This window comes from Puma concolor, chromosome B3 (assembly GCF_028749965.1).
Source record: "Puma concolor isolate L17-30 chromosome B3, mPumCon1.1.hap2, whole genome shotgun sequence".
NCBI classification, from domain to species: Eukaryota; Metazoa; Chordata; class Mammalia; order Carnivora; family Felidae; genus Puma; species Puma concolor.
Window position 1 is genome coordinate 121,193,051 of NC_141672.1, and position 1,153,433 is coordinate 122,346,483.

General features: G+C 38.9%; 2 protein-coding genes, 1 non-coding gene and 3 pseudogenes across 9 annotated transcripts; 3 read left to right on the forward strand and 3 right to left on the reverse strand.

Moving 5' to 3' along the window:
- The first annotated feature begins 27,281 nt into the window (after positions 1–27,281).
- On the forward strand, positions 27,282–295,682 carry HERC2 (HECT and RLD domain containing E3 ubiquitin protein ligase 2). 7 transcript variants are annotated; one of them, XM_086711320.1, is made up of 94 exons: positions 27,287–27,415; positions 27,609–27,648; positions 28,053–28,155; positions 39,739–39,853; positions 62,947–63,084; positions 86,265–86,484; positions 90,320–90,420; positions 90,936–91,092; positions 92,927–93,037; positions 93,814–93,985; positions 95,920–96,093; positions 97,687–97,875; positions 98,728–98,879; positions 100,895–101,052; positions 101,142–101,255; positions 108,312–108,563; positions 113,546–113,739; positions 119,758–119,958; positions 125,312–125,540; positions 125,637–125,761; positions 129,759–129,937; positions 135,724–135,908; positions 137,126–137,281; positions 137,952–138,137; positions 144,360–144,530; positions 144,919–145,022; positions 146,305–146,482; positions 148,626–148,840; positions 149,314–149,446; positions 149,546–149,673; positions 149,762–149,957; positions 152,350–152,483; positions 153,033–153,206; positions 153,285–153,421; positions 153,782–153,933; positions 155,129–155,320; positions 173,134–173,321; positions 174,415–174,607; positions 176,021–176,203; positions 178,380–178,561; positions 179,129–179,276; positions 179,355–179,551; positions 179,799–180,029; positions 180,898–181,036; positions 181,720–181,863; positions 184,905–185,047; positions 194,702–194,969; positions 195,116–195,252; positions 195,739–195,837; positions 197,468–197,636; positions 197,737–197,862; positions 201,607–201,715; positions 201,831–201,970; positions 210,313–210,503; positions 211,426–211,531; positions 211,621–211,712; positions 215,083–215,258; positions 223,564–223,675; positions 225,109–225,190; positions 225,297–225,440; positions 226,933–227,023; positions 227,322–227,499; positions 227,686–227,767; positions 227,851–228,022; positions 228,783–228,927; positions 229,628–229,853; positions 236,623–236,794; positions 237,660–237,849; positions 238,392–238,532; positions 243,084–243,275; positions 245,990–246,143; positions 258,775–258,882; positions 259,681–259,812; positions 260,251–260,409; positions 260,495–260,613; positions 261,433–261,558; positions 263,577–263,732; positions 264,131–264,246; positions 264,346–264,544; positions 268,668–268,882; positions 274,195–274,372; positions 274,993–275,154; positions 277,738–277,829; positions 278,034–278,173; positions 282,104–282,291; positions 282,808–283,005; positions 285,788–285,871; positions 290,012–290,153; positions 290,318–290,512; positions 291,401–291,513; positions 292,126–292,316; positions 293,226–293,331; positions 293,724–293,936; positions 295,039–295,682. In XM_086711320.1, the coding sequence occupies exons 3-94, from the start codon at positions 28,084–28,086 to the stop codon at positions 295,309–295,311; spliced, it is 14,541 nt and encodes a 4,846-aa protein (XP_086567446.1). In that variant the 5' UTR covers positions 27,287–27,415; positions 27,609–27,648; positions 28,053–28,083; the 3' UTR covers positions 295,312–295,682. The 7 variants fall into 7 exon arrangements, with proteins under 7 accessions (XP_086567447.1, XP_086567446.1, XP_086567445.1 ...); XM_086711321.1 differs by lacking the exon at positions 27,609–27,648 and having other exon boundaries at positions 27,282–27,415; XM_086711319.1 differs by having other exon boundaries at positions 27,302–27,648.
- Positions 295,683–305,344: 9,662 nt separating this feature from the next.
- Positions 305,345–865,190, forward strand: OCA2 (OCA2 melanosomal transmembrane protein). The gene is made up of 24 exons (XM_086711326.1): positions 305,345–305,496; positions 341,003–341,294; positions 413,484–413,579; positions 416,565–416,753; positions 423,691–423,748; positions 425,781–425,853; positions 434,244–434,404; positions 436,570–436,652; positions 437,923–438,076; positions 490,822–490,893; positions 492,783–492,848; positions 495,246–495,302; positions 496,626–496,750; positions 499,957–500,095; positions 508,998–509,130; positions 535,808–535,955; positions 537,900–537,957; positions 540,488–540,596; positions 597,277–597,404; positions 650,989–651,048; positions 651,663–651,767; positions 690,082–690,175; positions 703,190–703,283; positions 864,455–865,190. Exons 2-24 carry the CDS (start codon positions 341,047–341,049, stop codon positions 864,537–864,539), a joined length of 2,535 nt encoding a protein of 844 aa, XP_086567452.1. The 5' UTR covers positions 305,345–305,496; positions 341,003–341,046; the 3' UTR covers positions 864,540–865,190.
- Positions 421,392–422,200, reverse strand: LOC112856157 (high mobility group protein B1 pseudogene; annotated as a pseudogene).
- Positions 467,080–470,064, reverse strand: LOC112855017 (aryl hydrocarbon receptor nuclear translocator pseudogene; annotated as a pseudogene).
- Positions 722,758–722,864, reverse strand: LOC112856552 (U6 spliceosomal RNA). Its single transcript, XR_003223124.1, has one exon. It is a non-coding gene; the product is annotated as a U6 spliceosomal RNA (small nuclear RNA).
- LOC112855014 (SIN3-HDAC complex-associated factor pseudogene) lies at positions 776,751–835,621 on the forward strand (annotated as a pseudogene).
- Positions 865,191–1,153,433: the final 288,243 nt, after the last annotated feature.

The following is a 1,153,433-nucleotide window of genomic DNA, read 5'->3' on the forward strand; positions in this document are numbered from 1 at the left end:
TGAGCCACCCAGGTGCCCTGAAACCATTCTTAATAAAAGTATTTATGGTTTTTTTTTTTTAACTCTGAAGACTGCCTGATTTTTAAAAAAATATATATTTTTATTTCTACACTTGAGAAGAGTTTAAATACAAACAAGTAATCAGGAAAGATTGAAAAATCTTTTTTTTTACTTTATTATAAAATATTTCAAATATATATGGAAGTGCAGAGAACATTTTTAAAAATCCATGTACCCATCCCTCCAAATCTGTCTAATCATAATAGACAGATTATGCAAAGTCCTCTTTTATTATAATACAATAGCAAAGTCCTCTTTTATTCCATCTCTCTTACTTCTGCCCAGAATCTGCAGAATTATTCTCCTTGAAGCTCAATAACTCAATCAGGATATAACAGTACTGATCAATCTATACCATTTCTCCTAGTACATAGCATATTCTTTCTTTTGTAAATTGTTTTTCCTTCTTTCAGCAAATTTCTATCACTGTGTTTTTATTTTGTATCTTTTTTTAAAAGTTTATTTTGAGAGAGAGAAAGAGAGAGAGAGTGAACAGGGAAGGGAGAGAGAGGGAGGGAGAGAGAGAGAGAGAGAGAGAGAGAGAGAGAATCCCAAGCAGACTCTGTGCTGTCATCGCAGAGCCCAACATGGGGCTGGATCTCACGAACCAAACCGATCATGACCTGAGCAGAGATCAAGAGTCAGACACTTAACCAACTGAGCTACCCAGGTTCCCGCCGCTGTGTTTTTAAACATCCCCAAGCTACCCCTCCCCATCTTACGTTCTATCAGGTGAGTTCTCTATTTTAAGGACACCAATTATTCTTATGTTGGATATTCTTTTATTATGTTATTTTTTTTTCTTCTGAATTATCTTGATATTTATCCTCCATGTCTATAACCACAATAGGATAATGGTGATATTCTATTTACTTCATTAGCTCTGAAATTTTGTTTTCTTCAAATCTGTTGTTTGTTATATAGTCCTTGAGTTCTTCTTTTACTTTTTTTATGTTCTTATTAAGTATCTGTGTCAGGACTTCCCGGGACCACACAGAAGGTAGATGATTCACTTAGGTAGACTCACAGGACTTAGCTTATAGTCATATGAATGACTATGATTACAATGAAAGGATGCAAAGAAAAATCAGCAAAGGGAAAAAGTCCATGCGATGAGGTCTGGAAGAAACAAGGAGCTTCCAAGAGTTCTCTTCAAAAGAAGTAACACATATGTGCTTAATTCCCCCAACAGGTTATGATGATATGTCTGAAACACTATCTACCAGGTAAACTTGCCTAGGAGTGCAGGGATTTTATCAATCCAAGAGTCTCTAAAGGAAAGCAGTTGTTCAGCATAAACCATATTGCTTGTACAAACAATGTAGGCACAGTGAGCCACTCTAATCAGTTAGGGAAATGGATAATAATTTAGTGGTAAGAGGACTCTCCAAATTCAGATTCCCAGATACCAGCCCAAGGCAAACTTTGAAAGCAGGCCTAAAGGCAGTAGTCTCACATATGCTATGCTCTCTTCAGAACAGCATCCTGGAGTAAAATTCTTATCATGGAGTTTACTCTTATTCCTTGGGTAATGTTGTCTTCCAGACTGTTTTCTTCATCTATTTATGTATATCTATGTATCTATCTGCATGTCTTTCTTTTTCTTTTCTTGTCTTTTTTTTCTTTTTTTTTCATTTTTAAAAATTTTTTATTTTTTTCCATATATGAAATTTATTGTCAAATTGGTTTCCATACAACACCCAGTGCTCATCCCAAAAGGTGCCCTCCTCAATACCCATCACCCACCCTCCCCTCCCTCTCACCCCCCATCAACCCTCAGTTTGTTCTCAGTTTTTAAGAGTCTCTTATGCTTTGGCTCTCTTCCACTCTAACCTCTTTTTTTTTTTTTCCTTCCCCTCCCCCATGGGTTTCTGTTAAGTTTCTCAGGATCCACATAAGAGTGAACATATGGTATCTGTCTTTCTCTGTTTGGCTTATTTCACTTAGCATCACACTCTCCAGTTCCATCCACGTTGCTACAAAGGGCCATATTTCATTCTTTCTCATTGCCACGTAGTACTCCATTGTGTATATAAACCACAGTTTCTTTATCTGTTCATCAGTTGATGGACATTTAGGCTCTTTCCACAATTTGGCTATTGTTGAGAGTGCTGCTATAAACATTGGGGTACAAGTGCCCCGAGGCATCAGTACTCCTGTATGCCTTGGGTAAATTCCTAGCAGTGCTATTGCTGGGTCATAGGGTAGGTCTATTTTTAATTTTCTGAGGAACGTCCACACTGTTTTCCAGAGTGGCTGCACCACTTTGCATTCCCACCAACAGTGCAAGAGGGTTCCCATTTCTCCACATCCTCTCCAGCATCTATAGTCTCCTGATTTGTTCATTTTGGCCACTCTGTCTTGTCTTTCTTTCTTCCTTTCTATCTTTCTGTAATTCTTTCTTTCTTTTTGCTATTTTATGTTTGTATTAATAGCCTCTCCAATACAGAAGTCAATTAAAGCCAAGAAAGTATGCCTGAAAAAGTTATTTGAGTAGATAAACCAAATACCATAAAGCCAACAGATTGATTCTATTAATTTTAAAAGCAGGTAAAACTCTGAAGTCTCACTCAGAAAAGCTATCTACTCTTATGTTACACACAAAACTAGTAAGATTTAAATTTTATTAGGACTTCCTAAACTATTATCTGGTGAAAAATGTTGATAGGCTGTGGACAACTGGGTAACCATATAAAAAAATTAAATTGGATCTATTCATTATAACTTAAAGAAAGATAAATTCCAAGTAGGTGACTTTTTTCAATGTTAAAAAGAGCCTCATTTGTTTTCTTTTGTTTTTTTAGATTCTGCACATAAGCAAAATCATGTTGTATTTGTCTTTCTCTGCCTTATTTCACTGAGCATAATACTCTCTAGGTCCATAGGTCCATCCATGTTGTCACAAATGTCAAGATCTCATCCCTTTTTATAGCTGAGTAATATTCCATTATATGTATATGTATATGTGTGTGTGTGTGTGTGTGTGTGTGTATTCTTTATTCACTTATCTACTGATGGACACTTGGATTGCTTCCATATGTTGGCTGTTGTAAATAATGTTACAATGAACATAGAGGTGCATATAACCTGTCGAATTAGTGTTTTCTTTCCTTAAGGTAAATACCCAGTAGTGAAATTATTGGATCATATGGTATGTATGTATGAATGTATGTATGTATGTATTTTGGTATTTCTTTTTTTAGGTTTTTGGGGAACCTCCATACTGTTTTCCACAGTAGCTGCACCAATTTACATTCTTACCAAAAATGGATGAGGATGTAGACACATCCTCATCAACACTTGTTATTTCTTATCTTTTTTTCTAGCCATTCTGACAGGTGTTAGGTGATATCTCATTACGGTTTTAATTTGCCTTTCCCTGATGATTAGTGATGTTGAGCAACTTTTCATCTATTCTATTGGCCAAAACAAAGAAAAATCAGGGGCACCTGGGTGGCTCAGTGGGTTAAGTAATTGACTCTTGATTTTGGCTAGGGTCTTGATCTCATTGTTCATGAGTTTGAGCCCCACACTGGGCTCCTGCTGCCAGTGCAGAGCCTGCTTGGGATTCTCTCTCTCTCTCTCTCTCTCTCTCTCTCTCTCTCTCTCTCTGCTCCTCCCCACCTCTCTCTCTCAAAAAAATAAACTTAAAAAATTAAAAAAAAACACAAAGAAAAAGCAGAAACAGACCCATAAATACAGAGAACAAACTGATTGCCAGGGGGGAGGCAATGGGGAATAGGGCAAAATAGGCAAAGGGGAGTGAGAGATACAGGCTTTCATTTAAGGAATGAAATAAGTCATGGAGATAAAAGGTACAATATAGAGAAGATAGTCAATGGCTTGTAATAGCATTATATGGTTGATGGATGGTAGCTACACTTGTGAGCATAACTGCATATAAACTTCTCAAATCACTATGTTGTACACCTGAAACTAATGTAACATTGTGTGTCAATTATAATAAAAGTAAAAAAGTATACTTAAATTTAAGTATAATTTAAATTTAAATATACTTAAATTTTAAAAAATAACAAATTAATTTAAAAGAGTGCCAGTCAACATCATGATTGCAGCCTTTTAAGACTCCAAGCGAAGGATCGAGCTAAGCCTTACTCTCTACCCCCAGAAACTGTGAGAAAACAAATATTCTTTAAAACTTAAAGTTTGTGGTAATTTGCTATGTAGCCATAGGTAACTAATGCAGTTGCTAGTTTTTTTGTAGCATAATTTAATGTGTACCTCTATCATCCGTATTTTCTATAAACTAGATGTCACTTCTAGATGTTTGATTAGATTGCAGTTGTACCTTTTAATTTTAAAAATATGACATAGATGGTGCTAGTGATTTCTACTGCATCAAATCTGGAGGTACCTAATGCCTGATAAGGTCAGTGGGTTCAGGTAGTGAGAACCTGTTCTTTCTTCTGTAAACTTCCCTATCATCCTTTCAGCTAAAAGTTTCATCCATGAAACTTTGCCTGATGATCTTTGCCTGATTAAATAAATTAGATTAAATGCCAAAATAATGATGTTTAAAATTCAATCATTTTTTTACTTACTAACTGGAATCTTTCTTAAGTGTGCAGCTTGGTCTATCTATATCTATATCTATCTATATATCTGTATCTATATCTATATACCTATCATCCCCCCTACCCAGATCAAAATATAGAGGATTTCTAGGACTCTAGAGGTTCCTTCTGGACCTATACCTTCCCTCAAGAAAATCACTATTCTGACTTCAATCATTATCATTTAGTTTTGTCTTCTTGAAGTTCATATAAATGAAATACAGCACATTCTCTCTTGTAGCTGGTTTCTTTCTTTCTTTTTTATTTTTTAATGTCCCTTCCCAAAGTTTCCAGTGTTATTTTCCATTGATTCTAGCCATGCCTCTCTTGCTGTTCCTCATGTATACTCATGATTTCTCATGTTGGTCTCATTATCTACAAGTTCCTTGCCTAGCTCTTATTCCACCATGCAATCAATGTATAATAATTTGAGGAACCTGGGTGGCTCAGTCTGTTAAGTGGCTGACTTCGGCTCAGGTCATGAACTCATGGCTCATGGGTTTCAGCCCCACATCAGTCTCTGTGCTGACAGCTCAGGGCCTGGAGCCTGCTTCAGATTCTGTGTCTCCCTCTGTCTCTCTGCCCCTCCCCTGCTCACACTCTGTCTCTCTCAAAAATAAGTAAACATTAAAAATTATAATAATTTATTTTGTTACCTGTGTATTATCTTGGAAGAGACAAGAAAACATCATTAATTTTTTTATCTATTCTTCTCTCTCTCTCTTTTCTTTTACTCTTTAAAGGAACTAGTCTGAGGCCAACTCCATAATCAGATAATCGTTTCTCTAAATTTGTTTTTTTTTTCAATATATGAAGTTTATTGTCAAATTGGTTTCCATACAACACCCAGTGCTCATCCCAAAAGGTGCCCTCCTCAATACCCATCACCCACCCTCCCCTCCCTCTCACCCCCCATCAACCCTCAGTTTGTTCTCAGTTTTTAAGAGTCTCTTATGCTTTGGCTCTCTTCCACTCTAACCTCTTTTTTTTTTCCTTCCCCTCCCCCATGGGTTTCTGTTAAGTTTCTCAGGATCCACATAAGAGTGAACATATGGTATCTGTCTTTCTCTGTTTGGCTTATTTCACTTAGCATCACACTCTCCAGTTCCATCCATGTTACTACAAAGGGCCATATTTCATTCTTTCTCATTGCCACGTAGTACTCCATTGTGTATATAAACCACAATTTCTTTATCCGTTCATCAGTTGATGGACATTTAGGCTCTTTCCACAATTTGGCTATTGTTGAGAGTGCTGCTATAAACATTGGGGTACAAGTGCCCCGAGGCATCAGTACTCCTGTATGCCTTGGGTAAATTCCTAGCAGTGCTATTGCTGGGTCATAGGGTAGGTCTATTTTTAATTTTCTGAGGAACGTCCACACTGTTTTCCAGAGTGGCTGCACCACTTTGCATTCCCACCAACAGTGCAAGAGGGTTCCCATTTCTCCACATCCTCTCCAGCATCTATAGTCTCCTGATTTGTTCATTTTGGCCACTCTGACTGGCGTGAGGTGATATCTGAGTGTGGTTTTGATTTGTATTTCCCTGATAAGGAGCGACATTGAGCATCTTTTCATGTGCCTGTTGGCCATCCGGATGTCTTCTTTAGAGAAGTGTCTATTCATGTTTTCTGCCCATTTCTTCACTGGGTTATTTGTTTTTCGGGTGTGGAGTTTGGTGAGCTCTTTATAGATTTTGGATACTAGCCCTTTGTCTGATATGTCATTTGCAAATATCTTTTCCCATTCCGTTGGATGCCTTTTAGTTTTGTTGGTTGTTTCCTTTGCTGTGCAGAAGCTTTTTATCTTCATAAGGTCCCAGTAGTTCATTTTTGTTTTAATTCCCTTGCCTTTGGGGATGTGTCAAGTAAGAAATTGCTGTGGCTGAGGTCAGAGAGGTCTTTTCCTGCTTTCTTCTCTAGGGTTTTGATGGTTTCCTGTCTCACATTCAGGTCCTTTATCCATTTTGAGTTTATTTTTGTGAATGGTGTGAGAAAGTGGTCTAGTTTCAATCTTCTGCATGTTGCTGTCCAGTTCTCCCAGCACCATTTGTTAAAGAGACTGTCTTTTTCCATTGGATATTCTTTCCTGCTTTGTCAAAGATTAGTTCGCCATACGTTTGTGGGTCTAGTTCTGGGATTTCTATTCTATTCCATTGGTCTATGTGTCTGTTTTTGTTTGTAGCTGGTTTCTTTCACTCAACAATATGTGAGATTCACCCATGTTGTTGAATGTTCCAGTACTTCATTCTTTGTGTGTGTGTGTGTGTGGGCGGGGGGGTGGTGGTTAGTAGTATTCCGTTAGGTAAATATAACACAATTTATCCTTTCTGTTTTTGATAGACATTTAGGTTGTATCCAGTTGGAGACTATCATGAATAAAAATGGCTCTGAACATTCTTATACAGGTCTCTCTGTGGACATATGCACTCATTTCTTTTGTGTACATACCTAGGAGTGGAATTTCAGAAGGTAGGCATAAGTTAAGCCTTAACAGAAAACACGAAACAGTTTTCCAATGTGATTATACAATTCTATACTCCCATCAGAATTGTTTGACAGTTCAGGTACCACCACACCTTTCTGATACTCACATTTAATCTGTTAACTTTTAGCAGAGATAAAATAATGGAAAGACCCAAAGTAAATAGGCATGTTCCTAAGAACACTCAGTAAAGCACTGTTCACCCAATTCTGGTACTTAAAACTATGATGAGGCCAGACCTAAGAAAGAAGACTGGCAGAACCCTCTGGGTGAAGTGCATGTCCCTTCAGTGAGCTATGTATCCCGTATACTCAAGTCCCAGGAGGAAGAGAAGAGATAAAGAAGGTTCCTTCTGGGCATGCTAATCTCTTCTGGACTTTTTCACCCTTGGGTCTCTACAACAGAATGAGAGAGAGACAGAGAGCACAAGTGAGAGAGAGAGAGAGAGAGAGAGAGAGCGAGCTCTGACAGTGTCAGAGAGTAGTGTCTCCTGCCTCACTCTCCATGAGAGGCCAGCCTCTTGGCTCCTCTTTCAGGAATGCTGAAATCCATAGTTCCTTGGTATGCTCATTTATTAAACATGGTTTATTGTTTTTCATTATGAAAAATTTAAATCCAAGTGAGTTAACATATAGTGTAATAATCATTTCAGGATTAGAATCTAGTGATTCATCACTTCCATGTAACACCCAGTGCTCATCCCAACAAGGGCCCTCCCTAATGCCCATCACCCATTTAGCCCATTCCCCTACCCAACACCCCACCAGCAACCCTCAGTTTGTTCTCTGTATTTAAGAGTCTCTTATGGGTTATCTTCCTCTCTGTTTTTATCTTATTTTTGTTTCCCTTCCCTTATGTTCATCTGTTTTTTTCTTAAATTCCACAAATGACTGAAATTATATGATATTTGTCTTTCCCTGACTGACTTATTTCACTTAGCATAATACCCTCTAGTTCCATCCATGTTGTTGCAAATGGTAAGATTTCATTCTTTTTGATTGCCAGGTAATCCATTGTATATATATGGATGCCAAGTCCATTGTATATATATACCACCTCTTCTTTATCCATTCATCAGTTGATGGACATTTGGGCTCTTTCCATACTTTGCCTATTGTTGATAGTGCTGCTCTAAACAGTGGGGTGCATGTATCCCTTAGAATCAGCATTTTTTTATCCTTTGGATAAATACCTAGTAGTGCAATGCTGGGTCATAGGGTAGTTCTATCCTTAATTTTTAAAACCTTATTTATTTATTTATTTATTTATTTATTTATTTATTTAGAGAACCAGTGGGGGAGGGACATAGAGAAGGGGAGGAAGAGAGGAGCCGGAGTAGGCTCTGTGCTTACAGCAGAGAGCCCAATGTGGGGCTTGAACCCATGAACCACAAGATCACAACCTGAACTGAAGCTGGATGCTTAACTGACTGAGGTGCCCCTATTTTTAACTTTTTGAGGAACTATTAAACATGGTTTTTTAAAAATTTTTTTAATGTCTATTTATTTTTGAGAGAGAGAGAGAGAGAGAGAGCCAGCCAGGGAGGGGCAGAGAGAGAGGGAGACACAGAATCTGAAGCAGGCTCCAGGCTCTGAGTTGTCAGCGCAGAGACTGATATGGGACTTGAACCCACGGATGTGAGATCACGACCTGACTGGAAGTCGGACAGTTAACCGACTGAGCCACCCAGATGCCCCTATTAAACATGTTTTAAAGCAAAGTCTCCCAGCTCTGTTGGATGGGTCCCCATGAGGGGAGCGAGGGCCAACCAGGGGTCCTTTCCTAAAGGTCCTTTTCTTTTTTTTTTAATTTTAAATGTTTATTTATTTTTGAGAGACAGAGAAAGAGAGAGAAAGAGTGGGGGGAGGAGCAAAGAGAGATGGAGACACAGAATCTGAAGCAGGCTCCAGGCTGTCAGCACAGAGCCTGACGCGGGGCTTGAACTCAGGAACTGTAAGATCATGACTTGAGCCGAAGTCAGACATTCAAACAACTGAGCCACCCAAGTGCCCTGAAGGTCCTTTTTTGAAGGCAGCACTCTGGTTAGAGTCTTCAGACCTCCAGGTCTTGTAATTACGGTGAGACTCCCCAGAAAAAGCCTTCCAGGCATGTGGTAGAGCCAAATGGCTTTGAGAAGGCAGTATTTGTCCCCATCCTAAAGAACACTCATGCCCATTTGATAGGAGGGCTTGGGGGTGTGCAACTCTGGGCTGAGTCAACTATCTATGAGCAGGACTCAATGGAGCAGAGGGAGACCCAGCAGGTCTGACCTTGAAAGAAATAAAGCCTTTCCAGGTGCAGGTCTAGTCAGTCTTGGGCACCTACTCTATAATTTCCAACCACACTCAGAAATACTGGCGCAGAAACCAACTAGTGAATAGATTTCTAGAGCTAAAAAGGGCCTTAGGAATATCTATTCTAAATCAACCCATGTATTATGCATTTTATACAAACTGGAGGCTCCATAAATGCTAGCAACTGCCTGTTTGGAGGTCAGGGCAAGCAGATTAGATTTTAAGTGCAATGTGAGTGATGGGGGATGGGCTTTAAGGTTTTAGGAACAGAAAGAAATATATTTTGAGTGAAATGGGTAAATTGAAAATGAGGTTTTAAATTAGAACCATTTAAATTTTTTTTTAGAAAAATCTCTCACCTCCAAAATTATCAGCATTTCTACAGAGGTAACTAAGTGAGAAGAAGAAAGAATTCTTAGTGGGGAATGAAATTTAAATGTCTTTGTGCATAGCTATCAGGGTTTTTTGTTTTGTTTTTATATTTTGTTTATTGTGAAATACAACACATTTGGAAAAGTACATAAAACAAATGCACAGTGGAACAACATGTTATAAAGTCAATTCCCAGGTAAACACAAACCAGTTCAAGACCTACCTCCATGGTTGGCAAAAGCCCACAAGAACCTGCCTGCTCCTGTCTCACAGCCACCTCCTCCCACACTAGTGGAACTACTCTTTTGCTTTCTTGCTTTTCTTTAGAGTTTTATATCCCAGGGGTAGTGAAAGCATTGGAAAACTACAGCCTACAAGCCAAATCTGGCACCCACTCTGTTTTCAAATAAAGTTTTGATGGAATATAATCACACCCATTACTTTATGTACTATACTGTTTACAACTACTTTCAGGCTACAAGAGCAGAGTTGAGTAGTTGTTGCAGAGACCCAGATGGCCAGCTAAGTCTAAAATATTTCTTGACTCTTCAGAAAAAATTTGGTGCTTCCAGGTTTATTGTATGATTTACCAAACTTGTAGTTTGCTGCCCCCTGGTGTAGTGAAGGCGCTACCAATTTCCCACAGCTGTTGGGAGGATTGGCTGCACAACTGCCTACTTCTGGCAGTTCTGGGGAGGAAACCAGGCCAGAGTGTGTCTTGGTGCAACCCTCAGTCAACTGATGATATTATAAATGTAATTGTCTTTTAATTTCACTTTTGAATTCTTTACAACTAATTTATAGAAATGCAAATGGTTACCAGTATTGGTCTTGTGTCCTGCAACCTCAGTGAACTTGTTTCTTACCTCTAATAAATTTTTAGTAGACTCCTTAAGGTTTTCTACATAAAGCTCATGTCATCTACAAAAAAGTTTTACTTCTTCCTTTTTCATCAAGTTGCCTTTCATTCCTTTTTCATGCCTAATTGCCCTACCTAGAACCTCATGTTGAATTTTTTGAACAGTTATAGCAAGAGCAGACATTCTTATCTTATTCTTGATCCTAGGTGGAAAGCTTTCAGTCTTCCAATTAACTATGTGGTGAATTTTTTTGTAGATGCCATATGTCAGATTGAGGAAGTTCCCTTATATTTCTAACTTGTTGGGAGATTTTAAAAAATCATGAATGGGTGTTAGGTTTTATCAAATTCTTTTTCTGACTACTGAGATGATATGCATTTCCTTCTTTTCCTATTAATATGATTTTTACGTGGATTGAATATCATTGAAACAACCTTGAATAGCTGGGATAAATTCCACTTGGTCACAATGTATAGTCCTTTTTGTATAGCTGCATTTGGTTTGCTGGTATTTTGCTGAGAATTTTTGCGTCTATATTGATAACAGATACTGGTTTATAGTTTTCTTATGATGTCTTTGTCTGGTTTTGGTATTAGAGTAATACTGAACTCATAGAATGAATTTGGAAATGTTCTCTTCTATTTTGTGAAAGAATTTGTGAAGAGTTGGTGTTAATTTTTCAAATATTTGGTAGCATTCACCAATGAAGCCATCTGGTTTGGATCTTATCTCTGTGGGAAGGTTTTTGAATATTGATCAATCTTCTTTACTTTTTATAGACTTATTCAGATTTTCTATTTCCTCTTGAGTCAGTTTTGATATTTTTGTCTTTCTCGGAATTTCTCCATTCCATCTAGTTTATCTAATTTGTTGATAAGTAATTATTCATAGTATTCCCATATAATCCCTTTTATTTCTGTAAGGTTGGCAAATTAACATCTCCAGATATATTCCTGATTTTAGTAGGTTGAGTCCTATCTCTTCTTTTGTTGGTCTAACAAAAGGCTTGCCAATTTTGTTAATCCTTTCAAAGACCAAACTTTTAGTTTTGTGATTTTTTCTATTGATTTTTTATCCTCTATTTAACTTATTTCCACAATAATCTTTATTATTCATTCCTTCTGCTTGCTTTGGGTTTAGTTTAGTCTCCTTTAGTTTGTTCTTTTTCTAGTTTTTAAGTTGAAAGTTTACATTATTTGAGGTCTTTCTTCTTATTTATTTATTTATTTATTTATTTATTTTTTAATGTTTATTTTTGAGAGAGAGACAAAATTCAAGTGGGGAGGGGCAGAGAAAGAGGGAGAGCCACAGAATTTGAAGCAGGCTCCAGGCTCTGAGCTGTCAGCACAGAGCCCAATGTGTGGCTCGAACTCATGAACAGTGAGATCATGCCCTAAGCCAAAGTTAGGCGCTTAACTGACTGAGCCACCCAGGTGTCCCTCTTCTTTTTTAAATGTAGGTGTTCACAGCAGTAAATTTCCCTATAATCATTGCCTTTTCTGAGTGCCATAAATTTTGGTATTTTGTGTTTTCATTTTCATCTAAAATATTTTATAATTTTCCTTCTAATTTCTTCTTTGACTCGTTTATTTAGAGTGTGTTTTAAATTTCCACCTATTTTTGACTTACCAAATTTCCTTCTATTATTTTATAATTTCATTAGAATTGAAATTACTTTGTTTAATTTCAATCCTTCTCACTTTATTGGTGCTTGTTTAATGACCTAACATATGGTGTATCCAGAGGAATGTGTCATGTACACCACGGAAGAATATTTGTGTTGCTGTTGTTGTTGGATGGAATGTTCAATAGATGACTGTTAAGTCTATTTTTTTTTTAAGTCTATTTGTTTATAGTGCTGTCAAGTCTCCTATTTCCTTGTTGATCTTCTGCCTAGTTGTTTTAACCATTATTTAAAGGGTGTATTGAAGTCTCCAACAATTATTTTGAATTGTCTATTTTTCCCTTCAATTCTGTTCATTTTTGCTTCATATATTTTGATGATCTGTTATTAGGTACATAATGTTTATAACTATGTTATATCTTTTTACCATATTGAACATTTTATTAGTATGTAAGGTTCTTTATCTCTTAGAAACTTTTTTAAAAAATATTTTTAATGTTTATTTATTTTGAGAGAGAGAGAGAGGGAGAGCACATGAGCAAAGGGGGGAGGGGCAGAAAGAGGGAGAGAGAATTTCAAGAAGACTCTGTGCTGTTAGCGCAGAGTCCAACGTGGGGCTTGAACCCATGAAACTGCGAGATTGTGACCTGAGCCAAGATGAAGAGTCAGATGCTTAACCAACTGAGCCACCCACACGCCCTGAGAAACTTTTTGATTTAAAGTTTATTTTGTCTGATATTGTACAGTCACTTCAGCTCTTTTTGGTTCCTATTTGCATGGTATATCTTTTTACTTCTTTTTACTTTCAACCTATTTTTGTTTTTGAATCTAAAGTGGGTCTCTTACAGATAGTATATTGCTGGATCATGTAGGCTTTTTTCCCCCTTTTAAATCCATTCAGCCAGTGTTTAACTTTAAATTGAAGAGTTTAATTGGTTTATAGTTAGTGTAATTATTGATAAGGTAGGAGTTATGTCTTTGATTTTTCTATTTTTGACATGTCTTATGTCCTTTTTGTTATTATATTCCTCAATTATTGGCATTTTGTGTTAAATAAATATTTTCTAGTGTGCCATTATAATTTCCTTGTCCTTTTTTTCACCATATAATTTTCAGTTAATTTTTAGTTGATTCTTGAGGGTCACAGTTAAGCTTGTGCTATTTCAACCCTCTAGATTTCAGTAAGGGCAGTTACTCCCATGACATAAAGGCCTTGTTTCCTCTGTTGAATTTCAAGTTATAGGTTCTGAGTATAAACAAGTATTCCTAGGGTACCAAGTGTTGTCTCCTTTGCTTGTTATTTCTCTGGTGTCTGGGATCTGACTATTGGCAACTCTTCACTGGAAAATAAGGCCTTGTCAACTTTTTTGTTAGATTCAATGTTTCCAAGGTTCTAAGGAAAAGCAATCTGTCATAGCAGCATGGCCTTGTTGCCTTTGCTTCTTGGATCAAAAATCTGTAGGTTCTGAATATGAGCAACAACAGTGTCTTAGTTTGTTTGGGTTGTTGTAACAAAAATTCTCTGCTTGTATAAACTGTATGGCTTATAGACAACGGAAATTTATTTCTCATAGTCTAGAAGCTAGAAGTTGAAGACCAAGGTACTGTCAGATTCAATGTCTGGTGAGGGCCCATTTCCTCATGGTTGGCTGCCTTTTCACTGTGTCCTCACATGGTGGAAGGGGCTAGGGAGCTCTTTGGGGTCTCTTTTATTAGAGTACTAATCCCATTCATGAGGGCTCCAACCTTACAGTCTAAGCAACTCCCAAAGGTCCCATGTCCCAATACCATCACATTTGGTAGTGGGAATACTTGGCTCATACTCAGAACCTGTAACTTGACTCAGCACACAGAGAAAACAGGGCCTTTATATTCTGGGAGTAATTGCTCTTACCAAAAACCTAGAGATTGAATTAATTTCAACATATGGATTTTGAGGGGACATCAACATTTAGTCTATACTTAACATGGATGGCTTCTTTTACTCTTTCACTCTTCTTGCAAATCTCTGCATCTAGGATCTAATTCTGGACATGTATTCTTTAGGCAAGAAAGCGTTATCTCCTCTTTGTGTTAGATTCAGAATTTCTAGGTTCTGAGGTTGGGCAACTATACCCAGGACATCCAGTCATTAAATCCTCTGTTTGGTAGAAAACAAATACAGTATTTATATTGTGATAATGGACAACTACTTCTTCTGGCCTTTTCCTCACTGCTTCCTCACTCAAAGATCCCCAGAACACGAATAAGTGGAACTACTCTTGGGGGCAATAGGCCTTACCCTCTTTACTTTTTATATCTCAGATCCCTAGGTTCCAAGCATGAGCAACAACTCCCACTACAATTAGGCGTTGTTCTCCCTTTGTTGGCTCGTACATCTCTAGGTTCTGAATATGTGCACCTGGGGGCACCTGGGTGGCTCAGTCGGTTGAGCATCTGACTTTGGCTCAGGTCATGATCTCATGGTTCTTGGTTTGAGCCCTGCATCAGGCTCTGTGCTGACAGCTCAGAGCCTGGAGCCTGCTTCGGATTCTGTGTCTCCCTCTCTCTCTGCCCCTCCCCTGTTCACACTCTGTCTCTCTCTCAAAAATAAATAAACATTAAACAAAATTTAAAAAAATGAATATGTGCACCTGTTTCAAGAGTTCCAAAGCCGTCTTCAGTTTGTTAGATCCCAAATTGGTAGGATTTGATTTATGGGTACTAATACTTCAGGGCACTAAGACCTCATTTCCTATAACTGTTAGATACAAGGGAGGCTAACTACTTTCAGGGCAACAAGGCTTTGTCCCTTCTGCTTGTTATACAACATTCTTTGTATTACAAGTATGTCCAACTTATTGTCTCCTCTGCTTGTTGGATCCCAGGTCTTGGTTCCAAATATGGGAAATGACTTCCAGGTCAGCAAGGCCACTGCTTGTCGGATCAAACACCTCTAGGTTTCCAAGCCTCTATTTCCTGGGCTTTAAAACTTGTTCCCACTGCTTGTTAGGTCCAAGATGTGTAGTGTAAGTGCCTGACAAATAACTTTCTTTTTTTAACTGTAAGTGCCTGACATTAAGATTTTGACTGCTGAGGCATCCATTTCAAAACATATTGCTAGCTGTGTGATATAGTACGAGCTACACAACTAGATCAAGAGCTAGGCTGCTCTATTCATGAAGTTCCCCCTTTTAAAAAGCTCATGGTGACCTAGATAACTGACTAAGTGACCCTGCTTTTCCTTTCCCATGCTTTAATTCCTGCTCTTTGTTTTAAATTCACCAGCAAAGAATGAACTTGTGAAACGCTAAGCACCCTACCCTTGATCCCTATAAAGTCAGAACCCCAGGTCTATGCATACTCACACTCACTCTCTCTCTCTCTCTACCTGTGAACTCACTATAAAGCCCTGGGCATGTAGTGTACCCTCTAGGACCTATGAATAATAACATAACTTTTTTTTTTTTAACAAAGTTACCTGATTGTTGTTGCTGAAGTATGTTTTGCAATCACAATAAACACCACAAGGGTCTATCCAGCTACAACATTGGCTGCAGTTGGAGAAATGTCTGTGGGGGCTACCACAAGTAATATGGGCATGGGTGAGAGCCCCAAGTATTCCTAGCTGACAGTATTACTATACATAGGCTGAGACCAACACAAAACAAAATGTCTAGGATTCAAGTGTGAGTGCATACTTTCTAGGCACCTAGACCTTGTACTATATACTTGTTGGATCCAAAGTCTCTAGGTTCAAAGTATAGAGAACTATTCACAGGTTATCCAGGGCTGGGCTGACCTCCTCTCTTGTTGGTACCAAAACCTAGGTTCACAGTAGAGGTACAAACCCCAGTGTGCAAAGACCTGGTCTCTTCTGCTTGTTGGATCTTAGGCTTCTGGGTTACAAATATTGGCCATAATTTGACTCTAAGGCCTTGTGTGTTTTTGTTTAGCAAGACTTTAGGTTCCTAATGTGGGCTACTACTCTCAGCTTAACAAGGCCTATTCTGTTTTGCTTGTTGGATATCTAATGTCTAGGAACCAATTTGAGCAACAAGGACTTGTGTCCTTTGCGTTGTATCCCAGGTCTCTATTCAAGTTTGAGAAAATACTCCCAGAAAACCAAGACCTGGTCAAATTTCTTTAGTAAAAATGAGCCTCTAGTTTCTGAGTATGAGCCACTAATCTCCAAACATTAAAACTTAAAAAAAATCTGCTTATTGGATGCAAAGTCTCCAGAGTTTGAGTAAGAGAAACCATGTCCAAGGCATGAAAGTGTGTTTTATTCTCCTTGTTGGATCTCAGGTCTCTAGATTCTGGGTATAGGCAGTGACTTTGAGGACATCATGCCTATTCTCTTCAGTTTATTGGATCCCAGGTAACTACATCTTGAATCTGGACAACTACACTCAGGACATTAGGATCTCATCTCCTTTCTTGATGGATTCTGGATATTTATGTTCGGAGTATGGGCTTATATTCTCAGGTTACCACATCTCCTCTGCTTGTTGGAATCCTGGTCTCTAAGTTCAGATTTTGAAGAACTATTCCCAGAGCACCAGAAAGGTGTTTCCTTTGCTATTTGTTTTCCAGGTCTCTAAGTCTTGAGTACATATACCTTCTAAGGCAGAGAACCTTGTCTCCTTGCTTGATGGTTCCTAGTTTTCCAGGAAGCGGCCAAGGAACTACTCCCAAGGCACAAAAGTCTTGTGTCCCCCACTTATTGGATTCTAGGTATCTATGTTTGGGCAACTTCTTCCCAGGAAAAAGGTATCACATATTTTCCTTTTGGGACTCCAGGTCTCTAGATTCCAAAAATTGTTACATGCTTTCAGGGCACTAGATCGATTTTCCTCTGCTTGTTGGGTATCATATCTTTAAATTCTGATTATGGGCAAATAATCTCCAGGCACAGAGGCATAGGTTACTTTGCTTGTTGGGGTCTAAGTCTCCAGGATCTTAGAATGAGCAATAACACCAAGGGCACCCATGACTTTGTCTTTTTTCCTTAATAGACTTTCAATCTCAGAGATCTGAGCATAAGCAACTGTTTCCAGGGCACAAAGCCCCTGGCTACTCTGCTTGAAGGAATTCAGGCCTCCAGGTTCAGATTATGAGCAATGATTCCCAGGGCACCAAAGACTGTATCCTCTATGTGTTCTCTAATTTCTTCTAAGAATGAGAACCTACTCCTAGGGTATCAAAGCCTTGTCTCGTCTCCTTGATGGATCTCACTTTTATGATTCAGAAAACTCTTGCAAGGGCATCAAGTGGTCTCCTTTTTTTGTCACATTGTGGATCTCTGAGCTGAGCATGGACAACAATTACCAGGGTACCAAGGTCTTGTGTCCGCCCCTTGTTGTGTTCCAGGTTTGTACATTTTCAATATTTCTTCCCCAAGCAAGAAAGTCTCATATATTCTGTTTCGTGGATTCAAGGTCTCTAGAATCTGAGAGTTGCTAAGTACACTTAGGGCACAAAGTTCTCTGCTTGTTAGATCTTAGGTTCTGATCATGGGAAAATATCCTGGCAGAGGTATAGACCCCTCTGACTTTTGGATTCCCAGTATATATTCTGGGGCTTGACCACTACTCTTAGGGCTCTGAATCATTGTCTCCACTGTTTGATTTTATGAGCTGAGTTTCCAAATATAGGCACCTATTTTCAGGGCACTGAGACCTTGTCTCCTCTGGTTGTTGGAAATCAGTCTGCAGGTTCTGAGTATGGTCTACTATCTCTAGGCACAAAGGCCATGTCTCCTATCTTGGTTGGATCTCAGGTTCCTGTTCCAAGTAGGGATAACAATTACCAGGTCATTAAAGCTGTCTAAACTACTTGTCTGAATCTAGTTATTCAGCTTCAGATGATGAGAATCCCATGTGTTCCACATAGGGTTAACTACCCCCAGGGTGTCAAGGTCCTGTCTCTTCTGTTTGTTGCATCTTGGCCTCTATGTTCTGGCAATGAGTCTCTACTCCATGGGCAACAAGGCCACGTTTCTTGGTAGATCTCAGACATCTAGGTGCTGAGTATGGCTGACTTCTTTAGGATTCACAGCCTTGTCTGCTTGTTGGGCTAGACTTAGGCTCCCAGCATAAGCAATTATTCTCTGTTGCAGGGAGTATGGCCGGAGTCGCAAAGATGAGTCTACAAACAAAGTGCAGTTAAGTGAAGGTCCTCATACTCAAGTCAGAATGAGGCCCCAAAACCAGAATGAAGCTTCTTTTAATTAGGATAATTGCTAAAGACTATGTGCATAAAGTCAGCTAAGCAAGCGTCTTAATCTAATGGTTTAGCTTTTCAAGGTTGAATTTTGAATTAATTGGTTTCTATAACACTAGGAAGGGTCAGGTGTGAAGGAGGATCCAGCCCTGGACAATGTTAATGGCTCTAGGCGTTCCTGCTAGCTGCAGCCACGTTCAGCTTGTAAACATGTCCTGAGGCCTTGCACCTTCTCCAGCCCTTCCCTTTTGAAGTCTTTTCCTTTGATGCTTCTCTCCTGCATCTTCCACAATTCTCTGTGCTCCAAGTCTTGTCTCTCAGCTTTGGATTCCCAGGTGTCTAAATTTCAAATATGGGCAACTACTTTCATGTCATAAACACTTTGTTACTCTATCATTGCTTTAGCTCTCATTTCTAAATATTCTTGAGATTTCTCAACTTGGCTATATTAAAAATTTTTTTTTAACGTTTATTTATTTTTGAGACAGAGAGAGACAGCATGAACGGGGGAGGGTCAGAGAGAGAGAGAGGGAGACACAGAATCTGAAACAGGCTCCAGGCTCTGAGCTGTCAGCACAGAGCCTGACGCGGGGCTTGAACTCACGAACCGCGAGATCATGACCTGAGCTGAAGTTGGGTGCTTAACCAACTGAGCCACCCAGGTGCCCCTCAACTTGGCTATATTTAAAATGTAATATCATTTCCATTATGTCTAGGTGTTTTTAATGGTAGGGTTTTTTTTCCCTCAGAAAATCTATTCCATCATATTTTCAGTAATCAATTTTGCTAGTTAACTAAAATAAATGTTTACACTCCAATTTTTGTTCTGAAGTTTTATTAATTTTTAAGAATATAATTTTATGTTTGTATGTTTAGAAAATTAGAAAATACAGACAAGCATAACTAAGGGAATAATAACATCATTTTCCACTGTGCAAAGTTTATCATTATTAATCCCTGAGAATTACATTTCCAGATCTTTTCCTATGCATGCACACACATATACAGATACTCTTTTGCTAAAATGTTTCCATCCTATACATTATTTTGCAACTTGTTTTTTCTGCATCAGTGATATCCACCTATTCAATGTCAGTATTTATTCACTTTATTTATTTATTTATTTATTATATTTAAAAAAAATTTTTTTTTAATTTTGAGAGAGAGAGAGAGAGAGAGAGAGAGCACGAGATGGGGAGGGGCAGAGAGACAGGGAGACAGAGAATCCCAGCTCAGAGGCTGAGCTCCCAGTGCATAGCCTGATGGGAGGCTCAAACTCAAGAACAGTGAGATATGACCTGAGCCCAAATCAAGAGTCAGAGGCCTAACCAACTGAGCCACCCAGGTGCCCCTCATATAATTTAAAATCCAGATTTTATTCAGATTTCTCCCATTGTCCTTCAAACAGCCTTGTCATACAAATTGTCAAAAATATCCCAAGCCAAGACTCTGCTTTTATATTTGGTCTCTTAAATTGCTTAACTAGCTCTTAATTCTCTTTTCATCTAACTGAGACCATTTCTTCACACCATTGACTTGTAGATGAGACTAATTCAAATTATTTTCTTTTGATGTCTTTAGCAAGTTTCTCTATTTCCTGTGTTTCTGATAGCTCAAAGGTTATAAGATCCCAAAGATGTGGTTTAATGAAAACTTAACAAAAAACTATAATGTATCATAGTGATATTGTGCATTTAATATTGTGTCAGAAGACTCAAAATATCTAGTTGACCCTTCATAAGTGGTGCTAAGAGTGGCCACTGAATTAGGATGATGTCAGTAGGAATGCCCTGTTCCTCATTAACCATTCACAAAATGGTTTAGCAGGAGTTGCCTGAGTCAATGTAATTAGGATTTATAAAACACTGATTCCTTAAGTATGCCATTACTTCTACATTTATTACCTGGCTTATTCTGGGAAGTATATAATAAGAATAGATGGGGATATGCTGCAGGAGCAAACAACTCTTGAATCCTGATGACTAAAAAAAAATGTTTTCTTCTTGGTCAAGCTATATGTCAAATATTGTTTAGTAGTGAGACCTCTGCTTTCACAATCACTGAGGGACTCAGGTTGATGGAGGCTCAAATTCAACACCTGCTCCCATTATTGTCATGAAAAAGAGAATGCTAGAATGTCTCACATTAGCAACTTACTGCTCCAGGCTGGAAGTGACACACGTTACTTCTATCCATGATCCACTGGCACTACCTCACTTCAAGGAGAAATACAATCTTCTGATGTTCTTGGAAAAAGGGGGACTACTGCTGGCACTAACACTGGTTATTGAACACTTACTCTTCGCCTGCCACCTAGTATACATTGTCTCCAACTGGCTGTACATTCCAGGAGATAAGTAGTTATATCCCTACTCCATAGACAAAGAAAGTGAGGTTAAAGATTTCTACAAGGTCTAGAAAGTATCAAAGTCATAATTCAAATCTAGGTCTTTGTGACTCTACAGCTCATGGAGGGATCTTTTGGTGGGGTAGTGGGATGAAAGTATCTTCATTTCTTTTGTCTTGGAGTTTGGGGTCTTCTTAGGCTCTGGTTGACCCTAAGGATAACTGGAGTTAGGGTGAGGCCAAGGAAAATGATGATGAAGATGATGACAATGATGGTGATGATGATGATGGTGATGATGATTATGACATATATTGAGATGTTACCAGGCATTTATTAAGTGTGTTGCATCCAGAACTTCAATCTTCGAAGTAGCTCTGAGGTAAATACTTTTATTATCTTCATTTTAGAATGAGGCTAAATAACTTGCCAAAACTCACATAGCTAGTAAGTAGCAGAAGTGAGACTTGACACAGTCAATCTGACTGTGAAGTTTTTCCTCTTGATGACTACAAACCTAATCAGTCAGGCCTGGTCTTGCCTTAGACTTTATTAAGAGAGATAAAGAAATTTTGACAGCTGTGTTATAAGTGCTTACCCAGTTCATACATTTTATTTGAAAATGTATCAATCCTATAGCTTCTGCAAAAGGACTGGGTCCAAGTAGGTATTTTTCACTACATGACTCACCTCCTAGCTCTGGTGACTGACACGAAGGATGGAGACTTTCCTCAAGAAAGAGGGACCCTCCATAGCCTGGCAATAGCCAAGGAGATTTTTTTCTCTTGGGAATCAGGAGTTGGGGCATGGAGTCAGGTAGATAGTGGTGGGACTTTGAGCCATGTACAAACAAATGAAAGCCAGACAGATTTCTGAGGAAATATCATTTTAAGTAGAGAGAATGGCAAGTGCAAAGGTTCTGAGACAGAAACATGTTAGGCATGTTGGAGAAGTAGCAAGAAGACCAATGTATTTGGAATGAAGTGGGTGAAGAGGGAAGCGGAAGTAACTAAGAACAGAGAAGGAGCCAGGAATAGATCAGGCAAAACCTGTAGTAATGGCCTTGGATATTATTTAACATATGATGAGAAGACATTAGAGAATTTTGGTCATGGAGAGAGATAATCTGAAACATATTTGAAAAGTATCATATTGGTTACTGGGTGAAGAATGGATGATAGAGCACAATAATGGAATCAGGGGGTGCAGTTAGAAGGCTCTTACATAGATGCAGGTGAGAGATGAAGGTGTTTTGGTTCACATTATTGTAGAGGTGATGGGAAGTGGTCTAATACAAGATAGAGCCATAGAGTTTGTTCTTGGATTGGATGCTGGATGTAAGAGAAAGAAAGGAGTCAAGGATGATTGCGAAGGTTTTGGCCTGAGTAATTGGGTGCATGGTGATCTATTTATGGAGAGGAATAGGGTATGTGGAAGGGAGATCCTACATTCAGCTTTGGACATGTCAAATTTGAGGTACATATTATTCTTCCAAGTTGGATGTGAGACTATGGAATTTAGAACTGGAGATCTATATATTTTATGTCCTCAACTCTGAGATACACATTTTCTGTATATTATTATCTCTGAAACCAGGATACATCCCATTATCATTGGCTGTCAGACAAGTGGCATTTGTGATTTAGCTATGACATCTTCTTTTGACACCTGTTAGTAAGATCAAGAAAATAACGGCATCAATACATCTTTGATTTAATGAAAGATGTCAAACCTGGGGGTATTGGTGTATTGAAAGCCATGAGATTAGCTGACACTATTCAGGAAGTGTTGATAAAAAAGAGAGCTGAGGAATAAGCTTGGGTCATTCCATTATAGCAAAGTCAGGAAAATAAGGAGCCCGATGAGGGATTTCCAGTCACATAGAGGAAACTGGGAAAATGTGAAGAAAAGATATCAATTATGAAGTCATGAGCAAATGTGAACAAACTACTAGGAGCTTACATATGGTGAGGATTGATTACATGAGATTTAGCCAAGTGAATATCATTGGTAACCTCTGTAAGAATATTCTGGTGGAGTGGTAGGAACAAAGCCTGACTGTTGTGGTTTAAGTAAGAGTGAGGTGAAGTAGAAGTATAAAGTAGGGACCATTTGAAAAGGAATTTTGCTATTAAAAAAAAAAACAACAGAGGGGCGCCTGGGTGGCGCAGTCGGTTAAGCGTCCGACTTCAGCCAGGTCACGATCTCACGGTCCGTGAGTTCGAGCCCCGCGTCGGGCTCTGGGCTGATGGCTCAGAGCCTGGAGCCTGTTTCCGATTCTGTGTCTCCCTCTCTCTCTGACCCTCCCCCGTTCATGCTCTGTTTCTCTCTGTCCCAAAAATAAATAAACGTTGAAAAAAAAAAAACAAATTTAAAAAAAAAAAACAACAGAAAAAGGAGATATATTCTGGAAGGATATGTGGAATTGAAAGGAAGGTCTTTATTTTTTGAGATGAGAGGAGGGCAACAGGGAGAGGGAGAGAATCTTAAGCAGGCTCCATACCCAATGTGAAGTCCAACATGGGGCTCTACCTCACGACTCTGAGATCATGACCTGAGCTGAAATCAAGAGTTGGATGCTTAACTGAGCCACCCAGGCACCCACAAAGGAAGGTCTTTAAAGCTAGGATCCTATGCATATTTATCAGTTGATAGGACAGATGCAGCAGTGAAGGAGACATTCAGGGAAGAGTGAAGGTGAGGTGAGGCAGCAACTAATACCTGAGTGGAGTCATTGATATGTGAGGGGGTGGACCAAGAGTACTAGTAGGGGGATTGTGTACCCACAAGATATGGAAGCTTTATCCACAGTAATAGAATGAAAAGGAAAAACTACATAGTTATGGTGAAAATTTTCATGATAAGAACAGTTTTCTCAGGGTGCTTCTGGCTTTAATAATATCTGCTTGTTAATTATTTCTAATTTTAATAAGTCTGGAGGTGGATGGACACAGGACTGGGTCAATCAATGGTGCATATATGATTTCCAGGACCTCCTTTTTTTTTTTTATTTTTATTTTTTTTTTAATTTTTTTTTCAACGTTTTTATTTATTTTTGGGACAGAGAGAGACAGAGCATGAACGGGGGAGGGGCAGAGAGAGAGGGAGACACAGAATCAGAAACAGGCTCCAGGCTCCGAGCCATCAGCCCAGAGCCTGATGCGGGGCTCGAACTCACGGACCGCGAGATTGTGACCTGGCTGAAGTCGGACGCTTAACCGACTGCGCCACCCAAGCGCCCCGTCCAGGACCTCCTTTTATCCTTTCACTCTGTTGTCCCCAGCTGGCTGGCTTTTCTTCCTCAGGCCTGTTGTATCCTTGGTACCAGATGGTTGTGTGGCACTAGGGAAGGGGAAAGGTCTGTGGAGTAGATATTCAATTGTGTGCCTCAGGAGTTCAGGCACATAGTAACTACATGAAGCAGATTCACCTAGCATTCAGGTTTGCCAGGCAAGTACAATGGAGAGAAAGAGGAATAGAAATTATGGACAAGCAATATCATGGACTGCAAAACTGAACTTGGCAAAAAAGAAAAGTGAGGATGTGAGTCAAGACTTCTAGAGGGGTTGAAGATTGTTTGCATAATTACTAGAGGAAGTGAACTGGAAAGATAAGATGCAGTGATCAAAGAGTCAGAGGCTCACAACTGTGATCTTCTAAATGATTTCATGAATGGAACAGATCATGGTGGTGAGTAGCTCAGGAGCAGCAGGAAACAGGATGGTTAAAAGTAAGGCCATGAGGAAGTAGAGGCAGGAACACTGAGTGGGTGACTCCTGTGCTAGGAATAGCCCTGACAATGGAGCCAGTGATAGCAGTGGTAAAAAGGTCATGAGTGGAGTGGTTTAAATCTTCAATGAACATGAAAAGTGATGGATAGTACCATGGATTGTTGCAATCAGGAGGGTGGTATAATCCGGTATCAAGTGTTTCAAAGAAGTTCAGTTTTGTCTTGTTTTTAAGTGAAGCAGGAGGAATAATGGTCTAAAAGTGTCAGGGATCTACTTCTTGCCCTAAGATGTATGAATGTGGAAGAATAAAAAGCCACTGTTTTCCACAAGGACTATAGGTTTTTCATTAGAACAGGACTATGATGAGAATATGTCTGTAAGTTCCACAGGGTTCAGGGGTAGGGGTGTGGGAATAGATGAGAAATAGGTACCTAAAGATAAGACTATGGAAAGAAATGAGATTAGGAATATACAAAGCTTTAAATTTACTCATCTTTTTTTTGGGTTGTCATCTGTGCTTTTGGTGCCATAATTAAGAAATCATTGCTAAATTCAATGTCGTAAAAATTTCCCTCTATGTATTCTTCTAAGAGTTTTATACTTGTAGGTCTTACTTTTAAGTTTGATTCATTTTGAGTCAATTTTTATATATGGTGTAAGGTAAGGGTCCAACTTCATTCTTTTGCATGTGGAAATCCAGTTTCCCCAGCACCGTTTATTGAAAAGACCAACCTTTCACCATCGAATCATTTTAGCACCCTTGTTAGAAATCAATTAACCAGATATGTGAGTGTTTATTTCTGGGTTCTGTGTTTTATTCCATTGATTTTACGTGTCTATCCTTGTGGAAGTACCACGCTATTTTGTTTACTGTAGTTTTGTAGTAAGTTTTGTTATCAGGAAATATGAGTCCTCCAACTTTGTTCTTTTCAAGATTGTTTTGGTTTGTATATAGGTTTTCATAGGTGTTCATTAGCAGGTTGAGGAGTTCCCTTCTCTTCCTAGTTTGCTCAGAGTTTTTATGAGATGTTAATTTTTGTCAAAAGCATTTTCTGCATCTATTGGGATGATCTCATGATGAATTGCACTTAGCTCTGAATGTTAAACCAACCTTGAATTCATGGGATAAATCCCAGTTATGCTGTATTATCCTTTCTAATGTTGCTGGAATCCATTTACAAAAACCTTGGCTAAGAATTATTATACCTAATGTTCATGAAGGATTTTGGTTTTAAGTTTTCTTCCAATGTCTTTTTCTGGTTTTGTTATCAGGGTAATACTGTGGGTATCGAATGAAAATTTTTCCTCTTCAATTTTTTGGGAGAGTTTATGTAGAACTGTTTCTACTTCTTTATTAAATATCTAGTAGAAGCAGGATCTATCAATGAAACAATTGGGGCCTGGAGATTTCTATTTTGGAAGGTTTTAAAACTGTGAATTCAATGTTGAAAATAGGTATAGTCCTGTTCAGGTTATCTATTTTGTTTTGGCAGCGTATAACTTTCGTGGAATTAGTCCATTTCATATAAATTGTCAAATTTGTATGTATAGAATTTTCCTAGTATTTTCTTACTTTCATTTTTGAAGATTTTATTTTTAAGTAATCTCTACACTCAGCATGGGGCTCGAACTTACAACTCCAAGATCAAGAGTCACATGTTCTACTGACTGAGCCAACTAGGTACCCCTACCTTACTATCCTGTTGAAGTCTGTGGGGTCTTTACTGGTATCTTCTCTTGTATTCCTGATATTGGTAACCTGTATGTTTTCTCTCTCTTTCTCTCTCTCTCTCTCTTTATTGGCAGTCTTATAGATATTTATCTTTTATATTTTCAAAGGAACAACTTTTAGTTTCAATTACTTTCTCTGTTGTTTTTCTATTTTCAATTTAATTTATTTCTACTCCTGTATTATTTCCTCCTTCCTCCTGTTTTGGATGTATATTGCTTTTCTTTTCCTAGTTTCTTGAAGTGTAAGTTTAGATCCTTGAGTTTAGACCTTTCTTCTTTTCTAAGAAAAGCAGCTAATGTTATAAATTTCACATTCATCACTGTTTTAGCTACATCCCACAAATTGTGACGTTATATTTTAATTTTTATTCAATTCAAACAGTTCTATTTCCCTTGAGATTTCTTCTTTGACCTGTGGATTACTTAGAAGTATATTGTTTAATTCCCAAGTGTTTGGAGATCTTCATGTTATCTTTCACCGACTTGTAGTTTAATTCTATTATGGTTAGAGAACATACTTTGTAGGAATTCAATTATTTAAAAAAAGTTTAAAGATATGTTTTTTGGCCACTGGTTCAGTGGTACTGATTGCCTTCTCCGATTCCCCTGCTCCTTGAATTCTGCCTAGGATTTTAGTTGCTTTCAGTGGGACAGCAGGAGGCTCTTACAGACTCAAGACAGCCTCCCGCGCTGTGTTCTCACCTGTACAGGTGCCCACTGCACACACCCTTGTAGCTCGGTGCAACCCAATCTCCGTAAGTCCTGCCCCGCCCACAGGTGGTTCGGAACGCAGGGCTGAGCCGGGGACAGGAGTGTGTGCGTGCAGCGGAAATCCCGCCCCCCGGCGCTTGCGGTTGGCCCTGACCGCAAGGGGTGAACCCCTAGGAGGAAGATGAACAGGGTTGAAGGAAGCAGGAGAGATGGGAGGAAGGGCGAGTGGGCTCCTGTTTTCCATTGGCTGGGCCTGCCTCGTAGGCTCTCTGTGATTGGCTGGGCGCGGGGGCGGTAGTCCCGTGTCGGCCCGCCCCTCCGGTCGAAAGAGGCATAGGGATCACCAGCGCCGGCGGAGACAGCGGCTTCTTGGAGGCTGTGTCCGCACGCCGCCGAAGTGTGGCGGCAGGGCCTTAGCGCGTCAGGTCCTCGTCCCCGGGGGCGGCGAGGGCGGCGAGCCGCTGGGGCGGCGCGGGTCGGGACCCAGGGCACGGTCGAGCTAGGGCGCGGCGGGCGTTGGCGCGGCTGCCGGACCTGGGCCTGCGCGGACCGCCCGCGGCGCGCGTCTTGGGCTGTCTTTCCATTTCAAAGTGATTATTCTTTTGGATTTTTCTGCAGACGTGACTTTTCATTAATTTGTTTCACGCACCACTTACTGGTACGGAATAAAGAGGCAGATGCATGCTACTGTCATTTGTCGTTGAAATGTGGGCTTCCTGTCTTTCCTGTGTTTACCTTTTGGATTTAAGGGAAGGGGATGACATTGTGATTTGGTCTCCTGTGACCGTCCATTCTCAATGTCTTGACGACGTAGTACAGAAACCAGGCGAATTCCGTGTGTGGCTTTTACCTATATTGGAAGTAGGCTTTTTCGTTCCTCCTCCTCCTTCCTGTCTCTCCATCTTTCTCTTCCTTTCCTTTCCTTCCCCTCCCCCAACTGTTCTCTTCTCCCATCTTTCTGTGTTTTTGTTTTTTTTTTTCCCCCGCATTAAACCTTGTGGGAGGGTCTTTGTACAATTCTGAAAAGCTTTGGGTGTTCCAACATTTTTATTTTACTTGCAGGACTAACAACTGGGAGGAAGCTGGAGGAAAGATGCCCTCTGATTCTTTCTGTTTGGCTGCCCAGACTCGACTTGACTCCAAATGGTTGAAAACAGATATACAGGTGGGGTTTCCACATGCCTTTTTCTTAGTGTGTTTCTGCCTCCATATTTAATTTTCTGTTTAAAGCTTTATATGGGACAAGTAAGAGGATGCAGATCAGATCTCGCCATGGTAGAGAAGCAGGTTTATTTCCTATAATTTAAAATGTACCTTTATTGTATCAGTTTTTATAGACTGTGGCTACATTTTAATTGAAGTTATGTGTAAGTGCAAGAAACTCGAGATCTGATTATGCAAACATTTTTCCTATTACTATTTTTAAGAGGTCTGTGTTATTAAGTATACCTTGGTGATATTTAGTGATAGTTTTTGAGATGTTCAGATAGGAGGCATGTAGTAATTTATTATGTCCTGCAGAGACTCACAGGACCCTGTGTTTGTGTTCCTGGAGAGACAAGAGTTCATTTGAGCTGTTTGTTTAGTATTTGTGACTGGTCGTATTAATAGGAAGTGCTCAGGTTTTCACATAAAGAATGTGTGGAAACAAAATGTTGGCCTTAGACTTTCTAATGTTTTGATTTAATAATGTAATTGCAAGCTTGTCCAGACATTGTCAAATAAATAATAGCAGTAATGTTTCTGTAGACTTTTTTTTTTTTTTTTGCCACAAGCTAGTTTTCTTTGTAAATGGTTTGTAAAAACTACTTTTGTTAACTCCATATTAACAGGAAAAAGAAGTGTCTGAAATATTTTGTAGTATATATGGGTTTTCTTTCTCTTTCCTGAGGTTAACTGTTTTAACTATTTATCAAGTAATCTACCTTTTTCAGTATGATCTTGCACAGTTTATCAAGAGTCATATATTCTGTAAGCACTTGATCATAGATACTTGAAGTATTATTGCCCTTCCTTTTTTTTTTTTTTTAAATTTTTATTTAAATTCTAGTTAGTTAACATACAGTGCAGCATAGGTTTCAGGAGTAGAATTCAGTGATTCATCACTTACATACAACATCCAGTGCTCATCATAACAAATGTCTTCCTTAGTACCCATCACCCATCTAACCCATCCCCCACCGACTTCCTCCCCTCAGTTCTCTATCTGTAACAGTCTTTAATGGTTTGTTTCTCTTTTTCTCTCTTTATTCCCCCTTCCCATATGTTCATCTGTTTTGTTTTTTAAACTCCACATGAGTGAAATCATATGGTATTTGTTTTTCTCTGACTTACTTTGCTTAACATAATAACACTCTACCTCGATCCACGTCACTGTGCAAGATTTCTTTCTTTATGATGGCTTAGTAATATTCCATTGTGTATTATGTATTTGTGTGTGTGTATATATACACACACACACATATAACATAGATGTATACATACATATATATACACTACCACATTTTCTTTATCTATTCTGTATTCATCAGTCAGGGACATTAGGGTTGTCTCCATAATGTGACTATTGTTGATAATGCTGCTATAAACAGTGGGGTGCATGTACCCCTTTGAATCTGTTTTTGTATACTTTGGGTAAATACCTATTAGTGCAAATGCTGGATTGTAGGATAGTTCTATTTTTAACATTTTGAGAAATCTCCATGCTATTTTCCAGAGTGGCTGCACCAGTTTGCATTCCCACCAACAGTTATTGCCCTTTCTTAATTTTTTTTTTTCTTAAGTGTTGAGTCTCAAGTCATGATCTCATGGTTTGTGGGATTGAGCCTTGTGTTGGGCTCTGTGCTGGCAGCACAGAGGCTGCTTGGGGTTCTTTCCCTCTCTCTCTGCCCTTTCCCCGCTCACGTATGCACGTGCTGTCTTCTCTCTCAAAAATAAATAAATAAACATTAAAAAAAAAGTGTTGAGGCCTAGTAGGTATGAGAGCCAGGTGCTTAGAACTATGTTGTGGATTTTGGGATTGTTATTAATGGTATAATGTTAGATTAAAGCACAAAGAATTGGGTTATGAATTGGCATAGTAGTGACTCTTTTGGTTTGTCATTGTTTAAACGTTGCCTTTTATTTGGCAATTACTGTTCATTTTCTTTTGTTATTTTTTTAAAAAGTGGGGTTGTGGGAGGTAAGATGAGTAATTTCTTATTTCTGAAATCTTGAGATTCAGGGAAACTGATTTTAAGGCTTGTTTTTTAAATTAGTGTTTTTGTATTTTGCAAAACTTGTTGAAGTAAAGAACTTTATCTCATGAAGTTTTTCTTTTCTTTTTAATCACTATTGAATACTGCTTAATGTGAGTTTTAACATCTTGATCTAAAACCAGTTTAATGCTGAGTTTAGTGCCTATGATGATTCAGGCAGATATGGTTAAAAAGAAACACTGCTTATGCTTTAGAGTGCTTACTATTTTCCTTTTGATTTAATGTAACATACGGTGCTTGGCCCTTCATAGATATTTCAAATGTTAGTCAAAGTCATCCAAACTTATCCCAGGAGTAAGTGAAGAGATCTATGTTTTGGAGAGTGCACCAGAGGGAAAATGTGTTTTAGGTATTGAAGCCACTTAATATCATGAAAAAGGTGATCATGGACCTTGGTTATATATAGTTTCTCAAGCATTGCTTATTATATGTGAGGAATAAATGTCATTTTACCCTAAGAAATGACTTAGACATAGTTTCACTCTTTGGAATCCTTCCCGCAGACACACATTGCAGATGCAAGCCTTGTACTGATAGGTTTTACCCTCTCTACCAACTGGAGTGGGAAGTGCCCCATTTCTTAGGTGGAGCTTTTGTATTGGGAACAAAATTGATAACTGGTTAATTAATATTATGTGGGGTAGAAACATGTTTCTTAACCACAGGATTTAGCAAATCTATTTTCTACAGCTATTTTTGTTTGAAATGTCCTTGAGGTTTTTAGCAACTTTAGAAAAGAAAAATTTTTAAAGGCTATGAAAACTTTTAATATGTGTATATTATGAAAAGCATGGACACTGATCCTAGACTTTCTTGTTAAATGTGTCAGGCCTAGGATGTTGCAACGAGCTGCCCCTAATGGAGTGACAATTGTATGGCAGGCGTATATCTGGCTTTTACATATATAATGCTTTTTGCGTTTTCTTTAAAATTTTTTTTTAATGTTTATTTATTTTTGAGAGGGAGACACACACAGAGTGTGAGCAGGGGAGGGGCAGAGAGAGGGAGACATAGAATGTGAAGCAGGCTCCAGGCTCTGAGCTGTCAGCACAGAGCCGGACATAGGCCCGAACTCACTAACCACGAGATCATGACCTGAGCCGAAGTCGGACACTTAACTGACTGAGCCACCAGGCACTCCTGCTTTTTATGTTTTTGATACTCTTCTTTTTTTTCTTTTAGAATTAAAAAAAAAATTTTTTTTTAACATTTTATTTATTTTTGAGAGACAGAGCCCAAGTAGGGGAGGGGCAGAGAGAGAGACACACACACAAAATCTGAAGCAGGCTGCAGGCTCTAAGCTGTCAGTACAGAGCCTGATGCAGAGCTTGAACCCACAAACCACGAGATCATGACCTGAGCTGAAGTTGGATGCTTAACCAACTGAGCTAGCCAGGTGCCCCTTCAATACTCTTTTCTCATTGTTGTGTGGAGTACTTTGAATTGGCAGTTCTTCACAACTCTCTTGAAGAGTCAATAAAATACAGAGCTAAGAGATGTTATCTACATAATCACTACCGTTACCATTTTTTATATTTAAAGTAAAAGTCCTGTTTGATGTGATTGGTAGTTTCTGAGTGAACTGAAAAGTCAATTAAGCAAAGGAACTATAAAAAATAGTTTTTTTTAAAGGTATATGATACCTTAAAACCTTTTTATTCTTTTTTTTTTTTCTTAAATTTGATTCAAGAGATAGCAAAAGGGGGAGGGGTAGAGAAAGCAAGAGGGAGAGAGAGAATCTCAAGCAGGCTCTACACTGTCAGTGCAGAGCCCTATGCAGGGCTCCATCCTATGAACCCGGAGATGATGACCTGAGCTGATATCAAGAGTTGGATGCCTAACTGACTGAGACACCCAGGTGCTCCAAGAGCTTTTTATTCTTAAATCATATATGCACATTTATTTGCTAGTCTTGATGTAAGGCTAAGGGTATGTCTTTGAGCATGGTCCAAGAATGGTATTATCCTTTTCTTGCATAATCTGTACTCAGATTAATCTCCTTACAGTTTCTATTTTTGGGTTCTTTGAAGTAGAGCATGAAATTAGATATGTATGATGCAATTTTTTTTTAACTTTTTATTTTGAAGTAATTATAGACTCATAGGAAGTTGCAAAGAAAGTGGAGACGTCACTGTATACTCTTCACCCAGACTCCCCCAGTGGTTACATCTTATATAACTATAGTACAGTATCAAAACCAGGAAATTGACATTGGTACAATGTGTATATAGTTCTCTGCCAATCATGTAATTATACCACAAAGATCTGCCTCTTGCTCCTGTATAGTCACACCCTCCTTACCCCACCATCTCTGACCCCTGGCAATCACTAGTCCATCTTCCATCTTTTTAATTTTGTCATTTTGAGAATGTCATATGGTAATGTGACCTTTTGAGATTGGTTTTGTTCATGGTGTAATGCCCTTGAGGTCCATCAAAGTTGTTGAGTATATTAATAACTAAACTCGAATCATTTGTCTCTTCTAATCATCAATTTAAAATGAGTAAAGATAAGTTAAATATTAAATAAACATAAAATTATTACATGTATATACTGTCACTTTATGCTTGGAAATATCAGTACCTTAAAGAACATAAAAGTGATCATCTTGGTAAATTCTATTCTCAGGTTTTCCAGTTGACAGATGAGATGTAGAAATAAAAGAATTTTGTAAATACAGGTAACTTAATATTCATAATGGTATCTTTTGATTAATTTCTTGTCTGTAGGATAGGTAGCGTACCTCACTTTTTTTTATTGATGAATTTGGTTGTCTTTTTCTCTGTATTTTGGATTAATTTTATCAGAGCTTTATACATATTGTTAGTCTTTTTTTAAAAAAAAATAACTGTTCTTAGAAAAGACTAATAATGTTTATAAGGAGAATATAATAAGGTTACCATCACACATTGACCACAAGACTTTTTTGCAGAAGAAGATTGAGTAGCACATTTATGGCACCCTCTAAGAAAAGAAAATGTGAGCCAAGGATGTTATGTTCTAGTAAAACTGACTTTTCAGCTAAAAAAGGCACAACTTTATCAATGAACGAATATTGTTCCCATGAGCTCTTCCTGAGGAAGCTAGTAGAGAAGGATCTTTAGATGACTTAATGACTATAGACAGGCATGAAGACTCTTGGTTATGTGTGGAGCCTGGAATAAATGAGTTTTAAAAGGGAGAGAGCATATTATGTAATTGCTGTAAGCTTAGACATGGTACGTTATAGTATAACTGTTCTGCCAGTATCTAATCTATTAATGATACGCATCGAAAATTTCACTTTAGGTGTTGTATTTCATCTGGGGTTCCATTCAGGTCCTTTTTATATCTTCCATTTCACTTGTCATCAGGTTCATATTTTCATATTTGTGAGCCTATGGACATATCTATATAATAATGCTTTTAACGTTCTTGTCTGCTAATTCTATTATCTCTATCACATCTAGCTTTATTTCTATTGATTGCTTCTGTTGTTTCCATTGATTGATTACTTTGATTATGGAGCATTTTGTATGCCAGGACATTATAAGTATTATGTTATTCTGTGCTGGCTTTTGTTTTATTTATTTTTTTTATTGAATGCTGGACATTATAAATATTGTATTATTCTGTGCTGAATTTTTTTTTTTTTTTTTTTAAGAGCATTAGTTTGTCTGGCATGCATGTAGGTTAGTTGGGATCAACTTAACTTTTTTAAAGCTTGATTCTCAGGTTTGTTCAGGCTGATGTAGCACAGCCTCTAGTCATGTGCTAATTTATCTGCCTTACTAAGGCAATACCCTCCTTAGGACTCTTCCTAATGCTCGGTGTGTTGGGTGTTTTTTTCATTCTGTTTGGTAGAAACATAGGCTTTTCTCAGACTGGAAATCATGGGAATTCTGCCCACTTCTTTCTAGAGCTTCTTTCCCTAGCCTTGATAATTTTTTCAACTATTGGTATTCAGCCCAAGACTCAAAGTGTCCCCTCTGCCCATCTCTAGGGATCATTCTCTGCAGCTCCCCCTTCACCTGTATTCTTGTCATTTTAACCTACTTATAGCTGAACTGTCGCCTCAATTCAGCAAGACCTCTGGGCTCTATTTGGATTCCCCTTTCCTGTGCTGCATCCTGGAAGCTGCTTCTAGGCAGTAAGCTTGGGCACTTGTAGGGCTTCATTTGTTGCCCTTCTCAGGGGTCATAGCCCTGGGCTGTTGTTGTCCAGTGTTTGAAAACAGCTGTTTGATGTATTTTGTCTGGTTTTGTAGTTGATTACAGCAGAGAGGTAATTCCTAAACAAGTTAATCCTTCAGCGGCAGAAGCAGCATAGGCCTTCCTAATCTGCTTTTAATCTCATTCAGAGTTCTTAATTATCGATAATGTATTTTTTTGATTCTAGAATTTCCATGTTTTTGTTTAAATGGATTTTATTGAGTGCAGTTATATTTAGTAAGATACATCTATTTTAAATGTTTAGTTTCAAGTGTTTTGGCATTTTTTTTCCTTCCTTTATAGTTTCTTTGCGTCTTCCCTTCCCTCTGGGCTGGCACCCCAGCATACCCATGGGCTGCCCTTCTCCTGCAGTCTTGGATATAATGTCACCAATAGCATGTGGGTTATGGCTTCCCAACTGCCTACCATGGAGCCAGTGACACAGCCTACAAGGTGGTGGGAGAGCAGGATCTAGCTCCCCATGGACTGAACATTCATCTCTTGACAAGGAGAGATAAAGGAACTAGTATTTTAATTTATTTCTTTTTTCTTCCCTCCTTGGATTGTTGATGGTTTCTTTTTGCAAACCTAGTAGAAGAGCCCCACATGCCTAGTGAATGTGCCTAGTCAACAACCTGCTGTATCTGCTATTCACTGTGGAGTAGGGCCTTTTTCTGTAAAGGGCTAGATGGTAAATATTTCTGTGAGCCGTGTGTTCTTTGTAACAACTACTTACCTCTGCCATTGTCATGCCACACATAATATATAACAAGTATGTCTGGGTTCCATTAAAGCTTTATTGATACTGAAGTTTGTCATAATTTTCATGTGTCACAAAATATTTTCCTTGACTATTTTTCAGCCATTGAAAAATGTAAGAACCATTTTTGGTTTGTGGGCCATATGAAATCAGGTAGTGGGCCAGATTTGGCCTGTGGGTTAGGCCTTAGTTTGCTTACCCCTGTGGTAAGGTGCTGTGTCTTATGCTTCATGTATTCCCTTGTCCCCCTTTCCCCTGCCTCTCACTGCCCTGGGCTGACATTTGCCAAGTAAAGTGTCAGGACTTAATCTATTGCTCAGGCTCTCCTTTTTAGGACAGTCTGTGTCTATATTTCTATCTTTTGCATCTGCTCTTGGTCTGTTTCTATTGTCTTCTATACATTTTTTTTTTCCATTTTTCTGTCACATTATCTTGCCTTATCCATTATTATTTTTGTTTGAGTTCCAGATAATTGTGTATGAAAAACTATTGTGATGATTTGAGGCTCTGGCTCTGGGTGACAGTTTCCTCCTCTGGGGGGGAATCTATCAGTCCAGTTGCACTAGCAGTCCCAGGTCACTGCAGAGAAGTTGAGAACTGAGATGAATCAAAACTGGGCTTCTTCCCTAGGAATGCCATCTGCTCCCACTTCACCCCTGCTTCTCGTGTGTGTGGGCCTTCGAGGTTTTGCTCAGAGCAAGGTTTATTTACTAGGCCTTTACCCCATGAGGACCCTGGCTGCAGCCTGTCCCCCAGCAGCTCTGCTCAGCTCTTGGCTTAGTCCTCACAGAATTGGCAAGTGCCTTTTGGGGAAGCAGACTTAGGTTCTTTGGGCTGTACTTCTCTCTTGGGTCTCAGGCCTCCTATTCCTGGCTGCCTGATGTCTTAAAACAGATGTACTTTATGTTTCTATCTGACCTTCCTTGGCTTACTTTTTAAGTGCATTCTCTCTCTGTCTCTCTCTCTGTCTGTCTGTCTCTCTTTTTTTTTTCTTGGTATCTCTAAGCTCTAAACACCAATGTTATTCAACTGGGACTGCATCCAAAGACATTGATGCAGTCACCTTGTGGGTAATCCCAGTGTGCAGTTGGGGTTGAGGATGTTGGTTACTCTCTCTCCTTGGGCGTTGGCATTTCCTCCAGGTCCTGATTCTATATCCCACTTGCTGATGACTCTCAAATTTGGATCTCTAGTCCTGAACACTCTGTTAACATCTGGATTTGTATTTGCAGTGTGTGTGTGTGTGTGTGTGTGTGTGTGTGTGTGTGTGTGTCTGTGAGTGTGCATATAAGTATATGCATGTGTGCATGGAGAGAGGATCTCGGTGTTCATGTTCATAGTGCAAATCTCCGTGGTTAACACTGAGTTAGTTCTCTCTTGTTCTGATTCTATCCCTACCTTTTTTTCCATTTGTCTCATCTGTCTCATTTGATCTGAAATGTCTTAAGTACTTTACTTTCCTTGTCTTGGCTTAGGCTGTCATCCTTTTTTGGGGTGACTCTTGGCAAAAGGCTCCAAAGTTATTTTCTTTGTTTCTAGTTTCTTCTTCTGTCTCTATCCATTGCACTGATAGTGAGTTACGCCTTAAATGATGATCATTTATTCCCTGGACCACCTAAAGATGCCGTGTAACTGCTGGAGGCACACATGAGGCTGGTTAATCTGGCTCCTGTTTGCGTCCCAGGCTTATGTGGCTGTGTGGAAGCTGGACTGAACCCCGGCAGTGTTAGCTGCCCTCCTCTTACCTAAACGAGTAGATGGGCCAGGCTTTTCCCTTCCCTTATTAAAACAACAGGGGCGCTGAATATTTGTGGCTCACTCTTTAGGAAGGAGTTTCCTTTTCTCCTTGCCAGTTGATACTTTTATCTTTTTTTCTTCTTTTAATTTTTGTAAATGTGTATTTATTTTTTTTGAGAGAGAGATACAGTGTGAGCAGGGGAGGAGCAGAGAGAGAGGGAGACACAGAATGTGAAGCAGCTCCAGGCTCTGGACTGTCAGCACAGAGCCTGATTCAGGGCTCGAACTCACCGCGAGATCATGACCTGAGTTGAAGTTGGAAGCTTCACCGACTAAGCCATCCAGGCGTCCCAAGAGTCATATATTTTCATTCTAAGTGTGTTTATGGCAGTTATCTTGTTAGTGAGGTGAACAAATAAAATATGAGGGCTGAAAGAAAGCTGTTGCTTCTATGAAAACTAAGTTGGATGCTGAATTGGTTTTCTCTTGCTGTATAACAAGTCACTGGCCACAAATTTAGCACCTTAAAACAACTCATGTTTATTCTCTCTCTGAGTTTCTGTGGGTTAGGAGTCTGGCCACAGCTTAGTTGGGCCCTCTGCTTTGGGTCTAATAGGCTGCATGAAATCAGGGTGTGGGCCATGGTGTGCTCTCATTGGTGTCCTCTTTGTCAGAATTTAGTTCGTTGCAGTTGGGGGACTGAGTCATGGGCTCCTAGATGCTGCCCGTCTGCATGGCAGCTCATGGCAGTTTGCCTCTTCATGGCTGTAGAGAATGTCTCTTCTGGATGGCCCCACACTCTTCAGGGCTTACACCTGATCAAGTAGGGCCTCTAGGGTAATCTTCTTTTTTATTAACTAGAAATCAACAGTTGTGGGACTTTAATTATATGTGAGAAGTTCCTTCATGTTTGCCATAGATGGAAACAAAACCTGGTCACAGGTGTGATGTCCCATCTTATTCATGGGTACCCACCCAAACTCAGAGGGGATTACACAGGGTATGTATGTACTAGGGGAAGAGGATCTTGAGGGCTTAGACTTTTGCTTACCACACATGCTTTGGGTAAAAGTGAGATGCTGAAAATATTATTTATACAGGTTAGGTAAAAGAGAACTCTAAAGGATTGGGGAAAAGGTCTTGAAAATCTGGAAGAATTCTAATCTGAGATTGCTCACAAAGTGCCCTTTAATTCTTGCTCCATTTAAAGAATTGGAGACTGGAAATAGTGGATGCTTCATGAGGGTGGTGCATGCTGGAATGATGACAAGGAATGAGTTAGTGGACTTGTAAAAAAAAAAAAAAAAAAAGGCCCTGGCTTTTCTTTAAAAGATGGCCAAACAGGGACGCCTGGGTGGCTCAGTCAGTTAAGCATCTGACTTCAGCTCAGGTCCTGATCTCACAGCTTGTGAATTGGAGCCCTGCATCAGTCTCTGTGCTGACAGCTTGGAGCTTGGGGCCTGCTTCAGAGTCTGTGTCTCCCTCTCTCTCTCCCTGCCCCTACCCTGCTCACACTGTCTCTCTCTCTCAAAAAATAAATAAACATTAAAAATAATAATAATAAAAAAAGATGGCCAAACAGATGTGTCTGTTTTAGTGTAAAGTGTCTTGTGTGTATGATATGAGGGCTTCTGTTTTCAATGGGTGCCTTCTCTGGGTGTCCACCCCTGTCCCTCATTGGCTGCTTGCTCTGGGAAGCCTTTTCTGACTCCTAAGTACTGACAAGTGAGAGTTATTTTTGTTTTTTTTCTTTGAATATTACCATGGACTCGTGTTTTTATTTACTTTTGCAGTCCACTGCAGTTATGTATTTTGATGCTCAAAATTGTTTTAAATTTGGTCAGTGGATTCCCCATAAGTCCTTAACCAGCTTTTTTGGTGCAAACACAAAATATTCCAGGCTCATCTTGTTGCCCTGACCCTTGAATTTTTCCTAAGAGCCCAGATTTTGTTCAGTGGGAAGTGAGATTTAAAAACTGATACGTGGGTGCTGGGAGTACTTATTGCTCTCAGAGTATCATTGATTCTAGGTCCTTTCCAAAACGAAGCACATATATTCAAATATAAATTCATATTGAGATTTCCAGTTCAGTTTGTTCTTAAAAATGTCCTTGATTTTATTTCTTTTATACTTAAAACATTCATATCTAGTAACACTAACATAACTGCTGTAAACATGTTTTATTATGTTAACACTGCTGTATCATACAATATATATGAGGTAGTTTTAAGATTTTAATTAAAGTCAATATTATGATTATTGATAAGACCAATGAGTAAAGTTTAAGATATTTTTTCCCTTAGAGTGTATTTGACTAATGATGTATAATTGAAAAGGCCCCTGAGATGCTTTTCTTTGTGATAAACGTAGGTTAATTTGCTTGTTACCAGTTGTAGATTTTGCCTTTTTATGTTGAATTTTAATTTTTGAAGATCAAAATCATTGCTCTGTTTTAGAAGTAAAAATATATAAAGTTTATTCAAAATCTTTCATTCATCTCTACTGCCCATGTTCCTCTCCTTGTCTCCCTGTAGATAATTATTATTATTTGTTTCTGGTTTATCTTTCCAGAGTGCGTATGTATGTGTCTTTTTTCTTGTGTCTTATGCAAAAGTTAGCATGGTATGTATACTGTTATGCACTGTGCCTTTTTCACTTAACTATATTTTTTGGGATGATTTTTATTAAATGTTGATGATTGAATAAAAAAGAGGAAATGAAAATTTTTAAAAAATCATCTAATTCTTTAAGAATTGCATTGTGAGTATGATCATTCTGTAAGTTTATTATTTATCGTTACCAGCTTGCTTTCACACGAGATGGGCTCTGTGGCCTGTGGAATGAAATGGTTAAAGATGGAGAAATTGTATATACTGGGACAGAATTAAACCAGAATGGAGAGCTTCCTTCTAGAAAAGGTAAGGACCTTTCACTAGTAGTTTTCATTTTGTAAAGACCTTTATAAATTGTAGTTTATAGAAATTTTGGAATGTGCAATGGGAATATGAGTACCTGAACATAACTCTGAAATTTTGTTTTCTCTTTGGTGATTGTTGTCTAAATTACAGTTAATTATGAGCTACCTGGATTTCATTGTTCTTTGTAAATGAAGGTCTTTTCATTGCAAAGCTACCTTGCTCTGCTGTCCTTCCCCGGTTAATATTTCTTCTTTTAAGTTTTACAATATATCTTGCCTTGTCAAACTATAAATAGTAATTATTATAAGAGTGAGGAGATACAATTACTCCTGAAATTTTTCCTATCTGACTCTTCTATGGGAATATATAAAATACTTTTTGTAAGCCTTTGGCCTGTGGACTGGACTTGGCCCCTTATTTCATTGTATCTTGTATTTTTTGCAGAGAAATACCAGCAAACACTTGTTTAGGCCTGTTGTTATGAAAAGTCAACAAGACTCCGTAATTTAGTTGTTCTCGACCTTGGCTATGGCTCAGAAACTTTTGAGTCTTTAAAAAGAAATAGATGCCTGTACCCACCCCAGACCTGTAGAATCTCAAAAACCCACTTGAGATCTACTGCTAAAGTTGCTGAAGTTTTTTAGTCCCATTATTTGAAAGCCATCAAGATGGATAAAAATATTACTTTGGAAAGTAGTTCTTACCCTCTTTGTAGAATGAATTGAGATAGTGTCCATTTGAAAATACACTGGAAAACATTGGTATATTTTTTTGGTTACAACAGCTAGAATTTTCTTTTTTTCCTGGCATTTCATTGTGAAAATTTCCATACACCCAGAACAACTGACATATCTACATAGTGAGCAGTTGCAAACCCCACAGATCCTACCACAAGTGTTTCTCTTTACTTGTTTATCTCAGGGGTCTGTGGATCTCCATTCTTCTGTTCATTGGTGCATCTTACCTGACTCCCTTACTTCATGCATATCATTTACTTGATTGAGTTCAGTTTAGCTTTTTCTTTCAGTAAAATATATGCATAATGAAATGCATATGTTTTATTATTCCACAAGTTTTGACACATGTAACTTGTGTAATCTAAACCTCTCTCAACATTACTTCCCACTTAGAAAATTCCCTTGTGCCCCTTCCTGGCCCCTCCCAGACCCCACTTTCTAGATGCAGACATGGGTCTGATCTTTCTTTCTGTTGATTAGTTTTGCCTGTTCTAGAACTTCATGTAAATGGAATGATGTAGTAGTTTGTTCTTTTGTGTCTGTCCTCTTTCACTCTGTAATTTATTAATAGTTTCAGTGGTTCATTACGTTTAAAAAAAAGTTTCCCATCTCTTCTTCCCACCCCTCCAGTATTTGTTAATGAATTAAACAATATTTCCCCCAATTTTTTTTTATGAAACACTCATTCTAAAAGATGCTCTGGAAAAACTATTTACTTGGAAAAATTCAAAGTATATTTCTGATTATATTTGATGAATATGTTTTCTTCTTTTGAAAGTCATATGGTTAGAAAGCAAAGCATATTTTTTTTTTAATGTAGGTCCCAATTGAATAGTTTTTTGGGGGATCATTTTTTTGGTATTCAGTAAAAGTTTCTATTTTAGGTGTGGCCTGATGTGTGCTTTTTATTGTTAGAAAATACTTTTTTCACGGATAGGTTTATATCTATACCAAATTCCATTTAGAAGACTATGTATGGGGCACCTGGGTGGCTCAGTCGGTTGAGCGTCTGACTTCGGCTCAGGTCATGATCTCGCGGTCTGTGGGTTTGAGCCCTGCATCGGGCTCTGTGCTGGCAGCTCAGAGCCTGGAGCCTGCTTTCGATTCTGTGTCTCCCTCTCTCTCTACCCCTCCCCTGCTCATGCTCTGTCTCTTTCTCTGTCAAAAATAAATAAACATTAAAAAAATTGAAAAAAAAAAAAGACTATGTATGTTGATGGTATTGTAGCTGATTATGAGGAAAATACAGATTAGAGTAGAAGTTCTTTAGATACACAGTATTCCTTGTTGTATTTTCAAAGATTACTTTCTTTGGGAAAGGATCAGTTTCTTTGTTCCACAAACAGCCATGCTAGGATAGGTTTTTATTGTTGTCAGGTTTGATTCTTTCATGGCTTATTTCTGGGAAATAGTGGCTTCTAATAATTTCTATTTTCCCTGGAATAAACTTTATTACTTTCTTTTGCAATCAGATGTAGAACTTGCTAGTCCTACTGTTGAGGAAAGAAAGCTGCCTCCCATATAGTACAATTTTTTTGTTAATTTTTGGGGATATTCCCCCACAAAAGACAGGCTGGATTATGGTCTCATACTTTTTCAAGTGAATGTTTCTAATTAACACCCTATGTGGGGTTGTTTGTATTTATTATTTTGAGGGAAAGTAGAGGAGGGAATAGGATATTAAAACAAGAAAGTTAAGAGGCTACTAAAAGATATGCTAAGCTTATTTTTTATATTTGCTTAGGGCTGGCCTTGTATGAAGAATTTAAGCATGAGCTCTTTAATTTATTGTAAACCTTTTTCGTCTATGCAGGTAGTAGAAATATTAACCAGTACTTTGCTTAGCTGCTATATTTTTTCTTGAAAGTATTTTCTCATTATTTCCTTTTATCTTCAACTTTACCAACAAACGGAAGCCACAGTTTGCACAAATAACAGGGGAAGAGCTGGAAATTGAAGCGAGGCCTCTTGAGAAAGTTTCGCTATTTCTTTTATACTACAGATATTATTTATTGACACCAGGATCAACTGCTTGTAGTTCCATGGAGCTGATGAGTTCATGTTGTGTATAAGTGTGATAATTGTTTTGAGTGTGTGTATGTGGGTGTCTAGTCAGTACTCTTTATGTGTTTTTAAGAGCTCAGAGATTATTTACTTGAACATGAATGTTTCCATTATATCCTATGCTGATTGGCAGCTTTCCTGCTGTTTTATAACTTTTCTTTGGAGTTGTAAAACATTAAATGTGGGCCTTCTCCCACAATAATTCATGATTATTTGGGCAAAAAAAGGGTGTGAGCAGTTCAGGGGTAGTGTTGGCTGAAGTTTGAGCAACAGTTATGGAGACCTGGTCTGGGTTTGAGGGATGGTGGTATGTGAGGTTATGTAGGAGAAGTGGGCACTGGTCTCCAGGTGGAGGACTGTGGAAGGCAGGACTGGCAGTGGATGTGCAGGGGCGACAGGGAGCAGTGAGCAGGAAGCAGCAGAAGTGTGTTGTGCCAGACTGTAGTGAAATGTACTCTTTTAGGTGCCCTGCTGCATCTAAGTACTGGGAAGTATGCTTGTTGATGCAGTGGACACATTCCCTGGGTGACATGTTTATACTTTGAAGTTTGAAAGCCACTGCACAGAGGGCCATGAATATTAGGAAAATTAAAGAAGACTCTGTCCTCCTGCGGTGGGAACTCAAAGAATTAAATCCTGATTCCCTAGCCCAAGGAGTCTCAACCTCTGTTGCTCATTAGAATAACCTGGAGGGCTTGGTTAGACACCCATGGCTGGCCCTTCCTCCAGAGTCTCGAATTTCTTAGAGTTGGGATGGGGCCTGGGAATTTGCATTGCTAACATGTTTCCAAAGTCCCAAGGATGATGCTTGCTTTTCAAAGAGTATGTCATGTTTGCTTTTAAGGCACAGTCTATTGCTTTGGGAGTTAGAGACGCAGAGGTAAGGAAAAGAACCTCCTCACGTGCTGCTTAGGAAATAAGAATATTAAAGAAAACCAACCATATTCCAAAGCAAATGACCACAATTAGATTTCCCTCATAAACTTATTCTGTTCTCCATAATTAGTTCTTGTTGCTTTGGATCTCGAGTCCTTTATGGAAAGCGTAACCCACCTCTGGGAGTCTGCCTGGTGTCTACTGGCAGGGGTGATGTCAGCTTCTGCTGGAGTCTGTTCCCTACAGGATTAGTAGTTCCACTGAGGCTCTGTGTTCTTGTTTATTGAAGAACCATTTCTGGCCTTCACCTTTGGAAGGAAGCAGATAAGACATAAAGCTCTGGTTAATTGATTATACTTAGCAACAGTATCAGAATGGACAGGAGTAAAATTCTTGGTGTGATGGGCTTCGTGGCTGTGTGTGAGGATTTGTTTGTTGTCCACCCTGGGGGTTAGAACATAGCAAGGGCAGCGAGGCATGGATGCCTCTAGGGTCTCTCACTGTCCTGGGAACTACAGAGTGTTTGTTCATATAACATGCTACTTGTATGAAATTAGGCACCTTAATTTTCTCTTTTTGATTTGCTAGCTCTTCCCATATTGTGGGCCTAGAGCACAGGGAAACTCTAATGATAGTAGTGAGCTAATAAAGAAATAAGGAACATCCCAACTCTACTTAATTTTATGTTCGGCCTTCCTTTTGCTTGTGAGCATTTCATCATGAATTCTGTGATGTGGGAGCCCATGTTTGTTATTCTGGTCATCTGGAAAGTGCCAAAGACCATTGGGATGTAAAAACACCTTGACAATTTTTAGTTCAGAATTTTGAGTCTGATCCTGCGAAGATGGTATCAAACAGTTTCCACAGGAATCTGACCTGGGCTCTAGAGGGGAATGTCTATGCTCTGACTTTTCCCAGCTGGCATGGAGAAGTGGTTACAGAGAGGAGACCCAGTCTAGTAGTAAAGGGCTCACACCTTTGTTTCTTGATCAACTTGGTAAATTCTGACACATTTTTATAGATTTTGTAAACCAAGGCAGATAATATGTGAATTTGAATTCTATGTGGAAAAGTGCTACTTATTTAGTAGTAGAGATTTTTTTCTTTGGGACAACCAATACAAAACAAAGGGGTAGCAGAAAGCAAACATATGAAGAAAATGTAATAGGGTGGTTCAAGAAGCTTCCAGGGAGGGTCCCTGAGATCAGGTGCCAAGGCCTTATGCCTTGTTCACATCCCCTCACCCTGCTATGCCTTCACATTTACATTCCTCACCCTGCCTGTAACAACTCTATAATGGCTATGACCCGTGGGGACAAGCTCTGTTTTTTCACCATGGTATGTACCCCCACCACCAAGCAGAGTGCTGGCACACAGGAGGGATCCCATAAATAAGTAATCTGTGTTGTGAATTAGTGAGTACTTTCAGCTTCAGGCCGAAGAGGGGTGTACAAATTCCCCTAAGAAGGATGGGACACAGAAGATAAGTGACCTTTTATGTATCATTCAAGTGAATGCTTTGAGCTTTTTTACTCTGCTATCCATCCTTCTGAGTATTCTTCCTTAATTTTATTTCTCCATCTTTTAAAATCCAGTTATTGGTTTGATCATTTTTTTTACTGGAGAATGAAATTTTCCTGTTAAATGGACATAGGTATCTTTTTATTTATTCTGAACTCTTTAAATTGTAAGGGTGCCATGTTACATGTATTACATTACTAATAATGAGCTAGACATAAGAGATAGTTGCACTGTATCTTTATAATGCAAAAGAATATTGGGGCACCTGGGTGGCTCAGTCAGTTGAGTGTCCGGCTTCGGCTTGGGTCATGATCTCATGGTTTGTGCGTTCGAGCCCCTTGTCGGGCTCTGTGCTGACAGCTCAGAGCCTGGAGCCTGTTTCAGATTCTGTGTCTCCCTCTCTCTCTGCTCCTCCCCCGCTCGTGCTCTTGTCTCTCTCTCTCTCTCAAAAATAAATAAACATTAAAAAATTTTTTTAATAATGCAAAAGAATATCAAGGGAAATTTGAATGACCACTTCTGTGTTTGTGTTTTATTTATTTATTTATTTATTTATTTATTTATTTATTTATTTATTTTTAATTTACATCCAAATTAGCATACAGTGCTGTAATGATTTCAGGAGTAGATTCCAGTGATTCATCCCCTGTGTATAACATCCAATGCTCATCCCAGCAAGTGTCTTCCTTAATGCCCCTTACCCATTTAGCCCATTCCCCCCACCCAGAGCCCCTCCATGTGTTTATGTTCTATTAGAAAGTTGTCACGTCTAATCTCTCTTAAAACTGTACTTCTTTGTAAGAAGAAAAAAATTTCAGTGTCATACAAATACATAATACAGTATCTTTTTTTAACTAGTATTTGATTAGTTGGGACCCTTAGTGTCATGGTTAAATTATGTATCAACCTTGCTGGGCCATGTTGCCCAGATGTTTGGTCAAATACTATTCTGGATATTTCTGTGAAGGTGTTTTTTGGATGAGATTCACATGTAAATTGATGGACTTTGAGTAAAGCAGATTACCCTATAATGTGGGTGGGCTTTATCCCAAGCAGTTGAAGAGCATGAATAGAAAAAAGACTGACCTTCAGCAAGAATGAATTCTGCCTCCACATTTCCTTTGGATACAAACTAACATAACTGGTTCCTGTGTCTCCAGTCTGCCAGCCTGCCCTGCAGATTTGGGGCTTGCACTTCTATAATTGTATGAGCCAGTTCCTTAAAATAAATAGCTTCTGCCTCCCTCTTTCCCTTTCTCTCCCTCTCCTATACATTCTTTTGGTTCTCTTTCTGTGGAGAACCCTCACTAATGTGCTTAGTTACCCATCGTTTTCTCCTACAGTCAATCAGTCTGTCTATCTATCTATCTATCTATCTATCTATCTATCTATCTATAGTTTATTTTTTGAGAGAGAGAGAACGGGAGAGGGGCAGAGACAGACGGAGACAGAATCCCAAGCAGGCACCAGTCTGTCAGCGCAGAGACTGTTGTGGGGCTTGATCTCATGAACCATGAGATCTCATTACCTGTGTGGAAATCAAGAGTCGGATGCTTAACTGACTGAGCCACCCAGGCGCCCCTCCTGCAATCTATTTTTCAGAAGCAATCGATAGTGAACAAGATTTCTTAAAGTTAGTGATTAAGGTAAAAACAAAACCCAAGTGAACCTTCTCAGATGGTGAAATGCTGATTTTCCTGATGGTGGCCCAAGACTGTTACAGGTATACCCCTCCTGCTGTGTCCCCCACAGAAGTGCTTTCTGACTCTAGGCTGCTGCTGCCCCTGGGTGCCAAGCCTTCACACCTTGGCACTCATCCTTCTGTAGGTCCTGGATATAGCAACTTGAATGGAAATCACTTTGGATGGTTTGTAAAAACTTCCTCACTGTAACTGGACAGGAATGTCTTAAAGTCCTGAGGTCATCCAGTCCTAGTTCCACTTTCTTTTTTTTTTTTTACTCTTTTAAAAAAATCCTTTTTTTTTTTTTTTTTTTTTTTTTTTGAGAGAGAGAGCACACACGTGAGCAGGGGAGGGGCAGAGAGAGAGGGAGACACAGAATCCACAGAAGTCTCCAGGCTCTGAGTGGTCAGCACATAGCTGACCCCACTAACCATGAGATCATGACCTGAGCCGAAGTCAGACGCTTAACCGACTGAGCCACCCAGGCACTCCCCTAATTCCATTTTCAGGGACCAGGTGGCAGAGGTCTCCCCCGTCAGTGGCCTCTCAGGTATATGGTCTTGGAAAGTCAGCTTCTCCAATTTCTCCTTCTTCCCAGCTTTCCATGATTTGTGATGTGTTTGGGCAGTTTGTGTTCTGTTTATTTTCTCTCTGTAAACTTTTAACCCTGCATCCATAAAAAGGAGAGCAGACAAATACTGAAGGGAATGTGATGTTGTCTCTGAACTGGTCATGCTAATTTTTATTGTTTCAATTATTCTTCTCTGTTGTTTTCTTAACCTCTAGTGACTTCATTCTGCCTTTGCTGTTGTAAATGTTCTCATTTATGCCCCTGAGAATAAAACTTGAGGTATGCTTAGTGATACTTCTTGTCTGCTTCCTGGTGACTGTCAAAGCTTTTCATCCTGGACAAGAGATTATATGACCAGTATACCCAGTTTAAAATGATCATTTTGTATTCTTATTTGTAAAATTTGTAGAATGGTATAGGTCACACGTTGGCAAATTTTCTGTAAAGGGTCAGATAGTAAATATTTTAAGCCTTGTGGACCATAACTATGAGGTAAGTATGAGACCCTGCAGCTGTTGTACCAAAGCAGCCAAAGGCAAAACTAAGCAAATGGATGTGGCTATGTGCCAATAAAACTTTATTAACAGACCAAAATGTGAAGTTCATATAATGTTAATATCACAAAATATTATTATTCTTTTGATTATTTTTCAGTCATTTAAAAACATAAAATCATGGGGTGCCTAGGTGGCTTAGTCAGTTGAGTGTCTGACTCTTGGTTTTGGCTCAGATCATGATTCCAGGGTCATGGGATCGAGCCCTGTGTTACCCTGAGCATGGAGCCTGCTTGAGATTCTCTCTCTCTCTCTCTCTCTCTCTCTCTCTCTCTCTCTCTCTGACCTCTGGCCCTCTCCCCTACCCTCTTTCTTTCTCTAAAAACAAAAAGTAAAATCTTTTCTTAGCCTTTGGGTCAAACACAAATTGGACTTGGGCTAGAGTTGGCCCCTGGCTCTGTCAGTGGACCCCACAGTGGAAACCCAGGGCCTAGCAGTTAGAGCCAACACTGTGTTCTAGCCCCAGCTCTGTTTCCCTGGCTAGGACCTACTCTGGGAAGCACAGTTTCTACATATGTGAATGAGAGACAACAAGGCCTGTCTCCATGAAAGGTCGTTTGTAAAGCTTAAAAAGGATAATATTGTTTGGCTAGATGCCAAACTATGTAGTATACATTGGTTTATTTTCATTTTTCGTTAGCTGTCCCCCCCCCCCTTTAATATCCTGCTTTTTGGGGTATCATTTCTAAAATTAGATGTATCTTGTTTCTTAAGATACTACTTTGTTCTCATACTTCCCGTGTTATTAGGTTAAAATAAGGAGCTAAATAAATCACTTATTTAAATTAGTGTTTAGTTTCTCAGGTCAAGATAGAGGGTTATCTACTGCAGATGCAAACTGTTTTCCCCCTATCCTTAATACATTTCCTCATGTCTTAACTGGCCCAAGGCCATGTCCTGCTCCAGCTTTCAGGACCTAGCTCATTGCCTGAAAATGCTTCTTCCAGACTCTCTTCCAGCTGTCTTCCCTGGTCCTTGATAAGTCACTCAGGACCTTGCCAAAGCCTGATTTGTATTGATTAGTTATGTATGTGATATATATTTTCTAGAAGTTTTTTAGGGCTATAGAAGGTATCTTTTACTTTTGTATAAAAGTGTTTACCATGGTACTTTGATGTGCTGGGTGGTAAATACATGTTTGTTGAACTTAATTGAAATTTTACTGTAATTTTAGGGAAAACCATTTAAACAATTTTTATTTTTAAAAGTACTGTGGTGCAATTTATTCCTTTTAGATGTTCAGTTCAATAAGTTTTAAAGACATATATAGATTCATGTAACCATCATTGTGATTACGATTCAGAACAGTTTCATTGTCCTTAGAAAAACTCCCTTGTGTTGTTCCCTTGTGTCACACATTTCCCCAACCCCTAATCCCTGGCAACCACTCATCTGTTGTCCATCACTGTAGTTTTGCCTTTTTGAGAATTGTCATATAAATGGAATTATATGTAATATAACATTTTGAAATTGGCTTTATTTACTCACTAGTTATATCTTTAAGATTCATCCAAAGTGTGTGCCAATAGTTCTTTGTATTAGAGTAATATTCCATGGTTTGTACCACAGTGTTTATTCATTTTGGTTGTTTTTATTATTTTTTTTTTGGTAATTATAATCTGCTATGAACATTTCTGTACAAATTTTGCATGAATATAGTTTCCATTTCTCTAGGATAGAGATGTATCCTAGAGATGTATGACTGTTGGGCTATATACTAAGTGTATGTTTCACTTCATGCAAAACTGCCAAGTTTTTTTTCACAGTGGCTTTATTATTTTGCCTTCCCTCCAGCACTGTGTGTTAGTGCCTGTTGTTCTGTATCCTTGTCAGCACTTGGTATTACCAGAACTTTTAATTTTAACTATTCTTATAATTATGTAGTAGGAGCTCATCTTGGTTTTGTTTTGCATTTCCTTAATGGCACGTAATGTTAAATACCCTTTCATGTCATCCTTACATCCTGTTTGATGAAGTTTCTGTTTATAATTTTTGTTAATTGGTTAATTAGGTTGTTTTCTTTTTGTTTAGTTTTGAGAATTTTTTTATGGTTTGTATTCTCATTACGGGTCCTTTCTCAGATACATGATTTGTAAATATTTTCTCTCAGTCTGTACCTTGGTTTTTTACTCTCTTAATAGTGTATTTTATAATTTTTTCTTTTATGGATTGTGCTTTTGATCTCATGTCTAAGAATTTTTTTGCCTGTTGTCTGGTAATGAAGATTTTCTCCTATGTTTTCTTCTAATAGTTTTATAGTTTTTCATTGTATTATTAGACCATTAGTCCATTTTGAGTAAATTTTTGTATAAAGTACAAGGTTTGGGTTGAAGTTATTTTTTATTTTTGCACATGGATATCCAGTTTTTCTAATACTATTTTTTCCTATTGAATTGCTTTTGTACTTTGTAAAAAATGAATTGACTTAATTTGTATGTGATTATTCCTGGACTTTCCAGTTGTTGCATTGATATGTGTCTATCCCTTTGCTAATGCCGCACTGTTTGCTTACTGTGGCTTTATAGTATTAGAATTGGTTTTAAGACAGTGGCTAAGTACTGAGTATTAAAATTGACTCTTCCAACTTTATTGTTCCTTTTCATAATTGTTTTATTTATCCTAGTTTTTTTGCTTTATATGTAAATTTTAGAATCAGCTTCTCTAATATCTACAAAAAACTTGCTGGGCTTTTGATTGGTATTCTGTTAAATCTATAGATCAGTTTGGGGAGAATTAATGTCATTACTATATTTTGTCTTTCAATTCATGAACGTATAATATCTCCATTTATTTAGGTAGTGTTTTATTTCTTTCATCAGGATTGTGTACTTTTCTGCATACATTTCCTATACATATTTTGTTAGTTTGTACCTAAGTATTTACTTCTTCTGGAGCTATTGTAAATGTTTTAAATTTTTTTTGCTTTCCAACTGTATGTTGATATTATATAGTATGTCTTCTACATTATGTCTGTTATGTAGAAAATATGTAGATGATACTATATATTACATTTTTGCGTGTTGGCTTTGTCTCCTGTGACCTTGCTAAATTCACTAGGCAGTGCTTGTAGAATGTTTCTTGGGATTTTCTTGAAGGCAGTCATGTTGTTTTTGAATAGGAACAGTTTTTTTTTTTTTCCAATATTTCTTGCCTTATTGCATTAACTAGGACTTATAGTACAGTATCAAATACGGGTGAAGAGAGTGGATATCATTGCCTATACATCAATTGATAGTATCAAGTGATTCTTATTTCTATTGGGGGGTTACATTGATTGATTTACAAATATTGAACCAGCATTGTATTCCTGGGATAAACTCCTCTTGGTTTTGGTGTATTATTCTTTATATGTATTGCTGGATTCAGTTTACTAATATTCTATTGAGAATTTTACATCTATGTTCATGAGGGATATTCATTTATATCTGTTATTTTTTGTATGATTGACCCTTGAACAACATGGGTTTGAACTGTGTGAGTCTGCTCCTATGCAGATAGTTTACAGCATTGTACTGTAAATGCATTTTCTCTTCCTTATCATTTTCCTAATATTTTTTTTTTCTGTAGCTTACTTTATTGTAAGGATGTAGTATATGATACATATAACATACAAAACATGTGTTAATTGACTATATTATCAGTAAAGCTTCTGGTCAACAGTAGGCTATCTACTAATAGAAGTTATTAATAGATAATTTTTTTGAGGAGTCAAAAAGTTATATGCAAATTTTCAACTGGCAGGGAGTTGGCACCCCTGCCCCCCGTGTTGTTCAAGGGTCAACTGTACTTTTGTTTGTCCGGTTTTGGTAAATGAGCTGGGAAATGTTCCTCCTCCCATTTTCTGGAAGAGATTGTAGAATTGGTATAAATTTCTTCTGTAAATATTTAGTTGAATTCTCCGTCGAAACCTTCTAGGTCTTGACATTTCTAGTTTGGAAGGCTTTAAACTCTGAACTAAATTTCTTGAATAGTTATCACACTATTTAGCTTACCCAGTTCTTCTTGGGTGAATTTTGGTAGTTTGTGGTCTTTGAGGAACTGGTGTATATCCTCTAAGTTGTTGAATTTGTGTATTTAGAGTTGATGTAGTATTCCCTTATCCTTTTAATATCTGTACTGGCTCTAGAGATACCCTTCTTTCATTCCTGATACTTGTAATTACTGTCTTTTCTCTGTTTTTCTTTTCCCAACAGTCTTGTGCATAGTTTATCAATTTTATTTATCTTTTCAACAAATCAACTCTTAGTTTCATTGATTTATTTTTCTGTTTTTCTCTTTTCAGTTTTATTGATTTCTGCTCTTCATTTTTCACCTCTTTCTGCTTGCCTTGGGTTTATTTTGCTTTTCTCTTTCTAGTTTCTTACGGTGGAAGTTTAGATTGTTGACTTCAGACCTTGTTTTTTTGTTTTTTTTTTTTTTGTAAACATAAGCATTTAATATTATAAATTTCCCTGTAAGGACTGTTTTAACTGCACCCCACAAATTTCGATGTGTTTTCATTTGATTCAAAATATTTTTAAATTTCCCTGGAGACTATTTTAACCTGTGCATTACTTTGAAATGTGTTAATTTCCCAGTCTTTTGACATTGTCTTGTTATCTTTCTGTTAATTGATTTCTGATTTTATGCCATATAGACAGGCCATATATACTTAGTATCATTGATTTCAGCTCATTTAAATTTGTTAAGGTTTGTTTTATGACCCAAGATGTGGTCTATCTTGGTGACTATTCAGTGTATACTTTAAAAAGAATGACTTCTGCTGTAGTTTGGTGATCAATGTGTAAAATGTTGATTTCGTACTTTTGGTTGAGGTCATGATCTTCAGTACTTTATTATTGCTGGTTTTCTTTCTACTAGTTCTATTACTGAGAGGGTAGTTTAGATATCTCTAATATAATTGTAAGTTGGTCCATTTTACCTTGCAGTTCTCATTTTGTGTTTTGATGGCTTATTGTTAACTTCATATGCATGTAAGATTGTTATGTTTTCTTGAAAATTTACCCCTTTATTATTATTGCTCTTCATCTCTGGTAATTTTCTTTGCTGTGGAATCTGTTTTGTCTCATATTAATAAAGTCATTTCACCTTTCTTTTGATTAGTGTTTCTTGGTATATATTTTTTCCACCCATTTACTTTTTTTTTTAAGTTTATTTATTTATTTTGAGAGAGAGAGAGAGAGAGAGCGCGTGCGCAAACATGCAAGCATGCAAGCAGAGGAGGGGCAGAGAGAGAAGGAGAGAGAGAATCCCAAGCAGGCTCCATGCTGTCAGAACAGAGCCTGATGCAGGACTCGAACTCATGAATCACGAGATCATGATCCAAGTGGAAATCAAGAGATGGACGCTTAAGTGACTGAGCCATGCAGGCACCCCTCCACTCATTTACTTTTAGATGCCTTGTATCATTACATATTAAATGAATTTTTAGAGATGGCATATAACTGAGTCATTTAAAAAAATCCATTCTGACACTTTGTCTTTTAATTTGTGTTTAGACTATTTATATGTAGTATCATTAATGATATGTTTTGGTTTAAGAATATCATTTTATTGTTTGTTTTTTTTTACTTGTTTTCTGCTTTTTTTTCCTGTTTACCTTACCTGCCTCTTTTAGGGTATTTGAACATTTTTTTAGTATTCCATTTCAGTTTATTTATTGTGATTTTTGAGTGTATTTGTTTATAGTTTTTTTAATGGTTGCTATAAGGGATTACAAAATGTGTACTTAAACATTTCAGTTTATTTAAATCAGTATTTTACCACTTTAATTGAATGTAGAAACTTTACCACCTATAGGTATCTTTACTCTTCTCCCTTTATGTTATAATTGTATTATTTATATATTACTTCCACATGCTTTGAAAATCTTATTAGACAATGTTGAAATTTTTGCTTTCAGTCTTCAAGTGAATGTAAAGAAACCTAAGAGAAGAATAATTTATTTACTGTTATATATATCACTGTTATTGCTCATTTTTTATTCCAGATGTTCCAAATTCCCCTCTACTATTGTTTCCTTTGTTCTTAAGATCTTTTTAGCAATTCTATTAAAATAGGTGCTGATGACAAATTCTCTTAGTTTTTCTTCATTTGAGAATGATAGATCTATTTGCTACATGTAGAATTCTAGTTAATAGTTGTTTTGTTTCAGCACTTTAACATGTAGAACCCTAATTTTAGTCCTTATACCATAATTGGCCTTTTGATGCCATGACATCAGTTTAAACCTTGGTGATGACTGAGACTTTTAGGGGGAAAGTGCTTCCTAGGAAGTGAGTTGGTACTTGACCGGGAAGGAGAGGACCATATGGTGAGGTGGACATCAAAAACGTGAACTTTACAAGTATCCTTTGTTATGGAAATATAGTTCATCAAGTGACCCTTGTGGTATTGGTGTGGGGAGTATATGCCCCCAGGGGGCGTTCATTTAAGGTTAATCATTACCTGTGGCAATGGTGACAAAAATTCCATTTGCCAATTGTGAGTAATTTAAATAGAAGTTCTCTGAGGAGTCTATTGTGCTTCTCAAGTAAACTCGATGACTCCTCTTCTAGGGGAGGTGGAAGTGTCATTGAATGCTTTCCTAAAGAGCCCAGCATAGTGTATTCTGAGAAGTGGAATGAATTCTTTGGTCAACTCCAGAGGGGTGTAAGGAGTAATGGTCCTTGTCCTTACAAGGATAAGACAAGTGAGGCCTCATATTGGGGCCTTAGTATACATAGGGATGTATCACCTTGATTTATATTTTCAAGTTTTCTTTCTTTTTTAATCTTTATTTTTGAGAGACAGAGAGAGAGAGACGGAGTGCAAGCGGAGGAGGAAGAGAGAGGGAGACACAGAATCCGAAGCAGGCTCCAGGCTCTGAGCTGTCAGTACAGAGCCCAATGCAGGGCTCGAACTCACTAACCTCGAGTTCATGACCTGAGCCAAAGTTGGACACTTAACTGACTGAGCCACCCAGGTGCCCCACCTTGATTTATAGTTTCGATGTCTGTGAGGCAAGAGATTCTTGGAGTTCTTTACCCCCAAAAGATCAACACTAAGGCTATGGCTCAAAGGTTTGTAAAAATGTGCATATGGGGCCATTTGTTGGTTAGAAAGTCCAGAGCTAAAACAGCTGTCAGAGGTTTTGCTAATTGTACTGGCCTTTGGGTCCCATCCTTTCTTAGGGACACCCTCACAAGGGGATGAAAGCAGCAGCATTCCATTGAGCTCCATCACATATGATGGTAGAGATGCTGTCCATAAAGTGTGTGAACTCCAAGTTCTGTTCATTCAGTTGATCTAAGGGGCTCCAGTAGCCATGGAGAGGGGTGACTTTCAGCATTGTGGCATTAGAAAAGGGACTGAGAACAGGGGAGTCCACCCCCTTGTACAAGTGGGCAAGGGGCCCAGGTTTGGTTCCATGTTATAGCTGTGTCAAGCTTGTAGGGAGGTTGCTTCCATGACCCAAAGCATAGTGGGGAGCTGAGTGTGGACGGTCATAGGCTCAGGTTCTTTGGGAGCCTCTGTTTCCAGGAAAACTCAGTATATGGCCAGCAGTTTCCACTCCGATGATGCATAGTGTAGGGCTGGTAAGAGCCCTTACATCTGAAGCCCCCGGGCAATATGTTGTCATTACAGGTGGTTTGGAGACTCCAGGGGGCTTGCAAGTAAGGAAGTAAGTTTAGGAAGTAAGTTCCTAAAGCCTCTTTAGTGAAAAAGTCTCTGAGGGTGTGAAAAGGAGTATTTGTTATTAATTTCCTAGGCCTGCTGTAACAGAATACTACAAATTAGGAAGCTTAAACAACAGAAACGTATTGTCTCACAGTTCTTCAGTCTACAAGTCTGAAATCAAGGTGTCAACTGGGTTGTATCCTTTTGAGGGCTAAGAGAGAAGGGTCTTCCAAGCCTCTCTCCTTGGCTTCTAGATGACATTGTCTCCCTGTGTTTTCACATTGTCTTTCTTCTGTGTATATCTGTGTTCAAATTTCCTCTTTTTGTGAGGATACTAGTTATACTGGATTAGGGCCCACCCTAATGATTTCATCATTAAAACATTTTTTTTTAAATGTTCATTTGTTTATTTTGAGAGAGAGAGAGAGAGAGAGAGAGTGAGCAAGGAAGGGGCAGAGAGAGGGGGAGAGAGAGAATCCTAAAAGACTCTGCACTGCCAGTGCAGAGCCTGCTGTGGGGCTTGAACCCACAAACAGTGAGATCATGACCTCAGCCTAAATCAAGAGGCATACACACAGACAACTGAGCCACCCAGGTGCCCTCCTGATGGCTTCATCTTAACTTGGTCATCTGCAAAGACCGTTTTTGCAAATAAGGTCACATTCATAGGTACTGGAGATTAGAACTAAAACATCTTTTTGGAGGACAAAGTTCATTGTATAACAGGTCCCATATTTGTTAAGCCAATTTATAATGGCTAAATACTTAATTTTAATTAATTATTCATTGTGTCAGAACATCTAGGCCTACGATGGGATATTTTAGGGCAGTAGTTGCTATGACCAGGGGAAATTTAGGCAAGACAATAGTTCTGATGGTTAAAATAAGGCATACCTGTTGTCCTATAGATTATATGTAGTAATTTTCCTAAGATTATAGGGGGTACTTTGTTTACATTTAGTGGGATCTCCAGGCATAAATGTAATCTGAGCCCCACTATTGATTAAAATCCTTGGAGGTTTGCCAATTGGTGCATTTTAGCAGATACTAAAGTTAATTCAGAACCTGTAACATATATAAAAATTCTCAACAAGATACTAGCAAATAGAATTCAACAGTACATGAAAAGAATTATTTATTATGATCAAGTGGGATTTATTCCTGGGATGCAAGGCTGGTTATTTCTACACCACATTCCTAAAATAAAGGATAAGAACCATATGATCCTCTCAGTAGATGCAGAAAAAGCATTTGATGAAATACATTCTGGATAAAAACTCTCAACAAAGTAGGGATAGATAAAACAACCTCAACATCATAAAGGCCATATGTGAAAGACCCACAGCTAATATCATCCTCAGTAGGGAGAAAGTGAGAGCCTTTCCCCTACGGTCAGGAACAAGACAAGGATGCCCACTCTCACCTTTACTATTTAACATAGTATTGGAAGACCAAGCAATCAGACAACAAAAGGAAATAAATGGCATACAGATCAGCAAGTAAGAAGTCAAACTTTCACTATTTGCGGACAACATGATACTCTATGTAGAAAACCTGAAAGACTCCACCAAACAATTGCTAGAGCTAATCCTTGAATTCAGCAAAGTTGTAGGATATAAAATCAACGTGCAGAAATCTGTTGCATTTCTGTACACCGATAATGAAGCAGTAGAAAAAGAAATTAAGGAATCAGTCCCATTTATAATTGCACCAAAACCAATAAGATACCTAGGAATAAACCTAACTAAAGAGGTAAAAGATCTGTGCTCTGAAAACTATAGAAGACTTATGAAAGAATTGAAGAAGATGCAAAGAAATGGAAAAGCATTCCATGCTCATGGATTGGAAGAACAAACATTCTTAAAATATCCATACTACCCAAAACAGTCTGCGCATTTAATGCAGTCCCCATGAAAATACCACCAGCATTCTTCACAGAGCTAAAACAAACAACCCAAAAAAATTTGTGTGGAACCACAGAAGACTGGAATAGCCAAAGCAGTTCTGAAAAAGAAAAAACTTGTGGCATCATGATTCTGGATTTCAAGCTATATTATAAAGCTGTAGTCATCAAGACAGTATGGTACCAGCACAAACACAGACACATAGATCAGTGGAACAGAATAGAAAACCCAGAAATGGACCCACAACTATATTGGTCAGCTCATCTTCGACAAAACAGGAAAGAATAGCCGATGGAAAAAAGACCGTCTCTTCAACAATGGGTGTTGGGAAAACTGGATGGCGAAATGCAGAAGAATGAACCTGGACCACTTTCTTACACCTTACACAAAAATAAACTCAAAAGGGATGAAAGACCTAAATGTGAGACAGGAAATCATCAAAATCCTAGAGGAGAACACAGTCAGCAACCTCTTTGAGCTTGACCAGAGCAACTTCTTACTAGATATGTCACCAGAGTCAAGGGAAACAGAAGCAAACGTGAACTACTGGGACTTCATCAAGATAAAAAGCTTCTGCACAGTGAAGGAAGTAATCAACAAAATTAAAAGGCAGCCTAACAGAATGTGAGAAGATATTTGCAAATGACATATCTGATAATGGGTTAGTACCCAAAATCTATAAAGAATTTTTCAAACTCAGCACCCAGAAAACAAACAACTTAGTTAAGAAATGGGCAGAAGAATGAATAGACACTTTTCCAAAGAAGACATCCTGATGGCTAACAGATGCGTGAAAAGATGCTCAACATCACTCATGTTCAGGGAAATACAAATCAAAACCATGATGAGATATAACCTCACATCTGTCAGAATGGCTAAAATTACCAACACAAGAAACAACAGGTGTTGGCAAGGATACAGAGAAAGGGGAGCCCTCTTGCACTGTTGGTGGGAATGCAAACTGGTGCAGCTACTTTGGAGAACAGTATGGAGGTTCTTCATGAAACTAAAAAATAGAACTGCCCTACAATCTAGCAATTGAATATTTGGTATTTACCCAAAGGATACAAAAATAAAGATTCGAAAGGGTACATGCATCCCAGTGTTTATAGCAGCATTATCAACAATAGCCAAACTGTGGAAAGAGCCCAAATGTACGTTGACTGATGAATGGATAGGGAAGATGGAGTGTGTTTCATCAAGAGAATGAAATCTTGCTATTTGAAATGATGTGGATGGAGCTAGAATGTATTATGCTAAGCGAAATAAGTTAATTAGAGAAAGACAAATACCATATGATTTCATTCATGTGGAACTTAAGAAACGAAACATGAACACATGGGAAGTGGTGGGAAAAAGAGAAGAGAGGGAAACAAACCACAGAGAATCTTAGCGATAGAAACAAACTTAGGGTTGTTGGAGGGAAGTGGGTGGGAGATGTGCTTGATGGGTGATGGGTGTTAAAAGAGAGCCCTTGTTGTGATGAGCACTGGGTGTTGTATGTGAGTGATAAATCACTGAATTCTCCTGAAACCAATATTGCATTGTATGTTAACTAAAATTTAAATTAAAAACATGAAAAGTAGGTTTACATATTTTTAATAATTTTTTAAAAAGTTTTATTAGAGAGAGTGTGTGCACACAAGCAGGGGAGGGGCAGAGAGAGAGGAGAGAGAGAATTCCAAGCAGACTTCATGCTGTCCGTGCAGAGGCAGACATGGGGCTCGACCTCATGAATTGTGAGATCATTGCCTGAGCTGAGATCAAGAGTCAGATGCTTAACTGACTGAGCCACACAGGCGCCCCTAAACATTTTTAAATTAATGGAATGACAATGTTCATTGTAAACAAGTTTAATCAACACAGCCGAGTATGAATAAAAAGAACCCTGTATTATAGAGTCATGAAAGCTCATTTATCTTTTTGTTGTATAAATTCTTTCAGTAAACTTTGGGGTTCAAGTTGGGTCAAATTGTGGACCTTTGTTTCAATTTAATTTTTTTTTCCTCCTAAGAGCTTCAAGTCAGTATTGTCAGGGCTAGGAGCCTCCCTCATGGCACTGGTTGCTTTATAGGATTTAAGGACCCTGGTGTACACTGGCCTTGAATTAACCCCTTTGCTGTGCCCACTGTTGCCGTGGATGTTTTCTCTACAGACTTGGGGATCAGGATCTTTGTTGTGACAGAGGCATGGACAATGGAGTGATGGGTGCAGTGGACCAGTACAGGGCCCACAACCCAGAGGGTAATGCTTTGAAACCATTCTCTGCTTTAACCTTGCCTTTTCTTTCTGTGCTAGCCTTTGATTCTCTGTCTTTGTCTCTCTTTCCTCCCCTTCTCCCTTCCCTCTCTCCCTCTCCAAATTTTCTCAGTATTCTGGCATTTTCTGTTTTGTGCAGTAACTCATAGTGATCATCTTCTGAGTTGTTACAGGAAAGATTTGGGGTTCTGGTGACCTGCCTCTTCCTCTACAGAATGCCAGTCAGTCTCCAGGAGGTTGGGGTCTAGATATCTAGTAAGGTTATTTGTGTCTAGTGAGGAGCAAATGGGATGACACATGCGAGCTGGGGCCAAGTCCTCCATGTAGATGCTGGTGTTCCTCTGTCATATAGCAGGTTGGAGGTGGGCTTCTGAGCTTTCACTGATGGCAGAACTGAAGGTTAGAGATGTTGACTGATCTTATGCCTAACTGCTTGTAAAAGATTGAATTTGGAGAATCAGGTTTTCATTCCAGGACACTTCTCTCACACTTGTGCAAAAACCCCCAAATTTTGCAAACCCCTGTTCTTAATTAAAAAACTCAGTAACAATTCTTTCATTATTTAGTTTTTAGCAAAAAGACAGTAACTTGTTAAAAACACAAGTGCCATAGTTATTTGGCCTCTCCTCTCACTTGTCTTACTTTAAAAAAAAAAGTTTTATTCTGTGTGGCCTTAGTTTGTTACATTAAGAGAGGTTGTGGTATCTAAAACACTACCATTGTTACTTGAAAAACAAATAATCCAGTGAAGAAATGGGCAGAAGACATGAATAGACACTTTTCCAAAGAAGACATCCAGATGGCCAGAGACACATGAAAAGATGCTCAGTGTCACTCATCATCAGGGAAATACAAATCAAAACCACACCGAGATACCACCTCACACTGGTCAGAGTCGCTAAAATGAACAACTCAAGAAACAACAGATACTGGTGAGGATGTGGAGAAATGGGAACCTTCTTGCACTGTTTGTGGGAATGCAAACTGGTGCAGCCGCTCTGGAAAACAGTATGGAGGTTCCTCAAAAAATTAAAAATAGAACTACCCTACAACCCAGCAATAGCACTACTAGGAATTTATCAAAGGATACAGGAGTACTGATTCATAGGGGCACATGTACCCCAATGTTTATAGCAGTGCTTTCAACAATAGCCAAATTATGGAAAAAGCCTAAATGCCTATCAACTGATGAATGGATAAAGAAGATGTGGTTAGTATATACAATGGAATACTACTTGGCAATGAGAAAGAATGAAATCATGCCATTTGCAGCAGTGTGGATGGAACTGGAAGGTATTATGCTGAGTGAAATAAGTCAGTCAGAGAAAGACAGATATCATGTTTCACTCATGTGAATCTTAAGAAACTGAACAGAAGACCATGGGGGAAGGGAAGAGGAAAAAACAGTTACAGAGAGGGAGGGAGGCAAACCATAAGAGACTCTTAAATACAGAGAACAAACTGAGGTTTGATGACGGGGTGGAGGAGAGGGAAAGATGGCTGATGGGCATTGAGGAGGGCCCTTGTTGGGATGAGCACTGGGTGTTGTATGTAAGCGATGAGCCATGGGAATCTACCCCCCAAACCAAGAACACACTGTACATACTGTATGTTAGCCAATTTGACAATAAATTGTATTAAAAAAAAACCAAAAAAATCTACCATGTTGTTTGGTCAGTTGCATTTACACTGAGTTAGTAAAATTATATCTTCTGTGCTAGTGATCCTTAATACTGGCTGAATATTAGAAATACTTAGCAACTTAAAAAAGGTAGTGCCCAGGTCCTGTCCCAGAGCAACTCAACCAGAATCTCAGGTGACAGAACTCAGGCGTGGTATCAAAGATATGTGTGCGCATGTGTATAGAAGTGTGTATATGCATACCCCTCACCCAGTGCTTCTGAGGGCTGAGAACCTCATTCCAGGTCTTTTTCTATGACTTAAGCAAACATTAGTGCTTAATTTAGAGATGCTATGTGATTTTATATTTGCAATGTATAAAAATGTACATATTTCAAAAAACATCTGTCTACCCTTTGGCCACCTGTGCCTCTAGCCCCACATTTCCACTGACACTTCACGTTACTTAATTATCCAACAGATCATTGAAGGCTTACTTCTTGGCATGCATTGTTCTAGGTACTTGGGATAACCAAGTACCAGATGAAGAGGGGGAAAAAATCCTGTCTTGGAGCTTATATTTTAGTTTACGAATGATTGCCAATTTGGTGAATGTAATGTAGTATTTTATTGTTTTACTTTATATTTTTATAAACATGAGTTTGAGTAACTCTTCATAGCATTAGTCGTTTGGGATTTCTCCTGTTTGATATCTGATAATTTTCTTACAGAATATGGGAGTTTCTTGAGTACTTGTCACTTGTTGGTTTTAGTTATTTTTAGATACTCCTGTTTGTAATATGATATCTCTTTCACAGATTTATATGTGTATTTCTAATTATGTAGAAAATAATTCATTTAGTATTGGCCTTCTAGGATAGGACATGTTTATACTTCAAGGTTTAGGTGAGCTGTGTCTTTATTTGCTCTGTAAGGAGTTTCATGACATTTGTTCTTGACTGAAACCTAAATTGTCAGTGGTCTAAAGTCATGGTTTTCAACTTTTGGGTCCCAAAACTCCTGAATTATACTCTGTCAATGGTGGTGGTCCTGTGTAGCAGTGGTTCTCGGTGGAGTAGGGCAATATATAGAGTTAAAAATGATTTTTGAATCATGCTCCCATTACACATCCTCCCTTCTTTTGGACGCACTTGGGGGTCACTGGATAAAAGCAGTTCACATGAAATTCAATTAGGTGATATCAAAGCTAAGTTTCTGGGGGGCACCTGGCTGGCTCAGTGGGTAGAACACATGACTGTTGATCTTGGGGTCATGAGTTTGAGCCCCAAGTTGGGTGTTGAGATTATTTAAGGAAATTAAAAAAAAAAAGACTAAGTTTCTTAGTTGTGAAATGTAGTAAGGAATTGATGGAATATTTTAGAAGACATGCTTCAAAGAAGAGTTTGAATGATATATTGATTTCTTTATTAAAAGGTTACTGGGCCATTCATTACTTCATAAATCACACTGTACCTTTTATGGTGATGATTCATATAATTTTCTTTTAATCCTCAAATTTTCAGCTAATGTTGAGTATTGTAATGAACTTTCCATTTTTGGGAGGGACATTTGCAAAGAGACTGACAAGTGGATGCTACATTTTGAAAAGGAATTTATAGATATTTTTTTGATTTTTAATTTTTTAGATGATGGAGTTGATACTCAAAGTGGAACAAAGAAAGAAGATCTGAATGACAAAGAGAAAAGAGATGAAGAAGAAACTCCTGCACCTGCATGTAGGGCCAGATCAATCCTAGAGAGCTGGGTATGGGGCAAACAACCAGGTATGTATTCTGAACTTCTGAGATTCTGGTACTTTGGAAAGTATCAGATGGACCAGATGGACATTTGTTTTTTGGTAGTGGAATTCTTTTTTTAAAATTTATTTTAGAGAGAGAGTGTGAGGGAGAGGAGCAGAGGGGAAGCGAGAGAGAATCTTAAGCTGGTTTCATGCTCAGCACACAGCCCAGCGTGGGGCTTGAACCCATGACCCTGGGATCATGGCCTGAGTCGGAATCAAGAGTTGGATGCTAAGCCGACTGAGCCATCCAGATGTCACAGTTATGGAATTCTTTAAAAAATTTTTTTTAATGTTTCTTTATTTTTGAGAGAGAGAGAGACAGGGCGCAAGTGGGAAAGGGGAAGAAAGAGAGGGAGACACAGAATCTGAAGCAGGCTCCGGGCTCTGAGCTGTTAGCACAGAGCCCGATATGGGGCTTGAACTCATGGACTGCAAGATCATGACCTGAACCAAAGTCAGACACTTAACTGACTGAGCCACTCAGACACCCCCAGTTATGGAACTCTTAAAAATTTAACTTAAAAATTTTTTTATATTCTGGTAAATTCTACATAACATACAATTGACTGGTTCAACCACTTTTAAGTATACAATTCAGTGACATTAAACATATTCACAATGTTTTGTAATCATCACCACCATCCATTTACAGAACCTTTTCATATTCCCAAACTGAAGGAAACTTTATACTTATTAAATGGTAACTCATGTTTCTTCCCTACCCTCAGCCCCTGGAAACACAATTCTACTTTCTGTCTTTAGGATTTTGACTAGTTGGTTACCTTGTGTAAGTGGAATCATAAAGTATTTGTCCTTTTATGTCTGGCTTATTTCATTATTTAGCATAATGTCTTCAAGGTTCATCTATGTTGTAGTATGTGTGAGAATTTCCTTCCTTTTAAAGGTTGAATAATAGTCCATTATGTGTATAGATCACATTTTGTTTATCCTTTCATCCATGGATGGGCATGTATGTTGCTGCTATCTTTTAGCTGTTGTGAATAATGCTGCTATGAGTGTAAGTATACATAAGTTCTGCTTTCAGTTATTTGTGTATATACCCAGGAATGGAATTGCTGCATCATGTAGTAATTCTGTGTTTAATTTTTTGAGGACCTGGCAAACTTTTCCACAGTGGCTACACCATTTCATTTCCAGCAGCGTATGAGTGATCCTGTTTCTCTGTGTCCTCACCATCATTTGGTGTTGTCACTTTTTTTTTTATTATTAGGTGTGTGGTGTGGTATCTCATTATGGTTTTAACTTGCAGAATCCTGTGGCTGTTTACCATCTGTGTATCTTCTTCAGTAGAATACCTATTCATGTTAGATTTTTCTTTTTCTTTCTATCATGGTGTTTTTACACTTCTGTATATATTCCAGATACTAGTCCTTTGTCTTATATATGGTTTGCAAATAATTTCTCTCAGTTCATAGCTTATCTTTTCACCCTCTCAACAGTGTCTTTAGCGCAGCAAAAGTTTCAAAATTTTGATAAAGTTCAGTATAGATTTTGCTTTCTTTTTCTTCCTCCTCCTCCTCTTCCTTCTCTTCTTTGCCTAGACCTTGAGCCTGAAGATTTTCCTCTGTTTTTTCTCTAAAAGTTTTGTAGTTTTATGTTTTTCATGTATGCTCCTGTTTCATTTGAGTTAAATTTTGTGTGCAATGTGAGGTTTAAGTCAAGTGGTTTTTTTTTTATTTTTTATTTTATTATTATTATTTTGCTTATAAATAATTGCTCCACCATTTTTTGAAAAGGCTACCTTTTTTCCATTGAATTGGTTTTGCACGTTTGTCAAGAATTATTTGGGTATCCTTGTGTGGTCTATTTCTGGTTTCTCTATTCTGTTCTAATCCACATGTGTATCTCTCTGCCCACAGCATGCTCTTCATTACTATAACTAAGAGTAAGTTTTGAAATCAGATAGACTGGTTCTTCCCACTTTATTATTATTTTTTCATATTGTTCTAGCTGTTCTGGTTCCTTTGCCTTTCCTTACAAATTGTTAGATAACTTTTGGATAATTTAATATCCATGTGTTCATTGCTAGTGGATAATTTAATATCCATGTATTCATTGCTAGTGTATAGAAATACAATTTATTTCTATATGTTTATCTTGTATCCTGCAACCTTATTACTCTAGGAGGCTTTCTTGAATTTTCTATGTAGACAATCAGTTTTATTTCTCCCTTTCCAATCTATGTGTTTTCTATTACATTTTTTTGCCTTATTGTTCTGGCTAGAACTTCTTTACTATGTTTTATAAAAGTGGTGAGAGCAGCCTTACTTTATTCCTGATCTTAAGGGGAAAACATTTAGTCTTTTCATTGTTAACTATAATGTTAGCATAAGTTTTATAGATGCTTTTTATAAAGGTGAAGAAGTTCCTGTCTATTCCAGTTTCCTGAGAGTTTTTATTGTGAATGAGTGTCGAATTTTATCCAATGCTTTTTCTACATTGCTTGATTTGTCATGTGATTTTTCCCCCGTTTAGTTTGTTAATATGAAGGATCTGATTTTTGACTATTGAACCAGCTTTGCATTCTTGGAATAAACACCACTTGGTGATGATGTTCTTTTTATTAATTCTAGAATTAAGTTAATTTTACTTACTAATATTTTGTTAAAGATTTTTGTGCCCAAATTCACGAGAACAATATTCTGTAATTTTTTTTTTTGGTACTGTTTTGGGTTTTGATATCATGCTAATACTAGCTTCTTAAAATGTATTGGGAGTATTCCCTTTTCTGTATTACAGAAGAGCTTGTTTAGAATCTGTCAATTATGTTTTAATATTTGGTAACATTCTTTAGTGAAGCAATTTGAATCTTGTGATTTCCTTTTTGAGATTCTTAAATTATGAATTCAGTTTTCTTAATAGTTGTATGGCAGTTTCTTTTTCTTTTTAAAAAATTTTTTAATTTTTAATTTTAATTTAATTTAATTTTTTATTATTTTTTTAATGTTTATTTATTTTTGAGAGGCAGAGAGAGACAGAGTGTGTGTGGGGGAGGGGCAGAAAGAGAGGGAGACACAGAATCTGAAGCAGGCTCCAGGCTCTGAGCTGTCAGCACAGAACCCAATGTGGGGCCCGAACTCATGAACCATGAGATCATGACCTGAGCCGAAGTCGGATGCTCAACTGACAGCCACCCAGGCGCCCCTAAAAAGTTTTTTTTTTAATGTTTATTCATTTTTGAGAGAGAGAGAGAGAGAGTGAGCATGAGTTGGGGAGCAGCAGAAGGAGAGGGAGACACAGAATCCAAAGCAGGCTCCAGGCTCTGAGCTGTCAGCACAGAGCCCAACGTGGGGCTTGAACCCATGAACTGTGAGATCATGACCTGAGCCAAAGTCAAAGCAACTGACCCGCCCAGGTGCCCCAGTTGTATGGCAATTTAAATGATCTGTTTTGTATTTGCTGAGTTGGGGTAGTTTGTATTTTTTGAGGAATCTGCCCATTTTGTCTAAGTTGTCTAATTTATATGTGTAGAATTGTTCCCTAATAGCTCCTAATTATCTGTAGAGCCCATTTCTTTCTTTCTTTTTTTTAAGTTTATTTTGGGAGAGTAGGAGTGTGAATGGGGGAGGATCAGAGAAAGAGGGAGCACGAGAGAGAATCTCAAGCAGGCTCCGTGCTGTCATTGTAGAGCCCGACATGGGGCTTGATCTCATGAACCCTGAGATAATGACCTGAGCCGAAATCAAGAGTTGGACGCTTAACCGACTGAGCCACCCAGGAGCCCTGAGCCAGTTTCTTTCTTGATAATTGTAATTCATGTCTGTTCTCTTTTTGTTTTTTGTCAGTCCTGTTTATGGGTGTGTCAGTTTTTGTGATCTTTTGAAAGAACCAGTTCTCTGTTTTATTGATTTTTCTCTACTGTTTTTTCCATTTTCAATCTTACTGTTTTTGCTCTTAGTTATTTCCATTTTTTTTTTGCTTACTTTTTGATTTATCTTGCTATTTTTTTCCTAAGTTGCTGAGATGGGAGCTTATATTTATTGATTTGAAAGTTTCCCACTTTTCAGATGATGTATTTAGTACTGTACATTTCTTTTTTTGTTTGTTTTTTAAAGTTTATTTATTTATTTTGAGAGAGAGTGAGCAAGCAAACACAAGCAAGGAAGTGGTATAGAGAGAAGGGATAGAGAGAATCCCAAGTAGGCTCTGCAGTGTCAGTGCATAGCCTGATGCGGGGCTTGATTTCATGACCCATCAGATCATGACCTGAGCTGAAATCAAGAGTGGGACACTCAAGCAACTGAACCACCAGGCGCGCCAGTACTGTACATTTCTCTCATGACTGCTTTAACTCCCCCCATGCCCCCCATTTTGCTGTGTTCTATTTACAACTTAATTCAAGTCAGTATATTTTTGATATCCCTTCCTCTTTGACCCATGGATTATTTAAGAGTGTGTTGTTTTGTTCCCAGGAGTATGGCGATTTTCCCATTATTTTTCTGTAACTGAATTTTTCTGTTTCTAGTTTGTTTCCATTGTTTTGGAGAACATACTCTGTGATTTCACTTCTTTTAAATTTGTTGAGGTTTGTTTTGTGGCTCAGGATATGACTGTTTTGATATTTGTTGTGAATGATTGTGTATTCTACTATTTGCTGGAGTGTTTGAAACATGTTGATTAGATTGTGTTGGTTGTTCCAATCCAAGATCCTGTGGGTAGATCCAGTGGTGTTGTTGCATTCTTTTGTGTCTTGTTGTGTCAGTTGTTGAGAGAAATGTTGAGGTCTTCAACTGTAAGGGTATGTAAATGTCCTTTTCTCTTTTCAGTTTTTTTTGTTGTTGTTGTTCACATATTTTGTGGTTTGGTGCATACACATTTAGAATTATTATGTTTTAATGGTGGATTGACAATTATCTCATTAAAAAAATTTTTTTTTAAGATCTACCCTATGACTCAGCAATAGCACTGCTAGGAATTTACCCAAGGGATACAGGAGTACTGATGCATAGGGGCACTTGTACCCCAATGTTTATAGCAGCACTCTCAACAATACCCAAATTATGGAAAGAGCCTAAATGTCCACCAACTGATGAATGGATAAAGAAATTGTGGCAGTCAACAGCAATGGGAAAGAATGAAATATGGCCCTTTGTAGCAACGTGGATGGAACTGGAGAGTGTTATGCTAAGTGAAATAAGCCATACAGAGAAAGACAGATACCATATGTTTTCACTCTTATGTGGATCCTGAGAAACTTAACAGAAACCCATGGGGGAGGGGAAGGAAAAAAAGAAAAAAAGAGGTTAGGGTGGGAGAGAGAGCCAAAGCATAAGAGACTCTTAAAAACTGAGAACAAACTGAGGGTTGATGGGGGGTGGGAGGGAGAGGAGGGTGGGTGATGGGTATTGACGAGGGCACCTTTTGGGATGAGCACTGGGTGTTGTATGGAAACCAATTTGACAATAAATTTCATATATTGAAAAAAAAATTTTGTTTTTTAATCTTATTTTTGAGGGAGAGGGAGACAGAGTACAAGTGGGGAGGAACAGAGAGAGAGGGAGACGCAGAATCCAAAGCAGGCTCCAGGCTCTGAGCTGTCAACACAGAGTCTGATTGGGGGCTTGAAGTCATGAACTGTGAGTTCATGACCTGAGCCTAAGTCAAACACTTTACTGACTGAGCCACCCAGGCACCTCTTCTCATTTTTTAATGTTGCTCTGTGTTTCTAGTAATTATCTTTGCTCTGACGTTTATTTGACACTAATATACCCGTTCTTGCTTTCTGTTTGCATGCTTTTTGTTTTTTCTGTCCATTTACTTTTGCCCATTTGAAGTTACTTTCTTGTATATGGCTTATAGTTGGGTTCTGTTATTTAGTCTACTCTGCCAATATCTGTCTTTTATTTTTTTATTTTTTATTTTTATTTTTTTTCTTCAACGTTTTTATTTATTTTTGGGACAGAGAGAGACAGAGCATGAACGGGGGAGGGGCAGAGAGAGAGGGAGACACAGAATCGGAAACAGGCTCCAGGCTCTGAGCCATCAGCCCAGAGCCCGACGCGGGGCTCGAACTCACGGACCGCGAGATCGTGACCTGGCTGAAGTCGGACGCTTAACCGACTGCGCCACCCAGGCGCCCCAATATCTGTCTTTTAATTGGTGTCTTCATTTAGACTGCATTGAATTTCATGTAATTATTGATAAATTGTTGCTTAAATTAAGACTTCTGTTTTACATTTTCTCTTTGCTCTGTTTTATTCATTTTTGTTTTGTTCATACTGCCTCTCTTGACCATTTTTAGAATTCCATTTTGATTTATCTATAGTGTTTTTGAGTTTATTTTTTTGTGTATCCTTTTTAGTAGTTTGTGTGGTTAATACATTATATATGTATAACTAAGGACAGTTTCCTGGTTGTGTCATTTAACCAGTTTGATTGATGCACAGAAACCTTCCCTTTATCCTTTTCTGTTTATATGATTGCCTTAAATATTTTGTTGCTTGTATTTATAACCACATTTGGTAATACTATAATTTTTGGGTGAAGGTTCAGACATGTTAGAAAAGTCAAGAGATGAAGAAAATACTATTGTATTTACCCATGTATTACTTACTGTATGTTCTTCCTTCCTGAGTGCCAAGGTTTTCCTTTTATTGTTTCCATTCTGTTTAGAGAACTTCCGTTAGCCATTCTTTTAGTGTGGGTCTGCTGATGACATATGTTCTTAGTTTGCCTTCATCTGAGAATGTTTTATTTTCCTTTCATTCCTGAAGGAGGTTTTTGTTGTATTTAGGATTCTGTGTTAATGATTCCTTTTTTTCCCCCCATCACTTTAAAAATATTTTGTTGCTTTCAGCTGGCCTCTGTGGTTTCTGATGAAAAATTTGCTGTTACACGAATTGTTATTCCACCATAGTTAAGGTGTTTTTCTTTGGCTGCTTTTACAATATTTTCTTTGCCTTTAGTTTAATTATGATGTGTCTTAGTGTGGATTTCTTTGGGTACATCCTGTTTGGAATTTGCTCACCTTCTTAGGTTTGTAGATATACATCTTGCTGATGTGGGAAGTTTTCAGCTTTACTTCTTAGAATACTTTTTCAATCCCACCCCCTTCTTTAACCACCCGAAGTTCAATGAGAAAAGTGTTAGATCTTTTATTATATTCCCATAGGTCCTGTGGCTGCTCATTTTTTTTTCTTTTTTTAAGATGAGGTATAATATGTATGAGATATATAATAAGTATGAGATATAATGATATATGTAATATGTTAGTTTCAGGTGTACAGTATCTTGATTTGGTATTTACATATATAAGAATGATCACCATAGTAGTCCAGTTACCATAGTCACCATATATAATTAAAAAAATTTCTGTCATGAGAACCTTTAAGATCCACTCTCCTAGCAACTTTCAAACATGCAGTACGGTATTAGCTATAGTCACTGTTGAACACTACACCCACATGACTTACTCATGTTATAACTGAAAATGTGTATCTTTAGATCCCCTTATCTGTTTTGCCTGCTCCCTCAACCACCCTACCCCAGTGACTCAAACAACCACTAATCTGTTCTCTGTATCCTTGAGCTTGGTTTTATTTGTTTGATTTTGTTTTGTTTTGTTTTTACATTCCACATACAAGTGAGATCATCTAGTATTTACCTTTTTATATCTGATTTATTTCACTTAGCATAATGCCTTCAAAATCCATCTTTTTACGTCTGACTTATTTCACTTAGCATAATACTTTCATAGTCCATCTATGTTGTTACAAATGGCAGTATTTCCTTTATGTCTGAATAATATTACAATGTGTATATACACCATATTTTCTTTACTCATCTATCCATCAGTGGACATTTAGTTTGTTCCTATTTCTTGGCTATTGTAAATAATGCTGAAAATGGGGGTACATATATCTTTTCAAATTAGTGTTTTTGTTTTCTTCACATGAATGCCAAGAAGTGGAATTACTGAAACATATGGTAATTCTGTTTTTGATTTTTTTGAGAAACCTCCTTACTGTTTTCCATAGTAGCTGCACCAATTTACATTCCCAAAAATAGTGTAAGAGTGTTGCCTTTTTTCTACATCTTAACCAGGACTCATTATTTCTTGTTTTTTTTTTTTTTTTTTTTTTTTTTATTCTAACCATTCTAATAGAGGTGAGGTTATATTGATTTATAGTTGTTATTTACATTTACTTGATAAATGTTGTTGAGTACCTTTTCATATAGCTGTTGTCCATCTGTATGTCTTCTTTGGAAAACTTATATTCAAATCCTCTTCTCATTTTTAATTACATTTTTTTTTCAATTGAGTTGTATGAGTTTTTTTAAAATATATTTTGGATATTAACACCTTATCCCTTATCAGATACATCATTTGCAAATATTTTCACCCAGTTGGTAGGTTGCCTTTTCATTTTGTTGATAGTTTCCTTTGCTATGCAGAAGCTTTTTAGTTTGCTATAGTCCCATTTGATTATTTTTGCTTTTGGTGTCAGATTGAAAAAATCATTGCCAAGGTCTGTGTCAGGGAGCTTATCACAAATGTTGAATTCTAGGATTTTTATGGTTTCAGGTCTTACATTCAAGTTTTTTATCCATTTTGAGTTAATTTTTGTGTGTGGTGTAACATAGTGGTCCAGTTTCATTCTTTTGTGTGTGCCTGTCCAGTTTACCCAACACCATTTATTGAAGAAACTGTCCTTTCTCCATTGAATATTCTTGGCTCCTTTGTTGTAAATTAATTGACCATATATGCATAGGTTTATTTCTGGGCTCCAATCTGTTCCATTGATCTGTGTGTCTGTTTTTATGTCGATACCATATTGTTTTGATTAGTATAACATAGTAATATAGTTTGAAATTAGGGAGTGTGGTGCCTCTGGCTTTGTTCTTTGTCTCAAGATTGCTTTGGCTATCTGGTCTTTTGTGGTTCCATACAACTATTAGGATCATTCTGTTTCTATGAAAAATGCCATTGAAATTTTGACAGGGATTTTAAATCTGTAGATTGCTTTAAGTACTATGGACATTTTAACGATATTAATTCTTCCAGTTCAGGAATATGTATTATCTTTCCATTTATTTGTGTCATCTTCAGTTTCTTTCATCTATATCTTCTATTTTTCAGTGTACAGGTCTTGGCCTCCTTTGTTAAAGTTATTCTTAGGTATTCTTCTTGATGCAGTTATAAGTGGGATTGTTTTCTTGATTTCTCTGATAGTTCATTATTTATAGAAATGCGTCAGATTTTTGTGTATTGAGTTTTGTATTTTACTGTACTAAATTTGCTTATTAGCTCTGACAGTTTTTTTTTTTTTTTTTTTTTTTTTTTTTTTTTTTTTTGGTGGTCTTCAGAGTTTTCTCTGTAGAATACCATGTCATCTACAAATAGTGACAGTTTTATTTTTTCCTCTCCAATTTGGATGCCTGTATTTCTTTTTCTTGCCTGAATGCTCTAGCTAGGATTTCTTATACTATATGTTGAATGAAGTGGCATCCTTGTCTTGTTCCTGATTTTTGAAGAAAAGCTTCCAGGTTTTCACTGTTAAGTCATTGTTAGCTGTAGGCTTGTCATACATGGCTTTTATTATCTTGAGTTACATTCTGTCTATACCTGCTTTGTTGAGAGCTTTTATCTTAACTGGATGGTGAATTTTTTCAAATGCTTTTTCTGTATCTATTGAGATTATCATATGATTTTTATTTTTCATTTTGTTAATGTATACACCACATTGATTGATTTGTGGATGTTTATCATCCTTGCATCTCTGGGAATAAATCCCATATGTTCATGGTGTATGTATTGTCCTTTTAATGTATTTATGAATTCAGTGTGGTAATATTTTGTTACAGACTTGGTGTGTATGTTCATTAGGGAAATTGGCCTGTAATTTTTTTTTTTTCTTGTGATGTCCATATCTGGCCTTGGTATTAATAATTCTGGCCTTATAAAATGAGTTAGGAAGTGTTCTCTCCTCTTCAATTTTTTTGGAAGAGTTAAGAGAAGGGTTGGTGTTAATTCTTTTTTGAATGTTTGACAGAATTTACCAGTGAAGCCATCAGGTTCTGGACATTTTTTTGTTAGGAGGTGTTTGATTATTGATTAAATTTTCTTACATAGTAGTAAGTACATAGTAGTTTCTTATGAACTTTTGTATTTCTGTATTGTCAGTCTAACATCTCTTTCATTTCTGATTTTGAGTCCTCTCTTTTTTTCTTGGTGACTTTAGCTAAATGTTTGTCAATTTTGTTTAAATTATCAAAGAACCAGCTCTTGGTTTCATTGATGTTTTCTTTTGCTTTTTATTACTTATTTCATTATTTCATCTCTGATCTTTGTTTTTTCCTTCCTTCTATCAACTTTATCCTTCATTTGTTCTTCTTTTGGTAGTTCCTTGAGGTGTAAAATTAGATTGTTTATTTGAGATGTATCTTGTTTCTTGATGTAGGCGTTTATTGCCTATCTCTTTTAGAACTGCTTTTGCTGCATCCCATGAGTTTTGGTATGCTCTATTTTTATTTTCATTTGTCTCCAGGTATTTTTTGATTTCTCTTGATTTCTTGGTTGAAGCATTGGTTGCCAAGTAGTGTGCTGCTTAATCTCCACATATTTGTGAATTTTCCAATTTTCTTTTTGTAATTAATTGATTTCTAGTTTCATACCATTGTGGTTGGAAAAGATGCTTGATGTGATTTCAGTCTTCTTAAATTTATTAAGACTTTTCTTGTGGTTTAATATCCTGGAGAATTTCCATGTTGACTTGAGAAGACTATATATTCTGTTGTTTTGCCGTATATATTTGCTATGTCCATCTGGTCTAATGTGTACATTAAGGTGATATTTCCTTACTGATTTTATGACTGGATAATCTATCCATTGATGAAAGGAGAATATCAAAGTCCCATGCTGGTTTATTGAGATTTGTTTTAAATATTTATATGGTCTTATGTTGGGTGCATAAATATTTGTAAATGTTATATCCTCCTGTTGGATTGACTTTTTAAAAAAATGTTTATTTATTTATTTTGGTGGGGGAGGTCAGAGAGGGGGGAAAGAGAATCTGTGCTGAAGGTGTGGAGCCCAGCATGGGGCTCAGTCCCACCAACTGTGAGATCATGACCTGAGCTGAAATCAAGAGTCAGGTGCTCAACTGACTGAGCCACCCAGGTGCCCCTGCATTGGCTTTTTTAAATCATTATGTAATGCTTTTCTTTGGTTCTTATACAGTCTTTATTTTAAAGTCTGTTTTGTCTGATGTAAGTGTATCTATGCCCACTCTGCTTTGGTTGTCATTTGCACAGAATATCTTTTTTAATCTCTTCACTTTCTCTTTGTGTCCTTATGTCTGAAGGTGAACCTCTTGTAGGAAGCATATAGATAGATCTTGTTCTTTTATCCATTCAGCCACTCCATATCTTTTGATTGGAGAACTTTCTGTACTTACATGTAAACTGATTATTGGTAAGTATGTGCTTACTGCCATTTTGTTAATGTTTTCTGGCTGATTTGTAGTTCCTCTGTTCTTTTGTTTTCTTTGTGGTTTGATGGCTTTCTTTATTGTTATGCTTAGATTTCTTTCTCATTATCTTTTGTGTACCTGCTGTAGGTTTTTGTATTATGGTTAGCATGAGGTTTGCATATTTATAAGTCTATTTTAAGTTGGTAACAGCATAAGTTTGAAAACATTCTAAAGCTCAAACTTTTTACTCTCACCCCCATGCTTTATATTTTTATGTCATAATTTATATCTTTTTGTACTGTGTATCTCTTAATTATTGTAGTATATAATGTATTTTTACTAATTTTGTCTTTTAACCTTTATACCGTGTTTATAAGTGATTAATCTTCTACCATTACTATATATTTCTCTTTCCTGTGAGAGTTGTACTTTCATATATTTTCTTGTTACTAATTGGTTACCTTTCTTTTCAGCTTAAGGAAGTCCCTTTAACGTTTTTTGTAAGGGGTTAGTAGTGCTGAATTCCTTTAGCTTTTGCTTGTCTAGAAAATTATCTCTTTTTCAGTTCTGTATAACTTTGTTGGGTACAGTATTCTTGGTTGGAAGTTATTTTCTTTCAGCACTTTGAATATATCATGCCAGTCTTTTCTGGCCGGCAAAATTTCTGCTGGAATATCTTCTGAGGGTTCCTTCTATGCAACAAGTTGTTTTTTTCTTGCTGCTTTTAAGATTCTTTTTGTTTTTAATTTAGGCATTTTAATTTAGTTACAATGTGATTTTAGTGTGGGTTTCTTTGAGTTGTCTTATTTGGAACTCTCTGGGCTTCCTGGATCTTGATGTCTTTTCCTTTGTTAGGTTAGGGAAATATTCGGATGTTATTTTTTCAAAGAAGTTTTCTGTCCCCTTCTCTTTCTCTTTCTTCTGGGACTCCTATATTGTCAATGTTAGTTTACTGGATGTTGTCCCAGAGGCCAACAGAGAAATTTAGTAGGAATGTGGCTGTTGGCTCCCAGGATCTGAAGCTGTCAGGCTGATGAAGGTAGTGGCCTCATGGCTAATAATCATCAGAGACAACATACACAGGATACTCCTGCTCTTGCCAACACTGGAAGCTTTACTGGTGTAGGGAATTTGCAGAAGGGAACTTAATTTACTGCTCAGCTTAAGGCAGTGTTATGTTTAGTTGGGAGATCAGAATCCTTTGAATTATTTTCATTCATGCAGTTGTCTTCTAGGTACTTAAAAAAAAGCTCTTTAATTGTGGAAAATTCAGACATACATAATATAATAGAGCAGTATAATGGAAATACCACTTACCTATCACACATTTTACTACAGTTAGTCTTTGAACAATGTGAGGATTGGAGCACTAATCCCCATCCAGTCAGAAATCTTCATATAGCTTTTGATTTCCCCAGAACTTCACTATTAATAGCCTATTGTGGACTGGAACTGGAAACATAAGCAGTCAATTAACGTGTATGTTTTTTATATGTATCATATACTGTATTTTTATGGTAAAGTAAGGTAGCGAAAAGAGAATGTTAGGAAAATCATAAGAAAAAGAAAAAAAACATTCATAGGACTGTAGTGTATTGATGCAGTAAGTTTACATGGTCTGTTTTCAAGATGAATTGTCAATAATATTTCGATATTGTCTTATATGATATGCACTGGATATACAAATTATAAATGCTGGATAGTAAAAATGAAAAGATACTGTGAAAAAGAAATTCCTATTTATTTACAGGTATAATGATTCATGAATCCATAACAAAGAAGCAGCAATGTGATTGCTTTATGGTAGCCTAGTGTAATTGATACAATTGCTTCATGGTAGCCTCACCTATACGCTAATGAATGGATTGTTATAAGATTTTTATAGCATACTGTATTACAGTCATATTTGTAATGCAGTATTGGAAACATTGTTAAAAGTTTTTAGAAAACCACTTACCTGTGATGATAGGCTGATATACATTTTGTCCAGTTATGAGAGTGAGAGACAGAGGGGTGCATACTGTACAGTAATGTAATTCTTTGAAAGGAAAGTTATAAAACAGCAAGGAAACTAACACATTATTAATTTTATATTAAATATCACTTTATGCCTCTATAAGGGTAGGCTATCTACTTCCATATAAGTCTTGCACACGACGTTCTAAATGTTGAATACTAATGATGTTGATGATGATGATGACAACATAAAAATGTCTTTTACAGTTCTTGCTGTACAGTTATTAGATTTTCACACAACGGCACTCACATATACATCAGATAACTTTATTAACTTTATGGCATGATTATTCATTAATTGGAGGTGAATTATCATAAAGGTATTCATTATTGTCCTAATGTTGTGTAGGCTGAGGAGGAGGAAGAAGAGGAGGGGTTGGTCTGTCTGCCTCAGGGGTAGTGGAGGCAGAAGAATTGGAGGAGGTAGAAGGGGAGGCAGGAGAGGCAGGCACATTCAATGTAACTTTATGGGAATACATTGTAATTTCAGACTTTTTTGCCTTTTCATTTCTCTGAAAATGTTTCTATATGTGCCAACCCTTCTTCTACTGTTTGCTTTAGTTTCATTGCCCATATCATAAAAGGGTCCACATGGTAAAAGAAGTCAAAACTGTTTTTGAATAATTGGAACCCTTCTGCGAAGTTGTGTAATGTCACTTTTTTTTCTGGCATTGCTTCTACATCTTCTTCATTGTCTTGCTTGCACTGATTGGGAATCACTTATCTTCATTACATTATCTTCTATTAATTCCTCTGGTGTGGTGTCTGTTACCTCTTGAATTTCTCCAGGATCCATATCTTGAAACCCTTTACTCCTCACCCTTTTGCCTTATCCATAGCCTCTTTCTTGATTTCTTTGATTGTCTCTGTCATAAATCCCATGAAGTCATGCACAAAATCTGGACACAGTTTTCTCCAACAGGAGATTTGTTTCAGGCTTGATGGTGTTTATAGCTTTTTCTGTAACAGCAATGGCATCTTCAGTGGTGTAATCCTTCCGGACTTTCATGATGTCCTATCAGGATTCTCTTCCACAGTGTTAGTGATCCCTTCCACAGAGTACTGTGTGTAATGAGCCTTAAAGGTCCTTATGACTCCCTGATCTAGAGGCTGAATTAGAGACATTGTGTTTGGAGGCAAGAACACCACTTTGATGACACCTTCAGTGTTAAACTCAAGGGGTTCTACATGGCCAGGGGCATTGTTCAATATCAAAAGAACTTTAGAGGGGAACAGGAAGATGGTGGCGTAGGAGGATGTTGGGCTCACCTCGTCCTGCTGATCACTTAGAATCCACCCACATCTGCCTAAATAACCAAGAAAACCACCGGAAGACTAGCAGAATGGACTCTACAGAGCCAAGCATAGACAAGAGGCCCACAGAAGAGGGTAGGAAGGACAGAGAGGTGGTGGGAGCTGGGCAGTGGAGGGGCAGCCCGCAGGCAAGGCAGAGCCCCCGAAGTCTGGCTTGCAAAAGCGGAGGGGCCAGACTCTCTGAGTTCTGGCATCCAGCGGGACTTAACATCTGGAATGTTAAAAGTCAACAGCTCTGCTCTCTGAGAGCTGGGAGGGTGAGAGGACGCCGGGAGGGAGGGTTGTTGAGCCCTGGAAGGACAGAGCTCCGTGGGGGAAAAAAGGCGCTGGCACACGCCATTTCTCTCTCCCATCCCCCAGCCAAAATTCCAATGGGAACCCATTCCCGTCGCTGAACTTGCTGGCACTGCGCAAATGCCCAAAGCTGTGCTTCTGTGGATCCATCCCTCCAGTGGGCCTGCCTCCCTACCAGTGCTGCAGGGCTCTTCCCTCAGGGGACCACCAAGGACAAAGCTAGCTAAGCCTGCCCCTCCCGCCTCTGTGCACCTTGCGGATCCACCCTGGCTAATATGCCCTTGGCCAGATCCCATCCAAGCAGCACCACAAGCCTGGCAGTGTGCAAGCAGCCCAGACAGGGGCCACACCACTCCACAGTGAGTCCTGCCCCTGGGAGAAGGGAAGATAAGGTACATACCAGTCTGACTGTGGCCCCAGTGGTGGGCTGGGGGCAGACATCAGGTCTGACTGCGACCCTGCCCACCAACACACGTTTCTCCAGACAGCACAGGGGAAGTGCCCTGCAGTTTGGAGCTACCACTGGGACTACCCAAAATGATGAAATGGAATTCTCCTCAAAGGAAACTCCAGGAAGTAGTGACAGCTAACGAATTGATCAAACTGATTTAAGCAATATAACTGAACAAGAATTTAGAATAATGGTCATAAAATTACTCGCTGGGCTTGGAAAAAGCATAGAGGACAGCAGAGAATCTATTGCTATAGAGATCAAGGGACTAAGAAATAGTCATGAGGAACTAAAAAATGTTATAAATGAGGTGCAAAATAAAATGGAGGTGACCACAGCTCAGATTGAAGAGGCAGAGGAGAGAATAGGTGAATTAGAAGATAAAATTATGGAAAAAGAGGAAGCTGAGAAAAAGAGAGATAAAAAAAATCCAGGAGTATGAGGGCAGAATTAGAGGATCAAGTGATGCAGTCAAATAGAACAATATCTGTATCATAGGAATTCTAGAAGAAGAAGAGAGAGAGAAGGGGGCTGAAGGTGTACTTGAGCAAATCGTAGCTGAGAACTTCCCTGATCTGGGGAAGGAAAAAGGCATTGAAATCCAAGAGGCACAGAGAACTCCCTTCAGACGTGATTTGAATCCATCTTCTGCACCACATATCATAGTGAAACTGGCAAAATACAAGGATAAAGAGAGAATTCTGAAAGCAGGTAGGGATAAACAGGCCCTAAGACAAAGGTAGACAGATAAGGGTAGTAGCAGACCTATCCACTGAAACTTGGCAGGCCAGAAAGGAATGGCAGGAAGTCTTCAATGTGAAGAACAGAAAAAAATATGCAGCCAGGAATCCTTTATCCAGCAAGTCTGTCATTCAGAATAGAAGGACAGATAAAGGTTTTCCCAAACAAACAAAAACTGAAGGAATTCATCACCACTAAACCAGCCCTACAAGAGATCCTAAGGGGGATTCTGTGAGTGAAATGTTGCAAAGACCACAAAGTACCAGAGACATCACTGCAAGCATGAAACCCACACACATCACAATGACTCTAAACCCGTATCTTTCAATAACAACACTGAATGTAAATGGACTAAATGCTCCAACCAAAAGACATAGGGTATCAGAATGGATAATGAAACAAGACCCATCTATTCTCTGTCTACAGGAGACTCATTTTAGACCTGAGGACACCTTCAGATTGAAAGTGAGGGGATGGGGAATTATCTGTCATGCTACTGGAAGTCAAAAGAAAGCTGGAGTAGCCATACTTATATCAGACAAACTAGACTTTAAATTAAAGGCTGTAACAAGAGATGAAGAAGGGCATTATGTAATAATTACGGGGTCTATCCATCAGGAAGAACTAACGATTATAAATGTCTATGCGCCGAATACGGGAGCCCCCAAATATATAAAACAGTTAATCACAAACATAAGCAACCTTATTGATAAGAATGTGGTAATTGCAGGGGACTTTAATACCCCACTTACAGGAATGGAGAGATCATGTAGACACAGGATCAATAAAGAAACAAGGGCCCTGAATGAGACATTGGATCAGATGGACTTGACAGATATATTTAGAACTCTGCATCCCAAAGCAACAGAATATACTTTCTTCTCGAGTGCGCATGGAACATTCTCCAAGATAGATCACATACTGACTGGGTCACAAAACAGCCCTTCATAAGTATAAAGGAAGTGAGATCATACCATGCACACTTTCAGACCACAGTGCTATGAAAGTTGAAATCAACCACAGGAAAAAGCCTGGAAAACCTCCAAAAGCATGGAGGTTAAAGAACACCCGACTAAAGAATGGGTCAACCAGGCACTTAGAGAAGAAATTTAAAAATATATGGAAACAAATCAAAATGAAAATACAACAGTCCAAACGCTTTGGGATGCAGCAAAGGCAGTCCTGAGAGGAAGATACATTGCAATCCAGGCCTATCTCAAGAAACAAGAAAAATCCCAAATACAAAATCTAACAGCACACCTAAAGGAAATAGAAGCAGAACAGCAAAGACACCCCAAACCCAGCAGAAGAAGAGAAATAATAATGATCAGAGCAGAAATAAACAATATAGAATCTAAAAAAAAAACTGTAGAGCAGATCAATGAAACCAAGAGTTGTTTTTTTGAAAAATAAACAAAATTGATAAACCTGTAGCCAGGCTTCTCACAAAGAAAAGGGACAGGACCCAAATAGATAAAGTCATGAATGCAAATGGAATTAGTACAACCAATCCCTCAGAAATACAAGCAATTATCGGGGAATACTATGAAAAATTATATGCCAACAAACTGGACAACCTGGAAGAAATGGACACATTCCTAAGCACCCACACACTTCCAAAACTCAAACAGGAAGAAATAGAAAACTTGAACAGACCCATAACCAGCGAAAAAATTGAATCAGTTATCAAAAACCTCCCAACAAATAAGAGCCCAGGACCAGATGGCTTCCCAGGGGAATTCTACCAAACATTTACAGCAGAGGTAATACCTATCCTTCTCAAGCTGTTCCAAAAAATAGAAAGGGAAGGAAAACTTCCAGACTCATTCTGTGAAGCCAGCATTACTTTGATTCCCAAACCAGACAGAGACCCAGCAAAAAAAGAGAACTACAGGCCAATATCCCTGATGAATATGGACACAAAAATTCTCAATCAGATACTAGCAAATCGAATTCAACAGCATATAAAAAGAATTATACACCATGATCAAGTGGGATTCATTCCTGGGCTGCAGGGCTGGTTCAACACTCACAAATCAATCAACGTGATACATCACATTAATAAAAGAAAAGATAAGAACCATATGATCCTGTCAATCGATGCAGAAAAAGCATTTGACCGAGTTCAGCATCCTCATCCTTTCTTAATAAAAACCCTCGAGAAAGTCGGGATAGAAGGAACATACTTAAACATCATAAAAGCCATTTATGAAAAGCCCACAGCTAATATCATCCTCAATGGGGGAAAACTGACAGCTTTCCCCCTGAGACCAGGAACACGACAGGGATGTCCACTCTCACCGCTGCTGTTTCACATAGTGTTGGAAGTGCTAGCATCAGCAATCAGACTGCAAAAGGAAACCAAAGGCATCAAAATTGGCAAAGATGAAGTCAAGCTTTCGCTTTTTGCAGATGACATGATATTATACATGGAAAACCCGACAGACTCCACCAAAAGTCTCCTAGAACTGATACATGAATTCAGCAAAGTCACAGGATGCAAAATTAATGTACAGAAATCAGCTGCATTCTTATACACTAATAATGAAGCAACAGAAAGCCAAAGAAACTGACCCCATTCACAATTGCGCCAAGAATCATAAAATACCTAGGAATAAACCTAACCAAAGATGTAAAAGATCTGTGTGCTGAAAACTATAGAAAGCCTTATGAAGGAAATCGAAGAAGATACAAGGAAATGGAAAAACATTCCGTGCTCATGGATTGGAAGAATAAATATTGCTAAAATGTCAATCCTACCCAAAGCTATCTACACATTCAATGCAATCCCAATCAAAATTGCACCAGCATTCTTCTTGAAGCTAGAACAAGCAATCCTAAAATTTGTATGGAACCACAAAAGACCCCGAATAGCCAAAGTAATATTGAAGAAGACGACGACCAAAGCGGGAGGCATCACAATCCCAAACTTTAGCCTCTACTACAAAGCTGCAGTCATCAAGACAGCATGGTATTGGCACAAAAACAGACACACAGACCAATGGAATAGAATAGAGACTCCAGAATTGGATCCACAAAAGTGTGGCCAACTAATCTTTGACAAAGCAGGGAAGAACATCCAATCAAAAAAAGACAGTCTCTTTAACAAATGGTGCTGGGAGAACTGGACAGCAACATGCCGAAGAATGAAACCAGACCACTTTCTTACACCATTCTCAAAAATAAACTCAAAATAGATGAAGGACCGGAATGTGAGACAGGAAACCATCAAAACCCTAGAGGAGAAAGCAGGAAAAGACCTCTCTGACCTCAGCCACGGCAATTTCTTACTTGACACATCTCCAAAGGCAAGGGAATTAAAAGCAAATATGAACTATTGGGACCTCATGAAGATAAAAAGCTTCTGCACTGCAAAGGAAACAATCAACAAAACTAAAAGGCAACTGACGGAATGGGAAAAGATATTTGCAAAGGACACATTGGACAAAGGGCTAGTATCCAAAATCTGTAAAGAACTCACTAAACTCCACACCCAAAAAACAAATAATCCAGTGAAGAAATGGGCAGAAAACATGAAGAGACACTTTTCTGAAGAAGACATCCAGATGGCCAACAGGCACATGAAAAGATGCTCAATGTCACTCCTCATCAGGGAAATGCAAATCAAAACCACACTCAGATACCGCCTCACGCCAGTCAGAGTAGCTAAAAGGAACAAACCAGGAGACTATAGATGCTGGCGAGGATGTGGAGAAACGGGAACCCTCTTGCACTGTTGGTGGGAATGCAAACTGGTGCAGCCGCTCTGGAAAACAGTGTGGAGGTTCCTCAAAAAATTAAAAATAGATCTACCCTATGACCCAGAAACAGCACTGCTAGGAATTTACCCACGGGATACAGGAGTGCTGATGCGTAGGGGCACTTGTATCCCAATGTTTATAGCAGCACTTTCAATAATAGCCAAATTATGGAAAGAGCCTAAATGTCCATCAACTGATGAATGGATAAAGAATTTGTGGTTTATATACACAATGGAATACCACTTGGCAATGAGAAAGAATGAAATCTGGCCTTTTGTAGCAACATGGATGGAACTGGAGAGTGTTATGCTAAGTGAAAAAAGTCATACAGAAAGACAGATACCGTATGTTTTCACTCTTTTGTGGATCCTGAGAAACTTAACAGAAGACTATGGGGGAAGGGAAGGAAAAAAAACAGAGAGGGAAGGAGGCAAACCATAAGACTCTTAAAAACTGAGAATAAACTGAGGGTTGATGGGGGGTGGGAGGGAGGGGAAAGTGGTATGGGCATTGAGGAGGGCACCTGTTGGGATGAGCACTGGGTGTTGTATGGAAAGCAGGTTGACAATAAATTTCATATATAAAAAAAAAAAAAGAACTTTAAAGGGTAGTCCCTGTTTGATAAGGTACTTCCTGACATCAGGGACAAAGCATTGATGGAACCCATCCAGAAAAATGGTTCTTGTCCAGCCCTTCTTGTTGGACAACCAGAAGACTGGCAGCTGGTGTTTATATTTGCGTTTCAAGACTTGGGTATTAGCAGTTTTATGGATAAGGGCAGTCCTGATCATAAGCCTGACTGTATTTGTCTATCCCTGCCTGCCCTAAATCCTGGTGCTCAGTTCTCTTCCTTAGTAATAAATGCTGTTTGTGGTATTTTCTTTTTTTCCAGAATAGAGCACTTGCATCTGCATTAAAAACGTGTTCAGGCAGATTTTCTTTCTCTAGTGACACTCTGAATGGCATCTGGAAACTTGTATGCTTCCTCTTGGTTAGCGGAAGCTGCTTCTCCTGTTATCTTGACGTTTTTTAAGCTAAACTTCTTTCTAAAATTCCCAAACTGTTATTTACTGGCATTAAATTCTCCAGATGTTGATCTTTACCTTCTTTTTGCTTTAAGTTGTCATATAATGACTTTGCTTTTTCTCAAATCACTTTAATGTCTCTATAGGTATGCCTTTCTATAGCAATCCTGCACCCATATAAAAGCTGCCTTTTTAGTACTAGATAAAAGGTATTTCGCATAAAGTGCAATGTTTTTGTGTTTGCTAGTAGTGTAGCTGCTGTGTCAGCTTTATGAATTTCCTTTCCTTTTTTTCACATTGGTTTTTATACTTGATTCATTTATCTTGAAATGGCAGGCAACCACAGCTGCAGACCTCAACCTATGGTCCATATCAAACAGTTCAACCTTTTCTAGTAATGTCTTGACTTTTCTCTGCTTCTTGGGAGCACTTCCAGCATCATAAGTGGCACTATTTATGGGTCCCATGGTGTTATTCAAGGTTTACGGTATTGCACTAAACACAATGAAAGTATGCAAGAGAACTACTAGAGATCACTTTTTACTGCAGTATGCAATTTAGTAGAGAGATGAACTGCTCATGTGGAGATGATTAGCATCTTTTTTGGCATTTTAAGTGGATATTCGGAACACTTGAGCTCACTGCAGTAGCAACAGGAGGTGGTTATGAAATTATTACAGTAGACATTACAGTAAGTCTGTACTGTTGTTAATTTTATGCTGTTATGATTTAATACTGAATCTTTAGATTTGTTTACATTTCTTTTGACTGTGAATGGCACCATGTAGGGACTGTATTTTTGTGTGTAAGTGTTGATAAATTTTAACTTTATAATAGATTTGTGTATATTTTATAGTAATAAATGATAAAATAAACTAGTAGCTACATACATTTTATGCATTCATGACAAACCTATATTTATTTTTTCATATTTGAAATTGGAATATTAATTGAGATTTTTCCTATTTGTGATTTGTCTGTAAGTTTTAAAAAAAATTGTTGCAAATCTCCATAAAATTTTCCAATATATTTATTGAAAAAAATGTGGGTATAAGTGGACCCGTGTAGTTTAAAACTGTGTTCTGTAAGGGTCAACTGTAATTACTTTATTTTTCCCTGAAATATTCCAATAAATATATTACCTTTCATGAGTCATATATGCTATGCAGTTTTCTTCCTTCTTTTCCTTTCCTTTCCTTTCCTTTCCTTTCCTTTCCTTTCCTTTCCTTTCCTTTCCTTTCCTTTCCTTTTTCTTTTCTTTTCTTTTCTTTTCTTTTCTTTTCTTTTTTTCTTTTCTTTGAGAGAGTGAGAGCATGAGTGGAGGAGGGAAGAAGAAGAGGGAGAGAGAGAATCTTAAGCAGGCTTCATGCCCAGTGCAGAGCCTCCTGCAGGGCTCAAGCTCATGATGGTGATATCATGACCTGAGCCGAAATGATGAGTTAGACACTGGGGCACCTGAGTGGGTCAGTCGGTTAAGCATCCTAGGTCATGATTTCACAGTTCGTGGGTTCAAGCCCCATGTGGGGCTCTGTGCTGACAGCTCAGAGCCTAGTGCCTGCTTCGGATTCTGTGTCTCCCTCTCTCTCTGCTCCTCCCCCATTCATGCTCTCTCTCTGTCTCTCAAAAATAAATAAAAGTTAAAAAAAAATAAGAGTCAGATGGTTAACTGGCTGAGCCACCCAGGTGCCCCTATGCTGGGCAATTTTATTGAAACATGTATATTTTGAATTTGGTTATACAGCATGAATATAATGGATAGATTTTTTCTCTGTAGGAAATATGCTGCTAAGTACTGACTTTATAATTTTATGTTAAAAACTTTTATATAGTGTTTCAGAGAGGCAGCATACCATGGTGGCTAGGAATGGTCTGTCTCATATGCTGTAATCCTTTGGGTCACCTTGCACAAATTCTCTGTGCCTCAGTTTCCTCCTCCTTAAAATACATGTACAATACTACCTCTTGATGGTGACTGAGAGGTACTTAATAGGTGTAAGGTGCTTAAAACCATTTTGGCACATACTAAGTATTCAAGTGTTATATATTATTGTTACCATTCACTTTATCATCTTTATAACAAACTATGAGCAAGATATTGAGAGGCTGGGTATTTTCTTCTTGTTTTCTAGATGTGAATGAATTGAAGGAATGTCTTTCTGTGTTGGTTAAAGAGCAGCAAGCTCTGGCCATCCAGTCAGCCACTACCACCCTTTCAGCCCTGAGACTCAAGCAGAGGCTGGTCATCTTGGAACGATATTTCATTGCCTTGAATAGAACTGTTTTCCAAGAGAATGTCAAAGTTAAGTGGAAAAGCAGCAGTATTTCTTTGCCTCCTGTGGACAAAAAAAGGTAATAATATAATGAAGAAGGAATCCTGATACCAGCTAAATATAAAATGCGGGCTGTTTGGTTGAGGAAGTTTAAGTACAAGTTTCAATATAGTCCCTTCCATTCTTGCTTTCCCTTTTTGTATGTTTCATATAATCTGGAGAATGGCTTTGCTAATTTGCTGAGAGTAACAGACTCTGCTTCTTAATCTGTGCCATTATTTAATTTATTTATTTAAAAAATTTTTTTTAATGTTTATTTGTTTTGAGAGAGAGAGAGACAGAGCATGAGCGGGGGAGGAGCAGAGAGAGAGGGAGACGCAGAATTTGAAGCAGGCTCCAGGCTCTGGGCTGTCAGCACAGAGGCCAATGAGTGGCTTGAACTTGTGAACTGTGAGATCATGACCTGAACCAAAGTTGGGCATTTAACCAGCTGAGCCACCCAGGAGCCCCTGTGCCATTATTTTAAAATGCTTTTCTGTCAGTAACTGTGGAAGCCAGTGAAGGTGTAGATAAGCATATCTAGATTTTTGAAAATGGGGCCTGAACATTATATTGTTTTTGTTTTGTTTTATTTTGCTTTTGGATAGGGAATACTCAGATCATAATATTTAGTGCCTAGCTAGTTTAGATGCTTCAGTTTTTTCTTCCTAATGTGATTTTCTTATTCTTTAACTCTTCAAATTTTTTTTTAATGTTTATTTATTTTTGAGAGAGGGAGAGAGAGAGAGTGAGCACAAGCAGGGAGGGGCAGAGAGAGGGGGAGACCTAGAATCCGAAGCAGGCTCCAGGCTCTGAGCTGTCACCACAGAACCCGACGCAGGGCTCCAGCTTGTGAAACACGAGATCATGACCTGAGCCAAAGTCGGTTGCTTAACTGACTGAACCACCCAGGTGCCCCATCTTATTTTTTTATTATAAGAGATGTTTCAGATATATGATTTTTAATATACTGGTGTACATCAGCAGATTGTTCTCAGATGTAACTAGAATGCTTAAGGCTTGTGTAGAGTTTTCTTTTCCCAAAATGTAGCTTTCTACCACACTTTTGTTCTCAGAAGCATCGACTAAAAGATTTCCAGATTTAACTCATATTTTATGTAGTAAAAAGAATTGGTTTTATTTGATTGTAATACTGATTTTTATTCCCTAGAGAGCACATGGAATGTACAGGGGCAGAAAGAAGCAGGGGGGAAACCTTATTTTGCTACCGGGAGACGAGAATTGCTAAATGTATCATGTTTCATGTATTTTTCCTTTTAAATCTAGTTCAAACCACATTACATGTCCTATATTTGATAGTAGTTTTAAGATAAATTAAACCAAGTGACAGAGGAGGATTCCTGCCCATGTGATGATAACCAGCAGCACAGTTCTTTCTTTCTTGGCTGGAGAGTGAGTGGTCTTTGTAGTGATCATTGATCAGGGAGGGGTTCTGCATATGGGGATGATAGATTCTAAGCCTTTTAAGTGTTCCTGTGTGTTTGTTGAATGAAAATGAATTCTCTAAGATGCAGAAGTGTCTTAGACCCCAACTGATTTTTCTTTGTGCTTTTTCCTTTGTGGTGACATAAGAGTTGGTGGGTTAATTGAAATCTGTCTTTCACTGAAGCAAGCAAATTCCTAAAATTAAAAAAAATACATATTTTGAGATAATTATGGGTTCACATGGAGTTGTAAGAAATAGTACAGATTCCTTATACCCTTCATCTACTTCCCCCCAGTGGTAGCCACTTGGAAAACTGCGGTATACTATCACAATGAGGATATTGACTTTGATACAGTTTACTTCTCTTACTCATATTTCCTCAGTTTTACATGTTTTCAACTCAGTTTTTTACATGTTCTCAGTGCATGCATGTGTCCATTGTGTTTCCATACAATTTTATCACAGGTTTGGATTTCTCTCACTATTGCCACAGTTAGAGTACAGGACAAGGAGCCTTTTTATAGCCACATTCACCTCCTTTTCCCTCCCCTTTGCCTTATCCTCTTCAGCCACTAATGTGTTCTTCATGTCTATTATGTAACCTTGGCTTTTTTCAATCAGGGTTACCTCCTTGAGATTCTTTCAAGTAATTGTATGTATCATCATTGCATAGTAAAATTCTGTGACATGGATGTGCCTCATTTGGTTTAACCATCCAGTGAAGGACATAAGTTATTTACAGTTTTTGAGTTTTATGAATTAAAGCTGCTGTGAATATTTGTGGACAGGTTTTTGTGTGAACCTCAGTTTCATTTTTTTGGAATAAATGCCCTGGAGTTCAATTGTTGGGTCTTATGTTTAGGTTTGTAGGTCATTGCTGCGCTCTTTCCAAAATAGCTGTGTAATTGTATAGTCTCATCAACTATGTATGAATGATTTAGTTTCTCCATAGCCTTGTCAGCGTTTGAATTTGTTGCTGCTTTGTTTTAGCCAGTCTGTTAGATGTGTCATGATATCTTCTAAATTTTTGTAGATTTCCTCATTTCTCAATTTACTGAATAGTGGTGGATTTCACCTTTTTTTGTGGAATTAGCAATGGGTTGGATTGTTGACTGGTGTGGATGGGAGTGGGTCTAAGCTATTTGCTTTTTTTTTCCTTGAGTATCTGTAAAATAGAGAGTGACTTATTGAAGATTTAGCAGTTTTTAAACTGTGCAGATTGAGGACTGTTGGGCACTTTCTCAGGGGCCATTATGATTACCTGAGGGGAGCCCCAGTTTCATGCTTTTCCTGGAGAAATTTTCTCCCAGAGGGAGAATAGACTTAGCATGTGTACTTCCCGTTTTAAAGACCACGTGTATTATTATACATATGTATCTTGTAATATTTATATTTCTCATTCAGAAATAAAGTTTAAATCTCCTTAATCCTGTCTCCTAGGCACCCAGTCCCCTCATTAGAGGCAGCCACTAATTACAGTTTCTTGTGTCTCCTCATGAGCTTCCCTCATAGAATTCAGGATTCACAGAATGTGCATACTAGCTGCCTCTCTGGGATCCACACGTTCTTCACTGCTAATTTTACTTGACATTGTATCTTGGGAAGGTCATTCCATATCATTACCTATTTTTCATAGCATTTCCCCCTGATTGTGAAAGAATATTATAGTAAGTTTGAAAAATATAATACATAGTAGAAATATTCAGCCGTATAAAGTTGCATGATTGAGTTTATATTGTACACTTTTTTTGTATTCTAGTTTTTTTTTTTTAGAATATCATGGTATACTATTTGTATAACTTTAAAAAATATGCATATCTTGTTAAATTTACATACAGAAGTAGTAAAAAGCTTAAAAAAGACATGTGAGAATGATAAGCACTAAATTCAGGAGAGGATAAACTCAGCAAGATGAGGGTGAAAGAGAATAGGACAGGTACATGGAGTCTCTACTCCTGGTCAGCACATAGACCTAAAAGGGGCCAAAGCAAATACAGATTCCATAGCCCTAGGTGCAGTCCCGGGAATTTGTCGTATTGTTCTCTCAACGCCCTCACCTGCCTTTTCTTTGCTACATGAGCTTTAATCTCTCCATTTATGTATTTATATGTTGATTTTCTGTTTACCATGTGTGTCTCCCTGACTAATAATATCAGCTCTCTGAGATTATTTTGTGAGAATTTCTGCAAGTCATTTAAAATTCTCTGTAAATGCCTTTTTTTTTCCTTCCTTAAAGAGGGAACTTCCTTTACAAAGAACATTTGGTAAAAGTTTTTAAATATGAAACTAAAAGTCACTTGTGATCCTGCTGTCTAAAGAAATTCAGTGATCACATTTTGGTACAAATCCTTCCATATTATTTATTTTATTTTAGTATTTGCACAGTCCTCTGACCAGTTATCACAACTCCCATGTGTGTTGTCCGCAGTTCCCGACCCACAGGCAAAGGAGTGGAAGGACTTGCGAGAGTCGGATCCCGAGCAGCTCTCTCCTTTGCCTTTGCCTTTTTACGCAGGGCATGGCGATCAGGTATGTGGGCCCAGAGTGTCCGTTCGGTTTCCTCACCACATCAGGAGACTTGGGTTCTCTTCTCAGTTCTGCCACCACATGCCCTTGGGCTGATCCCATATAGTCTGTGTGCCTCATTTTTCTTGTTTGTAGAATGAGAGGCTTCAGTCTATTTGACTTTTCAGGTCTGTTCTTTAAAAAAAAAAAAATAAATAAGAAAAAGCATGTATGTGTTTATATCGCAGGTAAACCACTGTTAGTACATCAGTGCTGATTTATTTTCTAGGAGGACAAGAAGTTAGAATTGCTCATGAGAGAGTCATAACATAAAGAACTGACTTTGGGGCACCTGTATTAAGTTTTAATCTCTTGAGTTCTTGTAGTATCTCATTGAGAGGAAAGTGAGGGATTGAAAATGTGACAGTGGTATCTTCTCACACAGAGGGGTTGGAGGACCATCTGGGAGAGTGGGGAGGGCTTTACTTGTCAGTGCTGCCTGAGGAGTGGATGGCCTCCTCTGATGCATGTGTGCCCAGGTGAAGATGCGGATCTATGCAGCGAGCTATTGCAGGAGTCCCTGGATGCCCTGAGAGCCCTGCCTGAGGCCTCGCTCTTTGATGAGAGCACAGTGTCCTCTGTGTGGCTGGAGGTGGTAGAGAGAGCAGCCAAGTTCCTTAGATCCGTCGTGACAGGGTGAGTTCTTTCTTTTCACATCTTAACTCTGAATGGTTCTAACATGTTTCAGTCTTGTCTCACCTTCTCTTTAGAGCAGGTTTGTGTGTATGTCTCCAGCCTGCCCTCAGCTCTGTTATTCTGGATCTTGGTTTTCAGCTTTTCAAATGTTTGCTTTTGATATTCTGATTAGACCCTGGAAGCTATCATATTGAATCAGATGGAAAAATGAAAAATATTTTTGTAATGTATTTTTTTTCAGGTATTTATGATTTGGGTATCAGTCATTCATTAAGTGAGCACCTATTGGGTGCCTTTCACTGAGAATATGGATGCTACCATTCTGAGTGATGGGTGTTGTCTTAATAGGCAACATGGTACTAAACAGCTACTCAAGATCAAAATGTTTAAACCTCAATCTATTCTTTTTAGTGTAAAAAATTTTTGAATGTGAATCATTTTCTATAAGGAAAACCCTGAACTCTGGTCTTGGGTGTTATATATTTTTGTTAACTTTAAATTTTTAGGTTTTTAAAAAGAAAAAGTATATATACTTAATACGTAATTCAACGCCAAAGACATAATTAGAGGAGAAGTGAGTCTTTTCTCATTTGCTTTGTCAAAAGAGGTCACTGCTCTGCCCCTTCCAATGTGCAAGGACACCTGTGGTCTCTGTGCTAACAGACTGTGAGTTTGGCTCCCTAGAGAGCTGATATAGGCATTGTGACAAGGTTTTGGGCTGGGGGCCCTGAAAATAGGCTTTGAATTACAGTTGATCCTTGAACAATGTAGGGGGTAGAGGTGCCAGCCATTCACGCAGTTAAAAATCCACATGTAACATTTTACTTCCCCAAACTAAACTAATAGCATGTTGACTAGAAGCCTGACCGATAACATGAACAGTGGATCAATGCGTATTTTATGTTGTATGTATTATTTACTGTATTTTTATAATAATACCTTTTTCTTAAATTTTTTGGTATTTCTAAGCTACATGGTTCATCTGTGAGTTTTTTCAAATTGTTGCAAATCTCCAAAAAATTTTCCAATATCTGTATTGAAAAAAAATCTGCATATAAGTGAATTTGTGCAGTTCAAACTCGTGTTGTTCAGGGTTCAACTGTAATTTCAAATATTCAGCTATAATGTTGATGTCAGAAAGCCCTCAGTTCTCCATCTTGGGTTCAGAAGAATTGTCATTTGTTATTGGGGAAAAGTTAAAATATTTATTTGATAAAAGATAAAAATAAGCATAGACATTTTGTCTAGAGTCTCAGGTGCTTTTAGAAGTTGATTTTTCTCCATTTTCATAGAGGGATGTTGATACTCTAATAGCCTTAGATTTCACTGAAAGTGGAAACATATCTAAACATGTTTCTACTCATGATTTGAATAATGATATAAATAATTTTATGCTGTGGAAACTGGAATATGTGTTTTCTAATGTAGTCATCTTTTGTATCAGAAGTCTTTTAATAAAAACATATCTTTTTAAGTTAATTGTATACTTTATTTTTTATTAAAAATTTTTTAATGTCTGTTTATATTTAAGAGAGAGAGAGACTGCATGAGTGGGGGAGGGCAGAGGGAGACAGAGACAGAAGCTGAAGCAGGCCCCAGGCTCTGAGCTGTCAGCACAGAGCCTGATGCGGGGTTTGAACTCACAAGCCAGGAGATCATGATCTGAGCTGAAGTCAGATGCTTAACTCAGGCACCTCGTTAATTGTATACTTTAAAATCTCTGATTAAATTTGAGTAGTAAGTCTCAGAAACTTGATTCTAAATATTAAAAATATACATGCTGTCTTTAAGTTCTCATGTTACTTTGGTCTTGCATCCACTGCTGTCATTTCAGAGATGTTCATGGAACGCCTGGTACCAAAGGGCCAGGAAGCATCCCCCTGCAGGACCAGCACCTGGCTCTGGCCATTCTGTTAGAGCTGGCTGTGCAGAGAGGCACACTGAGGTAAGGGGTGCTGCCGGCTGGGAGCATTTCATGGAACACCTCTGTATCTGAACATCTGTTTCACTTTATGGCATTTCATTGAATCATTTGTGTTTATAAAAATGTGTGGTGTTCTATAATCAAAGAACCGTATCCCAGGACTTTCTCTTCTTTCAAGCCTGGGTACACTTAGGTTTTCTTCACTTCCCTTTTTTTTTTTTTTTTTTTTTAAAGTTTGTTTATTTATTTTTTTAGAGAGCAAGCAGGGGAAGAGTAGAGAGAGAGGGGGAGAGAGAATTTCAAGCAAGCTCTGCACCGTTAGTCCAGAGCCCAATGTAGTGCTCAAACCCATAAATTGTGAGATCGTGACCTGAGCCAAAAATCAAGAGTTGGCACCTTAACTGACTGAGCCACCCAGGCGCTCCTCTTCACTTCATGTTTTATGTTCAACTTTTGTAGTCTAAGACCTGTTCCTTTTTTTTTCTTTTTAATTTTCTTCAAATGATTTTTATTCCATTAGTTTAAGGTCCTAGAAATTCTCTTTAGAAAGTGCTGTTGGAACTTCTTAACTGGTTTTATATTTCTTATCCTCAGAAGGTGGATATGTTGTGCTAAAATCTTGGCATTGATTAAGTGATTTTACTGCCAAGAATTGTTTTCATGGCGTTATTTTAGTTTCCTTTTCAATCTAAAGTATTTTTTCTATTTTATTTAGCTGTCTGCTTTTATTTTTGACAGTCCATGGCAATAAAAGCTAATATGTTTTTACTAGATAATAAAGATATTTTCTCTTTCAGCCAAATGTTATCTGCCATCCTGTTGTTGCTTCAATTGTGGGACAGTGGGACGCAGGAAACTGACAATGAGCGGTCTGCCCAGGGTACCAGTGCTCCTCTTCTCCCTTTACTGCAAAGATTCCAGAGTATCATCTGCAGTAAAGATGCCCCTCATACAGAAGGTGACACTCACGTAAGTACCATAAAAAACCGCTGCCTTTAAGTAGCTTTCTTAATTCAGTTATCCTAAAAGAGTTAGACTTTTATAAACAAAACCAGAGTGCATGTCTGTGGCAGTAGTTGTCTCTAGGGGAAAATGTGTATTTGGTGATGACAATAGTGAGTCAGATGTAGGACAGGTGTGGGATATCATGGGGTGAGTTTCATTTGATGCGGTGGAATATCACTTGAGCATATGGCATCTGTGTGTGTGTGTGTTCTGGATTGTGTATACTTAGTAGGGAGAATGTATTTCTTGACATGTATCAACTTGTACTTTTAGAGAGATTCCTCTACTGCTTTTTGACCATGTAGTTTTCTTTCTGCTGGATTAGAGCCATTTAGCCCTTTGTGTTTGTGGGTTTATTATTACCTGTGTGTTCCCAGTAACCAGTCATGTTGTGCTTTGGCTGTGATGGAGAGTGAGTTTAAGATGCTGTGGAAAATATAAAGAAGGCATGCTCACTTCCATGAAAGAATTAGTAGAGGCATGAAAATGGGTAAAAATTCTGACAATATTTCAAGAACAAAGTGAGAGAGTCAAGCAGGTCCTTATGGGCACTTGCAGTAATAACATGGGGAGGCGGCACAAGTTGCTGAAGCTGAGCTGGTGTGGGATGGAGTGTGTGTTCGGTTCTGAGGATGTGCTCCACCGTGAGGTCGTGTAGTTGCCTAGTGGTTAATGTTTATTTGTTTTGACCTGCCTTGAGAAGTCTGGTAGTCCTTCTCTTCCATGTTACTCCATATACTGTTTATGGAGAAGACAGTTCAACGAGCACCAGCTGTACTGCAGCACAGAGCTAAGTCTGACATACCCACTTTTAAATACATATTATAAAAAGAGCATTGAAAATAGTGGCTTACTTTTTGGCCCTTTCTTTGTGCAGGGCAATGCATGGAGTGTGTCACCTAAGTCATCACTGTGTTTGTCCTAGGAAAACAAGGCTGGTAGCAGAGGAGGGCCTGTCTGGGTCCTGGGTCTGAACCCCTGGGACTGCTTCTTTTTAGAAGTACAAGTTTGATCTTGTAGGTCTTTTTTTGTGGGGGAAGACAGCCATTCCATTATAAAGTTAATTTTCTATCACTTGGCAGTCTTTAATTGTAATAAGGCTTTCTGCCTTTAGAAGAATTAGATTTGGGGTGCTTGAGTGACTCAGTTGGTTAAGTGTCCTGACTCTTGATTTTCGCTCAGGTCATGATCTCACAGTTCATGGGATTGAGCCCTGGTTTGGGCTCTGCGCTGACAGCTGAGGCCTGCTTGGGATTCTCTCTCTCTCTCTCTCTCTCTCTCTCTCTCTCTCTCTCTGTCTCTCTCTCTCCCCCTCCCTCCCCCCCCACTTTCTCCCCCTCACCCTCTCCCTCTGCCCTTCTTCCCCTCTCATTCTCTCTTTTTCTCAAAATAAATAAATAAACAATTTTTAAAAAAGAAGAATTAGATTTACTTAATGTTAATGTCCGAGTAACATTAGGTTTCCTTCAGAGTGGGTGGCATTAGGCTTTGGTTTTCAGTTTGTAAAGCCAGGTTGAGGTGTAGTGCTGTGTTCCTAGGAAGCTTCCTCTGCATTCTGAGGGCTATTGGCCGGGCCAGGGGGGTGGGGGGTGGGGGAGTGGGGGAGTGGGGTGGGGAGCCTGCAGGATGTCTGGACCATGTCATTGACCTGTGTAGAGTATGCACATGCGTGATGGATGTGCAAATGTGCAGGCACTGCTGTGTGCAGTTTTACAGCAGGTGTGTATATATGTAGATGTGTAGGGTCAGTGCATCAGCGGTACTTCTCATCTGATGGCTAAGAGGAGTAGATGATGCACAACTGTGAATACCAAAATATAAAGAGTTGTTAATGGCTAATTGTGTTACTTGAATTTTTTCCAGCGTTTTGAAGATGCTTGTTTACTTTTCTTCTCTAGCTTTTGTCTGGTCCTCTGAGCCCTAACGAGAGTTTTCTGAGATACCTTACTCTTCCACAAGATAATGAGCTCGCCATTGACTTACAACAAACTGCAGTTGTTGTCATGGCCCATTTAGACCGCCTGGCTACTCCCTGTATGCCACCTCTGTGTAGCTCGCCAACATCTCATAAGGTACCTGCGCTAGCAGTGTTTATTCTTTGTATCTTTGTGTGTACTACAGTCATTAGCACCTGTAGGTTCTCATTCTGTGCCACTTTCTCTGGTGTTGGGGGTGGAGCTGGCTTACAGCCTTTTTTTTTTTTTTTTTTTTTTTTTTTTGGAAGTAGGGTCCATGTCCAGTGTGGATCTTTAACTCACAACCCTGGGATCAAGAGTTGGATGCTCCACTAACTGAGCCAGCCAGACACTCTGCTGGTGTACAAGTGTAAACATGTATACATTTTAAGGTATTGTCAGTGGTCAGAGTGAGTGGTGAGCAAGCTGAGGTGTACATGGGTTGAGGACCCAATTCAGTGTTGCAGGTTCCAGATTCAGGAGGTATAGCTCCAGAGAACTCTCCTTTATCCAAACAACCACATGCTGTCCTGCCTTCCTCAGGGAGATTCCAGCGTATTTTTTTGTACACTAGGAGCTCAGAACATGGGCTGTCTGTAATGCTGCTCAGAGCACTGATGACACTAATCTACCTGTGTGTAGAGCCTGCCAGTGCGGGCCACCTGAGGACTTCACATTCACAGTTGCATCTGACCATCACAACACTACCCCACTGTATTGATGAGAAAACTGCCATTTGGAGTGGCAGTGAATTTTGGCAGGGTCACACAGAATAATCCTGGATTTGAATCCAGTTTTTTCTAACTTTTATTTTTAGCAGGATGTGTATTTATCTCATTTTATAGTCATTTGTTTTTTCCAAATAATTATATACACATGGTTCAAAAATCAAAATTAAATGCAGAGACAATGTTATTTTCCTGTCCCCCCACCCACCTGGTTTTGCACCTGCTACTTTTCATTTTTCTAGTCTCTTATATATCCTTCAGTATTCTCTGAAATGAATATATTAGTGGTAGCATGTTGTAGCTTATTTTTGTCACTACACAGTTTGTACCAAGGAGTTTATCAATAAACAAAGCCTCTCTCTTTATTTTAATGCAACTCAGTATTCCATGTATGGTTGTATCATGATATTTTTGTTGGAATCTGTGTGGTCAGAAGTGTACTATTCCAGTAGTGCTGCAATGACCAACCTCGTACATTTGTTCTTGTTCGTGCAAATGCATGCACCAGTGGTGATGTACCTGATGTGGGTGGACACTAGCCGATTATCACAAAATTGTTCACACACAGCTTGATCCTTCTCATCCCCACCAACAGTTGGATACTTGTCTGCCAGCCTTGTGCTTAGGCTTTTAGGTTTCTGCCTGTTATGGTAAAAATGGTAACCTGATATGGTTTGAGCATTTGTTTAAGGTTTACTTGTATTACTTTTTTTTTTTTTTTTTTTTTTTACTTGTATTACTTTTTAATGGGCTCTGTTAAGATGAAGTGCTGTGGAAAAATATGCTTGATCTTACCTGTTAACTGAGGTAATATGGGATGTTTTGAGTTATTTTGATGTTTTGGATCATCTCCTTTCTTTACTTGCTTTGTTTTTATCCCACAGTATCTCAGTGTTACTTTTAGCATAAATTATTGTTTTTTTGACTAAGAAAGAAATTTTCTTGCCACTCTAAACAAAATGTTTACTTTGTTATCTTACAGGGATCATTGCAAGAGGTCATAGGATGGGGGTTAATAGGATGGAAATACTATGCCAATGTGATTGGTCCAATTCAGTGTGAAGGACTTGCCAATCTGGGAGTCACGCAAATTGCCTGTGCTGAGAAGCGCTTCCTGATCTTGTCAAGGAATGGCCGTGTGTACACGCAGGCCTACAACAGTGACACACTGGTGGGTGTTCTGGGCCCAGATTGCTTTCCTTGGTGGGTGGTTTTCTACTACAGGAGCTACAGAGGTGTCTAGTCTTTAAGTCATTTGATTTCTGAAGATTTGGAAACCTCTGTTCAGTGTATTTTATTAGTTTTATTTAATAATCTCAATCATAATTGTTGCCAAAATCTTGGGGCAGAATTTCTTAATTGTTAAGATCAGGAGCTCCTTATAGTAACACTTATTGCCCATTATGAATCCCATTTTTAAACTAACTTTCCATGTGTAAACTCAATTGACTTTGGGGGTGAGGCAGTATCAGATAATCTGAGGAAATTGGGCCTTGTCAGATAGTACATGTTCCTATTAAAGAAAGGTGCTTACATTGTTGAGTTTTCATTGTGTGGAGGTGGCCTAGTAATGTCACAGAGCTCTTGGAGGCTGCCCACTCTTCTGTTGGTAGTGGGCAGGGCATCTAGACAGTTGGGTGGCAGTCTCCATAGGCTCATGTTCTTTCAGTTCCAGGAGCGTTTGTTAAAATAAGATGCATGTTGGGGCGCCTGGGTGGCGCAGTCGGTTAAGCGTCCGACTTCAGCCAGGTCATGATCTTGCGGTCCGTGAGTTTGAGCCCCGCGTGGGGCTCTGGGCTGATGGCTCAGAGCCTGGAGCCTGCTTCCGATTCTGTGTCTCCCTCTCTCTCTGACCCTCCCCTGTTCATGCTCTGTCTCTCTCTGTCCCAAAAATAAATAAACGTTGAAAAAAAAAAATTAAAAAAAAAAATAAATAAATAAAATAAGATGCATGAGAAGAGTCATGCTGTTTTCATTGTCCTTGGACTGCTTACTAATTTTCTTCCTATTTTTACCCTTTTAGGCCCCACAGCTGGTCCAGGGTCTTGCCTCCAGAAACATTGTAAAGATTGCTGCCCATTCTGATGGTCACCACTACCTGGCTCTGGCAGCCACCGGAGAGGTGTACTCCTGGGGCTGTGGGGATGGAGGACGGTTGGGCCATGGGGACACTGTGTATGTATGGCCCATTCTTGTAATTGACTTGCTCTTCTTTTGAGTTACTGTATCCAAAATAGGGTGGAAAAGGAGTGTGAATGGGTGTTCCAGTTGCTCTGACATTTAGGGCTAGGGTGGAGAAAGCAATCAAGATGTGTCAGCCCCTGGGTGATGCTATGGGAGTTCTGCCCACAGCACAGAAGATGACATCAGTTGGCCTTCGTGTTCTTCTCTCTCAGATGGAATGCTTCCAGCTTTTGTCACTCCTGTTTTAACTATACATGGCACACCTCACACTGTGGAATTTTCTAAAGCAAATCCCACGCTACTTGTTTCTTCATTCACAAACACTTCAACATGTCTCTATCAGATAAGATCCTCCTTTCCTTGAGCCATTTCATTTTCATAGGTACAAAAATATTTCTTAATGTCCTATTTTGTAGAAGCTTTTGATTATTGTGAGAGACCAGGAATAAAACAAAATGATTGTTCTAAATGCATTGTTGTGAAAATGGAGAGTACCCATAGCTGCCACAGAGTGGTGGGAACACTTTTATATATTGCTGGTTTGAGTGGAGCCTAGTGGAGCAAAACTTGGGCATTTGATTAAAACTGAAGATGCACTTGAAGGGGGTCAGAGGCATGAACAGCACTGTTGAGAGGAGTCTGGCCTGTTCTCACTGCAATGGGATGGAGTTGGACATCCCTGGGTAGAATCCCAAGCCATGAAAAAAGCTGAGCAATGTGTATTGAGTGTTAGCATTCAGCAGAAATATTCCAAACTTGGCAGTATTGTCAGGATTCAGACAAGTGTGGTAAAACGATGGTGAGAAACAAAGGAATGATAACTACAGAATTTAGAATTGTTATTCTCGGACTGAAAGGGATGAGATGGGCAGGGCTCATAGGATTTGAAAGGATGGAGATACAGGGTGGAGGCATTAGTTTTTACTTCCAGTATGCTAGTTGTAATTTGTACTAAATTACAAAAAAAAAAACTACCTTGTAATAAAATAATACTCAGTTGAGGTTAAGTGCTAGATGCTAGGAGTTGCAGAGAAACTTTGGGAGATTGAAACTTGAGCTGAACAGGAGGGAGAAATGGTATCAGAATAGGGTTGTTCATCTCTCCCTGTGCCTGTATGTGCCCCTGCCTCTGTGTGTATTTATTTATTTTGCAGAATAGTGGGTCACAAAGTTAGTATACCATGTTTTTGGAGAGGCTAGAGTAGGTGTTAACAATCACAGTGAACATGTTATGGATTGAAAGCATAAGGTATTTTTCTAGTTTTGAAAGTGAAGAGCCAACTAGTAAGGCCTCTATCTGCTGAATTCTTACTGCCTCCTACTTTTCAGTTGTAAAATATAATTTGGAGTGTGATTAGTAAACCTTGCTCCTTCATTCCCTCCTCATTTATTTAACAAATGTGTAAATTTTAGCCATCTGTATGAGGTTTACAAATCCATCAATTTTAAGAGAACAGTTTAATGAATTTCAGCAAATGCACCATAACTGAGACACAAATTATTTCCATTGCCCCTGCTATTTTCTTTGGATCCTTTGCAGTCAACTCCTGCTCTCTACCTCCAGTTCCTGTCAACCACTGGTCTGCCCTCTGTCACTATATGGTATTTTGTTTCTGGCCCCTTCACTTAGCAGAGTTCCTAAGCTTCAGCCAAGTTGTTGGGCGTGTCAGTACTTGCTTTGTCCCTGTTGCTGAGTGATCTGTTTATGGATGGGCCACTGTTTTGGACCATTGTGAACAAAGCTGCTCTGGACTTGATTGTATGAGTCTTTAACACTGTTTTGATATTACTGCTGGATGTCATGCTTGGCATTGGGCACCCAATTAACACACAATCATGGAAATGTTACGTGTTTGAATTCTGTGTTCCTTAATTATTTCATAAGACAGCTGAAAGGCCAAACTGTCTTGGCACTCTGATAGTTTATTCTGATAGTTATTTTCTTTGCTAACACTAATAGGACATGCTTAGAAGGACATTCATATTTGTTCCCATTCTCTCCACAGGCCTTTGGAAGAGCCTAAGGTGATCTCTGCTTTCTCTGGAAAGCAGGCTGGGAAGCATGTGGTGCACATCGCATGTGGAAGCACATATAGTGCAGCCATCACTGCCGAGGGGGAGCTGTACACCTGGGGCCGAGGGAACTACGGCCGACTAGGCCATGGTACATTTGCTGTGAGCTGGCTCGAGCATGTGGTGGGAGGTTTTCTCTTTGGAGGGACTTACATTAATGATAGTCCTATCTGTTTGAAGGCTCCAGTGAAGACGAGGCCATCCCAGTGCTGGTAGCTGGGCTTAAAGGATTGAAGGTCATTGATGTGGCATGCGGGAGCGGGGACGCTCAAACCCTGGCCGTGACAGAGAATGGTATGCAGTACTCATGCTGCCCTGGGCAGGTTCTCAGGATGAGGAGTGCCGCTTTCCTAGAGGGAGTAAGCTTTGGAGTAGAGTGCACCTCATATGGTTGCCCCTTTGTCCATTTTTAAGTGGTATGCACCTCTGGGTCCTTGGCAGAGGTCCAGAAGTTATAAGACTTTTAATTTCTGTTGCCCAGAACTGCTAATTAGCAGCTACATCCTAACTATTTGGGCATTTTATTTTTTTTTTTATTAAAAAAAATTTTTTTTAAATATGAAATTTATTGTCAAATTGGTTTCCAAACAACACCCAGTGCTCATCCCAACAGGTGCCCTCCTCAATGCCCATACCACTTTCCCCTCCCTCCCACCCCCCATCAACCCTCAGTTTATTCTCAGTTTTTAAGAGTCTTATGGTTTGCCTCCTTCCCTCTCTGTTTTTTTTCCTTCCCTTCCCCCATAGTCTTCTGTTAAGTTTCTCAGGATCCACAAAAGAGTGAAAACATACGGTATCTGTCTTTCTGTATGACTTTTTTCACTTAGCATAACACTCTCCAGTTCCATCCATGTTGCTACAAAAGGCCAGATTTCATTCTTTCTCATTGCCAAGTGGTATTCCATTGTGTATATAAACCACAAATTCTTTATCCATTCATCAGTTGATGGACATTTAGGCTCTTTCCATAATTTGGCTATTATTGAAAGTGCTGCTATAAACATTGGGATACAAGTGCCCCTACGCATCAGCACTCCTGTATCCCGTGGGTAAATTCCTAGCAGTGCTGTTTCTGGGTCATAGGGTAGATCTATTTTTAATTTTTTGAGGAACCTCCACACTGTTTTCCAGAGCGGCTGCACCAGTTTGCATTCCCACCAACAGTGCAAGAGGGTTCCCGTTTCTCCACATCCTCGCCAGCATCTATAGTCTCCTGGTTTGTTCCTTTTAGCTACTCTGACTGGCGTGAGGCGGTATCTGAGTGTGGTTTTGATTTGCATTTCCCTGATGAGGAGTGACATTGAGCATCTTTTCATGTGCCTGTTGGCCATCTGGATGTCTTCTTCAGAAAAGTGTCTCTTCATGTTTTCTGCCCATTTCTTCACTGGATTATTTGTTTTTTGGGTGTGGAGTTTAGTGAGTTCTTTACAGATTTTGGATACTAGCCCTTTGTCCAATGTGTCCTTTGCAAATATCTTTTCCCATTCCGTCAGTTGCCTTTTAGTTTTGTTGATTGTTTCCTTTGCAGTGCAGAAGCTTTTTATCTTCATGAGGTCCCAATAGTTCATATTTGCTTTTAATTCCCTTGCCTTTGGAGATGTGTCAAGTAAGAAATTGCCGTGGCTGAGGTCAGAGAGGTCTTTTCCTGCTTTCTCCTCTAGGGTTTTGATGGTTTCCTGTCTCACATTCCGGTCCTTCATCTATTTTGAGTTTATTTTTGAGAATGGTGTAAGAAAGTGGTCTGGTTTCATTCTTCGGCATGTTGCTGTCCAGTTCTCCCAGCACCATTTGTTAAAGAGACTGTCTTTTTTTGATTGGATGTTCTTCCCTGCTTTGTCAAAGATTAGTTGGCCACACTTTTGTGGATCCAATTCTGGAGTCTCTATTCTATTCCATTGGTCTGTGTGTCTGTTTTTGTGCCAATACCATGCTGTCTTGATGACTGCAGCTTTGTAGTAGAGGCTAAAGTTTGGGATTGTGATGCCTCCCGCTTTGGTCGTCGTCTTCTTCAATATTACTTTGGCTATTCGGGGTCTTTTGTGGTTCCATACAAATTTTAGGATTGCTTGTTCTAGCTTCAAGAAGAATGCTGGTGCAATTTTGATTGGGATTGCATTGAATGTGTAGATAGCTTTGGGTAGGATTGACATTTTAGCAATATTTATTCTTCCAATCCATGAGCACGGAATGTTTTTCCATTTCCTTGTATCTTCTTCGATTTCCTTCATAAGGCTTTCTATAGTTTTCAGCACACAGATCTTTTACATCTTTGGTTAGGTTTATTCCTAGGTATTTTATGATTCTTGGCGCAATTGTGAATGGGGTCAGTTTCTTTGGCTTTCTGTTGCTTCATTATTAGTGTATAAGAATGCAGCTGATTTCTGTACATTAATTTTGCATCCTGTGACTTTGCTGAATTCATGTATCAGTTCTAGGAGACTTTTGGTGGAGTCTGTCGGGTTTTCCATGTATAATATCATGTCATCTGCAAAAAGCGAAAGCTTGACTTCATCTTTGCCAATTTTGATGCCTTTGGTTTCCTTTTGCAGTCTGATTGCTGATGCTAGCACTTCCAACACTATGTGAAACAGCAGCGGTGAGAGTGGACATCCCTGTCGTGTTCCTGGTCTCAGGGGGAAAGCTGTCAGTTTTCCCCCATTGAGGATGATATTAGCTGTGGGCTTTTCATAAATGGCTTTTATGATGTTTAAGTATGTTCCTTCTATCCCGACTTTCTCGAGGGTTTTTATTAAGAAAGGATGAGGATGCTGAACTCGGTCAAATGCTTTTTCTGCATCGATTGACAGGATCATATGGTTCTTATCTTTTCTTTTATTAATGTGATGTATCACGTTGATTGATTTGTGAGTGTTGAACCAGCCCTGCAGCCCAGGAATGAATCCCACTTGATCATGGTGTATAATTCTTTTTATATGCTGTTGAATTCGATTTGCTAGTATCTGATTGAGAATTTTTGTGTCCATATTCATCAGGGATATTGGCCTGTAGTTCTCTTTTTTTGCTGGGTCTCTGTCTGGTTTGGGAATCAAAGTAATGCTGGCTTCACAGAATGAGTCTGGAAGTTTTCCTTCCCTTTCTATTTTTTGGAACAGCTTGAGAAGGATAGGTATTACCTCTGCTGTAAATGTTTGGTAGAATTCCCCTGGGAAGCCATCTGGTCCTGGGCTCTTATTTGTTGGGAGGTTTTTGATAACTGATTCAATTTTTTCGCTGGTTATGGGTCTGTTCAAGTTTTCTATTTCTTCCTGTTTGAGTTTTGGAAGTGTGTGGGTGCTTAGGAATGTGTCCATTTCTTCCAGGTTGTCCAGTTTGTTGGCATATAATTTTTCATAGTATTCCCCGATAATTGCTTGTATTTCTGAGGGATTGGTTGTACTAATTCCATTTGCATTCATGACTTTATCTATTTGGGTCCTGTCCCTTTTCTTTGTGAGAAGCCTGGCTACAGGTTTATCAATTTTGTTTATTTTTCAAAAAAACAACTCTTGGTTTCATTGATCTGCTCTACAGTTTTTTTTTTAGATTCTATATTGTTTATTTCTGCTCTGATCATTATTATTTCTCTTCTTCTGCTGGGTTTGGGGTGTCTTTGCTGTTCTGCTTCTATTTCCTTTAGGTGTGCTGTTAGATTTTGTATTTGGGATTTTTCTTGTTTCTTGAGATAGGCCTGGATTGCAATGTATCTTCCTCTCAGGACTGCCTTTGCTGCATCCCAAAGCGTTTGGACTGTTGTATTTTCATTTTGATTTGTTTCCATATATTTTTAAATTTCTTCTCTAAGTGCCTGGTTGACCCATTCTTTAGTCGGGTGTTCTTTAACCTCCATGCTTTTGGAGGTTTTCCAGGCTTTTTCCTGTGGTTGATTTCAACTTTCATAGCACTGTGGTCTGAAAGTGTGCATGGTATGATCTCACTTCCTTTATACTTATGAAGGGCTGTTTTGTGACCCAGTCAGTATGTGATCTATCTTGGAGAATGTTCCATGCGCACTCGAGAAGAAAGTATATTCTGTTGCTTTGGGATGCAGAGTTCTAAATATATCTGTCAAGTCCATCTGATCCAATGTCTCATTCAGGGCCCTTGTTTCTTTATTGATCCTGTGTCTACATGATCTCTCCATTCCTGTAAGTGGGGTATTAAAGTCCCCTGCAATTACCACATTCTTATCAATAAGGTTGCTTATGTTTGTGATTAACTGTTTTATATATTTGGGGGCTCCCGTATTCGGCGCATAGACATTTATAATCGTTAGTTCTTCCTGATGGATAGACCCCGTAATTATTACATAATGCCCTTCTTCATCTCTTGTTACAGCCTTTAATTTAAAGTCTAGTTTGTCTGATATAAGTATGGCTACTCCAGCTTTCTTTTGACTTCCAGTAGCATGACAGATAATTCCCCATCCCCTCACTTTCAATCTGAAGGTGTCCTCAGGTCTAAAATGAGTCTCTTGTAGACAGAGAATAGATGGGTCTTGTTTCATTATCCATTCTGATACCCTATGTCTTTTGGTTGGAGCATTTAGTCCATTTACATTCAGTGTTATTGAAAGATACGGGTTTAGAGTCATTGTGATGTGTGTGGGTTTCATGCTTGCAGTGATGTCTCTGGTACTTTGTGGTCTTTGCAACATTTCACTCACAGAATCCCCCTTAGGATCTCTTGTAGGGCTGGTTTAGTGGTGATGAATTCCTTCAGTTTTTGTTTGTTTGGGAAAACCTTATTTATTTCTGAGAGACAGAGAAAGGCAGACCATGAGTAGAGGTGGGGGAGAGAGAGAGAAAGAGAGAGAGATACAGATTCCCAAGCAGGCTCCAGGCTCTGAGCTGTTAGCCCAGAGCCTGATGCGGGGCTCGAACTCACGAACTGGGAGACTGTGACCTAAGGTGAAGTCGTATGCTCAACTGGCTAAGGTACCCAGGCACCCCTGGGGATTTTATTTTTTTAATATAAAATGAGAGTTACAGTAGGATAATTGACATTATGAATTGTTTCTGGTTATTATGTTTCTTAATGTCTAGCTATCTTTGATTCCCTGTGGTGAATCCTGCTTTTGTCTGTGTAGATTCAGAGTACGAAGCTACATTGTTGGCTTGTTTTTGATTTTACTTTTGTATTTGTCTTCATTAGTGAGACTGTACTCATTTTGCTTTTTTTGAGCGTATATTTATTATGTTTAACGGTTAGAATTAGATTGATATTTTAAACTGGTATTTGTTAATGTTGTGAGGGTCTGTCTTCAGAATTGTGGTGATCTGTCAAAATCAGCTGGGGAGCCTGTCTGCCCTCTCCTGCAGAAGTTGAATGGCAGATTGGGAATTGACTTACTTCTGGGAATTTCTTTAGTAAGAGGACAAAAATAATTTCAGTCATCTTCATGTCCACATAGGGCCCCTCCCCGCCCCACACCTATTCCCACTAAAGGATAGGCATAGAGTCATCTTTCTTCTGCTTCTGTGAGTCTTAGAGAAGAATGGTCTCATCAGTCATCTGAAAGTTCTCTTCTAGCATGAAGCTTTCAGTTTGACGTCTTGTTTTTAAGTGTCCATTGTTGAGTGATTGATAATATGTTATAAAACTCTTAACAAGGAAGTTTTTTCTTAAGTAAGCCTTATTAGGGCTTGTTCTTGAATTCTTAGTGTGAAACTGCTACATAAGTAAAACTGTGTAAAGTGTTGACTAAATTGCCTTGATTGGAAACTGTGCATACTGTTTACCTCCCACTGGTGTTTCTTTGGTGTGGGTGTTATAAAGGGAAATGTCCCTGGTATGTTACTATTCTTTGAGAAGACTGGTATAGTAGAAGCCTGCTTGTCTGATCAGTCTGGTCCTGGATGACAGGCTCACTGAAAAAAATTGGAGAAAGTGGGAATTGTGGGCTGGGCTATGTGAACAACAGGCATTTTGCAAGGCATGTAGTATATGCACATTCTTTGATAATTGTGTATGGGTCTGCTGAGTTGAACATTGCTATGTTTCTTTCACTGACCACCTGCTAGTGTATCATATACAGTTTTAGATCAGGGATTGACTGTTTTTGCAAATAGACTGATATTGGAATGCCACCTTGCTTATGTATTATCTGTGGCTGCTTTCCTATGACAGGGGAACAATTAGATAATTGTAACAGAGACCACATTGCCCACAAAGCCTAAAAATACTTACCTTCTGAGCTCTAACAAAAAGTTTGCTGGGGCGCCTAGGTTGTTCAGCTAGTTAAGCATTCGACTCTTGATTTTGGCTTACGTCATGATTTCACGGTTTGTGGGATTGAGCCCTGCATCGAGCTCTGTGCTGGCAGTGTGGAGTCTGCTTGGGATTCTCTCTCTCCCTCTCTCTGCCCCTCCCTTGCTCTCTCTCTCAAAATAAATAAATAAACATTAAAAAATATTTTTAAAAATTTGCTGATCTTTAGATTATTTAAAACAGAATGGAGGAGTGTCTGGGTGGCTCAGTCGGTTGATTGTCCGACTCTTGATTTTGGTTCAGGTCACAATCTCATGGTTGTGAAATTGAGCTCTGCACTGAGTGTGGAGCGTGCTTAAGATTCTGTGTCTCTCTCTCTCTCTGTGTCTCTCTTCCCCTCATCCTCTCCTACCTCTCTTCCCTGCTCGTGTGCTCTCTCTTTAAAAAAAAAAAAAGAAAAAAAAAACTTAGTCACTTACGGAGCGATGTAATTTCTTCTTTTATATTTCTTCTCATTTCTTTTCTACAGTTTTCACCTGCACCTCATTTAGCAGGTTTCTTTTTTAATAATTCATATTTATTGACTTTTTGCAAATTATCAGAGTAAATATAAAACAAACACATTTTTGTAATTTATTGCTTTATATAATATTTAATTAGATTATACTCACAAACATTATTAGAAAGAAATGCCGTCCTGCAGTTGACTTGTGGTCAGCATGACAGGAACAGTGTGCAGGCAGACTTGAGAGAGAGTGGTCAGGGAACTACAGCTATGTTCAATGGGTCCAGTTATAGTATTTTATAGAGGCAGTGGGTCTTTTGTTCTGTTTTCACTACTTGGTTGAACTGAACCCAGTCATTGAGCACAAACTAGGAAGAGTCAGGACTTTATTATTCTTTTAGCTAAAAACAAAAACAAAAACCACACCCAGCTTTCCTTTTCCTATTGCTTCTATATCAACCTGAAGTATAAACTAGATTTCATTTGGTAAGCGGTCACCTGGTTATTGTTATTATAGTTAATATACTATATATATAAGTCTAGATTTATGTTATTGGTTATATTGAGTATTTTCAGCCACTTAGAAGTTGCATTAAGATGTACAGTTATTTTTACTTAAATATATTTGTATTTTTTAGGTCAGGTGTGGTCTTGGGGAGATGGTGACTATGGAAAATTGGGCAGAGGTGGTAGTGACGGCTGCAAAACACCAAAGCTTATTGAAAAGCTTCAAGACTTGGATGTTGTGAAAGTCCGATGTGGAAGTCAGTTTTCTATCGCTTTGACGAAAGATGGCCAGGTTTATTCATGGGGAAAAGGTGACAATCAGAGACTAGGGCATGGAACAGAGGAACATGTTCGTTATCCCAAACTCTTGGAAGGCTTGCAAGGTAAGTGCAAAATGAAAACTTTTAAAACCTTTTGAAGCTTTTTCTTTAGTAATCTTTTAAAGTTTGTAGGTCTTTCCTTTATTTACCTACTATTTCACGAATTAACTCATCATTAGAAGGCTTTTACCCACATTTTTATAGGTATAGATTGTAAATGGAAAATGGTTTTGTTTCTATTTAAAAATGGTGTAGAATTATTCTCACCAGATTTATTTTGAAATTCGTTCAGTTTTACAAATATTGGTGCCAGGCATCTATTCATCACTATGTAAGCTGGCCTTAGTGAGATTAACTTCGTTGGTGAGGTCACCTGTAGTTATACTGTAGACATTGCTAAGATGACGGGTGTATATAGTGCTGTGGGGGCACAGTGGGAGGAGATAGGATTGGTGTGCCTAGAGTGGTCTCATTTGAAATTATCCTTGATAGGTGAATCCTGCTTATTTGGTTTCAAGGGCATCTAGCATGCATTCTAGATAGAATGGGAGCCCAGGCATGTAGGTGTGCTTTGCAGGTGCCTTCTGAAGTGTGGGAGAGGTTGGTGATAGGTTTATCAGGTGGGGCTTGTAGTGCTTTATCTAAGGGGTGAGCAGACTGTTTTCCTAAAGGAACTAGACCATAAGTATTTTAGCTTTGAGTACCATACACTGTATGTCTCAACTACTCTTTTTCTGCTTTTGTACCCCAAAAGTAGCCATGGACAATATGTAAACAAATGGTCCTGGCTATGTTAACGGCTTTATTCATAGAAACAACCCTTGGCCTGTGTTTGGCATGAAGGATGAAGTTTGTTGGATCTCTGTGCTGGATCCTACTTTATGTTTTTGCTTTTTTGTCAAGGGAGTTTAAAGGGAGACTTTTACATAGGACTTGCTAGTTTCTTTCCTGATGACAAGGTTTTATGGTGTCTATTATTTTCTAAGTTTCTGAGATAAGTTGTAGGGTAATACAGTTGGTTTATATTATGGAGCTATGTTTAAATTTTGTTAGCCTTTCTTGTTTATATTTTTTTCATTTAGCTAAGGAAATATGCTTCCTCAGCAACATTTATTAGATACAGAGAGAGCTTATCATGAAAATATTTAAATAATTTTTGGTACATTTTGGTTGTTGTCAATTTATCATAGGCTCTTAGAATTGTTCTCCTTACTCTAGTAGAATTTTGCAGCTGAATTATTTTTTATGTTGACATTTCTGAAGACATTACTTGTGCTGGTCATGTTAGACTTACTATTAAGCAAAAATATAATACTTGGATAACACTGTTTAAATAGGAAAAATGTATTATTTGACTTTAGAAAAAAGAGATTTTTGTCTTAGAAAACTTCCTTAATGAAGAGGGTACTTTGATATTCATCAGGATAGCCCACAATGTGGGCTATAAAACACCCCTTAACATATTTAAAAGAAGGGAGATCAAACAATGTCTGCTGTCAGACTACAATATAATTAAACTAAAAATCAATAAAAGATAGCTGAAATATCCCCAAGTACATGGAGATAAACTTCCAGGGTGCCGGGGTTGCTAAGTCAGTTAAGCATCTGACTGGCTCAGGTCATGATCTCACGGTTTGTGGGCTCCAGCCCCACATTGGGCTGTCTGCTGTCAGCTCATAGCCCATTTGGGATTCTCTGTCTTCCTCTCTCTCTCCTGCTTGTGCATACTCACACACTGTTTCTCTCAAAAATAGATAAACATTAAACAAATATTAAAAAATAAACACTAAACTTCCAAATAACACATGGTCAAACAAAAAACTCTCAAGAGAAATTTTAAAATATTTTGAACTAAATGAAAATGAAAACAACTTACCAAAATTTGTGGGATGCTGTGAAAGCAGTGCTTAGAAAGATATTTATAGCACTGAATTCATGTATTATAAAAGAAGAAAGATCTAAAGTTAGTAATCTTTGTGTTCAGGAAAGGAAACCATCAACAAAATGAAAAGGCAACCTACAGAATGGGGGAAATATTTGTAAATCATATATGGGATAAAGGATTAATATCCAAAATATATAAAGGACTCATACAATTCAATAGCAACAAAACAAAACAAAACCTGCTCCAAAACCAATTTGTTGAAAAATTGGGCAGAGGATCTGAGTAGACATTTTTCCAAAGGTGGCTTATAGATAGCCATCAGGTATATGAAAGAGTACTCAATGTCAGTAATCTTCAGGGTAAATGCAGATCAAAACCACAGTGAGATATCACCTCATACCTGTTTGAATGGCTATTATCAAAAAGATAAGAAATAACTAGTGTTGGTGAGGATGTGAAGGAAAAGAAACTTGTGCACTGTTGATGGGAATGTAAATTGGTACAGCCACTGTGGAAAACAGTAAGGAGGCTTTTCAAAAATTAAACAAACAAAAAAACCAACTACCATGTGATCCACCTGTTCCACTTCTGAGTATTTATCTGAAGGAAATAAATATGCTAACTCAAAAAGCTTTCTGCATCCTCCTGTTCATTGCAGCATTATTCATAGTAACTAAGATATGGAAACAACCTAAGTGTCCATTGATAGATGAGTGGATAAAGAAAATGCAGTATAATGGAATATTATTCAGCCACAGAAAAGAAGGTAATTCTTCCATTTGTGTTAACATGGATGGACCTTGAGGGCATTATGCTAAGTAAATAGGTCAGACAGAGAAAGGCAAACACTGTATGATGAGAAATGAGAGAGAAGACATACTACAGATCCTTTGAACTTTATAAAGATGATAAAGGAATACTAAGAACAACTCTATGCCCCCATATTTTGTAATGTAGATGAAATGAACCAATTCTTTAAAAGACACAATTTGCCAAAACTCATACAAGAAGAAATAGACAAACTGAATCGGCCTATATCTATTAAATTGAGTCAATAATTGATAACTTTCAGAAAGCGTGAGGCCCAGATGGGTTTACTGGTGAATTCTACCAAGCATTTAAGGAAGAAGGGAGAAATTATACCAATTCTCTATAATCTCTGTTTCAGAGGAGAGAAGCAAAGGGAATACTTATTAACTCATTCTGTGAGGCCAGCACCACCCTAATATCAAAGCCAGACAAAGACATTATAAAAAAATTACAGACCAACATCTCTCATGAATATAGATGCAAAAATCTTCAATGAAATATTAACAAATCAAATTCAACAATGTATAGAAAGAATTATATATCACCACTAAGTTGAGTTTATTCTGCATATGCAAGATTGGCTAATTCAGCATCCAAAAGTCAATGTAATCCATCAAATCAAGAGAGGGATAAGAAAAATCACATGATCATATCAATAGATGCAGAAAAAAACATTTGATAAAATTCAATGCCTATTCCTACTAAAAACTCTCAATAAACCAGGAATGGAGAGAACTTCCTTAACTTAATAAAGAATATCTATAAAAATCCTACAGCTAACATTATACTTAATGGTAAGAAACTTGAATCCTTCCCACTAAGATCAGGTACAAGGAAAAGATGTCTCATCTCACCATCATCTCTTTTCAGAACCATGCTGGAAGTTCTAGCTAATGCAGTAAGACAATGAAAGGATAGTAAAGGAATGCAGATTGAGAAGGAAGAAATAAAACTGTTCACAGATGACATAAAAGTTTATGTAGAATATCTGAAAGAATTAACAAAAAAGCTGGAAGTAATAAATGGTTATAGCAGAGTTGTAGGATACAAAGTTAATATACCAAAGTCTTGTTTTTTTATATGTCAACAATTAAGAAGTAGAATTTGAAATAAATACATAATATCATTCACATTAGTAGTAAGGAAATGAAATAAATAGGTATAACTCTGACAAAGTAAGCACAAGAGCCATATGAGGAAAACTATGTAACTGATGAATGAAATCAAAGGAGAACTAATAAATTGAGAGATATTCTTTGTTCATGGATAGGAAGACTGAATATTGTCAGTTCTTTCCAGCTTGATCTATAGATTTAATGCAATCTCCATCAAAATCTGAGCAAGTTATTGTATTGGTATTGACAGACTGATTCTAAGTTTTATGTGGAGAGGCAACAGATCTAGAATAGCTAACACAGTATTGAAGGACAAGAACAGGTTGGAGGACTGACACTATGCAGCTTCAAAACTTAATATAAAGCTACAGTAATCAGGACAGTATGACATTGATTACAGTATAGACAAATTGATCATTGAAACAAAGTAGAGAGCTCAGAAATAGACCCACATAAATATAGTTAATTGATCTTTGAGAAGGGAGCCAGGGCAATACAATGAAGCAAAGGTGAGTTTTTCAACAAATGGTGTTGGAACAATTAAACATTCACATGCAAATAAAAGTGAATACTTGATAATAGGGGAGGCTATACATGGGGTGGAGAGTATATGGGAAATCTCTGCATTTTTCCTCAATTTTGCTGTGATCCTAAAATGTTCTAAAAATAGAAAGGAAAAAAGATATACTTTGCATGATTATATCTTGGGACAGGAGAATACGATTTAATGATTAATTAAAAATACACTTATCTCTTTCTGAATGAAAAACTGAATATGGAGAAAAAAATAACAGCTCTGGGGTGCCTGGGTGGCTCAGTCAGTTGAGTGTCCAACTGTGGCTCAGGTCAGGATCTCGCAGTTTGTGTGTTTGAGCCCTGTGTTGGGCTCTGTGCTGATAGCTCAGAGCCTAGAGCCTGCTTTGGATTCTGTGTCTCCCTCTCTCTGCCCCTCTGCCACTCAGGCCCTTTCTCTCTCAAAAATAAATAAACATTAAAAAAAAAAAGTAACAGATCCTTTTCATACCTTAACATTGTTTAATTTTCAGGCTGTAGGTCTTAATAAATTGTAGCTAGTAAACCATAACAAGGGTTTTAATAACATACATGAAGCAGATGAATTATGCATAGTATTAAAGCAATGAATTATCCTTTAGAAGTTGACATTAAATACCTTCTGACCTGAATGATCTACAACAGAAGTCAGGTGTGAAGCTGTGTTGTATCTTTCCTCTTAGGGAAGAAGGTAATTGATGTGGCTGCAGGCTCCACCCACTGCCTGGCTCTGACTGAGGACAGTGAGGTCCATAGCTGGGGCAGCAACGACCAGTGTCAGCACTTTGACACCTTGCGTGTGACCAAACCAGAACCTGCTGCACTGCCAGGACTGGATACCAAACACATAGTTGGAATTGCCTGTGGACCTGCTCAGGTACTGAGTAGATAGTTTGGTTAGATATTTTGTAGAATTTTGGTTGCCCATCCCTCATTGCTAGGATGTTGAAATACCATTGACTTGTGTGTGTTGTTCTTATATCCTGTAGTTGTACTAAACTCACTTATTAGTTCTAGGAGTTTTGTGTCAATTCCCTGGAGTTTTCTTCAGAAACATAGACACAGTTTTATTTCATCTTTTTTCTGTATTTCTTTCCCTTGCCTTATTGCCCTGGCCAAGACTTCCAATATGATGTTGAAGAGTGGTAAGAGGGCACATCCTTGTTCCTGTTTGTAGCGGGAAAGCATTTAGTCTTTCACTATTAGCTAGGATGTTAACTGTAGGATTTTTTTTTTTTTAGTAGATGCCTTGTGTCAGATTAAGGAAGTTTCCTTTAACTCCTACTTTTTTGAGAGTTTTTTTTTGTTCTTTAATACTGAATAGATGCTGAATTTTGTCAGATACATTTTTCTTCTCAAATGATATGATCATGTAGTTTTCCTTCTTTAGTCTGTTTATATGGTAGACTATGTTAATTGATTTTCAAATATTTTTTTTTTTTAATTTTTTTTTTTCAACGTTTATTTATTTTTGGGACAGAGAGAGACAGAGCATGAACGGGGGAGGGGCAGAGAGAGAGGGAGACACAGAATCGGAAACAGGCTCCAGGCTCTGAGCCATCAGCCCAGAGCCTGACGCGGGGCTCGAACCCACGGACCGCGAGATCGTGACCTGGCTGAAGTCGGACGCTTAACCGACTGCGCCACCCAGGCGCCCCGATTTTCAAATATTAAGCAAACCTTGCATTTCTGAGATAAACCCCACTTGGTTATGGTGTATTATTCTTTCTTATATGTTGCTTTATTTGATTTGCTAATGTATTGTTGAGGATTTTTCTGCTGATGGTCATCAGAGATAATTGGTTTGTGGTTTTATACTGTGTGTCTTTTTATCAGGGTAAAACTGGTCTCATAAAAAGTGTTGGAAAGTGTTCCTTTCTCTTCTGTTTTCTAGAAGGGATTGTGTAGAGTTAGTGTTATTTCTTTTTTAAATTTTTTTTCTTTGGTGAATCCATCTGAGCCAGGAAATTTCTTTCTCAAAAGATTTTTATGTAAAAATTGTTTCTTTAATAGATACAGAACTATTCAGAGTGTTTCTTCTTGAGTAGGTTTAACTGATTTGTGGCACTCAAGGAGTTGTTCCATTTCATCTAAGATGTCTGAGTTTTGTGTGCAAAGATTTCCTTAGTATTCTTTTACTAACCTTTTAAAGCCTTTGGGGTCTGTAGTAATATATTCTCTTTCATTACAGATATTAGTAATTTGTGTGTGTGTGTGTGTGTGTGTGTGTGTGTGTTTCTTTGTCAGTTTTGCCTAGATATTTATCCATTTTATTGATCTTTTTAAAGAACTTTTAGTTTCAAAAAACTTCCCTTTGTTTTTTGCTTTCAATTTCATTGGCTTCTTCTCTTTGTTATTTTTTTTCCCCTTCAGCTTGCTTTGGGTTCACACTTTTCTATTTTTAGTTTCTTCAAGAAAAAGCTAGGTTAATTTTAGACCTTTCTTCTTTTGTAATATTTAAGCAGTTGATGCTGTAATTTCCCTCTAAGTAGTGCGAATTTGCACTCATACATTTTGATGTATTTTGTTTTTGTTCAGTTCAAAATACTCTCTAATTTCTTTTGAGAATTGCTCTGTGACCTATGTATTATTGTGTCATTTAATTTTAAAGTGTTTGGAGATTGTACTATTATCATTCTCTTACTGTTCCTAGTTTAATTTTATTGTGGTTAGGGAACAAACTATATGATTTCAATTCTTCTAGGTTTGTTAAGATTTGTGTCTCAGGATATGTTCTCTTAAGTGAATGTTGTGTGTGTGTGCTTAAAAAGGGTTATGTATTTTGTTTTACATGTATTTTGCTGTTGGGTGAAGTGTTCTATAAATGTCCATTAAATCCAGTTCATTGATGGTATTCAATTGTTGTATATCCTTGCTGATTTTCTGTCTGCTTCTATCTCTTTCTAGGAGGATAGTGTTGGTATTTCCAAGTATAATTATGGATTTCTCCATTTCTTTTGGCTCTATCAGTTTTATTTTTTTTTTAATATCAGTGCTTTTGGTCATTAAAAAAATTGTGGTTGACTATACAGTGGCATTAAGTATATTCATGAGACTGTGTAACCATCATTGTTATCCATCTCCAGAACTTTGTCATCCTAAACAAAAATTCTGTACCCATTAAACATTAGTCTCCTTTTCTCTTCCCTTTGGCCCCTAGTAACCTCAAATTTACTTTCTGTTTCTGTGACTTTGCCTATTCAAGATACCTCATATAAGTATAATCATATAATATTTGACCTTTTGTGTCTGGCTTATTCCACTTAGCATAAGTTTTTTAATTTTTAATTAAAATTTTTTTAAGCATAAGGTTTTTAAGCTTGTTCCATGTTGGAGGATGTTTCAAGATTTTGTTCCTTTTAAAGGCTTAATAATATTCCATTATATGTATATCCCACATTTTGTTCATTTATTTCTCCTTTTTTGTACCTTTGGCTATTGTGGTTGTGTTGCTCTGAGTGTCTGGGTCCACGCTTTCATTTTTTTGTTTTTGTTTTTGTTTGTTTGAGTATATATCTAGGAGTGGAATTGCTGGATCATATGGTAATTATGAGGAATTTGAGGAACTGTCAAACTGTTTTCCACAGCAGCTGCATGATTTTTACATTCCCACCAGATATGCACAAGGGTTTCAGTTTCTCCACTTTTTTTTTGGCCAACTCTGGTTATTTTCTGGTTTTCTTTCTTTGATTGTTTGAAGCCATCCTTGTGTGTATGAAGTGGTATCACACTGTGGTTTTGATTTGCACTTCCCTAATAGAAAAGATGTTGACATTTTTTTATGTGTGTATTGACCATTTGTATATCTTCTTTGAGGAAATGTTGATTAAGTCCTTTGCCCCTTTTTGAATTTTTTCTTGAATTGTAGGAGTTCTTGATGTATTGTGGATATTAATCCCTTATCAGGTATATGATTTACAGCTATTTTTTTCCCCATTCTGTGCTTGTCTTTTCATTTTGTTGATAGTGTCCTTTGATGCACACAAGTTTTTAATTTTGAGTAAGTCTACTTTATCTATTTTTTCTTATGTTGCCTGTGCTTTTGGTGTTACATATATCCAAGAAATCTGTTGTTATGTAGATTTCACCCAGTGTTTTCTTCTGAAAGTTTTATAGTTTTAGCTTTTATGTTTTGGTCTTTGATCCACTCTAAGTTAATTTTTGTATATGGTATAAGGTAATGATCCAATTTGATTGCTTTGCAGTTTTCCCAGCACCATTTGTAGAAAAGATTGTTCTTTCCCCATTGAATGGTGTTGGCACTTATCAAAAATCATTTTACTGTATAGGTAATGGCTTATTTTTTGGCTCTCCATTCTGTTTCATTGGTCTGTATGCCAGTATTTCATTGGTACTTTATGCTAGGACCATGCTGTTGTGATTACTGTAGCTTTGTAGTGTAGTAGGCTTTGAATTAGGAATTGTGAGTTTTCCAGTTTTGTTCTCTGTTTCAAGATTATTTTGTTTATTTGGGGTCACTTGAGATTCCATATACATTTTAGGATGGGTTTGTCAGTTCTTGTTTTATAGATTTTGAAGCTCTTTTTTTTTCTTTTTTTTTAAGATATGTGCACATTTAGGTTTGCTTTGTCATCTTGATGAATTGGCCAAGGGCATTATACAGTATGCCCCCTTTATCCTTCTTTTTCTTTGCTCTGAAGTCTTTTTGTCTGATTTTAATGTAGGTGCTTCATTTTTCATTTATTTTGTAAAAATTTTATTAAGTTTATTTTGGGAGAGCACACATGTGAATGGGGGGAAGGACAGAGAGAGAGGGAGAGAGAGTATCTTATGCAGACTCCGCGCCTAGCACAAAGCCCAATGCGGGGCTTGATTCCATGAACTTTGAGTTCAGACTCAAGAGCCAAAATCAAGAGTCAGACTAAGTGTTAAGTACTGACTGAGCCACCCAGGGGCTCCTTGCTTTTTATTTAATAGTGTTTGCATACTGTAACTTTTCCATTCTTTTAATTGAAAAAAAATTAAAAATTGAAATAATTATTGTAGGAATTTGCCAATGTCATGGGTTTTGTTTATTGAGGTTATATAAGAAGTCAATATTCTAGTTCCTTTCCCTTGCCATATAAAATTTAGAATAGTCTTGTCTATGTCAGCAAAAACATCTTGCTTGGACTTTAATAGGAATTGTATTCAATCTGTCATCAATTTTTGGAGAATTGGCAGTTTTGCTATATTTAGTCTTCCAATCAATGAAAATGGTATGTCTAGATATTTATTTACATTTTCTTTGATTTCATTTATTAGCATTTTCAGTATATAAGTCTTTGACATGTTTTGTTAGATTTATATCTTTTACTTTTAACCCACATGTCTCATTATGTGTATAGTGAGTTTCTTGGGTACCGTGTATAGGTGCATTTAAAAAAAAATGCTTGGGTCAATCTGTCTTTTAATTGATATATTTAGATCATTTATGTTTACTCCAATTTTTGACGTACATAGATTTGAGTCTTCCATTTTCTTGTTGGCTTTTGTTTGTTCTATTATTCCTCTATTGTGCTTTTCCTGCCTTTTTTGGGAGTATATGAACATTTTTTAATATTCCACTTAACTTTATTTTGAATTTGACTTTATTTCTTTATATAATTTCTTTTTAGTGGCTGCTGTAGGCTTAATTCTTTGCAGGCTACTTTAGAATCAAAATGTAACCATTTTTAATTGGAATGTAGAAACCTGTTGTTTAGTTTTCAAATGCTTAAGAGATTTTTCTAGTTATTTACATCTAGGTTATTCTTATTGGCTTCTAGTTTCTGTTGGTTTCTAAGAAGCTTAATTTGATTATGTTCAGAGAACATATTCTATGATTTCAATTCTTTTATATAGGTAAGCAATATTTTGTGATTAAATATTTTAAATATGACTGTATTCTGTTGTGGTTTTCTAGTAAGTGTCAGTTTGATCTAGTTCATTGATGGTTTTATTAGTTTCTTTTAAAGTTTTACTTTTTTTAATATCTCTTTGTTCTATGTTATTAGGAGGATAATTTTGCTGTCTTCAACTATATTTTTGGATTTATCTATTTCTTTCATTTCTGCCAGTTTTTACTGCCGTGTGTTTTCTGGTTCTGTTGTTAGGTACATATCATTCAACATTGTTCTGTCTTCTTGTGAATTGACCCTTTTATCATTGTATAATGTCTCTGTTTAGCCCTGGTAATTTCCTGCCTCTGAAGTTTGCTTTGTTTGATATTAATATAGCCATTTTCTATTCCTTTACTTAAACTTTTTTAATCTTTATATTTAAGGTAGATTTCTTGTTGATACCATATAGTTAGATTTCGGTTTTCATACCTCCTGACAATTTCTACTTTTTGTTAGTATGTTTAGACCATTTACATTTAATTTAATTATTTATAAGTTAGATTTATTTCTACCATTGTGAGGTTTTGTTTGCTCTCTTTTTTTATTCCTTTATCTTTTCCTGACTTCTTTTGGGTTGTTTGAATAATTTTTAGTACTCCATTTTAACTTACTGAGTTCTCTCTTTGTGTAGTTTTTTAGTGGTTGCTTTAGAGATTAAATATACCTAATCTTTCATTATTTACTTACAGTTATTTGTAACTGTTAAGTAGATTATGATCCTCACTGTTATCTATTAGTGTGCATTAATATTTTGAGAGTGAAAAGATTATAAACGTTGTATCTTTTTATTTGTGGCACAATGAGATTGGGTCCTAAAATGAGAGAGAAGATTGGAAGCTGATAGTGTATAAGCTAGACAACCATGAAAGTACATTTGTATTGGGGACAATTAGAGGTATGAATAAGTAATAATTTAAGGCATCTTCATAATTCATAATGGTGAATCTTTTCTGTGAAACAGTCCAAGAACTGAATGTGTGAATTCATTTTGGGTTCCTTTGTTTCTTCAATAGAGTTTTGCTTGGTCGTCTTGTTCTGAGTGGTCCATTGGCCTCCGTGTCCCTTTTGTGGTAGATATCTGCTCAATGACTTTTGAGCAGCTGGACCTCCTACTACGGCAAGTGAGTGAGGGGATGGACGGCACTGCTGACTGGCCTCCACCTCAAGAGAAAGAATGTATGGCTGTGGCAACACTGAATCTTCTACGACTTCAGGTATTAATGATTTCCTTTCCTCTCCCTCCCTTTGTAAGTATCTTAGGTATTTGTAATAATGTTTATGTATATTGAAGGGTATGCATTTTAGCCTGTTAATTGAACTGCTAATGAAAAATGTAAAGTATTTAAAGTGTTTAGATTATTTAGATTAGATTATTTAGGCTTAAAAAAATCAGTCTAGGGGCGCCTGGGTGGCTCAGTCGGTTAAGCGTCAGACTTCAGCTCAGGTCACGATCTCGCGGTCAGCGAGTTCAAGCCCCGTGTCGGGCTCTGGGCTGATGGCTCAGAGCCTGGAGCCTGCTTCCGATTCTGTGTCTCCCTCTCGCTCTGCCCCTTCCCCGTTCATGCTGTGTCTCTCTCTGTTTCAAAAATAAATAAACGTTAGAAAAAAAAAATCAGTCTAGTTATATTTGTTCTGGAAGTCAGTCTTGGCATGCAGGGTGAGAGTATATATGGATTGTTTTATTTCTGCAATAATCAGCTTGTTTGCATTCATCATGGAATCAATCTTGAATTTACTGTTGTATGTGGAGAAACAACTGAGTGAGACAGTGGATAACTGAGAGACCAGTGGATGTGTTAGCCAGTCTCTCCTCTGGAGTATGAAAGCTCAACTCTGTAAGCTTGTCTCCCTCCACTTTGTCACAGGGAAGGTTAAGGTGAAAGGTCAAAATATGAAAACCTACAAACATATTTTTCTTCCTTTTTTTTTTTTTTCTTTTTTTGTTTGCTTCTTTGTTTCTTTTTTAAAGAAAAACTATAGCTGAAATCTTTGGTCATCATATTTCTCTTGGCAATAAAATCCTATGACTGAATGTCAAGAAAGTAGTTTTTCTCAACAAAATAATTTTTCCCTTTATAATACAAGGATTTCTATGTAACCCATATGTCCCCCTCTTCTTCTGTCCCCTTTTTGCCTTGGTTCTAAAAGGCACACAGCTTATGGTAAGTGATGAATCACGGGAATCTAGTCCCGAAGCCAAGAGTACACTGTATACACTGTATGTTAGCTAACTTGACAATAAATTATTAAAAATAAAAAATAAAAAATAAAAAGCACACAGCTGAATTTAGTGTTTAGTTGCATTAATCAAATTAGCAGAAGTTTGGAGAGTACTTCTCTTTCCCAAAAATCTTCTAGAGGAGCTCATTTATTAGGGCCTCTGTGGTTCCCTTCCATGATTCCACCCAGTTGTTGCTTCCCATTGTTTGTAGCAATGTTGCTCTTCTGGTCATTGCTATGGAGAAAGACCTCATGTTGTTTTAGGTTCAATTCCTTTTGGCCTACATTTACCTGGTGACATATGTTTTTCTGTTGCTTTATTCTGTTTTTTTAGGTCCTTATGTTTTAATTGCATCATTTTAAAAATTCACTTACAAAGCTTGATTCTTATTTTTTTTATTTTAAAAAATTTTTATTTTATTTTATTTTTTTTAACATTTATTTATTTTTGAGACAGAGAGAGACAAGGCATGAACGGGGGAGGGTCAGAGAGAGGGAGACACAGAATCTGAAACAGGCTCCAGGTTCTGAGCTGTCAGCACAGAGCCCGATGCATGGCTCGAACTCACGGACCACAAGATCATGACCTGAGCCGAAGTCGGCCGCTTAACCGGCTGAGCCACCCAGGCGCCCCAAAGCTTGATTCTTAAAAAGAATCCAATTTGAGGATCTTTATTCATTAGGTGAATTTAATTTTTTTTATAGTTTTTGTGATTGCTAATGTATTTGAATTTAGGTCTTCTGATAAGTTTTATGTAAGTTTATTCTTCATTTTATTATTTCTCTCTTCTTTTAAATGTTTGTGTATTTTTGAGAGAGACAGAATGTGAGCAGGGGAGGGGACAGAGAGAGAGGGAGACATAGAATCCAAAGTAGGCTCTAGGCTCTGAGTTGCCAGCACAGAGCCCGATGTGGGGTTTGAACTCACAAGCCGCATGGTCATGACCTGAGCCAAAGTCAGACACTTAACTGAGCCACCCGGGCGCCCCTATTATTTATCTCTTGATCAAGTTTCGAAAACAATTTTTTTAAGTTTATTTATTTATTTTGAGAGCAAGACCAAGAGGGGAAGAGGCAGAGAGAGAGGGAGAGAGAGAATCCCAAGCAGGCTCTTTGCTGTCAGTGTGGAGCCCCATACAGGGATTGAACCCACGAACTATGAGATCATGACCTGAGCTGAAACCAAGAGTTGGATGTTCAACTGACTGAGCCATCCAGGCACCCCTCCAAAACAGTTTTTTCTTTCATGATACCTTTAATTGTTCCTAAATTTTTAAATCTGATTTCTGGACATTAATCATGTCACAAAAAAATTAAATATTTGTTAATTCCACAAAATGTTAAGTAACTAGTCCTTCTCTTCCTGAAAAATATAGGGGCTATAGGATGAATTACCCTAAGCTCCCCGTTCCACCTTTTGTGTTTTAATTGTCAGGTAGTCTATTATTACATTGGATCCAATGCACACTTTTTTGTGTATGTGCCCCTAAAAGAAATGTGCCCCTAAAAGAAAAATGCTCCCAATTGTGATGTATAAGATACATTTCTGATTTAAGACATGAAAAGAAATGCCTGTTAGGATTGGTGAAGTAATTATTTTTATATTGTTACAAAAATAATAATCATTTTTCGCTTTTCTTTGAATTATAGTCATAACTGTCATTTTAATTTTTTTATTAAAATTCTTTTTAAGTTTATTTATTTTGAGAGAGACAGAAACAGCACAAAATGGGGGAGACTGCCAGCAGAGGGAGAGGGAGAGAGAGAATCCCAAGTAGCCTCCATGCTGTCAACACAGAGCATGATGTGGGGCTTGAACCCATGAAACTGTGAGATCATGACCTGAACTGAAATCAAGAATCAGGCACTTAACGGACTGCGCCACCCAGGCGCCCCATTATAATCGTCATTTTTAAAGAGACCATGCTTACTTTGATGTAGCCTTTTTTTCTTTTTTTTTTAACCAATTTGTTTTGTCATTGTTGCTTATATCTTCTCCCTCCTGGGTACCTCCTTCAGTAAGTTTCTTCATCAAGGTCTGTGAGTTGTAAAGTCTGAAAACTGTTTGCTTGAATGTTTCTTAAGGTAGTTTAACAGGGCTTAGCTTTCTAGGTTACATGTTATTTTATCAACAGTTTGAAGATGTTTTGTCTTCCAATCTTTATTTTTGCTGATGAAAATTGTTTTATTGATGTAATTGTTTCTTTGTAGTTAAGGTGTCTTTCTTTTTGGTAGCCTTTCAGATGTTCTTTTGTTTTGTAATTTTAATACATTATGTCTAGGTGAGGATTTATTTTTGTATATATAACTTGAGGTTATGATTCTCATTCTCATGTTTTGTTAAGTTTTGAAAAATAGTCACCATTTACCATTGAAATTAACTCTTTTTTTAATCTACTTTTTTTTTATCTACTTCTCAGTGTATGTTGAACTTCTCTTGTCTTCCTAAGTATCACAACTTCTTTGATATTTTAAAAATCTTTTTATCTTTTATGATGTTCATTTTCTGTCTTTTCCATTCTGCCTTCTGGTTTTTCATTCAGTGCTCTCTTTCAGTTCCCAAATCCTTTCTTTACGAATGTTCCATATTTTTGAATTGTCCATTATAAAATAAATACTTGTATGATCATTGCATTCCATGCATTAACTCATTAAATCAGTGTGCCACCCATCTGAGAGTTAGGACCTGTGATGTATATTGCATAAATGAGGACACAGAGAGAGGTTCAGGAATGTGGCCCAGATCAGGTACCCATGGCCTCAAGGTTTAGGGCTGGAACCTGGGCCCAGGCTTTTCACACTTCTGCCTTGAGGTTTTTATTCTTGTAGCTGTTTTTTTCATTTTTAGAATTTATATTTGGGTCTTTTTCAAAGCTTTCATTTTGTTCATTATATTCTTCTGGGTTCTGTTGTTGATCACTCTAAGAACATTTTCTTTTTTTATGGATTCATTCCGTTGTTTTATTGCTGCCTTGGGGGTGTGAGCTTATAAGAGCTCTGTTTTTTGATTCTACCTTGTGGTGACCTAGTATGGCTTGTCCTTTCTGACTGTAACACCACTTTCAGGGGAGGGTTTGCTAGGGGTATCCCCTTGCCTTTGGCTATGATGATGTCCCCAGACGACAGTTTTGTATTTGTGTCTCTTAAGTGTCATGAGTTTCTCAGGCTCCAGATGAGTTTTGGTTTTCAGTTCTTGACTTGTGATATGTGTACCTAGATGGTTGGTGTAAACTTGATTTTACATCTGTTCACAGGACAGATTTTACATCTGTCAGGTCTCTGATTTATTGTGGGGTCTCTTTCTACCAAAAGCTTTTATGGACAGTGTTGTTTTCAGGCCCTGGCTGGCAATAGATGGGTGATCTTCAGTGGCTCCCAAACTTCTGCAGGAAGCTCAGGTTCAGTGGGCTGTCATGGGCAGCTGGGATCTCATGCCCCAAGGCCTTGATCTATTCTTAGAGTCCAGAACCTCTTGGCTCCTGCTGTGTGTATCTCTCTGAGTTCTGGTTTGGCCCTTGAGGAACTTCCTTGTATACTCTCAGCTTGGCTATATAATCTTTTTTTTTAAAACATTTTTTAAATGTTTATTTATTTTTGAGAGAGAGCATGAGAAGGGCAGAGAGAGAAGGGAACAGAGGATATAAAGCAGGCTCTGCATTGACAGCAGTGAGCCCAATGTGGGGCTTGAGCTCACAAGTTGCAATACCATGACCTGAGCTGAAGTCAGATGCTCAACTGACCGAGCCACCCAGGCACCCCTATATTTTTTTAACAGCTTTCGGGTTGTATTATATTCGCTATTTCTCTGTGTTTGGTGCAGATGACTGGTGGTGGGGTGGAGGTTGCTGTTTCCACTTGATTTTATTTCTTTTAATGTTTGTTTATTTTTGAAAGAGAGAGAGAGATAGAACATAAGTGGGAGAGGGGCAGAGAGAGAGGGATACACAGAATCCGAAGCAGGCTCCAGACGGAGCTGTCAGCACAGAGCCCGATGTGGAGCTCGAACTCACAAATCGTGAGATCATGACCTGAGCCAGTCGAGTGTGTAACCGACTGAGCCACCCAGGTGCCCCTGTTTCCACATGATTTAACCTCTCCATTGGTCTTGAGCTCTTCCATATATGTATTTATAGTGGGTTTAAAAAATTCCTCTTAAAAATACCTTACTGTGGACTCTCACCTAGTATGAGTAAAAGTTTTTAGTCTAGTTAAAAAAATTCATATAGCAGAGCTTTTTTCTTTATTATTTGAATAAAACTCAGTTTGAGGTATTATTTAATCTTTAACAAGATTTGAAATACACTTGTTTTTAGGACTTCTAAATTAAAATTCTTTTTCTCCTTTCAGTTGCATGCTGCCATTAGTCACCAGGTTGACCCAGAATTCCTTGGTTTAGGTCTGGGCAGCGTCCTCCTCAACAGCCTGAAACAGACTGTGGTGTCTCTGGCCAGCAGTGCAGGTGTGCTGAGCACCGTGCAGGCAGCTGCCCAGGCTGTGCTGCAGAGTGGGTGGTCCGTGCTTCTGCCCACTGCTGAGGAAAGGGCCCGGGCGCTCTCTGCTCTCCTGCCCTGTGCAGGTGGGTTTGGGGATGGGGTGGAGTGGTGTGTGCACAAGAGGGTGCCAAGGGGCATTGGCACTTAACTCACATTGTCAAAAACACTTTCCTTTCCAGTTTCAGGCAATGAAGTAAACATAAGTCCAGGTCGTCGATTCATGATTGATCTTCTGGTGGGCAGCTTGATGGCCGATGGAGGCTTAGAGTCGGCCTTAAATGCAGCCATTACTGCAGAAATCCAGGTATGGTTCTAGGAGTATGTATGTGAGCTGACAGAGGCAAGTTTTACCTGTCAGTGATCTGAGATTGAAACACTGTACTCAGGTGAAGAAATAACAACATTTTGCAAGAATTATTGAAAAACTGAAACATAAAATGGTTAGTAACATCCAAATATTTTCTGTAATTAAAGCTTTTTTATCTAACTAGTTAAAAAAACTTGAGATATTAAGTATGATAAAATATACCCACTTTTATCTACTTAAATGAATATGACAGATACCCTGATCATATTATGAATCATTTCCATCACCCTAGAAAGTGTCATTGTGCCTCTTTGCACTCCAGGACTCCCATCCTCCCTCAGATTAAATTAGTGTTGCCAGTTCTGATTGCCACATAAATGGAATCATATAGTATGTACTATTTTATGTCTGCTTTATTTTACATTGATAATTTTCAGACTCATCTGTTGTTTTTACCATTGAATATTTCATTGTATGATTATGGCACTGTTTATTCATTGTCCTGTTGATAGACATTTGATTAAAATGTTTGATTCTGTAAAGCTGCTTTGATCATGCTGTATACAAGTCCTTTAGTGAACATGTGTTTTTCTCTTGCGTAAATACTTGGAAGTAGAATTTGCTAGGTCTTTTGGTGACTGTGTTTTTACAGTTTCCCAAAGTGGCTGTGGCATTTAATTTGAACCAGCCAATATGAGAGTTCTAGTTCTAGCTCTTCTTGACCTCACCGACATGAGGCATGTCATTCTTCATAAATTTAGCTATTCTGGGTGAGGGAAGTGTGGTTTTAATTTGCATTTGTATGTACTTATTGGTCATTCATAGTTTCTTTTGTTGCTTTTATTGTTGCAATAGTTTTTTATCTAAAAACTAACACTGATAAAATTAGATGAAGTAAATACATTGAAAATATCTTTGAAAGCATACTTAAGAAGTACTTTGATTAAATTGAAAAAAAAAATAGGGGCGCCTGGGTGGCTCAGTCCGTTACGTGTCCGACTTCAGCTCAGGTCACGATCTCATGGTTCGTGAGTTCAAGTCCCGTGCCAGGCTCTGTGCTGACAGCTCAGAGCCTGGAGCCTGCTTCTAATTCTACTTCTCCCTCTCTCGCTGTCCCTCCACTGTTCATGCTTCGTCTCTCAAAAATAAATAAAAACATTAAAAAAAATTTAAATTGAAAAAAAATAGAAGAAATCGTATAAATAACATTAGGAACAACTACAGTTCTTTGTATAGCTATTATTTTCCAGGTACTATGCTGTGTACTTTATTTTGATTTTCTCTTTTAACTTTGTCAACAGTGTTGAGTGGAAAAGTGGTTTAAAATTCCATTTTATAGATGTGGACATATGTACCACAAAAGTGTAGTGATTTGCTAAGGTGTTAGGACTAGTGAGTGGTAGGTTTGCTGATTCCAAGCCTCTTCCTTTTCTTCCTCTTCCCCACACAGCTCTGTGTGACAGCTTACCTGATGGGAGCCGTGACAGAGAACAGACAGAGGAAGTCCACGAGTGGGCCAGATATGACCCAAGCAGTATTTTTAGAACCTATTAATTTAGTTAGCAAATGTTTATTCCTCACTTCCTGCTGGACAGAGGGAGGGACCTTTAAGGAGGTATTGGAGGCAGGGTATTGCAGAGGTAGAGAGGCTACAGAGATACATAGATTGTGATCTATATAATCATTAAGCCTAAAAGATAACTAAAAGGCCATTCATTTTAAAACAAAATTGTTATAAAGCTACAGAAAGACGTAAACAAAAACCTCATATTTAAGAATTATTAGTATGCCAATATTGTTAATATTTTTGCTTTATTGTCTGACTTTTGAGGATGCAAATGTTTACTAATGATGTGATTATGAGGCTAGGATTAATTTCAGTGGTGTGTTAATTTGCATCTTTTTTACTCATCAGGTTGCCATGTTTTCTGTTGTATATTTTACTGTCCATTTGTTCTGTTGTTTTGGAGAAGTCTGTCATATGAAAAGGGAATTCCTTCATATTCCTTTTTATTTTTTATAAATAATCTATTTACCATTTAGGTTTTAGATATTTTTACTACAATTATTAATTATATTGTTTTTAAAAATGCAAATTATTTTGATAGTGTGCATGAGTGGGGGAAAGGGCAGAGAGAGAGGAGAGAGAAAATCCCGAGCAGGCTCCAAGCTGTTAGTGCAGAACCCAGTGCTGGGCTTGATTCCATGAACTGTGAGATCATGACCTGAGCCAAAATCAGAAGTTGGATGGTTAACTGACTAAGCCACCCGGGCGCCTCTAAGTATATTCTTATGGATTATAAGTCATTGAATAGAGTATAAGAATGATTATTAGGAATGAGTTTTAGAAATGAAATTGTTCTGGGTTAAAAGGATGCACATTATTCATTTTTCTGATTTATGTTGCTCTCTTATCCTTAACAGTGGGTAGCCACTGAGGCTGAGTCTTCATCCCTATACCCCTCAAGGATTGGGATGGATTGTTGTTGGTGTTTAGACTGTTCTGGTTTTTGCCATTAGAAAATGCTCAGAAGGAAAGAAATTTTTTGCTTTTTCACCATAAAATTGGTTACTAGAACAATGCTTGGTATATAGTAAGTCCTCAGGAATATTGGTTGTGTTTGGCAAAGATACCTTCTATTTTTGTTTTTTGCCTTTTTGTTTCTTTTTTTTTTAAATAATAGCTTTATTGAGATCTAATTCACATACTATAAAATTCACTCTTTTACAGTGTATAATTCAGTGCAACCATCATCACCAGTGATTTCAGAACCTTTTCATTACTTCAAAAAGAAACTCTGTGTCCCTTAACAGTCACACCCCCTATTCCCTACTTGTCTCAACCATTGACAACTGCTAATCTACTTTCTGTCTCCTGAAGAATTTCTAGCCCTACTTGTCTCAACCATTGACAACTGCTAATCTACTTTCTGTCTCCTGAAGAATTTCTAGCTCTGGACATTTCATATAAATGGATTTATGCAATACGTGACCTTTTGTGTCTGGCTTTTCACTTAGCCTAGTGTTTTCAGAGTTTATTCATGTCATACTTAATTTTTTAAAATTGCTAAATAATATTCCATTGTATGGCATAGCACATTTTGTTTATACATTCATCAGCCAATGGACATTTAGTTGTTTCTATTTTTAAGTTATGAATAATGCTGTTATGAACATTTGTGTATAGGTTTTTGTTTGGACAGGCTTTTTTTTTTTTCTTATGGGTGTATGCCTAGGAGTGGATTTGTTTTGTTTTATAGTATCTCTGTGTTTATGTTTTGAAGAATGGCCAGATTTTTTTCTTAAGTGGCTGTGCCACTTTATATTCCCAGTAGCAATGTATGAGGGTTCTGATTTCTCTACATCCTTGTCAATGCTTGCTACTGCCCAACTTTTCTTTTATAGCTATCCTAACAGATGTGAATTTCCCTGATGACTAATGATGTCTAACATCTTTTCATATGCTTATGAGCCACTTATATATCATCTTTGAAGATACTTCTATTCAAATCCTTTGCTTATTTTTAAGTTGGTTACTTATTTTTTAATTGTTGAGTTGTAAGAATTCTTTCTGTATTCTGAACACATGTTTCTTATCAGATACATGACTTGGGAATATATCCTCTTATTCTTGAGTTCTTGCTTCATATTTGCAAAATAGATAGACTGTGTGTGTATGGGGCAGATCACATTAAGTATTTCTTAGATCCAGTAGCAGGAGAAAAGATTTTAGGGACTTTACAGAAGGAACCTGGAGAACGTCAGCAATGGCAGCCTGGGTAATGGATTTATAGGACAAATAGTCTGTTTAGAAACTGAGCACCTGAGCAGTGGGGTTTCCGACAGTGGATGTGGGCCAGTGTCACCAGGTGGTTTTGTGAGTTAGTGCACAGAAGCTGGGACATCTAGGCTGTGAGATCAGGGCTCAGCTCAGGGTGCATTCACACTTGGTACTAAGATAACTGGTAACCAGTTTCTGTTTTATGAATTACAGGATATGGAAGCCAAAAAAGAAGCACAGAAGGAAAAAGAAATTGATGAACAGGAAGCCAGTGCCTCGACATTTCATAGAAGTAGGACTCCATTGGATAAAGATCTTATTAATACTGGGATCTATGAATCTTCTGGAAAACAGTGTTTGCCTCTGGTTCAGCTCATACAACAGCTTCTTAGGTAAATAGTATTAGATATATTTTAACAGGAGGATTATTGGTTTTCATAGTAAGATAGTGAGATCTAGCTAGCACTAGGGTCTGAAAATGTTTTGGCTGTTGAGGTATACTCTGAAAATTATGTAGAATAGGTTTTGGGGTAAAGAGCAGACTCTTAAGTTTTTATTTTAATTCTAGTTAGTAAACACACAGTGTTATATTAGCTTTAGGTATACAATATAGTAATTGAACAGTTTCATGTATCACCCTGTGCTCATTTTAAGTGCACTCCTTAATTTCTGTCGCCTAGTTAAGCCATCCTCCCACCCCCCTCCCATCTGGTAACCATCAGTTTGTTCTCTGTAATTAAGAGTCTGTTTCTTTGGTTTGTCTGTCTTTTTCCCCCCTTTACTCATTTGTTTTATTTCTTAAATTCCACATATGAGTGACATCATATGGTATTTGTCTTTCTCTGCTGACTTATCTTAAGTACTTAGTATTATACTTTCTAGCTCTATCCATGTCATTGCAAATGACAGGGTTTCATTTTTTATGGATGAATCATATTTCATTGTGTATACACACCACATCTTCTTTATCCATTCATCTATTGAGGGACACTCGGGCAGCTTCCCTTTGAATGAGTGTTTTTGTATTTGGGTAATACCCAGTAGGATGATTCCCGGATCATAAGGTAGTTCTGTTTTTAACTTTGAGGAACCTCCACACTGTTTTAAGAGCAGACATTAAATATAGATGAGGGGACAGTTTGGAGTGTGTGAGGTAGAACTGGAGATTCTAAAGATTTTCAAACAAGAGAAAATTGGAGTGTACGATAAACAGGAAAAGATTCTTAGCCTCATTAGTAAGCAGTAGATGCAAATGAAAATCATTTTGGTAGAACTTTTTTTTTTAAATTGGTTGTATCATTGCCTCATTGCATATGTCATAGAATTATATGTATTACTAAGACAACTTTTATTTTTTTATCTTTTTAATTAATTATTTAATATAATTTATTGTCAAGTTAGCTAACATACAGTATGTACACTGTGCTCTTGGCTTCAGGAGTAGATTCCCATGATTCATAGCTTACATACAACACCCAATGCTTATCCCAACAAGTGCCTTCCTTAGTGCCCATCACCCATTTTCCCCTCTCCCCCCACCCCCCATCAACCCTCAGTTCTCTGTATTTAAGAGTCTCTTATGGTTTGCCTTCCTTTCTGTTTGAAACAATTTTTTTCCCCTTCCTTCTCCCATGGTCTTCTGTTAAGTTTCTCAAATTCCATGTGAGTGAAAACATATGATATCTGTCTTTCTCTGACTGATTTATTTCACTTAGCATAATACCCTTGCAGTTCCATCCACGTTGTTACAAATGGCAAGATTTCATTGTTTCTCATTGCCAAGTAGTATTCCATTATATATATAAACCACATCTTCCTTATCCATTCATCTGTTGATGGACATTTGGGCTCTATCCATAATTTGGCTATTGTTGATAGTGCTGCTATAAACGTTGGGGTACCTGTGCCCCTATGAATCAGCCCTCCTGTATCCTTTGGATAAATTCCTAGTAGTGCTATTTCTGGGTAGTAGGGTAATTCTGTTTTTAATTTTTTGAGGAACCTCCACACTGTTTTCCAGAGTGGCTGCACTAGTTTGCATTCTTACCAACAATTGCAAGAGGGTTCCCTTTTCTCTGCATCTGTTGTTTCCTGAGTTAATTTTAATCATTCTGACTGGTGTGAAGTGGTATCTTGATGTGGTTTTGATTTGTATTTCCCTGATGATGAGCGATGTTGAGCATCTTTTCATGTCTCTGTTGGTCATCTGGATGCCTAAGACAACTTTTAATTAAAATATTTTTTTTTTAAATCTTTTTATTTATTTTTGAGACAGAGAGAGACAGAGCATGAGTGGGGGAGGGACAGAGAGAGAGGGAGACACAGAATCCAAAGCAGGCTCCAGGCTCTGAGCTGTCAGTACAGAGCCTGACATGGGGCTTGAACTCGTCAACCACGAGATCATGACCTGAGCCGAAGTTGGATTCTCAACCGACTAAGCCGCCTAGGCGCCCTGACAACTGTTAATTTAAATGCTGAAGTAAATAAAAGAATGGTGAGCATTATTTCTGAAGGCCCTATCTGGAGGAGGTAAGAATCAGTCAGAGTCAGAATATAAAGAGGAACCTTGGGCTGAAGTGATCAGACACTGTTCCTGAAAAATGTCAGCCAACATTTCATTGTCATTCAAAAAGACCAAAAAAGCAAGGTGATTTTTGAAAGGTATTTGTTAGACAATGGAAAACTCTTGGCTCTTCTATTTAACAAAATTCTTTCCTGTGTAAACTTGGCTCCTGTTTTGTTTCATTTTCTATACATAGAGAAAGTATTCTAGAGTGTTGGCTCAGGTAGTAGCCAAGTTCAGAGAACAGGGGGCTCTGCATGTATGTCCAGAAGAGTGGTGGGTGGTGTGCTGCTGGTGTGGGGGCAGCCTGCTGTCCATACCTGAAGCACCAGAATTTACTGGACACATTGGGAACTTTTAAGAAGAAGTTTTAGAGCTAGTTCTTTAAATAGATTATAGTAAATGCTAATTAAAAAAATTTTCCTATTTTTTTTTTTAATCTGATGATTGTTTCTTTTGATCAGTATCTCATACATTCTGATCTTTAGTACAACAGATTGAAAGTGAATTAACTCAGTGTAGTTGGTGGTAGTGGAAAGACGCTGGGATTTATTGCTAGAAGATTTCGCTTGTGACTGCTTGTATAAAATTGGCAAGTGAAACTCTCCCCAGTGTGGTAACTGGAAGAGTAATAACAGGAGCAGTGTTTATAGAGTTAAGGATCAAATGAGAAAATGGATGCTGAGTGCTTTGTAATTAAAAAATGAAGTTCTATGCAGAAGTTTTAAAGCATAAAGCATGTATTTTCTGAAACAGTATTGAGTTCTTGAATGCCCTACCCTTTGCTGAGGAAGCTGTGTCAGGACTCCTGGTGTTTGTCAGAGAGTGAGTGTGTGTTCCCTGATCTCGGCCTATGGTAGGTTGCCCGGCCTGTTTATTCCCTTGGTGTGGAGAGACTTGTCTGTTTTACCCATCAATGCCTATTACTGTACAGTCTGGAAGTCTCTTGCCACGTTTGACTGATTAGCACTTGGAATGTGTCCAGTGTAGCTGAGACACTGAAGTTTTATTTTTTATTAATTAAAATTCAGTTATTTTAATTGAATTATTAATTATTTATTAAAATTCACATTTAAAACCTTGGACTTGATTCAGTTGTTAGAAAACTTTTAAGTGTGTTTTTGAGTTTAAGTTTTATGTTGAAATAGTATTTTCAATATATTGGGATACTTTATTAATACTGGTTTTACATTTCTTTTTTTCTTTATTAATGTGACTGGCAGAACATTAAACATTTTTTTAAGTTTATTTGTTTATTTTGACAGAGTGAAAAAGAGCACAATCAGGCAAGGGGCAGAGAGAGAGGGAGAGAGAGGATACCAAGCAGGCTCCTCGCTGTCAGCATAGAGCCCAATGCGGGGCTCAGTCTCACAAACTGTGAGATCATGACCTGAGTCGAAATCAAGGGTTCAGTGCTTAACTGACTGAGGTAGCCAGGTGCCCCAGTGACTGGCAGAACATTTTAAATGACATATGTGGCTTCCTGGCATTATGTTACTATTGGACAGCACTTTTTAGACCATCTCATAGGTTGTCTTCTGAACCTTTGGTAACACAGGGAGGAGCTGTCTCCACAGCAGTTTTATAATAATTATATACCTGCTTAAAAAACACAAAAACTGAACCCTGGAAGTAAACAACACTTCACAAAAGTTTTAGAATATAGAGAAAGGAAAATGTATCAACACCTTTCTCACTAACAAAGTGCCTACGATCCAGACTCTTTTCATAAATGTAGAAAGTGTACTTCTCTCATGTAGAGAGAGACTTTGATATTTAATTTTCTTACCTTAAGTGTGATTGAAGGCAGCTCAATGTGTTGACTTAGCTGATACAGTTGTTGAAAAATAGTCTAAAGATGGAAGAGATTGTAGAGATGTTTTGTATACTTTATTCCTTGGAAAACAGGTTAAAGAAATTGCAGTTTGCCAAGAATAAGTTGTGAAACAGATTTCAGAGTAATGCTTTAGTCTTACACTGGCAAGAAGCCACAGAAAAATATTTATATAAAATCAAGAGCTATGAAGATTTTTTAATTAGTGAACTCTACCAGAATTATACATTTTGATTATGGTTCAGGATTTTTTATTAAGGAAATAAGTTAACATTTATATTAGTGTCCTTTGCTCCTTCTTGTATAGCATGAAACCCAGATTTTTTCTACTGTCAAGGCAGGGTATCAGGTAGTAGAATAGAAAGGTGAGGTTGACTAGAGGCAAGACCCTGTGAGCACCTACCTTCATTTTGTGTGGATGGAGTATCCCTGTGCAGTAGCCAAGGGCTTCTTGCTGTTCTTTCTTAGCAACTTTTGGATGTGTGTTGGAGTTGTGCTGGAACTCCTCAAATGTTTCCTGCTCCTCTTCTTCCTCACAGTGCTGTTAGTTCTAGGAATGAATCATGGGGGCAAGTGCAACTGACAGGTTTTCCACAAACCTACTGTCAACGTTAGAAATCAAAGGAGTGGAATAGAATTCCTGTCTGTGGCCTGGTGTTATGCAGAGTTCCCAGACTTACCTGCTCAGTGGCAATGCCAGGTGTTGGCTGGCTGGCCCTCACCCGCCCTGAGATGGAGCTACTTTGACAGCAGCCCAGAGCAAGGCTCTGTTTTAGCTCTTTTCTTCCCCTGATTTATTCCTCTGTTCTTAGTATGGGGATCAGGCCTTGTTTGACTGGTGGTGGGACTGTCCCTGGGTGGCAGGGTCTTATCTGGTAGTCTATGTCTCCTCTAATCTACGTTCACACTCATACCGAACTTAATTTCCTCAAACATAAACAGAACATACTCTCCTTTTGAAGCTTCAGGGGCTGACTCAGCATTGCAGAATCTAGTACCAGCAGCCGGGCACTCTATCACCTACAGTGTCCATTCCTCTTCATTCTCTTGTCTTGACTTGACTCCCTGCCCTTGTTCCTTTGCAAGTTTCTTGTGGAGCCAGAACATTTTACTACTGTTCTAATTTTACTTTTGGGACCCATTTTTTTTTTTGTTTTTTGTTTTTTTTTTTTCTTTTTCACCCTATTAACTGATGGTTTGTGGCTCAAGTTAGATCCCACTGCTCCTTTCTTTGCTGCTGTATTGTTTGAGCACCTGTTACTCTGACCTGGTCTGTTTGCACCCGCTTTGGTCTTCCTTCCTGTGCTTTCTGAGCCCTGTGTGCCCCCTGCATTGCCCACCTAGGTACTTAACTTGAGTAGGTCTCAAGGCAGATTTGTGAGGCAGATGCAGAAAGGCGAGTAAATCTTGTATTTAAGAATAGTGTCACATCTATCTTTGAAATACAGCTTTGGACAAAAATAACGATACAGTTGTTTTTTTCCCCAAAGGTCTGTTTTCTATCATTTTGGATCATTCCACACAGCTCTTTAGAGCACATTTGTAAAGCAAAGGGCATCATTATATCTTTTACAACTTCTGTGCTTCTTTTCTCAGTTTTGACTGAGGTTGTGTTTACTGCCGACACACCTGACTCATATTTGGGGAAGGAAGCCCGCTACAGGTCACCTGGATGCATGATTATATTTCTGAGTTTAGTTTTTGTCATGCTTTCTTAATACTTTTTTTTTTTTTAATAGACATAGCTTGTTAAATTTTGCAATCTTCTTTCCTCTGCATAGAAACATTGCTTCTCAGACAGTAGCCAGATTGAAAGATGTTGCCCGTCGGATTTCATCATGTCTAGACTTCGAGCAACATAGTCGTGAAAGAACTGCTTCATTGGATTTGTTGCTGCGCTTTCAGCGCCTACTTATCAGTAAACTTTATCCAGGAGAAAGTATTGGTCAGACCTCAGATATATGTAGTAAGTTGCTTAAAATTAAAATGTCTTATGTGTATTTTGGGCTTTTTAATTTAGGCCTATTCTACACTCCCAGATGAGTAGTTCTTATATTATTAAATGTGCCAATTTGGGGGGACTTCATTTTGTATCCACTTTTTTTGGGGACAAATATTAGACTCATCAATATTTTTTGTTTCCTCGTCTTAATATTTAAGTTCTTTGGACATCAAAAATAGTTTCCTTTATGTTCAAGTTAGTCTTAACAGACAATTTATCAGACTTACTCTACATGTCTGTTATGGAGTGTTGGATACTAACATAATGTGGGAACAAAGTAGTGACATAGCATTTGTTGATCGCACTGGAAAACCAGGTGGGGAGTAATGCAAGGAATGAATCATCATTGGAGGAAGGCTGGGTCTCAGTTATAGCACTGGTTTATTAGCCGCTAGACATGGGACTAAGTCTGAGATTTACCAGGGGGCTGTAGGTTGCTCACCTGCGGAGCTGGGATAACATCTGAGGGTGCCTATGAGGATTAAAATAGGATGATATTTAAGCACTTAGTTCTGTGCATGACATAGATTAGAGTACTTTCCACAAGCTCAAAAGGTGGCTCTGTGTAAATTGGCTTTCTCTGTCAAGGATGGAAACATCTGCTGCTGTTAATATTTTTATAGATGTTATATTCTAAAATATGTTAGTTGCTGAAAACTGAAAAGGTTTATATATATTCTAAAATATCTTAGTTGCTGAAAAAATTAGGCATTTGTAGATAGAAAATTTCAGGTTGAAATAGGTGAACTTATAGTTCGAAAGAGACCTCTCAAAGACAAAATCATGAGGACTGAAAAGCTATTAAGAGCCTTGTAGGAAGAAAAGTTAAAGATTTTAGGAGATTGAAAAATGCCTAACTTTGTTTATTGGAAGTAATTTGCAAGTGTTAAGACTTGAAATTTGATAACATTTGTGTGTATTAGGTGTAAGGTTTTAAAACTCTATAAATTATGACTTTAGTATTTACATTAAAAAAATTTTCTAGGTATTATATAGTGCAGTGTATGAAAATTTTTTCTCAAATTCTGTGACATAAAAACAACCAGGGAATATGGGTTAATTTTCTCCTTTGAGAAAATTGTTATACATAAAAGATGTATAGATGAGGGTGGAATCAATGCGATTTATTTACGAAGTAAATTTTAATGGTAAAAATGAAATTTTCTAAATCTTTCTTCAAGGTCCTGAGCTTATGGGTGTTGGTTCCTTGCTGAAGAAGTACACAGCCCTTTTGTGCACACACATTGGAGATATACTGCCTGTGGCAGCCAGCATTGCTTCCACCAGCTGGCGGCACTTTGCAGAGGTGGCCTGCATTGTGGAAGGGGACTTCACTGGTACCTTTTTTATATCCTACCTTCAGACATTTATTTATTTTCAGAGATAGATAAGACTTAAAATTTATCACTTCCTGATAAACCTGCATGCCTTTGCCCCATACATTTTCTAGTCATGTTGGCTTTTCTCCTTTTCTTTTTTTACTTGCTTGACAATTCTGTTGGTGTAGGAGTTGTGTCACTGTAAATGTAATTAGTGATTTAGAGTCATACAGCCATTATTAACATTTCAATAATGAGGTCATTGGGAATTGTCTAATTTTATTTCAGCCCCATAAAAATTAGTTGCGCCTTTCAGGACCTTAATAATTTCCAGTATTTCTTAATATGTTTTCAAGTTAGTTCTGTGACACTAGAGCATTCTTATTAAGTGCTTTTTTACTGAAAGTAAACTTAGTTGTAAACACTTAAGTTTTCTGAATAAAAGACAAGTTCACAGAAGTGTTGAAACACAGTGGTTTTGAAAAGTATTCTTGTAACTCAGAGGGTTCTGTTTGATACCTTTGTTTGTCTCTTTCAAAATGAAAGATAAAATAATCCTGTGGAAATATGCTTTCCTTATTTTGTGATTTATCAGAATTTGAACATAGAACAAGCTTAGAAAGTAGTTTTATAGGATATATGGTTTTATTTAAATCTTAATGCTGTTTTTTTTTCTTTTAAAATTTAGGTGTTCTCCTTCCAGAACTAGTAGTTTCTATAGTGCTTCTGCTCAGTAAAAATGCTGGTCTCATGCAGGAGGCTGGAGCTGTCCCTCTGCTGGGTGGCCTGTTAGAACACCTGGATCGGTTCAATCACCTTGCACCGGGAAAGGAAAGGGACGATAATGAAGAGTTAGCCTGGCCTGGCATCATGGGTATGACATCTTAACTTCCAGAACTTCTGCTGAGGAAAGTTTATCCTGATCTAACCTATTCTTGCCTTTTTATCCGAAAGGATACTTCACAAAGAGAAACCAATATTTGCCATTTTCACTGATGGGAGTATAAGTGGAGAATCAAGATAATCCAAATCAGAAGAGATTTAGATTATATATAAGAAAGGATTTTTCTGTTAATTGTTGTTACTTTCTGAATTGGACTATTTTAGAAAGTTCTGTAGAGCCGTTTCTTGGGTGTTGTCTCCAGAAGGTACTGTTGCGGCGATTAGATATAGTCCAGCTTTGGAGGCTGACATCAATATGGGATGACTTTTTAAACTCATTTCTAACTGATGTTACTAAGTTGTGGAATTCCGATATTTAGCTGAGCACTTCCCTATATGTACTGTCTATAGTGCTTACCAAATTGGGATGGAACTTGTCTTCTCAAAGTTTTCAGCTTTGACATTTTTTAAGTGTATGTTACCATACTGTGTATGGTTCTGACTTCCTGGACTCATAGAATTAAATTGAAGTTGTGGTCATTTGTATTTTGTAGGAAAGCTCAGGCAAGCTGGGCTTTTTTCCCCTTCCATTGTAGACTGTCATCTTCTAACAGGAGTTTCAAATAAGAAGTAACAACTATCCTGAAGAAAATAACAATAGGATATGGAGCATAGTTTTTAATTTTTTTATATCACTAGTATTTTTAGCACCATTCATTTGTATTTATGAAGTTAAATGTTATTTTTGTCTCTATAGTTAGTATGGTTGAAGGCATTTAATCTGATTAAGCAGTTCAAACTTACTCATTTAAAAATCTTTTTTTATTATGAAATATAGCACATACTCAAAAGTACAGAAAACAGCTCTGTGACTGATCATAGAGAAAATCATTTGGGGCGCCTGGCTGGCTCTGTTGGTTAAGCGTCCGACTTCGCCTCAGGTCATGATTTCACGGTCCGTGAGTTTGAACCCTGCGTCGGGCTCTGTGCTGACAGCTCAGAGCCTGGAGTCTTCTTCAGATACTGTGTCTCCCTCTCTCTCTGCCCCTCCACCACTCTCTCTCAAAAATAAATAAACATTAAAAAAATTAAAAAAAAAAAAAAAAAGAAAATAACATCCATCCAGATTAAGAAATGGAATGGTGGCAGGAACATCCTAAACACTGCTTCTTGTCTCCTGAAAGATACCTCTCTCTGGTCTTGTGTGGTTGCTGCTCCTCTACTTCTTTTTATCATTTTATCAGACAGGCTTGTGCTCCTTAATAGTTTGTTTAAATATTCTTATGTCTGTTTCTTTTTTTAAATTTTTTTTAAAATTTATTTTGAGAGAGAGCAAGAGTGAGGGGGGAGTAGAGAGAGAGGGAGACCAAGAATCCCGAGCCCCAAGAGGGGCTCAGTCTCATGAGTTGTGAGATCATGACCTGAGTCAAAACCAGGAGTTGTGTGCTTAACCAACTGTGCCACCCAGGTGCTCCTCTTATGTCTGTTTCTTGCTGGAATTAATTATGTCTATTTCTTGTTGGTTTGTAGGGTATGCTTTAGTACAGAATGCCAGGTTTCCATAGTGGTTGTGCTGATTTTCATCTCCATAGAGTGTGAGAGTTCTCACCATTCCACCCCTGTGCCAAGAGGTCACGTGTCATTTTTTCCCTAGGCATTTTGTCCATAGGATCATTGTTCCAGCACTCTTGGGTGAAAGGAGTGTCCTTGGTCACTCTTCAGGAGTACCACTTTTGTCAAAATCAGTTGACTGTCTCTGCCTGTGTCTATTTCTCATCTTGCAGCTTCCCTCTGTGCCTTCTGCACTTGTTAGCACCCTCTGGTGCATTGTTGAATACAAATGGTGATACTGGGCAGCCTTGTCTTGTTTAGGAGCAAAAGAAAAGCTTTCCAAATTTCACACATGAAATATGAGGTTTGTTAAGGGATTTCTTTGTAGAAACCTTTTTTAAAAAATTTTTTTTAAGTTTATTTATTTTTTGAGAGACAGAGAGAGACAGAGCATGAGCGGGGGAGGGGCAGAGAGAGGGGGAGTCACAGAATCTGAAGCAGGCTCCAGGCTCTGACCTGGCAGCACAGAGCCTGACGTGGGGCTGGAACTTGTGAACCGTGAGATCATGACCTGAGCCAAAGTTGGACGCTTAACCGACTGAGCCACCCAGGTGCCCTCTTTGTAGAAGCCTTTACATATTAAGGAAGTTTCCTTCTATTCTGCTTTGCAATTAAGTTTTAATTAATCTCAGTGATCATATAATTTTTCTTTTTTCTATTAACGTGTTAATTATTGATTTTTCAAAAGTTAAATCAGCCTTCTGCATCTGGAATAAAACTGTCTTGATCGTATTATATTGGTCATATTAATATGTGTTGCTGGTCTCGATGTGTTTTGCTTTTTTCCAACAATTTTGCATCTGTGCTTGTGAATTGTAGTTTTCTTTTAATGCCCTATAAGTTGCTGATAATCACCCCTCCACTAACAAAGAGGCTGTAATTTAGGAACATGACAGCTTCCCATGCAATCTCTGTTAAATTTCTTTTTACAGTCTGTCAGCTGAGAATATTAGCTTGTTGGTAGAAACTATCTGAGGGATCCAGTAGTACAAAAACATAACAAGACATTTAAAGTTTTAGTAAGACAGGCTGTGCTAGTCTCTTAGAGTTACTTAGAGAATGTTCTTTCCTCTTCTTTTTTTTTTTCCTCCCCAGAAGGGTATGTATAAGATTGGTAGAATTTGCCAGATAATCATCTTGATCTGTAGTGTTGTGAACAGTTTTTTTGTTTTTTTTTTTTTTGGTTTTGGGGTGGTAAGATAGAGTGGAAACCCAACTTTTTTTTTTTTTAACTATGGTGAAGTATACATAACATAAAATTTTCATTTTAACCATATTTAAGTTTTCCATTCTGTGGCATTAAGTACATTCACGTTATTGTCCAACCAACACCACCATCCAGTTTCAAAACCTTTCATCTCTCCTGAATTGAAACTCTGTACCCATTAAACATTAACTCTCCATTCTCCACTCCCTCTCACCCTTGACAACCACCATTCAACTTTCTGTTTCTGTGAATTTGACTACTCGAGGTAGGTCATATAAGTGGAAGCATACAGTATTTGTTCTTTGGTAATTGTCTTACTCTATTTAGCATATCTTCAGGGTTCATCCATGTTATAGCATGTGTCAGAATTTGCTTCCTTTTTAAGGCTGAATAATGTTTAATAATATTGCAAACAAAATGGTTTATCCAGTCATCTCTTGATATACACTTTGGTGGTTTCCACCTTTTGGCTGATGTGACTAACGCTGTCATGAACATGGGTGTGCAAATGTCTGTTTGAAGCCCTGCTTTCACTTCCTTTGGGTTAGAGGCTAAAAGTGGGATTGCTGAGTCATATGGTAATTCTGTGTTTAACTTCCCACCATAATGTTTTCCATAGTGGCTGTTCCATTTTACATTCCCATAGGCAGAGTACAAGGAAGGGCTCTATTTTTTCACATCCTTGCCAACACTTGTTTTTTTCTGTTTTATTGATAACAGCCATCCTAATGGGACAGAGTGGTATCATAATGTAGTTTTGATTTGGTTTTCCTTAATGGTTAGTGATAATGTATGTCTGTTCTTGTGCTTATTGGCCATTTGCATATCTTTGGAGAAGTGTCTATTCAAGTGTTTTTCCTATTTTTGAATCAGGTTTTGTTATTGTTGCTATTGTTGAATTGTAGGAATTTGTTATGTATTCTGGATGTATATGATTTAGTTATATTTTCTCCTTATGTGTGGATTGCCTTTTCATTTTGTTGGTAGTGTCCAGCGATGTTTAATTTTGATTAAGTCCAACTTAACCTAGTTTTTCTTTTGTTGCCTATGCTTTTGGTGTCCTGTTCAAGAAATCATTGCCAAATTATATGTCATGAAGGATTCCTCCTGTTCTTTTCTAAGAGTTTGATATTTTATAGTTTTAGCTCTTCAAATCTTTGATCTGTTTTAAGTTTTGTATATGGTGTATAAGGTAAGGGTCCAACTTGATTTGTTTGCGATTGGATATTCAGTTTTCCTAGCACCACTTGTGGAAAAGATTGTCCTTCCCCCATTGAATGGTTGTGACACTCTGTCCAAAACATTTGACCATATATATGAGGATTTATTTCTGAGTTCTGTATTCTATTCCATTGATCCAGTTGTCTGTCTTTATGCTGGTGCTACTCTGGTCTTTATTATTTCTTTTCTTCTTTCTTAGGGTTTAATCTGATATTTTTTTAGCTTTTAAAGAAATGATGTTTGTTCATTGTGAAAACACAGATAAAAGTAGGGGAGAATAGGATAATGAACCTGGATTTACAAGTATTCACATTTCAGCTTCTCCTCCACTTAACTTAGTGATTGAATGATTGAATCATTTTAAAGCAGATCTCTTTAAGACATTTTGACACACATTACCTGTTAATGATTAGAACTTTTTTTGGTAATAAAACCTTAATATCATTATTCTGTCTAAGATTAATAGTGATTCCTTAATGTTACATGCAGTCTATGTTCCATTTTCCTGGATTATCTAAAAAGGTCTTTTTATTAGTGGTTATTTTGAATCAGCATCTAAATACGTTTTGCATGTTATAGTTGGTTGATATGCTTCCAGTCTCTTTTTCATTTAACAGTGTATCTCTAGGCCCTCCTCTTTGTCTCTGTGGTCATACTCTTTATTTGTCAAAGAAGCAGGGAATTTGTTCTGGAGAATTTCATATTTTCTGAATTTGGTTGATTGCCCTCTCTTTTAGTCTAATATCTCTGTTACACTTTCTCTAAACAGTTGGTTATATGTATAGGGGTGATGAGGCTTGGATGCAGATTTGGATTCAGTTTTTGATAGAGTGTGTCTGAGGTCATGCTGTGTGTTTCTTGTTTCATTGGCTCTGAGGCCTGTGATTCTGTGTGACACCCACCTTCAGTTCTGTTCAGATGGACCAGGGAGTTCATATACAGTCTGTCTTCTATAAAATCCCCTAGCAACCTTGCCTTCATTTGTTTGGGTAGTACAAAGTACAATTTGTACAGGTAAGGACATGATCCTAGCTTGACTCCCCTCTTCAATCACCTCCCTATATCATTTTTCAGTGATACTGAGTTAATGTCCTAGCACTTTGAAAGGTGACCAGTGAGGCATTCTTCCTTCATCTTCCCCTTCATTCCTCCCCTCCTCCTCTGTTTTTATTTATTTATTTTTTATTTACTTATTGTTTTTGAGAGAGAGTGAGCCTGGGAGGGGCAGAAGGAGATGGAGAGTGAGAATTTAAGCAGGCTTCATGCCCAACACAGACCCTGACTCAGGGCTCAATCTCCTGATTGTGAGATAATGAGCTGAGCCGAAATCAAGAGTTGGACACTTAACTGACTGAGCCACCTAGGTGCCCCTTTTTAAAATTTTTGACTATCGTGAACTCTTCGAATTTTATTGATTTAATGTTTATTAACTTATTTACTTTTTTGCTTTTTTCCCCCCTACTATATATATTTAAAGGTATAAATGCCCTTAAACACATATTTAGCTCTAGAAGTGTGGATCTATAGTATTTTCATTATCATTCATTGTATTTTTTCTATAGACATTTTGTTCTGGGAAGTCAAATATGAATTTTTATTTTATTTTTGTTACCTATTTGTAATTTAACTGCATTGTAGTCAGTGCATATGCTCTGTAACTTTATTTCTTTGAAATTTTTGGGATTTGCTTAATTTGCCTTATACATAGATTTGCTATTCATGCTGCTCATGTGATATTGTTTTTGTTTTGTTTTATAATCATTGCATGTTCTTTGTGCATTTATTTATTTTTTAATGTTTTTATTTATTTTTGAGACAGAGAGAGACAGAGCATGAGCAGGGGAGGGGCAGAGAGACAGGGAGACACAGAACCTGAAGCAGGCTGCAGGCTCTGTGCTGTCAGCTCAGAGCCCGACGCGGGGTCGAACTCACAGACTGTGAGATCATGACCTGAGCTGAAGTCGGATGCTCAACCAACTGTGCCAGCCAGGCGCCCCAAATCATTGCATATTCTTAGTGAATTTTTGTTTGTGGTATTAGTTACAGCGAGAGATATGTTAATCTCCTATTGTGATTATGGATTTGTCTATTTCCCTTTATAGTTTTTGCATGATTTGTTCTATTGCTTTATCTCTTGATCTATTGACTGATTGATTTTGGTTTCTGTATATGCAGAATCATTTTTTACAGGTCAGAACTGTAGAAATAATGAGGAGGTGACACAGATACGCAAAGCTGATTTGGAGAACCACAATAAAGATGGAGGCTTCTGGACTGTGATTGATGGGAAAGTATATGATATAAAGGACTTCCAGACACAGTCATTAACAGGAAATAGTATTCTTGGTAAGGCCTCACTTTCTACTTCATGGTGAAAAGTTACAGCATGTGCCATTTTGAGCAGAGTATTTGGCTTTTAAGCGATCAGTTGAGTATATTGCTCCACCCCCCATGTTTTAATCTACTGGTGGCTTTGGTGTGCGGCCTATCAGCGAATTCAAACAGGTTTGAAGAATTCCTTATCATTTTGTATTTGTTTCAACACCTGTTGAAACTTGTTTCAAATCCTGAGTTGGCGCAGGCAGCTCTGGGAGGGGATGAAAGATCATTATTATACTTTGGTAACCCTCACACTGGAGTCACCTGCCTGATCTATTTCCTACTTGACATTTCTACTATTGGTGTGTAAGCAAATTGTATTGAAATAATGTTGCTTTTGTTTTTTTTGTTTTAGCTCAGTTTGCAGGGGAAGACCCAGTGGTAGCTTTGGAAGCTGCTTTGCAGTTTGAAGACACCCGGGAATCAATGCATGCCTTCTGTGTTGGCCAGTATCTGGAGGTGAGGCTGTGTGCGTGGGCATCATGGTGAACGTCAGGGGAGACCTCCTCTGTATATTTGTGATAGGTGGTTTTTACCTTGAAGTATTATTGATAATGGGGCCTTTCGGTGGAGGTGCGTGTCATTAAGTGATACATATGAAGATCCTTTAGAAGTTTTTTCATAAATGAATTTATTTACACTTATTCGTGTTAAGATTTATGAAGTATTGGTCTTGAAAAATTATTGTAAAAGTTGTTAATTTGTAACACATGTAGACACTTTTCCACACACAAAAAGGGTTTAACCTTTGGCCTTTACAGTTTTATTGTAAGCTTATGTAGAAATTTGAAGTGGCTTACTATCTTGAGATATATATTTTTGGGGGAAGAATTATCTAGTAGCATAATTCTTTAGAATAGAAGTATGTCCTACCTATGCATGAGCTTTGGAGTTTATATGTTGGGATTGGTTTTCCAGGTATAGATCCATAAGTAATAAAATTTATTAAATGCCACATAGGTAAGACTTAAAGCATTGCATAGGGAGAGATTGACTTTGCTTGTAAATTATCTAATAAGACTGGCAAAGTTTTTTTTCATTTGATCTCTTTTCTAACTGGTTTCTTTTTGTTAACATAAATTTATACCTCCACATATTGTGGTCCTAGTTCACTACTCACAGCAGTCCTTTCATATTTTTGGGTTTTTGGGGGTGTTATTTATGCATGTAACAATTCAGTATATTTTCTGAAGTATACAGTCAATCTGTAAACTTCTATTTGATTCTTTAAGGAATTATCTAGTTTACCTGTTGTTTTTTAAATTTTTTAAAAAGTTTAGTGTGTGTGTGTGTGTGTGTGTGTGTATGTGTGTGAGAGAGAGGAAGGGGGAGAGAGAGAGAGAGAGAAACAAGGGAGGAACAGAGAGAAAGGGAGAGAGAGGATCCCAAACAGGCTCTGCACTGTCTGTGCAGAGACCCAGGTAGGGCTCGAACTCACAAACCGCGAGATCTTGACCCAAGCCGAATCAAGAGTTGGACACTCAACTGATTGAGCTACCCAAGAGCCCCTCTAGTTTACCTGTTTATCTGAGCTTTGGTTTTACCACCAGTAGATCTGTGTGTTTACCGTTTGCTCTGTAGGGTGTGCCTACAGCACATAGCATGTATAGCAGCATAATAGGATGTAGGAAAAGGGTATCCAGAGCATCTGCTTCTCTTCCTCATGGAACTTTGTCTTGTTTAGGGACATAAGCTGTTGCTCTTTTGGTTTTTATGTTTTCAATTAACCCTGTTTTCTCAGACTGATGATGAAATTTATCTTTCCAAGCCTGACCAAGAAGTTGTTACCATACCAGATCTGGGAAGTCTCTCTTCACCTCTGATAGACACAGAAAGGAATCTGGGCCTACTTCTCGGATTACATGCTTCCTATTTAGCTATGAGCACACCACTGTCTCCGGTTGAGATCGAATGTGCCAGTAAGAAAAATTTGCTTTCTGCTAACAGATTAGAAGGTTATTTTAGCTGAGTCTTACGTGCTATTTAGAATAGGAGAAGAATCAACACAGTTGTTGGTGAGTAAAAATAAGGATCGTGGGACTATGACACTAAACCAATGAAATAGAAATAGTTGTGAATGGCTTTCATTTGCTCTCATGACCTGTGGCAGCAGAGGAAGCTAACAGGTGCATGGAAATATCAGTCCTATGCGTGCTCTCACTTTTGCTTCCTGTAACAGATGGGTTCAACTTGGCTGTCGTCTCCATGTGACATGGATTGGCTGTTCCTATTGGGGATAATATTCTTTTTGAGGATTGTGTTTTTACTAGACCCAAATACCTTTTGGGATTGCGACCTTTTTAATGACCTAAAGTAATAAAATTTCACTATATTCCATAAGATGGATTTAAAGTTTTGTTTACATATTCCTACATTTCTCTGTCTGCCAACCATCCAGCAAGCATTTACTGAGTAAATACTCAGTATGAGTTACCATGCTAGGTGCTCAATGCATTAAGTGTGCATTAGACACTTTTCTGCTTTTAGGTGCTTTTTGTGTGATGATGAGCCAGACATTATAATAGAGCAGTACACAGGGTAGAAGAGCATGAAATGGAGACATTTGTAATTTGTTCTGATGGGGAAGAAACCCCATCAGAGGTGAAGGAGTAAGGACATTGGAGTCCCAGAAAAGTGAGTGTGTGAATCTCCTGGGCAGAAATACAGGTGTGTGAGGAGCATTTGTTAAGAAAAGTAGGGCTTCCTATTGCTTGTGTATGTGTACTGTCAGGAGAGAATGCTAGTGGGCAAGGATGGTCAATGTACTTGGTCAGCCCAGCCTTCTGGAACAAGCCTTTGGTGTGCATGCTGGGCATTTTGCTGCCTGCAGAGCCTCTCAGGGGGATGGACTCATCCTTTCCCTCAAATATTTATAGTATAGGGAAGATACATTTCTTCTAAATCAGCAAAGAGGGTGGGAAATGAGAAGAGTCAGAGTAGAATTGATCAGAAAGTACTATGGGCCCTGGTGGGTGGGCCCTAAGCCATCAGAAACCACCTTTAGAGCAGTATCTTTGAGAGATTAGAGGGAGTTCTAAATGTAGAGACCTAGGGAAGGTCATGATCATATTTGTGTTTTAGAATTAATGTAGCACTTAGGAGAATGCTCCTGGATCTTCTAAAATCTAAATTTTCAGTAAAAGAACATGGAGTACATCCCAGATTTGATTGCTTGGGTTTTGGAGGACTATTTTGATAACAGAAGTCATTGAAAAAAATTTGTAGCAATGAACAAACTGATTCTTCATTTTTTTTGGTGAGTCTCACTCCAGTTATCCGAGCAATTAGAATGAGCATCCACATTGGCACTGATGCATATTCTTGTGTGTCTAGCCATGCCTCATGCAGGTCTCCTTTGTGAGACACACATAGTCTACTGGGTCTCCAGTCTCCAAGGATCTGTCTCTTACTAAGGTCCCATGTTATATGATTAGTAGTCTCTTATTTTTATTATTAGATTAATGCTCTAGGGAAATATGTCCTGCCCTGAGCATGTTTTTTCTTTGTAGTCCCCTTCTCATGTGCTGCTTTCCTACCTGGATGCTCAGTGTTTTTATCTTTATCCAGATCTCCTCTCAGTTGTCACTTCCACAGAAAATCCTTTACCGACTCTTGCAGTAGTGGAGGTCTATACTCTTGTACCAACTGTAGTACTTTGTAGCATACAGTTATCCTAATTGAAATTGAGTGATTGCTTGTGTAAGTGTTGCCTCCATGCTGCTCTCCCTAGTAAAATGCAATGCCCCAGTGTTCCCACAGTATCAGTAGAATCAGTCAGCTCCATGTTTTACTGAGTATCTAGAAAAGTTGTACTGGAACTATTATACTGAGTTCTGATACCATGCTTAGGATGTAGTGAATAGCCAGAAGTGTTAACCTATTTTCATGCAGACATAGGAATTATAAGCCAGTCTATATAAATGTTAGATGTGACTCTTTAATATGAATGATGCTGAATTTTTCCTCTTAAATCAAATATTCACTTCTTATCTTTTATATCAATGTTTATTTCTGAATAGTACACTCAAGTTTCTCTTTAATGTTTGCATATGCACTTTCTAGAGTGGCTTCAGTCATCCATCTTCTCTGGAGGCCTACAGACCAGCCAGATCCACTATAGCTACAATGAGGAGAAAGACGAGGACCATTGTAGCTCTCCTGGAGGCACTCCTGCTAGCAAGTCCCGACTCTGCTCCCACAGACGGGCCTTAGGAGACCATTCCCAGGCATTCCTGCAAGCCATTGCTGACAATAACATACAGGATCACAATGTGAAGGTGAGTGAGGCCTTCCCACACTTAGTATCCTTGGTTTACCGTAAAACTTTGATATGTGAACACTTTCATGTTCTCTGATTTGCTTAGCACAGACTTTAGTTACATATTATTTGTAGGGCTGGTTTTGAGGTAAGAGGCTGGTTCAGTTCTTCTGGGTGCCTGACTCTTGACTTCAGGTCAGGTCATGATCTCAAGGTCATGAGATAGAGCCCTGTGTTAGGCTGTGCACTGGGCATGAAGCCCGCTTAAGGTTCTCTCTCTCCCTTTGCTTCCTCCCCTGTGTGCATGCGCGCTGTCTTTAAAAAAAAAAAAAAAAAGAAAAAGAAAAAAAAGGCTGATTCAATTCAATATGTCAGTGATGTTTTAGAAGCATTGCTGATTGCAAGTACATTAGAAATTGTGGCATGTAGTTTGGAATTTATGAGGGCGTGTTAGGTGGCTCTGAAGTTACCCTCCAGCTGTTTCTGTTACAGGACTTTCTGTGTCAAATAGAAAGGTACTGTAGGCAGTGCCATTTGACCACACCAATCACTTTTCCTCCTGAGCACCCTGTGGAAGAGGTTGGCCGCTTACTATTATGTTGCCTTTTAAAGCATGAAGATTTAGGTATGAATCTTGACATTTTAGCTATACTATACATTTTTCAACTGACATGCAATGTACATTCATTCTTACGCTGCCCCTTTTTAAAAATGTCTTTTACAGGTCACGTGGCATTATCTTTAGTTCACGCAGGAACCCTTGGTATTGAGCAAGTAAAGCACAGAACATTGCCTAAATCAGTAGTGGATGTTTGTAGAGTTGTTTACCAAGCAAAATGCTCACTCATTAAGGTAAATACATTTTTATTCTTTTTTTTTGTGCTTTGCAGATAGTTGGTAAAATATTTGTTAAGTTGTCTTTTCATATTTAACTTTGTAGACGCATCAAGAACAGGGTCGTTCTTACAAGGAAGTCTGCGCTCCAGTCATTGAACGTTTGAGATTCCTCTTTAATGAACTAAGACCTGCAGTTTGTAATGATCTCTCTATAATGTCCAAGTTTAAACTGTTAAGTTCTTTGCCCCGTTGGAGGAGGATAGTTCAGAAGATAATTCGAGAACGAAGGAAAAAGAGAGGTAAAAGATGGGAAGATGCTGTCAAAGTGTGTGCTTTTCCCCAGTATATTTGAGTCTGTGATTTGAGTGAAGCTGTTTGCTACTGCTTAGTACATGTGGATTTCCACAACTGCCATGATATTTGTTATGTGTATTTATGATTAAATAGACAAATCCTGCTTATTTTTCCTAGACATCAGATAATGATACAACTTTGCTATTGAGTATGTTATGATTTGGTAATTACTAAATTGATGCTGTACAAGGTAAATACTATAAACTTTATTAAATTGATGGGGAAGAGGAAGTGTTTTTTTTTTTTTTTTAATCACTTGTCCTGGTAAATGAGATATATGAGAATGTTTATTCTTTTAGTTAATCTTGCCATTATTGTAAGGAAATGTTTTCCTTTGGAAATATTGAGTATTCTGATACATGGAGAATTGTTATAAAAGGAACTAAAAGAATTACTAATATTTTCAGGAAGCAACTGTTTAGGGATGTGGAGAATTTTTATATTAAATGAGCAAAATTTGAGTACAAGTACATGAATTTGGAATTTGGTTAATTATGATTATAAAAACGTTTTGCAGAAATTTCTGATTATATTCTTATGAATTATACCAATTTATTCACAGATAAGCTTATTAAACTATTATTTACTGAGTTTTTGATGGACATTATGAACAATGATGTCATAAAAGACTAACTTTGTGTTAGAAGCCATCCTGAATTGATTGTTCTTGAGAAAACTCTTAACCACAACAATTTGCCTGAATCCTAGAGATGCTCTGAATCAGGAAATCATGGTAGGAATGCTTCTGAGATCCCTTTAACCTAGGTAGTGAGGAAATTCATAGTAGAGGCACAGGCCTGGGAGACCACCATCTCAGCTTGAGGAACAATGATGCCCTCACCACCTGACCATCGCCTCCATGGATTCTGAGGCCATGTTGTCACCTCTTAAAGTTTCTTGTTGTGGGTTTAAATATTTAGTTGTGTAAGTTTGAAGCTGTTTTTGTTTTTATTTTAAGAAAATCAAATAACTTATAAATGATTATTACTGGTGCTGTGTTAGGCTTACCAAAAGCACCCTTAAATTTGATGATTCACTGGACTCAGAAGAGCTGTTATACTCACAGTTACAGTTTATTACTGTGAAAGGATACAGATTAAAATCAGCAAAAGGAAAGGCACATTGAAGGAAATCCAAAGAAAACTAGGCCTAAGCTTCCGGTTCCCTCCCAGTGGAGCTGCATAGGGCCGTGCTTAGTTCTCTCAGCAGTGATGTGTGACAGCATGTGTGAAGGGCTGTCAGCAAGGATGCTCACCTGAGCCTTGGCATCCAAGATTATTATTGTGGGTCAGTCACATAGACATATGGGGCCTGCATGGTTACTCTCAGTTATTTAGACTCTAGCTTCCACAGTAGAAACAGGTGATAACTGTAAGTCACATTCTTAGCATAAACTGTCTGTTCAAACTGGAAAACATGGCGTTAGACCTCAGGCATACAGAAACAATTTTCTCAGGCAGAACATGTCAAGGACTTGGATCTCAGTTCACAGGGGATGGCCAAGTGCTGAAAGGACAGTGTTTCTTGGGAATTTGCAGAGTTTGGGCAACCCAGACCTGCTGTGTTAGTGTTTACTGCTCATGTGTATTATTAATTATATTCCTTATTATATTACTTGCTGAGAAGAAATAAACTAAAAGTCTTGAAAGGGAGCAAAAATATGAAAGCAACACCACATATCATATTGAAAATTCATTAGAAATTTCCCAAATTAAAGAGACTAACATAGTAAAAGGTATCCAGTTAATTCAGTTCAGTTGCGTAGTGGTGACAGATTTCATTGCATTGGTCCAGAGTGGGCAAGCTGGGGACAAATGCAGCCTGCTGCTTGCTGTATGTTGCCCATGAGCTAAGATTGGGTTTTGAATTTTAAAGTTACTTTTTAAAAAACCAAAAGAAGAATAATATGTTTGACACATGGAAATTATATGAAGTTTAAATTCAAGCATCTGTAAATAAAGTTAGCTGCTTTTCAGCTTGCAACAGCAGAATCCAGTATTTGCAATAGACTGGCCTGCAAAGACTAAAATATTCACCATCTATCTGGCCCTTTAAGAAAAAGTTTGCTGACTACTGGGCTTCTCTTTCTGTATGACCATCGTAGCACCTTCTCCATCTTTCTGTACATGATGTGGAGTAGCAGAGTGTTATTATTGAATGTCATGTGAGAATAATCATGATAGTTTTTACTTTTGTAGTTTGAGCATTTCAGTTGACAGTGGTATTTACATGTTTGAGTAAAATAGGTCCTTTACCTTCATGCATATTTAATACTTCTTAATTTAAAATTGTATATAAATAAATGAATTTTATAATGAAAGATGTTTTTAATCATAGTTCCTAAGAAGCCAGAATCTACAGATGATGAAGAAAAAATTGGAAATGAAGAGAGTGATTTAGAAGAAGCTTGCATTTTGCCACATAGTCCTATAAATGTGGATAAAAGACCCATTACAATTAAATCACCTAAGGTGAAGTATTTTCTGTGATTCTGAGGCTGGCTGAATAGAAACACAGCACATAGCAAGGGAACCCATAAGTATTGTCACTTTGTCCTTGAGCGTCTATAAGATAGAGAGTGTAGTGGGTTATTATACATATGGGTGAACGCCCAGTCATGCCTAACACACTTGATTTATGGTGTCCTGGTTAGATCGATAGCTGGAAAAGTGTTCCCTTTTACTTTTAGTAGTACATTATATCATTATTCATTTGCCATTCATTCACTGAATATATACTTTGTTCTAGAAACTGTCCTGGTCACATAGGCTGTTGAAACCTATGATAATTTAACTTTGTATACCATGTTAGTCTGTTTCAAAGTATGTAAGTATAGAGATTATAAATTCATTTATAAGCCTATTTATGGCATAGTTATTTTTGCCATAAATTAGTTACTTAATTTCAAGTATTTTACCAATTTAAACGTACTTGCATTTATTTATAATTTATTTGAGTAACTGTTTCAGAGCCCATGTTAATAAGGTAAACTAATGGTGAAAATGGCTTTCCTTTGTCAGGATAAATGGCAACCACTGTTGAGTACCGTTACAGGTGTTCACAAATACAAGTGGTTGAAGCAGAATGTTCAGGGTCTCTATCCACAGTCTGCGCTCCTCAGTACAATTGCTGAATTTGCCCTTAAGGAAGAGCCAGTGGATGTGGAAAAAATGAGAAAGTGCCTACTAAAACAGGTAAAATTTGCTAAAAACATTCTTCTCTGCATGGGATAATATACACAACATTTAACTGTATGCATTCATATTTTGCAGTTGGAGAGAGCAGAAGTTCGTCTGGAAGGGATAGATACAATTTTAAAACTGGCAACCAAAAATTTCTTACTTCCATCTGTGCAGTATGCTATGTTCTGTGGATGGCAGAGACTTATTCCTGAGGGGATTGATATAGGGTAAAACTTTATTATAACATTTTTTCTTAATAAGGGAAATTCTGGCAACAAGACATTATTTTATTGAAATTAAAAGTCTGGCAATATTCTGATTTTTTTTTTAATGTTTATTTATTTTTGAGAGAGAGCGCAAGTGGGGCGGTGGGGGGTGGGGGGAGTGGGCAGAGAGAGAGAGAGAGAGACAGAATCTGAAGCAGGCTCCAGGCTCTGAGCTGTCAGCACAGAGCTCGACATGGGGCTTGAACTCATGGACTGTGAAATCATGACCTGAGCCAAAGTCGGACGCTCAACTGACTAAGCCACTCAGGTGCCCCCTTTCTGGCAATGTGCCAAGTAAAATTCTTTATCTTTGTTTAAAAGGGAACCTCTTACGGATTGCCTAAAGGATGTTGATTTGATCCCACCTTTTAATCGGATGCTGCTGGAAGTAACTTTTGGCAAGCTATATGCTTGGGCTGTTCAGAATATTCGAAATGTTTTGATAGATGCAAATGCAAAATTTAAAGAGCTTGGTGAGTTAAAAAAAAAAATCTGATGTTTAAAAGGCTGTATTAAGATTGCTGTTGAAGTATTGCCCATAATCATGTTAGCATTAGCTTATAGTTTGGCTCTTAATTATATGTTGTGGAAACTTACAAATGCTAATTTTTTGCTCTTTGAGAAGACTTTTTTTTTTTTTTTTTTTTTTTAATTTTTTTTTTTAACGTTTTATTTTATTTTTTTGGGACAGAGAGAGACAGAGCATGAACGGGGGAGGGGCAGAGAGAGAGGGAGACACAGAATCAGAAACAGGCTCCAGGCTCTGAGCCATCAGCCCAGAGCCCGACGCGGGGCTCGAACTCACGGACCGCGAGATCGTGACCTGGCTGAAGTCGGACACTTAACCGACTGCGCCACCCAGGCGCCCCAAGAAGACTTTAATAACTTTGTACATTAGAATGATAATCTTTTAAAAATTTTTTATTTTTATATTTATAGATATATAAATATATTTATATTTTATTTTTATTTTTTGAAAGTGTGCACACACGTTCCTATGTGTGGGGTCAGGGGCAGAGGGAGAGGGAGAGAGAGAATCTTAAGCAGGCTCCCATGCCTAGTGTGGAGCCCCAACTCAGGGCTTGATCTCATGACTGTGAGATCATGATCTGAGCTGAAATCAAGAGTTGGACACTTAACTGACTGTGCCACCCAGGTGCCCCTAGACTGATACTCTAAGCTGCTTTAAGGTTTCTCAAATTTTAAATGGAACTTTCAAAATTCAGCAGAAGACACAATTTTGTAGTGTCCTAATAGTAAGCTTTTACATTTTAACATTTTCATGTGTATCACTAACACCATATACCCTAAAGTGTATATCCTTTATTAATACTTAATTTATTGAATAGTTTGAGCACCTGCAGAGAAATGCTAGGATTGGTTTTGTGGAAGAGAAGTGAAATATGACTCTTGTATATGAAATAAAATGAGTAAGCCACCAGGGATATTTAGTGGAGCTGCATGTTAAGTTTTGCAGACAAATGGAAATAGGTATATGTGGATTGATGGTGGTAGGATTATTGCAAAGCAATGAACAGCTGCCTGATGTCCACACTCTTTGGAAACCCATTGAAAAACATAGTTTTTAAAAAATTGCTATTGTTTTCCTCATCTGTATGTTCTTATATCCACATGCAAGAAATTTCTGTGGGTGCTAATGCCATTTAGGTATCCAGCCTGTCCCTCTACAAACCATTACCAATGAGAACCCGTCAGGACCAAGCCTGGGGACGACCCCACAAGCTCGCTTTCTCCTGGTGATGCTCAGCATGCTCACCCTGCAACATGGTGCAAACAACCTGAACCTCCTGCTGAACTCTGGCATGCTTGCCCTGACACAGACAGCACTTCGGCTGATTGGTAGGTTGACACTAGTCATTTATGAAAATGCCAAGGTTTTTCCTTCATCTTTTCTTTCTCTTTATAAATTTTTTTTATTGTGGTAAAATGAAAATAACATAAAATGTATCATTTTTTTTACAATTATTTTATTTTATTTTTATTTTATTTTATTTTTTTCAATATATGAAATTTATTGTCAAATTGGTTTCCATACAACACCCCGTGCTCATCCCAAAAGGTACCCTCCTCTATACCTATCACCCACCCCCCCCCCCCCCCACCCCCCATCAACCCTCAATTTGTTCTCAGTTTTTAAGAGTCTCTTATGCTTTGGCTGCCTCCCACTCTAACCTCTTTTTTTTTTTTTTCCTTCCCCTCCCCCATGGGTTGCTGTTAAGTTTCTCAGAATCCACCTAAGAGTGAAACCATATGGTATCTGTCTTTCTCTGTATGGCTTATTTCACTTAGCATAACATTCTCCAGTTCCATCCATGTTGCTACAAAGGGCCATATTTCATTCTTTCTCATGAGGGTACAAAAAAGTTATGTAACTAGATACTGGTAATGCTTGTACAACACTGTGGATATGCTTAATGCTAATCAATTATAAAGTTGTTTAAAATAATACATTTTACTCCTATAAACAACTTTATAATTGATTAGCATTAAGCATATCCACAGTGTTGTACAAGCATTACCAGTATCTAGTTACATAACTTTTTTGTACCCTCATGCAAAGCCATACCCATGTAGTGGCAGCTCCTGATTTCCCACTCCCCCAGCTTTTGGCAACAACAAATCTGTTTTAAGCTCTGTAGATTTTCCTAATCTGAATATTTCATATAAATATAATTTTTATATTTCATATAATTTTTAGCCTTCTGTATATGGCTTATTTCACTTAGCATGTTTCAGTACTTCATCTCTTTTTATGGTTAAAATATATGAATATACTACATTTTATTTATCCTTTTATCCATGGTTGGACATTTGGCTTGTTTCTACTTTTTGGCCATTGTGAGTAATGCTGCTAGGAACATTTGTGTACAAGTTTTTGTTTGAACACCTGTTTCCATTTCTTCTGTTATATACCAAGGAGTGGAAGTGCAGGGTCATAAGGTTATCCTATGTTTAACATGCTAAGGAACCTCCAGTCTTTTCCCTAGCACTGCACCATTTTCCATTCCCCCTCAGCAATGGACTGGCTTCTAGTTTCTCCACATCTTCACCAACAGTAGTTTTTCTCTGGATGGATCAAGGCCATCCCAGTTGCTATGAAGTGGTATCTCATTGTGGTTTGATTTACATTTTGCTAATGTAAGGACATTGAGCATCGTTACACATGTTTGTTGGTCATTTGTATATCTTCTTGGAGAAATTTTTTTTTTTTTTTCTGGTGTGTCAGTTCTGCTTTACTTTTTTTTTTTAATTAAAAAAAATTTTTTTAATGTTTATTTATTTATTTATTTATTATTTTTTTTTTTTAATTTTTTTTTTTCAACGTTTTTATTTATTTTTGGGACAGAGAGAGACAGAGCATGAACGGGGGAGGGGCAGAGAGAGAGGGAGACACAGAATCGGAAACAGGCTCCAGGCTCCGAGCCATCAGCCCAGAGCCTGACACGGGGCTCGAACTCACGGACCGCGAGATTGTGACCTGGCTGAAGTCGGACGCTTAACCGACTGCGCCACCCAGGCGCCCCATGTTTATTTATTTTTTAGAGAGAGAGAGACAGAGTGTGAGCAGGGGAGGGTCTGAGCAGGCTCCAGGCTCCTAAACAGACTCCAGGCTCTGAACTGTTTTCACAGAGCCTGATGTGGGACTTGAACTCGCAAACTGCGAGATCATGACCTGAGCTGAAGTTAGATGCTTAACCAACTGAGCCACCCAGGCGCCCCCTTTTTTTTAATTAAAAAAAATTTTTTTGTGTAATTTAATTTACATCCAAGTTAGTTGGCATATATTGCAATTATGGTTTCAGGAGTAGAATCCAGTGATTGATTCATCCCCTATGTATATAACACCCAGTGCTCATCCCAAGTGTCTTCCTTAATGCCCCTTATTTAGCCCATTCCCCCCACCCACAACCTCTCCAGCAACTCTCAGTTTGTTCTCTGTATTTAAGGGTCTCTTATGTTTTGTCCCTCTCCTTGTTTTTATATTATTTTTGCTTCCTTTCCCTTATGTTCATCTGTTTTGTATCTTAAATTCCACATATGAGTGAAGTCATATGATATTTGTCTTTCTCTGACTAATTTCACTTAGCATAATACATTCTAGGTCCATCCAAGTAGTTGCAAATAGCAATATTTCATTCTTTTTGATTGGTGAGTAATACTCCATTTTGTGTGTGTGTGTGTGTGTGTGTGTGTGTGTGTGTGTGTGTGTGTACATTTCGATACGTTGGCTATTGTCAATAGTGCTGCTATAAACATTGGGGTGCATGTGCCCCTTCAAAACAGCACGCCTGTATCCCTTGGATAAATACCTAGTAGTGCAATTGATGGGTTGTAGGGTAGTCCTTTTGCGATTTTTTGAGGAACCTCCATACTGTTTTCCAGAGTGGCTGCACCAGTTTGCATTCCCACCAGCAGCGCGAAAGAGATCCTCTTTCTCTGCATCCTCACAAACATCTGTTCTGGCCTGAGTTGTTAATGTTAACCATTCTGACAGTTGTGAGGTGGTATCTCATAGTGGTTTTGATATGTATTTCCCTGATGATGAGTGATGTTGAGCATTTTTTCATGTGTCTATTAGCCATCTGGATGTCTTCTTTGGAGAAGTGTCTATTCATGTCTTTTGCCCATTTCTTCACTGGATTCTTTGTTTTTTTGTGTGTTGAGTTTGATAAGTTCCTTTATAGATTTTGGATACTAACCCTTTATTTGATATGTCATTTGCAGATATCTACTCCCATTCCGTTGATTGCCTTTTAGTTTTGTTGATTGTTTTCTTTGCCCTGCAGAAGATTTTTATCTTGATGAGGTCCCAATAGTTCATTTTTGCTTCTGTTTCCCTTGCCTCCGGAGACGTGTTAAGAAGTTGCTGTGGCCAAGATCAAAGAGGTTTTTGCCTGCTTTCTCCTCGAGGATTTTGATGGCTTTCTGTCTCACATTTAGGTCTTCCATCCATTTTGAGTTTGTTTTTGTGTATGATGTAAGAAAGCGGTCCAGGTTCATTTTTCTGCATGTCGCTATCCAGTTTTCCCAGCACCAGTTGCTGAAGAGACTGTCTTTATTCCATTGGATAGTCTTTCCTGCTTTGTCAAAGATTAGTTGGCCATACGTTTGTGGATCCATTTCTGGGTTCTTTATTCTGTTCCATTGATCTGAGTGTCTTTTTTTCTGTCACTACCATACTGTCTTGATGATTACAGCTTTATAGTACATCTTGAAGTCTGGGATTGTGACACCTCCAGCTTTGGTTTTCTTTTTCAGGACCATTTTGGCTATTTGGGGCCTTTTTTGGTTCCATCCAAATTTTAGGATTGTTTGTTCTAGCTCTGTGAAGAATGCTGGTGTTATTTTGATAGGGACTGCATTGAATATGTTGATTGCTTTGCGTAGTATTGACATTTTAATATTTTTTCTTCCAATCCAGGAGCATGGAATATTTTTCCTTTTTTTGTGTGTCTTCTTCTATTTCTTTCATAAGCTTTCTATAATTTTCAGTGTATAGATTTTTCACCTTTTTGTTTAGGTTTATTCCTAGATATTTAATGTTGTTTGGTGCAATTATAAATGGGATTGATTCCTTGATTTCTTTTTCTGTTGCTTCATTATTGGTGTATAGAAATGCAGCCAATTTCTGTGCATTGACTTTATATCCTATGACTTTGCTGAACTCATGGATCAGTTCTAGTAGTTTTTTGGTGCAATCTTTTGGGTTTTCCATATAGAGTATCATGTTGTCTGTGAAGAGTGAAAGTCTGACTTCCTCCTTGCTGATTTGGATGCCTTTTATTCCTTTGTGTTGTCTGATTACTGAGGCTAGGACATCCAATACTATATTGAATAACTGTGTTGAGAGTAGACATCCTTGTCATATTCCTGACCTTAGGGGAAAGGCTCTAAGTTTTTCCCCATTGAGGATATTAGTGGTGGGTCTTTCATACATGGCTTTTATGATCTTGAGGTGTGATCCTTCTATCCCTACTTTCTTGAGGGTTGTTACCAAGAAAACATGCTATATTTTGTCAAATGCTTTCTCTGCATCTATTGAGAGGATCACGTGGTTCTCGTCCTGTCTTTTATTGATGTAATGTATTACATTGATTATTTTGCAGATATTGAAGTAGTCCTGCATCCCAGGTATAAATTCCACTTTGTCGTGGTAAATAATTCTTTTAATGTATTGTTGGATCCAGTTGACTACAGGGAAATTGGTCTGTAGTTCTTCTTTTTAGTCAGGCTTTGGGTTTGGAATGGAAGCTTTCCTTACATTTCTACTTTTTGGAATAGCTTCAAAAGAATAGGTGTTAACTCTTCTTTAAACTTTTGGTAGAATTCCCCTGGAAAGCCATCCGGCTCTGGGCTCTTGTTTCTTGGGGATATTTTTGATTACTAATTTGATTTATTTACTGGTTATGGGTCTGTTCAAATTTTCTATTTATTCTTGTTTCAGTTTGGTAGTGTATATCTTTCTAGGAATTTGTCCAATTCTTCAGATTGCCCCGTTTATTGGCATATAATTGTTCATAATATTCTTTTATTATTGTTTGTATTTCTGCAGTGTTGGTTGTGATATCTCCTCTTTCATTCTTGATTTTATTTGGGTCCTTTCCTGTTTCTTTTTGATCAAACTGGCTAGGGGTGTATCAACTTTGTTAATTCCTTCAAAGAATCAGTTCCTGGTTTCATTGATTTGTTCTGTTTTTTTTTTTTTTTTTTTTTTTTTTCCAATAGCATTGATTTCTGCCCTCATCTTTATTATTTCCTGTCTTCTGCTGGTTTTGGGTTTTATCTGCTGTTCTTTTTCCAGATCTTTAAGGTATAAGGTACGTTGTGTATCTGATCTTTCTTCCTTCTTTAGAAGGTCTGGATTGCTATTTACTTCCCTCTTATGACTGTCTTTGCTGTGTTCCAGAGGTTTTGCGATGTGGTGTTATCATTTTCATTGACTTCCATGTACTTTTTAATTTCCTCTTTAACTTGTTGGTTAACCCGTTCATTCTTTAGCAGGATATTCTTTAGTCCAAGTATTTGTTGTCTTTCCAAATTTCTTCTTGTGGTTGATTTCAAGTTTCATGGTGTTGTGGTCTGAAAGTATGCATGGTATGATCTCAATTTTTTGTACTTGTTGAGGGCTGATTTGTGTCCTAGTATGTTATCTGTTCTGGAGATGTGCAGAGATCCATGGAGATCCATGTGCACTTGAGGAGAATGTGTATTCTACTGCTTTAGGATGAAATGTTCTGAATATATCGGTTAAGTCCATCTGGTCCAGTGTGTCATTTAAAGCCATTGTTTGCTGGTTGATTTTCTGTTTAGATGATCTGTCCATTGTTGTAAATGGGATATTGAAGTTCCCTACTATGATGGTATTATTGTCAATGAGTTTTTATGGTATTATTGTCAATGAGTTTCTGTATGTTTGTGATTAATTGATTTATATATTTGGGTGCTCTCACGTTTGGCGCATAAATGTTTACAGTTGTTAGGTCCTCTTTGTAGATAGAACACTTAATTATTATATGATGCCCTTCTTCATCTCTTGATACAGTCTTTATTTTAAAATCTAGTTTGTGTGATATAAGTATGGCTACTCTGGCTTCTTTTGTTGACCATTAGCATGATAGATGGTTCTCTATCCCCTTATTTTCAATCTGAAGGTGTCTTTAGTTCTAAAATGGGTCTCTTGTAAACAGCATGTAGATGGATCTTGTTTTCTGATCCATTCTGTTACCCAGTGTCTTTTGATTGGAGCATTTAGTCCATTGACTAATATTTTCAGGAAGCAACTGTTTAGGGATATGGAGAAATTTTTATATTAAATGAGCAAAATTTGAGTACAAGTACATGAAATACTTTGGAATTTGGTTAATTGTGATTATAAACACATTTTGCAGAAATTTCTGATTATATTCTTATGAATTATACCAATTTATTCACAGATAAGCTTATTAAACTATTATTTACTGAGTTTTTGGTGGACATTATGAACAATGATATCATAAAAGACTAACTTTGTGTTAGAAGCCATCCTGAATTGATTGTTCTTGAGAAATCTCTTAACCACAACAATTTGCCTGAATCCTAGAGATGCTCTGAATCAGGAAATCATGGTAGGAATGCTTCTGAGATCCCCTAACCTAACCTAGGTAGTGAGGAAATTCATAGTAGAGACACAGGGTTAGGAGACCACCATCTCAGCTTGAGGAACAATGATGCCCTCACCACCTGGCCATCGCCTCCATGGATTCTGAGGCCATGTTGTTACCTCTTAAAGTTTCTTGTTGTGGGTTTATTTAGTTGTGTGATGTTTGAAGCTGTTTTTGTTATTTTAAGAAAATCGAATAACTTATAAATGATTATTATTACTGGTGCTGTGTTAGGCTCGCTTATTTGCTGCTCTGCTTCATCCCTGCTTGCCGTCGTGGCAGCCATTTGAGATTGCATCTCAACTATAGCATCTTTAACTTTGCCCTGACTAGATTTTATATAGTTTACCTCTGCTGAAATGGATTCTATGCTTTTTTCAACCCCAGCTGGTATTCTTATTATTGTGATTCTAAATTCTGGTTTAGACATCCAGCTGGTGTCTGTGTTGATTAAGTCCCTGGCTGTCATTTCTTCCTGTCTGTTCTTTTGGGGTGAATTCCTTAGTTTCATCATTTTGGAGGAAGAAAAAGATTTAATAAAATAAAGAGTAAAAATTGAAAAAATTACCAACAACACAAAAAATCAAATAAAGGATGTTAGATGCTAAGTGCGTTTTGGTCTGGTTGTTGAAAGAAGCATGACAGAATAGAGAAAAAAGGGAAAGAAAAAGGGAAAAAAATAGGAAAACGTTTGGAAATTTAAAAAAATACAATAAAATAGAATAAAATGAAAGGATGAAAGTAAATGGAATAAAAAAATTACAAAAAATTACAGTAGAAAAAAAATTAAAAATCTTTTTTTTCAATATATGAAATTTATTGTCAAATTGGTTTCCATACAACACCCAGTGCTCATCCCAAAAGGTGCCCTCCTCAATACCCATCACCCACCCTCCCCTCCCTCCCACCCCCCATCAACCCTCAGTTTGTTCTCAGTTTTTAAGAGTCTCTTATGCTTTGGCTCTCTCCCACTCTAACCTCTTTTTTTTTTTTTTTCCCTTACCCTCCTCCATGGGTTTCTGTTAAGTTTCTCAGGATCCACATATGAGTGAAAACATATGGTATCTGTCTTTCTCTGCCTGACTTATTTCACTTAGCATAACACTCTCCAGTTCCATCCATGTTGCTACAAAGGGCCATATTTTGTTCTTTCTCATTGCCATGTAGTACTCCATTGTGTATATAAACCACAATTTCTTTATCCATTCATCAGTTGATGGACATTTAGGCTCTTTCCATAATTTGGCTATTGTTGAGAGTGCTGCTATGAACATTGGGGTACAAGTGCCCCGAGGCATCAGTACTCCTGTATGCCTTGGGTAAATTCCTAGCAGTGCTATTGCTGGGTCATAGGGTAGGTCTATTTTTAATTTTCTGAGGAACCTCCACACTGTTTTCCAGAGTGGCTGCACCAATTTGCATTCCCACCAACAGTGCAAGAGGGTTCCCATTTCTCCACATCCTCTCCAGCATCTATAGTCTCCTGATTTGTTCATTTTGGCCACTCTGACTGGCGTGAGGTGATATCTGAGTGTGGTTTTGATTTGTATTTTCCTGATAAGGAGCGACGTTGAGCATCTTTTCATGTGCCTGTTGGCCATCCGGATGTCTTCTTTAGAGAAGTGTCTATTCATGTTTTCTGCCCATTTCTTCACTGGGTTATTTGTTTTTCGGGTGTGGAGTTTGGTGAGCTCTTTATAGATTTTGGATACTAGTCCTTTGTCCGATATGTCATTTGCAAATATCTTTTCCCATTCCGTTGGTTGCCTTTTAGTTTTGTTGGTTGTTTCCTTTGCTGTGCAGAAGCTTTTTATCTTCATAAGGTCCCAGTAATTCATTTTTGCTTTTAATTCCCTTGCCTTTGGGGATGTGTCGAGTAAGAGATTGCTACAGCTGAGGTCAGAGAGGTCTTTTCCTGCTTTCTCCTCTAGGGTTTTGATGGTTTCCTCTCTCATATTCAGGTCCTTTATCCATTTTGAGTTTATTTTTGTGAATGGTGTGAGAAAGTGGTCTATTTTCAACCTTCTGCATGTTGCTGTCCAGTTCTCCTAGCACCATTTGTTAAGGAGACTGTCTTTTCCATTGGATGTTCTTTCCTGCTTTGTCAAAGATGAGTTGGCCATACGTTTGTGGGTCTAGTTCTGGGGTTTCTATTCTGTTCCACTGGTCTATGTGTCTGTTTTTGTGCCAATACCATGCTGTCTTGATGATGACAGCTTTGTAGTAGAGGCTAAAGTCTGGGATTGTGATGCCTCCTACTTTGGTCTTCTTCTTCAAAATTACTTTGGCTATTTGGGATCTTTTGTGGTTCCATATGAATTTTAGAATTGCTTGTTCTAGTTTCGAGAAGAATGCTGGTGCAATTTTGATTGGGATTGTATTGAATGTGTAGATAGCTTTGGGTACTATTGACATGTTGACAATATTTATTCTTCCAATCCATGAGCAGGGAATGTCTTTCCACTTCTTTATATCTTCTTCAATTACCTTCATAAGCTTTGTATAGTTTTCAGCATACAGATCTGTAACATCTTTGGTTAGATTTATTCCTAGGTATTTTATGCTTCTTGGTGCAATTGTGAATGGGATCAGTTTCTTTATTTGTCTTTCTGTTGCTTCATTGTTAGTGTATAAGAATGCAACTGATTTCTGTACATTGATTTTGTATCCTGCAACTTTGCTGAATTCATATATCAGTTCTAGCAGACTTTTGGTGGAGTCTATCGGATTTTCCATGTATAATATCATGTCATCTGCAAAAAGTGAAAGCTTGACTTCATCTTTGCCAATTTTAATGCCTTTGATTTCCTTTTGTTGTCTGATTGCTGATGCTAGAACTTCCAACACTATGTTAAACAACAGCGGTGAGAGTGGGCATTCCTGTCATGTTCCTGATCTCAGGGGAAAAGCTCTCATTTTTTTCCCCATTGAGGATGATGTTAGCTATGGGCTTTTCATAGATGGCTTTTATGATGTTTAAGTATGTTCCTTCTATCCCGACTTTCTCAAGGGTTTTTATTAAGAAAGGGTGCTGGATTTTGTCAAAGGCCTTTTCGCATCGATTGACAGGATCATATGGTTCTTCTCTTTTTTTTTGTTAATGTGATGTACCACGTTGATTGAGATGCGAATGTTGAACCAGACCTGCATCCCAGGAATGAATCCCACTTGATCATGGTGAATAATTCTTTTTATATGCCGTTGAATTCGATTTGCTAGTATCTTATTGAGGATTTTTGCATCCATATTCATCAGGGATATTGGCCTGTAGTTCTCTTTTTTTTTTTTTTTTTTAATTTTTTTTTTTCAATGTTTATTTTTATTTTTGGGACAGAGAGAGACAGAGCATGAACGGGGGAGGGGCAGAGAGAGAGGGAGACACAGAATCGGAAACAGGCTCCAGGCTCTGAGCCATCAGCCCAGAGCCTGACGCGGGGCTCGAACTCACGGACCGCGAGATCGTGACCTGGCTGAAGTCGGAGGCTCAACCGACTGCGCCACCCAGGCACCCCTGTAGTTCTCTTTTTTTACTGGGTCTCTGGTTTAGGAATCAAGGTAATACTGGCTTCATAGAATGAGTCTGGAAGTTTTCCTTTCCTTTCTATTTCTTGGAATAGCTTGAGAAGGATAGGTATTATCTCTGCTGTAAACGTCTGGTAGAACTCTCCTGGGAAGCCATCTGGTCCTGGACTCTTATTTGTTGGGAGATTTTTGATAACCGATTCAAGTTCTTCGCTGGTGATGGGTCTGTTCAAGCTTTCTATTTCCTCCTGATTGAGTGTTGGAAGAGTGTGGGTGTTTAGGAATTTGTCCATTTCTTCCAGGTTGTCCAGTTTGTTGGCATATAATTTTTCATAGTATTCCATGAGAATTGTTTGTATCTCTGAGGGATTGGTTGTAATAATTCCATTTTCATTCATGATTTTATCTATTTGGGTCATCTCCCTTTTCTTTTTGAGAAGCCTGGCTTGAGGTTTGTCAATTTTGTTTATTTTTTTAAAAAACCAACTCCTGGTTTCAAAAATCTTTTTTTATAAAAACATAATTTCTGTTTTCACAAATAAGAAAAGAAAAAAAAATTGAATAGACGGACCAGCTAACAGAATGAAATATGAATGAAATTACATCCTGTTTCCTCTAGCAGTCAAACTATGAAGCACTTTATAGTCCTTCAACTAAGCAGGCAGAGAGCCTTGTGGTGGTCATCTAGAGCTTGGCTGGCACAGTTTGACATGGTTTTGTGTAATGGCTCCATTCTCCACTGGATGGTGCTTCTTAGCTTACTGGGGTGGATCATTGTGGTGCATGAACATGTGTATGCACATGCGTATGATAGGTGAAAATGGTGTCACCCAGGTCCCCAGTCTCTAGTATCAGAACTCCATGCTCTCATGTACCAGCAATCAAGCACCCTTTCTTTGTCTCCGGCTTCCATCCACTCCCTGCTTTTATACTGTATGGGACCACGCTGTCAGTGTGCAAGGTTGCACCTCCCTGTTGAATTTCATTTCAGATGAGGCTGTGTTTCCAAATCCCTTCTGAGGGCCCTGTGGCTTTCACCTGCTCAGACCCTCTTGGGGAGGGTCTCACTGAGCAATGGCCAGTTGCCAGCCTGCCCTCAGGAATGTTCGCATGATGGTACTGTTGCAGATGCCTAGATACTGTGGCCTAGATATCTGTGGGTGCCAGCCAGCCCCAGAAAAAGTTGGTGTGATTGTGTAGCAGCAGTGTTTCAGGGATTATGGTAAATCACAATACATATCTGGTGCCAGGCTTCACAGCCCCCTAACATCATGTTCCAACACCAGCAAATATGGCTGTTCTTTGGGTTCCATTGGGACCTTTGCCTGTGGGGAGGCTGCATAGCCTCTACCAAATGTCCTCTCAGCAGGGGAGCTGCCTTTCCTTATGTGGCCAGAGGACCCCCTCAGACCTTGCTGTTTACTCCTGGGGATTCGCCCATCTCACCAGAGCTCTGCCACATATCGAGAGTTTCAACTCTGTATCTCCCTTTTGTAGAGTCCTAATGGTATTTACAACCTTCCCCTTTCTCCTTCCTCCCTTTCTTGTTCAGTCCCTTATGGGTGTTCCCACTCTCTTTCTCTCAGTTACTTTCAGTTGGAGTGCTTTTCCCCTACTCTTCCCTCTGTCTCTGTCCTCTCTCTGCAAGCAAAAATAGCTCCCTACCCTCCGTGGCTTTTCTCTTTCCCAGTTCTCCTCTCCATGCTGCATCCCTGCTAAGTTCTGTGGCTTACGTTATGCAGATTGTTGTGTTGATCCTCATATCAGTTTTCTGGGTGTACAAAATGGTTTGGTGCTTATCTAGCTACATTTCCGGAAGGAGAGAAGCAGAAAACTTTCAGCTGCTCTGCCATCTTGGCCTTTCTTCTCTTTCTTGGAGAACTTGCTATTCAAAACTTTTGCCCAGTTTTAAATTGAGGTATTTGTCTTTGTATTGTTGAGTTGTAGGAGTCCTTTACATAGTCTGGATACTAGACCATTGTCAGTTATATGATATGAAGATATTTCCTCCCACTCTGTGGGTTGTGTTTTACGCTGATGCACAGAAATTTTAAATTTTGGTGAAGTCCAATTTGTCTGTTTTTCTTTTGTTTCTTGTGCTTTTGATGTCACGTTCAATAAACCATTGCCAAATCCCAGTTAATGGGGATGGCTCACTGTGTTTTCTTTTTTTAAAATTATAGTTTTAGTTTTTATAGTTAAGTCTTTAGTCCATTTGTAGGCAATTCTTACTACGGTGTGAGGTAAGAACTCCTTTTACTTCTTTTTGTTATCCAGTTGTCCTAGTACTGTTTGTTGAAAAGACTTCTTTTCCCAAGGTCTTGGCCCCGTTGTGAAATCATTTGACTATAGTTATTACAGTTTATTTCTAGACTCTCTATTTTGTTGGTCTGTATGTCTGTCATTATGTCAGTACCACATTGTTGTGAACACTAGCTTTGTGGTAAGTTTTGAAATAAAAAAGTAGTTTTCCAACTTTATTTTTCTTTCTCAAGATTATTTTAGCTATTTTGGGTCCTTAGGAATTCAGGTCCATAGGAATTTCAGGCCTGGCTTTTCCATGTCTGGAAAAAAATAGCTATTGAGATTTTCTAGAGGTTGTATTGAATCTGTAGATTGTGTTAGGGAGTATTGGTATCTTAACAAATATTAAGTCTTTCTTTCCGTGATCATGGGATGGCTTTATATTTATTTAGGTCTTCTTTCATTTCTTTGAACTGTATTTTATAGTTGTATTGTTACAGGGTAATGCTGGGCTCAGAGTGAGTTAGGATTTGTTGCATTCTATTCTATTTTTGGAGAGTTAGAGAATTGGTATTAAGTCTTCTTTAAAAGTTTGGTAGAATTCACCAGTTATGCCATCTGGCTCTGGGTTTTTCTTTGTTGAGAGGTTTTGATTACTGATTCAGTCTCTTTACTTATTCTAGGTCTACTCACATTTTCTATTTATTCTTAACTCAGTTCAGATCATTTGGGTGTTTCTAGGAATTTATCCATTTCGTCTAGGTTAGCTAATTTGTTCTTGTATAGTTGTTCGTATACTCTCTTACCGTTCTTTTTATTTCTGTAGAATCAGTAGTAATGTCCTCACTTTCATTTCTGGTTTTAGTTATTTGCATCTTGTCTCTTTTTTCTTAATCTACCTAAACGTTTGTAATTTTTTTGATATTTTCCAAAAAACTGACTTTTATTGATTCTGTTGTTTTTTAATTATCTCAGCTCTAGTTTTTATTCTTTCTTTCTTTCTACTATGGGTATATTATTGTGTTCTTATTTTTCTAGTTCCTCCAGGTGTAGAGTTAAGTTACTGATTTGAGATTCTTCTTCATTTTTGTTAAGTTTATTTATTTTGAGAGAGAGAGTGTGTGTATGCAAGTAGGGGAGAGGCAGAGAGAGAGAGAGAGAGAGAGAGAGAGAGAGAATTCTAAGCAGGCTGTGCACTGTCAGCGCAGAGCCCAGCCTGGGGGTCAAACTCACGAACCATGAAATTATGACTGGAGCTGAAATCAAGAGTTGGACTTTTAACCCACTGAACCACCCAGGCACCCTCTTCTTTTTTCAATGTATGCCTTTGTAGATAACAATTTCCCCAATAGCACTGCTTTTTCTGCATCCTGTAAGTTTTGGTATGTTGTGTTTTTGTTTTCATTCGTCTCAAAGTATTTTTTTTAATTTAAATTTTAGTTAATTAACATACAGTGCAATATTGGTTTCAAGAGTAGAATTCAGTGATCATTACTTATGTACAACACCTAGTGCTCATCACAAGTGCCCTCCTTAATACCCATCACCCGTCTAACCCATCTCTGACCCACCTCCCTCCATTAACTCTTAGTTTGTTCTCTATCATTAAGAGTCTCTTGTGGTTTGTTTCTCTCTTTCTTCTTTCCCTCCCTTCCCATATGTTCATCTGTTTTGTGTCTTAAATTCCACATATGAGTGAAATCATATGGTATTTGTTTCTCTCTCATAGACTTATTTTGCTTAGCGTAATATATTTTAGCTCCATCACATTGCTGCAAATGGCAAGATTTCGTTCTTTTTGATGGCTGAGTAATATTTCAGTGTGTGTGTGTGTCTGTGTGTGTGTGTGTGTGAGAGAGAGAGAGAGAGAGAGAGAGTGAGAGAGAGAGTGTTTTTGTGTGTGTGTGTATACCACAGCTTCTTTATCCATTCATCAGTTGATGGACATTTGGGCTCTCTCCATAGTTTGGCTATTGTTGATAATGCTGTAAACACTGGGGTGCATGTACCCCTTCAAATCTGTATTTTTGTATTCTTTGGGTAAATAATGGTGCAATTGCTGGATTAGTAGGGTACTTCTATTTTTAGCTTTTTGAGGAACCTCCATACTGTTCTCCAGAGTGGCTGCACAAGTTTACATTCCCACCAGTAGTGTAGGAGGGTTCCCTTTTCTCTGCATCCTTACCCACACCTCTTGTTTAGCCATTCTGATAGGTGTGAAGTGGTATCTCATTGTTTTGATTTGTATTTCCCTGATGATGAGTAATGGTGAGCATTTTTTTCATGTGTCTGTTAGCCATCTGGATGTTTTTGGAAAAGTGTCTATTCACGTCTTCTGCCCATTTCTTAACTGGATTGTGTTTTGTGTGTTGAGTTTGATAAATTCTTTATAGATTTTGGGTACTAACAAAATTTCTCTCATGATTTTTTTTTTACTTTGGGTGGTTAAGTGTTTGTGATTTAATTTCCATATACTTGTAAAATTTGTAGTATTCTTTTGTTATTTCCAGTTTCATTCTGTAGTTGTTGGAGAAGGTAATTGGTATGATTATAGTATATTTCAGTTTATTGAGACTTGTGGTCTAGTATACGGGCTATCCCGGAGAATGTTCCATGTACCCTTGAGAAGATTGTGTATCCTGCTTTTTTTCAGTTCTGTATATATGTGTGTCTATTAGATCTGATTGGTTTCTAATGTTTTTTGTGTGAACTTTGAAATACTGCAGCGTCAGTCTTCAAAGTCCAAGTGAAAAAGCAAGGCTTTCTTAAGCTCTTTGGTCTTCTCAATCTTTGTGTCCACATGACCCATTCAAAAATATGCATCAGTCTAGAAAACAGTCAGCCTCTATGAGTCATGCATCTGATTTCGTAAGACCTCATGAGTAATTAAAAAATGCTTTTAAAAAGTCTCAAACTTGTATTTCCATCTAGAAATTGCCTCTCTTTTTATATCATCTCCCTTTTTTCCAGAGGATCCAAATAGGTAAAAGTCATAGCACAAATTATTAATTATGGGGGCCTTTGTTAGGAGTTTAAATTTCAACCTTCCTCCTGGCTACAGAAAGCAAGGGAATTGTGTCCCATGAATACATATCTGTATTTACCGCTTTCCTTGATCAGGATTATTTTTCTTTAATATAAGATATTATAAGCAGGGTGCTTGGGTGGCTCAGTCAGTTGAGTGTCCGACTTCAGCTCAGGTCATGATCTCATGGTTCATGGGTTCAAGCCCTGCAACAGGCTGTGTGCTGACAGCTCAGAGCCTGGAACCTGCTTTGGATTCTTTGTCTTCCTCTCTCTCTGCCCTTCTCCTGCTCATGCTCTATCTCTCCCTCTCCCTCAAAAATAAATAAAAACATTAAGAAAAAAATTATAAGCATGTAATACTTTATATTAACTTTATGTATGCATCAGATATCACAGCCACAAAATACAAAAGCACTTAAAAAAAGGTCCCCCTTTTTTTCTTATTGCAAATGTATTCAAATCCTTTGCAGTAAATTTGGCATTTATAGGGTTAGCATTATATCTGCCAGGGGAGCTCCTAGCTGGAATGTAACAGATGCCCTTTTTGAGGTCTCACTGAGGCACCATTGAGCTGGGCTGAAGAAAAGAATATTTTTTTTCCTAGTAAAACTGGGGAAAAGCTTTACTTTATCTAAAGCTTTACTCCAGCCCTAAGAATTGAATAACCGTTTTTTTTTAAATCCCTTTTGGAGGAGAGAGGATCACAGACTATGTACATTTTTGACCCACCCAAGCCCACCTTTGGGAATGTTTGGGCACCTTTTCCTCCCACTTGGAGGAGAGAACAAAGACTGAAGGAGTTACCAGGACTGTACTTTCCCCCCACCTCAAGTTAGCCAACAAGATCAAAAGCAGCCAGGGGATCCAGCACGCTCATTCCTGGGGTTAAATTCACTATTTTAAAATCCATTTGTAAATTTTACTTCTTGTAGCTGATGGTTCAGCTTCTGTTTTTTTTTTTTTTTTTTAATTTTTTTTTTTTTTAACGTTTATTTATTTTTGAGACAGAGAGAGACAGAGCATGAACGGGGGAGGGTCAGAGAGAGGGAGACACAGAATCCGAAACAGGCTCCGGGCTCTGAGCTGTCAGCACAGAGCCCGACGCGGGGCTCGAACTCACGGACTGCGAGATCATGACCTGAGCCGAAGTTGGCTGCTTAACCTACTGAGCCACCTAGGCGCCCCGCTTCTGTTTTATATTAAGAATGATTTCATTGCCATCAAGGACCAAATATTCATCATACTCCACCTTCATTCTTCCTTTTACCAAACAATACTTATGCAATATTTCAGCTAGTCAAGGTTGTTCTAGAGATTCCTACTGCTGCCATCCCTGTGTCAGAGTCCCTAAGACCACGCCCAGATTCAGTGCTTTGTGAGAAGACCTTATCAGACTCCAGGTATAGACACACTGAGGACTAAGATTTACTACAGTGAAAGACTAGGAAGGAAAATCAGTGAAGGGAAGAGGCACATGGGAAAAGTCCGGGAGAAACTGACACAAGTCCTGTCTTAGTGGAGTCACACAGGATGAAGTTTATTCTCAGCAAAGAGTTGTTGATTGTACATGTGAAATGTTGTCTACCTGGGAAGCTCATGAGAGACTCAGCACCTAGGATTTGCACAGGGGCAGGTCATGTAGGCACCTCCTGGCATATACCCAAATTCTAGACCCCTAGAAGGAAGCAGGTTTAAGCAGAGACCACATTGTACAAATAGTTTAGGCACTGTGAGGCCTCTTATCAGGGAAGGGTGGGAGCCCTCCTGAGATCCAGGTTCCCAGAGGCCAGCTGAGGGCTACCTTGCAAGCCAGCCCTTTCTAAGGACAGTGGTATCAGGCCTGCTGTTCTTAGCTCTTTTCTGCATAGTATCATAATTAAAGTTTGTTAATTTCTCATTGTTAGACATTTAGGTGGTTATCCTTTGCTTTACTATTCTAATAAAACATGTGATGAGTATTTTTCTAACTTAATCATTTGCTTTTTTTGGAAGAGGGGGCATAATTCCTAGAAGTAGAATAAATGTCTCTGTTGATCATTCTATATCTTTTATATCTTCTGATACTTTTCTTTAATTAAACATTTTTTTTTAAAGTTTATTTATTTTGAGAGAGAGAGAGAGGGAGGGGCAGGGAAGGGCAGAGAGGGAGAAAGAGAGAATCCAAGCAGGCTCCACACTGTGGAGAGCCCCGATGTGGGGCTCAAACTCACGAACTGTGAGACCATGACCTCAGCCAAAAACAGGAGTTGACTTCTTAACGAGCTGAACCACCCAGGTGCCCCTCTTCTGATATATATTTATATATTTGGTTCTCCTTTTATCTTTTTAAATTCTCATCAATAAATCTTTCATGGTACTTATTATATTGATAATACACTATACACTATAGATTCTTTAAAATTATTTTCATCAGTCCTTACTAATTTTTGAAAAAAGTGTATTAAGGGGTGTCTGGGTGGTTCAGTGGGTTAAGCACCTGACTTCAGCTCACGTCATGATCTCATGGTTCATGGGTTTGAGCCCTGCATCGGGCTCTATGTTGACAGCTCAGAGCCTGGAGCCTGCTTCAGTTTCTGTGTCTCCCTCTCTCTCTACCCCTCCCCCATACTCTGTTTCTCTCTCTCAAAAATAAACATTAAAAAAAATTAAAAAAGTGTATTAAGATTAGGATATTGTAACTACTTGTTGGCTTACCTGCTGTTTTTGATGCTCTGATAGGTCCTAGTTGTGATAATGTTGAAGAGGATATGAATGCTTCTGCCCGAGGAGCTTCTGCTACAGTTTTGGAAGAGACAAGAAAGGAAACAGCTCCTGTACAGCTGCCAGTTTCAGGGCCAGAACTGGCTGCCATGATGAAGATTGGAACCAGGGTCATGAGAGGCGTTGATTGGAAATGGGGTGATCAGGTACTCAGATTTGATTTTAAACACATTAGCCACACATTAGTCACCATCCTTACTTGCTTGCTCTTAGTGGGTGGAATTGGAATATATAACTATGTTAACTCAGGGCCTATGCAATTGACAGATGACGTAGTTGTGGATTCCTGGGCAGGTGAATAGAGTCAAAACAAGTAGAGAGTATCAGTGGCTGTAGGGGCACCTCAAGCAGGATCATGTATTTAAGGAGTCATGGCTGTTTTTAGAAAACTTACTGGCATGGGCTCAATTTGAGGGGGAGCCTAGAGTAGGAGCAGGAGTAAGCAGGAAAGAATAGACTTCATCTTATTAATAGTGTTCTAAAAACTGTGAGGCAGAAAAACCCAGGTGCTGAGAGGTGGTGGCCATGTGCCCAATTAAGTGCCCCAACCTAGCAGTTTCAGGTGTGCCAGCTGGGTGGTGGCCACCTCTCTGTTTCTCCTTGTGGCATATCACTCCCAAGCTTCTGTGAGGTCTCACAAGGAGAGATTGTGGGGACTGGTGTCTGTGTTATTACCGTAGTCACTAGCTAAGGATAGTGCTCACCTTCCTACAGTGTGGTAGCATTCTTGGCACCTCTAGGTTTTCTCAACCTCACTGTTAAGCATGGGTCTTACCAGAATCATTTCAGAAGTGTCCTAGAACAGGTAGCAGCATCCTAAAAACAGCTTTCACTCATAGACATGAGAGACGGAGTCTCCACTCTAGGTTCCAGAGAGAAAACTGAAGAACAAGAGGAAAACAGGAGATGCTGGTGCTTGTTTCAGGTTTCTGGTATTTTGAAGCCCAATGGAGGGATCGAGCCAAGGAATAGGGCATCAGGACTAGGCTGGAAAGCCTTATCTCTAATTGGTTTAGGGAGGATGCTGATTGATGCAATTCTTTTCCCACTTACCTCTTTGGTAAAGGAGCATAAGCCAGTTATTTCCTGATGTTTGATTTAAGGTGATGATGTGAGCTGTGCATGGTGCAGGTGGGTTTGGAGCAGTCTGTGGGCACAGTGACACAGCAGTCCTTACAGGCTTTGTGTGACAGAACAGGCGTGGGCCCTCTTAACTGATCTTTGTTTTGGCTTCCTCAGGATGGACCTCCTCCTGGTCTTGGGCGTGTGATTGGTGAACTTGGAGAGGACGGGTGGATCAGGGTCCAGTGGGACACAGGCAGCACCAACTCCTACAGGATGGGGAAAGAAGGGAAGTATGACCTCAAGTTGGCGGAGCTGCCAGCCTCAACACAGCCCTCAGCAGAGGACTCGGACACAGAGGATGACTCTGGTGGGTGCCTTGGGGCTGTTTAGTCTGGGGCAGCTTGGCAAGCTGTGTGCTAATGCTAGCTGGCTGTCCTTTTCATCTGAAAGTGAGAACAGTGTATCAGAACTCACCTGCAGACAGTGCTCTGTAGTTTTGGACTTGCCCCTAAAGGTTCAGTTTAAATAAGCCCCAGGTAATTCTGATATAGGAGTTAAAAGCATGGCTCTGGTAACTGGCAGCCTAGCTGGATTTGACTCCCTTGCTCCCTTTGGGGACAGTCCAGTAAAGTTTGGCACTGTAGGGCTTGCTTGCTATGTCTTTACCTCTAGTGGACCTTCTCATTTGGCTCTGAGTCTCCTGTGTGAGGTAGTGAGTCAGTGCCTGGTGGACTAGGAATAATGTGGAATTAGTCAGTACAGTATTACCTTAAGGAAACCAGAAATAGAAATTTGGAGTGAACCCGGAAAGTTAAATCCTATCTAAGTAAATCCAAGGTTGTGGGAGGAGGACTTCATGACATTTTCCAATGTGTCCAAAAGACTTTGGGATGTGTGAATGAAACTTCCCATGGCTGGTCTTGGTGAGACTGTCCAGGAGGCCTGGGCTGATTCCTGGGGCTCAGGTGCTAGCTGTATGCACTGCATGGTCAGGCTTTGGAAGTCACTTGTATGGTCAGGAGAGGAAACCTAAGAGGCTGAGCTCAGTAGAAGATGGGTGGTATGGAGAGTGGAAAAGGCTCTGCTCCATCCATGTCACTTGTGGGGGCCCATGCCCCCTCAGATGTAAACAGATGATGCCTTGTGGAGCTGTTGGGAGTAACATATGTGAAACTTGGAGTCGTGCTTAGTTGGTCAGGGCTGGTTTTGTTATCACTGTGTCTGAGCACACGATGTCTAGGCCACTTGTCCCTCCTCCCAGTTCTCTGTCTGGGGTCTTCACTCAGAGGAGTCAGAACCTGAGCAGAGCTGGCTAAGTGACAGAACTATAGCTTGGCTGTCACGTGCCCCCTTGTCAGAAAGTCAGTGGCTTTGACACATGAGCCTCTGCTTCCCCTCCATGGAGCAGGCACTTCTATCTTCATCCAGGGCATAGCTAGCTCATCAGCAAGCAGTTTTTGACATTTGATAAGTTGTCTTTCTAAAAGAATAAATCCTTGTAATTGTTTTAGTGCTTCTGAGCCATATGTGGAGATAGCTTTAAAAAATTAAACTGTAATTTGGAAGGCTTATTTTCTTTGAGGAAGGTGGGGACAGATGATTACGGTGTTTAGTGTATTTTGAATTCTTTTCTTGTAAAGAGCTACTTCCCTTTCCACAGTAAAAATTGTGATATTAAATTCCTTAAAAAACTGTGTTATGAAATCCCTAAGTTACATGCAGGGATATTTTCCAGTTCTATTTGGGAATATAGCTTCTTATTTTGATACTTTTTTTCCAGAAGCAGAACAAATTGAAAGGAACATTCATCCCACTGCAATGATGCTTACCAGTACTGTTAATTTACTACAAACTCTTTGTCTCTCTGCTGGAGTCCATGCTGAAATCATGCAGAGTGAAGCCACCAAGACCCTGTGTGGACTGCTGCGAATGTTAGTGGAAAGTGGAACGACGGACAAGACATGTATGCAATGAATAGTTGTGGCCTACAGAGTACTGGGGCTATGAATGTGGTGTGTGTGTCAGCGAGTGTGAGCATGTGGGTGAGTGTGCATGTGTATTAGTGTCCTAGGGACGCTGTAACAATTTACTGCAAACTTGGTTAGTTTGTTTGGGCTGCCACATCAAAGTACCATACACTTGGGTGGCCTAAATAATAGAAATTTTTTTCTCCGTGTTCTAGAGGCTAGAAGTTCAAGGTGTCAGCAGAGCTGGTTCTTTCTGAGGGCTGTGAAGGAAGGATCTGTTCTAGGCCTCTCCCCTACCTCCTGTAGTTTGCTGGCAATCTTTGACATTCTTTAGTTTGTAGATTACTGACCGCATATTTACCTGTGTGTGTTTGTCTCCAAATCTCACCTTTTTATAAGGTTACCAGTCATAATTGGATTAGGGACCCACCTTAACCTAGTTTAAGTTCTCCCAAACAAATTATATCTCCCCTGGACCCATTTCCAAATAAGGTCACATTCTAAGGTACTAGGGGTTAGGACTTCAACATACTGATTTTGGGAGGCAGGTAGGACACAGTTCACCCCATAATGGAGTTATGGAGACCACATTTTCCAACATCAAGGATTTTTGGAGACCAGAAGTCTAACATCAAGGTGTCAGCAGGGCTGTGTTCCCTGCAAAGACTTTAGAAGAGGATCCTTTCTGTCTCTTCCAGCTCTGGTACCTCCAGGGTATCTTAGCTTGAGGCCACAGCACTCCAGGCTCTGCCTCATTTTCACACAAAGGACTGCCCTGTGTCTCTTTATGTCCTTTTCTGCTTCTTTATAAGGACTTTCATTGGATTTAAGGTCCACTCTGATCCAATACAGTATTATATCAATCCTTAGTTTAAGGAAGTACATCTGCAAAGAGTTTATTTTCAAATAAGGCCACATTCTGAGGTTTTGGTTGAACATGAATTTTGGGGGATACAGTTCAACCCACTGAAATGTTTGCATGAATTTGTGAATATGTCTAAGTGTGGAGAGAAGGAGTTGATGGAGTGGGAGGAGTGAGTGTGTGTGTATGTGTGAGAGTGCTTGTGAGTATGGGAGAGTTTGTCTCTGAGTGAGACTGAGTATGTGAGTGGCTACAGGTGTGAGTGTGAAGTGGGGAAGGGAATGTGTGTGAGTAGCTGGGTGTGTTTGTGAGTGTGTGTGGTAATTATGAGTGTGTGTCAGTATATCAGTGACTATGAAAATGAGTATGTGGGATTGTGGTAGGGTGTGACTGTGAAAGTTGATGTGTGTGTGTGTCTGTGTGTGTGTGTGTGTGTGTGTGTGTGTGTGAGTGTGTGTGAGTGTAACTGAGTGCAGGCATGAACTTGTGTCTGATGGCGGTGCCTCTGGAAGCCTAGAGAGCAGGAGGGCTGGGCCCTGGCAGGCGGGCCTCTGACAGGAAAGAGTGGAAGCCCCTGGGTACCCATGAGTGGAAGCCAGGAGGAGCAGACAGGGTCAGTTGCGTCCGTCAAATTGGATAAACCTCATGAAAGCCTCCTAGTCTTGTTCTATTACTGCAGACTTATTAAACTTGGATTGGAAATTTATGGTGCAGATTAAGTATAAACAAGATCATGGGAGATATTTATTATTATTATTTTTAAAGTGTATTTATTTTTGAGAGAGAGAGAGCACATGTGTGCGCACATGTGTGCGTGTGAGCCAGGGAGGGGCAGAGAGAGAATCCCAAGCAGGCTCCGTGCTGTCAGCAAAGAGCCCTTTGTGGGCTCAAACTCATGAATTGTGAAATCATGACCTGAGCTGAAATCAGGAGTCAAACACTTCATCCACTGAGCCACCCAAGTGCCCTGATGATATATAACACGTGAGGTTTTAAAATATACAAGATGCATTCTAATAACTGCTGTTTGAATTGTGAATCATTTTCTTACTGCCTATAAATAATAAGTACATGAAACTCCTTAATTGGTTTGAGCTACTCATGTACTTTGAAGGTTTTAAAAGTGTTGTAAAATGTTCCTTTAGTAGGGTTTTCTCTCACTCCTCTCATTTTGAATTAGTGAAATTGTAGTATATTTGTAAAGTAGGCTATTATCAAACATAACACAGTAAGTACATTAAAAGTGTAGATTGTGCTGACTATTTATTTCTAGAAATTTGGTGCCAAGCTGGTTTGTTTCACTGTGGCAGCTTCCCCAAACAGGCTGGTCTGCCGGGAGCAGCACCGGAGCTGGTGCACGTTGGGCTTTGTGCGGAGCATTGCACTCACGCCACACATGTGTGCTGCCCTCAGCTCCCCACAGTGGATTGCCCTGCTCATGAAGGTTGTGGAGGGACATGCACCTTTCACTGCTGCCTCACTGCAGCGACAGGTAATTGTGCTGCTGGGCTGATGCTGTTCAGTGTGAATTTTGAAACTGTGCAATCCCCTTAAGAGGTGGCATCAAGATACCAATTCTCCCAGTCATTATAATTAGGTGCCTGTACTCAATGAGTGCAGAAAAGAACTGGAACTAACCCAAAGTAGATTTTCTAGTGCAAGGGGCTGAAGTCCTTGATTATTTTAAATTGATTTTAAGTTGCTAAACTGTAGTTGACTTGCTTTTCTTTGAAGTGATAAATCCTACCAGCTTCTCTTATCTGCTTCATAGGAGTTGTAGTATAATTGTCTTCAGAAGAATTAAGCTGAAAAGAATTATTTTTTAATTAAGTGAATATCTGCATCTGTAGTGTAGCTTTTTCCAACTCCTGATAATCTATATCATTAATCAACTTGGGTGTAATTATCTGGTTGTAAAATAATGGATATCTGAATTTTCACATGATTAATTGCATTAGAGGGACAAAAAAAAAAGAAAATAAAAATCTGTTATCTCTTAACGTAAACCACAGATTATGGTTTTCTTTAATGTTTGCCGTTTTAAATTGCCTTTTGTCAGATCTTAGCTGTGCATTTACTGCAAGCAGTGCTTCCATCATGGGACAAGATCGAAAGGGCAAGGGACATGAAATGCCTTGTGGAAAAGCTGTTTGGTTTCTTGGGCAGCTTGCTCACCACCTGTTCTTCAGATATCCCGTTCCTCAGAGGTGGGCCTCTCTCCTTACTTGTGTCCTGGTTCAGTGAGCAGGGCACCATGTAGCTCCTCTCTCACATGTCTCTTTCAGAATCTACTCTGAGGCGGCGGAGGGCACGCCCACAGGCCTCTCTGACTGCCACTCATAGCAGCACCTTGGCAGAAGAGGTGGTGGCACTGCTCCGCACACTCCACTCCCTGGGTCAGTGGAACGGCCTCATAAACAAGTACATCAACTCTCAGCTCCACTCTGTCACCCGCAGCTGCACAGGAAAGCCACCAGAGGGGGTGGGTGCCGCGTTTTCATATCTAGTTTTCATATCTAGTTAGTTTTTCTTTGTAGAATGTTGATTTCACTCTTAAATTATCTTTTGAAATGACATGTATTTTGTTTAAAGATATTTTAAACCATATTGTAGTGGAAATAACTATTGAAGAAACTAGTATAAAAATGAACTTGGCTTAGTTATAAATGTGTAAGAAACAGGCAGCACCCTTGGCTGTCTTCTTCAAACTAGCTGTCTGTCTGCATTAGGCCCTGTTAGAGGATTACTTTCCTGACTCCGAAAACCCAGAGGTGGGGGGCCTCATGGCAGTCCTAGCTGTGATCGGAGGCATCGATGGTCGCCTGCGCCTGGGGGGACAAGTCATGCATGATGAGTTTGGAGAAGGCACGGTGACTCGCATCACCCCAAAGGGCAGGATCACTGTACAGTTCTCAGACATGCGGATGTGTCGCGTTTGCCCATTGAATCAGCTCAAACCAGTAGGTGAACTTGTATTCAGTTACTTGGTAATAAGGCAGAGGAGTTTTATGCTGGAACTGAGTGCTAACATTAGTGCTAGAATGAACTTGATTCTTGTAGTTCATGCACGCTATCTAGGAAACTATGCAACCTGAGGAAAGCCATATGTCTATCTTCCCTTGTTTGCTTTGTGTCTGTGATAAATAGGGCCTGGTCTCATGGTGTTACACAAATTACTAGTTCATGTCTTATTTTAGCCCCCAAAGACATAAAAGGGTGTTAGCAACATAGAAGGTACTGGTAATTATGTTTGTTAGTTTTAATTATCTTAAAATGTAAATTTATGAAATCTGACTTTTATTGAACAACTCAACTTTTAAAGAAACCTAAAAGTGATTCCTTAAAAAAATGACCTTTCTTCGTAAATGCTTATTTATTGTGTTGAGTGACATGACTTATGTAGCAGCTGCTGTCATCTTAAATCTGTGAATTAAGGATGTATAGGGAAAGAGAGTCATTTATATTATTTTGATGTAATCTAAGTATAACCTGACTATATTTCTATAAAATACTGTTTTTGATTTATAAATGAATACATGCATGTTGTAGAAAATTTGGAATGCATAGAAAATGCCTAAAGAGATAATCATCACCAGCCTGACATAATTATTATTGATAAGTTGTTAAAAAATTAATTTAGGTTATGTTTACTATACATATAAATCTCTATTTTATCTTTAATGGAATATTTTAAAATTATTTTCAGATATAAAAAGACTTATGATATGTATATTTTAGAATTAAGATTCATGGTTTGATAATTTTTAGAACGTTTCATTTGCTCATTTCATTGGATGGACTTTGAAGGTTTCTATCTTCTTGCTTTAGCTCCCTGCTGTGGCATTCAGTGTCACCAACCTCCCCTTCACAGAGCCTATGCTATCTGTCTGGGCTCAATTGGTAAACCTTGCTGGAAGCAAACTGGAAAAACACAAAGTAAAGAAGTCACCTAAACCGGGTTTTGCAGGTCAGTACATGGTACTTCTTGGTGAAACAACTACAATCTTAACTGGTATTGTTTGGACAATGTCATTTTGTGAGAGCAAGTTCCTGTGACTGTCAAAGTCTTTGGGTTTCAGTGGATTGACTATTTGTTGAGTTATAGTGGACATGAAAGCTTGAATGTCCTCAGTTGGCTGTCAGGCACCACTGCAGTCATTTGTTTAGATAAGACTCCAGGGAGTGCCATGATCTTGTTGAGTTAGAGAACTGTATGTTGTGACTGTCAGACAAAATCATCCTGGAGGAGTGTTGGCAAGAAAAGGTGAAGATATTTTGTTTGTGACATAGATATCTGGTTGAAATTTTAGCAATATGGGAAACATTGATTATACTAATAATAACTGACATGGATCTAACTTTGTTAAACCATTTAATTCTCACCCTAATCCATCAAGGTAGCTGCGTGGGCAGCAGGAAAAGGGGAAGACCCAGGGGAGGTAGAGGATACTTATCCAGAAAGGCAAGTCCTTCATTATTGACAGTATTTGGCATGTCCAGCTAATTCCTACAGGGCAGGGCATTGTTTGTGCCACTTTACAGGCATGGCACTGTGGTGCAGGAGGCAGAGCACTTTCCCTAAGGCCACACAGCTGGTGAGGAGAAGAGCCCAAGCAAGGTGTGCCGTTCCTGAGTCCTTTTCTCCCACAGGACAAGTAGACCTGGAGCTGCTGAGGTGCCAGCAGTTAAAACTGTACATCCTGAAGGCGGGCCGTGCGCTGCTTTCACACCAGGACCAGCTTAGGCAGATCTTGTCTCAGCCGGCTGTTCAGGAGGTCACAGCTGCTCATACAGGTATCTTTTTAAGGAAGCTGTTATAGATATGTAAGGAATGCAGGTACTCCCATAAAAAACAGGCAAAAGACATGAGCAAGTAGTCCATAAAAAGGGAAATAGAGATGGTTTTTAAATGCGTGAGAAAGATGTGTAACCTGGCCAGAAATTGATGAAGTGCAAATGACAGTGTCATAATCTTATAAGACAAAAGATCCATCGTTCCATCTTTTATGCCTACCCCCAGAAGACACCTTATCACTTGACACAAAAGCAATTCTCTCACCTCCATGGCCTTCCTTTTTCAAATACACTTATACTTCTCTAGTAGACTTATCATCCTGAATATCAGACCTTACCATACAGGTCCCTGCCACAGCTCTAAGTCAGTCTTATGTTTCACCCTGGTATTCAAGGCATTCTGTCACATTCAAGGATCTGATGGGAAGGGAGGGAAAACAGTAAAACAGTGGTGTCCTGCTTTGTTAAAGTGTGGCTCATGGACCAGTAGCACTGATGGCACGTAGGAGCATGTTAGACACGTAGATTCTCAGGCTACCCCCAGACCTAAGAAATCAGAGTTTGCATTTTAATAAGGCCCTAAGGTGGTTCATACATATCTAAAGTAGCACTGCTTTAACACATTGCTTGTGGGAATTTAAGTTGGTACAACCAACATTGAAGAAATGTTACACTTTAAAATACATGTGTATTAGGGGTGCTTGGGTGGCTCAGTCGGTTGAGTGTCTGACATCGGCTCAGGTCATGATCTCGCGGTTCGTGAATTCGAGCCCCGCATTGGGCTCTGTGCTGACAGCTCAGAGCCTGGAGCCTGCTTCAGATTCTGTGTCTCCCTCTCTCTCTGCCCCTTCCCTGCTCATACTGTGTCTCTCAAAAATGAATAAACTTAAAAAAAAATTTTAAATACGTGTGTACACACGCACACACATCTGTATCTGTATCTCTGTATCTAGCTCTGTATCTCTCCATTGACCTGGGAGTCATCTTGTGGGAATTTATCACACGAAAAGGCATGAAGATATGTGTTTACAGATGCCTATTATGGCTTCTTTGTTGGTATTGTTTTTAGGTTGAAAACTGGAGACACTTTTATGCCCATTATTAGATGGTGTATCCATACACTGGAATACCAGCTGACTTTATTTTCTTTAGACTTTTCTATATTTTTTCAATTTTCTGGAATAAGCTTATATTACTTTGAATAGAAAAAAAAAAGCTATAAAATATTTTTTGATTATCTACTCTTGAAAAAGATGTGCTAAAGTATTATAGGGAACAAGATAGTCCTTGTTTATGACCCCAAACTCTCTGGGGTCAGAGTGAAAGGAGAAAATGAATGCAGATGGCTCTGTACAGGTTATGATGCCAGTGCACTGTGAAATGTGTAATTGTAGTTCCACAAGTGTCTTGGGGATACAGGTGGCTGAGGGCTGGGGAGGGCAGCTTCTGAGGAGTGTGGCAGACTTGAGGTGTAGCATGATGAAGAAGCTCTATTTTGGTGGAAGAGACAATAGGAGCACAGATGTATCAGTGAGTATATAGGAGAATGTTGAAGTGCTTCACTTTGCAAGGAGCTCAGGATTTATTGATGAATGTGGGGCAAAAGCTGGAGAGGTCAGCTGAATTCATGTGATAGAATGCCTTGAATACCAGGGTGAAACATAAGACTGACTTAGAGCTGTGGCAGGGACCTGTATGGTAAGGACTGATATTCAGGATGATAAGTCTACTAGAGAGGTATAAGTGTATTTGAAAAAGGAAGGCCATGGAGGTGAGAGAATTGCTTTTGTGTCAAGTGATAAGGTGTTTTCTGGGGGAAGACATAAAAGATGGAAAGGTGGTTCCAGTAGGTCATAACCTGGTGGTTTTGATAACAACCTCATGGGAAACCAGTGAAAAGTCAAAGATGGCTGATGTTTCAAGCTTGAGCTACCGGGAGGACAGGAGGGAGTACCTCTGATGAAGATTAGAAAGCCTAGTGTAGTGTGCGGTTTTTTGTTTCCTAATCTTAAGAGGGTATTGTGAATTTAATTTTAATGTGCTGAGTATAAGGTAAATCTAATGAAAGTGCAGATTTATTCTGTATTAGACAGTAGGGACCTTGGAAACTATCCATAATTATAGAAGATCAGGAAACCAGAGACCAGGGAATTGGACTGACTGCTCTCTGGTCACCCTGATGAGTAGCTCTGTAGGAACTGAGTCAGGGTTACTATCTCACGGTTGGGACAGAGTAGGGGCTCCAGATAGCTCTGTAGAGTAGGGCTTGACAAATTATCATGGTTACCTGTTTTTGTAAAGTTTATGGGAACACAGCCGCACCTACTTATTTACACGTCATCTTAGGCGGCTTTTACTCTTCAGTGGCAGAATTGAGTAGCTGTGACAGACCATGCAGCTGATAAGCTTGAACTGTTTACTCTCTGTCACTTCAAGAGAATGATTTTCCAACCCCTGGTCTAGAGAATTAGTTGAAGTTGTCACCAAACCAACCAGCGAACTCAAATGGTGAGTGGGCTCCAGGCAGTGGGACTCAGTGGGCCTGTGGCAAACAGGAAGTGCTAAATGCCTCACTCAAAGCTGCTCAGAGATTAAAACAGACAAAAAGATGTTACCCTGACCACACAACATATCTGGAATTGGTGTCAGTTTATGGTCTGAACAAGGGTTAGCAGGAAAAGCCAAGGCTAAAAATAAAAAGGGAATGTTCATAGAAGAGGTTTCTGAAGCAATGAGTGTGCACCAAGAAAGAGAAGGTATAAGAACTGGACAAAAGGCAGAAATCTGGGAGGTAGCTTTTTTTTTTTTTTTTGGCTCTGAGGAGATAGATGAACCAATAAAGGACAGATGCCAAAAAGCAGGGAGTGGAAAAATTTTTAGACTAATTTTTGATATCTGAGCCTTGAAGATTTTGATCGTCTAGTGCTTGAAGAGGTAGAGATCATACTCACTTTAACATGTTCAGTGCAGCATCTTTAATAGTAAAGGGATGTTAGGAGTTGAAAATGTGATGTCGTGCATATTTTTTTTTTTATATTCAGATGATGGAGCAGCTGCATCCCCTGACCTTGGGGACATGTCTCCTGAAGGGCCACAGCCTCCAATGATCCTCTTGCAGCAGTTACTGGCCTCGGCCACCCAGCCATCTCCAGTGAAGGCCATATTTGACAAACAGGAGCTAGAGGTATGGTAGCAGCCTCTGCAATTTTAATCTGGTACACTAAATTTGGAACAATTTTTTTCCTAGATGTGTATTTTCTTAAGGATATATTCTGAATTTTAAATAATATGCTAAAATAATTCTTATGACTAGTTAGGCTTTAACCATGTTTGTCATAGAGCATTATAATACTAGTTAGAGGGGGGATGAGTTGAAGTTTAACCTTATTTTGAATATATGTGAATTCTTTGAAAAAGTTAATGAGATTCAACATGGGTCAGATGCTCAAATATTCATGGCATGATCTTTTTCTAGGAAATAATTGTTATTGAAGGAGCCCATTAGACCTTGGAATATTGCACTGGCATGTTTGTTCCACTCACTGCAAAGGCTTTTTTGGGCATGCACTGTTGCTGCCAGGCTCTTGGTCCTTGCCCTGTCGCAGAGCACCTGTGCTGCACAGTGTAGCTTAGGGATCAGGCTGTGGGCATGTTCCCATAGAAAAGACAACATGTGATCAGGTCTAAAAGTGATGGGGACTTTCATGGCCTGCAACATGAGGGACTAGATGTTTCTAAAAATCCTTCTTTCTATGTAATATGTAAAAAACTTTGGATAAAATATCAAAGACAAAAACCAAACCTAGAGTACTCAAGTTGCCAGGCAGAATATACCCTAATAGAAATTCTTTGAGACCAGGACTGCAGGGAGTTGGATCCGAAGTGAGGAAACAGCTGTATCAGGTTGATGGGAGGGCTGACAGTAGTCCAAGAGTGAGGTAGGAAGAAGTAGGTAGCAAGAAAGTAAGAACTGAGGTAGGAAGAAGGTGGGGTGCAAAGGGAGAAGGCAAGAAGTATTGAGCATGAGAATAGGGAGCAGTACAGTGCCTTCTTTGAACTGGCCTGAATGCCAACTACTTGCTAGGTCTAAAAACCGCTAAGATGAGGGTCAGGTTGAAGTGGCCATAGAACAGCAGGGTTTCTAGTCACTTCTAAAGATAAAAAGAGGGCATTGAAAGCAGTTGAAGAGCAAATTGGGCAGAATGCAACCTGGAATCACACTGGGAGGTACCCAGTGTTAAGAGGAAAGATGTGTAAGGAGACAAGGAAACGTAGAGTTATCCTTTAAGAATTGGGAAGGACTACCAAAGAGAGATCTTTCATTGTTTTATCTCCATTGATTTAGATGAAAATTCAACCATCATTGTTATTCTGTTTGAAGTGCCTTTTTGTCATAGACTCTGGGTCTAAAGTTCTTTCTTGTCTAGCAAGAAAGCAGGACTCAGGATTAAATTCGAGAGATGGTTAATGTCCAGGAAAAGACAAGAGCCCTGAATAAGGGTCCTTGCCCTGTTTTTATTAGGATCAGAAGGCTTACAAACATGGTGATGGATGTGCACAAAGAGACAATGAAATTATGAACATTAACTCATGGATGTGAGGGAAAGGGGGTCTTGAAGATATTAGGGGTTTGGGTTAATACAAAACAAAATCCTGGCTCTGGAGGCGGCCAAAGGTTGTTTACAGCAGGCATGAGGCATCAACTCTGTTTATCTTAGCTAACCTAGGGGATTAGACTGATGGAGCAAGTAACCTCAAGGTTAACAAGGCACCTTTTCTTTTGCTAATCAGTTCTCCTCTGGGCAGCTTTACCTGCAGCCCGGTGGTCTGTAGCCCTATTTACTTGTTTACCTAATTTGGTCCTTCCTTCCTGTGAAAGCAGCTTTCTGCTATAATACTAAATAGGGGGGAACTTTTGCCCTGAATCTCTAGTCTTGTTTACCTCATATACCTTTGTATTGCGGGCCTTTGCACCCCCTCTCTATTCTGGGGGCCTTAGCCTCCCTTCTCTATCCTTATTCACCTAATCTTGTTTACCCAAACTTGGGTGTGAGCATCCTATGGCTTTGTAATTCTTTATGCTTGTTAACTCATTGGTGCAAGCCCAGGGAATTTCTAAGCTTTTTCCTCACAACTTTTTTCTCCCTTTCTGGCTGCATTTAATATTTTGTGATTTGTTTGTTTTTTGTTTTGTTTTCTACAGTTTGACTAAGGCATGCCAATGTATGTATGTATTTTTTCTCCCCCATCCTCTTGGGATGTACTCAAGTTACTTGCATCTCTGGCTTGATATCCCCCCCACCCCCTGCACCAAATTTGGAAACTTGTTAACTATATTTTCCTGTCCTGTTCTTTGCTAAGACTACCATTACACATCTTTGAGATTATTAATTTGTTTCTGTGTATTTTGTAGGTCTTTTTCTCTTCATTAATAAACTTAGCTAATTTTCTGGATCTGTTTTTAGGGTCAGGCTGTTCTGCTTTGTTGGGTCTAAATCTGCTGTAAGCCATCTAAGAGAGTCTTTATATTTTCAGATCTCACGTTTCCATTTGGTTCTTATTTTATAGCTCTATAGTTCTGACAGTTCTTATCTCTTCACTCTCTATTTCTTTACTGTATACGTATGTAAAACATATTCCTGATAGTTGTGTTAAATTTCTTTTTAACACGTGGGCCAGCTGTCAGTCTGCTACTATTGGCAGTTTTTTTTCTCTTGATTATAATCAGTTATTGGTTCTGCTTCTTCACCTGTATGTAGTTGTTAGTATATTCTGGATGTTTTAGTTCTTTTTTAAATGTTTACTTATTTTAGAGAGAGAGTGCATGCATGTGAGTGGGGGAGGGGCAGAGAAAGAGTGGGGGACAGAAGATTGAAGTTGGCTCCACATTGACAACAGAGACCTGATGTGGGGCTCAGGCTCATGAACTGTGAGATCATGACATTAGCTGAAGTTGGCATCTTAACCAACTGAGCCACCCAGGCACCCTGTATGTTTTAGATATTACACTGTATCTGCTCAGTGTTCTGTCAACATCTTCTGGAGAACGTGAATTTTGTTCTCAGATGGTTTAGTACCTGGCAGTTCTCCCCAGTCCTGTGGAGGCTTGGTTCTAGACTTTTTATTTATTTATGTATTTTATTTATTTATTTTTAATACGAAATTTATTGTCACATTGGTTTCCATGAAGCACCCAGTGCTCATCCCAACAGGTGCCCTCCTCAATGCCCATCACCCACGTTCCCCTCCCTCCCAACCTCCATCAACTCTCAGTTTATTCTCAGTTTTTAAGAGTCTCTTATGGTTTGGCTCCCTCCCTCTCTAACTTTTTTTTTCCCCTTCCCCTCCCCCATGGTCTTCTGTTAAGTTTCTCAGGATCCACATAAGAGTGAAAACATGTTATCTGTCTTTCTCTGTATGGCTTATTTCACTTAGCATAACACTCTCCAGTTCCATCCACGTTGCTACAAATGGCCAGATTTCACTCTTTCTCATTGCCGAGTAGTACATTGTATATGTAAACCACAAATTCTGTATCCATTCATCAGTTGATGAACATTTAGGCTCTTTCCATAATTTGGCTATTATTGAAAGTGCTGCTATTAGATACTGCTGCTATTGGGGTATTAGATAGTGCTGCTATTGGGGTACAGGTGCCCCGGTGTCTCAGCACTCCTGTATCCCTTGGGTAAATTCCTAGCAGTGCTATTGCTGGGTCATAGGGTAGATCTATTTTTCATTTTATTAAAAATTTATTTTATTTTATAAAATAAACCTCCACACTGTTTTCCAGAGCGGCTGCACCAGTTTGCCTTCCCACCAACAGTGCAAGAGGGTTCCCGTTTCTCCACATCCTCGCCAGCATCTATAGTCTCCTGATTTGTTCCTTTTAGCCACTCTGACTGGCGTGAGGTGGTATCTGAGTGTGGTTTTGATTTGCATTTCCCTGATGAGGAGTGATGTTGAGCATCTTTTCATGTATCAGTTGGCTATCTGGATGTCTTCTTCAGAAAAGTGTCTCTTCATGTCTTCTGCCCATTTCTTCACTGGATTATTTGTTTTTTGGGTGTGGAGTTTGGTGAATTCTTTATAGATTTTGGATACTAGCCCTTTGTCTGATATGTCATTTGCAAATATCTTTTCCCATTCCGTCGGTTGCCTTTTAGTTTTGTTGATTGTTTCCCTTGCAGTGCAGAAGCTTTTTATCTTCATGAGGTTCCAATAGTTCATATTTGCTTTTAATTTCCTTGCCTTTGGAGATGTGTCAAGTAAGGAATTGCTGTGGCTGAGGTCAGAGAGGTATTTTCCTGCTTTCTCCTCTAGGGTTTTGATGCTTTCCTGTCTCACATTCAGGTCCTTCATCTATTTTGAGTTTATTTTTGAGAATGGTGTAAGAAAGTGGTCTACTTTCATCCTTCTGCATGTTGCTGCCCAGTTCTCCCAGCACCATTTGTTAAAGAGACTGTCTTTTTTTCCATTGGATGTTCTTTCCTGCTTTGTCAAAGATTAGTTGGCCATACTTTTGTGGGTCCAATTTTGGAGTCTCTATTCTATTCCATTGGTCTTTGTGTCTGTTTTTGTGCCAATACCATGCTGTCTTGATGACTGCAGCTTTGTAGTAGAAAGTCTGGGATTGTGATGCCTCCTGCTTTGGTCTTCTTCTTGAAAATTACTTTGGCTATTCAGGGTCTTTTGTGGTTCCATACAAATTTTAGGATTGCTTGTTCCAGCTTCGAGAAGAATGCTGGTGCAATTTTGATTGGGATTGCATTGAATGTGTAGATAGCTTTGGGTAGTATTGAAATTTTAGCAATATTTATTCTTCCAATCCATGAGCACGGAATGTTTTTCCATTTCTTTGTATCTTCTTCAATTTCCTTCATAAGCTTTCTATAGTTGTCAGCATACAGATCTTTTATATCTTTGGTTAGGCTTATTTCTAGGTATTTTATGACTCTTGGTGCAATTGTGAATGGGGTCAGTTTCTTTATTTGTCTTTCTGTTGCTTCATTATTAGTGTATAAGAATGCAGCTGATTTCTGTACATTAATTTTGCATCCTGTGACTTTGCTGAATTCATGTATCAGTTCTAGGAGACTTTTGGTGGAGTCTGTCGGGTTTTCCATGTATAATATCATGTCATCTGCAAAAAGTGAAAGCTTGACTTCATCTTTGCCAATTTTGATGCCTTTGATTTCCTTTTGTTGTCTGATTGCTGATGCTAGGACTTCCAACACTATGTGAAACAGCAGCGGTGAGAGTGGGCATCCCTGTCGTGTTCCTGATCTCAGGGGGAAAGCTGTCAGTTTTTCCCCATTGAGGATGATATTAGCTGTGGGCTTTTCATAAAGTCTAGTTTGTCTGATATAAGTATGGCCACTCCAGCTTTCTTTTGACTTCCAGTAGCATGATAGATAGTTCTCCATTCCCTCACTTTCAATCTGAAGGTGTCCTCAGGTCTAAAATGACTCTCTTGTAGACAGAAAATAGATGGGTCTTGTTTCTTTATCCATTCTGATACCCTATGTCTTTTGGTTGGAGCATTTAGTCCATTTACATTCAGTGTTATTATTGAAAGATATGGGTTTAGAGTCAATGTGATGTGTGTAGGTTTCATGCTTGCAGTGATGTCTCTGGTACTTTGCGGTCCTTGCAACATTTCACTCACAGAATCCCCCTTAGGATCTCTTGTAGGGCTGGTTTAGTGGTGATGAATTCCTTCAGTTTTTGTTTGTTTGGGAAAACCTTTATCTGTCCTTCTATTCTGAATGACAGACTTGCTGGATAAAGGATTCTTGGCTGCATATTTTTTCTGTTCTTCACATTGAAGACTTCCTGCCATTCCTTTCTGGCCTGCCAAGTTTCAGTAGATAGGTCTGCTACTACCCTTATCTGTCTACCTTTGTTTTAGGGCCTGTTTATCCCTACCTGCTTTCAGAATTCTCTCTTTATCCTTGTATTTTGCCAGTTTCACTATGATATGTGGTGCAGAAGATCGATTCAAATCACATCTGAAGGGAGTTCTCTGTGCCTCTTGGATTTCAATGCCTTTTTCCTTCCCCAGATCAGGGAAGTTCCCAGCTACGATTTGCTCAAGTACACCTTCAGCCCCCTTCTCTCTCTCTTCTTCTTCTAGAATTCCTATGATACGGATATTGTTCTTTTTGATTGTATCACTTAGTTCTCTAATTCTGCCCTCATACTCCTGGATTTTTTTATCTCTTTTTCTCAGCTTCCTCTTTTTCCGTAATTTTATCTTCTAATTTACCTATTCTCTCCTCTGCCTCTTGAATCTGTGCTCTGGCTGCCTCCGTTTTATTTTGCATCTCATTTATAGCATTTTTTAGTTCCTCATGACTATTTCTTAGTCCCTTGATCTCTATAGCAATAAGATTCTCTGCTGTCCTCTATGGTTTTTTTTCAAGTCCAGTGAGTAATTTTATGACTATTATTCTAAATTTTTGTTCACTTATGTTGCTTAAATTCGTTTTGATCAATTCATTATTTGTTGCTACTTCCTGGAATTTCTTTTGAGGAAAATTCTTCTGTTTTGTCATTTTTGGTAGTTTTCTGTCCCTTATGTATTTTAAAGCTTGTGTGTTCTGCACCTGCAAGCACTGCTGTATTAAAGGAGGGTCATACACTGTCCAGGGCCTGGCCCTTCAGGAGGTGCTTTTTCAGAGATTGTTACTTGCTCTGTGTTGTTGTGACTTTGGTTATATTATTACTGTGAGTAAATATTTACGAGTAAAAAAACCTTCCACCAGGTGTGCTTTGAATTTTTCCTTGGAGTAACCCTGTGAAGGAAAACAGACAAACTGGAGACAAAAACATGCAAACACACAAACAAATAAAAGCAAAAACCTAAAGTCTAAAAACAAAAAACCCCAAAACACCTACCACAAGTAAAGAAGAAGGTGAAAGCAGTGATGATGGAAGAGCACATACAAAGAGAGAAATGACTGGAGCTGGAGAGGGGGGCAGAGAAAAAATAAACATTGATAGGCAGAGAGACTAAAAGGCCTAATCCAGAGAGAGAGAAAGGAAATAAAGAAGACAGCAGAGAAAATTAATGAAGATAAAATTACCCAGACAGAGAAACTATATGGTTTGATTATTCCAAGAGGAGAGAAAGGAGTGTGAAGAAGAAGCTGTAGAACTTGTATCAAGACAGTGGATTCAATATGTCTTTTTAGACAGACCAATAACCATAGTAACCAGCCTAGGGGAAGGAAGAGATAAGGAGGAGAAATGGGGCAGGGGGGGAGGATATATCTACATATCCAGAATTGACCTATAGTTAATCCTGGCAATGCTGCATCGCTTGTAGGTAGTAGTTATCTTCAGGGTCTGTGCCACTCCGGTGGATATGCAGTTACCCAGTGCAAGGGGGCATGGTTTGGCGTTTTTCTGGACCAACTTCCACTATGGGCCTGGGAGTGATCTCTGAGGCGCTGCCTTGGTGGTGGCAGTGGTGGTGGTGGTGGTGGTGGGATGGAGGGGCGGGGGGCAGAGGGTGGGGTGGGGGGGGAATGGTGATTCCCCAGTCTCTTCTTCACGGAGCTGGAGCTAGACCTGGTGGACTCAGTTTGAGTCATCCTCACTGTGCCGTGGGCACAGATGGGGCGGGCCTTCTCTCTCTGCCAACTCCCCTGACCCTGCGCTTGGCTAGGATTCAAAGTCTTGCTCCATGGTTCTGATGCTGGGGAAGCGCCTTTCAGTGCAGGATATGTGGTCCCGGCTGGCTTTGTCTGTGCCGCAGCACTTCAGGGAGGATCTCCTTCTCCTACAGAGGAGCTCCTGGGGTGGCACACGAAGGCAGGCTTTGTTTTTTCCCACAGCACTCCAGGGGAACAGTGGGCTTACCCTCCTGTAGACTGAGCCCTCCACCCAGCCACCGTACCCGGAGGTGGCTGACACAGGCAGGTTCTGTGCTATTGCGCAGCCCTCCAAGGAGGGAACCTCTTTCTCCAGCTGCAGACTGAGTCTCTGACCTACCACTGCACCCAGGCCTGGCTCCTCTACTCCCCAGGTGTGCGAACAGGGAGCTGGCCCAGTCCAAAGAAAGCCCCCCAGTTAGAGATCAGATGCCTCTCAGTCTCATTCCAAGGTCTTTCTCTTGTCCAGATACAGTCCTGCACTTCCCTTGCCACTCTTTCTCTTCCCTTTGTCTCTCGCAGAAGGGAGTGTCTCCCCTCCATGCCCATGTGGCCTTTTTTATCTCTCCCAGTCCACCTTTTTTCCAGTTTTCCCATTTTCTTCCTAGTAGATTCAGTCTCTTTTCTTCCCAGGCTCTGGTGTTCAAAGTCTTTGGCTTCTACACTTCTTTGTTTGAGAGATGCAGGACGTATGGATTCCCCCTACTTCTCCACCATGTTGGCCGCCCATCTGGTGGCTAATGGCCAACCACCAGTGGTGGTTGATTTTTGTTTTGCTCTTAGTCTTGGTTTCTGTATTTGAATACTGCAGGATTTAGAATCATTTCCGAGGCTTCAGTGGAAACCTTTACAGCTTGACCAACTCCATCTAACTTGGTTGGACTGGGACCTCAGACTGTCTCCCTAATATTGCATAGGTATAGAATCCCTCTAGCCTTCCAGCAGTTCCTTTATGCTGGGTTCTTCAGAGTCTCACAAATGCTCAGTTTTGGAATCAGCCAAGAATTTGGGATAGTTTGTATGTACATTTTGTGATTTCTTCCTCACTTCTGACTGCTCTGGCAGGACTGAATTCCAGTTTCTGACTGCAGTCTAATAACACTGCCTGGTCAGCTTGCCTTCTGGCTTCCCTTGTGGTCAAGGGTTGTATCTGTTTCAGTTTTGATTGCTTTGGCTGTTCTCCAGAACCTTCAAACTGTTTTTAAAAATATTTTGTTCAGGGTTCATAGTTCTTATCAGTAGAAGTTTAGCCCAGTTCACCCTAACTCATCATTATCAGAACCAGAACTCTAAACTCAGTCTGGTTCTGAATTGTAAGCTTTTAGGATGAAGACCATCACTTGTGAGTTATTCACACTTCACAGCAAAACCCTAGGTTTTTGACACTACCTAGGCACTGGAAGGCTTAATGGAGTCCTCTTTATTTCTTCCACCCTGTTTCTTCTTATTCCTTCCTCAGATGCTCAGTTCAAAAACAATAGCAAGTCTTAGACCATATGAAAGTAATTGGAGATGAAGAGCAGAGTGTTGCAAGTAGTTCAGTGAAAGGATTGTGTGTACTGGGAGTAGGGATTCCTAATGATAACCTGAATAATGCATATATTTGTTGATTGTAATTTATTTCCCAATATTTTTTATTTCCTTTATTTTTTTTATACCATATTTAACTCGCAGAGTGGTTCTTTTACCCTTGAATCACTGAGAGTTGATTTGATGGTACATGAGAGAATTCCATGTCGTCTCTGACTTGTTTTACAGAAGAAGAGAGCAGGAGACCGGACCCTGCCTCCTGGGGCATGGGGAGGGGGTGAGGGACTCCTTCTTTCTCATCTGTCCCCTCTCAGTCTGCATTTAACTTGCTCAACTTGTTTCCTACTCAGAGCGGCTATGAAGTTTTCTTTAATGGGCACTGATAACTGGCTAATTTCCTGGGCTCTGTGTGTGTTGCAGCAGGAGTTGTTTGACCATCACATCTTTCCTCTGCATTAAACTATGAAAGTTGTCTTTGTTGTTTGTTGTTAACATGTTTTATCCATTCATTTAAAAATAACACATGTAAATCTGAATTTTCTGTTCTTCTGTACTGCATTTCATAGTAGAAGTTTGTAATTTCCATTTTCATAGACTGCTTAAGTCTTTTGACTTTTCTAAACCTCCCAGCTTCACTCTCATTTGTCCAGGCTGCAGCACTGGCCGTATGTCAGTGTTTGGCTGTGGAGTCCACTCACCCGTCAAGCCCTGTGTTTGAAGACTGCAGCTCCAGTGAGGCCACAACACCTGTCCCTGTACAGCATGTTCGCCCTGTCAGAGCAAAGAAGCGCAAACAGTCACCTGCTCCTGCTCTGCCTATTGTGGTTCAACTCATGGAAATGGGATTTCCTAGAAGGAACATAGAGTTTGCACTGAAGTCACTCACTGGTGCCTCAGGGAATGCTGCTGGCTTGCCAGGTATTTTGTTTTCCTTGTGGGTGTTTCACTTAATTTGCCCACACATTTGTTTGTGGGTTTATCTTGAGATGCTAACATCAGATGCCTATGGGCAGGTGGGTGCTGTGGATCCTCACTCAGGGTGCACTGTGTGTACTTGCTTGTAGGTGTGGAGGCCTTGGTTGGGTGGCTGCTGGACCATGCTGATGTGCAGGTCACAGATCTTTCGGATGCAGACACAGGGTCTGAGGAGTGTTCAGATGAGGAGGTGGTGGAAGATATGGACGATGCAGCCTACGCTGTGGTTAGTGCCTCCTGTGTGGTTGCCCATCTGCCTGTGTCTACCTGTCCTGTGCTTTGGGTTTCCTGTATGCTGTTCCATGAGGTCTCTCTGCAGTTTTGCCAGGCACACAGTAAAGCTAAGTGCTAATTGTTTTTTTGTGCTTTAATTACTTGAGCTGTAAAACAGACCCTTGTTCAACATCTAATGGTATTGGGTAGCCAACACCCATTTTTGTGTCATATAAAAAGCATGTTTTATATGACACAGTGACTTCTGATTTCAGTAAATTGTTTCATGAGATTAATTTGGAAATGTCTCAGAAATTTTCTATACTTTTAGTTTTTGATATTCATTCTGTTTACCATATTGTGTCTTTTAGAATGAAGAATTTTATAGTGAAAATACATATAATATTTCATATTTTATTTTTTGATATTAAAGATTTCACATACCTCAAGTAGACTTATCTGGCTCACAATTTTTAAAAAATGTATTTATCTTTTGTAGTCTACTGGTGCTGTTGTAACAGAGAGCCAGACGTACAAAAAACGAGCTGATTTCTTGAGTAATGATGATTATGCTGTCTATGTGAGAGAGAATATTCAGGTGAGTAAATGTCTTAGGCTGGAACCTTGTTCAGATTTTCAGTGAGCAGAGGCCTGGCGAAGGAGGGTACAGAACCCAGCAGGGAGGCTGTTGTGACTGGAGCAGAGGACAGAGGAAGAGAAGATGAGCAAGGGGTGCCAAAGCTAGAGAGCCATGGCACAAAGACCTGTGCTTCTCAATTATTCCCATTTTGGACATTTTAAAAAACCTATTTCTGCTTGTTTTTCTTATATCATTCTTACTCCCATCTAATTTTTAAAATCTAGTTAGGCTTTTTATGTAGTCCTTTATGTATCTTAAATCTTTTCTTTAGTTGTTTTAATTCTTTTGTTCTAGTTAGTATACTTTAGAGAAAATCCCAGAAATCATCTCATTTAATCTGTAAATCTGTTAATATGCATTCCTAACACAAAAAAGATTTTGTTTTTGTTTTGTTTTTGTTTTTGTTTTTGTTTTTGTTTTGTTTTGGTGAGCTCTACACCCAGCATGGGGCTTGAACTCACGACCCTGAGATAAAGAATTCCATGCTCTACTAACTGAGCCAGCCAGGTGTCCCGATAAAGGATTTGTTTATAACAACAACACTACTGTTACCTAACATTAGCTAAGAAAATAAGCAATAATTCTATAATATCATCTCATATCCAGTGCTTACTCAGATTTTCCCACTTTTCTCAGAAATTGCTTTTTGAAACAGTAACATTTTTGAATTTGGATACAAACAGGGTCATACACCTGACATTTGGATGATGTCTCTCTGAAGTGTCTTTTAACCTGGAACAGTTTTCCCCTCCCATTTTTTTTTCTCCTTTCCATGTCATTTATTTGTGGCTTCTTCCTCCCTCTTCTGCATCTCCTGTTAAATCAGAATAAGGGCTGGTGGGGTTGGGGAGCTGTTGGACTCAGGCAGTGTCTTAGGCACGAATGCATCATCTGGACCAAAATGCAGTGTTGCTGGTTAGGTCTTGTTAGTCTATTCCATCTGCTAATAAGTTCTCTATTGTTCACTTTTGCACTTTGATATCCATTTGTGTTACCACCTAGCCTTTTTATGAGGGGTTGCATAATAGTGATTTTCTAACTGTGTCATGCCTTTCAAATTTATTAGCTGGAGTTTATTCTTTGAAGAATGCTTTTTAAATCAATTCTAGTTACTCTTTATAATACAGTTATATAGGAAAGTAAGAATAAGTGCTTGCTTTTTTTTTTGTTTTTAGTTTTTTGTTTTTGTTTTTGCTTTATCAATTTTCAGAATGGTGAATTGGTGCCATGGAACTTACACAGGTGACCAAAAGAACCTTTGCTTATTATCATTGTGATAAATTTATTTACTGATATGGATTTGATGTGTTTCAACCATTATTCCTATTGATTAAATTGTTCTTTTGAGTGAACACATTAATCTTTGAGCACTCCCTTGCTTTATGGCACAAGTTGATCCATGCTCATCTTGTGTATTTCCTGCTCCAGACATTGAGCCAGCAAGTTTTCTAAAGAGCCCTGGTTCCACTTAGTGTAAAATGATTTTGAGAGTACACTCAGTGCTAGAAGAAATCCTTTCTTAGATAATGCTATGTATAATTGTTCATCTATACATTGGACTGAATTTTTAATTTAATTTTAATCTTAGGTGGGAATGATGGTTAGATGCTGTCGAACATATGAAGAAGTGTGTGAAGGAGACGTGGGCAAAGTTATCAAATTGGATAGAGATGGATTACATGACCTTAATGTGCAGTGTGATTGGCAGCAGAAAGGAGGCACTTACTGGGTTAGGTATATTCATGTGGAACTTATAGGTGAGCACATTTTTAAGTGAGTTGTTACACTTTTTTCTTAATTAGTGACAGAGTTCCCAGGAATGAATACTAATTATAGTTCACTTATTGTAATTTCTAGGCTATCCTCCACCAAGTTCTCCTTCTCACATAAAGATTGGTGATAAAGTTCGTGTCAAAGCCTCAGTCACCACACCAAAATACAAGTGGGGATCTGTGACTCATCAAAGTGTGGGGGTTGTAAAAGGTAATATTATCCAGGCAACAAAATTCCAGATGTTAGCTTTTCATCAGCTAATATGATAAAGTCATTTTTTTTTTTTTCATTCAGGGGCAAGAAAAACAAGTATGAAGATAGCTTATAGTGTTTTTTTGCTTGTCAGTGTTCTCTAGACCAGGAACTCACATATAGTTGAACAGAGTCAGGTTTATTAACTCATTGCCACTTGTGAAGATGCATACCCCAGAAAATGGGGTGTCTCCATAGGTGGGTATAGCAAAGGATTAATGGGGTTTGTGTTGGATACTTTGGGAAAAGTTTAAAGGAGTAGGGTTATTCTAAGATTGGGTGTCTTAATAATTATTATCTATATGTCAGAAAGAATGGAGCTAGGATGAAGTTAATGATTGGCAAGGAAGCAGTTGTTCATATTAACCAGGATTGGAGGTTAGGGGAGGGTGTCTGGTTGTGTTTGTGGTTTGGGTTAGATTTGAACTTGATCAGACATGATTAAAGAGCAGTTTTGGTTTTGTCTTGATTCATCACAGTCACAGGGTAATCTTATTTGATGTTGGTGTTCTGTAAACTTGTTCTGTCATTCTGCCAAATGGCCTATATGTGAATGTTTGGCCAACCCCCTCAATTGGGGACTGTTTCTGTCTCTCTCTCTCTGCTATATAAAAATTTAAGACTAAATTGAAGAAAAGGAAAAGTGCAAATGATGGGATTTAGGAACTGGAAATACAAAATTCTTTTCAGTTTATGTTTAAATGTGATATTATAGAGATTTCAAACTAATCAGTGTACTTTAAAAGGTATACTATGTCCATTTGAACAATTACATGAGAAGTAATTAAAAATGCATGTGGTTTTATTTTATCTTTAAACTCTTTTAATGGCATAAAGAGATCCTGTTTTGTTTTGTTTGAACCTTCTATAATACTCACTGTCAAATACCTTAGATTAGAAATGGCCATAATGGTGGCGCTTGTCTAGTGCATGGGAGTGTTAGAATGTCTCAGGTTACATGAGAACAAATGGTTTATTTAACATTTTACTTTAACATTTTTCTTCAGTTAACAGGTTCTTAAAAGCTTTATGAATCAAAACAGATTTATTAACATAAGTTTTTATTATTACAGCATATTTGACATATGATGTTATATTAGTTTCAGGTGCACAACATAGTGATTCAACAATTCATTATATTATACAGTGCTCATCACAATGAATGTAGTTACCACCTATCACCATACAATGTTATCACAATATTACTGACTATATTCCCTATGTTTCATCTCTGTAACTTTTTTATTTTGTAAGTGGAGGTCTGTACTTCTATTTTAATTTAATTTATGTTTTAAATTTACATCCAAGTTAGTTAGCATGTAGTGCAGCAGTGATTTCAGGAGTAGATTCTTTAATGCCCCTTACCCATTTAGCCCATCACCCCTCCCACAATCCTTCCAGTAACCCTCTGTTTGTTCTCCATATTTAAGAGTCTCTTATGTTTTTGTCCCCCTCCCTGTTTTTATATTATTTTTGCTTCCCTTCCCTTGTGTTCATCTGTTCTGTGTCTTAAAGTCCTCATATGAGTGAAGTCATATGATATTTGTCTTTCTCTGACTAATTTTGCTTAGCATAATACCCTCTAGTTCCATCCACGTAGTTGCAGATGGCAAGATTTCATTCTTTTTGATTGTCAAGTAATGCTCCATTGTATATATATACCACATCTTATCCATCGTTGGTCATTTGGGCTCTTTCCATACTTTGGCTGTTGTTGATAGTGCTGCTATAAATCTTGGGGTGCATGCACCCCTTTGAAACAGCATACCTCTATCCCTTGGATAAATACCTAGTAGTGCAATTGCTGGGTTGTAAGGTGGTTCTATTTTTAATTTTTTGAGGAACCTCCGTACTGTTTCCCAGAGTGGCTGCACCAGTTTGCATTCCCACCAGCAGTGCAAAAGAGATCCTCCTTCTCCGCATCCTTGCCAACATCTGTTGTTGCCTGAGTTGTTAATGTTAGCCATTCTGACAGGTGTGAGGTGGTATCTCATTGTGGTTTTGATTTGTATTTCCCTGATGATGAGTGATGTTGAGCATTTTTTCATGTGTCATTTGGGCATCTGGATGTCTTCTTTGGAGAAGTGTCTATTCATGCCTTTTGCCCATTTCTTCACTGGATTGTTTTCTGGGTGTTGAGTTTGGTAAGTTCTTTTATAGATTTTGGATACTAACCCTTTATCTGATACGTTGTTTGCAAATATCTTCTCCCATTGTCAGTTGCTTTTAGTTTTGCTGATTGTTTCCTTTGCTGTGCAGAAGCTTTTTATTTTGACTCATCAGAATAGTTCCCAATAGTTCCCAATAGACTTCCAATAGTTCATTTTTGCTTTTGTTTCCCTTGTCTCCGGAGACTTGTTGAGTAAGAAGTTGTTGCGGCCAAGGTTAGAGAGTTTTTTGCGTGCTTTCTCCTCGAGGATTTTGATGGCTTTCTGTCTTACGTTTAGGTCTTTCATCCATTTTGAGTTTATTTTTGTGTATGGTGTAGGAAAGTGGTCCAGGTTCATTCTTCTGCATGTTGCTGTCCAGTTTTCCCAGCACCAGTTGCTGAAGAGACTGTCTTTTTTCCTGCTTTGTGAAAGATTAGTTGGCCATACGTTTGTGGGTCCATTTCTGGGTTCTCTATTCTGTTCCACTGATCTGAGTGTCTGTTCTTGTGCCATGTACTTCTTTTTTAAAATTTATTATTATTTTTTAAAATTTTATTGAAATCCAAATTCTAACATAATAATGTAATAATGATTTTAATAGTAGAATTTAGTGATTCATCACTTACATATAGCACTCATTGCTCATGGCAACAAGTACCTTAATGCCCATCACCCATTTACTCCATCCTCCCCACCCAGTACCTCTCCAGCAACCCTCAGTTTGTTCTCTGTATTTAAGAGTCTCTTATGACTTGCCTCCTTTCTGTTTTTATCTTATTTTTGCTTCCCTTCCCTTATGTTCATCTGTTTTGTTTCTTAAATTCCACATATGAATGAAATCATATAATTTTAATGTTTATTTTTGAGAGAGAGACAGAACGTGAGTGGGCAGGGAGCAGAGAGAGAGACAGATAGACAGACAGACAGAATCAGAAGCAGGCTCCATGCTCTGAGCTGTCAGCACAGAGCCTGATGAGGGGCTCTAACTCACAAACTGTGAGATCATGACCTGAGCCAAAGTTGGATGCTTAACTGGCTAAGTCACCCAGGTGCTCCTCATGATAAATTTTGAAAATAAGAACTTGGTTCAGAAGTTAATATTTTGTAGCAGAGTGCTCTCACCCAAGGTCAAGAGATCTCTTAACATTATTATTAGTTTTATTTCCTAAGATACTAAATGGAGTTTTTGACTTGATGTAATTAAAAACAAAGTAACCATATTGTGGAAAATTTCAAACATATACAAGTAGAGAATATAGTGTAATGAGCCTCCGTGTGCCCATCACTTGGCTTCAACAGTTGTCAGCCCCTGGTCAAAGTTGTTTCATCCATGATCCCCGCCCTTGGTTATTTTAAAGCTAATCCCTTATGGACACCATGTGTTAGTTCGTCCATAAGTATCTTAGTATGTCTCTCTAAAAGAGAAATACTCTTGGTAAAACATAAATAACTATAATGTAATTATCACATGAGTAGTTAGGTATGGTTTTAATTTTAATTTTAGGTTTTTATTGGTGACTGAGATGTTTCAGCAATTTCTATTTTGTCCTAGCTTTCAGTGCAAATGGAAAAGATGTCATTGTCGACTTCCCTCAGCAGTCTCACTGGACCGGGCTGTTATCAGAAATGGAGTTGGTGCCTAGTGTTCATCCTGGGGTTACGTGAGTTAATTTTTATATCACTAGATTTGTTTTGGGGGAATGTTTTTCTTTGTAATTAAATTTAATAAACGGCCTTATCTTTTTCTTATCAACTCAATGGTTTTTTAAAAAATAGGTGTGATGGCTGTCAGATGTTTCCTATCAATGGATCTAGATTCAAATGCAGAAACTGTGATGACTTTGATTTTTGTGAAACATGTTTTAAGACCAGAAAACACAACACCAGGCATACATTTGGCAGAATAAATGAACCAGGTATGATAGAATGGTTGTTTTTTTTTAATAAAATATTATTAATGAAATCATTGTGCACACATATATATTTAGTTTACTCTTTAAAGGTCATGTTTATATGGTGAGCACTGCATAGTGTACACAGTAAAACAGGAAACATGATCTTACACACTTGGTAACTTGGTATCTTTTTTTTTCAAGCAGTGAGGCACTGTGAGAATTGAATAACAGGATTTCTTTGCTTGTATTTTCATAAAGAACATTAAAAAGATCTTAAGAAACTAAGAAGTGTTTTATTCGATGGGGTGTGGAATTGGATAGATGAAGAGTGAGACTTTTTATTTGTGTATCTTTTATTATAATTTTTTGTTGTGGCAGAATACAACATAAAATTTGCCATATTACTCACTTTGAAGTGTAACAGTTCAGAGAATGTTGTACAACTATCACCACTATTTATTTCCGAAACTTTTTCACTGCTCCAAAAAGAAACTCTGTACCATTAAGCAGTAATTCTCCATTCTCCTCTCCTCCAGCCCCTGGCAACCTTTAATCTGCTTTCTGTCTCCATAAATTTGATAACAACATGTACCTCATATACGTGGAACCAAAATTTGCCTTTTTGTGTCTGGCTTATTTTACTTAGGATTATTTTTCCAAGGTTTATCCATGTTGTAGCATGTGGATACTTCTTTTTATAGCTGAATAATATGTCATTGTACGTACATACTACATGTTGTTTATACATTCATCCATTAATGAACATTTGGGTTGTTTCTGCCTTTCAGCTATTGTGAATAATGTTACTGTGAATATTGGTGTACAAATCTGTTTGAGTCCTTGTTTTTTAAATTGGTAGTGGAATTGCAGGGTCATATGGTAGTTCTTTAACTTTTTGAGAAAATGCCAAAATTGGCTGCACCATTTTATATTCCCACTAGTAATATATAAGGGTTCTAATTTCTCCATCTCCTTACCAACATTTGTTATTTATTATTATTATTTTTTTTAATTACAGCCATCTGATTTTAAGTTTCCCTAATGACAAATGACATTGAGCCTCTTTCCTTGTCATTTTGGCCATAGCTTTTTTTGGAATATATCTATTTAAGTCCTTTGTGCATTAAAAAACATTTTTTTTTTAATTTTTATTTTTGAGAGAGAAAGACAGAGTGCAAATGGGAGATGAACAGAGAGGGAGACAGATTCCAAAGCAGGCTCTGAGTTGTCAGCACAGAGCCTGAGGCGGGACTCAAACTCATGAACTGCGAGATCATGACCTGAGCCGAAGTCGGATGCTTAACTGACTGAGCCACCAGACGCCCCTTTTTAATTTTTTTAATGTTTATTTATTTTTTGTGTTTTACCCCTTTTTAAACTTTTGATGTTGAGTTATAGAAATTCTTAAAATATTCTGCACATCAAACCCTAGGAGATAGGTGATTTGCAAATATTTCATCTCCTTCTTTGGGTTGTCTTTTCACTTTCTTGATAGGCTTCTATGATACATAAGTTTTTAATGTTAATGAAATCCATTTTATCTATTATTTCTTTAGTTGTCTGTGTATTTGGTGTCATATTTGCTTTCGGCGTCAATAAATCCAAAGTCATGAATGAAGATTAATACCTATTTTTCTTTCTAATAGGTTATATAGTTTTAGCTCTTAAACTTAGGTTTTGATCCATTTTGAGTTAATTTTTGTACATGGTATAGTGTAAGAGTTCAGTTTCATTTACTGCACATGTGTGCAGTCTAGTTTCCCGAAACTGTTGAAAAGACTATCTTTTCACCATTGAATGGTCTTGGTACCCTTTTTGAAAATCAATTGAACATAGATGTGAGAGTTTATTTTTGGGCTCCCAGTTCTGTTTTATTGTTTATTTGCTTATCCTTATGCCAGTAGCAAACCATACATTGTGATGATGGTAACTTTGTAGTAAGTTTTTGAAATTGGGAAGTGTGAATCCTCCAAAGTTGTTCTTTTTCAAGATTGTTTTGAATATTTGGTATCCCTTAAAATTCAATATGAATTTGGGGATGAATATTTCTGTTTTTATAAGCATTATTTGTATAGGAATTGCATTGAATTTCCTTATTGCTTTGGGCAGAATTGTCATTTTAATCATATTAAGTCTTCCAATCTATGAATGAGGGATATCTTTTCCATTTATTTACTAGACCTTCTTTCAGCAGTTTTTCTTTCAGCAATATTTTGTGATATTTCAGCTTATAAGTCTGTGCCTTCTTGATTAAATTTATTCCTAAGTATTTTTATGCCATATTAAATGGAATTCTTAGTTTCCTTTTTGGAATATTTTTTGTTAGTATATAGAAATATACACTACACTTTCAACACATTTTGTGTGTTGAGTTAGTATCCAGCATCTTTGCTGAATTTATTTATTGTCTCCTACAGTTTTTTTTTTTGGTGTTTTTTAAAAATTTTTTTCTACATGTAAGCATAGTATCTATGCACCAAGATCATTTCACTTCTTCCTTTCTGATTTGAATGCCTTATATTTCTTTTTCCTGCTTTAGCTAGTTCTTCCAGTACGAAGTTGAATGGAAGTGGCAAAGTTGGGCATCCTTTTCCTACTCCTGATCTTAGGGGGAAAGCTTTCAGTGTGTTAACATTGAGCATGTTAGCTGTGGGTTTTTCATAAATAGCCTTTATCATGTTGAGGAAATTGTTGTCTAATTCTAACTTTTTTTTTTTAATTTTTTTTTTTTCAAGGTTTATTTATTTTTGGGACAGAGAGAGACAGAGCATGAACGGGGGAAGGGGCAGATAGAGAGGGAGACACAGAATCGGAAACAGGCTCCAGGCTCTGAGCCATCAGCCCAGAGCCTGACGCGGGGCTCGAATTCCCGGACCGCGAGATCGTGACCTGACTGAAGTCGGATGCTTAACCGACTGCGCCACCCAGGCGCCCCTAATTCTAACTTTTATTATTTTCTTATCTTTATGTAGATTTGTAAAATGTAGAGTTATCTCCTTTTCAAGGCTAATTTAGAATACTTTCCTTTTTTTCTTATTCAGCCTGCCATAGGTTTGTCAATTTAATTATTCTCTCTCTCTCTGTCTCGCTTCTTTTTTTAAAGTTTTTTCAGAGAGACAAATTTTGGCTTGGTTTGTTGTTTTTCATATCTTTTTCTTTCTTTTTCCTATGGAATTTGGATTTAGGTTGATTCCCCCCCACCCCCCCCCATCTTGAGGTTAATGTTTATCTCATTTTCTTGCTCTGTCTTTTTTAATATATGAACTTAAAAATTTAAATTTATCTTTAAGCAAGGCTTAAGCTGTTTTCTGCAATACTGCTGTGTAGTAGTAGTATTTTTAAAATTCCATTTAGGATTATTTTTTTGTATTCATTGGTTTTTAAATTTTCAAACACATCAACATTTTTACTTGTTTCTGTATTGCATTCAGAGTGTGTATTCTGATTGATCTTTGACATTTTCTGAAACTTGCATGTGATCATATGACTTAGTATATGATTGGATTTTATAAATGTTTAATGTATGACTAAAAGAATGTCTCCTGCAGTTCTGCGGTAAAGTTAGTGTTTGCTTAGTGTATCTTTTTTAGCCTTTTACCCTCAGTCTTTCTGTATTCTTATATTTTCAATATATTTCTTATAAGTTGTAAGTAGTTTTTTAAAATTCCAATATGATTATTTGGATCCTTTAGGTATTTACAAGGCAGTTTATGATGTATTTTTATTTAAAGTGATCAAATTCTCGTGGTTTTTATTTGTCCCTCCTGTTCTCTGTTCCCCTTTCTGCATTGCATCTGTGTTTGGTCTGATAATGTTTTTTATTATTTAACACCGAAGCCCCCACACCTTGCCCCCCCCCCCCTTAGTGGCTAAGAAGTTACATACATTTTAGTGTATATTTATATATTATATGGGTAGTGTGTATGTTATACACATTTTTAGTATAAGTCATTAAGATAGTAAAACATTCATCTTTGACTTATCAAAATCTAATTATTATTTAGTATTTTTACTCTCTTCTAAGCAATGCAAAGATCTTAGGTCCCTTTAACTTTATTTACTCTTATTTTGATTTAAATTATCATGTTTTTATTGTGTTTTACAATTTTACACACATTTTTAACCATATAAGACATATTATTGGTATTGTATATAGCCATTATTTATTTAGATTTTTTCACATACTTAACATTAAAAAATTTTTTTAAAGTATTTATTTTGAGAAAGAGCACGCATGTGTGCGTGAGTAGGAGAGAGGCAAAGGGAGAGAGAGAATCCCAAGCAGTCTCCGCACTGCCAGCACAGAGCACAACATGGAGCTGGATCCCATGAACTGTAAGATCATGACCTGAGCAGAGATGAACAGCCAGACACCCAACTAACTGAGCTACCTAGGACCCCCTCTGTTCTTCTCTATATCTTGCCTTTTTATCTGTCATTATTCTTCCCCCTGAGGAATAGCCCTTAATTTTCCTTAATGGGTCTCCTTCTGTAATGCTAATGAATTACTTTTTTGTGTTTCTGAAAATACCTTATTTCTCCTTCATTTTAGAAACATATTTTTTAAAGAATTTCCTTTAAAATACTATTCCTAAAAAAAAAAAAATACTATTCCTTTGGGGCGCCTGGGTGGCTCAGTCGGTTAAGCCTCTGACTTTGGCTCAGGTCATGATCTCATGGTTTGTGAGTTCGAGTCCTGCCTCAGGCTCTGTGCTGACAGCTCAGAGCCTGGAGCCTGCTTCATATTCTGTGTCTCCCTCTCTCTCTCTGCCCCTCCCATGCTCATTCTCTGTCTCTCTCTTTCTCTCTTTCTCAAAATAAATAAATATCAAAAAAAAAAAATTAAAAAATGCTTTTCCTTTGTAATTTGGTTTATATTATTTCTTGAAGTCACTTCTATTAAAGCTGATCATCTTTGTATTTCCTCTTAGTCTGTTTTTGAGTTACTTTTTTGTTTTTATCTTGCACAAATTTTTAAAATTTTTTTAATTATTTTAATTTTTTGAATTTACATCCAAGTTAGTTAGCATGTAGTGCAGCAGTGATTTCAGGAGTAGATTCTTTAATGCCCCTTACCCATTTAGCCCATCACCCCTCCCACAGCCTCTCCAGCAACCCTCTGTTCTCCATATTTAAGAGTTTCTTATGTTTTGTTCCCCTCCCTGTTTTTATATTATTTTTGCTTCCCTTCCCTTGTGTTCATCTGTTCTGTGTCTTAAAGTCCTCATATGAGTGAAGTCATATGATATTTGTCTTTCTCTGACTAATTTTGCTTAGCATAATACCCTCTAGTTCCATCCACATAGTTGCAGATGGCAAGATTTCATTCTTTTTGATTGTCAAGTAATGCTCCATTGTATATATATACCACATCTTATCCATCGTTGGTCATTTGGGCTCTTTCCATACTTTGGCTGTTGTTGATAGTGCTGCTATAAATCTTGGGGTGCATGCACCCCTTTGAAACAGCATACCTCTATCCCTTGGATAAATACCTAGTAGTGCAATTGCTGGGTTGTAAGGTGGTTCTATTTTTAATTTTTTGAGGAACCTCCGTACTGTTTCCCAGAGTGGCTGCACCAGTTTGCATTCCCACCAGCAGTGCAAAAGAGATCCTCCTTCTCCGCATCCTTGCCAACATCTGTTGTTGCCTGAGTTGTTAATGTTAGCCATTCTGACAGGTGTGAGGTGGTATCTCATTGTGGTTTTGATTTGTATTTCCCTGATGATGAGTGATGTTGAGCATTTTTTCATGTGTCATTTGGGCATCTGGATGTCTTCTTTGGAGAAGTGTCTATTCATGCCTTTTGCCCATTTCTTCACTGGATTGTTTTCTGGGTGTTGAGTTTGGTAAGTTCTTTTATAGATTTTGGATACTAACCCTTTATCTGATACGTTGTTTGCAAATATCTTCTCCCATTGTCAGTTGCTTTTAGTTTTGCTGATTGTTTCCTTTGCTGTGCAGAAGCTTTTTATTTTGACTCATCAGAATAGTTCCCAATAGTTCCCAATAGACTTCCAATAGTTCATTTTTGCTTTTGTTTCCCTTGTCTCCGGAGACTTGTTGAGTAAGAAGTTGTTGCGGCCAAGGTTAGAGAGTTTTTTGCGTGCTTTCTCCTCGAGGATTTTGATGGCTTTCTGTCTTACGTTTAGGTCTTTCATCCATTTTGAGTTTATTTTTGTGTATGGTGTAGGAAAGTGGTCCAGGTTCATTCTTCTGCATGTTGCTGTCCAGTTTTCCCAGCACCAGTTGCTGAAGAGACTGTCTTTTTTCCTGCTTTGTGAAAGATTAGTTGGCCATACGTTTGTGGGTCCATTTCTGGGTTCTCTATTCTGTTCCACTGATCTGAGTGTCTGTTTTTGTGCCATTGCACATATTTTATATGCCCATAGAAATGTATTTCTTTTTATTTATATTCTTTGGGGTTAGCAGGATTCTTTATTTTTATTTTCTTTTTTTCCCCTTAGCTGTATTTAGGAAATAAATTGACATATAACATTGTGTAAGTTTAAGATGTACAGTGTGACGATTTGGTACATGTATATATTGCAAAATGATTACCACAGTGGGGTTAGTTGGTTAGTTGACAAATCCATCACTTCACATAATTACCTTTGTGTTTGTGTGGTGAGGGTAAGAACACTTAAGATCTTCCTCAGCAACTTTCAAAGCAGGGCTTTTTAAATCTCTAGCTTGATATCTTTTGCCAGTTCTAGAGATTTTTCAGTCAGTAATATCTTCAAATATTGTCTGTGTCCTATTGTCTCTTCTGTTTTTGGGATTCCTATTTCATCAGTGTCAGAGCTTCTTTCTATTCTCTTTCACCTGCTCTTTTATGTTTTCTAAGCTTTTGCTCCTCAGGACTTCTTTCTAGATATTGTTTAGTAATTCTCTTTTCACCTGAGTCTCGTGTGCTAGTAAACCTATTCATTGAGTTCTTAATTTCAATTACTACATTTAATAATTTTTTTTAACGTTTATTTTTGAGAGTGAGAGCATGTGTACTAGTGGGGGAGGGGCAGAAAGAGGGAGACAGAGGATCCCAAGCAGGCTTCTTGCTGTCAGTGCAGAACCCAATGTGGGGCCTGAACTCACAAACTCATGAGATCATGACCTGAGCCAAAATCAAGAGTTGGCCACTCAACTAGGACTGAGCCACCCAGGTGCCCCTAACAACTTTAATTTTTCTGTTTTTTAATATAGTTTTCAATTCTCTGCTGAAATATTCAATGTTCTTATCTTTTCAGACATAAGTAAGTATGGTTATTTTAAAAACTGTCTTATAACTCCAATATCTAGGGACTCTGTGGGTCTGTTTTTATTGTCTGTTATTTCTGATAGTTTTTTTAGTCATGTCTTAGTCTAGTCTCCTCATATGCCATTATGTACTGGACATTATATTAAAAAAAAAATGTTTCTTGAATCAGTTTGAGGCCCAAGATATTATCATTCTTCAGAGACTGAGGGGAAAGAGGGTTGGTCTTCCAGGTAATTGGGGTAAGTAACTATCTGAGTTCACCTCAGTCCAGTTTCAGCAACTGAGATGATTTCATGCTGAGCTTTAATAAAATAAACAGCACTGCACAGTTCACTCTTCCTCTTGGGATTTTTCCTGTTGAGATCCCAACCCAAAGTGTGGGTTTTTCTGTGGCTATCTTCTTCTCTCCTGGTGGGCTCTGGACTCCAGTTCTTGGTCCCCACCTCTCCCCTGCCCAAGGCTGTCCAAAGTAGTGTGGTTTTTTTGGAGGCTCTCCTTACTGACAATTATGATCAGGGACAAGTAGCTTCTGATCCATGGTGTTGCTCATCTGGACATCTCTTTTCATCTCAGCTTTTCTTAGATTCTGGTCCCATAATTCTTTACCATCTTGTTATTTCTGATACTTTTAAGATTTTTTCATCTTTAAATGTTTTATCTGCCTTTTCTAGTTGTCCTCAATGGGGGTGGGGGGCCTAGATGAATTTCCAGATGTGCCATTCATGGATGTAGAGACTCTTTACAGGTTTGGTTTTGCTTTGCATTTGTAACAGCATTTTTAATCAGAATGGCTTTTGTTAGAACTGTTGCTGAACTCCCTCCCTCCCCCAGCTTCTATGTATTCTTTCATCTGGAAATATGTCACTCTGTTGTTACTTGACAGTCAAGTAGAATAAGCCATAGCATTATATAAACTTCATTTCATAAATTGGTATAAAATACACTGACTAAGCTTTTGAAGCTATTTTAGGTATTCCGTCCTTTTAAGTTGAAAACTTACTATTTTGTTGAAGTAAGAACTTCTCACTGTGTAGTATTCTTTATTTCTTGGTTGTGAAGGTTCTTCCATACACATCTTAACACTGTTTGACCACCATTAAATAGGACAGTCTGCAATATTTTGTGGCCGTTCTGGAAAACAGCTGAAGCGTTGTCACAGCAGTCAGCCAGGAATGCTGCTGGACAGCTGGTCCCGGATGGTAAAGAGCCTAAATGTGTCATCCTCTGTGAACCAGGCTTCTCGTCTTATTGATGGCAGTGAGCCCTGCTGGCAGTCATCTGGCTCACAAGGAAAGGTAGTGTGCCATGTGGCACTTCTAGAAATGCTTTTATTTAGATGGCTTTACCATTTTAAACTTCAAAATGAACTTTGAAAAACCTGCTAAGTTACACTGTGTTGATACCTGCCAGTACTGATTTTATATTTTAGTTCAAAATTATTTTTAAAGCTATGAGTAATACACCATCCAATATGTATTATCAGATTTTTTTTCTTTTACCATTTTTTATTTGTTTTTGAGAGACAGAGACTAAGCATGAGCAGGGAGGGGCAGAAAGAGGGAGACACAGAATCTGAAACAGGCTCCAGGCTGTCAGCACAGAGCCCGATGTAGGGCCGAAATACATGAACTATGAGATCATGACCTGAGTCAAAGTGAGATGCTTAACCGACCGAGCCACTCAGGTGCCCCTATTGTCAGAGATTTTAAGCAGCATATGTACCATATTATCTAACTGACCAATTGATAGAAGGGGGTAATTGCTGTTGTTTTTGTTAACTCTCCCACATAAAATGTATGAGTTCAGATTCTGCTTCTGGTGAGCACTTTTTCTAATATATCTGAACAAATATGTGTTGCTCTTTGGAATGTTATCATGATTGCGCTCACGTGTGGGTATACATCTTTTGAACTCATGGTCAGTCTTGGAGAAAAGGGTTTTTTTTTTTCCTATCTTGATTCTAGTATTTTTTATAGTCCACTCCTTGATGGGTATAAAGAGGCCACTGAAGATCAGGAGTCTCTAAACACATAGTTTCTGGGGTTCAGAGTGAGACTTTCTTGTAATGAACAATTAAGTAGTAGAGTAGAATAGTCCTCTCTCTCAGGTCATATCATATATTTAGAAAATCTCATGTAGATTCAGTCTTCAGTGATACTATTTTAATAGCTAAAATATGGCTGAGTTTTACTAATTGAGAGTACATTTTTTTTAAAGCATTGGATTCGTTTGGAGATTTTCCCAGATGTTCTTGTTCATAGATTAAAAATGATAGTTGATCCTGCTGACAGTAGCTACATGCCTTCCCTGGTTGTGGTGTCAGGTAATTGAATTAGTTTACTCAAAGAATATCTTCTCTCATATGATAAAAACTCCTTTGTCTGATTCCTTTACTCTCTTTTTCCCCACTAGGTGGAAATTCCCTAAATAACCTAATTGAACTAAAGACAATCAACATTAATCCCACTGACACCACAGTGTCCCTTCTGAATGACTGCACAGAGGTATGATATCGTTTTTGATGGTTTGCAAAGGACAGTGGAGGTGACTTTTTTGATTGTCTCTAAACTAACATTGAGCCTGCTTTCCCCCCTGAATTAGATTAAACAGGTATATAATTTGAATTTGCTGCTTATCAGATCAGCTTGAAAAGGAAACAAAATAAATTTCATTCTCACTATCTTAAGTAAGAAGTGAGGGTAAAGCTCCTAGCAAAAGTTGTTACCGGGCACATCATACTGGTTTTTGTATCCAGCACAGGATTGTTTTTATTAAGTATCTATTAAGATGTGATGGTTTTTTTTCTACCTGCACATGTGACACCTAAATTGCTTTTTTGTTTTCATTCCTGTGGCATCAAGTGTGGAACATGTCCTGAAATACTGAGCTATTGATTTGATTGGTTATAAAGTAATTTTTAAAATGAATACAAGTTTATTATAAATATTGAAAATGCTGTCAAGTTTCTTTTACATAGTCCCTCTATTACAGAGCAGTGAGACTGTCTCATATCTTTCAGTAAATCTTTTCACACAGGTGTCAATACAATTTTAATAAATTAAATATATTAAAAATAATACAAAATAAGATAGTTTTTAATACCACCTATATATTATTGTTTCATGAGGACTTATTTAATTGGTACAATGATAGTAGGTAAAGATATCAAATAATTGACATTTATTCATCTAAAATTTATAAGTGAGTTTAAAAAAATTAAAAAAAAGTTTTTTTAATGTTTATTTATTTTTGAGAGCGAGAAAGAGACAAAGTGAACAGGGGAGGGGCATAGAGGGAGGCACAGAATCTGAAGCAGACTCAAGGCTCTGATCTGCAGCACAGAATTTTTGAACTCACAAACCATGAGATCCTGACCTGAACTGAAGTTGGATACTTAATCCACTGAGCCATCCAGGTGCCCCATAAGTGAGTTTATTTTTAAATTATTAAATTCAGTTCAGCATTTATTATTACTATTATTGTCATTGGTCTACCCACATAAGAGCAGACAAGTTCAAGGTGGTCCTAGTGTGTTATTTAAAAGAAGCTGATACATAGCCATCAAGTTAATTTGTTCATGGGTGAAAAGTTGGTAACTTGTATCTAGTCTATGGGAATGTACCAGCTTCTTTTCCCAGGTCTAAGAGGTGATGATCCGGCCTTAATTTTCAAACTTCAATAAATAGAATTATGGGAAACCATTCATTCCTGAATGTCATTATTTTGGGATATACCAATTAATTAATTGATAATTAGTACCAGTGGTGGTAATAAATGAATAAAGTCATAAATTATTGAAAGGAAAGATAATACTGAATTTTTCTGAAAAAAGGTAGTACCGAGTTTTAGTACATTTTACTGTTAACTCATTGCTAGATAACTGAAAGCAGCTTGTCTAATGTCTTAATTATACTTCTCAATATTGTTGTACTTTAAATCAAGTAGAGTTAATTAAATCAGTAACTAACAGATGATTCATAAAAGGTGTATTAATTGTATTACAATAAATTTTCAACTTAGAACAATTTATTACATAATATTTGGTAAGTATAGAGTAGTGTACATGACATGTGAGAAATATGAAGCATTGTGAGTAGTTGGAAAACTCATGACCCACTCTCTATTCCTCCAACCAGCTTAAGAACGAGAATATTATCATTCCTGGGAAGCCATTGGACATTCTAGCATTGCCTTTCCTATAAAAATGGCTTGTTGTGGTAATTTTCTAACATAACCAAAAATAAAAAGTATACTGATTCCCTCACAAACCTTTGACACGTCTTCAACAATTATCAACATTTTTGCCATTCATGTTTCACTGTCTCCTATATCTTCCCCCTTTTTTTAAATTCCTAGAGTGTTTAAAAGCAAGTCCTAGATATGACCTTATTCCATATTATGTATTTCAATATTAACCTCTAAAAAATAAACATAAAAAATTAAATTAAAAAAACGAATAAATAAGAAATATAAAAGGGATGCCTGGGTAGCTCAGTCAGTTATACGTCTAACTTTTGATTTTGGCTCCGGTGATGATCTCATGGTTGTGAGATCGAGCCCCAAGATCTACGCCCAGCGTGGAGCCTGCTTAGGATTCTCTCTCTCCCTTTCTCACTCTGCCCTCTCTCTGCTCGCTTGCTCTCTTTCTCTCTCTCTGTAAATAAATAAACAAACCTCCAACAAGGACTTTAAAAACGTAATCACAATGCCATGATCACACCTAATAGTTATTCTTTAATATCATACAATATCCACTCAGTGTTTACATTTTTTGGAGTTATCCCATAAATATCTTTTTGCAGTTGGTTTGTGTGCCTTTACTTTGCACTTCATTTAAGTCTTGATTCTCTTGGTTTTGTTTTGCCAAAGAAAGAAATTGGTTTTCATTTCCTGTAGAATTTTTCATTTTTTCATTTGTTTTTTTGCATTCCAGTGGTTTTGTTCCATCTGTGTTTCCTGAGACATCTTAGGTAGTAGATCTTGTGGTTTGATCAGGTCCATTTGGGGCAATAAGAAGTCAGTGGAAGTGTGTGTGCTTCATGCTGCCTCATCACTCTTTGTTCACAGGAAATATAGGCATAGAGGAATACTATAGATGCCAGATACAGGATGTGGGGCACTCTGCACGACAAAGAACCAACTTTAACAAATGGATGTCAAAGGCATAACAGAGAGAGGTTGCATCCTGTTTGGATCCTGATTTGAACAAGCCAAGAATAGAAAAATGTTTATGAGATGATCAGAAATGTTGATTACTGGTAGCGTATTAGATGATAGAAAGAATTATTGTTTTAGGTATGACCATAGTAATGTGGATGCATTTTTTAAATGCCTGTACTTCAGTGACACACTGAAGTTTGAAACAACATGGTCCCTGGAATTTTCTTATGATAATCCATATATGAACAAAATTGCTCATAATGTTGATAACTTGGAACTAGGTGATAGGGTTGTGGGGCTTTTTGTGTGATTTTCTCTAATTTATATATATTCAAGTATTCTTTATTCTAAAAATTAAGAATGCTCTGAACTACCTGATGTTTAATCTCTTTCCAAATAATTCTTGGTTCTATAATGCTTTAAGACAGAAAAGCTTGTAGTCATTCAGTAAGGCTATTATACTGCTTCATTTTAGTAAGAAAATGAGTATGAGTCCCATGCCTTGGATATACATACATGGTGATTAATGACTTTTTAAAACTGTACTCAAATGTAGCTGTATTAATATTGCCTAACTTGCTTGAAATTTCCAGAACTAAAGTGAAAGAGCTGTAACTTTCCACACATTCCATGTCTCAAATGTGTTGCTGTCCAGTTTAAGTATCTCATGTATTTGAGTTTAAAAAGTCTGTAGCTTACCGTTTTTGTGTCTAGTATCACAGGTATATTGAAATTGCAATAAAGCAGTGCAGGAGCTCAGGAATTGATTGTAAAATTCATGGTCTCATCCTGCTGGGGCGGATCCGTGCAGAGGAGGAAGATTTAGCTGCAGTTCCTTTCTTAGCCTCTGATAATGAAGAGGAAGAAGATGAAAAAGGAAACAGTGGGAGGTGAGAGCCATTTGTTACTGGTGGTGCTTATTCCAAAATTCTCACCCTTAAAAGCAAATATTTAATTGGAGTGTATTTAATAATGAGAGTAATTTTATGCACTCAGGAATGTTTGGAAAATTTTAGTTGTTTTAAAAAATTTTAACTTAATTTTTGAAAAATGTTTAATGTAGAAACACATTGGGGTGCCTGGGTGGCTCAGTTGGTTGAGCGTCTGACTTCAGCTCAGGTCATGATCTCATGGTTCGAGAGTTCGAGCCCTGCGTTGGGCTCTGTGCTGACAGCTCAGAGCCTGGAGCCTGCTTCAGATTCTGTGTCTCCCTCTTTCTGCCCCTCCCCCATGCACACACATGTGTGTACTCTCTGTCTCTCAAAAATAAATATTAAAAATATCATTAAAAAGAAGAAATAAAAATGTTTAATTCTTCTACCTGAAATATCACAGTTAATATTTTGATATATATCCTTTTAGTTTTCTTTTTTATCTGTCCCTAATTGTGTTTTTCCAAGAGATGGTGTGATATGATATACATTTTATAAACTTTTTGCTAAATATTTTGTTAACTTTTAAATTAAAATATTGTGTAAAATATATATAATAAAATTTATCCTCAACTATTTTTATTGTTTTAGTAAAAAAAATTTTTAATGTTTATTTATTTTTGAGAGAGAGAGAGAGAGGAAGACAGACAGACAGACAGAGAGACAGAGCACGAGAGGCAGAGGGGCAGAGAGAGAGGGAGACACAGAATCTGAAGCAGGCTCCAGGCTCTGAGCTGTCACCACAGAGCCTGATGTGGGGCTCGAACTCACAGAGTGCAAGATCATGACCTGAGCTGAAGTCAGAGGCTTAACTGACTGAGCCACCCAGGCGCCCCAGCCTCTTAACTGTTTTTATTTTTTGATCAAGTGGGATTCATTCCTGGGCTTCACGGCTGGTTCAACACTCGCAAATCAATCAACGTGATACATCACGTTAATAAAAGAAAAGATAAGAACCATATGATCCTGTCAATCGATGCAGAAAAAGCATTTGACAAAATTCAGCATCCTTTCTTAATAAAAACCCTCGAGGGGCGCCTGGGTGGCTCAGTCGGTTGAGCTTCTGACTTCGCTCAGGTCATAATCTCACGGTTCGTGGGTTCAAGCCCCGTTCAGGCTCTGTGCTGACAGCTCAGAGCCTGGAGCTTGTTTCAGATTCTGTGTCTCCCTCTCTCCCTGACCCTCCCCCACTCATGCTCTGTCTCTCTCTGTCTCAAAAATAAATAAACATTAAAAAAAAAAAAAAACCCTCGAGAAAGTCAGGATAGAAGGAACATACTTAAACATCATAAAAGCCATTTATGAAAACCCCACAGCTAATATCATCCTCAATGGGGAAAACTGAGCGCTTTCTCCCTGAGATCAGGAACATGACAGGGATGTCCACTCTCACCACTGCCGTTTCACATAGTGTTGGAAGTCCTAGCATCAGCAATCAGACAACAAAAGGAAATCAAAGGCATTAAAATTGGCAAAGATGAAGTCAAGCTTTCACTTTTTGCAGATGACATGACGTTATACATGGAAAACCCGATAGACTCCACCAAAAGTCTACTAGAACTGATATATCAATTTAGCAGTCTTAGGATACAAAATCAATGTACAGAAATCAGTTGCATTCTTACACACTAATAACAAAGCAACAGAAAGACAAATAAAGAAACTGATCCCATTCACAATTGCACCAAGAATCATAAAATACCTAGAAATAAACCTAACCAAAGATGGAAAAGGTCTGTATGCTGAAAACTATAGAAAGCTTATGAAGGAAATTGAAGAAGATACAAAGAAATGGAAAAACATTCCGTGCTCATGGATTGGAAGAATAAATATTGCTAAAATGTCAATACTACCCAAAGCAATCTACACATTCAATGCAATCCCAACCAAATTGCACCAGCATTCTTCTCGAAGCTGGAGCAAGCAATCCTAAATTTGTATGGTACCACAAAAGGCCCCGAATAGCCGAAGTAATTTTGAAGAAGACCAAAGCAGGAGGCATCACAATCCCAGACTTTAGCCTCTACTACAAAGCTGCAGTCATCAAGACATCATGGTATTGGCACAAAAACAGACACACAGACCAATGGAATAGAATAGAGACTCCAGAATTGGACCCACAAAAGTATGGCCAACTAATCTTTGACAAAGCAGGAAAGAACATCCAATGGAAAAAAGACAGTCTCTTTAACAAATGGTGCTGGGAGAACTGGACAGCAACATGCCAAAGGATGAAAGTAGACCACTTTCTTACACCATTCACAAAAATAAACTCAAAATGGATGAAGGACCTAAATGTGAGACAGGAAACCATCAAAACCCTAGAGGAGAAAGCAGGAAAAAACCACTCCAACCTCAGCCATAGCAATTTCTTACTTGACATATCTCCAAAGGCAAGGGAATTAAAAGCAAAAATGAACTATTGGGACCTCATGTAGATAAAAAGCTTCTGCACTGCAAAGGAAACAATCAACAAAACTAAAAGGCAACCGACGGAATGGGAAAAGATATTTGCAAATGACATATCAGACAAAGGGCTAGTATCCAAAATCTGTAAAGAACTCACCAAACTCCACACCCGAAAAACAAGTAACCCTGTGAAGAAATGGGCAGAAAACATGAATAGACGCTTCTCTAAAGAAGACATCTGGATAGCCAACAGGCACATGAAAAGATGCTCAACGTCGCTCCTTATCAGGGAAATACAAATCAAAACCACACTCATATACCGCCTCATGCCAGTCAGAGTGGCTAAAAGGAACAAATCAGGAGACTATAGATGCTGGCGAGGATGTGGGGAAATAAGAGCCCTCTTGCACTGTGGGGCGCCTGGGTGGCGCAGTCGGTTAAGCGTCCGACTTCAGCCAGGTCACGATCTCGCGGTCCGTGAGTTCGAGCCCCGCGTCGGGCTCTGGGCTGATGGCTCGGAGCCTGGAGCCTGTTTCCGATTCTGTGTCTCCCTCTCTCTCTGCCCCTCCCCCGTTCATGCTCTGTCTCTCTCTGTCCAAAAAATAAACGTTGAAAAAAAAAATTAAAAAAAAAAAAAAAAAAAAAGAACCCTCTTGCACTGTTGGTGGGAATGCAAACTGGTGCAGCCGCTCTGGAAAACAGTGTGGAGGTTCCTCAAAAAGTTAAAAATAGATCTACCCTATGACCCAGCAATAGCACTGCTAGGAATTTACGCAAGGGATACGGGAGTGCTGATGCCTCGGGGCACTTGTACCCCGATGTTTATAGCACCACTTTCAACAGTAGCCAAATTATGGAAAGAGCCTAAATGTCCATCAACTAATGAATGGATAAAGAAATTGTGGTTTATATACACAAGGAATACTACTGGGCAATGAGAAAGAATGAAATCTGGCCATTTGTAGCAACGTGGATGGAACTGGAGAGTGTTATTCTAAGTGAAACAAGTCACACAGAGAAAGACAGATACCATATGTTTTCACTCTTATGTGGATCCTGAGAAACTTAACAGAAGACCATGGGGGAGGGGAAGGAAAAAAAAAAGTTAGGGAGGGAACCAAACTGTAGGAGACTCTTAAAAACTGAGAATAAACTGAGGGTTGATGGGGGTGGGAGGGAGGGGAGGGTGGGTGATGAGTATTGAGGAGGGCACCTGTTGGGATGAGCACAGGGTGTTGTATGGAAACCAGTGTGACAATAGATTTCATATTAAAAAAAACCTTTTTAAATGTATGTAGTTCCTTGGCATTAAGTACATTCATATTATTGTGTAATTATGGGCAGTATTTATCCCTCAAATATCCATACCATTAAATAGCCTTTTGTTAGGGCGCCTGGGTGGCTCAGTCGGTTAAGTGACCGCCTTCAGCTCAGGTCATGATCTCAAAGTCTGTGGGTTTGAGCCCCACATCGGGCTCTTGGTGACAACTTGAAGTCTAGAGCTGGCTTCAGATTCTGTGTCTCCCTCTGTCTCTGCCCCTCCCCTGCTCACACTCTGTCTCTCTCAAAAATAAAATCAAAACCAAAAAAAAATTAACAAAAAAATAGTCTTCTGTCATGTAGTTTTATTGAGTGCAGTATTTCATCTTATGACAATGTTCTCATTTGCTTACTCAATTAGATATTTTGCATGAATATTATAGTGATGAATATCAGTGTACTCATTCACCATACCTCTATTGAATACCTGTTATTAGCTAAATCCTGTTTCTGTCCTGTGAATGCTGTGGTGAATATGCAAATTAAGACAAACACACACATTAGAATTCATCATCAGAGTGGCCTTACGGCTGTGGAAAGTGCATGAAGGAGAAATGCATGGTGCTTTGAGAGTCAAACAAAAGACCGTTGATCTACAAAAGAGCATTGATCTGTCAGGAGAACAAGAAATACTCTCTCCAAAGGCATACTTTCAGGAAAAGTCAGAGTTTTCAAAACAAAGTGGGCAGAAAAAGGTGTTTCGGGCAGGGGAATAAACATATACCAAGGGTTAAGAAAGACATCTGCCAGGTTTCTGCACATTCACTTATTCACTTTTTTAATTCTTTTTTTCCCCTTACATTTATTTATTTATTTATTTATTTATTTATTTATTTATTTATTTACCTACCTACCTACCTACCTACCTACCTACCTAGAGAGACAGAGCACAAGTTAAGGAGGGGCAGAGAGAGAAGGAGACACAGAATCTGAAGCAGGCTGCAAGCTCTTAGCTCTCAGCACAGAGCCCAATGCGGGGCTCGAACTCACAAACTGAGATCATGACCTGAGCTGAACTTGGACGCTTAACCGACTGAGCCACCCAGGTGCCCCAGAAAACAGTGCATTTTCAAGTGTTGTGTGTGGGTTATATTCAAATGGCTTTGTTTCTTAAGGCATAAGTAAGAAATTTTCATAAAATACAAAAATTCATACAAATAGTAAAACCAATATCTATCTTGTACAGAAAAAAATTTACATATATATAAAAATCCAAGATGGCTTTTAGACTGAAATCTAACTACTTCTGAAATATATCTAGATTATAGGTTCTTTCTTTCTTTCTTTCTTTTTTAATTTTATTGTTTATTTATTTATTTTATTTATTTTTTTTTTTTTTTGAAATTTACATCCAAATTAGCATATAGTGAAACAATGATTTCAGGAGTAGATTCCTTAATGCCCCTTACCCATTTAGCCCATCCCCCCTCCCACAACCCCTCTAGTAACCTCAGTTCTCCATATTTATGAGTCTCTTCTGTTTTGTCCCCCTCCCTGTTTTTATATTATTTTTGTTTCCCTTCCCTTAGGTTCATCTGTTTTGTCTCTTAGTCCTTATATGAGTGAAGTCATATGATTTTTGTCTTTCTCTGACTGACTAATTTCACTTAGTATAATACCCTCCAGTTCCATCCACGTAGTTGCAGATGGCAAGATTTCATTGTTTTCGATTGCCAAGTAATACTCCATTGTATATATATACCACATCTTCTTTATCCATTCATCCATCGATGAACATTTGGGCTCTTTCCATACTTTGGCTATTGTTGATAGTGCTGCTATAAACATGGGGGTACATGTGTCCCTTTGAAACAGCACACCTGTATCCCATGGATAAATTCCTAGTAGTGCAATTGCTGGGTTGTAGGGTAGTTCTATTTTTAGTTTTTTGAGGAACCTCCATACTGTTTTCCAGAGTGGCTGCAACTGCTTGCATTCCCATCGCTTTTTTAATTCTAAGATGTTTATGGAGGACTGGAGTGTGTAGGCAGATGTTTGAGCTCTGTTCACGTCCCAGTAGAAAACAACGTAGATAAATCACTTTCCTCAGATAAGTTGTATTTCCCTGGAGAAATTGCTAAAAGTACATTGCTAAATCAAATGATATACAAAGTCAGTTGATACGTGTTACTGTTGTCCTGCTAGTGTAACCTGTTCCTTGCGGATACTAGAAGGAGGCAGGTACCCTAGTGCTGGCTGAGTTCTTCTGCACTGCCCTTTTCACTAAGTGTTTTTTAGTTTTTTAGACAATGTAAGCTGTCTTTCTTTTAGAAACAGAGGAGCTCTGCCTCTCACTGTTATTAAAACACATTCTCTTAGTTGTGAATGGGTGGCAACTGTGGTAATAAATCAGGTTATTCTGGGGTTCTGTGATCTTGGGTTTGGATTCTGTCATGTATTGGGACCTTTGCACTGAAACTGAAAAGAAAATAGTATATATGATACTACCTCATCTAGAATATATATCATATTGTATGTTATGGTTCAAATTGGTGGTATCTATATATGTTAATTAAGGAAGGAAAATTCCAGTTTCCTTGAATGAATCATTGAGATTTTTAAGAGGAAGATCTATAGATTTGCATATTCTTATTCAGTAGCTATGAAAATGAATTGGGCATATATGTAAATACATGTACTATATATATGAGATAACCAAAAATGTTTGAGCTGTACTCATTGATGAAATTTTTACATAATTGAATACATTAACAAAATAATTCTAGGTATTTGAATGTAATGTTTTTTCCTGTCAGATCTTAATTAGCTAACGATTTCAGGGTGAATGAGTAGTCCAGACAGTCTCCCCTTGCCCACACTAACTACCCACTGACCTCCATTCCTGCTGGTTGATAATTACATGGTACCAGTTGTTTCATATCTTGCATATCACTCTTGGTGTCCCATACATATTTTTGACTAAAATGTGTTGTAAGTATGTCAAAGATACATGGTCCCTGATTTACAGTAGTTTGACTTGTAAGTTTTCAACTGTACGATAGTGCAAAAGTGATAACACATTCAGTAGAAGCCATATTCGAATTTTGAATTTTGATCTTTTCCCAAGTTAGCAATATGTGGTACAATCCTCTCTTTTAATACTGGATGGCAGCAGCAAGCCTTAGCTCCCAGCCATGTGATCACAAGGGTAAATAACCAATATACTTATTATAGCCATTCTGTTCCTGTACCATTCTGTTTTTCATTTTCAGTACAGTATTCAAGAAATTACATGAGATACTCAACACTTTATTATAAAATAGGCTTTGTCTATTTTGTCCAACTGTAGACTAAGTGTTCTCTGCATGTTCAAGGTAGGATAGGCTAAGCTATGATTTTTGAATAGGTTAGGTGCAGTTTTAAAATGCATTTCAACTTATGGTATTTTCTATTTATGATGAATTTATTGGGGTATAACACCATTGTAAGTGGAGGAAGATCTGTACTTACAATATACATTACTTGTTCTCTTTTGCCTGGTATCAGATGAAAGAATTTTCCTACATTTTTATTCCTAACCCATAATATTTTGATCCCTGAAAGTAAATATTCATTAGTATATAATGTATTAAAAAAATCTTACTTATCTGGAATCTAGTCTCGAGCCTTCACTTTTCCATCCTCACTTATAAAAATAGAACAAAAGCAAACAAAAAGGCAAACACCTTAAACACAGAAGAAGCAGTTCCTTAGTAGCTGGCATTACCTGACAATGAAGAAAATCTAACACTGTCCCATTTACTTGGTGGTCTCGAGTTCAAGAACTGGAGTACTTTATTGATTCAACTTCCAACCCATTGAGGGCAGGTCAGGAGATTTAATGAGCAAGGTGGTGGGAGCCAGTAGCCAGAGCTTTGCTTCAGGAGCCTTGGGGTACAGAGCAGGCCCCTCAGGAGAGCAAGGAGGTAGGGGATCTCTAGCCCAGCTGCCCTATGTGGAGGGCAGAGGGTGTGAAGGATAAAAATTACATTTTGCTTTGGGACATGTATCTGTGTTAGAGTACCTCAAAAGTCATATGGCTAAATCTATTTTATTACTTCTTTGAGGGGGAAAATGTTTATTGTTTAATAAACCAGTTGTTTATTTAGATTTATGGACATTGCCACAATGCCAGGCCCAGTGGTGATTCCTGAGGCCATTTAATCATTAAGTGTTCTCTGAATTTAACATCTGTAGTAGTTGTGTATTGAGGCATTGGGCGGGTATATCTGTGAGACAGTAAAACAGTTGTTTTGTTCAACTTGATGTGTAAGAAGAAAGGGAGCTTCATAGTGTGTCATAGAAAGGTCTCCGCCAAAAACAAGGCTAGAGTTAAATTACAGTATTGAAAGGTATTATGATGGCATCTAGAAATTTTGACCCTCTGGAATGCTAACTTGTGTATTTACTTGAGGTTTTGTTGTATTAAAACAAAACTTTTAAGAGTTTCTGATAATAACCAGCAAACTTTGCTTGCTTGAGGTTGCTTTCCTTTTTGTTTAAAAAATTTTTTTATATTAAATGACTTCTATTTCTGTCTTTTTTGTTTGGTTAGCCTTATTAGAAAGAAGGCTGCAGGGCTGGAATCAGCGGCTACAATAAGAACCAAAGTGTTTGTGTGGGGACTGAATGACAAGGACCAGCTGGGCGGCCTGAAGGGCTCTAAGGTATCCCTCTCTGCCTGAAGTTCCTCACCTGACACTCACCTGTCATCACCTGTCATTACATGATCGAGGAGGATCTTTGCTGGTGCCTTTGTCCCAGAGAGGCTCAAAAATAATCAGACCTCTTTGGAGGTTTTTATGATGGTTTACCTTCTATAAGTTGTTGTGTAAATTGGCTTTTCTAAAGAAGTTCTTGATATGAACTTGCAGACATTATCAGATTTAGTTTCTATTAAAGCCTCTGTCCTTAGAAAATAGTGCACTTCAGATGTAGTGGTATTATTGCTGTTTTATAAACTAGAAAATATACTTTTGGAAAGATTTGACAAACAGATGAAAATTATAGACTGTAATTATATTTTGCCTTCAGTACAATAAACATTTTCGCTAACCATGAACAAAATAATGTGTAAAAAATGCCATAGTGGCATAAAGATGAGCAAGACGTCATTTAAAGACTAGGTACAACAAATGATGCATTTGAACTAGGGTTGAATTCAGCATCTGTTATGTTACTTAGTGTCTCTTACCCAAGGAGCCACAAAACAAATTACTCGAAATTTAGTGCCTGGAAATAGTTTCCCTTCCGATGAGTGTCTCTGCCTTTCAGTATTCTGTGAGACTTCACCCAGCATAAGATCCCTTATTAACTTGCATTGTTGAGAAGCTGATAAAGTTAGAACTCATTTTAAATCTCCCCTTTCAAATACAACAAATTTTCATCTGTATTTGAACATCCTTGAATCAGTTTGTGTTTTAAAGCCCCAAGGCTCCATTTGGAGGTGGGCAGGGGGCAGTAAGCTCTGGGAGTCTCAGTTGTAATGGTGTGGGGCTGTATAGAGGATTTGTTGGAGTTTGCACGTGAAGCATAGATTTGGCATTCCATGGTTATGATGAAGATTCTTTCTGGTGCTGGAGTAGTGATTATCTGATAATTTTGGGGAATTATAAAGATAAAGTCTTTAAGAATTTTAAATTAAGTCATACCCATACCAATGGGAAATTGAAGCACATAATTTCTGAGAGATGTCAGAATCAATAAGAATGAGCAGGAAGTGACATGAAATAAAATGTTTACCAGATGCTGGGTTACATCTTTACATTATATATATTTTATTTTTCACCTTTTATTGTGGAGCTGTTCAGACATAGCAGGTAGAAAGAATAGGGACCTGAGCCCTCATGTTCCTGTCCAGCTTCAACCGTTAACAGTAGAGGGTCATGGTTTTTGTCTTTATTTATTTTACACCTCCACCCCTGTTTAAAGTAGATCTCAGCATATCATTTCATCTTTAGAATACTGTACTGAATCTCTTAGAGAAAAGAACATCTTTGGTTAATATAACCATCCAAATTACAAAGTTTACATGTAATTTTAAACGTGTAAATAAAATTGTTTTTTTCCTTCTTTTGCTTAACAACAAATCCTGTTCTAGATAAAAGTTCCTTCGTTCTCGGAGACACTATCTGCTTTGAATGTAGTACAGGTGGCTGGTGGTTCTAAAAGTTTGTTTGCAGGTATGATTATTCTTACACTAAAAAATTTTTAAATTATGCTTAGCACTAAAAACATAGTTGTTATGTTGTGAAAAGTGAGTCCTATCTTCCTTCTTGTTCTTTGCAGTGACTGTGGAAGGGAAGGTATATGCCTGTGGAGAAGCCACAAATGGCCGGCTGGGGCTGGGCATCTCTAGTGGGACTGTGCCCATCCCTCGGCAGATTACAGCTCTTAGCAGTTACGTGGTCAAGAAGGTGGCCGTTCATTCAGGTACCAGGCCAGAGTTGGCACTTGTATGCAGATAAGCCTTTTGCTCATGCTCTGTAAATAACTATGGCCCTTAAATATTTTTCCTGAGGGCGTCCTTGCATTCCTTTTCAAGTTTTACTTAATTGTTAAGAATAAAAATTGGATAATATAAATTTCCAGGTGGTCTAGAATTTATTGTTGGTACACAAGGGTTTTTAGAGACCAGTAGTTGTAGGCATTCCAGGCGTGTGGGGACTAACCCTCCAAGGTATGCATTTTCAGTCTAGAAGCAGTGGTCACTGGTTCATGACATCTTTGAAATCATCATGTTCTGTGCTTAAATATAAGCTTGAATATCTTTGTGAGGAAAGAGCCTATAACTTTCCTCAGATTTTCAAAGTGTCTGTGAACCCTAGTGATAAGAAAGATCCTCTGAAAAAATCCCACTCCCTCAATTTAGAACCTTTACTGAGAATTATTCCAAAGCACTGTGTGAGGCCTCTGAGGAATGGAACTAAATTAGATACAAAACTCAGTTCATGCCTGCACTGAATAGGTTTGGGTTTAGCCCCATATAAAAGCAAGTCCAAACAGTAGTGGCATGAGCAGGATAGAATTTTACTTTTCTCCTCTGTAAAAGTCTGGGGCCGGGGTCCAGGGCCATTATGGTAGCTGAGTGCCCACGAGGAGCATAAGCACAGGCTCGCTCTTTCTGTCCATCCTTGATAGATGGCCATGCAGCTCTCCTAGGTGAGCACAGACAGGTGTTTCCTCCAGCCCACTCATTCCCTCTAAAGCAGTTTTCAGGAAGCCTTGCTCACTTCTGTCATGTCTCTGTCACCATCTTCTCTGGACAAGGGAGTCTGGGAAGTATACTTTTTAGCTGAGTGTATTGTTACTCTCCTTGCTGTGGGTTCTGTTGGTAAAGAATAGGGCAGAATGAATGTTGTGGGGGACTGGGATCTCAGGAGTTGGCAGGTACACAGGTGACAGAAAATGCCAGTAAAGATAGTGCTGTTCAATCATGGGGCAGAGTGGATGGACTGGGACAGTGGTCCACATTGGGGAAGAGCATGAGCATGAAGATTGAATACAGTGCCTTAATTGTAAATGATACTGTTTTGCTTAAATAACTTCACTGTTGGTGTGCATTTTTCTAAAGCTTAATTACCAGTACATTTGATAATTTGCCTAATCACAAATGTACTTATTTCTACTTTTTTTCCATCTGAATTTTGGTCTTTTGTATATTTAACATAACAGGAACCCCATTATTAAATGGCACTGTTTTCTTCTTCATTGCAAGTAAAATTCTTTCTAGGATTTCAACTTTGTAGTTTAATAAAAGTTCACTTACTTTATGTATTTGTCACCCTGAAATGTTGATCCTATCTACTCATTTATTCAGCACATATTCATTGAGCATATACTCTATGCCAGGCAGAGTAAGTAATTACACTGTGAACTTTTTGTAATGCAACTTTGGCAGCCCATATCTGTGTGGATGTTGCAGGTGGCCGGCATGCTACGGCTTTAACGGTTGATGGGAAGGTGTTTTCCTGGGGTGAAGGTGACGATGGCAAACTTGGACACTTCAGCAGAATGTAAGAATATTTTCTTCATTACTTGCTAGTAAAAAACTGTTACTGATAATAATAGTGAACATCTTTTGGTAGTTATTTTACAGAAAATTAAATAGGATAGGTCATTTTTGAAAATGGAACTTAAAATATCTATTTGTTAAAAATATCTGTGCATGTGATTTGGCCTCACATGATCTGTTTTAATGTTTGATAGTTGATCTACAGATGTTTGACTAAATGTGGATCAGTGTTGATGTCCTTTTTTCTTCTTTAAAAAGACTTGATCAATTATGGGGAATATTATTTTATCTTGCTTTAGGAACTGTGACAAGCCACGGCTTATAGAGGCCCTGAAAACCAAGCGTATCCGAGATATTGCCTGTGGCAGCTCGCACAGCGCAGCCCTCACATCCAGTGGGGAGCTGTACACCTGGGGCCTTGGAGAGTATGGCCGATTGGGACATGGGGATAATACAACACAACTGAAGCCCAAAATGGTGATTATACACATTTTTGTTGCTTACAGAAAACTTACCATCTGCTGATTTCAAGAGAAGATAAGCTTCGAGTCTAGGAAAGTTCATAAAGACATGTTCATTATTGGCTTTCAGTCTGTGGAAAAAATTTCCCTTGTTTTTTCAGTGCCTGTGCTTGATTCTGTTTTTAAATTTGTAATTGAGTAGGTCAAAGTCCTTCTTGGTCACAGAGTAATCCAGGTTGCATGTGGAAGTAGAGATGCACAGACCCTGGCTCTGACTGATGAAGGTGAGCTGCTGCCAGACTCTATGTTTCTGGGTGGGTAGGAACATCATGAATGCTGGCCTGAAGTACATATTTTTTGAACCTAGGTTTGGTATTTTCCTGGGGTGATGGTGACTTTGGAAAATTGGGCCGAGGAGGAAGTGAAGGCTGTAACATTCCCCAGAACATTGAGAGACTGAATGGACAGGGTGTGTGCCAGATTGAGTGTGGAGCTCAGTTCTCCTTGGCTCTCACCAAGTCAGGAGTGGTATGGACTTGGTACGTAAACTCCCTGTCACCCATCAATGTGTCTGTGTCCATGCAGACAGTGGTGGGACCCTGTACCCCATGCCTACCCTGGAGGGATGGTTAACTCTTCATTTTCTTACTTATCCAGGCATCTTTGTTCTTTTATTTATTTTGACTTAGGATTAGTGACAATATTATAATAATAAATTTCTCATTGTAACTCGGTCATTTGGGAAAGAACAGTAGAGAATTTTTAGCCCAGCTTGTCTTTTCTGTTTAGATGAAGTTTATATAGAGGGTTTCTTCTTCCTTACCATGCCAGAAGCCTAGTGATCAAATGGACAGAAAGCAGATTTTTTATTTCTTTGATCCTGAAAAAGTTCACGTCTGTCTTGTGAAAGCTTATTTTATTAAATTTAAAAGGAGTAGGGCACCCAGCTGACCTTGTGACAGTGTGATGGGCCTTTGCTTGAGTGTTATGACTCAGCAGCAGCTTGAGGAAGAATTAGACCTGAGAGGACTTTTAAGAAGCATTTGAAATTGTCATGTGTTCAAACTCTTTATATAAAATCTACATCAGTAACTTAAGTGTTGTACAATATATGTTAAGGATCTTACTATAGAATTAGTGAATTAATTTGAATTAATGATATACTATTTTATAACATAATTTCAGAGACCCTAGGCACTTAGTCTGATGTTAACATGTTGGCTTTAATGGGTGTTTTCCTGTGGAACATTACCTGATGATAACCATATATTAAAATGCACACTGTTGACTTTCTTGCAGGGGGAAGGGGGATTACTTCAGGTTGGGCCATGGCTCTGATGTGCATGTGCGGAAGCCGCAGGTGGTGGAAGGGCTGAGAGGCAAGAAGATTGTGCATGTGGCCGTCGGGGCCCTGCACTGCCTAGCCGTCACAGACGCAGGGCAGGTAAGCTGAGGTGACAAGTCCTTGTATCAAAAGTGTAACTTACGATCAAATGATGAAGAACTAATGGGCTGTGCCCATTTTGTTCCTGTGTGTATCTGTCCAGTTGTAAGCATGGGCAGGGCACCCAGTAAAGAGTTATTGACTAACATGTATTACAAAGTAGTGGGTTTTCCTGCTCTAAAATCCACCTGTAAATGAGAAAAGATTATTGTCATGGAAGGTGCTCCTACTGCTAAGATGTTAGCAGTGTTTCACTTTAGAACTTGATAGCTGATGGAGAGATATACGTACATCATTTTAGAAATAAAGTCATTCATGACAAGTCTTACTCCTCCATGACAGGCTCATGAATGTTATATTTTAAAAATTCATTTATGACAACAAATTAGCACACTGTTTTTAAAACAAAATGACTTAAAATTAATTATTCCTTCTAGTTCTGTAAAGCCAAGAAGTGAATTACTGGAAAAGTGAAAATATTGTTTTTGATCACTTTTCTTTGCAAAATAAAGGAAAAAAATAACTTTGAACCTTATTGAAGAGGAGAATCTCCCTGCTTCCTAAAACAAAGCCAAATAGATGAATTCATTGGATTGATATTAAGTAGATACTTATTGATAGTCATTAGAAAGAATTTTGAAGTAATTTTAGAGAAAATGTTCGAAATGTTGAAAAATTCTGTTTTTGTTCCCTGTAACAGGTTTATGCTTGGGGGGATAATGACCATGGCCAACAGGGCAATGGTACGACCACGGTTAATAGAAAGCCCACACTTGTGCAAGGCTTAGAAGGCCAGAAGATCACACGAGTGGCTTGTGGGTCTTCACACAGTGTGGCATGGACTACTGTTGATGTGGCAACACCCTCTGTCCACGAGCCTGTTCTCTTTCAGACTGCAAGAGACCCTTTAGGTGCTTCATATTTAGGTAACACAGAATTGTTTTTAGTATGAGATCCTTCTGTATGGTACAGCAACAGTCTAGATAGAATATTTAATAAGACCACCAGATTAGAGGTTGTAGCACTGTGTTAACTGCATTCTGAACCAAGATCACAAAATAATCATGGTACTCTGATTTTTGCATGCTGGAATGAAAATTTTAAAAGGAAGTACTGATGCTGATTCTTATATTATGATCAGGTCCACTCTGACAGTGCTGTATAATAACTGCTTGACATATGTAAGCACTGTGCTGGGCTACTTGGTATTTTCAACAGCTCTATTCAGGTATAATCAACAAACTGTACATATTTAAAGTGTAATTGCTGTGAGCTTTGACATGTTTGTGCCTGTGAAAGCATCACTGAGTCAAGATAAGTGAACACAGATATATCTTTTGTGCCCCTTCTCAAGTTCCCTTCCTCCCACAACTCCTGACTTGTCTTCTGACACTATATATAGATTTGCATTTTTTAGAGTTTTATATAAATGGAATCGTACAGTATATACTTTTCAAATCTCACTTTTTTCACTCAGCATAATTATTTTGAGATTCTTCCATGTTGCATGTATCAGTAATTCTTTCCTTTTTATTGTTGAGTAATATTTCACTTATGGATATACTGTAATTAGTTATTTATCACCTGTGGTGATAATAATACCACCTCCATATTTTTGTCTACACTTGGTTTGGTCAGTCTTTATAATTTTAGCCTAGATTTGTGTAGATATGTAGTGGTATCTCATTGTGGTTTTACTTTGCATTTCACTGATGACTAATGATGTTAAGCATCATGTTTATTTACTATACAAATATATGTTTTGTTGTAGTGTCTATTCCTATCTTTACTGTAGTTAAAACTAGGTTGTTTTCTTATGATTGAATTTTGAATGTTCTTTATATATTCTGGATCCAAGTCTTTTGTCAGATACGTGACTCGCACATATTTTCTTGAAATATGGCTTATCTTCTCATTCTCTTCAGGTCAATTTTAAAGAGCAGAAATTATTAATTTTGATAAAATCTATTTGATCCAATTTTTTTTAAATGGTTCATACTCTGGGTGTTATATCTAAACCTTTGTGTACTCAAGGTCATAAGATTTATTTCCTGTGTTATGTAAGATCTTTAGTTGTAGATATTTAGGTCTATGCTTGATCTTGAGTTAAATTTTATATATTGTATGAGATGTGCATTGAAATTCTGTTTTGGAGGCATGTGTGTGAATACCCAGTTGTTTCAGTTGCATATATTGAAAAAACTGTTCTTTCTCCGTTGAATTGTCTTTTGCACCTTTGTCAAAAATCATTTGTCTGTGTATGTGTGGATCTATTTCTGGATGCTCAGTTTTATTGACTTATTTTTGTGTTTTGATGCTAATACCACATTGTTTTGATTACTATAACTTTATAAAAGACCCACATTCGGGCTGTGGTAATTCTTTAGCTTTGTTCTTTCTCAGATGCTGTTTTGAGTATTAGAATCAGCTTGTCAGTTTTTATGAAATAGCCTTCTTGGAATTTTGATTGCATTGACTATGGATCAGTTCAGACATCTTCGTAATATTGAATCTTCCAATCCATGGATGTAGCATTTCTTTGCATTTTTTGAGGTCTTTAATTTTTCTCAGCAATATTTTATAGTTTTACTTTATAAGTCTTTGTCATATTTATCCCGGAGTATTTTATATTGTTCATACTGTTATAAGTGGCATTTGAAAATTATTTTTGTTCCTTGTGTATTATCTAGAAATACTCAAGTTGGCACTTTCTAATATATAGAAATACAATTGATTTTTTTTAAGGCAACTTTATCTTTCTTTATTCTAATAGAAATGTATTTTTTTCTCCTCTGTCACTCATGAGGGGACATTCAGTCTCCAGCATCATCGGCTTTTATAATTATCTGAAATGTGGTCTTCTGGCTTCACCATTTATTAGCTGTATAAACTGGGGCAAGATCCTGAGCCTTCCTGTATGCTGTTTCCTTTTCTGACATAGATGAAACTGGGGCTTGACTGTAGTCTTATCTTTTCCAATTTATATTAATCAGGGGTTCCATGTGGGTCTGTTTAACTTACAGCTCTTTTCATGTCACATTATGTTGTTACATTTTGACATTGCCCTTTCCCATCAGCACAGTACTCTGGAGAGTCATCCATGTTGTTGCATGTTTCAGTAATCCATTCCTTTTTATCACTGAGTACTCTTCTATGTTTTAACTATTCGCACTCTGAAGGACATTTGGATTATTTCTAGTTTTAGGCTATTACAAATAAAACCTGCATGAATATTCACATACAGGTGTTTGAGTCTGTCTTCCATATCTGGGATAAACCCCCCCTTGGTTTTGCAGCTTTTTGGTTTTAAAAATTTTTCTCTGTTGTTTATCTGCTTTTAGCTGTCCTCATCTTCATTAGTTCTTTCTTTATGCTTGCTTTATGTTTATTTTTTGTCTAGTTTCTTGATCATCTCATTGATTTGAGACCTTTTATTTTTCCTAATGTAAACTTTTAATAGTATAAATTTTCCTTTCAGCACTGCTTTTTAGCTATAGCTCACAAATTTTGATATGTTGTTTTTTCTTATTCACTTTTATGTATTTTAAAAATTCTCTTATAGACTTTGTTTTGACTTATGGGTTATTCTTTGTTAGATTCAGTTTGCTAAAAAAGTTTTTTAAGAACCTTTTCCTCTTTGTTCATGGTAGATAGTGGTCTGTACTTCTCAAATAATCTCTCTGTCTGGTTTTGGTATCAGGGTCAGGGTAATGCTGACCTCATAGAATGAAGTGGTAAATGTTCCCTGCTTTTCATTTTCCTTTTAAATTTGTGTATAATTGGTACTCTTTCAATAGAATTCATTAGTGAAGCCATATGGGCCTAGTGTTTTCTTTGTGGGGTTTCTTTCTGTCTTTTAACCACAAATTTAATTCCTTTAAGGGATACAAAGGTTATCTCTTTCTTTTCTAGTAAGATTTATGTCTTTGATGGAAGTTGTCCTTTCATGTAAGTTGTTGAATTTATTGGCAGTATTGGCTTATTTTCCTTTTAATATTTGTGGAATCTGTAGTAATGCCATTTCTTTCATTCCTTATATTGGTGACTGTATCTTCTCTTTCCAGTTTGTCTAGAGGTTTATCAATTTTACTAATTTTTTTCAAATAACAAATTTATAGTTTCCTTGATTTTTCTCTATTGTTTTTCTGTTTTCTGTTTTAGTGATGTGTGCTCTAATCTTGTTAATTTGTTTCTTTTTCTTTTGATTTAATTTGTTCTAATTTCTTATATTAGAAGCTTAGGTCATTGATTTAGGATCTTCCTGCTTTTCATATGGAGCCATTTATGTTTCTGTCCTTAATTATTTGACTTTGTAATCATTCTGTCAGTTATCCTTTTTATCCCTTTGCTTTGAAGTTTTTTGTTTTTAAAATCTAATTTGTCCCATATTAATATAGCCACTCCAGCTTTCTTTGATCCGTGCTGTATAGTATATAACCATGCTATTCCATGCACTGTGACATACTATATCTTTTTCATCCTTTTCCTTTTAACGTATTGTGTCTTTATATTAAAAGAAGTTTCCTTGGGGTGCTTGGGTGGCTCAGTCAGTTAAGCATCCAACTTTGGCTAAGGTCATGATCTCATGGTTCATGGGTTTGAGCCCCATGTTGGGCCCTGTACTGACAGCTTAGAGTCTGGAGCCTGCTTCAGATTCTTTGTCTCCCTCTCTGCCCCTCCCCCACTCATGCTCTGTTTCTCTCTCTCTCAAAATAAATAAACATTACAAAATATTTTAAAAAATTAAAAGAAACTTCCCTTTAGGCAACATATAGTTGAATTTTGCTTTTTAAAATTTGTGCTGACAACCTCTAACTGGGGGTGTTTAGTCCAATTACATTTAATATGATTAATGTATTTGTTTTAAATCTATCATCCTGTTTTTTTTTTAATCAGTCCTCACTGTTCATTGTTTTCTTTTTGCCTTCCATTAAATTATCTTTTATATTTTTTCTCCTTTGTTTTCTAGGAGTGCTAACATACTGTGCTATTTTACTGATTGTTTTAGAGTGTATATTATACACCTTTAACTTATTATAGTCTATCTTTAGATGTTACACCATTTCACATATAGTATATGAGTTATATAACAGTATATTCTATTGCTTCCCTCACAGACTTTGTGCTGTTGTTGTCATATTTCTGTGTAGGTTGTAAACATCACAGCATCTAAAATTAATTTTCTTTATTAAAAAAAATCTTCTTATGTTTATTTTATTTTTAAGAGAGAGAGAGAGAGAGAGAGAGACAAGAGCATGAGCAGGGGAGAGGCAGAGGTAGAGGGAGACACAGAATCTGAAGCAGGCTCCAGGCTCCGAGCTGTCAGCACAGCTTGACAGTCAAGCAGGACTTGAACTCACTAACCACAAGATCATGACCTGAGCCAAAGTTGTACGCTTAACTGACTGAGCCACCCAGGTGGCCCTAAAATTAATTTACTTTAAACATTAGGTTATCAATTCAAATGTTTTAAATAATAAGAGAAGAATCTCTGTATTTACTCATGTAGTTGCCATTTTCAGGGTTCTTCATCCCTTTGTGGAAAACCATGTTTCCATCTGGCATTATTTTCCTTCTACTTGAAGGACTTCCCTTTTTATGTTTTATGGTGTAGATGTGCTGGGGATTTTTCCTGTCAGCTCTTAATGTCTGAACTAGTCATTATTTTGCTTCATTTTTGCAATTTATTTTAGCTGGGTATAGAATTATAGGTTGACAGTTTTTTCTTTTAGTTTTTTAAAGAAGACCCAGTGTCTTCTAGCTTGCATTGTTTTCATTGGGAATTTGCTGTTATTCTTATCTTTGTTGCTCTGTACATAATGTGTCTTTCTTCTCACACAGTTTTGAGACTTTCTCTTTATCCCCCTGGTTTTGAGCAATTTGACTACAATGTGTCTTGGTACAGTTATCTTCATGGATCTTGTGCTTGTACTTCTTGGATTTTTGGGTTTATAATTTTCATCAAATCTGGAAATTTTTCAGATTTTTTTTTCTTCAAAAAATTGTTTTTTCTGTACCTTTCTCTTTCTCCTCTTTTGGGAACTCTGGTTCTCTATGTATTAGGTCTCTTGAAATTGTCCCATAGGTAATTGATGCTCTGTTCATTTTTTGCTTTTTTTTCTCCTCAGTTTCATTTTGCATAGCTTCCATTGCTATGTCTTCAAATTCACTAGTTTTCATTTTCTAATGTGCTGATTATGTCACCAAACTATTTTAATCTCAGACATTGTAGTTTCCTTTCTAGAAATTTGATTTGTTTTTATATCTTTCATATTTCCCTTTCCCCTTTTGAACATACATAATATAGGTATAATAAGAGTTTTAATTTCCATGTCTGCTGGTTCTGACATTTGTGTCAGTTCTGGGTTATTTAGATCCATTGATTTTTCTTAATATTTATGAATTGGGTAGTATTTTCCTGTCTTCCTGCCTACCTGGTAACTTTTAGTTAGATACTGTACATTGTGAACTTTACTTTGGATGTTGCTAGAGATTTTTGTATGTCTGTAAGTCTTCCTGAGCTTAGATACAGTTAGGTTACTCTGAAACATTTTGTTCCTTTTGGGTCTGGGTTTTGGATTTGTTTAGTGGCTTCAGACCTCTTATTAGTCTGGGGCTGGTTATTCTCCACCACTGAGACAAGATCCTTCTGAATACTCTATTTAGTGCCCAGTGAATCATGGGGTCTTCCTGTGTGGCTGACGGGAGCAAGTGCTATGCTTGTCCCTCTGTATTCTTCAAGATGGTGCACTGGGCCTCCAGTCCTTTCATGTAGTTCTTTCTTTGACTTTGGGAAGTTTCCTGTCATGTAGGCATGCATCACCTTTTGCTGCATCCTCAGCTAGGGTGAGTGAGGTTACCTGCACAACTCCAGAGCAATATCAGGGCAACTCTCTCCTCTCTGCTTCTGTTCTATGAACTCTGACTATATTGGCCTCCCTGACTCTGAGGTCTGCCCCCTTTACGCACATGGACCACTGTACTCCACCTGGTTCCCTTCCCTTGGCTGAGACCTGTGAGCTCTTTGGGCAGTGAAGAGTCGGAACATGTGTCTAGTAAGACTATTTATTGGTGAACATCTTGTCTTCTCTCCATTGTTTTGTATTATTTTTTGTTTTGCATTTCAATGGTAAGTAAATACAGGCAGTTATTGTATTTTCATAGCACATATATATGTTATAAATGCATTTAGGGCGCCTGGGTGGCGCAGTCGGTTAAGCGTCCGACTTCAGCCAGGTCACGATCTCACGGTCCGTGAGTTCGAGCCCCAAGTCGGGCTCTGGGCTGATGGCTCGGAGCCTGGAGCCTGTTTCCGATTCTGTGTCTCCCTCTCTCTCTGCCCCTCCCCCGTTCATGCTCTGTCTCTCTCTGTCCCAAAAATAAATAAAACGTTGAAAAAAAAATTAAAAATAAATAAATAAATAAATAAATGCATTTAGCAAAAATCTGCATATTTTTTTTGCAGTTATAGCAAAGCTTTGATGAAAATGGCTTGTTTTTAGAAGTATAGATAAATAGGTTGTTTGTTTTTTTTTTGTTTTTACTCTGGGAGACCATTAATGAACCTAATACCTGATCTATGAAATAGCAAAATGCAGATTACAGTGTGTTTTATAACTAAACTGAAAGGTCAAATAGGAATAGAGCAAACTCTGATCTTTAAAGTTGAACCCACACTTTATTTTCCTTTTTCAGGTGTGCCTTCAGATGCTGATTCTTCTGCTGCCAGTAATAAAATCAGTGGTGCAAATAATTCTAAGCCAAATCGCCCTTCTCTTGCCAAGATTCTTCTGTCATTGGATGGGAATCTGGCGAAACAGCAGGCCTTGTCTCATATACTTACAGCATTGCAAATCATGTATGCCAGGTAGGCTTGTTGGCTAACTTTTGAAATCCTGTAGTTATGTAAACTTTGAGTTTCTGTATTTTTGTTTGATCACATGTCTAGGAGACTGTTGTGGTGTTATCTTTAAATGCTGTGAGTTTTAGTTCATATACCCTTAGTGAATGATGGTATCTTCGTGCTTTCTTTAATGGGGAATGAAATAGGAATCAGAAATCCAAACTTAAAAACATTTTGTTATTCTTTATGGTGAGTAAACTCTAAGCATTACTGTTTGAGGAATGATATTGATGTGTATTGATACGAATATGCAGTAATGTTTAAGACCACTGGTCATCTGCTTCACTCAAACACTTGATAAGGCAGAGTTTTGATAATACTATCTTTCCAACATTTTGCTGCTATTTTCTCAGTCTGAATAAGTTGCCTATCTGTCATGGTTATGGACTTGATGAGTAGAAATAAATTACATAGGAAAATTAATTTCAGACCAAAGTCCAACTCTGTCATTGAGAAGATGTTTAGTCTTTGCAACTTTGTGTGAAGCACCCTTGGTACACAGCTCTCAGTAAATAAAAAATTATCCTCAGCCTCTAACAATAAGCCTAGAAGATTTCTCAGGGAAATCCAGGGGTTTATTCTTGTCTGATTTTTATGTTTGATATTTTTTCACCTGTCATCACTGTGGTCATTCAGATAAATAAGATCTTAAGTAAACATTTTAGCTTTTAGTTGATGAATATTAGCTCATTAGTTTCCCAAAACTCCTTTATGTGTATCCTATAAAAATGAAGGCATCATTCAGTAAGGGCTTGTCCCTGCTCCTGACTCTTCTGTCCTGCAGTGGTAAAGGGCAGTTCACCACAGGCCTGGCTTTCTCTCCTGACAGAGATGCGGTGGTCGGGGCCCTCATGCCGGCTGGCATGATCGCCCCAGTGGAGTGTCCCTCATTCTCCTCCTCGGCACCTCCTTCTGATGTGTCTGCTATGGCCAGTCCTGTGAATGCAGAGGAATGTGTACTGGCTATTGATATTGAAGACAGACTGAGTCCAAATCCATGGCAAGAAAAGAGAGGAGAGGTAAAAATAAATAGAAAAGCAATAAAGCAACATTAGATCAAAAAGGAAATGGTAGCTACTTTGTATCTAGAGAAGTATAAGTCATTCTTCCACTAATTTCAGAGTGCTTTTGTGCCTACTTCTGTGATTTTTGGCTTGGATTAGAAAATATTTTATTTAAAAGGATCTTTTTAGTGCTTAAGTAGAAATAGATTTATTCATTTAAAAAGTTGCTAAATGCAAATCCATAGTCCTTTATCTGCAGTTCTGACACCTTAAAGCTATTTTGGGGAAAAACCCAACTTGAAGAGTTGTGAGCTCATTTTAATCTTCATGTGACCATTGTGAATATTAATAGGTTTTCATGGAAATATGAATGTGCTTGACTTTGCAGGGTTGCCCTGTACCCCACTGGAGCTGGTGGTGTATGCTCCTTGCTAACCTCTATAACATCTGTGACATTCCAGATGTCCCAAGGGGTTTGAGATCAGGCTTTTTGAAATTGTGTGGGAAGTGTGCCATGTTGCTGAGTTTTTCCTTTCCTTGTATACTTTTTAAACTAGATGATCTCTTCTGAAGATGCCATGACCCCCTCTGCAGTGACCCCATCTGCTTCCTCAGCTTCTTCTAGACCATTTATCCCAGTGACGGATGACCCAGGAGCTGCCAGCATCATTGCAGAAACTATGACAAAAACCAAAGAGGTCAAAGGGATTTCTTCTTTAACATTTTATTTGGAAATAATCTTAAATGTACACAAAAGTTGGAGAAATAGTACATAGAAATACAACACATTATACTACCATATACCGTTCACCTAGGTTCTCTAGTTGTTGGCATTTCTGAACCATTGTGGGGGAGCTGTAGGGCACAATCCCCTTTCATCCTCAAGGCTTTAGTGTGTATTTCCTGAGTGTCAGGGCATTACATTGATCCAGGATTACTTTCTAATCCATAGACTTAATCAGGTCTTTGCTCATTGTTCCAATAGTGTCATTTATGGGTTTAGAACCCATCTCAGGGTTGTGTGTTGTCTCTTTAGTACTCAACATGGGACATTCTTTAGTCCTTCCTTTTGGCTGAAACACCATACGAAGGATGTAGAGTTCTTTTCATTGCACCCCTCTGGGGTATGTGCATTGTTGATTTGCTGCATTACTAGTGATACTAATTCTTATCACTTAAGAGTATCTGCCAGGTTTCTCTACCAGAAGTTAGTAAGATTGTATTAGTAATTATTCATGAGGAGATACTTTGAGACTGTAAATACCTGTAAGTACCTTGTTCCTCATCATATTTTTACCCACTAGTTTCTAGTATCTGTTGATGATTCTAGCTGAATTCATTATAACTGTGTTGTCACATGATGATTTTTCAGATTTCATCATTCCTTTTGGAATATAATTGTTGCTGTTCTTCTGTGAGAAGCTCCCTTCTCATCTTTGTCTGTCTATCTATGGTGATATAAAGTAGGATGGGATCCTACTTAATGACATACATTACTATCCTCATTTGACACCCCAATTATCCTAGACTTGGCCCTTGGGAGACCTTTTTGGCTGGTTCATTTGTCCTGACACGTCCCCATAATTTTTGAGCACTTCCTTACTTTTTGGTACAACAGTGTGTTCTGGACTTATCTTTCATTTGTCCTGTCCCTGCTCTGGAATCACCCATTTCTCCAACGATCCCTGATTCCTTTTAGTAGATCATAGAATTTAGAAACAAGATCTGGAAACTTGGTAAGTTGACTGCTATCGGATGTTCTTGGTTTACACCTTCTCAGCAAACATGCACGCATCTGAGCATTTTTTTTTTCTCATTTAGCATCTTATCTTTATAATAAACACCATGAGGGGTACCTGGGTGGCTCAGTCAGTTAAGCATTCCACTCTTGATTTCAGCTCAGGTCATGGTCTTGCAGTTCATGAGATCGATCCCTATGTCAGGCTCTGTGATTGCACCTTGGAGCCTGCTTAGGATTCTGTCTCTCCCTCTCTCTACCCCTCCCCCACTTGTGCATGTGCTTGTACACACTCTCTCTCTCTCTCAAAATAAGTAAACGAGAAAACCCCCAGCAAAACCATGAGTAGTTCAAACCACTATTTCAGCTTAGAATAAAAACCAAAAACCATTTTCAGTTTTCGTCCAACAACCACAGGATTTATCTTTGCTCTCTCCCTTTCTGTATTTAAAGTATATAATCCTTTTATTTGTTGCTGGATTGATTTGCTCATTTGTTGAGGGTTTTTATAGCTGGTATTCATAAAGGATACTACTAATCTATAGTTTTCTTATGATGTCTGCCTGGTTTGTGTATTTGAGTAATACTGGCCTTAGTGGAATGAGTTGGGACAGTGTTCTTTTTTACTGTTTCTTTTTTAGAATAGTTTGAAGGGTTAGTGTTACTTCTTCTTTAACTATTTTGTAGAATTTTATGTGTCCCTTTAACCTGTTCTCATCATTTTTTGCGTGTTTCCTTGCTTTCTGGCACAACACACAGTTCTAGTCTCAACAAAATGATTTATCCTCCAGCCCAGAAATCAAATGTTTCTCTAGGAAGTCTTGGTTCTTTTCAGTGGAGAATGGCATTTAGAAGGCAAGATCTGGGCCTTCATGTCCTCATTTAAGTTGGGGTGTTGATGTTCTCAAGCATTCTTAGTGGACAGAGCTAGGGAATAAATGTGTATGTGTATGTATATACACACAATAGATATGTATTCTTATATTTATTTAACTATATACCTACATATCTTGAAAACCACTGGTTCACAACAGTACAATCAATTCTAATACCAACACAGGATTCATTCTTCTTTTCTCCCCCTCTGTATTTATAACTCTCTTTTCTGAAAGTGAGAAACCTGATTCCTATTATTGGCAGTTTATTTATTTCCTCTTAGGTAGCCAGCCTCCCATGTTGGCTGCCACACCTTGCCCCACATGGATACCCCCTTTTCTCCACACAGCTCCTGACACTCAAAACCAGAAGTCATCCCCAATGGATACCCGCTTTTCTCTGCACAGCTTCTGATACTCAAAACCAGTTTGACTTCTGCTCAACTGCTTGATTTGTGACCTCTCCCTCACCTCCCAAGCTGGCTTGCCAAAGCAGGGACCCATTCTGTCACACCAGCCACCCCCACATGTGGACACCCTCCCCACCCCCACTTAGGTGCTCCCTATGCTTGGCTATCTTACCCTGCTCACACTCTCTCCCTTCTTCTTTGGGGACAAACATGCGTTCTCTTTTTTTTTTTTTTTTTAAGTTTTTACTTAAATTCCAGTTAGTTAACAGTGTAATATTAGTTTTAGGTATAAATGATAGTGCTCATCAAACAAGTGTACTCCTTAATCCCCATCACCTACTTAACATGCATTATTTTCAATTACATTTGGAACTCTTGATTTATTATTCTATTACTACTGGAAAAAATATGTCCTATGGAAATTATTCTTAACCATCTGTGGTAATAACAAGATTGCCATTTATAAATTAGGTGGCTAGACTCAGCTTCTCATACTTCATGATCTCCTATGGTGAAGGTTTAATGCAGAAATTATCCTGAATTATATAAAGTTTTTGCTTTTAGGTAGAAGAGGGATTTCTTTCCTACCAGTTTATTTAAGAGACATAGGCACTAACCAGATTATACCCCTAAATTCCTATCATTTCAGTTTTGGTTTGAGTCATAAATAAATAAATAACATAAAATATAAATGTAAATAAATAATTTTCATATTAGTATTAGGTTAGTATTAATCATGTGTTAATATATTCCACTGAATGCTTTTGCTGCTCTTCAGTGAGTGAGATTCTATAATGGCGTCATTTCTGATGAACTACACTTAACGATTCTCTGGGTCTCCATGCAGAGGTAGGAGCAGGGTCCATTTCTTTAAAGGGAGGAACTGTGTTCCTAGCACAGAGAAGTATGGTGTCCAGGGCCTAAGTCTGTGGAATTTGCACATTGGGTATGTCACATTTCCCTTAAGTTTCCTATGTGGGGCTTGTGCTTCCTTTATCTTGTTTCTTTTTCTGGAAAGGTTGGCACTAGTTTTGCTGAGATTCAGAAAGCAGAAGAGAAAAGGAGAGGCACATCTGGGATCTTGTTCTTCCCCTAATGATCCAGACTCTGCCTGGGGAACTAGAAGGTCCTGTGTTGTCCCCCATTCAGCACAGGGTCTCAGTGATTCCCATTCCCTCTACGTTCAAAAGCTCTGGGATTTCCCACCTCTGATGGCTCCTTGTTCCTTTCTTTTTTTTTTTTTTTTTTTTTTAATTTTTTTTTCAACGTTTATTTATTTTTGGGACAGAGAGAGACAGAGCATGAACGGGGGAGGGGCAGAGAGAGAGGGAGACACAGAATCGGAAACAGGCTCCAGGCTCTGAGCCATCAGCCCAGAGCCCGACGCGGGGCTCGAACCCACGGACCGCGAGATCGTGACCTGGCTGAAGTCGGACGCTTAACTGACTGCGCCACCCAGGCGCCCCTCCTTGTTCCTTTCTATAAGTCACACCCCACTACAACCCCCAAGAGGCTCTTAGGTGTTGGATAGCAGGCTGTGAGGCAGCAGTCCTGGATGGGACATCCTCACAAGGTCAGAGGCTGCCACAGGCAAATAAGGGGCTCATTTCACCTGCTACAGAGGAGGGAGAGGTAAATGATGACAGGTGTGGTATGTTCTAACTGACATACTGTGAATGAGAAGTAAGAGGAGAATATCTATTTTCATTTTCAAAGTACCCAAGGAACAAGAGATAATGGATACTGTGTTACATGCCAGCCAACAAGTCACTTTAAAGCGATTTAGAGATTCTAGGAAAGAGTTATGTAGAGAATGTAGGCAAAACATGTAAAAGTACAAATTTAGTTGATAGAAAATCCCCAAGCATATCTTATGAATCAGGGAGGGGTAAATTGTATATGTTGTGACTTCATTCCAGGCCGTCCACCTATGATTCGAATTTGGTCACAGTATAAATTGTCATTTATTTATAGTTTATGCATGCCTTTTCATAGATATTATCAGTATTTTGTAAAATAGTTAATTGGTCTTGAAAGCATAGTACATGGTGGTGGAAATTTTAGAGGTCTGTCCTTTCTTAACCTGGCATTTCATGCTCTTAAAGGCTAAAGGCCTCAGAAAGTCCCTTATTCATCAGTAGTAGTCATGTATTCTTTGAGTTTATGGGTAAACTGGTGACTATTTCATAATGTATCATTCCTCATTTTAATTGTTGGACTTTTTAGGATGTTGAAAGCCAAAATAAAGCAACAGGCCCAGAACCTCAGTCCTTGGATGAATTCACTAGTCTGCTCATTGCGGATGACACTCGTGTCATGGTGGACTTGCTGAAGTTGTCCGTGTGCAGCCGGGCAGGGGACAAGGGCAGGGATGTGCTGTCAGCTGTGCTGTCTGGCATGGGTACCGCATACCCACAGGTGAGCCATGTGATGGGTGTCGTGGGCTCCTCTCTGAGGGATATGCTACTGTTGACATCACACCTTCTCTCGTGCTTGATTTTATTCTAGGAGATAGCAGTTCAGAAGGACTCCTTGTAAACAAGCCCTTTCTCTGTCCTGTGTGCTGTGGTTGTCCTCACTGTGCCTTCTGACATCATTTTGGTATTTTTTGCCATTTAGAAATTTCTGATTTTTATGAAGTTGGATCTGCCAGTTTTTTTCATTGATGGCTTCTGGATTTTGTATTATGCTGAAAAACTGCTTGCCTATGTGACATTATTTAAAGAAAATTTCCCAAGTTTCTTCCATTTATTTTTATGATTTCATTTATTATATTTACATTTTTGAGCCATCTGGGATTTATCTTGATATAAGGGATAATGTAGCGATCCAACTTTATTTTTTCCTAGATGGCAAACTTGTTGTCTGACAACCATTTATTGAATAATAATAAAAATCCATCCTTTTCCCAATGATTTGAAAAACATTTTAATCATATTTTAAATTCTTGTATATATTTGGGTCCATTTATGGACTCTTCTGTACATTAATCTATTATGCTTTAAAATAGTTTTAATATTTGGTAACATGGGGTCCATCAGGATTTTCTACTGTGGTGGCTAGCTGAGCCATCCAGTATAGTGGCTTCCAGTCACATGTACCTGTTGACCACTTGATGACTAGTGCACCTGAGGAACTGAAGTTTTCATTTTATTTAGCTTTAATTTAAACGTGTGGCTAGTTTAGGGTATAAAGTCAGCATCACTTTTTGGCTTCCTAACGACTCTTTTATTTATCAATGGTCTTCTGCCTTTTTAGAACTGGCCACATCAGGGAGTCTGATGCCATGAACTCTGTACAGAAATGTAACCTGTGTTTTTCTAGACCTTGTATCACTGCCGCCCAAATGAGAAAATACTTAAGTGTGGTTGAGTGGTCTTGAAAACATAGTAAATGATTTGGTAGTTAGTAAATTAAATGGTTTGGGGCTTGTTATTTCTTAATCGTATTCAGGAAGAACAAGAGGTAGGTTTCCTACTTTCTAGTTTTTTAAGGCAAGGTACTTGGCACAATTCTGAGAGATTGAATCAAGATGAATTGCCACAAGCAAAAGCTTTTTGTTTTTTGTTTTTTTGTGTTTTTGTTTTTTTCACAAGTTTATTGCATTTGTGAGAGGAAAGGATATGAATGAGGACATGGATTTAAAGTAATAATGCCCAATATTTAGTACACACATATCTGCCAGGCCCAGTTGTAAGTGCATTCTCAGTATAGATGGTAGATGTTCTCTGTTTACAGATGAGGAAACTGAGGCTCTGAGACATTGTCCACTGGCTGTGGACACTCAGGTTGCTGGTGGGTGGGAGAAATGGGACTGGACCCTGAGTGCTCTGAGGGAAAAGCCACATCTGTGATGCCTGTGTCACCCTCTTCTTGTTGACCTCTCCTGGGGGAGTGATGGAATTTTCAGAGGAGGATTGTGAAGCCCAGAAAACTCCTGATGGACTGTGTGGTAGGTGTTTGATGCTCCCAACATGTGTGTCCCAGTGATGCACACTAGGTTTAAGGGGAAACAGAAGCAAAGATAGGATTGTCTTCAGACTATCCTGGTCAGGGGCAAGATGCTGGTCCTGTGTCACCCCAACCTAATATTTGGGACTCTTAAAAGAGAGATGTCTGAATTTATAGTCCTGTTACCTAGATAGCAGTGATATTAGTTTGTCATTAACAAAACTATTTACTAAGCTAATCTATTTGTTATCTAAATGTGAGGAAAAATAGAGGAGAAAAATCATTTATTCCTGGAAAGTATGGAATACACAATAGTTTTTTTCTCTAAATTTCAAAAATTTTCAGGCTCTTACTGCTACAATAACATATTCTTATTTGTTTTTAAAAATAGAAATCAAAGAGTTTATAATCACCAGTATTTACCACTTCAGTGGTGGAATCAGTAAAATTTTAAAATGAAATAAGTATTGGGGAGCCTGGGTGGCTCACTTGGTTAAGCGTCTGACTCTTGATTTTGGCTCAGGTCACAATCTCATTATTCACAAGTTTGACAACTGCATCGGGCTCTGTGCTAACAGTGCAAGCCTGCTTGGGATTCTCTCTCCCACCCTCTCTCTCTGCCCCTCCCCTGTGTGTGTTTTCTCTCTCAAAATAAATAAACTTAAAAAAAATGACATAAGGATATTATGGATTGTTCAGAGAAGATGGCATTGGGGCTGACCCTTAATGTCCTGGGTCAAAGGAAATCCCACTTATGTTTGTGCTTGTAGCTGTTTGTTTCAGGTATTATGCTGCTGTTTGATCTGGGTGGCTTGATTGTTCCTATCTATTCCTGCCCCCTCCTGTTTGACCCCCAGTGACTTCTAGGATCTTGGTCATTTTTATCACCTTTCTGCTCCTTCCCTGGATATTTTTGTTCCTGAGGCAGATTTTTCCTCACTAGGAAGTAATCTTGTCTTGGTATAAAAAACTGTTGTGATCACACTTTCATTGGTTGGCACATATTGAGTGTCTTGTGTATGTGAGGCAGCTCCCAGCTACTTACAAGCTTCACAGCACCTCTGAGGTCTGTGCTATCTTGATTTTATAGATGAGGGAACCAAGCCCTTATTTAAACTAGATTTATCAAATTCTGAAGTCCTATCCTGGTGCCCTGATCGTGTCTCTGCTTCCTCCCCCAGGTGGCAGATATGTTGCTGGAGCTCTGTGTCACTGAGTTGGAGGATGTGGCCACAGACTCGCAGAGTGGTCGCTTGTCCTCTCAGCCTGTGGTGGTGGAGAGTAGCCATCCCTACACAGACGACACTTCCTCCAGTGGAACAGTGAAGATACCAGGTACTCAGCGCTGGCCTAGGGGGAGGAGGGGGGAAGAATCTCTGCCTATAGAATAGCTTCATTTCTATAATTGTATCAGAAGTACACCATTTTATAGAAAAGAAGCTACAGAATTGCTTTAGAATTATTTCCCAACTTTTTAAAAATACTTTTTTTCTCAAAATAAACATGATACAGAAAACCATGCAGAATGAATGTTTAGCTTAACGATTGTCAGGTGTGGTTGCCATAGTCACCAAAACTCAGATCTAGAAGAAATCCTGTGCCAGTTTCCAGAAACTCTTCTTGTGTCCCCACTAAAGTGATTGCTGCCCGCCCTTAGAGATAATGCTGACTTGTATTTCTGGGCAGTTTCTGTTACCCAGGTGTGTACCCTCTTCTAAGTCTCTTTCTAATTAATAGTTTCTATCTTTTAAGTTTCTTATTGTAACTTGAGTTCTTTCCTTGATTTTCTTTTTCCTTTTTTTCAACAATCTATGTGTTGAGGAACCTCAGCCTTTAACCCATTGGTCTTCCCTGCAGCCTGGATTTACATACTCCTGCTGCACTTCAGCCTATTCTTGATCCTTGTCTTTCTGCAAATTTCTCCTGATTCAGAGTTCCAAGTAGTTCAGACCTTTGGCAAGACCATTGGTGGTTGTGTCCCTGTGCCTGCTTGTCTTTCCTTATGCGATGTCAGCAGCTACTGATACTCAGAGCCTGAGGCCATTAATCCATTGGGGGTTGCAAAATGGTGCTATTCTAATTGTTCCATTCTTTTCCTGTTTATTAGCTGGAATACTTTATAAAGAGATATTTCCCCTCATCCTTTAGTTAGTTATCTAGGGGTGCTGTTTGCATAAGCAAGACAGGATTAAAAGCTTTCTTCTCTTTATATTTTTAAGAGGATGAATTGATTCCCTATCATTCTTTGAAGGTGACCAGAATTTTTTTTTCTTTTATGTTGTTATGAACTTATGGATTTAAACATATATGATGGGCTTTAATCCCTTGTGACTATTATTCTGTTGAAGCTCAAATTATCCCATCTCTAGATATCAGGAACCTCTTCAATTTGTTCCGGAAATGACATTGGTGATCCATTGATAACCTCCATGCAGTCTGGTATAACAAGATGCTTTGGGCTTGTCATGTAGTTTCTGCCCCCCTACCTGGAATCTTCCTTGGTGTCTTTCAGTGGAGAAGGCATTTTAGATTACTGGGCTGTCATTGTTTCTAGACCTTTTCAATAGACAGAGGTAGTATGAATGGTTGGGCAGTCCCCTTTCTTTTGAGTTCATACTGATACATTGGATTCAAATTCAGAACTGCAAGGTTTCTATTAACCTCTAACATTACTTCTGTGTTTTCTTCTATACTGAAAATTTTGATTAGATAGGGGATGACAGAATTATAATATCTCAAAATTATTCATTTGCTTTATTTCACATTTCAGAAACAAGAGACTAAGGATTCAAATCTAATATAAGCAAACATGAATACAGTTCCTGAAATAGCAAAAAAAAATTTTGGCTTATTCTCTCTTCCTTCTCCCAACTTTATTAAAATGTGATTATACTGTATCTACCAGAGCATAATAACCAGTACATACCGTACTTCTATTCAATCTTCATTTAGTTTTATTTTTACTCTGTTAATGCTCACTTCTAGTCCTTTGTCTCTCTCTCTTTTTTAAAAATATTTATTCATTTTGAGAGGGAGAGAGAGAGTGTGTAAGCAAGGGAGGGGCAGAGAGAGAGGGAGAGAGAGAATCCCAAGCAGGCTCTGTGCTGTCAGCTTAGAGCACATCATGGGGCTAAATCTCATGAACCATGCCATGACCTGAGCTTAAATCAAGAGGCGGTCGCTCAACTGACTGAGCCATCCAGGGGCCCTATCTCTTTTTTCATTATGATTGACTGAAGCTCATACTTTAGTCAATTCTTCAGTGGGCTCAGGATAGCAGCCCTGGGATTGGCTTGTCCATGACAGTTTGTGCTCAAACTTGAAAGTTAGGTTTTCTTGGTAGTAAATTTTTGGATCACCTATTCTTCCTCTGTGAAAGTGTGATGGTGGTAATCTGTTTTTCCACTTACGTATTGTGCTTTGTTTCAGTAATTTTACTAGAATATGTTTTCAAATGGTTATTATAGGCAGTATTCACAGATAGGTGGTATGTTCCTTTAAAATGCAGTTTCAGACCTGCAGTGCAGACCTGTTGTGTTACAGTTTGTACTGTTTGTAATCCCTTAGCCCTCTTTCATGGACCCGTGATCATCATCGTGTATTAGATACCTTTTAGACTCCATGTTAACTATTGCCTCTCAAATACTTCCTACCTTTCTCTTTTTCTTCTTTTCCTCCTTCTGTTTGTTTTAAAGCATCATCTATTTGTGTTCATTTACTCTTATGTCCTTTCTAATTTAGTCTGTATTTAAATTTTTTTTTAATGTTTGTTTTTGAAAGAGACCAAGTGTGAGTGGGGGAGGGTCACAGAGAGAGGGAGACACAGAATATGAAGCAGGCTCCAGGCTCTGAGCTGTCAGCACAGAGTCCAATGAAGGACTTGAACTCATGAGCTGTGAAATCATCACCTGAGCTGAAGTTGGATGCTTAAGTGACTGAGCCACCCAGGTGTCCCACTCCAGCTTGGTAATAAAACTTGAAGTCCGGAATTGTGATGCCTCCATTTTTGCCTTTCTTTTTCAAGGTTGCTTTGGCTATTCAAAGTCTTTTGTGGTTCCATATAAATTTTAGGATTGTTTGTTCTAGCTCTGTGAAAAATGCTATTGGTCTTTGGATAGGGATTGCATTAAACGTGTAGATTGCTTTGGGTAGTATAAATATTTTAACAATATTTGTTCTTCCAATTCATGAGCATGGAACATCTTTCCATTTCTTTGTGTCTTCAGTTTCTTTTGTCAGTGTTTTATAGTTTTCACAGTACAGGTCTTTCACCTTTTTGCTTAGGTTTATTCCTAGGTATCTTATTATTTTGGGTGCAATTGTAAATGGGATTTTTTTTTAAATTTCTCTTTCTTTTGCTTCATTATTAATGTATAGAAATGCAACAGATTTCTGCACATTAATTTTGTATCCTGTGATTTTACTGAACTTATTTATTAGTTCTAGTAGTTTTTTTGGTGGAGTCTTTAGAGTTTTCTATGTGAAATATCATGTCATCTGCAAATCAGAAAGTTTTGCTTTTTTTTCTTGCCCATTTGAATACCTTTTATGTCTTTTTGTTTTCTGAATGCTGTGGCTAGGACTTCCAGTACTATGTTGAATAAAAGTGGTGAAAGTGGACATTCTTGTCTTATTCCTGACTTTAGGGGAAAAGCTCTCAGTATTTCCTCATTGAGTATGATGTTCGATGTGGGTTTTTCGTATATGGTCTTAGTTATGCTGAGGTATGTTCCCTCTAAACCTACTTTTTTGAGAGCTTTTAGCATGGATGGGTGTTGTACTTTTTCAGGTGTTTTTTCTGAGTCTGTTGAAATGATCATATGGTTTATATATCATGTTGATGAATTTGTGAATGTGGAACCATGCTTGCATCCTCAGAATAAATCCCATTTTTTGTGGTGAATGGTTTTTTTAATGTAATGTTGAATTTGGTTTGCTAATTTTTTGCTAATTTGGTTTTGCTACTTTTTTGAGGATTTTTGCATCTATGTTTATCAGAGATATTGACCTGTAGTTCTCTTTTTTTATGTGGTGTCTTTATCTGGTTTTGGTATCAGGGTGATACTGACACCATAGAATGAGCTTAGAAGTTTTCCTTCCTCTTCTGTTTTTTGGAATAGTTTGAGAAGAACAGGTATTAACTCTTTTTTAAATGTTTGGTAGAGTTCACCTGTGAAACTGTCTAGTCCTGGACTTATATTTGTTGGGAGTTTTTTGATTACTGATTCAGTCTCCTTGCTGGTAATTGGGCTATTCAAATTTTCTATTTCTTCCTGTTTCAGGTTTGGTGAGTAATATGTTTGTAGGAATTTATCCATTTTTTTCTAGGTTGTCTAATTTTTTGGCATATGGTTTTTAATAAAATTCCCTTACAATTAAAAAAATTTTTTTTACTGTTTATTTATTTTTGAGACGGAGACAGAGCACGAGTGGGGGAGGGGCAGAGAGAAAGGGAGACACAGAATCTGAAACAGGCTCCAGGCTCTGAGTTGTCAGCACAGAGCCTGATGCGGGGCTCCAACCCATGAACCCTGAGATCATGATCTGAGCTGAAGTTGGACGCTTAACTGACTGAGCCATCCAGGTGCCCCTCCCTTACAATTTTATATATTTTTGTGGTGTTGGTTGTTATTTCTCCTCTTTCATTTGTCACTTTTTTTTTATTGGAGTTCCTTTTTTTTTTCTTTGATGAGTCTGGCTAGAGGTTTATCAATTTTGTTGATCTTTTCAAAGAACTAGCTCCTGGTTTTATTGATCTATTGTTTTTTTTAGTTTCTATATCATTTATTTCTGTTCCAATCTTTATTATTTTCTTTCTTCTGCTGGTTTTACATTTCATTTGTTGTTCTTTTTCTAGCTCTTTTAAATGTAAAGTTAGGTTGTTTATGTGAATTTTTCTTTTTTCTTCATGTAGGCCTGTATTGCTATAAACTTACCTCTTAGAACATTTTTGCTGCATTCCAAAAGTTTTGGACCATTTTGTTTGATTCCATGTACTTTTTTCCCCCCAACGTTTACTCATTTTGAGAGAGAGAGTGAGCATGAGCAGGGAGGGGCAGAGAGAGAGGGAGACAGAGAGAGAAAGAGAGAGAGAAAGAGAGAGAGAGAGAGAGAGAGAGAGAGAGAGAGAGTCCCAAGCAGGCTCCATGCTGTAAGCACAGAGTCAGATGTGGGGCTTGAACCCACAAACTGTGAGTTCATGACCTGAGCTGAAATCCAGAGTCGGATGCTTAACCAGCTAAGCCACCCAGGCGCCCCTGATTCCATGTACTTTTTGATTTCTTCTTTGATTTCTTGGTTAACCCATTTGTTTTTCAGTAGCATGTTATTTACCCTCCGTGTATTTGTGGTTTTCCAGACTTTTCCTATAATTGATTTCTAGTTTCATAATGTTGTGATCAGAAAAGATGCATGGTATGGCTTTGATTTTCTTGAATTTGTCAAGGCTTGTTTTGTGGACTACTCCGTGATCTATTTTGGAGGATGTTCTGTGCCCTCCTGAAAAGAACACGTATTCTGCTGTTTTTGAATGGAATGTTCTGAATATGTGTGTTAAATTCATCTGGTCCAGTGTGTCATTCAAAGCCACTGTTTCCTTGTTGGTTTTCTGTTTGGATGATCTGTCCATCAGTGTAAGTGGAGTGTTAAAATCTCCTACTATTAGTATGTTACTTTCAATTAGTTTCTTTATGTTTGTTATTAACTATTTTATGTATTTCAGTATTCCTGTATTGAGTGCATAAATATTTACAGTTGTTATATCTTTTTGGTGGAGTGTCCTCTTTATTATTGTAATGTGCCTTTCTTGGTATGTTGTTACAGTCTTTGTTTTAAAATCTACTTTATCTGATATAAGTATTGCCACTTTGGCTTTCTTTTGACATCCATTTATATGATAAGTGTTTCTTCCCCCGCCCCCCCCTAGTGTGCAGGTGTCTTTAGGTCTGAAATGAGTCTCTTGTAGGCAGCATATAGATAGGTCCTGTTTTTTTGTTTGTTTGTTTTGTTTTTTATCCATTCTGACACCTTGTGTCTTTTGATTGGAGCATTTAGTCCATTTACATTCAAAGTGATTATTGATAGATACCTATTTATTGCCATAAATTGATTGTTGTTTTGCAGTTGTTTCTGAGGTTTTTCTCTGATCCTTTTTTCTTTCTTTCATGGTTTGCTAGTTTTCATTAATGATATATTTGAATTTCTTTCTCTTTATTCTTTGCATATCTATTAGTAGGTTTTGATTTGTGGTTACCATTAGGTTTGTATATAGCATCTTCTGCATATAAGCAATCTATATTAAGTTGATGGTTGTGTAAGTTTGAACCCATTTTTTTCTCCTCTCTCCCCCAATGTTTTAGTATATGGTGTCATATTTTACATCTGTTTATATTGTGAATACCTTGACTGATTTTAGTTGTGTCATTTTGTTCCCCCAGTCTTTGGGCCTCTTTCTGAGTTGTTTGCTCTGATGTGAGTGTTACCTAGTTGTATCTGTGGGGTAAAGTGAATTTAGGGTTTTCCTATCTGCCTTCTTCCCCAGAAGTGCTTATAATTTCTACTTTTAAAATATATATATTACATGGGGCGCCTGGGTGGCGCAGTCGGTTAAGCGTCCGACTTCAGCCAGGTCACGATCTTGCACTCCGTGAGTTCGAGCCCCGCGTCGGGCTCTGGGCTGATGGCTCAGAGCCTGGAGCCTGTTTCCGATTCTGTGTCTCCCTCTCTCTCTGCCCCTCCCCCGTTCATGCTCTGTCTCTCTCTGTCCCAAAAATAAATAAAATAAAACGTTGAAAAAAAATTTTTTTTAAATAAAAAATAAAAAATAAAAATAAAAAATAAAATAAAATAAAATAAAATAAAATATATATATTACGAACTTAGCCATTTGTCTCTAACTCCAGGCCATTCTGGGTCCAACCACCTAGTCACATCCAGTTTATTATATGAGCACCATGTATTAGTGGGCTGCTCATGTTCCCACTTCTACACCTAATCTTCTGTGTCCTCCAGAATCATCTCCCTACAGGACATCCAGAGATGCTCTCTTAAAACCACCCTGTGAACCACCCCAGTCAGAACATGCTGGTCCTCTGCTTAAAACCCACCAGTATATCCCTATAACCTTAAAATAGGAGCTGAACTTCTCTAACCATGACCTATACAACTTTGTATGAACCCTGATCACCTCTTCAATGTATTCCTTTCTCCCTCATTGTCTCTCCCTCCTGGCGCCTCCTCGTCATCTTCTTTCCTAGTCCTGAAATATATTCCAGGCTCAGGATATTTGTCTCACTTCATATTTGCCATCTGCCTGAAATATTCTTCCCCTAGGCAATTAGTTACAGAGTTCTGACCATTCTCTTGTTCAGAGAATTTTTTCCTAACCATCATATGCAGAAACAGCCTTTCCCCAATCTCATTTCACACATGTCTTTCTTTATAGCAGTTTAAAGGGCATCATCTATTCCTTAATCTAGAGCAGAGACTGACTACAATCAGTGTTGTATACATAGGGGGAGAGTGGAAATCCTTTTCCTTGTTCCAGTAGGGTGAATATATTCAGTCTCTCAGCATTAAATTCATTAACTATAGATTTTTCATAAACGCCCTTATCAACTTGGGGAAGTTTCTATTCCTAGTTAGTGGGGGGTAGTAGGTACATTTTATGAATGAGTGTTGGATTTGGCAAATGCTTTTTGTGTGTTTTGTTAGTTGGTAATGCATATTGCAGAAATCAGTTTTTGGATATTAAACTCACTCTAATCTTAAATCACAGTTGTTCATAATGTATAATCTTTATTATATGTTACAGGATTTGGTTTGCTAATATTTTGTTAAGAATTTTTGCATCTATTTTCATGAATAGTATTGCCCTATAGCTTTCTTTTAGGTTTGTATTTTAAAATTTATTCATTTATTCATATAGCTTTTCTTTCTTGTGATAGCTTTGTCTGGTTTTGGTGTCAGGATAATACTGGCCTTAATACATGTTCCCTCCTCCTCTTTTCTCTGAAAGAGTTTGTGTAGGATTGACATTCTTCCTGTTGGGAACGCAAGATACCTCTCTTCCTGTTGGGGTCTGCAACTGATGAAGAATGGTAGGGCATGAGAGCTCCCCATTCTAGCCTCCTGACTTCATTTGAAATGAGCTTTCCTTTATTCAGCTTCACACATAGGTTTACCAGTTTATTATAAAGGATATTATAAAGGGTGCAGATGAATAGCAAGATGAACAGGTACATAGGATGAGGTCAGGAAAAAACCTGATACAGGGGCTTCTGTTGCTATGAAACTGGGGTATATCATCCTCCCAGCTTGGTGTCTTATCAAATCTTGCTATTCAGGAGTTTTTATGTATCTTAATCTACAATACCCCCTCCACCTTACCTCCCCTTCCCAGAGATCTCTTGGTGGTAATAAAAGAGCCAGCTCTCTAATCATTTGGTCTTTCTGGTGACCAGCTCCATTCTGAGGTAATCTAGAGACCCCACCCTAAATTACCTCATTAGCATAAATTTAGGTGGGCTCAAAAAGGCTCCTTATGAATGACAAAAGACACTCCTAACAGAAAATTTCTAGGGTCTTAGGAGCTTTGTGCCAATGATGAGATACAAGATATGTATAATAAAATACATATTTTATTATAACACAATAGTGATATTCCTTCTTTTTTTCCTGGTTTTGATCATTTGTATCTTCTACATTGCTGCCCCCCCAATCAGTCATCTTGAAAGTTTATTTTGTTGATCTTTTCAAAGAATAATTTCTGGTTTCATTGACTTGTTTCTTTCTTCAGTTGTTTTTCTGTTTTCTCTTTTACTGATTTCTATTCTGATCTTTATAATTTTCTTCCTTCTGCTTCAGGTACAATATGTTTTTGCTTTTTGTTTTTAGTTTTTTTAAGGTAGAACCATAGATTATTGAGACCTCTTTTCTAATAGAGTTTGAAGTGACAGATTTCCTTCTAAACACTGCTTTGGCTATGCCACATAAATTATGATAATGCTGTGTTTTCAAGTTTTGTTCAGCCTAAATATTTCCTAATTTCTTTTTTGAGATCTCTTGTTTGAACCATGGATTATTTAGAAGTGCCGTTTAAGTATTGGAGGTTTCCCAAATTTCCTTCTTTTGTTGATTTCTGATTCAATTCCACTGTAGTTATACAATTATGGTTGTAGTTGTTCAGTCATACATTGAATGATTTCACATCTTTTAAATTTATTGAAACTTGTTTTATAGAATGTGGTCTATCATAGAGAATGTTTCATGTCTGTTAATAGGAATGTACTTTCTTCCTTTGTTGGGGGAGTGTTCTGTAATTATTATCTGTAAGGTTAAGATGATTGGTAGTCCTGTTGAAATGTGTAGTCTTACTGATTTTCTTTCATTCATTCTGTCAGTTCTGGAGACTTGGATATTGAAATCTTCAGCTGATATTGTGGACTTGTCTACTTCTTTCATTTCTATCAGCTTTCCATTCATATATTTTGGAGCTTTGTTGTTAGGTGTGCATACCTTTGTAATTGTTATTTATATCTGATGTTTGACTCTTTTTTCAGTGTGAAATGTCCCTTTTTGTTTCTATTAACATTTCTTGCCTTAAAGTCTGTTTTGTGTAATATTTGTATAGCGACCCCATTTCTTTTATGGTGATTGTTTCCATACTAGAGTTTTTTCCATCTTTTTACTTCGAACTTTTTTTTGTCTTTGAGCCTGGGTTTGTCTCTGGTTATGCGCCTTTTAGTTGCATCTTGCTTTTTTCATCCAGCAATCTCTGCTTTTTGATTGAGATGCTTAGGCCATTCATATCTAATGTAATTGTGGCTTTGGTTGGATTTACATCCGGCATTTTGCTATATTTTCTCTAATGCCTGTGTCTTCTTTTGTTCTTCCTTTAGTGCTTTCTTTTGTGTTAAAATTTTTTCGTGTGTAACATTTTAATTCCTCTGTTGATTTTCAGCCACTTTTTTTAGTGTTTGCTCTAGGGTCTAAAATAAGCATTTGAATATATCACCATCCACTTCATGGTTAATATCTTAATTCTGGTAAAATGTAGCAACTTTGCTCCAGTGTAGTTCTATTTCCTTTTCTCTCCTTTTTGCTGTTATTGTCATATATGTTACATTTATATATGTTAGAAATCTGTGCCACATACTTGTAACTATATCTGTTATACATACATGTATATGGTATGATAATCATTGCATTATGTCAAGGATTAGCAAACTTCCGTGTGTCACAAAATATTATTTTGATTTTTTTTCTAACCATTTGAAAACACACAAATCATTCTTTGCTCACAGGCTATGCAAAAATGGGGGGTGAGACAAATATGGCCCATGGACTATAGTTTCCTAAGCTCTGCTCCATGTAATATTTTGTCTTTTAAAAGTATTAAGAAAAGGAAAGGGAAAAAAATACTTATGCTGTATCTTAACCCACATATTTCCCTTTTCCAGTGCTTTTTATTTCTTCCCATGGATTCAGGTTTCTGTTTGATATCATTGTATTTCAGCCTGGAATACTGTAAATGGTTTTTCTAAAGCATATCTGCTAGCAGTTCTCTCACTATGTGTTTATTTGGGAATGTTTTAATTTTGCCTTCACTTTTTGAAGGATAGTTTTGCTAGATACAGATTTCTTAGTTTAGAAATCTTAGAGTTTTTCCCTTTTATTATTTTAAACATGTCATCCCACTGGTTTCTGACATCCATTGAAGGCAGCCATTAATGGTATTTTGTACCCCTAGATGTTTTGTGACTTTTTTTTTAATCTTGCTGCTTTCATGATTTTCTCTTTTTGTCTTTGGTTTTCAGTAGTTTCAGTATAATATGTCTAGGTGTGGATCTCTTTGTTTTATCCTACTTATTTATTAATTTTGGGAACTGTAGATTAATGTTTTTTATCAAATAAGGAGGTTTGGGCTGTATTTTTTTTTTTTAATTTTTTTTCAACGTTTATTTATTTTTGGGACAGAGAGAGACAGAGCATGAACGGGGGAGGGGCAGAGAGAGAGGGAGACACAGAATCGGAAACAGGCTCCAGGCTCTGAGCCATCAGCCCAGAGCCTGACGCGGGGCTCGAACTCACGGACCGTGAGATCGTGACCTGGCTGAAGTCGGACGCTTAACCGACTGCGCCACCCAGGCGCCTCTGGGCTGTATTTTTTAATTACTCTTTCTGTGCCCTTTTTTTCTCTTCTGTTTTTTGGGGGGAAATTCCCAGATGCATATGTTTGTATTCCTTAATGTTGTCTCCTAGGTGTTTGAGACTTTCTCATTTTTCCTGTCTTTTTTCTCTTATTTTCCAGGAGTAAGAGAGAAATGATACAGTCTTCAATTTGACTCCCTTTTTTCTGCCATTTTGCCCATCTAATGAATTTTTCATTTGGGTCATTCTATTTTCCAACTCCAAAATTTCCTTTTAGTACTTTTTTCATAGTTTCTCCCTCTTCATTGAGATTCTATATTTGTTAAGTCAGTCTTATCATTTGTTACCATGTTTTCTGTGTTACCTTATTTTCTCTGGTTTTCTTGGATTTTTCGAACATTTCAGTTGCTTTATTGTTTGCTAGATCTAGCATTTGGGCATCAGAGTTCATTTTTATTGACTGATTTTACTTTTGAGTATGGCTCACATTTTTCAGTGTTTTTGCTTGTCTCATAATTTTTTTGAAAAGCGAACATTTTAGGTAGTAGTATGTAGTATCATCTGGATTCTGATATTCTTTTTCAAGATTTGTATTGGTTGATGGGTTATTTTCATTGTGTTCTGTACTTGTTTTGTAACATGACTGTAATTCTCTCTGAAATCTGGTTCCCTCACAGCATGTGGCCTCTGATGTCCCGGTTTCATTCTTTTGTTCTCATTTTTGTTCTCTAGCCTGACTTCTAGGGTTTGTTCTGTATCCTCTTGGCTTATGCTCAAGCCTGTTGATCTCCCCTTCTGTTGGTGGATCTACATGCAGGTGGGAGCAGGGAGGGCATAGAACTCTGTTTTGGCAGTTTTCCTGTGTGCGCGCATCCCAGTTTGTCCAGGCCTCCATGATGCCCTCATTGGCCCTTCTGTGCTCTTTGAATTTTATGATCTCCTTGTTAAATTTCTGGATAGTTCTCAGATTTAATACTTACCTCTCAGATTTGATACTCACTCGCCAAATCATGTTCTCAGGCCAGTGGAGATGGAGGCTTTCTTGTTGGTCTTTTTATTAGCAGTGCCCCTGGCATGCATTTTCTGCTCCCTGCTCTGCACCAGTCAGCTTCCCCTGGAGGCAGAGTCCCATCTTGGTAGAACTGTCCTCCAGCTTGGATGGAAACATACCCAGGCAAGAACATCATAGGTACTCCCATCTCTATCCAAGTTTGGCAGTTTTTTTCATGAATAAACACGTCTCAACTTGTTGTTTGCCTTTAATTTATTTGCAGAGCCCTGAGATCATCATCTTTTATAATTTTGAATGGTTTTATAGCTGCTTTGAAGGAGGGGATTTGTTAACCTCTTCCTTCCACCATAACCTAGGTCCTGCTCTTCATTAATTATTTTGTAAGCTAACTTTTCCCACAGAAGACTCTAGATCTAATACTAAATGTTGATGAATATGGTTTCATGTGGCATTTTAAATGTGTGTGGGGTGGGGGGATAATAAAGTTTGGTCTGGCAACTGAGGTTGCAGCCTGAAAATTTGCCCAGAAATGAGAGCACAAAATGAATTTGCCAAGCAGAAGTGTATTCTTGGGCTTTCCATCACAGGTGAAGTCTTCTGTGGGAGATAAAGTGGGGGGAAAGAGGCAGTCAATCTTAGATTCTTGTCTATGAGGTCATTTCCTCCTGACTTTCTGCTTTTCATTAGCTGTTAAACATCATATTAGTCTCACTGTTTCTATGTGTCTGTTGCGGCTTATGGCCTTGTCTGTGGTATGTCATTTGGGAGTGATCACTGTGTGTTTTGTGCTCACTTGACCTCCAGGTGCAGAAGGACTCAGGGTGGAGTTTGACCGGCAGTGCTCTACAGAGAGGCGCCACGACCCTCTCACAGTCATGGATGGTGTCAACAGGATTGTCTCCGTGCGGTCAGGTGTGAAGGGAGGTTGAACAGGACACTATCTGCCCACCTTCATAGAACAGAACTAGTAACTTACTAAACAGAATGCTACTGCTTCATTCCTGTGTGAGACTAAAGGAAGGGATAGTAAGCTATTTTGCTGCAAAGTATAGAAGGTTTTGTCTGCCTGTTCACAGTACTTTGAGTAAGATAGTTATGAGAATGGTATCTGCACCTCACCAGTGAATTACTGGGTTCCTGGTAGGTCCTTGTCAGGACATTGGCCATCTTGGAGGCCCAGTTTCACCCAGATAGCTAGAGATGGTGCTGTAAGACATATGGGAGTACCAGGCTTGTGCAAACTAAAATTTGATGTATGAAAAAGCTTCCTAAAGGGACTTGGTTTATAATTGACTGCAGTAAGGGCTGGGCTCAGGTTTTGGTAAGATTGTATGCTCTGTGAGGAAATCTGGGGCTCTTTCTCCTGTTTCCTGGGTAACTGCCATCACATAAGACCTTCCCCAGGAAACTCTCTGTAGCCCTTGACCTGGGCTTGTGTGCTGCTGGCTCTGCAGTGTGGTAGCTATGTATCAGGGCAGTGCCCATCTGTCTTCATTTTCCCTAGTACTTGATGTAATGTGTATGGAAGGGCAGTATGTATTAAATATCATTCACTGGGAGTAGAAGGAACTCAGATTTTGGAGAACTTGGGTTGGAGGAGTCAGCTGTTCTTGAGACATAGTGTGAATGATTTTGCTTTGTTTTTAAAAAAGTTTGTGTTTATCACATGACATAGTGAACCCAACCCTGGGGCATAATTTTCCCCACTAGGCCGAGAATGGTCTGACTGGTCCAGTGAGCTACGCATCCCAGGGGATGAGTTGAAGTGGAAGTTCATCAGTGATGGGTCTGTGAATGGATGGGGCTGGCGCTTCACAGTCTATCCCATCATGCCAGCTGCAGGTAAGTAGGGGGCTTGCGATGTCCAAATCTTGATGACTCAAGCAAGGTGGACACATAAATTGTTTTCATTTAGTACATTGTACTCTGCCTTCTCCTGTTGTGTTGGGAGCCAGCACTGCCCAAGGCCCCACCACAGTGGTGATCATAACTGCCAAAGAGCAACCTTAGTAGCCCAGTTGTTGGGATGTTAGGACTCCATTACCTAATGGGAAAGGAGTTATTATTGTTGAATGAACTTCTTAAGCTGTTTGATTTTCAGATAAAATGTCTAATACAGTGCATAGTTGTGTGACATAGACAGTGGCGGTACCATGGGTACCCTCTAAGCATGGCATCCGAGTAGATGAGGCCCACTCGTTGGTCAGATTTTACAGGTCTCCTTGTGGGGTAGCCCTTATCCTGTCCAACATGGAAACATTTACAATGCTCATTTCGCAGGCCCTAAAGACCTCCTTTCTGATCGCTGTGTCCTCTCCTGTCCGTCCATGGACTTGGTGACATGTCTGTTAGACTTCCGGCTCAATCTCACCTCAAACAGAAGCATTGTCCCTCGCCTTGCAGCATCGCTGGCAGCCTGTGCACAGCTGAGTGCCTTAGGTAAATAGCACCTTTATTATCATGTCTGTTGTACTTGATGGGAAAAATGGTCAAGCTTCTGATATTTTCTGTCTGCTCATTTAAGCTGCCAGTCACAGAATGTGGGCCCTTCAGAGACTGAGGAAGCTGCTTACAACTGAATTTGGGCAATCAATTAACATAAACAGGCTACTTGGAGATAATGATGGAGAAGCAAGAGCTTTGGTACGGAACATTACTTCACAATTTCTAGATGTTTGACTTTGGGAATAAAATGTTGCTTGAATAATTTAAGGGGCATCTGGGTGGCTCAGTCAGTTGAGTGTCTGACTTCGGCTCAGGTCATGATCTCGCAGTCTGTGAGTTCGAGCCCCACATCAGGCCCTGTGCTGACAGCTCAGAGCCTGGAGCCTGCTTCAGATTCTGTATCTCCCTCTCTCTCTGCCCCTCCTCCGCTCACACTCTATCTCTGTCTCTCAAAAATGAATAAATGTTAAAAAAAAAATTTAAAAAAATACTGCTTGAAAAATTTAAGTCACTGAGAAGAGTTGGGAAATTCTACATAACAATAAGCCTGCTTTTGTCCCATCCGGACTCCTTTATGTTACTCCATATACTGAGTGCAGGCTGGCCTGTGATTTTTGGAAACAAAGATGTGTCAATGGCTGTGAGCATAGGATTGTATCTGTTAGACTTTGCAACAAGTCTGGCTCACCACATCCCCTTATTTTGTTGGATGAGGTAGTTACTGTTAAAAGGATGCTTGATCCTAACGATCTTGGGAGTTGGGACTTTGTAGGCCAAAAAGGGCCTGGTTCCCTGCAAGTGGCTATATTGAAATCTAGACCAAGCATTCTGAGGTAAATTTTCAAGCTCTTCTTTTAAATTTTAGTGTTCATCAAACCTATTTGATAATATCAATACACATTTTTTTAGGGAGAATAGTATCAATATGACAAAACTTTTGACTCACAGAAATAAAATGGTTACTTTCCCTACATTTTGGATTGCTTTACTAGGATATAATCTTGTTGTTTTCTTAAGAGTTTTACAGGTAGTGCTCTTGCTGCTTTGGTAAAAGGCCTTCCGGAAGCTTTGCAAAGGCAATTTGAATATGAAGATCCTATTGTAAGAGGTGGCAAGCAACTGCTCCACAGCCCATTCTTTAAGGTAATGTTTGAGTTGTTTTAAAGTGATGAGACCCACAAAAGTATGGCCAACTAATCTTTGACAAAGTAGGAAAGAATATCCAATAGAAAAAATACAGTCTCTTTAACAAGTGGTGCTGGGAGAACTGGACAGCAACATGCAGAAAAATAAAACTAGACCACTTTCTTACACCATTCACAAAATAAACTCAACATGGATGAAGGACCTGAATGTGAGACAGGAAACCATCAAAACCCTAGAGGAGAAAGCAGGAAAAAACCTCTCTGACCACAGCTGCAGCAATTTCTTACTTGACACATCTCCAAAGGCAAGGAAATTAAAAGCAAAAATGAATTATTGGGACCTTATGAAGATAAAAAGCTTCTGCACTGCAAAGGAAACAATCAACAAAACTAAAAGGCAGCCGGTGGAATGGGAAAAGACATTTGCAAATGACATATCAGACAAAGGTCTAGTATCCATAATCTATAAATAACTCACCAAACTCCACACCCGGAAAACAAATAATCCAGTGAAGAAATGGGCAGTAGACATGAGTAGACACTTTTCTAAAGAAGACATCCAGGTGGCCAACAGGCACATGAAAAGATGCTCAACATCACTCCTCATCAAGGAAATACAAATCAAAACCACACTGAGATACCACCTCATGCCAGTCAGAGTGGCTAAAACAAACAAATCAGGAGACTATAGGTGTTGGTGGGAATGCAAACTGGTGCAGCCGCTCTGGAAAACAGTGTGGAGGTTCCTCAAAAAGTTAAAAATAGATCTACCCTATCAGCAATAGCACTGCTAGGAATTTACCCAAGGGATACAGGAGTGCTGATACATAGGCACACGTGTACTCCAATGTTTATAGCAGCACTTTCAACAATAGCCAAATTATGGAAAGAGCCTAAATGTCCATCAACTAGTAAATGGATAAAGAAGTTGTGGTTTATATACACAGTGGAATAATACTTGGCAATGAGAAAGAATGAAATCTGGCCTTTTGTAGCAACATGGATGAAACTGGAGAGTGTTATGCTAAGTGAAATAAGTCATGGGGCGCCTGGGTGGCGCAGTCGGTTAAGCGTCCGACTTCAGCCAGGTCACGATCTCGCGGTCCGTGAGTTCGAGCCCCGCGTCAGGCTCTGGGCTGATGGCTCGGAGCCTGGAGCCTGTTTCCGATTCTGTGTCTCCCTCTCTCTCTGCCCCTCCCCCGTTCATGCTCTGTCTCTCTCTGTCCCAAAAATAAATAAATGTTGAAAAAAAAAAAAAAATTTAAAAAAAGAAATAAGTCATACAGAGAAAGATGCCATATGTTTTCACTCTTATGTGGATCCTGAGAAACTTAACAGAAGACCATGGGGGAGAGGAAGGGGAAAAAAAAAGTTACAGAGAGGGAAGGAGGCAAACCATAAGAGGCTCTTAAAAACTGAGAATAAACTGAGGGTTGATGGGGGGTGGGAGGGAGGGGAAAGCGGGTGATGGGCATTGAGAAGGGCACCTGTTGGGATTAGCACTGGGTGTTGTATGGAAACCAATTTGACAATAAATTTCATATTAAAAATAAATAAATAAAGTGATGAGAGAGCTGGTTGGCTAGGAGAGACACAGAGAGTGGTCGTGCATAGTGCACCACATTTCAGGCCTCCTTGAGGACATGGGTAAGTATTGCTGAAGTTGAATATGAAAAATTTCCAGAAATGAATATGACCTAATAAGCCCTTAATACTTTAGCCAGGTATTAGTGTACTTTGAGATGCTTGACTTAGGCAGTAAGTGTTGTGGCAGTTGTCAGATCTGAGGTCTTGTGTATAAGGTGCATCACTAGGAGCTGGGTGGGAATAATCCACACCACTGGTAATGGTAAAACACTTGCAGACACATAGCAGTCAGCCTGGAATAAGGAGCTCCTGAATGAGAACTCACAGAAACCCTGTAATGGTGTCTGTCTTTAGCATGCAGTGTTGGTGAAATAGATTCTTAGCTGCATTTCTGAGCTTCCTTGTTTCGTTAATTTTTGGTTGCTACAGGTACTGGTAGCTCTTGCTTGTGACCTGGAGCTAGACACTCTCCCTTGCTGTGCTGAGACGCACAAGTGGGCTTGGTTCCGAAGGTACTGCATGGCCTCCCGCGTTGCTGTGGCCCTGGACAAAAGAACACCCTTGCCACGTCTTTTTCTTGATGAGGTATAGCATGTTATTTTGGAATGTAAAAACATTTTCCTTATTCAGTCATGGTGTAAACAGATGCCAATATTATGAGACACAGCAACATTTCTCTTACAAAGGGATACCATAAAGAAAAAAATCACATAGGTGAAAATGAATAAATGCATACTGTGAATTTCAGTTAAAGTTTATTTTTAGTAAACTAAAGATATACTAGTACTGCCCAGACATTTCAATATCTTAGACTTGATTATAATTGTATTGATTTTGCTTATTAACTATAAAATCACAGTATTGATGTTGGCATTCCCTCAGATTCTGCAATTGGGATTACTCCTGTGTTGTTACCTTAATATTATGTGTTTCATTTTTGAGAGGTGAGTGTTTATTGATAATCTCATAATAATGTTGTCTAGGTGGCTAAGAAAATTCGTGAGTTAATGGCAGACAGTGAACACATGGATGTTCTCCACGAGAGCCACGACATTTTTAAAAGAGAGCAAGATGAACAACTTGTGCAGTGGATGAACAGGTTATTATATCAGAACCAAGAATAATGCTGTACACTGGGGAAAGGTGTTGTATGTGCAGTTCTTTCCCATGTTAATTGTTCACTTAATATTTGTTGTAGGCGACCAGATGACTGGACTCTTTCTGCGGGTGGCAGTGGAACAATTTATGGATGGGGGCATAATCATAGGGGACAGCTTGGGGGCATCGAAGGTGCAAAAGTTAAAGTTCCCACTCCATGTGAAGCTCTTGCAACTCTCAGACCCGTGCAGTTAATTGGAGGAGAACAGACTCTGTTTGCAGTGACAGCTGATGGAAAGGTAAGGGTGCCTTTTCTGTGTCATACGTTAAAAACTAAGAGACAGCTATGGCTAGGGTGCGTTATTGGTCCATGGTATGTGTAAGGACTCTGTATTAAAACGTTATCTCAAGGTTAATAGTACTTATTGTTGGAAGCAGTTATCATTCTAAAATATTTCTGTATGATCTTTGATGTGTTCTATAACTTTACAGTGTTTTATTTTGAAATACAGCGTACGTAGAAAAGTGTACTGTTTGCATATCAATAATACATTAGAGTATTCCTTTTTTTTATTTGCTAGTGTAATGCTTTTTAAAAAATTAATTGCGGGGCGCCTGGGTGGCGCAGTCGGTTGAGCGTCCGACTTCAGCCAGGTCACGATCTCGCGGTCCGTGAGTTCGAGCCCCGCGTCAGGCTCTGGGCTGATCGCTCGGAGCCTGGAGCCTGCTTCCGATTCTGTGTCTCCCTCTCTCTCTGCCCCTCCCCCCTTCATGCTCTGTCTCTCTCTGTCCCAAAAATAAATAAACGTTGAAAAAAAAAAAATTTAAAAAATTAATTGCTTCTAATATGATGAAATGGTTAATACTTACATATTGTCTTTATGTTTGGTGACCTTATTCAACTATTTTCTTTCTTTTGTATATCTCAGGATTTCTTGTATCTTCTTTATAGAGTCATAATCTGTAAATCAGTTTTGTTCCTTTTCAGTTCACCACTCTTATTTTTTCCTTTTTGTGTGGAAGAAAGGAAGCTCATTGTATTGGGTTGTTTTGATATAATATTGAGCAGGGGTGGTAGTTGTGGGCTTGTTCTTGTCTTAATCCAGTTTGCAAAGTAAACACTGTGATTGAACATTTCACAAACTTACTGTGAGGTTTTGGTGGATGATCTTTATGAGATCTTTATGAGGAAATTTCCTTCTCTTTCTACATAAAAAAAAAACTATTCCTATGGATGTTTTCTCCTTTAGTGGATTTATGTCGTGAATTGGATTAATTGGTTTTCTTATATTAAACCCACTTGCATTCTGTGGAGACACCCACCTTGGTCAGGATGTTTTATATTTTTTTGGTTTGTGTTTGTGAATATTTTCTTTGGGATTTTTGGGAGCCCCAAGATCTTAAAGTGCGATTATAATAATGTTTCTGTCTTATATATTCCTTGTCTGATTTTGGTACTCTATTATTATATATCTATTTAACTTACAACAATTAACTTAAAAATGCATGTTTATTATCTTGCAGTTCTCTGGGTCAGGACTCTGGAAGGTGGCTTAGCTTGGTCCTCCCACCTAGGATCTCTCCCCAGGCTGCAGTTGCCTCAGGGCTATACTGAGCATTCAGTTCCTCATGAGTTGTTAGTTGAGGCTGCCCTCAGTTCTTTGCCACATCACACTGTAGCAGCTGGCTTCCTCAGAGCAAGCAAGGGAGGTGTAGCAAGACACAAGTTACAGTCTTGTGTGACCTAATCCAAAAGTGACAGTCCATCCTTGTTGCCATATTCTGTCCATTAGAATTGAGTCACTAGGTCTAGCCCATGTTCAAGGAGAAGGGATTACACAGGGTGTGAATTAGGGACTCTTGGGAACCACATCAGAGACTGCTTGCCAAGAATATCAAGATTGTGCTAGTCTCATAAAAAAGGGTTGAAGTGTTTTGTTTTGTTTTGTTTTGTTTCCTTTTTCTATTCTCTGGAGAATTCTATGTCTTTTATTGTTTCCTGGTTATTATGCATATGTAAAATCTGAAGTGAATTACTACTGCTGTCCTCCTCCCAAGTAATACAAATAGCTGATACTTTGTTATCCTGTGTTCTGGCAGAAACCCATTAGGGAATGATAGGCATTATTATTTTTGTTGTTATTTTTCCAGATTTACCCAAATGTTGCACATGTCTTTGCTCACATTATTTCTTATGTCTCAGACCTTATATCTTTAAACAGTTTCTTCTACTTCATTTTGCTTCTACTTTATATTTTCATTTTTCTTTAGTGAGTCTTTTGTTGGTTTATCCTCAGATTGTTTTTGTTTATTTGAATATGTCTTTATTTTATCCTTTATCCTAAGTAAGAGTTGCAAACATTTTATGTAAAGGTCGTGATAGTATTTTTGGCTCTATGGGTCATGTGGTCTCTGTTGGCAACTATGAAAACAAGCCTATGAATGATATGTAAATGAATGTGTCTGGCTATGTCCAATAAAGCTTTATTTACAAAAGTACATGGTGGGCCTGATTTGACTCATGGGCCATAATTTGCCAACCCCTGTTCTAGAGTATGAAATTTTAAGTTGACTGTTATTTTCAGTCAGCCTGTTAAACGTTTTATTCTTTTGGATTTTGGGCTTCATTGTTGCTAATGAGATGTTAGCAGCAGACTAACTTTTACCCAAATGGAGGTAATAAATCTTTTCTCTATGGCTGCTTTTAAGATATTTCTTTAGTGATCTGCATTTTGCTGTGATATATTTTTATTGCCCTTTTTTGTTTTACTTTGTTTTTGCCAGGTGGTAAGGGATGGGAGAGGGGGGCTTTCTAAGGCTCTTGAGAAGTGGTCTTTAAACAACTCTGGTAAATTCCTAGACTGTTTTTTTGCCTCAGATATTGCTTCTACCATATTCTCTGTGTGATCTCTGCCTGAAAATGTGTTCTGATTGTTGAGTGCTTTATATCTCTAACTCCTTCTTTATATCTCTATATATGAGTGCTTTATATCTCTAACTCCATGTTTCCTCTTCTCTTTGTGTTTCTATGCTATATGCTAAAGAATGTCTTCAGATTCATCTTCTAGTCTCTTGTTACCTATTTATAATCTGCTATTAAATGTATCTGGGTATTTAATTTCAATTATTGTTTTTTTAATCCCTGGAAGTTCTGCTTTGGGTAATTTTGTAATTCCTTATTCCTTAGGGATACTTTCAAGCTTTTATTTCTTTAAAGATAATATTGGACTGTTGTTCTGACTCCCTCATGGCATCTTTTTTCAACTATGAGCTGACCCTTTTCCTTAGAAAATTTTATGTAGAAATTCTTTGAGGCTTAGTTGGAAATCACTCATCAAAAGAGAATTTATAACCCTGGGGTACTACAAATCTAAGTCATTGTAAATTAAATTCTCAAAGGAATTTAGACCATACATATTATAAATTTAGACTGAAAACCAACCTAATGATCACCTTTCATGGTTGTGAATTCTCAGGAGAGCTTTTTCTCCATATAATTTAGTGCTGAGATTGAGAAAGGGAACTTGCTTTGTTGTTTTCTTTTTATTCCTCACAGTCGGCCCACTGGAGGATCATCTTTCTAAAAGGAGACTCCTTTTAAGCTTGGTACTTTACCCTCGACACCCCGACACCCCGTGTGCTGAAGATTCTCAAAACCTTCTCAGGGGACACTGGCTTTAGGGCCCTTTTATCAGTTTGAGTTCTTGGTTTCACTTTCTGTTTTAGTTCTTGAGGTTTTCCTTACTATTGTGTCATTGCAGCAATGCATTTGAAACAATATGAAACAATATTTAAATTTTTATAGGAGGGATGTTTGACATGCATTTGGAAAAGGCAGTCTGATTCTTTTTTAAATTAATGATAAACCTTGTGCCCTGAAATAATTACTCACTTAGAACGAAAGAAAAATAGTGTATTCTACTGTGTGACTTATATGCAGCCTTGCTGAAATACTACATCTATTTATAGTTTTTCTATGAGTGTTTCTATCAGTGTTACTATCAGAGATTTGCTTCCAGGGAAAAGATCTTCTTTTTAAAATACATTTTGTGAACTTGGGATTTTAAATAGTCATAACTATTTCATTTTTAGTGTTTGATAAAGCACGGAAAAGTCTTAAACATTCTTGTAACTTTTTTTTTTTTTTTGAGAGAGAGCGAGCGCACATGTGTGTGAGCCAGGGAGGGGCAGAGGGAAAGGGAGAGAATCTTAAGCAGACTCCATGCTCAGTGCAGAGCCCAGTGCAGGGTTCAATCCCACGACCCTGACTGAGCCACCCAGATGCCCCCATTCCTGTGATTTTTAACTTTAAAATTCATTTCTCTGTGGTAAAAATATCTAGCACACTGATTGAGTTTGTTAATTACTAGAATATAGGGATATTTAGATAAAAATCTGATATTTATATTCTTCTCGTCTTAGCTGTATGCCACTGGATATGGTGCAGGCGGCAGACTAGGAATTGGAGGGACAGAGTCGGTATCTACCCCAACATTACTTGAATCCATTCAACACGTGTTTATTAAGAAAGTAGCTGTGAACTCAGGAGGAAAACACTGTCTTGCCCTCTCTTCAGAAGGAGAAGTTTACTCTTGGGGTGAGGCAGAAGATGGGAAGTTGGGGCATGGCAACAGAAGGTATTATGTGAAAACATTATTTTTGATGTTATGCTTTCCTTGTTTCTTTTATCTCTTGTATAACATATTGGCACTTTGTTTTTCAGGACAACATTTATAATAATCTACTCAAGTTAAATGTTAATGACTTATTTGGCAGAAATAAGTTCATGTTCCAATGTGTGGGCTTGCCTCCACTACCCTTCTATTTGAGGGGAAAATCAATTCTGAATTTTCGATTTTTAAGTACTAAGTACATTGAGTTTCTCTTAGTCCTTCTCCCCAAGTTTTCTTCCTCCGATCCCGAGTAATTCACTGAATCAACAGTTGGCATTTTGATAACATGTGTGATACTAAAGCTGTAAATACAGAGGAAATGGAAGGAGTGAGGGTAAGGGGACACACAAATGACAATATTTTTTAAACAAAGTAACCAAACTTTCTAGTTTTTAAAAATTAATGGGAATTACCTGCCCAGTTGGAGTAACAAAGACCTTCATCTCTGAAATAACTTAAAGTACCAGACTAAATATATGAAACAGCTGCCCTAAAGACAATGGATAACAGGCAGTAAAGTTACATACAGTGATCTACAGAGGTGAATACTGACAGTCACATGTGTCAGTGGCCAAGGAACTCAGAGGCCAAGGAACAAACCACCCAAAAGGACTAGAAGGAATGGTCCACAGAGCTCACAGAGGGCAGACAATACAGCTTGCTTCCAAAACCTGATAATTCCCAGAACATTGGTTAGAGGACTAAGAATGATGTTGCACAAAAGTGGGTAAAAAAATTAAAGGTAGACTGTTGCTCTGATCCCATCAATAACGCTTAAAAGCAAAACCTGAAAGGATTAAATTGTTCACAAGGAACCATAAGCTCAGGAATATCTTTATCAATACAGACATATCAAGCGCTCAGCAAGATAAACGTCACAATGTTCTATATCCATTCAGACATTACCAGGCATGTGTCTCTTCAATAAATAGTATTGGGAAAATTGGATATTCAAATGCAAAAGAATGAAATTAGATCCCTGAATTATACCACTTACAAAAATTAACTCAAAATGGATTAAAAACCTAAATATAAGTTCTGAAACTATAAGAGTCCTCTAAGAAAACATAGGGAGAAAGCTCCTTGACCTTGGTCTTTGCAATGTTATTTTGGATATGACACTAAAAGCACCAGCACCAGAAGCAAAAATAAAGTGGGACTACATTAAACTAAAAAGCTTCTGTACAGCAAGTGAAACAATCAACAAAATAAAAGGCAGCCTATAGAATAACAGAAAATATTTGCAAACCATATAACTGGTAAGGGATTAATGTCAAAAATGTGTAAGGAACTTGTATAACTCAGTAGCAAATAAAAAAAAAAAAAAACCCAATTAACAAATGGGCAAAGAACCTGAATAGACATTTTTCCAGAGAAGACATACAGATGACCCACAGGTACATGAAAAGTTGCTTAGCATTACTGATTTTCAGGGAAATGCAAATCAAAGCCGTGAGATATTACCTTACACCTGTTAGAATGGCTTTTATTAAAAAGACAAGATATAAGTGCTGCTGAGGTTGTGGAGAAAAGGGAAACTTTATATACTGCATATAAATTATGCAGCCACTATAGGAAAACATAGAAAAAAGTAAAAAATAGAACTACCATGTGATCCAGCAGTCCCTCTTCTGGGTGTATATCTGATGAAAATGAAATAATTTTCTTGAAAGGATCTATACTCCCATGTTCAGTGTGGCATTGTTCACAATAGCCAAGACATGGAAACAACCTAAATGTTCATCCACAGGTGAATGGGTGAAAAAGATGTGGGGTGGGGTGGGGTGGTGGTGATGTGTGTGTTAGAATATTATTCAGCCATAGAAAAAGAAATCTTGGCATTTGTGACAATTTGGATTAACCTAGAGGACATTATGCTAAGTGAAATCAGTCAGAGAAAGACAAAACACTATGATTTCACTTATATTTGGAATCTAAAAAAACTGAACTCCTAGAATTAGAGTAGACTGGTGGTTTCCAGGGGCTGGGGATTGGGGGGTTGGGAGATGTCGACAAAGGGTACTAACTTCCAGTTATAAGATGAATAAATTCTGGGGACATAATGTACAGCATGGTGACTGTAGTTAACAATACTTTATTGTATCCTTGAAAGTTGCTCAGAGGGAGTAGATCTTCAGTGTTCACACCACACAAAAATTATTATGTGAGATGATGGCTGTGTTAACCTTATTGTGGTAATCATTTTGCAGTATATATGTATCAACTCATCATATTGTACACCTTAAATTTATACAATGTTATATGTCAATTATATCTCAAAGCTGTAAAAAATTTATCAGGCATGCAAAAGAGTAGGAAAATATAGCCCATATAAAGAGAAAAATCATTCAATTAAAACTGACCCAGAAATGACATAAGTAGTAGAATTACTAGATAAAAATATTAAAACAGTATTTTAACCACATGCCTGTATCTTTAAGAAACTTGAGGGAAAACTTAAGCATGTTAGAGATTGAAAGGTATTTTAAATGCCCTAATCAAAGTCTGGGATGAAGAATACAGTGCATGTGTTTAATATAGATTAAACATAGTAGAGGAAAAGATCAGTGAGCTTGATGACGTAACAATAGAAACTGAAACAAATGAAACACACAAACATATAAAATGAATATCACATCAGTGAATTGTGGACAACAGCCTCAAGTGGCCTATTATATAAGTAAAGTCACCAAAGGAGAGGAGGATAGGGGATTTTGAGAAATGATGGCTGAAAAATGTCCAAATTAGATCTAGGAATAAAAGAGAACTTCTGTAACTTGATAAAGGGCATCTCTGTTAAATATAGAGCTAATAGTGACTTAATATGACATACTGAACTTCCCCTAACTATAGGAACCAAGACCAAGGACATCTGCTATCAAGATTCAGCATTGTACTTCAAGATTGTCAAGTGAAGTTCAGCAGTATAAAGATATAAAAGGCATTCAAAAGGGAAAGAGAATTAAAGCTGCTTCTTTACACGTAGTATAATTGCTTATATAGAAAATCTATGGTACCTACAAAAAAGCTACTAGAATCAATAAGTGAGGTTAGCAGGGTTGCAGGATAGATCAATAAATAAAAAGCAATTGTTTGTCTTTATACTATGCAAATGTAATCAGAAATTGAAATTTAAAAATACCATTTATATTACCCCCCCCCCCAATTGAAATAGTAAGGGATAAATTTGACCAAAAAAAAAAAAAAAAAACCATGGATGACTTAGAGAAAACTATAAAATATTGCTAGGGAAGATTTTAGAAGACCTAAAAATCAATGAATGAGTATACTGTGTTCATGGATTAAAAGACTCAATATTGTTGATTTATTAGTTTTCCTCAAATTAACCTATAGATTCAACCCCTTCTCAAACAAAATTTCTGTAGAAATTGACAAGCTGATTGTAAAATTCATAGAGAAATACAGAGCACCTAGAATAATCAAAGCAACTTTGAAAATCAGGAGCAAAGTTGGAAGACGCTACCTTATTTCAAGCCTGATTTTAAAGCTACAGTAATCAAAACAGTGTAGTACTGTTGTAGAGAGAAATGTATTAGTGGAACAGAATGGAGTCTCAAAATGTACCACAAATACTGAATAATGAGTGTGGAAAAATGAAGTTGGATTTCTGCCTTGTAACTTCCAATGCACAATTTACAAAAGTGCAGTTTATTGGAGAACAGAGCTTTTTCAACAAATGGTCTTGAACAATTGGATAACCATATAGCAGGCAGTGAACTTTTTGACTTGCACTGTATCCAAAATTAACTCAAAATGAATCATAGTCATAAATGTGAAACCTAAGTCCAAAAGCTTACAGAAGAAAACATGAGAGAAAACCTTTGTGACTTTAGGTCAGACAAGGAGTTTTAGAAAGAACTCCAAAAGCATGATCCAGTAAATAAAAATAGGATAAATTGGACTTCATAAAAATGTGAACTCCAGGTGTTTGAAAAGACATGCTACAGACTGTGAAAGCATTATTTGCAATCATACATCTGGCTTAGGCCTTACTTTCAAAATTATTATAAAGAGCTTTCAAAACTCAGTAAGAAGAAAACAAACTTATTGTCAGTGCTTGGCACATTGTAGGCTAGTTGACATTCATATGATAAAACTCTATAAATGAAATGTTGATTTATAGCAAGGGTGGATGAATTGTTTTGGTAAAGAGCCAGGTAGCCTACATATTTTAGTCTTTGTAATATATGCTTCTTTCCTTTTTTTTTTTTTTAACAACCTTTAAAAATGTAAAATTCATTCTAGGCTCATTGGCTTTTCAAAAACAGGCCATGGGCCAGACTTGGCCCACATTTGGGCACTAGTCTCCTGGCCTCTGATTTAGCAAGTCTCCTGCTCAGTGGCATTAGGGCAACTGGTATAAAGGAAAACATTTAGGAAATTATAAAATTTTGAGTTCAGGTCTGAATGATTCTTCTTAATTAACAATTGATTTTATGACAATAACCAAAGTGTAGAAAGAGCCCAAATGTCCCGAATGGATAAAGAAGATGTGAGATATGTATGTGTGTATACACACACACACATACATACACATACTCCATTATATATATATATATATATATATATATATATATATATATATATATATAGTAATGATAAGATATAATGATAAGATATATATACATATGTATGTATGATACACATATATGATAAGGTACATATATATATATATATATATATATATACATAAGATATATATATATATATAATGGAGTATTACTTGACAATCAAAAAGAATGAAATCTTGCCATTTGCAACAGCATGAGTGGGACTAGAGTGTATTATGGTAAGTGAAATTAGAGGAAGACATATCATATGACTTCACTCATGTGGAATTTAAGATACAAAACAGATGAACATGAGGGAAGGGAAACAAAAATAATATAAATACAGGGAGGGGGACAAAACATAAGCGACTCTTAAATATAGAGAGCAAACTGAGGGTTGCTGGAGGGGTTGTGGGTGGGAAGATGGGCTAAATGGGTAAGGGGCCTTAAGGAAGACACTTGTTGGGATGAACACTGGGTGTTACACATAGGGGATGAGTCACTGAAATCTATTCCTGAAATCATTGCACTATATGCTAACTAAGTTGGATGTAAATTTAAAAATAAAAAATAAACATAAAAAACAATTCATTTGAGAAGTGTACATTCAATAAGTATATAACAAACCAAAAGCCTAGTATTTAATACTTTTAAAATATTTAAGAATAAAACTATTTCAGTTATATTTGGTGGCCTTTTTTGCAGTCCATGTGACCGCCCTCGCGTCATTGAGTCTCTGAGAGGAATTGAAGTGGTTGATGTTGCTGCCGGTGGAGCCCACAGTGCCTGTGTCACCGCAGCAGGGGACCTCTACACATGGGGCAAAGGCCGGTATGGCCGCCTGGGGCACAGCGACAGTGAGGACCAGTTAAAGCCAAAGCTGGTGAGAAGGCGCCTTGAGAAGGTGCTCAGAGGCCTGGGGTGTCTCCTCACACCCTCACTTTTGAAGGTGGTGGGGAGGCAGCTTCTCATTGTCATTATGCCATTTTGATTTTTAAAAGTCAAAAGTATTTCCTGTTATGGTTTCTTTTTAGTTTTAGAGTTGATGGTCTTAGCCTCATTATTTACAAGGAGGTTTATATTCCATGTGTCATTTAAACAGAATAGTATTTGAAATATCCTTTTACTATTTTATTTATATTTTACACATATAAATATATATAAATAAATATTACCTGGCATCTTAGCTAAATGCTTTGGCTTCTAGAAGGCCCACTGTATTTTGGGTGAGGCAGTGAATAAGACTTCCTGGTGTGGTAGGACTGGCTCACTAGAGACACTGATAACCTGCCTCCTATCATTTAGATTGACTTGGTTCAAACTGATGAAGGTGTTTTTGGTCTTATCTTACATGATTATTAAAATTACACATTCTTTGTAAAGGCTTAAAACAGTACCGCCCCCACTCTCCCAACCCAAGAGCATCACAGTACTTTAAAGCCTTTCCTTAGGTAAACCTTCTTTCTGCTGTGATTGCATAACCTTGATTTCTTTTTTTTGAAGGTGGAAGCACTGCAGGGCCACCACGTGGTTGATGTTGCCTGTGGTAGTGGAGATGCCCAGACCCTCTGTCTCACTGATGATGACACTGTCTGGTCCTGGGGGGATGGGGACTACGGCAAGCTTGGCAGAGGAGGCAGTGATGGCTGTAAAGTACCCATGAAGGTATTTGTGTCTGCACAGTGGGAGAAAGGCACCTTTCCCAAGGATCTGGGACTTGAGGGTTCCATGTCTTTGTGGAGCTCTTAGAGCCCGCCCTTCCCCACCCCAGGCCCTCCTAGGCTTACCACCCCATCCCCCTCTGCATGCTTCTTAGGAGTCTTTTAACCTTATCTTTACCTTCTTTGCAGAAAATATAATGGGTAGTTGAGTAAAAAGTGAAAGGCCCAAAGGTATTAAGATATATTAAGTGCTATTTGTGCTGTCTTGGGAAATTTATGTAAGTTAGCACAACCTGTGGTTTTATATAGTATATAGACCTGTTTGAAGAAAGGGATAACAAATTGTTCACGGTCTTTTCAATTCACAGAGTTCTGTAGCTATGATTGTAATAGAACTTGCTGAAAGGGTTGCAGCTGGCTTAGCCAGAAGCTGTATTAAATAGACATCCTGTGACACACTAAGAGAAGAGACTGTAGGCCTGGGTTGGGGGTCAGATTGCTTTTCTCCATGTGATCTGCATGACTCTGAGCAATTTCTTAACTTTGTGAGACTCTCTTGCCCTTGTGAATGGGTAGTTGGCAGAGATTAAGTTCATTGATGTGTTTAGATCATGTGCTGACTGCTGTGCTGCCTACAGTGCATGAACATGATGGAGCCATTTAGCTGAGGTGCTTTGCTGTGGATTTGGGAGTGTGTGTGCTGTGAAAGAAAACTAGAAATTGTTCTCTGCTTGGTGTTTGGTCTTGTTGGGGATCTGGGACTGCCTGTGAGGAGTAGAGACCCTCACAGTGCACAGGCAGCTCTGTGGGGGACGGGGGCAGCATTCTACTAGGGCCCCCTCAGATGGGACAAGAGCCTGGCCAAAACTGCATAGCTTTTCTTCCCAGAGCTGTGCAGCCCAGTATAGGAGCTGTTGGCCACACATGGCTATTTAAGTTTAAATGTAACTCAATTAAAATTCACTTCCTTGCTCATACTGGCCGCATTTCATGTGCTCAGTGTGAGCATGTGTCTGGTGACTTCCATATTGTGCAATGTGTACACAGAACATTTCCATTACTGCAGAGAGTGGTTTTGGCAGGCAGTGCTTAGAGCCAAAGCCTGGTGGAGATGTGCCTGGAGACATCCCTGCATGCTGGTGAGCATTGCTGGAGAACCAGAAGCTCAGTGCTTCCTCTTCATTCTTCTCATTTCTTATTCCTTTTCTCTTGCAGGTATACAGTATTTTAACCACATTACAAGTTACTTAAGGTTTCCAAATTTATGAAAAAATTGTGTGTTGTAGACTTTCTTATGCTTAGGAAAGCTTTAGACACAGGCTTTGCACCTTCAGGGATTAGGATGTTGAGCATTGGGGGAATGGAAGTTATTACTTGATATGATTGTGACAGAGGTGAGGGTGAGGAGAGAACGGAGAGAATTGTTTTTAATTAATTTAAATTTAAAATCAAATATGAGGGGCGCCTGAGTGGCTTGGTTGATTGAGCATCTGGTTTCAGTTCAGGACATGATCTCGCAGTTCTTGAGTTCAAGCCCCATGTCAGGCTCTGTGCTGACAGCTCAGAGCCTAGAGCCTGCTTTGGATTCTGTGTCTCGCTATCTCTTTCTGCCCCTCCCCTGGTCACACTCTGTCTCTCTCTGTCTCTGAAAAATGAATAAATGTTAAAAAAATCAGGGGCGCCTGGGTGGCTCAGTTGAACGAACATCTGACTCAGCTCAGGTCATGATCTTGCGGTTTGTGGGTTCAAGCCCCACTTCGGGCTCTGTGCTGACAGCTCAGAGCCTGGAGCCTGCTTGGGATTCTGTGCCTCCCTCCCTCTTTCTTTCCCTCCCCTGCACACATTTGATCTCTCTCTGTCTCTCAAAAATAAACATTAAAATTTTTTTTTTTTAAAAATCAGATATGAGAACTTAAGTCTGAGAACAGTCACAGGTAACAAGGAGCATAGCTTGCTGGGTGAGAAAAAGTGATGACTAGGTTAGTGAGCCCCAGTGAAACTTCTGGGTGTTGGTTGTGAAGGGCCTGGACCCCCGATGTACACGGGTGGAAATGACTTCTCATACTAGCTTGACCAAGGTCATGTTTGATTTGATTAACCTGGATAGATGGATAAGTTCTAAAGGCCACAACCTGGTCCTCTTGGCCAATCCTCCTCCCCCTTTTTGCTGATCCTCTCTTGGGGGCCTGTGGGGTCTGAGAGGGTTGGAGGGCAGAGGAGCATTGCAGGGCTTACTGGAGAATGGGGCTGCCACACCAGAAAGAGAAATAGAGTTGGGAGAATAGATTCTGGGGGAAAATGATCATAGAACTTCAACTGTGACATGTCCATTTTTAGTGACACATGCTGAGTGTCATTGTGCAGTAGCATGGGCTCGTGGTCTAGTGTCAGCAGGTGTGCCTTTAGAGGCAGACATCCTCCTGAGAATACTTACTTGGTTAAGTGGAGTAGGACTTTAAGTTGTGTGAAATATTTGACCTGAGTAAGGATTTTCAGAGTTCTTTATTAGATTTAGTTCAGTCTCTGTGTGGTTGCAGCAGTCAGAAAAAACCTTGATTCAGTCTGATTGAACCTTTTTCCCTTCCAGATTGATTCTCTTACAGGCCTTGGAGTGGTTAAAGTAGAATGTGGATCCCAGTTTTCTGTTGCCCTTACCAAATCTGGCGCTGTTTATACATGGTATGCAAGATTCTGTTTGTTTAATCTCACAAAACCAGTTTGTTAATTTGAAGTTATATTAACTGACATCTCATAGACTGAGATGTAACTTCTATAGCAGGCTGTGATTTGTGTCCTGAAGTGTGGTGCTTATGCCAGGAGGGTGGGACGGGGTGGTAAACGACAGGGCCTTGCACTCATAATTCGATGTTTCATTTTGTGCAGGGGCAAAGGTGACTATCACAGGCTGGGCCATGGATCTGATGACCATGTTAGAAGACCTCGGCAGGTTCAGGGGTTGCAGGGGAAGAAAGTCATTGCCATTGCCACTGGCTCCCTGCATTGTGTGTGCTGCACTGAGGACGGTAAGTGGGGAGGCCCGGTGTTGCAGCACAGAGGCCTTTAAATCTAAGAAGTCTGGTCAGGGATAATATATGCATATATATTATCTGAGAATTTCTGTGGTGAGCAGGGCCTGGTGTTAACACTTCTGAATATGTTAAATTTCATGGCTGTGCAGAAAAGAGCAACCAGAGCATACCTGATACTGTTGTCCTTAGGAAGGGCTGCTTGCAAGGTGAGCCTCAGCTGGCCGCTGGGAAACGAATTTGGGGAGGGCTCTCTCCCTTCCCTAATTGATAACAGGCCTTGCTTTGCCTAAAACTGCACAATGTGGTCTCTGCTGAAACCTGTTTCCTGGAACATGGGTATGTGCCAGGTGGAGGTGCCCATGTGACAGCCCTAGTGAAAACTAGGGGCTCTAATGAGCTTCCCTGGTAGAAGGCACCTTTGCATGTGTTGTCAAAACTCTTTGCTAGAGGAATTAAACTTGTGCTGTGTAACTCCACTGGCATAGGGTCCTTGGAAGCTTGCATCTGGTTTTCTCTGGACTTCACCCATGTGCCTTTTCCCTTTGCTGATTTTATTTCATGTTCTTTCACTGTAATCATAGCTGAGTATGACTATATGCTGAGGCCTGGGCGTTCACCCAATGAATCAGCAAACCTGAAGGTGGTCTTGGGGACCCCAGTACAATGGCAAGAGGGACTTTATAGATAGAATTAAGGTTGATCATTAGCTGACTTTACAATATTGAAGTTATTCTAGATTATTTGATGGGCTAGTGTAATTACATAGACCCTTCACAACAGAAAAGGAGGCTAAAGAGTCAGTCAGATGTGACAGAGAAGAGGCAGGAGAGAGTTTTCAAAGTGTGAGAGAATCTTGATCCACCATTGTTGGCTTTGAAGATGGAGGAAAGGGACCAGGGAATATTGGTGGCCTTGGGAAGCTGGGATCAGCCATCAGCTGATAGCCCACAAGGAAACAAGACCTTGGTCTTCCCAAGAACTGAATTCTTCCAACAGTCTGCATAAACAAGGAAATGAGCTCTCCCCTAGAGCATCCGGAAAGGATGAGCCTGCTGATATCTAGACTTTAGCCTAGTCAGACTCCTGTTGGTCTTCTGACCTACAGAACTGAAAGAACTGTTTAAGCCAGTCAGTTGTGGTAATTTGTTATGGCAGTAATAGAAAACTAGTGTATCATCTTTCATTAAAAGAGCCATTTCCCCCCAGTTTTGTCTCCTTTTAAAGCCTTTGATAAATTATATGAACATGTGCCCTTTAATTGTTTCATTGATGGAAAAGTTTCCTATATGAATAAGCAATTTTTATGGCTTATCATGGGACTGGCATTATAGTTCTTAACCAAGAACTTACAATACATTTTTTTATTTGCTTTAATTCTTTAAATTTTTGAAGCAAATCACACACTTAGAGAATAGTTGGAAGTGCAGTACAAAGAACTTTTTTTTTTTTTTTTTGATCCGTTTGAGAGGTGCTGCCCTGATGCTCCATCACCCTGAACATTTGAGTGTATATTTTACAAATAGGAACACTACTAAACAATCCCAACATGGCTGTTCATTTGGGAAATTCACACTGGTTATTACTCCACCTAATCTTCACTCCCATTCATGTTATAGCACAGGTTATACTTAGCTGTCATTTTAATGTCTCATCTTCTCTGAGACAATCCTCAGTTGTCCCTGAGTGTGATTCTTTGACACCTCTTCAGTCTTCCTGAGCTTTTTGGACTGTGACACATTTAAAGATTACAGGCTGTTTATTTTGTAGAACATCCCTCAATTTGAGTTTGTCAGATATCTCCTCAGTAGATTCAGGTTGCACATCTGTGATCTTAATTCAGTCTGTGTTCTTAATTTGTTCTAAATTCATCAGGTGTCATATAGTTTCTCTTTGTCCCAGTGGTGTTAACTTGATTAAGGTGGTGGCTGCTAGGATTTTCCATTCTGAATATCTTTTGTAACTAGTAAGTATTTGGGAGGGTATTTGAAGCTATTTAAATATCCCTTTTCTCATTGTATATTTTATTCTCATCAAATATTTGATATTTGTTTTTAATTTATATCTATGTGGGACTCATGGTTTCCTAATTTATTCATTGGATTGTACATAATCTGTTACTGTTAATAATTTTGATGCTGAAATTGGCCCTGTTAGGCTAGCTTTATTTCCTTTTTTTTTTTTAATTTTTTTTTTAACGTTTATTTATTTTTGAGACAGAGAGAGACAGAGCATGAACAGGGGAGGGGCAGAGGGAGAGGGAGAGGGAGACACAGAATCTGAAACAGGCTCCAGGCTCTGAGGTGTCAGCACAGAGCCTGAAGCGGGGCTTGAACTCACAGACCGTGAGATCATGACCTGAGCCAAAGTCAGACGCTTAACCGACTGAGCCACCCAGGCGCCCCTTTATTTCCTGATGTGTGCCCATCATTCACTGGGTACTTCCTTGCTTTCTGGCACAATAAGACACCCTATCTTCTTGACCCTCCAAGGCCCAAGCCTAGCATTGACCATTTCCACAAGGAGTCTTGGTGTCTTTAGAGGACAATGGTGTTTAGAAGACAAGATCAGGTCGATAGATGTGCTCATTGCTCATTGCTCTCTCTGGCTCAAAAATAAATAAACATTAAAAAAAAGATTAAAATCCTTGATAGTCTACAACACACTAGAGAGGTTAATATGGTAACTAAAAGGAGAACAATGGCCAAGGATGTGATGTGCTCATTATATATATATGTAAATAATATACAAATTTGCATCTATGTTTATTTTTGTATATATATATACAAATTCTACACATTCACACCAGGAGCCCAGATTCTAGTTCTATACCACAGGGTGATTCATTCTAGTTTTCTTTCCACACTTACAACTCCTTTCTCTTTTGGTGAGAAGTCTGGATTTCATTATCTCTAATATAGGGATCCACTCACTCTGCCTGAATGTGACCAGTGCCCCATCATTACCTTTGCTCTTTCCCCTGCATGGATCCTTACCTGACTCAGGCTGTGACTGCCCATTCTGGGCCACCCCCACACATGGGCCACTCTGCTTGGGCCAACTCCCCACACTGAGCGACCCCCTGTATGGAAGTTTTTGTCATGTATGGATTCTGATTCTCTGCATCCAGTTGTACCTCTGCAGAGAAGTCCTCCTCTCCTTACTTGTGCTGTAACACTGACCCAGTGGCTTTAGGACTGAATTGTCTAGGGTGGGAATGGGCCAGCAAGCACACTGCCGTTGATCATGTAGGCACTGCACTTTACAGAGTGCTGCTTATGGCTGCATGGCTCTCTTAGGAGTCTTTGTGGAATATGGCAAGGCTAATCTCTAGAAAACTAACCTCATTTCTATTTTAGTCACCAAGTGACCTTACCCTAGAATAGTTTTCTGGTGGTGTTTCATGGTTGGGATCTAGTATGGTACACTGAAAAATATGATTCTCATTATGATGAATCTCATGTTTGGGATATGAATAACTATAGGAAGAACTATGTGTTCCTTTAAAAACAGGTTGTGTTTTTTAAAAAAAAAACTGATTTTTTTCTCTCCATTTAACATAAAAAATTAATTTGGGCAGTTAAGGATATTACCATCTGTTTTACTATTACTTGTTCTGATAAAGAACTGTTACAGTTATGTGCTTACTCCTGTGAACAAATGCTATTGTATTTTTAAGACCAGAGTCTTGTGCCTCTTACTAGAAAAGGCATGTTGGCCAGCAGGGGCTCTCAAGAGTTCTGAGAAGCGTGCTCCCTCTTTGGATGTTGCAATTAGAGACATCTAGGTCACACATGAAGTTGACATTCAGACAGTTGACCACCAGCACCATTTGAAGGGAGAGATGATTGTGATGGGAAGATGGTAGAGGTTGTGCATTCACTGGTCCTAGTATACAAGTTCTTGTTCTAAATCCACTTCATTTAGGTGAAGTTTATACGTGGGGCGACAATGATGAGGGACAACTGGGAGATGGAACCACAAATGCTATCCAGAGGCCTCGGTTGGTAGCTGCCCTTCAGGGTAAGAAGGTCAACCGGGTGGCCTGCGGCTCAGCACACACCCTTGCCTGGTCAACCAGCAAGCCTGCCAGTGCTGGGAAGCTGCCTGCCCAGGTTCGTACTGGTTGGGCTGGGTGGGCTAGGAGGTGTACAAGTAGTGACAGAGTTACTATCTGTATATTGAATTATGCATGTAAGTAAGCCACACTCACATTTCATTTTCCATTGTATATTTACACAGGTGTTCCACTGCAAATAATTCAGGTTAATATTCACATTAACCAACATTGTCCATATATCCATGTGTCACCTTCATTCTAAATCTTATAAACTGTACAAAACCATTCTGATAGTACAGGCTGCACACTTTCCTTAGTAAATGTATTTCTATAGACTAATTTTTAGCATTTTCCTTGGTTCACATTACTTGGCTCAAGCAGTCAAACTGGCCAGAATATTATTCTAAAACCAATGAAGTTTTTCACATCAGACTCAGAAGTCTCAGGGATTCCTTGTTTTTGAAAAGAAAAAAAAAAAAAAAAAAAAAACTTTTTCAGAATTCATCTACAAACTGTGACTTATCTGTGCATTTGACACCTAAGTTGATTTAATGTAGTTTCAACATTTCAGGTTCCCATGGAATACAATCACTTGCAGGAAATCCCCATAATAGCACTGCGGAACCGACTGCTGCTTCTGCATCACATCTCAGAGCTCTTCTGCCCCTGTATCCCCATGTTCGACCTGGAGGGCTCTCTTGATGAAACTGGACATGGGCCTTCTGTGGGGTTTGACACTCTACGAGGAATTCTGATATCCCAGGGAAAGGTACTCTTGTAGCAATCTTTGCTATAGGCAAAACTGGTATTTTCAGTAAAATTTAATCCAACAAAAATTCCCAAACTGGGAGTAGACAGAATATAGTGTATTCCGCAGGGACTCATTGTTGAGTACCTGCTATATGCCAGGCTCTGTTCTGGGTGCTCAGAATATATCAGTGAAAAGCAGACAAAAATTTCTTCTCTTTTGGAGCTTACATTAAAAATTAATAGTGCGGTGCGTTATTTCCCTGTTGTAATCTCTGCTTCCTAACTCCCCCCTTTAAGGGGTGGGGTGGTTTGCAAAACTAAGTCTCGTTCTTACCCATGTTCTCTGCTTACCTAGCCATGAGGCATTATGGCAAATCTTCACTGGCAGCAGGAAGGATAAATGAGATAATTTCTTCCCCAGGGATGTCCAGCAGAGGGTGCCAGATATTATACATCATTTAGATAGAAATTCAATATCAGGATATGTAGAGATTCCTAGTCAAAGGATAATTTAACAGGCTGTGAATAGAATCATGAAGGAGGGCATCTAAAAATCACTGGACATATTTTGACCCATTGACATTTGTAATAATTTGAGCTTTTTAGAAATAGGATGCCTGATTCCGGAGTTAAGAGTTTCCCATTACTGGACATCATCGTTTCTGGCAAGTAGGTTGGCAGGATGTTCTAAAAGAACCATTGTGTGGTAGGGGTAATATTTGTGTAGAAAAAAGCATAGAGGTCAGATTGAGAACTCCTAATTTTGAAAAGCCTATGATTCTGAGACCTATTTTGTGACTTATTTTGTTATCAAAGATTACGGTCCCCCCCTTTTTTTTTTTTTTAATAATAAAATCTGGATTATTTGGAGTCCTATCCAAACAGATTTATTCTTTTTTTTTTTTTAATTTTTTTTTCAACGTTTTTATTTATTTTTGGGACAGAGAGAGACAGAGCATGAACGGGGGAGGGGCAGAGAGAGAGGGAGACACAGAATCGGAAACAGGCTCCAGGCTCCGAGCCACCAGCCCAGAGCCCGACGCGGGGCTCGAACTCACGGACTGCGAGATCGTGACCTGGCTGAAGTCGGACGCTTAACCGACTGCGCCACCCAGGCGCCCAGATTTATTCTTTTTTAAGAATGGCTTTGTTTGCACTTAGCTGGAGGGGACTGGTCCACACATTTTATTTTCATGTGTGGCTTAGAGACCAGTGGACATTGATAAGGATTGTAGTAATGGTAAGATGTCTCTGATGATGGGGAAGAGGAAAAAGTTGTATGCAGTTAACATTGATAAGAAACTTAACTTTAACCATTTTTTAATAATAAAAAGTAGCAAATTGATCCCTTTTACCATTTTTAAAAAATCTATCAGAGTGGAGATGATAATAGGCAGCTAGGAAAAATCCTTTCCTCATAGGGAGACAACCAAGTGAGAGGCAGGATGGATCCCACATGGATTGCATGAGTGTTCTGCAGGCTGTGAGCACAGGGGCAGGACAGCAGGAGCACTGAAGGAGTCTGGCAGGCAACTTCAGTGGCAGAGAATGTGTAAGCAGCCTCTGTTTTGGTCCTGGGTGAGAAAGGATCACATCTGCTGGAAAATTTGGGAAATGGGTGTTGGTGGTGACCATGGAACATTATTACCAGTATGCAATTCAGAGCACAGAAGAGAGAGCATCATAGGAGACCCCTGCTGGATCAGGCCATTCAGAGAAGGGAAATGCATGTTCCTGTGGAGGAGGAGCTGTCCTTGGCTCTGGGCAGAGCAGTCAGGCGGGATGGAGGACAAAAGTAGCTGGTAGGTGTTGTACAAGGGTGCATGGTGATGGGTGCACCTATGCGAGCCCCTGTGTGGCGTAGGGTGCCCTGTGAAAGTCCCTTTGTGGTAATGGGTGGACCGCTGTGAGGTGGATGGGTCTGTCTCTGTGGGCTGGTTGCCTCTATGACACCCTTACTTGACTTTCTCTACCTCTGAGGCCTCATCCTTGGGCTGCTTAGGGCTCTTGCCCTTCCTGCTTTCAGAGGTTGGAGTTCTGACCTGGGAGAGTGACCTGGATACTCTTGTAGGTACCTTGTGCTCCCCCAACCATGCTATCTCTGGACAACGGCAGAGTTATCCACTTGGCAGAGACCTGGGACTCCTATCGATCCTGTCTCGTTTGTGTCTCTTGAGTCTGCTTCCCTACCCCTGTCCTCACTGGTGCTACCGGTGCCCTGGTCCATATGAGTATGGCAGGCCTACCTGTACGTGGGTGTCATTGGGCCCCAGTATTCAGGTTTCTGTCAGTGTATGGTACCTATATGTTTCCTCCTTCACTGGTCTCCCATTCTCACCCCAACCCTGGATCAACATACAGGACTCCCTGGCCCTGCTGCTGGTTTGTGGTTTTGTCACAACAGTGACACTGAGGCATAGTGTTTAATGTCAGTCCTGCCGTGAGTGGACTTGTGGTCTGTCTGGGAGACCTTGGCTTTTCTAGTTAATCCTCAGGGCCTGGCCTGAGTCCCAAGTCAGAGAAGATATGTGCCAGATTCTGGCCCTCCCTACTCTCTGCCCAGAGCATGGTGGGCTTCTCTTGCCTCCAGATGGGGGGCAGAGAGCACAGGTGGGCCTCTGCATAGGCTGTGCCTCTGGCACCACCTCACAATTTGAAAAAGAAGAGTTTGTAGTTACTGTTCTTAAGAAAATTTGACTTTTAGGAGAGAATATTTAAAACAAAACTATGACATGATTTATCTATGGATAATAATATTTCCTATGTCAGATTCTAAATTTTGTCTATCTGTCATATTTTAGGAGGCAGCTTTCCGTAAAGTAGTACAAGCAACTATGGTGCGAGATCGCCAGCATGGGCCCGTGGTAGAGTTGAACCGAATTCAGGTAACAAGTGGAAATTGTTCTGAGTCTGACACTTCTCAGATAAGATGGTTTTGTGGTTGGGAGTTGTGGCTCCACAGCCTGGGGGAACAGCAAACTTTCTCTTGTGCCCTTGCCTTAGAGAGCAAGGTATTACCTGTCTATGGTGTCCTGTGGTGCTGAGCCTTTTAGTTGGGAATGTAAATTGTTTTGTTTGTAACAGAAGTAAGAAAGATTTATTTCAGATAATCCAGAAGCATGCATACAGATAAGCAAAGAGGGAAAAGTAAAAATGACCCATATTTCCACCACATGGCGATAATTACTGCTGACAGTTGGAGGTGTGTTTGTATGTTTGTTATAACTGAAACTGGGTGCCTCTCTTTTGTAACTTGCTATTTTTTTCCCCCTGAAAACATTGTAAGCACCTCTCCTTGCAATACAGTGGGAGTGTGGGATTATTTTTGCTGACCAGCTACCCCATGTTCTCTTGGTTTTTCTGTGCAGGAGGCTAGAAAACCATGCCCACTTTTCTGGAATACAGCTGTGTTACTCATCACAGCCCCAACTACAAGTGTATCTTCAGTTGCCCTCCTTGGGTGAGGTTCTGAGAAGGAGGTTAGGTCAGGGGCCCTCCATGCATCAAATTGTATGTAGGGACAGTTCCCATTCCCAACAGCCTCACACCCTTCCTGGCTCTGATAGCTTTCTTTGCCCACTTAATAGACTAGAATCACTAATACTGTTCTCTAGTAATGAATAAATGAAAAGTAGACCATCTCTGAATTAATATTGCTGCCAAGTATAGATAAGCTTACAATTTAAAAAATTAACTGGAAACCAGAGGAGCTCCAGTACTGATTATGGTATTGTGTGGTACTTGACATTTAACATGCAAATGAATTGGGCCCCACCTCTTGGAACAGAAACAGAGAGTTATGAAGAACAAATTCTTTGTTCCTTTATATTAACACATGATTTCTACCCTGGTGTTGGTTATATGACTAGACATTTCTCCAGAGTTGTACTTGGGGGCATTTTGAATTAAGACACAAACTCTTATCGTTTGTTGGAGAACACATGTGACCACACTGATGGATGTGGTCCCTTCACTGACGTCAGACTGTTTAATGCTAAGCTCTAGGTCAGTCAGCCTACTCTACAAATGGGCTGTTTAATTAGGTTCATGAAAAAGGTTTTATTTCCACACCTTGGAGGATCATTTTGGTTTGCTCTACACTATTAGGTCTTAAACACTAAAGTTCATAAGTGAGGAAAGCTCACCTAACAGATTGTTGGGCATTCCTAGATCGTATGCATGCCCTAGCCACATATAGGTGCCTGATCAGGGTCAGTGACCTGATACAGGTGGTTAAATCTGGAGCTTTTGGCATCACTGAACCTTGCTTACCTGGAACCCAAGTTAGGTGTGCCTTTTCTATCTTTCCCTTACCTCAGATTTTGCACTCATCATGCTCCTCTTTCCTTCTAGTCTTTATATTCTAGCACAATGCCTTCTGTTATGAAAATGTTCAGTACATGTTTGAAAAAAACAGAATGGATAAAGGGCAAATTAATATTAGCATTTTTAAAAGGCACATAAACAACTTTCAATGCAGCATGCCATGGCTACTCCAGTTATACCCAGTGGCCTTCTGGTACCAGAGCCAGATCTTTTCAATTCAGAGTTCATACTTCCATCCTGAAGCTGGAAAGATCTTCCACAAAGATAGACATAGAATTGTTCTTCTGATCAAAAATAGAGTACAGGATGAGAGTGGGAGGTATTCCATGAATCCAAGTTGAACTCAAGATACCAGTTGATCCAGAAAGGTGGTATCAACCATCCTGTGGCCACAGTATGCTTCTGGCATCAGCCTCCTCCCATGGGGATGCCACTGTAGACATTCTCATACTGTCTGTGCAAAGTGTTCTGGAGACACTAAAACCATAGGCGTGTTCCTGGAGGGTTTTCTTTGTTTGAATTTGATTTAGTTTTATAACAGAATCTGAAAATCAGCGTGCATAAAAATTTTTAATTTAAAATTTATTACAGAATTAATGCATACTCATTTCTGAAAATTTAGAAAATTCAGATTAAAGGCAGTTAAAATGATCTATATTTCTACTGTCCAGAAGTAGCCACTGGTACACAGGTGCATCCATGCAGAGTCATAGCTGTCTTATCATAGCCATTTCCTTCAGAGGAGCCAAAAGCATCAGCCTCTGTTAACTGGTATTATAAATGGAGGTGATGTGACATTCACAATGGGAAGCTGGGTCTGTGGCTTGTTCCTTATGAACAGACACACCCCTCTTCTTTAATGCAGTTTCCATCAGGGATTTGGGTACCTTAAAGAACTGCTGTGAGGTTTAAATAAAATCACATCTGTGAACATAGAGCCAAATGTGTGGCACACAGAAAATTTCATTCCTTAGGAGTCTGTTATCATTAGTGTCATTATTTATAAGTCTTGTTTATAGTTATTTGTGTGTGAGAATTAGCTATTTATTTTTAAAAAATTTTTTTAACGTTTTTTCATTTTTGAGAGATGGAGGGAGACAGAGCGTGAGTGGGGGAGGGGCAGAGAGAGAGGGAGACATAGAATCCGAAGCAGGCTCCAAGGCTCTGAGCTGTCAGCACAGAGCCGACGCGGGGCTCAAACTCACAAACCGTGAGATCATGACCCGACCTGAAGTTGGACACCTAACCGACTGAGCCACCCAGGTGCTCCAAGAATTAGCTATTTAAACTCACCTTAGAACTCATTAAGAAGTTAAGGATTGTAAGAGTTTAGCTGGAGGAGGCAACAGAAAAGTGCATTTTCAAGATCATTTTTTCCTTAACTTTTCATTTTGCAATTATTTCAGACTGAGCTTCTCAGGTGATTGTGAAGCACAGCATAGCCAGCAAAGCTGTAGGGTTACTGAGTCCATACCAGGTGAGGGCCTTAAGGGCTCTTGGTCTGATCTGTTTGAAAATCTTAGATTAGGGGCACCTGGGTGGCTCAGTCGGTTAAGCATCCGACTTTGGCTCAGGTCATGATCTCATGGTTTGTGGGTTCTAGCCCTGCATCGGGCTCTGTGTTGACAGCTCAGAGCCTGGAGCCTGTTTCAGATTCTGTGTCTCCCTCTCTCTGTGCCCCTCCCCCACTCACGCTCTGTCTCCCTCTGTCTCAAAAATAAATAAACATTAAAAAAAATTTAAAAAAAAAGAAAATCTTAGATTAGGATGAGAAATAAAGATAGGAAAAGTGATTGGGGGAAATGCAGTGACCCAAGGGTTGGAGTAGGATATGTGCAGGTGAGTAAGGAAGGGGAGCAGGGTTCTGTTCTGGCTGAGATAGTGGCTCCAGGTTTGGGTTCATAGTGCTGATAGTCTGCTAAGGAGAGCTGCTTTTGGAGCTCCTGGCGTCTTATTCATGGAGGCCAAAGCAGAGCGGTAAAGTGGTTGGCCATAGTTAAGTTAATGAAATGTGTGGATGAATCAGATTGTAGTTACTAACCACACCAGGTGCCACCACTCTGTGTGAATGACCAATGAGGTTTGTGATTTCTTGAAGGAATGTTTACTTAGACACCACCAGTCCTGAGGGTGCTGGGCTGTGGCAATGTGCTGCAGGCATTTGGGTGACCAGAGGCCATGCCTCCCATGATTATAGCAGAGCTTCTATTGGCACAGCTGTCCAGCAGGCATCCTGTGCATGAGGCCTGAGCAGGTAAACATGTGGTGTCGAGTGAGGGGAAAGGAGTGTGAAACCAGTCTTTGAGGTCCTCAGAGCGTTTGTGTGCAGGAAGAGACATGAAGTCCCTCTTGGGGGGAGGAGGGAGAATCATAGAGAAATGAGGTATGGCTTAGTCTAGAAGCTCTTCCACCTTGTACAGATGTGTTTTGTGGATTTTGCTTTGTTTTGTTGGGTGATCACAGCAGCATCTGAGTGCTGCTGGCTGTGGACTCCATTCATGACAGCTCTTTAGGTCTGGCAGCAGAGTGCTGGCTGGACTTCTACTCTGGTGACCAAGGCAGAGGAAAAAAAAGGGTAACAGGAGGGGTAAGTGGCTATAGGGCTCATTATTGCCCAGGGCTGGTTGGCTGTGGAAGATAGAAGCTGTGTCCTTTCTGCTGCTGCAGCTGTTTCATATTTGTTTCTTTCTCCTCTGTAGGTCAAACGTTCAAGGAGTAAAGGTGGCCTAGCAGGCCCCGACGGGACCAAGTCTGTCTTTGGGCAGATGTGTGCTAAGATGAGCTCGTTTAGTCCTGACAGCCTCCTCCTCCCCCACCGTGTCTGGAAAGTCAAGTTTGTGGGTAAGAACTTGTGTGCACTGCAGACTTGTGGTCCTGAGGGTTGTCAGTCTGAACACAGGCATTAGTGCAATGGGCATTACAAGGAGAGCTGAGAAGCCCAGCTGGCTGCACCCTGTGGGGTTTGCTGGGGTGACTATGAATTACTGATTCTCTTTTCTTTCAAGGTGAATCTGTGGATGACTGTGGTGGTGGCTACAGTGAGTCCATAGCTGAGATCTGTGAAGAACTGCAGAATGGACTCACCCCCCTTCTGATTGTGACGCCCAATGGTAGAGATGAGTCAGGTGCCAACCGTGACTGCTACCTGTTCAGCCCGGCTGCTAGGGCGCCCGTGCACACCAACATGTTCCGTTTTCTGGGTGAGCCTACTCACACAGGCATCGTGTGACTGCGTGTGCCTTAGTTAGCTTAATGTCTACTGTGTCTTGGGAATCACAGATATTTTGAGTACTGTATTCAGTCTTAGCTTTTTTGATGTGTACTTGCAGGGACATGCAGAACCCAGCCATCATTTGCTGGGTGCTAAGGGGCAGAAAGTGTCTTTGGCACTCAGAAGATCTGAAATTTCATATTTCTGTAGTTTAAATGTATCTGAAACTTGGAATCAGATCTGAGGGGATTTTGGTGGTTGGCCAGTCCCTTCCTCCTGTTGCATTAAGTATTTGTGCTGAGTGCTCCTGTTGCTGCCTGTACTTCTCCAGCCATTGCACCTACCTTCCTTGAGAAACTCCAGCTTTTGTTTTGTCATCAAAGGAACGGGGATTGGCCTCTGTGTGGTTTATATCCATTGGTGGAAAGAGGAGGAGAATTAGAAACTCTCCCATAGGAATAAAAGGAACAAAGGAAGTAATGAATTTAGAATAGGACAAAATGTTTTAAGGATGGACCTAACTTGGGGTGCCTGGGTAGCTCATTTGGTTGAGTGTCTAACTTTGGCTGAGGTCATGATCTCATGGTTCATGAGTTTGAGTCCCACATCGGGCTTGCTGCTGTCAGCACAGAGCCTGCTTCAGATCCTCTGTTCCTTTCTCTCTTTGCCTCTCTCTCTCTTTTTTTCTTTCTCAAAAATAAACAAACATTAAAAAAAAAAAAAAGGATGGACCTAAGTCTCCATGAATTTGGGTAGCACTGGTTTAGAAGGCAGTGAGGCCCCAGTGTAGAGCTAGTCTCTACTGTGTTGTTGATTGAACTAGCTGTTTCATCATTGATTTCAAGTATCTACTGTCACTTGTGCTTTGAATGAGCAGGTGTGTTACTAGGCATTGCTATCCGGACTGGGAGTCCCTTGAGCCTCAACCTGGCTGAGCCTGTTTGGAAGCAGCTGGCTGGGATGAGCCTCACCATTGCAGACCTCAGCGAGGTAACCACCAGGAAGGTGGGGATGGGGAAATATGACACTTTGTGTACCTGATACAGAGTACAGGGGGTGCCTCAGGCTGCAGACTACCTTCTGGTAGCAAAGAAGGTCTATGGATATGAGGCCAGTTTGCTGCCATAACTTGGTAGACCATCTGTTTTGTGGTGCTTTGCAACTTGAAATCTTGTCAGATAATAATGTTCACCATTTTTCCTGTGGAGGAGGGGAGCTTGTGAGTGGCCGGGTGGTGGCTCTGGCTTTCAGTGGGGGAGACATGACTGACCAACCACAGCCAGCATCCTCCCATTGGCCATCCTTCCCTTGGTACCATGACTGTAGGGTGAGCTTCATCTCCATCCAGTGGCTGTTGCTCTCTTAGCTGTTAACTTTAAGGACTTCCTTGAATTACAAGTTCTTTCCTCAGCTCCCTGGGTGAAGTACTTTTTGACTGCTGGTCTCTGTTATTTCCTGGCGTGTACAGTGCACCAACAGCTTGAGGTATGCCCAGTGCAGACTGAGGCCCCCTTGTGGCTGAGTGTCTCAGGTGTGAACTACAGTCAGAGGTGTAGGAAAGACCCAGACTTAACATGTCGGCTCCCTTTTTTCCCTTAAAAGGTTGATAAAGATTTTATCCCTGGGCTGATGTACATCCGTGACAATGAAGCCACCTCAGAGGAGTTTGAGGCCATGAGCCTGCCCTTCACTGTGCCAAGTGCAAGTGGTCAGGACATCCAGCTGAGCTCCAAGTACACACACATCACCCTGGACAACCGTGCAGAGTATGTTCGGCTGGCAATAAACTACAGGTGTGTGGTCATCTATCCTCCATTGTTTTGATTCAGTAAATAGCAAAAATAGAAAATGGTTTGCTTGGATGGCTGCATTTTTCAGAAATATCATACAGTAAAATGCTAATGGACTTGGTTCCAACTGCTGCTGATCTGTAGTCATCAAAACTTGTTTTGTAATCCGAGTCCGAGTACTCATTATTGCCTGAGATTCCTGGCTCTGACTAGAATACCAAGGTGGATAGAATTGCCCTGTTTTGGGAGCTGTCCGAACAGAGATCACAGGGCCTTTGGGTGCCCATCTGTGTGATCTGTCAACACTCCTGGGCAGGACTGTGCCTGGCCCCTGCCTGGCCATCACACCAGCATGGTTGCTGTGTGGCAGGTCCGCAACACCTGCCCTCCCCATATAGCTTTTGCCCATTGCTGCTTCCACCTGACATTACAAGTCCATACAGTGTGGTCCTTGGGGACCTCATTCTCCAGAAGCACCTGGCCAGTTGTTGTGGTGAGACTGCATATTGGGTGGACTTTACTTGCTGAGTTCTGCTGTGAGTGGTCCTGGCAACTGTGCTGTGCTGTCTCTCTGTGTTCATTTCTGCCTTGTGCCCTAACTCACCAGTCATGAGGGCCACAGTATCTGCTTCCAGAGGGTTCTTACTGTTGGTGCTCTGGAGCCTGGTTCTCTGATTATGCATATCTAATTCTGGCTCCTTCCTGGGTGTGCAATAAATATTAAGAATTGTGTCTTGGAAGCTGTAGGTAGTTTTTAAAATTATCTTCTATGTGCCAGTGTAGCTGCACTCAGAATGAGATGCCATTTCTATAAGATGCACACCTTGGTCATCTGTGTGGTAAGTCTTGGTATAAGCAGGACAAGATCTGTGTTACCAAAGATAGAAATGCAAAGTGATTTTTCTCTTTCAGACTCCATGAATTTGATGAGCAGGTGGCTGCTGTTCGGGAGGGAATGGCCCGAGTTGTGCCTGTCCCCCTTCTTTCTCTGTTCACTGGATATGAATTGGAGACAATGGTATGCCCCTAAGTGCTACTGCCCTGGAACTGCCTTTTGCATATTGAGCCACCCAATCAGTGCCACTAGTTAATGTCTTGATTAAATCTTGCCCATAATTTACATCTGAAGTAGCTCATGCCTGTTGAATGAAGTGAAAACATGTTCAGGTAGCTGGTGTTCCCTGCCTGCCTCTTTCCCTCCCTCGCAGCTATCACCCCACACCAGGGTGGAGCACAGGGTCAAGTGCACATCCATCTGAACACACAGGACCTATCCTCCCAGCCATCCACTCCAGCTCTCACACCCATCCTGCCCCAAACGAGCCTTGGTAGAAAGAAAGAATGATTGACTCTGTACTGAAGTGAAGAGTCAAAAGTGTCAACCATCCCTGACAGTGTGTCCTTCTGCAGGTATGTGGCAGCCCAGATATACCTCTGCATCTTTTAAAGTCGGTGGCAACATACAAAGGGATCGAGCCTTCTGCATCCCTGATTCAGTGGTTCTGGGAGGTGATGGAGTCCTTCTCCAACACAGAGCGTTCCCTCTTCCTTCGCTTTGTGTGGGGCCGGACGAGACTGCCCAGGACCATCGCAGACTTCCGGGGCAGAGACTTTGTCATCCAGGTGCGGTTCCTCCACATCTTGTGGTGTCAGCTGTGGGGGCATGCTCCTTGCACACGATCGTACAGCAGATTAGAAATGGGACTCTCATGTTATATGGTTTTTCTTTTTTCCTGGGAACAATAATGAAAAGCACACCAAACTTCTTTGATTTGATCACTCAGAATTTTATGACTACAGGATTTAGGTCTCACTTTCTACTTCTGGAAAATTTATCTGGCCACCACAAGAAGATACTGCTATTATGTTAGCACATTTGAGATTTTGAGCACACATGTCATTTAAAGCATATGTCTGATTCTCTGGTTGAATTGGGTAAATTAAGTAATGTTGCTTACTGAGAAAAATAAGAGCACCATCAGACTGAGAGCAGGAGTTTTGCTTTGATTTCTAACTCGGTGATCTGATGGCTGGAAATAGGCTCCATTTATCTTCCAGGTCATGGGGACTCAGCTGCCCTCTCTCTCCCTCCTCCATCCTGAGGCACTGAGTATGACTTTCCAGGTAGCAATACCATGGGAGTGGGGAGCTTCCTCAGAGGGCAGATTGGGGTGGAGGGTCCATTCTCTCTGCATGCTTGGAAGGATTTGGGGATGGGTTCCTTCCTGAGCATAGCCTGACTCCAGTCTCTGGCCAGGGTTGCAAAAATAGTTGGAGATCTTTGAGAACACATGTAGTTTTTCTCTCCTAAGGTGGGTAATTACTGGATTTCATCCACATGTCTTGCTGGCTTCATAATATCATATCTGTAGTAATTGAAAGGGGGCTAATGGTTCAAGGAGAATTCCCCATGTAAGTGGGTGCTGAGGACGTGCCTTCTGCCTGCCTTGTGCCAGGCCCTTTTTACAGCACTGATTTGTCAAAAGTAGTTGTCACAGTAACCAATTGCTATTTTTGACCATAAGTCCTAGGAATTATTGAGCTGTTCCTTTTAATTTCTAAAATTGACTATAGAGTATATGTTTTCTGATATTTTGTTACTCTTAGCCAAAAATGTTATGATTTTTGTGAGAGTCAAGAATCTAATGAACATAATAAAATACATTTGCAGTTTTATCTGTCCTTGCACACCATCTCTGATTATTTAACATTTTTTCATCAATAGGTATTGGATAAATACAACCCTCCTGACCACTTCCTTCCTGAGTCCTACACCTGCTTCTTTTTGCTGAAGTTGCCTAGGTATTCCTGTAAGCAGGTGCTGGAGGAGAAGCTGAAATATGCCATCCACTTTTGCAAATCAATAGACACAGATGATTACGCTCGCATAGCCCTTACGGGAGAGCCGGCTGCCGATGACAGTAGTGACGACTCGGAGAACGAGGATGTGGATTCATTTGCTTCAGACTCTACACAGGATTATTTAACAGGACACTGAGATAGAGAAATGCCATTCATCGCAAGACACCACGAGACTGAGCAAGAAGGCAGAGCACTACAGTTTAGAGTGCTGGAGGTATAATGTATTTGATGAGAAATATTAGGTCTCTAAAATGCATGGGGGTGGGCAGGGAGACTGATCGCTGGTGATTGAACAATGAATGGAATAATGATTGGGAAATCAGCCCTTGCACGAGGGGCACTATGTGGACACTAACATTTATTTTTGAGACTTAAAAGGGTCTTCTCACCCATAATGCTGCATTACATGTAGGACTTCTGTGTTTACTACAGTGTGTAAATGTTATATAAATACTGAATTGCAGCATCCCAAAAATGAATAAAAAGCCTTTTTACTTGTGGGTGCAATAGACTGTGTTTTTTTCTTTTTTTTTTTTCTTTTCAAGTGTTGTGCGTTGTCTTGATTGTACATTGGAAATACTGTGTAATGATTAAATCGTATTATAAATACTTCAATTAATATTACCCTGAATTTGTTTATTAAAAGTTTTTTGAACATTAAATGATCAGTATTACTTGAATGCATCCAGAGATTATTTAAATCAAAACCAAAATAAAAAGGCCATTGGTCTCCCTCTTCTCCCCAGGTGCACATTTTAGCATATGCGGTATGTAACTTGAATTGAGGCCTTTCTGTGAGCAGTATCTATGATAGAAGGTATACTATATATAATGTTTGTGTCTTGTATATCCCTAAATTTTAATTCCCTATGAATAAAACATCTGTCACAAAATTATAAGCTGAACTTTCTTACCTGGTTAGACTAGCACTTGGTGGTGTGCTACAACCAAAAAGTAGTCTTTGATATAGCATTAGTTAAAGCCATTCCAATCTAGGTTAGACTTTTTTGCTTACAAAAACCAAAGTCACTCTGGTGATAAAGGAGGAATGGGTATTAGGAGAAAGGAAAGTTTCAAGAGGAGTGGCTGGCATTGGGAGCTGGGGACCAGGAGCCTTCAGGATCCATTCCCCTGTCCTGCACCCCACCTGTCCTGGTTCCCATTCCCATCTGCCTGGGGTCAGGGGTGTGTTTCTGGTCTAGCCAGCCATGGGGTACTATTTGAGGTGCTTGGTCTAGGGTTGTGTGTATGGCAGGTTCCCTGCAAAGGGAAGGACAGAATAGGGTATGAAAGTTGGCCGACGGGTCTGGTGCACTAGAACTTGAGGTAAACTAGATGTAGGCAAAAGGAGGTATTGTATGTTGGGAGATGATTTCTTTATTCTGGGATATAACATTTTGCATTAGAAAATCCAAAGAGGAAGTTTTTCCAGGAATTTATCCATGATCAAATTGATGAATGCCCAGATTAGTCTTTTATTTTTAACTCAGCTCAAAATCTCCATAATCTGCAAGGTATTTTTTAAATCACCAACCCTTTTGTTGTCAGTCAGCTTTTGCTGCTTAACAAACTACCCCCAAAGTCAGTGGCATACAAGATGCAGCATTTATTTCTCTCATGCATCTGGGTTGGCTAGTCTTGGCTGAATGGCTCTAGACAACAGGTAAGGTAGGGCTCTGCTTCACAGATCTTTCTGACTGTCCAGGGCAAGAGAACAAGTGAAAACAGGTGAGGCCTATGCTCAGAACTGAACTTTCACCTCCACCCACATTCTGTGGGCCAAAGCCAACCATGTGGCCAACCCCAAAACCAGTGGGCTGACAAATGTCTTTTGCCTGTAGAATAGCAGTTCTCAGAAAAGTCTTGTTTGAGGATCCCTTGGGTTCCCTTTCATGGTGTCCCAGGAGGTCTTCCCTTTTCCAGCTATATATCTGCATGAGGCCAAATTTTCTTTATATCCTTCAACCGAAACTATATTATAATATATGGATGGCAGAAGCAGAAATGGGATTCCAGGTATCTTCTCATAAGCCAGATAGTAAAACAGATTAACATGTTTAATACCATTCATCCCACTAAATTTTGTAGTTTTGGAAAATAATTTTTCAGAATAGTATTCATGTTAATAAGTAGTGGGTTTTTTTTTTCAATATGTGAAATTTATTGTCAAATTGGTTTCATACAACACCCAGTGCTCATCCCAAAAGGTGCCCTCCTCAATACCCATCACCCATCCTCCCCTCCCTCCCACCCTCCATCAACCCTCAGTTTGTTCTCAGTTTTTAAGAGTCTATTATGCTTTGGCTCTCTCCCACTCTAACCTCTTTTTTTTTTTTTTTTTCCCTTCCCCTCCCCCATGGGTTTCTGTTAAGTTTCTCAGGATCCACATAAGAATTAAAACATATGGTATCTTTCTCTGTATGGCTTATTTCACTTAGCATAACACTCTCCAGTTCCGGGTTTGTTTTCTTTTAAAATGAATGAATATTTTAAAACTTTTTAGTTTTAATTTCCAACATGGTAACAATTGATAGATAGAACCTGGATAAAAATTAGTGAATGAAAAAGGGTTCTGAGTCAAACTGCTGCAGAGGAGGGAACTGCAAAGTCATGACCAGAAGTGTAGTCCAGAGATGTGCAAACAGATTGGGTAGCCATACCTTCTACCACACTGGCTTTGTCTTTGCTGGGTTTGCACTGTTCAGAAGCACTTGTTTAAGACCTACTTGTTATGAGCTCTTTTTCTTTAACTTAGGAAATAGTGGAGGATTATCTATTTCCTATTTTTGTACTATTCCACTAAAAAAAAAAAAATAGGGACTTTGATTTTTTTAGGAAGAGTTTCATTTTTGTCCAAGACAAATCTCTAAGACAGTTACAGATCCTCTTCAATTTAATCTCTTTCTCTTATTTATGAAGCCTAAAGTTATAGTTCATTTTTTTAATGATAAACACTAAATAAATAATTTTGTGAGAGAGAATGTGAGTGTGTGTGCACGTGCAAATGTTCAGGGGAGAGGCAGAGAGAGAGAATCCAGGCAGGCTGTGCACTGTCAGCACAGCGCCTGATGCAGGGCTCAAACCCATAGACCTTGAGATCAAGAGCCGGACACTCCACCGACTGAGTGACACAAGTGTCCCATAAAGTTATAATTCATTTTGGCAGACTGAAATTAGTACAGCAGAACCTATGGAAGGATAAATTGTAGGAAAGACAGACCCATCCATGCTAGGAGTGAAAATCCTCAGTCACTGATAAAGACTACTTAATTTTATTGGCAGATTCCATCAACATTTTGAATTGTGGATTAATCCTTTCTGAGGCATAAAGTTGGTGTGATACATCATGTTTGTTTTTCTACCAATAAAAATTGTAATGGATGTGCATTTACAATGCATATGAAGCTACATCTGCTTAGATTTATAAAAACTTAATATGATGCCTGACACCAGTGTTCACCCTTAGAATCCTTGACAAATTCTTTTTGGTTTTCTAAGCATAGAGCATCTCCAGTATTGTCCCCCAGGGCCTGATAGCCTTCCCTTCCCTAGTGCTTGCTCAAGGGGCTGTCAGCCTCTTGTGCCTTTGTTTGAACATACGTACCCTCCACACAGCCACATGACCAGCTGCCTTGCTCTGCAGTTTTTCATTTGGTACACCCCATCTTTTAAAGCCCAAGTACAAGCTCCAGGAGCTGGGATCAGTTTCCTTTAGCATGTCCCAGCGCTGGGACCAGGCCTGAGTGAAGAGCAGTGCAGGGTGGTGTGGAGTGGGTAGCCTCTGCTCTGCCACTTGATCTATGACCTCAGAAGTGGCTGCTGGCTCTGTGTTGTTGCTGGACACTGGGCCCAAGTCTGACAGGTCCACTTCTGGAAGACACATCTTACCATCTATAAATGGCAGCCCTTGCACTAGTGGCTGTTTGAACGCTAGAGAACGTAGAGACAGTACCTGGCTGACAGGTGTTCAACGATGAGCGCTAAGGAAGGTATTAATTTTCAGCAGCATAGAATACTACTGTCCAGCATCAGGGTGACCACTGGTTTCTGAGGTTGTTAGAAACATCTGGGTTGACTAGAAATCGGCATACCAGAGAGAGCTTCTTAAGTCCATGTATATGTGAATTGTCTTGACTTGCAAAACTAGCCAGATACTTTCTTTTGGGAACAGTGGAAGAGAAGGGAGAAGTCTGAGGTATAGGTGACCTAGCCTGGTCTTTCATATGCTAGCTGTTCACATATGTACCAGGCACTGGGGTTGAGGCCTTCTCCAGGCTGGGTCTGATGGCTGGAGCAGCTAGGGAACATGGGGTGTGACACCCCTGGGGTTTCAGTCTGCTCTGTGGATTAGGGTCTTCTGATCCTTCCTATCTCTCAGTCTCAGTACAACTCAGGCTTTAGCACTGACAAAGCTGATTAATCACTCCTTTTTTGTAGGTAAATACTTTATAGCAAGTGTCTCTGATAGGGTATGTCTCTTGGAAATCCCAATGGGCTTAGTAAGAAGGCCATGTATCGTGAATCTTGGGTGTGGATGGGCTGGGGATACAGCTCCTTTTGTGGGTCCATCTGCCCTGGGAGCCTAGGCCCTGTTCTGTCAGAGCTCAAGGGTGCCAGGCAGGCTGGCCAGGGCTCATGCCCAAGACTGCAGGAATAGGCCATGAGGGTTACCCACTCCTGCCCTGTACTAGCCCTAGGTCCTTCCAACCACAGGGCTGCCTACAGTAAACCTCTGCCTCTTTGTGAATCAAAAAGGGAGTCCATGACCATGGGACTTCTACCCCTTGAGGGGCGCATCTGAGACTAACGTGGCCATGGCAGTGTCCAGGGTTACCTGGTTACCCCACCACCCCACACTGGCTGGGCAATCTAACATTGCTCTCAGGAGGCACAGGTAATGTTCCTGTGGTACCACTCCGTCCTGGGTGCAGGCTGCATGAGGTGAGTCCCTGAGCCGTCTGCTTGAGTGCAGGGACATGCAGGGAGCACAGGAGATTTGAGAACTGGTTCTACCAACCCTGCTATACTGTGGGGTCTTTTGGCCTGTGGATAGGTGAGCTCTACTGTATGCAACACATGCCACATACTATAAATGCTGCCATCAGGCTGAGAGTAGTCCCTGGCCTCCTGCACTTGCTCTTGTTGGCATGTCATGGTGGTCACAGGCATTTGGTGTCTCTCTTGTCCTTACAAAATTCTTTTTGTGTCATTGCTGTTACCTCAGCCTCAGCTTTGCACCCTGTTGTGTATGTGCATGCCCAGTGGAGGCACCCGTGCCCAGGGCCCCTTACTATCACTCCTCCTTTAGTTGGCTTGGATGGAAAGAGGCCCTTAGAGGGAGGGACCATTATTTCTCAAAGCAGTAACATCCCAGTCTCAGTGCAGGGTACAGAAAAACCTGTAGTTGACACATTGGTCCTAATGAAGAGGGCACAAATGCAGGACTCTGGGCATTTCCTTTCTGCCTCACCAGGGCTGGAGTAGGCTAGACCTACTGCTGGCAGTGAGTCTCAAGGACACCGTCCTCATGGGTGAGCAGGTGTGAGGAGCAGACCCTTCTCTGCTGCAGGGAGCTCTACCTGGTGAGCCTCATCCCAGCCACTTTTCAAAGGTTTTTTTCCCCTGTATACAATGGGATCTGCACAATGAATTTTCCTCTAGATCATTACATTATAAAATAGACTTTTATTAGAGCAATTTTATATTTACAGCAAAATTGAGCAGAAGGTGCAGAGATTTCCCATATACCCCTTATTCTCACACATGCATTGCCCCCACCAGAGTGGTACATTTGTTGCAACCAATGAATTTACCATTGCGGTATCACATAGAAAGATCTTTTGTGCTCTGTCTACTTACTTATCTCTCCCTCCCCCAAACCCCTGATCTTTTCATTGTCTCCATAGTTTTGCCTTTTCCAGAGTGGAATCTTTTTAAATTGGTGTCTTTCACTTAGCAATGAATTTAAGATTCCTTCATGTTTTTTCATGGCTTGATAGCTCCTTTCTTTTTAGTGCTGAATAATATTCCATTGTCTGAATGTACCAGTTTATTTATGCATTCATCCACTGAAGAACATCTTGGTTGCTTCTAAGTTTTGACAACTATGAATAAAGCTGCTGTAAATATCTGTGTGCAGGTTTCTGTGTAAATGTAAGTTTTGAACTCCCTTGGGTAAGTAGCAAGGAATGCAACTGCTGGATCATATGGTAAGAGTATGTTTAATTTTGTAAGAAGCTGCCAAATTGCTTTCCAAAGTGGCTGTGCCATTTTGCATTCCCACCAGCAGTGAGAGCTCCGGTTGCTCTACAGCTCATTACATATTAAAATGCCTTTAAAGTGCAGACTTGAAGGGGTTCCTGAGTGGTTCGGTCAATTAGCTCTTGATTTTGGCTCAGGTCATGATCTCCTGGTTTATGAGATTAAGCCCCAATGCCAGGCTCTGAGCTGATAGTGTGGACCCTGCTTGGGATTGTCTCTCTCCCTCTCTCTTCCCCTCCCCCACTTACTCCCCCCCCCCCCATGCCTCTAAGTAAAAGAATAAAGTACAGACTTGAATCCCAAGATTCCTCCCATTGCTTGCATCATGACTTCATTGTTTCCTTGCTACATCCTTGGCTAGGATGCAGTCTGTGGCAATTTAAACATGGCTCTAATGTTCTTTGACATTTTTCCCATCAAGAACTGGAGACTGTGTCCTTTTCCTTGAATCTGGCCTCATGACTGCTTTACCAATGGAGTGTGATGGAAGTGACACTGGCCAGTCCAGGGTTCAAGGCTGAAGGAACTGGCAGCTTCCAATTCCCGTCCCTTAGGCCCCAGCCACCATGCTGTGAGCAAGTCCAAGAGTCAGGGCAGAAGCCACATGGCAGGGCAGGCAGTTTCACAACAGAAGTGAGTGAGGGCACCTCCAGATGCTTCCATTCCCCAGTCTCAAGTTGCTTCCTGCCTTTGTGCCACCTTGACTGTACTGGAGCCCAGATGAAATATTTCCACTGTGCCTTTCTGAGTTCCAAGACCCATGGCATCTGGGAGCATGATAAATGGTTGCTATTTTTTACCACTAAACTTGGGGTGGTTTGTTACACAGCAGTAGATAAAGAGAACACATGTGAGTCTGCATTTGATTTTTCTTCTTTCTCAGGTCACTCTCTGGGCTGGGCTAAGAGACAGAAAAGGAAATTGCCCTGGCTGTCTGCCCAGTGTCCCCTCTCTCCTACATCTTTTAGGAGTCAGTGCACAGGCTGGGAAAATTGAACTACCTGTGGGCAGCAGTGGAGAAACAGGATGTGTAGGCTATGCAGTCAGAGCAGGCAAAGGCTGGTGGCCAGAGAGGCCTGCACAGTGGGTGGTCACATGGACCCCTGAGAGAAGGTGGGATTTCCAAAGGGGAGTTGCAGACAGGTTTCCATGTGAAGTGGGGCTGGAGGACTGGGATGGAGATCACTCTGAGTCACACCTATCTGTTGAGGGTGAGAAGCCAGGGGCACTTCACTGGATCACCCACAAAGGCAGAAAATATGTACATCTGCACATCCATATAAAACTCACCACTACTTATATAATGTAAGCAAAGGGATTTTATTACAGGTATATCAGAATTTATACATTCAAGTACTGCATACTATTTTTTAAAATTTTTATTTATTTTTAAGAGAGAGAGAGAGAGCATGTGCAAGCAGGGGAGGGGCAGAGAGAGATGGAGACATAATCTGAAGCAGGATCCAGGCTCTGAGCTGTCAGCACAGAGACCAATGCGGGGTTCGAACTCACAACCCCTGAGATCATGACCTGAGCCAAAGTCGGACACTTAACTGACTGAGTCACCCAGGCGCCCCTCAAGTACTGTGTATACTTGAAAATAGCAAGTCAGATTCCAATGATACTGCTCTTTGCTAAGAATATTTAGAAAGTCCCTATTTTGGAATTTCCCTTGGTGAAATCTTCTTGCCCAGCTCAGGAATCACATCATTTCTGACATTGTCCCCAATCACTTCTGACTGAAGAAATCAGAACCTCTCCACGGTACAGCACTGGCACCATGAATTATGCTGCAGGTTTCCAGTAACATTATCTGCATCCAATCCTCATTCTTAACTGCCTGAAAGGAACGCTGAATTGGACCTGGCTTCAACAACCAAGAGGATGGGCTGGCAATAACTGAGGAGCCCAGAGATGGAAAGCTTGACTCCTGTTCCAGTGTGGAAACCTGTACTGTGGGGGCTTTGTTGCCATGTGGGATGGGACATGTAGATGCCAATCTCTATCAGGGGTGGGATTTCCTCCATAATTTAGGCCACATGCACCCACTCCTGGAGCAGGGGTAGTTGATCCCACCACAGACATTAGGGGCTTATGATGAGGGAGTGAGAAGGAAGCATGCAGTCAGCCCTGCTCTCCAGGCTTAGAGTCAGTAGGTGGACATTAGTAACACAGGCACTAGGCACCATGTGTTTGGCCATGGTTGTCCTCCTAATGCTTCATGATCCTCCTTTGGACCTACTGGCCTGCACATCAAGGTTCCTCGGGTGTGGATACCATTCTGTAAGGGTGGGAGCAACCCAGAACCTTCCAACCATTCAGAGTGCCTGCACATTCATGCTCTGGGCTCCCCCCCCCTTGATACTTTCTATCCTGTATTGGTGTTTCTTGAGGCATTGGAGGAGAATGTGCAGGCTCAGGGATTGAGCATGGATGAGCCAGCATTTCTGCTGTGTTCACAGGCTCTGTAGTGCCCTGCCCCATGTGGATGGAGTCACCAGGCACAGCATATATGAACTGTGTCCACACCCAACGTGTGCAGTGATATGATCTGAAGTGTCTGAAATGCCGTACTGGACCTTACTGTAGAGAACTTGGGCTCTCTGGTGGTTGTGGCCAGCTTGGGGACTGCAGTGTGACAGTGCCCACCATGCTCTAGGAGACCCAGAGGCTCTTTGGATCCCTGGTGTCTGCTCCTGGGTAGTCTGACCACACTATGTCCTATGCAACATGCTTGTTATAAAGTCTGTGCCTCCCAAATACCTAGCATAGCCAGACTCCATGAAGAAACAATTCTCCCAGAGAGGTTTAAAGAGACATTTTCCAGAAAGAGAACTTTTGGGTTTTGCCTGTTACATGGTGGAGGACCCAAAGAGCCTCTAACTTCCTGCCAATCCTTGGGCAGTGCTTGGGGTGGGGTGAAGTGGGGCTAAGATCCCACTCGGGCTGCCTCGCCCACTGCAGGCCTGGGTGTCTGTGTCTGTGTAGTTTATGTGTTTGTGTGTGGCTCTATGTGTCTTGAGTGTGTCTGTGCATGGGTGTTGGTGTGTGTAGTTATGCGGCTCTCTGTGTGTCTATTTATATTTCTGTATTTCTGTGTGTGTCCCTGTTTCTGTGTGTGATTAATGTGTGTATAGTGTATGCTTGTGATATGTGTGTCTCTGTGTGTGTGTCTTTGTAGTTTGTGTTCTGTGTGTGCATGTGTCTATATGTGTGCCTGTATTTCCTTGTGTGTTTGTGTCAGTATGTGGTTTATGTGTCTATGTGTGTGTAGTGTTTGTGTGGTGGGCTGGTGGCCATGTGTATACTTATCTGTATCTGTGTTTAGCTTTATGTGCCTGTGTGTTCTATTTGTATGTCTGATGCATCATGCATGAGTTTGTGTGTCTCTGTTTATGTTTCTTTGTGTGTGTGTTGTATGGGAGAAAGGGTGAGCCTTCTACAAATGTAACATTGACCACAGCCCAAGGCTTGAGGGGGAACAGGCAATGAGAAAATAAGAGGAATCTGGTCAGGTTTATCAGTTCTAGCTGAGAACTCTTAAAATGCAGGAGAAAAAAAAGGAAGCAAAATATGCACTAAGTTTATGTTTTTCCCAAATCTCGTTCACAGGAAAAAACCTGTTACAAGTACTTGGCTACCTTCTATAAACTAGACCCTGGGATAGGCACAGCAAGCAGACTGTCCGCTTTCAGAGAGGGTCCGGCCTTCTACATTTTCTGCATTTTTTCCCCCCTCCATTCCCGATGGGTCTTCCATAGCTCTTGGGGCGAGGGAGCCCTCTCCTCCTCTCCGGGGCAGGCTGCCCTGGGTCTGGGGGAGTCTTCCAGAGGTGCCGTCTGTGGGAGTGGCCAGACCGGGAGGTGCGGAGGAGGGCTCGCCCCGCCCCCGCGGTGCCCACGCCCGCATCCAGTCCCAGCAGAGTTTTCCTTAGCTCTCCACTCACCGTTCGGGAGCTATCAGTTTGTATCTTACAACTTCACTTTTGGAGAAAGATCAAGTCGTCAGGCCAGTGGGGAGAGAGGACGTGAGGAGCTAACCTGTCTGTTCTGGGAAGCAGGTAGGGTTTTAAAAAGCCTGTGTTGAGTCGTTGCTTTATGGAGGGGAAAATGAGTAGCTGGTGTGAGCACAGGGCGCTCATTACCACACCAGGCATTTTCTAGATTTAACGGGAGCCGCTCACTGAGAGGCAAGTTCCCAGGACAAACCGGGCCCCTCACCCCGGGGTGGCCCATGGGGATACTGAGGGGCGTTTGGACGTGTTCAGACAGCGAATGTTCTGCTTGAACTGCAGGGCGGCATCTGCTCCCACTGCTGGCTTCACACACGTGAGCGCTAGTCAGGCGTTTCTGTGGAATGCGCCGGCGGGGGGGGGGGGGGGGGAAGCATTAAATCCCCCAGAGCCTCTTCTTTTCACTCTGACCACACACAGCAGAATAAATGGATTGGATGTCGCTAGCTCATTCCAAGGATATGGATAGTAAGCACAAGCTTCCCTGTGTGGATATTCTTGGGGTTACAGACCCAGGCCTGCCTGGGCCAGGTGCCTAGCCTTCCACCACACAGAACTGGCTGCTCCTGAAGTTCCGCAGGTGATCCTTTGAGCACTTCGGGGATGTGACAACTCCACAATATGCAGTGATTCTGAGGGAAAGCAAACAGGAGGCTGTTGTCAGTTGTGAGCAATTATCTCCTGAATACAAGGCAGTCCACTGTTACCTAAACCACCTAGGAAATATAGTTCCTGAATTTGCTTATAGGGGTTGGCATGGAGTCTGCTGTCCAGGCACCTGGGGCAGTGCCTGCTATCCAGGTCCTTGGAGTAGGACTTGTGGGGGCTGGGAGCTTCATTGCTTCTGGTGATACCAACTCACATAATTGCTAATGAAGATTAAATCTCATTAAAAACAACAGAGGTGAAAGCTCTAGGTAAACCATGAAGAACTGAACAAAAACTGCTTGTTATTGCAATTTAGTTTACAAACATTTGAGTGCAGTTGTTCATATCAGATGTAAAGTGCAAGTGATTTAGGAACATAAGTTTTATTATACTGATGAAAAGCAAATACTGATACTGTTTTTATTCTTGAAAAAGGTCATGGCCCCTTTGAAGTTAGCTGAGGTCTGAGGAACATCAGGAATTACAGAGGAAAGAAAAGCCCTGTCTGGAGATTTAGCAGTACCCACACCTGGGACACCTGGGAAAGGTTTTAAGCCAGAGGACACATAGTCTGATGTGTATTTTGGAAAGATCACTGTGGTTGGGTGGTAGGTAGCTGAGTCTTGCCCACTGAGAGGTAGCTGTACAACCAGGGCAGTGGTAGGGGACACTTCATAGGTAAAAGGTCTGCAGGGTGAGGACAGTTCTCAGATTCTGGGTTTGTGATGGGTGCATCTAGAAGGATGCTGGACATCAGGGGAGACAAGAAGGCAGCTGCACACAGTGATCTAGGCTGCAGAGGGGAGCTTGGGAGCATTGCCTGTCCACTAGTGAGATCTAAGCCTTTTGGGAGAGGGAGAGGAGTAGGGCCTTTTAACTCTGGGGTTAGTTGGGGAATGGTGGGGATAGGATGGGGAGGATTTGGCTTGCAATGGAAACATGAAAGGCCCGAAAAGGGGGAGGACAACCTAGAGGCTGGAGGCCCAGAAGAGGCAGCCTGTGTACACAGGAAGGGGAGAGCCTTTCGGGGAGTTTTCAGTCTTTCCTATATATTGGAAAATAGAAGAGACCCCACACACCAGGTGTCTCTGGTTAGCTCCTGGGGGCAGCCCTACCACTTCGCAGAAGCACTTTCCTGTGCTTGAAAGCAGTCTCCTCTCGGCCAGTTGCCCACACACGGGGCACTATCCTAGTGGCCCAGGCCCTCGTGAGGTGGGGCCCGACTTGGTGGCCTGTGAGGCCACTCACTCTGCGATGAGGTCGGTGCTCTGGCCGCGCCCCAACAGGAGGCGCGCTCTGAGAGAGAAGGGAGCCAGGACTCGCCCCAGCACGGGTCTCTCTCTCTCTTTTTTTTTTTTTTTGACGGGCAAAGGACAGTTTCAAACTTGTTTGCAGGATGCGCGAAAAGTCAACAACACAGCGCCGCAGGAATAAGCGAAACAGCCTGGAGTGCAGGTAGAAGAGACGGATACTCCTTCGCCTGGGGGCTGGTGGCAAGGCCTGGCGTGAGAGGGTGTCCTGCCCAGGCAGGCAGGCGAGGGCAGGAGGCTGAGCACGGCGGCCCAGTTCCAGACTGCAGTGGGGATAGCGCCGCTCCTGGAGGCACTCAGAAGCGCGCCCACTAGTTACCTTCCCTGGGCACAGCACGGGGAGAGCATAAAAGCGATTACAAACTATCCTGTTGGGTTGAATGTTCTAGAAACTTCTACCCAAATTCACATGTTGCAAACCCCATCTGAAGAGATACAGGGTCAGACTCTTGTGCCCTAGCCTGTTGTGCGGGTGGAGGCACAGCCCACTCTGCGCTACCCACCACAGACATATCTGCCTTTTCTCAGAGTGGACTGAGAAGTAGTCTGACCGGGGAGCTGGCCTGTACCAGCCTCCTCGCCCTAGGGGCTGTGCCTCTTTCCAGGCTTCATCAATTAGAAAGGTGCACTGGGCTCAAACTGCCGCAGCCACGTCCCCACAGACAGCCACGCCCCTGTGGACACAGATCCTCCTACAGTCACACCTGGAGGCCTCAGCCAAGCAAATGCAAATACAGCATTTACCCTTCAGAGGCAGCCACACACCCCTGGAGACACAGCCATGTGGACAGCTCCACACTGACTTCGGAGCTTTGGGCCTCAGTAGTGCTTACCATGGAAAAGAACATTGGAAGATTCAAGTGTTTTTTTAGGACCTTGCACAAGAGGAGAAGATTAGCGGCCGAGCGGGTTATTTTCAATAACAAAGTTTTCACAGCAGCCAGTATACTTTTTTCTTTTTCTTTTTTCATTATTGTATTATGTCAAGTGATTAAAGAACTTGAAGAAAAGTGTTCTTAAAATTCACAAAGGTACTATATTCCAAATGATGTATATTTCTGCTACTGATTTACAAAACCAACATGAGGATCGTCCTTCAGTAATTTAATTAGTTTAATTGGCATGCCTGTGCAGGGGAAGGCACCAGATCCTCAGAACAGGAGGTGCCCGGGGTGTCAAAAAGATAGTTGTTGGACTGGGGTGCACGGAGGGCAGGTTCCTGGGACCCCTGTTCTCCTGTTGCTTCCTGCCCCTCATGCTCTGTCAGGCCATTTGCACCAAACTTGAGCTGTGCTCCATAAATGCCAACAAACCCTGCCATGCCCACAAAAGCCCAGCCAAGTTCTGTTAAGAGCCATTGGGGGTGCCCTGGCCTGGTTCTAGCATCTGGGAACACAGCTCCACAGATCCCCGCCTTTCTTACATCTCAATTGTCTGATCATCGTCTCAGGCCCAGCAACCAACAACAACTGCTGGACCAAGTTGAGAAAGGCCCAAAGGCAGAATTCTGTTCTCTCCTCAACATTGGCAGGTATTGGAACCTGTGTCCTATGCCCTGCCCCTGTGCACTGAGCCTTGGCCTCCAGCCACTCTTGACCCAGAGCTATCCTCCCAATGAGCCCCTCCACCACATCACAGGCACATCTGTGGGAGGAGCAGCAAGGCCAAATAGCACAACCTGAAGCAGGGTTGGTGAACTTCAGCTATGTCTCCAGGCAAGGCGTGGGCAGAATGTCAAGTCTGTGGCAGGACACACCAACAGGAGGAGGGCCTAGGTGGGCAGGGTCATTGTAGGACCTGGAGGGATGGGGAAGTACTGCTACAAGGCTGCTGGGGAAGGGAGCAGAGCCAGAGGGCAGACCCAGGAGCTGCAAGATCCAGGTGTGAAGATAGGAACATTCCATGGGGTTTGAAATGTCAGCCACAATATCTACTTTTTTACAGAAGTTGGTGGTAGTTTGGTCAATTTGGTATGAATCTTGCTTAGAAGGAAAGGCCTGGGCTCAGCCATGGTGGAGGGCTGTCTGGCAGAGGGCCATAGCCCCTCTGTTACCACTCAGACCTCACGTAGTAGTTCTCCCACCCCAGCAGGAGCCTGCTGTGTCCTCTACCCCTGCTCAGGACACAGCTGCACCCAGGGGCTCAGGGGTGTAGCTCTTCCCCTATTGACTGCAGATGTCTATTGTAGTCTGAGCTTAGCTCAGTGCTCAGGGTGGGCCCTTCTCTGTGGAGTCTTAAGGGGTGAGTCCCAGACATCTCTCTGCATGTCAGGCATATGGGGAGAGGCTAGGCTGAAACTGTGGGTTCAAGAGAAGAGCAGCCACAGGCTAGGGTGCTGGAGAGGGTTTTTCCAGAGGTTAGTCCATGGGCTAGCATGTTGGGAGGGCCCCCTCAGAGGATGGGCTGTGGGTTAGGATAGTGGAGGTGGGCATTCCTAGAGGATGGATAGTGGAATTGGGGGTTGGGGTCCTCATAGGACAGATTGTGAGCTGGGGAGTTGGAAGGTGTTGGGAAATTGAGAGTGGGCCATGGGCTAAGGTGTTGGGGTCCCTCCCAGAGGACAGTCTGTAGGACTGGAATGCTCCAGCCATCTAAATGAAAATTAATGACCAGGTGCAAGCAGGAGGGTTTGGGATGTGTTTAGAAGACCTGGATGAGAAACGTAAGAGAAAGAGAGGGACCTCTGGGTGAGCAGAAGCCTTTGTGATCCCAGAAGGTATCCAGAAAGTGAGCTGAACAAGAGCAGAGGCACTGGGCAGTTGCTGAGCCAGGGTACAGAGGAAGTTGTGGGTGGGAGACTCAGCAGAGAGCTAGTTGGGTCAAGAGATAGACCTCTCTAGACAATGGCCAGTGTTTAAAGCTGAGACTAAGATCTCCTAGGGAGGGCAGGCCTCAGGTGAAGGCTGGGAATAGTGGAAAGAGCCAGCAAAGGAGAATGAGGAAGAGCAAGAGCCTCAGTTAACCCTGAGACTAAAAGGGAAGGCTGCTGAGAATCTGAGAAAGGGCCAGAGCTTGGATGTTATTGGAGGTGACCCTGACTAGATTGTTTTCCATCAGGTTGGGGGGACATGAGGTTGGTTGAAGTGGGTTCAGGAAAGAAAGGAGAAATGAATACAGTGGTCTTGAGAAGTTTGCTCTAAAGGACAGGAGAGAAATTGGGCAGTGGCTAGAAACCTCTGTGAAGACAGAGAGATTAAAGTTTTTATTTTGAGGTAATTATAGATTTACATGTACCTTTTATCCATTTTCATCCAATGGTAACATCTTGCAAAATTATGGTACAATATCACAACCAGAATATTCACATTGACACAGTCAAGATACAGATATTCCATTATTGTGAGGACTCCTCATGTAGCCCTTTTATAACCACACCCACATCCCTTTTGCCTGTATCACTTGCTTTACACATGGCAACCACTAATCTGTTCTCCATCTCTATAACTTTGTTATTTCAAGAATGCCAAACATACAGAATCATACAATGTATAACCTTTTGGGATTTGCTTTTGTTTTTTTTTTTTAACTCATTACTTTCACTCTGTAGTTTCATGCTAGTTGTTGTATATATCACTAGTTGTGCCTTTCTACTGATGAGTAGGATTCCATGGTATAGATGTACCACAATTTGGTTAACCACTCATCCGTGGACAGACATTTGGGTTGTTTCCAGTTTTGGATTATTATGGATAGAGCTGCTGTGAGCATTCATGTACAGGTTTTTGTGTGAATATATAAGTTTCATTTATCTGCTGGGATAAACGCCCAGGAGGGCAATCGCTAGGTTGTATGGTGGCTTTTTAAGAAACTGTCAAACTGCTTTCTAGAGGGTCTGTGCAGTTTTATATTCCCACCAGAAGTGTATGAGGGGTCCAGTCTCTGTATCCTCTGCCAGCATTTGCTGTTGTCTCTATTTTGTTCATCTTAGCTATTCTCATAGGTGTGTAGTGATATATCATAGTTTTAGTTTGCATTTCCCTAATGGCTAATGATGTTGAACATTTTCTCATGTGCTCATTTACTATCTGTATATCCTCCTAAGTGAAGTGACTCTTAATATCTGCACTTACTTGATATTTTTTAATTTTTAATTTTCCTTTCTGTTGAGTTTTGAGAATTCTTTATTATTATTATTATTATTTAGAAATATTTTTTAAAAATACCAGTATAGTTAACATATAGTGTTACATTAGTTTCAGATGTACGATACAGTGATTCAACAATTCCATACATCACCCAGTGCTCATCGGGACAAGTGCACTCCTTAATCTCCATCACCTGTTTTACCCATCCCTCACGCCTCTCCCTTCTGGTAACCATCAGTTTGTTCTCAATAGTTAAGATTCTCAATAGTTAAGATTCTGTTTCTTGGTTTGTTTCTGTCCCTAATTTTCCCCCCTTTGTTCCCTTGTTTTGTTTCTTAAATTCTACATATGAGTGAAATCATAGTATTTGTCTTTCTCTGACTGACTTATTTCACTTAGCATATACTCTCTAGCTCCATCCATGTTGTTGCAAAGGGAAAATTTCATTCTTTTTAATGGTTGAATAACATTCTGTTGTATATATACTATTTTTTCTTTATCCATTCATCTATCCATTCATCACTTGGGCTATAATTTGTCTATTTTATTTATTTTTTAATTTTTTTTAACGTTCATTTATTTTTGAGACAGAGAGAGACACAGCATGAACAGGGGAGGGGCAGAGAGAGAGGGAGACACAGAATTGGAAGCAGGCTCCAGGCTCTGAGCCATCAGCCCAGAGCCCAACGCGGGGCTCGAACTCGCGGACCGCGAGATCGTGACCTGAGCCGAGGTGGGACGCCCAACCGACTGAGCCACCCAGGCGCCCCGTAATTTGTCTATTTTAAATAATACTGCTATAAACATCAGAGTTCATGTATTCCTTTGCATTAGTGTTTTTGTATTTGTTTTGTCAAATAACAAGTAATGTGATCCCTGGATCATAGGTTTATTGTATTTTTAACTTTTTGAGGAAACTCCATACTGTTTTCCAGAGTGGAGTTTTCAGTTTGCATTCCCACCAACATGCAAGAGGGTTCTCCTTTGTCCACAGCCTCACCAACTCTTGCTGTTTCTTATGTTATTGATTTTAACCATTATGACAGGTGTGAGGTGACATCTTATTTTAGTTTTGATTTGTGTTTCCCTGATAGTGAGTGATGTTGAGCATCTTTTCATATGTCTGTTGGCTGTCTGTATGTCTTCTTTGGAGAAATTTCTGCTCATGTATTCTGCCTATTTTAAATTGGATAATTTGTTTTTGGGTGTTCAGTTTTATAAATTATTAATACACTTTGAATACTAACCCTTTATCATATATGTCTTTTGCAAAGTTCCAATTCTGTAGATTGCCTTTTGGTTTTGTTGATTGTTTCCTTTGCTGTGCAGAGGCTTTTTATTTTGATATAGTTTGTTTTCACTTTTATTTCCCTTGCCTCTGGAGACATATCTAGTAAGAAGTTGCTGTGGCCAAGGTCAAAGAGGTTGTTGCCTGTTTTCTTCTCTAGGATTTTATCTTATGTTTAGTTCTTTCATCCATTTTGAATTTATTTTTGTGTTTAGTTTTCTTTCCTCTTCTATATTCTGGAATAGTTTGAGAAGAATAAGTATTAACTGTTCTTTAAATGTTTAGTAGAGTTCACCTGTGAAGCTGTCTGGGTCTGGAATTTGTTGGGAGTTTTTTGATTACTGATTCAGTCTCCTTGCTGGTAATTGGTCTATTCAAATTTTCTATTTCTTCCTGTTTCAGGTTTGGTGGGTAATATGTTTGTAGGAATTTATCCATTTTTTCTAGATTGTCTAATTTTTTGGCATATGGTTTTTAATAACATTCCCTTACAATTGTATTTCTGTGGTGTTGGTTTTTATTTCTCCTTTTTCATTTGTAATTTTATTTATTTGTGTCCTTCTGTTTTTTGATGAGTCTGGCTAGAAGTTTATGAATTTTCTTTAGCTTTTGAAAGAACCATCTCCTGGTTTCATTTATTTGTTCAAAAAAATTTTTTTTAGTTTCTGTATCATTTATTTCTGCTCTAATCTTTATTATGTCCTTCTTTCTGCTGTTTTTGGGTTTAGCAAACAAGTTCTTTCTCTAGCTTCTTTAGGTATAAGCTTAGGTTGTTTATTTGAGATTATTCTTGCTTCTTGAGGTGCCCTGTATTACTATAAACTTCCCTTTTTAGAACGGCTTTTGCTGCATCCCAGAGGTTTTGGACTGTTGTGTTTTTATTTTTTTCTGTTTACTTTTTGATTTCTTCTTTGATTTCTTAGTTAACCCATGTTATTTAAATTCCATGTATTTGTGGTCTTTTCAGGTTTTTTCTTGTGGTTGACTTCTAGTTTCATAGCACTGTGGTCAGAAAAGGTGCATGGTATGACTTCAGTCTTCTTGTATTTGTTTAGGCCTGTTTTGTGGCCTAATATGTGATCTATTCTGGAGAATGTTTCATGTGCACTTGAAAAGAATGTATATTCCGCTGTTTTAGGATGGAATGTTCTGAATATATCTGTTAAACCCATCTTCTCCAGTGTGTCATTCAGAGCCATTGTTTCCTTGTTGATTTTATCTTCAGATGATCTGTTCATTGATGTAAGTGCGGTGTTAAAGTCTCCTACTATTATTGTATTACTATCAATTAGTTCCTATATGTTTGTTATTAACTGTTTTATGGGCCCAGCACGCTCCTGCTGCGCAACTCTGCTTGTTATTAACTGTTTTATGTATTTGTTGTGTACATGTGGTCCTATGTATTTTATGTATTTGGGTGCACAAATATTTACAATTGTTATATCTTGGTGGATTGTCCCCTTTTATAATTATATGGTGTCCTTCTTTGTTTTTATAGTCTTTATTTTAAATATTTTGTCTGATGTAAGTATTGCTAATCTGGCTTTCTTTTGCTTTTTGTTTTTAAATCTGGCTTTCTTTTTACATCTATTTGCATAATGAAAGTTTCTTCATCCCCTCACTTTTAATCTGCAGGTGTCTTTAGGTCTAAAATGATTCTTTTGTAGGCAGCATATAGATAAGTCTTGTATTTTTATCCATTCTGTCACTCTATGTCTTTTTTTTAAAGTTTATTTATTTATTTTGAGAGAGAGAGAGGTGGGGGAAGAGGGACCAAGAGAGGGAGAGAGGGAGAATCCCAAGCAGTCTGCACTGTCAGTGCAGAGCCCGATGTGGGGCTCAAACCCACGAACCATGAAATCATGATCTGAGCTGAAATCAACAGTCAGATGCTTAACCAACTAGCCACCCAGGCACCCCTGTCACCTTATGTCTTTTGATTAGAGTGTTTAGTCCACTTACATTTAAAGTGATTATTCCTGGGGGCACCTGGGTGGATCAGTCGGTTGAGCGTCTGACTTCGGCTCAGGTCATGATCTCATGGTTCATGGGTTCAAGCCCTATGTCGGGCTCTGTGCCAACAGCTCGGAGCCTGGAGCCTGCTTCGGATTCTGTGTCTCCCTCTCTCTCTACTCCTCTTCTGCTTATGCTTTGTCTCTCTGTCTCTCAAAAATGAATAAATGTTAAAAAAGTTTAAAAAAAACTAAAGAAAATAAAGTGATTATTCCTGGATATGTATTTATTGCCATTTTCTTACTTGTTTTGTGCTTATTTGTGAAGTTTTTTTATGATCCTTTCTTGTTTCTTTTATGGTTTCCTGGTTTTCATTAATGATATATTTGAATTTCTTTTTCTTTATTCTTTGCATATCTATTAGTGTTTTTTGATTTATGATTATCATTAGGTTCATATATAAGATATTATGCATATGGCAGTCTATATTAAGTTGATTTCACTTAAGTTTGAACCCATTTCTTTACTCCTCTCCTTCCCATGTTTTAGGTATATGGTGTCATATTTTACCTCCTTTTATTTTGTGAGTTCCTTGACCAGTTTTTTTACAGAAATATTCATTTTTTGTTTTTTGTTTTTGTGTTTGCTACTTTCATATTGTTACTTTTGTTTTTCTCTTTCCACTCAAAGAGTCCCCTTTAATATTTCTTTCAGGGCCAGTTTAGTGGTCATGAACTCCTTTAGTTTTTGTTTGGGAAACTCTTCATCTCTGGTTCGATTGGCTGCATATTTTTCCCACTCAGCGTTTTGAATATATCATGTCATTCCTTCTGGCTTGCAAAGTTTCTGCTGAAAAGTCCACTCATTGCCATATGGGGTATATAACTGTCTTCTTTTGTCTTGCTGCTTTTAAATATTTTTCTTTATCACTACATTTTGCCATTGCAAAATGTTTTTGTGGATCTGCTTTTGCTGATTTTGTTGGGGGTTCTCTGTGCCTTCTGGATGTGGATATCTGTTTCCTTCCCCAGATAAGGGAAATTTTCAGCTAGTATTTCTTCAAATAAATTTCAATAATAAAAAATAATTTTCTGCCCCCTTTCTCTCTCATCTTCTTCTGGGACTCTTATAATATGAATGTTATGTTTGATACTGAGTTCAAACGGAGTCACTGAGTTCCCTAAGTCTATTGCCATTTGTTTTTCATTTGTTCAGCCTGATTACTTTCTATTACTCTGTCTTCTAGGTCATTAATTCATTTTTTCTGCTTCTTCTGATATGTCCCGATTCAAGAGACTCCCCGAAAACAAACCACCAGAGTCCAGAGTCAAAGCCAAGCGGCAAGGGTCGTTTATTGCAGGTTCGAACCCGGTCCTCCGCGCACTCGTTGCCGGTGACGCTAAGAGGCCCCGAGCGAGGATCTTACAGCTTCTTTTATAGACAGGCACAAACAAGTTAGGGATTTTTCGCGGTTACAGAGCTGTTATTGGTTGACATTTAAATTTGAACACTCAGCAGAACTTGATTGGTTCCCGCCTTTTTTTCAAACCACTCAGCAGAACTTGACTGGTTCCCACCTTTAGGTCAGACCACAACCGGGCATGCCCTGGCTGGTTTCGGGAATGGCGGAGGGGGGGGGGGGCGGTGGGGAGGCCTTTTCTTTGCAGCTGTGAGTACACCTGGTAATTTTTCTCTTAGTCTCTCACTTCCAGCCTGGTGTTCATTCCATCAAGCATGTCTCTCATTTTGTTTATTGAACTATTCATCTCTACTGTACTATTCCTTATCTCTGTGTTAAAGGTTTTACTGATGTCTTCCACTTTTTTGTCAAGGTCAACAAGTATCTTTACGATCAGTCCTTTAATTCTTTATGAGGCATATTACTTATATCTGTTTTGCTTAGATCTCTGACTATGGCCCTGTCATGTTCTTTCATTTTTTCAAATTCCTCTGTTTTCTCATTTTGTTTAAGTCTCTGTGCCTGTTTCTCTTAGTTGGGAAAGTCATCTCTGTCTCTGTTCTTGAGGGTAATGGCCTTATGAAGAAGAGGTCCTGTAATGCCCTTGCAGTATAGTGTCACCTGTTCCTAGGGCCTGTTGCTTCTGGGAGTATCTCCAATATGTGCTGCATGAACTCTGCTGTTGTTTCCTGGCCACTTTATCCTTTAGGCCAGTCATCTGCAGAGGCTCATTTTGCCTGTTATGGGCAGTGTTTTGTCCCTGGCCTGAATATGCTGAGTTTTAATTAGGCGTGTGCTGGTCTGCTTTTGAAATGAGACCTGTTGAGGGGCACCTGGGTGGCTCAGTCAGTTAAGCATCCGACTTGGCTCAGGTCATGATCTCACGGTTTGTGGGTTTGAGCCCCGCATCGGGCTTTGTGCTGACAGCTCAGAGCCTGGAGCTTGCTTCAGATTCTGTGTCTCCCTCTCTCTCTGCCTCTCCCTTGCTTGTGCTCTCTCTCTGTCAAAAATAAATAAACATTAAAGAGAAAGAAAGAAAGAAAGAAAGAAAGAAAGAAAGAAAGAAAGAAAGAAAGAAAGAAAAGAAAAGAAAAGAAAAGAAAGAAAAGAAAAGAAAAGAAAAGAAAAGAAAAGAAAAGAAAAGAAAAGAAAAGAAAAGAAAAGGAATGAGACCCGTTGCCAGCACTGCTGAAACCAAGGCCCCACAAAACTCCCAGGCTGGGAAATGTGGTGTGGGCAGGGGTTTTGGTTGGTCTTCTAGGGGAGGAGGCTACTTCACTGGGACTGGGGTAAGCATGACTGGGAAGGGAGGTTCCACCATAGCCTGGGGGACAGGTACTGGTGAAGCAAGTTAGATAGCCTAGTGTCAGTGCTGCACTGGTTTCTGCAGGTAGCCCTGTGTTTATGCTGAGAGATGGGGAGGGGGGGGCGGAGAATGGCACCTGCTAGTTCCTTTGTTCCTAGAGGAATCTCTCGGTGAATGCTGCCTCTCTGGGATATGCTCTGAGATGAGCAAATCACCTCCCTTCTGTGGGCCCCAGGTGTTTTCAGATCGCTGTTTCCACACTGTAGGTCCACATGCTATTTCCCCTGCCCTCTCTCCAAGAGCAGCCTCAATGCTCTTCAGGCATTCCCTGAGCCAAAGCTTCTGACCTTTAAAACTCAAGGCTTTAAGCCCTGCTGGTTGGAAGAACTCACAAAATTTGGCTCCTCTTGCTTTCCAAGCCAGTTGCTTTGCCAATTTGTCTTCCTTGTGTGGACTCCCTTGTGCTTTAATCTGTCTTTGCCCTTCTCTGGGACCATGGCTCCCTCCCCACTGCAGCAACCATGATCCATTTCTCTCTCAAACTGTGTCTCTGCACTTCCCACCTTCTTTGATATGGCCTGTTCTTTACCTTTAGTTTTGGAGTGTAGTTATGGAGAAGTCAGGTTCATTTCTGAGGTATTTAGGATGATTTAATGGTTATCTAGTTGTATTCATGAGCTGAGCTGAGCCTAGGATCCTCCTACTCTGCCACCATCTTCTCTTCCCTGAGAATTCTTTATGTATTCATATCCTTTCCTGGATATGTGTTTAGCAAGTATTTTCTCCAAGTTTGTGGTTTGTCTTTTCATCCTCCTAACAGTCTCTCACAGAGAAAAAAATTATAGTATTGGTTAAGTCCAATTTATCATTTTTTTTCTTTTTATGGATCGTGTTTTGGTGTCAAGTTTAAGGTTGGTTTTTTGTTTGTTTTGTTTTTGTTTTTGCCTAGCCCTATATCTAAAGATTTTCCCCTATGTTTATTTGTAAAACTTTTATAGTTTTACATTTTACATTTAAATGTGTGTTGCGTTTTTTAAAAATTTTTTAATGTTTATTTATTTTTGAGAGAGAGAGAGAGAGAGAGAGAGAGAGAGAATCTGAAGCAGGCTCTAGGCTCTGAGCTGTCAGCACAGAGCCCGATGCAGGGCTCGAACCCATGGACTGCGAAATCATGACCTGAGCTGAAGTTGGACACTTAACTGACTGAGCCACCCAGGCGCCCCAGTGTGTGTTGTGTTTTGAGTTAACTTTTATATAAGTTATGGGAAATAAACTAAAGGTTCTTTTTCTTTTGCCCATGGATATCCAGTTGCTCCAGCACAATTTGTTGAACAGGTTGTCTTTCTTATGTTAAATTGCCTTTGCACCTTTGTCAAAATCAACTGGGCATATTTTCATGGGTCTATTTCTAGGTCCTCTGTTCTGTTCTGTTGATCCATGTATGTATGTATGAGTCTGCTCACACCACACGCTCTTAGTTACTGTAACTAAGAGTAACAGTAACTGTATAGTGTAAGTCTTGCATTTTGATAGATTGGTTCCTCCCATTTTAATCTTTTTTTCCCCAAATTACATTAGGTATTCTAGATTATTTGCCTTCCCATATGATATTTTGAATTTTATATCTATAAAATATCTTTCTGGAATTTGATAGGAATTGCATTAAATCTGTATATAAATTTGGAGAGAATTGACATGTTTACTATGTTGAGTCTTCCAATCCATAAACATAATTTATCTTTTAATTTATTTAGTTGTTTGATTCCTTTCATCAGTGTTTTATGGTTTCTAGCATATGAGTCAGTACATGTCTTTTTGGATGTACATCTAAATATTTAATTTTTTAGCAACTGTAAATTGTATTTTCAATTTTGGTGTCAACATGTTCATTGATAGTATATGGAAGTACAGATTTTTAAAATATTATCTTGTATCCTGTGACCTTGATGAACTCACTTAGTTCCATGAGGATATTTTTGTCGATTACTTGGAATTTTATTATGTAGAAAATCATATCATCTGCAAATTGGGGCAGTTTTATTTCTTCCTTTCTACTCTCTCTACCCCCCCCCCCTTTTTTTTGCCCTATTGTACTGGCTAGATATTCTTGTACTATATTGAATATCAGTGATAAGAGTGGAAATCCTTGCCTTGTTCTTGATCATAGCAGGAAATCTTCAAGTTTCTTTGTATTAAGTATGTTGTTGACTATAGGTTTTTTGTAGATATTCTTCATCAAGTTGAGGAAGTTCCCCACTATTCCAGTTTTCTTCAAATTTTTAGCATGAATGGGTATTGAATTTTGTCAAATTGATATGATTATAACAATTGATATGGTTTTTCTTCTTTTGCCTGTTAACATGGTAGATTATATTGATTGATGTTTTTATTAGCTTTATTGATATATAATTATCATATACTATGTCCATTTAAAAGGTACAATTCAATGATTTTCACTATATCCACTGAATTGGATGGTGATAGCCACAATCTATTTTGGGGCACTTTCACTAACCCAAAATAAAGCCCCATATGTATGGTCAGTCCTCATTTTCCTTGTATCTTTCACTCCTCTCCTAATGGCAACCACTAATCTACTTTCTGTCTCGGTAGGTTTGTCTATTCAGAAGACTTCATGTATAAATGGAATGAGGCAATATGTGCTCTTTTGTGACTGGCTTCCTTCACTTAACAGTGTTTTATTTTTTATTTATTTATTTATTTATTTTTTATTTATATATGAAATTTATTGTCAAATTGGTTTCCATACAACACCCAGTGCTCATCCCAAAAGGTGCCCTCCTCAATACCCATCACCCACCCTCTCCTCCCTCCCACCCCCCACCAACCCTCAGTTTGTTCTCAGTTCTCAACAGTCTCTTATGCTTTGGCTCTCTCCCACTCTAACCTCTTTTTTTTTTTTTCCCTTCCCCTCCCCCATGGGTTCCTGTTAAGTCTCTCAGGATCCACATAAGAGTGAAACCATATGGTATCTGTCTTTCTCTGTATGGCTTATTTCACTTAGCATCACACTCTCCAGTTCCATCCACGTTGCTACAAAAGGCCATATTTCATTTTTTCTCATTGCCACGTAGTATTCCATTGTGTATATAAACCACAATTTCTTTATCCATTCATCAGTTGATGGACATTTAGGCTCTTTCCATAATTTGGCTATTGTTGAGAGTGCTGCTATGAACATTGGGGTACCAGTGCCCCTATGCATCAGTACTCCTGTGTCCCTTGGATAAATTCCTAGCAGTGCTATTGCTGGGTCATAGGGTAGGTCTATTTTTAATTTTCTGAGGAACCTCCACACTGCTTTCCAGAGCGGCTGCACCAATTTGCATTCCCACCAACAGTGCAAGAGGGTTCCCGTTTCTCCACATCCTCTCCAGCATCTATAGTCTCCTGATTTGTTCATTTTGGCCACTCTGACTGGCGTGAGGTGATACCTGAGTGTGGTTTTGATTTGTATTTCCCTGATGAGGAGCGACGCTGAACATCTTTTCATGTGCCTGTTGGCCATCCGGATGTCTTCTTTAGAGAAGTGTCTATTCATGTTTTCTGCCCATTTCTTCACTGGGTTATTTGCTTTTCGGGTGTGGAGTTTGGTGAGCTCTTTATAGATTTTGGATACTAGCCCTTTGTCCGATATGTCATTTGCAAATATCTTTTCCCATTCCGTTGGTTGCCTTTTCATTTTGTTGGTTGTTTCCTTTGCTGTGCAGAAGCTTTTTATCTTCATAAGGTCCCAGTAATTCACTTTTGCTTTTAATTCCCTTGCCTTTGGGGATGTGTCGAGGAAGAGATTGCTACGGCTGAGGTCAGAGAGGTCTTTTCCTGCTTTCTCCTCTAAGGTTTGGATGGTTTCCTGTCTCACATTCAGGTCCTTTATCCATTTTGAGTTTGTTTTTGTGAATGGTGTGAGAAAGTGGTCTAGTTTCAACCTTCTGCATGTTGCTGTCCAGTTCTCCCAGCACCATTTGTTAAAGAGACTGTATTTTTTCCATTGGATGTTCTTTCCTGCTTTGTCAAAGATTACTTGGCCATATATTTGTGGGTCTACTTCTGGGGTTTCTATTCCATTCCATTGGTCTGTGTGTCTGTTTTTGTGCCAATACCATGCTGTCTTGATGATGACAGCTTTGTAGTAGAGGCTAAAGTCTGGGATTGCGATGCCTCCTGCTTTGGTCTTCTTCTTCAAAATTACTTTGGCTATTCGGGGCCTTTTGTGGTTCCATATGAATTTTAGGATTGCTTGTTCTAGTTTTGAGAAGAATGCTGGTGCAATTTTGATTGGGATTGCATTGAATGTGTAGATAGCTTTGGGTAGTATTGACATTTTGACAATATTTATTCTTCCAATCCATGAGCAGGGAATGTCTTTCCATTTCTTTAAATCTTCTTCAATTACCTTCATAAGCTTTCTATAGTTTTCAGCATACAGATCCTTTACATCTTTGGTTAGATTTATTCCTAGGTATTTTATGCTTCTTGGTGCAATTGTGAATGGGATCAGTTTCTTTATTTGTCTTTCTGTTGCTTCATTGTTAGTGTATAAGAATGCAACTGATTTCTGTACATTGATTTTGTATCCTGCAACTTTGCTGAATTCATGTATCAGTTCTAGCAGACTTTTGGTGGAGTGTATCGGATTTTCCATGTATAATATCATGTCATCTGCAAAAAGCGAAAGCTTGACTTCATCTTTGCCAATTTTGATGCCTTTGATTTCCTTTTGTTGTCTGATTGCTGATGCTAGAACTTCCAGCACTATGTTAAACAACAGCGGTGAGAGTGGGCATCCCTGTCGTGTTCCTGATCTCAGGGAAAAAGCTCTCAGTTTTTCCCCATTGAGGATGATGTTAGCTGTGGGCTTTTCATAAATGGCTTTTATGATCTTTAAGTATGTTCCTTCTCTCCCGACTTTCTCAAGGGTTTTTATTAAGAAAGGGTGCTGGATTTTGTCAAAGGCCTTTTCTGCATCGACTGACAGGATCATATGGTTCTTCTCTTTTTTTTTTGTTAATGTGATGTATCACGTTGATTGATTTGCAAATGTTGAACCAGCCCTGCATCCCAGGAATGAATCCCACTTGATCATGGTGAATAATTCTTTTTATATGCCGTTGAATTCGATTTGCTAGTATCTTATTGAGAATTTTTGCATCCATATTCATCAGGGATATTGGCCTGTAGTTCTCTTTTTTTACTGGGTCTCTGTCTGGTTTAGGAATCAAAGTAATACTGGCTTCATAGAATGAGTCTGGAAGTTTTCCTTCCCTTTCTATTTCTTGGAATAGCTTGAGAAGGATAGGTATTATCTCTGCTTTAAACGTCTGGTAGAACTCCCCTGGGAAGCCATCTGGTCCTGGACTCTTATTTGTTGGGAGATTTTTGATAACCGATTCAATTTCTTCGCTGGTTATGGGTCTGTTCAAGCTTTCTATTTCCTCCTGATTGAGTTTTGGAAGAGTGTGGGTGTTCAGGAATTTGTCCATTTCTTCCAGGTTGTCCAATTTGTTGGCATATAATTTTTCATAGTATTCCCTGATAATTGTTTGTATCTCTGAGGGATTGGTTGTAATAATTCCATTTTCATTCATGATTTTATCTATTTGGGTCATCTCCCTTTTCTTTTTGAGAAGCCTGGCTAGAGGTTTGTCAATTTTGTTTATTTTTTCAAAACACCAACTCTTGGTTTCGTTGATCTGCTCTACAGTTTTTTTAGATTCTATATTGTTTATTTCTGCTCTGATCTTTATTATTTCTCTTCTTCTGCTGGGTTTAGGCTGCCTTTGCTGTTCTGCTTCTATTTCCTTTAGGTGTGCTGTTAGATTTTGTATTTGGGATTTTTCTTGTTTCTTGAGATAGGCCTGGATTGCAATGTATTTTCCTCTCAGGACTGCCTTCTCTGCGTCCCAAAGCGTTTGGATTGTTGTATTTTCATTTTCGTTTGTTTCCATATATTTTTTAATTTCTTCTCGAATTGCCTGGTTGACTCACTCATTCGTTAGTAGGGTGTTCTTTAACCTCCATGCTTTTGGAGGTTTTCCAGACTTTTTTCTGTGCTTGATTTCAAGCTTCATAGCATTGTGGTCTGAAAGTATGCATGGTATGATTTCAATTCTTGTAAACTTATGAAGGGCTGTTTTGTGACCCAGTATGTGATCTATCTTGGAGAATGTTCCATGTGCACTCGAGAAGAAAGTATATCTGTTGCTTTGGGATGCAGAGTTCTAAATATATCTGTCAAGTCCATCTGATCCAATGTCTCATTCAGGGCCCTTGTTTCTTTATTGACCGTGTGTCTAGATGATCTATCCATTTCTGTAAGTGGGGTGTTAAAGTCCCCTGCAATTACCACATTCTTATCAATAAGGTTGCTTATGTTTATGAGTAATTGTTTTATATATTTGGGCGCTCCGGTATTCGGCGCATAGACATTTATAATTGTTAGCTCTTCCTGATGGATAGACCCTGTCACTATTATATAATGTCCTTCTTCATCTCTTGTTACAGCCTTTAATTTAAAGTCTAGTTTGTCTGATATAAGTATGGCTACTCCAGCTTTCTTTTGGCTTCCAGTAGCATGATCAATAGTTCTCCATCCCCTCACTCTCAATCTAAAGGTGTCCTCAGGTCTAAAATGAGTCTCTTGTAGACAGCAAATAGATGGGTCTTGTTTTTTTTATCCATTCTGATACCCTATGTCTTTTGGTTGGCGCATTTAATCCATTTACATTCAGTGTTATTATAGAAAGGTATGGGTTTAGAGTCATTGTGATGTCTGTATGTTTTATGCTTGTAGTGATGTCTCTGGTACTTTGTCTCACAGGGTCCCCCTTAGGATCTCTTGGAGGGCTGGTTTAGTGGTGACAAATTCCTTCAGTTTTTGTTTGTTTGGGAAGACCTTTATCTCTCCTTCTATTCTAAATGACAGACTTGCTGGATAAAGGATTCTCGGCTGCATATTTTTTCTGTCTAGCACACTGAAAATCTCGTGCCAATTCTTTCTGGCCTGCCAAGTTTCAAAAGAGAGATCAGTCACGAGTCTTATAGGTCTCCCTTTATATGTGAGGGCACGTTTACCCCTTGCTGCTTTCAGAATTTTCTCTTTATCCTTGTATTTTGCCAGTTTCACTATGATATGTCGTGCAGAAGATCGATTCAAGTTACGTCTGAAGGGAGTTCTCTGTGCCTCTTGGATTTCAATGCCTTTTTCCTTCCCCAGTTCAGGGAAGTTCTCAGCTATTATTTCTTCAAGTACCCCTTCAGCACCCTTCCCTCTCTCTTCCTCCTCTGGGATACCAATTATGCGTATATTATTTCTTTTTAGTGTATCACTTAGTTCTCTAATTGTCCCCTCATACTCCTGGATTTTTTTATCTCTCTTTTTCTCAGCTTCCTCTTTTTCCATAACTTTATCTTCTAGTTCACCTATTCTCTCCTCTGCCTCTTCAATCCGAGCCGTGGTGGTTTCCATTTTGTTATGCATTTCGTTTAAAGCGTTTTTCAGCTCCTCGTGACTGTTCCTTAGTCCCTTGATCTCTGTAGCAAGAGATTCTCTGCTGTCAGCTATACTGTTTTCAAGCCCAGCGATTAATTTTATGACTATTATTCTAAATTCACTTTCTGTTATATTATTTAAATCCTTTTTGATCAGTTCATTAGCTGTTGTTATTTCCTGGAGATTCTTCTGAGGGGAATTCTTCCGCTTGGTCATTTTGGATAGTCCCTGGCGTGGTGAGGACCTGTAGGGCACTTCCCCTGTGCTGTGGTGTATAACTGGAGTTGGTGGGCGGAGCCACAGTCAGACCTGATGTCTGCCCCCAGCCCACCGCTGTGTCCACAGTCAGACTGGTGTGTGCCTTCTCTTCCCCTCTGCTAGGGGCGGGATTCACTGTGGGTGGCGTGGCCTGTCTGGGCTACTTGCACACTGCCAGGCTTGTGATGCTGGGGATCTGGCGTCTTAGCTGGGGTGGGTAGGCAAGGTGCACAGGGGCAGGAGGGGCAGGCTTAGCTTGCTTCTCCTTAGGTGATCCACTTCAGGAGGGGCCCTGTGGCAGCAGGAGGGAGTCAGATCAGCTGCCGGAGGTTTGGCTCCGCAGAAGCACAGAGTTGGGTGTTTGTGCGGAGCGAGCAAGTTCCCTGGCAGGAACTGGTTCTCTTTGGGATTTTGGCTGGGGGATGGGTGGGGGAGATGGCACTGGCGAGCGCCTTTGTTCCCCACCAAACTGAGCTCTGTCGTCAGGGGGCTCAGCAGCTCTCCTTCCCTTTGTCCTCCGGCCTTCCCGCTTTCTGAGCAGAGCTGTTAACTTATGACCTCCCAGACGCTAAGTCGCGCTTGCTGTCGGAACACAGTCCGTCAGGCCCCTCCGCTTTTTGCAAGCCAGACTCGGGGGCTCTGCTTGGCCGGCGAGCCGCCCCTCCGCCCCGGCTCCCTCCTGCCAGTCCGTAGAATGCGCACCGCCTCGCCGCCCTTCCTACCCTCTTCCGCGGGCCTCTTGTCTGCGCTTGGCTCCGGCGACTCCGTTCTGCTATCCTCTGGCGGTTTTCTGGGTTATTTAGGCAGGTGTAGGTGGAATCTAAGTGATCAGCAGGACGCGCGGTGAGCCCAGCGTCCTCCTACGCCGCCATCTTCCCCGAGTCACCCACTTAACAGTGTTTTAAATGTTCATCCATGTCATAGTATGATCAGTATATTATTCATTTTCATTGTTGAATAGTATTCTATCATATGGATATACCACATTTTATTTATTTATTAATAATGGACATTTGGGTTGTTTTTACTTTTTGAGGGTTATGAATAATGCTCCTATAAACATGTACGTGTTTTTTTGTGGGCATGTGCCCCATTTCTCTTGGTTATCTACCTAGAAGTAGAATTATTGATTCATATGGTAAGTGTATAGTTAACATTGATCAATTTGTGAATCCTTAACTAGTTTTGCATCTCTGGAATAAATTCTACTTGGTCATGGTGTATATTATATATTGTTGAATTTCCTTTGCTAATATTTAATTATTTTTGTGCCACATTCACTCCCTCCCCTCCCTCCCTCTCTTCTCCATCCCTCTCTCCCTCCTTCTTTCTCTTCTTTCTTTCTTTCTTTCTTTCTTTCTTTCTTTCTTTCTTTCTCTCTCCTTCCTTCCTTCCTTCCTTCCTTCCTCTTTCTTTCTTTGCTTCTTTCTTTTCTTTTCTTTTCTTTTCTTTCACATACTGCCTCTGATTTTGGTATAAGGATAACACTAACCTCATAAAATTAATTGGGAAGTGTACCTCATCTTCTTGCCTCTGTCTGATTTTGGTATAAGGGCAACAGTAACTTCATAAAATTAATTGGGAACTCTTCCCTATTCCCAACCTCATCTTCTATTTTCTAGAAGAGATTGGGTAGAATTGGTGTTATTCTTCTTTGAATGTTTGTTAGAAGTTTGCAGTGAAATCATCTGGGCCTAGAGATTTGTATTTTGGGAATTCAAAAATTCAAAATCAATCTACTTAGTAGTTGTAGGATTATTCAAATTATCTATTTTATATTGGGTGAATTGTACTCATTTGTGCTTTTTGATAAATTGGTCCTTTTCATATAAGATGCCAAATTTATGTGTGCAGAGTTGTTCATAATGTTCCATTATTGTCCTTTTCATGTCTGTAATGTCTGTAGTGATGTTCTCCATTTAATTCCAGACATTGGTAATTTCTATTCTTTTTTTCTTTGTCAGTCATAGTAGAGGTGTTTGTCAATTCTATGGATGTTTAAAATTTTTTTAATGTTTATTTTTGAGAGAGAGAGAGAGAGAGAGAGAGAGAAAATGCACATGGGAGAGAGGCAGAGATAGAGGGAGACACAGAATCTGAAGCAGTCTTCAGGCTCTGAGCTGTCAGCACAGAGCCTGATGCAGGGCTTGAACTCACAGACTATAGATCATGACCTGAGCTGAAGTCGGATGCTTAACCAACTGAGCCACCCAGACACCCCTCTATTGATGTTTTAAAAGAAAAGTTTCTTTGTTTCATTTATTTTCTCTGTTGTTTTTCTGTTTTCTAGTTCATTGATTTTTACTCTTATATTTATTATTTTCTTACTTCTGCTTTCTTTGGTTTATTTTGCTCTTGTTTTTCTAGGTTACTAAGATGAGAATTAGTTAATTTGATGAGAGTTTAGATTATTGATTTGAGACCTTTTCTTCTTTCCAGAATGAACATTTAATGCTGTAAACTTCCCTCTCATCACTGCTTAGCTTTATTCCACAGATTTTGAAATGTTATATTTTAATTTTGTTTAGTTCAGTACAATTTTGATTTCCCTTGAAACTTCCTCTTTGACTTCTGGGTTATTTAGAAGTGTGTTGTTTAATTTTCAGGTATGCAGATTTTCTGCTTGTTTTTCTGTTATTAATCTCTGATTTGATCACGGCTACAGAAGACACTGTGTGTTTTCAATTCTTTTAAATTTTCTGAGGTTTGGGTTGAGAGATCCAACATGGCAGAGAAGTAGGGGGATCTGAATTTACCTCATCCCTCAAACACAGCAATGTGGAGGCCAAAGGACTCTGAATTCCAAGAGTCCAGGCTGCAGAGTGACAGAGATGTCTCCAGGGACCCACGGGGACAGCCTGGCAGGCCATAGGTGCATGATTGTGAACTGGGAGAGATAAAATGGATGGCATAGGCACTGATGGGAGGGATTCCTCTTCTGCAGAGAGACAAAGGGAAGAGAAATAGAGGCTGTGGAAGGACAATATCTGGACAAGAGAAAAACCACAGACTGGGACGGAGAAAGAGCCAGTTGCTAACTGTGGGGCTTTCTCTGGACTGGGGCCAGCTGCCCCGTTTGTGCACCTGGGGAGGAGGGGAGCCAGCCCCTGGTTCAGTAACTAGTTCAGAGGTGCAGTCCACAGTGGGAGAAAGCAATACCCTCCCTGGAGTGCTGTAGGAAGAAGGTATATAACTGTTCAAGGGACAAAGACTGCCTGCACCCACCAGCCAGAGGCCATACATTGATGGCATGGAGTGGCACTTCCCCGAAACTGGGGTGCACAGGGGGACCCTTTAAGACATTGGGGTTTAAATCCCAGCCAAGAGCCAGGGAGGCACAGGAGTTGGTGGAGTGGGGCAAACTGCTTCATTTGCACCTGTGGCACTGTGAGGACGGCCTGAACAGAGTGGTCTGGGACACCCAGTCCATGGGTGTTGCCATTTTTCTCCCTATCACCAACAAGGTGGGGCTTCAGGGAACGGACAGTGGGCCCACAGTGGAGGCAGGACTGGTGCACACCAAACCATGTCCCTCCATGCCAGGTAACTGCATATCTACTGAAGCAGTATTGATGCTGATGAACCAGACAGCCCCTCCTCCAGACCAGCACTGCCACCAGTTCCAAGGCACCCAGCAGTTTTGCATTTTTTGATTTAATTCTTGGAAAATTCATAGTATATATATGTTTTTTTCTTCCTTTTATCCTTATTTCTTCCCTCTAGTCTGGTTATTCTGGTTGTTGGTTTGTTTAGGCAGACATATTTAATCTATTCTCTTTATACCTGTTCTATATCTCCTTACTTATTCCCCCCCCCTCTGGATTAAGCCATATAGTTTATCTGCTTGGTCAATTTTCTTTTATTTCAACTCCCCCCCCCCCTTGGTTTGTTGTAGCTGGTATTTTTGGTTGTTTTGTTTTTTGTTTTTGTTTTTTGCTTGTTTGTTTTTTGTTTGTTTATTTGTTTTTTGTTGTTTTTTGTTTTGTTTGTTTTCTTTTCTAGGGCTACTTCAATGAACAAATCAAAGCACACCTGATGGAGGGTCCAAAATATCACTATGGGGAGGGAGATAAAGAAACCAAAGTCACAACAACAGAGAGCAAGGAACACACTCCAAAAAAGCACCTCCTGAAGGGCCAGGCCCTGGACAGTATATGACCCCTCTTTAATATAGTAGTGCTCACAGGTGCAGGACACATAACAAGCTTTTAAAACACATAAGGGACAGAAAACTAGCCAAAATGATGAAACAGAAGAATTCTCCTCAAAAGAAATTCCAGGAAGAAATGACAACTAAAGAATTGACGAAAACAGACATAAACAATATAGCTGAACAGTTATTTAGAATGATAGTCATAAAATTAATTACTAGGCTTGAAAAAAGGATAGAAGATAGCAGAGAATCTATTGCTGCAGAGATCAAGGAACTAAAAAATAGTTATGATGAATAAAAATGCTGTAAATTAGGTGTAAAATAAACTAGACATAGTGACAGTGAGGATTGAAGAGGCAGAGGAGAGAAAAAGTGAAGTAGAAAATAAAATTATGGAAAAAGATGATACTGAGAAAGCTGAGAGAGAGAAAAAAATTCTACACCACAAGGGGAGAATTAGATAACTAAGTGATTCAATGAAACATAATATCTGTTATCATAGGAGTTCCAGAAGAAGAAAGAGAGAAAGTGGCGGAAAGTGTACTTGAACAAATCATAGCCAAGAACTTCCCCAGTTTAGGGAAGGAAACAGACATTGAAATCCAGGAGGCACAGAGAACTCCCTTCAGCAGTAACTTGAATTGATCTTCTGCATGACATATCATAGTGAAACTGGCAAAATAGAAAGATAAAGAGAGAATTCTGAAAGCAGCTAGGGACAAACAGGCCTTAACCTACAAGGGTAGACACATAAAGGTAGTAGCAGACGTATCTACTGAAACTTGGCAGGCCAGAAGGGAGTGGCAGGAAATACTCAATGTGCTGAATAGGAAAAATATGTAGCCAAAAATCCTTTATCAAGCAACACTGTCATTCAGAATAGAAGGAGAGATAAAGGTTTTCCCAGACAAACAAAAACTGAAGGAGTTCATCACCACTAAACCAGACCCTAAGGGGGGGCTCTGTGAGTGGAATGTTGCAAAGATCAAAAAGTACCAGAGACACCACTACAAGCATGAAACCAACAGGATAACATAATGACTCTAAATACATATCTTTGAATAATAACACTGAATGTAAGTGGACTAAATGCTCCTATCAAAAGACATAGGTTATAAGAATGGATAAAAAAACAAGACCCATCTATTTGCTGTCTATGAGAGACCCATTTTAGACCTTTTGACCATTTTAGACCTTTAGACCTTTAGATAGAAAGTGAGGGGATGGAAAATCATCATGATACTTGTAAGTCAAAAGAAAGCTAGAGTAGCCATACTTATATCAGAAAAACTAGATTTTAAACTAAAAGTTGTAACAAGAGATAAAGGGCATTATATCATAATTATGGGTCTATTCATCAAGAAGAGCTAACAATTATAAATGTTTATGCACCCAATTCAGAGGAACCCCAATATATAAAACAATCACAAACCTAAGCAATCTTATTGGTAAGAATGTGGTAATTGCAGGGATTTTAATACTATACTTACAACAATGGACAGATCATCTAGGCAGAAAATCAATAAAGAAACAATGATCCTGAATGACACACTGAACCAGATGGACTTGACAGATATATTCAGAACTTTTCACCCTAAAGCAGCAGAATACACATTCTTCTCGAGTGCACATGGAATATTCTCCAAGATAGATCACATACTGGGTCACAAAACAGCCCTCAATAAATATAAAAGAATTGTGATCATACCATGCACATTTTAATTTTTTTTTTTAATTTTTTTTTTCCAACGTTTATTCATTTTTGGGACAGAGAGAGACAGAGCATGAATGGGGGAGGGGCAGAGAGAGAGGGAGACACAGAATCGGAAACAGGCTCCAGGCTCTGAGCCATCAGCCCAGAGCCCGACGCGGGGCTCGAACTCACGGACCGCGAGATCGTGACCTGGATGAAGTCGGACGCTTAGCCGACTGCGCCACCCAGGCGCCCCTCATGCACATTTTTAGATCACAATGCTATGAAACTTCAAATCAACAATAGGAAAAAGTGTGGAAAACCTCCACATGCATGGAGGTTAAAGAACATCCTACTAAGGAATGAACAGTCAACCAGGCAATTAAAGAAGAGATTCAAAAAATATATGGAAAAAATGGAAATGAAAATACAACAGTCAAAAACCTTTGGGGTGGAGCAAAGGCAGTCCTAAGAGGAAAATACATTGCAATCCAGGCCTATCTGAAGAAATAAGAAAAATCCCAAAACAAAATTCTAACAGCACACTTAAAGGAACTAGGAGCAGAACAGCAAAGACACCCCAAGGCCAGCAGAAGAAGAGAAATAATAAAGAGCAGAAATAAACAATATAGAATCCAAAAAAACCATAGAACAGATCAATGAAACGAAGAGCTTGTTTTTTGAAAAAATAAACAAAATTGATAAACCCCTAGCCAGACTTCTCAAAAAGAAAAGAGAGAGAACACAAATAGATAAAATCATGAATGAAAATGGACTTATCACAACCAATCCCTCAGAAATACAAACAGTTATCAGAGAATACTATGAAAAATTATATGTCAACAAACTGGACAATCTGGAAGAAATGGACAAATTCCTAGACACCCACACATTGCCGAAACTCAAATGGGAAGAAATAGAAAATTTGAACAGACCCATAACTAGTGAAGAGATTGAATAAGTTATCAACAATCTCCCAGCAAATAAGAGTCCTGGGCCAGATGGCTTCCCAAGGGAATTCTACCAGACATTTACAGCAAAGTTCATACTTATCCATCTGAAGATGTTCCAAAAAATTGAAATGGAAGGAAAGCTTTGGCTCATTCTATGAAGCCAGCATTACCTTGATTCCAAAACCAGACAGAGACCCCACAAAAAAGGAGAGTTACAGGCCACTATCCCTGATGAACATGGATGCAAAAGTTCTCAACAAGATACTTACAAATTGAATTCAACAGCATATAAGAAGAATTATCCACCATAATCAAATGGGATTCATTTCTGGGCTGCAGGGCTGGTTCAGTATTCACAAATCAATCAATGTGATACATCACATTGATAAAAGAAAGGATAAGTACAATATGATCCTGTCAATAGATGCAGAAAAAGAATTTGACAAAATACAGCACCCTTTCTTTTCAACTTCTTTTAACATTTATTTTTCAGAGACATAGAGTGTGAGTGGGGGAAGGGCAAAGAGAGAGGGAGACACAGAATCTGAAGCAGGCCCCAGGCTCTGAGCTGTCAGCACAGAGGCTGATGCGGGGCCCAAACCCACAAACCACGATATCATGACCTGAGCCGAAGTCAGACGCTTAACCGACTGAGCCACCGAGGTACCCCACAGCATCCTTTCTTAATAAAACCCTCAAGAAATTCTGGATAGAAGGAACATACCTAAACATCATAAAAGCCCACAGCTAATATCATCCTCAATGGGGAAAAACTGAGAGCTTTCCCCCTGAGATCAGGAACATGACAGGGATGTCCACTCTCACAACTGTTGTTTAACATAGTGTTGGAAGTCCTAGCATCAGCAATTAGACAACAAAATGAAATAAAAGGCATCAAAATTGGCAAAGAAGATGTCAAACTTTCACTTTCCACAGACAACATGATACACTACATGGAAGGCCAAAAGACTACTAGAACTGATACATGAATTCAGCAAAGTCTCAGGGTACAATATCAATGTACAGAAATCGGTTGCATTTCTCTACACTAATAATGAAGCACCTGAAAGAGAAATCAAGGAACTGATCCCATTTACAATTGCACCAAGAACATAAAATACCTAGGAATAAATCTAACCAAAGATGTAAAAGATCTGTATGCTGAAAACTATAGAAAACTTATGAAGGAAATTGAAGAAGACAAACGGAAAAACATTCCGTGCTCATGGATTGGAAGAATAAATATTGTTAAAATGTCAATACTACCCAAAGCTATCTACACATTCAATGCAATTCCAATAAAATTGCACAAGCATTCTTCTCAAAGCTAGAACAAACAATCCCCAAATTTATATGGAACCACAAAAGACCCTGAATAGCCAAAGTGATATTGAAAAAGAAAACTAAAGTGGGAGGCATCACAGTACCGGGCTTTAGCCTGTATTACAAAGATGTAATCATCAAGACAGTATGATATTGGCACAAACACAGACGCATGGACCAATGAAATAGAATAGAGAACCCAGAGTTGGACCCACAGATGTATGGCCAACTAATCTTTGACAAAGCAGCAAAGAGTATCCAGTGGTAAAAAGACAGTCTGTTTAGCAATGGTGCTGGGTGAACTGGAGAGCAACATGCAGAAGAATTAAACTAGACCACTTTCTTACACCATACATAAAAATAAACTCAAAATGGATGAAAGACCTAAATGTGAGACAGGAAAACATCAAAACTCTAGAGGAGAAAACAGGCAACAACATATTTGACCTCAGCCACAGCAATTCTTGCTTGACACATCTCCAAAGGCAAGGGAATTAAAAGCAAAAATGAACTATTGGGACTTCATGAAGATAAAAAGCTTCTGCACTACAAAGGAAACAATAAACAAAACTAAAAGGCAACTGGTAGAATGGGAAAAGATATTTGCAAATGACATATTAGATAAAGGATTAGTATCCAAAATCTGTAAGGAATTTACCGAAGTCAACACCCAAAAACAAATAATCCAGTGAAGAAATGGGCAGAAGACATGAATAGACACTTTTCCAAAGAAGACATCCAGATGGCCAACAGACACATGAAAAGATGCTCAATGTCACTTATCATCAGGGAAATACAAATCAAAACCACACTGAGATATCACCTCACACTGGTCAGAGTGGCTAAAATGAACAATTGCAGTGTTGGCGGGAATGCAAACTGGTGCAGCCACTCTGAAAACAGTGTGGAGGTTCCTCAAAAAATTAAAAATAGAGCTACCCTATGACCCAGCAATAGAACTACTAGGAATTTATCCAAAGGATACAGGAGTGCTGATTCATAGGGGCACATGTACCCCAATGTTTACAGCAGTGCTATCAACAATAACCAAATTATGGAAAAAATCTAAATGTCCATCAACTGATGAATGGATAAAGAAGATGTGGTTAATATATACAATGGAATACTACTTGTCAATGAGGAAGAATGAAATCCTGCCATTTGCAGCCACGTGGATGGAATTGGAGGGTATTATGCTAAGTGAAATAAGTCAGAGAAAGACAGATATCATATGTGTTCACTCATATGTGGAACTCGAGAAACTTAACATAAGACCATGGGGGAAGGGAAGGGGAAAAACAAAGAGGGAGGGAGGCAAACCGTAAGAGACTCTTAAATACAGAGAACAAACTGCGTGTTGATGGTGGGGGGAGAGGGGAAAATGGCTGATGGGCATTGAGAAGGGCACTTGTTGGCATGAGCACTGGGTGTTGTATGTAAGCAATGAATCATGGGAATCTACCCCCAAAACCAAGAGCACACTGTACACACTGTATGTTATCCAATTTGGCAATAAATCATATTAAAAAAATAAATTTTCTGAGGTTTGTTTTATGGTCCAAGGTGTAGTATATCTTGGTATATGTTCTATGGGCACTTAAAAAGTATGTTCTGCTGTTGTTGGGTGGAGTATTCCATATGTGTCAATTAGATCCTATTGGTTGATGGTGTTATTCATTGCGTCTATATCCTTGCTGATTTTCTGTGTGGTTGTTCTATTAATTGCTGAGAGGGAAATGAAATTTCCAACTATAGAACTGTACATGTGTCTTTCTTCTTTCAGTTCCATTAGTTTTTTGCATCACATATTTTGCAGTTCTGTTGTTTGGTACATACATATTTAAGATTTCTGTGTCTTTTTAGTAAATTGACTCTTTTATTATTATATAATGTCTCTCTTTGTACCTAATAATTTTTCTGAAGTCTATCTTATATCAATACAGACAGTTGTGCTTTCTTTGGATTAATGCTTGAATATCTTTTTCCATTCTTTCACATTTTAGCCTACTTATATTATTATTTTTGAAGTAATTTTTTTGTAGACTGTATATAGCTGAATCATGTTTTATAATCCACTCTACCAGTCTCTGTCTTTTAATTATATTTATACCATTTATATTCAATGGAAGTTTAATGTTAGGAATGTGGGTTAATTGTCTTATTTTGTAATTCCATCTTGATTTATCTCCTGTATTTTTGAATATATCTCTTTTGTAGCTTTTTCAAGTCGTTTCTCTAGGTGTTAAATTATATATACAATACTTGTCATAGTGTTATCATTTTATAAGTTTGAGTTAAATTTAGAAAAACCTTACCCCTCTTTATATCCTTTTACTTCCTCCATTTGTGATAAATTTGTCTTAAATATTTCCTCTACATAGATTTATAACTACATCAAAGAGTGTTACAATTTTTGCTTCAAAATCAAACATAATTTAGAAGATCCAAGAGGAGAGGAAAATGTTATATTTACCCATTTCTTGTTTCCATTTTTTCTTTTTTACCTTCCTGATGCTCCAGAATTCCTTCCTTTAGCTGTCCTTTTATGTTTCAATAACTTCCCTTAGCCATTCTTTTAGGATAGTTCTTTTAGTTTTGTCCATCTAAGAAGGTCTGATTTCATCTTCATTCTTGAAGGATATTTTCACTGGATAGAAGATTCTAGGTTAATAGTTTTTATTTTTTCATTATTGAAAAAATATTCCACTTCTGTCATTTGAATTGTTTTTACTGTCTAGGTATATTGTCATTTGCTAGTGGTTTCAAGATTTTTTCTTTGTCTTTCTTTAGTCTTCAGAAGTTTGTCTATTTTATGTCTTGATGTGGACTTCTTTGAATTTATCATTTTTTAATATCATTAAGTGTCTTGGATCTGTAAGGTTTATGTGTTTTGCCAAATTTGGGGAGTTTTCAGCCCTTATTTCTTTAAATGCTTTTTCATCTACACAGTCTTTCTCTTCTTCTGGGATTCTGATTACATGAATGTTAAATATCTTATTATTGTCCCACATGTTTCTGAGGTTCTGTTAATTTTTAAAAACTATCAGATTGTATTTCTGTTGTTTTGTCTTCCAGTTCATCAGTTCTTTTCTCACCACCCCCCTCCATTTTGTTGTTAAGCTCATCTTTGAGTGTTAATTTTGCTATTGTTTTTTTTTTTTTTTTTTCACTTCTATTTGGCTCTTCTTTTCTGAGACTGTTTCTATGTGGGATTTTCTCTTTTCCCCCCATTTGCTTCAAGTGTCTGTTATTGCTTGTTGAAGTGTTTTTATTTTGGCTGCTTTAAAAATTTCAGTCAGATAATTCTAACATCCTTTATTTAATTGTTTTCTTCTATTTTTTTCAAGTTGAGGTTTTCCTGGTTATCACTGTGACAGTTGATTTTTTTTTATTAAAATCTTTTGAGTTTCATTGAAAATTTTGGGTATTATTAAACTCTGTATTCCTTTTTAAAGTTTCTTTTAGCTGACTTCCTCTGACACCACACCAGCGGAAAGGCCTGGTACTGTGCCATTGCTTCCAGGTGGGGTTAGATGTTCAAGTTCTTCACTTGGCTTCAGTTTACATCTGGATGAAGAAGGATTCTCTATTTCTGGGTGAGGATGGGGCTCTGGCTCCCCACTGGGCCTCTGCTGATACCATCCTGGCTGGAAGGGGGTAAAGCACCATATTACTTCTTATGTGGCTTCTAGTGACATCATTGGGGGTGCCCTCATTACTGCCAAGCAGTGGTTAAAGTCTTGACTTTCCTCTTGGCCTCCTCTGACATATTAGCAAAGATGGGGAGGGGTTCTTTTTATTGTAGGGAGGGGTGAAGTTTAGGTTCCCAGTGTGTGGTTTCTGCCTACACAGGGGTTGAGGGGTGTGTAGGGAGCAGGTGGGACTACCTAGCACCCAGTAGAGGTGAACATCCCAGATCCCCATAAGTCTTCTCTGACACCAATAGGGATGGGGGCCTGGGTCCTTTATTTCAGCCTGGGGAGGGTGGAGGTTTAGACTCCCCACTTGGCCTTTGCTGTCTTGGGTGGATATGGGTTTGCAGTGTTTGGCTCCAGTTATTTTAGGCAAGCAGTTACTGCCTAAAAGTTTTCTGTCCTGCTAAGCTGCACCTTAACTACTCCTTTGGTTAGAAAAAGTAGGCTTTAGGGGAGCCTGGGTGGCTCAGTCCGTTGAGCGTCCAACTTTGGCATCAGGTCATGATCTCACAGTTCGTGAGTTTGAGCCCCACGTCGGGCTCTGCTGACAGCTCAGAGCCTGGAGCCTGCTTCAGATTCTGTGTCTCTCTCTCTCTGCCCCTTTCCTGCTCATGCTGTGTCTCTCTCTCTCTGTCTCTCAAAAATGAATAAATGTTTTTTAAAAAAAAGCATGCTTTTCTTGGGACTTTTTTGGTCTGTGCTTGTTGGTCTTTCCAGGTTGCCAACTTCTTCAGCACCCTTTCTGGGATATATGAGGCAAAATAAAAATTCAGGGGCCTCACTGCTCTGTCATTTCTTGGGTCCCTAACCAGTTTTCTTTCTTCTCTCTACCTTTCAGAGTCTTCTTATGGTTGCTTTATACAAAATGTCAGGTTTTTCATTGTATTTATCAAGAGAAAGAGGGAAAAGTAGGTCTACTCTGTCTTCCTGGGAGCAGTAGTCCTGAGATGTATCTTTATAGTGTTGGCAGATATCACAGTATGTTTCCATGCTGGCCTGAATTCTTCACGAGAGGAGAATTGCAACAATACCACTGAGTAGGTGAGAGTGGGAGGGCTCCAGTGTACCTAGTAGGGTTGCAAACTGTTGTGTACTTGGGAGGCTGGACATTTTATTCTCATTCCTACTAGTTTTGTCAGTGTGCCAATTCTGGGACTTTTGCTATCGGAGACATTCATCACCTTCACTGTTCTCTGCTTTGAATCTCAGTGTCTGGCTCCTGCTTGGGCTCCCAGGTCAGCATCTTCCTGCTGAGTTTGGCCAATAGGAAGCTCTGCTGGGAGATTGAGGGATGGGGAGAGGTAAGCTGGTACTTCTTACCACTCCACTCTGCTTTGGGAGGCATCTCTTCTGGCACTCCACCTTCTTTCAGAAAGGCCCACCATGGTTTCTGCACTCACCTTCTTCCTCTGCTCCTCAGCTATGGTGGGGTGGAAATTTCCCCACTGTTGCTAATTGCTAGCCTTTGGTGAGTGTCACAGCATGTCCACCTCTTGTGTAACCAGTTTCCACGGTTAGGTCTTCAGCTTCTATTTCCTTCTTGGACCCTGGTTGATTCAGTCAGTGAAGGAAGGAAGAGGCAAAGGCAGCAGCTGAGGTTGAAAAGGAGGGAGGGTGTATGGGATTTTAAGGAGGGAGATGGAGGAGAACAGGAATGAAAATTGCCCTGGGAGATGTGTTAAAGTTGTTGGGCAATTTTAGGACCCAGTAGGAACACTGCACACGGAAGTCATGTAAAACTGTCAGGACCACAGAGGGTTCTCTATGGCTACATTCAGCTGCTTAGATGCTGGCACAGGGAAGGAAAGCCAATGTTGGGGGTTTTGCCATGGGTGGCAGACAGACCCCAGGGTAGCCCCCATGATCCCTACTGCCTGGTGGTCATGTCCTTGTGTGATTCCCTCCCCTGAGTTAAAGGTAGGCCTTGTGCCTGGCTTCCAACCAGTAGGATATGGCAAAGGCAGTTGATGGGATGTCGCTCCTGTTGTTGTGTTACATTATGTAAAATTTTGCCTTGCCAGTGGATTCACTCTGGAGACTCATGGTTGCTTGATGAAGTGAGCAGACATGTTGGAGGAGTCCACATGGCAAGGAACTGCAGGAACCTGTAGAAGGTGAGGGTGGCTTCTGAGAGCTTAGTGTGTGGTCTCTAGTCCACAGCTAGCAAGAAGCCAGAGCCCCAGTCCTGTAGGACCAGGAAGTGAATTCTGCCAACATTGAGTCATCTTGGAAGCAGATTTTTCCCTCGTTGAGCCTCTAGATAAGAAAAAAAGCCTGATGACACCTTGAGATCCTTAGAAAATGACCCAGCTAAGCCTGCCCCAACACCTGACCCACAGAAACCCTGAGCTTATAAACATGTGTTGTTTTAAGCTTACCAATTTTGTATTAATTTGTTATGCAGCAATAGAAAACTCACACATCAGGTGAGCTTGACAGAATGAGTTGGGGCAAGTAGGAGGAGAGGGTTTGCTGGGAAGAGGAGTGGGGACAGGGGGTGTTTGGCTGATGAAGAAGCAGAGAAGCTCCCTGCCATTGAGGTGATCACATAACTGAGAGTCCAGGGGGTGGGAAGCATCATCTCTGTAGATGTTGAAACCAAAATATGACAAAGGTAAAACAAGACCACAAGCTATGATTCAGATCTTCAAAGAATGAAGAGCTATGACCAGGAAGATATTAGTTGTTTCAGTAAGGGGTTGGTGGGGCATTCCAATGACATGTTCTAAAGCAGCTGGAATACTTTAGGGATGGGAGAAGATTGCAGTGGAGAGCAAGGAGGATACCTTTCCAAACTCTTGGTAGGGCTAACTACATAATTTATGGAGCCCCATGCAAATGAAAATGTAGGGCTCCTTTTTCAAAAAACAGGAAAAGTGTGATGTTAAGAGTATTAAAATGTAAAGCTTTTTCCTTTCTTCCACACTCTTTTTCTTGACTTGTCACAGTATTTTAAAATGTCATTATTCTAAGGAAGGAAAAATTAAAAATCTAAATTATTAGCATGAATGTCATCCCTGATCTTTATTTTGAAGTATAATTTTAAATGCAAATATGAGAGCATTTAACTTGTAGGTGGAATCAGGAAAGTTGTACAGTTTGTATTTTGCAGTTCATACATGCATGTGGACTTTGTTCTTACCAGACAATGGAAGCATTGCACTAAACTAATGTAAATGTATTTACTTTACTTTTTGATACAGGCATATTCTACCAACACTCCACCTTCTTCTTACTGATGAGTGAGTCACAAGGAGTGGTGAATCCATGTATTGTACCCATTGAACCCATAGTCATGTACATTGCTTCTCAGTGTTGCAAATCCTGCTCAACCAAAGCTCACAACGAGTGTTGGGTTCAAAGCAACCATTGAAAGCAAACCATTCTGCTGCAAATCAAAGGTTATTGCTGGGGTTATGGGATGCTAGCAAATGTAAAAGAATAAAATTGTAATGGTTAGAAATATAATCCAAGAGTAGGACATCATAACCTTTTAATTTTACTTTCAATAAGCAGTTGTTTTCATTTTCATAGCAGGTATTATTTTCTCATTACAAAGGTATTAATTTGTTAGATGCAAAACCCATAAAACCATAGCATAGACAGGAACAAAGGAGAAAGCCCCCACCATCCAGAGGTACTCATGTTTCAGAGGCTGAGTCTTTTTGGCCTTCTGTTCTATGAAAATGCTATGTATATATTTATATCAAGAAAAATATCATAGTTTATCAATGTTTTTTCTGTATCCTTAATTTTCCCCCATATCAATCAATATCCTTATAGAGCATTTTAGTTGAATAGCATTTCATACTGCACACATATTACAACTTAACTAATGCTTCAGAGAGAGACTGCATGGATTCCATATGGATTCCCCAAAGTGCAAACAATATTTCCAGTTTGCTTTTCATCAACAGTGGTTTCTTTCTGGCTGACCTGGTGAGAAGAGTGACAACGGAACATGCATCTAGAGAACAAAGATGGTGGGCTGACCTCTGGTGTGCTGGAGATGGAGCTACATCAGTCATCTGCTCCTATGTGTGCTGGCCTGGGAAGGCCAGGGCTGGCGGTACCTGCCACCAGCAACCGCAGGCTACTGCAGGGAGTCAACAGGGTAGACCCCACATCCCCCTACTCCAGCAGGGCAACTGGGCAGAGCTGCTTGGCTTCTGTGGACCAGGATTTTGGTTCATTCCTCACAGAGCAGAGGTGAGTTTATAATAGTTTTATCTGGAATGTGGAAGTCACAAATATTGTGTTTTATGAGTGTAGTTCCCCTATTTTTTGTGGGAAATTTTCAGATATTATACAAGGAATGCAAGAATCTTTCTATCATTAGATCACTTTCCTGACCTGTTTCAAATGAATGCTCTTTCTAAAATGTAGCTAACATAATTCCAAAAGATTATAAAAATAGAAAAGAATTTTTAGCATGAACTTGGAATTTATTATATTATTTTAAGGCGTTAAAAGTATTCCATGATTTTAAAAAGCACATGCTGTATCCTTATATGCTTATATATATGTATCTTGAAATATGCTTTATTCCTATAAATGTCAAGTGAATCATTTCAATATTGTTTTTCACGTTAGAAAAATCTTGATTTACATTAAAAAAACTTTTGATAAACCCTTAAATATTTACCAAAGTAAAATAATAAATAGGTATAAAAGTGTGCTATAAGTGTCTATTCATACCCATGTAGGGACATACTGGTTACCCTGCAGATCTGGGTATCCTGGTCCCTATAGGCAAGAAGTCCTGCTTGGGGCAGTTGCTTAGCCAGAACCCATGCAGTACCAGTGGTCTAATGTTGAAAAAGGCAAAGATCACAGAAATACATACAAGTGTGGTATATAGCCCTGCCACTTGTCTGAGACTGCCTTCTCAGGTCCTAGCTCTGCATGGCATCTGCTTTGATGCTTGGGAGTTTGCTGTCATCAGCATCTTTGGCTCAAGCTGCTCCGCTGCTGTGTTCCTGTGAATATAGAACGTTGGCACAGTAGGTGTGTGGGGATGGGGAGAGGTACCTGCCCATGAGTGTGCCTCTCTGGAGCTGAGTAGGGGATTGTCGGTGCCTGGCCCACCTGAACCAGTAAAGGGCTGCAGGTATGCTGGGGCTGGGTCCACTTGTCAAGGCATGCGCACAGGGCTACCTAGCGCATGGGAGAGCTTCCCACTGGGCTGGGGTGGGTGGGCAGCTCCCAGCTGTGAGGGCCAGCTTTATTTTGTAAAGGGCTAGAGGAGGCCATTTCCTGTTTGTGTCCCACACCTGGAACTGTGGGGGTGGGGCAGCTCCTTACCTGGGAGGCCCTAGAGAGATAAAATAAGTTGGCCATGGCTCCAAGCCACACTCCACTACCCCAACTGTGCAGGCAGCTAGGAGCAGGCAAAGGAGAAGGGCCCCTCCACCACCACCCACTGCCTCAGGTTGGCTGAGGCTGGGTGTGAGGCTGGCTTTCTCACATCCTCGATTGACTGTATGTAGATTTACACCTGGATATAGGAGAGAGCTATGGGCTCCACCTGAGTCAGAGTAAAAGGACAAATCTATATACAACCATATCTCAGAGATTTTCTGATTAGGTTCCAGACCACCACAAGAAAGCAGATATCTCAATAAAGCAACTCAAATGAGTTTTTTGTATCACAGTGAAAATAAAAGTTATGACTACACTATACTGTAGTCTAATAAAGTGTGCAATAGTATTATGTCTACAAAAACAATGTGTATATCTTAATTAACAAATACTTTATTGCTTAAAAATGGTAACCATCAAAGATGGCTGAGAAGTAGGGGAACCTGGATTTCCCTTGTCCCTCAAACACGGCTGTATTGAGGTCAGATCACTTGGAACACCCAGGAAATCAACCTGCGGAGTGGCAGAAGGATCTCTGCAGGTGGAGGGAGACATTGGAGGGACTGAGGTATGTGTATATGAATTGGGGGAGATAAAATGGCATAGGCAAGGTGGGGAGGGAACCCCTTTTGTGAACAGACAAAAGGGAGAGAAAGAGAGAGGGATTCAGTATCTACTTAGCATTAGAGGAAAACCTCTCCAGACCATGGACTGGGAAATGAGAAATATGGAGAGTGCTGGTTTCCATTTTGCAAACAGCCTTAGGAGCTGAAACTTAGAGGTATGAAAGTGCCCGACTTTCTCTGGACTGGAGCCGGCTGTGTATGCACGCCTGGCGGGAGAAGGAGCCAGCCCAGGGTGCTGTAGCAATCTCAGGTGCTCACTGGGAGAGAATAGTCCCTTTCTTGCAGTACTGTGGGAAGAGGATTTATTGCCTCCCCAGGACAAAAGACCCTTTGGTGGCAGCCAAAGGCCTTTTATCAGCAGGGCTGAGGGGCCCTACAGCTGGACAGGGTCCCCACAGTGCAGGACCGTTTAAGACATCAGGGTTTGAATCCCAGTCGAATGCCTAGAAGGCGCAGGAGAACTGTGGAGCAGGGCAAGCTAACTGTGCTATTCTGTGATGGCTGCCTAAATAGCATGGTTTGAGACCCCCCGGTTGGGAGAGAGTTTGGAGTGTTGGCCATTTTTCTCCCAAACACCAACATGGAGGGACTTCAGGGAAGCAGCACAGCAGTCCCCCAGTGGAGGCAGGCTTACACCAAACCCCGCTCCTCCATGCCTGGCAACTGCTTTTCTACTGGAGCTAGACTGACTGAGCCAACGCAGCCAACCTCTCCTCCAGGTCAGCATAGCCACTGGTCCAGGGCACAACCAGACAACTGTTCTTTGTTTTTGTCTGTTTGTCTCTCTGTCTGTTGGTTTGTCTGTTCTTCTATTCTCTCTGCCTTCTTCTTTTTTTTCTTTTGGAATCAGGCTCATAGTTTCTGATTTGTTTTTGGTCAATTCATATATATATATATATATATATATATATATATATATATATATATATATAATTTTTTTCTGCTTTTTTTGCTGTTTAGTCAGGCATTTTTACACCTTTCCAATATCTTCTTTTTCTTTATTTTATTTTCTCTCTCTCTGGATTAAGACTTATACTCTCTGGTTAGTCTTCTTTTCTCCCTTTTCATTTTTCTCTTTGTGTGGGATCAGGCTCCCCCCCCCTTTCCTTTTTTTATAGGGCTACTTCAATGAACAAATCAAAGCACAACTGGTTGAAGGTCCAAACACTCCACCACTACAAGAAAGGAGGAGCTTTGAAGAGGACTGACCAGTGGGATAGAGCAGCCAAAATGCCACAATAGAGTGTATGCAACACACCAAAAAATTCCTGAAGTGCCAGGCCCTGGAGAGTGTATGACCCCTACTTAATATAGTAGTACTTGCAGGTATGGGACATATAACAAGCTATTAAAACATGTAAAAGAGGGGCGCCTGGGTGGCGCAGTCGGTTAAGCGTCCGACTTCAGCCAGGTCACGATCTCGCGGTCCGTGAGTTCGAGCCCCGCGTGGGGCTCTGGCCTGATGGCTCGGAGCCTGGAGCCTGTTTCCGATTCTGTGTCTCCCTCTCTCTCTGCCCCTCCCCCGTTCATGCTCTGTCTCTCTCTGTCCCCAAAATAAATAAACGTTGAAAAAAAAATTTAAAAAAAAAAACAAAAAAAAAAAAACATGTAAAAGACAGAAACCTAGCCAAAATAATGAAACAGAAGAACTCTCCTCAAAAGAAAATTCAGGAAGAAATGACAGCCAGAGATTTGCTCAAAACAGATATAAACAATATATCTGACAACAATTTAGAATAACAGTCATAAGACTACTAGCTGGGCTTGAAAAAAGCACACAAGACACCAGAGAAAACCTTTCTGCAGACACCAAAGACCTAGGAACTAGTCAGGATAAATTTAAAAATGCTATAACTGAGATGCAAAACAAATGATACAGTGACTGCAAAGATGGAAGAAGTGGAGGAGAGAATAGGTTAAGTAGAAGATAAACTTACAGAAAAAAAATTAAGCTGAAAAAAAGAGGGAAAGGAAATTACTAGAACATGAGGGGAGACTAGGAGAAATAAGTGATTCCAAGAAACTAAAAAATATCCAAATCATAGGAGTCTCAGGAGAAGAAGAGTGAGAAAAGGGGGCAGAAGGTTTATTTGAGCAAAGTATAGCTGAGAACTTCCCTAATCTGGGGAAGGAAACAGGCATACAAATTCAAGAGGCACATAGAACTCCCTTCAAACTAACAAACCAGGTCAACGCCATGACATATCATAGTGAAACTTACAAAATACAAAGATTTGAAGGAGAGTTCTGAAAACAGCTAGACACAAAAGGTTTTTTTGTGTACTTTATGTGTCTACTACAAGGGTAGACACATAATGTTAGTAGCAGACCTGTCCACTGAAACTTGGCAGGTCAGAAGGAAGTGGCTGGAAATATTCAATGTGCTGAATAGGAAAGATATTCAGCCAAGAATCCTTGATCCAGAAAGTCTGTCCAGAATAAAAGGAGAGATAAAGGCTTTTCCAGACAAACAAAAACTAAAGGAGTTCATGACCACTAAACCAGCCCTGCAGAAAATCCTAAGGAGGACTCTGAATGGGAAGTAGCAGCAAAGACTACAAAGGATCGGAGACCTCACCACAATATGAAACTTACAGATAATACAATGGCAATAAATCCATATCTTTCAATCATCACTCTGAATGTAAGTGGACTAAATGTCCCAATAAAAAGACATAGAGTATCAGAATGGATTGAAAAAAAACCAAAATCCATCTATATTCTGCCTACAAGAGACTCATTTGAGACCTTAGGACACCTGCAGATTGAAAGTGAGACCCATCTATCATGCTACTGGATGTCAAAAGAAAGCTGGAGTAGCCATACTTATATCAGACAAACTAGGTTTTATTTATTTATTTATTTATTTATTACTATTTTTTAAATGTAATTTATTGACAAATTAGCTAATGTACAGTGTATACAGTGTGCTTTTGTTTTTGGGGGTAGATTTCTGTGATTCATCGCTTACATACAACACCTAGCACTCATCCCAAGAAGTCCTCTCCTCAATGCCCATCACTCATTTTTCCATCTCCCCCCATCAAACCTCAGTTTGTTCTCTGTATTTAAGAATCTCTTATGGTTTGCATCCCTCCCTCTCTGTTTGTAATTATTTTTTATCCTTCCCTTCCCCCATGGTCTTCTGTTAAATTTCTCAAGTTCCACATATGAGTGAAAATATATCATATCTGTTTTTCTTTGACTGACTTATTTCACTTAGCATAATATGCTCCAGTTCCATCCACGTTGCTGCATATGGAAGGATTTCATTCTTTCTCATTGCCAAATAGTATTCCATTGTATATATATATAAACCATATCTTCTTTATCCATTCATCAGTTGATGGACATTTAGGCTTTTTCCATAATTTAGCTGTTGTTGATAACACTGCTATAAGCATTGGGGCACATGTGCCCCTATGAATCAGCACTCCTGTATCCTTTGGATAAATTCCTAGTAGTGCTGTTGCTGGTTTATAGGGTAGTTCTATTTTTAATTTTTTTGAGGAAACTGCACACTGTTTTCCAGAGCAGCTGTACCAGTTTGCATTCCCTCCAACAGTGCAAGAGGTTTCCTGTTTCTCCACATCCTCACCAGCATCTGTTGTTTCCTGAGTTATTAATTTTAGCCACTCTGACCAGTGTGAGGTGGTATCTCAGTGTGGTTTTGATTTGTATTTCCCTGATGATGAATGATGTTGAGCATCTTTTCATGTGTCTGTTGGTCATCTAGATGTCTTCTTTGGAAAAGTGTCTGTCTATTCATGTCTTCTTCCCATTTCTTCACTGGATTATTTGTTTTTCAGGTGTTGAGTTTGGTAAATTCCTTATAGATTTTGGATACTAACTCTTTATCCAGTATGTCATTTGCAAATATCTTTTCCCATTCTATCAGTTGCCTTTAGTTTTGTTGATTGTTTCCTGTACTGTGAAGAAGCTTTTTTATCTTGATGATGTCCCAATAGTTCATTTTTGCTTTTAATTCCTTTGCCTTGGAGACATGTTGAGCAAGAAATTGCTGTGTCTGAGTTCAAAGAGGTTGTTGCCTGTTTTCTCCTGTAGGATTTTGATGGTTTCCTGTCTCACATTTAGGTCTTTCATCTACTTTCAATTTATTTTTGTGTATTGTATAAGAAAGTAGTCCAGTTTCATCCTTCTGCATGTTGCTGTCCAGTTCTCAAAGCACCATTTGCTAAAGAGATTGTCTTTTTCCCATTGGATACTCTTTCCTGCTTTTTGAAGATTAGTTGGCTATATATTTGTGGGTCCAATTCTGGGTTTTCTATTCTATTTCATTGATTAATGTATTTGTTTTTGTGTCAATGATGATTACAGCTTTGTATAGAGGCTAAAGCCGACAACCTAGATTTTAAAACAAAGACTGTAATAAGAGATGAAGAAGGGAATTATATCATAAGTAAGGAGTCTACCCATCACAAAGAGCTAACAATTGTAAATGTTTGTGCTCCCAATGTGGAACACACAAGTTTATAAATCAATTAATCATAAATATAAACAAATGTATAGATAATAATACTGTAATTGTAGGGGATTTTAATACTCTACTTACACAATGGACATATCGTCTAGGCACAAAATCAATAAGGAAACAATAGCTCTGAATGACACATTGGACCAGAGGGATGTAACAGATATATTCAGACTTTTCATCCTAAATCAGCAGAATACATACTCTTTGTGAGTGCACTTGGAACATTCTCCAACATAGATCACATACTGGTTCACAAAACAATCCTCAACAAATATAAAAAGCTTGAGATCATACCATGCATATTATCAGTCACAATGCTATGAAACTTGAAATCAACCACAAGAAAAAATTTGACAAGCCCCAAAATACACAGATGTTAAAGAACATCCTACTAAAGAATGAATGGGTCAACCAGGAAATTAAAGAAGAAATTTAAAAATATATAGAGACAAATGAAAATGAAAAAACAACAGTCCAAACCCTTTGGGCTGCAACAAAGGCAGTCCTAAGAGGAAAATACATTGCAACTGAGGCCTATCTCAAGAGGCAAGAAAGGTCCCGAATACACAACCTAATCTTACACCTAAAGGAGCTAGAAAGTCAGCAGCAAAGAAGCCCCAAAGTCAGTAGAATAAGACACATAATAAAGATTAGAGCAGAAATAAACAGTATATAATAAAAAAATTAGTACAACAGATCAATGAATCTAAGAGTTGTTTTATGGAAAGAATAAACAAAATTGATAAACCCCTAGCCAGACTTTTTTTAATTAAAAAAAAAAATTAATGTTTATTTATTTTTGAGAAACAGAGAGAGACAGCGAGAGCAGAGAGAGAGGTAGACACAGAATCTGAAGCAGGCTCCAGGATCTGATCTATCATCAGAGAGCCCAATGCAGGGCTTAAACCCATGAACCATGAGATCATGACCTGAGCCAAAGTTGGATGCTTAACTGAGTGAGTCACCCAGGCACACCCCTAGCCAGACTTTTCCAAAAGAAAAGTAAAGGACCCAAATAGGTAAAGTCATGAATGAAATAGGAGAGATCACAACCAATACCACAGAAATACAAACAATTATGAGAGAATACTATGAAAAATTATATGCCAAAAAAACTGGACAATATTGAAGAACAGACAAATTCCTAGATAGTCACACACCATCAAACCTCAAACAGAAAGAAATAGAACATTTGAACAGACCCATAACCAGTGAAGAAATTGAATTGGTAATCAAAAATTGTCCCCCAAAATAAGATTCCTGGACCAGATTGAATTCTACCAGACATTTAAAGCAGAGTTAATACCTATTCTTCTCAAGCTGTTCCAGAAAGTGGAAATGGAAGGAAAGCTTCAAGACTCATTCTATGAAGCGAGAATTACCTTGATTCCAAAACCAGACAAGACCCCACTAAAAAGGATAATAAAAGCCCAATATCTCTGATGGAATTGGGCAGAAATTCTAAACAAGATACTAGCAAATCGAATTAAACAGTACATTAAAAGAATTATTCACTATGATCAAGTGGGATTCTTTCCTGGGCTGCAGGACTGGTTCAATATTCACAAATCAACCAAAATTATAGATCACATTAATAGAAGAAGGAATAAGAACCATATGATCCTGTCAATAGATGCAGAAAAAGCATTTGAGGGGTGCCTGAGTGGCTCAGCTGGTTGAACGTCCGACTTCAGGTCATGATATCATGGCTCGTGAGTTGGAGCCTTGTATCAGAGTCACCACTGCTAGTGTGGAGCCAGCTTTGGATCCTCTGTCCCCTTCTGTCTCTGGTCCCATCCCCACTCGTGCTTTCTGTCTCTCAAGAATAAATAAACACTAAAAAAAGAAAAAGCATTTGACAGAATACGGTATCCAAGAATGAATTCTTAATAAAAACCCTCAAGAAAGTTGGTATAGAAGGAATATACCTTAATATCATAAAAGCCATATATTAAAGGCCCACCGTTGATATCATCCTCAATGAGGAAAACCTGAAGGCTTTCTCTAGATCAGAAACATAACAGGGAGTCCACTCTCACCACTGTTATTTAACATAGTGTTGGAAGTCCTAGCCTCAACAATCAGACAACAAAACAAAATAAAAGGCATCCAAATTGGCAAAGAAGAAGTCAAACTGTCACTCTTCACAGATGACATGATACTCTGCATGGAAAACCCAAAAGGCTCCACCAAAAAACTGCTAGAGCTGATACAAGAATCCAGTACAGGTGTAGGATATAAAATCAATCTACAGAAATCAGTTGCATTTCTATACACCAATAATGAAGCAACAGAAAGAGATATCAGGGAATTGATCCGTTTACAATTGCATCAAATACCATAAAGTACCTAGGAATAAACCTAACCAAAGATGTAAAAGATCTGTACACTGGAGACTATAGAAAGCTTGTGAAAGAAATTGAAGAAGACGCAAAGAAAAGGAAAAACAGTCCATGCTCTTAGATTGGAAGAACAAATATTGTTAAAATGTTTATACTACCCAAAGCAATCTACACACTCAATGCAATCCCTATGAAAATAACACCAGTATTCTTCATAGAGCTAGAACAATCCTAAAATTTGTATGGAACCACAAAATACCCCAAATAGCCAAAGTAATGTTGAAAAGAAAAACCAAAGCTGGATGCATCACTATCCCAGGCTTTAGCCTTTATTACAAAGATGGAATCATCAAGACAGTATGGTATTGGCACAAAAACAGGCACATAGATCAATGGAATAGATCTGTGGATCTATTGGAATAGAATCTATGTATCTGTGTGGAATAGAATAGAGAACCCAGAAATGGACCTACAAATGTATGACCAACTAGTCTTCAATAAAGCAGGAAAGAGTATCCAATGGTAAAAAGATAATCTCTTTAGCAAAAGGTGCTTGGAAAACTGGACAGCAACATGCAGAAGAATGAAACTGGACCCACTTTCTTACACCACACACAAAAACAAATTGAAAATGGATGAAAGACCTAAATGTGAGACAGGAAACCATCAAAATCCTACAGGAGAAAACAGGCAGCAACCTCTTTGACCTCGGCTGCAGCAACTTCTTACTTGACATGTCTCTGAAGGCAAGGGAAATAAAAGTAAAAATGAACTATTGGGACCTCATAAAGATAAAAAAAACTTCTTCACAGTGAAGGAAACAATCAACAAAACTCAAAGGCAACTGATGGAATAGGAGAAGATATTTGCAATTGACATATAGGAAAAAGTGTTAGTACCAAAAATCTATAAAGAACTTACCAAACTCAACACCTGAAAAACAAATAATCCAGTGAGGAAGTTGGCAGAGGACATGAATAGACACTTTTCCAAAGAAGACATCCAGATGGCCAACAGACACATGAAAAGATGCTCAACATCACTCATCATCAAGGAAACACAAATAAAAACCACACTGAGATACCGCCTCACACCAGTCAGAGTGGCTAAAATTAATAACTCAGGAAACAAGAGATGTTGGAGAGGATGTGGAGAAAGGGTAACCCTCATGCACTGCTGGTGGGAATGCAGTGTGGTGCAGCCACTCTGGAAAACAGTGTGGAGGTTCCTCAAAGAATCAAAAATAGCAGACTACACTGAATGTTAACTAACTTGAGAATAAATTTTTAAAAATGCTTACCATCATGTGAGCTTTTACAAGTTCTAATAGCCAATTACAAATCACCAAAACAAGTATCATAGTAGTGGAAAATTTGAAATATTGCAGGGACACCTGGGTGGCTCAGTCAGTTGAGTGTCCTGCTCCTGATTTTGGGTCAAGTCCTGATCCATGGTTTGTGGGATCTAGCCCCATGTCAGTCTCCTTGCTGATAGCGTGGAGACTGCTTGGGATTCTCTCTCCTCTCTCTGCCCCTCCTCCAGCTTGCTTTCTCTCACTGTCGAAATAAACAAACATTTTTTAAAAGGAAAAAATTTAAATATTGTCAGAATTACCATAATGTGGAAGACATGAAGTGAGCAAACACTGTTGGGAAAATGGTACCAATAGACCTTCTCCTCACAGGGTTGCCACAAATTTTCAATCTGTAAATAATGCAATATTTGCAATGCCCAGTAAAAGGAAGCACAATAAAACAAGGTATGCCTGTAACTTATTTAGAGGCTGTGACAGGAAAGAAAATGGAGGCACTTCCTGCTTTATGCATGTAAGGTCAGCTGTTCAATAAACTGAGTATTAGTACTTATAATCTTGAAAGTCAGGATAAGTAAGAAATGAGAATTGAGAATGAAAAATTCTCAATTGAGATTGAGAAATGAGAAATGAGAATGAAAGAGGCCAATAACAGACAAAACTCATTTAGGAAGAGACTGGTCAAAAGCACTGGAAGGGACCCAGGGGCACATGTATCAGCTGGTTGGGGCATTAGGATGGTCCCAGCCAGTATGTAAAGGGGATGAAAAGCTAATGAGCTTTTAATTTACAGAGTAAGACATTGAAGTGGGTAACAGTCTGCACAACTAGGAGAGTATTTTTACAAATTCTTTTACCTTCAGTGTACCAGGAGGCAATCTGGAGACACCCATTATGGGCTTCACAGGCAGGAGGTCTTGTCCCTTGGGACCTGATTCCAGGTACAGTAGGATGGAGAGCATGAGGAGGGTGTGCTGAGGGCTCAGGAAGATCAGTTGGGATGTACCAGCAGCTGCCAGAGGATTGGAGAACACTTGGGGGACAAAAGGCCTCTGTGCAGCTCTCTCAACCCTTCTGTCCCCACATGGTAAGGATAGAGCCCAGAAATTTCTACCCTCCTCAACAGGGGGACAAACAGAAGGAAGTGTTTAGGGAGCTAGTCTGGGGACCTCTTCATCAGGGCAAAGGGCCAGACCTCAGGGATGCAGGGATGGTCCATAGGTTTAGGGTAAGGGAGGTGAGAGTAGGTGGAAGCCAGGAGACAACAGCCATAGATGAGGACAGGTCCCAGGGATGGTAGAGATGAGCACTCATGAGCCATAACTTCCCCTGTAGAGCTTCTAGGAGAGGGAGCAACAGCAACTAGGAAACCTATAGGGGCAGCTCACAAAAGACCCAGGAGAATGGCTGTTGGCTAGTCCTCCTGTGGTGTGAGCCCTTAGGACAAGGATCAGCTTGGTGTAAGTATGGAGGGTGTAGTCCATCCTCACTTGTGCACTTAGGTGAGTTCCTCAAACAGCATGCTCTTCCTGGGCAGGGATGTGCTGGTGTTGTCTGGTTGCCCCAGATGCATCTCTTTTTAAAGGTTATTCAAGGGCTTCATTACATTTTGCAATTCTTGTTTCATGAAAATAAGTATAAAATGAAGAGATGTGTTCATGTGGGTAATAAAACACAGAGGTCTTTCAAACCTAATATAGGTAAGGCAGGATGGAAATCACTGGATATGCAAACAAACAAACAAACAAACAAAAAAAGCAAACCAACTCTTTACCTCAGAGAATTGAAAACTTATTAACTGTTATAGGTTTGTGAAGAGAATGAAACTAAAGAATGCTACGATAAGCTACAAATACATTGCTTAATATTGTGTTGAAAAAGTAATTTGGGATTTCATATTTTTTAACTCTCTGAGAACAGTCCTCTTGCAACCTGTTCATTTTCTGTTAATTCTGAATAGAAGGGAAGCAGGCAGATGTTTGTAGAGTGTTGCACCCCTTTTGTCCTTTGACTTCCAGCAAGTCTAGGGGCAGTTTCTCAAATCAGTTGTACCACCTGTGTACAAACTGGTTAGTAAGTGTTTTCTTAAAACTATTAAAATCTTTGTGAAACAAGGCAGGGTATAGATAATGTGACTATCATGTCTTTCATAACACCTTTTATTGTATCCTGTGGCTTTATAGAAAGCCATTTTCTGAAATGAAATCTCAAAATTGTTTTGGCTATTCTATGCCGTTAGCCTTTTCATATAATTCTTTTTTTTTTTTTTAATTTTTTTTTCAACGTTTATTCATTTTTTTGGGACAGAGAGAGACAGAGTGTGAACGGGGGAGGGGCAGAGAGAGAGGGAGACACAGAATCGGAAACAGGCTCCAGGCTCCGAGCCATCAGCCCAGAGCCCGACGCGGGGCTCGAACTCCCGGACCGCGAGATCGTGACCTGGCTGAAGTCGGACGCTCAACCGACTGCGCCACCCAGGCGCCCCAGCCTTTTCATATAATTCTATCATCAATATGTCAATTAAAAAAAATTCTGCTGGCATGTTGATTGGAGCTTCACTGAACCCATGTGAATTTAGGGGGGATTGATATTTTAATATTGAGTTTTCTGATCCAGGAGCTTAGTATATCTCTCATTTATTTTGTTCTTATATAATTTATCTCAGTAATGTTTTATAGTTTTCAGTGAGCAGGTCCTGGACATATTTTGTTAGATTTATCTATAAATAGCTCATTTTTGATATTTTTAAAATGGTGTTTTCAACATTAATTTACATTTGTTCATTGTAAATATATAAAACATAGTTCATTTTGTGCATTGATCTTATAGCCTTCCTAAACTCACTTATTAATTCGAGTAATGTTTTTGTTTGCAAATTTTTGTTTGGATTTTATAAATAGATAATCGTGTCTGTGAGTAAACACAGTTCTACAAATCAACATAAAAATCAATTGCCTTTGTATACATGAGTAATGAATAATCTGAAAATAAAATTAAAACATTTCCATTCACAAAAACTTTAAAAAGAATAAAATTCTTAGGATTATATTTAACAAAAGGAGTGTAAGACTCTTATAAATGAACATTGAATAATTTTGCTGAGAGAAATTAAAGGAGATTTAGATAAATGGAAAGACATTCAGTGTTCACTGTGATTGGAAACCAGTGTTGTTAAGATGTTAATTTTTCCTAGATCTATAGATTTAGCACAATCCCTAAAACAATCTCAGGAGTTTTTTTTTTTGGGGGGGGGAGCAGAAATTATTGAGCTGATTCTAAAATTTACATGGAAAGGTAAAGAATCCAAAATAGGCAAAATGATCTTGAAAAAGAAAATGAATTCATGGGACTTTTTCTTCTAAATTTTGAAACTTGCTTCAGAAGAATAATATCAGTAAAATGGCAGAGTCGGAAGTTTCTACCTCTTGTTCCCCACATAGACGTGGAAAAATAAGCAGAAATGCTCAGAACAAACATTGTCAGAACTCTAGAAATCAGTAAAAAAATAATTAAAGCTACCAAGCAAATGCTGAACCAAGTAAAAGGCAATTTGAAAGTGGTAGGAAAGTTTTGTGGCATTTTTACTTGCCCTTGCCCTGCTCCTTCCCAATCATGGTTGGCAGTATTAGCCATGACAGACCAATTTTAAAACCTGACCCTTGGTTACAGACAGAGAAGAGCAGACCTTACTTGTAAATTATTGTGTGTGTCTCTTCTAACCTATTTGGGGGCCAGCTGAAGGAGACTCTCATCTCTCTTTTGCCTAACCTGGAGCAGATAGTAAAAGTGGTGGGTGTTGCTTGAAACACTGTAAGGGGATTTAACAAATTGCAGATATCAGGGACAGAAATTACTTGTTGAGATGTATCACAGAGTGCCTAAGCCCCAGGTACAAAACTTGGGGAGATTCTTTGGAAAAGTAGGATAATAAACAATACCCATTTCTAGGGGCAATTTAGAAAGCTATGTATGGTAAGGGCAAGATCCATGGCCAGAAAAGACTGGAGAAGACCCTCAACTTTCACCTCAAGCATAGCCCTTGTTCTGGTGGAAGACTAACTAAATGTTGATGGAATACCCCAGAACAGAGTCAATCTGTAAAGACTGAGAAAAGTGTTTGCGTTTTTTGTATGTGTATTTTTTTTCTTTCTTTTCCTTTTTCTTTTTTGGCTTGTTTTCTTAAATTCCTGACATTCAAGGATATCTTTGTCAAAACATTAACTCAACATGAACTGAAGGAATACAGATGTTAGTGATCACACACAAGTAGAAATACAGTCTTTGGAAAAACTAATATAAAATTAAATGTAAAAATTTTTCTTTTTCAAAATTTATTTAAATTGTAGTTAATTAACATATAGTATAATATTGATTTCAGGAGTAGAATTTAGTGATTCATCACTTACACCCAGTGCTCATCATAACAAGTAGCCTCCTTAATTCCCATCCCCCATTTTGCCCATCCCCCATGCACCTCCTTCCATCAACCCTCAGTTCTCTATGTTGAGGATCTCTATGGTTTGCTTCACCGTCTCTCTTTTTTCCACTTTCCTCTACATTCATCTGTTTTGTTTCTTAAATTCCACATATGAATGAAATTATAAGATATTTGGCTTTATCTGACTGGCTTATTTCACTTAGTAAAATACACTTTAGCTCCATTCACATCGTTGCAAATGGCAAGATTTTATTCTTTTTGATGGATGAGTAATATTCCATTGTGTGTGTGTGTGTGTGTATACACACACACACATATACATGCATATAAATGGATATGTATATATAGATATATGTGGATACAGATCTGTATCCATTCATCAGTTGATGGATATTTGGGCTGTGTCCATAGTTTGGCATTGTCGATAAGGCTGCTATAAACATTGGGGTACATGTACCCCTTCAAGTCAGTATTCTGTATCCTTTGGGTAAATACCTAGTAGTGCAATTGCTCTATTTTTAACTTTTTGAGGAAACTCCATACTGTTTTCCAGAGTGGCTTCATCAATTTGCATTCTCACCAACAGTGAAAGTGTTCCCCTTTCTCTGCAATCTTGCTGACATCTGTTGTTTCCTGAGTTATTAATTTTAGCCATTTTGACAGGTGTGAGGTGGTATCTCATTGTGTTTCTGATTTGTAATTCCCTGATGATGAGTGATGTTGAGCATCTTTTCATGTGTCTCTTAGCCATCTGTATGTCTTCTTTGGAAAAATATCTATCCATGTATTCTTCCCATTTCTTAACTGGATTATTTGTTTTTCAGGTGTTGAGTTTGATAAGTTCTTTATAGATTTTTGATACTAACCCTTTATCCAATATGCCACTTGCAAATATCTTCTCCCATTCTATAGGTTGCCTTTTAGTTGTGTTGATTGTTTCCTTTGCTATGCAAAAGATTATCTTCAGGTGCCTGGGTGGCTCAGTCAGTTAAGTGGCCAACCTCAGCTCAGGTCATAATCTCACAGTCTGTGAGTTTGAGCCCTTTCGGGCTCTGTGCTGACAGCTCGGAGCCTGCTTCGGATTCTGTGTCTCCCTTCTGCACCTCCCCCACTCACACTCTGTCCCTGTCTCTCTCTCAAAAATAAATAAACATTAAAAAATTTAAAAAAAAAAGAAGATTATCTTGATGAGGTCTCAATAGTTCATGTTTGCTTTTGTTTCCCTTACCTCTGGCAACGTGTCTGGTAAGAAGTTGCTGTGGCCAAGGTCAAAGAAGTTGCTGCCTGTATTCTTCTCTAGGATTATGGTAGTCTTTGTCTCACATTTAGATGTTTCACCTTTTTGAACTTATTTTACTATGTGATGTAAGAAAGTGGTCCAGTTTCATTCTTCTGCATGTCGTTGTCCAGTTTTTCCCATATCATTTGTTGAAGAGACTGTCTTTTTTTTCCATTGGATATTCTATCTTACTTTGTTGAAAATTATTTGACCATATAGATGTGGATCCATTTCTGTATTTTCTGTACTGTTTCATTGATCTATGTGTCTGTTCTTGTGCCAGTACCATACTGTCTTGATGACTACAGCTTTGTAATATAGCTTGTAGCTTGGAATTTGTGATGCCTCCAGCTTTGCTTTTTCTTTTTCAGGATTGCTTTGGTTATTCAGGGTCTTTTGTGGTTCCATACAAATTTTAGTATTATTTATTCTAGCTCTGTGAAAAATGCTGTTCATATTTTGATAGAAATTGCATTAAATGTGTAGATTCCTTTGAATAGTATAAACACTTTCACAATGTTTGTTCTTTTATTCTATGAGCATGCAATGTTTTCCCATTTCTTTGTATCTTCTTCAATTTCTTTCGTAAATGTTCTAAAGTTTTAAGAGTACAGATCTTTTACCTCTTTGGTTAAGTTTATTTCTAGGTGTCTTAAGATTTTTGGTATAATTGTAAATGGGATTTATTCCTTTTTCTGCTGCTTCATTACTGGTTTATAGAAATTCAACAGATTTCTGTGTGATTTTATATACTATGACTTTGCTGAATTCATGTATCATTTCTAGCAATTTTTTGATGAAGTCTTTCAGGTTTTCTACATATAGTATCATGTTATCTGCAAATAGTGAGAGTTTGACTTCTTCCCTGTCAATATTATTGTCTTTGATTTCTTTTTGTTGTCTGATTGCTGAGGCTACGACCTCCAGTAGTATATTAAATAACAGTGTTGAGAGTTGACATCCTTGTGTTCTTACTGACCATAGAGGAAAAGCTCACAGCTTTTCCCAATCGAGGATGAAATTCACTGTGGGTCTTTTGTATATGGCCTTTAGGATGTTGAGGTATGTTCCCTCTGTCTCTACTTTCTTGAGGGTTTTTTTAAAAAAATCAAGAATGGATGCTGTATTTTTTTCAAATGCTTTTTTTTGCATCTATTGAGAGGATCATTTGGTTCTTATTCTTTATTAATGTGGTGTATCATGTTGATTAACTTGCAAATATTCAACCACTCTTGCAGCCCAGGAAAAATCCCCACTTGATTGTGTTAATTCTTTTAATGTACTGTTGGGTTCAATTTACTAGTATCTTGCTGAGAATTTATGCATCCAGGTTCATCAGAGATATTTGTCTGTAATTCTCCTGTTTAGTGGGGTCTTTGTCTGGTTTTGGAATCAAGGTAATGCTGGTCTTGTAGAAGGAGTTTTGACATTTTCTTTTAATTGCTATTTTTTTATTAAAAAAATTTTAATGTTTACTTTTGAGAGAGAGAGAGAGAGAGAGAGAGTGAGCAGGGGAGGGACAGAGAGAGAGGGAGACACAGAATCCAAAGTAGGCTCCAACTTCTGAGCTGTCAGCACAGAGCCTGGTGGAGGGCTCGAACCCACCAACTGTGAGATCATGACCTGAGCCGAAGTCTGATGCTCAACCAACTGAGCTTTCCAGGCGCCCTTTCAATTTCTATTTTTTGGAACAGTTTGAAAAGAGTAGGCATTAATTCTTCTTTAAACGTCTGGTAGAATTCCTTTGAGAAGTCATCTGGTCCTGGACTTTTGTTTGTTGGGAGATTTTTGATTACTGATTCAATTTCTTTGCTGGTTATGGGTCTATTCAGATTTTCTATTTCTTCCTATTTCAGTTCTGGTAGTTTGTGGGTTTCTAGGAATTTATTCTTTTCTTCCAGATTGGCCAATTTGTAAGCTTAAAATTTTTCATAATATTCTCTTATGAATGTTTGTATTTCTGTGGTATTGATTGTGATCTTTCCTCTTTATTCATGATTTTATCTAGTTGGTCCTTTTTCTTTTGTTTTTGATAAGTCTGGCTAGGGATTTTCAAATTTAGTAATTCTTTCAAAGAACCAGCTCCTAGTTTTATTGATCTGTTTTACTGTTTTTTAAAAAAATATATCATTATTTCTGCTCTAGTCTTTATTATTTCCCTTCTTTTGCTGGCTTAGGCTTTATTTGCTGTTTCATTTCTATGTTAGGTGTAAAGTTAGGCTATGTATTTGAGACCTTTCTTCTTGTTATATACTTCCCTCTTATGACCATTTTTGCTGCATCCAAAAGTTTTGGACTGTCATGTTTTCATTTTCATTTGCTTCCATGTATTTTTAAAATTTATTCTTTAATTTCCTGGTTAACCCATTCATTCTTAAGTAGAATGAACCACCATTTATTCCTGCTATTTCCAAATTTTTTCTTATGGTTAACTTCAAGTTCATAGTATTGTGATGTGAAAATATATATAGTGTGAATTCAACCTTATTGTACTTGTTGAGGGCTGATTCGTGACCAAGTATGTGATCTCTTTTGGGGGAGTGTTCCATGTGCACTCAGAAAGAATGTGTATTCTGCTGCTTTAGGATGAAATGTTCTGAATACATCTGTTAAGTCCATCTGGTCCAGTGTGTCATTCCAAGCCATTGTTTACTTGTTGATTTTCTGCTTAAATAATCTGTCAATTGCTATAAGTGAGGTATTAAAGTCTCCCAATATTATTGTTATCAATGAGTTTCTGTATGTTTGTGATTAATTGGTTTATATATTTGGGTGCTTCCAGTTGGGGGCATAAACATTTACAATTGTTAGATCTTGATGGATAGACCCCTTAATTATGATGTAGTGCCCTTCTTCATCTCTTGTTACAGTCTTTGGTTTAAAATCTAGTTTGTCTGATATAAATATGGGTACTCCAACTTTCTTTTGATGTCCATTAGCATGAGAGATGGTTGTCCAACCCCTCACTTTCAATCTGCCAGTGTCTTTAGGCCTAAAATGAGTCTCTTGTAGGCAGCATATATATGTGTCTTTTTTTTTTTTTTAATCCATTCTGATACCCTATGTCTTTTGATTGGGGCATTTAGTCCATTTACACTTAGAATGATTATTGAAAGATATGAATTTAGTGCCATCATATTACCTATAAAGTCATTGTTTCTGGAGATTTTCTCTCTTCCTTTCTAGTCTTTGTTGCTTTGTGGTATATCCTGCCACTCCCTTCTGGCCTGCCAGGTTTCTGTGGACAGATCTGCTGATAACCTGATTTATCCTTCCTTGTAGATTAAGTATTTATTTTCCCTTGCTGCTCTCAGGATTCTTATCTGTGTAATTTGCAAATTTTACTACAATACGTCTTGGTGCTAGCCTGCTTTTGTTGATTTTGATTGGAGTTCTCTGTACCTCCTGGATTTCCCCAGATTAGGGAAGGTTTTAGTTATAATTTGCTCAAACAAACATTCTTCCCCGTTTTGCCTCTCTTCTCCTGGGACTTTTAGATATGAAAGTTATTATGCTTTATGAGTCTTTGATTTCCTTAAGTCTACATTTGTGATCCAATATTTTTCTTTCCCTCTTCTTTTCAGCTTCATTCATTCCCATAAATTTATCCTCTCTATCACTGATTTGTTCCTCTGCTTTATCCATCCTTGTCATTGCACACAGTCAGTTTTGCATCTCCATTATAGCATTTTTAAATTGCAGACTGACTAGGTTTTAATTCTTTTATCTTTAAAGTAGGTGATTCTCTAGTGTCTTCTATGCTTTTCTCAGCCCAGTTAGTATCCTGATCATTGTTGTTTTTAAATTCTGGTTAAGGCGTATTACTTATATCTGCTTTGATTAGATCCCTGGCCATGACCTCTTTTTGTTCTCTCTTTTGGGATGAATTCGTCTTGTTGTCATTTTGTCCAGGTCACTCTATTTTTTGTGTTTGTGTTAGGCAAGTCTGTTATATTTCCTCCTCCTGAGAGTAATGGCTATATTAAAAAGAGGTCTTATACCGTCCAGAGCTTGGAGCTATGCAAAGTGTTTCTGGTGTATGATATGTTCATTATATCATTGTGTTTTGGCTGCTCTTTCCTCAGGTCAGTCCCTTGTAGAGTTTCTCCTTACCTATAGTGGGGAGTGTTTGGACTTTGTCCAGAATGTGGTGAGTTTTAACTAGGTGTGCTTTGGTCTGCTTGTTAAAATAAGCCTGATCCGATTTTCATTATAACTGAAGCTTTGCAGCACTCTATAATCAGTAGACCTGGTGTGTGTGTGTGTGTGTGTGTGTGTGTGTGTGTGTGTGTGTGTATGTTTGTGTGTGTGTGTGTGTGTGTGTGTGTGTGTGTGTGGTTTGTGTTGGTCTTCTGGAGAAGGGACCTGCTGCTTCTCTGGCCCTCAGGTACACTTGCACTAATAAAGATATACCTGCAGAACACATGAGGGCAGGGCTTGTTGTAAGTGACTCAAACCTAAACTGTGGGTCCTTTGCTACTTGCTGAAGTCTGTCCTTGGTAATGGGTGGGGTAAAAAATAGCATTGGGCCACTCTCTTCCCAGGAGGGGGATGTTCGCCCCCCACCCTCCTGCTGTTCAGGAAGCCCTCCAGATGAGCAATCTTTCCTCTCATGTCCCAGGCTTCTGTCAGGTCCCTGCCATCACCCAGTCTGTGTCTGTGCCATGTGCCTGCCTGACAGTGCAGTAGTCCTGTGTTTTACCTTAGGTGTACAGCTGGGTTTTAAAACTCCAAGTTTTAGGGACCAGGCTAAACATAGACCTGCACTGGTCTTCTGGGAAAGGGTCTCGCCATGCTCTGGATGCTGTCAGTTTGTCCCAGAAAGCAGCCATACGACTGCACAGTGGCTTGTAGTTTATGGTAAAGCACAGCAAAAAACCTGTGTCTGGGTTATCTGTCCTTAACAGGTTCCTTTGCTACTATAGTAATGAATGGGGGTGCTCAGTGGTTACTCTAGGCTCTTTTGTCCCCTGAGAGGTAGTGCTACCTCTCCCAAATGCACTCCCAAGAAGGGGAACTGTATCTCCCAGCATATCACAGGGAATCCCACAAGTACACTGTCCACTCATGGGCCTCTGTTTCCTTCTCCACCACTACACCTGCCAGGATGGACCCCTGTGATGGTGCACACTTTTTAAGCTTCAGACTTTGAGCTTCACTCTTTGTAAAAACTTGCAATAATCAGCCCCTCTCATTTTCTTAGTTAATGGTTTTGGGGAATGCAATTTTCTGCATGCTGCTTTCTCTCTCTCTCCCTCCTTCTCTCTCTCTCTTTCTCTCTTCCTTCTCCTCCTCCTCTCATAGTCGTCATCGTCATCGTCGTCCTCCTCCTCTTCCTCCTCCTTCTTTTTATTCTCTCTCTTTCTCTCTGATCAGGGCTTCTTCCACTTCACAGCACCTGTGATTCTTTTTTCCTCCAAATCACATCTCTGCAGCTCCTACCTTCCATGCTGTGGCCTATTTTCTCCTTATAGCTGTGTGGTTTGTTCTTTCAGTTCTCTGATTGATTTCTTTGGTGTTCAGAAGGATTTGATATAATATAACTGTGTTTTAAGGACAAGGCAATCATAAAGTTCCCCTACTACTCCACCATCTTAACTCCTCTCCCCTTATTTTGTCTGATATTAATATAGCCATCCTAGTTCTCTTTTGGTTACTGTTTTCATGGAATATTATTTTCTACCTTTTTATTTTCAACATACTTGTGTGTTTAGATCTAAAGTGAGTCGCTTGTATATAGCATATAGTTGGTTCTTGCTTTTTAATTTATTCTGTCAGACTCTGCCTTTTTTACAGATAAGGAAAGATATCTGCCAATTTGTTACTTGTTTTATGTATATCTTATGTAATATTTTTGTCCCTTATTTTCTCCATTACTGCTTTTTCTGTGTTTAATTGATTTTTATATAGTGATACATTTTGATTTCCTTTTCATTTCCATTTTTTTGTAGATATTTTCTTTGTGGTTACATCAGAATTACGCCTAACATCCTCGAGTTATAACATTCTAATTTTTAAAATTGTATTTATTTTTTGAAAGAGAGAGTGCAAGTGAGGGTGGGGCAGAGAGAGGGAGAGAGAATATCCCCATCAGGCTCCACACTGCCAGCACAGAGCCTGATGTAGAGTTCAAACCCACAAACTGTGAGATAATGACCTGATCCAAAATCAGTAATTGGACACTTAACAAACTGAGCCACCCAGGAACCCCTATAACAATTTAATTTGAAATGATATTAAGTGCACTATTTTACTCATAACACTGCCGACACCAAATGAAAGATTTTTTTCTTTCTGACACCAATCAATTCTCTGATTCTCTGCAAACACCAACTGGGCGTCTAACAACTCAATTCAATTATGATACTATCTACCTGGAGTTAGTGTTAGATCCCACAAGTTAAGGGCTCAGTTCCACAAAACTGTCCCCACTTTAGATGCCAATTTTAAGTACTAGGTATCCTGCACTTCTATCTGATTGGCTATTAATTGTGGGTTCTCATGACCCTCTCCTTAGGCTTGATAATTTGCGAGAATGACTCCTAGAACTTAGGAACAGACTTTACTTATGCTTACTGGTTTACTGTAAAGGATGCAACTCAGGAAAGGCCGAGTGGAAGATATGGATGAAGCAAGATGTGGGGTTAGGGGTGGCATAGTGTTTCCATGCTCTCTCCACATGCACCAATTTCCCAGTATCTTGATGCATTTACCAACTCAGAAGTTCTCCCAATCTGTCTTTTAGAAATTTTTTTAAATTTTAGTTTTTTAATTTACATCTGGATTAGTTAGCATGTAGTGAACAATGATTTCAGGAGTAGATTCCTTAATGCCCCTTATCCATTTAGCCCATCTCCCCTCCCACAACCCCTCCAGTAACCCTCTGTCCTCTATATTTAAGAGTCTCTAATGTTTTGTCCCCCTCCTTTTTTTAATATTATTTTTGCTTCCCTTGATTTATGTTCATCTGTTCTGTGTCTTAAAGTCCTCATATGAGTGGAGTCATATGATATTTGTCTTTCTCTGACTAATTTCGCTTAGCAAAATACCCTCTAGTTCCATCCACGAAGTTGCAAATGGATGATTGCCGAGTAATACTCCATTGTATATATATACCACATTTTCTTTATCCATTCATCCATCGATGGACATTTTAGGCTCTTCCCATACTTTGGCTGTTGCTGATAGTGCTGCTATAAACATTGGGGTGCATGTGTCCCTTCAAAACAGCATACCTGTATCCCTTGGATAAATACATAGTAGTGGAATTGCTGGGTCGTAGGGTAGTTCTACTTTTAATTTTTTGAGGAAACTCCATACTGTTTTCCAGAGTGGCTGCACCACTGTTGCATTCCCACCAACAATGCAAAGGAGATCCTCTTCTCCGCATCCTCGCCAACATCTGTTGTTGCCTGAGTTGTTAATGTTAGCCGTTCTGACACGTGTAAGGCGGTATGTCATTGTGGTTTTGATTTGTATTTCCCTGATGATGAGTGATGTAGAGCATCTTTTCATGTGTCGGTTAGCCATCTGGATGTCTTCTTTGGAGAAGTGTCTATTCATGTATTTTGCTGATTCTTCACTGGGTTCTCTGGTTTTTGGGTGTTGAGTTTGATAGGTTCTTTATAGATTTTGGATACTAACCCTTTATCTGATATGTCGTTTGCAAATATCTTCTCCCATTCTGTCAGTTGCTTTGTAGTTTTGCTGATTGTTTCCTTTGCTGTGCAGAAGATCTTTATTTTGATGAGGTCCCAGTAGTTCATTTTTGCTTTTGTTTTCCTTGCCTCCAGAGACGTGTTGAGTAAGAAGTTGCTGTGGCCAAGATCAAAGAGGTTTCTGCCTGCTTTCTTCTCGAGGATTTTGATGGCTTCCTGTCTTACATTGAGGTCTTTCATCCATTTTGAGTTTATTTTTGTGTCTGGTGTAAGAAAGTGGTCCAGGTTCATTCTTCTGCATGTCGCTGTCCAGTTTTCCCAGCACCACCTGCTGAAGAGACTGTTTTTATTCCATTGGATATTCTTTCCTTCTTTTTCAAAGATTAGTTGGTCATACGTTTGTGCGTCCATTTCTGGATTCTCTATTCTGTTCCATTGATCTGAGTGTCTGTTCTTGTGCCAGTGCCATACTGTCTTGATGATTACAGCTTTGTAGTATAGCTTGAAGTCCGGGATTGTGATGCCTCCTGCTTTGGTTTTCTTTTTCAAGATTGCTTTGGCTATTCTGGGTCTTTTCTGGTTCCATACAAATTTTAGGATTATTTGTTAGAACAAATAATCTGTGAAGAATGCTGGTGTCATATTGATAGAGATTGCATTGAATATGTAGATTGCTTTGGGAAGTATGGACATTTTGACAATAGTTGTTCTTCCTATCCAGGAGCATTTTCCATTTTTCCTTTTTTTTTTTTTTTTTTTTTTGCATCTTCTTCAATTTCTTTCATAAGCTTTCTATAGTTTTCAATGTATAGATTTTTCACCTCTTTGGTTAGATTTATTCCTAGGTATTTTATGGGTTTTGGTGCAATTGTAAATGGCATCGATTCCTTGATTTCTCTTTCTGTTGTTTCATTGTCCGTGAATAGGAATGCAACTGATTTCTGTGCATTGATTTTGTATCCTGCAACTTTGATGAATTCATGAATCAGTTCTAGCAGTTTTTTGGTGGAATCTTTTGGGTTTTCCATATAGAGTATCATGTCATCTGCGAAGAGTGAAAGTTTGACCTCCTCCTGGCCGATTTGGATGCCTTTTATTTCTTTGTGTTGTCTAATTGCAGAAGCTAAGGCTTCCAATACTATGTTGAATAACAGTGGCGAGAGTGGACATCCCTGTCTTGTTCCTGACCTTAGGGGGAAAACTCTCAGTTTTTCCCCACTGAGGATGATATTAGTGTTGGGTCGTTTTTATGTGGCTTTTATGATCTTGAGGTACGATCCTTCTATCCCTACTTTCTTGAGGGTTTTTAATCAAGAAAGGATGGTGTATTTTGTCAAATACTTTCTCTGCATCTATTGAGAGGATCATATGGCTCTTGTCCTTTCTTTTATTGATGTGATGAATCACCTTAATTGTTTTGTGGATATTGAACCAGCCCTGCATCCCAGGTATAAATCCCACTTGGTCGTGGTGAATAATTTTTTTAAGATATTGTTGGATCCGGTTGGCTAATATGTTGTAGAGGATTTTTGCATGCATATTCATTGGGGAAATTGGTCTATAATTCTCCTATTTAGTCGGGTCTCTGTCTGGTTTTAGAATCGGGGTAATGCTGGCTTCATAGAAAGAGTTTGGAAGTTTTCCTTCCATTTCTACTTTTTGGAACAGCTTCACGAGAACAGGTGTTAACTCTTCCTTAAATGTTTGTTAGAATTCCCCTGGAAAGCCATCTGGCTCTGGACTCTTGTTTTTTGGCAGATTTTTGATTACTAATTCAATTTCTTTACTGGTTATGGGTCTGTTCAAATTTTCTATTTCTTCCTTGGTTTCAGTTTTGGTAGTGTATATGTTTCTGGAATTTGTCCATTTTTTTCCAGATTGCCCATTTTATTGGCATATAATTGCTTATAATGTTCTCTTATTGTTGTTTTTATTTCTTCTGTGCTGGTTGTGATCTCTCCTCTTTCATTCTTGATTTTATTTGTTTAGGTCCTTTCCTTTTTCTTTTTGATCAAACTGGCTAGTGGTTTATCAATTTTGTTATTCTTTCAAAGAACCAGCTTCTGGTTTCATTGATCTGTTCTACTGTTTGTTTTGTTTCGATAGCATTAATTTCTGCTCTAATCTTTATTATTTCCTGTCTTCTGCTGGTTTTGTGTTTTATTTGCTGTTCTTTTTCCAGCTCTTTAAGGCGTAAGGTTACGTTGTGTATCTGAGATCTTCCTTCCTTCTTTAGGAAGGCCTGGATTACTATATACTTTCCTCTTATGACCGCCTTTGCTGTGTCCCAGAGGTTTTGGGTTGTGGTGTTATCATTTTCATTGGCTTCCATGAACTTTTTAATTTCCTCTTTAACTTCTTGGTTAGCCCATTCATTCTTTAGTGGGATGTTGTTTCATCTCCAAGTATTTGTTACTGTTTCAAATTTTTTCTTGTGGTTGGTTTTGAGTTTCATAGCCTTGTAGTCTGAAAATATGCATGGTATGATCTCAATCTTTTTGTATTTGTTGAGCGCTGATTTGTGTCCCGGTATTTGGTCTGTTCTGGAGAATGTTCCATGTGCACTGGAGAAGAATGTATATTCTGGTGCTTTGGGATGAAATATTCTGAATATATCTGTTAAGTCCATCTGGTCCAGTGTGTCATTCAAAGCCATTGTTTCCTTGTTGATTTTTTGACTAGATGATCTGTCCATTGCTGTGAGTGGGGTGTTTGAAGTTCCCTACTATTATAGTATTATTATCAATGAGATTCTTTATGTTGAGATTAATTGATTTATACATTTGGGTGCTTTCACATTTGGCGCTTAAGTGTTTACAAATTGTTAGGTCTTCTTGGTGGATAGACCACTTAATTATGATATAATGCCCTTCTGCATCTCGTGATACAGTCTTTATTTTAAAGTCTAGACTTTGTGATGTAAATATGGCTACTCTGGCTTTCTTTTGTTTACCATTAGCATGATAGATGGTTCTCCATCCCTGTACTTTCAATCTGAAGGTGTCTTTAGGTCTAAAGTGGGTATCTTGTAAATAGCATATAGATGGATCTTGTTTTCTTATCCATTCTGTTACCCTATGTCTTTTGATTGGAGCATTGAGTCTATTGATGTTTAGAGTGAGTACTGAAAGATACGAATTTATTGCCATTATGTTGCTTGTACAGTTGAAGTTTCTGGTGGTGTTCTCTGGTCCTTTCTAAGTTTTGTTGCTTTTGGTATTTATGTATGTGTGTATGTATGTATGTATGTATGTATGTATGTATTTTTTCATCTTTTCTCCTGTCAGAGAGTCCCCCTTAAAATTTCTTGCAGGGCTGGTTTAGTGGTCACACACTCCTTTAATTTTTGTTTGTCTGGGAAACTTTTTATCTCTCCTTCTATTTTGAATGACAGCCTTGTTGGATACAGAATTCTTGGCTGCATATTTTTCCACTTGAATGTATCCTGCCACTCCTTTCTGGCCTGCCAAGTTTCTGTGGATATGCCTGCTGCAAACCTAATCTGTCTTCCCTTGTAGGTTAAGGACTTTTTTTCCCTTGCTTCTTCCAAGATTCTCTCCTTGCCTGAGTATTTTGTGAATATGAGTATGATATGCCTTGTTGATGGTCGGTTTTTGTTGAATATAATGGGAGTCCTCTGTGCTTCCTGGATTTGGTGTCTGTGTCTTTACCCAGGTTAGGAAAGTTTTCTGGTATGATTTGCTCCTGTAACCCTTCTATCCCCACTTCTCTCTACCTTTTCTGGGACACCTATGGTTCTGATGTTGTTCCTTTTTAATGAGTCACTGATTTCTCTAATTCTTAAATTGTGCTATTTTGCCTTAATCACCCTCTTTTTTTCTGCATTATTCTCCATAAGTTTGTCCTCTACATCACTGATTATCTGTTCTGCCTCATCTATCCTTGCTGCTGTGGCATCCATTCTATATTGCAGCTCAGTTACAGCATTTTTATGTCATCCTGACTAGCTTTTACTTCTTTTATGTCTGCAGAAAGGGATTTTAATCTATTTTGACTCCAGCAAGCATTCTTTTTATCGTGATTCTAAATTCTGGTTCAGACAACTTGCTTGTATCTGTGTTTGTTTGTTGAGTCCCTGACTGTCGTTTCTTTCTGTTCTTTATTTTAGGGTGAATTCCTTTTTTTGTCATTTTGAAGGGAGAAAAGGAATTAATGGGGTAAAAAAATTTTAAAAAAATAAAATGAAAAAATATTAAAATTTTAAAAATTACAAACAAACACACACAAAATTGAATAAATGATGCTAGATTCTAGGTGTGTTTTGGTCTGGGTGTTGAAAGGGGCTTGACAGATTAGTGAAAAAAGGTGAAAGAAAAAGAAGGAAATTAGTTGACAATTTGAAAAAATGAATACACTGATGTAGACTAAAGTGAAATTATGTAATTAAAATAGAATTTGAAAAAATTTACACAAAAGTGAAAAATATTGTAGAAAATATTAAAGAAAACATTAAAAAATTTGAAAATAAAAATGATTTTTTTCTCTTTATTCAAGGAAAAGAAAAGAAAGGAAAAAGAGAAAATAGAAAAAAGAAATGAAAAAAGAAACAAAAAAGAAAGAAATTGAATAGATGGACTAGCAAACAGACTGAAATACGATTAAAATTACTTCGTTTTCCCCTAGAAGTCAAACTATGAATCTCTTTTATAGTCCATAAACTAAGCAGGTGAAGAGACTTGTGCTCCTGAAGAGTGAGGTTGGCCCAGTTAGGTGGGGCTTAGTGTAATGGCTCTGTTCTCCACTAGATGGCACTGCTTATCTTACTGGGGTGGATTGTTGTGGTGCTTGTAGGTGCGTATGTGCATGCGTGGGAGCAGTGAAAATGGCATCACCCAGCTATTCAGTCTCTAGTATCTGTTCTCCCTGGTCAGCAATCATGCACCTGTCCTTTATCTTCAGCTTCTATCCACTCCCTGCTTTTACACAGTCTGTGACCAAGTCCCAGATAGCAACTCTCTCCTGAGTTTTGTCTCAGATGCAGTTGTTTCTCCCAACCCCTTACTTCTGATGGACTGTGGCTTTGACTGGTTCTGCCCTTCTGCAGAAGGGTCTCACCGAGCAATGGCCAGGTGCTGGTCATCCCCAGGAACGTTTGTGGGACTGGGTTGCTGCTGATGCCCAGAGACTGTGGCCAGTTGCCAGCCCGCCCCAGAAAAAGTTCATGAGATAGTGTAGCAGCAGCCTTTCAGTTATAATGGAAAATCACAGCACACATCTGGCACCAGGCTTCACCCTAATGACATTGTTCCAGCACCAGCAAATGTGGTTGTTCTCCCAGGTCCACTGGGGCCTTGCCTTTGGAGGACCCACACAGCCTCTGTCAGGTGTCCTTCTAGGAGGGGAACCGCCTCTCCCCATGTGGTCTGAAGAACCCGGACTCCACTCTGCTCCTGGGGATTTGCCCTTCTACCAGAGCACTGCCAGGTATTGAGCTGTGGAGTTTCAGACTCTGAGCTTCCCCTGTTCATAGTCTGAATGGTATTTAAACCCTCTCCTTTCTCCTTTCTCCCTTTTTAGTTCAGTCTTGTGGCTATTTCCACTTTTCCTCCGGCTGCATTTGGTGGGAAGTGCTTTTCCCGTATTCCCCCCTCCCCATCTCTGTCCTCTCTCTGCATGCAAAAGTGGCTCCCTGCTCTCCATGGCTTCTCTTTCCCCCAGTTCACCTCTCTGTGCCACGTACCTGCTGATTTCTGTGGTTCAGGGTGTGCAGATTGTTGTGTTAATCTTCAGATCGGTTTTCTAGGTGTGCAGGATGGTTTAGTGTTGGTCTGGCTGTATTTCATGGACGTGAGACACACAAAAAACTTCATGCTGTTCTACCATCTTAGCTTCTCCCCCCCATTTGTTTTTAAATTTTTTTTTCAACGTTTTTTATTTATTTTTTGGGACAGAGAGAGACAGAGCATGAACGGGGGAGGGGCAGAGAGAGGGAGACACAGAATAGGAAACAGGCTCCAGGCTCCGAGCCATCAGCCCAGAGCCTGACGCGGGGCTCGAACTCACGGACCGCGAGATCGTGACCTGGCTGAAGTCGGACGCTTAACCGACTGCGCCACCCAGGCGCCCCCAGAGATTATGTTTTAAATGGCACCATTATGTAGGCACCATTGATTAAATCATCGACAGTTGGTGATTGAATTCAATCTTCAGTCCTTCTCTTTCTTTCCACTGAGCTAGACTTCCTCTGAGTTAGGGATCAACTTGAGGTAACGTTTAAGTTTTTCTCAGGAATTTTCCGGTCATTTGTCTGGCCTGGGTATGTGTGTGGCCTTTTAGATTCCCTTGTATTCACGGCTGCTTTTGAATGTCGTAATTTCTCAAAGATTCTTACCCCAGTTTCTTCTATGGCCTTAGATGATCTATTGTATATCTCCACCTATAATATCTTGCCCCAGATGTTTGTGGGTTTGTAGTTCACCTTGAAGGTTTTGTTAGCAGATGACTGCTGATTTTCCCACCTGCACTAAGTTATGTGAAACAGAGATAAGCACATTTCATCATATAGGAATCTTTCACGTATCCCCCAGACAGCTTAGGATAGAGATGCTCAATACATTTCAAATGAAGTCTTTTTTGCCTTTTCTACTTTAAAAGGTTGGGATGAACTGAGAACCAGACTTCCACCTGTTCAAGAGTCAGATAACTTCCACATCAGGGAGTGTGTGGGTCAAAGGCAAGTGAAATGCCTCCAAACTTTCCTACCCTTTTGAAGATGGCTTGTTAATGTTTGGGCTTTTGGTTGATTGCTGTAAACCTTTGACTGTTTTCCAGAGCTCCTACAAAGTTGGTTCAAAAAATTTCTGGTCCTTCCTTCCTTCTTTCCTCTCTCCTCCTCCTCCTCTTCTTCCTTCCTTCCTTCCTTCCTTCCTTCCTTCCTTCCTTCCTTCCTTCCGTTTCTGTGAGGGAAAGAGGGCTTAGAACTTCCCAGGTTTCCATTTTCCTCTCTCCTTTATTTTGAAGAGTCATTTTACAGTCCATGGAATTATTAGTTGAAGGGCTTTCTTTCTGAACATACTGTTGAGCCACCATATTGAAATTTTTATTTCACTTGTACTTTACAAGTGAAAAGTTTACAAGAACTTCTATTTGTTCTTTTTAATACTTTTTCTTTACTGATATTCTCTATTTTATGAGACACTAGTCTCATGCTTGCATATAGTTCTTTAAATATGGGTTCCTTTGGTTTTTTGAACATGCTTAAAATCACTGATTTAAAGTTTTTGTTTAGGAAGTCCAATGTCTGACCTTCTTCAGGGAGGGTGCCTATTAACCATGCTCCTTGTGTATGGGCCATACATGCCTTTGTATGTCTCATAAGTTTTTGTTGAAATTGGAAGTTTTAAATGATATAGAGTGGAAACTCTGGAAATCAGTTTCTTCCTAAGGTTCTTTCCTAAGGGAGAAATTCTTCCCCTTTCCTATGGTTTGTTGTTGTTGCTGTTCTTTAGTGACTTTCCTGAGTGAATTTTGTTAAGTCTGTATTATTTACTGTGTGTTGCCATGGAATTATCTTAGCATAGTGATTTGATGACAAAGATTTTTTTAAATCTTATTTTATATATTTAGAGAGAGAGCAAGTGAGAGAGAGAGGCAGAGAGAGAGAGAGACAGAGAAAATCCCACAAGGTGTAGAGAGAGAGGGAGAGATGTTGGGAGAGACAGAGAGAGAGGGAGGGAGAGAGAGAGACTGAGAGAATGGAGCCCAGAGCAGGGCTCATGCTCACCTGAAGCAGGACCTGAGCTCACCCAAAGCAAGTTGTGAACTCATGAAACGTGAGCTCATGACCTATGCCAAAGTTGGATGCTTAACCGACTGAGCCACCCAGGTGCTTAATAGAGATATTCTTAAATGTCTAGAACTCCTAAGTCTCCCTTTTTGCCAAGGGGCTATATGTGCATGTTGGGATAAACCTTTAACATTCAGTCAGGCACTCTGCCTTATTCTTCATTTCTTGCTTGTGCAGTCTCAAGGTCAGCCAGACATGACACATTAGGGCCTTCTCAGGTATTTCCTGGGCCTGTGCTTAGCCCTGGAAGCCCAGGTCCAGACTATGCACATGCATGTGGCTTCTGGATTCCCAAAATGTGTTGGAACTTTTCAAAATCCACAATACAACTAGCATATAAAAGAGCCAACTCTAGAACTCTGCCAAATTATCAATAACAAAAAAAGCAACCTACTGAATGAGAGAAGATATTTGCAAATGGTATATCCATAAGGAGTTAATATCCAAAATATATAAAGAGCTTATGAAACTCAACACCAAAAAACTGCAAACAACTCAATTAAAAAATGGGCAGAGGACCTGAGTAGACATTTTCCCAAAGAAGACATACAGATCGCCAATAGACACATGAAAGGATGCTCAACATCACTAATCATCAGGGAAATGCAAATCAAAACCACAATGAGATATCACCTGAAACCTGTCAGAATGGCTATCAAAAAGACACTAAATAGCAAGTGTTGGGTGTTGTAGACTCTGGGTCTAAACTTCTCTCTTGTGTAGCAAGAAAGCAGGATGCAGGATGAAAAACGAGAGATGGCTAATGTCCGGGAAAAGACAAGAACCATGAATAAAGGTCCTTGCCCCATTTTTATTAGGATCAGAACACTTACAAACATGGTGATGGATGTGCACAAAGAGACAATGAATCTGTGAACATTAACTGTGGATGTGAGGGAAAGGGGGTCTTGAAGATATTCGGGATTAGGGGTTTGGGTTAATACAAAACAAAATCCGGGAACTGGGCAGTCGGGAGGAGGTTGTTTATTGCGGACATGAGGCAGCACCTCTGTTTATCTTAGCTAGCCTAGGGGATGAGACAGATAGGGGAAATAACCTCAGGGTTAATAAGGCATCTTTTCTTTTGTTAACCATCTCCACTCTGGCTGCTTTGCGAAGCGGTCTATAGTCCAATTCACCAATTTACCTAACTTGGCCCTTTTCTTCTGTCAAAGCAAGCTTTTCTGCTATAGTAGTAAATTGGGGGCATTTTTGCCCTGCATGCCTAGTCTTGTTTACCTCATATACCTTTGTATTGAGAGCCTTTGTGCCCATTTCTATTTTGGGCCTTTGCCCCTCCCTCTCTCTTCTGGGGGCTCTGCACCCCCTTTCTATTTTGGTGTGTCTTTGAACCTCCCTATTCCTGGTGCCTTTTCACCTCCCTATTCTTGGGGTGCCTTTGCATGCCCATATTCTTGGAGTGCCAATCTGGTTTACCCAAACTCAGGTGTGAGCATTCTATGGTTTTGTATTTCTTTATGCCTTGTTAACCCATTGGTGTAAGCCCAGGGGATTCCTAAGCCTATCCCCCACATTTGGGGAGGATGTGAGAGAAAGAAACCCTTGTACACTGTTGGTGGGAACAACTGTCAAAAACAGTATGGAGATTCCTCAGAAAATTAAAAATAGAAATACCATATGGTTCCATAATTCCACTACTGGGTATTTACTCAAAGAAAACATAAATACTAATTGAAAAATATATATGTATCCCTATGTTTATTGCAACATTATTTGCAATAGCCAATATATGGAAGCAATCTAAATGTCCATTGATAGGTGAATGGATAAGGAAGATGTCTATATCTATATCTATATCTATATCTATATCATCTATATCTATATCTATATCTATATATCTATATCTATATCATCTATATCTATGTCTATATCTCTATACACATCTATCTATATCTCTATACACATATCTCTATGTCTATAGATATCTATATCTCTATACACATCTCTCTATATATACACATCCATATATACATATATATACATCCACAAGAAAGAATGTGTATACACACACACACACACACAAACACTCATATCCCTCCAAAAATTGAGTTTATGTCATTTATGACAACATGGATGGACCTAGAGGGTATTATGCTATGCAAAATAAATTAGACTGAGCAAGAGAAATCTTATATAATTTCACTCATATATGGAATCTAAAAAAACAACAAATGAATAAACAAACAAAAAGCAGAGTCAGACCTGTTACAAACTGATAGTTGCCAGAGGGGAAGGGAGTGGAGGAAGGGAAAAATGGGTACAGTGGGAATTACAGGCTTCTAGTTATGGAATGAATAAGTCATGGGAATAAAAGGCACAGCATAAGAAATATAGTCAGTGATATTGTCATAGCATTGTATGGTAACAGATGGTACTATGCTTGTGATGAACATAGCATAACGTATAAGCTTGTTGAATCACTAATGTTGTACACCTGAAACTAATATAATAGTGCGTGTCAATTATGCTAAAAAAAGAGAAAAAATATTTAGCCCCCCCCCCCGAAAGTATTACTCTGGCAATTTTTATCTGTGTTTTTATTGCTTTTGTGGAGAAAATTTTTACTGGTTCTTATTCTGCCATTCAAGCTGTTACATCCTATTGATTTTATTTGAAAGAAAATCTCATAAAGATAATATTTCTGAGATACTAAGTGGAAGTACATTTCTGTACCTGCAAGGGTACAGGAAGTTTGGATTTGTCTTAGAACAAGCCAGTCATGGCTCACTTTTGTATTTCAAGCTAGGATTTTTTAAAAAATCAACAATATCAGGGTGATATCTTTGTGAGGCTGGCAGGGAAGTGCTGGTCTGGCTGGGCACATCACTGCTTGCAGTGCTCCACTGAGGAGCATTGCTTGAGGAAGTGCCCACATCAGTGGTCTATGACAGATCCCTGGTCTTCAATTCTGGGCAGACATGCTGAGGACCTACAACTCCCACTTGCCAGCACTCCTGGGGAGTCTGACAGAGACAAAATATAAGGATTTTGAAGGAGAGATAACAATGACAGTGGTAGAAGCTTGCATAATGTCCTTAGGGCTTGGTGGAAGCAGCACAGTTGTGATGAGGGGCATGTCTGTCTGTGATTGTTCCCATAACCTTTCCATCATGGGATGTGCAATTGTGTGTGCATGGCATTTCTTGGAAGGGGAGCAACCATCCTGATCAGGAATTTAAAACTTCAATTGAATTAATGTATGCATTAAAAATAGTCTGTTTAAAATAGGAGACTGAGCAACTACTAAACTAGCATCCCATTCTTCCATTTATAAAAAGGCACTAGGGGCCAACTTATAGAACATGAGTTAATTAATTACACGTGGAAATGATATGGTGGCTATTCCAACAATGCTCAAATATTCTTCCTTCTCAGCTGGCGTTTTCCCTTCCCTCCTTTGGGTCAATATGATGGATAATCTGCAAAAGACTATTACTGGGAATCAAAAAACATTGGGAAGTCTTTAAAAATTAGTCTCCTTTTCACATAGTTTTATGTAGAATATCATTCAATCTCATTAGTTATTTAGATTGATCAGTAGTTTTAGCTTATTATTTTGCTCACTTTAGGCTTATTTCTAGACTTTCACAAATTATTATTTTATTTTGAAATAATCTTATAGAAAAGTTACAGTGTATTTTGAGAAACTCCCATATACTCTTCATCTAAAAACTCCAGTCAAGTTTTCCATCTTTAGGAATAGTGACCTTCCTTTATAGCAAAGAACCCAATTCAGAAGCACATATTGCATTTTATTGTGATTTTTTTTTTATCTCCTTCAGTCTGGGACACTTTTTTGAATCTCCTCTTGACTTTCAGGATGTTGAACCTTTTGAAGATTAGGGTATAGTTATTTTATAAAAGGTTCCCTCATTTTCATTTTCCTGATATGTCCTTCTGATTGGATTCAGGTTATGCATTTTTAGCAGCCACATCAGAGAAGCAATGCTGTGCCCTTTTCATTTCATCCTGTTAGGTGGCGCTTGATTTCATTTTGTCCCATTACTTTTGCTGTACACTTTGATCACTTAGTTAAGGTGATGTTCACTAGTCTTCCCCACTGTGAAGTTGCTCTTTTCTGTAATTAATATTTTGTGGAAATGTTAATATCTCATTCCTCATCTGATTTTTTTTACTCAATAGTTTTAGTGTCTTTTGATGTTTCTTGTTTGAATTAACTTTACTATGGTGGTGCTGGATTATCTAAGTGCTCATTAGCATCTTCTTTGATGGCATCATTGGTGTTCTGCTCACTCACTGCATACCTGTGAGGATTTTGACACTGGAGTCTTTGTTTTCCTTTTTTCTCCATAACAGTCATTCTCATAAGGCACTCTTCCATGAGCAATTCCAACTCTGAAGTTCCCTCAACCTCCTTGCACTTGATGACATTTCTCTACATTCAATGTCACTGGCTCACACTCATGACTGTCTTTGCCAATGTCTGCCCCAGAGCAGTTTTGTATCTTGCCCTTCTGGCTTTCTTATCCTTTATTCCCAACATTTCCTTGAGCTCATTAAGTTTCTCAGCCTTCTCTCATGCACACAATGCTTCTTCCTACTGGCCCCCCCGGGTGTGTTTTTCTCCTCTTCCAGCATGTTTCCAGTGACTGTGTCACTTTGTCTCTCTTGGCACCTTGTGCCTTCTCACCCAGCTGTATCTAAGCTTTGGTTCTCCCACTCTGACTCTCAGGGTACTGAGTGCACTGGCAGAGAATGGCCATTACAAAGTCTGAATGGCCACTACAAAGTCCTTACCCTTGCAAGCTTCCACCTCACAGAGTTTCTAGGAGGAACCCTTTTTTCATGAGTTGATTCTGTACTCTCAATTTTATGGCCCATGGAAGCTATCCTACAACTTCCCCACTTTTTCCAGTCTTCCTCTCTTCTAGCAAATGGCCCTACCTCCTATTGCAGAGAGTGAATTTGGACTGCCACTCTTGAACACTCTCAACTCTGTGTCTCAGTTATGTGCACAAAAGTGTCTTCTGATTCTGTGGATGAAGCTGGTGAATCTTGTCATTTCTCTGACTCTATTGAGGGGTTGGACTCTGAAGAGTTGGGGTTATGCCTCCAACTCTGAGCTTATCAACCACAGCTCCCACCCTCCTCTCTGTGGCAGGGCTGCCCCATCACCCAGGGGCTATCTGGACTTGACCTGTCTTTTTTTGTGCTATCAATTACACATGTGGGGATCATGGTGTGAAGTACCCAGGGATGTCTGTGATGGCAACAAGCATAGCAAGATTGCTTCTCCCTGGCTGTGATTTGCTGAGTGGCTTTAGTGGAGGTTTGTGAGGGGAAATGCCATCAGTAGAGGATGGAAACCAGTGCTGGCCTTTAAGCTTGCTCCTGTCTCTACTTACAGAAATTAAGGCTGTGTAAATTTGGAAAATTCAATTTTGTACTTTTCTGTTAACTTAAGGAGTCAAGTTAATGGTTTTAGCATCATTTCTAGTGTATAAGCAGGAAATGACTCCTGGGTCAGGAGGTCTGCCACTGAGAAATGTCACTTGGTTCCTGACCTGACCTATAAAAAAGGCTTCTGGACATGATCCCACCGTCCCTGGAGCTGCCTGAATATTCTCCAAATGCAGATTGACTGTGTCTCTCTACTGCCCTAGTCCTATGTGGCCCTTGTCACCCTGGAAACAGTGTCCTCAGGGTTCCCTGGGGACCAGCCTTTCACCTCTGCTCTCCTGCACTCTGTGGGAAGAAAGGAACCTGGGCTCAAATGGACCTTTCATGTAGCCTTTCACACATCCTCAGAGAGGTCAGTTTTTTCAACTTCTAAACAAGGAGGTGCATTTTGTACAGATATGTGATCTTCTAACATCCTGCATGTTCCCCTTTCCTGGTGGAGGGCAGCCATCATGGCGTTTTATCTTCACCCTATAGGAATGTGTCTTTTCATCCAGTACCAATAGAGTTGTCCTCAGATGCTGGTCCCTCAGGGGTTTGTCACCACAGGCCAGACTCTGCTGAACACCTGCCCGGGCTAGGCTAGGCTTTGGCATATGACATTTATTACCTCTTCTAGTCCCACTGGCCTGTAAGAGGGGTGCTATTCATTGCCATTTTGGGGGCATAGAGGTCAGTGTCCTCCTTTCTGGTCTCTCTAAGAATGTTTGACTCTGAACTGTTTCCCTGTTTTCAAGGAATACACTGTCCATTGTGCAGTGAGTGGCATTGCTGTGCTTTCTCCTCTCATCATGGCCAAGGGTCCAGTGGTAGGGCCCTTCATCTCCCTCACCTTTGCCACTCTGTTTCACCTGCCCATGGGGTCTAGGTCATCTCTAAGCTTCATTCACTTCTGAAGTGTTGCATGCTCTGCCTGAGTCCTGTCAATGGTGGGAACTGGTGCTCTGTGTCCACATCACTTGGGCAGTTAAAAAACTGTGCCCCTTTTGTCCTGGGCATGTGTGTTTGATGTTGCTCCTAAGGGGTGAATCCAGGACTTTTCATTCTTGTTAGAGGGTGACCACACTTCCCCACTGTCCTGAGTGCCTGTGTCCTGGCTGGGTACTCAACTCCTCCTCACCAAGCCCCTCATACACATGGCCCTTGGGAGCCTTCCTGAGGCTCTAGTACCTGCCTGAGCCTGGACTCTATGTAAGGGCTGGTGAACTTGTTCATGCCCCTGGCCATCAACCCTCAGGACTCAGCTAGACCACACTAAGCAATAAGGGCAGGTGGAAAAGCCTGTTCCTCAGCTGTGATTCTAGGGGGACTGCAGAGGGTGGGCTTGCATATTGGGTGGACTCCTTTATCCTGGGCCTCACCTGGGTCCTGTTCAGCTTCCCAAGGGCATATTTTACTGGCCTCACAGGAGAGAGGAGCTATTGGCTCCTCACCTTCCTGGCTGAGCACTCCCTAACACTTTTGGGTACTGGCAGGGGTGGGTTTAGAGAGCATGCCTGAAGCTCCTAAATATACAAGTTTGTTGCCTATTGCTGTACTATTTGTTGAATAGTAATTCAATTGTAAAAGGCTTTGAAGTCCCATTCACCCTTGGGGTTTGTTGGAGGTCCCAAGGGGAAAAACACAGCCACCTAGGGCAGGGCATGAATAGAGAGATGCCAGCAGCATCTGATCTTACCCACCCCTCTAGGGACCAAGGCCATGGAAATTATGAGCCAGGGGTGAGACTCTGAGGATCCTGTGCCAGGAGGACCTTCTGGGGTAACTGGAGGGATACCTCTTTTCTTTTTTTAATCTTTGTTTATTTATTTTATGTATTATTACAGAGACAGAGTGAGAAGGGGGAGGGGCAGAGAGGGAGAGAGAGAATCCCAAGAAGGCTCCATGTATCAGTGCAGGGACCAATGTGGGGCTCAATCCCATGAACTATGAGATCATGACCTGAGCTCAAATCAAGAGTCTGATGCTTAACTGACTAAGCCACCCAGGTGCCCCTGGAGGGACGCTTCTGAATTATGGCAGAAAAGTTTCAGGGTGTGAGGCTGTGCAGAATGAGGAAGAGCTGTGCTGGGAACTCAGGTTTAAGGTAGGTCTGGGAGAGATGTGGACTTTCTGTAGATTGAGTGGCTATAGTTGGGAGCTGGGTGTGCAAGGCTGGAGATGCACCTGCTCACCAGGACCACCAGGGGGCATGCAGTCTCAAGTAAGGTCAGGGGGAATCCTGGGGTGGGAGAGCTAGGTCCCAACAGGTGACCTGCATGCCAAGCTTTGGCATCCCTCATTCTTGTTTTTAAGGTGTCCTCATCTTATATCTCTACCTTTATTATACTTGTTCCCATTTTTAAAAGTTTTTCCCTCTTTTTTCTTGTGTTAGTATGCTGCTTTGTGTCAGACTGTCTTGAGGCACTCACATGGCTCCATATTACTTGTGGCAGCCCCCACAGACATTTCCCTGACTGCAGCCAGTATTGAGACTGGTCTTGAAAGACATACCTCTGCAACAATCTTCGGGGAACTTTGAAAAAGCAAGGTTTATTCCTTACAAATCCTGGAGGGTATGCTGCATGCCTGGAGCCAAAAAGCAAGGTTGTAGGTAGACAGAGAGGGAGGAAGTGTGGACCTGGGGCTCTGCCTTTGCTAGGGTCAAGGGTAGGGTGTTTAGGGTTATATGGATTCTCTCTTTATTGGTGAATTTAAAACACAAGAGCAGGAATAAAAGCAAGGAAGGGAGTGCCCATAACAGAAGATTTATCACTGTAACCATTTTTAAGTGTGTAGTATTAAATGCATTCACATTGTTATATAGCCATCACCACTATCGTCTTTTTATCTTGTGAAACTGAAACTCTGTACCCACTAAACAACTCCCTTTCCCTTTTCCCCTCAGTCACTGGCAACTACCATTCTATTTTCTATCTCTGTGAATTTAATTCCCCTAGATACAATATATAAGTGGAATAATATGGTATTTGTCTTTTTGTGATTGGCTTATTTCACTTGGCATGATTTCTCAAGCTTCATCTATATTGTAGCATTGCAGAATTTCCTTCCTTTTTAAGGCCTGAATAATATTCAGTTTTAAATTTGCAATCTTATTATAGTTTTCAATAGCCTTGCAAGCCTCATTAAATCTTGTCTGGAACAAGACAAACCAATTAAAAAAGGTTGGCTTCAAAATTTCATGGTAAGGAGCAGTTTTTAAATTTCAACCTTTTAATTTTTTTTCTGTGTGCTTTTGACAGCAGTATTTGGATCACCAGGATTATTACTGTATATCCATAAGAGCAACCAAAATAAAATTGCAATCACTGATCTTTAAAAAAAAGAGAGAGAAGTGGCATAGCTTTATTTAACCAGGGCAACCACTATGGGCCTTCTATGCAGGGAAAAGCCCTGCAGTTGGCCTTGTTTCACTGAACAAGTACTCAGTTTGCTCTCTAAGGGGTAACGTGAGTCCAGACCCAGAACAATGCAGAGGCATAAGTGTGCCAGACCTGGGGACAGCTTGTAGGGGTGGGGTTCTGGAGGCCAGTTTGCCTCTTGTGGGTACTTCCTGTGTCTTTGGAGAGCACTGCCTGAAGATGCAGAGGAAGCAACCCCATCCCAGCATCACTGCTCTTCTCTGTGTAAGAGACAAATAAAACAGAGTAAGCTCAGAAAACAGGTCATAAAGATTTTACCACAGAAGAAGGAAGTTTTTCAAAGGAAATACAAATACAAAAGAGGTGAGGACAGCAGCTAGCCAGACTTGGCCCCTGGTTTCTAACCCATCCTGGTGGGCTGTGGTGGATGAGCTCTGGAGTTCTGCCTTTCATCAATGGAGAGACAGGGTAAACCTCTTAACAATGCAAGTTTGCGTTTGGCTTACAAATGGATACACATGTGAACCACATTTCCCCAATATCACTTTTTCACCATTGGGCAGACCCTCAAGCTTAGAGGATCAGGATTCCCCTGTTCTTCTGGCCCTTGTAAGTCCCCAGGAAAATGTCTGCTGGTCCAGTAAAGGGCATCAGGTGTGACTTTTGTGGGTTAGGCATTTTACTGCAGCACCCCCAGCTCTGGGTAGGGCCCCACATGATACCCCTTACCCCCTGTCAACCCAGAATGAGGTACATTGCCTCTCCACGTATGGCAGATATTTATAGATTTGTGGCTCAAGGCCCACCCTGGAGATGCCAGCTAGATTCATCTGGGGAGGGGTCATTTTGTTGGACAATTTACTTTCCCCTCTGACTTTACTTCTGAGTTTCTTGAGAACAAATTCCACTACTCTCTTGGGATGATGGTTTTCTTTCTTACCTATGCTCTTATGGCAGTGGCCATTCATACCCTCTGTCTTGTTCTCAGATCATTTATACTCCAGGGAAGGTCTCCTCTCTCTCATAGCAGGGGCCATGTCTTATTCATCTCTGCCCCTCCACTCACTTGGCATAGTAAATGCTTGATAAATATTTGAATAGAAGAGATGTGTATATGTATTTCTGAGCCAGTTGTTTTGGGGGGTGGAGTGTACAGCAAGGCCACTGCCAGGCAGCGCAATGTACTCTGAAGTATTCTGAAAGTGTTCTGAAAGGAAGTGTTATCCATGGGGTCTTTGTATGTGCTGAGAGCACACTCAGTGATGATGATAGTTGGGCAGCAAGAGGGGCCCACTGGTATCTAGGATGTCTTGGGAGGGACAAGCTGCCAAGTGGGTCCTGACAAAGATGGGGCAAGCTTCTCAATGTGAGGACACCACAGAGAAGGGTTGTTGTTATGTCGAGGGCCAAGGCAGTGTAATAAGGCAATGTCTTTAAGTTCCATGGAGTTGAATTGTTGCCTTTAAGAGATGGTTTCCACAAGCATTGGATTGTATCGCCTGTAGGTGTTCGTGTGGATTAAAAATAATGAGAGCTATGAGCACTAAAGAATTGAGTAGTTTCAAAATGATTTCTTTTTCAAAGTATTGGTAAAATAAAAGGCTAAATACCTTTCCTGTTTGAAACTCTTATAAATCAGACTTTTTGTGTCCAAATCCTATCTTTTTGAAACATTTGTTCCATTGTACCATCAGTCATTCACTTTGTAACAGAGGAAGTGTGTTCAAAAAAGCAATAAAGGCACAAATCATGTATTTCCACAGGCTCTTCCATTATAGAAGTGCAGTGACCACCTTGTCTGAATTGATCACTTCTCATGAGAGAAGGGAGTCCAAGAGGACATTGGACTGGCCAAGCTCGCATGAGCACCTGTGGCATGCAGATAGCATGAGGCTACAGCACCCCCATCCTCTCCCCATGCCTGGCTCAGAGTGAGGCACTAGCCATCTTTGAATTTATTGTTGGTCCAGTACCCTAGTCTTCATACAGCAGCAAGCACCTTGTTGGTGTTCTGGGTATAATTTAGGAAACCCAGATTCGGGAGGTAAAATGCTAAATGGGATTTCAAGGGAGAGGAAGGACTGTGCAGGACTCAGTGCTCTGGGATAGTGCTTCTTGGTGGTGCTGGATTTCCCATGCCTTGGATTCTGTTTGTCTACTGTGGATACTCTCCAGGCACACACTGTGCTCCTGCTCCCAGCCTCTGAGGCCTTGTTTCCAGACTTCTGACTATGAGTGGAGGAAGTCTTTGGAGGAACAATATCTCCATAATGCACACTTGGGAAACATACAGGAATATTCCTATTCAGGATACTTCTCCAAATGAACTGTGTAGGAATGAACTTCCTGTGACTAGTCAAGACCTACACAAAAGGCAGACTGGAAGAGACTTTAGGAAGCTTTAGAAACTTCTGAACTTCTGCAGTTGGTGGTTCTCAGGAGAAGGACTGAGCAGTTAGGATGTCAATCATGCTGACATGAATGAAAAAATAAAAGCAATACTGAAAAAAGTCTCAACACAATCATTTTACAACCTGATAAAAACTTTTTATCCAGATAAAAATGTGAAAAAAATCCAAGTGCAAGGCAAGACATCTGGAAAAACATGTGAAGAGAAATACACAAAAAAAGAACGAACAAGGAGAAGTTGTGAAAATTAATTTGATAGACCTAATATTTCATGTGATTGGATAAAGTATGGATTGTTCATGTTATGAAAGTGGACACACATTTTTTATTAATATATGTATTTCTAACGTTTATTCATTTTTGAGAGACAGAGACAGAGTATGAGTGGGGGAAGGGTAGAGAGAGAGGGAGACACAGAATCTGAAACAGACTCTAGGCTCTGAGCTGTTAGCACAGAGCCCAATGTGGGGCTTGAACCCACAAACTGTGAGACCATTCCCTGAGCTGAAGTTGAACGCTCAATTGACTGAGCCACCCAGGTGCCCTGAAAGTGGATACACATTTGAAGAGAAATAAAAAGTTATTCAGTCCTACGCCAAAATAAAATTCAGATTTAAGCGGAAAGAATAATAACATAAGTAATAGAAAAAGTATCTCTGAATAAATTTTTATGTAATTTTGTGTTGGGATGTCTGTAACTATGAAACTGAGTGTCTTGAGGGCTCCACATCTGGGCCTAGAGCCAGGGCAGACACTGATTGACTGTAGAGCCACCAGGTAGCAGAGCTTCATTGTCATAGTTCAGCATGACTGTGATCATGAGCCCTTCACTGCCTTGCTGGCCTCTTGGCCATGTGACCCTAATCTTAGCCTCTATTTTAGTTAGATTGCGTTGCTATATCAAAATTCCACAGGCTGGATGGCCTAAACATCAGATGTTTATTTCTTACAGTTCTGGAGGCTGGAAGTCTGAGATCATGGCCCTGTGCAGGTTGCTGACTGCCCCAACCTCCAGCAAGAAGGTCCTGGGGAGTTGGAGCTGTTTTTCCTTCTGGTATTTCACTCAAGGAGGAGGGGCTTGGACTGCCTTCACACCCTCGACCCCATCTAGGTGAAGTAGGGAGTGAGGTAGAACCAAGAACTGGGATAGGAGGGAGGTGTCCCCCACTACCATGGGACAGACAGCCATGCTGGGGCAGCCACACTTCCTCTGTCCTGTCCTCCATTTATTTTGAGCTTAGAGCAGACAGTCTACAGATTTCTGCAGAACCTGGGTGTGTGACAGTCTGAGAGGTGCTGAGAAAGCAGAGAGTACCTTGAAGAGCTCTTTCAGTCTTGCATTCCTTATGGGGACAGTACTGGGTGATGCAGGCAGGCTGAACGTGAGTGGTTTGGTGGTCTGGTAGTGTCTTCTCTCCAGCTCCCACCTGAAGACTACTGTCCTGACTTTACTCAGAGTTTGTGTTGGGTGTTGATGAGAGATGTTCTCATGATAGGATGCATGCTTTGTTTGTGATAGAAGCTATCCTCCTCTTAGGAAAATGTCATGGTGGATGACAATCCCATAAACCAGGGATTAGTTCACTTTCCACCAGGAATGACCCACATGTATAAGGCTGTGGAGGGACATGAGTTCAGGTAGAGTACAGGTCCCAGTGACAGATTGCCCACTAGTCAGGTGCCCCTGATGCTCTACCCACCCTCAGGCCATCCCAGCAGTCCTGGGATGAGAAGTGAGGCCCGTGGTATCTTTGAGGCACACTGGGAGTCTGTCATGGATCAGTAGCCATTTGGCCATTGACAGGATATGGGCAAGAATCTTCTCTGAGGGTCAGTGCATGTCCTTAGTTCTGTCATGAGAGTTCGGGTCAATCAAAATGGGTGCAGGAGGTGCTATAGGCATCAGAAAACACAGAGGGGCACATTCCCTTCTTGGCCGCAGATATGCTGCTCAGCCCCCAGGGACCACGGTAGCCGCCTTTGGAGGGCCACCATATACACAGGGATGTCTGCATACATACACATGTATACACATATAGACACATTCACTTGCATGCATCCATATACAGATACATATTTATACATGTATACATATACATATATACATTTTATACATGTAGATATATACACACATGCACACATTTATATATACACATATACATTTGTACATATACATGCATAATACACATTTACATACATATACTCACATATATACACATTTATATGCAGTATATACATGCACATTTACACATGTAAAATACATACACCTATATACATATTTACACACATACACACTCACACATGCATGTATATACACATTTATACATATATATGTATATATATACATATGTGTGTGTGTATGTGTATATATATATATATATATATATATATATATATATATATATATATACAGTTATTTATATATATGCACACATGAACAAGCTATTTCTACTAGCCTGGACCATTGGGAGTTTAGAAGAGGATAGACCAGGAATGGTCTGCTTGTCTGAGGGGTCATTGAGAACAGACCTCAGTACCCTACAATCTGGGATCAAATCCAAGGCTGCTGTTTACACCATATCTCAGTCTCCCTCTCCTTATTTCAAGGTGGATGTAACAGTGGTGGTTACCATAAGCATTATGAGACACAAGCAAAGGGCTCAGGATGGGCCTGGCTGGTTGCAAGAGCTTTGAGTATGATCTTGTCCTGAGGGGGACCCCTCTTTCTTGGGGGGATCATCATGGGCTGCAGGTGATGTGTTTGGACTCTGGAGACCTCACTAACAAGAGCCCAGACTTATTTTGGGAGCTTGAAGGGAGGTAGCTATAACAGCCCTGAGCAGAGCAGCTCTGTCCAGCAGAGTGACTACCTCCTAGTCAGTGACTACCCCATATCCTGTCAATGGCCTCCATGAGAAATACCTGGAAATAGCTAGGGTATTTTGAGGGGTCTAATTTCTGGCACTTGGGCTGGGAGAGCATTGTGTTAAACTACTTGGGGATGAAAGAAGCTTGCCTTCCTCTAGGTCAGGCTGCTGAAGTACTGCCAGTACTTTCTTAGATCTCTGACCTCCCACATCTCCCAAGGCATTCTCCTTCCCAGGATTGTGAAGGTGAGCTGGAAGCCATGGCAGGCTTTCCCTGGCTCACCCATGTGGGTACTGCCTGGTGACTTCCTTACAAGATGAGGACACTCCTTACCACAAGGATGAATGATAGCAGGCATTCTGATGATGAAGCAGCTGTGGCTACAAGCCTCTCAAACCAACACTCCTTGGTGATTTTATGACATTAATATACTTTCATATGCATGTTAATTTAGGCTGTATTAGAATTACCTTTGGATATGATTTTTGAAAATGGAGTTCCATTTAAAATTTTCATTCCTACCTACATGTTAAAATTTGACTCTATATTGAAGACCAAACTTGAATTCTTTGTGTGAAGCTTCACCTAGCAACTCCTGTGGGCAGTCCTCTATCATACCTCTGTATGCTTTTTCACAATTTTTACTTTGTGTTATGCTTGTTTATGACTGAGTCTTACCTGCTTGATTAGGGGATGGGTCAGCCAATTCACTTTCCATTTTCACCCTTTGTAAAGCAGTGCTGGGTTAGTACTCCTATAGTTGGTATTCCTATAGTACTCCTCCTACAGAGGAGCTATAGTCTATTATGAAATACATAATTCCAAAAATTAACATTTCTCATATTGGAATTTTGTCTATGCTTATGAGCTTTCTTGATTTGAGGCATTAGACATCTGTGAAAAATGGAGAAATAGTATTATGGCATTTTATAGTATTATTATTTGCCTAACACGTATTCATAGTTTATGAAGTATATATTCCATGATGGGGTGGAATTATTTTGGGGGTTTATGGTTTTATTTTCATGTTCTCCAATCAACTCTTACTGATTGCCATCTTTAACTGGCAAATTAAAATTTGGTCAATTAGCCCCAAGGCCAATAGTGCTAATAGTTAGACTGAAGTTGGGCACTGTGTGATTCCAAGTTTCAAAGGGTCATGAACAGCCTATCAGCAAAGGCCTAATTATTTTTCTATGTGAATGTACTGTAATTAGAACACAGCTGTGTGAGTTGTTAGTTTACAAGTGTCTAATGAGCTATTTCCTTCCCCAATCACATTAGTTGGGGAGTTAATTGGGTCCATCTGTTGTATAATCCACAGTATCTCTGATATCTGTGGTTTTATAAGCATGTAGCAAACTTAGGCTCTGGGTTCACAAGGAGGGTTTTGGTGCCTGAGTTCAAAGAAGAAATTTAGTGAAGTACAGGAAGGGTGACGCTGAGCTGGGCAGGAGACTGCTTTGTAGGAACTGTGCTGCAGGAAGCATAATCTCAGGGCTTGCAGTGAGGAGCAGAGTGTAAATGGGCAGGATCACTCATCATCTGGGCCAGCAATTGAGATCTGGTTGCTGAGAGCAGTACCCATGCCGGTGGGCTACTGGGCAGTGACCTGCATTAGGTTAGAGGTTTCTCTCCATCTCAACGAAGTAGAGAGGTAGTTACATATACAAAATTCTGGCTTTTCTTCACCAAGCGCATTCTGGAACATTCTGAAGAATGGCCTGCTAGAGGGTACATGATTGTGGGAAAGGTAATGTGGGTCACACCTGGGGACGTGTGCACCAGAGCTGACAGAAACCACACAATCCTTATATGAGCAGACCCTGCCTGCCCTCCACCATCACATGCTTAAAGAGCCCCAACTTGTCTGTCCATCCTTCAGAGGCTATTCTGGGGCTTGGCCTCCTGCCCCCTGGGAAGGTCCCGGAACACATTTGTTTCTGAGACCACCTTCATCAATTAAGAATAGGATAAGATCCATGTGCAGCCTTCTTCCTAGAGCCAAAAAAACAAATAAAAGGATGGGCAAATGATTTTGCAGATTTTTCAACCACATTTGATGCTTGCCTAGAAAGATTAGCATACTGAAAAGTGATTGTGCTGGCAGACAGGGAGCTAGGATATCTAAGCTGTTCTTCCTTTCCTCTGGTCGGTGCCACCATGGCTTTGTTTGTGAGACCTGCTTGGTCACCTCACATCCCTTCTGAGAAAACCCTGCACAGGACCACAGACCACACACTGTCCTGCCTCAAGTGGTGGATGCCTCCTGGGGACATTGACCCTTTTGGGAGAGGCCCTGGCTGATTGTGCCACCCCCACGTCAGGTCCTTCCTCTGTGGGTATGAGCCTGGCAGAGCCCGGGTCACCATGCCATGTGTAGGGCTGCACCTGCACCAGCCTAGGCTCTGCAGGATTGACACCAATGAGGACCTGTCCTGTCTAGATGTGGTGGGATGTGGCAGAGATGGGGCTGGAGATGGGGGTGGAATAGGAGAGGGATGGAGCTGGATGGGACTAGACGAGGTCAGGATCAGGGCAAGCACCAGTTGCATTCCACCTCCAGCACTGCAGGAGAGGAGCTCTTACTTCCCAAGGGTCTGCTCCTGACCAAGATGTTTATTTACATTGCAGATATCTACAATATATCTGTGTGTTGAGTGTGGATCTTAGTTCTTAGCACATTGCTTTATTTTTCAGCCTCACCCCTTTTTAGCTACTCAGTTTTATGTGAGCTACTTAACCTCTTTGTCCTCTGCTTATCTATGAGATGGGTATAAAAATGCCAGCTTATATAAGTTATGACTTCTAAACTAGTTTTTGAAATTGCTTTCCTTGTGGTACAATATATAACATAAAAGTTGACATTTTAACCATCTTAAAGTATACAATTCAGTGGTACTAATTATATTCCTAATATTGTGAAACCATCATCAGTATCTAATTCTAAGACTTTTTTCATCACTCTACACAGGAGCTCTGTATCTGGTAAGGAGTAACTCTCCTTTCCCCCTTCCCAGCCCCCAGTAATTTCTAATCTACCTTCTGTCTCTAACAAATTTACCTAGTCTAGATATTTCATATTAGTGAAATCATGCAATATTTGTCCTTTTGTGTCTGGATTATTTACCCAGAATGTATGTATGTATGTATGCATCTATCTATCTATCTATCTATCAATCTATCTATCCACACACATATACATATATATGTGTATGTATACACACATACATATGTATATATATACACACATATACATATATACAAACACATATATATGTATGCTACATGTATATGCTATATATGCTACATCATATATATATGCTGCATATATATATATTCATGTTGTAGCATGTATTAGAATTTCATTCCTTTTTATGGGTAATTAATATTCCATTGTATGAATATACTGAATATATGAATTTTGTTTATCCATTCATCTATTGATGGACACTTGGGTTCTTTCCACATTTTGGCTATTGTGAATAATGAACTGCTGCAATGAATGTTGACATACAAGTATCTGCTTACATCCCTGTTTTCAGTTATTTTGGATATCCCACCAGTGGAATTTGCTGGGTTATATGGTAACTCTATGTTTGACTTTTTGAAGACCCACCAAAATATTTTTCACAAATATTCCCACACTTTATAGTACCACTTGCAGTGTATTTGGGCTTCATTTTCTCCATCACCTCCCAGTGTTGGTTATTTTCTGTTCTTTTGATTCTAGCCATCCTAATGGGTGTGAAGTGATATCTCATAGTGGTTTTGATTTGCATTTCTCTAATGATGTTGAGAATCTTTTCCTGTGCTTCTACCTTCTTTGGAGAAATGTCCATTCAAGTCCTTTGCCAATTTAAAAATTGGATTATCTTTTGTTGTTGAATTGTAGGAGTTCTTTATATATTCTGGGTATTAAACCCTTATCAGATATGTATGATTTCTAAACTATCCCATTTAATAGGTTGTCTTCTCACTTTCTTGGACAAAGTGATTTTCATTTTTTAGCTTATTTTTTTTAAGGTGTATTGAGATATAGCTGACATAGAATTTAATTTTGATGAATTCCAGTTATCTGTGTTTATTTTTTTCTGTTGTTCATGCCTTTGGTGTCATATCTCAGAATCCATTGCCAAATCCGAGGTCATACAGATTTGCTTCGATTTTTTTTCTAAGAATTTTATGGTTTTATGTTTTAAATAAATGATCAATTTTGAGTTAATTATTTTCTAAGATGTTAAGGATTCAACTTTATTCTTTTGCCAACTAGGGAATCTAGTTGTCCCAGCTCCATTTGTTGAAGAGACTGTTCATGCTCTACTCAGTAGTCTTGGCACTCTTGTCAGACGTCAACTGGCAATAAATGTATGGGTTTATTTCTGGACTCTTAATTTTGTCCCACTAGTTTATATGTCTATCCTTATGACAGTGTCACACTGTTCAGATTACTGTACCTTTGTAGCAAGTTTTGAAATCAGGAAATGTGAGTGATGAAACCTTGTTCTTTCTCAGGATGTTTTGATTACTTGGGGCCCCTTAAAGTCACATATGAATTTGAGAATTGGCTTTTACAATTTCCACAAAAATGACCAACAGAATTTTGATAGAGATTGCATTGAATATGTATATTGCTTTAGGTGGCATTGACATTTTAACATTATTAATTATTTCTATCCATGAACATGGGATATCTTTCCATTTATTTAACTCTTCTTTAATCTCTTTCAGCAATGTTTTCTAGTTTTCGGCATATAGATATTGCAGCTTCTTGGTTAAATTTTGGCTAAATATTTTATTCTTTTGGATGATATTATAAATGGAATCATCTTAATTTGCTTTTCAAACTGTTCATTGCTGGTGTAGAGAAATATAACAGATTTTTATGTTGATATTGTACGTGCAATTTGCTTGATTCATTTTTTATAGTAGCTTTCTTGAAAAAATTTTTGGATTTTCTATATATAGGATCATGAGATCATGTTTGCAAATGGGGATAGTTGTACTTCCTCCTTTCCAGTTTGGATGCTTTTAATTCTTGCCTAATTGCTCTGACTAGAACTTCCAGTACAATGTTGAATAACAGTGGTGAAAGCGGACATTCTTTATTTGTTTCTGATATTAGCAGGAAAGCTTTCAGTCTTTCACTATTGAATATGATGTTAGCTGTGTGTTTTCCACAAGTTACCTTTATCATATTGAAGAATTTATCTTCTATACCTAGTTTTCTGAGTGTTTTTCACCCTTCTTCCAGAGAAATTGGGCTTAAGATGAAAGATGACAGGAAGACATAACCACTGGGGGACAGTAGCCTAGATGTATTATTTCCTGCAGTCAGCTAAAGCTAAAAGGAGATGAAGTTGGAAAGATCCAAGGTTGATGCTGTGAACAGATGCTGATACCAGGCTGGAGAGTCTAAGATTCATCTTCTATGCCAGTGTTTCTCACAGTGTGGTACTATTTAAAAATTCCTTAGGTGTTGTAAACATATAGCTTCCTGAGCCATACACTTCTCTGAATCAGAATCTATAAGATAGGTTCCTGGGAAATTGTCTTGAAGCAGACTCCCAGATGATTTGATTGTATGCTTACATTGGAAACCACTGCTGTAAGCCATGGAAGGAGAAAATGAAATGAGAATGGCAGGAGGAGGATGTTTTGGCAAACTTGGGAGGGGGAATCTAACACCCTTGGAATTGTTCCAGATCTACACACCTGATAATTCCAGGACACCAAAGTTTAAAAAGAGGGTTACAAGAGGGAACTCTTGAGCAGATGGATTTTAGGATAACACGAATTCATTTTTAGGCATGTTGATTTGAAGTGTGAGCAGAGCTGTGCTATAGCTCTCTCTCCTGGGTAGGGACACAGCCATGGCAGAGTCCCATCTATTGTGTCTGATGTATGGGAGATGCTAATACATGCTAGCTTCTCTCACCCCATGGAATTGATGGCTTTCCCTGGCCTTAATCATGTAAACTGTTAGTTAATCTCATCCTTAAATCTTAAGCTTGCTATTGCCACGTGCTGTGCTGGGAGTTGAGCTCATGATATAGTTTAAGGGGTAGATATATAAACAAGTAGCTGCAAAGTATGCAATAAATGACACAACAGAGGTGAGTGCAAGGTACAGCAAGGGCAGAGGGAGGGTGAGCTCCAACTCTCTTGGAGGAAAATGGATCCACCTAAAAGAACGAAGAGTACAAGGAATGCAAATGGCCTTAGTCAATATACACATTTCTTCTTATTGTCTTTCAAAGATAATTGATAATTAAAATAAAAATAATAAAAATGTAGTATGGGTTTTATAACATGAAAAATATGACAGTAATAGCACAAATGTTGGGAAGAGAGAAATAGATACACATTATTTTGAGTGTGCCATTGTGCACTATAGATGTATACAGTTACATACATGTATATGTATGTATATATGTATATATTACTATTGTATGTTATATAGGAACAAGTATAATATAATTTTAAGTTAGATTTTAAACTAAAGATGTATACTGTAAACCCCAAAGCAACAACTAAACTAACAAAGAATTGTAGCTGATAAGCCAGTCACAAAGGGGATAAAATAGAATCATGCAAAATACTCACTCACTGCAAAATAAGGCAGAAAAAGAGGAAAGAGGGAGTAAGGAACAGATAGACAAATAGAAAATAAGTAGCAAGTTGGTAGATGTAAACCTAAATAGATCAATAATCACGTTATATGTGAATGGACTGAATTAATACCTTATATATAAAGGAATTCACTTTAAGCACAGATAGATGAAAAGTAAAAAGATTGAAAAAGACATACAATGCTAAAATGGACACAGGAAGAGTGGGGTGGATACGTTAATATCAGAACAAGTGGATTATAGAGCAAAGAATATTGTTAGGACTAAAATGGCCATGTCATAAAGGGGTCAGTTCATGAACTTAAGAAGATCTGAAAAATACATGAAACAAAAAGTGATAGTAAAAGAGGAAATTAAAAAGTTCATGGAAGCCAATGAAAATGATAACACCACAACCCAAAACCTCTGGGACACAGCAAAGGCGGTCATAAGAGGAAAGTATATAGTAATCCAGGCCTTCCTAAAGAAGGAAGGAAGATCTCAGATACACAACGTAACCTTACGCCTTAAAGAGCTGGAAAAAGAACAGCAAATAAAACACAAAACCAGCAGAAGACAGGAAATAATAAAGATTAGAGCAGAAATTAATGCTATCGAAACAAAACAAACAGTAGAACAGATCAATGAAACCAGAAGCTGGTTCTTTGAAAGAATAACAAAATTGATAAACCACTAGCCAGTTTGATCAAAAAGAAAAAGGAAAGGACCTAAACAAATAAAATCAAGAATGAAAGAGGAGAGATCACAACCAGCACAGAAGAAATAAAAACAACAATAAGAGAACATTATAAGCAATTATATGCCAATAAAATGGGCAATCTGGAAAAAAATGGACAAATTCCAGAAACATATACACTACCAAAACTGAAACCAAGGAAGAAATAGAAAATTTGAACAGACCCATAACCAGTAAAGAAATTGAATTAGTAATCAAAAATCTGCCAAAAAACAAGAGTCCAGAGCCAGATGGCTTTCCAGGGGAATTCTAACAAACATTTAAGGAAGAGTTAACACCTGTTCTCGTGAAGCTGTTCCAAAAAGTAGAAATGGAAGGAAAACTTCCAAACTCTTTCTATGAAGCCAGCATTACCCCGATTCTAAAACCAGACAGAGACCCGACTAAATAGGAGAATTATAGACCAATTTCCCCAATGAATATGCATGCAAAAATCCTCTACAACATATTAGCCAACCGGATCCAACAATATCTTAAAAAAATTATTCACCACGACCAAGTGGGATTTATACCTGGGATGCAGGGCTGGTTCAATATCCACAAAACAATTAAGGTGATTCATCACATCAATAAAAGAAAGGACAAGAGCCATATGATCCTCTCAATAGATGCAGAGAAAGTATTTGACAAAATACACCATCCTTTCTTGATTAAAAACCCTCAAGAAAGTAGGGATAGAAGGATCGTACCTCAAGATCATAAAAGCCACATAAAAACGACCCAACACTAATATCATCCTCAGTGGGGAAAAACTGAGAGTTTTCCCCCTAAGGTCAGGAACAAGACAGGGATGTCCACTCTCGCCACTGTTATTCAACATAGTACTGGAAGCCTTAGCTTCTGCAATTAGACAACACAAAGAAATAAAAGGCATCCAAATCGGCCAGGAGGAGGTCAAACTTTCACTCTTCGCAGATGACATGATACTCTATATGGAAAACCCAAAAGATTCCACCAAAAAACTGCTAGAACTGATTCATGAATTCATCAAAGTTGCAGGATACAAAATCAATGCACAGAAATCAGTTGCATTCCTATTCACCGACAATGAAACAACAGAAAGAGAAATCAAGGAATCGATGCCATTTACAATTGCACCAAAACCCATAAAATACCTAGGAATAAATCTAACCAAAGAGGTGAAAAATCTATACATTGAAAACTATAGAAAGCTTATGAAAGAAATTGAAGAAGATGCAAAAAAAAAAAAAAAAAAAAAATGGAAAAATGGAAAATGCTCCTGGATAGGAAGAACAACTATTGTCAAAATGTCCATACTTCCCAAAGCAATCTACATATTCAATGCAATCTCTATCAATATGACACCAGCATTCTTCACAGATTATTTGTTCTAACAAATAATCCTAAAATTTGTATGGAACCAGAAAAGACCCAGAATAGCCAAAGCAATCTTGAAAAAGAAAACCAAAGCAGGAGGCATCACAATCCCGGACTTCAAGCTATACTACAAAGCTGTAATCATCAAGACAGTATGGCACTGGCACAAGAACAGACACTCAGATCAATGGAACAGAATAGAGAATCCAGAAATGGACGCACAAACGTATGACCAACTAATCTTTGAAAAAGAAGGAAAGAATATCCAATGGAATAAAAACAGTCTCTTCAGCAGGTGGTGCTGGGAAAACTGGACAGCGACATGCAGAAGAATGAACCTGGACCACTTTCTTACACCAGACACAAAAATAAACTCAAAATGGATGAAAGACCTCAATGTAAGACAGGAAGCCATCAAAATCCTCGAGAAGAAAGCAGGCAGAAACCTCTTTGATCTTGGCCACAGCAACTTCTTACTCAACACGTCTCTGGAGGCAAGGAAAACAAAAGCAAAAATGAACTACTGGGACCTCATCAAAATAAAGATCTTCTGCACAGCGAAGGAAACAATCAGCAAAACTACAAAGCAACTGACAGAATGGGAGAAGATATTTGCAAACGACATATCAGATAAAGGGTTAGTATCCAAAATCTATAAAGAACCTATCAAACTCAACACCCAAAAACCAGAGAACCCAGTGAAGAATCAGCAAAATACATGAATAGACACTTCTCCAAAGAAGACATCCAGATGGCTAACCGACACATGAAAAGATGCTCTACATCACTCATCATCAGGGAAATACAAATCAAAACCACAATGACATACCGCCTTACACGTGTCAGAACGGCTAACATTAACAACTCAGGCAACAACAGATGTTGGCGAGGATGCGGAGAAGAGGATCTCCTTTGCATTGTTGGTGGGAATGCAACAGTGGTGCAGCCACTCTGGAAAACAGTATGGAGTTTCCTCAAAAAATTAAAAATAGAACTACCCTACGACCCAGCAATTCCACTACTATGTATTTATCCAAGGGATACAGGTATGCTGTTTTGAAGGGACACATGCACCCCAATGTTTATAGCAGCACTATCAGCAACAGCCAAAGTATGGGAAGAGCCTAAAATGTCCATCGATGGATGAATGGATAAAGAAGATGTGATACACACACAGACACACACACACACACACACACACACACACACACACACACACACACACACACACAATGGAGTATTACCCGGCAATCAAAAAGAATGAAATCTTGCCATTTGCAACTACGTGGATGGAACTGAAGGGTATTATGCTAATCGAAATTAGTCAGAGAAAGACAAAAATCATATGACTTCACTCATATGAGGACTTTAAGAGACAAAACAGATGAACATAAGGGAAGGGAAACAAAAATAATATAAAAACAGGGAGGGGGACAAAACATAAGAGACTCTTAAATATGGAGAACAAACAGGGTTACTGGAGGGGTTGTGGGAGGGGAGATGGGCTAAATGGATAAGGGGCATTAAGGAATCTACTCCTGAAATCATTGTTCACTATATGCTAACTAATTTGGATGTAAGTTAAAAACAATAAAATGAAAAAAAAGTGATAGAACACAAGAAGAAATAGACAAACCCAAAACCGTAGTTGGAGATTTCAGGACCCTTTGTCATTAACTGACAGAACCCTCAAAGCCTGGACTTATTCAAATGCATATCATATACAGGGGAGAGAATTGTGGTTTACAGAGAAATTTCACAACATCCGTCATTTTCTGTGGTGTCTCCAATTCATGTGTCTGCTCCAGACCACCAGGAAAAGTATCTCCTCTATCCAGGCATGTTTCTAAGAAGAGCTTAGATACCCCCAAATGTGTCACCAGCAGGGTCTATCTAGGAACATGAGATAGAGACTGAATCTGCCATCAGCTTCATGTCCACTTGAATATTTTATTTAAAAATAAATATTCTATTTAAAATTAGACTTCCTGTTTCTTAATGGGATATCACTGCTGAGCACGTGGTATATACACACATACACGATATGAAAAATATTAACAAAAAAGTGTAAAATGGTCTTCCAGAGAGCTGTGTACCCCATCAGAATAATAATGATCTTAGGTTTCATACAATAATATATTAAGGCACTTTCAACTCATCTGTATTCCTATTAACAGTGCTGAATGTTTTTCATCCTTGGACTCATGCATTCATTTGTCTGTCTGGGAGAGAATGAGTATAGAAAAATCTAGCTTTTTGCTCAGGGCCCATATATCTTTCATTAATGTGGAAAGTATTCTATCATCTTCCTTGAAAACACATAAGTCTATCTGGTTTGTTTTGGGATGAGTATACTTTTGTGGGATTTTTTTGTGCAATAGAAATGATTTATCTCTTCAATAACCAGCCCTGTCATAAGCCTATCCAAAGTTAATAATTTTCTGGGTTTTCCAACTAATTGGAGTGAATGTTGGTCTGATTTCCTCCCACAGGTTTTTTTCTGATTGAAAATAATTTTTCCAATACTGATTTTATTGTTTATTTGGTTGAGAGTTTTTAAACTTGTTTATTACAGTGCAGTGATTTTTCCATACAGGAGGTCTTCCCATTCTAATCATCTGCTTTAAAAGAAAGGATTGCATCTTTTACATCTGCAGTATTACTTAGCCTAAGGACCGACACTTCTAGCTTACTACCTTTGTGGTAGCCCTGGAAAAAAATGGACAGCAATCTTTTTTATTGTGATTTTTTTGGGGACCTATACTGAGCAATCACCAGCTTCTACAGCAAGCTGGCTAAGGACAGGCATGCATATTTGGCCTTATTACTGATATGTCTACTTCATATGCCTCACTGGGCCCAATCACCACCTGACTGCTCTAAGCCCATCTTTTTGAATTATAAACCTGAACTGTAAACTTCAAAAATTACACTACTAGGTCACTAGCTAGTTAAACTCTTTTCTTTATGGGAAGTAATTCAAATTGAACCTTAATCAATATGAACCAATCAATATGATTGATTTTATGTTCAAGTAAATCCTAAAGTTGTTCCTATAAATCTAAGTAAAAATTATAGATATATATAGATATATAGATATATATTTAATTTTTTATTTAAATAATAAAGGGTAGTATTTGTTTGAGGAGTAGAACCCAGTGATTCATCTCTTACATATAACACCAAGTGCTCATCCCAACAAGTGCCCTCCTTAATTCCCATCACTCTTTTAGCCCATCCCCCCACCACCTCCATTCCAACAACCCTCAGTTTGTTCTTTGTATTTGAGAGTTTATTATGGTTTGCCTTCCTCTCTATTTTTATCTCATTTTCCTTCCCTCCCCCTATGTTTTTATCTGTTGTATTTCTTAAATTCCACATATGAGTGAAATCATATGATATTTTCCTTTTCCTGACTCACTTATTTCACTTAGCATAATGCACTCTAGTTACATCCATGTTGTTGAAAGTGGCAAGATTTCATTCTTTTTGAACACCAAATAGTATTCCGTTGTATAAATATATACCACCTCTTCTTTATCCATTCATCAGTCGATAGATATTTGGACACTTTCCCTAGTTTGGCTATTGTTGATAGAGCTGCTATAAATATTGGGGTGCATGTGCCCTTTAAAATAAGCATTTTTGTATCCTTTGGATAAATAGCTAGTAGTGCAATGGCTGGGTTGTAGGGTAGTACTATTTTTAATTTTTTGAGGAGCCTCCATACTGTTTTCCAGAATGGCTACATCAGTTTGCATTCCCACCAACAGTGCAAGAGCGTTCCCCTTTCTCTGCATTTCAGCCAACATCTTTTGTTTCCTGAGTTGCTAATTTTAGCCACTCTGACAGGAGTAAGTGGTATCTCATTGTGGTTTTGATTTATGTTTCCCTGATGATGAGTGATGTTGAGCATCTTTTCATGTGTCTGTTGGCCATCTGGATGTCTTCTTTGGAAAAGTGTCTATTCATGTCTTCTGCCACTTCCTCACTGGCTTATTTGTTTTTTGGGTGTTGAGTTTGGTACGTTGTTTATAGATTTTTGACACTAGCCCTTTTTCTGATATGTCAATTGCAAATATCTTATACTATTCTGTCAGTTGCCTTTTAGTTTTGTTGATTGTTTCCTTCACTGTGTGGAAGCTGTTTATCTTGATGAGGTGCCAGTAGTTCATTGTTGCTTTTATTTCCCTTGTCTTCAGAATTGAACTTCAGAAATTGCTGTGGCTGAGGTCAGAGAGGTTTCTGCCTGTTTTCTCCTATAGAATTTTGATGGTTTCCTGTCTCACGTTTAGGTCTTTTATCCATTTTCAATTTATTTTTATTAAAAAAAATTTTTTTAATGTTTATTTTTGAGACAGAGAGAGAGCATGAATGGGGGAGGGTCAGAGAGAGAGGGAGACACAGAATCTGAAACAGGCTCCAGGCTTTGAGCAGTCAGCATAGAACCCAACGTGGGGCTCAAACTCACGGACAGTGAGATCGTGACCTGAGCCGAAGTCGGATGCTTAACCAACTGAGTCACCCAGGCGCCCCTCAATTTATTTTTATATATGGTCTAAGAAAGTGATCCAGGTTCATTCTTCTGCATGTTGCTGTCCAGTTTTCCCAGCACTATTTGCTGAAGACACTATCTTTTTTTTCCCATTGGATATGCTTTCCTGCTTTGTCAAATATTGGCTGGCCATACACATGTATGTTCCTTTCTGGGTTCTCTAGTCTATTCCATTGATCTACGTGTCTGTTTTTGTGTGAGTACCATACTGTTTGATGATTACAGCTATGTAATACAGCTTAAAGTCCAGAATTGTGATGCCTTCAGCTTTGGTTTTCTTTTTCTTTTCTTTTCTTTTTTAATGTTTATTTATTTTTGAGAGAGAGAGAGAGACAGAGACAGAGAGAGAGAGACAGAGAGCGAGCGGGGTAGGGGCAGAGAGAGAGGGAGACTTAGAATCCAAAGCAGGCTCCAGGCTCTGAGCTGTCAGCACAGAGCCCGACACAGGGCTCAAACCCACAAACTGTGTGATCATGACCTGAGCTGAAGTCGAACGCTTAACTGACTGAGCCAGCCAGGTGCCCCTTTGATTTTCTGTTCAGCACTACTTTGGCTCTTTGGGGTCTTTTATGGTTTCATACAAATTTTAGGATTTTTTGTTCTAGCTCTGTGAAGTATGCTAGTGTTATTTTGATGGGGATTGCATTGGACATGTAGATTGCTTTGGGTATGATTGACATTTTAACAATATTTGTTCTTTTAATCAGTGAGCCTGGGATGTTTTTATATTTCTTTGTATCTTCTTTCTTTCTGTCATAAGCTTTCTATAGTTTTCAGTGTATAGATATTTCACCTCTTCTGTTAATTTATTCCTGGGTATCTTATGGTGTTTGGTGCAATTATAAATGGGATCAATTCCTTGATATCTCTTTCTGCTGCTTCATTATTGGTGTATAGCAATGCAACTGATTACTGTACATTGATTTTTATATCCTGCAACTTTGCTGAATTTATGTATCAGTTCTAACAATTTTTTGTTGGACTCTTTCAGGTTTTCCATGTAGACTATCATGTCATCTGCAAAGAGTGAAAACTTGACTTCTTCCTTGTTGATTTAGATGCCTTTTATTTGTTTTTGTTGTCTGATTGCTGAGGCTAGGACTTCTGGTACTATGTTGAACAAAAGTGGTGAGAGTGGACATCCTTGTCATGTTCCTGACCTTAACTGGAAAGCTCTCAGAGTCCCTGGGTGGCTCATTCAGTTAAGTAACCAACTCTTGATTTCAGCTGAGGTCATGATGTCACGGTTGGTGAGTTCGAGACCTGTGTTGGGCTCTGTGCTGACAGCGTGGAGCCTGCTTGGGATTCTCTCCCTCTCTCTCTACCCCTCTCCCAGTTGCGTTTCTCTCTCTCTTTCTCTCTGAAAAGTAAATAAACATTTTTTAAAAAAAGGGGAAACCTCAGCACCTGGCTGGCTCAGTCAGTTGAACATCCAATTTTAGCTCAGGTCATGATCTCACAGTTCATAAGTTTGAGCCCCACTTTGGGCTTTGTGCTGACAACTCACAGCCTCGAACCTGCTTTGGATTCTGTGCCTCCCTCTATTTCGGCTCCTCCCCTGCTCACACTCTTTCTCTCTCTCAAAATAAGTAAACATAAACAATTTTAAAAAATAGGGGAAACCTCTCAGTTGTTCCCAATTGAGAATGATATCATCTGTAGGCCTTTCATATATGGCTTTTGTGATGTTAAGGCATGTTTCTTATATCCCTACTTTCTTGAGGGTTTTTATCAAGAAAGGATGCTGTATTTTATCAAATGCTTTTTCTGCATATATTGATAGGATCGTGTAGTTCTTATTCTTTCTTCTACTAATGTGGTGTATTACGTTGGTTGATTTGTGAATATTAAGCTACTCCTAAACCAAGGTGTGAATCCCACTTGGTCATGGTGAATAATTCTTTTAATATACTGTTGAATTTGGTTTTCTAGTATCTTGTTGAGAATTTTTGCATCCATGTTCATCAAGCATATTGACCTATAATCTTCCTTTCAGTGGGGTCTTTTTCTGGTTTTTGAATCAAGGTAATGCTGGCTTCATATAATGAGTTTGGAAACTTTCCTTCCATTTCTATTTTTTGGAACAGTTTGAGAAGAATAGGCATTAACTTTTCTCTAAATGTTTGGTAGAATTCCCCTGGGAAGCCCTCTGCCCAGGACTCTTATTTGTTGGGAGATTTTTGATAACTGATTCAATTTCTTTGCTATGGTTACGGACCTGTTCAATTCTTTTATTTTTTCCTGTTTGAGTTTTGGTAGTGTGTTTCTAGGAATTTGTCAATTTCTTCCAGATTGCCCAGTTTGTTGGCATATAATTTTTCACAGTATCCTCTTTAATTGTTTGTATTTTGGTGGTGTTTGTTGTGATCTCTTTCATTTGTGATTTTGTCTCTTTGTGTGCTCTCTCTTTTTGAGAAATCTAGGTAGTGGTTTATCAATTTTGTTTATTCTTTCAAAAATCCAACTTTTAGTTTTATTGATCTGTTCTGCTGGGTTTTTTTCGTTTGTTTCTATATGCTTATTTCTGCTTGAATCTTTATTATTTCCCTATGTATTCTGGCTCTGGGCTTTATTTGCTGCTACTTTTCTAGCTCCTTTAGGTGTAAAGTTAGGTTGTGTATTTGGGACCTGTCTTGCTTCTTTATATAGGCCTAAATTGCAAATGTGCTTTCCTTTTAGGGCTGCCTTTGCTGCATCCCAAAGTGTTTGGACTGTTCTGTTTTCATTTTCATTTGCTTCCATGTATTTTTAAATTTCTTCTTTAATTTCCTGGTTAACCCATTCATTTCTTAGTAGGGTGTTCTTTAATCTCCATGTATTTGAGGGCTTTCATTTGTCTTGTGGTTGATTTTGTTTCATATGAACATATGCATGGTATGATATCAATATGTTTGTACCTGTTGAGTGTTGATTTGTAACCCAGTATGTTATCTATTCTGGAGAATGTTCCATGTGCACTTGAGAAGAATGTGTATTCTGCTTTAGGATGAAGTGTTTTGAATATATCTGTTAAATCCATCCAGCCCAGTGTGTCATTCAAAGCCATTGTTTCCTTACTGATTTTAAAGTCTCTTAGTATTATGGTATTATTATTGATGAGTTTGTGTTTGTGATGAATTGGTTTATATATTTAGGTTCTTCAAGTTGGGGGCATAATATTTACAATTGTTAGCTTTTGTTGATGATAACCCCCTTAATTATGACATAATGCCCTTCTTCATCTCTTGCTACAGTGTTTATTTTAAAATCTAGCTTGTCTGGCATAAGTATGGCTATTCCGGCTTTCTTTTGATATCCATTAGCATGATAAGATGGTTCTCAATGTGCAGGTGTCCTTAAGTCTCAAATGAGTCTCTTGTGGGCAGAATATAGATGGGTCTTGGTTTTTTACCCATTCTGATACCCTGTGTCTTTTGATTGAAGCATTTAGTCCACTTACATTTAGTGCCACTGTGTTACATGTACAGTAAGTGTTTCTGGTGATGTTCTCTGGTCTTTTGTAGTCTTTGCTGCTTTGTCCCTCTTTTTCCTCCACTCAGAGATTCCCCCTTAATATTTCTTGCAGGGTTCATTTAGTGGTCATGAAGTCCTTTAGTTTTTATTTGGCTGGAAAAGTCTCTCTCCTTCTCTTCTGAATTACATCCTTGCTAAATAAAGAATTCCTGGCTGCATATTTTTCCTGTTCAGCATATTGAATATTTTCTGTCACTCTCTTCTGTCCTGCCAATTTTAAGTGGACAGGTCTCCTACTACCCTTATGTGTTTACTCTTGTAGATTAAGGGCCTTTTGTCCCTACCTGCTTTCATAATTCTCGTTTAATCTTTGTATTTTGCAAGGTTCACTATGATATGTCATGGTGTTACCTGTTTCTGTTGATTTTGAAGGGAGTTCTCTGTGCCTCTTGGACTTGGATGCTTGTTTCCTTCCCAAAATTAGGGATGTTCTCAGCTATACTTTGTTCAAATAAACCTTTTGGCCCTTTTTCTCACTCCTCTTCTTCTGGGACTCCTATGATACGGATATTGTTTTGTTTCATGGAATAGCTTAGTCCTCCAAGTCTTCTCTTGTGCTCTAGTAATTTCCTTTCCCTCTTTTTTCAACTTCATTATTTTCCATAATTTTATCTTATATTTCACCTGTTCTCTCCTTGGCTTCTTTTTCTTTTTAAAAAAACTTAAAATGGTTTTATCTACTTTTGAGAGAGAGTGAGAGCAGGGGAGGGACAAAGAAAGCAGAGACACAGAATCTGAAGCAGCCTCTAGGCTCTGACCTGTCAGCACAGAGCCCCATGTGGAGCTTGAACTCATGAGCTGTGAGATCATGACTTGAGCCTAAGTGAGATGCTTAATCGCCTGAGCCTCCTGGGTGCCCCTTTCCTATGCTTCTTCAGTCCTTTCTGTCACTGTATACAGTTTATTTTGGATCTCAGTTATAGCATTTTTAATTTTTTAATTCATCCTGACTAGTTCATAGGTCTTTGATCTCAGCAGCAAGGGTTTCTCTGGTGTCCTCTGCTTTTTCAAGCCCAACTAGTAGACTTATGACTGTTGTTCTAAATTCTTGTTTAGATTTGTTTATATCTATTTTGGGCAAGTTCCTGGCTATGATTTCTTCTTGATCTTTCTTTTGGGGAGAATTTTTATGTCTTGTCATTTGGGCTAAGTTTCCGTTTTTTGTGTGTGTGTTTTAAAAGCTTGTTATATTTCATGCACCTGAGAGTACTTCTATATTAAAAAGGGGTCATACACTGTCCACAGCCTGGCACTTTAGAAAGTGTTTCTGATGTATGCTGTGTATACTCTGTTGTTGCATTTTGGCTGCTATTTCTCACTGGTGAATCCTCTGCAGAGTTTTTCCTTCCTTGCAGTGGTGGAGTGTTTGGACCTTTAACCAGTGTGTTTACACTTGTTTATTGAAGTAACCCTAGAAAAAAGTGGTGGGGGGAAGCCTGATTACATAAAAAGGGAATAGGAAAGGGAACAGAAAAACAGAGAATCAAAAAACTATAAGGCTGATTCCAAAAAAAAAAAAAAAAAAAAGAAAGGAAAAAAAGCAGAAGAAGGAAAATGAAAGGAATAAAAAAGCCTGATCTAAAAAAAAAAAAAAAGAGAAAAGGAAGCGATAAAAAACGAATAAGAAACTATGAGCCTGATTACAAAAGAAAAAAAGAAGAAGGAGGCAAAAGGGAAAAAAAGAATTGTCTGTTCGTGTCTGGGGGTTGCTGACTGTGCTCGTCCTCTGGAGGAGAGACTGGCTGCTTTGGCTCAGAGTCAATCTTGCCCCAGTAAATAAGCAGTTACCAGGCACAGAGGGGCAGGGCTTGTTGTAAGTGGGTCCTGCCTCCACTGGGGGCCACTGTGTTGTTCTCTGAAGTCCCAATGTGTTGGTGTTGGGGCGGGGGGGGGGGGATGGCACCACCTCAGTCTCTCATTCCCAGTTGGTGATCTCAACTCCTGCTGTTCAGGAAGCCCTCACAGAATAGGGAGGGAAGTCAACTTGCCCTGCTCCATAACTCTCCTGTGTTTTTTCTTTAGTGCACATATGGGATTCAAAACCCAGAGTCTTAAAGTACTCAGCACCACATGTATCCATTCCCCTTCTCCAACATAAAGCCACTCCACCATGTTGATGAAAGGTCTTTGACTAGAACCTACAGGGTTTTTTGACCTTGGGGAGGCAATAAACCCTTTTCCAAAAGTACTCCAGGAAGGGGACTATTCTCTCCCAGTATACTCTGGAGATCTCTATACCACCCTATGCACTCTGAGGCCAGCTCTGTCCTCCCTAGGAGCACATGCCACAGCTCCACTCTGGAGAAAGTTGTGCACTTCCAAAACCTCAGTATTTGAGCTCCAAAAGATGTTTGCAAAAAAAAAAAAAAAAAAAAAAAAGAATGGGAATATTTAGTACTTCTCACTCCCCAGAGAGGTTTTCCTCTTGTGCTAACTCAATGCTGCACTACCTCAACCCCTCTCTCTTTCTCTCCCTTTTGTCTCTCCACAGAAAGGGTTTCCTCCTCTCCATGGTACCACCATTTTTCTCTCCCTAATTCACATCCATGCACCTCTCACTTGCTAAGGTCTCTCCCTCCAACTGTGGAGATCCTTCTGCCATCCTGCAGATGGATTTCCTGGGTGTTCCAAGTAATCTGATCCTAATACAGCTGTGTTTGAGGGATGAGGGAAGCCCAGAGTTCCTCTACTTCTCCTCCATCTTAACTCCTCCCATCTCCAATACTATATTGATTAGAAGTAGCAAAACAGATATCCTCAAATTGTTCTTCATCTTAAAGGAAAAGCCATCAGTCTTTCACTATTGATTATGATGTTAGCTGTGAGTTTTTCATATGGCCTTTATTACGTTGCAGTTTCCTTTTATTCTTAATTGCTGAATATTTTTATCATGAAAGTGTGTTGAACTTTTTCATATACCTTTCTGCATCAACAGATGATTGTGTGTTTTTTTCCTTCAGTGTTAATGTGGTGTGTTTCATTGATTTCCATGTTTTGAACCATCTTTGAATTCCAGGGATAAATTCCACTTGATCATAGTGTAAAACTTCTTAATATGCTGAGCTGGGGCACCTGGGTGGCTCAGTCAGTTAAGTGTTTTGGCTCAGGTTTTGGCTCAGGTCATGATCTCGCGGTTCGTGAGATTGAGCCCTACATTCGGCTCTGCACTGTCAGTGCAGAATCTCTCTCTGCCCCTCCCCTGCATGCACATGCTCTTTGTCTCTCAAAATAAATAAATAAACAAAAAGTCTCTAAAACATAAGCTGATGAACTGACTTGCTAGTGTTTTGTTGAAGATTTTTTTTGCATCAGTACTTGTCAGGGATATTGGTCTATAGTTTTCTGCTCTTGTAGTATCTTTAGTGTTAAGGTAATACTGACCTCATTGAATGAGCACTCCCTCCTCTTCAGTTTTCTTAAAGAGTTTGAGAAGGATTAGTGTTAATTCTTCTTTAAACATATGGTAGAGTGCATCAGCAAAGCAATCTGGTTCCGGCCTTTTTTGTTGTGAGGTTTTTGACTACTGATTCAATTTCTTTAATAGTTGTGGTCTATTCAGATTTTATTTTTCTTCATTTCTAGTGTTAGTAGGTTGTGTATAGCTAGTAATTTGCCCATTTTATCTGCGCAATCCAATTTGTTAGCACACAGTCATTCATGGTATACTCTTGTGATCCTTTTTATTTCTGTAAAATTGGTAGTAATGTTCCTGCTTTCAATTCTTATTTTAGTAATTTGAGTTTCTCTCTTTTTTCTTAGTCAATCTAGCTAAAGATGTGTAAACTTTATTGATCTTTGTAAAGAAACAACTTTTGGTTTAATTGCTTTTCTCTATTGTGTTTCTCATCTCTATTTTATTAGTCACCTCTTGAATCTTTGTTTTCTTACTTCTGTTAGCTTTTGGGTTTAGTTTTTCTTCTTTTCCTAGTTTGTTAAGGTGTAAAGTTAGGTTGTTGATTTGAGGTCTTTCTTTTGTTTAAATATAAACATTTACAGCTATAAATTTCCCTTTTAGTACTGCTTTTGGTTCATCCCATAAATTTCATATATTGTGTTTTCATTGTCATTTGTCTCAGGGTATTTGTCTCCAATTATATTAGTTTGCTAGGGCTACCATAACAAAATAGCACACATGGGATGCTTTAAACAACAGAAATTTATTTTCTCATAGTTCTGGAGGCTGTAAGTCCAAGATCAAGGTGCTGGCAGGGTTAGTTATCTCTGATGCCTTTCTCCTTGGCTTGCAGATGGCTGCCTTCCTACTACCTCTTCACACTGTTGTCCTTTAGTGCACATGCACCTTTGGTGTCTCTCTGTGTGTCAAGTGTCCTCTTCTTATAAGGACACCAGTCAAACTGGATTAGGATCCACCCAAATGGCCTCATTTAACTAAATTGCCTACTAAAGATATCTCCAAAAATAATCATATTTTAAGGTATTGGGGGTTAGGGCTTCAACATATGAGTTTTTGTTTTTTTTTTTTATTGTGAAGGGGAGACACAATTCAGCTCACAGCCGAGATTTTCTAATTTATCTTCTGAATTCTTCTTTGAGCCATTGGTTGGTTGTTTTGTTTAATTTCCACATATTTGTGCATTTTTATTTTTCCTTTTTGTTATTAGTTTCTAGTGAATTCCATTGTGATTGGAAAAGATACTTTGTATGATCTCAATGTTTTAAAATTTATTAAAACTTATTTTATGGCATAACATATCGTCTATCTCAGAGAATGTTCCACGTGCACTTGAGAAAAATGTGTAATTCTTCTGTTTTGGGTAGAGTGTTCTGTGTATGTATTTTAGGTTCAATTTGTTTATAGTGTTGTATAAGGCCTCCAGTACTATATGTATCTTTTATTTGATTTCTAACCATCATTAAGAGTGGGACATTGAAGTCTCTAACCATTATTTTTTTTTTCAACGTTTATTTATTTTTGGGACAGAGAGAGACAGAGCATGAACGGGGGAGGGGCAGAGAGAGAGGGAGACACAGAATCGGAAACAGGCTCCAGGCTCCGAGCCATCAGCCCAGAGCCTGACGCGGGGCTCGAACTCACGGACCGCGAGATCGTGACCTGGTTGAAGTCGGACGCTTAACCGACTGCGCCACCCAGGCGCCCCCTCTAACCATTATTGTAGAGATATCTATCCCTTCAATTATGTCAATGTTTTCCTCATATCTTTTGGAGCTTGATGTTTGGTGCATATTATTTGTAATTGTTATTGACAGCATATAGTTGAATCATGTTTTTTGTTTTGTTTTTATCCCTCTGCCAGCCTATGCCTTTTGATTAATGAGTTTAATATGTTGATATTTAAGGATCACTCATACGAGAAGAATTACTTTTGGCCTTTTGTTTTATGTTTTCTGTATGCATTATAGCTTTTTATGTCTTATTTCCCTCATTACTGCCTTCCTCTATTACTGCCTTACTTTGTGTTTAGTTGTTTTTTTATAGTGACATGTTTTGATTCCATTCTCATGTTTTGGGTGTATATTTTAATAATATTTTCTTTCTGCTTACCATGACAACTAGATATGATGTTCTAAAATTGTAACAACCTAATTTTAATTGATACCAACTTAACTACATACAAAAACTCTACTTCTATATAGTTATGCCCCTGTTTGTTATTGATATCACAAATTACATTTTTATACATCGTGTACCTAGTAACATAGATTTATAATTATTTTTATGAATTTATTTTTTAAATCCTGCAGAAAATAACTAGTGGAGTGTTAGGCTGAAGAAGTGGGAAACTGCTCTCATGTTTCCTGCTTCTTCATTCACAGCTGATTACAAACATTGCTTTTGAGCAGCCTGGGCTATAGGCTCTCCTTTCTGCCGTTAATTAAACTTAGCAGCCTGGCCCTGTTTGGGCAGAACAATGATAGACTCTCTGAAGCTCTGACTATATTTAGGTGAGGAATTATTGAATCCTCCCAACCCTTCTGAAAAATGGCACATGAGTAGGTGGCAGCTTCCCTGCTCACTTTCCTTCCTCAGGTCTGCTTTTTGTCAATGAACACACTTATCTGTTTTCTGTGTGATCACTTTCATGGCAAACCCAGCTTTTCCCAGCCTGCTCATTTGCTTTTTCCCTTCTGGAAATGTAGTTTGGACCAGTGAATCCAGGATGAAAACAGGACAGAAACAAGAGTCAGAAAGAGAGGGAGAGATAGATGAAGGCAGTAGCAGAATTTTGTATTCCTTGTTACTGGCTCTGGGTTCCCTGTCAGGTAGAGCTAGCTTCTGTGCCTGCATTGATGAATGCCTACATGATATAGGGCTTGTGAAAGACTGAGAGAAAACCTCTTCCTCTACCACTGATAACCAAACCATTACCTCTCCAGTGTGTCCTTTGTACTAATCATTGTCTCTTGTCTGGCCTTTAGAAGTGTGACTCTTCTCAGAAGTGTTAATATATCAGGCCTTCAATATTTTTAACATTCTTCAATACTTTTTTCTCAATAAAATGACATAAGCACTGTAGGAATGCCAAATGTTTGGATCTATAAAGAACTAGGGTGTCTGGGCCTATGGAAACTATTATAGATGGGGGAGGGCTAGAATATATTACCAACACTGTCCATCTTGTAGGTTGGCACAAATAGATCTTAACAATAATGCAGCAAGGTTTCTTGACAATGGTGGACCTGAATTAATTCTGGCTGTTTAAAATTTACTGCTTAAGGGTCTAGAATGTGGCTAATACCCAGGGCTTTGGGGACAGGGATTTGTTCCCTTCTGTAACTGGAAGGCATAGTAAAGGGGGCAGGCTCTTTATGGACCATAGGCACCAAGACTCTTCTTGACCCAGTGACTCCACTTCTAGGAACTTTTGGAGGCACACACTAAAACATCTACTAGGACTCTCATAATGTTTGTTACTTATATTAGTAAGAAGTAGAAATTCCCTAAATTTCCAACATTTCCATCACGTTAACATCCTTATGTGGTGATCCATGTAATAGAATATGATGCCAACATTTAAATCACATTACAGAAAAATATTTAATAACAGAAATGCTAGTGACATAGCTAAGTTAAACAATTAGAAGAGAGGACAAAGCAATTTATATATTTGAATATATGTCTGAACACATGCATATTTGAAGCTGACTTTAAAAATATTCATGTATATGTAGAAAAAAACTGAAAAGAAGTTTTTTATTTTTAATTTTTTAAAAGTTTTAATTTAAATTCCAGTACTGTTGGGGCGCCTGGGTAGCTCAGTCAGTTAAGTGTCTGACTCTTAATTTTGGCTCAGGTCATGATCTCATGGTTTGTGAGTTTGAGCCCCACATCAGGCTCTGCGCTGATGGTGTGGAGCCTGCTTGGGATTCTGTCTCCCTCTCTCTCTGTTCCTCCCCTGCTTGCTCTCGATCTCTCTCAAAATAAATAAAAACAAACTTAAAAAAATAAATTCCAGTATAGTTAACATACAGTGTAATATTAGTTTCAAGTATATGATAGTGATTCAACACTTCCACACATCATCTGGTACTCCTTACAAAAGGTGCACTCCTTAATCCCCATAACCTAGTTCACACCCCCCCCCCCACCTCTTGTAACCATCAGTTTGTTCTCTATAGTTAAGAGTCTTTAAATGTTCACAACTGGCATCTCTGAATTACAGAACTGTATACACTCATTTTATCTGTTATCCTCTTCTTTAGTTTCTAAGTTACTCAAATAAGTATTGGCCACTTAAATTTACAAGCATATATGAATTTTGCAAATTTATATCCACAGTTGTTGAGTCACTAGGGAAAATGGATACTGTTGAATTTTGTGAATTTTAAAAGCACCCTGGTTTAGATGTGAAGTCATAAAAATGTCAGTGAGATTTCTTTTATCAGAAGGAGAAAAGGTCAGGAATATTTCATCAATATTTCATCAATATTTTCTACCTTAATTAAGCCAAAATGACCCTGGAATTTGTGTTTCTTGGGAAATCCTGAATCTTTTTTATGTGCAGTTTGTGAGTTTTCTATCCTCCAGGACAGCAGGTCAGGGGTCCTTTGCAATAACAGGGTCTGAAGGCCTCTCTGTGCTTCCCCTCTTTGCAAAAAGAAATTTACTTGGAACAATGGAAAATAATGTGTCGACAGTGTGAAATTAAGTTTTAAATTTCTGAAATATACTGAAATATTTATGGAAAATTTACTAGTGAAACATTTTATTTTTGGCTCTTTAGAATCATAACTCAATAATCAAAAGCCTAGAAACTACTCTCTGTATGTTTAACTACAATTATAAGATACTATGTGTACACAAAGTGCACTAGAAATGTTAAATAATGAAATCAGCCAGATGTGCCAACCAGAGAAAATACAAATATATTTCTGACTTTTCCCTACTTTGATTTTCTTCCTTCATGGCCACAAGGTGAATTCTCAGCATTGCACACTGTGGTTCTACTGTGAGCTGTGCTGACAGCCTGTGGGTAGTACTTTCCAAGGAGCAATAGCACATCACCCTTTTGAGCATTCTCTGCTCTTCAGAGGGTCAGTGGTGATTCTGAGCTCATTACTGATTTAATGCTTTAGAAAACTGTTTCATGGAGTCAAAAAGCCCTCTCATGCAAATAAGCCACAACTAATGGGATTTAAGTAATTCATTATTAAGTATTTAAGCACTTCCATTGAACTGGGTGCCACTTAAGGTACCAGATAAAACAAGATGGAAATGACATGGCAGCCATTCATAAGAGGCTAAGTGTAATAGAAATCATTGAATCAATAGCTAAGCCCCATGCTTTCCATTTATATGTCCTAATTTAGTGTGACTTATTTAGTGAGTTTTTTTTCTTTTATCCGCATTATACATCTGAGAAAATGGAAGCTCAGAGTGGTTAAATAGTGTGAGTGAGGTCATTGTAATGGTCACCTCTCCCAGAAGTGCTATGTAACAAACCACCCCAGGGAGTAACAGAAAACACTGGATATTAGTTGACTCATTGAAGCATTTCTGTAGATGTACCTGAGGCCCTATTCTTTTACAGTTATGAGACATGAAAAATTTAAAAGCCCAACTAATAGTGTAACCCAGTTTGAATAGCTAAAGGGCACTAATTAAATCCCTCAAATGGAATTAATCTTTTATCTTGTTTATTTCCTCTGCTAGTTGGGGCATCTATTCTATACCTTGTTCTCTGCCATGCTCTTCTCCCTGGCTGTTAAAGCCCCTGCAGACAGAGTCCTCAGTCATCTGTGTTTCCCATTAAAAGTGCTCAGGGCTGCCCAGAGGTGCCATTCAGACAACACTTGGTGGCCCAAGACAGACTCCTTTCCTGACTTTGGCATGGAGTGGTGGGTATTGTTAGACACAGCTTGGGACCTTGGTCTTATTTATCCAAGAGACTGAGTCTTATTGTCTGTATCACAAGTGCATGCTTGAATGAGAGGGAGAAAGGGGGTGGAAATATTTTTCTTGGTTTTGTTTTGCATTTATGATCTGAAGTACTATTATTTCCCTGAGTGAGTGTTTCATGGCATCCACAGCAGCTCTGTGTTTCCTTTAGGAAAGAAAATGCACTAGTGTGTAAAATGACATATTACCAACAGTTAGGAATGAAAATTATTTCTGCAGCTTGTGGGCTCTGTTGTGCCTGTGCAATTATTTCCATATCAAAAGCTCCTATTTGGATAAGTTTATGGTGGCTTTTCCTCTAGTATAGGCCAGAACAGTGGAAGGGGGTCTCTCACAGTGTGAGCCTTTGCTTTGCTTCATTTGTGGCTTGCATAACCCTGAGAGACCCCTCCCTGCCATTTTATCATTTCATTTTGACCCCATGGGCCCTGACTTCTGCTTCTTGGAATTTTATGGGAAGCCATTAAGATATTTAAAATGTGTGATCTTAGGAAGTAGAATTTTCTAAGTATAGAAAGGCCCATCAGACTCTGAATGGTTTTCTCCATGAAAAGCTCTGTATGGGATGGCAAAGGTGGCTGGAATCTACTGTTAATGCTAAAGTACGCCTAAAAGTATCAATCCCACAGCATCTGGTTTTCTATGTGAGTTTCTGCTTTGCATTTCCAACCTGGTTTATGCTGGGGAGAAGAGTTGTTTCTAATTGTGTCTCCTAAAACTCCTGCTTTTTACAATTCAGGTATAACTTCTGTATGATTACTGAATCACAGGCATGTTCTTGGAGGTAGCCTCCAATTACCATTGTCTTTGTGTTGGTGATGCCTTTTCCTTCACTATATCTTTCAGGTCTCACTCTTTACCTCAGTTCTCCAACTCCAGGTCAAAAGACCCCTGCTTTACAGAAAATACCCCTTTGCTGGGAAATTCCTCACAAGAGAAAGGGTGAGTTTCCCCCCACTCTCTTCTTCTAAAATTAAGAAATCTCTGAGCATTTCCCTTGTCACTTATGCTAGAAAATTTCTTCCTAAGGTATGAATTTTTGTCTGACATGTTGTTTGGTCTCTGCCAGGTCTTTGTCAATTCAATGTAGTAAATATTCATGATTCTAGTAGTTGTATTGTGTGGCTTATGAATTTCCAAATAACCATGAGCATAACCCTGTAATGATTAAATAATACATGTGCACATTCATGATGTACACAGCTCTCATGGGCCATCTTACCAGGCCAGGGCTGTCAACTGGGGGTGAAGAAGATACTGTCCAGAGATATGTCTTTTGTTGTCACAGCTGGGGAAGGGGTACTATTGATGTTTAAGGGTAAAGGCCAGGGATGCTGCTAAACATCCCACAATACACAGAACACTTCCCCACAACAAGAATTACCTGGCTCAAATGACAATAGCAATGAGGTTAAAAATGTATGATGTAAGAGAAAACTCTACTTCCTTCAAGTTTGAAGGTCCTACTGGGGACAAACCATGATGGTTCTGAAATCTCTGAGCAGAGCTGATCTGGAGGATAACTTACTCTGTCCCCTAGAATGAAGGGCCCTGGCCTAGGTATCCAAGCTCATCTCTTCTTCCTTTTGTGGACAACTTTTGGAAGCCCAAACCACCTGCTCAGTATCCCATGATTCCCTATACATTACAAACTTATTGGCATTGTCATGGGCCCTTCCTTTCCTGCCCTCTGACCCCATGCATTTGCATCAGCAGGCAGGCTGCTGTGTTACTTGCACTCATCTCCCTCCAAGACTCTGAGGAGCTGCCCACCCTCTCTCCAGCCTTATCTGCAGCCTGTCTGCATGGGGGTGGGGCTTCATATTTTACAGAGTAAATCAAAATTATTTTGGGTACTTGTATGCCATGTGGATTCCTGGTCTCACTTGCCAAAGACTCACCCCATTTAGATAGGGTGTAGGAATGTAGATTCATCACCTCCAAGTTCAGAGACAATCTGGCTTCCTCCAGAAGATTCCTGATGACAAGCTGTGTCTCTCTAAAAGGTTCCCACTGAGCCCTTTGACTAGAGGATCCTCCTCTCCTTCTGGCTCTCCAGGGCAGTCTCATTCAACTTCAAAGGGGCTCAAGTGTCACCTCTTTTATGAAACATTGGTCCCCCCCATCTCCCCACCAACTCCCTCAAGGGTTAATGCCTCTTCTGAGCTCTCAATACCACATTTATGCCTATACTTCAGAATATGCCCATATGTTCCATGGTTATGCCTACCAGCCTGTGTCTTCATCTTACATCCCAGTGTCCAGCACAGTCCCTGAAACCAGGAAGATAACTTATTTTTTCTTCATTTCTCCTAATAAATAACTTTGAAAACAAACACTTCATACATTGATTCCCTTAATGTTTTCCTTTGAATTACTTGGTAAACCATTAACATTATTTTATAACCCATGTTTCATTGGAAAAGCATAATGTGCAGCATTTGTACTGGGCATATGGAGTGCAGAAACATGCTCTGGGATGCCAAGCTGTGCCTCATGTCACAAAACCACTTCAGAGGAGCAGAACATGAGTCAGGTTTTGTTTCCCTTTTTTTCAGGGGTTTGAAGGCAGGTATGTGCAGCTGATGGTACAAGGGTCAGAGCATGCTCTGCATCTGCACTGACCAGCATAGTTACCATGCATCAAGGTGTTATTCAAAGTCAAATTAATTAAAATTAAATAAAATAAAAAATTCAGTTCTTCAGTTACATACTTTCAGTGACCAATGAACATGTGTGACTACCTTACTGGATAGGGCAGAGAACACTCCTATCCACCATAGAAAGTTGTATTGTACAGCATTGTTCTAGAAATACTGACGTTAGCTGCCCTGTTGCCGCTTCTAAAAGAAGTTTCCTTAGTTCCAATTTTGGTTACAGTTGTATTTGTTCACCAGCTGGGGGTGGGGGGGTTGTGATATTATTCCTTACACATGAGTATTTCCTGATCACAAACTGTATATTTTCAGTATTGATTAGTTTGTAGCACTGTCATCATCATTTATTATTGTTACATATTGGTTTCACACAGCCTAATTTGCATCTTTGGGCTTCTCAGTATGAATAAGACTACTTTTTTTCTTGTTGTGAACCAGTTTGAAGGCAATTATGGGTATTCAGGAGAATCACAATGTCCTGTAGAGCTAGCTGGGCTTGAGAGCCATCATTTGTTTCTAAGTTCATGGCCTTTTATGGCAATATTGTGATCCAATGAGTATTCCAAGCAATACATGAAAACACTGGGCTTTGATGCAACCTCATTAGACTCAAGTACATCTGTACTGAGCAGGTTGTTCAGAAGCCCAAAGATTCAACTAAAAGTCAGTGGATATGTCTACATGTAATTTTGAGAAAAGTTTGTGATTCCTCTTGAATCATCCTTCTAGATATAGGTTCCATCCTTGGGATCATCTAGTCCAACACTAATGTTCTCCACTCCTGCTCATGCTCATGTACAGGCTGGGTGGAAAAGCCAGATAGATCATCTTCCCTATAGCTCTATTATAGAAAGATAACTATATAGAAGAGGAAAGGTTTACACCACTCACTCTGCAATAGGACAAGTATAACAACTAGGTATTGAGAATTGCAACATAATCAAAGAGAAAGCAATTACCAAAATGAGCTGGAGCTGGTCTGAGACAGAAATAGCTTTATTGTAAAGTTCCAAATTCAGAACAAACTGATGTTTCTTGAAAGTCCACAATTCATTTTGAAGACTTGAGTTACCCCAAATGATTTTCCTTAAGATAAGTGTCCTATGATGTCAAGAAAGACATATTTCTACTAGTTGGACAGCACTAAAATGTCTGTGGTCCTTTTAAAAACTAGAATTGATTCCACATTTCACACTCACCACTGAAATGAAATCTTGTTTTGGAGATGCTACTATTTCTGTGAAAATAACTACAAAGTCTTGCTTTCCAGGTCATGGGGCATGCCTATTTGCCATCCAGAGTTTATCACTGCTGAAGAATCTTGGGGGAACAGCTCAGCTGAGTGGGATGGAGGATCTCTGCTGAGCAAAGACTTGGCTGGTTCCTCTGGATCTGCCTCCCAAGAGAAAGGGGAGCTTCTGGACAGTGCTCACATCAGGTCCCGTCTTTTGAAACTGAGGTAGGGAGACTTTAAGTGCTAGCACTGGAACAGGGTGCTGGTTGTACAGAGCATCCCATTTGTCTGGGACTGAACTGTGGTGGGGGGGTGTCTCACCCTCACTACATCCTTCCCAAGTGGCAGAGTGAAGATGAGGAGGAAGGGTTTTCATATTTGTCCAGGCTGCACTTTTCCTGGAAGATTTTTAACCTTTTCTCCAGTTCCTGGAAGATATGTAAGGTGACACTGCTAATTGGCATGGATCTGTGAGGCTATAAGACGGCCCAATTACAAACCTAAATGACTAACATCCTACACTCCTTCCTGTTTGTGATTCAGGGGTCTTCATGACCTTGAGGTTTGCAGATGGAATCAGTTCACTTCAGCAGTCCTCATGGTGTTTTAGAAGCTGATATGATCCCTTGAAGTTAGTGATAAAGCATGTTATTAAAAAGGTTGGGTGCATCTTTCAGGAAACTGTGTTGTTGGGCTGGGTGTGAGTTGGGAGCCTGAGACTGCGCACATGTGAGGAAAGGGGTTGGTGGTAGTAGTGGTGGAAAGGCTGTGCTCATGCATGTGTAGGAGGTCTTAGGCATGCATATGTGTGGGAGGGCTGAGAGCATTGTAGAGGACTATGCAAGCTGGCCAACTATTGCTGGAGCACCTTTACTCTCCCTGCTTTGTTTTCTGGGCTTCCATAGGTACATTTATTTAAAGGAAATTTCATGTTGAGACCAACATGTTTGAAAGTGGCATCTCCAGGGACAGAATAAGGCTTGGGGACCCTGGTAATCAGGTTCTCATTCCAGATATGTTCTGAGGTAGCTGAGGGACCAGCAGAGTCAGATACCTCTGTGCAACTGTCTCCTTTTCAACCTTGAGTCTCCCTCACTACAGCAGAAGCCTGTGTGGGCTTCTGCTAAGATGGTCTGTGGGAAACCTCACTGATAGGTGAGAAGACACTATGTAGATATCAGACACTAGTGTTATTATTTGTCTACATTAGGGGAACTGTCTTTTCTGAAGCTATTTGAAGGGCTGATTACAAGTGTACCTATCTGTACGGCCAAAGTACACTTGACTGTTCCCAGAGAGGCCCACTATCAATTATTCTATTGATCTTCCTAGCAATCTTGAGAGATAGATGAAGAAAGGGGACTTCATGGAGGTTAAGGATTTTGCCCAGGGTCATGCAACTTGTAAGCTGAGGTGGGTATGCAGGGATGTTACCCCACATTCCCCATTTGTGCTTGACTATGGAGATATCATTTCCCAGCATGCTCCCCAGCCATGTATAGCTTTTTTCATGATGACTGGTCTCAGCTGTCTGCATAGATATGATAAATATTTGGCCATAGAATCTGCTATGAAATTATGTGAATAGTGTGAAAGTGTGTGAATAGGGATCTGGTCCCATGGGCTACCAGGACAGTAAGCCCTGAAATCCTTCCTCAACTGGTTTGTTCACAGCTCCAGAGGATGCCAGGTTCTTCAACTGTCCTGTACCATGGAAAAATTAAACTTTACTTTCTGTAATTGCTCTATATTCTAGGATTCATAGAATAGTTTCATTGAGCTTGCCACTGAACTAAAAATTTTAGTGCTATTCTTTTTAACAGGTCTAAAAAGTACCATGTATGATCATTAAAGAAACTTTGAAAACATTTTGGTTTGTCAACTCTGCTGTATATGTCAGTTATGTAGAAAAATGTTTTTAGAATAATGCCTCTTTCTTTAAAAAACTATCATTTTGATTCGCATTTATTACTATTTTTTAAATTTGAGTATAGTTGACATATAATATTTTATTTTTAGATATACAGAACAGTGTTTCAGCAACTGTCTATGTCATCCTACTCTCAACATAAGTGTAGCTACCATCTGTCACCATGCAACACTCTTAAAATACCACGGACTATATTCAGTACTATGCTGTACTTTTTTTATTCCTGTGTTTTGTTCATTCTATAACTGGAAGACTGTATTTCCTCCTCCCCTTCACCCCTTTTGCCCATCCCTCAACCTCCCTCCTCTCTGGAAACCATCTGTATTTATAGGTCTGAGTCTGCTTTTAGTTTATTCATTTGTTTTGTTTTTTAGATTTCATATGTGAGTAAAATCAAATAGTATTTGTCTTTCTCTTTTTGACTAATTTCACTTAGCATAATATCTTCTAGGTCCATCCATATTGTCACTGATGGCAAGATCTTTTCCTTTTTTATGGCTAAGTAATATTCTATTCTATGTAAATATAAATACACATACACATGCACCACATATTTTATATCCTTTCATTTATTGAAGGACACTTGGGCTGCTTCCATATCTTGGCTATTGTAAATAATGCTACAATAAACATAAGGGTGCATATATATTTTTGAATTAATGTTTTTGTTTTCTTTGGGTAAACACCCAGCAGTGGAATTATTGGATCATATGGTATTTCTATTTTTAATTTTTTTGAGGAATCTCCATACTGTTTTCCACAATGGCTGCACTAATTTACATTTCCACCAATAGTGCATGAGGGTTCATTTTTCTCCACATCCTTATCAACACCTTTTTATTTCTTGTCTTTTTCATTTTTGCCATTCTGACAGGTATATAGTGATATCTTCTTCGATATCTTAAAGTGGTTTTGATTTGTAATTCCCTGATGATTAGTGATTTAGTGATACTGAGAACCTTTTCATGAATATGTTGGCCATCTGTATGTCTTCTTTGGAGAAATATCTATTTAGGTCCTCTGTCCATTTTTTAATTGGATTTGTGTGTGTGTGTGTGTATGTGTATGTTTGTGTGTGTGTGTGTGTGTGTGCATGTGTGTGTGTTGAGTTATATAAGTTCTTCCTATATTTTGGATATTAACCCCTTATCAGATATATCATTTGCTAAGGTTTTTTCCCTTTCAGTATGTTGCTTTCTGTTTTGTTGGTGGTTTCCTTCACTGTGCAGAAGCTTTTTAGTTTGATGTAGTCCTAGTAGTTTATTTTTATTTTTTTTAGATTTTTTAAAAACCTCTGCAATTATTAGTTTATTAGTGTCATCCAGGACTCAGATATTCAGTATTCCTACTGAAATTACATAAACAAATGCAAATGGAAAGTATCCAAGTCAAAATTATATAACAAAACATCACTCCATCACAAAATTGTGTACAATTACAAGAATGCTATTTTAAAACACTGGCACTTTAAGAGAACTATAATCTCAAAAACCACAAAATTGCCAAATTGTTCCCTAAACTGCTAAGTAGATAAACATGACTCTAATGAATGAGTTTGGGTTTCGTAAAGAAAAATCAAATTCAAATCCAATAGCTCCTACTGAAATACAAAGTTTTCAATGTGTTCTTCCCTCAGGCCTCTTTGATTTATATAAAGGAGCAAACTACAATATAGGAAAATATACCAGATTTTAAGTGTGGTATACATTTTAGAAGTTGGTCCAATTAATTAAAAATACCTTTAATGGAGAGTCAAGTTTCCTAAGAAATCCATATTTAGATAAATAGGAGAAGACATTTACAGCCAGCACTTTTTTTTTTCCAGAGCCTTTTCTGGGCCTAATGTCAACAAAAAATTTAATATGGCAGTCTTGTATTTTAAGCTCACACTTTTGGGGATACATTCTCAGGTCTTCTTTAATGTGGGAACTGCAAATATAACTGCCATTACATGGTAATGGGTGTTAAAGAATGTAGAGTCCTCATGTAAAGATTAGAACATACTTTTCTCTTAGTCCTTCAAGGACAGACTTTCAAAATGTTTGATTCTACTAATCCCATGCTGTGAATAGACTGATTACTCTTCACTTTATATATGTGACTGGGCTATGTGAAATCTGTATCAACTGATCAAGACTGGAGTTTTAGTTATGGATGAAAACTATCTCAATTAAACTTTATTACCCTCATCATGAGTATGCAGGGTGTAGACAAAACTTTTTATCAGCTAACTGTATGAAAAGATAAACACTGTAATAACCCATTGATCCAAAATGGGCAAAAGCAAAAGTCTAACTTCCCCTCAAGGAGAAAAATTTCAGACGTATGAAAAGGACAACAATACTAATTAAAAAATTGTATTTATTTAGAAGCATTCAGAATGTCAACAAAACAGCTGCAAATTTTTTTTTTTTTTGCAACTACAGAGTGGTATTCAGTTAACATAACAACTAAGCTGCATCAGAGACAACTGAAGATGAAAAAACTACCATTCCCATATATAACTAATTTGTGCTGTGCACAAACAAGAACCTGCTTTAAATTTCCATGCCAGGGGCGCCTGGGTGGCTTGGTCGGTTAAGCGTCCGACTTCAGCTCAGGTCATGATCTCACGGTCCGTGGGTTCGAGCCCCGCGTTGGGCTCTGTGCAGACAGCTCAGAGCCTGGAGCCTGTTTCAGATTCTGTGTCTCCCTCTCTCTCTCCTCCTCCCCTGTTCATGCTCTGTCTCTCTCTGTCTCAAAAATAAATAAACGTTAAAAAAAATTAAAAAAAAATAAATTTCCATGCCAATTTACAACCCCCATACTGTACCAGACAAGGTTAGTGGCTATTGAAAATACCACCAGGACAGGGCTATCTAAAGACACATTAGGTAGTGTGTTAACTATACAAAAAAAGACACTCTACAGATTAAAAAAAATCCTACACAGCCTTACATTTCAATTTTTTTCTTTAAAAGGAGTGAGTTGTATACAGGGGGGTTAAATTCTTTATAGACAAGAAAGAAAAAACTGTGCTAGAACCAACTTATTCATCATCATTATCTTCTTCATCTTCATCTTCTTCATCTTCCTCCTCTTCCTCCTCCTCATCTTCCTTGTCCTCCTCCTCTTCCTTCTTTTTCTTGCTTTTTTCAGCCTTGATGACTCCATTTTTTGCTGTATCAGGATTTCCTTTAGCTCAGTATGCAGCAATATCCCTTTCATATTTTTCCTTCAGCTTCGCAGCCTTCTTTTCATAAGGCTGCTTGTCATCTGCAGTGGTGTTAATTCCACATGTCTCCCAGTTTCTTTGCAACATCACCAATGGATAGGCCAGGATGTTCTCCTTTGATTTTTGGGTGATACTCAGAACAAAACAAGAAAAAGGCCGAAGGAGGCCTCTTGGATGCATTGGGGTTCTTGAACTTCTTTCTTGTTTCCCCTTTAGGGTGGATTAAGTTTTCATTTCTTTTTCATAACGGGCCTTGTCCACCTTTGCCATGTCTTCAAACTTTCCTTTATCTTTAGCAGGCATGGTCTTCCACCTCTCTGAGCATTTCTTAGAAAATTCTGAGAAGTTGACTGAAACATCTGGGTGCTTCTTCTTGTGCTCCTCTCAGCAAGTTTGCACAAAGAATACATGTGATGACATTTTGCTTCTCGGCTCCTTAGGATCTCCTTTGCCCATGTTTAATTATTTTCCTCAGCAAGCCACAGAGTCACCCAGTGCCCATCTGGCTCTCACTTGCCCTGGCACTGTCTCTATCCCCAGTAGTTTATTTTTGCTTCTGTTTCACTTGCCTTAAGAGACACATCTAGAAAACTGTTGCTATTGCCAGTGTGAAAGAAATGACTGCCTATATTCTCTCCTAGGGTTTTAGTGTTTCAGGTTTCACGTTTAGATCTTTAATCCATTTTGAGCTTATTTTTGTATATAATGTCAGAGAGTAGTCCAGTTTCATTCTTTTCCATGTAGCTGTCCAGTTTTCCAGAACCATTTGTTGAAAAGACTGTCTTTTCCTTATGGTATATTCTTGCTTAGTTGTCATAGATTAATTGACCATGTAAGTGTGGGTTTATTTCTGGAGTCTCCATTCTGTTCCATTGATCTGTTTTTGTGCCAGTACCATGCTGTTTTGATTACTATAGCTTTGTAGTATATCTTGAAATCTGGGATTGTGATATCTCCAGCTTTGATTTCCATTTAAAAAGGAGTTGTTGAATCAGATTTTGGAAGTGTGAAATGATTATTCATTAAATTAATTAAATCTAAGAGAATGCAAAACAAGACTTAGCCATTTTGAAAATATCAGAAAGGTATTGAAAAAGATGTTTCAACATGACTTTCTGCATTCTACAAACATGTGTCAAGCACAGACCATGTACCAGCGCCCTTCCACAAACAGAGACAGAGTACAAACACCCCAGAGCCTGCTCTTGAGGGCCGGCCAGTGGGAGAGCACACCTCAGGGCTGGGCAGTGATAGTGTCATTAGAAGATGAGATTCAGTGGGCCTGGGGATGTGATATGAGCAGAGGTGGAACTCAAAGGACTCTAAAGGCTTGGGGAGACTCAGATTCACCTAGGCCCCGAGAACCACAGGTAAGAAAGATATAATAATGATGACTGGGTCAGGACACTGTCAGGAGACCTCAGAGGGGGCCAACAGCATGGCCTGATTGTTAAATTATAATTGTTAAATTATAAATTCTTAAAAGACTCTGTTGGTACAACCAGTAACAGCACTGCAATTTCTTTTTTGAATTGTTTGGTTATGTCTTAGTCAGTGTGTTTTTTGATCAAATCCACATTCCTACTTTCCAGAAAACTTAGGGGAATATAATTGATAAATACAAGCCTGGTAGCCCAGATAAAGCTTGTGTCCAGGAAACTCAGCCTTTAAAAATGCTAGTGAAGATCCTCCAAATTTGAATTTTAGCATCTCCAGCAAGAAACATATGCAAAAAAAAAAAGCAAAAAAAAAAAAAAAAAAAAAAAAGAAACATATGCAAATACTCAACGTTAACTTTGCCCTCCTCTGTAACTTTCACCAAGCTGCTTTTTATGATGCCATGCATTTACAGGTCAGCAGTGTTTTCCTTCATACCATGTTATGGAAAGAATTTCTAACATGTGCTTTGAGATTGATATTACCCAAAGCTTCATAAAGGTGTCTGAGGTTTGGCAGACTAGACAGATGCAAATAGGACTGCTGTTGGTGTGACTTGGGGCCTACTTTTTCTCTTACAGGTGCTGTATACGGTGGCTGAAAGTTGCAAGCCTGTTTGTCTTTGTGGTGGTGTGCTCTGTGAGTACCACAGAGCTCTGCTGATGGGTCAGCAGAGCCATGGGGTGCCATGGGCTGGGTAGCAAGGCACCTGAGATATGGCGCTCACACTTTCTTTGGAGGAGATGCTGAGGGCATGTGGGATGGTGGGCTGAGGTTGGTGAGGGAGGCATCCCCTTAGCAATGCTCAACTGCTGTGATCCACATGTGACACAACAGAAGACCTGGGGACTTGGCTTTGCTTTATAGAAGCAGTTAGCTTACTCCCTGGGTCTAACTTTCCACCTCAAAGTGGCTTGCCAATTCTGTTTTCAACCACATGCAATAAAACTATTTGTGTTGGGATATGTCCAGCATCACGGGTGGCCCCAAGAATGTTTAGTGTCCCTTTGAGATGGTGCTCTAGGCCTCCATCTAACTGGGCTGCCCTGTTTGGGAGGGAATGAAGCTCCCTGTTTGCCCTTTTCTTGGATGCTTCTCCAATTCCACTTGCCCATGCATTCTAAGGGGGGACTGCAGAGCCATGTTTCTGGAGGTGACCTGAGTATGCCCTCTGACAGGAAGAGTCAGGTGTCTTTCTGCATTTATGTGGTTTATATCCTGATGTAGTCCTCGCTGGAATCACATTGCAGGTGTTCAAATTTTTTTGCCAAATGAGTGTAAGATTCTTTGTGCCCAGGTGTGCATATCTGTATGTGTACACATGTGTGTGTACATGCTTGGCTGTGTGTGCACATGTGGGTGTGAGGTCCTCTGTGTCTGGCTGTGTGTTTGTGTGTCTGAATGCCTGTGTGGGACATGTGGGTCATTTGTGGTCTGTGATCATTTTAAGATTGTATCTGTGCTTGGGGTCTTAATTCTGGGGGTGTATCAATTTTCAGCATTGACATAAGATAGTTTGTGTGCACCATTGCTGAAGACCCCAGTGGGTGGTTGGTGCATGCTGCTGTGACAGCATGTGAGATTGTGAGCAAGGATGGGGTGTGTGAATGGTGTTTTCATGACTGTGCAATGTAGATTCCAAGATGTGTGTGGCCATGGCTCTTCTATGTAGGCAGCCTGTGGTTATGGCTCATGCTGAACGCTATATGACTGGAAACTTCACATGACCAAATGTGGCTGTGAATACTTATTTTTCATTATCTGTATCTGTGGACATGAATATTGGGGCTCTGTGTATGTGTGCAAGATTGTGCATGAGAAGAGTCTCCTCTTATAAGTGTGACATATAGAGAGCAATGTTGCATCTTGAGCAGCAAGGGTGGTGCATGAAGTCAATACTGGCTGAATTGAATTGAATACCTGCAACCCTTTAAAAACCCATAGGGAGGGGAGCAGTGGCCCAGAGAAAGGAAGTCTATGCATGAAATAAGAAACAATTACATTGAACTCTGAAAACTTCATGAGTTTACTTTTTTGGCTACCAGTTACCTCTTTACTTCCTATTCACATAAATGTGTGGTTCTGAAGCTCCAGCTGTTTAACAAGGCTGGTGGTGGGGTGGGGACTGGGATTTTCAAGGAGAAGGAAGGGTGGGCCAATTCCCCCACTGATTTCTGGAGGTATGACCTGAGCATGTTGTTTAGTCTTAAGCCTTCTTCTGGGAGATAAAGTTTTGGTGATTTGAGGAATTTGTTTTGAACTTCTATAACAATCATCTTATGATCACTTCAATGTACTTTCTGATCAGGTATAAGCTGCTCTGCGAATTCCACAAAACATACTTTAACCATCACGTGGGTTGTGTTCCCTTTCCTCCAGTATGGGAAAACCACGTTTACCTACCTCTGATGATTTAATTTTGTGGCTGGGTGGTTAATCCTTAAAATCAACAAATATCAATAGTTAAGATCCATTATAGTGGAGAATAATATAGTGAATCAGAATTTTATATTTTAATATCTAAGAAAAACTATTTAGAGTGAGCTGGTGAATATTGGATACATCAGTCAACACCATTATCATACCCATATTTTCAAATTTTATAAAAATTATTTAAATCCTATTGTTTTTCTGCTATAAATCTATCATTAAATGTTTCTGATTGTTACAGATTTTATTCAGCCTGTATCCAGATCAAGGAAAGTTCTGGCAGTTGTTGGCTGTGTCACCCCTGCAAAGCTACTGTATCCAGTCTGTAGACTGCAAAGGATAGTTGTCCATGGTTGAGATTCACAGAGACACCAGAGAACTATTACAACTGTTACTGAAGGTCACAGCATAGGTGATCACTGTTCCTCTCATGAGTATTGTGTTCCTCTAGGACATTAAAAAATTTTCTTTTAAAGTTCACTTATTTATTTTTGAGAGAGAGCACACATAAACTGGGGAGAGGCAAAGAGAGAGGGAGAGGGAGAATCAGAAGCAGGCTCTGTGCACTGTCAGCATGGAGCCTGATGTGGGGCTCGATCTCATGAACCGTGAGACCATGACCGGAGCCAAAATCAAGAGTCTGCTGCTTAACTGACCGAGCCACCCAGGCACCCCTTACTGCAGGACATGTGATGAAACATGAGGCCAGAACAGAAGACAAGAGAAGCACTAGTGAGACTGTGATGGATAGCTGGTGGTGAGATTCCTCCTGGGGTGATGATGATAGCCAACTGGCACATTCCAGTTAGGGCCTGGCTCCCCTGGGCTCTTGGATACTCTGATTTGTACCCCTACCCATTTCCTTTTGCATTTCAGCTTAGGTGGTTTCTAATGACCTGTATTTTTCTTTTCTTTTTTCTTTTCTTTTCTTTTCTTTTCTTTTCTTTTCTTTTCTTTTCTTTTCTTTTCTTTTCTTTTCTTCCTTTCCTTTCCTTTTCTTTTCTCTTCTTTTCTTTCTTTTCTTTTTTATTTTTTTAGAGCGAGTGTGTGAGCAGGGGAGGGGCGGAGGGAGAGAGATAATCTTAAGCAAGCTCCACACTCAGCATGGAGCCCCATGCAGGGCTCGATCTCATGACTGTGAGATCATGATCTGAGCTGAAATCAGGAGTCAGACTCTCAACTGACTGAGCCATACAGGTGCCCCTCTACTGGCCTTTCTTTAAATTCATTGGTTCTTTTCTTTGGCTGTGTCATCTGGGCTTGATGACTGCTTGGCTTCTTCAAATCAAGTTCTCTCGTGTCTTTTTGTAGGCCTCATAGTTTGTCAATAAAAGCCAGATGTGTTGTATAGGATAATAGATATTGAGTGTGTTAGTCAACTTGGACTGCCCTAACAAAATACCACAGCCTGGGGGTAACAGACATTTATCATTCACAGTTCTGGAGGCTGGACGTCCAAAGTCAAGGTGCTGACCAATTTGATTTCTGGTGAGGGCTCTCTTTCTGGCTGGCAGATGGCTGCCTTCCTCCTATGTCCTACAGGGCCTTTCCTCAGTGTGTGTGTGTGTGTGTGTGTGTGTGTGTGTGTGTGTGTGTGTGTATGTGCACACGTATGTGGAGAGAAAGAGCATTCTCTGGTGGCTGTTCTTATAAGGACACAATCCTTTCATATCAGGGCCCCACTGTATGACTTCATTGAACCTCAGTTACTTCCTTAGAGGCCCCATCTCTAGACATAGCCACACTGGGGGTCAAGGCTTCAACATATGAATTTGGCAGGGGGACATAGCATTCAATCCATAACACTGTGGGCTTTAGCTGGGGTTCTGTGTAAATCTAGTCAGAGTTCGGCTATGTTGCAGTGTGTGGTTGCCATGGTAACCTCTAATATCCCAGACACTTGGAATTGCTTGGCTTCTCTCCAGCTGTCTGCTAGGCTGTGCACTGTTCCTACTCCTCTGCGAGGGGTAGAGTTACTTTCCCCTCTTTCCTGCCACTACTGGCTCCTGGGGTTACATTGTGCCCTTAGGCTACCAGATTTGATGTGCTTCCCCAGGAAATTAAGGTTTCTCCACCAGTCTTCTCAATCTCTCCATATCTTCCCTGTGAGCACCTGCTAGGGTCCCTGGAGCAAAACTGTACAAGAAGATGCTAACACCCCTATTTTGTGGCTCCCAGGGCCTCCCAAGTCTCACGCTAGCCCACACTTGACCTTGAGCTGTTTAAAAATTTTCTGATTTAATCTTGCCTGCTTCTGTATGTGGTGGTAGCACCTGTCTCAGGGAAGCAATGCTTGGCCCTGTTCCTCCCCACATTCACCTGCCTTACTCTAGATTTCAAGTTAGGTGTTGTGATGCAGCCTCATTCTTGATAGAATAAGCCATTAACTTAACATTTGTTCCCTGTTTTCTGGTTGTGAGAGTGGGATTGGTGTGTTTCTAGCTCTTTATGTATCCCAAATGAAACTGGAAGTCCAGAGCCCACACCCTCTCTTAGAATGGACATTGGAATTAGGATATTGAAGTATGAAATCCCCTAAAGTTCCCAGTCCTTCTTAGAGCAGTAGGGTTAGTGGTAGGTCCTGAGGAAGGGACATCTTGGAAAGCAAACAAAGGAGGAGAAGAGGGCAAGGAGGAGAAAGGAGTGGGGAGGAAGAGGAAGCAGGTGGAGGAGGAGGGTGGTGGAGGAGGAGGGAGAAGAGGAGGCAGATGTGTCCATTTCAAGTATTTATGATAATTACCTTTTATTTTCTGATTATTGCCTTTTAAAAGGAATTAAATCATGCATAGAGCTACATGGAGTTTTTTTCCTTGTATCTTCAATTGATAAGCTGGGTGCACTGAAATTTTAGGAAATTGGATAATTTTCCTTGCAGTCACCAAAAGCTATCACATATTATTGTTTCTTCTAGTTCTTCTGGGGAGTTCCCCAGAATATCCTCTCACTCAGCTGAGCCACTCTTCACCCACAGGGTATCAGCAACATTCCAGAAAGACCGGGCACTTGAGGCCTTCAGGTGGGCTCATGAGATGGCTCTGGTGAGCAGTGCATGGTGCATCCCTGCCCTTTAATAAATGAGAGCACTCATCTGTACCTGCTCTCAGGACAGGGTAGCTCTGTTGTCCATCTAAGGGCTTGCTAAAGTCTTGATGTTTGCTTCACCACTTTAAAAATGTGTCTGAGTTTTAGGTAAAGATGTATATCCCTGTGAGAGAATTGGAAAGCTCTGTGATTTTTATGAGCTTTGTTTTTCATTCATATGTCTTACCTCTATATCATCTCCATTAAACAAAACTAAGATATCCTTCTGTTTTCCTCAGCTCCTCCTGGAGCCTTCTCAAAGAAAGGTGTGGAGGCCTGGCTTCATGATGTCCCTATAAGATAGATGCTGCCTTCCCTTCATGGGACTTCACTGTAGGTGATCATAACCTGCTGCCCAGGCTGACCCAAGAGCTTGGAGTGAAGGGCTGAATACTGTCCAGAAACAGTCTTCAGTGAGAACCAGATAGGAAGAGGGAAATATTTTGGAGAATCTGGGTTATTACTGTACTGTGGCAACTCCTGTATGAACCTTAGCAGTTAGTAGAAATCATAAGTAAGCATAAGTAAGGATATAACAGGATAAAATCAGATAATAACAAATAAGAGTCCTCTATTCATCCCACCAAGAAATGTACCTTGTCACTTTTATTCTACAGCATTGTGCACAGTCTTTCTTCCAAAGCAGCCCAAGTACACTAGGCCTTTCCTGGGACTTGAATGAGCCTAGGCCCATCCTGGTTGCTGGCAGGCAAAAATGGTTTCTCCTGGCAGCAAGGGCAACTGGGGAGGTCTCTCTTCTGTTCTCTGAGCAGCGTGTATATTTGGGTGAAGACAGAAGAGAAGTGGAAGGGATAGAGAGAGCTGTGTGAGATGGTAGGGATGCTGCAGAGTGGCTCTTATATGTTTAGTGACATTTGTGAAGGATGGCAAGTCAGACTTTATTCAGAAACGTAGTGATAGTTGTAGAGACCACTGCAGTGTGGGAGAGGGATTGAACTTGAAAACCGGGACTTTAAAACTAAGGAACAGGGTGGGGGGCAGTGGATGAAAAACTACCAAGAGGAAGCATCAGGGGTGAGAGGAGACTCTGGCCAAGCTGACCTCACTGGATTCTTGCTGTAGGCCGGCCAGAGTGATCAGATATCAATTAAGGATGGTGGGGCATGAGGAACCTGATCAGATATTGAGTGTGATCAGATATGGGGAATGCAGATTCTGACTAAATTAACCTACCAGGATTCTTGCTAAAACTGGACAATGCAGAGATAAACACAGAACCCCCAAAGTCACAGCTTAGTCTTAGAGAAGAGAGTTCAAAGGTGCATGACTAAAGTTTGGTCAAAAAGAGACTCACTCTGTCAATCATTAACCCTAATTAAGGCTGATTTAAGCTTCTTGTGGGTTCCTCAGAAAACATAATAGATTTCCCATATGTTTCTGGAAGCTCACAGACCTTCTTCAAGGACCCTAGGCTGAGAACTTCCTGAGGGGGGTTGTGAAAGGAGAGATCAGAGGTCACAGGTCTCCCTCAAATGTCCCCAGAGAGCCAACTGCTGATGGTATCTACAAAAGGTGGGGGCAGACTGGGGAAAAGCTAGCTTGTGCACCAGAGTTTGGACCTTTGAAGGTGATTCTCAGCAAAGGGGTGTTATTGTGCAGGTCTGAGGCAGGCAGTGATTCTGGCCTGATTTTGAAAGTCAGTAGTGGTGTTCTCATTGTTGTTCTCATTAGTGAAGAACCCCATTGTTCTTCCTTGTTGACTTCTGGCCAGACCCCTGGATGGACCGAGCTGAGTAAGAGGCCTGGATGACAGACACTAGGGGTGTGTGTTTTAGTGGGAAGTGATCTTGGAGAAAGCTCCCGTATGCATTAACTGGAGAATAACGAAGCTACCTTTTCTCCTATGAGGTTTTCTTTGTAACAATCAGGCTTTGTCACCTCAGTAATTGTAGGGGTTATTTTAGAAGCTTTGTGAAACAGGAAATGACTGTGATTGCAGGCACCTGAGGTTCTTTTTCCCTGAGTTGTTTTCTGTGCTTATTATGGGGGAGACATGTTTGAGGCTCCCAGGTCATTAGGTGAATAATGGTCAGCAAGCCAGGTTAAATATAAGCAGCTTAATTAGGCTTGTTCACTGGCCTTCCTCCTTTTCTTCTCTCCCTCCTCCCTTCTATTATTTTTCTTTGTTTCTTGACATATGGTCCATTTTCCATCACACCCTTCATAGTAGATCTGGGCTCCCAAAGTACATAAAGGAAACACTATACACATTAAAGGATTTTGTCCCCTCCTGTTCTTCCTCTCTTACATCCTAAGCTCCTTATACTACCTCATAATTATGTTCTCCAATATGGTAACCACTAGCCACTAGCCACTAGTGGCTCTTTAAATTTAAATTTATGTTAATGGAGTAAATAACATTAAAGTTTCACTACCTCATTCACACCAGCCATATTTCAAATGCATAATAGTCAAATGTGATTTGTGGCTACCATATCAGGCAGCATAGATATAAAACATTCCTATCACCACATAGAATTTGATTGGTCAGTACCAGTCTAGAAATTAAGGGCAATCATTCATCCATTTGGTCCCAAACACTGGAGAAAATACATTGGCACTAGATAGATTTATTTTTATTGAATTGATCAATCTTAAAAGTTTCGTACTTTATCAAATGACATTGCTCCCATTTTTATCATGAAGATGGGTCCAAAGGGTCCCCACTTTCTTACCTCAGTTCAACTAAGCAAGAGTTGTGTCAAAGAAAAATTGCATAAGTTAAACAGTAAGGAAGACTTTATTTAAGACTATTGACAATGGTAGGGGGGGGCGGGGAGATTGAACTCAACTCCAAATACAACAGGGGAAGCTAGGAATCTACAGTAGGATGAGGGTGAGGATGGAAAATTACCAAGGGGAACTTGGTTGTGTATGAGGAGAGAAGGGATTCTCAATAAACTGGGCTCACCAGGCCAAAGTTGAGGACTAATCAAGAAGAGGGCTCAGAGGAGCCCGACTCAAGTTTGGTCAAGGAGGAAGTCCTGGCCAGTGTTAATGAGCCTGGCATTTGATAGGCACTGTAGCAAACTTAAGGGTAAATCCAAGGGGACTCTACAGTTTAGGCAGAAATGAAGGCCTCTCTTCAGGCTATTGTGGATTTGTTCCATGTCCAGCAGCAGCACATTGCCTGTTGTTCAGAAGTGTTTTATGTGTCTTTCTCCCCACCATACATACACCTCTAGGACAGTTGCCCACACTTGGACAACCAGTGCAGAGTCAATGGTCACACTCAGAGGACAACAGGAAGATGCTTAACCAGGAACTCAGTGGAGGGAGGTCTAGGGGGCTCACAGAGTAGGAAGAAGGTTCATGGAAGACATGTCAAGTTAGGTCATGAAAAATGGCTTTGATTTGGGTAATGGGAAAGGCAGGAGACTTCTTTGATGCAGTCAGAGGAAGGATGCAATTTCTCTCTGACTTCTCTATTGCCCGCCCCCAGCAGGGACTCTGGTCTATGTTTGGAGGACTTCAAGGATGATGCTGTAAACAAATATTTATTGGTAAAATAAGTATTTTGGGGGGCGTCTAATGTGGTGAGAACTAAATTAGTCTCCAGAGAAGTAGAAAAATGAATAAGATGCAGATACTTTTCTTGAGGAGCGAGACCAGTTGGGAAGAAAAATCTTAAACTGCAATATGGCATGAGTCAAATCTACAGAGGATCCACTGGAGTCGTAGATGACAAGCAAAGATTTTAAGAGAGGAGTGGAGAGCTTGAGTGAGATCTCAAAAGATGGCAGAAGTTCTTCATACTTGGAGAAGGCATTTGAAGCAAAGGCAGGGTACTATGTGTTAGGAGAATGGCAGATAGTTCAATATATCTGCAAGTCAAGGATCAAAGCTGCCTGCAGGGATGAGGCTTGATTAGAGGCTCCTGTTTTCTGTGATCTGGAAGTCACAGATGATGCCAGAGCATCTCAGTGGGCTTTGAATCCTAAGTACATGGTGGGCATGTAGAAAGACAGAGGAAAGGAAGGGTGGAAGTAAATGTGGTCCTGTGTCTATGTGGTTTTGTGTGCGCTCCATGTGATTAGTTAATCACAGGGTGATTTGTTATATGGTTGTCTCCTCAAGAGGTCATGAGATGCCCCTTAACCCCCAGGTTTTTATTCATTTATTTCTTGGTATGCAATAGATGCTCCACAAACATTCCTTAAATCTGAGGGAGAAGCCACTGCTTTTCCAATGTTAGCCTCTAGGTGGTGCTGTTCCATCTCCTGGGTTTCTGCAAGGTCTCTAGAATCCTTTCTGAACTAAAATATTTCTCCCCACCCTGTATCTTGTGTTTGATCAGGGGAAAGACGAGGACAGGAGTAATTTTGGCGTGGCAGAAGCAGCAGTGTCTCTTTGGGCCTTTTGTTGGTACATCCTGCCTCATGTGTGACTTTTGTTTCCATTTGTCCTTGATGGAACCCAAGTAGCAGCATAGGTATGTGGAGAGGCTTTCCAGCCAAGTGCTGGGGACAGCTGCACATTCTGGGCTGTCTTATAGACAGTGCTGATAAAGCGCTTTCTTTACCAGGATGTGTTTGTATAATAATTTTTTTAAACTAGTATATTTTGCTGGAGGAAATGGATAATGAAAAAGGATTAACCATTCACTGGCACTCAATACTCAATGCAAATCCTGTATACACTGTGGCAACAGTGAAGTTCTACCTTTTCCCTAAGTCTCTTCCATAAACCACCTGTTTCTTTTAGGGTTTCTGAATCTTCCTACAACTAGTGAGCTTCTGCTAAGACTTTTGAGGCCTTATACAAAACATAAATTATTTTGAGATTCATTTTTCCACCTACAACAATTTTCTCTTCTGGATGAAAATGACTGGGCCAGCCTCTTTGTAAAATCCATGTCATGTCCCCCAGGACCTTGCAGCAGAGGCAAGAGTTGGCCCAGAACAGAGAGGGAAGGGCTGAGTCGCACAGACCCCTATGTTTGTGCAACACCCAAATGCAGGATGTAAGTGCTAAGGGGCGAGCCTGCAGTGGGGAGTAAGTACCATGGGAATTATATTTTGTGTGGGGAAAAAGCCTCTTTTCCTGATAATTCTTCCCTGATCAAGACCCCTTAACACACTTTGAGGGAATTTCTCTCCTCTCACTTATTTAGCTGACTTCAGAATTCTTATTTTAAGTTCTCTTTGTGATTTCTCATTGTACAAATAGAGACCTGGCACCTGAGGATTTGGGCATGGATGTTGATCTGTGTATCTGTTCAGTCATGCAGCCATCCTGTCTACTAGCTCACCATGGGTCCAGGAACTTGGGCAGGAGTTTTATGCTGGCTGCAAAAGCAGAAGCAGAGATAAGGGTAGAATGGGGAGACACCACCACTTAGAGGTTAAACCAGAGGACCTGAAACATACACAATCAGAAATGCAATTTCTGCAGGGCAAAACACAATGTAAAGCCAATGTGTATGTCAGGAGTGAGGTGCTGAGGAGATAAGGAGTGGTCAATGGCTGCAGTACAGTTGGAGGAAACATCCTGGATATGCATTTCTGTGTGCACCTTCTGAGGAGGGTACTCACTGAGTGGGTGGTGGGGGCACTTTAGGCCTCTCTTCCATGCTTTGTGGTTCACCTTGACTTTGCCTCAGCTTCAAACCTCACCAGCCATGTGGACTCCACACTGCTCCAGGTGGACCTGGAAGGGGCCCTGGTGGCCAGTGGCCCAAGTCATACTGGAAGAGAAGAACATGTTGTGGTGGAGGTGACCCAGGCCGATGTTCCAGGCTCCAGGCGGCGGCGGCCACAGCAGGTTACACTTATACTTTACTTAAAAGGAATTGAAAAAACTCACTTCATCTCTTCATAAATTGATTTCCTTTTGAGTGGATTTTATGGGAAGCCATAAGGCAATGACACCATTCTTTTTTTTGTAATTTTATTTTTTATTTTTTAAAATTTACATCCAAATTAGTTGGCATATAGTGAAACAATGATTTCAGGAGTAGATTCCTTAATGCCCCTTACCCATTTAGCCCGTCCCCCCTCCCACAACCCCTCCAGTAATCCTCAGTTTGTTCTCCATACTTAATGAGCCTCTTCTGTTTTGTCCCCCTCCCTGTTTTTATATTATTTTTGTTTCCCTTCCCTTATGTTCATCTGTTTTGTTTCTTAAAGTCCTCATATGAGTGAAGTCATATGATTTTTGTCTTTCTCTGACTAATTTCACTTAGCATAATAGTCTCCAGTTCCATCCACATAGTTGCAAATGGCAAGATTTCATTCTTTTTGATGACACCATTCTTAGGCAAGCCCTGTCTTTTGCTTTGTCTTTGCAATTATTTTTTCTCCTTTTGTCTAAGATAATTATAAAACTCTTGCAATTTCAGTAAAATCAGGCTTGTGAGTTTTTTATTCAGATGATTTTATTGGACAATTCAGGGAAATATATATTTGAACGTAGTTTTCTGTTGTTAAATCACAATTAAACTTGGGCCTTACCTCATGGTATAGAAGATACACCACAGTTCCTTTGGGTTTGTGGACACTTAACCAAGTAGTTAAGACTTGCATAATTTCCTAAACCTTCTGCTTCTAAAGCAATAGGCTCTTGTACTTAGTGTATCCTAGACCATCTTTAGCTCCCATACTTTGAAGGCAAGGAAGGTCAGCAGTGGTGTTGTCACCATGGCCCAGAGCCCAGACAAGGCCTGGCCCCTCTCTGGGCATCCTGACCTATATCCCAAGTCCTGATAACTCCCTGGGATTATTATGGTGACTTGTGTATGAAGTTCATGGGGTTTTCCTATTATAATCCAGAGAAGGAAACCCTGCTGTTGCACAATGCTGTGTCATCCAAAACAGAGTGTCTGATGGGTTACTGCACCCTCTTATTTTCCTGCCATGCAGAGCAGGGTCCACAGAGCAAAGGCATCATTATTAATTAAGCTGCAGTTTCATGGGTGATGGTCTATGCAGCACCAGTGTTCTAAAAGTGTTGCCTTGGTCGTGGTCTTAGGACGTACACTTGGCTTCCTTGTGTGCAATGCACAGCCTGATGGCAGCGGCTTCTCAGTAAAGACAAGGTGGGCACACATCTGTCTGCTCTGTCTGTGAGTCTTGTGTGGAAGAAGATGTGACCCTTTGCAGCCTGCTGACATAACTGCCTGCCCATGGGGCTGTACTGAGCTTCTCTGCTCCAGTGCCAGCACAAAAATCCAGCTCAGAAACATGAGGAACACAAAAGTCCTTTACTACTAGGCTTTTTCTGATATACTCTTTCCAAATATTGAAGTGTTTTAAGAGAACATATGAACTCTCATTCATGCTTTGACTAATTTCAGAGTTCCTATTTTCATTTACTTCATGACTTTTGGGCAGCAAGACTCCCGTCCTCCCATTGAAGTTTCCCTGGCCCCTCAGCTGCCCCAGCCAGCCCCCACTCTCTGCTCATATCTGGCTCCCCTCAGCTGGTTCCTCTACTACCCTGCTTGGGACAGGAAGATGTGGGGTGGATTTGCCCACAGCAAAGGAGCTTCATCCTTGGATCCTGCCTCTCATGTGCTCCTGTGACATGGGTGTGGAGACTTGTCTCTAGTTTGCAAGCAGGAGGCAGTTGTAAGTAAGCATTTTCATGAGTTGCCTCAGAGGGCTCAGAAGATTCCAAGTCTCCCATAAAGTGCAGTGATTTATTTTCCTCATAATAAATCATTTTGACATCTATACCTTTGTATCTTTTATACTAATTCTATGTGTGTACTTTTGTATTCTTTTTTTTTTAAGGCCCTTCATAATGTAGAAATTTCCAGTTCCATACAACTTGGATATGCTCTAGTGTCAGGGATTTGGGAGTTGTGTAAAAAGTCCTTGCTGTTCCTCTTTTTCTCCTTATTATAAACAAACATGTACACTGAATAACACTGAATCCCAGGTGATGGTTCAAAGCCTTACTGTGATATTACATTTCAACTTTTACAGGTCACTCAGAATTGGACTGTATTTTTAAATCCGAGAAGAAGTGAGCGCTTGGTGGTGAGCAGGACCTTTGAGATACTGAGCAGGTGGGTCTCAGGTGATCAAAGATCTTGAGGGAAGGTCCTCTGAGACATGCTCACTAAAAAGTTTGACCTGTGAGACTCAAATTTTTGGTACGAATAGCCAGATCAATTATATGACTTGGATGGGATGCTCTAACTGGGGAGACTGTGAACATGAGGGATGTAGGAGGGCATCATAACCACAAGTGTCAGGAAATGAGGATTGATTTCAGGGTCCATTTTGAAGCAAATGGTATTTTATAGTTGATTTTATAGTCATTAATATTATGAAGCTCTACAATGGAGAATTCCAGGAAATTTTCGGATTCTTTCTCTTTTTCTTTAATGCCACTCCATATTATGTCTGTAGGAGTTTGCTAGTCCTGTCATAACAAATACCACAGACTGCTTAAATTAAAAAGTAGAAATTTATTTCCTCAAGGGTTCAGCAGAGTTTGTCTTTTCAGAGGCCCCTCTCCTTGGTTTGACAATGCCTTCTACTTCCTGTGTTTTCACATGGTCTTTTCTGTGTTTGTGTCTGTCCCTATCCCTTCTTATAAGGATACCAGTCATACTGGATTAGGGACCACACTAGTGACCTTATTTTAACTTAATTACTCCTATAGAGACTCAGTCTCCAAATATAGTCATATTATGAAGTATTGAGGGTTAGGGTGTCAACATCTATATTTTGGGAGGACACAGTTTGGCTCACAACAGTTGCTGACCAAACTTTTAGAAAAATGCTTTAGTTTCACCATGCCACATACTGTTAATTATTTGGATGCTTATTATTCCAGGTACTTTCCCCCATCATCTGTGACAACCCATCTATATATTCTCAGGTTACATGTGGCCCTTTTCCAAATCACTGTCATGTGAGAATGGTTGGCTTTGCTATTTGTTAGCAGGTAAAGCAGTCAGTGTGTGATGAAGAGAAAGAGAATTTTAATTTTAAATGGCTAGAACCAATGTGAAAGTTCCTGCTCCTTGTTAATTGTTGGGGTGGCACCTGCCATGAAGCAGATACTGGCAGGTGGAGGCTGAGGGATCTACATTAGATGGATCTGACCACAGGGAGGCTGTGTCTGCATCTCACACTACTCATATATACCCTCAGAGCTCCTTGTCTGCCAGGTCAGTAATTGGGCTAAATCACTCTGAGATTAATTTGGGCTCTCATTATGGCCATAGATAACTTGTGTTGGGAAGGACACCAAGGAAACAAGCACTAATTGCTGACATAGGGTCTGGTTTCCTTTACTAATGGTAATATCTTTGCTTCATTCTACAGAGATACTGTTTCTATCAGCATTCGAGCCTCTGTCCAGCAGACCCAGGCTGTTCCTCTTCTGATGGCTCATCAGTATCTCCGTGCAAGCATAGAAGCACAAGTGATCATTGCTGTGGTCATCCTTGCTGGGGTCTACATGCTGATTATATTTGAGGTAACTTTCATGTCAGCTCTCAGATTTATTTGGGCTCACAAGTAAGTGTCTTTCAACGTGTGGATGTTTTGGATGGGCTAAGTTCTCCTTCTTTTTTTAAGTTTCTTTATTTATTTTGAGAGAAAGCATGAGCAGGGGTGGGGCAGAGTGAGAGGGAGAGAGAGAATCCCAAGCAGACTCTGTGCTGTTAGCATAGAGAGGGCCTGACATGGGGCTCGATCTCACAAACAATTAGATCATGACCTGAGCTGAAATCAAGGGTCGGATGCTTAACTCACTGATCTACCAGGTGCCCCTCAGTTCTGCTGTTTCTTTTTTTTAAGTTTATTTATTTATTTTGAGAGAGAGAGAGAGAGAGAGAGAGAGAGAGTGCACAAGGGGCAGAGAGAGAGAGGGAGAGAGAGAATCCCAAATGGGCTCCACACTGACAGTGTGGAGCCCAACTTGGGGCTTGAACTCACAAACCACGAGATCATGACCTGAGCTGAAATCAAGAGACACTTAACCGACTGCATCACCCAGGTGCCCTTCACTCAGTTCTGCTTCCTAATCAAACTGCCATGGCATCTTTCCTAAAAAGGAAGATTCCACCATTTTATGTAGAAAATTGATCTGTACTGGAATATTTGCTGAATGTTGGCAACTGACACATGCAAGATGAGCTGCATCAGGTACCAGCAAAAATTTACCTGAGAAAACTGAATATGTGCATGATTTTCTTACTCTCATTCTGCTGTTCACTTGAAATGTGACCCTGAAGGGGCAAATGTGGAAACTCTCTGAGATGTACATTAGACTGTCCCCTATTTGTTTCATAGGAATATGAATGTTATAGAGACTTGAGAGACCTTGGGCTATATGGGGGGGGGGGGGAAGGAATATTATCTGTTATGCTTATCAATTCAGTGTATGAGCCTTTTTACAAATGATCTTATGTCTTATAAATTATGTGTTTTTGGGGAGCTAAGCGTGGCCCTACCTTTAATAGCATGAAGCAAAGTGCAGACACTGCCTGGGTGGGCTGGTACATTGTTAATTTAATTGTGAAACCAGACTTACTGCAACACATTGATGAGAATCTTGGCTCCAGTAGGTTGAGCCTGGAAGGTCAGTAGAGAATGCACTTCTAAAGAAGCATTTCTTCTTTAGTGTAGGATAGGTATGAGAAATACCTTGGAGTTGTCAAGAAAATGGCCTGCAGGAGAAATGGCCAGGAAAGTTCCAGAAGTTTGCCTGTGGTTGTCTAGTGTGCCTGATGAGGAATGTTGGCTCCAGTAAGTTGAGCCCAAATTGTCCAACAAGGTCCACTCATTAGTTGTTATAGCTCTTATGTCTTCTTTATTCCAGAGTAGCTCTATTCTCTCCATTATTTTTCTCTTCTTTTTTTTAAACCAATATCATCATGTTTCAGGGTTCCCTTGGTCACCTAAACACTGTGATTTTTCTAGAAGGGCTCACAGACTCACAGGCAGCTCTGCCCTGTCTGGGCTGTGGTTTATTATCATGACCAACAGTGGAAGAAGCCTCATCAGGAAGTCTGGATGAGTCCAGAAGCAGGGTTCTGAAAGGTCTCCTTTCCCAGAAGGGGCCACATAGAACATGCTCCTTCCTTCAGCAGTGGCATTTATGCCCAGGGCAGCCTGCTTGACTCAGAGCTCCAGGGTATTGATGAAGGCTTGTCATGTAGGCTCCCTGAGCCCACCAAAGTCCTAGCCTCCCAGAAAGAAAGCAGGTGTTAACCATAAATCACATTTTATAAAAATAATTTAGACATGCTAGTACAGCAGAATGCAATGTTCTAAGCCTATATAACAACATTATCACTTTCTATCATAAGGAATATTCCAAAAGCCAAGTAACCAGATTCCAGCCAAGGGCCAACCCTAGAGCAGGCTCTTCTAAAGGCTCTTCTAATGATGGCAAACTTAGGCCTTCCAGGTTAGCTCTTTACTGTACCACCATCTAGTTCAAAAATATTTTTCTGTGGTTCTGTAGAACATCTTGCATCCTGGATTGGGCTAATGGACCCCTCATGGGATTCTTATTCTATTCCTTTTATTTCCTATGGACTACAATTTATATCTGAAGCCTTCAGGTTTTATTTTGGGGCCCTTTTGCTTCACAGGTGTTCTAGGAGTTTGACTTGCACCAAGGAGAAGTGTAATGTCTAGATGTCCCCCTTGCAGGGATGCTGAGACTGCTTAGTGAGTTTAGGTGGTGGCAGCCTGGCCCAGTGTTTATCAAGTTCCCTGTGACCTTTGCTCCTAATAGTTTTAATATTCACCAGGGACCATTAGCATTTGCAATGAATATTCTAATTCTGTCATTCTATCTGCATTTATAAATGACACATTCTGTACTGAAGAACTTTCTCCCACCCAATTTCATTAACGTGAAACACACTTAATGCCAGAAACACAAGATAAATTATTTTTCCTTAATTATCAATTTTCATAATAATGATTTGTTGCCTTAGCAACTTCCAGTGGTGTCCACTGAATTTATTTTTTGTCTGTCTCCCATTTACTGAGTATCATTTTGAACTTATGGGTTTAATAAATTCAATGTACTTTAATCAGTTACAGTCATTAGTAATTAAAAAATACAGTTTAATGCCAATTTATTTTTGAGAAGACTTCTTTTTATTCTAGAATTTGACTTTTTTTGTGTATAATTGTACAACCTTTCAAAATTACATAATTATAAATATTTATTAATCTTTCATTAATTAATGGCTGTTATTAATAGCCATTCAGAAAATGCTTTTCCCTCCCTCCCAACAGCCATGTTGAAGTAATAAAAGTCCTGTAAAGAGGCCAATTCAACATGGCTTTTACCCTGGCAGAAACAAAAAGTGAGGAGGTTAGAAGAAACTAGATATATTAGTTCAATGAAAGGCTCATTAAGGGCACCCTTTATAAGTCAGTCAGGTGAACTGCTGCCCCTCAGTATAAGGCCTCACTCCTCTCCTGCTCCATATTATAATATACCAGCCACATTATCTATCAAAAACCTTTTTTGTAATTGTTTTGAAATAATTAAAGATTCACAGGGCATTGCAAAGAAATGTACAGGGAAGTCCAATATATACTTCCCCAGCCTCCCTCAATATTAATGTGTTATATGACTATGGTTTAATAATATCAAGACCAAGAAATTGACATTGGTACAACCCATAGAGCTTATTCAGATTCAGTGGTTATAGAAGTGGCAGAGAAGTATGGAGACTCTGAGCTTGTCTTGCCCCTGAAATGCAGCTAGATCAGCATCAAAGCACTTTGAACACCTAAGAAACTGACCTGAGGATTAATGAAAAAATCTGCATAATTTGAGCCACAAAATTTGGCAGGTATATGGTATGGAGAGGTGAATTGGGGGAGAGAAAAGCTGCAGAACCATGGAGGGTAGGGAGCTGTTTTCACAAAGAAAGGACAGAAAGAGAAAGAGAAAAGGGATGATTGCAGCACATTGGGATTGTGCAAGAAAAGCACTCACCCCTGAAAGTACCTGGAAAGGAAGAGAGAGAGAGAGAGAATTAAAACACTTGCAGGGGACTGGACAAGAAATCTGTTCCCCAAAACCCCAAAATTTGAGAGAACAGAGAGGTTTTCAATACCACCAGGATTCTATAAACAATGGAGTGCAGAGTCTGAAGTTCTGGAGCTCAGTGTCTGGGAGTGCTCTGGTGAGGAAGTAGGGTGAATCCCTAGGATCAGGCAGTGTGGTCTGAGGGGTCTGTGTGCCACATGGTGAGAAGCTGTTCTCCTGCTTGGAGTGCAATTTGGTAGAGGACATACAGCCTCCCTGTGGGCAAAAGTCCTCATGGACCCTGGAGAGCAGCCACGTTTGCTGATATTGAGACAAAGATGCCAGAGTGTGGTAAAATCCTGGCACCAGCTGTGTGTTGTTTTTCCATAAACTCTGAGCCTCTCCTGCTGCACGATCACTGGAATGTTTTCTGGAACAAGCTGGCAACCAGCCATTGCTCTGTGAGACCCACCCCCAGAGAATTAGTGTGGGTCTCTGAAGTGTGGAGTTTTGAAACAGCCTCATCTGAGACAAAACTCTGGAGGGAGGCACTACCTGGCAGGTGGACAGCTTAGACATGGACAAGGTAGAGGCAGGGAGTGGATGGAGACCTGAGACAAGGGAGGGGTGCTTGATCATAGGTCAGGGAAGTGCAAAGTTCCTGTGCCAAAGACTAGGGAGCTGGGTGAAGCCATTTTCACCTCTGGCACATATAGGGATCCACCCCAGTAAGCTAATCAGTGCCACCAAGTGGAGAATGGAGCCATTACACCAAGCCCCACACACCTGCACCCTCCAGGCACATCCCCCAGAAGATCAAAACAAATCCTTCCCACCTGCTTAGTCTACAGACTAGTATGCTTCAAAGTTTCAGTTCGAGGGGAAACTGGTTGTAACTTCAGTCAGGTTTCCTTCTGCTTGCTGGTTCATTTATTTGTTCGTTTTCTTTACTTCTGTTTTTGCTTAAATTGTTTTCATTTTTTTCTTTCTTTTCTTTTTATTTCTTGGATACAGAAAGAGCAAATTCTTTTTTTATTGTTTTTTGTTTTGTAAATTAAAAATATTCTATTTTATTTTCTTTATTTTATTTTACTCTATTTTATTATTTAAAATTAAAAAATTAAACTTTTCCCCTTCCTCTTTTTTCTCTATTCTGTCAAGCTTTTTTCAACAAGCAGGTTGAAACACACCTAAGATCTATCTTTCTTTACTTGAATCTTTTTTGTCTTTGATTTTTTAATTTTAATTTTTTATTTTACTGTTTTTCTTTCTCCAAAATGACAAGACAGAGAAATTCACCCCAAAAGAAAGAACAGAAATAAATAATGGATTTAATCAACACAGATGTGAGTAAAATGTCTGAATTAGAATTTAAAACCACAGTTTTAAGAATCCTAGCTAGGGTTGAAAAAGCATAGAAGACACCAGAGAATCCCTTTCTGTGGAGACAAAAGAACTAAAATTTACTTAGGCCAAAATTAAAAATGCTGTATCCAAGATGCAATCTCAAATGGATGCCATGACAGCTAGGATGAATGAAGCAGAGCAGAAAATCAGTAATATAGGGGATAAAAGTATGGAAAATAATGAAGCAGAAAAAAAAGAGGGAAATAAAGGCAAAAGGTCATGATACAAGACTTAGAGAACTCAGTGACTTATTAAAGATGAATAACATTTGAATCATAGAAGTCCCAGAAAATAGAGAGAGGGAAAGAGGCAGAAGGTTTATGTGAACAAATTATAGCTGAAAACTTTCCTGATCTGGGAAGGACACAGACATCAAAATCCAATAAGCACAGAGAACTCCCATTAGGTTCAACAAAAACTGACCATCACCAAGGTATATCATAGTCAAATTCACAAAATACACAAAGAATTATGAAAAGAGGAAGGGAAAAACTGTCCTTAACCTAAAGGGGAAGACAGGTCAGGTTCACAGCAGATCTGTCCACAGAAACTTGGCAGGCCAGAAAGGAGTGTCAGGATATTTTCAACATGCTGGATTGGAAAAGTATGCAGCCAAGAATTCCTTATCCAGCAAAGCTATGATTCAAAATAGAAGTGGGGATAAAGAGTTTCCAGATAAACAAAAACTAAAGGAGCTTGTAACCACTAAACCAGCCCTGAAGGAAATTTTAAGGGGGAACTCTTTGAGTGGAGAAAAACAAAACAAAACAAAACAAAACAAAACAAGGCAAGACAAAACAAGACCAAAAGCAACGAAGACTAGAAAGGATCAGAGAGCATCACCCAGAAACACCACCAACTCTACAGGCCACACTATGGCACTAAATTCATATCTTTCAATAATCACTCTAAATGTAAATGGACTAAATGCTCCAATGAAAAGACATAGGGTGTCAGATGGATAAAAAAATAAGACACATCCATATGCTGCCTACAAGAGACTCATTCTAGACCTAAAGACACCTGAAGATTGAAAGGAGGGCATGGAGAACAATCTTATCATGCTAATGGATGTCAAGGGAAAGCCAAAGTAGCCATACTTATATCAGACAAGCTAGATTTTAAAACAAAGACTGTAACAAGAGATGAAGGGCATTCTATCATAATTAAGGGGTATACCAAGAAGATCAAACAATTGTAAATATTTATGCCCCCAACTTGAAAAACCCAAATATATAAATCAATTAATCACAAACATAAAGAAATTCATTGATAATAATAACATAATGGTAGGAGACTTTAACACTCCACTTACAACAATGGACAGATTAAGCAGAAAATCAACAAGGAAGCAATGGCTTTGAATGACACACTGGATTGGATGGACCTAACAGATATATTCAGAACATTTCACCCTAAAGCTGCAGAATGCAAATTCCTCTCGGGTGCCTATGGAACATTCTCAAAAACAGATCACGTACTGGGTCACAAATCAGCTCTCAACAAGTACAAAAAGATCAAGATTGTACCATGCATATTTTCAGATCACAATGCTATAAAACTTGAAATCAACCATAAGAAAAGATTTGGAAATACAATGAATACTTGGATATTAAAGAGCATCCTACTAAAGAATGAATGGGTTAACCGAGAAATTAAACAGGAAATTAAAAAGTACATGGAAGCCAATGAAAATGACAACACGACAGTCCAAAACCTCTGGGATGCAGCAAGAGTGGTCATAAGAGGGAAGTATATATAAATACAGGCCTTCCTAAAGAAGGAAGAAATGTCTCAAATATGCATACTAACCTTACACCTAAAGGATCTGGAAAAAGAACAGCAAATACAACCCCAAACCAGCAGAAGAAGGAAAATAATAAAGATTGGAAGGGAAATCAATGATATCAAAATAAAAAAGCAGTAGAACACATCAACGAAAGTAGGAGCTGGCTTTTTAAAAAAATGTTTATTTTTGAGAGAGAGAGGGAGACAAAGCATGAGCTAGGGAGGGGCAGAGAGAGAGAGGGAGACACAGAATCTGAAGCAGGCTCCAGGCTCTGAGCTGTCAGCGCAAAGCCTGATGCGGGGCTCAAACCCACAAACCTTGAGATCATGACATGAGCCGAATTTATTTTTTTTAATTTTTTTTAACGTTTATTTATTTTTGAGACAGAGAGAGACAGAGCATGAATGGGGGAAGGTCAGAGAGAAAGAGGGAAACACAGAATCTGAAACAGGCTCCAGGCTCTGAGCAGTCAGCACAGAGCCAGATGCGGGGCTCGAACTCATGGACCGTGAGATCGTGACCTGAGCCGAAGTCGGATGCCCAACTGACTGAGCCACCTAGGTGCCCCAACATGAGCCGAATTTAGAGGCGTAACTGGCTGAGCCACCCAGGTGTCCCAGGAGCTGGCTTGTTGAAAGAATTAAAAAAATTGATAAGCCACTAGTCAGATTGATCAAAAAGAAGAAAGAAAAGACACAAAATCACAAATGAAAGAGGAGAGATACCAACTTCTGTGTGCAGAAATACACACAATAATAAGAGAATATTTTGAGCAATTATATGCCAACAAATTGTGCTATCTGGAAGAAATGGACAAATTTCTAGAAACAGATTTAAGTGGTTATACATACACTTTGTGTGTGTGTGTGTGTGTGTGTTTGCATGTGTGACTGTATACAATTATATATATAGCTTTGTGTAAGTACAACTGCAATAAGGATACTTAAACTGTACCATCACCACAAGCTCCCTGTGATAGCTCTGTATAGCCACACCCATCTCCTTCTTCATCATCTCTTAGGCCTGGTAACTACTAATTTGGTCTCCCTCTCTATAATTAAGTTATTTCACCAATGCTTTGTAGTGTAATAATGTAGAGTGTGTCCTTTTGAGATTGGCTTTTTTTTCAGTCAGCATGATTTCCTTGAGGTTCGTCCAAAGTGTTGCATAATCACTATTTTATTTCTTTTTTATTACTGAATAACATTCTGTGATATGGATGGAATAGTGTGTTTAAGCATTTATCCTCTGAAAGGCTAAAATGATTTTTTTCATCGTTGGACTACATAAATAAAGATGCTATGAATACTTAAAAATATTTTTAAAAAATTAATGATGTTTTATGTTGTTTTATATGTACTTTATTCTAGACATAAGGACTTTGTTGGTTGTGTAGTTTGCAAATGTTTTCTCTTAGTTCAGTTTATAAATGTTTTCTTTCATAGATTGTGCTGTTGGTGTCAAGTTAAAGAACCTACACCTAGATCCCAAAGATCTTTTCCTATGTTTTTTCCTGAACTTTATGTCGTCTTACTTTTACATTTGAGTCTATGATCCATTTTGTGTTTGCCTTTGTTTAAAGTGTGAAGTTTAGGGAGAGACTAACTTTTTAATCTATGGAGCATTATTTAAACTTATGGACCTCCAGCACCATTTATTGAAAAGCCTAACACATTCTAATTGCTTTTGATCATTTGTTAAAAATTAATTGGACATATTGTGTGGATATATTTCTTAGTTCTCTATTGTGTTTCATTGATCTATGTGTGTATTCTTCCACCAGTACCATGATATCTTAAGTACTTCAGATATATCATAAATCCTGACACTGAGATGAGTTATTCATTCCACTTTTATTTTTCAGAATTTTACTGTCCATTCTATGGTCTTTGTCTTTGCATATATATTTTAGAAAGACCTTCCAGTCCATGAATATTATATGCCTCTTCATTTATTTAGGTATTTGATTTATTTCATAATTTTTCATCACAAAGATTGTGTACATATTTTGGTAAATTTATACCTAAGTGTTTCCTCTATTTTTGGGGCAATTGTTATGGTATTGTGTTTTTATTTTAGTTTCCATTTTTTCATTGTCAGTATATACAAGTGCATTTGATTTTTGTATGTTGATCTTGTAACCTGTTACTTTATTGTTAATAATAACACTAACAATATTTTTACTTATTAGTTCTTGGAAGTTTTTTTGTAGATTCTCTGGGATTTTCTATATATATAATCATACCATTTGCAATAAGAACACTATTATTTATTTATTTTTTCAAGTCTATATGCCTTTAATTTTCATGCTTTATTGCAGTGGTGAAAATAAGAGTGGTGACAGTGGATATCCTTATCTGTTTCTGATCTTAAAGGGATGGGGCGCCTGGGTGGCGCAGTCGGTTAAACGTCCGACTTCAGCCAGGTCATGATCTCGCAGTCCGTGAGTTCGAGCCCCGCGTCGGGCTCTGGGCTGATGGCTCAGAGCCTGGAGCCTGTTTCTGATTCTGTGTCTCCCTCTCTCTCTGCCCCTCCCCCGTTCATGCTCTGTCTCTCTCTGTCCCCCCAAAAAATAAATAAACGTTAAGGGAAAGCATTCTGTCTTTCACCATTAAGTATGATGTTATGTTTAGATATTGTAGATGCTGTTTAAAAGATTGAGTACATTCTTTTCTTTTCTTGGGATACTGAGAGTTTTTACCATAATTGGGTATGGAATTTTTGCAGTGTCCTTTTGTGTCAGTTGATTTCCTTCATTAGCTGTTTGATATGGAAGAGTACACTGATTTATTCTAGAATTTTGGACCAGCCTTGCATATCTCGAACAAATCTTTCTTTTCTAATGTATATGTTGGTGTAACTTTTTTTTTGTATCACTTTTGCTCTTAGCAATTCTTTTTTTTAAATCTTAATATCTTACAACTTGTTTTAATTTTTTTAGTTTTTTTTAATATTGAGTTATTTTTCTTTTTTTATTAAATTCTATTTTTCATTTTTTTAAATTTGCATCCAAATTAGTTAGCATATAGTGCAACAATGATTTCAGGAGTAGATTCCTTAGTGCCCCTTACCCATTTAGCACCTCCCCCCCTCCCACAACCCCTCCAGTAGCCCTCAGTTTGTTGTCCATATTTATGAGTCTCTTCTGTTTTGTCCCACTCCCTGTTTTTATATTATTTTTGTTTCTCTTCCCTTATGTTCATCTGTTTTGTTTCTTAAAGTCCTATATGAGTGAAGTCATATGATTTTTGTCTTTCTCTGACTGACTAATTTTACTTAGCATAATAGCCTCCAGTTCCATCCATGTAGTTGCAAATGGCAAGATTTCATTCTTTTTGATTGGTGAGTAATACTCCATTGTGTGTGTGTGTGTGTACACACACCACATTTTCCTTATCCATTCATCCATCGATGGACATTTGGGCTCTTTCCATACTTTGGCTATTGTTGATAGTGCTGCTATAAACATGGGGATGAATGTGTCCCTTCAAAACAGCATACCTGTGTCCCTTGGACAAATGCCTAGTATTGCAATTGCTGGGTTATAGGGTAGCTCTATTTTTAATTTTTTGAGGAACCTCCATACTGTTTTCCAGAGTGGCTGTACCAGCTTGCATTCCCACCAGCAATGCAAAAGAGATCCTCTTTCTCTGCATCCTTGCCAACATCTGTTGTTGCCCGAGTTGTTAATGTTAGCCATTCTGACAGGTGTCAGGTGGTATCTCATTGTGGTTTTGATTTGTATTTCCCTGATGAGGAGTGATGTTGAACATTTTTTCATGTGTCGGTTGGCCATCTGGATGTCTTCTTTGGAGAAGTGTCTATTCATGTCTTTTGCCCATTTCTTCACAGGGTTCTTTGTTTTTTGGGTGTTGAATTTGATAAGTTCTTTATAGATTTTGGATACTAACCCTTTATCTGATATGTCGTTTGCAAATATCTTCTCCCATTCTGTCAGTTGCTTTGTAGTTTTGCTGATTGTTTCCTTCGCTGTGCAGAAGATCTTTATTTTGATGAGGTCCCAGTAGTTCATTTTTGCTTTTGTTTTCCTTGCCTCCAGAGACGTGTTGAGGAAGATGTTGCTGTGGCCAAGATCAAAGAGGTTTCTGCCTGCTTTCTTCTCGAGGATTTTGATGGCTTCCTGTCTTACATTGAGGTCTTTCATCCATTTTGAGTTTATTTTTGTGTCTGGTGTAAGAAAGTGGTCCAGGTTCATTCTTCTGCATGTCGCTGTCCAGTTTTCCCAGCACCACCTGCTGAAGAGACTGTTTTTATTCCATTGGATATTCTTTCCTTCTTTTTCAAAGATTAGTTGGTCATACGTTTGTGGGTCCATTTCTGGGTTCTCTATTCTGTTCCATTGATCTGAGTGTCTGTTCTTGTGCCAGTGCCATACTGTCTTGATGATTACAGCTTTGTAGTATAGCTTGAAGTCCGGGATTGTGATGCCTCCTGCTTTGGTTTTCTTTTTCAAGATTGCTTTGGCTATTCTGGGTTTTTTCTGGTTCCATACAAATTTTAGGATTATTTGTTCTAGCTCTTTGAAGAATGCTAGCTGTTATTTTGATAGGGGTTAATAATAATGCTGGTGTTATTTTGATAGGGGTTGCTTTGAGTATGTAGATTGCTTTGGGTAGTATCAACATTTTAACAATATTTCTTCTTCCTATCCAGGAGCATGGAATCTTTTTCCATTTTTTGTGTCTTATTCAATACCTTTCATAAGCTTTCTATAGTTTTCAATGTACAGATTTTTCACCTCTTTGGTTAGATTTATTCCTAGGTATTTTATGGTTTTTTGTACAACTGTAGATGAGATCGATTCCTTGATTTATCTTTTTGTCACTTCATTCTTGGTGTATAGGAATGCAACCGATTTTGTGCATTGATTTTATATCTTGCAACTTTGCTAAATTCATGAATCAATTCTAGCGGGTTTTTTGTGGAATCTTTTGGGTTTTCCATATAGAGTATCATGCCATCTGCAAAGAGTGAAAGTCTGACCTCCTCCTGGCCGATTTGGATGCCTTTTATTTCTTTGTGTTGTCTGATTGCAGAGGCTAAGACTTCCAATACTATGTTGAATAACAGTGGCAAGATGGACATCCCTGTCTTGTTCCTGACCTTAGGGGGAAAGGTCTCAGTTTTTCCCCACTGAGGATGATATTAGTGTTGGGTCACTCATATATGGCTCTTATTATCTTGAGGTATGATCCTTCTATCCCTACTTTCTTGAGGGTTTTTATCAAGATAGGATGGTGCATTTTGTCAAATGTTTTCTCTGTGTCTGTTGAGAGGATCATATGGTTCTTGTCCTTTCTTTTATTGATGTGATTAATCACATTAATTGTTTTGTGGATATTGATCCAGCCCTGCATCCCAGGTATAAATCTCACTTGGTCGTGGTAAATAATTTTTTTTAATGTATTGTTGGATCCATTTGGCTAATATCTTGTGGAGGGTTTTTGCATGCATGTTCATCAGGGAAATTTGTCTATAGTTCTCCTTTTTAGTGGGGTCTCTGTCTGGTTTTGGAGTCAAGGTAATGCTGGCTTCATATAAAGACTTTGGAAGTTTTCCTTCCGTTTCTATTTTCTGGAACAGTTTCAGGAGAATAGGTGCTAACTCTTCCTTAAATGTTTCTTACAATTCCCCTGGAAAGCCATCTGGCAATGAACTCTTGTTTTTTGAGAGATTTTTGATTACTAATTCGATTTCCTTAGTGGTTATGGGTCTGTTCAAATTTTCTATTTCTTCCTGTTTCAGTTTTGGTAGTGTATATATTTCTAGGAATTTGTCCATTTCTTCCAGATTGGCCATTTTATTGGCATATAGTTGCTCATAATATTTTCCTATTATTGTTTTTATTTCTGCTGTGTTGGTTGTGATCTCTCCTCTTTCATCTTGTTTTTATTTATTTAGGTCCTTTCCTGTTTCTTTTTGATCAAACTGGCTAGTGGTTTATCAATTTTGTTAATTCTTTCATAGAACCAGCTTCTGGTTTCATTGATTTGTTCTACTGGGTTTTGTTTTTGTTTTTTTGTTTTTTTGTTTTTTTTGGTTTTGATAGCATTAGTTTCTGCTCTAATCTTTATTATTTCCTGTATTCTGCTGGTTTTGTGTTTTATTTGCTGTTCTTTTTCCAGCTCTTTAAGGCATAAGGTTACGTTGTGTATCTGAGATCTTTCTTCCTTCTTTAGGAAGGCCTGGATTGCTATATACTTTCCTCTTGTGACTGCCTTTGCTGTATCCTAGAGGTTTTGGGTTGTGGTGTTATCATTTTCATTGGCTTCCATGAACTTTTTAATTTCCTCTTTTACTTCTTGGTTAGCCCATTCATTTTTTTGTAGGATGTTGTTTCATCTCCAAATATTTGTTACCATTCCAAATTTTTTCTTGTGGTTGGTTTCAAGTTTCATAGCATTGTGGTCTGAACATATGCACGGTATGATCTCGATCTTTTTGTACTTGCTGAGGGCTGATTTGTGTCCCAGTGTGTGATCTTTCTGGAGAACATTCCATGTGCACTGGAGAAGAATGTATATTCTGGTGCTTTAGGATGAAATGTTCTGAATATATCTGTTAAGTTCATCTGGTCCAGTGTGTCATTCAAAGCCATTGATTCCTCCTTGATTTTTTGACTAGATGATCTGTCCATTGCTGTGAGTGGTGTGTTGAAGTCTCCTACTATTATGGTGTTACTGTCGATGAGTTTCTTTATGTTTGTGATAATTTATGTATATATTTGGGTATTCCACATTTGGCACATAAATGTTTACAATTGTTAGGTCTTCTTGGTGGATAGACCCCTTGATTATGATATAATGCCCTTCTGCATCTCTTGATACAGTCTTTATTTTAAAGTCTAGATTTTCTGATATATATGGCTACTCCGGCTTTCTTTTGTTGACCATTAGCATGATAGATGGTTCTCCATCCCTGTACTTTCAATCTGAAGGTGTCTTTAGGTCTAAAGTGGGTCTCTTGTAAACAGCATATAGATGGATCTTGTTTTCTTATCCATTCTGTTACCCTATGTCTTTTGATTGGAGCATTGAGTCTATTGATGTTTAGAGCGAGTACTGAAAGATACGAATTTGTTGCCATTATGTTGCTTGTACAGTTGGAGTTTCTGATGGTGTTCTCTGGTCCTTTCTAAGTTTTGTTGCTTTTGGTATGTATGTATGTATGTATGTATGTATGTATGTATGTATGTATTTTTTCATCTTTTCTCCCCTCAGAGAATCCCCTTAAAATTTCTTGCAGGGTTGGTTCAGTGGTCCTAAACTCCTTTAATTTTTGTTTTGTCTGGGAAACTTTTTATCTCTCCTTCTATTTTGAATGACAGCCTTGCTGGATAAAGAATTCTTGGCTGCATATTTTTCTGATTCAGCACATTGAATGTATCCTGCCACTCCTTTCTGGCCTGCCAAGATTCTGTGGATAGGTCTGTTGCAAACCTGATTTGTGTTCCCTTGTAGGTTAGGGACTTTTTTTCCCCCTTGCTGCTTTCATGATCCTCTCCTTGCCTGAGTATTTTGTGAATTAGAGTATGATCTGCCTTGTTGATGGTCAGTTTTTGTTGAATCTAATGGGGTTCCTCTGTGCTTCCTGGATTTTGATGTCTGTGTCTTTCCCCAGGTTAGGAAAGTTTTCTGCTTGATTTGCTCACATAACCCTTCTACCCTTATTTCTGTCTCTTCCTCTTCTGGGATCCCTATGATTCTGATGTTGTTCCTTTTTAATGAGTCGCTGATTTCTCTAAGTCTTAAATTGTGCTCTTTTGTCTTAATCTCCCTCTTTTTTTCTGCTTCATTTTTCTCTATAAGTTTGTCCTCTATATTGCTGATTCTGTGTTCTGTCTCATCCATCCTTGCTGCTGCAGCATTCATCTGTGATTGCAGCTCAGGTATAGCATTTTTAATTTTATTATGACTAGTTTTTACTTCTTTTATCTCTTCAGAAAGGGATTCTAATCTCTTGTTGACTCCAGCTAGTATTCTTATTATCGTGATTCTAAATCCTGGTTCAGACATCTTGGTTGTATCTGTGTTGATTAAATCACTGGCCGTCATTTCTTTGTGCTTTCTTTTGGGGTGAAGTCCTTCGTTTTGTCATTTTGAAGGGAGAAAAGGAATTAATGAGGTAGAAAAATTAAGATTAAAGATAATTAAAATTTAAAAAATATTAAAATTAAAAATACACAGACACAAAATCGAATAAATGATGCTAGATCCTAGGTGTGTTTTGGTCTGGGCGTTGAAAGTGGTTTGACAGATTAGAGAAAAAAGGGGGGGGTAAAAAGGAAATCATTTGAGAATTTGAAAAAATGCATACACTGAAGTAGACTAAAATAAAATGATGGAAGTAAATTAGAATTTGAGAACATTTACAGAAAAGTAAAAAATATAGTAAAAAATTAAAGAAAAATATTTTTAATAAAATTGAAAATAAAAATGAATTTTTTTCTGTTTCTGTATTCAAGAAAAAGAAGTAAAAAAGAGGAAAAAAAATTGAATAGATGGACATGCTAACAGATTGAAATATGACTGAAATTACTTCATTTTCTCCTAGAAGTCAGACTATGAAGTGCTTTATAGCCCATAAACTAATTAGGTGGTGAGACCTGTGTTCTTGAAAGGGAGGTTGGCCCAGTTGGGCGGGGTAGGTATAACAGCTCCATTCTCCACTAGATGGCGCTGCTTACATACTAGGGTGGAGAGTTGTGGCGCTTGTAGTTTGGTATGCGCATGTGTGGGAGCGGTGAAAATGGCATCACCCAGCTACCCAGTCTCTAGTATCCTTCTCCCTGGTCAGCAATCACACACCCATCATCTCTCTTCAGCTTTCATCCACGCTACAGTTTTTCACTGTCTGTGACCAGGCCCCAGTCAGTACCTCTCTCCTGAGTTTTGTCTCAGATGTGGCTGTTTTCCCTGGCCACTTACTTCTGAAGGACTGTGGCTTTAACCCATTCTGCCCCTCTGCAGAAGGGTCTCACAGAGCAATGGCCGAATGATCAATGGCTGAATGTCGGCTGTACCCAGGAATTCTTGCTGGACCATGCTGCTTTTGGTACCCCAAGACTGCAGCCAGGTGTCAGCCCACCCCAGAAAACGTTTGTGAGATAGTGTAGCAGCAGAGTTTCAGGGATTATGGAAAATCACAACACACATCTGGCACCAGGCTTCAAATTTAATAACCTTGTTCCAGCACCAGCAAATGTGGCCATTTTCTGGGGTCTGCTGGGACCAGGTGGCTTCAGCAGTCTCTACCAAATGTCCTTCCAGCAGTGGAACCACTTTTCCCTGTGTGGCCCAAGAACCTCCCGGACTCCACTCTTTTCTTGGGGATTCACCCTTCCTACCAGAGCACCTCCAGGTATTGAGTTGTGGAGTTTCAGACTTTGCACTCTCCTTGTTTATAGTCTTAATGGAATTTAAACCCTCTCCTTTCTCCTTTCTCCTCTCTCCCTTTTTAGTTTAGTCCCTGTGGCTGTTTCTAATTTTCCACTTTCTCTCCAGTTGCTTTTGGGGAGGGGTGCTTTCCCATATTCTTCCCACCCCCCATCTCTGTCTTCTCTCTACCCACAAAAGCACCTCCCTTCCCGTGGCTTCTTGCTCCCCAAGTTCACCTCTCCACACCATGTACCTGCTGAATTCTGTGGTTCAGGTTGTGCAGATTGTTGTGTTAATACTCCAATCAGTTTTCTAGGTGTGCAGTGATTTAGTATTGGTTTGGCTACATTTCATGGACTTGAGACACACAAAAAACTTCCATGCTCTTCTGCCATCTTGGCTCCTCCTTCTCCCTCTTAGCACTTCTTTAGCTGCATCCTACATTCTGATAAGTTGTATTTTCAATTTCATCTAGTTCTATCTTTTTTTTTAATATATGAAATTTATTGTCAAATTGGTTTCCATACAACACCCAGTGCTCATCCCAAAAGGTGCCCTCCTCAATACCCATCACCCACCCTCCCCTCCCTCCAACCCCCCATCAACCCTCAGTTTGTTCTCAGTTTTTAACAGTCTCTTATGCTTTGGCTCTCTCCCACTCTAACCTCTTTTTTTTTTTTTTTTTTCTTTTTCCTTCCCCTCCTCCATGGGTTCCTGTTAAGTTTCTCAGGATCCACATAAGAGTGAAACCATATGGTATCTGTCTTTCTCTGTATGGCTTATTTCACTTAGCATCACACTCTCCAGTTCCATCCATGTTGCTACAAAAGGCCATATTTCATTTTTTCTCATTGCCACGTAGTATTCCATTGTGTATATAAACCACAATTTCTTTATCCATTCATCAGTTGATGGACATTTAGGCTCTTTCCATAATTTGGCTATTGTTGAGAGTGCTGCTATGAACATTGGGGTACAAGTGCCCCTATGCATCAGTACTCCTGTGTCCCTTGGATAAATTCCTAGCAGTGCTATTGCTGGGTCATAGGGTAGGTCTATTTTTAATTTTCTGAGGAACCTCCACACTGCTTTCCAGAGCGGCTGCACCAATTTCCATTCCCACCAACAGTGCAAGAGGGTTCCCGTTTCTTCAATCCTCTCCAGCATCTATAGTCTCCTGATTTGTTCATTTTGGCCACTCTGACTGGCGTGAGGTGATATCTGGGTGTGGTTTTGATTTGTATTTCCCTGATAAGGAGGGACGCTGAACATCTTTTCATGTGCCTGTTGGCCATCTGGATGTCTTCTTTAGAGAAGTGTCTATTCATGTTTTCTGCCCATTTCTTCACTGGGTTATTTGTTTTTCAGGTGTGGAGTTTGGTGAGCTCTTTATAGATTTTGGATACTAGCCCTTTGTCCAATATGTCATTTGCAAATATCTTTTCCCATTCTGTTGGTTGCCTTTTAGTTTTGTTGGTTGTTTCCTTTGCTGTGCAGAAGTTTTTATCTTCATAAGGTCCCAGTAATTCACTTTTGCTTTTAATTCCCTTGCCTTTGGGGATGTGTCGAGTAAGAGATTGCTACGGCTGAGGTCAGAGAGGTCTTTTCCTGCTTTCTCCTCTAAGGTTTTGATGGTTTCCTGTCTCACATTCAGGTCCTTTATCCATTTTGAGTTTATTTTTGTGAATGGTGTGAGAAAGTGGTCTAGTTTCAACCTTCTGCATGTTGCTGTCCAGTTCTCCCAGCACCATTTGTTAAAGAGACCGTCTTTTTTCCATTGGATGTTCTTTCCTGCTTTGTCAAAGATGAGTTGGCCATACGTTTGTGGGTCTAGTTCTGGGGTTTCTGTTCTATTCCATTGGTCTATGTGTCTGTTTTTGTGCCAATACCATGCTGTCTTGATGATGACAGCTTTGTAGTAGAGGCTAAAGTCTGGGATTGTGATGTCTCCTGCTTTGGTCTTCTTCTTCCAAATTACTTTGGCTATTCGGGGCCTTTTGTGGTTCCATATGAACTTTAGGATTGCTTGTTCTAGTTTCGAGAAGAATGCTGGTACAATTTTGATTGGGATTGTATTGAATGTGTAGATAGCTTTGGGTAGTATTGACATTTTCACAATGTTTATTCTTCCAATCCATGAGCAGGGAATGTCTTTCCATTTCTTTAAATCTTCTTCAATTGGGGCGCCTGGGTGGCGCAGTCAGTTAAGTGTCCGACCTCAGCCAGGTCACGATCTCGCGGTCCGTGAGTTCGAGCCCCGCATCGGGCTCTGGGCTGATGGCTCGGAGCCTGGAGCCTGTTTCCGATTCTGTGTCTCCCTCTCTCTCTGCCCCTCCCCCATTCATGCTCTGTCTCTCTCTGTCCCAAAAATAAATAAAAAACGTTGAAAAAAAATTTAAAAAAAAATCTTCTTCAATTACCTTCATAAGTTTTCTATAGTTTTCAGCATACAGATCTTTTACATCTTTGGTTAGATTTATTCCTAGGTATTTTATGCTTCTTGGTGCAATTGTGAATGGGATCAGTTTCTTTATTTGTCTTTCTGTTGCTTCATTGTTAGTGTATAAGAATGCAACTGATTTCTGTACATTGATTTTGTATCCTGCAACTTTGCTGAATTCATGTATCAGTTCTAGCAGACTTTTGGTGGAGTCTATTGGGTTTTCCATGTATAATATCATGTCATCTGCAAAAAGTGAAAGCTTGACTTCATCTTTGCCAATTTTGATGCCTTTGATTTCCTTTTGTTGTCTGATTGCTGATGCTAGAACTTCCAGCACTATGTTAAACAACAGCGGTGAGAGTGGGCATCCCTGTCGTGTTCCTGATCTCAGGGGAAAAGCTCTCAGTTTTTCACCATTGAGGATGATGTTAGCTGTGGGCTTTTCATAAATGGCTTTTATGATCTTTCAGTATGTTCCTTCTATCCCGACTTTCTCAAGTGTTTTTATTAAGAAAGGTGCTGGATTTTGTCAAAGGCCTTTTCTGCATTGATTGACAGGATCATATGGTTCTTCTTTTTTTTTTGTTAATGTGATGTATCACATTGATTGATTTGCGAATGTTGAACAAGTCCTGCATCCCAGGAATGAATCCCACTTGGTCATGGTGAATAATTCTTTTTATATGCCGTTGAATTCGATTTGCTAGTATCTTATTGAGGACTTTTGCATCCATATTCATCAGGGATATTGGCCTGTAGTTCTCTTTTTTTACTGGGTCTCTGTCTGGTTTAGGAATCAAAGTAATACTGGCTTCATAGAATGAGTCTGGAAGTTTTCCTTCCCCTTCTATTTCTTGGAATAGCTTGAGAAGGATAGGTATTATCTCTGCTTTAAAAGTCTGGTAGAACTCCCCTGGGAAGCCATCTGGTCCTGGACTCTTATTTGTTGGGAGATTTTTGATAACCGATTCAATTTCTTCGCTGGTGATGGGTCTGTTCAAGCTTTCTATTTCCTCCTGATTGAGTTTTGGAAGAGTGTGGGTGTTTAGGAATTTGTCCATTTCTTCCAGGTTGTCCAATTTGTTGGCATAAAATTTTTCATAGTATTCCCTGAGAATTGTTTGTATCTCTGAGGGATTGGTTGTAATAATTCCATTTTCATTCATGATTTTATCTATTTGGGTCATCTCCCTTTTCTTTTTGAGAAGCCTGGCTAGAGGTTTGTCAATTTTGTTTATTTTTTCAAAACACCAACTCTTGGTTTCGTTGATCTGCTCTACAGTTTTTTTAGATTCTATATTGTTTATTTCTGCTCTGATCTTTATTATTTCTCTTCTTCTGCTGGGTTTGGGGTGTCTTTGCTGTTCTGCTTCTATTTCCTTTAGGTGTGCTGTTAGATTTTGTATTTGGGATTTTTCTTGTTTCTTGAGATAGGCCTGGATTGCGATGTATTTTCCTCTCAGGACTGCCTTCGCTGCATCCCTAAGCGTTTGGATTGTTGTATTTTCATTTTCGTTTGTTTCCATATATTTTTTAATTTCTTCTCTAATTGCCTGGTTAACCCAGTCATTCGTTAGTAGGGTGTTCTTTAACCTCCATGCTTTTGGAGGTTTTCCAGACTTTTTCCTGTGGTTGATTTCAAGCTTCATAGCATTGTGGTCTGAATGTATGCATGGTATAATTTCAATTCTTGTAAACTTATGAAGGGCTGTTTTGTGACCCAGTATATGATCTATCTTGGAGAATGTTCCATGTGCACTCGAGAAGAAAGTATATTCTGTTGCTTTGGGATGCAGAGTTCTAAATATATCTGTCAAGTCCATCTGATCCAATGTCTCATTCAGGGCCCTTGTTTCTTTATTGACCGTGTGTCTAGATGATCTATCCATCTCTGTAAGTGAGGTGTTAAAGTCCCCTGCAATTACCACATTCTTATCAATAAGGTTGCTTATGTTTATGAGTAATTGTTTTATATATTTGGGGGCTCCAGTATTCGGTGCATAGACATTTATAATTGTTAGCTCTTCCTGATGGATAGACCCTGTAATTATTATATAATGCCCTTCTTCATCTCTTGTTACAGCCTTTAATTTAAAGTGTAGTTTGTCTGATATAAGTATGGCTACTCCAGCTTTCTTTTGGCTTCCAGTAGCATGATCAATAGTTCTCCATCCCCTCACTCTCAATCTAAAGGTGTCCTCAGGTCTAAAATGAGTCTCTTGTAGACAGCAAATAGATGGGTCTTGTTTTTTTATCCATTCTGATACCCTATGTCTTTTGGTTGGCGCATTTAATCCATTTACATTCAGTGTTATTATAGAAAGATACGGGTTTAGAGTCATTGTGATGTCTGTATGTTTTATGCTTGTAGTGATGTCTCTGGTACTTTGTCTCACAGGGTCCCCCTTAGGATCTCTTGTAGGGCTGGTTTAGTGGTGACAAATTCCTTCAGTTTTTGTTTGGGAAGACCTTTATCTCTCCTTCTATTCTAAATGACAGACTTGCTGGATAAAGGATTCTCAGCTGCATATTTTTTCTGTTTAGCACACTGAAGATCTCGTGCCAATTCTTTCTGGCCTGCCAAGTTTGAAAAGAGATCAGTCACGAGTCTTATAGGTCTCCCTTTATATGTGAGGGCACGTTTATCCCTTGGTGCTTTCAGAATTTTCTCTTTATCCTTGTATTTTGCTAGTTTCACTATGATATGTCGTGCAGAAGATCGATTCAAGTTACGTCTGAAGTGAGTTCTCTGTGCCTCTTGGATTTCAATGCCTTTTTCCTTCCCCAGTTCAGGGAAGTTCTCAGCTATAATTTCTTCAAGTACCCCTTCAGCACCTTTCCCTCTCTCTTCCTCCTCTGGGATACCAATTATGCGTAGATTATTTCTTTTTAGTGTATCACTTAGTTCTCTAATTGTCCCCTCATACTCCTGGATTTTTTTTATCTCTCTTTTTCTCAGCTTCCTCTTTTTCCATAACTTTATCTTCTAGTTCACCTATTCTCTTCTCTGCCTCTTCAATCCGAGCTGTCGTCGTTTCCATTTTGTTATGCATTTCGTTTAAAGCGCTTTTCAGCTCCTCGTGACTGTTCCTTAGTCCCTTGATCTCTGTAGCAAGAGATTCTCTGCTATCCCCTATACTGTTTTCAAGCCCAGCGATTAATTTTATGACTGTTATTCTAAATTCACTTTCTGTTATATTATTTAAATCCTTTTTGATCAGTTCATTAGCTGTTGTTATTCCTGGAGATTCTTCTGAGGGGAATTCTTCCGCTTGGTCATTTCGATAGTCGTTGGAGTGGTGAGGACCTGCAGGGCACTCACCTGTGCTGTGGTGTATAACTGGAGTTAGTGGGCGGGGCCGCAGTCAGACTTGATGTCTGCCCCCAGCCCACCACTGGGGCCACAGTCAGACTGGTGTGTGCCTTCTCTTCCCCTCTCCTAGGGGTGGGATTCACTGTGGGTAGGCGTGGCCCGTCTGGGCTACTTGCACTCTGCCAGGCTTGTGATGCTGGGGATCTGGCGTATTAGCTGGGGTCAGTAGGCAAGATGCACGGGGGCAGGAGGGGCAGGCTTACCTCACTTCTTAGATGATCCACTTCAGGAGGGGCCCTGTGGCAGTGGGAGGGAGTCAGATCAGCTGCCGGAGGTTTGGCTCCGCAGAAGCACAGAGTTGGGTGTTTGCGCGGAGCAAGTTCCCTGGCAGGAACTGGTTCCCTTTGGGATTTTGGCTGGGGGATGGGCGGGGGAGATGGCGCTGGCGAGCGCCTTTGTTCCCCACCAAACTGAGCTCTGTCGTCAGGGGGCTCAGCAGCTCTCCCTCCCTTTGTCCTCACGGCTTCCCGCTTTCCAAGCAGAGCTGTTAACTTATGACCTCCCAGACGCTAAGTCGCGCTTGCTGTGGAACACAGTCCGTCAGGCCCCTCCTCTTTTGCCAGCCAGACTCGGGGGCTCTGCTTGGCCAGCGAGCCACCCCTCCACCCTGGCTCCCTCCCGCCAGTCCGTGGAGTGCGCACCGCCTCGCCGCCCTTCCTACCCTCTTCTGTGGGCCTCTCGTCCGCGCTTGGCTCCGGAGACTCCGTTCTGCTAATCCTCTGGTGGTTTTCTGGGTTATTTAGGCAGGTGTAGGTGGAATCTAAGTGATCAGCAGGACGCGTGGTGAGCCCAGCTTCCTCCTATGCCACCATCTTCCCTCTCTCCTCGCCAAAATAATTTCATTGAAACGAGGATTATTTTCAGTTCCCCATATAGGGCGATCTGGAGAGGAGAGCTTGATCCAGCGAGACCAGATAGAATGTTCTAACAAAACCTCCAGAGTAATTAACAGGCGTTATCTACCCAAGGAATGGAACAAATAGGAAGTTCAGGTTCTAAGGAGCTGCCTTGTTTGTGCCAGTGGCCCCATGCTAGCTCTTTATTAATTGCACCACCTGGGTTGCTGATAGCGAACTGAGCTTTGGAACATTTCAGGCCTGGCATGGAATGCAGTTTTTACACAAGTGTCTTGTGGTTCAGAAATCTGATTTCACAGCTTATATTCTGTTAGATGAAAGTGTTTACGGTGTGTCTGGAGCTGGAGTCAGTTCCTGCGGGTGCCCAAGAGCAGGGGCCTCCTCTCTCCTCTCATTAATTTGCTGATGCCTAACTGCACTGATGCAGCGGTGAGATACCGGGGAGAGCGCTAGTTCTATCTTTTAAATCTTACTTTGAAACTCCCTCTTTGACCCATAGATTAGTTAAAAGTATGTTCTTTAATTTCCAGATTTTCAGAGATTTTCCTGTTGTTTTCTGTTACTGAATTATAGTTTGATTTACTTAAGGTCAGAGAACTTATTCTGTATGACTTCAGTTCTTTAATATTTGTTGAAAAATTTTTTATGCCCTAGGTTTATGGTCCATTTTGTTGAATATTCCATGGGCTTAATGTAATATGATTTTCCCACCGTTTTATAACACTAATGCTACTTGCAAATAGAAATTGTTTATACTTAGGCCAAGCAATAACTTGTGAAACTGAAATACTGCTGGTTTTTTGTGTTTGTAATTTGATATAGAAGGTGGAGGATGTTGCAGAAGTTTTAGGAAAATAGTATGCTTGACCTTGTGTTTCTGAAACTCCTGTGCTTCCAGAATCCCCTGGGAGCATTCCCACATTATGAGGGGGAAATCTGGATGCATACTTAGACCTGTGGGCTTTCTAAAAGCAGAGTCAACATTGTGGCATCCTAGGATCTACTGTAGGAGTCCACTCTAGGGGTAGAATTTGCCTTAGGTGAGGACTGAGAAGTTATTTAAGTCTGGGGTAGAGCTGTTTTCCCAGAACCTTAGGGGTCTGATGGGTCCTGCTGTTGCCATCTGCACCCCTCCTCACTAAGAGAGAGTTGGTCTTGGGGTGACCTGCAGATCTTCTCATCTGCCCTCCCTCTCTGCTGCTGCCAGCTACTCTCCTTATGCATTATGCCCTCCTTGACCCCTCTTGGCCTGCTCTACTGTAGCTGTGTCATACTTTGCACTTTCTATTGTGCCATCTAGTTCATTAATTATGTGAGTTGTGTGTTATCTGCAATTTTGTTCTGTACTGATTCCTGGTGCCTCATACAGAACTTGGCACAGAGTAAGTGCTCAATAAATATTTATGAAACAAGAATGTTCCCAGAGTGTCTTTAGATATTTGACCAGGTACTGAGGTCCTACTCTGCGTCTAGTCTAACCTGGCTCTTGGGAGTGGGAGCACCATCCACCTCTGACCCATGAATGAATGACTGTCTGGCAATGAAGCATCAGGTAGGGTTCCCTTTGGCCTTTTAATAGCTTCATGAGATTAAATAATTTCAGGAAGTTCTCTAGGTTATTTAAACTTCTTGTCCTATAGATAATCCTGTTTGGCACTTTCTTAACTGAAGATATGGGGTTGTATTTCTCATCCTTGTAAAGTAGTTCTTGGTAAAGCTCCAAAGAACAAAATTGGATCAATCTTTCTAATTCTTGAACTTTGCATATTTAATAGGGTTTCTGGAGATTTCCCAATGCAGCATTCTAAAAATTCCATTATCACAGTGAAGGCTTCTGTGCCCTTATACTATATGAAATCATATTGAAACAGTGTGACAGGGTCTTAATGACAAATATTTCACAATATAAAGGAAATAATACTTTTCCCCTATGTGCCCCCCATTTAATATCTGGAATTATGTTTTAGGAAGAATTGCTGCCACGGGTTCCTTTCTGTTGGAAACAAGGAGGTTTTTCTTTCCTTTTCACTCACTTTATCTAATGTGATAAAGGCAAAATGATGTAGCCTTTGTGTGAGATCATGTGTCATTGCCCTGGGTCCTTTAATTTAGAAGCTCATAAAGCATTTGGTTTAAAAATTAACTGTGAAATGAAATTCAAAATAGATGAATAGAGAACACCTCTAGTCTTCCAGGGGGCCTCTACTTTAATCTCCAGAAATGGGAGGTGCATTTGGAGAGAGGTGAGATGCTATATTTCACAATGCAATGTACATACCCCAGTGCCATTTTCCAGTGGAAGCCTCCAAGTCAAGCCTTCCTAATTTTTGTTATTGTATTTTGCAAGGCTGAAATTTAAATTATAGCTGTGGCTAATGGCTCTGCCCCCTAATTCATTTCCCTTTGTCTGCAAGTCTTTTCTTATTGCTGAGATGTTACTATTGTGATTCACAGAACATATTGCTTCTAGTAGCATCTGGCAGACTTTGTCTAGCAGGCTCCATTACCTTGTTCCAGAGATGCCTTTCTTTTTCTTCTTTGAAGTCAGAGACTTCAGAACTGCAAGAGAGCTGGTGGATTATGTAATACAATTCCTTTACTTAACAGAAAAATATGCTGAATTTCAAATACACTTTTGTAATTGAAAGAGTTGGATGGGGCATGAATCTTCTAACTATACTTGGCCATGCTGTCTACATTTCTTCTGATAAGATCACAACTTGATATTTCAAGGGTTTTCAAAGCAATTCATTAGAAAAATATCCGGTATTTTGTAGATTTGTCTTGAAGGAAGTGTCCCAGCACTCCTGAAGGTTGTTACCCATGCCCTTGACTGTTCCTGGACATGCAGTCTGTGAACTGAATTATCTGTTTTGAAGCTAGATCAAGTTAAGAGGTATGCGTGTGTGGACGGGGGTTGGGGAGGATAATAGTGCATAAAGAAGGGCCACAGTGGGACCTGAGAGCTTTAACTTCAAAGAAAATAGTGATGCTATTGATACCTAGCAGAGCTAATGTGTGAAAAGGCAAGCACAGCTCTGAAAATTCTGTGTTAATAGGACCTCCACCATAATCTCATGAAATGGGCTTTATTATTATACCCACTTTATAGGTGAGTAAATTGAAGCTCAGGGAAGTTAAATTGCTTGCTAAAAGTCCCTGAACTGGTAAAGGTGAAGTAGGGGCTCAACCCTTGCTTCTACCTAGGCTGCATCACTTGTCAAGGAGCAGGGAAATGTCTGAAGCCAGAATTGCAAAAGCTAGACAAAGAGTGAACAAATGTCTGTTATGGCATACCATGGTCCAGCTTTGTGTTTGCAAATGTTATATTATTTAATTCCAAAAACATGTGGTAGTCCAGAACCTGTGAATATATGACCTTATAAGGCAGAAGAAATTTGCAGATGTGATTAAGTTAAGGGCCTTGGGAGAGTATATTGGATTATCCAGGTGGGCCCAATTCCTTGAAAGTGGAGAACCTTTCCCAGCTGTGGGTAGGAGACATAATTATGGAATAAGGGTCATAGAAAGGTGATGTGATTACTTTTTATCCACTGTTGATAGCTTTGAGAATTGAAAAGATGGGCATTGGTTCTGGAATATGGATAGCCTCTAGAAACTGGAAGAGCTGAGGAGATGGATTCTTCCTAGAGCCCTCAGAAGGAATGCTGTCCTGCTGACTGTATGTTGGGTTTCTGACTTATCAAAGTAAAAGTCTGTGCTTTTTTAAGCCACCTACTTTGTGACAGCAGCCCTAGGTAACTAACATAGGAGGTTCCCATGAGGGAGGTGTTACATTCCTGTTTTATAGCTGGAGAAACCATGCAGAAGACAACTTGATACAGATCTCAGCTGTGGTAAGTGGGAAAGGCAGGACTGAACTCATCTTCTTCCATGACCACCTACGTCCTCTTAGGAGGGAGAGTGGAAGTATCAAAGGTTGCCACATGGTTGCTGAGCTTCATTACATAACTGAGAATCGGGGCCTCAGCTTAGCTGCCTCGTCTCAAACATGTGGGTGGTGCAAGGAGCTGATTGCCCTTGTGTATATGCAAGAAGAAATCAGAAGTTGATAGGTGGGGGCTTGCCTTTTCTCCCAGTTTTATGATTAATCAAAAGACCTGGCTGCTATGAGCTGGAGGCATCAATTGGGAGGACATTTGGGGCAAGTGTGTGTGTGTGTGTGTGTGAGTCAGAGTGTGAGGAGGGTGTAGAATGTGTGTGTGTGCAAGTGTGAGATGGTTGATGCTGCATGAGTGTGCAAGATTATAGATGTGTGTGAGTGTAAAACTCAGTGGATGTGTGAGTGCAAGATTGTGTGTGTCTGTGTGTGCTTGTTAGTGTGAGTGTGATTTTGTGTGTGCACGTGCATGAATATGAAACTGAATATGTGTTGAATGTATGCATAAGATAGATCCCAGTGCTACTTTGTCTTCATGTCACTGGATTACCTCTGGCACCACAATTGGGCTGCTCTGAGGCAGGGGTGGAGAGTCTGACCTATTGCCCACACCTGGCAGTTTGGAGAATTGATTCCCTGGAGGCCTGGGTGCCCTCAGGATTAGAAGCAGACAAGTCCTGACCACAGGGGAGTGTCCACACCCAAGTCCTGGCCTGAGCTTCAGTTTGCATGTCTCCCCACATGATCTCCTTTAGGAGATGGGGCTCAGGCTCAGGGTGCAGGAGGCACTGCCATGCCCCCTCAGCAAGGGCACATCACACTGAGGACAGGGATAGGCTTATATCCTTTCCTTTACCACTTGAGACCTCCCAGGGTGTGGACCTGATCTAGCACTGGGGATGGATGGGAACCACAAGGGGCAGGTGGCATCAGGGCACATCTACTGGGGACAGGGAGAGTGATGGGAGCAGTGGGATATTTCTTTCTCCCATCTGTTTTGCTTCTATGGTCTAGCTTGGGCAAGTCTCTTGATAGTACAGTACAGTTTCATTGTTCTTGAAAGTTATTTTATTTGCTGACAATGTGTTATTATTTTTTTTACAAATGGAAAACAAATATTTTGTTTTAAAATCTTTGCTACATGTCATTATTTTTGTCACTGTAAAGCTCAGCACAGATGCCAGCAGTACAGAAATGGCCAACAAGAAAAAAAAATAAAACCCTGAAGGAAAATCAGAAACAAAACCCCCAGAGCCTCGTCTCCCTCCCCTCTCCTTCCCCAAAAGCCCTATAATAACTGTACAATATTATAGTCCTGATCACATTTAAAAACAATTATTAAAAACAAGGATTCCATTGGAAGCTCAACTTTTTGGATTCTTGAACTGTGATATAAATATATATGTATATGGTATGTGTGCACATAGAATAAAAAAAAATCTCCTTTTCACCTCCACTACCTGGCACCAGACTGGAGACAAAAGGGAGAGAAACCCAGTAATGATGTTCTCTCAGCCTCTCTAAGGCCATCTATGCCCCTCAGTCTCCTATGGCTATGTTTAATATGTCTTCTCCTTATTAATTCAGTCTTGCACTTAAGATACTGGCCTGAGCCAATTAAAAAAAAAACGGCTGCTACACATGACTGTTACCTGAGAAATGTACAGAGAGAGAGTAATAACCTGTATCTGCATTTATATGGCTATAGTTAACTCTGTGACCCTGTTAGAATGGGAGTCCAGGCCCCATCTATCACATGGATTCATACCCTTGTATCATAAAGCAAAATCCAATCTTAAGATTGGAGGGAGCAAAGAGGAAGAACTATAGGTCCAAAACAGACCCAAGTCTCAGTTTCTAGTCAGACTGAACTGGGAACGGGATGAAGGAGGCTACTTTGCAAGACTTGGTTTAAACTCCAGCAGTGAAGATTTCCCTGGGACTGCTAATCCAAGAAGTTGAGTTTCCATGCAGAAATAACCTCTACAGAACACACATCATCTGTGATTCTCACAGAAAAATGCAGCAAGTATGGCCAAGTATGGGGTTTTAAAAGGGGGTTATCTTCATACCCTAAACATCTGTAATGTTTGCAGATATTCTCTATAAGGTGAGAGCACCAAAAGCAGGAATGACCCAGCTTTACTACTAAATATGTTCGATGAGAGACAAGCCATATCAAAAGACTTTATATATCTGCTTAGAGTTGCATATTGGCTGGGGATAGATGTAAGTGCAGCAAAGATGTTTGTTTAAATACTCTTTGGCTGCAATACTAATTGGAAAATACATAGAAGATTTAACTCCTTAGGACTCTTCGAAAATTACATGGAAAAACAAAGATAAAATCTGAGACAAATTCTGCATAACTCCCTAATAAGAAGAAAAAGATAGAGAAACACACATGTGCATGCACGTACACACACACACACACACACACACACACACACACACACACTCTTCTCCCTCTCTCACTTCCTCACTCACTAGGCAGCAGAAAGAGCCTATGCTCACTTCCTAAAGCCATACAGGTATATGTAACCTACCATGTTTCATGATCTTCAAATAGGAGGACATTTCTCCTCTCCCCAACCTTATTCACAATTTCTTTCCCAAAACAAGCCACAGTATCCAAGGCAAATAGTGGATGAACGGATGTTAGTTTCTCTAACCTGCCTATTGACCCTAGCAAAAATCATTTCTGCAGAAATCTCTGGTCAGGAGGTGTAAGGAAAGGCATTCTTAACTTCACCCAGCCTTAGTTTTTCAAAGATCCCCAAAGCCTTCATGATTCACCCCATTTCTTCTCAGAGGCAGGAGGGCAAGGAAAGGCCAGAAGGGGAAGGGGTACACATTAGGGGTGAGGGAAATGATGGGAGAGGGACTTTTATTTTCTTTACAGAAACATTTGCTTTTTAAAAACAAACAGTGACTTTCCTCCCCCACCCCTTATCCTCACCCCAATAGTTCTATCTGAAAAGGAGGGAAACATAGTTAGGTCAGGAAATTCTTCATTGTTGTAGCTGTTGCTCTGGTCTCCCAGCATGGACAGAATCTCCTGGAAGACCTCAGGCGGGCCAGGTTGCCATGCTGATAGCTGTTGCTCTCTAGAACTTGAGCGATGCTGAGGCTGCTGGCCCTGTTCCTGTGGCCAGACTTACACCCTCTGCTGTCTGTGTCTGGAATTGTCCTGTAGTCTGTCCAGTCTCAGGAGCAAAGTTGGATCCATGATTGGTGAGACTAGGGGAGGCAGCAGCACCAGGTGATGCAGTTGAAGCACCAGGGAGGGACATGGGGCTGAAGGAGGACGGAGTCTGAAAGCTTCCCATACCAAACTGGGAAGAATGAGTCTTGGCTGTAGCCCGAGTAGCCACCTGCTGGGCAGAGAAGTCTGGGCGGGTGCTAGGGTCCAAGTTGGGGTTCCTTGGGGTGAGTTGGAGTGGTGGGAAATCTGGGCCAACATCTGCCCTGCAGAAGCTGATGGCTGGATGATGGTTACAGGAGAGGCCAGACCACTATTTCTGAAATTCTCTGCCGGCCGGGGGTGGGGGTAGGAGGGAATGTGTTGTCCTGTGAGAATAGCTGTTGGATGGCAGGGACAGTGCTGGAGGAGATGCCTTTACTCTGATCTGCACTGATGTTGGAGTAGATTTCTGAAAATCTTGGATCTCTATCCTTGGCAAACAGACCATCTGACTTCTCAAGGGGCTTACTGTGTTTTGGCCCTGTGGTTGTTACAGGCTGAACAGAAACCTGGGAATGATTGTAGCCAGCCAGTCCATCGCTTCCTGATACCACATCCAATTCTGTTTGCTGTTGATGCTTCCTGGATGCCAACTGCCCTGAGCCCATCTCTAAGGGTAAATTAGCCATGGGACCTACCTGTGGTCTCTGGATTGTGTTGGACAGTGTAGGCCTTGGTTGATGGCTGGAGTTCTTCACATTGGTGTTGGTACAGATGATGTACTCAATTTCATCTGAGTAAGTGTTCTGGAAAGTAAAGGAGCTGGTTCTCATCCAGAGCCATTCCCGGTTCTTAGACCAGAACCGGAACATGACAGACAGCACTTGGCCTTTTAACTTCACCACTTGTTACAAGCTGTCTCTTAGAAGCTGTTGGTCTTCAGGATGAGAGAATTCTACAATATTCTTTCCTAAGAGTTCCTGTGGTTGGTAGCCAACAGTAGCCACACAGCGGTGTTCCACAAAAGTGAATATCCCCTCAATGTTGTGCCGTGAGATGAACTCTGTCGGTTGACAAATGTTACTCGTGTCTGTACAGTTGGGAGAACTGGTTACCTGTAGTCTGCCAATGGCCACTAGGCAAAATTTGCTCCCCTGGCCAGCCTCTGGATCATCATCTGGGAGGGAGACACCTGCTGGGGGCCAGGCCTTGATATAGCCTGTTCAGTGGACCACCACAAAATGAGGTTCCCCATTCTTCACAGAGCCAAGTCCTGCATCTGTTCCTCACAAAGCTCAGTCTATTCATGGAGACTGGGTCCACAGAGCTATTGCTGCACCTTCTACGGCAAATAAATGATCTCCTTGAGCCCATACACATCTTCATGGAAGACTGTTGGCCTTCCTTTTTCACTGTTCCAGTCTTCAGGTCTGGAAGGATATGCCCTGTCAGGTCATTTTCTGAAGTGGAAAGCTGATCATGAAGTTTGTCCACATCATCTGGATGCACCTGATCATAGGGTATGCTACCAAACCATTCAGACTGGTTCAAAACAGGGGTCACTGAGTCAGAGATGTAAACTACCTGACCTATCTCACATGAGACAATAAACAGAAAGCCATCCGCTGCCTCCAAGATCAAAGGTTTGAGTTCCTGATCAGTGAGGAACGAAGGCTTGTAGGTGCCATCAGTGGATGTATTCCCAGTTCCTCACAAGGAATTCATGTGAGAGACTGCCATGGGTAAGATGGTTAGCTTGTCTGGTTTTTGAGCCAGGGCACTACAGGTAGGCACCATGTCTGACAGTTCTGTGATGTAGGCTGTCATCTTGTTCCGTTGCCCCTGTTCAATTTCACTGTGATTTTTCCTGGTGAGTCTCTCTTTATCTGCAGAGCTCTGCTCATCATCCAACCTGGCAAGTCACTCCTTATCATTAGACATCTGATCATCATCACACCTCAAAAATTTACCTTCTCCATCATCATCAAAATCCAACCCTGGTCACCACTTAATAGCCCTGTGGACAATGGCTCCTCCACCTTGAATCCCAGCCCCAGGGTTTCCTGAGGCAATGGCTGGACCCAGTGATGATACATCTGATGTCATTTCTGGGTAGCTCAGTTGGTTAAGCATCCGACTTTTGATCTCAGCTCAGGTCTTTTTTTTTTTTTTTTTTTTAATTTTTTTTTTTCAACGTTTATTTATTTTTGGGACAGAGAGAGACAGAGCATGAACGGGGGAGGGGCAGAGAGAGAGGGAGACACAGAATCGGAAACAGGCTCCAGGCTCTGAGCCATCAGCCCAGAGCCCGACGCGGGGCTCGAACTCACGGACCGCGAGATCGTGACCTGGCTGAAGTCGGACGCTTAACCGACTGCGCCACCCAGGCGCCCCTCTTTTTTTTTTTTTTTTTAATTTTTTTTTTTTCAACGTTTATTTATTTTTGGGACAGAGAGAGACAGAGCATGAACGGGGGAGGGGCAGAGAGAGAGGGAGACACAGAATCGGAAACAGGCTCCAGGCTCCGAGCCATCAGCCCAGAGCCCGGCAGCTCAGGTCTTGATCTCACAGCTGTGAGTTCAAGCCCCACGTTGGGCTCTGCACTGGTTGTGAAGTTGGGGTTAGCAGCAGCCGCTGCCTTGGCCGCAGATGCCACTACCTATGCACCGCCCCCCCAGTGGGAGGAGCCACCACCACCGAACTGGAGGAAGGGGGAGGGGAGAGCCACTCCCCAAACGCGGTACCCTACAGCCACCACCGCTACCACGGAATCCAAGATTGACAATGTGTTATTTAAAAGATTCTCTTTTGGTATTCTACAGAACCCTTCCCTCTTTTCCTCATTTCTTCCTTTCTCCTTCCTTCCTGTCTGCCTGCCTGCCTGCCAGCCTGCCACTTTTAGAGCACTGGAGGTCTGGAATGCACAGATTTCTAAAAATTTCTAAATTGACACATAACATCGTGTAAATTTAAAGGGTACAACATCTTGACTTGTACATTTGTATATTGCAGTATGATTACCACTGTAGTTTAACCAACATTTCTATCACAGTTACATAATTATCAATTCTTTTATGTGGTGAGAATAATTAAATCTGGTCTCTTAGCAACTTTGAAGTTTATGATACAGTACTGTTGACTATAATCACTATGCTGTACATTAATTAGATCTCCAGAACTTGCCCTCTGGTTGCAAGTTTGTACCCTCAAACATCTCCCCAATTGCCCGCTCCCCACCTCCCCCCGTCCCTGGTAACCACCATTTTGCTCTGTTTCTATGTTTGGCTATTTTAGATTCTACATATAGGTAAGTTCATACAGTAATTTGCCTTTCTCCATCTGACTTATTTCATTAGCATAATGCCCTCAAGGTCCATCCTATTGTCACAAATAGCAGGATTTCCTTTTTCTCACGGCTGGATAATATTCCATTACACACACACACACACACACACACACACACACGCACGCACACACACACCATATCTTCTTTATCCATTGATGGACAATTAGGTTGTTTCAATATTTTGGCTATTGTGAATAATGCTACAATGAACATGGGGGTGTGAATATCTTTTTTGAGTCCTGTTTTTATTTCATTTGGAAGTAAAGGAAACAGACATACCTAATGTGGTATTTTCATCCTGTGGTGAAAATAATTTCCATTTGATGATATGTGACCATAGAGCAGTCATTTTGGAAGAATGTTAAAAGGAAGTTGTGGGAAACTTCAAACAACATGTTTTTCTAAACTCTATTTCAATTTTTAGGATATAGTCACATGAAAAAATAGTGTTTGGTAACATCCTAATTCCCTAAATGGATCTGTGGAATTGTAGCCACCTATTGTGATTCTCCAAAGCCAGCAGAGTTAACAACTGGCATATTTCTTTTACTGTGGTAGCTAAGCTTCTGTAGTTTCTTAGCAGAAATGTTTGTAGTATGCAATAGGAATTTGTACCTTATGAACTTAGCCCTGAAAATTCAGTGACACAATTATTCTTATTTTCCTTTTTGAGGAGAAACCTAATCTGTCCTCCTAGGCAACAGAGGATCAATTGGTGACTGGATATGTTTTGTATGATTGAGGACTGCTGCAGATGACACCTTTAAGCTCCAGGATCTATAATTTTGTGTAACATAAGTCATGCCAGAAAATTAACTCAGTATTATGTGGGTAATACCTAGAAAGAAAATATATGATTTGTTCATATGCATTCTCCTTAGGTCACACAGTACATGAGGGGCCTTTCAAAGGGAATATATCATATAAAAACCAGTAATGGTAAAATATCAGCAAGAACAAACAGCCAGGACTGACAAAATACACATAAGGGCAAAAAAAAAAAAAAAAAAAAGTGGGCATTGGAGGCAGGGTACTAGGGCACAGTAGATTGCTTCCATCTGCTCACATGCTATCTTCCAAAGCAGAGTGAGGGCCTGGGGTCGGGTGATGTTTGGGAGCATATAACACAATCCACCCCAGTCCATCCACTGGTCACAATGGTTGCCTCTGCACCCAAATATACAACCTCCCTACAAGATGCACTAAAGCTGTCACCCTATTCAGCCTCCTGGTCCAATCTGGGAGCTACAACCTTTGAGTAGGAATTCTCTGCCTCTCATTCACACTATGAACCAGTGTAAGATGGGGATGCCACACAACCCACTTCTCACCCTGGGAGGGCACTGTGAGGAAGCACACAGGCTTACAGGGAACCTACACAGGTGGCATCAACTAATAGCCTCCCATTCCAGCATCCACCTCACACCTCAAGCCCGCATGTTCCAACATCTAAGTCTTACCTCACAACCCCCTGTTCCAGGATCCACCTCACATCTGCCAGTCCCTGTTCTAGCATTCACATCTCACCACACAGCGTCCCATACCAGTATTCCCTCTCACCTCATAGCCCTCTGTTCCAGCTTCCATTTCTCACCTCACAGCTCCATGTTCCAGCTTCTACCTCTCACCTGACCAGCCCCTGTTCTAGCATCTGTTTCTCGCCTCACAGCCCAGTGTTCCAACATCCACCTCTCACCTCACAGCCCTGTGTTCCAGTTTCCACTCCTCACCTCACAGCCCCATGTTCCAGCATCCACCTCTCACCTCCCAGGCCTCTATATTCCAACATTCACCTCTAACCTCACAGCCTCATGTTCCAGAATCTTCATCTCACCTCACAGTCCCATGTCCAGAATTCATTTCTCCCCTCACAGCTTCTATGTTTTAGTATCTGCCTCACCCCTGTGTCCAAACCTCCAAGCTCATTAGGTACATTTTTGGCTTCTTGTTTGTCAGAGGTGACCCTCTTATTAAATATTTTCTATCGTATCAGTTGAGTTGCGATTTTCCCTCACCTTGTATATTAGTATTTTTTATGGACTACTGACCAGTCTATAAAGCCTTGCTACCTATTTTAGGTTTTAGGTTTTTGTATCTGGAGTGTCATACTTTGGGGCCAATTTCCAAATTAGTCAGCATTTTCTATGTCCACAGCCATCCAAACATCCCAGTGACTTAACCTGTTGCTTTCTGCTTTGCTGGGATCTGATGACAGGACTGTTGCCTGCACAGAAACCTCTGAAGCTCTGCTCAGATTGGCATTTGTTATTCTGTTCTGAATAATAGTAATTCTAGATAGGCACACTTTTGGTTTCATGGAGGAAAACCTTATTAATAATAAGGGAAAGCAAATATAAGGAATTAAACAATTATGGTAAACATAAAGAGGGAGAGAAGTACAGAGAAGAGCAAAGAAGGCTCATACATCAAATTGGGTACTCACAACATCCAACCTTCTGTCTGGGGAAGCCCCTCAAAGAACAGCCCAGGTGGAGTCTTGATTGAGGGTGCTGGGTGGAGCATCCTCCCCTCAGGTGAGACTTCCAACTAACTATTCCCGCCAAGGCAATATGTATACTACCCATGTGTTGTTTATGGTTAGTCATTAAGTTTGCCTTAGTGCATACCCAAGCGAGCTGGGGCTAGGACACTTTTCTCTGTTTCTTTTATCATATCTCACAATCTTTGGAGTCTATACATCTGCATATTTCTCTTCCCTCCCTGATCCATTCCAGGGGGTCAGCCTGGTCTGGCTCAAGGAGGTGATGCATGTTAATCCCTCTTGGCATCAGGAACAGAAGGGCCAGTTCTGATCCTAAGGCAAGATATGGAGTACAAACCAACTAAGCCCTCCATGATTGTGTATGTGTGGCTCTGGGCAGAAATGCATGACAAATCACACAAACAACTTCTATACGGAACACATGCCTACTTGTGTGGCCTCAGTGGACTAGCAGGACTAGACATTGGCTCCCAGATAACCTGCAGCCACTCCCAGGGTACATGTTATTTTGCCTGTTCTTTCTGGTTGCCTCTTGAGAGGGAAAGCCCAGTAGCAATTAGGTTTTGGAAACATTGCAGAAAGGTATATGTGTATGGATGTTTAACCAGCATTTTCCATGCCTATTGTTATCACAGGGTTTTATGTTGAGCTAGGATTATCAACACATCAAGGAACTCAGGATCTTTGGAACACACTTAACATTCCATCTGTTTTCCATGTCATGTGAGACTCAGTAGAGAAATGGTTGAAAGTGCTGCTAGTGAGAAGGGAGTCTGGTGGTGGCATGTAGGGTGAGAGGTTGTAGCTTTGGTGCCAAGTGCCTAAGGATCATTCAAGCCCAATGTAGTCAGTCTGAGGATAGGGTTAGGCTGAAGACAGAGAACACTGATTCAAAGTGAGGATAATGTTTAGATTCCAAGGCACTGGTTCTAATGAAAACCTGGGTCATTTGATAGTGTTCACTTTCTGTGTGTGTCTCTCTCTATTCTTTGCTCCCTCTCTCTTATCTTTTTCTTCTCATTCTTCTTCCTCTTTTCTTCCTTCTTGCACTAGTGTAAGGCTACATTGTCATAATAGCAGAATATGTAGTATTTTTTTATGTAACAAAATAACTGGAATAACTGAATATAATTGATTTAAGCCCTTAACTATATCATAAGGAATGCAATTAAAGTAGAACTTTATTATCACCCATGCAATCTACTTCATAAGACATTGAAAGTGGTTACCCACATTAACAGAGGTTCTGTGATTGGCATGACACCTGTCAAGGTGGTTGGAACCTACATTGCCCAGAATAGTTTATAAACATTTTGAAACAACTTTGCCTGTATTATTTGTAAAAATAATAGTTAAAAAGGCATTGCATCGGGGTGCCTGGGTGGCGCAGTCGGTTAAGCGTCCGACTTCAGCCAGGTCACGATCTCACGGTCTGTGAGTTTGAGCCCCGCGTCAGGCTCTGGGCTGATGGCTCAGAGCCTGGAGCCTGTTTCCGATTCTGTGTCTCCCTCTCTCTCTGCCCCTCCCCCGTTCATGCTCTGTCTCTCTCTGTCCCAAAAATAAATAAACGTTGAAAAAAAATTTTAAAAAAAGGCATTGCATCACGTAAAAGTGATCTCTGTGAGCACTGTTGAGAAAACTTGCATTTCAATGTGGATTTTGAGCTTAATTTTAGATTTCTGTAGTATATCACACATAACAGACAAAATATAGAGATATATTCTTGCTTGTGAGAGCTGTTTCTAAGTGATTTGCAATCTCTGAGCAGAATGCATTTAGGTGCAGACTTCATGAAATTATGTACAGTGCTTTAATTTATTATCTTTCATGAAGATTTCAGTGATTTTATTTTTTTTTATTTATTTTTTTTTTTTTTATATGTTTTGTTTTTTTTTTTTATATATGAAATTTATTGTCAAATTGGTTTCCATACAACACCCAGTGCTCATCCCAAAAGGTGCCCTCCTCAGTACCCATCACCCACCCTCTCCTCCCTCCCACCCCCCATCAACCCTTAGTTTGTTCTCAGTTTTCAACAGTCTCTTATGTTTTGGCTCTCTCCCACTCTAACCTCTTTTTTTTTTTTTTTTTTTTTTTTGTTCCCCTCCCCCATGGGTTTCTCTTAAGTTTCTCAGGATCCACATAAGAGTGAAACCATATGGTATCTGTCTTTCTCTGTATGGCTTATTTCACTTAGCATCACACTCTCCAGTTCCATCCACGTTGCTACAAAAGGCCATATTTCATTTTTTCTCATTGCCACGTAGTACTCCATTGTGTATATAAACCACAATTTCTTTATCCATATACACAATGGATTTCAGTGATTTTAAAGTCAAGTGCATTAAAAACCATTTTTGACCAATTAGAAAAATGTTCTATGTATTGCTTTTCCCAAAACTAGAAAAAAACAAGACAAATGAAACCTGCCTTGGAATGGTAGTGAGAAGGAAAAGAACTTTGCATCTTGGCAACCTGCCTCATTATATTAAACAAGAGTCAGGGAAATTAACATACACCCAAATAGGCTGCTTAGAACTTACTTAAGGCTCCATGCTGTTTTGAAGTTTGTTGATCTGCAACATTTTCCTTTAATTCGTTCTTGCTGTTCTTTACTCTTTCTCACACACACACATAGAAAGCAAAAACAAAAAAAAAGATGTACATTTTTTGGGCAAGTAGTTAGTTTGTTTTAAATGAAAAATGATGAAATTAAACCCAGACCCCTCCTGAGCATGACCCAATTGCCTGGCCCTGACTGCTGGCACATCCTCTCCTTTCCATCTGCCTCTGACACTGCAAAAGGGGTTGCCTTTTGGCCCTGGACGCCTATTCAGGCCTGAATCTTCCTCTTTCTCTGGGTGTCTTGTGTCCTGACTGTGTCATACCTTTTAGGCCTCTCTGTCCCAGGACCTCAATCACTCTGTTTACTAAATACTCATTTCTTGTTTACAGGGACTGGGCATACCAGTCTATGTATTTACTGAGTCCTCAATGCCAGGTGACCAGTGAATGCACTGTTGTTGCTGTGCTATTTTTCAATTAAAATGAGCATCGTGTGAATGCTCCTTATATTTTGATGGCATTAATTTCAACGTTCCAGATTTAGGAAGATATTGCCATGGAATTCTGGAATGAGAAGGGTCTTTGGGGTCATCAGATTTGACCCCAAATATTCTTATTCTTTCTTTCTTTATTTTTTTACTGTAAGTGCTATGCTGAATAGGATCCTAAGTTCTATCCTCGATTTAAATTTTGCAATGACTTGGAGGAGAGAAGCAATGACTTTTTTAAATTAAAGTTTTAATTTTGACCTAACTACATATTCACATATAGTTGAAACAAAGAAATACAGTGATTTCCTGCACTCTTTATCCACTTTCTCTCAAGGGTAATGTTTTGCAAATTGTGGGGGTGGGAAAAATTTCCCTTCTTCCCTCCTATGTGCTTTGTCTGGTCTGGGAACCCTAAAGTTTCCCAGAGCCAATTCCAAAACGGTCTCCCCCTAGCATCAGGCAATTCTCAGATACCAGCAGGGTGTCTGAGAACTTAACTCAATTTATGACAGTATCTACTCAGTGCTAGCATATCAGATTCCACAGGTTAAGTGTTCCATGCCCAACCCCAACTTCAGAAACCAGTCATAAGCCCCTGGCTTCTGACCAACTTGCAACAAATTAGAGATTCCAAAAATCTCCTCCTTAGGTTTGATTAACTTGCTAGAGTGGCTCACAGAATTCAGGGAAACACTTATTTTTATTAGCTTATTAAAGAATGTGAAGAGATACATTGGGCAAGGTACCCAACAAAAGAGTTTCTGTTCTTATGGAGCATGGGGCCCAGCTTGGTGGCATGTGGAAGTGTTTTGGTTCCCCAAGCATGGAAGATCTCTGAAAACAAGGACCAAAAAGCTATCATTTTGTGTTTTTATCGAGGCTTCATTACATAGTCATGATTAAATAAGTCATTGGCCATTGGCCGATTCAGCCCCTCTCTAGAGGTTGGGGAGTGGGGCTAACAGTTTTAATTCTCTAATCACATGGTTTGTCCTCCTGGCAACCAGCCACTGCCCTTGGATGGGGTCCAAAAGTCAACTTCATTAATGACACGACACCCATTTCATTCCTCCCTCCCTCCCTCCCTCCCTCCCTCCCTCCCTCCCTCCCTCCCTTCCTTCCTTCCTTCCTTCCTTCCTCCCTCCCTCCCTCCCTCCCTCCCTTCCTCCCTTCCTTCCTTCCTTCCTTCCTTCCTTCCTTCCTTCCTTCCTTCCTTCCTTCCTTTTTCCTTCCTTCCCATTTAAATTTTTTGTTTAAATTCCAGTTAGTTAACATACAGAGTAATATTATTTTCAGGTGTACAATATAGTGATTCAACACTTCCATACAACACCTGGTGCTCATCACAACAAATGCACTCCTTTTTTATTTTAAGTTTTTATTTAAATTCTGGTTACTTAACATACAGTGTAATATTAGTTTCAGGTGTACAATTTAGTGATTCAGCTCATACATTGAACACCTGGTGCTCATCAACATAAGTGCACTCCTTAATCCAGTTTGACTTTCATAGGTCTGAAATGTTTTTAAGAACTGTAGATGAAGACTAGATATAGCTGGGAAATAAATGTTGGTCATCTGAGTGACAAAAGATATTTTTTTAATTAGTCATTATATCACTATGTCATTGTGTCAGTTGGTTTGATAATTAAGTTGACAGAAGATAGATTAATAGGAGAAAACAAACTAATTTTGTACATGTAGGAGCCCCATAAAAACATGAGACTCAAAGATATGGCCAAAGAAGGCAGCTTTTATACCTTTTAGACAAGAAAATAATAATTTTGTGAAGAATTGACAAGACAAAGGGATTTGTCTACTACTTGGATAGTAAATTAGTGAAGTAACAAGTCTTGTTTATATAGCCTTTTCAGCCCTAAATTCCTGATGAGGATGGCTTCTATCCTAATACAGGAAAAGTACCTTTCATATATGAGATTTATTTTTTCTTTTAAGGGGATCAACAAAAGGTTCAGAGTATCTTTCTTGCAACAGCTGTTTATTAAGTAACTTTGATTCAAAATAATCAATATGCCAAAATGGCATATTTTGGGTCTGACATATTTGGCTCCTCTTTACAAAACTGTAGTAGAATATCACAACCAGGACATTAACATTGCCACATTGAGGATACAGAACATTTCCATCCCCACAAGGATGCCTTATGTTTTCCTTTTGTACCCACACCCAATTCCTTCCATTTCTTATAACCCCCTTCTTACTGACAATTACTAATCTTCCCACCATTTCTATAATTTTATCATTTTAAGAATGTCCAAATTGAGTCATACATTGAGTGACATTTTAGAATGGGTACTCAGTGTAATTCTGTTGGAGGTTCATCCAGGTTGTTGCATGTATCAGTGGTTTATACCTTTTCATTGCTGAGTAGGATTCCATAATGTAGATGTTCCATGGTTTGTTTAACCACTCAACTCTTTAAGGACATCTGGGTTATTTCCAGTTTGGGGCAGTTACAAATAAAGCTGTGATGATTATTCATGTACTGATTTTGTGTGAACACAGGTTCTCATTTCTCTGGAATAAAATGCCCAGGATGGAATTGGTGGGTAGTAGGGTAGTTGCACGTTTAGGTTTTTGGACCATTTTACATTCCCACCAGCAATGTGTGAATGAGCCAGTCTCTGCATCTTCACTAGTATTTGGTGTTGTTCCTACTTTTTATTTTAGCCATTCTCCTAGGTGTGCTGGGAAGTCTCATTGTTTCTAGCCCTAAAGCCCCTTCAGGACTCTGTGGGAGAAACATCTGCCTGCCCTTTTTTCTCCCTCCAATTTGTTCTGAGGTACAGACCCATGGCTGTGTTTCGTTCCCCCACAGGTGGATTATGAACTCTGTGAGGGGCACTGCTGGCTTTAGTTTCCTGGCCATTCCCTGAGCACAGTTGTCTGTCACTGCCTTGGCATTGTGCCTTGACTGTTACATGAATAGGAAACGCTTGCTCACATTTTGGAGGCACTGGCCTCCTCAAGGGGTCATGTGAGGGGATGGGGTGGTTTTTACTTCAAGAGTCCCTGGTGGGTGGGCAGAGGGGCTCTCTGCCATGTCCTGGGCCCTGAGTATCCATCTGTGCTGAGGGAAGAAGGGCCTGCCATGTCCCATGACTGGGTCCAAAGCCTGAGGCTCCAGGTGATCTATCCTTCAAAATCAAGGTGAAGATATTCATACCTACTGTGCTTTGCTGGGCATACCAGGTGCACTGGAGCCCACATTGCAAAGTGGTGTCAAGTAGCACTGGCCTGCCCTTTGAAATATTTCTGTCATGCAGGCTTTTGCACTCTGGGCCTAGAATGGGAGGGGCAGCCCTGATGATCTCTGAAATGTCTTCTGGGCTATTCTTCTACTGTGTTGGACAGTAGGTTTTGGCTTTTGTTTAGATGGCTGACTAATCTCCCCACTGTCTTGATGAATAACTCCTAGCTTCCCATTGTGATGTCAGATCCAAACTGATGTCTTTATGAAATTTGGCCATATGCTTTGTGTATTCTCTTGAAGCTTTCTCATTTCTTTTAGGTTGGATAGGCTGAGAATCCCACATTTTAAAGTTTGGCTTCCTTTTTTTTTTTTTTTTTTTCTTTTTTTTTTTTTTATTTATATATGAAATTTATTGTCAAATTGGTTTCCATACAACACCCAGTGCTCATCCCAAAAGGTGCCCTCCTCAATACCCATCACCCACCCTCTCCTCCCTCCCACCCCCCATCAATCCTTAGTTTGTTCTCAGTTCTCAACAGTCTCTTATGCTTTGGCTCTCTCCCACTCTAACCTCTTTTTTTTTTTTCCTTCCCCTCCCCCATGGGTTCCTGTTAAGTTTCTCAGGATCCACATAAGAGTGAAACCATATGGTATCTGTCTTTCTCTGTATGGCTTATTTCACTTAGCATCACACTCTCCAGTTCCATCCACGTTGCTACAAAAGGCCATATTTCATTTTTTCTCATTGCCACGTAGTATTCCATTGTGTATATAAACCACAATTTCTTTATCCATTCATCAGTTGATGGACATTTAGGCTCTTTCCATAATTTGGCTATTGTTGAGAGTGCTGCTATGAACATTGGGGTACAAGTGCCCCTATGCATCAGTACTCCTGTGTCCCTTGGATAAATTCCTAGCAGTGCTATTGCTGGGTCATAGGGTAGGTCTATTTTTAATTTTCTGAGGAACCTCCACACTGCTTTCCAGAGCGGCTGCACCACTTTGCATTCCCACCAACAGTGCAAGAGGGTTCCCGTTTCTCCACATCCTCTCCAGCATATAGAGTCTCCTGATTTGTTCATTTTGGCCACTCTGACTGGCGTGAGGTGATACCTGAGTGTGGTTTTGATTTGTATTTCCCTGATAAGGAGCGACGCTGAACATCTTTTCATGTGCCTGTTGGCCATCTGGATGTCTTCTTTAGAGAAGTGTCTATTCATGTTTTCTGCCCATTTCTTCACTGGGTTATTTGCTTTTCAGGTGTGGAGTTTGGTGAGCTCTTTATAGATTTTGTATACTAGCCTTTTGTCCGATATGTCATTTGCAAATATCTTTTCCCATTCCGTTGGTTGCCTTTTAGTTTTGTTGGTCGTTTCCTTTGCTGTGCAGAAGTTTTTATCTTCATAAGGTCCCAGTAATTCACTTTTGCTTTTAATTCCCTTGCCTTTGGGGATGTGTCGAGTAAGAGATTGCTACGGCTGAGGTCAGAGAGGTCTTTTCCTGCTTTCTCCTCTAAGGTTTTGATGGTTTCCTGTCTCACATTCAGGTCCTTTATCCATTTTGAGTTTATTTTTGTGAATGGTGTGAGAAAGTGGTCTAGTTTCAACCTTCTGCATGTTGCTGTCCAGTTCTCCCAGCACCATTTGTTAAAGAGACCGTCTTTTTTCCATTGGATGTTCTTTCCTGCTTTGTCAAAGATGAGTTGGCCATACATTTGTGGGTCTAGTTCTGGGGTTTCTATTCTATTCCATGGGTCTATGTGTCTGTTTTTGTGCCAATACCATGCTGTCTTGATGATGACAGCTTTCTAGTAGAGGCTAAAGTCTGGGATTGTGATGCCTCCTGCTTTGGTCTTCTTCTTCCAAATTACTTTGGCTATTCGGGGCCTTTTGTGGTTCCATATGAATTTTAGGATTGCTTGTTCTAGTTTCGAGAAGAATGCTGGTGCAATTTTGATTGGGATTGCATTGAATGTGTAGATAGTTTTGGGTAGTATTGACATTTTGACAATATTTATTCTTCCAATCCATGAGCAGGGAATGTCTTTCCATTTCTTTAAATCTTCTTCAATTACCTTCATAAGCTTTCTATAGTTTTCAGCATACAGATCCTTTACATCTTTGGTTAGATTTATTCCTAGGTATTTTATGCTTCTTGGTGCAATTGTGAATGGGATCAGTTTCTTTACTTGTCTTTCTGTTGCTTCATTGTTAGTGTATAAGAATGCAACTGATTTCTGTACATTGATTTTATATCCTGCAACTTTGCTGAATTCATGTATCAGTTCTAGCAGACTTTTGGTGGAGTCTATCGGATGTTCCATGTATAATATCATGTCATCTGCAAAGAGCGAAAGCTTGACTTCATCTTTGCCAATTTTGACGCCTTTGATTTCCTTTTGTTGTCTGATTGCTGATGCTAGAACTTCCAGCACTATGTTAAACAACAGCGGTGAGAGTGGGCATCCCTGTCGTGTTCCTGATCTCAGGGAAAAAGCTCTCAGTTTTTCCCCGTTGAGGATGATGTTAGCTGTGGGCTTTTCATAAATGGCTTTTATGATGTTTAAGTATGTTCCTTCTATCCCGACTTTCTCAAGGGTTTTTATTAAGAAAGGGTGCTGGATTTTGTCAAAGGCCTTTTCTGCATCGATTGACAGGATCATATGCTTTTTCTCTTTTTTTTTTTGTTAATGTGATGTATCACGTTGATTGATTTGCAAATGTTGAACCAGCCCTGCATCCCAGGAATGAATCCCACTTGATCATGGTGAATAATTCTTTTTATATGCCATTGAATTCGATTTGCTAGTATCTTATTGAGAATTTTTGCATCCATATTCATCAGGGATATTGGCCTGTAGTTCCCTTTTTTTACTGGGTCTCTGTCTGCTTTAGGAATCAAAGTAATACTGGCTTCATAGAATGAGTCTGGAAGTTTTCCTTCCCTTTCTATTTCTTGGAATAGCTTGAGAAGGATAGGTATTATATCTGCTTTAAACGTCTGGTAGAACTCCCCTGGGAAGCCATCTGGTCCTGGACTCTTATTTGTTGGGAGATTTTTGATAACCGATTCAATTTCTTCACTGGTTATGGGTCTGTTCAAGCTTTCTATTTCCTCCTGATTGAGTTTTGGAAGAGTGTGGGTGTTCAGGAATTTGTCCATTTCTTCCAGGTTGTCCAATTTGTTGGCATATAATTTTTCATAGTATTCCCTGATAATTGTTTGTATCTCTGAGGGATTGGTTGTCATAATTCCATTTTCATTCATGATTTTATCTATTTGGGTCATCTCCCTTTTCTTTTTGAGAAGCCTGGCTAGAGGTTTGTCAATTTTGTTTATTTTTTCAAAAAACCAACTCTTGGTTTCATTGATCTGCTCTACAGTTTTTTTAGATTCTATATTGTTTATTTCTGCTCTGATCTTTATTATTTCTCTTCTTCTGCTGGGTTTAGGCTGCCTTTGCTGTTCTGCTTCTATTTCCTTTAGGTGTGCTGTTAGATTTTGTATTTGGGATTTTTCTTGTTTCTTGAGATAGGCCTGGATTGCAATGTATTTTCCTCTCAGGACTGCCTTCGCTGCGTCCCAAAGCGTTTGGATTGTTGTATTTTCATTTTCGTTTGTTTCCATATATTTTTTAATTTCTTCTCTAATTGCCTGGTTGACCCACTCATTCGTTAGTAGGGTGTTCTTTAACCTCCATGCTTTTGGGGGTTTTCCAGACTTTTTTCTGTGGTTGATTTCAAGCTTCATAGCATTGTGGTCTGGAAGTATGCATGGTATGATTTCAATTCTTGTAAACTTATGAAGGGCTGTTTTGTGACCCAGTATATGATCTATCTTGGAGAATGTTCCATGTGCACTTGAGAAGAAAGTATATTCTGTTGCTTTGGGATGCAGAGTTCTAAATATATCTGTCAAGTCCATCTGATCCAATGTCTCATTCAGGGCCCTTGTTTCTTTATTGACCGTGTGTCTAGATGATCTATCCATTTCTGTAAGTGGGGTGTTAAAGTCCCCTGCAATTACCACATTCTTCTCAATAAGGTTGCTTATGTTTATGAGTAATTGTTTTATATATTTGTGCGCTCCGGTATTTGGCGCATAGACATTTATAATTGTTAGCTCTTCCTGATGGATAGACCCTGTCACTATTATATAATGTCCTTCTTCATCTCTTGTTACAGCCTTTAATTTAAAGTGTAGTTTGTCTGATATAAGTATGGCTACTCCAGCTTTCTTTTGGCTTCCAGTAGCATGATCAATAGTTCTCCATCCCCTCACTCTCAATCTAAAGGTGTCCTCAGGTCTAAAATGAGTCTCTTGTAGACAGCAAATAGATGGGTCTTGTTTTTTTATCCATTCTGATACCCTATGTCTTTTGGTTGGCGCATTTAATCCATTTACATTCAGTGTTATTATAGAAAGATATGGGTTTAGAGTCATGTGATGTCTATATGTTTTATGCTTGTAGTGATGTCTCTGGTACTTTGTCTCACAGGGTCCCCCTTAGGATCTCTTGTAGGGCTGGTTTAGTGGTGACAAATTCCTTCAGTTTTTGTTTGTTTGGGAAGACCTTTATCTCTCCTTCTATTCTAAATGACAGACTTGCTGGATAAAGGATTCTCGGCTGCATATTTTTTCTGTCTAGCACACTGAAAATCTCGTGCCAATTCTTTCTGGCCTGCCAAGTTTCAAAAGAGAGATCAGTCACGAGTCTTATAGGTCTCCCTTTATATGTGAGGGCACGTTTACCCCTTGCTGCTTTCAGAATTTTCTCTTTATCCTTGTATTTTGCCAGTTTCACTATGATATGTCGTGCAGATCGATTCAAGTTACGTCTGAAGGGAGTTCTCTGTGCCTCTTGGATTTCAATGCCTTTTTCCTTCCCCAGTTCAGGGAAGTTCTCAGCTATAATTTCTTCAAGTACCCCTTCAGCACATTTCCCTCTCTCTTCCTCCTCTGGGATACCAATTATGCGTATATTATTTCTTTTTAGTGTATCACTTAGTTCTCTAATTGTCCCCTCATACTCCTGGATTTTTTTTATCTCTCTTTTTCTCAGCTTCCTCTTTTTCCATAACTTTATCTTCTAGTTCACCTATTCTCTCCTCTGCCTCTTCAATCCGAGCCATGGTGGTTTCCATTTTGTTATGCATTTCGTTTAAAGCGTTTTTCAGCTCCTCGTGACTGTTCCTTAGTCCCTTGATCTCTGTAGCAAGAGATTCTCTGCTGTCAGCTATACTGTTTTCAAGCCCAGCGATTAATTTGATGACTATTATTCTAAATTCACTTTCTGTTATATTATTTAAATCCTTTTTGATCAGCTCATTAGCTGTTGTTATTTCCTGGAGATTCTTCTGAGGGGAATTCTTCCGCTTGGTCATTTTGGATAGTCCCTGGCGTGGTGAGGACCTGCAGGGCACTTCCCCTGTGCTGTGGTGTATAACTGGAGTTGGTGGGCGGAGCCACAGTCAGACCTGATGTCTGCCCCCAGCCCACCGCCTGGGCCACAGTCAGACTGGTGCGTGCCTTCTCTTCCCCTCTCCTAGGGGCGGGATTCACTGTGGGGTGGGGTGGCCTGTCTGGGCTACTTGCACACTGCCAGGCTTGTGATGCTGGGGATCTGGCGTCTTAGCTGGGGTGGGTAGGCAAGGTGCACAGGGGCAGGAGGGGCAGGCTTAGCTTGCTTCTCCTTAGGTGATCCACTTCAGGAGGGGCCCTGTGGCAGCAGGAGGGAGTCAGATCCGCTGCTGGAGGTTTGGCTCCGCAGAAGCACAGAGTTGGGTGTTTGTGCGGAGCGAGCAAGTTCCCTGGCAGGAACTGGTTCTCTTTGGGATTTTGGCTGGGGGATGGGCGGGGGAGATGGCGCTGGTGAGCGCCTTTGTTCCCCACCAAACTGAGCTCTGTCGTCAGGGGGCTCAGCAGCTCTCCTTCCCTTTGTCCTCCAGCCTTCCCGCTTTCTGAGCAGAGCTGTTAACTTATGACCTCCCAGACGCTAAGTCGCGCTTGCTGTCAGAACACAGTCTGTCAGGCCCCTCCGCTTTTTGCAAGCCAGACTCGGGGGTTCTGCTTGGCCGGCAAGCCGCCCCTCCGCCCCGGCTCCCTCCCGCCAGTCCGTGGAGCGCGCACCGCCTCGCCGCCCTTCCTACCCTCTTCCGTGGGCCTCTCGTCTGCACTTGGCTCCGGCGACTCCGTTCTGCTAATCCTCTGGCGGTTTTCTGGGTTATTTAGGCAGGTGTAGGTGGAATCTAAGTGATCAGCAGGACGCGCGGTGAGCCCAGCGTCCTCCTATGCTGCCATCTTCCTCCTATCTCCTGGCTTCCTTTTTAATTAACTGTTCCATCTTTAAGTCACTTCTCACTTCTCTCATTTTACTCAAAGCTGCTCCTGCAACCTTTTGCTTAGAAGACTCATCAACCAGTTAGCCAATTTCATCCCTTACAGGTTCTACCTCTCACAACTAGGATACAAACACAATTCAACTAAGTCCTTGGCCAGTTTATAACAAGAATTTCCTTTTCTTCATTTTCCAATAACATGTTCCTCATTCTGTCTGAGACTTTCCCATAATGGCCTTTACCATCAATAGTTCCACCAACATTTTATTCTCAACTACTTAGGTATTCTCTCTGAAGACTGAGACTTCTCTTCAGATGACTCTCCTACTTCTGAGCCCTTGCCAGAATTGTTTTTAATGGTCTATTCACAGCAATTAAGGCTTTTCCTAGTGTGCCTCTTCAGAGTCTTTCACTCTCCACCCATTACCTAGTTCCAAAGCTGCTTCCATATTTTTAGGTATTATAGCAGCATCCTCACTTCTCAGTTTCTTAGGGCTGCTATAACAAAATGCAACAAACTGGGTGGCTTATAAATGACAGGCATTTATTTCACAGATTTTGAGGCTGGAAGTGCAAGTGCCAGCCTGATCAGATGAGGGCCCTCTTTTAGGTTTCAGACTTCTCATTGTATCATCATGTGATGGAAGGGTCAAGAGATCTCTCTGTATCCTCTTTTATAAAGGCACTAATCCCATTCTGAGGATTCCACCCTCATGACCTCATGACCTCCCAAAAGCCCACCCTCTAATACTATCACTTCAGGTATATGAATTTTGGGAGGACACAAGCATTTAGACCATAGCAGCAACCATTAGCATGGTACAATTTTATTTTTTTAATTTAATTTTTTATTTTTAAAATTTACATCCAAATTAGTTAGCATATAGTGCAACAGTGATTTTAGGAGTAGATCCCTTAGTGCCCCTTCCCCATTTAGCCCATCCCTCTTCCCACAACCCCTCCAGTAACCCTGTTTTTTGTCCATATTTATGAGTCTCTTCTGTTTTGTCCCACTCCCTGTTTTTATATTATTTTTATTTCCCTTCCCTTATTTTCATCTCTTTTGTCTCTTAAAGTCCTCATATGAGTGAAGTCATATGATTTTTGTCTTTCTCTGACTAATTTCACTTAGCATAATAGCCTCCAGTTCCATCCACGTAGTTGCAAATGGCAAGATTTCATTCTGATTGCTGAGTAATACTCAGTTGTATACATATACCACATTTTCTTCATCCATTCATCCATCGATGGACATTTGGGCTCTTTCCATACTTTGGCTATTGTTGAGAGTGCTGCTATAAACACGGGAGTGCAGTGTCCCTTCAAAACAGCATACCTGTATCCCTTGGATAAATGCCTAGTAGTGCAATTGCTGGGTCGTAGTGTAGCTCTATTTTTCATTTTTTGAGGAACCTCCGTACTGTTTCCAGAGTGGCTGCAGCAGCTTGCATTCCCACCAGCAATGCAAAAGAGATCCTCTTTCTCTGCATCCTTGCCAACATCTGTTGTTGCCTGAGTTGTTAGTGTTAGCCATTCTGACAGGTGTCAGGTGGTATCTCATTGTGGTTTTGATTTGTATTTCCCTGATGAGAAGTGGTGTTGAGCATTTTTTCATGTGTCAGTTGGCCATCTGGATGTCTTCTTTGGAGAAGTGTCTATTCATGTCTTTTGCCCATTTCTTCACAGGGTTCTTTGTTTTTTTGGGTGTTGAATTTGATAAGTTCTTTATAGATTTTGGATACTAACCCTTTATCTGATATGTCATTTGCAAATATCTTTTCCCATTCCCTTGGTTGCTTTTTCATTTTGCTGATTGTTTCCTTTGCTGTGCAGAAGCTTTTAATTTTGATGAGGTCCCAGTAGTTCATTTTTGCTTTTGTTTCCCTTGCCTCCAGAGACGTGTTGAGTAAGAAGTTGTTGCGGCCAAGATCAAAGAGGTTTTTGCCTGCTTTCTCCTCAAGGGTTTTGATGGCTTCCTGTCTTACACTGAGATCTTTCATCCATTTTCCATGGTATAAGAAACTGGTTCAGGTTCATTCTTCTGCATGTCACTGTCCAGTTTTCCCAGCACCACTTGCTGAAAAGACTGTCTTTATTCCATTGGATATTCTTTCCTGCTTTGTCAAAGATCAGTTGGCCATACATTTGTGGGTCCCTTTCTGGGTTCTCTATTCTGTTCCATTGATCTGAGTGTCTGTTCTTGTGCCAGTACCATACTGTCTTGATGATTACAGCTTTGTAGTATAGCTTGAATTCTGGAATTGTGATGCCTCCTGCTTTGGTTTTCTTTTTCAAGATTGCTTTGGTTATTTGGGGTCTTTTCTGGTTCCATACAAATTTTATGATTATTTGTTCTAGTCTGTGAAGAATGCTGGTGTTATTTTGATAGGGATTGCATTGAATATGTAGATTGCTTTGGGTAGTATCAACATTTTAGCAATATTTTTTCTTCATATCCAGGAGAAGTGAAAAATCTATACGCTGAAAACCTAGAAAGCTTATGAAAGAAATTGAAGAAGACACAAAAAAAATGGAAAAAGCATGATACAATTTTAGAATATTAATTTATCTCATAAAGATCCCATTTGGAGTCAGTCCTTATTGTTACCTCCAGCCACAGGCAACCCTGATCTTTCTGTATCTCTAAATTAACCTTTTCTGGACAGTTCATATAAATGGAATGACACAATGTAGTCTTTTGTGTTTCACTTTTTCACTTTGCATAATGCATTTTGGGTTCATTCATAATATAGCATGTATCATTAGCTCCATGTTGTAGCATATACTACATTTTGTTTATCCACTCATCATGGATAGACATTTGGAATGTTTCCAGTTTTTTGCCTATTTTGAATAATGTTGCTATGAACATTTATGCTTTATGTGAAGCGTTAAAAAAATAAACTGAGGTATAGTACATTTTTAAGAGTTTATTTGACCAAAAATCAGTTAGAATTGGGCAGTGCCAAACTGGAAGTGGTTTGAAGTGCTCTATCAACAGGAGCTATGGGAAAGACTTTTACAGAGAAAAGGGGGAAAGCAAAGTAAAAAAATGATTTGATTGGCTATAGCTGAAGTATCTGCCTTATTTGGGAAGCCTAGTTAGCTGTTTATGATCAGTTGTTCTTAGATTTTGATTTCTTTTTTTTTCAATGTTTATTTATTTGGAGAGAGAGAGAGAGGCATGGGGTGGGGTGGGGCAGAGAAAGAGGAGAGAGAGAATTCCAAGCAGGCTCTGCGCTGACATGGCAGAGTCCAGCAACACAGGGCTCAATCTCATAAACTGTGAGATCATGATCTGAGCAGAAATCAAGAGTCAGATGCTAATCAAATGAGCCACCAGAGGCCCTATAGATTTTGATCTTTTAGAGTTGAGGCATTTATTATAGGCTTAGATTTTGGTTTGCTTATGTAGGCTGCTAAGGCATTAGAACCACTTCTGTATTTAATGGCCTAATTTAATTAATTTAATAGGACATATATTTTCATTTCTCTTAGGTAGATTCCTAAGAAAGGAATTTCTGGTCATATGGTAATTTATTATTTAACTTTTTAAGAAACTTCCAAACTTTTTCATGAGGGCTGCACCATTTTATATTTCCACCAGCAATATTTTATTTTATATTTTTTAATGCTTGTTTATTTTTGAGAGAGAGGGAGACAGAACATGAGCGGGGGAGGGGCAGAGAGAGAGGAAGACAGAATCTAAAGCAGGCTCCAGGATCTGAGCTGTCAGTACGGAGCTGGACGTGGGGCTCGAACCCACAGACTGCAAGATCATGACCCGAGCTGAAGTTGGATGCTTAACTGACTGTGCCACCCAGGCACCCCTCCGACCATCAGTGTTTGAGGGTTACAATTTCTCTGCATCCTTGTCTTTCTATGAAGATATTTTGTCTCATAAATTCCATGTCCATTTGAATTATAATTAAATAAAAAATATACTTTCATGATTCAGTGGTAACACTGAAATCTCAATTAGATTAAGCATTTGGCTATGTACCTTTGGTTTAATAACAGTGTCATTAATTGGGAAGAATTGATATATGTTGTAGAACTAATGGTCTACTTTCCTCAGGATTATATGGTAAATAATTAATGACAATTTACTGCAGGCTTCCTTATAGAATATACGTTAGCCTTCTGCTTCTATTCCTAGGTCATCTAATTATTCAGGAAATGAAATTAGCTTTCATTAGAAGGCAGACTGGTGGTGTTTGTGTGTGTATTTGGGGTTTCCAGATTCTGAAATAAAAGGACCCATGATTTATATGTATTTTTAATAGATATGGTATAAAATGGCATATAGAAATAACATTGATGGATGCTAATAGCAATATAGGCTTTTTGTACATTTTAAAACCCTGTGGACTGGAATGCAATAATTTCCTATGTTCCTTTACAGATTGTTCACAGAACACTGGCAGCCATGTTGGGTTCCCTTGCAGCATTAGCAGCGCTGGCTGTGATTGGAGACGTAAGTTGTAACATTTTGAGTCAATGGCTTACCACTGTATAGAATATAAGATTCAAAGATAGTCCAACAATTAGGCATTAGCTAGTGATTTTCATTCTTTTATATGCTATTTCCACATTTCTCCCTCAGGAACCATGCTGCAGGCATGAACCAACAAATCTTATCAACATTGATGACTGTTTTTCATTTGACTTTCACACACATTTCTTATTTTGCATTTTAGCTGAGGAAAGGCTCATCGCTATGCAGTTGCTCAGGGCTGTGTAGCTGAGTGGTTAGATTTGGCTCTGGGTGCTGTCAGCCCTTGGGAACTAGAGGGGGGCATCCTGCCTGGAGCAGAGAGGTGAGAAATGGTGAGGTTGGAGTTCTGTCTTGCAGACATCAGGAGGTCCCTGGAGATGCATATTTGGGGGTGATGGCACCACATCAGGGTCTGCATGTGGCCTGTCTTCAGGAACATAGGAGTGAATGTAGAGAAGCAAAAGCAAGAGAGCCCAAGTGTCCACTGGAGATAGAGGCCTGCCATTGTTGAAGGAACAGTGCTGGAACTGAAGAAGGTGGCAGCACACAGAGCTGGATTTGAAAACAACTCCATATTTTTGTATCCTTTGGGTAAATACCTAGTAGTGCAATTGCTGGGTTATAGGGTAGTTAGTTCTATTTTTAACTTTTTGAGGAACCTCCATACTGTTTTACAGAGTGGCTGCACCAGTTTGCATTCCCAGCAACAGCAAAATAAATGTCAGATAAAGACAAATGCCATATGATTTCATTCATATGTGGAATTTAAGAAACAAAACAGATGAACATATGGGGGAAGTGGAAAAAAAGCGGGGGGACAAACCATAAGAGACTCTTAACAATAGAGAATAAACTGAGAGTTGATGGAACCAGGTAGGTGGGGGTAGTTGAGTGATGGGCATTAAGGAGGGCACCTTTTGGGATGGGCACTGAGGGTTGTATGTAAGTGATGAGTCACTGGGTTCTGCTCCTGAAACCAATGTTACACTGTATGTTAACTAACTCGAATTTAAATAGAAATTTGAAAAAAAAATCTATAGAATTTAAAGGATTTTTTCTTCAAAGTACTACTAAAGGCCATTTAGTTAGCCAAAGAATAATAACTGGTTTAAAAAACTATGTGGGGCTATGTTGTTATTCATTCATTCATTCACTCATTCATTCATTCATTTTGGCTAGAGTTGGTATAAAAAAATACTAACCCTAAGGGTAAAATGTCCCAGAATGCTAAAACTTATACATAAACAACTGTTATTTTTATTAACTGTTAAGGAGTAATATAGTAGTAGCTATTTTGTTTTAGAAAACATTAATGCGGCACACATCTTGTGCTGCGGGTAGCTCCTTGGGCCACCATGCAGTCCTTTCCCAACAACGAGACTCTCAAAGTGCCCTAACTTCATACTCTGTGCTCCCAATTCCCCATGACCTCAGCCTTCCCTACTCTGCAGGGTTGTTAGAAGATGAAGTGAGAGTGGATGAACAACTGGTGAGTAGGACAAGTGTATCTTTCAGCTGTTGCCATCCTGGCCTCATGCTCCAATACCAAGGAAGGCATGTGGGAACTTCACTGATCTCAAGGGTCAGTCCTGCATTTCAGGCTGCAGTTCTGGAGTTGGAGTTGCCAGGGACAGGGTTTAGGAAATTTGCTTTTCTTGTTACTAAATGTATAAGCTTGACATTATAATGTCTTGGGTCACGAGTCGTTTTCATTGATGTTATACTCTAATTTTAAAAGCAAGTGGATAGTATGATTTTTGACTGTGGTCAAATGAGTGGGCTTGCTATAAAGAGTGGCACATTTTTTACAGCTATCACCAGAAGGATGATGCCTCAAACTAATTGGGAAATTTGTACTTTGATTGCAGAGACCCAGCCTGACCCATGTGGTGGAGTGGATTGATTTTGAGACCTTGGCCCTGCTATTTGGCATGGTAATTACAATCCTCTCAGTAGGACAGGGCTCCAAGCCTGCTGTAATCTGGGGCCTTCTCTTTTGCTGCCACTGCTGATAATACTTCATTATATTAAAGACATTGTACTGCTTGACAATTAGAGCTTGATTAAGAAGTGTTAGCGCAGGCCTAGCCAATTTCTCCTGTGGAGGAATGAAATGATTGGTGCTCTGGTTAGTTAGCTGGAGAATTGCAGTCTTAGTCCTGTCTGATAGTTAAATAATATTGTCGTTTAGATATCTTAGTAACATTTTTGAGTTGCTTCCCTTAAAATATACAATGGATTATCCCAAATAAGTGAACCATATAAGTTTTGGTGATTGGAAAAACACCTGTAATTAAATACATGGAAAATGAAAGAAATTGAACCTAAGTAATAGTTTGTGTGTCATAAACCAATTTAACTAGAAGAAGTGAAATTTGCTAAGATCCTGAATATCAGTAGGAATGCCTCACATGTTCTTGAACAGACCCTACAATGGCTAAGTGGTCTGAAGGAGGGTTTCCCCTTTCTGGACAAAAGATCCACTCTGTGTAAAGCAGATTATTATGTATCTTAATTTTCCTGGCTAATATTTTATCCCCTCTGGTAGTCATAAGAGAGGGCCATGCTACTCTAGGCTTCAATGTGACCCAAACTAGCTGCTTCCTCTCTGAGTGCAGTGTAAGGAGACAGGTCAGTGCTCTGAACTTAGCCTTTATAGAGAAGTTCATATTCTTGTTGGTCTTGAAAAGTATGTAGTAGAGTCTGGGCATTTGGAAGGAAGAAGGAAGACATACCAGATGTCTCATAAAAGAGGTTAAAAAAAACTTAAATGAATGATATATTAGTTTGCTGGCTCTGCCATAATAAAGTACTACAGACTGGTGCCTTCAACAACAGAAATTTATTTCCTCATACTTCTGCAGGCCAGATTTCTGAGACCAAGTCAGCAGTGCTTGTTCCTTTTGAGGCCTCTCTGCTTGACTTGTGGATGATCATCTTCTCCCTGTATCTTCACATGATCTTCCCTCTGTGTGTGTCTGTGTGCTTATCTCCTCTACTTATAAGGATACCAGTCATATTAGATTAGGGCCTCACTTTAACTTATCCTGAGGTACTGGGGTTAGGATTTCAACATAGGAATTTGTGGAGGAAAGTGGCACAATTGAGCCCATAACACATGGTTTAATTTTTTTTTCTCAGTTGAAACCATTCAGCAAGCTCCTATGATTCTGGAACTTTGGAGGTGCAAAGATAGTTTATGTATCCAGGCTCCTGCCTTTTCCTCTTTATTTCATGGCAGTTAGCCACCCCATGGGGCCACTTAACCCTGGTCCCTGAATTTAAGTCTCTTTTGGGTAGTTTTGGCAGCAAATGTGTGGATCAGCTTCCCCACAATGATGGAAGACCACATAGGACCTACCCATTCAGTTCATGTGACGCTTCTATTGGTGAGTGAAACACCACATTCTACAGACAGTAACAGGTGGCCATTTGGATTAGGATGAACATCGATGGTCATTATAGACAAGGTAGATATTTGTATTGAGTCTAAACTGACTTTTGGAAATTTTTGTTTTGTGCTGAATATTTGAAAGATAATATTGGGCCTACTGTTTTCTAAGTACTTTAATTTACATAATTCTATTGAATTTTCACAACAGCCTTAACAAGGAATAAAACATTCAGAGGTGAGGTGAGGAAACTAAAGTACAGAGGATTGAATAATTTTTTTGCATAAGGTTAAACTACTTCTAAATGGAAGGATTAGTACTTGAACCTGTAGCTTTTCTCTCTAAATTCAACAAATGGTATATTGCCATCATAGGAGGTGGAATAAAGAATCTTCCAGAATCTTCTCTGGGTTCTGTGAACCCAGAGAATAAGCATTTCAATGTAACTGATCTTATTTGTGTCTCTTGGTCAAATTGGTGATGAAAATCTGTCCCATTATTTTAGGAAACAAAATTTAACTCAGTTTAAAAATCTTAAAATATTTAATTGTTGCTTGTGTGGACATTTAGGTGCAGAAGGCCACATTCCGGCTCATTTCCCTTCCTGCTTCTAGCTTTGTGTCTGTGAGCAAGTCATCTCCCATCTCTGCCCTGTGGTTTCCTCATCTATAAAACAGAGAGTAATGGTAACACCTGATGACTTTTGTGAAGATTAGGTGGAATGATAATTTATCTGGACAAAAATAGAGGTGCAAGCCTTATAAGCAAGAGGCTCTATTCAAGAAATTACTAAGTGGACTACACTCAGCAAAAAAGCATGAAGCTTGATGAAGTGGTAGCTTTCATGCAGAGGCCTTGTAACTGATCACTCTGATGTCCTTTCAGGATGTTATACTTCTAAAAGATTCCTCTTGTCTCCTTTTTCTGTTTGTCCCACAGATGATCTTAGTAGCCATATTTTCAGAAACTGGATTTTTTGATTATTGTGCTGTAAAGGTAGGTTTGATGTGGGATTTAATATTTATGTATTAATATTTATGTATTAATTCACTGTTATTTACCATTACATATTCAGTCAATAAAGCTACCACTTAAAGCAAATATTTTAAAATTCCATCTTCCTTTACAAAATTATGGGTGTAAGGCTGGGTACAATTGCTGTCCTAAGTTAGGTGGCTCTGAGAAACACTTTGATCTTCTCAATAAACTGAAGGAGATCAAGGAAAAGAGTATTTGGGTTGAATGTTTGTGTAGCATTAGTTAAATTGGCAAGTTGAGAGCTTCATATCAAAAATTGTTTTGCATTTTAAATTTTTTTTTTTCAACGTTTATTTATTTTTGGGACAGAGAGAGACAGAGCATGAACGGGGGAGGAGCAGAGAGAGAGGGAGACACAGAATCGGAAACAGGCTCCAGGCTCTGAGCCATCAGCCCAGAGCCTGATGCGGGGCTCGAACTCACGGACCGCAAGATCGTGACCTGGCTGAAGTCGGACGCTTAACCGACTGCGCCACCCAGGCGCCCCTGTTTTGCATTTTAGAGCATCTAAATATTTCAAGTCATCAGCTTCTGATTACTTTACTTTGTGTTGAAATAATTTCAGTGATGACTTTCTAATTATTGAACATATAAACATTCACTTTTATAACTGAAATCCTGGGAAATCTGCCAGCAAGTTCTGATGGCCAGACTCTGCACTGGTGCTATGACTCAGGGTTGGTGAGAGGATATCTTACCATATTTTGCTAATGCAAAGGCTAGTGTTGTGCTTGATTTTCTTTTTTGAACTGGAAAGTTCTTCTAAAAGACTATTTACTCATCAAAGCCCTTTGCTTTGTCATTCTCTGAATGACAGAATTTTTGCCGTCTTTGTGTGCCATCTTGCATCTTCAAATATCTGGTCTCTTCCTCTCAATGTCTTGGTACTGAAAATCCTTAAGATCTAAGTCCCTTAGATAACCAACAATCAGCAGGCTTGAGGGTCATAGCCCAGGCTGTCTAACCAAAAGGAGATTGTAAGATACTGGATAATGTTAAAGGGATAGAGGGCAATCACCTTGTGACCAGTGAACCATCAAAGGGCACTGTGAAGAAGGAGAATCAGAGGGAAGGAGGGTAAATCATGGTGGATTCAGAATGTCCAGGTACAGGTCATCACTTCCTCATCTTAGCAAATTTAGGAACTCATTGGTTTAAGTTTTAACCCACCATGTAGTGGCTATTTGGATCACTGGCTCTTATAATCTGTAATGAAAAGTCACATCTATTCTTCAACCCCACTGATCCTGGCTTGTTCCTTTCTGTGTGTGTACATCTCAGACATACCAGCTCTCTAGGGGAAGAGTGTGGGCCATGATCATCATGTTGTGTCTCATTGCCGCTGTCCTGTCTGCCTTCCTAGACAATGTCACCACATTGCTGCTTTTTACTCCTGTGACGATAAGGTATGTAGAGTGGCCCTGTATGGTGGTGTGTTCTGGTTGCTCAATCTAGTCCCCATGTTCCCTTTGCTGGTGTGCCCTGGTCCAGCCCGTGCATCCTCCAGGACTGTGGTGCTCAGTGCTCATGGCTATGGCTATGGCTTTTCCTTGTGGCCATGGCTATGGCAGGAGCAGTGGCGGCCATAGAAATATACATGGAAGTCACCAGACGTAGGCTTTGCTGTCCAGGGGTGTGAGGCAGATGGGTTCCAGGAGTTCTTATCCATTGAGATGGTCACAGGTGAAGCAGAGCAGTGTGGAAGCTCCTGCCAGATGGTCAGGTATATGTATCCAGGTGCTGGGGAAGTTGAAGCAGCCATCTTGCTCTCCTCAGGCTTGGAGGGTTATGGGACCTGGCCTGACAAGGCTCTGCAGGGTAACTTTGGGAAAGAGAAATTCAATTTGATTCCATTTCGTTTCTTTAAATTAGACATTTCATTAATTAGACATTTATTGAACATCAGAGGCCATTTGTCTTGAATCTCTTGAAGCTTGAGCTTCAGGCCTGGTCATTATGCAGGCCACTTGTAAGGCCATGGAACTATACTTTTATCTAGGCTTTATTTTATTTACTTTGAAGATGGTTCCCCAGCATATCATGGCCCTTCTGTGCTTGGACCCACCATGTCCTGGTACTTGGTCATAGGGAAACACATACTCCCTGAGTGTTCATGGGAGCAAGGTAGGTAGTGAAGGGTGCCAGACAAGTCACCTCAGCTCCACTGATCTGGGTGGTAGCATCAAAAGGACTAACCTAAGCTAGTGTTTTAAGGATTCTGTTAGATAGGAGACCCTCTTAGACATGAGGCATGAGACACAGCAAGTTCAAATGTGTTCTGGTTGCTTAATCTAGTACCCATGTTCCCTTTGCTGGTGTGACCAAAAAGGGGCTACTTCCAAGGCTCAGGAGTAAATCTAGGTGATGCCTTTGGAATTTGAAGAATGGTGTCTCTCAGAGGTGGAGCGAATTGGAGTGGGGGATAGGGGGAGGAGAAATAAGGGTGGAGAAGAGCAGAGAACAGGCAGCATCCCCACAAGTGCAGTCTGCAGTGTTGAGAGTTGGTTGTTGAGAGTTGGTCTCTTGCCCAAGCTCCTGCAAGCTTGGCTGCATTGTCATGCCCCACATGCAGACAGGGATTTAGCCTTCCTGTGCAGGGGTGTGTGGCACTTCCTAGTATGTGGGGTTCTCCTGAGGGCAAATGAAGGCTGGAACAAATGTGGCTCAAGGGTGCTGTAAACTGTAACATGCACTACTAATGGCAGACACCAAACTCTGCCTCTAGGATATCTCAAGGGCAAGAGGCAGGGCACCTTCACCCCCCTCAACCAAGGTGACTCTGCTGCTGTCACTGGTTTAAAAGCCATACTATCACCTATGCACCAGGTCCCAGAATATCATTGTGCTCTCTGATGACAGTTCCAATGAGAGCAGACTCCCATGGGGTACCCATATTCCTGGCATTCCTGGACAGTCTAGAAAGCTGAGGGTTTTCTCAGCCTTGCTGGGATTTGTTTATATCCTCAGTACTACAGAAACCAGCTTTGTAATTTTCTGTGAGTAGCAATTCTTAGTCTAAAAGTTACAGCTTTCAAGATTTAAGTGTTAGTGTATTCATATTCACTATATATATTACCATATTCTTCATGATTTTATAAGCTTAATCATGTTCTTCTGCCTTTGTCTGGAGGAGCATAGTCTTCACCGTTAAACAGCTTGGTCCATTTAGATAGGATGCCGTCTCTGTGCTTGCTCTGCCATTGTTGATTAACGTACACTAATTATTTTCTTGCTTGAGGCAGATCCTGGAAGCTTCCTCAGCTGAGCACTACTGCTGCTGCTGATTGGGGTCTAATCCTGTTTTTGGATTCATTCTTGGATTCATTCATTCATTCATTCATTCATTCATTCATTCATCCCCAGACACCATTCCCTCTTCAGTTTCCACATGGCTCTGTAGGCTGATCCTCTTCAGATGTACTGTTAGTTTCTCTCTGACCTGGGAGATGAAGAGAAGGACCCTTGAGTGCAGCAGCCTAGTAACCCAAGGCCCAGTTTCTATATGGAAGTAGACAGTATGGATTGGCAGGTGTGGTGGGACATGATGTGTTTCCCAAACCTTCTTTAGAGCAACATCTTTCTTTCTTTCTTTCTTTCTTTCTTTCTTTCTTTCTTTCTTTCTTTCTTTCTTTCTTTCTTTCTTTCTTTCTTTCCTTCCTTCCTTCCTTCCTTCCTTCCTTCCTTCCTTCCTTCCTTCCTTCCTCTCTTTCTCTCTTTCTTTCTCTCTCTCTAATTTTTTTGAGAGAGAGAGCATGTGTGAGAGAGCACACAAGTGAGGGAGGGGCAGAGGGAGAGAGAGGGACAGAATCTCAAGTGGGCTCCACACTCAGTGGAGCAGGGCTCCATCTCGTGACTGTGAGAGATCATGACCTGAGCCAAAATCAAGAGTCAGAGGCTTAACTGACTGAGCCACCCAGGAATCCCAACATTTTTCAACTTTGGGCTTGTTGTATCCACATTGGGAGCCTGTAGACTTCTGCTGCCCAGGCCCACTCCCAGGGATTAGTCTGTCATGGGCCGGGCAGCAGGACTTTTAAAGGTTCCCAGACAAATCTTTGTGCAGTCAAGATAGGGAACCACAGCTGTAGAGTGTGTGCTCCTTCTCTAAGGAAGAAGTCTATGGATAGTATTTAGAAGGGAGGGGCAAGAAGATAGCATCTGAGAAAGGGAAGGTGGGTAATGAATTACATTGGTAGGCTTGGTGTGAGCTACTGAGTTGTGGTGCTGTCTGCTCTGCCCCACCCCTGATTCAGAAGGGTCTGGTGGCCAGCAGACTAGTGTCAGGGCCTGCACACAAGGGACTGTGCTCCCTCCAGATCTGTGGGGGGTTGATGAGGGTACATTTTCACACTGATGTGAAACCAACCACAGGTGGGTGGTTGGTTGAATTTCAAAGAAATGCAATTCTGAGGGTCAACTGTAGCTTTGTAAACATTGTCTTTGTTCATCCTCCAGCATTGCACTTCTTATAGGTGTGTGTGTGTGTGTGTGTGTGTGTGTGTGTGTGTGTGTGTGTGTGGTGTGCCTCCCTTATACAAACAAGTGCATTAAAAATATTTAGATTGTACAATTGAAGAGCATGGCTACTTTTATTTTCCTCCATTTGTGACAGATTGTGTGAGGTGCTCAACCTTGATCCAAGACAAGTCCTGATTGCAGAAGTGATCTTCACAAATATTGGAGGAGCTGCCACTGCCATTGGGGACCCACCAAACGTCATTATTGTTTCCAACCAGGAGTTGAGGAAGATGGTATGTACAGTGTAATAGGGTTGCTTTCAATAAATATAGGTCCCAACTTACCTGCCCATTTGGCATTCTACCCAATGTGGAAGACTTTATTAGAAATTAAGCTCTTCTATGTCACTTCTTCATATTAAGTGTTATTGGTTATCTTGAGAGGGGAGATTAGGTGACCGGTCCTCCAGTGTAGAGTGAAGTGGTTTGAATTGATTCATTTCCATTCTGATAAATTATTAAGAAAAGGATGGATAACATGATGTACTTAGGTGTAGGAGATGATGTTTGCATTATATATATATATATATTTTAGTTTTTAGAGGTGTGTTTATTTATTATTTTTTTTAATTTATATATGAAATTTATTGTCAAATTGGTTTCCATACAACACCCAGTGCTCATCCCAAAAGGTGCCCTCCTCAATACCCATCACCCACCCTCTCCTCCCTCCCACCCCCCATCAACCCTTAGTTTGTTCTCAGTTCTCAACAGTCTCTTATGCTTTGGCTCTCTCCCACTCTAACCTCTTTTTTTTTTTTTTTTCCTTCACCTCCCCCACGGGTTCCTGTTAAGTTTCTCAGGATCCACATAAGAGTGAAACCATATGGTATCTGTCTTTCTCTGTATGGCTTATTTCACTTAGCATCACACTCTCCAGTTCCATCCATGTTGCTACAAAAGGCCATATTTCATTTTTTCTCATTGCCACGTAGTATTCCATTGTGTATATAAACCACAATTTCTTTATCCATTCATCAGTTGATGGACATTTAGGCTCTTTCCATAATTTGGCTATTGTTGAGAGTGCTGCTATGAACATTGGGGTACAAGTGCCCCTATGCATCAGTACTCCTGTGTCCCTTGGATAAATTCCTAGCAGTGCTATTGCACTGTTGTTTGCATTATATTAATGGGAACTGAGGTTTCTTCCAACTAATGTTAAAAATAAAATAATCTGTCCCTCACATTTTCAATTGTGGTGGATGAATTCACTGATGAAGAACTTAAACATTTTTTAAAGGGTCATAAAATGAAGGTCTTTAGGAATTTTTGGAAAGCTCTTATAAATATTAACATATAATTTCTTTGTATGCTAAAGTAAAAAAGTATTAGAGAGTGAAAACAGTATTTTATACATCTTAAAGAGTTTGAAATTATATAGGTTTCATTTATCATTCTTTGGTCATTAGAATTTTCTCAGTAGCTCTTCTGTGAAGTGTCAGCAAAAATGTTTCCAAATTGGTATCATTTATTTTAGATGATATGTTTATGTGTGTGTCTATGAAGTGTGCCAGTATATTTGTGTGTGTTTGTGCTGTCTTCTATAAAAATATTTAAGCCTTTGAGCATATCTCTAAGGTATTGAGATCCAGGGTATGACTTAGGTGCTTTGTCTAAACTTTAATGCTCCCTAGTTACCCTGGGAAACCAACTGGCAACACTTCACCAGGCTTCCTGTGTGAACTGAGCAGTATGCCCAGTATCATGTTATCCCAGAACACATCAGAAGGTGGCAGAGCCTTGTGATCTGTTCTAGGGGCACCTATCACCCAAGATAGGCATCATACACCTTGAAGAGAAGTATTTTTAATTTTTTAAAAACATTTATTCATTTTTGAGAGAGACAGAGCATGAGTGGGGGAAGGGCAAAGAGAGAGGGAGACACAGAATCTGAAGCAGGCTCCAGGCTCTGAGCTGTCAGCATACACCCTGATGCAGGCCTTGAACTCATGGACCATGAGATCATGCCCTGAGATGAAATTGATCACTCAACCACCCAGGTGCCCCTGAACAGAACTATTTTTAGAGAAAGATACTGTTTTATTTTTATTTTGCAGTAATACATTTATTGTAGAAAATGTATATCATACACACAAGTTTTAAAAATTGTCATAATCTCACCATTCAGAGATAAATCCTCTTAATGATTTGGTGCATCTAGTTTCCCAGAATGTTTGTATGTAGATACACATGGATGAAAAAAGATACACAGCTTCTGCTCTGCCAAGATAGAGTAACAGGGATTTACCCTGAAGCTTGAGATATCCAAAAAGAAAATTAATGAAAATTCAAAAAACAAAACCCCAAGCAAAGCAAAACCAGATAATGGTAATAAGATACAGGGCATCAGACAAAAAAATTACAGTGTTTTTTGAGAATTGGGAAGCAAATGAGGTGAACCCTATCATTGCCCCAGTTCACTGCCTTGAGAGAGTTTCCAGGATGCAGTACAGAGAGGGAAAAACCCATGTGGAGCTCATCAGACTGCCCGAGTTCAGGAGACAGAACTGAGAGTCTGGAGAGACCAAGGTTAAGATGTCTTTTTTGGTGAATTCTCCAAATACTTAAGGAAGAGATAATGCTATAATACCAATTCTACATAAAGCTTCACAGTAAATTAAAGAGGAGAGAATGCTTTCCAACTCATTCTACAAGACCCTGACACCTAAAGTGGACAAAACCAATATAATAAAAGTATTAACAAATGTTTTATGAACATAGATTTTTGATTTTTAATTTTTAAACGTAATTTAAAAAAAATTATCATATCCAATTTAATAATATGTAAAATGGATAATATATCATAACCAAGTAGAATTTATCCTAAGACTGGAAGATTGGTATGATATTTGAAAAACCAATCAGTGTAATTTACTAACAAACTAAATGATAAAGTTCATATAAAAACTAAAATAATAACAAACTAAGTAATAAAGTTCATCTATTGAGATGCAGAAAAATATTTGGCAAAATCCAATATCCATTACTGCTTAAAAATCTCTCAATAAACTAGAAAATAAGAGAACTTCATAAGTGCAATAAAGAGCATTTCTGAAAACACTACAGATAGCATAATACTTAGATGTGAATGCCTCTTCCTTAGATCAGAAACACGACAAAGATGTCCATTCTCACCACTTCAATGTAATATCTTAGTGGGGGCTCTAGCTGATACAATAAGATAAGAAAAGAAATACAAACCATCCATATCAGAAAGGAAGAATTGAAAGTCTTTACTTACAGATGACACGACTGTCCATGTAGACAGTCTGAAAGAATCTGTAAAAAAGCTTCTAGAAATAATAAATTTGACAAGTGTGCAATAAAAGAACAATATAGAAAAATTAGTCGTTTTCTATATTCTAGCAGTATACAATTGGAAATTAGCATTGATATATAAAATACTTTAGGGTAAATCTGACCAAACATATGCAACACCTTTATACTGAAAACTATAAAATATTATAGAGTAATTAAAGATCTAATTAAATGGAAAGAGATACTTTGTTGATGGATCAGAAGACCCAATATTGTTAACATATCAATTCTTCCCAGATTGATCTACAGATTTATACAATCCCTATCAAAACCATAGCAGGTTTGTTGTTTTTGGTAGAAATTGACAGATTGATTCTAAAATTTATTTGGAAACTCAAGTGTCCAGAATGTCCAAAAATAACTCTTAATGGGAAGAACAAATTGGGAGGTCTAGTGCTACCTAATTCCAAGATTTATTATAAAGCTACAATAGTCAAGACAGTGTGGTATTAGCATCACTAAAAGTAAATAGGTAAATGGGACAAAGTAGAGTCTGGATATAGACCTCCACATAGATGAACAAATGATTTTTAACAAACAAAGGTGGAAAGCCAGTTCAGTGGGGAAAGAATTGTGTTTTTTTTTTTTTTTTTCACAAATGGTTCTGGAACAAATTGGACATTCATATGCAGGAAAAATGAACATCAATCCACACTTCCCAGTTTACCTAAAAACTAACTCATAAGTGGATCACAGACATAAATGTAAAAGCTAAAGCCTTAAAAGTTCAAATAGAAAATAGGTATAGAAATAGTTCAAGTAAGAGCATGGCTATTCCATTTCATTAGATTGTTTTTAGAACTTGGCTTTCAGTTTCTTTTATTTGTCTCTCCTTTTTTCTTCTTCTTATGACAACATATTAATGAATTAATGCAACAGCTTAGCTGTCCCTGGTGAGCATCACATTAGTATTAATGTAAAATCCTGAGCATGATGTCTTTCTTGGCACAAACTGAGTTAACTCTGCATCATTTTAAGCCTTCCTTTAGAGTCCTAAATCTGAATGCTCTGAATTAAACAGTAGAATGTGACCCTAGATGGGCTCTGAGTCCTGGGCCTCTACCAAGTCATATAGAAGGCTGAAGGGACAGTCTGTTAAACTAGTTCCACATTCCTCCATGACATGCTGGCATGCTGTTATAAATATCCAGAGTTTAAATATGACAGTAAGTGAGAAATGTCAGGTTTTCATAAAAATTCACAGAGGGCCATGGAGGTGAGCACCCTCTCTGCATTGAGGCTGAGCCTAGGCTTCTCACACAGCTTTGTGCCCAAGTGACATCCTTTGGGGAAATGGCTTTAGGGCTATCCTTGTTTTATGGAAGATGGAGTTCCTTGTCTTCTACTTAATGACTTTCCTTGAATTTTTGGGTTAAACTGTCTATCATAGGAAAGGTATCTAATGAATGTTCTCTTGTAGATAACCAAGTGTGGTTTTAATTTATTTTATAGTAGCTCAGAGATAAGAGAATACTTATTTGTATAGAGACACAAATGAACTTATTGCTCCAGGGATAGTGTCTTCAGCAGAGATTAATTTATTAAACCTCATTATCAATGATAGCACAGCCACACATTTGTGTGCACATTTATTCTGCATTATTTGGTTGTTTATGAACTGAACTAGGAAGAAAAAAGATTATAAAATAAAAATTAATTTTGAAATTAATTTTTAAAATATTAATGAAGAAAGTTAATACTCCATATGTAATTCAGAGGAGTTATAAAAAACAGTACTGGACTTTGGAACAGTAAAAGAAGTCACATAAGAAAATTCTTCCACATTCCCTGAGGATTAGGAAGAAGTTACAGGGAGTTATGAAGAAAGTTCTTCCAACATACCCTTCTGCACCCTGTTCACTCCTCCCAGATCTCTTAGGATGGTTCTTTGTTTGTGGGATTTCCAGTACTGAACAGGTAGGTGGGGAAGACTTCCAGGGTCCTTCTACACTGTAGTAGGACTTTCAATAATGCCTTGTTCCTTCATCTCCCAGTGGACTAACAGGGATGTAATCCTTTGCTGGTTACATTTACTCCTTTATGCTTGTTCTAGGGAGACTTATCAGTGTTGAACACAACTGTTTAACTATCTTTTAAATAACAGTTGAAAAATCTGTTTAGGGGAGCCATGTCCCCTGTGCTTCTGAATGACATCTCATAGGTCAGAGGAAGGCTTTCTCCATGGTGTCCCAGAGAAGTGTACACTGGGACATTCCTCAGGGCTTTCACACCATGCAGTATGCATGCTGGGGTGTTCTTTTGCTGCTCTTCCACCACCATTTTCTTCCAGTCTATCAGCTGACAACTTTGATGCTGTCACTCTCTGCTGTTTCCTGCTCTGCCTTTCCTATCACTTCCTCTTAGTTTCCTTTGTGGGTTTTCTGATTCCATATGGCTCTCCAATATCTGTGGGCCTTGGAGTTCTGATTTTTTTTAAATTTTTTTTTTTTTTTTTTTTTTTTTTTTACAATCTTTCCTCTTGGGTCAACATTCTGTAGTAGACCTCATGCCCTCTATGGTCTGCTTTGTCTTCTGTGTGTTGGGATGACCCATTTCTATGCCTTTTCCAGAGGTTTCTACCTTCCTCAGATCCATGTATATCATGACCTCTGCTCCACATACTCCATGTATCCTCATATTAAGGATGTACCACACCAGATCCCTCCTGTCATCACACCCACTCTATAGAGCTGGGGTCTTCTATTTATTGAGTATCCAGATATGATTCAATCTTAAAATTACACCATGATATTTATGAAAACATACAGCAAATTCAGCTAAGCCATTCTCCAACCAAATTGACTGTTTTGACTTTGTTCCAGAGTTAGCCTGAAAGCAAGACCCCTAGAAAATGATACTGGTGGGCCAAGAGTTACTCTGCCAGATGATACATATAGCCCCTTTGAATATATATAGTTTATGAAGCCGTGGATGTTCTAATATGATTCTAAGGGGGATCCTTTTTTCATAGTTTTACATGCCTCAAATTTTGACCACTTCCACTGTCAAAGGAGGACTTTGTGGAAAATTAATAAGAACATAGCTAAGTGGATCCCAAACCAAAACAGTACAAAACAAGACTAAAGGGGACAAAATAAAACCAGCACCTTGCAAGACAGGGCTGCATTTAAGCATTGTATTGATGGAAGTGTAATAGTGGGTGGTTTTGTTACTGAGAACATTAAGGAGAAGAGTGTAGGAAATTACAGAGGCACGTAAAGCAGCAGGTAGGCCCAGATACACGCACCTAATAAGCTTAGTGAAAATATTTGCATCCCGTGATATATTTCATCTGCCTGTATTATTCTTAAATTTTTCAGCTGCGATTTTCCCACTCTGCATTGTTCTTACTTGATAAATCCACCCATTACAACTCTGGTAGCAACCAAATACTTCCACTCAAAGTTGTATTGTTTTGTTGTGAAGGCCTCCTAGGACCCCCTTAGTCTTTTTCTTTCTTTAATCCACCCCTCACTTTTTTTTTCAATTTCCCCATAGTTTCTAACAGGACAAAAAATTTATAGTTAATATGTTAAAAAAAGGACCCAGAATTACTCAGGATACAAATACCTCTGCCTTAGTAGTCACCTTCTTTCAAAAAATATTAATTATATTCTATGACTGTGTTGGTATAAAGACAAATATATTCATATATTATTTTAGGCCATTTTCTTTGACTCAAAAGTTCTTCTTTTGCTTTTTTCCCAGTTTTTATTTAAATTCCAGTTTGCTAACATACAGTGTAATATTAGTTTCAGGAGTAGAATTTAGTGATTCATCACTTAGAAACAACACCCAGTGCTCATCACAATGAGTGCCCACATCAATACCCATCGTCCATTTAATCCATCTCCCTGCCCACCTCCCCTCCAGCAACCCTTTTTGCTTTTAATTTTAGACGACACTAAAAGATTTTGAGGTGTCCCTGAAAGTTTTGTGGACTTTTTTAAACTAGATGTTTGGGGCATGAGTTCTATAGATGAACACCAAGTCCAAGGTAATATCCTTATTGAAGAACTACCAGAAAAGTGGTGAAATCTTATATGGCCATTAAAAACATTCTTTGAGTCCCACCTCTTTGTAGGTTTCTTGCTGTCTATGTATGAATGAATTCATACAGCTCCGTCTATCGTTCATAATGCTGTTTTCCCGGGTAACCACTGAACGTGCAGATAACTAACTGTAAGAGATTAAGAACTTCAGATTATTGTACAAATGTCAAGCCTAAACTCTGACACAACCTTATCGATAATGGCTTCTAGTTATAATATATCTTTAGTAAATTTAGAAGTGGTTTTAGATCTTTTCTAGAAGTGAAAAGGACAAATAAATTTTAATAAGCAACAATATAGTAAATATTTCTCCTCCTAATGCAGACCTTTTGAAGGTGGTCTTTCTGACCCCTGTCTTGGGCACTGTCTCTCAAGGTCCTCACTTACATTCTCTGGGACTTGCCCCTCTAGCCCCCTGAGTGTACCCCCCACCCCGAGGTGGAGAGACTTGCCCACATTCTGTGTGAGCACATATATCTGCCACACTACTGTGGTCCTTCCTGCCCTGGAGTAGCCCCCCATACCTGCGCTTTGTCACTGGGCTTCTAACCTCCTTTGTGGCACCAGTGGTCCGTAGACACTGCAGATAAAACTTAGAGTTCTCACCAGTGAGAAGTTGGTTCTCATGGACAACTTCATGGGGACAACAACTTTATCTGTCATTCTGGGGGCTCAGGGATCACCTTCACCATACCGTTGAGGTATAAGCACTGAGTAAAAGAAAGACAAAACCAGCCAATGATGCTGCTGACTTGTTCCTTGACAGATTAACCAAGTGGAGATTTTATCCCCAAAGAGAGATATCCTCAGCAGCTGACCATGGCAGATAGTTCTGCAGACAGGCAAAAGAAGTGTGAAGAGATGGAGAAGTTCTTTCCTGGACCCCTTGTGGACAGTAGGGACACTCTGAACCACCTCAGTCCTGATGGCCACTGGTCTCCCTGTAGAGGGATGTGCTCTCCAGCCAAGGATGCTCTTTCACATTAGATAGCAGGGATTTAAATGAAATATTAAAAAAAAAAAACCAAGTTTATCTTGAAATGGGCAAATATTGCCACATAGTTTTATGTTTTGCCCCTGTCAGTCTTCATTTGTCCTGGGAGAATGTGTCAGTCCTGTGTGGTGAAGGTAGACCCAGTTAAGATTAAGAGTGTCTGTGATAGAAAGACAGATACCATATGGTTTCACTCTTATGTGGATCCTGAGAAACTTAACAGGAACCCATAGGGGAGGGGAAGGAAAAAAGAAAAAAAGAGGTTAGAGTGGGAGAGAGCCAAAGCATAAGAGACTGTTAAAAACTGAGAACAAACTGAGGGTTGATGGGGGGTGGGAGGGAGGAAAGGGTGGGTGATGGGTATTGAGGAGGGCACCTTTTGGGATGAGCACTGTGTGTTGTATGGAAACCAATTTGACAATAAATTTCATATAAAAAAAAAAAGAGTGTCTGTGATAGCCTGTTTTTGTTTTCTCCTAAGGTTGATTGTTTTTCGGGTTTGAATTGGTTTATCAGTATGAAAGAAACAAACCTTAAGCATTTTCAATATTGTAAAGAAGAGTACCTGTTCTTCCTTGGGTGTTGTGCTGGACTTTGTGGCCCTTGTACTAACATCCACCATACTGATGTGCCTACCCCTGCTGGGTCTCAGTGTTATGCCCTTCCTGGATCCCTCATGTGGGAGGTGATTCCTGAAGAGGGAGCTGTGCTATCTGTATTTCAGGGGAAAGTCCTATCTGTCATTTCATTTCCTCTTTTCTATTTCTAGGGCCTGGACTTCGCAGGATTTACTGCACACATGTTCGTTGGGATTTGCCTCATTCTACTGTTCTCCTTTCCACTCCTCAGACTCCTTTTCTGGAACAAAAAGCTTTATAACAGGGAGCCCAGTGAGATTGTTGGTGAGTATGAACACCTCCTCATACAGCCTTAGAGTTTACTATTATAATATTATCTTTTTCCAGAAGAAATTGCCACAGAAAGGCAGGAGTTTTCTTACATACTGAGATATGTTCCCATCTGCCTCCTGGTATGCACTGTGCTTTCAGGGGCTTTAAATCTATGGACCTCTTTAGTTTTCTGTAGAGTGAAATGTGGGAAGCAATGGCTTCTGTTTCTAGTTTGCATCCCATGACATCATTAGACCACGTGTATACAACATAAGTAGCATAGTATGGAGACTTTAGTGTTCAAATATGTCATACTTTGTGATGTGTCATAAATATGTCATAAATGTGATTACAGGGGCGCCTGGGTGGCTCAGTCGGTTAAGCGTCCGACTTCAGCTCAGGTCATGATTTCACGGTCCGTGAGTTCGAGCCCCGCATCGGGCTCTGGGCTGATGGCTCAGAGCCTGGAGCCTGCTTCCGATTCTGTGTCTCCCTCTCTCTCTGCCCCTCCCCCGCTCATGCTCTGTCTCTCTCTGCCTCAAAAATAAATAAACGTTAAAAAAATGTGATTACAAAAGTGACAACATAATCCAACACAGAGAACGATGTACCATGTCAGTCAAGAATGTATCGGCGAGGCACCAGGCAGCAGGAAGAGGGCTCATGACCATCTTATGGCTTTGCATTTTTCTCACCTAAAATTTTGGTAAATGTTTTATTGAGAACATTACTGATGAGGATATGTTAGAAGCAAGAGATTATTTGGGAAATAGCCATCCTCTCCTCAGCCAGACCAATATAGGACATTGTGCAAGTTGCCTGGGTAGCAGAGCACATCTGGGTGACAGGAGTACATTAACAAAGGTGCATTTCTTTCTCTGTAGTTTCAGATGGTGTGGTGTCCTCACAGAGCTCATAGATTGTATATTTACCTCTCTCATCCTGTTATTACTCTGTCCTTGTGTTGTACAGGACTTCAGGTTTTATCTTTAGTAAGATAACAAAATACCATTTTTGTATGAATAGGTAAGGATCCATAGGTTTTGTTACCAGCCCTCCTGCTCATCAGATGTGACTGTACTTGGCAGATTTGCCTTTCTTTCATTCATGACTTTTGTATTCAGAATTTGACAATTTTTGTTCTAGTTTCGAAAACATTATCTTATATACCCTCTCAAGAGTCATCCATATAAAACAAGCTTGTTCTTAGTAAAATGTAGTCATCCACCTCTTCCAGAGAAATGGAATGATACACAGAAATGTCTATTTTAGGAAATGCTTATTGACCAAATGCACAAAACATTGGAGTGTCCTTGTGGATGTAGAAATGTTACTTTATTTTTTTTTTAATTTTTATTTATTTTTATTTTTTATTTTTATTTTTTTATATGAAATTTATTGTCAAATTGGTGTCCATACAACACCCAGTGCTCATCCCAAAAGGTGCCCTCCTCAATACCCATCACCCACCCTCCCCTCCCTCCAACCCCCCATCAACCCTCAGTTTGTTCTCAGTTTTTAACAGTCTCTTATGCTTTGGCTCTCTCCCACTCTAACCTCTTTTTTTTTTTTTCCTTCCCCTCCCCCATGGGTTCCTGTTAAGTTTCTCAGGATCCACATAAGAGTGAAACCATATGGTATCTGTCTTTCTCTGTATGGCTTATTTCACTTAGCATCACACTCTCCAGTTCCATCCACGTTGCTACAAAAGGCCATATTTCATTTTTTCTCATTGCCACGTAGTATTCCATTGTGTATATAAACCACAATTTCTTTATCCATTCATCAGTTGATGGACATTTAGGCTCTTTCCATAATTTGGCTATTGTTGAGAGTGCTGCTATGAACATTGGGGTACCAGTGCCCCTATGCATCAGGACTCCTGTATCCCTTGGATAAATTCCTAGCAGTGCTATTGCTGGGTCATAGGGTAGGTCTATTTTTAACTTTCTGAGGAACCTCCACACTGCTTTCCAGAGCGGCTGCACCAATTCGCATTCCCACCAACAGTGCAAGAGGGTTCTTATTTCTCCACATCCTCTCCAGCATATAGAGTCTCCTGATTTGTTCATTTTGGCCACTCTGACTGGTGTGAGGTGATACCTGAGTGTGGTTTTGATTTGTATTTCCCTGATAAGGAGCGACGCTGAACATCTTTTCATGTGCCTGTTGGCCATCCAGATGTCTTCTTTAGAGAAGTGTCTATTCATGTTTTCTGCCCATTTCTTCACTGGGTTATTTGTTTTTCAGGTGTGGAGTTTGGTGAGCTCTTTATAGATTTTGGATACTAGCCCTTTGTCCAATATGTCATTTGCAAATATCTTTTCCCATTCCGTTGGTTGCCTTTTAGTTTTGTTGGTTGTTTCCTTTGCTGTGCAGAAGCTTTTTAGCTTCATAAGGTCCCAGTAATTCACTTTTGCTTTTAATTCCCTTGCCTTTGGGGATGTGTCGAGTAAGAGATTGCTACGGCTGAGGTCAGAGAGGTCTTTTCCTGCTTTCTCCTCTAAGGTTTTGATGGTTTCCTGTCTCACATTCAGGTCCTTTATCCATTTTGAGTTTATTTTTGTGAATGGTGTGAGAAAGTGGTCTAGTTTCAACCTTCTGCATGTTGCTGTCCAGTTCTCCCAGCACCATTTGTTAAAGAGACCGTCTTTTTTCCATTGGATGTTCTTTCCTGCTTTGTCAAAGATGAGTTGGCCATACGTTTGTGGGTCTAGTTCTGGGGTTTCTATTCTATTCTATTCCATTGGTCTATGTGTATGTTTTTGTGCCAATACCATGCTGTCTTGATGATGACAGCTTTGTAGTAGAGACTAAATCTGGGATTGTGATGCCTCCTGCTTTGGTCTTCTTCTTCCAAATTACTTTGGCTATTCGGGGCCTTTTGTGGTTCCATATGAATTTTAGGATTGCTTGTTCTAGTTTCGAGAAGAATGCTGGTGCAATTTTGATTGGGATTGTATTGAATGTGTAGATAGCTTTGGGTAGTATTGACATTTTGACAATATTTATTCTTCCAATCCATGAGCAGGGAATGTCTTTCCATTTCTTTAAATCTTCTTCAATTACCTTCATAAGCTTTCTATAGTTTTCAGCATACAGATCCTTTACATCTTTGATTAGATTTATTCCTAGGAATTTTATGCTTCTTGGTGCAATTGTGAATGGGATCAGTTTCTTTATTTGTCTTTCTGTTGCTTCATTGTTAGTGTATAAGAATGCAACTGATTTCTGTACATTGATTTTTTTATCCTGCAACTTTGCTGAATTCATGTATCAGTTCTAGCAGACTTTTGGTGGAGTCTATCGGATTTTCCATGTATAATATCATGTCATCTGCAAAAAGCAAAAGCTTGACTTCATCTTTGCCAATTTTGATGCCTTTGATTTCCTTTTGTTGTCTGATTGCTGATGCTAGAACTTCCAGCACTATGTTAAACAACAGCGGTGAGAGTGGGCATCCCTGTCATGTTCCTGATCTCAGGGAAAAAGCTCTCAGTTTTTCCCTGTTGAGGATGATGTTAGCTGTGGGCTTTTCATAAATGGCTTTTATGATGTTTAAGTATGTTCCTTCTATCCCGACTTTCTCAAGGGTTTTTATTAAGAAAGGGTGCTGGATTTTGTCAAAGGCCTTTTCTGCATCGATTGACAGGATCATATGGTTCTTCTCTTTTTTTCTGTTAATGTGATGTATCATGTTGATTGATTTGCGAATGTTGAACCAGCCCTGCATCCCAGGAATGAATCCCACTTGATCATGGTGAATAATTCTTTTTATATGCCATTGAATTCGATTTGCTAGTAACTTATTGAGAATTTTTGCATCCTAGAAATGGTACTTTAAACATGACCAAGCAGTAAGAAATTCTGGGTGGACCCTCCGCCTAACCCCAACTGAAGATGATGTAAGTGCAGGACAAGTGGGAACATTTCCTGTGCTTCAGATGCTCATGGGGCACTAGGATTGGCATAGGCCCCACCCAACAGGACCTGAATTATAGGGGGTGAGCCTAGGATGGGGGACTGGAGATAAGGGGGGTGCAAACACAGGTGTTGGGGGCTAAATAGAACTGTCCTTTTTATGTAATCCTTTTTTTAAATTTTAGTTTTATTTTTAAAAATTTGCATCCAAATTAGCGTATAGTGCAACGATTTCAGGAGTAGATTCCTTAGTGCCCCTTACCCATTTACCTTACCCATTTAGCCCGTCCTGCCTCCTACAACCCCTCCAGTAACCCTCAGTTTGTTCTCTATATTTAAGAGTCTCTTCTGTTTTGTCCCCTCCCTGTTTTTATATTATTTTTGTTTCCCTTCCCTTATGTTCATCTATTTTGTCTCTTAAAGTCCTCATATGAGTGAAATCATCTGATATTTGTCTTTCTTTTACGAATTTCTCTTAGCATAATACCCTCCAGTTCCATCCACGTAGCTGCAAATGGCAAGATTTCATTCCTTTTGATTACTGAGTAATACTCCATTGTGTATATATACCACATCTTATTTATCCATTTATCCATCAATGGACATTTGGGATCTTTCCATACTTTGGCTGTTGTCGATAGTGCTGCTATAAATATTGGGGTGCATGTGATTTGATTACTGAGTAATACTCCATTGTGTATATATACCACATCTTATTTATCCATTTATCCATCAATGGACGTTTGGGATCTTTCCATACTTTGGCTGTTGTTGATAGTGCTGCTATAAATATTGGGGTGCATGTGTCCCTTTGAAACAGCACACCTGTATCCCTTGAAAAAATACCTAGTAGTGCAATTGCAGGGTCGTAGGGTAGTTCAAGTTTTAGGTTTTTGAGGAACCTGCATACTCTTTTCCAGAGTGGCTGCACCAGCTTGCATGCCCACCAGCAATGCAGAAGAGATCCTCTTTCTCTGCATCCTTGCCAACATCTGTTGTTGCCCGAGTTGTTAATGTTAGCCATTCTGACAGGTGTCAGGTGGTATCTCATTGTGGTTTTGATTTGTATTTCCCTGATGAGGAGTGATGTTGAACATTTTTTTCATGTGTCGGTTGGCCATCTGGATGTCTTCTTTGGAGAAGTGACTATTCATGTATTTTGCCCATTTCTTCACAGGGTTCTTTGGTTTTTGGGTGTTGAGTTTGATAAGTTGTTTATAGATTTTGGATACTAACCCTTTATCTGATATGTCGTTTGCAAATATCTTCTCCCATTCTGTAGGTTGCCTTTTAGTTTTGCTGATTGTTTCCTTCGCTGTGTAGATTTTTATTTTGGTGAGGTCCCAGTAGTTCATTTTTGCTTTTGTTTCCCTTGCCTCTGGAGACGTGTTGAATAAGAACTTGCTGCGGCCAAGATCAAAGAGGTTTTTGCCTGCTTTCTCCTCAAGGGTTTTGATGGCTTCCTGTATTACATTTAGGTTTTTCATCCACTTTGAGTTTATTTTTGTGTATGGTGTAAGAAATGGTCCAGGTTCATTCTTCTGTATGTCACTGTCCAGTTTTCCCAGCACCACTTGCAGAAGAGACTGTCTTTATTCCACTGGATATTCTTTCCTGTGCTTTGTCAAAGATCAGTTGGCCATACATTCGTGGGTCCATTTCTGGGTTCTCTATTTTGTTCCATTGATCTGAGTGTCTGTTCTTGTGCCAGTACCATACTGTCTTGACGATTAGAGCTTTGTAGTGTAGCTTGAATTCTGGGATTGTGATGCCTCCTGCTTTGGTTTTCTTTTTCAAGATTGCTTTGGTTATTTGGGGTCTTTTCTGGTTCCATACAAATTTTAGGATTATTTGTTCTAGTCTGTGAAGAATGCTGGTGTTATTTTGATAGGGATTGCATTGAACATGTAGATTTCTTGGCTACTTTGCCATTTTAACAATATTTGTCCTTCGTATCCAGGAGCATGGAATCTTTTTCCATTCTTTGTGTCTTCTTCAATTTCTTTCATAAGCTTTCTATAGTTTTCAGTATATAGATTTTTCACCTCTTTGGTTAGATTTATTCCTAGGTATTTTATGGGTTTTGGTGCAATGGTAAATGGCATCGATTCCTTGATTTCTCTTTCTGTTGCTTCATTGTCAATGAATAGGAATGCCACTGATTTCTGTGCATTGATTTTATATCCTGCAACTTTGTTGAATTCATGAATCAGTTCTAGCAGTTTTTTGGTGGAATCTTTTGGGTTTTCCATATAGAGTATCATGTCTTCTGTGAAGAGTGAAAGTTTGACCTCCTCCTGGCCGATTTGGATGCCTTTTATTTCTTTGTGTTGTCTAATTGCAGAGGCTAAGACTTCCAGTACTCTGTTGAATAACCGTGGAGAGAGTGGACATCCCTGTCTTTTTCCTGACCTTAGGGGGAAACTCTCAGTTTTTCCCTATGGAGGATGACATTAGCGTTGAGTCATTTGTATGTGGCTTTTATGATCTTCTATCGATACTTTCTTGAGGGTTTTTAATCAAGAAAGGATGGTATATTTTGTCAAATGCTTTTTCTGCATCTATTGAGAGGATCTTATGGTTCTTGTCCTTTCTTTTACTGATGTGATGAATCACATTAATTTTTTTGTGGATATTGAACCAGCCCTGCATCCCAGGTATAAATCCCACTTGGTCGTGGTGAATAATTTTTTGAAGGTATTGTTGGATCCAGTTGGCTAATATGTTGTAGAGGATTTTTGCATGCATATTCATTGGGGAAATTGGTCTATTATTCTCCTATTTAGTCGGGTTTCTGTCTGGTTTTAGAATCAAGGTAATGCTGGCTTCATAGAAAGGGTTTGGAAGTTTTCCTTCCATTTCTATTTTTTGGAACAGCTTCAGGAGAATAGGTGTTAACTCTTCCTTAAATGTTTGGTAGAATTCCCCTGGAAAGCCATCTGGCCATGAACTCTTGTTTTTTGGGAGATTTTTTATTACTAATTTGACTCCCTACTGGTTATGTGTCTGTACAAATTTTCTATTTCTTCCTGTTTAAGTTTTGGTAGTGTATACGTTTCTAGGAATTTGTCCATTTCTTCCAGATTGTCCATTTTGTTGGCATATAATTGCTCTAATATTATCTTTTTCTTGTTTTTAATTTCTTCTGTGTTGGTTGTGATCTCTCCTCTTTCATTCTTGATTTTATTTATTTAGGTCCTTTCCTTTTTCTTTTTGATCAAACTGGCTAGTGGTTTATCAATTTTTTTATTCTCTCAAATAACCAGCGTTTGGTCATTAATCTGTCCTACTGTTTGTTTTGTTTCCATAGCATTAATTTCTGCTCTAATCTTTATTATTTCCTGTCTTCTGCTGATCTTGGGTTTTATTTGCTGTTCTTTTTCCAGCTCTTTAAGGCGTAAGGTTAGGTTGTGTATCTGAGATCTTTCTTCCTTCTTTAGGAAGGCCTGGATTACTATATACTTTCCTCTTATAACCGTCTTTGCTGCGTCCCAGAGGTTTTGGGTTGTGGTGTTATCATTTTCTTTGGCTCCCATATGCTTTTTAATTTCCTCTTTAACTTCTTGGTTAGCCCATTCATTCTTTAGTAGGATGTTGTTTCGTCTCCAAGTATTTGTTACCATTCCAAATTTTTTCTTGTGGTTGGTTTCAAGTTTCATAGCACTGTGGTCTGAACATATGCACGATATGATCTCGATCTTTTGTACTTGCTGAGGGCTGATTTGTGTCCCAGTGTCTGATCTTTCTGGAGAACATTCCATGTGCACTAGAGAAGAATGTATATTCTGCTGCTTTAGGATGAAATGTTCTAAATATATCTGTTAAGTCCGTCTGGTCCAGTGTGTCATTCAAAGCCATTGTTTCCTTGTTGATTTTTTGATTAGATGATCTGTCCATTGCTGTGAGTGGTGTGTTGAAGTCTCCTACTATTATGGTGTTACTGTCGATGAGTTTCTTTATGTTTGTGATTAATTGATTTATATATTTGGGTACTCCCACATTTGTCACATAAATGTTTACAATTGTTAGGTCTTCTTGGTGGATAGACCTCTTAATTATGATATAATGCCCTTCTTCATCTCTTGATACAGTCTTTATTTTAAAGTCTAGACTTTGTGATGTAAGTATGGCTACTCTGTGTTTCTTTTGTTGGCCATTAGCATGATAGATGGTTCTCCATCCCTGTACTTTCAATCTGAAGGTGTCTCTAGGCCTAAAGTGTCTCTTGTAAACAGCATATAGATGGATCCTGTTTTCTTTTCCATTCTGTTACCCTATGTCTTTTGATTGGAGCATTGAGTCCATTGCTGTTTAGAGTGAGTACTGAAAGATACGAATTTATTGCCATTATGTTGCTTGTACAGTTGGAGTTTCTGGCAATGTTCCCTGGTCCTTTCTAAGTTTTGTTGCTTTTGGTATTTATTTATGTATGTGTGTATGTATGTATGTATGTATATATGTATGTATTTTTTCATTTTTTCTTCCCTCAGAGAGTCCCCCTTAAAATTTCTTGCAGGGTTGGTTTAGTGGTCCCCAAATCCTTTAATTTTGTTTTGTCTGGGAAACTTTTTATCTCTCGTCTATTTTGAATGACAGCCTTGCTGCATAAAGAATTCTTGGCTGCATATTTTTCTGATTCAGCACATTGAATATATCCTGCCACTCCTTTCTGGCCTGCCAAGTTTCTGTGGATAGGTCTGTTGCAAACTGATTTGTGTTCCCTTGTAGGTTAGGGACTTTTTTTCCCCCTTGCTGCTTTTATGATTCTCTCCTTGCCTGAGTATTTTGTGAATTTGAGTACGATATGCCTTGTTGGTTTTTGTTTGTTTTTGGTCGGTTTTTGTTGAATGTAATGGGAGTCCTCTGTGCTTTCTGGATTTTGATGTCTGTGTCTTTCCCCAGGTTAGGAAAGTTTTCTGCTATGATTTGCTCACATAACCCTTCTACCCTATTTATGTCTCTTCCTCTTCTGGGACCCCTATGATTCTGATATTGTTCCTTTTTAATGAGTCACTGATTTCTCTAATTCTTTTTTTCAATTGTTTAAATATTTATTTTTGAGAGAGAGAAACAGAGTGTGAGTGGGGGAGGAGCAGAGAGAGAGGGAGACAGAGAATCCAAAGCAGGGTCCAGGCTCTGAACTGTCAGCACAGTGCCTGACACGTGGCTTGAACCCACAAACTGTGAGATCATGACCTGTGCTGAAGTCAAATGGTTAGCCAGTTGAGCCACCCAGGTGCCCCAGATTTCTCTAATTCTTAAATCATGCTCTTTTGTGATAATCTCCCTCTTTTTTTCCTGCTTCATTATTCTCCATAAGTTTTTCCTCTATATTGCTGATTCTCTGTTCTGCCTTATCCATCCTTGCCGCCATGGCATCCATCTGTGATTGCAGCTCAGTTGTAGCATTTTTTATTTCATCCTGACTAGTTTTTACTTCTTTTGTCTCTGCATACAGGGATTCTAATCTATTTTCGAGTCCAGCTAGCCTTCTTATTATCGTGATTCTAAATTCTGGTTCCGACATCTTGCTTATAATCTGTGTTGGTTAATTCCCTGTCGTTTCTTCCTGCTCTTTCTTTTGGTGTGAATTCTTTCGTTTCATCATTTTTAAGGGAGAAAAGGAATTAATGAGGTAGAAAAAATAAAAATAAAAATATTAAAATAAAAAATATTAAAATTAACAAAATAAACACACACACACAAAAATCGAATAAATGATGCTAGATGATAGGTGTGTTTTGTTCTGGATGTTGAAAATGGCTTGATAGATTAGAGAAAAAAAGGGGGAAAAATAAAAAAAAAGGAAATTGTTTGAAAATTTGAAAAATGAATACACTGAAATAGACTATATTGAAATGATGGGAGTAAAACAGAATATGAAAAAAATTTACACAAAAATAAAGAATAGAGCAGAAAAAAATTAAAGAAAAATATTTTTAATACAAATTAAAAATAAAAATGATTTCTTTCTCTTTCTGTATTCAAGAAAAAGAAAAGAAACAAAAAAGACAAAAACGAAAAAGGAAATCATTTGAAAATTTGAAAAAGTGAATACCCTGAAGAATAGTAAAATAAAATGATGGAAGAAAATAGAATTTGAAAAAATTCACACAAAAATAAAAAATATAGTAAAAAAAATAAAGTATTTTTAATAGAAATTGAAAATAAAAATGAATTTTTTCTCTTTCTGCTGAATTGTATGGTTCAGCTTGTGTAGATTGTTGTGTTAATCCTCTGATCAGTTTTATAGGTGTGCAAAATGGTTTAGCATTGGTCTGGCTGTATTTCATGGACGTGAGACACACAAAAAACTTCCATGCTGTTCTGCCATGTTGGCTCCAAGGACTGTATTTTCTTGATAGCATTGATAATGCCTCATCTCTTGTGGTCTACAGAGCAGGGCATGTGCCTTTATTAAGAAAAAAGAATCCCAGATCCTTCTGTCCTCTTACAGCTTTATAATGGAGAGGACAACTACACATGATCCCATTCCTTTCCTGTTTTGAAAAAAATTAATCAAAATTGGCTTTAAAAAAAAGATATTTCTGGCACTAGGATACCTTGATCAACTTTTGCCATTGACCAATGTATTGTTTTTCTAGGACTGATGTAACAAAGTACCATAGACGAGTGGCTTAAACAACAGATGATTTATTTCCACAGATGCTAAGACGATTTAGTAAGCTAAAGGATGGCTTATTTCCTCACAGTTCTGGAGGCTGGAAGTCCAAAATCAATGTGCCTATAAGGTTGGTTGGTTCTGAGTAAGGATGTGTTCCAGGCCTCTCCCCTTGGCTTTTAGATGGCCAGATTCATGTTCCTGTGGCATTCTCCCTGTGTGTGTCTATATCCATATTTCCCCATTAATAAGGATACCAGTCATCTTAGATTTGTGGCCACACTAATGACCTCACCTTAATTAATTACACCTGCAATAACACTATTTTCAAATAAGGTCACATTCTAAGGTATTGGGGATTAACACTTCAACACATGGGTTTTGGGGGAAACACAGTTCAACATATAATGACCAGTTAGAGATGTTTAGAATGTTTTATCATCAACTAGTATATGTAAAATGAGATAATTTGATATTAATTTTAGTTTTCTGATGGAAAGGATTGCACCAAGAGAGAGCTAAGGAAACTGTGATCCCAATGGATGAGTGTGTGGGCACAGCTGTACCTCAATGGAGAGTCAGACAGTTATCTTATTCAGTTATGCTAGCTTTCTCCCAACCATCCTGATGATCAGAATGACCTGAGAACAATTGTTATATATTTAGATTACCAGGCCCACCCCCAGGAATTCGGTGCTGTTAGTAAGCTCTTCTGGAGAAAACTATCTTGACATGAACTTAGGATACATGGATTTAGAAGTATAGGAAACAGATCTGTATAATCAACTCTTCCACTCTTCCTGAGTAAGGGGTTAAGAAAAGCTTTGAGGGAAGGGGTGGGGGATAATTGGGATCTGCGTGATGCTAAAGCCCCATGTCAATATGTAAATCAGCACAGAGTGAGCTATGCAGTGTCAGGGCAAATGCTCTGGGCCACCATGGGGCATAGGGCTCTCCAATTTTAGAATGCTTATTTTTTGAGTTTATTTATTTATTTTTGAGAGTTGGGAGGGACAGAGAGAGAGGAGAGAGAGAATCCCAAGCAGGGTATCAGTGCAGAGCCCAATGCAGGGCTTCATCTCATGAACTGTGAGACCATGAGCTGAGATAAAACCAACAGTTGGACGCTTAACTGACTGAGACACCAAGGTACCCTTAGAATGCTTGTTATTACTACAGATTTCCAAGCCCTATTGTAGAGATTTGGGTTCAGCAGGTCTGTGATGGCATTCAGAGCATTTGTCAGAACAGGCTTGGTTATGCTGAAGTAAAGAAGTAACTCCAAAATCTAAATGAATTGCAAAGCCCTGTTCCCACCCCCACCCCCACCCCCCCCCGCCCCGCTCCCTTTTCACTTCATTACTATTGAAGGCTGGTAGTACCCTGCTTGTCATCAGTTCTCAGATCCCTGAGCTTTTGGTCATCAAAGTAGAACCACTTGTTCCACCCCTTTATTGACTGACACAGGATGCCTCTGTTCATATTTTGTCATCCTGATTGTCACCAGGCCCCACCAGTTACAGGGGCCAGGATGTATCAGTCTGACAAGTGCCCAGATTGGAAAACAACATGACTTACTTGGTAAAATGCACAAATAGCCAGCACAATCTGCCCTCCTTTTCACCAGATATCAGCTCAAATGGCTTCTTGTTAATATTTTGTATAGAATTTTTGTGTCTGTGTACATTACAGAAATTGATGTACAGTTTACTTTCTTGTAATGTCTTTTTTTTTTTTTTTTTTTTTTTGCTGTACTCATAGGATGAGTACAGAAGTATACACTCCTCTTCAACTTTTTTGGAGGAGCTGATATAGAATTGCTAACACTGTTCCCTTAAATGTTTGGTAGGGTATTTACAGGCCTGGATTTGTGTGTGTTGGGGGTTTAGCTAAACATTCAAATTCCTGATTAGATACAAAGCTGGCTATTACAGTTATCTATTTAGTGATTTATCAATTACATATAACAACCAGGGCTCATCACAACAAGTGTCCTCCTTAATACCTATCACCCATTAAGCCCATTGCCCATCCACCTCCCTCCATTAACCCTCAGTTTGTTCTCTATAGTTAAGAGTCTCTTATGGTTTGCTTCCCTCTTTCTTCCTTTCTTTTTTCCCTTCCCATATGTTCATCTGTTTTGTTTCTTAAATTCCACATATCAGTGAAATCATATGGTATTTGTCTTTCTGACTGACTTATTTTGTTTAGCATAATACATTTGCAAATGACAAGATTTCATATATATATATATATATATATATATATACACATAGTATATAGTATATACACATGTATATATGTAGTATATAGTATATACATGTATATATACATGTATAATATATACATACATATAATATACACATAATATTATATATAATATTTCATTCTTTTTGATGGCTGAATAATATTCTATTGGTATATATACACATATATAATATTACATATATACTTAATATATATAATATATAAATATATAAAATATTACATATATAATCATTCTTTTTGATGGCTGAGTAATATTCTATTGTGTATATATACACATATATAATATTAAACATTTATAATATATACGCATATACAATACACACATATAATATTCTATTGTGTATACACAATATATATACCACATCTTTAAAAAAATTTTTTTTAATGTTTATTTATATTTGAGAGAGATAGAGAAAGACAGAGCATGAGCAGGGGAGGGGAAGAGAGAGATAGAGACAGAATCCAAAGCAGGCTCCAGGCTCTGAGCTGTCAACACAGAGCCCAATGTGGGGCTTGAACTCACAAGATGTGAGATCATGATCTAAGCCAAAGTCAGATGCTCAACTGACTGAGCCACCCAGGTGCCCCTATGTATAACACATCTTTATCCATTTATCCATTGATGGATATTTAGGCTCTTTCCATACTTTGGCTCTTGTTGATAATGCTGCTATAAACATCAGGGTGCATGTATTCCTTCGAATCATATTTTAGTATCCTTTGGGTAAATACCTAGTAGTTTAATTGCTGAGTGGTAGGGCAGTTCTATTTTTAACTTTTTGAAGAATGTCCATAGTGTTTTCTAGAACGGCTGCACCAGTTTGCATTCCCCACCGACAATGTAAGAGGGTTCCCCTTTCTCTGCATCCTTGCTAACATCTGTTATTTCCTGTGATGTTAATTTTAGCCATTCATACAGGTGTGAGGTGGTATCTCATCACGGTTTTGATTTGTATTTCCCTGATGATGAGTGATGCTGAGCATCTTTTCATGTGTCTCTTAGTCATCTGGATGTCTTTGGAAAAATACCTGTTCATGTCTTTGACCCATTTATTAACTGAATTATTTATTTTTTGGGGTATTGAGTTTGATAAGTTCTTTATAGATTTTGGATACAAACCCTTTATCAGATATGTCATTTGCAATTATCTTCTCTCATTCCATAGGTTGTTTTAGTTGTGTTGATTGTTTCCTTTGCTGTGAAGAAGGTTATCTTAGTGAAGTCCCAATAGCTCTAAAAAAATTTGTAATGTTTATTTATTTTTGAGACTGAGAGACAGATTGTGAGCAGGTAAGGGGCAGAGACAGGGAGACACAGAATCTGAAACAGGCTCCAGGCTGAGCTGTCAGCACAGAGCCCAATGCAGGGCTCAAACTCACAAACCATGAGATCATGACCTGAGCAGAAGTTAACTGACTGAGCCACCCAGGTGTCCCAAAATAGTTCATTTTTTATTTTTTTTTCATGCCTCTGGAGATTGATCTAGTAAGAAGTTGCTCTGGCTGAGGTCAAAGACATTGCTGCATGTTTTCTCCTGTAGGAGTGTGATGGTTCCCTATCTCACATTTAGGTCTTTCATCCATTTTGAATTTATTTTTGTGTATGGTGTAAGAAAGTGATTCAGGTTCATATTCTGCATGTTTCTGTCCAGTTTTCCTGACACCGTTTGTTGAAGAGACTGTTTTTCCATTGGATGCTCCTTCCTGCTTTGTCGAAGATGAATTGACCATATAGTTGTGGGTCCATTTCTGGGCTTTCTATTCTGTTCCATTTTTTTTTTAAGGATTGGTTTTTTTTTTTTTTTTTTCAACGTTTTTTATTTATTTTTGGGACAGAGAGAGACAAAGCATGAACGGGGGAGGGGCAGAGAGAGAGGGAGACACAGAATCGGAAGCAGGCTCCAGGCTCTGAGCCATCAGCCCAGAGCCCGACGCGGGGCTCGAACTCACGGACCGCGAGATCGTGACCTGGCTGAAGTCGGACGCTTAACCGACTGCGCCACCCAGGTGCCCCGGTTTTTTTTTTTTTAGAGATTATTTTGGCCATTCAGAGTCATTGTGGTTCCTTACAAATTTTAGGATTGTTTATTCTAGCTCTTTGAAAAACTGGTAGTATTTGGATAACGATTGCATTGGCTATGTAGATTGCTTTGGGTAATATAGACATTTTAACAATATTTGTTTTTCCAATCCATGAGCCTGGAATGTTTTTCCATTTCTTATGTCCTCTTCAATTTCTTTCATAGGCGTTCTATATTTTTCGAGTATAGATCTTTTACCTCTTTGGTTAGATTTATTCCTAGGTATTTTTTTTTTTTTTTTTTTTTGAGTGTGAGAGTGGATGAAGAGCAGAGGGAGAGGAAGAGAGAATCCTAAGCAGGCTCCATGTCTAGCACAGAGCCTGATGTGGGACTCAATCTCATTCCCATGAGATCATGACCTGAGCCAAAATCAAGTGTTGGATGCTTAACTGACTGAGCCACCCAGGCGCCACATTCCTAGGTATCTTATGGGTTTTGGTGCAATTGTAAATGGGGTAAATTCTTTTATTTCTCTTTCTACTGATTCATTGATGTATAGAAATGCAACAGATTTCTTTACATTGATTTTATATCCTGTGACCCTCCAGCATTTGTGTATCACCATTTTTTGGTAGAGTCTTTTAGGTTTCCTGTGTAGAGTATTATATCAACTGCAAATAGTGAAAGTTTGAGTTCTTCCTTGCTAATTTGGATGCCTTTTATTTATTTTTGTTGTCTGATTGCTAAGGCTAGAACTTCCAGTACTGTGTTGAATAACAGTGGTGAGCGTGGACATCCCTGTCTTGTTCCTAACTGTAGAGGAAAAGCTCTCAGTTTTTCCCCATTAAGGATGATATTAATTGCAGGTCTTCGGTATATAGCTTTTATGATGTTAAGGTATGTTCCCTCTATCCCTACTGTGTTGAGGTTTTTTTTTTTTTTTCAAGAATGGATGCTGTATTTTGTCAAATGCTTTTTTTGCATCTACTGAGAGGATCATATGGTTCTTATCCTTTTCTGTATTAATGTGGTGCATCACATTGATTAATTTACAAATATTAAACCATCCCTGAAGTCCAGGAATAAATCCCAGTAGGTCATGGTGAATAATTATTTTAATATACTGTTGGATTTGATTTGCTAGAATCTTGTTGAGAATTTTTTCATATGTGTTTATCAGGCATACTGGTCTGTAAATCTCGTTTTTAGTGGGGTCCTTGATTTTGGAGTCAAGGTAATTCTGGCCTTGTAGAATGGGTTTGGAAGTTTTCCCTCAATTTCTATTTTTGGAACAGTTTGAGAAGAATAGGTATAAACTCTTCTTTAAATGTCTGGTAGAATTCCCCTTGGAAGCTCTCTGGCCCTGGACTTTTGTTTGTTGGGAGATTTTTGATTACTGTTTCAATTACTTTGCTGGTTATGAGTCTGTTCAAATTTTCTATTTTTTTCTGTTTTATTTTTAGTAGTTTTTATGTTTCTAGAAATTTGTTCATTTCTTCCAGATTGCCCAGTTTGTAGGCATATATTTTTTTATAGTGTTCTCTTATAATTGTTTGTATTTCTGTAGTGTTGGTTGTGATCTCTTCTCTCATTTGTGATTTTATCTATTTGGGTCCTCTCTCTTTCTTTTGGTAAGTATGGCTAGGAGTTTATCAATTTATCAATTTTGTTGATTCTTTCAAAGAACCAGCTCTTAGTTTTGTTGATTTGTTCTACTGTTTTTTTTGTTTGTTTCTATATTGTTTATTTCTGCTTAATCTTTATTATTTCCCTTTTTATGTTGACTTTAGACTTTATTTGCTGTTCCTTTTCTATCTCCTTTAGGTGTAAGGTTAGGTTGTGTATTTGAGACTTTTTTTTTGCTTCTTGAGGTTTGCTACATCCCAAAGGTTTTGGACTGTTGTGTTTTCATTTTCGTTGGCTTCCATATATTTTTTTACTTGCTCTTTAATTTCTTGGTTAACCCATTCATTTTTGGTAGAATGTTCTTTAACTTCCATGTATTTGAGGGCTTTCCAAATTTTTTCTTGTGGTTGATTTAAAGTTTTATAGTGTTGTGGTCAGAAAAGATGCTTGCTACATTCTCAATGTTTTTGTATTTGTTAAGGGCTGATTTGTGATCAAGTATGTAATATAGTCTGGAGAAAGTTCCATGTGCACTCGAGAAAGATGTGTATTCTGCTGCTTTAGGATGAAGTGTTCTGAATATATCTATGAAGTCCATGTAGTAGAGTGTGTCATTCAAAGCCATTATTTCCTTGTTTATTTTCTGCTTAGATGATCTGTCCATTGCTATAAGTGGGGTGTTAAGTTCCCTACTATTATGTTATTATCAATGAATTTCTTTATGTTTGTTATTAACTGAATATATATTTGAGTTCTTTCAAATTGGGGGCATAAATATTTACAATTGTTAGATCTGCTTGATGGATGGACCCCTTAATTAGATACAATGCCCTCACTGATCTGTGGTTACAGTCTTTATTTCAAAATCTAGATTGTCTGGGGGTGCCGGGGTGGCTCAGTCAGTTTGGTGGTTGACTTTGGCTTAGGTCATGATCTCACAGCTCATGGATTCGAGCCCCGTGTTGGGCTCTGTGCTGACAGCTCAGAGCCTGGAGCCTACTTCAGATTCTGTGTCTCCCTCTCTCTCTGCCCCTCCCCCAATCACACTCTGTCTCTCTCTCTCAAAAATTAATAAACATTAACAAAAATTTTTTTATCTAGATTGTCTGATATAAGTATAGCTACTCTGGCTTTCTTTTAATGTCTATTAGCATGATAGATGATTCTCTATCCCCTCACTTTCAATCTGCAGGTGTCTTTAGGTCTAGAATGAGTCTCCTGTAAGCAGCATATACATGTGTCTTATTTTTTTAACCCATTCTGATACACTATTTGTTTTTATTGGAACATTTAGTGCATTTACATTCACAGTAATATTGATAGAGAAGAATTTAGTGCCATTGTATTGCCTGTAAGATTGGTGTTTCTGGTGATTTTCTCTGTTCCTTTCTAGTATTTGTTGCTTTTGGTCTTTCTTTCCCACTCAAAGAGTCCACTTTAATATTTTTTGCAGAGCGGGTTTGGTGGTCACAAACTCATTTAGTTTTTTGTTTGTCTGGGGAACTTTGATCTTTCCTTCTATTCTGAATGACAGCCTTGCTGGATAAAGTATTTCTGGCTGCATATTTTTCCCATTCAGCATGTTGAATATATCCTGCCACTCTCTTCTGGCCTGCCAGGTTTCTGTGGACAGATCTACTGCTAACCTGAATTTTCTTTCCTTGTAGGTGAGGGGTTTCTTTTTCCTTGCTGCTTTCCGGATTCTTTTCTTGTCTCTGTATTTTGCAAATTGTCCTATGATATATTTTGGCTTTGGCTGGCTTTTGTTTAATTTGATAGGAGTTCTCTGTGCCTCCAGGATTTAGATATCTAAGTCCTTCCCCAGATTAGGGAAGTTTTTGGCTATAAATTACTCAAGTAAACCTTCTGCCTCTTTTCTCTTTTTCTTCTGGGACTCCTATGATACGAATGTTATTATGCTTTCTAGAGTCACTGAGTTCTCTAAGTCTACATTCATGATCCAATACCTTTCTTTCCTTTTTTTTCAGCTTCATTATTTTTCATATTTTTCTCTTCTATATCACTATTTCATTCTTTTGCATCATCCTTCCTTGTCATTATAGTCAGTTGGTTTTGCATTTCAGTTATAGCATTTTTAAAAATTTTAGCCTGAGTACTTTTTAGATCTTTTATCTCTGTAATAAAGGATTGTTTAGTGTCTTCTATGCTTTTCTCAGGCCTAGCTAGTATCTTTGTGATTGTTGTTTTAAATTCTGGTTCAGGCATATTACTGATATCTGTTTTGATTAGATCCTTGGCTGTGACCTGTTCTTGTTCTTTCTTTTGCAGTGAATTCCTCTGTCTTGTCAGTTTTTCTAGGTCACTGTGTGTGTGTGTGTGCGTGCGTGTGTGTGTGTGTGTGTGTGTGTGTGTATGTCAGGAAAGCCTGTTATATTTTCTGCTCCTGAGAGTAATAGCTATTTTAAAAAGAGGTCTTATACCGTCCAAGGCCTGGTGCTTCAGGAAGTGTTTCAGAGTTTGCACTCTGCTGTTATGTTTAGGATGCTTTTCCCCTCCAGTCAGTTCTCTGAAGAGTTTCTCCTTGCTTGCAGCTGGTGGGGGGGTGGAGGGGTCTAGGCATGTTTGACTTTGTTAGGTGTGTGGTGTTTTAACTAGGTGTGCTTTTGTCTGCTTGTCAAAATAAACCTGATCCTATTTCCACTAGAGCTGAAACTTTGCAGCATTCTACAATCAGTAGACTTGGTGTGTGTGAGGGTTTTGTGTCAGTCTTCTAGGTGAAGGGTCTGCTGTGCTGGTTCACAGGCTGACTTGCCCTAGTAAAGGTGCACCTGCAGGGTGTAGTGGGGTGGGGCTTGGTGTAAGCAGCTCCAGCCTCCACTGGGGGTACTGTGTTGCTCACTGAAGTCTGTTAGTGCTGACAGATTGGGGAAAATGGCTTTGCCCCACACTTTCATCCTGGAGCAGAGAATCTGCTCCCACTGTTCTAGAAGCCCTCACAGAAGAGCGAGCAGTCTCCCTTTTTGTGTCCTTGGCTTCCATTAGAGCCCTGCCTTCACCTTGTCTGTGCCCAAGCTGTCTGCCTGCCAGGTGGCACAGTACTCCTGTGTTTTATCTCAGGCATGTGGCTGTTTTTCAAAAGTCCAAATTTTAGGGAACTGGTGCAGCATGGATCCATGCTGATCCTCTGGGGGAGGGTCTTGCCATGCTGCAGCTGGTTCTGGCTTGTCCCAGAAAAGCAGTTGCAGGATCGCACAGAGGCTCAGAATTTATGATAAAGTGCAGCAAAAAACAAGGCACCAAGGCTTGCTGCCCTCAGCAGATGTCTCTGTTCCTATGCTAATGAATGAGGCAGCATGTTGGCACCCTCCAACTCTTTTGTCCCCTGAGAGGCTGTGCCACCTCTCCCAAATGCACTCCAAGAAGGGGAATTGTCTTTCCTAGTGTGACCCAGGGGATCCTCATACCCCACTGTCTGCTCCTAGGCCTCTGCCTTCCTTTCCAACAGGAGAACTGCTATGCCTGCCAGGCTCCATCTGGCAGTGGCATGGACTTCTAAAACTTCACACTTTGAGCTCTGCTGCTTGTAAAAACTTGTGATAATCAGCTGTTCTAGTTTTCCCAGGCAGTGGTTTTGGGGAAGTGTTTCTGTTGTGAAGTCCCCTGTGTGCTGCTTTCTCTCTGTTTATCTGCCTCTATTCTGTCTCCAAGATCAAGGCTCCCTCCCCTTCAGAGCACCCATGATTCTTTTCTCCCCAGAATCATGTCTCTGCACCTACCACCTTCCACAATGTGGTTTCTTTTCTCACTCTAGTTCTACAGTTTATTCTCTCAGGATTCAGATTGATTTCTTGGGTGTTTGGAATGATTTGATATCTGTCTAGCTTTTTGAGGATAAGGCAAGCATAGGGTCCCCCTATTGAGCCACAATCTTAAATCCTCTCCTATCTCTGCTTTTCTCTGATGGGTCTGGTTAGAGTTTTATTAATTTTATTGATCTCAGGAACTAGGTTCTGATTATATAGATTTTTCTCTAAATCTTTCTCTTTTAATGATTTATACTCTGATATTTATTATCTTCTTACTCTGAGATTATTTACTCTTCTTTTTCTAGTTTCTTAAAGTAGAGGTTGAAGTTATTAATTTTATATATATCTTCTTTTCTAATATAGGTGTTCAGTGCTCTAAATTTCCTTCCAGGTACTACTTTAGTGACCTCCTACCAATTTTTGTATGTTTTGTTTCATTTCCATCCAGTTCAAATTACTTTCTAATTTCCCTTTTGATTTATTTGATCCTTGGGTATTTTAGAAGTGCTTATTTACCACATATTTGGAGAATTTCCAATTACCTAATTTAATTTAAGAGTGACCAGAGAATATACTTGGTAAAACTTGAATCTTTTTAAATTATTAAGATGGTTTTATGGCTAGAATGTCTAGCCTTGTAGATATTCTGTATGTACCAGAAGAGAGTATGTATTCTGCTGTTGTTGGGTGAAATTTTGTCAATATGGTCAATTAGGTCAAGTTGGCTGATAAAATTATTCAAGTCTTCTATATTCTTGCTGATTTTATTTTTTAAAATATTTTAAACCTTTATTTTTGAGAGAGAGACAGAGACAGAGACAGAGTGTGAGTGGGGTAGGAACAGAGAGAGAAGGAGACACAGAATCCGAAGCAGGCTCCAGACTCTGAGCTGTCAGCACAGAGCCCGACCTGGGACTCAAACTCATGAGCCGTGAGATCATGAATGGAGCCAAAGTCAGACACTTAACCAAGTGAGCCACCCAGGTGCCCCTATTCTTGCTGATTTTCTATCCATTTATTCAATAAATTACTGAGAGATGAAAATAGAAATCTCTAATTATGATTGTGGATTTGTCTATTTCTCTTTACAGTTATGATTTTTGCTTTATATATTTCAAAATTCTGTTATTAGGGTACATAACATTTGGGATTATTTCCTCTTGAAGATTTAGCACCTTTATCATTATAAAGTGACCTTCTATATCTATATTCATATTCTTGCTCTGACATCTATTTTGTTGTTAATGTAGCAATTCCAGATTTCTCTTGGCTGGTTGTAGGGTAGTATATCTTTTCCATTCTTTTATCTCTATATTTAAAGTGAATTTCTTAGAAGTGGCTAACAGTTGGGTCTTGATTTTTTTTTTTTTTTTTTCCCTGATTATCTTCTTTTTTTTTTTTTTTTTTTTTTTATTTATATATGAAATTTATTGTCAAATTGGTTTCCATACAACACCCAGTGCTCATCCCAAAAGGTGCCCTCCTCAGTACCCATCACCCACCCTCTCCTCCCTCCCACCCCCCATCGACCCTTAGTTTGTTCTCAGTTCTCAACAGTCTCTTATGCTTTGGCTCTCTCCCACTCTAACCTCTTTTTTTTTTTTTTTTTGTTCCCCTCCCCCATGGGTTTTTCTTAAGTTTCTCAGGATCCACATAAGAGTGAAACCATATGGTATCTGTCTTTCTCTGTATGGCTTATTTCACTTAGCATCACACTCTCCAGTTCCATCCACGTTGCTACAAAAGGCCATATTTCATTTTTTCTCATTGCCACGTAGTACTCCATTGTGTATATAAACCACAATTTCTTTATCCATTCATCAGTTGATGGACATTTAGGCTCTTTCCATAATTTGGCTATTGTTGAGAGTGCTGCTATGAACATTGGGGTACAAGTGCCCCTATGCATCAGTACTCCTGTGTCCCTTGGATAAATTCCTAGCAGTGCTATTGCTGGGTCATAGGGTAGGTCTATTTTTAATTTTCTGAGGAACCTCCACACTGCTTTCCAGAGCGGCTGCACCAATTTGCATTCCCACCAACAGTGCAAGAGGGTTCCCGTTTCTCCACATCCTCTCCAGCATCTATAGTCTCCTGATTTGTTCATTTTGGCCACTCTGACTGGCGTGAGGTGATATCTGAGTGTGGTTTTGATTTGTATTTCCCTGATAAGGAGCGACGCTGAACATCTTTTCATGTGCCTGTTGGCCATCCGGATGTCTTCTTTAGAGAAGTGTCTATTCATGTTTTCTGCCCATTTCTTCACTGGGTTATTTGCTTTTCGGGTGTGGAGTTTGGTGAGCTCTTTATAGATTTTGGATACTAGCCCTTTGTCCGATATGTCATTTGCAAATATCTTTTCCCATTCCGTTGGTTGCCTTTTAGTTTTGTTGGTTGTTTCCTTTGCTGTGCAGAAGCTTTTTATCTTCATAAGGTCCCAGTAATTCACTTTTGCTTTTAATTCCCTTGCCTTTGGGGATGTGTCGAGTAAGAGATTGCTACGGCTGAGGTCAGAGAGGTCTTTTCCTGCTTTCTCCTCTAAGGTTTTGATGGTTTCCTGTCTCACATTCAGGTCCTTTATCCATTTTGAGTTTATTTTTGTGAATGGTGTGAGAAAGTGGTCTAGTTTCAACCTTCTGCATGTTGCTGTCCAGTTCTCCCAGCACCATTTGTTGAAGAGACTGTCTTTTTTCCATTGGATGTTCTTTCCTGCTTTGTCAAAGATGAGTTGGCCGTACGTTTGTGGGTCTAGTTCCGGGGTTTCTATTCTATTCCATTGGTCTATGTGTCTGTTTTTGTGCCAGGGTCTTGATTTTTTTATCCAATTCCTGATAATCTCTCTTTTAATTGGTACGTTTAGATTATATTTAACATGATTAATAATATGATTAAAGTGTATCATCATGTTATTTTTTATTTGTGCCTTCTCTTCTTTATCCTTTCCCCTTCATTTTAGGCTTTATTTTGAATTGATTGAATATTTTAAAATATTTCATTTTATCTTTTCTTTTTGCTGTTACATTTTTTGGCTATAGTTGTGTTTTGTGAATTTAGTGATAGTTATACTACTAACTTCAAGTGATACTGCTTAGCATAAACTATAAGAAACTATAAGAAAATTACAGTAGTATAATTCCATTTCTCAACTCCTGGCCTTGGCATCTTCTCCTGAAACTCATCACTTGGAGCTGGATGACCCTCCTCTAGGCATTCTGGCAGTCCCCAGATCCTGTGAGAGAGCACATCCCACATGATAATGTCTTCACCTTTTTGTACCATGTATATGGTAACCCCAAGTAATGCTATAAGAGGTTGGTTGAAAAGCTCAGGAAGATAGGGACAGGAGGTAATCAGAGAGGTGGAGATTAGACATCTGATGATATCTCCTGGTCAGGGGCCAGCGTGGAAAAGGTAAGAGCTTATATAGCGGGTCAGAGCTCACAAAAGCACTTGCCATTTGAGGATCTAGAGTCTTTCCTGTAGACCTTTGGCTTTATTCTGCAAGCCATGGTAAACCAATTTGAAAGAAGGAATCTATCTGTCTGTCTGCATATCTGCTGCCCTATCTTTCTAGATAGATCAGCCTAGATAGATTTATCTTCCTAGAAGATAGGTAAATATAAAGATAGATAAAGTGTCTTCTTTCTATATATCTATCTATATAACTGTATCTGTCTATATATACCTATCTATAAAATAGATAGAATAAGCAGTGTTTTATGACTAACCGTGGGTGGATTGGTAGGAAGTGACTCCAGTTAGAGGTTACTGAGGAGGAATCAGAGTCAGTAAGTGTGAGGAGATGAGGTCTGGACAAACTGATGACCTGAGACAGGAACGAGTGGACCCTGTAAGAACTATACCAGTATATCCTTAACTGTTTTTGTGGCCCAGTACTGCCCTAGTTCATGTTTACTTATGACATATCTTATATCTCTTTCTAACTTGTTGGAGACCAATCCTGTAACTTATTAATTTTTATCCTTTAGCATCTAGCATGGTATCTGACATGCTCAATAATGTCAGTGTAGAAATAGTGAAGAATGACATTGATAAGACCAAAATGACATTTCAGTCTCACCTGGAAGATGAATGATGTCATATAAAAACTAAGAAAGTGAGAGGAGAGAGAGTTTTGTGGAGGGAAGATGGAATGTTTACCTGTGAACCTGACAGCACAAGATGCAGAGGGCAATTTCAAGTAGCCCATTGAAACCATAGTGTTAGAGCTTAGCAGAGAAGAGAGGGTGTGGAGATGGCAGAAGAGGTGTGGAGGAAGCCTGAGAACTGAGGAGCAAATGCACTTGGGTTCTGGGTACAGGCAGTGAGCTTCCTTTCCCTGGGCAAAATCTCTCACTAAATTCCCTGATAAGTGATGATGTATTTCATTCCAAAATGATGAAAACAAAAGTACACTACCTAAGGATTCATGCATGGGGATTATCTGGGGAGAATAGCTCCTCCTGTTTGATTTGATACATTAGAAGGCAGCTAGGCTCTAGGTGTACACAAAGGGGCTGAGGCTGCGTCTGGAAAGGACACCTGCAAAAAGGAGCCCTGGGGACCTGGAAGGCCAGTTCCACGGATGCAGCAGTGACTCCCAGGCTCTGCTTCTCCACACATCGATGGGGAGAGACCTCCCAGCCTTCATTGCATGGACTAGCCTCAGAGACTAGCCATGCTCTTGTTTAGCTCTTTAAAGTTGATCCACTTGGGAAAGTGACCATCACCTATGCCTTGAAAGACAGGCTGGAAAGTCTCTGTACTTTATGGATGGGCTTTGAATGATATCTTCTGTGTAATGTGGTTCACACCATTGGATGAAACACCTTCACTGAAGCCTCTGCATGACCTCATCTCTCCTTTCCTGTCCCTGTGTGATATTTTTGTGCTCAGTCGTTCAGAAGTCTAGTTTATTCGATTTTCTCCTCCTCCTCCTGTTCCTCCTTTTAATGTTATCATAACCTCATAGGTTGTTTAATGAGATGTGAGGCTCTCTGAAAGGAAATTACAGATATGTTTCTCTGAAGAAGATTTTGAATTATACCCAAGTTTATTTATTTTTTATTTTGGCAAACTACAAAGTGTCAATATGAACTGAATGAAAACACATTACACAGCTTAGTTCCAAAGAGTTGTCATCTTTGTAAGGCTAGGTCTTTATTTTTTTTATTTTTTATTTTTTTTTAATTTTTTTTTCAACGTTTATTTATTTTTGGGACAGAGAGAGACAGAGCATGAACGGGGGAGGGGCAGAGAGAGAGGGAGACACAGAATCGGAAACAGGCTCCAGGCTCTGAGCCATCAGCCAGAGCCCGACGCGGGGCTCGAACTCACGGACCGCGAGATCGTGACCTGGCTGAAGCCGGACGCTTAACCGACTGCGCCACCCAGGCGCCCCTAAGGCTAGGTCTTTAGAGAAAAGCGTGTGTTAACTGAAATAGTTTCAGTGCCCCTATTCTCTCCCACTTCTCTTTTCTGAATCTTGATGCAATTTGCAATAGCTCTGCCACATAGTAGGTAATCAACTCTTGTGTACTGAATAGAGGGGGCTTAAACAGTGGTGTTTTCCTAGTCACTAAACCACAAGTACGTGCTACTTCTCAGTATTTAGATAATGGGCCTGCCTTGCCTCTGCTCTGAGCTAGTTGTCAAGTGCTCTAGTCCTGCTTCAAAGGGTTCTGTCTTTTTCATCTTGAATTCTTGTGATATAAGGTATAGTACATTGCACATAAGAGGTGATTGATGAAAATACTGTTATTCCTTATATTTTTTGGTGAATATTTGGAGAAATTTCTGTAGCACCTTTAACTGTAAAATAGAGGTTAAGTATAAATTTTCATAAAAGATTTTGATATTTTAGGAGCCAATGAATTGACAATTCATTTCTCTTTTCTATACAAGAAGATGTCTGAAATGATGAGTAAAATTTGCCTCATTCTATTAATTTGAGCATTACATAAGTTTGTCTAAGTTTCTCTCACCTGTGTTCTTTCACAGATGCAAGCTCAGCTTGGAGGCCTGGTCAGGAGGCAGGGCATTCACTACCTCCTGCTCTTATCAGATGCCTTCCTGCTGAGAACTACACTTGTATCTTCCATGTTCACTAGATCTACTTCAATGATTAGGCAGTGTCTGGATTTTGGCTGAGAGATCCAAACTCCTGGCTGTAAGAAATAATTCCCTGGGAGGGGAAAAGTATGTTGGGTGATAGCATTGATATGTATATTCAAGAATTTATTTCTCACCAAAATCACATTACTTTGCATCCATGGCAATTTTTTAATGTGGGCTTTGTCTCCTGGTTCTATAACACGAATGCTAAGTCACTGCTTTGGTTTGGTTCTTGGTTATTTGTGTATCATCAGGTATATGTTTCGTAGTCTTGGAAGGTTGTGAGGAGTAGGTGCCTGCTGATGTCTGAGGTGGTGGGATACTCAAGGCTTGGCTTTTCTTTCCTGCAGAACTGAAGCACGAGATCCACGTCTGGCGCCTGACTGCGCAGCGCATCAGCCCGGCCAGCCGAGAGGAAACAGCGGTTCGGGGCCTGCTCCTGGGGAAGGTGCAGGCACTGGAGCACCTGCTGGCCCGAAGGCTGCATACCTTTCACAGGTACCAAGCCAGGACCCTGCTTGGGCTACTCTTGGTTTATAGCAGTGGCTCTCAATTTTACCAGTTGTGCTCAATGGTTGAATTGTATCAATAACCTATTTACTACCACCCCCCACCCATGGTGTCTAAATGTCATACAATGTACAAGTCAAGTAAGTTAAAATGATGCTTCTTCAGAGTACTTCATGGTACTACAAAATAGTAACACTATCTTCATGCCAATGAAGCTGTGTAAGTCTCTTGTGGCACATTATTTTGTCTAGCCTCACTTAGATCTCTGGAATATGTTCTGGTACCAGCCCCAGTTTAATGATGAGATAACTGAGGCTCAGAGAATTTGAGCAACTTGTCCAGGGTTCTACAGCTAGGAAAGAGTGACACTGGGGATTGAATCCACACTCAAGCACTTCCTGTCACACCTTCACACATAACACTTGTTCTATAACAAGAATCAAAAACAATTAATATAACAAAGAAATTAACAAAATACTCTCCCAGTAGTTGATTTTCAGGGACCTCAAAGTACTTAAGTCCTACTCAATTCATTTCCTGTCATTTGCTTTTAATCAAGGCTGATATGTAAAAATGAAGGGATGAATTTTTCCTCCAACTCTGATGAGGTGCTGAGTTCTAACCTGACTTCAATTTGGGAGAGCTGATAGAAGAACCAGGAGCATATCTACCCTTCAGGGACATTGAATCATTACTGCCACAGAGCTGGGAGCTGGGCTAGAATGAGGGGTCTGTCAAGGCAAGGAAATGCAAATCCCTGTGAATGTAGTGTGAATGATCTTACATGTTGCAGTTTGCTGAAAGCAGCCCTGTATTCCTGGGCTGAGCTGGGTGTGGTGACTGTGCTGACCCTTGAGGGTCATCCAGTATGGTCTTGAAGCCTGTTATTTTAGTGGGGGCAGGGGAAGGCTACAGGGAATGTGTGGAATCTTACTCTCTCCAGCAAAGTGCTGTCTCAGCTCCATCCTAGCCTAGGACCAACCTCCACCAGGTGGTGCTTGGGAAGCAGGACCTCATGTCCTGAGGCTCCAGGAGGGCCCTGAATTGCAGGCTGGGGACCAACTTCCACCACAGGCATAGATCTTAAAAGGGGAAACTTTGTAAATGAAAGATGCTGGCTCTGCAGATCTTGTTTGTATGTATTATTTTAAAAAATTGTCTTCAGGATTTGCCTGCGTCTGCTGTGATTTCCTTTAGGGTCTGTTCTGGCTGTGTAGTCAGCCTCTTTTGATACTTGTGGCATATAAGTGCTCATAAAACTAAATTCTCCACAGTATAGCTCTTTTTCCTGGTTAGTAGGGAAGAAAATAAAGCAGAAATTGTGGACTGTTAGGAAAGGTTAAAAGGGAAAGGCATGTTGGAACAAATGAGGGTGACTGAATCAGATCAGACGTTCCCATGACCAGAGGAGAGAGAAGCACACATAAGTTCTTTAAAATTGATTTCCATTGATAAAAATCACCACTAAAGCAAGTGGAATTTCTTTAATGTTTTTTCCTTTAATAAGTTTGGTTGTCAATATAAAATAACTTCATTTTGAAAAAAAGTATAGGAAAATAGAAAGTAAGAAGAGAAAAACAAAAGTATCTTACTGTCATCCCCCTCGTTCACATTTTGGTCAGTATTCTTCTGACATTCCTTGTGCTCATGCTCACACATACACATGCTTGCGCACTTGCTTCCTTAACATTCCATTCATTTCCTGTATTACTTTTCTTCAGAAATACAGAAATATATTTTCCAATCCATAAACCCAAGTTCACTGGTCACCTTCAATGACTAGGTGTGCCCAGTATGTGGCCAAATCAGGCATCACTTAGTGCCTGGTATCTAGGCCAAAGGTCCGTGCTAAACATGCGCTGACTGCTGCCTTGCTGATCTCACTGCTCAGTAGCTCCAGGAAAATAATGAGGCTGCCTTTTTCTTTTTTAGACAAATCTCACAGGAAGATAAAAATTGGGAGACCAATATCCAGGAACTCCAGAAAAAGGTACTGTGGTTTATTCTCTCAGGGATTTCTGAATCACCTCTTGCTTCACAAAAGTTAAGACTGAAAGTAATTTCTCTTTTTATTCCTATAGTTGTACACAAGACATGAGTTATTTCTAGGAATAAATGGGAAAAATCATTTTCCAGGCATGATAGGCCTATTTTGTCCTGAAATGGAAAAGTTAAAATTTTTAAATACCCTTTGAGATAGAGTGGCCCTTTCTATGGTTAATGCAGCTGCAGAGAAAGTTGGCTGGGTGCCTGAGGTTCTTGCAGCTCTTCCTGATCCTAAAAGGCAGGTCTTATGGTTCCCATTGTGTGGATGAGGAGATTGAGGCAGAAACAGATGAGGCATGCAGTGTGAGATGGAACAGCTTTAGGGACAAAGATGGAGTGTGTGGTGTACATTCTCTCATATGGCTCTGACTTCTGGTGGGCTGTAGCTTTTGAGTTCTGTTGCTAATTTTCCTGCTTTAACAGACCTTTTTTTTTTTTAGCCTATCTGAGAACACAGTGCCCCTCTCCTAGCTGAGAGAACTCTGCTCCAGACCTGCTGGGAGACATTTATATCTTTGTGAAATTTCAAATCCAGGTAGTTTCTTTCCTAGGGAGAGATTGATTACCCACTTTCTTATTATGATAGGAACATTTTGTCCCTTTATAAAGAAATTTAGGTATGGTGGTCCTGATGGGTAATGTGTCCTTTGGGTCTCTCTTCCCAATCTCTGCACCACTGAGATGGTTGGGGTTAGGAAAGGAGGGTGTGGCTATGACACTTTTCTGGGCCCCAGGTTTATGCAGATCCTGCTTGCTTTGCTAGACCATGTAGTGCTGGCTGTGAATTAGGGAAAAGATTGTGTATCTCTCTGTGTACGAGGTGGATGAGGATTGAAGAGAGGTGGAAGGGAAAAACAAGGAGCTTGTATTAAATGAAAGAGTTCTTACTGTGATAGCTCCAGAAAGGCAAAAGGAGAAAATTTGACAGACACTAAAAATAACAGATAGGAATACATTTTGGATCATTTCCACTTACACCAGCAAAGTGATGCTGGAATGTTCTTTGATCTTCCTGCTCCCTCCATTCCCAATCCTAGAACTGCCCGTGGTGATACCTACGTTCTGTGATTAACATGGCTGCATGGAGGCTTTATAGTGCCTCCCCTTACAACAAGTGAGGGGCCATGCCCTTTTCCTCCTAATTCACCATCATAGACTCATCTAGCCAAACTGGCCTTCTTTGGAAGTGGGAAGGAGAAGATGAGTAGGGGCCAGTTGAGCCACAAGCTTTGGCAGTGGGTGGGGAAGGAAGAGATAATCAGGAGGTGGCCCACATGATTTGTGAGCAGGGGGCTAGGGACTGCAGACAGAGCCAGTGTAACATGTAAGAATATGCTTGCAGTTTTTATGACAGCAGCTTTAACTGTATTAGTAGAGAAATCCAGAGAGAAAATCTATACCTATACACACATCTATCTCCGTATCTCTATACCTATACCTGTACCATCTTTCTGTACTTCTATCTCTATCCATATGTATACCCATAAATATCTGTCACTGTCTCTCCCTTTCTATCCATATATACACATCCATGTCTATATCTATCTAATTCTAGATATACATAGACAGATGTGCTGGCAGGACCATACTTAGGAAGGGACATGGCATAGTTGTCAGTTCACATGGTAGAGCATGATTCACATAGGGGCCTGTATGGGTAGGGCATGATGACCCAGGGCTCATCTGTGCCAGTTTTCCTGGATCTCTCTCCTTTCTCCAACTCCACACAGCTGTGGCTTTTGGGGCACAGTACCCTCTGGGGACCTCACCCCATCTTACTCTGTGACTCAGGCCCACTTAAAGGAGGTATAGTACTTTCATTAACCATTTAAGGTTAATGAAGGTACTATAGAGTTTTCTGGCACCTCCCGTCACCCCTGAGTGACTCCACAGGCTACCAATGATGTCATCTTGATGGCTATGAGACTGCCAAGTGTCTTCCAGAGTCCCTGTGAACATGAAAGGATATAGTAGGAGCCTTCAGCAGGAGTCATATACTGCATGAATATGTTAACCTCGGTGCCACCATGAACAGGGATTTGTGTAATAGGAGGAAAGTTGAATTAAAAGGATGTGAGCATGTAGCACCTGTGGAAATGTGTGGCCAGGTCCTTGGAAGTTACATGTTGTTTCCCCAGTGGTTTTGCCAACATCTAACCTAATTCTTGTGGTGTATCTGGGAGCACTTTCTGCATCATATTGATAAGCTATTTAGTCAGGTGTTTTATAAAAGGATTGTTCTATGCTTTAACTTTATTGTGCTTATTTTTTAATAAAGGTTTTGAATGCTGTAATTCCAAATCTGTAGTTTTCTTTATAATGCATCACCTTATCATCTTCTTTGAAGTTCAAGATGTTGTATTTTTCATCTTAAGGAGAAAGTTGTAGTGATTCAAGTCATGTAGGATGATGGACACATTGCAGGAAACAGAAGATTGTACCTAGTAAATGAGTTGTGTTTTTCTCTCTTACAGCACAGGATATCAGACAGGATTCTGCTCACCAAATGCCTGATGGTGTTGGGATTTGTTATCTTCATGTTCTTTCTCAATTCATTTGTTCCTGGTGTTCATCTTGATCTTGGTGAGTCTAATTTTTTGTTACCTTTGTCTATAGGCTTTGCAATTGCTATCACAGTCTGGAAGGGAAGATTTCAAAGCTTGTTCCCAGACATTGGTCATGAGGGTGAGATGGAGGGTGGCCATCTTTGATAGCAAAAAGGAAACCTTTATCCACTACCTTTCCTTTTGTTTTCTGGAAGAAAGGGAGAGGGAGAGAGAGAGAGAGAGAGAGAGAGAGAGAGAGAGAGATTCCTCTCCAGCCCCTAGTGTCTTAGTGCATGGGTCCTCGGCCCCTCCAGGGTTTAACATTAGAAGAAATATGGAGTAGATATTATCATCTTTCTCATACTTGATAACCAGATCTTTAAACTGTTGCTTGAGAAGCACTTCAGAAGAGATGGGAGGTCAAATCAACAAGGTCAGGGTCCTACAGTTTGTGCAACTTGACATGAGGATTAGACGAGCACTGAAAGGGCCAGAGGAGTGCAAAAGGTCTATACAACCCCCTGTTCCCTATGGTGCCTCCATTTTCCCCACACAGCAGAACCTGTTCTCCCACCCTTTCCCATATGTTTCTTGCTTTCACAGTGCTGTGGCTCTCCCTTTCCATTTCTCAAGCCCTGTGTCAAGGTTGTAGGGCCTGTTCCCACTTGAGATATGACTGTCTTGAAAATTGAGCTCACCAGATATCTTGTTAACTCTGGCATCTTTCCACTCTTCATCAATATTTTCCACATTCCTTAGGTTTTTTTTTTTTTTTTTTTTTTTTTTTTTTTTTTTTTTTTTACTGATTTAACAGTTCTCTCTATTGGTGCTATTACTTAAAACAAAACAAAACAAAACAAAACCCAAACCACTTCCAAAATGTACTTCATGGTAGGGAACTTTAGAAGAAGGTGGCGTAGGAGGACACTGGGCTCACCTTGTCCTGCTGATCACTTAGATTCCACCCACACCTGCGTAAATAACCCAGAACACTGCCAGAAGACTAGCAGAATGGACTCTCTGGAGCCAAGCATAGACAAGAGACCCACGGAAGAGGGTAGGAAGGGTAGAGAGGTGGTGTGCGCTACATGGACTGACAAGAGGGAGCTGGGGTGGTGGAGGGGCAGCCCACCCGGCAAGGTGGAATCCCCAAGTCTGGCTTGCAAAAGTGGAGGGTCTGGACTGCGTGAATTCTGACAGCCAGAGGGACTTAAATCTGGAATGTTATAAGTCAACAGCTCTGCTTGGAGAGCGGGAGGGCAAGAGGACACCGGGAGGGAGAGGTGTTGAACCCTGGAAGACAGAGCTCAGCTCAATGGGGAACAAAGGTGTGAGCCAGTGCCATCTCCCTCTCCCATCCCCCAGCCAAAAACCCAAAGGGAACCTGTTCACCGAATGGGCACGGGTTGGCCTCTCTCCTGGTGCTGCAGGGCCCCTCCCGCAGGGAACCACCAAAGGCAAAGTGAGCTGATCCTGCCCCTCCCACCCCTGTGCACCTTGTGGATCCACCCCAGCTAATATGCCAGATCCCATCAAAGCAACACCATAAGCCTGGCAGTGTGCAAGAGGCCCAGACAGGGGCCACACCACTCCACAGTGAGTCCTGCCCCTAAGAGAGAGGAAGTTAAGGTACACACCAGTCTGACTGTGGCCCAGCAGTGGGCTGGGGACAGACATCAGGTGTGACTATGGCCCCGCCGACCAACACAAGTTACTCCAGACAGAACAGGGGAAGTGCCCTGCAGTTTTGTGCCACACCAGGGACTATCCACAATGATGAAATGGAAGAATTCTCCTCAAAAGAAACTCCAGGAAGTAGCGACAGCTAACGAATGGATCAAAAATGATTTAAGCAATATAATGGAATAAGAATTTAGAATAATAGTCGTAATATTAATCGCTGGGCTTAAAAAGGGTATAGAGGACAGCAGAGAATCTCTTGCTAGAGAGATCAAGGGACTAAGAAATAGTGTCATAAAAAATAATATAAATGAGGTGCAAAATAAAATGGAGGTGACCACAGCTCGGATTGAAGAGGCAGAGGAGAAAATAAGTGAATTAGAAGATAAAATTATGGAAAAAGAGGAAGCTGAGAAAAAGAGATAAAAAAATCCAGGAGTATGAGGGGGAGAATTAGGGAACCAAGTGGTGCAATCAAATGCAACAATATCCATATAATGGGAATCCCAGAAGAGGAAGAGAGAGAGAAAGGGGCTGAAGGTGTACTTGAACAAATCATGGCTGAGAACTCTCCAGATCTGGGGAAGGAAAAAGGCATTGAAATCCAAGAGGCACAGAGAACTCCCTTCAGACATAACCTGAAATGATCTTCTGCATGTCATATCATAGGGAAACTGGCAAAATACAAAGATAAAGAGAAAATTCTGAAAGCAGCTAAGGATAAACATGCTCTAAAATATAAAGGGAGACTGAAAAGACTAGTGGCAGACCTATCTACTGAAACTTGGCAGGCCAGAAAGGAATGGCAGGAAATCTTCAATGTGATGAACAGGAAAAATATGAAGCCGAGAATCCTTTATGCAGCAAGTCTGTAATTTAGAATAGAAGGAGAGATAAAGGTCTTCCCAAACAAACAACAATTGAAGGAATTCATCACCACTAAACCAGCCCTACAAGACATCCTAGGGGGGATTCTGTGAGTGAAATGTTGCAAGGACCACAATGTACCACAGGCATCACTACAAGCATGAAATCTACAGATATCACAATGACTCTAAACCCATAACTTTCTATAATAACACTGAATGTAAATGGACTAAATGGTCCAATCAAAACACATAGGGTATCAGAATGGATAAAAAACAAGACCCATCTATTTGCTGTCTACAAGAGACTCATTTTAGACCTGAAGACACCTTCAGAATGAAAGTGGAGAACTATCTATCATGCTATTGGAAGTCAAAAGAAATCTGGAGTAGCCATACTTATATCAGACAAACTAGACTTTAAATTAAAGGCTTTAACAAGGGATGAAGAAGGGCATTATATAAATATTACAAGGTCTATTCATTAAGAAGAGCTAACAATTATAAATGTCTATGTGCCAAATACGGGAGCCCCCAAATATATAAAATAATTAATCACAAATATAAGCAAACTTATTGATAAGAATGTGGTAATTGCAGGGGACTTTAATACTCCACTTACAGTAATGGATAGATCATTTAGTCACAGCATCAATAAAGAAACAAGGGCCCTGAATGAGACATTGGATCAGATGGACTTGACAGATATATTTAGAACTCTGCATCCCAAAGCAACAGACTATACTTTCTTCTCAAGTGCACGTGGAACATTCTCCAAGAAAGATCACATACTGACTGGGTCATAAAACAGCCCTTCATAAGTATAAAAGAATTGAGATCATACCATGCACACTTTCAGACCACAATGCTATGAAGCTTGAAATCAACCACAGGAAAAAGTCTGGAAAACCTCCAAAAGCATGAAGGTTAAAGAACACCCTACTAAAGAATGAATGGCTCAACCAGGCAATCAGAGAAGAAATTTAAAAAAAATATGGAAACAAATGAAAATGAAAATACAACAATCCAAATGCTTTGGGATGCAGCAATAGCAGTCCTAAGAGGAAGATACATTGCAATCCAGGCCTTTCTCAAGAAACAAGAAAAATCCCAAATACAAACTCTAAGAGCACACCTAAAGGAAATAGAAGCAGAACAGCAAAGACAGCCTAAACCCAGCAGAAGAAGAGAAATAATAAAGATCAGCACAGAAATAAACAATATAGAATCTAAAAAAAAGGTAGAGCAGATCAATGAAACCGAGAGTTGTTTTTTTTTTTTTTTTTTTTTTTTTTAATAAACAAAATTGATAAACCTCTAGCCAGGCTTCTCAAAAAGAAAAGGCAGAGGACCCAAATAGATAAAATCATGAATGAAAATGGAATTGTTACAACCAATCCCTCAGAAAGACAAGCAATTATCAGGGAATACAAGGAAAAATTATATGCCAACACACTGGACAACCTGGAAGAAATGGACAAATTCCTAAACACCCACACACGTCCAAAACTCAATCAGGAGGAAGTAGAAAGCTTGAACAGACCAATAACCAGCGAAGAAATTGAGTCAGTTGTCAAAAATCTCCCAACAAATAAGAGTCCAGGACCAAATGGCTTCCCTGGGGAATTCTACCAGACATTTAAAGCAGAGATAATACCTATCCTTCTAAAGCTATTCCAAAAAAATATTCCAAAAAATAGAAAGGGAAGCAAAACTTCCAGATTCATTCTATGAAGCCAGAGTTACTGTGATTCCTAAACCAGACAGAGACCCAGTAAAAAAAGAGAACTACAGGCCAATGTCGTTGATGAATATGGATGCAAAAATTCTCAATAAGATACTAGCAAATCGAATTCAACAGCTTATAAAAAGATCAAAGTGATCAAAGATGATCAAGTGGGATTCATTCCTGGGATGCAGGGCTGGTTCAACATTCACAAATCAATCAACGTGATAATTCACATTAATAAAAGAAAAGAGAAGAACCATATGATCCTGTCAATCGATGCAGAAAAAGCATTTGACAAAATTCAGCATCTTTCTTAATAAAAACCCTTGAGAAAGTCGGGATAGAAGGAACATACTTAAACATCATAAAAGCCATTTATGAAAAGCCCACAGCTAACATCATCCTCAATGGGGAAAAACTGAGAGCTTTTTCCCTGAGATCAGGAACACGACAGGGATGTCCACTCTCACCGCTGTTGTTTCACATAGTGTTGGAAGTGCTAGCATCAGCAGTCAGACAACAAAAGGAAATCAAAGGCATCAAAATTGGCAAAGATGAAGTCGAGCTTTCACTTTTTGCAGATGACATGATATTATACATGGAGCATCCAATAGACTCCACCAAAAGTGTGCTAGAACTGATACATGAATTCAGCAAAGTTGCAGGATACAAAATCAAAGTACAGAAATCAGTTGCATTTTTATACACTAATAATGAAGCAACAGAAAGACAAATAAAGAAACTGATCCCATTCACAATTGCACCAAGAAGCATAAAATACCTCGGAATAAATCTAACCAAAGATGTAAAACATCTGTATGCTGAAAACTATAGAAAGCTTATGAAGGAAATTGAAGAAGGTATAAAGAAATGGAAAGACATTCCCTGCTCATGGATTGGAAGAATAAATATTGTTAAAATGTCAATATTACCCGAAGCTATCTACACGTTCAATGCAATCCCAATCAAAATTGCACCAGCATTCTTCTCGAAGCTAGAACAAGCAATCCTAAAATTTGTATAGAACCAGAAAAGACCCCGAATAGCCAAAGTAATTTTGAAGAAGACCAAAGCGGGAGGCATCACAATTCCAGACTTTAGCCTCTACTACCAAGCTGCAGTCATCAAGACATCATGGTATTGGCACAAAAACAGACACATAGACCAATGGAATAGAATAGAAACCCAAGAATTGGACCCACAAAAGTATGGCCAATTAATCTTTGACAAAGCAGGAAAGAACATCCAATGGAAAAGAAGACAGTCTCTAACAAATGGTACTGGCAGAACTGGACAGCAACATGCCAAAGGATGAAACTAGACCACTTTCTTACACCATTCACAAAAATAAACTCAAAATGGGTAAAGGACTTGGATGTGAGACAGGAAACCATCAAAACCCTAGAGGAGAAAGCAGGAAAAGACCTCTCTGACCTCAGCAGTAGGAATTTCTTACTTGACACATCCCCAAAGGCAAGGGAATTAAAAGCAAAAATGAACTATTGGGACTTCATGAAGATAAAAATCTTCTGCACTGCAAAGGAAACAATCAAGAAAGCTAAAAGGCGACCAATGGAATGGGAAAAGATATTTGCAAATGACATATCAGACAAAGGGCTAGTATCCAAAATCTATAAAGAACTCACCAAATCCACACCTGAGAAACAAATAATCCAGTGAAGAAATGGGCAGGAAACATGAAGAGACACTTCTCTAATGAAAACAGGCACATGAAAAAATGCTCAATGACACTCCTCATCAGGGAAATGCAAATCAAAATCACACTCAGATACCGCCTCACGCCAGTCAGAGTAGCTAAAAGGAACAAATCAGGAGACTATAGATGCTGGCGAGGATGTGGAGAAACGGGAACCCTCTTGCACTGTTGGTGGGAATGCAAACTGGTGCAGCCGCTCTGGAAAACAGTGTGGAGGTTCCTCAAAAAATTAAAAATAGATCTACCCTATGACCCAGAAACAGCACTGCTAGGAATTTACCCACGGGATACAGGAGTGCTGATGCATAGGGGCACTTGTATCCCAATGTTTATAGCAGCACTTTCAATAATAGCCAAATTATGGAAAGAGCCTAAATGTCCATCAACTGATGAATGGATAAAGAAATTGTGGTTTATATACACAATGGAATACTACTTGGCAATGAGAAAGAATGAAATCTGACCTTTTGTAGCAACGTGGATGGAACTGGAGAGTGTTATGCTAAGTGAAATAAGTCATAGAGAGAAAGACAGATACCGTATGTTTTCACTCTTTTGTGGATCCTGAGAAACTTACCAGAAGACCATGGGGGAGGGGATGAAAAAAAAAAAAGAAAGGTTAAGGAGGGAGGGAGCTAAAGAGACTCTTAAAAACTGAGGACAAACTGAGGGTTGATGGGGTGTGGGAGGGAGGGGGGTGATGGGTATTGAGGAGGGCACCTGTTGGGATGAATACTGGGTGTTATATGGAAACCAATTTGACAATAAATTTCATATTTAAAAAAACCAAAAAGCAAAATGTACTTCAAATGAATTATAGATTTATGGGAAAGATAAATTTGAAGTCCTATCAAGGAATGTGTTCTTTAACCAAAACCTTTATTTATGGATTTCCTTCAAAGTAAGCTCTGTTAAGATATTTTAAATATCTTTTCATAAAAATTTTATTTACTGCAACATTTGAAGAAGATAGCTTCTGTAGAAAGTAAAGCCTCTAACTTTGTAAATTAGTTGGATAATGTGAGCAAGCTTCAGTTATTCACACCATGGCATTGCTCCTTTGGTTCTAGGCTACCACTAGATATCTTTAGATTAGAACTTAATTTCCCTTTTCTGTCATGTGTAGAAAGACACATTGCTAGAGTCTTACACATAGAACATGATGTACATGCTTTTGACTGGATGTTCAACTTTATATCATGTGTTTACAGCCTCTGAGAATTTATTTCCTTAAATAATTTCAAAACCAATTTGCCAGGCAGCCTGGGCTAAGTTCCAAGTTGACAAGTGTTCTTTGTCCACACCTGAGAGTCAATCCACATAGAATCCTGATGTAATAATGAAGAATGCCAAAACTATACTTTTAAAAATGTCATGAATTTTAATTGTATTTGGTGTATTACATTTAGAAATTATTGTTGTAATGTAGTTATTTTGAATTATACTGCATACATAATATAATTTTAACATTAAGAGATGGTCATCACTGGCAATTAAGCAAATACAATAATACTGGTGTTTGTGGGCAGAGGAGTTCCATTAAATAATTCTTGGGTGTTTGTTTTTTTTAATTTTTTTAATTCTTTGGTGTTTATAGAATATTTTTTTCTAATTTTACTTGGGATCATACTTTAAAAGAACACAGCATGCATTTGAAAGACTAAAAAATATATGGGAGTTTGCATACAATTTTGTTAGCATTTGGTAGTGATCATTGTATAAATAACAATATTTTTAAAATTTAAAGTCACATCTTTAAATGTATGGACTTTTAAAAATCTTGATTACCATGAAACCTTTTAGCCTGAGAAGTCCATACTTTTTACTAAGATGTCACATCTCTTTTTGTGTGGTTGTTGTATCTATGATTGAGGGGCTTCTTTTTTGCTTTTAAGTCTTGTGTTTTGTTAGGATTGAACAAATGATTTTATCTGGGGATCCTCGAATACATAACTCCTATATTTGCATTCATCATGTTAGAAGACTTAGGTTGACTAGGAGAAAATTTCGATTAGCGTATATTTTAAATGGAGTACAGTATCCTTAGAATTACAGTAACTCCCCTCATGGGAACAGGAGCAAAATTGATACATGACCTTCCTAAGGCTTCAGACAGTAGAGATGGGACCATTTATTTTTAGTGAATTACTGTTTTGAATGTGATGTGCTGTGTAAGTTGAGTATAAAATATTATGTCATATAACATGAAGTGATGTCATATCACACAATGTGCATCATGAAAAACAACATCATATAAAACAGCATGATGTCATTTGATGAAGTGGTGTCATATATCACTGTGTACAATGTGACATCACATAATTAAAGTGTGGTATCATATATCAGATCATGCCATGTAATAAAACAGCATCATATAACATATTCCTTCATTTAAACATCATATCCTAAACACAACATTGACTCTCATTTTATTTTTTATTTTAATTTTAATTTTTTAAAAGTTTGTATTTAATTATTTTGAGATAGAAAGAGAGAGAGAAGTGGGGGGGGGCACAGAGAGAGAGAGAGAGAGAGAGAGAGAGAGAGAGAGAGCTGGAGAGAGAATCCCAAGCTGGTTCTGTCAGCACATAGCCCAATGCGGGGCTTGATCTCATGGAGACCATGACCTAAGCTGAAATCAAGTTGGATGCTTCAGCAACTGAGCCATCCACGTGCCCCTCATTTTATTTTTTAAGTTATCACAAAGAAAGACTGTTTTTTCCTTTTGATACGAAGTTTTATGAATTTTAACAAAGATGCATATTTATGTAACCACCACTACAATTGGAATACAGAACAGTTTCATCACCCAAAAATATTTCAAAGTTACCCTTTTGTAGTCACCACCTGTCTTAATCCCAGCAACTCCTGATCTGTTTCCTATCACTATAGTTTTGTCTTTTGGAGAATGTCATACATATGTAGTCAGAGTATATGCAACCTTTGAGATTTGCTTCTCTCACACAGCATAAAGCCTTTCAAATTGATCCAAGTTGCTGTGTGTACAGTAGTTCATTCTTTTTGTTGCTGACTAGTCTTCCATGGTATGGATATAGTTTGTTTATCCATTCACCCATTGAAGGACATTTGGATTATTTCCAGTTTTTGGTGATTGTGGTGATTGTGAGTAGACTACTCCAAATATTCATGTACATGACCTTGTGTCCACTTAAGTTTTCACTTCTCTTGGGTAAATTACCTAAGTGTGGGACTGCTGGGTCATATGGTGAGTGTATATTCAGCTTTAAAAGAAACTGCTGCACCATTTTCTAGATTGGCTATAGCACTTTGTGTTCTCACAGCAGTACATGGGATTTCCAACTTTTCCACATCCTCTAGTATTTGACATGGTTATACTCCCTTCCCTGGAGTTCCACAATGCCTTGTAGAAGCCTTAGATCTAGAACTCACATGTTATTCTAATCATTTGTTTGTGTCTCTGGCCCCAGGTTATCCTCTTTGCCCAAGCTAGACCCAAGGGCGTGGTCCATGTCTGCTAAATTTTTCTCTCCTCAGTGCCTTGTATAAATGCCTGACACATTAATGGATATAAGATATAGGATTACATAATGTATGAACAAACTTCTTATTGATTAGTATAGATTCCAACTTAATTATTTTAAGAATTTAAATGTGGCTGACTTAACTTGGATTCTGTAAAGAGCAAAGCCTGGAGCAAAGGCTTGTGTGTGAGATTTTTCACTGGGGACTATGATTCCTGGGAAGAGAAGTGAAGGATAGGGAAACAGAGTAATGTCAGGCAAATGTGAAAAACACTACACTGTGGAAACATGGAAGCAGAGTTGTGAAGAGAGTGAGTCCAAACAAGGTGCATCATCATCTGTCTACCAATGTGGGCCACTGGTTGCTGTATCTCGGGATTGTCTGAGGAAAAGTATGAAATATGTCTCAGGTCTGTCTGTGGGGTTGTGTGGGAGAGTGGGGGCATTTACCTATTGGGTCCCATAACCCATTGGTCCAGGTTCCTCCCCATTGAATGCCATCTTGCAAATGTTTACAGCTGGTACATGCACAAAGGTCAAGCAACAGAAAAGCGACCATTGAGAAGTAGGTGCATGGGTTCAAAACAGACTAAATCAGGGTGCATCTGTATGAGGGCACATCCACATAGAGCTGGCTACTGCCACAGGCTTCAAGTGAGAGACAGGAGAGCCTTGAGTATCCCAAGGGTGCAAGAAGTGCTACAATAATGAAGAAAGAAAAGGTACCTGTCCTTTTATGTGCATCTGGCAAATAGATAGTTCCCCTAAGTGCAAGGATCTTTATCTCACAACATATGCTAGAATTAACTCTAGTCTGCTCATTTGTTACACACAGGTCTACAGTCCCTACAGGAAATTCTTGGTACAAGATATGTTTCAAAATTCTGATATCTTTGTATGTTACAAATATAATTCAGTGCACATACTGAATTATATATAATGTAACACCCCCAAGAGATTTGGGGCCAGTACCTTGTCATCTAAGAATTGGTATTTCTGGAGTGAAACATGAATATTTATACAAGGTGGGATAAATTAAGACCACAAATTGCCTCATTTCAGTTCAACTCAGATTTTATTAAATTTTGGCATAAAACTTACAATAAAAATTTTTGCTCTTCTGAACTTTAGGACTTCATAATTGTGGTAATTGATGAGGAAACTATAAGAGTCAGTGAGCCAGCTTCAAAATGTTGTCTTTGGACTTACAATTTATAACTTCATTAGCAGTTTTCTAGGTCTCCTTTGATGATTAGTTCAGGATGTCTCCCTAAGCTCTCTCACAATATGTTTGATTAGGTTTCAGTTCTGGAAATTTTTCTATAATTATTTCCCTGATTATGATTTTGAAATTGCCAGTGTTCTCACTGACCCTTGGTGTCCTATTGTTGAACAATTTTATTGTCTTTGTTTAAGTATTTTTAGCTACCAATAAAGCAACCTACTTGTTCAGTCTTAAGCAAAATAAAGGATTATTAGAATCATACTGGGTTCACTGGCAGACTGCAGGGGATGATGGGTCCTGGGAAGGGGGCAGACTCAGGAAAAAGAAAGACATCCTGACAAAGGGCATGTTCCTGTTTTCCACACACCCTTCATTCTCTACTCACAGCCTCATGCTTCTCAATACAACATTTTCTCATCTTTTTTTTCTGTTCACAGCAGAATAGAGATGATCTGATTTATAGAATCTCACTTACAGAAACACAGAGAGAAAAGGCTATTTTGATTTCCAGATTCCCTGATGAAGAGTTTGATTGGCCCAGGTTCACTTCGCTTCCTTTTCTAACCTAGAGATTATGACCAAGAGGACAGGGGCCACATGTTTTATATTGGAGTGGCTGGAGGTATAGTGCTTAGAGGAAGGATGGAGTCATTGTGAACTGGACAGACATCTCCAAAACTTCCTAATATGTTTCCCAGGTACTCTGATTTCTAGGAAGTAATTCATTTCAGTTATATCATTCATGTATTAATTAAGTCATGCATTATGGCATTTGTACAACAAATGCAGGTAGTGGTTTAGGGGCTGGGTATAAAGTGGTGAACATAAATACTAAGTCACTGCTCTCATTGGTCTCTCATTCTGGAGGGGAGATGGGTCTATACTGATTTGCATGAGGTGGAATGAGGACTCCACAGCTAATTTAGACACAGATCTTTAGAGCTCTTATAGTCTGATGCAAAGGCAGGCAAGTTTACAAAGTTATAAAGCCAAATATGATCACTTCCATAATCAAGGTACAGATGAACTGCTATCAATGTCAAAATGAAAGAGAGCTAGAAGTAGGAGGGGGTAAGGAAATGGAAGAAAAGGAGGAGGAAGAGGAGGAACAGGAGGAAGAAGAGGAAGAGGTGGAAGAGATCACATCCAATTGAAAAGGCAGGGGAAATGCCTCTTGGAGGAGGCAGCATTTGCCACGGACTTTGACAAAAGAGTATGATCCCAAAGGTTGCGGATGAGATTAAAAATTTCATCCAGATGGAACAAGTTGAGGAAATACAAGGAAGAAAGTGACCCTTGTAGAAATTCCAATCAAAAGCGGTAACAGTTGCCCTGCGGTGACCCATAGTATATGCCTGGCAACTGGATGATTGCGTCGCAAGAAATAGTTTAGCAGCACCTTCATGTTGAGCAGGTGGTTAAGAAATGTCATTGTTCTAAGTGAGCTCAGAAACTCAGCAGCCCATAGGATGGATCTGTTCTTTTTATGGCTGAGAGGATTTGACCAGGTTGTCTACTAGCCGACATGTTATCAAACCATAAACTTAGACTGGTAATGTGAAATTTTACATTATAACAAGGATACCAGTGTATTAGTTTAGTGTCCCCTGTTGAGGGGACAGTATATCTGGGTCTTGGGGTTAGTCAAAAGATTTGAGTGTTTCATGGCATCATGCTGTGATGCCTGTGAGTGACATATGAGGAATTGAGCCTTTAAGTAAGTCACATGGTTACCTTGTCAGTGAGGGCTGAGATAATCTAGTTTTGAGGGTCTTCTCAGGACTCTGCTGCCTCAAAGAAAGGCTTTTTCTTCCTATGGCTTCAAAGTAGACCTAAGTGAATTGTGGCACTCATCTGGGTTGGAAGGATGGTTTGGGCTCAGCCACAGTAAGGTGGGAGAAGGGGGAAAACAAATGGAGAAGACAGTGAGGAAAGCTCCAGTGGCTGAGAAATTTAGGAAACCTGATCCATCACTATGAGTGGAAATTGTTACATGCATTTTGTGTCAACCTGATAATAAAAACATTTAAGTCCCTAGATAGATCCTTCCTAGTTTTTAATCAAGTATTCATCTTAAATGAAAGTAATTATCAATGTGATAATTTGGAATGATGATAAATAGAACAAATAAGTCTTAGCTTTTAAAAATCAGAGTAAAGTACCTATTTTCCTTATTAATCTCAACATGGGTAAAATTACTACATTCTCCATTAACTGAAGAAATGAAATCATGAGAGAGAGAGAGAGAGAGAGGGAGAGAGAGAGAGAGGAAGAGGAGGAGGAAAAAGAAGGAGGTAAGAAGAGGGAGAGAGAGAGAATGGTTTAGATTTTTTAAATTAAGATATGGAAATCACTACCATAAATTTCATCTTTGTGTATAATTCAGTGTTTTTTAATATATTCACAAAGTTGTACAACCACTGCCACTATCAAATTCCAGGACATTTTCCTTACCCTCAGATAACCTCACACCGATTAGCAGTCACCATTTCTCCTCACATTGCACCCTACACCTCCCTCCAATCCCTGGCAACTGATAATCCTACTTTCTGACTGTATGGACTTGCCTATTCTGGACATCTTGTATAAATGGAATTATTCAACGTGTGGTCTTTTGTGTCTTAGCATAATGATTTAAAGATTCATCCATGTGGCAGCATGTTTTAATACTTCATTACATTTTATATATGGCTGAATAATATTCCATTTTCTAAGCTGTACCATAATTTATCTGTTAATTGACTGATGGACATTTTGTTTTTTCCAATTTTTGGTTGTATGAATAATGATCCTATGAACATTTGTGTATGAGTTTTTGTGTGGACATATGTTTTAGGTTCTTTTGGATGTATACCTAAGAATGGTATACACTACACTTTACCTATTTTTTAAACTGGCTTATTTGTCTTGTTGAACTATAAAGTTCTTCATATAGTCCAGATACTAGTCTCTCATCAGATATGTGATTAGTAAACATTTTCTTGTATTCTGTGGATTTTCTTTTTGCTTTTCTTGATGGTGTCCTTTGAAACACAAAAGGTTTTTATTGTGATGAAGTCCAATTTATCTGTTTGTTTCTTTTTTTCCTTGTGCTTTTAGGGTTATATCTAACAAACCATTGCCTAATCCAAGGTCATGAAGATATGTACCTCTGCTTTCTTTTAGTGTTTTATAATTTTATTTCTTCCAGTTAGGAAGATCCATTATTTTTATATATGTTATGAGGAGTGGTCTTTTCTATATAGGAAGTGGTTTAATTACTAATACAATCTTTCTTTTGTTTTTTTTTTTTTTAAACCTTTTCCCTCACTTTTATTGAGAAATAATTGGCACATTGCTGTATAAGTTTAGGGCATACAGCATGATGGTTTGACTTACATGTATTGTGAAAAGATTACCACAGTAGGTTCAGCTAATATTTATTTTCTCTTATAGATACAATAAAAACAAAAGAAAGAAGAAAAGTTTAATAAAGGAAGAAAAATTTCCTCCTTGTGATGAGAACTCTTAGAATTTAGTCTCCTAACAATTTTTGTGTATATCATACAGCAGTGTTAGCTATAGCCTTCATATTGTGTATTATATCCCTAGGATTTTTTTTTATCTTATAATGAAAAATTCAACTCTTTAGTCAAATAGATATATTCAGATTTTTATTTCTTCAGTCAGTTTCAGTAGTTTGTGTCTTTTTAGGAATTTGACAGTTTTAGGTTATCTAATTAAGATTTTTTTCAAAGGATTACAAGCATATCTTATAGATATTGTAAGTTCAGTTCCAAATCACTGCAATAAATCAAATATCATAATAAAGCAAGTCAAATGCATTTTTTGGTTTCCCAGTGCATGGAAAATTATGTTTACACTATGCTGTAGTCTATTAAGTGTGCAATAGTATTATGTCTAAAAAAAAAGTATACATACTTTAATTTAAAAATGTTACTAAAAAATGCCACCATCATTTGAGTTTTAGCAGGTCACAATCATTGATCACAGATTACTATAACAAATATAATAAACATTAATGTAAAAGCTTGAAATATTGTGAGAATTACCAAGGTGTGACACAGAGACCTGAAGTGAGAAAATACTGTTGGAAAAATGGTGCTGATAGTCTTGCTCGATGCAGGGTTTCCACAAACCTTCAATTTGTAAAAAATGCAGTATCAAAGAAATTCAATCAAGTAAAATGCAATAAAATGAGGTTTACCTATATGTTATAATCTTTTTAAATTCAGTAAAGTCAGTAGTAATGTCCCTACTTTTCTTGGTCAGTTTAGCTAAAGGTTTATCAATTTTATTGCTCTTTTTTGAGAATCAACTTTTGGTTGTTTTTTTCTATTATTTTTTTCTGTTATTTGTTTCATTATATCCATTCTCATCTTTATTATTTCCTTTCCTCTGCTTGCTTTAGGTTTAGTTTGCTGCTTTTTTTTTTTCTTACCATGAAAGATTAGATTATCCACCTGAGATCTTTCCTTTTTTTGAATGAAGGTGTTTACAACTGTAAATTTCCCTGTTAGTACTACTTTGCTGCATTCCAAATTTATTGTTATGTGTTTTCATTTCCATTCATCTCAAGTATTGTCTAATTTCATTATGATTTCTTCTTTGACCCATTGGTTTAAAGAGTGTGTTGTTCACTCAGGGAAGACTAATCCCCATAACATTTGGTTTAAAAACCAGAGAGGCTGATTTCTGTGAATTTATAAAACCAGTGGTACTTGGAGCCTGGAGCTTTAAAAGTCTGCTGAGTCAGCACTGAGTGAGCCTTGGGTGAGTGATAGCTGGATTGCTGCCCTTAAAGAGACTGCAACTTGTGTGGAGAGGCAGCATAAAAATAGCAGTTCACACAATGATGGGAGCAAACAGGAGGTAGATCTTGTCATACTAATTTTGGAGCATGTTTAGGGGCTTCTCTGAAAATGAGGGAACTAGCAGGTGCCATTTTCCTCCCCTACCCCCCTAGCATAAGCACAGAGTTGCCTGTGAAAGGCAGGGCTGTACAGACCCTTGCTACCTAACCCATTAGCCATGTACCATGTGCCCAAGTTCACCTGAGGACTGGCCCATTCCAGGCCTGCTAGCTTTGGCTCTGGGTCAGAGCAAGTTTTGTTAAAGCTGCACATGCTTTCTGATCAGACGCTCAGTGCACAGCTGCTGCAGGGCACTGTGCAGTCCACCACTGTCCCTACACTGCACCTAGCTGTGTGCCTCCGACCACCTTGCATATCACACTCAGGCATGTACTCCCAGCCACCATTTCATGCTATGCTACCTTGCCTGTAGCACCCAGCTGAGTGCCCCCAGCAACCACAGCACACCGTGCTCAGCCACATATGTGTGGTACACCCAGCAGCCAGGTGCATGGCTGCCCTTGCCCAGCCACCATACTATGTCCAACCACATACCCCAGCCACCTTCACATGCTAGGTCCGGCTGTCCAGTCTCCAGCAGCCCTGTCATGCATACCTTAGCTGTCATAGTGCTTTGAGGGATATAGCATAGGACTAGTGGACTAGTGAGAATTTTGCTAATACTGCTGCCCCCTTAGAGCTGGCCTGCCTGGGTCCCACTAACACTACAGAGAGCAAGCACAGCCCACAACAGTCAGAGAGTCAGTGCAGATGACTGCACTGAAAGGAAAAATGACTCTAGACACAATAGCAGGAGGTAAGCAACACGCATAGGATACTTTCCTGAAGTGCCAGGTTCTGGTGAACAGGGGACACCGCGCTGCAGGGGCTCCAGGATGTCTTCTTTATAAAGTTACTATTTTCAAGAGCAGAAGAGACACAGCTGACCTTAACACAGAGGCAGACAAAATGAGGATATAGAGTTTATCTGAAATAAAAGAACAGGACAAGGCCATGGCCACAGATCTAAGTAACATGCATGATAGAGAACTTAAAGCAATTATAATAAAGATACTCCTTGGGTGTGAGAAAAAAATGGAAGACAGCAGTGAGACCCTTAACACAGAGATAAGGAATAACATAGCAGAGAGAAATGGCATAATAAACAAAATGAGAAACACACTTGATGGAATGGAATGGCCAGCTGGAAGAAGCAGAGGAACGATTTAATGACCAAGAAGACTACAGTAATGGAAAGAAGTCAGTGGAACAGAAGAGAGAGATAAGAATTATTTTAAAAGGAGAATAGAAGGAGAATTAAGTGACTCCCTCAAATGTAATGACATTTGTATTATAGGAGTCCCAGAAGAAGAGGAGACAGAAAATGGGGCAGAAAATGTATTTGAAGAAATAATAGTTGACAACTCCCCCCCCCATTGGGGGAAGGAAACAGATACCCAGATGCAGGAGGCAAAGAGAACCCCCAACAAAATTTAAAAAAGCAGATCCAGGGGCGCCTGGGTGGCGCAGTCGGTTGAGCGTCCGACTTCAGCCAGGTCACGATCTCGCGGTCCGTGAGTTCGAGCCCCGCGTCGGGCTCTGGGCTGATGGCTCAGAGCCTGGAGCCTGTTTCCGATTCTGTGTCTCCCTCTCTCTCTCTGCCCCTCGCCCGTTCATGCTCTGTCTCTCTCTGTCCCAAAAATAAATAAACGTTGAAAAAAAAAAAAACTAAAAAAAAAAAAAAAAAAAAAAAAAAAAAAGCAGATCCACACCAAGACATTGTAATTAAATTGGCAAAATATAATGACAAAGAAAAAAATCTTAAAAGCAGCAGGACAAAAGAAGTCATTAACATACAGGTGAAAACTGATAACACTAGCAGGAGATTTTTTCAACAGAAACATTGCAAGCCAGAAGGGAGTGGCATGATATATTCAAAGCGTTGAATGGGAAAAATTTACAGCCAGTAATACTCTATTCAGCAAGGCTATCATTCAGAATAGAAGGAAAGATAAGGAGTTTCCGAGACAAAAAAAAAAACCAAAGGAGTTCATGACCACTAAACCAGTTCTGCAAGAAATATTTAAAGGGGACACTTTGTGTGGAAAGGAGAGACCATAAGAGATAGTATTGAGGTAGGAAACACAAAAGCAGTACACATGAATATTTCTGTAAAAAATAAGTCAAGGAACTTATAGAAAAGAATATAGAATATAATAAAATATACCTAAAATGTGAAGAGAGGGGAAAGGATTTGGTTCAAACTTAAATGCCCATCAACATAATATAGATTGTTATTTGCAGAAAATGTTATATGCAAACCTAATGGTAAGCACAAATCAAAAGTCACTAATAAATATGGAAGAATAAGGAGAAAGAAATCCAATATATCACTAAAGAAAATCAGCAAACCATGAAAAAAAGAAAGACAAGAAAGGAACAGAGAGACTCTTCAGATACAATCACAAAACAAGTAATAAAATGGCACTAAGTATGTATCTATCAATAATTACTTTGAATGTAAATGGACTAAATGTTCCAATCAAAAGACACAGGGTGACAAAATGGATGAAAAAGACCAACAAGATCCATCTATATGCTGCCTACAAGAGACCATTTTAGACCCAAAGACACCCACAGCTTGAAAGTGAGAGGATAGAGAAACATTTATCATGCAAATGGATGTGAAAAGAAAGCCAGAGTAGCAATACTAATATCAGACAGAGTAGATTTTAAAACAAAAGCTGTAACAGAGACAAAGGAGGACACTATATAATAATAAAAGGTAAAATCCAAGAAGAAGATATAACAATTTTAAATATTTATGCCTCCAACTTGGGAGTACCCAAATATACAGAAACAATTAATAACAAATATAAAGGAACTTACTGATAGTAATACAATAATAGTAAGGACCTAACACCCTACTTATATCAATGGACAGATCATCCAAGCAGAAAATTAACCAGAAAACAATGGCTTTGAATGACACACTGAAGTAGATGGATTTAACAGATATTTTCAGAACATTCCATCCTAAAAAAGTAGAGTATATATTATTTTCAAGTGCACAAAACATTCTCCAGAATATATCACATATTAGCCCAAGAAACAAACCTTAACAAATTCACAATACCATGCATCTTTTCTGACCACAACACTATGAAACTTGAAGTCAACCACAAGAAAATTATCTGGAAAAACCACAAATACCTGGAGGTTAAATACCATACTACTAAAGAATTAATGAGTGAACCAGTAAATCAAAGAAAAAAAAAGTACATGGAAACAAATGAAAATGAAAACAGAATAGTCCAAAACCTCTGGGATACAGCAAAAGTGGTTCTAAGAGGGAAATTTACAGCAATACTGGTATACACCAATAAGTAAGAAAAATATCAAACAATCTAACCTTGCACCTAAGAGAGCCAGAAGAAGAACAACAAACAAAACCTAAATTCAGTAGATAGAAGGAAATTAGATTAGAGCAGAAATAAATGATATAGAAAGTAAAAAGACAATAGAACAGATCAATACAACCAGGATCTGGTTCTTCAAAAATATCAAATAAAATGATAAACCTCTAGCCAGACTTACCAAGAAAAAAAATAGAAAGGACTCAAATAAATAAGATCACAAATGAGAGAGAAAAACTATCAACACCACAGAAATACAATCATAAGAGAATATTATGAAAAGCAATATGTCAACAAATTAGCCTTGAAGAAATGTATAAATTCCTAAAACATATAAACTACCACAACTGAAACAGGAAAAAATAGAAAATTTGAACAGACCAATAACCAGCAAGGAAATTGAGTCAGTAATCAAAAACTCCCAATAAATGAAAGTCCAGGGCCAGATGGTTTTACATGTGAGTTCTACCACACATTTAAAGAAGTTAATACTTATTCTTCTTAAACTATTCCAAAAAATAGAAAAGGAAGGAAAAATTTCAAATTCTTTCTATGAGGCCAGCATTAACCTGGTACCAAAACTAGATAAAGACACCACTAAAAATGAGAAATACATGCCAATATCCCTGATGAACATAGATGCAAAAAAACTCTCAGCAAAATTCTAGCAAATCAAATTTAATAATATATTTTAAAAAATCATTCACCATGATCAAGTGGAATTTATTCCTGAGTTGCAAGTGTGGTTGAATATTCGCAAATCAATCATTGTGATACATCACCTCGATATGAGAAAGGAAAGGAACCATATGATAATTTCAATAGACACAGAGAAGGCATTTGACAAAGTACAACATCCATTGATTATAAAAACCCTCAACAAAGTAGGGTTAGAAGGAACATACCTCAACATAATAAAGGCCATATATGAAACATCCACAGTTAGCATAGTCCTTCATGGGGAAAAACTGAGATCTTCTCCTCTGTGATCAGGAACAAGAAAAGTTGTCTATTCTCACCACTTTTACTCAACATAGTATTACGAGTCCTGACTACAGCAATCAGACAACAGAAAGAAATAAAAGGTATGCAAATCAATAAGGAAAAGTAAAACTTTCACTATGTGCAGATGACATCATACTGTTTATAGAAAACCCAAAAGACTCCACCAAAAAATGCTAGACCTGACAAATTCAGTAAAGTTGCAGGATACAAAATCAATATACAGAAGTCTATTGTATTTACATATGCTAATAATTAAACAACAGAAAGAGAAATTAAGAAAATTATCCCATTTACAATTGCACCAAAAATAAGATAACTAGGAATAAACCTGACCAAAAAGGTGAAAGACCTGTACTCTGAAAAGTATAAAACACTGATGAAAGGAACAGAAAGATGTTTTGTGCACATAGATTGGAAGAACAAATGTTGTTACAATTTCTATACTACCCAAAGAAATATATAGGTTTAATGTAATCCATATCAAAATACCACCAGCATTTTTTACAGAGCTAGAACAAAGAATCCTAAAATTTGTGAGGAATCACAAAAGACCTACAATAGCCAAAGCAATCTTGAAAAAGAAAAGCAAAGCTGGAGATATCACAGATCTAGACTTAAAGTTATATTGTATAGCTGTACTGATTAAAACACTGTGGTACTGGCACAAAAATAGAGCTTAGATCAAAAGAACATAGCAGAGAACTTAGAAATAAAGCCACAGTTATATGGCTAATTAATCTTTGAGAAGGCACAGAAGAATATCCAATGGGAGAAAGACAATCTATTCAACAAATGATGTTGGGAAAACTGGATAGCAACATGCAAAAAAATGAAACTGTACCACTTTATTACACCATACACAAAAATAAATTCACAATGGATTAAAGACCTAAATGTGAGACCAGAAACCATAAAAATCCTAGAAAAGAACACAGACAGTAACTTCTTTGACATTAGTTTTAGCAACTTCTTATTAGATATATCTCCTGAGGCAAGGGAAACAAAAGGAATAGTAAAGTATTCAGGTTATCTCAAAATAAAAAGCCTCTGCATATCAAAGGAAACAATCAACAAATCTAAAAAGCAACCTATGGAATTGGAGAAGATATTTGCAAATGACATACTTCATAAAGGATTAGTATCCAATGCATGTGAAGAACTTATAAAATTCAATATGCCAAAAACAAATAATCCAGTTAAAAAATGGGCAGAGGACATGAACAGGCACTTATCCAAAGAAGACATACAGATGGCCAACAGACACATGAAAAGATGTGCATTATCACTAATCATCAGGGAAATGCAAATCAAAACCACAATGATATATCACCTCACACATGTCAGAATGACCAAAATAAACAGCACAAGAAACAACAGGTGTTGGTGAGGACATGGGGAAAAAGGAACCTTCTTGCACTCTTGGTGGGAATGCAAAGTGGTACAGCTACTCTGGAAATCAGTATGGAGTTTCCTCAGGAAGTTAAAAATAGAACTACCGTATAATCCAGAAATTGAACTACTGAATATTTACCCAAACAATACAAGAACACTAATTCATAGGGATACATTCACCTCCATGTTTATAAGCAGCATTATATACAATAGGCAGGATATGGAAGCAACCCAGTGTCCATTGATTGATGAATGTATAAAGAAGTGGCATATGATACACATGCGCACGTGCACACCCACACTCCCTCCCCCCACACAGATACATACAATGGTATATCATTCAGCCATAAAACAGAATGAAATCTTGCCTTTTGCAACAACATTGGCTGTAGAGAGTATAGTGCTAAGTGAAATAAGTCAGAGAAAGACAATTATATGATTTCACTCATAAATTGAATTTAAGAAAGAAAACAAACAAATGGGAGAGAGAGAGAGAGAGAGAGAGAGGTAAATCAAGGAACAGACTCAATTATATAGAACAAACTGATGGTTAATGGAGGGGAAGTGGGTGGGGATGGGCTAAATGGGTGATGGAGATTAAGGAGTGAGTTTGTAGTGATGAGCACAGGGTGATGGAATGATGTATAGAAGTGTTGAATTACTATATTGCACACCTGAAACTAGTATAACACTGTATGTTAACTAACTGGAATTAAAATAAAAACTTATGGGTGCCTAGGTGGCTCAGTTTGTTGAGCATCTGACTCTTGATTTTGGCTCAGGTCATGATCCCAGGGTCGTGGGATTGAGCCCTGTGTCAGGCTCTGCACTGGGTGTGGAGCCTGCTTAAGATTCTCTCTCTCTCCCCCCCCCACTCTGTGCATCTCCTCAGTTATTTCCCTCTCTCTCTAAAAAGTAATAATAAAAACTTAGAAAAACAAAAAGAAAAAAAAAATCTCTGGGCCAGGCAGAAATCTGAGTTAGCTTTTGTACAAGAGTCCGCTTTCTCCCCAGGTCACTTGCTTCCTGAATACTGCTCATATTCCTTTCCAATAAAAAAAATAAAGATTGTCTTGTTCAATTTCCACATATATGTGTTATTTCCCCAATTTTTTTTAGTTATTAGAGTTATTAGAGTTTTAATTGTGGTCAGAGACCATACTTAGCATGATTTCCTTTTGCATTTATTATTTTACATATAAAATCCTTTTACATTTATTTAGACTTGTTTTATGGACTAATATGTGATATACTCTAAGGAGTTTTCCATAATCATCTAAGAAAAATGTGTATTCTGTTGTTCAGTGGAGCATTCTGTAGATGTCTATTAGGTCTAGTTGTTTCACAGTGTTGTTCAAGTCTTCTGTTTCTTTGTTGATCTTCTCTCTGGCTTATCCATTATTGAAAAGGGGGTACTAAACTCTCAAACTATTCTTGGTGAATTGTCTAGTGTTCCTTTCAATTCTGTCAGTTTCACTTCATGTATTTGTGCCTCTCTTGTTAGGTGTATATATATTTATAATTGTTAGGTCTCCTTGGGAAAAAATGACCTTTTAATCATTACAACAGTTTTTTGTGTTAAAATCTGTTTTTAGTGGTACTAATAGCCACTCCAGCTTTATTTGATTTTGATAGGTCTAGGTGTGGATTTCTTTGAATTTATTCTATACGATTTCTTTGAACTTTTTAGATGTTTTCATTACATTTGGGACATTTTTCTCCTGTATTTTTCAAATACTCTTTTTGCTTCCTTCCCATTTTCTTCTCCTTGGGGACCCCCTTTATGTGTATGTTGGTACACTTTATGGTATCCTGCAGATTTCCGAGGCTCTATTTATTTATTTTTTCATTTTTCTTTTTTCTTTTTTTCTTTCTGTTACTGAGACCAGATAATCTCAAATGACCTATTTTGAAGTTTGTTCATTCTTCTTCCAGCTCAAATATGCTGTTAAGTCCCTGTAATACATTTAAAGATTTTAGTTATTGTACTTTTAAAATATAAGATTTTGATTATTTCTTCTTTGTGTATCTCTTTCTTTTAAAAATTATTTATTTGGTGAGATGATGTTCTCATACTTTAGTTCATTGAACATATTTTAAATAACTGATTTAAAGGCTTTGTCAGGTAAGTCCAATGTCTGGGCTCTCTCAAAGACACTTTCCTTCTTTCTTTCTTTCCTTCTTTCTTTCTTAATTTAAATCTAAATTAGTTAACATATAGTGTAACAATGACTTCAGTAATAACACCCAGTGCTCATCCCATCAAGTGCCCTTCTTAATGCTCATCACCTATTTAGTCCATTCCCTGACCCAACACCCCACCCCCAACCCTCAATTTGTTCTCTGTATTTAAGAGTCTCTTATGGTTTGTCTCCCTTACTATTTTTATCTTACTTTTGCTTCCCTTCCCCTGTGTTCATCTCTTTTGTTTCCTAAATTCCACATATGAGTGAAATCATATAATATTTATCTTTCTCTTACTGACTTATTTTTTATTTTGCTTAGTATACTACACTCTAGTTTCATCCACATTGTTGCAAATGGCAAGATTTCATTCTTTTTGATCGCTGAGTAATATTTTAGTGTGTGTGTGTGTGTGTGTGTGTGTGTGTGTGTGTGCGTGCGCGTATCGCATCTTTTTTATCCATTCATCAGACAATGGACATTTGGGCTCTTTCCATACTTTGACTATTGTCTATAATGCTGCTATAAACATTGGGGTGCATGTGCCCCTTCGAATCAGCATTTTTTGTATCCTTTGGATAAGTAGCTAGCAGTACAATTGCTGGGTTGTAGGGTAGTTCTATTTTTAATTTTTTTGAGGAACCTCCGTACTGTTTTCCAGAGGTGCTGCACCAGTTTGCATTTCCACCAGCAGTGCAAAAGGGTTTCTCTTTCTTCACATCCTCACCAATGTCTGTTGTTTCCTGAGTTGTTAGTGTTAGCCATTCTGACAGGTGTGAGGTGGTATCTCATTGTGGTTTTGATTTGTATTTCATCTCAAGGATAGTTTCTTTTTTTTATTAAAATTAAAAAAAAAATTTTTTTCAACGTTTATTTACTTTTGGGACAGAGAGAGACAGAGCATGAACGGGGGAGGGGCAGAGAGAGAGGGAGACACAGAATCGGAAACAGGCTCCAGGCTCTGAGCCATCAGCCCAGAGCCTGACGTGGGGCTCGAACTCATGGACCGCGAGATCGTGACCTGGCTGAAGTCGGACGCCTAACCGACTGCGCCACCCAGGCGCCCCTATTAAAATTTTTTAAATGTTTATTTTTGAAAGAGAGACAGAGCTTGAGGGGCAGAGAGACAGGGGAGGGACAGAGAGAGAGGGAGACACAGAATCTGAAGCATGATCCAGGTTCTGAGCTATCAGCACAGAGCCTGATGCAGTGCTTGAACTCAGGAACTATGAGATCATGACCTGAACCCAAGTTGGATACTTAACCAACTGAGCCACCCAGGCACCCCTCAAGGACAGTTTCTATTGACTACCTCTTTTCCCCTGTGTATAAGCCATATTATCTTGTTTCTTTGTATGTGTTGTTAACTCTCTTTTCTGTTTCCTTTGTAGTTGTTGAAAATTGGACATTTCAAATAATATGGCAGCTCTGGATATCAGATTTTCCCTTCTCAGCATTTGTTGTTGTTGCTGTTTGTTTGTTTAGTAAATTTCCTGAACTACTTCTGTAAAGTCTGTATTTTTTGTCAAGTGTGACCACTGAAGTCTGTGCCTGGTAGTAGGAAGGTAATGATTGGATAGAGACTTCCTTATATGCTTTAAACCAATCATTCCCCTGCATTTGCCAAGAGGCTCTGTGTGTTTGGGCATACCTTCAATGTTCCAACATGCAATTTAAAACTTTTCCAATGCCTTCACTTCCTGCTTCTATGAGGCCTTAGGGCCACCCAGAAGTGAGAGATTAGGTTCTACTCATGTCTTTCTTGGGCACATACACAATCCTATGAATGCAGCTAGATTTCCAGGAACATATGAGAGCTTTTCAAAATCTCTTACGGGAATCTTATACTCCAGCTTTTCTTTTAAGATTTTTTGGTCAGCCTCAAAGCCTCAATTGTTATTGCTGCCACAAACAGCTGATATGTTAAATAGTTGCCACTGATTATGTTTATCCTAACCCTGGGGGGAAAAAACTGTAACCAGTGAGTGTGCTTCTAGGTCATGTAGTCCTGAAAGTGATCTTTCAGGTCCTACCTTAAAGGAGTGGGAGTTTTCAAGGAACTTCTAGACAGGTCAAATAGTGACAGTTCTCTGGGATGTGGCTTTTGGGAAACTCAAATCCTATTCTTTCTCTTCAGTGGCTGCTAGGATGCTGGTTTTCATTGTGATTATGGGGAAGTTGGTTTTTATTTTATTTATTTATTTGTTTCTTTATTTTTAATTTATTTTTTAAAATTTACATTCAAGTTAGTTATCATATAGTGCAACAATGATTTCAGGAGTGGATTCCTTAATGCCCCTTACCCATTTAGCCCATCTCCTCTCCCACAACCCCTCCAGTAACCCTCTGTTTGTTCTCCATATATAAGAGTCTCTTATGTTTTGTCCCCCTCCTTGATTTTATATTATTTTTGCTTTCCTTCCCTTATGTTCATCTGTTTTGTCTCTTAAAGTCCTCATATGAGTGAAGTCATATGATATTTGTCTTTCTCGGACTACATTTTTAAAAAATTCTTTGATGTTTTTATTTTTGAGAGAGAGAAGAGAAACAGAGTACAAGCAGGGGAGGGGCAGAGAGAGAGAGGGAGACACAGAATCCGAAGTAGCCTTCAGGCTCCGTGCTGTCAGCACAGAGCCTGATGTGACGCTTGAACCCACGAACCGTGAGATCATGACCTGAGCTGAAGTTGGACGCTTAAATGGCTGAGCCACCCAGGTGCCCCTTCTCTGACTAATTTTGCTTAGCCTAATGCCCTCTAGTTCCAACCACATAGTTGCAAATGGCAAGATTTCATTCTTTTTGATTGCCGAGTAATACTCCATTGTATAAATATGCTACATTTTCTTTATCCATTCATCCATCAATGGACATTTGGGCTCTTTCCATACTTTGGCTATTGTTGATAGTGCTGCTATAAACATGGGGGTGCATGTGTCCCTCGAAACAGCATACCTGTATCCTTTGGAAAAATACCTAGTAGTGCAATTGCTGGGTCATAGGGTAGTTCTATTTTTAATTTTTTGAGGAAACTCCATACTGTTTTCCAGAGTGGCTGCACCAGTTTGCATTCCCACCAGCAGCACAAAAGAGATCCTCTTTCTCTGTATCCTCGCCAACATCTATTGTTTCCTGAGTTATTAGTGTTAGCCATTCTGACAGGTGTAAGGTGGTATCTCATTGTGGTTTTGATTTGTATTTGCCTGATGATGAGTGATGTTAAGCATTTTTCATGTGTTGGTTGGCCATCAGGATGTTTTCTTTGGAGAAGTGTCTATTCATGTCTTTTTCCCATTTCTTCACTGGATTCTTTGTTTTTTGGATGTTGAGTGTGATAAGATCTTTATAGATTTTGGATACTAACCCTTTATCTGATATGTCATTTGCAAATATCTTTTCCAATTCCATTGGTAGCCTTTTAGTTTTGTTGATTGTTTCTTTGCTGTGCAGAAGCATTTTATTTTGATGAGGTCCCAATAGTTCATTTTTGCTTTTGTTTCCCTTGCCTCCAGAGACTTGTTGAGTAAGAAGTTGCTGCGGCCAAGATTAAAGAGATTTTGCCTGTTTTCTCCTCGAGAATTTTGATGGCTTTCTGTCTTACATTTAGGTCTTTCATCCATTTTGAGTTTATTTTTGTGGATGGTGTAAGAAATTGTCCAGGTTCAGTCTTCTGCATGTCGCTGTCAAGTTTTCCCAGCACCACTTGCAGAAGAGACTGTCTTTATTCTATGGGATATTTTTTCCTGCTTTGTCAAAGATTAGTTGGCCATATGTTTGTGGGTCCATTACTGGATTCTCTATTCTGTTCCATTGATCTGAGTGTCTGTTCTTGTGCCAGTACCATACTGTCTTGATGATTACAGCTTGAAGTGTGGGATTTTGATGCCCCCTGCTTTGGTTTTATTTTTCAAGTTCAGGGTCTTTTCTGGTTCCATACAAATTTTAGGATTATTTGTTCTAGCTCTGTGAGGAATGCTGGTGTTATTTTATAGGGATTGCATTGAATATGCAGATTGCTTTGGGTAGTATCAACATTTTAACAGTATTTGTTCTCAATCCAGGAGCATGGAATATTTTCCCATTTTTTGTTTCCTCTTCAATCTCCTTCAGGAGTTTTCTGTAGTTTTGGTGTATAGATTTTTCACCTCTTTGGTTAGATTTATTCCTAGGTATTTTATGGTTTTTGGTGCAATTGTAAATGGGATCGATTCCTTGATTTCTCTTTATGTCACTTCATTGTTGGTGTATAGGAATGCAACCGATTTCTGTGCATTGCTTTTATATCCTGCAACTTTGCTGAATTCATGAATCAGTTCTCACACTATCTTGGTGGAATCTTTTGGGTTTTCCATTTAGAGTATCATGTCATCTGTGAAGAGTGAAAGTTTGACTTCCTCCTGGCCAATTTGAATGACTTTTATTTCTTTGTGTTTTCTAATTGCAGAGGCTAAGACTTCCAATACTATGTTGAATAACAGTGGTGAGAGTAGACACCCCTGTCTTGTTCCTGACCTTAGGGGGAAAACTCTCAGTTTTTTCCCATTGAGGATGATATTAGCGTTGGGTCATTCATATATGGCTTTTATGATCTTGAGTATGATCTTTCTATCCCTACCTTCTTGAGGGTTTTTATCAAGAAAGGATGCTGTAGTTTCTCAAATGCTTTCTCTGCAATTATTGAGAGGGTCATGTGGTTCATGTCCTTTCTTTTATAGATGTGATGAAACACATTGATTGTTTTGTGTATATTGAACCAGCCCTGCATCCCAGGTATAGATACCACTTGGTCATGATGAATAATTTTTTTAAGGTATTGTTTGATCCTGTTGGCTAATATCTTGTGGAGGATTTTTGCATCCATGTTCATCATGGAAATTGGTCTGTAGTTCTCCTTTTTTTTTTTTTTTTAATATATGAAACTTATTGTCAAATTGGTTTCCATACAACACCCAGTGCTCATCCCAAAAGGTGCCCTCCTCAATACCCATCACCCACCCTCTCCTCCCTCCCACCCCCCATCAACCCTTAGTTTGTTCTCAGTTCTCAACAGTCTCTTATGCTTTGGCTCTCTCCCACTCTAACCTCTTTTTTTTTTTTTCCTTCCCCTCCCCCATGGGTTTCTGTTAAGTTTCTCAGGATCCACATAAGAGTGAAACCTTATGGTATCTGTCTTTCTCTGTATGGCTTATTTCACTTAGCATCACACTCTCCAGTTCCATCCACGTTGCTACAAAAGGCCATATTTCATTTTTTCTCATTGCCACGTAGTATTCCATTGTGTATATAAACCACAATTTCTTTTTTTTTTATTTATATATGAAATTTATTGTCAAATTGGTTTCCATACAACACCCAGTGCTCATCCCAAAAGGTGCCCTCCTCAGTACCCATCACCCACCCTCTCCTCCCTCCCACCCCCCATCAACCCTTAGTTTGTTCTCAGTTCTCAACAGTCTCTTATGCTTTGGCTCTCTCCCACTCTAACCTCTTTTTTTTTTTTTTTTGGTCCCCTCCCCCATGGGTTTCTCTTAAGTTTCTCAGGATCCACATAAGAGTGAAACCATATGGTATCTGTCTTTCTCTGTATGGCTTATTTCACTTAGCATCACACTCTCCAGTTCCATCCACGTTGCTAAAAAAGGCCATATTTCACTTTTTCTCATTGCCACGTAGTACTCCATTGTGTATATAAACCACAATTTCTTTATCCATTCATCAGTTGATGGACATTTAGGCTCTTTCCATAATTTGGCTATTGTTGAGAGTGCTGCTATGAACATTGGGGTACAAGTGCCCCTATGCATCAGTACTCCTGTATCCCTTGGATAAATTCCTAGCAGTGCTATTGTTGGGTCATAGGGTAGGTCTATTTTTATTTATTTTTTTTTATTTTTTTTTTATTTTTTTTTTATTTTTTTTATATATGAAATTTATTGTCAAATTGGTTTCCATACAACACCCAGTGCTCATCCCAAAAGGTGCCCTCCTCAGTACCCATCACCCACCCTCTCCTCCCTCCCACCCCCCATCAACCCTTAGTTTGTTCTCAGTTCTCAACAGTCTCTTATGCTTTGGCTCTCTCCCACTCTAACCTCTTTTTTTTTTTTTCCCCCTCCCCCATGGGTTTCTCTTAAGTTTCTCAGGATCCACATAAGAGTGAAACCATATGGTATCTGTCTTTCTCTGTATGGCTTATTTCACTTAGCATCACACTCTCCAGTTCCATCCACGTTGCTACAAAAGGCCATATTTCATTTTTTCTCATTGCCACGTAGTACTCCATTGTGTATATAAACCACAATTTCTTTATCCATTCATCAGTTGATGGACATTTAGGCTCTTTCCATAATTTGGCTATTGTTGAGAGTGCTGCTATGAACATTGGGGTACAAGTGCCCCTATGCATCAGTACTCCTGTGTCCCTTGGATAAATTCCTAGCAGTGCTATTGCTGGGTCATAGGGTAGGTCTATTTTTAATTTTCTGAGGAACCTCCACACTGCTTTCCAGAGCGGCTGCACCAATTTGCATTCCCACCAACAGTGCAAGAGGGTTCCTGTTTCTCCACATCCTCTCCAGCATCTATAGTCTCCTGATTTGTTCATTTTGGCCACTCTGACTGGCGTGAGGTGATATCTGAGTGTGGTTTTGATTTGTATTTCCCTGATAAGGAGCGACGCTGAACATCTTTTCATGTGCCTGTTGGCCATCCGGATGTCTTCTTTAGAGAAGTGTCTATTCATGTTTTCTGCCCATTTCTTCACTGGGTTATTTGCTTTTCGGGTGTGGAGTTTGGTGAGCTCTTTATAGATTTTGGATACTAGCCCTTTGTCCGATATGTCATTTGCAAATATCTTTTCCCATTCCGTTGGTTGCCTTTTAGTTTTGTTGGTTGTTTCCTTTGCTGTGCAGAAGCTTTTTATCTTCATAAGGTCCCAGTAATTCACTTTTGCTTTTAATTCCCTTGCCTTTGGGGATGTGTCGAGTAAGAGATTGCTACGGCTGAGGTCAGAGAGGTCTTTTCCTGCTTTCTCCTCTAAGGTTTTGATGGTTTCCTGTCTCACATTCAGGTCCTTTATCCATTTTGAGTTTATTTTTGTGAATGGTGTGAGAAAGTGGTCTAGTTTCAACCTTCTGCATGTTGCTGTCCAGTTCTCCCAGCACCATTTGTTAAAGAGACTGTCTTTTTTCCATTGGATGTTCTTTCCTGCTTTGTCAAAGATGAGTTGGCCGTACGTTTGTGGGTCTAGTTCCGGGGTTTCTATTCTATTCCATTGGTCTATGTGTCTGTTTTTGTGCCAATACCATGCTGTCTTGATGATGACAGCTTTGTAGTAGAGGCTAAAGTCTGGGATTGTGATGCCTCCTGCTTTGGTCTTCTTCTTCAAAATTACTTTGGCTATTCGGGGCCTTTTGTGGTTCCATATGAATTTTAGGATTGCTTGTTCTAGTTTCGAGAAGAATGCTGGTGCAATTTTGATTGGGATTGCATTGAATGTGTAGATAGCTTTGGGTAGTATTGACATTTTGACAATATTTATTCTTCCAATCCATGAGCAGGGAATGTCTTTCCATTTCTTTAAATCTTCTTCAATTACCTTCATAAGCTTTCTATAGTTTTCAGCATACAGATCCTTTACATCTTTGGTTAGATTGATTCCTAGGTATTTTATGCTTCTTGGTGCAATTGTGAATGGGATCAGTTTCTTTATTTGTCTTTCTGTTGCTTCATTGTTAGTGTATAAGAATGCAACTGATTTCTGTACATTGATTTTGTATCCTGCAACTTTGCTGAATTGATGTATCAGTTCTAGCAGACTTTTGGTGGAGTCTATCGGATTTTCCATGTATAATATCATGTCATCTGCAAAGAGCGAAAGCTTGACTTCATCTTTGCCAATTTTGACGCCTTTGATTTCCTTTTGTTGTCTGATTGCTGATGCTAGAACTTCCAGCACTATGTTAAACAACAGCGGTGAGAGTGGGCATCCCTGTCGTGTTCCTGATCTCAGGGAAAAAGCTCTCAGTTTTTCCCCGTTGAGGATGATGTTAGCTGTGGGCTTTTCATAAATGGCTTTTATGATCTTTAAGTATGTTCCTTCTATCCCGACTTTCTCAAGAGTTTTTATTAAGAAAGGGTGCTGGATTTTGTCAAAGGCCTTTTCTGCATCGATTGACAGGATCATATGGTTCTTCTCTTTTTTTTTGTTAATGTGATGTATCACGTTGATTGATTTGCGAATGTTGAACCAGCCCTGCATCCCAGGAATGAATCCCACTTGATCATGGTGAATAATTCTTTTTATATGCCGTTGAATTCGATTTGCTAGTATCTTATTGAGAATTTTTGCATCCATATTCATCAGGGATATTGGCCGGTAGTTCTCTTTTTTTACTGGGTCTCTGTCTGGTTTAGGAATCAAAGTAATACTGGCTTCATAGAATGAGTCTGGAAGTTTTCCTTCCCTTTCTATTTCTTGGAATAGCTTGAGAAGGATAGGTATTATCTCTGCTTTAAACGTCTGGTAGAACTCCCCTGGGAAGCCATCTGGTCCTGGACTCTTATTTGTTGGGAGATTTTTGATAACCGATTCAATTTCTTCGCTGGTGATGGGTCTGTTCAAGCTTTCTATTTCCTCCTGATTGAGTTTTGGAAGAGTGTGGGTGTTCAGGAATTTGTCCATTTCTTCCAGGTTGTCCAATTTGTTGGCATATAATTTTTCATAGTATTCCCTGATAATTGTTTGTATCTCTGAGGGATTGGTTGTAATCATTCCATTTTCATTCATGATTTTATCTATTTGGGTCATCTCCCTTTTCTTTTTGAGAAGCCTGGCTAGAGGTTTGTCAATTTTGTTTATTTTTTCAAAAAACCAACTCTTGGTTTCGTTGATCTGCTCTACAGTTTTTTTAGATTCTATATTGTTTATTTCTGCTCTGATCTTTATGATTTCTCTTCTTCTGCTGGGTTTAGGCTGCCTTTGCTGTTCTGCTTCTAGTTCCTTTAGGTGTGCTGTTAGATTTTGTATTTGGGATTTTTCTTGTTTCTTGAGATAGGCCTGGATTGCAATGTATTTTCCTCTCAGGACTGCCTTTGCTGCATCCCAAAGCGTTTGGATTGTTGTATTTTCATTTTCGTTTGTTTCCATATATTTTTTAATTTCTTCTCTAATTGCCTGGTTGACCCACTCATTCGTTAGTAGGGTGTTCTTTAACCTCCACGCTTTTGGAGGTTTTCCAGACTTTTTTCTGTGGTTGATTTCAAGCTTCATAGCATTGTGGTCTGAAAGTATGCATGGTATGATTTCAATTCTTGTAAACTTATGAAGGGCTGTTTTGTGACCCAGTATATGATCTATCTTGGAGAATGTTCCATGTGCACTCGAGAAGAAAGTATATTCTGTTGCTTTGGGATGCAGAGTTCTAAATATATCTGTCAAGTCCATCTGATCCAATGTCTCATTCAGGGCCCTTGTTTCTTTATTGATCGTGTGTCTAGATGATCTATCCATTTCTGTAAGTGGGGTGTTAAAGTCCCCTGCAATTACCACATTCTTATCAATAAGGTTGCTTGTGTTTATGAGTAATTGTTTTATATATTTGGGCGCTCCGGTATTCGGCGCATAGACATTTATAATTGTTAGCTCTTCCTGATGGATAGACCCTGTTACTATTATATAATGTCCTTCTTCATCTCTTGTTACAGCCTTTAATTTAAAGTCTAGATTGTCTGATATAAGGATGGCTACTCCAGCTTTCTTTTGGCTTCCAGTAGCATGATAAATAGTTCTCCATCCCCTCACTCTCAATCTAAAGGTGTCCTCAGGTCTAAAATGAGTCTCTTGTAGACAGCAAATAGATGGGTCTTGTTTTTTTATCCATTCTGATACCCTATGTCTTTTGGTTGGCGCATTTAATCCATTGACATTCAGTGTTATTATAGAAAGATGTGGGTTTAGAGTCATGTGATGTCTGTATGTTTTATGCTTGTAGTGATGTCTCTGGTACTTTGTCTCACAGGGTCCCCCTTAGGATCTCTTGTAGGGCTGGTTTAGTGGTGACAAATTCCTTCAGTTTTTGTTTGTTTGGGAAGACCTTTATCTCTCCTTCTATTCTAAATGACAGACTTGCTGGATAAAGGATTCTCGGCTGCATATTTTTTCTGTCTAGCACACTGAAAATCTCGTGCCAATTCTTTCTGGCCTGCCAAGTTTCAAAAGAGAGATCAGTCACGAGTCTTATAGGTCTCCCTTTATATGTGAGGGCACGTTTACCCCTTGCTGCTTTCAGAATTTTCTCTTTATCCTTGTATTTTGCCAGTTTCACTATGATATGTCGTGCAGAAGATCGATTCAAGTTACGTCTGAAGGGAGTTCTCTGTGCCTCTTGGATTTCAATGCCTTTTTCCTTCTCCAGTTCAGGGAAGTTCTCAGCTATTATTTCTTCAAGTACCCCTTCAGCACCTTTCCCTCTCTCTTCCTCCTCTGGGATACCAATGATGCGTATATTATTTCTTTTTAGTGTATCACTTAGTTCTCTAATTTTCCCCTCATATTCCTGGATTTTTTTATCCCTCTTTTTCTCAGCTTCCTCTTTTTCCATAACTTTATCTTCTAGTTCACCTATTCTCTCCTCTGCCTCTTCAATCCGAGCCGTGGTGGTTTCCATTTTGTTATGCATTTCGTTTAAAGCGTTTTTCAGCTCCTCGTGACTGTTCCTTAGTCCCTTGATCTCTGTAGCAAGAGATTCTCTGCTGTCAGCTATACTGTTTTCAAGCCCAGCGATTAATTTTATGACTATTATTCTAAATTCACTTTCTGTGATATTATTTAAATCCTTTTTGATCAGCTCATTAGCTGTTGTTATTTCCTGGAGATTCTTCTGAGGGGAATTCTTCCGCTTGGTCATTTTGGATAGTCCCTGGCGTGGTGAGGACCTGCAGGGCACTTCCCCTGTGCTGTGGTGTATAACTGGAGTTGGTGGGCAGAGCCGCAGTCAGACCTGATGTCTGCTCCCAGCCCACCGCTGTGTCCACAGTCAGACTGGTGTGTGCCTTCTCTTCCCCTCTCCTAGGGGCGGGATTCACTGTGGGGTGGGGTGGTCTCTCTGGGCTACTTGCACACTGCCAGGCTTGTGATGCTGGGGATCTGGCGTCTTAGCTGGGGTGGGTAGGCAAGGTGCACAGGGGCAGGAGGGGCAGGCTTAGCTTGCTTCTCCTTAGGTGATCCACTTCAGGAGGGGCCCTGTGGCAGCAGGAGGGAGTCAGATCCGCTGCCGGAGGTTTGGCTCTGCAGAAGCGCAGAGTTGGGTGTTTGCGCGGAGCGAGCAAGTTCCCTGGCAGGAACTGGTTCTCTTTGGGATTTTGGCTGGGGGATGGGCGGGGAAGATGGCGCTGGCGAGCGCCTTTGTTCCCCACCAAACTGAGCTCTGTCGTCAGGGGGCTCAGCAGCTCTCCTTCCCTTTGTCCTCCAGCCTTCCCGCTTTCTGAGCAGACCTGTTAACTTATGACCTCCCAGACGCTAAGTTGCGCTTGCTGTGGGAACACAGTCCGTCAGGCCCCTCCGCTTTTTGCAAGCCAGACTCGGGGGCTCTGCTTGGCCGGTAAGCCGCCCCTCCGCCCCGGCTCCCTCCCACCAGTCCGTGGAGCGCGCACCGCCTCGCCGCCCTTCCTACCCTCTTCCGTGGGCCTCTCGTCTGCGCTTGGCTCCGGCGACTCCGTTCTGCTAATCCTCTGGTGGTTGTCTGGGTTATTTAGGCAGGTGTAGGTGGAATCTAAGTGATCAGCAGGACGCGCGGTGAGCCCAGCGTCCTCCTATCGGGTAGGTCTATTTTTAATTTTCTGAGGAACCTCCACACTGCTTTCCAGAGCGGCTGCACCAATTTGCATTCCCACCAACAGTGCAAGAGGGTTCCCGTTTCTCCACATCCTCTCCAGCATCTATAGTCTCCTGATTGGTTCATTTTGGCCACTCTGACTGGCGTGAGGTGATACCTGAGTGTGGTTTTGATTTGTATTTCCCTGATAAGGAGCAACGCTGAACATCTTTTCATGTGCCTGTTGGCCATCTGGATGTCTTCTTTAGAGAAGTGTCTATTCATGTTTTCTGCCCATTTCTTCACTGGGTTATTTGCTTTTCGGGTGTGGAGTTTGGTGAGCTCTTTATAGATTTTGGATACTAGCCCTTTGTCCGATATGTCATTTGCAAATATCTTTTCCCATTCCGTTGGTTGCCTTTTAGTTTTGTTGGTTGTTTCCTTTGCTGTGCAGAAGCTTTTTATCTTCATAAGGTCCCAGTAATTCACTTTTGCTTTTAATTCCCTTGCCTTTGGGGATGTGTCGAGTAAGAGATTGCTGCGGCTGAGGTCAGAGAGGTCTTTTCCTGCTTTCTCCTCTAAGGTTTTGATGGTTTCCTGTCTCACATTCAGGTCCTTTATCCATTTTGAGTTTATTTTTGTGAATGGTGTGAGAAAGTGGTCTAGTTTCAACCTTCTGCATGTTGCTGTCCAGTTCTCCCAGCACCATTTGTTAAAGAGACCGTCTTTTTTCCATTGGATGTTCTTTCCTGCTTTGTCAAAGATGAGTTGGCCATACGTTTGTGGGTCTAGTTCTGGGGTTTCTGTTCTATTCCATTGGTCTATGTGTCTGTTTTTGTGCCAATACCATGATGTCTTGATGACAGCTTTGTAGTAGAGGCTAATTCTGGGATTGTGATGCCTCCTGCTTTGGTCTTCTTCTTCCAAATTACTTTGGCTATTTGGGGCCTTTTGTGGTTCCATATGAATTTTAGGATTGCTTGTTCTAGTTTCGAGAAGAATGCTGGTGCAATTTTGATTGGGATTGCATTGAATGTGTAGATAGCTTTGGGTAGTATTGACATTTTGACAATATTTATTCTTCCAATCCATGAGCAGGGAATGTCTTTCCATTTCTTTAAATCTTCTTCAATTACCTTCATAAGCTTTCTATAGTTTTCAGCATACAGATCCTTTACATCTTTGGTTAGATTTATTCCTAGGTATTTTATGCTTCTTGGTGCAATTGTGAATGGGATCAGTTTCTTTATTTGTCTTTCTGTTGCTTCATTGTTACTGTATAAGAATGCAACTGATTTCTGTACATTGATTTTGTATCCTGCAACTTTGCTGAATTCATGTATCAGTTCTAGCAGACTTTTCGTGGAGTCTATCAGATTTTCCATGTATAATATCATGTCATCTGCAAAAAAGCGAAAGCTTGACTTCATCTTTGCCAATTTTGATGCCTTTGATTTCCTTTTGTTGTCTGTTGCTGATGCTAGAACTTCCAGCACTATGTTAAACAACAGCAGTGAGAGTGGGCATCCCTGTCGTGTTCCTGATCTCAGGGAAAAAGCTCTCAGTTTTCCCCGTTGAGGATGATGTTAGCTGTGGGCTTTTCATAAATGGCTTTTATGATGTTTAAGTATGTTCCTTCTATCCCGACTTTCTCAAGGGTTTTTATTAAGAAAGGGTGCTGGATTTTGTCAAAGGCCTTTTCTGCATCGATTGACAGGATCATATGGTTCTTCTCTTTTTTTTTGTTAATGTGATGTATCACGTTGATTGATTTGCGAATGTTGAACCAGCCCTGCATCCCAGGAATGAATCCCACTTGATCATGGTGAATAATTCTTTTTATATGCCGTTGAATTCGATTTGCTAGTATCTTATTGAGAATTTTTGCATCCATATTCATCAGGGATATTGGCCTGTAGTTCTCTTTTTTTACTGGGTCTCAGTCTGGTTTAGGAATCAAAGTAATACTGGCTTCATAGAATGAGTCTGGAAGTTTTCCTTCCCTTTCTATTTCTTGGAATAGCTTGAGAAGGATAGGTATTATCTCTGCTTTAAACATCTGGTAGACCTCCCCTGGGAAGCCATCTGGTCCTGGACTCTTATTTGTTGGGAGATTTTTGATAACCGATTCAATTTCTTCGCTGGTGATGGGTCTGTTCAAGCTTTCTATTTCCTCCTGATTGAGTTTTGGAAGAGTGTGGGTGTTCAGGAATTTGTCCATTTCTTCCAGGTTGTCCAATTTGTTGGCATATAATTTTTCATAGTATTCCCTGATAATTGTTTGTATCTCTGAGGGATTGGTTGTAATCATTCCATTTTCATTCATGATTTTATCTATTTGGGTCATCTCCCTTTTCTTTTTGAGAAGCCTGGCTAGAGGTTTGTCAATTTTGTTTATTTTTTCAAAAAACCAACTCTTGGTTTCGTTGATCTGCTCTACAGTTTTTTTAGATTCTATATTGTTTATTTCTGCTCTGATCTTTATGATTTCTCTTCTTCTGCTGGGTTTAGGCTGCCTTTGCTGTTCTGCTTCTATTTCCTTTAGGTGTGCTGTTAGATTTTGTATTTGGGATTTTTCTTGTTTCTTGAGATAGGCCTGGATTGCAATGTATTTTCCTCTCAGGACTGCCTTCGCTGCGTCCCAAAGCGTTTGGATTGTTGTATTTTCATTTTCGTTTGTTTCCATATATTTTTTAATTTCTTCTCGAATTGCCTGGTTGACCCACTCATTCGTTAGTAGGGTGTTCTTTAACCTCCATGCTTTTGGAGGTTTTCCAGACTTTTTTCTGTGCTTGATTTCAAGCTTCATAGCATTGTGGTCTGAAAGTATGCATGGTATGATTTCAATTCTTGTAAACTTATGAAGGGCTGTTTTGTGACCCAGTATATGATCTATCTTGGAGAATGTTCCATGTGCACTCGAGAAGAAAGTATATTCTGTTGCTTTGGGATGCAGAGTTCTAAATATATCTGTCAAGTCCATCTGATCCAATGTCTCATTCAGGGCCCTTGTTTCTTTATTGATCGTGTGTCTAGATGATCTATCCATTTCTGTAAGTGGGGTGTTAAAGTCCCCTGCAATTACCACATTCTTATCAATAAGGTTGCTTGTGTTTATGAGTAATTGTTTTATATATTTGGGCGCTCCGGTATTCGGCGCATAGACATTTATAATTGTTAGCTCTTCCTGATGGATAGACCCTGTCACTATTATATAATGTCCTTCTTCATCTCTTGTTACAGCCTTTAATTTAAAGTCTAGTTTGTCGGATAGAAGTATGGCTACTCCAGCTTTCTTTTGGCTTCCAGTAGCATGATAAATAGTTCTCCATCCCCTCACTCTCAATCTAAAGGTGTCCTCAGGTCTAAAATGAGTCTCTTGTAGAGAGCAAATAGATGGGTCTTGTTTTTTTATCCATTCTGATACCCTATGTCTTTTGGTTGGCGCATTTAATCCATTTACATTCAGTGTTATTATAGAAAGATGTGGGTTTAGAGTCATTGTGATGTCTGTATGTTTTATGCTTGTAGTGATGTCTCTGGTACTTTGTCTCACAGGGTCCCCCTTAGGATCTCTTGTAGGGATGGTTTAGTGGTGACAAATTCCTTCAGTTTTTGTTTGTTTGGGAAGACCTTTATCTCTCCTTCTATTCTAAATGACAGACTTGCTGGATAAAGGATTCTCGGCTGCATATTTTTTCTGTCTAGCACACTGAAAATCTCGTGCCAATTCTTTCTGGCCTGCCAAGTTTCAAAAGAGAGATCAGTCACGAGTCTTATAGGTCTCCCTTTATATGTGAGGGCACGTTTACCCCTTGCTGCTTTCAGAATTTTCTCTTTATCCTTGTATTTTGCCAGTTTCACTATGATATGTCGTGCAGAAGATCAATTCAAGTTACGTCTGAAGGGAGTTCTCTGTGCCTCTTGGATTTCAATGCCTTTTTCCTTCCCCAGTTCAGGGAAGTTCTCAGCTATTATTTCTTCAAGTACCCCTTCAGCACCTTTCCCTCTCTCTTCCTCCTTTGGGATACCAATGATGCGTATATTATTTCTTTTTAGTGTATCACTTAGTTCTCTAATTTTCCCCTCATATTCCTGGATTTTTTTATCCCTCTTTTTCTCAGCTTCCTCTTTTTCCATAACTTTATCTTCTAGTTCACCTATTCTCTCCTCTGCCTCTTCAGTCCGAGCCGTGGTGGTTTCCATTTTGTTATGCATTTCGTTTAAAGCGTTTTTCAGCTCCTCGTGACTGTTCCTTAGTCCCTTGATCTCTGTAGCAAGAGATTCTCTGCTGTCAGCTATACTGTTTTCAAGCCCAGCGATTAATTTGATGACTATTATTCTAAATTCACTTTCTGTTATATTATTTAAATCCTTTTTGATCAGCTCATTAGCTGTTGTTATTTCCTGGAGATTCTTCTGAGGGGAATTCTTCCGCTTGGTCATTTTGGATAGTCCCTGGCGTGGTGAGGACCTGCAGGGCACTTCCCCTGTGCTGTGGTGTATAACTGGAGTTGGTGGGCGGAGCCGCAGTCAGACCTGATATCTGCCCCCAGCCCACCGCTGGGGCCACAGTCAGACTGGTGCGTGCCTTCTCTTCCCCTCTCCTAGGGTGGGATTCACTGTGGGGTGGGGTGGTCTGTCTGGGCTACTTGCACACTGCCAGGCTTGTGATGCTGGGGATCTGGCGTCTTAGCTGGGGTGGGTAGGCAAGGTGCACAGGGGCAGGAGGGGCAGGCTTAGCTTGCTTCTCCTTAGGTGATCCACTTCAGGAGGGGCCCTGTGGCAGCAGGAGGGAGTCAGATCCGCTGCCGGAGGTTTGGCTCCGCAGAAGCGCAGAGTTGGGTGTTTGCGCGGAGCGAGCAAGTTCCCTGGCAGGAACTGGTTCTCTTTGGGATTTTGGCTGGGGGATGGGCGGGGGAGATGGCGCTGGCGAGCGCCTTTGTTCCCCACCAAACTGAGCTCTGTCGTCAGGGGGCTCAGCAGCTCTCCTTTCCTTTGTCCTCCAGCCTTCCCGCTTTCTGAGCAGAGCTGTTAACTTATGACCTCCCAGACGCTAAGTCGCGCTTGCTGTCGGAACACAGTCCCGTCAGGCCCCTCCGCTTTTTGCAAGCCAGACTCGGGGGTTCTGCTTGCCCGGCGAGCCGCCCCTCCGCCCCGGCTCCCTCCCGCCAGTCCGTGGAGCGCGCACAGCCTCACCGCCCTTCCTACCCTCTTCCGTGGGCCTCTCGTCTGCGCTTGGCTCCGGCGACTCCGTTCTGCTATCCTCTGGCGGTTTTCTGGGTTATTTAGGCAGGTGTAGGTGGAATCTAAGTGATCAGCAGGACGCGCGTTGAGCCCAGCGTCCTCCTACGCCGCCATCTTCCCTCCCCTGTAGTTCTCCTTTTTAGTGGGGTCTCTTTCTGGTTTTGGAATCAAGGTAAGCTGGCTTCATTTCTATTTTTTGGAACAACTTCAGGAGAATAGGTGTTAACTCTTCCTTAAATGTTTAGTAGAATTCCCCTGGAAAGCCATCTGGCCCTGGACTCTTGTTTTTGGGAGATTTTTGATTACTAATTCGATTCCTTTATTGGTTATGGGTCTGTTGAAATTTTCTTTTTCTTCTGTTTCAGTTTTGGTAGTGTGTATATTTCTAGGAATTTGTCCATTTCTTCCAGATTGCCCATTTTATTGGCATATAGTTGTTCATAACATATTTTATTTCTGCTGTGTTGGTTGTGATCTCTCTTCTTTCATTCTTGATTTTATTTATTTGGGTCCTTTCCTTTTTCTTTTTGGTAAAACTGGCTAGTGGTTTATCAATTTTGTTAATTCTTTCATAGAACCAGCTTCTGGTTTCATTGATCTGTTCTACTGGTTTTTTGTTTGTTTGTTTGTTTGGTTTTGATAGCATTAATTTCTGCTCTAATCTTTATTATTTCCTGTCTTCTGCTGGTTTGGGGTTTTATTTGCTGTTCTTTTTCCATCAGCTCTTTAAGGTGTAAGGTTAGGTTGTGTACCTGAGATTTTTCTTCCTTCTTTAGGAAGGCCTGGATTGCTATATACTTCCCTTTTATGACCACCTTTGCTGTATCCCAGAAGTTTTGGGTTATGGTATATCATTTTCACTGGCTTCCATAATCTTGTAGTTTCCTGTTTAACTTCTTGGTTGGTCCATTTATTCTTTAGTAGGATGTTCTTCAGTCTCCAAGTATTTGTTTCCTTTCCAAATTTTTTCTTGTGGTTGGTTTCAAGTTTCATAGCATTGTGGTCTGAACATATATGCACGGTATGATTTCGATCTTTTTGTACTTGCTGAGGGCTGATTTCTGTCCCAGTATGTGGTCTATTCTAGGGAATGTTCCATGTGCACTGGAGAAGAATGTATATTATGCTGCTTTAGGATGAAATGTTCTGAATATATCTTAAGTCCATCTGGTCCAGTGTGTCATTGAAAGCCATTGTTTCCTTGTTGATTTTTTGATTAGATGATCTGTCCATTCCTGTGAGTGGGGTGTTGAAGTCTCCTAGTATTATGGTATTACTATCAATGAGTTTCTTTTTGTTTGTGATTAATTGATTTATATACTTGGGTATTCCCACATTTGGCACATAAATGTTTACAATTATTAGGTCTTCTTGGTGGATAGACCCCTTGATTATGATATAATGCCCTTCTGCATCTCTTGATACAGTCTTTATTTTAAAGTCTAGTCTTTCTGATATAAGTATGGCTACTCCGGCTTTCTTTGGTTGACCATTAGCATGATAGATGGTTCTCCATCCCCGTACTTTCAATCTGAAGGTGTCTCTAGGTCTAAAGTGGGTCTCTTGTAAATAGCATATAGATGGATCTTGTTTTCTTATCCATTCTGTTACCTTATGTCTTTTGATTGGAGCATTGAGTCTATTGATGTTTAGAGTGAGTACTGGAAGATACTAATTTATTGCCATTATGTTGCTTGTACAGTTGGAGTTTCTAATGGTGTTCTCTGGTCCTTTCTAAGTTTTGTTGCTTTTGGTATTTATTTATGTATGTGTGTATGTATGTATGTATGTAGTTTTTTCATCTTTCTTCCCTCAGAGAGTCCCCCTTAAAATTTCTTGCAGGGTTGGTTTAGTGGTCCCCAAATCCTTTAATTTTTGTTTGTCTGGGAAACTTTTTATATCCTTCTATTTTGAATGACAGCCTTGCTGGATAAAGAGTTCTTGGCTGCATATTTATCTGATTCAGCACATTGAATATATCCTGCCACTCCTTTCTGGCCTGCCAAGTTTCTGTGGATAGGTCTGTTGCAAACCTGATTTGTGTTCCCTTGTAGGTTAGGGACTTTTTTTTCCCTTTGTGCTTTTATGATTCTCTCCTTGCCTGAGTATTTTGTGAATTTGAGTATGATGTGCCTTGTTATGGTCAATTTTTTTTTAATCTAATGGGGTTCCTCTGTACTTCCTGGATTTTGATGTCTGTATCTTTCCTTAGGTTAGGAAAGTTTTCTGCTATGATTTACTCACATAACCCTTCTACCCCTATTTCTCTCTCTACCTCTTCTGGGACCCCTATGATTCTAATGTTCCTTTTTAATGAGTTACTCATTTCTCTAATTCTTAAATCACCCTCTTTTGTCTTAATCTCCCTCTTTTTTTCTGCTTCATTATTCTCCATATATTTGTCTTCTATATCGCTGACTCTGTTCTGCTTCATCCATCCTTGCCACCGTGGCACCCATTCGAGATTGCAGCTCAGTTATAGCATTTTTTATTTCATCCTGACTAGTTTTTACCTCTTTTATGTCCACAGAAAGCGATTCTAATCTATTTTAGACTCCAGCTATTATTCTTATTATAGTGATTCTAAATTCTGGTTCAGACATTTGCTTGTGTCTGTGTTGGTTACTTCCCTGGCTGTCATTTCTTCCTAATCTTTCTCTTGGGGTGAATTCCTTCTTTTCATCATTTTAAGGGAGAAAAAGAATTAATGAGGTAGAAAAAGTTAAAATAAAAAAATTAAAATTGAAAAATATTAAAATTAAAAAATTAAAAACAAAAACACACACAAAAAAATCAAATAAATAATGCTATGTCCTAGGTGTGCTTTGGTCTGGGTTTTGAAAGTGGTTTGATAGATTAGAGAAAAAAGGGGAAAAATTAAAAAGGAAATAATTTGAAAATTTGCAAGATGAATAGACTGAAGTAGACTAAAATGAAGTGATGGAAGTAAAATAGAATTTGAAAAAATTTACACAACAGTAAAAAATTTAGTAGAAAAAATTTAAAAATATATTTAATAAAAATTGAAAATAAAAATGAGGGGCGCCTGGGTGGCGCAGTCGGTTAAGCGTCCGACTTCAGCCAGGTCACGGTCTCGCGGTCCGTGAGTTTGAGCCCCGCGTCGGGCTCTGGGCTGATGGCTCAGAGCCTGGAGCCTGTTTCCAATTCTGTGTCTCCCTCTCTCTCTGCCCCTCCCCTGTTCATGCTCTGTCTCTCTCTGTCCCAAAAATAAAATAAACGTTGAAAAAAAAATTTAAAAAAAAAAAAGAAAATAAAAATGAATTTTTTCTCTTTCTGTTTTGAAGAAAAAGAAAAGAAATGAAAAAAAGGAAAAAAAGGAAAGAAAGAAAATTGCATTGTTGGACTGGCTAAAGACTGAAATACAACTGAAATTACTTTGTTTTCCCCTAGAAGTCAAACTATGAAGAGCTTTATAGTCCATAAACTAAGCAGGCAGTAAGGCTTGTGTTCCTGAAAATTGAGGTTGACCCATTTGGGTGGGGCTTAGTGTAATAGCTCCATTATCCACTAGATGGTGCTGTTAGCCTACTGGGGTGGATTGTTGTGGCGCTGGTAGGTTTGTATGCACATGTGCAGGCATGGTGAAAATGGCGTCACCCAGCTTCCCAGTCTCTAGTATTGGAACTCTGTTCTCCCTGGTCAGTAATCATGCACCTGTCATTCATCTTAGGCTTCTGCCCACTCCCCACTTCCACACTGTCCATGACCAAGCCCCAGGAAGCACCTTCCTCCCAAGTTTTGTCTCAGATGTGGCTACCTTCCCCAGCCCCCCACTTCTGAGGGACTCTGGCTTCTACCCGCTCTTTCCCTTTGTGAAGGGTCTCACCAAGCAATTGGTGGGTGCTGGCCACACCAGGAACTCTTGCAGTACCATGTTGCTGCTGATGCCCAGAGACTGCAGCCAGGTGCCAGCCCTCCCCAGAAAAAGTTCACGAGTCAGTGTAGCAGCAATGCCTCAGGGATTATGTAAAATCACAACACACATCTGGCACCAGGCTTCACCCTTAACGACCTTGTTCCAGCACCAACAAATGTGGCCATTCTCTCAGGGCCATTCTCTCTGGGTCTGCTGGGCCCAGGTGGCCTCACAGCCTCCACCAAATGTCCTTCCAGCAGTGGAACCGCTTCTCCCTGTGTGGCCCAAGAACCTCCTAGACCCCACTCTGGTCCTGGGGATTCACTCTTCCCACCAGAGCACCACCAGGTATCGAACTGCAGAATTTCAGAGTCTGTGCTCCCCTGTTTACAGTCTTAATGGAATTTAAACCCTCTCCTTTCTCCTTTCTCCCTTTTTAGTTCAGTCCCTGTGGCTGTTTCCAATTTTCCACTTTCTCTCCAGCTGCTTTTGGGAAGGGGTACTTTCCCCATTTTCCCTGCTCCCCCACCGTCTCCATCCTCTCTCCTCATGCAAAAGAGGCTTCCTGCCCTCCGCATCTTCTCTTTCCCCAATTTCACCTCTCCAGTCCACGTACATGCTGAATTCTGTGGTTCAGGTTGTGCAGATTGTTGTGTTAATCCTCAGATCAGTTTTCTAAGTGTGAAGGATGCTCTAATGTTGGTCTTGCTGTATTTCATGGACTGAAGACACACAAAAAACTTCCATACTGTTCCACCATCTTGGCTCCTCCCTCGCAGCTCAGCTTCTTAAAGAGAATATAGGAAGCACGAAAGGTTGATAACCTCTATTACCTTAAAAATAGAAACTTCCATTTCTTTTGAGAAATTAGTGAGAAAGATATCATAGAGTGAAAAAATATGTGCAAAAATATTTTCCATTACATTTGGAAATTATATGTAGAATATATAAAGAATACCTATAAACTTGTAAGAGAATGACAGGACACTCAATAGAAAAATGGAGAAGAATCCTGAACAGACAAGAGGATATATTGAAATGATTGAAATTACCAAAAGCATATGAAAAGGTGCTTTTTCTCATAAGTCATCAGTAAAATATGATTTTAAACCACAAAAAGATACCATTATATATACACACATAAGTGGCTAAAATTTTAAAGATTGACATTAGCAAGTGTTGAGAGAATGTAGAGCAACAAGAAATGTCATATATTGCTGATAAGATTGTAAATTTGTACAAAGAGTTTGGCAGCATCTACTAAAGTTTGTTCTTTAAAGTTTGTTGCCCATAAAGTTTGTTCTTAGTTATATTACTGACAGAAATGGGTACATATGCACACCAAAAACCATATGAAAACGCTCATAACACCATTATTTATGATAGCCTCAAGCTAGATGCAATTCACATATCTGTCAATCCTAGAATAGATAAATAAATTATGGGATAATCATACAGGGTAATACTATTAAAAATAGAAATAAATCTGAGGTGCCTTGGGTAGCTCAGTTAGCTAAGCAACCAACTCTTGATTTTGGCTCAGGTCATGATATCAAGATTGGTGAGATCAAGCCTTGCATCAGGCGCTGATAGTGTGGAGCCTGCTTAGGATTTTCTCTGTCCTCCTCTTTCTTCCCCTCCTCTGCTCACTCGCACGTGCTCAGTCTTTCTGTATCAAAATAAATAAACATTAAAAAAAGAAATAAAAATAAATATATTACTGCAATTGTAACCACATGGCTGAAACTCACAGACATGTTTAGCAAAAGTTTTATAGAAAAGAATACATACTACATGATTCTATGTATAAAAAATTCAGGAAAAGGCAAATCTAGTCTATGGTGTTAGGAGTCAGGGAGTGAAAGGGAGGGTGTAGGAATAGAGGAAATCTAAATGGGCTTTAGAATATTGATAATGTTCTGTTTCTTGCCCTGGGAGGTTACATGCATGTATTTCTTTTGTAATTGAGCTACATTTTTTATTTAAAATCAATGTGGATCCTGAGAAACTTAAGAGAAACCCATGGGGGAGGGGAACAAAAAAAAAAAAAAAAGAGGTTAGAGTGGGAGAGAGCCAAAGCATAAGAGACTGTTGAGAACTGAGAACAAACTAAGGGTTGAAGGGGGGTGGGAGGGAGGAGAGGGTGGGTGATGGGTACTGAGGAGGGCACGTTTTGGGATGAGCACTGGGTGTTGTATGGAAACCAATTTGACAATAAATTTCATATATAAATAAAAAAAAAATAAATAAAATCAATGTATTTTTTCTGCATGTATGCTATAGTTCAATTAAAATGTTTACAAAATGGTTTAATAGATGCATTCACTGTATCAGTCAGGGTCCTGCCAGAAAATAGATGGTCTACTCCAACTTGTTAATTTGGAGGATTTAGTAATGCGGGTATTTACCAAGGTGTGGGCAAGGTGGAAGGATCCACAAAGGGTAGTGTGGTGTCCTAGAGCTAGTGTGTGTGTGTGTGTGTGTGTGTGTGTGTGTGTGTGTGTGTGTGTGTGTGAGAGAGAGAGAGAGAGAGAGAGAGAGAGGAAAAGAGAGACAAATAGAGACAGAGAGACAGGCACAGAGAGAGAGGGGAAAAGAGAGACAAACAGAGACAGAGAGATAGACAGAGAGGCACAGAGAGAGAGAGAGAGAAAGAGAGAGAGATGGGGGATGTGGGAAGAAAGTGAAAGAGAGAGAGAAAGGAAGAGACGATGGAGATTCCTAGTAACTAGAAAGATGTGATGACAAGGCCACCTTGAGAACAGCTGTGAGACCTTTAGTGGAAAGACCCTGTAGGGAGGGATCCAAAGTAATGAATATGTGGAATCCTCTCTCACCCCAATGCTATCTCCTATGGGGCTCTCCTTTGGCAAAGGCCAGCTAGAATCCTGGACATGAGAAAATTTTTATGTGGTCCACACAAGTCAGCTTCTGGGGCAGAGAGTTGGTTGGGACGGTGGACCATGGATAGGAAAGAGCAGCTCAGCAAGGTTTCCTGGATCTACTTTCACCTGTCAATATTGGTGGAAACTTTGTTTGAATCAAAATGCTTAGAACTAGAATCACTTATATTTCAATCACCTTTATTCTTCCCAACTTCAGCTCTTTTAAACTATTGACTTGATGCAATCATGGTATTTCCTAAGCCTGATTAGAAGTCACATGGAAGCTTTCAGGTGTTGAAAAGAAGTCATTAGCTTCACTCTGAGCTTTGATTTCACAGCCACAGAAAGAACCTTGGGTTGTTTATAGCCACTTCCCTGGATTGAGTAGGGAGAGGGCAGATCTGGAGCCAGATCACCCTGGCTTTAAACATAGCTCCAATACTTGATGCCTGTGGTTACCTGCTGTGCCTAAGTACCCCTAACCCCTGAGATTGTTGTGAGGACTGAATCACTTAATATGGACAGAGATCTTAGAAACAAGGCCTGGTACACAATTGAGTGTGATGTGAAAAACAGTTTAGGTTGATTGCTAAGCAGCTCAGGAAAATGTAGGTTGATGAAAAATGGTCTTGCTTTTGCTTGATTTTGAAGGGAAGCTAGAAAGAAGAGAACTTTTCTCATGAGAGGAAACCTGTGCAGGCTATATATTAGTTTCAGGTAGTGAGTTACCCTCTCCTTTTGGTCCCAGGCAGTTGCCCTATGCATAGTTAATAGAACTTAACCTCTTGGTTACTCAGCTTCCTATAACTTTGTAATCCAACTCATCCCATGCTGCTTGTCCCACCTTCTCACCCAACTGTTAACTATGAGCTCCCCAGGAGAAGGCATTGGGTTTTCACCCTGGAGACTCAGGACAGGATCAGTAGTAGGTCTAAAACTACTCCACAGACAACCACAGTGTTTCTTTGAACCCAAAAGGCCTTTATTATTTATGATAAATCTCTTGTGGCCTATTTTAGGTAGTTCATGGCCAATAAACATGAGATACCTCACCAAAGCAGGGCAGGCAGAGTGGCTTTTACTGTATCCAGTACACAGAGTCCTTTTGTGAGGTTTCCTGGTTTGAAGGGCGGTTATGAGGCATATAACTGTTGAGATATTCTCTAGAGATGCATCCTGTGTGGCTTAAGACATATAGGTTAGTTCATGTTAACTATAAGTAATAGATTTATCAGAACATTATTGCTTTTGATCAGAGGCTCCTGAAAAAATGTTCAGAGCAAGGAACATAGACAATGTTTTTTTATTTTATATTCTTTATCTTTCTTTCTTTCTTTCTTTCTTTCTTTCTTTCTTTCTTTCTTTCCTTTTCTTCTTTCTCTTTCTTTCTTTCTTTCTTTCTTTCCTTTTCTTCTTTTTCTTTCTTTCTTTCTTTCTTTCTTTCTTTCTTTCTTTCTTTCATATAAAATTTATTGTCAAATTAGCTAACATACAGTGTATACAGTGTGCTTTTGGTTTGGGGGGTAGATTCCTGTAATTCATCGCTTACATACAACACCCAGTGCTCATCCCAACAAGTGCCATCCTCAATGCCCATCACCCATTCCTCCCCACACCCATCAACCCTCAGTTTGTTCTTTGTATTTAAGAGTCTCATATGGTTTGCATCCCTCTCTGTTTGAAACTATTTTTTCCCCTTCCCTTTCCCCATGGTCTTCTGTTAAGTTTCTCAAGTTCCACATATAAGTGAAAACATATGATATCTGTCTTTCTCTGACTGACTTATTTCACTTAACACCCTCCAGTTCCATCCACATTACTGCAAATATCAGGATTTCATTATTTCTCATTGCCAAGTAGTGTTCCATTGTATATATTAATCACATCTTCTTTATCCATTCATCAGTTGATGGACATTTGGGCTCTTTCCATAATTGGGCTATTGTTGAAAGTGCTGCTGTAAACATTGGGATACATGTGGCCCTAGGAATCAGCACTTCTGTATGGACAATATGTTCTTTATAAAAGATTGCAAGGTTTCAGATAGAACAAAATTGAGTTACATTTCTGAGTACATGAAACAAGCCACCTTTTGGGGAGAGGTTTAATAAGTGGAATTACAAGGCTTATTTATAAGTAGTGAAAGCATTCCATCTAAAGACTGAGCACATGAGATGAATCCAACTAGGTAGAATGGAAAGCAGTTCTCACAGAATGGGGATTGAATCCTGGTTTTGTCCCCAGCAGGCTGAAGAAAACCCATTAATCTTTGGGAGCCTGAGCTTTTTGTTTTAGTTTTTGTTTTTCCCACAGGCTAGTTTGCTGTGAGGTGACCAGCACATGCCTATGTCAAGGACGCTTGCTTAATGAGTGGTGGAAACCTTGTTCTACTTTCCTTTGAATCTTTCTGACCAGGGCCTTAGGAATTGGAGGGAAAAGTCCCATTAGTTCTTTGTTCTGCTTTGAAACTTGGCTCTATTGGGGGATTTGAATGAGAAAGTACAGAGCCCCTCATCAGAGGTTTCATTTTAAGGAATGGTAAAGCACTTGGTGAGAGATTAATGCTTATTCATGGAAGGTGTTGGATAGAAGCTCCATAAGATAAATAGAGCTTAGGTAATTTTGCTTTTTAGTCTTCTCCATCTTCAGTCAACTGAATTTTTAATTTTTAGAAGAGTCTCAATGTCACATTGTTAGTATTTGTAATAGAATGTAAAGCCTGAAATTGTGATGTTCTCATCTCTGGCTTTTTCTTCCAGCACATTATAAAAGAACCCACCACTTCATCACTTATCGCTTGCTGGCTATCACTGAGGAGCCAGTGCTGAGTGAGAACAGAATGGAATGTTTCTAATAGTGGCCCAGGGAAACCTGTTAGGAGGTGCCACTTTAACTCCTCAGTAAAGTAACCAGGCATTACCAAGCAGATATGCTTGTGAACAGGCAGTTTGATTAGTGCTGCTGGCTCCGCAGACAATATGATTAAAATTAAGGGAGAAATTGAGGCTTTGCTGGGACAAGTGAGACCTCATTCAATTAGAGGTTATTTCAGGGAATTTTTATGACACAGCAAGGCTCTGTGAATATAGAACCTGTTCTGAAGTTGGATTGATGAGTGCTATGACAGGAGTTTGGGCTGGAGGAAAATTCAAGCCTCTACAAATTGTTAAGTGAAAATAGAACTATGTAGAGAGTCCTAGTTGAGCTTCCATCTTCTTTCCTGACTGAAGTTACTCTTAGGATCAGGAACAATAACTTGTATTTTTACTGACTCAGATATTCTTACTGCCATATGGCAGAGCAAGCAATGCAATGCCATTTCTCGTTGTAGAAAAACGTTATCCAGGGAAAGTGCAACTGATGAAAATTTTTTTACTGGGAATTTAAAGAAATCTTATCTTTAAGAGAGCAATCAAAGAATCAGCCATCATAAATGATGGAACAGGTAAACAATAATTGTCTTTAGAACTGTGGTAGGTGCTCATTGAGGGTAGCTGGAGGGGGTGTAGTGGTGGGATGGGTTAAATGGGTGTTGAGTATTAAGGAGGACACTTGTGATGTGCATTGGGTGTTATATGTAAGTGATGGACCACTAAATTCTCCTCCTGAAACAAATTACAAAACTGGGAAAATTATTTTTTTTTTTTAATTTTGAAAACCAATAAATTCTTAAAAAAAAGAACTGTGGTAGGTGCTATGAAGAATTCAGAGAAAGGTAACGAAATCTAGTCAGGCAAAGATAGCTATACATATGGAAAAATTAGGCCACTCCAGCTCCTTCACTTAAAAAACTTCAATGATTTCCCTCTGTCTACAAATGAGGTTCCAATACCTCTGCATCCTATATAAGGCCTTCTGGTCTACTTCATGAATGCTAAATTACAATGCATTTCCCAATGTATCTTTCTTCTGTTATTTTTATTGTGTTAAAATATATCACATAAAATTTGTCACTTTATACATTTTAAAGTGCATAATTCAGTGATATTAATTACATTCACTGTGTTGTATAACCATTACCACAATTATTTCTAAAACCTTTCATCACCCTAATAGAATTAAATTAAACACTAATTCCTCATTCTCTTCCCCTGTATCCTCAGCCCCTGGTAACCTATGATCTACCTTCCATCTCTATGAATTTAGGTAAATTCCAAATTTAGGTAAATTACCTATTCTAGATATTGCATATAAGTGGAATCATACAATATTTGTCCTTTTGTGTCTGGCTTATTTCAATGAGAATAATGTTTTCATGATTCATCCACATCATAGCATGTATCAGAACTTCATTTCTTTTTGTGACTGAATAATATTACATTTTCTGTATATATACCACATTTTGCTTACCCATTCATCTGTTTATAGATACTTGGGTTGTTTCTACTTTTTTGCTGTTGTGAATAATGTTACAGTGGTACAAAGGTATCTGTTTGAGTTCCTAATTTCAGTTCTTTTGGGTATATGCCTGGGAGTGGACTTGCTGGGTCATATGGTAGTTCTATGTTTAGCTTTTTGAGGAACCACTAATTTGTTTTCCACAGCAGTTATATCATTTTTTTCCCACCAACAATGTATGAGAGTCTCGATTTTCCATATCTTCTCCAACGCTTGTTATTTTCTGTTTTTCACCCCTAATTATAGTTGGGTTTTCTGTTTTGTTCTATCAATCTATGTGCCTGTTTTTGTGTCAGTACCATACTGTTTTGATCACTACAGCTTTGTAATATAACTTGATGTCCAGAATTGTGATACCTCCAATTTTGATTTTCTTTTTCAAGACTGCTTCAGCTATTTGGGATCTTTTGCATTTCATACAAATTTTAGGATTGTTTGTTCTAGCTCTGTAAAAAATGCTGGTGGTATTTTGATAGGGATTGCATTAAATGTGTAGATTGCTTTAGGTAGTATAGGCATTTAAAAAATATTTGTTCTTCCAATCCAAGAGCATGAAATTTTTTAATTTCTTTGTGTCATCTTTAATTTCGTTTTTCAGTGTTTTATACTTTTCAGAGTACAGGTCTTTCACCTCTTATTTAAGTTTATTCCTAGGTATCTATGTTTTTGGTGCAGTTGTAAATGGGATTGATTCTTGATTTCACTTTCTGATGCTTTCATAATTGGTGTATAGAAATGGAAGATATTTCTATACATTGATTTGTATACTGCAACTTTACTGAATTCACGTAGCAGTTCTAGAAATATTTTGGTGGAGTCTTTTGGGTTTTCTGTATAGAATATCATATCCACAAATAGTGAAAGTTTGACTTCTTCCTTGATAATTTGGATGCCTTTTATTTCTTTTTATTTTCTGATTGCTATGGCTAGGACTTCCACTACTATGTTAAATGTGAGAGTAGACATCCCTGTCATTTTCTTCACTGTAGAGGTAAAGCTCTCAGTTTTTCCCCATTGAAGATATTAGCTGTGGATTTTTCACATATGACCTTTATTATGTTGAGGGATGTTTCCTCTAACCCTACTTTGTTGAGGGTTTTTATTATGAATGGATGTTGTACTTTGCTAAATGCTTTTTCTGCATCTGTTGAGAGGATCATATGGTTCTTATACTTTCTTTTATTAATATGATGTATCACATTGATTGATTTGTGAATGTTGAATCACTCTTGCAGCCCAGGAATAAATCCCACTTGATTGTAGTGAATGGTTCTTTTAATGTGCTGTTGGATTTGATTTGCTAGTATTTTGTTGAGAATTTTCGCATCCATGTTCCTCAGGGATATTGGCCCATAGTTCTCTTTTTTAGTGGAGTCTTCATCTGGTTTTGGAATCAGGGTAATGATGGACCCATAGAATGAGTGGAAAATTTCCTTCCATTTATATTTTTTGAAATAGTTTGAGAATAATAGGTATTAAGTCTTCTTTAACTGTTTGGTAGAATAGGACATCCCTATGAAGCCATCTGGTCCTGGACATTTGTTTGTTGGGAGGTTTTTGATTACTGATTCAATTTATTTCCTGGTTATTGGTCTGTTTAAGTTTTCTATTTATTCTTGTTTTAGTTTTGATAGTTCACATGTTTCTAGAAATTAATCCATTTCTTCCAGGTTGTCCAATTTGTTGCCATATATTTTTTCATGATATTCTTTTATAGTTATTTGTATTTCTGTGGTGTTGGTTGTTATTTCTCCTCTCCTATTTGTGATTTTATTCATTTGGATCCTTTCTATTTTTTTCTTTTGATAAGTCTTGCTAGGGATTTGTCTTAACTTTTTCCAGAGAACCAGCTCCTGGTTTCATTATCTGTTCTATTATCTTTTTTGTTTCTATATCATTTATTTCTGTTCTAATTTTTATTATTTGCCTTCTTCTGCTGGCTTTAGGCTTTGTTTGTTGTTGTTTTTCTAGTTCCTTTAGGTATAATTTAAGTTGTTTATTTGAGATTTTTCTCGATTCTTGATACAGGCCTGTATTGCTATATACTTATCTCTTATGATCTCTTTTGCTGCATCCCAAGTGGTTTTGGACCATAGTGTTTTCATTTTAATTTGTTTCCAGGCATATTTTTATTTCTTATTTAATTTTCTTGTTGACCAATTCATTCGTTAGTAGCATTTTGTTTAACCTCCATGTATTTGTAGTCTTTCCAAATTTTTTCTTGTGGTTGGTTTTAAGTTTCACAGCATCGTGGTCAGAAAATATGCATGATATGGCATCAGTATTTTTGTACTTATTGAGGCCTGATGTGTGACCTAGTATATGGTATATTTTGGAGAACGTCCCATCTCCCATGTGCACTTGAAAAGAATGTGTATCCTGCTGCTTTTAGGATGAAATGTCCTGGATATATCTGTTAAGTCTGTCTGGTCCAGTGTGTCATTCATAGCCATTGTTTCCTTGTTGATTTTCTGCCTAGATAATCTGTCCATTTATATAGGTAAGGTTTTAAAATTCCTTACTGTTATTGTATTACTTTTAATAAGTTCCCTTATGTTTGTTATTAATTTTATATATTTGTTTTCTATAAAGTTGGGGGCACAAATATTTATAATTGTTAGACCTTCTTATTGGATAGTTCCTTTTATTATAGTGCCCTTCTTCCTCTCATGTTACAGTCTTTGGTTTAAAATCTAGTTTGTTTGAAATAGGTATTGTTACTTTCACTGTCTTTTGACATCCATTGGCATGACAAATGTTTCTCCATCTCCTCACTTTCAGTCCAGAAGATTTTCCTGGATTATGTAGATGGGCCTAGTGTAATCACATGGGCCCTTAAAAGTAGGAGTGAAGACAGAAGAGTCATTTTGAAGTTTGAGAGGGACTTTACCTACCATTGCTGGCTTTGATGATAGATGAAGTTGGGGGGTCGCGGTCATGAGCCAGGAAGTTTGAATGGCCTCTAGAAGCTAAGAACAACTCTTGGATGACAACAGCAAGGAAATTGGGACCTCAGTCTTTTTTTTTAATTTTTAGTTTTTTATAATTTTTTTGCATGTATTTATTTTTTGAGAGACATAGAGAGACAGCACAAGTTGGGGAGGGGCAGACAGAGAAGGAGACACAGAATCTGAAGCAGGCTCCAGGCTATGAGCTGTCAGCACAGAGCCCGATGCAGGGCTTGAACTCAAGAGCTGTGAGATCATGAACTGAGCCAAAGTTGGACACTTAAACCACTGCACCACCCAGATGCTCCAGGGCCTCAGTCTCAAGGCTGTAAGGGATTGAATGTCGGCAACTTGAAAGAATAAAAAAACAGATTCTCTCCTAGAGCCTCCAGAAAGGAATTCAGCCCTGCCAACACCTTGATTTTGTCTTGATGAGGCTCTAGTGAGAAATGTAGCTGAGCCCACTATACTTCTGATATATGAACACTGTGATATTAGAAGTAGGTTTTATTTTAAGCCACTACACTTATGGCAATTTGTTATGGCAGGTATAGAAAACTAGTACTCTTTTTATGTCTACAGAATTTATAGACATGTCATTGTCCTTATTCTTGATATTGGCAAATTTTGTCTTCTCATGTTTTATCTTATTCAGATTGGCTAAGGTTTATCAGTCTTCTTGATTTTCTCTAAGAGCCAACTTTTTGTGGCATTGATTTTCTCTAATATTTTTCTATTTTCTATTTCAATTATTCCTGCTCCAGTCCTTATTCTTAATTTTCTTCTACTTATTTTGGGTTTTATTTGCTCTACTCATTAAAATATGTGCAGACTATTTTAACATAAACTTCACAAAAGAAGATCTATGGATGGCAAATAGCTACATGAGAAAAAAGTTCATCATTAGTCATTAGAGAAATGCAACTTGAAGCTAAAATAAATATCCTTCATACTCATTGGAATGTCTAAAATTAAAAAAGGCTGACCCAGTGTTGAAAATGTGAAGGAAATGGAATTCTCATATACTGTTGGTGGTGTAAAATGTTACAGCCATTTTGGAAAACAGTTTCATAGTTTCGTGAAACACAAACATCCTATAATATTAATCTATCATGTGATCAACTAGTCCATTCCTAGGTATTTTCCCAAGGGAACTGAAAACATATGTACATACAGATAATTATATATGAAAGTTGATAGCACATTCATTTGTAATAGTCAAATAATGGAAGCAATCCAAACATCCCATCAACAGTGAATAGATATGTACACCGTGGCATGGCCATGCTATAGCATACTACTAAATAATACAAAATAATGCGCTATTGAGCCACACACCAACCCTGAAGAATCTTAAAATAGTTCTGCTGAAATGGAAGCAATCAGACAAAAGAATGTATGCTGTATGATTACATTTATAGAAAATATAGAAAATGTAAACTAATCTATATTGAAAGAAAAGATGTATTCCTGGGCATAGAGTAGGGTAACAGGGGGGGATAGAGGGGATACAAGAACGTGGACATTAGTAAAATGCTAGGGATAGTGAATATGTTCATTATCTTGATTATTGGTTTTATGGGTACATATATTAGCCAAAATATAAATTGTACATTTTATTTATTTTTTTAAATTTTTTTTAACGTTTATTTATTTTTGGGACAGAGAGAGACAGAGCATGAATGGGGGAGGAGCAGAGAGAGAGGAAGACACAGAATCAGAAGCAGGCTCCAGGCTCTGAGCCATCAGCCCAGAGGCTGACACGGGGCTCGAACTCACGGACCGCGAGATCGTGACCTGAGCCGAAGTTGGACGACTAACCGACTGAGCCACCCAGGCGCCCCTAAATTGTACATTTTAAATATGTTTAGGTTGCAGAATATAAATTTTCTTCATTAAAGAAAATGATCAGAAGATAAAATCTTAGTGTGTTAGCATTTGAATTACATCTATGTTGATATGTCCACTTATTTGTTTTCCAGGGTGGATTGCTATTATGGGTGCCATCTGGTTGCTAATTTTAGCTGATATCCATGATTTTGAGATAATTCTACACCGAGTGGAATGGGCAACTCTTCTGTTCTTTGCAGCACTTTTTGTTCTAATGGAGGTAAGACTTTAGAATTCTTGCAAAGTAATCCTTTATCTGACTTTTATGTTTCATACTTTATTGTGCGAATGAAAAAAAGCCTAAGTCTATGGTCTTTCCACTTATTTAACATGGGGGAAATGATGGAAGTTATAAATAGACTATTTTAAGTTAAACCAGGTTTTATTTAAGCCACCTAAATATTTTCTGATAAATTGTTTATTTGGTTGTTGTTTTTAAAGATTATCTTTGTGATTTATAAACTTGCTCTAATTTCATTTTCCATAAAGTAGAATTTGCTCTAAGTTGTGTTTACAGCTGAGTGACTTGTTACAGAAAATTGACAGGGTGATATTATCTTGATGATCTATTTCATTTTGTGTAATGTTTAACTAAATATTCTATGTTATCATGGAAAACACTACATAAAAAGAGTGAATATTATTTTGGTAATAGTTGTTATAAAATGTATTCAAAAAATTATTCACATTATTATTCAATCTTGAGACTTGATTTATGAACTTGTGGCCTCCTCAAATACAAGGTTTGCTGAAATAGAAAAATACTACTCCCTAAAGGATATCTCAAGCACACCAAATATCTCACATTAATTAACTTACTGATGGTAGACCCATTTGGTTTTAATTATTCTGTGTAATAAAACTTTGATACTCCCCCCACCATTTGTCTTTAAGACAGGGCCTTTGAAGTTTTGTAATCTACATCTTTGCTCCTAATGGGTTGTGTAGATGTAATCAAGTGACTCAGTCCCTCCAAGTCTGTGAGGGGGGGTTGTGAATTATATTCTAAATCTTCAGTTTCACACTCAAAACATTCAGCTTTTTTTTTCAGGGTGTTCTTTCCACACTGAACACATAGAATATGGAGGGGAAAATTCTGGTTACTGTTTTCATGATTGGACTTTGAAAGTCTCTGCCTCAATTACATGTTTACTCCAGGTATAAATTGCTATCTCATCTGGGTTTTGGGCATATTTTTCCATATTTTATACTTCACTTTGTTGATGTAGTAAACAATGGAATTTTAAAAACAACTTTATTGGGGTATAATTTACATATCATAATATTCACATGGTAAGTTTACAATTTAATGATTTTTAATAAGTTTAGAACATTTCCATCATCCAAAAAAGATCCCACATGTCCATTTACGATTAATTCTAGCTCTTGACTCCAGATTTAGGCAATCACTATTTTTTTTCTGTCTATTGATTTGCCTTTCCTATACATTTCATCCAAAAGAATCATATAAAGGAAAAATCATAGTTTTTTCTGTCTGCTTTCTTTAATTAGAATAATGATAATAATGTTTGTTCATCCATGTCTTTGTATGTATTTTAGCTCATTTGTTTTATTGCTGAATAGCATTCTACTTTGTGGATACCATTTGATGAATATTTGTATTCTTTCCAATTTTGAACATTATGAATAGTACTATCATAAACATTTGTGTAAATTTGTGTGTAAACTTCATGTGGAATATATTTTCATGTCTTTGAGATATATGCTAGGTTTTATCATAAGTTTAGCTTCTTAAGATACTGTAAAAATGCTTTTCACAGTGACTGTACCATTTTACATTCTCACTGGCAGTGTAATAGTATTCCAGTTTCTCTACAACCTCACTATCACACTTTGCCTTTCTTTTTTTTTTAAATATATGAAATTTATTGTCAAATTGGTTTCCATACAACACCCAGTGTTCATCCCAAAAGATGCCCTCTTCAATGCCCATCACCTACCCTTCCCTCTCTCCCACCACCCCATCAACCCTCAGTTTGTTCTCAGTTTTTAAGAGTTTCTTCTGCTTTGGCTCTGTCCCACTCTATCCTCATTTTTTTTTCCTTCCCCTCCCCCATGGGTTCCTGTTAAGTTTCTCAGGATCCACATAAGAGTGAAAACATATGGTATCTGTCTTTCTCTGTATGAATTATTTCACTTAGCATCACACTCTCCAGTTCCATCCACATTGCTACAAAGGGCCATATTTCATTCTTTCTCACTGCCACGTAGTACTCCATTGTGTATATAAACCACAATTTCTTTATCCATTCATCAGTTGATGGACATTTAGTCTCTTTCCATAATTTGGCTATTGTTGAGAGTGCTGCTATGAACATTGGGGTACAAGTGCCCCTATGCATCAGTACTCCTGTATCCCTTGGGTAAATTCCTAGCAGTGCTACTGCTGGGTCATAGGGTAGGTCTATTTTTAATTTTTTTTTTTAATTTTTTTTTCAACGTTTTTATTTATTTTTGGGACAGGGAGAGACAGAGCATGAACGGGGGAGGGGCAGAGAGAGAGGGAGACACAGAATCAGAAACAGGCTCCAGGCTCTGGCCATCAGCCCAGAGCCCGACGCGGGGCTTGAACTCACGGACGGCGAGATCGTGACCTGGCTGAAGTCGGACGCTTAACCGACTGCGCCACCCAGGCGCCCCTATTTTTAATTTTATGAGGAACCTCCACACTGTTTTCCAGAACGGCTGCACCACTTTGCATTCCCACCAACAGTGCAAGAGGGTTCCCGTTTCTCCACATCCTCTCCAGCATCTATAGTCTCCTGATTTGTTCATTTTGGCCACTCTGACTGGCGTGAGGTGATATCTGAGTGTGGTTTTGATTTGTATTTCCCTGATGAGGAGCGACGTTGAGCATCTTTTCATGTGCCTGTTGGCCATCCGGATGTCTTCTTTAGAGAAGTGTCTATTCATGTTTTCTGCCCATTTCTTCACTGGATTATTTGTTTTTTGGGTGTGGAGTTTGGTGAGCTCTTTATAGATTTTGGATACTAGCCCTTTGTCCGATATGTCATTTGTAAATATCTTTTCCCATTCCGTTGGTTGCCTTTTAGTACTATTGATTGTTTCCTTTGCTGTGCAGAAGCTTTTTTATCTTCATGAGGTCCCAATAGTTCATTTTTGCTTTTAATTCCCTTGCCTTTGGGGATGTGTCAAGTAAGAAATGGCTGTGGCTGAGGTCAGAGAGGTCTTTTCCTGCTTTCTCCTCTAAGGTTTTGATGGTTTCCTGTCTCACATTAAGGTCCTTTACCCATTTTGAGTTTATTTTTGTGAATGGTGTGAGAAAGTGGTCTAGTTTCAACCTTCTGCATGTTGCTGTCCAGTTCTCCCAGCACCATTTGTTAAAGAGACTGTCTTTTTTCCTTTGGATATTCTTTTTTTTTTTTTTTTTTTTTTGTTATATATGAAATTTATTGTCAAATTGGTTTCCATACAACACCCAGTGCTCATCCCAAAACGTGCCCTCCTCAGTACCCGTCAACCACCCTCTCCTCCCTCCCACCCCCCATCAACCCTTAGTTTGTTCTCAGTTCTCAACAGTCTCTTATGCTTTGGCTCTCTCCCACTCTAACCTCTTTTTTTTTTTTTTTTGTTCCCCTCCCCCATGGGTTTTTCTTAAGTTTCTCAGGATCCACATAAGAGTGAAACCATATGGTATCTGTCTTTCTCTGTATGGCTTATTTCACTTAGCATCACACTCTCCAGTTCCATCCACGTTGCTACAAACGGCCATATTTCATTTTTTCTCATTGCCACGTAGTACTCCATTGTGTATATAAACCACAATTTCTTTATCCATTCATCAGTTGATGGACATTTAGGCTCTTTCCATAATTTGGCTATTGTTGACAGTCCTGCTATGAACATTGGGGTACAAGTGCCCCTATGCATCAGTACTCCTGTATCCCTTGGATAAATACCTAGCAGTGCTATTGCTGGGTCATAGGGTAGGTCTATTTTTAATTTTCTGAGGAACCTCCACACTGCTTTCCAGAGCGGCTGCACCAATTTGCATTCCCACCAACAGTGCAAGAGGGTTCCTGTTTCTCCACATCCTCTCCAGCATCTATACTCTCCTGATTTGTTCATTTTGGCCACTCTGACTGGCGTGAGGTGATACCTGAGTGTGGTTTTGATTTGTATTTCCCTGATAAGGAGCGACGCTGAACATCTTTTCATGTGCCTGTTGGCCATCCGGATGTCTTCTTTAGAGAAGTGTCTATTCATGTTTTCTGCCCATTTCTTCACTGGGTTATTTGCTTTTCGGGTGTGGAGTTTGGTGAGCTCTTTATAGATTTTGGATACTAGCCCTTTGTCCAATATGTCATTTGCAAATATCTTTTCCCATTCCGTTGGTTGCCTTTTAGTTTTGTTGGTTGTTTCCTTTGCTGTGCAGAAGTTTTTATCTTCATAAGGTCCCAGTAATTCACTTTTGCTTTTAATTCCCTTGCCTTTGGGGATGTGTCGAGTAAGAGATTGCTACGGCTGAGGTCAGAGAGGTCTTTTCCTGCTTTCTCCTCTAAGGTTATTTTGATGGTTTCCTGTCTCACATTCAGGTCCTTTATCCATTTTGAGTTTATTTTTGTGAATGGTGTGAGAAAGTGGTCTAGTTTCAACCTTCTGCATGTTGCTGTCCAGTTCTCCCAGCACCATTTGTTAAAGAGACTGTCTTTTTTCCATTGGATGTTCTTTCCTGCTTTGTCAAAGATGAGTTGGCCATACGTTTGTGGGTCTAGTTCTGGGGTTTCTATTCTATTCCATTGGTCTATGTGTCTGTTTTTGTGCCAATACCATGCTGTCTTGATGATGACAGCTTTGTAGTAGAGGCTAAAGTCTGGGATTGTGATGCCTCCTGCTTTGGTCTTCTTCTTCCAAATTACTTTGGCTATTCGGGGCCTTTTGTGGTTCCATATGAATTTTAGGATTGCTTGTTCTAGTTTCGAGAAGAATGCTGGTGCAATTTTGATTGGGATTGCATTGAATGTGTAGATAGCTTTGGGTAGTATTGACATTTTGATAACATTTATTCTTCCAATCCATGAGCAGGGAATGTCTTTCCATTTCTTTAAATCTTCTTCAATTACCTTCATAAGCTTTCTATAGTTTTCAGCATACAGATCCTTTACATCTTTGGTTAGATTTATTCCTAGGTATTTTATGCTTCTTGGTGCAATTGTGAATGGGATCAGTTTCTTTATTTGTCTTTCTGTTGCTTCATTGTTAGTGTATAAGAATGCAACTGATTTCTGTACATTGATTTTGTATCCTGCAACTTTGCTGAATTCATGTATCAGTTCTAGCAGACTTTTGGTGGAGTCTATCGGATTTTCCATGTATAATAGCATGTCATCTGCAAAGAGCGAAAGCTTGACTTCATCTTTGCCAATTTTGACGCCTTTGATTTCCTTTTGTTGTCTGATTGCTGATGCTAGAACTTCCAGCACTATGTTAAACAACAGCGGTGAGAGTGGGCATCCCTGTCGTGTTCCTGATCTCAGGGAAAAAGCTCTCAGTTTTTCCCCGTTGAGGATGATGTTAGCTGTGGGCTTTTCATAAATGGCTTTTATGATCTTTAAGTATGTTCCTTCTATCCCGACTTTCTCAAGAGTTTTTATTAAGAAAGGGTGCTGGATTTTGTCAAAGGCCTTTTCTGCATTGATTGACAGGATCATATGGTTCTTCTCTTTTTTTTTGTTAATGTGATGTATCACGTTGATTGATTTGCGAATGTTGAACCAGCCCTGCATCCCAGGAATGAATCCCTCTTGATCATGGTGAATAATTCTTTTTATATGCCGTTGAATTCGATTTGCTAGTATCTTATTGAGAATTTTTGCATCCATATTCATCAGGGATATTGGCCTGTAGTTCTCTTTTTTTACTGGGTCTCTGTCTGGTTTAGGAATCAAAGTAATACTGGCTTCATAGAATGAGTCTGGAAGTTTTCCTTCCCTTTCTATTTCTTGGAATAGCTTGAGAAGGATAGGTATTATCTCTGCTTTAAACGTCTGGTAGAACTCCCCTGGGAAGCCATCTGGTCCTGGACTCTTATTTGTTGGGAGATTTTTGATAACCGATTCAATTTCTTCGCTGGTGATGGGTCTGTTCAAGCTTTCTATTTCCTCCTGATTGAGTTTTGGAAGATTGTGGGTGTTCAGGAATTTGTCCATTTCTTCCAGGTTGTCCAATTTGTTGGCATATAATTTTTCATAGTATTCCCTGATAATTGTTTGTATCTCTGAGGGATTGGTTGTCATAATTCCATTTTCATTCATGATTTTATCTATTTGGGTCATCTCCCTTTTCTTTTTGAGAAGCCTGGCTAGAGGTTTGTCAATTTTGTTTATTTTTTCAAAAAACCAACTCTTGGTTTCATTGATCTGCTCTACAGTTTTTTTAGATTCTATATTGTTTATTTCTGCTCTGATCTTTATTATTTCTCTTCTTCTGCTGGGTTTAGGCTGCCTTTGCTGTTCTGCTTCTATTTCCTTTAGGTGTGCTGTTAGATTTTGTATTTGGGATTTTTCTTGTTTCTTGAGATAGGCCTGGATTGCAATGTATTTTCCTCTCAGGACTGCCTTCGCTGCGTCCCAAAGCGTTTGGATTGTTGTATTTTCATTTTCGTTTGTTTCCATATATTTTTTAATTTCTTCTCGAATTGCCTGGTTGACCCACTCATTCGTTAGTAGGGTGTTCTTTAACCTCCATGCTTTTGGAGGTTTTCCAGACTTTTTTCTGTGGTTGATTTCAAGCTTCATAGCATTGTGGTCTGGAAGTATGCATGGTATGATTTCAATTCTTGTAAACTTATGAAGGGCTGTTTTGTGACCCAGTATATGATCTATCTTGGAGAATGTTCCATGTGCACTCGAGAAGAAAGTATATTCTGTTGCTTTGGGATGCAGAGTTCTAAATATATCTGTCAAGTCCATCTGATCCAATGTCTCATTCAGGGCCCTTGTTTCTTTATTGACCGTGTGTCTAGATGATCTATCCATTTCTGTAAGTGGGGTGTTAAAGTCCCCTGCAATTACCACATTCTTATCAATAAGGTTGCTTATGTTTATGAGTAATTGTTTTATATATTTGGGCGCTCTAGTATTTGGCGCATAGACATTTATAATTGTTAGCTCTTCCTGATGGATAGACCCTGTCACTATTATATAATGTCCTTCTTCATCTCTTGTTACAGCCTTTAATTTAAAGTCTAGTTTGTCTGATATAAGGATGGCTACTCCAGCTTTCTTTTGGCTTCCAGTCGCATGATAAATAGTTCTCCATCCCCTCACTCTCAATCTGAAGGTGTCCTCAGGTCTAAAATGAGTCTCTTGTAGACAGCAAATAGATGGGTCTTGTTTTTTTATCCATTCTGATACCCTATGTCTTTTGGTTGGCGCATTTAATCCATTTACATTCAGTGTTATTATAGAAAGATATGGGTTTAGAGTCATTGTGTTGTCTGTATGTTTTATGCTTGTAGTGATGTCTCTGGTACTTTGTCTCACAGGGTCCCCCTTAGGATCTGTTGTAGGGCTGGTTTAGTGGTGACAAATTCCTTCAGTTTTTGTTTGTTTGGGAAGACCTTTATCTCTCCTTCGATTCTAAATGACAGACTTGCTGGATAAAGGATTCTCGGCTGCATATTTTTTCTGTCTAGCACACTGAAAATCTCGTGCCAATTCTTTCTGGCCTGCCAAGTTTCAAAAGAGAGATCAGTCACGAGTCTTATAGGTCTCCCTTTATATGTGAGGGCACGTTTACCCCTTGCTGCTTTCAGAATTTTCTCTTTATCCTTGTATTTTGCCAGTTTCACTATGATATGTCGTGCAGAAGATCGATTCAAGTTACGTCTGAAGGGAGTTCTCTGTGCCTCTTGGATTTCAATGCCTTTTTCCTTCCCCACTTCAGGGAAGTTCTCAGCTATTATTTCTTCAAGTACCCCTTCAGCACCTTTCCCTCTCTCTTCCTCCTCTGGGATACCTATTATGCGTATATTATTTCTTTTTAGTGTATCACTTAGTTCTCTAATTTTCCCCTCATACTCCTGGATTTTTTTATCTCTCTTTTTCTCAGCTTCCTCTTTTTCCATAACTTTATCTTCTAGTTCACCTATTCTCTCCTCTGCCTCTTCAATCCGAGCCGTGGTGGTTTCCATTTTGTTATGCATTTCGTTTAAAGCGTTTTTCAGCTCCTCGTGACTGTTCCTTAGTCCCTTGATCTCTGTAGCAAGAGATTCTCTGCTGTCAGCTATACTGTTTTCAAGCCCAGTGATTAATTTGATGACTATTATTCTAAATTCACTTTCTGTTATATTATTTAAATCCTTTTTGATCAGCTCATTAGCTGTTGTTATTTCCTGGAGATTCTTCTGAGGGGAATTCTTCCGCTTGGTCATTTTGGATAGTCCCTGGCGTGGTGAGGACCTGCAGGGCACTTCCCCTGTGCTGTGGTGTATAACTGGAGTTGGTGGGCGGAGCCACAGTCAGACCTGATGTCTGCCCCCAGCCCACCGCCTGGGCCACAGTCAGACTGGTGCGTGCCTTCTCTTCCCCTCTCCTAGGGGCGGGATTCACTGTGGGGTGGGGTGGCCTGTCTGGGCTACTTGCACACTGCCAGGCTTGTGATGTTGGGGATCTGGCGTCTTAGCTGGGGTGGGTAGGCAAGGTGCACGGGGGCAGGAGGGGCAGGCTTAGCTTGCTTCTCCTTAGGTGATCCACTTCAGGAGGGGCCCTGTGGCAGCAGGAGGGAGTCAGATCCGCTGCCGGAGGTTTGGCTCCGCAGAAGCGCAGAGTTGGGTGTTTGCGCGGAGCGAGCAAGTTCCCTGGCAGGAACTGGTTCTCTTTGGGATTTTGGCTGGGGGATGGGCGGGGGAGATGGCGCTGGCGAGCGCCTTTGTTCCCCACCAAACTGAGCTCTGTCGTCAGGGGGCTCAGCAGCTCTCCTTTCCTTTGTCCTCCAGCCTTCCCGCTTTCTGAGCAGAGCTGTTAACTTATGACCTCCCAGACGCTAAGTCGCGCTTGCTGTCGGAACACAGTCCGTCAGGCCCCTCCGCTTTTTGCAAGCCAGCCTCGGGGGCTCTGCTTGGCCGGCGAGCCGCCCCTCCGCCCCGGCTCCCTCCCGCCAGTCCGTGGAGCGCGCACAGCCTCGCCGCCCTTCCTACCCTCTTCCGTGGGCCTCTCGTCTGTGCTTGGCTCCGGCGACTCCGTTCTGCTAATCCTCTGGTGGTTTTCTGGGTTATTTAGGCAGGTGTAGGTGGAATCTAAGTGATCAGCAAGACGCGCGGCGAGCCTAGCGTCCTCCTACGCCGCCATCTTCCACCACTTCCTCTCCATTGGATATTCTTTCCTGCTTCATCAAAGATTAGTTGGCCATACTTTTGTGGGTCCAAATCTGGGGTTTCTAGTCTATTCCATTGGTCTATGTGTCTGTTTTTGTGCCAATACCACGTTGTCTTGATGACTGCAGCTTTGTAGTAGAGGCTACAGTCTAGGATTGTGATGCTTCCTGCTTTGGTCTTCTTCCAAATTACTTTGGCTATCCGGGGCCTTTTGTGGTTCCATATAAATTTTAGGATTGCTTGTTCTAGCTTCAAGAAGAATGCTGGTGCAATTTTGATTGGGATTGAATTGTATGTGTAGATAGCTTTGGGTAGTATTGACATCTTAACAATATTTATTCTTCCAATCCATTAGCATGGGATGTTTTTTCATTTCTTTATGTCTTCTTCAATTTCTTTCATAAGCTTTCTATAGTTTTCAGCATACAGATATTTTACATCTTTGGTTAGGTTTATTCCGAGTTATTTTATGATTCTTGGTGCAATTGTAAATGGGATAAGTTTCTTTATTTGTCTTTCTGTTGCTTCATTATTAGTGTAGACGAATGCAAATGATTTCTGTACATTGATTTTGTATCCTGTGACTGCTGAATTCATGTATCAGTTCTAGTACACTTTTGGTGGAGTCTGTCCAGTTTTCCATGTATAATATCATGTCATCTGCAAAAAGTGAAAGCTTGACTTCATCATTGCGAATTTTGATGCCTTTGATTTCCTTTTGTTGTCTGATTGCTGATGCTATCACTTCCAACACTATGTTAAACAACAGCGGTGAGAGTGGACATCCCTGTCGTGTTCCTGATCTCAGGGGGAAAGCTGTCAGTTTTTCCCCATTGAGGATGATATTAGCCGTGGGCTTTTCATAAATGGCTTTTATGATGTTTAAGTATGTTCCTTCTATCCCAACTTTATCAAGGGTTTTTATTAAGAAAGGATGCTAAATTTTGTCAAATACTTTTTCTGCATTGATTGACGGGATCATATGGTTCTTATCTTTTCTTTTGTTAATGTGATCTATCATGTTGATTGATTTGCAAACGTTGAACCAGCCCTGCATCCCAGGAATGAATCCCACTTGATCATGGTGAATAATTCTTTTTATAAGCTGTTGAATTCAATTTGCTAGTATCTTATTGAGAATTTTTGCATCCATATTCATCAGGGATATTGGCCTGTTGTTCTCTTTTTTTACTGGGTCTCTGTCTGGTTTAGGAATCAGAGTAATGCTGGCTTCATAGAATGAGTCTGGAAGTTTTCCTTCCCTTTCTATTTTTTGGAATAGCTTGAGAAGGATAGGTGTCATCTCTGCTTTCAATGTCTGGTAGAATTCCTCAGGGAAGCCATCTGGTCCTGGACTAGTATTTGTTGGGAGATTTTTGATAACTGATGCAATTTCTTCACTGGTTATGGGTCTGTTCAAGCTTTCTATTTCCTCCTGATTGAGTTTTGGACGTGTGTGGGTTTTTAGGAATTTGTCCATTTCTTCCAGGTTGTCCAGTGTGTTGGCATATATTTTTTCATATATTCCCTGATAACTGCTTGTATTTCTGAGGGATTGTTTGTAATAATTCCATTTTCATTCATGATTTTATCTATTTTGGTCCTCTCCCTTTTCTTTGTAAGAAGCCTGGCTAGAGGTTTATCAATTTTGTTTATTTTTTCAAAAAAACAACTCTTGGTTTCATTGATCTGTTCTACAGTTTTTTTTTAGATTCTATATTGTTTATTTCTGCTCTGATATTTATTATTTCTCTTCTTCTGCTGGGTTTAGGGTGTCTTTGCTGCTCTGCTTCTATTTCCTTTAGGTGTGCTGTTAACATTTTGTATTTGGGATTTTTCTTGTTTCTTGAGATAGGCTGGATTGCAATGTATTTTCCTCTCAGTACTGCCTTTGCTGCATCCCAAAGCATCTGGATTGTTGTATTTTCATTTTCGTTTGTTTCCATATGTTTTAATTTCTTCTCTAATTGCCTGGTTGATTCATTCGTTCATTCATTAGTAGGGTGTTCTTTAACCTCCATGCTTTTGGATGTTTTCCAGACTTTTTCCTGTGGTAGATTTCAAGCTTTATAGCATTGTGGTCTGAAAGTATGCATGGTATGATCTCAATTCTTTTATACTTATGAAGGGCGATTTTGTGACCCAGTCAGTATGTGATCTATCTTGGAGAATTTTCCATTTGCACTTGAGAAGAACATATATTCTGTTGCTTTGGGATGCAGAGTTCTAAATATATCTGTCAAGTCCATCTGATCCAATGTATCATTCAGGGCCCTTGTTTCTTTATTGACCATGTGTCTAGATGATCTATCCATTGTTGTAAGTGGGGTGTTAAAGTCCCCTGTAATTACCACATTCTTGTCAATAAGGTTGCTTATGTTTCTGAGTAATTGTTTTATATATTTGGGGGCTCCCGTATTCGGCGCATAGACATTTATAATTGTTAGTTCTTGATGGAGAGACCCTGTAATTATTATATAATGCCCTTCTTTATCTCTTGTTACAGCCTTTAATTTAAAGTCTAGTTTGTCTGATATAAGTATGGCTACTTCAGCTCTCTTTTGGCTTCCAGTAGCATGATAAATAGTTCTCCATCCCCTCACTTTTAACCTGAAGGTGTCCTCAGGTCTAAAATGAGTCTCTTGTAGAGGGCAAATAGATGGGTCTTGTTTGATTATCCATTCTGATACCCTATGTCTTTTGGTTGGAGCATTTAGTCCATTTACCTTCAGTGTTATTATAGAAAGATATGGGTTTAGAGTCATTGTGATGTCTGTAGGTTTCATGCTTGTAGCGATGTCTCTGGTACTTTGTCTCACGGATCCCCCTTAGGATCTGTTGTAGGGCTGGTTTAGTGGTGATGAATTCCTTCAGGTTTTGTTTGTTTGGGAAGACCTTTATCTCTCCTTCTATTCTAAATGACAGACTTGCTGGATAAAGGATTCTCAGCTGCATATTTTTTCCTGTTCATCACATTGAAGATCTCCTGCCATGCCTTTCTGGCCTGCCAAGTTTCAAAAGAGAGATCCGTCACGAGTCCTATGGGTCTCCCTTTATATATTAGAGTACGTTTATCCCTAGCTGCTTTCAGAATTTTCTCTTTATCCTTGTATTGTGCCAGTTTCACTATGATATGTCATGCAGAAGATTGATTCAAGTTGTGTCTGAAGGGAGTTCTCTGTGCCTCTTGGATTTCAATTCCTTTTTCCTTCTCAGATCTGGGAAGTTCTCAGCTATGATTTCTTCAAGTACTCCTTCAGCACCTTTCCCTCTCTCTTCCTCCTCTGGAATACCAATTATGCATAGATTATTTCTCTTTAGTGCATCACTTAGTTCTCTAATTTTCCCCTCATACTCCTGGATTTTTTTATCTCTCTTTTTCTCAGCTTCTTCCTTTCCATAATTTTATCTTCTAGTTCACCTATTCTCTCCTCTGCCTTTTCAATTCGAGCTGTGGTCGTCTCCATTTTATTTTGCAGCTCATTAATAGCATTTTTTAGCTCCTCCTCGCTGTTCCTTAGTCCCTTGATCTCTGTAGCAAGAGATTCTCTGCTGTCCTTTATACTGTTTTCAAGCCCAGCGATTAATTTTATTACTATTATTCTAAATTTACTCTCTGTTATATTGTTAAAACATTTTTGATCAGTTTGTTAGCTATTGTTATTTCCTGGAGGTTTTTTTGAAGGGAATTCTTCCATTTCATCATTTTGGATAGTCCCTGGAGTGGTGTGGAACTGCAGGGCACTTCCCCTGTGCTGTCTTGAATAACTTGCCTTGGTGGGCAGGGCTGCAGTCAGACCTGATGTCTGCCCCCAGCCCACCGCTGGGTCTACAGTCAGACTGGTGTGTACCTTTTCTTCCCCTCTCCTAGGGGTGGGATTCACTGTGGGGTGGCATGGCCCTTCTGGGCTACTTGCACACTTCCAGGCTTGTGGTGCTGGGGTTCTGGCGTATTAGCTGGGGTGGATTGGTAAGGTGCACAGGGGTGGGAGGGGCAGAGTCAGCTCGCTTTTCCTTTGGAGATCTGCTTCGGGAGGGGCCCTGCAGCACCGGGAGTGAGTCAGACCCGCTGGAGGGATGGATCCGTAGCAGCACAGTGTTGAGTATTTGCAAGGTACAAGCAAGTTCCCTGACAGGAACTGGTTCCCTTTTGGATTTTGGCTGGGTGGTGGGTGAGAGAGATGGTGCTGGCGAGCACCTTTGTTCCCTGCCAAGCTGTGCTCTGTTGTCTGGGGCTCAACAACTCTCCCTCCCGTTGTCCTCCAGCCCTCCTGTTCCCCGAGCAGAGCTGTTAACTTATAACCTTCCAGATGTTAAGTCCCGCTTGCTGTCAGAACACACTCCATCTGGCCCCTCCGCTTTTGCAAGCCAGACTCCGGGCCTCTGCTTTGTTGGCGGGCTGCCCTTCTGCCCTGGCTCCCTTACGCCAGTCTGTGTAGTGCACACTGCCTCTCCACCCTTCCTACCCTCTTCCGTGGGCCTCTTGTCTATGCTTGGTTTCGGAGAATCTGTTCTGCTAGTCTTATGGCCATTTTCTGGCTTATTTAGGCAGGTGTGGGTGGAATCTAAGTGATCAGCAGGACACGCGGTGAGCCCAGCGTCCTTCTATGCCACCATCTTCCCAGAAGCCCCTGCCTTTCTTTTTGATTATAGACATTCTAGTAGGTGTGAAGTGGTACCTCATTGTGATATTCAACATCATGTTATTAGCCATTTGTATATGTTCATGGATTTCTATTCAACTCTTTTCACTTGGGATTTTTTTGTTGTTGAGTCATCATTGTCATGAGTCATAATTGTCCTTTGTATATTCTGTATATTAATCTTTCATCAAATATGGTTTGATTCTGAATGTACATTGCCATTATATAGAAATACAATTAATTTTTCATGTTGATATATCCTGTGACCTTGCTGAGCTCATTTATTAGTCTAGTAGTTATTTTTGGATTCCTTGGAATTTTCTTTCATGTCATTTGTGAATAAAGACATTTAAATTTCTTCCATTTCTGATCTGAATGCCTCTAACTAGCTCATTTTCTCTCCCTCCCTCCTTTCCCCATTTTTTTCTTCTCTTTTTTTCCCTCTTGTCTTGTTGGCTAGAACTTCCAGTTCAGTTGAATAGAAATAGTGAACATTGACTTCCATACCTTGTTCCTGAGCTTAGGGGAAACACATTCAGTTTTTCACTATTATGTGCAATGTTTGTTGTAGGTTTTTTTTTTTTTTTTAATAGAATCTTTTTATCAGGTTGAGAAAGTTCCAATATATATCAAGTTTCTTGTGAATTTTTATCAGAAATATATATTGGATTTTGAAAAATGTTTTTCTGTATCTACTGAGATGACCATGTGATTTTTATTCTTGGGTCTATTAATTTGAATCTATTAATATGGTATACTACATTAATGGATTTTCAGATGCTAAATCTACTCTGAATTCCTAGAATAAATCTCACTTGGTCATGGTGTATAATAAAGTGTTGAGTTCAGATTGTATGAGAAATATTGGTCTTTAATAATAATAATAATAATAATAATAATAATAGGATTGTAACTGTAAAGGATTGGCTTTAATATTCAGTTGAGGTTTTCAGTGAGCCACCTGGGTCTGGAATTTAATTTGTGGGAAATTTTTGTGTTTGTTTTACTAATTCAGTTTCTTTGGTCATTCAGATGTTCTCTTTCTTCTTTCATAAATTTTAGTAATTTTTGTCTTTTATAAATTTGTCTATTTCATTTAATTTGTTTATTTCTGGCATAAGTTTATAATATTTACTTATAATACTTTTTGTTTCTGTAATGGCATTAGTGATGACCCGCTTTCATTTCTGATTTTGGTGATTTATCTCTCTCTTTTTCTTGATCAATATAGGTAAATTTGCACAATTTTGTTGATCTTTTTAAAAGAAGAACAAATTTTAACTTCATTGAATCAGTCCATAGTTTTTGTTTGGTATTTCATTGATTTCTAACCTTCATTATTTTATTTCTTATACTTGCTCTTGACTTAGTGTTCTCTTTTCCCTCCTACGTTTTTAAGGAGGAACCTTTGGTTATTGACTTGAAGTCTTTCTTAAAACTATACATTTTCCCAAGCACCACTCCTCTGAATTCCTTAAATTACATGTATTTATTTCATTTTCATTTAGTGCAAAATATTTTCTAATTTTCCTTGTAATTTCTTTTTTGAATCATAGATTATTTAGAAGTATGTTTTTTAAGTTCCAAATATTTGAGGATTGCCCATATTTCCTTCGTTTTTTATCTTTAATTTAATTAAGTTTTGCTTTCCATCATTTCAGTCCTCTTAATTTTATTGTTTGGTCTCAATAAAATTTTATTGTTTGGTCTCAATAAAATTTGGTCTTTCCTGGAGAATATTCCACTTGTGCTTGAAAAGTTTGTGTTCTTTCCTGTTGTTTGGTGGAGTGTACTATAAATGCCGGCTATGTCTTCCTTGTGAACAAATTTAAGTCTACATATCACAGATATTCTGTGTAGTGGTTCTGTCAATTTTTGAGAATTAGATATGGAAGTCTTCACTATTTTTGAATTGTGTACTTTTTCTTTCAAATGTGTTCATTTTGCTTTGTATTTTGAAAATCTGCTGTTAGGCACATATGTTTTATAATTATATCATCCAAACTAATTGAGGTTTTGTCATTATTATGTGTCCTTCATTTTCTTTAGTAATATTTTTGTGCTAGATTCTGTTTTGACTGATATTGATATAGCCACTTTAGCCCTCTGTTGTTTACTGTTCAAATGGACTTTCACTTAAAGAAAATAAAGTTTGATGATTTTTCTTTTGATGGAAATGTTTAATCCATTCACATGTAATAAAATTATTTTACACTTGAGTTTATGTCTTCCATTTTTGCTATTTGTTTTTGCTGTCATGTTTATTTTTTATTCTCTCTTCTGCTTTGCTGCTTTCTTTTGGTAAATAAATATTTTCTTCTGTACCATTTACATTCTCTTCTTTGTTTCTTTCTTTACACCGAATTTTTGAATTTTCTTTTTAAAGATTATATTTATTTTGAGAGAGGATGTGAGTAAGGGAAGGGCAGAGAGAGAGGGAGAGAGAGAATCCCAAGCAGACTCCACACTGTCACCACAGAGCCCAACATGGGGTTTGAACTCATGAACTGTGAAATAATGACCTGAACCATACCAAGAGTAAGATGTTTAACCTACTGAACCACCCAGGTGTCCCCTGAATTATTTTCTTATTGGTTACAGTAGGAGTTAAACTATGGATCTTAATTTTTATTACAGTCTACTTTGGATAAATAGTAACTTACTTCTAGTAAAATATAGAAATCTTCCTCTAATATGGCTCCAATTTCTCCTCCCTTCTTTATGTTTTTATTCTTGCATATATTTATAAGTATGTTATATGCCTAACATAGTTTTATTATTATTATTTTATGCAATGCATTTTAAATAAAATGAAGAAAATAAAAATATATTCATAGTCATATATATATGTATGTCATTTATATATATGTATGTCATATATATATATATATATATATATATATATATATATATATATGACCTTTTTCAATAGCTCTTTATTCCGTTGCATGGATTTAAGTTGCCTTTTGGTGTAAGCCCAAAGAAATTCCTTTAATGTATCTTGTAAAGCAGGTCAGCTGGCAGTGTATTCTCTTGATCTTTGTATGTGAATGCCTGTACTTTGCCTTCATTTTCAAAGAATGGTTTTGCTGGATCAATATATGATTCTTGGTTTCTAGTTGTTTTTTTCTTTCAACACTTCAAGTCTGTCATCCTACTGCCCTCTGGTCTCCATTAATTCTTATGGGAAGTCAGCTGTCAATCATACTGTTTTTCTTCTACACATATTGATTCATATTTCTATTGAAGCTTTTGAGATTTTGTCTTTGACTTTCAGTAGTTTGATGTGATGCATCTAGGTGTGGATCTCCTGGTGCTTATTGTACTTATGAGTTTTTTGGGTTTTTTTGGCTTTTCAGGTCTGTAGATTATTTAAAAAAATCAATTTTGATTATTTGAATAGTTTTGACTACTATTCCTTCAATTACATTATTATTCCTCCTTTTTCCTCTTTAAGTTGTATTATTTCCTTCTCTTTCTGGGACTCCTATAATAGTCATGTTTGTTTGTTTAATGGTATCCTAAAGTTCTTCATTTTTTCACATTTCCTCATTATTTTTTTTCCTGTTCTATAAAGCAATAATTTCTATTGATAAATTTAAGTATTCATTGAGTCTTTTTATGTCATCTCAAATTTTTTGAGTCCTCTGGTCAATTTTTCATTTCACTCATGATTTTCAATTCCAGAATTTCCATTGTATTCTCTTAAAAATAACTTTTATCTTTTTATGATTCTCTACTTAAGGCATTATTGTCATAATTTTAAACATGATTTCCTTTAGCTCTCTGAACATATTTCAAATTTGTTTTAAAGTCTTTTCTGAATCCAACACCTGTGCCCCCTCTTACAATTTGTATTGACTATTTTCCCCCATAAAGTATGGATTATACTTTCCTGTCTTTGTTGTTGGAAAATGAAAAATTTAGATAATATATTTTAGCAACTCTGGATACTAATTAATTTCCCTGGAAGGTTGTTGCTAATTCTGTTTATATTAAGCCACTATAAATATTCTTCCTTGTATTTAGAAACAATTTTTATCTTAAAGTCAATTTTGTCTGATATTAGCATAGTATATCAGCATTTTTTTATTGTTTGTATGGAATATCTTTTTCAATCCTTTTAATTTCACTGTATTTGGATCTTAGAATCTAAGTTGAATTGCTTGTATATAGCATATACTTGGAACATATTTTTAATAAAAATTCATTCGGCCCAAATCCACCTTTTAATTGATGTGTTTATTCCATTCATATTTACTGTAAATATTGAGAAGTTAGTATTTATGTATAATTTTTAAATTTTACATTACTTTTTATATGTCTCTTTTTGTCTGTTTTCCTGATCTTGTTAAGGCGTTGGTTGATACCACATATAGCTGTTAGGCTTCACTAATTCTCAAATAATTGCTCTATTATTTTTGACAATTCCTGTGTCATAAATTCCTGACAATTTCTGAGTTAGAATAATCCAGTTACATTTACTTCCCTTTGAAGAGGTAGTTTTGAGAATGTTTTTTTGTGTTTCTTGTTTGTTTTTTTCTGACTGTAATAGGCTTCTTCTTAACTGTCTCTTTCTCTAGTTCCCTCTGGTGAACTAGGTGGCCTAGTTAGTTTTGTTACTCTCATGGAGTTTTCAGCCTCCTCTTAATTGCTTACCATCATGTCTTTATTGTTTTTGAGAGAACTCTGAAGCTTGAACTTCACTACACTGTTTTATTTTTTACTTATTTATTTTTAATATGAAATTTATAGTCAAATTGGTTTCCATATAACACCTAGTGCTCATCCCAACAGGTGCCCTTTTCAATGCCCATCAGCCAATTTCCCCTCCCTCCCACCCCCCATCAGCCCTCAGTTTATTCTTAGTTTTTAAGAGTCTCTTATGGTTTGGCTCCCTCCCTCTTTTTTTTTACCCCTTTCCCTCCCCCATGGTCTTCTGGTAAGTTTCTCAGGATCCACATAAGAGTGAAAACATATGGTATCTGTCGTTCTCTGTATGACTTATTTCACTTAGCATAACACTCTCCAGTCCCATCCATGTTGCTACAAAAGGCCAGATTTCATTCTTTTTCATTGCCAAGTAGTATTCCATTGTGCATATAAACCACAATTTCTTTATCCATTCGTCAGTTGGTAGACATTTAAGCTCTTTCTGTAATTTGGCTATTGTTGAAAGTGCTGCTATAGACATTGGGGTACAAGTGTCCTTATGCATCAGCACTCCTATATCCCTTGGGTAAATTCCTAGCAGTGCTATTGCTGGGCCATAGGGTAGGTCTATTTTTAATTTTTGAGGAACCTCCACACTGTTTCCCAGAGCGGCTGCACCAGTTTGCATTCCCACCAACAGTGCAAGAGGGTTCCCTTTTCTCCACATCCTCTCCAGCATCTATAGTCTCCTGATTTGTTCATTTTGGCCACTCTGACTGTCACGAGATGATATCTCATTGTGGTTTTGATTTGTATTTCCCTGATGAGGAGTGACGTTGAGCATCTTTTCATGTGCCTGTTGGTCATATGGGTATCTTCTTTAGAGAAGTGTCTATTCATGTTTTCTGCCCATTTCTTCACTGAATTATTTGTTTTTTGGGTGTGGAGTTTGGTGAGCTCTTTATAGATTTTGGATACTAGCCCTTTGTCTGATATGTCATTTGCAAATATCTTTTCCCATTCCATTGGTTGCCTTTTAGTTTTGTTGATTGTTTCCTTTGCTGTGCAGAAGCTTTTTATCTTCATGAGGTCCCAGTAGTTCATTTTTGCTTTTAATTCCCTTGCCTTTGGGGATGTGTCAAGTAAGAAATTGCTACAGCTGAGGTCAGAGAGGTTTTTTTTCCTGCTTTCTCCTCTAGTGTTTTGATGGTTTCCTGTCTCACATTAAGGTCCTTTACCCATTTTGAGTTTATTTTTGTGAATGGTGTAAGAAAGTGGTCTAGTTTCATTCTTCTGCATGTTGCTGTCTAGTTCACCAGTACCCTTTGTTAAAGAGACTTTTTTCCATTGGGTATTCTTTCTTGCTTTGTCAAAGATTATTTGGCTATATTTTTGCGGGTCTAATTCTGGGGTTTTTGTTCTATTCCATTGGTGTATGTGTCTGTTTTTGTGCCAATACCATGTTGCCTTGATGACTGCAGCTTTGTAGTAGAGGCTACAGTCTGGGATTGTGATGCTTCCTGCTTTGGTCTTCTTCTTCAAAATTACTTTGTCTATTTGGGGTCTTTGGTAGTTCCATACAAATTTTAGGATTGCTTGTTCTAGCTTTGAGAAGAATGCTGCTGCAATTTTGATTGGGATTTCATTGAATGTGTAGATAGCTTTGGGTAGTATTGACATTTTAACAATATTTATTCTTCCAATCCATGAGCACGGAATATTTTTCCACTTCTTTGTAGCTTCTTCAATTTCCTTCATAAGCCTTCTATAGTTTTCAGCCTATAGATCTTTTACATCTTTGGTTAGGTTTATTCCTAGGTATTTTATGCTTCTTGGTGCAATTGCGAATGGGATCAGTTTCTTTATTTGTCTTTCTGTTGCTTCATTATTAGTGTAGAAGAATGCAAATGATTTCTGTACATTGATTTTGTATCTTGCGACTTTGCTGAATTCATGTATCACATCTAGCACACCTTTGGTGGAGTCTGTCTGGTTTTCCATGTATAATATCATGTCATCTACAAAAAGCGAAAGCTTGACTTCATCATTGCGAATTTTGATGCCTTTGATTTCCCTTTGTTGTCTGATTGCTGATGCTATCACTTCCAACACTATGTTAAACAACAGCGGTGAGAGTGGACATCCCTGTCATGTTCTTGATCTCAGGGGGAAGGCTCTCAGTTTTTCCCCATTGAGGATGATGTTAGCTGTGGGTTTTCCATAAATGGCTTTTATGATGTTTAAGTATGTTCCTTCTATCCCGACTTTCTCAGGGTTTTTATTAAGAAAAGATGCTATATTTTGTCAAATGCTTTTTCTGCATCTATTGACAGGATCATATGGTTCTTATCTTTTCTTTTATTAATGTTAATTATCACGTTGATTGATTTGTGAATGTTGAACCAGCCCTGCATCCCAGGAATGAATCCCACTTGATCATGGTGAATAATTCTTTTTATAAGCTGTTGAATTCGATTTGCTAGTATCTTGTTGAGAATTTTTGCATCCATGTTCATCAGGGATATTGGCCTGTAGTTGTCTTCTTTTACTGGGTCTCTGTCTGGTTTAGGAATCAAAGTAACGCTGGCTTCATAGAATGAGTCTGGAGGTTTTCCTTCCCTTTCTATTTTTTGGAACAGCTTGAGACGGGTAGGTATTAACTCTGCTTTAAACGTCTGGTAGAACTCCCCTGGGAGGCCATCTGGTCCTGGACTGTTATTTGTTGAGAGATTTTTGATAACTGATTCAATTTCTTCGCTGGTTATGGGTTTGTTGAAGCTTTCTATTTCCTCTTGATTGAGTTTCGGAAGTGTGTGGGTGTTTAGGAATTTGTCCATTTCTTCCAGGTTGTCCAGTTTGTTGACATATGATTTTTCATTGTATTCCCTGATAATTGCTTGTATTTTTGAGGGATCGGTTGTAATAATTCCATTTTCATTCATGATTTTATCTATTTGGGTCCTCTCTCTTTTCTTTGTGAGAAGCCTGGCTAGGGGTTTATCAATTTTGTTTATTAAAAAAAAAAACAAACAACTCTTGGTTTCATTGATCTGCTCTACAGTTTTTTTTAGATTCTACATTGTTTATTTCTGCTTTGATCTTTATTTTTTCTCTTCTTCTGCTGGGTTTGGGGTGTCTTTGCTCTTCAGCTTCTATTTCCTTTAGGTGTGTGCTCTTAACATTTTGTATTTGGGATTTCTCTTATTTCTTGAGATAGGCCTGGATTGCAATGTATGATTCCTCTCAGTACTGCCTTTGCTGGATCCCAAAGCATTTGGATTGTTGTATTTTCATTTTCATTTGTTTCCATATATTTTTTAAATTTCTTCTCTAATTGCCTGGTCGACCCATTCATTCTTTAGTAGGGTGTTCTTTAACCTCCATGCTTTTGGAGGTTTTCCAGACTTTTTCCTGTGGTTGATTTCAAGTTTCGTAGCATTGTGTTCTGAAAATGTGCATGGTATGATCTCAAGTCTTTTATACCTATTAATGGATGTTTTGTGACCCAGTATGTTATCTGTCTTGGGGGATGTTCCATGTGTACTCGAGAAGAAAGTATATTCTGTTCTTTTGGGATGCAGAGTTCTAAATATATCTGTCAAGTCCATCTGATCCAATGTATCATTCAGGCCCCTTGTTTCTTGAATTATCCTGTGTCTCGATGATCTATCCATTGTTGTAAGTGGAGTATTAAAGTCCCTGTGATTACCACATTCTTATCAATAAGGTTGCTTATGTTTGTGAATAATTGTTTTATATATTTGGGGGCTTCCGTGTTCAGTGCATAGACATTTATATTTGTTAGCTATTCCTGATGGGTAGATCCTGTTAATTTTATATAATATCCTTCTTCATCTCTTGTTATAGCCTTTAATTTAAAGTCTAGTTTGTCTGATTCAAGTATGGCTACTCCAGCTTTCTTTTGACATCCAGTAGCATCATAGATAGTTCTCCATCCCCTCATTTTCAATCTGAAGGTGTCCTCATGTTTAAAATTGAGTCTCTTGTAGGAAGAAAATAGATGAATCTTGTTTTTTTATACATTCTGATACCCTATGTCTTTTGGTTGGAGCATTTAGTCCACTTACATTTGGTGTTATTCTTGAAAGATGTGGGTTTAGAGTCATTGTGATGTCTGCAGGTTTCATGCTTGTAGTGATGTCTCTGGTACTTTGTGGTCCTTGCAACATTTCATTCACACAGTCCCCCTGAGGATCGCTTGTAGGGCTGGTTTAGTGGTGATGAATTCCTTCAGTTTTTGTTTGTTTGGGAAAACCTTTATCTCTCCTATTCTGAATGATAGACTTGGTGGATACAGGATTCTTGGCTGCATATTTTTTCTGTCATCACATTGAATATATCCTGCCATTCCTTTCTGGTCTGCCAAGTTTCAGTAGATAGGTCGGCTACTACCTTTATATGCCTACGTTTGTAAATTAGGGTCTGTTTATCTCTAGCTGCTTTCATAATTCTCTCTTTATCTTTGTTTTTTGCCAGTTTCACTATGATATGTCATGCAGAAGATCAATTCAAGTTACGTCTGAGGGGAGTTGTCTGTGCCTCTTGGATTCAATGCCTACTTTCCTTCCCCAAATGAGGAAAGTTCTCAGCTATGATTTGTTCAAGTACACCTTCAGCCCCTTTCTCTCTGTCCTCTTCTTCTGGAATTCCTGTGATGGGGATATTGTTCCATTCGATTGCATCACTTAGTTCCCTATTTCTCCCCCCATACTCCTGGATTTTTTTTTATCTCTCTTTTTCTCAGTTTCTTCTTTTTCCATAATTTTATCTTCTAATTCGCCTATTCTCTCCTCTGCCTCTTCAATCTCTGCTATGGCTGCCTCCATTTTATTTTGCATCTCATTTATGCATTTTTTAGTTCCTCATTACTATTTTTTAGTCCCTTGAGCTCTGTAGCAATAGATTATCTGCTGTCCTCTATGCTCTTTTCAAGCCCAACGATTAATTTTATGAGTATTATTCTCAATTTTTGTTCCATTATATTGCTGAAATTGGTTTTGATCAATTCATTAGCTGTCACTACATCCAGGAGTTTGTTTTGAGGATAATGCTTCTATTTAGTCATTTTGGCTAGTCCCTGTGCTAGCTCCAAACTGCAGGGCACTTCCCCCTGTGTTTTCCAGAGAAACTTGTATTGGTGGTGGGGCCACAGTCAGACCCAATGTCTGCCCCCAGCCCACCGCTGGGGCCACAGTCAGAATGGTGTGTACCTTATTTTTTCTTCTCCCCCACAGCAGGACTCACTGTGGATTGTTGTGACTTCTGTCTGAGCTACTTGCACAATGCCAGTTTTGTGGTGCTGCTATGATGTGATCTGGCCAAGGGCATATTAGCAGCAGTGGATCCACAAGGTGCACAGGGAAGCGCCCTGCAGCACTGGGAGGGAGGGAAGCCAGTCAGAGGGATGGATCCAAAGAAGTACAGTATTGGGTGTTTTGGCGGTGCAAGCAAGGTCGGTGCCTGGAACTGGGTCCCTTTGGAATTTTGGCTGGCGGATGGGAGAGGGAAATGGCGCTTGCCAGTGCCTTTGTTCCCCCACCAAACTTTGTCCTTCTGGGGCTGAACAACTCTCCCTCCTGGCATCCTCTCACCCTCCCAACTCTCTGAGAGCAGAGCTGTTGACTTTTAACATTCTAGGTATTAATTCCCGCTGGCTGTAAGAAGTCACAGAATCTGGCCCCTCTGCTTTTGCAAGCCAGACTGAGTGGGCTCTGCCTTGCAGGGCGGGCTGCCCCTCCACCGCCCTGGCTCCCTCAGACCAGTCCGTGTAGCATGCACATCCTCTCTGCCCTTCCTACCCTCTTCCATGGGCGTCTTGTCTATGCTTTGCTCCGGAGAGTCCATTCTGCTAGTCTTCCAGCAATTTTCTGTGTTATTTAGGCAGATGTGGGTGGAACCTAAGCCATCAGCAGGTTGAGGTGAGCCCAGCATCCTCCTATGTTGCCATCTTCCTTTTCTAATCCCCCATAACACTCTGTTTTAAATAAAATAAAATTATTTGGGTAGAATTTCAGAACTCTTTTCTTATGACCTGACTATCCTCCTGCCCAAGATGTCTGAGTCACTGATGAATACCTAGGGGCAGGGAGTGGCCTGTTTCTCTTGAACTGATTCTTCTGCTTTATGATCAGGGCACTGAGTGGGGGTGGTAGTCTAAGGTCTTCTAGGCTTGCCTTTCTGGTTTGTAACTTATACCCTGCACAGGGTCCATGAGGAGAGTCATGGTTCCAGTATGCTTCTTTTGACGCACATTATGTAGTACTTCAGTACTCTGTTTGGTGTGTTGGTGCAGGAAGAGATCTAATTTCTTATCCAAACTCTTCTGTTATTAGGCTCTGCAACATGGAGATAGGAGGAAGGAATGCTGGTAGCTTGCTTCTCCTAGGGAGATATGGTTGTTTTTCGCTGTGAGTTAGGGAGAGAGAGCAATATCTTCTTGAACATACCCAGAGTCTCCATTATGCTGAGTCCAGGGTGGGGAATGCATTATATTTGATGTGCTACTGGTTCTTGTTATTCTCATGAAGATTTTCTTGAAGAAATATGTCTTCACTGGTTGCATGCCTTTAGGACAATTTCCAGAGACTTTCATTAAAAATTTTTTATACCACTTTTTGTTGTTCTCTTGGGTAGTAGGCCTGCAGAGCTCCTTATCTGGTCATCCCCAAATTAAACTTCCCCACATTCCTTTTTACTCGTTTCTTTGTTTGTTTTTTAGTTAGTTAGTTGGTAGTTTGTTTGTTTATTTATTTATTTATTTATTTATTTATTTATTTATTTATTTATTGTCCTTCTGTGGTCAATAATTGGTGATTTCCAAAGTTAGTAATAATTCGGAAACAACACGAATACATTAGCAGCTGAGTTTCCCTTGACTGGTATTTCAATGTTTATTTATCTCACTCTAACACAACAGAATGGTCTACAGCAAAGTAAAACCAATTAGCATGGTCTTTAAAATTGACCTGGAATGTTTCACAAATGCAATGATGTTTCAAGTATTTTTTTTTTCTGTGTGTATGTTTATGTACATTAGCTGGGTGATATGTCCTAGTGTTTATTTTATTTTCTTATTACTTCTTAGAGGCCACAGTAATAATTATAACCTAAGGCACTCTTAAGTTGGTAAAATCCTCAGCATACATTCTAGGAACTGATGGGGGCTGTAGAACCACCCCTCTCCTGGCCTACGTCTTGTGCTGCATCTATTGGGACCATGCCTGGGTTTTCTTACTACCTGATGTCTTTCATCTATTCATGTAATTGTGGGTGTCAGTGAAATAATGGTTCTTTGAAAAGAGCTATATGATATTTATCTTCTTGGATATTTTGGACTGTATACTCCTTTCATTTTTTTCTTATGTATTTTTTATAGCTTACTCGATTCCTTCTAATTGCCTCTTGTTTTTCTCTGGACAAATAGGGGAACAAAACTGATATATTGTTAATTACCTTGATACTGGGGAAGGCAATTATATCCATTTCTTCTCATTATATTCATTCTGCAGCATTATCCTAGTGATCAAATATTTTTTGCATGTGAGTACTGCTCAGAGCCTGGAGCCTTCTTTGGATTCTGTGTCTCCCTCTCTGCCTCTCCCCTGTTTGTGCTCTGTCTCTCTCAAAAATAAACAAACATTAAAAAATAAGAACCAATAAGCTCATATATTTAAAATACTGAATATCCATTTCATCTCATAGTTAATACTCATAAATTGCTTTCTCCTATCATTTTTTTTACTTGGCATTTATTTAAGTTTTTATTTCAATTCTGGTTAGTTAACATGCAGTGTTATATTAGTTTCAGGTATACAATATAGTGATTCAACACTTTTATACATCTCCTTGTACTCATCAGGACAAATGCATGCCTTAATCCCCATCACCTATTTCACCCATCCCCGTACCCACCTCCCCTCTGGTAACCATCACTTTCTCTAAAATGAAGAGTCTGTTTCTTGCTTTGTCTCTCTTTCTTATGTTTTTCTTTTTGCTTGTTTGTTTTGTTTCTTAAATTACACATATGAATGATACCATATGGTATTTGTCTTTCTCTGACAGACTTCTTTTACTTAGCATTATACTCATAGTTCCATCCATGTCACTGAGTTTTGAGTTTGATAAGTACTTTATAGATTTTTGATACTAATCCTTTATCTTATTTGTCATTTGCAAATATCTTCTTCCACTCTGTAGGTTGCCTTTTAGTTTTGTTGATTGTTTCCTTCACTGTACAGAAGCTTTTAATCTAGATGAAGTCCTAGTAGTTCATGTTTGCTTTCATTTTCCTTGCCCTCAGTGATGTGTCTAGTAAGAAGTTGCTCCAGTTGAGGTCAAAGATGTTACTGCCTGTTTTCTCTGGAAGGATTTCCTGTCTCATATTTAGGTCTTTCATCCATCTTGAATTTATTTTTGTTCATGGTGTAAGAAAGTGGTCCAGGTTCATTCTTCTACATGTTGCAGTCCACTTTTCTCAACACCACTTGCTGAAGAGACTATCTTTTTTCCATTGGATATTCTTTCCTCCTTTGTTGATGATGAGTTGACTGTATTTTTCTAGGTCAATTTATGGGTTTTTTATTCAGTCCCATTGATTTATGTGTCTGTTTTTGTGCCAGTACCATATTGTCTTGACGACTAGAGCTTTGTAATATAACTTGAAATCCAGAATCGTGACACCTTCAGTTTGTTTTTTTTTTTTTCTTTTTCAGGATTGCTTTGGCTATTCAGAGTCTTTGGTGGTTCCATACAAATTTTAGGATTGTTTGGTATGGGTCTGAAAAGAATACTGGTGGTGTTTTGAAAGGGAATGTGTAGATTGCTTTGTGTAGTATAGACATTTGAACAATGTTTGTTCTTCCAATCCATGAACATGGAATGCTGTTTCATTTCTTTGTGTCATCTTTAATTTCTTTCACAAGTATTCTATAGTTTTCAGAGTACAGATATTTTACCTCTTTCATTAGGTTTATTCCTAGGTATCATATTATTTTTGTTGCAACTGTAAGTGGGATTGATTTCTTTCTTTTTCTGCTGCTCTATTATTGGTATAGAAATGCAACAGATTTCTGCATGTTGATTTTATATCCCATGACTTTGATGAAGTTATGTATTAGTTCTAGTGATATTTTAGTGGAGTCTTTTGGGTTTTCTACATAATGTATCATAGCATCTGCAAATAGTGAAAGTTTGAGTTCTTCCTTGCCCATTTGTATACACTTTCTTTTTTCTGATTGCTGAAGCTAAGACTTCCAGTACTGTGTTAAATAGTAATGGTGAGACTGGGCATCCTTGTCTTGTTCCTGACCATAGTGGAAAGGCTCTCAGTTTTTTCCCATTGAAGATAATATTAGCTGTGGGTTTTTTTATATCTGACCATTATGATTGAATTATGTTCCATCTATTGCTATTTTTTTGAGGGTGTTTATCAACAATGGATGCTGTATTTTGTCAAATTCTTTTTCTGCATCTATTGACAAGATTGTATAATTCTTATGCTTTCTTTTATTAATGTGGTGTATCACGTTGATTGATTTGTGAATATTGAATGACCCTTGCAACCCATGAATACATCTCTCTTGATTGTGGTGAGCGATTTTTGTAATGTATTGTTGGATTCTGTTGGTTAGTATTTTATTGAGAATTCTTACGTCTATGTTTATCAGGGATTTGGCCTGTAGTTTCTCTTTTTTAGTGGTGTCTTTATCTGATTTTTGCATCAGGGTAATGCCGGCCTCATTGAATGAATTTGAAAATTTCCTTACCTTTTCTATTTCTTGGAATAGTTTGAGAAGAATAGGTATAATGTCTTGTTTAAATGTTTGTAGAATTCCCTAGTAAAGCCATTTGGTCCTGGACTTTTGTTTGTTGGGTGATTATTTATATAACTGATTCACATTCTTTTCAGGTTATCAACTTATTCCATTTTTCTATTTCTTCCTGCTTTGTTTTTGGTAGTTTATATGTTTCTAGAAATTGATCCTTTTCTTCCAGGTTGTACAATTTGTTGGTATATAGATTTTCACAGTATTCTCCTGTAATTGTATTTCTGTGGTGTTGGTTGTTATTTCTGCTCTCTCTTTTGTGATTTTATTTATTTTATTTTTTTAAGTTTATTTATTTTTGACAGAGAGAGACAGAGAGAGAGACAGAGCATGAGTGGGGGAGGGGCAGAGAGAGGGAGACACAGAATTTGAAGCAGACTCTAGGCTCTGAGCTGTCAGCACAGAGCCTGATGCAGGGCTTGAACTCACGGACCACGAGATCATGACCTGAGCTGAAGTTGGATGCTCAATCGACCGAGCCACCCAGGCACCCCTGTGATTTTATTTAAGTAGTCTCTTTCTCTTTTCTTTTTGATACGTCTGCCTAGATGCTTATCAATGTTATTAATTTTTCAAAGTACCAGCTCCTGGTTTCCTCGATCTGTTCTGTTGTTTTTTAGTTTCTATATTATTTATTTCTGCTGTCATCTTCATTATTTCCTTCCTTCTTCTGGCTTTATGCTTTATTCATTGTGGTGTTTTATCTCCTTTGGCTCCTAAGGTTAGGTTTTATATGTAAGATTTTTCTTTCTTTTTGAGGTAGGCCTGTATTGCTATATATTTCCCTCTAAGGAGTGCTTTTGCTGCATTCCAAAGGTTTTGGACCTTTGTGTTTTCATTTTCACGTTTTTAGGTATTTTTAAAAATTTCTTTAATTTCCTGATTGACCCATTTATTGCTTAGTAGCATATTATTTAACCTCCCTGTATTTGTACTGTTTCCAATTTTTTTTTCTTGTGGTTTACTTCTAGTTTCATAATGTTTTGTTTAGAAATGATGCACGGTATGACTTCCATCTTTTTGTCTTTTTTTGAGGCCTGATTTGTGACCTAATATGTGATCTATTTTGGAGAATGTTCCATGTGCACTTGAAAAGAATATGTATTCTGCTGTTTTAGGATGGAGTGTTTGGAATATATTTGTTAAATCTATCTGGTCCAGTATGTCATTCAAAGTCATTATTTCCTTGTTTAGTTTCTGTTTAGGCTATCTGTTCATTGATGTAAGTGGAATGTTAAGGTACTCTGCTATTATTGCATAAATATAAATTAATTCCTTTTTGTTTTTACTTATTGTTTTATATATTTGGGTTCCTTCATGTTGGGTGCATAAATATTTTTGGGATTGTTATATCTTCTTTTGGATTATCCCATTTATGAATATATAGTGCCCTTCTTTGTCTTTTTTTTTTTTCTCTTTTTACAGTCTTTGGATGAAAATCTAGTTAGTCCAATATTTGTATTGCTGCTCTGGCTTACTTTTGATGTCCATTTGCATGAAAAATATTTCTCCATCTCCTCACTTTCAATCTGCAGGTGTCTTTAGGTCTAAAATGTGTCTCTTTTAGGCAGCATATTGATAAGTCTTATTTTTTGTCCATTTTGACACCCTATATATTTTTTATTGGAGCACTTAGACCATTTATATTCAAAGTGATTATTGATATATATGTATTTAAATTTTTTTTAACCTTTTATTTATTTTTGAGACAGGGAGAGACAGAGCATGAACGGGGGAGGGTCAGAGAGAGAGGGAGACACAGAATCTGAAACAGGCTCCAGGTTCTGAGCAGTCAGCACAGAGCCCGATGCGGGGCTCGAACTCACAGACAGTGAGATCGTGACCTGAGCCGAAGTCGGACGCTCAACCTACTGAGCCACCCAGGCGCCCCAATATATATGTATTTATTGCCATTTCATTACTTGTTTTGTCATCGTTTCTGGAGGTTTTCTCTGTTACTTTCTTTTCTTTGTCACTTTTGGTGTCTTCTTTCCACTGAAAGTATTCCCTTTAATATTTATTGCAGGGCTGATTCAGTGGTCACAAAATCCTTTAGTTTTTGTTTGGCTGGAAAACTCTCTCCTTGTATTCTGAATGATAGCCTTACTAGGCAGAGTATTTCTTGGTGTAAAATTTTCCCATTAAGAGCATGGAATATATAATGCCACATGGATTGCCAAATTTCTCTTGAGAAATCTCCAGGTAGCATTATGGTTTTCCCTTATAATTTAAGGACTTCTTTTGTCTTGCTGCTTCTCCGATTTTTTTCTTTATCACTATATTTTGAAAATTTAATTACAATGTGTCTTAGTGTTGGCTTGCTTTTATTAATTTTTTTGGGTGTTTTCTGTGCCTTCTGGATCTGAATGTCTGTTTTGTTTCCCAGATGAGGGAAATTTTTAGCTATGATTTCCTCAAATAAATTTTCTGCTCCCTTTTCTCTCTTTGTCTCTGGGACTCCTACAGTATGAATATTATTAGGTTTCATGGCATCATTGAGTTCCCTAAGTCTATTCTCATGTTGCATATTCTTTGTTCTCTCTTTTGTTAAGCTTCATTAATCTCCATTACTTTGTCTTCCTGGTTAATTATTAATTCCTCTGCTTCTTGTAGTCTGATGTTCATTGCATCAAGCCTGTTTCCAATCTCATTTATTGCCCTCTCCATCTCTGATTTATTCTTTTTAAACTATTTATATCTGTGGTAAGGGTCTCACTGATGTCTTCTATTATTTTCTGGAGCTTGTCCTTGTCCCCACTGATATCCACAACAGAGTCCTCTGAAATCACCGTCTAGGTCTTAGATGAATTCCAGACTCTGCATTGTGAAGTTTTTCCATATTTCAAGGACATCTGAAGTATCTCTTTTGGGAAGTCTTCCCAACCTTTTAAGTTCCAATATAGTGAAGTATCCCTCCTCTCTGATCCCAAGGCTCCAGGCACATAGCAGTGCTCCATTTCTGACTTCCTGGTATCTCCCTGAAAGATCACACCTGCCTGGTGGGCAGAGCCTTTGCCTCACCTGCCTGTTCTCCATCAGTGGGCCCTGTGCTTGGTATCCTGGGGTTCCGGTGGGTGGATATTGACTTATGGGAACATGTACAATGACCTTGACACCTGCTGTTACCTGATGTGGCTGTAGGAGGAAGGTATCCCCCACAAAGACTCAGAATCTCAGGAAAATTAGGGCCTATGAAAAGTTAAGAAATAGCAGAACTAAAACCAATAATCACCAAAGTAGTAATTAGTAGAAATTTATTGTGCATTTGGGCAGCATCCAGTCCTGAGGGAGAGGGCTTTCTCTTCTCTGGTCATCCAAGGTGGTTGCCTCCCATTTTAGGGCCCCTCCTAGGTTCAGGGGATATGTCTCACTTATGTTGGTTAAGCACATTTAAAGCACTGGGTATTGGGTGTGGTGTCAGCTTGGGCTTATATCATTCTTGGAACATAAATCGTTGTCTAGGCTGTAATATTTTTAATAGGTAGAAGAAGAGACCGACTATGCATATTTACCTATGGCTACTCATATAACTTCTGCTACCTTCAAGAAACAAGAATAAAGGATGCTGGGATGAAATCGTAAGGTAGTAATGATAATGTCCTTAGAAAAAGTTACTTAAATTAAATACACTTACAAAGAAGCAGTGATGTTTCAGGGACTAGGGAATTATTGCATTTGTTGAGTAGACTCAGTTGGTAATAAATGTCAGAAACTCTTGGGAAGTCTAATGGATGGATGCTAACTCCAGGTACAATTGGATCAAGGGATCAAAAGATATTTCCAGGACTGTGGCATTGTCCTTCCCCCCAATGCCGGGACTCTGCTCAGCTTTATTTCCAAGCACGTTCTTCCCAGGATGGTCTGGAGAAGCCCAGCCCATAGTTTAATATCTCAGAAAGAGACACCTGCTCCCAGTATGTGATCCACCTCCTAGGCCTTTTGATGTTCTATTCACTGGGAAAGAGGCTGTCTGTGATAGGTGGTGGGAGGAGGTAGCTGTAGGTACACAGTTTATAGGGAGCAAGGACTGCTGACTTCCAAAGGGAGGAACTGACTTTTTTTTTGAAAATGAATGTGTATGAGTGTGTGTGTCAGCTTGGCCTGGCAAAAAACATTCAACCTAGAAACATTCTGATTTGATGTCTCAGTACCTGCTCAGTGTGTCCACCACACTGCTGTGTTAAGACCTTACCCACAGGATCCTGGCTTTTCCTACTGACAGGATGCCCTTCCTGTACTTCAGCTTAAGGTCACTTCTCCAGGTCCTTCTCAATCACCAAATTCATAGTCTACTTTCTTGATGGCTCTTTATACCAGTTATTGTTTGTGTGAGGTCTGACTCCACAAGGATGGTAAATGCCAGGAGTGTGCCCATGTGCCCTTGGAGCCCAGACACGGTATGTGCTTAGGGATGTTTGAGGAGTGAAAGATTTACTCTAAGCTTGGTGGTTTCTTCTGTTCACAGATTTTTCTTAGATATTTTTGATGTCACTGAGGCAAACTAAGAACTAGATTTCTTAAACTCAGCAATTTATACTTCAATTTAGGGAAAAGAAATGCATTAAAAAAGTAAATTTAGGGGCGTCTGGGTGGCTCAGTCGGTTGAGGGTCCGACTTCGGCTCAGGTCATGATCTCACGGTCCGTGAGTTCGAGCCCTGCGTCGGCTCTGTGCTGACAGGTCAGAGCCTGGAGCCTGTTTCAGATTCTGTGTCTCCCTCTCTCTCTGACCCTCTTCCATCCATGCTCTGCCTCTCTATGTCTCAACAAATAAAATAAACGTTAAAAAAATTTAAAAAAAAGTAAATTTAGTCAATTTATAATTATGGCCTCAATAAGCTCCATTTAAGTGTAATATACCAAGTATGCTAATTTGTTACATAAATCAAGTCATAGATACATTTTAATGTTCCTAGAGTTATGAAATCATCTAAGCTTCATAAAAAGAAGGCATTTAATCTATTTTGATTTTCCTTGGAAGTCCCTATTTGTCAAAGAATAGTAAAAGAGTTTTTATTTCATGATTTCAAAGTTTGCCAATGTTATATAGCTGGAAGAACTCAGAGGGGTTCTCATGCCTACCAAAGTTGTGCATCTGTGTTGCCAGGACTCTACTGGGTCTCACAGATCATTGAATTTCCATTTCAGGGAACATGAGAGCTTAATTGAATCTTTTCATTTTATGAATAAAATTTAGATACCAGACACATCAAATAGCACTCCCTGGGACCCCTCTAGGCACAGTGGCTCTCAGTGGGCAGCTCCAGACAGATTCCTGCCCCTCCTATACCCCTCAGTCATTGGGCAGAACTCACTGTAAGTCTTGTGTCCTCAGCCCCACGAGGCTGCCAGTGCCACCCCAAGGTAGAAGGTTTGAGTGGACTAAACAGCCACATTCTGCTACTGCACTGGGTTTTATATCCAGGATTTGTATGTTCATTTGGGAGGAACCTGTACCACCATCTGCAGCTTCTCTTAGGGGACTGTTTACAGAGCACAACTTTTCTGGTCCCAAAGCCAACTTAACTTAGCAAGTCCCCAGTTCCCTTTGGGTGAGGGAAACATGTCCTAGTATTCTATTCCTCCCACTGCTCCAAATCTGAAGTATTGTCTAGTCTGGTGGTTGTGGTGCTGACTTTGGTCTAAATGCAGTGTCCAAGCTGTCCCACACTTGGCTGAGCTCTAGGTGAGTGTTCCTTCCACCTCCCTGCTTTCTGTGGGCACTCCTCTTCTTCTCTTGGCCAAATGCTAGATTGGTATTCCTCTGTATAAACAAGGTGCCAAGGCAGTAGACTTCTTTGCAGCATTGAGTGGGGCCCAAATGGTTTCTCCTTAACCCCCCTCTCCTTTCAATGGTGCAGCCAGTAGAGGGACTTGTCATCACCCCAGAATGTAAACTTGGAGTTGAGTTCTAGTGAGCCTGCAAGAGGACCTTATCTTCAAAGGTCCAAATCCTACAAGGCAGTGGTTATTGATTTTTGCTGTTAGCAAGACATATGTGTGTCATAGACCCAATCCATTATAGCTGAGTTTCTCTGCCAAATAAATGATTGGATTTTTAAAATTTAATTACTTAGCCTTATATTGCTTTCCTTTCTCCTATAATAATTTCTGTCAACCATGGGTTTGCAGAAGGAATTAAGTGTACTAAAATTTGGTTTTAGACATTGTTGACAGTTAAGTAACATAGATTGTAAATGTATGCTCTAATTATGATTTTCTTTTGCATCTTGTTAAATTATGAGATACTTATGTGGACAGTGAACTATTTTACATTACTTTAAGATTATTGCCATTAAAATGATTTCAAAATGAAAAATGCAACTTTTAAAACCTCCTGAGAAGATTACTTAGTGTTGGATATATAGGTTTACTTGTTCATTTTTTAAAAATTATTTATTAACTTTCAGTTGTACATGTTGTTCTCACAGTAGCATGTATGTGGCCTGTTGAAATCCCAGCCAAGCAAGATAAAACTTTCCCTATTTCCTCATCTACCTGCTGTGTTTGATTCCCTTTGGGAATCATCTTTGCTAGGGCCTTAACTTCTATACATAGAACAAAAAATATGATTATGAAAATGCTTTCCTTAAGTGTTTAAAACACTCAGTAGTTTTTTTAACTCAAATTTCATAATTTTAACTTTATCAAAAAGGGTACTACTCAAACTTATTAAAATTAGAAAATTTAGATAAAAAGAAAAAATACCTACGCCTTAAGGACCATTGAGAACCATCAGTATTTTACTATATAGCCTATTTTATCTATGTTTAGTTTTAAAACAAAATTAGAATCATTTAAAAATAAATTGAGAATCATTAAAAAAATTTTTTTTACATTTGTTTATTTTTGAGAAACAGAGTGAGACAAAGTATGAGTGGGGGAGGGGCAGAGAGAGGAGACACAGAATCCGAAGCACGCTTCAGGCTCTGAGCAAGTGGTCAGCACAGAGCCTGATGCGGGACTCGAACCCACCAACTGTGAGATCATGACCTGAGCCGAATTCAGACACTCAACAGACTGAGCCACCCAGGCACTCCTAAATTTAGAATCATTTTATGCATAACTTAAAAAGTCCCATATTGCAATTATACATATTCTTTAATAACCTTCTTCTAAACTCTTTACAAGGTAAATGTATTGCTATATCATTTAAAGAATATACAATGTTACAATGTATGACTATACTATACTCAGATTCCCCGTTAAGTTGGTATTTTGATTATTTCTACTTTTTTTTCCCCGCCTGAAACAGCTCTGTAAAGAGCATTTTTGAGGACTGGGTGACTCTTTGACTCCCCTTACTAGGTAGGGTCTCAGCAAGAAACTATGTACTTGAAGGTCAAGGGTTTGGGAAAAGAACAGGTGTGTTGAAGTTCTGCACTGGATAAGAAAAAAAGTCATGACTGTATGGCCCAAAGGGGGAAGGGGAGAGCTGGGAGCTGCAGCTCTGGAGAGGACTGCTGAACCCTGGATTATAGCAGATTGCAGTGGGCCAGGAAGAGCCAGGAGATTAAATACCCTCACCCTGTTCCTCCCACCTGTCAAATTCTGCCAGTGTGTTCCATTAGCCAGACCCACACAACACCAGAAGATAGGAGAGATTGACCGAGTACAGCTTCTAGGAGCACAGAGCCACACAGCTTCCAGGAGCACAGAGCCAAGGAAAAGGCTGAAAGCAGGATGGGGGCAAATGTGGGCTGTCACAGTTCAATCTTCCACTTGTGCCTGTTATTTTTATCCTACTCCAGGAGAAAATCACCCAACCCCAATACAAGAGTTGCATAATAGCCCATCACCTGTGTAGTATGGGGTGTAATGTTGATTCAATTATACCCGAAACCTAATTTTTAGCTACTCCAGTGCTCTTCATATATGGCAATGGAGAATAAAGGGCAGGAGTGGAAGAAGAAGCAGTGAAATACCATAACACATATCTGCTTCAGTCCCAGCTTCTATAGCTGACATGAAGTCTGGATTGTTAATCAACTTCCTTTTCTAACATCTTTGCCTTACCCTGCCACCATTTCAGCTACGTGGATTTTATTCATTGTTGGAGGTGACCCAAACCTTCATTCCAATAGGATCTGAGTCCTTGGTGGTCATGTCTTCACTGGAGTGCCTGGGTGTCCATGGATTAGGATTGACAGAATGCAAGGACGCATGTAGGTGAATGCCCCATTTCTGGACGGTTCTCCTCTGGACAGTTCTCTATGAAGGAAAAGAAACCCAGCTCCCTCTGATAATTGGGATTGGTCATCCTGGATATTAGAGGGACTACTCTTGTCTGCTTAATGCGTATAGAATATGAGGAGCCCAAAAGGTCATGGGACACTCTCCACTTCCAACATAACAGCACCTTCATTATGCTCCCTGTTAGTTACATTGGCTAAGCTCAATATTATAGAGACAATGAATTCATTGACTAGGTTATGGAGTATGATAGCAAGAGGGTCCCTCCCATCTCTACCCTTTGGTTCTTGCACTCATGCTTTCTAGTGGGTATGCAGGATATAGGGACATATATATTGTTCATTTGTTTAAAGCATATACTGCATGATGTAGGATGTCACCCCAACTTTGCAGAGTTTGGGGTTGCAGAGGGTAGTGCAGCTAAACCTTGAGTAGACGACCAGTGTACCTGAGTAATGGATTCTGGTATAACACTCTTCATTTGCTGTAATAGGAGTTACTTATCAAAGGAACTGGGTGAGAAACCAACGTTGGAGAGAAAATTCTGTAGTCAATAAATAATGGGGCTGGTTGAAGCCTTGCAGGAAGGGAGGGAAAATTTTTATCTGTATTGATTTTCAAGCTAATCACAAGCTAAACAGCAATGATTGATTCTCTTGCAGTTGTGGACACCAGAAGTCTGAACTCAGTGTCAGCAAGAGTTTTCAGAGGAAGTATAAACTCAGGGTTTTACTTCTAGAGGCTTCAGAGGAAAATCATATGATTTTTCTTAACTTATTAATACGATTACATTTTAGATTTTAGATATATTTTCAAATTTTAAACCAGTCTTGCATACTTGGAAGAAATCCTACTCAGTTATGGTGTATAATTTTTCACACATTTGTGAATTCAGTTTGGTAACATTTTGTTGAGGATTTTTGTATCTAAGTTTATGACATACATTGATATGTAGTTCTATTTTTTTATGCTATCTTTGTCTCATTTGGGCTTCATAAAATGAGTTGGGAAGGCTTTCCTCTTTTTTTTTTTTAATGTTTATTTACTTTTGAGAGAGAGAGAGACAGAGCACCAGTGGGGGAAAGGCAGAGAGGGAGGGAGACACAGAATCTGAAGCTGGATCCAGGCTCTGAGCTGTCAGCACAGAGCCCAATGCGGAGCTTAAACTCATGAACCATTAGCTCATGACCTGAGCTGAAACCTAACGTTTAATCGACTGAGCCCAGCTGCCCCAAGGCTCTCTTCTTATTTTATTTTCTGGAAAAGCTTGTATAGAATTGGTGCTAAGTCTTCCTTAAGAAGACTTATGGTGTGGTGGAATTCTCCAGTGAAGCCATCTAAGCTTGGAGATTTTTTTTTTGAGATTTTAAATTATGAAGTTGACTTTTTTAAAGGTTAAAGAGATATTAAGATTATATATTGTATCTAAGTTAAGTTTTGATATTTTGTGTTTCATGAGGAATTGGTTCATTTCTTCTTTGTTATTGAATTTGTGGACGTAAAGTTGTTGATAGTATTCTTTTACTATTTTTTAAATGGGTGTAATATCTGTAGCAAAACTCTATATTTATCTCCTGATATGGGTGATTTGTATATATTTATTTGTATATTTGTCAGTCTTGTTTTAAGTTTGTCAATTTTATTGATTTTTTCCTGAAGAAAGACTTCCCCTTCCTACTATTGTTTTTCTCTGTTGTGTTCCTATTAAATTTTATTGATTTTTGCTCTGATCTTTATTATTTCCTCCTTTCTGCTTCAATTGCCTGTCTTTTGCTCCTTTTTGCTAGTTTTTCTGAAGTAGGAATTTAGATTATTTATTTTAAAGTTTTCCTCCTTTCCAATGTTAACATTTAGTGCTATAAGATTTCCTCTCAGTTCTACTTTAACAGTATCCTATGTATTTTCATATGTGGTGTTTTTATTACCATTTGTCTCTATGTATTTTAAACTTTACTTTGAGGCTTCTTGATTGACCCATGAATTATTTAGAAGTGTGTTCTTTAGTCTTCATATGTTTTAGAGATTTTTCTATTGTCTTTCTGTTACTGATTTCTATTTTATTCCATCATGATGGTTAGAGAACATACTCTGAATAATTTCCATTCTCTTACATTTGTTGAAATTTGTTTTATGACCTAGAATATAGTCTCATGGCAAATCTTCTATGAGAACTTGAAAAAAAAAGACGTCTTATATTATTGGGTGGAATGTTCTATATATATGAATAAAATCTTTTTGGTCCAGTGTTGTTCAGTTTTTCTATACCTTCAATGGTTTTTATATCTAATAGTTCTATAATATGCAGAGAGGGGGTTGTTGAATTCCCAACTATACACATGGACTTGTCTATTTTTTTTTCTTTTAGCTCTAACAGTTTTTTTTTGTTGTTGTTGCTGTTTTATTGTTATCTGTGTACACATTTAGGATGGTCATGTCTTTCCAGTGCAGTGATACATTTATCATTATTTAATGAACTTCTTGGTCTCTACTAGTTTTCTTTGTTCTTAAGTCTAGTTGCTATTAATATAATTACTTAAATTTTTGTGTGAGATATATCTTTTCCTGTCATTATTTAAATCTTCCCATCTTATTTACTTAGAAATGAGTTTCTTGCAAGTAGTAGGTTTTTGGGTTATTTTTAAAATCTATTTAAATCAAGACTTAAAACTGCCACTTAGATTATTTATTTTCTGTTTCTAGTTTTTGTGTTTCTCTTTCTTTGACTTCCTTAAACTGTTTTGGGTTATATCTTGATTTATTTATAGTATATCTGAGTATATCTCTTTGTATAGTTTTTGTAGTGGTTGTTCTGAGGATTTCAATATACATTTGTGACTTATTGGAATTTGCTGGTATTATCATTTACCGTTTTGAATAAAGTGTGAAAACCTCATTTCCATTGAGATTCCTTTAACCTACTGCATGTGTTTAAATATCATTATCTTGAGTATCAGATAATATTATAATTTTTGTTTTAATTATAAAATGTGATTTATAAAACTCATGAGGAAAAGTGTAGTCTATTGTATGCGCATATATTTCTACTCTTTATGTTGCTCTCTTTCTTTCCTGATACCACAGAGTAATTTTTTAAATAATTTGCTTTGTGTTTGAAAAGCTTCTTTTAGGCAGTATTTAAGGGTAGGTCTAGTAAATTCGTTTAGTTTTTCTCATTTGAAAGTGTCACTATTTCCTTTTCATTCCTGAAGGATAGTTTCACTGGATATAGAATGTATAATTGACAGTTATTTTCTATAATCCCTTGAAAATTTTCTACCATTAAAATTGATGTTCCCTTATAGGTAGTATATAGAATTGTCTGGGTGCTTTCAGTATTTTTTTGTCTTTAGTTTTTAGAAGTTTATGATGTGTCTTGGTGTGGATCTCTTTGCCAAATTTGGGGAAATTTCAGTCTTATTTCATAAAGTACCTTTTCCACTCTATGCTCATTCTCTCCTTGCACTCCAATGACATGAATATTAGAACTCCCTGAATCTTTCCTCTGTCATCTCCACTTTATCTTGAGCCCATACTAAGAATTTTTAAAAATATTTATGTTACTGTATTTTTTTTTTTAGTTTTATAATTTCCATTTGGTCCCTTAAAAAAACCCCTCTATTTCTTCATTCTGGTTTTCTATTAAAAAAAAATCAAAAGAGTTTGTAATTGATTATTGGGACATTATATACTGACTGCTTTAAAATCCTTTTTAGATATCCAAAATCTGATTTATCTCCGTGTTGGTATCAACTGATTGTCCTTTGTCATTCAAGCTATGTTTATTTGTTTCTGATACGACAGCTAAATTTTGGGTATCTTGGGTATTGTATCCATTATCTTAGGGTACTCTGAGTCAACCCTAAATCTTTTATTTCGGCAGGTGGTCATCCTGTTTTAAGTTTAGCCCTCAGGTTCTGGCCTGTGGTCTATGGTTCCAATGACAGTTTAATTTTCAGAAACCTGTAGTGCTACTTTGATCTATTTATTTGGTGCAGTGGGGTTCCCCCTTGTCCCTGCTGGTGTTGCCTGAGAGGGTGGAAGGGATTTGCCCAGGTTGGGCTGCCTGGGTTTCTCTTTGTTGGGGAAGAGGAATCTCGGGCCTAGAGGAATGAAGAGGCCTCCCAAGTGGGTATTCATTATAATGGGATCCCCCTTCCTGTGGGAGCCTCAGAACATTTCTTGAGCCATGCAGTGTGATAGGATACTTCTACCAGTGTCCCATAGCTATCCTAGATATTTATTAGCAGGGAAGAGGGTCTCAGGCCTGGTATCAAAGTGGACTGAGATCCCTGGTCTGTGTTGTAGTGGCATCTTTCTGCAGGATCTGCATGCCTACCAGGTATTTCTCAGCAGGGGAGGAACAACTTCCCTGGCCACCTTTGTTGGCAGGCTCTATTGATCTTCCTTGCCAGGGGAACCATAATCACCTGGTATTGTCAGAGGGATCCCGTTCCACCCAGGGGAGGAACAAGCCCACTTGACTCCCTTTTCTTGCTATGTTGAGGTGGGAGGGTCAAAGAATGTTGGTTCTGGGAGATGGATGATACCCTGGTGCTGATTGTTCTTCCTGTCATGTCCTGATACCCTAGTGCTGATCATTCTTCCTGTCCTGAAAGCAAAGCAGTTTGCTTTCCTATTACCAACTGTAAGAATTCTCCTTTGGTTGTCTCTTGATTTATTTCCATGATTTATAGTTGTGCTTAATAGAGATGAGCAGTTAGAAAAAAGTAGATGACCAGGTAGAAAGAATATCATTCTGTTTGGTATGGAAGTCTCCTGAAATTGCTCATTTATTTATTTTTAATCTCTGTCATTTTGTTTTTAGTCGGTTTCCAGTAAAGAACATACATTTGGATCTAATTTTAAACTACTCACTGTTATGTCCTGTATTTGATATTTGTTATATTTCCTTGGTATTTCCTTTTCCCATCTATTGATGAAGTATATTGTTAAAATTTCTTTGTATCTATTTTACCAAGTGTTTTGAAGCTATAGACAATATTTGTATTCTCTTAGTTATTGGCTTAAACATTAAAAAGAAATAATTAAACCTATGTTTATAATCATAAGAATAAAACAAGAAGTGGATGTTTTAGGGATTTGAGAGACATTAAGTAGGTTTATTGACTTCTCAGGTGGTAGGTTTTAGTTTGAGAATCTTGAAGGAGACACTGTTTCCACTTTTGCCCTGTGGTATTGAAAAGTTAGCCTTCAAATGCTTCTTGGATCTTTCTGGGAACACTTTTGAGCAGGATATACCCTTCTGTACTGCTGCAAACACTATTCATTTTCTTAGAATGTTTGTCAAAAACAATAATATTTGGTGTTTTCATAGCAGTGTTTTGTCCTGGTTGCACTTGGAATATAATCCGGAGCCTCACCACAGCTTATTAAACATGAATGGTCAGGCTGTAGCTGCCAATTACACATTATTTTCCATCATACATTCACTTGTTCACTGAACCCAGACCCAATCGCCTTTTTGTTAGGTGAATGTGTATTTGTACTTGTCACTTCTACCTGGGTGCTCCTCCGAAGCAGGCTGCTAGCTGCCTAACAGTGCTTGGCACATATCAAGCACTCAATAAATATTTGTCAAACCAATAATGGAATGAATGAGACTAGGCAATGTGGAATATTGCTTTATGAGGATTTTGCATTTATAAAATACTTATGTTTATAAATCAAACCACATGTCTGTAGATATAACAGTCATTCACAGTAATTGTCACAGGTGCTATGCTATGTGGAGTGGTTCTCAGATGGATTCATCTAAGAAAGCTTCTTCTGAGGCTATTTTTATTGGAATCTTAAAATGAGAAGAAAGAGAAAATATTTGCTATTTTTAGGCCATATTAGAAAGCTTTGGTGATTTCCTGGTTCCTAAGCAATGAGTTATCCTTGCAAGCACATTTATGCTTTGTGTCCGTTTCCTTCTTTGGATGTACAGGATGTTTGGAAAGTCTTCGCATGCATCTACATTTATTTCTGTCTTTGTCAATGGGACATCTTTAGCTATGCCAAGACTCTGTCACTGAAAATAATAATAGTGCTAATAATAAGTGGGAAAAAAGCTCTAATTTGTAGGTTTAATGTAATAATTTTATGTTAATAGTTAATAACTCATGCCAAGTTCCAAATCAGTCTTCACTGCAAGGCATTCCAAGTTCTCCTTGGCTATCCATCATTTTCTTGTATATAAGCTACTTTATGAAATAAATTACCTTTATTTATAAACCCTGAAGTTTATAACATAAAAGTCATATGTTCCTTAAAAACAGAGAAGGAGGAAAACCATAAGAGACTCTTAAATACAGAGAACAAAGTAGGAGTTTCTGGAGGGGAGGTGGGTGGGGGGATGGGCTAAATGGATGATGGGCATTAAGGAGGGCACTTGTTGGATGAGCACTGGGTGTTATATGTAAGTGATAAATCACTGGATCCTTCTCCTGAAACCAATACTACACTGTATATCAACTAGCTTGAATTTAAATAAATAAATTTAGAATAAAAAAAATCATATGTTCCTTATATTCTCAACTGCCTTAAGAAATGTTAAGATCAAATGAGAAGTAATAATGTGAATGAGTAAAAGAATTTTCATTCACTGGAAAAATTAATTTTGAGGGGTGCTGGCAGAGAGCACAGTTGCTTACACCTAAGGGGCAGAGAGTGACTACCAATATATTCAGAATACAAGTTCAAAAATACCAATGGCTGGGGCACCTGGGTGGCTCAGTGGGTTAAGCGTCCAACTTCAGCTCGGGTCACGATCTCGCGGTCCGTGAGTTCGAGCCCCGCGTCAGGCTCTGGGCTGATGGCTCAGAGCCTGGAGCCTGCTTCCGATTCTGTGTCTCCCTCTCTCTCTGCCCCTCCCCCATTCATGCTCTGTCTCTCTCTGTCCCCAAAATAAATAAACATTAAAGAAAAAAAATTAAAAAAAAAACACAACAAAAATACCAATGGCTCACTCTTCTTGCCTTGGGGAAAAATACAAATATAGAAACCACCCCCTTAAAAAATAAAACTAAGCAAATGAAAACACAAGAAAACACAACACTATTACTACCTAAAACACTCAATAAAATTTTTTTATTTAATCTTATTCCTTTAATTTAGTGTTTTTCAATAATTATTCAAGTCTCTTTTAATATGTCTCTTGCATTAAATATAAAAATAAGATTAGTTTTTAAATTATAAATGCCTTTAATGGATCTTTAATTCCAGTGTGAGGGAACAACATAAGAAGTTTATTTATTTATTTACTTTTATTTATTTATTTATTTATTTATTTATTTATTTTTTTTTTTAATTTATATATGAAATTTATTGTCAAATTGGTTTCCATACAACACCCAGTGCTCATCCCAAAAGGTGCCCTCCTCAATACCCATCACCCACCCTCTCCTCCCTCCCACCCCCCATCAACCCTTAGTTTGTTCTCAGTTCTCAACAGTCTCTTATGCTTTGGCTCTCTCCCACTCTAACCTCTTTTTTTTTTTTTTCCTTCCCCTCCCCCATGGGTTCCTGTTAAGTTTCTCAGGATCCACATAAGAGTGAAACCTTATGGTATCTGTCTTTCTCTGTATGGCTTATTTCACTTAGCATCGCACTCTCCAGTTCCATCCACGTTGCTACAAAAGGCCATATTTCATTCTTTCTCATTGCCACGTAGTATTCCATTGTGTATATAAACCACAATTTCTTTATCCATTCATCAGTTGATGGACATTTAGGCTCTTTCCATAATTTGGCTATTGTTGAGAGTGCTGCTATGAACATTGGGGTACAAGTGCCCCTATGCATCAGTACTCCTGTATCCCTTGGGTAAATTCCTAGCAGTGCTATTGCTGGGTCATAGGGTAGGTCTATTTTTAATTTTCTGAGGAACCTCCACACTGCTTTCCAGAGCGGCTGCACCAATTTGCATTCCCACCAACAGTGCAAGAGGGTTCCCGTTTCTCCACATCCTCTCCAGCATCTATAGTCTCCTGATTGGTTCATTTTGGCCACTCTGACTGGCGTGAGGTGATACCTGAGTGTGGTTTTGATTTGTATTTCCCTGATAAGGAGCGACGCTGAACATCTTTTCATGTGCCTGTTGGCCATCCGGATGTCTTCTTTAGAGAAGTGTCTATTCATGTTTTCTGCCCATTTCTTCACTGGGTTATTTGCTTTTCGGGTGTGGAGTTTGGTGAGCTCTTTATAGATTTTGGATACTAGCCCTTTGTCCGATATGTCATTTGCAAGTATCTTTTCCCATTCTGTTGGTTGCCTTTTAGTTTTGTTGGTTGTTTCCTTTGCTGTGCAGAAGCTTTTGATCTTCATAAGGTCCCAGTAATTCACTTTTGCTTTTAATTCCCTTGCCTTTGGGGATGTGTCGAGGAAGAGATTGCTATGGCTGAGGTCAGAGAGGTCTTTTCCTGCTTTCTCCTCTAAGGTTTTGATGGTTTCCTGTCTCACATTCAGGTCCTTTATCAATTTTGAGTTTATTTTTGTGAATGGTGTGAGAAAGTGGTCTAGTTTCAACCTTCTGCATGTTGCTGTCCAGTTCTCCCAGCACCATTTGTTAAAGAGACTGTCTTTTTTCCATTGGATGTTCTTTCCTGCTTTGTCAAAGATGAGTTGGCCATACGTTTGTGGGTCTAGTTCTGGGGTTTCTATTCTATTCCATTGGTCTATGTGTCTGTTTTTCTGCCAATACCATGCTGTCTTGATGATGACAGCTTTGTAGTAGAGGCTAAAGTCTGGGATTGTGATGCCTCCTGCTTTGGTCTTCTTCTTCCAAATTACTTTGGCTATTCGGGGCCTTTTGTGGTTCCATATGAATTTTAGGATTGCTTGTTCTAGTTTCGAGAAGAATGCTGGTGCAATTTTGATTGGGATTGCATTGAATGTGTAGATAGCTTTGGGTAGTATTGACATTTTGACAATATTTATTCTTCCAATCCATGAGCAGGGAATGTCTTTCCATTTCTTTAAATCTTCTTCAATTACCTTCATAAGCTTTCTATAGTTTTCAGCATACAGATCCTTTACATCTTTGGTTAGATTTATTCCTAGGTATTTTATGCTTCTTGGTGCAATTGTGAATGGGATCAGTTTCTTTATTTGTCTTTCTGTTCCTTCATTGCTAGTGTATAAGAATGCAACTGATTTCTGTACATTGATTTTGTATCCTGCAACTTTGCTGAATTCATGTATCAGTTCTAGCACACTTTTGGTGGAGTCTATCGGATTTTCCATGTATAATAGCATGTCATCTGCAAAAAGCGAAAGCTCGACTTCATCTTTGCCAATTTTGATGCCTTTGATTTCCTTTTGTTGTCTGATTGCTGATGCTAGAACTTCCAGCACTATGTTACGCAACAGCGGTGAGAGTGGGCATCCCTGTCGTGTTCCTGATCTCAGGGAAAAAGCTCTCAGTTTTTCCCCGTTGAGGATGATGTTAGCTGTGGGCTTTTCATAAATGGCTTTTATGATCTTTAAGTATGTTCCTTCTATCCCGACTTTCTCAAGGGTTTTTAGTAAGAAAGGGTGCTGGATTTTGTCAAAGGCCTTTTCTGCATCGATTGACAGGATCATATGGTTCTTCTCTTTTTTTTTGTTAATGTGACGTATCACGTTGATTGATTTGCGAATGTTGAACCAGCCCTGCATCCCAGGAATGAATCCCACTTGATCATGGTGAATAATTCTTTTTATATGCCGTTGAATTCGATTTGCTAGTATCTTATTGAGAATTTTTGCATCCATATTCATCAGGGATATTGGCCTGTAGTTCTCTTTTTTTACTGGGTCTCTGTCTGGTTTAGGAATCAAAGTAATACTGGCTTCATAGAATGAGTCTGGAAGTTTTCCTTCCCTTTCTATTTCTTGGAATAGCTTAAGAAGGATAGGTATTATCTCTGCTTTAAACATCTGGTAGAACTCCCCTGGGAAGCCATCTGGTCCTGGACTCTTATTTGTTGGGAGATTTTTGATAACTGATTCAATTTCTTCACTAGTTATGGGTCTGTTCAAGCTTTCTATTTCCTCCTGATTGAGTTTTGGAAGAGTGTGGGTGTTCAGGAATTTGTCCATTTCTTCCAGGTTGTCCAATTTGTTGGCATATAATTTTTCATAGTATTCGCTGATAATTGTTTGTATCTCTGAGGGATTGGTTGTAATAATTCCATTTTCATTCATGATTTTATCTATTTGGGTCATCTCCCTTTTCTTTTTGAGAAGCCTGACTAGAGGTTTGTCAATTTTGTTTATTTTTTCAAAAAACCAACTCTTGGTTTCGTTGATCTGCTCTACAGTTTTTGTAGATTCTATATTGTTTATTTCTGCTCTGATCTTTATGATTTCTCTTCTTCTGCTGGGTTTAGGCTGCCTTTGCTGTTCTGCTTCTATTTCCTTTAGGTGTGCTGTTAGATTTTGTATTTGGGATTTTTCTTGTTTCTTGAGATAGGCCTGGATTGCAATGTATTTTCCTCTCAGGACTGCCTTCGCTGCATCCCAAAGCGTTTGGATTGTTGTATTTTCATTTTCATTTGTTTCCATATATTTTTTAATTTCTTCTCTAATTGCCTGGTTGACCCACTCATTCGTTAGTAGGGTGTTCTTTAACCTCCATGCTTTTGGAGGTTTTCCAGACTTTTTTCTGTGGTTGATTTCAAGCTTCATAGCATTGTGGTCTGAAAGTATGCATGGTATGATTTCAATTCTTGTAAACTTATGAAGGGCTGTTTTGTGACCCAGTATATGATCTATCTTGGAGAATGTTCCATGTGCACTCGAGAAGAAAGTATATTCTGTTGCTTTGGGATGCAGAGTTCTAAATATATCTGTCAAGTCCATCTGATCCAATGTCTCATTCAGGGCCCTTGTTTCTTTATTGACCGTGTGTCTAGTTGATCTATCCATTTCTGTAAGTGGGGTGTTAAAGTCCCCTGCAATTACCACATTCTTATCAATAAGGTTGCTTCTGTTTATGAGTAATTGTTTTATATATTTGGGCGCTCCGGTATTCGGTGCATAGACATTTATAATTGTTAGCTCTTCCTGATGGATAGACCCTGTCACTATTATATAATGTCCTTCTTCATCTCTTGTTACAGCCTTTAATTTAAAGTCTAGTTTGTCTGATATAAGGATGGCTACTCCAGCTTTCTTTTGGCTTCCAGTAGCATGATAAATAGATCTCCATCCCCTCACTCTCAATCTAAAGGTGTCCTCAGGTCTAAAATGAGTCTCTTGTAGACAGCAAATAGATGGGTCTTGTTTTTTTATCCATTCTGATACCCTAAGTCTTTTGGTTGGCGCATTTAATCCATTTACATTCAGTGTTATTATAGAAAGATATGGGTTTAGAGTCATTGTGATGTCTGTATGTTTTTTATGCTTGTAGTGATGTCTCTGGTACTTTGTCTCACAGGGTCCCCCTTAGGATCTCTTGTAGGGCTGGTTTAGTGGTGACAAATTCCTTCAGTTTTTGTTTGTTTGGGAAGACCTTTATCTCTCCTTCGATTCTAAATGACAGACTTGCTGGATAAAGGATTCTCGGCTGCATATTTTTTCTGTCTAGCACACTGAAAATCTCGTGCCAATTCTTTCTGGCCTGCCAAGTTTCAAAAGAGAGATCAGTCACGAGTCTTATAGGTCTCCCTTTATATGTGAGGGCACGTTTACCCCTTGCTGCTTTCAGAATTTTCTCTTTATCCTTGTATTTTGCCAGTTTCACTATGATATGTCGTGCAGAAGATCGATTCAAGTTACGTCTGAAGGGAGTTCTCTGTGCCTCTTGGATTTCAATGCCTTTTTCCTTCCCCACTTCAGGGAAGTTCTCAGCTATTATTTCTTCAAGTACCCCTTCAGCACCTTTCCCTCTCTCTTCCTCCTCTGGGATACCTATTATGCGTATATTATTTCTTTTTAGTGTATCACTTAGTTCTCTAATTTTCCCCTCGTACTCCTGGATTTTTTTATCTCTCTTTTTCTCAGCTTCCTCTTTTTCCATAACTTTATCTTCTAGTTCACCTATTCTCTCCTCTGCCTCTTCAATCCGAGCCGTGGTGGTTTCCATTTTGTTATGCATTTCGTTTAAAGCGTTTTTCAGCTCCTCGTGACTGTTCCTTAGTCCCTTGATCTCTGTAGCAAGAGATTCTCTGCTGTCAGCTATACTGTTTTCAAGCCCAGCGATTAATTTTATGACTATTATTCTAAATTCACTTTCTGTTATATTATTTAAATCCTTTTTGATCAGCTCATTAGCTGTTGTTATTTTCTGGAGATTCTTCTGAGGGGAATTCTTCCGCTTGGTCATTTTGGATAGTCCCTGGCGTGGTGAGGACCTGCAGGGCACTTCCCCTGTGCTGTGGTGTATAACTGGAGTTGGTGGGCGGAGCCGCAGTCAGACCTGATGTCTGCCCCCAGCCCACCGCCTGGGCCACAGTCAGACTGGTGCGTGTCTTCTCTTCCCCTCTCCTAGGGCGGGATTCACTGTGGGGTGGGGTGGTCTGTCTGGGCTACTTGCAGACTGCCAGGCTTGTGATGCTGGGGATCTGGCGTCTTAGCTGGGGTGGGTAGGCAAGGTGCACAGGGGCAGGAGGGGCAGGCTTAGCTTGCTTCTCCTTAGGTGATCCACTTCAGGAGGGGCCCTGTGGCAGCAGGAGGGAGTCAGATCCGCTGCTGGAGGTTTGGCTCCGCAGAAGCGCAGAGTTGGGTGTTTGCGTGCGGAGCCAGCAAGTTCCCTGGCAGGAACTGGTTCTCTTTGGGATTTTGGCTGGGGGATGGGCGGGGGAGATGGCGCTGGCGAGCGCCTTTGTTCCCCACCAAACTGAGCTCTGTCGTCCGGGGGCTCAGCAGCTCTCCTTACCTTTGTCCTCCAGCCTTCCCGCTTTCTGAGCAGAGCTGTTAACTTATGACCTCCCAGACGCTAAGTCGCGCTTGCTGTCGGAACACAGTCCGTCAGGCCCCTCCGCTTTTGCAAGCCAGACTTGGGGGCTCTGCTTGGCCGGCGAGCCGCCCCTCCGCCCCGGCTCCCTCCCGCCAGTCCGTGGAGTGCGCACTGCCTCGCCGCCCTTCCTACCCTCTTCCGTGGGCCTCTCGTCTGCGCTTGGCTCCGGCGACTCCGTTCTGCTAATCCTCTGTGGTTTTCTGGGTTATTTAGTCAGGTGTAGGTGGAATCTAAGTGATCAGCAGGACGCGCGGTGAGCCCAGCGTCCTCCTACGCTGCCATCTTCCCGGAACCTCTATTTATTTGCTTTTAAATGTTGATTTATTTTGTGGGATAGAGCACATATTAGCAGGTAAGGGGAAGAGTGGAGAATGAGAGAACGAGCAGGAGAAGGGCAGAGAAAGGGGGATAGAGAATTCTACGCAGGCTCCATGCTAACGGCATGGGCCTTATGTAGGGCTTGATCTCACAAACCATGAGATCATGACCTAAGCTGAAATCAAGAGTCAGATGCTTAACTGACTAAGCCAACCCAGGCTCCCCAGAAGAAGTTTATTTTTAGATAATGAGAGTGGTCACCTAGCCTTACTGCTAGGCACCTGAACAGGAGGGTCATTTAAGTGGTGCTTTCTCTTATAGCTGAGTCTATAAAGAAGTGCTATCTTATAAATAAAATTGTTAGTGAGTTCACTTGGAGGATACATACATAATTCTGGGGAAAATGGACATACAGGCATTTTCATTTTTGGATATTTGTAGCAAAAAGGATTTATAATGAGCTCTTTCTCGGTTTCAGTAATCTGTTTCAAACCTAGCTATGACATTCTCTAAAAATAGTGCTGTAATTTAAGTTCAGTTAAAATAATTCCCATTTAATGTATTCCAAATGTTTGTGAAAATAGCTGAATGTGTCAGCTGTTAAACATATCAGAACTTTCAAATATATTTTACAGGTTTCCAAATTTAGGGTGTTTGTTTTTCTTTTTTTCGATGAGGTTAGATTTTGATGGAGATTATTTTAAAATAAGATGAGATATCATGAAAAGGGAAAACCAGCAGGGAAAGGTAGATCAGAGGGCATCTGAGAAAAGGACTCCAAAGAGCACATGGTTTTCTATTTGACCTCTTGAATATTGACAGACTTGTGCTTCCACCTTGGTACAATTGATGGTCATGGGACTATCAAACATTTCCTTCCAAATTCTGGCAGGATTCAGGTTGATTTGCATCCTTATCACTTTATTCAGAGTTGCTGTGTGACTCATGCTGTCCTTCCTAGCTCAGCAGCGGGCTCCAGGGTGGACACAGGGTCTAGCTATGCCCATGCCCAGGTCCCAGGGTGTAATGGGTATGTAGATCAATTGGAGAGTATTTGGCAGAGGAGAAATAGCACATTTAATCTATTTTTAAATCTAAAAGTTAGCTGAAGGAAGAGTATTTTAACTGAGTTACATAATAAGAAAGAATATTGTATCCTAGTTCTTTGGGGGTACAAACCTATTAAAGGTTATTCCTCTCTCTGATTACAACTGAAACTCTGGAAAAAATATAAAAACCAAGTACTGATGGACTCTGAACAATAAACAAAACCAGGTGAATTGTGGAAGGGAGTTAATACTTGGAAAAGTGACCCCCTTGGGGTGATTTTCCTATTTTTCTGCCTCCTAGATTTCCCTCCAGGACAGGAAGGCCTTAGTCACGGCATGGCATGGTGGCATAAATTCCTAGCCATAGTATCCTCATCTTTCCACCCAGAGGAGCCAGGGAAAGTAGTACCTGTGGGCTGGGAATGAGGGAATCTCAGAAGAGAGAGTCAGAGAATTCCACACCCCAATTCCATGCATGAACATGTACAGTTCTGAACAATGCATGCGTGATACAGACCCAAACCAGCCTAGTGTAGGCATAGAGGACTATCTGAGATTACAACCATTCATACAAATCTCTAACTCTTCAATGACATATATGCTGGACAGGCACAAATCAACATAGCAAGGTTTAAAGAACTCAGCTGAAACTTGAACCATCTCCATGAGTCTCCAAGTGCTGAACTCTGCATATGTGAGAGAGACCAAAATTATCATGGAAAATATGAATTTGAACCACTACCCCTGGAAGGTGAGACAGAAATTGTGTTCTGAACCTAACTTCTAACAGAAAAGAAAAAAGGCAAGAAAGAAAAGGACGGTGTCCAGAAGATTATAGCAGGACCCAGAATCTGCATATCTTATCTTTGACAATATCCAGGAGATGATGCTAAAAGACTCAAAATACAAAGAATGAGGAAAATGCAATAAATTCTCAGGGAAAAAGGCAATAAATAGATTTTAATCCAGACATGATCCAGATGTTGAAATGACCAAAGAATTTGAAGTAGCTATTACAACATGCTTAATGAGGTAAAGAAAAATGAATTTGAAATGAATGAAAAGATAGGAATCATTAGGAGAGTAACAGAAATTATAAAATAGAAGCAAATACAAAGGTCAGAATTTAAAAATATAATACTTCATTAAAAAAACGTTTTGGGTTCAGTAAAAGAATGAATACTACCAAAGAAAAGGTCAGTGAATTGAAAATAGAACACTATATATTATCCAGTCTGAAGGGCTTGGTAGAGTTAAGTATTACATATTTATTTAATTTGCCATTTATAAAGTTCTTATTAGATATTTGTATTTTGACTTTCTTTTTTCAATTAAGAGATCAGTTACTTTGAACTGAGTTATTAGATATAATGTTTAAGTATTTTGAAGATTTCCCTTTATGTTGTCTTACACTCTATACCATGGACCTTGATATTTGGGATAATTATATGACACTAAATATATAAATAGATAGTTGTTTATAGGCACACATCAAGGTGTGCATATAATACTGTGTATGTGTATGTATGTATGTGTGTATGTATGTATACACACATAAATAACCATCTATATTTGATATCTAGCAAGAAGTTTTAATCTGGTTTAGACCTCTGACTTTTCCTTTAGTTAGTAGTATAGAATGAAATAAAGGATGTGACTACATTTAACTGTGTTTTTCAAATTAAAAAATGTTTATTTATGGATTATTATAAATCAGTGATTCTTATCAGGGGGTGATTTTGTGACAACACTGGCACTGCATGGAGACAGTTTTGGTTGTCATATTGGGGAGTGGAAGCCAGGGATGGTAAACATTCCACAATGCACAGTACAGCCCTACGACAAGGAATTATTTGGTGCCTAATGTCAACAATGCTGACTAGATTTATGAATAGATTTATCTAAATAGATTTATCTTTATGATTTAGTTGATTTAATAGCACACTTATCTTAAAATTGTGATTGAAAACCCAACATTTGGGTTCCACAGCTTTAAAAGGAAGGCTAACAAACAACTCTACATATGGATGGGGAAGTTGTAAACTTGCGTTTAAACATGGTCAAGCTGATGTTTTCAATATTCATAGTCATTCAGCATGGTGACATCACAGTGAAAAAGCCACATTTGAGAAGTGCAAGGCAGCTGTGTCACACCCACATCTCGTTCCTTACAAGTGCTTCCTGTCTGGGATCCATTGTGGTCAGCAGAACATCCCTTCCCTGGCTGTGGTGAAGGCAACAGCCTGAGCAGAACGCCTCCTGAGCTTACATCGCCTTCGTCTAATCTTTCCTGCTTGGACTCAATTTTCTCAATCTGTCTAGTACTGAGAAAATAGTTACATGCTTCAGTTAAATATATCTATTCTTCCTTTCTTTGACAGTTATACAAACCATGCATTTTCTTTGATTCTTCTGTGATGTTGAACTTCAAAAAGAAATTTGAAATGTAACTTACTTGAAAGACCTTCTATATGAGCAGCATTTCATTATGTACAATTGAACAGTGCTCCTATACACTGATACTAAAAAGATACCATTCCATTCAAATTTAAATTTAATGTGGACAGTAACACAAATCAATGAAAATTCCTGCCTGTGGTATGGTGCATTCTTCTCAGTGAATCATCAGTGCGTGTATCTGATAGTAAATTATTTATAGACTGTATTTGAGTATAATCCTTTATAAGAAATGAGAGCTAAGACCTGCCTTATGTTCACTTGTTTTCATTTTAAAGGCATATTTTAAAAATTTGCATATATTCTTAGTTTTAAACTGATTTTCATCATATATCCATTTCTTCTAGGCACTGGCACATCTCCACTTAATAGAATATGTTGGAGAACAGACTGCTTTGCTAATAAAGGTACATTAAATATTACAATAGAATGTGTCCCAGCCTCTGTTACTTTGATTTTGTAAAAAAAATCTGGTAAGACTAGGTCACAGACTATGTAAAAAGTATAGCAGAGAATTCTTTTTGTCCTGTGCAGCCTAGAGATGAAGGGAGACTTTCTCCAAAGAATGTATAATTATAGAGGCCTGCAATTTTGCTATGAGCCTTTAGTTAAAATCTGTCTAAGAAGGAGAAAAATTGAGAAACCAGTCTTAGTAAGTGAATAAAAATGCACAGCTCCAGTCCTCTGCAAGGAACTCAGGTCAGTATAACTAATATATGCTGCCACTGAGAATGGAGCCACCCTGCTCCCTTCCCTAGGTACTGGTTGGCTTGGGTGTGGCTGGGAATCATTCTCCTTAGTTTCTTGTAGACCCAGCAGAGGCTCCTGATAATAGCAAGGAAAGCCCATGCTGGTCCTGTTTGCACACCTGGGTCTGCCTTTGTCTTCAGTGTGAGAGGAAGGGCTGGCAGCCTTGTGGTCTCTTCTGAGTCTCATATGTCCTACCATCAGATCCTCAGTGTGTGTGATTTATCAATGGCAACTGTGATACATAGCACTGCTATTATCTGCTTCCTTCCAGATGGTCCCAGAGGATCGGCGCCTCACAACTGCCATCATCCTGGTGGTCTGGGTCTCAGCCATTGCATCATCCTTGATTGACAACATCCCATTTACCGCTACAATGGTGAGTTGCACTGCTCTTCCATGTGATATGGACCCAACTTGCCTGGACACAATCTGGGCTCACCTTTCCTTCAAGAAGAAGCAGAGAATGAATGATGTCTGTTTGCTGCACTCGTAGCTATGGAGGAAAGATGTGGCAAAGCTTAGGGCCAGCTGGGCCAGAGATACTGAGTCCACGCTACAAGCTGGAATCCGTGGGCCTGCAGCTGCAGTGGGAAGTGCATCATTAACTAGTTGTTTCAGGGTTAGCCCAACTGAGAGCTGCCACACTTCATGGAAAAGACAGTCTATTTATTTGTTCTTTGAAAGAAAATTGTAAGACACCAAAGATAGACTGGTTGAAGGCAATCATCCTTTATTCCTTGTGAATGCAGACACTGGCCAGTGTGGCTTCTGGTGCTTGGCTTGGGCAGAATTTTGAGTTCTCTATGTGGCCCTGACTGCAGCTGAGATTGGGATACACATTAAAGGTCTTTTACAAGGCTGATGAGCCCTGTTCTTGCTGTGTTTTCTGACATCACTGATTGGTATATGGCAGAGCTGTGAATCCCTGGTATGACAAAGTAAAGGAAGGAATGGGGGCTTGCATACAAGAAACTGGGGTCCTGTCACAATTACCAGAAGTCCCAGGTGTGAACACTTCTCATGGTTGGACTCTGGACAGGGTAATTTTCTCTGTTCTTGTGACCTTGAGGGCCTACCCATCCCCCTTCCAACAGCCTTTGCAAGGGGGCTCCCATTACATTCCACCACATTATATCACACTGGGAAACACTTGAGACCCAAGGAAGTAGAGCAGAGAGCCTGTCAGTGAGGAGAAAGGTGATGCTTCTCTCTCTCACAAGACCTTAGGCTGACCTGGCACTCTATGTCCCTCACTCATTGCCTGCAGGAATCAGTGTCTGCAGGCTGACTCTCTAGTTACATAGCTATATTATTCTTCCATGGTCTGGGTTTGGTAATTCTGAGCTAATGCTATGACTGTTATTATTTTTTCATGAAGTCCTGAGTTAGAGAAGTTGTACAGATGTTGAATGCCCTAGTTTGGGACACAGCAAAGCCCATCTCTTCCTGAGTGGTGTCTTCTCTCCAGAATGTGTCTCACAGTGTCCAAAGTTGAAAGAACTAAATCATAGATGGGCTTATCTCTCTAATTTGGCTGGACAAGGCTTCAGTTAAAATTCCAGCATGTGCACAGCTGGGTTTTAGAAGAGCACCCCAGAACTTTTTTGGGATTAGATTTGCTCTTTTAAATTTTCCTTATTCCTTGGGCTCTCCCCTTGATTTTGACTTTTGCTTATCTTTAATGGGAACACTATTTTTTAATGTTTACTTTTTTAGAGAGAGAGAGACAGAGACAGAGAGAGAGACAGAGAGAGAGACAGAGAGAGAGAGATCCAAAGTAGGCTCTGTGCTGCCAGGTTCTGTGCTGTTCAAGATGTGGGGCTTGAACTCACGAACCATGAGATCATGACCTGAGCTAAAGTCGCATGCTTAACTGACTGAGCCACCCTGGCACCTCTTTAATGGTAACACTATTAAAAAATATTTAACATTGGGGTACCTGGGTGGCTCAGTCAGTTAAGTGCCAGACTTTGGTGCAGGTCATGATCTCACAGTTTGTGGGTTCAAGCCCCGTGTCAGGCTCTGTGCTAACAGCTCAGAGCCTGGAGCCTGCTTCAGATTCTGTGTCTCCCTCTCTCTCTCTCTCTCTCTCTGCCCCTCCCCTGCTCATCCTCTGTCTCTCTTTCTCTTTCTCAAAAATAAATAAACATTAAAAAAATTAAAAAAAATTAACATTAAATTAATTCAATTTAATATTGACATTCCAGCTTTGTTTAGTGCAATCAGAACAGGCAAGGAGCCTCTGAAACAGGAAGCTTGAAGCCCCCTCTCTCCTCTTATCCAATGTGCCATTGTTAATTACTCAGTTGCTTGGGGCATAACAGGGTCCAAAGGGCTGAGGTTGTGGGAGGTCCTGGGGGTCTCTATCAACTGGTTTGGAAATATTTCCTTTTTGTTTTGTCTTTAATTTTTATTTTTTAATTGAAGTATAATTAATACACAGCCATATTAATTATATTAGTTTATACAGTGTTTATACCAGTTTCTACAATATAATGATTCAACAACATTGCTCAGTGCTCATCACTTTAAGTGTTTTTTTAAATGTTCATTTATATTTGAGAGAAGGGGCTGGAGGGGCAGAGAGAAACTAAGACAGAATCTGAAACAGGCTCCAGGCTCTGAGCTGTCAGCACAAAACTCAAACATGAGCAGTGAGATCATGACCTGAGCCTAAGTCAGACGTTTAACCAACTGAACCACTCAGGTTCCCCTAAGTGTTTGTTTTTTAAATTTGAATATAAATTTAAATTTGAATTTTTAAAGTTGACAATGTTACATTAGTTTCATATGTACAACATAGCTATTTGACAAGTTTACACATTATACTGTATTCACAAGTGTAACTACCATTTGTCCTGATACATCACTATTATTATATCATTGACTATTCTTTATGGTGTGCCTTTTATTCCCGTGATTTATTCATGCCATAACTGAAAGCCAGGATCTCCCTTTCCCCTCTGCCTGTTTTGCCCAAATACCTACCCCAGTCTCCTCAGGCAACCATCAGTTTGTTCTCTGTATTTATGTGTCTGGTTCTGCTTTTTGTTTGTTTATTCATTTGTTGTTGTTTTTTAGATTCCACTTTTGAGTGAAATCATATGGGGGCACCTGGGTGGTTCAGTTGGTTGGGCGTCGACTTTGGCTCAGGTCATGATGTCACAGTTCTGAGTTTGAGCCCTGCATTGGGCTCTGTGCTGACAGCTCAGAGTCTGGAGCCTGCTTTGGGTTCTGTGTCTTCCTCTCTATCTGCTCTTCCCCCATTCTCTCTCTGTCTCTCTCTCTCTCTCTGTCTCTCTGTCTCTGTCTCTCTCTCTCTCTCTCTCTCTCTCTCTTAAAACTAAATAAACATTAAAAAAAGAAAAAAGAAAAAAGAAATCATATGGTATATGTCTTCCTGTCTTTTTTTTATTAAAAAAATTTTTTTAATGTTTATTTAGAGACAGAGAGAGACAGAGCATGAATGAGGGATGGTCAGAGAGAGAGGGAGACACAGAATCTGAAGCAGGCTCTAGGCTCTGAGCTATCAGCACAGAGCCTGACGCAGGGCTCGAAATCATGGACTGTGAGATCATGACCTGAGCTGAAGTCGGTCGCTTAACCGACTGAGCCACCCAGGCGCCCCTGTTTTCCTGTCTTAAAAAATATTTCCATTCAGGGTAATCCTATTAACATCCGCCCACCCATCTCACCTTCCTTCAGCTTCCTGTCTGCAATTAACAAGGAGCTGTGGGAGCACACATGAGCCCAGACCTGCTTTTGTGGGCAGCTTTCTTAGGTGTCCCCAGTAAATGTACTTGCAATACATTGCTAATGACTGAGAATTCCCTGACAGACTTTCTCCATTTAAACCTAATCTTTTCAGCCTCATTTGCTTGAACAGGAAGAATTCTCAGGCAATTTGCAAGTTAAAATGTGATTATTCTTGTCTTGGATGTTGAATTCAAAGAATGGTAATTTATGCACATGATTTTGTGTGTTTTCTCTGACTTCTTGGATACTCATCATTATCTGTATTATCTTGCAGCCTTGGTGTGGTAGTCAGTTTTTCAAGGCTGGCTTGTTCTCATGTATCTTCTTCTTGTAGGTCTTTGTAGTCTTCTCCTTGCCACTTGACCTGCAGGAGGTGCTTGGGCAGAGGACAGACTGCTGTAACCCCTGACAAAGAAAAATGCTCTTTCAGGGTGGTAGAAGTCAGAAGCATTTCACATTTGCTTTTCTGTCTACATGATCTCATTTTTGTTTTCATTCATCCTTTTCCTTTTCCAGGATCAAAATAATGTGGAGGGTTGAACCTGGTCTAGCAGATTGCAGTTAGGTTTAATAACATGAGCATTTGTAGGAATTAACAGTTAAGGTTCTAGAGAAGGTGAGTTTGGGCTTGAATCCCAGATCCATCATTGTGCAAGCTGAGAAAGCATTAGGTCAGAGAAAATAGAAATGACAGCAGCAAAGAGATGCTGTTTCCCCCATTAGGTTGGGAGAGCTCCTGCAGTTTGATCACTCTGGTACTGGCAGGCTGTCAGGTTGCAAGTCAGCCCCTTGGGGACAGTGCACAACCTCTTTGGGAGGCCCCCGCCCCCCTCTGGTGGCCGAGAGTGTGGCCTCAGAAGGGCCCTGCAGTGCCCAGGCTGAGGGTCTGTCACCTTCCATAGGTGTGAGGACTAGCCACTTTGCTGGATTCTAGCTCTGTGGCACTCCACAAAAAACAAGGAGCACATTTGGGGGACCAACAGCCTCAGACAAGATTCATCACAGCATGTCCGAGAGACATAAGAAAATAAACAATAAGTTGTAAGTACAATTCAGGAGATTTTAAGCATTGAATAAAAAGTACTTTCTGAAACTAAAACCCATAACTTAAAAAAATACTGAATAAAGAATTGAAAAAAAAGTCAGCGTTAGGCCTGAGTTAGTGGGTTTGAAACCAAATGAAAGAGCTAACTAAAAGTACAGAGCAAAAGTACAAAAGAGCAGAATCATGAAAAAAGGTAAGAGATTTGGGTGAGACCCAGGAACCCTAGAATGATAATGATAGGAGTTCCAAGAAGAAGAAAAAAGATGCATTGCATTGACAATATGCAGCCCCTCCATCTCAGGTGGGGTCTGGGTGTCAGCAGCCTTGGAGCTTGTACAAATGTATGCATTGGCTACCCAGACCTGCCAAGTCAGAACCTGTACCTGGACTAGGTGATGGGTGACTGCCTGCACATATGCATTGGAGATGCGCTGGTCTGGGCCAGCGCCCCATCTGCAGTATTTCCCTACCACTACAAATATGCCTGCCAGTGAAGAACTACAATCCCACCCTCTCCATTCTCAGGATCCCCTGTGAAGATGCAAGCTAACCCTAGTATTTGCCTGAGGCACTCATTAAATCCCACATAAAAGGAAAGAGTGGGCAATTCCTCAGAGGCTGGAGTACTCCCCTGTGTATAAGAGACGGGGACAAGTCTCTAGATTAAGTGTCCAAACTTAAATGTCTCACCTGGAGACATTTGGTAGACATCAGCAGCAAAATGACAACCATCAAGAGTGCTAGCTGGGGGTAAGTGCACGTTGACCCCAGTAGTGGTGGGTTTAAGGAAGGCAGGTGGTAGGTACAGGGAGGTTAGATGTGGTAGAGTAGAGGGAGAGCAGGTGTCCTGAGCCCAGGGAGAGCAGGGTGGTGGGTGTAGGAAGTGCAGGAATTGTGGATTTAGAGAGAGGGCAGGTGTGCTGGGCCAGAGATAGGGAAATACCTGTACAGCTGTGATGCATCTTCCCCCTGCAGGGAAGTAGGCATGGTGTGTGCACTTATCTGATTTTTCCAAACAACAACAACAACAATAACAACAAAAACCAGGTATCACTATTTTTCTATGAAAAATTTTCAGCTCTCAAATGTTGACAATAAATTCAAGTTTCAAAACTGACCCTGCTGGCATCTTCTATTTACATTCCCTTTCACAGAACAGAACATCCTTTTGATGCTCACTGTCTGATAATGCTACAGGGTCATCTTAGGACAGCTATCCACCTGAAAGTGCTGTATCTGCCCCTTTGGCCTTGCCTCATGCCCAGGGCAGCCCTTGCCCTAAGAACCACTGCTGCTTCCTGTTGTTGCCTACATGGGCCATCTCAGCCCTCTTCTGAGTATCTTCTTCCATGTGTCTCTTTCATTGCTATAAGGAATAGCCAAGCCAGCCTCCCTTTAATTGTTAATTCTCCTGCACTCAGAAACCATCCTTTCTAGGGTCGTGGATCAGATGCCCATTGTAGGGGTTAGAGGCCAGGCAGCAAGGTATGTGTCCTCCTGCTAAGATATTTGAAAAGGAGTTTTATATGTATTTTTAGGTAAATTGATATTACAGTATTTAATTCTAAATGTATGATTTAAAGGAATGATGGAATGCTTTTAAGAATGTTAACATATGAGAGGGAAGATGGCGGCGTAGGAGGACGCTGGGCTCACCGCGCGTCCTGCTGATCACTTAGATTCCACCTACACCTGCCTAAATAACCCAGAAAACCACCAGAGGATTAGCAGAACGGAGTCGCCGGAGCCAAGCGCAGACGAGAGGCCCACGGAAGAGGGTAGGAAGGGCGGTGAGGCGGTGCGCGCTCCACGGACTGGCGGGAGGGAGCCGGGGCGGAGGGGCGGCTCACCGGCCAAGCAGAGCCCCCGAGTCTGGCTTGCAAAAAGCGGAGGGGCCTGACGGACTGTGTTCCGACAGCAAGCGCGACTTAGCGTCTGGGAGGTCATAAGTTAACAGCTCTGCTCAGAAAGCGGGAAGGCTGGAGGACAAAGGGAAGGAGAGCTGCTGAGCCCCCGGACGACAGAGCTCAGTTTGGTGGGGAACAAAGGCGCTCGCCAGCGCAATCTCCCCCGCCCATCCCCCAGCCAAAATCCCAAAGAGAACCAGTTCCTGCCAGGGAACTTGCTCGCTCCGCGCGCAAACACCCAACTCTGCGCTTCTGCGGAGCCAAACCTCCGGCAGCGGATCTGACTCCCTCCTGCTGCCACAGGGCCCCTCCTGAAGAGGATCACCTAAGGAGAAGCAAGCTAAGCCTGCCCCTCCTGCCCCTGTGCACCTTGCCTACCCACCCCAGCTAAGACGCCAGATCCCCAGCATCACAAGCCTGGCAGTCTGCAAGTAGCCCAGACAGGCCACCCCACCCCACAGTGAATCCCGCCCCTAGGAGAGGGGAAGAGAAGGCACACACCAGTCTGACTGTGGCCCCAGCGGTGGGCTGGGGGCAGACATCAGGTCTGACTGCGGCTCCGCCCACCAACTCCAGTTATACACCACAGCACAGGGGAAGTGCCCTGCAGGTCCTCACCACGCCAGGGACTATCCAAAATGACCAAGCGGAAGAATTCCCCTCAGAAGAATCTCCAGAAAATAACAACAGCTAATGAGCTGATCAAAAAGGATTTAAATAATATAACAGAAAGTGAATTTAGAATAATAGTCATAAAATTAATCGCTGGGCTTGAAAACAGTATAGCTGACAGCAGAGAATCTCTTGCTACAGAGATCAAGGGACTAAGGAACAGTCACGAGGAGCTGAAAAACGCTTTAAACGAAATGCATAACAAAATGGAAACCACCACAGCTCGGATTGAAGAGGCAGAGGAGAGAATAGGTGAACTAGAAGATAAAGTTATGGAAAAAGAGGAAGCTGAGAAAAAGAGAGATAAAAAAATCCAGGAGTACGAGGGGAAAATTAGAGAACTAAGTGATACACTAAAAAGAAATAATATACGCATTATTGGTATCCCAGAGGAGGAAGAGAGAGGGAAAGGTGCTGAAGGGGTACTTGAAGAAATAATAGCTGAGAACTTCCCTGAACTGGGGAAGGAAAAAGGCATTGAAATCCAAGAGGCACAGAGAACTCCCTTCAGACGTAACTTGAATCGATCTTCTGCACGACATATCACAGTGAAACTGGCAAAATACAAGGATAAAGAGAAAATTTTGAAAGCAGCAAGGGGTAAACGTGCCCTCACATATAAAGGGAGACCTATAAGACTCGTGACTGATCTCTCTTTTGAAACTTGGCAGGCCAGAAAGAATTGGCACGAGATTTTCAGTGTGCTAGACAGAAAAAATATGCAGCCGAGAATCCTTTATCCAGCAAGTCTGTCATTTAGAATCGAAGGAGAGATAAAGGTCTTCCCAAACAAACAAAAACTGAAGGAATTTGTCACCACTAAACCAGCCCTACAAGAGATCCTAAGGGGGACCCTGTGAGACAAAGTACCAGAGACATCACTACAAGCATAAAAAACATACAGACATCACAATGACTCTAAACCCATATCTTTCTATAATAACACTGAATGTAAATGGATTAAATGCGCCAACCAAAAGACTTAGGGTATCAGAATGGATAAAAAAACAAGACCCATCTATTTGCTGTCTACAAGAGACTCATTTTAGACCTGAGGACACCTTTAGATTGAGAGTGAGGGGATGGAGATCTATTTATCATGCTACTGGAAGCCAAAAGAAAGCTGGAGTAGCCATCCTTATATCAGACAAACTAGACTTTAAATTAAAGGCTGTAACAAGAGATGAAGAAGGACATTATATAATAGTGACAGGGTCTATCCATCAGGAAGAGCTAACAATTATAAATGTCTATGCACCGAATACCGGAGCGCCCAAATATATAAAACAATTACTCATAAACAGAAGCAACCTTATTGATAAGAATGTGGTAATTGCAGGGGACTTTAACACCCCACTTACAGAAATGGATAGATCAACTAGACACACGGTCAATAAAGAAACAAGGGCCCTGAATGAGACATTGGATCAGATGGACTTGACAGATATATTTAGAACTCTGCATCCCAAAGCAACAGAATATACTTTCTTCTCGAGTGCACATGGAACATTCTCCAAGATAGATCATATACTGGGTCACAAAACAGCCCTTCATAAGTTTACAAGAATTGAAATCATACCATGCATACTTTCAGACCACAATGCTATGAAGCTTGAAATCAACCACAGAAAAAAGTCTGGAAAACCTCCAAAAGCATGGAGGTTAAAGAACACCCTACTAACGAATGAGTGGGTCAACCAGGCAATTAGAGAAGAAATTAAAAAATATATGGAAACAAATGAAAATGAAAATACAACAATCCAAACGCTTTGGGATGCAGCGAAGGCAGTCCTGAGAGGAAAATACATTGCAATCCAGGCCTATCTCAAGAAACAAGAAAAATCCCAAATACAAAATCTAACAGCACACCTAAAGGAAATAGAAGCAGAACAGCAAAGGCAGCCTAAACCCAGCAGAAGAAGAGAAATAATAAAGATCAGAGCAGAAATAAACAATATAGAATCTAAAAAAACTGTAGAGCAGATCAACGAAACCAAGAGTTGGTTTTTTGAAAAAATAAACAAAATTGACAAACCTCTAGCCAGGCTTCTCAAAAAGAAAAGGGAGATGACCCAAATAAATAAAATCATGAATGAAAATGGAATTATTACAACCAATCCCTCAGAGATACAAACAATTATCAGGGAATACTATGAAAAATTATATGCCAACAAATTGGACAACCTGGAAGAAATGGACAAATTCCTGAACACCCACACTCTTCCAAAACTCAATCAGGAGGAAATAGAAAGCTTGAACAGACCCATCACCAGCGAAGAAATTGAATCGGTTATCAAAAATCTCCCAACAAATAAGAGTCCAGGACCAGATGGCTTCCCAGGGGAGTTCTACCAGACGTTTAAAGCAGAGATAATACCTATCCTTCTCAAGCTATTCCAAGAAATAGAAAGGGAAGGAAAACTTCCAGACTCATTCTATGAAGCCAGTATTACTTTGATTCCTAAACCAGACAGAGACCCAGTAAAAAAAGAGAACTACAGGCCAATATCCCTGATGAATATGGATGCAAAAATTCTCAATAAGATACTAGCAAATCGAATTCAACGGCATATAAAAAGAATTATTCACCATGATCAAGTGGGATTCATTCCTGGGATGCAGGGCTGGTTCAACATTCGCAAATCAATCAACGTGATACATCACATTAACAAAAAAAAGGAGAAAAACCATATGATCCTGTCAATCGATGCAGAAAAGGCCTTTGACAAAATCCAGCACCCTTTCTTAATAAAAACTCTTGAGAAAGTCGGGATAGAAGGAACATACTTAAAGATCATAAAAGCCATTTATGAAAAGCCCACAGCTAACATCATCCTCAACGGGGAAAAACTGAGAGCTTTTTCCCTGAGATCAGGAACACGACAGGGATGCCCACTCTCACCGCTGTTATTTAACATAGTGCTGGAAGTTCTAGCAACAGCAATCAGACAACAAAAGGAAATCAAAGGCATCAAAATTGGCAAAGATGAAGTCAAGCTTTCGCTCTTTGCAGATGACATGATATTATACATGGAAAATCCGATAGACTCCACCAAAAGTCTGCTAGAACTGATACATGAATTCAGCAAAGTTGCAGGATACAAAATCAATGTACAGAAATCAGTTGCATTCTTATACACTAACAATGAAGCAACAGAAAGACAAATAAAGAAACTGATCCCATTCACAATTGCACCAAGAAGCATAAAATACCTAGGAATAAATCTAACCAAAGATGTAAAGGATCTGTATGCTGAAAACTATAGAAAGCTTATGAAGGTAATTGAAGAATATTTAAAGAAATGGAAAGACATTCCCTGCTCATGGATTGGAAGAATAAATATTATCAAAATGTCAATACTACCCAAAGCTATCTACACATTCAATGCAATCCCAATCAAAATTGCACCAGCATTCTTCTCGAAACTAGAACAAGCAATCCTAAAATTCATATGGAACCACAAAAGGCCCCGAATAGCCAAAGTAATTTTGAAGAAGAAGACCAAAGCAGGAGGCATCACAATCCCAGACTTTAGCCTCTACTACAAAGCTGTCATCATCAAGACAGCATGGTATTGGCAGAAAAACAGACACATAGACCAATGGAATAGAATAGAAACCCCAGAACTAGACCCACAAACGTATGGCCAACTCATCTTTGACAAAGCAGGAAAGAACATCCAATGGAAAAAAGACAGTCTCTTTAACAAATGGTGCTGGGAGAACTGGACAGCAACATGCAGAAGGTTGAAACTAGACCACTTTCTCACACCATTCACAAAAATAAACTCAAAATGGATAAAGGACCTGAATGTGAGACAGGAAACCATCAAAACCTTAGAGGAGAAAGCAGGAAAAGACCTCTCTGACCTCAGCCGTAGCAATCTCTTACTCGACACATCCCCAAAGGCAAGGGAATTAAAAGCAAAAGTGAATTGCTGGGACCTTATGAAGATAAAAAGCTTCTGCACAGCAAAGGAAACAACCAACAAAACGAAAAGGCAACCAACGGAATGGGAAAAGATATTTGCAAATGACATATCGGACAAAGGGCTAGTATCCAAAATCTATAAAGAGCTCACCAAACTCCACACCCGAAAAGCAAATAACCCAGTGAAGAAATGGGCAGAAAACATGAATAGACACTTCTCTAAAGAAGACATCCGGATGGCCAACAGGCACATGAAAAGATGTTCAGCGTCGCTCCTTATCAGGGAAATACAAATCAAAACCACACTCAGGTATCACCTCACGCCAGTCAGAGTGGCCAAAATGAACAAATCAGGAGACTATAGATGCTGGAGAGGATGTGGAGAAACGGGAACCCTCTTGCACTGTTGGTGGGAATGCAAATTGGTGCAGCCGCTCTGGAAAGCAGTGTGGAGGTTCCTCAGAAAATTAAAAATAGACCTACCCTATGACCCAGCAATAGCACTGCTAGGAATTTATCCAAGGGACACAGGAGTACTGATGCATAGGGGCACTTGTACCCCAATGTTCATAGCAGCACTCTCAACAATAGCCAAATTATGGAAAGAGCCTAAATGTCCATCAACTGATGAATGGATAAAGAAATTGTGGTTTATATACACAATGGAGTACTACGTGGCAATGAGAAAAAATGAAATATGGCCTTTTGTAGCAACGTGGATGGAACTGGAGAGTGTGATGCTAAGTGAAATAAGCCATACAGAGAAAGACAGATACCATATGGTTTCACTCTTATGTGGATCCTGAGAAACTCAAGAGAAACCCATGGGGGAGGGGAAAAAAAAAAAAAAAAAAAGAGGTCAGAGTGGGAGAGAGCCAAAGCATAAGAGACTGTTGAGAACTGAGAACAAACTAAGGGTTGATGGGGGGTGGGAGGGAGGAGAGGGTGGGTGATGGGTACTGAGGAGGGCACCTTTTGGGATGAGCACTGGGTGTTGTATGGAAACCAATTTGACAATAAATTTCATATATAAAAAAAAAAAAAAAAAAAAAAAAAATAAAATAAAAAAAATAAAAAAAAAAAAAAAAAAAAAAAAAGAATGTTAACATATGCTAGCAATTACATTCTTAGGAACTATTTTAATTTAGGATGAGCAATTTTACATATTAACTTAAATGTATGAACCAGTCACATTTTTTTTTCAGAATTCTTTGGGACCATAGCTGAGGTGACCAGTCCAGGGGTGGACACTCAGCTGGTCCTCTTGTACAGTGCTGTATGCTGAGCTGATGCAAGTAACGTTTCATGGGATGAGGTGACATCTGTGGTATGATGACCCTGTAACAATATCAAGAAGAGAAGTTGTTTTGTACAGACCCAAAGCCAAACTAGTGATGTTAGGGGAACACAGAGGGTCCGGGATTGGTATGCCAGCAGTGTGTGGCCCTGGCAAGTATCTCCATGGGCCCTGAGGTAGGCAGCAATTCATCTTCACCTGTCTTCCTCCTTTGTTGGGGATTTCTTGGGGCTCAATTGGGATCAGTGCAAACAGAGCCTTTCCCAACACTTGCATGATTTTCAACATCCTCAGGGCTATGATCCAGGAGCCACCCTCCTTAGTCTCTTCCCATGGGCGCTAGGACATCCATTTCTTAGGGCTGAGGAAGCAGCTCACTTTGATGATGTATGAAAGATCTGGAAATTGAGTCCCTTAATACTACCCATCTGTTTTATCTCCTTTAAAATCTTCGTGTACCCCCAAAGAGAAATGTAACCCAGTCCTGGACCTTGCCCTAGAGTTTATTGTTGCTGATAACTTTATGACCCAAGTTAATAGCCCTTCCTGATGACCCACACTGCTTTACATTCTCCCTTTCCTCCTTAAACACCTACCTTTCATAACTATTATTATGATTATCTTTGTGTATTAATCCTCAGCTCCCTTGCCACTATTAGGCTTCAAAGTCTTCCTTTGGCAAGCAACACCCACCGCCAGGTTAATCCTGCCCCCTGCCTCCCCATCCACATGCACAGACAATGAAACAGAGCAGCAAGGATTGCTGACTTGTCTCCCAGCCACAGCCCTTCCATCATGGACCCTCAGTGCTGCCTTCCACACAGCTTCGTCCTGGGCCTCATCTTCCCATGATTCTTGATGACTCCTGCACACCTCTCATCTCTCTTTGAGCCTCAAGCACCCTTTCTTTCCTTTCTCACAGTTGATGACCTAGCTTTCCTTTTGTGATGAGATATAAGCAGTGATGTGGGAGCTTTCATGAACAATGACCACTGTGGCTGCCTAGTGCATCCTACCTTTCTTCCAGTTGTATGGGGGACATTCCCACTCAGTGGAGGCCAGTCTCTCCACCGGGTGCCACAGCCAAAGTTCTCTCCTGCATAATTTATTTTTCACTTTCCCCTACATAGTTCTTATCAGGATCTAACATGCTGCTATCTCTCCTCTCATGAAGACCCTCAGTGAGCCACATATCTCCGTGGCTCCCTTCCCTTTTCTCTGCTTCCTTTAAAAGCCAAACTCTTTGAAAGCAAGGTCTTTCCTTGCCATACTCATCTTGCTGTAGCCCCTCTTCATTTTTCTCTTGACTCCACCGCAATATCTCATGGTATACACCTTGTGAGAATCCAGTGATGTTCCTGGTTCTCTTCTAACCTGGACTGTCAGCAGCACATGATAGAGGTAACCTCTTTCCTACTTGGGTTCTTTCCCTGTTTGACTCCTCAAGATTCTCCTCATATCCATGCAGCCACTCTTCCTTGGTCTCATTCTGCAGGCCCTCTTCATCTTCCAGCCCCCAAACACTGGAAGATGTTCTGGCCACTTCACTCTCTAGACTCTTTGCTAGTGGTATCATCCAAGCTCATGTTCTAAATTCCACCTGCATCCACCTGCTCCTGGGCTTCTCCCATATCCAGTTGCCCTGCTCACCTCTCCACTGAGATAAAATAGGTATCTCAAACTTAACATGTCCCAAAAGAAACTCTGATTACATCCTTCCCCAATCTTTCTCAATTCCATAAAAATTTCATATGCTCAGAGTCCCAAATTTTAGAACCAGCTTGATCCATTGCTTCTTCTTATACCCCACAGCCAGATGACCTTCAGAGCTTCTAAATACACCAGTTTCCATAATCTTTACCATTGCCCCCAAATCCTAGCCAACATTTCCCACCTGTACATTGCAGTTACCTCCAAATTGTTCTGTTTCCACTCTTGCTCAGACCCAAACATCCATTCTCCACTGAGTATCCCCACTTTGCTCAGCACAACTCAGAGTCTTGCAGTGCCTGCATGCATGCCTTACCCACTTGGACACCATTACTTCCTTTTTTTTTTTTTTTTATTTAACTCTATTTTTTATTTTTTAAAATTTACATCCAAATTAGTTAGCAAATAGTGAAACAATGATTTCAGGAGTAGATTCCTTAATGCCCCTTACCCATTTAGCCCATAGCCCCTCCCACAACCCCTCCAGTAACCCTCAGTTTGTTCTCCATATTTAAGAATCTCTTCTGTTTTTCCCCCTCCCCGTTTTTATATTATTTTTGTTTCCCTTCCCTTATGTTCATATGTTTTGTCTCTTAAAGTCCTCATAACAGTGAAGTCATATGATTTTTGTCTTTCTCTGACTGACTTCTTTCACTTAGCATAATAATACCCTCCAGTTCCATCCATGTAGTTGCAAATGGCAAGATTTCATTCCTTTTGATTTCTGAGTAATACCCGATTGTGTATATATACCACATCTTCTTTATCCATTCATCCATCGATGGACATTTGGGCTCTTTCCATACTTTGGCTACTGTTGATAGTGCTGCTATAAACATGGGGATGCATGTGTCCCTTCGAAACAGCACTCCTGCATCCCGTGGATAAATGCCTAGTAGTGCAATTGCTGGGTCGTAGTGTAGCTCTATTTTTCATTTTTTTGAGGAACCTCCATACTGTTTTCCAGAGTGGCTGCACCAGCTTGCATTCCCACCAACAATGCAAAAGAGATCCTCTTTCTCTGAATCCTCGCCAACATCTGTTGTTGCCCGAGTTGTAAATGTTAGCCATTCTGACAGGTGTTAGGTGGTATCTCATTGTGGTTTTGATTTGTATTTCCCTGATGAGGAGTGATGTTGAACATTTTTTCATGTGTCGGTTGGCCATCTGGATGTCTTCTTTGGAGAAGTGTCTATTCATGTATTTTGCCCATTTCTTCACTGGATTATTTGTTTTTTGGGTGTTGAGTTTCATAAGGTCTTTGTAGATTTTGGATACTAACCCTTTATCTGATATGTCATTTGCAAATATCTTTTCCCATTCCCTTGGTTGCCTTTTAGTTTTGCTGATTATTTCCTTCATTGTGCAGAAGCTTTTTATTTTGATGAGGTCCCAGTAGTTCATTTTTGCTTTTGTTTCCCTTGCCTCCGGAGACATGTTGAGTAAGAAGTTGCTGTGGCCAAGATCAAAGAGGTTTTTGCGTGCTTTCTCCTCGAGGATTTTGTTGGCTTCCTGTCTCACATTAGGGTCTTTCATCCACTTTGAGTTTATTTTTGTGTATGGTGTAAGAAAGTGGTCCAGGTTCATTCTTCTGCATGTCGTTGTCCAGTTTTCCCAGCACCACTTGCAGAAGAGACTGTCTTTATTCCATTGGATATTCTTTCCTGCTTTGTCAAAGATTAGTTGCCCATACGTTTGTGGGTCCGTTTCTGGGTTTTCTATTCTGTTCCATTGATCTGAGTGTCTGTTCTTGTGCCAGTACCACACTGTCTTGATGATTACAGCTTTGTAGTATATAGCTTGAATTCTGGGATTGTGATGCCTCCTGCTTTGGTTTTCTTTTTCAAGATTGCTTTGGCTATTCAGGGTCTTTTCTGGTTCCTTAGAAATTTTAGGATTATTTGTTCTAGCTCTGTGAAGAATGCTGGTGTTACTTTGATAGGGGTCGTGTTAAATATGTAGATTGCTTTGGGTAGTATCAACATTTTAACAATATTTGTTCTTCCTATCCAGGAGCATGGAATCTTTTTCCATTTTTTCGTGTCTTCTTCAATTTATTTCATAAGCTTTCTATAGTTTTCAGTGTATAGATTTTTCACCTCTTTGGTTAGATTTATTCCTAGGTATTTTATGATTTTTGGTGCAATTGTAAATGGGATCGATTCCTTGATTTCTCTTTCTGTCACTTCATCATTGATGTATAGGGATGCAACTGATTTCTGTGCATTGATTTTATATCCTGAAACTTTGCTGAATTCATGAATCAGTTCTAGCAGTTTTTTGGTGGAATCTTTTGGGTTTTCCATATAGAATATCATGTCATCAGCAAAGAGTGAAAGTTTGACCTCCTTCTGGCTGATTTGGATGCCTTTTGTTTCTCTGTGTTGTCTGATTGTAGAGGCTAAGACTTCCAATACTATGTTGAATAATCGTGGCAAGAGTAGACATCACTGTCTTGTTCCTGACCTTAGAAAAACTGACAGCTTTCCCCCATTGAGGATGATATTAGCTTTGGGTTGCTCGTATATGGCTTGTATGATCTTGAGGTATGATCCTTCTATCCCTACTTTCTTGAGGGTTTTTATCAAGAAAAGATGCTGTAGCTTCTCAAATGCTTTTTTCACATCTATTGAGAGGATCATATGGTTCTTTTGTCCTTTCTTTTATTGATGTGATGAATCACATTAATTGTTTTGTGGATATTGAACCAACCCTGCATCCCAGGTATAAATCCCACTTGGTCATGGTGAATAATTTTTTTAATGTATTGTTGGATCCGGTTGGCTAATATCTTGTGCAGGATTTTTGCATCCATGTTCATCAGGGAAGTTGGTCTGTAGTTCTCCTTTTTAGTGGGGTCTCTCTCTGGTTTTGGAATCAGGGTAATGCTGGATTCATAGAAAGAGTTTGGAAGTTTTCCATCCATTTCTATTTTTTGGAACAGCTTCAAGAGAATAGGTGTTAACTCTTCCTTAAATGTTTGGTAGAATTCCTCTGGAAAGCCATCTGGCTCTGGACTCTTGTTTTTTGGCAGCTTTTTGATTACTAATTCGATTTCCTTACTGGTTATGTCATTTGTGTCTGAAAACATTTAATAATTATTCACAAATGACCTGTGGCTGCAGCACTCTATTAATGCTACGTCCACATAGCAGTTAATATAAGAGGCAAAGTTCCCTGCCCTCATCGAGTTTACATGAGAGTAAGCAGAGAGAGAGAACAATTTTAATAACAAATAAGGATGTCATAGAAGATGACAGAGTAGGTAGCTCCAGAAATCCATCCTTCCACCTAAATAATTACTGAACAGTTGGCAACTATCTGAAGTAACTGCATACAGTTTCTAGGGCTATCATAACCAAGTAGCTTGAAAGAACAGAAATACATTGTCTCAAAGTGGTGAAAACTAGAAGTCTGAAATCATGTTAGTAGGCCATGCTTTCCCTGACAACTCTAGGGGACCATCCTTTGCTGCTTCATCTAGTTTCTGGTAATTGCCAACAATTCTTGCTCATAGGTGCCTCACTCCAGTGACATAGCTAACTTTGCTTTGTGTATCTTTACATGTTCTTCCTTCTTTGCATATCTGCTTCTATGTCCACATTCCCACTTTTATTATAACACAAGTCATATTGGATTAGGGCTCATCCTAATGAACTAATTTTAACTTAAGATCTGTATACAGACCCTATGTCCAAATAAATTCACAATTTCAGGAACCTGGGATAAGGACTTTAACCTATCTTTTGGAGAAATGCAATTCAATCATACATACCTTCTTTATTGCACTTCGTTTTATGGTGCTTCATAGATATTGCAGTTTTTACAAATTTAAGATCTGTGGCAACCCTGAATGGAGCAAGTCAATTGGCATTGCCATTTATCCAACAGCATTTGTTCACTTTGGGTCTCTGTGTTACATTTTGGTAATTTTTACAATATTTCAAACTTTTTCATTATTATTATTATTGTTATGGTAATCTTTGATCAGTGATCTTTGATGTTACTATTGTAATTTCTTTGGGACACCACAAATCACGCCTATATAAGATAGTACAATTAATTGATAAATGTTGTGTGTGTTCTGATTGCTCCACTGACCAGCTATTCCCCCATCTCTCTCCCTTTCCTCAGGCCTTCCTATTATTTGAGACATAACAATATTGAAATTAGTTCATATAATAACACCACAGTGGTCTCTAAGTGTTAAAGTGAAAGGAAGAATTTCACATCTCTCACTTTAAACAAAAAGCTAGAAATTATAAGCTTAGTGAGGAAGGTATGGCAAAAGCCAGGATAGGCTAAAATCTAGGCTTCTTGCACTGAACAGCCAAGCTATGAATGAAAAGGAAAAATTTTTGAATAAAATTAAAAGTGCTACTCCAGTGAACACAAAAATGATAAGAAAGTGAAACAGCCTTATTGGTGATATGGAGAAAGTTTGAATCATCTGGATAGATCAAACCAGTAACAACATTCCCTTAAGATAAAGTCTAATCCAAAGCAAGGCCCTGACTCTCTTCAATTCTATGAAGGCTGAAAGAGGTGAAGAAGTTGCAGAAAAAAAGTTTGAAGCTAGCAGAGGTTGGTTCATGTGGCTTAAGGTAAAGAAGCTGTCTTCATAACATGAAAGTACAAGGTGAAACAGTATGTGCTGATGTAGAAGCCACAACAGGTTATCCAGGAGATCTAGCTCAGATAATTAATGAAGGTGACTAATATACTAAATAATACATTTTCAGTGTAGACAAAACAGCCTTCTATTGGAAGAAGATGCCATCTAGCAGTTTCCTAGCTAGAGAGGAGAAGTCAATGCCTAGCTTCGAAGTTTCAAAGAGGCTGACTCTCCTGCTAGGGTCTAATACAGCTGGTAACTTTAAGTTGAAGCCAATGTTCATTTACTATTTGAAAAATCCTAGGGTCCTTCAGAATTATGATAAATCTAATCTGCCTGTGCTTTATAAATGGAATTGCAGTCTTGCTGACAGTGCATTTGTTTTCTTTCTTTCTTTCTTTCTTTCTTTCTTTCTTTCTTTCTTTCTTTCTTTCTTTCTTTCTTTCTTTCTTTCTTTCTTTTTGAGACAGAGAGAGACAGAGCATGAACAGGGGAGGGGAAGAGAGAGAGGGAGACGCAGAATCCGAAACAGGCTCCAGGCTCTGAGCTGTCAGCATAGAGCCCAATGCGGGGCTCGAACTCATGGACCATGAGATCATAACCTGAGCCGAAGTCAGACGCTTAACCGACCAAGCCACCCAGGCACCCCTGCATTTGTTTTCAAAATGGTTTAGTGAATATTTTAAGCCCACTGTTAAGACCTACTGCTAGGGGAAAAAAATATTTTTTTCAAAATATTATTGCTCATTGATAATGTACCTGGTCACACAAAAGCTCTCATGGAGATTTACAATGAGATTATTGTTTTTCTTTTTTTTTTTTTTTTTTTTTTTTTTTTTTTTTTTATTTATATATGAAATTTATTGTCAAATTGGTTTCCATACAACACCCAGTGCTCATCCCAAAAGGTGCCCTCCTCAGTACCCATCACCCACCCTCTCCTCCCTCCCACCCCCCATCAACCCTTAGTTTGTTCTCAGTTCTCAACAGTCTCTTATGCTTTGGCTCTCTCCCACTCTAACCTCTTTTTTTTTTTTTTTTTTTTTTTGTTCCCCTCCCCCATGGGTTTTTCTTAAGTTTCTCAGGATCCACATAAGAGTGAAACCATATGGTATCTGTCTTTCTCTGTATGGCTTATTTCACTTAGCATCACACTCTCCAGTTCCATCCACGTTGCTACAAAAGGCCATATTTCATTTTTTCTCATTGCCACGTAGTACTCCATTGTGTATATAAACCACAATTTCTTTATCCATTCATCAGTTGATGGACATTTAGGCTCTTTCCATAATTTGGCTATTGTTGAGAGTGCTGCTATGAACATTGGGGTACAAGTGCCCCTATGCATCAGTACTCCTGTGTCCCTTGGATAAATTCCTAGCAGTGCTATTGCTGGGTCATAGGGTAGGTCTATTTTTAATTTTCTGAGGAACCTCCACACTGCTTTCCAGAGCGGCTGCACCAATTTGCATTCCCACCAACAATGCAAGAGGGTTCCCGTTTCTCCACATCCTCTCCAGCATCTATAGTCTCCTGATTTGTTCATTTTGGCCACTCTGACTGGCGTGAGGTGATATCTGAGTGTGGTTTTGATTTGTATTTCCCTGATAAGGAGCGACGCTGAACATCTTTTCATGTGCCTGTTGGCCATCCGGATGTCTTCTTTAGAGAAGTGTCTATTCATGTTTTCTGCCCATTTCTTCACTGGGTTATTTGCTTTTCGGGTGTGGAGTTTGGTGAGCTCTTTATAGATTTTGGATACTAGCCCTTTGTCCGATATGTCATTTGCAAATATCTTTTCCCATTCCGTTGGTTGCCTTTTAGTTTTGTTGGTTGTTTCCTTTGCTGTGCAGAAGCTTTTTATCTTCATAAGGTCCCAGTAATTCACTTTTGCTTTTAATTCCCTTGCCTTTGGGGATGTGTCGAGTAAGAGATTGCTACGGCTGAGGTCAGAGAGGTCTTTTCCTGCTTTCTCCTCTAAGGTTTTGATGGTTTCCTGTCTCACATTCAGGTCCTTTATCCATTTTGAGTTTATTTTTGTGAATGGTGTGAGAAAGTGGTCTAGTTTCAACCTTCTGCATGTTGCTGTCCAGTTCTCCCAGCACCATTTGTTGAAGAGACTGTCTTTTTTCCATTGGATGTTCTTTCCTGCTTTGTCAAAGATGAGTTGGCCGTACGTTTGTGGGTCTAGTTCCGGGGTTTCTATTCTATTCCATTGGTCTATGTGTCTGTTTTTGTGCCAATACCATGCTGTCTTGATGATGACAGCTTTGTAGTAGAGGCTAAAGTCTGGGATTGTGATGCCTCCTGCTTTGGTCTTCTTCTTCAAAATTACTTTGGCTATTCGGGGCCTTTTGTGGTTCCATATGAATTTTAGGATTGCTTGTTCTAGTTTCGAGAAGAATGCTGGTGCAATTTTGATTGGGATTGCATTGAATGTGTAGATAGCTTTGGGTAGTATTGACATTTTGACAATATTTATTCTTCCAATCCATGAGCAGGGAATGTCTTTCCATTTCTTTAAATCTTCTTCAATTACCTTCATAAGCTTTCTATAGTTTTCAGCATACAGATCCTTTACATCTTTGGTTAGATTGATTCCTAGGTATTTTATGCTTCTTGGTGCAATTGTGAATGGGATCAGTTTCTTTATTTGTCTTTCTGTTGCTTCATTGTTAGTGTATAAGAATGCAACTGATTTCTGTACATTGATTTTGTATCCTGCAACTTTGCTGAATTCATGTATCAGTTCTAGCAGACTTGTGGTGGAGTCTATCGGATTTTCCATGTATAATATCATGTCATCTGCAAAGAGCGAAAGCTTGACTTCATCTTTGCCAATTTTGACGCCTTTGATTTCCTTTTGTTGTCTGATTGCTGATGCTAGAACTTCCAGCACTATGTTAAACAACAGCGGTGAGAGTGGGCATCCCTGTCGTGTTCCTGATCTCAGGGAAAAAGCTCTCAGTTTTTCCCCGTTGAGGATGATGTTAGCTGTGGGCTTTTCATAAATGGCTTTTATGATCTTTAAGTATGTTCCTTCTATCCCGACTTTCTCAAGAGTTTTTATTAAGAAAGGGTGCTGGATTTTGTCAAAGGCCTTTTCTGCATCGATTGACAGGATCATATGGTTTTTCTCTTTTTTTTTGTTAATGTGATGTATCACGTTGATTGATTTGCGAATGTTGAACCAGCCCTGCATCCCAGGAATGAATCCCACTTGATCATGGTGAATAATTCTTTTTATATGCCGTTGAATTCGATTTGCTAGTATCTTATTGAGAATTTTTGCATCCATATTCATCAGGGATATTGGCCGGTAGTTCTCTTTTTTTACTGGGTCTCTGTCTGGTTTAGGAATCAAAGTAATACTGGCTTCATAGAATGAGTCTGGAAGTTTTCCTTCCCTTTCTATTTCTTGGAATAGCTTGAGAAGGATAGGTATTATCTCTGCTTTAAACGTCTGGTAGAACTCCCCTGGGAAGCCATCTGGTCCTGGACTCTTATTTGTTGGGAGATTTTTGATAACCGATTCAATTTCTTCGCTGGTGATGGGTCTGTTCAAGCTTTCTACTTCCTCCTGATTGAGTTTTGGAAGAGTGTGGGTGTTCAGGAATTTGTCCATTTCTTCCAGGTTGTCCAATTTGTTGGCATATAATTTTTCATAGTATTCCCTGATAATTGTTTGTATCTCTGAGGGATTGGTTGTAATAATTCCATTTTCATTCATGATTTTATCTATTTGGGTCATCTCCCTTTTCTTTTTGAGAAGCCTGGCTAGAGGTTTGTCAATTTTGTTTATTTTTTCAAAAAACCAACTCTTGGTTTCATTGATCTGCTCTACAGTTTTTTTAGATTCTATATTGTTTATTTCTGCTCTGATCTTTATTATTTCTCTTCTTCTGCTGGGTTTAGGCTGCCTTTGCTGTTCTGCTTCTATTTCCTTTAGGTGTGCTGTTAGATTTTGTATTTGGGATTTTTCTTGTTTCTTGAGATAGGCCTGGATTGCAATGTATTTTCCTCTCAGGACTGCCTTCGCTGCGTCCCAAAGCGTTTGGATTGTTGTATTTTCATTTTCGTTTGTTTCCATATATTTTTTAATTTCTTCTCTAATTGCCTGGTTGACCCACTCATTCGTTAGTAGGGTGTTCTTTAACCTCCATGCTTTTGGAGGTTTTCCAGACTTTTTTCTGTGGTTGATTTCAAGCTTCATAGCGTTGTGGTCTGAAAGTATGCATGGTATGATTTCAATTCTTGTAAACTTATGAAGGGCTGTTTTGTGACCCAGTATATGATCTATCTTGGAGAATGTTCCATGTGCACTCGAGAAGAAAGTATATCTGTTGCTTTGGGATGCAGAGTTCTAAATATATCTGTCAAGTCCATCTGATCCAAAGTCTCATTCAGGGCCCTTGTTTCTTTATTGATCGTGTGTCTAGATGATCTATCCATTTCTGTAAGTGGGGTGTTAAAGTCCCCTGCAATTACCACATTCTTATCAATAAGGTTGCTTGTGTTTATGAGTAATTGTTTTATATATTTGGGCGCTCCGGTATTCGGCGCATAGACATTTATAATTGTTAGCTCTTCCTGATGGATAGACCCTGTCACTATTATATAATGTCCTTCTTCATCTCTTGTTACAGCCTTTAATTTAAAGTCTAGTTTGTCTGATATAAGGATGGCTACTCCAGCTTTCTTTTGGCTTCCAGTAGCATGATAAATAGTTCTCCATCCCCTCACTCTCAATCTAAAGGTGTCCTCAGGTCTAAAATGAGTCTCTTGTAGACAGCAAATAGATGGGTCTTGTTTTTTTATCCATTCTGATACCCTATGTCTTTTGGTTGGCGCATTTAGTCCATTTACATTCAGTGTTATTATAGAAAGATATGGGTTTAGAGTCATTGTGATGTCTGTATGTTTTATGCTTGTAGTGATGTCTCTGGTACTTTGTCTCACAGGGTCCCCCTTAGGATCTCTTGTAGGGCTGGTTTAGTGGTGACAAATTCCTTCAGTTTTTGTTTGTTTGGGAAGACCTTTATCTCTCCTTCTATTCTAAATGACAGACTTGCTGGATAAAGGATTCTCGGCTGCATATTTTTTCTGTGTAGCACACTGAAAATCTCGTGCCAATTCGTTCTGGCCTGCCAAGTTTCAAAAGAGAGATCAGTCACGAGTCTTATAGGTCTCCCTTTATATGTGAGGGCACGTTTACCCCTTGCTGCTTTCAGAATTTTCTCTTTATCCTTGTATTTTGCCAGTTTCACTATGATATGTCGTGCAGAAGATCGATTCAAGTTACGTCTGAAGGGAGTTCTCTGTGCCTCTTGGATTTCAATGCCTTTTTCCTTCCCCAGTTCAGGGAAGTTCTCAGCTATTATTTCTTCAAGTACCCCTTCAGCACCTTTCCCTCTCTCTTCCTCCTCTGGGATACCAATGATGCGTATATTATTTCTTTTTAGTGTATCACTTAGTTCTCTAATTTTCCCCTCATATTCCTGGATTTTTTTATCCCTCTTTTTCTCAGCTTCCTCTTTTTCCATCACTTTATCTTCTAGTTCACCTATTCTCTCCTCTGCCTCTTCAATCCGAGCCGTGGTGGTTTCCATTTTGTTATGCATTTCATTTAAAGCGTTTTTCAGCTCCTCGTGACTGTTCCTTAGTCCCTTGATCTCTGTAGCAAGAGATTCTCTGCTGTCAGCTATACTGTTTTCAAGCCCAGTGATTAATTTGATGACTATTATTCTAAATTCACTTTCTGTTATATTATTTAAATCCTTTTTGATCAGCTCATTAGCTGTTGTTATTTCTTGGAGATTCTTCTGAGGGGAATTCTTCCGCTTGGTCATTTTGGATAGTCCCTGGCGTGGTGGGGACCTGCAGGGCACTTCCCCTGTGCTGTGGTGTATAACTGGAGTTGGTGGGCGGAGCCGCAGTCAGACCTGATGTCTGCTCCCAGCCCACCGCTGGGGCCACAGTCAGACTGGTGTGTGCCTTCTCTTCCCCTCTCCTAGGGGCGGGATTCACTGTGGGGTGGGGTGGTCTGTCTGGGCTACTTGCACACTGCCAGGCTTGTGATGCTGGGGATCTGGTGTCTTAGCTGGGGTGGGTAGGCAAGGTGCACAGGGGCAGGAGGGGCAGGCTTAGCTTGCTTCTCCTTAGGTGATCCACTTCAGGAGGGGCCCTGTGGCAGCAAGAGGGAGTCAGATCCGCTGCCGGAGGTTTGGCTCCGCAGAAGCGCAGAGTTGGGTGTTTGCGCGGAGCGAGCAAGTTCCCTGGCAGGAACTGGTTCTCTTTGGGATTTTGGCTGGGGGATGGGCGGGGAAGATGGCGCTGGCGAGCGCCTTTGTTCCCCACCAAACTGAGCTCTGTCGTCCGGGGGCTCAGCAGCTCTCCTTCCCTTTGTCCTCCAGCCTGCCCGCTTTCTGAGCAGAGCTGTTAACTTATGACTTCCCAGACGCTAAGTCGCGCTTGCTGTCGGAACACAGTCCGTCAGGCCCCTCCGCTTTTTGCAAGCCAGACTCGGGGGCTCTGCTTGGCCGGCGAGCCGCCCCTCCGCCCCGGCTCCCTCCCGCCAGTCCGTGGAGCGCGCACCGCCTCGCCGCCCTTCCTACCCTCTTCCGTGGGCCTCTCGTCTGCGCTTGGCTCCGGCGACTCCGTTCTGCTAATCCTCTGGCGGTTTTCTGGGTTATTTAGGCAGGTGTAGGTGGAATCTAAGTGATCAGCAGGACGCGCTGTGAGCCCAGCGTCCTCCTACGCCGCCATCTTCCTCCTCCTCTGAGATTATTGTTTTTATGCCTACTAACTAACATCCATTCTGCAGCCCATGGGTCAAGAAATAATTTTAACTTTCAAGTCTTACTATTTAAGGAAAACGTTTTTCTAAGACTATAACTTCCATAGATAGTGATCACTTTGATGGCTCTGGGCAAAGTCAATTGAAAACATTATGGAAAGGATTCGCCATTCTAGATGCCAATGAGAACATTCATGTTTTGTGGGAAGAGGTCAAAATATTAACATGAGCAGGAGTTTGGAAGAAGTTGATTCCAACCCTCATGGATGACTTTGAGAGGTTCAAGACATCAGAGGAGGAAGTAACTGCAGATGTAGTGGAAATATCAAGAGAACTGGAAGTGGAACCTGAAGATGTGACTGAATTGTTGCAATCTCATGATAAAAATTTAACTGATGAGGAGTTGCTTCTTATAGATGAGCAAACAAAATGGTTTCCCGATATGGAATCTACTCCTGGTGAAAAGGTTGTGAAGACTGTTGAAATGATAACAAAGGACGTAGAATATTACATAAACTTAGTTGTTAAAACAGCAGTAGGGTTTGAGAGGACTGACTCAAATTTTGAAAGAAGTTCTAGTGTGGGTAAAATGTTATCAAAGAACATCACATGCTACAGAGAAATTATTCATGAAAAGAGTCAATTGATGTGGCAAGCTTCATTGTTTTCTTGTTTTAAGAAATTGCCACAACAACTCCCAATCTTCAGCAACTACCACCCTGAACAGTCAGCAGCCATCAACATGGAGGTAATTTCCTCCACCAGCAAGATTATAACTTGATGAAAGCTCAGATGCTGGTTAGCATTATTATCAGCAACAAAGAATTTTTAAATTAAGATATGTGCATTATTTTCTAGATATAATGTTATTGCACAATTAATAGACTACAGTATAGTGTAAATATAACTTTTAAATTCACTGAAAAATCAAAAAAGCATTTGATACACTCTATTGCAATATTTGTTTTATTGTGTGGTCTGGAATCAGACCCACAAATGTCCCTGAAGTATTCTTGTAACTATTTTGGAAATATGGAGTGTGGAAAAACACTTGCAGGAGCCAAGGAAGAGATTAATAAAGAGGTTGATTAATTTTGGCCTTTTTTATACTGGTTACTATTCTCCATTCTCCCATCCCTGTGGCAGATAACAATGGAGGTAGCAATCTACCTTTATAGTGCAAATTCCTGCTAGCAAGGTGGACAAGGTGGATCCTGTCCTCCAAAAAATTGGGTGTGTGTGTTGATTACTGATCACTGTGTTTGATCACTAAGGGGTTAGCACAGAGGCTGGCCACTGTTTTAATCCCTGAGGGATGAGGCAGTTTCCAGATTTAATGAAACTACTTGTTTCCCCCACACTTTTGGGAGCAAAACACTTAAGAAAATGTTTTTCAAAATAGTGGTTTACCATAGAGATAATAGAAGAGAAACATCAATGGCCACACACAATAAGAAATGCACACTGTGCAAAAAAATATTGGAAAAGCCAGAAATTAATGGTTCTAGTTTCTCAATAAGTGACATTTAATAATCCCTGAGGAGTGGGGGAATTAAATCTCCTGGGCTATTACAACATAATACTCAAAACTCCCAGTTCTTAACAAAAAAACTTATACAAATAAATAGGAAAATACGGCCCATTCACAGCTGAAGAAATTAAAAATAATGATAGAAACCCAGACATTAGAATTATTGGTCAAAGATGTTAAATCACCTGTCTTAAATGTGTTCAATGAACAAAAGGAAATCATAGACAAAGGACAAAAAGAAATCAAGAAAATGTTGCATAAATAAAATAAGAATATCAATAAATAAAAGTTATTAAAAAATGAAATTATAAATGGAATGAAGTAGACATTCTGGAGCTGAAAACTACCATAACTGAAATAAAAACTCATAAGAACTCACAGCATATTTGAGCATGCAGAAGAAAGGGTCAGCAAACTTGAAGGTAAGATGTTCAAAATTATCAAGTCTGAGGAGAAGAAGGAAAAGTGAATGAAAAAAAATTAAGAGAGCCTGTGAAACTGTAAGAACCATCAAACATAGCAATATATGTATTATAGTAGCCCCAGAAGAAGATAGAAAAAAAGAGGCAGAGAAAATATTTGAAGAAATACTGTCCAAAAACTTTCCAAATCTGAGGAAATACATGAATATACATGTCCAAGGAACTCCATGAACTACAAGCAGGATAACTCAAGGAGACTTACACTAAGACAGCTTATAGTCAAATGATCAAATCCAAAAGACAAAAAGAAAATACTTAAAGCATCAAGAGAGGAACAATTCATCTCATAAAAGAGATAATCAAAGTCACATTGCCAAGATGGTGGACTATAAGACCCAGCCTCTGTATCCTTTCAAAGATGAACAATTAGACAGCAATCCACAAACAAAAGCAGCTCTGAGATAAGACTATGGTCCACTTAAGAAATGTTAGTGGAACCTGAGAAAACCTAAGAAAACCACACGAAAGATAAGGAAAAAGTTTAATTTTACCTGTGTCATCCATTGGCCAAGCCAGCACTGCTCAGTTCCAAGAGGTAACTTCTTAGCTAGAATGAGGTCCCCACACCAGGAAAGAAAGTGTATTAAGCAACATACTTACCCAGCCTTTCAGGGCACCACACAAAGTACCCACTTGAATTTCACCCCACCCAGAAACCTGGCAAACCTGAGACATACAGAGATGGCTATGAACAAGGAAGAAAAGCAGGACCCACCAGTATCGGCTACACAGAAAGCCAGACTGCAGTTCATAGTGACCTGATCTGCAGAGGACTCTGGTAGCTTTGACCCCTGAAGACACTAATGGCCAGAATGGTTGTCGCAGACCCCTGAAGATTTACCACAGGTATTTGTGTTCCCCACAGGTATTTGTGTTCCCTGACACCAGCCACCTGAATCCCTCCTCACTTCCTCTCTGCTAGCCCCACCCATAGCCCAGGACCTGCATCAGTAGCCAGCCCAGGCTGCTGCAACTGCAAGTGCAAGACACAAGCCTAGACCCCTACAGCTGACTCCCACCCCTGTGCATATGCTCAGGGCTAGCCCCTCCAGCTGTCTACTCATGTATTGCTGGCCTGATATGTGTCACTGACTTCTACTGCCACATGCACACACATGGCAAGATCCTGTAGTCACAGGAGTGCATACCAGTAGCCAAGGCCCCCATACTAACTTGTAGGCCTACATTTGGCCTTATCTCTTGTCAGTGGTCTGCACCACTGGGCTCACCTGCAGGTAGCCCTTCCAGCTGTACACCTGCATGCCCCTAGCCTATCTCCTAAAACTAGCCTCCCATCATGCACCTGTGGCAAGAACAAGTAGCTATGGTAGTACACACAGACAACCAGAGCCTCTGCAGCTGCAGTGTAACCTCGGTTGGCCCTACCCCTTGATGCTTCTCCTGGCCCCCACAACTATGTGTATATTTGCAAATGGCCCTTGCCACCACAAGGCACTTGCAGCTTCCCCCTGCAATGAATTATGTGCTCATCATCAGCTCTGACCACCACTTCTGCTAACTCTGGCCCCTAACCACAGAACCTGGAAGCACTCCTGGGGATCACAACAGCCTTTGTAGCCTCTGTGGACCACCCATGACAGTCACCAAGGACCACACAGTGTCAACGCTGTGGACTTCAGCAGGCTGAGCTAACATTACCATATACCCCAGAACAGAGCTGTCACATTTTCCCAACACTCCATACCCTCAACCACTATACCTAGGTCACAACACACTCCAGCATGCCTTCACCTAAAGGTAAAGGTCTTTCCTTACATAAGTCAGTCCATTAAATCTGGAAGAGGTGACTATTTATTCAAGACTAGAGGGATCATGAAGAATCAGGAAAACATGACTCTACCAAAGAAACAAAAAACTCTTCTCTAGACACAGTATTATTAAAGTACCTAAAATTAAGACAAAGAATTGTAAAATGAGCAAGAGAAAATAATTCCTCTCATACAAAGGAACACCCATAAGGCGATGAGTGGATTTCTCAGCAGAAACCTTGTAGTCCACAAGAGAATATTCAAAGTGTTGAAGGAAGAAGACTGCCAACCAAGAATATTTTACCCAGCAAAGCAGTCCTTCAGAAATTAAGGAAAAATAAAGACTTCCCTAGACAAACAGATGCTAAGGACATTCATCACCATTAGACTTGCCTTGTGAGAAATGCTAAACAAAGTTCTTCAAGCTAAAATGAAAACATACATACTTATTAATAACACAAATACAAATTAAAGTATAAAACTGACTGGTAAATGTAAGTATACAGTCAAATTCAGAATACTCTAATACTATAATGGTGGAATGTGAAACACTTAACTCTAGTATAAAGGTTAAAAGATAAAGTACTAAAAATAAATATACCTACAACAATCTGTTAATGGATACACAAGATTAAAAGATGTATACTGTGACATCAAAAACATAAAATAGGGTCTACCTGGGTGGCTCAGTCATTAAGCATCTGACTTTGGCTCTGGTCATGATCTCACTGTTCATGAGCTTGAGTCCCACATCAGGTGAGCATGAGCCCTGCCTTGGGTTAGCTCAAGACCTGCTTTAGGTGACAACAAACCCCACTTCTAGTAAAACATGAGCCCTGCCTAGGATGAGCCCCACTTCTCTCTCTCTCTCTCTCTGCCCCTCACTCACTTGTGCCCTTTCGAAAGAAAGAAAGAAAGAAAGAAAGAAAGAAAGAAAGAAAGAGCAAAAGCATAGACTTTTTATATGCAAATGAAGCTAAGTTGTTATGAGCTTAAAATAGATTATTGTGACTATAAGATGTTTATGAAAGCCTTAGGGTAACCACAATACAAAAACCATATAGCAGATATCATAGTAGATATACATATGATAAAGAGAAGAGAATGAAGGTGGAACACTATAGAAAACCATCAATTTACAAAGTCAGACAACAAGGGAGAGAAAAAGGAACTACAAAATAATGAGAAAACAATTAACAAGATGGCAAAAGTAAGTCATTCAATTTCAATAATTACTTTATTTTTTAAATTTTATTTATTTATTTTTGAGGGAGAGGCAGAGAGAGGAGAGAGAGAATCTTAAGCAGGCTCTGTACCTTCAGCATGGAGGCTGACATGGGACTCAAAGTCACAAACCATGAAATCATGACCTAAGCCAAAGTCAACAATCAGATGCTCAACCAACTGAGCTACCTAGGCACCCCTATCAATAATTACTTTAAATGTAAATGGACTAAATTCCCCAATCAAAAGACCCACAGTGGCTAAATGGATTAAAAAAAAAAAGACCAACTATATGCTGCCACAAGAGACTCACTTCAACATCAAGGACATACATCAAAACAAAGTGATGGGAAAATATACTCCATACAAATGCAAACCAAAGAGAACAGGGGTAGTTATAGTTGTATCAGACAAAATATACCTTAAATCAAAACTGTAAAGACACACGAAGGTCGTTATATAATGCTAAAGGAGTTGATTCAACAAGAGATTATAACAATTGTAAATATATGTGCACCCTACATCAGAGTACATAAATATATTAAGCAAGTATTAACAGGTGTGAAGGTAGAATTAGACAACAATATAGTATTAATAGTGGACTTCACGACCCCACTTTCAAAAATGGAAAGATCATTCAGACAGAGCATCAAAAAGGAAATATTGGATCTGAACTATAATTTAGAACAAATGTGCCTAACAGACATATACAGAACATTCCATTCAATAGCAAAATGCACATTTTTCTCAAACACTAATCGAATGTTCTCTAGGTAGGTCATACATTAAGTCACAAAACAAGTCTTAACAAATTAAGAAGATTGATATCATATCAAGCATCTTTTCCAGTCACAGTAGTATAAAACTAAAAACAATAACAAAAGAAAAGCTGAAAAATTCACAAATATGTGGAATGAAACTACATGCCCCTGAAGAACCAATAAGTCAAAGAAGAAATCAAAAGGGAAATAAGCATCTTGACACAAATGGAAACATAGCATACTAAAACGTATGAGATAGAAAAAGCAGTTCCAAGAGGGAAATTTACAGCAATAAATGCCCACATTAGGAAAAAATAAGTTTAAATAAGTAATCTAACATTACAAATCAAGGAACTAAAAGAACAAACTAAGCCCAAAGTTAGCAGAAGGGAGGGAATAACAAAAGATTAGAGCAGAAATAAATGAAATACACTAGAAAAACAATAGAATACATCAATGAAACTAAGAGCTAGTTTTTTGAAAAGGTAAATAAAATTAACAAATCTAGCTAGACTAAGAGAAAAAGAAGACTCAGGAACAAAAAAGGAAACATTACAACTGATACCACTGAAGTACATAGGATCATAAGAGACTACTACAAACAGTTATATTACAACACATTAGGCAACTGAGAAGATATGGACAAATTCCTAGAAACATGCAAGCTACCAAGACTGAATCACAAAGAAATAGAAAACTTGAATAGAACCATAACTAGTATGGAAATAGAATCAGTAATGAAAAATCTTCCAAAAAATAAAAACCCAATACCAGATAGCTTCACCGGTGAATTCTACCAAAAATGTCAAGAATGATTAATGTCAATCCTTCTCAAAGCCTTCCAAAATATTAAAGAGGAGGGAACACTTCCAAACTGGTGAGTTTTACAAAACATGTGAAACATTTAATAAATGCTTTATGATTTAAATTAAAAACTTTTAAAGAAAATATAACACCAGTCCTTCTCAAACTATCCCCAAACCTGAAGAGAATGCAATACTTACTTATTCTATGAAGTCAGCATTACTAAAACCAGGTAAAAACACTACAAGAAAACTATAGACCGATATCCCTTATGAAATCCGGCACCAAATGTGTCAATTTAAGGAAGCCATTGCCTCTCCAAAGAGGAAACAAATAGAAAGACGCTAGAACTCAGGCAAAAGAGGACACAGCCAGAGAAGGAGCAGAAACACAGACAGTACCACTCAGAAGACAAAAAATAAAATTAGAAAGCATCAAATGATGAAAAAGGTTTTCCATGAGAAAAAGAGGAAATTAAGGTTATATAAAAGTGCTGTTTTTAAATAAGAATTCTAGACTGACTTAAAACTTTAACCTATATGAACATGTACATTTATTTAAAATTAAACACTAAACAACTAACCAGTTCAAAACAAGTAACATAACACAATGTTAGGTATTAAGTGCTATGGGAAAAAAAAATAAGTAAAAAGGAGATGGCTGGCAATCAATTTATTACGGAGAAGGTAATATTTTAAGAATATAAGTGAGGAAGCAAGACCAAGCTCCTAATGATCTGTGTGAAGAGTCTCTGGCAGAAGGAATCGAAAGTAGAAAGACTCAGAAGCAGAAGCTTGCTTGATGTGTCCAAGGAAAGCGAAGGAGGCCAGTGTGATTGGAGCTAAGTGGGCAAAGAAAGAGTGATAGAAAGTGAAATTAGAAGTGATGGTGTCCACAAATCAGCCTTAAGTAAGTACAAAAAGATTGAGATCATACTGTGCATATTTTCAGACCACAATGCTATGAAACTCGAAATCAACCACAAGAAAATATTTGGAAAGGTAACAAATATATGGAGACTGAAGAACATCCTACTAAGAATGAATGGGCTAACCAAGCAGTTAAAGAAGAAATTAAAAAGTGTATGGAAGTCAATGAAAATGATAGCACCACAACACAAAACCTCTGGGATGCAGCAAAGGCGGTCATAAGAGGAAAGTGTATAGCAATCCAGGCCTTCCTAAAGAAGGAAGAAAGATCTCAGACACATAACCTAAACTTACGCCTTAAAGAGCTGGAAAAAGAACAGCAAATAAAACCCCAAACCAGCAGAAGACAGGAAATAATAAAGATTAGAGCAGAAATTAATGCTATTGAAACCAAAAAACAGTAGAACAGATCAATGAAAACAGAAGCTGGTTCTTTGAAAGAATTAACAATTGTTGATAACCCACTAACCAGTTTGATCAAGAAGAAAAAGGAAAGGACCCAAATAAGTAAAATCAAGAATGAAAGAGGAGAAATCACAACCAACACAACAGAAATAAAAACAATAATAAGAGAATATTATGATCATATATGCCAACAAAATGGGCAATCTGGAAGAAATGAACAAATTCCTAGAAACATATACTCTATCAAAACTGAAACAGGAAGAAATACAAAATTTGAGCAGACCCAAAACAAGTAAGGAAATCGAATTAGTAATCAAAAAGCTGCCAAAAAACAAGAGTCCAGAGCCAGATGGCTTTCCAGAGGAATTCTACCAAACATTTAAGGAAGAGTTAACACCTATTCTCTTGAAGCTGTTCCAAAAAATAGAAATGGATGGAAAACTTCCAAACTCTTTCTATGAATCCAGCATTACCCTGATTCCAAAACCAGAGAGAGACCCCACTAAAAAGGAGAACTACAGACCAACTTCCCTGATGAACATGGATGCAAAAATCCTGCACAAGATATTAGCCAACCGGATCCAACAATACATTAAAAAAATTATTCACCATGACCAAGTGGGATTTATACCTGGGATGCAGGGTTGGTTCAATATCCACAAAACAATTAATGTGATTCATCACATCAATAAAAGAAAGGACAAAAGAACCATATGATCCTCTCAATAGATGTGAAAAAAGCATTTGAGAAGCTACAGCATCTTTTCTTGATAAAAACCCTCAAGAAAGTAGGGATAGAAGGATCATACCTCAAGATCATACAAGCCATATACGAGCAACCCAAAGCTAATATCATCCTCAATGGGGGAAAGCTGTCAGTTTTTCTAAGGTCAGGAACAAGACAGTGATGTCTACTCTTGCCACGATTATTCAACATAGTATTGGAAGTCTTAGCCTCTACAATCAGACAACACAGAGAAACAAAAGGCATCCAAATCAGCCAGAAGGAGGTCAAACTTTCACTCTTTGCTGATGACATGATATTCTATATGGAAAACCCAAAAGATTCCACCAAAAAACTGCTAGAACTGATTCATGAATTCAGCAAAGTTTCAGGATATAAAATCAATGCACAGAAATCAGTTGCATCCCTATACATCAATGATGAAGTGACAGAAAGAGAAATCAAGGAATCGATCCCATTTACAATTGCACCAAAAATCATAAAATACCTAGGAATAAATCTAACCAAAGAGGTGAAAAATCTATACACTGAAAACTATAGAAAGCTTATGAAATAAATTGAAGAAGACACGAAAAAATGGAAAAAGATTCCATGCTCCTGGATAGGAAGAACAAATATTGTTAAAATGTTGATACTACCCAAAGCAATCTACATATTTAACACGACCCCTATCAAAGTAACACCAGCATTCTTCACAGAGCTAGAACAAATAATCCTAAAATTTCTAAGGAACCAGAAAAGACCCTGAATAGCCAAAGCAATCTTGAAAAAGAAAACCAAAGCAGGAGGCATCACAATCCCAGAATTCAAGCTATATACTACAAAGCTGTAATCATCAAGACAGTGTGGTACTGGCACAAGAACAGACACTCAGATCAAAGGAACAGAATAGAAAACCCAGAAATGGACCCACAAACGTATGGGCAACTAATCTTTGACAAAGCAGGAAAGAATATCCAATGGAATAAAGACAGTCTCTTCTGCAAGTGGTGCTGGGAAAACTGGACAACGACATGCAGAAGAATGAACCTGGACCACTTTCTTACACCATACACAAAAATAAACTCAAAGTGGATGAAAGACCCTAATGTGAGACAGGAAGCCAACAAAATCCTCGAGGAGAAAGCACGCAAAAACCTCTTTGATCTTGGCCACAGCAACTTCTTACTCAACATGTCTCCGGAGGCAAGGGAAACAAAAGCAAAAATGAACTACTGGGACCTCATCAAAATAAAAAGCTTCTGCACAATGAAGGAAATAATCAGCAAAACTAAAAGGCAACCAAGGGAATGGGAAAAGATATTTGCAAATGACATATCAGATAAAGGGTTAGTATCCAAAATCTACAAAGACCTTATGAAACTCAACACCCAAAAAACAAATAATCCAGTGAAGAAATGGGCAAAATACATGAATAGACACTTCTCCAAAGAAGACATCCAGATGGCCAACTGACACATGAAAAAATGTTCAACATCACTCCTCATCAGGGAAATACAAATCAAAACCACAATGAGATACCACCTAACACCTGTCAGAATGGCTAACATTTACAACTCGGGCAACAACAGATGTTGGCGAGGATTCAGAGAAAGAGGATCTCTTTTGCATTGTTGGTGGGAATGCAAGCTGGTGCAGCCACTCTGGAAAACAGTATGGAGGTTCCTCAAAAAAATGAAAAATAGAGCTACACTATGACCCAGCAATTGCACTACTAGGCATTTATCCACGGGATGCAGGAGTGCTGTTTCGAAGGGACACATGCATCCCCATGTTTATAGCAGCACTATCAACAGTAGCCAAAGTATGGAAAGAGCCCAAATGTCCATCGATGGATGAATGGATAAAGAAGATGTGGTATATATACACAATCGGGTATTACTCAGAAATCAAAAGGAATGAAATCTTGCCATTTGCAACTACATGGATGGAACTGGAGGGTATTATTATGCTAAGTGAAAGAAGTCAGTCAGAGAAAGACAAAAATCATATGACTTCACTGTTATGAGGACTTTAAGAGACAAAACATATGAACATAAGGGAAGGGAAACAAAAATAATATAAAAACGGGGAGGGGGAAAAACAGAAGAGATTCTTAAATATGGAGAACAAACTGAGGGTTACTGGAGGGGTTGTGGGAGGGGCTATGGGCTAAATGGGTAAGGGGCATTAAGGAATCTACTCCTGAAATCATTGTTTCACTATTTGCTAACTAATTTGGATAAGTTTTAAAAAATAAAGAATAAAATTTAAATGTTTAAAAAAAAGGCAGAAATGAATATGGACAAGAGAATATGGTCCCAACCTGGTGGAGGAAGAAGATGTGTGTTATATGTGACGATGGGAGTAAGCTATGGGCATAATGTGTCATAAAAAAATCAGTCACTTTGGGAAAGTAAGGGAAAGTTCCAGAGGAGAGATGCCCAAGTGCTGTGAGAAGCTGCCCTTTGCTTGCTCCTCCAAAGAACCAAAACTTCAAGTTAGAGACTGCATCTATAACATTTGGGTTCATTATGAGACAACAAAATCAAAGAGTGAAACATGCTGTGAAGACTGCTCAGGGGCCCCCTGTGTCAGGAGTTTCTGTTTTTGCATCAGTAGATTTCCCAGGATGTTACTCATTTCTCTTCCAGTAAATATTTGGGGCTACTGAAAATGAAAAAGTGAGCTTTTCAAAATGCCCTTTGTGATCCAACAAACAGTAATTGCTATTTCTCAGACCTTACAAGGCAAATCTGGAGAGCTATATGCAGGGCTGGCAGAGCAAGATGTGCAGTAGGAGTGTATGCAGTAGTCTAGGAGAGAGGAGTGTATACAGTAGGTGAATAGGTCTGCAGGTTGACTACAGCCTTCTGGTCAGTGCTCTGCTGGGGCTCATGGGGCCCCCTAAATGTGTCTTCCTTCTGGCGAGTCCATAGATCAGTAGCATTTCCTAATGCATGCTCTTCTCATGGCTGTACACGAAGCTCTGGAAAGGCTTGCAGTAATGTGAGATGCTTCTTTCTAGACCACTTACCTATCTTTGGTAAAGCAAGCCATGGGCCAAGCCCAGTGTCAGTTGGGGTGGGGAAGTAGATCCATCTGCCCCCTAGGGGTCACTGCAGAAGCATACACATGAAGTCCCACTGCAGGGATAAAGACAGGGGAGTGATCCACTCTTCCTACATAAACAATGAGGCATTACTTTTTATGATATCAGGTGACCTGTTATCTACCAGAGCATGGTTCTGCCGTCCCCTGATTCTCTACTGCAATGAAATCACATGTCACTTATATGTCTCCACATTGGTTTCAACTTTCTGCTTGTGACTTTGGGAAATGCTTTTTGAATGGTTTACCAATGGAACCCTCCTCCTCCAGCTCTTTAAAGACATTTACACAAGGCAACTGCTCTGAGGCAACAGGTCCAAGGGTCCCTCTGTAACATCTCGTGGGCTGCCTTTAGATGCCTAGCAGTGACATCATAGACATTCCCCCTAAGTGAACTGGAAGCAGACCTCATGGCTACATTCCACTTCACCCCCTACTCCCAGTTCCTTCTCCTACATTAGCAACAAGAGCCACAAGGGGGCATGCTGTTGGGACACAAATTCGTTACAGAAACTTTAGAACTACTACATGTTTCTTTGATTACAATAATGTGAAATTTATCTTTGTCAAAATGTGCATGATTGACTAGAGAATTCTACTTTCTGATTGTTGATTATGATAACTGTTATCATATAATTAACATAGACAGGATTGGGAATACTGCCCAGAGGGCACTGGTGTGAAGTGGTTTAGCACAACTTTACCAGTTTGGAATCAGAGAACTGTGTTCAGGTTCCAGTTTGGCCACTTATAAGATATGGGTCTCTCCATGCCTTGATTTCCTCATCTATCAATTGAAGGAATAACAAATACACCAGAAGGATGTTTGAGGATTAAATAAAATTATATGTGCATGGGGTTAGTATAGGACTTGGTCCACTGCAGGTCTAAGAAATGCTAGTTAGATGGTTATAGTTATGGTCCCAGCCACAGTAGGAGGTTCTATAGGATGGTACCCCATTTAAGATCCACAACAGTAGTCAGGGTAACTGAGGAAAAAGAGGACCAGTTAGCTGGTCATATAGGTGTAAACAAAAACATACCAGTGGGCTCAAACTCAAGGTTTTGTGGATTCTGAAGTTTACTTTGGTTTCCTTTTGAACATCCGATGCTTCTTATAGTTTGTGAAAAAAAATGCTTTGGATCTTGCAAGTCAATCACACTATGGGAAGCTTTTCTGGGCTTCCATGGATATGATTTTAGTGTTCTTTTCCTCTACAGATTCCTGTACTCCTGAACCTCAGCCAAGACCCTGAGGTCAGCCTGCCTGCACCACCACTCATGTATGCCCTGGCCCTTGGCGCCTGCCTGGGAGGTAAGGGGGTACTGATGCATGGAGGGAAGGAGTTGCTAATGCTGTAGTGAGCGTGAAGTGATGGTTAGTACATGCCAAATTGAAAGTATATTAAGGAGAGTCTGGATGATTTACAGAGTGGAAACCCATCTTCAGCTTTGAGCCAATTCTAGAACTGTTTTGTTTCTCTACAAGGCCTGTCACTTCCTACTCTCTGCAGAACTTCTCCTGACATTCCTACTTGGCAACCTGAGGACAATCATTATTGACATCTCAAAGTAAATGTGCTCCCATGCTGCATCCACACTGTACCCACACAGATGTGGTTTATATTTAGAAACATTTTGAATCAGAAGTCATCTTCAGTTGCAGTCTTATTCCCTCTGTAAGGGGTTAGGGAAGAAGTGATGAGTGGGTAAGCAAAGAACTAGAGACTCTAACCTAAGAGTAAGAAGAAAGATTAAAGATTTTTCTTTTTTGGAAATGGGTATTGTCCTTTGGAGAAATTGAAAGGTGAATTAGAGAAAGTGTCAGTAGAGACTGACCTCTGATAAGCAAACAGAAGGGCTTTGATAATCTTTTGAGGGAGCTGTATTAGAGTCCTTCTCGTATTCAGGAGGCCTAATCACCTTTGGGAACAAAAGAGGATTTTGAAGAATCTTATATAAACACACAAGATACATTTTAACTTTTTATTCTCTTATCCAAGCATGCTTAGATAATCCAGTGTGCTTTGTTCTTTGATAGATCTGTGACTATTAAATCAATAACTTTCAATTTATTTTATCTCTTTGTTTACAAAGGGGGATTAATGTTCTTCAATGAAGTGCTATGATTTCTGGAGACAGCCAATTCACCTAATTCAGCAGCTGAGATCTCAAGTTCTTATGAGACTACACACCTGTTAAAATGCCCCCATTTAAGCATTAACCCCAGGAAAAGCAATAATTGTGTTCACAGCTACATTTAACATCAGTGATAGAAACAGAACCAGAGTAACCTGGAAATGTGTCCTTTCTGTGGGAATTTGTTCATGAAACCTTCCTGAGCCTCTGCTATAACCTGACACTGTGGTCTTGACTGGGGAGATGGTCACCTAAGCTAAGGTAACACCTTAAACAGATATGTCTTCTAATGGCAGCATGCATAGAGTGCTGAGGGAGCATCAGAGAGAGAGAGTGAGAGAGAGAGAAAGAGAGAGAGAGAGAGAGAGAGGAGAGAGAGAGAGAGAGAGAGAGAGAGAGAGAGACAGACAGACTAGAGAGAAAGTCAGAAAAGGTTCTCCAGAGAAGAAAGTTTTGAGCTAGGTCTCAAGCAGTGAGAAGCCTCTAGGTAGTGCTGATTCCCCAGAACGTGTAGAAGGAATGTGGATGGGATTATCAAGGACAGAATTTAACATGGACCATTTATATGGCTATTAACCTAAAATATCAATAAACATTTGTTGACTGAGCTCCCTCTTAAAGCAGGAACACAGCTGTAATGAATCATAAATATATTAAGCCTTGGAATCTTTGTACCCTAGTAGCTCTAGTCATTGAATGATACTTGTTCCTTGATTGCAGATGCCCAGTTGTACTGAGTGTTAACTCTACACTTACTCTGTCAGGGACCCTCTCTCATTGACTCAGGGTTTGGAATTACTTTTTTGAAAAAATGTGGAAAAATGTATACGGCATACAATTGACATTTTTTACCATTTTTAAGGATGTGTAATGTTATCAGCCATTAGAGAAATGTAAATTAAAACTATAATAAGATATCATCACATACCTATAAGAATGGCTAAAATAAAAAATAGTAACAACACCAAATATTGACAAGTATGTGGGGAAACTTTAACACTTATACATTATCATTGGGGCTATATAATGGTACCATCTCTCTGGAGAATAGTTTGGCAATGTCTTAAAAAAACTAAACCTTGAAACTATCATAAAACCCAGCAATTGCACTCCTGGACATTTATTCTAGAGAAATGAAAATTTATATTCACCCAAAACCTACATATAAATGTAGGAAGCTACATTTATAGCTTGGAAGTTTATGGAAGTTTATGGAAGCTTTGTTTGTGATACCTAAAAAGTAGAAACAAACCAGATGTACTTCAATAAACTGTGTTACATCCCTACCATGGAATGCTACTCAACAATAAAAAGAAATGAAATATTGACATACATGGCAACCTTGATGAATCCTCAGGGAATTATGTAGAGTGAAAACAGTAAATCTCAAAGGTTACAGACTCCTTGTTTCCATTTATATGATATTCTTGAAATTATAAAGTTATAGAATGAAGAATCCAAAGTTATAGATTAGTGGTGGTGAGGAGTTAAGTACAGGGCAAGGTGGAAGGAAGTGGGTATGGCTATAAAAGGGTAACAGGAGAGATCATTGTGTTGATGAAAATTTTCTGTATATTGAGTGTATCAATGTCAGTATTCTGATTGTGACATAGTACTATGGTTTTGAATTCTATTACCATTGAGGAAAACTGGTAAATGGTACATGGGATCTCTTTATATTATTCCTTACAACTTCATATGAAGATAAAATTACCTCAAAATAAAACCTCAATTACAAGAATAAAAAAAGGGAAAAGCCAGAGGAAAAATTGATTAAATCCATAATTACTAAGCGAAATAAACATAGGTAGGCTGACAGAAATAAAATCAAACAAATAGCCCAGATTCTAGAGGCAAAAGTCAAAGAATAAATTACAGAAGAAAAATAATACACATAAAAGTTCATTATGGGAAATCCCATATTTAACTTCTAGAAAAATCTCAGGAAGGACAGAATGAAATGAAAGAAGGAATTTATCCAAGAAATAATAGAAGCAAATTTTCCAGAGTAAAAGCATTACATGAGTGTATACATACAAATGCCATCTTTGTGAAATTTTAGAACTCAAAGAGGCTTAGAAACTTGCCCAATGTCATACAACTACTAAATCTAAGAACTTGGAATCCACAGTAGTGACACCTAGGACCTCTTTCTCTCTACCACATGGAACCCATGCCATACATGGAATACCATCAAAAGTCTGTTAGCATCTTATTAAATTGCTGCAACAACCAATGGCATCTGAATAGTATCCTCACATTCTTAACCTTATGTGAACCCCAACTATCCTATGAGATGCCCAGGAAAAGTGGTGACTGTCCTCATTTTATTCACATGTCTCCCCTACATTTCTTCCCCAGTAATGTGAGTCAGAGACAGCCAGGTGGATTCTTGCTCTGTGTCAAAGACATTTGAGTCAAGGAGACATGAGGGAGTTATTCTGTGGGTATAGAGGGGATCCTGTTAATGATTTCCCTGATCCTGAGAACAAACCGTAGGCAAGAGACTGGTCCTACTTCTTTCTCTGGATACTGTCCCCTGTCATGTGGTAATGAGATACCTGGAGTCATTTCCAGCCTGAGTGTGGGGCCAAGACAGTGTTGATGAGTGGCAGAGCACACAGGTGGAGATAACTGGTCCTGGACAATGCAAATGAGCTCTGAAACAAACAATGAGTCCTGATTTGCTCCACTTTTGACTCCCTGTCATAACACCTATATTACCAACACCTTCCTGTTTTGCATCTTCCTTTCCTTACAACCCAAACCATTTTAATCAATATAACAGAGCTGGTCAGTGACTACTCATGGTTATACAGCTTAGCAGATTTGGATTTTGATGGAGGTCTTCAGAACCAAATCTAGCATTCTTTCCACTATGCCCACTGATATACTCTATTTCCAATGTTTGTGCAGGACCTATGGTCTGGCTGACCCAACACTGCTCCCACTCTCTTCTCTGTTGTGTCCCTCTACTGTAATAGTTGCTCTGGTAGCTCATCTACTCTGCTTGTCTCATTTTGATGACCAATAAGACATGAGGGAAACCTGTTTTGGAGCCTGTTGACATAGATTTTGCCCTTCTGATAAAAATGCATTGGTATCAGTTCCTCTTCATGCTTCCAACCTTAGATATAACAACCATAAAACCATCTGTGATGGGAGGGAGAGGCCAAGAGAATTATGAAGACCTGCCTCTGACATTACTTAAGAGACACTGAACTGATTCTCCAGACCTCTGCCCCAAGCCTTCTTGTTACAAGGGAGGAGATTATTTCCCTTTGTATGTAAACCAGTGTTAGCTAGGTTTTCTGTTACCCATAGTTGAAAGCATTCTTAAAAGAAATTTAATAAATTAATGTACCACCTTCCAGTTTACAAGGCATTAAGGAGGCTGAATGCAAAGGGATGACTGAAAGGCAGGTCTGGGGGAATGAGGCCAGGGTGTGAAGACATATCCCAGTGCAAAAAGGGCTTTTGGGGAATAGCAATCCCCATTGTGCCATCCGTGCTACATTCCTAAAAAGGTGGATAGGAGTGAAATGTACAAAAGCTGAGCAACTGCTATACATGAGAGAAATCAGCCCAGCCCTTGCTCATTTCTCTGTCTCATCTTCCCTCTAAGGAAAGAGTTTGAATCATGGGGCTCTTCACTTTACCTCTCTGTCCCCACCCAGCCCTACTCTTCCTGCCCAAGTTGTCATGCAGCCAGAAGACCAAGCTGCTGTCCTTTCCCTTCCCTTCCATTCCCCAAATCTGGAATTGTTCAGGAACAAATTTACCTACTGAGCCAGTGCACCTTGGCAACATGAGGGACTTTCATTTTTTTGGCAAGTGGCACATTGCAGTTGAGGAATTCATACCAACTCCAGTATGATGAGATGCTATTGATCTAGGGAATGCCATCTTAACTGGAAAAAAGGGGTATTTTTTCAATTATGAATCATTAACAGGAGAGAAGAAAAGTATTGCTTTTTAGTTTTGGAGCTCACACAGGTTGCTGAATGTGCCCCTGGATCATGTGTTTAAACTCCATAAAATCCAGAAGCAGAGGTCTCCATGTTAAGTCCTGGAGTAGCAGTGTTTGGGAATGGCAGGGCAGGTACCGTCCAGGCACTGAGGTGTGTGCCCTGCAATGGAGACTGGTAGGCAGGGTCTTCTGAGGATCATGGGCTTCCCTGTGGGGACAACCTTGGTAGACATGGAAACATTTGCAGGACAGGATGGCTTGCCAGGGTGTGGAATCTCATTGGTGGGTCTCCTCACCCAGAGCAGGAGCCAGCTGGCTGTCAGGATGATGGGATATGTCAGTGTGACACACCAAGAGGAGGCTGTCTAAAGCCGTAATTGATGTGGAATTTGTATTTCACCACCTGCTCAAGACCTTCAGATGCTTTGCATGACTTTCTACAGAAAGGCCTCGGGTATATGTCATGCAGACTGAATCTTGCCTTCTCTGATCCTTCTCTGGAATCAAAACAGCTGGTTCTAGTCCTGGGCTTTTCACTTGTCAGCCCCGACATTTCAGCATGTTGCTTTTCTGTGCCTGTTTCTTCATGGGGACACTGGGAACCTCAGAGATCATGATGAAGATGAGACTCCAAGCCTTTAGAATGCTTTTGATCCTGAGTAGACACTGAGAAGACATCTGGTCTTGTCCCTCTCAAATACTTCTCCAGTACAGCTCACCCCACATCCAGCTCTTGTTGAAGCTGGTTCTTCCTTCTCATTCTCCTTGCTGCCTCCTAAATCTCCTCTTCTTCAGGGCAGCACTACTATCTGGCCACGGCCTGGTGAACTTGGCCCTCTGAACATTTCTCTCGGCCTCTGTGATCTCATGCCTGCTATGCATCTCCTACGTGGTATGTCTGTCCTGTCTCCCCAAGAACATGTACTCCCTGAGCCCCAAGAGGGTATGAGCTGATTTTTCCACAGAGAGTGGCCTACTGGGATGGAAGGGAGAGCTGTCTAGGATTGGGAAATTAGCAAGAAGCTAATGGAAATCAGGGAGAGGAGTAGAGACAGATGTCAGAATTGACATGGAAATAGACTCAGTTCTAGCAGATGTCTGAAACACAAGAGGTCTTCAGAGTGGTCCTGGAATCCTGGAATCATCTGAATGAGCTTTCTATCACTACTGTAACACACAGAAAAACTTAGGGGATTTATTATCTCATATTTCTTATCTTCCAGGTAAGGGTGGCTCAGATGGATCTCTGCTTAGAGTCTCATGAAGCCAAGATTAAGGTGTCTGCAGGCTGTGCTCCCTTCTGGTAGCTCTGGGATGGGTCTTCTTCTGAGCTCACTCAGATTGTTGCCAGGATCCAGTTCCTTGCAGCTCTAAGACTGAGTCCCCATCCCTTGCTGGTTGTAAGCTGGGCTGCCCTTAGCTCCAGAAGGCCTCTTCATTCTGGAACTTGGGCCCAAATCTCAGAGTTAGCAACAATGTGTGGAATCCTGCTCATGGTGGGAATACCTCCCTCCCCTTTCAGATCTTTCCTGGGATCCTTTAGACCCCACTGTGATCTCTCTGACTCTCCCCACCCCATTTATTCTACCACCCCCACCCCTCCTCGGGTTCTCTCTGAGCCACTGGAATATCTCTGATTCTCCCTTTGAGGCTTCTTTTCTGCTTTCAGCTGGAGAAAATTTTCTGTTTTTAAGGGTTCATGTGATTCAATGGGTCCACCTAGAGAATCTAGGGTCCTGGATAGTCACCCTTTCTTAGGGTCCATAACATGAATTACTTCTGCAAAGTCACCTTTGCCATACAGGATAACATGATGACATAACCACAGGTCCTGAGGATTAAGGCATGGGCTTCTTTGCAGTGGGTGTGGGGAGCATTGGTCTGCCTCCCACACCACCTGGATCAAGCCAGTATCACCTGTAGTGTGGCATGTCCCCCAACCAGGCTCCCTGCTTCCTCTGTCACCACCCTAAGTCTGTTCTGTGCACAGCAGACTGGTGTCAGTCTGTCATGCCCTTCTCTGTCATGTGCAGAGCCACCACTGCCCTTCCTGTTACTCTTGGTAGTGCCATATACTCTGAATGCACTGAGAAACCAGTGGACTGTCACAAAAATGGGATATCAGAAACACAGTGACCACAAGCAGAGTCGGGCTAATCTCAAGGAGGCCTTGCCATCACAAGGCTTGAGCTTGGTGGTTTCAGGTTGCTGGGGAGACCCTGAAGGATTTTATTGTGTTCTTAAGGTCCAAAGTCTTCATCTTTTGAGCAAGCATATAAATGGATGTCAAAGGTTTTCACTGAAAAAAAAAAAACCATCTAAGTTGTCTATAAAGGAAAAACAGAGAGAGTGAGATGAAGCTTGAGCTTGCCTTCACTAGCCTTTGCACAAGCAGTCTAGGCTGCATGTTTGACAGGTGGTTTTGTTGCCTGTATGTGTGTTTCAATGAGAGGATAGGACTGCAAGGAAGGAGGGAGGAGGAATGTGCATTCAGCTGAGTGTCATTTGCACTGACACCTCATCTGCAAGTGCCTCTTGTGGAGAATGAGCCCCAGGCTGTGCGCCTCCTCTAGTGGAAAAATCCAGAAGGCCACATTGCTCTGAGGTTATTTATTCTGTACTTCTTTCCATACTCAGCACTCTGGAAGATGCAGAGATTATATGTTACTGGATTCTCAGAAAAGAGAGCACTTAGGGGCTCAACTTTTGCAGCCAAGACTCAACCCTTGGTTCTCCTTCTCCTGCTCTGCTGTTACTTATGTTGTCAAGTCTCAGAGAGTCTGCTCCCTTGTGTCAACAGGCAGTAGGCAGTTCCAGATTTGTGTCTCAAATTTCACTAGTCCTTAGGAAACACAGCCTTTTCCTTGGTGGTTTATGCACAAATGTTAGAACTGAACAAAACTGGCTGAGCCTGGGTAATGTGCCTATTCTTGAGCCCTGACCTCTGAGATTAGGGGTTAAAAGATGCTGATCAATTTCATCAAACAAATTCACTCTTCCCTGAATCAGTAGTGATGAAGGGGGGCTTGTCTTGGGCCACATCCTTCTCCATGACCTAACCAGTATGTATGCATGTGTAGGTTATGACTCCACACAGATCTTGTACACCGTCAGAAAGGCTCACCCAGAGAGGCATTTAATTATCCCACTTGTTTGCATCCATCCTTCCATCAACAGACAGTCAGGGTTTTCTGTTGGGTGTCTGGGCCTGGAATGCTAAGGAAGGTGGTTCTTTTTTTTCTTTTTCTTTCTTCCTTTTTTTTTTTTTGTCCCTTGATCTCTATTTGATTTAATTAATTAATTAATTAATTAATTTCAATATATGAAATTTATTGTCAAATTGGTTTCCATACAACACCCAGTGCTCATCCCAAAAGGTGCCCTCCTCAATACCCATCACCCACCCTCCCCTCCCTCCCACCCCCACCAACCCTCAGTTTGTTCTCAGTTTTTAAGAGTCTCTTATGCTTTGGCTCTCTCCCACTCTAACCTCTTTTTTTTTTTCCTCCCCTCCCCCATGGGTTTCTGTTAAGTTTCTCAGGATCCACATAAGAGTGAAAACATATGGTGTCTGTCTTTCTCTGTATGGCTTATTTCACTTAGCATCACACTCTCCAGTTCCATCCACGTTGCTACAAAGGGCCATATTTCATTCTTTCTCATTTCCACGTAGTACTCCATTGTGTATATAAATCACAATTTCTTTATCCATTCATCAGTTGATGGACATTTAGGCTCTTTCCATAATTTGGCTATTGTTGAGAGTGCTGCTATAAACATTGGGGTACAAGTGCCCCTATGCATCAGTACTCCTGTATCCTTTGGGTAAATTCCTAGCAGTGCTACTACTGGGTCATAGGTTAGGTCTATTTTTAGTTTTTTGAGGAACCTCCACACTGTTTTCCAGAGTGGCTGCACCAATTTGCATTCCCACCAACAGTGCAAGAGGGTTCCCATTTCTCCACATCCTCTCCAGCATCTATAGTCTCCTGATTTGTTCATTTTGGCCACTCTGACTGGCATGAGGTGATATCTGACTGGCATGAGGTGATATCTGAGTGTGGTTTTGATTTGTATTTCCCTGATGAGGAGCGATGTTGAGCATCTTTTCATGTGCCTGATGGCCATCCGGATGTCTTCTTTAGAGAAGTGTCTATTCATGTTTTCTGCCCATTTCTTCACTGGGTTATTTGTTTTTCGGGTGTGGAGTTTGGTGAGCTCTTTACACATTTTCGATACTAGCCCTTTGTCCGATATGTCATTTGCAAATATCTTTTCCCATTCCGTTGGTTGCCTTTAGTTTTGTTGATTGTTTCCTTTGCTGTGGAGAAGCTTTTTTTATCTTCATGAGGTCCCAGTAGTTCATTTTTGCTTTTAATTCCCTTGCCTTTGGGGATGTGTCAAGTGAGAAATTGCTACGATTGAGGTCAGAGAGGTCTTTTCCTGCTTTCTCCTCTAGGGTTTTGATGGTTTACTGTCTCACATTTAGGTCCTTTATCCATTTTGAGTTTATTTTTGTGAATGGTGTGAGAAAGTGGTCTAGTTTCAACCTTCTGCATGTTGCTGTCCAGTTCTCCCAGCACCATTTGTTAAAGAGACTGTCTTTTTTCCATTGGATATTCTTTCCTGCTTTGTCAAAGATTAGTTGGCCATACGTTTGTGGGTCTAGTTCTGGGGTTTCTATTCTATTCCATTGGTCTATGTGTTTGTTTTTGTGCCAATACCATGCTGTCTTGATGATTACAGCTTTGTAGTAGAGGCTGAAGTCTGGGATTGTGATGCTTCCTGCTTTGGTCTTCTTCCAAATTACTTTGGCTATCCGGGGCCTTTTGTGGTTCCATATGAATTTTAGGATTGCTTGTTCTAGCTTCAAGAAGAATGCTGGTGCAATTTTGATTGGGATTGCATTGAATGTGTAGATTGCTTTGGGTAGTATTGACATTTTAACAATATTTATTCTTCCAATCCATGAGCATGGAATGTTTTTTCATTTCTTTATGTCTTCTTCAATTTCCTTCATAAGCTTTCTATAGTTTTCAGCATACAGATCTTTTACATGTTTGGTTAGGTTTATTCCTAGGGATTTTATGCTTCTTGGTGCAATTGTGAATGGGATCAGTTTCCTTATTTGTCTTTCTGTTGCTTCATTATTAGTGTATAAGAATGCAACTGATTTCTGTACATTGATTTTGTATCCTGCAACTTTGCTGAATTCATGTATCAGTTCTAGCAGACTTTTGGTGGAGTCTATCGGATTTTCCATGTATAATATCATGTCATCTGCAAAAAGCGAAAGCTTGACTTCATCTTTGCCAATTTTGATGCCTTTGATTTCCTTTTGTTGTCTGATTGCTGATGCTAACACTTCCAACACTATGTTAAACAACAGCGGTGAGAGTGGACATCCCTGTCGTGTTCCTGATCTCAGGGAAAAAGCTCTCAGTTTTTCCCCATTGAGGATGATGTTAGCTGTGGGCTTTTCATAAATGGCTTTTATGATGTTTAAGTATGTTCCGTCTATCTCGACTTTCTCAAGGGTTTTTATTAAGAAAGGATGCTGAATTTTGTCAAATGCTTTTTCTGCATCGATTGACAGGATCATATGGTTCTTATCTTTTCTTTTATTAATGTGAATTATCACGTTTATTGATTTGTGAATGTTGAACCAGCCCTGCATCCCAGGAATGAATCCCACTTGATCATGGTGAATAATTCATTTTATAAGCTGTTGAATTCGATTTGCTAGTATCTTATTGAGAATTTTTGCATCCATATTCATCAAGGACATCGGCCTGTAGTTCTCTTTTTTTACTGGGTCTCTGTCTGGTTTAGGAATCACAGTAACTCTGGCTTCATAGAATGAATCTGGAAGTTTTGCTTCCCTTTCTATTTTTTGGAATAGCTTGAGAAGGATAGGTATTATCTCTGCTTTAAATGTCTGGTAGAATTCCCCAGGGAAGCCATTTGGTCCTGGACCCTTATTTGTTGGGAGATTTTTGACAACTGATTCAATTTCTTCCCTGGTTATTGGTCTGTTCAAGCTTTCTATTTCCTCCTGATTGAGTTTTGGACGTGTGTGGGTGTTTAGGAATTTGTCCATTTCTTCCAGGTTGTCCAGTGTGTTGGCATATAATTTTTCCTTGTATTCCCTGATAATTGCTTGTCTTTCTGAGGGATTGGTTGTAACAATTCCATTTTCATTCATGATTTTATCTATTTGGGTCCTCTGCCTTTTCTTTTTGAGAAGCATGGCTAGAGGTTTATCAATTTTGTTTATTAAAAAAAAAAAAACAACTCTCGGTTTCATTGATCTGCTCTACCTTTTTTTTAGATTCTATATTGTTTATTTCTGCACTGATCTTTATTGTGTCTCTTCTTCTGCTGGGTTTAGGCTGTCTTTGCTGTTCTGCTTCTATTTCTGTTAGGTGTGCTGTTAGATTTTGTATTTGGGATTTTTCTTGTTTTTTGAGATAGGCCTGGATTACAATGTATTTTCCTCTCAGGACTGCCTTTGCTGCATCCCAAAGTGTTTCGATTGTTGTATTTTCATTTTTGTTTGTTTCCTTATATTTTTAAATTTCTTCTCTGATTGCCTGATTGACCCATTCATTCTTTAGTAGGGTGTTCTTTAACCTCCATGCTTTTGGAGGTTTTCCAGACTTTTTCCTGTGGTTGATTTCAAGTTTCATAGCATTGTGTTCTGAAAGTGTGCATGGTATGATCTCAAGTCTTTTATACCTATTAATGGATGTTTTGTGACCCAGTATGTGATCTATTTTGGAGAATGTTCCATGTGTACTCAAGAAGAAAGTATATTCTTTTGCTTTGGGATGCAGAGTTCTAAATATATCTGTCAAGTGCATCTGATCCAATGTATCATTCAGGGCCCTTGTTTCTTTATTGACCATGTGTCTAGATGATCTATCCATTTCTGTAAGTGGAGTGTAAATTCCCCTGCAATAACCACATTCTTATCAGTAAGGTTGCTTATGTTTGTGATTAATTGTTTTATATATTTGGGGGCTCCCGTATTCAGCACATAGACATTTATAATTGTTAGCTCTTCCTGATGGATAGACCCTGTAATTATTATATAATGCCCTTCTTCATCTCTTGTTACAGACTTTAATTTAAAGTCTGGTTTGTCTGATATAAGTATGGCTACTCCAGCTTTCTTTTGACTTCCAGTAGCATGATAGATAGTTCTCCATCCCCTCACTTTCAATCTGAAGGTGTCCTCAGGTCGAAAATGAGTCTCTTGTAGACAGCAAATAGATGTGTCTTGTTTTTTTATCCATTCTGTTACCCTATGTCTTTTGGTTGGAGCATTTAGTCCATTTACCTTCAATGTTATTATTGAAAGATATGGGTTTCGAGTCATTGTGATGTCTGTAGGTTTCATGCTTGTAGCGATGTCTCTGGTACTTTGTCTCACAGGATCCCCCTTAAGATCTCTTGTAGGGCTGGTTTAGTGGTGACGAATTCCTTCAGTTTTTGTTTGTTTGGGAAGATCTTTATCTCTCCTATTCTGAATGACAGACTTGCTGGATAAAGGATTCTCGGCTGCATATTTTTTCTGTTCATCACGTTGAAGATTTCCTGCCATTCCTTTCTGGCCTGCCAAGTTTCAGTAGAGAGATCCATCACGAGTCTTATAGGTCCCCCTTTATATGTAGAGCACGTTTATCCCTAGCTGCTTTCAGAATTTTCTCTTTATCCTTGTATTTTGCCAGTTTCACTATGATATGTTGTGCGGAAGTTTGATTCAAGTTATGTCTGAAGGGAGTTGTCTGTGCCTCTTGGATTTAGGAGGGTGGTTCTTATCTGAGATCCCATTCTACTGCTCTGAAGACACCTGTTCTCTCCTAGAGTTGTTAGTCTGTCTTACATTTTCCTTTAAAATGTAAATAAATGCCACCACGTCCCACAGTGATTTGCCAATTCTCCTTAACATTTCCTCTTTTCTATCACATAGAACTGTCATAGTCCTATCTGTAAATGAATTTCAGTATTTATAAGCAGTAAACTTATTTTCTGGTTGTCAGTGTTTTGTTTGTTTTCTGCAGATATTTGCAAAGCAATCACTTTGATAGTACCTGTAAAGTAATCATCAAATCAAAAGCCTGTGAGATGATCTGAATATTGCAGAACAAAAAGTAATAGAAACCTACTACTAAGATAAACTGAAATTTTATTTTACTTTAAAAATTTTGATTCCAGGTAATGGGACACTGATTGGAGCATCGTCAAATGTAGTTTGTGCAGGAATTGCTGAGCAGCATGGATATGGATTCTCTTTCATGGAATTTTTCAGGTACTTTAAAGCTCATTTTAAATTTCTGTTTATTTGATCCCGAAGCTCACTTAATTAAAAAAAAAATAGCAATATGTACTGTTAACCACTAGGATAAGCATGTTTTTAGCAATTAGAGAGATGTTAGTGTTAGGTGGGCTTAGCTAAAAGAAAACACACATTAAAAATTTATTGCTGAGATTAGCTTCATAACCCAGAGCATGATTACATGACCCTAGGGTCAGTAAATGGTTGTGGGATTCCTGGGTATTTTATGTTGTTCTCTTGAAAATTCCAACTGGGAATTGTGCGTTGACTATCAATGATGGGCTGCATAATGAGAATCTGTAGACCTCCTACCAGATTGCCCAGTGAAAAATCTTGTACTTGAAAGGACCCAGGAATATTGCAGACAGAGGCAGCCTGGCAACATGCATTCATGTGTGGACACCTATCAGGAGGGCAGCACAGAGATGAAGCCCTGGTTGAGGAAAAACAGCCAATGCTTGCTCCTACAAAGGAAAAGTTGCTCCAAAGGAGCAGGGCCCATGCTGGAGTCCTAACTCCCTGCGTGCCTGTTTTCATATGGCATCACTGCACTTTGAAAGTAGGTGAATGGGCAGAATTGCCATTGGCAGCTCCAAAAAATGGTGCTGCTAAAATGAACTGACATTTGGTGTTGAACAAGATTTCTGTTGACGTTCTTGGATTGTAAGCTCACAGCTCATGTATGCACAGTGAAGGTTCTCAGAACCAGCCCTGCTTAAGATTTGAAACAGTAGCTCTGCCTGAGAGGCAGAGTGACCTGAAGCCTATGGAGACTGTGACCTTGGGCTTCTGCAGGGCCCTACTTGGCTGGGCTGGGCCTGGGATAAAACTCCACTGTCATACCTTGGTAAGAACCAACATCAATTTCTGTGCATAATGCTGACTTTTGGCAGACTTATACTGGCCATTTCTGTTTGAGTGACTAGTAATTCTTGACAGTTTTACTCAGACACTAAAATTAGTTAATCAAAACTCCTGGAAGACTTGGGCATGGGATGGAGGGACGAGGCTGGACAATGAGCTGTGGGGATACCGAATGTACTCTACTCTCAGGAGGACTCTGGAACATTGTTGCCCCCACTACTAAGAGATGGGATCAGAAACTTATCACTTGACCACCATCTTCCTGTTAGAGTTCATCTTCCTCTGCTAAGCATAAAAGAAATAATCCTATCACTTAAACAAAGCTGTCATTCAAATGTCCCTGGTCTCCTTTGTGAGCCAGGCATGTGATACCCTGGCCCTCTACCTGCTGACAACCATGGCTGAACTCAATATAGGGACTCTGATGGCCATTTAACAACACTGGTTGGTCTCACAAGTAGGCTTGAGAGGGCTGGTATTAATATCATAAAAGATTAAAGGATTTTTAGGGCAACAGTACACCCTGGTCTGATATTTTCTCCAGTGTAACTTTGAAATAATAATAAGGACATCTGCTTGACTAAAACGTTGGTGTGCAGCCACTCAGATCATGCATAGAGCCCAGGGTTTAGCTCCAGCAGGTGATGTATTGCACACTGAACTTTCCAATATGTGCCCCTTGTGTGCAGAGTTACAGTGGTGAAAGCTAGGATAATATTTAGTAGCTTGGGAGCCTCAGAAAGACAGGGGCAAGACTGTCAGTTTCTCTTCCAAAACCTCTTTAGCTAGTGGCCTTAACAATGGCATCCACCTTCTTAGATGGAGAAAAAATATCTCTCTGGTTAGTAATGTTCAAGAGCCACATCTTATTTCTGTCTGGTTCCACCTCTGATCATTCTTCTTGTCAGGTCCTTGCTGCTCAGAAATCAGAGCAGTTTTCTCATAAATGGTCATCTAATTGTTCAGCCCATATTTGCATAAAATTCTTGGTTTGAAGTTACAAATGTATTAAATGGACTTTTATCTACCTAATTTCAAAATTTCTTTCACAAAAGGTGGCTACCTATGATACACAGTGCAAAATGTTGACTTCCCACTTTATTAAAAAAATTACTATTTTGGGGGGGTGCCTAGGTGGCTCAGGCAGTTAAGCATCCAACTTTGGCTCAGCTCATGATCTTGAGGTTTGTGAGTTTGAGCCCTACATCGGGCTCTGTGCTGACAGCTCTGAGCCTGGAGCCTGCTTCAGATTCTATGTCTCCCTCTCTCTCTGTCCCTCCCCACTTGTGCCCTGTCTCTCTCTATCAAAATAAATAAATATAAATTTTTCTTAATAAAAAATCCCATTTTTAATGACTATATGAATATATATCCAAAGGGAAATGTAAAGGTAAAGGAATAAAATATAAAAGTAACTCATAATTTTGCTACCCAGAAATAACCACTAATCAAAATTTCGTGTTTTCTTCCATTTTCTCTTCCTCTCTTGATACATAGATATTTGTTAAAAAAATTTTTAATCTCATTGTGTCTTACCTTTCATTTTTCAACATATATTGGAACATCTTATCAGGTCATTAGTTATTCTTTCAAAATAGGATATGTTTATACCTACAACATGTGGATATATCACTATTTTACTTTTGTTGGGCATATAGGTTGCTTCCTATTCTTTGTTATCATAATTAATGCTGTGTTGAATATCTTCACAGATAAAAATTTGTTTCATTATTGCTAGTTGAAAATAAACTTCCTGACATACAATTGCTGGCTAAGTGAATGGTTTTTTAATTAAGTTTTTCTGTTTAATTCCATTATAGTTAACATATACTGTTATATTGGTTTCAGATATACAATATAGTGATTCAACACTTCCTTACATCACTCTCTGCTCATCATGACAAGTGCACTCATTAACCCTCATCACCTATTTCACCCCTCCCCTCCCCCACCTTCCCTCTTAAACCATTAGTTAGTTCTCTATAGTTTCTTGATTTGTCTCTTTTTACCCCCTTTGTTCATTTATTTCTTAAATTCCACATATGAGTGAAATCAAATGTATTTGTCTTTCTCTGACTGACTTATTTTACTAAGAATTATACTTCCTAGATCCATCCATGTTGTTGCAAATAGCAAGATTTCATTCTTTTTTTATGGCTGAATAATACTTCATTGTATATATATAACACATACTGTTTATCCATTCATCTATCCATGGACATTTGGGCTGCTTCCATACTATGGCTATTGTAAATAGTGCTGCAATAAACATTGGGGTGCATATATCCTTTTGAATTAGTGTTCTCATATTATTTGGGTAAATACTCCGTAGTATCATTACCAGATTGTATGCTAGTTCTTTTTTTAATTTTTTGAGGAAACTGCATACTGACTTTCACAGTGACTACACCAATTTTCATTCCCATCAACAGTGCACAAAGGTTCCCTATTCTCCACATCCTCATAAACACTTGTTTCTTGTGGTTATTTTTTCTTATATTTTTAAATTTTAGCTATTCTGATAAGTGTGAGGTGATATCTCATTGTGGTTTTGATTTGCATTTCCCTGATAATGTTGAGCATCTTTTCATGTGTCTGTTGGCCACCTGTATGTTTTCTTTGGAAAAATGTCCATTTATGTCTTCTGCCCATTTTTTAATTGGATTGTTAATTTTTGGAGTATTGAGTTTACAAGTTATTTATATATTTTGGATACTAATGCTTCACTGGATAAGTCATTTGCCACTCAGTAGGTTGTCTTTTAGTTTTGTTGATTGTTTCCTTTGCTGTGTAGAAACTTTATTTTGATGTAGTCTCAATAGTTTGCTTTTGCTTCCCTTGCCTTAGGAGACATATGTAGAAATAAGTTCTTATGGCCAATGTCAGAGAGATTACTGCCTGTGCTTTCTTGTAGGATTTTTATTTTCAGTTCTCACATCTATGACTAAACACATTTTGAGTTTATTTTTGTGTATGGTATAAAAAAGTGGCTCAGTTTCATTCTTTTTCATGTAGCTGTCCAGTTTTCTCAACAACAATTGTTCAAGAGACTGTTTTTTCCCCATTGCATATTCTTGCCTCCTTTGTTGAAGGAGCTTTATAGTATTGACTTTATATTATATTTCATTGATCTTTGTATCTATTTTTTGCTGTTACCATACTGTTTTTGATACTACAGCTTTGTAATACAACTTGAAATTTGAAATTGTGTTACTTCCAGCTTTGTTTGTTTGTTTTCAAGATTGCTTTGACTGTTCAGGGTCTTTTGTGGTTCCATTTAAATTTTTTGGTTTGTTCTAGTGTTTTTTGGTTTATTCTAGTGCTGTGAAAACTTTTGGTATTTTGATAGGGGTTGCATTAAATCTGTAGATTGCTTTGGGTAGTATAGACATTTTAGCAATACACGTTCTTTCAATCCATGAGCATGGAATATCTTTCCAATTGTTTGTGTCCTCTTCAATTTCTTTCATCAGTGTTTTATAGTGTTCAGAGTACAGGTCTTTCACCTCTTGGTTAAGTTCATTCCTTGGTATTTTTATTTTTTTGGTACAATTATAAATGGGATTATTTCTTTAATTTCTCTGTCTGCAGCCTATTAATGTATAGAAATGCAACAGATTTCTATACATCGATTTTTTATCCTGTAACTTCACTGTATTTATCAATCCTAGCAGTTTTTTTGGTACAATCTATATGGTTTTCTGTTTAGAGTATTGTGTCATTTGTAAATAGTGAAAGTTTTACTTCTTTCCTACCAATTTGAATGATTTCTATTACTTTTCCTTGTCTGAGTGATGTGACTAGGACTTCCAGTAATAAGTTAAATAAAAGTGGTAAGAGTGGGCATCCTTGTCTTGTTCCTGACCTTAGGAGGAAAGCTCTGAGTTTTTCCCCCATTGAAGATGATGTTCACCTTGGGTTTTCTATGTATGGCCTTATTATGTTGAGGTATGTTCCCTCTAAACCTACTTTGTTGAGGATTTTTTCCATGAATGGATGTTGTACTTTGTCAAATGCTTTTTCTGCATCTATTGAAAGGACCATATGGTTCTTATCCTTTCTTTTATTAATGTGGTTTATCACATTGATTGATATGAGAATATTGAACCACCCTGGCAACCCAGGAAGAATTCCCACTTAATTGTCGTGAATGATTTTTTTTTCATGTATTGTTGGATTCAGTTTCCTAATATTTTGTTGAGGATTTTTTGCATTTATGTTCATCAGAGAAATTAGCCCATAGTTCTCTTTCTTCCTAGTGTCTTTATCTGCTTTTGGTATCAGGGGAATGCTGGCTTCATAGAATGAATTTTGAAGTTTTCCTTCCTCTTCTATTTTTTTTGGAATAGCTTGAGAAGAATAGGTATTAACTTCTTTAAATGTTTGATAGAATTCATCTTGAAGATCTCTGGTTCTGGACTTCTGTTTCTTGGGAGTTTTTTGATTGCTGACTTAATTTCATTGCTGGTGATTGGTCTGTTCAAAATTTCTATTTCTTCCTGATTTAGTTTTGGGAGGTCATATGTTTGTAGGAATTTATCCATTTCTTCTAGGCTGTCCATTTTGTTGGTGTATAATTTTTCATAATATTCTCTTACAGCCCTTTGTATTTCTGTAGTGTTGGTTGTTATTTCTCTTCTTTCATTTCTGATTTTGTTTATTTGAGCCCTCTCTCTCTCTCTCTCTCTCATTCCCTCCCCTCCTTCTCTCTTTTATGAGCCTGACTTATCAATTTTGTTGATCTTTTTCATGACCAGCTCCTGATTTCATTGATCTGTTCTATTGTATTTTTAGTTTTTATTTATTTCTACTATAATCTTTATTATAGTTTCCTTCTTTCTACTGTTTTGGGATTTTTTTTTTCTAGCTCCTTTAGGTGTAATGTTAGGTTGCTTGAGATTTTCTTGCTTCTTGAGGTAACCCCGTATGACTATAAACCACCATCACAGAACACTCTTAGAATCCCCTACTTTTGCTGCATGCCACAGATTTTGGACTGTTGTATTTTCATTTTTATTTGTCTCAATGTATTTTTTAAATTTACTCTTTGCTTCTTCTTTGACCCATTCATTGTTTAGTAGCATGTTATTTAACCTCAATGTATATGTGCTCTTTTCATATATTTTCTTGTGGTTTATTTGTAGTCTCAAAGCATTGTGATCAGAGAAGATGCATGGTATGACTTTGATCATTTTGAATTTGTTGAGACTTGTTTTGTGGCCTAATATATGTTATCTATTCTGGATAATGTTCAATGTGCACTTGAAAAGAATGTGTATTCTTCTGTTTTAGGATGGAATGTTCTGAACATATCTGTTAAATCCATCTGGCTCAATGTGTCTTTCAAAGTTACCATTTCCTTGTTGACTTTCTGTGTGGATGATTTATCCATTGATGTAAGTGAGGTGTTAAAGTTCCTTACTTTTACTGTATAACTATCAATTACTTCCTTTATATTTGTTATTGACTACTTTATGTATTTGGGTACTTTCATTTTGGGCGCTTAAATATTTAGAATTGTTGTATCTTCTTGTGAGATTGTATTCTTTATTATTATGCAGTGTTGTTCTTTATCTCTTGTTACAGTCTTTGTTTTAAAGTCTAATTTTGCCTAATATAAATATTGGTACTCTGACTTTCCTTTGTTTTCCATTTTCATGATAAATGTTTCTCCACCCCCTTACTTTCAATCTGCAGGTATCTTTAGGTCTGAAATGAGTCTCTTGTAGGCATATAGATGGGTCTTGCTTTTTTTATTTTTTCCATCACCCTATGTCTTTGATTGGAGCATTTAGTCCATTTACATTCAAGGTAATTATTGATAGATATGTACTTATTGCAATTTTGTTACTTGTTTTATTGCTGTTTTTGTAGTTCTTCTCTGTTCCTTTTATTTCCCTATCCTCTTCTCTCACAATAAGTTGGCTTTCTTTAGTGATATACTTGGATTCCCCTGTATTTATGTTTGGCATATCTATTACTGGTTTTTGATTTGTGGTTACTATTAGGTTTGTATATAATATCTTCTGCATATAGCAGTCCATATTAAGTTGATGGTTGCTTAAGTTTGAAGCCATTCTTTATTCATCACCCTGGCACATTTTAGGTATATGGTGTTACATTTTGTGAGTCCTTTCACTGCTTTATACAGATATACTTATTTTCCTGCTTTGATGCTTTCTACTTTTGTTACTCTTACTTATGGTCTTTCCTTTCAACTCAAATAGTCCCTTTTAAAATTTCTTGTAGGGCCGGTTTAGTGGTCATGAACTCCTTTAACTTTTGTTTGCCTGGGCAACTCTTTATCCTCCATCTACTAGGAATGATAGCCTTGCTGGACAGAATATTATTTATAGCAGATTTTTTCCTTTCAGTATTTGAATATATCATGCCACTTCCTTCTGGCCTGCAAACTTTCTGCTGAGAAATCTGCTGACTGCCTTGTGGGGTTTCCCTTGTAGTGATCTATTCTCTTTGCTCCTGCTGCTTTTAAAATTGTCTCTTTATCACTACTTTTTGCCATTTTACCTACTATATGTCTTGGTGTGGACTTCCTTGGGTTGATTTTGTTGAGGGCTCTCTGTGCCTCCTGGATCTACATTTCTGTTTCCTTCCCCAGATTCAGGAAGTTTTTGGTGAATATTTCTTCCAATAAATTGTCTTCTCTCTTTTCTTTTTCTTATCCTCTGGGATCCCTGCAATAAAAATGTTATTATTCCTGATGGTGTAGCTGAGTTCTTTAAGTCTATTCTCATTTTGCACAACTTTTTTCCCTTTCACCTGCTCAGCTTGATTCCTTTCCATTCTCTTTCCTTCAGGTCACTGATTTGTTATTCTGCTTCATTTAGTCTGCTATTTATTACATCTAGTATATTTTTAATTTCATTCATTATGTTCTTCATGTCTGGTTCCTTTTTATCTCTTTGTTAAGGTCTCAATGGTGTCTTCCATGCTTTCCAAGTCCTGTGTGTATATCTTTATGATCAATATTTTAATTTCTCTATCATGCATATTACTTATTTCCATTTCTCTTAGGTCTTTTGCAGTGATTTTGTTGTGTTATTTCCTTTAAGACATATTCCTTTGTCTCCTCATTTTGTCTCTTTGAGTCTTTTTCTCTGTGTTAGGAAAGTCAGCTATGTCTCCTGCTCTTGAAAGTGCTGTCCTTATGAAGAAGAGGTCCTGTAGTGCCCTGCAGTGCAATGTCCCCTGTTTCCTAGAACGTGGTGCTTCAGGGATATCTCCTATGTGTGTTGTGTGCATCCTTCTGTTGTGACTGAGCTGCTTTTTCCTTCAGTCTTGTTGTCTGCAGTTACTCTTTTTGCCTGTTGTGGGCAGTGTTTGGTTCCTGTGGTGTTAATGAGCCAGTCTGGGGTCACCTTGGGCTTAAGTTGAGTCAGCCCACGTGTTCACCAGAGATGTAGTAGCACCAAACTGCTTGGTGCCTTTCCTATGTTGTCCCAAGAAGTTTTTCTTGGTGGGCAGAGCCTGGATTAAGACCAGCTGTCTGCCCCCACCACACTGCTGGGGCTGCAGTCTGACTTATGTGTGTTTATCTTTCCCTTTCCCTGGGGCAGACATTACTTTGGAGTGGTTCTGGCCACTGTTGGGGCTGCTTGCACAGTGCTAGGTTTGTGGCACTTCTTTGGATGGGCTCCAGGCAAGAGTTTATTAGAGGGGGGGAAGATCCACACATGTGTTGTGTGCAGTGTTAGCAAGGTTTACCTGCTGGTCCTCTGTGAGAGGAGAACTGCTACCGCTGCTGCCACTGGGACCAAAGCCTACCAGGTTGGAGGGGGTAGATCACATGTGCAGGGGCAGAGCATGCAGTTTTAGCAAGGTTTGCCTGATCCCCTTGGGGAGGGGACCCACAGTGCCAGGATTGAGGCTGGAGGGGTCAGATTTGCTAGAGCATGGGGAGGGGGGTGTAAGCAAGTTAGTTAGTGAATGTTTGTGCTACACTGGTTCCCACAGGTGGCCTGTGTTTATGCTGAAGGGGTAGGGAAATGGCATTTTTCTCCTGGAGGAGTTTCTCCTAATGGTCTCTGATTCTCCAGGATAAGTTATGAAATGAGTAAATAACTCTCCCTCCCATATGCCCCAGGTGTTTTTAAAACTGCTGCTTCAGGGCTGTATCTCTGTGGGCTCTTTGTTGTACTATCTGTTTAATGGCAGGGACTTAATTTCTTAATGCCATCTAGACTCTTCCAGAGCCCAGCTTGCTGATTTTTAAAATTCCAGATTTTGAGTCCCATGGGTTGTAAGAACTCATGAAACTCAGTCCCTCTTTTTTTCAAACCCAAATGTTATGGGGATTCATCTTCCCCATGCAGGTTTCCCAGTGTGATAGTCTGCGTCTCTCCCTTGTCCGCACCCAGGGCATCCTCCCTCTGGTGAAAGGCCTGCAGTCCATTTGGCTTCCCACCACATCTCTGCCCTTCCAATCCTGTTCACTGTGGCCTTTTCTATATATTTTGTTGTAGGGTTTGTTCTGCCAGTCTTTGGGCCGTTTTCTGACCGGTGTGAGAGATATCTAGTTATATCCATGGGAGGAGGTGAGGTTAGCATCTTCCTACTCCATCTTCTTTTCAGCCTTTCCTAAATTTTTCATTCTTAATGGCAGATGAAATAAGTGTTTTACAGTCTTTGATTTGATGAAATATAGTACAATTTTTCAGTCTAAGTATTTTTATTTTTACTCCAGTGGAGAAAAGGAAATGTGGCTGGAAGGAAAAGCACTAGGTGGGCAGTCAGGAACTCCTCCTCCCAGCTTTGCTTCTGTACTGACCAGCTCAGTAAGTTGGCCATGTCACTTTTTACTGGAATTTCCCCTTCTCTTCTGGGAAAACAGGATGAAAGATAAGTCTGGGATCTCAGTGCTTGCAGCAACCCCTCAGGTTGCTGCCTCAGCTAGCGGATGGCACTTGTTGCCAGGACTCACCAATGTATGGAATCTGGGCTGCAAGTGCAGCATGTGAGGAGCTGAGGCCTGAGTGCCTTTAATTTATCTTTGAAGTTTAATATTTTTACAGAGATATGCCCTGGAGTTGATTGTTGTGTCAATTTTTCTCAGGTATTTATTTAATGTGCCCTTCTAGTAGACTTGTCTTGTAGTGTTGTCTAGTACAAGTCTTGTAGACTTGTAGACTCAAGTTTTTTTCCTTTCCTTTTCATTTTTTTTAGCTTCAGAAAGGTTTCTTGGATCATTTTTAACTGTTAATATACATTGTTTCATGAGTCTGTTCATTTTGGATCTTCTTGGCTTGTTTTCTATTTCAATCACTTTCCCTTGGACTGATGTTATTAACTTAATTTATTTTTACCCCCTTGTTTACTTTCTTCTTTCTTCAATGTCTCTTACTAATTTTTCATTTGACTGTATTTTTCTATATATTCTAAATTATATTCCTTATAATTATAATATAATAATAATATATGACTATATATTTTAAATTATATTCCTTATAATTTAATCTTTGTTTCTGATATCATTTGGTCTTTTGATTTATCATTTTATTTCTTCATGTTTTTGTCTATTTATGTTTTTAGCATTTGGGTTTGTGGTTTAAGGTGTTCTTTTTGTTGCTGTTTTTTTTTCTTCATATTTCCATGTGCTTATTCAAGATATATAGTTCCGTATAGAATCTAATGCAGTTTTATTTTCTAGTTCATATTTAGCCTTTTAGAGAAATCTTTATCAGTTTCAGTATTTAGATTCTCATGTTCTGTTGTTTTCTTATGAAAGCCTTGCGTAGGTGAAATCTGCTTTTATCCACGTGCTTTCATGGATGGGTTTGGCCTTTGGGGTCAAAGGAATTTGAAGATTCCTAGTCTAGAGCACCCCCTGTGGTCAGTGCCATGGACTGCAGTTTTTTAAAGATGATTTTATTTTATTTATTTTTTGTAGGTGAGGGAATGTCTATCAATTTTTGGTTCTTTTTGTCTTATAAGATTATTTCCTCCTCTTGCTGCCTTTCCCTTCTCATCCCAAACTCCAATGAGCATTCCTGCCTTCCTTTCTGCTTTCTTCTCTCCCAGAAAGGATATGTGTCAAGGCTGCTGCCTGTTATTCTGTGCATGTTTGCATCCTTTCTCCGTTGTCTCTGCTCTGATTGAGCAGGATTATTTTTCAGCATTTTAACACTTAGCTTGGACTTACTTTTTATAGCTGTTGTTATTCACTCATCCTTATAAACTTAATTCCCTTTTTTCTTTTTCATGAAGTTTTCTGATTCCTTTAGCAATTTGTAAAGACCTGGGGCAGGGGCTTGAGAGACAGTTATGCTGGGAATTGGTGTTTATTTCTTTGCTGACAAGTAATGTAAAGTTTATGGTGCTCTCTGTCTTCTAGTTAGTTATGTTGAAAGTGTGGTATCTACGTGGTTTTATTTGTACTTCTTACTGATCTGTAGAGTTTATTGTGAGCTGTGTGGAGAGCTTTGGATTTGGGTGGCTGTCATCACCTTGGCCACCAGAAGTCCTGCCCTCCTTCTGAAGTAATAGTGGTATTACTCATTTATCCCTTGTGATCTTTTGTGATGACTGTAGGGATACAATAGAATTTTATCTTGTTCTCTTTGGAGTGCATTATTTTTTAAATGAAGATTATTCTCATGTTGAATTCTCTCACTGAACAGGAAAATAGTTTTCATGGTATTCTCCTCCATGGGACACACCTCCATGGGGTACCCTTCATAAAACATACTTTATAGGGCATTCCTTCATTTGACACATGGGTCACATAGGGCTATTTGACACATGGGTCAAATAAAAGTTGTTTCATCAATTAATGATGCAGATTTTTACCATTTCTTTAAATTTAGAGACAAAACAAGATGAATTTTATTGTGTAAATTAACCTTCACATAGTTTTTATCATTTGCTCTTTTGTTTCCTTTTGAGATTTATTGGAACACAGCTAACTCTTGTGAGGCTTTAAAAAAATGAACAAGTTGTTAAATTAAAATTTTTTTTAAGTTTATTTATTTTTGAGACAGAGAGAGACAGAGCATAATGGGGGAGGGTCAGAAAGAGGGAGACACAGAATCTGAAACAGACTCCAGGCTCTGAGCTGTCAGCACAGAGCCTGACGCGGGACTCGAACTCATGGATCGCAAGATCATGACCTGAGCGGATCGAAGTCGTCCGCTTAACCGACTGAGCCACCCAGGCGCCCCAACAAGTTGGTAAATTAAATTAAAGAGAAAAAATACCCAGAAAATAAACTATTTAGAAACTAGTATTCTAAAAGCAACATTTGAAAATGTCTTGCCTTTGTTCAGTATGACTCAGAAAGATCACAAACATTGATTAACATTAAATTAAGATAAAGTTCTTTGGCCACTAGATTTTATGAAGTGTTCATTCTAGATCTTTTTTGAAGGATATACTGGTGGACACTTATATTTTCTCAAATGTCAAAACTGATCTAACATAATATATTTTTTTAGGTTCATCTCTAAGTTAATTGTGCTGCTATAAACTCATTGAAACAGAAGTCAAATCATTTCTTTCCTTGTGAGAGTTAAAATCATGAACATCAGATCAATATTTTCTGAACATAAATTACAAGTTAGTCTCATCCATACACTAAGTTTGTTAAGAAAGAAAGGGTTATTTTCATGTAAGTGTTTCCTAGTTAGAGCAGAAGCGGTCTTCAGATTTCCCTGAGGAGACAGGCCTGTTTTGTGTCTGAAGGAATACTCAAACCCACCCACCCCTCATTCTCCTGCCCTTATTCAAACATAAGGAACACCTTTTGTTGGTTTGCACTGAGACATAAAATCTTCAGCCTTAGAGTTAAACCAGTTGTGTAGATTAGCATATTCTTGAACACTTCTAAGCAGTAATCCTGAGTATCACTACTGTAAGGGGGAAGGAGTTGGGCAGGCTTAGAGCACTGGAGAGCTATTTGAGACTTTTGAAGGTAAAAGAGTTCCAAAAAGGCCAAGAGAGCCATAATAGCCCAAGATACCCAGCCAGAGGATGCCATGAGAGGTAATGCAAAGAATGTTCTACTAAGTATTTATTGATTTTGTTTCCATTTTAAATTTTTTTTTTTAACGTTTATTTATTTTTTTGGGACAGAGAGAGACAGAGCATGAACGGGCGAGGGGCAGAGAGAGAGGGAGACACAGAATCAGAAACAGGCTCCAGGCTCTGAGCCATCAGCCCAGAGCCCGACGTGGGGCTCGAACTCACGGACCGCGAGATCGTGACCTGGCTGAAGTCGGACGCTTAACCGACTACGCCACCCAGGCGCCCCGATTTTGTTTCCATTTTAATGGAAACAATTACCCTGTTTTGATTTGGAGTAATCCTCCTTTCCTCACTAATGCACTTTCCAGGAAGGTATGTCCCAGAATGGGGGGAGGGACCCAAGGCAATTAAGGAACAATTGAAAGATGGCACATAACTCAAAGGAAAGATGGCACAGTTTTTGACCAGCACCAAAAACTGTTGAGTTGTTGGAGACGTAAAGTTCCTTCCACTAGACAAGGGTAATATAGAAAGCCTGAAGATGTTGTATGACATTACTAAGAAACCTGAATCTGGGCTCTAAACCTAGAGGAACCAGAGTCCGGGAAAGGATCTTGATATCCTTGTTATCTCTATCCCTGTTATTGTGGCTGCATAACAAGTTACACCAAAATGTAGTGGCTTCAAGAAGCAGCAATAATTATTTTGCTCTTTAATTGTACTATCTTTGCAGGACTTGAAAGAACCAGTTTGTTTCTGTTCCACTCAGAATCATGAAGGGCTACTCAAAGGCTGGAGACTAGAATCATGTGAGGCTTGCTTACTTACTTGCCTTATGGCTGGGCTGTGGAGATTCAAAGACTTAGAGGTTGAATTGACTGAGGCATCCTAGGCATCAGTCTGTAGCTCTATGTCAGGCTCTCCCAAATTCAGAGGAAGGAACCTCCAAATAGAAGAGTAGCCATGTCACATGGTAAGAAGAGCATGAGGGATAGACCATATTGGTGCATCCAAATTTGGAAAATACAAGGTGCCAGGTCATTTTATCTACCCCCAGACTTTTAGCTCACATCATCTCATAACTCGCCTTCTGCTTAACCATTCTCTATTGGACTTTATGTCACTTGTAACTATAAGAGTCCTTAGTTATACAGAGACCCAAAGAAATGTCACCATTTTATGATCTTTTTCAAGAACTCATACTGATGTAGTTGTCTTAATCAGGTGAGTGATTTGATCAAAATTGGTCCTTATTTTCTGTGTTACATTATATCTAGAAGGCCCAAGTTTTTATTGAAGATGGTTTTCAAGAGCCAGGCATTTCTTCATTTGAACTTCCTAGATTTTGTGACAATGTGTTGTCCACTTTGGCTTATTGCATGGGTCACACTCTGGAACTCATGGCCAAGTTATATAGGAGATGGTATTTGTCACAACAATGTACTGTGAAATACTTTGTCTCTCCTGTGGCTGTACTCCTTGTCAGCAGCCACTGGTTGCTATGGAAGACAGGTAGAGAAGCTGTTTCAGCAAAATTCTGCCATCACCAGGAAATGTTTTTTGTCCTCACATCAATCAATTCTCCAACTCTCTGACACCATCTGTGTATCTATAATTCAATTCAATTCTAACTGTCTAGAGTTAGCACATACTTGCAGGTTTAAGGGCTCAATCCACAAGGCTGCCCCACTTCAGATGCCAGTTGCAAGTATCAGGTCCCCAGGCTACACACACTTCTACAAAGTTGGAAGTTTCCATAACCCCCCTTTTCAGGTTTAATAATTTGCTACAAAAGCTCACAGAACTCAAGAAAGCACTTTAATTATATTGCCAGTTTATTTTAAAGGGTACAAATGAATAGCCAAATGAAGAGGTACATAGGGAAAACTCTTGAAGAGTCCCCCAGTACAGGTGCTTCTCTTCCTGTGGAGTTGGGGTATGTCACCCTCCTAGTATGTAGATGTGTTTACCAACCCAGTAATTCCCAGAACCCTGTTGTTTAGGGGGTTTTATAGGAGTTTTATTATGTGGACATGATTGTGGCCATTGGTGATTGACTCAGTATCCAGCCCCTCTCCTCTCCCTGAAGGCTGGAGAGTGGGGCTGAAATTTCCAAGTTTCTAATCAAGGCTTGGTCTTTCTGGTGACTGGTTCCCATCCTGAAACTATCCAGATGCCTACCATAAGATGCCTCATTAGAACCAAGACACTCTTATCACCTTTATCCGTCATGGAATTCCAAGATATTTAGGAGCTGTATGACAGGAACTGGGGACAGACACCTAATATCTTTCTAACTGTTCACCACTAGGAAAAGGGCATGGAATGTGCCTGCTGTGTGTGATGGTACATCAACTAGGTGTTCACAGAGGACAATGCAGCTTTGTATAGAGACCATCCACCAAAGCAGGGATGAAATGTGTGCTGAGAAAGCCATTCACTATCAGTATTTCTTTATATGCTAATATTTTATTCTCTAAAATATAAAATTGAAAGATAATATCATGGAGTTGTCTAATGGGAAATTTCCCTATATCTTTGCATTGATCAAGTTTCCTACAACTGGAAAGAAATTCAGTGGGACCATTTGTAGCCTAAGTGATCATATTTATTTATTTATTTATAATTTTTTAATATGAAATTTATTGTCAAATTGTTTTCCATACAACACCCAGTGCTCATACCAAAAGGTGCCCTCCTCTATACCCATCACCCACCCTCCCCTCCCTCCCCCCCCATCAACCCTCTCATGACAGGGAGGGTCAGAGAGAGGGAGACACAGAATCCGAAACAGGCTCCAGGCTGTCAGCCCAGAGCCCGACGCGGGGCTCAAACTCACGGACCGCGAGATCATGACCTGAGCCAAAGTCAGCAGCTCAACCGACTGAGCCACCCAGGCACCCCTGTTCTCAGTTTTTAGGAGTCTCTTATGCTTTGGCTCTCTCCCTCTCTTACCTTTTTTTTTTCTTCCACTCCCCCATGGATCTAAGTTTCTCAGGATCCACATAAGAGTGAAAACATATGGTATCTGTCTTTCTCTGTATGACTTATTTCACTTAGCATAACACTCTCCAGTTCCATCCACGTTGCTACAAAAGGCCATATTTCATTCTTTCTCATTGCTAAGTGATTGTTTTTATGCAAATTGTTTTCAATGTATTATTGACTGAATGGCAGAGAATTCTTAATTCCAACCATTATGGAATTCAGAAATAATGAGCAAATTAAGATAATTTAAAATGACTAAAAAAGGCATAAGAGACTTAATAGACTTAAAAGGATGAAGAAGTAAATGCCTTTGTAGAGTAGAAAATGGTGAGGTGGAGGTCAGATTAGTCCCAAGACAGCTTTAGTCATATTCTACAGTCTCCACAAACAAAAAGCACATTTGGTAACTTCCTGGAAACAACAATGGAATGCAGTTCAGTGCTTATGGATGGCGGAAATGCTGTCTATTCCTCATGTATCCTTTCATGGCAGACAGCATGTTTATTGGCTTTTAAAAAATATATATTCAAGTTAGTTAACATACAATGTAGTCTTGGCTTACATATGACACCCAGTGCTCATCCCAAAAAGTGCCCTCCTTAATGCCCATTTCCCATATAACCCCTCCCCTCAAGCAACCCTCAGTTTATTCTCTGTATTTAAGAATCTCTTATGGTTTGCCTCCCTCTCTGTTTTTATCTTATTTTTCCTTTCCTTCCGCTATGTTTATCTGTTGAGTTACTCAAATTCCACATATGAATGAAATTATATGATATCTGTCTTTCTCTGACTCACTTATTTAGCTTAGCATAATACCATGTAGTTCCATCAATGTTTCAAATGGCAAGATTTCATTCTTCTAAATTGCTAGGTAGTATTCCATTATATATATATATATATATATATATATATATATATATACACACACACATACATATCACATCTTCTTTATCGATTCATCAGTTGATGGACATCTGGATTCTTTCCATAATTTGGCTATTGTTAAATTTTTGAAGAAAAGGGAGCTTGGTCTAAACTTTCCCCCTTGGAATATGCTATTTTGAAAAGTAATGAAATGAAAACTTTTTAAAAAATATTTATTTATTTTGGAAGGACAGAGAGAGAGAGAGAGAGACAAGCATGAGAAGGGGAGGGGCATATGGAATCTGAAGCAGGCTCCAGGCCCCCAGCTGTCAGCACAGAGCCTGATGAGGGGCTTGAACTCACGAACCGTGAGTTCATGACCTGAGCCGAAGTTGGACGCTCAACCGACGGAGCCACCGAGGTGCCCCTGAAATAAAAACTTTTAATTATGAATTTAGATATTTACATTAACAAAGATTCACATTCTTTACTTATAAAATGATACATTTATGAACAACTAAATTTAATGAATTTTAATTATATATTTATATTTAACGAATGTTTAATGAATATTCATTGTGTAAATAACATTCATTTATGTTCATCTGTTCTGTCAACACATATTTGTCACTATCAAGAAGTAAGCTCAAGTAGTGCATAGGTAAACCAGACAGACAATGGTCCTGCTGAGCTTGGAGTCTGGCCAGGTGAAGAGCAATACACACAAGTAAGCATATACTACATGAATTATCCACAATGTGAACAAATGCTACTATGCTAAAAATATTAATTTTCTGAGATAGGAAATAGTCCCAAGGAGGCAAATTGTGTATAGTCTCTCAGGAAACAAAGCAACTACTATCACTCTGGTGCAGGAGGCTTTGGGGGAATCCTGAAAGAGGCTGCATACTTCACCTCATAAACTCAATGGAGAGAGACTGGGTTTATTTCAGGTGTGATGGGAACACACAGAAGGGCTTTAAGCAGGAAAACAATGTGATGTTATTTTTATTTTGAAAAGACCACTTTCACTGCAGTGTAGTGAGCAGATTGGAGGAGTCAAGAGTAGCAGCAGAGAGACCAGTTAGAGGCTGAAGTCTGAGGCAAGGGATTCACCTTGGGAAGAGAAGGTGAGGAAAACGAGCTACAGTTTGGAGATGGAATCAGCAGGGCTTAATGATGGAGAGAAGGCATGTAACTTGGGCAGCGTGGGGGGTGGGGGGAGGAGTTGCAATAACCTGGGGAGCAGACATTTGACATTAGCCCTGGATGATATAGGAGAAGGAGAAGAAAGAATACAGGATGCACTCTTAGGATTCTTGGTTGTGGGTAACAGAAGCCTGTATCAAATTAGCCTGAGCAAGAGGGAGAATGGAACAGCAATCTACCAACTCTGGATGGGCAGTGTCTTGAGCTTCAGAGACAATAGGAGCCAGACCTTGCTCTCCCCATCTTTCACCACTGCCTCATTCAGTGTGGGGCTCTTAGGGAATGGCCACCCACAGCTGCAGAGATGAACTGAAATAGGCTCCCTCTAGCATCCTTTTAAAAATTCCCAGCGAAGGGCTCTAAATGGTCTAAATTAGGTTAGGTGCCACTCTTGGACCGGGGCTTTGACACTTAGTCCCAGCTGTTTTAGTGTGTATCCAGGCCTCTTGTCGAGGCCAGTCACCAGGTGATACATTCACCATGGGGGAACAGGTATGCCTCCCAGAAAAGGGGGGTGGATGCTGTTTGGAGAGTCAAAACAATAGGGATCCACCATGTGTGTGTGGCGGGTGAGGAGGACACTGGAGACGTCCCTGTCTGCTTCTCAGCATCAAACTCCCCAGGCACTGACACTGCTGATGCTTTTACTCTCAACATTCCCTCAAAGAATCTTACAGAAACACAGCTCTCAATTGGTGTTTCCTGACCTTACCAAAAGGGCAAACCCTCCACTTTGAGCCAGCCCACTTCCCTGAGCACTCTACCATAAACAAGCTTTCTTTTCCCATGGAGACACAATGCTACCCTTTGATATAATAAGTTCCAATCTTTATTTGGATCCACTGCCAGTTTGGTGATCTGACAGACAGTCCTAGAGCTATATATATATATATATATATATATATATATATATATATATATATATATAATATTTTTATATTATATTATATATTAAATATATTTTATATATTTAATATAATTATATATTAAATATATTTTATATATTTAATATAATTATTTATATATATATTTATATATATATAAATCATTATAAAGCTGCCCATACAGTATGATATTTAAAATAGTATAGTATAATGATTTAAAAGTGCAAAAAATAATTTAACAATATTGTGAGACAACTTACTACTTTGAAAATAATTGTTCATTCTGAATCACTTACTTTTCAAAGTAACTTCTGTTATTTATATTAAAATTGAGATTCTGACTAAAAATGGCATTATACTAATAGAACATCCTTACTTTTAGAAATTTGATTTATTTCTGTTTTTTCACCTCTCGTTTAATAAGATATTCTATCTTGCTTTAATAAGGTTTTACTCTCTCTTCATATATAGATTTTGGACCTTTTCGACTTTTTCCTAGATGTTTTATTCTTTTGTTTAGCTGTTGTAAATTCAGTTGTTTTAATTTATGTCTTTCTTTACTCTTGATTCACAGCCTTGGAAAAACTGATTGATGGCTTTTTGTTTATCTTGAATTCGGCTGATATTTTTTATTCTCTCATGTTATTTATTTATTTATATAAAATATGGAACACTTCATGAATCTGCATGTCATCATTGCACAGTGGCCATGCTAATCTTCTCTATAGCATTACAATTTTAGTATATGTACTGCTGAAGCAAGTATGATTCTCTCATGTTTTTTAAAAATTAAATTTTCTTGTATTTTCTTAGGAACATAATTATATCACCTGTAAATAGAATTTTCCTTTCTTCCTCAGAATTTATACCTTTTTAAAAAGAACATTCTGTTCATATTTTATGTATCAGAATCTCCAAAACAGTGTGCCAAATAGTAGTTACTGCAAATATTCTTATTTTCCTGATTTTAATGGTAATTGTGCATGTTACTGTTAAATATACTGCTGGTTTTTGCTAGTTTGTAAGTAGTTTTTAGTTATATTGTACTTTTTTGTCAATTATCACTGCATTTCATTATATACTTTTTGTGCATCTGTTGATATAATTATATGATTTTTTCCCCATTAATTCATTATGTAATGAATCGTATTTCAGATTTTCTAATATCAGGTAATTCTTATATTTTTAGAATAAGTCTTATTTGTTATATTCCCTTTCCTTTTGAATGATTTTTATCAGAATTTTTAGATCTATGTTCATAAGTAAATATGGTCACAACTTTTCTTTTTTACTATATTAGGTTTTTACAGTTATTCTAGTTTCATCAAATGAAGCAAGGAGATTTTTACAAATGAAATGGTAAATCCATTTGGATCTGATGTCTTACATTTTGCTAGGAAATAACTTTAAATTCTTTACTGTTTTTAAATTTATGGTCATATCTTCCTTATCTGTGGAAATAAACACCCCATATAATTTTAAAATAGTCTGACATTATACATATATATGTATATGTATATGTATATGTATATGTATATGTATATGTATGTATGTATGTATGTATATGTATTCTTTCTTTAATGAAACTTCTTAGAAGTTTGTATTTTTTTTTTAAGTTTATTTTGAGAGAGAGAGTGAATGAACACAAGTAGAATAGGGGCAGAGAGAGATGGAGAGAGAATTCCAAGCAGGCTCTGTGCTGTCAGTGCAGAGCCTGACAGGGGGCTCAAACCCATGAACCATGAGACAATGACCTGACCTGATCAAACCCATGAACCTGAGATCATGACCTGAGTCCTACCAAGAGTAGGACACTTAACTGAGCCACCCAGGCATCCCAGAAGTTTATATTTGTATTTGAAGTTTCAGAAAATAGATTTTTGCCTTTTACCCTTTACATAATTTGTTTTTGTACTACATTATTTTCATTTTTTTATCTTAATCCACCCCTCTTTTGTAAACAATATTTATTGTGCTCTTTTATTATCTTATAGTGTTCAGTATTTTATTTTCAGCCCTTTAAAGGTAAAAAGTAATAAAAATATTTTTATATTTCACCTTTTGTACCTTTTCAGTGTACCATGAAGTGTATTAAATGTTTTTCATTTTATCACTTTACTATTTACCGTTCATTTTTATTTTTTTTTAATTTAGGGGTTATTTAGAATATTTCTTAATTTTATGTAAGTTATTTTAATCAATTTTATTGCTGTTTCCTTTTTTTATATTGCATAGGTAATATTCAAATTGTTAAATAAATTAGAAAAAGTAGTACATTGAGAAGTCTTGTTCTTAGCCTATCACCATTTATTTCACTTTCTCTCCACCTCCTCATGTCTACTTTTATTTTTCTTGTCCTTTTTCCAGTCTACTTTTCTGCAGACAGAGGAAACTCTTAAATGTATATCCTTATTTCACCCCACTTTCTTATATGTAAGTTAGCACATTATATGTGCTGCTCTGCATCTTGCTTTTTTCCTCCATACTATATATCCTAAGACCTCTCCATAGAGAATTTCCTCATTCTTTTTTGTATGTTCATTTTTAAGAGCTATATGTTAATGCATTGTCTGGATAGAATATAGTTTATTTAAATAATTTTTATTGATGGGTGCTTAAGTCATTTCCAAACTTGTGCTCTTTAGAAGGTAAAAAGGAGAAAGCCTTGTAATGAGTAACTCTGTACATATATCAATTCCTAGATGTGGAATTTCAGGATTAAAGGGTAATACATTTATAATTTAATAAATATTGTTAAATTGTGCTGCATAACAGTTTATAGTTGCTTTCTAACTAGCAATTTATGAGAATGCTTTTCTATTAAAATTAGTGAAGTAGAATACCTTTTTACAAGTTAAGGTACAGCTTCATTTCTTTTGAACTCTTCATATTTTTCTACATTTTTTGTGGCAGTATTAGACTTCTTAAATTGAGTTCATTCATTCATTCATTCATTCATTCATTCATTCATGAGTTTTAAAGGCTCTTTATAAATTACAAAGATGAATCTTTTGTGATTTGAGTTAAAAATACTTTTCCTAGTTTTCTTTTGCCTTTTGCCTGCCATCACCACCTCCTCTTTTTAAATTTGTCATGCGAAGTCATTTACGTTTCTTTGTTCTGTTAAATTCATGAGTCTTTTTGTGTTTTATTTTATATATATATATATATATATATATATATATATTTTTTTTTTTTTTTTTTTTTTTTTTTTGAGACAGAGAGAACATGAGCAAAGTCGGGGGGAGGAGTAGAGGGAGGGAGAATCTTAACCAGGTTCCATGCTCAGCATTGATGTGATGCTGAGGGCTGATGTGGGGCTTGATCCCACAACCCTGGGATCATGACCTGAGCCAAAATCAAGAGTCAGACACTCAAGTGACTGAGCCACCTAGGCACCTCTTTTGTTTTATTTAAAAAAAAAATTTTTTTTTTCAACGTTTATTTATTTTTGGGACAGAGAGAGACAGAGCATGAACGGGCGAGGGGCAGAGAGAGAGGGAGACACAGAATCGGAAACAGGCTCCAGGCTCTGAGCCATCAGCCCAGAGCCTGACGCGGGGCTCGAACTCACGGACCGCGAGATCGTGACCTGGCTGAAGTCGGACGCTTAACCGACTGCGCCACCCAGGCGCCCCACCTCTTTTGTTTTAAATCATAATTTAAAAGGCCTGTCTACTCTAATGTTATAAAGCAATTTTCCCTTAGTTTCCTTCAAGATGTTTGTGATTGCATTTTATATATTTAAGTTATTGATCTATTTGGAATGTATTCTTGTATATGGTGTGAGAAATGGATCTAACTCATCTTTTGCAAGGTGGGTACCCAGGTCTCCCCAAATTCTTTACTAAAATGTTGATCTTCACCTCACTGATTTAATGTACCACCTTTATGATGAAAAAAACTCCTGTGGGGTTTGGGGTATATTGTGGACATCCAACTGTGTTTTATGAGTTTAGTGTGGCATTACCACAAGGTTTACTTTGTTGAGACTTTGTAGAATGTTTTACCATATGGCAGGGCAAATACCCCTTTATACTTTTCCGTTTCAATGTTTTTTCTGGCTATTCTTATTTGTCTTTTCAGATGAGTTATAGAATTGCTCCTTTAGATTAATTAAAAAAAAACCTTGAAGCACCTGGGTGGCTCAGTCGGTTAAGCATCTGACTCTTGATTCTGGCTCAGGTCATGATCTCTTGGTTGTGAGTTCAAGCCTGGAATCAAGTTCCACACTGAACATGGAGCCTACTTAAGATTCTCCCTCCCTCTTCCTCTACCTCTTCCCTACTTGCACTGCAGGCACTTTTCTCTGTCAGTAAACAAATAAACAAATAAATAAATAAATGAATGAATAAATAAATAAATATAAGTAAAATAAAAACAATTATTAATTTGATTAGGATTATAATAATGCTTGAATTAACTTTCAGATAATTGACATCTTTTTAATATCAAGTTCTTCTTTTAAAAGAACATTTTGTTGTTCAATTATAATTTATATTTAAAATTTTTCCACATCTGATTTACACAGTCATGATGTTTATTCCATAGTATATTTGCTCATCTAATATCAATTGTAAGTGGAATTGTATTTTCCATTATATCTTCTGATTGCAGTTTTCATATTTTACAGCTATTGATTTTTTATTATTAATATTATATGCTAATATTTTATTAAATTATAAAATATTAGGAGCACATATCACCATTAAATGATAATTTCACCTATTATTTCCAGTTTTTATATTTTGCTTTTTTTCTTCCCTCTAATTGCATCAGTTTATAGCTCAAATACAAGGTTAAAATAGCAATGATGTTAGTGGATATCTTTATCATTTGGTCATAGTATATTTTTTAATGTGATCTGGATTCAGTCTGCTAATATTTTATGTGGGAATTTTATATGGACATTAATAACTGAGTTAACATGTAGTCTTTTTAAAAAAATTGTTTGTTTGTTTAAGTACGTTACACACCCAATGTGGGTCTTGAACTCAAAACCCTAAGATCAAGAGTCAGAAGCTTTCCCAACTAAGCCAGCCGGGTACCCCAACATGTAGTATTTATTGTATACTCTGTCAGATTTTGGAGTCAATCTTGTATTTCATAATATTGAGAGTTTTCTTTCTTTAGTTATTCTCTGGGACAATTTAAATTGCATTGGGCTTATCTGTTTTTCAAAGATTTGGTACAATTTTCCCTATGAAATTATTTGGACCTGAGACTTCTATTTTGGGGGAGAAGGTATCGTTTTACAGTTTATTTTCTCATATCTTCTTTGGAAATTAGTCTCTTAGACTTTCAATCTCTTCCTTAGTTCTGTTAAATTATATTTCCATCCATGTTTTCACATGTAGTTGTACATAGTTGTGCAAATTAGTTTCATATGATTAAAAAAAGTTCTGATTCTCTACTATCCAACTCAGAGATAGCCTTTTGGGCCATATGAGAAGTATGTAAGCATAGCCACCCCAAAATGGTGTATATTTCCTTCAAATCCACATGCCCTATATCGAATGTTGTGCTGCCTTCTTAAAATGAAGGGAAGTAAAGTATAGTCACTGGTACTGTTCATGCTGACTGCCCCACCCACAAAAGCTTTATTTCCTGCACATGTATAAGATTTATTGACAAATATCTATTTGTTATGCTTATGTCTTTTGTTTTTTGTTTTTGAGAGAGAGAGAGAGAGAGAGAGAGAGACAGAGAGAGAGAGACAGAGAGAGAGAGCAAGCAGGGGAGGGACAGAGAGAGTGGAGACACAGAATCTGAAGGAGGCTCCAGGATCTGAGCCCAGCTTGTCAGCACAGAGCTGGTTCAGATACTCATACTGCTTTTGGGAACTATCTATCTTCTACACAAGTCAACATGGAAAGCTGAGTGGGGATGTGATAAGCAAGTGTTTTTAGTGCCTATTATCTATAGATCAGGGATGCTAATGGAAGATGCTACCATTGAAGTTGGCTCCCTGCTTTCAATAGGGATGATGCTGAGGATATAGGTACAGGTACAAAGGCAAAGTTGGCCATATCTGTAGTTCACATATTCCATCTGCCCCTGGACACTCCATGTTGCTGCTGCTGTTAATGCTGTGACCAGCCCCTTGAACAGGTCTTCTTTGGCCTAGGCCATGTACTCTGTTTTAGCTGCAACGGAGTTTGGGAAGTGAGCATCTGGTACTCCAAGTTCCAGGTGAGAAGCGGTAACCCGGTACTCAGATATGTCCTCTAATTCCTTGCATTCCAAAAAATATCTTTCATTTGTCCTGATATATGTATTTATTTATCTAATAAATTTATTTATCTAATGACCCCTTTGTTCCATATCTGTCTTACTCTTCCTTCACTTTAAGTCAGTGGGAGTTGCCTGTTTACATGCCACCTTGATTGTTCTCCCTAGATTGCTGCCTCCCCAGATGTAAGCTGCTCTTTCTCTTGGGCATTGCCGAGCTCTGTGTTTCATTAATAATCCTGTCAGTAGGACAGATTTGTCTTCAGAATAACACTCAGAAAGGGGACCAGTAGTCCTTCTCTAATTTCTCTATCTTAGAGGATCTTCTAGCACCCTCAATGGGTGGCAGAACCCCAGCAATTGGGGTTCTTTGCTATTACCCAATGCTACAGAGAATGCTAAAGCATGTCTCCTTCCTAAAGTATGCAACCTCAGAGAGAACTTTCCAAGCACTCCCAACTTCTCCTGCTTATGATGAGTTTATTCTAAGCAACCATCTTTCCAGACATGGAATAGCAGTTTGTTCCAGATAAATCATTGCCTTATTTTCTACTATCTTGGTGGATATTTTTGATAACATGGGGTTTGTGATGTTACATTCAGCTTCAAAGCACTGTGATTTTTCCAACCTGTGATTATTTGGGCCATACAAGTTTCCAGCTATACTTGGCAGTACTTCTAGAACTTACTAGGAATAGCTGAATGTTTTATGCAGAAATTTCCTTTCTCTATAAATTCCTCCCTCTGGCTCTGAGATGGTCTGTGAAGCTTGAAGTAAAAAAAGTGAGAAATGCATAGGGTGTGAAGTCCTGCCCCTAGGTGAGCCTGCTTTTGGAGAGGCCAGGCCAAAATGGCTGTGTGAAGGTACCTCAGGACCAGTGAAAAGAACCCATTGGGTACGTTGGTATGGAAGTCCCCAACAGAGACAGCTAGCTGAGGGTGTGGCCCTTCACAGGAGGATGGACTTCAGCGCTTGGCCTGTGGAGAAAGGTCATGAAGGGAGTAGGAGTAGACATAGAGTGAGATAGGGGATGTGTGCAGAAGTGACCCTGATGTTAGTCCAGGTTTGGAATTTATCATTGGCTATAACCTCACTTTATCTACATGCAACTTAAGTTTCTACCCATTGCTTGCACAGAGCAGTATGAAAGTCATAAGAAAAAAAATCAAGTTCAAGTCACAAGTCCAGCAAAGTCTATTTTATAGTTAAACGATTGACAATAAATCCTTAGTGCCCTGTGCACTAAGATAAGACCATCCTATCTAGCAACCAACCACACTTTCAAGTGTTTTTGTTTCTCTATATAAAAAAGATTGGGGGCACCTGGGTGGCTTAGTTGGTTAAGCTTCCGACTTTGGCTCAGGTCATGATCTCACAGCTTGTGAGTCCGAGCCCCGCGTCTGGCTGTGTGCTGACAGCTCAGAGCCTGGAGCCTGCTCCTGATTCTGTGTCCCCCCTCTCTCTTCTCCTTCAACACTCATGCTCTGTCTCTCAAAAATAAAAAAAAGAAAAGAAAAAGATTGTGAAAAGTCTATCAGTGTGTAAAAGGCAAAAAAGTGAATGAATGGACAACAAATTTCAGAAATCTGAATTTACATTTTTAAAAAGATTATTTACTTTTCTCTTGATTAAAACAAAATGATTATGCATATTTTAAGTATCTCTATATCTCTTCCACAGTTTTTAAGTATTTTGTGAGTTTTCTACAAAATTTAAAATAAACTATTCTCCCTTTTCAGAATTTAAATGGTTTTGTTTCTACCTTCCAATCAGCTGTGTATTATGAACAAATTTACAGCATCTTAATGGTTTCCTTTGTGTTTTTCTCAATTTATTTTTTTTCTTAAATCATAAGGAATAAACTAAGTATTAAGTAGTACAACTACTACCCAGGTCGGATTTGACTGGTGTACTAATCACAGTCCCCAGCTCTGTCAGCATTCTTTGGAAGGTGGTATCCTTCTGAATTTCCATTTTTCTCTAGTAAACTCACATTTGCCTGAGTATTAGGATCTTCCTTCCAAAATGTAGCTCAATAACAACTGTTGAGAATTAATTACAAGATCTCTTGTGATTTAATTTTCTTTTTTTAAAATTTAAATCATACTTTGATTTTCTAGTTCTTGGCTGGTCAGCTCCTTCAGCATTGTGCTATTTCTTCATTGCTGGCTACTTTAAATTTCTAGGTTTGTGTAATTGTCAGATGTGCTGGGCTTATTGTCTTATTATATTTTTCCATGTCCAAAGAGATGGAGCTGAGTCTAATATACTGATAAACATTTGTGAGAGGCCCCTTACTATGCTGTACTGGTTGGGTTAGGTATGATTGTCCAACCACATGCAGCAGGCCTCTCTCCTAAAAGACACGGAAATCTTGTCAGGGAAGCTCATGCATACAGGGCTTCCTACTGAGAATCATACTGAATTCTCTAAGATGTTAACAGAAGGGTCACAAAGTGAGTGTTTGTGTTGAAATGAGATTTGGACTCATGTGGGTAAACAAAGCAAATTCTTACTGCAAAATGTCTCAGCTCTTAATATGCTAATATGTCTTGTGAGTCTTTAAGGGGACACTAAACTATGCAGAATGTCCCAAGATGTTAGGCCACTTATATCTCAGGATACATCTTGACAGAGTTGTCTTCCACCAGCTTGGAAACTGTCCAAGCCAACCCCACTTGCAAGGTGACATCATTTAACTGGTGAGGGGGGATTTGGGCCTGAGTTCCTTTCCTGGGAATGTGATGTTGGGCCTGAGTCTGAGAGCCACAGAAGAGGCATGAATGCAGGAGCTTGTCATGCATGTATTCTCATGTGCTGAGAAAGGAAGAATGAAATGTGCAGAGAGAGGCTGAGAGGAGAGGCAGAGGGAGCACCCAATGGTATTCAGGCCCATGTTTCAGGCTGTACTGAGTGTCAGATGCATCCTGACCTATGGGATGCCCTACTACCCTCTTAACTACCCCACTTCATGCTTAGACTGAGGCACAGTCTAATTATCTGAGGCACAGTCTAATAGCTGAGAGCCTTGTCCCTGGGCTTGAACTCTTATCCTACTATTTACTACTCTGTGTGAATGATGAGATTCCTTGACTTATCTGTGCTATAGTTCCTCATTTGCAAAATGAGACTATGATCTACTCCTGTCTCAGCATGCTATTGCAAGCATGGAATATAATCACTCTTTAGTTTAGGTAAGAGCACTCAGAAAACTACCTGGTCCTATGACATACCTTATGAAACCAGAATGCTTTTTTGGGGAGACACTTTCTACTTTCTTCCAGAGAAACTGTGACTCACCAGTTGAGAAGCAGTATAAAGGGCAGGTAACTGCTTGACATCTATGGTGGACATTGGCACAAATTCTTACAGGCCTATATAAAAAAAATATTCTCCAGATGATTAGTTTTGCAGATTATGTGTCCATTCTCTGTCCCAACTGGCTTCCTCTACAATAATCTTAGCTCTCCTACCTAGTTGTTGTCTAGGATTCAGAGGCAGAAAATAATTTTATTTCCTTAGATATATTATAATTTATTTTATTTTTTTATGAATATAATTTATTGTCAAAAGGCTTACATCCAACACCCAATCCTCGTCCCAACAAGTGCCCTCCTCAGTGCTCATCACCCATTTTCCCTCTCCCTCACTCCCCCATGCACCCTTAGTTTTTTCTCTGTATTTAATAGTCTCTTGTGGTTTGCCTCCTTCCCTCTCTGTAACTATTTTTTCCCTTCCCTTCCCCCATGGTCTACTGTTCAGTTTCTCAAGATACACATATGAGTGAAAACATATGATATATGTCCTTCTCTGACTGACTTATTTCACTCAGCATAATACCTTCCAATTCCATCCACGTGGGTGCAAATGGCATGATTTTATTCTTTCTCATTGCCAAGTAGTATTCCATTGTGTATATAAACCACATCTTCTTTATCCATTCATCAGTTGATGGACAGTTAGGCTGTTTCCATAATTTAGCTATTGTTGAAAGCACTGTTATAAACATTGGGGTACACATGCCCCTATGCATCGGCACTCCTGTATCACTTGGGTAAATTCCTAGTATTGCTATTGCTGAGACATAGGCTGGCTCTATTTTTAATTTAAAATTTTTTTTACCATTTATTATTTTGAGAGAGAGAAAGCAGGGAAAGGGCAGAAAGAAAGGGGGACACAGAATCAGAAGCAGGCTCCAGGTTCTGAGTTATCAAGACAGAGCCCGATGCAGGGCTCAAACTCACAGACCATGAGATCATGACCTGAGCTGTAGTAGGCTACCCAACCAACTGACCCACCCAGGCGCCCCTCTATTTTTTTGTTTTTTGGGGAACTTCCACACTGTTTTCCAGAGGGGCTTCACCAGTTTGCATTCCCACGAAAAGTGCAAGAGGGTTTCCGTTTCTCCACATCCTCACCAGCATCTGTTGTTCCTGAGTTGTTCATTTTAGTCACTCTGACTGGTGTGAGGTGGTATCTCAGTATGGCTTTGATTTGTATTTCCCTGATGATGAGTGATGCTGAGCATGTTTTCATTTGTCTGTTGGCCATCTCATGTCTTCTTCAGAAAAGTGTCTACTCATGTATTCTGACCATTTCTTCACTGGGTTATTTGTTTCTGGGTGTGGAGTTTGGTGAGCTCTTTATAGATTTTGGATACTAGCTTTTTATCTGAGATGTCATTTGCAAGTATCTTCTCCCATTCTGTCAGTTGCCTTTTAGTTTTGTTGATTGTTTCCTTTGCAGTGCAGAAGATTTTTATCTTCATAGGGTCCTAATAGTTCATTTTTGCTTTTAATTCCCTTGCCTTTGGAGATGTATTGAGCAAGAAATTGCTGTGGCTGAGGTCAAAGAAGTTGTTGCCTGCTTTCTCCTCTCGGATTTTGATGGTTTCCTGTCTCACATTTAGGTCTTTCACCCATTTTGAGTTTATTTTTGTGTATGGTATGAGAAAGTGGTCTAGTTTCATTCTCTGCATGTTGCTATCCAGTTCTCCCAGCACCATTTGCTAAAGAGACTGTCTTTTTTCCATTGTATGCTCTTTCCTGCTTTGTCAAATATTAGTTGGCCAGATATTTATGGGTCCAATTCTGGGGTCGCTATTCTATTCCATTGATCTGTTTTTTTTTTTTAATTTTTTTTTCAACGTTTATTTATTTTTGGGACAGAGAGAGACAGAGCATGAACGGGGGAGGGGCAGAGAGAGAGGGAGACACAGAATCGTAAACAGGCTCCAGGCTCTGAGCCATCAGCCCAGAGCCCGATGCGGGGCTCGAACTCCCGGACCGCGAGATCGTGACCTGGCTGAAGTCGGACACTTAACCGACTGCGCCACCCAGGCGCCCCTCCATTGATCTGTTTTTGTGCCAATACCATGTTGTCTTGATGATTACAGCTTTGTAGTAGAGGCTAACGCCTTGGATTGTGATGCCTCCCGCTTTGGTTTTCTCCTTCAATATTACTTTGGCTATTCGGGGTCTTTTGTGGTTCTATACAATTTTTAGAATTGTTCTAGCGTTGAGAAGAATGCTGGTGCAATTTTGATTGGGACTGGATATAATGTGTAGATTGCTTTGGGTAGTATTGACATTTTAGCAATTTTTATTCTTCCAATCCATGAGCATGGAATGTTTTTCCATTTCTTTGTATCTTTTTCAATTTTCTTCATAAGCTTTCTATAGTTTTGAGCATACAGATCTTTTACATCTTTGGCTAGGTTTATTCCAAGGTATTTTATGGTTCCTGGTGCAATTGTAAATGGGATCAGTTTCTTTATTTCTCTTTCTGTTGATTCATTATTGATGCAAAAAAATGCAACCAATTTTTGTACATTGATTTTGTACCCAGCAAATTTACTGAATTCATGTATCAGTCCTAGAGTCTTTTGGGTTCTCCATGTAGAGTATCATGTCGTCTGTAAAAAGTGAAAGTTTGACTTCTTCTTTGCCAATTTTGATGCCTTTGATTTTATTTTGTTGTCTGGTTGCTGAGACTATGACTTCCAACAGTATGTTAAACAGCAGTGGTCAAAGTGGACATCCCTCATGTTCATGATCTCAGGAGGAAAGCTCTCAGTTTTTCCCCATTGAGGAAGATATTAGCTGTGGGCTTTTCATAAGTGGCTTTTGTGATGTTTAAGTATGTTCCCTCTATCCTGACTGTCTTGAGGGTTTTTATTAAGAAAGGATATTGTATTTTGTCAAATATTTTTTCTATATCTATTGACAGGATCATATGGTTCTTATCCTTTATTAATGTGATGTATCACACTGATTAATTTGTGAATATTGAACCATCCCTGAAGCCTAGGAATGAACCCCACCTGATCATGGTGAATAATTCCTTTTATATGCTGTTAAATTCTATTTACTAGTATCTTGTTGAGAATTTCTGCATCTATGTTCATCAGGGATAGTGGCCTGTAATTCTCCTTTTTTTTGTGGGGTTTCTGTCTGTCTTAGGAATCAGGGTAATCTTGGCTTCATAGAATGACTATGGAAGTTTTCCTTCCATTTCTATTTTTTGGAACAGCTTGAAAAGGATAGGTATTAACTCTGCTTTAAATGTCTTGTAGAATTTCCTTGGGAAACCATATGGCCCAGTACTCTTACTTGTTGGGAGATTTTTGATAACTGATTCAATTTTTCACTAGCTATGGGTCTGTTCAAAATTTCTATTTCTTCTTGTTTCAGTTTTGGCAGTGTCTGAGTATTTAGGAATTTGTCCATTTCTTCCAGGTTGTCCTGTTTTTTGACATAAAATTTTTCACAGTATTCTCTTATAATTGCTTGTATTTCTGAGGGATTTGTTGTGATAAATCCATTTTCATTTGTGATTTTATCTATTTGGGTCTTCTTTTTGAGAAGTCTGGCTAGGGTTTATCAATTTTATTTTTTCAAAAAACCAACTCTTAATTTCATTGATCTTTTCTACGTTTTTTAAAATTCTATATTGTTTATTTCTGCTCTGATCTTTTTTATTTCTCTTCTTCTGCTGGCCTTGGGGTTTCTTTGTTGCTCTGCTTCTAGTTCCTTTATGTGTGCTGTTAGATTTTGTATTGGGGATTTTTCCTATGTATCTTCATAGGGTCCTAATAGTTCATTTTTGCTTTTAATTCCCTTGCCTTTGGAGATGTATTGAGCAAGAAATTGCTGTGGCTGAGGTCAAAGAAGTTGTTGCCTGCTTTCTCCTCTCGGATTTTGATGGTTTCCTGTCTCACATTTAGGTCTTTCACCCATTTTGAGTTTATTTTTGTGTATGGTATGAGAAAGTGGTCTAGTTTCATTCTTCTGCATGTTGCTGTCTAGTTCACCAGTACCCTTTGTTAAAGAGACTTTTTTCCATTGGGTATTCTTTCTTGCTTTGTCAAAATGGGTCTCTTGTACACAGCAAATAGATGGGTCTTGTTTTTTTTATCCACTCAGATGGCTTATATCTTTTGATTGGAGCATTTAGTCCATTCACATTCAGTGTTATTATTGAAAGATATGGGTTTATAGTCATTGTGTTATCTGTAGGTTTCATGCTTGCAGTGATGTCTCTGGTCCTTTGTGGTTTTGCAATACTCACAGGGTCCCCCTTTGTGATACTCACACAGCCCTGTAGGGCTGGTTTAGTGGTGATGAATTCCTTCATTTTTTGTTTGTTTGGGAAAACCTTTATCTCTCCTTCTATTCTGAATGACAGGCTTGTTGGATAAAGGATTCTTGGCTGCATATTTTTCCTATTCATCACATTGAAAATTTCCTGCCACTCCTTTCTGGCCTTCCAAGTTTCAGTACATAGGTCTGCTACTACCCTTATGTGTCTCTCTTGTGGGTTAAGTCCTGTTTATCCTTAGCTGCTTTCAGAATTCTCTTTATCTTCGTATTTTGCCAGTTTCACTATGATATGTCATCCAGAAGATCAATTCAAGTTATGTCTGAAGGGAGTTCTCTGTGCCTCCTGGATTTCAATGTCTGATTCCTTCTCAGATTGGGGAAGTTCTCAGCTATGATTTGTTCAAATACACCTTCTGCCCCTTTATCTCTTCTTCTTCTGGAACTTCTCTGATACACTGAATGAATCACTTAGTTTCTAATTCTCCCCTCATGGTACGGAATTTTTTTAATCTTTTTTTTTTCTCAGCTTCTTCTTTTTTCATAATTTTATCTTCTATTTCACCTATTCTCTCCTCTGCCTCTTCAATTCTGGCTGTCATCGCCTCTAGTGTACTTTGTACCTCATTTACAGCATTTTTAAATTCATCATGACTATTTTTCATTCCTTGATGTCTGTAGCAATAGATTCTCTGCTGTTGTATGCTTTTTTCAAGTCCAGCAATTAATCTTATAACTATTATCCTAAATTCTTGTTCAGTTATATTATTTATATCTGTTTTTAGCAATTTTTTAGTTGTAATTTCTTCCTGAATATCTTTTGTGGGGAATTCTTCTGTTTTGTCATTTTGGCTAGTTTTCTGTCCCTTATGTGTTTTGAAGTTGTTGTTTGTCCTGCACCTGTGAATACTACTATATTAAAGAAGGTTCATATACTGTCCAGGGCCTGGCTCTTCAGGAGGTGGTTTTTGGAGAATGTTACTTGCTCTCTGTTGTTTTGACTTTGGTTACCTTATCTACCTACATGTGGTGATTTTTGAGCCCTCCACTAGGTGTGTTTTCATTTGTTGGTTGAAGTAGCCCTGGAAAGGAAAACAAACAAACAAGCAAACAAATAACAAACAGAAAACAAAGACACTCAAACACACACACACACATACACACACAAACACAAAAACAAAAAAAATAAACCCAGAAACACCAGCTACAAGTAAACAACAGGTGGAGATGGTGCTGATGAAAGAGGCCTTATCCCATTCAAAGAGGGAAATGACAGGGGCAGGGAAAAAGACAGAATAAAAATTGATCAGAACAACTATGGGCTTAATCCAGAGAGAGAAAGAAAGGAAAATAAAATAGGAGGCAGGGAAAATGAAAAAGAAAATAATGTTTTCCAGACAGAGACATTGTATGGCTTAATCCAGAGAGAGAGAATGGAGAATAAAGAAGGAGGTGTGGAATATGTATCAAGAGAATGGATTAAATATGTCTGCTTAAACAAACCAACAACCAGAGTAACAAGACTAAAGGAGGGAAGAGATAAGGAGAAAAGGAAGGAAGAATATATCTATATAAAAAAACTGTCCTGAGAATTAAATCAGGCAATGCAATGGTGCTGGTCTGGAGGAGGGGCCATCTGGTTCATCAGCGTCAATCCCACTCCAGTAGATAGGCAATTACCAGGAGCGGAGGGGTGTGGTTTGGTGTAGGTGGGTACCGCCTCGACTGTGGGTCCCACTGTCCATTTGCTGAAGTCCCCCCTTGTTGGTGATGGGGAGAAAAATGGGCAACACCTCAGTCTCTCCTCCACCGATCAGGTGTCCCAAACCACTTTGTTCGAGCCATACTCACTGTGCTGTAGATGCAAACAAGGTGGTTTGTCCCACTCTACTGACTCCTGTGCCCTGGCACTTGGCTGGGATTCAAACTCCTGCTCCGTGTGCCCCAGTACTGGGGAAGTGCCACTCCATGCTGCCAGATATGGTGTCCCAGGCTGGCAGGTGCAGGCGGGATTTGTCCTTTCCCACAGCACTCCAGGGAGGGGATCAATCACTTTCTTGTACTGCATACTGCACCCCTGACCTAGCCACCAAACCCATGGCTGGCTCCCCTCCTCCCCAGGTGCACAATCTGCGCAGCCATCCCTGGTCTGGAGAAAGCCCCTCAGTTAGAGATTGGATCTTTATCCCTGCTGGTCTGTGTTTTTTTTCTTTTCCAGATATAGTCCTATGCTTCCCCAGCCTCTCCTTTTCTTCCCTTTATTTCTCCACAGAAGGAGATCCCTCCCCTCCATTCATTTTGTCTCTCCCAGTTTGCAGTCATGAACCTATGGCCCATCAGTTTGTCCTGGTGGGTCTCTGGAAGCATGACTGTCTCTTTTCCTTCTGGACTCTTGGAGTTCAAAGTCCTTTAGCTTCAACACTGCTTTGTTTGTGAGATGAGGGAACTTCAGATCCCCTTATTTCTCTGCCATGTTGGCCCCTCCAGATATAATAGAATTTAGAAGGCAAATCTATTATACACATTCAGTTGTCACATTGTATGGCTAGAGTATAAATGGGTTCTCATATTCTGCTGTCCTGGCCAGGGCCATCTCCGTAAAGTGCCTTGGCAGCCACCCTCCTCTGCCTGAATTCCCTTGGGCCCTCTGGGCTCTGTCACTGCAGCCTGTGCCCACAGAAGCCTGTGGCCCACTCCATCATTCTGCCTCCATTTCCCCTGGGGACACCTCAGGTGCCCATACACTCATCTGCCTGTCTGCATAGAGTTCCCTCCCCATCCGCTGCTACATCTTGGCTTCTTCCCTGCCTCCTCACTGCTACTCAGCCTTGAAGCAGGTGCAGGCTCATACTCCCCAAGAAGCCCCTGGGGCTGACAACTGTTGTCTCTTACAGCACAGAGTAGAAGTATCCTGTCCCATGAAGGAGGAAACCCTTCAACATGGAAACTGAATTTACATTTGCCTCCTAACATGTGTTCTCAGGCAAGAGTAGACACACAATGGCCTGGGCCTCAGGCAAGTATGGGGAAGGAAGAAGATGCCCACAGCTGGTGCTGTGAAGGCTGCCCTCTTCAGTGCTGGTCAGGTGGGCAGGGATGTTAGCCTTCTTCAAGGAATCAAGTCACCAAGCAGTCATTTCTTAATTAGGAGAATCATCTAGAGTCAGTTTTCAATTTTGTCTAATGTAATGATGATTATGTCATGTAATGACAATGTAATGATTGCTGATTGTTTAAGACACAGATTAGATCTTAATTAAAATTCTTAAATTCTTTTTTTAAATTATTTTTAATGTTTGTTCAGTTTTGAGAGACAGAGAGAGAGTGTTAGCAGGGGAGGGACAGAGAGAGAGGGAGACACAGAATCTGAAGCAGGCTCCAGGCTCCGAGCTGTCAGAACAGAGCCCAACACAGGGCTTGAACCCATGAACCGTGAGATCACGACCTGAGCCGAAGTTGGATGTCCAACCGACTGAGCCACCCAGGTGCCCCCCAAATTCTTAAATTCTTAATTTGTCCCCAAAAGGGACACTCATGAGTATAGAGAATAATTGTTATCTTCACTTTTTGTGCATGTCACTTGTGATTAATGCCACATGTAGGTGAGATGACCAGATATACTTTTGATAGTCCACTGAGGTCCCACCTCAACAGAGAGGCTATGAGAATTACCCTCTTGCAAAACTCAATTATGGCACAGACCTTGACTCATATGTGAAGTGGTCTTTAGAAAAATTGTGTAGCTTTTTAGGTGAGTGTGCTACATTCAGAAAAGAGCTAATAGAACAAAACCTATTGCTGTCCTTAGAAAGGCCTGGTTGCAAGGTTTCCATCACCTGGCCTCTAGGAATCTGGGTTTTGGGAGGGCTCTCATCATTCCCTGACAAGAGGCCTTGCTGTCCCTGAACTGTTTGAGCAATGTGGTCTCTGCTGACACCTGCTTCCTTCCAGGGTTCTGAAACTTGGATGCATGTCAGGTGGAGGTGCCTAAGTGACTCCCTCAGTGAAAACTCTGGGTGCTAAGTCTCTAGTGAGCTTCCCTGGTAGACAGCACTTCACTTATATTGTCACAACTCTTTGCAGGGGGAATTAAGTGTGCTCTGTGGGACTCGACTGAAAGAGGACTCTTGGAAGCATGCTGATTTTGTTTTTCCATAATAAATAGTAGCCCCGAGTATGACTATATGCTGAGTCCTCCTAGTGAATCATTGAACATAAAAGTGGTCTGGGGGACCTCTGACACATAACTACTTGAGACAGCTTGGGTCTCAAATATTTGAGTTAGTAACAATACTTTCAGAGATTACCTCTGATTGGTGTGTGTGTGTGTGTGTGTGTGTGTGTGTGTGTATTTGCTTTTTTATTGTGGTAAAAAATATATATATGTCATAAAATTTACCATCTTAAGCGTTTTTAAATGTGAGCTGAGTGACATTAAGTGACATTAAGTGTATTTATATTGTTGTGCAAACATTACTACCATCATTTCCATTTTTATGATGTCAAACTAAAACTGTACTGTTAAATAATGACTCCTCTTTCTCACCTATCCTCTATCCCTGGCAACCATCATTCTAATTTCTGTCTCTTTGAATTGGACCCTTCTAGGTACCTCATTTGAGTGCATTCATACAGTATTTGTTCTTTTGTGTCTGGCTTCTTTCACTTAGCATAATGTCCTCAAGGTTCAGTCACACTGTTGCATGCATCAGAATTACCATTCTTTTTAAGGCTGAATAATACTCCATTGTGTGAATATTTAATGTTTTGTTTATCTATTCAGTCATCAGTGGACATTTGGGTGGCTTCTACTTTTTGGCTATTGTGGACAATGCTTCTGTGAACGTGGGTGTACATATGTGTGACTTAGTCTCTGCTTTACCTTCTTTTGGGTATATATCCAGAAATAGAATTATTGTATCATATGGTAATTCTATGTTTAATTTTTTGGGAAATTGCCATACTATTTTCCACAGTGGCCACACCATTTTACATTCCTACCAGCAATGTACAAGGGTTTTAATTTCTCCACATCCTCGCCAACACTTGTTATTTACTGTGTTTTTGATAATAGCCATCCTAAAAGGTGTGAAGTTGTAGCTCATCATGTTTGTGTTATTTTTTATGAGATTTGGGTGTACAGATAATTATAGAGGAGAAATTATTTGGTCCATTCAATCTAACACTTTTGCTTCAAAAATTAAAGTATTTCAAGTGGAAAGTCAGACAATAGCTTACTTTACATACAAAGAGAGAGTTGACTAGGTATTTGACACTTCATTGTTATAATATTTAGACCTGAAATTGCCAACCAACAAATAACTGATCTTTTAACAATCTAGATTTTATACTGAAATTTTATTTATTCAAGAAAAACTAAGGTTTTAACAATTTAATTTTACATAAGTGTGTATCATTCTGTTTAAATTATTTCCTCATTTTACATCAGCATATTTTTATGTGCTAACCTAAACTCAATGTCACGATAATAATTTTCTTTTATTTTGTGCATCACATTGAAGACTGCATACTTTGCAGCATCTTAAGGATAAAAACAAATAAAAGTACAAACACATTTTTAAAAGTGGTTTCAAGATTATTTTGATACTGGAGCAGCCAGATTACCATTTGAGTTTATGGGTTTAAGAAATGTGCCTGGGTTCCTATTTATAGTGTAAAGCTATTGATGAGTTTCATTATCCCATTTAATTCAAATTCATATACACTTCAGGCTGTCTAATATTGCAGTGTGAATCATTTTGTTGCCTCAAAATGCTTTTTTAAATGAGCATCTTGATTAGGAAATAAGTCAACATTACATTTTATTTTCATTGTAACAATAGAACTAATTAAAAGTTTCAAAGATAACTAGCAGTATTATGAACTAATATAGAATTTAGGGATGATTTGTGTATAGGTGGAGAAAAAGTGCTAACTCTATAATTGAATAAAGGTTTTTTCAGTTCATTCATTTTTTAATTGAATAATTTATTAATCATTTAAAAATTAACTGTGGTTATAATAGAGATGTTATCCACAAAATGCTAAGATAATTGACTAAAAAGTGAAAAAATTCTAGTTAATTTTTTTTTTATCTTTAGCTATATGGTTAGATTTTCCCTGGGTTGACTCATTGTTCAACAGTAGGTAAACATGGACTTAATTAATTTTTATCTCTGATAGATTTATTATTTTGAGGAAAAATAAGTAATTCATTATAATAGCAAATAAATTCATCAATATCATCAGTATATGACTAATTCAATTAGATCTACAGCCAGTCTTCCTGCCTCCCTTCCTCCTTGTTTCTGCTCTCTCTCTCTTCCCTCTCTCCTTCCTTTTTTTATTAACATATAAGTAAAACAATGCTTGAGCAATACTAGTAGATATCAAGAACTATTATAAGCTCTAATAAAGAGAACAGTGTGGTATCGATGCAAAGACAGAAAAACAGTTCAGTGGCATTAAGTGGAAAAGAATAGAGAGCCTGGGAAGAAACCCAACTTGATTATCATTCTTTGATTTACCACAAAGTTTATATGGCAGTTTAGTAATGAAATGACTTTATTTACAATAGATGGTGCTTTGTCAATTGATTATCTATATGGAAAGTAAATGTACCTTGACTCCTAGCCACATTATACACAAAAATCATTTCCATATGTATTTCAGATCTAAATGTGAAAGGCACAATGTAAATCTTTTAAAGGGAAACATTCAAAAAATATTAGTGAACTTACAATAGTACATTTAATAAACAGGACCCAAAAGACACTAACCATAAAAGAAAAAAGAAGAGAAATCAAACTCTATTGAAGACCTTTTGATCATCAAAATTTACTATTAAGAAAGTGAAATGAAAAGCAACCTAAAAAGTGGGAGAACATATTTACATCCAAGAAAGAATTTGTATTAAGAATATATAAAGAGCTCCTAAAACTCAATCATAATCTCCATACACATAGTCCAATAGAAAAATTGGCAAAACATTTGAGTGACATTTCACTGGAAGAAGATATCCAGTAGCCAATAATCATATTAAACGATTCTGAAACTCATTAGTCATACAGGAAATTCAAATACAAACCATACTGCCATATTATCACATACTCATCTAAATGACTAAATTGAAAAAGACAAAAAGTAGCAAAGGTTGGTGAAGATATGAAGCAACTGGAATTCATGTACAGTCACTGCTAGTGGAAATGTAGATTGCTGCCATTACTTTGGAAGCACCTTGATAGTATCCACTAAAGGTGAGCATTTGCATACCCTATGAACTCTCAGTCCCACTCCTAGGTATATTCCTAACAGAAACACAACTTTATTTCCATTTAAAAACATACTAGAATGGTAATACTAGCAGTACAAATTAGGTATATAATGTGTAACAATATTGAAGAATCTCAGAAACATGATTTTGAGTGAAAGAATTCAGACACGAAAGAGTGTATGTCATTTCAGTTACATAAAATACAAATAATAGAAAAATTAATTTGTGCTGTTAGAAAATAGAATAGTGATTCCTCTTGGGGAGTGAGATAACTAGAGGAAATTATTAAGAGACTTTGGGTGCTAGTAATGTCATATTTTATGACAGTGCATGCTCAGTTTGTAATAATCCCATTTATATATATGTATACTTACTTTTGCATTTATACTCTATTGATGGACCATGGTCTGGTCACCTATTTTTAACTAAAGTTTTATTGGAACACAGAGATGCTCATTCAGTGATATATTGTCTATGGCTACTTTCACACTATAGTGGAGAGTTAAGTTGCCAGATCCACAGTACTTCAAAATATGCAAATAGGTTTTGTTAAGATACAGACAAGGAAATACCGGGCTGCAAATATATGTGTGTGTGTGTGGGGGGGGGCTACTTGTATGCATGTGTTTGTAAACCTGTGTAAATGTGCATGAGAGTGTGCATGTCTGCTTATGTGTGTGTATAGTGTGCATGAGAATACATAGACAAATGTGTATGTATGCATGTGAGTTTATATATGTGCATTTGTAAATGTGCTTTTATGGTATTTGTGTGTGTACATGTGTGGGTGAGTGCATGTATGTATGTGAGCCTGTGTGCATTTCTTCACATGTGTGTACACATGCACAAACATCACAAACACATACCTGTGGCCCACATGTATGCATGCACATGTATAGATGTGTAGGTGTGCATGTATGTATGTATACACATGCACGAACTGCATTGTGATTTGATGTGCACACATGTACAACTGTGTGTGAGTGTGTGCATAAGTGTTCTTGCATGTATCCATCCATGTGTTTGCCTGAACATATGCTCATGTGTATGTGTGTGTATTCATGTCCATTTATGTGCCCGTGTTTACATGTGAGAGAGAGAATGTGTGTAGTTCCAATTGAATATTGTCAGTTAAATTTCTCTCTTGCCTTGTGCAACTATCTTGAATTAATGTTTCAGGGACAGTAGCAGCATTACTAGAAAATGAACTAATTAGTCTTGCTTACCTTTGTTAAAATAAATAGCCATCTCAAGAATGTACATAAATTCTCCAAAAAAAAAAAAAAAAAAACAAAACACACACACACACACACACACAAAACCCCAAAACAAGTAAATATAAACCACTGCTTCTCCCATGTTGTTGTGAGTTTTGGATGGCATAGAATTTGAAAGGAATTTTGCATTTAAAAAAATTATGGAGTATCAAAGACAAATCATTTGAGACATTGTTTTGAGATTATTGTTTTCTTTCTGGCAGAAGGAGAGAGTCTGCATTTACCTATAAGTCAGCTTGTATTTCTCTCTTTTGCTGTCTGACCCAGCAATCCAGGACAAAATATCCATACAACTTTGATTACTTATGTTAGAGTGTCTTGAAATGTTTTAGTAGATAGTTAATCCCAAAGGCATGTTGCTACTTAAAGTCTGTAACAATGAAGAATAACCAGAATACTGAGAAATTATTCTTCTGTGTATAGTTTATATATCCAATCTATTTACTTTTTCAGTTAATGGACCTTACTTGAGGCCATTTTTGAATAAAAAGGAAAATGAGTTAAAAAAATTACAGTCCACATTTTATTTAGATATCCTTATTTTTTCCCTAGTGTCTTTTTCTGTTCCAGGATCCCATCCAGGAGACCACAATACTTGCAATCAGCATATCTCTTAAGTCTCTTTGTGGCTGTGCTAGATTTTGAGTTTCCTTGTTTTCAGTGCCCATGGCACTTTTGATGTATGTTGGTCAGATATTTTGCAGGATAAAACTGAAACTTGGATTCATCTGACATTATTCTCATGCCTATACAGGGATTATGGGTTTTGTGGAGAAAGACCACAGCTTTAAAGTGTTATTTTCATCACCTCATGTCAAGAATACGCACTATCAACATGACTTACAACCATTGATGTTAACTTGATCCCTGGGCTGAAGTAGTTAATGATTGTCAAGTTTCTCCACTGCAAAGTTCCTCCCCCATCCCCATACTGTCCTCTTTGGAAGAAAGTTATTGTATACAGACCACACTTACAGGGTGTGGAGTTACAGTACAAATTAAGAACAGAGTGGAGTATCTATAGAACATATTCTGAATTCTTCTACATAGATTTATTTATTCACTCTGAATTATTCACTTATTCAGTCATTTTATTCTTATAAGTATGGACTCATGGATATTTATTTTATACTTTGATGATGCAATATTACTTTATTTTTTACTCAGGTTATTCCAGCTTTGGCCACTGGGAGCTCTTTCTGTTAGCTCCTGTGTCCCACTGACATATCCCAACATTGTGTTTTATTGTGTGTGTCTTTGAGCTCTTCCTCATTTTCTAGCATTACAATATGCCACAGGGTCATCTTGTATATCCTGCTCCAGTCCTAGTATCAGCTATTTCTTCAATGAGCCCTGATTTTATTTTATTTTATTATTTTTTATTTTGATTTTTTTAAGTTTATTTATTCTGAGAAAAAGAGAGAAAGCAAAGGTGGGGGAGGGTCAGAGAGAAGTAGAGACAGAAGCCCAAGCAGGATCTGCAATATCAGTGCAGAGCCAGATGCGGGGCTTGAACTCATGAACCATGAGACCATGACATGAGCCGAGATCAAGAGTCGGCTTAACAGACTGTACCACCCAGGGGCACCTATTTTGATTTTTTTAAATTGGAGAATGGTATTAGAAAATGAGATCTGAGCCTTCAGTGGTTTCACTGATACTGGGATGTCATTGATTCTAGATCCTCTCAGCAGATAGAACATGGAAATATAGGCATGTATACTAATCTATATCTATATCTATATATATATATACACACACACACACACACACACACACACAGGTCTATAACTATTTCTAATGCAACCATCTGTTTCTTTTTATTTATTTTGAGAGAGAGCAAGAGAGAGAGAGAGAGTGTGTGTGTGTGTGTGTGTGCACATGTGCACATGCAAGCAGGGGAGGGGCAGAGAGAGAGAGAGAATCCTGAGCAGGCTCCGAACTGTCAACATGGACCTCAACACAGAGCTCAGTCTCATGAATTGCGAGATCATGACTTGATCATATCAAGACTCAAACGCTTAACCAAATGAACCACTCAGGTGCCTTTACAACCGTCTGTTTCTGTATTAAGCTAAACAGGAGTTCACATTGATGTCTCCAACTCTAATTCATTAAGGTATGGCTAACTCTAGCCCTACTGCTTGCTTATCTGTAACCTCTCACTCCACCATGAGCCTTAACTCTCACCATCTGTCATCTAGCTACTTAATTTTTCAATTCCAGGACACATGTATGGCAATATCAGACTTCTTCGCCTGTATCCCCATGGGCAACAGCTTTATCTACTAGAGTCCAGTGCTTTTGTATAATTCCTTTTCCCTTTAGTTTTATAAACTACACTCATTTCTAGTTATTTAGATCAGCAACCCTCCACCTGCCAGTGTGGCTGTTTCATACATTTATAGTGCGATTAGATTATTTTGTCACAGTCTAGGATCCCCTGACATCGTAAATGATTTTTGGAAATTTACATACATCAAAGTTCACTTTTTGTGCCATTTTACCATATAAAAAAAATCCCTGTGCTTCTCTATTTAGTTTATCCTTCCCTCCCCCACACTCCTAGGCAGTCACTGATCTTTATACTATTTCTATACCTTTGCCTTTTTGGAATGTCATATAAATGTAATCATATAGTTTGTAGCCTTTTAAGACAGACTGTTTTCCCCCAACTTAACAGTATGCACTTAAGATATATGCATGTCTTTTCTTAGCTTGATAGCTAATTGGATAGCTTGTTTCACTGCCTCACTTTATCTCACTGTATGGATATACAGGGTTTGTTCATCCATTCACCCACTGAAGGGCATTTAATTGGCTTCCAGTTATTGGAAATTATGAATAAATTATGAATAATCTGCTATAAATGTGCAGATTTATATTATGCAGCTTTTTTTGTGGGCATGAGTTTTCAAATCAGTTGAGTAAAGACTTAGGAGCATGATTGCTGAGTTGTATCATGAAACTACATTTAGCTTTGTAAAAATTTGCAAAACTGTCTTCCACAGTGGTTGTACAATTTTGTGAAACTTGATTTAAAATATGCTTAACTTGGGGCGCCTGGGTGGCGCAGTCGGTTAAGCGTCCGACTTCAGCCAGGTCACGATCTCGCGGTCCGGGAGTTCGAGCCCCGCGTCGGGCTCTGGGCTGATGGCTTGGAGCCTGTTTCCGATTCTGTGTCTCCCTCTCTCTCTGCCCCTCGCCCGTTCATGCTCTGTCTCTCTCTGTCCCAAAAATAAATAAACGTTGAAAAAAAATTAAAAAAAAAATATGCTTAACTTTTGTCATTTATAGGGTGGGAATCTATGTTTTGTCATCACCTGAGATCAAGGCATAAGGAATAAGTTGTTTAGACTAAAAGATGAGATTTTAGAATTAAAGAGAAGCATGATCCAATAATTAGCTTATCCTTCTTGGCTATGAATCTTGGTTATGTCAGTAACATTAATGTTATAAATGGGACATTTGCTATAATTTACCTAAGACCTCCATGTTAGGTAGAATGATAAACTTAAAGGATCACAGTCTCATACATTAATTTTCATATACAGACAGGAATATTAATGTTAATGTTATTATTTTGAACTTTTTCACAAAATGTTAAAAACCTTTCTGAAATAAATGGCCTAAATGTGAAAAGATTTTAAAAATATTTTTTCTCAATTATATTATTTAGCTTGGGCTGCTATAACAAAATACCATAGAGTAGCTGGCTTAAACAACAAAATTTGTGTTTCACAGTTCTAGAGGCTGGGAAGTTCAAGACTTCCAGTTAAGGTACCAGTTAATTCAGTTCCTAGTGAGGGCTCTCTTACCAGGAGGGCTTACAGATGGCCTCCTTTTTGCTGTGTCCTCACATGGAAGAGAGACAGAGTGTCTGGTGTCTCTCTTCTTTCAAGGAACCAGCCCTGTTGGATTAGAGCCCCACCCTTTCTCAATTATATTATTTAGCTTGGGCTGCTATAACAAAATACCATAAAGTAGCTGGCTTAAACAACAAAATTTGTGTTTCACAGTTCTAGAGGCTGGGAAGTTCAAGACTTCCAGTCAAGGTACCAGTTAATTCAGTTCCTGGTGAGGGCTCTCTTACCAGGAGGGCTTACAGATGGCCTCCTTTTTGCTGTGTCCTCACATGGAAGAGAGACAGAGTGTCTGGTGTCTCTCTTCTTTCAAGGAACCAGCCCTGTTGGATTAGAGCCCCACCCTTATAACCTCATTTAATCTGATTGATCCTTATCTGGTAGTCTGTACCAAAGACAGTCCATTCTGCTTATAAGACATTCAGAAATGCAAGTGACCAGTGAAGAGCTGCCTCACACCAGCTTTCTCCCTGGTCTTCAGCAGACTTACATTCAGTTACATGAATGTAACCTCTAAAGCAACCTTTTGTTATGTCAGACTTAAACATCTGCTTATGTCACTGCCATGTTCAAAAGTATCCAAGGTTCTCTGGGTTTTCTTAGTTTGTTGAGAATGACAACTCTTTTATGGCGTTAATCACATTTTACCTTCTTTTACATGACTTTTCCCTTGTTATATTGTAAACTTCTTGGGGGAGGAGACCACATTTAAAAAATATTTTAATGTTTAGTATAGTAGGTGTCTCATTAAATATTGAATTGATGTTTTTAGTCTTCCTTAAGAAATTAGATGTATACTTTTTAGGTTTTAGAAATGTGACTTCTGAATCATATTTCCTAATATGTCATTTTATTAGAAGGTAGGTTCCTAGGAATTATCAGAGTTAAAGTATCAATTATTCATATGTATACATACATATATGTATCTTATATCAAGGATGTAAAAGTTCAGTGCCCTACTTACAAAGATCTCCCAAATTCACATATAGACCCTTCTTTCTTGACGCTTACACCTTGGATGAGTGTCATATACACAAGCAAAGAAAGCTAAAAATATAGACAGGTTAACATAGGTTTGAAATTAATCATCAGGGGACTGAGACACTAAGAATGGTGAGCCTGGTGGAAGCTCTGTGGCCTGAACTCACAGGTTTGACTTTGGGAGGGGCTTGGAAGATAACTATGGTTACATAATAGTGAAAAAAGGGAAAGGCTTTCTAAGTGAGAGCCTCACCTGAGAAGTGACTGGGGGCAGAAGGTCTGAACTCTGCTGGGTGATGGATACACTCTGTTGATTACTGTTGTGGAAGCTTGGTACAGACTACCTTTACAAGGATCTTGGTACAACAACTAGCCTTGAAATACAGAGTGTTCTCCATTTGGAGAAAAAGGCAGGGATACTCACTGTCCCCTATAATAGATTTGAGTTCCCTATGCTCTGAATACCTCTTCTGACATGGCTCAGTGCATGTGCAAGTGTTGCCTGACCCTTTTGAGTTGCCCAGTGGAAACTGAAGCTCTGGGATCTGGCTGTAGACAGGCTAATGCTCAGACTGCTTGCTGAGCCATGAGTAGCAAGTCCTTTGTATCTAACCCCAGAGTCTTGTGCCTGTGTTTTCTGACAGCCTCCATGAAGGGTGGGTAGGCATGCTTTGATGTCATTCAGAGGTTACCATCAGCAGATTTTGAAAAGAGAAGCCTCCTGTTTCTACAGTTTATGTCCAAGAAGGAAACAGATGGCACCTCAAGTGAGGAATTTGAGGAGAATTTATTATAAGAAATATTTACAAGGAAGAATTCAGAGCTTGAAGGCATCACTGTTCTTGAACCAAGCAGAAGGGGAGGAATAAATTTAGGGGACTTGGAGAAAAAGGCAGAGTAGAGCTGGCCAATGGTGCTTTTCCTTGCCAAACTTTCCAACGTGGCTGGGACCTCACTCCCAGTGTACATACTATGCAAACATGAGTGTATATGGACACATAAACACATACGTGTTTGCATATACATGTGTGTATATGTACATTTTGCATATATATTCCTTTCAAAAGATTAAAAATGATAGCATTCTGTACACACTATTCTTCAGCATCTTATTTGTTCATTTTTTTTAACTTCACAAGAAAACTTAAAGGACAGTCCCCATTAGAATTCTATAACTCTTCTGCTCTTAAATGTTGTTTTGTATTCTATTATGTGATAGCTCATTCTTTACTTTGCCTGCTGTGTGTTGGTGGACATGTTTTTCCAGATTTTGGTAGCCTGTTATAGATGCCTTTGGGACATGTATATATCTCTAGAATGCAGTCTTATGAGTTGAAGTGCTGGGTAAGCACTCTCAGTTATTAATAATTTTCTGGGTGTTGCCAAATTGCTCTCTCAATAAGTTATACTAATTTACCTCATCCCACAAGTATGGGGATGCTTTTACTGTAAACGTTTACCAATTCTGTACGCTTTTTATCTTTGCCAATTTAATGTATAAAAAATGGTATCTCCTTGCTTAACCTAATCTCTTAAGTTAAGCACTGCTTTGGGGAAGTTTATTTCCTGTTGTACATGTATTGTCTGAGCACAGACATCATGAAGACTTTTCTGTGAGCTGTGTCCCTTGTTCCTGATGCATGCCAGGAGAGTCCTGCTGTAGATGAGTCTCCTAGCTACAGTGCTCACAGATTTCACCATGGGCTGAAGCATTTGAGCAAGTTGAAAGAGTTTTCCCCCATTCATTTAGTTAAAATTATCTACTCAAATATTTCAGTATTTTTTCTGTGATATTTTACTTGGATTGATGGCTGGAGGTCAGTCTTTCCTATCTCTCCCTGCCATGTCAGTGATCAGAAGGCACAAGAAAAGCCCTGCTCCAGGTGGGCATCTTGGACACTTCCTTTGATGGCCACAACCCTTTCCTTATTTATCCGTGGGACAAATCCACACTTTTTTTTTTTTTAATTTTTTTTTTTTTTTCTCCAAACGTTTATTTATTTTTGGGACAGAGAGAGACAGAGCATGGACGGGGGAGGGGCAGAGAGAGAGGGAGACGCAGAATCGGAAACAGGCTCCAGGCTCTGAGCCATCAGCCCAGAGCCTGACGCGGGGCTCGAACTCACGGACCGTGAGATCGTGACCTGGCTGAAGTCGGACGCTTAACCGACTGCGCCACCCAGGCGCCCCCAAATCCACACTTTTTAAAAAGCTTATTTATTTTGAGAGAGAGAGAGAGAGAGAGCGCGCATGCGTGAGAATAGGGGAGGGGTAGAAAGAGAAGAGAGAATATCCCAAGCTGGCTCAGTGCTGCAGGGCTTGATCCCAAGAGCCCTGATATCATGACCTGAACCAAAATCCAGAGTCAGCTGCTTAACTGACTGAGCCACACAGCTGCTTCCACATTTTTGTTTTAATACAAACACATCTGTACTTAATATAATAACACAATGATCCTAAAGATGGATTGAACCAAACTTAACTAATGTTTTAAAAGTATTAATATCTGTTTTAGTGTTTCAGCTTTTCCTTGTCCTATTGGCAATGGATAATTGTCAACATTTTACTAATTGTGTTACTATACTAAATATGTCAAATATTCTACATCAGCTTCTTCTGTCTTTTGTCAATAGGTATTATTATATGTCTTAGACATTTCTTAATCATTCTTTATTGCCATACATTTATATATTATATTCTGCAGTCTTATTCACTGTTTTTCATGTTTATTTAATATCCCATTCTTCTCCACTGATAAGATCTTTCTTACGTCCTTTTTGCTTTAAATTTTTTTTTTGTATTTTCCAAGTAACCTGATTTTCTCCTATGTTCATCTTTTATCTATAGATTTTAAATTTTTTTTTTTCAACATTTATTTATTTTTGGGACAGAGAGAGACAGAGCATGAACGGGGGAGGGGCAGAGAGAGAGGGAGACACAGAATCGGAAACAGGCTCCAGGCTCTGAGCCATCAGCCCAGAGCCTGACGCGGGGCTCGAACTCACGGACCGCGAGATCGTGACCTGGCTGAAGTCGGACGCTTAACCGACTGCGCCACCCAGGCGCCCCTATCTATAGATTTTAAAAGATGCAAATACTGTTGTTTCCTCACCTCTGGTTTAAGAGGTTTCTTCATCACTTTTTATCAGGGCTTTCTGAAGATGCCCAGGATTTGTTATTTCCAGACTTTTGAGCATGAAATATGTGTGAAAAGTCTCTTTCTTCTACATCATGAAGTTCAGTGTACTATTATGCACCACTATAATTGCAAATCTTACTGATCTGATAGTTAGATCCTCCTAGTGGAAAAGCTTTGAATGAAAATGAAATGGTTCCCTTTAATGAGCTCAACTATCTTGCATATCTGATGATTTCTGTTATTTTATTTCCATACTTACAATATAGATTTGTTGGGACCTGGAAGACTAAGGACATTTTCTCCCATTTCTATGTCACTTGAGCCTGACTGAAGCACTCTCTCTCCTTTGTTTGTGCATGTAAGTGTTTGTGTAGAGGCTATGGGAAGGCAGGTAAAGGAAGCCAATGGGAGTGGGTTGACCCCTGCTGAACATTGAAGGTGCAATGAGGGATCAGGGGAGGAGAGAGGCCCTTTCCATTTGGCTGGGACCCTGGAAAGGTGCTGGCCCCACACTTCTTGCGGGGGAGAGCTGGGCAGACTCTGTCCTCTGCTATCACATTCCTGATGCAATGCCAGTCCCTTCTCTTTGTTCCCACGTTCTGAGAAACATTTGTGTTCTCAGCAGTCCCCCCTGCTGGCCCCTCAGAGCCTATTTGTTCATATACATGTTATGTTTGGGGCCAGACCACTGGCTTGGAGGACCCTGACTGGGACTGGGTAGGGAGCCTCTGAGCATCTGTAGTGGGCATGTGAGAAAAAGGTGTTTTGGAGAAAAGTAGTTTTATGATAAGAAGCAGTTGAAGAAGGGCTGGGGTGACTACGAGGCATGTATTAATGAGGGTCTTAGCAAAGTAAATGCAGACAGGGATGGCCTTGCGTGTTTTACCTCTAGTTAACTAGACAATTACAGTTATAAAGTCACAGTAGGAGAGACAGATTATTTTTCTTTTTCATTTCAAGGCAATAAACATTATTAGTATTTTAATTTTTTCTTATCTCTATCTTCTGCCTATGGATATGTTACTATACATTTTTTTAATTTTATTTTTTAATATAATTTATGTCAAATAGGGTAACATACTATGTGTGAAGTGTGCTCTTAGTTTTTGGGGTAGAATCCCATGGTTCATCCCTTACATACACACCCTGTGCTCATCCCAACAAGTACTCTCCTCAATGCCCATCAGCCATTTTCCCCTCTCCCCCACCCCTCCATCAACCCTCAGATTGTTCTCTGTATTTAAGAGTCTCTTATGATTTTCCTCCCTTCTCTCTGTTTGTAACTATTTTTTCCCCTTCCCTTCCCCCATGGTCTTCTGTTCAGTTTCTCAAGATCCACATATGAGTGAAAACATATGCTATCTGTCTTTCTCTGACTGGCTTATTTCACTCAGCATAATACCTTCCAGTTCCATCCATGTTGCTGAAAAAGGCAGGTTTTCATTCTTTCTCATTGCCAGTAATATTCCATTGTATATATAAATCGATCTTCTTCACCCATTCATCAGTTGGTGAATATTTAGGCTCTTTCCATAATTTGGCTATTGTTTAAAGTGCTGCGATAAACATTGGGGTACATGTGCTCCTATGAATCAGCGTTGCTGTATCCTTTGGACAAATTCCTGGTAGTGCTATTGCTGTGTCATAGGGTAGCTATGTTTTTAATTTTTTGAGGAACTTCCACACTGTTTTCCAGAGGGGCTACACCAGCTTGCATTCCCACCAACAATGCAAGAGTGTTCCCTTCTCTCCACATCTTCTCCAGCATCTGTTGTTTCCTGAGTTGTTCATTTTAGCCACTCTGACCAGTGTGATGTAGGATCTCAGTGTGGTTTTGATTTGTATTTCCCTGATGAGGAGTGACGTTGAGCATCTTTTCATGTGTCTGTTGCCCATCTGGATGTCTTCTTTGGAAAAGTGTCTATTCATGTCTTCTGCCCATTTCTTCATTGGATTATTTGTTTTTTTCTGGTATGGAGTTTGGTGAGTTCTTTGTAGATTTTGGATACTAGCCCTTTATCCGAGATATCATTTGCAAATATCTCCTCCCATTCTGTTGGTTGCCTTTTAGTTTTGTTGATTGTTTCCTTTTCAGTGCAGAAGCTTTTTATCTTCATGAGGTCCTAATAGTTCATTTTTGCTTTTAATTCCCTTGCCTTTGGAGATGTGCCAAATAAGAAATTGCTGTGGCTGAGGTCAAAGAGGTTTTTTCCTGCTTTCTCCTCTAGGGTTTTGATGGTTTCCTGTCTCACATTCAGGCCTTTCATCCATTTTGAGTTTATTTTTGTGTATGGGGTAAGAAAGTGGTCTAGTTTCAACCTTCTGCATGTTGCTGTCCAGTTCTCCCAGCACAATTTGCTAAAGAGACTGTCTTTTTTCCATTGGATGCTCTTTCCTGCTTTGTCAAAGATTAGTTGGCCATACATTTGTGGGTCAAATTCTGGGGTTGCTATTCTGTTCTATTGGTCTATGTGTGTGTGTTTGTGCCAATACCATACTGTCTTAATGATTACAGCTTTGTAGTAGAGGTTAAACTCTGAGATTGTGATGCCTCCTGCTTTGGTTTTCTTTTTCAATATTACTTTGGCTATTTGGGGTCTTTTGTGGTTCCATACACATTTTAGGATTGTTTGTTTCAGCTTTGAGAAGAATGCTGGTGCAATTTTGATTGGGATTGCATTTAATGTGTAGATTGCTCTGGATAGTATTGTCATTTTAACAATATTTATTCTTCTAATGAGCATGGAATGTTTTTCCATTTCTTTGTGTCTCCTTCAATTTTGTTCATAAGCTTTCTATAGTTTTGATCATAGCGGTCTTTTACATCTTTGGTTAGGTTTATTCCTAGGTATTTTATGCTTCTTGGTGCAATTGTGAATGGGATCAGTTTCTTTTTATTTCTCTTTCCGTTCCTTCATTATTGGTGTATAAAAATGCAACTGATTTCAGTACATTGATTTTGTGCCCTGCAACTTTGCTGAATTCATGTATCAGTCCTAGGAGTCTTTTGGGTTTTCCATGTTGAGTATTGTGTCATCTGTGAAAAGTGAAAGTTTGACTTCTTCTTTGCCATTTTTGGTGACTTTATTTTGTTTTGTTGTCTACTTGCTGATGCTAGGACTTCCAACAGTATGTTAAAAGCAGTGGTGAGAATGGACATCCCTGTCGTGTTCCTGATCTTGGGGGGAAAGCTCTCAGTTTTTCTCCATTGAGGAAGATATTAGCTGTGGGCTTTTCATAAATGGCTCTTATGATGTTTAGGTACGTTCCTTTGATCCCAACTTTCTTGAGGGTTTTTAATAAGAAAGTATGTTGTATTTTGTCAAATGCTTTTTCTGCATCTATTGACAGGATCATATGGTCCTTATCCTTTCTGTTATTAATGTGAAGTATCACATTGATTGATTCGTGAATATTGCAGCCCAGGAATGAATCCACTTGATCATGATGAATAGTTCTTTGTAAAGGCTGTTGAATTCTATTTGCTGGTATCTTGTTGACAATTTTTGTTTCCATGTTTATCAGGGATATTGGCCTGTAATTCTCCTTTTTTTGTAGGGTCTTGGTCTGGTTTGGGAATCAAGGTAATGCTGGCTTCATAGAATGAGTATGGAAGTTTTCCTTCCATTTCTATTTTTTGGAACAGCTTAAAAAGGATAGGTATTAACTCTGCTTTAGATGTCTGGTAGAATTTCCTTCGGAATCCATCTGGCCCAGTACTCTTATTTGTTGAGAGATTTTTGATAACTGATTCAATTTTTCACTAGCTATGGGTCTGTTTAAATTTTTGAATTCTTTCTGTTGGAATTTTGATAGTGTGTGGGTGTCTAGGAGTTTGTTCATTTCTTCCAGTTATAATTTTTTTTGACAAATAATTTTTCACAGTGTTCTCTGATAATTGCTTGTATTTCTGAGGGATTGGTTGTAATAAATCTATTTTCATTCGTGATTTTATCTATTTGGGTCCTCTCTCTTTTCTTTGAGAAGTCTGGCTAGGGGTTTATCAACTTTTTAAAAATTTTTTCGAAAAAACAACTCTTAGTTTCATTGATCTTTTGTACTTTTTTTTTTTAATTCTGTTTTGTTTCTTTCTGCTCTGATCTTTATTATTTCCTTTCTTCTGCTGGCCTTGGGGTTTCTTTGTTGTTCTGCTTCTAGTTCCTTTACGTGTGCTGTTAGATTTTGTATTTGGAATTTTTCTTGTTTCTTGAGATAGGCCTGGATTGTAGTGTATTTTCCTCTTAGGACTGCCTTTGCTGCATCCCAAAGGGTTTGGACTGTTGTGTTTTCATTTTCATTTGTTTACATATAATTTTTAATTTCTTCTTTAATTGCCTGGTGGACCTATTCATACTTTAGTAGGATATTCTTTAACCTCCATGCTTTTGGAGGTTTTCCAGACTTTTTCCTGTGGTTGATTTCAAGTTTCATAGCATTGTGTTTGAACGTTTGCATGGTATGGTCTGAATTATTTTGTATTTATTGAGGACTGTTTTGTGACCCAATATATGATCTATCTTGGAGAATGTTCTATGTGCACTTGAGAAGAATTTCTATTCTGCTGCTTTTGGATGAAAAGTTCTAAATATATCTGTCACGTCTATCTGGTCCAGTGTATCATTCAGGACCATTGTTTGTTTGTTTTTTTGCTTATTATTATTTATTATTAATTGACTGGTTTTCTGTCTGTATGATCTCCATTGTTGTAAGTGGAGTATTAAAGTTCCTTGCAATTGCCACATTCTTACCAACAAGATTGCTTAGGTTTGTCATTGTTTTATATATTTGGGTTCTGTCAAATTGGGTGCATAAACATTTATACTTGTTAGCTCTTCTTGATGGATAGACCCTGTAGTTATGATATAAAGCCCTTCTTCATTTCTTTTTAACAGCCTTTAGTTTAAAATCTAGTTTTTCTGATATAAGTATGGCTATTGCAGCTTTCTTTTGACGTCCAGTAGCATGATAGATTGTTTTCCATCCCCTCACTTTCACCTGAAGTGTCCTCAGGTTTGAAATGGGTGTCTTGTACACAGCCAATAGATGGGTCTTGTTTTTTTATCCATTCAGGTACCCTATGTGTTTTGACTGGAGCATTTAGTCCATTTACATTCAGTGTTATTATTTAAAAATATAGGTTTAGAGTCATTGTGTTATCTGTAGGTTTCATGGTTGTAGTGATGTCTCTTGTCCTCTGTGGTCTTTGCAATAGTCACAGTCCCCCCCCCCCCCCACCTTAGGATCTCTTGTAGGGCTAGTTTAGTGGCGATGAATTCCTTCAGTTTTTGTTTGTTTGGGAAAACCTTTATCTCTCTTTATATTCTGAGTGACAGGCTTGTTGGATAAAGAATTCTTGGCTGCATATTTTTCCTATTCATCACATTGAAAATTTCCTGCCACTCCTTCTGGCCTGCTAAGTTTCAGCAGATATGTCCGCTTCTACCCTTATGTGTGTACCTTTGTAGATTAAGGCCTGTTTATCCCTAACTGCTTTCAGAATTCTCTTTATCCTTGTAGTTTGCCAGTTTCACTATGATATGTCATGCAGAAGATGGATTCATGTTACATCTGAAGGGTGTTCTCCTGGATTTCAATTTCTGTTTCCTTCTCAGATTGGGGAATTCTCAGCTATGATTTTTTTCAAGTACACCTTTTGTCCCCTGCCCTCCCTTCTTCCTCTGGAACTCCTTTGATATGGATATTATTCCGTTTCATTGAATCACTTAGTTCTCTAATTCTCCTGTCATGGTCCAGAAATTTTTTATCTTTCCTTTTCTCAGCTTCATCTTTTCCCATAATTTTATCTTATATTTCACTTATTCTTCCCTTTGCCTTTTCAATCCTCACTGTCACCACCCACCTCTAGTGTATTTTGCACCTCATTTACAGCATTTTAAAAATTCATCATGACCATTTTTTTTAGTTCTTGATCTCTGCAGCATAGAGTCTCTGCTCTCTTCTATGTTTTTTTCAAGCCCAGTGATTAATCTTCTGACTCTTATTTTAAATTCTCTTTCAGTTTTATTGTTTAGATCTGATCAATTCTTTAGCTGTCATTTCTTCCTAGAATTTGTTTTTTGGAGAATTCTTCTGTTCCATCATTTTGGCTAGTTTTCTGTTCCTTATGTGCTTGTTATGTGCTGTTCCTTATGTGCTTGTTATGTGTCCTTCACCTGGGAGCACTACTTTATTAAAGTGGGATCATACACTGTCCAGGGCCTGGATCTTCAAGAGGTGTTTTTTGGAGAGTGTTACTTGCTCTTTGTTGTTTTGACTGTTGCTTTAGCTCCCTACTCATAGTTATGTTTTGGATACTTCACCAGGTGTGCCTAGTTTTGTTTGCTGAAGTAGCCCTGGAAAAGAAAACAAACAAACAAACAAACAAAAACAGAAAAAAAAACCCACCAGCTGCAGCAAACAATGGAATGGTATCATTTTTGATGGAAAGGCTTTATCTCTTGCAATGAGAGATATGATATAGGGCAGGGAAAAAGAAAAGAAAAGAAAATTGACCAGGCATAGAAACTCTATGCCTTAATCCAAAGAGCCAGAGGGGGGAAAATAAAGAAGGAGATATAGAACAGGTATAAAGAGAATAGATTAAATATGTCTTCTTAAACAAACTAACAACCAGAATAACCAGGCTAGAGGAGAAAAGAAATGAGAAAATTAAGAGAAAAAAATATATATAATAAGAATTGTCTAAGATTTAAATCAGAAAATGAAAATCCACTGGGTGCCTTGGAACTTATGGCAGTGCTGGTCTGGGGGAGGCACTGTCTGGTTTATCAGCCTCAATACTGCTCCAGTAGATATGCAGTTACCAGGTGCAGAGGGATATGGTTTGGTGTAGGTGGGTCTGGGATCCGCAGTGGACCCACTGTCAGTTCCCTGAGGCCCCATCTTGGTGATGGGGAGAAAAATGGTGACACCCCAGTCTCTCCTTCATGGACCAGTGTCCCAAACCACTCTGTTCAGGCTGCCCTCACTGTGCCATGGACATGAACGAGGTGGCTTGTCCCACTCTGCTGACTCTCATGCCTCCCTGGCTCTTGGCTGGGATTTATACCCCAATGTAGGAGAGACATATTCTATCATGGGGATGATGTATACCTACAGAATTCTTTACATCATACATTTCTTCCTTCTTCTAAGCAAGAGAGGGTTTATGCTTTTGTTGCTATTGGAATTGGATCTTTTTTGGGGTTCTTTAGAAAGAGAAACCAACCTGACAGTTTTATATCCTGACCTAGGAAATGAATAGTTACTTCACTAAAATGGCACTGCCATGGGAAAAAATGCAATTTATCATACAGTTGTCTTTAATTGATGTTTTTTTAATGAAAGAGTTTTTAAAAAGTTTTATTCTTCTTCCTATCAGTACCAAAGCCTGTCATGAACTTCTTTCCAGCCGAAAGTGCCACCACTCTGTCACATTATATGGTGATAAGTGTGAGACTGATGAGGGGAAAATAGGGCATATTCCTACCTTCACATTACATAATAGCTGGAATTCTCCTCTCTTTGCTGGGAACTCAACAGGGGAAAATATTTTCTCTCAAGAATTTTTCTTTTGGAAAACCCTTATAATTTTATAATTGAATAGTAACTGAATACTTAAAGTCTACATTATATTATTGTACATGTGGTTGGTAAAATGAATTTGGGTGTTTCTATGGGCAGAAGGTTGTAATGGATTTTGATAAATGAAGACTTTCATCCAAGAATTCACATGATTTATGGTGGGTCTTCACTCCAATAACTATCTCATGGTTGAGTCATCAACTTCATTATACATACAATATCAGTTAATAAAAATGTTCAACTTTTTGTGAAAATTATTTTTGGAATTATTTATGGAATGACAAAATCCAACTTTGAAATCATTTTTTAAAAATGTTTGTTTCCCTGATGAGGAGTGACGTTGAGCATCTTTTCATGTGCCTGTTGGCCATCCGGATGTCTTCTTTAGAGAAGTGTCTATTCATGTTTTCTGCCCATTTCTTCACTGGATTATCTGTTGGAATGCAAATTGGTGCAGCCACTCTGGAAAACAGTGTGGAGGTTCCTCAAAAAATTAAAAATAGACCTACCCTATGACCCAGCAATAACACTGCTAGGAATTTACCCAAGGGATATAGGAGTACTGATGCATAGGGGCGCTTGTACCCCAATGTTTATAGCAGCACTCTCAACAATAGCCAAATTATGGAAAAAGCCTAAATGTCCATCAACTGATGAATGGATAAAGAAATTGTGGTTTATATACACAATGGGGTACTACATGACAATGAGAAAGAATGAAATATGGCCCTTTGTACCAACATGGATGGAACTGGAGAGTGTGATGCTAAGTGAAATAAGCCATACAGAGAAAGACAGATACCATATGGTTTCACTCTTATGTGAATCCTGAGAAACTTAACAGAAACCCATGGGGGAGGGGAAGGAAAAAAAAAAGAGAGGTTAGAGTGGAAGAGAGCCAAAGCATAAGAGACTCTTAAAAACTGAGAACAAACTGAGGGTTGATGGGGGGTGGGAGGGAGGGGAGAGTGGGTGATGGGTATTGAGGAGGGCACCTTTTGGGATGAGCACTGGGTGTTGTATGGAAATCAATTTGACAATAAACTTCATATATTGAAAAAAATTTAAAAAATGTTTGTTTATTTTTGAGAGAGACAGAGACAGAGAATGAAAAATGTCTCTCTGTTTCTGAGAGAGACAGAAGAGAGATAGAGAGAGACACAAAGAACCTGAAGGAGGCTCTAGGCTTAAAGCTGTCAGCACAGAGCTTGAACTCACAAACCATGAGATCATGACCTGAGCCAAAGTCTGACGCTTAACGGACTGAGCCACTCAGGTGACCCAAGATCATTTTTATAAAGTGGTTTGAAGTAAAAATGAAGCAATCCTTGACCTGTTTAATCATTGTCCAACCCTTTGGCCACAAGGTCAGTACAGCAGCAAGGGGATTACATCTGCTGAGGCCTCCTGCACCTGGTGTGGGGCTTGGCATTTGGTGCCCTTTCTTATTTGGTCACTATGTCTGTCACCTAAATGGCCAGGTCTTATTAGCTTCATTTTATAGGTGAGGTAACCAACATGGTTCTTGTGACTTGGTCATAATGACAAAGCTACATCATCCTCTTGCTCAAGTGACATGGGTGCTGTCCACCCCAGACACAAAGTCATATTTCCCTATATCCAGAGAAAAGATGAGCTTTCATCACAGTATTTATAAGACCCTGAAACAACACTAAGCCATTTTATTCTCTTGATTGACTTACAAATTAAAAAAATCAATATATCTGAGTTTCCTAAGCTCCAAAAATTGATAACTGTTTGAACTGTAATAGTTCTATTGGAATGGGGAGCAACAAGGAGACGGGGGAAAATGTCATTCTTCTCAAAGTGTGTGAAACACTTCAGAACAGTGAGATTCAGCATTATCCAAAATAGAAGTTATAAGAAATTGAAGAAATATAAGAAATTGGAGGATATGAGTAAAGGCCTGCATGGGCAAGAGTAGGTTCATGTTGAGGCAGAAAGAGAGCAAAGAGGATGGAGCTGTGAGGTTGGGGATCCCAGAGGAGGTTGGAGAAAGCAAATGGCATGGAAGACACCTGATTTTTCCCTCAGAGGTTACAGTGAGAACTAGTTGGACAGACAAGAGCACTGAGGTGAAGGGGATCCATTCAGTCCAGGAGAGTGAAGATCTAGAAGATACTGAGGCAGGAGCAGGATATCCATTATCCTAGGACATGACAGATGCATAGGACATTCTGGGTTTGGAATAACACTCCATGTGAATTTCTCACCTATGACTTCCTACCAATCCCACCTCCAGTTGTCTATCTGACTCCAGACCCAATTTTCTAAGGCCCATCCTCCTTGATGCCCTGTTTACCAGAATACACACCTTATCCCCTCTCCTCCCTTCAGGCACGTCCTCCCCCTTTCTGTCAATCTGGTATATTTTCCTAAATATTCAGGCCAGAAACCTGAGTCATATAACGTCAGTGCTGTACTGAAATGTACATATCATTCTCCAACCCTCCCTCAGAAATGCATTGTTTCCCAATTTCTTGTGTCTTCCAACTCCTAAGAATGTCCGCTTGGTGTTTAGTTTTACAGTTGGGCAATCCTTACTCATGAGTAAGTGGATTCTGCCTATGGTGGTCTTCTCCCCCTCTCTCTACCCCATTAGTCCTAGCACAATATTCTCAGCCCAAAGATAAGGTGGTTTTAACTTCTTCCCCTGATCAGTGTCTTGGTCAGTTCAGACTACTATAACAAAGTACCATAGACTGGGTGGCTTATGAACAACAGACATTTATTTCTCATGGTTCTGGAGGCTGGAAGTCTGAGATTAGGGTGCCAACATGGTCAGGTTCTCTTTCAAGTCTCAGCCTACTGACTTCTCAATGTGTTCTCACATGGTGGAGAGAGAGCAAGAGAATACTCTGGGGTCTCCTTTATAAGGGCACTAATCTCATCCATTAAGTCCCCTACCTTTGTGACATAGTCACATCCCAAATACCTTCACATTGGCGGTTATGACTTAATGTATGAATTTGAGGAGACACAAACAATTAGCTGATAGCATATAGCCAGTTCTCACAGAGCTTTCCCTTCTCCACCTAAAATCCTTTGGTGATAGTCACATCCTTGCCCATTCTATCTGAGCCAGTGTGAGTTCTTCCATTTCTTCTATAAAGTGTGGGCTTGCCAGAACAGAAAGAAACCATTTTCTCCCTTGTTTTATACTATATCCCTCTATTTGTGAAGCCTGATTCTGCATTAACCCCCGTGTGGAGTGAGGAGAAAGGAATATCTACTGGAGCAAAAGACTGGGTGATTGAATTCCATTCCCTTTGCCTTGTGTATCCACTGTTTTCACAGTGTCTTCACAGCAGAGAGCAGACAGGCATGAAACAATTACCTAAGTGAGTTAAGAAAAACAATTGCTTTTGCTTTCTTATTACCTCCATCATCAGAAGAGCCTCCTTCATCTCATCCCCAGATAGCTCACACTTCCCTTTATTGGGAAGACAAGGTCTAAATCTACTCTTTTGACTGAAGGGGTACTATGGATTGGAGACTTTCATTGAAATCAGTGGCAGGGCTGTGGATTTATTGCTTGGTCTTTCTCATTTTCCTGAAGAAAATAGACTTTAACAATAATCTTCTCTCATATAAAAAAATAAATTCTCAGGAAAGAAAATCACTCATGGCCTCCAACTTACTGAAGTACTCTAGAGCAGAGTTTTTCAAATGTTCCTTTAAAATGGTTACATAAACTGGGTGCTAGGACATGAAGCAAGTTTCTGTTTGTACTGGGAAGTATTTGCTGTCCACAGGAGGCTGGTCTGTGAGTTCCCTGAGGGAAGGGCTCTGTTTTCTTATTCCTCACTGCATGCGCATTGACAGCATTTATCACTGCATGAATTCATATGTATGCTTGCACATATATGTACAAGTATGTGCATAGTCATCTACCTTTCCAAGTAGTGACAAGTGACATTGAGAAAAATAAGTTACAAAATGAGGTGCTTGGAAGTACAAGGTGAAGGTTGAGGTGGGGCTTCTTTTGAGGAATTGGTCAGCAAAGACTCTCTGAGATGCGCTTTGCTCTGAGAGACATAAGGGTAAGTCATCAGACAGTGGGGAGCAAGAATTTGGTGAAGGAGCCCTCAGTGGAAAAACCCTGAATCATAGATGGCTGGGGGTCACCTCAGGCAAGACATAGCCTTAAAGACCCTGTCAGGAACTTAGATGTCATTTCTGTGTTACATGAAACCATCAGAAGGGTGTAGGCAGGGTGTGGTATGATTAGATTTTCATTTGCTAGTATCAGTTTGGCTGCTGCAGATGACAGAGTGGCAGCCAGAGCCAGTTAGGGTGATTCCAGTTGTCTAGAGGGGTGCTGGTGGTTTGGACTGGGGAAGGCATGGGCTGGGCGTGACGTGGGACATACATTCCTGGTAGAGCTGAGGGGATTTGTATATGTGTCAGATGTGGGGTTTGAGGCCTGGATGAGTATCAGGGATGATTTTCAGGTATAGCTGGGGCCATTCTGGATGAGGGCAGGAACATAGATGGAAGCACAGTGTGAAGAGGCTGGTGAAACAGACAGGCTTGGTGACACACACCTTGTTTGCTACCTACCAGCTTTTATTAAGCTTGCCAGAAGTCTGCTCCAAAGTATGGGCCACCACTGGAGTGAAAACTTTTTTTTTTTTTTTTTTTTGTAGCAAACACCTTATTTCCTATGGGAAAGAGATAAGGAAAGTTGGCAAGAATCTGGCCTCTTAACCACCCCCAGACTTTCCAAACTGCTAGGGTAAATCCTGTCCTGACCCTTCTCCAACAGGGTATGGCCCAAGGAGGTGGATCCATTCACATTTGACTCCCTGATTCTCTTCAAACTTGGCCTACTTGCCTCAGAGTACTTTATCCTTCTGGGTGGGAAAACCAGGTTTTATGACTTGTGCACACTTTACACATCTGTGAATCATTATATAAGCGTCATGTTCTTTCAATCTCCTAAGCTTTGGAAACTTCAAACAAGGCACAAACTGAAACCAAAGTCTTTTGTCTGTTAGAAATTGTAGCCTTTTTTTGGTGGAAGTCTAGGATTTTATAAAACTTCAATTTGGAGACAAAAACTGGAAATGAGCCCTTTACTCTCAGTTCTCAGCTGTATCATCCCCACCCCAAGGAGGGCCAACAGGAGATCAGGATGTCAAAAAGCCTGCCAGCTATGTGAGCAGTCAGAACACCACCATGCCACTTTAGCCAGGCAGCACATAAAACTGGGCATCTTATTAAGCGTGTTTCTTTTTTTTTTTTTAACCATTTTCTCACTGTCGCAGAAAACTTCCATTGTAATTTCCCTTTGAGGATGAGGCTCTGCCATTCAGCCTAAGACGCAGGCATGGAGAGATGATGCTAGAGGCTCTGGAACCTCTCTGACTTCCTGGTCCTCTGGGACCTCCATCTCACTTGCCTCTGGTGAACCATTGCATCTGGCCACCCAAAAATGTCTTTGGGCTGCTTCTCTGTTGCTCTCTGCTGGGTCATCTGTGCACTCCTGTGGTTTCTGTTCCATCTGGATGTTGGAGACAGGAATCCCCTCTAACCAGATAGTCACCAGGCAACTTCCTACTTATTCCACACCTCCACGTGGATGACCTGGGCTCTGCTCCCAGTCTGGTCCAGAGCATCTGCTGAGCAGCCCACTCCAGCCCAGTTCTGCCATTCAGAGGAAGATCCCCGGACCTTGGTGTCATCCTTCTTTCTCTCCTTTCTCATGTGCAGTCAATGGCCAAATCCTGGGCAGGGCAGCTCCCTGGACATGCTGCCAGTGTCATCCACATCTCAGATCTCCCAGGGCTCTGATCAAGGTTCAGTGCTCTGCTCTTAGCTATCTTGAAATTCTTAGTAATTTTTGAACCAGGGTCCCTGTATTTTCACTTTGTACTGGGCTCCCACATGGTGTAGCCAACTGCCTACTGGTTCTGTCTGTGAAGTATCTAGAACACCCATCCACTTCTCTCATGTCTTCTTTATAGCTTCTCTGTTTTTACCTTACTGGTGGAAGTAATTGCTAGTCTATTCTTGCTTCCCTCTACTCACTGTATACACAATATTTTCAAAATGACTTTGCATTGCATTAAGTGTCATGTCTAAGTAGGTAACCTGTCCTAGCCCTGTGTGGACACAGCCACTCCTCATGTACCTGTGCCCTGGTGCTGATACTTCCCAGGTGGAGCTCCTGCCCTCACCTTTCTCAGGCATCTCCTCAGCCCAGGCCCACCCTCCCCACTCTAAAATATCTGCTCTGCTAACTCTTCTCAATCTAGACCACACTCCTAACGTAGGGCTTCCTGACGTGCTTCTTCACTGCATTGATGGCAGGTGCAGTTAAATAACTAATTGTGCAGAGAGTTGTTTAATGTCTGTGTGTCTTGCTAGAATACAAACTCAGTGAATTTTTGGGTCATAATTATGGTGGGAGGAGAGCCTAACACAGGGCTTTATATCCCCTGGATGCTAAGTAAATATTGATGGAAGGAAGGAAGGAAGGAAAGGCGGAGAGGAAAGAGTGACTCGCTTGAGAAACTACTAGCTCTACATTGATGATTGGGGTGTTGGGCTCCAGGACGCTGGTGATTCCAAGGCCACTGGTGATTTTGTTGACTTTCTCAGCCAAGGGAAGGAGGAGTGCAGCCCCAGGGCCCCCATTTCTGGCCTCCTCCCTGGCATCTTCCCCAGGCATCTTCCCATCTTCCCTGGGCTTCAGTTTACTCACCTGCTAAAGAAGAGGTTGAGCCAGATGGTTTTTGAAGTCCTTTGTGGTGCTAGAATTTTATAATTCTATTTTTGTCAAGCCCCTCAGGAAATAAAACTGCAGTGTAAATAATAAAAATAAAAAAGAACATTCTATTTGAAAGTGCTGTAGGCAATTCCTTTTTTATATTCCCAAGAAATGATGCTATTTCCATCCACATGAAATTTGGCCATTCTGGCTTTCTGTTTCACAAAGTCAAACTGGGTGACTTTTTTCCTTTAAGTTTCAAGAAGACAATTTAAGTACAAGGAGTCTGATATGGTTAATTTTTCATTCCTTGTGTGTAAATGTTGCTTAAGTGTAGTTTGGGGCTAAAATTCACAATCAGTGAGAAAAATATCAATGTTCAATTTTCTAAACTCTTTATGGTAGATAAAGATAGAGGGTGACAATTTACCATTCTTTGAACAATTTCTGGGTGAAAATTGTATCTGTGAGTTTGTTAGTGAATTTTTTTAAAGACTGAATAAGAAAAACTTTTTTGTTGTTATTTTTAACATTTTGCTATATTCTGCTATAGTCTTTTTTTACTTTTTAAAAATATCTTTATTGAGGTATGATTAAAATACAATAAACTGCAAATGTTTATAGTATAAAACATAAGTTTTGACATTATATATATATATATATATATATATATATATATATATATATATATACCTGTGAAACTTCCCATAATCCAGTATAGTTAATATACTCATCATACTGCCCCCAGACACTTCTTCTTGCCCCTGCCTCCTCCCGTACCCAATGAACTGCTAATATGTGTTCTGTCACTAAAGATTAGTTTGCACTTTCTAGTTTTATTTTATTTTTAAAGTTTACTTATTTATTTTGAGAGAGAGAGAGAGACAGAGAGAACAAGTGGAGGGGGGCAGAGAGAGAGGAAGAGAGAGAATCCCAAGCAGGCTCTGCACTGTCATCACAGAGCCTGATGCAGGGCTTGAACTTATGAACCATGAGATCATGACCTGAACCAAAACCAAGAATCAGATGCTTAAGCGACTGAGCCACCCAGGCTTCCCTGCGCTTTCTAGTTTTATATAAATGGAATTATCCAGTGTGTATTATTAGCTTGTCTTGTTTCTTACACCAAGCACATTTTTTTTTTTTTTTTGAGATTCATATACGTTGTGTGGATCAATGCTTCATTCCCTTTAATTGTTGAGTAGTATCCCATTGTACGGGTTTTCCACAGTTTGTTTTTTCATTTCTTGAACATCTGGGTTATTTCCTGTATATGGCTATTACAAATAAAGCTGCTAAGAATATTCAGATACAAGTTTTTGTATGGACTTACCTGTCTTTTGGGTAAATACCTAAGAGTGGAATGATTGGAACATATGGTAGGTATGTTTTTGAGATGTTAAGTAATCACCACACTGTTTCCCAAAACGATTTTATCATTTTGAGTTCCCACCAGCAGTGTATGAGAATTCCCACTTTTCCACATACCAACATGCATTATTTCCTATCTTCTTTATTACTGTCATTCAGTGGGTATAACTGCTTGTGTGTGTGTGTGTGTGTGTGTGTGTGTGTGTGTTTAATTGCAATAAAGTACACGTAACATAAAATTTACCAGTTTAACCATTTTTAAGTATACAGTTCAGTGGTATTAAGTACATTCACATTTTTTTTCAACCATCACTCTCATCCATCTTCTGAACTCCTTTCATCTTGCAAAACTGAAACTCTGTACTCCTTAAACACCAACTCCCCTTTCCCCTCTCCCAACCTCAGGCAACTACCACTCTACTTTCTATCTCTATTGATTCGACTACTCTAGGTACCTCATAAAAGTGGAATCATATAACATTTGCCATTTTGTGATTGTCATTTTATGACAATGATATAAAATGTCCTCAAGGTTAATCTGTATTGTAGCATGTGTCATAATTTCCTTCCTTTTTAACGTTGAATGATATTCCATTGTATTTATTTATTTATTTAAAATATTTTTAACTTTATTTTTTATTTTTTAAAAAATTACATCCAAATTAGTTAGCATATAGTGCAACAATAATTTCAGGAGTAGACTCCTTAATGCCCCTTACCCATTTATCCCATTCCCCTCTCCCACAACCCCTCCAGTAACCCTCAGTTTGTTCTCCATATTTATGAATCTCTTCTGTTTTGTCCCCCTCCCTGTTTTTATATTATTTTTGTTTCCCTTCCCTTATGTTCATCTGTTTTGTCTCTTAAAGTCCTGAGTGAAGTCATATGATTTTTGTTTTTCTCTGACTAATTTCACTTAGCATAATACCCTCCAGTTCCATCCACGTAGTTGCAAATGGCAAGATTTCATTCTTTTTCACTGCCGAGTAATACTCCATTGGGTGTATATATATATATATATATATATATATATATATATATATATACCACATCTTCTTTATCCAATCATCCATCCATGGACATTTGGGCTCTTTCCATACTTTGGCTATTGTTGAGTGCTGCTATAAATATGGGGGGTGCATGTGTCCCTTCAAAACAGCACACCTGTATCCCATGGATAAATACCTAGTAGTGCAGTTGCTGGGTCATAGGGCAGTTCTATTTTTAGTTTTTTGAGGAAACTTCCTATTGTTTTCCAGAGTGGCTGCACCAGCTTGCATTCCCACCAACAATACAAAATAGATCCTCTTTCTCCAAATCTTTGCCAATGTCTGTTGTTGCCTGAGTTGTTAATATTAGCCATTCTGACAGGTGTCAGGTGGTATCTCATTGTGGTTTTGATTTGTATTTCCCTGATAATGAGTGACGTTGAGCCTTTTTTCATGTGTCGGTTGGCCATCTGGATGTCTTCTTTGGAGAAGTGTCTATTCATGTCTTTTGCCCCTTTCTTCACTGGATTATTTGTTTTTTGGGTGTTGAATTTGATAAGTTCTTTATATATTTGGGATACTAACCCTTTATCTGATATGTCATTTGCAAATATCTTCTCCCATTCTGTCAGTTGCCTTTTAGTTCCATTGTATTTATATATTACATTTTGCTTATCCACTCATCCATCAATGGACACTATGGGTTGTTTCCAATTTTGGCTATTGTGAGTGATGCTATTATGAACATGGGTATACAAATATCTGTTCTAGTCTCTACTTTCAGTTCTTTTGGATATATACCCAGAAGTGGAATTGCTGGATTATAAATTCTCATTATGGTTTTAACTTGCACCATTCTATTGACTGATCGTGTTGGACATCTTTTCATGTGCCTATTTTCCATTTGCATTTCCTCTTTGAAACGTGTCTGTTCAAATATTTAGCAAATTTTTGTGTGTGCTTTTTGTCTTAATATTACTGAATTTTCAGAGCTCTTTATATAGTCTAGACACAAGTTCTTTATGAGATATACACTTTGCAAATATTTTCTCCCACTTGTGCCTTGTCTGTTCATTCTAAGAGTGCCTTTTGAAGAGGAGAGGTTTCAAATTTCGAGGTTTTAAATTTTAATTAACTATATAATATGGATTATGCTCTTGGTATTGTATCTAAGAAGTCTTTACTTAATTAGGGTCACAAAGATTGTCTCCTGTGTTTTCTTTTATACATTTAACAGCTTTATGTTTTACATTTATGTCTTTGATCCATTTTGAGTTAATTTTTGAGTATGCTGTGAGGTATGGATCCAAGTTTATTCATTTATGTTTGTTTTGCATATGGATATGCAATTATTCCAGTAGCATTTGTTGAAAAAGCATCCTTTCCCACTGCATTTCCTTTGTGATTTTTTCAAAATTCAGTTGTGCATATATTTGAGAGTTTATGTCTGAACTCTGATTTGTCTGTCTTTACACCAGTGCCCTATTGTCTTGATTACTATAGATTCATCATGAGTATTGAAAGCAGGTAGTGTTATATCTCCATCTTTGTTGTTATTTTTCAGCATTATTTTGACTATTCTACATTATTTGAATTTCTATATGAATTTTAGAATCAGTTTGTCAACTTCTACAAAAAGCCTGAGACATTTATTGTGATTGCTTTGAATCAGTAGAATGGTTTTGAGAGATTGACTTCTTAACACTATTAGTTCTTCCAACCTTGGCCAAGGTATATCTTTCCATTTATTTAGTCCCTTTTATTGCTTTCAGAAATATTGTATAGATTTCAGTGTACAAGTGTTTTGTATCTTTTTTCAGGTTTATTGCTAAGTATTTCATTTTTTTAATGTTTATTTTTGAGAGAGAGAGAGAGAGAGAGAGAGAGAGAGAGAGAGAGAGAGACTGTGGGAGAGGGTCAGAGAGAGAGGGAGACACAGAATCTGAAGCAGGCTCCAGGCTCTGAGCTGTCAGCACAGAGCCCAATGTGGAGCTCGAACTTATGAACCATGAGATCATGACCTGAGCTGAAGTCTGAGCCACCCAGGTGCCCTGTAAGTATTTCATATTTTTGATGTTATTATAAATGTTTCTTTAAATTTTAATTCCTGTTTATTACTATTATATAGAAATATAGTAGAGTTAAGTATATTGGACTCAGATCCTACAGCCTTGCTAAATGTATTTATCAGTTCTAGTAGCCTTTTTGTAGATTCCATCAAATTTATTATGTAGATAATCATGTAGTCTGCAAATAAACACAATTTTAGTTCCTTTTTTCCCCAATCTGTACTCCTTCCCCCCCCCCCCTTTTTTTTTTGTTGGCTGATTACATTGACTATAATTTCCAGTAAAATGCTGAAGAGCTGTTGTGGGAGAGGATATCTTGTATTGTTCCTGATATTAACAGGGAATCACTTAGAATTTTATCAAGTATGATGTTGGCTGTGTGTGTGTGTGTGTGTGTGTGTGTGTGTGTGTGTGTGTGTTTAGAAGCTGTTTGTCAGTTTGAGGAATTTACCTTCTACTTTGGTTTGCTGAGAGGTTTTATTAAGAAGGGACGTTGAGGGGCGCCTGGGTGGCGCAGTCGGTTAAGCGTCCGACCTCAGCCAGGTCACGATCTCGCGGTCCGTGAGTTCGAGCCCCGCGTCAGGCTCTGGGCTGATGGCTTGGAGCCTGTTTCCGATTCTGTGTCTCCCTCTCTCTCTGCCCCTCCCCCGTTCATGCTCTGTCTCTCTCTGTCCCAAAAATAAATAAAAAACGTTGAAAAAAAAATTAAAAAAAAAAAAAAAAGAAGGGACGTTGAATTTTTCAAATGCTTCTTCTGTGTCGATTAAGATGATTAAATACATATTTTAAGTTTGTTAATATAGTGAATTATACTGGTTGGTTTTCAAATGTTAAACTGTTCTTACATTCCTGGATAAATTCCACTTGGTCATGATGTATTTTCCTTTGAATATATTTTTAGATTAGATTTTCAAAATTGTTAAGAAATTTTATATCTCTGTTTATAAAGTATATTGTTTGTGGCTTTCTTTTAATGTTTTTGTCTGGTTTTTGTAGATGGGTAATTCTGGTCTCATTGTATAAGTAGGGAAGTATTGCCTTTTATTCAATTTTTTGAAACAGTTTGTGTAAAATTACTATGATTTCATTCTTATATGTTTGATATAACTTACCAATAAAGCCATCTGGGTCTGGGATTTTCCTTATGGGAATAATTTTTACTGTGATTTCAATTTCTTTAATAGAACCAGAGCTATTTGTTTTACCTTTTTCTTCTTGAGTGAATTTTCATAATTTTTATCTTCAAGGAATTTGTTCATTTTGTCTATTGTCATATTGATTTACATAAAATAGTTTATATTATTTTCTTATTATCCTTTTAATACCTGTAGAATCTGTAGTGTTGTCACTCTGTCCTTCAAGACACTGATAATTTCTGTCTTCTCTCTTTTTTTCCTGATTAGTTTTGGCTAGGAGTTTAACAATTTTATTGATATTTTGAAAGAAATTGCTTTTGATTTTACTGATTACTGTTTTTTCCATCTTCTAGTTCACTAATTTGTGTCTTAATCTTTATTGCTTTTTCTTCTGCCAAGTTTGTCTTACTTTTTTAAATATTTTTCTAGTTTCTTTATTTCTTCCTTCCTTCCTTTTTCTTTCTTTCCTTTTTTTTTTTTTAGAGAGAGAAAGAGCACAGCAGCAGGGGAGAGGTGCAGAGGGAGAGAGAGAGAAGGAGAGAGAATTTTAAGCAGACTCCATGCTCATTGTGGAGCCTCATGTGGGGCTTGATCCCATGACCTGAGCTGAAACCAAGAGTTGGATGCTAAACTGTCTGAGCCAGGTGCCCCTTCCTAGTTTCTTAATGTAGAAGCTGTAGTCATTGATTTGAAACTTTTCTAATTTAAGTGTTTTAGTGCTATAAATTTCCTTAGGACTGCTTTAATGTCCTACACATTCTGATATATTGTGTTTTTGTTTTCATTCAGTTCAGAGTACAGTATTTTCTATTTCTCTTTTTATTTCTTCTTTACTACACAAGTTATTTAGTTATTAACTATTTAGTCATCTTCTAAGGATTTTTCTGTCATTGATATCTAATTTAATTTCATGTGGTCAGATAAATATACTTTGTATCCCCTTATATGGATCTGTGAGGTCTCATGTGCTCTGGCCCCTCCTGTCTGACCACATATTGTACCATTCTCCCCTTTCTCAATCAAGTCTTTTTACTGTGTTTTGAACATTCTAAGCCCATGGCTGCCCCAGGTCTTTGTACCATTACCTTTCTCTGGGACTTTTGTCCACCATTCAGGCACATGACTGACTCCTCAGTTTTTTTCAGTTTTGTGCTCAATGTCACCTTAGCAGAGAGGGCATTTACCACTCAAAACCACAATGGGAGCTCCCACACCTTCTCTGCCCTATTTTTATCCATAACACTTAACACCTCATGGAGTGCATATGTATTTGTCTGTTGTCTCTCTCCCCCAACCAGAGTAAAAGGCCACAGAGAACAGGGTCCTGAAGTGCTTGCTGTTAGGTGCCCAGGGCTGGCACAGTACTTGCTTGCAGTGGGTGTTTAATATGTATTGAGTGAAGGAGTGAATGCTGTCCACTAAGCCCCAAGGGCTGCTCCAGATTTTAGCTAAGTCTGGTCCTTCTCTGTAAATGTACAAGCTGTTGTCACCCCTTTACTTTACCCATAGAGTTTCTCTGACAACTGAAAAGAAAATGGCTTCCACTTTGTAGAATAATGAGAAATAGTCATGTTTTTTAAAGCTGCTTACTAAGAACTCTCTCATTCAATGAAAAACATTGTTTGGTTTTCTTAAGATCCAATTGTTATGCAGATTTGACAATGTATGCAGCTGGTCTTTCTCTTTATCTAAAAGCCCATCTGGGTTCTTCTCAAGAAAACCATATTCTAAATGGAATTGTTTAAAGTTGCAGCCCCCTCCCCTTTTTTTTCAAATCAAGCTGTTACACAGCTACACTGTGACTCAGTACTTACTGGCCTAACTTTGTTAAATGCTTTGTAAATCCAAAGGTTTATAAATTTTAAAGAAGAGTACAAAATCCTGTAACCATCATGTTATTTTAAATGTTGGAATTGGCATCCAGACCCAAATGTACTATTTGTGTAGTGATTAATGAAGTGTTATTTTAAATGTGCCTGGTGCTTTTTGTGTGTTTATTTTGATGCCAAAAGATTTTTTTCTTTGAATCAGTAAGACAGGGTCAGAAGGACTTCTATAACTTGAAAAGAGATTACAGTCTTTCCTCCCTCACTGAGGACATTTCAAACTTCTGAATTTTCTTCTCAGAATCATAATCTCCTGCAACATGAAGGTTCTTGTAAGTTATCATTATACAGAAAATTTTGAAATAAAAGGCCAAACTGAGAATAAAGTCATATTACATTAAAAAATAAAAACAGCATTCCTGTATTCTTTGGATAAATTTCTAGTAGTGCTATTGCTGGGTCATAGGGTAACTCAATCTTTAATTTTTCGAGGAACCTATCTCCACACTGTTTTCCAGAGTGGCTGCGCCAGTTTGCATTCTTACCAACAATGCCAAATATGTAGAAGTTGAGAAACTTAACAGAAAACCATAGGGAAAGGGAGAGAAAAATATAGATTTATAGTTACAGAGAGGGAGGGAAACCATAAGAGACTTTTAAATACAGAGAGAAAACTGAGTGTGAAAAGGAGTTGGCGGCAGGAATGCGGGGAAAATGGAAGATGGGCATTGAAGAGAGCACTTGTTGGGATGAACACTGGGTGTTGTATGTAATGATGAATCATGGGAATCTAATACCAAAGCCAAGAACACACCGTATACACTGTATGTTAGCTAACTTGACAATAAATTATATTAAAAAATAAAAATAATAATAAAAATTAAGAACGAAAACGAAAACCAAAACCAAAAACACCTCTTGTACTGTCAAACTTTGTTGTATAATTGGGGAGAAGACATCACCCAAAATTGGGTGTTTGTTGTTTCACACAGGTCTTGGCATCAGGATGAAGCTCATCCAGGTCCCTTGTCAGCCTGTTGTGACTACTGGCCACAGCTTGGCCTTTCATCTTCCTCCAAGTCCTCTTCTCAGCCTCACCTCCCATCTCAAAACTCTGTATCTTTTTCCTTAACCCAATTGGTCATTAATTTAAACCAAAACATTTTATTTTTGTTTTTTAATGTTGCTCTAGCAATGGTGGGAGGTCTGTAGTCCTATCCTCCAACACTATATGCCGCCAGGTCTGCACACACCATGCGGGCTAACATGCCCTCTTGTCCTGCAGTAGGCTGCCATCCTCAGGGAAACTCACAGGCAGGTAGCTCACCTGGCTGGCCTCTCTGCAGAGTGCCATTGCAGTCAGGCCTGGACCAGAGAGTCAGTAAGGACCGTAGGGTAGCCAGTTTGGGAACCATGTCTGTCCACTGAGGGCCCCTGAGTCGACATCTGGGCCACTCCTAGGAGTGCCCTTGTTTTCTAATCATTCCTCAGTCTGTCACTGCTGTCCCTCCATTGCATTCTTCAACTGCTTTTTACCAGTTCTGTGTAGTGAGGCTGGTTACCTCTTATTCTGAAAATCATTTTTTTCCACTGAAGATTAATCTTATTCTAAATATTATTACCCACTCACAAATTAAACATAACAAATGAAACTTATACCATTTCATTTTTGTTTTAGAAACTTAAACCAAAGCTTAATCATTCAGAGTATTTATACTATACTCCTTCCAAAGGGTGAGAATATTCTTAATAAATGTGAATGGTTTCTCTGCCTGGTTTGAGTTTCTTAATGCACATAACACTCATGCACTAGAATAGAACCTAGGTGCCCAGCTAGGAGACAGGATGATTTCAGGGGAATCTTGAGAGTTCTAATGTCCAAATTCCATGGCTATGAATTGCTATTGACCCATGTGAACTGACTAAAGGCTGAAATTCCATCTTTAGAGTCATCCCTTTATATCAAGGCTGTTCTACATCATGGTAGTGTGAAGAGATAAAAAGAAGAGGCATACGGTGTTGGCACACAGCTGGGTCTCAGTAAATATTTGTTGAATGATTTAAGAGAAATAATAATATAGCTAATAATTATTAAGTGTGAAATGGATTTTCCCCATTACTCCTCCTTGTTAAAGTGGGAGAATCATTCCCATCCCCTGGAGGAAAACACCCCAAGAGGATAAGCTGTGTGGTCCAGGCCTTGGGCTCTGACCAGTGGGGCCACTGGGCCCAGCACTCTGGCCCTAAGACTTGAAATTATATAGGCCATGCAGAAACAGAGAGAGATGGGAAACATTCACTGAGAAACAGAAGCATGGGGATGCAGGCCTGCCTTACCTGGCCTTTGATTCCTGAGGAATTTTTCATACAGTTTGGTACTACTAGTTGCTTCCAAAATGGGACTAGGAAATGTTTCCAATAGTTGAAAAGAATGCTCTTGATGATGATGCTTTTCACATGAATGCTTTGAGCCTTATTAAAAATATTGGGGGACACTGACACTCATGAGGACCTGCTCCACCTGGCACTATGGTAAGTGCCCAGCATGTGCTATTTCCATAAATTCCCAGGCATCACGATGGCCCATTGTCCTATGAGGGTGCTGGTGCTCACAGTGGATGGGAACTTGCTCAAGGCCTTTCAGAGGCAAGTGGTAGGTCTGGGTTCTTCACAGATTTCTCTGCCCCAAGTCCAAGCTCTTTTTTTCCATACTCTGCCTCTTCCCATAGACATTTTGGAAGCACATGTCTTAGTGGAAAATAATCAGCATGGATGTTCAGGACTTGGTGGTGTTCCAATAAGTATGACAACAAATGTTGCCCATTCCTCAACCCAGAGAACAGATGTGTGCATCAGAAGAGCTCATGATCCTGTGGAACTATTGATGGCACAGAGCATCTTTGTCCTATCTGTCAGTGTATAATCAGGCTAAGGTTAGTGTACAAGCAGTAAAGACTAAAGAACTCAAGATACTGGAGAAGGTACAAAAAACATTGCTTTAGGGCAAGTATCGATTTTTTTTTTCTTAAATAGGAAAATTCAAGTGAATGGAAGTACATTCTACAGTTACAAGTTTTACAAGTGAAACATTTCCAAAGGCTATAACCTTGTCATTCGTGAGGTTCCTCTTCTAATACAGTGTTGTGTATGGAGATGCTGCTGCCAAGACCAGCTATGAGAGAATGCAGCTTTGGAGCCTTGTGGAGAGTCCAACAGTGAGATAGTGCTTCCAGGTGGAGTTCTGCCTCCAGTGACCACCTGCTCTCAGATCTGGGAGACATGACCAGTTTCAAAGTTTTAAAGATCTTGAAGGCCATGAGGGAAGCAGAGAGATAGTTGTTGAAGAGATGGGACTGGTCTGGAGTGTAGCATTAGCTGAGATACAGCAATAATGAGAGATAAGGAGCCAACTAGCTTGTGAAGAATTAATGATGTGGGCAAGGAAGGGGGAAAAAGAAAGTGTTCAAGGAGACTCCTGAGTGTGGCTTGAGAAACTGGGTCAGCAGCAATATCATTCATTGAGACAGCAGAGCGCTAATGCTATATGGATGACTTCAAATTCTTCGAAAATTCAGCCAAAAATAAAGACACAAGAATTTGTCCAAAACACTGTTGTTAAAGGCCAGTCAGTCCATTCTGAACAATGCCAACATCTCTGTAAATTACATAAAATACCATGTCAGATAATGGCTTGGTGCTATGTGGAGTACAGCAGTCTGAGGTGATAGAAATGTGCTTAATTTAAACTAATTTTAACCAAAATGAAGGTTTTTCTAGGCACCAGATATCCAATAGGCAGTGACATTATCTTGCATTAGGTTAAAGTGAAGTCACCCACAGAATAAAATGAAATGAAGTACCTCAATGATTAAAAAGCTAGAAATCAACTCCCTGTGAAATATTTCCCATCTGCTTCCCAATGCCATAGAAATGGTCTGGTCTGGTCTGCTCTCTTTCTCAATATGATATATGAACTGCATGAAAAAGTTGTTTTCAAGCTATATAATCTGAAAAGAACTAGCAATTAAAAGGACAAAACTACTAAAGTAGATATTATCTTTGTGCTGAGGACAAAAAATGCATGTATGTTTTCATTGATCTTCCAAAATATGGCCTTTTATATGGAACTTCAAGGCAAAATTGGCATTTAAGAAGGATGTAGGCATTTCAACAAGAATGGTCTTAAGAGCATATTATTTATAAATGCATTTTCTACACCATCACTTGGAGGATATATATTTAAATGTGTGCCTGCGTATACTTTCCTTTTAAGTTCTTGGCTCTATAGCACACTTCCTTTTATGTAACAGTCAGGGTGATAATGGTAATGGATGCACTGTTCAGCATTTGCACACATCTATTTACGGGAAATTTCTTAAGTCATGGTTCCTTAGGTTTAAGACTAACAGGAGTATTAATGTCAAGGGTGTTCATCGCTATACTCCTGCTGTTTATTGATATATCTCCAACTCATTTGAAGGTGTTGTCTGAACAGAATGTGTGTAAAAGTTCACCTCTAAATTTTCAGCTCCAGAACTCACTGTTCCTGCAATATTTACATATAGTTTCCTCCAACCTGAGTGTGGTTTCCTCACACACCTCTTGGGCAAATGAACTGTGTTGCCTTCCACATGGTGGAGCAGAGGGTTCTAATCTGACACTTACATGTCTGACGTGTGCAAACACCAGCAGACAGAACTACCCAAATCTTTTAAACTCCTGTTTATGGAATTTTCTGGAGGAACACAGAAGCTTGGATACCCTGGCCCTAATGTGTGTGCAAGAGCTGGCTTGCAAGAGCTGATTGCTAAATTTTCAGGATTTTTGCCACCCAGTTGTTAAATGTAGTTGTTATTAAAAATTAAGTTATGTAAACTTACAATTAAGTATATTAAAACAAAAGTAATAAATATTCAAAATGCATCTCTTCCTAATTAGTTTGCTACATTTTTCCATTATGTATGCCCTTGAGGTTATTTACATTTGTTTTATCTGTGTGGTAGAAATGTTATATAACAGTGTGCTGCAGTGATCACTCACTGGCTCCATGTTTAATGGTGTCACATTTTTGTGCTTGAAATTAGTCATGGTGGGAGTATTAACACCATTTATTTTTACCAGCACACTTAGTATATAAGGAGAAATTTTTCTCCCTTGAAAATCTTGGTGTATAAATTCTTATGCACTAAAAATCATGCTTTGTCATTTTAGAATGCAGTACTATCTTACTTCTAATATAATTTCTAATATTATAAACATCTACCATTTTTTCAGTGCCTACTTTTCTCCAGGCTTCGTATCAGGTACTGATATGCATCAATCTCATCTTTTACCTAAGTTGGAATGGAAACCTGGATCCCTTCATTTAGATATTAAATCTCCCTACCACACATTTACTTGCTGTAAAAATCCTTTGTAGAACTTTCATTATTTCAGGCTTAACCTTCAATCTGTATGTTAAAATTTTTAATGTTTATTTATTTTTGAGAGAGAGAGAGAGAGACAGGGCATGAGTGGGGGATAGGCAGAGAGGGAGGGAGACACAGAACCCAAAGCAGGCTCCAGGCTCTGACCTGGCAGCACAGAGTCCAACATGGGGCTCGAACTCACAAACTGAACCCTTAGATTGTGACCTGAGCTGAAGTCGGACACTTAACTGACTGAGCCACCCAGATGCACCCCCCAATCTGTATGTTAAGATGCAAAAAAGCTGGGGTTCCTGGGTGGCTCAGTTGGTTGAGTCTCCCACTTTGGCTCAGGTTATGATTTCATGGCTTCAAGTTGTAGCCCCACATCGGGCTTGCTGTTGTCAGCACAAAGCCTGCTTCAGATCCTGTCCCCCTCTTGCTCTGCCCCTCCCTCGCTATGCTCTCTCTCTCAAAAATAAATAAAACCTTAAGAAATTATAAAGATGCAACAAAGCTAAATGTCTGGAAATCGTGGTGGCCTCATGACTCTTGCTGCACCTCCTTTGATGTTGCAGTCACACGGTGCTGTGCTCCTCCAGGGGGCAGTGGAAACTTTAGAAAACAGCTTAGAAATGAGCAGCAGGACAGACGATGCAGCCTTTTGCAGTGAGGGTTGAGGGGAAGCTGACCTTGACAAACTTTAGTGTGCATTGAAGTCGGCATGGAACCCACCATCTCCAGGACAGGGTGGGTAAAGCTACTAAATCAATACTTCAGACAAAGAATTGCCCATATTCTGTCCATATTTTTGGTATTTAAACATGGCAGCAGTAGCCTCATTCTTGAATCGGCATGGAATTCTAAATTGTTTTCTTAACCTACAAAAGATAAGGTGCTCTCAATGTACCTGGATCATGAAGAATGCCTGTTTAGAGTAAAACTGCTCTACAAAAAGCCACATGTGATTCCCTCTCAACACAAAATGGGTACTTGGGACTGGGTGGGGTGTAAATACAGTACTTTCTGTGGATCCTATGTAATGTGGCAGTGGCTGTTAGGCTATTCGGTGTGGGATTCAGATGTCCCAATGTAGCAGGCCTAGAGGATCCAGAGTGTGGGCCAATGCTGGCCAGCAGAGACTGGTTTGTGAGCAAGAGTGTTTTCCTGGGAGCTGATGGAGGTGTCAGCCAGCACCTGCTGACACTCGCATGCAGTGATGGAAGGTATTGTCCATTTATCTCCACTTTCATTAATACTAAAAGAAAAATGTAGCCTGTCTGTTAAGTTGATGTACACAAACATCAAATCTAAAGTGGCAGTGTGTGTTTTGGGTCGAGCTATCTAGTTGTCAGCATAGTAAGGGGTTTCCAGACACCACTAGACATAGTCTCTAAACCAGCTGCTCTCCAAAGTGGATGGTTTTCCATAAGAAGAATGTAGTTTGGAGACCATGATATCCAATATAAAATAAGTCAGTTTGTATGTCATAAGATTGGAGCCTGGGTGGCTCAGTTGGTTAAGCGTCCGACTTCTGCTCAGGTCATGATCTCACAGTTCGTGGATTTGAGCCCTGTGTAGGTCTCTGTGCTGAGAGCTCAGAGCCTGAAGCCTACTTCAAATTCTGTGTCTCCCTCTCTCTCTGCCTCTCCCCCACTCATACTTTGTGTCTCTCTCAAAAACAAATAAAAAACATTAAAAAAAGGTTGGAGGTAACAGAAGTTTAAGCTTCTGTAGGAATTTAAGGTAGTAAAGAAGGAGTAGGGCAGGATGGATGTGCCCCAGAGAGATTTAGCTGGCACCCCCACAGCACCCTCAGCCTCTGTTCTAGGGTCCTATGATTTGGTAATTGCCCAGGAGCTATGTTGAGGCAGACTGTCATCACAGCAGTGGCTCCTGCCCACCCATGATGCCTGTGGTCCACCGTGGGACACAGGATGGCACCTGGCCATGCCTCCAAAAGGTGATCAGGCAACTGGCTTCTCTCTGGTTTTCAGAAGGGTCTTAATGCAGGGTTGCTGTGTAAAGGGGTGTATGAGTTCTTTGAGCTTTCAGCACATGTAGCTGTTTTTCCTCTTCCTAGATTCAGGTTCTTTGAAGATCTGACCTAATAAGGATCTTTCTTCCCTGGGGAGGAATTTCTCTAGGAAACTGTCAGAGTCCTGACCCCCAGTAACCTTTCCTTTATTTGGCTCCTGATGAATCCTCCAGAGCCACCTGATATGCTTGTATCTGACTAACCTCCAGCCTTTATGGCCACTTCTGAATTCTTTTACTAGGAACTCTCCACCCCACCAAACCAGTGAAAGCAAATGGACACAGAAGGTGTGTAGGAGCCCCAGACTGAGGGTGCCTCTTCAGCTCACTCACCCATGGCCTTGCCAGCTCTGCTAGAAAACCAAATTCCATTACAAGTACTAAGCACACACTGGGTGATACTTTCACCTGGCTCCTTTCTATTTACGACAGATGTGTGTTTGGGGACAAACTCATTATTTGGGGATAGATGTGTGTTGTACAATATTATATGTATTTCTGGGAGTTTAAGCCAAGTGTTTCTGTTGCTTTTTCTGAGGCTATAATTTTAATAATACAATCCACTGAGTTCAGAAGCATAGCCCTGCCATGGACCATGACCCTAACTAGGCTTTTCCTTGACACGTTTTATCTCAATTGGATATCCACTGCTACATAAAGGATGGAGTAGAAAAGGAAAGGTAGATTGGACAAGGAGGCCAGCAGTGAGGCTTCTTCTGTGGTTCACTGAAATGTCATAATGCCTGGTCCACTTCTGTGCATGATAAACATTAGTTGACTGAAGTATATTCCTCCTTTACATTTCCTGTGAGTCTCTCCTATACTTCAACCCCTCAGAAGGTGTGGCTGTATATTGTGCTTACTTATCAACATCTGGCTCTGTGCCTCTATAATGAACATTGAGAGCATGGTGAGTAGATTAAGAACTAAGCATGTATACTTTCACCCTCAGCTAATGAGAAGATGACACAGTACAACCCCAGGGCTTATGTGGGTCATCCTCTCTCCCTGTCACATGGAATTATAGCACAGCAACAGGGAAAGGGGACATAGTGGTCTCAAGAAACTTTCAGATTAGAAAGTTTACTCCACATCATCGTGGAACATTTGTAGGTGTTTGCTCCTTTGGGGAAAAAATGTAGATACAGAGGTACTCCTAACTTTCTCCTTTCTGTGTTGTCTAAAATAAACCTGTGTTATTCCTCATACCCTGCTCAAAGTCCCTTTCTGAGGCCATCTCCTGATTGACCATCTATATCTTCCCTGTTGAATTTACCTACTCTTGGGTTTTCGTGTCTTTTCTTTCCTTCAGTGCAGATATCTTCTTTTCTTTGTATTCAAATTTATTTGCAAACTTTAACTTGCAGATGTAGCAAGCATCAGAAAATGTTGTTCGGTTTCTGTTTTATCAGCATGGTTATCTGATAGCAACACTTAGAGAGTTTATTCCCAGGCAGTCTCCATGTTAATGACCCATTTCCTATATAGAGAAGTGAAGAACTTTATAGTGGGCCAGTTTTCTCTAAGATGTGAAGATATTTGCACTGAAGTCATCTTGGCAAGATGAAGAGAACCCTGATATCAGGGCCTCTGAGCTCAGTCTCCAGCTTCAGCAGTCACCACATGCTCTTTTCTCTTCTGCAACATGGTGGACATGTTGTTTACCACAAAATGTTGTGCAGGTTGTAGTAGAACCACTCCAAAAGCAGAACACAAGAGTACAATTATAGTATTGTTTTTGAAGGCTTTTAAAATGAAATTATTCTTAAAAAGAAGGCTGTCTCAGGAGTCAAAGATTTCAGTGAAAAAATCACAAATTAAGTAATTTGAACTCTGTTCCAAGTATTTAGCAATCCCAAAATATTGAATAATGAAAACGTCATTTAACTATAGATACAGAATACAGTGAGAATTGCAGATTCAGTAATGCAAACTTGGTGACTATTCTACATTTTACCAGTGATATCGGATAATATGCTCCTGATCTATCCCCCAGGCTAGGCAGACATAGATGAAGCAGAGGCCTCACAGTTACCTTCCTGAAGCTTTGCCTTAAGAGGTTGGGACTGCTACAAAGTTCTGCCGAAATAAGAACCCTACTCCCACCCACCTCTAATAGCACATCCTCTAGGTCCTGAATGAGCTCTGCCAAGGATGGGAGAATCTTTACTTTAGAATGTAAATTTGTCATATTTCTTAGAGAACCTTACTCAATATTGAAATTCATAAGAATAAAACCTACAAAAGTGAAAACAAATGTCAAAGATATAGCATTCAGAGACCCTAACAAAATACATATTCTAAGAAATTGATGAAAATTACAGGGAATCCATTTTCTACAAATTTTACATAGAGATTAAAAATTTTAATTTATATTTCAATATACATGTAGTAAAATTCAGTCTTGTGGTGTAGAGTTCCACGAATTTTTAGGAATATATTGTCAGATATCTAGCACCACAATCAAGAAACAGATCCATTCTATCACCAGGAAAAAAATTCCTTTATGCTGATCCTTTATAAATAACCCCTTCCCCCACCACTAACCCCTGACAACTTCTGATTTAGTCTCCATCCTGAAGTTTTGCCTTTACCAGAATGTCATATAAGTAGAATAATGGGGAAGACTAAGCATGAATGAGAGCAAGAGGTATTTTGGAAATCTCTGTACCTTGTTAAGCCTTTGACTCTGCTTCATTCATTTACCAAAATGCACTTGAGTTTCATCTATGTTGCATGTATCAATAGTTTGTTCCTTTGTATTTCTGTGGATAATTCCATTGATGGGTGATCAGCAGGTTGTTTATTCACCACTTGAAAGTCATTTTTCCTTTTTTAAATTTTGGATGAAGAGGAATAAAACTGTACTGAACACTCATGTACATGTTTTTACGTTAACTAAATTTTCTACAGGCATGTCTGGGAACAGGTTGCATGTAACTTGAGGGTCTAGTAACAAGGACTCCATATCTCAATTCATTAAAAAAAATGAGAGTAATTAGGGTATAATTTCATACAGTAAATTTCACTCTTTCTGGGTGTGTATTTCAATGGGTTTGGACAATATATACAGTCAGGTAACCATCATCTCAACTGAGACAGAATATTTCTCCCAGAAGTTTCTGTGTACTGCTTTATGTTTAATTCCTTCTCCTCACTCCTGGTAAGAACTCATCTGATTTCTGTCCCTGTTGTGTTTTAGTTTATTTTGGGGTTTTTGGGTTTTTTGTTTGTTTGTTTGGCTTTGGGTTTTTTGTCTGTTTGTCTAGTTTAGAGGCTTTAAATTTTTTTATTTTAAATATTTTATTTATGTATTAATTGTTTTTTATATTTATTTTCAAGTTAGTTAACACACAGTGAAGTTTTGGCTTCAGAAGTAGAACCCATTGATTCATCCCTTACACATGACACCAAGTACTCATCCTGAAAAGTGCCCTCCTTGATGCCCGTTACCTATTTAATCCATCCCCCTACCCACCCCCACTCCAGCAACCCTCAGTTTGTTCTCTGTATTTAAGAGTCTCTTATGGTTTGCCTTTCTCTCTGTTTTTATCTTATTTTTTCTTCCCTTCCCTTATGATCTTCTGTTAGTTTCTCAAATTCCACATATGATTGAAATCATATGATACATGTTTTTCTCTGACTGACTTATTTTGCTTAGCATATACCCTCCAGTTTCATCCACATTGTTGCAAATTGCCAAGATTTCCTTTTTCATTGCCAAGTAGTATTCGTGTGTGTGTGTGTGTCTGTACACACACACATATACATACCACATCTTCTTTTTTTTTCAATATATGAAATTTATTTTCAAATTGGTTTCCATACAACACCCAGTGCTCATCCCAAAAGGTGCCCTCCTCAATACCCATCACCCACCCTCCCCCCCTCCCACCCCCCATCAACCCTCAGTTTGTTCTCAGTTTTTAAGAGTCTCTTATGCTTTGGCTCTCTCCCACTCTAAACTCTTTTTTTTTCCTTCCCATCCCCCATGGGTTTCTGTTAAGTTTCTCAGGATCCACATAAGAGTGAAACCATATGGTATCTGTCTTTCTCTGTATAGCTTATTTCACTTAGCATCACACTCTCCAGTTCCATCCACGTTGCTACAGAGGGCCATATTTCATTCTTTCTCATTGCCTTGTAGTACTCCATTGTGTATAAAACCACAATTTCTTTATCCATTCATCAGTTGATGGACATTTAGGCTCTTTCCATAATTTGGCTATTGTTGAGAGTGCTGCTATAAACATTGTGGTACAAGTGCCCCTATGCATCAGTACTCCTGTATCCCTTGGGTAAATTCCTAGCAGTGCTACTGCTGGGTCATAGGGTAGGTCTATTTTTAATTTTCTGAGGAACCTCCACACTGCTTTCCAGAGTGGCTGCACCAATTTGCATTCCCACCAACAGTGCAAGAGGGTTCCCAGTTCTCCACATCCTCTCCAGCATCTATAGTCTCCTGATTTGTCCATTTTGGCCACTCTGACTGGCGTGAGGTGATATCTGAGTGTGGTTTTGATTTGCATTTCCCTGATAAGGAGCGACATTGAGCATCTTTTCATGTGCCTGTTGGCCATCCGGATGTCTTCTTTAGAGAAGTGTCTATTCATGTTTTCTGCCCATTTCTTCACTGGGTTATTTGTTTTTCGGGTGTGGAGTTTGGTGAGCTCTTTATAGATTTTGGATACTAGCCCTTTGTCTGATATGTCATTTGCAAATATCTTTTCCCATTCTGTTGGTTGCCTTTTCGTTTTGTTGGTTGTTTCCTTTGCTGTGCAGAAGCTTTTTATCTTGATGAGGTCCCGATAGTTCATTTTGCTATTAATTCCCTTGTCTTTGGGGATGCGTCGAGTAAGGGATTGCTACAGCTGAGGTCAGAGAGGTCTTTTTCCTGCTTTCTCCTCTAGGGTTTTGATGGTTTCCTGTGTCACATTCAGGTCCTTTATTCATTTTGAGTTTATTTTTGTGAATGGTGTGAGAAAGTGGTCTAGTTTCAACCTTCTGCATGTTGCTGTCCAGTTCTCCCAGCACCATTTGTTAAAGAGACTGTCTTTTTTCCATTGGATGTTCTTTCCTGCTTTGTCAAAGATGAGTTGGCCATACGTTTGTGGGTCTAGTTCTGGGGTTTCTATTCTATTCCATTGGTCTATGTGTCTGTTTTTGTGCCAATACCATGCTGTCTTGATGATGACAGCTTTGTAGTAGAGGCTAAAGTCTGGGATTGTGATGCCTCCTGCTTTGGTCTTCTTCAAAATTACTTTGGCTATTCGGGGCCTTTTGTGGTTCCATATGAATTTTAGGATTGCTTGTTCTAGTTTCGAGAAGAATGCTGGTGCAATTTTGATTGGGATTGCATTGAATGTGTAGATAGCTTTGGGTAGTATTGACATTTTGACAATATGTATTCTTCCAATCCATGAGCAGGGAATGTCTTTCCATTTCTTTATATCTTCTTCAATTACCTTCATAAGCTTTCTATAGTTTTCAGCATACAGATCTTGTACATCTTTGGTTAGATTTATTCCTAGGTATTTTATGCTTCTTGGTGCAATTGTGAATGGGATCAGTTTCTTTATTTGTCTTTCTGTTGCTTCATTGTTAGTGTATAAGAATGCAACTGATTTCTGTACATTGATTTTGTATCCTGCAACCTTGCTGAATTCATGTATCAGTTCTAGCAGAGTTTTGGTGGAGTCTATCGGATTTTCCATGTATAGTATCATGTCATCTGCAAAAAGTGAAAGCTTGACTTCATCTTTGCCAATTTTAATGCCTTTGATTTCCTTTTGTTGTCTGATTGCTGATGCTAGAACTTCCAGCACTATGGTAAACAACAGCGGTGAGAGTGGGCATCCCTGTCGTGTTCCTGATCTCAGGGAAAAAGCTCTCAGTTTTTCCCCGTTGAGGATGATGTTAGCTGTGGGCTTTTCATAAATGGCTTCTATGATGTTTAAGTATGTTCCTTCTATCCCGACTTTCTCAAGGGTTTTTATTAAGAAAGGGTGCTGGATTTTGTCAAAGGCCTTTTCTGCATCGATTGACAGGATCATATGGTTCTTTTCTTTTATTAATGTGATGTATCACGTTGATTGATTTGCGAATGTTGAACCAGCCCTGCATCCCAGGAATGAATGCCACTTGATCATGGTGAATAATTCTTTTTATATGCTGTTGAATTCGATTTGCTGGTATCTTGTTGAGAATTTTTGCATCCATATTCATCAGGGATATTGGCCTGTAGTTCTCTTTTTTTACTGGGTCTCTGTCTGCTTTAGGAATCAAAGTAATACTGGCTTCATAGAATGAGTCTGGAAGTTTTCCTTCCCTTTCTATTTCTTGGAATAGCTTGAGAAGGATAGGTATTATTTCTGCTTTAAACGTCTGGTAGAACTCCCCTGGGAAGCCATCTGGTCCTCGACTCTTATTTGTTGGGAGATTTTTGATAACCGATTCAATTTCTTCGCTGGTTATGGGTCTGTTAAAGCTTTCTATTTCCTCCTGATTGAGTTTTGGAAGAGTGTGGGTGTTCAGGAATTTGTCCATTTCTTCCACGATGTCCAATATGTTGGCATATAATTTTTCATAGTATTCCCTGAAAATTATTTGTATCTCTGAGGGATTGGTTGTAATAATTCCATTTTCATTCATGATTTTATATATTTGGGTCATCTCCCTTTTCTTTTTGAGAAGCCTGGCTAGAGGTTGGTCAATTTTGTTTATTTTTTCAGAAAACCAACTCTTGGTTTCGTTGAACTGCTCTACAGTTTTGTAGATTCTATATTGTTTATTTCTGCTCTGATCTTTATTATTTCTCTTCTTCTGCTGGGTTTAGGCTGCCTTTGCTGTTCTTCTATTTCCTTTAGGTGTGCTCTTAGAGTTTGTATTTGGGATTTTTCTTGTTTCTTGAGATAGGCCTGGATTGCGATGTATTTTCCTCTCAGGACTGCCTTCGCTGCATCCCAAAGCATTTGGATTGTTGTATTTTCATTTTCGTTTGTTTCCATATATTTTTTGATTTCTTCTCTAATCGCCTGGTGGACCCACTCATTCGTTAGTAGGGTGTTCTTTAACCTCCATGCTTTTGGAGGTTTTCCAGACTTTTTCCTGTGGTTGATTTCAAGCTTCATAGCATTGTTGTCTGAAAGTATGCATGGTATAATTTCAATTCTTGTTTACTTATGAAGGGATGTTTTGTGACCCAGTATATGATCTATCTTGGAGAATGTTCCATGTGCACTCGAGAAGAAAGTATATTCTGTTGCTTTGGGATGCAGAGTTCTAAATATATCTGTCAAGTCCATCTGAATCAATGTATCATTCAGGGCCTGTGTTTCTTTATTGACCGTGTGTCTAGATGATCTATCCATTTCTGTAAGTGGAGTGTTAAAGTCCCCTGCAATTACCACATTCTTATCAATAAGGTTGTTTATGTTTATGAGTAATTGTTTTATATATTTGGGGGCTCCCGTATTCAGCGCATAGACATTTATAACTGTTAGCTCTTCCTGATGGATAGACCCTGTAATTATTATATAATGCCCTTCTTCATCTCTTGTTACAGACTTTAATTTAAAGTCTAGTTTGTCTGATATAAGTATGGCTACTCCAGCTGTCTTTTGGCTTCCAGTAGCATGATAAATAGTTCTCCCCCTCACTCTCAAACTAAAGGTGTCCTCAGGTCTAAAATGAGTCTCTTGTAGACAGCAAATAGATGGGTCTTGTTTTTTTATCCATTCTGATACCCTATGTCTTTTGGTTGGTGCAGTTAGTCCATTTACATTCAGTGTTATTATAGAAAGATACGGGTTTCGAGTCATTGTGATGTCTGTATGTTTTATGCTTGAGCGATGTCTCTGGTACTTTGTCTCACAGGATCCCCCTTATGATCTCTTGTAGGGCTGGTTTAGTGGTGACGAATTCCTTCAGTTTTTGTTTGTTTGGGAAGACCTTTATCTCTCCTTCTATTCTAAATGACAGACTTGCTGGATAAAGGATTCTTGGCTGCATATTTTTCCTGTTCATCACATTGAAGATCTCCTGCCATGCCTTTCTGGCCTGCGAAGTTTCAAAAGAGAGATCAGTCACGAGTCTTATAGGTCTCCCTTTATATGTTAGGGCATGTTTATCCCTTGCTGCTTTCAGGATTTTCTCTTTATCCTTGTATTTTGCCAGTTTCACTATGATATGTCGTGCAGAAGATCGATTCAAGTTACGTCTGAAGGGAGTTCTCTGTGCCTCTTGGATTTCAATGCCTTTTTCCTTCCCCATTTTAGGGAAGTTCTCAGCTATTATTTCTTCAAGTATACCTTCAGCACCTTTCCGTCTCTCTTCCTCCTCTGGGATACCAATTATGCGTATATTATTTCTTTTTAGTGTATCACTTAGTTCTCTAATTTTCCCTTCATACTCCTGGATTTTTTTATCTCTCTTTTTCTCAGCTTCCTCTTTTTCCATAATTTTATCTTCTAGTTCACCTATTCTCTCCTCTGCCTCTTCAATCCGAGCTGTGGTCGTTTCCATTTTATTTTGCATGTCGTTGAAAGCGTTTTTCAGCTCCTCGTGACTGTTCCTTAGTCCCTTGATCTCTGTAGCAAGAGATTCTCTGCTGTCCTCTATACTGTTTTCAAGCCCAGCGATTAATTTTATGACTATTATTCTAAATTCACTCTCTGTTATATTATTTAAATCTTTTTTGATCAGTTCATTAGTTGTTGTTATTTCCTGGAGATTCTTTTGAGGGGAATTCTTCCGTTTGGTCATTTTGGATAGTCCCTGGAGTGGTGCGGACCTGCAGGGCACTTCCCCTGTGCTGTGGTGTATAACTGGAGTTGGTGGGCGGGGCCACAGTCAGACCTGATGTCTGCCCCCAGCCCACCGCTGGGGCCACAGTCAGACTGGTGTGTGCCTTCTCTTCCCCTCTCCTAGGGGCGGGATTCACTGTGGGGTGGTGTGGCCCGTCTGGGGTACTTGCACACTGCCAGGCTTGTGGTGCTGGGGATCTGGTGTATTAGCTAGGGAAGGTAAGCAAGGTGTACAGGGGCAGGAGGGGCAGGCTTAGCTCGCTTCTCCTTAGGTGATCCACTTCAGGAGGGGCTCCTCTTCCGTGGGCCTGTCGTCTGCGCTTGGCTCCAGAGACTCCATTCTGCTAGTCTTCTGGAGTTTTTCTGGGTTATTTAGCCAGGTGTAGGTGGAATCTAAGTGATCAGCAGGATGCGCAGTGCGCCCAGCATCCTCCTATGCCACCATCTTCCCCAAATCCCCCACATCTTCTTAATCCATTCATCAGTTGATGGACATTTGGGCTGTGTACATAATTTGGCTATTGTTTATAGCGCTGCTATAAACATTGGGATGCATGTGCCCTTTTGAGTCAACATTTTTGTATCCTTTGGATAAATTCCTAGTAATGCAATTGCTGGATGGTAGGGTAATTCGATTTTTAACTTTTTGAAGACACTCCATACTGTTTTCCAGAGTGACTGCTCCAGTTTGCATTCCCAACAATGCAAAAGGGTTCCCCTTACTCCACATCCTTGCCAACATCTGTTGTTTCCTGAGTTGACATGGGTGAGGTGGTATCTCATTGTGATTTGATTTGTATTTCCCTGATGAGTGATGTTGAGCATCTTTCATGTGTCTGTTGGCCATCTGGATGTCTTCTTTGGAAAAGTATCTATTCATTTCTTTTGCCCATATCTTCACTGGATTATGTTTTTTTGGGTGTTGAGGTTGATAAGTTCTTTATAGATTTTGGAGACTCTTTATCCGAGGTGTCATTTGCAAATATACTCTTATTCAATTAGTTGCCTTTTAGTTTTGTTGATTGTTTCCTTTCCTGTGCAGAAGCTTTTTATCTTGACGAGGTCCCAATATTTAATTTTTTCTTTTATCTCCCTTGCCTCTGGAGACATGTCAAGTAAGAAGTTGCTGCAGCCTAGGTCAAAGAGGTTGACTGTTTTCTCCTGTAGGATTATGATGGTTTCCTGTCTCATATTTAGGTCTCTCATCCATTTTCAATTTGTTTTTGTGTATAGTGTAATAAAGTGGTCCAGATTCATTCTTCTGCATGTTGCTGTCCAATTCTCCCAACACCATTTGCTCAAGAAATTGTCTTTTTTCCATTGAATACTGTTTCCCACTTTGTTGAAGATCAGTTGGTCATATGTTTGTGGATCTATTTCTGGGTTCTCTATTCCACTGCTCTATGTGTCTGTTTTTGTGCCAATACATACTATCTTGGTGATTACCACTTTATAATACAGATTAACGTTTGGGATTGTGATGTCTCCCACTTTGGTTTTCTTTTTCATTGCTTTGGTTATTTGGGGTCGTTCATGGTTCCATACAAGTTTTAGGATTGTTTGTTCTAGCTCTGTGAAGACACCGGAGTTATTATTTTTTTAATGGTTATTTATTTTTGATAGACAGAGAGAAATAGAGCATGAGTGGGAGAGGGGCAGAGAGAGAGGGAGACACAGAATCCAAAGCAGGTTCCAGGCTCTGAACTGTCAGCACAGAGCCCGACATGGGGCTCGAACTCACAGACTGAAAGATCATGACGTGAGCTGATGTTGGATGCTCAACCGACTGAGCCACCCAGATGCCCCTGGAGTTATTTTGATAGGGACTGCATTGAATGTGTAGATTGCTTTGGGTAGTATAGACATTTTAACAATATTTGTTCTTCCAATCCATGACCATGGAATGTTTCTCCATTTCTTTGTGTCTTCAGTTTCTTTCATAAGCTTTCTGTAGTTTTCAGCATAAAGATCATTTACCTCTTTGGTTAGGTTTATTCCTAGGTATTTTATGGTTTTTGGTGCAGTTGTAAATGGGATCAATTCCTTGATATCTCTTTCTGTTGTTTCATTATTAGTGTATGGAAATTCAACCACTTTCTGTACATTGATTTTATATCTTGTGACTTTGTTGAATTCATGTATCATTTCTAACAGGTTGTTGTTGTTGTTGTTGTTGTTGTTGTTTTTGACTGTTTTAGGTTCACATCGAAACTGAGAGGAAGGTGTAGCGATTTCTTACCTGTCCCCACTCAGGCGTAACCTCCTCCATTATCGACATCCCCCATTAGAGTGGTATATTTGTTATAACAGATGAACCTACATTGACACATCATTATCAATTAATGTGTCACCCAAAGTCCCTAGTCTACCTTAAGGGTCACTCTTGATATTGTACATTGTGTGAGTTTAGACAAAGTTTTATGATACATATCCATCATTATAGTATCATACATAGTATCTTCACTGCCCTAAATATCCTCTGACCTTTGTCCCATCCCAATCCCTGGCAACTATTGATCTTTTTACTGCCATCTTGGTTTTTCCCTTCCCAGAATGTGCTGTAGTTGGAATCACTCAGTATGCAGCCTTTTCAGTTTGGCTTTTTTTCACTTAGTAATATGCATTTGACTTTCTCTGAGTCTTTTCATGGTTGATAGCTCATTTCTTTTTAACACTGAGTAATATTGCATTGTCTGGATGTACCACAGTTTGTTTATCCATTTACCTACTGAGAGACAACTTCCATGTTTTGGCAAGTATGAATAAAGCTGCTATAAGCATTCATGTGCACATTTTTCTGTGGATGTAAGTTTTCAGTTGCTTTGGGTAAATACCAAGGAGTACAATGGCTAGATCATATGGTAACAGTATGTTTGGCTTTTTAAGAAGTGAAATAAGTCAGTCAGAAAAAGACAGATATCATATGTTTTCACTTATATGTGGAACTTGAGAAACTTAACAGAAAACCATAGGGGAAGGGAAGGAAAAATAAGTTACAAACACAGAAGGAGGTCAAACTATAAGATACTCTTAAATACAGAGAACAAACTAAGGGTTGATGGGAGTAGGAGATAGGGTGGGGTAAATGGGAGATCGGCATTGAGGAGGACACTTTTTGGGATGAGCACTAGGTTTTGTATGTAAGTGATGAATTAGGGGAAACTACTCCCAAAGCCAAGACTACACTGCATACACTGTATATTAGCTAACTTGACAATAATTTATTTTTTTAATAGAAAGAAAAGAATTGTTAAACTTTCAATGTAGCTGCACCATTTTGCATTGTCACCAGCAATGAGTGAGAGTTTCTGTTGCTCCACACCCTCACCAGCATTTGGTATCATCAGTGTTTTGGATTTTAGTATAACAGATGTGTAGAGGTATGTCAGTTTTGTTTTAATTTGCATTTGCCTGATGACATATGATGTGGAGCATCTTTTTATATATTTATTTGCTATCTATATATATTCTTTAGTGAGATTACCCCTATACTTTCACTTTTTTCAGAATCTCATAAAAATGGAATGTAGATCCTTCACTTAACATAATCCTTTTGAGATTCAATCATGTTCTTGCACTTATCAATAGTTAATGTCTGTTTACTGCTGAGGAGTATTCTATTATATGGATATATCACAGTTTGCCCAGGGGTCTTTGTGTGGATATATGTTTTTATTTCTCTTGGAAAAATACTTACTAATAGAATTGCATGGCCATGTGATTTGTGTATGTTTAAGTTTATGGAGTTGCTGTATCATTTTGAATTTCACCATTAATGTGAGAGTTGCAGTTAAATTTTATTTTTAGCCATTCTAACATGTGTGTAGTGGTAGGTGATTTTAATTTACATTTCACTAATGACTAATGATTTTGAACATGTTTCTATCTGTTTATGTCCTTTGGTGAAGTATCAAGATATTTTTGCCTTTTAAAAATTGGATTATTTTCTTCTTCTTAGGTTTTGAGAGGTTTTTATATTCTTAAGGTTCAAGTTCTTTGTCACACATGTGATTTGCAAAATTTTCTTGTGTTTCCATTTTTGTAATAGTATGTTTCTCAAAGTTTTAAATTCTGATGAAGTCCAACTGATGAATTTATTCTTTTGTGGGTCATGCTCTTTGTGTTCTATCTAAGAAATCTCTGTTTTAGCATAAGGTCACAGGTTTGTTCTCTTAGATTTCCTTCAATAAGTTATACATTTTACCTTTAGGTCTATGATCCATTTTGAGCTTATTTTTGTGTGTGGTATGAGGAATAACTAAATAATTATTTTTGTTAACATATACAGCATCACTTATTGGAAAGACCATTATTTTTTGCTTCTTTGGCACTTACTGCTGAGTAAGCTGCTTTGGCACTTTTGTCAAAAATCAAATGAAAAGGCAGACTATCTATACACTTAATAAGTGATCCAGGGAATATGATAGCCAGAGTAGGCTTTGATAAGCTCCTATGTATATTTTGAGGAATCTTCATACTGTTTAACATAGTAGATGCACTGTTCATTTTACATTCCCACCTACAGTGCACAAAGGTTCTAATTTCCTCACATCCTTGCCAACACTTATTATTTTGCTGTTATTTATTTTTTGATAGCCATCATCCTAACTGGTGTGAGGTGATTATCTCATTGTGAGTTTGATTTGCATTTCTGTGATTATTAGTGATGCTAGGCATCTTTTCATATGCTTGTTGGCCATTTGTATATTTCTTTGGAAAATTGTCTTTTAGGTCATTGAAAATATTTTGTATTCTGTAGGTTCCTTTTTCACTCTCTGGATTGTTTTCTTGTTTGTTTATTTGTTTTTAGTTTTTATTTTTATTTTATTTTTTTGCCATACAGAGCTCTTTAAATTTGATGTAGTCCATTTGTCCAGTTTTGCTTTTGTTGCTTGTGCTTTTGGTGTCAAGAAGTCATTGCAAAACCCAATGTCATGAAGATTTTGCCCTGCTTTTTCTAGAAGTTATTTGAGTTAGTTTTTGTATATGTGTGAAAGAAGGGTCCAAATTCATTCTTTTGCGTATAGATATCTAGTTTTCCAAGTACCATTTGTTGAAGAAACTACATCAAAATAAAAAGCTTCTGCATAGTGAAGGAAGTAATCAACAAAACAAAAAGCCAATTTACTGAATGAGAGATATTTGCAAATGAATGATGTATCTGATTAGGGGTTAATATAAAAAACATATAAAGAACTATTAAATTCAATACCAAAAAAACCCCCAAATAATTTGATTAAAAATGTCTCAGCATATTTTCTTATTTTCCCTGTGATTTCTTCTTTAACCTGTTGGTTGTTCAGAGTATGCTGTTTAATTTTCACATACTTGTGAATTATCTAGTTTTCTTTTTGCTGTTGATGTCTAATTTCATTCTACTGTAATCACAAAAAAAATCTTTAGTATAATACTCTGTCGTCTTAAATTTTTTAAGACTTGTGTTGTGCCTTAACATGTGATCTCCCTTGGAGAATGTTCCATGTGCAATTGAGAATGATGTGTATCCTGCTATTGTTGGGCACAGTGTTTATATGTCTGTTTGGTACAATTGGTCTGCAGTGTTGTTCAAGTCCTCTGTTTCCTTATTACTCTTCTGTCTGGTTGATCTATTATTGAAAGTGGTATATTGAAATATCCTACTATTATTATGTTACTTTTTATTTCTCCCTTTAATTCTGTCAATGTTTGCTTCATATATTAGGGTGCTCTGCTGTTAAGTGCATATATATTTATAATTGTTCTATCTCTGGTTAGTTGATCTTTTAGCATTATACACTGTTCTTATTTGTCTGTTTTAACAGTTTTCAAGCATAAAATTATTTTTCAAGTCAAAGTGAAATAAAAGTTCACCATTTTAAGTGTACAATTCAGTAACTTTAAGTATATTCATGATGTTGCACAAGTACCACTTCTATCTAATTCCAAAATATTTCCATCATCCCCAAATAAAAATTCATTCCCGTTAAGCATTTGCTCCCCATTTGCTGGTTGTCCAAACCCCTGGCAACCACTAATTTGCATTCTATCTCTATAGACTTACCTATTCTAGATATTTCCTATGAACAGGGTCATATAATATATGATCTTTTGTGTCTGGCTTCTTTCACTTAGCATAATGTGTTTAAGGTGCATCCACATTGTAGCATGTATCAGTACGTTTCTTTTTTTATGGCAGAATGATATTCCATTTTATGTATATATACAATTTATTTATCTATTCATCTATGTATGGGCACTTGGGTTGCTTCTATCTTTTTGCTATTATGAATACTGCTGCTGTAAATATTGGTGTACAAATACCTGTTCAAGTCCATGCTTTCAAGTCCTTTGAGTACATATTCAGACGTAGAATTGCTGGATCATTTGGTAGTCCTATATTTAGTTTTTTGAGGAACTGCCATTTTTTTTTCTATAGTGACTGTACATTATTACATTTCCTCTAGTAGTGTACAAGTGTTCCAATTTTTCTACATCCTCTCCAATACTTCTTCCTTTTTAAAATGTAAGACAATTGTATATGATGAGTGTAAAGTGGTATCTCGTTTTGATTTGCACTTCCCTAATGATTAGTGATATTGAGTAGTTTCTTTTCATGTGCTCATTGGCCATTTGTATATCTTCTTGGACCAAGTGTTCACTCAAGTCCTTTGCCCATATTTTAGGAGGGGTATTTATCTTTTTCTTGTTGAGCTATAGGGATATTTATATATTTTGGTTATTAACCTCTTATCAGATATATGATTTACAAATATTTTTCCATTTCCACACGTTGTCTTTTCACTTTATTCATTATGTCATTTGATGCACATTTTATATTTTGATTAAGTCATATATATATATATATATATATATTCTATTTCTATTTTAATCATTTTGCCTGTGCTTTTGGTATGATATCCAAGAAATTATTGCCAAGTCCAATGTATTCCCAATATTTTCTTCTAATAGGCTTATATTATTAGTTCTTATGTTTAGGTCTTTGATCCATTTTCAGTTAATTTTAGCATATGGTGTAAAGGTATAACCTTATTCTTTTGCATGTGAATATCCAGTTTTCTCAAAACCATGTTATTAAAAGATTTTCCTTTTCTCACTCAATGGTCTTGGCACTTTTACTGAAATCATTTGTATATTTGAGGGTTTATTTCTGGATCCTGTTTCTTTGTATATCTTATGATCTGAAAATTGAAAATTGAGCATTGAAAAGACCTCTTCCAGTCTTTGTTGACTGGCTCCATGCAGGGAAAGACCTTTACTAATCAGCCTGATTTGAAGGCTTACTGTCTTCTAAGACCTTTGCTAGGCATGCATCTACCCTGGGTCTGCATATGCTTTTGGAAAATTCCCCACCGCCACCCCCCACCAAATTCTACTTACAAATGTTTTAATTCCCTAAGAGTGTCACTCCTGTTTTTTCTTGCATCCTTAGCTGTTCAATTGTATTTCTCTATCAGTGATCTCTTAACCTATGTCTTTAGATTCTGTAGTCCCCTGTGGCTTTCAGGAGCTAAGCAGCTATTTCCTGCAGTTTTCAGAAGCCTGAGGCCCAAGCTGTGCCATTCTTAACTGTTTGAATTTCAAGGCAGGTGTTACAGAAACTGATCCCACAGGCAGCTGCCAGAAATGTTGGAACATTGCAAGTTTGGTCCTCTCTACTCTCTCAGGTTCATGGAAGTGATCTGGGGATCAGTCCATGGCTTCTCCCAAAATGTATGACACCAGGGAGGGTGTGGGGCAAGTGTGAGTAAAAACGCCCTGAAATTACTGTTTTGAATGTCGCTTTTTCTTGATTGGTGGGTTGCTTTATTGATGTAGATCTTTGACTCTTTGACTGATTTCCAAAACTCCTATAAGTTATTTTGATTAGTTTCTAGTTTATTTAGTGTTTCTAAATATTTAGGGGGAACAAGGGCCAGGAGCTTCCTAGTCCACCATTTTGTTCTGCTCCACTCTTTTAAAAAAAAATTTTTTTTTCAACGTTTATTTATTTTTGGGACAGAGAGAGACAGAGCATGAACGGGGGAGGGGCAGAGAGAGAGGGAGACACAGAATCGGAAACAGGCTCCAGGCTCTGAGCCATCAGCCCAGAGCCTGACACGGGGCTCGAACTCCCGGAACGCGAGATCGTGACCTGGCTGAAGTCGGACGCTTAACCGACTGCACCACCCAGGCGCCCCTCCACTCTTTTTTTTAATGGTGGAATGGCATTCTGTTATGTAGGTATACCATTCATGTATTGTTGGACATTGGGCTGTTTCTACTTTTTGCTACTGTGAATAGTGCTGCTGTGATCATGTTTAAACATACATGGGATTGTTTGAATACCTGTTTTTAATTCTCTTGTGTATAAACCTAGTTGAAGAATTTCTGGGTCTCCCTTATTTTTGAAGTATTTTTTTTCTGGGTATAGAATTTTATGTTTACATGTTTTTCTTTCCAGCACTCTAAAGATGCCTCCCCATCATCTTCTAGCTTGCAGAGTCTGGCAAGACTTCTGCCATAATTTGTTTGTTTGTTTTCTCTTTCTGTATAAAATATGGTTGTTTTCTCTGGCTACCTTAAACAATTTCTCCTTCTTTGGTTTTCAGTAATTTGAATATGATATATCTAAGGTTTGATTTTGGTTAATTTGTTTTTTAGCATTTATAAAGCATGGTGTTTTGTTTTGTTTGTTTGTTTCTTGCTTTTAGATTTATGGTTTGATATCATTAGTTTGAGAATATCCTTGGAAACTAATTTTTTCTGCCCATTTTTTTTTCTTTTCCTACTTCTAGGATTCTAGTTATACACATTAGATGAATTGATATTGTCAATTCTTGGATGCCTTGTTATTTTTTTTTTCTCTTCTTTTTTCTCTTCATGTTTCAGTTTGGATAATTTTTATTGATCTGTCTTCAGATTCACTAATTACTTTCTGAAATTGTCAAGTCTGCTCGTGAAGCAGCATTTCATTTTTGTTAACATGTTTTTTCATTTCTAGCATTTGCATTGGATTCTTTCTCATAATTTCCATCTCTCTGCTAAAATTACCCATTGATTTTGTATGTTATTCGCATTTTCCATTAGGCTGTTGAACATATTAATGTCAGTTATTTAAAATTTCTAATCTGAAATTGTCATGCCTGAGTCTGGCTTCATTAATTGTATTACCTCTTGAGAGTGTGTTGGCTTTATTCTAGCTTATTCATATGTCTCAAATTTTTTGTTGAAAGGTGGATGACAGAAAATAAGGCAAATATTAATTTATGCCTGGAAATGAATGCACCTTTCCTTCTGTTAGGCCTTTCATGTGGATATTTGATTCACTCTAGTCAGGAGTTGACTTGGTGTGTGTCTCGCTGTTGCTTGATCACTTTCAGTGTCCTATACATAATCTTCAATCCTCTAATGTTATCTTGTGTTTAAGGAGGGAAAATATTTGTCAAAAGGTTTTTCTCAATGTCTTCTCCATCCTCATTTTTAAGTCTTTCCTTTGTGTTGAAGTACAGACAGTGTCTCTCCAGGCTCTTAAAATATAATACTATTATTTGTAGCTCAGCACTTGTTCACCTGGTAGAGGTGTGGTGGGGGTTTTCTTTGTTATTTGCATTAAGTTTTTTTTCTCAAGTAGGCACTGTGTCCCTAGGTCTTGACTGTGTGGTCTTTTAGATTCATGCCCCTCCCAAGCTGTGCTTCAATCTATTCACTGTTCTTGACTAACATTCTGGGCTTATGGCTTTATGTCTTGTTTGTTTCCCCTGGCTGAAATGGGTTTTTCTCAGTGCTCTGGGGTATGGTATTTGTTGTCTTTCACCCAGAAATTCTAGGCTTTGGTACATAAGGGGATCATGGAGAAAGATTCAAGCCTGGTGTCATTTCTTCCAGCAGCATGTGCTGACACATCCACCAGGTCAGGACCACAAGGGATGCTTTCTCAGGACCTGACCAGTCTTTTCTGTGAGCACTCAATGAGGTCCATGGTGAAGAAGCTGCAGAGAGTATAGAGACTTTTTTTTTTAATCTGAAGTCCCTAAGAATTCTATATTCTCTTGTTATTTCACATTCTTATTTTGCCATTTTTTTAAAAAAAAGATGTTGGTTAAGCTGTTTATAACAGTGGCTGGCCTGGGTCTACAAGTAATCACACTCAATTTCTCCTTACAGATACCTGCCTTTCCTTAGATTTCAGGTTAGTTGCTCCAATAACTCAGCTCTATGGTGGTTTTAAGAAGATTTTGATTTTCAGTTTGTCTGGATCTTTTTTGCTACAAGATTGGGAATGATGCTCTTTTTGCTTTTTTCTAATTGAAGTCTTGCATGGAATTAACTTACCAGGATGGGAGTCACTTTGATATATTCATTAAATCAAAGTATGAAGTGTGGGGAAAAAAAATTAAAAAACTGACCAAATCCTGTCTTTATAACATTCCAGTAATTCACCTTCACATGTATTTTCCAGAATGACTTTGGCTTTTATGCTTTGGGTCCCATGTTCACACTGTGCTTCTCACCTGGGATGCTCACCCAGATCATCCCTGAGTTCCAGTAACAGTTCATCATTAAGGTCCAGTTTGAACACCTTCTTAATAAAATATTCATAGGTCATCATAGCAGGGTGTGTAATCTAACTGGTCCCATTTAAGACGTGATTAGCTGTGTCTCATACTACCTAGAACACTGTGTACATTTTCCTGCATTCCTATAAATCTAGTCCGGAGCCCAGCATAATAAAACTCTGAAAAGTTATTTAATGAACGAGGCTTAGTCAGAACCAGTTAAGAATAATTTCACATATGGGGGTACCTGGATGGCTCAGTCAATTGAGTGTCTGACTTGATTTCAGCTCGAGGTCATGATCTAGTGGTTTGTGAGATTGAGCCCCATGTCAGGCTCTGCACTAATAGTGCAGAGCCTGCTTGGAATTCTCTTTCTCTGTCCCTCCCCCACTTGCATACATGTGCACATGCTCTTTACCTCTCAAAATAAATAAATACACTTAAAAAGAGAATAATTTCACACATTAACTTGTGTTATAGTAGTTTTCTATGGATCTGTATTCTTTACAAATTTATGACATACTGAAGACAAAATTGGTCTTATTTGCTTTACAACCCCTATGGGGATAGTAGGCTTTCAATTTATATTATTAAATAAACAATAATAGCTTTCAAAGATGGGCACTCAGTGGCACTCTCAGGGGAAACAGGGAGAAAAGGGCATGATGAAGTGAGGAGAGAAGAAAGATGCACAGTTATGTGCCATGAATACTACCAGGCTCAACCATTTTTGAGTCCCCATTCTAAGTCATGATGCTTTAGCACAGCATCTGCAAATCAGTTTGTGAGAGATTTTCTTTACACATTGTATGGAATGGCTAGCTACCAATACAACAATCAAAATATGTGTGAAGAATTGGTTATTCTGGGAGGAGGGGCCAAGATGGCAGAACAGCATGGAAGATTTTTTTGCCTCTCTATTCCCTGAAATGCAGTTAGAAAAACACCAAACACCAAATCTTTCACACTTAGAAAATTGATTTGAGGATTAACACAACAATCTGCACAACTTGAACCATATAAATTGATAGGTATGTGGTATGGAAAGGTGAACTGGAGGTGAGAGAAGACACAGAGGGTAGGGAGCTGTTTTTGCTTTCAGAGAAGATGGAGATAGGTTGGAGGGTACAGGAAAAGCACCCGCCCCTTGAAAGCAGCTAGAGATGGAAAAAGACACAAGGGACAGAACAAAAAAGGGAGAAAGGAGAAAGGAGAGGCTTTAAATTCTATTAAGACTCTATAAACAGAGTGAATGCAGAGTTTTAAACTCCCCAGCTCAGTACCTGATGGAGCTCTGGTGGGAAGGGTGAATCCCCAGCAGCAGACAGCAAAGTCCTCAGGATCCTTGGGCAACATCAGGTAAGGTGGTTCCTCTGCTAAGAGGACATTTGATAGAGGCTGTGAAGCCTCCCCACAGGCAAAGTTCCCAGTGGATCCCAGAGAACAGCCACATTTGCTGGTGTTGGAACAAGGACTTTAAGGGTGAAGCCTGGGGCCAGATGTGTGGTGTGATATATCATAATCCCTGAAATGCTGCTGCTGCACGATTTGGCAAACTTTTTCTGAGGTGGGCTGGCACCTGGCTGCAGTCTCTGGCCATCTGCAGCAGTATGGTCATGTGAACATTCCTGGGGGCAGCCAAGAACCTGACCATTGCTTGGGGAGACACTCCCCCAGAGAGTCCGAGCAGGTCAAAGCCACAGGGACCTCAGAAGTGAGGGGTTTGGAATAACAACCCCATCTGAGATGAAACTCAGAAGGGAGGTACCACCTGGCAGGCTGACAGCTTGGTCTCAGACAGCGTAGAAGCGAGGAGTGGACAGAAGCTGGAGACTAGGAGGGGTGCTTGATTCTGGTCAGGAAGAGCACAGGGTTTTGATACTAGAGACCAGGTAGCTTGGTGACACCATTTTCACCCCTCCTGTGCATACACATCCTTGCCTACACTCACCACAATGGTCCACCCCAGTAAACTAAGCAGCACCATCTAGAGGAGAACAGAACCATTACACCAAGCCCCGCCCAACTGGGCCAACCGCACTCTAGAGGAACACCACATGACTCTCTTCCTGCTTAGTTTATGGACTACAAAATGCTTCATAGCTTGATTCCTAGAGGAAACTGGATGTAATTTCAATCATATTTCATTCTGTTCACTGGTCCATCTATCAAGTTCTTATTTTTCTTTTCTTATTCTTGAATACAGAAAGAGAAAAAAATTATTTTTATTTTCCTTTAAGTTTTTCTACTATATTTTAACTCTTTTGTAAATTTGAAAAATTCTATTTTACTTTCATCATTTCATTTTTATTTTGTTGTATTCAGTTTTTAAATTTTCAAAAATTTTTTTCCTTTTTTTTCTTTTCTTTTCTTTCCCTTTTTCTCTATTGTATGAAGCTTCTTTCAACAACCAGACCAAAACACACCTAGGATCTAGCATCCTTTATTTGATTTTTTGTGTTATTTTTAAGTTTAATTTTTAAAATTTTGTTAGTTTTCTTCCTTCAAAATGACAAAATGAAGGAGTTCACCCAAAAAGAAAGAACAAGAAGAAATGACAGCCAGGTACAGAACAGATACAAGCAAGATGACTGAAACAGAATTTAGAATCAAAAAGAATACTAGCTGGGGTTGAAAGAAGCATAGAATCCCTTTATCTGGAGATAAAAGAAGTAAAGTCTGGTCAGGACAAAATGAAAGATGTTGTAACTCAAATGCAATCTCAAATGGATGCCACAGTGGCAAGGGTGGATGAAGCAGAGAAGTGAATCAGAGACATAAAGGACAAACTTATGGAGAACAATGAAGCAGAAAAAAATAGGGAAACTAAGGCAAAGAGCACAATATAAGAATTAAGGAACTTAGTGACTCATTAAAAAGCAATAACATCCAAACCATAGGGGTTCCAGAAGATGAAGAGAAAAAGGGGCAGAAGGCTTATGTGAGCAAGTCATAATGGAAAACTTTCCAAACCTGGAGAAAGACACAGATATCAAAATCCAGGAAGCACAGAGGATTCCCATTAGACTAAAAAAAACCAACCATCACAAGGATTACCATAGTCAAATTCACAAAATACTCAGGCAAGGAAAGAATCATGAAAACAGCAAGGGAAAAAAGTCTTTAACCTACAAGGGAAGGCAGATAGGGTTCACAGCAGTCCTATCCACAGAAACTCATCAGGCATAATAAGGGAGTGGCAGGATTTATTCTCTGTGCTGACTCATAAAAAATATGCAGCCAAGAATTCTTTATGCAGCAAGGCTGTCATTCAAAATAGAATGAGAGATAAAAACTTTCCTAGACAAAAACTAAAGGAGATTGTGACCACTAAACTGGCCCTGCAAGAAATTTTACGGGGGACTCCCTGAGGGGAGAAAAGACAGGAAAAAAAGCAAACAAAAATACCAAAATTAACAAAGACTAGAAAGCACCAGAGAACACAACCAGAAACTGCCAACTCTATAGACAACATGACAATAAATTCATATCTTTCAGTACTCGCTCTAAATGTCAATGGACTAAACACTCCAATCAAAAGACATAGGGTAACAGAATGGATAAGAAAACAAGATCCATTTATATGCTGTTTACAAGAGACCCATTTTATTTTTTTATTTAAAAAAATTTTTTATTAATATGAAATTTATTGTCAAATTGGTTTCCATACAACACCTAGTGCTCAGCCCAACAGGTGCCCTCTTCAATGACCATCACCCATCCACCCCTCCCTCCAACCCCCCATCAACCCTCAGTTTATTCTCAGATTTTAAGAGTCTCTTATGGTTTGGCTCCCTCCCTCTCCAACATTTTTTTTTCCTTTCCCTCCCTCATGGTCTTCTGTTTTCTCAGGATCCACATGAGAGTGAAACATATGGTATCTGTCTTTCTCTGTATGACTTATTCCACTTAGCATAACACTCTCCAGTTCCATCCATGTGGCTACAAAAGGCCATATTTCATTCTTTCTGATTGCCAACTAGTATTCCAATTGTGCCGATTATGTATATAAACCACAATTTCTTTATCCATTCATCAGTTGATGGACATTTAGGCTCTTTCCATAATTTAGCTATTGTTGAAAATGCTACTATAGACATTGGGGTACAAGCGCCCCTATGCATCAGCACTCTTGTATACCTTGGGTGAATTTCTAGCAGTGCTATTGCTGGGTGATAGGGTAGATTTATTTTTAACTTTTTGAGGAACCTCCACACTGTTTTCCAGAGCGGCTGCACCAGTTTGCATTCCCACCAATGGTGCAAGAGGGTTCCCATTTCTCCACATCCTCTCCAGCATCTATAGTCTCCTGGTTTGTTCATTTCAGCCATTCTGACTGGCGTAAGGTAATATCTCAGTGTGGTTTTGATTTGTGTTTCCCTGATGAGGAGTTACATTGAGCATCTTTTCATGTGCCTGTTGGCCATCCGGATGTCTTCTTTAGAGAAGTGTCTATTCATGTATTCTGTCAATTTCTTCACTAGATTATTTGTTTTTTGGGTGTGGAGTTTGGTAAGTTCTTTATAGATTTTGGATACTAGCCCTTAATGCAATATGTCATTTGTAAATATCTTTTCCCATTCCGTTGGTTGCCTTTTAGTTTTGTTGATTGTTTCCTTTGCTGTGTAGAAGCTTTTTATCTTCATGAGGACCAAATAGCTCATTTTTGCTTTTAATTCCCTTGCCTTTGGAGATGTGTCAAGTAAGAAATTGCTTTGGCTGAGGAAGAGACTCATTTTAGACCTAAAGACACCTTCAGATTGAAAGTAATGAGATGGAGAACAATCTTTCATGCTAACGGTAGCCAAAGGAAAGCAGGAGTAGGCATACTTATAACAGACAATCTAGATTATAAAGCAGACTGTAATAAGAGATGAAGAAGCACATCATACCCTAATTAAGAGGTCTATCCACCAAGAAGATGTAACAATTGTAAACATTTATGCTCCAAGCATGATAGCACCAAAATATATATCAGTTAATCACAAACATACAGAAACTCATTGATAATATTACCATAATAGTAGGGGACTTCAACACCCCACTTAGAGCAATAGACAGATCATTGAAACAGAAAACCAACAAGGAAACAATGGCTCTGAATGACACACTGGGCCAGATGGACTTAACCGATATATTCAGAACATTTCATCCTAAAGCAGCAGAATACACATACTTCTCAAGTGCACATGGAACATTCTCCAGAATAGATCACTTACTGGGCCACAAATCGGCCCTCAACAAGTACAAAAGTATGAAATCATACCATGCATATTTTCAGACCATAATGCTATGAAACTTGAAATCAACCACAACAAAAAATTTGGAAAGACAACACATACTTGGAGATTAAATAACATCCTACTAAAGAATTAATGGGATAACCAAGGAGTTAAAGAGGAAATTAAAAAGTATATGGAAGCCAAAGAAAATGATAACATCATAGCCCAAAACCTCTGGGATGCAGCAAAGGCTGTCATAAGAAGGAAGTATGTAGCAATCCAGGCCTTCCTAAAGAAGGAAGAAAGGTCTCAGATACACAACCTAAACTTACACCTTAAAGAGCTGGAAAAATAACAGCAAATAAAACCTAAACCAGCAGAATATGGGTAGTAATAAAGATTAGAGCAGAAATCAATACTATCAAAAACAAAACAAACAATTAAACAAACAAAAAAACCCAGTAGAACAGATCAATAAAACCAGGAGCTGGTTCTTTGAAAGAATTAACAAAATTGATAAACCCCTAGCCAGTTTGATGAAAGAGAGAAAGGAAAGGACCCAAATAAATAAATCAAGAATAAAAGATGGAAGATCACAACCAACACAACAGAAATACAAATAATAATAAGAGAATATTATGACCAATTAAATGCCAATAAATTGGGCAATCCAGAAGAAATTGACAAATTCCTAGACAAATATAAACTACCAAAACTGAAACAAGAAGAAATAGAAAATTTGAACAGACCCACAATCAGTAAAGAAGTAGTAATCAAAAAATCTCCCAAAAATCTCCCAAAAAAAGACTAGGGCCAGATGGCTTTCCAGCAGAATTCTACCAAACTTTTAAAGAATTAACACCTATTTCTTTGAAATTGTTCCAAAAAAAAAAGAGAAATGGAATGAAAACTTCCAAACTCATTAGATGAAGCCAGCATTACCTTGATTCCAAAACCAAAGACCCCACTAAAAAGGAGAACTATAGACCAATTTCCATGATGAACATGGATGCAAAAATCCTCAACAATGTACTAGCCAAACAGATTCAACAATAATTTATTTTTTTTTTAATTTTTTTTTTCAACGTTTATTTATTTTTGGGACAGAGAGAGACAGAGCATGAACGGGGGAGGGGCAGAGAGAGAGGGAGACACAGAATCGGAAACAGGCTCCAGGCTCTGAGCCATCAGCCCAGAGCCTGACGCGGGGCTCGAACTCACGGACCGCGAGATCGTGACCTGGCTGAAGTCGGACGCTTAACCGACTGCGCCACCCAGGCGCCCCTCAACAATACTTTAAAAGAACTATTCACCACGGCCAAGTGGGACTTATGCTTGGGATGCAGGGCGGCTTCAATATCTGCAAAAAAATCAATGTGATACATCACATCAGTAAAAGGACAAGAACCACATGATCCTCTTAACAGATGCAGAGAAAGCATTTGACAAAATACAGCATTCTTTTTTGATAAAAACCCTCAAGAAAGTAGGGATAGAAGGATCATACCTCAAGATCATAAAAGCCATATATGAAAGATCCACTACTAATATCATCCTCAGTTGGGAAAAACTGAGAGCTTTACCCCTAAGGTCAGGAACAAGACGGGGATGTCCTTTCTTGCCACTGTTATTCAACATAGTATTGGAAGTCATCACCTCAGCAATCAGACAACACAAAGGAATAAAAGGCATCCACGTCCTCAAGGAGGAAGTCAAACTTTCACTCTATGCAGATAACACAACACTATATATGGAAAACCCAAAAGATTCCACCAAAACACCGCTATAACTGATTCATGAATTCAGCAAAATCGCAGGATATAAAATCAATGCACAAAGATCTGTTGCATTCCTATACACCAATAGTGAATCAACAAAAAGAGAAATCAAGGAATCAATCCCATTTATAATTACACCAAAAAGCATAAAATACCTAGGAATAAACCTAACCAAAGAGTTGAAAATCTATACACTGAAAGTATAGAAAGCTTATGAAAGAAACTGAAGAAGAATGACAAGAAAAAGAAAATAATTCCATGCTCCTGGATTGGAAGAACAAATATTGTTAAAATATCGATACTACCCAAAGCTATCTACATATTCAATGCAATCCCTCTCAAAATAACACCAGCATTCTTCACAGAGCTAGAAAACAATCCTAAAATTTGTATGGAACCAGAAAGACCCTGAATAGGCAAAGCAACCCTGAAAACGAAAAACAAAGCTGGAAACATCACAATCCGAGACTGAAAGAAGGATTATAAAGCTGTAATCATCAAGACAGTATGGTACTGGCACAAAAACAGACACTCAGATCAATGGAACAGAATAGACAACCCAGAAATGGAGCCACAAACATATGGCCAACTATTCTTTGACAGTTCAGGAAAGACTATCTAATGGAATAAAGACAGTCTCTTCAGTAAATGGTATTGGAAACACTGGACAGTGACACGCAGAAAAATGAAACTGGACCGTTTTCTTACACCATACACAAAAATAAATTCAAAATGGACGAAAGACCTAAATGTAGGACAGGAAGCCATAAAAATTCTACAAACTAAGCAGGTAAAAACTTCTTTAACCTCGGCTGCAGCAAGTTCTTACTCAACACATCTCTGGAGGCAAGGGAAACAAAAGCAAAAATGAACTATTGGGACCTCATCAAAATAAAAAGCTTCTGCAAAGGAAAAAATCGGCAAAACTAAAAGGCAACCAATGGAATGGGAGAAGATATTTGCAAATGACATATCAGATAAAGGGTTAGTATCCTAAATCTATAAAGAACTTATCAAACTCAACACTCAAAAAACAAATAATCCAGTGAAGAAGTGGGCAAAAGACATGAAGAGACAATTTTCCAAAGAAGACATCCAGATGGCTAACAGATACACGAAAAAATGGTCAACATCACTCATCGTCAGGGAAATACAAATTAAAACCACAATGAGATACCACCTCACACCAGTCAGAATGACTAAAATTAACAACTCAGGCAAGAACAGATATGGGCAAGGATGCAGAGAAAGAGGATCTCTTTTGCACTGCTGGTGGGAATGCAAACTGGTGCAGCCACTCTGGAAAAGAGTATGGAGGTACCTGAAAAATTAAAAATAGAGCTACCCTACGACCCAGCAATTGCACTACTAGGCATTTATCCAAGAGATACAGGTATGCTGTTTTGAAGGGACACATGCACCCCCATGTTTATAGCAATGCTATTGACAATAGCCAAAATATGGAAAGAGCCCAAATGTCCATTGTCAGATGAATGAATAAAGAAGTGATACACACACACACACACACACACACACACACAATGGAGTATTACTTGGCAATCAACAAGAATGAAACTGCCATTTGCAACTACATGGATAGAACTAGAGGGTATTATGCTAAGCAAAATTAGTCAGAGAAAGACAAATATCATATGATTTCACTCATATGTGGAATTTAAGATACAAAACGAATGAACATAAGAAAGGGAAGCAAAAATAATATAAAAACAAGGAGGTGGACAAAACATAAGAGACTATTAAATACAGAGAACTAACAGGGTCACTGGAGTTGTTGTGGGAGGGGGGATGTGTTAAATGGGTAAGGGGCATTAAGGAAGACACTTGGGATGAACACTGGGTATTATACATATGAGATGAATCACTGGAATCTACTCTTGAAATCATTATTGCACTATATGCTAACTTGGATGTAAATTAAAAAAAACAATTTATTATTCTTAGAAATGTCAGCTTTTATGTATGGGTATATTTTTTGTGGTTTTCAATTTTGCTAACAAAACACAAAAGTTGTAGTGTGTCGCTGATAACTAAATTTGTGATTGCTTTTCAACTTGCATTAGATAATACCCATAGTTATGTTCTATTGGATACTTCCCACATTTTTTTCTTCTTTAGCCAACTATATTTTGTTACAAAGTATGTAATAAGGAAGATCAAACTATCTTTTTTTCTTCTATTTCATCTCATTGTAATTGCCTCATCAGTGCCAGGCAAAGACTTTCCAATTGTGGCCCTAACTCACCCTCCTGTGAGGAAAGTGTGCCCGAACACAGCTATCTGCCAGGGAGTGGTATTTTTGCCTGCAGTCTGTGGAAGGTGGCTCATCATTGCAGATGAAGTGGCATTTCCTAATTAGATCATAATTCTTAACAAACCCTGAAGGCAAGGGTTATATGACCATAAAATGGGTTACTTGGAAGGCTGAGGAAAAAGGAATAGTAAACTTTGTATTTTTGACCTGTTGGAAATAATTCAGCTTTAATTAAAATATAAATTTTCTTTCATTAGTCTTGGACATTATATATATGAAAATTTTATAGAGCTATCTTGATATTAAAAAGGAGAGGAGAGAGACAGAAATACTGAGCAAGAGAAAGAATGGGTTCAATTCTCAATTCTTTGTCCAAATATAATGTAAGTCATAATAGAACAGAGACTTTTTTTCCTGTAGTATATCTCTAGCACAGAGAATAGTGTTTGGCACATTAGGTAAATGCTCAAAGACATATATTATAAGAATAGACTACAGCAAATCCCTTTACTACTCAGGCTTTGGTAGTTTTTTTCATGTGTAAAATGAAGTTTTAGACAAAATTACCTCCGAAGTTATTTTTTAATTTAGTAATTTTAGAAATTTATTATAATTTTGATATAAATAAGTTATTTGTAAGGTTTTACAAATTGTCTTAATCTCTGATATGACATATAAGAAGTATGAAGCAGTTATTAAAGATGATAGGCTACACGAAATAAATGAATGGACTTAAGGATCACTGTTTAAATCTCTTGAGTTTTGAAGATCTCAGGAAGCAAGTATTAAGTAATGGCAAAATGAAAGAAAAAAGATATTATAGGAGTGCTTGGGTGGCTCAGTTGGTAGAGCATCTGACTCTTTTTCTTGGGGTTGTGAGTTTGAGTCCCACGTTGGGTGTTGGGCCTACTTAAAAAATATTGTAAACTTAGAGTGACAAAATAGTAGTAAAGAAAGCTCTCTGTGGTGGATGCTCTACATAGGTAGTTTGGGGACAGTTTATTTTAAATATCTGAGGTATGAGGCACACTGAAAACTAGCCCTCATCCACAGAATGAGAATGGTCAAGGATTTAAAATATTTTCATCTGAGAATGAGTTGAATGGTAAATGCTGGAAAAGAGAATATGAAAGGGGCTTGGTAGATGCTGAGAGAAATATTTCCGTATTGCTACAAGGAATAGAAATGGGACCTCTGAGTACGAGTGAGATTTTTGACTCAATGAAAGGGAAGAATTTTATCAGAGCTCAGGATGGAATGCTTTATGAGGCAGCTAACACTAGAATCCTGTAAATGTTCAATTTGAGATTAGAGCATTGACAAAATGATGGTTATGTGTATGATGGCCACAATCTGGTATTTTTTGAGTGAAATTTATGAGAGGAGACACTCACCTTAAAATGGTGTAGAGAAAGTACTTTGATACAATGTCAGAATAATTCTAAATTATTATTTTTAAATTTATTATTATTTTTTAAATATAATTTATTGTAAAATTGGTTTCCATACAATACCCAGTGCTTATCCCAACAGGTGCCCTCCTCAATGCTCATCACCCTCTTTCCCCTCTCCCCCAACACCATCAACCCTCAGTTTGTTCTCAGTATTTAAGAGACTCTTATGGTTTTCCTCCCTCCCTCTCTGTAATTTTTTTCCCCTTCCCCTCCCCCATGGTCTTCTGTTAAGTTTCTCAGGCTCCACATATGACTGAAAACATATGTGTCTTTCTATGGCCTGACTTATTTCACTTAGTATAATACTCTCCAGTTCCATCCATGTTGCTGCAAATGGCCAGATTTCATTCTTTCTCATTGCCAAGTAGTATTCCATTGTATATATAAACCACATCTTTATCCATTCGTCAGTTGATGGACATTTAAGTTATTTCCATAATTTGGCTATTGTTGAAAGTGCTGCTATAAACATTGGAGTACATGTGCCCCTATGCATAAGCACTCCTGTATCCCTTGGGTAAATTCCTAGCAGTGTTATTTCTGGGTCATAGGGTAGTTATATTTTTAACTTTTTGAGGAACATCCACGCTATTTTCCAGAGTGGCTGCCCAGTTTACATTCCCACCAACAGTGTAAGAGTGTTCCCTTTTCTCCACATCCTCGCCAGCATCTGTTGTTTTTTAAGTTGTTCATTTTAGCCACTCTGACCAGTGTGAGTGGTATCTCAGTGTGGTTTTGATTTGTGTTTCCTTGATGAGGAGTGACTTTGAGCATCTTTTCATGTGTCTGTTGGCCATCTGGATGTCTTCTTTAGAGAAGTGTCTATTCATGTCTCTGCCCATTTCTTCACTGGATTATTTGTTTTTATCCGGTGTGGAGTTTGGTGAGTACTTTATAGACTTTGGATACTAGCCCTTTATGTGAGATGTCATTTGCAAATATCTTCTCCCATTCCATAGGTTGCCTTCTAGTTTATTGTTTCCTTTGCAGTGCAGAAGATTTTTATCTTGATGAGGTCCCAATAGTTCTTTTTGCTTTCAATTCCCTTGCCTTAGGAGATGTTTTGCATGAGAAATTGCTTCAGCTGAGGTCAAAGTGGTTTTTTCCTGCTGTCTCCTTTAGGATTTTGATGGTTTCCTTCTCACATTCAGGTCCTTAATCCATTTTGAGTTTATTTTTGTGTATGGTGTAAGAAAGTGGTCTAGTTTCATTCTTCTGCATGTTGCTATCCAGTTCTCCCAGCACTATTTGCTAAAGAGACTTTTTTCAATTGGATGCTCTTTCCTGCTTTGTCAAAGATTAGTTGGCTATACTTTTGTGGGTCCAACTCTGGAGTCTCTATTCTATTCCATTGGTCTATGTGTCTGTTTTTGTGTCAATACCATACTGTCTTCATGATTACAGCTTTGTAGTAGAGGCTACTGGGAATTGTGATGCCTCCCTCTTTAGTCTTCTTCTTCAATATTACTTTGGCTATTCGAGATCTTTTGTGGTTCCATACAAATTTTAGGATTGCTTGTTCTAGCTTCGAGAAGAATGCTGGTGAAATTTTGAATGGGATTGCATTGAATGTGTAGATTGCTTTGGGTAGTATTGACATTTTAACAATATTTATTCTTCCAATCCATGAGCATGGAATGCTTTTCCATTTCTTTGTATCTTCTTCAGTTTCCTTCATAAGCTTTCTATAGTTTTCAGCATACAGATCTTTTACATCTTTGGTTAGGTTTATTCCTAGGTATTTTATGCTTCTTGGTGCAATTGTGAATGGGATCAGTTTCTTTATTTCTATTTATATTGTTTAATTATTGCAACCATTTTCTGTACATTAATTTTGTACCCTACGACTTTGCTGAATTCATGTGTCAGTCTAGCAGACTTTTTGTGGAGTCTTTTGGGTTTTCCATGTAGAGTATTGTGAAGTCTGTGAAAAATGAAAGTTTGACTTCATCTTTGCCAATTTTGATGCCTTTTATTTCCTTTTGTTGTCTTATTGATGATGCTAGGACTTACAACACCATGTTAAACAAAAGTGGTGAGAATGGACATCTCTGTGGTGTTCTTGATCTCAGGGGGAAAGCTCTGAGTTTTTCCCCACTGAGGATGATATTAGCTGTGGGCTTTTCATAAATGGCTTTTATGATGTTTAAGTATGTTCCTTATATCCTAACTCTCCTGAGGGTTTTTGTTAAGAAAGAATCTTGTGTTTCATCAAATGCTTTTTCTGCATCGATTGACAGGATCATATGGTTCTTATCTTTTCTTTTATTAATGTGATGTATCACATTGATTGATATGTGAATATTGAACCAGCCCTGCATCCCAGAAATGAATCCCACTTGATCATGTTGAATAATTCTTTTTATATGCTATTGAATTCTATTTGCTGGTATCTTGTTGAGAATTTTTGCATCCATATTCATCAGGGACATTGGCTTGTAGTTCTCTTTTTTTTTGCTAGGTCTCTATGGTTTGGGAATCAAGGTAATGCTGGCTTCATAGAATGAGTCCAGTAGTTTTCCTTCCCTTTCTATTTTTTGGAATAGCTTGAACAGGATAGGAATTAACTCTGCTTTAAATGCTAGTAGATTTCCCCAGGGAAGCCATATGGTTCAGGACTCTTATTTCTTGGGAGATTTTTGATAACTGATTCAATTTCTTCACTTCATGTGTCTGTTCAAAGTTTCTATTCTTCCTGTTTGAGTTTCGGTAGTGTGTGGGTGTTTAGGAATTTGTCCATTTCTTCCAGGTTTTCCAGTTTGCTGGCATATAATTTTTCATAGTATTCCCTGATAATTGCTTGTATTTCTAAAGGGATCGGTTGTAATAAACCCATTTTCATTTGTGATTTTATCTATTTGGGTCCTGCCACTTTTCTTTTTGAGAAGCCTGGCTACAGGTTTGTCAATTTTGTTTATCTTTTCAAAAAACCAACTCTTGGTTTTATTGATATGCTCTACTATTTTTTTGATTCTATATTGTTTATTTTTGCTCTGATCTTTATTATTTCTCTTCTGCTGGCTTTGGGGAGTCTTTGTTGTTAAGCTTCTAGTTCGTTTAGGTGTGCTGTTAGATTTTACATTTGGAATTTTTCTTGTTTCTTGAGATAAGCCTGAATTGCAATGTATTTTCCTCTTAGGACTGCCTTTGTTGCATCTCAAAGGGTTTGGATTGTTGTATTTTCATTTTCATTTGTTTCTGTATATTTTTAAATTTCTCCCCTAATTACTGGTTGACCCATTCATTCTTTAGTAGGATGTGCTTTAACCTCCATGCTTTTGGAGGTTTTCCGGTACCTTTCCTGTGGTTGACTTCAAGGTTCATAGCATTGTGATCTGAAAATATGCATGGTATGATCTCAATTCTTTTATATTTATTTAGGGCTGTTTTGTGACCCAGTATGTGATCTATCTTGGAGAAAGTTCCATGTACACTTGAGAAGAAAGTATATTCTGTTGCTTTGGGATGCAGAGTTCTAAATATATCTGTCAAGTCCATCTGGTCCAATGTATCCTTCATGGCCATTGTTTCTTTACTGATTCTCTGTCTAGATGATCTATCCATTGTTGTAAGTGGAGTATTAAAGTCCCCTGCAATTACCACATTCTTTTTTAAAATTTTTTTTTTCAACGTTTATTTATTTTTGGGACAGAGAGAGACAGAGCATGAACAGGGGAGGGGCAGAGAGAGAGGGAGACACAGAATCGGAAACAGGCTCCAGGCTCTGAGCCATCAGCCCAGAGCCCGACGCGGGGCTCGAACTCACGGACCGCGAGATCGTGACCTGGCTGAAGTCGGACGCTTAACCAACTGCACCACCCAGGCGCCCCTGCAATTACCACATTCTTATCAATAAGGTTGCTTACGTTTGTGATTAATTGTTTTATATATTTGGGTGCTTCCAAATTCTGTGCATAGACATTTATAATTGTTAGCTCTTCCTGATGGATGGACTCTGTAATTATGATATAATGCCCTTCTTCATCTCTTGTTACAACCTTTAATTTAAAATCTAGTTTGTCTGATATAAGTATGGCTACTCCAGCTTTCCCTTCACTTCCAGTAGCATGATAGATAGTTCTCCATCCCCTCACTTTCAATTTGAAGGTGTCCTCAGATCTAAAATGAGTCTCCTTTAGACAGAAAATAGATAGGTCTTGTTTTTTTTTTGTCCATTCTGATACCCTATGTCTTTTGATTGGAGCATTTAGTCCACTTACACTTAGTGTTATTATTGAAAGATATGGGTTTAGAGTCATTGTGATATCTGTAGGTTTCATGCTTGTAGTGATGTCTCTGGTACTTTGTGGACCTTACAACATTTCATTCACAGAGTCCCCCTTAGGATGTCTTGTAGGGCTGGTTTAGTGGTGATGAATTCCTTCAGTTTTTGTTTGTTTGGGAAAACCTGTATCTCTCTTTCTATTTTGAATGACAGGCTTTCTGGATAAAGGATTCTTGGCTGCATATTTTTCCTGTTCATCACATTGACAATTTCCTGCCATTCCTTTCTGGCCTGCCAAGTTTCTGTAGAGAGGTCTGCTACTGATCTTATTTGTCTACCTTTGTATGTTAAGGCCCATTTATCCCTAGCTGCTTTCAGAATTCTCTCTTTATCCTTGTATTTTGCCAGTTTCACTATGATATGTTGTGCAGAAGATAGATTCAAGTTACGTCTAAAGGGAGTTCTCTGGGCCTCCTTGATTTCAATGCCTGTTTCCTTCCCCAGATCAGGGAAGTTCTCAGCTATGATTTGTTCAAGTACACCTTCATCCCCTTTCTCTCTCTCTTCTTCTTCTGGAATTCCTATGATACAGTTATTGTTCCATTTGATTGAATCACTTAGTTCTCTAATTCTCCCTTCCTGATCCTGGATTTTTTTAATCTCTTTTTCTCAGCTTCTTATTTTTCCATAATTTTACCTTCTAATTCACCTATTCTCCCCTCTTCCTCTTCAGTCTGCACTGAGGCCACCTCCATTTTATTTTACACCTCATTTATAGCATTTTTAAATTCATCATGACTATGTTTTAGTCCCTTGATCCCTGTAGCAGTAGATTCTCTGCTGTCCACTATGCTTTTTTCAAGCCCAGCAATTAATTTTATGACTATTATTCTAAATTCTTGTTTAGTTATATTGCTTAAATCTGTTTTGATGAATTATTTAGCTGTCACTTCTTCCTGGAATTTCTTTTGTGGAGAATTCTTCAATTTCATAATTTTGGTAAGTGTTCTGTCCCTTATGAATTTTAAAAGCTTGTTGTGTGCTCTCCACCTGTGAGCACTGTTATATTAAAGTGTGGTCATACACTGTCCAGGGCCTGGCCCTTCAGGAGGTGTTTTTGTTGAAATTGTTACCTGTTTTCTGTTGTTGTGACTTTAATTATTTTGTTTCCCTACTATTTTATTTCCCTAATTATTTTATTTCCCTGTTATTTAATTAATTAATTTTATTTCCATAGTGATGTTTTGGATGCTCCACCAGGTGTGACTTGATTTGTTCCTTGAATTAGCCATGGAAAGGAAAAGAAACAGATAGACAAACAGGAGAGAAAAACACACAAGCAAATAAAACAAACAAACAAATAAACAAAAACACAAATCTAAAAAGAATCCAAAAGCAAAAAACCAGAAACACAGGGTATAAGTAAAGAACAGTGTGGAGGCGGTGCTGATGGAAAAGCACATATACAGAGAGAAATAACAGACGAAAGGAAAAAGAAAAAAGAAACATTGACTAGGCAGAGAGACAAAAAGGGTTAATCCAGAGAGAGAGAAAAGAAAACCAGGAAAGGGGTGGGAAAAAAGGAACGAATATAAAGTTACCCAGACAGAGAAAGGAATGTAAAGAAACACCAATGCTGTGGCGCTTGTCTGTAGGAGCTGTCTATCTGGTTCCACAGGGTCTGTCCAGCTCCAGTAGATACACAGTTATCTGGTGTGGAGGGGCATGGATTGGTGTAGGCTGGTCCCGCCTCCACTGTGGGCCCCTCGGACAGAGTCCTGAAGCCCCACCTTAGTGGTGGGTGGGGGGAATCGGGATCCCCCCAGTCTCTTCTCCACAAACCTGGTGGACTCCGTTTGAGTTGTCCTCACTGTGCCGTGTGTACAGATGGGGTGGTCCTTCTCACTCCACCAACTTCCCTGACCCTACACTTGGCTAAGATTCAATGTCCCACTCTGTGTGCTCTGGCACCGGGAAGCACCTCTCTGTGCGACCGGATGTGTGGTCCTGGCTAGGTTTGTCTGTGTCACAGTACTTCAGGGAGGACTGCCTTTTCCTGCTGCAGACTGTGCCTCTGGCCTCGCCCGTGGAGCCTCAGGGTGGCGGTCGCAGGCAGGCTTTGTCCTTTCCCACAGCACTCCAGGAAGGGGACTGCTTTCTCCTATGGTGGACTGTGCCCCTGATCTACCACCGAACCCAAGTCTGGCTTCCCTCCTCCCCAGATGCTCAAACAGGGAGCCAGCCCCAGTCCAAAGGAAGCCCTACAGTTAGAGATGGGATCCCTCTCAGTCCCAGTCTGAGGTTTTTCTCCCCAGCCACTCTTTCTCTTCCCTTTGTCTCTCTGCAGAAGGGGGTCCCTCCTCTATGTGCCTATGTGGCCCATTTTATTTCCCCCAGTTCGCAATCACCCACCTATTATCTCTCAATTTGTCCCATTTTCTTCCTGTTAGATTCAGTCTCTTTTCCTCCCAGACTCTTGGAGTTCAAAGTTCTTTGGCTTCAGCACTTCTTTGAGAGACACGAAAAGTATGGATCTCCCTACTTCTCTGCAATGTTGCCCCCCCCAACAGAATAATTCTAGATTAGACTAGAGCCTAAGTACTTTTCCTCATACTTTTGTATGAAGACATATATATGAACCATGGCATCTTAGTCTTTCATTGTTTTGTACCTGAAGTAGCTAAAATAGATTTTTGTTCTTGATAGTTACCTAATTCTTGGTACTACAACTTTGTTTCTCCCCATTTCTCTTTAAAGGATATCCCACAGAACACTGCTCATTTGCATTAACTCAAGAAAGAGGGTTTCCAGGTAAAATCATTTTGGAAACACTGCATAATACATTAAACCCTTGGAGAATGACAGTGCACATTGGAATATCAAATTCCAAGGAACCCTGTAGTTAATTACTTCAGTAACCTGTGTTATTTTTTATCCAGAATTTCTCTAATGTATTTGACCCTGGAATTTCATTTTGAATAACATTTGGAGACATGTCAATGAACCCATGTTGGAAGCAGGGTAGTCAGGCATGGTACCTCTCTCTGAGGGTCTTGGAGCTGCTGCACAGGGACCTTTTACAGGCTGCATAGGTAGCATGTGCTATTCTGATGTGTAACAGAGTTCCCTTGCAGGAAACCAGAGCCTACTATCCAGAACAGGATGTTTAGGCAGCTAACTGTGGCTTGGAGACAAGGGGCATAACAGTGGCAGCCTCTGGGGGAAGCTCACCATCCAGAACAGACTGGCTTGTGCTTGGGCACCAGGAAGTGGGGAGGGGGATGGAAGAAAGGATTGCAGAGGCCACAGTTCTTCACCTTCTCCTGTTTTTCAGGGAATGGAGAGCCTGGTCATTGTGATATAGGACTTCCTTGAATGCAATTGGAGTAGAGAAGGCAGTCAGAAACATTTTTAAGTCCTTTTAAGATAAGGACTCTGCTTTCAGCCATGGTCTCTCTAATTCTACCTTAATGCTTTCTGAATCACTTATGACGCTTTAAGTATTGAAGGAAACTTCCAAAGCTTTAGGGTATAACAGTTCTAGTTGATTTATTTTTTTTAATTAAAAAAATTGTTTTTATGTTTATTTTATTTTTGAGAGAGAGAGACAGGGTGCGAGTGGGGAAGGGGCAGAGAGAGAGGGAAACACAGAATCCAAAATGGGCTCCAGGCCCTGAGCTTTTGTCACAGAGCCTGACACAGGGTTCAGACTTATGGACAGTGAGAACATGACCTGAGCCAAAGTTGGATGCTTAACCAACTGAGCCACCTAGGCACCCTAGTTCTAGTTGATTTCTGTCTCGGCTTTCTTTCTATCTCTGTAATCTATTTGAGCCTCAGTCTTTTTCTTTTTTCTCTATCAAGTAAGCATGATACTATCCAACAATATCCAGGTTTTCATAAAAATTAAAGAAGCATAAAAAGCTCATAAAACATTGCTTGGGATATAATACTTAAGTGAAATTCTTGCATGTTTTCTTTCCTTTCTCTTCCTGCAAGGAGCTGAATTTAGAGCTTTCTATTAACATAGAAACTCTTGAATCCCCTTTTGCTGCACTCTGAGTTCAGTCTCTGTGACCAGCCTTTCCCAGGTGGGGGCAGGCTCTCCCTCTGGACTTGCTCTAGCTTTCGTCTTCCCCAGTGTTTACTTGCTGCTTGCTGTGTGAGAGTGTCTTGGTGAGAACCCTGGGAAATTTCCAGCAGGTTTTCTCCTTTTGTGTCACACCATGACTTCTGATGTGAGATCTTTTTTTCTACATGATATACAATTTTAAAAAGATATAAGCAGAACATTGTAATTCTGAAAATAGATATTCTAGGGCTCTCCTTTTGTGCAGAGTGCTGTAGGAAAGGTGCACATGGTGACTGATTTAATATGAAATCAGCCCAAATCCTCACAGGATGCCTCTTGAAAAACAAAGCCTCTCACATGGGTCTTTCTTCCTTTTTTTCCCCCAATTCTTTTTATGGTTGCATTCTTCTGGTGCATATGTGTTAGTTCAGAATGCAGAAAAATTTGTACTACCTGGCAAGATCTCTACTGAACACAGTGTTGTAAAGCTATAAAGAAAAGCCATTTGGATTTTAAAATGCCTAATTGACTTTAGGGGTTTCAGTTTCAGCAAAAGGTTGATGTTAAAAACTGACATTAACTGATGACATTATGTATCTCCAATGCCTGTATAATCTTGGTATGCTTGAATTTTTTTAAAACTGAAATCTGAATTCCTAAAATGGGGTCAACTTAATAAAGATTAATTATGCTTAAAGTTTTTCCTTACCTGATATTCTACTTTGAAATTCCACTTAAAAACATTTATTTTATTGAGTTATAATTGACATATAACATTATATTAGTTTCAGTTTTACAACATAATGATATGAGACTTGTATATGTGGTGAAATGGTCACCACAATAAGTCTACTTAACATCTGTTACCACACATGGTTACAAATTCTTGTGATAAGAACTTTTAAGATTATTCTATTAACAACATTCAAACACACAACATAGTATTTTAACTATAGCCACCATACTTTACATTATATCTCATGACTCATTTGTTTTATAACTGGAAGTTTGTATCTTTTGACCTGTTCAACTCATTTTACCCACCCCCACTCCTGGCTCTGGCAAACAGCAATCTGTTCTCTGTATCTGTGAATTTTTTTTTAAGATTCTACATGTAAGTGAGACCATAGTTTGATCATATGATCAAAGATCATATTTACCTTTTTGTCTGACATTTCACTTAGTGTAATGCCCTCAAGTTCTACTCATGTCACAAATGGTAAGATATTATTTTTATTTTTTAATGGCTAAGTAGTATTCTGTTGTGAAGGCGCACACACACACACACACACACACACACACACACACTTTCTTTATCCATTCATCCATGGATGGACACTTGGTTTTTTTGTATCTTGGCTATTGAAATAAAGCTGCAATGAACATAGAGGTACATAAATCTCAAGTTAATGTCTTCATTTACTTTGGATAAACACCCAAAAGTGAAATTGTTGAATTGTATAGTAGTTATATTTATAATTTTTTTAGGAACCTCCATAATCTTTTCCATAGTGGCTGCACCAACTTACATTCCCACCAACAGTGTATAAGAGTTCCCTTTTCTCCACATCCTCTCCAACACTAGTTATCTCTTGTCTTTTTGATAATAGCCATTCTGATAGGTATGAGGTGATATCTTATTGTGGTTTTGATTTGTATTTCCCTAATAATTAATGATGTTAACACCCACAACATTTTCCTGTATCTGTTGGCCATCTGTATGTGTTCTTTGAGAAAGTATCTGTTCAGATCCTCTGCCTTTTAAAATGGATTTATTTGCTTTTAGTTGTGTAAGTTTTTAATGTATTTTGATATTAATCTCATCAAATATATTATTTGCAAATATTTTCTCACATTTGGTAGGTTGCCTTTTCATTTTGTTCATGGTTTCCTTTGCTGTGCAGAAGCTTCTTAGGTTGATATAGTCTCACTTGTTCATTTTTACTTTTGTTGGCAAATTCACAAAGACACCCAAGGCCACTGTCAAGGAGATTATTGTCTGTTTTCTTCTAGAAGTTTTGTGGTTCATATGTTCAAGTCTTTAATTCATTTATAGTTATTTTTTGTGCATGGTGTAAGAATGTAGTCCAGGTTTGTTCTTTTGCATTTGGCTGTCCAGTTTTCCAATATCATTTTTTGAAGAGACTTTCCTTTCCCCATTGTATATTCTTGGTTCCTTGGTTGTAAACTAATTGGCCACATATACATGGGTTTATTTCTGGGCTCTCTATTCTGTTTCATTGCCCTCTGTGTCTGTTTTTATGCCAATACTGTTTTGATTACTATCACTTTGTAATATAATTTGATCAGGAAGTGTGATCAATGCAGTTTTATTCTTCTTTATCAAAATTGCTTTTGAATATTTGGGGTCTTTTGTGGTTGCATACAAATCTGAGGATTCTTAGTTCTATTTCTGTGAAATATGCCATTGAAATTTTGATAGGGATTGCATTGAATCTGTAGATTGCTTTCGTAGTATGGTATTTTAATAATACTAATTCTTCTAATCCATGAGCACAGACTATCTTCCCTTTTATTTGTGTCTTTCTCAGTTTCTTTCATCAATGTCTTATAGTTTTCAGTGTACAAGTCATTCCTTTCCTTGGTTAAATTTACTCCTAGGTTTTTATTTCTTTGATGCAAATGTGAATGAGGCATGTATTGAGTCATTTTCTTCTAGTCATTTTTCTAGACATTTTTATTTCTCTTTCTGTTTGTTTTTAGTGAATAGAAATGCAATCGGTTTTTATCTATTGACTTTGTATCCTGCAAATTTACTGAATTAATTTATTCTAACAGATTGCTTGTATTTTTGGTGGAATCTTTGGGGTTTTATGTATATAATATTATGTAATCTGCAAATAGTGACAGTTTTACTTCTTCCTTCCCAATTTGGGTGCCTTTTATTTCTACTTGCTTAATGGCTCTGGCTAGGACTTTCAGAACCATATTGAATAAAAGGAGAGAGAAAGGACATCTTTGTCTTGTTTCTGATCTTAGAGAAAAACTTTTCAGTTTTTCACCATTGAGTATGGTATCTGTGGGTCTGTCATATATGGCATTCATTATGTTGAAGTATGTTCCCTCTATACCCACTTGCTTGAGAATTTTTTGTATTATAAATGTATGTTAAATTTGATCAAATGCTTTTTCTCCATCTATTGAGATGATCGTATGATTTTTATCCTTGTTAATATGATATAGCACTAATGTGCTAATGGATGTTGAGCCATTCTTGCATCTGTGGACTAAATCCCACTTGATCATGGTGTATGATCCTTTTAATGTATTTTTAAATTCAGTTTGCTAATATTTTGTTGAAGAACTTTACATCTATATTCATCAGAAATTTTAGCCTGTAATTTTCTTTTCTTTGGTGTCCTTGTCTGGCTTTGGTATCAGGGTAATGCTAGCCTTGTAAAATGAGTTAGAAGTGTTTCTTTTCTTTTCTTTCTTTCTTTCTTTCTTTCTTTCTTTCTTTCTTTCTTTCTTTCTTTATCAAGTTTGAGAAGGATTGGTATTAACTCTTCTTTAAATGGTAGCACTCTCCAGTGAAGCCATCTGATCTTAGGCTTTTGTTTTTTGGGAGTTTTGATTACTGTTTCAATCTTCTTACTCATTACTGGTCTGTTCTGATTTTATATTTCTTCATGATTGAGTCTTCCTAGGTTATATGTTTCTGAAAATTTATCCATTTCTTCTAAGTTGTCTAGTTTGTTGACATATAATTGTTCTTCCTAGTCTCTGATGAGCCTCTGTATTTCTGTATTATCATTTATTATGTATCCTCTTTCATTTCTGGTTTTATTTATTTGAGTCTTCTCTCTTTTTTATTAGTGAGTCTACCTAAAGCTTTGTCGATTTCTTTTATCTTTAAAAAAACAGCTTTTCGTTTCATTGTTTTTTTTTCTATTTTTTTTCTGGTCTCTATTTCATTTATTGCTGTTATGATCTTTGTTATTTCCTTCCTCCTGCTAACTCTGAGTTTAATTTCTCTTTCTCCTTCTCCTACTCCTCCTCCCCCTCCTTCTTCTCCTCCTTCTTCTCCCCTCCCTCCCCTCCCTCCCTGCTCTCCTTCTTCTTCTCCTCTTCCCTTTCCTCCTCCTCCTTCTCCCCCTCCTTCCTCTCCTCCTTCTCCCTATCCTTCCCATCCTCCTTCTCCTCCTCCTTCTTCTCCTCCTCCCCTCCTCTCCTCTTCCCCTCTTTCTCCTCTTCCTCTTCCCACTCCTTCTTCTCCTCTTCCCTATCCTCCTCCTCCCCCTCCCTCTCTTCCTTCTCCTCCTCATTCTTCTCATCCTTCTCCTTCTTCTTCTCCTCTTCCTCCTCCTCCCTCTCCTTCTTTCTCTCCTTCTTCTCCTCCTCCTCCCTCTCCTTCTTATTCTCCTCCTCCCTCTCCCTCTTTCTCCTCCTCTTTCTCCTCCTTCTATTCCCTCTTGTCCTTCTCCTTCTTCTTCTGTAAGCTCACAACCCTGAGATCAGAAGTTGTATGCTCTATGGAATGAGTTAGCCAGATGCCCCTTCTTTTTCTAGTATCTTGAGGTGTAAAGTTAGATTGTTTATTTGAAATCTTTCTTTTTCTTAATGTATGACAATTATTACTATGAAACTCCCTCTTAGAATTGCTTTTGTTGTATCCCATAAGTTTTGGTATATTCTATTTCCATTTCCATTGGTCTTAAGGTTTTTTTAAATTTCTCTTTTGATTTCTTCTTTGACCCATTGGTTGTTTCATAGGATGTTGTTTAATCTCCATGTATTTGTGATTTTTCTAGCTTTATTTTGTAACTGATTTCTAGTTTCACATCATTGTAGTCAGAAGAGATGTTTGATGTGGTTTCAGTCTTCTTAAAGTCATTAAGATTTGTTTTGTGGAATAATATGTGATCTATCCCACAGAATGTTCCATGTGTGCTTTAGAAGAATGTATATTCTGTTGCATTTGAATGGAATATTCTGTATATCTCTTAAGTCAATCTTAAGGTGTAACATGTCTTTTAAGGCCAGTGTTTCCTTGTTAATTTTCTGTCTGGGTAATCTATCCATTGATGAAAGTGGGACATTCAAGTCCCCTACTGTTATTTTATTATGGTCTATTCCTCCCTTTAAGTCATTTAATATTTGCTTTATATGCTTAGGTGTTTCTGTGTTGGGTCCTCTGACTGACTAATTTCACTTAGCATAATACTCTCTAGTTCCATTCACATAGTTGCAAATGGCAAGATTTCATTCTTTTTTTGATTGTTGAGAAATACTCCATTGTATATATATACCACATCTTGTTAGATTGATACCTTTATCATTATATAATTCCCTTCTTTGTATCTTATTATATTCTTTGTCTTAAAGTCTACTTTGTTATGATATGAGCATAGCTACTCCAGCTTTCTTGTGGTTTTCATTTGCACCAAACATCTTTTTCCATCTCTCCACTTTCATTTTATGTGTGTTCTTACATCTGAGGTGAGTCTCTTATAGGCAGAATATATATAGGTCTTATTTTTTGGTCCATTCAGCTACTCTGCCTTTTGACTGGAGCATTTAGTTCATTTACATATTTTAATGTTTATTTATTTATTTTGAGAGAGAGAGAGAGAGAGAGAGTGAGCAGGGGAGGGGCAGAGAGAGAGAAAGAGGGAGACAGAGAATTTCAAGCAGGTTCTGCACTATTAGTGCAGAGCCTGACGTGGGGCTTGAACTCATGAACTACAAGATCATGACCTGAACTGAAATCAAGAATCAGATGCTTAACCAACTGTGTCACCCAGGCACTGCTAGTTTATTTACATTTAAAATAATTATTATTTTAACATTATTATTGATAGGGATATACTTATTGCCAATTTCTACTTGATTTCTGGTTGTTTTGTAATTCCTTTCTTCCTTTCTTTTTCTATTGCTGTTTTATTTTGTGATTTGATTATTTTCCTTAGTGATATGTTTAGGTTCCTTTCTCTTTATCTTTTGTATATCTGCTATAGCTTTTTTTTTCTTTTTTCTTTTTTTGCTTTGTAGCCACCATGAAGCTTACATAAAACAACCTATATTTGCAACAGTCTATTTTAAGTTGGTAACAACTTAAGTTCAAATGCATTCTAAAGCTCTACACTTTTAGTCCACCCAGCCATGCTTTATGTTTTGGATGTCACAATTTACATCTTTTTAAAATGTACATCCATTAAGAGACTATTGTAGCTACAATTATTTTTACTACTTTGTCTTTTTATAAGTGATTACCCCACCACCTTTACCTTATATTATTCTGAATTTTACTATATACTTACCTTTACCAGTGAGATTTATACTTTTCTATGTTTTCCTGATACAGATTAATAGCATTTCATTATAGCTTTCATTACAGCATAAAGAAGTCACATTTCCTTATGGCTGGCCCAGTGATGAACTTCTTTAGCTTGTGTTTACCTGGGAAATGTTATCTCCTTCAATTATGAAAGGCAGCTTTGCTGGGTTGAGTATTCTTCATTGGAAGTTTCTTTCTTTTAGCGTTTTTATGACACTGCCTTCTGGCCTGCAAAGTTTCTGCTGAAAAATATGCTTATAGTCTTATGGTGGTTTTATTGTATGGAACAAGTTGTTTTTCCTTTGATGCTTTTAAGATTGTGTCCTTGTCTTTAACTTTTGACACTTTATAATGTTTCTTGGTGTGGTTCTCTTTGGGTTCATCTTATCTGGTACTTTCTGGGCTTTCTGGATCTTCATGTCTGTTTCCTTCCCCAGGCAAGGAAGTTTCAGCCATTATTTCTTCAAATAAGTTTTATGCCTTCTCTCCTCTTTCTGGGTGCCTTATAATGTTAATGGTGGTCTGCATGATGTTTTCTCATAAGTTTCTTAAGCTATCTTGATTTTTTTTTTTTCATTCTTTTTTCCTTACCATTCTGATTGGGTGAGTTCCACTGCCCTATTTTAAGGTTTACTGATCCTTTCTTCTGCTCCATCTAGTCTTCTGTTGGACCTTCTACTTTATTGTTCAGTGCAGTTGGTTTATTCTTCAGCTTTACTTCTATTTAATACTCTCTTATATTTTCTATCTCTTTATTGAAATTCTCATCTTGTTCATCCATTCTTCTCTCAAGCTCAGTCAGCATCTTTATGATTCATTATTTTGAACACTTTATCAGGTTAATTTACCTCCATTTCAGTAAGTTTGAAAAGTCAATTTTTATAAGCCTCAAAATCATATGGAATGTGTTTTATCATAGGTTTGTTAAAAAGAGCTTCTCTGCATTCCTTATTCTGGATTCTTCATCTCTGAGGAAGGGCAACAAAGATCACTGTGTGTTTTCCAGTTAGTACTGGTTACCTCTTTCCATGCTTAAGAATAACCCCTGCTAACACTTTGATTCTGGTGCTCCAGCTCTTCTGTGCATTTATCATATATGAAGTGTTTTCAGGGTGTTAAGTAGGACTATTCTTACTTCTCTAAATTCTCCCTTGATCTTAGAACTTAGCTAAGTCAGGGACAAGGACCCCACTTTTTGAAGGGGGTACTATAGCTATCTGCATAGGACTTACCATGTCAAGGACAACACCAGCAACAACCTTGGCCAGTCAGGCATGTGGAAGAAAGGCTGGGCACACACCCATGATAGGTAGTCCATGAATGAGGCTCCCTTGGAAGAGAGGTGAAAGGCTGGCATGGTAGGGACAAGGGCTCTCCTGGGGTTTGCACACCCTCCTCCCTGACACACATGCATATGGACCTGCTCCCTGCTGCTACTAGTATAGACCCCATTGAGATATCTTTTGAGAAAACTTCACCTGTGTCCTCCAAGATTTGGAGGAACTCAGAGACTGGGGCATTTGTTTTGTCTAGAAAAGTCTAGTATGCTTCCTGAGCTATGCAGCATGATAGTGGATTAAATAAACAGGCTTTAAAACAGTTGAGGTGGCCTGCATCCCTGAGTTTGCTTGCAACAATTGTCTCAGAGCAAGTGGGTGCCAGTGTAGCCCTTAGCTTGGAGCTGTGTGCTGGGGACTCTGCCCTCAGCAGATAGAGGTGGTGCAGAGCTTACTCTCAGTGCAGGTTTGATAAGACATCTTTGGACGTCAACTTGGGGGAATATCTCCTTCCCCAAGGAACTATAGGAGTGAGAATCTCAGTTGCTCTCATGTAACCTGCACATGTCTCTCAGGTGATAAATGTCCATCAGCCTGCTCCTGGGCCCACCCTGCTCTGGGGAGAGAGTAGCCCACACAAGATGGTAAGGACTAGTCATATAAAGGCACAGTGATGATTACTTTGGAATGCATAATTGGAGAAGACATAGGCTATATAGTTTCCTTAATTCAATAAGTCCTATGTTGCCTTTGAGGGTTAGGAAGCAGAGGAAAATTTATTAATATTGTCATTTAGCACAGTGCAGAAAAGTCTCAATAACTATCACAGGGAGGGTGTAATGGAGGGAGAAGAAAGGAGAGTGAGAAGATAGAAGGGAGGGAACGGAGGAGCAATGTGTAGATTGGGCTACAAGAAAAGGGCAGATGATGAAAACACCATTAAAACTTCAATGCAATTGCCTAAATAAGCAGAAATATGGGCCAAAACCATAGTTATAGAAGATAAAGTTTTTAAATGGAAAATGATATAAAATATTTATAGAAATAGAAATTTAGGATTTCAGGGGCACCTGGGTGGCTCAATCGGTTAAGCACCCAACTTCAGCTCAGGTCATGATCTCATGGTGGATGAGTTCAAGCCCTGTCTTGGGCTCTGTGCTGGCAGCCCAGATCCTGGAACCTGCTTCAGATTCCCTGTCTCCCTCTCTCTCTGCCTCTCCCCCACTCGTGCTCTGTCTCTCCCTGTCTCAAAATATAAATAAACAGTAAACAATTTTTTAAAAATTAAGATTTCATAATAGATTACAAAGGCTAGGGAGAAAATATAACTTCAAAAGTTAAAATTAAATACTGGAACAAGAGTCATGCCCAAGCAGAAAAACAAGGAGATATCCCTGGTTCAAGATAGGCCTGAGGGCTTTGGTGCTAGACATTGTTACAAACTGACATAACACCCATTGTTATTTTCTGCTGCTGGCCACTGGCTCATATATTGAAGCTTTAACCTTAGAACGTGACTATATTTGGATATAAGATCTTTAAAGTAGCAATGAAGTTAACATGAGATCATTAAAGTGGACCATAATCTACTATGAATTGCATCCTTCCTAAAAAGAGGAGATTAGAATACAGAACATACACAGAGATGGCTATGTGAGGACACAGGGAGAAGAAGGCAAGGAGGGAGAAGAAACCAATTTTGTCAACGCCTTGACTTCCAGCCTCTAGAACTGTGAGAGGATAATTTTCTGGTGTTTATGCTATCCAGTTTGGTACTATGTTTTGGAAGCCCTAGCAAATTAATATAGACATACTGACTTCAAAGGACCATCCAGAGGTGATGCCAGACAGTGTGTGGATGGAGCCTATCACTGTGGACCATAATGGAATCCACCTTCAGGAGGTAGATTAAAACCGTATGAGAAACAATATAGGTTTCTAAGGGATGAAGAACAGAAAAAAAAAGAAAGTTTAAAGGTAGCTATTGAAAAAATCTATTTTAATAAATTTAAATTTATTATTAATATATTATATATAGTTTAGTATTTTAATAGATGATGACATATATTTTAGTGGAGAAATCAATGACATAGAGAAGTCATCCAAGAACTGGGGCAACTAGGACAGCAGAGCCCCTGAAATTATAAGAAAGGAGAGAATGTAATAAAAGGAGAGCTTCAACAAAGGAACTGTGGAAGGTGAAGAAGAGAAAAGGTCCTGACTGTGAGACTTTCAGGCCACTTTCAAGCTGACATATTGCATATGTGGAGGGAATTAACCCTGCCTGTGGTGAACCAAAGAGCAAGTGCAGGTCAGCTTCCATGTTAGCATAAGGTCAAGGTATCAATTCCTGGATACAGAAATTGATACCATTAAGAATACCTTGACCTTATTAATTATAAAGCTCAGTTCCTTATTAATAAATGCAAAGGAAAAACAAACATATAGAAGTGGCATAGAAAGATCCTGAACTTACTTTCTCCCATAGACACAACAAACCTCCAACTACATTTGGAAGAATTCCCTCTGAAGGGCACCTAGAAACAACAAGGGACAGCACTGAAGCATGTAGAAGAGGCAGAAATCTGGTCTTACTAAGGAGCACTCCATGGTCAGGAAAGATCTCAAAAGTATGAATTTCTTTCCCAAGGAGCAAGATATGAGCTACACATCAGGCACCCCATCCCTTAGATCCTGCATAGGAGAGATGAGTCCCCAAAATACCTGTTTTTGAAAACCAACAGAGAGTACATCCAGAAAAACTACAGAGCTGTGGGGAAAGGAAAACCCAGCCTTAAAGGGCTCACATGCAAACACACTTGACCCAGAAACCAGCATAAAGACACCAGATGGAAACGTGCATAGACCATAGGTGAAGGGGACCTACTTATTGGAGCACCTGCCAGAGAGGCAGGAAGCAGCTTGGCCTCACCCCAGGGACTATGACACTGACAGCAGACACTTTTTCCTAATGTGTTCTGCTATGCTGATCTCAGCACTAGAGGGATCCATATTGGAGTCATGCCTATAGACTGCTCATGTCAAGAGACAGAACCTGTGGGAACCCCACACAACACTGTACCTCAGTAGGGCCTCATAGCTTACAGGAAGATAAATCCACCCACCAACATGCCCACTACATGTGCTTCTGAGCCTTACAACCAACTGTGCCAGGGACCAGCCCTGCCCACTAGTATACCTGCAACAGTCATGGACTATCATTCATATTATAGGGATCCAAGATAGAGAAGAGAGAGTGAAAGGGACAGAAAAACTTATTTGAAGAAATAATAGCTGAAAACTTACCTAACCTGGGGAAGGAAAGAGTCAGCCATATCAAGGAAGCACAGAGTCACGAACAAGATGTACCCAAAGAAATCCAAACACATTATAATTAAAATTGCAAAAATTAAACATAAAGAAAGAATGTTAAAAGCAGCAAGAGAAAAACAATTAGTTACATATAAAGGAACCACCTTAAGACGGTGAGCTAATTTTTCAGTAAAAGTTTTACAGGCGAAAAGGGAATGACATGATATTTTCTAAGTGCTGAAAGGAAAAAAAAAAAACTTACAAGCAGGAATACTCTACCCATTCAGAGTTGTAGGGGAGATAAAGAGTTTCCCAGATAATCAAAAATGAAAGGAGTTCACCACCACTAACCTAGATTTACAAGAAATATTGAGGGGATTTCTTTAAGCAGAAAAAGAAAGGGCATAAATAGAAATAAGAAAATGTATGATTTTGTGCTGTACTGTTAAAGGCAAACATATACTAGAGGTAGTGAATTAAACAATTATACAACCAGGGGCATCTGGATGGCTCAGTTGGATAAGTATCTGACTCTTGGTTTTAGTTCAGGTCATGATCTCATTGTTCATGAGTTCAAGCCTCACATCAGGCTCTGCACTGACAGTGTGGAACCTGCTTGGGATTCTCTCTCTCCCTCTCCCTCCTTCTCCCCCACTTTTTCTCTCTCTCTCTCTCAAAATAAACAAATACACTTTTAAAAACACTTATAAAACTAGTATTTTGTTAAAAGAAAAAAGTAGTAAAATCAACTACATCTATGATAATTAAGGAATACACAAATTAAAAAAAAATGTAAAATATGACATAAAAACAAAATGTGGGGGGAAGTAAAACTATGGTACTTTTAGAATTCATTTGAACTTAAATAATCACCAACTAAAAATATACTGCCAAATACATAAGTTATTATATATGAAGCTCATGATAACCACAAAGCTAACACGTATAATAGATACCCAAAAAATAAACAGAAAAGAATACAAACTTAACACTGAAGAAAGTCATCATATCATAGGGAAGAGAGAGAGAAAGAAGAATGGAGCATAGAAGAGAGCCACAAAAGCCACCAGAAAACAATTAACAAAATGGCAAAAAGTGCATAACTATCAATAATTATTTTAAATGTAAGTGGACTAAATTCTCCAATCAAAATACATAGGATTTCTGAATGGATTAAAAAAAAAAGACCCATATATATGCCACCTACAAAAGACTCACTTCAGAAATAAGACAAACACAGTCTGAAAGTGAGGGGATAGAAACAGATATTCCATGCAAGTATAAATGAAAAGAAAGCTGAGGTAGCAATACTTATATCAGACAAAATAGACTTTAAAACAAAGGCTGCAACAGGAGGCAAAGAAGGGCATTACATAATGATAAGTGGTTCAATCCAACTAGAAGATAGAACACTTGTAAATAATTATGCACCCAAAATAGGATCAAACTTAAAATATAAAGCAAATATTAATAGACACAAAAGGAGAATTTGATAGGGATATAATACTAATAGGGGCCTTTAGTACTCCATTTACATAAATGGATAAATCATCAAAACAGAAAACTAATAAGAAATCAGTTGCTTTGAATGACATATTAGATGGGTCCGATGGAGTTAATACATATATAGAGAACATTCCATCCAAAAAATAGCAGAATACAAGTTCTTTGCAAGTGCACATGGAACATTTTCCAGGATGTATCAAGTGTTAGGCCACAACACAAGTATCGATAAATTTAAGAAAAATAAAATAATATTATTAAGCAACTTTTCTATGAAACTAGAAATCAATTATAAGAAGAAAAGTGAAAAAACACAAACAGGTAGACTATAGCGACATGCTACTAAAGAACCAATGGGTCAATGAAGAAATAAAAGTGGAACTCAAATAATACCTAGAGACAAATGAAAATGAAAACACAATATTCCAAAGTCTTAGGGATGCAGTAAAAGCAGTTCTATGAGGGAAATTTATAATGATATGTCTACATCAAGACATAAGAAAAACACCAAATAAATAATCTAACTTTCCACCTATAGGAACTAGAAAAAGAACAAAGAAAGCCCCAAATTAGTAGAAGACAGGAAATAATAAAGATCAGAGCAGAAATAAATGAAATAGAGAATTAAAAACCAGTAGAAAAGATCAATGAAACTAAGAGCTGGTTCTTTGAAAAGAACCATTTTCTTTGAAAAATGATAAACCTTTATTTAGCTGGACTCATCAAGAAAAGAGAGACCAAAGTGGTAAATTCAGAAATAAAAGAGAAGTTACAATTTCTACCACCTAAATACAAGAGATTATAAGAGACTACTATGAAATAGAATACATCAACAAATTGCACAACCTAGAAGACATAGACAGATTCCTAGAAACATATAGCCTTCCTGTGATTTCTTTGAATCATAAAGAAATAGAAAATCTGAAAAGATTACTTGTAATGAAATTGAATCAATAATAAAACTCTCAACAAAAGTCTAGGATCAGTTGGCTTCACAGGCAAATTATACCAAACATTTAAAGAGTTCATACATCCTTTTCCAACGATTTCAAAAAATTGGAAGGGAAGGAATTCTTCTAGACTCATTCTATGAGATAAAAATTACCCTGATACCTAAACCAGACAAAGACGCTACCAAAAAAGAAAATTACTGACCAATATCCCTGATGAAATCCTCAACAAAATGTGAGATTAAAAGAATCATTCACAATGGTCAAGTGGAATTTATTCTAAGGATGCAAAGATGGTTCAGTATCCACAAATCAACATGACACACCATAGTAACAAAATGAGGGATAAACAAAATGAAGGATAAAAATCATATAATCATCTCAATAGATGCAGAAAAAGCATGTGACCAAATTCAACATACATTTATAATAAAAACTATCAACCAAATGGTTGTATAGGGAATGTATCTCAACATAATAAAGGCCATATATGACAAACTGACAGCTAACATGTTGAATGGAGAAGGGCTTAAAACTTTTCCTCTAAGATCACAAACACGATAAGGATGCCCACTCTTCAGCATCTTTATTCAACATCACACTGGAAGTTCTTGCCACAGTAACTAGGCAAGGAAAATAAAGGCATACAACTTGGTAAGGAAGAAGTAAAACTGTTACTATTTGAAGATAACATGATGTTATGTGTAAAAAATCCTACAGTTTCTACCAAAAAAGTTTTAGAACTAGAAAATAAATCAATAAATTTGTAGGATACAAAATAAATACACAGAAATCTGTTGTATTTCTATATACTAATAATGCACTGTCAGAAAGAGAAATTAAGAGACCAACTCCATTAATAATTGCATCAAAAAATAAAATATCTTGGAATAAAATTAACCAAGTAGGTAAGATACCTGTACTTTGAAAAGTATAAGACATTGATGAAAGAAATTGAACATGACACAAATAAATGGAAAGATATACTGTGGTCATGGATTAGAAGAACTAATATTGTTAAAAATGTCCGTCCTACCCAAAGAGATCTATAGATTCAGTAGATCTATCAAAATACCAATGGCTTTTCTCACAATATTAGATAAAATAACCCCCTAGACAAGGTAATTGTGGAGGAGGGAGCGATTGGAGGTGGGGGAGTTGGCTTGGCATGCACTCCACACCTTGGGAATATTATTGCATGTGGAATGGCTGCTTTTGGAAGAACAAGATATTTTGGATATTTCCCATGCTGCACATGTCACAGATCTATTGCATTCTTTTTTTTTTAATTTATTTATTTATATTCAAGTTAGTTAACGTACCGTGTAGTATTGGTTTCAGGAGTAGAACCCAGCGATTCATCATTTACATATAACTGCATTCTTTTTAATGGCTGAAACCGTATTCTGTAGTATGAAGACATCATACTTAACCAGTCTAAGAATCCATGGACATTTAGGATGCTTCCAGTATCTTGTGTACTTTTTTAAAAAAGACTATTGCCCAGAAGAAAACATATATGGCTTTCACAAGCCAACAATGTACCAAAGTAGAGAGAGGACTGCAGTATTTGCAGAACTAAGTCCTCTAGTTCTTCATTCACTGACAGTAAATGCTATGAAAAGGACTTCCAGCATTGTTTTGGGTTACATGAGCCTCCTTCAGGACACATCTGTAATGCCTTTGTCTTGCTTGTGAAAAGATGGAAGAAATTGCCAGCAGGATCAAAACAAACAAACAAAACCAACCAACCAACCAAACAAACAAACAAACCTGGAATCCTAGTAGATGCAAGGGCAGGACCCAATCTAAACACCACATTGAAACCAAAGAAAGTGAAAACTCTATCTGGAAAAGGATAAAAAGCACCCAGGTCAGTAAACCACAGAGGGAATTTAAACGTTACAATTCTGATGCTCACAGTACCACCTCAAGTGCCTTCCCAGCTCACTCTCCTTGTTATAGTAACCAGTCAGGTGATAGCTCAGATACAGAGATGGCCTCTGGCTTTAACAGATGCCAGTTTTTTTTTTTTTCTTTTTTAGACCTCACATACTGGAAAAGACAGAAAATATGTTGTGGGGTTATCCATAAAGGCCGTTTTGGGCAAGTCCTCATTGACACACATCTATTCAAGTCTTGCTGCAGCAATAAGAAAGCAGCTCCTGATAAGCTGGAGGAGCAGAGGCCAGAGCCTTTGCCCATCTCCATTCAGGAGTGGTTATTGGGGTTTAGGTATAAGGGGAACAAAGGAGGATTTAAATTTTGGAAAGAAAAGAAAGCAACAAAACCCTCTTCTTTTTAACTTGGATAACTGCTATTCTGCCAAAAGACAATTTCTAGAATAGTTTTGGATGGGTTGTTATTTGTCCTCCAGTTCCACAAAATCTGAAGCCAGTGTCTAGCTTACTAAAAGAAAAAAAAAAGTGTACATAATATTTAAGATGCCGAGTATTTCATAGGAAAGATTAATGTTGCTGTAAAGTGCTATTTAAGTCTTTTTTTTAAAATCCCCTTCTAATGAATGAAACAAGGGGAATATCAAGGGACAGAGATGGGATTTGTTGTATGATAAATGTATGTAGTTTTAGTTTTTCTATATTGAGAAGCAGTGGTTGGGGCATTTTAAGATGGCTGGCTATACTTGTTTTCCTTCATGACAATAAATTTGTCATAAATCAGTAACATGGACTTGCCCCTAGAGGTAGTTGTTAATAATTTTGAAATAAGGTCTTACCAAGGTTCTGATGATTCAAACCTGTACTACTGAATATTAAGCAGAACAGACTAAGCTCTCCAGTGCAGATACCTTGAAGAAGTAATTTCTAAATATACAGAGAGGTAACTTTACTATATATGTTGCATCCTGTGTCACCACACTCCATATTGATATTTGATAAAGATTTTAATCCATATTGAAACTTCTAAAGAAGAATCAAAGCTCCTCTGGGGAAATTTCAAGTTTTAGGATGAGCAATCCTAAATGAATACTACCAAAGCATTACCACATGGTACAGATCACATTCTATTAAAAATGTTAAATTATCTGAAAAAATGTGCAAATTGTCAGGCTGGCACACAGAAAAATGTTAATGTTTCTTGGGGTACATTTCTTAGAAGGCTTGCCTAGTATGTAAATAATTGACTTTCGTTTGTGCTACATGACTTGATTGAAAATCTGCATGATTCAGTTTTAGTTCTGGATTACTTCAGTTGACCTTTGTGAAGGTTTTATCTGTGTAGAGTGGTTGTTTGACTTGTTTTAACCTATTAGGGTTTGGGGTATTTTTCACTCTATATTAAAGTAAAATTCTACTGAAAGAAAAAAAAAGAAAAAAAGCCCTAAAATTTGAATGGAACCACAAAAGATCCCAAATATCCAAAGCAATTTTGAGAAAGAACAAAGCTGAAGGTATCACACTCCTGGATTTCAAACTATAATACAAAGCTATAGTACTCAAAATGGTGTTGTACTGGCACAAAAACAGACACATAGATATATGGAACAGAATAGATAGCCCAGAAATAAAACAACATTTATATGGTCAGTTAACGTAAAACAAAGAAGGCAAAAATATACAATGGGGGAAAGACAGTGTTTTCAATAAATTGTGCATGGAAAACTGGACAACTACATACAAAATAATGAAACCCTTTCTTATACCATTTACTAAAAAAACTTCAAAATTAATTAAAGACTTAAATGTAAGACCTGAAGCCACAAAACTTCTAGAAGAAAACATAGTAAGATTTTGGACATCAATCTCAGCAATATTTTTTGGATTTGTCTTCTCAACCAAGGAAAAATAAATAAATAAATATGACTAAACCAAACTAAAAGCTTTTGCACAGTGAAGGAAACCATCAACAAAATGAAAAGTCAATCTAGGGAATGTGAGAAGATATTCACAAATGATTTATCCAATAAGGTGTTAACATCCAAAATATGTAAAGAATTCATACAACTCAACATAAAACAATCTGATTAAAAAAATTGCTGAGGACCTGAAAAGACATTTTTTCAGTGAAGACATAAAGATGGCTAACAGACAAATGAAAAGATGCTTAACATCACTAATTATCAGGGAAATGCAAATCAAAACCAAAGTGAGATATCAATTCACACCTGTCAGGATGGTATCAAAAAAGCAAGAAACAGTGTCAGTGAGGATGTGCACTGTTGGTGGGAATGTAATTTGTTGCAGCTACTGTGGAAAAGTATGAAGTATGTTTCAGTCACTGGGGAAAAGTATGAAGTTTCCTCCAAAAATTATGAATAGAACTACCATATAATCTAGCAATTCCACTTCTGGCTATTTATCTGAACTCAATGAAAACATTAATTCAAAAAGACCTATGCATGCTTATATTCATCACAGCATTATTTAAAATAGTCAAGATATGGAAGCAGCCTAAATTTCTGTTGATAGATGAATGGATAAAGAAGATGTGAGATATGATTATTATATTATTTATATATTATTATATATCATATCAATATTATATTAAATATTCTATATATAAAATATTCCATGGAGTATTACTCAGCCATTAAAAAGAATGAAATATTGCCATTTGCACCAACATGGATGGACCTAGAGGTCATTATGTTAAGTGAAGTAAGTCAGACAAAGACAAAAACTATATTATTTCACTTATATGTGGAATATAAAAAGAAAACAAAGCACAAACAGACTCATGGATATAGAGAACAAATGGATGGTTGCCAGAGCGGAGGGACATCGGGGGATGAATAAACTAGGTGAAGTGAATTAAGATGTATAATCTCCTACTTATAAAATAAATTAAGACACTAGAATATAATGTATAGCATTGGGAATTATAGCAACTTTGTATAGTGAACAGATGGTAACTAGACTTATTGTGGTGACCATTGTGTAATGTATATGAATATCAAATCACAACCTACAATGTTTATTGAAAACAAGCTCTTGGGGGACTTTGCTTAGATAAATGTGATTAAATTAAAAAGTAAGGAAATGGTAGCAACAATCAAAACATAATTGAAGAAAATATACCTGGATATTAAAACACACACACACACACACACACACACACACACACACACACACACAGAGAAACTGATTTTGGAATGTACATCAAAATATGCTCACGATGTCTCAGATAAAATTAACTATGACACAGCCTGTCAGTAATTTTAATAACCAGGATAAAGAAAGATAACACTTTGGAGCACCTGCGTGGCTCAATCAGTTAAGCATCTGACTCTTGATTTTGGCTCAGGTCATGATCTTATGATTGAGCCCTGTGTAGGGCTTTGTGAACAGCATGGAGCCTGCTTAAAATTTTCTCTCTGTCTCTCCCTCTGACCTTCCCCAACACGCACACACACGTTCTCTCTCTCTCTCTCTCTGTCTCTCTCTCTCTCAGAAAAAAAAGAAAGATAATATTTCTACAAGAACACAAGAAACTTATGCACAAAAATAGAAACAAAATTAAGAGACCTCCAACTCCTATTACTAAATGCCCAATAACAAAGTTTGGATATGAAATGGCTATGATCCAAGGGTTTTAATCTCAAGTCCAATCAAGTTCCATCTATCCACTGAAGTTACAGAAACCTTTCTGTGTCTCTGTTCCTAACCATCTGTGTGATCTTGGGTAGTTACTTAACCTCTCTGTGCCTTAGTCTTGTTATCTTTACAAGTAGAGAATAGTACTACCTACCTCAGTATTTTGTGAGAATTAGCTGAGCTAATGCATATAAATCTTGATGCCTGATATGTTATCACTCATGGATATCATCTGCTGTTATAATTGTCAGATTGTCCTCCTTTTCATCATCATCAGTGTATTAGGTGAGTCACAATTCAGGAACAACACCACTGCTAACATTTCCTGAAAGTGATTATTGAAATATGTATTCCATAAAGAAGCACTTAAGTTATGCAATTTGTGGTAAGAAAGTGATTAATAATAAATATTAAGATAAATTAAACACACACTTATAGAAATAAGATAATTAATGTTTATAAATAGACTATTAAATCAAACTGAATTACATAACTAAAATGTATCTAAACAGAAAATATACATTATAAGTAGTAAGAATTTAAGAAATATAACTTTAATATATAATCCCATATTGAATTAATGAAGACAACAGAATGTGTTGAGGTGTTATTGAAAGATTTTAAAACTTTCCATTTTCTTTGTCTTGCATAGGAGGGTCAAAGGATAGTGGTTAATTTATCTTTTTTATTTAAGGTATATGGACTTATCTTTATATTATTAAACACTTAAATGTAATTATGAGTGGAATTTAATTTTTAATTTTTTTTAAAGTTTATTTTGAGAGAGAGAGAGGGAGAGAGAATGAGTGGTGGAGGGGCAGAAAGAGAGGGAGAGAGAGAGAATCTTGAGCAGGCTCCAGACAACATGGAACCCCAGGCAGGGCTTGATCTCACCACGAAATGTGAGATCATGACTGGAGCTGAAATCAAGAGTCAGCTTAACTGACTGAGCCACCCAGGCACCCTGGAATTTAATTTTTAAATCAGTATATTGCTAAAGACAAATCAACAAAATTTATATAGAGAACAGTATAATAAAAAAAGAAAGGAAACACAAAATTAAACACATGAAACATAAACCAACATTATATAAAGAAAGCCAAATATAGCATTAAAAGTGAAGAATCAAGGGGTGCCTGGGTGGCTCTATCTGTTAAGCATCTGACTCTTGATCAGGTCATGATCTCATGGTTGTGATATTGAGCCCCATGTGCTCTCCACTGAGCATGGGGCCTACTTAAGATTATCTGTCTCCCTCTGTCCCTCCACTCACTCATGCATTCTCTCTCTCTCTCTCTCTCTCTCAAAAAAAGTGAAGAATCAAAAATAGAGAATAAAATCATATTGTAGCTGGCTTCTGCTTTAAAAACAGAGATCAGGGTAATATAGAAAAGATAAAAATAAAGCTGAATAAAGGAAGTCTGGCTAATACAATTGAAAAGATAATAAAGATAGAAACATGTGTAACATAAAATATACAAGTCTTATTTAAAATTTCAGTGGGGGGGCGCCTGGGTGGCGCAGTCGGTTAAGCGTCCGACTTCAGCCAAGTCATGATCTCGCAGTCAGTGAGTTCGAGCCCCGCGTCAGGCTCTGGGCTGATGGCTCAGAACCTGGAGCCTGTTTCCGATTCTGTGTCTCCCTCTCTCTGCCCCTCCCCCGTTCATGCTCTGTCTCTCTCTGTCCCAAAAATAAAATAAACGTTGAAAAAAAATTAAAAAAAAAAAAAAACGAAGAAAAAAAAATAAAATTTCAGTGGGATAGAGTCATATAATAGGTTTTACCTGCCAAAAATTATAGCATCAAAATGTACAAAATAACTTCAGTCAGAAATAAAAGAAGAAATTAACATAAAATTCATTGGTAATGTAAGACTTTCAGGTGATACTATCCATTTCTAAGAAATGAAATATTAGGTATATGGTTCTCTTTATTTTCTACGGAAAATATGCTTCCTTTTCAAGTGTCCATAAACAGCTACAAAAATTTATTGTATTTTAAGCCATGAAAACAACCTCAAAGATTTAATAACTGAATGCTTACAAACCATAGTCTCTGACCACAATGAAATATTTGCATTGCATTGTAAATTAAAAATAAGAGGAAAAAGTGATCCATTTTACAAAAGATAAATCAAAAGAAGTAATATAATAATAATAATAATAATAATAATAATAATATTGATAAAGAGTAATTGTATTAATAGAATTTTTGGTAGTAGTAACAAAACATTGATAATTTTTTTAAATATGAAATTTATTGTCAAATTGGTTTCCATAACACCCAGTATTCATCCCAACAGATGCCCTCCTCAATACCCATCACCCACCCTCCCCTCCCTCCCACCCCCCATAAACCCTCAGTTTGTTATCAGTTTTTAAAAGTCTCTTATGTTTTGGCTCCCTCCCTCTCTAACATCTTTTTTTTTCTTCTCCTCCCCGGTGGTCTTCTGTTAAGTTTCTCAGGATCCACATAAGAGTGAAAACATATGGTATCCGTCTTTCTCTGTATGAATTATTTCACTTAGCATAACATTCTCCAGTTCCATCCACATTGCAACAAAAGGTCATATTTCATTCTTTCTCATTGCCAACTAGAATTCCATTGTGTATATAAACCACAACTTTATCCATTCATCAGTTGATGGACATTTAGGCTCTTTCCATAATTTGGCTATTGTTGAAAGTGCTGCTATAAACATTGGGGTACAAGTGCCCCTATGCATCAGCACGCCTGTATTCCTTGGGTAAATTCTTTTTTTTTTTTTTTTTTTTTTTATTTATATATGAAATTTATTGTCAAATTGGTTTCCATACAACACCCAGTGCTCATCCCAAAAGGTGCCCTCCTCAGTACCCATCACCCACCCTCTCCTCCCTCCCACCCCCCATCAACCCTTAGTTTGTTCTCAGTTCTCAACAGTCTCTTATGCTTTGGCTCTCTCCCACTCTAACCTCTTTTTTTTTTTTTTTTTTTTTGTTCCCCTCCCCCATGGGTTTCTCTTAAGTTTCTCAGGATCCACATAAGAGTGAAACCATATGGTATCTGTCTTTCTCTGTATGGCTTATTTCACTTAGCATCACACTCTCCAGTTCCATCCACGTTGCTACAAAAGGCCATATTTCATTTTTTCTCATTGCCACGTAGTACTCCATTGTGTATATAAACCACAATTTCTTTATCCATTCATCAGTTGATGGACATTTAGGCTCTTTCCATAATTTGGCTATTGTTGAGAGTGCTGCTATGAACATTGGGGTACAAGTGCCCCTATGCATCAGTACTCCTGTGTCCCTTGGATAAATTCCTAGCAGTGCTATTGCTGGGTCATAGGGCAGGTCTATTTTTAATTTTCTGAGGAACCTCCACACTGCTTTCCAGAGCGGCTGCACCAATTTGCATTCCCACCAACAGTGCAAGAGGGTTCCCGTTTCTCCACATCCTCTCCAGCATCTATAGTCTCCTGATTTGTTCATTTTGGCCACTCTGACTGGCGTGAGGTGATATCTGAGTGTGGTTTTGATTTGTATTTCCCTGATAAGGAGCGACGCTGAACATCTTTTCATGTGCCTGTTGGCCATCCGGATGTCTTCTTTAGAGAAGTGTCTATTCATGTTTTCTGCCCATTTCTTCACTGGGTTATTTGCTTTTCGGGTGTGGAGTTTGGTGAGCTCTTTATAGATTTTGGATACTAGCCCTTTGTCCGATATGTCATTTGCAAATATCTTTTCCCATTCCGTTGGTTGCCTTTTAGTTTTGTTGGTTGTTTCCTTTGCTGTGCAGAAGCTTTTTATCTTCATAAGGTTCCTTGGGTAAATTCTTAGCAGTGTATTTGCTGGGTCATAGGGTAGGTCTATTTTTCATTTTTTGAGGAACCTCCACACTGTTTTCCAGAGTGGCTGCACCAGTTTGCATTCCCATCAACAATGCAAGAGGGTTCCCATTTCTCCACATCCTCGACAGCATCTATAGTCTCCTTATTTGTTCATTTTAGCCATTCTGACTGGTGTGAGGTTGTATCTGAGTGTGGTTTTGATTTGTATTTCCCTGATGAGGAGCGACATTGAGCATCTTCTCATGTGCCTGTTGGCCATCCAGATGTCTTCTTTAGAGAAATGTCTCTTCATGTTTTCTGCCCATTTCTTCACTGGATTATTTGTTTTTCGGGTGTGGAGTTTGGTGAGCTCTTTATAGATTTTGGATACTAGCCCTTTGTCTGATATGTCATTTGCAAATATCTTTTCCCATTCCGTTGGTTGCCTTTTAGTTTTGTTGGTTGTTTCCTTTGCAGTGCAGAAGCTTGTTATCTTCATGAGGACCAAATAGCTCATTTTTGCTTTTAATTCCCTTGCCTTTGGAGATGTGTCAAGTAAGAAGTTGCTGCGGCTGAGGTCAGAGAGGTTTTTTCCTGCTTTCTCCCCTAGGGTTTTGATGGTTTGCTGTCTCACATTCAGGTCCTTTACCCATTTTGAGTTTATTTTTGTGAATGGTGTAAGAAAGTTGTCTATTTTCATTCTTCTGCATGTTGCAGTCCAGTTCTCCAAGCACCATTTGTTAAAGAGACTGTCTTTTTTACACTGGATGTTCTTTCCTGCTTTGTCAAGGATTAGTTGGCCATACTTTTGTGGGTCTAATTCTGGGGTTTCTATTCTATTCCATTGGTCTTTGTGTCTGTTTTTGTGCCAATACCATGCTGTCTTGATGATTACAGCTTTGTAGTAGAGGCTAAAGTCGGGGATTCTGATGCCTCCTAATTTGGTCTTCTTCTTCAAAATTACTTTGGCTATTCAGGGTCTTTTGTGGTTCCATACAAATTTTAGGATTGCATGTTCTAGCTTTGAGAAGAATGCTGGTGCAATTTTGATTGGGATTGCATTGAATGTGTAGAAAGCTTCGGGTAGTATTGACATTTTAACAATATTTATTCTTCCAATCCATGAGCACAGAATGTGTTTCCATTTCTTTGTAGCTTCTTAAATTTCCTTCATAATCTTTCTATAGTTTTCAGCATACAGATCTTTTACATCTTTGGTTAGGTTTATTCCGAGGTATTTTATGCTTCTTGGTGCAATTGTGAATGGGATCAGTTTCTTTATTTGTCTTTCTGTTGCTTCATTATTGGTTTATAAAAATGCAACCAATTTCTGTACATGGATTCTGTACACTGTGACTTTGCTGAATTCATGTATCAGTTCTAGCAGACTTTTGGTGGAGTCTATCAGGTTTTCCATGTATATGTCATGTCATCTGCAAAAAGTGAAAGCTTGACTTCATCATTGCCAATTTTGATGCCTTTGATTTCCTTTTGTTGTTTAATTGCTGATGCTAACACTTTCAACACTATGTTAAACAACAGCGGTGAGAGTGGGCATCCCTGTCGTGTTCCTGATCTCAGGGAAAAAGCTCTCAGTTTTTCCCCATAGAGGATGATGTTAGCTGTGGGCTTTTCATAAATGGCTTTTATGATGTTGAAGTCTATTCCTTCTATCCCGACTTTCTCGAGGGTTTTTATTAAGAAAGGATGCTGAATTTTGTCAAATGCTTTTTCTGCATCGATTGACAGGATCATATAGTTCTTTTCTTTTCTTTTATAAATGTGATGTATCACGTCGATTGATTTGGGAATGTTGAATCAGCCCTGCATCCCAGGAATGAATTCCACTTGATCATGGTGAATAATTCTTTTTATATGCTGTTGAATTCGATTTGCTAGTATCTTGTTGAGAATTTTTGTATCCATACCCATCAGGGATATTGGCCTGTAGTTCTCTTTTTTTGCTGGATATCTGTCTGGTTTAGGAATCAAAGTAATGCTGGCTTCATAGAATGAGTCTGGAAATTTTCCTTCCCTATCTATATTTTGTAATAGCTTGAGAAGGATAGGTATTAACTCTGCTTTAAATGTCTGGTAGAATTCCGCTGGGAAGCCGTATGGTCCTGCACTCTTATTTGTTGGAGATTTTTGATAACTGATTCAATTTATTCGCTGGTTATGGGTCTGTTCAAGTTTTCTATTTCTTCCTGTTTGAGTTTTGGAAGTGTGTGGGTGCTTAGTAATGTGTCCATTTCTTCCAGGTTGTCTAGTTTGTTGGCATATAATTTTTCATAGTATTCCCTGATAATTGCTTGTATTTCTGAGGGATTGGTTGTAATCATTCCATTTTCATTCATGATTTTATCTATTTGGGTCATCTCCCTTTTCTTTTTGAGAAGCCTAGCTAGAAGTTTATCAATTTTGTTTATTTTTTTCAAAAAAACAACTATTGGTTTCATTGATCTACTCTACAGTTTTTTAGATTCTATATTGTTTATTTCTGCTCCTATCTTTATTATTTTTCTTCTTCTGCTGGGTTTGGGATATCTTTGCTGTTCTGCTTCTATTTCCTTAAGGTGTGCTATTAGATCTTGTATTTGGGATTTTTCTTGTTTCTTGAGATAGGCTGGATTGCAATGTATTTTCCTCTCAGGACTGCCTTCCCTGCATTCCAAACCATTTGGATTGTTGTATTTTCATTTTCATTTGTTTGCATATATTTTTTAATTTCTTCCCTAATTGCCTGGTTGACCCATTCGTTCTTTATTAGACTGTTCTTTAACCTCCATGGTTTCGGAGGTTTTCTAGATTTTTTCTGTGGTTAATTTCAAGCTTCATAGCCTTGTGATCTGAAAATATGCATGGTATGATCTCAATTCTTTTATATTTATGAAGGGTTGTTTTGTGATCCAATATGTGATCTATTTTGGAGAATGTTCCATGTGTACTCGAGAAGAAGGTATATTCTATTGCTTTGGGATGCAGAGTTCTAAATATATCTGTCAAGTCCTTCTGATCCAATGTATCATTCAGGGCCCTTGTTTCTTGATTGAGCCTGTGTCTAGATGATCTATCCATTGTTGTAAGTGGCGTATTAAAGTCTCCTGCAATTACCACATTCTTATCAATAAGGTTGCTTATGTTTATGAGTAATTGTTTTATATATTTGGCGGCTCCCGCATTCGGCGCATAGACATTTATAATTGTTAGCTCTTCCTGATGGATGGGCCCTGTAATTATGATATAATTCCCTTCTTCATCTCTTGTTACAGCCTTTAATTTAAAGTCTAGTTTGTCTGATATAAGTATGGCTACTCCAGCTTTCTTTTGACTTCCAGTAGCATGATAGATAGTTCTCCACTTTCAATCTGAAGGTGTCTTTAGGTCTAAAATGAGTCTCTTGTAGACAGCAATTAGATGGGTCTTGTTTTTTAATCCATTCTGATACCCTATGTCTTTTTGTTGGAGCATTTAGTTCATTTACATTCAGTGTTATTATTGAAAGATATGGGTTTAGAGTCATTTTGATGTCTGTAGGTTTCATGCTTGCAGTGATGTCTCTGGTACTTTGTGGTCCTTGAAACATTTCACTGACAGAATCCCCCTTAGGATGTCTTGTAGGGCTGGTTTAGTGGTGACCAATTCCTTCAGTTTTTGTTTGTTTGGGAAGACCTTCATCTCCCCTTCTATTCTAAATGACAGACTTGCTGGATAAAGGATTCTCAGCTGCATATTTTTCCTGTTCATCACATTGAAGATTTCCTGCCATTCCTTTCTGGCCTGCCAAGTTTCAGTAGATAGATCTGTCACTAGCCTTATCGGTGTCCCTTTATATGTTAGAGCACGTTTATCCCTAGCTGCTTTCAGAATTTTCTCTTTATCCTTGCATTTTGCCAGTTTCACTATGATACATCGTGCAGAAGATCATTTCAAGTTACGTCTGAAAGGAGTTTTCTGTGCCTCTTGGATTTCAATGCATTTTTCTTTCCCCAGATCAGGGAAGTTCTCAGCTACGATTTGTTCAAACACAACTTCAGCCCCTTTCTCTCTCTCTTCCTCCTCTGGAATCCCTATTATATGGATATTGTTCCATTTCATTCCATCACTTAGTTCTCTAATTCTCCCCTCATACTCCTGGATTTTTTTTATCTCTCTTTTTCTCAGCTTCCTGTTTTTCCATAATTTTATCTTCTAATTCACTTATTCTCTCCTCTGCCTCTTCAATCCGAGCTGTGGTCACCTCTATTTTATTTTGCATCTCATTTATAGCATTTTTTTAGCTCCTCCTGTTTCTTAGTCCCTTGATCTCTGTAGCAATAGATGCTCTGCTGTCCTCTATATTTTTTTCAAGCCCAGCGATTAATTTTATGACTATTATTTTAATTTTTTTTTTCAACGTTTTATTTTTATTTTTGGGACAGAGAGAGACAGAGCATGAACGGGGGAGGGGCAGAGAGAGGGAGACACAGAATCGGAAACAGGCTCCAGGCTCTGAGCCATCAGCCCAGAGCCTGACGCGGGGCTCGAACTCACGGACCGCGAGATCGTGACCTGGCTGAAGTTGGACGCTTAACCGACTGCGCCACCCAGGTGCCCCTATGACTATTATTTTAAATTCATGTTCTATTATATTGCTTAAGTCATTTTTGATCAATTTGTTAGCTGTTGCTACTTCCTGGAGTTTCTTTTGAGGAGAATTCTTCCATTTCGTCATTTTGGATAGTCCCTGGAGTGGCGCAGAACTGCAGGGCACTTCCCCTGTGCTGTCTGGAATAACTTGTGTTGGTGGGCGGGGTGGCAGTCAGACCCGATGTCTGCCCCCAGCCCACTGCTGGGGCCACAGTCAGACTGGTGTGTACCTTATCTTCCCTTCTCCCAGGTTCAGGACTCACTGTGGAGTGGCATGGCCCCTGTCTGGGCTACTTGCACACTGCCATGTTTGTGGTGCTGCTTCTATGGGATCTGGCATATTAGCCAGGGTCTATCTGCAAGGTGCACAGGGGCAGGAGGGGCAGGCTTAGCTCGCTTTGCCATTGTCAGTGGTCCCCTGTGGGAGGGGTCCTGCAGCACCAGGAACGAGGTAGGCAGACCCTTCAGAGGGATGGATCCACAGAAGCACAGCGTTGGGTGTTTGCGTGGTGCAAGCAAGTTCGGTGACAGAAACTGGTTCCCTTTGGGATTTCGGCTGGGTGATGGGTGAGAGAGTTGATGCAGTCCAGTGCCTTTGTTCCTTGCTGAGCTGAAGTTTGTCTTCCAGGGTTCAACACTTTTCCCTCCCATTGTCCTCTTGCCCTCCCGCTCTCCAAGCAGAGCTGTTGACTTATAACATTCCAGATGTTAAGTCCCACCGGCTGTCAGAACTCACGCAGTCTGGCCCCTCTGGTTTTGCAATCCAGACTTTGGGGGCTCTGCCTTGCCGGGCAGGCTGCCCCTCTGCTGGCCGGCTCCCTCCCGCCAGTCCATGTAGTGCACACTGCCTCTCTGCCCTTCCTACCCTCTTCTGTGGGCATCTTATCTATGCTTGGCTCCAGAAAGCCTGTTCTGCTAGTCTTCTGGTGTTTTTTTGGGTTATTTAGGCAGGTGTGGGTGGAATCTAAGTGATCAGCAGGATGCGGTGAGCCCAGCGTCCTCCTATGCTGCCATTTTCCCAAAGAAGGCCTCAAAATATTGATAATTAATATACACTATTTCAAGAGCATTTTCAAGAGCATAAAGTACTATACCTTGGTCATTGCTTTATTTACTGTATTTTAAATTTCTTTGCAGAAAATATTATTTGATAGGAAGATTAGCCTAAGGGAGGTGGGTATTTGTTGAGGTATGCAGCAAATTCAAGTCACACTACCAGATTTTGCTTGGGCCCTGCTTTCTATGACTTACCAGCAGCTGATTTGGCTCCAAAGAAGAAGGTAACATGGTAAAGTTCAAGGCAGGCCTTGGGGACGTACATGGGAGTCAAATCTAGCCTTGGTTATTTTAATTAATTTCAATTGAGGAAAAGTAATACACAAATGAAATAAAACAGGAAAGAAGGAGGAAGAAAACAAGCAACGGAAACCAAACTTACTGAATTAGAAGACTAAAAATGGAATAAGAGAAGATAATTGCAAGTGACATATCTGATAAAGGGTTAGTCACCAAAATATATAAAGAACTTACAAAATTCAAAACCCAAAAAACAAATAATCCAGTTTGAAAGTTGGCAGAAGGGGGGCACCTGGGTGGCTCAGTCAGTTAAGCTTCCAACTTCAGTTCAGGTCATATCATAGTTCATGAGTTTGAGCCCCATGTCGAGATTTGTGCTGACAGCTTGGAACCTGGAGCCTGCTTCAGATTCTGTGTCTCCCTCTCTCTCTGCTTCTTCCACATTCATTCTCTCTCTCTCTCTTTCTCTCTCAAAAATAAATAAACATTAAAAAAACTCTCTTTATTAAAAAAATGTTCAGAAAACATGAACAGACATTTTTCCAAATAAGACATACAGATGGACAAAAGACACATGAAAAAAAGCTCAACATCACTCATAACCAGGGAAGTACAAATTAAAATTACAATGAGATATCACCTTACACTTGTCAGAATGGCTAAAATTAACAATACTGTAAACAACAGGTGTTGGTGAGAATGTGGAGAAAGGGGAACACTTGTGCACTGTTGGTGGGAATGCAAACTGGTGTAGCCACTCTAGAAAACAATATAGAGTTTCCTCAAAAAATTAAAAATTTAACTATCCTACCATCCAGCAATTGCACTACTAGGTACTTACCCAAAGAATTAAAAAAAAAAACTGATTTAAAGAACACATGCACCCCAATATTTATAGCAGCATTATCAACAATAGTCAAGTTATGGAAAGAGTCCAAATGTCCACTGACTAATGAATGGGTAAAGAAGAAGTGGTATATATACACAATGGAAAATATTCAGCTATCAAAAAGAATAAATACTTGCCATATGCAACAACATGGTTGAAGCTATAGAGTATTATACTAAGTGAAATAAGTTAGAGAAAGATAAATACCACGATTTCACCCATATACAGAATTTAAGAAACAAAACAATCATAGGGGAGAGAAAGAGAGAGAGGCAAACCAAAAAACAGACTCTTAACTATAGAGAACAAACTGATGGCTAACAGAGTGGATTTGGGTAGGGGGATGGGTTAAATAGGTGATGGGGATTAAGGAGTACATTTGTGATGAGCACCGGGTATTTTATGTAAGAGTTGAATCACTAAAATCTATACCTGGAATTAATATTTCACTGTATATCAACTAACTGGAATTTAAATAGAAACAAACAAAACCAAACACACACACACACATGCAAACAAGACTATAAATGGTAGAATTGATAAGTCAAGAGGTGATTTTTTTGTAAAAAAATTTTTTTTGTAAACACTCCACAGTGTGAATTCTGATGGGGGTGGGGGCGGCACTCAATCTCATGACTGTGAGATCATGACCTGAGCCAAATCAAGAGTTGGACACTTAACTGTCAAAGCCACCCAGGCACCCCAACATTTTTCATATTATAGATAAAACTTTGTCATCAACAAAGAAAAAGAATAAAAGTAAAAATTATGTGTTAAAAAGGGAATAAAAAGGGCACCTGGGTGGCTCAGCTGGTTGAGTGTCCTTCAGCTTAGGTCATGATTTCACAGTTTGTGAGTTCGAGCCCTGTGCCAGGCTCTGTGCTGACAGCTTGGAGCCTGGAGCCTGCTTTGGATTCTGTGCCTCCCTCTCTCTCTGCCCCCCCCCTCACTAGTAATATGTATCTCCCTCAAAAATAAATAAAAACGTTAAAAAATAAATACAAAGGGAATAAAACTACAGAGGCAAATATTAAAGTTACATTAGAATATTACATGAAAAAGAATTTTTCTAAAATAAATGTTTTTCTGGAAAAATATAAATAATCAAAGTTATTTTAAGAATCAGTGGAACCAAATAGATGCTCTCTTTGAAATTTTCATGCCCATTCTCCTCTTCTTTGCCTGTTAAATTCCTATTTTCTGTTGAACACGAAACTCAAAAGTCATTTTTCTTACAAACCTCCTCTGCTCTGCTCAGCCCCTCATGCCCCCCAACCCCAGTTGGGCACCACCAATGAAAGAGCTGCTTGCTTTTGGTGCTTGCCTTCAGAATCCTGAGTAGGGGCCTCTAGATAGTAGTAACTATATTGTTTTACAAATTTGATCTTCTGTTTTTCCCTTTCACTGTGGGCTACTTGTAGGCAAGGAGTGCCTGTTATTTCTCTTTATATCGCCCACATATTAGACAACAAAGAGTTCAATATAAATGATATTAAGTAATTTAAGAGAGGATCAATTAATTGTAATAAAGGAAGAATTTCAGGGTGTATAGGCCAGAAGATGCCAGTAAAAAGGAGGCATTAAAGATATGGGAGAATAAGGCACTTGGTACAGAAACTTCTTAGAGGAGAGCCAGAGAGATGTAGTCCAGAGTTTGAGTCCAACACTCAAAAGAGGGAAAAAAGAAAGGTAAAGATAAAGGCTTCTGGGTGGAGATGAGGAATGTTGCTGCCATTTCACCTAGATAAATGTGACATTCTTTAAAAAGTCAGAAGGGATGCATGCACCCCTGTTTATTGTAACATCATTTACATTTGCTACATTATGGAAGCAGCCCAAGTGTCCATCAATAGATAAATGGATAAAGATATAATATATAAATTTTATATATATATATATATATATATATATATATAATAGAATATTATTTAGCCATAAAAAAGAATGAAATCTTGCCTTTTGCAATGACATGGATGGACTAGAGAGTATAATCCTAAGTGAAATAAGCCAGTCAGAGAAAGACAAATACCATATGATTTCACTCATGCGGAATTTGAGAAACAGAAAAAATGAACAAAGGGAAAAAATGAGAGAGAGAGAGAGAGAGAGAAAGAGAGAGAGAGATACAAATGAAAAACCAGACTCTTAACCATGTAGAGAATAAGCTGATGGTTACATACATGGGAGATATTTGAAATAGGTGAAGGGGATTAAGAGTACACTTGTCTTGAAGAATACTCAGTAATATCAACACAACTAAAAGGCAACCGATGGAATGGGGAAAGATATTTTCAAATGACATATCAGACAAAGGGCTAGTATCCAAAATCTATAAAGAGCTCACCAAACTCCACACCCGAAAAACAAATAATCCAGTGAATAAATGGGCAGAAAACATGAATAGACCCTTCTCTAAAGAAGACATCCGGATGGCCAACAGGCACATGAAAAGATACTCAACGTTGCTCCTCATCAGGGAAATACAAATCAAAACCACACTCAGATACCACCTCACACCAGTCAGAATGGCTAAGATGAACAAATCAAGAGACTATAGATGCTGGCGAGGTTGTGGAGAAATGGGAACCCTCTTGCATTGTTGGTGGGAATGCAAACTGGTGCAGCGTCTCTGGAAAATAGTGTGGAGGTTCCTCAGAAAATTAAAACTAGATCTACCCTATGACCCAGAAATAGCACTGCTAGGAATTTACCCAAAGGATACAGGCGTGCTGATGCATAGGGGCACTTGTACCCCAATGTTTATAGCAGCACTTTCAACAATAGCCAAATTATGGGAAGAGCCTAAATGTCCATCAACTGATGAATGGATAAAGAATTTGTGGTTTACATACACAGTGGAATACTATGTGACAATGAGAAAGAATGAAATATGGCCTTTTGTAGCAACATGGATGGAACTGGAGAATGTTATGCTAAGTGAAATAATTCATACAGAGAAAGACAGATACCATATGTTTTCACTCTTATGTGGATCCTGAGAAACTTAACAGAAGGAGGGGAAGGAAAAAAAAGAGACAGGGAGGGAGCCAAATCATAAGAGACTCTTAAAAGCTGAGAATAAACTGAGGGTTGATGGGGGTGGTGGGGAGAGTGGGTGATGGACATTGAGGAGGGCACCTCTTGGGATGAACACTGGGTGTTGTATGGAAACCAATTTGACAATAAATTTCATATTAAAAAAATACTGAGTAATATATGGGATTGTTGAATCACTATATTGTATGCCTAAAACTAATATAACACTATATGTTAAGTATACTGAAATTAATAAAAATCAGAAAGAAGGTTACATTCTAAATATGGGACAAGGAGCCAGGAAACTTAACATAGGTATTGGACAGAGCATAATAGAGTGTCTTCACATGGTTCCAGGTGTCTGGGAGGTTGTCTGACTTTCTATTTATGTTCAGTGGAGATTCTCAGCTGGTAAAGCGACTTCCCAACATGGAAGTGAGAGGCTGGCTGACTGCAGATCTCATGGTGGTAGTGATGAGAGTTCTAACTCCACAGATGGCCAAATAGTACTGATGCTGGTCAAGAGACAGAAGAAGATGGCAGAGGTGGGCACAAAGTATGCAACAAAAATGCCTTTTCTCAGGAGGAGAAAGGCCAAGACATAATTTTCTCAAATTCTTTCTCTTTTGCTTGCTATAAAGATGGTAGATACATGTCATAAGCTTGAACGCATGAAAAAGAAACCACCCCCAAAAATCTATTCTGATGGAGGAAAAAACCAAATTATTAGAATTTCATCCTTGGATGCCTTTTCCTTCCCAAGCTTTGCCTCTTCACTTTAATGCTTTGTTCCTTGCCATGATTCCTATAATGTTCCTCTGTCATACTTTCTAGTCTTTAGCCATGTGAACTGTACTGCTGGCAGATAGTCACCAATGCAATGTGATAGGGAGGACTCTGAAGACACCAGGAGACCTCCTCCTTCCTTGGATGTGCCTTCTTTCTTCTGTAGCTCTCCCTCCAGATCATCACTTTCTACCCCTCCATGAACTCCTCTCTCTCTGGGAAATACAATGATGGGTATTTATTTATAAGATGCAGGAAGCTCCTTCAGCCTTCATGAAGAGAATTAGCTAGTTGTCACCTGGAGAGATCCAGGAGATGAGGCATGCAGCTGTTCAAATTTAAAATGAGGGCTGAGGATGAGAAAGAAATTCCTGTCCTGGGGTCTTGAGTGAGCTGAAGACAGGTTAAGGGGCTGAAGAGAATGGCTCTCAAGGTACCCATGGTCTATAGAAAGTGGAGCCAGCTGTGTACCCACGTGATAAGCTCCCACGGTTCTGTAGAAACAGAAGCCATTCTGCTGAGAAACATTCATTACCTTTGTAGAAGGGAAACAGAAAAATGTCTTTTGATTAAGATCTATAGTCATGGTGTGTTATAAAGCCTTTTGGAAAGGAAAAATAAAAAGGAAGAATGGTTTCAGTCTAAAAGCCAAGTAGGAGACTTCATTAGCAAATATTTCCTTTTGAAAACCAGGTCTCTCTTCAGTGTGTGGAGCTTTGCTCTCAGTGCAATGCCTGACCTCCATTAGAAATTGCATAGTTCTGGGGCAGCTTGTTTCCCAGAAATCTGGAAGTTTTGGTTCCTTGGAGTACTGTGTGTCATCACAGTTGCGTTTTTAACCTAAAACTGAATACATCAAATGCAGCGTTTGTCTGGGCCTCCATCTGACATTTTGCATCTTGATTTGTGGCTTTTTTTTTTTTTTTTTGCAACTTAACAAATTATTTTATTTTATTATTTTATTTTATTTTATTTTATTTTATTTTATTTTATTTCTTATTAGAAACTATGCACTCCAGAGGACAGTGGAATGTTTTTTTTTTCAATATATGACATTTATTGTCAAATTGGTTTCCATACAACACCCAGTGCTCATCCCAAAAGGTGCCCTCCTCAATACCCATAACCCACCCTTCCCTCCCTCCCACCACCCATCAACCCTAAGTTTGTTTTTAAGAGTCTCTTATGCTTTGGCTCTCTCCGACTCTAACCTCTTTTTTTTTTCCTTCCCCTCCCCCATGGGTTTTTGTTAAGTTTCTCAGGATCCACATAAGAGTGAAACCTTATGGTATCTGTCTTTCTCTGTATGGCTTATTTCACTTAGCATCACACTCTCCAGTTCCATCCACGTTGCTACAAAGGGCCATATTTCATTCTTTCTCATGCCATGTAGTATTCCATTGTGTATATAAACCACAATTTCTTTATCCATTCATCAGTTGATGGACATTTAGGCTCTTTCCATAATTTGGCTATTGTTGAGAGTGCTGCTATAAACATTGGGGTACAAGTGCCCCTATGCATCAGTACTCCTGTATCCCTTGGGTAAATTCCTAACAGTGCTATTGCTGGGTCATAAGGTAGGTCTATTTTTAATTTTTTGAGGAACCTCCACACTGTTTTCCAGTGTCTGCACCAATTTGCATTCCCACCAACAGTGCAAGAGGGTTCCCGTTTCTCCACATCGTCTCCAGCATCTATAGTCTCCTGATTGGTTCATTTTGGCCACTCTGACTGGCGTGAGGTGATATCTGAATGTGGTTTTGATTTGTATTTCCCTGATAAGGAGCGACGTTGAGCATCTTTTCATGTGCCTGTTGGCCATCCGGATGTCTTCTTTAGAGAAATGTCTATTCATGTTTTCTGCCCATTTCTTCACTGGGTTATTTGTTTTTCGGGTGTGGAGTTTGGTGAGCTCTTTATAGATTTTGGATACCAGCCCTTTGTCCGATATGTCATTTGCAAATATCTTTTCCCATTCCGTTGGTTGCCTTTTAGTTTTGTTGGTTGTTTCCTTTGCTGTGCAGAAGCTTTTTATCTTCATAAGGTCCCAGTAATTCATTTTTGCTTTTATTCCCTTGCCTTTGGGGAAGTGTCGAGTAAGAGATGCTATGGCTGAGGTCAGAGAGGTCTTTTCCTGCTTTCTCCTCTAGGGTTTTGATGGTTTCCTGTCTCACATTCAGGTCCTTTATCCATTTTGAGTTTATTTTTGTGAATGGTGTGAGAAAGTGGTCTAGTTTCAACCTTCTGCATGTTGCTGTCCAGTTCTCCCAGCACCATTTGTTAAAGAGACTGTCTTTTTTCCATTGGATGTTCTTTCCTGCTTTGTCAAAGATGGTTGGCCATACATTTGTGGGTCTAGTTCTGGGGTTTCTATCCTATTCCATTGGTCTATGTGTCTGTTTTTGTGCCAATACCATGCTGTCTTGATGATGACAGCTTTGTAGTAGAGGCTAAAGTCTGGGATTGTGATGCCTCCTGCTTTGGTCTTCTTCAAAATAACTTTGGCTATTTGGGGCCTTTTGTGGTTCCATATGAATTTTAGGATTGCTTGTTCTAGTTTCGAGAAGAATGCTGGTGCAATTTTGATTGGGATTGCATTGAATGTGTAGATAGCTTTGGGTAGTATTGACATTTTGACAATATTTATTCTTCCAATCCATGAGCAGGGAATGTCTTTCCATTTCTTTAAATCTTCTTCAATTACCTTCATAAGCTTTCTATAGTTTTCAGCATACAGATCTTGTACATCTTTGGTTAGATTTATTCCTAGGTATTTTATGCTTCTTGGTGCAATTGTGAATGGGATCAGTTTCTTTATTTGTCTTTCTGTTGCTTCATTATTAGTGTATAACAATGCAACTGATTTCTGTACATTGATTTTCTATCCTGAAACTTTGCTGAATTCATGTATCAGTTCTAGCAGACTTTTGGTGGAGTCTATCGGATTTTCCATGTATAATATCATGTCATCTGTAAAAAACGAAAGCTTGACTTCATCTTTGCCAATTTTGATGCCTTTGATTTCCTTTTGTTGTCTGATTGCTGATGCTAGAACTTCCAACACTATGTTAAACAACAGCGGTGAGAGTGGACATCCCTGTCTTGTTCCTGATCTCAGGGAAAAAGCTCTCAGTTTTTTCCCATAGAGGATGATGTTAGCTGTGGGCTTTTCATAAATGGCTTTTATGATGTTGAAGTCTATTCCTTCTATCCCGACTTTCTCGAGGGTTTTTATTAAGAAAGGATGCTGAATTTTGTCAAATGCTTTTTCTGCATCGATTGACAGGATCATATAGTTCTTTTCTTTTCTTTTATCAATGTTATGTATCATGTCGATTGATTTGGGAATGTTGAACCAGCCCTGCATCCCAGGAATGAATTCCACTTGATCATGGTGAATAATTCTTTTTATATGCTGTTGAATTCGATTTGCTAGTATCTTTTTGAGAATTTTTGCATCCATACTCATCAGGGATATTGGCCTGTAGTTCTATTTTTTTACTGGGTCTCTGTCTGGTTTAGGAATCAAAGTAATACTGGCTTCATAGAATGAGTCTGGAAGTTTTCCTTCCCTTTCTATTTCTTGGAGTAGCTTGAGAAGGATAGGTATTATCTCCACTTTAAATGTCTGGTAGAACTCCCCTGGGAAGCCATCTGGTCCTGGACTCTTATTTGTTGGGAGATTTTTGATAACCGATTCAATTTCTTCGCTGGTTATGGGTCTGTTCAAACTTTCTATTTCCTTCTGATTAAGTTTTGGAAGAGTGTGGGTGTTCAGGAATTTGTCCATTTCTTCTAGGTTGTCCAATTTGTTGGCATATAATTTTTCATAGTATTCCCTGATAATTGTTTGTGTCTCTGAGGGATTGTTTGTAACAATTCCATTTTCATTCATGATTTTATCTATTTGGGTCATCTCCCCTTTCTTTTTGAGAAGCCTGGCTAGAGGTTGGTCAATTTTGTTTATTTTTTCAGAAAACCAACTCTTGGTTTCGTTAATCTGCTCTACAGTTTTTTTAGATTCTATATTGTTTATTTCTGCTCTGATCTTTATTATTTCTCTTCTTCTGCTGGGTTTAGGCTGCCTTTGCTGTTCTGCTTCTATTTCCTTTAGGTGTGCTGTTAGATTTTGTATTTGGGATTTTTCTTGTTTCTTGAGATAGGCCTGGATTGCAATGTATTTTCCTCTCAGGACTGCTTTCGCTGCGTCCCAAAGCGTTTGGATTGTTGTATTTTCATTTTCGTTTGTTTCCATATATTTTTTAATTTCTTCCCTAATTGCCTGGTTGAGCCATTCATTCTTTAGTAGGGTGTTCTTTAACATCCATGCTTTTGGAGGTTTTCCAGACTTTTTCCTGTGGTTTATTTCAAGCTTCATAGCATTGTGGTCTGAAAGTATGCATGGTATAATTTCAATTCTTGTATCCTTATGAAGGGCTGTTTTGTGACCCAGTATACGATCTATCTTGGAGAATGTTCCATGTGCACTTGAGAAGAAAGTATATTCTGTTGCTTTGGGATGCAGAGTTCCAAATATGTCTGTCAAGTCCATCTGATCCAATGTATCATTCAGGGCCCTTGTTTCTTTATTGACCATGTGTCTAGATGATCTATCCATTTCTGTAAGTGGAGTGTTAAAGTTCCCTGCAATTACCACATTCTTATCAATAAGGTTGCTTATGTTTATGAGTAATTGTTTTATATATTTAGGGGCTCCGGTATTTGATGCATAGACATTTATAATTGTTAGCTCTTCCTGATGGATAGACCCTGTAATTATTATATAATACCTTCTTCATCTCTTGTTAGACTTTAATTTAAAGTCTAGTTTTTCTAAGTATGGCAACTCCAGCTGTCTTTTGGCTTCCAGTAGCATGATAAATAATTCTCCATCCCCTCATTCTCAATGTAAAGGTGTCCTCAGGTCTAAAATGAGTCTCTTGTAGACAGCAAATAGATGGGTCTTGTTTTTTTATCCATTCTGATACCCTATGTCTTTTGGTTGGCGCATTTAATCCATTTACATTCAGTGTTATTATAGAAAGATCCGGGTTTAGAGTCATTGTGATGTCTGTATGTTTTATGCTTGTAGCGATTTCTCTGGTACTTTGTCTCACAGTATTCCCCTTAGGATCTCTTGTAGGGCTGGTTTAGTTGTGACAAATTGCTTCAGTTTTTGTTTGTTTGGGAAGACCTTTATCTCTCCTTGTATTCTAAATGACAGACTTGCTGGATAAAGGATTCTTGGCTGCATATTTTTTTCTGTTCATCACATTGAAGATCTCCTGCCAATCCTTTCTGGCTTGCCAAATTTCAAAAGAGAGCGGTCACGTGTCTTATAGGTCTCCCTTTATATGTTAGGGCACGTTTATCCCTTGCTGCTTTCAGGATTTTCTCTTTATCCTTATATGTTCCCAGTTTCACTATGATATGTCGTGCAGAAGATCAAGTTACGTCTGAAGGGAGTTCTCTGTGCCTCTTGGATTTCAATGCCTTTTTCCTTCCCCAGTTCAGGGAAGTTCTCAGCTAATATTTCTTCAAGTATACCTTCAGCACCTTTCCGTCTCTCTTCCTCCTCTGGGATACCAATTATGTGTATATTATTTCTTTTTAGTGTATCACTTAGTTCTCTAATTTTCCCTTCATACTCCTGGATTTTTTAATCTCTCTTTTTCTCAGCTTCCTCTTTTTCCATAGTTTTATCTTCTAGTTCACCTATTCTCTCCTCTGCCTCTTCAATCTGAGCCATGGTCATTTCCATTTTATTTTGCATGTCGTTGAAAGCGTTTTTCAGCTCCTCGTGACTGTTCCTTAGTCCCTTGATCTCTGTAGCAAGAGATTCTCTGCTGTCCTCTATACTGTTTTCAAGCCCAGCGATTAATTTTATGACTATTATTCTAAATTCACTTTCTGTTATATTATTTAAATCCTTTTTGATCAGTTCATTAGCTGTTGTTATTTCCTGGTGATTCTTTTGAGGGGAATTCTTCTGTTTGGTCATTTTGGGTAGTCCCTGGAGTGGTGCGGACCTGCAGGGCACTTCCCCTGTGCTGTGGTGTATAACTGGAGTTGGTGGGTGGGGCCACAGTCACACCTGATGTCTGCCCGCAGCCCACTGCTGGGGCCACAGTCAGATTGGTGTGTGCCTTCTCTTCACTGTGGGGTGGCATGGCCTGTCTGGGCTACTTGCACACTGCCAGGCTTGTGGTGCTGGGGATCTGGCATATTAGCTGGGGTGGGTAGGCAAGGTGCACAGGGGCAGGAGGGGCAGGCTTAGTCACTTCTCCTTAGGTGATACACTTCAGGAGGGGCCCTGTTGCAGTGGAAGTGAGTCAGACCCACTCCCGGAGGGGTGGTTCCGCAGAAGCATAGCGTTGGGTGTTTGTGAGGAGCAAGCAAGTCCCTGGCGGGAACTGGTTCCCTTTGGGATTTTGGCTGGGGGATGGGTGAAGGAGATGGGACTGGCTAGCACCTTTGTTCCCTGCCTAACTGAGCTCTGTCGTCCCGGGGCTCAGCAACTCTCCCTCTGTTTGTCCTCCAGCCTTCCCGCTTTCTGAGCAGAGCTGTTAACTTATGACCTCCCAGATGCTAAGTCATGCTTGCTGTTGGAACACACTCCATCTGGCCCCTCCACTCTTGCAAGCCAGACTCGGGGGCTCTGCTTGGCCGGCAGGCTGCCCCTCCACCCTGGCTCCCTCCCGCCAGTCCGTGCAGCGCGCACAGCCTCTCCGCCCTTCTTACCCTCTTCCGTGGGCCTCTCGTCTGCGCTTGGCTCTGGAAACTCCATTCTGCTAGTCTTCTGGTGGTTTTCTGGGCTATTTAGGCAGGTGTAGGTGGAATCTAAGTGATCAGCAGGACACGCGGTGAGCCCAGCGTCCTCCTACGCCGCCATCTTCTCCCGAAACCCCTGGATTTGTGCTTTGACATTCAAGTGTTTTTGTCTTCTGTAACAGAATGTGATGTTTGGAGCCAGAATGGATTGAAAATAATCTCAGAGGGAAATGAAAACATAATGTGATACTATGTTTTGAACAAATATGCTTTTCCTAAGCCTTTTGGTGAAGGTACTGCTTTTCTGTGAGGCTTGGGGAGGAAGACAGATGTATCTTCTGGGAAGTGGAACTGCTCTTGGTAAATGTGGAGCATAAATGTGTATACTCAGAGAATGGCTGGCAGTGACAGGAAGTCATTAGTGCCCTCACTTCAAATAAATCTCCTTTCAGTGGACTCTTGCCTGGACAGGGAGTGAAGCATTAAAACACCAACCAAACTAACGGTACTCCCACCGGAAAAAGCAGCAGGGACTCACCCCAAGAAGGAAGATGCCAACTTTAGCAGTTTCAACAGAGCTGCCCCATCCTTGTCTTTACCCATCAGATACTCAGGTGTGTAGCTACTGCTGTCAGTGCCATCAAATGCCAATGAATAGCTTCATCATTTGTCTTGACTCTAGCATTAGAGAATTCTTTGTCTGTATGTGTGACTTCCAAAATGTACAAGAAAACGCCACCCTGATGAGCTTGCTAGCCTGGTGGAGATGTACACAGATGGTTGCAGAGCCCCTGCCAGTCTGTCTCAACCTCTTTTTTTCCTGCAAATGCTTCACTCTTGCATATCCTATGTGAAAGCTCCATGTAGAGCCAGAATCCCCTGCATCTACTAAAGGTCATAAACCTGCCTTTTCAAATGTTTTCATCCAGATATTGTGAGCCACCTAGAGCTGCATTGGACCACACAACCCCTAGTCAGTTTGGCACAATTAAGCCTTGAAATGTGGCAAGTCAAATTAAGGTGTTCTGTGAATGGAAAACCCACACTGGATTTCAAAGGTTTAGTATAAAAATTAATGTAAACTATTCAATTTTATGTTGATTATATGTTAAAATAATATTTTGGGTATGTTGGCTTCAATAATATATTATTAAATTTAATTTCACTTTTTTTTTTTACTTTTTTAAAAATACGTGGTACTAGAAATTTGAAATTACATAGTGGCTCACAGTATATTTCTATTGGCTTGTGGTCTGGGATTACCTTGCATTTTGAGTGAGCTGACAAGAAGATGACAAGTTTCTTCGCCTTCCCAGGACTTAAGGTCTTTTTCTATGATAAGGAGTGTCAAACATTTTTTTTTTTTGTAAGGGTCAGATATAAATCTTTCAGGCTTCATGGGCCACATGGTCTCTGTTGCAACTACTCAACAGTACTTTGATGTGGCAGCCTCAGCTATCCTAGATGGTAGAACATCCATTTTATGATAAGTAAATGAATGGGAGAGAATGTGTTACAATAAAACTTTATTTACAAGAACAGTCAGTGGGCCAGTATTGGCCTGGGGGCTGTAGTTTCTTGTTTCTTGATCTATAAAAAATACTGATTTACCTAGGTCAATTCTCTTTGGACTGTAAAAGCACATTTTTCATTCATAGAATCCTTACTGTATACAGATTGATGGGTTCAAGGATCTTATGGTACATGCAAATATCTTTGTATTATTTTTTGTTGGCATGTTATAATCCAACTAGCAGATGATGAAGCTTGAATCTAAAATATTAGAACTGATATCTGATATAATTCCCTTCTCTTTTTTTTGTCTCTCCCTCCCTGCCTCCTCTCTTTACCTCCCTCACTTCCCCCTTTCCCTTTTTACCCCTCTCTTTCTGTCTCTATCTCTGTCTGTTTCTGCTTTTGTTTCTGTCTCTCTCTTACCACTGGTTAGGCTGGAGTTTGTATGTTGTGGTGTTAGGGGACTGTAGGTGGTATTAGGATAGGCTTAGGTTAATCCATTCTCCCGAGGCTCAGTGAATATTAAAAGGTCTCCCTTGTAGTCCTGGACATCTTGTCTGAGATTCACTGTCATGTTAAATGAACACTAAGGGGTCTCTTGTCAGTCTTTGCTCTTTGGCTCATTATGTGACCAGATGCTTGTCTAAGAGATTTATAGGGGTGAACGCATAATCCTCATAACAACCTTAGTAAGTAGGTATTATTATTACTTCCATTTTAAAGATGAAGAAATTCAGTCATGGAGATGTTTAATACTTTCCCAGGATCATGCAGCTGGATAAGAACAGAACCCTTAACTAATGTGTTGTGGTGGGAATGCATGTGGATTTTGAAGCCAGAAAAATATGCCAAAACATCATCTGCATCTTAGTGGTGGCATACTTTGTCAAATTCCTTAATATATTTAAGCTTCAGTTTCTTCTATGAAATAGGGATAATATGTATGACCTGCCTTATTGTGTTTGGGAAATTTCAACATCTGCATTCTCAACATCAGGCCCTTAGCATATAGTAGATGTGAATAAGTCACTTATTTCTGAGTTGTATTTTGTCATTGTATGGTTTACCTGTACCCACAGGGAAGCAGAATGTATAGTGATTGAAAGCATGCACTCTAGAGTTAGACTGAGGGGGTTTGAATATCTGTCCACACCAAAGGAGATTAGCCAAGTAACCTGGATAAGTCTGCTTCCTTTTCCGAATCCCATCAGCACAGTGGATGTGATGATATCAATCTCAAAAGGTGATATGAGCAGTTGATGAGGTCAACTTTATGAGGATTTCCACAGTGTCTAGACACTACATGAACAATTTTTTTTTGATGGTGTCTGAATGCTTGCATCAGTCCCTAGATGATACTCCTTCTCAGGATTGTTGCCATCTCTGAGACACCAGTAACCATCTACGATGTTGGGAGCACAGCAGAACCATCTACAAGGAAATTCCTTTGGGCTTGGACTCCCCAAGAGTAAGGTCTTCTTTTTGTGGACTCCATCCTTTGGGAAAGCATACTTGCTTCTGAAACACAGTCAGGTGTCCTATCACCCAGGTTGAAGTATTCAGCATCTTACTTGACACTGACTCAATTCCATACAATCTGTCACAGTGTAAGGAAAGGTTTTGCATTTGTGTGAACGCTTGTGATGATGTCTGTGACACCTGGAGTTGAACAGACACTATTCCTGGGTGCATTTTTCCAGAATTCAATTATTAGGACTGACCTATTGCTAACATATTCAGCTATTAAAAAAAAAACAAAGTTTACTAATCTCAAATTTAGATTATTTTACTGAAATCTGTTGTTTCAGTTTTCCATTTTGTAAAAGAAGTGTGCCTAGAATAGAACCTACCACCTTACTGAAATGTCTAATTCTGGTCTAGAATTTAAGGAGCTATTTCACTTGTGGTTGTAGTTTCTGTGTTTAAATTACAGCTTCATACAAAGAGCCTTACTGTGACTCTTTCTGAGTAGCCACTCCCCATGCCCACAGCCAGGGGAAGGAAGAATGTTATAATCATTATCATTATAACACACTAGGCTCTTCCCAGTGAATTTTTAAGCCTTTTGGGACAAAAATTTTAGTCTTTACAGTCACTTCCCTCAATGGCAATGCAGCACGAAGTAATGGCTTCAAAGCATGAATTCCAAATGTGAAATGGGGATCAATTGTGATTTGTTAGCTGGGATAGGAATTTGTGGGAACACAAGTACATCATAGGAAGAATATAATGAGGGAGACTTTCATCTTCTCATGACTTCTTTTGTATTTGTGCATACCTATACCTCCTGCACTTCACTGAATACAGAAGAAATTCCATTCTTTCCTCTTCCCTTCCTAGAGACAAGAGATTATTTTCTAATCCTACCTCTAAAGCTCTCTTCACTATTAAGTGTTAGGAATTTCAGGGGTCTATAGGAATATGACATTTCTAGGAAATCAGTTTTCTCAGAAGGACAATTGGAAGATGATGCAGAGACTTAAAAAATGGTCCAGTTATATGACACTGACAGTTGTTAAGTGTCATTATCAAGACCAACACTCTAATGTTGTAGATGATTAAATTGAGGCTATAAAATGTCAATTAAAATTTGTAAAAATTGTAAGCATTTCTCAATAAAATGTCATACATTGGGAGATATCTAATGTAAGCATGCATCCATATCATCTAGGTTAAAACCAACTTTTCAATTTCTAGAAATAAGAAGCAATTGACTTTGTGGATACACAAACCTCCTAAGTCATGACAAATATAATGATGTAATGACATATGTAATAATTAATTTAGAACTCACATTACTTGCCAGACACCAGACACCACAATCCACTTCTCTTCATGTTTCAGGTTGGGCTTCCCAATGATGGTTGTCTCCTGCACAGTTGGGATGTGTTACCTCCTTGTTGCTCATGTCGTGATGGGATGGAATTAACAGATATACATCGTTTGAAGACTAAGGGAAACTTGATCCATCACCAACATCAGTAGAAAACTGCCCCAAGACCACTCTTGGGAGAAGAAAAGGTGCTCATCATGGGGGTGCTCTGGAGTGGAAACCTTTGGGATCCACACTCATTCAGGTGAATGCTAGAAAATCATGGGAAATACAAGATAACTTACTAAAGATTCCACTACAAGAAAATATGTATATTTCAAAACAAGTCTTGCTATGCTCTGTAAGAAAAGACACAAATGCAATATTCGACCCCAAGTGGCTTGTACTGTTTAACTTTCAGTTTCCTGAGGTCATCAAGAGTTTTTTTATGTAATCATTTTCCATGTTAAAATAGTCTGCATCTCTGTACTCTTTCTGGGAAAAGGAAAACAGTTTGTAAGGAAACATTTTATGTATTAAAAAAATAAACTGTAACTTGACAAAAGGTTTAGAATTAATTAGTCTCCTAGCTTTTTAGCAGTTTACATAATATAAAATTATATTTTATCCATTTATGCTTTTCTCTGGAGTTTTTAAGTCATCAATTACAAGTGTAGAAATTTGACTTGTAAGATGGTCATAAGTGCTTTTAAAATAATATTTTACAATTTAACAGCCTAGAATAATAAACTTGAGTTTTGAAGGTGGTTCAAGATATTTCCATTGATTATAACAAAACTGTGGTTAATACACCCAGCTGTGCACACTCCACAGGACACCAGTGGTTCAGTCAATGTTTATTAAATGCTGGAATGCTTGTGTGTGTGTGTGTGTGTGTGTGTGTGTGTGTGTGTGTGTGTGGAGTGTTACATGTGAGACAAGGCTAGTGATAACAAAGAGCAAGAGAGGGCAGCATGCTTCAGCTGAGGTCTCATATGCTCTGCTTAGGCAATACCATGGCTAAACCCCAGACAACTGATCTCTCCTTCAGTTTTTGTCTACTGCATCTGATTGCTTGAGATGAAGATGTTTGCTGGGGATTCTCAGAAGTGGTAGTTGTATGAAGTGTCTGATTTCAAAAGGCTTAAGATCCCCAGGGCACTAAGTACTGGAAAGCAGGAGACCTTTATAGTTGCATTTCTGTCCCTGGCATCCTCAGAATGAATGTACCCTTTCTACAGTTTGGAATCTACAATTTTTAAATGGCAACCTGTGTCCTCCATGAGAGAGTTTCTCAGAATATGCCCTGTGGATTCATAAGCCATCTTTGAATTCTTTGACAGCAAAGGTGACATGAAGCCCCAGTTTGTTTTAAAATCTGATCTTTGTCACAGAAAATGCTGTGTGGCACCTGCCTAAATGCTCCAGAGGAGCTTCCACTCCTGACTTTCCAGGGAAAGAGACCTGACAGCTCTTCTAGCTCTTGGTCCTTTTCCACATTGCCTTACTGACACCTAGATGGCCCCAAATTCTTTCACCAAAAGTCACTGTCTTCTCTTCTCCTGCATATTTCCATGCCTGGTGGTGGTGGTGGTGACTTCCTTGAGCCCAGCTGCTGCTTCTAACTCCTGGCTCTTCTCTGCTCCTTCAGCATCTACTCCCCCATGATGCCACAGCATCCATCTCTCCACCTCCCACCTCTCCTCATTGATGCCACCCTCAGTCCTCAGTCACTCCTTCTCATTCTTAAATACCTTTGTCTCCTGACTCATTTCTTCCTCTTCACCTTACTCCCTCACCTTCTCAGAATTCTTTACTGGGCATTCAAGCTTCATTACATCTGAACTTGGTCCCTGGTAACTGCCTCTTGAATTATTTATCTCCATCTCTCCCTGACACTTCTTGTCACCTGCTCCAGATCATCACCCAAACATATCCCCCCATTGATGCTTTCAGTGCATCAGCCTCTCCCCCTTTCTAACTTCCCACATCAGTTCCCTCCTAGCTCAGTTTTCTACTTCTGCTCTTAAATTAAAAACTGCTCTTAAATAAACTGCCACTACTCTGCCTTTTCTGGCCCTGTGTCTAATAGTGCTGAGGTAATTAATCAGTTAAGATGACTGGTTTTACCTAAAATAGAGATCACAAGCATCAAATGGGCACTCAATGCTTCCTGGTTCATTTCTTGTATTTCCCTAGTACAGCAGTCAGAGTCCTGGCTGGAAACACATGGGTGCTCAAATTGGGTAACTCAGAGGGAATTTAACCAGTATGGTACGTTCCTTCAGACTAGTTGGAAGGTGAGGGAAGGAAATAGCAGAACCCAGAAATGCAGGGAGCTGGATGGCAAGGGATCCCTAACAGAAGCTGTGATCTTCTGTAGATGGTTACAGCCAACAAGAGTCACTTGCAGGCTGTGGGAATTACCTTGATTTCACTCCCATTCTTCTCTATAATTTTCAATGTCCTTCCCATTGGCTAAAGCCAGCAAAAGCCAGAGGAGAAGAGGAACTGTTGATGTTGTTTACATAGGTCAGCTCCTGTGGACAGAGTAGGACAAGTAGCATGGAAAGTATGTTTGGGGGAGCAGATGGAAGGTACACTACTCCATTCACCATTTTTGCTCTTTAGCAGATGAGAAGTTCACATCTGCAATGAAGGAGACATTGAAAGTTCTATCAGCTCTCCTGTCATCAGGAGACAATGCAAGTTTGTCCATACTCTGTCCTGATACTGTCTCCAGAATTAATAGGTGGATAATCCAAAGCTTATTAAACTCTGTTTCACCATGATAGGAAAAGACAATATTGAAGAGACAAACTGTATCTTCACTATAAATGTTGAACCACACAGATGTTATCCTTGTAGAAGTTGTTCTGATACCTCATGCATGAACCCTTCAGTGTCACCAGGACTATGAGGAAATGCTTTTATAGTCTGAATTCACCATGAAAATCAAGATGAAAATCTCTTTGCTCCCTGTCACATATGAGGATTCTGAACTTGCATTAATAGCTGTGTATTACCTTTGATAGATACCTCACCCCAGATATATTCCCAAGGCCACATGCAGGCATGAGTGGAGGAAGTGGTGGCAAAGCAGCAGACATAGCTACTATAGGAATCTGAGCAACTTTCTTCTGCAATTTATGTGTGCCTTCCAGACACGCTTGGGCCCAGTTTCTTAACTGCCACATAACGGAAGACCAACTTTGTGGATCAGTTGGTCAGATGACACTTTGTTTATGATGCACAGCTCAACGTTCCTGGTCACACTGCTTCCCACCATCAGGTCCTCAATCTTTACTAGGGCCCAGTGGCAGCCAGAAGTTGCCTTTGGTGGAGATGAGTAGTCAGAAAAGCAAGGCATGGACTTTATCCAAATCTTTAGTGTCTACACTGTGATTCTCCCATTGAGGTTTGCCAATACCTCCCCTCCATGTGCTGTGGCATTGCCGAAGGCCCATGTTGCAGGGAAGCTTGCACAACATGGCCTTATGGAGGGGCTTTTGCTTTCTTTTGTCCTCCTCAAACAACGCAGCCTCATGAGGGTTATAGCAGCTCCTCCAATCTATTATATGTTGCCTATAACATCAAAAGAAGGCCAAGAATTGTGTTTTGTAATTTGTATGAATGTGATTAATGTAACAATTTGTCTCTCACTTTGCAGGGTAATTTTAAATGATAAATTGGTGCTAATCTCTGCCAATTCTATCAGGATGTTGTATTTCTTTCATTTTGCTATCTTGGTGTGGAATGGGAAAACTTTAAAACATAATAAGGAACAAACTTGGAGATTCTGATAGTTATTTGACACATCCATCACAGGACTCATTTTAGAGCTGGGAAAATAGCCACTATACCACAGGTTCAACTACTGTATGGACTTAGCTCAAGAATGCGTCCACCACTGGACCTCCATAGGCCTCTACCTCTTCCATAGGTGAATCAGAGGGCATTTTGACTGACAATTGCAGAAAATTAACACCTAAAGATGGAGATATAAGTTATTTCTTTTCACCAATGCACAAATCCCCTGATAAATGGCAACAAATGGCTTGTGCTGTTCCCCTGCATTCCTCTGAGGTAAGTGTGAGAGGAGAGCCCTAAATACATTCTTGCCTGTATTGCAATGTTCTTTGTTAAAGAGACGTAGTCTCCCTTCAAGGAACACGCTCAGGTCTGGGAAGTGGTTGAGGTTGTTAATCCTTCTTAATGATCCTTGAGTTAAGGATTTTTTCCACTTTTATGTGGGAAGCTGCTCATATAATTAATTACCATGTAATTTGATGTATGATCAATTTGCTTTTTAGTATAGGTCTCTGAAGCTTACCGTAAACTGTGCCTACCTTTGACTGTAACAATGAAGCACTACACTGGTTTCTCCTGTCTTGGGATCCCATTATTCCCCCTGGGAAAAGAAGACTCAATTCTATTATTGTGACCCCTACTATCATCAACAGTTTTCAGAGAACAGCTATCCCAGGGGTTTTGAAGGACACTGATGCCCTCCTCCACACCCTGTTCTTGTTATGCTTCAGTAGGCATGGGTATGTCATGCACCATCACTCTGAGCCTTAGGACTCATTTTTCTATATGCCAAGGATTAACCAGTTGTGCATAGAATTAACACCTCTTCCAAGCTCAAGCCAACACACGAAATCTCAAATTTCAGGTGAGTGCACTGGCTGAAGAATTTGGCCTGTTCAAGCCTTATATTTTATCCTCCCTGGTGTGATATCAGTAGATTTATATCCCTTACATGCTCCCTAAACAGAGTGGTGGAGTTCTATTTCACATTTTCAATTGACAAGATAGTTTGTTTTGAAGTGGACTTTCTACTTCTCTATCCAAAATGGAAGCTATTGGGGATGTGTCTTGAGACAAATTCACATCAGCTTGGGAGGCAACTGACCGAGGTGAAATGGTTGTTAAGAAAGACTGATCCCCTGTTTATTACTGAGGGGGAGCTCAGGAGGGTCTTGGGGGTTCAAAGTTCTCAGTCACATCTTAGTCTGATCACAGGCCCACAGCCTGTGCTTTCAGGATCCTGTTCTTTTTCCTTACCAATCCTTATAATCAAGGCAAGGGCCAAGGCCTCAGCCAGATCTGCTGGACTACTTCCACCTGCCTTCACAGCTTTCTTATCATCTACTCATGTTCTCATCTGGATAAATAAGCTTTCAATTCCTGTCCCTATCTTCTGTTTGTGGTCTCCAGGACTGTCAGAAAAAGCCAAAGGACCCACACACCTTGGTGATTAAGCACCACAGCCACTTGGGGGTCCAATGTCTTATCTTCCCTGTAAGCTTCAGTGATAGTGATGCTGTTGCAGCCATGAATATCCTTGGTTAAATTCTTCCCTGGAATAAGAGTTATTCCTGCCTTTCTCAGAGATATGAGAAAAATAATTCCAATTCTTATTTTGGGAGGTTATTTCCTGGGGCTACTCAGATTATGAATTAGGTAGCAGAGGGCACAATTAAATAGCAAAATATGAGAATAATTTGATAAAGGGACTATTTACAAAGTATGGTGCATTAAGAAACAACAAAGGTGAATGAAGTACCTGGGGTTGGTGACAAAGACACAGCATTATCACCCTTAAAGCTATGTGAAGATGACTTTCCAAGAGGACCTATGACCATTGGCCAAGAGCTGCAGCCTTCCCACCAGTGCCTGCAGGAGGGAGTCAGGAAAAGAAATAGTGATCTCAATCTCCCCATCTTACAGATCCTGCCAGTGATTCCCATTGTCTGAACCCAGTGAGAATTGCAGGGTGTGGAAAACCATTCACCCCCATGTGGGCCAACCTCCAGCATGGGACAGGGTGGAAAAAGGAGGGCTACATCTATGGGTAAGAGGGTGGAGATGCAGCTCAGGAAGACGTTCACCTGCTTTGGGATAATCTCATGCTTCTTCTCATCTAAGCCCTCACACTTCATATGCCCCCATCCCCAATTTTACTTCGTTGAGAATATAGAAGCCCCAGAGAAGAAAATTGTCTGCATCTGGACTCAAATGTTGTCTTATAAGAATAGTGCCTCTGACCTTGTGAAAAGCCAATCCCTCCATGTTTGCTCTGAATCTCGTGGCCCTCATTTTTCACAGGAACTTCACTCTTTCCAATGAGAAACTCTACTCTGCATCATCTACCAAATCATTCCCACCCAGATACAAACATGATTTTGTGGGGGTGCTTCAGTGGCTCAGTCAGTCAAGTATCCAATTCTTGATTTCAGCTCAGATCATGATCTCACAGTTCATGTGTTTGAGCTCTATTTCAGGCCCCATGCTGACAGCTCCAGGCCTGCTTGGAGTTCTCTCTTCCCCTCTCTCTGCTCGTCCCCCACTCTCTCTCTCTGTCTCCTCTCAAAATAAATTAAAAAAACACATGATTTTATGGACTTTATTCATTGGATCACCCATTCATTTACTCATTCATTCATTTAAAGTACAGGAATACCCTGCTTTTTGAAAGTTCTCATTAGGCACTTCACATTTACAAAAGACCTACATTAACATCTGTGTTCAGTACTTAAAGGAAATCTGAAGAGGATTTTTGCTTTTACAAAAAGGTGAAAAGCAAGAATAATATTCAGCGTTGGTTTTGCAGGGAGCATTAGAGAGGCAGCACAAGGCCTGAGCAATGAGGGTGGCCCTGGCAAGCTCCTTCCCCAAGAACTATACTCAGAATCAAGCCACCATAGCTTTGAAGTGTTAGCATCTATGCTTTATCTCAATTTATTTTGTGCAACCATTGGCAAGATGTGTCCTCAGGTACCAGAAAACCATGAGAGAGGTTATTTTTAGGTCTGCTCGAAACATTTTTGGGACATCTGAATGGCTCAGTTGGTTAAGCATCTGACTCTTGATTTCAGCTCAGGTCATGATCCTACTGGTTCATGAGATTAACTCCCACGTCAAGCTCTTCACTCTGCCCCTCCCACTCCCCATATCTTTCACTCAAAAAGTAAAATAAACTTAAAAAAAGCATTTTCCATATAAATCAAAGGTAAATTGCTTCCTCACTTTATGACATTTTGGCTTGTGAAAGGTTTCATAGGAACATTCTGCTTTTGGATGGCAAGCAAAACTTGTATTTACTTAATATTTTTTTATGGTTTGGACAACTTCTCCAGATGCTAGAGATGAAAGAGCAAATAAATAAATAAATAAATATAACCAACCTCATGGAATTTGCATCTAATCCCATTTTAAAAATCATCTTAGGGCGCCTGAGCAGCTCGGTTAATTGTCCAACTTCAGCTTGGGTCATGATCTCACACTCCATGAGTTCAAGCCCTGAGTCAGGCTCTATGTGGACAGCTCAGAGCCTGATGCCTGCCTCAGATTCTGTGTCTCTCTCTGTGCCCCTCGCCTGCTCATGCTCTGTCTCTCTCTCTGTCTCAAAAATAAATAAAACATTCAAAAAAAAAATCATCTTCCTACAACTACCACCCCATTTCTAAAACTTTTTGAAACAATTTTTGACCGTACCATTTATACTTTCTTTTCTCCAGTTTACTCTCTTTTTACTATAAAATAATTCAAGCATACAAAAAATATAATGCATATCTGTGTATGCACTAACCAACTGACTTGAAAAAAAATACCAGATATCACCCAAGACTGCTCTCTGTCCCTCTCCCAATAACACTCTTTCCCCTTTCTTTTTTTATTTTTTATTTTTTTTTATTTAAAAAAAATTTTTTTTTCAACGTTTATTTATTTTTGGGAGACAGAGAGACAGAGCATGAATGGGCGAGGGGCAGAGAGAGAGGGAGACACAGAATCGGAAACAGGCTCCAGGCTCTGAGCCATCAGCCCAGAGCCCAACGCGGGGCTCGAACTCACGGACCGCGAGATCGTGACCTGGCTGAAGTCGGACACTTAACCAACTGCGCCACCCAGGCGCCCCTCTCTTTCCCCTTTCACTAGAGGTAAGAGATAGATTTGATGCTCTTCTGCAACCTCATATAATCAAATTCTCTCCTATCATTACTCCCCAGCAGGGGTCCTGAGTCACATGTCATTGTCACCACTGTGCTTTAGTTGAGCTGGTATATGGAGTAGATTAAATAAATACGTCAGGCAGTGACAAGTTCTGGGAAGAAAAATGCAGCTAACAATTTTTGGTAGACTGTTGGGGATGCGGCATCTGAGCAGAGCATAAAGTGAGACCAGCTGTAGAAGGGTCTGGGAAAGAGGGAGCATGGTAAAGTGCTCAGGATGTGAGACCCCCAAGGCAGGGACATGCTGGGTACTATTGTAACAGCAGAGGGAGCTAAGGGATGAGGAACCAAGGCTCTGGCCTTGCAGAACAGTGGGCCAAGGGGAAGACTTTAGATATTTGTTCATTGTTAAAAAAAAGGTAGATGGATAAATGGGGAATGTTTTAAGGAGAGGGTCACATCTTAGCTGCCCTAGAAACATGCTGCTGTCTCCATTTATGCATCAAAGACACGAGCCAGGACAATAAAGAGATTGATTTTATTTAGATTATTGCAATGGAGAGAATGACCCAAATCCAAAAATCAGTGTCTTAAGGGATGGTTTGCTGTTTTTACTGGAGAGTCAAGCTGCAGATGTGGTGATTTGCAGTTGGGGTTGCTTTTCTTTGTAGTCAGTGTCAAAAGTAGTAATTAGTAAAATGTTACTGTGCACACACCAAAAAGACAGTTTTCAAACATGAAACAAACAAAAACATGAACGGAGGCTCAGAGGTATATACTGTTATAGAACTGCTTGTATAGTGAGCAGGCTGTGACCGTCTATTCTTCACAATGCTTGGTTATTATACTAGAATTTTGTTAAATGATAGAGATTTGATTACTGGTTAACTCATACCAATATCGGGAAGCTGTTTAAGTTTTGCTTATGATTTCCAGAGACACACATAAGAAATAACTCAGATCAAGTTAGTCTTACAAAAAAAAAAAAAAAAAAAAAAAAGCTAACTTAAGCTTTATTTGTATGATTGAATTGGTTTTGTCTTCTCAGGAATTTTGTCTTCTCTGGTTTATGTTTGTTTTTTAACATTAGCTACTTTCAGAGAACAAACAGTTCTCAGCCAATCATTCACAAAAAACAATTTCTTTGCTAATCAATCATGAAATGAAGAACAGGAAGTTGGAGGATTAGTGTTTGGCCTTGGCAGCTGCAATTACATAACTGCTGGCCCCCTCATCATATTTCAATATAGCAACATTCAAGTAACTGAGACTAACTGAATACAAAATATAAATCTTTCCCTGCATTGTGTAACAGGAAGCTTAGCTAACAAGCCCCAGTAAGGGTCTCCACTCCATGAAGGACAGTGAAGAGCATAACACTGCTCACCACTAGCAATGGTGGGGCCACTGCAAGCCTCAGCTCACTGCATCATCTATGGGGTGGAGTCACCAGGGAGAACTCAACACATAAGGTGCTGCTGATTCAAATGATGCCTCACTCAGAGAATAGATTTGGCAAGATCAGTGTCTGCAGTGTGAGCTGGTCTCCCATGCCAGTGGGTCTCTCCAGATAACTGATGCAGGGTGATGGGTTGCAAGCTCCCCTCTCCTGCTGCAAAGACCTCATTCCCTTCCTGAAGGGAGTAGATATACCAGTGGGCTGACCAGGTGCCATGTGATATATACACTTAAGCAAAACAAGGAAGTCCATTAAGAACTTCACCCATACTGCTATGGGGCTAGAGTCATTAAGGAGAACTCGGCACACACAGAGCTGGTTGGAATAATTTCTTACAGAAGGAAAACAGACTTGGCAAGATCAGCATTCATTTTAGAACAGGGAAGATTCTTCCTAATTAAGGAAAGAGAATCTGGGGTTAGCAACAACTTGGCACCTGGCCTCCATACGAGGGAAATATTCTGGGCCCCAGAAACAGAGGGAAGCAATGTGTCTCCTCCAGGGGAAGGGACACTGATTGCTTCCCCAACAGGCATCTTAAAAGACTAAAAAGAGTGTGCAAACTCACAGAACTCATGAGAAGTAAATCCTTTTTGTCTGTCCCTCTCTCTGTCACTGGCACTGGTCTGGCTCTTGGGCTGTCTTCCTCTACGCCTACCAAATTCCTTCCCATTCACCTTCAGTCTTTCTGGATTCATCTTCTGCCCCCTGCCAGTCTTCATTTTCGGTGTAAAATACCCATACTCCTGCTTTGCTGTCTTTAAATTCTGCAGTTCTTTTTCACACCTTAAGTGATTTATCAATTTATTAAAAGACCACTTTCTCCTTCCCTGGTGGTTCCTCTCTGAGCAATGCAAACAGGGTGGGTGGAGACAGGACTAGATCGAATCACTGTCTTTAGTAATTTTTGCATCTCACTGTTTACATCTGCCTTTTTCCAGCACTAAGGGAGACTAAAATAAGGCAGAGATGTTGCTAGGTGAACAGGCTTGGCCAGCTTCGGGGAGACTGTCCTTTCACTGACCTTCAATCTCTTTCTCACACTCTTTAATGGATGGAAATGTGGTAGAAAATCAATGAAAACTTTCATGGGCAAAATGGATTTTAGAGGAAGCATTTGTGAAAAAGGAAGCAGCTGGTAAAAGATCAAAAGCAGAGACACCACTAGAGTGAAGGTGGTAAGACAGTATACTCAGGCTAGATGAAGAAAAAAGCTGAAAGGTGTAGAAGTGGAGCAGGGGCTGCTGGTGTGGGCACTGAGTCTTGAGAGCAAAGGGAAGTCAGCCTCCTTTCCCTGCTTTGGTCAGTGGATTAATTTACCAGGTGCCATCAGGACATAATCCATGCCTGAAGAACAAGTGTTTTTGATGTTTTATTTATTTATTTATTTGTTTGTTTATTTTTGAGAGAGAGAGGGAGGGAGAGAGAGAGAGAGCAGGCAGGGGAGGGAACAGAGGGAGAGAAGGAATCCCAAGCAGGCTCTGCATTTTCAGCACAGAGCCCTTCATAGGGCCCAGTCTCAGGAATCATGAGTTTATGACGTAAGCTGAAACTGAGTTGGATGCTTAACTAACTGAACCACCCAGGTGCCCCAAAGGGTTTTTGATTGGAATCTACTTGCTTATGGTGATGGGACTTCTGGCCTTCACCCTGCAGACAGCAAGCTTTTAGTTGCTCAACTTACCAACTCATAGCTCACTGGACCCCTATAGTGCTTGTAGACCTGACATAAGCAGACATCTGTGACATGCTCAGACTTGTATCCAGGGTGTCTGGACCCATTGCTGCTCTGGAATAAGTTTCATGAAAAGACAAAAGAGAGTAAATGCTGAAACTCCTATCTGGGCCGTCAGGAGTCTCTCTGCTCTGGGGTTCAGAAACACGGAGTAAGGACAATTGAGAAGCATGCTATTTCTTTGGGTATAGCTGATGTTCCTCAGCGCAGCAAGAAGTCAACTGGAATAGAGCTTGTCCCTTCCCTTTTCTTGGGAGCACAGCAGAATGTCAGTTCCTCTGCTTAGTCCCTGAGCCAAGGAGCAGCTCCTTCCCTTGTCACAAGCCCTCCCAAACTGGGCACCTGTGTCCTTTCGATTGCCTCTTGTTAGCCATGAGTAGTGCCAAGGCACTCCCTTCACAGGCATGCAGCAGAAAGAAACTGAACTGAGGGAGTAAAATGACTTTTTTAGAATGTCTTCCTTGATGACATGTTACACTGTGAGTGAACAAGCTTTCCAATTAAGTGTCTAATCTAATACAGAAGAAAGAGGGGGCAACCAGTCCCTGCCTCCAGGAACTCTCATGAAACATTACATATTTCACTGTTATCTTCACAACTCAGCCTCTCCCTGAGGCCACCACCATGTGCTCACAGGCTCTATAATCTCAACAGACTCCTCAGAAGGCTTTGTGGCCAGACCTCAATAAAAATGTGGATTTATTAATCCATCACTGTAGAGTCTATTATATGTAGAAGGAGAGTCTTAGATGTCTGAAAGAATTCTTTCAGTGACAAACCAGCTTCCAGCTGTGATCTCTGCTCTGAATTCCGAAGTCGGTCCTCTCCCCATTTTTGCAAAGCTTCCTTTTGCAGAGGCAGGAAACCTTAAAGCTAATGTGGCCCAGTTCTGCATCACCCATGTAAATTTTATTGGCCTCAGCCATCTCAACTGCACTTCCTTCCTTCTCTCAGGGTCCAGAACTCTTGGAGTGGGAGGGAACCAGCTCTTGTTTCCATCCCACACATCCCCTAATCCCACCCCCCATCCCTCCACCTACCACAGGGCTGATCTAGTCTGACTTTGGGACAAAAGTTTTGGAAACTGACCATTCCCCAGGCATGTTCTTTGCTTCACAGCTTCCTGGCTGCTTTGCACATTTTTTAGCATTGTGCTTTAGAACAGTTACAAATACAATTTATGTAGCAATCTGCAGCCAGAAAGGTGGGCACCTTCCATTTTTCATCTGTGTTTTGCCCTGCTCACACCTATCCTCTACTATCTTGAGCTATACTAGAAGACAGGAAATGGATTCTATTTGTGCATCTTCTCCCAAACCTGGCATGGTGCTTTTCATCTAGTGAGGGTACGTGCTGGTCAAATGAAACATCACCCACCTGCAAGCAAAGGCATAGCTTCAACAGCCCAGATAAATCTTCAATTGTATTGAAAGCATCATTTTTTTTGGCAAAAGAAATCATCAAGAGGAAGCTTAAATCATTGCTGAAATTTTCTGTTCCTTGGAAAAGTCAGTTTGGTTTAGAAACTGGTGCTGTGGCTCTGAGCTGTTCCATATGATAAGTGTTTATCATGTAACAATAATGAAAAATATGCTATTCAGAACAATTCATATAAGACATTTGAGTAAAAGTAATTTGTCATAATTCATAGTGATGATGTTAAACTTCTCTTGAGTCTGTGCTCTTAGAAGCACAAGTTAAGGAACCCCGTTCCCTTTGTGTTACCAGAAGTGATTTACTGCAAAAACAAAACAAAATAAAAACAACAGCAAAACCTCTGCTCCCTGTGACTTAGGTAAAACACAGATGCTTTCCTTTGGTTATCTAGAATAAAGCCAGACACTTCAAATTCTTCCTTGCTTCATAAATGCTGAACTGGTTGTCCCCACTCACCAATCTGGACAAAATCCCTTTTCCCCAGACCCCTCAAATTGGGCTTACCCATGAGGATTGCAACACAGAACCCTCCTTAATACTTGCTTGGGAACATTTCCTGCTAAACTGTAGGATAATGCACTCTCTCCCTGCCCTCTCTGTTTTTGTAGACTTGTTCACCTGTCTCTATAACAGAAAGTCTCTTTCTGCCTGACCTTTGAGAGACTTGCAGATCTGACAGTCACAGTGTTCCTGTTATTGCACTAGCCTCTTCTTTCCATAGAAAGGTCATTTCACCCTGATTGCAACAATCCTTTAAAGTCTCTTCTTACCTAGTTGTGAGTTTGCTTTTTTATGGGACAATAGAAATCATATATGTTGTGTGTAAGATTCTCCATTTCAAAGGGACAACTGATGAGTAATTATATTGCCTATAATCCAAAATGGAGAATTTTTGTCTTGGTGAGGGTGAGAGGCCTTAGAAATAAATAAGGTACGGATAAAGGCTGTGCTGTAAATAATGCATGGCTGGAAACTTTCACTTCCCACTCCTAGCCTGTCCTGGGAATGCCCTTTGGTCTTCAGAGGCCTGTTTCCTCCATTGCTGAAGTCATGTGGCTTTGTGAACTACAGGAGATCCCCATAGGTTCTCTGCCCTGAGATTCCTAGTGGGACTGAATGAAGAGAAACAACCATTTTCAGGAGGCTGGAGACCCATGGAATGGACACAAGAGCTTGCTTCTGATGTGCTGACTGCAGAGGCTTCTTCAGTCTGGTGTCAAAGCACAATGTTGAGGTCAGAGAGCAAAAGGTGCACTTGGCCTGGAAGGAAGATGGATAACTGAGGTCTTGCACCAACATCTACTCTGCCAAGCTTGACTATACTCAGGAGGAAGGCTTGAGTTTCTTCAGGTAGGATCTGAATTAATCTGTTGATTCCACTCATCTTGATTAAATGTTTGGTAAGCACCTATTACCCTGTTCTCTCCATAGGCTGTGGGATTAGAAAATGACCATGTATGGCTCAATTTTGCATCTCCTGCCCTCAGTGAAAGACCTAGTCCATAGTTGTTAAATATGTTTATGTTGACTCAGTTATATTAAATTACCCTCCACCTCTCCTCCTCTCTCCTGGTGGAGAAGGTAGCAAGATGGCAGCGTGGCTAATGTCATGTGAGAGGAGAGGTGGAGAAGTGGGTCCAGGGGTACTTGGATGTTCTTTATCTTCCTGCTAGTGGCAATGATGAGGAAGGTGACTGCTGTTTGTAGCCTGGAAGAGTGGGCATGGGGACTGGAATCCGGTGGGGAGGTGGAGCTGGAACTCCTTATTCTTTCCTGTCTTGTACTCCAAAACACTCCCAGTTAACCCTGCTGGAAATAGGCATGAATCACACTCAAACACAGGGCTGGACACAGAGTTCAGTAAACTCCACCCTTACTGTTTTTTTTTTTTTTATTCTAAATAACACGCTGAACAAATGTGTAAACAGCAAACTGGGTGGTGTGAATCATGTTCACAAAAGCAGGTCTGAATAGAAATGCTATGAACAGAACAGTTCTTGAGATAGGCAAGTAGAAAATGGTATCCAATTCACTATTACTCACTCACAAAAATAATGAGCATACAATTAAGCATATAGCTTAAAAATTAGCATTCTAAGGAATACTACATGAAATACAAATCTCCCCTGTAATTTAGCTTTCCTGAATCATGTCCTTCACAGATAATGATTTCTGGGCAGTTGCCAACTCTCTGGGAGAGGCACCTTCCTTAGTAAAAGAACACCCTCGCTGCATAGAGAGAGATGGAAAGGTTGGGATATACACACGAGGAAGTTTCCAATTGAGAGATGTGAGCTGTATGTGTTTAGAAAACATTAATGTTATTATTAATGAGCATAATGATTAGTATGCAGTCATCCCATCACTGCTTCTCCAAGGAACAAATTGAACCTGGAAATAGTATGTCCACCCTACCCATCTCCTATATAGGCAGGATGAATTTGTATCAGAGGGTAATACTGCAGAGTGTTGAGAGTTGAATGGATAATGAGAGAGTTCTATTTTAGTCTTTCCCATAAGTAGCAGTGCAGGTGGGCACGTTTCTTTAAGGAATTACCTTCCTACATCTATTTCTGGGACTTCCTATGTCTCATCTTTTATGGCCATGGCATCTAAAACTGAAGAGAATACTGGTAGTTTATGTTGACAGGGAAAGCTGGAAGCGGCTCCTGGAAAACACCAGGGATCCCATTCTACTCCATTTCCTCCACTGATTCAACCACAGACATGCCCTTTAGTCCGTCTCAGTGTTTGACCCATAGAACAGAGCTATTGAAAAAGATGCTTCCTAACTTTTCTTCCAGATCCTAACTATCACAATTACATGTGTAACCTTGGCTACTTTGTATTTTAAAATAAGCATTTGTATGGACATGTAATGCACATATATCATAAATCATAATACACAGCTTAAAGAATTTTCACAAAAATCTCATACCCAGAAGCCCAGTCCCCTCCATGCCCCCAGGCAGCCACTGACTTTCAACACCATAGATTAGTTTTGCTGCTTTTAAACTTTTCTTAAGTGGAAGCAAATTGTGTAAAATTTTTGTGAGTCTTTCTATCTTATTTCACTTAACATTACGTTTGTGTGATCCACCTATGGTATTGTAAGTAGAAGAATTTGCTCATTTTGTTCCTGTGAGTATTGCATTGTGTGAACATACCACAGTTTATATATACATTCTATTGTTGATGGAAGGGCATTTGGACTGTTTCCCATTTCTAGATGTTAGTAATAATTATGCTAGAAACATTTTTGCATATTTTTTTATTTTGGTGTACATATACACATATGTCTAACTGATACATACCTAGTGATGAAATTTCTCAGTCCTGGGGTGAGCATATAATCAACATTATTAGATAGTTTTCCTAAGTGATTATGTTCCTTTACACTCCCATCAGTGGAAGATCAAGTTCCTCTTGCTCCTATCCTTAGCAGTATGTGATATTATTAGGGTTTTGTCATTAGACATTTTGATGGGTGTGAATTGGTACTTTTCTGTGGTTGTAATTTGCATTTTTCTGATGAGTAATGATGAACACATTCTCCTTTTGTCCCCTTTCTTATGCTTTCTGTCTCTTTTTAATATTTTAAGTTTTTGAGTTTATTTATTTTGAGAGAGAGAGAGAGCACATGCATGTGTGTGAATGGGGTAGGGGCAGAGAGAGAGGGACAGAATCTGGAGCAGGCTCCATGCTGTCAGTGCAGAGCCCAATGAGGGGCTCAATCTAATGAACCATGAGATCATGATCTGAGTTGAAACCAAGAGTCAGATGCTTAGCCAACGCTCCCCAGGTGCCCCTGCTTTCTGTCTTTTTGTATGGGAGTTCCTTATATATTCTGGATTGCAGTAATATGTTGGATATATGGATTGAAACTATCTTGTCCCCTCTGTGACTGCCTTATTACTTTTATTAATGGTATATTTAAACATAACACATGTTTCTATGTAGTCCATTTGACAACTCATTTTCTTTATGGTCAGCAGTGTCTTTTGTCTTTTACAAAACAATTTTTGCCAACCTTCAAACCATATTTTCTCATAGTATCTGCTAGAAATTTTATTGTTTTACCTTTCCAGTTTTGCTCTACAAGTCATCTAAGAATGATTTTTTATCTATGGCCTGAATAGGACTTAGACGTGTTTTTCTGCCTGGGTATTCAGTTGACAAAGCACTCTTAATTGCAAAAGTCTTCATTTTTCTGGACTGTTCTGTACCATTCATATATTTTGCTACACTTTAACAAAAAAAAAATTATTAGAAGGAGAAAGAAAGACCGTGAGTGGGGGGAGAGGGCCAGAGGGACGGAAGGAGAGAGAGAAAGAGAGAGAATCCCAAGCAGTCTGTGCTCCTCTCAGAGAGCAACACAGGGCTTGATCCCATGACCCTGGGATCATGACCTGAGCTGAAATTCAGAGTCAGATGTTCAACCGACTGAGCCAACCAAGCTCCCTAATATACTTTGCTATCCTTGAACTAATGTTCTCTGTTTTAACAAGTTTTGATGTGTCAAAGTAAAATATTCTTGCGCTAAAGTATAAGTATTCTAACTTTGTCCCTTTCTCAAGATTATCTTGGCTATTTGCCTTCTTCATTTTCATGTAAATTTTATACATTGCTCATTAATTTCCACAAAAATACCTGCTGTGATTTTGATTGGGATTGTATTAAGTACTCAGATAAATTTGAGAAGAATCAAACTCATGAGCATTACATATTTAGGTTTTTTAAAGTTTCTCTGAGGCATGATTTTGAAGTATTTTTGTGGAAAGATCTTTTCAGTCTTTCACTACATTTTTTCCTAAAAATGTGTTTTCCTTTGAGGTTACTGTCAATGACATCTGTTTAAAATTTTGTTTTCTATTAAACTATTACTGGCATAAAGAGAAGTAATTGCTTTCTGTATGTTGTCCCTCTACCTAGCAACCTTGCTTAAGTCAATTAATAATTCCAATGATGTATCTGAATAAAGTCCTATATTTTCTTTCTTTCCAATCATTATTGTTTTATTCTATTTCTTGCCTGGTCAGGCACTATTTGTTGCACTGGTTAGGAGCAGACATCCTTATCTTATTCTCAAATTCAGAGAAAAAGCTTTCAGTATTTCACTGTTACATATAAAGTTGCCTGTGAATTTTTCTACCTTTATCAGATAAGGAAATTCCCTCTGGGAAGGATTTTAAAGCAGGTGGGAACTCATTCATTGTTTTCTTGGATCATTATTCCTTTATTCCTACCAAACTTCCTTAAAAATATAACAATGGGATTTGCTAATTGTAAGATAATCAGGGGGTTTTAGGGGATGTTAAGTAAGAGGTTCCTACCTAAGAATGCTTTCAGCAGGCTAGAATGGGCCTTGGCAGACCCTCAGCTGCAAATGTTATCTTCATACCTCTACAAGACCCTGAACTCTTCCTGGTTTCTTGGCCTCTCAGCAACTCCCTCTGCTCTATGCCAGCCTTTCAAGTGTCTCTGTAGAATCTACAAATAACTTGAAAAACATGCCAGGAAATCTGGGTCTTACCTCTCTACACCTCCCCCTTCTCTTGGAATGTAGGCAGCCTGAATTCTTGCTGGTTCTCAACAAAAATATTTTGTCCAACTGTTGGGAAAATGAATAAAGTTTTACACCATAAGATGGCCAATGGAACTAAAACAAGCTCTGGTCTCTAGCTTAGAGATCCATTTTCTGGGTTCTTCTTGCCTTGTTTGCCATGCACGCGAAAGCCCGCCACAGATATGGAAGCTGACAACTATAAATTACCCTTCCCCCTGTAATGTCCCAATTTCGAATCTGAGAGACCACCAAGGAGCCAATACTGATACAAAAGCACAAGGGTTTATTTGCAAGCTCGAGCTTGGGCCCAAGTATACCCGAAGCAGTGGAGCAGGGACTTGGACCTCTAGGTTAAGAGGCATAGTAGTTTTATAGGGGCCAGTGGCCAATGACATTGTAACACACACAGAAAGTTGCATAGTCATGTCAGTCCACATGCAGGTGGCCAATTGAATTACAATTTACCCTATAGTAACTGTTTGAACTAGCCTATCACTCTGGTCAGAATTGGCGCACAAGTTTGGCGGGCAAAAGGCGGGGTTTAAGAATTGGCATGCAAGTTTGGGGGGCAAAAGTTGGGGTTTACATTCTTTGGCGGTTAGGGGTTCCGCATTCCTATATGAGCGGGTTTCCAGTAAGGGTGTGCTCAGCGGTTTGACTAGGGTGGGGGAGTGTCTTAAGCAATAAGTAGGTCATGTGGGGGTTATACGTGAGATGGTGGGTGTAGCACAAAATGGAGTTAGTCTTGCTCTGCTTGTCCAGGGGTAGGGGATTTTTGTTAAATTCCTTGGGTCCCACACCCCCTTCATTCAGGGCTCAGATCTTTGGGGAAATGGTCTCCTCTGAGCCTGCCAGTGTTAAAGAAATCTCCGATCCACCAAGATCTCTGAGTGCTGCTTGGTTTTTCCTCCAGCATTCCAGCCTGGTTCCGAAACATATTTGGTTCCCTGACTGGGAAACCCTGTAATAGGTCAACTTATAAGATATCAGAAAGCATATTGTATATAAGTTTGGCTTAAACTCATCTTTCATGAATAGTTGAGATAAAAGGCTTATGTAGTTCCCTATTAGGGTTATCAGTAATTGCTAACTGCCCTATCTCACTTCTGTGACCTTGCCTGCTTACTAAATAGATAACTTAGGATGCAAAATGCTCCCCACCCCCTCTACCAAGATCTGGCAAGACCAACATGTAAAAAGTCACGTACTCACTGCCCTATAGCATCTCAGGTGTCTATGATTGGTCATTTTAAACCCTCTTAGGACAAAGACCTTTAAAATTTATAGCTTCCCACCAAAACTAACGTCTGGCTATCGTTGTCTACCATGAAATGCTGCACATTGTAATTGGTTAACCAAATAATGATGTATTCTGACTTGCTAAAATCCATATAAGCCCACTGCTGCGTTTGTTTGGGGCCATTCTCTGCACTTTTCTCCTTAAGATCAGGAGATCAGGTTTGGCCCAGCCATGAATAAAATCTTGCCTCACTTCTATTCAGCGTCTGGTGATTTTTTCGATATCACCCTGTTTCAACCCAACTGCACTGGCTCATTGTCACCACCGGTTTGGAAGAATGGAGAGGTGGTGATGGAACGAGGAATCTCAAGGAAGAAGGTGCCCCTGCCTGAATTTCAGCAGTCTCCCACTGGGAGACTCAGGCCAGCCCTGCTCCACTGTTCCCACCAGACTTGAGGAGACTTGGCAGGTGAGGACCTGGACCCAATGTCAGAACCAGTAAGGCTGGTGCCCAATCTAGTCAGGCCCACTCACAAGAGTGGAAGGGGGAACCTGATCACTCTCCAGAAACCTCAGAGGTCTCACAGGTAGGAATTCTATGAGAGGGAATGTAATAACCTCTGGTGTGTATGTGAATGTGAATGTGAATGTGTGACTTGGTTTTGCTTGCCTGCCAAGTTCGATTCTGTGGCTCCATGGGCGGGTACCCGTAAGGTCCCCAAAAGCCCATGGAGTATGATTGGGCCCATCTGTGATTCTGTGATGAATGACATACAGTCTATGGCGGCATCGGAATAGTTTTCAATTGTAAGTCACAAAGCTGAGACTGCTATGGCTAAGCATCACCTAAGTTCCTTCAGGACACGGCCAGATGGGCATCTGACTGGTCTCCTCATTAGAGGGGGTATGCCTATCCCTCTGTCTGTTTTTGCGACTCCACCTCACTGGAAGATTATGGGGTCGGGACAGAGCAAAGAAGGAGTTTTTGGGAGATTATTGAATTAAGATAACCTCTGGCATTTTAAGAACCCCATGTGAGTTAGAATGGCCCACTTTTGGTGTAGGAGGCCCTCTGAGAGAACCTTGGATGTCCCAATGGTCCACTGCATCTGGCATGTTGTCTCCAGAGACCCAGGTCACCCTGATCAATTTCCATTCATCAACTCCTGTCTTGAAACTGCCCCACATCCTCCACCGTGGGTGCAATTCATCTACAGCAAGCAGAGTCAGGCAAAGATTTTAGCCACCTTATCTGGAGACTCACCCAGGGAACCAAAGAAGCAGCCCACTGTTTCCCTAGTGTTTGCAGGAGACCTGTAAGAAGATCCCATCTTTCTGCCACCTTATGACTCACCAGTCTCCCTCCCCCCTGCCCCTGAGCTTGAAACTCCTCCCTGTCTGTCTCTCCTCTGCCCTGGAAGTGCCACCCCAACTCTCCTCCCCTCCAAGACCCAGAAAACCCTCCCCCACAAGGACCAGCAGCCAGATTGCACCCTCAGCCAGGCACAGGCACTCTCCAGATGTTGGCCCACATCCGCTGGTACCAAAAGGCTCTTCTCCAGGGGATCAGAGCAGGGGTTGAAAAGCCCATGAATATGCCCAGCAAAGGGGATTCCTCCGAGGATTGTTATGAGAGGCTATGCGAGGCTTACACCCTGTTTGCTCCAGATGCACAAGAGAACCATGACAAAAGGTTGGGGAAGGTCTAGTTGCCAAAAGGGGGGAGACCCAGAACCTCCTTAGCAAGGGGTCAATGAGCCTACTGCAAGGAGAAAAGACATTAAAATAATAACTGTCCCAACCAGGGAAAGTCCCAGAAATCCAGCCGATATCAGAAGGGACCTTGAGAAGGGGACCTTATTGCTCTGGCAGAGATAAAATCAGACTGAAGGGGACACTGACTCTGTCCCTGTTCCTTTGCCTAATAGATGTGAGGGATTCTCCCTCATTTCCCAGGTTAACAGCTATAATTGGAGCCAACTGTTGTTAGTTTACCTTGATATGGGGACTTTAAGGAATGTTCCCAAGCAGTTGCTGAAACTTCATTTGTTTTGGGGAAATTCCCAGTCTTCTCTGTCCTGATGTGCACTCCATATTTCCACTTTGATGGAAAAAACATGGTGTCTTCTCTGAGTTAAGGTTTTGAATTAGGTTTTCCTTCTCTGCCTTCTACTGGCACCTTGCCTCTTCTGCCTTCCCCATCCCCCTGCTGTTTCTGCACCAACTTGGATGTGGTCTACATAACTGGTTCCAATACCCTCCTCAGTGCCTCAGGCACTATTGGCTCCCCCTCCCATCCTCAATTCAAGGAGCAAAGTGCACCCCCTTGGACATCTAGCTCTTTTCCAAATAGAATGAATTGCTAAAGCTTTGATTACTGAACACAGGTTTGTGTTTTTAACTTCTTATTGCAGAGAAATTAAGGCTATTTGGACCTATTGGAAAACGTGCTTTGTACGTAATTGGTTCATGAATTTACCATCTAAAAAAATTCTGGTGTAATCACCTCTCAATTGGTTACTAAGTCCTTACTTGGAGACTAAGGTTTCCTAAGAGTTAAAATTCTAAGTGTACTTAAGACTGATGGAAATAAGGAAAGAAACCCTGTATGTAGGAAAGTAGAAGGTATGTAAGAAAAGCATAAGGAATGGAAATACATTTTTGTTGAGGGTAGAAGAAAGTAATTTTGTCTTAAATGAGACTGTACTATTTGGAGAGAAATGGCTTTGGGACAAAGCTTGAAAGCAAAAGAAAGTTGTAGAAGGTTCATAAGGGAAATCTTTGGAAAGAAATTTTATGTGTGCTCAGGATGGACTAAGGTTGAGATGAATGGAATTTTAAAAGTACACTGGTATAAGGTTGAAATTCTGCTTTTCTCTCTGCCAAATGACAAAATTTTCTTGGACTGTTGATCTGCTCTTGATAAGACAATGCAAAGGTTTGTCTTCCAGGAAAACCAATCTTTATCAGGTCTTTGATTACTTAGTTAAAACTTCTGAATGTTAAAGGAACTAGGTTTTGGTAACAACTATATAATTCTATACATTCACCTTTAGAATCTTTTATTGCCACCTTGATTGAATAAAGTTTTAAGATTTGTAATGATCTGTAATCTTATTTAGGATGTACTTATAACTTCCTAAGGTTTTAACAAACCTCCAGGATTTAAATGGTAAATGAAGTCTTTTTGACTAATTAGGCCCTTTTATTTGGGATGCTAAGTTACTCGGAAAAGCACTGTCATATAATGGTAAACGTTAGGTTGTATTACACAGGTAAATGCTGTAATCGCCCAAATACGTATGAAATTCCTAAAGTTTTAATGTTTTGGTATAAGGTCATCACTTAATATTCTAATTACTTGAAGTGTTATGTGTCACAAAAATAACCGAATTTCCTTGTCAACTGCATCATAATGAACTGTCATCAGATCTTTAACGATGTCTATTTCTGAGATTTTGTCATTTATAATTGTTCTTATTCTCTACAAAACGTGTTTCTTCAAGGAGATTTATAAAAAGGACTTTGGGGACAAATACAGGTATGCAACATCTTTTTTTTTAATTCTTTTTTTAACATTTATTTATTTTTGAGAGACAGAGACAGAGCATGAGCAGGGGAGGAGGAGAGAGAGAGAGAGGGAGACACAGAATCCGAAGCAGGCCCCAGACTCTGAGCTGTTTGTTAGCACAGAGCCCGATGCGGGGCTCGAACTCATGAACTGCGAGACCATGATCTGAGCTGAAGTCAGATGCTCAACCGACTGAGCCACCCAGGCGCCCCTACGGCATCTTTAAGATTAATACTAAAATGGGTAAGAATTTCCAGAACTAAAAAGTTGCATTCAAATTGAACAAGAATTAAGAACATGGGATTAAATGAACTGAGGAAGATTATAGTTCTGTGATTCCTGTTGAAAATATTGCTGGTTCTCTAATGTTTTCTCTTCCAGATTAAGGAAATTTCTCTTAAGATATCTATGATATACAGAAATGTCATAAAGTATTCATTTGTAAACTGAAGCATTTATCTTTTCTCTCTACATAACTCCTCTGAAATTCAAAAATTCTCAGTGAGTATTATTTCTTTAATGGCAATTACAATTGTTTGCACAAGTTCAATAAGAATCTGTTCATCTTGTAACAGGTCACCATTGGAAATACTGGTTATTTTACCAGTATTTGGAATGTCATATTTGAGAGTGACATGCATAGACTCAGATATGACCAGACAGCTTTAAGGAACTGAGGTTGGCTTTATGAAACATGGAGCTATAAAGCCCCTTGGAAATGTTGGCCTGATACCTTGCTTACAGAGTTCCCAGCAGCCTCACCAAGTGAGTAAAGAAGGTCATGTTCTGGCAGGTGCAGGAACCTCAGGATATCTTGGGGACCTCATGAAGAGGAATTCACCCAATTCTAAAGGTATTGCAGGCCTGTCTGATGGCAAGGATTTGGCTTGGCTTCTGGCCTGGAGAGGCGACTAAAAGTTCAATCTGGAGATTCCTTATAAAAGGTTCCAGCAAAGCAAACTTTAAAAAAGCCTCATGATCAATCACTGTTCTTGCTGAGCTTATGTAAATAATTAGGCCAGGTTTGTTAAGACTGGACTTGTTCTACAAATGCATTGGTCTCAATTTGGCTATCTCCGGAAAGGGGGGTTTTTAGAGAGAAAAACTATGTTTCAACAATGCACTGTTATGGATGTGAAATTCTAGTTATGATTATCTTTTTTTTTTTTTTTAATTTTTTTTTTCAACGTTTTTTATTTATTTTTGGGACAGAGAGAGACAGAGCATGAACGGGGGAGGGGCAGAGAGAGAGGGAGACACAGAATCGGAAACAGGCTCCAGGCTCCGAGCCATCAGCCCAGAGCCCGACGCGGGGCTCGAACTCCCGGACCGCGAGATCGTGACCTGGCTGAAGTCGGACGCTTAACCGACTGCGCCACCCAGGCGCCCCGAGTTATGATTATCTTTAAATGTTTGTTGTTTGCCTAAACTAGACAACTTGAGGTAAACTTCAGAAAAATTGTCACAGACAATCTTCTGTGCTTGTTATTCTGTGGGGATAATAAGACCCCATGGGCATATGATTATTTAAACAACTGGAAAACAGGATGGATCTCTATGCAAACCATATCTTTCCTAAACCTGATTGGACAATTACCAGAAACCCACCCCTTTCAAAGACTTGGAGGTGGACTTTACAGATATACAACCAAATAGAGGATTCGGTTTCAGGTATCACTGGGTCCATCACTGCAGAGTTCAGAAGGCCAACTCAGAGGAACCCTCAACCTGGTGAAGTGATCCAGATCCAGTCAACCCACTTAAATTGAACCTCAAAAAGACACTGACCCCTGAGATCTTCACCCCTGCTCCAGCCACAACCTGGAAGCTGGCTGGCCTGTGTGCGGCAGAAGCTTGAGGAATCAATGTGTGGACTGAGCCCAGGGGTTTGGATGCAACTCTGCCAGCCCTTGCCCCTTACTGGTATCATAGCCCTCATCTTGTTTCTTGCTGTTGGGCTGAGACTCACCAACAAACTGGACATGGAACAGATGGCAGACTCCCTGGTAACCTTACAAAGCCAAATAAACTCCCTGGCAGCAGTGTCCCTCCAAAATAGGTAAGCCCTCAACCTCCTCACTTCAGAAAAAGGAGGGACTTGGATCTTTCTGGGGGAGGAATGTTGCTATTTTGTGAACCAACCAGGAATAGTCAGGACTAAGGTTAAGGAACTCAAGGAAATAATTCAACGTGGACAACAGGAAAATATCAATGGAGAGGATGGGATCTCACAGACTGGGCATCCTGGCTCCCTGCCCTGGCAGGACCCCTCCTTTCCATAATTTTACTTGTGACCATCAGCCCCTGTTTACTAAATACCCTGGTACATTTTATTGAAAACACTGTTGCTCAGCAAACTGCAGCACGTATCTTAGCCCTCTGAGGTTACCAAACCCTAGAACAAAAAGGGATGCCTAAGAAAAGATTTTTTTAAAAGGCATCAAAGGGGGGAATGTTGGGAAAATGAATAAAGTTTTACACCATAAGATGGCCAACGGGACTAAAAGAGGCTCTGGTCTCTAGCTTAGAGACCCTTCTTCCAGGTTCTTCTTGCTCTGTTTGCCACACACGCGAAAACCTGCCACAGATATGGAAGCTGGCAACTATAAATTACCCTTCCCCCTTCATTCGGGGCTCAGATCTTTGGAGAAACAGTCTCCTCTGAGCCTGCTGGTGTTAAGTAAATCTCCAATCCACCAAGACCTCTGAGTGCTGCTTGGTTTTTCTGCCAGTATTCCAGCCTAGCTCTGTAAAACAACTATTAGATTATTTTGTAGGAGAGAATTCATCAGAAACAACTGAATCTGATAACTGCCATAAGCAGAAGTAAGTTCTGGAAATGCAAATTTTAGCATATGTTATACATAATTTCAAAATAGTAATTTTAATGTTTTATACATATTATAACGTGAAAATTTATCATTTTAGTAGTATACTTTAATGTAAGATTTGAACAATATTGTATACTATATTGTTTTAAGTTTAAAAATGTAAAAAAAAATGTGATGATTTAAAATGGAGATATTTAGTTTACGGACAGCTCTCATTATTTTTTAAAAATTTTTTTAGTGTTTTATTTATTCTTGAGAGAGAGACAGAGACAGCGCATGAGTGGGGGAGGGGCAGAGAGAGAAGGTGACATAGAATCCAAAGCAGTCTCCAGGCTCCAAGCTGTCAACACAGGCTCAAACCCACAAACCTTGGGATCATGACCTGAGCCAGCATGTGATGTTCAACCAACTGAGCCACCTAGGTGTCCCTGGTTAGCTCTCATTATTAATTAATTAAAAATCATTCACTAAACTTTGCTGAATACCTACTGTGTGACAGACACTTTTTGGTGCTTGGTGAGACATCAGAACAAAGATTTCTGCCCTAGAGGGGCTTATATTCCATCAGAAGCAGACACAAGCAATTAACATACTATGTCAGCCTATAGGAAGGGTTAGGGAGGACTTGGGAGTGCCCAGCTATGTAGATTCTACTGAAATACTAAACCATGTAGACTGGTCAGGACCATTAGGAAGGAAGGCAACATTGGAAAGAGGATTTGAGCCAGGCTGACTGAGGGGACAGGTTAGTGGGCTGCCAGTCTGAAGGTCTGATTTTTAGAAGGGCTCAGGTTGGAGCAGGAAAGACATAGGTCAGAGATGGACAGAAATGTGGACCATGGGGACCAGTGACATGTGGAGCTACTGCACTATTGAAGGAATAATGGGATCTTACATTTTCAAAGAAAAAAATATTTCATCTGAAAGAAAATATGAAGAATTAAAAAAAAAAAACCCAAACCTCTAAATTAGACTATATTCTCTATCTTTTGAATGTCTAGATCAATCAAAAACTTTTCAGGTATTCTGTTTATGTTTTAACCAAATCAAATTGGTTCAAAATAATGCAGTCATTCATCAGAGATGAGCACTAATGGATCCTGGGGTCATGAGTGTTCCTAATGCTTAGAATGTTTTTTGTTTTTTTTTGTTTTGTTTTTTTTTTGTCCATGTGTTGTTTTTTTGTACTTAGTTGTAATTATCCTTTGCCCCAGTTTTCTGTAATGGGCAAAGAAGACTGTATATGGTCAATTTGAAAACATATGTAAATGGCAATCAAATTTGTTTCTTCCTGTTGGGTAAAACAAAAGCAATAAATGACAATTTTCTCATACCATAATTTTGTAAACTGTTATCTCCAAAAGTTATGAATGAGCTTCTAGTTTACTGAAACATCTGAAAGAGGACATAGTTAGAAAAGGGAGAAATCCCTGTTCTTGTCGTGCGAGGGAGGAGGGGCTGTAGCCCAGGCACCCAACCATCCATGCATGAATACAGTGTTTCTGTTCGTTCTTTCCCCAGTTTATGAAGAGACAGATCCTCTTCATGCACAATGGAATTCACTCTCCTCAGCTTCCAGTTTATGTGGTTGTTTTCAAGTCTACATTTTGGAGGAAGCTAATTCAGAAATGAATATTTCATACAATGGATTGGTATTTAAAATAAGACCATCTCTGGTCAGTAAGCCTGTTCTTATTAGCTTGTCCCTCTCACTGTATTTACAGGACAACTGTCACAACGATATCTTGTCAGACACCAAACTGTGCATGTGATAGCCCAGGGTTCCTGTCTCAAAGTTGAGCCAAAAGTGATTAAACCTCTTGGCAGCACTGAAATGGATTACACAATTTCACAGGTGGAATAAACAGATGACAGAAAACAAGAAACCACACTGGGAATCCTGTTATGTTAAACAGTGTTAACATATGTGCCATTTTTGAATCTGCTCTCAGAAATCTATCTTTTTAAAGGAGAACTTTTCTTTCTCTCCCCTGAGCACATAGCACCTACTACCTTCCTCCTGCCCTGTTACCCAGACTGACCATGGCATCAGAGACTCTGAGAATCTATGAAGGGGTGAGGATTACAAGTATAATGTTTATTCAACTTCTTCATGCTTCATTAAATCAAAGAAAGATGTTGTTTAGCGTTTATATCTATGAATAGCTTAACATTAACATTACAATGTATTCATTTCCTTTGAGTTTTTTTTTTCTTTTTGTACATGCAGGCTGAGGCCAAATCCCACATATGAGGAATCTCTACATCTGCCATGAATAAAATACCGTCTACATTTTCTTCTCAAAAAGAGACATGTAATTTGAAAGTTATATACATATGGCAGCTAAAATAGCTATTCTTGCATAATAATATATAACACACAATTTTCTCCCCACTCAGAACTAATAGATACTATAAATTCAGAGACCCACTATATTTTTATGACAAAATATATGAGGTTTATAAGACTACTTTTGAAGACATTGCATACAAAGCCATCAGTGCTTTTTGAGTTTTAAGATAGATTTTATAATCTAATGCAAAATCTATTGTAAGTGCTATATGCACATGCAAAGTGTGTGAAACTACCTGAGAGCCAGTGTAATAACAGTCTTGTGGCAGTGTCAAGTTATAGGAGCTAGGAGTGCCCTTCTACTTACCAAGTAGATATACTTAGAATGACTTTGACTGGAAGTAGTAGGAAATTTACATCAAATTAATTAAAAAATAAGGAAATTCATTAACTCATATTAGGGAAAATGCTGATAAAAAGTGGGCTTTGGAGTCAGTTGACCCAAAAACATCCTGAGACCCACTCAATTCTCCATTCCATGCCTCTGTTTTCTGCTGTGTGTTTGGTGGGTTTGGGGTGTTTTTCTTGCCCATCAGTTCTGTTCCCAAAGCCCCGATGCCACCTAATTTTAGAAATGTACTTTCATTGAATATAAATCACAAAACACTAAAGCACCACACTCTTAAGTTTATAGCTTGGTGAATTTTTACATTTGCTGATGTGGTAGGCACAATACTTCCCCCTACCAAGATGTCTATACCCTAATGCCAATAATGTAAGTCTTTAAAAGCAGAGGCCCTGGATAACTTTCCTTGCCTGTAGGCAGAGATGCAGATGGCAGTGAGGAGGAGTTGATACTCCAAGTACTGGCTCTGAGATGGAAAGCTCTGTGTGTAAGGAACTAAATTGTTCCAGGAGTTCAAGTGCACACACACACACACACACACACACACACAAAACACACACACACACACACACACACACACACAAAACCAAAAAACCCCACAAAAACAGGTCCTCCTTCAGGGTCTGTGCAAAGAAATAAGGCCCTCTAACACCTTGATTTTAGTTTGGTGAGACTAGTATGAGACTTCTGATCTGCAGAGCAAAAAGATAAGGAATTTGTGTTGTTTTAAGCCAGTAATTGTGTGATAATACATTATGGTGGCAACAGAAAACTAATACATATTTTTAGACCCAGGGGGTGCTATAACAAATGGCTAAAAATGTGGAAGGGGCTTTGAAATTGGAAAGTAGGTAGAGACTGAAAGAATTTTGAGATGATAAAGCTTTGATTACCTGGAACAGACTATTAGTAAAGAAAAATGGATGTTAATGACATTGCCACAGAGAAATCAGGAGGAAGTAAAGTATATGGTAGAGCAACCTGTATGCAGCTTAGAGAATAAGCTTGTGAAGAGAATGTTGTTAGAAATATGAGCATTATAGACACTGATGATGAAGATTTAGAAGAACAGAAATGTGTTATTGGATACTGTACGAAAAGGGATATAGTGGTAGAAAACTTAGCATGTCTTGTGGTTGTGTGAAAAAGAGAACTTGTGACTACAGTCCAGTTTTTTGTTGTTTATAGCATAAAGCAAAAGAAAATAGATAAACTAAAGGAAAAATTTCAAACAAAAGGGAACCAGGACTTGATGGTCTGAGAAATCCTCAATCTATCCAGGTTTTAAAAGACACTAAAATTAAGAGATTTACTGCCGAAACAAACAAACAAACAAACAAACAACAACAAAACATACTCTAGAGAAAAGGCTGAATGGAAGGCCTTACAAACTTTGGTGAATATCTTAGGAAGATCAAAATTTCAGAGTATTCAGTCATACAGAAGGCTCTTTGAAGAGACTGTGATTCACAGATGCCCTCAATCAAACCAGAAAGCATCTAAAAAGCTTAAAGACATTGTCTCTCAACCATCTTAGCAAAGGAAAAGTGGAGATGGAATTATCTAGGAGGGATATGTGATCAAGCCTCTTATTTAATGGTGTGAATCCATATGCCATACAAGTGTGACTCACAAGATTCTTGAGAATTTTGTATCAGCAGAAACAGTACTAGCTTGTACTAAAAAGTATAGAAAGAATTTTTAAAAAGAAGATTGTTGGACTCTTAAAATTCTACTGGAAGGCAAAAGGCTGATAACTACTAGCTGTACACATTTGCTGTATTTCATGAAAAAGGTAGGATAATTCAGAGAGTCACATAGCTGAGAGCCACCTAGTACCATGTTTTGACCTTCAGACCTAATGGAGTTTACTTGTCTTGATTTCAAATTGCTTGGGACCAGTGACTCCTTTTATCCCTGAAAAGGAATGTCTGTAATTATTACCTGATGCCTGTTACCCCAGTGTATTTTGGGAACAGAAAACGTGTTCTTTTGGTTTCAAAGCTCCACAGATGGAGGGGAATTTTGCTCCAGGACAGATTGCACTCAGAGCCTCTCTAATACATGATTTAGGTGGTAATATTTTGAACTTTGAAGTTGATAAGATTTGTATTATAAACTTTGAGTTGATGCTATTATGGGTTGAAACTTTCGGGGACTGTGGGATGGAGTGAATGTATTTTGCATGTGTGATGAACATAAATTTTGAGGGGCCAGAGGGCAGACTGTGGCAGGCAGAATAATGTCCCCTCTCAGAGAGGTCCATATCATAATCTCTGGAACCTGTGAATATGTCATACAGCAAAAGGGAAATTACACATGTGATTAAGCTAAGGATCTTGAGTTGAGGGTATTATCCTGGATTATTCAAGTAAGCCCCATCCTTAAGGATGTCTGTCTTCATTTGATTCTTTGATGCAATCTAGTATTCACTGACCCTTTAGCTACTTATTTTCTTCTTTCCCTTATTAGCAGACCTCCAAAAGATTCATCTCTCTTCCATGGTGCCTCTCTTTCCCCAACAAGTGGTTTCTTTCCAGGACTGCCACCTCTGAACCCCTCAAGATCCTCCTATATGACACCTGAGAAGTCAGTTATTTGATCAAGCAGGTCTAAGACTTGATACCTTTCACACTTAAAGAGGTACCTCTCTATCTTCCTGTGATGTCTCATTGATGTGATCTGGGTTCTGCTCCTACTAGAAGGCCACACTGACTTCTCCCCTGTATCACTCCATCTCTGTTCCAATCTGCATCCAGGTCTCTAAGACTTTGCTAACCAGAGAGGTGCAGCTGAGACACAGCAACATGCCACATTTCCCATCTACTTCCCCTAGAATGAGAAGCTTGGTTGCACATGGTGGACCTTCAAACATATTCCTGCGCATTTTTTCCTGATGATTGGAAACAACCTAACAGGCATCACATGCTTTCCAGCTTACAAATATCTGTGTCTTTGTCACCTGCCTCTAGATTGTTGAGCCAATGCCACATAGATTTGCTTCTGTTGTATGTTTTCCTTTGTCACGTAACTTTCTAGAAGCAGATGACCTAGGCTGGGTTCCAGACTCCTTCTAGCAAACTGTCACTCCTCCTCATTTTTTGCTCCCATCTGCATCGTCCAGGATGGAGGTGCACAGGGAAGAATATGTATGCTCTCTCCCTAGGGGGATAGAAGCAACACCTGTCGCTCCTCCTCCCATCCCATTGTCTGAACAAATCACATGTCCACTTCTGGCCACTGTGAAGTGGAGAAGCTGGAGAATGTTCTCTTATTCTTTTTTTTTTTAATTAAAATTTAAAATTTTAATTCCAGTACAGTTAACATTCAGTGCTATATTAGTTTCAGGTGTACAATATAGTGATTCAACAATTCTATACATTACTCAGTGCTTATCATAAGTGTACTCTTTAATCTTTTTTACCTATTTCACCCATCCCCCCACCTACTTCCACTCTTGTAACCATCAGTTTGTTCTCAATGGTTAGGAGTCTGTTTCTTGGTTTGTTTCTTCTTTTTTCTTTTCATTCTGAGTGTTCAAAGCTTAGCTAAACAGTGTAGTTCTGTTACTCTGGAACAGTTCTTCAAACATGGCCTAATCTGTCCTGGTACCACCTTTTTTGTTTGTTTGTTTGTTTTTTGTTTTTTTGGTATTGGACATGAGTTAGTTTTTACATTTTTAAACAATTGTTAAAAAAAATAAAGTAGAACATGTGACAAAGTCAGTACACTGCCCACAAAACCTAAAATACTTCCTACCTGGCCCTTTATATAAAAAACGTGCTGAAACCAGTTCTATAAGAAGAAGGGAGTAGGGGTGCCTGGGTGGCTCAGCTGGTTGAGTGTCTGACTTCATCTCAGGTCATGATCTTACAATTGACAAGTTGGAGCCCCACGTGGGGCTCTGTGCTAACAGCTCAGAGCTGGGGGCCTGCTTGGGATTCTGTGTCTCCCTCTCTCTCTGCCAATCCCCCACTCATGCTGTCTCTCTCTGTCTCAAAACTAAAAAAAAAAATTAAAAAAATTAAAAAAGAAGAGGGGAGTGTATCATGGGGATGCATGTCCCTGTGAATGCATTCAGTAGAAAGTCTCACTTTCTTTCCTGACCTTCTCTTTCCAGTGAAGTAGGGTGAAACGCTGATATTCTCCAATCCAAATGCAAACCGTGCCCATCCTCTCCTACCTCCCAACACCTAAGAGAAGACCCTGAGGACAAAAACTCCAAGTATCCAGGAGGGAGAGGCAGCTCTCTCTTCCTAGGTGTAAATAAAGGGCCTTTTAAAGAGGCACCAAAAAGCTTCCTGAATTGCCTTACTTTACTTGACTTTATTCTCTTATTTTACTTCTTTTTGAATAACCCAGGTCTTGGTCTCACTGGTAAGGGGTAATGCATATGCTCCAGGTGACATGTGTGATCCTGGCTATGTCCTGTGGTGATGACATGGACTGGTATTCAGTGTGTCATCAAATACATAGTGGAGAGCCACTGGCAGAAGGTTCACCTTCTTTATTCTTACATGTGTATGGCACTTCTTTATCTTTATTTCCAGTTGTTTGCTGAACAATTAGTTTTAGTTCTTAGCATTTGAACTATTCTCCTTTTATCAAACCTTGATGTTGTGGGTTCACTCTCAACTCTATATTTGCTTAAAGCAAGAGTAACAATCATACCTACTTGTCTCAAAGGAACATGCTAATATGTGTGTGTGTGTGTGTGTGTGTATGTGTGTGTGTATAACACACACACACACACATATAAAACACAACAGACAAATATTTGGATTTGAGCAATATTTCACTAGTAATTCCTGAGTAATATTGAGATCATTATTGAATATGAGATTGAGTATAATACTGAATTGCTGATTGACTTGAGTTCAGTTTTCTCATATGTATACTGGGAATAAAATGCCTTTCTCACAGAGCTTTGGGGATCAAGTGTATAATATCTCTAAAACAAAACAGAAACAGTAAAGAATTTCCCCTTCTTCTTAGTCATTAGTAAGACTAAGCATCAAAGAAGTCAGGATCCCAGTGGCTGACTCAGATGTCCTGGAGCTCAGGATAGCCAGCAAGAGACAATGGATTATAGAAATATGCACAGTACCATTAATGTCCTCTACAGGCCTATTATGGGATGACTGCATCTCCTCAAAAAAGATATGTTGTATTTTTTAACATCTAATACCTCAGACTGTAATCTTTTGGAAACAAGGTCTTTACAGAGGTGACCAAGTTAAAATGAGGTCATTAGGGTGGGCCTTAATCCAATGTGGCTTTATAAAAAGGGAAAATCTGGACATAGAGACAGCCACACAATGAGGGGAGACAACATGAAGATACAGAGACAATGCCATCTTTAGCTAAGAATGTCTGGGGACACCAGAAGCCAGGGAAGAGGCCTGTAACAGACCTTTCTCTCACAGACCCTAGAAGAAACCAACCCTGGCAACAGCTTGACTTTGGACTTTTAGCCTCCAGAACTGTGAGGCAATAAACTTCTGTTGTTTAAGGCATCCAGTCTATGGTACTTTGTTACAGCATCACTAGAGACAAATGCATGTACATTTAAAACATTATCCTTTAGAGGCTGAGAATAGCTCTGAGAATGCCTTCAGATATCTCTTCTGGTGGGTTTCACCTGAGAGATCCCCCCAGAGCTTTTTGAGCCACCTAGTTTATGGTACTTTGTTACTGCAGCTCCAGGAAACCATACGGACAGACAGGAGAATTTTGTGGACAGTTTGAAGCTGTGTGCCACATATACTTCTAAATATATGATTTCCCATAATACACCTCTGAAATGTCCCTTGCAGACCAAGTGACTCACATTCTGATTTTTAGCAGGCACCTCTGGAGAGTCCTCTACATCTTAAATGTTGAGAAGCTTGGAACAAGGATTTGGTAAATGTGACAAGGGCAGGGAAGTCTGATGGGTTTGGGTTGATGAGTTTGGTGGATGGGAATATGATATGCAAGGATGGCTAAGGTGGGCAGGAAAATGTGAATGAGCCTTCAAAACCATCCAGGAGGTCAGCTGGCTCCCCCTGGTCTTCCTCAGGCCCTACATTTGACCTGTTCCATTTCTGTTTTTCACACTGATTTCTCATCCCTATATATACTCTCTGTGGGCTCCCTCTGTCTCTGGGCCAGATGTGTCCTGGGGGGTGACCTCCCTGTACTTTGGGCATATTTAATGTCTATGAAAATATGGCTTATAGGATGTTTATTATGATTTCTAGAAAGAGAAACCATGGACTCACACAGCTGTATTTAACATAGGCATATTTGGATGCACATTCATTCACTTATTAGCCATTCATTAAAAAATATTTCACTCCTACTATGAGCCAGATATTATTCTAAACAAGGGAACATGGAGAAAACCAGGTAGAAAACAAAATCCCTGATATTTTTTTTTTTAATCATGGGGGTGGTGGATAGATAATTAGAAAAGCAGATATAGGTATAAAATTTTAGATGCTGGGGCGCCTGGGTGGCGCAGTCGGTTAAGCGTCCGACTTCAGCCAGGTCACGATCTCGCGGTCCGTGAGTTCGAGCCCCGCATCGGGCTCTGGGCTGATGGCTCAGAGCCTGGAGCCTGCTTCCGATTCTGTGTCTCCCTCTCTCTCTGCCCCCCCCCCCTCCCCGTTCATGCTCTGTCTCTCTCTGTCCCAAAAAAAAAAAAAAAAAAAAAATTTTAGATGCTGAAAAGAGGTAAGAAGAAATACAAAATAGGTTAAGGAGGCAAGAGAGAATGGTGGAAGGGTGGGAAAGTAGCCCTTAGGGTTCTGTGGATTTCTCATGAATATTAAGATAAATCTGAGCAGCCATTAGACTGCAGCCAGAACACTTAATGAGAGTGTCCACAGCTGCCTTGCATTCAGGAAAGACAAACAGACACATGCTGCCAGCTGTGCAAATGGGAAAGGGCTTGTGGGAATCTGTACTCACAGCCCTGAAAATGTTCCATCTCTGCCTGAGCAATCCAATTTGAGGAATTTATTTTGAACAAATGCCCACAAACATTTGGAAATATTGGTGTGCTAGGGTTTTCACATTCACATTACCTACCATTGAAAAATAGATACATGACTCCAGAGCTCAACTATAGAGATTGGTGCCACAGGTACAGAACAACATCCTCTTGACAACACATATTTTTGGGTCCCTGATGCACTTCAGAAACTATTACACTTACAGAATTAAACATTGTACATTCGTGTTGACAAGTATATTTAATAACTCAGGTTATTAACTTGAAAACTCCATACAGTATTAACTTGAAAAAGTTGGTGAAATTATTTTAGCACAGATATTTTAATATATACAAATGTATCTAAATTAATATTAGGAAAAGTACTGGTTGCACTGACAAGCTTGCTAACAAAGGTCATACCTTGGTATTTTAAAATAGATGTTTAAATGGTAGATATTCTTTCTTGTCTCTACAATTTTTTTTTATTTCCCAAAATTTCTGTAAAGAACACACATTATTTTTTGATCAGAAAAAAATATTCTATGGGTTTAAACATGACAGAAAACTAATGTGCTGAGCATATTACCCATAAAGACACACATTTTACGAATAAAATTGTCACTTCCAATTACAGATTTGTGTAGAAGACAAAAGAACATCACATTGGACTTGAGTCATTTTTGTTTGATTTAATGTAATTTGAATTGATAGTTAGTGAAGGTGATAAATGTCCTTTGGGAATACTGATTAAATTTTAATTTCTGCCAGGTTTTCACAGAGAATTGGATTATTTGAAGGTAGTACAGAAATAATATTTCACTTTCATTAAAATTAAGTGGAGCCATTGCTTATAAAAATATATTTCTCCTAATGAAATAACTCTATTTTAGTGTTACTCATTAACATAATATGGTTCATATTTTTTTGTCTGGAATTTTCCATAGTGTCACATGTAATGTGTCAGACTGAAATTGCACATCGTATATTCTTTAATAAATGGATTTGAAATCAGATAATTCTTTAAACAAGCTAAACTAAATTAAGCTCAAGACAAAACACTCTTCAAAGTTCCCAGAATCAACTAACAGAAAATTTAGACAGAGGCGCCTGACTGGCTCAGTGGGTTAAATGTCCAACTTCGGCTCAGGTCATGACCTCATGGGTTCGTGGGTTCAAACCCATGAACAGGTCGGAGCCAGGAGCCTGCTTCGGATTCATTGTCTCCCTCTCTCTCTCTGCTCTTTCCCTGATTGCGCTCTTTCTCTCTCAAAAGTAAATATTAAAAATGTTTTAATGGTTTTTTTTTATTATTTATTTTTGAGACAGAGAGAGACAGAACATGAGCAAGGGAGGGGCAGAGAGACAGAGAGGGAGACACAGAATCCGAAGCAGACTCCAGGCTCTGAGCTGTCAGCACAGAGCCCAATGCAGGGCTCAAACTCATGGACTGTGAGATCATGACCTGAGCCAAAGTCGGATGCCCAACCCACCAAGCCACACAGGTGCCCCTTAAAAATTTGTTTAAGTAAAAAAAAGAAAATATAGACAAATACATGCTACTCGGGTACAACTTTCCAGTTAGAAGATGAATAAGTTCTGGGAGTCTAATGTACAACATTGCCAGTATAGTTAACAAAACTGTATTGTATACTTGAAAGTTGCTAAAAGAGTAGTAAATGTTTCACCACAAAAAAGAAGTGATAATTAAATTATGTGACAGGATGGAAGCATTAGCTATGTGTATCAAATCAACAGATGGATACACCTTAAAGTGACACAATGTTATATGTCAATTATATCTCAATAAAGCTGAGAAAAAAAAAGATATTAAAAGCAAACCAGGGGAGCTGGATGACTTAATCAGTTGGATGTCCGACTTCTGTTCAGGTTGTGATCTCACAGTTTGTGGGTTTGAGCCCTGCATTGGGCTCTGTGCTGACAGCTCAGAGCCTGGAGCCTGCCTCGGATTTTGTGTCTCCTTCTTTGCCCCTGCCCCGCTCGTGCTCTCTCTCTCTCTCCCTCTCTCTCTCTCTCTCAAAAATAAATAAACATGAAAAAAAAAAAAAAGATTTAAAACCAAACAAGAACCGGGAAGTTAACTGTGATGTTACAACTGTGCATTGAGTAGTTCCATTGACTGAGGATAACATGAAACTGAACTGTCATTCCTCCCTTCTCATTGCTGCACCTAAGTCCTGATCCAGGAGCTTCTCCATGCTTAGAGATTCAGCTTCAGGATTCAGATGATGGCTATCTTTGGGAAGTAAATACATCATGTGGCAATTTCCCCCTCAGAGATGCTGTGATTAACAGGGTGCACATTTTGTTTTTACAAACTTATTGAGGTATTTGTATTGTACAATGAACTGCATATAAAGAAGATGTGGTATATGTATATACCATTAAATATTACTGAGTCATTAAAAAAGATGAGATTTTACCATTTGCAACACATGGATGGACCTTGACAGTATTATGCTTAAGTGAAATAAGTCAGAGGGAGAAAGACAAATACCATATGATTTCACTTACACACAGAACCCCAGAAAACAAAACACATAAACAAACAAAAATCAGAAACAGACCCATAAACACAGAAAACAAACTGATGGTTGCCAGAGGGGAATAGGATGGGGGGTGGAAAAAATGGGTGAAGAAGAATGGGAGGTACAGACTTCCAGTTATGGAATGAGTAAGTCATAGGATTGAAAGGTGCAGTATAAGGAATATAGCCAAAGGTATTCTAATAGTGTGGTGACAGACAGTAGCTATACTTGTGGTCACGGCATAATTTATAGACTTGTCAATAATATGTTTTACGCTTGAAACTAATGTAACATTGTGTGTCAACTATACTTCAAAAAAAAAAATAGAAAAGAGCTTGTTCAACCTGATAAATATCCTCATGAAAACCCACAGCTAACATCATGTTTATTACTCAAAGACTGAAAGCTTTGCCACTAAAATCAATAACATGATAAGGATGCCTGCTTTTGCCACTTATATTCCACACTGTGTTGGAAGTGCTAGCCAGAGCATCCATAATGGAAAGGAATAAGTAAAACTATCTCTTTGCAGCTGAGATAATCTTACATAGAGAACATACTAACAGATCCGCAAAAAGCTGTTACATCTAATATGTTATATATAATAAATTTGGCAAAAGTGTAGAACACAACTAGGTGTATGCTAGACATGCTAGAAATGAACAATCTGAAAAAGAAATTAAGAAAATAACTTCATTTACAATAGTATCCAAAAGAATACAATATCTAGGAATAAATTTAATCAGAAAGATGAAAATGTTATATACTGAAAGTGCCAAACATTGCTGAAAAAAGAAGACTTAAATAAATGGAAAGACATGGTGTTTAAGTATTGGAAGACCTAATATTTTTTTTTTTTTATTAAAAAAAAATTTTTTTTTCAACGTTTATTTATTTTTGGGACAGAGAGAGACAGAGCATGAACGGGGGAGGGGCAGAGAGAGAGGGAGACACAGAATCGGAAACAGGCTCCAGGCTCCGAGCCATCAACCCAGAGCCTGACGCGGGGCTCGAACTCACGGACCACGAGATCGTGACCTGGCTGAAGTCGGACGCTTAACCGACTGCGCCACCCAGGCGCCCCAAGACCTAATATTTTTAAGATAGTGATTAAAATTTCAATAGATCTTTTTTCAGAAATGGTAGGTCTAATCTTCATATGAAATTTCAAGACACTCAGAATAACCAAAACAATCTTGAAAAAGTAGAACAAGGGGTAGAAGGAAAGATGACAGTTTAGGAGGATGCTGGGCTCACCTCGTCCTGCTGATCTCTTAGATTCCACCCATATAGGCCTAAATAACCCAGAAAACCACCAGAAGACTAGCAGAACTGATTCTCCAGAGCCAAGCCTAGACAAGAGGCCCACGGAAGAGGGTGAAGGGCAGAGAGGCAGTGCGTGCTACACGGACTGGCAGGAGGGAGCTGGGCGGTGGAGGGGCAGCCCACCCAGCAAGGCAGAATCCCCAAAGTCTGGCTTGCAAAAATGAGGGGCTGGACTCCATGAGTTCTGACAGCCAGTGGGACTTAACATCTGGTATGTTAAAAGTCAACAGCTCTGCTCTCAGAGAACAGGGAGGGCAAGAGAACACCAGGAGGGAGAATTGTTGAGCCCCAGAAAGGCAGAGTTTGGCGGGGGAACAAAGGCACTGGCAAGCACCATTTCCCTCTCCCATCCCCCAGGCGAAGTTCCAAAGGGAACCAGTCCCCATCACCAATCTTGCTTACACCCTGCAAATGCCCAACTATATGCTTCTTTGGATCCATCCTTCCATGGACCTGCCTCCCTCCTGATGCTGCAGGGCTCCTCCTGCAGGGGACCACCAAGGACAAAGCTAATTAAGCCTGCCCTTCCCGCCCCTGTGCACCTTGTGGATCCACCCCTCTAAAACATCCTTGGCCAGATACCATGGAAGCAGCACCACAAGCCTGGCAGTTTGAAAGCAGACCAGACAAGGGCCACACCACTCCACAGTGAGTCCTGCCCCTAGGAGAGGGGAAGATAAGGTACACACCAGTCTGATTTGGGCCCCAGTAATGGGCTGGGGGCAGACATTGGGTCTGACTGCAGTCCCGCCCACCACAGCAAGTTTCTCCAGACAACACAGGGGAAGTGCCATGCAATTTGGAGCTATGCAGGGATTAGCCAAAATGATGAAATGGAGAATTCTCCTCAAAGGAAACTCCGGGAAGTAACGACAGCTAACAAATTGATCAAAACTGATTTAAGCAATATAAAGGAACAAGAATTTAGAAATAGTCATAAAATTAATCACTGGGCTTGAAAAAAGCACAGAGGACAGCAGAGAATCTATTGCTACAGAGATCAAGGGACTAAAACATAGTCATGAGGAATTAAAAAATGCTATAAATAAGGTGTAAAATAAAATGGAGGTGGTCATAGCATGTAATGAAGAGGCAGAAGAGAGACTAACTGAATTAGAAGATAAAATTATGGAAAAAAAGGAAGCTGAGAAAAACAGACATAAAAAAAAAATCCAGGAGTATGAGGGGAGAATTAGAGAACAAAGTGATTCAATCAAACAGAACAATATCCATATCATAGGAATTCTAGAAGAAGAAGAAGAGAGAGAAAGGGGCTGAAGGTGTACTTGAACAAATCATAGCTGAGAACTTCCCTGATCTGGGGAAGGAAACAAGCATTGAAATCCAAGAGTCAGAGAACTCCCTATAGATGTAACTTGAATCAATCTTCTGCACAACATATCATAGTGAAACTGGCAAAATACAAGAATAAAGAGAGAATTCTGAAAGCAGCTAGGGATAAATGGGTCTTAACATACAAAGGTAGACAAATAAAGGGTAGTAGCAAACCTCTCTACTGAAACTTGGCAGGCCAGAAAGGAATGGCAGGAAATCTTCAACGTAATGAACAGAAAAAAATATGCAGCCAGGAATCCTTTACCAAACAAGTCTGTCATTCAGAAAAGGAGAGAGAAAGGTTTTCCTAAACAAACAAAAACTGAAGGAATTCATCACCACTAAACCAGCCCTACAAGAGGCCCTAAGGGGGACTCTGTGAGTGAAATGTTGCAAGGACCACAAAGTACCAGAGACACTACTACAAGCATGAAACCTACAGATATCACAATGACTCTAAACCCATATCTCTCAGTAATAACACTGAATGTAAATGGACTAAATGCTCCAACCAAAGATATAGAGTATCAGAATGGATAAAAAAAAACAAGACCCATCTATTTGCTGTCTACAAGAGACTCATTTTAGACCTGAAGACACATTCAAATTGAAAGTGAGGGGATGGAGAACTATCTATCATGCTACTGAAAGTCAAAAGAAAGCTGGAGAAGTCATACTTATATCAGACAAAGTAGATTTTAAATTAAAGGCTGTAACAAGAGATTAAGAAGGGCATTATAAAATAATTACAGGGTATATTCATCAGGAAGAGCTAACAGTTATAAATGTCTATGCGCCAAATACAGGAGCCCCTAAACATATAAAACAATTGATCACAAACATAAGCAACCTTATTTATAAGAATGTTGTAATCGCAGGGGACTTTAATTCTCCACTTACAACAATGGATAGATCATCTAGACACAAATCTGTAAAGAAACAAAGGCCCTGAATGATACATTGGATCAGATGGACTTGACAGATATATTTAGAACTCTGCATCCTGAAGCAACAGAATATACTTTCTTCTCGAGCACACATGGAACATTCTCCATGATAGATCACATTCTGACTGGGTCACAAAACAGCCCTTAATAAGTGTAACATAATTGAGATCATACCATGCACACTTTCAGACCACAGTGCTATGAAACTTGAAATCAACCACAGGAAAAAGTCTGGAAAACCTCCAAAAGCATGGAGGTTAAAGAACACCCTACTAAAGAATGAGTGGGTCAACCAGGCAATTAGAGAAGAAATTAAAAAATATATGGAAACAAATGAAAATGAAAATATAACAATCCAAATGGTTTGGGATGCAAGGAAGGCAGTCCTGAGAGGAAAATACATTGCAATCCAGGCCTATCTCAAGAAACAAGAAAAATCCCAAATACAAAATCTAACAGCACACCTAAAAGAAATAAAAACAGACAGCCTAAACCCAGCAGAAGAAGAGAAATAAAAAATATCAGAGCAGAAATAAACAATATAGAATCTAAAAAACTGGTAGAGCAGATCAATGAAACCAAGAGTTGGTTTTTTGAAAAAATAAACAAAATTGACAAACCTCTAGCCAGGCTTCTCAAAAAGAAAAGGGAGATGACCCAAATAGATAAAATCATGAATGAAAATGGAATTATTACAAGCAACCCCTCAGAAATACAAGCAATTATCAGGGAATACTATGAAAAATTATATGCCAACAAACTGGACCACCTGAGAGAAATGGACACATTCCTAAGCAACCACACACTTCCAAACTCAAACAGGAAGAAATAGAAAACTTGAACAGACCCATAACCAGTGAGGAAATTGAATCAATTATCAAAAATCTCCAACAAATAAGAGTCCAGAATGAGAAGGCTTCCCAGGGGAATTCTACCAGACATTTAAAGCAGAGTTAATACCTATCCTTCTCAAGCTGTTCCGAAAAAATTGAAAGGGAAGGAAAACTTCCAGACTCATTCTATGAAGCCAGCATTACTTTGATTCCTAAACCAGACAGAGACCCAGCAAAAAAAGAGAACTACAGGCCAATATCCCTGATGAATATGGATGCAAAAATTCTCAACAAGATACTTGCAAATCAAATTCAACAGCATATACAAAGAATTATTCACCATGATCTAGTGGGATTCATTCCTGGGCTGCAGGGCTGGTTCAACATTTGCAAATTAATCAATGTGATACATCAGAGTAATAAAAGAAAAGATAAGAACCATATGATCCTGTAAATTGATGCAGAAAAAGCATTTGACAAAACTCAACATCGTTTCTTAATAAAAACCCTCAAGAATGTCCGGATAGAAGGGACATACTTAAACCTCATAAAAGCCATTTATGAAAAGTCCACAGCTAATATCATCCTTAATGGGGAAAAACTGAGAGCTTTTTCCTGGAGATCAGGAGCACGACAGAGATGTCCACTCTCACTGCTGTTGTTTAGCATAGTGTCAGAAGTGCTAGCATCAGCAATCAAACAACAAAAGGAAATGAAAGGCATCAAAATTGGCAAAGATGAAGTTATGCTTTCAATTTTTGCAGATGACATGATGTTATACATGGAAAACCCGACAGACTCCACCAAAAGTGTGCTAGAACTGATACATGAATTCAGCAAAGTCGCAGGATACAAAATCAATGTACAGAAATCAGTTGCATTGTTATACACTAATAATGAAGCAACAGAAAGACAAATAAAGAAACTGATCCCATTCGCAATTGCACCAAGAATCATAACATTCCTAGAAATAAACCTAACCAAAGAGTAAAAGATCTGTATGCTGAAAACTATAGACAGCTTATGAAGGAAATTGAAGAAGATACAAAGAAATGGAAAAATATTCCATGTTCATGGATTGGAAGAATAAACGTTGTTAAAACGTCCATATTACCCAAAGCAATCTACACATTCAATGCAATCCCAATCAAAATTGCACCAGCATTCTTCTCGAAACTAGAACAAGCGATCCTAAAATTTGTATGGAACCACAAAAGACCCCGAATAGCCAAAGTAATGTTGAAGAAGAAGACCAAAGCAGGAGGCATCACAATCCCAGACTTTAGCCTCTACTTACAAAGCCTCTAATTACAAAACTGTAATTATCAAGACAGCATGGTATTGGCACAAAAACAGACACATAGACCAATGGAATAGAATAGAGACTCCCGAGTTGGACCCACAAAAGTATGGCCAACTAATCTTTGACAAAGGAGGAATGAATATCCAATGGAAAAAAGACAGTCTCTTTAACAAATGGTGCTGGGAGAACTGGACAGCAACATGCAGAAGGATGAAACTAGACCACTTGCTTACAGCATTCAACAAAAATAAACTCAAAATGGATAAAGGAACTGAATGTGAGACAGAAAACCATCAAAACCCTAGAGAAGAAAGCAGGAAAAAAAAAACGCTCTGACCTCAGCTGCAGTAATTTCTTACTTGACACATCTCCAAAGGCAAGGGAATTAAAAGCAAAAATGAACTACTGGGACCTCATGAAGATAAAAAGCTTCTGCACTGCAAAGGAAACAACCAACAAAACTAAAAGGCTACCAATGGAATGGGAAAAGATATTTGCAAATGACATATCGGACAAAGGGCTAGTATCCAAAATCTATAAAGAGCTCACCAAACTCCATACCCAAAACACAAATAATGCAGTGAAGAAATGGGAAGAAGACATGAAGAGACATTTCTCTAAAGAAGACATCTAGATGTCCAGCAGGCACATGAAAAGATGCTCAACGTCACTCCTCATCAGGGAAATACAAATCAAAACCACACTGAGATATCACCTCACGCCAGTCAGAGTGGATAAATGAACAAATCAAGAGACTATAGATGCTGGGGAAGATGTGGAGAAACAGGAACTTTCTTGCACTGTTGGTGGGGATGCAGACTGGTGCAGCCACTCTGGAAAACAGTGTGGAGGTTCCTCAAAAAATTAAAAATAGATCTCCCCTATGACCCAGAAATAGCACTGCTAGGAATTTACCTAAGGTATACAGGAGTGCTGATGCATAGGGGCACTTTTACCCCAATGTCTGTAGCAGCACTTTCAACAATAGCCAAATTATGGAAAGAGCCTAAATGTCCATCAACTGATGAATGGATAAAGAAATTGTGGTTTATATACACAATGGAACACTAGTTGGCAATAAAAAAGAATGAAATATGGCCTTTTGTAGCAATGTGGATGGAACTGAAGAGTGTTATGCTAAGTGAAATAAGTCATACAGAGAAAGAAAAATACCATAATTTTTCACTCTTATGTGGATCCTGATATACTTAACAGAAGACCATTGATTGGGGAGTGGAAGGGAAGAAAAGAGTTACAGAGAGAGAGGGAGGCAAACCATGAAAGACTCTTAAAAACAGAATAAACTGAGGGTTGATGTGGGGTGGGATGGAGGGGAAAGTGGGTGATGGGCATTGAGGAGGGCACCTGTTAGGATGAGCACTGGGTGTTATATGGAAACCAATCTGACAATAAATTTCATATTAAAAAAAAGAAAAAGTAGAACATAGTAGAAGGACTCAATTTTTCTGAATTCAGTGTTTATTACAAACCCACAGTTATCAAAAGTCTGTGTTAAGTGCGTAGGATAGATAATATAGACCAATGGAATAGAACTAAGAATCAAAAATAAATCAATATCTATAGTTATTGATTTTTAACAAGTATGAAGACCATTCAAAAATGGTGCTGGAAAATCTGGATATCTACACACCTCACAGTTACCAGCACATGTGTAGTAAAATCTAATGCTTGGAAGTCCCTGTTCCCTTGCTCCCAAGGCAGCCCCAAACCCAGTCACTCCCACCTGAACTCTGGTATTGCTGCTCACTGGTCTCCTCTTTTTCTCCTTTCCACTCTTAAAATCCCATTCTACATATTGAGCATCCTTCTCAGTTAACCCAGCCCTTAGGCTCTGTTTGCCCCTTCATAGCATCATTTTATGTGTGGTTGTGTTGGCTTGTGCAAGCCTCTTCTCCAGGGATGATGTGAGATTCATGAGGTCAGAAGCATTTTTTCTTGTTCATTTTGTGTCTACAGGGTGTGGAGAATCTCCTGATCCACAGAGGTACTTTGTAAGTCATTTTGAAGGGGGGGAGTTGTGCTAAGGGATCCAAAAGGGAAAGAATCCTAAGTAGGTCTGATCTAGGATGGGGGTAAAGGAGTGTCTCAGAGTTGACTAGCTTTATTTCTTTCCACCATGGAGTGTATATTAACATCTCCTTAAGCCTTTGTGTCCTTACTAACAAAATGGGGATCCATTAAATCATTTAGAAAAAAAAATGTATTCAGAGATTATCCATGCCAGATATGATCCTAAATTCTGAGGCTCTTGTGAGGAGCATATAGTCAGTGGTCCTGCTTTCATGGAGTTTTGCATCACTGGGAAGTAAACCTGGGAAATGACATGCATATGTGCTGGGCATGTGCTGTCACCAGGACAGGCATGCTGAGGAGTAGAACATACAAGGGGAAGGAAGTGACAGAGGGTGTTTCAGCCCAGAAGGTGTGTGAGGAAGTGAAAGAGAGCATCTACAAGAAGACATGGGGTCAGCTGTCCGGCCTGGGGGAACAACATCCAGACACTTCCAATAGGCAAGAACTGATGCCAGAGGGCCAGGAAGGGAAGACATGCCTGCTTCATAAATCTGAATAACATCGTTCCTGTGGGAAGGAGTGAGATAGTGAGGAAGTTGGACCAGAGGTAGCTTGTAAAACAGAACTGACAGGACCAGATAAGAGTATGGAAGTGGTCAGAGAAGTGTTGAGGAGCACTGAGAAATGCCTTACTTAGCCTTTGGGTGGGTGGTGGTGCCATTCACCAAATCAGGAACTATGAGATGTGGAGTGTCAGGGGGTGACTGTGAGTCCAACAGAGTATCAAGAATGTTTGTCATGATATGGGAAGTCTGCATGTCTGCTGGGGCTTAAATGAAGATAGGTGGTGGGGAGCCAAAATGCTCCCCAGAAGTGAGAGGCATTCTTCCTCAAAGAAGAGACCTGTCTTTCTTCCCTAATGCAGTGGCCATGTATTAGAACCAAACTTCTTGTCTCCCTCACACTGGGTGACATTGGTCACCATTTTCTGAACAGGCAGCATGCAAAACGATTGAGAACAGACGTGTGTGTGTGTGTGTGTGTGTGTGTGTGTGTGTGAATAGGCCTACCTCTTGATGATTTCATAATTGATTTTCTTTCAGCAAATATCTACACTAAGTCACTGCCTGCATTTGCAGACGAAGTTACCAGGGCCCAGAGATGCTAATGACCTTCCCAGGAACATGGGACTCGGCAGTTGGGGGCCCTAACTCTGATCCATATGCCTGAGTACACAGCATGCCAGGCTCACCTGCTGCTACACAGCAGCTAGGCTTGTCCCTCAAGGGACTTTCTTCCCATCCTCCATCCTTGTCTTCTATCTAGCACTATTCCTGAATGTTTTGTTTTGTATCTGTTAAATATGGGTCAATAGGGGCGCCTGGGTGGCGCAGTCGGTTAAGCGTCCGACTTCAGCCAGGTCACGATCTTGCGGTCCGTGAGTTCGAGCCCCGCGTCAGGCTCTGGGCTGATGGCTCAGAGCCTGGAGCCTGTTTCCGATTCTGTGTCTCCCTCTCTCTCTGCCCCTCCCCCATTCATGCTCTGTCTCTCTCTGTCCCAAAAATAAATAAAAACGTTAAAAAAAATTTTTTTTTAAAAATAAAAAAAAATATATGGGTCAATAGATGCCAAATGTCTATATTTAATAAAATTCGGTACAAAACTGTGAAGCTTCCAGATCCATAGGGATGACATTTTGATGAAATGATAGGAGAGAGAGGTGTTTGGCGATCTCCTTTAAGAGATGCAGCTTATGATGCCACCAAAGCAAAAACTGCACCAAAGTTGAACAGTATAATGATTTTATCGCTGCTCTTGCCTGAGAAGAGAAACTGAACTCAAGTTTGCTGAAACAAAAGTGGGGGGTGGAGTTTGCAGTGCTGGGGTGACTGGATAGTGCTAGAAGATGTTATGGGGATCATGACCAATGCAGTGTTGAGCACATTGAGGGCTGTATTGGTCAGCCTATAGTACATTTTGTAACAGAGTAGTAGCAGCTGGTCCAATCTGCCCACAGGGTCAGGCTGGCTGAGTTTGAGGAGGGGCTCTGGAGGGCTGTGAAAGGGAAAGTGTAGCTCACCAGGCTTCTGGTTATGCCGAGGAGCCAGAGTTAGCTGGTGTAGAAGCAGAGCCCAGGCAACAATGCAGCTGGGAACCCTTTAGTTTTGTGCTGCCCCTCTGATACTCCTAGGAACCTTACATCCCTGTATCCCAGGGCCTACCCAGAGCCCCCTTTTACCTAGGGATAAGCTGGAATAGAATGCTCAAGCCCTGACCTGGGCATCAGGCAGCAGAAGAGGTTTCTCTGCTCTTTGGGACCTCAGGGAGAATGTCTGTGCCCTGCCAAGAAACATTAAAATCTCAGACACATAATCTTATATTGCCGTGTAGGATAAATGAGGCTCAAGGAGGAAGACAAAGCATGGTCGCATTTCTCTCAGCCTTAACCCTCCCTCCCTGGCAGCAAGCCAGGTAACTAGACAATCACTCACACCCATTTAGATAGGTTCCCAGCAGCTCTTAGCATCTCTCTGGCCATCTACTGAAACCAGCTAATCAGAGGTGGTCAGCAGGATGAACAGAGACCATTGCAACTAACTCACCACTTGGAGGACAGCATCTCTGGGTGACCTCATGAAGTATCTGGGAACAGGTTCATGATCAAGATGCTCTGGGAACACGGTTTGTTAGGATTTGTTCAATTAGTAATTGAGTTCCATGTTTCAAAAATGTATCTTTAGATATACTATTGAACTGCCAGAAATATACTTTGTAAAATGTTTCAATGCACGTCAGTATTTTTTAATAGTTCAGGGAATGAAGAAAGATAAAATCAGGTCACAGCTATCTAGAGCACAAGTGAAAGGAAAGTAATTCAAATAAAGATGACACTGAGATTATTTAATAATAATAATAATAATAATAATAAGTGAGGTTTATCAATATTACAAATGGCATTCATAAGTATGTTCTCCTCTAAAGACTATGTCAACATGGGTAAATCCTCAGAGAGCACCTTCTGCTTGATTCCATTTATGTAAAGTATAAAAAAGAGGCAAAGTGGCCAAGGCCATTCAAGTCAGGACAGTGACAGACAGCACCTGTGAGCCTGCATGGAGCTGTCAGTGTTGACCTTGCACTTTCTATAAGTGTGTTCTGCTTAACAGCGAAGCTATATACAGCCATCTGGCCCTGCAGCATGAGTTTCAGGAGAGGTGAAAGCAGAGGGGAGCTGGGTGTCTTTGAGAAGTTAGGATCATAGTCCCTGTAGTTTGTGAGTGCCTGACAGCATCAGTTATCATGTGATCTCAGGCTCCTCTCTCTTGGCCACACTGAAATGCAGGATACTTACCTTAGATTTGACAGGAAAAAGCAAATATGACACAAGAAATGCCACATGGGGGCGACACTACAGGGTGGGAGTTTTGGCTGTTCTTTCCAAGTTTAATGTTGCACAAATGAAACTGTTACATGTGGAAGAGCAACAACCCGTATTGGGTCCAACTGAGGGTAATCAGGGACAAAAGAATTTCTGCCAAGTTTAGAGCAGACTGAGAAATCTTGCTTTCCAAATTTAGGAGTAAATGAAAATTTTCCAGGCTTCAGTGTGTTGAACTCTGAAAAGAAATACATTTTTCTTCTTCATATTTTTTTTATTGTGCTAAATTATGCATACCATAATATACATACCATAAAACAATTTTTTTTGGTATACATAACAAAATATACATCATTTTAACTTGACTGGGACAGGGGGTTTCCTGATATTTGGTCAAACATTATTCTGGGTGTGTCTGTGCAGGTGTCTCTGGATGAGAATAACATTTGAACTAGTGGGCTGAGTAAAGCAGACAGCACTTCCCAGTGTAGGTGGGCCTCATCCAATCAGTTGATGGTCTGGAAAGAACAAAAAGACTGAGTAAGACAGAAGTCCTGTCTGACTATGATGAGCTAAGACATTGTTCTTTTCCTGCCTTTGGACTTGAGCGGGGCCATTGTTTTTTTTTGCCTTGAGCCTGCCATCTTTCAGGCTAAAGCTTATGCTATAAGTTCTCCTGGGTCTCCAGCTTGCTGACTCAGCCTTGCAGATCTTGGAAATTGTCACCGTCCATAGTCACACTGACCAATTCCTAATAAATCTTTTTTTTTTTTTTTTTTTTTTTTATTTTTAAATTTTTTTTTTTTTCAACGTTTATTTATTTTTGGGACAGAGAGAGACAGAGCATGAACGGGCGAGGGGCAGAGAGAGAGGGAGACACAGAATCGGAAACAGGCTCCAGGCTCTGAGCCATCAGCCCAGAGCCCGACGCGGGGCTGGAACTCACGGACCGCGAGATCGTGACCTGGTTGAAGTCGGACGCTTAACCGACTGCGCCACCCAGGCGCCCCAAATCTTTTTCTATCTCTATAGTCATCCTATTGGTCTTGTCTCTCTGGAGAACCCTGGAAGATATGGCATCTTAACCATTTTTAGGTATACAGTTTCTATGGCCTGAAGTACATTCATATTATCACACAACAATCCATCCATCTCTACAACTGAAATTCTGAAGAAATGCACTTTCTACAGCTGTGCTTTGTTATTTACAAGCAATATCCCCCTAATGATCTGAGCAATAAAGCAGAAGATACTTAAAGATAAGACTCTATGCAGTTCAGTAGAAAGCACTCATTCCTTGGTTTGTTCATTCTTTTGCTCAGGTACCATGAATAGTTACATAAGTATTCACATAGGTAGAGTAAACTCCAAGATTGTTTTGAATAGTTGAAGCAAATCTTTTCAATTAACAAATAGCCCATATGTGTGTTTTAAGTTAAAACATATTCTGAGTTGAATTATCAAAGTTGACACATTGATCAAAGTTTCCAGATAGTCACTTGTACTTCCACTTAAACTGGTGCAGGGGAGTTTTCAGGAAGAAAAAAAAAAAAACTACCACAAACTTCACTAACATTAGACATAATTTTAATTTTAAAATTTTATCCAAGAAAAATAATTTAGAAAAAGAATAAGAGTATTCATTACATGATTCTCAAGAAAACCATCACAGGTACCTCATGAACTTCAGCAGGTGGCTAGGGGGATATGCGGTGGGCAGTCTTCACAAATTAGTTGTCACTCTGTATTTAAAACAATTCTGCTCTTTCAGAATTGCCAGTGCTGGCTGGAAGGTTTCTCAATTCTTCAACAATGAACAGAGCTAAACCATTCAGGCTGGCCAGCTGAAGGCTGTGTTGCCATGGAAGCAGCCAACACCAACAGCCACATGCTCCTCTGTGGAACCCCTCCCTATTCCAGAATAATAAAGCAGAAGGCAGCTTTCTTTGTTGCTGGCAGCCAACATTTCTGTCCTCCCTGTACCAGCTGTAAGGAGTGAGGGTTTCTCACGGAGCATTTGGCAAGGAAGACATCGATCACAGAGAAAGTGGTTAGAGTTAGCATCTTCTAACCTTAATGATTCTCTGAAGGAATGTGTGAGATCTCATGTCAGACAGGGTGGAGCTTCCTGGTTAAGCCTTATGAACGGCCAGGACTTGGGAATTCCCAGAGGTTGGTGTACTTCCCCTGCCTAGTAAGATGCTGGATCATCCACCAGAGCCCTCCTAGGCCTACCTAGAACTAGATGGTGAAAGAGCCGCCCCAGAAGGAAGCAAAAAGGTGACAGAAACACAGAGATGCCTCAGGACTTCCTGGGCCTGTTGGAAGTGGGAGGAAGTGTGTGTTTCTGAAACATTTGCTTTAGGCCTGAGAGATTTCATATGCTTGACTCTGTGTGGCTAACGGGTTGTAATGAAACAATCATAGACTGAGCACATTTCCTACTCCTCAGCTGTATGCATACTTTCTGCCCATGTCTTCCTTCTTTAAGTTTTTCCCAAACACTCTGAAGTGGGCACAGTAGTGTCTCCCCCATCATATGGAGGCGCCCAAATATGGGGTGACTTGAATGGTGGAAGCTGGTGCTTTGGGTGGTGAAAGAATTCACCTGAAACAGAACAAAGGAGATGGAAGTTTATTGAATGCACCTCAAGGGAGCTGTGGGCAGTACAGCAGAAGAGAGGCTATCTGCTACTAGGTAGTGGGTAGGGCTGTATTTGAAAGCAGATGGTGAAGACGTATGGGGACATATGGAATTTCCCCTTTTTTTGTAACTGTGCCTGGTGGTAAGTAGTTAACCATTGGTTCTAAGTAGCTAACAATTGGTTAGCTGAGGCCTATGAATATTTTGAAGTGGGGGGACATATGGACTTGTCTGTATTCAGCCTGTCTGCAGGCCCTTTTGCCTTGCTCTACATTCCATTGCTCAAGCCTGTTGCCTAATGGTACCCTCTATGGACATAGTTGGTGTCATTCTACAAAGGAGGAAATGGAGGCTCAGAGAAACCAGAATCAGCAGGCAGCAAAACCAGCATTTTAATCGCACATTCCTGCTCTGAATTTGTCTTCAGCATCTCACATTCTCTTCTTGGCCTTCCAGTCTAATTAAGAAATATCCCTGCTGCATGTTTTAGGCTGTTGCACCCTCCCAACTCCCTGCACCCTGGCTGGATCCACTCCTCCACACTAGCCAGGCTCCCTGCTCTCCCTGGGAGAGCTTCCACCAGAATGTTCTCTGACAGAGGTCAGCCTTATCACCTCCCACTCTCTGGTCCAACTAGGACATCATTATACATGCTTGCATCTGGGCTCTTAATGAGGTAATGTTTTTACTCCAGGGTTAGGTGGAATGAAGTCTTGCTTCCAGGAAAAGACTGAAAATCCTTAAGAGAAGGGGTCACATCTTATGTTTATTTTGCATACCCAAGTCTGAGTGGGTACCATGGACACAGACAGGCCTTGAGCAGAAACAATCCATTTTCCACTTGGCCTTAGAATGTAGCATAAATGCCTGTGGCCACAACCAGAAGCAGACAAGGGCAGTGTGGAGTTTCCTCCCCTGTCCTGGGCCCAAAACAGCTGCCAGATGGAGCCCAGAGACCCACACGAGCCTCAGCACAGGGGGTAGTGAGAGCATCTTCTCTAGAGAGTAAAGATCAAATGGGCAAGATGCAAAAGTCTTTTGCAAAAGTCTTAGTAGAAAAATATAAATAATAATTCGATGAATAAATATTTAAATCCACTCCAAATAGGAAAGAAGAAAGTGTTTCTCTTATCAGCATGGTGTAGTGCCTGACACACAGTAAATACTCAATAAATGTCAGCCCCATTTATTATTTCTCCCAAATGAATCATGCTGGAATACTTTAGGTGAGGGGGATATGTAGGGAAGTAAGGAAGGACCAAAGAAACAACAGATGAGTGAAAAAAGAAGAAAGAATTCCCCTTTAGAGTCAAGGGAAGGTTTGGGGTATGTGTCAATGTTAAAAAAGCCAAAATCCAAATGTGAGAAAGCCAATTTTGGGATTGTCCCAAGTTCAAGTGGAAAGAATAAGGCTTGGATGAGTTTAGGCTCTAGAGCTATGTGATGTTAATTAAGTCACTCAGCCTCTGTGGGCTTTTTATTTTTGTCCTGTGACAAAGATAATGATATCTTCCCTGTATGTCTCACAGAACAAGTCTGAAATGCCTTTTGAAAAATCTTATGAAATTGGCAGAGATTACAAAGAATTATAATATTCTCCATTGTTGGGACAGCAGATAATTGCATGTTTTTTTTTTTGTTTTTCTTTTTTTTTGGACAACTTGGCAAAATATATTGAGTGCATTAAAATATGCATATCTTTTGGGGCGCCTGGGTGGCGCAGTCGGTTAAGCGTCCGACTTCAGCCAGGTCACGATCTCGCGGTCCGGGAGTTCGAGCCCCGCATCAGGCTCTGGGCTGATGGCTCAGAGCCTGGAGCCTGTTTCCGATTCTGTGTCTCCCTCTCTCTCTGCTCCTCCCCCGTTCATGCTCTGTCTCTCTCTGTCCCAAAAATAAATAAACGTTGAAAAAAAAAAATTTAAAAAAAAAATAAAAAAAAAATATGCATATCTTTTGATCCAGCAAACCACTTCTGAGAATTTTTTCCAGGAAAAAATTAAACAGAAATCAAGGAATTTTAGCAAAGATGCCCACTTTGTTGACAGTAGGGAAAATCTGGAAATAACTCACACATCTAACAGAAATGGAATGACATGTATGCAATAAACCAGTAGGCAACTCTTAAGATGAGTGGTTATTGAAAAGAAAAATTCTTAACAGAATTGTGAAAAAAGAGTTCAAATAACATAGAGTATAATTTAATATTTTAACACAAATTATGGAGGGATACACCCAGAATATTAAGTTATTTCTCTAGTCATTGGAATATGTGATCCTACAGATCTTTCTTTTTTTTTTTTGCAATGAACCCATATTTTAATTTGGGTAGAAACACATGCAGAAATGTCTCATTAATGTTTATTAATATAAATATTAAGTTATTATAGTAAACATCCCACCAGGCATAGGAATTCTCTCTCTGCTATTCTAGACAGACAACCATTTCTAAGCATCTTTTTGATCCTTTTTGAATCTCTTCCAATGACAGCAGTGCACATTATCACAAGCAGCAACTATCCTCAGCATCCTGCTCCCCATAGGTGACACCTTCTTCCAGTGTCCTAGTGTTCAGAGCCTGTCCTTCCATTTATTTCCTTGGTGTTGCTCCCCTCTAGGGCTTGGCTTTCCACCAAGCTCCAGGCAGCTGGGGCAGGGAGCTCTCACAGCTTCCCAGCTTCTACCTCTCCTGTCTGTGCCTCAACATCTAATGCTGCTGCTGAGTTTTATTCTTGAGACATGTCTGTGCAGCCATGTTGACATAAGTGATCATCAAGCCATGGCAATCTCAGCCAGGACATCCCCTGTGGGGATGTGCCATGGTCCCTATGATCCCTCCACTGTCTTGTATCTCTCATCTTTTGTCATGTCTTATTTCTCCTAGATCCTTATTCTCTGTACATCACAGTCACCCCACCCAGCTCTAGCAATGTTTCTGTCCTTCCACCAGCAATAACATTAAAAACTCAACTGTCTACATCTGGTGACTCTGATCCACTGTAATGTGGTTTCATTCACTAGTGTCACACTGGATCCAGTCTTGTGAGGACCTAAGTAAAGGACATATTTCAATAGCTGTTCTAGAATGAACAGAGAGGCCCTGTCAACCATGTGTAGGTCCCATGGGAGATAATAGCCCTCTCTGAGAGCTCATGGCAACTTGAGAATGCTGACAGTGCCAGGAAGTCCTGTCTGAAAGAAACCTACTGAATTCTGTTTGATTCTGCATTGTCCAACCGGCCTTGCCCACAGAGCAATTTCAGCTCTGGGGACACACATTGCAGTTGCCATCAGGTGGATGTGACTGCCCTCGGAACCTAGCCTGCAAGATGAAGTTTTGGCTGTACCTTGACTTATGCTGCAAACGTCTGAAATATTACTGCTGGGGTTGGCCAACGAGGTCCCCTCCTCTTCTCAAGACCAGATTCAAGCCTTCAAGGGGCCCCTTGCTTAGATCTCAGTGACCAAGCATAGTGATATCCTTGGCGGTGACCCATCTGCTGTTCCCATTTGCCAAGTGGAATGCACAGAGAACCAGTGACTCCTTTTTGAATTCAAGCTCCCAGAGCAGCACCTGACTCTGAGTAGTTACTTGACCAATACTGAGTGAACAGTGAGAAAGAAAAATGAAACAAAATGTGTCATTAAACAGTCTGGAAAAAAAAGTCAAGGGAGCAAAAGATGGCTTCTGATTCTGCATCTACCCCTCTCTTCATGAAGACCTACCCAGATATCTACCTGGTTCACTTTCTGGCCCTTACAGAACAGAATACAAAGAAATCATCCTTGGGATGGAGTGTGCGTATGTGTCCTGTCCGTACTTCCCTCTGTGATTGACCTGCCTGCTTTCATCTTACAGAGAAAGCCTGTATTTCTCATGTGACATCAAATGTTAATTTTCTCCAGGGCCATCCAGGCGGAACAGAGTCCTGCTTGCCACGCATGGCTTTTTAGAACCGTCCAAACACAGGGGCCGGGCTATGTGCACCACCTTCTGAATTGCAGTTTATGGAAAGGTGGGCTTGATTCTAATGGAGTTTGGGGGTGTCATACAAATGGCCAAATGTGAGGCTTTTTAACAGTCTAGCAAATGCAGCTGTGTTCTCAGCCTACATAGTACAGGTCTTGAAAACACCAGGAAAAATCATGCAGTCATTGCAATATTAAAGGGGCCAAAAAATCAAAACAGTTTTCTCTGTTTCTTTTGCAAGGGGAATTTTGAGAGGATTTTCTTGCAAATGGTGCAGATGTTCTGCCCCCAGAAGATGTCAGCTGCCCAAAGTACCTGGTGGCCTGATGCCAAGGCATCACCTTGGCAACCAATGCATCCCCAGGTCCTCCAGTATCTGTCAGATGTGTTCCTCTGAGGGCACCATGAGCTTGCTCTAGGGCCTAGAAGCTTAGCCTCCCCAGAGCCTGTTCTTTTTGTCTGAGGCATTTTCTCTTATTATAATTCCCTTTTTTTCTTTCTCTCAGACACTTTTTAAGCCCCTACCAAGTACCAAGCATAGTGATAAGTTACTGGTACACAGCTATGAACAAGAGGAAATGCTGTCTTCATGGGACTTGTGTTCTACTACAGGAGGAGGCCTTTAATAAAAGAGATTATGAAGGACTCTTGTTATGGGAGAAAACAGCAAGGGGAAGGGCTTGACAAGTCTACATTTCCATGTGATTTATGGTTTTCAAAGAACTCTCACTTACTTTGCAGTGCTTCCTAGTACTGCATTCTTTATTTTTCTGATATGGAAGTTGCTCTTCTAGGTGCAGGCGTCACCCCTCCTCAAGGCCAAGCACTGCATGCCTGCATTGCATTAAATGTTCATGCCCCTGTGGCACCTGTGGCCCTTATAACACCTGGAACTGCTCATAACTCCTTGCCTTGTGCCCCTGTGACCCCACACCCTGCTCATCCCTGGAGCTGCTGAACTTGAGTGCCTGGCCCTGGTCAACAACCCACATTGGTTGCTGGGGTTGAAGGCAGGACTGTCACAGCATTTCAAAAGCATGGTAGACTCAGTCTTTGCTCAGGTGGACTTGAAGGTAAGTGAGAGGCCCCTTAGAGCAGTTGGGGAGATGCATGAATTGACTTTTACTGGTCACAGAGGCAACACCCACTACCACTGAATGGGAAAGGCATGGGCTCACAGATCAGGTGTTCCTACCCAGGCTTGATATCTGAGAAGATACCTCATCTCTTTTTAGAGCCCAGTGAGTCTGTAGTTGGATGAACAAGGTGGGTAAAAGGATTAGGGCAGCCTTCAAAAGTACCCTCTCTTCTCTGGAGGCTGGCATCCAAAGACGTGGCTCTGGCTTTCCTCTCTCCCTTCTTAAGACTGCTATTTCTCCTCTCTTTGTAACATTCATGGGCAGCGTTCTTTTTGCAAAAGCCTACTAAAAAATGCATTTAATACTGTGAGAAAATAAGGGTCTTTAGAAAAGGATTTAGACATATACCCTCAGCAATCTTAATGGCAAACCAAAAGCCTAATTCTTACAGACTGTGAAAATCCTTTTGTGTGTCATGTTGAGTAAGGCATCTTGTGTCTTCTTCTATGTCTGCAGGGGGAAATACCCTCAGAGAAGATTGTTCTTATTTTATAGAACATGCAGGTGTGCCACCCTGAGTGTGCACCTGCCCAGGGTGTGTGCATGTAGTGTATATGTGGGAGGTATATGTGTATTTGTGGTTTGTGGTGTGGTGTGGTGTTTCAAGTTACAGGGATCAGGGAAACCAAGTGAGAGACATTTTGACATTTTCAAATGGCAGCAGTGACTTACCAGGTCTCTTTCAACATTTAGAGAGATTTAAAAAAGAAAAACTGTACTCTGAAAGCAGTTGTTGGGCAGAAAGATTTCCATTTGAACAGATTGGTTTTGAAACATTTCATTTTGCTCTCCTATCAAATACTTGTAATATTTTAAGTTAATGTCTATTATTTTACTTTCTTTTTCTTTACAGGATTAGAAGACGGCATATTCTTCAACAATAGCTATTTCAAAGCCAACCAAATATGTAGGCAGCTGCAAAGCAAGAGAAGGTGAAGAAAAATAAAATGTGAGGTTTGAAATGGCTGATAAAAGTTGGAATTAATCAAAATAGCAAAGCAAATAATAAGAAATTATAGTAATTGAAATCTTTACTGTTTAACAAAGAATAATCTCAGGTTTCCATTAAAATAAATGGCATTTCTCCCATAGACTCAGCAAGTATATCCTTGTTTTCTGAGTTCAGAGAAGCCTGTAATTCTCCTCATTTCTGCTGGCTGCTCTTGAACCTCCCCACTCCCTTTCAGCTCTGGGCCATCTGTGACACTGGGCTGGCCTCAGCTGCATTAGCTGTCCAGTGGATCTATGCAGGTGGATTCTGCTGAAAGCTTTCAATCTTTTTAATCATTTAATTTTGTTTGAGTACTCTGTTTCAGTATCAGCCCTTTCCTTTTTCTTTTTTCCCTGTCATTTGAATTAACTAATAAGGAAAAGTGCATGCAAACATGCAAACACACAGATGCTGCTGCAGAGTCACGGTGAAGCTGCTTACATGGGTTGCTGGCCCGCAGGCAGTATTGCTCTTTTAGAGCTTGGAGTATTTACCAGCTGTGGACAAAAGTAAACACTTGTTTTACAGAAAGCAGCCTAGGGCAGGGATCAGCACACTTCATATGAAGGGACGGAAAGTAAATATTTTAGGCTCTGAAGGTTGTTAGTGTCTCCATCATGACTACCCAATTCTGCTTTGTGGAAGCATCATGGATGTAAGTGTATGTTTGTGGCTGTGTTGCAAAAAAACTTTGCTTGTCACTGGAATTTGAATTTCATGTATCATGAAATACTTACTATTTCTCTTTTGATATTTATTCAACCACTGGAAAGTGTGAAAATCATCCTTTGAGGGGCATGCTAACAGACAGCGGGTTAGATTTGGCTCTGGGTAGCAGTTTGCTGGCACAGGTCACAGATGCTGGGACTGCCATGTCCACAAGCCCTGTTCTCCATGTAGTCCTGGATCCTTCCTGCATTGGGCACTTTCTTTCCAGTTTCAGGCTTATAGTAGGTCTCGGTGTTCAGTGAATCAAGGTGTGTATAACCCTATGCTTCTCCTGGTTTTGTCTTTCCCAGGCAGGAGTGATTTACTGCCGTCAAACTGCCTTCTCTTGTTCTTATTTTATCCAGACCTTTGCCTGAAAGCATACTGCCAGGCTTGCAGACTTATAGGTGGCATTACTGTATACCAGATAGACATCTCATTTAGTGACAATTTCTCCTGCCTGAGTCAGCTGTAGAACCCAAGTTACACCTGTCCAGGTAACATTTTTATTTTAACAGAAGTTGTCTGACCTTCAAGTTAGAGCCAGTGGCCAGACTAATTAAGGGACACTTTGTGATAGCCTCCCTTACAAAACTAAGCTTTGGATTATGGACAGGTATGCTTTATTAGCTATTAAACCTGGTTCAGTGCTCCTCTACCAACTGGCTGACAGCAAATAAAAACCAGGTGCTAATTATAGACCATCTCCACTTGTATAGTCAAGAAACGGTACATTCTTATCCTTAATCATGAGAGTGTGGATTCACAGTAGCTATTTGGCAAAAGAATGAAATAATTCAAACCTGTTTCCAGGGCCATTGGAGATAACCAAACCCATGGCAGATGGCTCTTGTGTCTCATATGTGGCATGTTCCCCAATGCCATGACACCCCATCCTTCCATGTGGGTATGATTCTGTCTATGAGATGTGCTGGAATAGCACTCAGCTCCATGCCTTTCAAAACTCTTTCACCAGATGATCCCTTGTGACAGGGTGTGGCCAAGGTCAATTGTAGGCATTTGTTTTATTTTATAACTCCATGTTCATTTCTGAGTCTGGCTACTATTTATGAGTTGTTGTGTTCCCAATAGTTATCAATGATTTTCTTTATATATAGCTCAATTCCTCCTAGGGAGGGAATAGTTTTGGCTTAGGAAAATACCATAGTAATGCCTGAGATGCAGGTAAGATACATAAGCATGGTAGTGACAGAGGAAGGCAAAAAAAAAAAAAAAAAAGGAAGGATTTTAAAAAATTCATTTATTCTAAGAGGTTAGAGTGGGAGAGAGCCAAAGCATAAGAGACTCTTAAAAACTAAGAACAAACTGAGGGTTGATGGGGGGTGGGAGAGGGGGGAGGGTGGGTGATGGGTATTGAGGAGGGCAACTTTTGGGAGGAGCACTGGGTGTTGTATGGAAACCAATTTGACAATAAATTTCATATATTGAAAAATAAAAAAAATAAAAAATTGATTTACTCTAAAATAAAGCAGAAGTTGGAGACAGTGGAAGGGAGGGAGGAAGAGAAAGAAGAGGGAGAAAAATAGTTGAAATGGCAATTCATGTATGAGAGTCAGTATACCCAGTATGTAATTTTAGGTAGATTACTGTTAATTTTTCTACATCTCCCCAGATCTTTTATAAAATGTAAAAACCTGCTACAAACATCAAGGCTTTGGGGGCTTTATTTTCCTTTACAATAGAGAAGGAAAGTGAAGTCAATCCAAATCAAAGACAAGAACAGTGTTCCACATCTGGATGACACTGAAAAGAAGACACTCTGCTGTGGCTAATCCAGCAGGAGGAGGCAGAGGAAGCCTGCAAGCTGGGTGTGCATGTGGCATTTAATGCAAGGGAACAAAGAGGTGCAGAGTCTTAAGTGTTTGCAGAGGACCATAGCAAAGCTGGGACTCATCCGTAGATGTGTAGGGGGCACAGATGGACCAAGGCAGCAGGAGTGGAGCAGGAAGCCCACCACCTCTCTCCCATCCTGAAATTACTAAGACATTTTCCAGGGTATATTTCCAGAGCTCTTCTGCCACAAGCTTTCCTGGCACCATCACATGGGAAACACCGTTCTGTCCTTCCCTGTGGTGAATCAGGCTGGGATGTCTAAAACTGCCCACCCAAAAGCAAGGAGAGTTGCTGTTGGCTGGTCTCTGGACTGGGCACTGCTGCTTCTTGTCTCCCCTACCTCCTTCTTGTCAGGACCCATTCTCCATGCTGCCATTTGGCAGCTGGGCCACGGTAAACCCAGGACTAGTGGAGGAACAGCTGTTTCTGTAGGATACTGGGGATGGGCATGGAGCCAGCAGCCTGGGATGGGGCCAGCCTTCCCCAGTGCTGTAAAAATTCTTGTAGCTGTTACTTTAATATTCAGCTTTTGAGGTCAGCTAGGTTTTATGGAATCTCCTGGATAAGGAGAATTCAGCTTGGCTAGAGAAAGAGATACAGGGTCGCATATGAAAAACCAGTTTCAATGATTTGAAGGTGCATAACATGGATGAAAAAGGCATCTGCTATTCAAAATCCACGGATAGGACAGAGCAAATAAATCCAAGGGCAAGAAGAACAAATTTCTGGCTGACTGGAAAAGTAACTTAGCACTAAAGGACAGTCTAAGGAAGGATCCTTAAGAACAGTAAGGAACTTAACAGTGAGGAAGAAAAAAAAAAGGAACAGTAAGGAAGAACATTTGTCACAACAAGATAACTGAGGAAAAGTATTGTAGAGTTGAGAGCACTCTGCAAGCACAGAGCTGTCAGTATCACTGGGCTCTCCTTGGGGGCAGATGACTAGAATAGAAGACAGCAGGAAAGTCTAGACCTCAACACAGAGGCAGGCACATACAGTGATGCTCCATGGTGGCCGGTCCATCTCCATTCCCGTCTCTGACTCAATTCCTTCAGATTAAAAATGTTTTCAAGTATCGTAAAATAGTAACAAGTAAATGTACACTTCTGAAAAAATATGTATCTTCTTTGGACAGCTTAAAGTGAGGGTAGGCAGTTGCAGTTAACACTTTCTGGTAGGTTATAGGAAGATGAATCATATCATGTCTCCCTTTTTTATATCAGTGAAATAAATATAACATAAAATTTACCATCCTAACAAGTTTTAAGTGTATAGTTCAGTGGTAAGTACTTTTACATTGTTGTGCAACCATTACCACCATCCGTCTCCAGAACTTTCTCATCTTCCTAAACTGGAACTCTGTGCCCATTAAACACTAACTCCTCATTCACCCCTCCCCAGTTCCAGGCAACCTCCATTTTACTTTCTATTTTTATGAACATATGGACTCAGGGCACCTCAGTGACATGAAACACACAGTATTTGTTCTTTTGTTACTGGCTTAGCATAGTGTCCTCAAGATCGTTCAAAGTTGTACCATGTGTCAGAATTTACTTCCTTTTTAATGCTGAATAATACTTCATCTTGTGTGTATAACAGATTTCGTTTGTCCATTCATCCTTTGCTGGACATTTGGGTTACTTCTACCTTTTGGTTATTGTGAACAGTGCCTCTAAGAACACAGGTGTGCAAATATCTCTTTGAGTTCTTGCTTTCAATTATTTGGTGGCATAAACCCAGAAGTAGAATTGCTGGATCATGTGTTAATTCTGTATTTAATTTTGGGGGGAGCTCCCATTCTATTTTCCACAGTGACTGCACCACTTTACATTCCCAGCAACACTGAATAAAAGTTCTAAATTCTCCACATCCTTGCCAACACTTGTTAATTTCTATTTGTTTTGTTTTGTTTTGGTTTTGGTTTTATAGTAACCACCTTAATGGGTGTGAGGTAATATCTTACTGTGGTTTTGCTTTGCATTTCCCAATGACTAGTGATGTTGAGCATCTTTCCATATATTTGCTCACTGGAAGGTCTTCTCTGTAGAAATGTTTATTCAATCCTTTACCCATTTTTGAATCAGGTTGGTTGTTTTCTTGTTTAGTTGTAAGGATTCTCTGCATATTAGTTTTGTATATATTAGTAGTTCTGGATATTAACCCCTTATCAGATACATGATTTGCAAATATTTTCTATGCAAAACCAGAAGAAAATTCTGAAAGAGAAAAGACCTTAATATTGAAAAATGAGCTGTTTTTCTAGTTGGGAAATAGATAAATAAAATAGTATAAGAACAAAGGTGGAAGATTATTAGGATACTTTTTTTTTTTTTTGTTCAAACCCATATTTTATTTTATTTATTTTTTTATAATGCTTTATTTTATTTTATTTTATTTTATTTTATTTTATTTTATTTTATTTTATTTTATTTTATTTTATTTTTTTAATATATGAAATTTATTGTCAAATTGGTTTCCATACAACACCCAGTGCTCATCCCAAAAGGTGCCCTCCTCAGTACCCATCACCAACCCTCTCCTCCCTCCCACCCCCCATCAACCCTTAGTTTGTTCTCAGTTCTCAACAGTCTCTTATGCTTTGGCTCTCTCCCACTCTAACCTCTTTTTTTTTTTTTTTTTTTCGTTCCCCTCCCCCATGGGTTTTTCTTAAGTTTCTCAGGATCCACATAAGAGTGAAACCATATGGTATCTGTCTTTCTCTGTATGGCTTATTTCACTTAGCATCACACTCTCCAGTTCCATCCACGTTGCTACAAAAGGCCATATTTCATTTTTTCTCATTGCCACGTAGTACTCCATTGTGTATATAAACCACAATTTCTTTATCCATTCATCAGTTGATGGACATTTAGGCTCTTTCCATAATTTGGCTATTGTTGAGAGTGCTGCTATAAACATTGGGGTACAAGTGCCCCTATGCATCAGTACTCCTGTATCCCTTGGGTAAATTCCTAACAGTGCTATTGCTGGGTCATAGGGTAGGTCTATTTTTAATTTTCTGAGGAACCTCCACACTGCTTTCCAGAGCGGCTGCACCAATTTGCATTCCCACCAACAGTGCAAGAGGGTTCCCGTTTCTCCACATCCTCTCCAGCATCTATAGTCTCCTGATTTGTTCATTTTGGCCACTCTGACTGGCGTGAGGTGATACCTGAGTGTGGTTTTGATTTGTATTTCCCTGATAAGGAGCGACGCTGAACATCTTTTCATGTGCCTGTTGGCCATCCGGATGTCTTCTTTAGAGAAGTGTCTATTCATGTTTTCTGCCCATTTCTTCACTGGGTTATTTGCTTTTCGGGTGTGGAGTTTGGTGAGCTCTTTATAGATTTTGGATACTAGCCCTTTGTCCGATATGTCATTTGCAAATATCTTTTCCCATTCCGTTGGTTGCCTTTTCGTTTTGTTGGTTGTTTCCTTTGCTGTGCAGAAGCTTTTTATCTTCATAAGGTCCCAGTAATTCACTTTTGCTTTTAATTCCCTTGCCTTTGGGGATGTGTCGAGGAAGAGATTGCTACGGCTGAGGTCAGAGAGGTCTTTTCCTGCTTTCTCCTCTAAGGTTTTGATGGTTTCCTGTCTCACATTCAGGTCCTTTATCCATTTTGAGTTTATTTTTGTGAATGGTGTGAGAAAGTGGTCTAGTTTCAACCTTCTGCATGTTGCTGTCCAGTTCTCCCAGCACCATTTGTTAAAGAGACTGTCTTTTTTCCATTGGATGTTCTTTCCTGCTTTGTCAAAGATGAGTTGGCCATACGTTTGTGGGTCTAGTTCTGGGGTTTCTATTCTATTCCATTGGTCTATGTGTCTGTTTTTGTGCCAATACCATGCTGTCTTGATGATGACAGCTTTGTAGTAGAGGCTAAAGTCTGGGATTGTGATGCCTCCTGCTTTGGTCTTCTTCTTCAAAATTACTTTGGCTATTCGGGGCCTTTTGTGGTTCCATATGAATTTTAGGATTGCTTGTTCTAGTTTCGAGAAGAATGCTGGTGCAATTTTGATTGGGATTGCATTGAATGTGTAGATAGCTTTGGGTAGTATTGACATTTTGATAATATTTATTCTTCCAATCCATGAGCAGGGAATGTCTTTCCATTTCTTTAAATCTTCTTCAATTACCTTCATAAGCTTTCTATAGTTTTCAGCATACAGATCCTTTACATCTTTGGTTAGATTGATTCCTAGGTATTTTATGCTTCTTGGTGCAATTGTGAATGGGATCAGTTTCTTTATTTGTCTTTCTGTTGCTTCATTGTTGTGTATAAGAATGCAACTGATTTCTGTACATTGATTTTGTATCCTGCAACTTTGCTGAATTCATGTATCAGTTCTAGCAGACTTTTGGTGGAGTCTATCGGATTTTCCATGTATAATATCATGTCATCTGCAAAGAGCGAAAGCTTGACTTCATCTTTACCAATTTTGACGCCTTTGATTTCCTTTTGTTGTCTGATTGCTGATGCTAGAACTTCCAGCACTATGTTAAACAACAGCGGTGAGAGTGGGCATCCCTGTCGTGTTCCTGATCTCAGGGAAAAAGCTCTCAGTTTTTCCCCGTTGAGGATGATGTTAGCTGTGGGCTTTTCATAAATGGCTTTTATGATCTTTAAGTATGTTCCTTCTATCCTGACTTTCTCAAGAGTTTTTATTAAGAAAGGGTGCTGGATTTTATCAAAGGCCTTTTCTGCATCGATTGACAGGATCATATGGTTTTTCTCTTTTTTGTTGTTAATGTGATGTATCACGTTGATTGATTTGCGAATGTTGAACCAGCCCTGCATCCCAGGAATGAATCCCACTTGATCATGGTGAATAATTCTTTTTATATGCCGTTGAATTCGATTTGCTAGTATCTTATTGAGAATTTTTGCATCCATATTCATCAGGGATATTGGCCGGTAGTTCTCTTTTTTTACTGGGTCTCTGTCTGCTTTAGGAATCAAAGTAATACTGGCTTCATAGAATGAGTCTGGAAGTTTTCCTTCCCTTTCTATTTCTTGGAATAGCTTGAGAAGGATAGGTATTATCTCTGCTTTAAATGTCTGGTAGAACTCCCCTGGGAAGCCATCTGGTCTTGGACTCTTATTTGTTGGGAGATTTTTGATAACCGATTCAATTTCTTCGCTGGTGATGGGTCTGTTCAAGCTTTCTATTTCCTCCTGATTGAGTTTTGGAAGAGTGTGGGTGTTCAGGAATTTGTCCATTTCTTCCAGGCTGTCCAATTTGTTGGCATATAATTTTTCATAGTATTCCCTGATAATTGTTTGTATCTCTGAGGGATTGGTTGTAATAATTCCATTTTCATTAATGATTTTATCTATTTGGGTCATCTCCCTTTTCTTTTTGAGAAGCCTGGCTAGAGGTTTGTCAATTTTGTTTATTTTTTCAAAAAACCAACTCTTGGTTTCATTGATCTGCTCTACAGTTTTTTTAGATTCTATATTGTTTATTTCTGCTCTGATCTTTATTATTTCTCTTCTTCTGCTGGGTTTAGGCTGCCTTTGCTGTTCTGCTTCTAGTTCCTTTAGGTGTGCTGTTAGATTTTGTATTTGGGATTTTTCTTGTTTCTTGAGATAGGCCTGGATTGCAATGTATTTTCCTCTCAGGACTGCCTTTGCTGCGTCCCAAAGCGTTTGGATGGTTGTATTTTCATTTTTGTTTGTTTCCATATATTTTTAAATTTCTTCTCTAATTGCCTGGTTGACCCACTCATTCGTTAGTAGGGTGTTCTTTAACCTCCACGCTTTTGGAGGTTTTCCAGACTTTTTTCTGTGGTTGATTTCAAGCTTCATAGCATTGTGGTCTGAAAGTATGCATGGTATGATTTCAATTCTTGTAAACTTATGAAGGGCTGTTTTGTGACCCAGTATATGATCTATCTTGGAGAATGTTCCATGTGCACTCGAGAAGAAAGTATATTCTGCTGCTTTGGGATGCAGAGTTCTAAATATATCTGTCAAGTCCATCTGATCCAATGTCTCATTCAGGGCCCTTGTTTCTTTATTGACCGTGTGTCTAGATGATCTATCCATTTCTGTAAGTGGGGTGTTAAAGTCCCCTGCAATGACCACATTCTTCTCAATAAGGTTGCTTATGTTTATGAGTAATTGTTTTATATATTTGGGCGCTCCGGTATTCGGCGCATAGACATTTATAATTGTTAGCTCTTCCTGATGGATAGACCCTGTCACTATTATATAATGTCCTTCTTCATCTCTTGTTACAGCCTTTAATTTAAAGTCTAGTTTGTCTGATATAAGGATGGCTACTCCAGCTTTCTTTTGGCTTCCAGTAGCATGATAAATAGTTCTCCATCCCCTCACTCTCAATCTAAAGGTGTCCTCAGGTCTAAAATGAGTCTCTTGTAGACAGCAAATAGATGGGTCTTGTTTTTTTATCCATTCTGATACCCTATGTCTTTTGGTTGGCGCATTAATCCATTTACATTCAGTGTTATTATAGAAAGATATGGGTTTAGAGTCATTGTGATGTCTGTATGTTTTATGCTTGTAGTGATGTCTCTGGTACTTTGTCTCACAGGGTCCCCCTTAGGATCTCTTGTAGGGCTGGTTTAGTGGTGACAAATTCCTTCAGTTTTTGTTTGTTTGGGAAGACCTTTATCTCTCCTTCTATTCTAAATGACAGACTTGCTGGATAAAGGATTCTCGGCTGCATATTTTTTCTGTCTAGCACACTGAAAATCTCGTGCCAATTCTTTCTGGCCTGCCAAGTTTCAAAAGAGAGATCAGTCACGAGTCTTATAGGTCTCCCTTTATATGTGAGGGCACGTTTACCCCTTGCTGCTTTCAGAATTTTCTCTTTATCCTTGTATTTTGCCAGTTTCACTATGATATGTCGTGCAGAAGATCGATTCAAGTTACGTCTGAAGGGAGTTCTCTGTGCCTCTTGGATTTCAATGCCTTTTTCCTTCCCCACTTCAGGGAAGTTCTCAGCTATTATTTCTTCAAGTACCCCTTCGGCACCTTTCCCTCTCTCTTCCTCCTCTGGGATACCAATTATGCGTATATTATTTCTTTTTAGTGTATCACTTAGTTCTCTAATTCTCCCCTCATAGTCCTGGATTTTTTTATCTCTCTTTTTCTCAGCTTCCTCTTTTTCCATAACTTTATCTTCTAGTTCACCTATTCCCTCCTCTGCCTCTTCAATCCGAGCCGTGGTGGTTTCCATTTTGTTATGCATTTCGTTTAAAGCGTTTTTCAGCTCCTCGTGACTGTTCCTTAGTCCCTTGATCTCTGTAGCAAGAGATTCTCTGCTGTCCGCTATACTGTTTTCAAGCCCAGCGATTAATTTTATGACTATTATTCTAAATTCACTTTCTGTTATATTATTTAAATCCTTTTTGATCAGCTCATTAGCTGTTGTTATTTCCTGGAGATTCTTCTGAGGGGAATTCTTCCGCTTGGTCATTTTGGATAGTCCCTGGCGTGGTGAGGACCTGCAGGGCACTTCCCCTGTGCTGTGGTGTATAACTGGAGTTGGTGGGCGGAGCCGCAGTCAGACCTGATGTCTGCCCCCAGCCCACCAATGGGGCCACAGTCAGACGGGTGTGTGCCTTCTCTTCCCCTCTCCTAGGGGCGGGATTCACTGTGGGGTGGGGTGGCCTGTCTGGGCTACTTGCACACTGCCAGGCTTGTGATGCTGGGGATCTGGCGTCTTAGCTGGGGTGGGTAGGCAAGGTGCACAGGGGCAGGAGGGGCAGGCTTAGCTTGCTTCTCCTTAGGTGATCCACTTCAGGAGGGGCCCTGTGGCAGCAGGAGGGAGTCAGATCCGCTGCTGGAGGTTTGGCTCCGCAGAAGCGCAGAGTTGGGTGTTTGCGTGCGGAGCCAGCAAGTTCCCTGGCAGGAACTGGTTCTCTTTGGGATTTTGGCTGGGGGATGGGCGGGGGAGATGGCGCTGGCGAGCGCCTTTGTTCCCCACCAAACTGAGCTCTGTCGTCCGGGGGCTCAGCAGCTCTCCTTCCCTTTGTCCTCCAGCCTTCCCGCTTTCTGAGCAGAGCTGTTAACTTATGACCTCCCAGACGCTAAGTCGCGCTTGCTGTCGGAACACAGTCCGTCAGGCCCCTCCGCTTTTTGCAAGCCAGACTCGGGGGCTCTGCTTGGCCGGCGAGCCGCCCCTCCGCCCCGGCTCCCTCCCGCCAGTCCGTGGAGCGCGCACCGCCTCGCTGCCCTTCCTACCCTCTTCCGTGGGCCTCTGGTCTGCGCTTGGCTCCGGCGACTCTGTTCTGCTAATCCTCTGGTGGTTTTCTGGGTTATTTAGGCAGGTGTAGGTGGAATCTAAGTGATCAGCAGGACGCGCGGTGAGCCCAGCGTCCTCCTACGCCGCCATCTTCCCTCTCCCCAATCTAGGATACTTTTTGAATCTTAGATTGTGGGCTCCTGGAGGATAAGCTTTTGTCATTATTACCTAAAAGGATGCCTGGAATTTAAGGGCACCCATATCTGCCTTGTCTACTTCACATTCTTTTGTGGACATAAGTATGAATCAGTTAACTTAATACCACTTAGCAAACAGTTGGGTTGGGTTTTTCTAATGTGGAAACTTTGAATCTCACTTGCCACCAGTAATTGGTTATGGCAAATATAAACATGTAAAGGTTTTCACATGGGAATGAATTTGCTTATGTCTTAAGTGTTAATATTAATGCCACTATGTGTCAGACCCTGGTAAAGGGCTCAGGGTTGTAAGCACAATTAGTGACCCTGCCTCATGGAATTCACGGCCTGGAGGAGGAGATAGATGAGAAATTATGACCATAATGAATGTTATAGAAACATGGCATATCTGTGAGACCTCCTTGCTGAGATAGTAGAGACCCCTCTGGATAGATTAAGAAGAAAATAAACATGTTAAAGGATGTTAGGAGAACCAGGCTGAGAGGCCACAGGCTGGGGACAATGGCCAATGTGGCCACAGAGAGCTGTAGTGGGCACAGTCTACAGCTGCTAACTTTGAAGCTCCAAGAAATATGGAAGGGGGTGATTCATCACCATAGAAAAGAGATAAAAGGGTCAGGAGGCAGGGAAATATGCTGCATAAAGGCATGAGTATGTGAAGGCAAAGAATCACATGTGACAGGCCCTGTGTCTGGAGAGGACAGAGAAACACAGTAGCTTCCAGGAGTGTTCAAGAGTGGCTGGAATGCCAAAGGCAAGGCTGAGTGTGAGCAGGACCAACTGCTCAGCTTTCCTCCCAGACTCTTAGGATTTTAGTCTCTATTTCAAGAGTTATGTGAGCTGATAATATTTTAAGAAGGGGATGGAGGTGTGTGAAAGGTGTTTTGATTATTTTTTCATTTTGAGAAATCCCTCTGGAAGCATTGTGTGGAATCTACTCTAAGGATAGGCTACAGAAAGGTCTGAGGGCAGCCTTGAGAGGGGGGCTGTTTTGTTTCATGGCTACAGGAATGGTTTCATGCTACAGGAATGGCTGGCTCTGAACAGTGTCTGTAGGGTAATAGAAATACTGTGGAATGCTCAGAGGTCAAGGGAGAAGAGAGTTAAAGGCATGGGCGAGGTGACAGACTGTGGGGTCCACAGGGTACATGAGAGTGGAGGGGACAAGGTGGCTAGGGAGAGGGAAGTGCCAAGGATTGCCTGGATTTCTGAGTTGTAGAACAGGAGGGATGCATTCTCAGAAGTGGGGGGAGGCATATATACTATATTTCAACAAGCCACTTGCCTGTAGGGAAGAGACTCAAACTCTAAAGGAAGTTAGTATATAAAACCAGACAATTATGTTTAATTCAGTGGATTTTAATATTTTTGGTCAAGGATATCTAACAGTAAACTGTTCTTAAACATGAATCCTTACTACATATATAAGATCTATGAATTATCAACATGTGCTACTGTGTCGGTGAGCTCAAACACATGAGCATGGAAGTCCCAGTGTTTTCTTCCTAGTTCCTGCTGGGTGGATGGGATCCACACAGCCCACTTTGGAGAATGCTGCCCTAATGGTGTGCTGCCCAATGCTATGTGATCAGAATAGATGAGAGGAGAGAGGTTTGCATGGCATGTCCTGAAGAGGAAGCAGTTGGAATGCATCTCTACAATTCCTGGGCCAACTAGGAAAGGAAGGATGGAGACAAATGGTCAGTAATGGCCACTGAGCAGAATGTGGGTATGTAGGCAAGGCTGAGGACCACTCTCCAAGCCTGATGGAAATATTGTAGGGGGGGGGTGGGCAAGTAACCAAGACAGGCTACTGGTGGCTCCTTACTTTCTTCCCACTGAAACAACATGCTTTTGTTTGGCATGTCAGGCTTGTGCAACCTGCTTTTATTTGAGAGCTCTATGGCTAAACCCTGTGCAGAACCTATTACTCTAGCCCTTGCAGCTGCCCTGGGGTTGCCACCAGCCTCTCCAAGCTTTTGGAATCATTGAATCTTGTCAGCTGTGTGGGGAAGGTATATATATTTATCAGTCTGGTTTTACTAATTCTGAGCTCCAAGTCTTTGGCATGATCATCCAGCCATGGGTAGGAGAGTCTGACACAAGCCTAAGGCTAGCTCTGGTGCTTGTTCAGGGAGACCAGGACTCAGATGACAGGCCTGGATATCCCTGGGCAGGTGCCATCCATTTAGGGGCAGAACTTGTTACCACCCTATGTCCTGGAAACACATCTTGGAAGTATTAACCTTAAGAATAAAATAGGTTTTATTTATTTATTTATTTATTTATTTATTTATTTATTTATTACCAGTGAAGATGGGCTTATTCATGAATAATGGAATTACAATTCAAGACAAGCAAGCTATGGCAAAACCATAGGCAAGTCCTACAAAATGAGGAGAGGAGTTATTTTATGGAGAAGAAGGAAGTCAAAAGGGGTTGTTCTGAACAAAAATTAATGGAGAAAAGCAAGGGTTCACGGTTATGAGGGTTTCTTATTGGCTGAATTGCAGTTTCTTATAGGAGAACTGAACTGAATTGTCAGTTTCTTATAGGAGATACAATGTATATCTTGCCCTGTGGCACCTGTAATTTATGACCTCTCTTCCTATGGGGATCTGTAATAGATAATTCTTTTTTTTAAATATGAAATTTATTGTCAAATTGGTTTCTATACAACACCCAGTGCTCATCCCAACAGGTGCCCTCCTCAATATCCATCACCCACTTTCCCCTCCCTCCCACCCTCCCCCCCCCCATCAACCCTCAGATTGTTCTCAGTTTATAAGAGTATCTTAGGGTTTGTCTCCCTCCGTCTCTAACTTTTTTTTTCCTTCCCCTCCGGTGGTCTTCTGTTAAGTTTTTCAGGATCCACATAAGAGTGAAAACATTTGGTATCTGTCTTTCTCTGTATGACTTATTTCATTTAGCACAACACTCCCCAGTTCCATCCACACTGCTGCAAAAGGCCATATTTCATTCTTTCTCATTGCCAAGTAGTATTCCATTATATATATAAACCACTATTTCTTTATCCATTCATCACTTGATGGACATTTAGGCTCTTTCCATAATTAGGCTATTGTTGAAAGTGCTGCTATAAACATTGGCATAAAAGTGCCCCTATGCATCAGCACTCTTGTATCACTTGGGTAAATCCTAGCAGTGCTATTTCTGGGTCATAGGTAGATCTATTTTTAATTTTTTGAGGAATCTCCACACTGTTTTCCAGAGTGGCTTCACTAGACCACTTTCTTACACCATTGACAAAAATAAAGTCAAAATGGATAAAGGACCTGAATGTGAGACAGGAAACCATCAAAACCCTAAAGGAGAAAGCAGGGAAAAACCCTCTCTGACCTCAGCCGCAGGAATTTCTTACTTGACACATCTCCAGAGGCAAGGGAATTAAAAGCAAAAATGAACTATTGGGATCTCATGAAGATAAAAAGCTTCTGCACTGCAAAGGAAACAATCAATAAAACTAAAAGACAACCAATGGAATGGGAAAAGATATTTGCAAATGACATATTAGACAAAGGGCTAGTACCCAAAACCTAAAAAGAACTCATCAAACTCCACACCCGAAAAACAAATAATCCCAGTGAAGAAATGGGCAGAACACATGAATAGACCCTTCTCAAAAGAAGACATCCAGATGTCCAACAGGCACATGAAAAGATGCTCAACGTCGTTCCTCATCAGGGAAATACAAATCAAAACCACACTCAGATACCACCTCACGCCAGTCAGGGTGGCTAAAATGAACAAATCTGGACACTATAGATGCTGGATAGGATGTGGAGAAATGGGAACCCTCTTGCACTGTTGGTGGGAATGCAAACCGGTGTAATAGATAATTCTTATTGTAATTGAGGTTCAGTGGTATAACTTCATACTTCCAGCTTACGACTTCTAACATCTAGGGTCCACTTCAGTGAGATTTCCCTTTATTAAATTTCACAGAAGATATCCTGGCTCTGCTTCTAAGTAACTACTTTGCACCTCACACTTTGTAACCATCTAAGTTAAGACTAGCTTCTAAAAGTACTTTGGAATTGCATATGGGAGCCCCCATAAGCCTTGGAGAGTAGAGTCACTGCTGTGTGTCAGGCTGGGGGAAGGGGTCCCTTCAGAAAAGCACAAGAAATTAAGAGCCTTATGGCCTCATTCCATTTTCCCACCCTTCACTCTGCTGAAGATTTTTTTGTTTTTTCATAGAAAGCTGGTAGGTAATGTCTGTCTAGTTTGCTGGCTAGGTCCTTTCAAATTGCAATTTCAGATTTGGTCTTCACTTATCTTTCCATTGAAATTCCCATTGCTATTTTTAGACATTTATAGAGTCCACTTCTCAGCCTAGAGGAAAAGAACAACATCAACTTTACTTTCTGATCCTCGTATTCAGCTAAAACTGAAAGCCACTAATGGCAGATTATCTGAAAATAACGGTGAAAGATGAGGATATGGTTAATGCAGTCTGAGAAATAAACCTCTGGTGTGCATTACTCCACTTGGAAACTTCTGCAGTGTCAACACCAACAGGAGCCCAGGAAACAGGTAAGATTTGTGTCTATTCAACATTCTAATTACATTCTATAAATGTTGCTCTTTCCCTTTGCTCTCTCTGCAAACATAAATATCTGTAGTTCCTGTTTCTCTTTCCAGTCTACAGAATACTATTTTTTCCCTTTCAAATGAATGTGCAGTTTTTAAAACCTGAGTGGCTCTAGTTTCAGGATCAGACATAAGTGCAAAATAATTAAAAACATATTTGGTAGAAGTGTGCTGTCAAAAGTCTAGGTGGAGTTGACGTGCGTGGATCAAATTTTGTCTCTTGATAACAGGATCAAACCTCACGGATGGGATTTAGTGAGAGAGAGAGAGAGAGAGAGAGAGAGAGAGAGAGACGGAGAGAGATTCAGTGTATAACTGTTACTGCAGTGTGCCATTGTTTATTACATCACATGCAACAAAATCTAGTGTGTATGAGGCCTGTGGCCTGGCCAGGATGTGGACACCAGCAGGTCACAAGGTGGGGATGGGAGTAGGTAGTAGTGTTGGTTTTAGAGCTCCTGCCAAGAGCAAAACTACATTTCTGGAACAGTGTGAAAAGGGGGAGAATTGAGACAAGTGGGCACTAATGAAAAGATAGGCTGGCAGAAGGTGCAAGTGAGGGCTTTACAAATGCATCTTAAGCCAGGGGTGGTGCTGGGAGCTTCTTACAGGGCTGGTGCCTATGCTATAGCATTACAGCAGGCAGGTGGGAAACACAGCTTTTATTCTGAGCCTGATTTTCTTGCAAGAAACTTGGCTTCTGTGCATATTCAGCATTTACATTACATTATTACATTACATTACATATTACATTACCTTACATTACATTACATTTAGAGTAAAAACTGAGTATACAAAAGAATGTTCCCAGAAAGGTCCAGCACTGAGAATTTCTTCTCTTTTTCTATGGGTCTACCTCCTGTTTCTCAGAACAGATGTTAAGGCATCAAAATGAACGATATTGCATTATTTGGGGGTGGTTTGCACATTTCTAATATGCCTAGTTTCTGTGTCTGTCCCTTCTTTCTAAAGCCTCCCTCTCACCCACACAAACAAGCTGGTATGTAAGTAAACTCCTGCTACCTTGAAATTTGCAAAGCAGAGAAATCAGTTTACAAAAGAAAGGCCACACAGCATGTGGTCTATCTTGATTCTTCCTATTCTTCCAGTATTTATGTTGTGTGAAGTCACCTGTAACAATGTTTTAGTGAATGCTGAACCATCGCTTCTAGGAGAGATACAGTGAGCCTCTGGTCACTTGTTTGTCAACTAATATAGAACCTTATTTGATGGAATTCTTGTTTAAAGACACCTTATTTAATTCATTTACGTTAAACCCTTGGCTAAAGCACTGTAACTTTTGCCTGAATATGATACTTATCCGACACATGTATTTTCTCCATAAGGCTCTTCACAGCCACTGGCTTTCAGGATGGCAGGAAGCTAGGCATGAGCAACAGAAGGATGGACCTTAGGCATCCTCATGGAGAGCCACATCTGAGACCACCCAGGGACCACCCCATTCCACCCCTCTAGCAGGGTGTCTTTGGTTCCATTGTCCAGGCAGAGGAAGAGTTAAGTGTGTTGTGCTTGTGGCACTTGTCCAGAGCAAGCTGCTTGTCCTTATTTGACTATGTCTCCAGAATAGAAATAATGTTGCTGATTCCTACCCTGTGCAGGTATCTTGAATACATTTTGGGAAACGACATGGTGGTTGGCCAATTATTATATAATTCAGGCCTGTCACTCAAATGTTGTGACCCTAGGACAAACCAAAAAAAAAAAAAAAAAAAAAAAGTTGATTTTCAGCCCACACCCCAGAGTTTTCAGGCTTTTGTCTCTCTTGACTGTCCCATTCCTCCTGTGGAGTGTATTTTAATAAAACTTTGCTCTGCTTTACTTTCATATTGCTGTCCTGTAATTCTTTACTGTGGCAGCCAAGAGAACTGAGGCTTCTTTCCTTTTCCATCTGGTAATAGCAATACCAGACCACACTTCAACACAATGCTTGAGGGTCATTCTAACTAACAAAATTGCTAACAAAAAGTACAAATAGTCAAGAAACAGGATACTAAATAGATCGTAAAAAGAACTCTTGTTTATAGCATGAAAGCTGAAGCTAAAAGGCAGAGTGTTGCCTTGTTTTACCCCAGTTAGGAATGCATGCATTAGGATTCAAATCCTTTGCCATACTCTGAATAACTGGAAAGTGTAGGGAGTATTGATTTGGGGTTACAAATAAATGTTAGTAAGCAGGTGAATTTACAAGTAAGAAATCTACAAATAATAAGGATCGACTGTATTATGTTAATTACTTACAACCGATAGCCCTAAAGAGTTCTAAGAAAATAAATTCTCTAGGTGACATATTTAACTTGGAGCCATATTTTGCTATTAATGGGAGTAGGGTGGAAGGAGGGGGGCTATTTTCATCTTTTTTTCACATAACCAAATTCCATTGGAATCCCCATAAATTGAAGTTTTATTTTAATTCTCATAATATCTGATGTTTCAGTCCTGAAATTCCTTTGAGGTTAAGGAAGGACAGATTAGTGTTAACCTTAAAAATAAAACAGTTAGTTACTTTACCAGCAAAAATGGGTTTATTCAAGACTAACATAGAATTGCAATTTCAGACAACAAAATTATAAGCAAGGCCTACAAAGAAGGGAATAATATTTTATGGAGAAGAAGGAATGGAAAGGATTGTTTTGAAGGAAAGACCATTGGAGAAAAGCAAGGGTTCGGGTGGATGACAGTTTCTCATTGGCTGAGTTGCTGGGGTGGTGGATTTCTTGTGGGAAAGGCAATGTGTAGCTTTCCCAGTTGGAGCCTGTAAACCAATGATTCTTTCCTGTGGGAGTTCTTTCAGTAGGTTCTGTAATTGACATAGACTGTTAAGTTCCCCTCTCTTGCTTCCCAATTCCATCTTACTGAGATTTCCATTTATCTATCTATCTATCATCTATCTATTTATTTATTTATTTATCTATTTATTTATTTTAATGTTTATTCACCTTTGAGAGACAGAGAACAAGTGGGGGGAGGGGCAAAGAGAGAAGGAGACACAGAATCTAAAGCAGGCTCCAGGCTCTGAGCTGTCAGCCCAGAGCCCCATGCAGGCCTGGAACCCACAAACCATGAGATCATGACTTGAGCTGAAGTCTGATGCTTAACCAACTGAGCCACCCAGGTGCCCCTGAAATTTCCTTTTATTAATTTTCATCCTGTGAAACTTTTATTTTCACTTTGAAACTTGTTGATTAAACAGATGGAAAGACTGTATGAAACACATACCAGGAGAAAGCGTAGCTCTTGAGCACAGGGCTCTGGCGCTGGCTGCCAGTACTGCTAAGTCGTATACCTCAGTGAACTCTGCATCTTCCCTGTGCCTCAGCTTATTCACTTGTGAATGGAAAATAATAGTACTGCTAGATACCAGTGAGTCTGGACTTAGGTAAAGAGAGATTTTATCCTTATTTTAGGAGAAGGAGTGATTGCAATAGGAGGAATGCTTTGGCCATGAGATCTGCAGGCATCTCAAATGTCAAGCACTGCCTTACTTACCTTGCAGGGTTAGTGGGAGGCAGAAAGGAATCCTCAGTGTGGCCAACAGCACAAATGGTGCTGAAACATGTGGGCTTTGTGTTATGCCCAGAATTCGTGATCCCCAAAGACCACCAGGGAGCCGAGTCCGATGCAAAAGCAAAAGAGCCTTTATTTGAGCTAGCTCGAGCTCAATCCCCTACCTGCACCGACGCAGCGGTGAGATACCGGGGAGAGCGAGCGAGTTTCAAAAGCACAAAGGTTTTATGGGGGTCTAGGGGCAGCCAATTGGCTGGGGAAGGGTCGTGGCCTCGGCCGATTGGCTGGGGAAGGGTCAGAGTACTGTTACGCAGGTCGCTGGGCGTGTTTTGATCAGGAAGTTTGAACAGGTGAGCAGGAGGTTACTCAAGGGGAGGAGGCGCGGTCTGAGGTTTCTGCGATTTTCCCGCAAAAGGGGTCATGTCCGGGACATAGTCACTCAAGGTGGAGAACACAGAACAAGATGGAGTCGGCCAGCGTAGGCCCGCCCTTTCACTTTGGAGTCTGAAAAGTCTGCTACTTAGTGCAGAGTAAGCCTTCCCTGAGCCTCAGCTTCCTCATCCATAACATGGAGGTACTTATTCCTGAATGGACCTCTGGGACCTCTGGGGAAGTGCTGGGATATCATAAAAGCTCATTAGCAATAGTCTGAAAAAGAAACTTTCTGAATGGACTCTGCTGGACAAGCACTGCTATGAGAATATTACCAAATTCATTGCAATTTGCTGGCTACTATGTCCTCATCCTTTTTCATGAACCCTGCTCTGGTGGGCGGCCTTGTGTGTGGGAAACAGGTAACAGGTAGCAGTTTAGTGCTGATAATTGCAAATAATTTTTATTATTAAAGTTCATTTAAAGGATTCATCATGTCCATTAAAAAATATCTTTGGCTGAAATTGAAGGAGAAATTGCTTTCTTCTAAGAGCATTTCATTTTGAGAGATAATGGCCTGAATGCCTAGAATTTAACATCATTCTCCAAAAACAGACCATGAAAATGCTGTGTGCAGAGGAGATCTGATTCTATTTGACTTATACTAGGCTGAGTTCTTAGCCTTGTACTTAGAAAACTTGAATTTTGAATTAAAAAAGAAAAGGCCTTTTATCCATTCATTTCTACAAAAGTATTAGTGTAATCTGTTCTATTCCTGTAGGGTAAGGATTAGCTTGTAGGCCCAATTATCATTAATTCCTACCACTTCAACAGATATTTGTTGAGTGCCTGTTTTGTGGCCAAAGCTTCTTACCTGCCTTTTTCCATCTGGTTCTGTGTTTGGCACTGAATAGTTTACATTTGACAGCTTCATTGTATGAGAGGCCTGGTGGCTCCTTAGAGAACTGAGGCTTCTAGGCCTCACATAATACCATCTGCCAACCATGTTCCTTGTTCTCTCAGAAGACTACTCTTAGCTTGCATAAATCAGTGTGTGTGTGTGTGTGTGTGTGTGTCAGTCTGCCTTCTCTTCTGAATCACTGAGACAAACAAGATACACTTTTAAGAACATTTGTCTCGGAAAATAGATATGGGTATAACCCTGCAGGTTCTATGAGTCCTTTGGATTTTGGTGATCAAATGACCTGAAAGGCAGGTGGAGTTTCAGCAACTTGCTGTTTGGGCCTTTGATCTGCAGCTGGAGCTGCTGCTCTTTCTCTGATTACACATGGATGGACTAGCTCAGTTGCTGTTCTGTTGGTTTAAGGGCCAGCTTGCTCTGTTAGTTTCCTTTTATAAACAATTAGAGAGTAAGAGAAGAAAGACTTTCTCAGTCAAAAGGTTAATTATATTCCAAGTAGTAGGACAGAAGACTTGTCTTTGGGGATCCTGGCTTTCTTTCTGTGTCTTTCCTTCTGCTTCTACTTCTCACTCTTTCCTTTTCTTCTCTCAGCACAAGTGCACCTCTGGAGGCCCTGCCTACCCAGGAGAAACACAATCTAAATAGGAAAACCCAGAGCACTCTACAGGTGCCAGTGCTGCAGAAGTCACAGCATTACTTCTTCCGTGTGTCTTACGCCTCAAGATCTCAGGCTTATCATCTGCACAATGGGAATAATATTAATAATCATCCCTTAAAGTTGTTGTAATTAGTTAATGAGATAATGCCTGAAAGGGCTTAGCATATATTATGTGGTCATTAAATTTTAGCATATAGTAAGTGGTCATTAAATATTAATTGCCCTTGGGTGCCTGTGTGGCTCAGTCGGTTAAGCGTCTGACTTCGGCTCAGGTCATGATTTCACTGTTTGTGGGTTCGAGCCCCACATCGGTCTCTGTGCTGACAGCTCAGAGCCTGGAGCCTATTTCAGATTCTGTGTCTCCCTCTCTCTATGCCCCTCCCCCACTCATGCTCTGTCTTCCTCTGTCTCAAAAAATAAATAAACATTAAAAATTTTTTTTTAAATATTAATTGCTCAAATTATTATCAGCATTATCAAATAAATTAATACATCCCAGGGATATTTAATTATAAAAATAGACCACTATGCAGACATGGCTGGTTAAAGTCTGTTGGAAATGCAGGCATGATGGTGCCTTAGATCAAATTTGATTTAGAGCAGTTGGTCATTATCCCAAATGTCCCTCCTGTCAATACTCCATGTGGCTTTGGGGAGTCCTGGGTGTGGTCTCAGAGAGAGGGAAATCAAAAGACAGATTGTGGAGAATATAACTTGCAGGTGGATTTTTTATTCAAATTAAATGTGTAGCCAAATCATCTGGGAGGTTGTTTTTAGAAATAGAAAGACACAGATCTCTGGTCACAGCCCCTGTCACAGGAAGAGGCAGACCTGGGGCCCCAGCAATTGATCTTAGTGCTGGAACTATGTGGTTGGTGCCTGTCCATGTCATATAAAAAGATGTGCTTTGGGGGAAGCTGCTCTGAACTGCAATGAAAAATATTTCCTGTCTGTAGCCATGTAAACTCCGCAATGCTGTGAAGGTCCAACTGACTTCCTCCTCATGGTAGAAGAGGCCACTTTACCTCCAATTATACAATCCTGTCAATATTCCGATCCTTAAATGTTTATCTGTTCTTGGCTCTCCTTCATTGTAACTGGCTGTTACATCTTACTATTTCCCTCATTAATAATGAGTTAAATAAAGTCTTTAATGTATTTATTTTATAAATCATGATTTTGGTCTTAGTGTGAAAATCATTTTTAAACAATGCCCTAGTGGCCCAGCTCAGGGTGTTAGCACTCCTTGTATACTTGTTGGAACATATCTGTTTGAATCTGTCCTTTTAGTGATTAATAAATAATTCAGGATTAAAATCCCATTATTTGTCAACTCTATACTGATTCTGAGTCATTAGTGCTTTAACATCCAGTATCTCAGCAACTGTTATATTCTGGGTACACATCTAAATGCAGAGAGAGGAGGAAGAAGGGGTGAGGACTTGAGAAAATAGCCATTACTCAAACTGCTAAAATAAATCCAGGTTCACAAATACTAGACTCTGTTTAACTGGACTAGCATTCAGTTCTGAAACATATATTGATTTTTATAAGATTGAGGAAAAATGTTTTGGCTGAGTTTTAATGAGTCTTCTTTTCTTGGCAGACCACAGGGAAGCAGGGGGATGGTTTCCCAGGACCACCAGCCAGGCCAGGCTGGATGGTGATGAAGCTTGCAAGGCCCAGTCTTCTCCGTTTCCTGGCCAAGATGCTCCTCGACTTGGGTCTCCCCAGTGAGGAAGATCCTATTTTCACAGGGGCTGCCTCCATTCTAGTTAGTGGCAGGCAGCTCCTGAGAAAGGCCTGGGTTTTGGAACCTGAGCCTTTGACCAAGTCTTCTACCTTGAAGGTTGCTACTCTCCTTCTTATGGTAGGGTGCTGTCCCTCCCTCATGCAGGCAATGTCAGGAGCACATAGTATACCCAGTGCCTGCTACTAGCATGCTATGAATGTGTCTTAGCCAAAGGGAAACAAGTGGGGCTTCCAAACTCTGTTCTCAACCCAAGGTAGGTTACTCTTTGTAGGGAGATAAGGCCCATGCTGGGCCTTTAAGCAATAGAAGTCAGGTAGATCAAACTGCTTTGAGCATGTGTTTTCAAAGAAGTTGGATGGAAGAGTAGAAACCTCTGAGGCCTGGAGAAATTTGGTTGATTGCCCAATGATGAGATATCCACTTGCTGGTTTAGGACCTTATTCAAAGATCACATTTGGAAGAGCTCTCATCAGTGCATAGAACATAGGGGGATACTAAAAAGGAAGTGAACAAATCAGGCTAAAGGAAAATGAAGGAAGAAAAGCAAGAGGACTCCAGAGAAATCTTGCAATGCCCGTCACACTTCCAGGGCTATTTAAGTGGGTTGTAGTGGTGGGATGCAAGCTGCTTAACTTTCTGGTTTCCCAGTTCGCAGAGCCCATAAAGCCAAAGCAGGGTGATAAGATCATCAGGCATGTGGTTAGACAATGCTGAGCTGCAGAGATTCATCTCAGACCTTCTCCATCTAGGTGCAAGATGAGCATTAGAGCAGGGGAGGTGGGAGTCATGGCAGGGGGTGGGGGAGAGCAGAATGCCCTTGAGTCATGAGCAGTTCTCAGAGCCCAGGTGTGATTACCTTAATAGGTGTTTTCATACTTGTTCTTTGGGCCGCCCCTTAAACACAAAGGACTTGTGAGAGTTCCAGGTCTCATAGGGTTAAAAGTGCCTGAAATGATGAGAAGAGCCACAGTGGTGAGAAGAGGCAGTTCAGGAATTTCAGGAAACCGTGAGAAAGACAACTCAAGCCACACAGAGCCAATAAGTGTACTTGATATATGCCTTGAATTCCAGAAGAATAGAGAACTACTCCTTTATTGTGTGGGGACATTAGATGATAGGAATAATCCTGTCTGGCTTTCCTGTTCCCAGGGAGCATGCCTAGCCTTGGTAATGAGGGCCCTGGAACAGCTGGGATTCCACCCTCAGCCTCCATGTCTTGCTAGATCTCGGAACCCTGGAAGAAGGACAATGGAGGTGGCTGTGTTGGCATGCGGCGGTGCCTTCCTGTGTCCTGACTACTGAGAACATAGACTGATTCTTCATGCTCACTTCTGCTGGGAATGTAATGAGTGAGCTCTGTGAGGGCTACTCCTTCACTTAACAGTTTATGAGTATGCAGAATCACAGAATTTCTGTTCTGGAATCTCCTCAGCAAACAGAATTCCATCCTTGTCATTCTGTGGATGAGGCTGGAGTGGGTAGTTACCTCCTTAGCTGTTGGGTAACTGCTCTGTGTGTTTGCTGCAAGCCTACCTGTTCAGAACCACACAGCTTCATTCTAGTTAGTAGTTGTGTCCACAAGAGTGTAGCAGAGATGAGGTCTGAGTAAGGACCAGAGGAACAGTGTGTTACCTTTCTAAATGTGAGCAGCTTCTCTAAATGTTTTGAGACTTGATACTCTATTGCATCTTTATAATGTATGCAGAGAAGGGGTATATAATACAGAGATAAATATTATACTTTAGCAAATAACTGCTAAAATAACAATTACTTCTGAGTATATATTATTGCCAAGAACAAGTACAGGAACATTACATTTATTATATCTTATCCTTACACAAAACCAAAAGATGAGTAAAATTTTCCTGATTTTTATCCCATTGTATCACAGATACCTATATAGTGAATATGCCATGAAGTATAATAAGCAATATGACAGAACTAACATCAAATACATTGGTCATTTCATTTCAGCAAATGTAAATGGACTTAACTAAGTTTTTAACAAAAAAATAAGATTTCCAGTTTGGCTAATGAAATAAAATTCAAATATAAGTGTTTATATGAGACAGAAAGAGAGATTGAAAGTTTAAAAATAAAAGGATTGCTGGGGAGCCTTGGTGGCTCAGTCGATTGACTCTTGATCTCAGCTCATGTCACGATCCTGGGGTTGTGGGATCAAGCCCTACCTAAGATTCTCTCTCTCCCTCTGTCACTCTCCCACTCATGCATGCTCTCTCTCTCTCTCTCTCTCTCTCTCAAAAATAGGTGGATGGATAGATAGATAGATAATAAAAAATAAAATGATTGCCAAAGACATACTGGGACAAATGGAAACAAAAATTCAGGGAAAGTGCCTTGGAATGTCCCAGCCCACACAGGCTGGTCTTGCTAACACTTCAGGGATCTCTGTGTTTCCCTGTGGTTCTGTATGACTCTTCTTCACATCTCTTTAGCTTGTGCAATGAGCAATTAAATATGTATTTAACACAGCATTTCTATCTAAGATGATTTCTGAAGCTCCTGGGATGTGGCCGACTGTATGCGCTTCGGAGCTGCCAAAGCATATGTGTCAGTTATTTCTAAGGGACAGAATAGGAACAGAGAATTAAGTGTGAACATCCTCCAAAACAATGGGAAAGGCCACACTGTCAACAAGGTATGAGCATGTGAGTGTGTGTATGCATACATGTGTGTATGTAGGTGGACATGGGTGTGTATATGTGTCTGAGCACATGCATGGTGTACATGTGTAAGTGTAAGTGTAAGTGTGTGGGTGCAAACATGTACCCACACATAGGATCCAGTGTTAGCACTCAGGTCCTAAGGAAATTCTGGAGCATAGCCCCAGGGGAAATTAGAAATTGTCCTTGCAGAGGTAGGTCTTGCTCCTGGATGAGTGAAACAGTAGGCATGCAGAAGAGTTGGCCAGGTTTCCCTTTTCTTGTCTTTCCTTCCCACTCATATCCAGCAAAGGTTTTTGAAGGCAGTGCTCTGGGGATCCCATGAGCCGTGCAAACACTTGGCATTTGTGTTTTGCCAATGGCAAACACTGCCATTAAGTAATACACTCGGGGGACCCTTTGTTAGAGATTCAGAAACTGCAAACAACCTTGCTTTTCTAGGAGTGAAGCAGTAACTGTGCATCATCCTCTACTTTATCCAATGGTAATAAAGTTCATCTTCTTCATCCTAAGAGCTTTGCCATTCTGATCATTTCTGGATCTCTTGGTGATTAAACTTGGAGCACAAACCTATCTAAAGCCAATTCATGCTTTGTCTCTGTTTTCCAAAAGGATAAGGCCAATTTGTGGAAACAGATTTCTATTCATTTGTCCAGACAATTACTTTTCATATTTGATCTGTTCTATAACATAACCCTTCTTAAATTTCTGGGTTTTAGAATCCTTTGTATCCACATCATGTTCCTATGGGTGTGCCAAGGATCTCAGTGGGGACTGGCTCTTTGGTGAAACCTGCATAGGATAATCCTCAGGGCATCACAAGCAGTGTGAGAAGAAAAAAATGTCACGTGGAAGGAAGGAGGTGTGGGCTCTATAGGCCCCAGTGGCACAAAAGCACTGTGAGCTTGCCATGACATACCCATGTTCAAGCCTCTACAGCATCCCACCTGCAAAATCTCAGGACAACAGTGAGTCCCATGGCTCAGCCATGGCCCAGGCAGGGGCTATGCTAATTGCCCAAGAAGGACAAGTCAAGGAAAGGCATGAAGAGGGGACCTCAGTCCATCTGGGCAGCAAGCCATTCTCAAATTGAGGCTGACTTAGGGCATGTGGAGTGAGCAGTTCACACACTGTCAGGGAGAGAAGGGAGCTTGCCTCACCTGTGAGCATGCCTGGCTGTGCCCAGGACTGCACTCATCCACCAGAGCTTTGAGGCTTCCCGAAGTGTTCCCTTCTCTGTGAAGGGAAAAGGGATCAGTGTGACTCTGCAGTTAAAACTTCAAAGCTTAAATGTATATTTAGACTACAGGTTGTCAATATTTTCTTAAGGGGCCAGATAGCAAATATTTTATCCATTAAGACTCTACTGACAGTACTTACTCTGCAGTTGTTCCCGGGAAGCAGCATAGATAATACATACACAAATGGGAGCTGTGTGCCAATAAAGCTCCATTTACAAAACAAGATGTCAGCCTGTGAGCCATATTTTGCTGATCTCTGTTTAGGTCTATAGATTTGGAAAGTGTGCTAGTTGGCAAAATTGCCACTCCAAGTGAGGGCAGCTAGATATGATCTCTCAAGCAGGGAGAGGGCAAGGAATTCAGACTCTTGTGCAGTAGAGTTCTTCTGCTGCCCCTGGAGATGGAGTTGCATGTGCTTACTTGTGTTTAGGGTCTAGAAGCAGCATTCATGCAGAAAGTTCAACAGTGGAAATGGACACAGGTCTCTACAGACAGCCATACATCACTAAGAGAAGGAAGTTCATGGTAGGGAGGTGGATGGCCCTTCCCATTGAGGCCGAGGCCTCCCAATACCCAGAAGGAGGGAAAGGTGAAATATCTGGAATTTTACTAAATTGAAGACTGCAAATTTACCAAGCTTCTATCTAGCCTTGGGGGTGGCTGATCCTTATCATTATTATTTGCAATAAGATGGACTAGCAGATTGAGATGGAAACTAGCTTTAATTATAGGGATTTGGTTCAAGTCCCATTTTTGCAAATGGGTATACTTCTGGGAAAATCACATGAGCTACTATGCCTGCCACACAGTCAGGAAAAGTTTAATAATGGTGGGGGGAAGGCTAATTTTGAGCTGTGTCCGTGGCTTCCAGAGAGATACCTTACCATTATGTGTGCCATCGTGTAGGAAGCAAGTCTCTTCTAAGACATGGTCTGAGGAGACTTCTGGTGATGTCAGGACAGCTGTCCCTGACGTGGTGCAGGGCTGCCAGTCTGGCTGTGTGTGTGTGTGTGTGTGTGTGTGTGTGTGTGCACCTGTGCACATGAACATGTTTCTATTCTTTTCTGTATTTGTGTTGTGTTGTGTTCCATAGCTTCTAAGATGAGCCTTCTACTTCTGTTTTATGCACCCCACATCCAACTTTCCTTCTCAAGGTGAAAGATACTTATCTGTAATTAAGGTTACCTGGATGAGACACTGAATATACATTTGGACAATGGCCAGGCCATGTATGCCAATAGAACTCTGTACAACCACCACAGCCATCTGCCCAGAAAGCCAAAGCTCTGATTCCTCTGTGAGAATCAGCAAAGAGTGGTCAGGACTTGACCAGCTTCCCTGAGTTTTGCCTCCTGGTTGCAAATAAGGACCAGCTGGGAAAAGCTGAACCAATCACATAGGATGTCCCAATTCTAGCTAGCCAACCTCAAGGCTCCTATGCCAACAGCCTCCCATCAGGACACTCCTCCTCCCCCCCCCCCCCTTTTTTTTTTACTATAGGCCTTCTCTCTCCTCTGTCTGCCTTTGAGTCTCAGCCAAGAGCAAATGGCAGTGGCTGACTTCCTTGCTCTAGCAAGCACTGAATAAATAGCCTCTGCTTGTTCTCATTTGGGTTGCCTTTGTTTATTGCCACATAGAGAATCTCTGACTCCTAGTCTTGCCACTAGAGGAATACACAGGAGTTGAGGGGTTGAAAAGGAACTATTACTTTCCCTTTTTACTGCTCTCTCATGCTTTTGAAAAAAGCAGTTTTTCTTTTTTGGAAAATTGGTGTCAGGGGATTTGGCTGCCAAAAATTGTAGAAAATGGTTTGTTTAATAAATAAATAGTTCCAGGGTGCCTGGGTAGTTCAGTTGGTTAAGCAGTGAACTCTTGATTTTGACTCATGGTTCCTGAGTTTGACCCCTGCATTGGGCTCTGCACTGATGGCATGGAGCCTGCTTGTGATTCTCTTTCTCCCTCTCTCATGCCCCTCCCCTCCTCATGCTCTCTCTCTCAAAATAAATAAATAAAATTTAAAATAATGTAGTTCCATCCACTGGTTATACAACTTTTTATAATTGTGGTGCAACATAGAGCAAGTTTTTGATCTCCATCTTTATTTTTTTATCCATTTATTAGAACTTTATTGTTTTTGTTTCTGATTATCATTAGCCAAATATGTACAATGATGTGTTCAACAATGAGAAAATGAAATACCCTATTGCCAACACTGATGACTGCCTGGTACAGTTGGGTAGCAGTAGAGAGAAGTGGCTGAGATTCTACTTGGCTGCAGAAGGAGACATACTTGGACCAGAGTCCTGGCCTCAAAGCTCACTGGATGTGTGATCCTGTGTCCTGATCTATAAGTGGGCTTATCAAGTGTGTCTACCTTATGTGGTCTTTGTGAAAATTAACTGAAAATACAGTTGATAATGCATTAAAAAACACCTAACCCATGTTGTGATATTGTGATTTATAACAAGAAATACATATTTGGTCTTTGTCCTCATTTCTAGTCCAGATGTCCTAAAACTGTTGGAATTCCTAAGTGATGAGCATGATAAATGTGTCTTGATATTCATAACAAACCCTTTTCAACCTCACCTGACTTTATGTTAATGAAGTGATTTTTGGAAAGCCCCTAAATAACCACAGAATTGGGGCTGGCTGCTGGGGAAATGAACCATGTGATTAAAGTGGTGGAATTTTCATCTCAACCCTCCTCTAGGTGGAGGAGAGGGGGGCTGGCAGTTGAGTCAACCACCAATGAATGATTTAATGTCTGTGTAATGAAGCCTTCATAAATCCCAATAAGGATGGGGTTTGGAAAAATGCCACATTGGTGAACCAGAACTCTTCCATGTGCTCAGCCCCAAATTCATGGAAATAGAAGCTCCTATGCTCACCCTACATGCAGACTTCACCTTATGTATATCATGACTATTCATTTGTATGCTTTAATATCCTTCATAGTAAATGGGTGATCCTACTGAGTAAAATGTTTCTCTGAGTTCTGTGAGATGCTCTAGCAAATTAATCAACCCCAAGGAAGGGGATGTGGGAACTTCTGATTTATAGCCAGTTAGAAGAACAGGTGATAACCTGGATTTGTGATTGGTGCCTGAAGTGGGGACAGTCTTGGGGACTGCGTTCTTAACCTGCAGGATCTGATACTGTCTTTAGGTAGACGGTGTCAGAATTGACTTGAATCTGTGGGACACCTTGCCAGTGTCTTGGACACCTGAGTTAATTGGTGGTGTTAGAAAAACACACAATGGACATATCAATATGAAATATTACATGCTGCTCATATTATTATCACTGCTACATTGTAAGCAAGTAATTAATGAGAAACAAGTGATGTCTGCATGGGTGATTTGCCCATGTTACTATGAAATGATGATCTTTGTCTTCTTGTTTTTATTTTCTGTAAGTTGTAATTTGGGGATTTTTAAAAATGGTCTCAGAACCAATAACATCAAGATGTTTTATAATTTGCTGAAAACTGAAAATACTCCACACATATTTGACAGTAATTATTAGCCTTTGGAATGTTTGGGGATTATGGGGGTAATGATATAAGGCTGGGACTTGAGCAGGTCCTCCAAGATCCCTCTGCCCCTGGATTCTAAGGTGTAGATGTATCTTAGAGGGCAAGGAGTATGAGATGGCTGTCTGCAAAGTGTTGGCATTTAGTGGGGTCACTTATCTATGTCCATGAGAGCCAAGAAAGTCTGGAAGACACTAGAGATCTTTGCATCTTCTGCCTCCCTAATAATTTGTGTATATTGGTAATGAACATTCTTGGAAGGTTAATGGAAGAAAACTAATTAGAACTTCCTACAGCCCCATAGCTCCCAATTGTTTTGTTGGGGACACTTGCTGGTTTGGAACAAGCCCCCAACACAGTCTGCAATTTGAGCCTTTCAAGTGACCCTTAATACTGATATGGATGTTGACTGTTTGGCTGAAGTGCTGGTTGTCAGGTTTCACCACAGCAAAGTTAATCTTCCCTACTTCATTTCTGTCCTGCCAACTTTGCAAAGGAGGTGCTCCGTGTAGCCCAGACTGAAGGGGTGGGAATTTATGTTCCACATGCTTGAAGGTGGAGTGTCTACATAAATTATTAGAAATTTTTCTGCAAAGGAGATTTGTCTTTTCTCCCTTATATTTATTTATTTATTTACTTAATCCTTTATATCATTATGGCTCATGAGTTATTATTTAAATCTGGGTTATAATCCAACACTATTTTCTTGCTCACATGGTTCGAGCTTTGCCCATTGGGAGCTCTTTCAGTTGGTTGCTGTGTTATGTGTCCTTTTAGCATACACCATCATGTTTTTGTTTTTGTTATTTTTTTTTAACACTTTCTTACTTTCTGGCACTACTAGATATTCCTCATGCTAGAACCAGCCATTTCTCCACAGAGTCCTTGTTCCTTTTATTGTAGAATGGCATTAGTAATCAAGATCTGGGTGCTAGGTATGCTCATTAGTACTGGAATGTGGTTGATTCTAGGCCATGTCAGCTGACAGAACAAGGAAATATATGTATGTATAATAGCCTGTATATACACACATATTTATAAATAATTCTATAGTCCTATCAATCATATCTACATTAAGCTAAACACAAGTTTATACTGATGTCTACAACTCCAGTCCATGAATACATGGATCATTGTAGCCCTCCTTCCTTTGCTTATTGGCAAATTGCCATCCCAACAGTGAGACTCCTAGCTCCCACTGTCTGCCATCCATTCATCATTCAACTCTGGTATACATGTGTTGTAGAATCAGAACTGTTAATTGTACTCTCCTGGGATACAACAGCACTTATATGCAGTTCCTTTTGCCTTTAGTCTAAAAGATGTTACACATTTTCAGAGTTATTTAGGTCAGCACCTTTCTCTCATCCTTTCAGGGAGATTGTTTCATACATTTGTAACACAGTTCGACTGTTTTGCAAATCATACATTTCATCCTGGGATTCCAAAACCTCCTAAATTATTTTCCTTTTTCATTTGTACAATTAACATCCATTCTTTGTGACTTAAAGCTTGTAGCATTTTGACAAATGCATTGTATCATGTATCCACCATAACAGTATCATACAGAATAGTTTTACTGCCCTAAAAATCCCACCTGCTTCACCTATTCAATTTCCCACCTCAAACTCCTGACAAAGTCTGACCTTTTTATAGTCTCTATAAAACTGCTATAAGCATTCATGTGAATGTTTTATGTGGGCATAAGTTTTCAGGTCAGTTGGGTAAATACTTAGGAGAGTGATTGATGAATTTTATGGTAAATCTATGTGTAGCTTTGTATGAAACTGCATAATCGTGTGGCTGTTCTATTTTGCATCCTCTTCAGCAATTGGTATTGCCAGTTTTGTGGATTTTGGTCATCCTAATAGGGTGCAGTGGTTTCTCATTGTTTTACTTTGAAATCTTCTAATGTCAGTGTTGAGCATATTTCATAAGGTTATTTGCCATTTGTATATCTTCTTCAATGAAGTGGTTTTTCAGATCTTTTGTCTATTTTTTAAGTGGGTTGTTTTCTTGTTACTGACTTCAAAGAGTTTTTTTGTATATTTTGGAAATAAACCAGATATTTTTTTTGCAAGTATTTTCTACCTGTCTGTGGCTTGTTCTTTCATTTTTTAAAAAAAGTCTTTTGAATAATAAAAGATTTAATTTTAATTAAGTCCAACTTATAATTTTTCTTTCATTGATCATGCTTTCCACGTTGTATTTAAAAACTTTTTTAATGTTTATTTATTTTTGAGAGAGAGAGAGAGAGCGCGCACGCGCATGAGTGGGAGAGGGGCAGAGAGAGAGGGAGACACAGAATCTGAAGCAGGCTACAGGCTCTGAGCTGTTAGTATAGACCCTGATGTGGTGCTCAAAACTAAAACTTCAAGATCATGACCTGAGCCAAAGTCAGACGCTTAACTGACTGCGCCACCAAGGCTCCCCTTTGTGTTGTATTTAACATCCCTTGACCAAGCCCAAGATTTCCTAGACTTTCTGCTGTTTTTTTTTCCCCAGAAGTTACAGTTTCAACATTTTACATTTAGGTCTGTGATTCATTTCAAGGTAAGTACCACTCTTTTCTATACTCTTGTCTCCATTTGTTTTTGTCTGACTCTCCTGGAGGCAGCACCATGCCATGTTTCTGAAACTGTCTGATGGGCTCCATGTCTTAGAGATGTGAATATCTGCTAAATGGAAATGAAATTTCCATCATCAAACAAATCTGCAATGTTAGACTTATCAATATTAACACGTTTTGTTTTTTTTTTTGTTTTTTTTTTTTTTGCTGTGAAATGCATGAGATTCTTCAATATGCTCACGGGCATTAGGAATCTCCAAACCATCAATATAGTTAGTGGCCAGTGTTCCCAAACTTTTGGACTCCAAGAACAATGATCATAAATCTATTTCCCCAGATGAGTCCTGTTGCCTGGGCATAGTTATTAGCATCTCTTTTTACTCTCAGAAGTGTCTTGGTTGGGTGATTCACTATACAGTAAGTCTAAACATTGAATCTCTTTTTCATGGAATACTTCTTCAATATCTCATAGGTCAGTTTGAGGAGAAAACAGTTCTAATTTATTAGAATATATTTCCTTTTTGTTACATTTATTCTTCTCAGTTGAAGGAATCTGGATCTTCCCTTGACAGTGCCATTTTTTAAAGATACTTTTTCCTAAAATTGTTACTTTTCCCTCATCACCCTCAGCTCAAATACAAGAAGCAGGCTGGTACACCCATTTCCACCTGCTTGCAGATAATTAGACCTCTATTTCCTTCCAATAAACTCCTTTATTTTGACTTTTTTGGTTATCCCTCTCATCATTCGTCACCAATTTTTATTATATTTCTTGCCAATCCATAATGACATTTCAGAATGTCTTCAGCATTCCATAACCCTCTATCCACTCTCAATCATGTCTATCTAACTCCTTCAGTGATGTCATGCACAGGAGCCTCAGCACTCCCGTTGATAATTCTCAAGTCCGACCTCATCATTTTGAATTTGTACTTCTATTCTTCCCTTGGATCATTATCCATAGGCAACTGTCAGATGTAGACCTCTCTTTTAGCCCACCCTTCAATCAAATCTGATCTCATGACACCAGCTTGGCTGATACTACCCAAGACCCTCTGTAGAATGCACCCTACTGCTGCTCACAGGAGAAAGAAAAATCACAAAACCAGGCTGATTTGTTCAATGCTTGATTGGGTTACAACCATTATTACATTATTACAGCCATTTGATTGAGTTACCTATTGCCTGCCTTCATCTATTGAGGCACTATTACACATGATGAACATTGCCATCTTGTGGCAGGTACATTATGTTTTTCCAATTGTAATAAACACTGTTCCTTGTAAATTCTAAATATTAGATACCCAAATTTACAAATGGAAAAACATCTGTTAAATGAGGACCAATTTTACTATATAGTTTAAACATATATGCTTTTAAATAAATGAACAAAATCACAACATTTGACATTCAAGTTCTTTAATTATTTCTTGCTTTTCTGAATAGACCTGATAATTGCTAGAAGTCACAATTTATTTTTCTAAAACCATATTTTCTCTTAGATGTTCCTGGATAAACTCAACTGTCTCCTTCCCAAAAGAGAACAACTTAAAATAATTCTCAGTCCTCTTTAGTTTTCTATTATCCTTTATTATGGATAAAGAGGCTTATATTATATTTCCAGTGAACCACCTACGTTTCCTAGGCTTAGAGGCTTAGAATATTGACCAAACTCTTAAAACAAAATTAAATAGGATAAATATTATTATATCATTTAATGCTATAAGTATTCACTTAATGTATGCTTTCACATAGGATATTTTTCTTACTGCCTAACATGATTTTATATTAAATATTGCACATTGAGGAAAATATTGTTGAATTAGACTAGTTCACAAAACCCTGACCAGATGAATACTGAATGACAACTCAGATTCTGTAAGAGTTTTCCTGTTAGTCTGCAAAGAGCAGACTGAAGACACCTAAGACTAGGATGTAAGTGCCAACAGCAGGTTTCCTCATTCCCTAGCCACAACTCACTCAGAGCATGATGTCAAGCAGTCTGTGAATAACACAAGTTGCTCACCAACTTTCAGGGGATGTGGATGGAAGAGGGGCTCTTCAGAGCTAAGAGGCTTCTGTTTCAGGAAAAAAGTCTATACCTTGTTTCACCACAATCATGTGCCTCTATGTTCTGTTCTTTCCTGTGTCCCAAACTTTGGCAGCCTGACAAATATGAAGACATGGCAGAAAATTAGAGAAGTGGTTGGAATCAGCCATCTATCTCTGGATTAAAAATGAAATCCAGATGATGAGAATTTGATGAAAATCTATAGAACTCAGGGGCTTTCTCAGCAGCCACTTCGTTTTTCCTGAAAGTTTTTATCAAGTGGTGATTCTGCTCTCTAGAGATGTCAGCCTATATGACCAGCATCAATCAATGATTTGGTGGAGACATAATAGCTAATGAAGTAGTGTTCTGAAACATAAAGGAGCCATTCAAAACTAAGAAGACAGAAATGAGAATCATTTGCTCAAATGACAGGGTTTGTGAGTGTCCCGAGCCCTGAATACATGTTTAATTGGCTGTATACAGAGAATTGTCACTGATATGTCTTTCTTCCCTTTGACACAATGTCTTGTCCATATTTCCACTTTTGTTACAAGCATTTTTTCATTACAGGCATACCTCATTTTATTGCTCTTCCTTTTATTGCACTTTGCAGATACTGTGTTTTCACAAAGTGAAGATTTGTGGCAACCTTGGGTTGAGCAAGTCTATTGGCACCATTTTCCCAAAAGCATTTGCTCACTTTGTGTCTCTGTCATATTTTGGTAATTCTCCCAATATTTCAAATTTTTCCATGATCATTATATTTGTTATTGTGATTAGTGATCAGTGATTACAACTTGTTGAGAACTCAGATGATAGTTTACATTTTTTCAGTAATAACATTTTAAAATTAAGGTATGTACATTTTTTAGACATAATGTTATTGCATGCTTAATAGACTACAGTATAGTATAAACATAACTTTTATATGCAATGGGAAACCAAAACATTCATTTAACTCAGTTTATTGCAATATCCACTTCATTTTTTTATTTTTATTTTTTAATGTTTACTTTTTGAGAGAGAGAGAGAGAGAGAGAGAGAGAGAGAGAGAGAGAGTAGGGTAGGGGCAGAGAGAGAGGGAGACACAGAATCTAAGGCAGGTTCCAGGTTCCAAGCTCTTGGCACAGAGCCCAACATGGGGTTCAAACTCATGGACTCATGACCTGAGCCAAAGTTAGACGCTTAACTAACTGAGCCACCCAGGCACCCCACAATATCTACTTTATTGCAGTGGTTTGGAATCTAATCTGCAGTACCTCTGAGGTATGTCTGTAATTTACAGTTGGTAAAATGGAATTTTAAAAACTATAAGCCTGTGAAAATTCATTTCATGATAAGATAGTATCTTGGTGGAAATTCTCTTTCTGGAGGCTGTCAATCAAGAGTATGACCTTCTTATACTATTTCATACCTGTGTGTTCAAGTCTGCATGTGTCTTTGTGCCTTAATTAGAGGACAGTGTAGAACTGCTTGTATAACTCTCATCTTTGGGGATCAAGATTTTCTCATTGTCAAAACAGTAGCTTCAGGGAAACCACATCCCACTTGAGTAAAATGAAAATTGGTGAGGGCTTCAGCATATTTCTTAAAACTTTTATATCAATTTATTTACAGATTTTATCTTATCTTAAAGCACATTTCAGTTAATAAATGTATTTACACAGGTATACATCTGAATTCATCATAGTTATTTTACAGACCATACAGATCATACCCTAGGTCTTCTGTGCAAAGTTGCATTGAATATGATCATTGTTTGAAAATGCCCTCATGGTCAGGGTATTTACACATGCACAGTTGATGGGTTTGTTTTTTCATGTCTGCACAATACACACACGGAGGCTGAGTGTCCACCGCATGTCTTACATGAGCCTCCCACCCAGATGTGTGGTTGGTTGGAATGATAACCCTGATAAAGATAATAGTTAAGTTCCTTAGTTTACTTGATGAAAGATTGAGGTGAGGTCTGTGAATGGTCATGGTGCAAGTCACTGGGTCCAGTGTTCATTGTAGATGAGTTAGATGTTTTCTATGGCTTACTCTGTGAACATTTACCTTACTTTGTGAACATTTATCTGCACCCCCCCCCCTTTTGAATTTTGCACTTCAATGTACTAGGTCTTACCCTGTCTCAGGTGCTGCAGAGTGGGATGTAGTAGAAACTGTTTTTGGGGAGTCTGTCATGCACCTCCCTCTTTTGGTGAAATTCCATTTTCTTTGATTATGCTGGGGCTGTCCTTTGCAGAGCCATGCTTTCACCCAGGTCAATTCAGAGTGCCCCATTCCTCTCACCATAAGATTGGTTCAGGTGAGCAGAGTCTTAACAAGGTTTTCAAATTGGAAATTGAGAAAAGGGGCTTTGTCCTTTATATCATCTTAAATTGGAGACCACACTGCCTATAGAAAAAAAATGCAGCTAAGAAGCTCAATAGAAACAAGGAGAGACAAGAGACACTGTATTCTGATAGGTTTGGGGTCTATTGTTTTTTAAGGAAATCTGCTTTATTAGAATCACTGGCTGCAAATTCTCTACAAACTATTCCCATTAGCTTTGCTAATCTTGGCCTCATCAATTAGGTCATAAGCTTATAGGACTTTAATGAGATATTGTTTAATCATTTTTACATATATTTATCTATTTCATATTTATATGTGTATATTACTATATATACACACAAACATGCATATATACATGTATTTTATAAAATCTAACCATCCTTCTTCATGTATCTAACAATTTATTGTACTTGTGGTGTGCTAGAAACTATGCTAGACCTCTGATGAAGGAAATACCCAGCATCCCTGACTTTATAGTCCAGAGAGGGACACATGTCCCCAGAGGGACACAACCAAATTCCATAGCCCAAATGCAAATTGTGTTTAATTCTTATTATTTATTTATCTCAAAAGAAATATTGTCATAGATAAAAAATAAATATATATAAATATATATATATTTATATATATTATATAAATATATATATATTTATATAAATATAAACTGTGACTCGGATCTCACAGTTATACAAATTGTCCTATATTATTTACTTTTATTCTTCATTAGCTTTAGCCTGCTACTGATTATCTTTTCTTTGACTTATTCTGAATGTGCAAATCTGATTTACAGAAATAAATGTTCACATTTAATTCACTTACTCAATAACTTAATTTGTTTGAATGCATGTTTATTGCGTATCTACAGTGTCTTAGATGCTGTGCCTACTGCTGTTGTCACAGTTCATAAAGAAACAACCATGTTTCCACCATTGCAGAAGATAACCAGCAATCCAGTGAAGAAATGGGCAAAAGACATGAATAGACACTTCTCTAAAGAAGACATCCAGATGGCCAACCAACACATGAAAAAATGCTCAACATCATTCATCATCAGGGAAATACAAATCAAAACCACAATGAGATACCACCTTACACCTGTCAGAATGGCTCACATTAACAACTCAGGCAACAACAGATGTTGGCGAGGATGCAGAGAAAGAGTATCTCTTTTGCATTGTTGGCGGGAATGCAAGCTGGTGCAGCCACTCTGGAAAATAGTATGGTGGTTCCTCAAAAAATTAAAAGTAGAACTTCCCTATGACCCAGCAATTGCACTTTTAGGTATTTATCCAAGTGATACAGGTGTGCTGTTTTGAAGGGGCACATGCACCCCAATGTTTTTTATAGGAGCACTATCAACAATAGCCAAAGTATGGAAAGAGCCCAAATGTCTATTGATGGATGAATGAATAAAGATGTGGCATATATATACAATGGCGTATTACTCAGCAATCAAAAAGAATGAAATCTTGCCATTTGCAACTACATGGATGGAACTAGAGGGTATCATGCTAAGCAAAATTAGTCAGTCAGAGAAAGACAAATATCATATGACTTCACTCATGTGAGGACCTTAAGGTATAAAACAGATGAACATAAGGGAAGAGAAGCAAAAATAATATAAAAATAGGGAGGGGGACAAAACATAAGAAACTCTTAATAATAGAGAACAAACAGAGGGTTGCTGGAGGGGGTTGTGGGAGGGGAGATGGGCTAAATGGGTAAGGGGCATTATGGGATCTACTCCTGAAATCATTGTTGTACTATATGCTAAGTAACTTGGATGTAAATTAAAAAATAAATAAATTATTTTAAAAAAGAAAAGAAAAATGACAAATGAATTAAGTGTCATAAATGAAGTGTGATTTCCTGTCAGAACAAACTGATAGTAGACATCACTAGAAAAAAGAGTACATGAAGAATCTCAGAGAATGAAAGGCTTGAGAAAACACTTGAACAATGAGTAAAAGGTAACTAGCTGAAGATTTGGGAAAACGTATGGTCTTAGAATAAATCTTTGTGCTGAAGCTCAGCAGTGGAGAGGGGGTAAAAGGCATATAGAATGTCCTAAACATAGAGCAAAGGAAAGAGTGGGAGAGATAAAGCCATGACCTTTGTGTGGAGCCATGTTAAAGATATTAGATTTATCCTAAGAGCAAAATGGAAGGAAAAGATACATGATGTGATCAACATTTGAGGACAGCTTCTTGCTCATGAGTTTTTATAAATAGCAGAACTCAAGGACTAAAGTTTTAGAAGTCCACGTTGTGGCTGGAGTTGGCCTGGTGGGCATGCAGTGCTCCTGTGGAGAAGGAGAGCAAAGGCCCAGGAGTGGACAGAGCAATCTGAGAATCTCCTGGAATGCACTGGGAGAGATGTTTCCCCCTTCTTGGCATGCAGCTGGAGGAGGTGGCATTGCCACTCAGGGGCCAAAAGAGCTGATGGGTGCCATTGCACTCACCCACATTTTAACCATAGGGGCAGAGACACCTGCTGAGAATGGGTAACCTGGACTTGGGCTTTACTATAAATTCCAAACTCTTGTGTGTTGTTGTGACTGCCCTCTGAGACAAACCAGTGCCTGCCCCAGTGTGGCTAGATCCTCCCCAAAGGACCAGTGTGGATTTATGCTACACTGGCTACCTAAAGTTTGGAGATTTGAAACTCAGCCAGTGTGCCTGAGATAAAACAATGGTGCACTGAGCTGCTGGATGAGCAGAAGACCTGGACATAAACAGGGTGAAGGCAGGGATCTGAGGGATGCCTGGGACACATGATAGGTGACTGTTCACTTTTCTGTGAGGGCTTCTTGGACAATAGTGGGCTCAAATTCCCCTCTCTAAGGATGAAGGAGAAGGTTAGGGCCATTTTTCTCCTCTGCCCATCAGCACACACTGACTTCAGGGAGCAGCACAGTGCCAACAGTGGAGGCCTGGCCACTTATACCTAGCCTTGCCCCACTGAGCTCTGCAGGTGTTTCTTTACTAGGACAAGTGTTCCTAAGAGCCAGAGCAGCTGGCCTCTTCCTCAGAAGACCAGAACAACTTCCCACCCCACTCCACCCACACACACTGACTATATGACATTAATAAAGCTATTGCTCTCAGGAACAGGAAACAAAAGGATTTCCTAACACACAGAAGAAGACAGAGACTTAGAAAAAAAAAAAAAAAGCGCCAAAATGAATGAGTTCATTCCAAAAGAAAGAACAAGAAGAGGTCATGGCCAGAGATCTAATCAAAAGAGATAAAAATACTATGCCTGATCCATAATTTAAAACAACAATCATAAGGATACTGGCTGGGCTTGAGAAAAGCATAGAAGACACCAAGGATTCTCTTACCACAGAGATAAAAGACCTGAAAACTAGTCATGCTGAGTAAAAAATGTTGTAACTGATATTAGAAACCATCGATTGTAATGACTACAAGGATGGAAGAAGCAGATGAATGAATAAGTGATATAGAAGATAAAATTGTGGAAAATATTTAAGCTGAAAAGCAGAGGGAAAGAAAAATATTGGATCATGAATGTAGACTTAGGGAACTCAGTAACTCCATAAAGCAGAATAACATTTGTATCATAGGAGTCCCAGAAGAAGAAGAGAAGGGAAAAAAGGCAGATTTATTTGAGCAAATTATAGCTGAAAATTATATCTAACATATATACCTGTATATATATATATATATATATATATATATATATACACACACACACACACACACACATATTTATACTATATCTGAAAACTTCCCTAATCTGGGGAAGGAAAGAGAAATCCAAGCCCAGGAGGAACAGAGAACTTCCATTAAGATAAACAAAAGCAGGCCAACACCAAGACATATCATAGTAAAATTTGCAAAATACCAAGGTAAGAACAAAAATCCTAAAAGCAGCAAGGGAAAAGAAATCCCTTTCATAGGATTAGCAGCACACCACTCCACAGAAATTTGGCAGGCCAGATGGGAGGGGTATGATGTATTCAATGTGTTGACTGGGGAAAATATGTAGCCAAGAATATTACATTTAGCAATGGTCATTCAAAATAGAAGGAGAGATAAAGAGTTTCCCAGGCAAACAAAAACTAAACGAATCAGCCCTGCAAGAATTATTAAAGGGAAACCTTTGAGTGGGAAAGAACGAAGGCTAGAAAGGAACAAGAAAAATCTTCAGAAACAATGACTTAACAGGTAATACAATGGTGCTATATTCATATGTCAATAATCACTCTGAATATACATGGACTAAATGCCAATCAAAAGACATAGAACATCAGAATGTATTAAAAACCCCAAGATCCTTCTATGTGCTACCTATAAGACTCATTTTAGACATGAAGATACCTGTAGATTGAAAGTGAGGGGATGGAGAACCATCTATCCCACTAATAGACACCAAAAGGAAGCGAAAATAGCCATACTTTTCTTTAAATATACTTATGTTTAAAACATCCAGTGTATTAAAAAAACACTGTAACTAAAGATGAAGAAGGGCACTATATCATAATAAAGGGGATTATATAACAAGATCTAACAATTATAAATATTTATTCCCCAACTTGAAGACACTCAAATATATAAATCAATAATAACATATTATAACATTTTATATAAATTTTTTTTCAACGTTTATTTATTTTTGGGACAGAGAGAGACAGAGCATGAACGGGGGAGGGGTAGAGAGAGAGGGAGACACAGAATCAGAAACAGGCTCCAGGCTCTGAGCCATCAGCCCAGAGCCTGACGCGGGGCTCAAACACACGGACCGCGAGATCGTGACCTGGGTGAAGTCGGACGCTCAACTGACTGCGCCACCCAGGCGCCCCATAACATTTTATATAAATATATAAATACAAATAAATAAATATATAAATATATAAATCAATAATAACAAACATAATGAAACTCATTGATAATAATACAATAGTAGAGGGACATAACATACAACAATGAAAAGATCATCTAAGCAGAAAAGCAACAAGAAAACAATGATTTTGAATGACACACTGGACCAAATGGACTTAACATATATTCAGAACATTTCATCCTAAAGTGGCATAATATACATTCTTTTCAAGTGCAAATGGGACATTCTCCAAAATAAATCACATACTGTGTCACAAAGCAGGCCTCAACAAATGCAAGAATATTGAAATCATATCATGAATATTCTCAGACTGCAACGCTATGAAACTCAAAAATTTTGGGAAGACCACAAATGCATGGAGGTTAAAGAACATCCTATTAAAGAATAAATGGGTTGGGAGTAGTTCAGATGGCAGAGAAGTAGGGGGACCCTGGGTTTTCCTCATCCCTCAAACACAGCTCTGTTGAGGTCAGATCACTTGGAACACCCAAGAAATCAGTCTGCAGAGTGGCAGAAGGATCTCTACAGTTGGAGGGAAATAGCTTGGCAGATGTGAGGTGAGTGGATATGAATTGGGAGAGAGAACATCCTGGAGCTGTGAAGGCAAGGGAACATTTTGTGTGGAGAAACAAAGGGAGAGAAAGAGTGAGGGGTTGAGAAAGTGTGGCCTCAAGTTAGCACCAGAGGAAAACCTCCCGAGACCACAGACTGTGGAGTGAGAAATACTGAGTATCCCAGGTCTTCTTTGCAAACAACTTTTGGAGCTCAAACCCAGAGGTTTTGGAAGTTCATGGCTTTCTATGGAATGGAGCCAGGGTGCACGCTCCTGGGGAGGAGGGAGCTAGTCCTGGAGTGCACTGTGTGGTGTGGTAATTTCTGGGGTGCACTGGAGAGAACAGTCCCCTAACTGGAGTACTTTTGGAGGAAGGTTTATTGCCTCTCCAAGACCAGCCAAAGGCCTTTCATCAGCAGGGTGAAGGCTGTACTCTGAGGTAAGGGAGTATCTGCACCATGTCAATCCTTTAAGACTTTGAATCCCAGCTGTCTGTCAAAGAAAAAACACAAGAGAGTTTTGGCACAGGGTGAGCTGGCTTCCCTCGCTACTTCATGAAGGATTCTTGAACAGCGGGGGTTGAGATCCCTGGGCCAAGGATGAAAGATTGGGATGGTACCATCCCCCCCCCACCCCCATGAACACCAACTAGTGGGACTTCAAAGAGCAATACAGTGGCTCCAGTGGAGTAAGACCCACTTACACCAAACCCTGCCCCTCTGTGCCAGGAAATCCTTATTTACTGGGGCAAGACTGACACTAAGCCAATGCAGCCAGTGTATCCTCCAGACCAGCACAGCCACCAGTTCCCAGGCACCAACAGAAAACTCTGATTTTTCTACCTTTTTACCTCCTTCATTTTTTCTTTTGGAATCAGGCGCATAGTTACTGATTTGTTTTTTATCATTTCCTTTTATCTTCCTTTTTTGTTTTTATCAGGCTTTTTTTTCTTTTCTTTTTCCTTCTTTTATTTTTCTTCTTTTTTATTTCTTTTTTCCCCCTTTTACCTTGGAGTCAGCCTTATAGTTTTTTGATTCTCTGTTTGATTTTTGTTTCCTGTCCCTGTTCCTCTTTCTCTTCTTAGGGGATCAGGCTTCCCCTCATGTTTTCCAGGGTTACTTCAACAAACAAATCAAAGCACACCTAGTTAAAGGTTCAAACACTTCACCAATGCAAGCAAGGAGGAGCTATGCAGGGGACTGACCAGTGGGAAAGAGCAGCAAAAACACAACAGAATGTACACAGCATACACCAGAAACATTTCCTGGAGTGCCAGTCCCTGGACAGTGTAATATAATTTAATTTTTAATATAGCAGTACTCTCAGGTGCAGAAAACACAAGTTTTTAAAACATGAAAAAGACAGAAACTTAGCCAAATGATAAGATAGAAGAATTCTATCCAAAAGAAATGTCAAAAAGAAATCACAGCCAAGGACTTGCTCGAAACAGATATAAACAGCATATCTGAATAATAATTTAGAACAACAGTCATAAAACTACTAGCTGGGCTTGAAAAAGCATAGAAGACACCAGAGAAACCCTAGCTGCAGAGATCAAAGACCTAAGAACTAGTCAGGATGATTTAAAAATGCTATAGCTAAGATGCAATACAAACTAGATACAATGACAGTAAGGATTGAAGAAGCAGAGGAGAAAATAAGTGGAATAGAAGATAAATTTATGGAAAATAATGAAGCTGTAAAAAAGAGGAAAAGGAAGTTACCAGATCATGAGGGGGGACTTAGAGAAATATGCGATTCCCTGAAATGAAACAATATCTATATTGTAGGAGTCCCAGAAGAAGTAGAGCAATAAAAAGGGCCAGAAGGTTTTTTTGACCAAATTATAGCTGAAAATGTTCCCAATCTGGGAAAGGAAACAGGCATCCAAATCCAAAAGACACAGAGAACTCCCTTCAAAATAAAAAAAAAATAAACAAAATAAACAAAAAACAGGTCAACACCACAACATATCATAGTGAAACCTGCAAAATACAAGTATAATGAGAGAATTCTGAAAGCAGCTAGGGACAAAAGGTCCTTAACCTACGAGGATAGACACATAAGGTTAGTGGCAGAGCTATCCATTGAAACTTAGCAGACCAGAATGGAGTGGCAGGAAATATTCAATATGCTGAATAGGAAAAAATTTGCAGCTAAGAATCCTTTACACAGCAAGACTATCATTCAGAATAGAAAGAGAGATAAAGTCTTTCCAAGACAAACAAAAATTAAGGAGTTTGTGACCCCTAAACACAGCCCTGCAAGAAACTCTAAGGGGGACTAAGTGAAGGGAAAAAAAAAAAAAAAAAAAAAACAGCAGCAAAGATCACAAAGGACCAGAGAACATGGCCAGAAACACCAAATCTACAGATATCACAATGACACTAAATTCATATCTTTCAACAATCACTCTGAATGTAGGTGGACTAAATGCTCCACTCAAAAGACATGGGGTATCAGAATTGATAAAAAACAAGATGCATCTATATGCTGCCTACAAGAGACTCATTTTAGACCTTAGGACACCTGCAGATTGAAAGTGAGGGGATGGAGAACAATCTATCATGCTAATGGATGTCAAAATTAAGCCGGAGTAGCCATACTTATATCAGACAAACTAGATTTTAATTTTAATTTTTTGAGTATATTTATTTATTTTGAGAGAGAGAGAGAGCAAGAGAGAGACATAGAGAGGGAGACAGAGAATCCCAAGCAGACTCTGCACTGTAAGCACAGGGCCTGATGTTGGGCGCGATCTCATGAACTGCAAGATCATGATCTGAGCCAAAATCAAGCTTCAGATGCTTAACCAACTTAGCCACCCATGTGCCCCAAGACAAACTAGATTTTAAAAGAAAGACTATAATAAAAGACAAAGAAGGGCATTATATAATAATTAAGGGGTCTATCCATCAAGAAGACCTAACAATTGTAAATATTTATGCCCTCCATGTGAGAACACCAAAATATATTAATCAATTAATCAAAACATAAACAAACTAATTGATAATAATACCATAATAGTAGGTGACTTTAATACCCCACTTACAGAAATAGATCACTTAAGCAGGAAATCAATAAGGAAACAATGGCTTTGACTGACATACTGGACCAAATGGACTTAACAGATATATTCAAAACATTCTGTCCTTACACATTCTTCTCCAGTGCACGTGGAACATTCTCCAGACTAGATCACATATTGGGTCACAAACCAACTGTCAACAGGTACAGACTGAGATAATTCCATGCATATTTTTGGATTACAGTGCATGAAACTTGGAATCAACTTGGAATCCCAAAAAATTTGGGAAGTTCTCAAGTACATGGAGGTTAAAAAACATCCCACTAAAGAATGAATGGGTCAACCAGGAAATCAAAGAGGAAATAGCAAATATATGAAAGCCAATGAAAACAAAAACACAGCAGTCCAAACACTTTGGGATGCAGCAAAGGCACGCCAAAGAGCAAAGTACATTGCAATTAAGACCTATTTAAAGAAACAAGAAATGTCCTAGAAATACACCTGATCTTGCACCTAAATGGGCTAGAAAATAAGCAGCAAATAAAACCCAAAGCCAGAAGAAGGTAAATAATAAAGATTAGAGCAGAAATGAACAATATAGAAATAACAAACAAAAAACCCGGTAGAATAGATTAATAAAACCAAAAGCTGTTTTTTTGAAAGAATAAACAAAATTGATAACCCCCTAGCCAGACATACATAAAATAATAGAGAGGATCTAAATAGATAAAATCATGAGTGAAAGAGAAGAGATCGCAACCAACACCACAGAAATACAATTATCAGAGAATACTATGAAAAATTAGATGCCAACAAACTAGACAATCTGGATGAAATGGAAAAATTCCTAGAAACTCACATACTACCAAAAATGAACTATGTATATACTACCCAAAGCAATCTACACATTGAATAAAATCCCTATAAATATACCACAAGCATTTTTCACCGAGCTAGAGAAAACAATCCTAATATTTGTATGGAACCACAAAAGACCTTGAATAGACAAAGAAATCCTGAAAAAGGAAAGAAAATCTGGAGGCATCACAGTTTTGGATTTCAAGGCATATTACAAAGCTGTGGTTATCAAGACAGTATGGTACTGACACAAAAGCAGACACATAGATCAATGGAACAGAATAGAAAACTCAGACATGAACCCACAGCTATATGGCCAACTAATCTTTCATAAAATAATAAAAGAATATGCAATGAAGAAAAGACAATCTCTTCAACAAATGGTGTTGGGAAAACTGGACGGCAACATGCAGAAGAATGAAACTGGACCACCTTCTTACACCATGCACAAAAATAAACTTAAAATGGATGAAAGACTAAATGTGAGAAAGGAAACCATTAAAATCCAAGAGAAAAATACAAACACCAACCTCTCTGACCTCAGCCATAGCAACTTCTTACTAGACACATCTCCAGAGCTAAGGGAAAGAAAAGCAAAAAGAACTATGGAGCTTCTGCATAGTGAAGGAAATAATCAACAAAAATAAAAGGCAACAACAGATGGTAGAGGATATTTGCTAATGACATATCTGATAAAGGGTTAGTATCCAAAATCTATAAAGAATTTATTGTAAACACCCCCAAAACAAATAATTATTACAAAATGAGCAGAAGACACAGATAGACATTTTTCCCAAGAAGACATCCATCTAACAAACACATGAAAAGATGATCAACATCATTCATTAACAGGAAAATGCAAATCAAGACTACATGTCAGAATGACTAAAATTAACACAGGAAAACTATAGATGTTGGTGAGGATGTGAAGAAATGGGAACCCTATTCCACTGTTGGTGGGAATGCAAACTGGTGCAGCCACTCTGGAAAACAGAATAGATGTTCATCAAAAAGTTAAAAATAGAACTACCCTATGACCCAGCAAGTGCATTAATAGATATTTACCCAAAGGATACAAAAATACTGATTTAAAAGGATACATGCACCCAATGTTTATAGCAGCACTATCAACAATAGCCAAATTATGGAAAGAGACCCAATTCCATTGTTCCATTGACTGATGAATGGATAAAGAAGATGTGGCATATATATAATATATAATATATATATCTCACAAGTTCCCTCCTAATAATATATATTAATATATTAATTATATATATTAATATTAATTGATATTAATATATTATATTATTATACATAATATATTATATTATAATGTAATAATATTATATATAATAATGTATTATGTAATAACATATTATATACACTATATTATTATATAGTGTATATAATATGTTATTAAGAGGGCTCTTGTTGTGATGAGCACTGGGTGTTATATGTAAATGATGAATTACTAATTCTACTCCTGAAACGAAGTCCACTGAAACTGTATGTCCACTAATTAGAATTTAAATAAAATTTAAAAAAATAAAAACTTGAAACATAAAAAATAAATTAAAAATTAAAGATGAATTAATGCCAATTCTTCTCCAATTCTTCCAAAAAATAAATGGGAGGGAACACTTCCAAATTCATTTTATGATTCTAGCATCATCCTGATACCAAATCAAAAAAAAAAAAGGACACTATCAGAAAAGAAAACTACTGACCAATGTCCCTGATGAATGTAGACAAAAAATTTCTCATTAAAATACCAGCAAGCTTAATTCAGCAGCACATTAAAAGCATCATTCACCATGAACAAATGAGATTTATGCCTAGGATGCAAGGACGTTTCAACATACACAAATCAATCAACATACACAAAGAAAAAATTGTGTAATAATATCAAAAATCATTTGACAAAATTCAACATCTGTTCATGATAAAAATTTTTAACAAGTTAGATGTATAAGGAATGTACCCTAACATAATAAAGACCATATATGATACTCAATGTTGAAAGCTTTCCTTTAATATCAGGAACAAGACAACGATGCTCACTGTAACCACTCCTATTTATCAAAGTACTAGAAGCCCTTGCCAGATCAAACAGAAAAGAAAAATAAATAAAAGGCATCAGAATGAGAGGAAGAAGCAAAATTGTCTCTATTTGCAGATGATATGATTTTTTTATATAGAAAACACTAAAGACTATAAAAAAACTGTGAAATCTAATCAATAAATTCAGTAAGCTGCAGGAAAAAAATGAACATACCAAAATCAGTAACATTTTTATACACTAATAATGAATTATCTGGAAAAAAATAAAGGAAACAATCCCATTTATAATAACATCAAAAACAATAAAATACTTAAGAATAAAGTATTCTTAAGTGAAAGATCTTCAAGGAAGTGAAAGATCTCTACCTTGAAAACTACAAGATATTAATGACAGTAATAGAAGACGCAAATAAATCAGAAGCAATCCTATGTTCATGGATCATAAGAATTAATAGTGTTCAAATGCCCCTACTTCCAAAATCCTATCAAGATTTCAATGGCATTTTTTTTTACAAAAATTAAAAAAAAACAACTAAAACTTATATACAACCATAAAATGTGCCAATAGCCAAAATAATCTTAAGAGCGAAGCAGGAGGTATCACACTTCCTGATTTCGATCTATACAGTATGATACTGTCAAAAAAGAAAAAGAAAACTAGACAAATAGATCTAGAACAAAATCAACAGGTCAGAAATAAACACAAGCATATACATCAATTAACATTTGACAAGACAGCCAATAATACTTAATGGAGAAAAGAGAGTCTCCTGAATAAATGGTGCTGAAACAAGCGGATATTCACATGTAAAAAAGTCAAACTAGACCCTTATTTATGCCATCATAAAAATTAACTCATAGTGGATTAAAGACTTAAATGAAAGACCTGAAAACACGAAATTCCAGAAGAAAACATAGAAAAATCTCCTTGATATGAGTCTTGGCAATAATTTTCGGATATGACACCTAAAGCACAAGCAACAAAATAACGAATATACAAGTGGGACTACATGGAACTAAAAACTTTTACACAGAAAAATAGATCAACAAAGTGAAAAGACAGCCTACAAAATGGGAAAAAAAATTATAACTGTATATCTGATAAGGGGTTAATATCCAAAGTATATAGATAACTCATACAACTCAATAGCAATAATAATAATACTGATTGAATTAAAATGAGCAAAGAGCTTGAATAGACATTTCTCCAAAGAAGGTATATAGAAGATCAACAGACACATGGAAGAATTTTCAACATCATTGATCATTAGCGACATGAAAATCAAAACCAAAATGAATTATCACCTCACACCTGTTAGAATGATCATAATCAAAAAGACAAGAGCAAGTTTTGGTGAGGATGTGGAGCAAAGGAAAACTTTATGCACTGTTGGTGGGATTGTCAACTGGTGCAGTCACTATGGAAAACAGTATGGGGTCCTTCAAAACATTAAAAATACAACTACCATACTAGCAACAATTATACTTCTGAGAATATGTTAAAGTTAATGAAAACACTAACTTGAAAAGATAAATGCACCCCTATACTCATTACAGCATAATTTACAAAAGGAAATCCTGCCATTTGCAACAACATGGATGAGCCTTGTGGGAATTATGCTGAGTGATATAAGTCAGAGAAAAAAAGACAAATACAGTATGATCTCACTTACATATGGAATCTTAAAAAACAAGCAAACACCAAACTCACGTAAAAAGGGATCAGATTTATGGTTACCAGAGGGGGAGTGAGAGGAAGGAGAATGAGAAGAAGGTAGTCAAGGTACAGAGTTCTAGTTACATTATAAATAAATATTAGGATGTAATTTACAACATGATGACTGTGATATGTCATATATAACTGCTATATGATATGTAGGAAAGTTGTGGGAAGATTATTTTTTATTATTTTTTTACGTTTTTTATTTATTTTTGAGACAGAGAGAGATAGAGCATGAGCAGGGGAGGGGCAGAGACAGAGGTAGACACAGAATCTGAAGCAGGCTCCAGGCTCTGAGCTGTCAGCACAGACTCAAGGACTGTGAGATCATGACCTGAGCTGAAGTCGGACGCTTAACCGACTGAGCCACCCAGGCGCCCCCAAGTATTTTTTATGTTTTAATTCCATCTATATGAGATGATGGATGCGAACTAAACTTATAGTGGTAATCACTTCACAATATGTGTAAGTCTAACCATTATGCTGTATACCTTACACTTATACAGAGATGTAATGCCAATTATGTCTCAATAAAGGTGGTGGAAAAGGAAGGAATGAGATAAATGCAAGTGTAAAAAAAGTGTAACCAAAATACCTAATGAAAAATTACAGACTTTTGGAAAGCTCTTTTCATTTATGTTAAAAGTGTTGAAATGAGGAGTTAATTAAGGGAAATGGCCAAAGTTGTCATTATATGAAGACTAAGGAAGGCACGCTTTGAAGGAGATTTTCAGGAGCGCGTAGGTGGCTCAGTCGGTAAAGCGTCCGACTTCAGCTTAGATCATGATCTGGTGGTTTGTGAGTTTGAGCCCCATGTTGGGCTCTGTGCTAACTGCTCAGAGCCTGGAGCCTGCTTCAGATTCTGTGTCTCCCTCTCTCTCTCTGTCTCTGTCTCTCAATAATAAATAAATGTTAAAAAAAATTAAAAAGAAAGAAAGAAAGGGATTTTCAGCACAGCAAAGGAAATTGAACATATTTAGAAATTATAAAAACTAAAAATTCCAGAAAGCCAATTAAATATTTTTTTGCATTTTTTTCTCACATTAACATATTTACTATTTAGATTTTGAAAAAATATTCTTTATATATCAGTTTTTATTATCTATTAAGATGATGATTGATTGACATAATTGGTACATTATATAGCTCTGAAGTTCAATGGTTTGGGGTACCTAAATATATGTACATAGTTCATCATACAATCTGATATTTGTGAAAATATTACATTTTAGCTATTACTAATATGTATCATTTACCTTTATTTAAAATATTATCAATTAACTGTCTCTATTTTTATATTATGAAATATATTATTAATTCTTAATTATGGTGAAATACATATAACATAAAATTTACCATTTCAACCATTTTAAAGTCTACAGTACTGTGGCAGTAAGTATATTCACAATGTTGTGCAGCCATCATCTACAAAGCTTTTACCCTTGCAGAACTGAAAATCCATACCCATCAAACAACTTCTCATTCTTCCTTCTTCTGAGCTCTTAGTAATCACCATTCTACTTTCTGTCTCCAGGTATATTATGTAAGTGGAATTCTACAGTATTTATCTTTTTCTGACTGACTTATTCACTTAAAATAATGTCCTCAAGTATCATTCATGTTGTAGCATGTCTCAGAATTTCCTTCCTTTTTAAGACTGACTACTATTTCATTATATAAAAAAAATCTATTCATCCATTGATGGACACTTGGGTTGTTTCCACATTATTGCTATTGTGAATAATGCTGCTGTGAACACGGGCATACTATGAACTCTTCATGTCTGTGTTTTCAATTCTTTTGGGTTTATACCTAGAAGTGAAATTGCTGGATTATATGCTCACTCACTATTTAATTTTGTTAGAAGTCACTATAATGTTTTTTATAGTAGTTGCTCTATTTTACATTCCCACCAGAAACATGCACATATTCCAACTTCTCCGCACCGCTATCAGCACTTGTTATTTTCTGTTTTTTTTTTTTATAGTAGTCACCCTAATGAGTATGAGGTAGTAGTTCATTGTAGTTTTGTAAAATGCATTGTTTTACATCTTAGACACCAAATACTCTTAGAAATACTAAAGAAGACAATTTGATAAGTCATTGCATCATAAGCTACTTTCTCAATAAATAGCTTAAATTATTTTTTTGAGTCAGGACTATTAAGTCCTATTGTTAATTAAATTATTATTAAAACTCCAGGAGTTATGTCCAGTGTCCTTGGCCTAGGGAACTCAGACAGCAGTGGGCTTCAGGGTAAGGATAGGGTTAATGAAAAGTCCACTTCACAAAAAGGTCACATAAGTGCAAGATCCACCTTGTTCTTTTTTTGTTTTTAACATTAAAACCCAGTGACATACTGATCTTTCACTGCAATCTTGGAAAAGACTATAATATAATTAATCTAAAAATTCAACCAAATGAGCTTGTACATCCATAAATTTTCAGTTAACTAGAATGTTTCAAATAGAGGTGCTTCCTAATCCTGAATTCAGGGTGTTCATGTTATAGTAACCAGATTAGTAAAAATGACATCTGCTCAAAATGTGGCATATGTAATTCTGAAGATTCTTAACTTCAAGATTTAGCAAAATTGCTTTATTGTCTATTTTTCAAACTCAGGTTTTTATACAGACTGTCTTGAATTACTGACTAGTTTGCCAATAATTACTTGAGCTCTATGGATTATCATGTCCATATTCAGGAAATTAACAACAAAAAAAGGCAGAATATTTGAAAGGGAAAACCAACCAGTGTATTTATCTCTTATTCTGTGTGCTGTTTTTGGTTCATGATCTCAAAAAATAAAAGCACCAAAAACAAACAGAGAGATGCTGTGGCTGACACATTCTGTTTTCTTGAAATATCAATCAAAAATGTCATGTTGATTACTGGGAAGACAATATCTGTTCTGAGTCTACAGGTTCTTATCGACTTCTCAGCTGTCACTCTCCCTTCAGGGTGAGTCCTGAGTTATCCCACCCTCCCAAACAGTAATGCCTGCTCAGTAGGCAGGGTGGGTAGCTACAGATTAAGACCCCTTGGTATTTATTATAGCTTATTTTTCTGTAAAAAATCTAGTTTTCATAATAGTATGAGTATTCAATATTATAAAGTAATGTATATTATCAAGGTGATACTAGAGCTTGTTTATTCTCTTTATTTTAGAAAGTGGAAGAAATAATAAGACCAATAAATAAAATGTTATTTTCCTCAGAGAAATGAAAATTGGGTGTGAACTTCTCTGGCTTTCAGAGTCACCACAATCTTTGGGCATCCTGATAAAAGCCAAGCCACACTGTAATAGAAATCTGAGACTAAGATTTGAATTTTACTGTAGTCTGAAATACCAGAAATTCACATTCACTTCACCATCAGTAAAACTGGAACATTAACAGCATTGAAAGGGGGATTAGTGAGGATACATTGAATTAGTAGAGACTTTCCCCCATTGGGGGCTCAGCAGTTTCCCTCCATATTCACTGAAAAAAGACGTCTTGAGGCAGGAGTCTTACCCCAGGGATTTTTTGCCTTCCAGGTATCTTCCTTTTCTCTCCCTTCATTGTGCCCAGCCATCCTGGACCCCTCTTTTCCTGAGACCTCCTTTTGTATGCACATGCTTCTTGATTATCATCACATGGTGGTCCCCCAAGAACAGTGTGCATGCCCCGACTCATGTATATGACTCTAAATTTCAGCAATGGCTTGGAACCCTCCACCCACTGTGCACTTGTGTCTGTTCCTCAGTCACAATGAGTGCTGAATCTTCCTGGGACACTATCTGTCACTTCTCTCCCCAGATGTTGCCTCAGGAAAGGTGGCAACTATGTTCTAAGGCACCTTACACAAAGCTGGACACTGAGGGAATGGTACGTACTTTTTCATTGGATTAATACATGTGTGTAGCTTTGTAAGAGTTAAAGGAGAAGAGGAAATCAATATGACAAAGCGCTCCTTTTTTTTGTCTCAAAGACCTATTTCTAATACCCAAGAAATTCATCCAGTTGTGTTCTACCGTTTCTATTAAGGACAACTTTTTAAAGACTGCTAATCTGAATAAATAGGTTAGAATAAATATATGCATATTTTAGTGAACCAATGTTAAAGGTAAGAAGTCCTGGATTCTGGCTACAGGTCTCCCACATATATGTTCGTGGTTGTAAATAAGTCAAGAAGCCTTCCTGAGCTTGTGTCTGTAATTGAAGCAAGAAGATGTGGCCTTGGAGAGTGGTTTTGCTTCTTCAAAAAGATGAACAGTGCAGTGCTTTGAAGTGTAAAGTGTTATAGATAAATATAAGAAATTATTAAGGCCATAAGTCATCTCCATGCCTCCTGCTGGGAAAATGTGCCGTAAAGAGGAAAGTTTGCTGTGCAGGTTGTCCTCATTCTGTGAGGGAAGGTACATATCAGCCATGCAGGCAGGGAAGCAACAGCTTTGCCCATGGCAAAGGAGAGGGAAAAGCCACAAAGAAGGAGCTATTTTGTTAAGATCTTATGTTTTCAATGAATCATCAGGGGGAGCCAGGTCCACGTTGCTGAGCAAACAGTGATACTGTTTTATGAAAAGCATATCTGCAACATCTGTGATTTGCCTCACAGTACAACCTTAAAATTGGTATTTGAGTTTTTTCCCCATTTTATTTGTACATAAAGGACGGAGTTCTAAATTAGAAAAGGCTCATATTCTCTTAGTGGGATTGCTTGGGGAAAATACACACCAAGCAATACAATGTTTCAAAGGAGTCTAGGTGAATGGGCCACAAGAACTCTCACAATGGGGGAACCTTTCAGGTACAAACAAACTAAGGGGGATGCAAAACACTAACAAGAAGAAGGAAAAATTCAATATACTGTGTTGTGAAAGCAGCCTCATATACCAGCATATTCCTTGAGGTGCCAAGAATGTTTAGAAATATTTGTAAGCAAATAATACATTGTTGACCCATATTCCAATAAACACATTTGATCAATTTGTGGTTGAATTTTTTCTGAGTTTTGTTCTCAACCCTTGTAATCATGTTTAAATGTATTTGGAACTTTTAAGGAGATAAGACAGAAATGGCTAGAGAGACAATTCCAGTCTAGTTTCTGCTAAGCATCCAAGTGTATCACAAGAGCCTGATTTCTGCTTTCAGCATCGTACAGTACTCAGCATGGCCCAGAACACCCCAGAGTTGGGTCATTGTCCCACTTTAATCCTTAAAGTTGGAAGCCATTTCTCTCTTTTCAATACCCGCCCCCCCAGCGGAATTACATTTTTGTGCAACCAACTACTGATCTAGAGGTTAAAAGGAAAAGAAAAGAAAAGCTTTTGAAATCAGTGAAGGTATAAAAATAACTCCTGCAGGGAGATACTTGCAGGCCATAATACATCTTGAACACAGAAAATTAATCCTGCCAGCTCCAGCTGGGAGCTCAACTGGCTTCTGTGCACAGAAACCACCCATCTTCAAAGATCAAATTCAGATTGCTTGTATTCATTATGCAAATTCATATTGTGGCTTTGGCCTTGATTTAAAAAGAAGGGAAGGTCCCTAATTAAAGCAAAAGTCTTAGTAGGAAGGTAAAGCCAATTGAATTTATATATGTGCAAAGGGTAAATGAAATCCCCATTTCTGTCTCTGTCTTTAAGAACAAAACTTTCCAGATTTCAAGAAATATTAAAAATGACATTAAAAGTCCCATTCATATTTGGGACAAATTACAATTATGAGCCTCAAACTGAGAGTATCTATAATGCTCCCAGCACAGAGCTGCCTTTCCTCTTGATACCCCCTTTCTCCATTAGTGACACACCATCATTGTCTCACCAACACCTGAACCTCAACACTCATGCATCTTTGATTCCACATTTTATCATTTCTATAAAAGTCAGCAGTTGCCTAAAACCTGTTCTCCTTTAAAATTATGAAGAAAATGTTGAAAAGTTCTGCAAATACTGTTTAGCTTCCTCATGGTGCAATGTGAACTTGAGAGGCTTATAGCCAAGGTTATTAAGAGCTCAAGTGAGTCATTGAAGTGGATTTGATGTTGAAAACACAAGTTGGATCAAAATGAAGATTCAGGTTTTCCTTTGCAGGATATGACAAAAAAAGAGAAAAATATTTTTAAAAGGCCAAAATGCCAGCCAGAAAGAGTTGGGGGTATAGCACTGGGGTTACTCCAAGTTCAAAGACAGTGAAGGAGGAGCAGAGCACAAAGTTACCTCAGGCTAACAGAGTGTGGGGTTTCACGAAGGAGGAGCAAAGTTATTGCTTGCCCATGGCAGGTGCTGTGCATCAGGAGAGGGAGGGTAGAATCTTGAGAAGTGGCCTCACCCCAGGGAGAAGGATGACTGCTCAAAGAGGATGACTGCTAGTGCATCAAACCTAGTAGGAGGACCCCCATGCCCCCACTACCTGCTTGGTGTTGAGACAGATCCTTCACAAATCATTATGAAACTTCAAAATAAGACAAAAAATGTAAAAGAATGCATCACCTCAACAATTTGAGAAAAGCATGCCATGAGAGAGGGTCCCCTAGCAAAGAAAGCACAAGAAGTAACTCCTAAGGGAACAGAGGTCAGTCTCAGCAGAAGTAAAGTCCTATTTTCCTCACAGATGAGAGGGCAGAGAGGCTTGTGCCAGCTTTTAGATTATCGCCCCTCTGCTTCATGTTCCCTCTCCTTCCTGCCATGTGGGTTGCATACTTTAAGCATTTGTCCTCTGTAGTGAGCTCACTGGGGTCAAGCTTGGGGAAGAAGGCACTAGAGCACCTGGCAGGAGGAAAGGGCTTCTGTCTTGGTTCCAGTGTGCTGCTGCTTTTGTTCCTGCTGCACCTTGCAAGGGGCACCGTGCTCCCGCCTTCTGTGCCCAGAATATCCTTCAGCCAGTCACAGCCAGGGCTCCAGCCAGTGATCATGTCACTGCAGCCTTACTAAGGTGCCACTTTGCCTGCAGGAAGCAGATTCCCCAGGCCTGGACCTCTGTGCACCTGCCCCTCAGCCTGGATGGCCTGTACCCTGATGATTTTTTTCCATGGCCCTCCTGGCATTCTCTTCTACTCTGTTCACTTAATTTTTGTCACTATTGTTCACTTTAAAAATTCTGACATTTCATTCTTTTTATAGCTGGAAGTTCCATGCTCAAATCTGAATATTTTTAAGTTATTTCAATATTGTAATCATGGTCATTTTAAAGCCCATGTCTGGTAATTCCATTCTCTGAATCCCTGACGTATTCTGCTTTCTGTTGACTTTCAGAATTGTTGACATATATTGTATATGCCTAATTATATTTATTTATTGTTTCTTTATTTGTAAATTTTCATCTGGTTGTAATTTTAGATACAAATATTGCAATTAGAGTAGAAAACTTCTATATATACACCACACAGACTTGCCACTTTGTCCCATTTTTCATTATTCTCCCTTTCACTCTCACTCTGTATGTGTGTGTATAGGAATATGTATGGAGTAATTTTTATCTTAGGTACTTCATAATACTCTTGCCTAAACCTTAGAACCCCCGTTTTCTCTTATTCAATTAACTTAATTAACAGATTCAGTCCTCATTGACAAACTGATCACTCTTACAGAAACTTTATGTCAGAGCATTAAATAAATGTGTTAATATGTGTCTACACAGCTATAATAAAAATGTCCAAGAATTGAATGATGGAAAGCATCTTCCAGAATAAATAACTGAGAGTGTGTCTTCATCAATGTCTACATTCAGCGGTAGGACTGAATAAGTCAGAAAAGTTTGTTCACTGATTTTTAAAAAATGTTATTTGTGCCTGAATTATAGTTGTGTCTATGTTGATTAATTGAAGAGCCAAAGCTAGGTAATTCTGTTTACTTATGTTCATTGTAATGTGTTTATTGTGATCAATTAATTTTTGATATTGATTTAGACAGAGTGTCCAGTGTTGGTGCTGGAGAGTTGTATGATCATGAACAAAGAGGAAAACCCCCTAATAAGGTACTAATTACAGAGGATGGGCATTTTCCAAATGTTTTTTGACCCGTTTTGAGTGAGAGAACAAATATATTTTCAATTTGAATTCATCCTTGTTTTCTTTCTTATAACCAAGAAAATATTGAAAATTTGAAATGTAACTTTTTTCCTGAGGCGGTATCCTCCCCTGTAGTTTGGCACTGGTCCTCACAGAAGTTGGCTCAGTGTGTCCTTTTATTTTCCCCCACATGTTGCTCCAATGGAGACTTCCAAGATGAATTGTTAACGCTTAAGAACAATGTGCAAATATCTGCATCAGTATTGTCTATATCAAAGTCAAGGAGAAAGTGTTTAAGCTATGCAAATGAAATTTCTTCATTCCAAAGATATACAGCAAGCTACTGTATAAAAGCAAGAAATGTATCATTTATTTTTTAACTTGAAAAAGAGGATGATGAATGGATAAAGAAATTGTGGTTTATATACACAATGGAGTACTACGTGGCAATGAGAAAGAATGAAATATGGCCCTTTGTAGCAACGTGGATGGAACTGGAGAGTGTGATGCTAAGTGAAATAAGCCATACAGAGAAAGACAGATACCATATGGTTTCACTCTTATGTGGATCCTGAGAAACTAACAGAAACCCGTGGGGGAGGGGAAGGAAAAAAAAAAAAGGTTAGAGTGGGAGAGAGCCAAAGCATAAGAGACTGTTAAAAACTGAGAACAAACTGAGGGTTGATGAGGGGTGGGAGGGAGGGGAGGGTGGGTGATGGGTATTGAGGAGGGCACCTTTTGGGATGAGCACTGGGTATTGTATGGAAACAAATTTGACAATAAATTTCTTATATTGAAAAAAAACAGCTTTTTTCAAAAACGTATAGACAATTGATGAAGAAATAAAACTTAACTTCAAAGAATTAGATTTTTAAAGTTAAGTTTAATCAAAGAAAGGAATTTTTAAGTTAAGCTACAATTAAAAGATACTTTAACAGCATCGTATTGAATTATATTGCAATCTAAATTATCTATGCACTCTCTGTAGACCTTTTAGCTGTCTTTCCTCTGTCCATCTTTTGTCTGTCTCTTCTCTGTCACTATACCTTCCCTTCCTCAGACTTCCTCTTCCTTCTTTTCTTCCTCTAACTTTAATTCGTCACTTAAAATAGCCTATGCCTCATGGTAGCAAGGGTGTGTGTGTGTGTGTGTGTGTGTGTGTGTGTGTGTGTGTTTGTGTGTAGGTAGGTTGCATGATAGAAGGGGAAGACTAAACAAAGATAAGAAATAATTAAAATGTAAGTGCATTGATAATTTGATTATGAAAAGTAAAATTAAAAGTCTTATATGGTGTTATTAAATTTACTTATTTATGTGTTTCATGCTTTAAACTAGGTTTATATCCATGCTTGTGTAAATTTCCCTCAACTACCTATCATTTATTTCAAGATTATTTTGTTAAGCTACTCTTGAAAGAACTTAACTTGTATGTCATCAAAGGAAAAAATTATTTTCTTAGGCACAAGAAATTAATTGATATATAATTAATTAATATATTAATATCAATATTATAATAGAGCTTCATTTTAAATAAATACACTTGAATCAACATCACACAATATTTTGATGTTAAATGACATTAAATCATCACAAAGATTATGTGGTGACATGGGAATGCCATAAGTATTTAGATTTCAGCAGGACACAGAACTAAATATATAAAGATCTTATGATTGCAATTAAAATTAGCAATGTTTTATAAAAATAAAATATGCAAGGTGTTAAGAACATAAATTAATATATAAAATAAAAACAAGTTGGCTTAAAAACAAATAAGATTGACTTTAAAAAAAACCAAAAAACCTTTGTAAGTTGTTATTTTCTCTACCAAGACAAAGATTTTGTCTAAATCCTCACTCCAATGGGAGTCCTGAAACAGGGCAGCACAGCACTAAAGATAATCAAATGGAAGGATATGTAGGTAGATATGGAACTCATAAATAGTTTTTACTGTTTTAATAAAGTAAATTCAATAAATTAAAATTTTGCATACATCACCAAATCATCATCTTTAGATTACTCACTGTGCACTGAGGAAGTGGAAAGTTATTTAATATCATCATTGTGATGTAAAACAGGAAGTCGATCTGTTGCCAATAAAAGTCACACTAATTTAATATATAATGTTGAGTATGTTGTGTGGCAATATGAAAATGAATGATAAACACAAAATTAAGCAGCACCACGTAAAATTCAGGTTTAGAGAGAGGAAAAATACATTTGATAATGCTGAAAGAAACCAAGAAATCTATAGCTTGGGAAAAATAAAATCTAAACCTCCTGTGAAATTTAAAATTTAAAATTCAATTCCTAAACTCTGAAACAATATTTATTCTGTGTGCAATCCATTCTAGGTGCAATGACCTCATATTCTATTCTATTTCGTTATAAAAGCTGTTAGTTCAGAAGCCATAAAATAAAAAAAAAATTCTATTTTAAAACTCAAAAACTACTGTAGTCAGAAAATAATTGAGGTGTTTGGGTGGCTCAGTCAGTTAAATGTCTGACTTCAGCTCAGGTTATGATCTTGCAGTTTGTGGGTTTGAGCCCTGCGTTGGGCTCTGCTGACAGCTCAGAGCCTGGAGTCTGATTCGGATTCCGTGTCTCCCTCTCTCTCTGTCCCTCTGTCTCTCAAAATACAGGAATCTATTCCCAAAACCAAAAGCACACTTTACACACTGCATGTTAGCCAATTTGACAATAAATTATATTAAAATAAGTAAATAAATAAACATTTAAAAATGGAAAAAAAAGAAAATAAGAGATTCACCTTAAAAATTAACATACCAAGAAAAAATATTTGCAATTTAGCTCACAAAGTGTTTACATCGCTAATATACAAAGATCCCCTAGAAAGCAATAAGATGACTAAGAATTCAATAGACAACTCATCAAAGGATAGATAAAGACATACAAATGATGCATAAATATATATCTATTAATCAATACATCAAAACTATATCAAAATACTATTTTCATCAATAGACTTAAAAATCCTGCTATGTGCCTTACACAGAAGCAAGCATTCTCTTGCATTACTTACAAGGAAAAATATCTATTAAAAATTAACATGATTATATATACTTTGACTCCCAAATCCTACTTTTTTACCCCCAAAACCTTACATCTGAAAACTTATCAGATGTGCATTTGGATATTTATAAAGCTATAAATACAAAATTATGCATTACAGCATTGTTTGTCAAAGCAAATGACTATTGACAACCCAAATGTCCATCAATAGTGGACTGGTTAAATCAATTGTAGAACAGTCATAAAATGAAGTGCCATACTTTAGAAAGAAAATGAAGCTCTTCTGATATTAAAAAAATGAGAAGGTGTCTTAGAAGTAACTATTAAGGAAAACTAGAGCAAAGTGTATAGTAAGTGACCCTTTGTTTTTTAAAAAAAGGAAATGAAACAGTATTTATATTTGCTTAGAAAAGTAAGGAAAAATGGATGAATAATGTATCAGTGGTTACCTGTGGAAAGAGATAGAGAAACAAGTTGAGTAAGTATTTTCTATCAACTTTTAAACTATGTATTGCCTACTGAAAATTTTGATAAAAATACAAAATGAGAAGAAAAGATGACTAGTATTGACTGAAGTCAATAAATTGAGTGCCATAGAATTTTATATCCATACTGGAAATGAACTTTCAATTTGCCTTCAAGTTACCTGGCAGTCAAAAATAAGACAATCCAAATAAATTACAGGATTCACACTTGACAGAACTATTTCTAGTTTAGAGGCAAGAGCAAATCACCTCCAACAGTTAGGCATAGAGAGAAGATAATATAGTGAAGAGTTCAGTCCCTATAGCAACATTTTTACAGCAGGCGTAGGGCTCTTTCTCATCAAATCATCTTGGGGTATATTCAGCAAAATAGTTGTTTGATCAGAATTATATGGAATAGCTACATGGTCCTCCTATTGTCTAGTCTAAACTAAGGATAGCTTTTGGCTGGTTAGAGGAATGAATGTTATACCCACCTTTCAGGCAATAGTCTATGAATGTTTTTTTTTTCATAGTCCAGGATTTGAAAATTACTACTCACAGCAGGTTCATGATAATACTCTGACATGACATACTTGAGTTTAAAAGTCTGTGTTGTTGTTATTCTGTTGTGAAAACCAAGGCCACTCGTATGGACTATGGATGCCTTGGAGGGACTCATCCTGACTTGGATGATTATGTTCTTGAAGACCTCTCAAGTATGTCCATGTTATCTAGCAAGAAATTCTTGCAAATAGTCTCATTGTTATGGATTGTCTCCATGACTGGTTCCACTTGCCATATTGAAGGCTCCATGATCAAATCCCTATAACTACATACATTATTTACCCTTTTTGGCCAGTTTGAGTAATTTATTTTTAAATAAAAAGGAAGCTTGTCATTTGATACTGGACCAAGAATGAACCAACACTGAGCTTAAAACTTTTTTTGAGCTGAAGTTTTTAGGATTAAAATTTTAATAGTTGAAAAAATGAGTGTATCACATTGGAAAAAATTCTTAACTATGTTACAGAAAACATACAGAAATAATAATATGCAATATTCCAGTGGTATTCAGTCTTCATTTGTGTAATTTATGTAATGCTTAATATTGATGTTTGCTCTACTTTTAGATAAGTTGTAAAATTTTGTTAGTTTCTGGTTATATCATACTTTCTCTTTTATTTAATGCATAGGGATTTTTTTGAGTTTATTTATTTTGAAAGAGAGTGAGTCAGGGAGGGGCAGAGAAAGAACAAGTGAGAGAATGCCAAGCATGATCTGCAACATCAGCAGCAAGGAGCCTGAAATGGGGCTTAAACTCATGAACCATGAGATCATAACCTGAGCTGAAATCAAGAATCAGACACTTAACTGACTGAGCCACCTAGGCATCCTACATAGGAATTTTGATCATGTTGTTTACTTTAATTGATACTATTTCTGATTCATACATTTTATTCTTTATATCAAAAACAAGCAGCAGATTTATGCATGTGCACATATCTGCCAAAGAAATATTATGCCTTTTACAACATAATTCACTTCCTAAATATTTTTTTTATTTGTGCTACATATTTATTACATTATTAGAAGTACCAAGTATTGAGAAATATTTGTAAACTACTCCCTATTCTGGTTAATTACTTAGTATTACCATTACCATTTTGTTTCCTATTATGATTCTCACTCCGTCCCATCTGGGGCTATGAACTCTTCCTCATTTATTCATTCATTCATTCATTCATTCATTCACTGGATATTTATACGCCTGAGGTACTGTTGAAAAGTGCAGAGGATTCAGTGATGAAACAAATGATCTACTTACCTTTAGGGACTTTGATATTCTGAGAAGGCACAACATAAAAAGTCAATAAATAAGTATAGGGAACTAGTATGGACTACAGGAAACCAAATAAAACAAAGTAAGAAATAAAGTTTAATGGGAGGTTACTTGAAGCTGTTTTAGATTAGTGGTCACAGAAGACCTCTTTACAGCAGTGATGTTTAAGTAGGGAACTGAAAGAAATACTAGCAGGTCATGAAAAGTTTTGAGAAGAAAGCATTCCAGATAAAGAGAATAGCAAGTGCCAAAGAGCTGATAAAGGAAGGAGGTTGGTGTGTTTTAGGAATAGCAAGTCAGTCAGTGTAGATGGAAGAGTGTTTAACTATCCCAAAGTTTAAATTTGTACAACCTCAATTAAAACATTATTCTGGATGTTCCATGGAGAACATGGAGTGTAGGGGTCTAGAGGTAAAATAAGAAGACCATTTAGAAGGCCATTATAGTAATATAGGTAATACCCAATGGGGGATACACTAGAGTAATAGCAGGAAGAGTGGTAAAAAAAAATATTCTGATTCAGAGGTACAGTTGACCCTTGAATGGTACATGGTTAAGGTGCCAACACCTTTGCAGTCAAAAATCCACATATAACTTTTGACTCCCCAAAACTTAACTACTAATAGCCTACTGTTGATGAGAAGCCTTATGGATAACATAAATATATGATTAACACATATTTTATATGTTATATACATTATATACTGTCTTATTATAATAAAATATGCCAGAAAATATAAAATATTATTAAAAAATCAAAAGTAAGAGAAAATACATTTATCAAAATGTACTTATCAAGAAAAGAGGGGCACCTGGATGGCTCAGTCGGTTCAACTCACTTTCAGCTCAAGTCATGATATCATGGTTCATGAGATGGAGCCCTACATCAGGCTCTGTGCTGACAGCATGGAGCCGGCTTGGGATTCTCTATCTCCCTCTCTCTCTGCCCCTCTCTCACTCACACATTCAAAATAAATAAACTTTTAAAAAAAAGATAAAATGATCATTTTTTTCTTCCTGTAATTTTCTTAAAATACTGAAACTAATCAATAACATCATTAAAATAGGAGCATAATAAATGTTGAAGTAAAGATTATAAGAAAATACCACAAGGAACAGAAAAGAGGGAAGATAAATGGGCTTAAATTGTTTTATGGATACTAACTGGTGAAATGTGAGGAGTAAAGTGGGACTGAAGTGGGAAGTGGAAGATGAAGATTGAACTCTGTTGGGATAAAGTCAGAAAGGAAGAAATCGCAAAGTCCCAGGTGCAAAATGACATATAGCACAATATTGACTCTAACTGTACACTTTGATAAATTAAAGATAAAAATTATTAGCCATACATGAATCACTACGGGGAAAAAGCATATGGATGTATAGCTAAGAAACCAAAAAATGAAGAAAAATAAAAGCTTGATTAACTAAAGGGAAAGTACAAAAAAAAAGTGGTAGAGGTACAAAAAAAGAGAAGGGTAGATAAAAAACAATGGCAAGACAGTAGTTTTAAACTAAACTATATCAGTAATTACATTAAATGAGAATGGAATGAAAAACTAATTAGAAGGTAGGAGTTGCCATACTGGAAAACAGAGCAAGATCCAATGACAGAATCTACAAAAAATTTCACTTATTAAGAATGCAAAGAAGTTGATAAGAATAGAAAATATGTACCACATATATAGAAAGCATAGGAAAGCTTGTGTAGCTCGTTATATTAATATCAGGTAGAAGAGTTTAAGACAAAATTATTTCTAACAAATAAAAAAATTGATGTTTTCTAATGATAAAAGATCTATTTCACAAGAAAATCATAAGAATTCTAAATACATATTCACCAAAACAACAAAACTTCAAAAGTCATGAACTCAACTAAAGGGAGAGACAAGGCAAAATCCACAATTATAGATGGATATTTAAATGTCCCTTTCTTAGTTATTGATAGAACAAGTTATTGAAAAAGCAATAAATATATAGAAGACTGGTATAACACTAACTCACCTGACCTAATTTACATTAATTGAACAGTACAAACCAACCACTGCAAAACACACATTCTTTTCAAGTGTATAGGGAGTGTTAACCAAAAAAGAACATCTGGAATATAAAATACAAACATACCTTGTTTTATTGTGCTTCACAATAAATTTTTTTTTAACAAATTGGAGGTTTGTGGCAACCCTGCATCGAGCAAGTCTATTAGCGCCACTTTCCCAACATCATTTGCTTATTTCCTGTCTCTGTGTCATATTTTGGTAATTCTCACCATTCCAAACTTTTCATTATTATTATATTTGTTATTGTGATTGGCAATCAGTGATAAGAACTTGCTGAAAGCTCAAATGGCTATCAGTTTTTAGGAATGAAATATTTTTAATTAAGGTATATACATTATTTTTTTAGACATAATGTATTGCACACTTAACAGACTATACTATAGTGTAAACATAACTTTTTTTTTTGGGGGGGGGGACAGAGAGAGACAGAGCATGAACGGGGGAGGGGCAGAGAGAGAGGGAGACACAGAATCGGAAACAGGCTCCAGGCTCTGAGCCATCAGCCCAGAGCCTGACGCGGGGCTCAAACTCACGGACCGCGAGATCGTGACCTGGCTGAAGTCGGACGCTTAACCGACTGGGCCACCCAGGCGCCCCTAAACATAACTTTTATATGCATTGGGAAACTAAAAAGCTCATTTGACTTGCTTTATTGTGATATTTACTTTATTGCAGTGATGGAACTGACCCTGCAGTGCTGAAAGCACAACACAGAACCTGATGTGGGATTTGACCCCACAAACCAGAAAATCATGGCCTAAGCTGAAATCAAGAGCTGGGCACTTAACCAACTGAACAATCCAGGCAACCCCCAAAATGATCATTAAAAAAAATATTTTAAATACTCTTCATTTCTTCTTATAGATCCAAGTTTTCCTGTTCTCTGAAAAACTCTTGTTGGCATTTTTTTTGTTCTGAAGATTTGCAGATTATGAATTTATCTCCTCCATTTATCTGAAAATACATTTATTTTCTTCTTGTTTCTTAGGGATACTTTAAGTAGGTATAAAATTCTGAGTGATTATTTTTCTTTAAGTCCTTTAAAGAAGTCATTCTATTGTCTTCTGGATTCTATTTTTTTCAGTTTTAGCAGCTATTATATGCAACTTTCCTCCCCCAACATAATGCGTGTCTTTTCTCTGGTGATTTCAAGATTATCTCCTTTCTTCCTCTTTCTTCTCTCTCTCCCTCTCTTTCTTTGATACTATCTTTTTTGGAATTTGACTATGATGTGTCTAGGTGTTATTTCTTGTGTTTACATCCTGCTAGGGAGCCAATAATCTTCTTGGATGTGTAGGTCAAATTTTAAAAATCAAATTTGGAAAAGGGTCAGCCATTATTTTGTCAAATACAATTTTCAAATCCATATTCAGTCTGTTTTCATTTTAGGATTCTGTTTACACATATGCTTTCCTGCTTCTGTTACCCTAAATGTCCTTATGAGCTGCTCATTTTTTTTCAACCTGTTTTCCTTTCGAATGCAAAGTTTCAATTTATCTTTTAAATTTACTGACCCTTTCCTTTGCTATCCTCAACATATGTTCAAGCTTATCCAGTGGATATTTTTTTAAATTTCAAGTATTGTCTTTTCTTAGTTGTAGAAGTGTCATTTGGTTATTTTCCAGAATTCCTGTTTATTTTTGAGATTCCCTATTTGTTAATTCACTAAGTATTTAATTGTTATTAAAAGAGTAATTAATAGGGGCGCCTGGGTGGCGCAGTTGGTTAAGCGTCCGACTTCAGCCAGGTCACGATCTCGCGGTCCGTGAGTTCGAGCCCCGCGTCAGGCTCTAGGCTGATGGCTCGGAGCCTGGAGCCTGTTTCCGATTCTGTGTCTCCCTCTCTCTCTGCCCCTCCCCCGTTCATGCTCTGTCTCTCTCTGTCCCAAAAATAAATAAAAAACATTGAAAAAAAATAAAAAAAGAGTAATTAATATTTAATTAAAAATAATATTCATATAGCTACTTTAAAGTCTTTGCTAAATCCAACACCTGGGCCATCTCATGGACAGATTCTACTGACTGCCTCTTTTTTTTTTTTTTTTTTCTTGACAATGGACCACATTTTTCCCATGTGTTACATTTCTGGTAATTTTCAGTTGTATCTGGGAATTTTGAAAGATATATCATACAGAGTTTAATTTTTAAATTCCCTCAAGAACTTAATTGTTAATTTAGAAGGCAGTTAATTATTGGGTGTTTCCTTTGAAATTTGTTGGCTTTGCTTTATGCTGTGTTAGGGCAAACCTATGAAAAGACCAAGATATTTCCAAATCCTCCTTTCTTGGTGGGCTCATCCTCCAAATTGTCTCCCTTGTGGGTCTTGTCACTACTTGGTTCTACATGTGATTTTGTGGCTCCAATATCTTCCTACACTAGTAAATTTATGATATTACTCCTTTCTTTCAATACCAGAGTAACTGATCTCTGGAAGTTTTAGGATATTTTGTGTGGCCCAGCTCTCAGTCAAAGACATGGTGGATCCCCACACAGATTGTCCTCACCACACACATAGAGTAATTGCTCACTGCTGTGCTTGGCATTTGCCCTGAATTTTGATCTGCACATCCTTCACTCAATATTACAATCATGCTATAACCAGATTTCAGTTTTTGAATGAGGTTCAGGAAGCTGCAGGCAGGGAACCATGGCAATCATGGGCTCACATCTACAGTGCACTTTCACGTATTTTTTTTCTAGTTTTATGGTTGTTTTCAGTAGAGCAAATCTACTACAAGTTACTCATTATGTATGGAGTGGAAACCTTGGTAATTATCCCTAGAAATATTACTTTTTCGCTCCATGCTCTCTTTCATCTCTTTGTAGACTAGCAAGTACATATATGTTAGAAATTTACACCATGACTTTTTTCTCATATTTATTTCCTCTTCTTTGTCTCCTTTTTTATTTCAACCTAGATGATCCATGCTGTGTTCTCTTTTGGTTCACCAACTATCTCTTCAGTTTTGTCTGGTTTACTGTTAAGTCTTGATAAAATTCTTAATTATGTTATTTTTCCAGTTCTGGAATACCCATTTCATTATTTTTCACTAATTTCTATTCTGTTTTTTAAAAGTCTCAATTTTGTTCTCTTTTTTAAAAATATATTTACTAGAGCTGTTTTAAAATCTGTTTTAATACAAAAACTTTAATATCTGGATTGCATGTAGACTTGTTTATTTTGTCTATTTTCCTCTTGGCCTTATTTATTGCTGTGCCTGGTTATTTTTCATTCATTTTTTTAGTTTCCTCAAATCTAAGATATAACCTTTGGAGAGTCAACAAGGTTTCCTCTTTCCCAACAAGCTCTGAAATCCAACTCTGTGTGCCTAGCACAGGAGAGCTGCTAAACAAGTCTTTTCTCCTTAAGAATCTCCTTTTCCTTTCACTTCTCTCTTCAGAGGATTGTTTTTGAAGTCCAATATCTTTAATAATCTCTGTCTTACCACTGACTGTTCTAGGTTATTATTTTTCCTGGACAAGGTACCCCTTTAATTGGTAGATAAATGTTTTATTTCTCTTGAATTATGCCATTAAGTATTTGTTCTGCTTAATATTTCATTTTCACCTAGGGTGACACCAATTATGAATATTTAATATTAAATCTGTCATACTTATTATTTTTGAATCTTTTAAAATTCTTTATTTTTTTACACTTCATTAACTTGCTTTTTTCACTTTTAATCTCTTACTCTTTCTTTAAACTTGTTTTAATGTTTATTTTTGAGAGAGAGACAGAGCATGAGTGGGGGAGGGGGAGAGAGAGAGGGAGACACAGAATCCAAAGCAGGCTCCAGGCTCTGAGCTGTCAGTACAGACCCCAACATGGGGTCAAACCCATGAATCCCTGAACCATGATAGTATAACCTGAGCCAAAGTCCGATGTCCAACTGACTAAGCCACCAGGTGCCTGTCTTACACTTTCTTTAAAGGGACAGATAATCAATATTTTTTATATTATTTTTAAATGTTTATTTTATTTTGTGGGAGGAGAGGAAGAAGGAATGGGGGACAGGACCTTAAGTGAGCTCCACGCTGACCCTGATGTGAGGCTTGAACTCATGAACCATGAGATCAGGACGCAAGCTGAAGTCCAATGCTCAACTGACTGATCCACAGAGCTGTCCCAGATAATCAGTATTTTAGGCTTTGTAGGCACATTTGGTCTCTGTCACAAATTCTGTTTTGCTTTTGTTTTGTTTTTATCAACAATTTGAAACCATTCATTTCCTGTGGTCCATACATGCTGGCCATGCTCTGTTTTCAGCAGTCTCTCTCTCTCTCTCTCTCTTTTGCAATTGCCAGTTTCATTTTCCTTCATAGGGTAAATTTGGTTTCTTTCTTAAACTTCTTTAACGAGCTCTGCCAAGTTATATTTCATATGCTCCTATTTTTTTCCTGCCATTCCCCGAAAGGGAAATTTTTTAAATTTAGAGGTCTTGTTTTTAAGTTTATTTATCCATTTAGAGAGAGAGGGAAAAAGAGAGAGAGATAAAGCAAGAGAGAGAGAGAGAGAGAGAGAGAGAGAGAGATCACACATGTCCAAGTGGGGAAGGGGTAGAGAGGGAGAGAATTCCAAGCAGGCTCCATGCCGACAGCAAGGAGCTGGACTCAGGGCTCCATCCCACAAACCGTGGCATCATGACTTGAGCTGAAATCAAGAATTGGACACTTAACCAACAGAACCACCCAGCACCTGAAATTTAGAGGTCATTTAAAATAATTTTTATCAGCTTTATTGAAAACATTTCCTGGCAAGGTTTTCAGCTGCCATTCTTTTCTTCCCTTTATTTTTCTTGTAGATGCTCTGTGTATAGATTTTTTTCTGGGTCTTCTTTTCTTGACTAAATTTGATGAAGGTACATGCTTCTAGGCTATTTCTAAGGTACAACATGTAGGGGAGGAAACAAGATCATGTTCCAGTCTAGCAATTTACAGTCTTTCTTTCTTTCTTTCTTTCTTTCTTTCTTTCTTTCTTTCTTTCTTCCTTCTTTCTTTCTGTGAGTTTGTATAATCTTTATTTCCTCCAAGCTATATAGAAATTGGCAGCTATAATACTGATCAGAATAGAGTCTCTCTTCTTCACTTCTACTGGAAAGCCATGCTATAGACAAGGCTTTCTCTGTGTTTCATTATTTAACTTCTCTTCTGCTTTTTGGAATGAAACTAGGACCAATAGAGGTTTTTTTTTTCTGGCAGCCTCTGCTCCATCCCAGCTGGGCACACATGGACTTGATTGTTTGACCCTCATTATTGAGGCAAACACCAAGTAAACATTCCCCCACTGCTTCCCTCCACACATGCTTATGTCTGACTGCCTTTGCTTCTGGTGGCCTTCTGTCACATTTTGTGGTTTGCAGTCCCTTCATTGAAGTTATATTTTCTCATTATGTTTCTTGTTCTCTTTATTGCTTTTGAGGAATTTCCCCAGAAAAATAAAGAAAAACTTCTTTATGCTGCCATCTTCAATCTGGAACACCCCTTAAACATCTACCCTAATTCATTTTATTATTTTCTGCAGGTGGTCCTATCTTTCTGATTCCTAAGATTATGAATTCTCCTCCTAATAACCTCTATTCTACCTCTTTCATGGTTCATTTTCTTGAGGGATCTGTGGCTAACCCATTTTGGGTGGGTCAACAGCTGTTTGTCTTGAGTTTGTGCAAATTTTATTACAGTTTTGATTGATTTTTCCAGAACTCTAGAGGACTAACTGGTTACATCACATTTTTAGGCCAATTTCTCACTTTGTAATTCCTGTGCTACATGAATACTATACATCTGGGCTGAATATGCCTTGTAGGTTTAGCATTAAATTTTTTGCTGATAATTTCCCCCCAAGCCATTGGAAGATGGAGTACTTCCTTTCGTGTTTTATTCTATTAGCAGATGGAATTTCTAATTTCCTTTGAGGTTTCTGGGTATAAAATGTCTGATTTGGGGCTATTTGGCTTGCACTACTATGGAAAGTAGGAGAATGGGAAAGTTGTTTCTCATACAGAACTACAATATTTTTTTAAAAATATACAATTAAATTTTCTTTCTGGTTATTCTTTCTCTTCTACCTCCCTTGGGTAATAATATGTTCATTATTTGTGTCTACTGGACTATCATTCCAGACTCAGCTCCCCAGAACTCTTATTGCTAATTGGTCATGATAAAATATATTGCAGGTTTAATTTTGCCACTGCTAAGGAAGAAAAATGACAAATCTACACTAGTCAAAGTAAAGACTACTTAGTCTTTTCTAAGGAGCTACTTTTTGTAATTATGGTGTCTTAAAACATTTTATAGGTATATGCGAGTTAGTCAGAAACTAGACCAATTGTGTTTCAGTTGATTTAGAATTGTGTGAACACCAATTCATACATAATCACATGGCTATCATGGTGGAAATACCCTTTCCCTCCACTGCATCTTTATTGCAGTTTATGCATACAACCTGGAAAAAATTAGAACTTTCTTTATGGACAGGGAAGAAACAAAGAAAGGCACAGGAACACATAAATATAGGTTAAAATATTTATGGACCTCAGATAATGACTAAGTGACTTACAGCATTAAAATAATTGTTCTATTAAGCCAAGGTCCATTTTTTGTTAGTTTAGTGATGACTTCTGCATATATTTTGTAACACTTTAAAAATTCACTAGTGAATTGTGCTATGAAGAAATTTCTCCAATGGTGCTATGTAGATAATTGCCTCTATGTTTACATTAGAGCCTTTTAAGTAATTCAGTAGCTGTTAATACTCAAAAGTAGGTAATTTTGAGGGACAAAGACCTGGTAAATACACTTACACATCTACTATATCTCTTTTTCTCTTGCCTCACTTCTACTAGCATGAAGAGTATTTTCCTATATTTTTGCATCAGAAGGAGTAGTAAAAAAGTACTTTATTTACTGTGTCACTGCTTACACATCTTCACCGAGAATTTGGGGGACATGGGGTGGGGTTTAACTGTTTCCAATGATCTTCACTGTCTCTTTTCTCTTTGATCTGGGTAATCAGTAAGTGGCAGCAGACATGGCCTAATTGTGTCATCCAATAACATTCCCATTCTGGTGCTTGAAAACACTTGACGAAATTTCTGGAGCAAAAAGATGGAGACATGTAAGGCATTCACAGTGGGTTATTATTATTATTTTTTTATGCATAGAGGAAAATAATCACATACTGTGTGTCACTACTCTTTTCCTCTCAAAAACAGCTGGCTAACGTGAAACTTGATTGAAGGTATAAACCAGGGAATGGGAATCTTGAATAGGTATTTTAAATGATTTTAAATAATCTCCACGGACTTATTTAAAATGGCTACCAAAGCAACCTAGATGAAAGGAGAGACACAGCACAACAAAAAACAGAGATTTTTGTTAACGGAAAAATCTTGAAATGAACCACTTTGAACAGAATCATTTTCTTTGATGATTATCATGTGTCCTTGGTTACCAGATTTTTTGTTTTGCTTAATCAGGTTATTTCCCTAGGCAGTTTGCTTTAGAGACAGAAATGTTATTCAATCAAGGTATATTTTCTGAAGGCCTGGAATTTTATTCTTGCCTTGAATCATTTGGGAAGTTTTAAGAGGGTTAGAATTTTTGTTAGAAGGCGTAAATCTTTAATTAGAGTTTCCCAAAGAAACTAGAGGTATGCTGCCTCTATTATTGCGCTGGTTGTACTGTGTTTCACTAGATCCTTAGGTATCTGTTTTCCTACAGAGTTGTTATTTGAGGGAAGAAACTTTGTCAGAAGTTACTTGTTATCTCTTCATCTACTTAATAATTATTATAAAACAAAGTACATTTTCAAAAAAATTAACAAAATAACAAATGAGTGAATGTCAAAATATTGCATGTAAATGAAAGAACAATCATCTCTCTTGCAAAACATGATGGCAAATCTTTCCTAGTGATTGTCTCCTAGTGATTTTTGCAACAGTGCAAAGGAGAAAATTGAACGTGTCTCTGGTTCTTTACACTATAGTAAAGAATGCTTAGATTTTCAGTACTGATATTATGTGTATTGCTGTTTGTTTCTTCTTTTACTATTTTAAGAAAAAGGCTTTGGATTAAAAAAAATCTATAAAATGAAGCACAGTTTGATTGCCACTGGGGTTGCACCAGGGATTTAGAAAGAGATGTTGTCAAACCTATGTGGGTCTGCTTCTTGGTGAGTTACAAACATAAATAGACTACACCAGAAGGAGTTGCCTCACAAAGTCATCTTTATTTGCAGCAAATAATTAGATCATAAGAAATAATTTCCAAAGCCATGGCTCCCTGAACAGGGGTAAGCAGGCTCCTTTTATTAAGGATTGGGATGAATATTCTAAGGCAAGGCCTCATCATATCATGTAAGAGGCAGGCATAAAATTGCACATGTGCACTGAGAAAACATGCTTATAAACAAATATTGTATGTTATGCTAATGAAGGTTATTCCATGCCCAGGGTAGGTATTTTAACATTATAATAAAGCTGAGTTAACTATTATGCACTTTATGATTCATCCTGGAGGTTGTACTCAAAAGCTTTCTTTTCCTGTTCCAGCAATACCTTAGTTAAGAGATAACATTAATAGGTAGAAGCTTCCATGAATTTGCTGAGTTCAGAGGATTTCACCAGTGACAGAGACACCATGTCTGAAGCTGAAGTTCAGTAGTTAAGTGTGCTGAATATCAGTTCTGCAATATCAGAATGAGTTCATGTTACTCTGAGGGAGATAACTGGGAATTCTGAGAGGAAACTCATGCTCTGGTTTGTTTATTGAGTGATATTTAAACTAAGTATGGGCAACAAGGCTATTGTCCCTCAAAGAAAAGAAGTGACCAACTATATTAGTTGTCAGTCTCTCTAAATTAATTTCACTGATATAGTACCTACTTGTTCACAACTATAAAACACTTTATAAAAGAAAATATATGTTTCCAACCTTTAAGGTGTAAAAAGAAAAATTCCAATAAAATCCTTAGAATATGGTAACCAGGACACAGATGGCCACCTTCTCTCCCTTGCTTCTCCCTGTTGGGGGACTCAACAAATCACCATTGCACCTCTTTGGGAGCTTGGAATTGGGAGTTGATATCAAAATGTTTGCTTAAATTCACCAGAGGGTGAATGAAACATGAAACAAAACATGAAATATGAAATAAAACATGAAACAAAGAATGAAAAGCAGAGGGGTGCTCTGTCCTGGAGGTTAGGTGGCATGGGCCCTGAGAAACCCTGCAGATGTCTCAGTTCCCAGAGCCACAGCTGTGCATGCATGGTGTCCTCCATGGTTGTCCTGGAGGGGTATTTCAGAGTGGAGCTAGGGATGTCATGAGGTTACTTTTCCATTTCACAATAAAAACATTAATTAAAAAAATGAAGAATTATGTCATTTTAGGCTCCTTGTATAATGTGTATCTGTGATATTACAAGGAGTTCCTTGCAGATGCCCTTTATATCTTTAAAGAAAAAGTGAAGATTTCTGATAATCAACAATTAAATAGTTGTTATGGAAATATAAAATATATCTTTTAAAATTGGGAATAAATGTTTGAAATTTTATTTCCAAAATTTTTTAAGATATGAAAATGGTCTGGGATAGGTGCCCCTCCTCTGGACTTCCATAAAACCATATATGTCCATTGCTGTGTTTACTACACTGTCTAATAATTATTTTTTAAATACATTTTTTTGTTTCAGAAGAGTTTTACAGAAAAATTGCAATGTTAATCCATATAGTAGTTCTCTCATACCCTACACCTAGTTACTTTTATTACATCTTACATTAGTTTAATATATTTGTCACAAATAATGAACCAATATTGATATTTTATTATTTATTGAAGTCCATACTTTATATGGCTCTCGTTAGTTTTTATCTAGTGTTCTTTTCCTTTCCTAAGATTTCATCCAGGATAACACATTATGTTTATTGACCATGTCTTTTTGGGCTCTGCTAGACTGTGAAGGTTTCCTAGACCTTCCTTATTTTGAAGATTTTGACAGTTTTGTGGAGTATTAGTCAAAGATTTTATATAATATTTCTCAATTTAGTTTTGTCTGATTTCTTTTTCAGGATTAAAATGGGGTTATGGGTTTTCGGGAGGAAGACACAAAGGTAAAATGCCATTCTCATAACATCATATCAAAATAGTGATAACACACTATCAACATGATTTACCACTGATGATGTTGACTTTGATTACCTGGCTGAGAGAGTGTTGGTCAAGTTTCTCCACTGTGAAGTTACTCCCTCGCACCCCATGGTCTGTCTCCTTGAGGACAGAGTATCTTTATAAATTATTTGGAATTCTGCACAAGAGATTTGCCTGTTGTCCCTCAGTGACTTATTTATTTAATAATTAATTTGTATTAGGGGTGCCTGGGTGGCTCAGTTAGTTAATGTCTGACTCTTGATTTAGGCTGAGGTTATGATCTCATGGTTCGTGATTTTGAGCCTGCACTGACAGTGCAGAGCCTGCTTGGGATTCCCTCTCTCTCTCCCTCTCTCTGCCCCTCTCCATCTCCCTCTCTCTTTCTCACAATAAATAAATAAACTAAAAAAAAATAGTTTATATCAGTATTAATGAATATCTTACTGTACTTTAATTGGTGATCTAACATCACATTATTTTTTGGTTGCTGTAATTGTTCTTTGTTTAGTCTCCATTGAGAGGTCATTCGGGTTGGCTTTGGTGTTCTCTCTTTTTTTAAATATATTTTTTTAATGTTTATTCATTTTTTATTAATAATTTATTTATTTTTTAATTTACATCCAAGTTACTTAGCGTATGGTACAACAATGATTTCAGGAGTAGATTCCTTACTTCCCCTTACCCACTTAGCACCCCCCCCCCACAACCCCTCCAGCAACCCTCTGTTTGTTCTCTACATTTAAGAGTCTCTTATGTTTTGTCTCCCTCCCTGTTTTTTTTTTAATTTCTTTTTATGTTTTATTTATTTTTGAGAGAGAGACAGAGACAGAGACAGAAACAGCACGAGTAGGGGAGGGACAGAGAGAGGGAGACACAGAATACAAAGCAGCCTCCAGGCTCCGAGCTAGCTGTCAGCACAGAATCTGACACAGGGCTCAAACCCACAAACCGCGAGACCATGACATGAGCTGAAGTTGGACGCTCAACCGACTGAGACACCCAGCAGCCCTCCCTCCCTATTTTTAATATTTTTTGTTTCCCTTCCATATGTTTATCTGTTTTGTATCTTAAGTCCTCATATGAGTGAAGTCATATGATATTTGTTTTTCTATGAGTGACTAATTTCACTTAGCATAATACCCTCTAGGTCCATCCACATAGTTGCGAATGGCAAGATTTCATTCTTTTTGATTTCCAAGTAATACTCCATTGCATATATATACCACATTTTCTTTATCCATTCATCTGTTGATGAACATTTGGGCTCCTTCCATAATTTAGCTATTGTCAATAGTGCTGCTATAAACATTGGGGTGCATGTGCCCCTTTTAAACAGCATACCTATATCACTTAGATAAATACCTCATAGTGCAATTGCTGGGTCATGGGATAGTTCTATTCTTAGTTTTTTGAGGAACCTCCATACTGTTTTCCAGAGTGACTGCACCACTTTGCATTCCCACCAGCAGTGCAAAAGAGATCCTCTTTCTCTGCATCCTCACCAACATCTGTTGTTGCCTGAGTTGTCAATGTTAGCCATTCTGACAGGCGTGAGGTGGTATTTCATTGTGGTTTTGATTTGAATTTCCCTTATGATGAGTGAGGTTGAGCACTATTTCATGAGCCATTTGCTGGCCATCTGGATGTCTTCCTTGGAGAAGTGACTATTCACATCTTTGCCCATTTCTTCATTCAACTATTTGTTTTTTGGGTGTTAAGTTTGATAAGTTCTCTATAGATTTTGGATACTAACCCCTTATCTGATATTTCTTTGCAAATCTCTTCCCATTCCATCAATTGCCTTTTAGTTTTGATGATTGTTTCCTTCACTGTGCAGAAGCTTTTTATTTTGATGAGGTCCCAATAGTTCATTTTTGCTTTGGTTTCCCTTGCCTCTGGAGACGGGTTGAGTAAGAAGTTGCTGCGGGCAAGATGAGAGGTTTTTGCCTGCTTTCTCCTCAAGGATTTTTGATGGCTTCTTGTCTTACATTTAGGCTTTTTATCCACTTTGAGTTTATTTTTGTGTCTGGTGTAAGAAAGTGGTCCAGGTTCATTCTTCTGCATGTCGCTGTCTAGTTTTCCCAGCACCACTTGCTGAAGAGACTGTCTTTATTCCATTGGATATTCTTTCCTGCTTTGTCAAAGATTAGCTGGCCATATGTTTGTGGGTCCATTTCTGGGTTCTCTATTCTGTTCATTAATCTGAGTGTCTGTTCTTGTGCCAGTACCATACTCTCTTGATGGTTACATCTTTGTAGTATAGCTTGAAGTCTGGGATTGTGATGCCTCCAGCTTTGGTTTCTTTTTCAAGATTGCTTTGGCTACTAGGGGTCTTTTCTGGTTTCATACAAATTTTAGGACTGTTTGTTCTAGCTCTGTGAAGAATGCTGGTGTTATTTTGATAGCTATTGTATTGAATATGTAGATTGCTTTCGGTAGTATCGACATTTTAACAATATTTGTTCTTCCTATCCAGGAGCATGGAATATTTTTCTCCATTTTTTTGTGTCTTCTTCAATTTCTTTTATAAGCATTCTATAGTTTTCCGTGTATAGATTTTTCACCTCTTTGGTTAGATTTATTCGTAGGTATTTTATGGTTTTTTTTTTGTGCAACTGTAAATGGGTCTATTCCTTGATTTCTCTTTCTGTCACTTCATTATTGGTGTATAGGAATGCAACCGATTTCTGTGCATTGGTTTTATATCCTGAGACTGGTGAATTCATGGATAAGTTCTAGTAGTTTTATGGTGGAATCTTTTGGGTTTTCCATATATAGTATCGTGTCATCTGCATAGAGTGAAAGTTAGACCTCCTCCTGGCCAATTTGGATGCCTTTTATTTCTTAGTATTGATTGATTTCTGAGGCTAAGGCTTCCAATACTATGTTGCATAACAGTGGCAAGACTGGACGTACTTGTCATGTTCCTGAACTTGGGAGAGCTCTCAGTTTTTCCCCATTGAGGATGGTATTAACAGTGGGTCTTTCATATATGGCTTTTATAATCTTAAGGCATGATCCTTCTATCCCTACTTTCTTGAGGGTTTTTATCAAGAAAGGATGCTGTATTTTGTCAAATGCTTTCTCTGAATCTATAGAGAGGATCATGTGGTTCTTGTTCTCTCTTTTATTGATGTGATGTATCATATGGATTTTTTTGTGGATTTTGAATCAGCCCTGCATACCAGGTATAAATTCCACTTGGTCGTGGTGAATAATTCTTTTAATGTATTTTTGGATCCGGTTGGCTAATACCTTGTTGAGGATTTTTGCATCCATGTTCATCAGGGAAATCTGTCTGTAGTTCTTTTTAATGGGGTCTTTGTGTGGTTTTGGAATCAAGGTAATTCTGGCTTCATAGAGTTGGAAGTTTTCCTTCCACTTCTATTTTTTGGAACAACTTCAAGAGAATAGGTGTTAACTCTTCCTTAAATGTTTGGTAGAATTCCCTTGGAAAGCCATCTGGCCCTGGACTCTTGTTTTTTGAGAGATTTTTGATTGCTAATTCAATTTCTTTACTGGTTATGGATCTGTTCAAATTTTCTATTTCTCCCTGTTTTAATTTGGTATTTTATATGTTTCTAGAAATTTGTCCATTTATTCTAGATTTCCCATTTTATTTTAGTATAATTGCTCATTATATTCTCTTATTATTGTTTGTATTTTTGCTGTGTTGGTTGTGATATCTTCTCTTTCATTCTTGATTTTATTTATTTGGGAATTTCCTTTTTCTTTTAGATCAAACTGTCTAGGAGTTTATAAATTTTGTTAATTCTTTCAAAGAACCAGCTTCTGGTTTCATTGATCTGTTCTACTGTTTTTTGGGGGGGTTTTGTTTGTTCGTTTTGATAGCATTGATTTCTGCTCTAATCTTTATTTCCTGTCTTCTGTTGCTTTTGGATTTTATTTGTTGTTCTTTTTCTGGCTCTTTAAGGTGTAAGTTGAGTTTGTATATCTGAGAGATTTCTTCCTTCTTTAAGAAGGCCTGGGTTGCTATATACTTCCCTCTTATGACCACCTTTGCTGGGTCCCAGAGGTTTTGGGCTGTGGGGATATGGTATTATCATTATCATTGGCTTCTATGTACTTTTTAATTTCCTCTTTAACTTCTTGGTTAGCTCATTCATTCATTTTTAAATGTAATTTATTGTCAAATTGGCTTCCATAGAACACCCAGTGCTCATTCATTCTTTAATAGGATGGTCTTTAATCTCTAAGTATTTATTATCTTTCCAAATTTTTTCTTGTGGTTTACTTTTTAAAAATTTTTATTTTATTTTTTATTTTTTTTTAAATTTACATCCAAATTAGTTAGCATATAGTGCAACCATGATTTCAGGAGTAGATTCCTTAATTCCCCTTACCCATTTAGCCTATCCCCCCTCCCACAACCCCTCCAGTAACCCTCAGTTTGTTCTCCATATTTATGAGTCTCTTCTGTTTTGTCCCCCTCTCTGTTTTTCTATTATTTTTGTTTCCCTTCCTTTATGTTCATCTGTTTTGTCTCTCAAAGTCCTCATGTGATGGGGCGCTTGGGTGGCTCAGTCGGTTAAGCGTCCGACTTTAGCTCAGGTCACTATCTCGTGGTCCGTGAGTTCAAGCCCCGCATCGGGCTCTGTGCTGATGGCTCAGATCATGGAGCCTGCTTCTGATTCTGTGTCTCCCTCTGTCTCTGCCCCTCCCCCGTGCATGCTCTGTCCCTCTCTGTCTCAAAATAAATGAACGTTAAAAAAATTTTAAAAAAGTCCTCATGTGAGTGAAGTCGTATGATTTTTGTTTTTCTCTGCCTGACTAATTTCACTTAGCATAATACCCTCCAGTTCCATGCATGTAGTTGCAAATGGCAAGATTTCACTCTTTTTGATTGCCGAGTAGTACTCCATTGTATACATATACCACATCTTCTTTATCCATTCACCCATCGATGGACATTTGGGCTCTTTCCATACTTTGGCTATTGTTGATAGTGCTGCTATATATATTAGGGTGCATGTGTCCCTTCAAAACAGCACACCTGTATCCTTTGGATAAATGCCCAGTAGTGCAATTGCTGGGTTGTAGGGTAGATCTATTTTTAGTTTTTTGAGGAACCTCCATACTGTTTTCCAGAGTGGCAGTACCAGCTTGCATTGCCACCAACAATGCAAAAGAGATCCTCTTTCTCCACCTCCTCGCCAACATCTGTTGTTTCCTGAGTCATTAATGTTAGCCATTCTGACAGGTGTGAGTGGTATCTCATTGTGGTTTTGGTTTGTATTTCCCTGATGATGAGTGATGCTGAGCATTTATTCTTGTGTCAGGTGGCCATCTGGATATCTTCCTTAGAGAAGTGTCTATGTCTTTCACCTATTTCTTCATTGGATTATTTGATTTAGGGTGTTGAGTGTGACAAGTTCTTTATAGATTTTGGATACTAACCCTTTATCTGATATGTCATTTGCAAATATCTTTTCTCATTCTGTCAGTTGTCTTTTAGTTTTGATGATTGTTTCCTTCACTGTACAGAAGCTTTTTATTTTGATGAGGTCCCAGTAGTTCATTTTTGCTTTTGTTTACCTTGTCTCCGGAGACGTGTTGAGTAAGAAGTTGCTGCAGGCAAGATCAGAGAGGTTTTTGCCTGCTTTTTCCTCAAGGATTTTGATGGCTTCTTGTCTTAATTTGAGGTCTTTCATCCACTTTGAGTTTATTTTTGTGTCTGGTGTAAGAAAGTGGTCCAGGTTGATTCTTCTGCATGTCGCTGTCCAGTTTTCCCAGCACCACTTGCTGAAGAGACTGTCTTTATTCCGTTGGATATTCTTTCCTGCTTTGTCAAATGTTAGTTGGCCATACATTTGTAGGTCCATTTCTGGGTTCTCTATTCTGTTCCATTGATCTGAGGGTCTGTTCTTGTGCCAGTACCATATTGTCTTGATGATTACAGCTTTGTAGTATAGCTTGAAGTCTGGGATTGTGATGCCTCCTGCTTTGGTTTTCTTTTTCAAGATTGCTTTGGCTATTCGGGGTCTTTTCTGGTTCCATACAAATTTTAGGTTTGTTTGTTCTAACTATGTGAAGAACGCTGGAGTTATTTTGATAGGTATTGCATTGAATATTTACATTGCTTTAGGTAGTATCGACATTTTAACAATATTTATTCTTCCTATCCAGGAACATGGAATCTTTTTTCATTTCTTTGTGTCTTCTTCAATTTCTTTCATAAGCTTTCTATACTTTTCAGTGTATAGATTTTTCACCTTTTTGGTTAGATTTATTCCTAGGTATTTTATGGTTTTTTTGTGAACTGTAAATGGGATCTATTACTTGATTTCTCTTTCTGTCGCTTCATTGTTGGTGTATAGGAATGCAACCGATTTCTGTGCATTGATTTTATATCCTGCAAGTTTCTTGAATTTATTAATCAATTATAGAAGATTTTTGGTGGAATCTTTTGGGTTTTCCATATAAGATATCGTGTCATCTGCGAAGAGTGAAAGTTTGACCTCTTCCTGGCCAATTTGGATGCCTTTTATTTCTTAGTGTTGTCTGGTTGCAGAGGCTAAGACTTCCAATACTACGTTGAATAACATTGGCAAGGGTGGACATCCTTGTCTTGTTCCTGACCTTAGGGGAAAAACTCTCAGTTTTTCCCCATTGAGGATGATATTAGCGTTGGGTTATTCATATGTGGCTTTTATGATCTTGAGTTATGATCCTTCTATCCCTACTTTCTTGAGGGCTTTTATCAATAAAGGATGCTGTATTTTCCAAAAGCTTTCTCTGCATCTATTGAGAGGATCATATGGTTCTTGCCCTTTCTTTTATTGATGTGATGAACCACGTTAATTGTTTTGTGGATATTGAACCAGCCCTGCATCCCAGGTATAAATCCCACTTGGTCATGGTGAATAATTATTTTAATGTATTGTTGGATATGGTTGGCTAATATCTTGTTGAGGATTTTTGCAGCCATGTTCATCAGGGAAATTGGTCTATAGTTCTCCTTTTTAGTGGGGTGTCTGGATTTGGAATCAAGGTAATACTGTCTTCATAGAATGAGTTTGGAAGTTTTCCTTCCATTTCTATTTTTTTGGAACAGCTTCAGGAGAATAAGAACTAACTCTTCCTTAAATGTTTGGTAGAATTCTCCTGGAAAGCCATCTGGCCCTGGACTCTTGTTTTTTTGGGAGAGTTTTTATTACTACCTTTATTTCCTTACTGGTTATGGTTCTGTTCATATTTTTTATTTCTTCCTGTTTCAGTTTTGGTAGTATATATGTTTTAGGAATTTGTGCATTTCTTCTAGATTGCCCATTTAATTGGTGCATAATTGCTCATAATATTCTCTTACTCTTGTTTTTATTTCTGTAGTGTTTGTGATCTCTCCTCTTTCATTTTTGATATTATTTATTGGGTCCTTGTCTTTTTCTTTTTGATCAAACTGTCTAGTGGTTTATCAATTTTGTTATTCTTTCAAAGAACCAGCTTCTGGTCATTGATCTGTTCTACTGGGTTATTTATTTATTTATTTATTTATTTATTTATTTTGGTTTCGATAGCATTAATTTCTGCACTAATTTTTATTATTTCCTGTCTTCTGCTGGTTTGGGCTTTTATTTGCTGTTATTTTTCCAGCTCTTTAAGGCATAATGTTAGGTTGTGTATCTGAGATCTTTCCTCCTTCTTTAAGAAAGCCTGGATTGCTATATACTTTCTTCTTATGACTGCCTTTGCTGCGTCCCAGAGGTTTTGGATTTTTGTGTTTTCATTTTCATTGAATTCCATATACTTTTAATTTCCTCTTTAACTGTTTGGTTAGCCCATTCATTGTTTAGTAGGATGTTCTTCAGTCTCCAAGTATTTGTTACCTTTCCAAATTTTTTCTTGTGGTTTATTTCAAGTTTCATAATGTTGTGATCTGAAAATATGCATGGTATGATCTCGATATTTTTGTACTTGCTTAGGGCTGATTTGTGTCCCAGTATATGGTCTATTCTGGAGAACATTTCATGTGCACTGGAGAAGTATGTATATTCTGCTGCTATAAGATGAAATGTTCTGAATATATCTGTTAAGTCCATCTGGTCCAGTGTGTCATTCAAAGCCATTGTTTCCTTGTTGATTTTTTGACTAGATGATCTGTCCATTGCTGTGAGTGGGGTTCTGAATCTCCCACTATTATGGTATTACTGTTAATGAGTTTCTTTATGTTTGTGATTAACTGATTTATATATTTGGGCACTCCCACATTTAGCACATAAATGTTTACAATTGTTAGGTCTTCTTGGTGGATAGACCTCTTGATTATGATATAATGCCCTTCTGCATCTCTTGATACGGTCTTTATTTTAAAGTCTAGACTTTCTGATATAAGTATGGCTGCTCCGGCTTTCTTTTGTTGACCATTAACATGATAAATGGTTCAACATCCCTGTACTTTCAATCTGAAGGTGTCTCTAGGTCTAAAGTGGGTCTTGTAAACAGCATATAGATGGATATTGTTTTCTTATCCATTCTGTTACCCTAGGTCTTTTGATTAGAGGATTGAGTCCATTAATGTTTAGAGTGAATACTGAAAGATACGAATTTATTGCCATTATGTTGCTTGTAGAGTTGGAGTTTCTGGCGGTGTTCTCTGGTCCTTTCTAATTTTTCTTGCTTTTTGTATTTATTTATTTGTGTGTGTGTGTGTGTGTGTGTGTGTGTATTTATATTTTCATCTTTTCTCCCCTCAGGGAGTCCCCCTTAAAATTTCTTGCAGGGCTGGTTTAGTGGTCACAAACTGTTTTAATTTTTGTTTGTCTGGGAAACTTTTTTCCTTTCCTTCTATTTTGAATGATAATCTTGCTGGATTCTTGGCTGCATATTTTTCTGACAGCACATTGAATATATCCTGTCACTCCTTTCTGGCCTGTCAAATTTCTGTGGTAAATCTGCTGCAATCCTGATCTGTCTTCCTTTGTAGGTTAGGGACTTTTTTCCCTTGCTGTTTTCATGATTCTCTCCTTATCTGAGGATTTTGTGAATTTGACTATGATATGCCTTGTTGATGGTCGGTTTTTGTTGAATCTAATGGGGGTTCTCTGTGCTTCCTGTATTTTGATTTCTGTGTCTTTCCCAGGTTAGGAAAATTTTCTGCTATGATTTGCTCACATAACCCTTCTAACCCTGTTTCTTCCTCTGTCTCTTCTGGAACCCCTATGATTCTGATGTTGTGCCTTTTTAATGAGTCACTGATTTCTCTATTTCTTAAATCGTGCTCTTTTGCCTTAATCTCCCTCTTTTTTTCTGCTTCGTTATTCTCTATAAATTTGTCCTCTATATTGCTGATTCTCTGTTCTGCCTCCTCCATCCTTGCCACTGCTGCATCCATCCATGATTGCAGCTCAGTTATAGCATTTTTAATTTCATTCTGGCTATTTTTTTTACTTCTTTTATCTCTTCAGAAAGGGATTCTAATGTATTTTCAACTCCAACTAGTATTCGTATTATTGTGATTCTAAATTCTGGCTCAGACATCTTGCTTGTATCTGTATTGGTTATTTCCCTGGCTATTGTCTCTTTGTGCTCTTTATTTTGGGGTGAATTCCTTCGTTTTGTCATTTTGAAGGGAGAAAATGAATTAATGAGGTAGAAAACTTGAAATTAAAATATATTAAAATTAAAAAAATATTAAAATTAAAAATTAAAAACACACAAACACAAAAATTGAATAGATGATGCTAGATCCTAGGTGTGTTTTGGTCTGGGTTTTGAAAGTGGTTTGACAGATTAGAGTAAAAAAAAATGGGGTTGGGGACTAAAAAAAGGAAATCGTTTGAAATTTGAAAGAATGAATACACTGCAGCAGACTAAAATGAGATGATGGGGGTAAAATAGAATTTAAAAAAATATACCCAAAAGTGAAGATATAGTAGAAAACAAATAAAGAAAAACATTTTTAATAAAAATTGAAAATAAACATGATATTTTTCATTTTCTGTGTTTAAGAAAAAAGAAAAAAAATGAAAAAGAGAAAAAAAGAAAGAAAATCGTTTGAAAATTTGAAAAAGTGAATACAGTGTAGTAGACTAAAATAAAATGATGGAAGTAGAATAGAATTTTAAAAAATTTACATAACAGCAAAAATATAGCAATAAAGATTAAATAAAAATACTTTCAATAGAAATTGAAAGTAAAAATGAGTTTTTCTGCATTCAAGAAAATGAAAAGAAATAAAAACTAAGAAAGAAAAAAAGAAATTGTTTCTAAATTTGAAAAGCTGAGTACACTGAAGTAGACTAGAATACAATGATGGAAGTAAAGTTGAATTTGAAAAAAATTATACAAAAGTAAAAAATATAGTAATAAAAATTAAAGATATTTTTAATAAAAATTGAAAATAAAAATAATTTTTTTCTCTTTCTGTATTCAAGAAAAAGAAAAGAATTGTAAAAGAGGAAAAGGAAAAAGAAAGAAAATTGAATAGATGAACCTGCTAACAGATTGAAGTAGGACTCAAATTGCTTCATTTTCCCCTAATAGTCAGTCTATGTAGCTCTTTATATTCCATAAATTTAGACGGCAGTGAGACTTACGTTCTTGAAGAGTGAAGTTGGCCCAGTTGGGCAGGCCTCAGTGTAACAGCTCCACTCTCCACTAGATGGTGTTGCTAGTCTACTGAGGTGGATTGTTGTGGGGCTTGTAGGTGCATATGCCCATGCACGGGAGTGGTTCAAATGGCGCCACTCAGCTACCCAGTCTATTCTCCCAGATCAGCAATCACGCACCCGTCCTCCATCTTCAGCTCTCGTCCACTCCCCATTTCTTCACTCTCCGTGACCAGGCTCTAGGCAGCACCTCTCTCCTAAGTTTTGTCTAAGGTGGGGCTGTTTTCCCCGGCCCCTTACTTCTGAAGGACTGCGGCTTTGACCCGTTCTGCCCCTCTGCAGGAGGGTCTCACCGAGCAATGGCTGAATGAGCAATGGCCGAATATTGGCTGCACCCAGGTACACCCACTGGGTTGCCAGTGCCTGTTGTTGCTGGTGCCCTGAGATTGCGGCCAGGTGCCAGCCCATCCCAGAAAATGTTTGTGAGACAGTGTAGCAGCAGCCTCTCAGGGATTATGGAAAATCTCAACACACATCTGGCACCAGGCTTCACCCTTAATGACCTTGTCCCAGCACCAGAGAATGTGGCTGCCTTCTGGGGTCTGCTGGGACAAGGTGGCTTCAACAGTCTCTACCAAATATCTTTCCAGCAGTGGAACTGCTTTTCCCCATGTGGCCCGAGAATCTCCGGGACCCCACTCTGTTCCTAGGATTCGCCCTTCCCACCAGAGCACCACCAGGTATTGAGCTGAGGAGTTACAGCCTTTGCGCTTCCCTTGTTTACAGTCTTAATGGAATTTAAACCCTCTTCTTTCTCCTTTCTCCCTTTTTAGTTTAGTCCGTGCATCTGTTTCCAATTTTCCACTTTCTCTCCAGCTGCTTCTGGGGAGGGGTGTTTTCACATATTCTCCCCCCCTCTCCCAGTCTCTGTCCTCTCTCCGCCCTCAAAAGCTGTTCCCTACTTTTTGCGACTTCTTGCTCCCTAAGTTCAGCTCTCTATGCTGTGTACCTGCTGAATTCTGTGGTTCAGGTTGTGCAGATTGTTGTGTTAATCCTCAGATCAGTTTTCTAGGTGTGCAGGATAGTTTAGTGTTGGCCTGGCTGTATTTCATGGCCATGAGACACACAAAAACTTCCATGCTGTTCTGCCATCTTGGCTCCCCTCTTACTGTTACCAATTTCTGATTTAATTTCACTGTAGGCAGATAAGATACTTTGCATTATTTCAACCCTTTAACTTTATTGAATCTATTTGGTGAATGTACCAGGTGCACTTGGAAGGGAGTACTCACTTTAACCCCACCTCCCCTCTAGTAACCATCAGTTTGTTTTCTATAGTTAAGAGTCTGTTTCTTGGCTTTCCTTTCTCTTTTTTCCCCATGATCATTTGTTTTGTTTCCTAAATTCCACATATACACAAAAATACATTCAAAATGGATGAAAGACCTAAATGTGAGATAGAAAACCATCAAAATCCTAGAGGAGAGCACAGATAGTAACCTATTTGACATTGGCTGTAGCAATTTATCACTAGATACATCTCTGGAGGCAAGGGAAACAAAAGAAAAATAAACTATTGAGACATCATCAAAATAAAAAGCTTATGCACGGTGAAGGAAACAATCAACAAAACTAAAAGGCAACCTTCAGAGTGGGAGAAGATATTTGCAAATGACACAACTGATAAAGGGTTAGTATCCAGAATATATAAAGAACTTATTAAACTCAACACTCAAAAAACAAATAATCCAGTTTAAAAATGGGAAGAATACATGAATAGATATTTTTCCAAAGAAGACATCCAGATGGCTAACAGACACATGAAAAGATGCTTAACATCACTCATCATCAGGAAAATACAAATCAACACTACAATGAGAGAAAACCTCATACCTATCAGAGTGGCTAAAATTAACAGCACAGGAAACAAATGTTGGTGAGTAAGCAGAGAAAGGGGGACCTTCTTACACTGTTAGTTAGAATGCAAACTGGAGCAGCCACTCTCAAAGAGAGTATGGAGGTTCCCCAGAAAGTTAAAAATAGAACTACCCTATGACCCAGCAATTGCACTACTAGGTATTTACTCAAGGAATACAAAAATACTTATTTGAAATGGTCATGTGCACTCTAATGATTATAGCAGCATTATCAACAACAGCCAAATTATGGAAAGAGCCCAAATGTCCACTGACTGATAATGGAATATGAGTCAGGCACAAAAAAATGAAATCTTGCCATTTACAATGATGTGGATGGAGCTAGAGAGTATTATGCTATGCAAACTAAGCCAATCAGAGAAGACAAAAATCATATGAGTTGTTTTTAATTGTAACTATTATAATACATGTGTAGGAATAGTCCACTGCTGTTTTACAGATGAGAAATAATGTTGAACTGTTTTTCAACTGCTTGTTTGCCATCTTTACATCTTCTTGCTTGAGATATTTTAGATCTCTTTTCCAGATTTTCATTGAGTTGAGCTTTAAAGATCAGTTGAGTTTTAAAAATTCTTTGTATATTATGGTTACAAGTCAGATATGTGGTTTGAAAATATTATCTCCCATGGGCACCTGGGTGGTTCCATCCGTTAAGCACCCAATGACTCTTGATTTCAGCTCAGGTCAATATCTCACGGTTTGTGAGTTTGAGCCCCATGTCTGGCTCTGTGCTGCGAGCATGGAGTCTGCTTGGGATTCTCTCTCTCCCTCTCTCTCTCTTTGCCTCTGCCCCTCCTCCACTATAAATAAATAAATAAATAAATAAATAAATAAATAAATAAAATCTCCCAGTCTTTAGCTTGTCTTTTCATTCTCTTAACAGAACCTTTCAAAGAACAAAAGTTTTTAATTCTATTAAAGTTCAATTCATGAATTTTTCCTTCATCATGCTTTTTTGGTATTCTATGATTTCATCACAAAACCTATAAAGTCATATGTATTTTTCCCTGTTTGCTTCTTGACTTTTTATATTTTTCCATTTTCCATTTAGGTCTATGATCCATTTTGAGTAAATTTTTGTGGGTCAGTGTTTACGCTTATTTTTTTTTCAAAAATAAAAATGAGTTTGCAGTGTTTGTGGAAAAGACTACCGTTTCCCTACTGAGTATCTGTGCACCTCTGTTAAAAATTAGGTGACTATATCTGTGTATCTCTATACTGTCCCACTGATCTATATGTTTATTCTGTTCCCAGATTATACCATCCTATCCCGAATACCATACTATCTTAGTTACTGTAGCTTTTTGTAAGTCTTGGTCAAGCAGTGTCAATCCTTCAAATTTGTTCTTTTCTCAGTTCCTCATCTTTCCGTATAAGCTTAAAATTAGTTTGCTGACACTCATAAAACAGAAATCAATCTTGGATTTAGGTTGGAATTTTGTTGAATCAGTAGATCAAATGGGAGAATTGACATCTTAATGTATTAAGTCTTTTAAACATGGAATACACCTTCATTTATTTGGATCTTTCTGGATAACTTTACCAGATTTACAGTTTTCTGTATATGGTTCTTTTGCATAATTTGTTAGATGTATATCTAAGTATTTCTTATTTGTGTGTTATTATAATATTTTCAGTTCCAAATTCTGAAAGCATTCAGTTTCTTACCAATGAGAGTATTAGTTACAGAATTTTTGTAAATAGTTTTCATTAGGTTAAGGAAATTCCCTTCTAGTGGTGTTGGGTGGCTCAGTAGTTTGAGCATCTGCGTCTTGATTTCAGCTCAGGTCATGATCCCAGGGTCATGAATTGAGCCCCATGTTGGGCTCTGCACTGACCTTGGAGCCTGCTTGGGATTCTCTCTCTCTCCCCTGTCCTTCCCTGCTTGTGCTCTCTCTCTCTCTTTCTAAATTAAAAACAAATAAACAGTAATAAAAATTAAAAAAGACAAAATTCTATTCATAGGTTATTGACAGTTTTTATTCATAGTTTATTGACAGTTTTTATCATAAAGGGGGTTACATTGTTCAATGCTTTTCATGGATTTATTATTATGATCATATGATTTTTTAATGTAGTCTGATAATATAATGAGTAACATTGATAGACTCATCTAGTGTGCCTGGAATGAACTTTGGTTGTGTGTGCTATCCTTTTTACATATTTCCTGTTTGGTTTTATTAATACTTTGTTAAGATTTTTCTGTCTCTGTTCATTAGAGACTGGACTTTAGTTTTTTCTCTCTATATTTTTATAATATTTCCATTGGTTTTTGTCATTAAGATAATGCAGTCTTCAAAAGATTAATAGGCAACTTGTTCCCTCTTCTAATTTCTAGCAGATTTTGGAGAATTAGTACTATTTCTTCCTTTATATTTGGTATAAATTTGCCAGTGAAAACATCTGAACCTAATGATTTCTTTCTGGGAAATTTTTAACTACTAAAAAATGTCTGTAATAGTTATATAATTTTTCATGTTATTTATTTCTGCTTGAGTGAGTTTTGTTAACTTGTATTGCCAAGAACTGGTCAATTTCATCTGCTTTAGCAAATCTATAGACATAGAGTTAATAATACAATTCTCTTTTTATAATTTTAATGACTCAATAGTGATAACTTCTCTTTCATTCTTGGCATTCGTAATTTATATCATCTCTTTCTCCTGGTTAACCCAGCTAGAAGTTTGTTAATTTTATTAACATTTTGTTATTTTCTAAAATTTTTTAGTGTTTACTTAATTTTGAGAGAGAGAGAGAGAGAGAGAGAGAGAGAGAGAGAATGAGCAGGGGAGGGGCAGAGAGAGGAAGACACAGAATCCAAAGTTTCCAGGCGTTAGGCCATCAGTACAGAGCCCAACATGGGCCTGAACCTACAAACCATGATGTCATGACCCGAGCCGAAGTCGGACCTCCAACAAAATGAGCCACCCAGGCACCCAAATTTTATTAATATTTTAAAGAACAACCTGGGGCGCCTGGGCGGCTCAGTCAGTTGAGCTTCTGACTTTGGCTCAGGTCATGATCTCATGGTCTGTGAGTTCGAGTGCCGTGCTGACAGCTCAGAGCCTGGGGCCTGCTTCATTCTGTGTCCCCCTCTGTCTCTGCCCCTACCCCCACTCTCAAAAAATAAATACACATTAAAAAAAATTAAAAAAATAACCTTTGGTTTCATTTTCTGTTTTCATGTATTTTTTTAAAACATTTATTTATTTTTGAGACAGAGGTGCGAGTGGGGGAGGAGCAGAGAGTTTGGGGGACAGAGGATCTGAAGCGGGCTCTTCACTGATAGCAGAGAGCCCAATGAGGGACTTGAACTCACAAACCATGAGATTTAACTTGAGCCAAAGTCAAACACTTAGCCAATTGAGCCACCAAGGCACCCATCGGTTTTCATATTTTTATTTTATTGACATATGCTCTAATTTTAACTATTTACTTTTCTTCTATTTGCTTTTGGCTTAACTTGTTCATATGTCTTCAGTTTCTTGGTATTCACTCTTAGATTGAATGTTTTTAGAAGTTTTCTTCTTTTCCGTCTAAACATTGATTTACTATGGCATTAATTTTGATGAGTTTATTTTATTTCATTTTATTCTAGTAGTCTTAAATCCTATTTTCTCTTGTATTTTAGTTTTTTAATTAATTTATTTAAAAGTCACAGTCTAGTTAAAATATGGTGTTATATTAGTTTCAGATGTATAATATAGTAATTCAAAAATTCTTTTCTTAAAAGTTTATTTATTTAGTGAGAGAGAGAGAGAGAGAGAGAGAGAGAGAGAGAACATGAGAGCACAAGCCGGGCAGGGACAGAGAGAGAAGGATAGAGAGAGAATCCCAAGCAGGCCCCTCACTGCTAGCGTGGAGCCTGATGTGGGGCTTGAACTCATGAACTATGATATCATGACCTAAGCCAAATCAAGAGTGGGATGTTTAACCGACTGAGTCACCCAGGCGCCCCTAGTGATTCAAAAATTCTATACCTTACTCACTGATCATCATGATAAATGTATTCTTAATCCCCATCACCTATTTCACCTACCCCTCCCTTGCTCTGGCAACCACCAGTTTGTTTTCTGTAGTTAAGAGTGTTTCTTGTTTTGTCTTTCTCTTTTTTTTTCTTTCACTTGTTTGTGTTGTTCCTTAAATTCCACATATGAGTGAAATTATATGGTATTTGTCTTTCTCTGACTGGCTTATTTTACTTAGCATTATACTCTCTAGGTCCATCTATGTTGTTGCAAATGACAAGATTTCACTCCTTTTTACGACTAATATTCCATTCTGTGTGTTTATACCACATCTTCTTTATCCATTCATCTATCAGTGGACACTTGGGCTGTTTCCATTATTTGGCTATGGTAAATAATGCTATAATAAACATGTGTCCCTTTGAATTAGTTTTTTTGGGGGGGGGGGGGTTGGGGTGGGGAGTAATTACCCAGTAGTGTGATTACTTGATTGTAGGGTACTTCTTTTTTAAATTTTTGAAGAACCTCAATACTGTCTTCCACAGTGGCTGCACCAGTTTGAATCCCCACAAACAGTGAGAGAGCTTTCTTTTCTTTCCACATACTTGCCAGCACTTGTTGTTTCTTGAGTTTTTGATTTTAGCCATTTCCACAGGTGTGAGGTGATATTCCGTTGTGGTTTTGATTTGTATTTCCTGGATTATGAGTGATGTTGAGGATCTTTTCATGTGTCTGCCGACCATCTGGGGATCTTTGGAGAAATGTATGTTCATGTCTTCTGCCCATTTTTAATTGAATTATTTGTTTTTGGTGTGTTGAGTTGTATAAGTTCTTGATATGTTTTGGATGCTAACCCTTTATTAGGTATGTCATTTGCAGATATCTTCTCCTAATCAGTACACCACCTTTCAGCTTTGTTGTTTCCTTAATTGTGCAGAAGATTTTTATTTTGATGTAGTCCCCATAGTTTAGTTTTCCTTTTGGTTCCCTTGTCTCAGAAGACATATGTAGACAAAAGTTGCTATGTCCAATGTCAAAGAAATGACTGCCTGTTCTCTCTTCTAGGATTTTTATAGTTTTAGGTCTCACATTTAGGTCTTTCATCCATTTTGAATTTATTTTTGTTTATAGTGTGAGAAAGTGGTCTGATTTCATTCTTTTGCATGTTATCATCAAGTTTCCCAACACCATTTGTTGAAGAGGCTGTCTTTCCCATTGGATATTCTTTACTGCTTTGTCAAGGACTAATTAAGCATATACACATGGGTTTACTTCTGGGCTTTCTATTCTATTCTATTGATCTATGTGCTTCCCCAGTTTTGGGAGGCTTTCAGCTATTATTTCTTCAAATACAATATTTCTCTTTCTTCTCTCTCTTCTCCTGGGTCTCCTCTGATATGAATTTTATGCTTTGATGGTGCTGTTGAGTTTTCTAAGTCTGTTCTCATTATTCAGTATTTGTCTCTCATGTCTTCAGCTTAATTGCTTTCCATTACTCTATCCTCCAGGTCACTTATGCATTTTTCTGCATCCTGTAGCCTACTGTTTATTCCATCTATTGTATGTTAATTTAATTTATTGAGTTCTTCATCTCTCTTATGTTATATTTTATCCCTTTGTCAAGGGTCTCACTGATGTCCCCTACTCTTTTCTGGAGTCCAGTGAGTATCTTTATAATCATTACTTTAAATTCTCTATCAGGCATACTACTTATTTCTGTTTTGCCTAGATCTCCTGCTGTGATTTTGTCCTATTCTTTCATTTGGCTTATATTCCTTTGTCTCTTCATTTGGTCTACCTCTCTGTGTCTGTTTCCATGCTAGGAAAGTCAGCTATGTCTACTGCCCTTGAAAGTAGTGGCTTTATGAAGAAGAGTTCCTGTAGTGCCCTACAGTGCAGTGTCCCCTGTTCAGCAGAAACTGGCACCGGCAAGAGTCTTCTGTGTGTTGCTTATATCCTGCTATTGTTTTTGAGTTACTTTTTATTTCAGTTGAGGCATCTGCACTGACTTTCTTCCTATTGTGGGCTGTGCTTGTTCTCTGTGGTGTTAATGAGACCCACGCAGGCTGGTTTTAAGAGGGTACGACCACAGGAGGGCTGGAAGGCAGGGCAGTGATATCAGCAACATTTGCACTGAGCAGCAAGTACTAGGCTGGATCTGCCAAAGCACAGCAGCTGGAGTGGCAGCCTGGAGTGCAAAGCAGAGTGGTATGGGGATGAGCATTGTGGGGGAAAGGGGCACATGGTGGCTAGACTGAGTGTGAGCATGCAGCATTGACAAAATTTGTCCTGAGTCCAGGGCTGAGGTGATCAAATTTGGACTTGCTAAGTCCTCAGGAGAATGCATAGGCAGGACATACTGCTAGCAAGTTAGTTAAGAAATGTCTGTGCAGCATGGCCTCCTTGTATTTATGCTGGGGGTTGTGGAGGAAAATGGTGTCTACCAGGTCTTTTCTTCCCGGAGAAGGCTCCCAGCATGCTCCAAAATCAGTATAAACAGATCTTCCTCTCTTTTGACTCACCCAGTCAGCTGAGTCAGCTGACTTTTAAAGCTCCAGGCTCCAAGTCCTGATGGTTATACAAATTCAGGGAATTCAGCCCCTATGGCTTTCAACGCCAGATGCTATGGGGATTCGTGTTTCCTATGTGGGGTCCCTGGTACCAGGGGCCATTTCTCTCCCATTTGTGCACCAGGAGCTCCCTTCCTCCTGCAGACAGCTCTAGATCGTATTTCCATTCTTCCTAACCTCCTCAGATGCAGCGTCTTCTTTACTTTTAGTTGTGGGTTTGTTCTGCTAGTCTTCCAATCACTGGTTTATTTACAAAGATGTGAATAATTTCTAGTTGCAAACGTGAGATGAGGTGAGCTTAGGATCCTCCTACTTTGCCATCTGCTCAAGCTTGATGAACTTATTTTTTATTTTGATAAACATATTTAAAATTTTCTCTTTATACTTCTTTTTTTGGCTTATTGGTTGCTTAGAAGTTTGTTGTTTAATTTCTAAATATTTGAAGATTGTCAAGATACTTTTCTGTTATTGACTTGTGGTTTAATTCTGTATGGTCTGAGAATGTATTTTTTATGATTTCTATTCTTTTAAATTTGTAAAGGTATATTTTGTGGCCCAGATGTAATCTATTATGGTGAACATTTTATGTCTGCTTGAGAAGAATGTGTATCTTGCTGTTGTCAGATGGAATGCATTATAAATGTGAATTAGATCAGGTTTATTGATAATGTTGTTCAAGTCACGTATATCCTTACAGATTTTCTGCCTATCCTATCTGTTAATTATGGACAGAGGGATGTTGAAATTCCCAAATATAAAATAGATTTTATTTTTCCTTTCAGTTCTATCATTTTTTTGCCTTGTGTATTTAATACCTTGTTTTTAGTGCTAGAACATTTAGGATTGTTGTCTTCTTGGAAAATTGATTGCGTGATGTTGCTTTTTATCTCTCATATTCTTCCCTGTCCTTAAGTCTACTTTATCCAAAATTAATATGCTTACTCCATGTTTCTTTTGATTAGTGCCAGCATGGTATATATTTCTCTTTCTCTTAACTTTTAACTTATCTGTTTCTTGTAGGCTGTATATAATTGGATCTTTTTAAAATTCTTCAATCTTCCCACTTCTGTTTTTAACTGATGTTTAGATATCTGATGTCTTAAATCATTATATTGAAACTATTTACTATTATAGTTGTATTAAAATACCATTAAAATATAACTACTTTGATTCATTGCATTTGTTTATTTCTCCTCTTTTTCTGCCTTCTTTATATTTAACTGATCATTGATTCTTTTGAAATCACTTCTCATGGTATATGATATATTTGTTTTTAAAAAATATTTTAAGTGATTGCCCTAAGGTTACAGTATACATTTTAAAATAATGTAAATCTCATTTCAAATAATACAACATGTGTAGTACAAGTACACAATACCATTCTCTTGTTTCTTGTTACATTACTGTCATTCATTTCCTTTACTCATATGCTATAATCATGTATTTATTACTACCACTATTGATTTAAACAAACTCATCCTTTAGCTCTATTAAGATTCAGATAAGTGATAGATTTTATCTTCTTTATGCTATTCTCAACACTCATTCTTTATGAAGATTCAAATTTCTGAGATGTCTTTATTCTCCTTTATTTTTGAATGATAATTTAATTCAATTTTTAACTATACTGGCAAATTTGTATTTTTTTAAATACTGTAAAAATTTACTTTATTCTTGTCTTTCTTTCATGGCTAATGATAAATTTGCTATGTGTCTTATTCATTTTTTATATCAGTAAGGTGTTATCCTTTCCTCTGCTTCCTTCAGACTTTGTCTTTGATTTTCTGCAGTTTGAATATATGACTAGATACGGGTTTTTTTTTTTTTATCTTGCATGGTGTTCTCTATTAATAATTTTGATGCATTATCAGCATTGTCAGGGATTTATTCTATTTTCTCTTTTCTGATAATCCCATTACTCATTTATTATACATTTTGAACTTGCCCTGCTGTGGTTGGATATTCTGTTCTGTTTTCATTCTTTCTTTTACTTTTCTCATTGTATTTTATTTGGGAAAGTTCCTATTGAACTTTCTTCAAGATCGCTGATCCTTTCCTTAACTGTCTTCCTTTACAAATCTGCTAATGAGCTTCTCAAAGAATTTCTTTTCTTTTAATGTTTTTGACTTCTAGCTTTTCATTTTGATTTTCTCTTAAAGTTTTAATCTCTTTGCTGACACCACTCATCTGAATTTGCATGCTATCTACTTTTATCATAAGAACTTTTAACATATTATCAATTATTTTGGGTTTTTTAAATCTGATAATTCTAACATCTATGTGATTTGAGTCCAGTTCTGATGATCATGATGGCTTTACCTCTACAGACTGTGTCATCCCACCCCAGGCTTGTAGCAAATCTTTAGTGTAGTTTTTATTTTGTGTGTGTTTGTTTTGTTGTTGTTGATAGTGGGACATATTGTGATGGGTAATAGGCACTAAGGTAAATAGGCTTTTAGTGTGAAGATTTATGTTAGTCAGACTTGGAGTCTATAGGCACCAGAGGCTTCATTCATATTACTTTAGCTGCCTTTTTTTTCTCCCCTCTTGGCTTTGGGACTTCTTTTTGTGCTGCTCTTCAGAGTCTATGTCTTATTGCTTTTTCATCTCTAATCATCTCTAATCTATTGTTGTAGTTGGTGTGAGGGAAGGGGAAGCATATGTTAGATTTTGCCAAATTCCTATCTAAAAGGAAATTTACATTTTTCAGCAATGTATTATATAACTGTGTTTTTTTTCAATATTGTTCATCTGATAGGTGAGAAATTAGAGTAATTTTACTTTGCATTTCTTTTATCGTAAGCTTGAACTTATTTTCATACATTTAAAGGATACTTACATACATTTTTTCTGAATTGTCTATGTTTTTGCCCATTTAAAATTTTCTTCATCATTTTCTTTTGAAAAATAGACAAGAATATTTGTCTGCTTATATGTTTCATGCATTATTCTTTTTTCTTTTTAAAAATATTTTTTATTTTGAAAAACTAGTATAGTTCTTACTCAGATTTCCCAATTACTACCACTTGCCTTATCATTCTTTCTCTATACATTGAGACTTTTTTTTTGTAAACTGTTTGCCCTATTAGCATACATAACTTTAGTCCTAAATACTTCAGTATGCATGTCCTTAAATAAAGGACACCTTTCCACAAAAAGACCACAATAAGACTATCAAACATAAGCAAATCCATTTTGATATAACACTACCACCTAATGCACACTTCCTATGCAAATTTTGCTGTTCATTATTAAGTCCAGTTTGAGATCATGTCTTTAACACAGTTGTCATGCTTCTGTAGAGTCCTTCCGTCTGCAACAGTTCCTCAGTTTTTCCTTTTCCTTCACATCTTTGGCCAATGCTTTTGTAAAAATAATGCACCATAACAGAATGTACCTAATGTAGATTAGTCCCATGACCAGAAATGTTAATTTTATCACTTGGTTAAGATGATGACTTTTCTGTTATAAAGTTACTAAACATGTATTTCCTACTTATTAATTGGCAAGTGATAAATGTGGTTTACAGTCAGCACCAGGAAACACATGCACATGAATACACAACCACATACAGACACGTACCCATGCTTTCTTCTGTTCTTGTGTGGTTTTAACTTTTTATATAGATGTATAATCCATTTGGAATTAATTCTTTTATTTCCTGGGAAATATGGTTTCAATTCTAGCTTTTTCCAAATGACAAATGATTTGCCTCAGTACCATTTATTTATGTTTTCCTTTTTCTTTTTTCTTTTTTAAAATATAATTAATTTATTTATTTATTGTTTGCATCCAGTTAGCATACAGTGCAACAATGACTTCAGGAGTAGACTCCAATGATTCATCCCCTATATATAACATCCAGTGTTCATCTCAACAAATGTCTTCCTTAATGCTCTTTGGACATTTAGCCTAGCACACCACCCAAAACCCACCATCAACTCTCAGTTTGTTCTCTGTATTTAAGAGTCTCTTCTGTTTTATCCCCCTCCCTGTTTTTATATTATTTTTGCTTCTCTTCTCTTATGTGCATCTGTTTTGTATCTTAACTTCCATATTAGTGAAGTCGTATGATATTAAGTCTTTCTCTGACTAATTTCGCTTCACAAAATACCTCTAGTTCCATCCATGTTGTTGCAAATGGCAAGATTTCATTCTTTTAGATTCCTGAGTAATACTCTATTGTATATATAAACCACATCTTCTCTATCCATTCATCTGTCAATGGATATGTGGGCTCTTTCCATACTTTGGCTGCTGTCAATAGCACTGTATAAACATTGGGGTATATGTGCCCCCTTTGAAACAGCACACTGGATCCCTTGAATAAATACCTAGTAGTGCAATTTCTGGGTTGTAGGATAGTTCTATTTTTAATTTTTTGAGGAACCTCCATATACTTTTCCAGAGTGGCTGCACCAGTTTGCATTCCCACCAGCAATGCAAAAGGGATCCCCTTTCTCCAACATCTGTTGTTGCCTGATTCTTAATTTTAGCCATTCTGACTAGTGTGAGGTGGTTTCTCGTTGTGGTTTTATTTGTATTTCCCTGATGATGAGTGATGTTGAACATTCTCTCATATGTCTGTTAGCTATCTGGATGTCTTCTTTGGAGAAGTGTCTATTCATGTCTTTTGCCCATTTCTTCACTGGATTATTTGTTTTTTGGGTGTTTACTTTGATAAGTTCTTTATAGATTTTGGATACTAACACTTTATCTGATGTCATTTGCAAATATCTTCTCCCATTCCATTGATTGCCTTTTAGTTTTTCTGATTTTTTTCCCTCACTGTGCAGAAGCTTTTTATCTTGACAAAGTCCCAATAGTTCATTTTTCCCTTGTGCTGCCCTTGCCTCCAGAGATGTGTTGAGTAAGAAGTTGCTGCAGCTGAGGTTTTTCCTCTAGGATTTTGATGGCTTCCTAGCTTACATTTAGGTCTTTCATCAATTTTGAGTTTATTTTTGTGTATGGTGTAAGACAGTGGTCATGTAAAAAGAAGAAAGAAGTTTCATTCCTCTGCATGTCACTGTCCAGTTTGCTGAAGAGACTGTCTTTATTCCATTAGATATTCTTTCTTGCATTGTCAAAAATTAATTGGCCATACACTTGTGGGTCCATTTCTGGATAGTCTATTCTGTTCCAATGATTAAAGTGTCTGGTTTTGGGCCAGTACCACACTATTTTGATGATTACAACTTTTTTTTTTTTTTTTAATTTTTTTTTTCAACGTTTATTTATTTTTGGGACAGAGAGAGACAGAGCATGAACGGGGGAGGGGCAGAGAGAGAGGGAGACACAGAATCGGAAACAGGCTCCAGGCTCTGAGCCATCAGCCCAGAGCCTGACGCGGGGCTCGAACTCACGGACCGCGAGATCGTGACCTGGCTGAAGTCGGACGCTTAACCGACTGCGCCACCCAGGCGCCCCGATGATTACAACTTTTTAATACATCTTGAAATTTGTGATTGTGATGCTTTGGAGCACTGGGAGTTTTTATTCAAGATTGTTTTAGCTATTCGGGTTCTTTTCTGGTTCCATACAAATTTTAGGATTGTTTGTTCTAGCTCTGTGAAGAGTGCTGGTGTCGTTTTGATAAGGATTACATTGAATATCTAGATTGCTTTGGGTAGTATTGACATTTTAACAATATTTCTTCTTCTAATACAGGAACAAGGAATATTTTTCCTTTTGTGTGTGTGTGTGCATGCGCATTTGTGTGTGTTCAATACCTTTCATAAGATTTCTGTACTTTTCAGTGTATAGATTTTTCACCTCTTTGGTTAGATTTATTCCTAGGTATTTTATGGATTTTGGTACAATTTTAAATGGGATTGATTCCTTGATTTCTCTTTCTCTTTCTTCATTATTGGTGTATAGCAGTGCAACCAATTTATGTGCACTGATTTTATATCCTGCAACTTTGGTGAATTCATGGATCAGTTCTAGCAGTGTTTTGGTGGGACCTTTTGGGTTTTCCATATACAGTATCATGTCATCTGTGAAGAGTGAAAGTTTGAACTCCTGGCCGATTTGGATGCCTTTTATTTCTTTGTGTTGTCTGATTGCTGAAGCTAAGGCTTCCAATACTATGTTGAATAACAGTGGCAAGAGTGGTGGGTCTTTCATATATGGCTTTTATAATCTTGAGGTATAATCCTTGTATCCCTACTTTCTTGATGGTTTTTATCAACAAAGGATGCTGTATTTTGTCAAATGATCTCTCTGAATCTATTGAGAGTATCATGTGGTTCTTGCTCTTTATTTTATTGATGTGATGTATCACATTGATTGTTTTGTGGATTTTGAAACAACCCTGCATCCCAGGTATAAATCCCACTTGGTCATGGTGAGTAATGCTTTTAATGTATTGTTGGATCCAGTTGGCTAACATCTTGCATCCATGTTCATCAGGGAAATCAGTCTGTAGTTTTCCTTTTTAGTGGGGTCTTTGTCTGGTTTTGGAATCAAGGTAATGCTGGCTTCATAGAATGAGTTTGGAAGCTTTCCTTCCATTTCTAATTTTTAGAACAACTTCAAAAGAATAGATGCTAATTATTCTTTAAATGTTTCCTAGAATTCCCCTGGAAATCCATCTGGCCTTGGATTCTTGTTTTTTGGGGAGTTTTTTTTTTATTACTAATTCAACTTATTTACTGGTTATGGGTCTGTTCATATTTTCTATTCTTGTTTCAGTTTTGGTAGTTTGGGTGTAGGAATTTGTCCATTTCTTCCATATTGTGCCATTTATTGGCATTTAATTGGCCATAATATTCTCTTATTATTGCTTGTATTTCTGCAGTATTGGTTGTGAGCTCACCTCTTCATTATTGGTTTTATTTATTTGGGTCCTTTCCTTTTTCATTTTTATCATACTGGCTAGGGATTTATCAATTTTCTTAATTCTTTTAAAGAACCAGCTCCTGGTTTCATTAATATGTCCTACTTTTTGTGTGTGTGTGTGAGAGGTTTTTGTTTTTCTTTGCTTCTTTTTGTTTGTATGTTTCTATAGCATTGATTTTTGCTTTAATCATTACTTCCTGTCTTCTTTGGTTTTGGGATTTACTTGTGTTCATCTTCCAGCTAACTAGGTGTAACATTAAGTTGTATCTGAACCTTTCTTCCTTCTTTAGGAAGGCCTGTATTGCTATATATCTCCCTCTTATGACTGCCTTTTGTGTCCCAGAGGTTTTGGGCTATGGTGTTATTTCCATTGGCTTTTATGTACTTTTTAATTTCCTCTTTAACTTCTTGTTTAGACCATTCATCCTTTAGTAAGATGTTGTTTAGTCTCCAATATTTGTTAGGTTTCCAAATTTTTTCTTGTGAATGATTTCCAGTTTCATAGCATTGTGGTCTGAAAACATGCATGGTATGATCTTGATCTTTTTGTACTTGTTGAGGGCTGTTTTGCGGCCCAGTACATAATCTATTCTGGACAAAGTTCCATCTGCACTCAAGAAGAATGTGTATTCTGCTGATTTAGAATGAAATGTTATGAAAATATCTATTAAATCCTTCCAGTCAAGTGTCATTCTAAGCCATTGTATCTTTGTTGATTTTCTGTTTAGACGACCTGTCTATTGCTGTAAGTGGGATTTGAAGTCCCCTACTATTATGGTATTATTATCAATGATTTTCTTTGTTAGTGAATAATTGATTTATATATTTTGATGTCTCACATTTGGGGCATAAATGTTTATAATTGTTAGATCTTGGTGGATAGACTCCTTGATTATGATATAATGTCCTTCTTCATCTCTGGTTGCAGTCTTTATTTTAAAATCTAGAATGTTTGACATAAATATGGCTACTTCAGCTTTCTTTTGGTGACCATTAGCATGATAAATGGCTCTCCATCCCCTAACTTTCAATCTGAAGGTGTCTTTAGGTCTAAAATGGGTCTCTTGTAAAAAGCAGATAGATGGATCTTGTTTTCTTACCCATTCTGTTACCCTGTGTCTTTTGATTGGAGTTTTATTCCATTGACATTCAGAGTGAGTACTGAAAGATATGGATTTATTGCCATTATGTTGTCTGTGGAGTTGCAGTTTCTGGTGGTGTTCTCTGGTCCTTTCTAGTCTTTGGTGCTGTGGTCTTTTTTTTTTTTTTAATTTTTTTGAGGTTTTTTTTTTTTTTTTTTTTTGTATTTTATCCCTCAGAGAGTCCCCCTTTAATTTTCACGCAGGATTGATTTTAGTGGGCATGAACCAGTTTTTATTTGTCTGGGAAACTTTTTATCTCTCCTTTTATTTTGAATGACAGCCTTGCTGGATAAAGAATTCTTGGCTGCATATTTTTCTGATTCAGCACATTGAATATATCCTGCCACTCCTTTCTGGCCTGCCAAGTTTCTGTGGATAAGTCTGCTGCAAACCTGATCTGTCTTCCCTTGCAGGTTAAGGGTTTTTTTCCCTTGCCATTTTCATGATTCTTTCCTTGCCTGATGATTCTGTGAATTTGACTATGATATGCCTTATTTATAGTTGTTTTTTGTTAAATTTAATGGGAGTTCTCTGTGCTTCCTGATTTGATGTCTGTGTCTTTCCCCAGGTTAGGAAATTTCTTCTATGATTTGCTCACAAAAACCTTCTACCCCTTTTTCTCTCTCTTCATCTTCTGGGACCGCTATGATTTGGATGTTTTCCTTTTTTAATGAATCACTGAGTTCTTTAATTTTTATATCATGCTCTTTTGCCTTAGTTTTCCTCTTTTTTTTTCCATTTCATTATTCTTCATAGGTTTGTGCTCTATATCTCTGATTCGCTGCTCTGCTTCATCCACTCTTGCCACCTTGGCATCCATTGAAGATTGCATTTCAGTTATAGCATCTTTCAGTTTGTCCTGACTAGATTTTACTTCCTTTATCTCCAAAGGGATTCTATGCTTTTTTCAACCCCAGCTAGTATTCTTTTTATCGTGATTCTAAATTTTGTTTCAGACATCTTGCTTGTATCTGTGTTGATTAAGTCCCTGGCTGTCATTTCCTTCTGTTCTTTCTTTTGGGGTAAATTTCTTCATTTTGGAAGAAGAAAAAGAATTAATAAAGTAAAAATAAAGAAAAATTTAAAAATTAAAAACAACACAAAAATCAAATAAAGGATGCTATATCCTAGGTGTATTTTGGTCCAGTTGTTAAAAGAAGCTTGATAGAAAAGAGAAAAATGGGAAAGAAAAGAAAAGGAAAAGAAAAAAAAAGGGAAAATGTTTGAAAATTAAAAAAACATGAATACAATAAATTAGAATAAAATGGAATGATGAAAGTAAAATAGAATTAAAACATTTATAAACATATAAAAAAATATAGTAGAGAAAATTAAAAAAATCTTTTTTTATAAAAAGGGGAAAAATAGTTTCTTTTTCTGTAATCAAGAAAAAGAAAAGAAAAAGAAAAAAAATTGAATAGACGGACCAGAGAACCGAATGAAATATGATTAAAATTACATCAGGTTTCCCCTACGAGTCCAATTATGAAGCACTCAATAGTCCGTAAATTAAGCAGGAGGAGAGACTTGTGGTGTTCCTGTAGAGCTTGTTTGGTACAGTTGGACTGGGCTTGGTGTAATGGCTCCATTCTCCACTAGATGGCACTGCTTACCTTACTGGGGTGGATCGTTGTGGAGCATGTAGGTGTGTATGGACATATGCCGGAGGGGTGAAAATGACATCACCCAACTACCCAGTGTCTAGTATCAGAACTCTGTGCTTTTACCATCTGGCAATCAAGTACCCCTCCTGTGTCTCCAGCCTCTGTCCACTCCCCACTTCTACACTGTCCACATTGAAGCCATCAGGCTACCAGGCAGCATCACCCTCCTCAATTTTATCTCAGATGTGGCTATGTTTTGAAACCCCTTGCTTCTGAGGGCCCTGTGGCTTTGACCTGCTCAAGCCCTCTGGGGAGCAATGGTCAAACAATGGCCAGGTGCTGGCCTGTCCCCAGGAATGTTCATGCAACCATGCTGCTTTAGATGCCCAGAGACTCTGGCCACGTGCCAGGCAGACCCAGAAAAAGTGTGCACAATCGTGTAACAGCAGAGTTTCAAGGATTATGGTAAATCACAACCCACATCTGGCACCAGGCTTCACCTTTAACATCCTTGTTCCAACACCAGCAAATGTGGCTGATCTTCAGGGTCCACTGGGACCTTTGCTTGTGGGGAGGCAGGCCACACAGCCTCTACCAAATGGCCTCTCAGCAGGGAAACCACCTCTCCCCATGTGGCCCAAGGACCCATCAGTCCTTGCTGTCTGTTCATGGGGATTTACCATTTCCACCAGAGCTCCTCCAAGTATAAAGCTATGGAGTTTCAAACTCTTTGCTCCCTTATTATAGAGTTTTAGTGGGTTTTCAACCTTCTCCTTTCTCCCTTTCTTGTTAAATCCCTTATGGGATTTTCTACTCTTTCTCTTTCTCACCAGCTGTTTTTGGGGTGGGGAGTGCTTTTACTGTACTCTCCCCCCTATCTCTGTCCTCTCTCTGCAAGCAAAATAGCTCCCTACCATCTGCGGCTTCTCTCTCCCCCAGTTCACCTCTCCATTCCATGCCATGTACCTGCTGAGTTCTTTGGATCAAGTGGTGCAGATTGTTGTGTTAATCCTCAGATCAATTTTCTAAGTGTGCAAGATGGCTTGGTATTGATCTAGCTGCATTTCAGGGATGATACAGGCAAAAAAAACCCCTTCATGCTGCTCTGCCATCTTGGCCCCTCCCTTCCCCAATATCATTTATTTAAAAATTTATCTTTGTCTTCTGTGTTTTCATCTGGGAACTTTATCATATGCTAAATTATTTGGGTCTACTTCTGCACTTTCTAATTTAATTTGCTTGTCTCTATTTGTATTCTGATATCAGACTGTTCTAATTTTAGAAAGTAAGATATTTAGACAATTTTGAAATACCAGATCTTGTAATGTCTGGTAGAGCTAGTTGCCTTTCCTTAGAGCTTTGCTTTTTCAGTGTTGTCCCCCAGCTCTATGTTTATTTTTCCATATGGCATTTAGTATCAATACAAAATTACAAATTTTACTGAATACAAAAAGTTATTCATATATGTGGGGAATAAGCTTAGAAATTTCCTGGGCTTACACCAATGGGTTAACAAGGCATAAAGAAGTACAAAGCCATAGGATGCTCACACCAAAGTTTGGGTAAACAAGATTAGGTAAATAAGTATAAAGAAGGTGAGGCAAAGGCCCCAACACATAGGTATATGACATAAACAAGATTAGGTATTCAGGGCAAAAGTGCCCCCCAATTTAGTACTATAGCAGAAAGCTGCTTTCACAGGAAGGAAGGACCAAATTATTTAAACAGGTAAATAGGGCTATAGACAACTGTACTGCAGGTGAAACTGCCCAGTGTGGAACTGATTAGCAAAAGAAACAGTGCCTTATTAACCCTGAGGTTTTTGCTCTGTCTCATCCCATAGAGTAAAGATAAACAGAAATGGTGCCTCACGTCCACTGTAAACAACCTTCGCCCAGCTGCCTGGTGCAGGATGCTGTTTTGTATTAACCCAAACCCCTAACCCCGAATATCTTCAAGACTCCCTTTCCCTCATGTCCATGAGTTAATGTTCACAGATTTATTGTCTCTTTGTGCACATCCATCACGATGTTTGTAAGCCTTCTGATCCTAATAAAAAAAAGGGCAAGGACCCTTATTTGGGACACTTGTCTTTTCCAAGACACTAACCATCTCTTGCTTTTAATCCTGCATCTGCTCTCTTGCTGGCCAAAAGAGAACTTTAGACTTAGGATCTACAACATATATGTTAATTGAGATTGCCTTATACTCATGAATTAAGTTAGGGAGAATTGATGAGGTTAAGTCATCCTACACAAGGAGAGGGGATACATTCTTATTTGTGCAAGTCTGCTATTATGTCCTTTAAGAGTACTTCTGTATTTTAATTTTATAGATTATGCCTATTTCTTAAGTTTATTTCTAAGTATTTTATCTTCCATATTTTTGTAATATGGAATTTCATAGGGTACATTGTATATTCTGATTGATTATTCTTAGTATATATCAGAGCTATTGTTTTTTTTAATTTTATGTATTTTTCCTTGCTAAATTATTGTTTGAGTTAATTTTATCATTGATTTTCTAGAGTTTGCAGATATACTATCAAATTTTCTGTGAATAGTTTTACTTCTTTTTCAATTTTTATACCTCTAATTGATTTTCCTTCTATAATTGCATTGATTAACACATCTAGTACAGTGTTTAATAGTAATACATATACTGGGCAACCTTGTCGTTTATCTGACTTATTGGAAATCCCCTTATATTTGACAAATAAACAAGATACTCGTTTCACAAAGTATTCATATATTACTATTTTTTGAGTATTTTTTATCACTAATGGGTGTTAAGGTTTTTCAGTGACTTTTTCAGCAAAATAGTGATAATCGTATGATTTCCTCTTTAGATTTATTAATGCTGTCTACTGTATTAATGAATTCAAATTTTTGAAACAATCTTTATTGTGTGTTCAAATCTATTTGGTGTTATTTTCTTAATATGGTTTTGTATTTTTTTTGAGTGATAGTTTAATATTTTTTGTTGTTGATAGTCAATGATACTGCTTTCTAACTTTTTAGCATGCTAATGATCAATGTTATACTTGCTTCCACTGGACTTTTTTTTCATTAGTTATTATTTGGAAAATCTAATGTAACATTGGGACTATTGATTCTTTGAAAGTGTGTAATTTCCTTTTGAAATGATCTGAGCCTGGTGCATTTAGGGAGTAACTCTATGATAACTTTCCCTTTTCTTCTACAATAATTGGTGCATTTGTTTTCTACTGCTAATGGGGTCAATTTTAGTAAGTTAATTTTTTTCACTTAACATTAATTTCATTTAGGTTCTAAATTTATTTGCAAAGAGCCACAAAGTAATTTCTTATTATTAAATTGTTTTTCCTTTGTCAACGGCTGTTTCCATGCTTTTGTTTCTTACATTATGTTGTGGTTCTTCTTGTTAGCTTTTTCTTAAGCTACCAAGTGATTTTGCCCATTACTTTATTAATTTTTTTTAAATAAAAGATGATTGGGGGACACCTAAGTGACTCAGTCGGTTAAGCATCCTATTCAGCTCCGGTCTAATCTCATGGTTCATGAGTATGAGCCCTGCATCAGGCTCTGTACTCACAGCTCAAAGCCTGAAGCCTGCTTCAGATTCTGTGTCTCCATCTCTCTCTTCCTCTCCCCACTCACAGTCTGTCTCTTTCTCAAAAATAAACATGAAAACATTTTTTAAAAAGATTATTTAATTTAATATTAAAATTTTTTTATATTCCCTAGCTCATTAGTTTTAGTTTTTATTTTTATTATATTCTTCCTTGTGTTTTTCTTTTGCAATATTTTGCTGGGTTTTTTTTCTAGTTCAGTGCGAGAATTCTTTATTTACTTTTTTTTTTTATCAATATAAGTATTTAAGGCAATGGACTTTCCTCTGATCAATGTTTTAAATTTATCCCATAAGGCTTAATATCAGTGTGTCTATTATCATTATCTTTTCTTAAACTTTGTAATTTTGGTTTGTATTCCTGCATTTCCCAAAAGGTTAAATAAACCTTCTATTCCAATATTCCATGTAGATGACCTGATTAAAATTTGTTGCTAATTTCTAGTCATTTTTTGCAATGTAGTCAGAGAGTAGTTGTATTTGTAAAGTTTCTACTTTATAGAACTTGCTGATTCTTTATTTTTTCTTAATATGCCAAGGGTCTACAATATTATCACCCTCAGGCCAAATCCAGTCCGCTACCTATGTGAAATCATTGAAAAAATATAAATTATTGGAAAAAAATTATTTTAAAAGTTACTATTGCATGACTTATTTAAATTATGTGAAATTCATATTTCAGTGTTCATTGGAATGCAGTCATATTTATTTCTGTATTATCTATGGGTGCTTTTGTGTGGCTTGCATGGCTTAAAATATTCACTACGTAGGTCTCTCATAGAAAAAATTTGTTGATTCTTATTATATGTAATCAATTTTGAGGAATATTATCTATTTTTTATATAATTTATTGTCAAATTGATTTCCGTTTCACACCCAGTGCTTATCCCAACAGGTGCCCTCCTTAATGCCCATCACCCACTTTCTCTTCTCCTCCACCCCCCAACAACCCTCAATTTGTTCTCAGTATCCAGCAGTCTTTTATGGTTTGCCTCCCTCCCTCTCTGTAACTTTTGTTCTACCTTCCTCTCCCCCACAGTCTTCTGCTAATTTTCTCAAGATCCACATGTGAGTGAAAACATATGGTATCTGTATTTCTCTGACTGACTTATTTAACTTAGCATAATACCCTCCAGTTCCATCCACGTTGCTGCAAATGGCCAGATTTCATTCTTTCTCATTGCCAAGTAGTATTCCATTGTATATATGAACCACATCTTTATCTATTTGTCAGTTGATGGATATTTAGGCTATTTCCATAATTTGGATATTGTTGAAAGTGTTGCTATAAACATTTAGGTTCATGTGCCCCTATGCATCAGCACTCCTATATCCCTGGGGTAAATTCTTAGCAGTGCTATTGCTGGGTCATAGGGTAGGTCTATTTTTAATTTTTTGAGGAACCTCCCCACTGTTTTCCAGAGTGGTTACACCAGTTTGCATTCACACCAACAGTGCGAGAGGGTTCCTGTTTCTCCACATCCTCACCAGCATCTACAGTTTCCTAAGTTGTTCATTTTAGTCATTCTGACTGGGGTGAGGTGGTATCTCTCTGTGGTTGTGATTTGTATTTCCCTGATGAGGAGTGATGTTGAGCATTTTTCATTTGCCTGTTGGACATCTGGATGTCTTCTTTAGAGAAGTGTCTATTCATGTCTTCTGCCCATTTCTTAACTGGATTATTTGTTTTTCAGGTGTGGAGTTTGGTGAGTTCTTTATAGATTTTGGATAGTAGCCTTTTACCTGATATGTATTTCAAATATCTTTTCCCATTGCATCGGTTGCCTTTTAGTTTTGTTGATTGCTTCCTTTGCAGTGCAGAAGCTTTTTATCTTGATGAGGTCCCAATAGTTCATTTTTGCTTTCAATTCCACTGCCTTTGGAGATATGTCGAGTCACATATTGCTGCAGCTGAGGTCAACGAGGTTTTTTTCTGCTTTCTCCTCTAGGGTTTGATGTTTTCCTGTCTTACATTTAGGTCCTTCATCCATTTGGAGTTTATTTTTGTGAATGGTATGAGAAATTTGTCTAGTTTCATTCTTCTGCATGTTGCTGTCCAGTTCTCCCAGCACCATTTGTTAAAGAGACTGTCTTTTTTCCATTGGATATTCTTTTCTGCTTTGTCAAAGATTAGTTGGCCATACTTTTGTTGGTCCAATTTTCAATTCTCTCTTCTATTCCATTGGTCTATGTGTCTGTTTTTGTGCCAATAACATGCTGTCTTCATGATTACAGCTTTGTGGTAGAGGCTAAAGTCTGAGATTGTGATGCCGCCTGCTTTCATTTTCTTCTTCAATATTACTTTTGCTATTAGGGGTCTTTTGTGGTTCCACACAAATTTTAGGATTGCTTCTTCTAGCTTTGAGAAGAATGCTGCAATTTTGATTGGGATTGCATTGAATGTGTAGGTTGCTTTGGGTAGTATTGACGTTTTAATAATATTTATTCTTTGAAGCATGAGCATGGAATATTTTTCCATTTATTTGTGTCTTCTTCAATTTCTTACATAAGCTTTCACTAATTTTCAGCATAAAAATCTTTTACATCTTTGGTTAGGTTTATTCCTAGGTATTTTACAATTCTTGGTGCAATCGTGAATGGGATCAGTTTCTTCATTTCTCTTTCTGTTGCTTCATTATTGGTGTATAAAAATGCAACTGATTTCAGTACACTGATTTTATGCCTTGTGACTGCTGAATTCGTGTATCAGTTCTAGCCGACTTTTGGTGGAGTCTGTTGGGTTTTCCATGTAGAGTATGATATCATCTGTAAAAGTGAAGTTTGACTTCATCTTTGCTAATTTTGATGCATTTGATTTCATTTTCTTGTCTGATTGCTGATGCTAGAACTTCCAACACTATGTTAAACAACAGTGGTGAGAGTGGACATCCCGCTGGTGTTCCTAATCTCAGGGGAGAGCCCTCAGTTTTTTCCCATTGAGGATGATATTAGCTGTGGGCTTTTCATAAGCAGCCTTTATGATGTTTAAGTATAATCCTTTTATCCCAACTTTCTTGAGTCTTTTTATTAAGAAAGTATGCTTTATTTGGTCAAATGTTTTTTCTGCATTTATTGACAAGATCATATGGTTTCTTTTATTTATTTCTTTTTTAATTTCTTTTTTTTATTTATTTCTTTTTTTATTAATGTGATGTATCACATTGATTGATTTGCTAATATTGAACGAGCCCTGCATCTCAGGAATGAATCCCACTTGATCATGGTGAATACTTCTTTTTATATGCTGTTGAATTCGATTTGCTAGTATCTTGTTGAGAATTTTTGCATCCATATTCATCAAAGATATTGGCCTGTAGATCTCTTTTTTTGATGGGTCTCTGGTTTGGAAATCAAAGTAATGCTGGCTTCATAGAATGAATCAAGAATTTTTCCTTCCATTTCTATTTTTTGGAAATGCTTGAGAAGGACGAGTATTATCTCTGCTTTAAATGTCTGGTAGAATTCCCCAGGGAAGCCATCTAGTCCTGGACTCTTATTTGTTGGGATATTTTTGATAACTGATTCAATTTCTTCACTAATTATGGGTCTTCTCAAATTTTATATTTCTTTCCATGTGAGTTTCAGTAGTGTCTGAGTGTTTAGCAATTTGTCTATTTCTTCCAGGTTGTTCAGTTTGTTGGCATATAATTTTTTATAGTATCCCTGACAATTGCTTGTATTTTGGCAGGATTGGTTGTAATAAATCCATTTTAATTTGTGGTTTTTATCCATTTGGGTCCTCTCTCTTTTCTTTGTGAAAAGTCTTGCTAGAGGTTTATCAATTTTGTTTAGCTTTTCAAGAAACCAACTCTTGGTTTCATTGATCTGTTCTACCATTTTTATTTTGGATTCTATATTGTTTATTTCTGCTCTGATCTCATTTCTCTTCTTCTGCTGGGTTTGTGATGTCTATGCTGTTGTGCTTCTAGTTGCTTTAGGTGTGCTGTTAAACTTTATATTTGGGATTTTTCTAGTTTCCTGATATAGGCCAGGACTGCAATGTATTTTCCTCTTAGGAGTGCCTTTGCTGCATCTCAAATGGCTTGGGTTGTTGTATTTTCATGTTAATTTGTTTCCATATATTTTTAAATTTCTTCTCTAATGGCCTGGTTGACCCATTCATTCTTTAGTAGGGTGTTCTTTAACCTCCTGCTTTTGGAGGTTTTCCAGACTTTTTCCTGTGGTTGATTTCAAGTTTCATAGCATTGTAATCTGAAAGTTTTCATGGTATGATTTCAATTCTTTTATTTTTACTTAGGGCTGTTTTGTGACCCAGTATGTGATCTGTCTTGGATAATGTTCCATTTGCACTCAAGACGAAAGTATATTATCCTGCATTGGGGTGTAGTGTTCTAAATATATCTGTCAAATCCATCTGGTCCAATATATTATTCAGGGCCATTGTTTCTTTACTGATTCTATATCTAGATTATCTGTCCGTTGTTTTAAGTGGAGTATTAAAGTCCCCTGCAATTACCACATTCTTATCAATAAGTTTGCTTATGTTTGTGATTAAGTGTTTTATATATTTTTGTGCTTCCAAACTCGGTGCATAGACATTTAGAATTGTTAGTTCTTCCTGATGGATATATATAATTATATATAATTATATAATTATACAACCTTTAATTTAAAGTCTAGTTTGTCTGATATAACTATGGCTACTCAAGCTTTCTTTTGACTTCCAGTAACATGATGGATGGTTCTCCATCCCCTCCTTTTCAACCTGAAGGTGTCCTCGGGTCTAAAATGAGTCTCTTGTAGACAGAAAATAGATGAGTCTTGTTTTTTTAATCCATTCTGATACACTATGTCTTTTGTTTGGAGCATTTAGTCCATTTACATCAGTGTTATTATTGAAAGATACTGGTTTAGAGTCATTGTGTTACCTGTAGGTTTCATGCTTGTTGTTATGTCTCTGGTATTTTGTGGACCTTGCAACATTTCATTCACAGAGCCCCCCTTAGTATCTCTTGTATGGCTGGTTTATTGGTAATAAATTCCTCAGCTTTTGTCTGGGAAAAGCTTTATCTCTCTCTTTTTTAAATGTTTTTATTTATTTTTGAGAGACAGAGAGAGATAGAGACAGACAGAACATGAACAGGGGAGGGGCAGAGAGAGAGAGAAGGAGACACCGAATATGAAATAGGCTCCAAGCTCTGAGCTGCCAGCACAGAGCCCAATGCTGGGCTCAGACTCATGTAACACGAGATCATGACCTAAGCCTAATTAAGATGCCCAACTAACCGTGCCACCCAGGTGCCCCCTTTATCTCTTCTAATCTGAATGATGAGCTTTCTGGATAAAGGATTCTTGGCTGCATATTTTTCCTGTTCATCACATTGAAGATTTCTTACCATTCCTTTATGGTCTGCCAAATTTCAGTAGATAGGTCTGCTACTATCCTTATGTGTCTACCTTTGTATGTTAAGGCACATTTATCCTTAGCTGCTTTCAGAATTGTCTCTTTATCCTTATATTTTGCCAGTTTCACTATGATATGTCATGAAGAAAATTGATTCAAATTATGTCTGAAGGAAGTTCTCTGTGCCTCCTGGATCTCAATGCCTGTTTCCTTCCCCAGATTTGGGAGTTGTCTCAGCTATGCTTTGTTCAAGTATACCTCAACCCCTTTTTCTCTCTCTTCTTCTGGAATTCCTATGATACAGATATTGTTGTGTATGATTGAATCGCTTAGTTCTCTCATTCTCCCCCTCATGATCCTGGATTTTTTGTATCTTTTTCTCAGCTTCTTCTGTTTCCATAATTTTATCTTCTAATTCATGCATTCTCCCCTCTGCCTCTTCAATCCATGCTGTGCCATCTCCATTTTATTTTGCACCTCATTTATAGCATTTTTTTTTAATTTTTTTTCAACGTTTATTTTTTTATTTATTTTTGGGACAGAGAGAGACAGAGCATGAACGGGGGAGGGGCAGAGAGAGAGGGAGACACAGAATCAGAAACAGGCTCCAGGCTCTGAGCCATCAGCCCAGAGCCTGACGCGGGGCTCGAACTCAGGACCGTGAGATCGTGACCTGGCTGAAGTCGGACGCTTAACCGACTGCGCCACCCAGGCGCCCTGGTTTATAGCATTTTTTAATTCGTCGTGACTATGGTTTAGTCCCTTGATCTCCACAGCAATAGATTCTCTGCTGTCTTCTATGCTTTTTTCAAGCCCAGCGATTAATTTTATGGCTATTATTCTAAATTCTTGTTCAGTTATTATACTGCTGACATCTGTTTTGATCAATTGTTTAGCTGTCATTTCTTCCTGAAATTTCTTTTTAGGATAATTCTTCCATTTCATCATTTTGGCTAGGTTTCTTTCCCGTACGAATTTTAAAAGCTTGTTATGTGCTCTGCACCTGCCAGCACAGCTATATCAAAGGGGGGTCATACACTGTTCAGGGACTGGCCCTTCAGGAGGTGTCTTTGGAGAGTGTTACTTTCTCTCTGTTGTAGTCACTTTGGTTATTTTATTTCCCTACACGTAGTTATGATTTTGACCCTCCACAAGGTGTGCTTTGATTTGTTCCTTGAAATAACCCTGGAAAAGAAAAACAGACAAACAGGAAACAAAAACATGCAAACACACAAACAAATAAAACAAACAAGTAAATGAAAACAAAATGCAAAAAACTGAAAACAATCCAAAAGCAAAAAACCAGAAACACCAGCTACAAGTAAAGAACAGTGTGGATGTGGTGCTGATGGAAGAGCACATACACAGTGAGAAATAACAGGGAAGGGGAAAAAGAAAAAAATATAAACATTGACCAGGCAGAGAGACTAAAAGTCTTAATCGAGAGAGAGAGAAAGGGAAATAAAGAAGGAGGTGGGGAAAAAGAAAGGAAGATAAAGTTACCCAGAAAAAATATATGGCTTGATTATTCCAGAGAGAGAAAGGAATGTAAAGAAGGATATGTAGAACATGTATCAAGATAATGGATTAAATATGTCTGTTTAAACAAACCAATAACCAGAGTTACCAGCCTAGAGGAGGGAAGAGATAAGAAGGATAAATGAAGGGAGAATATATATATATATATATATATATATATATATATAACAAGAATTGTCCTAGAATTAATCCAGGCAATGCAGCAGTGCTGGTCTGGAGGATGGAGCCTTCTGATTCCACAGCGTCTATCCCACTGCAGTAGACATGCTGTTACTGCACAGAGGGACGTGGTTTGGTGTAGTCTGGTCCTGTCTCCACTGTGGGCTCCCCAGATCATTCCCTGAGGCCCCACCTTGGTGGTGATGGGGAGAAATATGGAAAAACCCCAGTCTCTTCTTCATGACCCAGTGTCCCAAATTATTCCTTTGGAGCAGTCTTCACTGTGCCTCAGGCACAGACAAGGCTGTGTGTTTCGCTCTATTGACTCCTAGGCCCCAGTGCTTGGCTGGGATTTAAACTCCTGCTCCATGCACCCCTGGTACTGAAGAAATTCTCCCAATATGTGGTCCTGGCTGTTCTTGTCCTGTGCTGCAGCACTTCAGGGGAAGGGACCGGTTTCTCCTGCTGCGGATTGTGCCCCTGACCTACCACTGAGCCTGGGGCTGGCTCCCCTCTGCCCCAGGTGTGCAAACAGAGCAGCCTACCCCAGGCTGAAGAAAGCCCTGCAGTTAGCGATGGGATCCCTCTCGTCCCAGACTGAAGTTTTTTCCCTTGTCCAAATACAGTCCTACACTTCCCTAACCACTCTTTCTCTTCCCGTTGTCTCTCCGCAGAAGGGGATCCCTCCCCTCCATGCCTGCATGGCCTATTTTGCAATCACCCACCTATGGCCGGTCAAGTTGTCCTGGTTTCAAGGAATATTTTCTATATTAGATAATAGAATAGAATAATAGAATAAGATCTATTTTTCAGAATGAGGATGTAAGATTTGATATAAAATTATGTTTTTATATCTCATATTTTCTGAGCATGTTATGGTAAAGTCTACTGTTATTTTGTTTCTATGTCTCTGCATTTCTTACAGTTTATGTTTAATGCTGGTAGCTGTGTTACTTGGTGCATACAAATTCATAATTATTATATTGTCATTATGAATTATGGCTTTTAACACTAACAGGTGTCATTTTCTTTCTGTAGCCAACTTTTTCATCTTGTGTTCTATTTTTTCAGCTTTCATATACAGAACCTCTACAATGTCTTTCTTTCCATTAGCTTGAAATATGCTTGCCAATTATTTTATTTATGTTTGTTTGTTTATTGTTCCAATATAATTTCAAGCATATAGAAAAGATGTAGGAATAGTACCAGAAAGCACTTTTGGATGTTGATATTTTTGTATGAAATCTAAAATCTGTCACATGTTCTCTTCAATTCATGCTAAAGATGTGAGCTTTCAATCATATTACTTGTGATCTGTGTAGTTTTTGGAGGATGTGTGGAGAACTTTTGCTTTGGGTAGCCAAAATTACTTTGGCCACTGATAAGTTTCTAATGATATCCATTTCATAAATTAAAAAATAATAATAAATAAAGGCAGAAAACGGGGATTATATTTTTTTATAATTTTATTTTTAAATTAATTGTTAAGTTTTCTAGCACTCGTAACATGGAAAACATTGATTTAGTTTTAGTTACTTAAATAAATTTAGACCATGCGTACTACAGAAATCCATTTGGTAATTATTCTCACATTCTTAGAATGAATTAAAGGCAGAACGTCAATTTTGTTACCTTGGATTTCACAAAGAAAACAAACATCAAAGTCATGTACACAACATCTATGATAACTCATTTTTGATTCAAACATAATGAAGAAAAATTGTTACTCAAAATGTACTTTATTTTCAATGGTACCTTCAATTATACTTTAAAGATACAACATTTCAATAACATATTTTAAATACTATCTTTAAAAGGTAGTTTCTTATAAGTTTATGTAGGTGAAGCATGTCAAAATATTTGCTTTTATAAAAATTGATGAAACATTTATCTTTAAATATGTCTAAGGTAATAATATTTTATAGATAATCCCTTTTGGAAAAATGTTACTAAATTTTTTTGTGAATTATATTCTGTAGATAAAAAAATTTGTGACTTTTTTTTGAGTGAGTTTAAAGTGAATGTCCATTTGGTATTACATGTACTTAGTATAGTGATCAAGGAGATGAACAATAATATTCCTATAGTATATTACAAACTTTTAAAGTATAACCACCAAAATTTATAACAATAATATTACAATTATAATTAATTTTTGATATATTTATTTCTATCTCCCCAAATCAGTTTCACAAAGGTGATAGTTGACTTTGCCTTTGTTTATAAACATTTGATTTTTAATATTTTCCATTCATAATAGGCTAAAAATGTTTTAGAACATTGCTAAATTGTTCTCTGAAGCTTGTGACATCTAAGGAACACAATGGGCTGTCAGTAGATGTGGTCTGTCTTTGGAGGTAAGAATAGGATCTTCCTGTTTAGACATGAGCCTCTTCACCCTGAAGGCCTCTCTAGGACAGGACAGTGCCAGGTGTGTCACTGACTCAGTAAGTAGCTTTAATGAGTCAACAGGCCTCTCAATGGCAAAATTAGAATCAGTTAGTTAATAATAAGTACTGGGTATATATTTACTTCTGTCTTTTCTAGAGTCTATTTCAGGTAGCAGCAGAGACTTTAAAAAATTACTTTCTATGAAGATATTCATGCTTAAGATGGCAGCATAGGAGGATGCTGGGCTCACTGCATCCTGCTGATCGCTTAGATTCCACACACATCTGACTAAACCCAGAAAACCACAAGACTAGCAGAATGGACTCTCTGGAGCAAAGCATGGACAAGAGGTTCATGGAAGGTTGTAGGAAGGGCAGAGAGGTGGTGCATGCTACACAGACTGGCAGGAGGGAGTCGGGGTAGTGGAGGGGCAGCTCGCCCATCAAGGCAGAGCCCCTGAGTCTGGCTTGCAAAAACTGAGGGGCTGGACTCTGTGAGTTCTGACAGCCAGTGGGACTTAACATCTGGAATGTTAAAAGTCAACAAGTCTGCTCTCAGAGAGTGGGGAGGGTGAGAGGACACCGGAAGGGAGAGTTGTTGATCCAAGGGAGACAGAGCTCAGCTCAGAGGGGAACAAAGGCTCTGGCAACCACCATCTCCCTCTCCCATCCCCCAGCCAAAATTCCAAAGGGAACCAGTTCCCGTCACCAAATTTGCTTGCACTTTGCAAACACCCAATGCTGTGCTTCTGTGTATCCATCCCTCCAATGGGTTTGCCTCTCTCCCGGTGCTGCAGGGCCCCTCTCACAGGGGACCACCGACTGCAAAGTGAGCTAAGCTTGCCCCTCCTGCTCCTGTGCACCTTGCGGATCTACCCCAGCTAATACACCAGATCCCATTGAAGCAGCACCACAAGTCTGCCAGTGTGCAAATAGCCCAGACAGTGGACACACAACTCCACGGTGACTCTTGCCCCTGGGATAGGAGAAGATAAGGTACACACCAGTCTGACTGTCACCCCACTGGTGGGCTGGGAGCAGACATCCGGTCTGACTGTGGCCCTGACCACCAACACAAGTCACTACAGACAGTACAGGGGAAGTGCCCTGCAGTTGGGAGCAACCCAGGGAATGCACAAATGATGAAATGGAAAGTCTCCTCAATAGAAATTCCAGGAAGTAGCGACAGCTAACTAAGTGATCAAAAACGATTTAAGTAACATAATGGAAAAATAATTTAGAATAATAGTCATAAAACTAATTGCTGGCCTTGAAAAAACTATAGAGGACAGCATAGAATCTATTGCTACAGAGATCAAGGGACTAAGAAACAGTCTGGAGGAGCTAAAAAAATGCTATAAATGAGGTGCAAAATAATATGGAGGCGACCACAGCATGAAGAGGCAGAGGAGAGAATAGGTGACTTAGAAGATAAAATGATGGAAAAAGAGGAAGCTGAGAAAAAGAGAGATAAAAAAATCCAGGAGTATGAGGGGAGAATTAGAGAATTAAGTGATGCAATCAAACAGAACAATATCCTTATAATAGGAATTCCAGAAGACGATGAGAGAGAAAAGGTGCTGAAGGTATACTTGAACAAATCATAGCTGAGAAATTCCCTGATCTGGGGAAGGAAAAAGGCATTGAATTCCAAGAGGCACAGAGAACTCCCTTCAGACATAAGTTGAATTGATCTTCTGCATGGCATATCACAGTGAAACTGGCAAAATACAAGGATAAAGAGGAAATTCTGAAAGCAGCTAGGGATAAACAGGCTCTAACCTAAAAAGAGAGACCCATAAGAGTAGTGGCAGACCTATTTACTGAAACTTGGCAGGCCAGAAAGGAATGGCAGGAAAACCTCAATGTGATGAACAGAAAAAATATGCTGCCGAGAATCCTTTATCCAGCAAGTCTGTCTTTTAGAATAGAAGGAGAGAGAAAGGTATTCCCAAACAAAGAAAAACTGAAGGAATTCATCAGCGCCAAACCAGCCCTACAAGAGATCCTAATGGGGATTCTGTGAGTGAAATGTTGCAAGGATCACAACGTACCAGAGACATCACTACAACCATGAAACCTACTCACAGCACAATGATTCTAAACTCATATCTTTCAATAATAACACTGAATGTAAATGAAATAAATGCTCCAATCAAAATACATAGGGTATCAGAATGGATAAAAAACTAAGACCCATCTATTTGCTGTCTACAAGAGACTCATTTTAAACCTGAAGACACCTTCAGATTGAAAGTGAGGGGATGGAGAACTATCTATCATGCTACTGGAAGTCAAAAGAAAGCTGGAGTAGCCATACTTTTATCAGACAAACTAGACTTTAAATTAAAGGTTGTAACAAGAGGTGAAGAAGTGAATTATATAATAATCACAGGGTTTATCCATCAGGAAGAGCTAACAATTATAAATGTCTATGCACCAAATACAAGAGCCCCTAAATATATAAAACAATTACTCACAAACATAAGCAACCTTATTGATAAGAATGTGGTAATTGCAGGGGACTTTAGTACTCTACTTACAACAATGGATAGATCATCTAGACACAGGATCAATAAGGAAACAGGGGCCCTGAATGATACATTGGATCAGATGGATGTGACAGATATATTTAGAACTCTGCATCCCAAAGCAACAGAACATACTTTCTTCTCGAGTACACATGGAATATTCTCCAAGATAGATCACATGCTGACTGGGTCACAAAACAGCCCTTCATAAGTATAAAAGAATTGAGATCATACCATGCATACTTTCAGACCACAATGCTATAAACTTGAAATCAACCACAGGAAAAAGTCTGGAAAACCTCCAAAAGCATGGAGGTTAAAGAACATCCTACTAAAGATGAATGAGTCAACCAGACAATTAGAGAAGAAATTTAAAAATATTTGGAAACAAATGAAAATACAACAACCCAAACGCTTTGGGATGCAGCAAAGGCAGTCCTGAGAGGACTGATGCATTGCAATCAGGCCTATCTCAAGAAACAAGAAATATCCCAAATACAAAATCTAACAGCATACCTAAAGGAAATAGAAGCAGAACAGCAAAGACACCCCAAACCCACAGCAGAAGAAAAATAATAAGGATCAGAACAGAAATAACAATATAGAATCTTAAAAAACAGTAGAGCAGATCAATGAAACCAAGAGTTGGTTTTTTGAAAAAATAAACAAAATTGATAAACCTATAGCCAGGCTTCTCAAAAGGAAAAGGGAGATGACACAAATTAGATAAAATCATGAATGAAAATGGAATTATTACAACCAATCCCTCAGAAATACAAGAAATTGTCAAGGAATACTATGACAAATTATATGCCAACAACCTGGAAGAAATGGACAAATTCCTAAGCACCCACCCATTTCCAAAACTCAAACAGGAAGGAATAAAAAACTTGAACAGACCCATAACCAGTGAAGAAATTGAATCAGTTATCAAAATCTTCCAACAAATAAGAGTCCATGACCAGATGGCTTTCCTGGGGAAATTCTACCAGACATTTAAAGCAGAGATAATACTCATCCTTCTCAAGCTGTTCCAAAAGATAGAAAAGGAAGGAAAACTTCCAGACTCATTCTATGAAGTCAGCATTACTTTGATTCCTAAACCAGACAGAGACCCAGCAATAGAAGAGACTACAGTCCAATATCCCTGATGAATATGGATGCAAAAATTCTCAACAAGACACTAGCAAATCGAATTCAACAACATATAAAAAGAATTATTTACCATGATCAAATGCGATTCATCCCTGGGCTGCAGGGCTGGTTAAATATTAGCAAATCAATCAATGTGATACATCACATTATATAAGAAAAGAAAAGAACCATATGATCCTGTCAATCGATGCAGAAAAAGCATTTGACAAAATTCAGCATCCTTTCTTAATAAAAACACTCGAGAATGTCGAGATAGAAAGAACATACTTAAACATCACGAAAGCCATTTATGAAAATCCCACAGCTAATATGATCCTCAGCAGGCGAAAACTTAGAGGTTTCCACCTGAGTCAGGAACACGACAGGGATGTCCACTCTCACCGCTGTTGTTTAACATAGTGTTGGAAGTTCTAGTGTCAGCAATCAGATAACAAAAGGAAATCAATTGCATCAAAATTGGCAAAGATGAAGTTAAGCTTTCCCTTTTTGCAGATGACATGGTATTATACATGGAATCCCTCATAGACTCCACCAAAAGTCTACTAGAACTGATACAAGAATTCATCAAAGTCACAGGATACAAAATTAATGTACAGAAATCATTGCATTTTTAATACACCAATAATGAATCAACAGAATGACAAAAAAAGAAACTGATCCCATTCACAATTGCACCAAGAATCATAAATTCCTTGGAATAAACCTAACCAAAGATGTAAAAACCTGTTTGCTGAAAACTATAGAGAGCTTATGAAGGAAATTCAACAAGATATAAACAAATGGAAAAACATTGTGTGCTCGTGGATTGGAAAAATAAATATTGTTAGAATGTCCATACTACCCAAAGCAACCTACACATTCAATGCAATCCCAATCAAAATTGCACCAGCATTCTTCTCGAAGCTAGAACAAACGATCCTAAAATTTCTATGGAACCACAAAAGACCCCAAATAGCCAAAGTAATTTTGAAGAATACCAAAGTGGGAGGCATCACAATCCCAGACTTTAGCCTCTACTGCAGAGCTGTAATAATCAAGACAGCATGGTATTGACACAAAAACAGACACAAAGGCCAATGGAATAGAATAGAGACTCCAGAATTGGACCCACAATGTATGGCCAACTAATTTTTAACAAAGCAGGAAAGAATATCCAATGGAAAAAAGACAGTCTCTTAACAAATGGTGCTGGGAGAACTGGACAGCAACATGCAGAAGGATGAAACTAGACCACTTTCTTACACCATTCACAAAAATAAACTCAAAATGGATAACGGAATTGAATGTGAGACAGGAAACCATCAAAACCTTAGAGGAGAAAGCAGGAAAAAACCTCTCTGACCTCACCCACAGCAATTTCTTACTTGATACATCTCCAAAGGCAAGAGAATATAAAGCAAAAATGAACTATTGAGACCTCATGGAGATAAAAAGCTTCTGCATAGCAAAGGAAACAATCAACAAAATTAAAAGGCAACCGACAGAATGGGAAAAGATATTTGCAAATGACATATCAGACAGAGGGCTAGTATCCAAAATCTATAAAGAACTCACCCAACTCCACACCCGAAAAACAAATTATCCAGTGAATAAATGGGCAGAAGATATGAATAGACCCTTCTCAAAAGAAGACATCCAGATTGTCAACAGGCACATGAAAAGATGCTCAATGTTGTTCCTCATCAGGGAAATACAAATCAAAACCATACTCTGATACCATCTCATGCCAGTTAGAGTGGCTGAAAATAAATCAGGAGACTATAGATGCTGGAGAGGATGTGGAGAAACGGGGAAACCTCTTACGCTGTTGGTGGGAATGCAAACTGGTGCAGCCACTCTGGAAAACTGTGGAGGTTCCTTAAAAAATTAAAAATAGATCTACCCTATGACCCAGCAATAGCACTGCTAGGAATTTACTCAAGGGATACAGGTGTGCTGATGCATAGGGGCACTTGTATCCCAATGTCTATAGCAGCACTTTCAACATTAGCCAAATTATGGAAAGAGCCTAAATGTCCATCAACTGATGAATGGATAAAGAAATTGTGGTTTATATACACAACGGAATACTACGTGGTAATGAGAAAGAATGAAATATGACCTTTTGTGGCAACGTGGATGGAACTGAAGAGTGTTATGCTAAGTGAAATAAGTCATACAGAGAAGGATAGATACCATATGTTTTCAATCTTATGTGGATCCTGAGAAACTTAACAGAACAGAGGGAGTGGAAGGGAAAAAAAAAGTTAGAGAGGGAGGGAGCCAAACCATAAGTGACTCTTATAAACTGAGAACAATCTGAGGGTTGATGTGGGGTGGGAGGGGGGGGAGGGTGGGTGATGGGTACTGAGTAGGGAACTTGTTGGGATGAGCACTGGGTGTTGTATGGAAACAAATTTGACAATAAATTTCATATTAAAAAAACAAAAAGAATAAAAAGAAAAATAAAAAAAGAAAATATTCATGGTTATTTACAATGAGGCATCACCAAATAAAAACTGGTATTAATTTTTATTCACCACAATGACAAAGATTAAATATCATTGGCATAATCCAGTATTGACAATGGTGTGAAGAAATTTTAATACTTATTGATAGATTGTGAATTTGTCTAATATTTATGTAAAATATGTTTCAAAATATAAAAGTTTAATATATTGTGTCAGTCAGCAAATATCTTATGGAAAAAATTGATGAAAAAATAATTAAGCAAGATGTTAACCGAGGCATTGTAATAGTGACTAGTGTGAAACAATAATATTCATCATTAAGAGGTTTCTTTCAGGTTGTACCTACATTGGAATACTATGTAGACATTAAAAAGATTGTTAAGGACTTACAACAATTAGTTGACTCCAAAAAGATGTTAGTAATATGTTGTTTAGCTTAAAAAAAGGGTAGGTCTTACAACAGCAGACATAATAAGATGCTATTAATGTAAAACTGTTTCAACACCATATGTGTTGACATGAAGATATTCTCTCAAGGAATAGAGCGTATGCTTATAAAATCACTTTTAAATAGATACATAAATAGGTCTTTACTTAGAGATTTTAATACAGTTGGTTTTATGAAGAGGCATGTGGAATATGGTAGAATCAAGAAGAACATGCTCAAATATTATCTTATTTAGGATGGTACTGTGGTCTCAATATATATTTTTTAAAGACAGAAAATATCATCAGAGATGTTAAGATACCCCTTACTCTTTACAATAGAATTTTAATAGAAGTTTGAAGTTAAGGTTAATAGACTTTCTATATTTGATTATTTTATCATTTTTTGAAGTACATGTTTGTTCTTAAAAATGTTAAAAGGAAAATTTTCTTAAGATAGCGAAATAATGATGACAACCATTCACTTTAGAAATCTCATGTTGAAGGGCACATGGGTGGCTTAGTTGTTAAACATCTGACTCTTGATCTCAGCTCAGGTCTTGATCTCAGGGTTGTGAGTTCAAGGCCCACGTTGGGCTCCATGCTGTGTGTGAACCTTATTTAAGAAAAATAAATAGGAAGATCGGAAGATGGCGGCGTAGGAGGACGCTGGGCTCACCGCGCGTCCTGCTGATCACTTAGATTCCACCTACACCTGCCTAAATAACCCAGAAAACCACCAGAGGATTAGCAGAACGGAGTCGCCGGAGCCAAGCGCAGACGAGAGGCCCACGGAAGCGGGTAGGAAGGGCGGCGAGGCGGTGCGCGCTCCACGGACTGGCGGGAGGGAGCCGGGGCGGAGGGGCGGCTCGCCGGCCAAGCAGAGCCCCCGAGTCTGGCTTGCAAAAAGCGGAGGGGCCTGACGGACTGTGTTCCAACAGCAAGCGCGACTTAGCGTCTGGGAGGTCGTAAGTTAACAGCTCTGCTCAGAAAGCGGGAAGGCTGGAGGACAAAGGGAAGGAGAGCTGCTGAGCCCCCGGACGACAGAGCTCAGTTTGGTGGGGAACAAAGGCGCTCGCCAGCGCCATCTCCCCCGCCCATCCCCCAGCCAAAATCCCAAAGAGAACCAGTTCCTGCCAGGGAACTTGCTGGCTCCGCACGCAAACACCCAACTCTGCGCTTCTGCGGAGCCAAACCTCCGGCAGCGGATCTGACTCCCTCCTGCTGCCACAGGGCCCCTCCTGAAGTGGATCACCTAAGGAGAAGCAAGCTAAGCCTGCCCCTCCTGCCCCTGTGCACCTTGCCTACCCACCCCAGCTAAGACGCCAGATCCCAGCGTCACAAGCCTGGCAGTGTGCAAGTAGCCCAGACAGACCACCCCACCCCACAGTGAATCCCGCCCCTAGGAGAGGGGAAGAGAAGGCACGCACCAGTCTGACTGTGGCCCCAGCGGTGGGCTGGGAGCAGACATCAGGTCTGACTGCAGCTCCGCCCACCAACTCCAGTTATACACCACAGCACAGGGGAAGTGCCCTGCAGGTCCTCACCACGCCAGGGACTATCCAAAATGACCAAGCGGAAGAATTCCCCTCAGAAGAATCTCCAGGAAATAACAACAGCTAATGAGCTGATCAAAAAGGATTTAAATAATATAACAGAAAGTGAATTTAGAATAATAGTCATAAAATTAATCGCTGGGCTTGAAAACAGTATAGCTGACAGCAGAGAATCTCTTGCTACAGAGATCAAGGGACTAAGGAACAGTCACGAGGAGCTGAAAAACGCTTTAAACGAAATGCATAACAAAATGGAAACCACCACGGCTCGGATTGAAGAGGCAGAGGAGAGAATAGGTGAACTAGAAGATAAAGTTATGGAAAAAGAGGAAGCTGAGAAAAAGAGGGATAAAAAAATCCAGGAATATGAGGGGAAAATTAGAGAACTAAGTGATACACTAAAAAGAAATAATATACGCATCATTGGTATCCCAGAGGAGGAAGAGAGAGGGAAAGGTGCTGAAGGGGTACTTGAAGAAATAATAGCTGAGAACTTCCCTGAACTAGGGAAGGAAAAAGGCATTGAAATCCAAGAGGCACAGAGAACTCCCTTCAGACGTAACTTGAATCGATCTTCTGCACGACATATCATAGTGAAACTGGCAAAATACAAGGATAAAGAGAAAATTCTGAAAGCAGCAAGGGGTAAACGTGCCCTCACATATAAAGGGAGACCTATAAGACTCGTGACTGATCTCTCTTTTGAAACTTGGCAGGCCAGAAAGAATTGGCACGAGATTTTCAGTGTGCTAGACAGAAAAAATATGCAGCCGAGAATCCTTTATCCAGCAAGTCTGTCATTTAGAATCGAAGGAGAGATAAAGGTCTTCCCAAACAAACAAAAACTGAAGGAATTTGTCACCACTAAACCAGCCCTACAAGAGATCCTAAGGGGGACCCTGTGAGACAAAGTACCAGAGACATCACTACAAGCATAAAACATACAGACATCACAATGACTCTAAACCCATATCTTTCTATAATAACACTGAATGTAAATGGATTAAATGCACCAACCAAAAGACATAGGGTATCAGAATGGATAAAAAAACAAGACCCATCTATTTGCTGTCTACAAGAGACTCATTTTAGACCTGAGGACACCTTTAGATTGAGAGTGAGGGGATGGAGAACTATTTATCATGCTACTGGAAGCCAAAAGAAAGCTGGAGTAGCCATCCTTATATCAGACAAACTAGACTTTAAATTAAAGGCTGTAACAAGACATGAAGAAGGACATTATATAATAGTGACAGGGTCTATCCATCAGGAAGAGCTAACAATTATAAATGTCTATGCGCCGAATACCGGAGCGCCCAAATATATAAAACAATTACTCATAAACACAAGCAACCTTATTGAGAAGAATGTGGTCATTGCAGGGGACTTTAACACCCCACTTACAGAAATGGATAGATCATCTAGACACACGGTCAATAAAGAAACAAGGGCCCTGAATGAGACATTGGATCAGATGGACTTGACAGATCTATTTAGAACTCTGCATCCCAAAGCAACAGAATATACTTTCTTCTCGAGTGCACATGGAACATTCTCCAAGATAGATCATATACTGGGTCACAAAACAGCCCTTCATAAGTTTACAAGAATTGAAATCATACCATGCATACTTTCAGACCACAACGCTATGAAGCTTGAAATCAACCACAGAAAAAAGTCTGGAAAACCTCCAAAAGCGTGGAGGTTAAAGAACACCCTACTCACGAATGAGTGGGTCAACCAGGCAATTAGAGAAGAAATTAAAAAATATATGGAAACAAACGAAAATGAAAATACAACAATCCAAACGCTTTGGGATGCAGCAAAGGCAGTCCTGAGAGGAAAATACATTGCAATCCAGGCCTATCTCAAGAAACAAGAAAAATCCCAAATACAAAATCTAACAGCACACCTAAAGGAAATAGAAGCAGAACAGCAAAGGCAGCCTAAACCCAGCAGAAGAAGAGAAATAATAAAGATCAGAGCAGAAATAAACAATATAGAATCTAAAAAAACTGTAGAGCAGATCAATGAAACCAAGAGTTGGTTTTTTGAAAAAATAAACAAAATTGACAAACCTCTAGCCAGGCTTCTCAAAAAGAAAAGGGAGATGACCCAAATAGATAAAATCATGAATGAAAATGGAATGATTACAACCAATCCCTCAGAGATACAAACAATTATCAGGGAATACTATGAAAAATTATATGCCAACAAATTGGACAACCTGGAAGAAATGGACAAATTCCTGAACACCCACACTCTTCCAAAACTCAATCAGGAGGAAATAGAAAGCTTGAACAGACCCATCACCAGCGAAGAAATTGAATCGGTTATCAAAAATCTCCCAACAAATAAGAGTCCAGGACCAGATGGCTTCCCAGGGGAGTTCTACCAGACGTTTAAAGCAGAGATAATACCTATCCTTCTCAAGCTATTCCAAGAAATAGAAAGGGAAGGAAAACTTCCAGACTCATTCTATGAAGCCAGTATTACTTTGATTCCTAAACCAGACAGAGACCCAGTAAAAAAAGAGAACTACAGGCCAATATCCCTGATGAATATGGATGCAAAAATTCTCAATAAGATACTAGCAAATCGAATTCAACGGCATATAAAAAGAATTATTCACCATGATCAAGTGGGATTCATTCCTGGGATGCAGGGCTGGTTCAACATTCGCAAATCAATCAACGTGATACATCACATTAACAAAAAAAAAAAGAGAAGAACCATATGATCCTGTCAATCGATGCAGAAAAGGCCTTTGACAAAATCCAGCACCCTTTCTTAATAAAAACTCTTGAGAAAGTCGGGATAGAAGGAACATACTTAAAGATCATAAAAGCCATTTATGAAAAGCCCACAGCTAACATCATCCTCAACGGGGAAAAACTGAGAGCTTTTTCCCTGAGATCAGGAACACGACAGGGATGCCCACTCTCACCGCTGTTGTTTAACATAGTGCTGGAAGTTCTAGCATCAGCAATCAGACAACAAAAGGAAATCAAAGGCGTCAAAATTGGCAAAGATGAAGTCAAGCTTTCGCTCTTTGCAGATGACATGATATTATACATGGAAAATCCGATAGACTCCACCAAAAGTCTGCTAGAACTGATACATGAATTCAGCAAAGTTGCAGGATACAAAATCAATGTACAGAAATCAGTTGCATTCTTATACACTAACAATGAAGCAACAGAAAGACAAATAAAGAAACTGACCCCATTCACAATTGCACCAAGAAGCATAAAATACCTAGGAATCAATCTAACCAAAGATGTAAAGGATCTGTATGCTGAAAACTATAGAAAGCTTATGAAGGTAATTGAAGAAGATTTAAAGAAATGGAAAGACATTCCCTGCTCATGGATTGGAAGAATAAATATTGTCAAAATGTCAATACTACCCAAAGCTATCTACACATTCAATGCAATCCCAATCAAAATTGCACCAGCATTCTTCTCGAAACTAGAACAAGCAATCCTAAAATTCATATGGAACCACAAAAGGCCCCGAATAGCCAAAGTAATTTTGAAGAAGAAGACCAAAGCAGGAGGCATCACAATCCCAGACTTTAGCCTCTACTACAAAGCTGTCATCATCAAGACAGCATGGTATTGGCACCAAAACAGACACATAGACCAATGGAATAGAATAGAAACCCCAGAACTAGACCCACAAACGTACGGCCAACTCATCTTTGACAAAGCAGGAAAGAACATCCAATGGAAAAAAGACAGTCTCTTTAACAAATGGTGCTGGGAGAACTGGACAGCAACATGCAGAAGGTTGAAACTAGACCACTTTCTCACACCATTCACAAAAATAAACTCAAAATGGATAAAGGACCTGAATGTGAGACAGGAAACCATCAAAACCTTAGAAGAGAAAGCAGGAAAAGACCTCTCTGACCTCAGCCGTAGCAATCTCTTCCTCGACACATCCCCAAAGGCAAGGGAATTAAAAGCAAAAGTGAATTACTGGGACCTTATGAAGATAAAAAGCTTCTGCACAGCAAAGGAAACAACCAACAAAACGAAAAGGCAACCAACGGAATGGGAAAAGATATTTGCAAATGACATATCGGACAAAGGGCTAGTATCCAAAATCTATAAAGAGCTCACCAAACTCCACACCCGAAAAGCAAATAACCCAGTGAAGAAATGGGCAGAAAACATGAATAGACACTTCTCTAAAGAAGACATCCGGATGGCCAACAGGCACATGAAAGGATGTTCAGCGTCGCTCCTTATCAGGGAAATACAAATCAAAACCACACTCAGATATCACCTCACGCCAGTCAGAGTGGCCAAAATGAACAAATCAGGAGACTATAGATGCTGGAGAGGATGTGGAGAAACGGGAACCCTCTTGCACTGTTGGTGGGAATGCAAATTGGTGCAGCCGCTCTGGAAAGCAGTGTGGAGGTTCCTCAGAAAATTAAAAATAGACCTACCCTATGACCCAGCAATAGCACTGCTAGGAATTTATCCAAGTGACACAGGAGTACTGATGCATAGGGGCACTTGTACCCCAATGTTCATAGCAGCACTCTCAACAATAGCCAAATTATGGAAAGAGCCTAAATGTCCATCAACTGATGAATGGATAAAGAAATTGTGGTTTATATACACAATGGAGTACTACGTGGCAATAAGAAAAAATGAAATATGGCCTTTTGTAGCAACGTGGATGGAACTGGAGAGTGTGATGCTAAGTGAAATAAGCCATACAGAGAAAGACAGATACCATATGGTTTCACTCTTATGTGGATCCTGAGAAACTTGAGAGAAACCCATGGGGGAGGGGAACAAAAAAAAAAAAAAAAAAAAAAAAGAGGTTAGAGTGGGAGAGAGCCAAAGCATAAGAGACTGTTGAGAACTGAGAACAAACTAAGGGTTGATGGGGGGTGGGAGGGAGGAGAGGGTGGGTGATGGGTACTGAGGAGGGCACCTTTTGGGATGAGCACTGGGTGTTGTATGGAAACCAATTTGACAATAAATTTCATATATAAATAAAAAAAAAAATAAAAAATAAAAAAACATTAAAAAAAAAAAAAAGAAAAATAAATAAAAATAAAAACTAGAAATCTCAGGTTGGATCATTGTACGCTAATTTGTGTTTCACAGAACAAAAGGAGTTCAATGGACACATTACTTAGGAAAATGGTGTATTAACCAAATACAAGTATTTCCTGTTTCAGACAACTTGTACATGCTTGTAAATGCTCATTAGCATTGCAAATCTCCAGGGGGGGCATACTTTGGAGGGTTTCCCAAACTTGTTGGACTATGCTTTCTTCTCTTTTTAGGAGGCTGTTGAAAACAATGTTCTGAAAAAAAAATCAAGTCGTGAAACATTGTTAAGCAATGTGTAGCATGTATTATGGAACAATCCTTATAAGCAGGTTCTTAAAGATTTATGTATATCTGAGTTTTTCAGTCTTAACACTGCCACTATTTTGGATCTGGTATTTCTTTGTGGTGGGGGCTGTCATGTGTGTTGTGAGATGTTTAATAGCATCCCTGACCTTTACCCAGTAGTGTGCTCCCAGTTGGGACAAACAGAAATGTCTCATGTTAGTCCCATGATACTAATTCTTGTTCCATCTGAATGCAGCTTTTTAGTTAGTTCTGGAAATTCTTACCAATTTCAGTTTTATGAATTTAAAGATATCAAAAAGCTGTAATTGTTAAAAAAAAAAAGTCATTTTTATGAATCTCCTTGAAGATGAAACTCATGTTTCATGACAAAAGACTATAATACAATTAACAAAGCAATTCATTATTTCTGTGACACAACACTTCAATAATCAGAATGTTAAGTGATATCCTTATATAAAACATATTAAAAATTTAGGGATTGCATATAAACTCTAGAATAATTATAGCACTTACCCAAACATAAGCCAAAATTTATTATTTATTTCATAGTGCCTCCAGAGTAATTTAACATGCCAAATTAAAAGGCCTAATTAGTCAAAAAAGACTTTATTTACAATTTGAATCCAAGGGAAATTAAAAAAAAATTTTTTTAAAGCTTAGAAAATTTTAAAAGCACATGCCAGAATAGGATTACAGGTCATTACAAAACTTAAAACTTATTTATTTAACCAAGTTGACAGTAAGAAATTCTAAATACAAGAGGCGCCTGGGTGGGTCAGTCAGTTGAGCGTCTGACTTCAGCTCAGGTCATGATCTCACAGCTTGTGAGTTCGAGCCCCGTGTTGGACTCTGTGCTGTCAGCTTGGAGCCTGGAGCCTGCTTCAGATTCTGTGCTTCCCTGTCTCTCTGCCCCAACCCACTCACATTCTGTCTCTGTCTCTCTCAAAAATAAATAAACATTAAAAAAAATAAAAAAAAAGAAATTCCAAATGCAAATATATAGGGTTATATGATTGTTAGCAAAACTTAGATCTTTAATATTGAGAAGTTTTAACTAAGTAATCAAAGACCTGATAAAAGCAAAAACACAGAAACTGTTTCTTTTCGCACACCAAACAGAAAAAAAAAATTGTTTACTTTTTTTTAATAAAGAGTAGACCGACAATCCAAGAAAACATTTTTTAATAGAAAGGAAAGCATAATTTCAATCTTATGCTAGTATACTTTTAAAATCCATTCATTTCAACTTTAGTACTGACCACATAAAAAATTCCTTTCCAAAATTTCCCTTAATAAACCTTCTACAACATTTTTAATTAAAAAAGTTTTTTAAAATATTTATTTATGTTTGAGACAGAGAGAGAGAGAGAGACAGAACGTGAATGAGAGAGTGTCAGAGAGAGAGACAGAATCCAAAGCAGGCTCTAGGCTCTGAGCTGTTAGCACAGAGCCTGAAGCGGGGCTGAAGCCACAAACCACGTGATCATGACCTGATTCCCAAGTCAAACGCTTAACCGACTGAGCCACTCATGCACCCTTACAACAATTTTTAAATTCAGAGTTGCTTCCCTTATTTCTATCAGCTTTAAATTTTTTTTTAACATTTATTTATTATTGACAGACAGAGAGAGACAGAACATGAGCGTGGGAGGGGCACAGAGAGAAGGAGCCACAGAATCTGAAGCAGGCTCCAGGCTCTGACCTGTTAACACAGAGCCTTACACAGGGCTCGAACTCACCAACTGCGAGATCATGACCTGAGAGGAAGCCAGACGCTTAACTGACTGAGCCACCCAGACGCCCTTTCCATCAGTCTTAATTACATTTAGCAGAAGAGTTTTAATGCTTAGAAACCTTAGTCTCCAATGAAGACAAAGTAGTAACTAATTATGAACTGTTTGATCAGAATTCTTTAGATCTGAAATTTATAAATACACTTCACAATATGTTTTAAAAACATATTTTTTCATAGTACAATCTTTTAATAAGGCACAGGCATGTTTTTCAACAGATTTAAATATCCTTAGTTTTCTGCAATAAAAAGTCAAAGGCATCAGCCCTCCATCCTAGTTGGAAAAGGCCAGATGAATTGAATCCAGTTTATTATCAAGGCAAAACTAAAGTTCCAGGCTGCCAAAGACTTTGAAAGCTATTTTAACAATTACCCATGAAAACTTTGAGACAAAATTAACCATAATTTTAAATCATCTTTTTTTTTTTTCTGAGAGATAACAGAGCTTATTTGACCCTCAGCAAACCTAGGTAGAATGAAAGCTTCATATTTAATCCTGAAAACTCTAAACACATGTCTATCTTAATTAAACCAACAAACTTAAGTTAGTTTAACCACTAAATATGCTCTATACGTTTACACTTAAAAGTTAATCAATTTGTTCCCCATTGTCAATTTTTACTTGGGATACTGGTGGCAAAATCTGAATTTTGTAAGTCCAATGTGGTGCTCTTTGCTGCTGGACAGCAAGGGTATAAGGAGGAGCCAATGGTGCTGGAGGCACCAAGGATGGTATAGGAACCAGCTATGCGGGCCACAACCAAGGTGGTGCAGAAAGAGGATGGAGAGGGGAAGACAGAAGAAGCAAGGTGCCCTCAGGAAAGCTGGAGGTGGATAAAAGTCAAGAAGGTAGAGAAAGAGGTCACTTGGTCCTAAACCTCCTCCCCTTGGACAGATGAAAAGCCACGTTTTCTTTTCACTAAAGTGGAAATAGGCTGTCCATGTCAGGCTGGAGAGAACATAGGGAACTTCTCTGCAACAAAAGGAGTTTCAGCAGCTGCTTGGGAATATACCTTAAAGCACCCATCTTGAGGTAGACTTACCAAAGAAGGCAATTGGCTCCAAATATCATAGCCATTAACTCAGGAAATGAATGAGGGAGAAGCCTTTCCCCCCAATACCACTAGAGTAACCTGAGTCTATTTGAAGGAATAGTGAGAGAGTCAGTGTCCCCTTCATTAGGGATGGCCTGTGCTTCCTCCAGCAACCTGGTTTATTCAGAGGAGGCCTGTTTAGACAATTATTATCCAATATATCAGGAGGGAGTTTACTAGCCAAACACATTCTGCAAGAGGCCTTAAGTTGGGGTGCTGATTTAGGGTCAGGCAGGATGGGAGATAGGATATCTCTATTTGCTCTGTTTCCTGAAGAACAGATCTAACTGGCAGATCCTGTTGAAGTTAATGTCTCATTAATAGGCCATTTTCCCTCATCTCCTAAGGAGTATTGAAGCCATGCAATGTTAGAGAACATCAGTCATTTCTTAAATTTTGTAATCTGAATAGTTTCCAGTGGGTTAAAAGGCATCCCAAGGGAGAATCCTTGGGGACTGAAAAAGAAGATCCCATGCTAGAGAAGGTCTGTTACCAAAAATCCCCCTTGACTCCCAGGTGGAATCCCACATAGGATATGTAAAAGGTTCCTGGTGTCAAAGTGACAGGAGGCATCTCTCAAATGAAATTGCTATTGATCACTGTCACACCACAAAGGCCCTGTGGAAAGAGTGCTAGCAGGAAAGAACATCCAATGGAAAAAAGACAGTCTCTTTAACAAATGGTGCTGGGAGAACTGGACAGCAACATGCAGAAGGATGAAACTAGAACACTTTCTTACACCATTCACAAAAACAAACTCAAAATGGATAAAGGACCTGAATGTGAGACAGGAAACCATCAAAACCCTAGAGGAGAAAGCAGGAAAAGACCTCTTTGACCTCAGTCATAGCAATTTCTTACTTGACACACCCCCAAAAGCAAGGGAATTAAAAGCAAAAATGAACTACTGGGACCTTATGAAGATAAAAAGCTTCTGCACAGCAAAAGAAACAACCAACAAAACTAAAAGGCAACCAACAGAATGGGAAAAGATATTTGCAAATGACATATCAGACAAAGGGCTAGTATCCAAAATCTATAAAGAGCTCACCAAACTCCACACCCAAAAAACAAATAATCCAGTGAAGAAATGGGCAGAAAACATGAATAGACACTTCTCTAAAGAAGACATCCGGATGGCCAACAGGCACATGAAAAGATGTTCAACGTCGCTCCTCATCAGGGAAATACAAATCAAAACCACACTCAGATATCACCTCACACCAGTCAGAGTGGCCAAAATGAACAAATCAGGAGACTATAGATGCTGGAGAGGATGTGGAGAAATGGGAACCCTCTTTCACTGTTGGTGGGAATGCAAACTGGTGCAGCCGCTCTAGAAAACAGTGTGGAGCTTCCTCAAAAAATTAAAAATAGATCTCCCCTATGACCCAGCAATAGCACTGCTAAGAATTTACCCAAGAGATACAGGAGTCCTGATGCATAGGGGCACTTGTACCCCAATGTTTATAGCAGCACTCTCAACAATAGCCAAATTATGGAAAAAGCCTAAATGTCCATTAACTGATGAATGGATAAAGAAATTGTGGCTTATAAACACAATGGAGTACTACGTGGCAATGAGAAAGAATGAAATATGGCCTTTTGTAGCAACGTGGATGGAACTGGAGAGTGTGATGCTAAGTGAAATAAGCCATACAGAGAAAGACAGATACCATATGGTTTCACTCTTATGTGGATCCTGAGAAACTTAACAGAAACCCATGGGGGAGGGGAAGGAAAAAAAAAGAAAAAAAAAAGAGGTTAGAGTGGGAGAGAGAGCCAAAGAATAAGAGACTCTTAAAAACTGAGAACAAACTGAGGGTTGATGGGGGGTGGGAGGGAGGGGAGGGTGGGTGATGGGTATTGAGGAGGGCACCTTTTGGGATGAGCACTGGGTGTTGTATGGAAACCAATTTGACAATAAATTTCATATATTGAAAAAAAATAATAATTTCAAAAAAGAAAAGAGGTAGGTCCTCCAGCTACCCCCAAGAAGAGTATTTTGAGGAATGTGTGCATAGTTGAAAAATTGCTTTCATCATTGAAATAAAATATATTTATGTTCAGAATTAAGTAAAATGACCTATTGCTTTTCTGACATAAAATGAAACCATAAAGTGAGCATACTGTCAATGGGAATAGAAAGGAGAGAAAATGATCCAGTAGAAACTCTCTCAGAAAACTTAGGGAAGCATATAATTTTTAATGTTTATAATAGAGAATCTGAATTTTGAAAAGTATTTTAAATTACACTTCCAAGAAAATGGAGTACATATTCTTTTCTCTATTCCTACTGCTAAGTACAACAAATGCTAAAAAGACTCTGAAATGTAAAGAGAAGAAAACAGACCTGCCAGAGATCTCAGAACTTAAGGAACATGGTGGTGAGTTCTCTCGGTTTTCCTTTGACCTCATATATCCCAGACTGTGTCCTGGAGAAGCCAGAAACACAAAATTACCCATGAGCACAGACTAAAAAAGTCTCCAGGCTCAAGGACCATGGAAAGGGCAACCTAGTAAGACCGAAAATATTTAGATAATAAATATTAGACTCCTGCCAAACACCACAGATCAACTATGGCCCTACCCCAACCCTGTCAGCAAAGGCCTTATGGCTACCTTGCATTTTCACCTTCAGAGGCTGTGTTAGGGCACCCTATGTGGGAAGACCAGACATTCCTCCTCTGGCAGCTGGAAATGATCCCCTCCATCACAGACATACAGCACAAGTGACGATCATGTGGGAGCCACAATTTCCTCCCTGCCAGGCAGTAGGGAAGGATTCTAATGACATAAGTGTTACATCTTTTATTATGTCCCTTTCAAAACGCCTTTCCGAAATTCCCTGAGGCTCTGTTAATTTTTCTTCTATTCATGTTATGTTCACATTGGGCAGTTCTATTGTTTTATCTTCAAATCCATTGATTCTTTTCTGTCTCCTCCATTCTGCTCTTGAAGTCATTCATCAAGCTTCTTATTTTGGCTATTGTGTTTTTCAGTTCTAAAATTTCCATTTAGTTCCTCTTCATAACTTTTATTTCTTGCTTACACTTTCAATTTTTTTTCATTTGTTTTAAGCATATTTATAATTGGTCATTAAAAAATTTATGTTTCTGTCTTTTTTATTTGTCAGATAATTCTAATATATCTGTCATTTCAGTGTTGGCATCTATGGACTATTTTTGTCACTAAATGTGAGATTTTCCTGGTTGTTGGTATGATGAATGATTTTTTATTGAAAGCTAGACATCTTTTTATTATGCTATGAGACTATGGAGTCCTGTCCCACATACTCTGATTCAGTACCTCTAGGATGGGTCTTGGAAATCAGTATTTAAAAAGTATCTCTGGGATACTGATGCTCAGTCAGATTTGGAACCATGACCATGATGCTCTTAGGACCTTTCCATATCTGTGTCAATAAGGTATGGGATATAGTGTCTGCCAGATGTTGCAAATGACCATTTTATTTATAACATCCTCTCTAGAATGGGAATGAAATTTGACATTATTTGTATCCCTTAGAAGGGGTTGAGTTGATCCTGGATAAGTCCTTGTACTCTCTTTGGATCTCTCTGCTGTCACCTTTGCTGATTCCAGTTGGCATGTGGTGGGTAGGATGAAGGGCAGATGAACAACAAGAGGAATGATCACTGTTCATTTATATGCACACATTAGTAGCATTCATTCTGTACATGCACTAAAAAATTGTTGTGCAAAGGGAAAAAACTGTGGGGTCTTTTTGTTGTTTCCATTCTGATTCTTGGAGGAGAGCCGTATGGTCATAGATCACAAAACTTTTGTCCAGAGTCTAATTTCAGAGCTCTGGCTCTGAAAAATAGTTTCCAGCCCTCTTGTGAAATCCTTACCTAAACCTCCTACTTCTGTGTCATTATAAACAGGTGTAATGAAACATGCTATGAGGGTTAATTGTGGTTTTTCAAAGTTGAACACAAAGCAGTGGTGGTGGGGGGAGGAGTTGCTGCCTGTCAGTTCACATTTAAAATAATAATATTTTCTTTTTATTCCACTCATTGTCTGGGCTCAAAGCTAAAAACTCCTTTTCTGAACCAGAGAAACCTGCTTCTTAGGAGGATTTGAAATACTTCCTGGCATTAATATGTGCTACTATTATGCAAAATATTTCTTTCTGAACCTAATATAAAACATTTTTTAAAAGGCAGATATACCTGGAATTCAAAACAGAAATGGTAGTTTTATATTAAAAAATTAACATCATAATATTTTACATACACTCTTTGTGACTGTAGTTTCCAAGTTTACTCGGCTTTTTAATGTTTATTTATTCTTCTATATAATTTTAGTGTGTTTTCAGTTTCTCAAAAAATCCAATCAGAATTTTTGTTAGTATTACATTAAACTTATACAATAAGTTGAGGGAGAAATAATATTTTTATGCCATTCAGTAAATCTGAGGACTTGATTGTCCCCAGGTTCATCATTATGCCTGATGAACCTGGGGACAATCAATGAGTATGATGAGTCTTATGAAAACAGAAAACACTTTCCCTAAATGTGCAGGTTTACATTAGAAAGCCTATAGTTAAGTTCTTTCAATAAAGACTTAGCTTCATTTTTTTTTAAAAGTAAGCTTCACACCCAGTACAGAGACCAACATGAGACTTAAACTCATAACACTGAGATCAGGGCCTGAGCTGATGTGAAGAGTCCCATGCTTAACCGACTGAGTCACCCAGGTACTCTGTAGACTTAGAGCTTCTTAAAACACAAAGCAATGCACATCCTTAGTATTGATGAATCTTCCACCTATTTCAGGACACCCCAGCTGGGCACATATTGCTGTGCCAGGCTCAGGGCAGGCACAGTCCCACAGGCACAGGGCTCAGGGCAGGCACAGGGCAGACCCACAGAATGTGGGTCCTTATGGCTTTGGGGAGCTTGCCAGTCATTTTCACTCCAATTACACTGAGTGTAACAGATTCATTACGTGGCTCAGGGAGCCCAGTCATTTGAGAAAGGTGAATAAATATCTCTTTTCGACCCAAGTCAGAGAATGGCATAACTAATGTCATGAACAGCTAGTAAACACCCATTGTTCCAGGAAACATGGACAATATACAACATCACAATCATGTGAGAAACAGCTGACATTTATCGAGTTTGCCTGGTCCTATGTTAAGTGTTTTAGCATTTATCCATCCCAAGAGACCTGCATGGTGGGTATCATTATATTCTCAAGCGACCAATAAGAGAGCTGGGACAAGAGAATTGACATGAGTTTTCCAAAGTCACTCAACTAGTAATGATGGAACTAGAGTTTGAACTTAGAAAATTTGGCTTTAGAAACCCATCTTACCCACTCACTTTAGCCACTCAGGCTTCAATTCCCCAGGATGGACATGACATATAGGTGGACAACTGACCAATAATAGAGATCAGTATATGCACCAAGTGCCAAACAAGTGGTTCATTCTTTGAGTATGAAGAATGAGAGCGGTTGAGATGACCCAAGAAACCTTCAGCATTATATGCACTCACAGGTTCCTTGAACCCAGCAAATTTGGAGATATTTGTCTGCATGGAGATGACTTTAAAAAATGTTTATTTTTTTCTGAGAGAGAGAAAGGGTGTGTGCGTGTGCAAGAAAGGGAGAGGCAGAGAACAAGGGAGAGAGAATCCCAAGCAGACTTAGCAAAGAGCCTGACATGGGTCTCGAACTCAACAACCATGAAATCATAACCTGAGCTGAAACCAAGAGTTGGATGCTTAACTGACTGAGCCATCCAGGTGGCCCAAGATGGCTTTGTATATGGTTGGCATAGGGTGATGTGGACTCAGTGCTGATAACATACTTGGTTAGTTTTAGAAATAATCTGACTTTTACCTTCTTACCAACTCCTTTGGATATTCTCACCCTTTGCCTTGCAACACGAAAGAGGGTGGGGATGGCTCATTTACCAAATGATGCATTAGCACTGGGGACAAGACAGCACAGGTGGTGTTATTCTTACCAAAATAGGATGAGGAGTCAGAGATCTCAGCCCAGTACTACCTCTGCCATGGTCAACCACAAACTGAATGAAGACCTAGGTTTGAAACAGCCCATGTCTAAAACCCTGGCAATTCTGTGATATGTTTTGGGAGGTTTATCTGTCTTTGTACTTACCAAAGGATGAAAAATGTGTTAGGCAATTTTTAACAACTAAAACCATGGTAGCTTGTTCATACATTCTTCTTTGAAGGAATTTGGATAAATCCCTTTTATTATCTCTGTAAGAAACAATAAAATGTCAGGCTTTTAAGGCATTTGGTCAGGGTCAAATAATGACAGAATTCTTCTTTCTTCCACCCCTTCTCAGGAGGTACCTAGTGAGGACAAAGGCAGAGAGAATGGGCAGATGCAAGGCCCAGGCCTGAGCATAGGTGGGTAGAATGTGCCAGCTCTGTACCTGGAAAGTTCAAACCTACCCAACCTTAATCCCAGATGCAAATTTCAGTTCTAAATCCTCTGGTGTAAAGAAAGCCCCAGAAAAGAATTCCATAGGGATGAAGGGTACACAAGTGACCTCCACCAGCCTCCCACGAGACATCATCCAAGAGAAGGAGATGCCTGGGCTGCTTGGGAAATGATGGGCCAGCCACATGACTCCTTCAGTAGGAAGTGAAGAGGGCCTTGTACTGGAGTTGGGTCCTCCCGATGCCTACATCTCCGCATGGAAGAGAGAATCCAATATGGTAGCACCCATGCTCTGGCCGGGTCCGGGTCAGCAACTCCCCAAATCAGCACTGCATGGGTGAAGTACCATTCTCCAGCCTCCTCCAAAAGTACTCATCTTCCCATGCATAAGAGGTGAGGGGGAAAGGATGGGAACCTGAGCACTATGTGGAATCCAACACACCACCCATCCTCTTTCTTTTACGCTAAAGCTCTCATCTTGGACCATTTTTCTGCCATGGTGTATGGCCTCTTCCTGAAGAACATGCATGTAAAATGGGAATTCTGCAAAGGGAAAAGTATTTTTGTGAAGCTGCTGATGAGTGATACACTTTGAAATAAGGGTCATGGGATCAGAACTTCCTCCTCTTTATTCTACAAACAGCCCTCAATTTGCCCATCTACACCTGTCCTGCTGGCTCATTGCTCACCTGTGTCCTGACTCCCAGCCTCCTCAGAGTGATACACTTTGAAATAAGGGTCATGGGATCAGAACTTCCTCCTCTTTATTCTACAAACAGCCCTCAATTTGCCCATATACACCTGTCCTGCTGGCTTATTGCTCACCTGTGTCCTGACTCCCAGCCTCCTCAGGGGTCTTGCACTACCCACACTCCCTGTCCTGGATACTACCTGTATGTTCAAGCTTCTATGAAACAACCCCCCACTCATACTTGGCATCAACCCTGGCTAACTGTCCTTCTCCTTACAGAGAAAGTCTCCATAGAATTGCCATACTCACTGACAACATTTCCCAAGTGGTCTCTTTCAGGCAGGTTTTGAAATATCCCCTTGTCAAATCAGCTGTTGCTATGGTCACCAATGTCCTCCTTATTTGTAAGTCCAAAGGATATTTCACTTTTAGTTTTCTATTGTCGTTTTAAAAAACATGAAATTGGTCATTTTAACTACTTTAAAATGTGCAGTTCAGTGGCATTAAGTACATCTGCAATGTTGTGAAACCATTACCACCATCCATCTCCAGAACTTTTTCATCTTCCTAATTGAAACTTTATCCCATTAAACACTAACTCTCCATTTCCCCTTCCTCTAGCCATTGACAAACTCCACTCTACTTTCTGTCTCTGAATTTGACTGCCCTAGGAACCTCATATAAGTGGAATCATATGGTATTTGTCTTTTTGTGATGGCTTATTTCACTTAGCATAATGTCCTCAAGGATCATCCAAGTTGTAGCACATGTCAGAATTTCCTTTCCTTCCAAGGCTAAATAATATTTCATTGTGTGTGTGTGTGTGTGTGTGTGTGTGTGTGTGTGTGTGTGTGTGTATGTGTGTGTGTGTGTGTGTCTGTGTGTATACACACATCAGAGTGTTATTAGTCATCCTTTGAAGGTTACTTAGGTATTCCTTCCCTTTGTCTGTTGTGACTCATGCTGCTGTGAAGTGATATGCACTAAAGACGTTTTTAAAGCTTTGTCTTATTTGGCCAATCGCAGCCATTCTTCATGGTTGGCTGCTGTCTTCTTTCTTTATGAAATATTTTCTTTCCTCAACTTCCATAACACTATATTCTCTCAGACTTCCCTCAGTTTCTTGTTGGCACTTCCTATCTCTTCCCTTGAAGTGGTGTGGTCTTCCAGGTAAGTCCTCTCTGCTCCTCTTCATTTTCAGCCTCCCTCCAGAGAGTACTACGTTCACCCTTTATCTCTGTGTGTAGAAATGCAAACTTCTAGTACAGAGACTGTAGTCTTCCCCACACACAACTCCTCACCTCACCATTTTCTTTCCCTGTCTTCTTCCCCTCCTTGATGTTCTCATCAAGCACTGAAGTTTTAATAAAGACAAGCTTCTTCCCCTTAGAATGAGCACCAGGCATTTTGTGCATGCTTCATATACGTTTCTCCATTCTAAAGCCTGGTTGACCTACTCAGTCATACATAGCTTTCTGCTCTCCTCTCTACTCTGGAGATAACCAAACCCCCTTTAGCTTTTATTCACATCCCTTTCATTTTACTGTGCAAAGGCAGAGCATTATTGGTAAAGTACAAGAGGGTCAAGTACAAAGACACTGTTTTTAGTGTCAATTTCCCTTAAAGCAGAAAACTGGGCCATTGTGGAATGACAATTGAAGATGATGGGAACAAACACCCTAACTCCCAGAAGCCAACACGCTGCCTTCAGCAAATGATCAAAAGGAAATTCAATATACCCCTCCAATTCAAGACCCCTCTTTTCCCCCTCCCTTCCACCATTTCCTCTCCTTACCCCCCTACCCTCCCCTTCTTCCCCTTCTTCCTCCCTGTTCTCTGTGCTCTGCTCAGTACAGCCAGTAACCAAGCAACTCCCCCTCACACCTGGTTTGCACCATCTCCACTGCTTGGCAGGATTTCCTCATGGTAGATACGTAGAGATGAAATTCCTGAATGCACTCCTCCAATACATTTTTGCCTGGCCCCCCTTGGTATACTCTCACCCAGATTTTTAATCTGCTAATCACACAGCTGCCAGGTATTTTGAACCTCATATACCCCCTTTGCTCATTTCTTCTTCTTTTTTAAATTTTTATGTTTATTTATATTTGAGGAGGGAGGGAGAGTGTGTGAGCAGGGGAGGGGCAGAGAGAGAAAGAGAGAGAGACAGAATCTGAAGTAGGCTCCAGGTTCTGAGTTGTCAGCAAGCACAGAGCTTGAAGAGGGGCTGAAACTCCTGAGCCTTGAGATCATGACCTAAGCTGAAGCCGGCTGCTCAACCAACTGAGCCACCCAGGTGACTGACCCATTTCTTCTTGTTATGACTTTTCCGTGTCCTCCTGGTGTTCCACCTATGAAGATGTATCCCAGGAGACTGTATAGTCCACCCTTTCTAATCCTTTTTACTCATGGTCGAGAACAGAATCTTCTGTGCTGCAGAATCAGAATTGTTTAAAACATTGTTTTGTTTTGCCATACCCCTCCCACCACAAGGCCTTTGCATTTGCTCAAGCTCATGCCTCCCCTACCTGACCTCTCATTCTGGGGGTCTCAGCTTGCTTTAGTGACACCTTGCCGACCTCCAAGACAAGGTCAACCCCTAGAATATAAGATTCTAGCGCCTCATATATCTTTCAATGTGAATTCTCATAGTTGCTATTACATCTGTATTTTTGTGATTATTTTATTTAGTCAAATTCCTTTAAAAATGGTGGGTAATCTGAGGGCAGGAAGAGGACTGAATCAATCACCATAGTAGCTCCAGTGCCTAGCATGCTCCATTGCAGATCAAACCTCTTAGATTATCGTAAGTCCTTATGTGCATGTTCCTGTGAAGAAGTCACATGGCAGGTTTCCCATCAAGGAGGACTTTTTTTTTTTTTAATTCCTATCTGGAAGTGCATTGGAGTCTCTGCTGAGGTCACTTTGGATGAGTTCAGGACATCTCAAGACTCCTGGGAGACACATCCAGCTACCCCTTGGATAGCCCAATCACTGCATGTGGTTCCCCTTAAGCACATGCACAACCTTGTAATTGGCCTGTGAGCAGGGATTGAGCTCCTTCTTGTGACAGTAACCCTTGGGAATGTAGTAAGTGCTTGATTAATCCTTGTGACAGAAAAAAAGGGAGTCCTAAAAAAGGGAATTTTCAGGAGGCTGCTTGAGGTGGGCAAACAGCTAGTAGCATCTTGTCCTGGTCCAGATAGCTAGGAAGTCTGACTAATCAGATGGTGCCCTAGGCAGCCTTTGTGGTACAAAGGCCATGAATGATAAAAGTGACAGAATGGAAATGTGCAAATTAAGAACTATTTTACTGGAGGTGGGCAGATTATATAACATACATCCAAGCTGGTGTTTTGCTTCTTTTAGTATAGAAATGTATGTGTATATTACCTTACACACTCTAAAAGAGTTTTGCAAACATAAGCCAAAAGAAAAGCATCCCACTCAAGTTAAATCTTTCCTCTGAGGATGCTCATAGGCATTGGCCCTGATACCTTCCTTTTCCTTCTTAAAACCAGGAGCCTCCAGGAGGCTACTTGTGACCCACTGGGGCACATGCCTCAGCCAAACTGCTTTTTCCCATTTTTATCCCACTAGTTTTCTCTCCTTTCCCATGGGAAGTCTCATAGCTACTCCACCTGTATGACATTATCCTTTCCAAGTTCTCTTTGTACACTCTTTCTTCGCTGCCGATGGGAAAGAAATATTGAATTTCCTTCTTTTGATCATTTGCTGAAGGCAGAGTGTTGGCTTCCGGGAATTAGATTTTCATTCCTATCATCTTCAATTGTCATTCCGCAATGGCCCACCTTTCTGCTTGAAAGGAAATTGACATTAAAAGCAATAGCAGGATTCTCTTGTACTTTACTAATTAATGCTCTGCCTTTGCACGGTAAAATGAAAAGGGTGTGAATAAAGGCTAAGAACATTACAGGGTGAAGGCTTGGTGCTCTCTGGAGTGGAGAGGAGAAAGCTATGTATTACTGAGTAGGTCTACCCATCTTTAGAATGGAGAAACGGGCATGAAGCATTCACCAAATGCCTGGTGCTGGTTCTAAAGGAAAGAAGCTTGTTTTTGACTATTAAAAATTCAGTGCTTAATGAAAACATTGTTTTGCTAAGGCCCACACCAGTCAGATATGCCTGATTGTTTTGGCCCTGCCCTTGTCCAAGTGAGGGCAATGAAATAGTGTTTTAGCCTTAAGGTGAATTAGAGGCTAATTATCTCCCTGTTGTACAAAATGCTGATGAATTATGGACATTGTGCAAGGATATTAGTTATATGCATTGTAGCAACAGTTTGAAAGATACTGGCTTTCCTCCCAATTCTATAGTTCTTCAAATAGAATTTGGTAAAAGCTACTTAAAATGCACTCCTTTATGTGTGCAGCTAAATTTATAATTTTACCTGGAAGCCACAAGTGTGGTGTAAGGCCTAAAATTAGCTGTATATGCTGCCTTGACATCTGGTAAAATTGGGAAGGCCTTGAATATCCTAACAACAAGTTCTACCCACTCTGCTCCCATGAATAAGGTTGCCTAGTCAAACAACTCTTTGTATCAAATGGACTAGGTGCAGGTCTGTTTATCCTTGAGTATTGGGCTTCTGTTCCATGCTAGCCTGTGGAATTATAAAAAACAAACAACAACAACAACAACAACAACAACAACAACAACTTCTCATCCTCCAGTGGGAACTAAGGTCACCTCACCCTCTTTCTACTGCAAAGCCAGCCTCCCACAGGCCTTGGTTGTTCACTCTGTTCCTTAGCGCAGCTCCTGTGTATACCTGCATTGTATTGTGTGTTCTCCTCTCCAGGTTGTGGCATATGTGGCTTAAAAACTGCTGATAATCTCATCTATCCAGTATTGGGTATCGTGTGTTTGGTCATCCCCATATGCCAATGGGGAATGCCAGTGGTGAATGGCCAAACTACCACTAATGGCACTCAATGAACTTTGAGTAAGTTATCCTTGGCTATGTAACTGGTTTTGTGATACAGCAATGGCCACCTGGGATGGATCTACCAACCGCTATTGGGCTTGCAGTTTGGCTTGCGTGGCACTATGTTATCTCTCTGTTATGTGTTGTCATTTCTTCCCACCCCAAAATGCAAGACAAAAACTGTTAATTCTACCACAGAATGACTTGCCTTCAAATTTGGCCTTTATGGCGTGGTCTCTGAATCCCCCACTTGTGAAGATAGCATCAACCTAGCACCCTAACTATTCAGCACTTTAGCCCCAATTACCAAGGTCACTATGGTTAACTAATCTATCATGGTGACCATGACTGACTGCTTGAGGCAGCCATACAGATGCAGTTTGTGATTATGCATCCTAGGACAGGCCAAAAGATGGCGTTTTTTGAAATTTGCTGGAAGAAAGAGATGACAACCCTAGGGGAATTAAACATGACACCATAGTGATGCAATAGTTATTGTTCAGGCAAAAATAGAGCTATTTTCCTTGCTCTTGCTCCCTTAATGCTATTGTTATAGGCTCTCCTGACCCCCAGGTATGTCCAGGTACATATCCAAGGCAACGCATGGCCCAGAGACTGATGATAAAAAAGGGGCGGGAGGAAAAGCATTTGGTACCCAACTTTTCTCCCAATGTAAAATCCCTAGCCAATGTGCCTGCAATTTGCTCAGTATTTCTAAGCAATTATTACAGCCCAATGATTACAGTGCTGGACTACTCCTGCCCATGTCATAGATGAAATGACTACTGTATGTGGACCCTGACCCTGGTGAAATTGACTGAAATTTCGTGGAAAAAGAGGTGAGCCACCAAGATCCCAAATTTTCCTGTAACCATCCAGATAATCCTTCACTATTGGTGATTGACAGAGACAGAAACCAAAAGCTCTCATGTTATGCAACTAGAAATACAAAATACTTGGGGAGTTTGGGAAGAAATAGAGGAGGAAATCCACACAGGATGAAAAGGTGAGGCTGCAGAAGGTGGTTTCAATGCAGCCACCTTTGGACTGTGGGTCCAGTGCTCTGTCACTACGCCACTCCACTGCCCATGCCTCTGTCACAATAAAGATCCTGATCCTCAGGGTTGTAGACAAAACACTCAGGACAGCCAAGGGCACAGTAAAGGAGATAATTCAAGACCAATGTAAGCTCAGCATCCTTAAACCCTTAAGATAATCTTTGCCATGAATGAGGCCTCTAACCCTGACAATATTGAGTTGAGGGTCTCTGGAAGAAATAGCAGCAGCAGCAACAACAACAGCAACAACAACAACAACAACAAACAACAACAAAAAACAAAGAAATTCAAGGAAAAGTCTCACAGTGTGTTGTATGTATTCAGAGTTTTTGTTGTTGTTGTTTTTGTTTTTTTTGTTTTTTTTTTTGCAGAACCAAGCAACCTTGCTGAAGTTTCAACTTTCTTAATCTCAAGATGACTTTGTTGATTAGAGTTTCTGCCCTTAGTCACTATTGTTACTAATGTTTCCATTTCCTTTGGGAAACTTCTCTGGTCATTTACTGTGACTATGCTTGACATTCCAAAATCTGGCATTTAATCACTTACATTCTGACATGCAGGTGACATTCTAATTCTGACATCAGATTTCACAAAGAGAGTTCTTTCTAGATTGTAATATAAAATAAGCACTATAAATTGGCCTGAGCCTACAGAAAAGCTGGGTGCTGTGTAAAGTAGAACTCTGATCAAGGTTGATACTTTCACCTTTGTCTTCAGCTCTTCCATGGGGTCATTGTGAAGCCAGTACCAGGGGACATGAGGTCTTATTCTTGAATTCAACCTCAGCAAAACCTTTTCTCAAGACTCTTCAGGATTGTTGCTTGCTTTCCTGAATATACTCTGGAAATTTGGCTTTATCCTTTCTTCTGAAATTAAGAGTTCTCTCACTGAAGACACATTTGACCTTCTGTGGGGTGTTTTTCATTGTCGATACTCAAAAACCCCTTGAGAGGCTTAATTGCAGGTTGCAGTGATTGTTCAGACAGGTATGTTTTCATCACACCAATAAGGATGAAATGAGAGTTCGCCTGCCTTTTACCTACCTTAAAAAGTGCAAAAAGCTGAATGGATACCTCAGTAGAGTTCTCTTTTTGCACTCAACGCTTCTCCATTTTCTTTTTCAATTGAGCTCTAGAGAAGAGATATAAAATGTCTGTGGTAAAGGCAGTTACTTGTTCCCTGTAGTCTCTGCAGTCAGGGACATGAGACAGGAAGTCAGAGCTTCCCTTGAGGAGAAATGTGACTAAGTTTTGATCCATGGAATGCAGGTAAAGGAATTTGCATTGATTTAAGGCATGGTCCATGAGAATCACCTGCTATTGTTCACTCTTTCTCTTAACACAGATGCAGATTATTCTTTATTTTTCCCCTTTAGATCCATTATCCACCCTTCTGTACCCACTGTGTGTCCTAAGAATCTGACATTTAGACCGCATCATTGAAACATTTTTGCATCCTGGCTTCATGTTGTGTTCAGCCAACTGGGGCACTAGCAGGAAACTGAGGATTGGTGGAGGGAGATGTCAGGATGTCAGGCTAACCTGATCCTGTCTGATGTGGTCTGGTAATGGCTGTATTCCTCTATGGCCAAAGCTCCTATCAGATAGCTCTTCTTCATGGTTCCAGCTCAAACAAGCATCTGGCAACAATCCTGTCTCCTCTTGTCCCTCTACATTAACATGGTCATTGTTTCTGACTATTTCTATCCCTGGGTATCCACCCAACCTTACCATTTCCTGTCTCATTGACGCTGCCTGTATCTCTATGAATTGCACCTTCATTCAATTATCTGCACTTGGCCACTTGGAGAGTGCCATCTGTTTCTTGTCAGGATTCTATTTATACAGTGATTAGAACCATGAATAGTTCCAGAAGTAGACCCTAAAAAGTAATTACAAAATTGAGTTGTTTATATATTTGATGAGTGATTACAGGACCTCTCTGGTGGAGGAAAGGCAATTCTGGTGATTCATGTATGAATTAAAGTGCTGGAGGAAGCCCAGGCTGGGGAAGGTAAAGTATCTCAGGCATGCAGTAGCTCAGTGACATAGGGTATAGAGTCATGGGAAACTTCCTGCTTACAGTTCCAGAGAGCCTTTATAAAATAAAGTTGAAGCTTAGGATTGACCCTCAACTAAAGACACCAACAGAGTTGTGAGAACCATTATGGAGGCAATAAAAAATATCATATCACATGTACCTGGAGCAGGTCTGGTAGAGGCTCAGGCCCAAGGAAAGTGGTCAGTCCAGTCTCTTTGTTAATATAAAAGCAATACTTAGGAAGGAATAGTCTTTTGGGTTGAACATACAGGCATGTGGACAAAGAGACAGAAACTTTGAACTTCTGAATATCCCCAAAATGTCCTTTTTGGAAGAAGTGGCCTTTCTGCTCCACCCAGGGAAGCCAACTTCCTATGTCACACTGTTTCTTACTGAAAACAAGGGGAGTGTGTGATGTACCAAAGATGTAGACATGAATATGAGAGCATGATAATGACTGTCTAGAACAAAGAGGAAAGGGGACATCAGGAGTAGATTTGTAAATGATATGCTATTAATCTGAACCATTTGACAGTGGAGAAGATGAAACTAAGGAACTATAGATACCTCTGTATCAGAACCACCAGTTCTGGCATTGGAATTTTGGAACTATCAACAGTGATTATTATTTATCTGAAAGACAATATCTATAGAATCATGCAATGTCCTCAAAATCATTTAACTTACCTGATGCTACATGTGATGTAACACATATAACATGTGTTCTCTGTAGAACACATTTGCTATGCAGGGTGGAAGGCATTATCTCTGCCATCAAAGGGTATGTGGTAATGATAGAGGAGGTGCTATGGTAACAATGGAAGACGTAAGACTCAGTTTCAGGCTTACTGAGGGAATGAGTTTAACCGTGCCAGTGGTGAGGAAACTCTTTCTGACTGCCAAAGCTGGATGTGATTTGTCTATGCTCTAGAATTTGGTCTGGTAGCACCCATTTTCACTGTGGCATAGAAAATCAGTTTTTCCTCTTGACATTCAACTCACTCCAATGCAAAGCTCTGCTTCATATTGAAAGCAAAACAATATCCAATGACATCCATCTACGTTTACTGACATGGAAAAATGCTGAGCTGTGATAATATGATGTCACATGAAGAATACAGTAAACCTTGGTTTGTGAGCAAAATTAATTCTGGAAACATGATTGTAATCCAAAGCACTTGTATATCACAGTGAATTCCCCCATAAGAAAAAATGGAGGGGCACCTGAGTGGCTCAGTATGTTAAGCGCTCAACTTCAGCTCAGGTCCTGATCTCGTGGTTTGTGAGTTCAAGCCCTATGTTGGACCCTGGAGCCTGCTTTGGATTCTGTGTCTCCCTCCCTCTCTTCCCTTTCCCTGCTTGTATTCTGTCTGCTGTCTCTCTCTCAAAAATAAAAATAACCATTAATAAATTAAAACAAAAGAAATAATAGAAACTCAGATGATTCATTCCACAACCCAAAAATATTCATATAAAATGATTACAGGGGCGCCTGGGTGGCGCAGTCGGTTAAGCGTCCGACTTCAGCCAGGTCACGATCTCGCGGTCCGTGAGTTAGAACCCCGCATCAGGCTCTGGGCTGATGGCTCAGAGCCTGGAGCCTGTTTCCGATTCTGTGTCTCCCTCTCTCTCTGCCCCTCCCCCGTTCATGCTCTGTCTCTCTCTGTCCCAAAAATAAATAAACGTTGAAAAAAAAATTAAAAAAAAAAAGATTACAATACTATAATATAATACAAAATAATAAAAATAATACAAAATATAAATAAAAATAAACAAATTAACCTGTACTTACCTTTGAAACCCTGTGTGGCAGTGTGAGGGAGACAAGAGAGAGGAGGATTATTGTGTAGGATGACTTTTGCTATCACTAATGGATGTTGACTACAGTACAATATTAATAAACTCGTGTCATATATTGTATTTAATGTAAATGGCAATAGAAAAGCAGAGGAAAGGGTCTATATCTGCAGCCTGACTTAGAATGAAGCAAAACATTCTTAAGCTTACTCTTATATGGAAACGCAAAAGACTGTCAAAAGGTGATTTGAAGTGACAAAAAATACACTACTGTCAGTTGTGGGCATCTTCCAACATTCTGAAAAATCACTGACTTCTGCCAAACACCATGGCCTGAGACAGAGCATCTGAGCATGGGAGACAATCAGCCACAATCCTAAAGAGAGAGAGAGAGAAAGATTTGCTCAGTTGTGATCACGTGACATTCGGTGTCACCTACTACTGATCTTGCAAGACCTCACTCATTTATCAAGTTAAAATTTATTAGAAATGTTTGCCTATCTTGTGGAATACGTGCAGAACAAGTTATTCACAATCCAAGGTTTTACTGTATAAGCAATGTTTGAATGTGTATGTGTGTGTGTGTGTGTGTGTCCACAGATATGCAAGAATACCCAATGAAACAGAAAATGTAGTTATGTTTAAGTAGTGGGTTTTGAGGGTAAATTTATCCAATTTCTTATAGTAGCATCAATTTGCTGCATGAAATTGTAATATAATCATAACAAGTGATTAAGGTTATTTTGAAAATAAAAAGAAGACATTTGTCCCTTTTCTGCTGTTGAGTTTCTGCAGCTGTGCTCCATATAGACAACACCTCAGAGATGGGCTGAGCCAGCTCAAACTGCTGCTTTGTGAAAAGGACAGGGGCACAAAACAAGCCACAGTCTGTTTGAAATTCCTTCCCTCCTCCATCTAGAAGCCTTCCAATGCTTGGGAACCATGAGAATTCTACCTGGCCTCCCTCATCGTTGGCCTAGTGTGGCACACGCTTGGGCTCTGGCCCCTACCACCTAACCATGGAGTCTTGACTTTGGTAGGGGGTAGGGTGATAACTGGGTACCCAAGAAGTCAATGAAACACAAGTAATTGAAAGACCAAAGGAAAAGATGAAGAAAGAAAGAAAAACAAAGATGAACAATGCCAGATTTTAGCTTTCCAAACATTCAATAAAGTGCTTTTTCTGATACCCCACACCTACATATGCTATAATAGCTACTTAAAAAAAAAGTTCATGAATTTATTTGAGAGGGGTGGTGGGAGGGGTAGAGAAAGAGAGAGAGAGAGAAGCCCCCACAGGCTGCATGCTCAGCTTGAGGCCAGGCTCGATCCCATGACTGAGATCATGATCGTAGCTGAAATCAAGAGTTGACCATTTAACCGACTGAGCCACCCATGTGCCACTATAATAGCTACTTTTAAAAAATACAATGATCAGGGGGAAAATGCTGATGTTTACACTTGCTGGCTAAAAGGGAATTTTGTAAATATAAGAAGATATGAGTTCAATTTCTATTTCCCTGGATAGCTATTCTCCACATCCTTCCTCCATCTAAGATTATCCTTTCTGATTATAAAATAAAATAAGGGATTAAAAAATATGAAATGTACAGAGTTTAATGAAGAAAATGAAAATTTTAATACTTGTCTTCACTCACACATATCCTGTCAATATCTCCTATTATTTTTGCAGGTATATTCTATATTCTCTTTGTTATTTTATATCAATTTTTAATTTAGCATTATACATTTTTTACTGAACATTTTTTCTTATTTCTTTTACTGAACATTATAAGAGAAAGATATTATACATGACTATGAATTTAAAATTTTTTTAATCTTATTTTTGAGAGATACAGAGACAAAGTGAAAGTGGGGGAGGGGCAGAGAGAGAGGGAATCACAGAGTCCAAAGCAGGCTCCAGGCTCTGAGCTATCAGCACAGAGCCTGACATGGGGCTCAAAGCTATGGACCATGAGATCATGACCTGAGATGAAGTCAGATGCTTTACTGACAGAGCCACCCAAGCACCCCTGACTATGAATTTTAAACAAATTTTTCTAACAATATTTCCATTCTCTGACTATATCACAACTTATTAAATTATTTCCCTTTTGGGAGGATTTTAAATGGCTATATGTATTTTCAAATAAATAATGTTTTAATAATATTAAAGCATTCAGTATTTTTAGGGTAGGTTCGCAGAAGTAAAATTATGTCTTATATCAATATTTTAAATATAGTGGATACAAATTGTCAAATCACTTTCAAATATATTCCAGCATTCATTTTAATATACTTCCAACCAATATCTGAGAATTTTCTTTGTGTTAGACACATTGGAATACAGTCATGAGCAAACATAGAAATAGGAACAGTCAAGGTAATGAAAAATATAGAAATTTACCAAATAACCCTAAAAATGAGCATTATAGGCAGAACAAAATGTTGAAATAGATCAGAGTAGGGTCTCCACCTCTCCCTGCCCCCAGGCCTTTCTCAGCAGAAGCCAAGAAGATCCCCCAAATCTGCATGATCACAACATTCCTGCCTGTTCTAGCAGCAGGGAAGGACCAGTTCTATTATGCAGTTTATTCTTGTTGGTCTTGGTCACACAGGGACAAGCACTAATCAAATGGTCATTGATTTTTCTCTCACATGTGTATGACCCTTAAGGTGGTAAGGTCATACATGTCTTTGCTGCTCGACCTTCATTGTCTGCTCTAGGCCAATATCTTCCCTCCACCCTAGGAGGCTCAAGCTTTGCATCTCCTGCTCTGCATTATTTCTGCAATAACAGCTCTCACTTATCCTTTGTGAATTTTATTTTCTGGCTCACTATCATTTATTCCCAAGTATTCCTGTCATAATTCTATTTTCTTCCAACCCATCTATTATTGTATATTTAAGTAGTTGGACAAAAGCTATATCAAGGAATGAAAACAGCAAAATAAATGAAGCATGGCTATGTTAAAATCAGATAAACTAGACCCCAAGACAAGAAGTATTACTGAAGATTAATACAGAAATTTCATACTGATAAAAGGATCAATTTATCAGTAAAATACAACAAATATAAATATGCACACACCTATTCACAGAACTTCAAAATCCATAAAGAAGAGCTGATGGAAAATAAGGGACAAATTCACAAACCCAAATCTATAGTAGAGATTTTAACATGTACTCTCAACAGCTATAGAATGAATAGAACAGTACATCAATAAAAACATGGTTATGAACACTACAATCAACTTCAATGACTGAATTGATATTTATAAAAACCTCTATCCTACAGAATATGTTTTCTTCCAAGTGCATCTGGTACATTCACCAAATAGATTCAATAAAGTTAAAGGGTTTAAATAATGCAAAGTATCTTATCTGCCCACAGCAAAATTAAATCAGAAATTGGTAACAGTAAGAGGGGAGCCAAGATGGCAGAACAGCATGGAAGTTTTTGTGTGTCTCATGGCCATGAAATACAGCCAGACCAACACTAAACCATCCTGCACACCTAGAAAACTGATCTGAGGATGAACACAACAAACTGCACAACCTGAATCACAGAATTCAGCAGCATGGAGAGGTGAACTTGGGGAGAGAATCTATGGAAGGCAGGGAGCCACTTTTGCCTGCAGAGAGAGGAAGGAGATGGGAGGGCAGGAGGAAGAGGGGAGAATATGGGAAAAGCACCCCTCCCCAGAAGCAGCTGGAGAGAAAGTGGAAAATTGGAAACAGCCACAGGGACTGAACTAAAAAGGGAGAAAGGAGAAGGGAGAGGGTTTAAATTCCATTAAGACTGTAAACAGGGAGAGTGCAGAGTCTGAAACTCTTCAGCTCGATACCTGGTAGTGCTGGTGCTCTGGTGGGAAGGGTGAATCCCAAGGAGCAGAGTGGGGTCCGGGAGGTTCTTGGCCCACATTGGGAGGAGCCGTTCCACTGATGGAAGGGCATTTGGTAGGGGTTCTGAAGCCACCTGGGCACAGCTGACCCTAGAGAAAGGCCACATTCACTGGTGCTGGAAAGGTCATTGGGGGTGAATCCTGGTGTCAGATGTGTGTTGTGATTTTCCATAATCCCTGAGGCACTGCTGCTACACTGTCTTGCGAAATTTTTCCGGGGAGGGCTGGCACCTGGCCACAGTCTCTGGGCATCTGCACAAGCGTGGTACCGCAAGCATTCCTGTGGATGGCCGGCACCTGGCCATTGCTCAGTGAAACCCTCTACAGAGGGGTGGAGCAGGTCAAAGCCACAGTCCCTCAGAAATGGGGGGCCAGGGAAGGCAGCAGCATCTGAGACAAAACACAGGAGAGAGGTGCTGCCTGGGGCTTGGTCACAGACAGTGTGGAAGTGCAGAGCAGACAGAAGCCAAAGATGAAGGACAGGTGCACGATTGCTGATCAGGGAGAACAGAGTTCCTAATCTAGAGACCGGGTAGCTGGGTGATGACATTTTCACTGCTCCCATACATGCGCATATGCACCTACAAGCACTGGAACAATCCACCCCAGTAGGCTAGCAGTGCCGTTTAGTGGAGAACGGAGTTGTTACACTAAGCCCCACCTAACAGGGCCAACCTGGCTCTTCAAGAGCACAAGTCTCACCACTTGCTTAGTTTATGAACTATAAAGTGCTTCATAGTTTGATTTCTAGGGGAAAACAAAGTAATTTCAGTCATATTTCAGTCTGTTAGCCTGTCCATCTATTCAATTTACTTTCTTTCTTTTATTTTTCTTTTTTAAATTTCTTTTCTTTTTCTTGGATACAGAAAGAGAAAAGATTCATTTTTATTTTCAATTTTTATTAAAAATATTTTTCTTTAATTTTTTTCTACTCTATTTTTTATTTTTGTGTAAATTTTTTTCAAATTCTATTTTACATCCATCATCTCATTTTAGTCTATTTCAGTGTCTTCATTTTTTTTCAAATTTTCAAATGATTTCCTCCCCCCCCCCCGTTTTTTCTCTCATCAAGCCACTTTCAATACCCAGACCAAAACCCACCTAGGATCTAGCATCATTTATTCAATTTTTTTTTTTGTGTGTGTGTGGGTTAGATTTTAATTTTTTAATTTTAATATTTTCTATCTCATTTATTCCTTTTCTCCCTTCAAAATGATGAAATGAAGGAATTCAGTGCAAAAGAAAGAGCAGGAAGAAATGACAGCAAGGGACGTAACCAACACAGATACAAGCAAGATGTCTGAACCAGAATTTAGAATCACAATAATAAGAATACTAGCTGGAGCCAAGAATATATTAGAATCCCTTTCTGTGGACATAAAAGAAGCAAAAGCTAGTCAGGATGAAATAAAAAATGCTATACCTGGGGAGCTTGGGTGGCTCAGTCAGTTAAGTATCAGACTTCGGCTTGTCATGATTTGGCAGTTTGTGAGTTCAAGCACTGCATCAGGCTCTATGCTGACAGCTCGGAGTCTGGAACCTGCTTTGGATTATGTGTCTCTTTCTCTCACTGCCCCCCCCCCCCACTTGTGCTGTGTCTTTCTCTATCAAAAGTAAATAAATGTAAAAAAAATTTAAAAAAATGTTATAACTGAGCTGCAACCTTGAATGGATGCCGCAATGACAAGGATGGATGAGGTAGAACAGAGAAGCAGTGATATAGAGGACAAACTTATGGAGAATAATAAGGCAGAAAAAAAGAGGGAGATTAAGGCAAAAGAGCACAATTTAAGAATTAGAGAAATCAGTGACTCACTAAAAAGGAACAACATCAGAATCATAGGGCTCCCAGAAGAGGAAGAGAGGGAAAGAGGGGTAGAAGGATTAAGTGAGCAAATCATAGTGGAAAACTTTCCTAACCTGGGGAAAGATACAGACACCAAATCCAGGAAGCACAGAGGACTCCCACTAGATTCAACAAAAACCGACCATCAACAAGGCATATCAATCAAATTCACAAAATACTCAGGCAAGGAGAGAATCATGAAAGCAGCAAGGGAAAAATAGTCCTTAACCTACAAGGGATGACAGATCAGGTTTGCAAAAGACCTATCCACAGAAACTTGGCAGGCCAGAAAGGAGTGGAAGAATATATTCAGTGTGTGAAACCAGAAAAATATGCAGGCAAGAATTCTTTATCCAGCAAGGCTGTCATTCAAAATAGAAGGAGAAATAAAAAGTTTCACAGACAAACAAAAATTAAAGGAGTTTGTGACCACTAAACCAGCCCTGCAAGAAATTTTAAGGGGGACTCTCTGAGGGGAGAAAAGATGAATAAATAAATAAATAAATAAATAAATAAATACCAAAAGCAACAAAGATTAGAAAGGACCAGAGAACATCTCCAGAAACTCCAACTCTACAAGCCTCATAATGGCAATAAATTCATATCTTCAGTACTCACTCTAAGTCAATGCACTCAATGCTCCAATCAAAATACATAGGGCAACAGAATGGATAAAAAAACAAGATCCATCTATATGCTGTTTACAAGAGACCCACTTTAGACCTAAAAACACCTTCAGGTTGGAAGTAAGGGGTTGGAGAACCATCTTTCATGCAAATGGTCAAAAAAAGAAAGCTGGAGTAGCCATACTTATATCAGACAATCCAGACATTAAAATAAAGACTGTATCAAGAGATGAAGAAGGGAATTTTATCATAATTAAGGGGTCTATCCAAAAAGAAGACCTAACAATTGTAAACATTTATGCACCAAATGTGAAAGCACCCAAATATATAAATCAATTAATCACAAACATAAAGAAATTCATCGATAGTAATACCATAATAGTAGGGGACTTCAACACCCCACTTACAGCAATGGGCCAATCATCCAATGAGAAAATCAACAAGGAAACAATGGCTTTGAATGACACAGTGGACCAGATGGAATTAACAGATATATTCAGAGCCTTTCATTGTAAAGCAGAGGAATACATTCTTCTCCAGTGCACATGGAACGTTCTCCAGAAGAGACCACATACTGGGACACAAATCAGCCCTCATCAAGTACAAAAATATCGAGATCATACCATACATATTTTCAGACCACAACACTATGAAACTCAAAATCAACCACAAGAAAAAATTTGGAAAGGTAACAAATACTTGGAGACTGAAGAACATCCTACTAAAGAATGAATGGGACAACCAAGAAGTTAAAGAGGAAATTAAAAAGTATATGGGAGCCAATGAAAATGATAACACCAGGGGTGCCTGGGTAGCTCAGTCTGTTGAGTGTCCAACTTTGGCTCAGGTCATGATCTCGCAGTTTGTGAGTTTGAGCCCCGTGTCAGGCTCTGTGCTGACAGCTCAGAGCCTGGAGCCTGCATAAGATTCTGTGTCTCCTCTCTCTGCCCTTCCCCTGCTTGTGCTGTCACTCTCTGTCTCAAAAATAAATAAATAAATAAATAAATGTAAAAAAATGTTTAAAGAAAATGATAATACCACTACCCTAAACCTCTGGGACACAGCAAAGGCAGTCATAAGAATAGTGTATATAGCAATACACGCCTTCCTAAAGAAGGAAGAAAGATCTCAGATACACAACCTAACCTTACACTTTAAAGAGCTGGAAAAAGAACAGCAAATAAAACCCCAAGCCAGGAATAGACAGGAAATAATAAAGATTAGAGCAGAAATTAATGCTATCAAAACCAAACCAAAGCAAAACAAAACAACCCCCCCCAAAAAAAAAAAACAAAAAACAGTAGAACAGATCAATGAAACCAGAAGCTGGTTCTTTGAACAAATTAACAAAATTGATAAACTACTAGCCAGTTTGATCAAAAAGAAAACAGAAAGAACCCAAATAAATAAAATCAAGAATGAAAGAGGAGAGATCACAACCAACACAGCAGAAATGAAAACAACAATAAGAGAACATTGTAACCAATTATATGACAATAAAATGGGCAATCTGGAAGAAATGGACAAATTCCTAGAAACATATACACTACCAAAACTGAAACAGGGAGAAATAGAAAATTTGAGCAGACCCATAACCACTAAGGAAATCAAATTAGTAATCAAAAATCTCCCAAAAAACAAGAGTTCATGGCCAGATGGTTTTCCAGGGGAATTCTACCAAACATTTAAGAAAGAGTTAACACCTATTCTCTTGAAGCTGTACCAAAAAATAGAAATGGAAGGAAAACTGCCAAAATCTTTCTTGAGTCCAGCATTACCTTGATTCCAAACCCAGTAAGAGACCCCACTAAAAGGACAATTATAGACCAATTTCCATAATGAACTTGGATGCAAAAATCCTCAACAAGATATTAGCCAACCAGATCCAATAATACATTAAAAAAATTATTTACCACGACCAAGTGAGATTTATACCTGGGATGCAGGGCTGGTTCAATATCCATAAAACAATTAACATGATTCATCACATCAATAAAAGAAAGGACAAAAACCATATGATCCTTTCAATAGATGTGGAAAAAGCATTTGACAAACTACAGCATCCTTTCTTGATAAAAACTGTCAAAAAAGTAGTGATAGAAGGATCATACCTCGAGATCATAAAAGCCATATATGAAGGACCCAAAGCTAATATCATCCTCAATGGAGAAAAACTGAGAGCTTTCCCCCTAAGGTCAGGAACAAGACAGGATGTCTGTTATTCACAACAGTATTGGAAGTCTTAGCGTCTGCATTCAGACCACGCAAAGAAATAAAAGGCATCCAAATCGTCCAGGAGGAAGTCAAACTTTCACTCTTCGCATGACATGATACTCTATATGGAACGTCCTAAAGATTCCACCAAAAAACTGCTAGAACTGATCCATGAATTCAGCAAAGTTGCAGGATATAAAATCAATTCACAGAAATCAGTTGCATTCCTATTCACCAATAATGAAGCAACAGAAAGAAATCAAGGAATCAATCCCATTTACAATTGCACCAAAACGCATAAAATACCCAGGAATAAATCTAATCAAAGAGGTGAAAAATCTATACACTGAAAAGTATAAAAGCATATGAAAGAAATTGAGGAAGACACAAAGAAAATGGAAGAAGATTCCATGCTTCTGGATCGAAAGAACAAATGTTGTTAAAATGTCGATACTGCCTAAAGCAATCTACAATTTCAATGCAGTCCCTATCAAAATAACACCAGCATTCTTCACAGAGCTAGAACAAATAATCCTAAAATTTGTATGGAACCAGAAAAGACCCCTAGTAGCCAAAGCAATCTTGAAAAAGAAAACCAAAGCTGGAGGCATCACAATCCCGGATTTCAAGCTATACTACAAAGCTGTAATCATCAAGACAGTATGGTACTGGCACAAGAACAGACACTGAGATCAATGAACAGAATAGAGAACCCAGAAATGGACCCACAAATGTATGGTCAACTAATCTTTGACAAAGCAGGAAATACTATCCAATGGAATCAAGACAGTCTCTTCAACAAGTGGTGCTGGGAAAACTGGACAGAGACATGCAGAAGAATGAACCTGGACCACTTTCTTACACCAGACACAAAAACAAACTCAAAATGGATGAAAGACCTGAATGTAAAACAGGAATCCATCAAAATGCTCGGGAAGAAAGCAGGCAAAAACCTCTCTGATCTTGGCCACAGCAACTTCTTACTCAACACGTCTCCAGAGGTGAGGGAAACAAAAGCAAAAATGAACTACTGGAACCTCATCAATATAAAAAGCTTCTGCATGGCGAAGGAAACAATCAGCAAAACTAAAAGGCAACTGACAGAATGTGAGAAGATATTTGCAAATGACATATCAGATAAAGGGTTAGTATCCAAAATCTATAAAGAATTTATCAAACTCAACACCCAAAAAACAAAGAATCTAGTGAAGAAATGGGCAAAAGACATGAGTAGACACTTATCCAAAGAAGACACCCAGATGGCCAACCACTACATGATAAAATGCTCAACATCACTCCTCATCAAGGAAATACAAATCAAAACCAAAATGAGATACTACCTTAGACTTGTTAGAATGGCTAACATTAACCACTCAGGCAGCAACAGATGTTGGCGAGGACGCAGAGAAAGAGGAACTGTTTTGCATTGTTGGTGGGAATGCAAGCTGGAGAAGCCACTCTAGAAAACAGTATGGAGGTTCCTCAAAAAATTAAAAATAAAACTTCCCTATGACCCAGCAATTGCACTACTAGGTATTTATCCAAGGGATATAGGTGTGCTGTTTCGAAGGGACATATGCACCCCCATGCTTATAGCAGCACTATGAACAATAGCCGAAGTATGGAAAGAGCCCAAATGTCCATCGACGGATGAATGGATAAAGAAAATGTGGTATATATATACAATGGAGAATTTCTTGGCAATCAAAAAGAATGAAATCTTGCCATTCGCATCCACGTGGATGGAACTGGAGGGTATTATGCTAAGCGAAGTTAGTCAGTTAGAGTAAGACAAATATCATATGACTTCACTCCTATGAGTATATTAAGACACAGAACAGATGCACATAAGGCAAGGGAAACAAAATATATATATATATATAATATATATATTATGTATAAATTTATATATTTATATATATTTATATATATAAACTATATATATGTGTGTGTGTGTATATATATATAAACACGGAGGGGGACAAAACTTAAGAGACTCTTAAATACGGAGAACAAACAGAAGGTTACTGGAGAGGTTTGGGGAGGGATGATGGGCTAAATGGGTAAGGGGCATTAAGGAATCTACTCCTGAAATCATTGTTTCACTATATGCTAAGTAATTTGAAAGTAAATTTAAAAAATAAAATTATAAAAAAAAAGAAATTGGTAACAGTAAAATATAAAGGATAAATCCAAATAAATTGCAAAATAAATTAGAATATATTTTAAACTAAGTAATAGTGAAAATACAACATATTATACTCTTTTGGTATGCTAAAAGAGAGTTCACAGGAAAATTTACAGCTTTAAATTATTTTATTGGAAAGAAAAAAGGTATAAAAACAATGACCTAATGTTCCACCTCAAGAAGCTAGACAAAAAAGAGTACAATAAACACAAACAGGTAGCAAAAGAAGCAAGAAATATAAATCTATAAATTACAAGACTGATAAACAGTGAAGAAAATAAAGCCAAACCTGGTTTATTTAAAATAAAAAACAAAATTGAATGACCTTTAGTAGTCTGAAAAGGAAAACCAGAAACACAAATCACTGATATTAGGAAGAAAATAAATCATAAAGACATAAAAATATAACAAACAAAACATCACAAACTACTTTATGGCAACATATTTGAAGTCCTAGATGAAATACGCAACTTACTTTGTAAATGCAACTTAACAAATTGAATACAGGATGTCAGAAAAAATATGAGTAGCTCTGTATCTATTGAAGAATTTGAAATCATTATCAAATAAATTCCCACCAAGCACACTCCAGGCTCAGAGAGTTTCACTGGTGAATTCTATCAAACATTAAAAGAAGAAATAATACAATTGTAAATAAATGTTTCCAGAAAAATATGGATAGGGGAACATTTTAAAACTTTTTTAATGAGAAAACAGAGAGGGAGACAAACCATAAGATACTCTTAAATATAGAGAACAAACTGAGGGTTGTTGGAGGGATGTTGGGAGGGGGAATGGGCTAAATGGTTGATGGGCATTAGGGAGGGCACTTGTTGGGATGAGCACTGAGTGTTGTATATAAGTGATGGCTCACTAAATTCTACTCCTGAAATCATTATTAAACTGTATGTTAACTAACTTGTATTTAAATTAAAAGAAAGAAATAAAACTTTTAAAAAAGAAATAAAAATAAAAATAAAGAAAAAATAAACTTATTTTGTGAGGCCAGAGTAACTTCATCACCAGAGGCTGAGAATTGACATTATGAAAGGTAAAATATCAGAAAAAATCTCTCATAAACATAGACACAAAATTACTTAGCCATATAATAGTATATTGAATCCAGTAAAATGTAAAATGGAAAATGCATCATGAGTAGGGTGATTCCCAGGAATAAACGATGTGTTTAACACTAAAATTTCCATAAATATTCTCACCACATTAGTGAGTAATGGAGAGAACCATATGACGGACTACAATGATTGGTAAAAACATTTGAAAACAGGTCAACACCCATCAATGACAAAAACGTAAGCAACCAGGAATAGTTGGAAACTTTACAAATAGGATATAGAATATCTAAAAAAATCCCTACAGCTGATCATGCTTATGTTTAAAGATGAAATACATTCCTATGTTAGGAATGGAATTAAAGAAAAGATTCCTAGTATCACCACTACTGTTAAATACTGTGCTGTAGTACTTGTCTTTGAAATAGAGCAAGCAATAAAAAGAATTAAATTTGAACAGGAAGAAGTAAAACTGTCTTTTCTCTTTTTTATAAACAGATGATTATTTATTTATTCAATAGAGTATAGATAACATGAATGTTAACATTTTAATCATGGTTAAGTGTGCAATTTGGTGGCATTAAGTACATTTACAGTGTTGTGTAACCATCATCACAATATATTTTCCAAATTTTTCATCACCAGGAACAGAAAATGGAAACTGTAAGCAATAACTCTCCATACTTCCCACCACCCAGCCCCCAATAACCTATATTTTTCATTATGTCTCTTATGAATTCACTTATTCTAGATATCTTATATAAATTATACGTTTCTCCCTTTATGTCAGACTTATTTCACTTAGAATAGTGTTCTCAAGTTTCATCCATGCTGTAGCATGCATCAGAACTTCATTTTTTTCATTGCTGAATCATATTCCATTGTATGGATATACCACATTTTGTTTATCCATTCATTTACTGATGGGCTCTTAGATTGCTACTATATCTTGGTTATTGAGAATAGTACTGCAATGTACACTGACACACAAATATCTGTTTGAATCCTTGTTTTTAATTCTTTTGCCTGTATGCCTATGTGGAAATTCTGAGTCTTTTGGTAATGCTATCTTTTAGAGGAACCATCAAATTATTTTCCATAGTGGCTGTACCATTTTACATTCCCACCAGCAATGCACAGGGGTTCCAATTTCTCCACATCTTTATTAACCCTTGATGTTTTTCATTTTATGTTAATTTTTGTTAATTTTTTTTAAATTTTTTTTTTCAACGTTTATTTATTTTTGGGACAGAGAGAGACAGAGCATGAACGGGGGAGGGGCAGAGAGAGAGGGAGACACAGAATCGGAAACAGGCTCCAGGCTCTGAGCCATCAGCCCAGAGCCCGACACGGGGCTCGAACTCACGGACCGCGAGATCGTGACCTGGCTGAAGTCGGACGCTTAACCGACTGCGCCACCCAGGCGCCCCTAATTTTTTTTTATAATAGCCATCCTAGTGACTGTTATCTCATCATGGTTTTGATTTGCATGTCCCTAATTATGTTGAACAACTTTTCATGTGTTCATTGGCCAAATGTGTATCTTTTTCAGATAAATGTCTGTTCAAGTCCTTTGTCCATTTTTACATTGGGTTGATTATTTTCACTTGTCAGTTATAGGAGTTCTTTATATATTTTAAACATTAATACATATTTGTAATCATATAAATGTGATTTATAGATATATGACATATAGACATAAATTATATATACAAATCATATATATAAGTCATATAGATATATACATATATATGTATATATGATTTATGATTTGCAAATATTTTCTTCCATTCTGTGGGTTGTCTTTTCACTCTCTTGATAGTGTGCTTTGAATGCATAAAGTTCTTAATTTTAGTGAAGTTTAATCTATTCCTTCTTCTGTGGTCTGTGCTTTTGGTGTAATATTAAAGAAATCATTACAAATGCAATTCCATGAATATTTTCTTATATGTATTCTACTCAATGTTAGTTTGATTTATTTACTATTTATTTTTTAAATTTTTAAAAATTTATTTTCCAGTTAGCTAACATACAGTGTAGTCTTGGCTTCAGGAGTAGATTTCAGTGATTCATCACTAACATATAACAACCAGTGCTCATCCCAACAAGTGCCCTCCTTAATACCCATCACCCATTATTCCCGCCCCCATCAACCCTCAGCTTGCTCTGTTTGAGTCTCTTATGGTTTGCCTTCCTCTCTGTTTTTACCTTATTTTTATTTCCCTTCCTTTGTGACCATCTGTTAAGTTTCACAAATTCCACATTTGAGTGAAATCATATGATATCTGCTTTCTCTGATTGACTTATTTCGCTTAGCATAATACTCTCCAGTTTCATCCATATTTTTGCAAGTGGTAAGATTTTATTACTTTTCATTGCTGAGTAGTATTCCATTGTGTGTGTGTATGTGTGTGTGTGTATGTGTATACCACATTTTCTTAATCCACTTATCAGTTGATGGATATTTGGACTCTCCATAATTTGGCTATTTTTGATATACTGCTATAAATATTAGAATGCATGTGCCTCTTGGAATCAGCACTCCTGTATCCTTTGGATATATTCCTAGCAGTGCAATTGCTGGGTCATAGGGTAATTCTATTTTTAACTTTTTGAGAAACCTCCACACTGTTTTCCAGAGTGGCTGCACCAGTTTGCATTCCCATCAACAGTGCAAGAAGCTTCCCCTTTCTACATCCTAGCCAACATCTGTTATTTCCTGAGTTGTTAATTTTAGTAATTCTGGCCCACGTAAGGTGGTATCTCAAAGTGGTTTTGATTTGTATTTCCCTGATGATGAGTAATGTTGAACATCTTTCATGTGTCTGTTAGCCATCTGGATGTCTTCTTTGGAAAAGTGTCTATTCATGTCTTCTGCCCATTTCTTCACTGGATTATTTGTTTTGCAGGTGTTCAGTTCGGTAAGTTCTTTATAGAGTTTTGATACTAATCCTTTATGTGATTTTGCCATTTGCAAATATCTTCTCCTATTCTGTTGGTTGCCTTTCAGTTTTGTTGATTGTTTCCTTTGCTGTGCAGAAGCTTTTCGAGGAGGTCCCAATAGTTCTGTATTCTATTCTAATTTCTGAGTTCTGTATTCTATTCCATTGATCTATATGTCTGTTTTTGTGCCAATACCATACTATCTTGATGATTACATCTTTGTAATACAGGTTAAACTCTGGGATTGTGATGACTCCAGCTTTGGTTTTCTTTTTCAACATTATTTTGGCTATTTGGAGTCTTTTGAGATTCCATACAAATTTTATGATTGTTTGTTCTAGCTCTGTGAATAATGCTAGTGTTATTTTGATTGGGATTGCTTTGAACGTGTATATTGCTTTGGGTAGTATAGACATTTTAACAATATTTGTTCCTCCAATCCATGAGCATGGAATGTTTTCCATTTCTTTGTGTCTTCTTAATATTTTTTTTCATAAGCCTTCTATAGTTTTCAGTGTACACAGATCTTTTACCTCCTTGTTAAGGTTTATTCCTAGGTATTTTATGTTTTTTTGATGCAATTGTAAATGGGAGCTATTCCCTGATATCTCTTTATGTTGCTTCATTGTTGGTGTATAGAAATGCGACCAATTTCTGTACATAGATTTTATATCCTGCGATTTTGCTGAATTCATGCATCAGCTCTAGAAGTTTTTTGGTGGAGTCTTTCAGGTTTTCTATGAGCAGTATCATGTCATCTGCAAAGAGTGACAGTTTGACCTCTTCATTGCCAGTTTGGATGCCTTTTATTTCATTTTCTTGTCTGATTTCTGAGGCTGGGACTTCCAACCCCAGGTAAATAACAGTGGTGAAAGTGGACATCCCTGTTGTGTTCCTGTTCTCAGGGAGAAAGCTCTGTTTTTCCCCATTGAGGATGATATTAGCTGTGGGCTTTTCATATATGGCTTTTATGATATTTAGGTATGTTCCCTCTATCCCAACTTTCTTGAGGGTTTTTGTTAAGAAAGGATGCTATATTTTGTCAAATGCTTTTTATGCATCTATTAAAAGTATTATATGATTTTTATCCTTTCTTCTATTAATGTGATGTATCACGTTAATTGATTTGCAAATATTGAAACAATCCTGCATCTTAGGAATGAATCCAATTGATCATGGTGAATAATTCATTTAATGTATTGTTGAATTCAACTTGCTTGTATCTTGTTGAGAATTTTTGCATTCATGATCATCAGGAATATTGGCCTGTTAATTCTCCTTCTTAGTGGAGTCTTTGGTTTTGGTATCAAGATAGTGTTGACTTTATAGAATGAGTCTGGAAGCTTTGTTTCTGTTTCTATTTTGGAACAGTTGGAGAAGAATAGGTACTAACTCTGCTTTAAATGTCGGGTAGAATTTCCCTGGGAAGCCATCTGTCCCAGGACTCTTATTTATTGGGTGATTTTTGGTAACTGATTCAATTTCTTTGCTGGTTAAGGGTCTGTTCAAATTTTGTATTTCTTCCTATTTGAGTTTTGATAGTGTGTATATCTAGGAATTTGTCCATTTCTTCCAGATTGTACATTTTTTTGGCCTATAATTTTTCATAGTATTCTCTAATAAATATTTATATTTCTGTGGTGTTGATTGTCATTTCTCCTCTTTCATTCGTGATTTTATCTATTTGGGCCCACTCTCTTTTCTCTTTGAGAAGTCTGGTTAGAGATTTATCAATTTTTGTTTATTTTTCAAAAAAATAAAACAGGATTCTGTGATGTATTGAACTCTATATTGTTTATTTCTGCTTTATTTATTTATTTAAAAATTTTTCTATAATGTTTATTTATTTTTGAGACAGAGAGAGACAGAGCATGAATGGGGGGAGGGATAGAGAGAGAGGGAGACACAGAATCGGAAGCAGGCTCCAGGCTCTGAGCCATCAGCCCAGAGCCCAATGTGGGGCTCAAACTCATGGACCGCGAGATCGTGACCTGAGCTGAAGTCAGACACTTAACCGACTAAGCCACCCAGGCGCCCCTGTTTATTTCTGCTTTAATCTTTATGATCTCTCTTTGCTGGCTTTTGGCTTTCTTTGCTGCTTCCTTCTAGCTCCTTTAGGTGTGAGGTTAGGTTGTATATTTGGAAACTTTCTTGCTTCTTTTTTTTTTTTTAATTTTTTTTCAACGTTTATTTATTTTTGGGACACAGAGAGACAGAGCATGAACGGGGAAGGGGCAGAGAGAGAGGGAGACACAGAATCGGAAACAGGCTCCAGGCTCTGAGCCATCAGCCCAGAGCCTGACGCGGGGCTCAAACTCACGGACCGCGAGATCGTGACCTGGCTGAAGTCGGACGCTTAACCAACTGTGCCACCCAGGCGCCCCTAAACTTTCTTGCTTCTTGATATTGGCCTGAATTTCAATGTATTTTCCTCTTAGGACTGTCTTTGCTGCATCTCAAAGGGTTTGAACTGTCATGTTTTCATTTGTGTTTGCTTCCATATATATATTTAATTTCTTCTTTAATTTCCTCATTGATCCATTCATTCTTTAGTAAGGTGTTCTATAACTTCCATGTATTTGGAGACTTTCCAAGTTTTTTCTTTTGGTTGATTTCAAACTTCATAATATTGTGATCTGAAAATATGCATTGTATAATCTCAATCTTTTTCTAATTGTTTAGGGCTGTTCTGTGACCCAGAATGTGATCTATTTTTGAGAATGTTCCATGTGAACTTGAGAAGAAGGTTTATTCTGTTGCTTTACCATGAAAAGTTCTGAATATATCTGTTAAGTCCATCTGGCCCAATGTGTCATTCAGAGATGTTGTTTCCTTACTGATTTGCTGCCTAGACGATCTGTCCATTGCTATAAGTGGAATATTAAAGTCCCCTTAATTATGGTATTATTATCTATACATTAGTTTAATTTGTAATTAATTGATTTATATATTTGAGTTATTCTGAGTTGGCGGCATTAACGTTGACAATTGCTACCCTTTCTTGAATAGACCCCTTAATTATGATATAATGCCCTTCTTCATCTCTTGTTACAGTCTGTGTTTTATGTCTGATATAAGTATGGCTACTCTGGCTTTCTTTTGATATTCAGTAGCATGATAGATGGTTCTCCATCCCCTCACTTTCAATCTGCAAGTGTTCTCAAGTCTAAAATGAGTTTCTTATAGGAAGCATATAGATGGATCTTGTTTTTTATCCATTCTGATACTCTATGTCTTTTGATTGGGGCATTTAGTCCATTTACATTCAGAGTGGTTATTGAAAGATATGGATTTAGTGCCAATTTGTTACCTGTAGGTTTAGTGTTTGTGTTGTCTCTGGTCCTTTGTAGTTTTTGCTGGTTTCCACTCACAGAGTCCCCCTTAGGATCTCCTATGAGGCTGGTGTAGTGGTCATGAACTCCTTCAACAAGTTTTCCTGGGGTAATTGGATACTGCTATGGGAAGGAGGGGAGAAATTCTGACATATACTTCACACTATACACAGATATGACTTTTGAATATCACATATACTTCAATATAAGAGCTAAAATTAGAAAACTTCTAGGCGAAATCAGGGGAGAAAATGTTTGCAAACTTGGAATAGGCAAAAAAAATTAAATATGAAATGTAGAAGCACAAAACATAAACGAAAACATAAATGATAAATTAGATTTCATCAATATTAAAATATTTTTGTCTTCAAAAGCCACTGGAACTTATTGTAAATGTTTTGTCATTACAGCTGACAATGCTATATATATACTAGCTTTTTGAAAACATCATTTTTTGATTGATTGAATGAAAATTAATGCATTCCTAAATAAACTCAGCTAATTTCAACACCATATTTACGACTGATTCCAAATAAGATGAGATGTAACTTTAGTGAACAGAATGGGAGAGGTGTTCTGTAAAGGGAGTGGGGTGAGTAACACACTGGTGAGCTAAAGAATCACCTCCGACATTTTATAGAGGGAACCATCAAACACAGAAGAGGTATTAACATCCAAACTCTCACTTAAATATGAGAAATTAGTCAATTGTGTACCTTGATGGGATTTAAAGGCATTCAGGGCTTACATTAAATAATATTTGTAAGTCTGCCTTTTAAAGATTTGCTTATATTGATGTTACCAATTTTGTTTTATAATTTGTTACATGCTTCTTGCTATCTCTTTCTGAAATAGGGAAGTGTAAATTTTCTCTAACAGGTGAGCAAAGCATCGGGAATAACTCAAATAAGGATGAACTGCTGTAAATCAGTGAAAATTAAGAATTAATCTCACCATTGTGGGTTTCAGTGCCACTTTTGCTGAAGAATAGAGGTGACAGTTTCAATGATTTAAGATTCAGATAGGACTCATTGACAGAGACGGGAAGAAGGGGGAGGAAGGGAAATCAGATGGTGAGTGACTGAGCATGCCTCATGCTCTACTGATACTTTTACCTTTATCTTTCACAAAAGGGTCATTTTAGGCTTTACTCTTCCTCTACTGTGTGCTTGTGTATGTTCATGTATGTATCTGTTTCATTGTGTTGCAAATTATAAGTATGTCAGTGGGAAGTGACATCCTCAGTTTTGAGGCCTTTCAGACCATTCATAATGACGCAGCTGACTTACTGGTTGTTCTTAAGAGCTTCTTTGAAGATCCAAGTATACTTTCTCTTTAATGCTAAGTGTTTTAATCCTTTTATTTCTTGGATTCACTTCAATCCTATAATGGATAAAATACCAGGATACACTAGGGAGACACCATCACTGTGGTAAAGAACTGTTGTCCCCATGTGCATCTTTCCTACCAGCACCCACCAGCTGCTGGTGCCCAACTATAGGCCCTAGTCTCTGTCATTATTTTTCCTTCAGAACTGTACAACCCATAATGGCTGCGTCTTCCCAGCCATAAACTTTAGGGCCAGCATGGGTGTGATCCTTGCCTTTTTATATCTAAGGCAATGTAACCAATGTGCCTTCCTTTCTCTATATAAAAAATACTTTGTATACTTATTCCTGATATTTCTTTCTCCCAATGCACAAAGAAATATTATTGTTTTTTCCTTAGTGAACCTCTAGAATCCTGAGTCAGAATTGTGTGTGTGGGTGTGTGGTATGTGTGTGTTTATCAATGAAGGTAAGAAAATTAGGAATTAAAAGATGGGAGGTGATTGTCCCTTCTCTAGATGAAAATAACCCTGAAAAGTCAAATTTTCCATATAGTCAGTGAAAGCAAGTTGCACAAATAATTTAAACTCTCAATTACAAAGGATAGTAAAATATATTTATTATCTCTATTACATATATGGAGCCACACAATTTGAGACATTAATTACTTTTTTTCCTTTAACCAACAACTAGCCCTCATCAAAGCCTAGTGTCACTGAGTTGCTCTCAACCAAAGGACATCAGGGCAGGAGAAACACACAACTACCTCTTAGATTTTAGGCTTAAAAACACATTATTTGAGTTAAAGCAAAAAAAAAAAAAGTTAATTAGTTAAAAAGCTGTGTATTTATATAAACACACAGGTATTTTTTGGAACAGTTTCAATCTAGTATAACCTGTCTCCATCTCAACTAGAAAAAACAGTCCATCTTTAAGAAAAGGAGGAGAAATTTTTAAAAATAAGAAAGAGTCCTTGGGGAGGGAACTCTGAGACCTAAGAGAAGGTTGGATTTGTGCCTTTTTCACCTTTAATTTCAGAAGTTATTAGCAGCCCCAGATGTCCCCATTATCACATGGCCTAGAATCCATACAGATGGGAACATGATAAGTCAAGATCACAGCTTCCCTTTAATTTCTATAGTACAGAAAGACCCCAAGTAATGTCTGGAATTTGGTGAGACAGAAAGAGAGAGCAGGTGTCAGAGAGGACCTGAGAAGGGCAGCTGGTAGAAGGATGTGAGTGGATAGTCAGTCCTTCACTGGGTAGGTGAGGATTAGCTCTATGTCCCTGGCTCCCAGGGTTGGGGATGAGTGTGGAAATCTGTGCACTGTCTTGCTTCAGTCATAGAGACAGTCCATACCACCTATCCTCAGGACCAGACCAGATATGTCAGTATAACTTCAAGAGTAATGCTCTTGTTCAAATCTGAGTGAATCAATACATCATTACATTGTCATTGAACATAACTGGAAATAAAGATTATGCCCCTGCTTAGGCAGTTTGGAGGATTGGAATCATGCAGTCATTACAATTTTTGGAAAGTGAAATTATACTTTTGTACCCCTGCTTCTATGACCAGGGGTTTTAACAGTTGTGTGCTGTGCCTTCAGCACTTCTAAGAATACTTGTGTTGAATTATCTCTGTGTGGCTGCCCTGTTTTATGGACAAGGTAGTCTTTCTCCCCCATGATGGTGCCTGATTCAGGTTCTGAGATTTGGAGCTGCCATTTGTCCCTAAGAATAATTGTCAGATTGGGGAAAACAACAAAGACATCACATTATGTATGCTTCTGGGATCAAGAAAAGATTTTGAAAATAGATGAATTCTGGGAAAAGCAGCCCTGTTCTCCCTTCCCAAACTTCTATCCTCTCCACCCCAGATTAATCAGGTTTCCCCAAGCTGGGAGGAAAAGGTAGAGGTGGAGAGATATCAGAGGTTGGTTTCCCTGAAAACCATATCCCAGTGCAAAGTGGAATGTTGGTGTCACGTAGGTAATGCTAACTGCTCTAAATCCCTAAGCCTCAGTGGCCTAATGTGATAGAGGCTTAAATGGTATATACGCTGTGTGAGAAGTCAGTGAGTAGCTTATCACAGGGGATGTTGGCATTCATCCTTCTTGACTGGGAGCCCTATCTTCTCCTAGGGCCATGTCCTCTGCATGGGGAAAGAAAATGAAGGATGGCATATGGGAGGTATTTATGGGCCAGAGATGGGCATCACTTCCATTCATTTTTCACTGGCTTTAAGTATGCAAGCCCTGTAAGCTGGGTACCCAGGATAATGAGGAAAGGGATTTAGGAACACTGGGCTAGTCTCTGATAAACCTCACTGAAGGTCTTGACATCTGAGGGCAGAGGTGGCCCCTGCTATGCATCATGGAGTCATGGACAAGAAGTGACAATTTGAGGATCCTAGGCAAGGAGACTTTCCTATGGCTCAGGAGGAGGGCCAGTAGCTCTGAGAACCCATGGACATTAGACAACCCAAGTGGTGTGTCTGGAAGGATCACATATTAATCTTTCTATCACAGTGTTATGTTTTTGGGAAATAAAAAAAATACTCTTCACTTTTTTTTAAGATGCTTAATATTAGAGTGATAGATTTATTATAGCGAATACAGGTGAACTTAATTACAATGGGTAATATCTTACAGAAGATTTATGTTTTAATGAATCCTGTAAAGTAAAAATCATGTTCAGGCAAAATTTTCCTTTCCCTTACATGACCATTAAATAATAAAAACATAAATCTTGGATTCTTAAAAACTGTATAACTAAAATTCACAACAGTAATATCAAGCACAGGATAACAGAGTATGGTTTTGCCCATTGGTTTTCCTTCCTTTGAAAATCAATGAATATCTGCACTAAATATTAGATTCAGAATCAAAATCCAACTGCAACTAAATCCTGCAAGTTCATAATGAGTGGCAGCCATGATGTGACTTATCAACTTAAGACAGACATATGGATATTACAACATAAACATGTGATACATGCCCATACACGAATAAACACACACATGTATTTTTATGCTAAGGTTAGTAACCCATACACTAGTTTTGATCAACAAATTGTTTATTAAATCGCTCATCTGTCTCATGTCTTATTCAATGTCTCTTGTTAAGAGCTCCTAAGCTGTGAAAAATATATGTAAAATCACTGTTTGACTTGGAGGAAAATAAGCACAGCAGCACTGTTCCATTTCGTTATGTTGCCAGTAGTGTGTCAATATGTCAGTGGGCCCAAATGAAAATATTAAATAAATAACACATTGGTCTGAGAAGATGTGTCCTAAGAGTACATCATATTCACTTGCTGACAAATTGGTCAGGGAATTGACATTACCTTTGGAAGTCATATACTTGATTGTGAAATGCTGGGAAAAATAACAAGCAAATAAAACAATAACCCTGAAGTGACTTTGTTGGTCTTCCAGCCACTTCTGAAATCTCCTATGACATGGGCTTGGCCTCACTCTGAAAGTCCTCCCCACAAACTTCCATCCAGTCTACATCTTGTCCATCCTCTCCACGTAGATAGTGTGAGTGAAACTTTAAGTACCCCAAACTCCAGTCAAGGTAACAGGTATTTAATGTCAGTGTTGATACTGGAATATGAAGTCAATTTAGAAATACAGGGCTAAATAGCTGTATTAGGCCACCTTGAGAAATATTTTGTGGGTATAAGAAAGTAGGAAACTCTGATCAGGCCTGGCAAATACATAATGATGGTCTGTGCTCAGGGAAGCCTCTCATCTTCCAGAGTCCTCTTCCTCACACATCTTGGACACAGCTACCACCAAAACCTTCTTGGGACAGCACTGGGGCAGCTGCTTCCAGTTGCTGATGGATGGACAGAAGCATCCTCAAAAGTTCCCCTCCATTTATCTGATCCATTGTTTGCTAGATTGGCCTTGTAAATATAGCAATGCAAGAGGGAGGTGCCCTGATGGTGAACAGAGGCATTCTGATCACTAAGGTAACAATGACCTTGGGGAAAAGAAAATAAGATCTGGTATTTGTCTTTTGAACTTTTAGGAAGCTGGTAACTAGTGAAAGTTTTTCTGGACCCCATAAGGTCTGGGATACCAAGGGGCTGACAAACAGATACTGAATGAGGTTAAGTGCCCCAAGCTACTTTCTTTGTCATAAGATACAGGTTGTTTTACTTTTATTATCCAGACCATTCTTTCAACTCTCTTCTGTAAACATTGCTCCTATCAACACGGACCAATTATTCTACAAACTATAATTGATGGGGTGTGGGGAAGCTACCTAGAACACAGTAGTCTGTTAGTTCATTCACCTTCCTTCTTAAATATGCCATTCCTTCCAATTTCAAATGTATTCTTATAATCTCTAAAAGTGATCAGTGAATCTTTACAAGATGCAGTTCTGCATAACTTGATACACTCAAAGAACTAAAAACAATCTTCATTTTATTTTCAATCATGGGACCAGTGCAAAAACTTTCTTCATACACATTCTAGATATTTGGGATATGATTTATAGCAAATAACCCAATGTGTGGAATTACTGAAATAATAATCTAAGGTCTAGAAAATCATTAGAATTTGCAACCAGATTAACTGAATGTACTAGGAGGAAAAGATTCTCAGGTGCCAGCAACAGACCCAGTTTCTGAATCCTGAATGAACTGTTTGATTTGGAAAAAAGAAGGCTGCAGTGATCCACTGCAGTTAGCCCCTGTGAATGTGATGTGGTTGAGATCAGGCCTGGTCATCCCCAGTTCCATGGCCCAGGAACATCTGGGAAGAAGTTAACTGCATGTTCAGCATTTTTATCCTAGTGTAATATAAAATGACTGAGTGGCCACTCCTAGTCTGACATCCTTTATGCATTGAGAACAATAATAGTGTAATAGAGATAATAAGCACAAAAGGGGTTAGTGCTTCTAATTGAAAATGGAGTGATTTGGGAAGACCTCAGAGAAAGTGGGGGACATCTGAGAAAAGATCAGAAGGATGGGTGCAGTGTTTAGCAGCCAGCCAGGAGGCAGCAGGGAGTAAGTGATGTGGAGACAGGAGGGAAGTTTGATCAGAGCAGTAATGTGAAAGTGGGGTGCCGGTCTCAGAGAGCTGGGGGCCCACTGTGAAGAATATGCTGGTACCGTGAGATAGAAACTCCTGGGGGCCTTTGTGAGGAGAATGGCATCTCACTTACAATTACAAAATTTCCAGGATGAACTGACAAAAGCCTATTTACAGGGCAGGGCAAGGCAACAAGGACTTTTTTCTTTTCTTTTCTTTTCTTTTCTTTTCTTTTCTTTTCTTTTCTTTTCTTTTCTTTTCCTTTCTTTCTCTTTCTTTCCTTTCCTTTCCTTTTCTTTTTAACTATTTTTTAAAATTTAAATCCAAGTTAGTTAACATACAGCGTAGTAATAGCTTCATGAGTAGAATTTAGTGATTTGTCACTTACATATAACACCCAATGCTCATCCCGACAAGTGCTCTCCTTAATGAAGGGTTTTATAAAATAAGAATTAATACTAAGAGGAAGGAAAGCCAGAGAAAGAAGCTAAGTAACAGAGCTTTAATTGTCAAAAAGAAAATGCCCATACAGGTGAATTTGTATCAACTGTCTGGTAGTCTCAACACTCACTTTTGAAGACCCTGCTTCCTGCTCAGGTCAGTTGTTCTGTGCGTTACCTTAATAAGTGTCTAGTTCTTAGAGTAGGCTGTTTAACTTCTCTATGCATCAGTTTCCTTATCTGTAAAAGAGGCTTAAAATAAACCTTAGCTCAAGAAGTTAATATAAGGATCCAATGAGATAGTATATGAAAAAAGCTTAGAACAATTTGGCATATATGGTAAGAGCTCAATGATAGTTAGATATTATTTTTGTTGATAGGGAGAGCCATTTACCCCACTTAGCAGCAGAAGGGCATATAGTTTTAGCACTAACAGCTCCCAGGGCTTTAGTGCAAAGGCAAATAAGGCAAGCATGAAGACATACTGTGTCTGGTGGAAGAGCCACAGAGACTGAGAACAGGGCAAGGACCCTGGGGCAGAGGTCTCTTGTGCAAAGCAGAATGGTTGTGCAATAAAAGTGCTCAACCTGCAGATTGTTTCAGGAAAGGTAAGAGGCCCTCTCACTTTCTGTCCCCACATATACACACTGTAGGCTACCATTTGCAGGAGCAAAAGTCTGACTTGAACATGCAGGCTCAAGAAGAACCAAAATTTAGCTCACATTAAAATAACAATACACATTAAATAATTTCTTAGTTTTTACTAAGCAGTGATAACAAGTGCAGGTTTAGGAGACTAAGATCTAAAATGACAACTGAAGAGTAAGATTTCTGATGTGGACTCTAGCATTTTGATTCATTTCTATGTGACTTCTTTAGGAATTTAAATCTGTGTCATTACACACTAAACTATATATGCAGAATATCAAACCACCCAGGGGTAAGATTTCTCAAAACAAGTGAATGTCCATTGACTTTTTAACAGAAGTGACAGAGTTCTATAAATATTAATTTCAATGTTGCATATTTGCTTCAGGTAGGTCTTGATGTTCTCTTAGCATATTGATCTGTGGATCACTAAAAAAAAGTATAAAATCAAAGAAAACCCTATTTGGAGAGTGGAATATAGAATAAGTGATATTTTTATCCCTGTAATAATGCCAATAATAATATCACATAAAACAAATTTCAGAGCAAGTAAAATTACCAGGGATAAAAGCAATCATTGCATAATGGTAAAAAGGTAAATTAACCAAAAAAATAACAATCTAAATATGTATGCACCTAACACAGATGATCAAATAATGAAGCAGAGTTGAAAGTATAAATAGTCAAATCCATAGTTATAACTGGAGATCTCAATACTCCTCATTCAATAATCAAAAGAGGAATTAAAAAATTAATAAGCTTATAGAAAAACAGAAAAATACCATCAAACAATTTGATACAACAGTTATAGAAAATTCTACCCAACAAGAGCAGAATGCATATTCCTTTCAAGAGCTCATAGAATACATTTCAATATAGAACATATTCTGGGTCATAAAACAAATTTAAATTTAAGATAATTGAAAACCTACAAAGTATCTGATCATAGCGAAATTAAATTGGTATGGATAACAGAAAGGAATCTGAGAAATTCTACAATACTCTAAAATTAAATAACACACTTTTAAAAACTCATGAGTCATAATAGAAGCTTCACAGGAAGTAAATGAAGGTAAAAATATAACATATCAACATTTGTGTGATGCAGCTAACACAGTGTTTAAAGGGGAGTTTACAGCATTCAGTTCTTACACTGAAAGGATAAAGTCTCAAATCAATGACGTTTTCAGATTAGGAAATTAGAAAAAGAACAAAGCAAACCCAAAGCAAGCAAAAGAAAGGAATAATAAATATAAAACCAAAGTATGTGAACTTGAAACAGAAAAAAATATGTAAAAGTCATTAAAAATGGTTTAAGCAGGCCAACATGGCAGAGATACAGGGGTATCCATATGTCCTGTGTCTCTCAAACAAAGAAGTGTAGAAGCCAAAGGACTTTGAACACCAGAGCCTGGGAGGAAAAGAGATTGAATCTACTAGGAAGAAAATGGGAAGTCTGGAAAAAAGATAGGACTACTCCAAGGAACAAATCAAAGCATACCTGGTGGAGGGTACAAAATATTACTATGAGCAGGGTAATAAAATAACCAAAGTCACAACAGAGAGCAAATAACAATCCCCGAAAAAACACCTCCTGAACGGCCAGGCCCTGGGGAGTGTATGACCCTCCTTTAATATAGCAGTGCTCACAGGTGCAGAACACAAAAACTTTCAAAACTCATAGAGACTAAATGGCCATTCACTAACAAATGGAAAGAAATTGTGGTTTATATACACAATGAAGTACTAGTTGGCAATGAGAAAGAATGAAATATGGCCTTTTGTAGCAACGTGGATGGAACTGAAGAGTGTTATGCTAAGTGAAATAAATCATACAGAGAAAGGCAGATACCATATTATTTCACTCTTATGTGGATCCTGAGAAACTTAACAGAAGATCATGGGGGAGAAGGAAATAAAAAGTTAGAGAGGGAAGGAGACAAACCATAAGAGACTCTTAAAAACAGAATAAAGTAAAGGTTGATGGGTATGGGAGGGAGGGGAATGTGGGTTATGGGCATTAAGGAGGGCACCTGTTGGGATGAGCACTGTGTGTTGTATGGAAACCAGTTTCACAATGAATTTCATATTAAAAAAAAAACCGCATAAGGGATAGAAAAATAGCCAAAATAACAAAATGGAAGAATTATCCTCAAAGAAATAACAGTCATAAAATTAATCACTGGGCTTGAAAAAAGCATAGAGGACATCAGAGAATCTATTGCTACAGAGATTAAGTGATTAAGAAATAGTCATGAAGAATTTAAAAATGCTATAAATGAGGTGCAAAATAAAATGGAGGCGGCCATAGCACGGATTGAAAAGGCAGAGGAGAGAATAGGTGAGTCAGAAGATAAAATTATGAAAAAAGAGGAAGCTGAAAAAAAGAGATAAAAAATCCAGGAGTATGAAGAGAGAATGAGAGAACTAAGTGATGCATTCAAATGAAACAATATCTGTATCATAGGAATTCCAGAAGAAGAAGAGTGAGAGAAAGGGGCTGAAGGTGAACTTGAACAAATCATGGTGGAGAACTTCCCTCAACTGAGGAAGGAAACAGCATTGCAATCCAAGAGGCAAAGAGAACTCCCTTCAGACGTAACTTGAATCAATCTTCACAACATATCATAGTGAACCTGGCAAAATTCAAGGATAAAGAAAATTCTGAAACCAGCTAGGGATAAATGGACCCTAATATACAAAGGTAAACACATAAGGGTAGTAGCAGACGTATCTACTGAAACTTGGCAGGCCAGAAAGGAATGACAGGAAATCTTCAATGTGATGAACAGAAAAAATATGCAGCCAAGAATCTTTTACCCAGCAAGTCTGTCATTCAGAATAGAGGAGAGATAAAGGTTTTCCCAAACAAAAACTGAAGGAATTCATCACCACTAAACCAGCCCTATGAGAGATCCTAAGGGGGACTCTGTGAGTGGAATGTTGCAAGGACCGCAAAGTACCAGAGACATCACTACAAGCATGAAACCTACAGATATTACAATGACTCTAAACCCATATCTTTCAATAATAACACTGAATGTAAATGGACTAAATGCTCCAGCCAAAGACCTAGGGTATCAGAATGGATAAAAAAAAAACAAGACCTGGGACACCTGGGTAGCTCATCCAACTTCAGCTCAGGTCATGATCTCACCATTCACGAGTTCAAGTCCCACATCAGGCTCTGTGCTGACAGCTCAGGGCCTGGAACCTTCTTTAGATTCTGTGTCTCCCTTTCTCTGTGCCCCTCCACTGCTCACACTCTGTCTCTCAAAATAAAAATAAACATTAAAAAAATTAAAAAAAAACAAGACCCACCTATTTTATGTCCACAAGAGACTAATTTTAGACCTCAGGACACCTTCAGACTGTAAGTGAGGGGATGGAGAACTATCATGCTACTGGAAGTCAAAAGAAAGCTGGAGTAGCCATACTTATATCAGACAAACTAGACTTTAAATTAAAGGCTATAACAAGAGATGAAGAAGGGCATTATATAATAATTACAGGTTCTATCCATCAGGAAGAGCTAACAATTATAAATGTCTATGTGCAAAATACGGGAGCCCCCAAATATATAAAACAATTAATCACAAACATAAGTAACCTTATTGATAAGAATGTGGTAATTGCAGGGGATTTTAATACCCTACTTACAACAATGGAGAGATCATCTAGACACAGGATCAATAAGGAAACAAGGACCCTGAATGATACATTGGATCAGATGGACTTGACAGATATATTTAGAACTCTGCACCCCAAAGCAACAGAATAAACGTTCTTTTAGAGTGCACATGGAACATTCTCCAAGATAGATCACATATTAGGTCACAAAACAGCCCTTAATAAGTATAAAAGAATTGAGATAAAACCATGCACACTTCCAGACCACAATGCTATGAAACTTGAAATCAACCACAGGAAAAAATCTGGAAAACCTCCAAAACATGGAGATTAAAGAACACCCTACTAAAGAATGAATGGGTCAACCAGGCAATTAGGGAAGAAATTTAAAAATATATGGAAACAAATGAAAATGAAAATACAACAATCCAAACACTTTGGGATGCAGCAAAGGCAGTACTGAGAGGAAAATACATTGCAATCCAGGCATATCTTAAGAAACAAGAAATATCCCAAATACAAAATCTAACAGCACACCTAAAGGAAATAGAAGCAGAACAGCAAAGATACCCCTATCCCAGCAAAAGAAGAGAAATAAAAAAGATCAGAGCATAAATAATCAATACAGAATCTAAAAAAAACAGTAGAGCAGATCAATGAAACCAAGAGTTCGTTTTTTGAAAAAATAAACAAAATTGATAACCCTCTAGCCAGGCTTCTCAAAAAGAAAAGGGAGATGACCCAAATAGATAAAAATCATGAATGCAAATGGAATTATTACAAGCAATCCCTCAGAAATACAAGCAGTTATCAGGGACTACTATGAATACTTATATGCCAACAAACTAGACAACCTGGAAGAAATGGACAAATTCCTAAGCACCCACACACCTTCCAAAACTCAAACAGGAAGAAATAGAAAATTTGAACAGACCCATAACCAGCGAAGAAATTGAATCAGTTATCAAAAATTTCCCAGCAAATAAGAGTCCAGGACCAGATATCTTCCCTGGGGAATTCTACCAGATATTTAAAGCAGAGATAATACTTATCCTCCTCAAGCTGTTCCAAAAAAATAGAAAGGGAAGGAAAACTTCCTGACTTATTCTATGAAGCCAGCATTACTTTGATTCCCAAACCAGACAGAGACCTGCAAAAAAAATAGAACTACCCAGGCCAATATCCCTGATGAATATGGATGCAAAAATTCTTAACAGGACACTAGCAAATTGAATTCAACAGCATATAAAGGGGATTATTCACCATGACCAAGTGGGATTCATTCTTAGGCTGCAGGGCTTGTTCAGTATTCACAAATTAATCGATGTGATACATCACATTAATAAAAGAAAAGATAAGGACCTAATGATACTGCCAATTGATGCAGAAAAAGCATTTGACAAAATTCAGCATCCTTTCTTAATAAACACCCTCGAGAAAGTCGGGAGAGATGGGACATACTTCAACATCATAAAAGCCATTTATAAAAAGCCCACATCTAATATCATCCTCAATGGGGAAAATCTGAGAGCTTTCCCCCTGAGATCAGGAACACGACAGGGATGTCCACTCTCACCACTGTTGTTTAACATAGTATTGGAAGTTCTAGCATCAACAATCAGACAACAAAGGAAATCAATTTCATCAAAACTGGCAAAGATGAAGTCAGGATTTCACTTTTTGCAGATGACATGATAATATACATGGAACATCTGATAGACTCCACCAAAAGTGTGCTAGAAATGATACATGAATTCAGCAAAGTGGTAGGATACAAAATCAATGTACAGGAATCAGTTGCATTCTTATACACTAATAATGAAACAACAGGAAGACAAATAAAGAAACTGATCCCATTCACAATTGCACCAAGAAGAATAAAATTCCTAGGAATAAATCTAACCAAAGATATAAAAGATCTGTATGCTGAAAACTATAGAAAGCTTTTGAAGGAAATTGAAGAAGATACAAAGAAATGGAATAATATTCCATGCCCATGGATTGGAAGGATAAATATTGTTAAAATGCCAATACTACCCAAAGCAATCTACACATTCCATGCAATCCCAATCAAAATTGCACCAGCATTCTTCTCAAAGCTAGAACAAGCAATAGTAAAATTTGTATGGAACCACAAAACACCTTGAATAGCCAAAGTAATATTGAAGAATAAGACCAAAGCAATCCCATATTTTGACCTCTACTGCAAGGAAACTCACTTCAGAAGTAAGGATATACACAGACTGAAAGTGGAGGGTTGGAAAAGGTATTCCATGCAAATGGAAATGAAAAGGAAGCTGATAAAGCTGTAGTCATTTCAGACAACCTAAACTTAAAAAAAAAGATTGCACGAAAAGATAAAATCATTACCTAAAGATAAAGGGGCCAATATTTAGCAAGAAGACATAACATTTATAAATATATATGCACTGAATATAGGAGCAACTAAATATATAAAGGAAATATTAATCCACCTAAAGGGAGAAATTGACAGCAATATGATAATAGTAGGGGGCTTTCACACTTCACATCAATGAGTAGATCAAGTAGACAGAAAATCAATAAGGAAACATTGACTTTAATGATAATGATACATTGGAACAGATGAGTTTAATAGATGTATGCAGAACATCGTATCCAAAAGTAGAAAAAAATTCTTCTCATGTGCACATGGAACATTCTTCAGGATAGATTACATAGTAAGCCAAAAAACAAGCCTCAGTAAATTCAAGAAGATCTAAACCACTTCTCTGACCACAATGGTTTGAAACTAGTAATGAATTACAAAAAGAAACCTGGAAAAAGCGCAAAAATGTCGTGATTATGCCACGTGATAGTGAACAACCAAAGGGCCATCAAGAAAATCAGAGAAAAAAAAGTTAAAAATATTGAGACAAAGGAAAACATAAATATGACATTCCAAAATCTATGGGGTGCAGCAAGATTTCTTTGAAGAGAGAAGTTTATAGCAGTACAGATCTACCTCAAGAATAAAGAGAAATCTCAAATGGACAATCCAATGTTATACCTAAAGGAACTAAAAAAAAAAAAAAAAAAGAACAAAGCCCAAAGTTAGTTGAAGGAAGGAAATAATAAAGATAAGAGAAGAAATAAATTAAATAGAGACAAAATTAATGGAAGAAAAGACAAATGAAACTAAGATCTAGTTCTTTGATAACTAAGGAAGAAAGAGAGAGGGCTCAAATAAACAAAATTGGAAATAAGACAGAAGTTATAACTGATATCACAGAAATACAAAGGATCATAACAGACTACTATGAACAAGTATATGCTCACAAATTGGACAACCTAGAAGAAACGGACAAACTCCCAAAAACATCATTTTCTCTTTTCTTTTCTTTGTTAAATGTTTTATTTACTTTTGAGAGAGAGAGAAACAGAGACAGAGACAGAGCACAAGCAGGGGAGGGGCATAAAGAGGGAGACACAGAACCCAATGCAGGCTCCAGGCTCTGAGCTTTCAGCACAGAACCCAATGCAGACTCAAACCCATGAACCGTGAGATCATGAGCTGAGCTGAAGTCGGATGCCCAACTGATTGAGCCACCCAGGCTCCCACAGAAACATCATTTTCTAGGACTGAATCAGGAAAAAATAGAAAATATGAGCAGAGCAGTTACTAATAAGGAGATCAAGTCAGTAATCAAAAACCTCCCAACAAACAATGGTCCAGGACCACATGGATTCACTGGAAAATTCTACTAAACATTCAAAGATTTTATGCTCATCCTCTCAAAAACTTCCAAAAAAAATTGAAGAGAGGGGAATGCTTCCAAATTTATTTTATGAGGACAGAATTACCCTAATATCAAAATCATACAAGGACAACACAAAAAAGGAAAATAATAGGCTAAATTCTTAATGAATACAGACACAAAAATACTCAATAAAATATTAGCAAAATGAATTCAACAATACATTAAAAGGATGATATACCATGATCAAGTGGGATTTATTCCAGAGATTCAAAGATGATTTAATATCTGCAAATTAATCATTGTAATATACCACATTAGCAGAATGAAGGATAAAAATCATATGATCATCTAAACAGATGCAGAAAAAGCATGTGATAAAATTCAACATCAATTTTAGGATGAAAATTCAACAAAGGGGAAATAGAGAGGACACACCTCAACATAATGAAGGCTATATATGACAAACCTAAAGTTAACATCTCAAAAGTGAAAACCTGAAGGCTTCTCCTCTAAGATCAAGAACAAGACAAGGATACTCACTCTTGTCAATTTTTTTTCCACGTGATATTGGAAGTCCTGGCCAAGGCAATTAGATAAGAAAAAGAAATAAAAGGCAACCAAATTAGAAAGGAAATAGTAAGACTCTCATTATTTTCAGATGGCATAATACTTTATATAAATAAAAAAACCAAGGGGGGGCTGGTTGGCTCAGGTGGTTAAGCATCTGACTTCAGCTCAGGTCATGATCTTGCAGTTTGTGAGTGTGAGCCCTGCATCAGGCTCTGTGCTGACAGTCCTGAGTCTGGAGCCTGCTTCAAATTCCATGTCTCCCTCTCTCTTCTGCCCCTCCCCTACTCGTGTTCTGTCTCTCTCTCTTTCAAAATTAAACATTAAAAATTTTTTATAAAAATAAATCTAAAAAATCCTAAAGACACCACCAAGAAATTGTTAAAGCTAATAACTGAATTTAGTAGAGTTGCAGGATAAAAAATCACTTTACAGAAATCAGTGGCCCTATTATACACTAATAGCAAGCTATCAGAAAGAGAAATTAGAAAACAAACCTATTGACAATTGCATTAAAAAGAATAAAATACCTAAGAATAAATTTAACCAGGAGGTGAAAAATCTGTACACTAAAAACTATAAGACACTGATGAAGAAAAACTATTAGACACTGAGGAAGATATAAATAAATGGGAAGTATTCTGTTCTCATGGATTGGAAGAATCAATATTATTAAAATGTTCAAATTACCCAAAACAATCTACAGATTCGATGCAATCTCTGTCAAAATTCCAATGTCATTTTTTTTCATAAAACTAGAGCAAATAATTAAAAAGGTGGGAGTATCATGCTTCCAGAATTCAAACTATTTTACAAAGCTATAGCATTCTTTTTTTTTAAATATATGAAATTTATCGTCAAATTGGTTTCCATACAACACCTAGTGCTCATCCCAAAAGATGCCCTCTTCAATGCCCATCACCTACCCTTCCCTCCCTCCCACTCCCCTATCAACCCTCAGTTTGTTCTCAGTTTTTAAGAGTCTCTGATGCTTTGGCTCTCTCCCACTCTAACCTCATTTTTTTTTCCCTTCTCCTCCCCCATGGGTTTCTGTTATGTTTCTCAGGATCCACCTAAGAGTGAAAACATATGGTATCTGTCTTTCTCTGTATGGCTTATTTCACTTAGCATCACACTCTCCAGTTCCATCCACGTTGCTACAAAGGGCCATATTTCATTCTTTCTCATTGCCATGTAGTACTCCATTGTGTATATAAACCACAATTTCTTTATCCATTCATCAGTTGATGGACATTTAGGCTCTTTCCACAATTTGGCTATTGTTGAGAGTGCTGCTATAAACATTGGGGTACAAGTGCTCCTATGCATCAGTGCTCCTGTATCCCTTGAGTAAATTCCTAGCAGTGCTACTGCTAGGTCATAGGTTAGGTCTATTTTTAATTTTTTGAGGAAACTCCACACTGTTTTCCAGAGTGGCTCCACCAGTTTGCATTCCCACCAACAGTGCAAGAGGGTTCCCGTTTCTCCACATCCTCGCCAGCATCTATAGTCTCCTGATTTGTTCATTTTGGCCACTGACTGGCATGAGGTGATATCTGAGTGTGGTTTTGATTTGTATTTCTCCGATGAGGAGCGACGTTGAGCATCTTTTCATGTGCCTGTTGACCATCTAGATGTCTTCTTTAGAGATGTGTCTATTCATGTTTTCTGCCCATTTCTTCATTGGATTATTTGTTTTTGGGTGTGGAGTTTGGTGAGTTCTTTATAGATTTTGGATACTAGCCCTTTGTCCGATATGTCATTTGCAAATATCTTTTCCCATTCTGTTGGTTGCCTTTTAGTTTTGTTGGTTGTTTCCTTTGCTGTGCAGAAGCTTTTTATCTTCATGAGGTCCCAATAGTTCATTTTTGCTTTTAATTCCCTTGCCTTTGGAGCTGTGTCAAGTAAGAAATTGCTGCGGCTGAGGTCAGAGAGGTCTTTTCCTGCTTTCTCCTCTAGGGTTTTGATGGTTTCCTATCTCACATTCAGGTCCTTTATCCATTTTGAGTTTATTTTTATGAATGGTGTAAGAAAGTGGTCTAGTTTCATTCTTCTGCAAGTTGCTATCCAGTTCTCCCAGCACCATTTGTTAAAGAGACTGTCTTTTTTCCATTGGATATTATTTCCTGCTTTGTCAGAGATGAGTTGGCCATACTTTTGTGGGTCTAGTTCTGGGGTTTCTATTCTATTCCATTGGTCTATGTGTCTGTTTCTGTGCCAATACCATGCTGTCTTGATGATGACAGCTTTGTAGTAGGCTAAAGTCTGGGATGTGATGCCTCCTGCTTTGGTCTTCTTCAAAATTACTTTGGCTCTTCAGGGCCTTTTGTGGTTCCATATGAATTTTAGGATTGCTTGTTTTATCTTCGAGAAGAATGCTGGTGCAATTTTGATTGGGATTGCATTGAATGTGTAGATAGCTTTGGGTAGTATTGACATTTAAACAATATTTATTCTTCCAACCCATGAGCACAGAATATTTTTCCATTTCTTTATATCTTCTTCAATTTCCTTCATAAGCTTTCTATAGTTTTCAGCATACAGATCTTTTACATCTTTGGTTAGATTTATTCCTAGGTATTTTATGCTTCTTGGTGCAATTGTGAATGGGATCAGTTTCTTTGTCTTTCTGTTGCTTCATTGTTAGTGTATAAGAATGCAACTGATTTCTGTACATTGATTTTGTATCCTACCACTTTGCTGAATTCATGTATCATTTCTAGCACACTTTTGGTGGAGTCTATCGAGTCTCCATGTATAGTATCATCTCATCTGCCAAAAGTGAAAGCTTGACTTCATCTTTGCCAATTATGATGCAATTGATTTCCTTTTGTGCCTGATTATTGATGCTAACACTTCCAACACTATGTTAAACAACAGTGGTGAGAGTGGACATCTGTGTCGTGTTCCTGATCTCAGGGGGAAAGCTCTCAGATTTTCCCCATTGAGGATGATATTAGATGTGGGCTTTTTATAAATGGCTTTTATGATGTTTAAGCATGTTCTTTCTATCCCGACTTTCTCGAGGGTTTTTATTAAGAAAGGATGCTGTATTTTGTCAAATGCTTTTTCTGCATCGATTGACAGGATCATATGGTGCTTATCTTTTCTTTTATTAATGTGATGTATTTATTAATGTAACGTTGATTGATTTGTGAATGTTGAACCAGCCCTGCATCCCAGGAATGAATCCCACTTGATCATGGTGAATATTTCTTTTTATAAGCTGTTGAATTCTTTTTGCTAGTATCATAGTGAGAATTTTTGCATCCATATTCATCAGGGATATTGGCCTGTAGTTTTCTTTTTTACTGGGTATCTGTCTGGTTTAGGAATCAAAGTAATACTGGCTTCATAGAATGAGTCTGGAAGTTTTGGTTCCCTTTCTATTTTTTGGAATAGCTTGAGAAGGATAGGTATTATCTCTGCTTTAAACGTCTGGTAGAATTCCCCATGGAAGCCATCTGGTCCTGGACTCTTATTTGTTGGGAGATTTTTGAAAACGATTCAATTTCTTGGCTGGTTATGGGTCTATTCAAGCTTTCTATTTCCTCCTGTTTGAGTTTTGCAAGTCTGTGGGTGTTTAGAAATTTGTCCATTTCTTCCAGGTTGTCCAGTTTGCTGGCATATAGCTTTTCATAGTATTCTCTGATAATTGCTTGTATTTCTGAGGGATTGGTTGTAATAATTCCATTTTCATTCATGATTTTATATATTTGGGTCATCTCCCTTTTCTTTTTGAGAAGCCTGGCTAGAGGTTTATCAATTTTGTTTATTTTTTCAAAAAACCAACTCTGGGTGTCATTGATCTGCTCTACAGGTTTTTTTAGATTCTGTATTGTTTATTTCTACTCTAATCTTTATTATTTCTCTTCTTCTGCTGGGTTTAGGGTGTCTTTGCTGCTCTGCTTATATTTCCTTTAGGTGTGCTGTTAGATTTTGTATTTGAGATTTTTCTTGTTTCTGGAGATAGGCCTGGATTGCAATGTATTTTCCTCTCAGGACTGCCTTTGCTGCATCCCAAAGCATTTGGATGTTGTATTTTCATTTTCATTTGTTTCCATATATTTTTAAATTTCTTCCCTAATTGCCTGGTTGACCCATTCATTCTTTAGTAGGGTGTTCTTTAACCTCCATGCTTTGGAGGTTTTCCAGACTTTCCTGTGGTTGATTTCAAGCTTCATCGCATTGCGGTCTGAAAGTATGCATGGTATGATGTCAATTCTTTTATACTTATGAAGGGCTGTTTTGTGACCCAGTATATGATCTATCTTGGAGAATGTTCCATGTGCACTCGAGAAGAAAGTATATTCTGTTGCTTTGGGATGCAGAGTTCTAAATATATCTGTCAAGTCCATCTGATCCAATGTATCATTCAGGGTCCTTGTTTTCTTATTGATCCTGTGTCTAGATGATCTCTCCATTGTTGTAAGTAGGGTATTAAAATCCCCTGCAATTACCACATTCTTATCAATAAGGTTGCTTATGTTTGTGATTAATTGTTTTATATATTTGGGGGCTCCCGTATTTTGCACATAGACATTTATAATTGTTAGCTCTTCCTGATGGATAGAACCTGTAATTATTATATAACGCCCTTCTTCATCTCTTGTTATAGCCTTTAATTTAAAGTCTAGTTTGTCTGATATAAGTATGGCTACTGCAGCTTTCTTTTGACTTCCAGTAGCATGATAGATAGTTCTCCATCCCCTCACTTTCAATGTGAAATTGTCTTCAGGTCTAAAATGAGTGTCTTGTAGACAGCAAATAGATAGGTCTTGTTTTTTTATCCATTCTGATAACCTATGTCTTCTGGTTGGCACATTTATTCCATTTACATTCTGTGTTATTATAGAAAGATATGGGTTTAGAGTCATTGTGATGTCTGTAGGCTTCATGCTTGTAGCGATGTCTCTGGTACTTTGTCTCACAGGATCCCCATTAGCATCTCTTGTTGGGATGGTTTTGTGGTGATGAATTCCTTCAGTTTTTGTTTGTTTGGGAAGACCTTTATCTCTCCTTCTATTCTAAATGACAGATTTGCTGGATAAAGGATTTTCAGCTGCATATTTTTTCTGTTCATCACAGTGAAGATTTCCTGCCATTCCTTTCTGGCCTGCCAAATTTCAGTAGAGAGATCCGTCACGAGTCTTATCGGTCTCCCATTATATATTAGAGCACGTTTACCCTTAGATGCTTTCAGAATTTTCTCTTTTTCCTTGTATTTTGCCAGTTTCACTATGATATGTTGTGCAGAAGATCGATTCAAGTTACATGTGAAGGGAGTTCTCTGTGCCTCTTGGATTTCAATGTCTCTTTCCTTCCCCAGATCAGGGAAGTTCTCAGCTATTATTTCTTCAAGTATACCTTCAGCACCTTTCCCTCTCTCTTCCTCCTCTGGAATACCAATTATGCATTGATTATTTCTCTTTAATGCATCACTTAGTTCTCTAATTTTCCCCTCATACTCTTGGATTTTTTTATCTCTCTTTTCTTCAGCTTCTTTTTCCATAATTTTATCTTCTAGTTCACCTATTCTCTTCTCTGCCTCATCAATCTGAGCTGTGGTTGTCTCCATTTTATTTTGCAGCTCATTGATAGCATTTTTTAGCTCCTCCTGGCTGTTCCTTAGGCCTTTATCTCTGTAGCAATAGATTCTCTACTGTCCTTATACTGTTTTCAAGCCCAGCAATTAATTTTATAACTATTATTCTAAATTCACTTTGTTTTTGTTTAAATCGTTTTTGATCAGTTCGTTAGGTGTTGTTATTTCCTGGAAGGTTTTTTGAGGGGAATTCTTCCGTTTTGTCATTTTGGATAGTCCCTGGAGTGGTGCAGAACTGCAGGGCACTTCCCCTGTGCTGTCTTGAATAACTTGCATTGGTGGGCAGGGCTGTAGTCAGACCTGATGTCTGCCCCCAGGCCACTGCTGGGTCTACAGTCAGACTTGTGTGCACCTTCTCTTCCCCTCCGCTAAGGGTGGGATTCACTATGGGGTGGCATGGCCCATCTGGGCTACTTGCACACTGCCAGGCTTGTGCTGGAGATCTGGTGTATTAGATGGGGTGGATTGGCAAGGTGCACAGGGGTGGGAGGGGCAGGCTCAGCTTGCTTTTCCTTTGGAGATCCACTTTGGGAAGTGCCCTGTGGCAGCAGGAGGGATCCAGACCCGCTGCCTGAGTGATGGATCCACAGAAACAGAGCTGGGTGTTTGCGAGTTGCAAGCAAGTTCCCTGGCAGGACCTGGTCCCTTTGGGATTTGCTGGGGGATGGGCGAGGGAGATGGTGCTGGAGAGCACCTTTGTTCCCCACCAAACTGAGCTCTGTCGTCCAGGGCTCAACAACTCTCCCTCCATTGTCCTCCAGCCTTCCCGCTCTTTGAGCAGAGCTGTTAACTTATAACCTTCCAGATGTTAAGTCCTGCTTGCTGTCAGAACACACTCAGTCCAGCCCCTCCACTTTGGCAAGCCAGACTCGGGACCTCTGCTTGGCTGGCGGGCTGCCCCTCCTCCCAGGCTCCCTCCCGCCAGTCCGTGTAGCACGCACCACCTCTCTGCCCTTCCTACCCTCTTCCGTGGGCCTCTCATCTGTGTTTGGCTCCAGAGAATCCATTCTACTAGTCTTCTGGTGATTTTCTGGGTTATTTAGGCAGGTATCGGTGGAATATAAGTGATCCGCAGGACGCGGTGAGCCCAACATCCTCCTATGCTGCCTTCTTACAAAGCTATAGCATTCAAACCAGTATGGCATTGGCATAAAAAATGGGCATACAGGGGCGCCTGGGTGGCTCAGTTGGTTAAGTGCCTGACTTCAGCTCAGGTCACGATCTCGTGGTCTGTGAGTTCGAGGCCCACGTCGGGATCTGGCCTGATGGCTCAGAGCCTGTTTCCGATTCTGTGTCTCCCTCTCTCTGACCCTCCCCCGTTCATGCTCTGTCTCTCTCTGTCTCAAAAATAAATAAAAACATTAAAAAAAATGGGCATACAGATCTGTTCCATTGATTGAAAGCCTAGAAATAAATCTACTCATGCATGGACAATTAATTTACAACATAGGAGCTAAGAAATACAATGAAGAAAGGACATCTCTTCAAAGAATGGTACTGGGAAAATTGGAAATCATGTAAAATAATGTAAAATAATGAAACTGGCCCATCCTCTTATGCCATACACAAAAATTTACCAAAAATAGATTAGAGTTGAATGTAATACCTGAAACTATAAAATTCATAGAAGAAAGCATAGGTGGTAAGTGCCTTGACATTGGTCTTAGTGATGTTTTTGTGGATCTGACTTCAAAGTCAAGGGAAACAAAAACAAAAATTAACAAGTGGGAGTATCTCAAACTATAATGATTCTAAACAGTAAAGGAGACCCATCATCAAAATGAAAAAGCAACCTGCTAACTGAGAGAAGATATTTGCAAATCACATATCTGACTAGGGGTAAATACCCAGATTATATAAAGAAATCCTACAAATAAACAACAACAAAAAACAACCTAATTAATAAATAATCAGAGTCTGAATAGACATTTTTTTCCAAAGACACATATAGATACTAACAGGCAAATGAAAAGATGTTCAACATCACTAATTATGACGGAACTGCAAATCAAAACCCCAAGGAGATATAACTTCACACCTTTTAGAATGGCTATCATCAAAAAGACAAGAAGTAACAAGGATTGGAGAGGATGTGGAAAAAGGGAACACTCAAGTACTGTTGGTGGGAATGCAAATTGGTGCAGACACTATGGAAAACATTAGTGATGTTCCTCAAAAATTTAACAGTAGAACTGCCATATGATCCAGCTATTCCACATCTGGGAAGTCATCCAAATAATATGAAAACACTAATTCAAATAGATATATGCACTTTGATGTTCATAGTAGCACTATTTACAATAGGCCAGATATAGAAACAACCTAAATGTCCATCAGTGGATGAATAGAGAAAGTGTGCATACATAATAGAATATTCTTCAGTCATATAATGAAATCTTGTCATTTGTGACAACATGGATGGACTTTGAGAGTATATTAAGTGAAATAATACAAAAAGGAAAAGACAAAAATATTTCATTCATATGTGGAATCTAACAAAACAAAACAGAAGAGGCAAAGAAACAAAACAAGATAAAAATAAACTTATTGACACAAATAACATGTTATCAGAAGGGAAACCAGTTGAGAAGTGGGTAAAATGAACAAAGGGGGTCAAATATATGGTGATGGATTGTAATTAGACTTTTGGAGGTGAATATCTTTATAATGAATATAGATGTTGAATTGTAATGTTGTACACCTGAAAATTATGTAATGTTATATACCAATTTTACCTCAATAATAAATAGATAATAGATGATAGATAGATAATAGAGAGAGAGATAAATAGATAGACACACAGAAAGAATGAGCAGGGATAAGGATAATGACCAGGGTGGTAGGACTAGCTCAGTAAACTATTGATAAAAATGGGGTGTGTCTGAATTCAGGGTGTGGAAGACATGAGCCCTATTTGTTCTGTTTTACTTCCGAGTCTCCAAACTTGGAACTAGGGTAGGTTCTCAATGGTGGGGATGAAGATTTTCCCACTCTCCCTTTCCAAGGGACATTTGGCAATGACTAGAAACATTTTTTTTTTGCTGTTACTACTGGCAGAGGGTACTACTAACATCTAATGGGTAGAAATGAAGGATGTTGTTAAATATCCTATAATGCACAGGATAGCTCTCACAAGAAAAATGTCAATATTTTTGATGTTGAGATGTTGTGGGTCCAGGGAATAGTTCTATTCAACATTTCTTCATATATGGATGGGTTTTCTCCACTATATTATAGGTCTTTTTATTTCTGATTCTTGGCACATAGTAGGTGTTATTTGTTTAATGGATTATTTATTGAATTACTAATATACACAGTCACTGTGGGTCAACTTGAATTTTTCTTTTTTTTTTTTTTTAATTTTTTTTTTATTTAAAAAAAAATTTTTTTTTTCAACATTTATTTATTTTTGCGACAGAGAGAGACAGAGCATGAACGGGGGAGGGGCAGAGAGAGAGGGAGACACAGAATCGGAAACAGGCTCCAGGCTCTGAGCCATCAGCCCAGAGCCTGACGCGGGGCTCGAACTCGCGGACGGCAAGATCATGACCTGGCTGAAGTCGGACGCTTAACCGACTGCGCCACCCAGGCGCCCCTTGAATTTTTTTCTTTTTAAAAAAAATGTGTTTATTTATTTTTGAGAGGCAGAGAGCACAACAGGGAAGAGGCAGAGAGAGGAGTCATAGAATCTGAAGCAGGCTCCAGGCTCTGAACTGTTAGCATCTAGCCGGACATGGGGCCTGAATTATGAAACATGAGATCATGGCCTAAGCCAAAGTGAGATGTTTAACCAACTGAGACACCTAGGTACCCGTCAACTTGAATTTTTCTTCATAAAATTTAGTTTTCTTTATAAAAATGATACATGTGTGCTGTTCAATTTGGTACTTATTTCAGTGTTGAATTCTGAAAACCCTGCTTGTCATAAGGCCTAGTGAACTGAAAAGAGCCACACTAGAACCCCTTCTCCCCATTTTCTCCTTTCTGACTATTGAAAACTTCTGGGAAGTTTGTGGGAGAATGGAGTGGTTCACACCATGCTAACAAGAGAATGGTCTCAATTCTGGGGTGTTTTGGATCAGTTCTGTGTTTTTCACCTTAAAAACTCCATTTGGACACATCAGCACACAAGAAATGTTCATGTGCATTAACTGCGTTTCTCTATGTGTACATAACTATGGAGTGCACCCCAGTACCACAGTGCCCACACCCTCTGGGAGGGCAGCTTGACCTGGAGCAGTGGCTAGATTGGAACACAGCAGGACCCTCAGAGGTAGTACAGAAGACCCTTCCCCCACCTGTGTTCCTGATTCCACTCATTCCATTCTTAGGGTGCTGGATGGGGTATGTCTGAACCATAGGGATAGGAGCCCATGCCTGATGAGAGACAGAAGAGCTCAAGGCAATGCCAATGACTTAATATGTCATGAGCAGAAGCACTTTATGCTTTTCCAGGTACAATCATAAAATCCTGAAAACTATCTGTATTATATCTCTGTTTTACCTATGAGGAAACAGAAGTCAGAAGGGTTAAGTAAGAATCTGAGATTATCCATCTAGCAAACAATAGTTGGGCCCAAACCCTACAGTCCCTTCGTGCTCACCTGTCCCCAATGTGGGGTTCTTTGACACAGGTTTCCTGGATGCACTCAGAGTAAGTCAATTTTAGTCCTCTCCAGTGTATTTTTAGATACAAGTAAAATCAGTTTCATGAGCTCTGAGAAACTTTCTGCAGGAATTGTCAATTTTATCTATAACCCTGAATTTTCAGTTTGGTCTCCCATGAGAAATTAATAGAAAATAAGAAGACTGTGCAAAAGATAAAAAGATATTTCTACAAACAATGTAAAAGCTGTGGCATAAAATTATTCTTTATTATGATTTTCAAACACAGTCTCCTTTTCAAGGGGGAAAGTCTTTTCATTTTTCCCTCTCATGCTTTCCAAATGTGAGTGATGAGAAGGGATGGAGTGGAAAAGGAGTAAGAGTGGTATAAATAGCACTTTGTAGTCCAGAATTCCATAGCTGCTAGAATGAGCTAAGGGATAAGATTATCTCTACCTATGCCAATGCAATTATAGCTCAAGAACATCACCTTAACAACAAGCTAACATAGCAGAAAAGCTGTAAACATTGCCAAAGGGGGTCAGATATATGGTGATGGATGGTAACTAGAGTTTCAAAGGTTAATGTCTTTGTAATGACATTATAATGGAGAGCTGCCCCCAAGCCAGGGAAAATATATACAGTTCTGAGAGAAAGAAGAATTAGAATTTATAATTTACTGCAAACATACTAAGCAGCACACACTTTGTTTTGCATATGGTTTAAAATAACATGACTTTCAAGCACATTTTAGTAGGGATTGATATTTTAAATATTTCCTTGTATCATGAATGAACACAGGTTCATTTTTTTTTGCATATTTATTGAACATCTACTTAGAATTAGACCAGATGATTTTGGATATACAAAGATATATCAAACATAGGCTCTTTATCCCTAGAATGGCCAACCCCGTAAATGACATCCTTGAATCCTGTTTTGCTCAACTTCCCATCACAGAGAAAGGAAGAAATTGGAAGTCCCAATTTCTGCATGGCCTGGATCTTTAAGTCAACATTTCCTCACATTTTCCAGTAGAGAAGGAAAGGCTCAATTTAATGGCATCATTTATGGCTCCTGTGTAACAGACCACTTGCTTAACCCATATCTAGCCTGGAGGGAGGGACAGAAGGTTGAACCCCTGATAGACTGGAGCCTGTTGGATAATCTCAGGTTGGGCTTTGGGACTCTGTCTAGAACATGTCTCTGCCTTCAAAAGTCAAACCAGGTACTATCTTTAATTTGTTTCCAAAATATCTAGTTTGTAGCAATAATGACACTGGTCATAATGACACTTTGAAAAAGCTTGTGGTGGGAAGATCCTGAGCTACTAGACTACTAGGGTGGTCTGTTATTTAGGAGATGTCCTATTAGGACATGGTTAGGTAACTATAATGTAAAGCAGAAAGCATTAATTTCCATAGGACATGTACTGATAAATTATTCTAGTTCAGCTGAGGGAGATTATTCATGCTGGGAAAATTCCACACTGGTTATGACCTTTAAGTAGAGCCTTGAAGTATGGGTAAATTAAACACATCCAGACTGAGGGTAAGGAAAAGCTTTCAAGGCTGGGGAAACAATATAAGTGAAGAAATAAAAGTGAAGAAATGAAAAGAAATTTAAAAAATGGTGGATGTTTAGTTTGATTGGAATTTAGTCCACATAAAAAGTGATAACATGAGGATTAAAATGTTTTGGTGTCAGATGATGGGAAAGCTTAACTGTCAGACTAAGAAAATAGATGCTATCCTTTAGAGAAGGAGAATCAATAAAAACAGAGCAGTGGCGATATCAGAAGTATATTTTTGGAAGTTAATTTTTAAAGTGGTAGAGTTCAGTAGGGAATCATCAATGAAGATTCAATTAGTAACTATTGAATTAATTCAACTGTACAACTATATAGTGTTCACAGCAGAACAAACAAAAACCACTGACAAGTTTCAGCAAAACATTTTATCTTAGAGTGGAACAGATTTAGCATTAATTCTAGCCTGATACCTTGCTTCCTCTCTGTGAAGTTGGGATGGCTTGATATACATTTTTCAGATCCAGCTCTTCCCTGAGCACTGTCTTCTGAATAGGACTCTAACTTTAACTTACTTCTATGAAAACTAATATCAAGTCACCCTTCATTCTAGCAATCCAGGACTGATTAATGTACTGAAACAAGATAAAGACACTATAATAAAAGACTAATATCTCTTATGAGCACGAAAAAAATCCTCAACAAAATATTACTAAATTAATTTAACAATGAAAAGAAAAAGAAAGAAATCCTAAACCATTCATTTGAAAATATCAGAGAGATACTGAGACAGTCAGAATGGAGGTCTTATGATTCTGCAGAAAAGAAAAGCTTAATTGAAATGAAAACATTATACACACCACTTCTCTTGGAACATGTGCACAATGCAAGAATATAAAAAGATAGCTTACAGGAAGAAAGAAGCAAAGATACCTAATGGCAATTGTATGGGGGCTCTGGAGACATAAACTTATAGTTTTGGTTTTTCAAAGCAGCCTGGACATGAATAAATAAGGTCATGCAGAGAAGGGCACTTCAAAGAAATAAGCACTGCATTTTACTCTAGGTATTATTTCAGGCATTTGCTGATTATTAAACTTCACAGGGTGATAGGCCAAAATAAAGAGAAATCCAATTAAAAGCTGAGTGGACCTTTCAGAAGTCTCAGGGTGGTGGGGAGAGAAAATGAATGGACTTTAGGAGCCTCCATGTAGAAGAGTCCATGTTGAAGACCTAAAGCTTTGGTACAGAATCTCTTAAAGCTACACCTTAGAAGTGAGAATAAAATAAATGTTTACTGAGCATTAAAAAGTCTGAAACATGTCATGAGTCATAAATAAGGTGAGTCATGCCTGATTAAGCTGAAGATATCTGTCTTACTGCAGCTACTTCCCATATAATAGGGTGAAACCTTTCTGGGAAGATAATATTATCCAAAGCCTCTATATTCTTTCATGCTGAATTTCTGCCATTGAATATGGCATTTAACAGGCATGCTAAGAAGCGGTATAAGATGACAAAACAGATAATAGAATAGATCCATAGGTGATACAGTTATCAGTTATTAGGCATGATCTCTAGAGTAATTTTAGCTATTAACACTAGGAATATAGGTGATGAGAAAGAAATTTTAGCAGAAAAGTATAATTTGTCAAGAAGAATAAAATGGAATTTCTAGAATTGAAATTAAGAACATGCATTTTTAGCAGAAGATTAGAAATATCAGAAGAAATAATTAGAGAAATGGAAGATAGATCAAGAGAAAACGGTCACACTGAAGCACAAAGAAGAAAATTTTCAACCATAAGATATGGAGAAAAATGTATAAGCATGGTGAACACAAGGCAAAGGGTCTAAATTATATGTAATTAAAGCAAATTATAAAGTAAATTATATGTAATTAAAGGTCCATCAGTAGAGTAGCAAAAATAATGTAGAAAAAAATAATTTAAGAAATACTGCCTGAGGTTTTCAAAACTGTTGAATGACATCCAGCCCTAGATTCAATAATTTCTCAAAAAATAGTCAGAACAAATACAGTTGACCCTCAAACAACATACGTTTGAACTGCATGGGTCTACTTACACATGGATTATAATTTTTTTTTTGATAAATACAGCACAGTGCCAGAAATATATTTCCTCTTCCTTTTATTTTCTTACTTTCTTTTCTCTAGATTACTTTATTGTAAGAATACAGTATATAATTCATAAAACATAAAAATATAAGTCAATCAATTGTCATCAGTCAGGATTCTGGTCAACAGTAAGATTTAGTAATTAAGTTTGGAGGGAGTCAAAAGTTATCAGCAGATTTTTGACTGCATGGGGGGTCAGAACCAGTAACCCTTATATTGTTCAAGGGTCAACTGCACAAAGAAAGCCACACCAAAACATATCTGAGTTAGACTAGTGAAAATTAAATAAAGGAGATCAAAACTAAAACAGCCAAAAAACAAACACAAAACCAGCACACAGAAACATGTATCTTCAAAGGGGTAACAGTAAGGTTGACCTCAGACATCTCAAAAAAACAATAGACAACATAGTACAATGGATTCAACATATGGCATTGAAACAATTAGATATCGGGGCTGGAAGAAGATGGCGGCGTAGGAGGACGCTGGGCTCACCGCGCGTCCTGCTGATCACTTAGATTCCACCTACACCTGCCTAAATAACCCAGAAAACTGCCAGAGGATTAGCAGAACGGAGTCACTGGAGCCAAGCGTAGACGAGAGGCCCAAGGAAGAGGGTAGGAAAGGTGGCGAGGCGGTGCGCGCTCCACGGACTGGCGGGAGGGAGCCGGGTCGGAGGGGCGGCTCCCCCGCCAAGCAGAGCCCCCGAGTCTGGCTTGCAAAAGCGGAGGGGCCTGACTGACTGTGTTCCGACAGCAAGCGCGACTTAGCGGCTGGGAGGTCATAAGTTAACAGCTCTGCTCGGAAAGCGGGAAGGCTGGAGGACAAAGGGAGGGAGAGCTGCTGAGCCCCCGGATGACAGAGCTCAGTTTGGTGGGGAACAAAGGCGCTTGCCAGCGCCATCTCCCCCACCCATCCCCCAGCCAAAATCCCACAGGGAACCAGTTCCTGCCATGGAACTTGCTTGCTCCGGGCAAACACCCAACTCTGTGCTTCTGCGGAGCCAAACCTCTGGCAGTGGATCTGACTCCCTCCTGCTGCCACAGGGCCCCTCCTGAAGTGGATCACCTAAGGAGAAGTGAGCTAAGCCTGCCCCTCCTGCCCCCAGTGCACCTTGCCTACCCACCCCAGCTAATACACCAGATCCCCAGCACCACAAGCCTGGCAGTGTGCAAGTAGCCCAGACAGGCCACGCCACCCACAGTGAATCCCGCCCCTAGCAGAGGGGAAGAGAAGGCACACACCAGTCTGACTGTGGCCCCAGCGGTGGGCTGGGGGCAGACATCAGGATTGACTGCGGCCCCGCCCACCAACTCCAGTTATACACCACAGCACAGGGGAAGTGCCCTGCAGGTCCTCACCACTCCAGGGACTATCCAAAATGACCAAACAGAAGAATTCCCCTCAGAAGAATCTCCAGGAAATAACAACAGCTAATGAACTGATCAAAAAGGATTTAAATAATATAACAGAAAGTGAATTTAGAAAAATAGTCATAAAATTAATCGCTGGGCTTGAAAACAGTATAGAGGACAGCAGATTATCTCTTGCTACAGAGATCAAGGGACTAAGGAACAGTCAGGAGGAGCTGAAAAGCGCTTAAACGAAATGCAAAACAAAATGGAAATGACGACAGCTCGGATTGAAGAGGCAGAGGAGAGAATAGGTGAACTAGAAGATAAAGTTATGAAAAAAGAGGAAGCTGAGAGAAAGAGAGATAAAAAAAGTCCAGGAGTATGAGGGGAAAATTAGAGAACTAAGTGATACACTAAAAAGAAATAATATACGTATAATTGGTATCCCAGAGGAGGAAGAGAGAGGGAAAGGTGCTGAAGGGGTACTTGAAGAAATTATAGCTGAGAACATCCCTGAACTGGGGAAGGAAAAAGGCATTGAAATCCAAGACGCACAGAGAACTCCCTTCAGACATAACTTGAATCGATCTTCTGCACGACATATCATAGTGAAACTGGCAAAATACAAGGATAAAGAGAAAATCCTGAAAGCAGCAAGGGATAAACATGCCCTCGCATATAAAGGGAGACCTATAAGACTTGTGACTGATCTCTCTTTTGAAACTTGGCAGGCCAGAAAGGATTGGCACGATATTTTCAGTGTGCTAAACAGGAAACAATTAGATATCACATGCAAAAAGATAATAGTAAGGGGTGCCTGGGTGGTTCAATTGGTTAAGCGTCCGACTTCCACTCAGGTCATGATCTCACCATCCATGGGTTTAGGCCCCGTGTCTGTCTCTGTGCTGATGGCTCAGAGCCTGGAGCCAGTTTCGGATTCTGTGTCTCCCTCTCTCTCTGCCCCTTCCCCATTCACGCTCTGTCTCTCTGTCTCTGAAAAATGAATAAACCTTAAAGAAATTTAAAAAAAGATAATAGTAATAACCTTTCACCATTTAAAAAATTAACTAAAAATGGATCAAAGATATAGAGAGGTAGAACCCAAAACTATACAACTCCTAAATAAAATATAAGAAATTTCACTTATGCAAAGATTTCTTAGCTGCAACACCAAAAGCATGATCCATAAGAGTGAGAAAAAAAAAAGATAAATTGGACTGTACCAAAGTTAGAAACTTCTACCCTCTAAAAAACATTTTTATAAAAATGAAAATTTGAGCCACAAACTGGGAAGAAATATTTACTTATCATATATCTTACAAAGGATTTGTGTGTAAAATAAAGAACTCTCAAATTTCAACCATATAAAAACAGACAACCCAATTTTTAAAAAGTGGGCAAAAGACTTCAGGGCACCTGGGTGGCTCAGTCAGTTAAGCATTGCACTTTGGCTTGAGTCATGATCTCAAGGTTCATGAGTTTGAGCCCTGCATCGGGCTCCTGGCTGAACAGTGTGAAGCCTGCTTAAGATTCTCTCTTTTTTTCTCCGACTGTCTCTGCCTCTCCTCCCATCTCAAAATAAATAAATAAATAAACTAAAAAAAAAAAAAGAGAGAAACAAAAAACAACAAAAAAAAATTAAAAACAGGCAAAAGACGCGAATAGACATTTCACCAAAGAGGATATAATTACGGCAAATAAACACATAATCAGCTGTCAGATAATACTGGCCATTATAGAAATGCAAATTAAGCCTTTAATGAGAAACCAATACACATCAATTAGAATGACTAGAATGAAAAAGACTGAGCATACCAAGTGCTAGCTAGGATGCAATGTGTGGAACTTTGATAAGTTGCTGGTGGGAATGCAAACTGGTACAGTCACTCTTGAAAATAGTTTGTTTCTTATGAATTGAAATACACACTCATTACATTGTCAAGTAATTCTATCCTTGGGTAGAAAAAGAAAACTTATGTTCACACAAAGCCTGCATATGAATATTCATAGCAGCTTTATTTGTAATAGTTGAAAACTGGAAACAGTCCAAATGTCTTTAAATGCCTAGATGAGTAAACAGACTGGGATATGTCTGTAGAAAGGAATAACTACTCATAATTAAAAGGAACTGACTATTAATACATGCAGCAACTGAGATGAAGCTTTGGCATTATGTTGTATTAAAGACATAAGATTGAGATTACATAATGTCATTTATATGACATCCATGAAAAGATGAAACTATAGGAATGGACAACTGATAGAACATATTACTTACAGAGGAATAAGGGAAATAATTTGGGTGACTTCTAATTAATACTTATGCAGACCAGAAGACAATGGAGTGACAAATTTAAAGTTTTGAAGGTAGAAATTGTCAATTTAGAATTCTATAAGTCACAATAATATCTTTCCAAAAAGAAGGCAAAATAAAGACTTCCTCATGCAGGGGCTCCTGGGTGGCTCAGTCTGTTGAAATTCCGACTTCAGCTCAGGTCATGATCTCGTGGTCTGTGAGTTCAAACCCTGCGTAGGACTCTGTGTTGACAGCTCAGAGCCTGGAGCCTGCTTCAGATTCTGTGTCTCCCTCTCTCTCTGCCCCTACCCGACTCATGCTCTGTCTCTCTCTCTCTCTGTCAAAAATAAATAAACATTAAAAAAATTATAAAAAAAAGAGTTCCTCATACAAGCAAAAATTGAGAGAATGCATTGCTAGCAGACCTACTCTCTAATAAATTAAAGGAAATTTCTCATGCAGAAAGAATATGATACCTGACTAAAATTTAGATCTGCATAAATAAATGAAAATAAATGAAGAACACTGGAAATGGAATAATTAATTTTTTTAACTATCTAAAAGAACTAACTTTCTAAAAAAAATAACAACACATAATGTAGTTTATAGCATGTGTAAAAGCAGTATGTATGAAAAAATAAAACAAAGCATTAAAGAGAAATTTAGAATATATTGTTAAAATGACATGGGAATTGGTATAATATTATTCCAAGTTAGATTATGGTGAAAAGATGTACACTGTAAGCCTAAAGATGAGCACTAAAAGCAAAAATGTTAAAATCATCTTAGAATATAGAATGGAATAATAAAACTTGGTATTAAATACCACAAGGCAGAAAGAAAATGTGTTTTTTGTTTTGTTTGGTTTTGGTTTTGTTTTATTGAGAGAGAGTGAGCATGCAGTTGGGGGAGGGACAGATGGGGAAAAAGAGAGAATCTTAAGCAGGCTCCATAACCAGCATGGAGCTTGATGTGGGGCTCGATCTCATGGCTGTGATATCATTCATGACCTGAGCCAAAATCAAGAGTTGGGTTCCCCATTGCCTGAGCCACCCAGGTGCCCCAGAAATATTTTTAAATAAAGAAAATATGGAACTAATATAAAATTGTTATCAAGATGGTAGTTTTTAATCTAATAATCTTAATAATCACATTAATATGAATGTTCTCAACACACTAGTTAAAAATTGATTTTGAATTTGGATATAAAAGCAAGACTCAATGGTACACTTTTTACAAAAAACTCACTTTAAACGTAAAGGCATAGATTGTTTCAAAATAATAGGAGAGAAAAACTATAGAATTCAAACATGAATGTAAAGAAAGCTCGAGTAGCAATACTAATTTAAGCAAAGCAGACCTCAGAACAGGGAAAGGAGTTAATTACACAGGTTGGCATTACCTATATAGCATAAGTGAACAAGTCATCATTATAGAAGATGCAGTATAAATACAAGCCTGAACAAAATACTAGAAAATCATATCCAGATTAAAGATAGTAGAGCATGATGAAGTGGGGCTCATTCCAGGAATATAAAATTTGTTAAACATTCTAACTTTAATAAAATCATATCAACAGACTGAAAAAGAATAAAAACACATGATCATTTCAAAAATGCAGAAGAAGCATATAAGAAAATTTAATGATAAAACACTCTCAACAAACTAGGTTAGAAAAGGAATTCCTGAATCTAATAAAAACAATATTTACCAAAACAACAATAATCCTGCAACTTACAAAACAAATAAACAATGAGAGACTGGATGCTTTCCCTTTAGGTTTTAGAATAAAGCAAATTGTCCTTTCTTATAACTTCTAGTCAACATCCTTATGGAAGTTCTAGCCAGTCAATAAGCCAAGCAAAAGAAACAAAAAGAACACAAATTGAAATATAAGAAATCAAACTGTCTCTATTCACAGGTGTAATATTCGTCTATATAGAAAATGCCAAAGAACTGATGAAGAACCATCTAGAACTAAAAGTGCATATACCAGGACTATTATATAGGGAATTTAAGGTTTTAAATATAATGCTATTTAAAATATCACTAAAAATAAAATATTTAGGTATAAATCTCAAAAAATATACACAGAATCTATATACTGCAAACTATAAAACACTGATGAAAGAAATAAAGAATATCTAAATGAATGAAGAGGTATATTGTGCTCATGGTTGCATAATTTCTTTGCCTAATTCATTCTATAGGTTCAAAGCAATCCCAACCAAATTCCATGATGCAGGGTGCATTTTTTTTTTGTACTTATAGACAATCCAATTCTAAAATTTCTATTGAGGGTAAAAGAACTAGAAGAGATATACAATTTTTGTCAATATATATGATAACTTACATTAAAAAAAATCCATGATTCATATGATTTTGTTTTGATTAAATATGGCATTTTGTATTTTCCTGAATTGGGAGTTTTTGTGTCAGCTATACAATATTCTAAGGGAGAAAAAATAAAAAGAAAAATGTGTAAAGGAGAGAAGTGGCTACAGTGCAGAGGCTTTTTTGTAATAAAGAAATGAAAATATGTCATAAAAGTCCATGAAAAATACAACTTACCAAAACTGACAAGAGGCAAAATAGAAAGCCTAAAGAGTTCTATTCCATTAAACATTAATGGCCACTGCATTCATAACAAACATCCTCACAAATTCCCCAATGAGATCCTTACAAGTATTTAAGATATAAATAATCTTTATTTATTTATTATTTTTAACTTACATTCAAGTTAGTTAGCATATAGTGCAATAATTATATCAGGATTAGAATCCACTGATTCATCCCCTACATATACGAATATATATGTATGAGTTCATCCCAGCAAGTGTCTTCCTTAATGTTCTTTGCTCAGTTAGCCCATATCCCTACCAAAAACCCCTCCAGGAACCCACAGTTTGTTCTCTATATTTAAGAGTCTCTTATTTTTGTCTCCCTCCCTGTTTTATATTATTTTTGCTTTCCTTCCCTTATGTTCATATGTTTATATCTTAAAGTCCTCATATGAGTGAATTCATATGTTATGTCTTTCTCTGACAGACTAGTTTTGCTTAGCACAATACACTCTAGTCTCATCCACGTTTTTGCAAATGGCAATATTTCATTCTTTTGGATTGTTGGGTAATACTCCATTGTATATATATACCACATCTTCTTTATCCATTCATCCATCGATTCACATTTGTGCTCTTTCCATACTTCGGCTATTGTCTGTAGCACTGCTATAAACATTAGAGGATATGTGCCTTTTTGAAGGAGCACACCAGTATCCCTTGGATAAATATCTAGTAGTGCAATTTCTGCATTGTAGGGTAGTTCTATTTTTAATTTTTGAGGTACCTCCATACTGTTTTCAGAGTGGCTGCCCCAGTTTGCATTCCTACCAGCAGTGCAAAAGAGATCCTCTTTCTCTGTGTCCTCACCAACAGCTGTTCTTGCCTGAGTTGTTAATTTTAGCCATTCTGACTGGTGTGTGGTGGTATGTCATTGTGGTTTTAATTTGTATTTCCCTAATGATAAGTGATGTTGAGCATCTTTTCTTGTGTCTGTCAGTCATCTGGATGTCTTCTTTGGAAAAGTGTCTATTCATGTCTTTTGCCCATTTCTTCACTGAATTATTTGGTTTTTGGGTGTTGAGTTTGATAAGCTCTTTATAGATTTCAGATACTAGCGCTTTATCTCATATGTCGTTTGCAAATATCTTCTTTCATTCTGTCAGTTGACTGTTAGTTTTGCTGATTGTTTCCTTCACCATGCAGAAAACTTTTATCTTGATGAGGTCACAATAGTTCATTTTTGCTTTTGTTTCACTTGCTTCCAGAGACATGTTGAGTAAGAATTTGCTGCAGCTGAGGTCAACGAGGTTTTTTCCTGATTTCTCCTGTAGGGTTTTGATGGCTTCCTGTCTTACATTTAGGTCTTTCATCCATTTTGAGTTTATTTTTGTGTATGGTGTAAGAAAGTGGTCCATGTTCATTCTTCTGCATGTTGCTGTCCACTTTTCCCAACACCATTTGCTGAAGAGACTGTCTTTATTCCATTGGATATTCTTTCTTGATTTGTCAAAGATTAGTTGGTCATACATTTGTGGGTCCATTTCTGGGTTCTCCTTTCTGTTCCATTGATCTAAGTGTCTGTTTTTATGACAGTACCTTATTGTCTTGATGATTGTAGCTTTGTAATACATCTTGAAATCCAGAATTGTGATGCCTCCAGCTTTGGTTTTCTTTTTCAGGATTACTTTGGCTATTTGGGATCTTTTCTGGTTCCATATAAATTTTAGATTGTTTGTTCTAGCTCTGTGAAGAATGCTGGTGTTGTTTTGATAGGTATTGCATTGAATATGTAGGTTGCTTTGGGTAGTATTGACATTTTAAAGATATTTGTTCTACCAATCCATGGGCATGGAATACTTTTCAATTTTTTGTGTCTTCTTCGATTTCTTTAATAGCTTTCTATAGTTTTCAGTGTACAGATTTTTTACCTCTTTGGTTAGGTTTATCCCTAGGTATTTTATGTTTTTTGGTGCAATTGTAAATGGGATTGATCCCTTGATTTATCTTTCTGTTGCTTCATTACTGATGTATAGGAATGCAACCGATTTCTGCACACTGATTTTACATCCTGTGACTTTGCTGAATTCATGGATCAGTTTTAGCAGTTTTTTTTTTTTTGGTGGAATATTTTGGGTTTTCTATATAGACTATCTTATGTGAAGAGTGAAAGTTTGACTTCCTCCTTGCTGATTTGGATGCCTTTTATTTCTTTGTGCTGTCTGATTGCAGAGGGTAGGACTTCCAATACTATCTTGAATAAAAGTAATGAGAGTAGACAACCCTGTCGTGTTCTGAAAGCTCGTAGTTTTTCCCCATTGAGGATGATACTGGCCTTGGGTCTTTCTTATGTGGCTTTTATGATCTTGAGGTATGCTCCTTCTATCCCTACTTTCTTGAGGTTTTTATCAAGAAAGGATACTGTATTTTGTCAGATGCTTTCTCTGCATCTATTGAGAGGATCATGTGGTTCTTGTCCTTTCTTTTAATGATGTGATGTATCACATTAATTGTTTTGTGGATTTTGAACCAGCCCTGCATCCCAGGTATAAATCCCACTTGGTCATGGTGAATAATACTTTTAATGTATTGTTGGATCTGGTTGGCTAGTATCTTGTTAAGGATTTTTGCTTCCATGTTCATCAGGGAAATTGGTCTATAGTTCCTTTTTAGTGGGGTTTTTGTCTGGTTTTGGAAGAAAGGTAATACTGGCTTCATCTAATGAGTTTGGAAGTTTTCCTTCCATTTCTAGTTTTTTGGAATAGCTTGAAAATAATAGGAATTAAACTTCTTTAATGTTTGGTAGAATTCCCAAGGAAAGCCATCCAGCCCTAAACTTTTGTTTTTGGGGAGATTTTTGATTACTGAATCGATTTCTTTATTAGTTATGGGTCTGTTCATATTTTATATTTCTTCTTGTTTCAGTTTTGGTAGTTTATATGCGTGTGTAGGATTTTGTTTTTTTATTTTCGATAGCATTGGTTTCTGCTCTAATCTTTATTATTTCCTGTGTCTTTCTAGTTTTGGGTTTTATTTCCTGTTCTTTTTTCAGCTCTTTAGGTGTAAGGTTTGGTTGTGTATCTGATATTTTTCTTCATTCTTTAGAAAGGTTTGGATTGCTATATACTTCCCTCTTATGACTGCCTTTGCTGGGTCCCAGAGGTTTGGGGCTTTGGTATTACCATTTTCATTGGCTTTCATGTACTTTTTAATTTCCTCTTTAATTTCTTGGTTAACCCATTCATTATTTAGTGGGATATTCCTTAATCTCCAAGTACTCATCATCTTTCCCTTTTTTTTTTTTTTTTTTTTTTGAGGTTGATGTCGGGTTTCATAGTATTGTGGTCTGTGAATATGCACGGTATGACCTTGATCTTTTTTAACTTGTTGAGGGCTGATTTGTGTCCTAGAATGTGATCTATTCTAGAGAATGTTCCATGTGCACTTGAGAAGAATGTGTATTCCACTGCTTTAGGCTGAAAAGTTTTGAATATATATGTTAAATCCATCCAGTCCAATGTGTCATTCTGGGGCATTGTTTCCTTTTTGATTTTCTGTTTAGATGATCTGTCCATTGTCGTAAGGGGGGGGGGGGGTTGAAGTCCCCTACTATTATGGTATTATTATCCATGAGTTTCTGTATGATTGTGGTTAACTGATTTATATATTTTTGTTATCCCACTTGAGGGCATAAATATTTATAATTATTAGATCTTCTTGGTGGATAGACCCCTTAATTATGATATAATGCCCTTCTTAATCTCTTATTACAGTCTCTATTTTAAAATCTAGATTGTCTGATATAAGTATGGCTACTCCGGCTTTCTTTTGGTGACCACTAGCACAATATATGGTTCCCCATCTCCTTACTTTCAATCTGAAGTGTCTTTGGGTATAAAATGGGTCTCTTGTGTAGAGTATATAGATAGATCTTGTTTTCTTATCCATTCTGTTACCCTATGTCTTTTGTTTGGAGCATTTAGTCCATTAACATCTAATGGGTACTGAAAGATATGAATTTATTGTCATTGTGTTGCCTGTAGAGTTGCAGTTTCTGGTGGTGTTCTCTGGCTCTTTCTAGTCTTTGTTGCTTTTGGTCCTTTTTATTTTTGTTTTTGTTTTTGTTTTTGTCTTTCTTCCCCTCAGAGATTCCCCCCCCCCCAAAGTGTCTTGCAGGGCTAGTTTAGTGGTTACAAACTCCTTTAGTTTTAGTTTGTCTGAGAAACTCTTTATCCCTCCTTCTATTTGAATGACAGCCTTGCTGGCTTGGCTGCAGGGCACCTGAGTGGCTCAGTTGGTTGAGTGTCTGACTTCGGCTTGGGTCATGAACTTGCAGTTTGTGAGTTTGAGCTCTGCATTGGGCTCTGTGCTTACAGCTCAGAGCCTGCAGCCTGCTTCGGATTCTGTGTCTCCTCCTCTCTCTGCCCCTCCCATGCTCATGCTCTATCTCTGTCTCTCAACAATAAATAAATGTTAATTTTTTTTTTTTTAAGAATTCCTGGATGCATATTTTTCTGATTCACCACTTTGAATATATCCTATCACTACTTTCTGGTCTGCCAAGTTTCTGTGAATAGGTATGCTGCAAACCTGATCTGTCTTTCCTTATAGGCTAAGGACTTTTTTTTCCCATTGTTGCTTTCATGATTCTTTCCTTGTCTGTGTATTTTGTGAATTTGACTATGATATACCTTGTTGATGGTCAGTTTTTGTTGAATCTAATGGGAGTTCTCTGTGCTTCTTGCATTTTGATGCCTGTGTCTTTTCCCAGGTTAGGAAATTTTCCACTATGATTTGCTTACAAAAACATTCTACACCCTTTTCTCTCTCTTCATCTTCTGGGACTCATATGATTTGGATGTTATTCCTTTTTAGTGAGTCACTGAGTTCTCCAATTCTTATATTATGCTTTTTGCCTTAGTTTCCCTCTTTTTTCTGCTTCATTATTCTCCATAATTTTGTCTTCTATATCGCTGATTCACTGCACTGTTTCATCTATCCTTGCCACTGTGGCATCCATTCGAGATTGCATCTCAGTTATAACATTTTTAATTTCATCCTGAACAGATTTTTTTTTTTTTATCTCTGCAGAAAAGGATTCTATGCTTTTTTTCAACCCCAGCTAGTGTTCTTAGTATTGTGATTCTAAATTCTAGTTCCAACATCTTACTTATATATGTTTTCATTAAGTCCTTGGCTGTGTTCTTCCTGTTCTTTCTTTTGGGGTGAATACATTCATTTTGTCATTTTGGAGAAAGAAAGAAACTAATAAGATAAAAATTAAAAAATTAAAACAACACAAAAAATAAATAAACTATACCCAAGGTATGTTTTGGTGTGGTTGTTTAAAGAAGCTTGATAGAATAGATAAAAAAGGAAAGAAAAAAGTAAGAAAACGTTTCAAAATTAAAAAAAAACATATAGACAATAAAATGAAATGAAGGAAATAAAATAGAACAAAAAATAAATTTACAAAAAATAAAAACGTAGTAAACAAATTATATATATATATATATATATATATATATATATATACACACATATATATATATATATATAGCCCCTCTAGGGCTTGGTTGGCTCACTTGGATGGGGTTGGTGTAATGACTTTCTCCACTAGCTTACTGGGATGGATCAGTTCACCTCTCCACCCTGCGTACTTGCTGAGTTCTGTGATAAAGTTATGCAGATGGTTGTGTTAATCCTCAGATCAATTTTCTAGGTGTGCAAAATGGTTTCGTGCTGATCTAGCTGCATTTCAGGGATGAGAGAAGCAGAGAAATTCTATGCTGCTCTGCCAACTTGGCCTCTTCTACCAAGCTATAAATAATTCTAATCATTCTCAAACTCCTCTAGATAGTAGAAAAATAGGAATACTTCCCAAGTTATTTGATGAGGTCATCATAATCTGCCAAAAACTATAAGAAAGGAAATTACAATAGAATAAGAAAAAAAAAATTGAGGAAGAAATAAAGCTGTCATTATTCACCAAAGACATCTTGGTTTTTATAGAAAGCTAAGAATCTAAAATCCACATTTGGCTGAAGATACAAGCAGAGATTTTTCCAAAGAAGACATATATATAGCCAATAGACACATGACAAGATGCTCAACATCACTAATAATCAGGGAGCTATGAATCAAAACTACAATGAGATATCACTTCACACATGTCAGAATAGCAAAAATCAACAATACAAGAAACAACAGGTATTGGCAAGGATGTGGAGAAAGGGGAACCTTTGTGCACTGTTAGTAAGAATGCACACTGGTGCAGCCACTCTGGAAAATAGGATGGAGGTTCCACAAAAAGTTAAAAGTAGAACTACTTTACAATCCATCAATTGCATCACTAGGTAGTTACATAAAGAATACAAAAAATACTAGTTCAAAAAGATACATACACTCCATTGTTTATAGCAGCATTGCCAACAATAGCCAAATTATGAAAACAGGCCAAGTGTTCATCAACTGATGAATGGATAAAGAAGATGTGTGTGTGTATATATATATATATATATATATATATATATATATACACACACACATTGGAATATTAGCTAGCCATAAAAAAGAGTGAAATCTTGCCATTTGCAATGTCATAGATAGAGCCAGAGAGTATTATGCTAAGTAAATTAAGTCAGAGAAAGACAATACCATATGATTTCACTCATATGTGGAATTAAAAAAAAAAAAAAACCAGCTGATCAAAGGGGAAATAGAGAGGCAAACCAAGAAACAGACTCTTAGAGGACAAAGTGACAGTTACCAGAGGGCAGTTGGGTGGAGGGATGAGTTAAATAGGTGAGGGGGATTAAGGAGGGCACTTTCTATAATGAGCACTGGGTATGTATGTAAGTGTTGAATCACTCTATTGTACATCTAAAACTAATATTTGACTGTATGTTAACTAACTGGAATTCAAATACAAACTTTAAAAAATAAAATTCACATTTTAGCAGAACAAAATTGACTTAGCATGTCACTGGACTTAAATCAATGAAAAAGTCAACTTTATTTTCATATACTGGCAACAGAACTTACAAATACTTAACCTATACACCATAAGACTTAAAATATTAATTAGCTAGGAATATATCTAATAAAATATGATACCTACACAAACCTACAAAAGACTATTGGGTGATATTAAATACTTAAGTATAGCAACAAATTATATTTTTTACTATCATTTTAGTAATATAAACATATCAATCATCTTTGAGATCTATAGAATCAATGCAGTCATTATTGAAAAGATCCAAGAATTTTTCTTTTATGGAAATCGGCTGCATTTTACTTAAAAAAGCAAAAAAAAAAAAAAAAAAAAAAACAAACCAAGAGTATCCAAGATTATTCTAAAAAGTAAGTTAAGAGAGCTTTGTTACTACATACCCACTTTTCTCGTTTCACTGACAAAATTCCAATTTATTTCAGGTACCGATGTCCCCAGCTAGGGGTGACCATGGGGTATAGTTATGACCGATAGGATATATATAAACATATGTTGTTAGTTAGACTTACAGGAAAATTCTTTTCAAGGTGGCAGACTCAGTTGACAGGAGATTGTTTTGTTTTTGTTGTTTTTTCATTTTTGCCTGAAATGTGAAGGTAAAGTGACTAAAAATATGGGAAAGCAAAAGTAGATAAAAGCTGCCCTTGGAGAATGATTGAGTGGAACAGGAATAGAAGGTTGGTCCCCAAAATTATTTTGAAGCTTCTATAGCAACCCTGGAGTCCCAACCTCCAGAAATCTTGTCATGTGTGAAAAACAAGACAGCTATTTGCTTCATCCACTGTATTTAGTTTTCTATTACTTACAGCTAAAGAAAATTCCTAACAGACATAAAGTTTAATTTTTATGTTATTTAAATTGAGTTCACTGAACATCTACTATTTTTAAGACTTCTTTTTACAAAGCAGTTTTAGGTTTACGACAAAATTAAGGGAAGGAGCAGAGATTTACCCCTGCCCCCACACATACAGCATCTCCCATTATCCACATCACTCACCAGAATGGTACCTTATTGTTTACCAAGGATGAATTGACATTGACACATCACAATCACCCAAAGTCCATAATTTACTTTAGGATTCATTCTTGGTGTTGTACGTTCTATGGGTTTGGACAAAGATATAATGACATGTACCTACCATTGTTATATCATGCAGAGTATTTTCACTGCCTTAAAAATCCACTGTGCTCTGCCTATTCATTTCCCCCACACAACCCCCGGGGAATCACTGATCTTTTTACCCTGTCCATAGTTTGCCTTCTCTAGAATGTCACACAGAATCATACGTCATTTGCCTTTTCAGGTTAGTCTCTTTCACTTGGTATATCCATTTAAATTTCTTCCATGTCCTTTCATGGCTTGATAGCTCATTTCTTTTTAGTGCTGACCAATATTCAATTGTCTGAACTTGCACTTATTTATCACTTCACCTACTGAAGAACATCTGGGTTGCTTCCAAGTTTTGGCAAATATGAATAAAGCTGCCATAAACATTTGTGTGCAGGTTTTGTGTGGACATAAGTTTTCAATTCCTTTGGGTAAATGCCAAAGGGTATGATTTACTGGAAAGTATAATCACAATAAGTTCAGTTTTGTAAGAAATCACCAAACTGTTTTCCAAAGTGTCTGTACTGCTTTGCATTCCCACCAGCAATAATGAGAATTTCTGCTGCTCCACATCCTCACCAGCATTTGGTGTTGGACAGTGTTTTGGATTTTAGCCATTCCAATAAGTGTGTAGTGGTAGCCCATTATTTTAATTTGCATTTCCCTGATGACATCTGATGTGGAGCATCTTTTCCATATTCTAGCATACCTTCTTTGGTGAGGTGTCTGTTAATGTCTTTGGCACATTTTTTTTTCCCAACGTTTTTTATTTATTTTTGGGACAGAGAGAGACGGAGCATGAACGGGGGAGGGGCAGAGAGAGAGGGAGACACAGAATCGGAAACAGGCTCCAGGCTCTGAGCCATCAGCCCAGAGCCTGACGCGGGGCTCGAACTCCCGGACCGCGAGATCGTGACCTGGCTGAAGTCGGACGCTTAACTGACTGCGCCACCCAGGCGCCCCTTTGGCACATTTTTAATGAGGTGAAATTTAATTTCAAAAATTGGATTTATTATAGTTATTTACTAAGTGATGATTTGTTGATAGCACAAATAGCTGACAGCATCAATCACATGCTAATAAAATAGTTTTATGGTTAGAAATAACTCCTTGACTATCTTTACTATTCATGTAGTCTTGGGCAAATTTCACTGTTTTGTAGCTCAGTTTCTCCACCTTATATCAGGGATCACAATAGACATTACCTCATAGGGCTGAGTTAAGGATTAACTACATTAATGTCAGAAAAGTTCTTAGAACAGTGACATCTTCCATCTGCCTCTATAAGATATATAAAGGCAGAAATTTTTGTTTTGTTCGCTATTATTTAATACATAGTAAGTACTTTCTAAAAATAGCATCATGCTGATTAGTACCTAGTAAGTACTCTTTAATTATGCATCGTATTGATTAGAGGAGTGAATAAATGAGTACATCTAGGTACAAATTAAACTCATGCAAATGGTTGATTTGTTATTATTATAAGTAATAGTAGTTGTATATATGGTGCACTTAAAATAGTGTATTTGCTGTGTGTATGAATGCAATGTATTTTGTAGTAGGACAATTGTTTAGACACTGTGTGTATGATGCAAATGGCTTCACAATGTTGGATGTGACATTTTCTATTTTCAGAAATAGAAATGAGCTATTTTTCATCCTCTGTCATTTAGTGAACCTCTTCACTTACCTAAATTTTCTAAGAAAGGCTGAGCTCAGATCAGTAGGTGAGTGACATGTGTAACTAGTCTTGGAGGGTCATCCAGGGCAGTTCCCTTGAGGATACACATCTGGGGCTAAGAGTGGTCTATTAAAATATCTTCAGGGTGGGGACTGATGGTTACTCACAGGTATTAGCTAGACCATTGTGAGGAAAAAGCTTAGGAATTCCCTGAGCCTGCATGGATGGGTTAACAAGGCATAAATAATTAGAAAGCCATAGGATGCTCACACCCAAGTTTGGGTAAACAAGATTAGGTAACTAAGAATAGGTAAGGTGGGACAAAGGCACTAGTATAGGTAGGGCAGGGAAAAGGCCCCAGTATGGAACAAAGGTATATGAGGTAAACAAGATTAGATATTCAGGGCACAAACACCCCCAACTTAGTACAATAGCAGAAAGCTGTTTTCACAGGAAGGAAGGACGAAATTAGGTAAACAGGTAAATAGGGCTATAGACTGCTGCCTGTGAGGTTGCCCAGAGAAGAGCTAATTAGTAAAAGGTGTCTTGTTGACCCTGAGGTAGCATGTTCTGTCTTTCTTGTCCCCTAGACTAGTTTAGGTAAACAGAGGTGGTGCCTCAAGTCTGCTGTAAACAACCTTCCACCAGTGCCAGGATTTTCTTTTGTATTAACCCAAACCCCTAACCCTGCATATCTTTAAAACCCCCTTTCCCTCATGCGCATGAGTTAGTGTTCACAGGTTCATTGTCTCTTTGTGTACATCCATCACCATGTTTGTAAGCCTTCTGATCCTAATAAAAATGGAGCAAGGACCCTTAATCAGGGCTCTTGTCTTCTCCCAGATATTAGCCATCTCTCCCATTTTTAATCCTGCATACCCCTTTCTTGCTGGACAAGAGAAAACTCTAGACCCAGAGCCTGCAACAGATGGTGACCCTGATGTTACAGAAGGGAAGGAGACTAAAGGCTACAGGCTGACATGGACAAGGAGCCAACGTGGCCAGGAGACAGTGCAACACAAGGACTGCAGGACACTGTGGAATGATTATAGAAAAAAACAAAACAAAACAAAACAAAAAACGACTGGTTACAGTCTCTTCCTAAGGAGGTAAGGGATAAAGCAAACCTATATTAGGATTCACTGTCATGGAACTTTTTGAGAGATCTCTCGTGGGAAACTCCCTGGCCCCTGAACAAAAGCGCTATATTCAAATTCTTCAGTCATTAGGGGAGACAGCAGGGACTACTGTAAATGTTAAAACTCTCCTTAAATTATTGTTGGCAGTCCAACAAAATTGCCCTTGGTTCCAAGAACAAGGAACTTATGATCTTGATGTGTGGGAACGAGTAGGGAAAACATTAAAGGTCAGGACTTCTGAAGGCGCTAATGTCCCCCTTGAGGTAATCCTCGCCTGGTCCATTGTCTGCACTGCCCTTCTCCTCTTAAGCTTGGACGGTGTATATGAAGACATAGTGTTATCTAAAAAAGAGGAGAAACCTCAGTCCCTCTATAGTTAGACTGTACCTCTGGTGCCTCTACAGCCAAAAGATACTCCCACTCCCCCAAAAGGGGGGCAATGTCAAGCCTCTAGAGACCTCATCAACCAGCTCTGATAAGGTCCTTACCCCAATGCAAATATGCATTAAAGAAGCCCATAAGGCTGGTGAATTCCACCTGTTTCCTGTTGTCAGGCAGAATGGACAATACATCCATGAAGTCTTGCTCTTTCCAAAAGTAAAAGAATTGCAAAAATCATTTCAACTGTATGTCCACCAGAGCCCTTTTACAATCAGCATTTTAGAAAATATTTATGATACTTATTCCATGTGTGCCTGGGACTGGGGCTCTCTTATGAACATCATTCTGACCCCAGCCCAGTATGCTGTCTGTGCCCAAGAGTTTCACAATGCTTATGCAACTTGTGCTGTGCAAAACTTTGACACTGCTATTCTGGTGTCTTTCGAACAACTGCCTGGCACAGGGTAATATTCCCAACCAAGGCAGCAAGTACAGCTTCCAGTCATTGTCAATAAAGCAATGCACTAAAATAGTACAATGTTTTTTACATAGGCCATCCCTAATATAGGGGACTCTATCTCTCTCCCTGTTTCTCCCAATACACTCTGGTTACTCTAACTATATGTGGGGGGTTTCTCCCTCATTCATTTCCTAGATTAATAACTATGATTATTAGAGTGAATTGTCTCTGGCTAGTCTACCTTGGGATGGAGATTTTAAGGAATATTCCCAAGCAGCTGCCCAAACCCCTTTTGTTTTGGGGAACTTCCCTCTCTTCTCTGGACTGACATGGACTGCCTAATTCCACTATTGGGAAACAAAATAAAACAAAACAAAAAATCAGTATCTGCTCATCTATCTGAGCTGACAGGCTTTAGGACGAAGTGAACTCTTTCTCTGCCCTTTGCACCTTTATCTGCCTTCAGGCCTTTTGGCAGCACCTCACTTTTTCTGACTTCCCTTCCACCTCCTCCAGTTTCTGCACCACCTAGGGTGCGGCCTGCATATCCAGCTCTTCAATGCCTCAGACAGCATCAGCTTCTCCTCCCCACACTGTCAAAAAGCAAAGATCACCCCCTTAGACTTCAGATTTCTTCACTGGTTCCATGGGAAAAAATTAACAATGGTAAACTTTTAAGAGGACACAGATGAAATACTACTAAGATAGGCATGTCTTTTAAATTATAGAACTTTATTCTACTAAGGTTTACTGAAGGTCAAATAAACTCATGTTATCTCTGTCCCAATATGTTAGCAAAAGGATGACTTAAAGTAATGGTTAACTTTGTCTGACTCATAGTTTTCATGGGTAATTGTTAAGATAGCTTTCAGGGTCTTTGGTAACCTAAAACGTCAACGTTTTGCTTAAATGACACATTGAATTAAGTTCTTCGGACATTTAGTCCTCTTGAAAATCAAATGGAATACTGAAGCATTGCTTACTAAACATAGGTTTATGCTCCTGACTTCTTATGGCAAAAAACAAGCAGACAAACAAACAAAACTAAGGATATTTAAATCCATGCTTTATGTTTAATGGATTCGTAAGTCGACCACCTAAAAAATTTTCTGATGTAACAGACAATTCACAATTGGTTACTACTTAGTTTTCACTAGAGACTAAGGTTTCTCAGAGTTAAAATTCTGCTAAATGTAATTAAGGCTAATGGAAATAAGTAACTTCGTATATAAAAAGTAAGAGACGTGTAAGAGAGATATAAAAAATGAAAATATGTTTTTGTTAAAGGTAATAAATAAGTAAATAAATAAATATAATTTAAAAAAAAGGGTAAAACAACAGGACAGCATGCCCTTTTTGAGTTGTTTTACTTAAGCCTTAGTTGGAAGTACCCATTCTTTATAATCCACAAGGCCAAGCAATTGTAAAATGAGCACAGAATATACTCAAAAGCAGGTTAAAAAAACAAAAAAGGGGAGATACCCCTGGATGTCTGCATCACAAGCGTGGCTCTTTCTGGATCATTCTCAAATTTTTTTTTTTTTTTTTTTTTTTGCTTTGAGGCTTAAGTTAAATTTCCATGTTCTCTATAATCTAAGCAAACTTTTTAGGGAAAAATCAGTCAGAAAATGCTCACCATAAATTGTTGCTCTATTAGTCATCCTAACTGGAAGACCTTTGGTTGCAAATTGTCCATGCAAACCTGGCTCTGCTTCTTAATCCCACACTTTGATCAGTGGCTAGAAAGAAATCATGGTGGCAAGAAAACATGGGAAGAGCTGTCAAAACCTTCCTTACCCCATTTTCCAGGAAAGTGGGTCTGTTCGGGAACTCTGAAAATACTGAAGCTATCAAAGTCTGTTTCTCCTTTACACCATCACTTAAAGTAACATACTGCATCATCTGATTGGTTTAACCCTCTCCCCCCAATGACTCCCTCACTAGTTCTCTTCTCCTCATCCCTTGCCACAGTCTTATTAATGAAAGCCCAAATCACTTATCTGACTAATTCCATAACTGATATGCCTCCCACATTCCACCAGTAACTTCTTTACACTATCATCAAAGTGATTTTTCTAAAATTCAAATCTCTTCACTCATAAAGTCTAATTTTCTTAGGGATGGATGACATGAAAAGTTTTTCTTCATCTGGACCCAGCTTTCTCTCCCAACATCACCCTTCTGGCTAAAAACAATAGCATCCTGGCAGTGGCTTTCTGATCATGTCTGATGACCTCATGCCCATGGCCTTTGGATGCTTGTTCTCTGCTATTAAGCACTTTTCCTCACTGAAATTTGGGACATCTGCACATCCCTTCAACCCCCCTTTATCTCTCAGCGTCCTCCATCAAACCCTTATGGACTCTCCTGTTATATCCACAGCCTTGAATACATCACTATAGTTTCTCCTCTGCCACATGAATTCTCTGTTACTATGGATGAGCATTGCATTAGAATCAATTCAGCATTAATTTAATTAATTTTTTCATTTAGGGGATGGTCTATATAGGGACCTCTATAGTGGGGTAAAAATAATACAGGAAGAGGTGATGAGGAGTAGTTTACATAGAGACCAAAAGGTGAACCAAGGGCAAATCTGTTTGACTAAAACAGGCAGACATTGGGTACGGGAAAGAAAAGGGACTAAGCAGCAAGGCTTTTGCTGTGCCTGTGCAAAAATGTGAGAAATTCCCTGTGCTAAGGTGATAAAAGGAGTTTAAGACTAAGCAGGGCTAATATTTAATGTCAAGTAGTTGAGTTACTCTGATGTAAACTCCTTTCTTGGTCCAAATCTTCAGTAAAATCAATTATATACTGAGGAGCCTTGCCTGCATGTTTTTTTGTTTTGTTTTTGATTTTGTTTTTAGGAATTCAGAGAAAAGGTTTCATTCCAAAAGTAAAAGAGCATTCCTGGGAGATGAATTGTGATTAGAATCTGGTGTTTAGGCAAACTTATCTCAGCACTGGAGGTGGCCAGGAATTGTGAGTTCCCAGGGGAATTTGCAGATGCTGTGCAGAGTCTAGTCAACTTTCCCCAGAATCAAGGACAACAGCTGGAACCAATATCAATTAGATGACAGGGAGCAGAGGGGCCTAAACTGGCAGTTGAGTTTCTCTTGTCTTGATCTTTGTATTCATATACTTGGCACAAAATGACTATTTAGTTGGACTGACCTGAACTGTATGGTTGTGATATGCAAATTGAGTGAAAGACATTTTCTAGATGCTCGGCACTAAGCAAATTAAAACAAAACCAAACAAAAGAAAACACTAGATTAAAATTCCAAATAATTGGGCTAATAAGTCAATATGATGTCTCCAGTAACTATAAACAACTTACAAGATTGCCCCTTTTCTCCACATTATAGTATATGGGTGACAAATCTTTGAGGGTCATTGAAGGTAAAGTTAGAGTCACAGGTGCAAGTGTTGGGTGAAGGAATTGGCTTTGAATGTTCAGTAAAAACATTTTATCTGCTAATGATCTAAGGCAATATGTCCTTAAAAACAACATAGTGAAAATATTTATTATGCAGTAGTTCACTCTATTTTGTTCTTATTAGGTTTTACTATCTTCTCCCCAAAGATGTGAACTTTATTGAAATGGAGTAGTAAAAATAATTATTTTATAAATTTATAAATCTCTTCTAAGATTTATGTGATGATCTCTACATATAGCTAACACCCCTCATTGTCTCCAGTAATTGCCAGGTGTATTAAATTTGCCTCAAGGAAAGCAGTAATAAAAACCTATATTCTTTATAAAGTTGCAAATTTTTCTTGAAGAGATTTATGTGTAAATGAAGCTCTCCTTCATCCTCATAATAGAGACATTCTGTTGCTTCTTTTAAAACCTTGACTGTCACAGCACTTAATGCCAGCCCCTTTTGTGTGATTGTCACATGTTCTGTGGAGGAGACAGGAACAGAGTAGAAATGCAACCCCATTGGTTAGTCATGTGGATAGGAAGGATCCAGGCTCACAGAGCAGACCATCTTTGTTGGCTGATGAGTGAACTGAAGAAAAGAGAATGGATCAGAGTATAATAATTATCCTAATCATACTGTAGGCCTGGAATTTTGTAAAGAATGCCTGAAACCTGAGACAAACTTATCAAATGGTTACTAACTTGCTTAGATGAAAAGATCTTAAACATAAAAATACTTCCTCTTCCCAAGCTCAAGGATGGCTGAGGGATTTGGCAATTGAAACCCTGCTCAAAATACAGTGACGTTATTTCACATCCCACAGCCTCTTGCTTCCTCTGCCTTGACTATTTCTGAGGGTATAAATCTTTGAGGGCATATTTCCTAATCAACCACCAAGGTTACCACCACCTACTGCTTCACCTGGACCATGTTATTTGCCATTATGTGGGTCAAGGGTGAATGATGCTCAGTTCAGGGGCGGGAGGGAAAAAGAAGGAGGAGTATGTGGGAAGGAGGGAGATGGGGAGAAAAGAAAGAGGGAAAGAGAGGGGAGAGAGACATAAGGGAAGAGAGAGGGAGAGGGAAAAGAAGAGGAAAAGGGAAAAAGTGAATCTGTGAATAAAACACAGAAAATGAGAATTTTATGTCCAGTTTTACTTTTTCCTAAGCCTTCTTCCTAAGGATTTCATGTTTTTAAAAAATAGCATATTTGTATACAACTACTTTGTATGTATTGGTGGAGGACCTAGTTGACAGCTTTGGAAAAGAATACTCTCCATTTCCAAAGACAACAGCATTCTTCAGCCTTGAGTCTTGCTTCTAAAAGTACATACATGGAGTAATGTGGGAAGAAGCAGAATGCCCAGATCGGATATTCCAGCCTCAGTGGGCACTCATCTATTCAATGAGGGCTGAGTACCCACAATGTACCAGGCCCTGTCCTTGAGATCCCATCATAAGGGGGGGGACATGGATTTGTTCTCACAATGCTTCTGGGATAGTTGATTATCTGTCCTCATCCAGAAGCCCCAACCTGAGCACATTTAGGTTGAGGGCAGTCTGCCCAGACATGGAGTACAGAACCTCTATGCTTAGTGGCAAGGCACTGCATCTATCTTCTACGGGTTCCTGTGGGTATTCTGTTTTCTAGTTCATCTCTGTGAATGGAGTCATAGGTGAAAGGAAAACTCTCCAATATGGAGTGGCTGCAGTGCCTGGGCAACTGCTACAAAGCCACCTGTGGCCCTCAAATTTGAGTCCCAAAGGGTGACTGTAGGAGACGAGTAACCAATGGTCGTTTTCATTACTGTCCAGCATGGCAGCTTTGATCTCCCAGCATTAGAACTGAAAGGTGCTAAAGAATGATATAAGTAACACAGATGTACCAGATTTGCATAAAAACATACCTCAAAAATTATGTATGAATATCAATGTTCACTTTTATTTCTCCTAAATGTAATGGTGTTTTAAATGCACTACTGAGTAGAACTTACTTTCTAGAGGAACCTTGGACAAGTGTTTGAAATGTCATAATGTCCATCTGTACAAACCTAAGTTTTTCCTTCTTGATTTATCTATTTTATTATTTGGAAGCAAAAAGAGTAGGTTTGAGCCCTGATCCTCTTGCTAGTTGAGTAGACCTAGGCAAGACATCCAAGATCACCCTGGCAGCAGAGTGCAGCCCCAGCTCTTTCATTGGTGTGCAGCAACCCCATTGGGAACTGACTGAGAAGAGATTTTGCTGTCTGGCCACATAGAAATCAGAGGTAAGAGGGCCAGGACTGAGGAAATGTGTGCTGCTGTCTGCCCTCATGTTCTGGTCCTGCCCAGCAATGCCAACAAAGAATCTGCCCTCCAGTGCAGGGGTGGGAAGCAGAGCTGAGCTGCCAGGGGGAGAAACATGCTTTTAGGAGAGCTTCATAAGCCTGAGAAAGGTCTTTAGTCCAGACTTTCTAATTCTTTCAAGTTTGTGCATGGTACAATACAGGAAAGCATTTTTTGAAGAGTCTTTTAAAATATAGTGGTAAAATACACATAACATAAAATTCACCATTGTAAGCATTTCACATAAATGATGGGTGTTGCCAGTCTTTTCTGACCTCTTTAGAGCATCATCATCTGCATTCTCTGGGCCCCCGGCAATACCCTGAGATTATACAGAATGTTTGGGTTTTGTGGTGAGTCTTCCCACCACAGCAGAGCCCTCCTCTCAGGGTCTTTCAATCCTCAATCTTCACCTTGTAATTCCAAAAGAAAGAGATCCCTGAGAGCCTGGGGACAAATAGTCTCCAGATCTTAAAGATTTTACACTGCTTTTTAAAAAGGGTTACTTATCAATTTTTTTAAAAGAACATATCTGCCTAAATTTTGATTTGTACTATCATAAAAATTCTACATTAATATTTTTCTGGCCACTGGAAAACTCCTGGAACTGTATCACATGCAATAGAATAATTCGTGCTAGGCACCCTAGGATCAAAAGTGACATTTTCTTTTTTCTTGTTAAGTAAACTACACATTCTTTTACAATGATTGACTTTACTTAATTTTTATAGTTTTATTTCCATTACAGTACTTAATGACAGATTCCTCTAAATGTGAAGATTGTCTATAGCAAAAAGTTGAAATATGCCACATTTGTGATGCTCTTACAAATTAGGTTTATGAAAGATAAACAAGGCTGGATGCTGTTTAAACTGGTAAGGATGGATTTTATCCAACAATAACTGTTGCAATAGGAAGAGCATCCAGAATGAAGTAAACTCAACTTTGCTGAAACAAAAGGAAGAAGATATTCTAAAGGCTTGGGTGTGCTAGTGGGTAGACAATGAGAAGTGTGGAGGTCGGTTTTAGTCCATGTGACTACACCATCAGGGCTTATTAACTGGTGTTTATCTGGAGAAGAAACATACTTCTCATACCTTTATGACAGGAGGCAGTGGTGTGGGTTGAGGCAAGATGCTAAGTTAGGTCCTTACCCTCTCACAGGAGCTTGGAGCAAGAAGAGAGGCATCTCATTGAATGTTTGCATTTCAACAATTCAGCTCTTAGGTCCTTCAGGACACAGTTCTGGTGGTGAAAGAGTTATATCTCAAAGGACAGAGAAAGGATTTACAACTTAAGTTTTCTAAAGTAAATATTCTAAGAGCAGGTACAGGGGCCTATTTGGCTGACACCAGGTTTTAGCTGGTACAAATAAATAAATTTGACTGAAACAAATAAATCCTGGAAGCACTGAGCCTTCTCATGCAGGCATTTTTAAGGAGGGTCCTCTGAGTGACATGGCCTTAGCTGCCAGAAACAATGATAGAGTCTCGTCAAATCATTTCACAGGAGCTCTTTTGTAGGTCTCAGGTTTCACTGGTGTTTGAATTCTATCACTGAATTGAGCTGAAAGCAAAGAGAAAGAAAACATTTTGTCTTTAGCCTAAAGGATGGACATCTCTGTGTGTATGTGTATGTGTTGTATGTGCATGAGTACATATGTGCATGCTCATATGCGTTTCTTTAACAGAACAACTGTATAGAATCTCTCAGTGAGTAAACAAATTAGGTATTTCCAAATTCTTCATCTAGTATTTTTACCTAGTGTTTTAGTTTGCCTCAATTTTTAAAGTTGGATTAAAAAAAATGAAATGAAAATTTTAGAATAGGCTATGGTACCAAAAGCCTCAGGCCTGTGGCTCTTATAGCCATAGTCCTGGGGAGAGTGTCTTTCCTCTGGACTGCTGCACAATGCTGTGACATGTCAACAGTGATGATGACAATAGCAATAGCCAGGACATCAGACATACACTGCACATTCTTTGCACGAAGAGCCCAGTTCTACAGATATGACACATGTTACCTCATTTCATCTGGGATATCTTCATTCATCACATTGGTAAATGGAGAGATAGAGAGGCAGACTCAAACAGTATGAAAAGTTTTCAAACTTTAAGCTTTTTTTCCCTTTCTTTTCAGTTTTCCAATCTTAAAAGAAGCCTGCTGTATGCTGTGTAAAACTTTCTCAGAATCTCTCTGGCTAAGGTGACTGGCTATTAGGATTTGCTGATGCTCTCCCACACTCCAAGGACTTGACAGAGCACAGTATGGAAAAATCTTAACTCTTGGCATCATTTTCTGTTTTTAAATATTATACATTTTTCATTTTTTATAGTTTCTAAAAACTACCGGTTTATTAGAAAAATCCTAACGTCTTGTTTTTAGGGTAGAGCTACAATTTCACCAATGTGTAATATCCATTATAAAATCATTCTGCTGCAAATCCCTCCCTGACTCCCCACCCCCAAATAAAACTGAACCATGATTTATGGTAAAATGACCAAAGGGGTTCCTCTTTGTACTGTGGCTTCTGTAAGGTCTGAACTGAAATCAGTGAATCTTTTTCTCATTAACAATGTAGTACCAATGAACTGGTGACAAGTTTGGGATTATAATATGGCAACTCAGGTATATTCTAAGTACAATAGGTTTTTTTCCCACATTTTTAGAGAGCTTGGAGGAATATTTGAGATCTCTGAATCTAAGACTTTAATTTACTGAGGACCACCTTGGTACTAGATCATGATGTGTGTTTATTAGCCTTAGCTGGCTTCATTTCTTTTCTTTTTGTTTTTTTAATTTTTTTTAACGTTTATTTATTTTTGAGACAGAGAGAGACAGAGCATGAACAGGGGAGGGTCGGAGAGAGGGAGACACAGAATCTGAAACAGGCTCCAGGCTCTGAGCTGTCAGCACAGAGCCCGACGCGAGGCTCGAACTCACAGACCGCAAGATCATGACCTGAGCCGAAGTCGGCCGCTCAACCGACTGAGCCACCCAGGTGCCCCAGCTGGCTTCATTTCTAATGTGGATTTCTATTTTTTTCCTCCTTATGTGTGCTTTTTCCTGGTGGTTCACAAATGAAATAAATAGGAAAAGAAGCACTGGGAACCATAAAAATGATTCTATTAAAATAGGTAATAAGCCTGAAAATGCTTATTACCTGTTGTACCTACATATGGATTGCCCATGTGGGACTTCTTTCTACAATATTTGTTTTTTAAGGGAGAATTACAATATCCAAGATAGTGATATTTTGTTTTCATTTTTGTTTTTTTGTTTTTTTTCTAGAGAACATGTTTGGTGTGTCCTTTAAAAATCAGACCAAACAGACTGCTTTGGGGAAGGTATTTGAAATACTAGAATAGTTTTCTGTTATTTTCTGTGACAATCCCCCCTCCCCCCACCTTCCTCTGTGTGGAGCCTCCATTCTCTGCCCTGTATTGGTGGCAGCAAGTTTGTCAGTGAGCTTGTCATTTGACAGAGGGAAGCTTTTTCTCATAAATAAATAAGGCAGATCTTCAGCCTGCCAGTGGCCACCAAGCAGAACTTGGTATACAAGTGAAAAGTAGACTGCATCCATAATCTCAGGCACTCAAACCTTTTAGTAACCCTGAGTTTTTTCCCAATTGGCCATCAATGTAATAATTGTCACTCAGGATTCTCAGCTTTATTGGCACAGTGATTGAAGTGCTGATATTTGATCTGAATTTAATCTGACACAGTCTCAAATATCTATAAATAGATTCATCTTGTATGAATTTTGATGTTTATGTATTCTTTGTGTTCCTACATGATTTTAAAGATAATCCTTGGAGCTCAGAACTTTAGAATTACATAGGGATTTATATATCTGGATTTGAAATGTGTCATCCTGTCACATGTGAAATAATTATTTTAATTGATATTAAATTTAACGTAATATGTGTGGGATGTCTGGTGAATTTTAATTGAATCAGAGTCCTTTCATTTCCTTCACTGACCTTTGAAGTTACCGTAAGATTAAACTATTTGAAGACAATTCTGACTTGGCAAGAGCAGTCAGTGCCTCTCAAATTTTAAGGTGCCCACAAATGCAGATTTAGTTCAGTAAGTCTGGGATGGGCTGAAGTCTGCATTTCTAACAAGCATCCAGGTGCTGTGGCTGTTACTGTCCCATGGCAAACCACATGCTGTACTTATTGGTCAGCTGCAGGGTTTTCCAATGTTGCTTGCTGGCATTTGAACTGCAGGGGCTCCCATACCCCACTTTCACTTCTGTTCACCTGTGTGGCAGAGACTCTCACTTGCCAAAATCCTAGCTCACCCTCTTTTACCTGGGCGAGAAGCTGGACACTTCCCAGCCTTCTGTGCAGTCAATTAGGAGTAACTGTGCTCCTTGGCCCTGCCTCATGGAATGTGTGCCACTTGCCAGCCCAGCCCATAAACAACTTCCACCTGTGAGACTCACTCTTTTTCCCCCATCCAACAGATAAATGGAAAAGAAGAGTAAAGCAACATAGGAGAAGCCACATTAATCTCAATATGTTGAGTGGAACTCAACCCCTTGATAGCCAGTCCAGGCTTAAATGTGAGAAAGCTCTGATTATGTGAGGGAGATGAGATTTCAGAGTTTGTTGTACTAGCCTCCCTTGGTGAATACAGTGACTGAGGCCATACTGCTTAATTCTGTAGAGAAGACTTGCTACTTTAATCTCATTTCAAAAATACTTTTTAGCCTCAGAGATATACCTATTTAATTTATGATTTGCCTCCCCCTTCCATTCTAAGGGGACAACTAAAGTGGTTTGCTCAGATATCACATTTCCCACTGGTTTCCACCTCTACATTCCCTCCTCCCAATTTAGTTAGACACATGTTTTACAGATGTGTGTTGTGAATACTGGGTCCTGCTCCAGACCTGATACATGAAAACCTCTGGAGGAGGCACTTAGGAACGCAAGAGCCCCAGGTGTCATGCTTATCAGCAGCTAAGTTATGAAAAAGAGGAATTAGGCAGAATAGACTTTGTGGCTGGAAGAAGAAACTGGATTGGAGATGACTGGTTGTTTTAACTTTCCATTTTTAAAAAGGCTTTCCTTTTATGGAAAATTATTCTCAACTTTGCATTTTTATTACTTGTTTGGTTTATTCAATTATTCCCCCCCACCCCGCCCCGGGGGAAAATGCATAAGAGTTAAACTCTTAAAATTTTACTTTCTGTCACCAGGTACTCTGTACTTTTTTGCATCTTGCTTTTAAAATGCCAGACGCTGCTTCTGTCTGGGTTGGATATATGCACTTGTCTGCTGGTCCCATGTCTGCTACTTTACTCAGTTCAATGGTTTCATGCTCCATATTGAGTCCATATGAAAAGATATATGCTGTATTCAAACCTTGCATGGCATGGCTGAAGAAGGTGAGAGGGACAGATCAGATTAAAGGTGAGTGTCTAGAAATCTGGCAGCCATTTTTTCGAGTCTGTCAACACCTGAATTGCTCTGACACTCATTTCTTCTGCCTTTTATTTCTATTCCATTGGTCCTCAATGAATTATGGATAGTATTATTAGACAATGTGGCTTATTTGACTGGAGAGTTGTGGCTGTGTTTGTCTGCCATTGATTATTAAATATGCCATTACTATTTAAGCATTCACCACCAATAAGAGCATTTGTTTTTAGACCATTAATAAATGGTCTAGAGCAGGTTGAATTGGCCTGAAAGGCAGAGGTGCCATTGTATGGGTTGCCATGGCAATGAATAAGGAATGCAAATATGTGAATGGTCTTATTGGCAGGGAAGGAAAATTCATATCAGAAATACTCATCTACTCCAAAGAAGAGGAATCACTCACTACTAGCTCAAGGATAAGTTCTATGTCATAGATCTGCCAGGTAGATGTCTAGTGTCTCTAAGGAATAGTGCCATATCAGAGGCATTGAGTTGGCCTTTTCTGGTGATAGATGGGCACTTATTGGTGGAAGATCATTTTTGGTGAGGCAAAGTCCATTTTGTTGAGCCACATGTGCCCCAACCATATGGTTGTTTTATATATGGTCTTGATACCATGAGAATCTGTATCTGTTGCTCATGCAAATTGCTTATGCTTTCTACCTCTATTCAGGCTTAGTGTCATATATGGAATCTCCATTTATGATGGGTATATATATTTTTTGGCAACTCATAATCATGAATTAAATTTCTATAAATGTATTAGGAAACCAGGAAATGCTACTAGAATGGAGAATGGTTGTCAATAGAAGGGCATAAATCTTTGCTCCCAAATTCAAGGCATTAGAATGGTGATTATCTTATTACATCATGTCAGACAGTCCATGCAACATCCCTATTGGCCACAGATACTATAAATGCCATTGGCTCTGCTAGGTCACAAAGACTACTTTGCACTTCATCCTGTACTTACGCAGGGCCTCCTTCAAATAATTCTTTTTCTGTGAGTCCTACCCCAAATTTTCAACCTTATGGGCTATACAATAAATATGTCAAAAAATTATAACTACATGTTTTATATATTGTTTCCAAATTCTAAAGAGGTGTATCAAACATTGTATCCCATTATTTATGCTGGGTGACTGAAGATGGAGCAATTTGTCTTTACATATAAAGAAACTATTTAGGTATGCTCAGGATCACTTGGCTCCTAGTCAAGTCACTAATATAGTATGATTCTGGGCTTCCCCAGAATTTAGCAGACTCTGGAATGAGTCTGTCTTACTGAAGGCTCTAAGATTCTTAATTCTGCCACTTGAAAGATCTAAATAATTTTGAGTCATTGAAATGAACTAGCATAGTGCTCTGTGGATATATCAAGACGACTAAGGTCCGTCTGGGCTTGATATGACAGAAAGCACATGAGTTTACATTGTTCTGATGTAAGAGTCAAAGTGTATTACTGGCCATTGCAGGTAAAAGCCAATCATTTTTTATTGTGTTTATTAACTGGGACTAAAATCAAAGCATTTGCTGGGTCAATAGCAGCACATTAACTGCCAGGGACTTTGTTCATTTTCTCTAAAAAGTATATCACATCTGGAATAGTCTTTGTGAATGGCATCATAACTTGATTCATTTTATAATAATCACATTCTTTATAAAAGGTCATTCTCTAACTGACTTTTGTACCAGACACATACATGTGCAAGCTACAGAAAGGTCATCTCCCCTGCATCTTTTACATTTTAGGTATAAGGAGACTGACACTCCCCCAGAGATACGACAATATTTTGAGCTTGCTATTTTGGCAAACTGGGGCAGTTAGGCCAGCTTCCACTTGACTCTCATACTGTAGTAGTCCTCACTCCATGACTCAGCAAATGTGGGAGCAAACTGTCAGCCTGTTATCCATTATGGGGAACATTGTATGGACCACAGTCAGAAAAAAAAAGGCAGTTTGTCTCCTACCTCAAGTTCTGTGAACAAATAAAACCATGAGCTTTTCTGTTATTGGTTTAATAAGAACATGTTTATCCCTGACTTTTGCATTCCGATGTTTAAAGATATGTGATACCATTTGTGGATATTGTGTTAACCATGACATAAAAGGACTATTTTTGTCACATGAACAGATATTTCTTGGTTACTTTAGTAATCTGGTTTTATTTTCTTTAAATCCCATCATATTTTCCATTTGGCAAACTTTAGCTGGGATGTCATTGGTAACACTTTTGCAAGTAGAACACATTTTCTTAAAGTCTTTGTCTCTCAGTCTTCATAGAGCAAATGTGTGAAGATTCCATCAGATTTACAGTATTTATACTTCTCATATACATTAGGAGTCTTACTCCTCTGGGCTCCTGGAGGATTGGCATAGGCAAAGAGAAAGCAGAAAGACTGTTTTTGCTCTGAGTTCCATTGTTTCCTCTGACTTTGGACCCTAGTGTATTTTGTGTTCCCAGGGAATTTTTAAAATTCATAAGTCAGTACCAAATAACTCTAGAAATTCTGATTATTTTCCTTTCCTTCTGACACAGTTATTCTGGTAAACAGCTCCTTATCTCTAGGAAATGCTTGGAGGAAGAATCTCAGGATATACTCTTGGCCATGATACAGAATTCCTTTCAAAGGGACCTGGATCCTGGCCACAGGGGGACTCTGAATCTGTGAATTGTATTAAACCAGGGTCACAGTAAGGATCCATGAATTTTCATTATGTCAACATGAGATTCTGCCTGCTTGCTCTAGTACTTCCCTGATTATATACATCAAACAAAGCCTCTGTAGCCTTTGCATCTATACCATTCCTACAGACTTTGGCATCAGTTAGCCACTGCCTCAGATGTTTGTGGATTGACATGCTCTGATTTTTCCTCCATTCCTAGGGCTTATTATTGTCATTGAATCCGCTGCTTATGAAGATTAAGTCACACCACTTGGCCCTAGTACTACAAAATTTAATAATTCCCACTGAAACCAGGGATCCCGGGGTCCATGGTAGCATATCCCCAACATCTGCAGCCTCCTCTGAGCTTCCATGGATGCTGGGGCTTCATCACTGATGTCTTTCTTAGTCTTTAGGTGAGGGGGGTATCCCTGAATGTCCCTGTTTGTGTTTAGATGGTGGATGGATTAGTTGCATGTAATGGACACATTCCAACATTCTCATCTCCCAAAGACTTGGGCTTTTCCTCTACAATGTATCAAGGAAGTACTGACATTTCAATTTCTTTGGCTGAATACCACTGTGAATTCAGGTTTAAATAGTCATTTTACTTGAGTAGTTCCTCATTAACCTTAAAAGCAAATTGTTAGTGCTATTTGATCCCTTCATATATAAATGTAGCCAGCCCAGTCTTATAGTCAGTCCTTTCTAGTTCTAAAGCCTTAAAATAACTTCCAGGCAGGCTTCCCAGTTTCCTTTCAATACAAATATTGAAGATGCTGCAGGATCCCAAGAATCTCTGCCATCTCCCCTAGGGAACAGACCAGAAGCATTCCTTCTGGGCTATGTTTGGATGTAACTTTCCTTTGGACCTGGACCAATGAGGCTATTGGCCCAGGTAAAGTCACTGAAAGGTTTTCAGAAA

Excerpts from the sequence above, each read along its gene's own strand:
- OCA2 (XM_086711326.1), top strand. The coding sequence starts at position 341,047 with ATGCATCTAGAGAACAAAGATGGTGGGCTGACCTCTGGTGTGCTGGAG. Across the intron at positions 436,653-437,922 it reads ACCTTTGAGATACTGAGCAG|AGATACTGTTTCTATCAGCA; the intron begins GTGGGTCTCAGG and ends TTCATTCTACAG. Across the intron at positions 490,894-492,782 it reads CGCTGGCTGTGATTGGAGAC|AGACCCAGCCTGACCCATGT; the intron begins GTAAGTTGTAAC and ends CTTTGATTGCAG.
- HERC2 (XM_086711321.1), top strand. The coding sequence starts at position 28,084 with ATGCCCTCTGATTCTTTCTGTTTGGCTGCCCAGACTCGACTTGACTCC. Across the intron at positions 195,253-195,738 it reads ACGATGCAGCCTACGCTGTG|TCTACTGGTGCTGTTGTAAC; the intron begins GTTAGTGCCTCC and ends TATCTTTTGTAG. Across the intron at positions 291,514-292,125 it reads CCATTGCAGACCTCAGCGAG|GTTGATAAAGATTTTATCCC; the intron begins GTAACCACCAGG and ends TTCCCTTAAAAG.